A 1,086,821-nucleotide genomic window follows, 5' to 3' on the forward strand; every position below is an offset into this window, starting at 1 on the left:
TGGGAATGCTTTCATTACCCAGAGCTCTGAATCATTTCCCAAAGAGAAGTGAGGTCAGTGAATGTGCAGGCTTCAATTCTGATACCTTCCTCATGCCTTTGATTTATTTAAAATCTCTTGTATTGTTGATCATATTTAGGTGCTTTCATACAAATACAAATATAAAAATACCAAAAAATGTAAAAATACATGCGTGCCCATTGGTAAAATTAATGATTTGCCCACATTACCAAAATAAATTAGTAAAATAATTAATTAAAAGATGAACCCAAGAAAGGTCAGATAATTCTTTTTATCTGGACTCATTTCTAGGCTAAATGTAAATAACTTCTAACTTTAAGAAACTCTAAACATTTTCTTCCACATGACATTTCCCTAAATGAAGGAAATAAAGAGCTAGAGGCTTGATTTGCACATTTTTCTTTTTAATGTTTTTCTTTGTATAACACATAGGATGAAACAAATTCTGATAATTCTGCTTATGAATTCGGGTGAACAAGGGGGAGATGCAAACAGCTGATCATTGATAACCATGTTATTTTCAATCTACTTATGCTATTGATTCTCTTTGTTTCCTTATGTGTCATGTTGCTGACAGTAAGCAAGAAACATTCCCTATTCATTAAGTGGATTTCCATCTATGAATGAAGTTGGCTAACTGTCTGCTTGCTGCTTCCTTGTTCAGATCTGAGGCCACCTGGGCTCCATGAGCAACCTTCTCCATTGAAGGATGGCCTGAGGATATAGATATGGATGACAGTGTCTGGGGGACCCACACTTTCATCCTGAAACAAAGACTGGAGTATCATACATGTGAAGCTCAGGCCACCACAGTCACATCTGATTTTTCTCTCTTCATTTGTTGATGGCTGGGAAGAAGGAAGAAGCCAGATTTATTTGTGGGACAAAATTTCTTTTCAGACTTTTCTTCCGTTGACTCTGTGAAATAAAGGACATGTCAGTTAGTAACTGGCATTATATGATAAATACAATTTTTAGAGTCAAGTTGCACCACTAATTTATGTAGAGATTTTAATCTTCCTAGTAAGAAAGTATAGTTATTTGCTTAACTATCCTGTATGCTTCCAGGGTAAATATGTGTTAAAAACTGGAGGTAGGGGTGCCTGGGTGGTTCAGTCAGTTAAGTGTCAGACTTGATTTCAGCTCAGGTCATGATCTCATGGTGAGATCGAGCTCCGAGTTCGGCTCTGTACTGGGTGTGGAACCTGCTTAGGATTGTCTCACTCTTCCTCTCCCTTTGCCCCTCCCCCACTTGCTCAAGTGCGTGCCTGCATGCACACACTCTTTCTCTCTCTCTGAAAAACGAAATGAAACGAAACGAAACAAAACAAAACAGGAGGTGGGGTTCCAGAAGGGTATGGTGGAAAAGCAGAAGCTTTGGACTAACTACTTGACTGGGCAGTTATCCCATGCTGGGACTCAACTACCCAGTCTGCAAGGGTTTGATTAAAATAAAGCCAATTACAGAAGTTTGCTATGTTGTTGTCAGGCATAAAGATATCGTATATGAATATCATCAGAGTCCATTGACTTATAGGAAAATAAAATCAAGTGATGATCCCACAAATGAGAAATGAAAATTAGTTTTGAATTAGATAGTTCTGGAAGACATACATATAGAAAGTTAAACTCATTTGGTTTAAAAATTCAGAACAAGAAGTATCTAATTTTTGTCAGTAATATTCAGCTAATATTGACAGTACGCATCAGTTTGATTTTATGCTCTATTATGGAGAATAAGAAAGAAAGAAGGAAGAAGGGAGAGGAGATACAGAGAGTTATAGCTAAAGAAAAAAACAGAGAGAGCCCCAAGGTAAAATTCAAGCACCTAAAGATCTCTCAGGCTTGAACGCTTACAGTCACCTGACCAGTCCTCTCTGAGACACAAGGTGGGAAACTTAGTTCCCCAGATCAATCCACTAACCAATTGGAGCAAATTCCCAGCTGCACTGATTTTCTAATCTAATTTTCTATCATTATTCTCCCCCGCTTCCTCCTGCTCTCTCCCCTCCTTCTTGATCTCATTCATTCTTTCATTCAGCAAATTGTGTGTGTGTGTGTGTGTGTGTGTGTGTGTGTGTGTGTGACTTATGTGTCTGTTCTAAGCCCTGGAGATCCAACAGAGAATAAGCCAAAGTGCCTGCCTTCATGGATCTTACGTTCTAGTGGGGGAGAATCATTACAAATAAATCCATTTTTATGAAATGTGATAGCAGGTAGTGATTGGAGCTGTGAAGAAAAATAAACTAGGGTGAGGGCACAGAGAGTGATGGGAAGGGAGAGTTCTTCCTTGTTCGTTACCTGCAGACTCTCATCTGGTTACTTAACCCGGAGACACCGAGCAGCTTCCTGACTGGCTGAATTACACTGCATTGTATTTAAGTGTCTGGGCTCTGAAGTCAACCTGCTGGATTTAGATCCCAGCTCTACTATTTACCTCTTTTGGGATCTTAAATAAATTATTTATCCTCTTGTGCTTCAGTGTTCTTGAATATCAAATGGGGATGGTAACCATAACTCCCTCGTTGTTATAAAGATTCAGTGAAAGAGTGCATATAGAACCTACAGGTTTGTGCCTGGCATGCTAATTTAAACACCAATGTTAGCTATTATCACCAGCAGTAGCACTCAGTTACAGTTTATATCCCCTTTCACCTGAAATAAAATTGTGAGTGTTTTTCTGTTATTCTTTGAAAAGTTATAAAGTATGCTATTATATATATTTTTTCATTGTTTTAAGTAATGGATGAAACACAGTTGTATGAATAATCCAAAACTAGCAGGTAGTCAAAAGAGTGCTTGTTTGGGGTTTTGTAATTCATATATTTTATGCCTATGTTTGCATTCTTATATATCTTTCACTTAAACATTTTTCTATTATTGGCTGTGCTTCCACAATTGTGTAAATGGATCACATGTCACAAAGTTCATGTTCTCCCACTCTCTTCCACATTTAAATTGAAAAGGAGCTACAGTTGACCCTTGAGGATCCCCCCATGCAGTAGAAAATCCACGTATAACTTTTGACTCTCCCCATACTTAACTACTAACAGTCTACTGTGGACTGGAAGCCTCACCAGTAACATACACAGTGGATTAGCACATATACCATATTTTTATAATAAAGAAAGCTACAGAAAAGAAAATATGATTAAGAAAATCATCAGGAAGAGAAGGTATACTGTACTGTATATTTATTGAGAAAATCATCAGGAAGAGAAAATACTGCACTGTAATTATTGAAAACAATCTGCACAGAAATGGACCCTTGTAGTTCAAACCTGTGTTGTTCAAGTGTCCACCGTATAAAATTGGCTCTGATGTATGCTTTCCTGTGCTATGGTTAATATTTTGTAACTTGTTTAATTCTAAAGGGATTTACAAGCTATTTAAAGACACTAATAATTGAAATCATTTCTATTATTTAAAAATAATCAGTTGAAGAGATTAAGATACCTGTTTTTGGACTATTTGCTCAGAGAACTTTCTCTTCTCTTTACTGTGAGCTCTTTGATCTATGAATGGCTTCTTAGTGCCCAACACAGTGCAGGGCACATTAGTAGGTATTTCAAGATATTCTGTACATGTTTGTTTCACAAAACTGGAATTTGAACACAAAATTTTCTGAAGTAATGTTATGCCTAGCTTCTTGGAAGTGCTTTTCATGAAAATAGATATTTGATGGGTATTTATTAATTGGACCTCATCCACTATTTTCCCCACTTAAGCTGTATGTTTTTTTTTTAAATTGCAATCAACATAGTGATTCTTTTTTTTTTTTTTAAGTTTATTTATTTATTTTGAGAGAGAGCAGAAGTGGGGTGGGGGTAGAGAAGGAAAGATAGAATCCCAAGCAGGCTCTGTACTCTCAGTGCAGAACCCAGTGAGGGCCTTGAACCCACAAACTGTGAGATCATGACCTGAGCCAAAGTTAAGAGTCAGATGCTTAACAGACTGAGTCACCCAGGTGCCCCCATGATTCTTTAATCTATACCAGTTTCCAGATTTCATTGTCATCTTGCTAAGTGCATAATTTTGTGGAAAGGACCTAATATTATTTTGGAAACAGATTTTAACCCCTGACTATACTTAACTCTTTTCTACATTAAACTAGAAAGGGAATTTTTACCTTTTCTATAAGCAAATGGAGATATCTACTCCTTTTACCCTTCTTGTATGGTTAATGATTTTTCAGAGTGAAAGAAAGCTTTATTCTCTTTATTAAGAGAAAATAAAGTTTTAATATCTATTAAAACAGTAGATATATTAAAAATTCCTTTGCATTTGGAGAAATAATTTATCATATTTCATGATCGTTGACAAAATTAATCATAGTGGAATCAATTTCTGATGATCTAAGTGTAGATTATTCATTATGTAGATTAACCATGACTAATTTTTATTCCATTTTTGTCTTCCTCCTGGTATTTAAGACACATTTGGCCACCTTCTTTCTTCACTTAGTCTGTACTTAAAGAATGCAAAGTATACTTAATATCAGATGAGGCAAAACAAATAAGAATGGAAATACAAGCATAAAATATACAAATTATAAAACCCCAAACAAACACTCTTTTGCTTACCTGTTAGTTGTGGATCATTTTATACCACTGTGTTTCATCCACTACTTAAAACAATTAACAGTAAATTATATTATTTTATAGAAAATCCTCTATTGCCAAAAATTCATATTCAAACAATTGGTAGAGTTGATGATTAACAGGAATCATTTATGTACATAAGCTAACAAAATAATGGTCAAGATTTCTATATAATTAAATAAAGCAGCTTTTTGTTCTGGTGGTGGGAGTTATAATTTTTATCATTTATTCCATTAGGCACAGACAGTATGAACCAGCTCTTTCTGTTTTTAGTCTGACATCATGAAATGTGGCTTACAAGAAGTACCATGTGTTAGATCCTCCTTTTAAGGTTTGATCCATTTTTTTAAGTTTATTTATTTATTTTGAGAGACAGAGGGCATGAACAGAGGGGGGCCAGAGAGAGAGAGGGAGAGAGAGGATCCCAAGCAGACTGTGCTATCCACCTCAGTGGGGGGCTCGGACTCACGAACCGTGAAATCAAAACCTGAGCTGAAATCAAGAGTCAGGTGCTTAACCAACTGAGCCACCCAGGAGCCCCACATTTCATCTATTTTATTATAAAGATGAGACGAATGACCACAGGTTAAGTTGAGCCAATACAAGCTTCCTGGAACTAGTAGAAGAGTGACAGCATTTGAATTTTCTAGGCTGTATGGCTTAATAGGATGAGCATGACATTTAGAGTCACAAGTAGAACTCAGCTTATCACTTATTTCTTATGTGATCTTTGGCAAGTCGCTTACCCTCTGGTTAGGCTCTACTTTTTCCCAGTTTTAAGATGGGTATAACATTTTTCTTTGTAATTGTTGTGAAAATGAGGGGAATAATTTCTAAAAGTACTATGTAAACTGTAAGTCGTTGAACGTTAGCTACGCCTATTAATACACAAAACAACTTCTTGACGTGGCTGGTGAGACAGAGGCTTACTGATTTCATGGCTCCATCCTGTAGGTACCATAACATTCAGAAGCAAGGATGGTTATACAACCCTCGGAGATGTTATGTCATGTTACCTAGCTTTTTTTTTTTTTCAACTTTATATGATTTTCTTTTTTTAAATATGAAATTTATTGTCAAATTGGTTTCCATACAGATTCCCTCCTCAATGCCCATCACCTACTTTCCCCTCCCTCCCACCCCCCACCAACCCTCAGTTTATTCTCAGTTTTTAAGAGTCTCTTACGGTTTGCCTCCTTCCCTCTCTATAACTTTTTTTTTTTTCCCCTTCTCCTCCCCCATGGTCTTCTGTTAAGTTTCTCAGGATCCACATAAGAGTGAAAACATATGGTATCTGTCTTTTTCTGTATGACTTATTTCACTTAGCATAACACTCTCCAGTTCCATCCACATTGCTACAAAGGCCATATTTCATTCTTTCTCATTACCAAGTAGTATTCCATTTTATATATATATATATATATATATATATATATATATATATATATATGTATATATATAAACCACAACTTCTTTATCCATTCATCAATTGATACTAGCTTTTAATTTTTTTTTTTTTTTTTTCAACATTTTTTATTTATTTTTGGGACAGAGAGAGACAGAGCATGAACGGGGGAGGGGCAGAGAGAGAGGGAGACACAGAATCGGAAACAGGCTCCAGGCTCCGAGCCATCAGCCCAGAGCCTGACGCGGGGCTCGAACTCACGGACCGCGAGATCGTGACCTGGCTGAAGTCGGACGCTTAACCGACTGCGCCACCCAGGCGCCCCGATACTAGCTTTTAAAAGTAGGCAGTGAATCTAAGTCTTGAATTAGCTCTGGAAAAATTTCATTTGTCAGGTTCAGAGGTCCTGTTTAATTTTTCCTCTCTGTCCAGCAAATTCATGATTTCCATCTCACAGAGCTAAAACACATGCATCCTGGAATATTCATGATAAGAATATGGACTGAGAAAATCTTAGGCCCAGAATGTCCCTGGGAACAAAGAAATAATTAACAGTCCACACAGAAAAGGAATACACTAGGAATTCTAAGTACTAACCTTATCATGAGTGTGACCTCCCTTCTTTTTTCCTGGATTGATGTCAGAAGATTCCCTTCGTGCTTCTGAACCAATGAGTGGAAGAAATCTTAGGCTAGTGGGGCTTGGTACCTAGAAGCCATAAGTAAGGATTTAGTGAGACATATTTAAGGTGATTACACCTGCAATGTGAATTCACGGGGGTGGAGAATAGGGAAAGGTTCAACTGCTTTAAAATATACCCCTCCTTCCCAGATGCCCACTATGACTTCTTGACACTTCATCCTTAGCATTATCTGTAGCTTAAGTGTTTGACCCTATTACAGGGAACATGTTCTTGGGAAGGAGAAATAACATTTTATGAAATAATAAGGTTAAGTTGAAGTATTTCTTCTTCAGTTTATTATTCTTGGTTTAATTAGTTGTTTAATTTAACAGAGGTTAGCTCTAGTGGAGACTGGAAGAGAATGAGTAAGGAGGAGAAAATTCTGGGCAGAGGATGAATTCTGGGCCAACGGACAGCACAGGCAAAGTCACAGAAGAGGGAAGAGTGGTGATGCTTAAGGAATGGCAAGTAATTTGGCACAGCTGGAGTATAAGGTACATGGGAGAATGTGGTAGAAAATGAGATCATACAGTTCAGGCAGATGCCAGATTATGAAAGGTTTGTATGCCAGGCTAAAGGTATTTGGATTTTATCCTGTAGGCGATGAAGAGCCAGGTTAAAATCTGAAATAGTTTCTTATAGTGTTGTTTAACGTGAAATGGCAGAGGCAAATGGTCAAGACCATGGACATCTAGAACTAGAGACTTCTTTGGGATCAGATGCAGCACGCTCATAGAAGCATCAGTCTGCTTGGTTATGTGATTTTCTTCAACCTTGTTGGGTAGCCCAAGGTTGGGAATGAGACATCGGATTCCTTGTTTTCTAACTACTCCAGTTCTAGAAGCCTCCAACTTACCCTATATATAGGAAGAGAGCCGAAAACAATCCCTGCCTCTCTGTTTTCCATCAGGAATCCTTCTAAGGCACGTCTTCGAATCTGCAAAACACAGTGGATGTTTAGTGATGTGGGCACATTCTATCAGTGGCAAAATTCCTGGGTTTAAATCCTGACTCTGATGCTTATTAGCTGAGTGATCTTGGGCAAGTTCTTTCCCTGTTGACTATTTATGAGGATCAAATGAAATAACACAGATAGTGTGCTACTCAAATGTAAGATGTACTATCATTGTATTATTATTACTGATAATGATATGTCAAAAAGAAGTGAATGAATACATTTTATATAATTGAGAAAGAAAAGGAATAGGCAAAACAAGATTCTGGAAGAATTCAGAGATTCCTAAGAAAAGGGTGTTTTAATTCAACTTTAGCATTAACGTTTTATTATTTTACCAATGAACTGAGAAGATAAAGTTGAGCTAAGGGGTAGACAATCCTTGGGGCATTTGATTGTTTCAAGGCCTTTTAAACTTTGCTAAAGATTTCCCCAAAATGTATTTAATATTGCAGTTAAATTATTTAAAAAATTATTTCTTATCTTCAAATTGGAAGAGAATATTAAAAGGACATACCAGTCTTTATTTTTAGGTTGTACTATTTCAATCCTATTCAACAAAGTTGAGTTATATGCTATGCATAAGTTTTTGGCCATAAAGAGCTTAGGACTCAGTGGTGAGTGGGAAGTAAAGATGAGTACACAAAAAAATACTGATTCATTGGAGAACATGGTAAATGAATACGCTATAAAACACAAAGCAGGGAGAGATCAGGGTTGTTGGAGAATGTAGAATTAACATTTATTGAGAATCTGTGATGTAACTGTATGCATCTTCACATCTAATCCTCACCACAACACTTTGAAGGGTTTGCAGATGAATAAAGAGATAAAATTATTTAAGACTAAACCTAAGTCTGTCCCACTCCCCATCCTGTCCTTCTCCTCCTTGTCACCCTGCCCTCTGGGAGCAGCTGAGTTCCATTTGGACAGAAAGGCAGGACTTATGAAAACTATTTAATTTGGAAAATATTAAGTATTTATCAAATTATGAAGTTGATAATGTGAAAGAATAATGACATAATGAACATCCATGGACCCACTGCTCTGTTTTATGTATTGAAACAATACCCTCAACTTTGAGGTTCTGAGTCCTTTTCATCTGCCTTTAAAATGTAATGACTGTCCTGAACTTTGTGCTTTTAATTCTCTTGCTTTTGTTTATATTATGTAAATTTTTGCCCAAACAATATTTTATTTAGTTTGGCTTCTTCTTGACTTTTATACAAATGAAATAATTATGTACATATTCTTAAGCAAAACTTTTCCCATTTAATAGCATGTGTCAAACAATTATTCATATACATGAGTGTTGTTTTGGTCCATTTATATTCACTCTTCTGTAGTATTCCAATTTATAGATATGCCATAATTATGTTCCAATTATAATGTCTGTGAGCATTTAGGCTGCTTTCAGGTTTTTCTATTACAAACAGTACTGCTCTGAACATTCTTGTGCCTGCCTCCTAACCATGTGTTTAAAGGTTTCCCAAAGATATATATCTAGGATACTATAACTATTTTCAACTTTACTAGATAACGCCATATTGTTTTCCAAAGTGGTTCTACCAATTTACACTATTTCCACCAGCAGATTAGTGTTCTGATTGTGCCAAATGCACACTGACCCTTGATATTGTCAGACTCTCTGACATTTGCCAATCTGCTGGGTGTAAAATGATATCTCATAATATTATTGATGTGGATTTCCATGTTTACTAATGAGCATCTCATCATGTGCTTATTGGAAATTTTTTTTTTCCTTCTGTGATGTATCTATTCAAGTATTTGACCATTTTTTAAATTGGACTGTCTTTTTTTCTTATTGATTTTTTTAGGAGTTCCTTTTCTATTCTGAATACTAATCTTTTGTCAATTACAAAGGTGGGGTGGACTTGACAGAGAAAGGTCACAGATGTGGTATGGACAGCTCAGGCGAACTGGAGCAGAAGGCAGGAATGCTCAGGAAATAACAACTAGCCTGATCTGTAGAGGGTGGGGCAATGGTAGGTTAGTAACAGGAGACAAGTTTAAAAAGGTTAAGTTTGGCTTATTGTGTTGAAGATCTTGAAGAAATTGATTTCAATTAATACCACACCTTAGCCTAAAGACTCATGCTATATCCACTTTTTACAAATATTGCAAATAGAATGAATAGCAGGACCCATTTCTCTCCTAATTCTGCACTGGAGAAAAGTGTGTCAGTCTGTGATAGGCAGAATCATGGCAACCAAAGATGTCCACATCCTATTTCTCCCACCCCCAACCTATGGTTTCACTGCCTTACTTGGCAAAAGGAACTTTGCAGATGTGATTTAGGTCAGGAACCTTGAGGTGGATTATACAGGTGGGTCCAATCTAATCCCAGGCATCCTTAAAAACAGAGAACCTTTCCCATAGGGTCACAGACATGTGACCACAGGAAGATGGTCAGGGAGAAGCAATATGTCTGGCTTTGAAGATGAAGGAGGAGGGCCCCCAACTAAAGCATTGAGATTCTCCCCTACAGCCTCTATAAAAGGAACATAGCTCTGGAAACACTTTAATTTTAGACCAGTGAGAACCAGGACAGACTTCTGACATATAGAACTATAAGATAATGAATTTATATTGTTTAAGCCACCAAGTTGGTAGTAATTTGTAACAGCAATAATAGAAAACTAATATACCAGAGAGATCTAAATTCAGGAAAACAAAAGCAAAGTGCTTTATCTTTTTTTGTTCACTTGTTTATTTTAAGGCTACCTTGGGAGAAGAGAGAGACTTGAAAAACTTAAAATCATGATCCACTTCAAAGGCCTTGGGAGGTGTACGTTTGAAAAGCAAAGACATTGAGCTCATTTTTTTCCATCTGTGTAAAAAGATACAAGAAAAACTGTTCAGCACATACCCACATCTTTTATTCTCTGCCTACTGCACATGTATCCATTAAATCCTTCTTTCTCTGGGTCCCAAATTCTCTGGCTTTCTTGGCACCAGTCCTAATGATGCTACCTCTGCACTTAACTAGTCATTCTTTATTTGTTCACTCAAATACCTTTTAAGTGCCTATTGTGTGCTAAGCACTAAGCTAAGAACTGGGTATATAAAGATGTATAAAACATGGTCTTAATCCTCAAGGAACTCACAGAGCTAGTGAAGGAGATGCATATTACCAAATTAGAATATACTATTTTGAGTACTAAGATAAATGGATGTTCAAGGCTCAGCAATTACCCATTGATCAACTGTGTGTGGGGAACTTTACCACAACTTGATGAGTCTTGACTCTACTACACCACCTCATGTTTTGGCACGACCTCTTCTCTGGAGCTCTTGCTGGCCAGTCAAGGCAAGGCTTGAACCCTTCAGTGGAGTCTTGGCAGTCACGTGGAACCCTTGTCGATTCTTCTAAAATTGCTGCTGTGTGGCTTGTGACACTTTGCTTCAATTTCTCTTTCTTCTACCAACTATTGGACTAGATGATGGCATGCAATCTCTCCAGCTTTGGCGCACTTACGATTTCCCTAAAGGGATTTATTTTAGACAATCCCTTCTGCTTCTTCCCATTTTTGACTCATCTGGTCAGTTCCCCCTGTTCTGGTCTGCTCTATATTACCAGTCCAGGGAGGACCCCCATGCTTTGCTGATGTTGAGCTCAGTTAAGCTCCAATCACTTCCATAATGACAAAGATCCAACCACATCAAAACCAGGACTGAATGTTACAAAAGCTCAAAACACCTTTTGCCAACACTCTGTTCCCTACTAGGTAACTGTCCTCTTTTTCTAAGCCTTTAAGCAGGCTCAGGTGTCCTTGAGACACAAGCATACCCATGAATCAAACTCTTGTTTAACGTTAGAGCTATCTGACTTCCTTACAAAGCAATATATACTATCATCACCTCACATCTCCTATTTATTTCTCAAGCACTAGCATGTGATTGTTACCCACCACTCCACTGACATTACCCTCTCCGAGGTCATCAGCTGAAATAATGCCAATCGTGTGTTTACTTTTCTGTTGTCCTATGTGACTTCACTGCCACGTTCTACAAATGTGTCCTCACTACCACTTGTCATCATACCATGTGCATGTGGTTTTCTTTTCAACAACCAGACATGTCTATCTCAATGCTCATTAAATATCTTCACTTGGATGTCCCACAAACATCTAGACTTACACTTGTCCAAAACCAAATGCACTATCCTTTTCTTCAGACTTGTTTTTTCTCTTCTGTATTCTGTGACTATGATTTCTGTAAAGCTTAAAATCCTTCTGTTGGTCCATTATAAAACCCATTGCGATTTGGCATCTATAAAATTTTCTTGCTTTATCTCCCACCACGTCGTCCTTACTTGCTCACTGGACCCCCCAGTCTTGAAAAACTACGTCATAGTCTTTCATTATTTAGTGATTTTACTTACCCATGATTTAAGGAAACATAGAAGATCAAAGTTGCCTCTTTGGTCTTGTTTGGTTACATCCCATCTACCCCTTGGTGATTATCTTGAGAATTACATTTTCCTAGAAGTACTATTATACTGAACTGTAGCTTTTTGTTTACATATTTTTCCCCTCCACTGGATTGCAATGTTATTGAAAAGTCCTGGACTTTTCACCTTTGAATTCTCCATGTCCAGCACAGTGTCACATTCTTGGGGTGCCTGGGTGGCTCAGTCGGTTAAGTGTCTGACTCTTGGTTTCAGCTCAGGTCATGATCTCACGGTTTGTGAGTTTGAGCCCCACATTGGGCTTTGTGTTGATGGCACTGAGCCTGCTTGAGATTCTCTCTCTCATTTCTTTGCCCCTTTCCTGCTTGTGCTCTTTCTTAAAATAAATAAATAAACTTAAAAAAATAGAGTTTAATTCTTGTCTGCTCATCTAAAGAAAAACCCAGTGGTCTTACTTTTGCCGGTCAAATACCAGAGGATATTCATATTTTTGCGTCTTCTCTGTGAATTTGTTTTCTTCTTTTATTTCTATGGGATATTCATTAACATCACATGGCAAAATGAAATCATTTGTTGGTGATATTTCAAACATTCTTCGCTGTCCAAAATATCCACAGTAATGACCATTGAGGGCATGCCAGACCCTGAGGAAAGGCAAAAGTAGGGAGAAGAAAGTAACTGGAATTCAGTGAAAGTTATCGTTTATTAGATCATTCATATGGGTTTTTACTGGTCCATCAGAGATTTTAAGCTTGATTCGAGGACTATTCCTGTTAAATACATGGAACCAATCATAGCATAAGCATTTTTATCCATTAGAATTCTAATCAACAACAATTTTGGGAAATGTTGATTTGAATCTGTACTTACGATGGCCATTCATTAAAATCAGAAAACAAGGAATGGATATTTCCCAGAATAACACTGTTCATTCATTGTGATCAGAACCTGTGTTGGCTGACAGTATGCTAGTTGAATTGGGCCTTACAGTGTGCTATATCTTAGTTGTCTACCTCTGCATCAGCATCAGTAGGGCTTGTGGGAGGAGTTTCCTAAGGATGCTTTTATTATTAACAAAATCCTCTCAACCTCCATCCATAACTCCTACTGTTCTGGAAAAACCATACTATTTTTCACAACTGAGTTATGAAATAAGGTGACAAAAGAAGTGTTGTTTTTTTTTTTTATCCATATGCATAGTTTTACCATCAGGTCACTCTGTGAGATCCCTCTAAGCAGCCCACTTGATTTAAAGTCCTATAGAACATCCTTAGCAGGAGTGTGTGCCCTGCATCTTAAGGAAAGATAAAACAGTATGTGGAAGATCTTGCTTTTATATCTTGACTTCAACCTCAGAGTAACAAATGATGGAAGCAGTCATCATGGCCCATGAGGAGGACACACTAAATGAGGTAAGAGTAAATTCCACCAAGTTCAAGTGGTTTCCCAGGTCACAGGGGCGGGCATTGAGGAGAGGACAGAGGAGAGGTATCTAGCCAGGACTCCTCACACCTAATAGCATCCTAAGAATGTAACATGAGCATTTTACATCCCTTACATATTCTAATTCTCCTACACTGCCTTGCCAGAGCCTTCACCAAAGTGAAATGGACCAGTCCTTCCAGCACAGAAGTTAGAGGGTAAGGACTACCTTTAGGACAACTCCAAACTCACTCTATTCTAGGTCAGGACTGAAGCAGCTTCTGATCTTGTTTTGTGACATTTCCTGCTGCATGTGGAATTCTTCCAGATGACTGATCCCACCTCTCAGCCTGATTTCCTGGGTCTTAGATAAGTATCTTAGCCCTGTCTATCCTCTGTCTAAGAGCTAAGTCTTTATTACACTTTTTCCTATTATAATATCACAATCTTTTTGAAAACAAAGATTTAGAATGTTAAAATTCCCTACCCCTTTGGAAAGTGGCAGCCAGTGTTTGCAAAAGGACATAGCTTAGTTATAAAGGGAAGTGTATCTGAGATAGTTATTCATAGAGCTACTTTTTCTGAATTGAGTATCTAGGGAGATCTCCACTTGAAGGAATCATATAAAAGAAATTTCTGAGCAGGGAATGCTCATAACAACAGAAGTGTGTGCACATGTGACATGTGGTGCACGTGCACACGTGCGTTTGTGTGTGCGTGCCTGTGTGTATTACAATCCCCAATTAGCACTTCTGCTGACAGGTAGCTGAAAATAAACTGGAACAGAGACCCAAGGGACAGAGTTGTGAAAAACATCTGTAATAATGAAATGACATGTTTTTAATTTTTCCTATAAATAAAATAACACATTCCCTTTCTGGCGGAGGAAGAGCTCTGTTTAACCCCAGTTAGGACCTTGCCCCCTTCCAGACTCACCATTCACTCAACATTTCTAATAATTTACTTTCACCCTTCCATATTTAAAGTATTTTCCTCTTTTAGTGCCTCCTTTCTCTCTCTTTTTTCTTTTTTTTTCTTAAGTGCCTCCTCTCTTAATGAATGGTACCATCGTTCACTGAGTGGTATATGGCAGGAAGTAGGCTTGCCTTCCCTTTCAGTTACAGTTTATGTCTCCTGGAATTTATCTCCTGGACAGTTCTCAGATCCAGACTATCTGCTTCCAGCACTGTTGCCACTGCCCTAGTCCAGGCACCTGCACTCAGCATAGACTTCCAACTGGTCTCTTTGCTCCCACCTTGCTGCTCTGAAATCCATTCCCTACACGTTATTTTTTTAAAAAATGTAAATCAGATTATGTTAGTCCTTCACTTAAAATCCTTTGGAGGCTATTTCCTTCAAGGTGAAGATTCAAACCAGCCCCAGGCTCACACAGGGTCTTTTACCCAATGTAAAATATTCCTTCCTTTTTGCCTTCACTATGTTTAAACTCTCCAGCACACTTTGAAACCTCTCTACCACTCTCGATCTTACCTGACTTTATTCTCCCAAGAGGATAATTCATTACCATGATTTTGACACATTTTAATATGCAGCAATTTGTCTCAAGAAATGTCATGGCATTTCCTTTCTTTTTGTATGTGTGTATGTGTGTATGTGTGTATGTGTGTGTGTGTGTGTGTGTTCAGTATTGGTGTATGTATCCTTAGCATTATCCAGGCAATTAGAAATAAGTAGGCTTTGCAGAATCAATCACAGTGTCCATGAAAACATTAGCTTGCTTTCACTTTTCTCAGTGTTGAGTTGCACTTTGCTATGACTTTCTTTATGCCTTCTGATCCTGTGTCTCCTGTGGCTATTCCTGGGCTTGGGTCTATCTCTCTGAGATAATCATCTTGCTTCATTCTTTGAAATGAGTACACAAAAAACACTTTTATTGAAGTATTTGTCATACTCTGACATGGATGAGCAGGGCATCTTGTCTCCTTGGACATGGAAAACAATTCTAAGCCAGTGGCCATCTTTCCAAAGCCCTTTCTGCGTGCCACATTTTGTTTGTTTGTTTATGTATTTATTTTAATTATCCAATCAAGATTGTATTTGGGGTATAAACTTAAACTGTAGCTTAAAATTTTTACTTCTCGTGCTCAAAACCCTAAATTCACAATATGAAGGTCCATACCTTACTGAGCCATCAACGGAGGCAGTAAGTACCACTTGTTTGTCTTCTACATAGATTACTTGAACAATTTCTAAAGAATGAGCACGCCAGGCAAGCCGCTGCTTCAGTTTCTAGAAAGCAACAATAAAGCATATTCTGTAGCATAAGTATGTGCTGATCATAATCCAATCTCAAGCAAAACCAGTAACCACGAATGAGCCAAGCTTCCAAGTGAATGGGTGTGGACATCTGTGCAAGTCGAAACCCCTCTCCCTGTGAGCTCTTTTTCCTTGCTCAGGTACCCTAACTCCATTTTTAGGTGTTTGTTCATCTCATGTATTCCTGGGAGAAGAAAGACCTTATGTCTTTAGCAATTTCTCATTTAAGTGAGGATGAACATTTAGTTGAGGATTACAAGATGAGTAGACAAAAGAAAAGCCTTAGGAGAAAGGCTGTGGGATAGGCAGAGGCAGAGTGGAATCAGGGGCAGGAGGAAGCAGAGCTGAAAGGTGAGGACCGAAGGGGAAGTTGGCAAAACTTCCGTGTTTTCAAATTTTATCCAGAGATAGCCCTGGTGATTTTGTTCTCTTTTTTTGGTGGTGGTGGTGGTGGTGATGGAGGTAGTAGGGTTATATACGATATCACAAGGAATCAACAATTAGAATGGGCCTGGCTCATTCTCTTTGATAGACCTCAGAGGTCTCAATTCAAGATGTGGCTTATCCTCAAGTCTAGAGCCTTTAAACAGGCCTGAACTGTGTGAACTAGAGTTGTCCACTGGAAAGCTGACTCTGTAGCAACATCTCCTTAGAGCACATTCTGTCTCTATCACTGATGAACTCACACCAAGCACTACTTCTTCTGGGGTCATCTACCTAGAATGTATGTGTAGCCAGAATTCTGGCAGCTTGGAGTTTTCTTATGAGTCTCCTATTCATTTAGACTTGAACAAAGTTCAGACACAATTCCTCCTAAATTTATTGACCTTCTGACTCAATCCCCTCTAGTTGTTCTTAGACAACCAGGGTGAAATCTGCATTCTCTTACTTCTTATTGTCTCATAGTTATTCAATAATAGCTTGTTATCCAAGGGTTCTTTCTCTGCTTTGGGATTGGATTCACTTAGGCAAGTGTTTCTCTACTATGGGCCATATCTATAGTAAGAAAGACATTTTACAGATGTCAACAGATACAATATCTGCACGTGCATACCGGACACATTTCAGATTCTTAACCTTACTATGTGCAATGCACACTGATATCATCTATTCTATTCTATTGCATTTCATTCCCCTTTTAAATTAAAATACTGGTCACCACTCATTACACTGGTTTTATAACCCACTAGTGGGTTATAACCTGTATTTAGGAAAACATTGCTCTAAGACTTTTTTTTTTTGTAGACAAATGTATATTATCATATGTATGATTTCTCTTCCTGTGGACAGGTTTTGACTATCCTATCTCTTAGAATATCTATATTATATAGAGCATCTTTTTAATAGTGATGTTGCAAGAGAAGCAGATTAACATCTGATGTATTCACTGACATATTAGGTGTTTATTGTAACTAGTTGTAATCTATAACTGAACCTGATTTAATTCATGATATATATTAATCTGTGTAATAATGAGGCATCTTATAATGGGATTCTGTTGTATATAGGTAGCCATGTACAAAGTGGAAAAAATACATTGCCAAAATACAGAAAAAGGTTGAAATGACATTGAATATGGAGTAATTTCAAATAAGTTATTAAAATAAATCTTTGCTTTTGTAAATTGGTGAAAATGCTTTAAAATAAATTCCACTGATAGTTTAATTCAATATTATTTTATAACTTTGTTTTTAAGATTTTCTCTAAATTTTATAAGGTCTTGTATCCCAGTTTATAGAAAGTTCATTTGCAAAACTGTAAGCTTTTTGGGTCATACTTTTGTGCCTTAAAATTAATAACAATATATGATAGTCATCAAAATTAAGGGGGAACAGATAACTTTCCACTTATATATGGTTCAAGCATGTCATTTGTTTTTGTTCTGCTCACAACATGACTTGATTTCAGACCATTTATACCTGTTGATAAGTGAAACTTTGTGCTTCACAAGTTGTTTGAACGTTGTTTTCTATCTGATAGCAGTGAGTGTTATATATGGAAAAAACACTAGACTTGAGGACAAGAAGCCTGGCTCTAGTCCTGACTAAGTCATTAACTGTCTACATGGAGTTAAGGCAAGACAGTCTCTGATTTCCCCTCTGCAAAGTGGAGATAATCATAGGAAAAATAAACATCTGAACATTAGAAAACCATCATTGGTTCTTGGAAACAAAAAGAAAATTCTATGGATCAACTGAAATAAGGTTTGAAACAGTACCATTCTGTGACACTCTGCAAGGAATCCAATCTTAATCTATGTAACCATAGGAAAATAATAGTAAAAGAAATACTATTTATTTACGTTTTAGATTTAAAATATGACCTTAAAGAGAAATAAGTCTATGGTAAAATAGTGCTTCCTTGCTGTAACTTTTAATTAGTCAAGTTGAGTCTTTATAATAGATGTAGGCATATTTGTTTATCCACATTGACACAAAAAGTTCATATTCAGGTGGTTTTAAATAAGGATGGTGACATTTACATTGCGTTCACTCTAAAAAGAGCATAAAATATGTTTGAATCACAAGGAAGATTTAGACTAGATGTGAGGAAGAGTTTCTTTTTTTAAAATTCAAGTATAGTTGGCATGTAACGTTATGTTAGTTTCAAGTGGACAACATACTGTACATTACTCAGTGCTCACCCTGATAGCATGATAACATGTTATTGCAGTGTTATTGACTATATTCCCTATGCTGTATTTTTCATCCCCAATGGTTGGGCACTAGATTAGGCCTGTAAGGAAAAGTTATAGCATCTCTTTCTGTTTTTTTTTTAAATGTTTATTTATTTATTTATTTATTTATTTTTCTTTTTTTTCTTCAATATATGAAGTTTATTGTCAAATTGGTTTCCATATAACATCCCAAAAGGTGCCCTACTCAATACCCATCGCCCACCCTCCCCTCCCTCCCACCCCCCATCAACCCTCAGTTTTTTCTCAGTTTTTAAAAGTCTCTTAATAGCATCTCTTTCTGTAAAGTTATGTCAGATATATAAACTGACTGTGGAGGACTAGATGATTTGTGAACTTTTTTAAGCTCTGGGTTTCTACATAGATTCTCTCAAATAAATCAAAACATGAAGATGATGTAATGTGGCCAGTGGCTAGATCACTCACTCACTCACTCATTCTTTCTTTTCACCAGTAAACCATTATTATTTGGCATGTAGCTTGTTTCTTTTTTCTTTTTTTTTACTTCAAGTATAATTAACATAGACTGTTATGTTAGTTTCAGGTGTACCATATAATGATTCAACAACTCTATACATTTCTCAGTGCCCATCAAGATAAAATACTGTTAAGATTCAATAGTATTATATATGACTCCAGAGTAGGAAGTCTTGGCTTGCATTTCTATCTTTTGTGGTATCTAGCACAGAAAAATGGTCAGTTTCTGGTTCATGAATTAAACTAAAACTAAAGTTCCTACCTTTTCATTGTGAGGTGGATCCAGGAAGGAACTAATGCTGCAAAGGATAACATGTCCTTCTGTAGAAAATGTAAGCATTGGAATCTTTAGTTAGATATCCTTTTTGTCTAAGCAAATACTATCCAGCCCGCCAAATTAATTTGACTTAGGCATTTATAATGGTAAATAAAATAGAATCTGAAAAACCAGAAATGAAAGAAAAAAAATTATATCACTTATACGTAGGAATTCTGATATATGGCAACCTCATTGTGACTTACTGTTGCCATGTATGCTCAAAGTCAAATTTCCTCTAGATGTCAGGGTAGATGAAATAGAAATGAAAACAACACTACCAAATGGAATCCAAACCATTAGAGAGATAATCATCCTACAATCCACATGATAGTTACAAAACTAGATTTAAAAAAAAGCAACAGGGTGCCTGAGTGGCTCAGTTGGCTAAATATCTGACTTTGACTCAGGTCATGATCTCACAGTTTGTGAGTTCAAGCCCCACATCGGGCTCTGTGCTGAATCTGGATCAGAACCTGGAGCCTGCTTTGGATTCTGTGTCTCACTCTCTCTCTGCCCCTCCCCCGCACATGTCTGTCTGTCTGTCTGTCTCAAAAAATAAATAAACATTAAAAAATTATTTAAAAAAAGCAAAAAGGACTACATCTAGGCATATTCAAACTGCAGAAAGAAAAAAAATCTTGAAAGAAACCAGAGGGGGGAATATCTTATCTATAAAAGAACAATATAAGAATTACATCTAACCTCTCAGAAACCATGAAAGTTAGCAGAGAATGGAATGAAATATTTAAGTGTTGAGAGAAAAACCATCAACCTAGCATTATGTCCCTTGTGAAGTGCTTAGGAGTCCCTTCAAAAGTGAAGGAGAAAGGTGACTTTCCCAGACAAACAAAACCGGAGACAATTTGTTGCTAGTAAACTTGCCTTGCACGAAGTAGTAAAAGAAGTTCTTAAGAGAGAAGGAAAATGATATAGGTAAGAAATTAAGATTTATATAAAGAAAAGAAGAGCATAAGAGAAGGAATAAATGAAGATAAAGTAAAAGCAATTTATTAAAGCAATAATAGCAACAATGTATTTGACAATTGTAACTTATAGGTACTTGAGCTGAATGACAGTAGTGACACAAGGAAGAAATTAGGAATATTTTGTTATTATAAGGTACTCATATTACCAGGGAGGTGGTGTAGACTTGTTTGACACGAATTAGTTGTAAATGTATATTGCAAACTCTAGGGAAACCATTCAAAAAATTTTAAAAAGATACATAATTGATATGCTAAGAGAAAGTAGAATAATATGAAAGGTCACTTAAAACCACAAAAGGCAGAAAAAGAGTGAAAGACAAAAATAAGAACAAAAACGAGGAATAAATAGAACACGATAAGAAATATGGTAGATCTATATCAAAAATCACTTTAGATGTCAGCAGTCTAAGTAAACCACTTAAAAGACTGAGATTGTCAGAATGGATTAAAAAACAACACCCAATTATATGTTGCTTACAAGAAATCCACTTTATATATAAGGATACATGTAGACTAAAAGTAAAGGGATAGAGAACAACTTACCATGTTAATGCGAATCAAAAGAAAGGAAGAGCATCTATGTTTCAGAGAAGACTTCAGAGTAAGAAAAATTATTAGGGATAAAGAAAGACATTACATAATGATAAAGGGGCAATTCTCCAAGAAGACATAACTATCCTTAACATGTATGTGCCGGGGCACCTGGGTGGCTCAGTCAGTTAAGCATCGGACGTTGGTTCAGGTCATGATCTCGCGGTTGGTAAGTTTGAACCCTGCATCGGGCTCTGTGCTGGCAGCTCAGAGCCTGGAGCCTGCTTTGGATTCTGTGTCTCCCTCTCTTTCTGCCCCTCCCCCCCACTCTCTCTCTCAAAAATAAACATTAAAAATTAAAAGAAAAACATGTATGTGCCTAACATCACAGTATCAAGATATGCAGCTGAAAACTGATAGAATTGCAAGGAGAAATAGATAATACACTGTTATAGTTGGAAACTTCACACCCATCTATCAGAAATGGACAGACCCAGGGGGCAGAAAATCAGTAAGGACATAGTTGAACTTAATCACACCATCATTCAACTAGATATAATTGATATCTATAGACTACTGCATCCAAACACAGCAAAACCCATATTAATCTCAAGCTATCATTCACCAAGATAGACCAAATTCTGGGCAATAAATTATATCTTAACCAATTTGAAATAAGAGAAATCATATAGTGTATGTCCCCAGACTACAATGGAATGAAATTGGAAATCAATAAGAGAAAGGGAGCTGGAAAATCCCAAAATAATTAGAGATGAGACAACATACTTCTAAATAATAGATCATAGAAAAAAATCTCAAGAGAAAGTTTTAAATATTTTGAACTAAATAAAAATGAAAATATGACATCAAAATTAGAGGGAAGCAGCAAAAACAGTGCTCACAGGGCAATTTACGTGCAAATATTAGAAACAAAAGGAAGATCTATAATCTAAACTTCTCTTTTAGAATGAGATAAAAAAAAAAAATTCACCAAAGTAAGCAGAATAAATGAAGTAAAAATCAGAACGGAAATCAATGAAACTAAAAATAGGAACTCAATAGAAAAAAATCAACAAAACCAAAAGCTGGTTCTCTAAAAAGATCAACAAAATTGATAAACTTCTATCTGGGCTAACTAAGAAAAAAAGATCTCATGGGAATTAAAAGGATACAAACGAATACTATGAATTCCATGCCCACAAATTTAATAACCTGGATAAAATGGACTGATTCCTTGAAAGACACAATCTGTCAAAACTCACCCAAGAAGAAACAGATAATATGAATAGGCTTATATTATTTTTTAAAAATGTTTATTTATTTATTTATGGATGGGGTAGGGAGTCAGAGGGAGAGGGTCAGAGAACTCCAAGCAAATTTCATGCTGTCAGTGTGGTGCCCAATATAGGCCCATGAACCGGACTGTGAGATCATGATCTCAGCTGAAATCAAGAGTAGGACGCTCAACTGACTGAGCCACCCAGGTACCCCAGGTCTATATTATTAAGGAAATTAATTAATAATCTTCCCAAACAGAAACCACTGCGTCAAAATGAGTTTAATGGTGAATTCTATCCACATTTAAGTAAGAAATCTTACCAATTATGTACAAACTCTTCCAGAATATAAAAGTAAAAGGGAATACTTTCTAACTTGTTCAATGAGGCCAGCACACCCTAATACCAAACCCAAAGGTATTATGAGAAAACTATAAACCAATAGCTGTTATGAATATAGATGCAAAAATCCCCATCAAAATATAAGCATATTAAAAGAATTATACACAATGGTCAGCATTTGAAGATCATTTCATGTAATCCATCCTATCAACAGGCTAAAGAAGAAAAAAATCACATGATCACAATAGATGCAGAAAAAGCAGTTGACAAAATTCAATACCCATTCATGATAAAAACTCTCAATTTGGAAATGCACGTTACACTTTTCCCACCAAATTCTAAAAGCCAAAAAACCCAGATCAAAACAACTCTAAGCGTAACATGCAAAACTATAAAACTGGAAGAAAATCTAAACCTTGGGTTTGGCAATGACTTTTTAAAAACAACATCAAAGGCACAATCTGTGAAAGAAACCATTGGTAAACTGTACTTCATTAAAATTGAAAATTTTGTACAATCTCCGGAAGACTGAAATAATTGATGGTACAAACTGATTCATAGACTAAGTTTTGAAATGAGAACAATGTTCTTTCAAGAAAAGATGTAAAACTTAAATATTATTACTTTTTGTTTAACATTTATTTATTTTTGAGATACAGAGAGAGAGCACAAGCAGGGGAGGGAGGTGAGAGAAGGAGATACAGAATCTGAAGCAGGCTGCAGGCTCCTAGCTGTCAGCACAGAGCCCAACACAGGGCTCAAACCCACAAGATCATGACCTGAGCCTAAGTCGGAGGCTCAACCTACTGAGCCACCAGGTGCCCCTAAAATTTAAATATGAATGTAATAGCAGTACCCGAATGCAAATATCAAGGTTACAGTAGCAAATGATAAGTGAAGGGGTGGGTGTAGAAGAAAAGCAAGAGTAAAGTGGGCTAAGCTTTTGTTTAACTGAAAAGATGCTGTTTCAGTCTAAATTCTAACAAACTGGTTAGTTTTGTCTGTTTTTTGGAAAAATGTAAAAGTGAACACTACTAAAACTTAAAAATGTTTTTACACTAGGAATGCTCATTCACACACTCACATAATCTTTTAAAGTAGATGAAAAGAAAGATAATTCATGATTAGTTAAAAAGATGAAAGAAAGGAAATAAAGCATTAGAAAAAAGAATTTTGTTACATCAAAGAAGAAAAACCAACTGTATGAGTTCTAACAATCAATACAAAATCCCCTAATGAGAGCAAAGAATCCCTCTCCTTCCTAATTAATGCTGTTACTCCCTTTATGAGATAAATACAACATAACCTATTCAAGATGGAAAATGAAAACTTTACATTCTTCCCAATATGTAAGGTAAGAGAACAGGTAGTTCTGTACCCCATTAAAAAAATTTTTTTTCAATGTTTATTTATTTTTCAAAGACAGAGACAGCATCAGCACGGAAGGGGCAGAGAGAGGGAGACACAGAACCCAAAGCAGGCTCCAGGCTCTGAGCCATCAGCACAGAGCCTGACGTGGGGCTCGAACTCATGAATGGTGAGATCATGACCTGAGCCAATGTCGGACGCTTAACTGTGTACCCCATTTAAAGATGGGGAAAAAAAGATTGTCTCACTCTAAGTAAAGACCTCAGAATGGAATAGGTTCTATTCATTGCTCTATTCATTCATTATTCTATTTATTCAGCAAGCTATTCATAACACTCTTTCCTGCTTCAGCATCCTTCTTTTTCTTTCTTTTGTCTCAACAAATGTCATGTATTTTCCTACCTCCATCTTTATGTCATGTGGTTATGGAGCAACCTGTAGACGACTACCTAAGCATGACTTACCCACATTTCCAGTCAGAAGTATCCTGGTACATGGATCAGTATACAGCGATGTCAGAGAAATGGCAGAATGTTTTGTGAAAGGCAGCATATCTTTCAGTAGCTTTCCCTGAATAAAGTATAATAAATTCTATAAAATATTAATCTCAGAGTTGGATTTCTCTATAAATAATCCATCTAAAAAGTTATCTCTACTACTGCAACATGCTTCTCTTCTTTGTAATAAAAACAATTTGAAACTATCTGAAGGGACTTATTTCCTTGAAATTAAATATTCATAAAGCTGTAACAACTATTAAGAGCATCTAAACTCTGATTATTACAGACCACTTCTATTCTTGGGGGTTGTTTCTTGCACTTCCATGACCCTTTCCATGAACTTCCTCAGACCTCTTTTCCAGGTACGTATTCCCCTTCTAAACAAACATTCTTTTCAGGTTTAAGTGTATCTCACTTGTTTAAGTGTATCTCAACCAGTAATATTGCACTTACGTTTTCAGACATATCTATTTTGAAAATTGGTGCAAGATAAAGAGATTGTAGGAGATTCAAATTCAGCAGATTATTTTTCAGTGCTTAGGATAAGTCAGCACCAGGAAGGATTTTCCACAAGCACTGCCTCACTTAGACAATAAACATCCCTGCTTCAGAAGAGAGATTTAATTTTTTTTTTAATTTTTATTTTATTTTTGAGACACAGAGAGACAGAGTATGAGCAGGGGAGGGGCAGAGAGAGAGAGAGAGAGAGAGAGAGAGAATCTGAAGCAGGCTCCAGGCTCTGAGCTGTCAGCACTGAGCCCTACGAGGGGCTCAAACCTGCCAACTGCGAGATCATGACCTGAGCCAAAGTCAGATGCTCAACCGACTGAGCCACCCAGGCACCCCAGAACAGAGAATTTGATAGGGCACCTGGGTGGCTCAGTTGGTTAAGCATCTGACTCTTGATTTTGGTTCAAGTCATGATATCATGGTTCCTGGGATCCAGCCCTACATGGGGCTCTGCACTGACAGCATAGAGCCTGCTTGGGATTCTTTCTCTCTCCCTCTCTCGGCCCCTCCCCTGCTTGTGCTCTCCCCACTCATCAAAATAAATAAATAAATAAACATTAAAAAAAAGAAGAGAGAATTTGAGTCTGCTAATCATTTCCTGAGATTTATTTGGGTATAATCTTCCTTCTGTCACTCTTATTTCTCTATCAGAAAAAAAAAAAAAAAAAAAAGGCATTGCTCCAATACCAAGATACTCTCAGGAAAAGTTGTTAACGATAGTTTGTATTTTTGGGGCGCCTGGGTGGTGACCAACTCTTGATTTCAGCTCAGGTCATAATCTCACAGTCGTGAGATCGAGCCCCACGTCAGGCTCAGTGCTGGATGTGAGCCTGCTTAGGATTCTCTCTCTCTCCCCCTACCTCCTCCCCCTCCCCCACTTGCTCTGTCTCTCTCTCTCTCTCTAAAATGAAATTTAAAAATTGTTTCAAAAAGTTTGTATTTTCAAACCAAGATTTTCCCACTTACACGCTAAGATCTATTGACAGACCTGGACGTTTTACCCAGCAGACGCCTGCGCTATTCTGTGTCATTGGGTCTCACTATCTGCCATACAAAATGGTGGCTCTTTTCTCACTTGCCTCTCTAGTGGCTTCTTGCCTCTCTACTGATTTCGTTGTTATCAGCACCTTCCATCAAGATCCTTCCTTCCATCATTTCTGTCTTCCTAGTTTTAAACTCTGCCACCCTCCACTCCAAGTCATTTAAAATCTTCTGGGAAATAAAAGCTATTTTTTCATTGTAAAATACTTAAGGACACTCAGTACAATGTAATAACTTCTTCCAATAGTTTAGATAACTAAAAATTTATGCATACTCAATATTTGAGTGTTCTTATATTCTTTTACTGTAATATTCTTTTACTGTAATTAATATCCTCTAATGTTATTTAAATATCCAATGAAATAGTTAGCGGCATGTACTCATAGCTCAATGTAAAGAAAAGAAAGATTTGAAATAGTTAACTTAGGAGTTTTGATCATTTGACCCGAGTTACAGAACGGTCCTATTGTAATGTTTGAGTCGCACTTTCAGTGAGAAGGCTGAGGAACCACAATTTGTTATAAGGTTGAAAAATACTAGAATTGGATGTTCTCTGGAACCTTAGAAGGCTAGGATTCATTCCACAATACTTTTATCTTTCTCATTCTCTGCTGTTCCAGGTAAACAATGGGTCCCATCACCTCCATAGTCCACAAACGAAGATGTCCATCCTCATGAGCACTGACAATGATAGGGGGCTGAGCTTCTATTAAATGGGTGCCTCCAGGATGTTTTTTGTCCACTGGATGTTGCTCTCCCATTGTGACATCAGTTTGTTCACCTACAGGAAAGTTAACGAGCTACCATGGGTGTTTGCAATACTTGGAATTACAAATTTTATAGAACATAAAAGAGGAGCCAGGTAGGAAAATAGTAAGACAACACATTCTTTTCCCTAGAATATTTTTTTCAACCTCAGATAACTTCACTCAGGGCAGAGAACAAAAAAAGCATTAACAAATAGAATCCTAGATCACTGGGGGGAAGAAATTATTTTTCATCTTATTACAAAAGCCTCCACGTTGTATATAACAGCTAAAACTAGATATATACCCAGTGTAAGTCTTACACATCCCAAATGGCTTATGAATCTAGTGTAAGTTTTAGGAAAATGGACTCAAGACTAAGAAGCTCAGTAATGCATTGGATTTTTAAAAATCTAGAATTAGTATTTAAAACAGCATCATCATAATGGAAATTCTGCCTCTTAGACTACTGAATCTTATACCACCTCCTTAACATTTAGCCACAGAAAGGATATAATGTATATTCATAAGACTGTTCTAGAACCTGAACTCCCGTAACAAGAAATTGTTACAAGAAAGAGAGGTGATCTCATACTTACGTTTAACCTCAGTGTCATGTATGCTCTGTTTGCTTCCCTGAATTAGGGGAGAAAAAGAAAGCATTTCCGTGACATTGTAAGGAAATGAGATGTACTGGATGAGTTAGATTCTTCAGGTGCATTTACATTTTTTTTTAATTTTTAAACATTTGAGTATAGTTGACACACAATGTTACATCGTTCCATTAGTTTTAGGTGTACAACACAGCAATTGGGTAGGTCTTTAAGTTATGCCATGCTCACCACAAGTGTAGCTACCATCTGTCCCCATACAATGCTGTTACTGTACCGACTATATTCTCTATGCTCTATCTATATCTTTTTTCTTGGGATTTATTCACCCCATAACTGGAAGCCTGTAACTCCCCCTCCACTGCACCTATTTTGCCCATCCCTCATCCTCTCCCCCTGGCAACCATCAGTTTGTTCTCTGTTAATTTTACATTTCTCAGCATTCTTTTTGAAGTTTTTATTTTATTTTATTTTTTTATTTCAGAGAGAGAGAGAGAGAAGGAGAGAGAGTGGGGGAGAGGGGCAGAGAGAAAGAGAGAGAATCTTGAGCAGGCTGCATGCTAAGTGCAGAGCCCAATGTGGGGCTTGATTCCACAACTAAGGGGTCATGACCTGAGCCAAAATCAAGAGTCTGACACTCAACTGACTGAGCTATCCCAAGCACCCCTGAAGTTGTTTTTGAATTATTTTAAAAAGTATATTGCAGAGATTGTCATGTTCATAAATATGGTATCTGTAACACAACATTCTAGTGGCTTAGGGAGGGCATAACAATGAGAGCAATTATGTGTGTAATGCATGCCATGTTCTTGGTGTACATGATCTCCAATTCTATTAGCAACCATGTGAATTAGACTTTATTTGATAAAGAAACAAAACTCAGAGATTAGGTGATGTCTCTAAAGCTAATCAGAGCACCTGATTGAAGTACAAGTCTGTCTGACTCTTACATCCTTGTGAGTTTATTCTTTTCATCATGCTGGTCATTTTAAAATAATTTTTCCAGGGAAAAGTTTCCTTTAAAACAAAATCCTACTAGAGGGGAGCCTGGGTGGCTCAGTTCGTTAAGCATCCAACTTCGGGTCAGGTCATGATCTCATGGTTCATGAATTCGAGCCCATCAGGTCAGGCTCTGCTGACAGCTCAGAACCTGGAGTCTGCTTTGGATTCTCTGTCTCCCTGTCTCTCTGCCCCTCCCCAACTCTCTCTCTCTCTCTCAAAAAATAAATAAACATAAAAACTATTCAAACAAAATAAAACAAAATCCTACTAGAGATGTAATGTGCCAAATCTATGGACTGAGAACAGAGTTTGAAAACCACAGTATTACTCTGTGTGTCGTCTCTTCCCTGTATAATGTATGTAATACTTTTTAGCAAAAGAGGTTGTCTAAAATTGATTTATTATTTCAGAAATGTAAAGATAGCATATGTAATGTATTTTATTTATATGTATGGTTTATTTTCAGATATGAAAACCTTGAAAATACAAAACAAAACAGATTTTACACATGCATGTACACACAGTTTTTCCACCTTGACCTTCTCTCAAAAGAGCATCTCAAGTGGGGCCAATCACTATTTCTAAACCAACATTGGATATAACAGGAAGACATACTCTTTCTATTTGTTGCTTACCTTGCTACTCTGTGGACCTTTACTAGAATCACATTGTGATGAGGAGCACACAGAATCCTGACTTGATCTCCTACAGGAAGAGGGAAAAGCCCAAGGAAGGAAAGTTAAGATATTCTATCCTACACAAAGTGTGCTCTTCTCTGCTTTAATTTCAGTAGGTTACTTCTCTCATCATCTATGGATACTGAGCCACTCAAGAAACAAATCATACTTTCTATCTTGGGTTACAAATGTTCATCTGTCTGGTTTTGGTAGATGCTGTTGGGGAGCCTCAGTAATTAAGATTTAATGTTGCCTGGGTCTGGGAAATAAAAATATGCCCTGTACCACTGCTCAGGGCTAGATGTATTCCCAGGAGCTGACACTGAAATGGCAGGAGCAGGGTTGGGGGGTGGGCCCCTGAAAAGCCTGGCTAACCCCTGCTCTGCTCTGCAATCCCCAGTTCTAGCCTGGTTGTCTCAGCCGTGCTCTGCTGGAATGAACTGGAAAGTGACTTAGGTTCCAGTGAGGGCACTGATATGGAACAAGTCTTCAAAATAGTCTCAGTTAAGACAATTTCAAGTCAAGGGGTAGGGAAGGTGGTACATTCTTGCTCACTGCTGGGTGACTCAAAACCAACATGGAAGCCTTTGCTTTCTCATTTCCTTTCCCATTACATGTTGCCTGAAAATCAGAACTCTGAAGCGCATCTAGACAGAAAAAATAGTTTTTCTTAAATATTTAGAAAACAATATCCTTCCCCCTCAGAAATGAATGGAGATGGCTCCATTTTAGCAGATGTCATATGAAACCTTCTGCTATAGGTTTAAATTTGCCCTGCAAGTCCTTCCTTATTCTGGCCACAAGTGTGGTCAAGTGGGCATTTTCTACCTCTTCTACTAGTGTAGAGATCGCTGTGAGGCTGACATGGTAAGGGAAATGAGAACCCCACACAGCAAATCAGATCCCAGAGGACCACCTACCTACAAAAGATAGTAGCAGGGAAGAAAGCTTAAGCCAAGTAGCATACCCAATTTATGTCTTCTCTCAATTGTACCTTCCTTAGTGCTGGGATAAGGAGAACTCTTTTTACATCACCCGCATAAGTCCCAGACAGTATTTCTTCATCAGTAAGTACTGAGTTACCTTGCACATTCAGGGGGTCGAAAGAGGAACAGTATGTCATTGATTCTAAAGCGTTTGGGATCCAAATCAGGGTCCACTTTGAAGCAATTTTCAGGTCTGTACCTGGGAGTGAAGCATACATTTACATGATAAACATTTACAAGTTAGGCAACTTGCATTACTTATACATCCCATGAAGAGCTAATCAATTCCTGCAATGCTGGTATCACTGAACATGAAGAGAAAACCTAGAGGGGTAGAGTTGGAACCTATCTCCCTTAATAAAGCCCTGTGTAACCACATGACCAACTCAGTGTTTAAAAGTCTTTTAATCCAATTAGCAGGTCTAGCCTTCTACTAATACGTCAAAGTGGACTTACATATAACCTCCTGGAAGTTTCAGAAAGTTTGAAGAATAGAATTCTACTCTGAGTAAGTGGAGTGGCAAATTTCCAGTTTGGGCCCCCCAAAAAGCATGAGACTTTGAACAGGAAGAGAAAGGCCAGGTCTCCTGACTGGTGAAGGGATCTTAGGCAAATTTGAGCAGAGGTAGAGACGGCTTCCACCATGAATATGGAAACCGCTTGCAACTTTAGAGCCTTTTGAAAGCTGGACCCAAGTTACATTAGACAGTTCTGTACTAAATTGTATGTTTTGCAAAATACTAAAGTGATTCTAAGTCACTTACTTGTGTATAATCATCTTCTCATGGGAAGGGAACATGATGTATGGCTCACCATACCATTACTTTCCTCTGACTGAGTGCTGGATTCACATGCATCGCTTTGCAAAATACTAGCACTTCAACAAGGAGCATCTCCTCCTTCAAGTTGGGAATAGTCTCAGGAGAGCTTCCCTCCTGATGCTGTGGAAGCAGGACTACAGTCTCTCTGCTTTCCTTTTGTAGTGAGTCATGCACAAGCTGACACAGCATGAGAACTGCTTTAATAAGAGGCTGAAGAACCACACAGTGCATATTGATATGGGTATCAAGTGACAAGTCTACAGTCATGAGAAAGCCCAAGGGCAAGTGTTGAAAGGAAGGAACAGGAGGGTGACAGGAATTCGAGGGCAGGACCCAAGAGAACACTGGCTGAGGTACAGAGGGAGAAGTCAATGAACGGTTCAAAGGAGAACAAATCCAGGATCCAAACAAGAGAGGACTATGTCCCGTCAAACATTGGTTAAAGGTAAAGGCTCAGAGTTACACTGGAAAGGGGCCTGGGGTCCAGATGGACCAGGAGTGTTTAAGGCACTGTGAATAGAGAAGCAGAGGTTTCTTCTGTTTTCCTTTTTCCTCTTGTCCTTTCTAATGCTCTTCCTCCTCTTTCCTTCCTCTGAATGCTTAGATAGACTTGATGTTATTTTTATCCATTCACTAAGGTTCTTGACCACCTTGCACCTCAAAGTACAACACTGCAAGTTCCCTTGATACAGGATGTTTACACATGGCCCTTGCTTATGGCCCAATTACAGAACTGGGGAGAGTTTGTTATTTACAACCTATCCGTAGCAAATAATCCAATGTTACATTACTTTCTTTACAGACAAAGGTAAGAGTATTTAGAAATGGATAGCAGGGAATGGGTAAAGCTTTTGGCTATGGTGCAGGGCATATCTGATTGGTTGAGATCTATTTATTTAATTGCATATGCCACCCCCGTGTTAGCATTGACCTATAATGCACTGCACACATTGCAGTGGTGAATAAAAAGAAAACCCATGTAGAATGCTACTCACCATTTGAGGTGACTAAGCAGATGGTGGTATCACTGGGAATACAGGAAAAGGAGATGCATGGGAATGGGGAAGACTGGGACACAGTTTTGGTCTTTCAGGGTGTTGCTGGTGACCCAGATGGTCATCGCCAGATATGTGTGTTTAAAGCTTTAGGGAGATTAGCGTTTAAAACATATATTTTAGGGGTGCCTGGGTGGCTCAGTCGGTTAAGTGTCCAACTTCAGCTCAGGTCATGATCTTGTGGTTTTATGGGTTCAAGCCCCACATCAAGTTCTGTGCTGACAGATCGGAGCCTGGAGCCTGCTTTGGATTCTGTGTCTCCCTCTCTCTGCCCCTCCCCCGCTCACACTCTGTCTCTCTCTGTCTTCTCTCAAAAATAAATAAACATTACAAAAATTTAAAATATATACATATTTTAACTTTTTATGTAGGTTATAAATTAGGACAGGATCACACATGAAAGTATGTACTAGAGGGAGAAGAGTGAAAGTCAAGGGACTTGGGAATATGAATACTTAAGTTTCCTTTTATTATTATTATTATTTCCTTTTATTATTCCTATTATTACTCTGGAATTTGGACATACAGAACAAATCTCATGAATGTAACTTCCAGAAAAGCCTCTCTTGAGAGCATCACCGCTGTTATACCACTGATTTATTGTTTTTAAAAACATGTTTTGTTTTTTTGTTTTTTAAATTTTTTTTTCAACGTTTTTTATTTATTTTTGGGACAGAGAGAGACAGAGCATGAACGGGGGAGGGGCAGAGAGAGAGGGAGACACAGAATCGGAAACAGGCTCCAGGCTCCGAGCCATCAGCCCAGAGCCTGACGCGGGGCTCGAACTCACAGACCGCGAGATCGTGACCTGGCTGAAGTCGGACGCTTAACCAACTGCGCCACCCAGGCGCCCCTAAAAACATGTTGAATGTGGGGCACCCGGGTGGCTCAGTTGATGAAGTGCCCGACTTTGGCTTAGGTCATGATCTCACAGTTCATGAGTTTGAGCACTGCATCGGGCTCAGTGCTGAAGGCTCAGAGTCTGTATCTTGCTTCAGATTATGTGCCCCCCTCTTTCTCTGTCTCCCCCCCCCCAAAATAAAGAAACATTAAAAATTTTAAAAAATAAAAAAGTATTGAATGTTATTTTGGCTCTTTTGCAGTACAGCTTTTATATTGTTTAAAGATGCAACTTACACTTCTTTGACAGTAGAGTTTACAAAATTCCATAAAATAATCACACCATTTAAGGTTCCAGCAACTATCAAATTATATCCTTCTACTTGCAATAAATCAATGCAGTTCACTTCCATACTGATGGCAGGATTCTGAAGAAGGAAGCAAAAAGACTTATGGACCATCATGAACACAGTATCTAACCACAGCAGAAATGCTATGTGTACAGTTTGTTATTCTACCATTAAAACAAAATGTCTCATTATGATTTTTTTAAAATTTAGAGCATGAAATTTAGTAAAATAGATTTAATTTTGCATTAAAGTTTTTTTTTGTTTGTTTGTTTTAACTAGTTGAACTCATTAAAACAACAAAATATACTCCTCAACTACTGGCTCCTTCTTCCCAGACTTGACTTATTCTTCCCTGGCATACCAACCATTAGATTCCCTTGCCTTCCTTCTCTTTCCTTCAATCTTCTTAAAAATATTCTATATTGGCTGATCCTCCCTACGACTTTCCCTTCACTCACTGTTTGGCTTCTGCTCCATACTTCTCTATGAAAACTTTTTCTATTTATCACTAAGCACTCTCTATTGCCAGTGCTATTTGGCACTCTTCAATTGTTGCTTCAACTATTTGTTGGACACCTGCTGTTAGGTTCCTGAAATACAAAGTCAAACAGAATGTCTGTGACCTGGACAAAACTTATCATATCATGAAAGTATTAAGATAAAGCCCTGTACAATTTAAAAGTGCTGTATTGGAGGCATGTATAAGACTTTCTAGGAACATAGAAGAGTGACATCTAAATAAAGTAGAGGTCTATTATACAGATGGCCAACAGGCACAGGAAAAGATGCTCAACATCACTCATCATCAGGGACATGCAAACCAAAACCATAATGAGATATTGCTCCACACCAGTTAGAATGGCTAAAATCAAAATGACAAGAAACAAATAAATGTTGGTGATGATGTGGAGAAAAAGGGATCCTCATGCCCTATTGATGGGAATATAAAGTGGAGCAGCCACTTTGGAAAATAGTATGGAGGTTCCTCAAAAAATTAAAAATTGAAATACCATATGGTCCAATAATTCCACTACTGGGTATTTACCCCTTACACCAAATAAAACCCCTAATTTGAAAAGATATATGTACCTCATATGCTTATTGAAGCATTATTTACAATATCCTAGATATAGAAGCAGCCTAAATATCCATCAATAGACAAATAGATAAGGAGGATGTGGTGTATACATACATATGTGTACCTGTGTGCATGCATGAGTGCTCGTGCGCACACACACGCACACACACACACACACACACACGAATATTACACAGTCATAAAAAAGGATGAAATCTTGCCATTTGCAATGACATGGATGGAGCTAGACAATATAATGCTAAGCTAAATAAGTCAGTCAGAGAAAGACAAATACCATATGATTTCTTATGTGGAATTTAAGAAAATGAACAAGCAAAGGGGGAAAAAGAGAGAGAGAGAGAGAGAGAGAGAGAGAGAGAGAAACCAATAAACAGACTCTTAACTATAGAGAACACACTGCTGGTCACCAGAGCGGAGGTGGGTGGGTGAATGGGTGAGACAGGTGGTGGAGATTAAGGATTGCACTGGTGATGAGCACTGGGTGATGTATGGAATTGTTGAATCAATGTATTGTACACCTGAAACTAATATAACACTATATGTTAACTATACTCAAATTAAAATTGAAATAGGGGATGAGATCATGCCATCTGAGATACAATGCATGGACCTAGAAGGTATTATGCTAGGTGAAATAAGTCAGACTAAGAAAGACAAATACTATATGATTTCACTCATAAGTGGAATCTAAAAAAAAACAAACAAACTAATAAACAGAAAGCAGAGTTGAACCTACAAATACAAAGAACAAACTGATGGTTGTCAGAAAGGAAGGGGGTGGGACACTGGGCAAAATGGGTGAAGGGGAGTAGAAGATATAGGCTTCCAGTTATGGAATGAGTAAGTCACAGCATAAGGATACAGTGGATGATATTGTAATAGCAATGTAATGGGACAGTTGTAGCTACATTGTGGTGAAAATAGCATCATGTATAAACCTGTCAAATCATTAAGTTGTGCACCTGAAACTAATGTAACATTGTGTGTCAGCTATACTCAAATTAAAAAAAAAAAAAGATTATAGGTGTATTATTCTTGTCACTCTCAATTGCTCTCTCCTTCCTAAAACTTCTTACTCTCTTGACATCTTTGACATAAGACTCCTAATTTTGCTTGTGTCTGACAACCCTTCCTTTTCTGTTTCCTACTTGGTACCTCTTACTCTACCAACCTGTTAAATATTAATATGTTGAGGGTTTAGCTCTAGCCCATTGGCTTTTTCTTTTTTCCAACTCCTCTGGGCAATCTCATCATCTATGTTTTAATAATTGTTCCAATTTCAGTGTTCTAATGATCTTTTCAGTCCCCTCCCATAAACTTTGGGGTTACATATTTAATTACTTAGAAATGTTACAGGTATCTCAACATGCATGATTTCTCACCTCCTTCAAGTATGTTACTTCACTCCATTCTACAGCTCACTGGGTAGCACCCCCTCAGTCCATCTTTCAAGTAGGAAGCTCCATGCTGTCCTTGATTCCTTCCTTTCTGTCAGGACCCTCCTCTCCCAACTACATAACATCAATCACTAATTAATGAAGTCCGTGTTCTGCTACATTTGCCACCTAAAGATTGTTTGAAAGCTCTCCTTCCACCATCCTATCATGGCCTTATCTCCTTCACCAAAAACAGTGGCCTATTGCCTGAATCTTCTGCCTGCAATCATGTCCCATTCAAAACTGTCATCAAAGGGTGCCTGGGTGACCCAGTTGGTTAAGTGTCTGACTCTTGATTTCGGCTCAGGTCATAATCTCACAGTTCGTGGGACTGAGCCCTGTGTTGGGCTCTGCGCTGACAGTGTGGAGCCTGCTTGGGATTCTCTCTGTCTCCATCTCTCTCTGCCCCTCCTCCCCAATAAATAAATAAACTTAAAAAAGAAAACCATAAACTGTCATCAAAGCAGCATCAAACGTGCTACCCACAAATTTGATCATGTCATTTCTCATTTAAAGCCCTTCAATGGCTATTTCTTATACAATATTCAAGTACCTTAACGCCATGAGCATGATCTAGCCCCTACCTATCTATCCATCACCATCTTCTCTCACTCCCCATCTTCTTTCAGCCACACTGAGGTACCTGCAGTTATTCCTCACAAACCATGCAATTTCTTACTTTTGTGACATTTTTCATTTTATCTCGTCCACTTGGCATTCACTTTGTCTTCTCAACTCCTGCTGGAAACTTTTAGATACCCTATCTGGGCCAAGCTACATCTTAGTAATTCTTTCAGACCTATTCAGCAATGGTTTTTAGGAAACTCCCCTGACCTAATCCTCCCAGCTCTCTGCTGTGCTGCCGGAGTGCAGTAGGTATAGGTACCAAACTCTACCAACCTGTTAATCCTGGTGCTAAGAACAATGCATGATACAAAGTGGGTATTCAATAAATAGTCCTTCATAAATGGAAGAGTTTTAGAGAAAGATAATTTCCATGCACAACCCAAGTTTTTTTCCCTAAGTGACTTTTGCAAACTTTCCGTCTATAGAGTAATTTAAAAATGTGTTGCAAAAAAGAAGCGCCATAAATGCTAATTATGATAAATACAAAACATAAGGGCTCAACATCAGAGATAATTTACATTTTTATTATAACCATAAAGGTACTTTGATTATACTTCAATAATTTATTCCAGAAGTTTTTCTCATTTTTTCCAAAGTAAGCGTTTTTCATTACCCATGTAATAACTTGCCAATTGCATCAGGTCTAGTTCACTGTGCATTAATCATTGTTCAGCTTTCATTAGCTCCAAACAAGGAACAAAGAACTGAACCTAGTGTTTCCAATTGTGTGGAGCTGGAAGAAAGGGACTAGAATGAGTGTTTGAGGAGATGCATTCTGTTCTTCCAGCTTTGGCACACATTATGTGGTAATGTTATCCTGAGACAGTCACTGTATATTTTGATTTCAAGTCCTTTAGCAAACTATGAAACCTACTTATCACTTAAACTAACAAGAATGGAATTGGAATTGTAGAGCTGAACTAACATTTAAATTTGAGGGAAAATAATACAATATCTCTCCATGTAGGATGAAATAATAGTTTCCAAATTCTTTAAAAAAATTTTCCTAATGTTTATTTATTTTTAAGAGAGAGAGAAAGACAGAGCATGAGAGGGGGAGGGGCAGAGAGAGAGGGAGACACAGAATCCGAAGCAGGCTCCAGGCTCTGAGCTGTCAGCACAGAGCCCAACGTGGGGCTTGAACTCATGAACCATGAGATCATGACCTGAGCCAAAGTGGGATGCTTAACTGACTAGGCACCCAGGCTCCCCAGTTTCCAAATTCTTTAAAACAAGCTATATTATTCTCTCTTAAATTATGTTTGTTTCACTAATGACAGCGGTAAAACCTTAAGGCTTTCTTCAATTGCTCCCTCTACAATTTTCAGTTTCTTGCATTCTTTAGCATCTGACCACTTATCCTTGTAAAAACTGGAAAGTATAAATGGCTTGAGCTAATATTAGAGTAAGCAAACACGATTGATAAAGTCTCAAGAAAATCAATCGATCTGAATCCTTATGGGAACAAGGGCAGCTTCCTTAGTTCTCTGTTCTTCAGCCTGAAACATGTCATGCACTGTACCCCTCAGGAATGATCACGTGCTCCTGCCATACTGAGTAGATACAAGTGCCTCACAAAAATACTTTCTTAGAGATTTTAATTTAACTAATTAATTTTTAAAGCAACCATTTTGTGAATCCTAATGGAAGTATATGACAGAATCTATCGAATCTAATTAAAAAAAAATCAGGGGCACCTGGGTGGCTCAGTTGTTTGGGCGTTCAACTTTGACTCAGGTCATAATCTCACGGTTTGTGAGTTCGAGTCCCACCTCAAGCTCTGTGCTGATAGCTCAGAGCCTGGAGCCTGCTTTGGATTCTGTGCCTCCCTCTCTCTCTGCACCTCCCCCTCTCATGCTCTGCCTCTCTCTCTCAAAAATAAATAAACATTAAAAAATTAAAAAAAAAATCAAAGCTCATGCAATTAAGCCAGATTAGAGGAAGTACAGACAGAACTCCTTAAATTACACCAGGGGGTGCAATCAGCAAAATCCAGAAAATGGGAAACTATGGCACCAACTCTTACTATCTTCAGTAGATAAATTGCAAAGGAAAAAGAGAAATGGAAATATGTTTATAGATTAAAAGAGATTTAAGACACTTATCAACTAAATGCAACAAATGGACCTTATTTGAATCTTGTAAGCCATAAAAAAAAATGAGGCAATCTAGGAAATTTGAGCACTGTGTAAATATTTGATGATATTAAGGACTTCTTAAAAATTATTTTAGAAGATATCTTAAAAATAACCATGTCCTTCCATTTTTTGAGTCATTATCATGTAGAGATACATACTGAAATATTTAGGGATGAAATGACCTAATGTCTGGGATTTGCTTCAAAATAATTCTTTTGTGGTGGTTGTGGGAAGTGGTAGGAATAAAAAGGAATGTTTGGCCATGTACACATAATTCCTGAAGCTGCATGTTAGTACATAGAAGTTCAATGTATTGTTCTCTCTACTTTTGTATGTCTATAATTTTCCATAATAAAAGGAAAGAAATGAAGAAATGAAACTTACATTAGCACGTTGAGAAAAGTTTTTCTCTATCAACTCGACTTGTGGGAAAGGAATAGTCATGCTCCTGTTTTGAGGGGATGTCCTCAGATGCACAGTGTGAATCCCACTTTGTAGCATAGGCATGACATTGGGCAGCTCCCATATTACCATAAGGCACATATCATCTTCCTTACCCTTCAATAGAAATACAATGAGTATATGAAAAATTCAATTCACTGTTTTATTTTGAGCTGTTTTAAAGGTATAGGAAAAATAGAACATACAATGATGTACCCCCCATCTGGCTTTATCAAATCTTAAATCCTGTCTAGATCTCTTTAATATAGTCCTGTTTCTTCTTCCTTCTCCAGAGGTAATTAGTAACCTGAATACAGTGTTAGTTATGGAAGTTTTAATATTTCTACATAAACTTATACGTACATTCTGCATATACATATATTACATATTATTGTACATATATACGTGTACGTATATAATGACATTTCTTTATGCCTATTTATAAATGCTATCAAACTGTATGAATTCTTTAAATTTCTTCACTTAACATCATATTTTTGAGATTTGTACAAATTATTACATATCTTCTAAAAGGTTTCTTATATTTCTTCATTCTCTCAATCCTTAATCAGCACCTGCTTGGGGCAGAGCAGGAATACAAATATGAATAAGAGAGGTTTTCAGTCTTCATCAAGCTCAGTCTATGGATTTTTGAAACATGAAGAACCAGAATAATCAAAATGAACAATGCTGTAATAAAACCAAAACCAATTTTGACTTGGGAACAGCACCAGGCTTTTTTTTTTTTTTTTTTTTTTTTGAATGGTTAAAAAAGGCTTGTTTATAATAGACACTGTATATTAGGAAAAGCATACTGGTGGCCAGTTGCACTAATTGAAAGAAGGGAAATCAGTATGTTGTCATGTGGTAGAGTGTATAATAACTAAAACATTCCTTTCTATGGTGCTATCTGGATTGCTCAGACAACATGGGAAGAGTATATTGCATCAGGGATGTTTTTCACTCCTTTTTTCCAGCAGCAGGGACATCAGTCACCTTAATCAATGCTGAAATTTCATGATTGCTTCCCTAATTTAAGATTTTTTTTTTTCTGATTTTAGCTTTCAGAAGGGGAATAATAAATTCAATGAGTCCTCGAGTTCCAGGCAGAGAGAGATCCACTCAGTAGCCAGGATAAATGATCTAGCCTTCATTTTAAAAATGAAGAAGGCATTAGCATTCTTAGGTGGTAATAGACTCGCAGAAAAAATAAATTAGCCTACCTCAATCCTCCCGAAATGGCCCTGAGCAGATTGCATCGTTAACCTCAAAGTAAACAAAGCAATTTTGGTGACAAACTGAAAAAGTGACTTGAGCATCGCTGAATGCATTATGAGTTCTGAGAACACAGGGGAATCATTGCTCCCTTACACCGAGACTGCTGGGGAGCAGTTCCGCCAGGGAATTATCCCCAGACGAGGGTATAAACAATGTCTGAGGTGGCAGCTGTGGGTCAGTTTCACCTTTCTGATACCTGCTCCAGGGGCTCCTAACTAATCCTTCAGCAAATGCTGGCTGGGCGAGATGCTGTCGCTGATCAGCTATTCTTTTTTGTTCTTTGCTTGGACCTGGACAAGGATGCTCTTAATTGGGAGCCTCCTAGGAAGACTCGTGGAGAAATGTTATCCTCAGATGACTGGTGAGAGAGGCGTGAAATTGGGATCATCCATGGACTCCGTTGATTTCCCCAAGAAGAGCACATAGGGTACAAATATAAAACTGAGATTGCAAACCTGGATCATTTTGATCTTCCCGTTGTGCTCCAAGGTGAGGATCAAGTACTGGTGTTTTTCCTGAGCTTTCAGGAAAATCAGGCGCCGTAGCCAGTGCTCTTCCTCCTTCCAGTCTTTCCCTTCAGGCAACATTTTCATCTCTTGCCCACTGCCAAAGTCCCAGATTTTAATTGTTCCTGAGCACACAGGAAAAAAACTATGTAGATAAAAATAATTTATAGAAAGCTTGGCTTTTATCTCAGACAAAACTGATCTAGGAGTGCCTGGGTGGATCAGATGGTTAAACGTCTAACTCATGATTTGGGCTTAGGTCATGATCTCAGGGTTCATGGGATCCAGCCCTGCGTAGAGCTCTGTGCCAACAGTCTGCTTGGGATCCTCTCTCTCCCTTTCTCTCTGCTCCTCCCCCACTCACACATGTGCTCTCTCTCTCTCTCTCTCAAAATAAATAAATACACTTTAAGAAATTGATCTAATTGAAAGCTTTCTGCCAACATTTATCCTATGTTTATTTCCTACTATGACGTGTGAGTCTCCCTAGCCTTGCTGTGCAAAAAATGAATCTCTGTATGCCTTTATTTGTCACAGGCTAATACAAATTAGCAAGACTAGGCAATGTTTTGAAATTTGTGACAGGTTTTTTGAAACACTTAAACTCTCCTAGCTGAGCTTTCTGTATGAAGTAGATCTTTCTTCCCTTATTCTTCCAATGTCCTCCAGTTCACTAAATACCCTCCAATATCTTCCTATTTATCTAATATTTTGTCACAGTAGTCAGCTGTAGTGAAAGATCAGTCCAATAATGTCACATTTCCTAAGGTGCTGACATGTTTGAAGAATTTAGCTCTTACTAGGTAATAAAATATTTAAGAGAATTCCAGCAGGTAGGAATCTATCAAGCTTTGAGTTGTTTTATTGGTTACATGGGAACGAAATGCAAAAGGGGTGCTGAGTTTCTTCTTACATCTGAAATCATATTTTCTTTGTCATTAACTTGGGTCATTTGATTTAGGGGAACTTGATGAGGGGCCAGGAGGCTTGATTCACTGCGTGGCTGTTGAATGTTTGTTGCTAGGTCAAAACTCCATGTAGGAATTGTCTCATGTAGGCTTTTCTAGGGGTCACCTCAGGTTTAGAATCCAGTGGACAGCCCCTCATGTCACCTTCCTCCCCTTGTGTAACCCTAATCCCACCCTGTCTCCTGCTTCTTATTTCCCAGCTTTACTCTTGCTGAACATCCGGAATGTTCTCACTGTGTTCTTTTACTCCCTTTATGCCAGGTACTCTCTATCAGCAACACTCACAACTCCTACCATTTGTTTACTCACTAACAACATCATTACACGCTGACTAAATTCTCCCTATATACTCAGCACTGTGCGAGTAGCTGGGGATGAAAAGTGAACGGGCATCGTTCCTGCCCTCAAGGACTTTATGGTGTTGGAGGAACACAGTCGTGCAAACAAATGAAAGAAAGAATGCTTCCATTCAGTCCTGGATATGTGGGCTACAGTCTCATGGCCCAGATTTCCTGCTACTTTGGAACTTTGGCAGTCAGATTTAATGGGGACATAGAGAGCCAGGAGAGGTACTGCTCAGCTTAGGTGTGTGGGTCGGTGGGAATGAGGGGGACCTGATGGCTTGTGAGCAGAGCTGTTCTGAGACCCGAAGAATCCTGCTTCCCAGGGTGTCCTAGAATGTCTCTGCACCTTTGTCAATTACCTCTGTGGAGGACAAACTGTCCAAGTTTGAAGAAAGTCTCCACCCTAGCACTAATAATGAAATGTGACTTGCTTGTCCAAAAGTAATACTATCTTAGTCATCTGTATGAATTGCTAATGCATATGCCTGATAACAGTTGTGTACATTGCTCAGAATTTCTATTTTAACTAATTTTCATATGTATGTAGAGTGTGCTTATAGAGCAGGAAGGCTGTTTTCTTAAGAATTGTCCACATGCAGAGCAGTTGCACCAATTCACACCCCAGCACTTACATTCATGATTTTATTTCATGTGTATTGTCTGCCACACTTTAAAAAATCAGACTTTCACATCAGCGTGTACACACATCCCACCAACAGGCTTACAAGCAAGAATTTCTTTGGCAACTATATCTCTAGAATAAATAAACCATGAGTAGTGCATACAAGTTGACCATATGGTCTAGATGAAGTAGTTCTGTTGTGGGGGGGCAGGCCCAGGTGACACGACAGGTGAGGCAGCTGGAGTGCTTAGTTCCAGAAGGTTTTACACAATGCTCGATAGATAACACAAGGAGCAGCAAGCGACCTAATACCACTGGAGACTGACATCCTCTCAAGTGTGACCTGGTGTATGCTCCCAAAGAGCTTAGACATATCAACAAGTCCAATAGAGAATTCTAGGTGTTGTATAACAATGTTGGCTGGATTTTTGTCTGGTCCTCAAGTCTACTGTCAGTAAAAATATTATCAGCAAGCACTAAATGTAATGTCCATCTCTTAGCTGAAGGTACCCAAAACGAAAAGGGCAAAAGGAGTCAATGCAAGTAATGCAATGCAAGTCAATGCAAGTAAATCCCACCAAAGATAGAATGAGATATGCATGAAAGACTTTTGCAAATGTCAAAGCAATAATATAAATGTAATCTCAGGTATTGATATCAGGGCTCTGGTGCTCATTAGAGAAGAGTCACTAAGGCAGAGCACTCTCTGGCATGCTGACATATTCCAGCCTGATTCATGCTCTCTCTAACCCACACAACTAATGAGTTCCTAGCACAAATTCTCAGGGCACTAAGGCAGGGAGGCCATATTCTGGATATGAGTCTAACCATTATATGCTCCTGTGGCAAAAAGAAATCCACTTTCATTAATAGCTGCAGAAGTCAGTTCAACACTGAAGCCATGAGGGTCTAAAATCTGGTATATTTGGAGGCCAGTCTCGATTTCCCATACCTGTAGGAAAGAACAACAACAACACAAATAAAATAATCCATATACCCTTCAGTTATTAACAAATTTTACAATATTCAAAAAGCCCCAAAATTGGTATTATGCACTTCTAAAATCTTTCCCAACATTCTGCCATGAATGTTGGTTTGAGCAAACAAAGTTCTAAAGGATGCATTGCTGTCTAGTAGCTACTGTGCTACCCTGGACTGTGTCTGCTGTAGGTGGCCGAGACAGGCAGCGACTATTCCAGGCACCCTGGCTGTGGAGGAAGTAGTCAATTTTGCCACTGTAAGCACGAAGCAAGATTTGCAGCAAGATAGAAATGTAACAATTATAACAGACAAAACAATGAAACGGGATTTATTCCCTGTTGACATTTATCCAAATTAGCCACGGTCACAGGACAGAATCTGTGGTTGACACATGGAATCTAAGAGGACCCAGAGGAAGGTCAGGAGCTCACTGACCTTTCCAAGAAGTGTTCTGATTAGGGACACAGGCATCACTTTTAGAGACAGAGAGAAAGACTTCAGAGAAAGCTGTCTGTGTAGTCAGGCTGGGTGTGACTGAAAAATCCAGAAACATGTCAAGACACATCATTATTTCTCTTTGGAAACACGGGAGAGGCTCTACACCTCCAGCCTTCCAGTCTAAATCTCTTCTTTTTCATGGATCTGTCATGCTCACATGTGAACTAGGCTGTCAGTGAGTAATAAAACAGAACTGGCAAGCACAGAATGGTGGCTCTCAAGGTATCTGGGGACAGGGATTGCGTAAGCAAAGGGCCAGAGATGGGAAGGTGCATTGTCCCTCCGGGGAGCTGAGAGGTGTTGCAGCTGGAAGAGGGAGAGAGGGACCAAATGGAGCTCAATGGAATCACCTGGAGGCCAGGTAGCCAACCAAGGGCCACCGACTGATCTGAATGAGGCCAGTTTGGCCCTAGAGCCCAGATGTCAACATCTGAGTGCTCCCGAGTTCAGACAGGGTCCTCAAGGGAGAAATGAGTGATGCTGCATGAACAGGTTTCAGACATCATCCATTTCCTGGCCTGAAGTAGGATCACTCTTCAACCAATCAATCATAATGAAAACTCACCTAGATGCATTCCTTCCCCCACTGCTTCTCTTACAAGGAAGACATTTTCTCCATAGTTTTAGTTTTCCTTTACTTATTTTGTAGGCATTGTCAGAAATAGGTGATAATTAAGTGAACTCAGGAGATTTTGGCTCGAGAAAATTTCCAGCAGATGAGCACAAAAGGTCAAAGATTGAGAGGGGATTTAAAGGGTCCCCACAGGATGCTCTCTACTGCTAGAGCTCTCTCCTTTTGGAGATCATGCATGAAATGAAAGGACAGCATGAATGAAATGAAAGGACAACACTCTAAAGAAAACACTGCCAGCCATCACTGCTGGATGGCTTCAGTGGTTGTAATTACAGGTGTACTCAGGATAGCTACATACCCTGGCCCCTGGGGAACACAGTAATGACAGGGCAGAGGAATGCAGAGAAACAGACATAGGTATCTACATCAGGCAAACCTGGATTCATATCCTAGCTATGATGCTTACTAGTTATATGATCTGGGGCAAGTTTCTTGATTGCTATGAGTCCTAGTCTCCTCATCTTTAAAATGTAAACTTTTATGTGTCCACAGAAAACCAGTGTGGAGATTAAATAAGATCATGGGTTTGAGGCACTTGGCATACATCCTGCACCTATAGGGGTTACAGTAAACATTATAAATTTCTTTCCCTTCCTTCTTAACGTATCTTCTTCCCATAGCTCAGATTTAAAAATCATCTATCATCTATCATCTATCTATCCTAGTTCTCTTTCCTTGATATATTTCCTTTAAAATTTCTATTCTGATAGTAAAAACGAGCTTTATATATTTAATTGAGTGTGTGGCCTAATAAGCAGTGTAGGGGTGCCTGGATGGCTCAGTCGGTTGAGAATCAGACTCTTGATTTCAGCTCAGGTTGTGATCTCATAGTCATGGGATTGAGCCCCAAGTGAAGCTTTGTGCTGAGCACGGAACCTGCTTAAGATTCTCTCTCTCTTCCTCTGCCCCTCCCCTGCTCATGTGCACTCTCTCTTGAAAGAAAAATAGCAAGCTGTCTGAGCTGGCTTAAAATACTTGTTTTTCACATGTGCATGAACGCTTAAAAATAGCTCTACTGTTGAGTCTCATCAAATGCACCACTACAGTTACTTAATTTCCCAAAGACTTACCTGTAAAAAGAGAAAATTCTATTAGCTCTGACTTTTTCTTTCCGAAGAGCCAATATGTACTCACCTTAATTATGGATTCAGAACAGATAGTAAGGACTTGGTGAAAATATCTGTTGTAAAGCATGACATTGATCTCTCGTTCATGAGTGTGAGGAATCTGTTTTGTATCTTGTACCATCCTCGTCAGAGGATACATGTCCATGACACCAGATCCTAGAACAGAAATAAGTATCTCACAAATACCCAATATTAGAAGTTTTGAATCACAAAGGATTTTACTCAATCATTTGTGTTTGGAAAGAACCAATCAGTGGGATTAGTAATATCAGTTCCTAGGATATCTAATGAAGTGAAAACACATTCTTTTTCTATAAGACATTTTTGACAAATAAAGCCTATGTTATTCAGTAAGAGAAAAACATTCATTTTGACGGCTTCATTAATTTTCAAGTACAGGCAATTTGGATTCGCTGATATCCTATTTTCAGTGACCCCCATTTTTCTATTTTTTTACAGTCTACTGTCTTCCTTCTTTTAGAGAGCCTACCACATGCCTCTCCATCTGGTGTATAGTAGCTTTCTGCTGAAAGGTCAGCTTTCTGCTGAAGGTAAACTTCCATTTAGTGATTGGAATTTATTGTTAGAGAGCCTATTCCAACCAACAAATGATAAAGCACTCTGTAAACACATTCCTATTAAATGTAATGAAAGAATAGTTGCAAGCCAGTGCTTGCAACATCAATATTAAATAAGATTAATTTCTAAATCACCATGGGGAAGTAGATGGAGAGCAGATATTCCTTATTTACATTTTCCTAAGGGGGTAGTTTGGTTTTACAGGAATATATAAATGGCAAATATGATTTAACTCTCAAAATCAACTATGTATTCTGTTTCAGAGTAATGTCTAGAAATATAAATAAGAATCTCAAAGCATTTCAAAGATCAAACAAAATGAAACTTCTCTGTTTTATTGATGTGGAGATTAAATTACCAAAGATAAACCCTTTGTATTGAGTTTCTCATGACTTTCCAATCCCACCTGCACCTGTAGGAAAAGGTTCAGCAGGAGTTACTAAGCACTTTCCTAGGGTGCTTAAATTTTAAGATAGGGGCGCCTGGGTGGCTCAGTTGGTTGAGCGTCTGACTTGGGCTCAAGTCATGATCTCACAGCTCGTGAGTTCAAGCCCCTCATTGGGCTCTGTGCTGGCAGCTCGGAGCCTGGAGCCTGCTTCGGATTCTGTGTCTCCCTCTCTCTCTGCCCCTAACCCACTTGCATTCTGTCTCTGTCTCTCTCAAAAATAAATAAACATTGGGGCGCCTGGGTGGCTCAGTCGGTTAAGCGTCCGACTTCGGCTCAGGTCACGATCTCGCGGTATGTGAGTTTGAGCCCCGCGTCAGGCTCTGTGCTGACTGCTCAGAGCCTGGAGCCTGTTTCAGATTCTGTGTCTCCCTCTCTCTGACCCTCCCCCATTCATGCTCTGTCTCTCTTTGTCTCAAAAATAAATAAATGTTAAAAAAAAATTTAAAAAAAAATAAATAAACATTAAAAAAAATTTAAAAAAGAAATTTTAAGATAAAATCTGTTCACGTGTAAAGAAGGACTTAAAAGGCTTTTCTGGTAATATTTCTCAGTTTGAATGTCCCAGTATGGACATGTGAGAGGAAAATAGTAACCAAATAACCAACACTCAGAGCTCTTTGGTAGATCATTTAACATTATATTGTGACTAACTTTTTTCAGAACTCACATCAACAAAGCTAGATATGCATATGAACCAATGGTAATGCTCTACATTTTGTCTATGCAAACAATGCAGTTACAGAGAAAGAATGTGGTTTCAGGAACCAGAAGCTCTGGTAATGAATCCCAGCTCTACCTTTTAACCTTGTGTTTTAAAACTAGTCAATGGGGGGCGCCTGGGTGGCTCAGTCGGCTGAGCGTCTGACTTCGGCTCAGGTCACGATCTCACTGTCTGTGGGTTCGAGCCCCGCGTTGGGCTCTGTGCTGACGGCTCAGAGCCTGGAGCCTGTTTCAGATTCTGTGTCTCCCTCTCTCTGACCCTCCCCCATTCATGCTCTGTCTCTCTCTGTCTCAAAAATAAATAAACGTTAAAAAAAAAATTTAAAAAAAAACTAGTCAATGGAACTGTTTTAATATTTCGTTTGTCATTTATAAAATAGGATAAGCAGTAATTCCCAACTCATGGGGTGGTTGTGTGGGTCAAATGAAAGTACATGAAAGCACTTTGTAAAAGAACTTTACAAAAGGTAGTTGTATTAACAGAGGAATAATAAAAACGACAGTAACAACAGTATATTCTACAAAACATTTCCAGAATGTGGTGCTGCTGTCATTGGGGTTTAGAAGATTACTATGGTGGTGTCATTTGAATCAAAGCATGAAATAGAATCTGAGAGATAAGCTTCATGTAATTCTGATGTCAAGCTGATGGTTGCAGTTGATGTAAGCAATACACAGAGCTCTATATTTTTGTAGGTAAAGTACTGTCAAGATTACATAAAACTGGGGGGCGCCTGGGTGGCGCAGTCGGTTGAGCGTCCGACTTCAGCTAGGTCACGATCTCGCGGTCCGTGAGTTCGAGCCCCGCGTCAGGCTCTGGGCTGATGGCTCAGAGCCTGGAGCCTGCTTCCGATTCTGTGTCTCCCTCTCTCTCTGTCCCTCCCCCGTTCATGCTCTGTCTCTCTCTGTCCCAAAAATAAATAAAAAAGCGTTGAAAAAAAAAATTTAAAAAAAGATTACATGAAACTGGGAAGTAATCTTGATTTTCTCTTCTCCTTCCTCCTCTTCCTTCTTTTGTCTTGATACTTGAGTCCTTAGTTACTCTGATGATAAGTGGGTTGTAAATGCTGAGCCCACTAATCAAATATGCAAGTGGGGATACCAGGAGAATATGCTTACAGTCATTAGCATGTTATTTTCAGAGGAGGTAATAAAGAGGAGGGGTGCTTATACCTAGAATTAAGTTCTGTTTTACAAGGTGGAAAATTGTCAAGTATGAAATGCTGGTTTGGAAAAAGACCCCCAGAGTTAAAAAATAATTATATTTTCCACCAACAGAGATAGCACCATTTCCCTACTCTAATTAATCTCACAGGAACTCAGAACAGGTGGTCAGTGGGAAAATGCTTAGGAAATGCATCTGAGTTGGTGTTCCAGAAGGAAGAAGTACTGTTAATATTGTGTATTTTTTCTTCTAAAGCCAGAAGGCATGCATGTGAATCACATTTAACCTAAATGCCTTAGCAGAATCTTTTGTGACTTTAGGAAGCATTTTTTTGTTTGTTTGTTTTTTAAGAGACAACAAGAAAAGGAAACAAATCTGTTAGCATCAGCCCTGGGGATCTGTCATTTGGAACTCTATCCTCTCTCTCCACTTCATTGTCTAGAAGCAAAGACAGGTGGGAGGGTCAGCACCTTCTAACTGACTGTCTCAGCACCAGAATGCATGGGGCTAAATTGCCTCACTGAACAAAGGGGGCATTGATTCAGCGTTCTGATGCAGCCACTCTAAAATGGATTATTTTCCAGCTTCTGAGAGTCATAACAGAGCTGGCTTGCCTTCTATGCAGCAACACATCACATCCTACTTCTTGCTCAACCCAAACCATCATCCTAGACTCAAGAACTTAGAGCACTGACCTGGTCTTTTTGAGGAAGTTCAGTCACACATTTTATCTACCCGGTAATGGAAAGACAGGACAGGGTGGAACTGAATTAAATATCTACTGTGATGGGGACACCTGGATGGTTCAGTCGGTTCAGTGTCCGACTCCTGATTTCAGCTCAGGTCATGATCTCACAGTTGTGGGATCAAGGCCCAAGTTGGGCTCTGCACCGAGCATGGAGCCTGCTTACAATTCTCTCTCTCTCTCTCTCTCTGTCTCTCTTTCTGTCTCTTTCTCTCTCTCTCTCCCTCTGCCCCTCTCTCCCACTCACTCTCTCTCTTGCTAAAAAAAATAAATAAAATCTACTGTGATGAATCACAGTTTACATATTCCCCTTCTACTTTTGCTTTTCTTCTGGTTAGTTTTCTTCAAGTGATAGTTAAAAAAGGTTAAAAGTCAAGATAAGAGTTTTGTCTGCCATTAATTGGGTACACTTACCTGTAATAAGCATGCCACTATTGGAGTCATATACCATAGAATAAATCTGCATATCTCCTGGTCCTACCTGGCTGTCATGGAAGATTTGTAATAGTGAAAGAGTCTGTATATCCCACACCCTGAAAACCTGGGGAAAGAAAGAGCACAGTTCACCACTTTGACACCCTATGTTCCCCACTCAAAGCTATTTAGGTGAATCATTTTCAAAGCCTGCAGTATGCTCTTAAAATCTTGCAGCAAGTAGGATTTACGTGATGAGCACACATTTGCTAAACTCCAATTTGGTTCTTGGTTCAATTATTGTCGGTTAATATCAAGTAAATAGCAGCAGCGATTAAAAGTTTGCCTAGAGGAACTAGATTTTTCTATCATTACAGAGAAACAGTATTCTTCTTTAAGAATCTGGAGGGCTGATCATGACTTACAGTTCAAATGAAGCCATCTCTCTACATTATGGATTGGAGAATAAATAGAAGATTTATATTTTATTTTATTTTTTTTCACAATGGGATTTGTATTTATTTATTTATTTATTTATTTATTTATTTATTATATGAAATGTATTGTCAAATTGGTTTCCATACAACACCCAGTGCTCATTCCAAAAGGTATCCTCCTCAATGCCCATCACCCACTCTCCCCTCCCTCCCACTCCCCCTCAGTTTATTCTCAGTTTTTGAGTCTCTTATGCTTTGACTCCCTCCCTCTCTAACTTTTTTTTATTCTTCCCCTCCCCCATGGTCTTCTGTTAAGTTTCTCAGGATCCACATAAGAGTGAAAATATATGGTATCTGTCTTTCTCTGCATGACTTATTTCACTTAGCATCACACTCTCCAGTTGCATCCATGTTGCTACCAAAGGTCATATTTCATTCTTTCTCATTGCCAAGCAGTATTCCATTGTGTATATAAACCACAATTTCTTTATCCATTCATCAGTTGATGGACATTTAGGCACTTTCCATAATTTGGCTATTGTTGAGAGTGCTGCCATAAACATTGGGGTAAAAGTGCCCCTATGCATCAGCACTCCTTTATCCCTTGGGTAAATTCCTAGCAGTGCTATTGCTGGGTCATAGGGTAAAACTATTTTTAATTTTTAAGGAACTTCCGACTGTTTTCCAGAGTGGCTGTACCAGTTTGCATTCCCACCAACAGTGCAAGAGGGTTTCCGTTTCTCCACATCCTCTCAAACATCTATAGGCTCCCAATTTGTCATTTTAGCCACTCTGACCAGCGTGAGGTGGTATCTCAGTGTGGCTTTGATTTGTATTTCCCTGATGAGGAGTGATGTTGAGCATCTTTTCATGTGCCTTTTGGCCATCTGGATGTCTTCTTTGGAGAAGTGTCTATTCATGTTTTCTGCCTATTTCTTCACTGGATTATTTGTTTTTCAGGTGTGGAGTTTGGTGAGTTCTTTATAGATTTTGGATACTAGCCCTTTGTACGATATGTCATTCGCAAATATCTTTTCCCATTCCATTGGTTACCTTTTAGTTTTGTTGGTTGTTTCCTTTGCTGTGCAGAAGCCTTTATCTTGATGGGGTCCCAATTGTTCATTTTTGCTTTTAATTCCCTTGCCTTTGGAGATGTGTCAAGTAAGAAATTGCTGCAGCTGAGGTCAGAGAGGTTTTTCCTGCCTTCTCCTCTAGGGTTTTGATGGTTTCCTGTCTCACATTCAGGTCCTTTATCCATTTTGAGTTTATTTTTGTGGATGGTGTAGAAAGTGGTCCAGGTTCATTCTTCTGCATGTTCCTGTCCAGTTCTCCCAGCACCATTTGTTAAAGAGACTGTCTTTTTTCCATTGGATGTTCTTTCCTGCTTTGTTAAAGATGAGTTGGCCATAATTTTGTGGGTCCAATTCTGGAGTCTCTATTGTATTCTATTGGTCTATGTGTCTGTTTTTGTGCCAATACCATGCTGTCTTGATGATTACAGCTTTCTAGTAGGGGCTAAAGTCTGGGATTGTGATGCTTCCTGCTTCGGTCTTCTCCTTCAATATTACTTTGGCTATTCAGGGTCTTTTGTGGTTCCATACAAATTTTAGGATTGCTTGTTCTAGCTTTGAGAAGAATGCTAGTGCAATTTTGATTGCGATTGCATTGAATGTGTAGATAGCTTTGGGTAGTATTGACATTTTAACAATATTTATTCTTCCAATCCATGAGCATGGGATGTTTTTCCATTTCTTTATATCTTCTTCAATTTCCTTCCTAAACTTTCTATAGTTTTCAGCATACAGATCTTTTTCATCTTTGGTTAGGTTTATTCCTAGGTATTTTATGCTTCTTGGTGCAATTGTGAATGGGATCAGTTTCTTTATTTGTCTTTCTGTTTCATTATTGGTTTATAAGAATGCAACTGATTTCTGTACATTGATTTTGTATCCTGCAAGTTTGCTGAATTCATGTATCAGTTCTAGAAGACTTTTGGTGGAGTCTATCAGGTTTTCCATGTATAATATCATGTAATCTGCAAAAAGTGAAAGCTTGATTTCATCTTTGCCAATTTTGATGGCTTTGATTTCCTTTTGTTGTCTGATTGCTGATGCTAGCACTTCCAACACTATGTTAAACAACAGCAGGGAGAGTGGACACCCTGTCGTGTTCCTGATCTCAGTGGGAAAACTCTCAGGTTTTCCCCATTGAGGATGATGTTAGCTGTGGGCTTTTCATAAGTGACTTTTATGATGTTTAACTATGTTCCTTCTATCCCGACTTTCTTGAGGGTTTTTATTAAGAAGCAATGATGAATTTTGTCAAATGCTTTTTTCTTTTCTTTTATTAATGTGATGTATCACGTTGATTAATTTTCAAATGTTGGACCAGCCCTGCATCCCAGGAATGAATCCCACTTGATCATGGTGAATGATTCTTTTTGTGTGCTGTTGAATTCGATTTGCTAGTATCTTATTTGCTTTGCATCCATATTCATTAGGGATATTGGCCTGTAGTTCTCTTTTTTTGCTGGGTCTCTGGTTTAGGAATCAAAGTAATGCTGGCTTCATAGAATGAGTCTGGAAGTTTTCCTTCCCTTTATATTTTTTGGAACAGCTTGAGAATGAAAGGTATTATCTTTGCTTTGTATGTCTGGTAGATTTCCCCAGGGAAGCCATCTGGTCCTGGACTCTTATTTGTTGGGAGATTTTTGATAACTGGTTCAATTTCTTCGCTGGTTTTGGGTCTGTTCAAGTTTTCTATTTCCTCCTGATTGAGTTTTGGAAGTGTGTGGGTGTTTAGGAATTTGTCCATTTCTTCCAGGTTGTCCAGTTTGTTGGCATATAATTTTTCATAGTATTTCCTGATAATTGTTTGTATTCCTGAGGGATTAGTTGTAATAATTCCATTTTCATTCATGATTTTATCTATTTGGGTCCTCTCACTATTCTTTTTGAGAAGTCTGGCTAGAGGTTTATCAATTTTGTTTATTTTTTCAAAAAACCAACTCTTGGTTTCATTGATCTGCTGTACAGTTTTTTTTAGATTCTATATTGTTTATTTCTCCTCTGATATTTATTATTTATCTTCTTCTGCTGGGTTTGGGGTGTTTTTGCTGTTCTGCTTCTATTTCCTTTAGGTGTGCTGTTAGATTTTGTAGTTGGGATTTTTCTTGTTTCTTGAGATAGGCCTGGATTGCAATGTATTTTCCTCTCAGGACTGCCTTTGCTGCATCCCAAAGCGTTTGGGTTGTTGTATTTTCATTTTCATTTGTTTCCATATATTTTTAAATTTCTTCTCTCTGGTTGACCCATTCATTATTTAGTAGGGTGTTCTTTAACCTCCATGCTTTTGGAGGTTTTCCAGGCTTTTTCCTGTGGTTGATTTCAAGCTTCATAGCATTGTGGTCTGAAAGTATGCATGGTATGATCTCAATTCTTCTATACTTATGAAGGGCTGTTTTGTGACCCAGTATGTGATCTATCTTGGAGAATGTTCCAAGTGCACTCGAGAAGAAAGTATATTCTGTTGCTTTGGGATGCAGAGTTCTAAATATATCTGTGAAGTCCATCTGATCCAATGTATCATTCAGGGCCCTTGTTTCTTTATTGACCATGTGTCTAGATGATCTATACATTTCTGTAAGTGGGGTGTTAAAGTCTCCTGCAATTACCACATTTTTATCGATAAGGTTGCTTATGTTTGTGAGTAATTGTTTTATATATTTGGGGGCTCCTGTATTCGGTGCATAGACATTTATATTGTTAGCTCTTTCTGATGGATAGACCCCGTAATTATTATATAATTCCCTTCTTCATCTCTTGTTACAGCCTTTAAAGTCTAGTTTGTCTGATATAAGTATGGCTACTCCAGCTTTCTTTTGACTTCCAGTAGCATGATAAATAGTTCTCCATCCCCTCACTTTCAATCTGAAGGTGTCCTCAGGTCTAAAATGAGTCTCATGTAGACAGCAAATAGATGGGTCTTGTTTTTTTATCCATTCTGATACCCTGTAGAAGACTTATATTTTAGATGGAGGGTTTCACATTGCTCTTTCATGACTTAAGAAGATAAACCATCTTACTAAATGAGGTTTCTAAGAACATCCCCCTCCTGCTGCCCACGGATGTAAGTATTATAGAAAGCAGTTTAGGGATGGTATAGATATAGTGGGAGTGTGGGGAATAGGTTATTCAAGCTCTCCTTTGAGAAAGAAAAGAGAATTACATAATTACTCAAACAGAGCTCGAATTGATATAAAAGAATAGAAAGGACAATAAAGTACAAATTCAGCAACAGTAGGTCAAATTTACCCTTTGTCATTTGAGATAACTGGTCTGTCTTAGTCTTATTAATTATTCTGTCTTTGTAAGCAAGTTACAGTGTGATTGAATTTCAGAAATAAGTTTGATTTGGTCAAAGTTACATTTTCTAGCATGCATCCTTAAATAACATTTTCACTTTACAATAGTTACTATTAACCTAATCATTTGGAATATTTGTTGAGCAAATGAATAATTATTATAAGAACTACCTATGAAGTAAGTAGTTTCGTTAATAGGGATATACTGTCTTCTTATTTGAGACACTTGTAAGTGAGTTAAAGGAGCTCAAAACTTCACTGTTGCAAATGCAATTTGATTCTTATATGTAGGAGCATAAAGTTGTCTAAGTCATGTGATTTAGGGAACACTGGTAAGGAGTTTTGCCTCAAATGCATACACTTTGTAGGCCAGTGTTACTCAGAACTTGTACAGTTGGAAGTTACTTCCTTTGTTCTAGTAAAAACACAAATTTTGGAGAGGGTAGCTAGAACATTGAACCTTATCAGTCTTTTGTATCATAAGGTAAATGAGTATAACGGACTATTTATGAATTTAGGTTCAGAGCCCAGAATAAGAGACAAGTAGGAGAAAAACCTAAAAGTGAAACTGAGGAGTGCCAAAGAAATTTATCTCTATTCAAATTGTTTCTGATTGTATTGCTTTCACCAAGATGCATTCCTGGGTGGCAGGCTTTTTACTATATGTGTATCTGGTCTGCATTGTGGTTGCTAAAAAGAACAAGGGAATGAGGCAAAAGAGGATCTGCGTTTCAGTTATAGCCCATCACTTAAATCTCTTGAGCCTCTGTTTTCTTGATTCTACAACAGACATATAACATATAGCACTCTGCACCTCACTGAATTGATGTGAACATGCTTTCAAATCTGTAATGTTTTCTATAGACTCATTCTGTTTTCTTTTTTTGTGTGTTTCTCTCTTCTTTAGTGTTCTGTTCTTCAGGTTTTTTGTGTGGTTTCAGGGAAGTGGTGACTGCTGGGCTGGCTGATCATGCTGCAGTCTCAGGGCTCTCTGCTGCCCACTCCCTCATGTTGCCTCTGTTACCCTCACACTAGATTGCTCCCAATTTCTAAAACCCTCCTTCTTTTTCTGGTCTCTGCACACCACATACTTTTCTTATCATCTACAATTTCCTTTCAACACCCTCTATTGTGTAGTTAACTGCTACTCTTTCCTCAAATCTGTCATAAAGAGAATTAAGGAGTCACAGTTCAGTAAGTTTATGCCCTGAGGAGCCATTTCTTCTCCAAACACAGAGAAATAGTAGAAAAAATGTTAAAGAAGAGAGAGAGAGAAAGTAAAAGAAATAACAAGGCTTCAAAGCAAGAGACATATCACTATGGATCCAAACAAGAGGGGGGCAGGACCAGAAGCACCTCAGTGCTCCAAGGCAGAACATGTCAGTGAAACTGAGAAGCAATAGGCTGTGCTTTACTTTCTTTTTTTTTTTTTTTTCAATATATGAAGTTTATTGTCAAATTGGTTTCCATACAACACCCAGTGCTCATCCCAACAGGTGCCCTCCTCAATACACATCACCCACCCTCCCTGCCCTCCCACCCCCCATCAACCCTCAGTTTGTTCTAACTTTTTAAGAGTCTCTTATGCTTTGGCTCTCTCCCACTCTAACCTCCTTTTTTTTTTTTTTTCCTTCCCCTTCCCTATGGGTTCCTGTTAAGTTTCTCAGGATCCACATAAGAGTGAACACATATGGTATCTGCCTTTCTCTGTATGGCTTATTTCACTTAGCATCACACTCTCCAGTTCCATCCACGTTGCTACAAAGGGCCATATTTCATTCTTTCTCATTGCCAGGTAGTACTCCATTGTGTATATAAACCACGATTTCTTTATCCATTCATCAGGTGATGGACATTTAGGCTCTTTCCATAATTTGGCTATTGTTGAGAGTGCTGCTATAAACATTGGGGTACAAGTGCCCCCATGCATCAGTACTCCTGTATCCCTTGGGTAAATTCCTAGCAGTGCTACTGCTGAGTCATAAGATAGGTCTATTTTTAATTTTTTGAGGAACCTCCACACTAACCTCTTTTTTGTGCTCTACTTTCATCTGGAGGTATAGTGTTGAGAAAACTGGGAGACCGGGGACAGAGGGGGACACTGATTTCTGACCTGGAACTAAACCAAGACTACTTCTGGCTCAGGAACTAGACCTATTTCTAGACTGGATCCCAAGGGGACAGGTGGGGAAAGGCTATAGATACAGAGGAGTGAGCATACAGACACATGTGCCAGAGTGTGCACACATACACAGAGCCCTAAATATGTAAAAGGAACTGTAATTTTTAGAAAAACTTAGAAGAAGATATCCTTATGCACTTAAGAGTTGAAAAATATTTCTTCAATAAGCAAAGAAAGCATGAGCCATAAAAGATGGATACATTTAACTGAATTAGAATAAAATATCTCTGTTCAACCAAGGCAACAATCCCAAAGCCACAGAGGGTAGCAACAAGTCCAATGGTCATTGGTCAAGTTGGATAAATATGTGATACACATACGATAGAATACTGCATAGCTGTTAAAATAAATGAACTAAAGCCATATGTTATAACACGGATAAATCTCAGCATATAGTGGTGAGTGGAAAAAAGGAAATTTCTGTAGGATCTATTCACTATATTTATAAAGAACATTGAAACATGCAAAATAAAACTATCTACAGTTTAGGGACACTTATATGTGTACTACTGGCATAAAAACATAGCACTTGTTCAAAATGAAAAAAAAAAAAAAACAACCAAAAACCAAAAAGCAAAAGGTCAACTTCTTTAGTCACCTTCCTAGCTCTAGATGCCCATAATATCTGTATACAGTAATAGCAATTAGAAATTGTCATATGATGTCATATGCCATATGATGATTTACTCAGTTGCCTTCTCTACTAAACTGTGACTTGCTTAAGGGAGAAACCATGTGCTATTTGATTGTTTTCTCAGTGTCTTCTGTGTTCTCTGTAGTTAGGTTGGTTACTTAGCTGGGTTTTGGTCTGCTCACTTGCTTATTCTCTGTCTTGGTCCAGACCTTGAAGGAATTTATAATGTTGCAGCACTGTGTAGGCAGTCAGTACGCTGTAATCGGATAAATCAATTAATAAGCGGGGTGACGTCAGAAAACATAATTCATTGGCTCTGTTTTTAGGTGGTTTTAATGTATTAGCTACTTTGGAGGAAAGGAGGGTAGTGTTATCAATTAGGCTCTAGAATCTGTCGATTCTAGTTCTCTTCTCTATTCATTTCCCTCAGGGTGGACAGTGTTCCTGTGGCCAGTGTTAGTGCCTCAAAGCCTGAGAGACAGAAGTGGAGCCAGGTTGGGCCTGAAGGGGATTAGGAAGGGCAGCATTTCAGAAAGAGACTGAGCTGCTGTAGAAAGAAAATAATCTGAGAGGATAGGTGGCTTCAACTAGAGAAGCCCTTGGATGCAGAATGCAGTATTTATAAATTATAAATTAAATATTATTACATATCTGTCTAACACAGAGATTACAAAAAATATTCACCTTCTAGTAGCATTAAAAATAATGATTTTCAGGGGCACCTGGGTGGCTCAGTTGGTTAAGTGTCTGATTCTTGGTTTCAGCTCAGGTCATGATCTCAATGTTCATGAGTTCAAGCCTCACATCAGGCTCCATGCTGACAGCATGAAACCAGCTTTGGATTTTTTGTCTCCCTCTCTCTCTGTCCCTCCCCCAACCATGCTTGCGCACACTGTCTCTCTTAAAAATAAATAAACTTTTTTTTTAAAAAAAAGACAGTTTAAAAAATAATAAAATGATTTTCAAACAAATTGGGAATGCAGGGGTTCAGTGACAGGATTTTTTTTAACACCAGGAAAAATTGAATTGCAAGGCTGCAAGTCTTTGAGGATAAAGTTACTCATCCCCAAATATGAAAGAGAAGAACAATAGGAAGGCCTCCCCTGAAGCTTTGTGAGGAAAATTAATAAATAATGATAAAGTAAAAATTTTTGGAAACTCTACATGTGTCTGAGCCAGGAGTGAGGATTGTTTTGATTCAACCAGGTTTTCGGTCTTTTCTTGCAAACTCGATGCCAATCACTATTATCCAAACACATTAATAAACTCTTCTTTTTTTTTTCTTGATGGGTGTTTATTACAGAGTGACTAGAGCAGAATATCAGATGTGTAGACATTGGTTTTGGATACACAGAAAAAGGATTGTAAAAAGGTGCAAAACCAACATGATATGCATGATTCCTTATACAGCAAATAACTCTGGAACTCTGAGCTAGCTGCCTCAGAAACAAAAGATCAGTAGAAGCACTATTCCTCCTGTTCTTGGACAGACCCTCATCGAGGCAGGAAAGTAGATATGACACATGACATTATCATGCATTGTAAGGGCTATATTTGAATAGATGTTGGAACAATTGTGGGATGCTAACACTTGTATTAGTAGAAGTCTTTAGAATTGCAGTGTCATTTAATAGAGGGAGGGACATGGGGAATTCAGCATTTTTGATTTGTCAAGGGAAGCTGGGATTTTGCCAGCCTTCCTAATTTTACCTAATGTCTACAAGAGGTTAATTAGGTTTTAGACCCCAAATGAATCAATTAGGGTTACATTATTTTCCATAGGAAGAGCCTAAAGATCTCTGATATTATGACTCTTTTGAGGGCTAACACAGTATTATAGACAAATACTATATTTGAAAGCAGGGGTATGTATAAGAGTGCAATAGAAATGGTAGGCATTCAATGTTGATTGTGTAGCGAATTCAATGCAAAAATGTATTTTTTTAAGCTCTTCCAAATAACAAGAAGAAAAAAAAATTCCTACGTGTAACTAAAACTGTTGATTCTGTTATCTTGTTCTCACATTTTTCCTGTGTGATAACTGGCAAAACGGAAATGAAATGAGGACACCCAGCATGCCTTTAAAAATTAACTTTTTAATTACCACGTTATTATATGTGCCTGGTAGAAAATTTCAAACAGTACAAAACCCAGAGTACCCTTTCCCACCTACCCACTCCTTCTGGGATCTCCAGTTCAACTTCTTAGGTTAATCACTGTTGGGAGATATCGCCTCTGAAGGCAGAAAACTCAGTGGAATCCTCTTTCACCATTTACTAGCTGTGTGACGGCCAAATCTCTTAACATCTCTGAGCCTTAGTTTTTACATTTGTAAGGGAGATTATATCAGAACCTGTCTCACAGAGTTGTCACAAATGTTAAATGAGGTCATATATAGAAAGAGCTTACATCAATATGAGGGCATATTTACTGAAATGTACTTCATTCTTTTTAATGGCTGTATAGTATTCTGTTGTATGAATGCTCCATAATTTATTTTAATTAGTTTCCAACTGATAGAATTATGCTTATTTCCTTTATTTTCTTTTAGTAAAGTGATAGTGAACCTCCTTGCACATGTAATTTTTTATAGTAGTCTAAACATACCTGTTTGATAAATTCCAGAAATGGAATTTTTGTGTCAAAGGGTATGAGTGTTTTAAGTTTTGTTAGATTGCCAAAGTCAACCTTGCTTTTTGAGAAGATTACAATTTGATGACTTCCTGATTTCAAGTTGCAAAACCAGCTTTCATAATTTACTCCAGTTCTGTAAGAGAACTGAACTTGATGTTTTTGTCATTCCTAGGTTTTGCCATCAAAGATTTTTGGAAGTTTTGCCTTATTTACTCAACTAGATTTTTAACTCCCTTTGGACAGAGATTATATCAAAAGATGTTTAATCACAGGGCCTGATACAGTATTAGACACTTAGCAGGGGATCGCATATTATTGCTTGATTCATATAGACACAGTAGGAAGTCAAGATTTCCAGGAGGATAGCTTTGAGATACATCCAGTTTACCAGCCAAAGAACAATGTCAGGCTTTTGAAAGAATTACATTTACTAAGGAATGAAAGTTAATGGCAACTGTATACCCAGAGAGCTACCTTAGGTAGACAGTAGTGAATATGTGTGTGTGCACATGCAAATGTGTGTGTGTATTTGTGCAAGTGGTCTGGTGGGCAAGGGGGTGGGGTGAAGAGGGAATAGTCCCAAAGGGCAAAACTCAGAAGCTCATAGCCCATCTTAAGCAAACGTGTAATGACAACAAAGTGTCCCAGGTTATACAAATAGAGAGTGACAGCCACAAACGGAAGGAAGTTTCATGTAGGGGCTGGTTCTCCACTGTTTTGTGGGGCACATTGTCTCCCATCAGTCAGAACTATCAACAGGGCCTTTTGAAGATGTTCGATGACTATTCTGGGATTAGAGACAGAAAGAAGGCAAGACGTGTACGTAAGCAAAAAGCTTTCAGACTCTTCAGACTGCTTCAGACTCTTCAAGTTGAGTCTGAATCCCAAAGCATGAGTCCCTTTCTCTTAGTTTGTATTTTTTCTTTACAGTTGGTCACTAAGGTTTTACTAGCTAAGGATTCCTAACATATATTGATCTTCCCCAGAAAAATTTCCAACAGTCTGCTTTGAGGACAGATTAGAGGCAAGTAACTCTTCCTCCAGAGGATGTTGCAAATCACAGTTTACCCAAAATGGAATGTCCCAAGCAGCAAAGGAAGGACAGAAGGTGACAAAATGCTGACAGTAGTAAAATCTGGCTCTTAATCATAGATGCTTCCAGTTATCCAAAAAGTAGGGGGAAAAAACCCAACTGGAATTTACATCATATAGAATAATCTCATACAAGAAAAAAAGCATAAGGAGTAAAAACCAGAAAAGAGTTCTGATTTTTATGAGTTAAGGGTAACATATTTTTAAAGGTCAGCTTTTCCTCCTATCCCTGGGTCTGTTTCAAGGACCCACATTTCTTATTCACCAAAGAGAGATGAACTCCAGTTTTCTCTTGGTGAAAGCTTCATGGAGGATGTGATATTGCACTGACATCTAAAGGCTCAGTAGAACAGCTGAGTATGGGAGGAAAGCATCTACAGACACAGGCAGGAAAGCATAAAGACTTTGGGGAAGGGCTGGGTGAAGTTTAGACTATCTGAATACAAGTAAGTAGCAACAAAACTAGAAAAGGTATCTGGTTCCAGACCATGAAGAGAAAACTAGAAAAGAGAATCTGAACTTTATTTATAAGGCATGAGGTGGCTTTGATGATATGTAAGAAAGTTAAGTAGGTAAGAGGATGATCAACATGACAGTGTAATATTCGGATGATGGGGAGATGGGAAGGACTGAAGTAGGAGGACCACAAGTGCCTTCTCATGTGACTACGTAACTGGGAGCCTCTCAGTGGGTCTGCACGAAGGCCATATCTGTGGGAAGAAGAATGAGGCACCCGATACGAAAAACATTGCAGAGGCTTGGAGACTGGCCAATGTGAGGGGTTAGAGAGTCAGAAGGTTTAAAAGTGACTTTGAAGTTGGTCATTGTTCTGTGGGGAACAGATGCTATCATTAACAGCTAGAAGACCAGAAGTCAGGAAAAGGAGATTTGACATGGGAAATTAATTCAGTTTTAGATAAGCAGGAATTTTGGAAAGGATAAATAAGAACCAAACGGTCCTTTAAGGAACCTGGAAGATAGAGACGTTGAGTGTAAGAAGAGAACTGATGCGACAAGGGTCTTGATGGTGCAGGGTTAGACTAAGAGAACGAAAGTAGGGATTTGATTCAGGAAAGAAGAGAAATTTTTGGCCTTGGGCAGGAGGAAAAGAGAGAAAGTAGCTAAAAAAACAGAAAAACACAAATATTTTGAGGTGGGTAAGATGGAAGTTAATGAAGCGACTCAACATTGTCAGCTTAGTAGAAGATGAGGTAGCTTGTGGAGCGTGAGAGCCATGTCAGGGGCTCAAGGAGAGTAGATTTTGTTTAACCTCATGTAGAATTGACAGGTGTTCAGCATGAGATGAATATAAATGACTGAGTAGCATGAGAAGCATGGGCTTTTTGGAAAGCCTCACCCTGTTCCATGCCACCTACCACACCCATAATCTACCCCTGTGTGGCCGCAGAGGAGGCTCAGGACAAAAGCAGGTAGATCAATACAAGTCCTGTCCCCACTATAGAGAGTGGGAGCACCCGTCTTTCTGATAACTGCTGATGTTAATGGTGGGGGGGGGGGGTGCTGGTTACATACCAGGCACTGTGTGCGTGCTCCTTACCTTATCTCATTGCATCATCCTCACATCAATCCTATGAGGAAGGTATTCTATTACGCTCCTCAGTAATCTCAAATAACTCATCCAAGGTCACACCACCTGTAACTGTCAGAGTCACTCTTCAATTTAGGTCTGCTAGGTTTTGGAGGCCATTCTCTTAGCCATGCTGCCTGGGAGAAAGACAGTAGTGTCCTCGTCACTTAGGACAGGATCTTAGACAAGGTCAGGAATAAGATGGCATCTAGCCAGAATGCAGGCCAAGCAGGCAACCCCTCTGCTTGGTTTGACATTATGCACCTGGCACCTGACTTCAGGACATTGACTCTTGCTCTAAGGCACACTCCCAGTCGAGTCAAGCTGCGCCTTTTCTCAGGTTTCTTCATATCACTTCCAAAGTGAAAATTAAAAAAAAGAAAAAAAGCAACTGTTAAACACCCATTTGCAATCTGTTAGAAGTCATCAAAGCATGTATATTTCTCTCCTCATAGCAAAAAGAAGAAAAATAACCTTTGGTATCTAGACTGTGCTTGAGAAAGCTGACCACCATGTTTCCCACTTTTTATTTCTTCCTGCATCTGTCAGGGTTCATCAGCTCTTCAGGAGCAGGAGGTGTGGCTCAGTGGCTAAATGCTTGAGCTCTGTGACCAGAAATACAATTTTAACATCTGCAGAAGAAAACAATATCTGGGTGGAAAGTCTGCAGAACTAGGAGGAAGGATGAAAATCTGCTGTAAGGGTTTCGGAAAAGGCATGTCATAGGCACGTGACTGGCCAGTCATTTATTTTATTTTGTTACTATTTTTCTTAAATGTTTCTTTTTTGAGAGAGAGAGAGAGAGAGAGAGAGAGAGAGAGAGAGAATCTTTTTTTTATTTAACTTTATTTTTTATTTTTTAAAATTGACATCCAAAATTAGTTAGTATATAGTGAAACAATGATTTCAGTAGATTCCTTAATGCCCCTTACCCATTTAGCCCATCCTGCCTCCCACAACCCCTCTAGCAACCCTCAGTTTCTTCTCCATATTTATGAGTCTCTTTTGTTTTGTCCCCCTCCCTGTTTTTATATTATTTTTGTTTCCCTTCCCTTATGTTCATCTGTTTTGTCTCTTAAAGTCCTCATATGAGTGAAGTCATATGATTTTTCTCTTTCTCTGACTGACTAATTTCACTTAACATAATACCCTCCAGTTCCATCCACGTAGTTGCAAATGGCAAGATTTCATTCTTTTTGATTGCCGAGTAATACTCCATTGTATATATATACCACATTTTCTTTATCCATTCATACATCGATGGACATTTGGGCTCTTTCCATACTTTGTCTATTGTTGATAGTGCTGCTATAAACCTGGGGGTCCATGTGTCCCTTCGAAACAGCACATCTGTATCCCTTGGATAAATGCCTAGTACTGCAGTTGCTGGGTCATTGGGTAGTTCTATTTTTAGTTTTTTTTTTTTTTTTTCTATTTTTAGTTTTTTGAGAAATCTCCATACTGTTTTCCAGAGTGGCTGCACCAGCTTGCATTCCCACCAACAATGCAAAAGAGATCCTCTTTCTCTGCATCCTCGCCAACATCTGTTGTTGCCTGAGTTGTTAATTTTAGCCATTCTGACAGGTGTAAGGTAGTATCTTACTGTGGTTTTGATTTGTATTTCCCTGATGATGAGTTATGTTGAGCATTTTTTTATGTGTCGGTTGGCCATCTGGATGTCTTCTTTGGAAAAGTGTCTATTCATGTCTTTTGCCCATTTCTTCACTGGAGTATTTGTTTTTTGGGTGTTGAGTTTGATAAGTTCTTTGTAGATTTTGGATACTAACCCTTTATCTGATATGTCTTTTGGAAATATCTTCTCCCATTCTGTCAGTTGCCTTTTAGTTTTGCTGATTGTTTCCTTCGCTGTGCAGAAGCTTTTTATTTTGATGAGGTCCCAGTAGTTCATTTTTGCTTTTGTTTCCCTTGCCTTCGGAGATGTGTTGAGTAAGAAATTGCTGTGGGCAAGATCAAAGAGGTTTTTGCCTGCTTTCTCCTCGAGGATTTTGATGGCTTCCTGTCTTACATTTAGGTCTTTCATCCATTTTGAGTTTATTTTTATGTATGGTGTAAGAAAGTGGTCCAGGTTCATTCTTCTTCGTGTCGCTGTCCAGTTTTCCCAACACCACTTGAAGACTGTCTTTATTCCATTGGATATTCTTTCCTGCTTTGTCAAAGATTAGTTGGCCATACGTTTGTGGGTCCATTTCTGGGTTCTCTATTCTATTCCATTGATCTGAGGGTCTGTTCTTCTGCCAATGCCATACTATCTTGATGATTACAGCTTTGTAGTATAGCTTGAAGTCTGGGATTGTGATACCTCCAGCTTTGGTTTTCTTTTTCAAGATTGCTTTGCCTATTCGGGGTCTTTTCTGGTTCCATACAAATTTTAGGATTATTTGTTCTAGCTCTGTGAAGAATACTGATGTTACTTTGATAGGGATCGCATTGAATATGTAGATTGCTTTGGGTAGGATCGACATTTTCACAGTATTTGTTCTTCCTATCCAGGAGCATGGAATCTTTTTCCATTTCTTTGTGTCTTCTTCAATTTCTTTCATCAGCTTTCTATAGTTTTCTGTGTATAGATTTTTCACCTCTTTGGTTAGATTTATTCCTAGGTATTTTACGGGTTTTGGTGCAATTGTAAATGGGATCGATTCCTTGATTTCTCTTTCTGTTGCTTCATTGTTGGTGTTCAGAAATGCAACCGATTTCTACACGTTGATTTTATATCCTGCAACTTTGCTGAATTCATGAATCAGTTCTAGCAGTTTTTTGGTGGAATCTTTTGGGTTTTCCATATAAAGTATCACGTCATCAGCGAAGAGTGAAAGTGTGACCTCCTCCTGGCTGATTTGGATGCCTTTTATTTCTTTGTGTTGTCTGATTGCAGAGGCTAAGACTTCCAATACTATGTTGAATAACAGTGGTGACAGTGGACATCCCTGTCTTGTTCCTGACTTTAGGGGGAAAAGCTCTCAGTTTTTCCGCATTGAGGATGATAATAGCATTGGGTCGCTCGTATAGGGCTTTTATCATCTCGAGGTATGATCTTTCTATCCCTACTTTCTTGAGGGTTTTTATCAATAAAGATGCTGTATTTTGTCAAATGCTTTCTCTGCATCTATTGAGAGGATCATATGGTTCTTGTCCTTTCTTTTATTGATGTGATGAATCATGTTGTTTTGCGGATATTGAACCAGTGCGCGCGAGAGAATCTTAAGCAGGCTTCACATTCAGTGCAAGCCTGACTCAGGGCTTGATTCCATGACCCTGGGATCATGACCTGAGCCCTAATCAAGAGTCAGAAACTTAGCAGACTGAAGCCACCCAGGCGCCCCTGGCTGGTGATTTATTAAAGCTTGATGGGTTGAAAACTAGTTTATATGAAGCAATTTGAAGGAATGCTAGATGTTTAAAAATATGCTATTTTTGCTGTAATTAATGATATTACTACTAGAAATGATGATGGCAGCTCTAGAAAAAACACGTATGGGCCGAATTTGGTGTTCTCTCTGGCTAAATTGCTCATTTCTCAGATCTTTGTGGGGCTGGCTCTTCTGGTCACCCTGGGTTCAGTTTTTCTGTCACCTCTTCAGAGGTGATTTTCAGTCACATGACATGATTGTAATTTCTTTTCATTAGAATACTTACCATGCTATTTTCCTGTTTATTTGCCACTTCTTTGACTCTCTCTTCCCCCAGAATGTCAATGTCCTGTGAAAAAGGGCCTTATCTGACTCATTCAGTGCTCCCTTCTCTAGAAGCCAGAGCAGTACCTGTCACATAATAGATGCTCAAGAAATAAATGCTTCCTGAATAAGTAATGAATGAGATCATTTAATTTTTATAATAACCCTGTAGGCAAAAATACACTTTACACATGAAGAACCGTGTGGAAAGATATCAAGTAATTTGCCCAGTGGAGCTGCTGGGGTGTTTGAATGAGCATCATAATGTTAATACACCTGTTACGCTTACAAGAAACGGGAAATCTAATCGCTTATGTCTCTTCACCTCTAGACATGAATGGCCTAAATATTTGCTAGACAGGTATCTTTGTTGTCTTTAATTTCTCTAGAGGGGACTCCAGTTCTCAATTCATAACGTGGTTTAATTTTAGTGCCTCAAAACCTTCACTGTCTTTCCAGTACCATTAATTTTTTTAATGTAATTAAAATTAAAAATAGTTTCCTTATAAAAGCAGTACTTACTGCAAAAAATAGGTAAGAAAAAAACACGAAAAAAAATAATCCGTTCACAATTTGGCACCCAGGTAATTACAACATCTTGTTAATCACCCCTGGTAATGTATGATAGACAAAGAAATGTTTTAAAATAAAATAATTTCTTACATGCTTTTCATTATATTTCCCAATGTTTACCTAACGTTTAGGTATTTTCCCATCAGTGTTCATCTATATAACACTGAAAGTCTGTATGATATTACTATGATGTGAAAGGACACATCACAACTTACTGAATGAAGGGGAGGGATTGGGGATGTAGGGGGTCACAAGGTACAAACTTCCAGGAACAAGATACATAAGCCACAATGACTGTAGCTGACACTGCCGGGTGATGTGTGTGGAAGTTGTAAAGAGAGTAGATCCTGAGAGCTGTCATCACAGGGAAAGAATTTATTTTCTTTCTTTCTTTTAGTTTTTTCTATCTACATGAGATGGTGCATGCTCACTAAACTTACTGTGGTAACCATTTCACAATATGTGTAAGTCAAACCATTATGCTGTGTACCCTAAACTTATGCAGTAGTGTGTATCAATTATATTTCAATAACACTGGAGAGCGAACAAACAAGTAAATAAAATAACTTACTGAATCAAAGCCCTATTTTTAGATTTTTGAATTTCTCACTCTCCTTCCCATACCTCTCTTTTTTTTCTTTCCTTCCTTCTTTTTTTTAAAAATTTTTTAAATGTTTATTTATTTTTGAGACAGAGAGAGACAGAGCATGAACAAGGGAGGGTCAGAGAGCGAGGGAGACACAGAATCTGAAGCAGGCTCCAGGCTCTGAGCTGTCAGCATAGAGCCCGACGTGGCGCTCGAACTCACAGACTGTGAGATCATGACCTGAGCCGAAGTCGGCCGCTTAACCGACTGAGCCACCCAGGCACCCCAGTTTCCTTCCTTCTTAAATCAGTGTACAAGCAACAGTGCAATGAACATCCTGTTTCATGGGTCTTTGGACACTTATCTGATTATTACATTAGAATAAATGCCTAGGGGTGCCTCAGTGGCTTAGTCAGTTAAGCCTTCAACTTGATTTCGGCTCAGATCATGATCTCATGTTTCATGGGATCAAGCCCCACGTCAGGCTCTGTGTTGATGGCTCAAAGCCTGCTTGGGATGGTTTCTCTCTCTCTCTGCCCCTCTCCCACTCGCTTTCTTTCTCTCCCTCAAAATAAATAAATAGACATTTTAAAAAAGAAGAAGAAGAAATGCCTAAAAGTTTATTTGTTCAAGGATCTTATTCCAGTTTTTGTTATTTTTGTTGCATTTTTGCCCCTCTGCTAATCTGTATTTAACATTTTTAAAAATGTATAGGGCAACTGTTTGGGGTTGGGACAGATGGGATGGACTATATTTAGCCACTAAGTAGCTATGTGACCTTGGGTAAGTTACTTAGGTCTCATTTGCCTTTATACATACAAAATTATGATAATTACTTTATAGGGCTGTTATTAGCATCAAGTGAGTTGAGTATGTAAAATATGTACCACAGTGTCTGGCACTTGGTGAACATTTGATAAATGGTAATTATTATAATTCACAGAAAGTTTAAATGTTTACATAGTCATATTTCTTTTTCTTTCTTTTTCTTTTTTTTTTTTTAGGTTGTAGCAAAATGTGCTTGGTTTTTTTTAAATATGAAATTTATTGTCAAATTGGTTTCCATACAACACCCAGTGCTCATTCCAACAGGTGCCCTCCTCAAAGCCCATCACCCACCCTCCCCTCCCTCCCACCCTCCCATCAACCCTCAGTTTATTCTCAGTTTTTCAGAGTCTCTTATGGTTTGGCTCCCTCCCTCTCTCTTTTTTTTTCCTCCTTCCACTCCCTCATGGTCTTCTGTAAAGTTTCTCAGGATCCACATAAGAGTGAAAGCATATGGTATCTGTCTTTCTCTGTATGACTTATTTCACTTAGCATAACACTCTCAAGTTGCATCCATGTTGCTACCAAAGGTCATATTGCATTCTTTCTCATTGCCAAGCAGTATTCCATTGTGTATATAAACCACAATTTCTTTATCCATTCATCAGTTGGTGGACATTTAGGCACTTTCCATAATTTGGCTATTGTTGAAAGTGCTGCTATAAACATTGGGGTACAAGTGCCCCTATGCATCAGCACTCCTTTATCCCTTGGGTAAATTCCTAGCAGTGCTATTGCTGGGTCATAGGGTAGAACTATTTTTAATTTTTTGAGGAACCTCCGACTGTTTTCCAGAGTGGCTGTACCAGTTTGCATTCCCACCAACACTGCAAGAGGGTTTCCGTTTCTCTACATCCTCTCCAACATCTATAGGCTCCTGATTTGTTCATTTTAGCCACTCTGACCAGCGTGAGGTGGTATCTCAGTGTGGTTTTGATTTGTATTTCCCTGATGAGGAGTGATGTTGAGCATCTTTTCATGTGCCTTTTGGCCACCTGGATGTCTTCTTTGGAGAAGTGTCTATTCATGTTTTTTGCCCATTTCTTCACTGGATTACTTGTCTTTCGGGTGTGGAGTTTGGGGGAGTTCTTTATAGATTTTGGATACTAGCCCTTTGTCCGATATGTCATTCGCAAATATCTTTTCCCATTCCGTTGGTTGCCTTTTAGTTTTGTTGATTGTTTCCTTTGCAGTGCAGAAGCTTTGTATCTTGATGAGGTCCCAATTGTTCATTTTTGCTTTTAATTCCCTTGCCTTTGGAGATGTGTCAAGTAAGAAGTTGCTGCAGCTGAGGTCAGAGATGTTTTTTCCTGCTTTCTCTTCTAGGGTTTTGGTCGTTTCCCCCTGAGATCAGGAACACAACAGGGATGTCCACTCTCACTGCTGTTGTTTAACATAGTGTTGGAAGTGCTAGCATCAGCAATCAGACAACTAAAGGAAATCAAAGCCATCAAAATTGGCAAAGATGAAGTCAAGCTTTCACTTTTTGCAGATGACATGATATTATACATGGAAAATCCGATAGACTCCACCAAAAGTCTGCTAGAACTGATACATGAATTCAGCAATCTTGCAGGATACAAAATCAATGTACAGAAATCAATTGCATTCTTATAAACCAATAATGAAACAACAGAAAGACAAATAAAGAAACTGATCCCATTCACAATTGCACCAAGAAGCATAAAATACCTAGGAATAAACCTAACCAAAGATGTAAAAGATCTGTAATGCTGAAAACTATAGAAAGCTTATGAAGGAAATTGAAGAAGATATAAAGAAATGGAAAAATACTCCGTGCCCATGGATTGGAAGAATAAATATTGTTAAAATGTCAATACTACCCAAAGCTATCTACACATTCAATGCAATCCCAATCAAAACTGCACCAGCATTCTTCTCGAAGCTAGAACAAGCAATCCTAAAATTCATATGGAACCACAAAAGGCCCCGAATAGCCAAAGTAATTTTGGAGAAGAAGATCAAAGCGGGAGGCATCACAATCCCAGACTTTAGCCTCTGCTACAAAGCTGTAATCATCAAGACAGCATGGTATTGGCACAAAAACAGACACATAGACCAATGGAATAGAATGGAGACTCCAGAGTTAGACCTACAAAAGTATGGCCAACTAATCCTTGACAAAGTAGGAAAGAATATCCAATGGAAAAAAGACAGTCCCTTTAACAAATGGTGCTGGGAGAACTGGACAGCAACGTGCAGAAGAATGAAACTAGACCACCTTCTTACAACATTCACAAAAATAAACTCAAAATAGATAAAGGACCTGAACGTGAGACAGGAAACCACCATATTTATTTTTCTGTAGTCACAGGTCCTATGCTTAGGAATTACTCTAAGGTTATAAGAATATTCACCTGTATTTTCTTCTGGAAAATCACAGAACTTCTATGTTTTTATATTTTACATGTAAGATCTTTAATGTGTATGGGATATTTTGCTGTTCATTATGAAGGGATCATCTAATTATATATATTTTTTCCTTATATGGTTAATCAGTTTTCCCAACATTTAATGAACTACCATCATCCTCAAAGACTTGGGTTGCTATTTTTATAATATACAAAATTCCCACACACACATGAATTCATTCTCACCTTTTTTGTTTCATGGATGTGTCTAACTCGTTCTGCATTTAATACTGCTTTGTTTTATTTATTGCAACTTTTAGAATATGTGTTGGGGTGCCTGGGTGGTTCAGTTGGTTAAGGATCTGACTTCAGCTCAGGTCATGATCTCACTGCTCATGAGTTTGAGTCCTACATTGGGCTCTAGGCTGACAGCTCAGAGCCTGGAGCCTGTTGAGGATTCTGTGTCTCCCTCTGTGTCTGCCCCTCCCGCATTCATGCTCTGTCTGTCTCTCTCTCAAAAATAAATAAACATTAAAAAATAAAAAAAGAGTATGTGTTAATATCTGACAGAGGAAGAAATGCTGGCTTATAATGATATTTTCCAAAGTTTCTAAGATACTCTTGTATATCAGTATTTTGACATTAACACTAAACCGCAAACTGATGCTTAAAATAATCATGAATGCATTAAAAAATAATAGCATTAAAAATTGTTCAATTTGATGGAGAATATCTTTTATAGTACCCTATTCCCATGCAGAAAACATAGCATATACCTTTGTTCATGTTCTTCAATAAAAGTACTTCAGAAAAACCTAATTATCTTAATATTAATGGTGAATATCGCTTGTTAAGATTATTTCTAGGTATTTCACAATTTTTGCTCTCGTGAATGCTATCTCTTTGACCATTGTGGTTATTGCTCTTACATAGAAATTTATTTATTTTTTAGAAATTGCTATTGTCACAAACCACCTTACTGAACAATCTGCTCTTAAAATTTTAAACTGATTTTGTGTGTCAACTATCTTCAATTTAAAAAATTTAAGACCTGAGAGGAGGATGATGGCAGTGTAGGAGGACGCTGGGCTCACCGTGTCCTGCTGATCACTTAGATTCCACCCACACCTGCCTAAATAACCCAGAAAACCACCAGAAGATGAGCAGAATGGATTCTCTGGAGCCAAGTGTAGACCAGAGGCTCACAGAAGAGGGTAGGAAGGGTGGAGAGGCGGTGCATGCTACACAGACTGGCGGGAGGGAGCCGGGGCAGAGGGGCAGCCCGCCAGTGAAGCAGAGCCCCTGAGCCTGGCTTGCAAAAGTGGAGGGGCTGGACAGAGTATGTTCGGACAGCAAGTGGGACTTAACATCTGGAAGGTTATAAGCTAACAGCTCTGCTCGGAGAGCAGGAGGGCTGGAGGACAACAGGAGGGAGAGTTGTTGAACCCAGACAACAGAGCTCAGCTTGGTGGGGAACAAAGGCGCTCGCCAGTGCCATCTCCCTTGCCCATCCCCCAGCCAAAATCCCCAAGGGAACCAGTTCCTGTCAGGGAACTTGCTTGCACCGAGAAAACACCCAACGCTGAGCTTCTGTGGATCCATCTCTCCAGCGGTGGGTCTGACTCACTCCCAGTGCCCCAGGGCCCCTCCTGAAGTGGATCACCAAAGGAAAAGCGAGCTGAGCCTGCCCCTCCCGCCCCTGTGCACCTTGTCTATCCACCCCAGCTAATACACAAGATCCCCAGCACCACAAGCCTGGCAGTGTGCAAGTAGCCCAGATGGGCCACGCCACCCCACACTGAATCCTGCCCCTAGGAGAGGGGAAGAGAAGGTACACACCAGTCTGACTGTGGCCCCAGTGGTGGGCTGGGGGCAGACATCAGGTCTGACTGCAGCCCAGGCCACCAATGCAAGTTATTCAAGACAGCACAGGGGAAGTGCCCTGCAGTTCCACACCACTCCAGGGACTATCCAAAATGACTAAAGGGAAGAATTCCCCTCAAAAGAATCTCCAGGAAATAACGACAGCTAACAAACTGATCAAAAAAGGATTTAAACAATATAACAGAAAGTGAATTTAGAATAATAGTCATAAAATTAATCGCTGGGCTTGAAAACAGTATAGAGGACAGCAGAGAATCTATTGCTACAGAGATCAAGGGACTAAGGAATAGCCAGGAGGAGCTAAAAAATGCTATAAATGAGCTGCAAAATAAAATGGAGACAGCCACAGCTTGGATTGAAGAGGCAGAGGAGAGAATAGGTGAACTAGAAGATAAAATTATGGAAAAAGAGGAAGCTGAGAAAAAGAGAGATACAAAAATCCAGGAGTATGAGGGGAAAATTAGAGAACTAAGTGATGCACTAAAGAGAAATAATATACGCATAATTGGTATCCCAGAGGAGGAAGAGAGAGGGAAAGGTGCTGAAGATGTACTTGAAGAAATAATAGCTGAGAACTTCCCTGATCTGGGGAAGGAAAAAGGCATTGAAATCCAAGAGGCACAGAGAACTCCCTTCAGACGTAACTTGAGTCGATCTTCTGCACGACATATCATAGTGAAACTGGCAAAATACAAGGATAAAGAGAAAATTCTGAAAGCAGCTAGGGATAAACATGCTCTAACATATAAAAGGAGACTGATAAGACTTGTGACGGATCTCTACTGAAACTTGGCAGGCCAGGAAGGAATGGAGGAAATCTTCAATGTGATGAACAGAAAAAATATGCAGCCGAGAATTCTTTATCCAGCAAGTCTGTCATTTAGAATACAAGGAGAGATAAAGGTCTTCCCAAACAAACAAAAACTGAAGGAATTCATCACCATTAAACCAGCCCTACAAGATCCTAAGGGGGATCCTGTGAGACAAAGTACCAGAGACATTGCTACAAGCATGAAACCTACAGACATCACAATGACTCTAAACTCATATCTTTCTATAATAACACTGAATGTAAATGGACTAAATGCACCAGTCAAAAGACATAGGGTATCAGAATGGATAAAAAACAAGACCCATCTATTTGCTGTCTACAAGAGACTCATTTTAGACCTGAGGACACCTTCAGATTGAAAGTGAGGGGATGGAGAACTATTTATCATGCTACTGGAAGTCAAAAGAAAGCTGGAGTAGCCATACTTATATCAGACAGACCAGACTTTAAATTAAAGGCTGTAACAAGAGATGAAGAAGGACATTATATAGTAATTACAGGGTCTATCCATCAGAAAGAGCTAACAATTATAAATGTCTATGTGCCAAATACGGGAGCTCCCAAATATTAAAACAATTACTCACAAACATAAGCAACCTTATTGATAAAAATGTGATAATTGCAGGAGACTTTAACACCCCACTTACAGAAACGTATAGATCATCTAGACACACGGTCAATAAAGAAACAAGGGCCCTGAATGATACATTGGATCTGATGGACTTCACAGATATATTTAGAATTCAGCATCCCAAAGCAACAGAATATACTTTCTTCTCCAGTGCACATGGAACATTCTCCAAGATAGATCACATACTGGGTCACAAAACAGCCCTTCATAAGTATAGAAGAATTGAGATCATACCATGCATACTTTCAGACCACAATGCTATGAAGCTTGAAATCAACCACAGGAAAAAGTCTGGAAAACCTCCAAAAGCATGGAGTTTAAAGAACGCCCTACTAAATAATGAATGGGTCAACCAGGCAATTAGAGAAAAAATTAAAAAAATATATGGAAACAAACAAAAATGAAAATACAACAATCCAAACGCTTTGGGATGCAGCGAAGGCAGTCCTAAGAGGAAAATACATTACAATCCAGGCCTATCTCAAGAAACAAGAAAAATCCCAATACAAAATCTAACAGCACACCTAAAGGAAATAGAAGCAGAACAGCAAAGAAACCGTAAACCCAGCAGAAGAAGAGAAATAATAAAGATCAGAGCAGAAATAAACAATATAGAATCTAAAAAAACTGTAGAGCAGATCAATGAAACCAAGAGTTGGTTTTTTGAAAGAATAAACAAAATTGATAAACCTCTAGCCAGGCTTCTCAAAAAGAATACCTATCCTTCTCAAGCTGTTCCAAAAAATAGAAAGGGAAGGAAAACTTCCAGACTCATTCTATGAAGCCAGCATTACTTTGATTCCTAAACCAGACAGAGACCCAGTAAAAAAGAGAACTACAGGCCAATATCCCTGGTGAATATGCATGCAAAAATTCTCAATAAGATACTAGCAAATCGAATTCAACAGCATATAAAAAGAATTATTCACCATGATCAAGTGGGATTCATTCCTGGGATGCAGGGCTGGTTCAACATTCACAAATCAATCAACGTGATACATCACATTAATAAAAGAAAAGATAAGAACCATATGATCCCATCAATCAATGCAGAAAAAGCATTTGACAAAATTCAACATAATTTCTTAATAAAAACCCTCCAGAAAGTCGGGATAGAAGGAACATACTTAAACATCATAAAAGCCATTTATGAAAAGCCCACAGCTAACATCATCCTCAATGGGGAAAAACTGAGAGCTTTCCCCCTGAGATCAGGAACACGACAGGGATGTCCACTCTCACTGCTGTTGTTTAACATAGTGTTGGAAGTGCTAGCATCAGCAATCAGACAAAAAAAGGAAATCAAAGCCATCAAAATTGGCAAAGCTGCAGTTAAGCTTTCACTTTTTGCAGATGACATGATATTATACATGGAAAATCCGATAGACTCTACCAAAAGTCTGCTAGAACTGATACATGAATTCAGCAAAGTTGCAGGATACAAAATCGATGTACAGAAATCAGTTGCATTCTTATACACTAATAATGAAGCAACAGAAAGACAAATAAAGAAACTGATCCCATTCACGATTGCACGAAGAAGCATAAATACCTAGGAATAAACCTAAGCAAAGATGTAAAAGATCTGTAATGCTGAAAACTATAGAAAGCTTATGAAGGAAATTGAAGAAGATATAAATAAATGAAAAAACATTACGTGCTCATGGGTTGGAAAAATAAATATTGTCAAAATGTCAATACTACCCAAAACTATCTACACATTCAATGCAATCCCAATCAAAACTGCACCAGCATTCTTCTCGAAGCTAGAACAAGCAATCCTAAAATTTGGAACCACAAATTCCCCGAATTGCCAAAGTAATTTTGAAGAAGACCAATGCAGGAGGCATCACAATCCCGGACTTTAGCCCCTACTACAAAGCTGTAATCATCAAGACAGCATGGTATTGGCACAAAAACAGACACATAGACCAATGGAATAGAATGGAGACTCCAAAGTGGGACCCACAAAAGTATGGCCAACTCATCTTTGACAAAGTAGGAAAGAATATTCAATGGAAAAAAGACTGTCTCTTTAACAAATGGTGCCGGGAGAACTGGACAGCAACATGCAGAAGAATGAAACTAGACCACTTTCTCACACAATTCACAAAAATAAACTCAAAATGGATGAAGGACCTGAATGTGAGACAGGAAACCATCAAAGCCCTAGAGGAGAAAACAGGAAAAGATCTCTCTGACCTCAGCCATAGCAATTTCTTACTTGACACATCCTCAAAGGCAAGGGAATTAAAAGCAAAAATGAACTACTGGGACCTCATCAAGATACAAAGCTTCTGCACAGCAAAGGAAACAACCAACAAAACTAAAAAATAACCAACGGAATGGGAAAAGATATTTGCAAATGACATATCGGACAAAGGGCTAGTATCCAAAATCTATAAAGAGCTCACCAAACTCCACACCCGAAAGACACATAATCCAGTGAGGAAATGGGAAGAAAACATGAATAGACACTTCTCTAAAGAAGACATCCAGATGTCCAACAGGCACATGAAAAGATGCTCAACATCACTCCTCATCAGCGAAATACAAATCAAAACCACACTCAGATATCACCTCACACCAGTCAGAGTGGCCAAAATGAACAAATCAGGAGACTATAGATGCTGGCGAGGATGTGGAGAAACAGGAACCCTCTTGCACTGGTGGTGGGAATGCAAATTGGTGCAGCCATTCTGGAAAACAGTCGGAGGTTCCTCAAAAAATTGAAAATAGACCTACCCTATGACCCAGCAATAGCACTGCTAGGAATTTACCCAAGAGATACAGGAGTACTGATGCATAGGGGCACTTGTACCCCAATGTTTATAGCAGCACTCTCAACAATAGCCAAATTATGGAAAGTGCCTAAATGTCCACCAACTGATGAATGGATAAAGAAATTGTGGTTTATATACACAATGGAGTACTACATGGCAATGAGAAAGAATGAAATATGGCCCTTTGTAGCAACGTGGATGGAACTAGAGAGTGTGATGCTAAGTGAAATAAGCCATACAGAGAAAGACAGATACCATATGTGTTCACTCTTATGTGGATCCTGAGAAACTTAACAGGAACCCATGGGGGAGGGGAAGGAAAAAAAAAGAGGTTAGAGTGGGAGAGAGCCAAAGCATAAGAGACTCTTAAAAACTGAGAATAAACTGAGGGCTAATGGGGGGTGGGAGGGAGGGGAGGGTGGGTGATGGGTATAGAGGAGGGCATCTGTTGGGATGAGCACTGGGTGTTGTATGGAAACCAATTTGACAATAAATTTCATATATTTAAAAATAAATAAATATCCAGTTAGTATTCTCATTTCCCTCAACTGTCTTACACAGACAACATACATATATATTTGGTCTATGTGTTTAATCAGCAGGCAAATAAATTCCAAATATTATAATTAAAAAATAAAAATAAAATAAAATAAAATAAACATAAAATAATTAAAAAAATAAAAAATTTAAGACCTGATTTTGTTGTATTTTTTGAGGAGGTAATCATTATCATTTGCACATATAATGACTCAGTCATTATATATCTAATATTCGTAACTCCTTTTTTCTTATTTTAGCACATTGATTAGAACATTTAAGACATTGTGTAATAACAGCAACAGAACCATCATGCTTTCTGTCTTTGCTGATGATGTCCTGTCTGCAACAGGAGAGCCATGCCTGCTCTCTTTCCAGCACGACCTTCCTTTAACGCTTATATTTAATCATATTCTTTTACATGCTCTCATCAGCAGAAACAGAACAGTGGCTCATCATTTCCTTCTCCACATCGACAGTATTTTTCTCAGTGACAAGCAGCTATTTCAGTCAAAAATTGCATGTGTTCTAGATTTTCCAGTGGCTGATTTTAAGGGGAAAAAACGGTCTATTTCATTTATTTTGTTTTCTGTTACCTTTGCAGAAGAAAGGCTGATGATGTGTTGATCTTTCTCATTGGTTACGATCTCGGTGACACTGAACATGTGCCCCACAAGTTTCCCCACCGGCTTGGTGCTGATGTTGGGATGCCACAACCGGAGTACCTTGTCGTCTCCTAACAAGGAGGACATGGGAAGGTTATTTGTTTTTTCAGGGATACAGACAGCTGTACGGACAGCTGGTCAAAGTTTAAAAAGTGCCTCTCACTCAATCATATCCTTCTCATCCTTCTAATACCAAATCACATTCTGCTTCTTCCAGGATGCCGTCTATGATTGACTTGCTAAGAGGCCAGGCTTGCTTTAGGGCCACTTCCTCCTGTCAGGCTGTTTTGCAATAATTGTATTTACACACACGAATGTGAATTCTTATAAATATTTTATGAGTCCTTTTCTTGATTCAGTACTTTCCCACTCATTCATGCATTAATGTATTATTTATATTTTATTTACTTCCCAAGGTATTTTAGACAGATGTTCTTTTGTCTTCACATTGAGAGGAAGAGGAAAATTGCACATAATCTCTACCATTATAACAAATCAACTGTTTTCCTGTCTCCATCTTCCCTTCTAGCACATATCCATAAGCATCTATAATTTACACATACTTACTATCATAGCATACATACTATTTTTTAATTGTTAAAATCATATGCGTACACGGTAAAAGATTTAACAACACAAAAGGCTATAATTTTGTCAAAAATGTCTTCTTTTCCCTCAGAATCCCTACTTCACCTCCCTATAGATAATCACTGCTAACTGTTTTCTCCCTCTTTTTTAAAAATAAACTTTTTATTTTCAGAGTTAAGGAAAACACTTTTCCATTCGTATTGAAATGCGTTGAATTATTTTTAGGGGGTATTTAGTTTACCATTTCTCAACAACAAAAAATCACTATTACTAACTTTTATCTTTGATATACACATTTAAAAAATATAGTATAAATGTTTCCAAAATAAAAAAAATCACTGTGTTTTAAAATGTATTTTTACCAAGAAATCACAGCATGCTGTCTTGAATGCAGGGAAAGACCAACCGTGTTATTATATGTGGGGATTACAAGGCAAGTTGCTTTCTGTTTTTTTTCCCAGGGTTATTGAAATATAATTGACATACAACATTGTGTGAGTTTAAGGTATGCAACATGATTATGTGATATAAGTATATATTGCAAAATGAGCTTAGTTAACACATGACCACCTCACAGTTACCTTTTTTCCTTGTCGTCAGAACTTTTTAAGATTTGCTGTCTTCATAACTTTCAACTCTACAATACAATACTGTTAACTATAGTCACCATGTAGACTTTATATCCCCAGAACTTATTCATCTTATCACTGGAAATTTGTACCCTTTTGTAAAATACAAATTTTATATGTTCAATATAATTCAAATTATACACACACACACACACACACACACACACACCATTTTTTTTTGCATTTGTGGAAAAGCACAGGTCCACACCTTCATAATTATCATTTTGGCTGCTACATCATCATTTTTTAACATTTCCTATCAATAAATGTTCCTGCTAATTCTAGTCTTTCACTTTATTCAGCAACTTACGTATTTTTTTTCTTCTTTTGGATATTGTTATTGAGGATAAATTTCCATGTTGTTAGGTTGTTTTCTAAAATGGTCATACCAAATTCCAAAGCCATCAACTATATATGATTATACCAGTTTCATCAAACTTGGGCCAGCAAATGGATTTTATCACAATTTAAAATATTTGCTATTTTAATGTCTAAAATGACACTATGTTTTTATTTAATTTATATGACAACTGATGCTGCTGAATTTTTTTCTCCCACGTATATCTGCTATTATATCTCCTCCTATGATTATTTAATCATATACTTTACCCATGGTCTATTAGAATTCTGATGATCTTAAAAATTAAAATCTAATAAAATTTTATTATCATATGCATACACACACACACATCCACTTTTATGATAAAGACTAGCTAGTTGTTTACCAACTCTTATTTGTCTTACTGGGTACACAGCTGGACTATATTTCCCAGACTCCCTAGCAGTTAGGTGTGATCAGATTACTGACTTTAAGCCAGTGAACTAAGAAAATTGATATCAGATTTGACATGAGTAAGAGAAATACATTTCCATTTTGCTTGAGTCATTATACATTTTGGGATTTATTGTAAGGAATAAGTTTAAGAATTCTCTGACCTTGCACCAATGGGTTAACAAGGCTTAGAGTGGAAAGCTGCCACAGGGTAAAAGTGCCTCCAGAGTAGAACAAAGGATAGAGCAGAGTGGAAAGCCCCTTGCACAGGAGGAAACTGTCCAAGAACAGATAGAGGTGGAAAGTTGCTGCAGCAAGGTGAAAACGCTGAGAGCTAGTTAACAACAAAAATGCCTTGTTAACCCTGAGGTAGCATGTTATATTTGTCTTAGCACCTAGAAAAGTTAAGATAAACAGATACAGGACCTGGTGCCTGTAGTAAATGGCCATGTGCTCGGTGCCAGGACTTTGATTTGTATTGATCCTAACACCTAACACCTCATACCTTTAAAACCCCCTTTCTCTTACACACATGAGTTAATGATCACTGTTTTATTGTCCATCACATTTTTCAGCCTTCTGATCCTAATAAATACCGAGCAAAGATCCTTACTCAGGGTTCTTGTATCCTCCTGGACATTAGCCTCTCTCGTATTCAATTTTGTGTCCACTCTCTTGCTGGCCAAGAGAGAACTCCAGACTCAAAGTCTGTGACAATTTGTTACAGCATTATCTAAACTAATGCGTAGTTGTAATCTAATTATTTTAAACAAGCAACCTAAACCATGTATAATAGTTTACAAAATATAGAATATTTTTATTTTATTAAGCTTATTTATTTTAGGAAAGAGAGAGAGAGAGAGAGGAGAGAATGAGTGGGGGAGGAACAAAGAGAGAGAGAAAGAGACAGAGAATCCCCAGTAGGCTCCATGCTGAGAGTGCAAAGCCTTATGCAGGGCTTGAACTCATGAACTACAAGATCATGACCTGAGTGGAAATCAAGAGTTGGACCCTTAGCCAACTGAGCCACCCAGTTGTCCCCCAAATACAGAATATTTTTAATATATTGGATGTCCTATTTCACAAATAATTAAATGTCATTTTGAGTCATATAAAATCATCAAAGAATTTCAAGTTGGAACCCTAGAAATATATAATCCAACTCTCTTATATCAGAAAAGAAACTAACTCCTACATATTAAGTGATTTTCAATTAAATGATTTACTTTACTTTAATGATTTAAGTGTGATTTGTCCAGAATCACATATCAGAAAATGGTATCACATTAGGAATATTATGGCACATTCTTGATAACTTATTATCAAGGACCTTCAGGGCACTAGAAAAATAAGATTCTACAATAACACTATAACTTAAGGTATAATTTATATATAAGTTATATAAGGCACAATTTGTGTATTAAAAAATACAAAATTCAAAGTGGTCATGTTAGTTAATCAGGTATCACATATTTGGCCACCCACAGGATGAATTTGCTGATATATATTGGATTTTTTTATGGAAATACACTTACCCACACCAGTCAGTTAGGGAGGAGAATTAGATAACTTACCAGCTGGACATTTATAGACCAAAGAAATGTTCTAGACACAAATGTTTTCATAATTCTATGATTATTTTCCAGGTTCCATAAAAAGAAAAAGGAACATAGTATTTTATTTCTCTCCTTTGAGTATTCCAATCCATTCTTCAAATCTTAGCATACCTTTACCTCCAAGAATATTTCAAAATGTCTTCATATACTTTAAAACCAAGTGCCCCTGCCTATGTGTTCCCTGCCCCAGCATGTTTTATAATTAATTATTCATTTTTCTCTACCATCCACTCGAGGGCAGAACTTTTTCTTTTTTATCATAGTATCTCAAGTGTGTAACCTACAGTGGGAGTTCAAATATTTATTGAACAACTTCCACAACTTCAACTTTGGGATGCTGAATCCTAGCTCAGAAGTTTAACTATCAAGTGGCACAAGACTGGGAAAACATGTATCCAAACAAAAATAAATCTTTGTTGAATGTTCGCCTGATTCCTTCCACTCCAGAAGTCGTTGGGTTATGGAATCTTAGTAGAGACAGGCTGAAAAATCTCAGGGCACAATTGACTCTTACCTTCTATTTCTCAGGCAGCTGGTATGAATTGAATCATGTCTCCCCAGAATTCTTATGGTGAAGCCTTGACCCCCAATGTGATGGTATTTGGAAATGGGGTTTTTGGGAGATAATTAGGTTAAAATGAAGTTTTGAGAGTTGGGCCCCAATGATGGGATTACTGTTCTTATAAGGAGAGACACCAGAGAGCTAGCTCTCATGCTCTCTCTCTCTCTCTTTCTCTCTCTTTGCCATGTGAGGATAGAGGGAAAAAATGGCCATGTGCTGGCCAGCAAGAGAGCTCTCACTAGACATTGACCATGCTGGTACTTTTATCTTGGACTTCCAACCTCTAAAACTGACAAAATAAATTTCTGTTGTTTAAACATTCCAGCCTATAGTATTTTGTTATGGTAGCCTAAGCTGACCAAGACGGTGACCAAGATATTTTAAGTGGGTAAGGGGGATGTTTTGTTAAATTTAAAACTTCCATGTTGCTCTTATTAACAACAAAAAAAAATCTTAAGAAATTACTTCATGCTTGGCATTTTGTTAGATGTTGAAAAAATTCTAGATACTGACCCTACTGAAAGTCTTTTTCAGAAGACCAAAACTTATACCTTCTAGAACTTATTTCCAACATTTCCTCCCTAAAGCTGCCCCTGATCACTGTCCCCAGCCTCAGATGGTGTTAGGATTTCTTCCCCATTCTTAGGTTGTTTTCTTCATGTTTTGTTTATAGCACAAACCCTATTTAATTATTATTATTATTATTTTTTGCTTAAATATCTGTTTACTCATTATCTGGTGAGTCTTATATTTCTCATTTACAGCAGGGTTTGACAAATAGTAAGTGCTTAATACATGTTTGCTAAGCGAATGAATTGGCTAGTAGAGTCACTCAGGGAGTGCTTACAAAATATGTATGTGGGGAAAGTCTACCTTGATTTGAAACCTGACTCTATCACTCACTAGCCTTATGGCTTTAAGTAAGTGACTTCATCTCTCTATATCTGGGTTTTCTCATCTGTATATATATCAGGGATGACTGGAACTTTTGTCATAACCTTATTGTGATATTAAATGGGGTCATACATGGATAATCTGAACAGTTCCTGGACTATGAGGGGACTATTACTACGACTCTATTCTTCTTCTTCGAAATTGCTGTCGTGTGCAATGTATTTTATATAAAATGTTTGGGGGAGAGAGAGAAGAATGCATTCACAGTGATACAAAACATGTCCTGCTCTTGAGAGTTTATAATCTAGTAGAACCACTAAGGCAAGCATGAACGATCTGGAGGTAAAGTAAGCATTCATAGAAAATATTTCAAATCTGAAGGTAGGATTTTCTACTATAAATGATATATTATGGGTCATAAAGGGTTAATTCCTTGTTCTTTTGTTCTTTTTCATTTATTTTAGTTTCTCTCTTCCTTTTTTTTTTCACTGTGATTTAGATAAGGCCACATACAAAGATAGGATTTTCTTTCCTTTAGCAAGCTCCTATTTCAGCTGGTGAGTCAGTGGATCCAAATGCCTCACTCTTGATGAGATGAGCTGGCTCAATGCAGAGAGAAAAGCAAGGGAGGGAGAGACTGTGTCAACCAGATTGCTGTGGTCCAGGGGTTGCAAAAAGGGGCTGGGAGCAAAGAGAACTGACTTGAGCTCAGGTTTCTGAGACGACCGGTTGCATGATGAATTGAGGCAAACCATTCTCTTTTCTGGGGCCTCAATTTCCTTATCTGCAAAATTTTGATCTCCCGAGATTCCTTCCCATTCTAAAGTTTTATGATTGTGTGCTGTGGAGGGAGGGGATTACTACAGTGAGAGTACAGAGCAACCAGGAATTTGTAAAGGTAATGAGAAAAACTCTAGATTATCAGCTACATGATTCATACTGAATAATTCCTATAATGCAGTATTTTGCTTGCATTCTCTTTTCATTGGCAAGTATGTTCAGAACCTGAGCCTCAGGCCCACAGGTAGTTGGGCTTTACCACTCCTGGAGGATGAAGCCGGGCTATCCTCAGAAGAAAATCTGTGACTTGTATGACACAGGAAGAAGGATACAATAAAAGATTATGACTTGAGAAATGTGGCAAACGAAGAGCTTTGTCCAGTGTGCATTATGAAAGAAGCCCATTGTGTGCTACCAGAGTCTTCCAGTTGGGTTTGGTTTTTATTGATAGTAATGGAATCCTTACGTGGTCTGTGTGGTGGTTATTTGGAGCCAGAATGATCAGAAAGGGACATGATACTAAGCTCTAAATGTCTACAGTGCTTAATCTGTATTGTTATTGTTACGATTATTAATCTGTTGACTCATGATCCATGTTGTATTATAGTTATGTATTAATATGTCTTATTTGTATGATTAAATTTAGAATTCTAGAAGGTTAAAATACAACCTGATCTCTATGACACATAATGCCTAGTCTGTAAAGCTGTGCAAGAAATATTTGTTGAATGAAATATTAACAAGTGCATGCAGAGCCTCCAAGTTATCTTGGATGGCAGAGAATTGTTTTTATACACTGGAACTTCCAAAGTAGGAGTTTAGCTCTTAAAATGCCAATAGAGATGGATATTAGCTTTAAAAAAAAATTCTTCATGGTCACTACAACAATGCTCAGGAAGTTTGCAATTTTTTTGTTTGTTTTGTTTTGTTTTGTAAATACCTTGTCCTGGTTTGGCTTTTTTTTACCTCCCTGCAAGAGCTTCTATTTTTTCAAGCTCATCAAATGTCTCTGCATATTTCACACATTCAACTATGCCTAGCAAAGCTGCTTTCATAGTATATTTTGAGTCATCAGCTGGTACATACAGTACATTTAGCAATGTGCTTGGCTGAGTCACTAATCAACAAGAGTATTCTCCTGAGGAAAACGTGTTTTCAGTTATTGAGGAATTGCATTTTCTACTAATAGAAGCTCTGTAACTGTGACAATTTAATAAATTTTGCATGGTGAAAAGTATCACTTGCCTGTCAGTCATACTGCTAGATGTTTTGGTTTTGTAAAAAAGCTAGAAAACCTATAATTAATAAGATTTCAAAGCTATAGCTGGGCATCTTATAATATAATGACCACTGAGGTTATAATGAAGGTCAAATACCGTATTCCATAAACACTGAAGTGGTTTGAGTTCCAGAACTTCACCAAACACGTTTGTGTTTTTTCCCCTTCAGAAATGATTAAAATATCTAATATTACAAAATATATGAAACCTGGTCAATTCTTACATTTTCAATTATTTTGTGTGAGACCAAAGTGCTGTTCAAAGGAGTTGATTAAGATGGAAGTGACAGTTTGTCTTTTCAGAAGAATCCAATTTAGGAATCAGAGCTCACTACAGCTGTGCCATTTTGCTTTCTTATAGGGTTTCCTGAGGAGGGTCTGAGTTGAAGTAGGATAGAGGCCACTATATTTTCACCAAACTCAAGACATGCCATGCTGGGACAGAGTCCATGATAGTTCTATTCTCTGTTCCAGGACCACTGTGCTCTTGCCCTCATCCCCAGAACACCCCTACCTCCTTCTGATGAGTGGTCAGCATCATTTCCTCACAAGGAATAAGCCAAGACAGTCATTGGCTCAGCAAAGGGCAATGGGGATCAAGAAATTGTGAAAGAAGGACATCACCTCTTTTTTTGAAAACATGTGATCTTAGTATTTGTTCTCTTATGTGTTCTAGACTTCAGCGCGGGGCTCTTTAAAGGATAACCTCAGTGCACCTGGGTGGCTCAGTGGGTTAAGCATCTCACTGTTGGTTTAGGTTCAGGTCATGATCTCACAGTTCCTGAGTTTGAGCCCCGTTTGGGGCTCTGTGCTCACAGCATGAGGCCTTGTGTGGGATTCTCTCTCTTCCTCTTTCTCTGCCCCTCCCCTGCTCACACCATCTCTGTCTTTTTCAAAATAAATAATAAATTAAAAAAAAAAATAAAAGATAACCTCAATTAGTACAGCTTACAGACTTGGATCCCTGTTCATTTTGAGAATTATCACCACCAAGCATCAGGAAACTCGCCCCCTGTGCAAGCCATGACTCCCACATACTACTCTGCAGACTCCTTATACATATGCTTTGCTTTCTTGATGTCCTTGCTTGAAATTTAGAAGTCTGTGGCGTATTAATGCCTCAGTTTTCTGAGTACACAAAGCTCTGACTATATATTGAGTAATACCTAATTAGCAGACTGGGTTCCAAAATTTCCAAAGAACATTTTAATTTATCTCCCTATGAACAGGAATTTCCTTAAACAATAGAATCAGGGTATTTTAAGCTCAAGGGAATCTTGGAATTGATGTAGTTCAACTTCCTCTGTTTACCAGATAAGGAAAGTGAGCAATGGGAGAGATTACATGATTGTTGAAAATCAGACAGTTGGTTAGTGTCCAGGTTATGACTAAACCCAGCTCTTCTAACTTTTAGTGCATTATTTTTACTTGTTTTGCTCTTCGATAGACTACTGTATATTTTTTTTAATAATATTCAAACCATAAACTAGTTTTAAGTAAGCGTTGTGAAAGGGCCCAAAGCTGAGCACAAATTTCAATATAAACTTCAAATATAAACTTGAAGAAAACTTTAGCTTTATGTCCTCGGGGGAGATTACCCAGGTGTGCAGAGACAGTGTGACTATCTTTACACAGTTGACCCTTGAACAACACAGGTTTGAACTGCGTGGGTCCACTTATATGAGGATTTTTTTTTTTTTATAAATACACTATAGAACTATAAATGTATTTTTTTCTTCCTTATGACTTTCTTAATAACATTTTCTTTTCTCTGGCTTACTTTATTGTAAGAATACGGTGTATAATACATCAAACATTCAAAGAATGTGTTAATCAGCTGTTTAGGTTATCTGTAAGGCTTCTAGTCAACAGTTGGCTGTTGGTAGCTAAGTTTTGTGGGAGTTAAGAGTCACTTAAAGTAGGGATTTTCTATTATAGGGGGTCAGTGTCCCTGACCACTGCATTGTTGAAAGGTGGACTGTACTTATCAATATTGCGCTTCAGGGCTGAGGCATGATAGGAAACTCTTGATAGGAAAACAAAGGTGTGTGTGTTTTGGGGGAAGGAATTTGAAGGAGCTGGTTGCATTACTCACTGAACAGTTTTGCTCTTTTAATAAATATTTTTGCTCTAAGAATTTACCAAATGGTACGTTTGTTGGTGACAGCTTGCTTCTTAAAAATCTTGTTTGCTCTTTCCCTTGATAAAGTTCAGATCTCCAGTATAAGCCATTTTCTTGATGTTTGTTTGAGTTTCTGTTTTGTTCATTTACATCTTTCAAGTCTATGTGATCTTTACTTAAGGTGACTCCGATCTCCTTGAGGTACCCCAGGAGCTCTTCTTCTCACACATGTAGGCAGCCTGGGGCCGCCACATCCCCTACATCCAACTAGGCCTTTTTTCCATCACCAAAAGGAGCATCCTCTTGGGTGTCTAATCACATGTGACATTTAAGCTCAAACTTGAGATCTGCTTGCTCTCCTTCCCATGTAAGCAACCTCTTCCTGATCTCTGGTGACAACACAGCTGCTGCTCTTCTGTTTCTCCTACTTTACACACTTGCAGCTGGTTGATCTGTCTTGTTAATCCCAATGCCATTCTTACTTCAGGTTTTATGACTAGTTTCTTTCCCAGGCCTTTGGGACTGGCTCTCTCTTTTCTTTTTCCATTGCTCCTACAATTCAGACCCTCACCACTTCACTCATGACTTCTGGAACAGCCTCCTAACTGGAACCTCTGAGTTCTTTTTATTCCAATAAAACCCCCATATGTTTGCCAAAATGACTTTGCCTATGTGTTATAGATGGATTGAATTAATACTTATTGAAAAGCAACTATGTGCCAGGCATACATTATCTCAGTTAATCTTAAACACCACCATTTGTAGGTTTTGTTATTGTTAGTATTATTATTTGTAGATTTGTATTGAGCACTTATTATGTGCTAAGTACTTTATTTGAATTTGAATTCTTATATATAATCTTATGAATAGATACAGTTATCAGTCTCACTTTCCAGTAGATGGAAGCTTAAAGGAATGAAATAAACTCCCCAAGGCCACACAACTTGCTGGAAAGACAACCAGGATTTGCAGCCAAAACGTCTGACTCCAGAGCTCAGGCTCAAAGCCATCCTCCTGCACCCCTGGATTATAGGTGATGCGTCTGAGGCTCAAGGAACCTCTTCATTCTCCACTTTCCCCTTCAAGCTTCTTATAATACCATCTTTCCCTTACTCTCCACAGATGACCTTGTATCCTATATTACACCATACTTAACCCTTAAATACTAGTGTGTTTCAAGGCTTGCTCCCTGGCCTCTTTTCTCCTAACTCTAAAACACTGGCCCCTGACCTTGGTGATCATGTATCCCATTGAAGATTTGATAAAATTTGGAACTACCTTTCCAGAAAAATGCACATAGACACACAAATGTCATTAGCTTTCAGGGGCCTCCAGAACTCCTTTAAAACCCTGGGGGACCCAGTCTAGGAACTCATGCTCTCACATGTTGAAATAACTTCTAGAGAGATTAAAGGTCTGAAGGAAAAATATAAATAAAGCAATAAAAAACTATAGTAAATACAGGAGAAAGTATATCATATATTCTGGTGCTAAGGAAGAACTTTCTAAGTGTGCCATCAAATCCAGAAGGCACAAAGAAAAAGTCTGACAGATTTAGGCAAATTTTTTAATTCTCTAAAATGTTTTCCTAGGAGTAAAATTCTGTAGGCTTATGAAGACCACCATATTAATCAAGGAGAGCGCTGTTTGCCAAGTAGAAAATCTCTGTATGATATGAACTATCCCCTTACCTCCAGTGACAATCACGTTTGCCTTTGTACAGTAACAAAAAGTGTTTGCTCCTCTTGGCATGGAGAACTCTCTGACAGGCCTGGGAAACACAAATGAGATGTAAAGCTTCTACATTTTTCTTTATAAAGCGAATTCTAACTTATACATAGGTTATGTTCAGTAGACTCATTTCTAAGCTGGTTGTAAATCAGGAAGTATGGTAAGTAATGATGACATCTTCACTGACCCACAGAATCCATTCATTCCATAATGTGATTTACCACAGCACTTTGTATTCTTTCTGCTTAGCAGGAAATCAAGTCTTCCACCCTGGGAACTATGCTTGTGCTCATGGAAGGACTGTCAGACACCGACCTTTCTCAATCCAGAAAGGCTATTGGGCAGCTGACTGAGTCCATTTGGTACACACAACACCAGGAATGCCTTTGGACACATCCTCCTCTACCACCACCCACATGCCACCTTCTGTCAAGTCCTCTAAAATATACTGAAATATTACCACTGCTTCCTGTTTCCACTACAGTGTCCGGGTTAAAGCCTCCATTCCCTCTGACCAGACCTTCTACAATAAACTGCTAACTTCTTAGCCTCCACCATGTCCATTCTCCTGTCCACATTCCCACCTCAAGTTCTGCTGTCATGTTACAGCCAGGGTGACTCCTAAAACCTGAATCAGAGCACACCACTTCTGTCCAGAGATTTCCTGAAGTTCTAAGAGGACCCAAGCTCCTTCACCTGGCCCACTTGGTCCACATGGCCTTGGGTGGCCCCTGTCACCTTTCCAGGCTTGTTCCATGCCTTCTCCTTTCCCTTCATGCTGTGATCCAGCCATGTTACTCTAGCCACCCTCCCTCTGGCCACACTAAGCTCCTTCACTCCCTCCATAAGACATTCTGCACAGGCCAAAGATGTGCTTGCTTGAGATCCCGGCCTTTCTCCACCCATCCTTCTGTGAGCATCAGTTCAAAAGCTACTTTATCAGAAAAGCCTTGCCTCAACTCCACCCTCTTGCCCCCACCAACTAAGCAGTATTTTTTGTGTTATTGTCTCTCCTGGTGCCATATTATTTTCCCTGTAGCATATAGCATCTATCATATAATTTTAGTATAGTTTTGAGTGCTAATTTAGTATCTGTGAGTAGTATTGTGCTGTTCTTAAAAGAGCCCAGGCTTCAGTGAAAATGTGTGGGCTTAAGTCCTGGCTTCATCACTGCCTTCTGACTTATTGTTTTGTTTGTTTTTGTTTTTGTTTTTAGAGAGAGAGAGACAGTGAGCATGAGTGGGGGGTGGGGGGGAGAAGAGTAGAGGGAGAGAGAGAGAATCCCAAGCAGGCTCCATGCTCAGTATGGAGCTGGAGACGGTGCTCAATCCCACAAACCATGAGATCATGACCTGAGCCAAAATCAAGAGTCAGACGCTCAACCAACTGAGCCACCCAGGTGTTCTATGCCTCCTTGTTCATTAGATGGGATAATAATAATAATACTGACCTCTGATACTAGCAATAGTTGAAAGGTGTTACTGCATCTGACCAGATGGGGTGAAGGAAGAGACGTGTTTATGTGAAGAGGGACACCTGGAAGGAGCCCTGGATCAGGAATTAATGAGTCACAGAAGCAGGGAGGGAGGGGAAAGACAGCAGCTGGCCTTCACCTCCTCTTGCCTTGGATGTGTGTGTTATTTCCTTTCCTTTTTTCTTAAGCACAAATGGCAGCATATATCATTCTGTTCCTTGCTTTTTCACTTCATATTATATCTTGAATATATTTCCAAATCCATACATAAAATACTCCCTTCTTTTCCCCAAAGTTCATGAAAAGAAGCCTCAATGTAGTAACAGAAATCTAAAGTCGGAATTTAGAATTTTGAAAATGTTTAAATGTCCCAGATAAGAAATAGAAAGTTTTGGCGGGTGACTCATTCAAGTTTTGCCAATGACACACTTGGTAACTGTAGTTGGTTGACTGAGCTAAGCTTGATGGGGTTACAAACCAGGAAAGACATCACTCTCTTCTACCCTTGTCTCCAAACACAGTCTCTTATGGTGTCACTTTGTACCAACAGCACAGCCTCTTGGGCTACCTTGTGTTAGCACAGCTTCTAAGATATCTACTGTGTCTCACAGGACATTCACACTGGCTCACCACACAGAAAGGTGTCACCCTTCTCCATTGTCCTGTGTCCCTCTGGCAAGAGAAGAGTGTGTCCATTAGGCATGGAAAGCACATCACCTCAGGCTCACAGTACTTTCAGCGTCCTACAAAAATGTTCTAGTTGTTCTTAATCAGAAGGTTAAGAACAGGGCCAAGGTGCCTCAGTGAACCCTTATCTGTAAACACCCCCCAAAGCAAGATGGCACCAGCCTCAGTCTCATGTACAAGGTAGGCCCACATGGTCCATTCCATAGAAAAGAAAATGTAGCCACCATGGCACTTTGAGCATAGAAGACTCCCAATAAATATTTGTTTGAATATCCTTAAGATATGAACACCAGATAGACAACACCCCTTTCCGGAATCACAGAGAATAGAAATGTATTGATTCTGGGAAGTTCTCTCTGAAGTTTTCCCTGCTACTCTTGAGACAATGGCACTTCTGAAAGAGAAACATTTTCTAACAATTTCTTTAAAAAGTAAAAATAAAAACCAACTCTACTCTCAAAAGGCCCTGACTGAATGATAGTGTCCTTCGCCTCAGCTTCCCTGTTATTGTTACACAAATCCAAGCCTGGGAGGGAAGAGGTCAGTCATGGAAGTTAAAGGGGTGACTCTTAGTGCATGTGTGTCACATGACTGGTGCTGTTTACTGGATGGAAGATGGTGCCCAGACACAAAGGGACTCCAGGGAGATCCTGTGATTGATGAAGAAGGGCCATTGAGCAAGTAGGGTGTCTTCCTATCTTTTCTTCCCTTGGAGGTAAGGATAGTTAGTGGAAGTGAAGGCAGGATGCAAGGAAGAAAGTATTTTTATTTTCTCCTTGAGAATGTGAAGTAGGAAATTTCAGAGTGACTCACATCAAGGTATTTTTTTAAGTGGCCCACACTCTGCATTGTTACCTGCCACTGATCCATATTGTGCCCATTCCCAAGGGACAAGTAAGGATGCGATAGAAAACTAAATCAAGAGTTGGTAAACTTTTTCTTTAAGGAGCCAAATAATAAATATTTTAGACTTTGCCATATAGTCTCTGTTGTCACAACTACTCAACTCTGCTACTGTGGCATGAAAACAGCCATAAATAATACATAAATGAGTAAGCATGGCTGTATTCCCATACTACTTCATGAGCAAAGAAATTTGAATTTCACATAACTTTCCTGGGTCATGAAATGGGTCATCCCTTTGACTTGTTCAACAATTTGGAAATGTAAAAATAATTTTTGGTTTGCAGATGTAACAAAAACAGATGGCCTACTGGATTTGGTCCTTGTGGTTTTCTGACCCCTACTCTCAATGCCGGAGCACAAGGCCCAAACCATGACAGCTCTATAGTAGTTTCACCTGTTGTTAGTATTCACACTCATTTTTTTGCTGCTTTTCAGCATCTTTACAAAGGGAACAAAAAAAGAACTTACATTTATTGAGTACTAACCATGTACTCACTTTACATGAGTTAACTTAGTCATTTTCCTAAGACTATAAGGTAGGTATATTCATTCCCATCTAATGATGGGGAAACAGATTAAGAAGAGGTAATGTTACTGTGTTCACGGTGTTCAGTGCTCAGAAAGCTAGTGGTACTAGGATGGAAACCAGTTCTGTCTGGGTCCACAGCGACCCTATTATGAGGCAGTATACACTTCCCAGTATAAAAACCTGCGTCTGAGTTGGGTAACTGAGAAAAAGTAACGCTGAATAGTTAGTTGTTCATCTCTGGGAAGTTGTCAAGCTATCGAAGAGTTAAAGGTTCAACTTATGTCTTGCAACAGGCCCATATGCTTTACATGGTATAATTAATTGCAGATGTTCATTTTCTTGCTGGCACAAAACTCCATTTGTGAAATTACCATACAAAATTATAACCAAAATGGTAATCACGTTTGAAATGGAAATTTTTTTGAGAGGAGTTTTTTCCTGCCTTCTTGGGAGTTGTGCTAGCTCCCATTTTAACAGCTGGCCAATTACGTATTAGGATAATTGCAGTTTCATCGGGCTCAACTTAAGACTCATTATAGGAAATTGCAGAAATAGGAATATGTTGAATCTAGGGATGAAATGGACCTGACTCTCCTTTCTATTGAGATGACTCTCCAGTGGCACCGACAGTTCAGGAAAACATTATTATACTGTATCACTTGAGAAATCTCTTTAGCTTCTAGATTTAGGAGAGTGGCCCAAGGAAATAGTTGAAAAACTCAGCCATAATCTTACTGAATGGATCGATGATCACCGTTTGCTGAGGTTGGCTGAGTATTTTTATCTCAGTTTCCTGACTCCCTCAGGCTGAATGTATCATCAACCACATTCCAGAAGTTATGGTAAATACTAGGAAGCTCAGAATTGGGCTCAAAGACAAACTCCTGACTCTTGCAAAATAGATGATTTCAGAGCAAAGACCAGAAGTATTGGCTAGTTTGAAAATAAAATCTTCTAGCAATCTGTTTATGACTACTAAGTACCAAATCTATGGAACACTGTGGAGACTAGGAATTTAAGTTCCCTATAATACCATTACATAAATTAGAAATACATACAAATATAGATTTTGAAGAAAATGTATAAACAAAAAGATACATTGAACCCAATAGAATGGTGTTGTGTGTGTGCGTGTGTATGTGTGTGTGTGTGTGTGTATGTCTGTGCATGCATGCATGGGAAAATGGATTGGAATCCAGGATAAAAAGGAATACAATAAGTGAAGGAGAATGTAAACAACTTAGTCCTGCTCTTGAGGTTACTCCACTGGGGGAGAAAAGAAATTAGATTGGCTTAGAATCATGCTAGTTGAAGGGCATATTTTCCCTCACAAAAAGAAGGTATACAATCTAAATGAGATCAGGAAGATTACCATCTTGTTTAAAATCTAACACAAGAATCACCACTTGATAGATAGATCCTAAGCTTTGGAAAAAGGGAATATGTGCCCCATCATAACTTGTTCCCCAAGGAAAAATATTAGTGCTTTTCTTTCCCTCCCAGTATTGTCATTATTATGGATTTTGACAGTGCATGGAAATCAACGTGTTCTTTAAAAATCAATTCTTTGTGAAAGAGCATGAACATCTATAAGCAAATAATAAACCTTTAAATTATTACAGTATTTTACAGTTTCAAGGGACCTTCACTCATCTCAGCTCATTTGAGCAGTGCAAAAGTCCTGGGAGGTAACAAAGTTACCATTTTCCCCATTCATTAATGAAGCTATTGAGGTTCAGATAAGTAACATGCCCAAGACCACTTGGCCAAGAAATAAGTGGCAGAAGTGACATTAGAAGTCATTTGCTTCCTCATAAACTTATTCCTTTGCTAACATTCTCTCTTAATAAATAGCTTAGCCACGCAAATGGGCCTCCCAGACAGAAACCCAGCAGCCTGCTACTGCCCTAAGGTTTCCTCTGGATCTTGGATGATTTGCTCTTCACCTCATTCAGTTCTTCGCTCAAATGTTAGCTCCTCAGAGCAGTGTCTCCTGACTATCCTATCAAAAATACTATCTGCAGTCACTCTATCCTGTAACCTTACTTCATTTCCTAAATTTCTATTATTTATAGGATTGTCTTTCCCACTTGGATATGTGCTCCAGGAGAGGAGAGAGTTGATCTTTTTTGTATACCATTATATCAATTCTTGGAACAGTTTTTGGTCTATAATAGTCGTTCAATAAATATTGTTACAAATGAAAAAAATGAAATTTAGATTTCTCTCTTTATTTCTTTTATCCAGTAGGTCACCAATTCTTATCAATTTTACATGAATCTCTTCTCTCTCCATTTTTATTTCCACTGGTTAAGTTCAAGCTCTCATCAGCTCCTTTCTGAATTATTACCCTATATTCCCAGTTCTCTCCTTTCCAACTTGCCTTTCCCCAATCCATTCTCCATCGTGTTGCTAAGGTGGTCTGTCAAAAATACTTCTTTGACCATTCTGCTTGCCAAAGCATTCAATAGCTTCCTATAGCTCTCAGGTTAATATTCCAACTCTTCAGCATAATATACTGGCTTTTTCATTTTTTCCCTGTCCCTCCTCATCTTTCCCAACACTTCTCCCTCTCTGTGCTCCAATAATATTGATCCACTTACAGTTTCTAGAACTTGCCATTTTCTTTTTCACTTCCACACCTTTGTAAATGTCATTTCTTTAATGGGGCTATTTATCCACTCTCAATGCAATAGCTTTGCCTGGCTAATTGTTATCAGGTCTTCAAAACTCAGCATGCATGAGCCCTTCTTCAGGAAGACTTCCCCAATTTTTCTCCCTTCAAAATCCTATGTAGGATGCTCTAAGAACTCTTTTCTGCTCCCATACACCTCTCTAATATCTATATCATGACACTTATCAGCCTCTGTGGGAATCTATTTGTTTTCTCTCTCATCAGATACAAGATCAAGGAACTAGTCTTATTCATCTTTAAATTACCAGCACAGAGTACAATGCCTCAAATATAGCAACTCATCAGTAAGTATTTACTGAACAAATGAAGATTCAGACTCTGGAGCTTCTTCTGGTTTCATCAAATTGCTCAAATTATAGGACAATTGGTTAGACAATGTTAGATATAGTAATAGCTCTAGACAAACTTAGTGTCTTGGGAAGGCACACCCTTAATCATAATTAAAAGATAAATAAAAAGACTGAGGCACAAAAAGGATACCTAAATCAGTTGGGAAAGGAGGTTCTGGGAGAAGGTCAGGAAAATTTCCTAGAGTTGGTATCAACTGATCCTTGAAGGATTATGGGATCAACTGTACCTCAATAAAATTGGAAAAAAGTTAAAAACAAAAAACCTTCCTCTTTTCCATGAAACAAACAAACAAACAAAAGGATTATGGAGGTTGAGGGAATAGAAGTAAGAGGAAGAGAGGGGAGAGTATTTAAGGCACCAAACAGGTATAAAATCCCAGCATGTACATGCTCCTACCCTGAGAGCAGCCCCGAACTCAGAGTTACAGGAGCTTAAGTACAAGGCAGTGAAAGGCAGTGAAGGGGATGAGGTAGAGAGGCTGGAAGAGACTAGACCATGGAGATGCTATGGCAGGGGATGGAAAACGTGAAAGTTATCGAGATGGCTGGATATCATCTTTATCAGAATACTCTGGAAGATTAAGGGACAATAGTCTTGGCAGGGATAAAACTGAGGCAAGACGCTAGTTGAAGATAGCCTAGGGATATAGAGATACAGAAGATAAGACAGATTCAATGAGTGTTTATAAGAGAACATAGAAGGATATGTTGATTGGTGGTTTGTGGGCACAGAGGAAGGAATCATATGGGGTTGTCAGATTTCTGCCTATGATGAGTTGATGGATCATAGTAATTGGATGGACCAAGAAAAATATTTTAAAAACCCTGTAAAATATATAGCTTAAGAGGTGAAGGATTTAAGTTCAGTCGTGAACATGAGTTTGAGGGGCTATGAAATATCCAAGTGGAGATGGTGAGCAGGTATACGAAGTACAAAGTTCAACATAGTTTGGGTTTCATAGCATATAGACGTTCGTATGTTAGAGAATAGGAACATCACCCAAGAAGTTCCTAGAAAGTGATAATTAAAGTTAGCTAAGGACAGAACTCTAGAGAACACCCCATTTAAGAGCAAATACAAAAAGAGGAGTCATAGGAAAAAGAATAATAAGATACCAGGAGAAAACTCTGGCTTCCCAAAAGCTAAGAGGATAGAGTTTCAGGGTGAGTGAGATCAGTAATGCCAAATGCCCTGAGGCTATCTGGTATGTTAAGTTTCCTTTGGTTTGACAATGTAGACATCATTGGCCAACTTGAGAGTCCCTTCTACAGAGTAGAAGGGGAGACACTGCATGAGAGAAGGTTATGGAGGGAACAAATAATGTGGAGGTAGTGGAAATGGTGAGTGTGGAGTACTTTTTCCAGGGAAAGTGTAGTATGAAAGCTCAAAGGAGGTTATAGGTCAAGAAAAGCATCACTTACATCAGAAGAGACTTAAGTATTGTAGGTGGAAATGAGAGACTAGGAGAAACAGATTAGCAAGCTAAAAAAAAAAAAAAAAAAAGCAAGGCCACCAATGGAGGCTTTTCTATTTCAACAAAAAAGAAAGATCAAGGATAGGTGTGGATATAGAAAATTCCAAATGATGTGGGATGTTGGGAATTACTCCAAAGACCTTAGGGTTTTGTGGTCATGAAGGGCCAACATCAATGGAGGTGGGGATAGTCTGAGGTAAACAGAGAGGGTGAAATAAGGACTCTATGGAGCAGTAGGGTTGGGATTCTGATTGGTGCTTGACAGATGGGGTGCATGGTAGATGAGGTGCAGGGCAGAGAATGCTGGTGATACATGAGCTCAGATGACTTACCTGGGGTCCAGGTTAGGAGGGAGACAAGAAAGTCAAGGAGAGAACTGACAAAATTTGGAGATGAAGGATTAGAGGCCTCAGTGAGGTCATTGAGAAGGCGCAGAGAGAGTCACATCTTTTAAGAGCCAACGGTGTAAGACAGAGAGGCCAGAGAGAGGGATACCGGGGATTCTGAAGACAAAACTTCTAGGTGCTTGTCAATATTATTCAGCCTAATTTTTTGATTTCCATTTTGTTTTAATTTCTTTTAAGAGAGATAGAGAGCACACCTCTACACTCAACATGGAACCAATCCAGGACTCGATCCCATGACCCTGGGATCATGACCTGAGTCAGAATCAGGAGTTGGCCCCTGATCAACAGACTGAGCCACCCAGGTGCCCTGGGTTTCTACTTTGTAATGTGAGATTGACAATACCCAACTAAACACATCAATGTAAAGATATTCTTTAAGAAGAAATAAGCCACCTAATTCATCCAAAAATGGACTTGGCATGCTTATTGTTAGCTGCTATGACCTTTCTTGTTTAATAGAATCTCTGCTAAATTTATTTTCATCATCCCCTATATAAGGCTTGTTCTTATCTCCAATAGGCTTCCTAGAGGGCTATCATTTATCACTCTCTTTTCTAAGCTCCTATTATGCCCATAATCATAAACCATTCAACTGAAATTAACATGCTTTGCTTTGCAATGTGAATTATCCTATGCAGTTGTGTGCTGGTAAATGTTTAATATTCAGCAGGGGCCAGGGAAGTGGAGGTGGGGGAGGGCATTTGTTTATAACATTTGCTGTTTTTCATTGTATAAATATTCCTATGGTGGTCAATTTCAAATGAGTAATGTGCCGTCTCTGAACTTGGAGTCTGGAAAAGATACACAGTTACACACCATTATATAGTATTCCCATGTTCTTAAGGACATAAAATCCTTGAGGATATACATAATAGTAAAATGTAGTAAAATAAAAAGTGATGAGCTTGGAGTATTTATTGCTTTTGGTTTTAATATACTGAAATTCTGAGCTTATATAAATTTTAAATGATGGCAGTGTTTAAGAAATTTGCCAAATTCCTGAAATCTTAGCAATCAGCTCTCATAAACTGATATGAGCTGACTCCAGCATGGCACTGATTTTATGTATTTCTTGTCATCTTACCTAGATTTTAAGCATTTAAAGGCAGGGATCACGACTTAAGCATATTTGTATTGTCCACAGTGCTTACCACATAGTGACTTAGTAAATATTTGTTGAATTACTGATACACTTCTGGATTCAAGGCTGAACTACATGGCCTGTATAGCTTTCTGGTCGCCATATTGATGGTTAGAATTACCCTGGTGAATGTACTAGAAATATTTGTGTGGGTAAAATCATGTGTGTAGATTTGTGTATCTTGGAAATGAAAATCCTTTCTCTGGATGTTGAAGTAGAATATACATGTACTATAAGGATACAGGGCATATTATATTTCATGTGCTTTCACAAATGCTTCTTTATGGTTATAAATGTATCATGAATTGCCAACACAATACAAAATCAATTAGAAATTAAGTTGCATCTATTCTTAATTAAATGTTTCAGAAATGCACTCCCTTAAAACGTCAGAGTGTAATCACTAGTAGTTAATTATGTTACAGAAACTAAGTGAAAATTAATTATGCCATAGAAATGATATTTATGGAATCAGATCTGGTGTTAAGAAATGAAACTATTTTTAATGTTCTGTGAAAAGTTTTTAATTCATTTCTCAGTGCAATATATTATACGTCAAGGTAAATATTTTTTATCTTTTTCTGGATGATGGGAAAATATGTTTCTTTCATGAAGATTACAACTTTCAAGAAAATGGAGGGTAGTCAGTCATTTCAGAGATGTGATATTCTCTTCTTCCATAACATTTCTAATTTTGTTAGTCTGTTTCTTAAATTAAAATTCTAGCCCTGTATGTGTAGAGGCTATCTTTTTCTCTCACTTTTTGTGAATTTCGTTAAAAAACTCAATAGGAAGGGCCTGGAAGTTACCATTTGTGTTTTGTTAGGGAAACACTATTCATTATTTTTTCTAGTATGTATTTTAGTTTAACCCTAATGTAAAAGGGGGAAAGCCCAAGTCCTATAGGTAAGACTCAATCTCTTGTTCTTTACATAGAAGAGCTGAAATTCATAAAAAATGATTACAATGAGTTTTAAAGAAGGGAATTAAATTATCAAGAAGAGATTTTTATTGTTTTAAGTTTTGACCCTTAGTCTTTTGTTTTGTTTTTATCTTTTCAGGTTTTTTTTTTTTTTATCTGATATGTATATACATTGTGAAAGGATTCCTCCCCATCCAGTTAACTAACATAACCATCACTTTGAGTATTTTTCTTTGTTTTCTTTCTTTCCTTCCTTCTCTCATCTCTTCTCTTCCCTTCTCTCCCTTCCCTTCCCTTCTATTCCCTTCCATTCTCTTTTCTTCTCCTCTTCCTTCCTCTTTCTTTTCTCCCTTCCTTCTTTCCTTCTTTCCTTCCTTCCTTCCTTTTTTTTTTCTTTCTAGAACATTTAAGTCCTACTTTCAGCAAATTTCAGTTATACAATATAGTGTTATTAATGATAGTCGCCAATACATCCTCAGATCTTATTCATTTGTAACTGCAAGTTTATACATTTTTCTAACTTTTCCCTATTTCCCACAACCCAGCCCCTGGCAACCACTTTTCTACTCTTTGTTTTTGTGAGTTTGACTTTTGGGGGGGATCCCACATGTAAGTGATACCATCCAGTATTTGTCTTCCTCTTTCTGGCTTATTTCACTTAGTATAACTCTCCAGGTTCATCCATATTGTCACAAATGGCAAGGTTTCATTCTTTTTATGGCTGAATAATATTCTATTGTATTTATGTACCAATTTTCATATCCATTTATCCATCGATGGACCGTTACTTTGTTTCCATATTTTGGTTACTGTAAATAATGCTATAAGAAACATGGTGGTGCATATTATCTTTTTGAATTAGCGTTTTGTATTCTTTGGATAAATACCCAGAAGTGGAATTACTGCATCGTATGGTAGTTCTATTTTTAATTTTTTGAGGAACTTCTGTATTGTTTTTCATAGTGACCGCACCAATTTACATTCCTACCAATAATGCACCAAGGTTCCCTTTTCCCTACATCTTCACGAACATTTGGTGTTTCTTATAATTTTGACTTTAGCCATCCCAACAGGTGTGAGGTGATATCTCATTGTGGTTTTGATATGCATTTCTCTGATGACTAGTAATGTGGAGCACCTCTTCATGTACCTGTTGGTCATCTGTATGTCTCCTTTGAAAAAAAATTTCTATTCAGATCTTCTGCCTATTTTTAAATTGGATTGTTTTTTGTTCTTGAGTTGTATGAGTTCTTTATATATAAAACATATATAAATATATAATATGTAAATAAATTATATAAATAAATTAAATTAAATATTTTTATATAAGTATAAATATTTATAATATTTAGATATTAGCCCCTTATCAGTTATATGATTTGCAAATATTTTCTTCCACTCAGTAGGTTGTTTTTCATTTTTCTTAGGGCTTCCTTGCTGCACAGAAGCTTTTTAGGTTGATATAGTCTCACTTGTTTACTTTTGCCTTTGTTGCTTTTGCTTTTGGTGTCAGATTTAAAACATCACAGCCAAGATTAATGTCTTACATTACTTACATTACATTTACTCTATGAGTTTTATGGCTTCAGTTCTCACATTCAGGACTTTAATCCATTTTGAGTTCATTTTTGTGTATGGTGTGAGATAGGGGTCCAATTTTATTCTTTTGCATGTGGCTGTCCAGTTTTCCCAATACCATTTATTGAAGAGACGGTCTTTCCCATAGCGCATTCTTGGCTTCTTTGCCACAATTAATTGATCATATTTGTGTGGGATTATTTCTGGGCTTTCTATTCTGTTCCACTGATCTGTGTGTCTGTTTTTAGACCTATGCTATACTGTTTTAATTACTATAGCTTTGCAATACAATTTGAAATCAGGGAGCATAATGCCTCCAGCTTTGTTACTCTTTCTCAAGATTGATTCACCTACTTGGGGCCTTTTGGGGTCCCACACAAATATTGGAATGCTTGCTCTATTTCTGTGGGGAAAAATGCCACTGGAATTTTGATATGGATTACGTTGAACCTGCAGATTGCTATGGGTAGTATGGGTATTGTGATGATATTAATTCTTCCAATCCATGAGCATGGAATATCTTTCCATTTATCTGTATCTTCTTTAATTTCTTTCATTAATGTCTTACAGCATTCAATCTTTCATCTCCTTGGTTAAATTTATTCATAGGTATTGCATTGTTTTTGATTCGATTGTAAATGGGATTATTTTCTTATTACTCTTTCCAATAGTTAATTATTATTTTATAAAAACACATCTGATTTTTGTATATTGATTTTGTATCCCATAGTTTACTGAATTAATTTATTAGTTCTAACAGCTCTTTGGTGGAGTCTTTAGGACTTTCTATATATAATATCATGTCATCTGGAAATAGTGACAGTTTTACTTTCTCTCCAATTTGAATGCCTAAAAGGCATTTCTTTTTCTTGTTTCTTTCTCTGGCTAGGATTTCAAATACTATGTTGAAGATGCAAAAGTGGGCATCTTTGTTCCTGATCTTAGAGGAAAAACTTTGAGCTTTTACTGAGTATGGTATTAGCTGTGGATTTGCCATATTCATTGTGGCTTCAATTTGCATTTTTCTAATGACATATAATGTGGAACATCTTTTCATGTGCTTATTTCCATCTGTATACCTCCTTTGGTGAAGTGTCTGTCTAGATCTTTTGCCCATTTTTAAAATTTGTTTGTTTTCTTATTCTTGAGTTTTAAGAGTTCTTGGTCTAAGAGTCCTTTATCAGATATGCCTTTTGCAAATATTTTCTCCCAGTCTATGGTTTGTCTTTTTGTTCTCTTGACAGTGTCTTTTGAAGAGCATAAGTTTTTAATTTTAATGAAGCCCAGCTTATCATTCATTCCTTTCATGGATTATGCCTTTGGTGTTGAATCTACAAAGTCACAGCCAAAACTAAGATTATTTAGATTTTCATCTAGGAGTTTTATAGTTTTGGGTTTTATATTTACATCTTTGGTCCATTTTGAGATGTGTGTGTGTGTGTGTGTGTGTGTGTGTGAGAGAGAGAGAGAGAGAGAGAGAGACAGAGAGAGAGAGAGAAATACAAGGTCTGTGTCTTGATTTAGAGTTTTTACATGAATAGATTTTTTTCAAATGCTTTTTTGTATCTATTGATGTGATAATTGATTTTTCTTCTTAGCCTGTTGATATGATGGATATATTAAATAATTTTCAAATGTTGAACCAGCCTTGCATACCTGGTCATGGTGTATGTTTCTTTTTATATCTTATTAAGTTCAATTTGCTAATATTTTGTCAAGGATTTTTGCATCTATACTCCTGGGAGACACTGGTCTGTAGTTTTCTTTGTAATGCCTGTGTCTGGTTTTGGTATTAGGGTACAACTGGCCTCACTGAACAATTCTGAAAGTATTTCTCTGCATCTATTATCTGGAGGAGGTTGTAGAGAATTGGTATAATTTCTTTCTTAAAAGTACAGTAGAATTCACCATTAAACCTACATGGGCCTGATGCTTTTTCTTTTAGAATGTTTTATTATTAATTCATTTTCATTAACAAATTATAGGCCTATTCAGATTATTTACCTTCTGGTGTGAGTTTTGACAGATTATATCTTTCAAGGAATTGGTCCATTTTTATTTAGATTATCAAATTTGTGGGCATAGAGTTGGTCATAATATTCCTTTATTTTTTAATGTCTATAGGATCTGTAGTCGTGTTACTTTCTTTACTTCTGATAGTAGCAATTTGTGTCTTCTCTTTTCTTAGTTATCCTGGCTAGAGGCTTATCAATTTTATTGATCTTTTCAAAAAACCAGGTTTTGGTTTTATTGACTTTCTCTATTGATTTCCTGTTTTTAATTTTATTGATTTCAGTTGTAATTTTTATTTTTTTTTTCTCTGCTTACTTTGGACAGTTTCTATTTTTGTCTAGTTTCCTAAGGGAAACTTAGAGTATTAGTTTTAGATCTTTCTTTTCTAATATATGTATCTAATACTATAAATTTTCCTGTCAGTGCTGTTATATATACCTTGATCATATGTATTTGTATATATCTCAATACATTGTTGCCATTGTTGTGAACAAACTGTTATCTGTTAGATAAATTAAGAGTAAGGAAATAAATGTTTTTATTCTTACCTTCACTTATTCCTTCTGTAATGATCTTCCTTTCTTTATGTAGGTCTTGATTTCTTACATACATTATTTTTCTCATCTCTGAAGAACTTCTTTTTACATTTCTTGCAAGTCAGGTCCATTGGCAACAAATTCACTCAATTTTTGTTTGTCTGAAAATGTTTTTATTTATCTTTCACTTTGAAAGGATACTTTTGCAGAAAAAATAATTCTGCGTTGGTATATTTTTGTTTCAACTCTTCAGATATTTTACTGCACTTTCATCTTGCCTGCATGGTTTTTTTGAGGAGAAGTTGGATGTAAGTCTTACCTTTCCTCCTCTAAAGGTGAGGTGCTTTTTTCCATCTGATTTCTTTCAAAAATTTTTATCTTTGATTTTCTAGAGTTTGAATATGATATGCCTCAGTGTTTTTGTTGTTGTTGCTATTTTGGCATTTATCATGCTTGGTGTTCTCTGAGCTTATTATATATGTGGTTTGGTATCTGACATTAATTTGGGGAAATTCTCAGTCATTCCTTCAAATATTTCTTCTTTTCATTTTTCTCTTCATTTCCCTAGAATTCCCATTATGCATATGCTACAACTCTTGTAGTTGTTCCACAGTTCTTGGATATTCTATTCCTTTTTTTTTTTCAGACCTCTTATCCTTGTTTTACCATTTGTTAATTTTTAAAAACGTTTTCATTCAGTTTTGAGAGAGAGAGAGAGAGTGAGGGAGGGGCAGACAGAGAGGGAGACAGAGAATCTGAAGCAGGCCTCAGGCTCTGAGTTGTCAGCACAGAGCCCAACGCAGGGCTTGAACTTGTGAGCTGCAAGATCATGACCTGAGCTGAAGTCAGACACTTAACCGACTAAGCCACCCAGATGTCCCTTGTTTTATCATTTTTGAAGTGTCTATTGACATATTCTCAAGTTCAGAGATTCTTTCCTCAAGTAGTCAGTCTACTGTTCCAGTCAAAGGCATTCTTTATTTCTATTACAGTGTTTTTGATTTCTAGCATTTCTTTTTTATTTTTTTTAAAAATTTTAATGTTTATTTTTGAGAGAGAAAGAGACATAGTGAGAGCGGGGGAGGGGCACAGAGAGCGGGAGACCCATTCTGCGGCAGGCTCCAGGCTCTGAGCTGTCAGCACGAAGCCTGATGTGGGGCCTGATCCCACGAACCATGAGATCATGACCTAGGCTGAAGTCAGACGCTTAAGCAACTGAGCCACCCAGGCACCCCTTTTTTTGACTCTTTATTAAAATTTCTATCTCTCTGTTTACATTCCCAATCTTTTTTTTGCATGGTGTCCACTTTATCCATGAGAGCCCTTAACATATTACTCATAGTTATTTTACATTCCTGGTCTGCTGATTCCAACATCCCACCTATATCTGAGTTTGGTTTGATGCTTGCTCTATCTCTTAAAACTGTGTTTTTGCATTTTAGTATGCCTTGTAATTTTTTTTTCTTGATAGTAGGACTGAATGTATTGTGTAAAAAAAAGGAATTGCTGCAAATAATCCTTTAGTAATGTGGTTGTAAGGTGGGTGGGGTGAAAGGGAAGTGGTCTACAGTCCTTTGATTAGATTTCAGTCTTTTAGTAAGACTGTCCTCTAAACTGCAGACTTCACAAATGTTCTGCAGCCCTCCTCCCCCTTAGGTAGGTCAGGATGGCTGGAGTGGGCTAGGTTTGGGTATGTCCCTTCTCCATTGTGGAAAGCTAGAGTAGGCTAGAGGTGGATATTTCCCTTCTCCCTTCTGATCTCCCTGATCAGATCATTTCTCTGATCTCTGTCAGTTTCTCTGATAAAACCTCAATAGTTTAGGCTCTGGTACGGTAGTTTTGCTGAAGGGAACTTGTTAAAAAGAACAGAATGTGGTGCATTTTCCTCTTCCCTTGCCAGAAGCAGGAGAGGATTTTTGTCCAATATTCACTGTGAGAAACTGGCCCCAGAAATAAAATGCACAAAAGTATGGGAACCCCTATAACTGGGTCCCTGGAGTTTTTAACTCTTAGACTTGTCTATGTTGAGCCCCCAGGGATTTATGTTTTCCTATCACAGTATGTTGGTTTCCTAGAGGTATCTGCTTGTGGATTTCTGCTCTGGTAAGTTGTGATTCTTAGTAAATACCTGCTTGTCTCTCTAAATTTGGGGGAAGCAGTTTGATCTGTGACTTCACTTCTTTGATGGATTTAAGAAGAATTGTTGATTTTCTGGTTTATTTATTTCTTTATTTATTTACTTACTTATTTTACCTGTTGTTAGGGCTGAGTGATGACTTCCAAACTTTTTATGTGCCAGACTGGAAGCTAGAAGTGTCTATGTATTTTTAAAGACAGTTTTGTTAAAGTATACCTTATATAACATAAAATTCACCCATGTGTAGGTTCAATTGTTTTTAGTGAATTTATACAGCTGTATAACAATCACCAAAATAAGTTTTAGAACATTTTCAATACTCCAAAAATATTCCTTGTGCCCACTTGGGATCCCTGCTTTCACTGCCACTTCCTGGCATCCACTGATCTACTTCCTGTCTCTATAAATTTCTTTTTTTCTGGACATTTGATATAAATGGAATCATTCAAAATGCAGTCTTTTGTGTCTGGCTTCTGTCACTTAGCATAATGTTTTTGAGGTTTATCCGTGTTGTAGCATATAACTCAATGCATTTTAAAACTGAAAATTAAAATATAGTGTCTGCTTGGAAAAGACCTCTCTGACCTCAGCCGTAGCAATCTCTTACTCAGCACATCCCCAAAGGCAAGGGAATTAAAAGCAAAAGTGAATTACTGGGACCTTATGAAGATAAAAAGCTTCTGCACAGCAAAGGAAACAACCAACAAAACTAAAAGGCAACCAACAGAATGGGAAAAGATATTTGCAAATGACATATCGGACAAAGGGCTAGTATCCAAAATCTATAAAGAGCTCACCAAACTCCACACCCAAAAAAACAAATAATCCAGTGAAGAAATGGGCAGAAAACATGAATAGACACTTCTCTAAAGAAGACATCCGGATGGCCAACAGGCACATGAAAAGATGTTCAACGTCGCTCCTTATCAGGGAAATACAAATCAAAACCACACTCAGATATCACCTCACGCCAGTCAGAGTGGCCAAAATGAACAAATCAGGAGACTATAGATGCTGGAGAGGATGTGGAGAAACGGGAACCCTCTTGCACTGTTGGTGGGAATGCAAATTGGTGCAGCCACTCTGGAAAGCAGTGTGGAGGTTCCTCAGAAAATTAAAAATAGACCTACCCTATGACCCAGCAATAGCACTGCTAGGAATTTATCCAAGGGATACAGGAGTACTGATGCATAGGGGCACTTGTACCCCAATGTTTATAGCAGCACTCTCAACAATAGCCAAATTGTGGAAAGAGCCTAAATGTCCATCAACTGATGAGTGGATAAAGAAATTGTGGTTTATATACACAATGGAATACTACGTGGCAATGAGAAAAAATGAAATATGGCCTTTTGTAGCAACGTGGATGGAACTGGAGAGTGTGATGCTAAGTGAAATAAGCCATACAGAGAAAGACAGATACCATATGGTTTCACTCTTATGTGGATCCTGAGAAACGTAACAGAAACCCATGGGGGAGGGGAAGGAAAAAAAAAAAAAAGAGGTTAGAGTGGGAGAGAGCCAAAGCATAAGAGACTGTTAAAAACTGAGAACAAACTGAGGGGTGATGGGGGGTGGGAGGGAGGGCAGGGTGGGTGATGGGTATTGAGGAGGGCACCTTTTGGGATGAGCACTGGGTGTTGTATGGAAACCAATTTGACAGTAAATTTCATATATTAAAAAATTAAAAAAAAAATAAAAAAAATAAAAAATAAATAAAATATAGTGTCTGCTTTACAGTTAGCATATATTAATGGAATTAACACATAAGTAGTATAGTGGGGCACCTGGGTGGCTCAGTTGGTTAAATGTGTGACTCTCGATTTTGGCTCAGGTCATGACCTCATGGTTCCTGAGATCAAGTCCTGGGTCAGGCTCCTCGCTGACATTGTGGAGCCCGCTGGGGAGTCCCTCCCTCCCTCTCTCTTTGCTCCTCCCCCAGTTGCATGTACATTCTCTCTCACAATAAATAAACAAACTTAAAAAACCCACATAGGTACTATATAGTTATAATGTTATTACATATTAATAGTTATTAATGAATATTTAACGAGATAAAAAATAAAGCTACATACTATTCAAATTCGCCTGTCTATAAGAAAGCCATTTCATGTATTTATTACACATGGAACATGATGTTTGTGCTATAGATATTCACAGGCTAGCCAATTGACCTGTAAGAATGATTTTCAAAGTGTAAAGGCTTAAAAAATTTTTTTTTAATGTTTATTTATTTTTGAGGAAGAGAGAGAGAGTGTGAGTGGGGGAGGGGCAGAGAGAGAGGGAGACACAGAATCCTAAGCAGGCTCCAGGCTCTGAGCTGTCAGCAGAGAGCCCAACGTGGGGCTTGAAATCATGGACTGTGAGATCATGACCTGAGCTGAAGTCGGATGCTAAACCTGAGCCACCCAGGTGCCCCTCACAGTGTAAAGTTTTACCCACCGAACTATACTGGGAAAATATAGATATACCTGCATTGATTTATTCCAATACATTGTGTCAATAAACAACAAATGAGCAAAATTGTTGTGAGAAGGACACATCATATTCAGATTTGCATGAGTGATTTCAATTTCCTCTTAAAAATCTAATCTTGTCAAACAAATGAAATCATTGAGATCTGATGTTTTCTAAAAAAGCTCCATGCTGTCATGGGTTTATTACTTGTAAAAGGTCTGAAAGTCACAGAATGTTCATGTATACAAACTATTGTACTTACAAATTATCCTCAAGTCTCTTCAAGGATTCCAAAACCAATGAATGAACACTGTCTAAGGAGCAGGACCCAAAGCAACTTAGGGCTGCAATGTATCTAATTTTCATAACCCAGTCATTATGCAGCTTCCTTTTAACACTGGGAATTAAAAGAAAAAAAAGGAGGTGTTATGTTAGACACACAGAGACATTATGTTGAGATTCTATTAAGCATTTCATTTTGATTTTAACCAAGTCAAAACTCTGAACTGTGGTAAAGCCTGCAATTATAAGACCATCCTATGCATTATACCACTTTTAACTGTTTAACTAAATTTTTATCATATGGCGTATTTAAAGGAAAAATAAAAGTTTATCATCAAATTTTGAGCTGTAGATTCAGAATTAAAGGAATACTCTAGAAGAATCCTTGTTCAATGTGGGCACTATTACCCTTACTTTACTGATAAATTCTGGTCATCCAAAAGGACTGTGCTTCATATTGTTTTAGGTGAGTCAATACACTTTCATATTTTCCATGAACACTTTCAGAACTGGAAAACTGAGAAATTTGGAGTCCCAGTCACTGGTGAAGCTGAAGCTGCGACAGCCTTGCCAAAGTGTTGCTCATCAGTTCACCGGACACTTCAGAGAGAGGCTTAGCATTACGGGCCAAAATTTTTATGACAAAATTCTTACCTCAACTGGAAGAAGCCATCTTCCTGGTGTTATCTTTACTCAAATATTACAGTGTACTTGTTTCCTCATTCATGAACACTTATTGAGCACTTACTGTATCCCAGTCAAAAGGACATAAGGATGACTAAGGCAAAATCCTTGTTCCCAAGCTCCTTAGATTCTAGTTGAGGAATGGATGTGTTTATAACTCAAGGCAGGGATGTTTGACAATATAAGATTAAACAGAATAGAGAGCTTTCTTTTTTCCATACTGGATTGCATTTAATTTTGGACTCTGGGTGCTGGCTACTTTTTTCTTTAATTTGCACAACATTTTGCATACCAGAATTTCCTATCCACACCACCCCCCCCCCACCCATCTGATATAAATGTATTATGTGGATATCAACTGCAGGAAAACATTATGATGGCTCCAGAATTTAATTACCCTTTTGGCCTTAATCCTTTTCATTCTGTTGGGTTTAAGAATCTGTTTGGTGTAAGAATATGCCTCAACACTCAGCTTATCTATACGTGTCAGTCTTAATAATTTAAATAACGTACATTATGATCATCTACATGAGTAAATCATCTACATGTAAATGATCACCCAAAAGAACCAATGTGAATTAGCATTTATTTAACTGTACCCAGATTCCTCAAATTTCTAACATTCAGCTAATGGAAACAGGAATGTAAAAGAGGCCATGTAGTTTTCTGACAGGTGACACACATCTCAGAGAAAGAAAAATTATGTCTCAGCTTCTACTCCAAGAACCTATTATAATTGGAATGAAATTCTTTTTTTTTAATATATGAAATTTATTGTCAAATTGGTTTCCATACAACACCCCGTGCTCATCCCAAAAGATGCCCTCTTCAATGCCCATCACCTACACTTCCCTCCCTCCCACCCCCCATCAACCCTCAGTTTGTTCTCAGTTTTTAACAGTCTCTTATGCTTTGGCTCTTTCCCTCTCTAACCTCTTTTATTTTTCCTTCCCCTCCCCCATGGGTTCCTGTTAAGTTTCTCAGGCTCCACGTAAGAGTGAACACATATGGTATCTGTCTTTCTCTGTATGGCTTATTTCACTTAGCATTCACACTCTCCAGTTCCATCCACGTTGCTACAAAGGGCCATATTTCATTCTTTCTCATTGCCATGTAGTACTCCATTGGGTATATAAACCACAATTTCTTTATCCACTCATCAGTTGATGGACATTTAGGCTCTTTCCACAATTTGGCTATTGTTGAGAGTGCTGCTATAAACATTGGGGTACAAGTGCCCCTATGCATCAGCACTCCTGTATCCCTTGGGTAAATTCCTAGCAGTGCTACTGCTGGGTCATAGGGTAGGTCTATTTTTAATCTTTTGAGCAACCTCCACACTGTTTTCCAGAGTTACTGCATCAGTTTGCATTCCCACCAACAGTGCAAGAGGGTTCCCATTTCTCCACATCCTCTCCAGCATCTATAGTCTCCTGATTTGTTCATTTTAAACACTCTGACTGGCATGAGGTGATATCTCAGTGTGGTTTTGATTTGTATTTCCCTGATGAGGAGTGACGTTGAGCATCTTTTCATGTGCCTGTTGGCCATCTTCTTTAGAGAAGTGTCTATTCATGTTTTCTGCCCATTTCCTCACTGGATTATTTGTTTTTTTGGGTGTGGAGCTTGGTGAGCTCTTTATAGATTTTGGATACTAGCCCTTTGTCCGATATGTCATTTGCAAATATCTTTTCCCATTCCGTTGGTTGCCTTTTAGTTTTGTTGATTGTTTCCTTTGCTGTACAGAAGCTTTTTATCTTGATGAGGTCCCAGTAATTCATTTTTGCTTTTAATTCCCTTGCCTTTGGGGATGTGCCATGTAAGAAATTGCTGTGGCTGAGGTCAGAGAGATCTTTTCCTGCTTTTTCCTCTAGTGTTTTGATGGTTTCCTGTCTCACATTCAGGTCCTTTATCCATTTTGAGTTTATTTTTGTGAATGGTGTGAGAGAGTGGTCTAGTTTCATTCTTCTGCATGTTGCTGTCCAGTTCTCCCAGCATCATTTGTTAAAGAGACTGTCTTTTTTCCATTGAATATTCTTTCCTGCTTTGTCAAAGATTAGTTGGCCATACTTTTGTCGTTCCTAGTTCTGGGGTTTCTATTCTATTCCATTGGTTTATGTGTCTGTTTTTGTGCCAATACCATGCTGTCTTGATTACAGCTTTGTAGTAGAGGCTAAAGTCTGGGATTGTGATGCCTCCTGCTTTGGTCTTCTTCAAAATTACTTTGGCTATTCGGGGCCTTTTGTGGTTCCATACGAATTTTAGGATCGCTTGTTCTAGCTTCGAGAAGAATGCTGGTGCAATTTTGATTGGGATTGCATTGATTGTGTAGATAGCTTTGGGTAGTATTGACATTTTAACAATATTTATTCTTCCAATGCATGAGCACAGAATGTTTTTCCATTTCTTTATATCTTCTTCAATTTCCTTCATAAGCTTTCTATAGTTTTCAGCATACAGATCTTGTACATCTTTGGTTAGATTTATTCCTAGGTATTTTATGCTTCTTGGTGCAATTGTGAATGGGATCAGTTTCTTTATTTGTCTTTCTGTTGCTTCATTATTAGTGTATAAGAATACAACTGATTTCTGTACATTGATTTTGTATGCTGAGACTTTGCTGAATTCATGTATCAGTTCTAGCAGACTTTTGGTGGAGTCTATCGGATTTTCCATGTATATTATCATGTCATCTGCAAAAAGTGAAAGCTTGACTTCATCTTCGCCAATTTTGATGCCGTTGATTTCCTTTTGTTGTCTGATTTAGCACTTCCAACACTACGTTAAACAACAGCGGGGAGAGTGGACATCCCTGTTGTGTTCCTGATCTCAGGGGGAAAGCTCTCAGTTTTTCCCCATTGAGGATGATATTAGCTGTGGGCTTTTCATAAATGGCTTTTATGATGTTTACGTATGTTCCTTCTATCCCGACTTTCTTGTGGAATGAAATTCTTGATAGTGTATACAGTAGCACATCACATATTAGGAATTCCCCATCAGATTCTAATACTTTGGTGCAACTAAGTAATATGAAGAATGGAAAATGGAGCCAGATAGTTAATTATTGTGTCATTATCAAGATTTCAGAAATTGGCTAATTGTTTTCTTTTCTTTTCTTTTTTTTTTTTTTTTTTTTTTAGAAATTGGCTAATTGTAATAGTTTGAGATTTAAATTGCATATTCGAACTCTGGGATAAAATATTTGTTACATTAACGACAAAATATAATCCTGTATTTTTAAAAGTATTTTTTTTTCTTATTCTAAAAGAAAATTTTGCGGGTGCCTGGGTGGCTCAGTTGCTAAGCATCTGACTTTGGCTCAGGTCATGATCTCACAGATCCTGAGTTTGAGTTCCACATAGGTGAGCTTGAGTCCCGCTTCAGGTAAGCCCCACTTCTCTCTCACTGTCTCTCTCTCTCTCTGCCCATCACTAACTTGTGCCCTCTTTCTCTCTCAAAAAAAGAAAAGAAAAATTTTCATTGCATAATTTAGAAAGTAGAAAAACATAAAGAGGAAAATAAAAATCACCTCTTCAAAGTCCCACAGAGAATCATTATTAATATACTGAGATATTTACATTCAATATTTTCCTAAATAGAAATATACAGACATAGACAACACATCTATGTATTTTTTTATAAAACTGAATTCATATGTACATAGAAAAATTAATTTTTTTACCTAATATTATATTATTTACATTTTCCATGTTATTAAATATTTTTCAAAACATTATTTAATGGGAGTACATGGCATTCCCTACTATGATTATACTATGATTTACTGAATGCTCTTGATACTTTAAATATCTGACAAAAAACAGGGGTCTGACAAAAAATATATTTTACATATAAATGTATTATATTTCTATGTACATATTTATAAAATATGTAAATATATACTTGTAGAAACTGTATTAGAGTTTTTACACATTTATACAGTATTGAACTGACTTAATCATTTAAGTTAATCATTCCTCCATTGTTGGACACTAGATACTTTACTGTTGGGAATAATGCTGTGATAACCATACTTTTATTTTTAAACACATGTACATCCTGGGTCCTAATGTGTAAAGGTTTATGCAGACACTTGATGTGTGTGCTCAAGTTTCCCTCCAGAAAGGGATCTAACTCATACTTTCTACCACCAATAGTGTGGGAGAATGCCCATCCATAAAATCTCCCCCATTTTTAATCTCTTCCAATTTTATAAGTGAGAAATTATATCTTATTTTAAGTTGTACTTTTTTGATTAAGAGAGAGGATATATTTAATACAAAATTTGTTTCTCTGCTAATAAAAGTAATATATGCTTTACTCTAAAAACTTCAAAGACAACACAATTATAAAGACAATAAAAATCACCTATAATCTCATCACTTGGACATAATTGTTAGTATTTTTGCCTGATGACCATTTTGAAATGTTTATTGAGTATTTGTACTGTTAGTGCCTGTGTGTGAATTATCTGGTCATAGTCTTTGACCATTTTTCTCAGGGAATTATTGTTTTTTAATAAAACTCCAACATCTATTAAAGAGTATTAACCCATTATTTGTCATATTGATTTATAAATATTTATGCTAGCTTATTTTAAAATGTTATCTCTTGATGTCCAGAAATTTTGATTTTGTCAAATATCCAATTTTTTCTTCGAATTTTACATTCACTGCTTTCATGTTTATACTCTTCTTCATTCAAGTGCTAGTAAACAGTCATATATGTCTTTTATGATTTAATTTTTTCACTTAACTCTTTCGTTCATTCAATTGCCTATAGGTTTTATTGTTAATTGAAATTTCAGGGGCTAATTTTCTCGTTTCTCTTCCCGATTACACTGCAAGTTCTTTGATGTAAGAGGCATTTCTTGTTCAGCTTGGCATTTTAGATCTCTACCACGGTAGGTCTAGCACATTGTGCTCACTATATAAATACTTGAACACAGTCTATATTAAAACAATTGAGCTGCCCATGTACTACCCTTACCTTTTAAAGTTCTTTGAGTCTAAGACTTGGTTTTGTAATTTTTTTTTGGCTTTTGCCTGCTTCAGTCCAAAGTCATCACTATTTACTGTGAATTTGTTTACGAAACCACCATCATCCCCCAAGAGGATGTCATCTCGGCAGACCTGGTCGGGCAGAGACACTACGCACACACAAAGGAGGCAGTGATCCACAGGCTTTATGACAAAATAGTTTTCCTAGGAACAGAAGAATGCTTTTAATAAGTTATTACATTGCTCTACTATCCACATATTAGCTATTGCCCTATTATTTGATACAAGTTTTACTTTCTGGTGTCTCTCATTTTAGATACTCCCACGGTGTTCAAGAAACTTGAAAAAAAATGTCCAAAGTTAACCAAGTAAAAGTTAATGACCATTCACCATGACCCCATCACTGTGCTTTTGGGGGGTTTGTAGGGAAAAGGGTGAGGCGCCTTTGACTCAATATGTAATGAGATTTTCTGTGGTGTTACTGGGCCTGTCCCTCTCTTGAATTTGTATGGCAAATTTATGGGAAGTAACAAGGTTGAGGTGTTACAAAACCAGGGACATAAAACTGGATGGTAAATAGGAAAATCAAGTATTAACACCCCGATTATTTTACAAGGAGTTATCAGGAAAAACATATCCTAACAGCCAAGTTCATCCAGAAATAGTCAGCAAGCATTTATCAAGCTGACTCTGGGCTATTGGATTGGGTTCACTGGGCTATATATCGAGTGCTCTCTCAGAATTCACTCTCTACCTAAGAGAGAGGGAAAAAAACTATTAAAACATCTGTTTTGTTTTATTTTATTTAGAATGTGTGAGACTTGAATATATTTAGAGCTTCATTCAGTCAGTCAACAAATATTTATTGAGCAACTACAATGTGCCCAGAGCTATTGTAGGCATGGGCCATGTGGGGATGAACAAGCCAAGTTTCTGACTCTGTGGAGCTACCATTCTAGTGCAGGAATACAGGTATAAAGAAGCAGATCACTTAAGATCATGGGCAGTGCACTGAGGAAATAAAGCAGGGTGCTGTGATAGTGACTGGAGAAGCCACTGTAGGTCCCATAGTCAGGGAAGGTGACCTGTGATCTGGGATATGAACTGGTTGACAGAAAGATTCAGAGGTGGTTGAAAGGAATGGTTTAGAAGGAGAATTGAATGTCAAAAAGATAGAAAGGAAAGAGCCTTGTCCTGGACGAGGGTGGAGGGGATGGGATATTTGCCCCCAGAGAAAGGAAGGAAGAAAGAAAGGTAGTAGAATGTCCTCATTAAAGCTGTAGGTGGGAGAGCTAGAATTTACAAGAGGTTAAGCCTCATAGACTCAGATTCCTCAGGAAAATAGGGGCAAGTCCATCTGCTGAAAGGGACAGAGCTTGAGGACAATAATGGCCTTTGGAATATTGACAGGGATGGGAAAGTGATTTGTCAAGGGCAAGAAAGAGGTTGACAGAAGCCAGTGAGTCTTCAGATGAGTCTGCGGACCCTGAATTGTAGTGATGCCAAACAGTGTGACTTCGTATTTTTCTCCAGGAGGTATTAGCCACCATGAAGAAGCAGAGAAAGGCTGTTTCTTAATCTTCCTCATCCTTCAAAGGATCCTGCTTCCTGAGGGCATTTTTTACAATCTTGCCTCTCCCCAAACTCTTATGGCCGTTGTGTTTTTTTGTTTTTTTTTAAAAGCATAATTTGTTGCACCATTGTATTACATATTATGTTTTTTCATGAGATCCTTCAAGACTGAGTTTTGTTTGAGTGCAGGGAATGTGTTCATTACTTCTATATGTCTGCAAATGCTCAATAAATATTGCAAACTGCTTAAATGGTAACATTTCAGTGCACTGAAGGGATAATATTGACATCTTCCCCCTTAGATGTTTTACCAGAATTGGTCACTTCATTTTTAGTAATTTTCTTACCAAATGAAGCTGCACTGGAAAGAAGGGCTATGAACCTGATAACACGAGCATAATCAAAAAGCTAATACTTGAATTCAGAGAAGGGTATAAAGAAGAAAGGAATCAGCTTCTCTCTCTCTCTCAAAAACAAAAGAAGACAAAATTATTTATTTTGTTCACCAAATTAAATACGCACTAAATGAAAAGAATGTTCCTTTTTAATTAGACTCACAGAATATTAATGCTGAACTTGTTTAATGATGAACTTGATTAGTTAAACTGCCTAATTTTATGTATGAGGAAACTGACATTCAGTAGAGGAAGTGGATAGCTCATATCCTACCAGGATGGAAAAGACAACCTCAGTACCAGGAGTATTTTTCTGGGCACAGTACCTGGCCACTGCCTTGAGCTTTATAATCCCAGACAATGATGGTCCTTTCTGTAGTGGCAACAATTCTTTTCAGCTGTGAGAGGTAATCACATCCTGTGATCCAGGAGGTGTCCTGGTAGAAAAACACAGAATTGGGGGAGGAGGACATAATATGTTTTAGTCTATCACTTGGTGATGGTTACTAAAGAGTATGTTAGTTCCATTTTAAGCCTCACTTTGCCCCAGTATTTGCAGGGGAGCCTTGCAACATCTCTGCTTTGATGTCTGGAAGAGAGGCTCTCATCTTTCACACTTGACTCTTGAGTTTTCCAGCACCGTCAGCACGAGAATGATGAGCTCATGCCTGTTGCAGCTCCCTGGATGCACAGAGCCACCCACAGAGCAGGCATCTGTGAGCACTCTTTACTTTCGTGAGAACACCTTTTCATGGGGACATGGGGAGCCCAAGTTAAGCCAGTTCTCTGATCCTGTCCCCATGCATACAATTTTTAGCCAGAAAAGAGCTTAGTGATCATCTGGTCAATAACTAAGTTGAGTCCAATGAGTTTGTCTTGTGTTGCCTAAAGTCACCAAGTTGGCACAGGTGGGATCTGTCATGTCAAAGACACAGGACAAAGCCAGCACAACAGCTCCCACTTATGAGTGCCTACTTGTGCTGGACACTGCTGCCTGCTTTCCAGACGTGCGTTAGGGATTTCAACAGCTGTTTCAGCTTAAGAAGCAAAGGCTCCTCTGCCAGGCGGCATGGTTCCATCCTGTGTAGTCCAGGGCATTCAGTGCTTATAAGCAGGGTGAAAGGCAGACATGTCCCCATCTCTCATAAAGCCATCGTGCGACTCTGAAACCAGCTCATCATAGCTTTACAACCGCCACAAGGTCACTTTCCACTTAGAGATATGGATTAAATAAATTATAAGTTGCACTAAAGTTTTCAATGCTATTTTCGAGTTTCCAATACAATATTTTCAAATTATATCCCTTGGCCATTTCCCTGTTGTTCTCACAGCTTGGATTGTGTCCAGGTTTTACATTCCTCAATAGCAGCTGCCCGGAAAAACGTTGGTGAGGCTTTTAAATGGAAGCTTCCAGGGACTGATGTCTCTGAACACTTCTCTGAAATAAATTTAACTTCAGGAAGCAAGGTGAGGGTCCTCTGCTGTTGCTCAAGGTCTAGTTTTGGTCCTAGTCAATAGACATACAATACGAAAACATCTTCTTAGGGCCTACTTGGCACTGCATAGAGCTTGTGATTAGTTATTGAGGATCCATGCCCTCAGCCCCAAATCTGACTGCACTGGGAGTTTATAAAATGTACTCACCCTAACAGTGGTGCTGGTCTGGACTCTCATCTATGAACAAAGGAAGAGAATAATGAAAATTAGTTGACACTAGAATTAAAATGGAGAATTTTGGCTTTAAAACAACACATTGTCTCCACAGTTTCCTCTCTCTTGTCATTTATACCTTCCGTGCATTTCCTCCTTTCCCCTAAAAACCTAGCTCTGTGGAAGAATTCACTATTTGCTTTGGGCACAGTGTGTGCTTCTGTGGCTTGTCATTAAAGCCTGTTGACTGTGTCTGTAGAGTCTCACACTGTACTGATGGTTTTTCCCTGTTTGCAGACTGCCTTACATTCTTTAGTTATTCGGAGCAACAATGGATATCAAAAACTGGGAGTGCAAAATAATACTAACAGCAATGTCAAGAGTAGTCCAAAGGAATGCTAAATAGGTCAATATGAACACAGCTTGAATTGGAAAAGAGAAATACTGTTTCATTTGAAAGTTGTCTCTCAGGTTCCTGAGAGACTTAGGAACATTCTACCCAGTGTGCTTCCTCTTTTACTGGGTTAAGTATCTATTGCATGAATCTTATGCTCTGTACTGTGTTGGTTGAGAATCATAGACTTAAGTCCTTGCAGAGCTATAATGAACCTGATCAGACTCATCTTCCTTTAGGGCATGTTAATTGCTTTCAAGGTCAAGGTAAGTATTTGAAGTATATTAATGACCTGATATCTTTTGCATGGTCATGTGGTCTTGGGAAAAGTACAGAAAATGGCTGCCCAGAAGGAACAGACGTGAAAAGGGGGAAAAGTAAATTAGATCACTAAAACTGTTAGTCACGGTCATTTCAGACTCTCTTTCATCTGAAGAGTTCAAAGAGGCTTTTTCCAACCGGGACTTTTTTTCCAGATGGGAGGAATTAAGTGCCCTCAGGAAATTGGTGAGCAGAGCACAGAACACCCGTGGTGTTCCTCTTCTATTTCTCTACCTCTATCTTTAGCGGAAAGCACGTGTTTCAATTTCTTTTATCATCTTTAAAAGTTCCTTAACCCTTATAAATATCTTCTGAATTTTTAAAATTCAGCCTTTTGGCAGGAATTTTTATTAATGACATTTACAGTCTATATTACCAACCCCTCTTAGAGAGCATCATGAAAATCCTTAACTGTGTTTATTGTACTTTACATTGAGCCTAAATTATGGATTAACCTATTCTGAGATATTTTGCATTATTAATGACTACCTTTTAATAAACTATTCCTGTGACCTACCCTACCAATTATGTTGTTCACAGAATGTGTCACCCTATTTGTAAAACATGCAACTTTCAAAATGCTGTTTATTCTTGGTGTATCAAATCTTAAAAAAATCAGTTTTTAAGCAATTTTTCTCTCCAGTTGCATGGTTTTTATAAGAAACAGATGTGTCTGCATGTTTGTGAGTACGCACGTGTTCATCTATAAATGTGTGAATGAGTGTGTGTGCTCACATGCATGCATGTATGGGTGTGATGTCTCCGGAAATAGGAAAATGCCGCCTCACTTATTTCACATAATCCTGAACTATTTCACTATGAAGTTCATTATTTTCCTTCTCATGTTCTTCTTTACGTATCATCTTACTCTATTTTTGAGGAAATAAAGCTAAAAAATTAGAAGGCACCAGGGAGAAAAAGAGGTGGAGAAAAGCTTTCATATTTATATGAGGCAATCCATTTCTGTTTTCACACTATTTGTCCATAATTGTAACAGCCAATACTTCCTGAGCACTTACAGTGATGCCAAACAAGCACTTTGTATGTATTAACTCCTGCCAATAGCATAGCTACCTCAGGAGAAAAGCTCTCAGGTTCTGAGAGGAGTCGGGCGTGGAGGTTATAAGTAACATGCCCAGGTGCCAGGCAGGGCAGCCAAGCTCCGCATCCCCCACCAGGCACCTGCCACCACACCTCCTCAGGGACCCGGCAGCCTTCTCCACTGCCAGAACCCAGCTGCTCTGATCACTGAAGGGCTAACCACTACTGTTGAAACTGTAATCATGTGATGGTTCTTTTAAATATATTCTACTCGTATAAAGCTTGTCTCTAGTTGAAAATGAACCAATAGGTGGGATTATTTGCTTTCGATATTTAACACCATTCCTTTCAATGTTATAGTGAAACACTGTGTAGTCTGTAACATTATATGTTGCAGTAAAATCTCTCCTAGTTTGAAAGTGGAAGACTGAAACCTACAAATTTAGCACTGAGTGACAATAATTGTAAAGAGCAGGGGTACTTATCGTTCATAAAGTGCTTCTGTGTTCATTATCTCATTGACCTCCCCCACAGCCCTCCCAGGGAGGGAAGACCCGTCTGGGTGTTTCATTTTGTAAACGTGAAAGAGACATGAAAACATGTAAGCCAGCTCATTAAGTTTCCTATTTAACAGCATAGCTGGTAAAACAGAGGAGCCGGAATATGAGCCACCTTTTAACTCCACGTCCAAGGTTGTTGTTGGGACCTTCTGTACTTGTTAAGATTATGACAAAATCACGTGGCTTGTGAATTTTTCTGATTTTATCTGAGAAATTTTGCAGGATCATCCTTTAATTGTGCTGATGCCACATGGTTCAGTAAGACTTCCTGAGGAAGACTGCCAGACGCAGTTACCAAAATCTCAGCAATTGCTCCAAAACTTGGCAATCTCCTTATTTTAGTGACATCTGGCTTACTTTTTGGAGTAACTCTGAAATATGGCTTATGGATTCTGCTGCACCTGATACATATGTGTCTACAACACATAGACAAAAGAGAAGAAGGAAGGAAGGATGGAAGGAGGGAGGGAGGAAATAAGGAGAAGGAAGGAAGGAAGGAAGGAAGGAAAGAAAAAAGGAGGAAGAAAGAAAGGAAGGAGGGAGGGAGGAAGGAAGGAGGATGGATGGAAGGAAGGAAAGAAAGAAGGAGGAAGGGAAGGAGGAAGGAAGGAAGGAAGGAAGGAAGGAAGGAAGGAAGGAAGTGAAGGAAGGATGGAAGGGTGAGAAGAGGGAAGAATCCAACTTTCAAATTACCTGGCTATTAAAGACTGTTATTAATCCTTTCTGAGAAGCTGTTACTAGTAAATCGAACTGAGGGATCTTGACGATGCATTTAATCACATCCCGTCTTCTACTACCTGTCAACAACATAATATTCATTTCATCTCCCAGCACTAAAGATCCTAAAACTAATTTGTTAGGTTTGTTTTTAAAGAAAGAGTAAAGCATCTTTTTTACCTTTTTGCTGAAAAAGTAAAGTAGAATAAAACCATAAAAACCAGCAAGTGTTACTTTTTAATTATCCCCAGAGATACTAAACTGAACCTGTAACCCTTTCCAATTCAATGTGGTGCATGGATTCCCAGAGAAAATGTGTATATGCTCATGCCCCTGGCACATATTTTACAGAAAATGTATATTTTACAGAGAATGTGTTTTCCAAACATCTTTTGGAATCATTCCATTTTGAGATTTCCACATCTTTCAGGAATCCTTTCTTTGAACTGTCACCCTCATGGTTTACACAGAATAAAAGTCTAATATGATCTCAGGCTTTCCAGCATAAAAGAATGAAACCACCTTAATACTGTTAAGGGTTTTTTCTTTGTTTGTTTGTTCATTAGTTTTTACTTTGTTTTGAAAACAACGTTGGACACTTTCATTTTCCTTTGCCTGTGTACTGAATTGATAAAACCACATGTATGCAGCTGGGACAGCTGCCTAGCTTCAGTTGTCTGATGATCGTTTCCATGGCCTGATGATGGGCTCTGGTGAGGTCCAAGGGTCGGGCTGAGGAAGGTTGGAAGACAAAGGTGGGCTTGGTTCACAAGTGACTGCAGGAAGTTCAGGCGCTTTTTAAAGAGACACCAGATGCGACTTAGACTACATGCTTCATCTCAGAATGTCTGGGATGAAATGGAGGGCAGGGGCAGATTCTGGGGTTTGCCTTCCTCCTTGTGGGCTTCTTCCTCCCCAGAGGGAAGAAAGGAAAGAAAACCCAAAGTGTCAACAGTGGGGAGGGATGGGTCCCAGTCTCAAATTTAAAAAGAAATGACATATGTTCTTGAGACTTCTATGCTGAGATGACCCTCCTCTGTGATTGGCCCAAGTTCACAGTTTTAGAGATACAGGGTTAAACTTCCATGTGATAATTAAGGGAAGTGTAGGAAGGGGTTCTAATTACTTAAAAAAATGAAATTTCAGAAAATTTTAAAGGAAATGTGATTTCATCTTGTGCTTGGGCGTACGGTATTGAGGTGCCATCGTACAGAGCTTGCACTCACTTGAGATATGAACCTTTCCAGAAAAATGTGAATTATTTTCCCCCAACATTCTTTATTTAGGGTCCCTCAGAGCAATGATCATATTTCAAACCTAACCTCAGCTACAATTTCTATTTTACTCTCAATATTTACTTTTGAGAAAATATTAAAACCCATATTGATTTGGAAAAGAAATTAAAAATATCACCTGAAATGACAACTCGCTGTTTTCTAGAAACAAGGAAAACCAAATTGTCTTCATCCATCTGGGAAGCAAGAGTATCTTCTTCAGAGGAGAAGTATCCAAAGATCTAAAATGCCAAAGAACACATGTAAACATGTAGAAGATCTCAAAGTTGGCTGTAAAGTCACAGATTTGATGTTGGTTAAATTTAAAGTTTAATTTGGATAAATAGTCAACACCTTGCTTTATAAATGCCAGTGCATAGCCCATAGCAAGAGAAGGTAGTTAATTATGTTCAACACACCATGTGCTGATGGTGCATGATTTTTGAACAGTTAGTGATTTTTCTTTTCTTTTTTTTTTTTTAATTTTTAAGGCTTATTCATTTTTCAGAGACAGAGGGACAGAGCATGAGGGGGGAGGGGCAGAGAGAGAGGGAGACACAGAATTCAAAGCAGGCTCCAGGCTCCGAGCTGTCAGCACAGAGCCCAATGCAGGGCTCGAACTCACATAACGTGAGATCATGACCTGAGCTGAAGTCGTACACTTAACTGACTGAGCCACCCGGGTGCCCCCTGATTCTTCTTTCTGATGGATGAATTGGTGTACCAGGCTGATGTCCTTGCTCAGACTGATAGTTCTTTCAGGAGCTAACTTTTGTCTGGAAGCCAAATCAGCCATCATCATACAGGGTCCCAACCGAGAATCTTAACATTGAATTTGGCCACTCTCAAATGGCTACTCTTGCCCATTTTCCATAAATCTTCCTGGGCAAGTTTTTTATCCCTACTCAGGGAAGTTTTGCATTTAAGAGACAGTGCAGTTTCTCTATTTAACCTTTCCAAATCCTAGTCTGTAGGCATGAAAATAAATTACTAGGAAAGAATCCTGGGGAGGAAAAGTAGTCTTTATTTGTGAATAAATTGTCAAATTATGTAATTCCAAGGAATTTGAAAAATTAGATAGCTTCCTTCAATTGTCTTATGAATAAAGCAGAAGTATGATTCAAATAAACTAATGACACAGAATATTTCTCTGGCTTTATTTTTTGGAGTAACTCTGAAATTTATGATTTCATTATGAAATGATTATGCAATCATAAACCATATGATTTATGGTTTCTGCTGCACTTGATACACACGTATAATGCATGGACAAAAGGGAAGAAGGAAGGAGTGAAGGAAGGAAGGAAGGAGAGAAGAGGGAGGAATCGAACCCCCACTGCTGGGTAAATACGACCCCTTGTGTGCCTTGCACCCACACCACTGGGGCTGGTCACCCCCAGAGAAAACCTCCCAGCCTGCTGGACGCGGCCACCAATCGTTGAGGAGCTCCACCTTCCTGGGGTTTTGGTGACTGTCATCCCATGCTTCTCTAGCTGATCTGGCTCATGGTGCACAGCACCAGTGTCCAGTTTGCTGCACTCGTGTCCCAAACACATGCCCACCATCATTTCACTTTCAACAGCTGCCCTCACCTCCCACGTCAAATGACAGTGCAAGCCCCAGGCAAGAGTTTCCCCAGCATTTCTTGCCACCCTATGTACAAACCCAACCTGGGTTTGGACATGCCCTTTCTCCTTTCCATCCCTTTCAGAGGAAGATGTGTTTCTCCTGTCTTAATCTCTCCACCTGCTCTCTGCATCCATGCCACCCTCAGAGCTTGTCACCTCTCCCCTTATCAGTCCCTCTTTCTCCCTTTCTCCAGACTTCCTTTCAGCATGTTCAGATGTTGCACATCTTAAAAACACAAATACCACAAACCTCCGAAGGGCAATTATGGGAAATAACTCTTAGTCCCTGTCTTGCTTTTCTCATCTCCACCTTCCTGCTCCAAGTGCTGTAACTCCTCCCACTGCTGTTGAACTTGAGTTCCTCTTACAGCTGCATATTGGTTTTCCGTAGTTGTAACAGCAGACACACTCTTTTTGAATTTTGACACCTTTCCCCTTTCTCCCCGTTTGCTGCTGCTACCAAAACAAGTGACTACAAACATAGGGACTTCAACCAACACCCAGTTAGTGGCTCATAGCTCCATGGAAGGCCAACATGGGTCTTGATGGGCTAAAACCCAGATATCCATAGAGACGTGTTCTTTATTGAAGTCTTGGGAAGAATCTGTTATAAGCTCATTCAGGTCGTTGGCCTGAGGTCCCTGTTTCCTTGCTGGCTGAGCTGGGGCTGCATTTAGTGCCCAGAGGCCTCTCTTCAGACGAGGACATGGGCCCTCCGTTTCACACCAGCAATGGCCCCTCAAATCCCCCTTGCATCTGGAAGCCCCTTTGCCATCCACTTCTGTTTATAAGGATTCCTGTGATTACATGGGGCCCACACAGAAAACCCAGGATAATCTCCCTATTTTAATTCAGCTGATTAGTAACATTAATTGCATTTGCAAAATCCTTTTGTGGCAGTACCTAAATCACTGTGTGATTGCATAACCAGGGCACAGGAATCTTGGTGGGGGGGGCACCTTTAGAATTCTATCATATCTTCATTTTAAAAATGCAGTTCCGAGGTGCTGAGTGGCTCAGTTTGCTTAGTGTCCGACTCTGGATTTCGACTAAGGATCTCATGGTTACTGAGATTGAGCCCCGCATCGGGCTCTGTACTGAATGTGGAACCTGCTTGGGATTCTCTCTCTCTCTCTGTCTCTCTTTCTGTCTCTTCCCCCACTCTTCTCTCTCTCTCTCTTCCCAAATAAATAAATGAACATTAAACAATAAGTAAAATAAATAAAAATGCAGTTCAGTATAACTTAAATTACTTGTGCAAAATACAACAAAAAATGACAAACACTAGCAACCAATTTAACTCCAGATAATAGTGTGAGATTAATTTTAGATAATAATATGAAATGATGATGTTAATGATGTTATTTCTGTGCTGATGAATTCCAGTTTTTCGCAGGGGTAGGAGAACTGCACACATATCTGTTGTCACCTAATTTGAAACAATGTTCTATGTGTCTATGATACTTATATTTGATTTTATAATTTTATTTTTTATGAATATAATTTATTGTCAAATTGGCTTATATATACAATGGAATACTACTTGGCAATGAGAAACAATGAAATCATGCCATTTTGCAGCAACAAGGATGGAACTGGAAGGTATGCTGAGTGAAATGAGTCAGTCAGAGAGTGACAGATCTGTTTTCACTCATATGTGGATCTTGAGAAACTTAACAGAAACTTAACAGAAACTTAACAGAACAAGAAGGGGAAAAGATAGTTATGAACAGAGAGGGAGGGAGGCAAACCACAAGAGATTCTTAAATACAGAGAACAAACTGAGGGTGGATAGGAGATGGGGGAGAGGGAATGAGCACTGGGTGTTGTATGATACCTATATTTTAAAAGCAGTTTACAGATAGCCATTTAACTCAATTTGCAATTTTGGTGTAATTCGTACAGAGATAGTGAGAACATATCTGCTAAATGTCTGAGAACAGATGTGGGAGGATGTCCTTTGAGGGGCCACACTGGTGCTTTAGACTAACACTTAGGTCCAAATGCAGGTTCCAAACCTACAGGTCATGTGACCTCGGGCACATTCTTTCATTTCTCTGTGCCTAAGTTTTCCCATCTGTAAAATACTAATAATTCCCCAAACTTATGCTTTGGTGTCAGAATCAGATGAGGGAATCATGATTGGATTACTTAGGAATTCAGAAGATTAGAAAGTACCTAGATTGCACCACGTGCTGGGTAGGAACTGAATCGAAGTCAACATTTGAGTAAATATCATTCCCAATTTTATGAGACAGTATGGGAAGCAGAGCTCAGGTGTCCTCTTTACTAGCTGAAACCTGTCCACTGGGCACCCCTGCTACCTGCACAGATAGCACATTGTCCATGCAGTCAGTCATATGTGTGTTTTATAGTCACATCTATAGATAGGTACGTGCCCTCTTGCAGGACATCTGCTCTTATAAATGACAAATTGTGCTACTTTTTCTTATAATGTTACACAATAGTACAATGCTTACCATAAGTGATTTCCAAAGGATGCTAAAAATTACAATTTTCTGAGGAAAAATTTAAGAGCCTTTCTACCAGATAAACTCCTTCAGAAGAGACAGGTAAAGGGGAGCCTGGGTGAGTCAGTCGGTTGAGTGCCCGACTTTAGCTCAGGTCATGATCTCACAGTTCGTGAGTTCAAGCCCCAGGTCAGGATCTGTGCAGACAGCCAGAGACTGGAACCTGCTTCGGATTCTGTGTCTCCCCCTCTCTCTGTGTCTCTCTCTCTCTGCCCTTCTCCTGCTCATACTGTGTCTCTTTCTCTCTCAAAAAAAAAATAAAATAAAATAATAAAAAAAAAAGAGACAGCTAAAGCTTTACATTTTGAAAGGAAATGTTTCAATGTTTGTAATGTTTTTAAAGAGCAGAAAACATCTTTCGTATGATGATCTATAGCCTCAAGGATGTCAAATTTCTCTTTCAACAATTTAGATTTTTTTTTTGAATTTATTGTCAAATTGGATTCCATACAACACCCAGTGCTCATCCCAAAAGGTGCCCTCCTCAATACCCATCACCCACCCTCCCCTCCCTCCCACCCCCCATCAACTCTCAGTTTTTTCTCAGTTTTTAAGAGTCTCTTATGCTTTGGCTCTCTTCCACTCTAACCTTTTTTTTTTTTCCTTCTCCTCCCCCATCGGTTTCTGTTAAGTTTCTCAGGATCCACGTAAGAGTGAAACCATATGGTATCTGTCTTTCTCTGTATGGCTTATTTCACTTAGCATCACACTCTCCAGTTCCATCCACGTTGCTACAAAGGGCCATATTTCATTCTTTCTCATTGCCACGTAGTATTCCATTGTGTATATAAACCACAATTTCTCTATCCATTCATCAGTTGATGGACATTTAGGCTCTTTCCACAATTTGGCTATTGTTGAGAGTGCTGCTATAAACATTGGGGTACAAGTGCCCCTATGTATCAGTACTCCTGTATCCCTTGGGTAAATTCCTAGCAGTGCTACTGCTGGGTCATAGGGTAGGTCTATTTTTAATTTTCTGAGGAACCTCCACACTGTTTTCCAGAGCGGCTGCACCAGTTTGCATTCCCACCAACAGTGCAGGAGGGTTCCCGTTTCTCCACATCCTCTCCAGCATCTATAGTCTCCTGATTTGTTCATTTTGGCCACTCTGACTGGCATGAGGTGATATCTGAGTGTGGTTTTGATTTGTATTTCCCTGATGAGGAGCGATGTTGAGCATCTTTTCATGTGCCTGTTGGTCATCCAGATGTCTTCTTTAGAGAAGTGTCTATTCATGTTTTCTGCCCATTTCTTCACTGGATTATTTGTTTTTTGGGTGTGGAGCTTGGTGAGCTCTTTATAGATTTTGGATACTAGCCCTTTGTCCGATATGTCATTTGCAAATATCTTTTCCCATTCCATTGGTTGCCTTTTAGTTTTGTTGATTGTTTCCTTTGCTGTGCAGAAGCTTTTTATCTTCATAAGGTCCCAGTAATTCATTTTTGCTTTTAATTCCCTTGCCTTTGGAGATGTGTCAAGTAAGAAATTGCTGAGGCTGAGGTCAGAGAGGTCTTTTCCTGTTTTCTCCTCTAGGGTTTTGATGGTTTCCTGTCTCACATTCAGGTCCTTTATCCATTTTGAGTTTATTTTTGTGAATGGTGTGAGAAAGTGGTCTAGTTTCAACCTTCTGCATGTTGCTGTCCAGCACCATTTGTTAAAGAGACTGTCTTTTTTCCATCGGATGTTCTTTCCTGCTTTGTCAAAGATTAGTTGGCCATACTTTTGTGGTTCCTAGTTCTGGGGTTTCTATTCTATTCCATTGGTCTATGTGTCTGTTTTTGTGCCAATACCATGGTGTCTTGATGATGACAGCTTTGTAGTAGAGGCTAAAGTCTGGGATTGTGGTGCCTCCTGCTTTGGTCTTCTTCTTCAAAATTACTTTGGCTATTCGGGGCCTTTTGTGGTTCCATATGAATTTTAGGATCACTTGTTCTAGCTTCGAGAAGAATGCTGGTGCAATTTTGATTGGGATTGCATTGATTGTGTAGATAGCTTTGGGTAGTATTGACATTTTGATAATATTAATTTTTCAACCCATGAGCATGGAATATTTTTCCATTTCTTTATATCTTCTTCAATTTCCTTCATAAGCTTTCTATAGTTTTCAGCATACAGATCTTTTACATCTTTGGTTAGGTTTATTCCTAGGTATTTTATACTTCTTGGTGCAATTGTGAATGGGATCAGTTTCTTTATTTGTCTTTCTGTTGCTTCATTATTAGTGTATAAGAATGCAACTGATTTCTGTACATTGATTTTGTATCCTGTGACTTTGCTGAATTCATGTATCAGTTCTAGCAGACTTTTGGTAGAGTCTATTGGATTTTCCATGTATAGTATCATGTCATCTGCAAAAAGCAAAAGCTTGACTTCATCTTTGCCAATTTTTATGCCTTTGATTTCCTTTTGTTGTCTTATTGCTGATGCTAGCACTTCCAACACTACGTTAAACAACAGTGGTGAGAGTGGACATCCCTGTCGTGTTCCTGATCTCAGGGAAAAAGCTCTCAGTTTTTCCCCATTGAGGATGATGTTAGCTGTGGGCTTTTCATAAATGGCTTTTATGATGTTTAAGTATGTTCCTTCTATCCCGACTTTCTGGAGGATTTTTATTAAGAAAGGATGCTGAATTTTGTCAAATGCTTTTTCTGCATTGATTGATGGGATCATATGGTTCTTATCTTTTCTTTTATTAATGTGATGTATCACGTTGATTGATTTGCGAATGTTGAACCAGCCCTGCATCCCAGGAATGAATCCCACTTGATCATGGTGAATAATTCTTTTTATATGCTGTTGAATTCGATTTGCTAGTATCTTATTGAGAATTTTTGCATAACAATTCAGATTTTAGACAGGTAATTGTGCATGTGACATGCTTAGAGTACTTTATAACTATATAACTATTAAGAATGCATTAGAATATTAATTTTCTTTTAATTATGTTATTTAAAGGACTTGCTCCATGCTTTAAGTGATTCATCTATTTAACTATACTTTTCCTGATTACATAAGGAATATGTAGAACATTCAAAGAAAATAAAAAGCAGAAGAAAATGAAAGCCTCTCTGCACCTTATTTTTTTAGCCTACCCTGGAGCATTTAAAAAATATTTTTGAAGTTAGCAGATACAGTTTTAGATTTATAATAACTCACTTTAAATTCACTTTTGGGAGAACACCGTTATAGGCATTCCATATGGTGTTGCATGCCTCTTTTTAAAATTAGTTTGAGTCTGCTCCCAGAAAAAAAATGTGTTTGTGAATCGCCCACTGGAAACATAGACTAACATTGTGTTGTTGTGTCAGAATCTCCCAGTGACTAGTTTGATAAATTTAAGATAATCACATTACTTTAGATCTCTTTATATCTAATTTTTCCTCCTTATAAATTAAAAAGGGAGATCTAGATGTTTTAGTTGAATTATAATTTTTTGCTATTCTATAAATGTCCATTTTTCCAACTGTGTTTATATCTAAAACCTAGGGGGAAAAGTGTATTTGCATCTAAAAACCTAGAAAAACAAAGTGTACCTTTTTGTGACATTGCTACCATAAAGAAATTTATATTCAAAAACAGTTTTGTATATTCAGTGCCTGACTTTAAAAGAATAAACCTAGTTCTTATTACCTGATAAGATTAACAATGGCTGATAAAAAAAAAAAATGGTAATCCAAACTGAAAAAAACTTAATCTTCCAGCACTGAATTTCCATTTTACAGATGATGGATCTGAAGCTCAGAAAGGTTAGGTCACATTGCTCAAAATAGAAATGCCTCTTAGGAGCATTGGCACAGATAGTTGGTGACGAAAATGACAGAACAATAAAAGAGGCTTCCTGAACTATTTTCTCCAACCTCATTATCCTTTATATATATACAGTGTGCAGAGGCTGGTCACAAGTGTTTGTATTAAACTTGTGTGTGATTTATAAGGACCCAAGTGATGTGACTGAATAATGTCATATGAAATTACTGGACAGAGAAGGAGAAAATCTCAGATCCAGGATCAAAACTCATTTTTTTCTGTGGCTTTAGGTAAGTCAATTAACCTTTCTGTGTTTCATTGTCCTCGTCTTTATTATTGTAATAACATTATCTTCCATAATCTACATGGGGGGGGGTTGTCATGAAGATTAAATGAGAACATAAAAAGGAGGTGTCTGAAAAAACAAATGTGAGTTAATTCTGGTGTTCTAACAGGAAAGGTCAGGAGAAGGAGAAAGAGAGAGTAGATGTGGGAAAGAACAAGGTTGCATTTCCTCATCTACACAATAAAACAATCTGGATTGACTGAATTCATCCATTCATTCATTTATTTCAAGAACAAAAGAGTGTTTTGTTTATTTACAACAAATCATTTGTAACATATTTCTCTCTCTTCAAAACAGAGAACCCTACAAAATACACAGAGGCCAAATTATCCGTTAAAGTAGAACTCCAGGTAAGTGGATTAACCAGAGTTAATTGGTTTGAGCATTGGTTTCCTGAATCTAGGTGTGTGATATAATATAAACAGACTTCTGTTATTTCTTGAAATGCATAAATTATTTGATGTTCACGTGAATCATTTGTTTTGTTTTTGTTTTAAGTTTATTTATTTATTTTGAGAGAAATAGAGAGAGAGGGAGAGAATCCTAAGCAGATTCCACACCATCATTGCAGAGTCCAATACAGGGCTCGAACTCATGAAAACGTGAGATCATGGCTTGAGCTGAAACCAAGAGTTGGATGCTTAATCGACTGAGCCACCAGGCACCCCAACATGAATCATTTGTTATATACTCATTTGCATATTTTTAGGGATCCAAAAATATCGCATTAGAAATTCCAGCACATGAACCATTGAGTGTGTGAGAAATATTCATTAAAAAATTGAGAACAGTAAGGATGATTGTCAACATCATGGCTACTCAAAGTTTAGTGACATAGAATTTAAGGTACCAATAGATGGGACAATATCCAAAGGATTTACACAGTGTGACTGAGCCCAGATCCTTGGAAAAACACGTTCATTTTGTACACTTACAAGATTTAGGAAAAAAACAGCCATTTCTGTATTCCTGAAAAATTACTGACTGTTTTAGTGTTCATTTGATTTCTCAAACTTTTTAAGTCTTTCAGTGGTTAAGGGCTTTTGTTGATATAGATGATAGATAGATAGATAGCTCATATGTATACTTATCTTCTTTTTTTTTTATTTTTAAAAAACAAATTTTTTTTTTAACGTTTATTTATTTTTGAGACAGAGAGAGACAGAGCATGAACAGGGGAGGGGCAGAGAGAGAGGGAGACACAGAATCTGAAACAGGCTCCAGGCTCTGAGCTATCAGCACAGAGCCCAACGCGGGGCTCAAACTCACGGACCGTGAGATCATGACCTGAGCCGAAGTCGGACTCTTAACCGACCAAGCCACCCAGGCGCCCTGTATACTTATCTTCTATTTTATTGAATTAGTAGATTAAAAAGGACAAAACAACTGCCTTTGCACTTGCAATCTTGCTTTTAGATCCATCCCTGGGACCTACGCTTATAGAGCCATTTGAACTTTCTGCAATGACAAGACTTTTCTGTAATCTCTCCTATCCAATATGATAGTCTCTGGCCTCATTGGATATTGAACCCTAGAAAAGTAATCAGCACAACTGAGGAGTTGAATTGTTAATTTAATTTAATTTAATTTAATTTAATTTAATTTAAATGTAACTAGCCCTTGTGACTACTGTTGGTTAGCTCAGCTTTAGAGGGTCCACTCTAGTTCATGATGCTAAGGGGCCATTATCCACTAGGAGTTCATACTTTTAAACCATGTCCTAGATTCCTGAGGCCCCAGAATTCCCTGCCTAAAGGGCTCCAAGCCTCCTTTCAGGCCCATGAAGTCTCTTTTAGGTACATCCTCATGAGGGTGGACCACACACCACTGGTTTGTGCACCCCTAGGACTGAAGAGTCCCCAAGGCAGAGTGTTGATGGAGAAGGAGCTTAGACATATGGGTTGGAGGTATCCATATATGTGCATGCATGGTCCCCCATAATGTGGGATGGGGCCATTGGTGCAAAATTAAGGGAGGTGGGCTGGCACTAACTCTCTCCTTGTCTCTATATTTTAGCGTGAAACTGCAAGGTGTGAGAATTTTAAATTCTAACGTGGACTTCCAGGGCAATATTAAGGCATATTTTCAAAATTGGAGGATAAAACATATTTGCTTTAACAATTAGCTGAATTTATAATTTCACATATTATATATATATGTGAATTTATAATTTCACTTATTATATATATATTATATATATAGATATATGAATATATCAAATATTCACATATTTGATATCTAGGCCTCTATTTATACTTGTGCCCAAATAAAAGGGACATTTTGTACATTTGACTTCTCTGTAGAACTAGTTGAAAGTAAAGAATTTGACATCGCATTCTTCAGATAAACATTTCCAATCATGGTGGCTACTTATATCATTTTCTTTGAACTTGTGATATTTAAACACACTATATTAAACTTTTTTCTCTTATTCTTATGCTCTTGGAGAACAACGACAAATATCTTCTTATTTTTTCTGATACTGTTCCCAAAGAACAAAGTTGAATACTTTCTATGGTCTGTCCATCTTTCCGTTGTTTGTCAACAAAAATCCATCTTTGTTGATCAGGAGGAATTCCTTCTATGTCTATTTTGACATTTTCTGTGCTTACCGATAAAAATATAATGAGAACAATATATATAACTTTAAAGTTTCCAGTAGCCACATGAAAAAATGTAAAAAAAAAAGAATTAATTTTAATAGTGTATTTGTTTAATCCAATATGTCCAAAATATAATTTCAACATGTAACCAATAGTAAGATATTTTATAATCTTTTTGTGTATTACATCTTTGAAATCCGGTGTGTATTTTACAATTACAGCATATTTCAATTGAGACTAGTTACATTTCCAGTACTAAATAGCCTCATGTAGCTAGAAGAAGTGTTTTGGGCAGTGCAGGTCTAGAGTTTCTAAGGGTTCAACCTCAAGGATGATGGTCTTTCCTAGTGAAGCTTCTTTGAGATTTTGTGTTGTACCTTCACTGAGGAAAAACAATCCAATGTTTCTCAGTCATTCTTTGACTGTCTTACTAATACAGCTGTCTGGTGTGACCTGAACCATCTAAGCAGGGGGCATATCGGGTCCTGGCCCAACCTTCATTTCAGGTGTTCTAGCTTTAGGAATAACCAGCAGTTACTTTAAAGTTCCATTTAGCGTATTCTGACAAGATGACCATAATTCACTCGAATTTTAGCAACACAAACATTAATTCGTGGTAGTTCCAGAAAAACAGGTCACAATTGTATAGAAATCAGGTAACCATGCTGGAAATCTCAGAAATCTTCAGCTGAAAACCCAAGACATGTTGGAAAAGTGACCATTGAATAGAAGGCTTAAATATTTATTTACTTAAAAAAAATTTTTTTTAACGTTTATGTTTGAGACAGAGAGAGACAGAGCATGAACAGGGGAGGGTCAGAGAGAGAGTGAGACACAGAACCCGAAACAGGCTCCAGGCTCTGAGCTGTCAGCACAGAGCCAGACGCGGGGCTCGAACTCACAGACCGCGAGATCATGACCTGAGCCAAAGTCGACCTAACCGACTGAGCCACCCAGGCGCCCCCAGAAGGCTTAACTATTTATAATGCAAGCTCTGCTAAAACATTTCCATGGGCACAACAGGCTTTTAAAAAAAAGAAAGAAAAGAAAAGAAACAAAAAGGAAAGATGGAAAGGAGGAAAGGAGGGAGAGAAAAAAGGAAAAAGAAGTAAGCTTGGCAATTACAATTCGTTGTCTTTGATACATGAGCCTTGTTCTCTGGTAATCCCTTTCCACTTCCACCTAGATATATATTTTTATACATAGGGTGCTTTCATATATTTGCTTTTGATATCATAATCAAGTAAAGATCTAAGTGAACATCATATTTTTACTTTTCATTTCTTGAAAAAAGAAAAAGCTTTAAAAATATGGTACACAGTAGAATCTTCATGCTAATCTGGAGACTGAAGCTTCCAGGCTTGTTAGTACTCACCAGAAGTTTGTGAGAATGTTTTTCAATTTCTAAAAGCAACCTGAAATATTTATAAGAATTATTAAATTGAGAAGAGATGTATTAAAATTCAATTACTGATGTGTTGGGTATCTATTAGCTTAGCTGTATTAATTCCAAAAATCTATTTTATTGAATTATTACATTTATAAATATTAACAAATTACTGGGGACAATTGAGATCTTTGTAAATTGAGTGCCTTAATAATTTTCCAGATCTTCTCTTAATCCTTCAGGTAAGTGTGATAGTCTTATACATTCCTTGATAGATTTATCCGTTGACATTTTCTACTATTTGTTATTCTTGTTTTTTTAACAAATTTTTTTTACAAAAATTTAAAATTTATTTTTGAGAGATAGGCAGAACGTGAGCAGGAAAGGGGCAGAGAGAGAGAGGGAAACACAGAATATGAAGCAGGCTCCAGGCTGTAAGCTGTCAGCACAGAGCTGACAGTCAGTTAAGCATCCAATTTTCGCTCAGGTCTTGATTTCGCTGAGCTGAAATCAAGAGTCGGATGCTTAATAGACTGAACCATGCAGGAACCCTAATGGTGGCCATATCTTTATGGAGTTTACACATACCATGTACACATTGTGAGCTTAACCCCTGTGGGAGTAACTTTTTGATTAAATTATTCATCCTGAACAAGGAGAAATAATACCCAGATTTCATACAATGAACATGAAAAGTGACTACCTCACACCAGTCTACAGACACATCAGGGTTGTTGCAGAGCTTCCTGTAAAAACATTTCACATCTTGATTCTTCACTTCTGGACCAAAGAGTTCCTCCACGGCTGCATAAAACTTGTCATAATCAATTGCATCTGCATCGTAACAAAGTGCAGGAACATCGTTATCAGACTTCAAGGACTATATTGCATTTCTCAGCTCCTTTTTCTATTTTCTAATCTATTTCATTATTTCAACCTATTAAAACCAGATTCTGCTGCATTTTAAGGTTCTTTTAATTAGAAACAGAACTCGTCCCTTGATTAAAATATTAGAAGAAAATATTTTACTTTGGTGTTTAGTTTTTCCTCCAAAACTTATATTTCAACTATTTTAGGAGTTTTATTCAGGAATACAAAGATCAGAAAGTGGATTACTTCCTTCCTGTCAGGAAAATTTTTACCAATCAAGAGTGTCTGCTACAGCCCATCTTCAAGGAAAGGGAGTAATTCTTGATAGGTTCTTTGAACCTATTTCGACACCACACACACACACACACACACACACACACACACACCATACTTGAATATTGATTTTGCCAAACTTGGTGATTCACTTGGGAGCTACTGTTCTGTCTAAAGGCAAGAAGGAATTAGAAGCAAAGGTGCACTGAGAATTTGTTATGTGTGGGAACTGAGCTAGACACTGGAATTAGAATGCAAAATTAGATAGACAAGTTCCCTTCCTCTGGGAATTTATGTCCTAGTGGAAGACACAGCAAACCAACAAGTAAACCAACAAATAAAGTATTTACAGATTGTGATGGGCAAGACTAATTACTAGAGATAGACATTTGATTAATGGTTATCTAATGTGAGAGGTGACAGGACATGAGGAGACTCTGGGATGCTAGAAATGTTCTTTGTCTGGACCTGGTTCGCAGCTGCAGGTATGTTTACCAATGTCCAAATTTGCCGTGCTATATACTTAAGATTAGTTGTGTTCTTTGGGCTCCAATGTATGTATATTATACCTTAGGAGCAAAGTAAAAGTTATTAGGTATAGAGTGAGCTAAGTTCTGGGAAGGAAACCAATAGGGAGCTATGAGAGAATTCTCTATCTATCAGTGTTGGTGGGCAGGGAAGCCTTTCTAAGGACACAAGTAAAAACAGTTAACCTAAGACCTAATAAGCAAAAAGAATTCAGCCATGTGTAAAGCTAGATAACAGCATTTTAGGCAGAGGCCAACCAAAGACTCATGTTCTGAGAAGGTGTATGGATATGGAGTATAGTGAGGACAGGGAAAGCACTGTGAGGTGAGATTACCAAGAAGGAGGGTTAAGCTGGAGTCAGTAGTTTGTAATTTATTCTAAGCATGAGAGTAAGCATGATGGTAAGGTATTGCCTTAAACTTTTCTCAAAGCACACTGGCTGCTGTAAGGACAGCTATAAAGAGTGACAGCTATAAGAGTGACAGCTATAAACCTAGCAAGGGCTAGTGCATTAATCTGGGATTCAGGTAGTAGAGGCTTGGCCAGAACGATGCACTAGCCAATGTACATCCTGGGCTGTCTTGGAAAGTCCAATTTATACTGATATTCTCAAATTAGTTAATAATAACAAACCCTTTCACTCTTGAAAGTGTCCTCAATTGGATGATAAGTGATATAGACACTGAGAGGTAGCACTGGCGATGGCGAGATATGGTTGGAAGTAGAATGACAAAGACTTATAACTGATTGGAAGCTGTTGGGGGCAGGAGTGGGGAGTGAAGGACAAGCAGGATTCCAGGGCAACAGGTCTCATCCAGGGGAGGATTTGCCGTCTATCTCCCACAGGGACATTGGCAATGTTGACTGTGGACAATTTTGATTGTTGCAGTTAGGAATGGAAGTGCTATGTCATCTAGTAGGTAGAGGCCAGAGATACTAACCATCCCACGATGCACAGGATAGCCCCTCCCTCACCCCACATACACATACACAGAACAAAGAATCATCCAGCCCCAAATGTCAATAGTGCCAAAGTTGAAAAATCCTGTTCTAGAATGACACTCACGGTTTTGGTTTTAAAACTCAGCAAGTATTGGTGTTATTTACCAAAACAGAAGCAACTGAGGAAGGACCATGGGTCTTGGAAGGGGGAGAATAAAGCATTCCCTCTTGGTCTTATTAAATGTAAAATTCCTATGAGATATTCAAATAGTTTAGCTGCTTTAAATTCACACCATTGTGAGTATGATGTGTCTCCTTATAAATGAGTCTCACTGTAAATGCCACTGGATGAGGATGATGAAACTTTCCTTTCCTGGATTATTTTAATTCTCTCAGGTCACTGACAAGATGATCGAACAGTAATATTACACAGATGAATTCCTTGGGTGAATTCCTTGACATCATTTTTGAGATAGACACTGTTACATTAAAAACATTCTCTCTAGTTCTTAGCTTCTTGCCTATCATGAGAAGTAGACCCTATTTTCCAGTACTTATGAATAAATATGAATATATGCTAGTATTAGAAGTCTGATGAAAGTTAAGATTATATTTCTTCTTTCTCAATCTTTTAGGTCAGTCCCTCTCTCATGGAAGGAAATTTATCTGTACTTATTATTTTCTATCAAATCTATACTGTATATCTACATATCTATTGTACACTATACTGTGGCATATTATAGTATAATATTATATAAAATATATATTGCTATATTAAAATATATTCTTTCTGTATAGATACATATTTACATATACATACACATAAACATATATACTATAGAGGAAGGAAGTTTTTCAATGTGGCTTTGTGATTGCAAGCTTTAAGTGAAAGCAAGATTAACTTGTTTGCTTAGCACACATTTCAAGAGTACTTCTTGGATATAAGACTCTGGGCTAACCATAAGGTTATAAAGCCTTCAAAGCACTCACAGTTCAAGTGCTACGGCAAAGAAGAGGCAGGAACACACACATTTCAGCAGGTTAGGTGCAGCAGGGAAAGTCCTCAAAATGGCAAGTTAACAGTGTGCTAAGGATGGCTTTGCCTGGGGAAAGTTCTTACAAAGAGATGACATTTGATTTGGGTCTTAAAAGATGAGCAAAAGTTATAGGCACAAAAAAGGAAGAAAGGCACTCTACACTTGGGGAATGACACGTGCAAAATCAGAGTCATAAGTCATTGGGAATGCTGACAAGTTCATATTAGGACAGAAAGTTTATGAAGGGAAGTTCCAGGAGCTGAGGCTGGAAAGGTAGATTGAGGCATGGCTGGGAATAGCCCCGAATGTCAAGTTAACATATATGGACTTTAATGCTGAGTTAATAAGCCAGCAATGTGTCAGTTTAAAAAAAAAATTAAAAGAATAACTCTTGGGGCACCTGGGTGGCTGAGTTGGTTGAACATCCCACTCTTGATTTTGACTCAAGTCATGATCCCAGGGTGGTGGGATTGAGCCTCGCATTGGGTTCCAGCTGAGCATGGAACCTGGTTAAGATTCTCTCTCTCCTCCTTTCCCCCTCTCCCTCACTCATGTTCTCTTTCTCTCTTTGTCTAAAAAATTTTCAAAAATAAGGCAATAACACTTGGCAAGAAGACTATTATATTGAAAGGCTGTTGTAATAACCCAAGAGTGAGATACCATCATGAAATAGTCAAAGGTTATAGCAAGATATCTGGCTCAGGAGACTATGTAGATGGAGTCTCTGCTCTAAGGTTGATAGAGAACACAGGCAAGGCTCAAAAAAAAAAAAAAAAAAAAAAAGGAGGCAAAGAAAGAATGAGAAAGGGAAAAAAGGAGAGAGGTGTGATGAGACACCCAGAAGGAGACAGTTTCTGGAAGCAGAGGCAGCAAGCTGCTAATGCAGTGAAATAGCCAAGTAAGCTGGAAAATGAAAACAATTGATTGAATTCGGCAACCGTATTAAGGTGATGAAATACCTTGGTAAGAGCATTTTCAGCAAAGTGATGAGAGAAGTCAGACTTGAGTAGATTGAAAATTAAGTGGTGACACTGTGGGGAAATTTAGTGGTGAATCAAAGCAAAGGCATACAGTGGCAGCTTATAGGGAAGAACAAGTCAAGGTCAGGACGTTTGGGTATATTTTTAGTTTGAGAGGACAAAGCCAAAAAAAAAAGGAGATTTTGAAGTTGTTGCAGTAGAGTGATGGCTTTGGAGAAAAGGAGGGATAGAAGAATGAAAGGTGCTGGTTTGGGAAACTCAGAAGTGGAGTAAAGGGAGTTTGAGAGAATTCTTGTCTTTTGGCATTGCTTTTTCTTATGATGATGTAAGCTTGGCCAAGGGGAGCTGAGATCCAGACAGGGTTCAACAAAAGTGGTAAGGGTTTGGAAAATCAATTACAGATAATTACAGGTAAACAGACTGGGGAACATTTTTTTAACTATATAAAAATTAAAAAATAAGTTTTGTCTACAGGTTTAGAAAGCACAGCCAAGTTCACAATCATCTAAATACTACATCCAGAAGCCCTGAGTCTTATCTCTAACACACAGAGGTTGAGTGACTTGGGGTGACAAGTAAAATGGGGGTGATAGCAATAACAGTAATATTTGTTGTGAGAATCAATTAAATTATATTTATTAAGGTGATTTACAAATTCTTAAACACTATTCAAATAATACCAGTTTTGTGTTTGATATGGAAAGTCAACAATTTAACTCATTTGTGGCTGTCCAGCCTGGCACGTTAAGAGGCTGGCCATGCTGACCCCTTTGCAATTGTATGGGCTCTGCTGCTTTTCTTGTAACAGCAGGATTTGTTCCATTAGTCTTTTACTCTGCTGTTAAGCCTTATTTGTCACTGCTGTCCTCAGTGCCCCAAAGTTGTCCCCTTGAGTCCTGACCATGGTGGTGTACTTTCCATTCTGTGTTGGTATTTCTGCTGTTAATGATCCTGGCAGACCACTGCCTACCTTGTTCCCCTTACCTTGGCATGCTCCAAATTATTCCAGCCTAGAGACATAAGGGGAGGCCCAGGCAGTGAACAAAAGTTTCAGAAAAACTTTGCCCTGCTTATGAATGTCTTTATGGTCTCATGATACCCTTAAGAGGTGGCAGGGCAGCTTCTATGGCTCGCTAATGGTCACTGTGCACTACTGGGAATCCCAGGTCAACCAGCAAGACATCAGAGGTAGATCCCACAGAAGAATTCTTAGATGCCACTTAAGGAAACCCCTTAATTTTACTTTTGATGTCTCAAATTTAGGTTCAAGGAAATGAACAAAGCTTCCCCAGGATGACTTAGCTAGTTAGGGACAGAGTCAGAACTCAGGCCTCCCATTCAATGTCTTTGCTATTAAGCAACATTGCTTCTCTTTAGTGGCTTAAAACATTGGACAGTTCTAACCACAGACCCAATTGGGTGCCCTATAATCACTGATCTTACCTTCTTTTTGTATAAACAGGCCTGCTCTTTCATCTCTTTTCTGGGCTGCTACATGTTCAATCAATTTTTCAAACCCTTTCAAGGCTGTCTTGAAATTGCTAATCTGAAGTGCAGTGTTTAAATGCTTTCCCTCCTTGATATCCATAGGGACATAGAGTTATTTATTTCTGTACAGAAATAAACAGCACAAATTTGCCAACTTGGAAAACCTTCCAGTTGGTACAGTGCCTCCCTGCTGTCTCAGTTTTGTCCCAGGTCTCATTCCTTCGGTCTTAAAATCCCATACTGTGGGTAGGAGTCAGAGTCATCACTAGGATGTTAGCGGGGAGGAACCCTGACTTAATCTAATGCATTTCATATATGCAAACATTTCAGTAAGTATCCTGACCTCATAATGTTACCAGTGTCCTTCAAATGGCCCCCATTGCATCATAATATCTCTGTCACCTCCCCTTCCTTCATAAGGAGGGCATTAAGCTTTCCTTCCCCACAAACTGTGCGTGCGTGTGTGTGTGTGTGTGTGTGTGTGTGTGTGTATGTACACTGTCTGGAGGGAAGTCGAATAGGTAAAGGCCAGTGAAAGAGACTTGGCATTACTTTCCCTCTCCTAGATCTCTTCCTACCTCAAACCATCTGCCTTCCTCAAAATGCTGTGGAGAGTCACCTTACCACTCATTCTTGTAGCTTTGCTGGATATGGAACCAAAAACTTCTCAAGATGAAGGTATATTTCAGCATTTGTCATTTCTGTCCCAAATAAAGATATCTTTAGAGGTCCTAGGGAATAAAGAAGTTTCTTCTTCCTTTATGCATTGACCTTCAGTGGAAATGATCAAGTGAGGCAGGAGTGGGGAAGGGGTAGTTTTTGATTGAGACGAAAGTTCTTCAAGATGTTATTAGTTGAATGCAGCATGGGGAATATAGTCAATAATATTGTAATGATATAGGATGGTAACAGATGATAGCTACACTTATGGTGAGCATTGAGTAATGTCAAGCCACATGTTGTACACCTGAAATGAATACGACATTGTTTGTCAACTGTACTTCGGTAAAACAAAACAAAACAAAAAACCCTGACCAGCCCTTCTCAAACTATCAAGGTCATGAGAAATGAGGAATGTCTGAGAAACTATCGCAGTCGAGAGAAGCCTAAGGAGATTTGATTACTCAGTGTAACGTGGCATCCTGGTGGGGATCCTGGAACACAAAAAGACATTAGGTAAAAACTAAAGCATTCTGGCTAAGCTGGGGCCTTTAGTTATTAGCGAGTATCAAAACTGTTTCCTCAGTTGTAACAAATACACTAGTACCAGATGTTAATAAAAAGAGAAACTGGGTGAGTAGGTATATGGGAACTGTCTGCACTATCTTCTGTTTTTCAGTAAATCAAAAACTGTTCTAGAGGGGTGCCTTGCTGGCTCAGTTGGAAGAACACGTGACGCTTGATCTCAGGATCATGAGACTGAGCCCCATGTTGGGTGTACAGATTGCTAAAAAATAAATAAACTTGAAAAAATAAAGTACATTTACAAGGTGAAATGGTTTCCCCAAGCTAGTCTAAAAAGATGATACAAGAGAAGGCATCCTGATGTCACCCCTCCATGTGCCTGTCTCTTGAGTCACATTCCTGAAGCCTGGACTGATGCCATCTGTGTATCAGGGCATAGCTGTTATACTGCTCTCCACCTTTGCCATCACTTGGGAAATGTCCTTATCCAATCTCCTATGCCTTTCTTGTTATTCCCTCATTTTGGTGGCTTACGTACAAAAATAGTGCCTGGAAAATACATTTTTGTTATACCTTGCATGTTTGAAAATATTCTTAACCTTCTCTTGCATTTGATTGATATTAGGTTGGGTATAGAATCCTAGGTTGGAAATCACTTTCGTTTAATATTCTGAAGATTTTATTCCACTGTCTTTTGTTTCTCATGTTGTTACAAGAAGTCTTTTCAAATCAGTTTCTGCTGCTAATCATAAGCTAGTCTATCCCTGATTCTTTGTACATAACTTGTTTTTATCCCCTGCCCCTTACACACATGCACACACAGGAAGCTTATAAATGTTCTTTTTCTCCCAAGTGTATAAAAATTTCACTACAATGGGTATTGGTGTGGAGATATCTCTCTCTCTCTGCTTTTAAGGGCAAGGTTCTCAGTGAAATTTCATTTTTAAACACATGTATGCATTTGTTTAAACGTCTGCATTGGGGAAGGCGAATGTGGACAGATACACAGTTTATACATCAAGCTGATTCCTACGCATCTGAGGAGCTATATGCACTAGGAGAACTGACATTCAGAACTGAAGACATGCAAGATTCTCTCTCTCCCTCTCTTTTTTAATTCAACTACATTCATTAAATTATGTTTCATAAGGCAGGAAAAGATGCAGATATATTTGGCAAGATATTTCTGTAAGGGCTCTGTTTCCCACCAGGGACCAAGGTTAGAGAGAGTAGGGAAGCATGCATCCCAGTCCTTGGAAGTTTACTTGATTGTGCAAGTGTTGAAGTTCCCTCTCACATGACATGTGTATGATGCGGAAGGCTGGGGGTTATCAGTGATCCCATGCAAGAATGACAGATAAAACATGTCTCCATTCCCCCTCACTGCCCCCTTGTATTTTATAAAGGATTTGCTTGGAATATAGGCACATGGATGATTTAATGCTCCAGTGTAGGAAGATATTAAAATGGACCCCTTGATGCCTTGGAAGGGGCCCCACAATACAACTGAAGAACTCCCCCATTCTAAAGGACAGGGCTGCACAGTCCATGCAGGAAGATGCACAGAGATACTGGGAAGCCAGTTCTGCAGGTAGTAGCTCATTCTCACCTTCAAACTACTGAAGAGAAGGTAGTTTCTTAGGAGATCGAGGAGAGCACTAGTTAACAGTTCCTTGGAATTTCAGAGCAGTCAAAGGGCCAAGACTTTTCTCAATTTCTTTCTACCCAGTGGGCACCAGAGGGGAGAAACTGAGGCTGGCCAGTTCTCCACAGCAGTCCACACCCAGAATTTGGTGTGACTAGAATGCATACATTTCGAGAGGAGTAGATGCTAGACTCTGAGGGCCCCTACTGGAGAAGACTGCCTGCAGGGTCTGGAGGCCCTAACCAGGGTCCTAGGGGGAGATGCAAGCAGACAGCTGACAAAGGCATTACCTCTGTCAAGGGACTTGTGAGAGAAAGATCTCTGTCACTTCAGGTCCTCAAAAGAACCCACAAATCACCCTAGAAAATGACAGCACTTAAAATCTGCTACAATCTGAGGGTGCCAACATCAGATGACAACTTTACCAATCAAGGAAGACAGGCTTTGGAACCTCATAAAATATCATTCAAAGGCAGTTAAAGAACAGGTGCAGAGAAGACATTTGAAATCAGTAATGGGAGAGAGTAAAGTTACTTTCTGCTTACACCTGCTGAGTCCAGCTTGCTCAATAAGCTGGTTGCATCTGTTTCCTTTTCCTACTCTGAGAAATGCAGGCACAATTTGCATCTACTTTTTTATTGTGAAAATATACATAACATAAAAGTGTACACAAGTCAGTGGCTTGAAGCACACTTACAATGTTATGCAACCATCACCACTGTCTATTTCAGAACTTTTTCATCATCCCAAACTGAAGCTCTGTGATCTTAACCACTAACTCCCATTTCCTCCCACCTCAGTCCTCAGCCCCTGACTTTCCATCTCCATGAATTTGCCTATTCTAGGTACCGCATGTAAGTGGAATCATACAATATTCGTCCTTCTGTGTCTGACTTATTTCACTTAGCATAATTTTTTCAAGGTTTATCCATGTTGTAATGTACTAGAAATTCATTCCTTTCTATAGGCTGAATACGATTCCATTTTATGCCACATTTGGTTTATCCATTTGTCTGATAATGGACATGTGGTTCATTTCCACATTTTGGCTGCTATGAACATCAGTGTACAAATATCTATTGAAGTCCCTGCTTTCAATTCTTTTGGAGATTAGATAGATAGATATATGTAATTACTGGATCATATGATAATTCTATGCTTAACTTTTTGAGGAGCTGCCACACTGTTTGCATAGTGGCTACACCATCTTACATTCTCAGCAGCAGCACACCAGGGTTATAATTTCTCCGCATCCTTGCCAACACTTATTATTTTCCAGTTTTTGTTTTAGTTTTTACTTTTTGAGAATAGCCATTCTAGCAGGTGTGAAGTGATATTTCATTGTGGTTTTGATTTGCATTTCTGTAGTGACTAATGATATTGAGCATCTTTTTATGCACTTGTCGGCCATTTGTGTATCTTTGAAGGAATGTCTATTTAAGTCCTTTGCCCATTTTTGAATTGGGTTGCTTGGGGTTTTTTGTTGTTGTTATTGTTGAGTTGCAGGAGTTCTTTTTATATTCTATATATTAATCCTTCATAGATCTATGATTCACAAATATTTTATTGACTGTCATTTCACTCTCTTGATAGTGTCATTTGATGCACAAAAGTTTTAAATTTTGTTGGAGTTCATTTATGTATTTTTTCTTATGTTGCCTATGCCTTTGGTGCCATATTGAAGAAATCATTGCCAAAGCCAATGCAATGAAGACTTTTATCCTATGTTTTCTTCTAAGAGTTCTATAGTTTTAGTGTTTAAGTTTAGTGGTTTGCTCCTTTTTGAGTCAATTTTTCTAAATGGTATAAGAGAAAGGTCCAACTTGATTTTTTTGTTTGTTTTTTGTTTGCATTTGGACATCCGGGTTTCCTACCACCATTTGTTGGAAAGACTTTCCTTTCCCCATTGAATGGTCTTGACAGCCTTGTCAAAAATCAATTGACCATATATGTGAAGGGTTATATCTTGACTATTCTGTTCCATTGATCTATATCTGTCCTTATGCATTTGCTTATTCTGTTCCATTGGTCTATGTCTGTCCTTATGCATTTGCTTTTTAAGGTGTGGTATTTTGCCATCTCCTATCATAACATACTTCTGAAAATAAATAAAAATATATATCATTACTGACAATATAAATCATATTTCTGGTATTAGTCTGCTTCTGTTGAGTATAATAAATATCTTTAACAGTTAATAGTATTATAATAATGACTCTATCAAAATCCTTACACATTTGCCAAAAGCCTCTTACTCCTCTTTTTCCTTCCTTGCTATTATTCTTCTCCCATATAGGTTTCCCTGGACTTTACTCTGAGAAAGTAAAAGCAAAAGTCCTTTTATTAAAATGGCCATGGCCCTGCATGATCTGCCCAATCACTGCTCACCCATATTTCTGCCCTCATTTCTTAATTGCCCTCTGCTCCAGCCACATTGGTTTCCTTGTTTTTCCTCCAAAATGCTAAGAACAGTCCTAACCCAGTACATCCTCCCTGTGCTTGCAGAACTTAGCATGGCTATCCATAACCATTTGTACAAAATAATCTTTTCACTCTCTCCCCCATACCCTTTCTCTGCCTTATTTTTTCTTTATGGCACATATCAGCATCTGACACACTACACATGTACTTACTTGGTTATTATCTATCCCAACACTACCAGAATGTAAGCTTTGTGAGGGCAGGGACTCAGCACCAATGAACGAACGAATGAATGAATGAATGCTTTAGAAAAAAATATAGTGAGCCCTTTATTCATTCAACAAATATTTATTGAGAACTTACTGTAGACTAGATAGGAAGTGTGATGAAAACATAGTGAACATTAAACATATTAAACATATAGAACTTGTTAAATGTTTGCATACATCTAAAATATAAAATTATATGAGGGGCACCTGGGTGGCTCAGTCAGTTGAGTGTCCAACTTTGGCTCAGGTCATGATCTCACAGTCCGTGGGTTCCAGCCCCGCATCAGGCTCTGTGTTGACAGCTCAGAGCCTGGAGCCTGCTTCAGATTGTGTCTCCCTCTCTCTGCTCCTCCCCTGTTCACATGCTGTCTCTCTCTCTCAAAAATAAAGATTAAAAAAAATTTAAAATTAGATGAATTTTTTAAAGGTGTGGATGGGTTAATAAGTCTCATAGATGACAAATCCAGATTGGAATCTTTAAAGACAAATCAAGGTTTTGAGGGCGGAACCCCCCCCCCCCCTCAGCTACTGCTCAATGCACCAGGGTGGAGAGATCACCCCGCCCTATTTGATTCTGCATTTCCAGGGAATTTAGAATGGGGGTTCAGTGAAGCTAGTGATTTTCTACTGGTCTTTTGAACAGGGGTAGAAGGGGTAAACACCCTCATAGAGGACAATTCCTTTGCCCTTCCACACTGTGCTTGTCACCAGTACCCAGGGCCACCTTCAGGTCTGGCTCAGGACTGTGGTCCTCCTGTGGGACCTTGTTAGAGGCTGTGCAGGGACAGTGGTGCCCTCGCAGACTATGATCACGTTCACAACCTATATTTGACTTGTACTATATTTTCATGGCTACTGGGGAAAAGGCCAAGTGGAAAATGTGTGTTCTAAATATAGCACCTACCTCTCTATAGCAGCTAGATTTAGGTTGAAGCTTTGAGAGCACAGCCTGGATGGTCACCACCAGTGAAGAGCTTTGGCAGGCCTCAGTAACAGGACAGGAAGGACAACGATGGCGGGCCTTAGGGGTCCAGCCTGGGGCTCACTTACCTGTGTGAGATGAGAGTAATGTTGTGGGCTAGCAGTAAGTTATTACAGCTTCCTGGGATGGTGAGAAACCCAAGATGGGAGGCCCTCACCCACCCTCTCATTAGCTTGTGTTAGGCGCAGGCGCTCATAAATGTTTATAAACGAGAAAATGCATGAGTGAATTGGATGCATGCGTGTGATGCTTTCAAGCCGGGTGCAGGGAGATGGGATGTGCGGAGCCACTGCGGTGGATTTGCCTCCCTACTGCCTTCTCCTCCCTGCTCGCCTACTGCTGTCCACTAGTGCGGGCACACGCTGGGGCAGTGGGTGCTGGGGCCAGGAAGGAGAGTCTGAAGGCCCAGCTGCGAGCAAAGCAGAGAATACGCCAGAGGTGAGCTGCGGGAAAGCGCCAGAAAGAGGGGGCGGGGTTATGAGGAGGTTGAGAGCGCGCGGAGCCGCAGGGAACTAGACGCTCCGAGGGGCGGGGGCATAGGGGGCGGAGCTATAGGGGCGCGCAGCGCGGAAGGGGGCGGGGCTACGAGAGGGAGCCAGAGGTGTGGGGATCGGCGGGAACGCACCAAGCGGGGGATAGGGGCGGGGCTACAGGAGAGCGCCCAAGGGAAGGGGGCGGGGTCTCGGGGGAGCGGGGAGGGGCGGGAACGCGACGCGCGGGGTAGGGGGCGGGACTACAGTGGCGGGCCGGGCGGAAGGGGCGGAGGAGGGCGGCCTCTGGTGACGTGTCGAGGTCCTGGCGCGCACAATGGCCGGGGCGGGCGGTGGAGCCCGAGCCCCACCCAGTGCGGAGCGTGCCGCGGCCCGCGCAGGAGGCTGAGCGCCGCGGCCGCCTTGCGCGCCGGCGCCGGGCCATGTACTCGGGGAACCGTAGCGGCGGCCAGGGCCACTGGGAGGGCGGCGGGGCCGCGGGCGCCGAGGGGCCGGGACCGGCGGGGACGCTCAGCCCCGCGCCGCTGTTCAGCCCGGGCACCTATGAGCGCCTGGCGCTGCTCCTTGGCTCTATCGGGCTGCTGGGCGTCGGCAACAACCTGCTGGTGCTTGTCCTCTACTACAAGTTCCAGCGGCTCCGCACTCCCACCCACCTCTTGCTGGTCAACATCAGCCTCAGCGACCTGCTGGTGTCCCTCTTCGGGGTCACCTTTACCTTCGTGTCCTGCCTGAGGAACGGCTGGGTCTGGGACACCGTGGGCTGCGTGTGGGACGGGTTTAGCAGCAGCCTTTTCGGTGAGTTGGGCTGGGAGGAAAGCATCCTCCCCTCTGAAAACTTCCCGTTCCCTGCATTGCCACCATCTCTGCGCGTCCCCTCGCCACCCAGCCCACTCCCAGTTCCTCCCCGCGCGGCCTCCCTTCCAGCCCGCCCTGCAGTTCAGCTCCCGCGCCGGCCTCGCCTCCGCTCGTCCGCCCCGCGCCGCATGGCTTTTCCTTCCTCCTTCCTTCACCTCCTCTCGGCCTGCGGCGGCCCCGGCTCTGTGCCTGTGGCCGCCCCTCTCCAACGCAGCCGGCCCGGCTTCAGCCCCAGCTCTTTCCCAGCTCCCTCCAGCCACTGTCCAGTTCATCTCATTTCTCTGTTTTCACCTCCCGATATAATTCAACAGGCCACGAAACAGCGGCTTTACACTTTGAGGAAAGGAACGAGGGGCTGTAGAGTCAACAGATTCAAGAAAAAGTAACTCATGAAAGCTGGAGAGGGGGATGAGAAGAGATTTAATTCATTCAATATTGTTTTCTAAAATGAGAAGTAGAAATGTAGCCGAGTGGCAGTGTGTATTTCTTTTCTTTAATTTTGCTCATTAGCAGATGTAAACCTTTGAATGCTTCCTAGGAAGTGAAAGAGCTTCATTCAGGTCTTCAGAATGCAAATTGACTTGTGGCTCATAAGCTATTTTTACTATATTTTACCTCCTTAGTGGTTCCAGCACACCAAAATCTAAGGTGAGATTACATCTGGCTCTGAGAATCCCACCCTAGATGGACAAATAATTAGCTGTGCAGCCAGTAGATTTCATTAAAGTAGAACTTGATTGTTAAAATGAAGATTTATTTCAACAATATTCCTAATCCTGTGGAAGATTCAAGTCTCACTGAGACTTGACATTTTGAAGGATGATCTACCCAATGTATCGTTGAGGACATGATTTTCTAAGCTTGGGAAGTACCTTTTTGTGTGTGCTCCAGGAATTCATTTGTACAGGCTGTGAAATGAGAATGTGTATTTCTCAGGTCTTAAAGTTCCTTAAAAAAAAGAAAAATCCTGAAATGTATTTATTGATAATTTATTACTGCTTTTATCTTGGCAGGTTTTTGAGAACAAAATCTTTGCAGCATTATCAGAAATGTTCTTATTCACCAATCTCCTATGTTGTGGCAAACCCAAATATTTGATCTAACTCACTCTTTGGTATTTTAAAGGAAACCAGAAAAAAAGTAATAGAAATCATGATTTCATTTATTTGATTGATTCAGTGATTCTAATATTCCAATACTACTTCCCCCCTCCTCAATAGGCATTAATGTGAGAATTTCATTTATACAAAGATTTGAAACTTGGGAGGGGGCTGTTAAGTGTTTGTAGGTGGTAATGTAGATGGCTAGGTGATTATATTATTTATATTTAAAATACGTGCCAGGCAATTTTTTAGGCAGGCTAAGTTTTCAGAAAGAGGGTGATCGAAGCTTAATTGTGAAGTATCCTCACTAACGCTCCCTGAGATGGGCAACAGGTGTTTGATCACAGACATGAAATTTCTTATTTCCAAGAAGTGCTCTTTATGTGCTGGGAAGTTCTGTTTCTACCTGGACTTTGTGCCTGGGGCTTTAAAAACAGGGTGTGTGGAGTTCTTTATTAGTGCTAGCATTCTCCCTCTTCCTTATCTCCTCTCTGTGACCTCACTCTGCTGCTGCTTCTCCTTCTCTTCCATTGCTTTTTCCTCCTTCATTCCTCTCCCTGCTCAGGTCCCATCCTAGTCAGAAGGGATTATCTAAAACTGGTAGAAACGTTCACCACATGGTGTTTTGACTTCTGTGTTTCTCTGGGCATACAGTTACGCTTTCGACCATGACTTTATCCCTGTTTTTAAATTAGAGGTGGAAACTCTGGGCTAAGAGATTCAGAGACTTGTTTAAGCCCTGGGAGACAAGTCAACAGTGGAGTTATGATAGAACTTAAAAAGTTCTTAGCCAGGATTAAGAATTTCTTTGCGTGAAGTAAATTCCAAGGATTGTGCTCCTACATAAGAGTTAAAGTCGAAGAAAGGGAGGGTACCCCCCCCTCCCCATTCTCCCTGAACAAGAACTAACATGGAGTGTTGTAGGGGGAGGAAATTTAAAAATTCCCAAAGCGGCTGCTTGTTTCCACTGCCCTATCAAGTGGAAAGCCCACTGGCCTGATGACACGAGAGTGGGTTCTGCTCTGTTGCCTGGCTAACCGATTGTATGGAGTTTCCCAGTCACTAAACTCTCCTGCCATCAGTTTTGTTATGTCATGGAGGAGTGAGCTAAATGTTCTTTAAGGTGGTTCTGTCCTATGTGCTTGGTGTTTTGAGGACTCTTTGGACATCTGTGGGTCAGAAGGTGCCTGGTTTTAGCACTTATGCTTTGTATCATCTGCTCTGTCTCCTAAGCCAATAATACGCACATGGTGTGGTTACACTTCCTCGTATACCTTCCTGGGTTCTGTCTTCCTCTTCACACCCTGCTGGAAGAAAGCAGGGTAAGTAATGCATACATACATGTATGAACAGGCTGGGCGGCCGCCTCATTTCGCCGCTCAGTTCCTGTTTTTTCAGGGAATGCTGACAGCAAGTAGAATCCCTGATATTCTTGAGGCAGAGGCTTTGACTAGACAGGACTGTTAAGATGGCCATTTCACTTAAACTGACCAGTCCATTCAGTGAACTAGTCGATTTAATCCAATTTTCGGTCGAATGGCTTGTTTTACAAATGTCCAAGTAATTTGTCATCTTAGCCTAGGCAGGCCCATTTAGTACTGATCTAGATTTCAGTGAGTGTACTGGTAGGGAACATTAGTGCTCAAAGAACGCTCCCTCTAGCTGCACGATGACGATGACGGCTGAGACATCACATGGTGTATATATAGTGTGTCAGCCTGAAAACTGCCAGGGCAGTATGCCTTACACCCCCTTCGCTGTTGCCCCTTTAGCCACACAAATGTTCTGCGCATGGTATATAACCAGCGTTATGCCAGAAGTTAACGGGGGGGGGGGGGGGGGGGGGGGGCGCTTTCTTCACTGCCACCTCCCACCGCCTCCAAAAATCCAAATAACATGTTAATCTTGGCAGAGGATGTTTAGATAGGCCTTTATCTTGGGATACAGAGATTCAGGGTCACAGAGCCAGAGGCTGGCAAAATGCAAGCCACCTCATGCTCACTTGGATTTCACAAGTAGGTATTATTTATATGAATATATTTTAACTTAGAAAGGCAGAAATTCTCCTTTTTAACTTACACCTAAAAACACACGTGTGTGTGTACGTTCATATAAAGATTTGTTATAAATGCATGTTCCCTTCAGTAGACCTTTTATGCACCTAAATATTTCAAAATGCCGGTTGTTTGACTGAATTAATCCCTTTGCAATAATCTGGTTAATTCACTAAAATAGTCTCATGATGCTACCACGAGATCCTACGGGAGGTTTTGGCACGGAAATGTCTTTCATTCAGCTGTTCTAAAAACACCCACTGACTAAATTGGCCACAGAAATATTCCTCGTCATGACAATGTGCACATAGTATGTAGTCTGTTTCCATAAACAGGTGGAACCACACATTTCTTATAGTCTAAGCTCACAGTTCTGTATAGTTTTATTCAAATATTAGTATTAGAAAAAGCAAAACTTATAGGCACCTGGATAGCTCAGTCGGTTATGTGTCCTACTTCAGCTCAGGTCATGATCTCACCGCTCGTGAGTTTGAGCCCCACATTGGGCTCTGTGCTGACCGCTCAGAGCCTGGAGCCTGTTTCAGATTCTGTGCCTCCCTCTCTGCCTCTCCCCTGCTTGCACTCTGTCTGTCTCTCAAAAAGTGAATAAATGTAAAAAATATATATATATTTAAAAAAAGAAAAGCAAAACTTCTAGAATTGTATTACGAAAGTTCTTTATTTTTATGGGACATAATGATGTCCCCTCTTCATTATTATGTAATTTGGGGGGTAAATCTCTGTTGTTTTCAAGAAATTAGAAAATATGTAAGAAAGCATTTAATGACTTGCTTTCATAGAGGCTTATGTCCTAATAACAAATCAGACTCCAGTGGATTGTAATTGCTGTTGCATGAAATTACTTTTCTCTTAATATTGTTTACAATTGTATTCTTTCTTGAATTTTCTTCTTTCAGAGAAGAGTTCCAGTCACAAATGCATGTGTGATGCATTTTGACATTTACTGCTAAGATGAAATACAGAAATGAAAACCACACATCCGTTTTAGTGTTCTCAGATGTGATTAGATATATTTTATCATATTTTTATGCTACTGACCTAAGGAAAACAGTATTAAGAAAGGGTAACAGTTAAACAGCTAGGACCTGCAGCCTCAGTACTTCTGGGATGAACTGGAATACCACAAGGAGTGATTTATTACGGCACATTCACGTCCCAGCTGAGCCCTCAGCCTAGACTCATACGTGTTTCCTTTATCGGCAGTTGTCAGCAGACGCTTTATCTTCCAGAATGGCGGACAGTCTCCCCACAGAATTCGATGTGATCATAATAGGGACAGGTCTGCCTGAATCCATCCTTGCAGCTGCGTGTTCAAGAAGTGGTCAGAGGGTTCTGCATCTCGATTCAAGAAGCTACTATGGAGGAAACTGGGCAAGTTTCAACTTTTCAGGATTGCTCTCCTGGTTGAAGGAGTACCAGCAAAAGAGTGATGTTGCAGAAGAAAGTACTGCCTCGTGGCAAGGCCTGATTCATGAAACAGAAGAAGCCATCACTCTGCGCAAGACGGATGAAACCATTCAACACACAGAAGTTTTTTGTTATGCCAATCAGGATATGGATGACAAAATTGAAGAGACTGATGCTCTGCAGAAAAATCCTTCCTCACTGACATCTAGTACTCTCACTAAACCTCTGGATTCTGCATGCTTGTCTGAAGAAACACACTCATATGTTACTAGCTACGAAATGCCTACCAAAGACATTCCAAAAAATGATGGAGAGATTTCACTAGAAGTAAGTGGTGTAGAGGGCACCTTGGCAGAAGAAAAATATTGTGGAGATGAAACTTGTAGACGCACAGTTTCAGATGAAGATACAGATGAAAACAAACCTATAGAGGAAGACAACAATGATCAACTAAAGAGAAATAGGATTACTTACTCTCAAATAGTTAAAGAAAGCAGGAGGTTTAATATTGATTTGGTATCAAAGCTCCTGTATTCTCAAGGGTTGCTAATTGATCTTTTAATCAAATCAAATGTTAGTCGTTATGCAGAATTTAAAAATGTCACTAGGATTCTTGCATTTCGAGAAGGAAAAGTAGAACAGGTGCCTTGTTCCAGAGCAGATGTCTTCAATAGCAAAGAACTCACTATGGTTGAAAAGAGGATACTAATGAAATTTCTTACATTTTGTTTAGACTATGAACAACATCCTGACCAATACCAAGCTTTCATGCAGTGCTCATTTTCAGAGTACTTAAAAACTAAAAAATTAACCCCCAACCTCCAGCATTTTGTACTGCACTCCATTGCAATGACAGAATCATCTTGCACTACAATAGATGGCCTTAAAGCAACAAAAAACTTCCTTCAGTGTCTTGGACGGTTTGGCAACACTCCCTTTTTATTTCCCTTATATGGCCAAGGAGAAATTCCCCAGTGTTTCTGCAGGATGTGTGCAGTTTTTGGTGGAATCTATTGTCTTCGCCATAAACTTCAATGCCTTGTAGTTGACAAAGAATCTGGAAGATGTAAAGCAATTATAGATCACTTAGGTCAAAGAATAAATGCTAAATATTTTATTGTGGAGGATAGTTACCTTTCTGAGAAAACATGCTCAAATATACAGTATAAGCAGATCTCCAGGGCAGTGCTCATTACAGATCAATCTATACTAAAGACAGATTCAGATCAGCAAATTTCCATTTTGATAGTGCCTCCAGCGGACTCAGGAACATGTGCCGTTCGTGTCACTGAATTATGTTCTTCAACCATGACGTGCATGAAAGACACTTATCTGGTACATCTGACCTGTTCCTCCTCTAAAACAGCAAGAGAAGACTTAGACTCAGTAGTAAAGAAACTATTCACTCCATATACTGAAGCAGCAATAAATGAGGAGGAACTTACAAAGCCAAGACTCTTGTGGGCTCTTTATTTTAATATGAGAGATTCCTCCGGAGTCAGCAGAAGCTCATATAATGGCTTACCTCCCAATGTTTATGTCTGCTCTGGGCCTGACTGTGGACTGGGAAATGAGCATGCGGTCAAGCAAGCTGAAACACTGTTCCGGGAGATCTTTCCAAGTGAAGAATTCTGTCCCCCACCTCCAAATCCAGAAGACATTATCTTTGATGGTGATGATAAACAACCAGAGGGTTCTGGAACCAATAACATAATCATGGCCAAACTAGACTCCTCTGAGGGAAGCAAAAACCTAGAAAGCCCAGGGAAACATCTTGAAAACTAGGAAGAAGCAAACTGGAAGTGCTATTTTGGGCCTTCGTCCTGGCATCAGAGTATTTTCATTTAGAGGACAGTTTCCTATATGAGTAATTAGAACTGGTTATATGATGGATGCTGTGTAGATGTTGTCTTTAGTTCTGTTTGAGACATCAGTCATTGGATGTCTTTGTTAACCTATCAGTAACTGATTGACTGCTGGACAAGGTTAACTTTATTTTAGTATTGGGTATATAAGTGAGGGTTCCATATTAGCAACTGTGCTTAACGGCAGGTAATCTATATCTACTAATGATCTTCAGATTGTATTTGTCTATAACAACAATAATATCTAAGGAATATTTTAATTCGTTTTGCAGCTATTACAGTTGCTACCACCTCTGAATAGTTACACAGTAAATTATGTGGGTGTTTGTATATGATACCAATGTACAGACATGATGGTAGCAATAGCAACTTAATGCAAGTGCCAACTGTTAAAAGATTAGCTTTGCATGTTCCTTTATTTGTCAAGGTCTCGTGTTTACAATACACTTTGCAGTTCAGTTCCACTTTGCAGTGCAGTTCCCCCATTTGACTCTTGTTAACCTATGAGTCAGGGGCACCACCACAATCAGAAGATGACAAAAAGTGCTGGAGAATTCATTTAGTCATTGAAGAGTTCATTCTTGGGAAGTTTGTCCCAAAGGAAGTCTAGGGCATAAGGTTAGTTCTGATTTAATACTTCAGAAAATTGCTGCAGAGCCCTGTGCTGGCACCTAAAAGAAAAGAACTTCCAACAACTCTAACTCAGGCCAAAAGGAAAAAATATCTTGCCCCCAGGAAAAGGTACTTCAGATTGGCTGTTATGAAATTCCTAAGAAGAAATGGAGTGAGGCATTTCTAACCTGGGATTACAGATGGTTTCTCAAAACCATCCATAGATTTCTAAACAACAGAAACATTTTTTTTCTAGAACCATCAGAAGCCAAAACTGTTGTACTACAGTTGTGAGTATCTGTGGAGTTGCGAGAAGAGGTCAACTCCATCCACTTCAGTCTCCTGTTTCTGTTCCTTAGAATGATAATCCTATAGGAAGAGAGCCCATTAAGCCAATTTTTTGTTCTGGAATGGAGCATTTCTATGTTAGGCGCTTATTGTGCTTTCTAATTACAGTTTCTCAACAACCCTGTGAGGCTGATAGTGAATAGATTTTTAAAGAAGAAAGACAACTATTAATAATTTGCTCAGGGTCTGGTGTGTGTAGAAGAGCCAACAGTGGAATCTAGGCTTTCTTCTAACATTAACTGTTACAAGAGTGCCTGTACTGCGGGAGGGGAAACATGCTCCTGGAAGTCAGTGCAGCGTTGCTCCAGACTCGGGTCTCTCAGCTGATTCTCATCAGGGAAATGGGAAGATTAGGATTAATTAAAAATATAGTTTAGAGCAGTGGAGCTCCTGGCAGCAGAATTTGGCTAAGTTTTGACAAAGTAATGCTTTTTAGAGTATCTTTTGATCTGAACAGCATGTTTATAAGAAATGCAGATGTTACTAGGCTAAAAGGTGAGGAAAAGGAGAAAAAGATTTAAGAAATTTACAGCTTACTGGAAACAAGTCGTGAATTCGTCTTAATATTTATGCATATTTTGAATGTGATAAAGTGGTTTTGTGGGGTATATTTTTAGGTTTAAACCCATCAAGATAATTTCACCATCTATAGAACTGTACTTTGCCGAATTATTGTGAGGATTAAGTTAGGTAATGTGTATGAAATCCTATCCAAAGGAATGCCCCTAGATGACATTAATATATAGATTTATTACACTTCCACTCACCATTCCAACTGATACTTTGAATAATTTGACAGAATTGTGTAAAGTAGGAAAATAGGCAAGGAAAGATAGATTTGTCTTTTTAACTTAGGGGAAAAAAATGAGAGTCTTGCCCTTAAACTCCCTACTCAGCATCATAGTATATTTAGAAAGTTTAGGATTTAAAGACAAACCAATTAAAAAACAAGTAATTATGAAATAACTACTGGTGGAAAGACTAGCCTGGATGTCAGTATGAAAAAAGAATCGGGCCCGCTTTACATATGATAAGGCCATTCATTCCAGATGAATTAAAATGTTGATTATAAAGGTAAAAATAAAAAGACTACAATTCTCATCCCAGTAGTACAAAAAAAACTTTATGGCAGTGAAAAACATTATTGGGAAAGTAGGTGAGATCAACTAAAGAAAAATGAAAAATGGACACCAAACAAAGAAAATGAAGAAAAGATTGGGTTAAAAAAAAAACTACTAGCATTACACATGAATAAAGTGCTTAATGTTTTTTAAAAAGTAGATGCAAATCCATAAGGCTTTCTACTCTTTACTAAGCATATTAATGAAAAGATAGAGTACAAATGAGAAGCTACAAATAAAAGTGAATTCTTGGAATGATAATTCAGATTTAAATAGTATTAAAAATGCAAATTGAAACAACTTTGACCTAGTTTATGCTATTATAGCAAAACATTTTAAAATTCACGTGTCTTCATGTCAGTAGCATTATTATATTAGTAATTTTTAAAAGAATTATTTAGATGATTACAACAAGAGCTCTGTAACCAATCTTTTTTTGCTAGATAAACTCACTTTGAATAGCATATGCCTAGGGAAGTATTTAAAAGAAAAATAAGCTACTTATACAAAGATATTTCTAGCAATTTCATTCATATGGGTTTAAAAAAAAAGCCCCAAATTGGGAAATGGATGAGCAGATTTTGATGTATTGGTATTGCTGTTGTAGACTGTTATATAGTCATTAAATGATATTGCTATATGTAAAATTGTATGAACAAATGTTAAATGAGATTCAAAAGTGTTAAATTATTTTATGTACTGATTATATTTATGTAAAAATTTAGGTATCTACATTGAGAAGAATCAGAAGAAAACATGTAATTAATTGGAGTTTAAGAATAAGGGGTTCTTTATTTTTTTTCTGTAAAATATTGTGTGCAATACAAATAAAAAATAATTGGTAACGTGGTTTACTGATTTGGTGATAAAGTTACTTTTTTTTTTGGAAACTTCTAAAATTCTCCTTCAAATTAAAAAAAAAAAAAAATGTTAGAGTCAAATGTTAAAGTCAAAAGATAATTCCAAACACATGAACAGAATGTTTTACAACTCTTGATGGAAGGGACTTCTTGGTTAGGATGGATTTTGTATCTTTTGTATCTTTTCTTAGTTGCTCAGTATTAAGAAATAAGAAGGTATACTGTGACAATTTTTTTTTTAATGGAAACCCCAGAACCAAGGGTGGAAATAATAGAAATAATATTAAGGCATTCTAGGACATCAATATGAAGGCATTAAATACTAATTTAAGTGTGGACCCAAATCCAAGAATGCCAGGGAACTGAAGGATGGATTTGGATTCATAGACATGGCTAAGCCTCCATCTAAGGAGTATTCTCAGGGAGACCAGCTAAGGATAAATCTCAGGGGACTGAGGATGCTAGCAGACCCTTTCTTCCTGTCAGCCTGACCGATCCAAAACAAGATGATTGACTTCAACAAACATCAGTTGAATATCAACTATGGGTTATGAATTGACATTACTCTAAGAATTCAAAATAGAAAAATGGATACGTTCTTTTGTACCTGAGAACCATTCTGTGAGAACATAAAACCTTCTTATCTTAATGAGAATATAAACGTTTTCTATCCATCATTCTCTCCATTATCACTACCACCACTCCCTTCCCCAAAAGAAAAAGAGAAATCTGATTTGAGATGCACAGCATTCCTTTGTAGGGTGCCCAAACCTTTTACTACAGTTGGAAACAAGTAGTTTAAGAGTTAAAAGGTAGATCAGTTAATACTTTCTGAAATCGATTTCATCTAACATTCAGTTAATTAAGTTTCTGACATTAATCAGAAGTTTTTTGTGTTGCTCAGGGGAAGGTGTAAAGAGAGGGTACAAGAGATTGGGTCCCAGAAGCCCAGGGCACTGAGAGCCCCAGGAGTCAGAAGTGTAAATAAACCAAAACGATGAAGCAGATCATAAAGTGTCAAGGTCAAGAAATTCTGATTAGGATTATTTTTATTTCCTTCCCCTTGGGTGCACAAACAGAAGTCATTCTCTTACTGCTTTAAGGTAGTTGCCTCATCTTCGAAGACTTTAAAATTTTTATTTCAGTATTTTTACCTTCATCATAAAGAGGCATTGCTTCTAGTATAGTTCTTCTTCTTTTAACCAATGACCTAATGTATTCACATTTTAACAGCAGGGGATACAATACCGCCAGCTCTCTAAGGCATGAACAAAGAAGCTGATTCAGCTGAAAGAATTGGACTGTAACATGCATATTATGAGAGCAATTCTGCCACAGCACCGGTAGGAACACAGTGCTTTTTTCTCTTGACAACTACATTTTCTTATATGAACCTCAGGACAATTATGTCAGGTAAGAAAGGGCAGGTATTTATACCCATTTTCTAGATAAGACCAGGAGGAATTGAGTGTCCGACCTGGACGCACTTCTAGTAAGTGTTTAGAATCGAAGTCTAACTTGCCAGGTTGCCTGACTCTCAGCAGAGCGGTCTGTCGCATGTAAGAGTGTGTAACACAGAAATCACTATGATAAAAGTGGCTCCTAGAATCTGAGCGTGCATTTGTTTTCCAAAAAAAGCAAAAGATCTTCCTATAAATTAAGAGTTGCGTCATTAAAGTGGGGGACGATGGGTTGAAAGTGGGTGAAGGGTTAGGATTACTCAAGCTCACGCCCGAAATCAAAGCAGACTGTATCCTGGTACTTCTTTCAAGAGCTTCATCTCTCATAGGCAGTGTCTGCTGGTTCCTGCTGTTGTCTCCCTGCCGTTTTTGCTGTTGCTAAATATGTGTTTAATTCTAACACACTCTGAAAAACTAATATGAATAAAGGCATGTCTCATCAGAGGAAGCAATGGCTTCAGAAGTTCAGTGTTGACAAAGGTTAATAGGAAGTAAATACCTGTTTGTAGTTGGGTCAGGAGATCCATCTTTAGGCCTGTTCTAGTTTTCAGGAAATAGGAATCCTTGCGGATGTTAGTGCTATGGACTTTATGCCAGTTCTTTTTATTACTCGTCACATAATTAAACCTCTTGAGCACACCATGTCTGTTTGAGACTTGTGTTCCTTTATTTATTCATCCCCTATAGTTAAAAGTAGAAATATTACTAAGTCAGTATAGGGAAGTGTTATTTTTGCATTATAAGTTAATTTCATCATGATGACAAGTTTAAAGTTTTTATCCTAATTTCAGCATTTCTATTACCAATTATAAAGAAGAAATTGGGGGGAAATGTACTGCCAAGGAAGAGCAGAGAATCTTGTTTTTAGGCAATTAATGTAATTGTTAATTTCCTAAAATGATTTCAGTGAAGTATTATGGAGAAATGAACTGTATGTCCTTCTGTTCTTTTAACAGTCCTGTTTTCTGACCGCATAACACTATTTTTAATGGCCTCTGTTTAAACAAATACCAACCAGGTTTATTAAAAGGAAAAAGCAGAAGGTGGGAAGTCATTTGTCATGGAAGTATAATCTTTAAAGGAAAGTCTGAGTGCAGTGTACCTCCACATTCTCTGCAGTGTCTTGCACCTCACAGGTGGGCAAAAATAGATTTGCTGGTTGGAAAGACCAACGGGCACTTTAAAGCACCTCTTTCCTTCCCTGTCACCCGTTTACCTTCATCACCTCATCCCAGACAGAGGACTCCTGGTGCTAATCTCTGGGGAAATGTATCAGAACCATGGTCTGGGGTCTTTTTATTGTTAGTACAGATCATTAGTTTTATGATAAGCCTATGTGTGTCAATAAAAATACCTAAAAATAGGGAACGTTTTTAATAATCTATAAGATGTTCCACCTAACACCTTTACTAATTTTCTCCCGTCAAAGTAGTTATTCTCAAACCTGGGTGATTTTGCCTTTCAGGGGACATTTGGCAATATCTGGAGATATTTTTGGTTGTTAGAACTAGGAAGGGGGTGCTATTAGCACCTAGTGGGTAGAAGGCAGGGACGCTGCTAAACATTCTTCAGTGCACAAGACAGCCCCTCTCCCCTCCCCCCGCCCCCCCCCCAAGGATTATCCAGCCCCAAATGTCAATTGTGCCAAGGTTGAGAAACTTCATTATAGCCAAGTTTTGAATATTTATAATGAGTTTGTTTTTCTTTCTTTTACCTTTTTTCTTCCACATCTTCTGACTGTAAGTGCTTCTTCAGCAGGGTCGTTGTCAGTGGAAACTGCAGTCCTGGCTGCTCCCCTGTACTCCCCCCCCACACCCCTGTCTGCCTCTCTCAATAACCAACAGTGGCTTCCTTCTGAAGCATTATGATAACTCAAACTCCAAAACAAAACTCAGAGAATTAGAGACTATATCTCATCCTGCCCCAATTGTCAGTATAGATTAGAGATTTTGTGGGGTTTTTTTTAAATCATTACATCCAGAAATAAAATAATTCTGCAAAAACATTTATAGAAATGCAGGATGATATTTATTTTAGTGTTTTTGTAATATTAACTTATTCTTTTAGATGATATCTTTCTATATATTGCAAACAACTACCTCAAAATCAACATAAAAATATTTTAATATACTTTTTTTAGAGGGGTGCAGTTCACTTGACAGGCTATAGGCAAATTAATCAAATCACATGTATATAATAATATCTTGTGAGTTTCAGAGAAGCCAATCCAAGACTAAATAAACCACCCATAATTGATTTGTACCCACATTTACACTCACTAACGGTTCACCAAGCAATGAGACAGTGTAGAGCTTGACATTTTATAAACGGGTTAGCAAAACAATACCTAAATTGTAATGGAATGGGTTTGCATTGTTAATGTGGGGAAGAACCTTAACTAAATTACACTGCAAAGAGAAACAGGGTTCAGTACAATGACACATTTATGGAACACTGTCCTCCAGTTTTTCTGCTGGATCCCGGAAATGCAGAGATAGTAACTGTAACTAACACTGAGCACTTCCTCTATGCCAAGCACTGCTCTAAGTGTTTGCTATATTCCTCTTACTTAATCCTCATAACAGCCCAGTTGGGTACATGTACTTATTATCCCCGTTTTGCAGATGGGGAAACAGACACTGCAAAGACAAAGAACTTGACCAAAACCACACAGCTGGTAAGCGATAGAGCTGGGCTTCAGTGCCAGGGAGTCAGACTCCAGAACGCACAGGCGTAACTGAGATGTGATGTGGGGTTTTCAGAAGGGGTCAGAGCAAGTCCAGGAACAAGTGCCAGGAACTATTCTAATATCTTTATACATATCATCTCATTTTTAAGATAACCCTGTGAGGCAGGTATTAACGTTGCGATGTGGAGATGAGAAATCAGGCTCATAATTTCCCCAAAGTTATAGAATTGGGAAATAGTGGAGCTCCCATGCCATTGGGACTGACACTGGTGCACAGCTCACTACTGCATCAATCAGGCTGTGATCACTTCTGTGATATAGGTATGGGTATAGACAAACTTCAATGGATGCACAGAGAATTTATTTTGTCTGACTAGGGAAAACTAGGAAGGCTTCATGGAAGAAAAAGCCAGGGCCCTGAAGATTGCGAAGGATTTCTAAAGGCCAGTGTGAAGAGCATTCCACACACGGAGAACAGAGGAAACAGGCATGGGGACAATGAGGTTGCCTGCATGATGTGGAGAGGTGGGGCACAGGGGATAGGGCCCAAAGTATCAATCATGTTGAACCATGATAATTTTCAGTTGTGTTGAATCATACTAATTTCCAGTCTGTGATATTTTCAATACCAGGGGACTTGTATTCAGTGGATAATGAGGAGCCGCTGAAGTTTTTCTAAGTAAAGCTTGTGTTTAAAGGGATACCTGATGGCAATGTGGAGAGAAGCTGGGAAGGTGCACAGACTCCGCGGATGACTGGTAAAGAGGAGAAATATGACATGGCCTGGGCAGGGCGGTCAGAGTGCAACAGGCAGAGAAAAACATGGACATAGAAAGAAAGAGAAAAGAGCTGAGAATGACTAAATTTTCGGCATTGGTACTTAATGAGTGGAACACATTTAACCAAAATTGGGAACAGGTTTTGAGGAAAAACAAACGAGTTTGGTTTGGTCATACAAGGATCAGGAGTAGTTCTGGAAGGTCTTAGAGAGTTTTGTATGCTAGGGCATTTTTGACTTTGTCCTAATGGTATTGCACTTAATGTCATTAAGCAAGGAAATGGGCTGCATCTGGATATGTATGGAGGATGAATCCAAGGGCAGCAGAAATGTAGAAAGGAGACCGGATAGAAGGCTACGGAAAGAGATGATGAGAGTCTGAACCAAGGTCATAGCAGTTAGGACAGAGGACAGACTTGAGAACAACTGGGGACATTAAATCAGCATGACTCAGTGATTGGTTGTGAATGCTTTGAGGAAGCAAGAGAAATCAGAAGACAGTTGAGAAGGAACTGGTAGATAGGGACGTGTTGGGAATGTAAACTTGGCACTCTGCTGGGTTTGATGTGGTAACTCCTGCTCCTGGATTAGTTCCTGGTGGGGAAGATTCCTATTCTAGGATTCTTGGGTATACATTGTTTTTTGTCTGTGTGTTTTTGTTTTTGTTTTTTTGTTTTGTTTTCTCCTGGGCTTGTTAAGCCTCAAGGATGTGAGTCAGAGGCTGCCAGTACCTTGATTACCAGAGAGTCCATCCAAGACTTAGGCCACATAGAGAGCAAGCAAGCCAATGATGGGAGGAGAGAGGCAGCACTCTGATGAATGATTTCAGACCCCAAGTGTACATGCTTCGTGTTCTATTTCTATTGGACAATGTGCCTGCAGCCAGTGCCACTTTAGACTTCCCAGTTATATAAAATATCCAGTTTTTTTTCCCCTAAAGGAAAAAAAAAGTGACATAGAAATAGGAAATGAGGTAGGAGAGGTGTTATAAAAGCCAAGGGGAATTTCAAAAAGAGCCTGGTCTAAGGTGTTGGTATTACAAAAAGGTTGGGTATGCTAATGTTTTAGCATTAATCAATTGATTTAAATTGATAAAATTTATCAATTGATTGTCAATTGATAACATTCTAGAACAATGGCTTTAAACTGAAGAGTATTTATGAATCAAATGGGAACATCTCTAAACTACAGATTACCAGGCACCACTCCCTCATTCTGGGTTGGTGAGTATACAGAGGGCAACTGTAATTGATTGATGGGTGGGTAGTGGGTTGTCATGCCTTGTGACATAAATAAGTGGGAGTAAAATAAGTATCTGATGATACAATGGTATTTAGTTAGATACAATGGGATTTAATGTATCTTCTGGTGCATATTTTGGCCAGTTGTATTAAAAGCATTAAAATTTTGTCCATCATCTTACCCAACAATTATATTGCCAAGAATTTATCCTAACGAGGTAATCATAGATGTATGGAAATATATAGCTGATAGATTATAATGTCCATGACTAATGCTTATTAGGTGTGTACTACATGCTAAGTATTATTATAAGTGCTTTATGCATATTAACTCTTAATCTTTATCCCAACACTGTGAGGTAGTTAGATACTATTACCCCATTATTCAGTTAAAGAGAGTTAAGTAAGCCCCAGAAGATTAATTTGTTCAAGGCTTCATACAAAGTGGAGGATATAAGACTGAAACCCTTGATGGTTATGTTGTACTGTCTCTCCTCACAGAATTGTTAGGATAGTCAAAAATTGAAAGTAATCTAAAGATATGCAGTGTGATACCTAAAGAGAGCAGATGTCTCAGAAATCAACATACCAGCAAGCAAATCATTCAGGACTCAGACTCTGGAAACACTCTTGACCTCCTCTTGCCCCCGAAGATGATCAGAACAAATCCCATCATACCTCACATCCTTGCTGAGACCAGTTGGTGCCAAAAGGGAAAGGCTCTCCGGTCAGTGACGACCCAAATCTTTATGGACCAGGGTGTTTCTCCATCTGATCCAATCCTGAGCTCCCACCATGTGTGCTCAGCCTCTCCTCATGAGCACCAAATTCTCTTGTATCTTCAGCCTCTTCTCTGAACATCTTCTCTGTTTCCTTACTTTTCCTTAATGCTGGCAGCCCCCGTGGACCCTGGTTTCCCACCACCAAGCAGAAACTGCCCCCCACCCCCCCGCCGCTGCAATACCTTATTATAATGTTGCTAAGTGAACATTGTTAAATAGAATAGAGGGTGCTGGATGGTGAGTTGGGGTTCAACAACAGACCACAAGAGAAGCTGAGATAGTTTATTACTCACAGGTCCTGGAGGAATCACATGACATACCTTGAGGGGTCACAGAGGGAGATCAAGGCAAGGTGCTGGCAGGGAGAGGCAGGAGCCTAGCACATATGCCTTTATTAGGGTCCATGGGCAGAGTGCTTTGGGGTTCCCCAGTCAAGGCAAGATGGGTCAATTCAAACCGGAAAGAGTGTGGTGTGAGTATGCTACACAAAGTTCTTATCTGAGGCAGGCAGGGATGGGAGACTGTTGATTGCAAGGGCTGTTGGGAAAGTCACATGAGGAACTTCTGTCTGTAGGCTACTTCCTGGGGCTAGGGTGCATGAGGGGCTGCTGTGAAAGTCCCTGAAGGCTGTTTGGCCAAACAAAGTGGATGCTGAGGCAGCAATAGCATGGAGTAGCTTAGCTGAACTCTTGACATACCCCATAGACCCCAGGTCCAGGGAGTAGAGAAGGTGACCCACTGAGTATCCCTGTGGCTTCCAAAGCATTACTCCCTCATTTCCCTGTGAAACCTTTTGGTCCCTCTACACTCGCCCTCAGTGAGGCTGCCAAATGGAACTCAGCTGTCACACAGAAGGGCAGGGGGTGTAAAGCTTAGGCTATTGGCTCATATTCAGAGTCTTCTCTCCCACTCCCAGATCATCCCCACCAGTTTACCGTCTAGCCACCACCCCAGCTGCCTCTTGACTTGTGACCACCCCGTTCTGTTCTTTGTTTAAAGAGCCTGTCTTCTGATTGCCTCCCACTTGCTACCTCCATATCCTCAAGTTTTATTCATTTTCTAAATTATTTAAAACTTTTTAAGTACAGAAAAGTGCAAAGGGTGTGATAAAGTGCCCATATATCTGCCACCCACAGTGATCAGAGATGAACCTTCCTATTTTTATTTTAACCTATCTTTAAAGAATTAAAAATTACAGATAACATTTACATCTATGTATTTCTCTCTTTAGTTCAATCCACCTGCTCCCTCCTAGAGGTCACTGCAGACATGAATGTAACATGAAGCCAAGCAGTACTTCCGTTCTTTTGCTCACAATTTATTCACCCATTTCCCTTTTTTGATGGACCTTGGGCTATGTCCTGTTTTTCACTATAACATAATAAACAGTGCCTCAAAGTACATCCTAGTTACATCTTCCACTCAATGTACAAGAGTTTCTCTAGATCTGTGCTGTTCAACATGGTAACACTACTCTGTGCCTCTTGAGTGCTTGAAATGTCACTAGTCTACACTGAGATAACACACCAGATTGTGAAGATTTAGTATGAAAAAAATACAAAATATTTCATGAATTAGTTTATGTTGATAAAAAATTGAAATATTTTAAATATGTTGGGTTAAATAAAATGTTATCGAAATTAATTTTATCTGTTTCTCTTTACTTTATAAAATGTGGCCACTAAAAGACTTAAATAATATATGGCTCACATACTTCTACTGAACAGCACTGCTCTAGGGAATATAAGTAAATTTGGAACTGGTGGGCATGGGTAGATTTTCAAATGGATTTTTTTTCATTATCTTTCAGTCCCACCCCTTTATATAAAGCCCCCCCCCCAAGTTTCTTGGTGATCTTTTCTCTCTCTGAGCTCCTATGGCACATAGGTCTGAATGTCTCATTTGGAATTTCCAATATACAATTTTGTATTTTGGTTTGTCTTTCTGTGCTGCCTTTTCCCCTTCACATCAGGGACCATATATGATGACTTTGCTTTCTCAGCAGTAAGCTGAGGGAGACTCCGTATGAAGCCCAATCTGACAATGTGGGAGAGAAGATGGAAAGAGTAGCATATGAATGGGTCTGGAAATCAGCTCCACTGCAGCACCTGCTAGCTTTGAGTTGTGGCCTTAGGCAGAATACTTGTAAATCTTTCTTTAGCTTTCTTCCACTTGATATTCCCAGCTCAGGATGACTAAGACTCACAAGAAAATGATCTTTTCTTGCCTATCCAAACTGTTCCACAGTAGTCACAGATAGGTTTTACCTTACATGCCCGCCTCCTGAATGTGCCTTTTCTTTATTTATTTTAATGTTTATTTATTTATTTTGAGAGAGAGCAAGTGTGAGCAGGGGAGGGGCAAAGGGTGAGGGGGAGAGAGAGAATCCCAAGCAGTCTCCATGCTGTCAGCCCAGAGCTCAATGCGGGCTTAATACCATGAACTGTGAGATCATGACCTCAGCCAAAATTAAGAGTCAGGTACTTAACTGACTGAGCCACCCAGGCACCCTTCAAATGTGCCTTTTAAACCTCAAGCATTGTGTCCCAGCATTGCACGGCCCAGGGGACACAGCAATTATATTTGTCCTTAACACATTCTGCCAAGCTTGTTATCTTTTGTAACCATTCTCCTTTTATAGTCCTTAGGTATCTCATAGCACACTTTTTAGTTGATTAGTTACTTAACACACACACACACACACACACACACACACACACACACACACACTTAAAGCTGAGTGTGTTGTATTCATCCTTGAGAGAAAAGTGACACTGGTCATTGGCTGTATTTCAGTACTCTCCATTTGCATCAGCAACAAGGTGATAGAAAATGATTTCGAAATGGAAGCAGGTGTTACCACCTGCTGTAAAACCTAAACTCTGAGAGCCCTTTGAGGGTTTGGTAAATTATGAATAACTGAATTAAGATTTAATTCTGTATTTCTCAGATTTCCTCATATTTTAATTTGTTCTCCTGAGATATCTCAGATTTTCATATCTTGGTGCTGGATTCATAATCTAGGAAGGAGTGCTTAAAAACTAGAATCTTCGTTGCATGTAGGGGGTCACATGGCTATCCCACAATTCATTCATGTGTTGAATTTTTCCATAGAGTTAACATAAGACTTCATGCTTCTTTATTGATCACAACCAACTCACTTAGTCAAATCTTTCTGAGGAAAATCTGAATAGACCTCTGGACTAGCAGTCAGAAGAGGTGGGTTCTCCTCCAAGCAAGATGTTATTTGTCTTCTGACCTTAGGCTCATCCCAAATCCCAGCCCCCTTTCTCACACCCTAACCAAATGAAGACATGAGCCTTGCCTCACAGGTCTGTGAAGAACTGATGATAAACATACATGGGGCAGTACTTTGAAAATTATAAAACACCATATGAAATTGGTGTTATAATTTGTTATTGTCATTGGAGAACAAGAGATGACAAATCTAACAGGAATACCACTTGACTTTATGATATCCATAAAAATGAATATTTTGTAGGGACTTTTTAATAGTCAGAAGTTATCAAGTGATGACTGTTGAATAGTGGGTTGAGTTGAGATAGGGATCCCTTAGGAAAAATAGCAGAGAGCTGGTTTGGTTTTTTGTTCTTCTAACCTATATATTGCTATTTTCCATAAGAAATATTTTCCTTTTCTTTGAAATCTGACTGTGACTGTTGCTAAGCGTCATTTCACATTAGTGTTTACTTACTTACAGGGGTGCCTGTGTTTACTCCAGTGTTTTTATTCTTTATTTGAGAAGAAATATGGCCATATATACATAACTTTTATCATCAAAAAATATAATAATCTCTTGTTAACCATTGCAGAAGCGAGGAAGGATGCCAAGACACAAAAGACATGATCCCTATGTCTGAGGTGTTTACAAGTTAACTGGAAGATAAGACATGAGAACATAGAATGGTGACCACAATACAGGACACAGTAAACAGCAACCATGAATGTACACTCTGTGCTGTGCAGAAGCAGAGTGTAGTATGCACTAAGGAAGTTAGAAATAGTGAAAGAATAGGTGGGGTAGGTAGTGGAAAAAATAATCAGAGTTCCTTGAATGCCAGTACATTAAGCAGAGGGAGCTTTGCAGGTCATTATGCCAGAGGGGAGATTATGAAGGTTGTAAGATTATTACTACAAGTTCCCCCCAAATAATGCCTAAGGCAAAACATATGGACTAATAATTTATAGAGGAGTATATATCCAGGAAATCAAGAATGAGAGAGTCAAGGAAGAGGCAAGGAAAAAAGGATTCCAAATATCAAAGGATGCACCACTGGGCTGACCATAACTTCCCCTAAAACAGCTGATTGCTTCATCCTGCGGGACATCTTTAGAGAGGCTGTATGAAGCTAGCACACCTTGAAATAACCCATGGAATGGGTAGGGGGTGCAAGCAATTTAACCACTGGCCCCTTCTTGTCTGTTGACTCATACGGTGCCATTATGCTCCATGAGGTACTAACAACCCCTTGCCTCTGGGCTGGGCTAACTGGGTCAGAGCAGCAGTGGGGGAAGCCAGAGACTCTGTGTGTCCAGTCCAGTGAGGGCAAAGGTGCACAGAGGCCTGTGGTTGCTATAGCAGCAGCAGCAGCAGCAGTTGAGGTGTGACAGTAGTCAGAACTCCCATTTCTGGGGAGTGAGGCAGATAGTCACGGCCCATATTGGAGAATGGGGGCTTGTGAGGTAGGTCAAGGAAATCTGGGAGGACACATAAACCAAGTCCAGTCTCTAACTGGTATTTTGTGCAAGAGAGACGATGAGTCTGGACAAAGGGAAAAAATTGATCAGTTAGGAGTAGGTCAGAGCAATCACTTGCAGGATGTGAGCCTGCATGAGAATAGTGAGAGGTAGGAATCACAAAGATAAGTTTAGAAATTTTTCAAAAGTAAAGCCTTCTGTCAGTTTGAAATGAAAATGCGAGCTAGAGGAAAGAGGAGAAAGGGAAGTCTTAACAAGTCTACATGTTCCTAACATGGACCAGAAGAGGCAAGGTCCTGCCAGAGGAGCGTTCTCTGATGCAGCTTTTCTGGGTAGGTTGCAGTGGATTATCATAAGATCTAGATTGCCGTGTTCAAGAAGTCATTTTGATTAAGTGGTAAAAATAAAGAATGTATGCTTCCCATTTTACTTGTGATACCCATCCCATTCTATGAGTGCAGTTAAATTGGGATTAGAATTTAGAATCGAATTTTTAGAATTTAGAATACCGCAATTCCTGACAGATTCTTCCATTGGACTGTTTTATGTTGTCACTCTTTCAAACCGCAGAGCAGTTACTTTATATCCAAACTGTCCTTTTGCACTGGACCTGTAGACACTGGTCATAATGGGTATTTTGGGGGTCTGTTAGTGTAATGATTATCCATTTTTTCCCCAGTGTGAGCTATCTTCTTCAATATCTTCCCCTGGCAAACAGACATAAATATAGAGTAAGTTCTAATGAGAACACATACCAAGATGGAGCTCTCCCCTCTCCCCAAAACAAACCCTAAAACCGTCAAATCAGAGACAAGGTAAACAGTCTAAAACTGGGCTATCTTTCCAAATGGAGCAATAGGAAGACAAGGAGCCAAGTTTGAAGCCCAAGAAGGTGAGGCGGAGGTGCTGATATTGAAAGAATCAAAGATAACTTTGGGGAGATGAGCCTGGGATGATTTCCAAGCTACTGTGCAGATGCCAAGGTAGCCTCGGTGCAGGGACACACATGCTAGATAAACTCACCTGTATTTTACCAACAACATCAACAACTATTTGCTCCTGCCTCCCCTGTGAAAAATCACTAGATTTAATGGAAGCAAAAATGCACTCCCTTGAAATACCAGTGAAGGCAGCATGAGCAAGGACAACTGAGACGATAGTGCAGACATGATCAACTGCAGACATCGTCAACTCTGAGAAGTTGACCCACAGACCCCACACTGAGGGATGCCTGGTGGAATCCCTCGCTTCTGAGGATTCACTGACCCTTGTGTTTGGGGGATTCCCAGTTCTTTTTTTTTTTCTTTTTTAAATTTTTTCCAAGCTTTTCTTTATTCTTTTTTTTTTTTTTTTTTTTTTTGGTCTCAGTTCCATTTGTGTGTGTGTGTGTGTGTGTGTGTGTGTGTGTGTGTGTGTTTAAATATTTTCTTTTTCTTTTTTTTAAGTATGAAATTTATTGTCAAATTGGTTTCCATACAACACCCAGTGCTCATCCCAACAGGTGGCCTCCTCAATGCCCATCACCCACCTTCCCCTCCCTCCCACCCCCCATCAACCCTTAGTTTATTCTCAGTTTTTAAGAGTTTCTTATGGTCCCAGTTCTTAATGCACAACAAGCATATGGTGGCTGGATTTCCACATGGCAGTCAACACAAAATCTCTGTTTAAACTGCTTACCTGAAATCATAACTTTTTAACCCACAGAGCTGTAACCTTCATGATATGCTTGATTTCTTTGAAACTGAGTCTGTGTACTGACCCTGAAGAACAGTATATTTGTCTTGGGAACAAACAATTGAAAAATTCAATTTGAAAAGGGGAGGGAAACAGAGATGGAAGAAGGAATTATTAACTACAATGAAGTTTCTGCCTTAATAGACAGCTGATGAATGCCTAAAATATGTGTACTAAAGACCCTGCATCATTTGGGTGTTTCTAAGAACTGCTTTTATTGGTCAAATGGAAACTGGGGTTTCCAATGGTTGGGGATCTATTCAAATTAGCATGGTCATCTCTAATTTCCTTTAAATTCTTCAGCTTCAAAACTTGAGTTTAAAAAATTACCTTTTTAATATCAAATGTAGACAAGATTGCAGAACATATGTAGTAGGTAACACATGGGTTATATATGCTTTCTCTAGTGTCTACTATACTGGTATAAATTTTTGGTAATTACCAAAGGGATTTAGAAAATGAGATAGCATAGTGTGGACTTTGAAAGCGTATTGATTTGAGTCTTGGCTCTATTTTTTTATTAGTTTGAGACCTGGGCAAGTTATTTAACTCATTTTTACCTGAGTTTCCCCTACAGAATAGGGATGATAATAATTTCCACATGTCTTACAGAGCTGTGAGGATTGAATCAGGAACTGTCCTAAGCAGACAGACTGCTTAACAGTACCTGAATGCCCAGGAAGTACGCCCAATATGTTACCAGGGTGAAATTACCTGTTAATTAAGTAAAAGGGAGCAAGAAAGCTTACCCAACCAAGCAATGTAAAGATTTCAAAGAAGAATTCATTACTTGCCTAAGAGAATAAGCTTTTTCAGGCATATTAAATATATTGTTTTCCTTATTTAATGTTCAAATAAGTGGAGGTCACTAATTAATGAAGTAGTATCTTTATTAAGCAACCTCAAAGAGTTTTGTTTCCATTACTACATGTATGAAAGTAATTAAGCTGCATATTTAGAAATTTTCTGCAAATCATTACATGTTTTTGAATGAACAAAATTAGGATTTTCATTGGTTGGAGAAAATGTATACACAGTTAGTTTGCAAGATTTTACTGTATGATCTGTAAGATTTTACCTGCTACAAGGTAGGTTTCATAGTTGTCTCGTTTTATAGGTAGAGAATTTGAAACACAGACCATTGAGTGATTTGTTCAAAATCACCCAGAAAACCCACAGTGAAGTGCTTTATCCCCCAATCATCTTCCTTCCCAGATCCATCTCATCCATTTTCCTTCCAAATCAGTGCTACACCAACCGTTCATTCACCTGTACCAGTAACCCAAGACTTGTCCTGATTCTTCATTCATTCCCACAGTCTGAAGAGATTCATATCCCTGAAATTTATTGACCTTCCTTGTCACTCCTTCCCCAGTGTCTCTGCATCAGTTCCATTCCTCATCACCAGAATGGTGTGTCTCCAGTAAGTTTCCCAATAGCCAGATTTGTCCCTCCCCACAATCCTTTTTCCACATCTCATCCAGAGGGGACCTTACATAAGGAAAATCTGCAAAAACAAAACCAAAAGAAAGTAAAACAAAATTCTCTGAAATAGTAGTAATAGTATAGTAATGTAAGAGAACAAAAACATTGCAATGCCTCCCTGGAGTCCTCAGGTTATATCCCAAACTCCTTTCATGACATTCAAGGGTCTTCCTGGGACAGTCCCTAGTCTTTCATTTCTCTCTTTCTAGAACTCTCTGCTTCTACCATATTGAATTATTTGCAGAAACCCAAATTGTGCAAATTTCGTCAGGTCTTCATGTGTTTACAGAAGCTGTTACCCTTTTCCTGGAATAGGATTGACAGTCCTTTCCCCTCTAATCCCTTCTTATTTGCCTGGTTAAAATGTACTTAATCCACAAGACTCACTCAGTGCCTTCTTCCCAGAGGAAATCTAAACTGGATAGTCTTTGTATTATTGGATTTGTAGTTTCTCCTTATGCTCCCTTCTCTGGAGTGTGAGCTCCTTGAAGACATAGACCATGTCCTATTAACTTTTTAATCTAACAGGTATTAACAGATCTGGGGTCAGGTCCAGTCTTCTATGCACTTATTCTATTTGTCTCGTGCATATCTTCTATGCACTTATTCTATTTAGTGCATTACAGAGTCTAGACTACTGAACTATAAATAAGCGATTCAATGTAGACATCTAGTGGCCAAAGTGGGAGAATGACTGTTTTTGAGTATTTGTATGAATTATTAATATACTCATATTTTTTAAACATTTATTTATTTTTGAGAGAGAAAGAGAGAGCAGGGGAGGGGCAGACATAAGAAAAGAGAAAGAATCCTAAGCAGGGTCTGCACTGTCAGCACAGAGCCCGAAGCAGGGCTCGAACTCATGAACTGTGAGATTAGGACCTGAGCCAAGATCAAGGGTTGGCCACTTAACCACCTGAGCCATCCCAGTGCCCGTATGTCCTCATATATTTAAGCTCTAGAGCTCTTCTGACTGTTTCTGTTCCTTGTGTCCAATTTCTACCACTTAATTTTCCCCCTAGATACTCAACTATTCAATAATAATAGTGATACCTTATATATTACCATCTTACTAAATACAGTCATATTCTCACTTAATACACATACAAACACACTCGTGATGAGACAGCATTTTGGTACTATTATTTCTATTTTACTGTAAGCAAATCGAGGTTCATAGATGTTAGTTAATTTTCCCAGAGTGATACGTATTTATGTATGGAAACTGAAGTTGAATCCAAGACTGGCCTCAGAAACATTCGTCTCTTATAGAATTTATCTTTCTATTGTTTATTTCTTTCATAATTTATCTTTGTCCATTTCCTAGCACAGTGCCTGGTATATTGCATGTGCATGATATTGGCCTGGTGGTAAATGTTGTAAGTGAATGCATTGTCATCAAGTTATATCACAAAGAACTTTACTTGACTCAAGCTAATGCGCAGAGTTAACCCTTGGATACCTCTTTTCGTTTCCACGCTTTTTGTATGCTATATCCTTGGCCTTGAAATATCCTCTCTCTTGTCAACTTGATAAACGCTCTTTCACTCATCTATTCAAATATCGCTTTCACTTAAACCCTCCTCAGTATTTCCATAGGCAGAGATACGCTCTTCCTCAACTGCATCCTCCTGCTTGCAGACACAGTTCTGGTTTAGTACTTACACCATTCCTGAAATTACTACTTTACATGTCTGTCTTCTCCCCAGGCTGTGAGATCTCTGGCAGCATTTCAGGTAGAGGGAACAGTGGTGTCAAAGCAGCCAGTTTTGAATGTGGCTGGCAGTTTGAGGCATGCCAAGGATTAAGGCGAGTCTCCATAATATGACAACGAGATTAGTTTTTATATACTTCTGTCTTCAAATTGAAGTATGCATGCTGCTTGCGATATGGCAACTCTTTTTAAAAAAAATTTTTAGTGTTTATTTTTGAGTGAGAGATAGAGCATGAGTGGGGGAGGGGCAGAGAGAGGTGGGGACAGAGGATCAGAAGTGGGCTCTGTGCTGACAGCAAAAAGCCCAATGTGGGGTTCAATTTCATGAGCCGTGAGATCATGACCTGAGCTGAAGTCAGACTCTTAATGGACTGAGCCCCCCAGGAGCCCCGATAGCAACTGTTTCTAATGGCAAGGGCAGTTTTAAGAGAATCAACTTCTAAATTCTCAACTTTAATTTGTATTAGAAACCAGCTCCCTGTGATCCAGACCCTCCCATCTCCTATTTTCCATCACCCATCTCCCACTTTACACCGAAAGATAAACCCCTCACCCATCCCAACTCTTATGGTGGAAAATTACCAGGGAGAGGTGAAAGGAAATTCCAGGATGGCAAACAAAGGGACAATTTAAAATATTGATGAAGAACTAGAGGAAGTGAATGACCACTTAGGTGGTTTCCAATTTTATGCGTTATATTTATTTATTTATTTATTTATTTATTTATTTGAGAGAGAGAGAGAGAGAGAGAGAGAGAGAGAGAGAGAGAATCTTAAGTAGGCTGCATGCTCAGCCCAGAGCCAGGTGTGGGGCTGGATCCTACCACCCTGGGATCATGACCTGAGCCTAAATCAAGACTCAGATGCTCAACCCACTGAGACACCCAGGTGCTCCTCCAGTTACTTGCTGTTAACAAAATTGATCATTAAATACAACTTTTGACAATAAACACACTGTGATTTTTGGCATATAAATTCAGGAGAGTTCAAATAATTAAATATAGAAGGAATGGTCTTATAATCAGTAAGAATTAAAGATAACAAAATTCCTTCCATTGGATCTGGATACATGTGTGATCAAGAAATCTTTTTTTAACTTTATAAACAGGAAAAGTAGGAAGAGAATTTATCATTCTAGCATAGGTAAGAGCAACTTGTGGATAGGTCTATTCTTTGTGGGGAGGGAAAGCTGCACTTTAAGAGAGGTATTTCTAATTAATTCTTCTAATATTTAATGGAATATTTTGATCAGTTGTATACTAATAGAAACTGACAACCCACTCTATAAGACCTTTTTTTTTTTTGACGTTTAGAGCCTTACTATCCAAGAAATTTAAAATTTCAACTTCTAAATAGAGAAGAAAAAGACAAATAATTTAAAATCTTTTAGTCAGACCAATATATTACACTAGAATAAAACTAGGGGAAAAGTGGGATGGAAATGTAAGTTTAAATGATTGATCTTTTCTGTGTGTGTGTTTCTATATATATCTGTGTATAGATAGAGATGTAAATATGAAATCACTAACATTTATGAATTACTTGATCTATTTGAAAAAATAAGGTAATAGTTTTCTTTTAAAGTGTTTATATTACACAACTCTTTAAACTTAAGGTGAAAAAAATTAGCATATCTTTAAAAAAATTTTTTAATGTTTATTTTTGAGAGAGAGGGAGACAGAGTACAAGCAGGGGAGGAGCAGAGAGAGAGAGGGAGACACAGAATCTGAAGCAGGCTTCAGGCTCTGAGCTGTCAGCACAGAGCCTGATGTGGGGCTCAAACCCACGAACTGTGAGATCATGACCTGAGCCAACGTCAGACGCCCAACCAACTAAGCCACCCAGGCGCCCCTTTTTAAATTTGTTTTAGTGTTTATTTTTGAGAGAGAGAGAGAGAGAGAGAGAGAGACAGAGGGAGAGAGACAGAGTGCGAGTGGGGGAGGGGCAAAGAGAGAGGGAGGCACAGAATCTGAAGGAGACACCAGGCTCTGAGCTGTCAGCACAGAGCCCAACACAGGGCTTGAACCCATGGACCACGAGATCATGACCTGAGCTGAAGCTGAATGCTTAACCAACTGAACCAGCAAGACACCCCACAATAGCTTTTTAAATATATGAGAGTGCAGGGGTGCCTGGGTGGCTCAGTCGGTTGAGTGACTGACTTCGGCTCAGGTCATGATCTCACGGTTTGTGAGTTCGAGCCCCGCGCCTGGCTCTGTGCTGACAGCTCCGAGCCTGGAGCCTGCTTCAGATTCTGTGTCTCCCTCTGTCTCTCTGCCCCTCCCCCTCTCATGCTCTGTCTCTCTCCATCTCAGAAATAAATAAACATTAAAAAAATTAAAAAAATATATATGAGAGTGCACACAGGTTTTCAAAACTCTATTAGGGAAAGCGATAGGGAAGAAAGCTGAAGATCTCTGCTGTGGCCCAAAGCCAGCCACAGAAGACACAGGCAGGTTTGCAACAGACCTGGTCGTGCCTGGCCTCTGTACCTCTCCACACATCTGGAGTCTGACAGTCGTGTAAGAATTCCAGGAGGGCCACTTTGCCTTTGTAGAAGTTCGTCCACCCCAGCATGCCTGCCCTGGTCCTTTCTGTTTCTTAATTGTATTCCATCTTTGAAGACCCAGCTTAATCTTCATCTTCATGATGACATCCCCACAGCATAATCCACTGGAGTCTTACTTTTTCAGGCTTGTTGCACGGTAAACTTAACATCGGATTTCCTATCGTCTTATCTTGCCCTCAAATGTTGCAGCGAGCTGGTCTCGGCTTTACAAGAATGTACAGCATTGCAGTCTCCTCAAGGGTAGGCACCATGCATCTCTGGTTCCTCCTAGAAGACCTTTCTCAGCATGGGGAGACACACTACATATGTGATCAGTCTACAGCTTTGCAGGGAGTGCAGGGACATCATGCTACTCCTAGCAGAGCTTGTGGGAACAGGTGGATAAAGGCAGAATTATGGATTTTGGAGTCAGTCAGTCCTAGGTTCTCAAAACTGTCTCTGCCACCTATTGATTTCTTATACGTTGTGAGCCACCAAACTCCTTTTTCACAAAGAGGGACACTGTATGTAGTGTGACCATTATGGGGCCTCACATACGATGAGTGCTCATTGTGGGGCCGTCACCTTCCCCTTCCCTGTTCACAATGTTAACGGAAGAGAGAACTAGGCTCCACATCAGTTATGATGAATGTATGAAGTAGTTGTCACACAGTCCTCTTGCTCTCATTCTCCAGAATACAGAACATAATTTTGACTCAGGCAGGACCAAAATTTATGAGTAAACAATTGCTAAGAGAAAAAAAAAAATTAAGGAAGGGATGTAGTTTAGGTCTTTTCAAATGGGTCACCCCAGAAGACTTAGTCAAATAAGCTTACCATTTATGTACCCATGCAGTCAGGGAAGGCCTGAAAAACTGGGAAATTCAGGGACTACTAACTGGTTATGGTGCTGAATGTCAGCAACTGAATTCAGGCTTTGGAAGCTCATTGTGCCTGCTCTGATACAGGCATGGCCAAAAACTATTACATTTAAAAAAATCTCTTACCTCCTTGACCTAAATAATAAGAGGGAAAATTCCTCCACTCCTGTACCCTGACTTATCACAGAGGGGGTTTTTCCATACTTCAGCTCTGGGTACAATGAGGCTTTTCCTGACTCCCAGTTAATACTGCCACATCCTTGGGATGCCTGGGCAGCTCAGTCAGTTAAGTGTCTGACTCCAGACTTCAGCTAGGGTCATGATCTCAAGCCCCTCATAGAGTTCTGAACTGAGCAGAGCCTATTTGGGATTCTCTCTCTCCCTCTCCACCCCTCCCCCACATGCTCTCTCTCCCTCAAAGTAAATAAGTAAACTTAAAAAAAATACTCTAGGTCTGCAGCCTCCTCCCTCACATGTTCTCTCTCCTCGATACCACATCATTAATTTACGTGTTTGACTTGATTACATCATCACTCTTACCTAGCAGACTGTAAGTTCTATGAGGTGTTGATTTCATTCCCCTTTGTACCTATTTCCTAGCACACTGATTGACACGTGTGGATAAGCAGTAAATAGTTCATGGATGGATGGATGGATGGGTGGATGGATGGATGAATACGTGATTGATGGTTAAAATTATAGCAGCTTATTCCTTTAATCATAAGAACTTACTTATGCATCTATAAGGTATACTGGGATTTGCTAATCTACAGCATAATTGCAGCAAGTTTTCTTGCCGAAGAAGACCTAAATCATATTCAAGGTAAATTAAGCGTTGAAAGCCAAAAATTATATTTTAATATTTAAAGGCAATTATATAATTAAATACCATTATATTTGATAAGAAAGTTTGTAAACTAAATAAAACCATCAGTATTTCATGAGACTCTTATTATGTCACTATTTTTAGGTTTTTGGTTACCTTCTGGGAATGTAGTCAAAGAAAAGACGGTATCACTCTTCAGGGAAAAATTTAATGAGGTGAAAGTTGACTCTTAGTTCGGAAGGCAGCATATCTAACTTGGTATTGTCCTTGTGTCCAGAATTACTTAACATAATCTGAACTTCATTATTTATGATTATAACACTACTTCCTGAAATATTTCCTCTACCATATGACAGAACCCAGTCTTATTCTTCCAGTCACTTGCATATTTACTAAATGTTCACTCATTTATTCAATGAACATTTATTAAACATCACAGGTATCAGACACTGGGATGCTGTCCTCCCCACAATAACAAACCTGTCAGAGTATAAATGGATATTAACTGTGGTCTGACAATGGCTTTCTGAGTCTAGGACCTCTTCACTTCATACCTTTATAGATGCATAGTCACAAAATTTGATGATGTCAAGAGCTTTTCAATTATATGAGTACCCAAACAAAACTAACTTAAAGAGATTGTATGAATTGCCAATGTCACAGAGCTAGGATCACTCCAGGCTTCTTGAAGCTCGCCACCACCACTCCCCTGCCCACTTCTCCCTACTTACCTGAGATAGGTCTTATTTTCATTCTCCATTAGGACCACTTTTCATACAACCCCTCTTGATTCACTCATTCAACAAATATTTATGCTGGTTGTGTTCTAGGGAGCTCACAATTTCATCTTCTCCCCTATATCTGCTCATAACACCTGGTAGTTTTGACCTCTGTTAATCTAATCACCCTCAAATCATCACGCAGGTTATAAATCTCTAGAGTTATTCTTGACTCCTTTTTTTCCCTTTCTCTTCACATTCAATAAACCAATGGGTTCTGTTGATACTAATCACCAATTGTTTCTGGAATCTAGACTTTGCTGTTCATACCTTTAAAGGTACTCTAATTCGGGCCCCATCATACTTGCCTGGACTACTGAAATGGCCTTCAAGCTGATCTCCATACATTGAACTAGGATTGGAATTCTATACCACTGCAGGAATGAGTGCCGTTTCAGAGGAAAGAGGAGAAGGAGGAGGAAAAGGAGAACTTAACTGTTGTCACTTCACACTTAAAAAAAACATGATGGAGTAACAGATTTTATAATTTACTATTTTATACAGGAAAAGTTTTTTGTTTTTGTTTTTGTTTTTTAAGAACCAAAAAAAGAAACAACAACCCTTATCAAGAAATTGAAAGTCTTTCTCATTATGTATGGCCTCATCTGCTCCTTTTAACCTTTTCTCTCCTTGGTATGCTCTGAGCCCTGGCACCTCTGTATTCTCTCATCTGGTTTAGACCCTTAAATGGTCTCTATGCTCCAGTACATAATTCTTAATTCTTCCTGGAATGTGCTTCTCCTGCCTGGTTGACAAAGGCCCCCTGTTCTGTGACTCCCACAGGACACTGTATGGGAATTGTAGCCTTTATACCTCCTGCCATCTCACTGTTATTTTCACAACTGGATTCCTTCTAAGCACCTAGATTTCCACTTTTCTGTCACTTCTAAACCTCCAGTGTTGGCAAAGTGACTGGCACGTGGTAGGTGATCAGTAGGAGCTTACTGAATGTATAAATCACCCTTTGGGAAGAGGCAGAGACATAAATAATATTGTTTTCATGTATTTGTTGCAAAATGGAGGTATAAATGAAGACCATGGGAGCACAGAAGGCTTCACTCCCTTGTTAGCAGTCTTGCAGGAGAATAGTTCACAGGCTGATATCTGCTAGCAGGAAGGTTAATGCAGCTCCCTGAATACTTGTACCATAACTTGGGCCAGTTCATCCTTGTGAAGCCCACTTTAATTTTATCTTAAATCCTGAGTCAGACACAACTGAGAAAAGGTAAAGTCAAGTGAGACACTCAGTGACGCTCCCTGACTCTCTTCAGAGTTTCTCTTTGGCAGGAAGTATAACACAGTACCTGTATCATTGGGGCAGAGCTGGTTTTAGGGCTTTTTTGTCCTGCTGCAATCCGCACACCATTTGTCTTCTTCTCTGGGTAAATATGTGTCCAGTCAAATTTCCTGGGGACTGTGAGGCATGATTCCTCTTAGATATGTCAGCTTTTAGAGCCGTTGTTGGGTCCATACACTCTGTAATGTGTCTCCAGTAGGCAATGAATTGTCTGTTATGTCTGTCTTCCCCTCTCCATGTTACACTGTCCCACTTTCTCTTCTTTCAGGGACTGTTTCCATTACCACCCTAACTGTGCTGGCCTATGAACGTTATATTCGCGTGGTCCATGCCAGAGTGATCAATTTCTCCTGGGCCTGGAGGGCCATTACCTACATCTGGCTGTACTCACTGGCATGGTCTGGAGCACCTCTGCTGGGCTGGAACAGGTACATCCTGGATGTACACGGACTAGGCTGCTCTGTGGACTGGAAATCCAAGGACGCCAATGACTCCTCCTTTGTGCTTTTCTTATTTCTTGGCTGCCTGGTGGTGCCTGTGGGCGTCATAGCCCATTGCTATGGCCATATTCTGTATTCCGTTCGCATGGTGAGTTGAAGACTTCAAATGTCCCTCCCCTAAACTATGTCCAGGGTGGAAAATTCTGTGTGGAAAACAGTCAAACTCTTCCTACATGAACAGTGGTTGTCTGCAGCTAAAACAGCTCTACCGGACTTCCCACTTGATATAATTGTGCACGCTAAAAGACCCATGAGGAATGACATCTACTCTATATACGCCACTCTCTAAACCACAAAGAGGAAGGAAAGGGGTTCTAGACAGACAAAATCAACAACAACGAAGAACACCTGCATTCTCCAGCACTCGTAGACTTCAAGAACTCTAACCAAGGAAATTCCACACTTCCTATCATTTTATTCATTCAAAGGTCACATAAACCCACTAGAGAATAGTACAGATATTTTTTTCTGGAAATCACTTTTGAATCATAAAGCATAAGAACTGATCACCAGCAGGGTTCCTGTTGGGTGCTAGCAAGGAGTCTGAAGTGACAGTATGGGGCACACTCCATATGCAAGTCTCCTACTTTACCCATGTATGTTTTCCTTGCTCACTCACTGTGTCTTCCTGTTCTGTGTCTTCTTTCCTCAGAACTCCTGCTCATCAGTCTCCTGCTCATCTTGATAATCCCCTCTAGCTTTCATGTTTTATAAAAAAAAAGAAAGAAAGAAAAAGATAAAACCTCTTTGCCTTGACATACATCACTTTAAATCATAACCAGTGGCTGGTTCTCTGTCTCTCTGTCTCTCTCTCCCTTCCTCCATCCATCTCTCCACCCTTCTGTCCATCTCTCTTTCTACCATATGAGAACACATTGAGAAGGTAGCCATCTCTGAGCTGAGAAAAGAGGTCCCATAATGAAACCTACCATGCTGGCACATTGACCTTGGACTTCTCAGCCTCCATATTTGTGAGAAATACATTTCTGTTGTCTAAGCCACTCAGTCTAGGGTATATTGTTAGGGGAGCTCAAGCTAAGATATTTACTAAGCACTGAGAATACAACACTGTGTAATTTATAGCTCCTGTATCAAAGAGTTTGTAGTTTACATTCAGCTAGTCGTTATTCCTTAACCCATTGCAAATTGGTCTCCTTCCTTGATCACACTGTCACAGAAACAGCCCTCATTAAGGTAATTGATAATATACCAAATGTTAGTTCCAATGGGCACATTTCTATTTTTTTCCTGGCATCCGTGGCATTTAACACTTGTGATGTTATTGACAACTTCCACCGAACTATGGTTTCTCCTCCACTAGAACCCCATTCTCTCCTATAGTTATTGTTGACTCTGGACCATCTTCTTAGGTCTCTGCCAAGGGCTGCTTCCCATAGGCCTACCTGCATTCTGTGTTTAGCCCTCTTCTCATACTACACACTGGCCTTCGGCATCTCATATGCTCTTAGGATTTCTCCTTCTAACAATAGCGTGGTGACTTTGGAATCTCTATTTCTGACCCAGGATGTTCTTCTGACCTCTGTCAGATCCCATAGTCAGTTGCCTATTGCACACCTCCACTGGAATGGCCCCCAGACTCATCAGATTCTATGTGTGTGAAGACGAATTGGTCATCCCTCCCTCTAGATCTGCTGCTTCCGCATTCCCTTTCTCAGTAAATGGTCATTATTCCTCAGCCAAAAATAATAGAGTAAATCTTGGACTATTCCTCATCCAGGTCTCCCCTACACCCAATCAATTATTGATTTCATCTATTCAACCTCAAATATTTTTCCATATGTCCCTTATCCCTTCTCCTATTGCCACAGACTCAATTCAAAGGGGCCCTAGTTTTTCTTCCTTTATTCTTGCTTTCATCTAATCCATTTTTCTATACACTTCCATTAGAGTAGTTGTTCTCAAATACAAATTTTCTCAAGTCATTTCCCAGCTTAAAATCCTTTAGAGGTTCCCCTACCTTCATGATTTAAAAATATAAAGCCCCTGAGTATGACTACCAGGGTCCTGCAAGGCCATCTCTTATCTGCATGTCCAGCTTTATTTCTTAATATGCCTTCCCTCTTGCTACCTCAGGCTCCAGCCAAGTGCAATATTTCTTGTTCCCAGAACTTAACATGGGTTCTTTTACCTCTTTGCCTTGACACGTTTCCTTTCCCTGGAACATTCTGTCCCACCTTACTTGGCTGCCTCATACTCACCTCAGAAGGCTGAGCTCAGGATCTTCTAGCCCTTACCCATATCTGAATCAGTTACCCATCTTGTGTGTTCCCATATCCCTCTCTGGTCACCTCCTCCATGGCATGTATCACCTACGGAAGTAACGTGTGCTGTCACCCTCAGCATACAGTGAATTCCTTAAAAGCAGAGACCCAGTCTTTAAGTTTTCACCTATAGCTGGAACAATACTTTCAAACAATAGTTGATCAAAGACTATTTTTGGAATGAGCTACAGGCAGTGTTCATAGGAAGGAGAAGTGGTACAAGGGTAAAGAGACTTGACTCTAGACAGCAATATTCTCCACTCAGAACCTGGCACCATAATCACCTCTATTTCCTTATCCAGAGGTGTGATGCATAGCAGTGATGGAGAAATAGCTTCTCACATAAGAATGAGGACACACAGTGAAGTTGTTGAAAATCTACAGGTGTCTGGATCAATAAGCACTATTTATGTAGGGAGAGAACACTTTTACTGGGACTACATGGAGAATCGTCTTAAGTGGTTCATCCTTCAGGACAAATTCAACTGTGCATGTGCTTTTGCTTCATCCACAACAGTTTTTAAAAATACACTCAAATGATTGAACAAATAGGGCGAGACATGAAGTAGAGCTCTTTATTTGGAAAACATTGAAAGAATAGAGTGAAAGAATAGATAATGATAAAACAGAGAGGTAAAAAAAGAGATAAATGAAAAATAATCATGGACATATTCAAATATGTCAATATGTCAATATGTTTGTATATTCACATATACAAACCCAAATAATCCAAAACATTAGAACCATATCTTTATGCCAAAGAGGAACTGTGAAAGTATAGTCCAATATTTTCCTTAAATTAACTTCTGCAGCATACATGTAATTCCAAGATGATAAATGCGGGCTCTGCTTTCAAAAATGGTAAGAGGATGGGGACTGAATTACCCAGAAAAGGTAGAGATGAGTCTGTGGGTCCCTAGGTGGCGGGGAATTGGGGATGGATGATTGAACTGTCATCTTATTACTTGTTAGTTGAAACTTTGAGGAGCCAAAACTCATGATTCCTAATATCCTATAGTATCATAAAAGTACAAATCCATAGAAGTATATTAGTTTCAAATATAATTCCAATGTAAACAAATACTCTTGAGAACAATCCCACAAAGTCTTATGTATGGAAGTGGGACCCAACTTCTGTTAACTCTAATAGGTTATTCATTTGAACGTCCTTTAGTCTTGATTCTCAGAGGAAGTAATTGATTGTTTAATGTCACACAGAGGGCAAAAGTGGTGGATCTGGGATATGGACCCAGAACTAATTCCAAATCCAGAGCTTTCACTAGAACTCCACAACCTTCTTAAAAACTCTGGGGGGAAATCTCCCACCCACCCCCCAAAAAATGCTGTTGTGAAAATAGAATAGTATCCTATCATATTAAATAAAATAGTTTCTTTTAAAATAGAATTGCACATGGGGCACCAGGGTGGCTTAGTTTGTTGAGCGTCCAACTTTGGCTCAGGTCATGATCTTGTATTTGTGGGTTCAAGCCCCACGCTGGGATCTGTGCTGACAGCTCAGAGCCTGGAACCTGCTTTTGATTCTGTGTCTCCCTCTCTCTCTGCCCCTCCCCTGCTTGCACTCTGTCTCTCTCTGTCTCTCAAAAAATAAAACAAAACATGAAAAAGGTTTAAATAGAATTGCACACAAAGAAAATAATGGTATCAGACATTTGACAACCACGCCCACTCCTACACATTCCCTCTACTCTTAAAAAACTCAACACTTTAATTACCCATTAACCCTTCCATTTTCTGTGAATATGAATATGTGTTTCTACTAAGAATATAGTTTCCTAAATATAATTTTAGGTAGTATAAATAATTTAGCTACATCAATTCAAATGTACTCTTAAATACTATAAGCACATGTTCTGATTTATTTGGAATTTTTTTCCTTAATTTTTATGACAATGCTAGAATAAAAGGAACACCTTTTGAACATTTGTTGTTCAAAAGGAACATTTGTTGAAATGCAATAAATTTCTCAGTTTAAAATTATATGTGAAGTATAAACAGTATGTACAATACCTTTTTTAAATTTAAAAAAAAATTGTATTTTTGTAGCAAAATTAGCCTTTTAGAATGGTCAGAAAAAACTATTTTATTCAAAACATGATTTTGGTGTAGAGGAATATTTTCCCCCACCCCCTAATAATACATTTATAATAACAATAGAAGGAACTTCTAAGGAAACTTTAAGAAACCTGAACAACTTTCAGACTGTAGACCATTGTTCCTCAGTGCCTTTACTGGGGATAAATTAAGATCAGATTTGCTGAGTTTACACGGATATGGCTACAAGCATTCTCTGCACCTGAGTCCTGATGAAACCAAGCATAAGCAAGGTCGCCATCAGATCCCACTTTGTAGTAATAGTCATTGGCTCGGAGTTGGAAGTCACCATAGCTTGCAGCAAGAATTCATCTGGCAATTAAGTTTCATCGAGACCAGCTTAACCAGGCAGAACTGACATCATATGCTTTCTGCCTGGTTTGAGAAGTGGAGCATTATGGTTTGGTGTCTGCATATCTATTATTGAAACAGCATAAGAAAAGGATTCTTTCATTTTCAACCTTTTCTTTCTTCTTTCTGCAGCTTCGTTGTGTTGAAGATCTTCAGACAATTCAAGTGATTAAGATTTTAAGATATGAAAAGAAAGTGGCCAAAATGTGCTTTTTAATGATATCTACCTTCCTGATCTTTTGGATGCCTTATATCGTGATCTGTTTCTTGGTGGTTAATGGTTATGGACACCTGGTCACTCCAACAGTCTCAATTGTTTCATATCTCTTTGCTAAATCAAGTACTGTATATAATCCAGTTATTTATATCTTCATGATAAGAAAGGTAAGCATAATAATAATAAACTCATTGTTTTCACTATACATATGTGACTGTTGGAAATATAATACTTTTATAGAGGTTATTCAGAAGAGCTTCAGCGATAAAAACCTAAATCAAGAATTCTAGAGGAAACTAAAGTGTTCAGGAAGAAATGTAAGATATTCCCAAAGAAAATAGTAAAAATTCTAAGATCTACCAAGAGATCTTAAGTAAAAATCTATTGAAATTAACATTTATCAGAAAACATTTTATGTTCAAAGTTAAAATTCATTTAAAATTCTTATAGTACTATGGAGGTTATCCATTATTTCTACAAAACACCATGAGACAGGCACCAATACTATTCCTTACTTTATTTATAAATTAATAACATAGGTTCAAAGAAGTTAAATGACTTGCCTGATCCAGGAATTGTTGGTGCCTGGATTCCAACCTTGTTTGCTTGAATACCAAAATCTACACACATAGCTCCCCACTTGGGGTTACAGATATTATTAACAATTAGTTGGGTTATTATTCATGTACCATGGCCAGCGTGTAGCTCAAATTAATCTGGCTTCAGAAACTCCTCTAGATCTAATGGGAAGCTTATTTCTGTGGTAGAAAGGTTTTGACTTGGTGGTTGTCAGTTATAACTAAGAAAGCCCTCATTATGATTGCTATGAAGCTAAGCCTCTAAGTTGCAAAGTTTAAAAATCAGAGAATTTAAAAGTTATGAATAATAGTTAATTACTCCATTGGAATTTTAAGTTAACAGGTCACACTAATATCAGATAATAACTACTCAGGCTACTAATGCTCAAGAATTTGGAATAACAGGGCATTTTTTAAATTAACCTTATAATATTCACTGCTAAATCTCCCTCTCTCTTCTCACTTTCGTATGGTTTCGATCTGTATTCACTGATCTTTCTTTCTCATGTTGCCTTCATTAACTGTTTACTTGAACCCAGAGAATTTCAACTTGGAGTCCTTACAATCTGAGAATTACTTGAATTGACTTTAGGAGAGTCATGAGAACCCTGAAACTTGGTCATAAAACTTTTTAAGAATGTTCACATGTGAATTGTTTTTAGCAAGATAGATTATAACTGATTTTCTGAAGAAGTATAAGACCTCCATATTTTAAAAACTACCACCTCGACAGGCAAATAAGTACGTTTTAAATATATTACCTAACAATTGTTTTTTTATGTTCTTCCTCTGGGCCAATGGGTCATACATTAGTTCTTGGAAAACTTTAAAATGCATACACCACAGCTGGAGAGATTGTGAAAACAAAAGTGCATATTCAGATTTGCTATGCTGGGTGCCTGAGATTCTGCATTTTGATAAGTTTCCACGTGGTTCCCATGTTTCTGGTTCCCAGGAGCACACTTTGAACTAGAAGTCTAAAAGATACAATAAACAAACAAAAACAAACAAATACATAAAACAATAGTCCTTATCTTCAAGGAGCTCACCATTTATGTGGGAAAACATATTTGGGCATACATACTCTAAACCCTTATAATGATTTATCTTTAGCACTTAACCTGATATAAGAAGCAGTAATTTGATGAAGAAATAGTCTCAAATATTTTTGAATGTAAGTATAAACTAAATACTAACTTGTATATAAGTGGGGTTTAAAGAAGACAGAAACCAATGTAGCTGGTTATCATAATTTTCATTACTACTCCCTGATCTGTGAAAGCCCATGGATAAACCCATGTATTTTGCTCTGAAAAAAGGGGATAAAAGTTAAATTAAATAACTTATGGTTCAGCATTGTGTCCAGGACAGAGGGAAGAATCATGGGCACCGGTGAACTCTAGCATTCTCCACTGTAGTATTTTTTCTCTAAATGCTTTGTAATCTTGATAGAAAAAAAAAATTCTTTTCCTAGTTAACAGAAAATTAGTGAGACAGCAGACTTTAAACTCTGCAAGAAGGGCCTTGTCATTCTTTGCTGCCCAAAATATTCCCAAATTGTAGCACAGTGGCTATCACCTAGTAGGTGCTCACTGAATATTTGTGGAAGGCATTGATGTTCAAACTTCCTTAAAGAAATGGATTTAGTTGCCCTCATAGAAGGTGCATGAAACTTGAATCCACAGAGGTTATAATAGTCCTATATGATTTTGTTAATGAGAATTATAATAAATAGAAAACATTAAGACTCCAGGTTTATTTAGGTACATCTGAGCATTGCCACCTAACCCCATACACACATAAGCTAACAAATAAAAAAGAACAACCAAAATCAAACTCAACTAATTTTATTGAATGTTAATCCAGATTAAGGGCCAAATGTTTACTTAATATTCAACTTTATTTTCTCCCTGCCCAGTTTCGAAGATCCCTTCTGCAACTGCTATGTTTCCGACTGCTGAGATGCCAGAGGCCTGCTAAGGACCTACCAACCAATGGGAGTGAAATGCAGATCAGACCCATTGTGATGTCACAAAAAGATGGGGACAGGCCAAAGAAAAAAGTGACTTTTAATTCTTCTTCCATCATTTTTATCATCACCAGTGATGAATCACTGTCAGTTGAAGACAGTGACAAAACCAGTGTGTCAAAAGTTGATGTAATCCAAGTCCGTCCTTTATAGGAAGGAATAGTGGTAATGAAAGACAAGGCCTTGTATTGAAAACCACTTTTAGGCTTCCATTATAAGGACTGTTTTGGAATCCTCATTCTATGTTAATATTGTTGGAAAGGAAAAATTTTCCTCTGCCCTACAAGATTCTTCTGGCTGGTCTAGGAATTAAATTAACATCAGACAGATTAACAGGAGAAAAAAAAAAGTTTAATTCTGTGTGCAAGGAGGCCAAGTAATAAAATTGAGACCCAAAGAAATAAATGAGCAAGGCATGCAGCTTTCATACATTTTAGACAAAGAAACATAAATCTATAAGGAATTGTCAGGACAAAGAAACTTATGTTTGGGAGCTTCAGTTAGAGTTCTAAACAGAATTTGGGCTGGGGTAGTAATTTAGTAAAAGTAACAAGGTTTGCTTATTTGGACTTCTTCAGCTCTGAATTCTCTGTCTCTGATGATACAGATGTCCCTCTAACCTCCTGGTGCAGGGAGGTATCTTTCGCGTGAGAGATTTCCTGCTTTCAGGGGAACAAAGGAAGGTCAGAGCATCTTTTATACACTTGCTGTTTCTTAATAACTTGAATTCAAAGTAATCATGCGATTGTGGCATATTTTGGGGCAGCCTACCCTAGGGCCCCACAATATCAACAGAACTTTTGTGGCCCAGCAGGAAATATGAATTGCCCATACGCTTTCTGGCCACTGGAAACAACTGAGCAAGACAAATTGTTTTAATTCAATGGGTGCTTTCCATAATGAAAAACCACTTATGGCACAAGATGGGCATCTGGCACCATCAACTTCTAACATGTTGGAAATTTTCATTTTGAATATATTTTTTTTAAATGACACTATTTTCCAAGGCACATAGATGTTTTTCTCAAAAATACTTAGCTGTAGTTACGGCTCAAAAATAGCTGTAAAAATAACTTTGTATCATACACATGTGAAATCACTAGGAAATCTCGAATTTTCTGTAGTGTTGGATCCTAATCACTGTCACATCCTATGTTTGACCAATCAAATTTATCAGAGTCAATTCTAGGGTGACAAAGAAATTCAGCGCCCTGGCTTCCTCCAAAACAAAAGACTTGCCATATATGCAGTATGATAAAGATGAGTTTCAGATGAATATGCTGCTAAGCAAGCTCTAGAAGGGTTATTAAAAAGCACACAGCAAAGATGGTGAATTTCAAGCTAATCATAGCATCTAGGAAATCATACACTATCAGAGGGTGTACATGAAGAAGGATGTGTTGATGGCAGATAGGTATCTCCATCTGTTTCATTTCAAACATAACTTGGCCAGATTATCCTTTTTAACAACTTGCCACAATTTTGCCAAGAGTTTTGGGTTTAGAAAAGAAGTTCCAAGCAAAAAATGAAACCTAATTTGAAGGGGGTGAAAGTAAGTGTAAAGCAGTACTCATAAAGTGTATTATTTAATCTCTTTTGCTCTTCAATCAGTCTACTGGACAATCAATGCTCAGTGTCAGTAAAGAGGCCATTTCCCCATAAGTCATTGTTTAGACTTAACATGGATTATTAGAACTCAAAGGTTTCTTTGACAATGTAAAACAGAAACTGAATCATTGTATTGCCTAGTTTTTATTTCTTGGATGACTATCCCACTTAGTGGAGCATCTACATAACTAATCACGTTTGAAAGACTTCTAAGTAATTCAGTTGGCCTATTGAAGAAGGAAGAACCAAAGAAAATGTTTTCACTAAATGAAATTTTCAAAATCAAGTTTATTGCTGGTTCTGCCATAGCAAGTTAGTAAACTGCTTCTGGGAGTCTTAAATGGAGTAATTTCTATGAAAACTGTCTTCCCTTATTTCCTTTCCACTCTGTTGTATATATTATTTAATTTGTAAATAAAACTCTTCTTAGTCTTCACTTAGTATGGCATTAATGGCCCTTTTTTAATCTTCAAAAGGTAATACTGGCCTTTGAAGACTGTGAAGTAAAATTTGTTCATTTTGTAACTCTCTAGAGTGCCCCAAATTCCTCATTTACATTTCTAGTTTTAGTACGTGAATCTGAGTTCTGTGTTGGAGAAGTTCCATCCAGGGGATCAAAAGTGAACTTAACATGTTTGCCAAATTGTAATTTTTAGTCCTAGGTGTTGAGTCAATCTTATCATGACCTTCTTTATGTCCTTTAAAGAAAGGATGTCATCTGTCTTCCTCAAGGCCTCTGGTGTTTTACTTTTGGAGAAGTGAAAGAGATCTTAGTCATTGCATTTTTATATTTAGAATGACCACACCTATGTGTAGTGTTGTAGGAAAACTGCCTTTTGCAACTTTAACTGGTGGTTTGGGGTTGTTTTTTTTTTCTTTTTTTTTTTTTTCAATAATTTCAACAAACACAGAGAAATTCTATACTGAATTTCATTGTAAGCTGGCATATATCTTGCACTAGTGAATTAAATATGATAGAAACATGGTTTTGATCCTTAGTTTGGGTTATGATGAAATTAAACTATTTGCTACTTCAGAACCTTTCTGTCACCTGCTAATGACACTGGGAATTTCTTTTAGTGACTCCATGGAGTTTGCAGGAAAACAGGTCCTGTTTTCTGGAAGTAAGTGAGCCAGTCCCATGGTCTTCTGACATAGTGCAGGGGTCTCAGTGACATGGAGCACATAAGTAGGTAGGTGCTACCGATGGCTATCAGTGTTCCAAAGAAAAAGAGTCCTTTATTTATCACCTGTGAAAACAGCAAGAAGTCTCATTTCATTTGTCCAGAGATTAAAATCTTAAAAGACTTCCTTCTTAAACAACCAAGGAGTATACAATTTCTTCTTTATTCTTTAACCTGAAACAGCACTTTAATTGAATGGCCACTAGGTCAAGGCCTACAATGACCAGTGAGGTCTAGAATTTGGAGCTTTCCTCCTGTCTCTGTCCTTTCTCCATTCCCAGAAATAACTGAGTCCATGTGTTCTGTATAAAGAGTTCTTTGCAGTCTCCCTGTGTATAGCCATGAAAAAAACCCCCACATAGTTTAGAAAAAAAGAGTTGTGAGTGTTATTTTAGAAGAGTACTGTGCTGAACCCACAAATGACTCAGTCACTGCTCAGAACCTGCACAAAGTCTCCGTGAGAATTGACTTGGCACTAAGTTTCTTGCATTCTCATTGGCGTCACTGTCTTTCTCCTATTAGTCTTTTGGCTCCTTGAGGGCAGGGATCCTATTTTATTCATCTTTGTAAGAATAAATCTAGATTTCTTCCAATCAAGGCTCCACACAGCAAAGCAATCTTTCTAAAATCCACCCCTGAATCTATTAGCCTCCATTGGTCTCCCTGCTTCCCTCAATATAATATTCAAAATCCTTGAGGTCCTTCTTACCATCCCAGCTGCATCTCTGGCCATTCTCACACCTGTGGGCTGCCTTCCAGCCCCATGGATCCCCACCCACCCTGGCCACTCCCATTCTCCTCCAGGGCAGCTCTGCCTCTCCACCAGTCTTCACCAGCTTCTGAGCTACATGAGGAGAGGGGCTGTTGCTTATTCATCACCATGCTCAGCTCTGTCTCTACATGTTAAATAAAATCATTTGTTGAATGAATAAAGTTGTTAGATTTCCAAATCTGAAGACCAGAAATCTGAATGTCTACTTAGTGGCATCTCTGGGTCAACTTCCCAAAATAAACTATGGCATTACATTGAAATTAGATTGTGTTTTATAAGTGATTCAATTCTGTCCAATTTTACAAATTAAATCCATAAGAGTATTTCAGCAGCAAAAGCCAATTTGCTAAATAAAAGTAGTCATGTTGCTAAAATAAAGTAAGAAGTTTAGAAATAGTAGCATCTGTTTCTTTTTTGAATTTCTTCCCTTCAGAAGCACTCCCTCACTCTCTCTCTCTCCCTCTTTCTCTTTCTCTTTTTGTAATTTTGTTCATTAGGCACTTTTCCCTCTGTGTACCCAGGACAGTTTTTATTTGGAAGCAAACATTTAGTGTCTATCACATCATTTCTGTATTTGCCTGAAGAATCATAACCATACCACTATGAACTTCAATTTATTCTGACCTTTTTCTGCCAATGCCAGCGCAGCACTGCCTCATGGTATCTTATTCTGGAGAAGGCAACCTATAAGGAAGTTTAAAAAGTATTCTCGTGATTCTTTAATGGATAAACAGAAGAATAAAATGAGGAGATGTCTTAAATCCAGACCTTACCATGGTATAGAGAGGGATAAAGGTAGATGGCATAATAGCATGAAGAAATCTCTCCATGGTTTTTTGGAAGATGAACCACCTCGAGTTGACATGTGCTCGCATCTGCAATAATGTAAGAGTCTTAAAGAATATCTCAAATGAATAGCCTTTATTTATTTACTACAACTTATTATTATACTTCATTCCTATTCACTGCAAATCTGGACACGAAGTAGTCAAATTCTTGTTTCCTTAACAGTTATTTCCAATCCTTTTCAGTAAAAGTATAAGACATTACCTTGAAAAGGTTGAGCGATTGCACAAAACATGTTATAGAACTCTATTTTGCTCAGGGGGCAATATGGGAACTCTATTTCAGCAAAAGTCTTGTTCAGTCAGATCTGGGGATAGTCTGTGGGACCAAAGATTTGACTAATTGTCATTGTTTCCTGGTTAATTTGTAATCTTCTTCATGGAAAGAAGAGATCCTTGAAGGTATGTCTTTCTCGACTTACTCCATATTCAGAACAGATATTCTGTTGTGCCTGTCTCATTTTTAAGGACACAAGAAGATTATATGTATATATATATATATATATATATATATATATATATACATATAATGGAATACTACTTGGCAGTGAAAAAGAATGAAATCTTGCCAATTGCAACAATGTGGATGGAACTAGAGTGTCTTATGTTAAGCGAAATGAGTCAGTCAGAAAAAGACAGATATCATATGATTTCACTCGTGTGGAATTTGAAAAACACAACAGATAAGCATAGGGGAAGGGAAAAAAAGTGAGATAATTTTTTTTGTTATTTTTTATTGTTCATTTGTTATTAATCATAAGTTCTGTTTATAAGTGATGCCCTTATTTCAGAAAATAAATGTCTGTAAGATTCAAAAAATAAAGAAAGACATAAGCAAGTTACAACAGTGAAGATTTTCGGTATCTTATAGAACTTCCTTCACCACGTATGTAATAATTCTGCTCAAACTAAAGTCCACTTTATTTTTATCTCTCTTCAGGAAAGAAGGAAAACAGCTACACTCTTTTCTTTAAATTTATCCTGAAATTTTTTTCATTTGATCATTTAAAAAGTGTAACCATAAGTATTTGTTGTGAGCTTTTCATGTGACTGGCTCAAAATGTAATTGTGTTTTTTCTTCTGAGTGTTAATCTTCTGACCATGAATATCTTTAATATATACGTATTTTTTTCAGTGCATAAGGCCCCAAAGAATATTTAAAGCTACTCTAAACTTGCAACTTAAAATGTTAAGAATGGTAAGGTCATTTACTATCTCTTCATTCCTCCAAATATGTTAATACATTAATACATATAAAAATTATATCTTCATTAAAATAGCATATTACTAGCTCTACCAAATGTTTAAGGTTTAAGCCTGTGAATTTATCAGTGATTGAAACCAGACAATTTTTCATCTTTGTTACCTCCTAAATGTCCCTAAAATGTAGATGGAGATGATGTGTGTGGGTCATTGTCACTGTCTACTATCACAATCCATGCATGTGTAGGGAATGCTCTGTGTGTGTGTGTGTGTGTGTGTGTGTGTGTGTGTGTGTTTTCTTTTTGTTCTCATTCAGCATGTATGCAATGGGGCTGGGGCAAAGAAAAATTAAAGGACATTTGTGACTTCTGGGGAAGATGGCAGAGTAGGAGTTCCTAGGCTGAACTGGTCCTATGGATACACCCAGATAACAACCACATCAGTGTAAAAACCCCAGAAAATTAACTGAAGACTGGCAGAACAGACTCTCCACAGTAGAGAAGAGGTCACATCAAAGAATGTAAGAAGGGCAGAGACACAGCCAGAAGCCAAACTGACCCACAGGACTATCTGGAGGAGGGAGGGACACTGCTGGCACAGAGAGGGTAGAGGAGGAGACCCTACACCAGCCACTCCAGGCATCCCCATAACATTTGGATTTGAAAACCAGAGGAGCCTATCTTGGAGAGTTCTTACAGTCAGTGGGGCTTAATGCTTGGAACCTCAAAAATCAGAGGGCTTTACTAGGGGAGAGCCAGAGGGTGAATGGAAACTGAGTCCCCACCCTTAAAGAGATAGTATAACAAACATCCCCACTGATATACAACACAGCATAGAAGCAACAGTTTGCAAAATACCTGGGAAATATGTGAAGATTTATTTAGTAATCTCAGAGCATATGCTGGAGGGACAGGTATCCTTGGAAGACTTCTTCAAGAAAAAAAGAGCTGATGCATGCCATTTCCCTCCCCTGTCCCCTAGCCTCAACACATGGACACCTGGTGAAACCAAGGCAGCACCAACATTCTCCACCTACCTTGCTAAGAGCACATCCACTCCCACATTCTCCTGTAGACCCGCCCCCTCCAGCACACCTTTGACAGGAGTCCTTCCAAATCAGTGCCAAAGCCTGGCAGTGGCAAGCAGCCCCAATGGGCCAACTCCACTCCAAAATGACTCCTGCCTTGGGAGAGAGGAATATAACCACACATACCAGTCCAACTGCAGCCCTAGCAGTGGGCTGGGAGCAGACATCTGATCTGACTACAAGCCCTGCCCATCAAAAATAGCTTCTCAGGGGACAAACACGGAGAGAGCCCTGCAGTTTGATGGTACCACACCTCTGGCCAACACCTGTTCTGACTCAACTCAAGCCCAAGGTAACCCCAGACTGGCCCACTAACAACACAGTGACAAAACTCTGCTCACAACAGGCAAAGAGAGCCATTGCAGATGACAGGACTGAAGGCAAATATGGCTCAGCCACAACAGGGTACAGGCAACCAACATAGGAGACACCTGAAGTATCAGGTGCCAGTGAACAGGGACATTGTACTGCAGGGCACTATAGGACCTCTTCTTCAAAAGGCCACTATTTTCAAGCACAGGAGATGTAGCTGACTTTCCTAACACAGAGAAACAGGCACAGGGAGTGAGATAAAGTGAGAAGACAGAGGAATAAGTCCCAAATAAAAGAACAGGACAAAATCAGACTAAGAGACCTAAATTAAATGAAGATAAACAATATGCCTAATAGATATTTTAAAGTAATAATAATCTAAAGATACTCACTGGACCTAAGAAAAGAGTGGAGGACCTCAGTGAAACCCTCAACAAATAGACAGAAAACATAAAAAAGAACCAATCAGAGATGAAGAAGTCAATAGCTGAAATTAAAAATCCACTAGAGGGAATAAACTAAGGGAACTCAGTGACACCATTAAGCACAATAATATTTGTATTATAGGGATCCCAGAAGGACAAGAGAGAGAAAAGGGGGCAGAAAATTTATTTGAATAATAGCTGAAAACTTCCCAAATCTTGGAAAGAAAATGGATATCAAGATCCAGAAGGCACAGAGAGCACCCCAAAAATAAGGTTCAAACCAAGACACATAGTAACTAAATAGCAAATAGTGATAAAGAGAGAATTTTAAAAGCAGCAAGAGTAAAGAAAATGGTTACATACAAGGGAAACCCCAGAAGGCTATGAGCTGACTTTTCAGCGAAACTTTGCAGGCCAGAAGGGAATGGCATGATATATTCACAGTGCTGAAAGAAAAAACTTCCAGCAAAGAATACACTATTCAACAAGGCTATTATTCAGAATATAAGGAAAGATAATGAATTTCCCAGACAAACAAAAGTTAAAGGAATTAATGACATTAAACCAGCCCTACAAGGAATGTTAAAAGGGATTCTCTGAGTGAAAAGAGAAAGACCATAAACAAGAGTAAGAAAAGTAGAAAGCACAAAAGCAGTAAAAATAAGTAAATCTATAGAAATCAGTCAAGGGATCCGCAAAATAAAAGGATGTAAAGTGTGATACCATATACTTAAAATGTGGGGTAGGGGGAGAAGATTGAAAATTAGTGCTTTTAGAATGGGCTCAAATTTAGGAGACAATCAACTTAATATAGACTTATATGCAGATTTAATATAGACTTAATATAAAATATATGCATACTTTGTTATGTATAAGCCACAGATGAAAAGCCAGTAATAGATATGCAAAAATAAAGAGAAAAGAATCCAAGTATATTACTAACAAAAGCTAGGAGACCATGAGTTAAGAGAGCAAAATAAGGAACAGAAAAGAACTACAAAACAACCATAAAACAAACAACAAAATGACAATAAATACATACCTATTAATAATTACTTTGAATGTAAATGTATTAAATGCTCCAATTAAAAGACATAGGATATAGAATGGATAAAAAAGCAAGACTCACGCACATGCTGTCTGTAAGAGACCCATTTCAGACCTAAAGACACATGCAGATTGAAAGTAAAGTGATGGAAAAGCATTTACCATGCAGATGGAAGTGAAAAGAAAGCCAGAGTAGCAATATTTATACAGGACAAAATAAACTTGAAAACAAAGACTATAACAAGAGACAAAGAAGAACATTACATAATGATAAAGGTAACAATCCAAAAAGAAGATAAAGTAATTGTAAATGTTTATGCACCAACATGGGAGTATCCAAATATATAAAGAATCTAATATAAGCATAAAAAAAGTAATCAGTAGGAATACAGTAATAGTAGGGAGCTTTAACATCCAACTTACATCAATGGATAGATGATCCAAACAGAAAATTAACAAGGGATGGCTTTGAATGACATATTAGACAAGATGGAGATAACAGATGTATTCAGAACACCCATCCTAAAACAGTAGAATACACGTTCCTTTCAAGTGCACATGGAAAATTCCCCATATTACATCACACATTAAGCTACAAAACAAGTCTCAACAAGTCCAAAATGATCGAAGTCATATACCATTCATCTTTTCTGACCACGGTGTTATGAAACTAGAAATCAACCACACGAAAAAAATCTAGAAAGAACATAAATACATAGAAGTTAAGTAACATGCTACTAAATAATGAATGAGTCAACCAAGGAATCAAAGACGGAATAATAAATGCATAGAGACAAATGAAAATGAAAACACAATAGTCCCCAAATTTTTTTGATGCAGAAAGGCTGTTCTAAGAGGGAGATTTATAGCAGTACAGGCCTACCTCTAGAAGCAAGAAAAATCTCAAACAACTTAACCTTACACCTAAAAGAAATGGAAAAAGAACAAACAAAAGTGGAAGGAAGAAAATAATAAAGGTGAGAGCAGAAATAAATAAAATAAGAATTAAAAAAATAGAACAGATGAAACCAGGAGCTAATTTTTTGAAAAGAGAAACAAAATTGATAAATCTTTAATGAGACTCATAAAAAGAGAGAGAGAATGGACTCAAATAAACAAAGCCAGAGATGAAAGAGGAGAGATAACAACGGACACCACAGAAAGACAAAGAATTATAAGAAAATATGAAAAATTAGATGTCAAAAAATTGGACAACCTAGAAGAAGTGGTAAATTCCTAGAAACATATAACATCCCAAAACTGAATCAGGAAGAAATAGAAAATTTGAACATACCAATTACCAATAATGAAATTGAATCAAAAATTAAAAAAAAAAAAAAAAACTCCCAACAAACAAAAGACCAGGACCAGACAGCTTCATAGGCAACTTCTACCAAACATTTAAAGAAGAGTTAATACCTGTTCTTCTCAAAAAATTCCAAAAAATATAAGAGGAAGGAATGTTTTCAAATTCATTCTATGAGGCCAGCATTACCCTCATACCAAAACCAGATAAAGACTCCACTAAAAAAAGAGAACTATAGGCCTATATTCTTGATGAACATAGATGCAAAAATCCTCAACAAAATACTTGCAAACTGAATCCAACAGTACATTAAAAAATCCTTCATCACCATCAAATGGGATATATTCTTTGGTTGCAGGGTGGCTTAATATTCACAAATCAATCAACGTGATACATCATATCAACAAGGGAAAAGATAAAAGCCATATAATCATTTCCATAGATGCAGAAAAAAGCATTTGACAAAGTATATCTGTTCATGATAAAAACCATCAACAAAGTAGGTATAAAAGTAACATTCCTCAACATAATTAGGGCTATATATGAAAAATCCAAGTCAATGGTGAAAAACTGAGAGCTTTTCCCCTAAGATCAGGGGCAAGACAAGGATGTCCACTCTTATCACTTTCATTCAACATAGTACTGGAAGTCCTTAGCTACAGCATCAGATAAGAAAAAGAAATAAAAGGCATCCAAATAGGTAAGGAAGAAGTAAACCTTTCACTAAGTGCAGATGACTTTATACTATATATAAAAAACTCTGAAGACTTCACCAAAAAACTACTAGAACTGATAAATGAATTTGGTCAGGTTGCATGATACAAAATTAATATACAGAAATCCATTGAATTTCTATACACTAATAATGAAGTAGAAGAAAGAGAAAGTTAGAAAACATTCCCACTTACAATTTCACCAAAAATCATAAAATACCCAGAAATAAACTTAACCAAGGAGGTAAAACACCTATACCCTGAAAAGTATAAACATTGATGAAAGAAACTGAAGACGACATTAACAAATGGAAAGATATTCCATGCTCATGGATTAGAAGAACAAAGATTGTTAAAATGTCCATACTACCCCCAAGAAATCTACACATTTAATGCAGTACCTATCAAAATACCAACAGCATTTTCCACATAACTAGAACAAACAATCTTAAAATTTTTATGGAACCACAAAAGACCCCAAATAGCCAAAACAATCTTGAAAAAGAAGAATAAAACTGGATGTATCACAATCCAAGATTTCAAGATATAATTCAAAGCTATAGTAATGAAACCAGTATGGCACTGACACAAAAATAGACACATAGATCAATGGAACAGAATGGGAAGCTCAAAACTAAATCCACAATTATATGGCCAATGTACCTTTGACAAAGGAGTCAAGAATACACAAAGGGGAAAAAACAGTCTCTTCAACAAATGGTGTCGGGAAAACTGCTCAGCTATCTTCAAAAGCAGTAACCTGGACCACTTTCTTACACCATACACAAAAATAAACTCAAAATGGATTACAGAGCTAAATGTGAGACCTGAAACCATTAAACTCCTAGAAGAGAGCACAGACAGTAATTTCTCTGACATTGGCCTTAGCAACATTTTTCTAGATAGATCTTCTGAGGTAAAGGAAACAAAAGCAAAAATAAACTATTGAGACTACATCAAAATGAAAAGCTTCTGCACAGCAAAGGAAACAATCAATAAAACTAAAAGACAACCTACTGAATGGGAGAAAATATTTGCAATATTTGACATATTTGATAAAGGGTTAGTATCCAAAATATAAGAATATATACCTCAACACCAAAAAATAAATAAATAATCCAATTAAAAATGGGCAGAAGTCATGAATAGACATTTCTCCAAAGAAGAAATGCAGATGGCTAACAGACACATGAAAAGATGCTCAATACCACTCATCATCAGGAAAATGCAAAGCACAACCACAATGAGATATCACTTCACACCTGTCAGAATGGCTAAAATCAAAAACACAGAAACAACAAGTGTTGACAAGGATGTGGAGAAAAAAGTACCATCATGCACTGTCGGTGGGAATGCAAACTGGTGCAGCCATTGTGGAAGACTGTACGAAGGTTTTTCAAAAAATTAAAAATTGAATTACCATATGAATGAATAATTCTACTACTGGGATTATCCAAGAATATGAAAACACTAATTCAAAAAGGTATATGTGCCCTTATGTTTATTGAAGCATCATTTACAATAGCCAAATTATGGAAGCAGCCCAAATGTCCATCAACTGATGAATGAATAAAGAAGAGGTGGTATCTATATACTATGGAATACTACTCAGCCATAAAAAAGAATGAAATCTTGCCGTTTGCAAAGACATGGATTGAGCTAGGCAGTATTATGCTAAGTGAAATAAGTCAGTCAGAGAAAGACAAACACCATATGATGTCACTCATATGTGGAATTTAAGCAACAAAACAAAGAAAAAAGGAGACAAAAAACATACTCTTAACTACAGACAACAAACAGATGGTTACCAGAGGGGAGGTGGGGGGGGGGGGGGAATGGGTGAAATAGGTGAAGGGCATTAAGAGTGCACTTAACATGATGAGATCATTCACTGATATTCTAACAAATAGTCTTTTCTTTTAAAAAATTTAAAAATTTAATTCTAGTATAATTAACATACAGTGTTACATTAGTCTCAGGTATACAATACAGTGATTCAACAATTCTATGTATAAGAGTACACTTAACATGGAATGGAGCCCAACCTCCTCACTCACCTCTATGTAATTGTACATGGACAGGTCTGAGATTGCATGGTCGTCTGGAATTCTCAATCTTGAATATTCAGGAAGACACACACCTAGGAGCCAAGTTGAATAATACATCCAACCAATTTGAAATACATTCAACCAAGTTGAATAATACATCTATTCCACTATAGTCTGTAAGAATGTGCTGGCCTCTACACCGATCAAATTAAATGGTGTATACTCTACCACTGTTCTCTCCTAATCTTTTAGAACATTGGATGATCAGGCTGAATGACCAATAATCTATGAATACTGAATAGTAACACATTCATGGTAATAAGCATTACCTATTGTGATTAAATAAAACTTATGACAAGTTAAAATAATATATTTGTTGGTTACCAAATCATTATTTTTTTTTATTTTAAGAATGGACAGCAGTTCATAGAAATGACTGTCAGTGACCACCCCAGATCTGCTTAGAATCTGCTACTCTCCTTTTTGTCCTTTCTTGCTACCCCATGCACATTTGTTTCATTGTGCCTAAGCGACCTTATCAGCTAACCATCAGCTCCATCATTTTTCTGTGATCTCCCGGAGGAGGCCTCCTATTTTCCTCATGTCTGAAATCTTAACGTGGTAAAAGGTAAATACTGAATAAATATTTGATAAATTAATGACTAATATAACTCCCACATGGCCAATCAACGCTAGCTATTAAGGATGCCATTTCAAAAGTCAGAGAACTTGGTTGCCAGTCCCAGCTTTACCACTTGTAGCTATATGACTTAGGGCAAGTCACTTCACCATCTCTAAGCTTAAATTTGTAAGAAAGGAACAAGAATAGTACCCCTGCCCCATGTTTTCCATGGAGACCATATGAGAAAATGGATTAAAAGACATAGCAAAATACCCAACACATATGAAATGTCCAGTAATGCTAGTTATGAGTATCATTGTCATAATCAGTACTGTTTGATCGTTGTTCTGCAGTAACCAAAACCAGTGTTGACAGTATGTTCTGATATAGGAACCCTCCATCCCCTCTATCAGCCCTATCATATGCAGACCCATCACACCAGGGCTGATAAGGGAGGAAAGAAAATAAATGCCTCTGGATCCAGAACATCTGAGCAAGATGACTGAACGAGGAAGGCAGAAAACTGGAAGAACTTTACCCTGGACCCTCTAGTGTCTTCAAATCCAGACACAGTGTCCAAGGACTTCCTATAACACCATAGCAAATATTTACTGTGAACTCATTTTGTGCCAGGATTTTATTTTTAAAGCTTTACACAAATCATTTTATTTCATCTTCACATCTCTCTGAAGTTGGTATTATTGTCCCCACTTTACAGATGGAAAAAAAAAAGAAAACCCGAGACTTTAAAAAGCTGGAATGACTTTCCAAAGGTCTCACAGCTAATAAGTTGGAAAGTCAGGACTGGAATCTGGATGTAGGTTTAAAGTCAGCTCTCTGGATCTATCCCTTACCTGAAACAAGTTTAAATTCGGAGATAGCCTTTGAGACCATGTGATTCTGAGATGCAGTAAAAGTTATCCAGGTCTCAGGCTATTGTTTGCAACTTCTTTTACAGATGAAATAGTGTACATTTAATTTAATTTCAACATTACATATAAAAATTTTAGGCATCAGTCTCTGTCACATCAATATATTTGGTGGAATCAGCTTTAACCAAAGGCAAATAGAAGTAGAAGCTGCCATTTTGCTAAGGCAACATGCAAGGAAGTGCTGGAACTCCTAAAAGTGTTTCTGGGGCATGCTGTAAGAGGTGCAGGTTCGGGTCTCCTCATGGAAAGGGAGAACAAGGAGCATATCTTGGCCAAACGTTGGTCTTGGGAGCTTCTATGTTGTTTGTGGGGATCACTGCACAGGCCTCCATGTACAGACCTTAAAAGAAACTGTTTCCCTGTTTCTCTGGGTGTTCCTTGTCTGGACATGGGCAACAGTGGCACAGGCTGGTAATAGAAAAATTATAATCCTGAACAGGAAATATGTATCAAGGGTTTGTGATCATCCAGGGTCAAAAATAGGTCCACAATTAATCAACAGGGCTAGTCCATGTCCGTTTGAAAAATTTTACTTACTAAGGTCATTATTGAATTTGTCCATTAACTCATCAAATACCAGGCAGTCTTCAAAGCCCTGAAATAAGAAAAAATGGAAAAAAATAATCTGGAAATAATGAAAGCTTCTGAGCAATTAGAACAGACTTTCCGTCAGTGAGTATAATTCATAAGATGTTTACCTTCAACCAGCACACAACAGCTGCTTAGTCACACTTGGCATTAAATTACAATTATAAAAGACCATCAACTTCATGCTTGATGGATTGTCTTTGCCTGGTGTGTATTGATTACAATGATTTGGAATTTGACCAAAATTTTAAATTACTCATGTAATTTTGAAGGATTCCATTGCTTCTTTAAGAAGCAAGAATAATTATATTGCTCTACCATGAATATTCGAGTCACATTTAAACTAATCAGGTCTTTAAGATTCACATTTAGAGCAATTAATGACAGGATAGAACCCACATATTAATTTAGTTCCCTTAAGCCAAGATTAAAGTAAACTTCCAATGTCAAGAAGTCCAGAAAATGAACCCTAATAAGGTTGTACGCTAAACGAAGTGGAGAGAAGAAAATCAAAAGATAGATTTCCTGCTTTCTAGGAATTCAAATGATAGTTTTACTGACAATATAAAAATATGTAAATATTAAAAAAAATTTCACATCAATTATAGAAATTACATCTGAAGCAAATAAAGATACTTCTCAGCTGTATAGACTACTAATGCTGCAGGAATTTAGGGATGTAATATTTCATATAGGCTGAAATAATAACACTTTTAAATTTTTTACTTAATTCATTTATTCCACAAGAATCTCTATGATATAGGCACTATTGAAAACCAAATTTTACAGACAAGAAAGCAGTTAAGTTAGTTGTGCAAGAATATAGTGCAATAAATCCTGGAGACAGGATTTGAATTGGGCCTCATACTGCCGGAGCCTGGGCCCTTATCCAGCTTACTAAAATTGGTATGTTCTTATGTTTTTATAAAACAAAATGTTTGCCACTACTTTGTGGAAAACTATAATTGATTAGATTTATAGCCTACTTATACTTGAAATATATCTCAATCACCGAAACAATAGAAGGCTGTGATTATAAAGCTATAGTTATCAAACACACATACACAAAATAATTGTCTGTCTAGATAATCATTTTAGGATTCCTTGAAATTAATGTTTAATACTTGAGCACTATTTCTTTCCTGAAATATTTTTAGAAACTTCCATGAAAGCAATAGTATTCAACATCAAATCTGTTTCATAGTTTTATTTGTTTAAATTTTTTAAAATGTTTATTTATGTATTTGAGAGAGAGAGAGAGAGAGAGGAGAAAGAAAGCGCATGCAAAAGTGGGGAGAGGCAGAGAAGAAGAGAAAAAGACAGAGAGGGAGAGAGAGAGACAGAGAGAGAGAGAGAGAGAGAGGGAATCTCAAGTAGGCTCCTTGATGTCAGCATAGAGCCTGATGCAGGGCTCAAACTCACAAAATGTGAGATCATGACCTGAGCTGAAATCAAGAGTTGGATGCTTAATTGGCTGAGCCACTCAGGAATCTCTCGTAGTTTTATTCAACTCTGTCAAATGCTTTTTCCTTTCATTTGGAAAGAAAAGGTAGAGAAAACAAAAGACAGTTTGGGCTCTTTTCTTTTTTTGAGCCTGACATTTATATACTTAGGCATAATCTCTAGAAAAAAAAATTAATTAAGTCTTGAATTGCTGACAGGCGAGTTCTCAAATTTCAAGCTATCAATACATTTTCTAACTGCATAGAAACCATGTTAAGCTTTATGCTCTTTCCTGCATGAAATTACTGGATCAAGCAATCCAAGGCTTGACTATAGTTAGTGATCAATCTAAACCGTTGGCAGGATTGTGGAATTGATTGTTTTGTCAGAGATTAGGTGAGGATAGTTACAGACATGGTTCTTAGCTAAGATTTTTCAGTTGAGACTGACCCAGGAAAATGTCAGAGACTTACTTTGGGAGAAAGGACTTACTGCATTCATTCCTTGTCCAAAAAAGGGCACTATGGCATGAGCCGCGTCCCCCATCAGCACACAGTGTGATTTAATGTGAAAAGAAGAACACTTCACAGATATCATGGGTTGGGCTGGCAACAGAAAGAAATCTTGTACCAGGGCTTGCCTTAAGAGGAAAACAATCAGAACATAACCGTTATGTTAGATTGGGTATTAAACCCTGTGTAATTCTTTCAGATGTACTGACGTCATTACCGTTGCATTTTATTGAGAAACACACAAAAAAAAAATGCCAGGAAGAACACGAGAAATGGAGAAACCGACGTTTCTCCTAGTTCCTGAAATCTCATTGTTCCATTTACCTGTTTTGTTTGCAACGATCTTAATCACATACAAAAAGAATAGGTTTGACTGCATTTTAATAATTTGAAATATGTGTGTGTTATGTGCCATGAGATTTTATTATCATGTGTCTAGGTCATGCAATTTTTCAACTATTCTGGTGTGTTTTAGTTTTTTCTGGAAAAATTAAGATGTTGTGCATCTGACTAAACCACATGAACCCAAACCAAGACTAAAATGAAGTGCTAACTTATGTGTGTTTGGAAGTGGACAATTGATATCCAGCTAGGTTTTGTGGCAGCTGTAAGTAGAAAAACAGCTCCTACCCTCAAGAATTTTAAGTCTGTTTGGAGAGGAAGAAATAACCAGGAAACATAAGGACTAAAATTGCAGCATGTGGAGATTTCTCTTCAACATCAGAGGAGGGATCAGTGAACACCAAATCTGTAGCTAAGGATGAAAACTGACAGTTTTAAACAGACTCGCTCTGGGCTGGTAGTGGGTCATCCCTTTTACATAGTGCATGTCATTGTCATGACTGCCCCGAAAGGTAGATATCCTGATGCCCGTTTTAAAGATAAGAAATCTGAGGCTTGGGAGTAAGGGGCAGAAGCAGCATTAAATCTTGCTTTCTGCACCATTGTGCTGCCTCCACGAAAACATCGCTGGAGGCAGAGAATGGACTGGATTCAAGGGAGGGACGGTGGGAGCAGAATGAGACCAAATGACATGCCGGTGGGGTGGGTGGCGCTGACAGGGGCCAGAGGGGCCATGGGTCATAAACCAGACAGCTAACAAGCTGGCTACCAGTCGGGCAGCTCTGTATGAGCCAGGTCCTGTGCCAAATGATTTATAGGCATGAACTCCTCCAGTCCTCATCAACCGTTTGGGGCAGGTACTGCTATTTATTACCATGTTACTGTGAGGGCCCCAAGACATGGGGAACCAGAGACTTGCATCTGCTGGGCCTTGGACCTGTGTGTCCACCAGCAGAGGGAGGCACAGCCCAGCTCTGCAGCACAACTGGGAGGGACCTGAGAGCCTGCCCAGGAGGCAGAAAGGCCTGGGGACATGGGTTACTTGTTTTTCTCAGGGAAAGTTGACCATGGCATGGGGTTTTCAGAATCCCTGCTCACAGCACAACGCCCACTTAGACTTTTGACCGAAGGCAGGCTTCCTGTCCAGGTCACATCAGGATCAGTCACATTTAATCCAAACTGAAGTAAGGTGCATGACCTTTATTTGAATCTTGAATAAATCAAAACAGTGGAGCAAAAGGCACAATTGCACATCTTGAAACTTACTCTCCAATTAGAGGGATGGAATCTGGAAAGTACTTCTGGAAGAAATTCAGCACATCACTGCTGCTTAGAAGTTTTTCAAACTCTTCAAAGGGCATGAACAAAGTACATGTGAAAGATTTGTTCTGCAAGAAGAGGAAGCGTGTGAGAGAATATGTGGAGCCCTAACCTCAGGTTCTTGCTGTGGCCAAGGGGCACCTGGGAGGAATGTCCAGGCAGACAGGAAAGGCGTCCTTCCCAAACCTCATTCCCAGAGAAAAGCCCCACCAAGTCCCAGCTACTCCCCAGCTTCTCAGTTATTAGAATTTCTACATGGTAAACCTCAGCCATTTTCACCGAGCCAATACTACACTCCTTGGATTACTAATACGTTGGATTGAATAGTGGTTGGATTGAATTTCTTCCCACTTATTCCCTCTCTCTCTCCTTTTCAAACGGTGTTAAGAGGCACTGGGCATCAGTGTTGCTACCAAGGGAAAATAGACCAACTAGAGAAATACAGAGCCAGATATATAATGAAAAAAAAAATGTCTCTAGGGTCTAATGGAAGAACAGCCATGCTCTTTTTTGATAATGCATATTCCAATGTCCCAGAGACCTCAAAGACTGGAAGTCCTGCCTCATGTAGAACCCAAATCTCTTTGACTTTATTTGCACACCATTTCCTCGTACACCGTCTTGGGAGAGATGACAGGCACCACCATCCACAATCTATCGTTTATCATTTATATGTATTAAATCTCCTTTCCACTATAAATAATTGGAATTCCTTCAGGTTTTTCCTCAAGAACCCCAAAGTTGCAATGATGCAATCACTGAAGAGACTAAACAATAATGTTAGGTATACATATGCTAAGTACAAAAGAATTTAGGCATACATGCAAAATACGAAAGTATGTAGTGAAAAACATTAATTACAGATACAAATTATATTGGCAAATTCTGTATTACCATGTTAGGAAGTGCAATCATCATAAAGGTATTTCTAGGCCAAATATGCAGATAATTAGGTTCCATGGCATACTGTAGGGAAAAAGTATATTTATGTTTGATTAGGGCATTAATGCAGTACATCTATAAAACTGTTTCTGCTTATGTTATAATTGTTTCCATAGCAACTCAAATAGTATCATACACATGATGATAAGCACATCTACTGTTATTTTTTTTTTAATCTTTTTTAACGTTTATTTATCTTTGAGACAGAGAGAGACAGAGCATGAATGGGGGAGGGTCAGAGAGAGGGAGACACAGAATCTGAAACAGGCTCCAGGCTCTGAGCTGTCAGCACAGAGCCCGACGCGGGGCTCGAACTCATGGACCGCGAGATCATGACCTGAGCCGAAGTCAGCCGCTTAACCGACTGAGCCACCCAGGCGCCCCTCACCTACTGTTATTTAAAGTAGAAACTGGCGAGGCACCTGGGTGGTGTCAGTTGAGCGTCCAACTTCAGCTCAAGTCATGATCTCACTGTTCCTAAGTTTAAGCCCCACATCAGGCTCTCTACTGTCAGTAGAGCCTGCTTCGGATTCTCTGTCCTCCTGTCTCTCTGCCCCTCCCCCACTCACACTCTGTCTCAAAAAAATAAACATAAAAAAATAAATAAATAAAGTAGAAATGGTCTTAAAAATGTTTTCTGTCCTGACTTTACAAACTCATATAACTTAGGTGGTATCAGATATAGTTGATACCAGATATAATCAAGAATTAAGAACATACTGTGAGATGTTCTCTCTCTCTATTTCCATGCACACACACAAAAACACACCTATACACATACATATATATGGGCATGCTATATATGCATATACAAACTATGTATGTATATGTACATATATATGTGTGTGTAATATCTTTATACTTTATTTTTCACCTTACTTGAGGACTTATTTGTATAATGGAAAGGTCCTAAGTTTACAGTTCATGGGAAAAATAAAATTTTACAAACAAGCTTCTTATCACTTCTTTCCTACAGAAATCTGCTCTCTTTACTGACCCCGTGACAACCCAGTAAGAGCCTGAGTTTTGATTGTTTGGGCATATCTATCGACCTAAATTCTGAAGATTCCCGGGGGTATGATATACATAAGAACATGCAATCAATTTCCAACCATTCTGAGTTTGCATTACTTTTTACAAAGGTTGTGGAGCACCTGCCATGTGTGTCTCTTACATGGTAAAAACACATAAAGCACAGCCTAGGCTCCTAGCCAGCATTTTCACACTCTGTTGGAGTTATTTCTGTCTTTCTTCCTGGCTTTTGATCTCAGAGGCTCAAAGAAAGCTCAACACACAGACACAGAAATGAGTGAGTACATAACTGTCTGGCCTCAGGTTATGGCACAGGTGAATAGGCAGATGCTGAGGTAGAAGTATAGGAAATAAAAGCTGGGCAGGTAAGACATCTGTGGGGTTGAAGTGGTTAAAAGTATGGAAGGATTCATTGATTGGATAAGAAGAGAAGGACAGTGGCTTCTGGGCGGGGGTAAACTTGCTGAGCAAAGCAGAGGTGGCAGAAATGGACAGTGTTTTAGGGAGGGAATTTAGGAAGTGTGAGTAAGGGAGGGAGGGAGGAAGGGAGGGAGGAAAGGAAGTTAGTTTTCCTGAGATTATTTTGAGGACATATTAAAATGCTCCCATGCCTGGGTCCCATTGCTATGTCAAAACGGTGTTTCTTATTTAAAAGCAGAGAGTTTTATGCTAACTAACTTGGATGTAAATTAAAAAAAAATTAAATTAAAGCAGTGAGTTTTTGTTAACCAATAATTATCACTATTAAATATGAACACCTAGAAAATAAATGGCTATCTTAAATCTACATTAAAAGGCCTGATTCCACTGAAGTCTGGGACAATTTTTTTTAAATGTTTATTTATTTTTGAGACAGAGAGAGACAGAGCATGAATGGGGGTGGGTCAGAGAGAGAGGGAGACACAGAATCGGAAGCAGGCTCCAGGCTCTGAGCTGTCAGCACAGAGCCTGACACGGGGCTCGAACTCAGAGACCGTGAGATCATGACCTGAGTCAAAGTCGGAAGCTCAACCGACTGAGCCACCCAGGGGCCCCTAGTCTGGGACAATTTTTAACAGAATCCTATTATCTTGTAAAACTTAATTATCAGATCCTGGGCCATGAGAACAAAGTTCACCTGAAAAATGTAAAATTAGCACTTAAGAATTACTAAATACTTTTCTGACCAGGAGGAAGAACTAGGAAAACAATGATTTAGTGATATATTATAGATCTGACTGGCTCATACAATTTGGTATATACCTGGTATATAATAGCACTATCACAAATTGACTAGCTATGTTAGAGACGTGTGAATTTCAGATAGGATAAATTACATCTTAAAAATACCTTAAAAATAGATGTTCTTTATGTAACTCAAATTTAAATTAGTGCTATTTACTTATCTTTACCTATAAGCCAATATCCTTATTGCTTCTGTTGGTATTTTAACTTCCCTTAATAAGATTCTACATTTATTTGCTACGACAATATAAAACATAGCTATGATGTATTTGCCTCAAGCCCCATAGGTTTTAACCTGGGAACCAGGAAATGAGAAAACATGCAATGAAAATCTCTTTGCATTAGCTTGCTATTCATTTTATTTAATAATCATTACTTGGTATAATCATGAGTATAAGAACTCTGGATTGTCAGTATACAGAATGATTCCTGACCCACTTTTTTTCTACCAAGAAAAAAGAGAAAAATGACATTATTATGTCAGACAAATTCCCTCTGTGTTCCCAGTAGGGTAGCTGTAATTCCTCTTCTTTCCTGACCACTCAAGAAAGCATATCTTGAAGGCAAGGGAGAGAAGTGATGTTATTTTTTTTGATGTTTATTTATTTATTTTTGAGAGAGAGAGAGAGAGAATGCAAGCAGGGGAGGGGCAGAGAGAGAGGGAGACAGAATCCCAAGCAGGCTCCAGGTTGTCAGCACAGAGCTCAATGAGGGGCTCGAACCCACAAACTATGAGATCATGAGCTGGGCCAAAAGCAAGAGTCAGATGCTTAACTGACTGAGCCATCCAGGATCCCCAAAATTATATTAAAGGGATACTTGTACACCCAACTTATTATTCTTTGCAAAGGACTATAGCAGACCTCAGAACTCATCCAAATATGCTATTGAGAACAAGTGCACTAGAATATGCATCTTCACTAGTCCAAGGGGCAGGAGGGCTATGGGAAGAAGCCAAAGAAGGGAAAGGACTTACATCCCCATTCTTGGGTGGAATCGTCAGCTCCATGTACCCATGAGGAATGTACTGCTGGCTGTAATCAAAGCGTGGTTTCTTCATGAGGTGAGTTCTGACAGTTGAGTAGGCTCCATCACATCCTACAATGAGGTCATAAGTGGCATCTTTGGGAACTTTGTCAGATCTGAAAAATAAAATGAACCATCCAAAAAAAAAAATAATCTAGTGGTAAAAATGATGCTGTTCCTCTTCTTGGATATAAAAAGTAGCAACTCAAGGGGGCCCCTCCTCACTTGTACATATCTGATTTTGAGCTTAGAGTTGGTAGCTATAGAGTAAAGATGACAACCCTCACCTCTATGGTGGTGTTGCTCATGAGAATGAGAATAACACCACTACACCAATTAATAAGGACATGCCAGGCCAATGAAATGTGACTAAGGCTTGAGTCCCCTGCACAAAGGAAGAGTCTTGAGAAGAAGGCAGAGTGAGGGAAGGGATGGACCAGGGCAGAGATGGCACAGGAGTTGCCAGGAACAGTGTGTTTAGCGTGAGTGGAGGGTATTGGAAGACAAGCTCAAGAAAAGAGTACAATATGGGGAAGGAAGAGAGGGAGGAGAAGAAGAGAATTTTTAATGTTAAGACAAAAGGTTTAAATACATTCTTCTGGCAAAAGAGAAAATAACTTTTTCCATTGAGGGGATGGTGAATGAAGAGTGGTAATTTAGGAAAACTCATTTGGCACTGGAGGTATTGAACTAGAGGCAGAGTGCAGGGGGGAGGGGACAAGGAGAGGACAAGGTGATTGCAGTAGACTGCGTGTGCAAGTGTGAGAACCCAGGGACCATGGGCCTCAGAAGAAAGACATAGGCTCTGAAGCCAACCGGGGAGTAAGAAAGATGGGGCAGGGTCATAGATTTAATGGGAGAAAGTAAGGAAAAGGGCACACCAAGAATGATTCTAATTATTAACGGCATTAAGGAGGTCAGGACTGGACACGCTTGGAGAGAAATAGATGGTCAAGTTTTAAGATATGTTTGAAAGCATGGCAAGCAGTGCCTGTGAAGGTGTTTAACAGAACATTAACATGGATTAGTACTGAAAGAAGGATTGAGAGGGGAGACAGAGGCGTGGGCTAGGGAGGTTCATTTTAGCCAAGGGAATTTTTAAGTGGTGGTTGAGTGGACTGGGAATCCATGACATGTCCCAAGGATGGGACATGGAGCTAGGAACTTTAGAGGACATAGAGGCAGCCCAGGAGAGGCAAATAGTTTCCAGAAAGAGGAGAGGGAACACAGGGCAGAGAGCGTTTGAAGAGTGTGGCTACCAGTGTGGAACATGGTAGAATGCTGAGCCCGCACGAGAATCAAGAAGAGTCACTTGTGTTGGTATTCAGAAGTCATCCAAAGGCTGGTTTTTGATGTTTCTTTGAGTCCCTTTTAGTGATCATTTAAATCTTTCAAAGAAGCCAAAGAACAAAGTTTACTGATACAGTTCACTGCTCTAACCCTTCACCTCTGCAGTCAAGACCACTGATTACCCAAGCACTGTGATCCTTCCTTCCTCAGGATTACATTTCAACAGCCGGTGGCCAAAGTGCACCTTTGCATTGGGGTATTTCTCAACAGCTGAGGAGACAAAGAAAATGAGCAAATGGAAATGAAATTCCAATTCTTATTTCACTTAATGAAATTGAAATTGTTATTTCCTGAGAACAGTAATGATAGAGATGTTTATTCTTAAGACTGTAATAATGAATTAGCACAAAGTGGTAATTTGACAACTATTTGGCAAATGTTCTAGGATAATTTGGTAGTAAAAGAGATGAATACAAATCAACTATCCTCATCCGAAAAAATACAACTAATTCCATTATGCAAATTCTTACGTTACTGTGATGGTTGTCACCCTGGAAAAGAAGCATGCATCACATATTTTAAAATTTGCCTCTAATTTCTGATTCTGTGATTACAAATACTCAGCCAAACTCCTCTTCTCATGCTATGCTTCATTCTATATCTCTTTTTAGTAGTTCTCTAGACTTCTGAGTCAAGTCACAGATATAGATTTTGATACTAATTTCTTTTTGTGATCAAACACTGGAACACTGAGGGGAAAAAATGAGTAAGAAGATCTAAAACTTCTCAATAAATACAATCAAAGTATTCTGGTGCTTTTTTTTTTATTTTGCCTGTTAGCAATCTATAGAAATTAATGAATTATCATATTCTTGCCATAGCAGTAAAATATGATTTTTGCCCCTATTAATTCTCATGGATAGGAGATCTATAATTATAGGTTATTTACTGTTCTTAAAGCTACAAGTCAGATCTACTTACCTATGTTTAAGAAATCTTTTGACAAATAACTTTGGAGAAATCAGAATTTATCTGAACAACTAAGGATATCTTTTATAAACCCTAAATGTGTTTTAACTCTTGAAAAAATTAAATTAAATTACGTTTATTTTTTATTTAAGTGCACACTAATACATCCCAAAGAATTTTTCACAGAACACTAGTCCTGGAATATGCTCCCTAAAAAAACTGTTTTGTGGTCAGAGTGATTGGAAAAATGCTAACACTCTGACCTTCTAGGCTGTGCGGTCCTGGTCCTCAACCACATGTGGCTCAAGTCCTTGAAATGTGGCTAGTCCAAATGGAGATGTGTTGCACCCACTGGGTTTTGACAACTTAGTACCAAATAAAAAAGGTCTCATGCATCACTGTCTTCCATTGATGACCCATTGAAATGATTATATTTTGGATATAAATATATTGTTAAAATTAAGTTCACCTGTTTCTTTTTAGGCCTTTAAATGTGGTTAATATAAAATGTTAAATTGTACAAGTGGCTGGCCTTTGTGGCCAAATCTTGGACAGTGTTGCCCTAGAAAATCCATAATGCAGACTAGCTGAATAAAGGCCCTGAGAAATACTGTAAGAAAACTTTCAAAACTTGTTTCATGCAGGATTTATCAAACTTACTTGATTGCATGTCCTTTTCCTGCTTGCTTTACTTAACAATTATTAACAAACCCCTCCCTCCCGGCCCTGGACAGTGAACCATGAAACAATCCTACATGAGATGCAGGGGAATGATTTTGTTACCACACCTTCAGAGGGGAGGCTGTGCAGTCAGGAGGGACTGTTTGCACATGGAGCTGGCAGCTCACATGTTTGTGTAAAGGAAGGGCAGCTGTGTGAAAGAGTTTATATGCCAAACAACGTTTAGAGGTTGAGAGTCTGTTCGGCGGGGCCCGGGGGGGCGGGGGGGGGGGGAATGGGCTAAATGGGTGATGGGTATTAAGGAGGGCACTTGTGATGAGCACTGGGTATTTTATGCAACACTAAATACTCCTGAAACTAATATTACACTATATGTTAACTAACGAATTTAAATAAAAACTTGAAACTTATTAAAAAAAGATAAAATAAAAATAAAATAAATGAAATGAAAAAAAGAGAAAGTTCATGTACACTTTATTCACATATTTCTGGCATTTATGAAATTGCACACTGTGCAGAACGTTCCCAAGGAAAACCAGGTATGGGAGCTTCTGGTCTGTCCACCAAGATCAGCTCTTCCCAGGTTGTAGCTCCTACTGCTAGCAGATATTTCACGTGTAATATTGGAGGCACTGACTCTAGGAGATAAAGGTATGGACTTTGGAGTAACAGATCCAGTTCCAGCACAGACTCTACCACTTATTAGCAGTGTGGGCTGCTGTATGGGGAGCATGAGAAGCCTCCTCCCCTGTCAAACTGAGGGAAAAGGAGTTCCTGCCTCACAGAGCTGTTGGGAGGGTTATAAAAATCGATGCGCTATAGAGCATCTATAGAGTGCTCTATAGAGCACTTAACACACTTCCCGGGGTCTCAGTGAGTGCTCTCATTCTTAATAAATTCAGAGATACTCTAAAGAGATTGTCTTAGGTTGGCCATACCACTTTTTAAAAAGCTGTTTTGTGGCTTCTTGAGATCAATATCAGTATATCTAGCCACCTACCCCCCCCCCATCTACCCATCCAAAAGATGGTCTTGCAAATGTAAGTCAAGAAGTAAAATTAAGAAGAATATTGAGCCCTATTTCTGAAGTCCGTGGTGAATCAGCTAGAGTGATCTTCCCAGCACACCTCCTGCCAGCTCAATTCAATTCAACAGAAACACTGCAGAATCATTCTGGGTAGAAGGGTGGGGAGAAACACAGATAATCATGTAGAAACTCTGCTCTCCAGAACTCAGAGGCTGCTGGATTACAGAGAGGAGTTGATTTAAAAGATAGTATTGAGGAGGGCACCTTTTGGGATGAGCACTGGCTGCTGTATGGAAAATTTGACAATAAATTTCATACTTAAAAAATGTAAAAAAAGATAGAATTACTCAAGTGTTATGTTCTGCAGGGAATGAATCTAATTAGCACAAATACTGAAGAGGAGAAAAAGCTGTTATGGCCAAGGGCTACCTGGCAAGTGATTGCACTGATCATCCATGCTGCAAGTTTAATTTGCAATCCAGTGGCTTCTCCATTAATGGGTGTGTCTGTAACACATTACAGTCCTCAAGGTATGTTTTATGCCTTCCTCTTTTTCAACCTCCTACACCCTCTGCTATTTGGTTTCCTACAATTCCTACAAATTGGCCCCTGTGCTCTGGCTTTAAGTTCAGGGTTGGCTTTATGCACCCAGGGATTATCATAATACTCTGAAGACTGCAGCCCTCTTCAGCCTTCAACTACTGCTTTTTATCTTTCCATAGTGAAGAGCTAATCGTGTCTTTTTGCAAATCATTCGAGGGTATCTGTTGTTCCTCTAGTCCATGAGTTCTTCAGGGTGAACATTCATTCATTCCAGTGTTGAAAAGACAATAGGAATTCAACGTGTGTTGAACAAATGATTTTTATTTAGATCAGTGACAAGAGGAAAAAGAGATGCCAGAGGATGCATCACTACTACTTTTCAAGGACTTTGTATTGTACATAGCCTTGCCCTTAATAACCCATGAATAACCCATGAAAAGGAATAGTAAGCAAATCCCAGTGAATCACGTAACAGGGTTAGGCTTACGTGCTTTACTGAAAGTGACAACTGAATAAAGCATTGGACTTACCAGTCAACAGCTCCTTGTTCAGATTTTCTCTGCTTATAGAAAGAATATACTGCAAGAAAAATATAGTAGATACTGTTTACTTCTGAAGAATAGACAAATATTATTCATTATTATTCATTATTATTCACATTATTCATTATTATTCATTCAGCAATAGGAAATACTTAGCAGAAGTTTGCAAACTTAGTTTTATAACCATTTAGCTAATTAGCCTTTTAAAAATAAACACTTTAACCAAATACATATAAAACAATGTTCAAGTTACAACTTTGGCTTTTTCAAGGTTTGATATTATAAAAACCAAATCCTTCTTTTATAGCAAAAATGTTATTTTTACTAAGGTAGTTTTAACAACATCTTATATTTTCATCTTAGATCTACAAATTGATGTGTTAGAAAAACTTCAGTAATGATAGCGACGTTGGAATAAATGTGGTATTTCCTAAAGAGACTACCTGGAAGGCATTCATTAAATGTGAAAGGAATGTGTGTTGGGGGGGATGGTAATGGTGAGGAAATTGTGCACAGAAGCAGGGTCAGCCCTCCCTGGGACATGTGTTCTTTATTTCTGACTTTATAGGACAATTAAACAGGGCCGCCTGTTCCAAAAGGCACAGTGGGCACAATGCCCAGGGTCCACATACTTTTAGGGGTTCACGAAAATGTTTTAATTTTAGTTTATACTGAAATTAGAAGAAAAAAAAATAAATGTAATGAATCTATGAGAATGAATACAGCCTGGGTTATTTTATTTTTATTTATTTTTTTAATGTTTATTCATTTTTGAGAGACAGAGACAGAGCATGAGAAGGTGAGGGGTAGGGAGAGGGAGACAGAATCTGAAGCAGGCTCCAGGCTCTGAGCTGTCAGCACAGAGCCTGACGTGGGGCTCAAACCCACAGACCATGAGTTCATGACCTGAGCCAAAGTTGGATGCTTAACTGACTGAGCCACCCTGGCACCCCAGCCTGGGTTATTTTCATCTTTATACCAATGCCCTCCTAAAATCTAATTTTTAATATTTATTGTTTCAGAGGGAGAGGGACCCACAAAGGCGAAAGTGCCCACCTAGGGCCCGTGAAAGTCATAATACAACCTCACACTTCAGGGTGAACCTATTCTTTAAAACTTTAAAGCATATGTTTCCCAAATTTTGAAACATCACATCATTTCATACAAATATGCTCATTTTATAAATCTTCACCTCATCCCAAAGTAGACATTTAATATTAACAGTGAACCCTACAGTTGGTGTAAAAACAATTCAGTCATGCTACAGAGGCAATGACTGAAGAGGGGCTTCCTGTGTCTTTGCTATGAATTAAAATGAACAGGACTTCATTCTCTGCCTCTTTTGTTCTGTTTTCCAGTCTTCTGTGTCATTAATGACCTAATTTCAATGGAAACCACACTTGCCATTCAAAATATGTTTGGAAACATTTAAATTAGGGAAACTCATATATGGAGGGAAACTATTCTTTCCTTATCAGTGGCCAGGCTTGGTTGACATCTGCATCATTTGGGAACTGATACACACATGGGTCCTGTGGAGAGTCCCTGTCCTTCTACCCGGCATCTGCAGGCGAAAGTTAGAGCCCCCCCCATCAAGCCCCACTTCTCCAATGCCTATTCTAAAAAGTTGGTCTTATGAAGAAAAAATAAGAACAAACAAGTCTTCACCATACATGTTAATCAAATTATAGCGTTGTTCACCTTGAACTTATATAGTGATGAACATCCATTGTTTCTCAATAAGACTGGTGGGGGGTGGGGGGGAACTGCATCTCTGGTGAAGGCTACAAAGAAATAGTTCTCATAGTCCAGCTCCACATTTTCTATCTGGATAGCTTTATTGAACTTATTTATCACAACAATGATAAAAACAAAAAAGAACTCTGGTTGTCAGCTGGCAGCCATAAATTTCAAATAGCTCGAATGACTACAATTTAGTCTATTTTGTGAGTCAGTATTCAACTGTCCTTACTCATCATATTGCATTTTAAAAAATCCTATGTATTCTTCCTAGACATATAGTAGAGTAATTATAAATGAATTCAACATTAATCCAAGACTGAAACTGGCTTCTGTCTGTTGCTGCTTAGTGACTCAGTTGTATTTTACAGACCAGGTTGTTTCAAACGAACCTTCACAAATGTCCTTAATAAAATACAACAGTGATTAAAAAAAGAAGAAACAAGTCAGGAAGTATTAAGAGGTCCTTGTAACCAAAACATTAACAATGAAACCTAAAGGAAGTTTGATAATCTCCTTTGGAGATTTGTAGAACAAGAGTTGCAGTGCTGACTTTTTCAAATATTTTAGAAAAACATGTTTACACCCTATATCCTGAAAGCCTGTAAAAGGGAATGTTTTCTACTAAGGGGGCTCTATTCCTCTATTTGGGGCATAGGAACTGGGGAGCTAGGGGAGGTGGGGGGGGGAATGGGAGAAATAGGTGAAGGGGATTAAGAATACACTTATCCTGATGGGCACCTAGTAGTATATGGAAGTGTTGAATCACTATCGTGTGCACCCGAAAGGAATATAACACTGTATGTTAACTACACTGGAATTAAAATAAAATTAAAAAAATTTTTTCTCTGCATCATTAAAAAAATTGGGGAGCTCTGACCTGCTCTGTATGTCAGAGAATATTTTGATAGTTCCCAGGACAATTTGGGAGGGAGATGGCTGGAATGAGCAAGACTGGAAGAGTCTGGACCCTGCCAGGGAGGAAAGGCAGAGAATACAACAGCTGGAGGAAGGAGGCTCAGAGAAGGTTGATGCCAACAGAAGATGGGCTGCCTGGGGATTTGCAGAAATCCTGGGGTCATGGGGAGGGCTTTTGACTTCCACAGGCTGTGGAATTGAGTGATTCAAGGCAATTTTATGTAGTTCTTAAAGGAGGCCCCATGTTCAACCCTGTCTTAAGAGTAATGATGCAAACCAAAGAAAGAAAGGTGGCTGCAAATTTAGCACTGACTGAGTTCTTAAGAATTGAGAATGACAGGACCGTGGGTGAGTGATCACTTCCTGCTTCTTCTGTGTTGAAGGTCCCATATGGTAACTCCCACCAACACCTTCACCCTCTTGGGCACCAGTAGAAATGAAGCTGTCCCACCCCCACTCCAGTGCTGGGGGTAAGAAACTCAGTTTGGTGCTCAGGTCCACTTCCCTCTGCTCATCTAATGTTCCGATATTCTGAACCATATTTTATTCCTCTGTCTACTCATACTTTGTTGGCTCAGTCTCTGGGGAGGGAATGATGTCAGAATTGGCCTTCTTAGCTAACTCCCTGTGAATCCAAGACAAAGGTAGGGATGATTACTGTGGTCACTCTCAATTTAGCAAAAGCAATAATACAACTTAGCAATACTGCCCAGCACTCCTGGGAGCGCCTCCTACACCTATGTTGCACTGGCCACTGTCCATGAGGACACCTGCCCTGTGCCTCCCTTGATGTTGACCTCATGTACTCATGCAGGCTGTCTCATCATCCGTAAAACAAGGTGGTTGGATTCAACGAATCCAAGGTTGCTGATCACGCTATGATTCTGTAATGCGAAAGTGCATCACAAGTGTTCTTACCCAATACACACTGGGCACTTAAACATTTATATATTTTTAGAGTTCTTGTCTCACCCAACTTCCGTCCATAGACGGATGCTCCTTTAATTGGGAGAACACTATTTTGCTGTCGATTTAATATTTAAACAAAATGTCCGCCTCAATCCTCGCTTTTTCCGTGAGGTCTTCTCGGAAAACTGAAGCTTCTTCCCTCTCCAAATCATACAGCTGAGCACTCCATCTCTCAGAAGAGTTCTTTTTGCAAGAACTTGATTACCGTCTGTCCTCAATGCTTACAAGCTCCTCTCCCAGTCCTCAGTAACCAGCACTAGCACGCAGTATGGAACACAGAAGAGTTAGTGTTTATGACAGGATACGTTTAGTAGGTATAGCTTACCCTTGACTGGTATGTGTGAACCTTGTGTTCCTTTCCTACAACGCCAAGCCCAGCTTGGAGCCACTTGAACAGGACATGTTAATTATCCAAAACTGTTTATCTGATCAGGGATGATCAGTGGATCTTCTTCCCCTTCTTTCTCCTGCCTGGCTCATACATTAAGACTCTGTACCTATGTTTTTACCATGCCAAAAATAAGCAGGTTACTATTTAAAAAAAAAATTTTTTTTTAACGTTTATTTATTTTTGAGACAGAGAGAGACAGAGCATGAACAGGGGAGGGTCAGAGAGAGGGAGACACAGAATCTGAAACAGGCTCCAGGTTCTGAGCTGTCAGCACAGAGCCCGACGTGGGGCTCGAACCCACGGACCGTGAGATCATGACCTGAGCCGAAGTCAGACGCTTAACCGACTGAGCCACCCAGGCGCCCCAGGTTACTACTTTAGAAAGTCACTAAATGGAAAAAAATGGATCTTTCCCCACTCCCTCCCATCTCCCATAGGCCCTTAGTTGTTGGAATGTTTTACTTTCTGCCACTTTTTAAATAAATGTTATCGAGTAGAACACACATGATATAACATTTACCATTTTAACCCCTTTTTAAGTACACAGTTCAGTGGCATTAAATACCTTCACACTGTGTATGGGCATCAGCAACATCCATCCACAGAAATCTTCGTCTTATAAGACTGAAACTCTCTACACATTAAGCAATGGCTCCCCATTTCTCCCTCCCTCCAGGCCCTGGCAACCACCATTCTACTTTCTGTTTCTATGAATTTAACTACTCTGGATACCTCACATAAGTGTAATTTGGCATTTGTCCTTTTGTGAATGGCTTATTTTACTTAGTGTAAAGTCCCCTCCGGTTTCAACCATGTTGTAGCAGGTGTCACAATCTTTTTTTTTAAGGCCAAATAGTATTCCAGTGTATGTTGTATAGAAAACCTCCCCTTCTCCTCTGGTGAATGTCTTCTTTCCTCCCACTTAACTACCACATGCACAACACTCTGACACCAGATGTGTTTCGCGGGGTGGGGAGAGGGGGGAGATTCCTCCACCAGGCCATTTCTCAGTGACACAAGCTGGCTGTCCCACAATTTAATCACTCTGACACTATCTGCCTGGATAGCCTCAGATCCTAAAGGTTAGGGTTCAGTGCCATGAGATTGTACCCCCCACTCCCCCACACGCACTTCAAATGCCAATGGCAATACAGTTTGCAACTGGGCTTCTAACCAGTCAGCTGTAAGTTAGATGTTCCCACGAGCCCCTCTTCAGTTTCAATTAATTTGCTAGGGCAGCTCGCAGAACTCAGGAAAACAGTAGACTTACTGTTTAAAGGGTACAGATAAACATCTAGATGGAAAAACGTGTAGGGCAAGATATGTGTTTGCCCTCTGTGGGTGAGCCATCTCCAAGTACCTCCTTGTGTTCATGAACCTGGAAGCTCTCTGAACCCCATACTTTTGGGATTTTTGTGGCATCTTCATCACATGGGCATGTTGGATCATTAACTCCACTTCCAGCCCCTCTCCCCTCTCTTCGGATGGGTGGGGCTGAAAATTCCAAACTTCCAATTAAGGCTTGGTCTTTCTGGTGACCAGCCCCCATCCAGGAGCCCACAGAGAGTTACCTCATTAGAACAAAAGACACTCTTATCACCCAGGAAATTCCAAGGGATTTAGGAGCTCTGGATTAGGAATTACAATCAAAGACCAAATATTAGAAGAAAAGATCTCCTAGTGCTCTTATCACTTAGGAAATTACAAGAGTTTTAGGAGTTCTGTGCCAGGAACAAGGGGTAGAAACCAATATAGATTTTTTTATTATCTTACATACATGGACACCGCATTTTGTTTCTCCATTGATGGACATTTGGGTAACTTTCACTTTTTGGCTATTATAAGTAATGCTACTATGAACATGAGTGTTCAAATATCTCTTCAATTCCCTGCTTTCAGTTCTTTTGGATACATACCCAGAAGAGAAACTGCTGGATCATATGGGAAATTCTATTTTTAATTTTTGGAGGAATGGCTACACTGTTTTCCATAGTGGCTGCAGCATTTTATATTCCTACCAACAGTGCGCAGGCATTCCAACTTCTCTACATCCTTTCCAGTACTTGTTATTTTCTGTTTTCATTCTTGTTTTCTGAGAGTAGCATCCTAACGGGTGTGAGGTGCTTCAGCCACTTGTACCATCACAAGAGCCACACAGACTTTGTTCCCATGAGCACATGTGCTTTATCTCTTGCTGCCCAGAATGTGGTCCATGGAGCAGCAGCATGGACACCACTTGGGTGTGTTTGGAATGCATCATCTCTACCTTCACTCTAGCCCTACAGAATCAGACTCCACACTTTAACAAGATCCCAGAGGAGTCTGAGAATCGCTAATCCACCTGCAGTGGGAGCTCTGTGGGAGCTCAGAGACTCAAAGAATATAAACTTCATTTGGGCTCTGCCTTTAATAAAATAAGGCCTTGTTGGAAAATCAAGTTGGAGTTTTTCTCTGGTTGATAGCTGTTTGGTACACTCATTCTGTCTCAAAGAAACAAACTTGGAAGGTATAAATATTAGATAAAAATACATACTTTCCCCACTCCGTGTGTTACTATGTAAAGATAATAGAAACACAAAGCAGAATAATGGATTTTCTTTTGTAAACTTGATTTCACCATCTGGCCTCTGTTGTTTTAGAAATTATATAGCACTAAACACATTTTTGGTTCATTCTCTAAATTCCATTACAGTTAAATTTAGGGCAAGAGAGTCAGTTTGGAGAAGGTAACAACAGTGTAAAACCCTCTAGAGTTGTTCTTGCATTTTATGCTTGACAATAAATACATAGTAATCTTCTCTGTGTAACTGAAAGGAGATGGGAGAGAAAGGGTGTCCCAGGCCAACATGAACAATGCGTAGAGGCAAAGGGCCTAATAGTGATGACAATGTAACTTACTTCTATTGAATGGTTATTAGAAATGGAGCCCTGTTGTAAGCATCTCATCTCCTATGGATTAACTTATTAACTAGTGTATGTGTCCAAATTGCAGACCGACACAGGCAATGTCAAAGACAGATCTAGAGACAGGAAGGGCCAATAAGCAAGGGTCAAGTTCCAGACATTAGACTCCACTGTAAGTAAACATTATCTTCAGGGTAAACCAACCTGTGACTTGGTCCCATAGGGAACTGCAGACTTTTTTCCTGAAAGAGAGTGAATCATTCTTGCTCTCATGGGAATACCTTGGGCTACAATCTGAAATAAACCAAGAAATATCAATTTCAATTAGCATAATATGGCATCATAGAATAAGACAGATATCGGTTTTAAAATGTGAGTTTTCAAATATTTTCAAAAAATTAAAAAAATAGTGCAAAGAGCCGTGGAAGCATGGTGTTGTAGAAACTTAAGGAAAGCTATGTTCCTGCAGAACTTAATTTTTGATTTTTTTAACCTTTAGCTTTTGGAATCGACTTAACTTTTATCTGGTCTAAATCACATATTACAATTAAGGAAAATGGGTCAGTGTCAGAGAGGCTGAGTGATTTTCTCATGATCACAAAACAGAGCAATGCATGAGGAGTAAAACCCAGGACTCCCAAAACCCCATGCAAGGTATTTTCCCACACACGTATCTGAGGAAACTGGAAATAGAACTGACATCCATACTGGTTTATATGATCATTGAAAAGGCACTTTGTCAGCAAAAGTATAGCAGAAAAATATATTACTTCTGTTCATATTTCCAAGCTACTGCTAGACAGTGAGAAGTTTGGCAACGCTGAGCCTACATGAGGACCCACAATTCTTATCCAAACCCTTGAGGGCACATCAGTTTCAGGATTTTAAAGTTTTCAAATTTTAGATGGGTAATTCTAAGGATATCACATAACACCCAGTGGACGCTGAGGCGTCACCCCAAAACAGAGCACAAATATCTGTAGCAAAACATATTCACACTAACCAAGATTTTTTTTTTAAGCCATAAAAAGCGTCACATCTGGTCAGGTTTGCTGCTGAATCAGTGATGAGAAGCTTTCTGTTTCCAGAGCTCTTTGGAGTACAGAATTGTGGGTAAGAGATTATGGACTTGTATGGTCAAAAGAATGAGGTTTGTAGGCCGGCCTCCTGTCATCCTGGATGCTACCTCAGGTCACGCTTCCTGCAGGCTGAGACCCACCATTGGACTGCAAACCCAGTGTCGGAAGAGATCATCAGGGAGAGTCACAGGATCCCCCTGCCCTCATCATGCCCCAGTTCCCCAGGCTGCCCCAAGTGTCCAATGTTCACCCTCCTGCCAAATTTAGAAGTTGGAAAACCTTTGTAGACTGAGTTTCCATGCAAAGGTTCTTGACATTAATTGGTGCTTTGAGCCTGGATGAAATCAAGAGCATGCAATTGTTGGAAAACAGCAGGTATTATCTTTTACAAGGAAAATACATTAACAAGGTACCTGATCTTCCAGGCCGATGGCGTGCAAGGCTTGCCGTCCTCTATAAGAAAGGGCCAAGTTAATGCTTCTTCCACGTGCAAATTTAGCCACTCGGAGATCTAAGACATTGAAAGTAGACTCTGTATTACACGCAGTTCATTATTATCTTAGGACAGAGTGAGCAGATAGCACCTGAATAACTGGTGCATTCAGGACCAAGTTAAAAGACCTTGTTAACTCCTTTAAAGAAAACACTAACAGTAGTAATTTTGTATTAAGTTAAATTTAGATAGTTGAGGTTAAAAAAAATGAAGTTCCTCTTTCTAAAAAAAAATTTTCTTTTTAAAATGTAAAGGAATGGAAATGCAAGCTGATGAAGCCACTCTGGAAAACAGTGTGGAGTTTCCTCAAAAAACAAAAATAGAACTACCCTACAACCCAGCAATTGCACTACTAGGCATTTATCCAAGGGATACAGGTGTGCTGCTTCGAAGGGACACATGCACCCCCATGTTTATAGCAGCACTATCAACAATAGCCAAAGTATGGAAAGAGCCCACATGTCTATTGATGGGTGAATGGATAAAGAAGATGTGGTATATATATACAATGGAGTATTACTCGGCAATCAAAAAGATGAAATCTTGCCATTTGCAACTTCGTGGATGGAACTGGGGGGTATTATGCTATGTGAAATTAGTAGTCAGAGAAAGACAAAAATCATATGACTTCACTCATATGAGGACTTTTAGAGACAAAACAGATTAACATAAGGGAAGGGAAACAAAAATAATATAAAAACAGGGAGGGGGACAAAACAAAAGAGACTCATACATATGGAGAACAAACTGAGGGTTACGGGAGGGGTTGTGGGAGGGGGGATGGGCTAAATGGGTAAGGGGCACTAAGGAATCTACTCCTGAAATCATTGTTGTACTATATACTAACTAATTTGGATGTAAATTAAAAATTAAAAAATTTTAAAAAATAAAAAATAAAATTAAAAAAATAAAAATAAAAAAAATAAAATACCTATAAGGACACACACACACACACACACACACAAAGGAAAGAGAAAGATGATAGAGGAATGTTTTACAGTGGAAATCTTTTTCTTGCTATTCTGAAATACCACTGATATACAATGGTTATATCAGTAAAAGAAAATGTAAAGAGAAAGAGGTCAGAGAATCAGAACCACATCTCACAATTTTCAGTAATGTCTTACCTTCCCTAGCTTCATATACATCAACTTGGAAATTCCTCTTTGCAAGGAAGCATGCATTTAATGATCCAACCTAGGAATTAAAGCAAGGTTTTTCATATTTTTATCTGACGTCACAAATATAGGGAATTTTTACTGGTAAAATGCAGCATCATGTGTCATTGTATTTGTACTGTATTTGGCTGTCACGTCGATTTATTCAGTCACTACGAGAAAGCACCATTGGAAAAATAGTGGGATTAACTCAGGATTAAACGGTATCATTTCAAGAGGTAGCTTTGGTGTTTTGTTTTTTTTTTAATTTTTATAGTGAGATATAGTTTTCATACATAAAGATCTTAAAACGTGTACAGTTTACAGAATAGTTAGAAAGCAAACATCCATATAACCACCACTCCACCCATCCATACCTCCCCCACCTGCTCTCCAATTAAGATTCCCAGCCTTTCACCTATGAGTAAATGTTATTCTGACTTTTGTAATAACCCATCCTTGCTTCCTTATAGTTTTACCACTTAGGTATATATCCCAAGGCAGGATAGTTTAATTTTGTCTGCATTTGAATCACATAATTAGAATCACACTTATGTATCTTTTCTTCTTTAACTCAACATAATGCTTCTGAGATTCGTCTATACAGCTGCACGTAAACTCCAGGTCACCCACTTTCATTACTGTATGATTCTTCATTGCCTGAACATCTCACAGATTATTTAGCTGTTCTACTGTTGAAGGACATTTGAGCTGTTTCTGCTCTGGGAATATTTTTTCCCAGTTTTTTTCAAGTTTATTATTTTTTGAGAAAGAGAGAGTGAGAGCAGGGGAGAGGCAGAGAGAGAAAGAGAGAGAGAGGGGAAATCTCAAGCAGGCTCTGCACTGTCAGCCCAGAGCCCAATGTGGGGCTTGAACTCATAAAACTGTGAGATCATGACCTGAGCCGAAATCAAGAGTCGGGTGCTTAACTGACTGTGCCACCCAGGCACCCCTATTTTAATCCAGTTTTATTGCAATATAATTAACATATAACATTGTATAAATTTAACATACACAACATAATGATTTGATAAGTGTATACATTGTGAAATGATGGCCCAGGAATATTATTAACAATGCTGCAAAGAACATTTTTGTACATGTATTCTGGCACAGAGGTGCATAAATTTTCTGCAGGGTTCATACACAAAAGTGGGATTCCTGGTCAAAGGTTTATGTATCGTCACCTTTATTGTGTCAAACTGTTTCGAAATTTTGTACCAGTGTGTTTTCTCAACAGCAGTTTCTGACAGTCTATTTTTGCCAGCACTTGGTGTTCTCAAACTTTTAAATCTTCTGGTGAATGGGTAAGATAGGAAAGCACTTGGTTTTGATCTGCATATGACTGACTGCTAGAAAGGTCAAACTCCTTTTCATATACTGACTGGCTGTTCGGATCTCTTCCATAAAGTGCCTGTTTAAGCCTCTAGCCTATTTTCTATTGGATTATCTGTCTTTTTTTCCTACAGATAACTTGAGTTATTCATAGATCTGAGTACAGTCTTCATCATTTTTAACTGTTGCAAATGTCTTCTTGCATTCTGTGGCTTCCCTTTTAAACTTTATAATATCTTTAAAGAATTTTTTTATTACTGAAGTATGATGACATATTGTTCTATTCATTTCAAGTGTGAGACTCTACAGTGGCTTTTAAAAAGGAGTTCTTTATTTTAATGCAGTCACCTTTATCCATCTTTGACATTATTAATAATGCATTTGGTATCTTGTTTAAGAAATGTTTTCCTACTTTGAGATTATGAAGAATTTTTTGTCTGTTGTCTTCTCAAGACTTTATAGTGTTGCCTTCTGACAGCTTTATGTAGGTTATAGCAATTTATTTACCGCCTCATTGCTAACAACTTATATTTCGTAAGATCATCCATATTCAATGATCACACTAGAATTTTCAGCAACATTGAATGTTGTTAACTAACTCTCTTGTTGACACCCTAACCTTCCTTTGTTTTCCAGTTGTCTTCATACATCTCTGGCCATTCCTTCTTTTTCTCTTTCATCCTTGCAAGGAAAGACCGTCAAACATTGGAGTTTCTCAAGCTTCCAGCCTAGTCCATTATCCACATCCATGGGGATTCAAAGACTTTCATCTCTTACCCAGATCTCCTTCTTGAGCTCATGCATACAATGTTTCATTGCTGAAGCCTCCTAAATACCTCCAAGCACCTCAGAATCAATGGCTCCAAACTGAAACTTGTGATTTTGCCCTGCATTGTGTCAATTCTCTCCACATATTCCTATGTAAATGAATGATATCCATTTATCCTATCCATCTAGTTACTCAGATTAGAAACCTAAGTGTCATCCTTGGGACTTCTCTCCCCCTCATTCTCTGCATCCAATCCCTTCCAAGCTCTGCCAGTTCTACCTTACAATGTTTCTTTACCTATCTCTTTTCATTTTTACCCTTACGCTTCTATCATATCATGAGCATTATGCTTGACCAATGTCAGGCTTTCTGTCTATTCTACCAGCCAACCTATTCTCCGCAAGCAGCCATTTGGTGTAACGGTGAAATGGGTTATCTGAACTAACTTCTGTTACGAGGTAAAGGCAACATAGAGATGAACTTGATGTTTGGAGCCATGTCTGAGGGTATCTACTAATTGCAGGACCCATTGGGAACTTCAACAGAGTTTATGACCATGAAACTGGATGGATACAATCTGGAACTCAGGACAGCAACCCTGATTTGGGAGAGTTTAATAAATCCGCAGGCTTTGAGTCAGGACCCTAAACAGGTACATCCTGGAAGCCAGGTAAACTGGAAATGAGCCAATGATCAAAGGGACAGTGGACTGCCTAGGAATCATCCCTAGTCCTGTTTGGATCATGTTCATCCGGGACTGCTGTGAACCACAGCCACCTGACAGAAACAAACAGGAGCCTCTCTAGAGAAAAATGCATCTTAGGCCTCAAATTTTCTCCACAATATTTGAAAACTATGCAGATCATATAGCCTTCTTTCAACTGCTTGTACACACCACACTCTTTCTGCCACCAGAGAATTTAGCACATCCTATATCCATGGCCAAGAACCTTTTTCCTTTCCCTCTTTAATTGGTAACCCCCATTCATCCTCAGGATTCCATTTGGTTTCACTTCCTTGAAGAATCCTTCCTCGTTCAAGCTACCTCAACCCCCTTCTTATAAGTTCTTATGGAGCTACAGACTTTTCCTTTGAAAAATGTTAAGGGTTGAGTTGTGCGCTCCCAAACTCACATGCTGCAGTCCTAACCCTGGGCCTTAGACTGTGACTTATTTGAAGACGGGATGTTTACAGAGGAAATTAAGTTAAAATGAAGTCATTAGGATGGACCTTAATCCAACATGACTGGTGTCCTTATAAAAAGGGGGGTTTGAACACTGACACACGTAGAGAGCAAAGATGACATTAAGAGACATGGGGAGAAGCTGGCCATCTGCAAGCCCAGGAGAGAGAGCTGGAACTAATCTGCTGAAACTTTGATCTTGGACTTCTAGCCTCCAGGATTCTAAGACAACAAAACTCTGTTCTTGAAGTCACTTGGTTTGTGGTATTTTGTTTGGCAGACCGCAGAAACTAAAAAGCTTTTCACAATTGGAAGTTTACAGCTTTAGGGAGATTGTGTGGTCAATATCTGTCTACCCTCCTGGGCTGCAAACTGGTTTTGCTCACCATTTTATCCCTAGCCTCTACCATTGTGTTTGTAGCAGAATACGTACTTGATCAATATTTGTTGATTGTATAAATGAATGGTAGAGCTTAAATTTTTAAATAAAATTTTTAACCAAACCAAGCCAAAATTTACTGAGCAGCTATGATATATGATTTAATCTACTACACTTTAGAGATCTAAAGGTTATTAAGCTAAGTCCTTGGGAGCAGTAACACCTAATTTAGTTAAGAAGAGACAGACATATAAACCAACTAATACTTAGTAAACCATTTTTGAGTATGAAGGCCCACTTTTTACATAAACATTTTGCAGATACCCAGCATCATTTAAATTTCTAATATAGGTTGGTTAAAAATATATATAATGAATTTAATCACAGAATATTTACATATACCCCAAGAATAATTGTAGTTGATCCTTGAACAATATGGGGGTTAGGAGTGCTGACCCCCTGCACAGTCAAAAATCCACCTATAACTTTTGACTCCCTGAAAACTTAACTACCAGTAGCCTACTGTTGACCCGAAGCCTTACCGATAACATATTAACACAAATTTTGTTATGTATATATATACTGTATTCTTACATATAAAGTAAGCTAGAGAAAAGAAAATGTTATTAGGAAAATCATAAAGAAGAGAAAATACATTTATAGTACTGTACTATATTTATCAAAAAATCAACATATAAGTAGACCCACATAGTTCGAACTCTGATTGTTCAAGGGTCTACTGTATGTTTGAGTCATGTAATTTTATTCAATTTTCCAAGTATTCTGTATGCTATAGGTTGAGAGACCTTTTCTAGCAAAATAATTCTGGGCCCTGAGGTGGAAATCAATATTAAAAAAACAAAACAAAACAAAACAAAAGGTAAATGCCTAGAGAACACACAAGAAAGGGATAAATTTTGCCTTGAGGGATGTGACAAATTTTATTTTTTAAAGATGGCCATAACAGTATATCCCATCCTACATACTGTTCTACAGTTATGACCTCGATACTCCTTCATCAGAAGATGGAATTAATTTCTCCATTTCCTTGCATCCAGGAGGGTCTGTGATAACCTTGATCAATAAAATGCAGTAGACATGACACTTGAGCTTTTTCCAGGCATAGTCTTTAGATGGCCTGCAAGCTTCTGCTTCCTGCCTTCTGGAAGCCAGTGATCATTTAAGAAGAATAAATAACTGGAGGCTGCCATGTGTGAAAAACCCAAGTCACAAGGGCAGGCCACATGCAGTTGTTCCCGTCAAGAGCCTCAGCTGAGCTCTCTACTAACCAACAGCTCATACCAATTGGCTATCATGTGAGGGCACCATCTTGGACGTTCAGCTTGTCAAGCCCTCCATGACTGCAGCCATATGACAGACCACTCACAGAACTGTGAGGCATGGTAATAGAGTATCATTTTAGGCCACTAAGCTTTAGAGTGGTTTGTTACATAGCAAAAGATAGCCAGAACAAAGGGATTGGTAAAGAACTTCCTGGAAAACATTACTTTTGACTTGAGCTTTAAAAGATGAGACTATTTTGATATGTAGAGAAGAAGCAAGTTGATAAAGAGTAAGAATCCTCTTGGAAATTTAAAAACAACTCTCAAGAGATGCAGAAAAATTATTATTTGGAAAATACTTATTGCTTCCCAAGTATTACAAGATATCTATTCCTTGCTAGGTATTAAAAGTGATCCAGAGAGAGAGGTTCCGGAAGATGGCGGCGTAGGAGGACGCGGGGCTCACAACGCGTCCTGCCGATCACTTAGATTCCACCTACACCTGCCTAAAGAACCCAGAAAACCGCCAGAGGATTAGCAGAAGGGAGTCTCCGGAGTCAAGCGCAGACCAGAGGCCCACGGAAGAGGGTAGGAAGGGCGGCGAGGCGGTGCGCGCTCCACGGACTGGCGGGAGGGAGCCGGGGCGGAGGGGCGGCTCGCCGGCCAAGCGGAGCCCCCGAGTCTGGCTGGCAAAAGCGGAGGGGCCGGACAGACTGTGTTCCAACAGCAAGCGCGACTTAGCGTCTGGGAGGTCATAAGTTAACAGCTCTGCTCGGAAAGCGGGAAGGCTGGAGGACAAAGGGAGGGAGAGCTGCTGAGCCCCCGGACGGCAGAGCTCAGCTTGGCGGGGAACAAAGGCGCACGCCAGCGCCATCTCCCCCGCCCATCCCCCAGCCAAAATCCCAAAGGGAACCAGTTCCTGCCAGGGAACTTGCTCGCTCCGCGCAAACACCCAACTCTGTGCTTCTGCGGAGCCAAACCTCCGGCAGCGGATCTGACTCCCTCCCGCTGCCACAGGGCTCCTCCTGAAGTGGATCACCTAAGGAGAAGCGAGCTAAGCCTGCCCCTCCAGCCCCCGTGCACCTTGCCTACCCACTCCAGCTAATACGCCAGATCCCCAGCAACACAAGCCTGGCAGTGTGCAAGCAGCCCAGACGGGACACGCCACCCCACAGTGAATCCCGCCCCTAGGAGAGGGGAAGAGAAGGCACACACCAGTCTGACTGTGGCCCCAGCAGTGGGCTGGGGGCAGACATCGGGTCGGACTGCGGCCCCGCCCACTAACTCCAGTTATACACCACAGCACAGGGGAAGTGCACTGCAGGTCCTCACCACGCCAGGGACTCTCCGATATGACCAAACGGAAGAATTCCCCTCAGAAGAATCTCCGGGAAATAACAACAGCTAATGAACTGATCAAAAAGGATTTAAATAATATAACAGAAAGTGAATTTAGAATAATAGTCATAAAATTAATCGCTGGGCTTGAAAACAGTATACAGGACAGCAGAGAATCTCTTGCCACAAAGATCGAGGGACTAAGGAACAGTCACGAGGAGTTGAAAAACGCTTTAAATGAAATGCAAAACAAAATGGAATCCACGATGGCTCGGCTTGAAGAGGCAGAGGAGAGAATAGGTGAACTAGAAGATAAAGTTATGGAGAAAGAGGAAGCTGAAAGAAAGAGAGATAAAAAAATCCAGGAGTATGAGGGGAAAATTAGAGAACTAAGTGATACACTAAAAAAAAATAATATACGCATAATTGGTATCCCAGAGGAGGAAGAGAGAGGGAAAGGTGCTGAAGGGGTACTTGAACAAATTATAGCTGAGAACTTCCCTGAACTGGGGAAGGAAAAAGGCATTGAAATCCGAGAGGCACAGAGAACTCCCTTCAGACGTAACTTGAATCAATCTTCTGCACAACATATCATAGTGAAACTGGCAAAATACAAGGATAAAGAGAAAATTCTGAAAGCAGCAAGGGATAAACGTGCCCTCACATATAAAGGGAGACCTATAAGACTCGTGACTGATCTCTCCTTTGAAACTTGGCAGGCCAGAAAGGCTTGGCACGATATCTACAGTGTGCTAAACAGAAAAAATATGCAGCCGAGAATCCTTTATCCAGCAAGTCTGTCATTTAGAAAAGAAGGAGAGATAAAGGTCTTCCCAAACAAACAAAAACTGAAGGAATTTGTCACCACGAAACCAGCCCTACAAGAGATCCTAAGGGGGATCCTGTGAGACAAAGTACCAGAGACATCACTACAAGCATAAAACATACAGACATCACAATGACTCTAAACCCATATCTTTCTATAATAACACTGAATGTAAATGGATTAAATGCGCCAACTAAAAGACATAGAGTATCAGAATGGATAAAAAAACAAGACCCATCTATTTGCTGTCTACAAGAGACTCATTTTAGATCTGAGTACACCTTTAGATTGAGAGTGAGGGGATGGAGAACTATTTATCATGCTCCTGGAAGCCAAAAGAAAGCTGGAGTAGCCATACTTATATCAGACAAACTAGACTTTAAATGAAAGGCTGTAACAAGAGATGAAGAAGGGCATTATATAATAATCACAGGGTCTATCCACCAGGAAGAGCTAACTATTATAAATGTCTATGCGCCAAATACCCGAGCCCCCAGATATATAAAACAATTACTCATAAACATAAGCAACCTTATTGATAAGAATGTGGTCATTGCAGGGGACTTTAACACCCCACTTACAGAAATGGATAGATCATCTAGACACACAGTCAATAAAGAAACAAGGGCCCTGAATGATACATGGGATCAGATGGACTTGACAGATATATTTAGAACTCTGCATCCCAAAGCAACAGAATATACTTTCTTCTCGAGTGCACATGGAACATTCTCCAAGATAGATCATATACTGGGTCACAAAACAGCCCTTCATAAGTTGACAAGAATTGAAATTATACCATGCATACTTTCAGACCACAATGCTATGAAGCTTGAAATCAACCACAGGAAAAAGTCTGGAAAACCTCCAAAAGCATGGAGGTTAAAGAACACCCTACTAACGAATGAGTGGGTCAACCAGGCAATTAGAGAAGAAATTAAAATATATATGGAAACAAACGAAAATGAAAATACAACAATTCAAACGCTTTGGGATGCAGCGAAGGCAGTCCTGAGAGGAAAATACATTGCAATCCAGGCCTATCTCAAGAAACAAGAAAAATCCCAACTACAAAATCTAACAGCACACCTAAAGGAAATAGAAGCAGAACAGCAAAGGCAGCCTAAACCCAGCAGAAGAAGAGAAATAATAAAGATCAGAGCAGAAATAAACAATATAGAATCTAAAAAAACTGTAGAGCAGATCAACGAAACCAAGAGTTGGTTTTTTGAAAAAATAAACAAAATTGACAAACCTCTAGCCAGGCTTCTCAAAAAGAAAAGGGAGATGACCCAAATAGATAAAATCATGAATGAAAATGGAATGATTACAACCAATCCCTCAGAGATACAAACAATTATCAGGGAATACTATGAAAAATTATATGCCAGCAAATTGGACAACCTGGAAGAAATGGACAAATTTCTAAACACCCACACTCTTCCAAAACTCAATCAGGAGGAAATAGAAAGCTTGAACAGACCCATAACCAGCGAAGAAATTGAATCGGTTATCAAAAATCTCCCAACAAATAAGAGTCCAGGACCAGATGGCTTCCCAGGGGAGTTCTACCAGACATTTAAAGCAGAGATAATACCTATCCTTCTCAAGCTATTCCAAGAAATAGAAAGGGAAGGAAAACTTCCAGACTCATTCTATGAAGCCAGTATTACTTTGATTCCTAAACCAGACAGAGACCCAGTAAAAAAAGAGAACTACAGGCCAATATCCCTGATGAATATGGATGCAAAAATTCTTAATAAGATACTAGCAAATCGAATTCAACAGCATATAAAAAGAATTATTCACCATGATCAAGTGGGATTCATTCCTGGGATGCAGGGCTGGTTCAACATTCGCAAATCGATCAACGTGATACATCACATTAACAAAAAAAAAGAGAAGAACCATATGATCCTGTCAATCGATGCAGAAAAGGCCTTTAACAAAATCCAGCACCCTTTCTTAATAAAAACCCTTGAGAAAGTCGGGATAGAAGGAACATACTTAAAGATCATAAAGGCCATTTATGAAAAGCCCACAGCTAACATCATCCTCAACGGGGAAAAACTGAGAGCTTTTTCCCTGAGATCAGGAACACGACAGGGATGCCCACTGTCACCGCTGTTGTTTAATATAGTGCTGGAAGTTCTAGCATCAGCAATCAGACAACAAAAGGAAATCAAAGGCATCAAAATTGGCAAAGATGAAGTCAAGCTCTCGCTTTTTGCAGATGACATGATATTATACATGGAAAATCCGATAGACTCCACCAAAAGTCTGCTAGAACTGATACATGAATTCAGCAAAGTTGCAGGATACAAAATCAATGTGCAGAAATCAGTTGCATTCTTATACACTAACAATGAAGCAACAGAAAGACAAATGAAGAAACTGATCCCATTCACAATTGCACCAAGAAGCATAAAATACCTAGGAATAAATCTAACCAAAGATGTAAAAGATCTGTATGCTGAAAACTATAGAAAGCTTATGCAGGTAATTGAAGAAGATATAAAGAAATGGAAAGACATTCCCTGCTCATGGATTGGAAGAATAAATATTGTCAAAATGTCAATACTACCCAAAGCTATCTACACATTCAATGCAATCCCAATCAAAATTGCACCAGCATTCTTCTCGAAACTAGAACAAGCAATCCTAAAATTCATATGGAACCACAAAAGGCCCCGAATAGCCAAAGTAATTTTGAAGAAGAAGACCAAAGCAGGAGGCATCACAATCCCAGACTTTAGCCTCTACTACAAAGCTGTCATCTTCAAGTCAGCATGGTATTGGCATAAAAACAGACACATAGACCAATGGAATAGAATAGAAACCCCAGAACTAGACCCACAAACGTATGGCCAACTCATCTTTGACAAAGCAGGAAAGAACATCCAATGGAAAAAAGACAGTCTCTTTAACAAATGGTGCTGGGAGAACTGGACAGCAACATGCAGAAGGTTGAAACTAGACCACTTTCTCACACCATTCACAAAAATAAACTCAAAATGGATAAAGGACCTGAATGTGAGACAGGAAACCATCAAAACCTTAGAGGAGAAAGCAGGAAAAGACCTCTCTGACCTCAGCCGTAGCAATCTCTTACTCGGCACATCCCCAAAGGCAAGGGAATTAAAAGCAAAAGTGAATTACTGGGACCTTATGAAGATAAAAAGCTTCTGCACAGCAAAGGAAACAACCAACAAAACTAAAAGGCAACCAACGGAATGGGAAAAGATATTTGCAAATGACACATCGGACAAAGGGCTAGTATCCAAAATCTATAAAGAGCTCATCAAACTCCACACCCGAAAAACAAATAACCCAGTGAAGAAATGGGCAGAAAACATGAATAGACACTTCTCTAAAGAAGACATCCGGATGGCCAACAGGCACATGAAAAGATGTTCAACGTCGCTCCTTATCAGGGAAATACAAATCAAAACCACACTCAGATATCACCTCACGCCAGTCAGAGTGGCCAAAATGAAGAAATCAGGAGACTATAGATGCTGGAGAGGATGTGGAGAAACAGGAACCCTCTTGCACTGTTGGTGGGAATGCAAATTGGTGCAGCCGCTCTGGAAAGCAGTGTGGAGGTTCCTCAGAAAATTAAAAATAGACCTACCCTATGACCCAGCAATAGCACTGCTAGGAATTTATCCAAGGGATACAGGAGTACTGATGCATAGGGGCACCTGTACCCCAATGTTTATAGCGGCACTCTCAACAATAGCCAAATTATGGAAAGAGCCTAAATGTCCATCAACTGATGAATGGATAAAGAAATTGTGGTTTATATACACAATGGAATACTACGTGGCAATGAGAAAAAATGAAATATGGCCTTTTGTAGCAACATGGATGGAACTGGAGAGTGTGATGCTAAGTGAAATAAGCCATACAGAGAAAGACAGATACCATATGGTTTCACTCTTATGTGGATCCTGAGAAACATAACAGAAACCCATGGGGGAGGGGAAGGAAAAAAAAAAAAAAAAAAAAGAGGTTAGAGTGGGAGAGAGCCAAAGCATAAGAGACTGTTAAAAACTGAGAACAAATTGAGGGTTGATGGGGGGTGGGAGGGAGGGCAGGGTGGGTGATGGGTATTGAGGAGGGCACCTTTTGGGATGAGCACTGGGTGTTGTATGGAAACCAATTTGACAGTAAATTTCATATATTAAAAAATTAAAAAAAAAAAAAAAAAGTGATCCAGAGAAAATAGCTGCCTCAGGGAGTTCACAGTCCTATGTAGGTCTTCATTTTTTTCTAATATTATTTGACACACACACACACACACACACACACACACACACACATATATATACATATTCCTATGTGCTACCCATGTGCTAGGTGCTAGGGATACAACAGAGAGCAAGATATACCAGGCCTCTCAAGGGGATTACAGTCAATTACCACACAAGGTGATCAACAATATAGTGGAGGAAGTTCAGCTATGAGAGTACAGAGGAAGGAGGCTCAAGTCAAATTAAAGGTGTGGAGTGGGATAGGGTATGACTTCCAGGAGAAAAAAATGTAACTGAAGGAGGAGGATTCTAAGTAGAAGAAGCCCATGATAAACATTAAAAGTAACTACTAGAGAGAATGAAACAAATCTGATTTAGGAAACAATACTGATGATGGACAGTGCCCATGAAGTGGTCATGATGTATACTGCTCTACTCCTTTAATCTGCACTTCAGCCATGTGAAGGAGGTACTGTTGTTATCTTGTCCCATGGGTACAGAAATTGAGGCACAGAGAAGTGAAGTGGCTTACCTAAGTTTACACAGCTAGTGAGTGCTGGAGTTGATGTGGAGATTCAAATGGATCCAGTCTGGTTCCAGAATATGAGTGCTTTATCAATAAAATAGAAGTGTGTCTGGATACCATTGGAGATACAGTTGAAGATGAAGACTTAATTTATAGTGGCACCAAGATGTGAGGTTAGGTTTTATTTTTTCTTGCAGCACTGAACTGTGCAGAGGAAGAAACCCATTGGGACCAAGGAAGGGTGGGTTTTGACCATTTGGATGGGATGGAAAGCAAGAACTTGAAGATATTTGAACTGATGGACACTAACCACCAAGTTGGATGAAATGCAAGGAAAGCAGCAGAAGGCTCCCGAACAGGGAGAAGTAGGAGGTCCCTGTGAAGAGCAGATGTAGTAGAGGCAACTGTGTGAGGGAGTGAGGAGGTTTTTAATCAGAGTCCAAGGTCTGACTCTGTTGTCCTAGATGGAGCAGTGCTGTGGGATGACAAAGTCCAAGTCCAACACGGGTCATCGGACTTGGAGGCTGAAGTGTGGTGGAGATTGAAGAAACTGGAAGCATGCAGTTCAAGGATTAAGGGGCTAGGGAACTGCATGGGTCAACCATGTGAATGTTGATAGTCCCTCAGGGTGAATGGTGGGGCTGGGATCTAGAAAAAAGATTATGTGAAAGTGCTGGAATCCTCAGTACTGGGGGGAAGTGACTCAGGTTGATTGACAACAACAGAATGGAGTATAAGTAGATGACACAAGCCTCAGAAGGCTTGCAAATAACACGGAAGCCTACAAGTCCAGAAGTTGCAGTGTAGAGTAAGGATACCATGCCAACTCCCCATCCAGACATACTCAAGATGTGGGAGAAGGCCGCAAGTTTTAAACTAAAGCCAGGAGTTTCAGGGGAAAGTCAACAAGTAAAGTGAACACACTGGAAATTTTACTTACCATAAAACTGAGATCCAGAGGACCCTCTGGAAGGGAAGGTAGCAGTGAGTATTTGGAGAGAGGAATCACAGAGCTAGATGGGGGCACATCTGGGAGAGGGTACTCCCCACGGTTCCCTCCAGGAGCCCAGAGGTGGGAGGCCTCAGAGGATCTCAGCAACTCCCTGGTGGTTTAGGAGCTAAGGAGAGGGCCGTGCCCCAGCTTGGTGTTCAGGGCCTGTCAGTACAGGAGCAGGCACAGGCTGACACGAGTCCTTGCCTTCTATTTCTTCCATGCCAGTGTTTCCTCCTCTGCTCCAAATCACCTTCACATCTAAGCACCTATGTTTGTTTTTTGTTTGTTTGTTTTTGTTTTAAATAAGCCAATGTTTCAAGCTTGGGTTCCTGTCACCATTCATTGATATTGTGGCCACCAAACTTCCTTCATATCATTCAATTTCTGTAGACTGATGATAGTTATTTTTAAAACTTTGCTCCTATTTAATCATTATGTGCGTAGAAAGGTTTCAAATTTAATTTTTTTGCAAAGCAGTTCACATATTTAATATTCTGGAAGGCCAGCCAAGAATCCCTGTTCAATTATTTTGTTAAAATAAATATGCCAGTGTTGGGGTGGGCGATGAATAGATGGATCACAAAGGATTTTTTAGGACATTGAAAACACTGTATATTATACCCTAATGGTAAATACATGTCATTATACATTTGTCCAAACCCACAGAATGTACTGCAGTGTACACTAAGGACTTTGAGTGATGATGATGTGTCAATGTAGGCTCATCAATTGTAGCAAATATCCCAATTTTGTGGGGGATGCTGGTAACAAGGGAGGCGATGCATGTGTAGGAGCTGGAAATATTGGGAAATCTCTGTACCTTCCCCTTAATTTTGCTGTGAACCTAAAACTGCTCTAAACAAAAGTCATAATAAATAAACCATTTATTTCCCATGTAGCCACTATTGAAATTATGAACACATTCCTTGCTGGCATTTGATGTGTCTGAAGAGATCATTACAAGTTGTTCTCCTTTTAATCCCTCAATCTGATTGCTTTCCTTTCAATTCTTCGATCTGAAGTGAGTTCATCTCTATTTCTGGCATCACTTTCTCAACAGTGGTCAAGATGCCTCAACTACCAGTATGACTCGGTGCCTGGCACAGAACACTATGTGTCTTAACATCTTTTCCATAACTTTTAACTTCTTCCCAGCACAGCCTTAGACTCAGTTTTCCCCCACTATAGCTCCTTTTGATTTACTTCTTTTAAACACAAACATGTTAAATTTCTTACTTCTCTGCTCTCTTCCAACTTATGAAAACTTTCCTGTCTATCTATATTCCTTTCATTTGTGTGTTAAAGAACACCTAGTAAGGGCAATAGTAGTGATAAGTTTGTATTAGTGAAAATAAATCTGGAAGATTAGAAAACAATTACAGAAGTGAATAAAGCCTAAATGGACTAAGTCTCCCTGAAGAAAAAGAGAAAGGCTTGAGAAATGTCTCTTTCTTTCACAGTGTATAGTTCTAACTGCTCTTTTTATGGTGGAAGCAGGACTGGGAAGGATATTGATAAGGAGACCAACAGGGTCAGGAATGTTGGAATAAAGCTAAATCTAGTAATGTGGAAGTTGATCTTCCTTATTGGGAAAACAGGTCAGACAATGAGCACATACAAGCCACAATCTAGGTGACTAATGATCAGTGAAAACCTGAGGTGGGAAATAATCTAGGAGTAGACAGAAGCAAGAAATGCCCTCATCCATTTCCTGGGAACTCAACTATAAGAAAGGACGTAAAAGCAAGTCTCAGTGACTGTGCTCAGAACAGACTCAGTTCCAAGCCAGTGGGGGGCCACTGGTCTACTTTCATGAGTTTCTTAGGCTCCTTTTCTTTGACCCATATTGATTCCAGGATCTGGGGAGAGGAAGCTGCCCAGAGTGGATATTCCTCTTCAGCCTTTTCTAAGGTTGGCAGGTATTGATCCCTCTCCAGTACCCAACATTTCTTGTGTGTTCGCCAACTGAACACGTATACATGGTTCCTCATGGGGCAAGGGGAGATGTAATGCCAAGTGATGTGGACACAATAGGATTAAACATAATCTTGGTTCATGAAAAATCACGTGTTAGAGAGAATGAGGCCCAGTGGAAACTCTTATACATTACTAGTGATGATGTTGTCAAACTGAATACTCCTATATCTGACAAATCTGCAATGTCTCGTTAAGGCATATGCCTAGGGGGCACAAGTCAGAATGTTCAGAGCAGTACTCTTCATAACTAAAGCAGGTAAACAAAAATATTGGAAACAGCCCAAATGGCCATCAAAGAGGAATGAAAAATAAATCATGGCATATTCACACAATGAAAGGAAATAATATGAATATTTTAGTAGTACTATAAGTGAAAAGAATAAGCCCCAGATGATTTCGTTCTGCATGGCACTCTGATAAATAAAGACAACCAACCCTAAACCACAAATATATGTATACACGTAAATTTTAGAAGCATATATGTGAATTATTTATGTGTGTTTATATGAGATAAATATATCATATATACATAGAACTTATGCAAGTGAATGATAAACACAAGATTCAGGGCAATGTTTATAATTAACACAGAGGGTGATAGATGTCATTGGCAATGTGTTAATTCTAGTGTTAAGTGGTGAGGTGAGTTACTACTTCTTTTTATAATTAATAGACAAGAAGAAAAGTAAATAAAAGTCTTCTGCAAGACCACAGTGTGTTCATATATATGTAGATGTTATACAAGCTCAGCTAGAAGGATTAGTAACATAGCTAATAAAGTGCTTTTTTCATTCTACCTTTATTTCCCCTTCTCACCTTCTGTAAAATGTGCTTAATTGGAACTGTCAGCACCTTCTTTAGTTGTTACACTGGCAAAAAAGCTAATAAGACATAAAGATATAAATGGAAGGGAAAATGTGTGTAAACCACTGTGAGCCCACCACAGACTCTCAGTTAAGGCTCAGCTGGTTTCTCAGCATAACTAGAGATGAGAGAGGTGAAAGGAGAGAAGAAATGGGGCAGGGTAGGATACCTAGGAGCAGTACAGGCTTTCCATGATGTGCATTCTTGGAGGTCAGCCTTGACAGAGAAAGGGCGGTTCTGTTAAGTTTGCAGACAATTATGAAATGTCTCTATATTTATTTTGAATCACCAAAAGTCCACAAGAGTAAACTGTTTGATCATAGAATAATTTGCAAGTTAAAAGCTTTAATAACAACTAGTCAAGCCTGTTTGTACATAAACAGAGCTCTGAGGTGATTCCTTGGTTACATAATTATGGATTGACCCTGTTGTTCTTCTGTTTCTCTACCTTCTTTTCCTGTCTCTTCCGACTTCCTTTTTTGCAAGTCATATGTTTGACCCCACCCTGGCCCATAATATTGATGCCTAACTTACTAATTAGAAACATCGTTTGAGGGGCGCCTGGGTGGCTCAGTTGGTTGTCTCCGACTTCAGCTCAGGTCATGATCTCATGGCTCAGCTCATGAGTTCAAGCCCCAAGTCAGGCTCTGTGCTGATGGCTCAGAGCCTGGAGCCTGCTTCAAATTCTGTATTTCCTTCTCTCTCTGCCCCTCCCCTGCTCATGCTCTGTCTCTGTCTCTTTCTCAAAAATAAACATTAAAAAAAATTGAAAATTTCTTTTATGTAAATACTGAAGTATGCTTCTCTGGTGTTTAGCTGTCTCATTTTTATGCAAGAGGATTCGCCAAGTTTCTGCGGGTTCTCATGTGACCTCTCTGGCAATGATTGTTCAGGAAAACTGTACCTTTTAATTTATAAATCCTGACCCTAGTAGGAAGGAGCATCATAATTATAAAAATTTCATGCATTTTATGCCTCTTTATTATGTGTTTGAAATTAATCTGATAATGTAATGTTAAGTGGTGTTGACTACTTTTGACTTAATGAAACAAAACTCTCCCTAAGAATCATAGGCCTTCCTAAGTTTGTCACCAAACAGAAAAGCCTGTTTATATCTCCCACTTGTTGAATGATACTTTGATTTCTCAAGAATTTGATCTTTGAACATATCAGTGTAATGAAAAGAACCAGATTGTTAACTGCACTTACTGTGAAATTAGCACATAAAAATGTCTTCATACTTGAGTAGTAATGATTACATCTGCTAGAATTGAGTGCTATTGCATATATGTTTTAATATTTAAGCCTTAGCCTGAACTCTCCAGCCTGTATCATCTGGACTTGTTCTTTGAAGCCAAGAAATAGTCTTGATTGTCCTCCTCTGACGATGAAAAAGTGAATGTCACACACACTTACTGTGAGTGTTCTTAGGACTTTTTCTCTAGCCTTGATCCCTCTCCTGAACTCGTGTCTGTTGAGTGAACCTCTTTCTACCTGGGGGTCTTACAGGTATCTCCATCTCAACATGCCTCAAATACAACTTATTCCCCTCCCTCAGCCTTCAAACCTCCACCTTCTGGATTCCATGTTAGAGAATGGCAACTCTGCCCACTAGTTCAACCAACCAGGATACTTCGGAGAATGTTTAACACACCTTTTACTTGCCAATATACATTTCATCAGGCAACAAGGCCTATTGATCCTCTTGAACCTTTCTCAAAATAGACCTCCTACTCATAGTCTCCATTCTCTTTCTAGGGTCCTCATGACCTTTCTTTTTTTCTTTTTTCTTTCTTTCTTTCTTTCTTTCTTTCTTTCTTTCTTTCTTTCTTTATATGAAATTTATTGTCAAATTGGTTTCCATACAACACTCAGTGCTCATCCCAACAGGTGCCCTCCTCAATGCCCATCACCCACTTACCCCTCCCTCCCACCCCCCCATCAACCCTCAGTTTATTCTCAGTTTTTAAGAGTCTCTTATGGTTTGCCTCCTTCCCTCTCTGTAATTTTTTTTTTCCCTTCCCCTCCCCCATGGACTTCTGTTAAGTTTCTCAGGATCCACATAAGAGTGAAAACATATGGTATCTGTCTTTCTCTGTATGACTTATTGCACTTAGCATAACACTTTCCACATCCATCCACGTTGCTACAAAAGGCCACATTTCATTCTTTCTCATTGTCAAATAGTATTCCATTGTATATATAAACCACAACTTCTTTATCCATTCATCAGTTGATGGACATTTAGGCTCTTTCCATAATTTGGCTATTGTTGAGAGTGCTGCCATAAACATTGGGGTACAGGTGCCCTTATGCATCAGCACTCCTGTGTCCCTTGGGTAAATTCCTAGCAGTGCTATTGCTGGGTCATAGGGTAGATCTATTTTTAATTTTTTGAGGAACCTCCACACTGTTTTCCAGAGTGGCTGCACCAGTTTGCATTCCCACCAACAGTGCAAGAGGGTTCCCATTTCTCCACATCCTCTCCAGCATCTATAGTCTCCTGATTTGTTCATTTTAGCCACTCTGACTGGTGTGAGGTGATATCTCAGTGTGGTTTTGATTTGTATTTCCCTGATGAGGAGTGATATTGAGCATCTCTTCATGTGCCTGTTGGCCATTTGGATGTCTCCTTTAGAGAAGTGTCTATTCATGTCTTCTGCCCATTTGTTCACTGGATTATTTAGATAAAAAGCTTCTGCAGTGCAAAGGAAACAAAACAAAACTAGAAAGCAACTGACAGAACGGGAAAAGATATTTGCAAATAACATACTGGACAAAGAGCTAGTATCCAAAATCTATAAAGAACTCACCAAACTCCACACCTGAAAAACAAATAATCCAGTGAAGAAATGGGCAGAAGACATGAATAGACACTTCTCTAAAGAAGTCATGACCTTTCATCTGGACTACTGTGATGGTTTTCCAAGAATCTTCCCAGTCTCTACCTATTCAAGCCATACTCCACACTGGCCGGGGTGTCTCTTAGGAGACAAAAATTAGAGGATGAATTTTTTTTTTCTTTTTGTCTTAAAGTCCTTTATTAGCTCCTCATAAGTCTGCAGAAAAAAGTCCCAAATTTTTAACATGAACTAAAAGATTCTTACATGTGACCCCAACTTCTCTTTTCAATTCATTTTTTTGCCATTCTCTGTCTTAGGCATACCAAAGTTACTGCACATTTCTTGAATACGCCATACGTTTTTATACTCCATGCCTTTGAATATAATGTTCCCTTTACTTAAACTATCCTTTCCTGCTTTCTGTATCTGTAAGATGCTTAGCCTTCTTTCAAGACTCATGTTCTCAGTGCCATTTTTCTTGATGACTCTCCTCCTCCAAAAGAGGAGAATCTATAATTCTGCAGATATCTGTATTAATATATGTGTTTTAATATCTATCACAATGAACTGAATTAATTATTTACATTCCTGTCTGACTTTCCCACAGGCTGTAAGTTCCCAGAGAGTAATGATATTGGGAAGACTCATATTTTATCACTCTTTCTATTTCTAGTCCAAGCCACAATACCTGATACTTAGTAAGAACTCAACATTTTTAAATTAAAAAGTTAAAAAACACAGATAAATATGAAGGAAAAAACTAATCTTCCACAATCTCACCATCAGGAAGAACCAGTGTTAAAATTTTCTATGTATATAAAACATAATATTTCTCTTAAAAATGGTAGCATATTGTAGATTTCATTTTATTATTTTGTTTAAAAAAATAATAGTATATTGTGAATATATTCCATGTCATAAATACTTTATTTATTTTATTTATTTATGAAGTTTTATTTATTTATCTTGAGAGAGAGAAAGCATAGGCAGGGGAGGGACAGAGAGAGAGAGGGAGAGAGGGAGAAGTCCAAAGAGGCTCTGCAGCATCAGCACAGAGACTGATGCAAGGCTTGAACTCATGAACGGTGAGATCATGACCTGAGCTGAAACCAAGAGCCTGATGCTTAACCAACTAAGCCACCCAGTAAATCCCAGAAAATATTTTAAATCAAAATATTAAAATAATTGCTTTACATTACCTTGTATGCAATGCCCTTATATTTGGACATTAAAGTATTTTAATTTTTTGGATTATAAACAATCATAATGCACCCATTTATTTCTTTTGATAAAATTGCAACAATGAAATGGTGCCCCATTGGCTCCTGGGTCTTAGCACCAGGGAGGAATAAAGATAATAGTGGAATGAAAGCAGATAGAGTGGAGAGAAAGAAGGGGGTCTGAAATAAGTTGGGGAGAGGATGCTGACAGCCTAGACTTTTGTAGGAGTTTGCCTGATCTTCTCTGGTTTTGTTTTCGGAGTAGCTACAAAGCAGGTGAAAGAAACTGAGAGTGTGTGGGACAAGATTATTTTTAAGGTTTTGTTGCAGGTTTTGAATTTCCCTAGACTTGGTGTTTTTGAGAGACCACGTTAAAGATTCTTAATTGCTTTTCATCTCTCTTAGGTTGAAGAGAATTTCCCTCTCTTGGTGTTTTTGAGAGACCACGTTAAAGATTCTTAATTGCTTTTCATCTCTCTTCATCTCTGAAGGCAATACCTCTCTGAGGCCAGCTTCAAGAAAGAAATAGCTGGTGCAGCTTTCTGAAATCCACCCCCCCCCCCACACACACACACACACATTTTTAAGACTATTGATAGATACAGAGTTTTTCAAACTGTCTTCCAGAAAAGAAGTACCAAGTTAGGTCACCACCAACAGTGAGTGACGCCTATATATGAGGGGACAACAATCACTCATATGTGAGGCCTTTTCTCTTTGAGTGGACAGATGTATGTGTGGATCATGGACAAACTGTCCAAAAGTATTTGGGGACAAATGATAAGGAAAGCAAAACAGACAGTTAAGCTTCGAGGCAGTTAAGCTTTGAGCTCCCTAAAGCTATTGGTTCCATTGCAGGTACTGCTCACACAGCAGTAAATGAGCAAACTCTGAGGGGTGAATGATCAAACTCTGTGTTACATAGGTAACAGTGTAGTTTATGAGGCACCTTAAGAGTCTGTCTGGGGAGGCGCCTGGGTGGCTTGGTCGGTTAAGCGTCCGACTTCGGCTCAGGTCATGATCTCATGGTCTGTGAGTTCGAGCCCCGCATCGGGCTCTGTGCTGACAGCTCAGAGCCTGGAGACTGTTTCAGATTCTGTGTCTCCCTCTCTCTCTGCCCCTCCCCCGTTCATGCTCTGTCTCTCTCTGTCTCAAAAATAAATAAACGTTAAAAAAAAAAAAAAAGAGTCTGTCTGGGTAGCAAAAAAAAAAAAAAATCTCAAAGCGTTAGTCAAACCTCCTGGAGAATTAGAGATACAGCTAAATACTAATCATAAACCTGTTTGATGAGAGGGATCAAAGCACAAGGAGAACTAGAAAAGAGGCTGAGGAAAGCTACAGAGTGAGATCAAAACTTGTCCCTAGCCATAGAGCAAATTCAGGATGACTTCTACAGCCACAGAGAAATCCACTCCACTCCTGTTTGTAGAAGGTGCTAGATATTAGTGTGGGGGCACCTGGATGGCTCAGTCGGTTAAGTGCCCAATTCCAGTTCAGGTCATGATCTCCCGGTTCATGGGATCGAGCCTGGCATTGGGCTCTGTGCTGACAGCTCAGACCCTGGAGCCTGCTTCGGATTCTATCTCCCTCTCTCTCTGCCCCTCCCCTGCTCATGTGCACGCGTGCTCTCTCTTAAAAATGAATAAACATTTTTAAAAAATTTTAAGAAGGGATAGATATTAGTGCAGAAATGAGCGTTTCTCATATATAAGTTTCGGTGACTAGGGAGTAGAAATCAAGAGTAGAGTGATTAGAGTTTTATTTACTTTCATATTAATAAAATAAGAATAAGAATAAAGGCTCATAGTAATTATGTTCTTTACATGGTTTGTCTTGTTAATATTTGCAGAAAATAAAAAGTGTGCGCCTGAACCAGGCTATCTATAGGCCTTGACCTAAGATTATAGATAATCAACGGTTTATACGTATCTAGGATATTTGGCAAAAGTAAAAATTCTAGGTGACATTTGATTTCTACTTTTGTAAAGACCAGATTGGGAACAAAGCTAGAGATGTGTGGGTAAGAAAGTGTGAAAAGGAAGCAGTCAAATTTTAGAGTTAAAAGAGGTAGCGATCTGGTGTTCTGTGGTATTTCCTGTCCTCCCAACTGATTATAGTCCCCTCATTACCAAATGCTCCTTCTGTTGCAATCAGCTGAGTGAAGAGTGCCTGGTGAGGTCGAAAGATCCCAAGAATACAGGACAGAAACACATTCTTGTGCCAATATAGCCTCAAGACCACTTTAAGCCTATAAATCCACGAGGGAATCTGACATCTATAGACATGACACGCACCCTCTCCTAGAGTCAAGGATCAGTTGTTTCTAAGGCAATTTCATCAACAGAGGCCACTAACCTGATTTGAATACCAGCGGACAGGTCATGATTATGGACAACAAGTCATAAAATTTGCTATTCTCCTCAATCGAATATTTTGAAAGACTTTAACCTCTAAATACCTTTTCAAGGAGAATTTTGCTAGCACAATCATAGGGAGAATGAATCACAAAACAATGTGTAGTGGGGTTGCTTATCAGCAGAGACAGAAGAAATCCTTCAATGACACCCTGCGATACATCTTTGGAATGTGTGCTACAACAGTGGGCACGTTCAACAGTGGTGACAGCTGAGCCTGGAATCCTCAGTAGTTCTTTCAGCTAATGCTCCTGGCCTCACACAGAAAATGAGGGCTCAAGGAGCTGTAGCTGTCACCCAAAGAGTGCCCTTCGGCTCGGCCGTTTCTATCATATTGCTAAACACTGATAATAGTCATCAGAAGCAGCATTTCTGAATACCAAGGACCTGAGGATGAACATAGCTTGAGGACACTGGACAGGTTAGATAGACTTTCTTTTGACTTCACTGGCTTGTCACTTTGCAAAAAGAGAAAACATAGGGGCACCTGGGAGGCTCAGTTGGCTGAGCGGCTAACTCTTGGTTTCGGCCCAGGTCATGATCTCACGGTTTGTGAGTTTGAGCCCCGCATCCTCCTCCGCGTTGAGAGTGTGGAGCCTGCTCTGGATTTTCTCTCTACCCTCCTCTCACTTGTGCTCTCTCTCTCTCTCTCTCTCTCAAAATAAACTTAAAAAAAAAAACCAGAAAACATATTATAACACAGAATAAAGAAGATTCTATGGGTTTTTCCCCCTGAGGCTAACTTGTTAGAATTGGAAAGCTACACCTGTAGCCTGAAACACAGAGGTTATTTTTCAAATCCTTTTTCAAGGATGACATTCTTTATGACACCATTCTGATGGAAAACATTGTCTTTCTTTTGATTGCCCACAAGTTGTAAATGTATGATTCCTTACTTTCTTCTGAAAGCAAACTCATACACACAAAATATGTTAGTGTGTTTGACAGTATAAGGCACTGGGATAACCTTTATAAAAGGGAAGGGAGCAGGACCCAAAGATAAGACAATATCAAGATTTAGAAGGTTAAATGTCTTCCATGGGGAAATAACCCATGCATATCAATATCTTGTATAGAATGCAGCATATGATAAAAGCAAACAAAACCCTGTGGGCATTTCCAGGAGGCAAGAGGACTTTATGGGTTGATCCTTCAGCTGCCAGGAGGTAATCCCATCTGCAGGGGAAGGGTTTAGGAAGCAGTGTGTCACAGAAAGAGGAAAATGTCTAAATCATACAGTGATTTTTCTAAATATTAAGATTAAGGTTTTTGTAAAATTTTCGGGGTTTAGTTTCTTTTATCTTTAGTTTCTCATGAGAGTTCCTTCATTTATCTGTGGATTCCTTCTGACCTCTTTGATTCGGCTTGTCTTCAAAGAAAAGAAATTAATTGGTCTATCAAAGGATCAGATGGCCACTTACAGCAAGGCAAGGACAATTCTTAGAGGGTGACTTTTCACTAGGTAAGGCCACCACTGGACCAAAAAAAAAAAAAAAAGAAAGAAAGAAAAAGGTCAAATTCACTGTTTTCTTTGGACTTCTAAGTGAAAGCTCTTAACTATGTTGCAATTTTTCCCCTAGGGGCTAGGGAGAGCCTTCAATGTGGTAGACAGTATAAAGTACTAGGATATGGCCCATGGGCAAGAAGAGAATGGGAAAGTGAACAAAAAGACACAAGAAAGAATATGGGCAAGAAAATTAATTTGTCCTCTATGGATGTAATTTAACCTTCTTGAACTGCTTTATTTAATACCTTTTTTCATAATATGCTCAATATTCAAGCTTTCGTCCGTTGTCACATGTCCTTCATGCTCATATCCTTAAGAGAATTTTCATCCCTCTTATTTATTCATCTATCAAATACTAACTAAATAATAACATTAAGTAGTGAGGGCATGGTTCCAGCCACTGGAATACATTGGTAAATAGGAGCTTATATTCTAGTTGGAGTTGACATTTAATAAATAGGTTAAAACCCAGAACAAATAAAGTGTGTCTTTTGGGTTGCTGATAGATAATATTTAAAAACATAAAACAGCGAAAGGGTGAAGCCAGGCAGGTAGACAGGCTCAGTTCAACTAGGACCTTTGGTAAAGAGTTGGATTTTATTTTATTTGCAAGGGGATACCATTGGAAGGTATTAGCGAAGAGTGATAATTACCAGACTTATGTTTTAAAAGGATCATTGTGGGGGGAGCCTGGGTGCCTCAGCTGATTAAGGATCTGACTCTTAATTTTGGCTCAGGTCATGATCTCACGGTTCGTGAGCTCGAACCTCGCATCAGGCTTCATGCTAACAGTGCAGAGTCTGCTTGGGATTCTTTCTGTCTTCCTCTCTGCCCTTCCCCTGCTCATGCTCTCTCTCTCTCTCAAGAATAAAAAAACAAATTAAATAAAAGCAGACCGTTGTGGCTGCTATGTGGAGAATGAACTGTCTGTGGATAAGAGGAGAAGCTGGGGGCTCACACAGGAGGTGGATGAGGGACAATGATGGCCTGGACTGAGATGGTAGCAATGGCCGGAGATGAAATCGATTTTGAGTAGAAAATCACTAAGGCTTACTAGGGGAGTAAAAGAGAAAAGGCGTTTGCATAAAATGACAAAAAAAGGAATCAAACATGATTCCTGGGTATGAGCCTGCATAATAAGGTAGATAGAATTCCTTTGCCGAGGAATTTTAGTTGCTTCTAATACATGTCTTCCATGTTCTAGCACAGGTTTGTGCCCAGATAGTGAAGTGGCTCCATGATGAAGACTTTAAATGTTAATCAGTGAGAAATGCACGGATGACAGTCACACTTTTATGCCTTCCAAAATCATATATGCAACCACATAGTTATCTCCCCTTTGATAAGAGACATTTTAAGAGGTGTCACTGCTGCTACCCTCGTCCAAGTCTTGGACAAACACAACAGCCTCTTAATGGGTCTATCTTGTCTTAAAATTTTCCAGGCCTTCTCCTCACACTAGCTCAAGGAATCTTTTCAAATCAGAACTCACTTTCTTGCCTCAAGTCCTCCAGCGGTTTCCTATTGTGCTCAGAGTAAACCCCAGTCTTCTTGTCTCGCCCAGATCCTGGAGGATCTGGCTGTCTCATCTCTCTTTCCTGCAGAACTACTCTTCTCCAGCCTTGTTCTTTCTGCCTTTCTGTCTGCTCCTTGAACACCTCAGCATTTCCCTTCAGGCTCTTCCCTCTGCCTGGAATGCTTTCTGTAACCCCTCACATGGTTGCTTCCTTCTATTATTCAGGCACCTCCGCAAGGCCACCCTTGACCACACTCTAAATGGACACTCGTGAAGACTTTCTACAGCTTTGCCCTATTTGCATTTCTTTACAGGGTCTATCTCTCACTGAAATGATGTATTTGTTTTCTTCTCCACTCTCCTTCACCTCCATGGAATGCTCACCACTGTCTTCCTAGTAACTAAAACAATGTTGGCAAATAGTGTGCACTCAATGCCATTGCACTGAATACATGAATTCTCACTTTATGCAACATTTTGATAGGAAAGAATTAGACTGAAGCCCAGTATAAAGAAATGACAACATATGTCACGTGTATTTACCAACATGGCATGTGACAACATTCCTTAGCATTTTGAAATTTAGAACCAGAAATGTTCTGTCACAGTACTTTGAGGAAAGATCATAGCGAAGGCAGAACAAAAGACAAAATTGGCATATACTATGTAAATATATGTGTGGTATAAACTATACTAATCTATATGCAGCCGTGAACGGTGTCTGGTGTATATTAGGCCCTTAAGAAATTTTTGTTGAGTAAATGAATGAACGAATTCTTATGAGCTAAAAGCCTGTAAACGATTACCGCAAAGGTGAAAACAAAATGATGAAGCTTTTACTAGTAGTGATATTTTTATTCCAAAATAGGAGTTCTGTTGAGAGAGGAAAACAATATAGTTTACTTCAGGCAGCCCCACAGTAAACAGAAGCAGCTTTGTTAAGATAACAATGGCTACAGAGGAGAAACGCCCCCCCGACCCATTTTTTAGGTGTGGGGCAAGACTTTGCAGGTTAATCTCATTTGCTCAGTGACATGGGAGCCCCTCACTCTACCACTTTCCGTGCTCCGTTGGACAAGCCAAATAAGTCAGGCAACCAAATAGGTGCTCCTCCCAACTACTCAAATAACTTGCAAACATCCAACTTAATGATTTTGCATTAGCTTTCATTCTTATTATTAGACCATATAAACTGAGTTATTCACCAGACGAGGCAAATATTTTGATTAAAATGACTATTTACCCTAATATCTGTTTTATAAACATAGTCAACATGGGGATAAATCAAATTCAATTTGCTCTATTTTCTGTTTTTAGGAAATGCTAATCTGAAATGATAAGGGAAAACAGACACTTTTGTACCTCATGGAAATAAAATTCCTTTCCTAAGAAACAGCACATGAAAACTGATACCACATTTAAAGCAGGTGTCTTTAAATATCAGAAAAGTCCCACAAGAAGATGAACAATCTGTACAAGTGATTTATAATAATTATTAAGAATAATGACAACTAATACAATATCGCTAACAGGAATAATATATCCAAATAGATTCTTACCAAGCCACCACCAATGACAGCTATTTTTTTCCTTTGAATATCAGATAATTCCATGACTGCCCAAGTGTTTTTATAATTGTTGTAGCTCCTGTCACAAAGGAAGCTGTGTCTCCTGGCCCCTGGTTTCCCCGCCTTTATATTGCCCAGAGCCCTGCCTGTGTTAACCAGCAGCGATTTGAGCAGGGCTAATTCCCCTTGAACTTAGAGTATAGCATTTAACCCCTTAGTAGCCTAAAGCACAAACTGTTCAGCTTTAAGAAAAAAGAGAATTCATTGCAATAACCAAATTTTGAAAAATCCAGCCAAGTGAAGACACCCACTCTCTACCTTACGTGTAAGACAGGGGATTTTTTTTAAAGTACAGTGTTGAGGCTTTCCCTCTTTTTCTACAGCATGCATTCTTACTTTCATTTTTATTCATGACTAACCATGAATGAAACTGCCCTCATCTGAAGTCCCAAAGCATCTTACGCTTCTCTAGGAGAGACAGGTGGCTTGGTGTCACAACTGTGACACAGTCATAATCCAACTGTGCATGGATTATTGCCATTAAGACCAGTCAGGACGAGCACATGGAGGGTCCTCTCAGACTGTCTTTAACAGACCTCCAGGGAAATTTTTTTCCTAGTGTTAATATTCTCCTGAACAAGATTGTTGTGAATTTGTCACTGGCCATACTTCCCTCCCCAGCTTTGTTTTTTTTTTTTTTTTTTTGCATCATAGGCAAGAAACCTTAGAATCTAACTTGTGCATTAACTCCAGGAGAGGTAGTGAATGCTGTGGTTCTTGTAAACTCAACCCTGGCTTATTTTCTCTCTCTGCTTTTTCTTTTTTTCATCCCATGTTACATGTGTATTATTTATTTTTGGTGCATAGTTTTAAATTGAATTGAGGGTTTTTTTCCCCCTGGAACATGATGTGTAGAATAAAGTAAGAACTAAATGATGACACTTCTTCACTTCCTGGAGAGAGGCAGGAGCATTCAGGTTTCTCCCTGGTGAGGGAATACTTAATCATCATCGAATAGCGGCCCCTTGTGGGTAAGTAGTGTCAGAGTTGCTAGAAAACTTTTTTGTTCTTAGGTAATTTTATTTATTTTGAATAGGCAATACATTCAGATGGTGTGAAATTCAAAAGACACAACAAAGGGTCTTACAGTGAACACTCACTCTTCTGACCCTGTCTCTTGGCCATCTATTTCTCCTGCCCAGAGACAACACCTGTTTGGTGTTTGGATTACCCTGCTCTTCTAAAGCCAATCTCTCTCTCTCTCTCTCTCTCTCTCTCTTCTCCTCCTCTCCCTCTCTCCCCCTTCCTTTCCATAAATAGTAACAAATTTGAAAATTATATACACTTTTACTTTCCCACACCTTTTTTTTACAACATGTAAGTCAAGAATTTTTCCATATCAGTATATAGAGAACTTTCTCATTCTTCTTTGTTTAAATCATGGGCTGTAACACAAACAGTAAAGCACACACACACAAAAATACATTAGTGCAATTTTACTTATTGTAGAGCAAAATTTTATTATAAAGTAACCACCATTTAGGCCAAGAAAAAGAACATTGCTAGGAGCCCAGAAATCTACACGTGTCCCTTGCCTACCAGCCATCCTTCATAGAGGCAATTGCCATCCCGACTTTATCACTTTCTTGCTTTTATTTATAATATTACTGACATATATGCATCCTTAAGATAGTTTAGTTTTACCTCTTTTCGAACTTCAATATAAATAAATTCGTTTTATTTTTTACTTATTTATTTTAATTGATTTATTTAGACAGAGAGAGAGAGTGAATGAATGAGTGAGGCAGAGGGAGAGAGAGAGAGACAGACAGACAGACAGACCTAAGCAGGCTTCATACTCAGCACAGTACCCGATGCAAGGCTTGATCCCATAACCCTGGGATCATGACCTGAGCCTGAATCAAGTCAGACCCTAACCAACTGAGCCACTCAGGTGCCCCACTTGTAGTCATTTTAATTTATACTCTTTGTTAATGAAGTTACCACTGTTTCACCTGTTATTCACAATTTGCTTGTCTTTTTTTGCATAGTGCTTTTTTTTTGAGTAGTCTTTTTTTTTTTAAGTGGACATTGGATTTGAGTTTTATTCTTTATATATGTTGCAAATAACATCTTTCATTCTTACACTCTTATATGTTTACTTTTTTAAATTTTATTTTTTATTTTTAAAAATTTACACCCAAATTAGTTAGCATATAGTGAAACAATGATTTCAGGAGTAAATTCCTTAATGCCCCTTACCCATTCAGCCCATCCCCCCTCCCACAATGCCTCCAGCAACCCTCAGTTTGTTCTCCATATTTATGAGTCTCTTCTGTTTTGTCTCCCCTCCCAGTTTTTATATTTTGTTTCCCTTCCCTTATGTTCATCTGTTTTGTCTCTTAAAGTCCTCATAGGAGTGAAGTCATATAATTTTTGTCTTTCTCCGACTGACTAATTTCACTTAGCATAATACCCTCCAGTTCCAGTTCCATCCACATAGTTGCAAATGGCAAGATTTCATTCTTTTTGATTGCCGAGTAATACTCCATCGTGTGTGTGTGTGTGTGTGTGTGTGTGTGTGTGTGTGTGTATAGCATCTTCTTTATCCATTCATCCATCGATGGACATTTGGGCTCTTTCCATACTTTGGCTATTGTTGATAGTGCTGCTATAAACATGGGGGTGCATGTGTCCCTTTGAAACAGCACACCTGTATCCCTTGGATATACACCTAGTAGTGCAATTCCCGGGTCATAGGGTAGTTCTATTTTTAACTTTTTGAGGAACTTCCATACTGTTTTCCAGAGTGGCTGCACCAGCTTGCATTCCAACCAGCAGTGCAAAAGTGTTCCTTTTTCTCTGCATCCTTGCCAACATCTGTTGTTGCATGAGTTGTTAATTTTAGCCATGGTGTGAGGTGGTATATCATTGTGGTTTTGATTTCCCTGAAGATGAGTGATGTTGAGCATTTTTTTCATGTGTCTGTTAGCCATCTGGATGTCTTCTTTGGAGAAGTGTTTTATGCATATCTTTGCCCATTTCTTCACTGCATTATTTGCTTTTGGGGGTGTTGAGTTTGATAAATTCTTTATGGATTTTGGATACTAATCCTTTATCTGATATGTCATTTGTGAATATCTTCTCCCATTCTGTTGGTTGCCTTTTAGTTTTGCTGATTGTTTCCTTTGCTGAGCAGAAGCTTTTTATTTATGAGGTCCCAATGGTTCATTTTTGCTTTTGTTTCCCTTGTCTCTGGAGACATGTTGAGTAAGAAGTTGTTGTGGCCGAGGTCAATGAGGTTTTTGCCTGCTTTCTCCTCTAGGATTTTGATGGCTTCCTGTCTTACCTTTAGGTCTTTCATCCACTTTGAGTTTATTTTTGTGTATGGTGTAAGAAAGTGGTCCAGGTTCATTCTTCTGCATGTCGCTGTCCAGTTTTCCCAGCACCACTTGCTGAAGAGACTGTCTTTATTCCATTGGATATTCTTTCCTGCTTTGTCAAAGATTAGTTGGCCATACATTTGTGGGTCCATTTCTGGGTCCTCTATTCTCTTCCATTGATCTAAGTGTCTGTTTTTGTGCCAGTACCATACTGTCTTGATGATTACAGCTTTGTAATACATCTTCAAGTCTGGGATTGTGATGCCTCCAGCTTTGGTTTTCTTTTTCAGGAATGCTTTGGCTATTCTGGGTCTTTTCTGGTTCCATACAAATTTTGGTATTTTTTGTTAGCTTTGTGAAAAATACCGGTGTTATTTTGATAGGGATTGCATTGAATATATAGATTGCTTTGGGTAGTACCAACATTTTAACAAGATTTGTTCTTCCAATCCAGGTGCATGGAATATTGTTCCATTTTTTTTGTGTGTGTCTTTTTCAATGTCTTTCATAAGCTTTCTTTAGTTTTCAGTGTATAGGTTTTTCACCTCCTTGATTAGGCTTATTCCTAGGTATTTTATGTTTTTTGGTGCCATTGTAAATGGGATCGATTCCTTGATTTCTCTTTCTTCTGTTGCTTCGTTATTGGTGTATAGAAATGCAACAGATTTCTGTGCATTGATTTTATATCCTGCGACTTTGCTGAACTCATGGATCAGTTCTAGCAGTTTTTTGGTGGAATCTTTTGGGTTTTTCCATATACAGTACCACGTCATCTTCAAAGAGTGAAAGTGTGACCTCCTCTTTGCCAATTTGGATGCCTTTTATTTCTTTGTGTTGTCTGATTGCTGAGGTAAGGTCTTCTAATGCTATGTTGAATAACAGTAGCGAGAGTGGACATCTCTGTCATGTTCCTGACCTTAGGGGAAAAGCTCTCAGGTTTTTCCCATTGAGGATATTAGCGGTGGGTCTTTCATACATGGCTTTTATGATCTTGAGGTATGGTCCTTCTATCCCTACTTTCTTGAGGGTTTTTATCAAGAAAGGATGATGTATTTTGTCAAATGCCTTTTCTGCATCTATTGAGAGGATCATGTCCTTTTTTCTGATGTGATGTATCACATTGATTGTTTTGTGGTTATTGAACCATCCCTACATCCCAGGTATAAACCCCACTTGGTCATGGTGAATAATTTTTTAAGTGTATTGTTGGATCTGGTTGGCTAGTATCTTGTTGAGAATTTTTGCATCCATGTTCATCAGGGAAATTGGTCTATAGTTCTCCTTTTTAGTGGAGTGTCTGTCTGGTTTTGGAATCAAGGTAATGCTGGCTTCACAGAATGAGTTTGGAAGTTTTCCTTCCATTTCTATTTTTTGGAACAGCTTCAAGAGAATAGGAGTTAACTCTTCTTTAAATGTTTGGTAGAATTCCCCTGGAAAGCCATCTGGCCCTAGACTCTTGTTTTTGGGGAGATTTTTGATTACTAATTCGATTCTTTTTTTTTTTTTTTAATTTTTTTAATGTTTATTTATTTTTGAGACAGAGAGAGACAGAGCATGAACAGGGGAGGGTCAGAGAGAGAGGGAGACACAGAATCTGAAGCAGGCTCCAGGCTCCAAGCTGTCAGCACAGAGCCCGACGCGGGGCTCGAACTCACGGACCGCGAGATCATGACCTGAGCCGAAGTCGGACGCCCAACCGACTGAGCCACCCAGGTGCCCCACTAATTCGATTCTTTATGCGTTATGGATCTGTTTAAATTTTCTATTTCTTCTTGTTTCGGTTTTGGTTGTTTATATGTCTAGGAATTTGTCCATTTCTTCCAGATTGCCCAATGTATTGGCATAGAATTGCTCATAATATTCTCTTATATTGCTTGTACTTCTGCAGTGTTAGTTGTGATCACTCCTCTTTCATTCGTGATTTTATTTATTTGGGTTCTTTCCTTTTCTTTTTGATCAAACGGCTAGGAGTTCATCAATTTTGTTAATACTTTCAAAGAATCAAGTCCTGGTTTCATTGAACTGTTCTACTGCCTTTTTTTGTTTGTTTGTTTTTTTGTTTGTTTGTTTGTTTCAATAGCATTGATTTCTGCTCTAATATTTATTATTTCCCATCTTCTGCTGTTTTGGGGTTTTATTTGCTATTCTTTTTTCAGTTCTTTTAGGTGTAAGTTCAGGTTGTATATCTGAGACTTTTCTTCCTTCTTTAGGAAGGCCTGCATTGCTATATACTTCCCTCTTATGGCCGCCTTTGCTGCATCCCAGACGTTTTGGGCTATGATGTTATCATTTTCATTGGCTTCCATGTACTTTTAAATTTTCCCTTTAATTTCTTGGTTAGCCCATTCATTCTTTAGAAAGATGTTCTTTAGTCTTCAAGTATTTGTAGTCTTTCCAATTTTTTTCTTGTGGTTGATTTTGAGTGCCAGGTGGCACCTCCCTTTCAAGTTCTATCTCAGATGGGGCTGTGTTTCCAAACTTCTCACTTCTGAGGGCTCTGCAGCTCTGACCCACTCTGACCCTCTGGAGGGAGGGTCTCACCGAGCAATGGCTGGTGCCAGCCGCCCCCAGGAATGTTCGCATAACTGTGCTGCTGCAGATGCCCAGACACTGGCTGGGTGCCAGCCTGCCCCAGGAAAAGTTCGTGGGATTGTGTAGCCGCAGCCTTTCAGGGATTATGGTAAATCACAACACACATCTGGTGCCAGGCTTCACCACGTCTAACATCCTTGTTCCAACATCAGCAAACATGGCTGTTCTCCAGAGTCTGCTGGGACCTTTGCCTGTAGGGAGGCCTCACATCCTCTACCAAATGTCATCTCAGCAGGGGAACTGCCTTTACCCATGTGACCTGACAACCCCTCGGACCTCGTTGTCTGCTCCTGGGGATCTGTGCTTCCTACCAGAGCTCTGCCAGATATCAAGCTGTGGAATTTCAGCCTCTACACTCCCTCTATTTATAGACTCTTAATGGTATCCAAACCCTCTCCTTTCTCCTTTCTCCCTTTCTTGTTAATGGGTGTTTCCACTCATTCTCTGTTTCTCCAGCTGCTTTCAGGCCAAGTGCCTGTCCTATACTTCCCCCAGCAACCCCCCCCCATCCTCTGTCCATAAGCAAAAACAGCTCCCTACCCTCCACAGCTTCTGTCTCCTCTAGTTCACCTCTCCACACTGCGTACCTGCTGAGTTCTGTGGTTCAAGTTACACAGATTTCTGAGTTAGTCCTCAGATCAATTTTCTAGATTGCAAGATGGTTTGGTGTTGATCTGGCTGCGTTTCAGGGACGAGAGATGCAAAAAACTTCCATGCTGCTCTGCCATCTTGGCCTTTCCCTGAAAAGATATTCTTAATTTTACTATATGAAAATTTATCAGTCTTTCTCTGTGGCTTTTGCTTTATATCATGTTTTATAATCTTTTTCATAGCCCAAATTTCATTTTCTTTTCCAAATGAATACGCAATTTTCACCAGCACTATTCAGTGAAAAGACTTTCCTTTTCCTAGTATTTCCTTTGGCATAGCTACAGTGTTCATGTATGTGTGGGTCTGGTTCCAGGTTTCTAATTTATTTCATTCCATCTACTCTGCATGTGCCTATGCCAGGGCCAGTGCCATAGCCAAATTACTGTAGCTTTAAAATAAACCCTCATAGGGGTGCCTGGGTGGCTCAGCTGGTTAAGTGTCCAACACTTGGTTTTGGCTCAGGTCATGATATCACAGTTTGTGGGTTTGAGCCCTGTGTCCAGCTCTGTGCTGACAGTGTGGAACCCGCTTGGGATTCTCTCTCTCCCTGTCTCTCTGCCCCTCCCCTACTTATTCTCTATCCCTTTTTCTCTCAAAATAAATAAACATTTAAAATGAAATAAAATAGGGGCTCCCGGGTGGCTCAGCGGTTAAGCATCTGGTTCTTAATTTTGGCTAGGTCATGATCTTATGGTTCGTGAGTTTGAGCCCCACCTCGGGCTCCACACTGACAGTAGGGAGCCTGCTTGAAACTCTCTCTCTCCTTCTCTGCCCCTCTCTCTGTCTTTCTCTCTCTCCCTCAAAATAAATAAAACTTTAAAAAATAATAAAATAGGGGCACCTGTGTGGCTCAGTCGGTTAAGCGGCCGACTTCAGCTCAGGTCACGATCTCACGGTCCGTGAGTTCGAGCCCCGCGTGGGGTTCTGGGCTGATGGCTCAGAGCCTGGAGCCTGTTTCTGATTCTGTGTCTCCCTCTCTCTCTGCCCCTCCCCCATTCATGCTCCGTCTCTCTGTCTCAAAAATGAAAATAAAACGTTAAAAAAAATTTTTTTTAAAAAATAATAATAATAAAATAAAATGAAATAAACCCTGATATTTTGAGCGATTTCACCCACTTTGTTCTTCTTCAGTAATTTTCTTGACTATTCTTAGTGTTTTGCATTTCGATCTAAGTTTTATAATCAGTTGGTGAATTCCATAAAACACATACACACACACACACACACACACACACACACACACACACACACACACAAAACCCTATTGGGATTTTTTTACTGAGATACTTTCTATCTGGAAAGCATACCATATTTAGCATATTGGGTTTTTCAATCCAGAAACATGGCTTCTCTCTCCATTTGTTTGGGTCTTCTTCAAAATCTCTCCAATTTTATACTTTCTCTCAAAGAAGATTTGCCCCTCTTCTGTTAGATTTATTTCTAGGTAATTATAGTTTTGTTTTTAATTTTATAGTAAATGATATCTTTAAATTCGCTTTCTGCTGTTGGTGATACATAGAAATATAATTAATTTTTGTCTGTTGAGTTTGTACCTAGCAACACTGCAAAACTCTTATTAATATTCATAATCTGTACATTTTTTGGTGTTTTTTTCCTACCATAATCATAATGACAGTATTTTATTCTTTTCTTTTATTTCCTATCATTTGAATGATTGTCTTACCGTGGTGGCTAGTCCCACAGTTCAATGGAATAGCAGTACGTTTCTTCCATTCTAAGTAGATAGGATTTCCTAGTTATCCTACTGGTATTGATTTTTAGCAAAATTTCACTGTGGTCAGAGAATATGCTCAATACATTTTCAAACATATGAAATTGGTTGAGACTTGTTTTATGGTCAGCAAAAGGTAAGTTTACATAAATGCTTTGCTTGTGCCTGAAAGAGTGTGTGCTCTCAGTTAATGTGGGCATTTTCCTATACATATTCATTAGGTCAAATCATGTGTTCAAAACTTGAGTATTCTTACTGAATTTTGGTTTGCTCATTTGGTCAATTACTGAAAGAGGTGTGTTAAAAATCTTACCCTTGATTGGCATTTGTCTATTTCCACAGAGTTTTTTTCTATATGGAACAATCCACGTTTAAAATTGCTATATATTACTGGCAAAATAAAGCTTTTATCATTATGAAACAACCTTTTTATCTCACGGTATGACTTTTACCTTGAAGCTTAATTGTCTGATATTCAGATTTCCTTTGTTTAGCATTTACATATTATATCTTTTCCAACCTTTTAATTTTATTTTTTTTAATTTACATCCAAATTAGTTAGCATATAGGGAAACAATGATTTCAGCAGTAGATTCTTTAGTGCCCCTTACCCATTTAGCCCATCACCCCTCCCACAACCCCTCCAGTCACCCTCTGTTTGTTCTCCATATTTATGAGTTTCTTCTGTTTTGTTCCTCTCCCTGTTTTTATACTATGTTTGTTTCCCTTCCCTTATGTTCATCTTTTTTGTATCTTAAAGTCCTCATACGAGTGAAGTCATATGATTTTTCTCTTTCTCTGACTGACTAATTTCACTTAGCATAATACCCTCCAGTTCCATCCACATAGTTGTAAATGGCAAGATTTCATTCTTTTTGATTGCTGAGTAATACACCATTGTATATATATACCACATCTTCTTTATCCATTCATGTATCAATGGACATTTTAGCTCTTTCCATACTTTGGCTATTGTTGATAGTGCTGCTCTAAACATGGGGGTGCATGTGTCCCTTCGAAACAGCACACCTGTATCCCTTGGATAAATGCCTAGTAGTGCAATTGCTGGGTCATAGGGTAGTTCTATTTTTAGCTTTTTGAGGAAACTCCATACTGTTTTCCAGAGTGGCTGCACCAGCTTGCATTCCCATCTTTTCCAAACTTTTGATTTAACTATCTTGTATCTGTATGTTTGTAATGTGGCCTTTGTGAACAGCATTCATTTAAATATTTTAAAAATCCAATCCACAATATTTATCTTTTAACTTGAGTCTTTTGTTTTCTATGGTCTCATTAAGATAGATCTAGGTAAAGATTGTGTATCCTAATAGGGAACCGTTTGGTTTCTTAAATATGTGGATTGGTTTCTTTCATCAGTTCTAGAATAATCTCAGCCACTACCTCTTCAAATATTGTTTAGATTTCCACATTGCTTACACTTTCACCTTTATTTTTATTTTTTGACTTTTTGTGCTTTGTTATGCATAGCCTTTTTAAATGTTTCCCAATTTATCAATTCTCTTTTCTTCTGTGTCTAATCATCTGATAAACCCATCTATGGAGGTCTTGATTTTGACTATTGTCATTTTTAGTTCTGGGATTTTTATTGGGTTCTTTTTCATATTACTGCCTAATTTTTATTTTCTAGTATCCTTCCTCAAATTCTCAAACTTGTCTTTTGTAACTTAACATAACAAACATGATTGCCTTAGGGTCTGTGTCTACAATTCTTATAGTGGGTGTGGGCCCCTGGTTATTTATTTATTTTGGCAGGGGGACAGGTACACATGATCTCTAATTTCCATGTACACATTTTAAACTGAGTGCTCAAAATTGTATTTGAAAGAAAAAAGTAGGGGTAGTTTGAAGCCTAAGATACCAGTATAATGCTTTAGAGAGGATTTATTTTTGCTTCTGCCATTTTCTGTGGGTGTTCCAGCACTTATTTGGTGGGTAAAATTAGGATCTGTCTGTTTCTAGAATAGTTGTTCCTTTAGTATCTATATGGGTCCAGATGAGACTAAGCTAGTGGCCTTCATTCTATTTGCCCTCTTTTAGCCTAGGGATTCAAAACATTTTTTACACAACAAGGATGTGCCCATTTTGAATGTTATTCACCTGGAAGACAACTAGTCATGGAAGTACTCATATTGGCAGTTGGGCACAGATAAGATATCTCGACATTTACACATAATTCTCTTTTTAATAGCTGGAAAGCCCTCTCTCTTTAATAGCTGGAGAGCCCTCTCTCTTCTATTCAAAGAAGCACATCTGCTAGTATATCATTATCTGAGTAACATTGCATCTCAATTACTTAAAAAATAACTTTTAAATTGATACTTCAACTCTTATGAATGTCTGTATTGGCTCACCTCACAAATGATGTAATTAAAATGATGATTTATGACAGTGAGATGGACTATGAAGATGCCGATAGCTGTTGTTCTATGACATTTCTAGATTATTTATGAGGTGGGTCAAATTAATTTCTAGTTATGGGCCAAAGAAACATGTATCAAACAAGTAAAAGAGATAAAATAGATTAATAATGAATTATGCATTTCTAGACAGCCTTTAAACAATATGCTGATAGACTGACAGGTAATGATTATCATTATTTTTTGTAAGTCCAGGCTCTTTTCTCATTTCATTCTCAGCGGAATAGATAAAATTACTCTGTACTGTTAACTCCCAGGAACTCCCTCAGTCCCTGTAACAGGGAGAGTCCATATTACAGGACTTTCTCCTGGTAGGTGACAATTTTCAAGTCACATCTTGCCTTTCTTTTTCTTTCTTTCTTTCTTTCTTTCTTTCTTTCTTTCTTTCTTCTTTCTTTTTGACAATCCAAATCTAAGTGAAATTTGAATGTATAAAGTAGCTACATTTTATAACAATATCTGAATAATGTGCATTTGATGTCCCTTGGGTTGTAAGAAGGAAGAGATAATTAACTTTTTGTATAAGGTTGGGCAGGGGAAAACGGATTTGGGTAGAATGTCATAATTTATGACTTTTGGAAATTGAAAGATAGCATGAAGGTCTTGGGTGCCTGGTAAGATAACAGGGTGTCAAAAGCTTGAACAAAGTTTATTGATTATGAAACTACAATTTTGAGCATGGCTAGTTATCCCTCTATTGTTCCTAAAAGTCAAGTAGAAACAGTTGCCCCTGGGAGGCCTCAGGAAGTTAAAGATTATCACACCTTCTTTCTCTGGAGGGCTTTCTTGAGGGTGAGGAGAAATGAAGAACCTGGTTTTCTCCCATCCTCTGAGCGTGAAGAACTGGAGGCTGTGGGACAAGCTAGGGATTATGGGGTAACTGCTGTGTCAGGAGCAGCTGCAATTCAATCTCATTGGGATTCAGTTACCTGTTAATCCCTAAAATAGGTCCTTTCTAACAGAATGACTCCAAGAGGAGCGTACTTTATAGTATGCTTTACAAGAGACAGTATTTCCATTTCTCTCTGCATATATTTATATATTTACTTATACCAATAAATCAGTATTATTGGGAAGAATAAAAGTTTATAAAAAAATTTAGCAGAGATTAAATAATACAATATTTGCTCTGTTGTTTTCGTCATTCTCCTATGGTTGAAATAGAATATTATCTCACTTTGACGAACGCAGCTTGCTCAATAATTGTTTATTCATTTCATCAGGGCCTTTACACTTGCAGCTATTTCCTGGAATGCCTCTGTCTTTGTATGGCTAGCTCTCAGTGTTCAGTTTTCAGCTCAAACATGATATCCCTAGGTTTATCACTCTGCATAAAAGAGGTGCCCCCTCCATCGTTCTCTAAACATCTTCCTGCTTATTTCCTTTATTACCTTTACTATTATATGAAGTTTACTATTTTTTGAAACCTGGTTTATTTATTTACTTATTTCATTAGCAAGTAAATACTAGTGGAAGTGAATGGGGAGGAAAGTCGATGGACTCAAGATATAATTTTGAGGTAGAATGGCCAGGATTTGTTGGTAAATTGGGCATACTGTCTGCATTTGTTGGGGAATGAGAGCAGAGTTCAGAAATCAAAGAAGACTCCCAGGTTTCTAGCTTGAGTAACTGTTGGAACCATTTACTGAATATGAAAGAATGTGGGGGGGGGCGATAGCAGCTAAAACATCTTTTGGGATAAGTTGGAGATATGAGTATTGAGTTAGGTAACTAAATAAGGATATTAAGTATGTAGTTTGATACATAAATCTGGAACACAGAGGGCAAGTCTAGGCTGGAAAAATAAGTTTGGAGGCATCTGTACATAAGCATGAAGGTGATATTGAAAATCATGTGAAGGGATAACTCACCTTGTGAAAGAGGAATGGCTAGGAAGATGGCTGAGAAAGAGAATAATAGCATGTGTATTTCATTCCTATTTACATAAAATTTGTAAAATGCACAAAACTACATATTTTATAAGAATACATATAAATAAAATGATAGAAAAACATTATAGTAGTTTTCTAGAGTCTAAAAGTAGTAGGGGATGAATAGAAAAGAAAAAAATATTGAAATCAAATATGAATTGACTTTATACTTTGTAATGTGGTATAAAGTTAAGAGTGTGGTTAACTCAAACTTCTCTATGGTAGCTCTAGCAGAATTTTTAAAGGAAGAAAAAGGAAATATCATCTAGCATTGAACCCTGGGTCACTTCTTCATCTACAAGTGAAGAGCTGGGAAAAAATAGTGTGAAGAAGTAGCCAATGAAATAAAGGGTGAGTTCAAAATTACAAAGATCAAGAAAGATATTTTCAAAGGGAGAGCATGTCAATTGCATCAATACTACTGAAAATGCAGAAAACTGTCCATTGAACCTGCCCCTTGGTTAGTGCAAGGCATTGGTGACCTTGACAAGAGCAGTTATCAGTGGAGTGATGGGGACTGAAGGCAGCCTGTGACTGAGGCAGGCCCTCTCACTGAAGAGAGAATAAGAGGTGAAGATGTGAAGATGATGAATAAATACAGTATGTCCTAGAAACAGGGAGGTAGTTGAAGTGGGATGCAAGGTCAAGGCAGGTTTGTTTTTTGAACATGAGAGAGAATACAGGAAGTTATAGCATTAATTCGTGGCAATGGTCCAATAAACTGATGATAGAGGGAGAGGGATGGAAAATTTAAGGAGCAATGTCTTTATGGGGCACCTGGGTAGCTCAGTCAGTTAGGCATCTGACTTCAGCTCGGGTCATGATCTCACGGTTCATGAGTTCGAGCCCGGCGTCAGGCTCTGTGTTGACAGCTCAGAGCCTGGAACCTGCTCCAGATTCTATGTCTCCCTCTCTCTCTCTGTTCTTCTCCCACTCATGCTCTGTCTCTCTCTGTCTCTCAAAAATAAATAAAAATGTTTAAAAATTTAAAGAAAGGAGCAATATCTTTGGGAGGATATGGAATCCAGCATATTAGTAGAAGAACTGATTTTTTTTTCCTTTATTTTTCTTAGGGAACAGAGAGTCAGCTTGTGTTGTTGTTGTTGTTGTTGTTGTTGTTGTTGTTAATTGTAGTGTATTGCCAAGGTTATTGTACATACAGATTGTTTTAAGAATCAAGAAGTTCTAAAAGACATTCAACATAAACAATAATCACTCTCTACCTTCATCATTTCCAGCTCCAGGTATATGTCTATGTCTCTAAATAACATGCCAGTACTGTTATTTCTTGTTTCTTTTAGTTTATGGTTTTAGGTAATGACTTCCCACTATCAGAAAGGAGGATTAATGTGTTTTCATCTCTTTATTCTTTTAACATTACATCATAATTTTGGTTAGGTCCATATTCAATATTTTATTTATTATAATTGACTATTCAAATGTAATAATGATTATTTTTCCTTTCCTGAGAAATACAACTATTTTTTTTCTTGGTTTAATAGTTGTCTTGTTTTCCTTTGCTGAATTTTCTAAGACTTATCAGAAATTCAGTTTCCAAATTCTCCTCCAATAATCTAAATCTCTTCTGAATATATTCCAGGCTCTAAAGATTTTATATTCTGGAAGAAATACCTCCTGGGGCCTCTGATTTGCTTCATTCTGTAATGGTTGTTCTATATGCTAAGGGCAAGCTGTCATACGTTCATCTAGAGAATTCTCCTTGTCTCTGTTGCCTGTGTTGGAGACTGTTTTCTGAAGCCCATGCCTTCCTTTTCTTGGTTTACTCCCTAGTTTTGGTGGATCACTTTCTCTGGGGGTTTTCTGAAAAAGGATAGATGGGAAGCAAGTTTTTTTGAGAACTTGCCCATGAGAAAATATTTTTATTCTATCCTTACACTTGATTTGGCTGGGTATAGAATTTTAAGCTGGAAATAATTTTCTCTCAACAATTTGAAGACATCAGTCAACTGCTCTCTACCCTCCAGTGTTGTGGTTGAGAAGTAGTATAGATTCCTAATCCTCTGCATGTGGCTCATTTACTTTTTCTCTCTGGAGACTCTTCTCTTTGCTCCCCATGTTCTAACATTTCTCAATGATGTGACTTATTCTGTCCTGTGTTCCCAGTTGTTCTGGTCACTTGGTAGGCTTTTATTCTGAAAACTCATGTCTGCTGGTTTTAAGATATTTTCTTAAATTTATTTGCTTAATGGTTTCTTCTACTTTGTTTTCCAAAATCATTGAGATGTTGGACATAATGGACTGTATTTCTAATTTTATTAACTTTTGTCTCATATTTTCTTCTCTTTGCTCTACTTTCTGGAAGACTTCTAGAGCCAAATCTTCCCACTTTACTACCAAGCCTCTTCTAAGAAATTTCCTAGTAATCTCCCAGGCTTGGAGATATCCTAAATTAGAATTTTCAGTCTTTACTTAGGATAATGAGGATATTTAGATTGATAGAAATCAAAAGTTACTATCAATTTTGGCAACAAGCTGTTGAGATTTGGGACAGATGAAAGAGAAAACTATTGCATTGTTCAGTTGGCTCATGGCAGGACACCAAGTTATGACTTGAACAGAAAGTAAACAAAATAGAAACAAAAACAAAACACAAATATCAACAAGAAGAAAGCAGGTCAATATTATTATAGACAAAGTTCAAGGTAAAAAAAAACTACCTCTACATAAAATAAAAAAAAAACTTCTTTCACATGGATAAAAGTTTGTATCTGAAAATGAAAATATATAATGTCAATGATTAACTCAAAGGTATTTACATTATAATTTCATTAAGTAATGAAATAAATGAACTGGCCATTGTTTACCAAATTTCAATTATTGCATAACACCTTCGTAATATAATTAATATTTTATTTCAAATTGAGGTACATTTTATTTAAATAAAAATATAAGTTTATATTATAGTTTCAAACGGAAAATCAGTTTCATTGATGAGTAGAAGGGAAACATAGAAGTTGTAGCAGAATTCTATACCTATAGATGAACTTTCACCAAAGACTTTCCCTCTATTTTACAAAAGGATATACATTTTCTTTTTTACAAAATGATATTAGCAAGTGTTACAAAGGTGTAAAATATATATTTGCACCAAAAAAAAAAAAAAAAAGAAAAGAAAAGAAAAAGACTCTTTCTTACTAAATGGGTAAGGCTGGAAGAAAATAAAAAGTGAGATAATGATCAATGTTAACTAATCACCTTCAATCACCGGGGTACGAACATTGGTATACATCACACCCTTGCAGAAACTCTGAATTAGATTTCAAGTCAGGAAATGGGTGGGGGGGGGGGGAGAACCCAACAAAACACAAAACTAACCTAAAGAAAATAAGAAGAAATGAACCAAAAAAAGCACATAAAAAAAAAAAACAGAAAAAAGTTGATGTATGAAGCCATAATTCCATTTCTAGAAAATTCAAGTTGTCATTGGATGATGCAAGGTGAGCTGGGCTCCTCCCCCAACAAACTCCTAGTGATGATCACCTTTCCTCTGTTCCCAGTAACAGGCTTACCAGAAGTCATAGGAAATTTAAAAAGTGTCAAAGATAAGTCTGAGAGGGCTAGAACAACCAGTTACAGTTTTTTTTTTAATTTTTTTTAATGTTTATTTATTTATTTTGAGAGAGAGAGAGAAAGCCAGAGCATGTGAAAGCAAGGGAGGAGCAGAGAGAAAGGGAGAGAGAATCCCTATGTGGGGCTTGATCCCACAAACCATGAGATCAAGACCTGGGCCAAAATCAAGAGTCTGACACTTAACTGACTGAGACACGCAGGTGCCCTTCCAACTTAAAAATTACTTTCATGAGTCCTATAAGACCAATATGTAATATTCCCAGCGAACAAGGCAGAGGTGACTCATTGAGCTTAGAAACCTAGAAAGAGGGGGCTAGATGGGTATCAAAGCAGGGTGCCAACCTAGGCAGGAGCAATCAAAATATCCCTGGAACACATTGCAGGTAGGGTGCCAGGAAACAAGGATTTGCACACATGACTCCTTATATGGAGAGTCTTGATCTTCCTGAAGTAGACAGACATTGAATAGAAATGGGAATAAAGAATAAAATTTAAAATGTTCCTCTCTTAGTGACACAGTACAACCAGAGACTATATCCGGTCCAGACTGAAACTAAACCTAAGAAACTCTCTTGGGAGTGGCAGTCAAAGTCAGCTGAAATTCTGAAAATGCGGCATAATGCTGTGAATTATGCAGAAGATTTAATTTGTAATCTAAGTTTCACACCTTCCAATAGTTCTGTTGCAGGCAAAGTATAATGAAAAAAAGAACAAGAGACATAAAAAGGTAGGAAAGCATATATCCTATTAAAACTTTAAACCATATTCTCAGTAAATATTTTTGTAACTGTGTTCATGAGTTGTCTCTACACTTTAAAGGTTCAGTGAGCAATGATGACCATTAGAATTAAATGAAAACTTTTTACATGAAAGACAGTTCTAGAAAAGTTATATTACTGTGTTGAGTACATCTGATATGTCTCTAATTTTTAAAAATGATGTTTTCATGAATTTTTTTTCAAAGCTATGCTTCTGATAATATTTTGTTTGTTTGTTTTTGTTTTGTTTTATTTTTTATTTTTTTAAATTATATCCAAATTAGTTACCATATAGTGTAACAATGATTTCAGGAGTAGATTCCTTAGTGCCTCTCATCCATTTAGCCCACCCCCCCCCACAACCCCCCAGTAACCCTGTTTGTTCTCCATATTTATGAGTCTCTTCTGTTTCGTCTCCCTCCCTATTTTTATATTATTTTTGTTTCCATTCCATTATGTTCATCTGCTTTGTCTCTTAAAGTCCTCATATGAGTGAAGTCATATGATTTTTGTCTTTCTCTGACTAATTCACTTAGCATAATACCTTCCAGTTCCATCCACATAGTTGTAAATGGCAAGATTTCATTGTTTTTGATTGCCAAGTAATACTCCATTGTATATATATATATATACCACATCTTCTTTATCCATTCATCCATCGATGGACATTTGGGCTCTTTCCATACTTTGTCTATTGTTGATAGTGCTGCTATAAACATGGGGGTGCATGTGTCCCTTCGAAGCAGCACACCTATATCCCTTGGATAAATGCCTAGTAGTGCAATTTCTGGGTTGTAAGGTAGTGGTTTTTTAGTTTTTTTGAGGAACCTCCATACTGTTTTCCAGAGTGGCTGCACCAGCTTGCATTCCCACATGAAAATTTTTAAATAGAATTAATAGTACATGGCATTTATGGGCACCTGGGTGGCTCAGTCTGTTAAGCATCCGACTTTGGCTCAGGGCATGATTTCGTGGTTCATGGGTTCAAGCCCTGTGTCAGGCTCTATGCTGACAGCTCAGAACCTGGAGCCTGCTTTGGATTCTGTGTCTCCCTCTCTCTCTCTGCCTCTCCCGCACTCACACTCTCTCTGTCTTTCTCTCTCTCAAGAGTAAACATTTAAAAAAAAAATTAAAAAAATAGTACATGGCATTTTAATATTTTAACTAGATTATCCCATTCTGCTTTGCCAGTGATTGATTTGGAAGCGTCATATGATCTGATATAGCTCAATGAGATGTGAAGAGAGGTTTGCTAAGGTCTTCTGGGAAAGTTCTTACTCACATCTCAGGGGAGAGTTTCTGGAAAGAAGAGTTCCCCTCTTTCACTGAAAGTGAAAGACTCAAAGTCTGGCATGGCTGCCGCCATCTTGTCCCCCCTGAAGATGAAACCTACACAAAGAAAAGGTGTTGGTTCACAGCCTTCTTGGTACTTTCCCCGGTGTAATCTGAAACCCACCCCCAAACGTAGAGGGCAGGGAGTAACCCAAGAGCTAGGTAGGCCACTGTGGGTTTGTAGGTAGCTGTTTTAATAAGCAAAGGGAACTTATGTATGAGGCTTATCTTGAGTTGTGGCAAGACTAATTGATCCCCGCACCCAACTTCCAAATCTTAAAAGTTTGTGAAAAGGTCTAACTGGGCTCAGTCACGTGTACCCCGCGATGTTTTCAACACATCATCATCTCAAGGCTATGTCCTTGGAGCAATCTCTAGGGACAGGAAAGACATTCCAAGGACAGGGGAGGGGATTAGGAGCCTCCGAATACACTGGTCTAGCTCATGGGTCAAGCAGTGGTCACATCTTTTTGATGAAGTTCAAAACCAAAAGGGCAGAACCAAGGGCAGAACCAAGAAGAGAAGCAGAAGTACAACAGTGAGGTTGGAATCTGTTCTATTTGTGGGCTTCCAGTTATGCAAGTCCATCAGAGTTCTGTATCTAAGATGGCTCACTCACAAGGCTGAGAACTGAAGCTAGGTGTCAGCTGGGAGAGCAACCAGGGCTGCTGACTACAATGCCTGTGTGTGTGGCCTCTCTGGCGTGACTGTCTTAGGGTAGTCAAACTTCTTTTTTTTAAGTTTATTTATTTATTTATTTTGAGAGAGAGCAAGCAAGCAGGGGAGGGGCAGAGAGAGAGAGAGAGAGATGGAGAGAGAGAATCCCAAGCAGGCTCCACATTGTCAGCAAAGAGACTGATGCAGGGCTTGAACTCATGAACCATGAGATCATGACCTGAGTCAAAGTCAGACGCTTAACCAACTGAGCCACCCAGGTGCCCCAGGGTGGTCGAACTACTTACATGGTGGCTGGCTTACCACAGAACAAGTGTCTCAAGAAACCACAGGGAAGAAGCATGAGCTTTTCTGACATAGCTTCAGCTGCCACTGTTCTCAGAGTCTATTGGTTATCAGTGAGGCATAAGGCCAGCCAATATTAAAGGGGAGGGTATTTCGACTCTCCTGTGGCAAATTCATACTATAGGGGGGCATATGGAATGGGAGATATTGTTACAACACTATTAGGAAAATAAATTTTGCCCCAACTTTTATTTATATTATTTATTTATTTATTTATTTAGCACAAGTGAGGAAGAGGGACAGAGAGAAGGAGAGAAGGAGAGAGAGAGAGAGAGAGAGAGAGAGAGAGAGAGAGAATCTTAAGCAGACTCCATGCTCAGTGCAGAGTCTGATACAGGACTCAATCCCATGATCCCACAGAGATCATGACATGGTCCTTAGTCAAGTTGGACACTCAACTGACTAAGTGACCAAGGCACCACATTTATTATTATATTTTTAATTATTTTTAATCACTGTGCAGGGCCAGGCACCATTTCCTGAGAAATATTAATAATGATGCAGAAAATAAGTCCCACAATGTGCCTGCAAAATTGTTAAGTCGAATGCCCCTAAGCATCAATTTTCTCTTCTATGAACAGAAGTAATAATAGGACCCTACGTTGCAGGACTGCTTTGATTGTTAAAAGAATTAATGCAGAAAGTGCTTAGAAACATTTCTGGATTGTAACACGCATCAACAGGTGGTTGTTGGAAGGGATTAAAACAGACCATTTATTAAAAGTCTACCAACTTGGATTTTAAAACATTAAACTGTGTGGTGGAAACAGGAGATATGCTCAAAGTAAAAAGGAAACAAAACTATCCAAAATAAAATGAGAAACATACATCAGGCAAATAGTAACCAACTAGCATAGAAATATCAATACTGAAAAAAAGAGTTTAAAATGATAAGCAGCAGTAGGAATATAGAGTGATGTCATTCCATGATGTGATGTTACTCTATGATCTATGAAGAAACCATAAACTTATGTTCACTGAAGCACTGTGTATAATAGCAAAAGATGCCCTTCTTCAAGAAACTGTATAAATAAAACATTTTATATTTATGCAGTGGAATACTAAGTTTAAAAGATTGCTAAGAAAATGTGCTAAATTCATGTGATAGGAGTACTATTAAGTTAAAAATATCATGGCTAGATCTCAAAAACAGTTTAGTTATAGAACAGTAAAGCTTTAAAATTTTAAAACCATTGTTTTTGCATATCAGTATACAAAGCAAAAAATACACAGGTAAACTGAAAGGATACACAGCAAAAATAATGATAGTTTCTGGGAAGATGGGGAAGAAAATGCCTCTCCAGTATTAGTAATTTGTTATTTCTTTTAGTTTATGAAGGATATGCAGCAAGTGCATCAAAATGTTAGCATTTTCTAGGAAATGATAGTGATTGTTAGTAAAGGTTCCTGTCGTTTTCTGTCAAACTGATGACAACACTAAGAATACTACTTTCACACTAAACTTTGTGTTGTTTGCCTTTTAATTGTGGGAAGCCTAAACAAATGGGATAGGTGGTTCATTGCTTTCTGAAACCATTGCATTACCTTTTGATTTCTGAATTTCTTTTATTCTGTCCTTCTAACTTCGAAGTAACTGCTGTTTTCACTTTTTCATCAAGTATTTTATTTTTTTTAAAGTTCATTTACTTATTTTTGAGAGAGTCAGAGACTCAGAGCGTGAGTGGGAGACGGTCAGAAAGAGGAGAAAGAGAATCACAAGCAGACAGAACCCAATGTGGAGCTTGAAGCCATGAAACGATGAGATTATGACCTAAACTGAAACCGAGTCAAATGCTTAACTGACTGAACCACCCAGGTGCCCCTCATCAAGAATTTTAGTAATTTCTGAATCATGAGTTGACACAGGGAGGTGACACTGAGGTATAAAGAGTTCTGGTGAGCTTTTTGGAGTGTTTTGATTGTAGTTCAAGGATCATGCTCTCTCATGTAAATTTTCATATTTTAAATGCATGAGTCAAATTCATAAATCACAAAATAACATAAGCAGTGTTACCCAGGGGTTTGACAGAGGCTAACTCTTACAAGCTTGGCTTTGCAAGTCCTGGACTTTTGACTTCTGGACATCATCCAATGTTTTTCTTTCGTGATTAACTGTCATCTGGTTTCAAGGAATACAAAGCAGAAGAGAGAAGAGATAAAACTGTGGTTCACATGTAATTTTATATCAGTTCTGCTTTTCTGTCATCACCTCATACTAAAACAATATGCCTTTAATGTGAACATGCATATATTATCAATGCAAAAGAAACTTGGGAGAACCTAAATGTAAATAATAAAGATTCCAAAATCACCTGTAACTGTGGACACCTTCCACACTACACTTTAAAAGAGAGTTCTTGAGTGTACCCGTTTAGAAGAGAAAGGAAATTGCAGAGACCTCCACATGACTTTTTAAGTGTTGGCATTATGGATAATTATTATTTCATTGTCTATACTTCGCTTCGATTTCCAAAATTCCTATATGGAAGATGTAATCTGGAAGAAATTTTATTTTATTTTTTAACGTTTGTTTATTTTTTGATAGAGAGACAGAGCATGAACAGGGGAGGGTCAGAGAGAGAGGGAGACACAGAATCCGAAACAGGCTCCAGGCTCTGGGCCATCAGCACAGAGCCCGACGCGGGGCTCGAACTCACGGACCGCGAGATCGTGACCTGAGCCTAAGTCGGACGCTTGACCGACTGAGCCACCCAGGCGCCCCCTGGAAGAAATTTTAAAAGATTCCAAAGAGAGAACATGTAATGAGTGATTATATGATAAATAAATATTTCTTTCTAGAATGTCATCAACCAACACTGACTCATTCACCAGCTAATACTCTCGCCCTCCCTCTGCCTCAAACAGCGATCAAGCTGTTTCAAAGAGGTTTCAACGTAAACTTCCTTCCCCATAATTCCCTTCTCCCTAGTTTCCAATGAATCCGAGGGCTTCCAGGGTCCGCGCAACAACACGGAAGGTAAGCCCGCCCCTCTCTCTTTACTGGCCATTCACGATTGGTCTCACCCCACCCCCTCGGCTTGATTGGACAAGAGCGAGGCGCCGTGGGAGGGATGTGTTCAGACAGCGGGCGTGGAGGCGTGGCCTCAACCGCCCCCAAATTCTACCCAGGCTGCCGGTGCACCATGTACCGCGTCGTCCGACTCCTCGCGCGCTCGCGTCGCCTCGTGCGGCCTCCCGGCTCAGCCTCAGCTCCCGGCCTCGGAGGCGTGCCGGTCCTCCCACTGCGGGCCCCGAACGCCGCTGGAATGGTGAGCGCTGGCCGCCCGAGCCCCGGCCTCCCCGCGGTGACCTTCAGCCCTCCGGCTCGCCGGCCCGGCAGGCGGGAGGGATTCCCGCGGCGTCCCGGCCGACCCCGGCCTGGGCCGCGCGCCCGCGTGGCGGGCTTCCGGGCCTCGTAGCGCCGCCTCCTCCCCGGGTGAGCGCGTGGGCAGGGGCTGCAGCCGCCGGCGAGGGTCCTGCGGGGACCCCTGGGGTGTTCCGTAGGGGCCCACCCCAGCCGCGCGTTCTGCGGCGATCCAGCCGGTGCGGAGGCCCCCACCCTGGGGCGCTGCCCTGGGGACTGTGCCGGGGTGGGAGGCGGGGGACGAGGGCCGCTGCCGCCCCTGCCCCTGAGCAGGCCCAGTGTCGATCGTCGCCCCGGACCTGCGGCCTTTTATCACCACTGGGCGGTGAACAACTTTCAGGCCTTGGGGTGGGGTTGAAGGTTCTTGGGAACTTCAAAGATTTTACTTTTCACGAAGTTGCCAATTTTGGTAGGCTGACGATGGTTTTCCCCACTTTTGTAAAACCTTGAAATTTGTTGAGGGGGACAGAGTGTCCTTAAGTATGTTAGGGAATATTGGATGGGATCTAACTGTAGCTGAGTCAGTATTTTTTAATTCAGAAAGACCAAAGGAAGGTAAAGGTCCAAGTTCAAGTCCTTTGCTTTTTCGAGTGTCACCTTCAGTAATTTGGGCTTTGACGAGCATTTTAAATACATAGGCACACACGTATTGGTAGGAGGAGTTTGGAGAATAAGTGGTAGTTTAGTAAGAGTTACAGTTCTGCACAAGTTCACCGTGCTGTAGTATGAGCTCTGCAGTCAGACATGGGATTTCAAATCCTACTCTGCTGCTCAAAGTTCAGATTTGGGGCAACTTGTCTTTGTGCCTCAGTTTCTGCATGTAAAGTGGAAATAATAACAGGTACCTAGCAAGATTGCCCATGTGAAAGTACTTTGACAGTGTTTGGCAAGTAGTAGGTGCTCATTAAATAAATGCCTCCATCTAGCATATTTCAAAGGCCCAAGACATGTTCTGAACTGTGAACTTTAAGATAATTTCATGGCATTACTGTACTTGAAACTACAAAATCAGGGGTGCTTCATATTCCTGCAGTTTCCTGCTCTAATAATTTTAGTGCATTTAGAGCCTTTAAAACATTTATGTATTTTTTACTGAGTGTTTTGTAGAAAGGGAATTGGCGGCTGGAGAACTGAATCTGTCCTGTTATAAATATTGAAAAAATAGCACTGCCTTGATTTTTTAGTGTTGTAATGTTAGCTAAGATCAAATGGAGATAGGATTCCCCCCTCCCCCGTAATTCCAAATCTATCTTTTGCCCTGTAATCTCAGTTCAAAATCTTTGTGTTGATTTTATTAAAAGCTTTTTTTTTTTATTGCTGCTGTTGAGAATTTACATAACCATAAATGCCCTAAGTTACCTTGTATCCAAATGAGCCATAAATGTTCATCCACTAGGAAGATAGCATTTATTGAATGCAGGCTGTGCATCTGAGTCCTGTGAAAAAGACCGTCACTACAAGCATAAGATAATGCATTTATTAAACACCTGCTATGTATCAGACCCTTTGAAAAAGACAGTTGCTACAAGCATAGAGTTTAGAGACTACTGGGGGTGTTTAAATAAGAAAAGAAATGATGCACAGTTAATTACAACGTGATAAATACTGCCTAGGAGAAATAGCACAGTGAGGGTGAGAATATGTAGTGGAGACCAGCTTTGACAGTGCCTTGATGGCATGGTGGATGGAAAGCCCCACATCTTTTAAAGTTTCTTTTCTGTATTTCCTTAATGGTCTGCAGGATGGCCATGAAGACTGGAAACAGATTATATCTTCTATATTACAATGTAATATCAATAAAACATTTATTGTATATTTGCCAGTATTGCAAGACTTTGTGGTCACCCTATATTTTAAGTTGAGCCAGAGTTTTCCTGAAAGAAACTTAAAACCCAAACGCTGTGAAGTCAAACTTTGGATTTTTATCTTTGGAGGTTGTCCTTTTACATGAGAAATGATTTGGGTTTTCTTGAACACTGAATATTCTTTTAAACCACCTGAAACAGAATCTGAAAGACATTTCTTTAGAAAGTGCCATGGTTTAGTTAATGGTTATCTTACACATCCATGTGCAGGGGGACATCTTAGAGGCTCGAGGCCTGTATTTATTGACTTTTCTGGTTTAGACTGGCATGCAAATTTTGAGACCATTTCGTCAATTTCTGAGGTTCCTGGAGTTAGTGGCTGCTAACAGTACATGGTATTTCTGTGTCTTAATGGCAATAAGCCTGCAGAGAACAGGACCATTACCCTTCATGCTTCTCCAGAAGGGGGGCTGATTTTAAATGAGCACAAGCCTCACAGGAACCATTGGGAAGTCACACTTTGTGTCTGCCTCATGCTCAGCTGGTTAGACTCTTTATTTTATTTATTTATTTTTTTTTAATTTTTTTTTTAACGTTTTATTTATTTTTTTGAGACAGGGAGAGACAGAGCATGAACAGGGGAGGGTCAGAGAGAGGGAGACAGAATCTGAAACAGGCTCCAGGCTCTGAGCTGTCAGCACAGAGCCGACACGGGGCTCAAACTCACAGACTAAGAGATCATGACCTGAGCCGAAGTTGGCTGCTTAACTGACTGAGCCACCCAGGCGCCCCTGGTTAAACTCTTTAAGCCATGGTGTTAAATACCTGAAGTGATAAACTGCCTTCTGCTAGAAACTCTCTGAATTATGGCATATGAAGGCATGGTTTTCAGAAATGCTACTTTTTTGTAACAGTGGATTATATGAATTAAAAACTTTTATTTAAGAGATGCCATTCATCACTTCATCCTCAAAAGCACTGATAATTTTCAATTATTTGAGGATGAGCATCCATTCTCTTCATGCCCAGGCCACTGGGAAGAGATGATGTATGTGATAATGTGGAAGATTTTGAAAACCACACGAGTGCTTTTCAGACCTCAAGTGGACTCATAGGTAGATGGTGGAATCAGTGTAGTGGGTAGCTACCAGTATTATTGTTATTATTATTATTATTAATATTTTAATAGAATTGTGTAGAATAGAAAATACGGGTGTATAACATACTGTTTCATGAAATTTTTGTTTCAGCCTTGTGTGCGTGTATGCACGTGTTTATGTATGTACCGGATCACTGTCGGAAGGTTTTTTCTGTGGGTTATTATCGTAAAGAACATTTGAAAGAATGTTTGAAGAGACGTGGCAGTTACCTGGTTCGTTGTTCCTCTATCCATATATATATATGTACTTATCTAACTGATGCTAACTCCACATAAGTGTAGCCTCCCCTACAGTTTTTCTGTAATTCCTGGTGCCTTTCAAAGTGTTTTACAGCATTGCTTCAGTTTCTGTTCAACAAATGTATGCAACCTATATATTTCCTGGGGTTAAATGAAGAGATAACTGTTTGGCTTTTTGGAATGGTTTGTTACTAGCTAGCTAAGCTGCTGCAGACGGTGTTTATTGTTGCAACTTTGGGATGTTTATTTTTATTATAGGGACAGTAAGCATATTTTTGGAAGTTTTTGCTGAGATTATGATTTTGGCCATGATTGACTTCTGTACTTTTTTAATGATCACTGTCAGGATCCTAGAATTTGTTTAGGTTGTTGTTTCTTGATTTGGAATACAAAAATTGTTAAGGTTTAAGCTGAAGAACGTGGTAAAATGTATTCGTCTAGATCTTTGAAGTAACTTTTAATGGATCTGAGTTTCATCAGAGCAACCAGTTATTTAGGGGGCAAAAATACTGCTGTCTTATGATGAGAATTTAATAATTTTGAAGCAGAAAGCGGTGTAAATCTAAGGGGTTGAACCTGATTTCACAAGTGACTGATGGAAACCATTCTGCTTTTAGAGCTGGCATCTTGTTGCTGTCTCCTAACAAGGTGATGAGAAGAAGAACACTGAGTTTATGTGTTGAGTGCCCCTGCTGTCATTGCTAGTGTCATCCGGTCAAAGTATACTTTAACATACGTGAAGATTTATTTAGGCTACCTAAAACAGAGATCATAACGCAAAATATTTTCATTAGTGCTTCGGAGATACAGAGCCCCAGGTGCTTTGGGTCTACAGGGTAGGAAGCAAGTTATAGTGATGTATAGTGGTGTCAGTGTAACCAAGCTCTGTTAGAGAAAAGTCGAACCACACATGTCCACCTCCTTTTATTCTTCGGGGTTAGGGGCACAACTCAAGGCTCCGTTGTGGCCAGTCTGGAGTTACTCCCTCTGTTTCTTGGCTTATGGAAGTAGTAATAAAAAAGTAGTAAATCCAAACAGCTTTTGGGTTTTGACAGTCCAGGCTTTGAGGGTTTCAGGTCTTTCCCCTTGCTAACTGGGTGATCTCCTGAGATTATTTAATCTCTCCAAATCTCCAGTTCCTCTGAGCTGCAGATGCAATAGCACAGTCTCCTAGAGTGATTATAAAAGTCACGTAAAGTGATGCTCGAGAAAAGTTTGCTGCATAGCATACTGAATGCTGAGGTGTGATTATTTTTATTATCTGCTGCTTCTTATTGGCTTAAGCCAGTCCTCCACAGACTTTTAGACAATAGAAGAAAATGTACCTCATTGGTGATACTACTATATGTCTACATAGATACAATGATACTTTTCTGTTTCTGCAATCCAAAAGGCTTTATAACATATAAAGGGTTTGTAAATCTGTCTAGTCCCAGGGTATAACTACAAATTACGTTTTTCTTTTTCAGAGGACTGTTAGTAAAACAGAATTACTTGGCTAGGAATTTTTAAATCTTTTGAATCATCTGACCATGTTTATTTCATAATTAATGCACACTGATTAAAGCTCTGAGTATCTCTCTGGAGTCTCCTTGCTATAAAGTATCATGTAAATTCCAACTTTTTATTATTTTACAGTAAGTCTTTTTTATAGTATTCTAAAATATTTGTTGACCAGTTGTTAATTTTTTATTAGTATAAATATATATATTTTTATTTTTTATTCGTATAAGTTGATGTACTTGATAGAATCTTGGAGTCTCCATAATAGGGACTTGGAATCATGGGTTCTTATTCTGGGTAGTGGATTGGCTTCAAGATACAAACTCTCTAAAATCATATGTAAGATTTTGCATACAGTATATGTATTTGTGTTCATTTTTCTAGAGAAAGGATCCATAGCTTTCCTCATATTCTCAAAGGGTTCCATTGCCCTGAAAAGGTTAAGAACTGACCTAGCCCATCCTCCCTTGTCTGTACGTTTAATTTATGGATGAGAAAAGTTGACTTGTTGAAGGTGACACAGCTACTAAGTGGGGGGGCTGTCTTGACTGCAAAGCCTGGGCTGTTCATATTGCACTCATCTATCTCTCATGCCTGGTATTTGTAGACCATGGCTGAGCTCTGCTTCAGTATGTAACACTTACAACCTTTAAAGTATCATTTTCAGGCCATTTTCTAAAGTTTCCTGTAAAATAAAGATTAACCCAAGTACTGCACATTGAATTGGTCAAAGCTTTTCCTACAGGAGATATACTTCTGAACTGGAAAAGATTATTATTTTTGCTTCAGAGTCTTTCCTTTATTTAACTTCAGCATAGCATGTGAATTCTACAGTCTGTCTTTAAAATCTGCAGTATTTGAAAATGATATCTGATAAGGGGTTAATGTCCAAAATATATAAAGTTACACAACTTAACACCAAAAAGCCCAAATAATCTGATTGAAAATGGGCAGAGGACCTGAATAGACATTTGTCCAAAGAAGATGTATAAATGGCCAACAGAGACATGAAAGGATGCTCAACATCACTAATTTTCAAGGAACTCCAAATCAAAACCACAATTATGTATTACCTTACACCTGTCAGAATGGTTAGCGTCAAAAAGACAAGAAATAACAAGTGTTGGTGAGGATGTAGAGAAAGAGGAACCCTTGTGCACTTTTGATGGGAATGCAAACTGGTGTGGCCACTGTAGAAAACAGTACGGAGAATCCTCAAAAAATTAAAAATAAGGATACCATAAGATCCAGTAATTCCACTGCTGGGTATTTACCCAAAGAAAATGAAAAAAATTCGAAAAGATAGATACACCCTTGTGTTTATCGTAGCACTACTTACAACAGCCAAGATATGGAAACAGCCCAAGTGTCCATTGATAGACCAATGGATAAACAAGATGTGATATATATACACAGTGGAATATTACTCAGCCATAAAAAAAATGAGATCTTGACGTTTGCAACATGGATGGACCTAGAGGGTACTATTCTAAGTGAAATAAGTCAGAGAAAGACAAATACCATATGATTTTACTTCTATGTGGAATTTTAAAAACAAAGGAATAAACACAGAGCAGAATCAGACCCATAAATACAGAGCACCAACTGCTGGTTGCCAAAGAGGTGGGGGATGGGGGAGGTGGGCAAAATGGGTGAAGGTACAGGTTTTCAGGTATGGAATGAATAAATCACCAGAATAAAAGGTACGGCATAAGGCAGTAGTCCATGGTATTGTAACAGTGTTGTGTGGTGATAGAGGGTAGCTGTACTGTGGCGGGCACAGCATGGACATGGAGTTGTGGAGTCATCATGTTGGACACCTGAAACTAATGTGACATTGTGGGTGTCAACTGTATCCAAATTGAAAAAAAAAAAAAAAATGACAAAAAAATTCTCAAGAAAAGAACTGGGTGGTAGAATGAGAATCCAATGGGATTTTTTGGTCTTTATGGTACTTACTAAGGTTTCTTTCCCCTTACAGCTGACAAGGTGTTATTGCTTTGATACTCGATTTCTTTTTAAGCTATAATAGCGTCTTATTTTTCTCTTTAGGCAAGCCAAAATTCCTTTCGGATAGAGTTTGATACTTTTGGTGAACTCAAGGTCCCAAATGATAAGTATTATGGCGCCCAGACTGTGAGATCCACGATGAACTTTAAAATTGGAGGTGTGACGGAGCGCATGCCAGTAAGTGGTTTTGTGGAAGTATTGGCTTTATTCAAATGAGTCACTTTATAAATAAATATTTTACAGAGTTAAAACATGAAGTTATTATGTAACTGGCTTTGTGAATAGTAAGATATTTCTCTTTAAAATATCAAAGAGCTTTTTGAACTTTAATACTATTATTTTGAGCTGTGACTTTGAATATTTTAGAGTTTTATTTGATAGAACTCAGTGACTTGTCTTTTTATTCTTGCTGGGATTATTCAGATTTTTACTAGAATTTTACAGTTTAAACATTTTTAGTTTCAATACTTAATTTTTTAACCTGGTTTAAAAGAAAACATTTTTCTTCAATATTTTCTATCTTTCTTGGTTGCAGTTTCTAGGAAAGCATACACAAATACATAAAAATATTCTTCTTAACCATATCTGGCATATAATAGGTAATACATAAGTATATGTTCATTGCTACACGAATGATTGATTAGAAAACTTTCTACCATGTTTCGTTAAATTCAAGATGACGTCAGTTAGAAGATACACCGTTATGTAGCCCCAGAAGAGAAAGGCTGTCAGAGCTGTGACGTGTCATTGATGTGCCTTGGTTTCAGAGATGTCAGAGTGTGAAAAGAACTGAAGGAGTAGATTACCTGTGCTGCTGGAGCCCATCTGCACTGTGAGCACTAGTCGGTGCCACAGCGCAGGGTAGGATAGGAGCCTAGGAGTAGGCGGCCTTCCTCCGGGGAGATATGGTTTAATAGCTGTCTTCTAAGTACACTTTTATCATACAATAATTTTAACTTCCATATGGAACTTCAACCCATTCCTAAGCCTTTACGACTGAATCTTTGACGGGCTTATACGATTTTACAAGTGGCTGCAGTTGACTCTCCTTTGAGGAAAATCTTTTTTTGTCATTGTCACTGACCGCTGTCTTGGTGATGAGGTAAACTCGGGTCAGGCGACGTGGTTAGGCGACAGAGGGTAGCAGCTGATCCTAAAATATCCTCATCTAGTTCAACTCTTGGGAGTAGGGAGGTCAGTCCTAATCAGCGTTGGTAGGAGTAAGCATGTCACTTCTTAATGGTCCTGCTTCAGGCGGCGAGGTCCTGCTTCAGAATGGGGTTCTGGGGGGTGTGATTGCCGCTGCTGCTCCAGAGACTGGGCAGCTATGCACATGACACGTCTGTAAAAGGTGGACTTGTGGGGTATCTGTTTTGTCACGTTTTGTTTCATCTCCGTTAAGATCCTGAACTTTTAAAAATATAAAGCAGGCGATGATGTGCCCTGACCTGAGTAGTATGAGTAAACCCAGCCCTTTGCTCCTGAGGTCCAACGGAAAACAAAACCAAAAAAGATTATGAACTTCCAATGTGAGTCAATTAATAACGAGACCCTTCTTTTCTCCCCAGTGTCCTTTTACCATTTTATTGTAGTAGTGTTCAGTGAAACTCTGCTGTGACCCTCTTTCATTTTTACGAGTCTGTAGACACTGGGGTGAGTCACTTCATTTGGATGGCCAGAGCTGACAGGCTGCCACTTAGGACTCTGGCAGTAGCTTAAGCCACCACCAGTGTGCTCCTGTAGAAATTTCAATTCCCATCTGTTCCATGTTTTTTTTTTTTTAATTTTTTTTATTAGGTTTATTAGAGCACATGCATGAACAGGGGAGGGACAGAGAGACAGTAAGAGAGAGAGAATCCCAAGCAGGCTTTGCACTGTCAGTGCAGAGCTTGATGCAGGGGGCTCGATCCCACGAACCATGAGATCATGACCTGAGCCAAAATGAGAGTCAGATGCTTAACAAACTGAGCCGCCCAGGTGTCCCGCATCTGTTTCATGTTTAAAGTTTTTAAGTTTCGAATCCTATGTGCCATTTGTCTCTATCTCATTTGGGTAGAACACTTAAAATGTTTTCATTTTAGTTTCTTTGAATTCAAAATAGAAAAACTCTTTAGTTATTTCCTTTTCAGTTTGCCCCTCAGTGTATCCTCTCTGTGGCCCAGGTTTAACGTGTCCTGTTCCTTCCTTTTCTTTGTTTTTTTTTTTCACCTTGATTTCCCTTGAGGACTGTAGCTTCCATTGTGCTATTCCTTCCTCTTTTCCCCACCCTTCCTTTCTTGCTTGCACTCTCTCTCCCTTCAAAGCTGGTATGGAATCCAGACTACCATCTGCACTATTAATTTTGGCAAGAACACATAATTCTTTCATCTTACAAAAACCAGATATCATTTCATTAAAACGTCATCAAAAGTTACTCAGTTTCATCCCTTTAAATTTGGTGAGGTGATTCCGAGCTGGAAGTGAAAAGATCTGCAAACTGAAAGGGTTTGAAATTCAGTTAGATGTATCAGTGTGTAGTACCCTGGGCTTGAAGAAATATTCAATGACTTACAGAGTGTCAAGCCCTCAATAACTAGAATATCATGCTTTTTGACTTTGGGATGAAATGATACCCATTTAATAACTGGTTATTCAAAACTTATTGGCAGTTAAATATTATTTTTATTTTTATTGCTTTTAAAGAGAAAAAAGAAAAATAATGATGTGGTATGAGATCCAGTGAGGGAAAATAATGGTGCTTGCTGGTGAAATGATTGAGCACCGTTTGTTTTTATGTATATAAACACATATACATTGTAACATATTATAAAAAAGTAGAATGAGTGGTAGGTACATTGGTGTTTGTGTGGAGGGAATACACACATGTGTAAAACGAGTCAACATACTTGCTTTTGTTTGGTTCCCTAAACAGGTACATGGTGAATCTTGGTCCATTCCACGCCTATCTGTCTGTAATCCTATGTTACTGTAGTGTTGCTTCAGTTAGTGTTTACTTAGTTTTTGCACTTGCATGAAATATCAATCTTAATTTTTTATGCTAAACAAAACTTGATAATTTGAGATGTTTTTCTGATTCATTTTAGATCCCAGTTATTAAAGCTTTTGGAATCTTGAAGCGAGCGGCTGCTGAAGTAAACCAGGATTATGGTCTTGATTCGAAGATTGCTAATGCGATAATGAAGGCAGCCGATGAGGTAGGAGCCCATAAGTGTGCTGTTTACGCAGTGGCATCAGGCCCCTTGCGTTTATGAGATGCTGTCAGGCCCGGGCGGAGGAAAGGGCCACTGAGTTCCTGAGTTAATGAATTTCAGGGTAATGTGGCAGCCTTCTTGTTTGGTTAGGATGAATATTAATATGGTGTTTAAAATATTGTGGCAGAATTTCTGGATGATCTTATGCCTTTTTAATTCTCTTGACTTTTCCTTTTAATTTATATAATTTAAAGAAAACTTGAAGAGGCGGTGTTAAACTTACAGATTTGACTATTTTATGTATACATGATTCCTTTTAAAACTAGTTGGTTATTTGATGATGATATGTATGGAGATGTAATGTCACTAATCCACTTTTCATGTAATCTTAAGGACATAGTCAGAGATAACAGTTAAAAAGCTGTATATATAGTGGCGTTCATTGCAGTACTATTTATGATAGTAACAAATTAGACTGTATCCGACCATAACAGATGCTTATACAAGTTATATTGTGAAGCGATAGAAAATTGGTTTCTTGAAGAATGTTCTAGGATAAACCTAGCATGAAAGAAGTATGGGGTGGGGAGAGTAGCAAAATATGTATTCATTTATTTTTAAAAATTAAAAAATATTTTTTTAATATTTATTTATTTTGAGAGAGAAGAGAGAGAGAGAGAGCATGAGCAGGGGAGGGGCAGAGAGAGAGGGAGACCCAGAATCTGTAGCAGGCTCCAGGCTCTGAGCTATCAGCACAGAGCCTGACATGAGGCTTGAACTCATGAACCATGAGATTGTGACCTGAGCCAAAGTCAGACGCTTAGCCGACTGAGCCTCTCAGGTGCCCCTAAATAAATATATTTAATGATCGTAATTGTGTGCCAAGAGTCACTGTTCCTGAGGGGTAGGGCTGTTGTAATTTATAACGTTTTCACTTCTCAAAATGTTCCACACTGATCATCTATTATTTTTATATAACTAGGAAAAAAGTTTTACTTTAAAATGAACTAATTATTTAAGGTGCTAATTTTCTAAGGTGCATGCTGATTTTTTTCAAGCTAAAATCATTCTAGAAGCTGAAGTTAACCACTAACTCTCTTAGAGAGCTTATAATTCAAGAACTGACACATAAAAATATGACAGAAGCAGGGACAGATCTGGACTGTGTGTATGTCTCTGCACTTGGCAGTTGCTACTCATTGGACATCTGCAGTGAAGTAACTATCAGCGAACTCATTTTCAAGTAATTCGTTCATTATGATGCTGACTCCAGCTGTAACATCTGTTGGACGTTCCCGCTGAGCACTGCAGTCAGTGTACCTAAAAACTTACCACATGTGCCAGCCTTTACAGGTGGCCCTATCTGGATGTTATTAGAAGAGGCAGTTGGAGATACAGAAGAAAGATAGCTTTGATTCAGTTTTCATTTGGAATCCATGAAATTGCATCTTTCAGAATAGATGAAATTTTCGTTTAAGTAGCAGTGGTTGGAACCTGGGATCCTGAAGCTTGGACTTCCTGGACAACCACAAGCTGTGCAGCACCATCTGAAAATCACGTAGCATATGAGAGAAGTGGGCATCTTTAGCACTTTATAGGCGATCACTTACTTGTAGTTGATTACGGTAGTTTTCATGAATATTGAATACTGCTTATTTTTAAAAATTCATTTCTTAAATTTCTTTTTCTGCAGGTAGCTGAAGGTAAATTAAATGATCATTTTCCACTTGTGGTATGGCAGACTGGATCAGGAACCCAGACAAATATGAATGTAAATGAAGTCATTAGCAATAGAGCAATTGAAATGCTGGGAGGTGAACTTGGTAGCAAGAAACCTGTGCATCCCAATGATCACGTTAATAAAAGCCAGGTCAGTGTACCATCTCCTCTTTTCTTGGTTATAAATTGAAAAGAATACCTGAGATTATTCTTGTAAAACAGGCGTTAGCTTTTTGGCAAAGAAGCTTCACTAGGCTTACATTCTTTAGTAGAAAGGACTTCTTACATGGGTTCTTATTTCTTTTAAGAATCTTGGGTCTATGCCTTAAACTTCATAAAAATCCCTATTAGGACACCTGAATTTAGTATATGTATATTTGTATTGTTTGGTTTGTTTGTTTATTTATTAATGTGTAGTCCTATTTGAGAGAGAGAGAGAGTGTGTGAGCAGGGGAGGGCCAGACAGAAAGGGAGACATAGAATCCGAAGCAGGCTCCAGACTCCAAGCTGTCAGCACAGACCCGGATGCAGAGCTTGAACTCACAGACTGCGAGATCATGACCTGAGCTGAAGTCAGAGGCTTAACTGACTGAGCCACCCGGGCGCTGCATTATTTGGTTTATTTTTTAAAAACTCTTTATTTTTAAGTAATTTTAGAATTCTGAAAGAATTACAAAGATACCTCAAAGAGTTCCTGTATACCCTTCTCTCAGTTTCCCTTAATGTCAAACAATTTTTATAACCCTGGTATGTTTACCACGCAATGAAATTAATATTGGTATACAATACTATTAACTAAACAGACGTTTTTAGGATTTCCCTAGTTTTCTACCAACATCTTTTGTTTTCTTGCAAGATGCAGTCCAGACTACACATTGCATTTAGTCATGTTCTCTTAGTCCACTCCAGTCTCTTGACAGTTTGTCTTTTGTCACCTTGACACTTGTGAAAGTAGCGGTCAGGTATTTCGTGGAACGTCCCTCAGTTTGGGTTTGTTTGATGCTCTCTCATAAGTGGACAGAGACTGTGGATTTGGGCAAGACTGTTCAGAAGTGAAGGGCTCTTCTTGCTTCACGGCAGGGGTATGTGATGGCCTGTGACTTGGGACTGGTGACGCTGACTGTAATCACTTGGTTAGGCGGGGTCTGCAGGGCTTCTCCACCTTCCATTTTCTGTTGGAAGTGAGTCACTGACGTCTGCCTGTGCTCAGGCATTGCACTTAAGCTTCACTTGCTAAAGGAAGTAGTATCAGGAAATTTTTGGTCATATGTTTAAAATCAACACAGAATTGATATGTAATGTTTAGACTGCAAACATCTTCTTTCTCCTTAAACTTTTGCCCACCAGTGTTAGCATGCAATGTGGATCTTGCCTATAGCAGTTACTACTGTGGCGTTTTAGTGGTGATTTTCTACTCCTCTCAGTCCTTCTACGTGTATTTATTGAAACTTGTCTGTAAAGATTTGTCCTCTTCTGTCTCCCTCCCCCCCACTTACATATTTATTTAACTGTTGATGTGTATCGACATGAATTCGCGAATATTTATTTTATTCCTAAGGTCCTAACCCAGTACTGTTACTTATGTTGTTGCTCACATCGTTCCAGCTTTGGAAGCCCTCTGGGTTGGCCCTGTGTCCTTTGGATGTGCCACCACATTTGTGTGTCCTTTGGATGTGCCATCCATTTTTTTTTTCCTTTCTTTTTTTTTTTTTTTTTAAAGCAGTTCTTTGCTTTCTTATACCACTAGGTGTTCCATGCTCATCAGTGTTTTCCCTGTCCTAGCCCCCGTCAGCACCCATTTTTCCAAGGAACTCTCAGAGGATCTTACTGGAAAATATTTAGAACTCAAGATCTGGTGCTAGGTGTTATTTAATATATTTTTAAATGTTAACGGGGAAGTGTTTTCACATAAATTTATTGTATGAAGAATTTTTCAAACTTATTACTTGCAATTAAATATAAACTTTTATATACTTCAGTCTGAAGTCTGCATGAGAATAATCCAGTATGTATGGTCTGATGGAGGAGTTGGGTAGAGCCACAGGTGAGGCAAGATTGGCTTGTGCTGATAATTGTTCGAGTTTTGGTGTAGGTACTTGAGTGTTTATTATACCATTCACTCTACTTTTGTGAGTGGTTTGATATTTTCCATAGTAAGAAGTTACAATGTATCATTTTAAATAACATAATAGTTTAAAAGTATGGGGTTTCAGTTGATTACAGAGCGTGGAGTGTGAACTACCTTGTCAGGTCCCGGTTCTGCCAGTTCCTAAATATTTTGGCAAGTCACATATCTTTGAGAGCTTGGCTTCCTGTTTTTAAAGTGTTGACCTATCTTATAAGAATTTTCCTCAAGTTTAATGAAAGAAGAAATGTTTGTAAAGGACTGTTTGCACTGTAGAACTGTAGGATGTTTTATTATTGCTCTCCTTACATGCAGTTGTTAATTGTACTTCTTTAGGTTTTGTTGTCATTTATTAGCAGATACAATAATAATATATGATAGTAAGCTGCATATATAATCCAGTCCTGAGTTGGTTAAACCAGGTTGCTTCTTATTTGACCTCAAGTGACCTCTGACTTGCCACACATAAATGTAATTGAGCACTAAATGCATGAGTTTCGAGTAATCATTTAGCGAGATGTTTAATAGGGATATTCAAGTGTGTTTTTTGTTGCTTCTGATTTAACATTTTGCATTTTTTGTAAATTTTCCAACAGAGTTCGAATGATACCTTTCCCACAGCGATGCACATTGCTGCTGCTGTAGAAGTTCATGAGGTGCTCCTGCCAGGGCTACAGAAGCTGCATGATGCTCTCGAAGCCAAATCCAAAGAGTTTGCCCAGATCATCAAAATTGGGCGCACTCACACCCAGGACGCTGTTCCACTCACTCTTGGGCAGGTATAGGAGTGTGATTGGATTTGATTCAATTTGGGGGTTGCTGCAGATGGCCGACACATTACCCTCCAAATCATACTAGTTCAGAGGTCCAAGTTCATCACAGTTGAGTTCACTGGCACAGATTGCTCTGCATTAACCAATCAGTAGCTTTACTGACATCCTCTGAGGGAGGAACACTGAGCCGGTCTGGGGGCAGTCGGGCCTGGTCAAGAGCTTAGCGTTGCTGAGTACAAGCTGTGGGACCTTGGGAAAATTACTTAGCTTTTCTGTGCCTCAGTTTTCTGAGCTTTAAAATGAGGAGAATGCTATCTCTATCATAGTGTCGTTGTGAGGTTCAAATGAACTGGTTCACTAAGTGCTTAGAACCATGGGGACCACAGTAATAAGCACGTGCAGGTGTTAGCTGCCATCATCCCCATCTTCACCTTCACCAGGATCAATTATCTTGTCTCCTTTTGTCTCTTACTCTAGATTCGTAGGCTCCATAAAAATTACTTTTAAATTGATTAATCACGGCATATCTGACTCTGTAAGATTGTATTGGGCCACATGTGAAAGAGGATTACTCTCTTCCCCCAAATACCGGAAGGTATTTTTGTGTTTCTTGATCGGTGCCTTGAAGAATGTCTAATGGCATGCACCGTGAAGGAAATGACGGGAATACGGATAATAGTTTTTGATAGTAAAACTCTCTCATAGTTTAGTTTGGGAGATAGGGCATACGTAAATTTGATACCAAAAGATGGTTATATATACCACATATCAAGTGATAGAGTTGCAGAAATTGAGGTGAGGTGAGGTGAGAGTGTGCTGCTTGCTTACTTGAAAAGATTCTCACTTGTAGTTTCACTAGGATGAACACTGCAAAAGCTTGATTACTTAGCTTAATCTCATTACAGAAGGAGTGGGGAAAATGAAATGATTAATTGGAATACAGATGCTAGGAGTGAAGCAAGCTCCCTGGCTTCAGCTGCCTCTGAAGGCTTGGTCTGTCTTCTCTTTGCGTCGTGGGTTCTTAGCCCTAGGCGTGGTTCCCGCGGAGGAACAGTGTATGTCTGAAGCTGGAGGATCCCCTGGTTTCTAACGTTTTCCTTTCTGTTTGTCCCGTGTGGGAAAACCACCATGCCAGAGTCTGGTTGGGCTGTGCCAGCCTCCTCTGTAAGATCATCAGTCCCCCTGTTACGTCAGAAGCCGTTTTCTCTTCTACTTTATCTTACCAGAGCATTTACACTTGCTTTTATTGGAACTGTCTTTTGAGTTTATGCAGGTTTTCCCCAGTAAAAATAGACTTCTTAAGTGAATCCAGCCAGTGTATGTATTAGTGATCCTGGATCGATGGATCAGGTCTACCTGAAAGGAGTTATATCTCCTAGAATGTTTTCTTTTCAAATAGTAATATATCCTAATACTAATCAAAAGTATTCATGGTTTTTCAGTGCTTTTAGGGAGAAAAAAAGACAACTCTACTGTAACCATACATCCTGGCTTGCTCAGCTGAGTTCTGGTTTATGCCTTTGTCCCTGCATAATTCTTTTTTTTTTTTTCTTTTTCAGTATATGAAGTTTATTGTCAAATTGGTTTCCATACAACACCCAGTGCTCATCCCAACAGGTGCCCTCCTCAATACGCATCACCCACCCTCCCCTCCCTCCCACCCCCCATCAACCCTCAGTTTGTTCTCAGTTTTTAAGAGTCTCTTATGCTTTGGCTCTCTCCCACTCTAACCTCTTTTTTTTTTTTTTTTTTTTCCTTCCCCTCCCCCATGGGTTTCTGTTAAGTTTCTCAGAATCCACCTAAGAGTGAAAACATACGGTATCTGTCTTTCTCTGTATGGCTTATTTCACTTAGCATCACACTCTCCAGTTCCATCCACGTTGCTACAAAAGGCCATATTTCGTTCTTTCTCATTGCCACGTAGTATTCCATTGTGTATATAAACCACAATTTCTTTATCCATTCATCAGTTGATGGACATCTAGGCTCTTTCCATAATTTGGCTATTGTTGAGAGTGCTGCTATAAACATTGGGGTACAAGTGCCCCTATGCATCAGTACTCCTGTATCCCTTGGGTAAATTCCTAGCAGTGTCCCTGCATAATTCTTAAAAGGGGCCTTACTGTGTTCAGACACAAGAAATTCTGTGGTTACCTTTTTAAAGTATGTCCTATTTTGAGAACCAGTGTGACATTAAGAGCAGAATTAAATTGCATCCTGAAGCTATAATCTTACTCTAACCTGTTACCTTCTTGTGCTGCTTGTGCTGTTCAGTGAGTCATTCAGCTTCTTGAGACCTTGTGAAGCACCTTTCTGTTCTCTGTTAGGTTTTTAAACTGAAATTGTTCGGAGAAGATGTCTGTTTCCATTTGTCATGGGAGAGTTGTCTAGGATACACCAAAAAATAAGAAATCACCTGCAAATGAACCAACAGTTTAATGTATTAAAGTTCTTTTTAAGCCTGATTTTCTGTGTTGTTTTTCTTTGCTTTCTAGTAAAAGAGGAGATTATAAACAGGCTACATATCATCCTCAGTGGCATCGTCCCACCTTATAGGTTTACAAATCCTCATTCTTCCTTATACTTTGCTCATTATATGAAGTAAAATAGTACGAATACCACTTGGTAGCTCATAACTTAGTAGCTGAAACATATTTAAAGGAATTCTTGTTTCATGCAGTCAGAGTAACTTGTCAGCCATTAGGAAATTCTATATTCTCACCTTCTTTTCCTTCTGTTTTCAGGAATTTAGTGGTTATGTTCAACAAGTGAAATATGCAATGACGAGAATAAAAGCCGCCATGCCAAGAATCTATGAGCTCGCAGCTGGAGGCACTGCTGTTGGTACTGGTTTAAATACTAGAATTGGCTTTGCAGAAAAGGTTGCTGCAAAAGTGGCTGCACTCACAGGTTAGTGATAATATGAATTGTGACTCATTTTTGTTTTGGTCCATATATTTTCTAGGTGTTTCTCCTTTAAATTCTTGTGAATTTAAAGTTAAAAATAATATTTTCCCATCAAGCGTGTGTTTTATATCTATTTTAGAAGTGGTAATGTTAGTCCTTTTGCCTTTTAAAAGTTTCCCACCTATGATTCATACAGTATGCAATTAAAATCTGTCAGTGCTAGCTTGTTTACTCTGTGGTGGTATTACAATTATTTTCCCTTTAAAGCTGTTTTGAATACCCATTTTATTCTTCTGTTGTTTAATTTTCATTTAAATTTTAGTTCATATACAGTGCAATATTGGTTTCAGGGTTAGAATTCATTGATTCATTACTTACATCCAACACCCGGTGCTCATCACAAGTTCCCTCCTTCGTACCCATCCTCCATCTAGCCCATCCCCCACCCACCTCCCTCCATCAACCCTCAGTTTGTTCTCTGTGAACAAACTCTCCTCTTTTTCCCCCCTTCCCATGTTCATCTGTTTTGTTTCTTAAATTCTACATATGAATGAAATCGTATGGTATTTGTCTTTCTCTGATTGACTTATTTCGTTTAGCATAATGCATTCTTGCTCCATCCACATCATTGCAAATGGCAAGATTTCATTCTTTTTTGATGGTTGAGTAATATTCTGTTGTGTGTATGCATATATATATATATATATATATATATATATATATATGTATGTATATATGTATATACACACACACACACACACACACACATATACGTATATATACACCACATCTTTATCCATTCATCATTTGATGGATACTTGGGCTCTCCCCATTGTTTGGCTATTGTTGATAATACTGCTATTAACATTGGGGTGCATGTAACCCTTCAAATCTGTACTTTTGTACCCTTTGCAGAAATACCTAGTAGTGCAGTTGCTGGGTTGTAGGCTAGTTCCTTGTTTAGTTTTTTGAGGAACCTACATAGTGTTCAGAGGGGCTGCTCTGGTTTGCACTCCCACCAACAGTGTAAGAGTGTTCCCCTTTCTCCACATCCTTGTCAACACCTGTTTCCTGAGTTGTTAATTTTAGCCATTCTGACAGGTCTGAGGTGGTATCTCATTGTGGTTTGGATTTGTATTTCCCTGATGATGAGTGATGTTGAGCATGTTTTCATGTATCTGTTACCCATCTGGATGTCTTCTTTGGAAGCGTCTATTCATGTCTTCTGCCCATTTCTTAACTGGGCTATTTATTTTTTGGGGTGTTGAGTTTGATAAGTTCATGATAGATTTTAGATACTTTCCCTTTATCTGATATATCATTTGCAAATATCTTCTCCCATTTGGTAGGTTACCTTTGAGTTTTGTTGATTGTTTCCTTCCCTGTGCAGAAGATTTTTATCTTGATGAAGTCACAATAGCTCATGTTTGCTTTTATTTGCCTCCGGCCACTTGTCTAGTAAGAACTTGCTACATGGAGGACAAAGAGGTTGCTGGCTGTGTTTTCCTCTAGAATTTTGATGGTTTTCTGTCTCACATTTAGGTCTTTCATCCATTTTGAATTTATTTTTGTATGTGGTGTAAGAAAGGGGTCCAGTTTCATTCTTCACATCGCCATCCAGTTTTCCCAACACCTTTGTTGAAGAGACTTTTTTCCATTGAATATTCTTTCCTGCTTTGTCAAAGATTACTTGACCCTATAGTTGTGAGTTCATTTCTGGGTTCTCTGTTCTGTCCCATTGATCTGAGTGTCTGTTTTTGTGCCAGTACCATACTGTCTTGATCACTACAGCTTTGTAACACAGCTTGAAATCTGGAATCGTGGATGCTGCCAGTTTTGTTTTCCTTTTCCAGAATTGCTTTGGATATTTGGAGTCTTTTGTGGTTCCATACAAATTTTAGGATTGTTTGTTCTAATTCTGTGAAAAATGCCCTTAGTATTTTTGATAGGGATTATATTAAATGTGTAGATGACTTTGGGTAGTACAGACATTTTAACAATGATTGTTCTTCAGTCCATGAGCAGGGAATGCTTTTCTATTTCTTTGTGTCCACTTCAGTTTCTTTCATAAGTGTTTCATAGTTTTCGGAGTACAGATCTTTTACCTCTTCAGTTAGGTTTATTCCTAGGTATCTTATTGTTTTTGGTGCAATTGCAAATGGGGTCGATTCTTCCATTTCTTTTTCTGCTGCATCATGTTTGGTGTATAGAGATGCAACAGATTTCATGTTGTCTGCAAATAGTGAAAGTTTGACTTCTTCCTTTCCAGTTTGTATGCCCTTTATTACTTTTTGTTGTTTGATTGCTAAAGCTAAGACTTCCCAGCACTATGTTAAGTAGAAATGGTGAGAGTGGACATCCTTGTTTTCTTTCTGATTGTAGGGGAAAGGCTATCAGTTTTTCCTCACTCAGGATGATATTAGCTGTGGGTCTTTTGTAGATGGCCTTTATGATCTTGTGGTATGTTTCATCTTACCCCTACTTTGTTGAGGGTTTTTTCAAGAATTGATGCTGTATTTTGTCAGGTGCTTTTTATGCATCTACTGAAAGTATTCTGTGGTTCTTTTCATAGTGTGGTGTATCACATTGATTGATTTGTGAATATTGAGCCAACCCTGCAGCCCAGGAATAAATCCCACTTGACCATGTGAATAATTCCTTTAATGTACTATTGAATTCGATTTGCTAGTATTTTATTGAGAATTTTTGCATCTGTGTTCATCAGGGATATTGGTCTATAATTCTCCTTTTTAGTGGGGTCTTTGTTTTTGGAATCAAAGTAATGCTGGCCTCATAGAAGGAGTTTGGAAGTTTTCCTTCCATTTCTATTTTTTTGAACAGTTTGAGAAAAATAGGTATTAACTCTTCTTTAAATGCTGGTAGAATTCCTGTGGAAAGCCATCTGGCCCTGGACTCTTCTTGGTTGAGAGATTTTAAATTACTGATGCAAATTCTTGGCTGGTTATTGGTCCGTTCAAATTTTCTATTTATTCCTGTTTTAGTTTTGGTAGTTCGTAAGTTTCTAGGAATTTGTCCTAGTTTATTGGCATATATTTCTTCATAGTATTCTCTTATTTGTATTTCTGTGGTGGTGGTTGTGATCTCTCTTCTTTTATTCAAAATTTTATCAATTTGGGTCCTTTGTCTTTTTGATAAGTCTGGTTGGGGGTTTATTAATTTTATTAATTCTTTCGAAGAACCAGCTCTTAGTTTTGTTGATCTGTTTTTTTTGTGTTTCTATATTGTTTATTTCTGCTCTAATATTTATTATTTCCCTTCTTCTGCTGGCTTCAGGCTTTATTTTCTATTCCTTTTCTGGCACCATTATTTGAGACTTTTCTTTTTGAAGTAGACCTGTATTGCAATATACTTCCCTCTTAGGACTGCCTTTGCTGTATCCCAAAAGTTTTAGACTGTCATCTTTTCATTTTCATTTGCTTCCATGCATTTTTTTATTTCCTCTTTAATTTCCTGGTTAACCTATTCATTCTTTAGTAGGGTATTCTTTAACCTCATGTATTTGAGGGTTTTTCAGATTTTTCTTGTGGTTGACTTCAAGTTTCGTAGCATGGTGGTCTGAAGATATGCATGATTTGATCTTGATCTTTTTGTACTTGTTGAGGGCTGATTTGTGATCCAGTATGTGACTGTTACATGGGCACTCAAAAAGAATGTATATGCTGCTGCTTTAGGATGAAATGTTCTGAATATATCTGTGAAGTCCATCTGGTCTGTGTGTCATTCAAAGCCATTGTTTCCTGGTTAATTTTCTGCTTAGATCTGTCCATTGTTGTAAGTGGGATGTTAAAGTCCCTTACTGTTATTGTATCATTATCAATAAGTTTCTTCATGTTTATCATTAATTTATTTATATATTTGGGGCTTCTAAATTGGGGGCATAAATATTTACAGTTGTTAGATCTCGATGGATAGACCACTTAATTATAATACAATGCTCTTCTTCATCTCTTGTTACAGTCGTTTTTATATCTAGTTTGTCTGATATAAGTATGGCTATTCTGGCTTTGTTTTGGTGTCCATTAATATGATAGATGGTTCTCCACTCCCTCACTTTCAGTGCAGGTGTCTTTAGGTCAATAGTAGTGAGTCTCTTGAAGGCTGCATATAGATGGATCTTGTTTTTTTAATCCATTCTGATACCCTGTGTCTTTTGATTGGAGCATTTAGTCTATTTACATTCAAAGAGATTATTGAAAGATATGAATTTAGTGCCATTGTGTTATCTGAGCTGGTGTTTGTAGTGATGTTCTTTGATCCTTTTTAGTCTTTGTTACTTGTAGTCTTTTTTTTCTCCATTCAGAGCCCCCCTTAAAATTTCTTGCTGGTTTAGTGGTCATGAACTCTGCTAGTTTGTCTGGAAAACTCTACTTCTCCTATTCTGAATGACAGCCTTGCTGGATAAAGAATTCTTGGCTGCATATTTTTCCCATTCAGCATGTTAAATATATCCTGCCACTCCTTTCTGGCCTGCCAAGTTTCTGTGGATAGGTCTGCTGAGAACCTGATCTGTCCTCCCTTGTAGATTAAGGACTTTTTTTCCCTTGCTACATTCAGGATTCTTTCCTTATCTGTTTCCCCCACAGTAGCCGACTCCAAGAGTTCAGGTTTTTCGCTCCGCTGTGGTAGCCTCTGTAAGCAGGGCTCCCTCTTTGCTGCCGTATCCATAGTTCTATCTCCCTCGCACCTCCTACTTTCCAAAAGGTGGTTGCTTTTGTACTTGTAGACTTGCAGTTTTTATTCTCTCAGACCTCGGATTGATTTCTTGGGTGTTCAGAATGATTTGATAATTATCATGCTGTGTTGTGGGACATGCTGTGTTTGTGTTTGTGTTTGTGTTTGTGGCAGGCTTAGGGTCCTGCCATCTTTACTCTGAATACCCATTTTCAAAGCTGGCAAAATCAGTGGATGGTTGAGAGACATTTATTTCAATGGTAAATATGTTTTTTCTGTTTTTGCTTTTCATATCCTGGAACTTTCTATTTATCTTGCTGAAATTAGAAAACTATTTAATTTTAGACGATAACTCATAGGGTTATTTTTTTCTTCAGGGTTGCCTTTTGTCACAGCTGCAAATAAATTTGAAGCTCTGGCTGCTCATGATGCTTTGGTTGAACTCAGTGGAGCCATGAATACTACCGCCTGCAGTCTGATGAAGATAGCAAACGATATTCGTTTTCTGGGTTCTGGTCCTCGCTCAGGTCTGGGAGAGCTGATCTTGCCTGAAAATGAGCCAGGAAGTAGTATCATGCCAGGTAATGACTAGCTGGTAAACATTAGCGCTGGAACTTGACAGGGACCCAGGCGTTCTCATGAACAGAGCATGTCTCCTTGTGTTAAGCGTGATCCCAGACATAGATAGAGACGTGTGTGTCACAGTTATTTCAGAATATCTTTGTGGGCCACCTTTGATCAGAATTGGGGAACATCACCCAACATTATAGGAAAAGAGAATTTTAATAGCATGTATGTGGATTCCTACATTAGAGAATAGAGGAATCTCTCTTTCACAATCCAAAGCCAGAAGAATTCTGAAACCAGCTGTGAAAGTGGTCAGCCTGGGTTGAATAAAAATGAATTATTCCAGTTGCCTGTTATTTCATTTTCTGCTTGGGGTTTTGGCCTGTTCAGTAAGGGAAGTGACACAGGCTTTGGATGTCTGGGTTCTAGGAAGCCATTTGACAGATTCATGTGACATTCACTGAATCCTGAGGGGAAGTGTTGGTAGCTCTGTTAGACGAATGTAGTGGGTGAACAGTGACACTTAAGTGACAATAAGGAGGTGACTTCAGACTGGAGGGATGTCTCAGTAGCAGGCCGCAGGTCTCTGCCACTTCACCACTTCCCTGGTGACTGAGGGTGAAAGCAGAGAACACGTGTGGGTCACACGAGCAGGTAAGGAAACAGCAGTACGCCAGAATTGAGGCCTCTGTGTGTTGGGCTAAAACTGACAAGGTGACTTCTAATAGTGAAGAAGAAAGACCTGAGTGTTGATTCTCTTAAATCTACACATGTGTACAGAATGAGAAGAGATCTGATTTTAAAATAATTCATGTTCAAAAATGACTTCAATTTAGTTGATGGCAAATGCAAGGTAATTGCCTAGAAAAGAGAAACCCAGATCCACAGATGAGGAAATAACCTTCCCAGTGTGTTGCCTTGTACTGGTCGGCAGAACCTGGTATGTCAGGTTCACACCTGAGCTCGTCAGAGGGGTGCTCCCAGGGTACTGGGACTCTGGGGACTCAAGACGAATAGGAACATTCCAGTGTAACGTCCACTTCCTCTGAGCAGTCTCCCAAGTGTCAGTGAGGCGCTAAGAGTTCCCATAGCAGCCTGCTTCTCTGTATTTACCCCTCAGGTCCTGTAGCTGCCTGCTGTCTCTGCTCGGCCTCCCAAGTTCTGCAGCGCAGGGGCTGCGCCTTTCTCACCCACTGTTGCATGTACAGTGCCTGGCTTCGTAACTATGTCCATGATGAATGGAAGCCGAGAAGATGGGGTGGGCTGGACTCAATGTGCGGTTGCCCAACTCCTCACACATTAGCTGTTGAACCATTCACGGTCTGTGGCAACCTGTCCTTCCTTATTTGGTTGGTTTGCTTCATTGCATCAGCACTGATGGTTGGACACCTGCTTTCTTATATGTCTTACTTTATTTAATGAAGTCAGATTTCCTTCTTTTCTTGATAATTTGACATAATACCTAATCTTGAAGCCACGAGCATGTTTTTTTTTTTAATATGAAATTTATTGTTTAATTGGTTTCCATACAACACCCAGTGCTCATCCCAACAGGTGCCCTCCTCAATACCCATCACCCGCCCTCCCCTCCCTCCCACCCCCCATCAACCCTCAGTTTATTTTCAGTTTTTAAGAGTCTCTTATGGTTTGGCTCCCTCCCTAACTTTTTTTTTTTCTTCCCCTCCCCCATGGTCTTCTGTTAAGTTTCTCAGGATTCACATAAGAGTGAAAACATATGGTATCTGTCTTTCTCTATATGACTTATTTTCACTTAGCATAACACTCTCCAGTTCCTTCCACGTTGCTACAAAAGGCCATATTTCATTCTTTCTCATTGCCACGTAGTATTCCATTGTGTATATAAACTTGCACTGTTGGTAGGAATGCAAACGGGTGCAGCCGCTCACGAGCTTGTTTGATGTGAGTCTTTCCTTGGTGGCTTTCTTGAAGGCAAGGTGAACCCTACGCAGTGTGAAGCGCTCACCATGGTTGCAGCCCAGGTCATGGGGAATCACGTCGCCGTTACCGTTGGAGGCAGCAATGGACATTTTGAGTTGAATGTTTTCAAGCCAATGATGGTAAGCTTTCAATCTGATTTTTAATTTTTTTTTTACTGAAATCTAAGTGTATTGTTTTTTCTTTCATAAAAGTCTTTGGAGGTTTCACATTAGGTCCTGGGATGATAGAAGTAGCAATTGGAAGTCAAGCATATGTTAATGTTAGCAGATTAAGCCTGGAAGGAAGCCTAGGGGAAGTGTGGATAGCCCTATTAGAAGACTTTTAGCTCAAGTAATTTGATGACTTTTAGGTGACTTTTAACTCAAGTAATTTGATGGTTTGCTTTATTTAATAGGAAGAAAAAGTGTGGAAATAGGGTGTGGGTTTCTTCCTTATCCCTCACCAGTGAGGATGCCAGTGGCTAGAAATAAGTCAGATCTCCTCAGGCTGTCCCTCAACTGTCTCCTCCTCATGCTGCTGCTTTATTTTTCTCTCAAGTTCAGTCTTTTAGAGGAATAACCCACATTCACTTTCAGGCAGATTCATTACTTCTGGCTTCCCCCCGCCCCACTTGTGCTTGAACTGTTCCCCTGGTCATTTGGAACCCCCGCAAGCCCATAGACTTGCTGACCTCTGAGCTTGGCCATGACTCCCTTCTGTTTGGCGTCCTCAGCACCCTCCTCCCATGCCCTTCTGTCCCTCTCTGGCTTTCCTTCATCTGTTTTCCCTCTTCCACAGACCATGAAAACATTCGTGTGTCTAAAAATCGTTCTTTTACTTCATCTTCATGAAGATGGAATGAGGTGACATCATCTTTCATCCATTTTCCTCTCCTTTGGATAACAGGGCTGTCGTCACGTGGAGTCTGTTACTAGTGTAAAGTGTTATATCTAAAATATATTAAGGGCTCATTTCCAATTTGTATCTGGTATAAAGTCTGGTTTTAATTTGATAAGAACATGCAAATGACAGATATTAAGAATATTCATTCAGTGTATTTGTCAAATCTAGATCAGGCACTGTACTGAGTACTAGTGGTAGAATAATAAGGAAGACAAGATATTTATTTGTCCTCAAGGCCTGTACGTTCTTGTGAGAAATAAAAGGCCAAAGCAGAACTCGCACATGTAAGCTTTTGCTTTCCTGTTGGATTCCAAACAATACGAGCTGCCTGGCAAATATAGGTGTGCAACAAATGTCTTGCTAATCTTTTTATGTTAAAACACAAAAATCTATTTTTTTGTCTTTAATAGAAAATACATCAGGGTAATCAACATTTGCCTTACATTAAAGTCATTAGTATCGAATTTAACCATGAGGTTCTGTGCCTTCTAGTAGAGTCCATTGTTGGGAGTATAGTTTTCAGATCCTGATGTTTTAGAACAAAAGAGAGTAGGATGTGACTATAGCTTTATACATATTAGAAATGTTACCAAAAAGGAAAAACATGCTAAAACTAAAAAACTAACTGATTTTCTGTTGGTTTTAAAATAATGTGTGAAAGGTTATTTTAAAGTTCCTGAGGAATATTTGTTTTGTTAAGCATAAAAAATGTGATCAGTGAAACCTGGGAAGTCCTCACTTCATTCACTGCTTCCAACAGGCTGAACATGCTAACATTTGCATCTTTGCGTCTCTTCCGGAGGATTCTTTTTCCATCTCTGGTTGTTTGAGTCCCCTCCATCAAATAGGACTTCACCAGTTCCTACAACTGGAATTAATTTCTCTTTCTCTGTGCTAACATTTCATACCCATGTTTTATCACACTACAGGGTCTCTTGTGTTTCAGTTTATTTGTATTTATGTCTTTTATGTTTTTTAGATTTCAGTGTCCTCAAATGTTCCATGGATATAGTGCTTTACAAGTTGTAGGAGTGCTGTTTATCAAATTACGTATTCATTTATGAGCCAGCAAATAATATATGCTAGTGAACAAAAAACATTAGGGTTAATAAGCCTCTCTCTTCTGTGTCTCTCCCTCCCTCCTCCTCCCTTGTTCTACGCCCCTCATAGATTAAAAATGTGTTACACTCAGCCAGGCTGCTGGGGGACGCGTGCGTTTCCTTCACAGAAAACTGCGTTGTGGGAATCCAGGCCAACACAGAGAGGATCAACAAGCTGATGAACGAATCTCTAATGTTGGTGACAGCTCTTAATCCTCATATAGGTAAGGTTTAAGGAATAATAATGTCATTTTGAATACAAAATTTAAAAGCTAAATATTTTTAAGAGATTATTGGATCAAGGTGGACAGCAGATTCCTTTTGGGCATTGTTTCAGTAAAATCTCATAAAATATTTGAAATTGCATTGAAAGACACTGTTTATATATTAGTATGCTGTCCGTTAGGTTTCATTTTATTTGAAATGTGGTAAACTCAGAAGTTCAAACTTCCATGAATCTTAATGGAATTGAGATGCTTAATGTTCTGTGCAGCGCCTGGGCCCTCACTTGGTAACGTCACTAGGTGGCACTGGCTGATTAGCAGTGTGGGATGAACTCACTTTTCTGCCTTCTCCAGAGGCTCTACTACACTTTGATTTTCTTGTTTTATTCAATTCAGAAGTGGAAAGCTACCAATAAGAACAAAAGAAAAAGGACTAAGTATTCATTGCTTTTAGGGAAAGGGGGGGAAATGCAAATATTTTATCTAAAACTGTGACTCTTATGTGCAAGCCTTTTCTAGAATTGCAAATATTTTATTATGTGTTCAAACATATCGACTTGGATTGCAGACTGACCACAGTGATCCTCACCAAAGATACTCGTCTGACTTGTAGGTCTTGACACATTCGTTGCATTACATTATGGTGTCTTAAGAGCCTTTTCCCATCTTCTGCTGAGGTTGTTAACATATTGTTTGATTTTCTGTTTTAAAACCAGTTCTGATGTAGTCATTTGGCATGATATGTTTGCTGTTTAAAATATTCTTCTATATGGGGCCCCTGGGTAGCTCAGTTGGTTGAGAGCCCGACTTTGGCTCAGGTCATGATCTCACAGTTCGTGGGTTCGAGCCCTGAATGGGGTTCTGTGCTGACAGCTCAGAGCCTGGAGCCTGCTCCCGATTCCGTGTCTCCCTCTCTCTCTGCCCCTCCCCTGCTTGTGCTCTGTCTGTCTCTCTCTCAAAAATAAACATTAAAAAAAAATAAAAAAAAAAAAATTCTTCTATAATGCTGAACTTCCAAGGCAGATTTTCTACTATTGGCCTCACATCAACATACAATTTCAGTTTTGTAAAGTAAGAACTCATTTGACTGCTTCAGGTAACTCTGAGCCCAATGTGATATATCCTATTCTTTGATGTAGTGTTGAGATTGGTAATGTTTTGATCCTTTAAAAGTTATTGTACATGGGCCACCTGGGTGGCCCGGTTAAGTGTCCAACTCTTGATATCAGCTCAGGTCATGATCCCAGGGTCATGGGATTGAACCCCACATTGGGCTCTGCGCTGAGCATGGGGCCTGCTTGGGATCCTCGTGCTCTCTCGCTCTCTCTCATAATAAATAAATAAACATTAAAAAAATCGTTGTACATTAGCATTCAGCCAGAGAGCTACACAGGGGATCCCAGAGGCTTATGTGAGAAATGTTCCCTCACATCTGTACTTCAGAACCTGTTGCCAAAACACTGAAGCTAGAGGTGCTCTTAAAGCTGGACGATTGGTTAGTCTTTTTTGGAATCCGTGTTCTGTGAGGTAAAGGCCATGCGAGGATAAACCACACCTTGCTGGTGCAGCGTGAGCCTTGCAGCTGCATGTCCCGGGTTGTCTGTGTGCTTATTATGTGGTGGGCTGGGTGGGAACAGGGTTTTGTAGGACTTGAAGACAAGAACTGAATGGTTAGCATAAGGCTTAGATGCGAATGTCATCAAAATAAATGTACACCGTTCTTATATTGACCCTGAACATTTGATGAACATTCTTCCTCAAAGGTCCTCTAATCAGTAAGCACCCTGTTCAGTATGTTTAGTATTTACAAATTCAGTTGAGTAAAAAAATGGCCCCTAATTAGTTCATAGATGGTTACTGGTTACATGCCAGCTTCATAATAGTGTTGCCTCAGGAAGCTTTGTTCCTTTGACCATAGTCCTCTGATCTGGGGGTATTTGGGTTTTTTTCCTCCTTCATTGGTTTCATTTTTGTTTTTTTCTGTTTTTTCTTGTTTTGCTTTCTGACCTTTTTTATAAATTGTGTTAAGTGCAGACAGCTTGCAAAGCTGCCCTGCCCCTTTGTTCATTCCAGAAGCAAATGATTGAAGCAGACAGTGCACCTGGGTCTTAGTACATGATTCCATCTGTGCTGAAACTTCCCCACTGCATCCTTGTGGCTTCTGGGAAGAGGTCAGGGTACCAGGCACTGCCCGTAGAGAAGCACGTAGAGAGGTGCTGTTGGAAGCAGCTGGCAGGTGCATCCCTCCCCAAGGCCCTCGTTCCCCTGCCTCCCACTGAGAGCCAGTCCCTGCAGCTCCCGCACAGGGTGCTGTTTGCTGTGGCACAGCAGCAGTTAGCTGGTTATGCTTTGGTGCAGAGATCGCTTCTGGTTAAACATGTTGTTAGAAACAACACGTATTTCTACTACTCAGATGTTTTTTCATGTCTTGGTGCTATATTTTCTTTTTCTTCCCCCTGCAAAAATATCTGAGTTATTCTTTGGTATAATATTGAAATTGGTAATAATGTTTTGATCATTTAAAAATTATTGTACATTATGGGTGCCTGGGTGGCTCAGTTGGCTAAGTGTCTGACTCTTGATTTCAGCTCAGGTCATGATCTCATGGTTTGTGGGTTTGAGCCCCGTGTCAGGCTCTGTGCTGGTAGTGCAGAGCCTGCTTAGGAGTCTCTCTCTCTGCTCCTCCCCCACTCACATACTCTCTGTCTCGAAATTAATAAATAAACTTAAAAAAAATAAAAAATAAAACTTTTATACACTAGAATTCAGCCAGAGAGCTACACAGGGGAACCCAAAATCTATTGACATTGGCAACTACAATTAGTAACAAATCTGTTGTCCAAAGTGAGGTATGGTGAAGTCTGTATTAAGAAAAGTAAAGGTTTTATCCTGTATCAAACATAACTCTGAAGATGATCACTGTTAAATATTTTTAAGATTAAAAATGTTATTTTAGATGTCAGTAGCCTCAGTATCAAGTAAATAATGATTATCTTTTGCTTTAGAAAACCAAATTTCACTACTAACTCCTACGTTGCCTGTTTTATTTTTCTTCAGGGTATGACAAGGCAGCAAAGATTGCTAAGACAGCACACAAAAATGGATCAACCTTAAAGGCCACTGCCATTGAGCTTGGCTATCTCACAGCAGAGCAGTTTGATGAGTGGGTAAAACCTAAGGACATGCTGGGTCCAAAGTGATTTAAATGAATTTATAATAAAAAAAAATATGTTCTATAAAATAAAAAAAAAAAAAATGAAAAAGACTCCTTTTATTTCTTAAGCAAAAATGGATGAATGTGAAAGGAAACCGCTCCTGAACTTGACTGTCTCTAGCAGAGCTCTTTGATCGGTGTGTAAAACCCTGGGATGTGCTTGGGTCCAAAGTGAATTTGAAAAGTGTAAAATGAAATAATTAAATTGTATGAAGTCAAACAGATTCATTTTTTCTTTTATGTTAATTGTCGTTGAATCTCATTTTTGTGACTGTGTTTATTCATATATTTTATAAAAATTCCGTATCAATTTTTAAAGAGTTTTAATTTTTTTAGCTGGTGTTTTCAATTCCCCTGTAGTGAAAAAGTACTTGTTATCTGATTCCTAATGATATACTTAGACATCTATTATTTTCCTGTGATTTGGGGGCATAAGGTAAGCAAGCACTGGGCCTACTATGTGGGGATGTCAGTGTCTGTGTGTACGTATGCGCATGTGCACATGTGTGTCTATTAGGAAGTAGGACAGTTAAAAAAAACTGGGCACATGTATTCCATGTGCTGATTACACACACACACCTGGCCTTAGTTGAATTACCACAGAAAGGCTGCAGACTATGGGTCAGGAATTCTAGGATGTGAATTAGAAAGGACCAGGGTACAGGCCTGAACTTGGGAAGTGAGGAGGGTGTTGGGAAAGTGAGTCTGCCCCCTGGTCTCTGCGCACCACTGCCGGGACTTTTCAGCAGGAATTTGCTTGAAACAACCACAGGGGATTTTGAACAAGCAGTTCTAGGGAGATCCAGGCCAGATTGATCCAGGTTTAGCTTCTAAACCTGAAGCTAAAGGTGCTATTTAACTCAATCAACTTCCATTGTGGAGGGAGCTAACAGTTTGTTTTGTTCTTTCTTGCACTTTCTCTCATGATAAATGACAGGGTTGTGGAGAGACAGTCCCACTGGTTAAAGTATCTCGCATCTCCTCTATCAACTGTGTTTTTTACTTACCCCTGATATTTATTCCTGGAAAATTGGCCATCAGCACCCACTCTCTGTAGTATTTAGATGGCAGTGTATATAGCATGTAAAATTGTAATTAAAACTTCTAGAAACATTGTGATGAGAGGTGAGATTATGTTCTTCTAACTTATCTCTTAAGCTTGAGTGGACACTTTTTTTTTAGCTGTTAAAAGGATTTCAAAGCTGTTTAAAAAAAATTTTAATGTTTATTTTTGAGACAGCACGAGCAGGGGAGGGGCTGAGAGAGAGGGAGACATAGAATCTGAAGCAGGCTCCAGGCTCTGACATGTCAGCACAGAGCCAGACGCGGGGCTCAAACTCACAAACCACAAGATCATGACCTGAGCCGAAGTTGGATGCCCAACCAACTGAGACACCCAGGCACCCCTCAAAGCTTTTTTCATGCAACTGTGGAACCTATAGGATCTACTTTTCAGCCCATCATTGACTGTTTCTGCCAGTGTTCTTCACATGGGGATGGTGTGGTGTTTGTGCAGTTTGCTTTAAAACAAAGCGCCCATTCTCTTTGTTTTGTTGGAAAAAAAAAAAAGATTATTGGAAAACATAAAATCAAATTGCTTAGCAGTGCCTGAAAGCCAACAACCAAATGGGCAACTGATCTGTAGTTGTGGAACTTCGTGATGTTGGATGTTCTTTCTTAGGCGTCTTCCATCTAGATAGGCTGTTGTTTAAGGGCTCAACTAGAGACATAACCAGTTACATAATAAGGACAATAGTGGATTGAGTTCCTAGTCTCAGTCTATGCACACCTGTCTACCATATCCTGAATGACATGTTATAAATCGTCATGTCCTGATGACTTAAGTCGTCACTGAATCTTGTGAGCTGACTGCCGCCTTTGATGTTTGTGAAGGAAAGAAAACTGCTTTCTGATGTAATCCTAAGTAAGGCTTTTAGAATTCCCTGGTGAAGGGTTGTACTGCAAGTCAACTTCACTGTTTTTACACTGGGGAGTTTTGTCTTCCATGGGACATTCAGCAATATTTAGAGACCTTTTTGGTTCTGATGACTGGAAACAGGGTGCTACTGGCCAGAGATGGAGTGGGTGGAGGCCAGAGATGCTGCTGAACATCCTGTAAGGCACAGGGCAGGCCCCTACAGCAAAGGATTTTCCAGCCCAAGATGTCAATAGTGTTGAGACTGAAAAACTCGAATCCAAAAAGTATTCTCTTTGGAGGTGCTCACCATTCAGTTAGGCTTCACTACTTCCTGGTGTATGTATGGTGTCCTGGAGTTGCGGTGACTTGATGAATTGAAACTGTGAGCTGTCTCATGTCTTCCATGTGAGCGTGAGCAGGAAAGTGTTCGTGAAACATGAAGTCGAACGCAGGTGCTCCTGCCTGCAGTGACCTGTTCCCAGCAACATGTACAAAGATTTGTTCTGGATAAACCTGACGAGGGGCAAGGACTGACAAACGTGGTGGGTAAGTGTGTTTAAAATGGACACAAAATCAATCCATGGATTGTGCATATGTGATTGTGAAGAAGCCTGTAGAATGACGAAGGGCTATCTTGAGAAACTAATTTCAGGAGGAGAAAGTCAAGGGATTCATGATCCACCTGGAACTACCACCAATTTGACCCACAGAAGCATTAGGGAAATTCATAGTCACAGGGTAAATTTAAATTTGCTCACTTAATAAACTAATTTGGTTGACAGAAAAAAAAAATCTATGTTCAGAAAAATTTGGTAGAATATTTCATACTCAAACATTTTAAAGACCATGTTCTTGACTATGGCTTTTCTTACATGTCTTCATTTGCCCTTTTGCTTTATAACTATGACAGCAAGAAATCTGGAAGAGACAAATTTAATACATGTTTTGAAAGATACAAGTTTAAAACTGGCAACCTAGAATGAATTTAGTGGTAGGGATTAAGAGGTACAAACTTCCAAGTATAAATAAGTTATGGGAGTGCAATGTACAGCATAGGGAATATAGTCAGCGATATTTTAATAGCTTTCTATGGTGACAGATGGCAACCAGACTAGTGTGGAGCATTTTGTAATATATGAAAACATTTAATCATTATGTACACCTGAAACCAACAGGATATTGCATGTCAATTATACTTTGATAATTTTTTTAAACTTTGGAAGAAAAGCTCCTAATTGCATACTGCGTCATAAAAAGAGGTTTTTTAATAGCAAGTTTATTAAATTTACATTCAGTAACTGGCTTTTGAGCGACTGATCTCAAGCTGCTCCCACCTGCAGTTTGGGTGAGGAGAAAGAAGCTGCCGATTCTTGTCTGCCATTTGTGATGTCCAGAGGCAGAGCATATGCAACACTGTCACGCCAGACAGCTGAGGCCACTGTGTTGGTATCTTCTGATCATCCTGGAGACCTCTGCCAACATTGCACCCACCCTGCACTTCAGGGTTTTCTCCCAGACTGGAGACGGGTCCCCAGCTACAGATCAGTTTGCTAAGATGAGCACCAAAAAGCTCACTGGTGGATACCAAACGTATCCACCCGTGAGCCTCTGGAATGAGAAGTCTCTGGGATTGAAGGGTAGGAGAGAATGAAGGTTTCCTAATGCAAACGCTACACTCTAACTGATGAGCCTCCTCTTTAAGAATCTGTGGTCAAGGGGCACCTGGGTGGCTCAGTCAGTTGAGCGTCTGACTTTGGCTCAGGTCTTGATCTCATGGTTCGTGAGTTTGAACCCCACATCAGGCTGTGCACTGACAGTGCGGAGCCTGCTTGAGATTCTCTCTCTCTCCCTCTCTCTGCCCCTTCCCTGCTTGCTCTTCTTTTCTCTCTCTCTCTCAAAATAAATAAACTTAAAAAAAAAAAGGAATGATTTGTAAAAAATAAATAAGGAATCTGTGGTCAAGAATATTCATTTTGCCTCAGTCCGATGAGAAAGGAATTCTCACCTCTTCATGAGAGCTGCATGTTTTCTTCAGCAACTCAGGGCTATTCATCACATCAGATGTTCAAGCAGAGGTGAAATGCGAAGCTGTATGGAGAATGGCCAAGCAAGACACACAAGGAAAATGAGAGGTAACCACTGAAGGAGACAGATGTGGGCATGGAGGTTAATCGGAGTGGCTCATACTCTAGGCACTTGGAGGAGGAGGAGGAGAAAGCAGGTAGATCCAGTGGAGTTCAGTTCCACCTCTGCTGCCTCCTGGGGGGCTTTCTGGTCACAACTCAAGACCTGTAGACCCATCACCTTATCCTTACAATGGAGCTATTGATACATATTCATACTTATATCCCTAGGCTCATGCGAGTATATAAAGTACCCAGCACAATGCCTGCACCAGTTAGCTTCTCCATTTCATTCCTTGAAGACAATGGGTACAATTGCCAAATACTGAACTGATTTTTAAAAGGATGAGACTGGGGTGAGATCAGAGTTGGCCATTTTTCCCCTCAAGAGTGTCCAGCTGTGTAATTTATCAACCAAGCTGGAACACTTTGTAGAATTAAAGGAGGGCATCAAATAATTGAAATTATACAATTTTTGAAATGTTTATGAACCAATTATTTTTATCATATTGGTGGACCTACAAATAGTGCTACTCAAAAGCTAATCTCAAAAATAGAATTCTCTCCAAAATAATAAACAACACATATGTCTGTGTATGTACATTAAAAAGCAAAATTTTAAACAATTCTGATTTTCTGAACATTAAAAATAGAAGCAAAAACTCTTGGTACCTATTCGTAGAATTTGGTGAGTTCCTTGTTTTTTTTTTTTCTAAAGTTTATTTATTTTGAGAGAGAAAGAGAGTGTTAGCAGGGGAGAGGCAGAGAGAGGGAGAGAGAATCCCAAGCATGTTCCAAGCTGTCAGTGCAGAGCCCGGCATGGGGCTCATGTCCACAGCTCGTGTCGTCAGACTTGTGTGGCGGGGCTTGAACTCACAAACCATGAGATCGTAACCTGAACTGACTGAGCCACCCAGGCACTCCTGGTAAGTTCCTGATTATCTTCCTCTAATAAAATGTCACTTTTTTTTTTTTTAGGAATGTATTTTTTCCAGTAGGGTCTTATTATTTTCAAATTTTACACAAAATTGTCTGTAATCTTTAAAATTGTGTTAATGGTTAATAAATGTGAAAGTTTGCTATTTTAAATTTACTCTCCTTTGTAGACTATATGATATTTTTAATTGAGCAATTAGTCTCTCTATAGCTGCTGATGCACCTGATAAGCTCATAGTAAATTCTGTTAAATTGAGGATACTTATAATATTATTTTTTGTATTGACATGTATAGTATTTTGACCCAATTTCTCTTTTTGCCCCCATTCAGGCTAACTTTGATAGGTGGTTTTTTTTTTGTTTTTTTTTTTTTAATTTTTAAATTTGAGTATAGTTGACACACAATGTTACATTGGTTTTAGGCATACAATATAGTGACTCAACATCTCTATACCTTATGCTGTGCTCACCACAAGTGCAGCTGCGGTCTTTCACCAACGCTATTACAATGCCACTGACTATATGCCTGTACTGTGCTTTCTATCCCCAGGACTTATTCCTTCCATAACCAGAAGACTGTATCTCTCACTCTCTTTCCTCCATTTTGCCCATCCCTCCCACTTCCCTCTGGCAATCACCAGTTTGTTCTCTGTATTTATAGGTCTGATTCTTTTTTATTTATTCCTTTGTTTTGTTTTAGATTCCACATCAAAATGAAATCACATGCTATTTGTCTTTCTCTGGCTGACTTACTACACTTAGCATAATAGGTTACATGCTAAGTGTAATACGTAAACAAAGAAGTTTTTTTATTTATGATTTGTTTGCCATATTTGGATGCTGTGAAATCGTAGGATTTTGGTATTCATCCTATTCCAAAACAGAATGTTAATTTGCACAATTATAAGTAGGAACTTCATACAAAAAGTTTTCTCAAAAGCTGAGATGCTCCAAGTGAAATCATGCATGGTTGGAGCATTCATCATGGAATTGGTTTAGTCCTCTTGTTTTTGTTGGGACAAATTTCAATGTCTTCCTTGTTTGCAAGCTTTGTTTTCAATCATTGCAATTCAAATTACAAAGCTAGAATACCTGGGGCACCTGGGTGGCTCAGTCGGTTAAACTTTGTCGGTTTGACTTTGGCTCTTATCATGGTCTCTCAGTTCGTGGGTTCAGGCCCGGTGTCGGGCTCTGTGCTAACAGCTCAGACCCTGGAGGCTGCTTCGGATTCTGTGTATCCCTCTCTGCCCCTTCCCCACTCGCACTCTGTCTCTTTCTCACACTCTCTCTCTTTCTCAAAAATAATAAATAAACATTAAAATAGAAAAAGCTGAACTACCTAAAGCTGTTGGTGCTCCATTTATCAAATATGTAGATCAAAAATCTCCAATTTTATTAGTTACCTGTGGCTACTGTAATGAATTACTACGCATTTGATGGCTTACCACACAGACATTTAGTTCTGGTTGCCCAAAGTCTGAAATCCATCTCACTGGCCACAGTCAGTGTCTACAAGGCCACACCCCTCCTGAGCTCCTGGGGAGAATCTCTTCTCACCTCTCAGCCTCTGGTGTTTGGGGGCAATCCTGTGGCTGCATCCTGCCAATCTCTGATCCCATGCTCACATGGCCTCCTCTTCTGCCTGTGTCAAATTTCCCTCTTTGTCTCTTACAAGAGTGAAGATACATGTGGCTGCCTTTGGGGTCCACCTGGATAATCCAGGACAAGCTGACCATCTCAAGATCCTTTACTTGATTAAATCTGCAAAGTCCCTTTTACCATTTGAAGTAACATTCACAGGATCTAGAAATTAGGACCTAGATATCTTTGACAGTCATTATTTAGCATACTACACCAAACAATTCTGAACAAAATGCAATTACAATTTAGAAGCTGCATTTACAAAAAATTCAGTTCTACTGGATGTCACAATGATTTATGAAGTCATTCTTTAAAAGCATTGTGTGCTACCCTAGCTTAAATAATTTTCAAATGTCAGCTTGTTAGCAAGAAATTTTGATTAAGTAAGTATGTAATATGTTTATATATTTTGATAAGGACATCTTCTATTTCAGCGAGGAAAATATCACAGCTTACTTGAATTGTGTTTAGACCATAACCAGTTCCAAGTATGCTTTTGCTCCATAAGCTTCTTAAATTAGTGAAAACATTGTTTTTACCACCACACTGTGTTTCACCAAAATAAGTATCTATATTGCTACAAGATTAAAAACATTTATCCTCAATGTTGAACTTTTTAATAGCATTTACAATAATACTCATGATGCTTTTTCACTTCCAACAACTCAACAAAAATAGATTTTGATCATCATTGGAGATAACTGACTTCCTGTTTGAAACACTTGATGACTAATACAAAAATGTAACTCTTCTGTTAATGAACCCAACTTTATGGCTTCATTTTTTTTTTTTTAGTACTTTATTTTTCTTTGACTAGTTTTAGGTTTACAGCAACATTGAGAGGAAAGTAAAAGATTTTCCATTTATCCCTGCTCCTACCCGTGCACAATGGCCCCTATTATCACTATCCTGCACCAGTTGGTACATTTGTGCCAGTGATAACCCTACATTAACACATCATTATCACCCAGAGTCCATGGTTTACATTAGGGTTCCCCTTAGTATCGCACGGGTTTGGACAAATGCACAGTCGCGTGCATTATAGCTTCACTTCTGGTGTGAGCACAAGAAAACTTGCAAGCAGGAACAAATGAAATTCACTTTGTAGGACTGTCATTAAAAGTAAATGAAAAAGCTACGCTTCACAGAGTGAGATGGAAATGCACTTTCCGAGGTGCCTGGGTGGTTCAGTGGGTTGAGCTCAGGTCATGATCTCGTGAGTGATCCATGAGTTTGAGCCCCTCATCAAGCTCACTGCTGTCAGCATGGAGCCTGCTTTGGATCCTCTGTCCCTCCCACCCTTCTCTCTTCCCTCCCCAGCTTGTATTCTGTTTTTGTATTCTGTCATTTTTGTATTCTCTAAAAAATAAACATTAAGAAAAAATTATTTTAAAAAATGAACCTGTTTTTGAGTTTATTCCTTCTGACGAGGCTTATTAAAATCTTTAAAAAAACCATGTACCAAATAATAAGTAAATAGTTGTATATTTGTGGTATACAATAAACCTCAAAACGCTTGTGGCAGGAGCGCTCAAATCATTCGCCATATGCTCTGTGGCAAGATGGCTCCGCCTGTATTTCCTGCCCATGTGTAATGCAATATAGGCCTATTTTGGTTTGCTATTGCTGGAGTAACAAACTGCCACAAAATTAGTGGCTTAAAACCACACAGAGTTATTCTCCTATAGTTAGTTTTGGAGGTTGGAAGTCCAAAGTCAGTTTCACTTGCTGGCAGGTCTGGTTCTTTCTGGAGGTTCCAGGGAGGAATCCATCTGTTGCCCTGCCTTTTCCAGCGTCTAGAGGCTGCTTGCATTTGCTTTCATGTCACATTTTCCTCCGCTCTTTCTGGCAGGATGGCCACATCACATACACCTTCCCACCACCACTGACTATTTTTAATTTTTATTATTTTAACACTGCCATCAACTACTGGCCACTCTTCTAATTACTTTCCTAGATACACAGTACCGGGAGGTTTGGGGTGTTGAGAGTATGAAGTTGTAAGAGTACTTTTAATATATTCCATCAATTCTCATTTTTCCTGGCAGTTATGTTCTGTAAAAGTCATGGCAAAGACCAAGTTAGCAAATACTGAACGACCGCCCCTGCAAGAAATTCAAGGTTGAGATCCTGCAAGACTCTGGTCAACACACTTCCTCAACTGATCAATACCTTGTTTTATGTGTTTATGCTTAAAAATCTTTTATTTAATATACATTGTTGATTCATTAATGTAGAACTCCTGGCTGGCAGCGCTGTGACTCACGCCTAAACTAAGCTTACCTGACAAATGTACTTTCTCTGTGAGGCACACCACAGCCTCAAATAGACCATGAAAAGAACACTGTTGGGGAAAGAAAATTTTTCCTCCACTCTCAAGGTCTTCCAGCTGGATCAAAAATTGAATTGACATGGGATAGATTAACAGGAGAAAATACCTCCGAAGTTTTATTATGTGCACACAGAGGACCAATAATGAACTTGAGGAATTCTAAGCAGCTGAGGTAGTAGATGGTAAAGTAACAAGGTTTATTTCTGCAGGTTTTTCAACTTTAAGGTCACTGTCTTAAAAGACTGAGGATTTTTTTTTACTTCTTAGTATAGGGAAAATGTTTTTCATATGGGAGATTTGTTTCCTGCTTTCAGGGGGACAGAGGAGAGTCTGAGTGTCTTGTGCTGGTTGTTTATAACAAACTTTTATTTAAGATAATCAATATGCCAAGGTGGCACATTTTTGGAGCCTGCCCTTGGCCTCTACACTGCTGTTTGCAGAATGAAAGCTGAAACAAGAAGGCAAAGATTGCCTTATTTGAACGCACTGGGAGTGCAGGTCACGTGACCCAGGTTTTGCATTGTATTTTTCATGTCCACCAACGGCCTCAAAAGTGCTGGCAGTACTGACTTGGGGTTACAAATATATTTTAGCCAGGAGGTGAATTAACAAAGATAAAATCCACAAATAATGAAGATTGGCTGTATTACCAAACTCTTTTCCAGAAAAGTTTTACAAATTTATGTTGCTGGTAGCAATTGTATGAGGATACTATTTCAGCTTACAATAAGCATTGCCATGTCAAAAAATTGTTGAACTTTTTTTTTTTTTCCTTTTAAGATACCTCATTGTTTTAGTTTGAATTTCTTCTATTACCATTGATGTTAATTTTTGGATTCATTTGTTAGTCATTTGTTTTTCTATGAATTTTTTGTCCTTGAACTTTGCTTATTTTTCTCTTGGGTTTTTTGTCTTCATATTAACTTCAATGACCTTTATATATATCAAGTTGATTAACTCTTTGACATATTTCATGTATATTTTCTCCCAGTTTTACTTTTGCTTAATAGCTGCGTTTCTGAATGTTTGGTGTGCAGGAAATCCATCAACTTTCTCCTTGAACTCTTTCGAGATATTTGGAAACAACAACAAAAAAGACAGGGCTGTAGTTTGAGAGATAAGAGAGTTTGAGAGACAAAACAGACAAAGTGAACTGTCTTTCCAGCCAAAGGCTAACCTGCAGGATTTTAATCCTGTACTGCATACTGAAATGCTGAGAAAACCACCACCCAGATTTCTGGATCAATTCTCTAAATAAAACCTGTATGTTTTTGCAATCATCAGACCAACAGTAAAGATGATGGGAATAGTCACCTCACAACAGTAGCTAAAAATGTGTTAATTTTAATTAAATCTATTCCAAATACATTTCACAGTTTTTACAAGGTGAGAAATGCCTTGCAAGTAAATAACTCAGCAGAGGATTGTTTCCTTGTGTGTTTATGTGTGTGTGTTTAATTATTGATGCATTAATCAAGAATATTAACAAATATAAGTTTTGAATTCTTGGTTTTGGGTTATGTAACTACATATGATTCTATTTGATGTATAGATAGACACACAAAACAAAATTTTCAATTTATTTTACATATTTATTTAACATATTTTTATGTTCAATTATTCAATTGATTTAACATTCAATTTATTTAACATATTTTCTGGCATCAATTTTTTTTTTTTTTTTGAGAGAGAGAGGAAGAGAGAGAGTGCAAGTGGGGAAGGGGTGCAGAGAGAGAGAGAGAGAGAGAGAGAGAGAGAGAGAGTCTCAAGCAGGCTCCACACTCAGCATGGAGTCTGACTCAGGGCTTGATCTCACAATACTGTGATCATGACCCGAGCCAAATCAAGAGTCAGATGCTCAACCACTGAGCCACCTAGGTGCCCCAACCAAAATGTAATTTTTGATTACAGGGTTTATCTTGTATATCACATTACAGATATATTTGAACAAAAAGCAACTATAACAGTTTTTCTCACCCCAGCTGGTGGGGGAAGGGCAGCATATTAGAATCTCTGGCAACTTCTAAAAAATATCAATGTCTTGCTCCATCACTCATGAATTAAATCAGAATTTCTGAGGAATGATGCCAGGCATTGGCATTTTTTTAATGAAAAGCTTCTCAGGTGATTTTTATGGATCACCAGGGCTAGGAACCACCAATTTGTACAACATAATGATAATATTTCAATACATAAGTAAGGAACTCATTATATTCCAGATAAAATTAAAATCATTTTTAGTATGTCTAATAAATGTACCTTGTGCTATTCATGTTATAAAGCTGTTTAAATCATCTGGCAAGATTTTGCATGACCAATCACTGTTGTTCTTATAAATTCTCCAGTTACTTCTTTATTTTCTCAAATCCTAAAGGCACTCTGATTATTAAGGGAGACATTTTCATGGACATTTTATCTTAATGATTAAACATTTTTCATAAATAGTTTTGCTGTATTACTAACAGCCTTCTGATGAGAATAGAGAGACCATAGTTTCTTGGAATTTTTTGATGTTTTCCCAAAATAAGAAGGACCCCCCCAGACTCCCCACACTTAGTACGTACTGTGTATGGTTATTCTGATTTTAACTTAAGCAATATTTGACTTTATATTTTCATAATTATTAGATGTAGTTTTATTGACATTCCTCACCATGACTTTCAATACTCCCTAACCATAAAAGAACATGTATTTCGGAAGATCATCCTAACTTTACAGTCACAAAAGCTAAAACACAGTAATATACCACATAATGCTTTCTCATTTTATATAATTATCCTTGTCACAGGATATATATGAGATAAGGAAACTGAAAGACTCCATAAAAATTTGTTTTTGGTTCCTTTTTCTGCTTCTATTCTTTCTAGGACCTGAACCCCCACCTTACACTTGTCTTGTGTCCTCCTTATAAGTTCAAGGAGTTAATGATATGCACCTGGGTGGCTCGGTTGGTTAAAGTGATCAACTCTTGGTTTTGGCTCAGATCATGATCTCACGGTTTGTAGGCACAAGCCCTGTGTCAGGCTCTGTGCTGACAGTGCGGAGCCTACTTTGGACTCTCTCTTTCCCTCTCTCCTTGCCCCTTCCCTGCTTGCTAGCTCTCTTTCTCACAAAATAAATAATAAATAAACATTAAAAGATTTATGACTTCATTAGCGTCTTCCAGCGCACTAGGTAGCATCTAAGGAAGGGCTGGGTGAGAATGATCGAATGAAGCCACCATGTGTGTATTCCAGACCCAGTGCTAGACATGTCGATGTCCAGACCCCCAGCTCCAAGGAGCAAGTGACTTGTGAGGACACCTACATCTTTGTCCTTGTTCTGACCAGTTCCTGGATGCCTGAGAGGACACGTACACTAGACCATGTTCCTCAATAAAAACCCCAGATCCCAAGCAAAGACAAGACTTTCTCTCCTTTCCTTTCTGAGTCTCCCAGATACTCTGTATCTGCTCTCTCTTTATACCCTCAACAAACTCTGCTCTCACTTCCTGTTGGCTCACGTTTGATTTCTATCCTGCGTGTAGCCAGGGACCCTCTTGGCTGGTCCTGCCCAGCCCCCTCTGGGCCCTCGGACCCAGCTTGCCTACAACAGCAATGGTCAAACCTGAGCTAAAACCAGGGTATTTGTGTCTACGTTGCTTTGGGTAAATTCATAGCACTTTTTCATTTCAATTTTTTGAACTGAAAATTGAATCAAATCCTGCTTGTCATCCAACTTCACTTCATTTTTCCAGCTGTTTCATTAAAATCCTGGTGTTTGCCTCATTGATCACCACTATTTTTGTTTTCCTTTTTATAAAATAAGATTTTTATTTTGAACTATTTTAGATTTACAGAAAAGTTGGGAAAATAATATAAAAAGTTCCTTTACATCTTTCAACCTGTTTCCCCTAATGTAAACATCTTACACAACCACGGTACGGTGCTCAAGATCAGGAAGCTAATGTTGGTAAAATATTACTTTTAAATTTTTTTTTAAGACAGAAAGAGACAGAACATGAGTGGGAATGGGGCAGAAAGAGAGGAAGACACAGAATCTGAAGCAGGCTCCACGCTCTGAGCTGTCAGCACAGAGCCCAACGCGGGGCTTGAACTCGTGAACTGTGAGATCATGACCTGAGCCGAAGTCGGACGCTCAGCCGACTGAGCCACCCAGGCACCCTGGTACAATATTATTAATAAACTATAGTCTGGTTCTCAAATTTCATCATATGCCTCACTATTATCCTTCATCTGTTCCAGGATCTTGTCTGATGTCCCAAATTGCATTTAGTTGTTAACCCTTCTTAGTCTTTCCCAGTCTGTATCTGTTTCTCACACTTTTCTTATCTTTTATGACCTTGATACCTGGAAAGAGTATAGACCAGTTATTTTATAGAATGTTCTTCCATTGGATTCTTCTGATATTGTCTCATGCTTGCAATGAAATTATCCATTTTTTACATGAATAGAACAGAAATGCTGTGGTGTTCTCAGTGCATCATACCAAGAGGCACATGATGTCTATTTCTTATTACCAATGCTGTTTACCAGAATCACATGGTTAAATTTATGGCTGTTGTTGGTTTTTCTACGGTAAAGTTACTGTCTCTCCCTTTGCAGTTACTATCTGGGGTAGATATATTGAAACTATACAAATCCTATTTCTCCTCAAACTGTCACTCACCAATTTTTGCATCCATAATGGATCTTATCTGCAACAGTTATTGTGGTGGCATTTGCTTAGTAGTGATTCTCTATTTTCGTTTAATTTTAACTTAAAAAAATTTAAACACAAGTTAGTTAACATATAGTGTAATAACGATTTCAGGAATAGAAGTTAGTGATTCATCACATATATCACACCCAGTGCTCATTCCAAGTGCCCTCCTTAATGCCCTGCTTAATATAATATCGCTTAATATAATACACTCTAGTTCCATCCACCTTGTTGCAAATGGCAAGATTTCCTTCTTTTTGATTGCCAGGTGATATATTGGAATATATATATATATATACACACACACCACATCTTCTTTATCCATTCATCTGTCAATGGACATTTGGGCTCCTTCCAGACTTTGGCTATTGTTGATAGTGCTGCTATAAATATTGGAGGGCATGTGCTTCTTGAAAAACATATACAGCACACCTGTATCCTTTGGATAAATACTTAGTAGTTCAGTTGCTGGGTTCTAGGGTAGTTCTATTTTTAACTTTTTGAGGAACTTCCATACTGTTTTCCAGAGTGGCTGCACCAGTTTGTATTCCTACCAGCAGTGCAAAAGCGTTCTTCTTTCTCCGCATGCTCACCAACATCTGTTGTTGCCTGAGTTGTTAATTTTACCCATTCCGACAGGTGTGAGGTGGTAGCTCATTGTGGTTTTTATTTGTATTTCCATGATGAGTGATGTTGAGTATCTTTCATGTGTCTGTTAGCCATCTGTATATCTTCTTTGGAAAAGTGTCTATTCATGTCTTCTGCCCATTTCTTAAGTGGGTTATTTGTTTTTGGGTGTTGAGTTTGATAATTTCCTTATAGATTTTGGACACTAACCCTTTATCTGATATGTCATTTGCAAATATCTTCTTCCATTCCGTTGGTTGCCTTTTAATTTTATTGATTGTTTCCTTCACTGTGCAGAAGCTTTGTATCTTGATGAGGTCCCAATAGTTCATTTTTGCTTTTGTTTCCCTTGTGTCTGGAGACTGGTTGAGTAAGAAGTTGCTGAAGTCAAGGTCACAGAGGTTGTTGCCTGTTTTCTCCTCTAGGATCTTGGTGGCTTCCTGTCTTACATTTGGGTCTTTCCTCTATTTTGAGTTTATTTTTGTGTATGGTGTAAGAATGTGGTTCAGGTTCATTCTTCTGCATGTCACTGTCCAGTTTTTCCAACACTGTTTGCTGAAGAGGCTGTCTTTTTTCTCATTGGATATTCTTTCCTGCTTTTTCAAAAATTAGTAGTCCATACATTTGTGGGTCCATTCCTGGGTTCTCTATTCTGCTTCATTGATCTATGTCTCTGTTTTTGTACCATACTGTCTTGATGACTACAGCTTTGTAATACAGCTTAAAGTCTGGAATTTGATGACTCCAGCTCTGGGTTTCTTTTTTAGGATTGCTTTGGCTATTTGGGGTCTTTTTTAGTTCCATACAAATTTTGGGATTGTTTGTTCTAGCTCTGTGAAGAATGCTGGTGTTATTTTGACAGGGATTGTATTGAATATGTAGATTGCTTTGGGTAGTATCAACATTTTTTTTTTTTTAATTTATTTCTGAGACAGAGAGAGAGACAGAGGATGAGCAGGGAAGGAGCAGAGAGAGAGGGAGACACAGAATCTGAAGCAGGCTCCAGGCTCTAAGCTGTCAGCACAGAGCCCTATGCGGGGCTCAAACTCATGGACTGTGAGATCATGACCTGAGCTGAAGTCAGACGCTCAACCAACTGAGCCACCCAGGCGCCCCTGGGTAGTATCAACATTTTAACAGTAGTTGTTCTTCCAATCCATGAGCATGGAATGTTTTTCCATTTCTTTGTGTCTTCTTCAATTTCTTCCATAAGCTTTCTATAGTTTTCAGTGTGTAGCTTTTTCACCTGTTTGGTTAGGTTTACTCCTAGGTATTCTATGGTTTTTGGTGGAATTGTAAATGAGATCAATTCCTTGATTTCTCTTTCTGATGCTTCATTATTGGTGTAAAGAAATTCAACCAATTTCTGCACATTGATTTTATATCCTACAACTTTGCTGAATTCATGTTCTAGCAGTTTTTTGGTGGAGCCTTTTGGATTTTCCACATATTGTGTCATCTACAAAGAGTGAAAATTTTACTTCCTCCTTGCCGATTTGGATGCCTTTTATTCCTTTGTGTTGTCTGATTTCTGAGGCTAGGATATCCAACAATATGTTGAATAACAGTGGGGAGAGTCAACATCCTTGTTGTATTCCTGACATTAGGAGGAAGCCTCTCAGTTTTTCCCCATTGAGGATGATATTAGCAGTGGTTCTTTCATAAATGGCCTTTATGATCTTGAGGTATGATCCTTCTATTCCTACTTTCTTCAGAGTTTTTATCAAGAAAGGATGCTGTATTTTGTCAAATGCTTTTCTTCATCTGTTGAGAGGATCGTGTGGTTCTTATCCTTTCTTTTATTAATGTGACATATCACATTTCCTTCTGGTTTGGGGCTTTATTTGATGTTCTTTTTAAATGTTTTAAAAAGTGTTTATTCATTTAAACATTGTGTGTCATTCAAAGCCATTGATTTCCTTGATTTTCTGCCTACATGATCAATGCATTGTTGTAAATGGGGTGTTGAAGTCCCCTACCATTATTGTATTATCAATACACGTTTGTGATTTATCGATTTATATATTTCATATTGAGGGCATAAATACTTACACTTGTTAGATCTTCTTGGTAGAAACCCTTAACTGTGGTATAATGCCCTTCTTAATCTCTTGTTACAGTCTTTATTTTAAAATATAGTTTGACTGATATAAGTATGGCTACTCCAGCTTTCTTTTGATGACTATTAACATGATAGATGGTTCTCCATCCCCTTACTTTCAATCTGCAGGTGTCTTTAGGTCTAAAATGAGTCTCTTGTAAAGTAGCATATAGATAGATATTGGTTTTTTTTTTTATTTATCCATTCTGATACCTTATATCTTTTGATTGGAGTGTTTAGTCCATTGACATTTAGAGTGAGTACTGAAAGATATGACTTTAGTGCCATTGTGTTACCTGTAGAGATGGTGTTTCTGGTGATGTTTCCAATCTTTTCTAGTCTTTGTTGCTTTTGGTCTGTTTTGTTTTGTTTTGTCTTTTCTCCAAAGAATTCCCCTTAAAATTTCTTGCAGGACTCTTTTAGTGGTCACGAACTCCTTTAGTTTTTGTTTGTCTGGCAAACTCTTTACCTCTCCTTCTATTTTGAATGACAGAATGCTGGATAAAGAATTCTAGGCTGCATACTTTTTCTGATTCAGCACGTTGAATATATCCTGCCGCTCCTTTCTGGCCTGCCACGTTTCTGTGGATAGGTCTGCTTCAAACCTGATCTGTTTTCCCTTATAGGTTAAGGACTGTTTTTCTCTTGCTGAGTTCAGTATTATTTCCTTGTCTGTGTGTTTTGTGAATTTGCCTGATATATGCCTTGGTGATGGTCAGGTTTTGTTGAATCTAATGGGAGTTCTCTGTGCTTCCTGGATTTTTATGTCTGTGTCCTTCCCCATATTAGAAAAGTTTTCCACTATAATTTGCTCACATAAACTTTCTGCTCCTTTTTCTCTCTCTATCTTCTGGGACTCCTATGATCCAGATGTTATTCTTTTTTAATAAGTCACTGAGTTCTCTTAGTCTTGTATTGTGCTCTTTTGCTTTTGTTTCCTTCCTTTTTTCTGCTTCATTATTCTCCACAATTTTACCTTCTATATCCCTTGATTCACTGCTCTGCTTCATCCATCCTTGCCGTTGTGGCATCTATTTGAGATTGCATCTTGGTTATAGCATGTTTAATTTTGTCCTGACTAGATTTTATTTGTTTTATCTCCACAGAGAGGGATTCTATGCTTTTTTTCAACCTCAGCTAGTATTCTTACTATAGTGGTTCTAAATTCTAGTTTAGACATCTTGTTTATATCTGTGCTGATTTAGCCCCTGGTTGTAATTTCTTCCTGTTCTTTGGGGTGAATTCCTTAGTTTTGCCATTTTGGAGGAGGAACAAAATTAATAAAATAAAAATTAAAAACAAAACAAAAAAATTAAATATAGGAAGCTAGATCCTAAGTTTATTTTGGGCTTCTTGTTGAAAGAAGCTTGCTAGAATAGAGAAAAAAGGAAAAGAAAAGGGAAAAAAGAGAAAAAGGAAAAAAATTAAGAAAAATTAAAAAATAAAACAATAAAATGATAAAATAAACTAAAATAAAAAATTTTAAAAAATCAAAAATAAAGTAAAAAAATAACATAAAAAGGAATTTTTCTTTCTGTATCCAATGAGGATGAAATGAAAGAAAACAGAATACAATTTAAGCAAAAGTAGAAGCAAAGATAATGAACAAATAAGTGAATCAGCAAACAGAATGAAACCCAAATGAAGATACATCCAGTTTCCCCTAGAAATAAAACTCTGAAGACCTCTATAGTCCATACACTAAGCAGGTGGAGGGACTTGTGCTGGTCTTCTAGGGGATGTGTTTGGAGGGCGTAGTTGGCTGGGGCTTGGTGTAATTGCTCAGTTCTCTACTAGGTGGCACTGCTTAGCTTGCTGGAGTGGGTCAATCTCTGTGCATGTGCACATGGGCCTGCATGGGAGAGGTGAAAAGGGCTTCACCCAGCTCCCTAGTCTCTGGCACAGGAACTTTGAGCTCTCACCCACCTGTGATCAAGCACTCCTCTTTTCTCTCAGGTATCCATCCACTCCCTGCTTCTACCCTGTCCATGCCCAAGTTGTCTGCCTGCCAGGCAGCACCTCCCACCAGAGTTTTATCTCAGATGAGGTTCTGTTTCAAAACTCCACACTTGGACCCATGCCAACTCTCTGGGGGATGGTGTTGCTAAGCAATGGCTGGGTACTGGTTTCACCCAGAAAATGTTCATGCAATCGTGCAGTGGAAGAAGTTCAGAGAGTATGGCAAATCACAACACATAGCTGGTGCCAGGTTTCACCACACTGTCTTGTCTTTGTCCCCATACCAGCAAACATAGCTGCTCTCCAGGGTCCGCTGGGAATTTGCCTGTGGGGAGGCCATATGGCCTCTACCAAATGCTCTCCAAGCAAGGGAACTGCTTCTCTTTGTGTGGCACACATACCCCTTAGACCCCACTGTCTGCTTTTGGTGATTCACCCTATTTTCTCACCAGAGCACTGCCAGACACTGAGCTCTGTAACTTCAGGCTCTGTGCTTCACTGTTTATAGAATCCTGGTGGTAGTGAAACCCTCTCCTTTCTTCCCATCAGTGGCTTTGGGGGACAGATTTCCCATTCAGTCCCCAGAGATTGTTTTCCTTCTTTCTTTCCAGGTGCTTTCGAAAGAGTGTTTTTCTTGCATGATACCCATGGATGCACTCTTCCCCTTTCTCTTTATCTATCCTTTCTCTGCAAAAACAGTTCCCTACTCTCCACAGTTTTTTTTCTCCCTCAGTTCACCTGTCAAGTTCTGTGGCTAAAATTTGCACATTGTTGTGTTAGTCCTCAGATCAATTTCCTAGGTGTTCGAAATGTTTTGGTGCTGATCTAGCTGTATTTTAAGGAGGAGACAAGCTCAGGGTCTCCATGCTGCTCTGCCATCTTAACTCCTCCCCCCTCCCCCTATACCTTACTGTAAGGCAGATCTGTTTCTTCTCTCCAGTTACTTGCTTATTTTTTTCATTTATTTGTAACAGTATGACATTATGAACTTTTATTCTCCATGTTAAAATTTCTATTATTATTATTATCTGTTTTGTGATTCAGTTTTCGCTAAATTCAGCCATTTAGGTTGGACCTTGTGTTCATGTGACAAGTTGCCAGATTTTTGTGAGTGTTTCGTTACTTTCCTGGCACCATAGAATGGTCTTCATTTTGTCTGTATGTAATCTTCAAACATTTCTATGATGAAATAAGACTGATTCTATGTGGACAAAGTGTTACCTTTGAAAATTCATGAGTTAACATGACTAGTAATTATTTACTCTGTGAATTAGTTCACTTCTGTTATAACCAATATGACTGTAAAATAAAAATTGTGTGCCTCTGAAGTGATGACAGTGCCACACAATACTAACAGGTAAATAAATATTGCCAAAAACCACTCGTAAATGAAAAATAAAAAGCTGAAATCACATCTAATGTATGGAGTTGTGTGTATGGTGTGTGTGTGTCTTCAAATGAAACCAAGAATAAATACTTCAGATTATTTTCAGGGGTTTTAAGGGATCTGGGAGGGAATCAAGGAAGGACATGACCACAAGGTGGCAGGAGTATACACAAGTCTTGCTGGGTGATCCTGACAGATTTGTTGTAGAGGGAAGTCCCTCACAGAGAGAGACCCTCCAGAGTCTCAGGTTCAGGAAACCATTCAGAGGAGGAGGGCAGGGGAACTCCCAGGTTAGAGGAGAATCTGGAAAGGGGGTTTCTGTATCCAGGGAAAGCTACTCAGAGCACATCAGGAGTCTTGGAGTCAGAGAGCTCCAAAGGGCAACAGCAGCTTGAGGTCTTTATGACATGAGGCTTATCTTATCTATTGATAGCAGATGTTGGCTGTGGTTACATGAGGTATACAAAACAGGAAAGATCTAAATGGCCAAAAATCTGCTTTTTTCAGACAATATTTAAGAGAATTGGATATGTAAAAATTTAAGTTTGGTGATAGCAGGCTCTTGAACTAATAGGTCTTTGTCTTCAGTGAAGAAATGAATAACCTAGGGACCAATAAACGGAAGCCATCTTGGGTTCATTTATAGAATAAATGTAAAGCAGTACCATGCTCTTCTCATGCTTCATCAACTCCTTGTACCACCAATGTAATGCATGATTATTGAGGGTGAGCTGGGGGACTAAGCCACTTGTTGATCAACTGACATAAGAGAATGATGAGTAATGGGTGGCAGATGTGTACCTAGAGATAAAGTACCAGACAGAAAAAGACCAACTGTAATCTACCCACAGTGCCATATTGACACTTGTGGGGAAGACATGGAAATAGGGTGAGTTTATAAAGGACAAAGATGGTACTGGCTGAATGACTTTAGCCAGAATATTTTATGCAGTAAGAATGACACATTATTAGCATAAGGCTATTATAATAGTAATAGTTTAAAACTACCTTGCAGTCCTATAATTCCAGTGGGAAAGAATGGTGTGGTCTAATGAGAAGCTGAAGATGCCATGTGATTCCTGATTATCTACCGAGTACATATCCAAGTGGCCTCGGGAAGGATTTAAAGCGACACCTATGGTTGGATGGACAATGATGGACTTAGGATCCAAAGTCTTCTCCAGATCCTGACACTGTTACTCTCTTGTCCTGTGACCCTAAGTAGAGAGGACTTTGTGAAGCCAATTTCCTTTGCAAAATGAGTATAGAACTTTCTAACTCACATGATTGTTGTCTGTGCTGGGATGTGTTCCAGAATCTAAATGCTACCAAGAATGACTTAAAAATTTCTGCAATTCACATGGTGACCAAGTAGGTAGTCACCCTACCTGATGTGATTTAAAAGGTATGAAAATGTATGGAGTTGTGGGTCTGGTGCACTCTGTATAACGTTGACTTAAGGAGCCACTGCATTATAAGGCTCCATGAAAATAGGGCCTAGGGACTAATGTAGGAAACAAAGGCAGAAGGAAATGGCAGATAAAATTAAATGTCCTTATAACCTGCAGTCTACTGACAAATACTTGAGACAGGCAGAGTAGTTTCTCCAGGAACCCACTACTGTCGTAATGTTAATACTTTTCTAGAGGGAAAAAACAACCTTAGTTTGACAATACGTAGGCTTCCAGTGTCCTGTGAGTCTTCTTTAGCATATGAAAATCTCTTTAGAAACTTCTCCTTGACTTTACCTCCCCCAACTCCATAGTATATAACAAATCTCTCCTCAAGGTCCCTGGGCAGCTCTTCCTGCCCACAGGTCCTGTCCCTGTGGTTTAATAAAATCACCTTTTTATTAGACGTCTCAAGAATTCTTTCTTGTCCATTGGCTCCGAACCCCACCACCATCACCCCAAAACCTTATCAGGGACCAGGTACATTTTGTCTGCATCTGAATAACCAACGTCTCACACAGTCCGTGGAACATAATAAGAACTTCATAAATATTTGCTGATCAGATAAGAACTTTATTTGAATCACTTCTTTGAGAAAATCTCAATTCTAGGTGACCATCCCTGATAAATGCAAACATTATCTATTAAATTATTAAGGTGTTGGCTTACAGTAATCAACCAAGTTGGCTTCAGTCACATAACAGTATCTTAGAGGAATGAGACATAATTTTGATGAAAGAAGGTCAGGAGTGCAGGATACTGTTGGGTTAGGGAGGCATGGCTGTGCTTTGGGGGCAGGCAGTTGAACAGCCAGTAGGGAAAAGCATTGGAAGAGGATCACTCAAAGCAAGGAGTAAATTCATGAAAACAGCCACTTAAATCAGGTATGGACAACTTTCCAGGGTGAGTTCTGGGCTGATACAACATTTAATGTGCCTGAGTCTCTAGCTTACTAGAAATGAGTTGCTGTGGAATTAATCATATCTTGGGCGTGGTTAACATTTCCCAGAGGTGTAACCAGAAAGGCATTAACACCCATTTTTGTAGGTCCCACACCTAGTTGTCTCTGAGGTGTAAACCTCAAAAGGTCAATATGCACAGAGAGAAGGACGGAAAAAGGAAGACAAAGGAGGGAAAGAGAAGTGATGGACACACGGATTGAGTGAAGGGAGGGAGAAGCCAGGGAAAACAAGGGAAAGAAAGAAAAATAGGATGCTAGCCATCTTGAATACTGCATGCCATCAGCTACGTGAGCTGCATTTCAGACTTTCTGCTCCACTCAATGACTTCTTGGCATAAGCCAGAGTCCCAGATAATGTTTTTTCCATGTTTCTCACCCACATCCTCAACTACAATTGCCTTTGAAAGGTATTCATCTGCTTCTCAAATGTTGTTCCTACGGAAAAAAGCCTTTGGAAGCAAAATATCATCGTGCGTCTCAGCCACCAAAAAGAACATTTGTGGAAAGTAATTGGGCAAATTGAGGGTATGAGCCCCAGAAGAAACAATGTATTTTGGCAGGAAAAATTGTTTGGCAAATGTTAAGGTATTTATGAGTAATCATAATGATTCTTTAAGTAATTATAATTTGTTCTGTACTCTGTCACACTTGTTTCGATTTGTGGCTTTTATCAGTGAATCAAGTTTTTTAGTTGTCTTTATTTTTAGGAAGAGATTCACAGTATTGAAATATTTCAAATGCCAATGATGTTATGTTTCTTGAATATTTTCCCTTTCTAGTGCCTGATGAGTCATTGGACTATCATTTTGTCCCAAGAACATTATGGTGACACCAGTCTTAGTCACAAAACCATTACTGTGGCAGGGGCTGGGGGGGGGGGGGGTGGAGAGGTAGCATAAGGGGAGAAATCTACATAATAAGAAGAATCTAGCTTAATGTGAAAGTTGGAATCATTACCCACATTGTCAAAGCAAATTTATTTTAATTTTTATTTTTTTTAATGTTTATTTATTTTTGAGAGATAGACAAAGCACAAGCAGAGCAGGGGCAGAGAGAGAGGGGGACACAAAGTCTGAAGCAGTTTCCAGGCTCTGAGCTGTCAGCACAGAGCCTGATGCAGGGCTCGAACTCACAAACTGTGAGATCATGACCTGAGCCGAAGTCGGACACTTAACCGACTGAGCAACCCAGGTGCCCCTAAAGCAAATTTATTTTAAAGTAGATTTCCAAATATACAATTACTTAGCTGCCCTGTTATGGTTCTATCCCCAGTTGTATGAAGTTTTGTGTTTCAGGGATATGCAGTTAGAATACTGTCACTTCATAATTCAGTTTTCATTTCAACTGTGTGATAAATAGGGTTTGGGAGGATTATCTCACAGGGAGACCAAGCATTGAATGTAAACCCTGTTGTGCTGCTACACCACAGAAGCACAAAGCTGGCACACATCCAAAGGTTATCTGGTTTAGTCTCCTATTGAAACATGAAACTCATTGTAACAAGCTCTCATAAACTGTTTTCCAGAGGAAACATACACCACGTGTTGGTTGATTAGTAAAGCATTTGCATTAGCGAAGCTTTGCATACTGTTGAAAAACCTAAACAGAAGAGCTGTTTCCAAGCGTGATAAATAGATCAAATAGTTCTGTGAGAATTAAAATAGACAGCTTCCCTAGTTACGACACAGCAAAATATAACACAATATTGTGAGTTTCATTTTTCAGTGGGAAAATGAATTACAAGTGGAACATCTAGGAGTATTGAGTTTGTTTTTCACTACACCTCAGAGCTGGAGTGTTCAAAGATTCGATACTGGCTAAGGAAGACGACCTGAATGGCGAATGCTGTAAACTTGTCTCCTTTATTAATACACAAATTCAAACTCAAAGACACTGGTGAGGTGTATATATATATATATATATATATATATATATAGGCTATGTAACAAACATTCTTTCAACAATAAGTATTTAACACATTACGTCTTTGGATCTTCATTAGCCTTAAGGTCTAAATGATAAACAAGAATCTAAGTCTAAAGAATAGAGGGCTCCTCCGGGCATGATGGGAGATGCGCAGAGATGGGGAAATATCTCTAGCAAATAGCTTGGTGAATGGGGAGCTGAGGGCCAGTGCTTGGCATCATATTTTCGAACTCCACTTTGAGAAATGACCAGCGAGTCCTTATGTAAGCAATGCACTTTCAGTTATAATAACGTGTTAATGTAAAATCATCAGTTATAACAAATGTCCTACTCTGGTGGGGTTTCTGATAAGGGAGAAAGGCTGTGAGTATGTGGGGGCGGGGCTGTGTGGGAAATCTCTGTACCTCAAAAATCTCAATTTTGCTGTGAACCTAAAACTACTGTAAAAAATAAGGTCTATCAAAAAAAAAGAATACTAAATAGTTAAATATCTGCTATAATTTCTGTCTTTTACTTCTCCTCATATACCTAATTCACTTTCAATTCATTCAAATTTATTATTATTATCTCAAACACAGTTACTAATATATGCATATATTTGACACATAACATTTTGATTTATGGACAGTCGGAGCAGCCTGAGAAATAAACCACATGCCTTTAGTTTTAGTCTATAACCAAGAAATATCTGTAAAATGAAACCTCTCTGTACCCCTGACCTCTATCTGCAACTACAGGTATGGCGGTGGGGAGGAGAAAGTACTTTATAGCTTTACTTTTCCCCATAAAATAGAAGGTTCTCTTTCCCATCCCCATATATAGAGATTGCTTGGGTCAGATGCCTACATGGACTTTCTCTACTTCTTCATAATTAACACTTTAAATTGCCAAGTGCTTTAGAAATAAAATAAGTGTATATAGAAGCTCTATGAAAGATACCTTTGTCCTATTTTATATAAATTGCATCTATACATTTTGAAAAAAACTCCAGACAAGGATATCTGAAGATTATTGGCCATTTAATCCAGTTAAACAAATAGTGCTGGCAATCAGTTTTAGCTGTTTTTTTTTTAACAATACTGAAAATAAAATAAAAAAAAATAAATAAAACAGCTGCCAAGATCCACCCCTCAAAACAAACAAACAAACAAACAAATAAGCAAAACAAACAAAGAAAGAAAGGCATTGACTGAATCTGCAAATTTTTTGGTCTTTTGTATATATTATGATGATATATAAGATGAGGCTTTCTACCTGATTATCTGCATGTACTTATCTAAATTCTTCCCCTTCCGTGTGTAAATTGATTGCTTAATGAGAAAATATTTTTTTTCACTTGATTCTGTTAATCAATTAGTAATCAATCTTTCACTATTAATCCAAGTTGAAAAGAGGAAAATTATTTATCTGACTGCTTAATGATTTCACATTATAAGAAGTTTCTGGAGTTTGGAAATAATTTTATATATGATATTTTACAGTGGAGAAAAATGAAATTCATTTTCTTACTTAAAGGTTATTTTTATTTATTTATTTATTTTAACATTTATTCATTTTTGAGAGTGGGAGAGATAGAGTGTGAGTGGGGGAGGGGCAAAGAGTGTGGTAGACAGAATCAGAAGCAGACTCCAGGCTCTGAGCTGTCAGCACAGAACCCAATGAGGGGCTCGACCTCAGGGACTGCGAGATCATGACCTGAGCTGAAGTCAGACGCTTAACCGACTGAGCCACCAGGCACCCCAAGGTTTTTATTTTTATTGCTAATGCAAATTTCTCATTCCGATGAAAATTATTTATACTTTATTTGTCAATTATTTATTTATTTATTTTTAAATGCTTATTTATTTATTTTGAGAGATAGCACATTCAAGTGCACGAGTGGGGGAAGGGCAGAGAGAGAGAGGGAGAAAGAGAATCCCAAGCAGGCTCCACGCTGAGTGTGGAGTCAGTTGTGGGCCTTGATCCCACCACAATGAGGTCACGACCTGAGCTGAATTCAAGAGTGGGACACTTATCCCATTAAGTCACCCAGGTGCCCCTATCTGCCAATTATTTAAATTATTTTATTTGTGAATTATTTAAACTGTCTTATTATGAGAAATTTAAAAAGTAAAATATACAAGGAAGTCTTTAAATTTAACAATAAACATAAAATACCCCAATTAAAAAGTAGGTAAAAGATCTGAGCAGACACCTCAACAAAGAAGATATACAGACGGCAGATAAGCATATGAAAAGATGCTCAACATTATATATCATTGTCATAAGGGAACTGCAGGTGAAAAGACAAGGAGATACCATTACCCCCTAGCTGAATGGTGAAAATCCAAAACCCCAACTCCCCCAAATGCTGGTGAGGATGCGCAGCAACAGAAACTGTAATTTACTGCTGATGGGAATGCAAAATGGCACAGCCACCCTGGAAGACAATGTGGCACTTTCTTACAAAATTAAAAATACTCTTACCATAAGATCCACCAATTGCACTTGGTACTTACACAAATGAGCTGAAAACTTACATCCACACAAAAACCTGCACATGAAGTTTATAACGGTTTTTAAAAGTTTTAATTTAAATTCCAGTTAGTTAACATACAGTGTAAAATGAGTTTCAGGTGTACAATATAGTGATTCAAGCTTTCCATACATCACCCAGTGCTCATCACAAGTGCCTTCCTTAATCTCTATGTCCTATTTCACCCCTCTCCCCATCTACCGCCCCTCTGGTAACCATCAGTTTGTTCTCTATAGTTAAGAGTCTGTTTCTTGGTTTGCCCTTCTCTCTCTTTCCCCCCCCTTTGCTCATTTATTTTGTTTCTTAAATTACACACATGAGTGAGGGAAGCCATATAGTATTTGTCTTTCTCTGACTGGCTTATTTTGCTTAGCATAACACTCTCTAGCTCCATTCATGTCATTGCAAATGGCAAGATTTCATTCTTTTTTTATGGCTGAGTAATATTCCATTGGATGTACAAACTACATCTTCTTTATCCCTCTTTCTTTCAGCTTCCTCTTTCTCCATAACTTTATCTTCTAGTTCACCTATTCTCTCCTCTGCCTCTTCAAGCCGAGCCATCGTGGTTTCCATTTTGTTTTGCATTTCGTTTAAAGCGTTTTTCAGCTCCTCGTGACTGTTCCTTAGTCCCTCGATCTTTGTGGCAAGAGATTCTCTGCTGTCCTGTATACTGTTTTCAAGCCCAGCGATTAATTTTATGACTATTATTCTAAATTCACTTTCTGTTATATTATTTAAATCCTTTTTGATCAGTTCATTAGCTGTTGTTATTTCCCGGAGATTCTTCTGAGGGGAATTCTTCCGTTTGGTCATTTTGGAGAGTCCCTGGCGTGGTGAGGACCTGCAGTGCACTTCCCCTGTGCTGTGGTGTATAACTGGAGTTAGTGGGCGGGGCCGCAGTCCGACCCGATGTCTGCCCCCAGCCCACTGCTGGGGCCACAGTCAGACTGGTGTGTGCCTTCTCTTCCCCTCTCCTAGGGGCGGGATTCACTGTGGGGTGGCGTGTCCCGTCTGGGCTACTTGCACACTGCCAGGCTTGTGTTGCTGGGGATCTGGCGTATTAGCTGGGGTGGGTAGGCAAGGTGCAAGGGGGCTGGAGGGGCAGGCTTAGCTCGCTTCTCCTTAGGTGATCCACTTCAGGAGGAGCCCTGTGGCAGCGGGAGGGAGTCAGATCCGCTGCCGGAGGTTTGGCTCCGCAGAAGCACAGAGTTGGGTGTTTGCGCGGAGCGAGCAAGTTCCCTGGCAGGAACTGGTTCCCTTTGGGATTTTGGCTGGGGATGGGCGGGGGAGATGGCGCTGGCGCCTTTGTTCCCCGCCAAGCTGAGCTCTGCCGTCCGGGGGCTCAGCAGCTCTCCCTCCCTTTGTCCTCCAGCCTTCCCGCTTTCCGAGCAGAGCTGTTAACTTCTGACCTCCCAGACGCTAAGTCGCGCTTGCTGTTGGAACACAGTCTGTCCGGCCCCTCCGCTTTTGCCAGCCAGACTCGGGGGCTCTGCTTGGCCGGCGAGCCGCCCCTCCGCCCCGGCTCCCTCCCGCCAGTCCGTGGAGCGCGCACCGCCTCGCCGCCCTTCCTACCCTCTTCCGTGGGCCTCTAGTCTGCGCTTGACTCCGGAGACTCCCTTCTGCTAATCCTCTGGCGGTTTTCTGGGTTCTTTAGGCAGGTGTAGGTGGAATCTAAGTGATCGGCAGGACGCGCTGTGAGCCCCGCGTCCTCCTACGCCGCCGCCATCTTCCGGAACCCCCCATCTTCTTTATCCATTCATCAGTCGATGGACACTTGTGTTGTTTCCATAATTTGGCTATTATGGATACTGCTGCTGTAAACATTGGGTGCATGTATCCCTTTGAATTAGTACTTTTGCATTCCTTGGGTAAATACCTAGTAGTTCAATTGCTGGATTATAGGGTAGTTCTATTTTAAACTTTTTGAGGAACCTACACACTGCTTTCCAGAGTGGCTGCACTTTGTATTCCCACCAACAGTGCAAGAGGGTTCCCTTTTCTCTACATCCTCATCAATACCTATTGTTGTTTGTGTTGTTGGTTTTAGCCATTCTGACAGGTGTGAGATGATATCTCATTGTGGTTTTGATTTGCATTTCCCTGATGATCAGTGATGTTGAGCATCTTTTCATGCTTCTGTTGGCCATCTGGATGTCTTCTTTGGAGAAATGTCTATTCATGTCCTTTTCCCATTTATTCACTGGATTATTTGTTTTTTGGGTGTTGAGTGTGATAAGTTTTTTTATATATTTTGGATACCAACCCTTTATCAGATATGTCATTTGCAAATATCTTCCCCCATTCCATAGGTTGCTTTTCGTTTTGTTGATTGTTTTCTTTGCTGTGCAGAAGCTTTTGTTTTGATGTAGTACCAATAATTTATTTTTGAGTTTGGTTCTCTTGCCTCAGGAGACATATCTAGAAAGAAGTTGCTATGGCCAATGTCAAAGAAGCTACTGCCTGTGTTCTTTTCTATGTTTTTTAAGGTTTCAGGTCTTACATTTAGGTTTTTATTCATTTTGAGTTTATTTTTGTGTTTGGTGCAAAAAAGTGGTCTAGTTTCCTTCTTTAGCAAGTAGCTGTCCAGTTTTCCCAACACCATTTGTTGATGAGACTGTTTTTTCCCCCGTTAGATATACTTTCCTGCTTTGTCAAAGATTAGTTGAGCATATAATTGTGAGTTCATTTCTGCATTTCTATTCACTTCCATTGATCTAAATGTCTATTTTTGTGCCAGTACTATACATTTTTGATCACTACTGTTCTGCAATATAATTTGAAGTCCAGAATTGGGATGACTCCAGCTTTGTTTTTCTTTTTCAAGGTTGCTTTGGCTGTTAGAGAGGTCTTTTGTGATTCCATAACAATTTTACTTACAATTTCCAAAAATTAAAAACAATTAAGATTTCCTTCAATAAGTAAATGGATAAATAAACTGTGGTACATCCAGACAGTGGAATATTATTCAGTGATAAAAATAAATGAGCTATCAAGTCATACAAAGACATGGAGGAACTTTAAATGCACATTCAGTGAAAGATGCTAAGTGAAAGTGAAGAGTCAGTCTAAAAAGGTTACATACTATGTGAATTCAACTCTATGACATTCTGGAAAAGACAAAACTATGGAGCCTTGCTGATGTCCTAGTAATCCTATGGTTACCAGGAATTTGGGGAGAGGGAGGAAGGCAGGGATGAGTAGGTGAAGCAGAAGGGCATTTTTAGAAAAGTGAAAATATTCTATATGATTCGGTGATGGTGCATACATGACATTATGCACTTGTCAAAACCTGCAAAACTGTATAACACAAGAATGAACCCTAATGCAAAGTATAGACTTTAGTCAATTAATAATGTATTAATACTGACTTATCAATTGTAACAAATGTACTACAATAATGCATGATGTTAATAATAGGGGGAACTGGGAGCAGGAGAGAGAGAGTATATCTTTCCATAAATCTAAAACCTCTCGGGGGCGCCAGTTAAGCATCCAACTCTTGATTTCGGCTCGGGTCATGATCTCACAGTTTGTGCTATCTGATAGCACAGAGACTGCTTGGGATTCTCTCTCCCTCTCTCTCTGCTCCTTCCCTGCTCATGCACATGCTCTCTCTCTCTCTCAAAATAAATAAGTAAACATTAAAAAAATAAATAAAACCTCTCTAAAAGTGCATTAATTTAAAATTTTAAATATGCAAAAGTATACAGAATATAAATGGATTATGTTACTGGATTTTCACAGATAAATGCTATAAAATCACCAACTGTAGAATCATTGAAGATTTCTGTAGAATAAGCAACTAATTAAAGTAGATGGGGGAATCTATTAGGCTAGGTAGTGTGCTTGGTTTGCACCTGAAATAATGGAAAATCCTGCCTAGATGAGCTTCCACTTTATTTGGGATCACTGGGGATTTCTATTAGCATATTTTTTTAGTTCTAAGATGCTTTTCTAAGATAGATAGATATATCATCTCTAATATATACATAATAAATTATGTGTATATATCATAGAATAGCATCTCTAATATGTAATATATATTATATATCTCACATATATTATAAACTAGCATCTGTAAAATTGGTATGCATCTTGCCATTAATGTAATTTCATAATTGGTAATCTTTCTGTTCTTAGTGGTTCATAAAATTTAAGAAATCTTGAAATTCAACAACATATGGCAGCTGCTTTCTTGTAGTCTCTTAGGAGAGAACTTTCTCTCCCAACTTAAAGACAGCGATTTAAAGGTCTAGGAGACCAGGGGCCTGGCTCTGTCATTAACTAGGTGTTGTTTGGGGCCATCTCCGTTAATTTTTCTGATCCCTAGTTTCATCACCACCAGTTAAAATAGTGCTAGCTCAACATTTGAACTAGGACACTTGGTAGACTAAGACAGGGAAGGTGCCAGAGTAATAGAATGAAATTGAATTTCTCTCTCTTCTCTCCCTGTGAAGCACGTGGTCTGTTTCCAAATAGATAATGCAGTTTAGTAATTGTAAGGAAAGGTCCTTGCCATGCTTCGTGAGGAAATAGCAGAATTGCAGGACTCAGGGGATGTGATCACACATTTTATATATTTGCCACCACCTTAGACTTCCATATGAATAGAAAGAAGAGGCTTTTTAGTTTTCAAAAATAAAATGTTTCAAATTTGATCTGCCTTTGGATTATACTTAGAAATAAGGGGGGACTAGCTCAGTCTCCAAGGCACCCTCCAACTCCCCATCTGCCTGCTCACCCCTGTGCTTTCCCAACACCCTCTGCACTCCCACACCACCACCAGTGTTACTGGGTATTGTTTCCATGACCCCTCCCCCCACTCCCTTCGCCAAGCATCTCCCTGGATTCCAGTCTCTGCATACAAGTCTACACTTTGCAAACCACCTACAGCTGCTTGGAGTGAGGACTCCATCCCTCCAAACCCTCCCCAGCAAGCCTGTGAATAATACTCCAAATGTCTTAGCTAATATCACAAGCCAGTAAGCCTCCTCTAGGGCTGATTATGTAACTCTGGATTTTGTTTCCTATAGTTATGATTTGTGAGCAAATTAACAAACCCAGAAAGGCTGCTAATCGTTGCTACTTGCCTGTATGATGCTGCTGTTAATAACAGCATTGTATTATTTGTTAATGATAATCATGTGTTTTGATATGGTAATGATTCTTTCAAATTGACTCCACAAGGGCATTAGTCTAGCCTTTAGTCATGCCTCAATCTATCAATTAAGTTGCCAGAGATATCTGTGAAAAGTCAACCACTTCACCCACCACTGAAACCTACCAGCTGTCCCCATGACACAGAACTGTTGATTACTTCATTGAGAATCTGTCTCCTGACAGTTCTGGCCAGAAATGAAGATGAGTAAGATAATGAATAAACATCAGAAGGGGAAATTTAGGGCAATTTTTAAATTATATCATTTCTGTTTTGCTGAATTGCCCACATATCGTGTGATGGAAAAATTAATGCACGATTTTAAATACCGGAGACACGAAAGCCTACTATTTGCTTTCTAAACCCTTGAGAATAGATATACAGCTCTGCCTTCTTTTTCAGCTTATTGTTATTTATTACTTTATAAGTTCTATTCAGATCTCCTGCCCCTCTGGTCCTGGACGATTTCAGCTGATTAAAAATGATCGCGCATTTCTCCCTAATTCCCTTCTTTTTCCCCCATTACCTAGCCACAATTACTCCCTTAGGTTTAGATAATTACAGAGATTGAGACACCCACGTCATGGTATTCATGTGTTCACAACCAAAATTGATTTGATAACAGCATTGAATTGAAGCTGAGCCCTGACTGGTAAGCTGCCTCCTAGATTTTTTGCTAGTGGGCTTGCTACCCAGTAGAATACCACAGAAATAACTTTTGAGCAAGACGGTGGTGTGAGGAAAAGGCATTTTTATTTTTCCTTTCAAATTTCTATTTAAATGACCAGCATATTTTTTAAGTAGCTGAAAGCTAGAGACAAAAATTACCCTTACCCTGTAAGCGTTGGAGGAACGCTGTGATGATTGTATTTGGGAAAGCAGGGCGGGAAGTGGATGCAGAACTCTGGAAGAGCTTCTCAGACAAGCGATTAGCTCTAACTCCCTCCTGCCTTTTCCCACTGGGAGAGTTTGGATTCCAAGAGTAAGCCCTTCATCCCGTGTTCCTTCTTGTTTCCTGGGGTCTGGAAAGTAAGAACAAGCACCAGCTAGACTTGGCTCCCCACCCTGTGAGTCTAGGAGGAAAACAGGGACAAAGACTTCTCATCTGGGGAGTTGATAATGCTGGTGGCATGGGTGATGTCCTTTAAGTGACAATCTATGATTTATGTTCCCTATCCCTGCCCCAGGCCCTTAGACCATGAGAATGGTTTGTATCTGTGGACTTTTCCTTAAAGGGTATGGGGCTGGGACCAAAAATATCCACCCTAATTCTTGCTTGAGTCAAAACTTCACCTTGAGATGAGTGAACTGAAATATTATAGGATCTATGATAATATGCTGCACTCACATGAAATGGATTGCTCAAATATAATTGTGATCCTATTGCTTTCTTCGGAAATAGATCTTCTGCCTGACCGAGAAGGGGAAATTCTAACCCCTTACAAAACCATGAGTCTGAAAGAGCGGACCTACTCCTGCCGACTCCATCTTGTTCTGTGTCCTCCACCTTGAGCGACTATGTCCCTGACATGCCCCCTTTTCGGGAAAATCGCAGAAACCTCAGACCACGCCTCCTCCCCTTGAGTAACCTCAAGCTCACCGTTCAAACTTCCTGATCAAAACCCGCAGGGCGACCTGCGTAAGAGGACTCTGATCCTTCCCCAAGCCAATCGGCGGAGGCCACGACCCTTCCCCAGCCAATCGGCTGAGGCCACAGCATTACCTCACCAACTGCCCCTAGACCCCTATAAAACCTTTGTGCTTTTGAAACTCGCTCTCTCTCTCCGGCATCTCACCGCTGCGTTGGTGCAGGTAGGGGATTGAGCTCGAGCTAGCTCGAATAAAGGTTCTTTTGCTTTTGCATCGGACTCGGCTCCCTAGTGGTCTTTGGGGATCGTGAATTCTGGGCATAACAGAGTCCATCCCATAAGTGATTTTAGTATTTCTGAAGTGAAGTTTTGGGACAGAGGATTACATGGGGATGCTGAATATATGTACTGCAAACGCAAAGATGATTAGGTGAGGACACAGGGAAAAAGTTACTAATTAATAATTGTAAATGCTAAGGGTGGGGGGAGGAATCAAATTAGTCTTCCATCCCTGATGTGAGAATCAGAGAAACTACACAATAATGAAGAGAAAAGAGTTTCCCAAACTCAGTCCATATAGCAGAATATGAAAAAGTAAGGAGAGTACATATATCTTTATGAAAAAAAGGAAAAGCAGGGGTGTCTGGGTAGCTCAGTCAGTTGAGCATCCAACTCTTGGTTTTGGCTCATGTTATGATCTCACAGTTCATGAATTCAAGCCCTGTGTCAGGCTCTGTTCTGTCAGTGCAGAGCCTGCTTGGGATTCTCTCTCTCCCTCTCTCTCTCTGCCCCTCCCTCACTTGTGCTCTCTCTCTCTCTCAAAATAAATAAACATTAAAGAAAAAGACGGTTAAAAAAATAAGATAATTAATATATGTTAAACATATCAATTTACAATGTAAATGGATTAAATTCCCTGATTGAAGTGAAAAACTCTTAGGTTGGTTTAAAATGAAAACAAAATGCAAATCTCATAATATATTGTTTACAAGGAATATACCTAAAATAAGGAAAATGAGTTTTTAAAAATAAAGAAGTGCAAAGATTTATTAGATGAACACAAAATAAAGGAACACAGATTCACAGATACTAGTAAGCAAGCATTCAGTCATTATATTTCTGTTTATTCCCTTTCGTTTTTATGTACCTTGTATGTGTCTGGCAGTTTCCTAGGCACTGAAGATATAACTCAGTAAAACAAAGTTCACGCCTTAATTGAACTCGCTTTATTCAACGGAACTAAACAAATACATAATGTAAAGTCAAATAATGGTCACTGCTACAAAGGAAACTAAAGCAAGGTAAAGGAAGCTGATGGAGACAGCTGCCTTAGAGGGAATGTTCTCCAAGGAAGTGATTTGTGTTCAGGGACCTGAATGAAATGAAGAAGAGCTGTGTAGTTATCTGTGAATGTGTTGGTGATCTACAACAGTGATCCTCAAAGTGTGGTCCGTGAAATGTTTGCTTCCAGGTAGGGATAAGGGAAAGAGATCGTCCCAGAATGTAAAGGAGCCTAGTGTAGTGAAGTACAATCTTCAGGCCAGCTGGCATTTTCTTTCCTGTGGAAGGAAACAATGTGTCTGTTTGCAGTCTGGCTCATTGTCTCCGACTGCTAACTTGTTGTGCTTTGAATTACACTGGGACAGAGGACAAAGGCCTGAGGCAAAAGCATAGTTAGCATATGTGACAAAGCAGACTTGTGGAGTAGGCAAAGCTAAATACGCACATTTAGCTTGAATACACAAAACAATTAAATGATTATTTGACTTAAATTAAAAGAATTATTTAAGGAATAACATTCGTTTCTTATATATTAACATCCAAATTCTGTAAAGATCTCTTGTCTCAAACTCACAACTTGTGTCGGTATACATAATTTTCACCTAGAACTCTCATTTGACATCTAATAAGCATATAAAATATATCATGCTCCAAACTCAAGTTCTGATTCCAGCTCCTCGAGTCCTGCTGTCTTGTGCTATGACTTGTCACCACCTCAGTGTAAATCAGCATCTTCCATTGCAGGGATTGGTGCACTAGATCCCTGCACGCTCTCTCTGCTTCTCCACTCCTCTCTCCCAGTCTAGTCTCCACTTGGGTCCAGACTAGTTCTATTAAAAAGTCAGACCACGGCCCTACTGCTCACATTCCTTGCTGTTGTTCCATCTCATTCAGAGTATAGATCAAAGTCCTTGCACTGGCTTATAAAGCCTGTGTGGTCTAGAACATGCTACTTCTCTAATTTTATCTCTTGCCCCTTGCTTATTGTGTTATAACCAAATTTGGCTCCTGGAAATTCTTTGAACACCCCAAACATACCCTAAAAACACATCTCAGGGCCTTTGCACTGTTAGCTCTCTCCATCATTTCTTTTAGGTCTATTTGCATATGTGAAACCTTATCTGACTATTATGCATAAAATTTCAACTCATCCCAAAGCCAGGGTACCCTTTTCCAATTACCTTGCTTTATTTATCTCTGAAGCACTTCATATTATTTTATGTTTATTGTTTTCTTCTCCCTCTCTCTCTCTCTCTCTCTCTCTCATCTTCTTCCCCAATAGCATAAGGCCATGAGAGAGTTGGTTGTTTTTATTCGTAGCACCAAGATTCAACTCTCTCTTTCTGTATTGGTATGTATATATTTGTTTAATAGGTGAATACAAGAAAAATCATGTTTAAGAGAAAATGCAAGAGGTAGAATATAAAATGTAGCTTTCTTTTCAAAAAACAAATCTGGACCTGGATGAGGAGAAACTCTAATCACGAGGACCACTGCAATAGGAAGAAGGCTCTGACTGTAACATCTAAAAGTGTCTCAAACGTTGGGCAAAAAGGTCTTTTCTTTCACGGGAAAGAGTAGTGACAGCTACGGAGAAGTGAATGTTCAGGGGTAGGGTGGGTGAGCAAGGGGTGTGAGTAGACAGCTTGGGCAGGAAAGGGCCATTAAGGGGAGGATGTTCTGCATTTTACGAAACCTTGCTTAAGCTTAGGGGCAGGCAAAGTTCTGGGGCCTGGGGGAAGGAGATAAGCTTGGTCAAGTTTAATCAAGTTAAGTTACTGGGCATTTTTCCAAATTGGTCAGCTAGTCATCTGTGGGAATTGGGAGGGTCTGTGTCTGGCCTGGTCCTAGGTACTTCAGGAAGTCTTCCTGAGCCCTGTCTAATCCTATCACATAGGGCTGGGTGGTCTTTGCAGACAGCCATTTCCCGGAACACAAAGAGGGGGGGATTTCTTGCCCTTGACTGTTTTCCAGGCGCCCAGGCTCAGCTAAATTTCCACTCTGTTAGCTCCTGGGAGTGTCGTCACCGGGAAGTCTCAGGACTGGAGAATGATGGCTGTAGCTGCATCCCTGAGCTGGCTTCATCTTCCACAACGTGGTGCCCCTAAGGAACTAGAGGTGAGGGTGTGACCTAACACTCTGTTTCCAGATGTCCTCAGTCAACCCTAAGTGCCAGTCTGCCTCCTCCACCATCTTGACTCACTCTGCCACCTTGTTCCTGGGTCACTGAGACAGACAAATTAAAGGTGATTCAATAGGGGGAGTCAGAATGTGTATTTCTGATCGTACTCATCACTCTGCCAGCCAGTGTCATATGGTATTACCAGAGCTAAAACAGTGATGATTTCAGTTATAAATCATTTACTCTACCAAAAGAAAGCTGGAATTCAGTTGGTTATGTTTTCTTCTGTGTAAATAGCTCGTTCAGGGAGCCAGCCGTGTCTTTGAAACCTAGTTTGGCATCAACTCTCAGGATTCTGTAGATCTTATTAAATACATAAATCTTGTGTTTGCTAAAGCGCTGACCTCAATTTCTGACCACCTCAATTTCTGACCTTAAATATTAAAGGAGAAGAATTTGGGGAATGTTAAAGTTGTGTTTACAGAGAAAAATCTCAGGACACGAGTGCTGTGAGAATCATCTCCTGGACCCTTCTACCATAACTTGGAAATATGAGAGAAGGTCGGGTGGCCCCAGACAGGAAGGGTTAGACTCAACTGCTCTAATAGTCTGGCACTTGAAAACTTTTTTCAACAAGCAGTAAAAATAATGCCTTACACTTGTATGGAACTTATACTCTACAGAGTGCTTTTAAATATACCATGTCATTAAATTTCACAACAATTTGGCAAGAAAGAAATTATCACCTCCATTTTGTTGATGAGTAATAAGAGCTATTATCTATTTCATACCTATATCTTGCCAGGCGCCACGCTCAGTGCTCATTTAATCCACACAATCTTATCACGTGTGTGCTATTATTATCCTGCTAATACACAGATGGAAAGTTAGGCTCAGAAAAATTAAGGGATCTTCTCACAGTTAGGCGACTCATAGGTGGCAGAGTGGAGATTTGAACCCATGTTTTCCTAACTGGTAGTGCCATAAGCTGGTGGCCTTCACCCTATTTTGGCCACAACATTTAAAGATTATCTATGTGCTCCTGTACTACCACGTGCCTTAAAAACGTATACAAGAATAGAAATTTAAAAACATAAAGGTAAAATGCAAATAGAAGTTCTGATTGTTTCTCCTCGCATGCTCTCAGAATACCTTGTGCTTCAACTTGATCAGTGCAGTCTTCTAGGGACGTGTCCAGCATGGACATGAGGATGAGGAAACAAGACTCACTGTGTGCTGATCACTGGTCCATGATCACATAGTCAGTGGCGTCTCTAACTCTGCCTTGTAACTCAGAGCCTTTGTCACCATCGTATCCCCTGCCTCTCCGTCTGCCTCTGGCCACAGCACTTAGTCACAGTCTTATACTTGGCCAGACCCCTAAACCCCCAGCCTGGGCACAAAGACCTACCTTGCTCAGAGTAGCTCCCTCCTTCGACTCTGTGAGGAGTAAGGGATGTTAACACTCTAGCTTTTGTAATTGTTGGTATGAACCAGGCCAAAGTCCTCTTTAAAGCCAATTTCTCTGGGCAGAGGGCCTCTCCTGCTTTCATGGGATGGTTGCTAACCTCTCCTCAGAGTGATGCCTGCTGAGCATGGTCCAAAATAGATTTATGTATTTGTATTTGGGGGTAGAATTTGCATTTGACTGTACTCTTCTTTGGGGACTGAGCACTCCCAAATTTCCTGCCCATCACTTTACTTGAGTGCTTTTGTGAAGTTCCAGTGATGTTTCTGTGAGTTTACTTTCACAGGAGCAATACAGACTGTGGCTCTAGGCATTCACATTCTAAACACTGTGATTGTGATTAATGAGCAGGTGTCCTCAGCACAAAGAGCTCTTTGTCTGGAGCCCTCAGGGCAAGATGGTGGAGTGGAGAAGCCCATGGGATGAGGCGTGGTGGGAAGTCTGGCATGATGTCTTCCCCAGAAGGGAGTCTGAGCATGAACAAACTGTGTCTTGTCACCAACTGTCCTCGACAGAAGTCCACCAGGGACAGTTGCACAAACACACAGGTGGCGATGGGTGTCCTAAAAGCTAGGACTCTTTATGGCCACCGAGGGGAGCTATTGCTTTATCAAGCTTCTCATTCTAGCACTCCAAACCTTCACCTTCAAGGGCCATCTAAAAACCTCCCTCTCCAGCCATTTATTTTCTTACAACAGTTCACTCTCACCACATAGAATACAAACCAGACAATAACAGAAATATTATCATTTCTTAGTGTCATTTGCTTCTAAGAGGAGTTTGCTGAAGGAAAGGAAGTGGGTACCACTGCCGATCATTTGATTTGGTCTCACTTGTTCAACAGCTGCCTTAAGTTCCCTCCACTGGCCAAGCACAAGGCAGTACACTGGACGGTGAAAAGAGAAACAGACAAGGTCCCTGTCTTCCAGGAGCTGATTGATGATGGTCTGGGAGGGAAGGTACACAGTCAGCTGGCAGTGGTTTGGGCTGTAACTGTAAGCATTCATTCCAAACACACCATTTGTTAACTCCCTCTATGTCATCCATGCTATGACACTGAGATGTCAGGTGGGCTAGACTCTTGGTGCCAGGTATTAATACAACCCAGTGCGTGCTTTGGGATAACACTGGGATCTCTGGGTAGCTAGATGGATGTCCTCGCCATCTGGCAGCCTTGCCTTCCTCCTCAGGGCTTTATGATTTTATCGCTGTTGGAAGACATCTCAGGGCTTCCTTAGCAATGGTCCCCTTAATCTAATAGCAGTGACAATGACTAATCCCTCACTTGGCTTCTTTAAGTGCTCTCTGGGGGATGTTGAGAGGAGGCCCTAAGAAGATGGCCCACCTCCATGGCACAGAGAGGGGGTTTTCATATTTATTCTTTTAGAGCCTCTAGCTCCAGCCATCTGCTCTCTTTTTCACTGACCCCTGGGAGATGTAATTTGCCATGGTTTAGCTCATCCTTGGGTCTAACCTACACCAGAGTGATAATAAATACAGAATGTAGTGATCCCTCTGACCACCTATCTACACTAGCACTCACCCTCCTGTGCTTTATTTCTTCCCAGTTGTTGCCCAATATAAGGTATCTTTATATGCTTTTCTGCTTGGACATAGCTATCCAATAGCAGGGCCCTGGTGTGGCTTGTCCACTACTGTGTCCCCAGTTCATAGAACCCTGCCTGGCCCAATAATGGTTGAATGAATGAGCAAAGGAACAAACAGATGACTATCTTGCACGGAGGCTAATTCTATTAAATATATTTTTTCAAGTTTATTTTTATTTTTGAGAGAAAGAGAGAGAGAGAGTGAGCACGAGTGTGGGAGGGGAAGAGAGAGAGAAAATCCCAAGCAGGCTCTTCACTGTCAGCATGGAACTCAATGTAGGGCTCCAACTCACTAACTGTGAGATCGTGACATGAGCTGAAATCAAGAGTCGGACGCTAAACCGACTGAGCCACTCAGATGACCCATTCTATTAAATTTGTACCAAAGAGGAGCTGTGATATTTAAGGAAACCAAAGATGGCCTCCTATAGTCACAATCCTTCATTCCCTTTGTTAATTTACATGTCCACAAAACCATGTAGAGTTATCACTAAAGTTCTCTGTGTGACTCTTAACTCATAGAATGACCTTCACATGTTCCAGATGTGATGTCAGATGTCCAGATGTTCCAGATGTCAAGGTTCCCCCCAGGGGAGGCAATTTTAATAGGGTGGAAGGGTGTTCAGAACACTGGGTTCCCAAATTTTCTTGACAACCCCTCAGGGAAAAGTCTTTCTATCATATTTTAAGCAACCATTTTTTAAAACCAAGAAACAAAGCATCTTCATGCAACTTTAGGTAATGGTGTGTGTATGGAGGATGGGTGTGTGGTTATAATAACATATACACAGAGGAATGTAGTGAAATCTGGACAATCAGGGCTTAAAAAAATGATTCTGAATGGAAGGCAATTGCAACAGAAAAAAATGGTGGATTTGCTCAGGTAGTTTCTACATGCACATGTCTGTTTCTACTAACTCTCAATTCTAGATATTGATATAAATATGAATATCGGGATAGATGTCTCTGTTTACTTTATAGCATCTGCTAACTCACTGTTTCTGTTACCACATCATGTAAAGCTCACACAGGTCCATCATGACTGTCCTCCTACCCCTCTCTACCTGCCTCTCTCTACATCAGGATCTTTGTAAGGACACACAAATAAAAAGTCTTAATTCTCCCATTGAAATTAGAAAAGAGATTTCCCTCCCCACTTTTTCTTTGAGCATTTACTTTAATTATAATTATAAGTTACATATATATTAATTTACATTTAAACATATGTTTATATTTAAATATATATAATAAATATATAAAATATACATAATATTATATATAATAAATATATAAAATAAATAAATACTTTATATTCAAATATATTTAAATATAACTAAATTATTATAAATTATAATTATTTAATTATGTAAATTGAATTATAATTAAATTATAATTATAAATGCTTTTTCTTCTCTGAAATGTATATAAATCCTTCTGAAGATGAGATAGGACTTGTGTCAGCTTTATGACCAGGAATGTCTTTCTCAAGGAAGACGGAGCCATCTCTTTGGAATGTAAACATCAGAGGAGTTAGGGCTCCCATCTCCTGGTCTCTGTGGGAGGGTAGAGGCCTAACTTTAGTGGGTTCCTTGCTCCAAGTTTCCGATCTACTCCTGCCATAGAGATATGAGATGCTTGTTTTACCTTTGGATAAAGCCAATTAGCTAACAGAGATGGTTGCCCCAGTACCAGGTAGAGTTAGGATAAACTCTGGATGACAAATGGTGCTGGCAAGTCATTACACTCAAGGACTAGTTATTGTTTATCATGAGGACATGTACGTATCAAGTTGTTTCTGCTTGGCTGTATAAAAGGGTAAGATTTCTTTCTGTTTTTGCGATCTCTGAGCGGATCGCCTGTGGTGCTCCTCACATTCTGGTTTAATGCTTATTCAATAACAAAGGTGTTTTATTTCTCTACTATCTTTGTAAGGAGGACTTCTGTTTTTGTTTTTGAAGATTTTTGTTTTTACTTGTGTTTTCCAAGCTCCTTTCACTTTTATCTCTCTCAGGGCTACCTGCCTGATTTTCCTTTCAAATTCCTTTTAAAAAAAGTCTATTGGTCAGTTTTCCTTTGGAGCAAGGTGGCCAACGTATGAACTGGCTACAAATGGAAAAACTGCCTGCTCTTGGTCCAACCATGAGTCCAGGGGTGAAGCTGGGTCTTCTGTCCTACTCATTGTGTAGAGGTCTTCTCCACAGTGGGGATTGTGTTTGAGATGGATTGTCTCAGTGGTTGCGTGCCAGCAAATTTTTTTAAAGTAGGCTCCCCACCCAGCATAGAGCCCAATGCAGGGCTTGACCTCATAACTCTGAGATTAAGACCTGAGCTGAGATTAAGAGTCTGGATGCTTAACCCACTGAGCCACCTGATGCCCTGCCAGAAAATATTTTTGACATGAACACATGCCTACTAGCTTATCACCTGATGCTCAAGTTGGCAATTAGAATTTAAACCTCAGACAAGCTTACCTAGTTTCTCACAAAGAAATTCAACTCATCTCTAGAATCCAGGTTCTATTCATAACGTTGGAGAGCCATCTTGTAACCTAAGGCACTAGAGACAAAGGAGACCATGAGGAATGGGGAGCTGAATATGACCCCATTGGGGAAAATCATTCAGGAAGTACTTTGTTCTAGTGATAATAGTAGCATTTTCACAGGAAAGGGGAACATGGAATATAATATTCACAAGGAAAGAAAAGATGCAGATTACAGCAGAGAAAAGAATGGAAAGTGAGAAGAAACACCAAGTACAATCTGGAGACAAAAGGAGGATGTGTAATGAACAAAAGCAGAAGAAAGTGAGATTCCTAAATCTCAGATGATTGGATGAGAAGAGGGAGCCATTGCCTGGTTCAAATGGCCTGCAGTGATTTTTAAGTACTATGGACACTTAGTATGTACAAATATTTTGGGGGGAGGGGCAGAGGGAGAGGGGCAGCCAGAATTTTAAACAGGAGCCATGCCCAGCATGGAACATGATGAAGGGCTCTATCTCAGAAGATCATGACCTGACCTGAAATCCGGTTAAGGATGCTTAACTGCCCGAGCCACGCAGGTGCCCCAAGTTTGTACATATTTTAAGAGTTTAAGTAGAATCATGTTTCTTTAGCAGAAAATTCTGCGATTCCCTCCTTTGATGCAGAAGTTTTGGGTTGTTCGGCTGACTGCACGGCAAAGACCACTGTGTTCTGGGAAACCTCCCTCTCTGGAGGAACCTCATGCAGTTTCAAAAAATTACTTTTTCTTTGGGATAGAGGTTTATTGGTTCTCTGCATGGCCAGGAAATCATCCTGTTTGGACTATGGAGAGTCTTAATTACCCCTTCCAAATTAGTTTGTTCTTCCTCTATCGGAACTTTTAATCAGTACAGTTTGCCAGGCGTAAGTCTGTTTATCCAGAAAGTGGAACGCCTCCAGGTTTTGCAGACAGCCATCTTGCAGAGGGCACATCATTCCGTATTTCTTCCTAACAAAGGACAATGGTGGAGAAAGGAAACAAACACATATTGAGATATACTATGTTCAGACCCTTCCATGAGGTGCTTTGTATGGAATGCTTCATGGTAAATGATATAGATACCATTTTATTTATTTGCCTATTTACTTATTGAAGGATAGTTGACACGCAATGTTATTAGTTTCAGGTCTACAACATAGTGATTTGCCAATTCTGTGTATTACTCAGTGCTTACCACCATAAGTGTAGTCACCGTCTATCACCACACAACTATTTTTTTAAGTTAATTTATTTTCGGGGGAAGGGAGGCAGAAAAAGAGGGAATAGGAGAGAGAATCCCAGTCTCCGTGCTGTCTCTGAACCTGACTTGGAGTATGAACCCACAAACCATGAGATCACGACCTGAGCCAAAACCAATAGTTGGATGCTTAACTGACTTAGCCACCCAGACACCCCGATCACCACACGACTTTGTTATAATATTTGTAGATGCCACTTTTACTATTTAAAAAAAATTTTTTTTAGTATTTATTTAGTTTTGAGACACAGATAAACAGGGTGTGAGTGGGGGAAGGAGCAGAGAGGGAGAGGTTGACATAGAATCTGGGGCGCGTGGGTGGCTCAGTCAGTTAAGCATCTGATTTCAGCTCAGGTCATGATCTCATGGTTCGTGAGTTTGAGTCCCACATCGGGCTCTGTGCTGACAGCTCAGAGCCTGGAGCCTGCTTCAGATTCTATGTCTCCCTCTCTCTCTGGCCCTCCCCTATCTCTCAAAAATAAATATACATTAAAAATAATTTTAAAAAAAGAATCTGAAGTAGGCTCCAGGCTCTGAGCTGTCAGCACAGAGCTGGACACATGGCTCAAACTCACAAACTGTGAGATCATGACCTGAGCCAAAGTTGGATGCTTAATTGACTGAGCCACACAAGTGCCATGTAGATGCCACTTTTAAAAGGTTACCTGACACCCAAAAAGACTGAGTTTTTTGCCCAAGGGCTATACTGTGTGAAGTGGTGGGACACAGATTTGAATTCAACCTTGACTCCAAATGTTTGCTGGTTGCAATGTAGCTAGTTAATACTCATTAGTCTCCAATTAGGCCTGGGCTAAAGACAAGGCAGAAATGATGCTAAATTCGTTGGATTAATGCAGTTTAACCAAGCCTTTCCCATGTACACAGAGAGGTAAAAATCTTACAAACCTCTCCTCTTACCTAGTATGATTCCTCAGCTCTGATTTTCCTCCTGTATTGGAGACATTATTTTCCAGAACTCTTCTGGGTGTTTTCTCTTTCATTAATGCAATCTTTATTCCTCTCTCCCTCCCTCCCTTCCTCCATCTCTCTCTCTTCCCCTTTCTCTCCCCTTCCTTCTTTTCTTTTCTTTAATTTTCTTTTCTTTTCTCTGCTTTCTCTCCCCGCCCCGTAGCCTTTTTTTTTTTTTTTTTTACCATTACAGCAAATTAGTAAGCTTTATTACCCAAGTGAAAGGCAACAAGAATAGACCCACACCATAGAGTAAGAGAAAAAAACTAACTGGGAATGTTTCTCCCAGGCAGAAAGGAGAAGTAGAAGCTTTCCTGGTCTATAGGTCAAGGGAAAAAAATTCAGAGATGATCCAAGGCTTAGGATGTAACCTGGGTCCCTCAACAACCTAGAAATTCCAGCTTTCAGGAATTATAACCCAAATTGAGGACAGTAGGAGCCAATGACAAGGAACAGAATCTTCCCTACTAATGCTGAAGGTTTTCTATGAACTGCCATGTGCTCTCAATACCTACAGGAAAAGATGGGAAAGGAAAGACATTTTGGAAGGAAAAAACATCATGGATAGGGAATTGAATTTTAAGTTGTTTTAGATATGAAGTAGTTTTTACCATGAAAAGTAAAGTTACCTTATCCTGGAAGTTCCAGGCTTCCTCACCTGTGCCTCTCAATCAGGGGGGTTGGGGGATAGGGCCTCCTAATCAGGATGAGAGAAATGAGAGAAAATGGAAAAATCTGTATTTGTAGCACACCCCTTATTTGTATTGTATAAATTTTGGACAATAGTATGCTTCCATAACTCATTCTTTTGTATTATTAATAATGAATCCTTGAAATACAAAAAGATTATCTGAGAGGCATTACATGTCAAGCTATGGTGAATATCTACACTATGGCATGAATTAGATCATTGCAGCTCATCTCCACACCCTGTGGGTCATGATCCTCAGGGTAAGTCTCTGATGAGAAAGCAGGTGCAGGAAAGACCCAATTGTGCAGAAATAGAATTCAAAGGCTGAAAAGTGAACACCTGGGCTCAAGGTCCTTGGGGAAGGCTGGGAAACCAATGTGGAAAGGCAGACTATGAGGTGGAGTCAGGGGCACTGATAAGACCTTCCTCTCCTTAGCTCAGCTTGGTGTAGTGATCCAGGATGGGTTTTGGATTCAGACAGATCTGAGGATGAACCCTCCTGGCTACTTGCTCCCTAGTGCCTTTGGGAAAACTCATTTGCATAAGGAAAGACCATTAATTTAAGGGATTTAGGGTTTTGTGAGGGTTAAATGAGAGAATATTTATCAAATGCTCAACCCTGTGCCTGTCACATGGTAGCTGTAGATTTTAAAATCTGAACTAAGGGCCACACTAATTTGCTCTGGAGCTTTCCCTGAAAGGATGGAAATAAATAATATGCTCTATGACATGGGTGGCCCAGGAGCACGTGATGGCATATGTAGGAGTTTATGTATCTTTTTATGAGGGTTCTGAGTGTTCTGGACATGAAATAATATCCCTGTGTAACTCTTGTTAACTGACTTAGTGGTCTATAAAAAAGGGGCAAAACATCTACCCTCCTAAAAATTTCCCCAAACCTTATTTCCTTTTGGGCCAGTTCTATAACTTTTTTTGAGTTCATTTTGATTTAAGGGTCTACCACCTGACTTATCTATGGATTTGCCAGTCTGTCCTACTTACTAAGTTAGGACAAAGAGCTCTTCAAGTGTTGACCCAGGGAATGTGTTTGGGGTTCTGGAGGTACCACCAGCACTAAGTGTGAGTAAAGAGGGTGGACACTCTTTTTCTAAGAATATGGTTTACTGTCCTGTCAGGATCCTTTGTGCCACCACTTCCTATTTACTGTTTAAAAAGGATAGAAATTGGGAAGCATTCAAACCAGAATGGGAGTGGAGAAGTCCCAGTCTATGAGAAAGGAAGATCTGGGGATTCTTCTGGTGTGTATGTAACCCACATATCCCTGGCTCTCTTTGCTTGTTCACTTGCCTTTGTTCTTCCCAACACCTGACTTAGGAGGAGTTTATCTGTTGTCCCATCTTGACTGCTCACCTCTTGTGCCCTCCCTCACTTCAGTCTCAAAGCGGTCAGGGTATGAAGATGCTTTATTGAAGTTTAAATGAGGAAAATGTTCTCTTGGGGGTGGGCAGGGGATTGGGGCTCAGTCCCTGAAGGCATTTGTGGATCAAGGCTGACAGAGGCTCTCACATCATCAGCACACAACCCCTGATGTCTCATTGACACCAGAAGGGAGAAAAGGCAGGGTGATAAGACACATCTCCATCTTAACCACTTCAACATACATCTCTTCTATAAATACTGCATTGGTGAGGCAAGCCACATGGCCTGACCATGAGGAAAGAGATTTTGTTTTGTTAACTTCTGTGTTCCCCACACTTGTAGCAATCTCTAACACGTACCAAGTGCACGACAAATAGTTGTTGGATTTATTTCTGATTGAGCGAATCTTTGTACCATTAGCACAGCATCCACACAGTGCCTTTAAATATATACTTAGAAATAAAATACAGTTTCCCATCCTACGCTGTGAGCATTTCAACAGAGATATTTCCATTTTCCAACTAATGGCCCCACCATCTCTAGACTCTATTTTTCCAAATGAGTTCTACTTTTATGATTTTGTCTTATTAACTTCATGAGCCCAATTATTGGTGTCAATCATAAGAAATAATCTAAATAGGATTTGTTTTCTTTGATGTTTACAAGGAAGCAAAAACAGTACTCTAGGTGGAAAGAAATGTATAGATTTCCCTGAAAACTGATGCCTAATCACTTAAAATGGACAGTTTGGAGATAATGGGTAAACCGAAATCACCCTGTGATTGTGAAAGCCAACCTGCCTTCTACAGATCATTAGCACAAACACAGTTTGATCTATTCTTGAATAGAGTCCTTGAATCTGTGGCTCCCAGTTACTCTTAGATTATTCTTCCTTGAACTTGTTTTCCAGTCCTAATCAAATCCAAAACTCAGTTGAGAGCATTGAAAGTTCCTTCATGAACAGTGTAAAAAGTATATATTTCATTAAGATTAGAAAGTAAAGCTATATTTTAGGAACCAATGTGAATAATGGCAAACATGAATGATATTGTACATTTATTAGAATGACAATATTCAAAGCAATATGATGATTCAGAGACCCAAATTTGAATTTCCATTCTGCCAATTTCTAGCTGTATGACCTTGGACATCTTGCTTAACTGTTCTGAGTTTCATTCAGTCATTTATCTTTAAAATAATTATCTCTTCCAACTTCAAAGATTTTCTTAAGAAATAAAGAATGTGAAAGTGCCACTTAAGCCATTAAAAACTATAAGCTATCATTAATATAATCCAACAAACAGGCCTCATGTATTATCCCTTATATATGTATCTGTGTGGTGATAAATCCTATCTCTACATTAAAAAAATACCTATGATCAGATAGAATAGACCAAAATATCCTCTTGTTCCTATTAGTTTTAGCCCTGGAGGTGCAACAAGATGGAGGAAAACCATCTGAAAGCTAATTAGATTTCAACAATTACTTGCTGTGTTAGATAGACTTGGGATAAAATTTGAGTTAATAATACTGCTAGACATTGGATTTTTTTTCATTCCACATGTAAATATTTGTGTTTCTTTGTCCGGTTTATTTTACTTAGCATAATGCTTTCCAGATTCAGCCATGTTGAATCAAATGGCAAGATCTTCTTTTTTCATGGCTGAATAACATTCCATTATATGTATCTCATTTTATTTATCCATTCATCCATGGAAGGAAATGTAGATTGTTTCAATATCTTAGTTTTTATGAATATTGCTCCAATGATCATGGATGTGCATGTACCTCTTTGAGATACTGATTTCAGTTCCTTCAAATATATGCCCAGAAGCGGGATTGCTGACTCATATGGTACTTCAATTTTTAATTTTTTGAGGAATGCTTCTACTGTTTTTCCTAATGGTACAAATTACTAATTTCAATTATTTCAAAGGGTACAAATTTTCAGTTATAAGAGTAATAGGTGCTGAGGATTGAATATACAGCATGGTGACTAGAGTTAATAATGTGGTGTTGCATACTTGATAGTCATTGAGAGTAGATCTTGAGTATTCTTACCACAAGAAAAAAGAGTTGGAGTGCATGGGTGACTCAGTTGGTTAAGTATCCGACTTCAGCTCAGGTCATGATCTCGCAGTTCGCGGGTTTGAGCCCCACGTTGGGGGTCTTTGCTGTCAGTGCAGAGCCTGCTTTGGACCCTCTGCCTCCCTCTTTTTCTCTTCCCTTGCCCCACTAATGAGCACACATGTGCTCTCTCTCTCTCTAAAAAATAAATACACATTTTAAAAAAAGAAAAGAAAAAAGAGTTAACTATGTGAGGTGATGGATGTGCTAATTATCTTGACCTTGGTAACATTCTACAATGTGTATGTATATCAAATAATCACACTGTGTGCTGTAAATATATACAATTATATTTTTCAATTATTCCTCAATAAAGTTATTAAAAATGCTATTAGACACATGGAGTGATAGTCCTGAAAGACTAGAGATTTGGAGAAAATGTCCTGCTTCTTCATTAAGAACTTGACAAAATTTTCATAGATTTATCAGGTCAGGGAATACAGATCATTGGCTCTATATATCTCTAAAGTTATGAGGGCAAATGAGTGTCTTTCACTAAAAAGAATCCTTAGTGTTCTCAATACATTGTTATGGTATCTTATTTAAAATTTTTTTTAATTAAAATGTTTTTTAGAGAGACTGAGCAAGCACAAGTGGGGAAGTGGCAGAGAGAGGGAGAGAGAATCTCAAGGAGGCTCTATGCTCAGCGTGGCATCTGATGTGGGGCTCAATCTCATGACTCTGAGATCACAACCTGAGCCAAAACCAAGAGTGGGATGCCTAACCAACTGTGCCACCCAGGTGGTCCTGTTAAAATATCTTAAATTTAATTGCTAGATTCCCTACATGAGACCAACACAACTGACTTTCTAAAAAGTGAGGAGAGTAGACTTTGGTATACAGTATTCTAAATGATAGATTTAATTAACCTTTAGTCCTTGAGATGACTGGGTTTTGGTATGACTTCAATAAGAATATGAATTTTGTTAATCTGTTGATAAGAGGATAAAAGATAAAAGGTCTTTAAAAGAAAACGTTTAACCCAATGCAATTCTATAATTGTACATTTGTTTGCTCTGGAGGTGAGAAGTGAGAGACTATAGAAACAAATGTTAAAATGGGAAGAATATTTTGTGTATTTTAAGTTTGGGTTAGCACTGAGTTATATTTTGACACTTTGGGGAGGAAGTGATAGTGAGCATCGCCAGTGGCATCTCTCATTTTGAAGCCAAGCACCTTATCAGTAACCATTAATGTATAAATGACAGTTGATGATTCATTTTATATATAGAAGATATTTTTTAAGTTTATTTATTTTGAGAGAGAGAGAGTGAACATGAGCAGGGTAGGGGCAGAGAGACAGGGAGAGAAAGAATCCACAGCAGGCTCCATGCTGTCAGTGAGGAGCCCAATGAGGGGTTCAATACCATAAACCATGAGATCATGTGCTGAGCTGAAATCAAGAGTTGGGTGCTTAACCAACTGAACCACCCGGGTGCCCCTATATAGCAGATATTTCTTGATTGGTGCTGGAAGAAAATATTCTCTAAACATTTTGGAAACTAGCTGATGCATTGTATTTGGTTTTAACCCATATGAAATCATCAATAAGCAACAATGTAATGCCATGGAACAGACATTTACATGACAGTTCTTTTTTTTTAATGTAACAAAAACTTTTATTGGGACATTAAAAATATTTCATTTAGTCTTTGCAAAAACTCTAGCAGATTGGTATGTTTATTAGCTCCCAGCTCGTTAAAATATGAGAAAATCAAGGCACAGAATTTACAAGAGAACAAAGCATTTATTGTATATGTGTGATATAAAGTTAACACAGACACCAAAATACATGCAAACTTGAGCTAGCATCCGTCAGTCCGGATGCTGATGTCAAAAGTCAGCTTGGGAACTATAGTGGGTTGAATGAGGTCTCTTCAAAATTCATGACCACCCAGAACCTCCAAATATGACCTTATTTGGAAATACTATCTTTGAGGTATAATTAATTAAGGATATTTGAGATGAAATCATCCCAGATTTAGGTTGTTCCCCAAATCTAATGACTGCTGTTCTTATAAGGAGAGGAAAAGGCACAGAATGAGACACATAGACAAGAAGGCCTTGTGAAGACAGACAGAGGCTGGGGTTATGCTGCCACAAGCCAAGGAACACTTGCAGCCACCAGAAGCTGGAGGAGTCCAGAAACATTTTTTCCCTGGAGACTTAAGAGAGAGTGAAGCCCTGATATCACCTTGATTTCAAATTTCTAGCGTCCAGAGGTATGCAAGATAAAGTTTCTGTGATTTTAAGTCATTACACTTATGCTTCTTTATTATGGCAGACCTAGGAGACAAATCCAGGATCATAGAGGCAGGACTTACAGTATAATAGAGTGAGACATTTGTACAATCTCTTTTCAATAAATAAATAACTGGAAAAACTCATTTCATGGCTATAGAAATTAATAAAGTAATAAACTTTGAGAAGCAGTTATTCATAAAAAAATGACAACTTTGGGTAAGAATAACCTGAGGTATGCATCTCTCCAACTTGGATTTAAGAGTTAATTTGAGGTAATAGAAGACATAATCAGTGAAATTGAAGATAGATGAATAGAAATTGCCAACCTGAAAAATCACACACACAAAAAAAGAATGATGAGAGATCTGAATAGATCTTCAGAGGCTTCTGGTAGTTTCAGAAAGCAATGAGAGAGATGAAGGGGTAGACAAAAAACATTTGAAGAAATAATGGCTAAAAAATTCCCAAGTTTGATGAAAAAAAATGTACAGATCCAAGAAGTTTGACAGACTCCAATTAAAATAAACAGAAAGAAAGCCACATCTAGAAAATCATACCCGAACTTGAAAACTAAAGACAAGGAGAAAATCTTGAACACAGCAAGACAACACTGACTAGTCATACACAGGGGAGCAACAATGTGACTAGCAGCTACTTGGCTTGTCACTTAAAAAGAGAAGGCCTGAAGGCAATAAAATAAAATATTCAAAGTACTGAAAGAGGGAAAAATGTCAATCAAGAATTCTCTAACCAACAAAACTATCTTTCAGAAAGAAAGGTGGAATAAAGAAATCTGGAGATAAAGACTGAGAAAATCTATTGCTTGTGGACAAGACTTACAAGCAATACTAAAGGGAGTCATCTAGGCAAAAAAAGGAAACAGCATCAGTAACTTAAAATACACCAAGTAGTGAAGAGCATTGGAAAAAATAAAAATGTGGGTAAATATAAAACGTCATGTGAATACATGTTTTCTTTTTTCTCTTCATTTCTTTAAAAAACACAAGTTTGCATAAAACACTAATTATAATTGTTGGATTTGTAATATACATAGACATAAAATATATGACAATAATAGTACAAAGAAGAGAAGGAATAGAGTGATATTGGAGAAAATTTCTTATCTCTTACCAGAATTGTTAGTATTAATCTGAATTCGACTACTAATTTAAGATGCATATTATAATAGAAAAATAATTAAAAGATTTAAATGATATACTAATAATATTTATTTAACAAAAAAAGTAAGCAGTAAAAGAGGAAAACAATAACAACAAACATGAGCTGTATAGAAAGGAAGTAGTAAAATGGCAGATACAAATCCTGCTTTATTTTATTACATAAATATTATTACATTGAATGTATGATTACATGAAGTATGAATTGACTAAACACTCCAAACAAAAGGTATTAAATGCCTTACATTAAAATGCATTAAATGTGAATGAACTAAACACTCCACTAAAAAGGTAGATATTGTCAGATTGGATATAAAAAGAAAATAAAAACAAGATCCAACTATGATCTAACTAACATACTTAAATTGATGATCTATGATCTAACTAACTATCTATGATCTAACTAACATACTTAAATTCAAAGACACAAATAAGTTGAAAGGAAAAGGAAAAGATATGACATGGAAATAGCAATCACAGCAAAGAGGAAGTGTTTAAATAATACAGACTAGATTAACAGACATATCACTGACTTTAAGAGAAAAAATATTACTAAGGAGGGACATTTCATATTGGTAAAAAGGGTCAATTCATCAGGAAGATATAATAACTAAAAACATATATGCAGCTGACCATAGAATTCCAAAATCCATGAAGCAAAAATTTACAGAATCAAAGTGGAAAGTATACAATTCAATAATAATAATTGGAGACTTCAAGAATCCACTCTCAGTAATTGATAAAACAATATAGAAAAATAGCAATAATTTATAAAAATTCATTAAGACTATCAATTGACTTATACTAATCAATATTTATAGAATGTTCTACCTAATAATAGCAGAAAACACAATCTTTTCAAGAGCACATGTAACATTCTTCAGAATAGATAATATGCCAGATCTTAAAACAAGTTTCAATAGATTTAAAAGTATTGGGATAGCAGTATTTAATTCTTTCTCATTTCCAAGTAGTATTCCATTGTATGTGTGTGTATACCACAACTTCTTTATCCATCCATCAGTTGATGGACATTTGAGCTCTTTCCATGATTTGGCTATTGTTGAATGTGCTCCTATAAACAACGTGGATGGAACTAGAGTACTATGCTAAGTGAAATAACTCAGTTGAAGAAAGACAGATATCGTATGTTTTCACTCATATGTGGAATTTGAGAAACTTAACCGAAGACCATGGGGGAAGGAAAGGGGAAAATACCACTGAGTGTGGTATGTAAGCAATGAATCAGGGGATTCTACTCCCAAAGCCAAGTGCACACTGTATACACTGTGTGTTAGCTAACTTGACAATAAATTATATTAAAAAAATAACATACGGTTGATTTGTTTCCAGTTTGGGGGCTATTATGAATAGTGGCTATTATAAAAATTCATGTGCAAGTTGTTTTGTGGCCATATGTTTTTGTTTCTCTTCCAGAAACTTAGAAATGAATTACTGGGTCATATGCTGAGATTACATTTAACTTTTTTTTTTTTAATGTTTTATTTTTGAGACAGAGAGAGACAGAGCATGAATGTGGGAGGGTCAGAGAGAGAGGGAGACACAGAATCTGAAGCAGGCTCCAGGCTCTGAGCTGTCAGCACAAAGCCTGACACGGGGCTCGAACTCACGGACCGTGAGATCATGACCTGAGCCGAAGTCGGACGCTTAACCGACTGAGCCACCCAGGTGCCCCGACATTTAACTTTTTAAGAAAAGGCCAAGCTGTTTTCCAAAGTAGTTTTACAATTTTAAAGCCACTCATACAATTTCATATATAGCCTTTTTGTTTATATTCAGTTTAAATATTTTCTAATTACTCTTATGAATTGTCCTTAGAGCAAAGGATTATTTAATTTTTTTAATGTTTATCTTTGAGACAGAGAGAGACAGCATGTGAGCAGGGGAGGGGCAGAGAGAGGGAGGGAGACACAGAATCCGAAGCAGGCCCCAGGCTCTGAGCTGTCAGCACAGAGCCCAACGTGGGGCTCAAACCCAATAACCATGAGATCATGACCTGAGCTGAAGTTGGGCACTTAACCAACTGAGTAACCCAGGCACCCTGAGCAATGGGTCATTTAAAAGTGTGTTTTTAAAATATCAAAATATTTGAGGATTTCCCAAATTTCATTCTTTTGTTAATCATTCCAATCCTTTTATTTTTATTTTTTGAATTGGTATATTTATTTATTTATTTATTTATCCATCCACCCATTATTAATTTATTTTTATTTTTTAATTTAATTTATTGTCAAGTTACCTAACATACATTGTATACAGTGTACTTTTGGTTTTGGGCATAGATTTCCGTGATTCATCACTTATATACAACACCCAGTGCTCATCCCAAGTGCCCTCCTCAAAGTCCATCACCCACTTTTCCCTCCAGTTCCATCCATATTGCTGCAAATGGCAGGGTTTCATTCTTTCTCATTGCCAAGTAGCATTCCATTGCATATATAAACCACATCTTCTTTATCCATTCATCAGCTGATGGACATATAGGTTCTTTCTATAATTTGGCTATTGTTGATAGTGCTGCTATAAACATTGGGGTACAAGTGCCCCTATGAATCAGCACTCCTGTGTCCTTTGGATAAATTCCTAGTAGTGCTATTTCTGGGTTTTAGGGTAATTTTATTTTTAATTTTTCAAGGAAACTCCATACTATTTTCCAGAGTGGCTGCACTAGTTTGCATTCCCACCAACAGTGCAAGAGCGTTCCTGTTTCTCCACATCCTCACCAGCACCTGTTGTTTCCTGATTTGTTACTTTTAGCCACTGTGACCAGTGTGAGGTGGTATCTCATTGTGTTTTTGATTTGTATTTCCCTGATGATGAGTGAGGTTGAGCATCTTTTCATGTGTCTTTTGGCCATCTGGATATCTTCTTTGGAAAAATGTCTATTCATGTTGGTCTGCCCATTTCTTCACTGGGTTATTTCTTTTATTGGGGTGTAGAGTTTGATAAGTTCATAAATTTTGGATACTAACCCTTTATCCAATATGTCATTTGAAAATATCTTTTCCCATTCTATTGGTTGTCTTTTAGTTTTGTTGATTGTTTCCTTTGCTGTGCAGAAGCTTTTTATCTTGATAAGGTCTCAATAGTTCAATTTTGCTTTTATTTCCCTTGTTTTTGGAGATGTGTTGAGCAAGAATTGCTGCAGCTGAGGTCACAGAGGTTATTGCTTGTTTTCTAAGTTTTGATGGTTTCCTGACTGAAATTTAGATCTTCCATCCTTTTTGAGCTTATTTTTGTGTATGGTATAAGAGAGTGATGATACTGTACATAGAAAACCTGAAAGACTCCACCAAAAAACTGCTAGAACTGATACATGAATTCAACAAAATCGCAGGATATAAAATCAATGTACAGAAATAGGTTGCATTTCTATACACCAATAATGAAGCAACAGAAAGAAACATCAAGGAATTGATCCCATTTATAATTGCACTGAGAACCATAAAATACCTAGGAATAACCCTAAACAAAGAGGTAAAAGATCTGTATCATGAAAACTATAGAAAACTTATGAAAGAAATTGAAGAAGACACAAAGAAATGGAAAAACATTCCATGCTTATGGATTGGAAGAACAAATATTGTTAAAATGTTGGTACTCCCCAAAGCAATCTACATATTCAATGCAACCCCAATCAAAATTGCACTGGATTCTTCTCAGTGCTAGAAGAAACAATCCTAAAATTTTTATGGAACCACAAAAGACCCCAAATAGCCAAAGTAATGTTGAAGAAGAAAACCAAAGCTGGAGGCATCACAATCCTGAGTTTTAGCCTGTCTACAAAGTTGTAGTCGTCAAGGCAGTATGGTATTGGCATGAAAACAGACACATAAACCAATAGAATAGAATAGAGAACCCAGAATTGGATTCACAAATGTATGGCCAACTAGTCTTTGACAAAGCAGGAAAGAGTATCCAATGGAAAAAAGACAGTCTCTTTAGCAAATCGTTCTGGGAGAACTGGACAGCAACATGCAGAAGAATGAAACTAGACCACTTTCTTACATTAAATGTATGTTAAAGGGCAAATGGGTCAACAAAATGTAGTATGTCCCTACAATGGAAGACTATTTGGTAATGAAAAGAATGAAACTGATACATGCCATAAAATTAGATGAACCTCTGAAACATTGTACTATATACTGTATGGTTCCATTTATATACAATGTCCAGAAAAGGCAAATCTATGGAGACAGAAAGTAGATTAGTGTTTATCTAGATCTGAGGTTGGAAGTATGATTGACTCCAAATCAACACAAGGGAACTTTTGGGAGGTGAGAGAAATGTTCTAAAACTAGATTTGTGTAATGGTACACGACCTTCTAAATTTAGTGAAAATAATTATTTTGTGCAGCAGATGGGTAGGGGTGGGGAAGTATAGATGAAACAAGATTGACAATGTATTTATAATTGTTGAAGCTGGTTGATTCATTATTATTATAATATTATACAATTTCTTCTACTTTAATGTATGCAATATATATGTATAATTATATACTTTAATGTATGTAATATATATGTATATGTATAATGTATGTGATATATATTATAATATATATATTATTATTATACAGTTTCTTCTACTTTAATGTATGTTTTAATATATTTTGTAATAAAATTATTTTCAAAATAAATATTAAAACTAAATTAATAAAATGTAAGCTTGGTTTTCCACAATTTTGGTGTCTAAATTACATCTACCTCTTTTACACATACATGGCATAAGTCCTTAAGTGTCTATAATTCAACCATGAATTAACTCAAGTCCATTCAACTTAACAAATTTTTTTATTGAACATCAACTATGTACAGGGTTTTGTCTTGTTGCTTACTACATTCTTTTATTCCTCCAGTTCCTGGCTGGTTTAAGCAGATAGTCAATGTTATTGTCTTAAAATTTGGTGTTTTTTTGTTCCTTTTCACTGAAACTTTATTAGTGTCAGTTGTATGAACTCAGACATATTCTGTTCTAGATTTCTTATAGATAATGGGGGTTTTTACACCCACAATTCAAAACATCCAATTGCTAAAGTAAGATACTTTGCAATCTGGTAAGATAATTGGGTTTTGGAAAAAGTAATTAGACCCCTCAGGTGATGTCCAGCAGAGACAGTGATTCAATGCTATGGTCTGAGTGGCAACAAGGTCTCACTCTGGGAAACTGATTTACTTTATCTAGAGATGACATGGGTGAATTCCTCCCATACAAGGGTAATTAATACATGTACTCAAGTGAAGTAGCCATTTGTAATTCTAGCTTCACTTATTTGAACACCTGAAAAGGAATATGGAATAGGAAGAATAGTTTTAGAATGTTTTGCATTACCTGCTGCCCATAAAAATAGACTCGCCTATAATCGGATATTGGAGATACTGCATTCACAGAACTTATTAAAATATGTATTTGGGGGAAATGGTTAGAGCCAAAGGAAGGGTGATTTCTTTCTCTTGACAGTCCCCCAGGGATCATCAGGCCCGAGTAGTCTTAACTTCTAGAATTTAGGTACAATGTCAAAAAAATCAACATAAATGAAAAAAATTAACTGTCTGTAGTGGTAACTACATAAGAGATAAGATTTTGAAATATTTCCAAAGCTCAACCAAGACATGGGAGAATCTTTGAAAACTTTATCAACAAAACAGAACAAACAAACAAACAGACAAACAAAAATCCTTCAGGTGTTTCTGAAATCTCCACCCTCCTTCATAGAGCTCAGTAAAAGAGCTCCAAGATTCAAAGAGCTCAGTAAAAATGCATTGAACTGAATGTTGAATTTATTAGCATTAACAGTAACTGGTGTAAGACAAATTGTATGCTTATTAATGATGTTATACCTCAAGTAATAATAATACCTAAGTATTGTGGTATATATAATCAAGGAGAAAGAAAATTAAAGATCATACGTGTGTGTGTGTATACACACATACAACTTTCATATGTTTAATTTTCTTTAATCTTATACACGTATATATTGTGACTAAGGAAAAAGACACCATCTCTGAGAGATTTGAGAATATATGTCACTAGAAAAGGAGACTACAGAGCAAAATAGGAAAAAAATATCCAGATTACACCACTACCCAGATGAAACGTTTGATCTGTTTCACCAAACAACCATCTGATTATTTAATCTATATGGCAAAAACTTTCAACTTGAAAGGAACAAGGCAACAGATACAAGTACATTGGTCATTGAAAAGATATGTGCCATTGGAAATTAAAATCGAAATTCTATTTTGTAAATCAGTGTTTAGTCTTAATTCAGCCTCCTAATGTGTTGTTTGACCTTGAGAAAATAATTCATCTCTCTGTATTTCAATTTCTTCACCTCTACGATTGAAACAGAAATTAGGTCAGCATTTTCCCAATTGTCTCCTTCAAAATAAAAGTCTTAAAACAGAGCAGTGCTCAATCTGTTAGAATAACTAGACATCCACATGCAAGAAGAAGAAAAAGAAGAAGAATTATTTAGACACAGACCTTACCCCTTTCACAAAAATCAACTCAAAATGGATCCTAGATTTCAATTTAAAATGTAAAATGATAAAACTCCTAAAAGTTGACATAGGAGAAAATCTAGGTGAACTGGGTTTGGCAATGACTTTTTAGATAAAACATTGAAAGCATGATCCACCTTAAAAACATTTATAAGTTGGATTTCATTGAAATTAAAAGCTTCTGCCCTGCAAAAACACTCTGTTTGGAGAATGAAACAAGCCACAGACTGGGAAAAATATTTGCAAAATACATCTGACAATGGATAAGTATCCAAAATATACAAATAACTCTTAAAACTCAACAATAAGAAAAGAGCAAAACAATAAAAAAATAAGCAAAATATCTGTATATCTCACCAAATAAGATATAGAGGTGGCAAATGATCATATGAAATGCTGCTTATTTTATCTTTATGCTTATTCCACATCATATGTCATTAGGAAATTCCATACTAAAACAACAAAAAGATACCACTACATACCTCTTAGAATGGCTAAAATCCAAAACAGTGACAATACCGAATGCTGGTGAAGATGTGGAGCAACAGCCCATTCATGGCTGGTTAGAATGCAAAATGCCGCAGCTACTTTGGAAGATAGATTGAAGCTTCTTACAAAAATATGATCAAACAATTGCTCCCCTAGTATTTATACAAATGGATTAAAAACTTATATGCACAGAAAAACCTTCACATAAATGTTTATAGCAGCCTTATTCATAGTTGTCAAAGCTTAGAAGCAATCAAGAAGTCCTTCAATAGGTGAATGGGTAAGCTAACTGTGGGGCATCCATACATTGGATTCAGTAATAAAAGGAAACGAGCTATGAAGCCACGAGAGTCTGAATGAACCTTAAATACATATTATTACTAAGTAAAAGAAAAGAATATCCCACATGATTCCAACTATATGATATTCTGGAAGGGCACAGTATGGAGACAGTAAAAAGATCAGAAGTTGCCAGGCGTTTGGGGAGAGAGGAAGTGATGAATAGGTAGAGCACAAGAGAGTTTTAGGGCATTGAAATTCTTCTGTATGATACAGCAGTGGTGGATACAGCTCATTATACATTTGCGAAATTCAGAATGTACAACCTGAAGAGTGACACCTAATGCAAACTGTAGACTTCAGCTAAAAATAATGCATCAATATTGGTTCATCAATTTTAACAAATGTACACCAATGTATGCATGTTAATAATAGGAGAAACTAAGGCAGAGGGAAAGTTAAGAGGGTATATGGAAACTTCATACTGTTTGAGATTCTCTTCGTGGTTCATATAGAATTTTAGATTTGAAAGACTGGGAAGGTCTGTGATAAAGGAACATGTTTAACATTATTTAGCCTAGAATTTCCTAAACTTACTTGAACCTCAGTATTTCCCCCAAGGAAAATTATTATTATTATTATTATTATTATTACTGAGAGGGGGAGGGGCAGAGAGAGAGGGAAAGAGAGAATCCTAAGCAGGGTCCATGCCCAGCACAGAGCCCAGTGCGGGGCTCCAACCCACAAACTGGGAGATCATGATCTGAGTCAAGATCAAGAGTCAGACACCTGACTGAGCCACCCAGGCACCCTTCCCCCAAGGAAAATTATTAACATCCTGAGGAACTAATGTTTCACAGAACATTCTTTGGGGATTATTGACTTCAATGATTATTATGATTCTTCCTAAATTTGAAAATCTGAATTTACCTGTTTTGTGAATTTCTTTAGTAGAAATCAATCATCACCAGATGATTCTATAAAGTCAATTTCTGACCCTGCTAAGTGAAAGCCAGATTCTAGGGCCAGTAGCCCCAGGAGAGGATGCTGGTGCCTTGTGAGCCCACTATTCAGCTCTCTGACTGGCACCTGGTTTTACTACTGTTAGTAGTAGTGAGTTCATTATTTTGTTAATAAATTTTATGGAATTTAACAGGTTAGCTACTTATTAAATATAAAAGATATCATATTCATGTCTAAGATTACAAAAGCTAGTAACAATACAGACATTGCATTGATATTATTGAAAGGATTTCTCAATCAATGTCACTCCTAATGTGGGAGTTAACATGAGAGATCAAAGCTGGAAGTGGTGTTTGCATGAAAGGTGTGGAGTGTGGTTATACATCTTGAGGGCATTTACTCAATAAATACTCATTCACTGACTTGCTGATGATTTTTCATTGTGTCCATGTACTTTGATTAAAATTTACTGCATTTTTTGAAGCATATTTTTACTTTAATTTTCTTTCTGGCTTCAGAGTTATCAAGTAATATTCTCTCTGATTTGAGGAAGAAAATTAGTATTTCCCTATCCTGCCTCTTTTTCTAGTTTCTCTAGGCTAAAAGTCTTCTATAGAAGTGTAAAAACAGTATCAGTGAAGAAAAAAATCTCCAGACTGCCAGAGAAGGGCCTGGCATGGCCGTGGGGGATGCTGTTCATTATGTGCAGGACTTTCTAACAGACTTGGGCCACTCCACCTCCAGAAACACCTTCTCCAGTCAGCCCTTTCAATGCAGCTGCAGGACATGGCTGCCTGCAATGACTTTCACTGAGTCCATTTACCTCTAGTCACTTTTAACCTTCTTGTTCTTGACCCCTTTTCCTCTCTAATCCTTTCACTTAAGCTTTGGCATCTGGGTTCATGATGTTTTTGCTTTGATGATATTTAGTTGGGTTTCTATGGCTCTGAGTGGTCAGAATTTTCCACCACTATCTTGTCCATGTTCAGTCTGTAACTTCTGTCACCACAGTCAGGGGTAAGGTGTGCTCTTGTCTGTTCTCATTCTCAGTATCCCCACTGGCCAGGTCCTCCAGTGAAGAAGAGTTAGAAGAGGTTTGATACCTGCCTCTTAACATTTTCCCCCCTCTGCTGCATAATTCCCTGTGCAGAGAGGTTTGGGGACACACTATGGATCTCTACAAGTACTTTCAACTTTCCTTTTTGTCTCCTACCTTGTGGGAACTGCTGAGGGATTAGAGGAAGAGAAAATGAAGAGACTCATGTTTATGATGTGCCCATTGCATCAGGAACTGTGCTACTTGCTCATTGAATATCTACATCACTGCCATTTCACAAAGGGGGTTACTAAAGCCCACAGAAATTTACTTAACTTTCCCTATGGCAAAAGTAGTAAGGGGAAGAACTGTGATTTGAACACAGTTATAGGTGATACCCAAGCCAGTTTCTTTCCTCTACATCTCAGTGGAACATCTATTTATGGAAATATGACCCAAAGTCTGGAGAATCACATATAATTAACTTTGAATTTCATATTATTTCGTGAAATAATTTCATTATTTCATATTGTTTTTATATTTAGTAAATGATAATAAATACTGAACATATTTCTTCCTTTGTTTATCAATAAATATTTATCAAATAACTTCCATGTGTCAGACATTCTTCCAAGCATTTTAGGATACATAAGTTTTTAAAAATGACAAAAATCACTGCTCTTGTATTGCTCACATTCTAATGGGTGAAGAATAGAAAATAAGCAATAAGCACAATAGTAAATAAATAAATTGTAAAGTACAGTAAAATCTTGGTTTGTGAGCATAATTCATTCCAGAAACATGCTTGTAATCCAAAGCACTTGTAAATCAAAGCGAATTTCAAGAACCATTGGCTCAGTTGTGACATCATGTGACATCTGACATCACATATGGCAAGACATCACTCGTTTATCAAGTTAAAGTTTATTAGAAATGTTTGGTCGTCTTGTGGAACACTTGCAGAACAAGTTACTTGCAACCGAAGGTTTTACTGTATATTTAAAGTGTAAATAAACTGGAGAAACCAGTGTAATGGAGCACTGGGTGCGGTTTGTAAGCGATGAATCACCGAATTCTACTCCTGAAGCTAATATCGCACTGTATGTTAACTAAAATTTAAATAATAAAAAGAAAATAGAGCAAGATAAAGGGGGTCAGCATAGGGTGTGGTTTGCAGTGGTTACATTTTAAAATGGGGTGGCCATTGAGAAGATGACATTTGAACAAAGATTCCAAGGGAGGAGCTGGCTGGTAGCAGGCTTTCCAAGGATGCTGGTAGGACTAGAACATAATAAGCGGTGTGGAGAGGGAGGAGAGGTGAGAATACAGAGATACAGACACACGAAGGCCACTGGAAAGGCTTTCCCATTTCCTTTCTGCAGTAGGGAGCCACTGAGTGTGTTTGAGCAAAAGAATCATTAAGTTTAAAAGAATACCATGTTGAGAATTGACTAAGATAGTTGAAACATCTAATGTTTTCAACGTGCATTAACTATATCTCATGCAGATTTAGGCTAGATCTGATTTAATAAGATCAAAAACATGACAAAAGTTTATTATCCTCAGATGGACCACTGAGAAGAGCTGGTTGTATGTGAAGTCTAGAGTCAGTGTAGGGATGGGATGAGGGACATAGGGCAAAGCTGTGATTAGAGAAGAAGAGTGTGCCCCAGGCTTAGGAAACTCAGTCTATAACCTCAGCCATATTCCCAAGTTTTTTTCTTTGATATGGAATATTCTTTTCTCCATTTCGTGGAATGATTTCAGTTTAAGAAATTGAATTTGCTCTTAAAGATCCCATATTCCATTACACATAAAACTTTAAATTTCAATGTAAATGACAAAAGAAAAACCACTTTGGGCCCAATTCAGAGTTTAAAATATCTATGTATCTATCTATGTATCTATGTGTCTATCTTCTATCTATTTTATTTTATTTATTTTTTATTTTTAATATAATTTATTGTCAAATTGGCTAACATACAGTGTGTACAGTATGCTCTTGGTTTTGGGGGTAGATTCCCATGATTCATCGCTTACATACAACACCCAGTGTTCATCCTGACAAGTGCCCTCCTCAATGCCCATCACCCATTTTCCCCTCTCCCCCACCACACCCCCCATCAACCCTTAGTTTGTTCTCTGTATTTAAGAGTCTCTTATGGTTTACCTCCCCCCCTCTCTGTATCTATTTTTTCTCCCTTCCTTTCCCCCATGGTCTTCTGTTAAGTTCCTGAAGTTCCACATATGAGTGAAAACATATGATATCTGTCTTTCTCTGACTGACTTATTTCACTTAGCATAATACCCTCCAGTTCCATCTATGTTGCTGCAAATGGCAGGGTTTCATTCTTTCTCATAGCCAAGTAGTATTCCATTGTATATATAAACCACATCTTCTTTATCCACTCGTCAGCTGATGGACATTTAATTTCTTTCCCTAATTTGGCTATTGTTGAAAGCGCTGCCATAAACATTGGGGTACAAGTGCCCCTATGAATCAGCACTCCTGTGTCCTTTGGATAAATTCCTAGTAGTGCTATTTCTGGGTTTTAGGGTAATTTTATTTTTAATTTTTCAAGGAAACTCCACACTATTTTCCAGAGTGGCTGCACCAGTTTGCATTCCCACCAACAGTGCAAGAGTGTTCCTGTTTCTCCACATCCTCACCAGCATCTATTGTTTCCTGATTTGTTTACTTTTAGCCACTGTGACCAGTGTGAGGTGGTATCTCGTATTTTTGATTTGTATTTCCCTAATGATGAGTGACGAGCATCTTCATGTGTCTTTTGGCCATCTGGATATCTTCTTTGGAAAAGTGTCTATTCATGTCTTCTTCCCATTTCTTCACTGGATTATTTGTTTTTCGGGTGTTGAATTTAGTAAGTTCTTTACAGATTTTGGATACTAACCTTTATCCAATATGTCATTTGAAAATATCTTTTCCCATTCTATTGGTTGCCTTTTAGTTTTGTTGATTGTTTCCTTTGCAGTGCAGAAGGTTTTTATCTTGATAAGGTTCCAATAGTTCATTTTGGCTTTTAATTCCCTTGCCTTTGGAGACATATCCAGCAAGAAATTTCTGTGGCTGAGGTCAAAGAGGTTGTTGCCTGTTTTCTCCTCTAGGGTTTTGATGTTTTTCTGTCTGACATTTAGGTCTTTCATCCATTTTGAGTTTATTTTTGTGAATGGTGTAAGGAAGTGGTCTAATTTCATTCTTCTGCATGTTTCTGTCCAGTTCTCCCAGCACCATTTGCTAAAAAGACTGTCTTTTTTTCCCATTAGATACTTTTTCCTGCTTTGTCAAAGATTAGTTGGCCAAACATTTGTGGGTCCAGTCCTGGGTTCTCCATTCTCTTCTATTGGTCTGTGTGTCTGTTTTTGTGCCAATGCCATACTGTCTTCATGATTACAGCTTTGCAGTAGAGGCTAAAAAGTCTGGAATTGTGATGCCTCCCACTTTGGTTTTCTTTTTCTACATTACTTTGACTATTTGGGGTCTTTTGTGGTTCCATATAAATTTTAGGATTGTTTGTTCTAGCTTTGAGAAGAACGCCTGTGTAATTTTGATTGGGATTGCACTGAGTGTGTAGATAGCTTTGGGTAGTATTGACATTTTAACAATATTTATTCTTCCAATCCATGAGCATGGAATGTTTTCCCATTTCTTTTTGTCCTCTTCAATTTCCTTCATAAGTTTTCTGGTTTTCAGCATACAGATCTTTTAACTCTTTGGTTAGGGTTATTCCTAGGTAGTTTATGGTTCTTGGAGAAACTGTAAGTAGAATTGATTTCTTGATTTCTCTTTCTGTGCCTTCATTATTGGTGTATAGAAATGCAACGGATTTCTACACATTGATTTTGTCTTCTGCGACTTTGCTGAGTTCATGTATCAGTTCTAGCAGCTTTGTGGTGGAGTCTTTTGGGGTTTCCATGTAAAGTATCATGTCATCTGTGAAAAGTGAACGTTTGACTTCTTCTTTGCCAATTGTGATGCCTTTTATTTTGTTTCATTGTCTGATTGCTGATGCTGGGACTTCCAACACTATGCTATACAACAGTGGTGATAGTGGACATCCCTGTCGTGTTCCTGATCTCAGGGGGAAAGCTCTCAGTTTTTCCCCATTGAGGATGAGATTAGTTGTAGGCTTTTCATATATCGCTTTTATGATGTTTAGGTATGCTCCTTCTATCCCAACTTTCTTGAGGGTTTTTATTAAGAAAGGATGCTGTATTTTGTCAAACGCTTTTTCTGTACCTATTGACAGGATCATATAGTTCTTATCTTTTCTTTTATTAATGTGACGTATCACACTGATTGATTTATGAATATCAAACCAGTCTTGCAGCCCAGGAGTGAATCCCACTTGATCATGGTGAATAATTCTTTTTATATGCTGTTGAGTTTGATTTGCTAGTATCTTGTTGAGAATTTTTGTATCCATGTTCATCAGGGATATTGGCCTGTAATTCCCCTTTTTGGGGGGGTCTCTGTCTGGTTTGGGAATCAAGGTAATCCTGGCTTCGTAGAATGACTCTGGAAGCTTTCCTTCTGTTTCTATTTTTTTGGAACAGCTTGAGAAGAATAGGTATTAACTCTGCTTTAAATGTCTGGTAGAATTCCCCAGGGAAGCCATCTGGTCCAGGACTCTTATTTGTTGGAAGATTTTTGATAACTGATTCAATTTCTTCACTAATTATGGGTTTGTTCAAATTTCTTATTTCTTCCCATTTGAGTTTTGGTAGTGTGTGGGTGTCTAGGAATTTGTCCATTTCTTCCAGGTTGTCCATTTTGTTGGCATATATTTGTTTATAGTATTCTCTGATAATTGCTTGTATTTCTGAGGGATTGGTTGTGATAAGTCCTATTTCATTTGTGACTTTATCTATTTGGGTCCTCTCCCTTTTCTTTTTGAGACGTCTTCCTAAGGATTTTTCAATTTTGTTTATTTTTTTCAAAAAAACAGCTCTTAGTTTCACTGATCTGTTACACAGTTCTTTTTTTTTTTTTTTTTGGATTCTATACTGTTTATTTCTTCTCTAATCTTTATTATTTCTCTTCTGCTGGCCTTGGGATTTCTTTGCTGTTCTGCTTCTAGTTCCTTTAGGTGTTCTGTTAGATTTTGTATATGGGATTTTTCTTGTTTCTTGAGATAGGCCTGGACTATAATGTATTATCCTCTTAGGACTCTTTTTGCTGAATCCCAAAGGGTTTGGACTGTCATGTTTTCATTTTCATTTGTTTCCATATATTTTTAAATTTCTTCTTTAATTGCCTGGTTTACCCATTTATTCTTTAGTAGGATGTTGATTTCAAGTTTCATAGCATTGTGATCTGAAAATGTTCATGGTATAATCTCAATTCTTTTATATTTATGGAGGGCTGTTTTGTGACCCAGTATGTGATCTATCTTGGAGAATGTTCCATGTGCATTCAAAAAGAATGTGTATTCTGCTGTTTTTGGATAAAAAGTTCTGAATATATCTGTCAAGTCCATCTGGTCCAGTGTATCATTTAAGGCCATTGTTTCTTTATTGATTTTCTGCCTAGATGATCTGTCTGTTGTTGTAAGTGGACTATTAAAGTCCCCTGCAATTATCACATTTTTATCAATAAGATTGCTTATGTTTGTGATTAATTGTTTTACCTATTTGGATGCTATTGAATTGGGTGCATAGACATTTATAATTGATAGCTCTTCTTGATGGATAGACCCCATAATTATGATATAATGCCCTTTTTCATCTCTTGTTACAGCCTTTGTTTTAAAATCTAGTTTGTCTGATATAAGTATGGTGACTCCAGCTTTCTTTTGACTTCCAGTAGCATGAGAAATGGTTCTCCATGCCCTCACTGTCAATCTTAAGGTGTCCTCAGGTCTAAAATGGGTCTCTTGTACACAGTAAATAGATGGGTCCTGTTTTTTTCTTTTTTTTTTTATACATTCTGGTACCTTATGTCTTTTGATTGGAACATTTAGTCCATTTACATTCAGCATTATTATTGAAAGATATGGATTTAGTGTCATTGTGTTATCTGTAGTATTCATGTTTGTAGTGATGTCTCTGGCCCTTTGTGGCCTTTGCAAGATTCCACTCACAGAGTCCCCCTTAGGATTTCTTGTTGGGCTGTTTTAGTGGTGATAAACTCCTTCAGCTTTTGTTTGTCTGGGAAAACTTTTATCTCTCCTTCTATTCTGAATGACAGCCTTGCTGGATAAAGGATTCTTGGCTGCATATTTTTCCTATTCAGCACATTGATTATTTCCTGCCACTCCCTTCTGGCCTGCCAAGTTTCAGTGGGTAGGTCTGCTACTACCCTTATGTGTCTACCGTTGTAGGTGAAGGACTGTTTTTCTCTAGCTGCTTTCAGAACTCTCTTTATCTTGTATTTTGCTAGTTTCACTACAATACGCCATGCAGCAGATTGATTCTTGTTACATCTGAAGGGAGTTCTCTGTGCCTCCTGGATTTCAATGTCTGTTTCCTTCCCCAGATTGGGAAAGTTCTCAGCTATGATTTGTTCAAGTACAACTTCTGCTGCTTTCTCTCTCTCTTCTTCTTCTGGAACTCCTATGATATGGATATTATTATGTCTCATTGAATTACTTAGTTCTCCAATTCTCCCCTCCTGATCTAGGATTTTTTTTATCTTTTTCTCAACTTCATCTTTTTCCATAATTTTATCTTCTTTTTCACTTATTCTCCCCTCTGCCTCTTCAATCCTTGCCGTCACTGTATCTAGTTTATTTTGCACCTCATCTACAGCATTTTTTTAAAATTTTTTTAATGTTTATTTATTTTTGAGACAGAGAGAGACAGAGCATGAACGGGGGAGGGGCAGAGAGAGGGAGACACAGAATCTGAAACAGGCTCCAGGCTCTGAGCTGTCAGCACAGAGCCCGACGTGGGGCTCGAACTCACAGACCGTGAGATCATGACCTGAGCCGAAGTGGGCCGTTAACCAACTGAGCCACCCAGGCACCCGTACAGCATTTTTTAATTCATCATGTGTTTTAAAGGCTTGTTATGTGTCCTGTACCTGCAAGCACTATATTAAAGAGGTGTCATACACTGTCCAGGGTCTGGCCCTTCAGGAGGTGTTTTTTGGAGTGTGTTACTTGCTCTGTGTTTTTGTTACTCTTGTTGCTTTATCTCCTTACTCATAGTGATATTTTGGAACCTCCACTGGGGGGTGGGGGAGGCTTTGATTTGTTCATTGAAGTACCCCTGGAGAAAACAAACAAACAAACACCCAAACAACAACAACAACAATTGTCCCATACAAACAAATAAATGACAGGAGCATGGAAAAAGAAAAGAAAAGAAAACTGACCAGGCTGAGAAACTATATGGCTTAATCCAGAGAATAGAGAGAGGAAAATAAAGAAGGAGATATAGAACAGGTATAAAGAGAATAGATTAAATATGTCTGCTTAAACACACCAACAACCAGAATAACTGGATTAGAGGATATACTATATATATATATCTGAATATATCTGATATATATATATATATAAATATATAATGTATAAATATATTTAATATATATTTATTAAATATATATTATATTTATATTATATATAATATATATTATATATAAATATATAATATATAAATATATATATATTATATATATATATATTATATATATATATATATAAAATAAGAATTGCCCAAGAATTAAATCAGAAAATGCAAACCCGCTGGGTGCCTTGGAACCAGTGGCAGCGCTTGTCCTGAGGAGGGGCTCTCTGGTTGGTTAGTGTCAATCTCCAGTGGATACTGGAGCAGTTACCAGGTGCAGTGGGGTACGGTTTTGTGTAGGCAGGTCCTGCCTCCACTGTGGGCTCGGGGTTCATTCCCTGAAGCCCCACCTTGTTGGTGATGGGGAGAAAAATGGCGACACCCCAGTCTCTCTTCCCCAGACCCAGTGTCCCAAACCACTGTGTTCAGGCTGTTCTCACAGTGCCCTGGGCATGAACGAGGTTTGTCTTGCTTTGCAGACTCCCGCACCTCCCTGGCACTCAGCTGGGATTTAAACTACGATGTCTTGAAGGGTCCCACTCCGTGTACTCTGGTTCCAGGGAAATGCCTTCTGCCCTGCGGATAAATGGCCTCTGGCTGGCGAGGACAGGCAGGAACCTTTGTCCTTTGAACGGCTGTATGCCTTCTTCCCACAGCACTCCAAGGAGGGGATTGCTCTCTCCCTCTGCAGACTGTGTCTCTGACCTAGTTACCAAGCCCAGGGTTGGCTCCCCTCCTCCCCAGGTGCACAAACTGGGCAGCCGGGCCCAGTCTGGAGAAAGCTCCACAGTTAGAGATTGGATCCTTCTCCACCCCCATCCATGGTTTTTCTCTTGTCCAGTTATAGTCCTACACTTTCACAGCCTCTCTTTCTCTTCCCTTTGTCTCTCTGCAGAAGGGGATACCTCCCTTCTGTGTCTATGCTGTCAGCTTTATCTAATTTCGCAATCATGCACCTATGGCCCGCCAGGGTGTCCCCGTGGGCTCCTGGAGACATCTCTGTCACTCTGCAGCCCGGACTCTTGGAATTCAAAGTCCTTTGGCCTCAGCACTGCTGTGTTTGAAGGATGAGGGTCCTGCCACTTCTCCACCATGTTGGATCTCCTCAGATTTTTAAAAATATTTTTTGAGCATATGCCAGTAGTTACATGAAATTCTCTTACTGCCCATTGATTGAGTCTCTTCTATGCACTGTATTCCTTCCCTTTTTGCCTGTCTAGTTTCACTTGAATTTAAGACAAGATATTCAAATTCCAAATATTCAAATTATTTTAGATAGCTGTGAAAATTTTCTCCTGTTTTGTTTATACCAGTTCTGTCACCCCAACTTCGAATTTGGGATGTGGAAGAGAGATGCTTCTAGTCTCAAAGAGCCACATGTGTTGCTCTCACATTCCTCTCCCACTTGTCTAAAGCATGAATCATATTTATATGTATTATAATAAGTTAAAAATGCATATACCAAGCACCATTTAAATTCAAAGCACCAGGCTGGGTAATGAAGTATGAACATGGGCAGGCATATCCTCTGAGCTCAAGGAGTTCAAAATCTAGAGACTGCCAGTCCAGTGGGAATTTTATTACAGGACCATTGTTAAAAGCATTCTCTAATACCTTAATTCTGCACAGCCATTGATTCTGACTGAGGCATTGAATAACTCCTCTACCTGCCCTGGTATTAGGAAATAGACAAGAGATTAGAAATCCTTGCTAGCCACATTATAGCCCAGAGTCACCTTACACCTTTGGTGACTTCATCTGCTCATTATGATCTTGTAAAATCACTCTTGGGCTTCAGACTTGCAGGAGTATCTCTTGTGTTAGAAAGATTTCTAATTAACCCAGTATACATTGATGTAGATTTAAACAATAAGTCAATTATACATTTTACCAAAAGATTTGTAATTGATTGCTTGAAGAGGCAAAAATCCTCTTCCACATTAAAAAAATATGGTTCAATTGATTAAATATTCACAATGCTACTCTTTAGGGATACAAGTGTTAGAGAGAGGTATCTTTGTATTGGGCTGCAGTAATAACTCCTATTAGCTCTGTGAATGAAAAGATAACATTATTGGAACAAAGGATCCCACAAAGATAAAAATCTGTTTCGCAGAAACTGAAGGCAGTTCATTATACCTCAGGGCAGCGGTGGGGGGAGGAATTCATTGTCATTTCCTCAAGGGCATACCAAGGAGAAGAAAAAGGAATTGTACTTTTACATTTCCCTCTTATCAAAGGGGCAGCTTTTAGATGGTATTGTATTTTTAAATGCTTTTTCTATTTCCTGTGATTGTGTTCATGTTTGTGCATGCAAGTATGTATATATACTTGTATATATGTATATAAAAATACTTTTGATAAATATTACTGTCTAATGTATAATACTACCTCTATTTTATCTCTCTATGTATCATATCTGTCATTTTTATCATATCTATCTATTCATGTATCTATCTGGCCATTTATCCTCTCTATCCATAAACACTCTAAGATAATTACATTTTTCATGAAAATCTCTCCATTACTAGTTCTGCCTCACTCTCTTCTGAAAGAGCTGTGGTTGGGCCCGGGCCTCTGGGGCCACTGCCCCCTCATGTCCAGCTCTTTAGGACCACGGTCTCCAGGCCACCAGTGACCGGCATGGCTCAGGGACAGCTCAGGGTCAAGTGTCCTTCCTTGTGCCCATTAATCCCACTGCCAGCATGCTCAGGTTGTGGGAGGCCATGAAATGTCCACAGCCCAGCAATTTAATGTATTCTGATGTGCCATCCACCAGCTTTTGATCAAAAGGAGTTGTAGGAGAGAGACTGAGGCAATTCAAGCCAAGAAAGTGCAGCCTATTTCCAAAGGGAGCAGGTGTCACAGTTTGAGAGCACCTAGACTTTCAGGCCCCACAAGGGCATAGCTGGCAGCCCCCAGGGGTAAGAAGAGTGTGAAGACACTTGGCCTATTCCTGTTAATTGCCGCTGGTGGTCATCTTGCTCATGTCCCCAAGTACTATGCCCTCAAGCCATGCTCTTACTGTGGCAATTTAGTAGCAGTGATTATACACGCTTGGCTTAAAAATGAAGCATATGCCTGGGAGAGCCTGACTCATTATTTTCTGATGTTTACATCCTGAACAGTCTATTCAGATAAAAACTACTGTGCATTTGGTGGTGGTGTTCGCATGCCATGCAGCTCAGTGCTGGAGTGCTGGCTCTGTTCTGTGCATGTGAAGGACTCACCTAGTTTCCGCAATGGAACCGCTGTGTCATACGGTGATGGGGCACGCTGATTTGCAATGTGTTTCTTTCATTGTCAAAGGTGCCGCTTTACCCTAAACACAGATTAAATGATTAAAATGATTCAATAATAAAGGGCACTAGCTTTTGTAACACTCAGATCTCGATTCAAATAACTGTTCCACTACTTAGCAAATGGGTGAAACTGAAAGCCCCTAAGCTCTGAGCCTCAATTTACGCATCTATAAAGTGAGGATACAGTAAAACCTTGGCTTGTGAGCCTAATTCGTTCCGGAAACAGGCTTGTAATCCAAAGCACTTTTACATCAAAGCGAATTTCAAGAACCATTGGCTCAGTTGTGTTCATGTGATGTTTGGCCTCATGTACTACTTTTGTATTGCAAGACATCGCTCGTTATCAAGTTAAAATTTATTAGAAATATTTGATTATCTTGTGGAATACTTGCAGAATAAGTTACTCGCAACCCAAGGTTTTACTGTACTAACATACCACCCATTGCAGAGGACTGTTGTGAGAAATAAAGTAAATCATGTACCTAAGCTGCTCTTCAAAGAAATGGGCATGGCCAGAGTGTAAGAAATACTAGTTAATACTATTGGCAAATCTGTCTCCAAAGCTCATTTCTGTGAACTGGGTAGTAGGTGACTGTGCTCCTGCTGATTTATTCAGTAGCCACAGCAGAATCTATCCTACCTGACAGAATTTTTTACCTGGAAGGGGATGTTGCCAGTGAGATTCTAAAATGTGGAGTTGGCTGAGTGGGGCTTTGGGCAATGGGGACTCTGATAGTTCAGGCTACAAATATGGTCACCCTTATTATGTGGTGGCAAAACATTTGGTCAGATTGTCACCTGCCACACAGACCACGTGCATGAATAAGTAGTAAGAAAAATTCAGAACCATGTTATGTGGTTATAGATTTTTCCCCAAGATACTGAGACTACAGTTAGCCAGTCTGCACCCAGAGATAGGAGAGGTATTTTTTTTACCATTCAAAATTGACTGAGAGTCCTGTATTCTGAATACATGCAGAATTTTAAAAATAAATGTATTTTTACCACACTGAGATAGGTAAGGAGAGTGGCATGAAGCACAGACTTTGCCTTTCATGTGTATATGTATATATGTATATATATATGTGTATATATCTTTATGTATATATGCACATATATATACACATATATACATTTTATATGTATATATATATGTATATACAAATATACATACATATATGTATATATAAATATATACATTTTCTAAGTACATATACATATATATGTATATATATACATTTTATATATATGTATATATATACATTTTATATATATATATACACATATATACACATATATATACACATATATACACATATATATATACACATATATACATATACACATATATACACATATATACATATACACACATATATATATACACATATATACACATATATATACACACATATATACATTTTATACACATATATACATTTTTAATCTGCTAATTATATGAGATATGATTTTAGGAATAGAATCTTCTTTCTCTAATGAAGATATAACTGACTTCTAGTCAGGAAAAACCATTACATCTTGGTTACCTCTATAAACATTGAAATCATTTTACTGGTCTCTCATTTTTCCTGATTTCCGTTCTTGCATTTTAATAAATTACAAAGGAAAAAGCCCTCTAAGACACAGCAGACTTCCAAGCTCCAAGAGGACCTGAATTTGGAATGTCTAAGGTGGAAAGCTCTGATAATAAATTTGCTCAAATCAAGTAAAGTTCCCCCTCCTAACATGCATAAAAATGATCACTATAGTTAAGCAGCATGCACCAGATGTTGTAATTTGCCAGTCCCCTTTAATCTACTGATAAAGTAAACAACATATGATATAAAACAGAAGAAGGGGGGAGGAATCTGCCCACCCCTGCTACATCCCCTTTTGCCTTTCTTGTTACCAGCTTCAGTGGAGATGATAAGACTATAGTGTTTTGTGGGCCAAACTTGGCTCCTAGGCCAATTATGTTCAGCCCAGTGTTTTAAAAGATTTTCTAAGTACTTGTTTTTAAGCCAATGGGCCTGAGACTATAAGGAACATGTCTGTAGTTAAGGACATTAGGTTTTTTTTATATTGTTATAGCAAGGGTGATTTCACTCTGGAGAAACCTCAGGGGTATCTGGGGAAGGGGTTGTTAAGAGGGTATTTCAGAGGCTAGATGATTCTAAGGGGGAACTCAGAAGTGGAGACTAGATTTGGATTTGGGGCTATCAAGAAGCTAGGTCAACTCAGACCCTCCTAGTTCATACCTAGGAGGCAGGAACACTAAAGTGAGTCTAGAGGTATAGCTGCTGAAAAAGAGCATCTACTCAGAAACAGGTGATGTTCATCAGCAGAGGAGGATGGCTAGTCATTCTTGTGTCATGGAGTGGCCTTATCTATGTCTTGTTCTGGACATGATCATGGAGCGACCTTATTTACACATCTTCTCTTGAGGAATATGATCTGGGAACACTGTGGTCTGGTTCTCAACAGTGGTCTTTTTTAAATTTCTCATCAACGTTTAAAAATCAGGAGATCTTCACCTAAATGTAGGTTTGTCTTATTTTGGAAAAAAAAAAAAAAGGAAATATTGGGCAATGCTGGCCTTTGTTTCCAGATTACACAAATTGTTTATCTTATTTCCAGTTGGCCACAGTCTCCACCTACTTCTTAGTATTTGATACCAGGTGAACTTTATTCTTTTATTTTATCTCCTTGGCCTTTATAGACATATGCATTTTGCACTTCTGGTCTAGATAATTAGCTAACTACTATTTTGCAATGGCCTTGGTCTTGCCAATTATTAAAAATGTTTAATTCTCAAAATTTCATCACAGTTATTAAAGTGAAATCATTTACCATCATTTAACTAAATCATTATGCATTAAATTTTGGCCTGTATTACTTTTAGGAAAATAAAATGAAAGCATCATATATCTTATTTCAACTGATTGATCAGTCTCTAAATGGCTCAGGTGATTTCTGTTGAGTTTAAAAGATAGTAAACTGGAACACACTGTACCTCTTTAGAGCTAACCCCCAGAGGATGCCTTTAACTTGCCTATCAGTAGGACACTTGAGGACCACTGACAAAATAATCTCACTCAATCTAGCTTAAATAAAAGAAATTTATTGACTCATAACTAAAAAACCAAGGGGAAGATTTGTCTGTGCAGCTAGATCCAAGCACATAAATAGAACCATTTCTGGATGCAGTCTTCTCTCATTTCTCATCTGGTCTCCTTTACATTGGTTCCATGCACAGCTTGGAAAAGGCAAATATATATGAAATAATACAAATATAGTTTAATGTGTGAGTGTCTGTTTACTTTTTGAAAGCTGCACATTCATGTTTTGAAAGTTCTCAACTCAATTTATCTGTCTTACTCCTTCTATGAATAAATTAGTAAAATTTTTCCCATCTCCTCCCCTCTTCTCCTCTCCCCCACCAACAAAATTAATTTTTTTATTAATGAAAAATCAGCGACGTTGACTATATTTTAGACACTGTGCAGTGATAGGAATGCTAAAACAAGCACAATACATTCCCTTCCTTCAAAGAGCTGATCATTCCTTAGAGGATTCAGACAAGTAAGTAAGTCATTACAGTCTAATAGGATGAACACTATTATAACCATATGTGCATGGGGCTAAGAGACCCTAATAAGTTATTAGATTTAACTCTGCCTGCAGTGGGGGTGAGCAGGGAAAGTTACATATGGCAAATACTCACTGAGAACCTACCATGTTCTGGAAGGTATGCTGGGGTGTGGAGTTACAATGGAGATAAGAAAGCCTGCACAGACTTTACCATCCTTAATAGATGAGGAGGAGTTTATCAGACGGACAGCTGTTGGTGACATTCCTGGCAATGGAATAATCATATATGCTAGGATTTGGGGATATCCCTCGTTTAGAGAATGCCAAGAAGTTCAGTGTGCCTGGTGAGGGTGAAAATGGATAGAAAGAAACCTGATCACAAAAGGCCTCAATGAATGAACAGCAGATTGTAAGAAATTAGGAAGTCTGAAGTGTGTTAATTAGGGGAGTAATGTCATCAAATTCTAGTGTTTATGTGAAAAAGATTACCGAAAGCTGAAACGTGAAGATGCAGGCCATTTGGAGACCATTATACACATTGTTTTTCAGTTGAGGGTTTGGACTAAGGCATGAGAAACGGAGGGGAATTTTAAGAGATATTATCGAAGTAGAATTAATGCAATTTTGTGAAAATACGAGAGAAGTCCGCGAGTGAAGCCTGAGCTGATTCTTGGGCTTTGGCTTTTGGTGACTGGATGATTAGTGACCATTAATAAAGACAAGGGAAAACAGGAGCAGAAGGTGGATGGATCATGTGAGAAGGGGAAGTAATTAATTCCATTTGGGGATATCAAGTGTGACAGCATACATGACAGAAAGCAACTGGATGCATGGGGCTAAAACTCAGGAAACTGGAATGAAGAGCTATAGATCTATTGATAGCACTTCAACAAGGGGATTGAAGACAGGGAGAAGTTAGGATTATCCAGGGAGAGTGTTTAGAAATTTTTGAGGGAGGGGCTCTGGGGTGGCTCAGTTGGTTAAGAGTGTGAATTCAGCTTAGGTCATGATCTCATGGTTTGAGCCCTGTCAGGCTCTCGGCTGTCAGCACAGAGCCCGCTTTGGAGCCTCTGTCTCTCTCTCTGTCTCTTTGACTCTCATGCTTTCTCTCTCTCTCAAAAATAAATAAGACAGTTTTAAAAATAATAATAAAAAGAACTTTTGAGAGAGACAAGGATGGTGCCTGGAGTAGACCATGTTTTGAAAGTACTAGTTGAGCAGAGAGAACCAATGGATAAGGGTGACGGGTAAAAGGAGTGTGATTTTCTAAAGACAAGGGAAGGAAGTGTTTCAAGAAGGAAAGTGTGGACAGTAATGTGAACTGTTGCAGAGAACTGAAGTAAATAAGAACAAGAAGTAGTTTTTAGATTTGGCACCTTGACTGTAATTGGTGCATAAGGAAGGAGGTCAGTTTAAAAATTCTGAGGGTTGAAGAATGAGTGGGAGATGAAGAAACGGTGAGTAGGTTGTTTTTTCCAAAAACTTGGCTATTACGGAAAAAAGGGTGAATGCTACAGGACTTCTCAGGGCAGAAGACTAACTTTTTGTTTGTCTGTTTACTGTTTTTTATTTCCTTTCAGGTGGAAAGACTTGAGTGTATACAGCAAGGTACGGCCATGGACAGTAAGCACTTAGGTGTGACAGAGATTCCTGGTGGGAGAACAAACTGGAGGCAGAATAAAAAACAGCTAGAGCAAACGGCTCACTGGCTTGCAAGCCTGTCTGTGCAGTGGGTTCACCCGGGAACTCTAACGAAATGCCAATGCTGAGACCCTATTCGGTTCTGACGAATTAAATCAGAATTTCTGAGGCTGGGGCCAGGGCCTGGCTATTTTCTGAAATTATTATTTTTTTTTCAGATAACTTCAACATATACTCAGCACTCCCTAAACAAATAAGATGCTTCCAACCTTGTCAGAAACAACAAAGAGTGAGAAATATCTTCAAGGCTAGAAAATAAGGACTAAAATCATGAAGGCAGTTGGAGATGGTTCTCTCCCAGTCCTGGACACTTGTCAGGCTTTCTTTTCATGTTTCTTTCTGTCATCAGACAAGTTATAGAAGTAAGATATGGAGGCCATGAAAGTGGTCCACAGGAGTGTCAGAGGGTGACAAAGGTGAAGTATTTGTCTTCTAAGCCCTGGGTTTCAAGGAATCGCATTAATTTTGCCAGAGAAGGCTGGAGAGGTATTTATTATGGTCAGTTTTCACTCAAGGGAGATGGGATGTCTGTTCTCTTTGATCACTAAGGACAAAGGAGAAATATAATTCAGCAAGATGCAAATTAAATACTAAGAAAAACCCTCTAGTCATATATATGGGTTTTGAGATGATGGGAAAATGAGGAGGATATTTCCCTCAGAAGATGTAGGCAATATAGACATAAAAATGGAGTAAATGAATTCTAGAGATCCTTTTGATCCTTGGGAAAACTTTATACTGACGGGGTTTCATAAGCTGCCTGTCATTTCCGTGAGGAAGGCCTAAGACAGAGTTGTAAGTCTTTAAACAACATTCTCCTGACACACACACACACATGCATACATACACACACATATACACAGACATATGCATATACATGCACACACACGATCATGGAGAAAGGAAGCTAAACCCCAACCCAAAAGACAAATATTTAGGATTTTTATCAGTTATGAATATTTTCGTCTGAGGCAGCAGAAAATGTGACTCCAGGGCCTAAACAATTAGGAGTTAGTCACATGATATAATCATGGACACAGCCGTTAATGTTGGTTCAGTGACTTGACAACGACGAGGCCACTTGCCTGTGACCCACTTGCCTTTGCCTTGCATCCCACACTCATCACTGCATGCTGGAAGATGGGCATTCTGCTTCTTGGTCTCGGCACATATTTAAGGCTAGAAGAGAGAAGGGCAAAGGGCTATGCAGACTGCGACTTTTCTGTTTCATCTGGAAAGCAAAAGCTCTCCTGAAGTCTCCTTCGGTGACTTCTGCAAAGGGCTCCCCGACAGATTGCTAGCTGCTTGTCCAACATTTATTCGCCCCTATTCCTCAATAACGGAATCCAGTTTTAGTTACAGAGTCACTGTGCTCAGCTAAAACACTATTCTGGACAGAGCCTTAACATGAGTGGGTTCTGCCCTGCGGCTGCCACTGTTTCTGGGGTGTTTTCCCCTGCATGTCCCTGGGCTGCCTAAGGAATTGTTTTATCCCCTGAAACCCATTGCCTGTGGGGCAGTCTTTCCTGATCCCAGCTTGTCTCAATTGTACAGTCTTTCAGCAACTTCTGTGGATGTTTTGAAGCTTTGGAGCCTAATGAGGACTAAATTTTCCAGTGTTGCCTCAATATTCCACCTTTTTCTGCAGGCGTGGGACAGAGCTCTAATTGTCTTCTGTTCAGAACTGCTCAGCTGTGTTTATAACACTTTGAACTTGCTGCTTTTATTGTCTCTTGTTTCTCTAAAACTTGCAGGCATCTTTTAGCCCAGGCAACACCTGACTGTGCTGATGTTGTCTCCCCACTTTGAAAGCTCGTTCAGTTAGCTTGAAGTCTTTTTAAAATACGTTCAGCCTTTGGATGAAATACATACATTCAAGGCTATCCACTCACTGTTCCTTACCCCGGAAGGCAGGGTGGAATTTGGGCAGAGAATCTAGCATTTCCACTTAGACTGAGCATGAATAATTTAAAGGTAAATCCCCTCTAGTGTCTTTAGGGGGGGGATGTAGGTGCCTTGACATTTGAAAGCAACAATGATTTTTCTGCCCATTAATGCGTAAAAGGCCTATAAATGAAGGACTCTCTTTGTCCTAAAGTTGAATCCTTACGTCAGCTACAACTGCTTAGAAAAATTACACCTTCTAGTTCCAGGTCAAGCTGTGGAGGCTGGCACCTTCTCTACACACTGTCTCTTGCTGAGGCTTTTACACTGTTTTCCAAAGCTCTAGTGCACACAGCTTCGTCTCTATAGAAACAGCAGCTCCCTGTGGGCAAAGTTGCTGTGAACCACCAAGATGAGAAATCCCATATGGCTGTGCCTCAGGCCTAAAGCTACACACCTTGGTAACCACAGCTAAATGCTAAATAAATATGCAGTTGTAAGAAGCATCTACTCATCTCAGAACAGCCCTCTCTATGTGGCCAGGGTCAAAGTTGTGCTTACGGAAGTCCACACCTAAATGCCCATGCCCTCGTCTCAACTAAAGACTCACCACATCATTTTGGTTGGGTTCTCAAATTTCTGGCTGAATGGATGTTTTTTCCCCCTGCCCAAATATTGAGCCAATAAAAAAAAAAACAAAACAAGCTATCCTCAATAAGACAATATGTCTCCCCAGAATTAGCATACTGAAACTTAATCCCCAGTGTGATGGTATTAGGATGTGGGGCCTTTGGGAGGTGATTAGGTCTTGAGACTAAAACTCTTATGAATGGGATTAGTGCCCTTATAAAAAAAAAAAGGAGGCCCCCCAGAGGGCTCCCTTGCCCCTCCTACCACATGAGGACACAGTAAAAAGATGGCCGTCTATGAACCAGGAAGTGGCTCTCACCAGGCACTGAATAATGCTGACACCTTGATGTTGGACTTCTCAGCTTCCAGAACCATGAGAAATAACTTTCTGTGGTTTATAAGCCACCCAGTGTATGTTTTTCTGTTATAGCAGCCCAAATAGACTAAGACAGGATGTATCGGAAACACATAGCAAGTCTGTTATGAGTAAAGCTATTGCTTAGAACGTGATATATATCTATGGCACGTGTTTTCAAATAGTCCCCACCCTGAATCTGAAAGGGCAGACCGCTAGCACCACATGGCAGGGAGAAGAGCAAATTCCTGGGGTCTGTAAACAGCCAGAGTCAAAGAAAAAAGAAAGAGGAAAAGGGTAGCACATGTGCTTGCTTTATGTCCCAAACTTACCAATTAAATTATTTCTTTTCTGGGGAAGAATGAATATTACAGCAAGGGAACCCTTTCCATAAGGTAGGAGAAAATAGGATCAGAAAGGTGAAGTAATGTGTCCAAGATTGCAGGATTAAGTAGTATGAATACTGGAATTTGAACCTGGCTAAACAACTCCAAAGCCACTGTACCTTGATATCCAGGAAGTGGCTAACCACTTCTTCGTTTGCACACCTCTGTTCTTTATACATAAAGCTCTTATTATGCCTATAATTGTACTTTGTTGTAGTTGTTCACAATGTGGCTGACTCCACTACTTTGCAGAGACTATAACTGTATGACCTTGGACTCTCCAGGTGCTGGTACCCTGCATGAAACATAGTAGAAATTGAATACGTGCTTGTTGAGCTCAACTGAATGGAGCTGCTGTCTTTAGAAGGAACTCATGATTGTTTCTGTTCTGATTAAAATTGCTGCATAACAATCCCCAAAGCAAGAACTTGAAACAAGCACTTGAAAAAACCGTTTCCTGGATGATGTTGTGGGAGGGATAATTCTGGGAGGGTTGGGCTAGACTGTGCTTGCTTGGGGTCTCTCCTATAGTTTTAGAAGATGTCAGCATCAGTCATCTGAGGGTCTGGCTGGGCTGGCATCCAAGATGGCTTTCTCTGGGTGGCAGCTGAAGCTGACTGTTGGATAGATGGAAGTCCATGAAAAGTGTCTCCTCTGCCTGGGGCTCTAGGGTAGTCAGACTTCATCCATGGTGGCTGACTTCCCCTGAACAAGTGGCCCGAGAGAACCAGGTAGAAAGCACATAGCCTTTTCTGACCCAGCCACAAAACCTGGGAAGACACTGCTGTGGTGTTTTATTGGTACAATTTAGTTACTAAGGCCAGCTTTCATTCAAGGTGAGGAGAGATAGACCCTGCCTCTTTTTTTTTTTTTTTTTTTTTTGATATAATTCATTGTCAAGTTGGCTAGCATACAGTGTATACAGTGTGCTCTTGGTTTTGGGGGTAGATTCCCATGATTCAATTGCTTACCTACAACACCCAGTGCTCATCCCAACAAGTGCCCTCCTCAATGCCCATCACCCACTTTCTTCTCTACCCTGCCCCCCCATCAATCCTCAGTTTGTTTTCTGTATTTAAGAGTCTCTTATGGTTTGCCTCCCTCCCTCTCTGTTTGTGACTATTTTTTCCCCTTCCCTTCCCCCATGGTCTTCTGTTAAGTTTTTCAAGTTCCACACATGAGTGAAACCATATATCTGTCTTTCTCTGAAAAGAGAAATTGTGCTATTATGCTATGTCACTTAGCATAATTACCCTCCAGTTCCATCCATGTTGCTGCAAATGGTCAGATTCCATTCTTTCTCATTGCCAAGTAGTATTCCATTGTATATATAAACCACATCTTCTTTATCCATTCATCAGCTGATGGGCATTTAGGCTCTTTCTATAATTTGGCTATCGTTGAAAGCACTGCTGTAAGCATTTGTGTACAAGTGCCCCTGTGAATCAGCATTCCTGTATCCTTGGGTAAATTCCTGGTAGTGCCATTGCTGGTCACAGGGTAGTTCTATTTTTAATTTTTTGAGGAGACTCCACACTATTTTCCAGAGTGGCTGCACCAGTTTGCATTCCCACCAACAGTGCAAGAGGGTTCCTATTTCTCCACATCCATCTGCTCTTTCCTGATTTGCTAATTTTAGCCACTCTGGCTGGTGTGAAGTGGCATCACAATGTGGTTTTGATTTGTATTTCCCTGATGATGAATGATGTTGAGCATCTTTTCATGTGTTTGTTGGCCATCTGGATGTCTTCTTTGGAAACGTGTCTACTCATGTCTTCTGCCCATTTCTTCACTGGATTATTTGTTTTTCAGGTGTTGAGTTTGGTAAGTTCTTTATAGATTTTGGATGCTAAACCTTTATCTGATGTGTCATTTACAAATATGTTTTCCCATTCCATTAGTTGCCTTTTAGTTTTGTTGATTGTTTTCTTTGCGGTGCAGAAGCTTTTTGTTTTGATGGGGTCCCATCGAGATAAATAAGAGCTTTATGCTGGGCTCATTTTTGCTTTTATTTCTCTTGCCTTTGGAGACATGTCAAGCAAGAAATTGCTGTGGCCAAGATCAAAGAGGTTGTTGCCTCTTTTCTCCTGTAGGTTTTGATGTTTTCCTGTCTCACATTTAGGTCTTTCATCCATTTTGAGTTTATTTTTGTGTATGGTGTAAGAAAGTTAGACCCTACTTCTTGATGAGAAAAATGTCAATGAATTTGTGGACCAATTTTGAAATTACCACGTGACCTTTCCCATTCAGTTACACGTCCTCCTCTCTCCACCTACCTTCTAATAAGCAATCGGTAATTTACATCCTTTGAACTGCATTCATCACTTAACTGATAAGTTAATTCATTTTATCAAATTTAATAAACTCTGACAAATAAATATATTGCTTCTGTAAAGAAAATGTTTTCATTTTAAAGAGGGCTTTCAGAACTGGAAAGAATAGCTTAAAATAGCATAACTGTCAAGAATGATCCTATGTGGAGAAATTTTTGAGAAGACAAGACTTTCAGTGGTCTGAAAAGCATTTGTAACTAACTGTAACTAAGCTGAGTGGTCACTCAGTGTTTGTAACTAACTACATACAGGTGGATCAAAATACGAGGATTACTTTTTGAGAAGATGAGGCTTTCACTGGGTCTGACATCACACTCAGCATCTGTAACTAACTACATATAGGTGGATGAAAATATGAGGATTCTGTCCTAAATCAACAGATTTATATGAAGTCCCAGAAAATCAAATGCAATTCATCCATTGCCAAACTTAACTGAGGTAAAATGTATCAGTTATTTTAGTGTACTGACTGCCAAACTGGAAAGGTATTACTTATCGGAAAGTGTAGAAAATTCTCAAAAAACACGTTGCAACTTGAGAAATACATATTGTGCAGTACTCTTCAGAAGAGAAAACTATAGAGTGGGGTCAGTTTAATAGAATGCCATGGTGCTTCAAATCCCTGTGTTGGTTCCTTTAGGTTGTTTGGTGATCAGGAGCAGAGCAGAGGGACCTAAGATTGAGGCCATATTCAGTGAAGGAGGGAAGGTGCTATTTTGGAGAGTGGAAAAGGCAATTTATATTTCAATAAAAAAGGTGTTTGTATGTTTTCCATTGGGGCGATGTATCAGACTATATATTCTTTTAAAGAAAAATCTCCTGATAAAAAACCCAATAGAAAATCTGTTTTGAGGATACATTTCTATGTTGAAATATAATATACATACAGAAATACATAATATACATGCATACACAACTCATGAATCTATAGCTCTAAAACTTTTGATTTGGTTTATTGAATATACCAGTGAGATCAAGAATATCACCAGCATCCTGAAAGACTGTCTTGTGCCTCTTTCAGGTTATTATTTCCTCCAAAGTCCACCACTATTCTGATTTCTATAATCATAGGTTTGTTTTGTGTTTGAACTCTATATAGAGAGAATGTTATGGTATGAGGCCAACTGTCCCAGTTTCTTTCGTCCAACATTCTTTGTGATATAGATTAATAAACATATACAATATGTAATATTGTAATGAATTAATATTTTCCAATGATTTATTCATACTATTGTTAATGGGTATTTAGATTGTTTACATTTTAGGGTAATGGTTTTCAACCAGGGATGATTTTGCCCCCCAGGGGATATTGGCGATGTTTGGAAACATTTTTAGTTTTTATGGGCTGGGTTGTTACTGGAGTTCAGTCCAGAGTTGCTGCTAACTCTCCTAGAAAGCACAGAAGAAGCTTCTCACAATAAAGAATTATCCAATCTAACATGTTAAAAGTACTGAGGCCAAGAAACCGTGGTTTAGGATTATTACAGTAGTTTAGTTATGAACTCTGTTGTGTGGGTCTTTTTGTGAATTTACATTGCATTTCTCTTGGGTAAATACGTAGAGATGGAATTCTTGGCTAATAGGGTAGGTTCATGTTCGACTTTAGAATATATGATTCAAATTACTTTCCAAAGGGATTTTGCCAAATTACATTTCCACCAGCAGTGTGGAAGAATTTCAGTTGCTATCTCCACACCAAGATAGTTTTTCTCTGACTTTTAACTTTTGGTGTTTCTTGTGGATGTGTAGTCATATATTTTTGTGCTTTTGATTTCCATTTCCATGATGACAAATGATTATGAACCCTTTCTCATATGTTTACTGGATGTTTAAATATCCCCTTTTGTGAAGTCCTTTTCAAGCAACGCACCAATTTTCTGTAGGGTTGTTTCATGTTTTCTTATTCACTTCCAGAGTTCTTTATACATTTTTGTGTATACATCTACATCTGGGACTTCTCTCTCAATGCCACAATGTGTCCATACATATGCACCCTGAAGTGCAGGGAGTTACCATCTTTTAGGTAAAATTTTGACCACTGGAAGATGGGAGTTGATGTATTATTTTCCCTTTTTATCTCATACTGAACAAACACCCTGAAACCATGCTATTATGTTTACTCAGCCAGTCCATGGACTTGACCAACCTGTTGTCCATGTCAGAGGCCAAATTAATAATTTATTTTTAAACTCCAAAATGAAAAAAAAACTTCAAAATGAAAAGCACTTCTCCAAGACATTTTTAGAGCTATCTTCTGCCAGAACTCAGCTTATTCCTTCGTTCAACTGCTCTAAATATCATGTATGATATTTATGAACAATCCAAATTTATTCACCTTTAACTTCCACATATCAATAGATAACTCTGACAGTGTATTTACTATATTTACAGCACTGTGCTAAGCCATATATATATATATATATATATATATATATATATATATATATATATATATCACACACAATAATTACTATTATTTATCTTACAAATGAAAAGACTGCACATAGGAGTTTAGCAACTTACTCAAGATTATGTAGATAGTATGTGCTGAAACAGAAAATCAACTCAAATTTTTTTGATTCAGAAATCTTGTTTGACTCATTTTATGAGGCCAGAATTATCTTGATATGAAAACCAGAAAAAGACACTAGTAGAATAGAAAACTACAGGCCAGTGTTCCTGATAAAATAGGTGCAACAATGCTTAACAAAATATTAGCAAGCTGAAATCAGCAGCACATTAAAAAGATCATTCACCATGATAAAGTGTGATATATCCCTGGGATGCAAGGATGATGTAACATATGCAAATCAATCAAACTGATACGTTGCATTAATAGAATGAAATGAATCAATCGACATGATATACCACATTAACAAAATTAAGGATAAAAATTATATCATCATCTCAATAGACACAGAAAAAAACATTTGACCAAATTCCACATGCACTTATGATAAAAAAGACTCTTAAAGAGTTAGACATAGAAGTAGCATATCTCAATGTGATAAAGGCCATATATGACAGGCCCACAGATAAATCACTCTCAGTGGTGAAAGGATAAAAACTAAGGTCTGGAACAAGACAAGGTGCCCGCTCTCACCACTTCGATTCAACATAGTGCTGGATGTCTTAGCTACAGCAATCAGAAAAGAAAAGAAATAAAAGGTATCAGAATCAGAAAGGAAGAAGTAAAATCATCTCTATTTGCAAAGGATATGATCCTATTTGCAAAAAAAAAAAAAAAAAACCTAATTAAAGACTCAACCAAAAAGCTCTTAGATATTATAAATGAGTCCAGTAAAGTTGCAGGACACAAAATTAACCTCTATGGTAGTGTTTCTATAAACTAACAATAACATTTCTGAAAAAGAAATTAAAAAAATCAATCCCATTTACAGAAGCATCAAAAACAATAAAATATTTCATAAATTTAACGAAGGAGGTGAAAATTCTATTCACTGAAAACTATGACAGTGATGAAAGAAATCAAAGAAGAAACAAATAAATGGAAAGGTATACCTCGTTCATGGATTGAAATTATTAAACGTCAGTGCTACCAAAAGCCATCTATAGATTCAAAACAATCCCTGTCTATTCCAATGGCACTTTTTACAGAATGGTACTTGCATAAAAATAGACAAATACACCAATGGAACAGAACTGAGAGCCCAGAAATAAATCCAAGCATATATGTTCAACTAACATTTGACAAAGGAGCCAAGAATAGCCAATGAAGAAAAGACTGTCTTTTCAATTAATGGTGCTGGGATAATTGGGTATTCAGATGTAAAAGAATGAAACTGGACTCTATTTTATACCATTTACATAAATTAATTCAAAATGGATTAAAGTCTTAAAGGTGAGGTATGAAATAATGAACTCTTAGGAATAGAGCTCCTTGACATGAATCCTGGTAATGTTTTGAATATGACACCTAAAGCACAAGTAACAAAATCAAAAATAAATAAGTGGGACTACATGGAACTAAAAAACTGCACAGTAAAAAGAACCAACAACAAAGTGAAAAAACAAAGTGTAGAATGGGAAAAATATTTGCAAACCATATATCTGATAAGGCATTAACGTCCAAAATACATACAGAGCTCATACAACTAAAGAACTAACTAAATAAATGAAATTTTAAAATAGTCCAATTAAAAATGGGCAAAGGATCTGAACAGACAAATCTCCAAAGAAGATACATGAAAGGCCAACACGTACACGAAAAGATTATCTATGTCACTAATCATCGGGGAAATATGAGTTAAAAGCATAACGAATCACCTCATGCCAACTAGAATGGCCATCAGCAAAAAGACAAGAGACAACAGATGCTGGCATGGTTGTGGAGTAAAGGGAACTCTTCTGGACTGTTGGTGGGATTGTCAGTTGGTGCAGCCCTATGGAAAACAGTATATAGAACCTCCAAAAATTAAAAACAGAACTTCCATATGATCTAGCAATTCCACTTCTGGGAATATATCTAAAAGTAACTATAGCACTAATTTGAAAAGATACCTGAACCTTCATGTTCAAAGCAATATTATCTACAATCATCATGATATGGAAACAACCTACGTGCTCATGGATTGACGACTAAATAAAGAAGTTGGGACACACACACAGACACACACACACTGAGATGTTATTTAGCCATAAAAAAGGGGAAATCATACTCTTTGGGACAACATGGATGGACCCATGAGGACATTATACTAAGTGAAAACAGAGAATGACACTGTATGATCTTACTTATATGTAGAATGCAAAAAAGAAAAAATCAACCCACACCAACTCGTAGAAAAAGAGATAAGACATAATGACTATAACTATGATATGTAGGAAAGTTAAGAAAGTAAACCCTAAGCATTCTCATCACAGGAGAAATTTTTATTTCTTTCTTCTTTTCTTCTTTCTTTCTTTTTCCTGTATCTGTATGAGAAGATGGATGTTAGCTGAGCCTGTGGTAATCATTTCACAATATATAAAATCATGCTCTACATCTCAAATGTATACAGTGATGTATGTCAATTATTTCTCAATAAAACTGAAAAAGAAATTCTGTTTGATTAACTGCAGTGTTCCACTGCTTCACTTTGATCATAGTTTTAAATCCAAATAAATCTGATAAATCTGCTGCTGGTATCATGTGACATAATTTCAAGTATATGGAAATGACCACCATATTGCTCCCTAAGGCTTCTTAGTGTTTTCATGTTGATGATGATGAGAAGGAGGAGGATACTGATGACGACTGTGACAATGAAGCACCTAGTCTGACTTCCCTTATGAAGTAAAAAGTAGGGATATCTGGGGGGGGGGGGGGGGGCGGTTGGGGAGAATTTCATTCACCTCAAGGGGAACAGATGGCTCAAGCTTAGAAGGAGCTAGACAAACACAACTAGGAAACTGGAGCCTGTTCCTAAGCATACAGTGGGCTAATAAAAGAAAACAAACATTTAGCAACCAATGTTGAATGAGATAACAAGAAAAAACACCCCAGCCACAACAGGGCAAGCCAGGAAAGCATAAAGGGAATCTTACTTGTACAACAGCACATGTAGCTTCCTATTTACCCATCTTTAAAATGTTTAATCTCCATTTTATTACTGGTGACTCACTGAAGGCAGAGATTGAAGTGAACGAACCAAGACTTTGGGGCTGCACGTGCTTGGGTTTAACACCAGTACTTTTGCCAGCTGTGTGTCTTCAGAGAAGTTGCTTGATCTGGGAGGTTCAATTTTCTCAACTATAAAATGACTGTGAAAAGCCTGCTTGTCTAGGATTTCGGAAGGGTAATTTGCATGCAACAGTTTTATTTGGCTCTTCTTGGGATCACACCTGTGGGGGAGGGAAAGGAGCAAGATTGGGTTGATCGGGAAGTTGGCCTGCTGTGCATTTAAAACAGAAACCTCCTCTGATCCTGTAGGGGCTCTGGAGCTAAGATGAGACATTGGCAATGGGTTGTGCCCAGGGAGGGTGTGTGACCTTGGGTAGGTGTCTCTCTTTAGCTTAAGCAGGTTGTCTGAGAGCTGCTACTCTCAAGGGCTGGGGGAGTGAGCACTTCCATCGTGAAGGAGGATCTGGGTAGTGCCACCAGCTATCCACTAGAGGAGGTACAGTCCTGATCCCATGATTCAGTAGATGCCTCATCACCTCAGCTCCCTTCCCAGCATCTCACTGTGCTTTTGCTTAAGATGCTGTAACTGGACATTGAGCTGCCACCATTGGGCCCCACCCTAGGGATCATCTGTCTTCCTGGTCCTGGTCCGGAGCTTTCTATCCTAATGGCCATTTCCTGAGATTATAGCATGCTTTTCTGGCAAGTCTCAAGTCACTTAATTCAGAGACTGTCTTTGAGAGGTTCCTGACAGCAGCCAGCTTTTCAAGCCCAGGTCCTAGATATGTTTACTCTGAGAGTCTTTGTACATTTATGCTCATCTCTGATGTAGTCCAGATACTAGAGCTTTATCTCCAAATGTGAACCTGGCACTAGCCAGAGAACAAAAAAATACTGCCAAGAGCCAGGAAAATCAGGTAGGAGTCAACAGAACAAACCCCTGAAAGTATTTGCATTGAGGTTGGGCTTTTTCCCATAACAGAGTCAGAGTGACCTAGTTGGGAATAACTAGCTAGCTGTTGGATGGCACTCCCCACATAGCCTGGGGACCACTGAATCTTATTTTGTATACTATGTGAACCCTTCCAAACCTCAGTGATGGCTTTGATTAATGGCAACTAGTATTTATTGAGCCTTAGCCATGTATCACATGCTGGGCTAAGTGCTCCATGTGGAATATCCCACATTATCCCCACTGTGACCCTGTAAAGCTCTTGTGAGGAGAGGAGTGTTATTGTCTTCATTTGTAACTGAGGAAATGGCCTAAGGCTTTGGGAGAGGTGGAGGGTCCAGCAGCTGCTCCCTTAGATCCATGAATAAACCTTGTGTCAAGGAGGAGCATGTGAGGTCACAATGTCATCTTATTTGGCAATAGGATCTTTGTAGATATAATTTGTCAAGGATCTCAAGATGAAATCATCTCCATATCCTATGATATTGTTATGAGTAGAGGACATGGAGAGACACACAGAAGAAAGTCAGAGGCAGAAATTGGATTGATGTGGCTGTAAGCAATAGAAGCTGGGAGGAGCCAGGGAGGATTGTTCTCTAAAGTCTTCAGAGAAAGCGTGGCACTGCTGACTTATCTGCTCCAGAATCATGCAAGACTAAATTTATTAAGCCAGAAAAATTGTGTAATCTCTTATGGAAGCCCTAGGAAACTGATACACGGTGTAATAGAAACTGAGATAAACTGGGAACCACTGACCCCAATGTCTTGTTCTCTGGGTCAATGGAATCTACAAAATGAGGATTTTGATCCAAATAGCCCCTAGAATGCCCTTCATCTTTGTCAGTGTAGGATGCTACATCATGCCCTTCCCTAACGTAATCTCTGTGCCAGCCATTTCATTTCATATTTGTGGGTCCAGCACACAGGCAGTCACTCAGCTCCTTCAATATGCCTTTGTAAATGGCTTTTCTCTTACAAATATCTTTAATAAATAAAGTGAAATCTAAAATTACTTCAATTTTACAAATACTCTTTATTTCTTCTTGCAATCTCTGTACCTTCTAAGCCAGTTACTTGTGGCACAAATGACAGGATCAAAAATTATTGCAAAGCACTAGATTTTCCTGACTCTGTCACTTTTCAGTGGACTATATTAGTAATGTCTATGCCCTAGAAAGAGCCTGAGTCTTAGAAACCATCACATCAGTGACCTGAAAAAGGTTGAAGGCCATGAAATGCAAGACTCTTTACTGCACGCCAAGTGCCCACATGAATGATCTTCCTTAAACTTTTGCAAGACAAGACGGTGACCACCATCTTTGCATCAAGGAGGCAATAAAATTAAAAGAATATAAGAGTAGGACACTTTGCTGCTCAGTGATCCCATAACTAGATCTAGAAATAGATCATACTCCCTCACTTTAGACATACTGTTCATATGCCCATTCCTGATACCCAAAGCTTCAGGGAACTGAAGTAAAGGAGTGTTATTTAACTTGCCCAAGGTCACCCAGCCAATAAATAAAGGGACTAGAATCAAATTTAACTCAGTCTGACTCCAGAGTGTATGCTTTTTTTTTTAATAACAGCACTTCTTTTTTTAAAATTTATTTACTTATTTTTGAGAGAGAGAGAGAGAGGGAGAGAGAGAGAGAGAGAGAGAGAGAGAGAGAGAGAGAGACCATGAGCAGTGGAGGGGCAGAGAGAAGCGGGAGAGAGAGAATTCCAAGTAGTCTCCACGCTGTCAGCACAGAGCCCAATGCGGGGCTCGATCTCACCAACCATGAGATTATGACCTGAGCCAACATCAAGAGTCAGATGCTTAACCGACTGAGCCACCCAGGTGTCCCCAGAGTGTGTGCTCTTAGTCTCTACCTTATTTCCACCCTTTCCCCATACCCCGATTAGAGAATGTCTTCGCTGGAAGCAATAATGAAGACAATGAGACTCGTTAAGACACTTTTTATTTTCCAGGCAAGAAACAATACACACTTGAATGAAGGTAGGAGTTGTACTGTAGAAAGAGTGACTTGCAATATTCAGAAGGTGGAAATTAGATAGCTATGGGGATTGATTTGCAGGAGGGTGGTGGGGATAGATGACATTTAGTTTTGTGTCTTGGTAAGTGAGTAAATGGTGGTATTCACTTAGGCTGGGAGTGCAGCAGAGATAGCTTGATGATACATAATGAGTTCAGTTTTGGACATGCCAATTGTATCTCCATTCCTGTGGAGATGCTCACTAGACAGTTGTCTAAATGGTATATATCAATTTTTATGTCTCCCAGATTCGTGTGGCCTCTCCTGCTTCCCAAATAGTTGGCCACTTACTTAATGGAGAAAACTCAAACTGCTGCCACCTTGCTGTCAAGACTGCTGGGAGTCTCAGTTACCCCTGAGGAGGACCAGCCTCTAGCAACCTCCATTATCCTCAGTGTGGTGGAAGCCACTATGGCTCTGGTATCCAAATCTTGTCTGACTGGACCCGGAAGTGCTGGCTTCTTCCACCACTTCTGGGCTCAGATAAAGTGCTACCCTGGGAGACTGGCTTCCCCAACAGCTTCTCATAACCTGGAAGTACAGGGGAGTAAATGTTCCATATGATAAAATTTGACTAATAAGAGACAAAAGATAGAGACATCCAGCAGATACAATATTTTTCCTTCTTCCCTATGATGACTGTTTTATAGCAAAATAGTTCCAAGATCCTTGAGACATCCTATGTGAATGAAGAGAAGAACTGCTTTCTTGGAGGTTGCAGCAACTTGGCCATGTACGACTATGCATTTGTTTTGTCTCATTTTCTTTTCCCTTCATTCTTAATTTCCTGAATAAAACTTCCTACCTGAATAAAGCATTGGTGTGTAGGATTAGCCTTTGATTCTGTTTTCCAGGGAATTTGGGTGATAAAAATTGATATAAGGAGTGGCTCTGGGAAGCAGACACTCAGCATGGGGTTTTGATAATGGTTTTTCCACCCATCTGAGATCAAAAAGAAACTGTTGTTGGAGCAAGTGTGATGCCAAAACCCCTCTGGCAATCAGAACATAACAAATACTAATGCTTTCACATGTATTTAATTGGGGCAAGGTGCAGGTGGAAGGGAAAGAGGTGAGATCAGTAGATGCCGTACCAAAGGGTACAAGAGCAGGAATAATTATAAGCATTGTGGTATGAGGTGAGTATTTTTGAAAGAACTGATGGTCTTGTGAGAAAAATAAACAATTAGCTCAGGAAAGTTACTTGCCAATTTAAGAAATACTGTAGGGGCACTTGGGTGGCTCAGTAGGTTAAGCTTCCAACTTCAGCTCAGGTCATGATCTCACGGTTCATGGGTTTGAGCCTTGTGTTGGGCTCCGTGTTGACAGCTCAGAGCCTGGAGCCTGCTTTGGATTCTGTGTCTCCCTCTCTCTCTCTGCCCCTTCTCTGCTCATGCTCTATCTCCCTGTCTCGCTAAAATAAACATTAAAAACAAAAAAGAAATACTGTAAATGTTAGGGATCCTTTGTGGCAGCTTTTAAGGGGAGTATTGTTCTCTGTAGCCCCAAGCCATGCTCTGCTGGAATATCAGGTCTGGGATCTGATTCTAAGTGTTGCTGAATTGCAAAGGAGACTGACTGCATAGCCTTGACCAGTTTTCTGTGTCAACGTCAGGGCTATCATAAGCGAACAGAAGACCTTGAGACCTAGGATGGAGACACTTGGGTGGATTAACCTGAGCATCTTTTACCTATAAATTCCCTCAAGACCTTCTGGCAGGTAGAGCAGTCTTCTTTCCTTTGCCATAGAAGAGTACATTTTCCTAGCCTGGAAACTGTACAAAATCTCATCTGAACGAAGTGACTTGCAGTATAATGTTAGGTCCCAAATTCTACCCTCTCAACTCCTCATTGGCTTCAGGCCAATAAACAGGGTCAGACCTCAGCATACCCTGAGCAGCAAAGCAAAACCTCTGTTTCAGGAAAAACGGAAATCATGTTAAAGAAATGTAGCACATGACTAATATACACTAATAGGAAATGGCAGAATATTTATGAAAGGGAGCATTTGGGGTATTGGATTGAAGTGCTGTGCAAGCTGGAGCAGAATGAATAGGGAAGAATTTATTGACATGGAGGATCTTACTCCTGAGTTAAAATTTAATATTCTGCCCTGGAAAGTCACATGTGTGCCAAGTATGGGATATATAATCCATGAAAATTCTTGGGGCTGACATACTGATGGGGCTTTTAAGCAAGGATATCTGCCTGAATTTGGTTCTTATATTTTGTTGGGATGGACCCTTGAAGCTTAGGTATGACCATGACTTAGAACAAAAATGAAATAGAAATGCCCAAATCTCCTTGGCTTAAGATTGAGGGGGTCAGAAGGCTCAGGGATATAGAGTGTGAGGGTGGATTTATACGTAAAACTCAAAACCCATCACTTGCCAAAGTAGTCAGAGGAAGGTCTTTCCACCAAGGCAATCAAGGGTGCATTTGCAAAGGAAAGGAGGGAACAAAATCTTTAAGAAGCTTGATGGCATTGAAGCTTGAAGGGTTGACAGTGGGAGATGCTGCCATGGAACTGGGCTCCCTTTTATCAGTGGGTATGATGGGGTTCTGGAAAGTCAAAGGCCAGGTATAGCATTTAACTCTCAGAAGCCAAGTGGTGTCAGTTACATACTGCTAAGTGCACTTGTTAATTTTAACAGTTTGTCTGCAGATTCGTTTGTGCTTTTTACCTATATAATCATGTTGTCTGTGCATAATGGGAGTCATATTCTTTCATTCCCAGTCCATATTACCTTTTATTTCTTTCTTTTTTTTTTTTTTTTGCCATATTGCATTGGCTTGAACCTTTCTTACAATGCTAACGTCTGTCTCATCTCTGGTCTCAAAGAAAAATATTTCAATGTTTCATAATTAAATATGCTTGCTGTTGGGTTTTTGTAGACATCTTTATCTAGGTTAAGAAAGTTTGCTAGGAATTTTCCTTATTATCATCATTATCATTATTATTAATGGGTGTTACAAAAATTATCAAAATGGAGAAAACCACCAGAAGACTAGAAGAACGGATTCTCTGGAGCCAAGTGTAGTCGACAGGCCCACGGAAGAGGGTAGGAAGGGCGGAGAGGCGGTGCGCATTACACGGACTGGCGGGAGGGAGCCGGGGCAGAGGGGCAGCCCGCCGGGACAGCAGAGCCCCTGAGTCTGGCTTGCAAAAGCCAGTGGGGTGTTAAAGTCCCCTGTAATTACCACATTCTTATCAATAAGGTTGCTTATGTTTGTGAGTAATTGTTTTATATATTTGGGGGCTCCTGTATTTGGCGCCCAGACATTTATAATTGTTAGCTCTCCCTGATGCATAGACCCTGTAATTATTATATAATGCCCTTCTTCATCTCTTGTTCAACCTTTAATTTAAAGTCTAGTTTGTCTGATATAAGTATGGCTACTCCAGCTTTCTTTTGACTTCCAGTAGCATGATAGATAGTTCTCCATCCCCTCACTTTCAATCTGAAGGTGTCCTCAGGTCTAAAATGAGTCTCATGTAGACAGCAAATAGATGGGTCTTATTTTTTTATCCATCTGATACCCTATGTCTTTTGGTTGGTGCATTTAGTCCATTTACATTCAGTGTTATTATAGAAAGATATGAGTTTAGAGTCATTGTGATGTCTATAGGTTTCATGCTTGTAGTGATATCTCTGGTACCTTGTCTCACAGGATCCCCCTTAGGATCTCTTGTTGGGCTGGTTTAGTGGTGACGAATTCCTTCAGTTTTTGTTTATTTGGGAAGAATTTTATCTCTCCTTCTATTCTAAATGACAGACTTGCTGGATAAAGGATTCTCGGCTGCATATTTTTTTTTCTGTTCATCACATTGAAGATCTCCTGCCATTCCTTTCTGGTCTGCCAAGTTTCAGTAGATAGATCCATTACTAGTCTTAAGGGTCTCCCTTTATATGTTAGAGCATGTTTATCCCTAGCTGCTTTCAGAATTTTCTCTTTATCCTTGTATTTTGCCAGTTTCACTATGGTATGTCGTGCAGAAGATCGATTCAAGTTATGTCTGAAGGGAGTTCTCTGTGCCTCTTGGATTTCAATGCCTTTTCCTTCCCCAGATAGGGGAAGTTCTCACCTACGATTTCTTCAAGTACACCTTCAGCACCTTTCCCTCTCACTTCCTCCTCTGGAATCCCAATTATGGGTATATTATTGTGTTTAATTGTGTCCCTTAGTTCTCTAATTCTCCCCTCATACTCCTGGATTTTTTAATCTCTATTTTTCTCAGCTTCTTCTTTTTCCATAATTTTATCCTCTAATTCACCTATTCTCTCCTCTGCCTCTTCAATCCGAGCTGTGGTCGCCTCCATTTTATTTTGCAGCTCATTTATAGCATTTTTAGTCCCTCCTGACTGTTTCTCAGTGCCTTGATCTCTGTAGTAATAGATTCTCTGCTGTTCTCTATAGTTTTTTCAAGCCCAGCGATTAATTTTATGACTCTTACTTTAAATTCATGTTCTGTTACATTGCTTAAATCGTTTTTGATCAGTTCGTTAGCTGTCGCTACTTCCTGGAATTTCTTTTGAGGAGAATTCTTCTGTTTTGTCATTTTGGATAGTCCCTGGAGTGGCATGGAACTGCAGGGCTCTTCCCCTGTGCTGTCTGGAGTAACAAGTGTTGGTGGGTGGGGCCGCAGTCAGACCTGATGTCTGCCTCCAGCTCACCGCTGGGGCCACAGTCGGACTGGTGTGTACCTTATCTTCCATCTCCCAGGGGCAGGACTCACTGTGGAGTGGTGTGGCCCCTGTCTGGGCTACTTGAACACTGCCAGGCTTGTGATGCTGTTTCTATGGGATCTGGCGTATTAGCCGGGGTGGATCCGCAAGGTGCACAGGGGCGGGAGGGGCAGACTTAGTTCGCTTTGCCTTAGGTGGTCCACTTCGGGAGGGGCCCTGTGGCACTGGGACTGGAGGCAGATCCGTCAGAGGGATGGATCCACAGAAGCACAGTGCTGGGTGTTTGCTTAGTGCAAGCAAGTTCCGTGAGGGGAACTGGTTCCCTTTGGGATTTTGCCTGGGGGATGGGCAAGGGAGATGGCGCTTCCCAGCATCTTTGTACCCCACCAAGCTGAGCTCTGTCCTCCGGGGCTCAACAACTCTCCCTCCCCTTGTCCTCTAGCCCCCCTGGCTCTCAGAGCAGAGGTGTTGAGTTATAACAGTCCAGATGTTAAATTCCGCTGGCTGTCAGAACACAGTCCATACGGCCCCTCCGCTTTTGCAAGCCAGACTCCCCGGCTCTGCCTTGCAGGGCAGGCTGCCCCTCCACCACCCCGGCTCCCTCCTGCCAGACTGTGTAGTGTGCACCGCCTCTCCACCCTTTCTACCCTCTTCTGTGGGCCTCTGGTCTATGCTTGGCTCCAGAGAGTCCGTTCTGCTAGTCTTCTGGCAGTTTTCTGGGTTATTTAGGCAGATGTGGGTGGAATCTAAGTGGTCAGCAGGACGTGGTGAGCCCAGTGTCCTCCTCCACCACCATCTTCCTTCAGTCAAAATCTTGACTGTCTCTTTTTTCCTTTTAATGTCCATAGCAATAGTACTTATGGCCCCTTTTTCATTAGTAATTGTTTCTTTTCTGTTTTCTTGATTATCCTGGCTAGAGGTTATAAACTTTATTGATATTGTTAAAGAACCAGGTTTTGGTTTTGTTGGTTTTCTCTTTTAACTTTTGTTTTTGCTTATTGATTTCTGCTCAGATTTTCATTATATCTTTTCTTCTTTTTGTTTTGGGTTTAATTTGCCCCTCTTTTTTCTTGTTTCTAGATAACTGATTTTAGATCTATTCTAATGTATGCATTCAATGTTATAAATTCCATGTAAACAGTGCTTTTGCTGCATTCCACAAATTTTGACAAGTTATATTCATTTGATTTAAGTGACTTTTTAATTTGTCTTGTAACTTATTCTTTGACAATGTGTTATTTAGAAATGTGATGTTTAATCTCCAAATATTTTTACATTTCTTAGCTTTCTTTGTTTCATTGATTTTCAATTTTATTTTATTATAGGCTGAATGAATACTTGGTATGATTTCTATTCCTTTCAATTTGTTAAAGTGTGTATTATGGTCCAGGATATGTTCTATCTTGGTGAACATTCATGTAAGCTTGAGAAGAATGTGTATTCTACTGCTGTTGGGTGAAATATTCCATAAATGTCAATCAGATCCAGTTGCTGGATGGAACTGTTTGGTTCAATGATATCTTTATCGATTTTTTTTGCCTGCTGGACTGGTTTATTACTGATAAAAGAGGTGTTGAAGTCTTCAACAATAATGGTGGATTTTTCTACTTCTCCTTGCAAGTCTACCAGTTTTTGCTTCACATATTTTGATGTTCATTTGCTAGGTGCATATATATTAAATATTGTTCTATTTTCTTGGAAAATTGACCCCTTTATCATCATGTAATTCCCTCTTAATTCCTGATAATTTTCCTAGCTCTCAAATCTGCTATGTCTGAAAATAATATAGCTACTCCAGGTTTTTTTAAAGTTTTTATTTTTAATTATTTTGAGAAAGATATATATATGCCACAGCTTCTTTATCCATTCATCAGTCTTTTTATCTTGATGAGGTCCCAATAGTCCATTTTTGCTTTTGTTTCTCTTCCTTTTGATGACATATCTAGTAAGAAGTTGTTATAGCTGAGATCAAAGAGGTTGCTGCCTGTGTTCTCTAGACTTTTGATGGCTTCCTGTCTCCATTTAGGTCTTTCACCCATGTTGAATTTATTTTCGTGAATGGTGTAAGAAAGTGGTTCATTTTCATTCTTCTACATGTGGCTGTCCAGTTTTCCCAACACCATTTGTTGAAGCGACTTTTTGCCATTGGATATTCTTTCCTGCTTTGTTGAAGATTAGTTGACCTTATAGTTTTGGGTCCATTTCTGGGTTTTTAATTCTGTTCCATTGATCTACATGTGTGTTTTTTGTGCTAGTACCATACAGTCTTAATGACTATAGCTTTGTAATATAGCTTGAAGTCTGGAATCATAATGCCTCTAGATTTTCTTTCTTTCTTTTTTTTCAGGAAAAAAAAGAAGAAAAAAAAAGAAAGAGAAAATTTCTTTCTTTAGTTTAGATTATTTTAGGATTACTTTTTAAGTTAAGGGTCTTTTGTGTTTCCATACAAATTTTAGGATTGTTTGTTCTAGCTCTGCAAAAAATGCTTGTGGTATTTTGATAGGGATTACATTAAGTGTATAGATTGCTTTGGGTAGTATAGACATTTTAACAATGTTTGGTCTTCTAATACATGGAATGTTTTTGCATTTCTTTGTGTCCTCCTCAATTTATTTCATAAGTGTTCTATAGTTTTCAGAGTACGGATATTTTACCTCTTTGGTTAGGTTTATTCCTAGATAACTTATGGTTTTTGGTGCAATTGTAAATGGGATCGATTCTTTGATTTCTTTTTCTGCTGTTTCATTGTTAGTGTATAGAAATGCAACTGATTTCTGTATGTTGATTTTATATCCTGGAATGCTGCATTCATATTCTAGCAATTTTTTGGCCGAGTCTTTTGGGTTTCTATGTAGAGTATCATGTTGTCTGCAAATAATTAAAGTTTAATTTCTTCCTTGTCAATTTGTATGCCTTTTATTTCTTTTTGTTGTCTGATTGCTGAGACCAGGACTTCCAGTACTATGCTAAAGAACAGTGGTGAGAGTGGACATCCTTGTCTTGTTCCTGACCATAGGGGAAAGTTTCTCATTTTCTCCCCATTGAGGATGATATTAGCTGTGAGTTTTCCACATATGGGTTTTATGATGTTGATGTATGTTCTACCCACCCTTATTTCATTGAAGGTTTTTATCAAGAATGGATGCCATATTTTGTCAAATGCTTTTTCTGCATCTATTAAGAGGATCATATAGTTCTTATCCTTTCTTTTATTAATGTGGTGTATCATGTTGATAGATTTGTGAATACTGAACCAACCCTGCCGCCCATGAATAAATCGCACTTGATCATGGTGCAACTGTTGGATTGGGTTTGCTAGTATCTTGTTGAGAATTTTTGCATCCAGTTTCATCAGGAATATTGACTGGTAAGTCTCCTTTTTAGTAGGGTCTTATTTTTTTTTAAGTTTATTTATTTTTGAGAGAGAGAGAGAGAAAGAGAGAACACAAACAGGGGAAGGGAGAGAGAGAAGGGGACAGAGGATCTGAAGCTGTCAGCACAGAGCCCAATGCCAGGCTCAGACTCACTAACCATGAGGTCATGACCTAAGCTGAAGTTGGACACTTAACTGACTGAGCCACCCTGGCTCCCCTGTCTGGTTTTGGAATCCAGGTAATGCTGGCCTTGTTCTAGGAGTTTGGAAGTTTTCTTCCATTTCTATTTTTTTGGAAGAATTTTAGAAGAAAGGTATTGACTCTTCTTTCAACATCTGGTAGAATTCCCTAGGGAAGCCATCTGGCTTTTGTTTGTTGGGAAATTTTTAATTACTGATTCAATCTCTTTGCTGGTTATTGGTCTCTTCAGATTTTTTAAATTTCTTATTTCAGTTTTGACAGTGTATATGTTTCTAGAAATTTGTCCATTTTCCCCCAGATTTCCCAGTTTTTTGGCATATAATTTTTCAGAGTATTCTCTTATGATTATTTGTATTTCTGTGGTGTTGGTTGTTATCTCTCCCCTTTCATTAGTGATTTTATTTATTGGGTCCTTACTCATTTCTTTTTGATAAGTCTGGTGAGGGTTTTATCAATTTTATTAATTCTTTCGAAGAACCAGTTCTCAGTTTCCTTGATCTGTTCTACTCAGTTTCTGTTTGTTTGTTTGTTTCTGTATTGTTTTTTTTCCTTTAATCTTTACTACTTCCCTTCTTCTTACCTTCAGCTTTATTTGCTGTTCTTTTTCTAGCTCCTTTAGTTGTAAGGTTAGGTTGTGTATTTGAGACTTTTCTTTCTCTTGAAGTAGGCCTGTATTGCAACATACTTCCCTCTTATGACTGCCTTTGCTGTGTCCCAAAGGGTTTGGACTGTCGTGTTTTCATTATCAATTGCTTCTATGAAATTTTTAATTTCTTTTTTAATTTCCTGGTTAACCCATTCATTCTTTAGTAGGGTGTTCTTTAACTTCCATGTATTTGTGGTCTTTTCAAATTTTTTCTTGTGGTTGACTTCATTCCATAGCGTTATGGTCTGAAAATACACATGATATGATCTCGATCTTCTTGTACTTGTTGAGGGCTGATTTGTGACTCAGTATGTGATTTATTCTGGAGAATGTTCCATGTACACTCAAGAAGAATGTGTATTCTGCTGCTTTAGGATGAAATGTTCTGAATATATCTGTCAAATCCATCTGGTCCAGTGTGTCATTCAATGCCATTGTTTCCCTGTTGATTTTCCGCTCAGATGAATTGACCATTGTAAGGGGGGTGTTAAAGTCTCCTCCTACTATTATGCTATTATCAATGAGTTTCTTTATGTTTGTTATTAATTGATTCATATATTTGGGTGTTTTAAGTTGGGGGCATAAATACTTACAATTATTAGATCTTGATGGATAAATGTCTTAATTATGATATAATGCTTTTCTTCATCTCTTGTTATAGTCTTTGTTTTAAAATCTAGTTTATCTGGGGGCACCTGGGTAGCTCAGTCAGTTGAGTGTCTGACTTTGGCTCAGGTCATGATCTTGTGGTTCATGATTTCGACTCCCGCATTGGGTTTGCTTCTGTTACTCTGTCAGCACAGAGGCCTGCTTAAGATCCTGTGTCCCCCCCCCCCCCCCGCCCCAATCCCTTTCCCGCTCATGGTCTCTCTCTTAAATAATAAATAAAACAAAAAATAAAAATATAATAAAATCTAGTTTGTCTGACATAAGTAGGGCTACTCTGGCTTTCTTTTGATGTCCATTAACATGATAGTTGGTTCTCCATCCCCTTACTTTCAATCTGCAGGTGTCTTAAGGTCTAAAATAAGATCTTGTTTTCTTTTTTTATCCATTCTGATACCCTATGTCTTTTGATTGGAACATTTAATGCTTTCACATTCAGAGTCATTATTGAAAGGTACGAAGTTAGTGCCATTGTATTACCTGTAAAGTTGGTGTTTCTGGTGATGTTCCCTGGCCCTTTCTAGCCTTTGTTGTTTTTGGTGTTTTCCACACTCAGAGAGTCCCCTTTAATATTTATTTTAGGGTTGGTGTAGTGTCACAAATTCCTTTATTTATGTATTTTTTTTGTCTGGGAAATTCTTTATCTCTCTTTCTATTCTGAATGATAGCCTTGCTAGATAAAGAATTCTTGGCTGCATATTTTTCCCATTCAGCACGTTGAATATATCCTGCAACTCTTTTCTGGCCTGCTGAGTTTCTGTGGACAGATAAACTGTGAACTTGATCTGTCATCCCTTGTAGGTCAAGGACTTTTTTCCCTTGGTGCTTTCAGGATTCTTTCCTTGTCCATGTATTTTGTGAATTTGACTATGATATGCCTTGGTGATGGTTTTCTTTTATTCAATTTAATTGGAATTTTCTGTGCTTCTTGGATTTTGATGTCTGTGTCCTTGCCTAGATTAGGGAAGTTTTCAGGTTATAGCTACACACATAAACCTTCTGCTCCCTTTTTTCTCTCTTCATCTTCTGGGACTCTTATGATATGAAAGTTATTCCTTTTTAATAATTCACTGAGTTATCTAAGTCTTGTATCCTGATCTTTTGCCTTTGTTTCCCTCTTATTTTCAGTTTCATTATTTTCCATAATTATAAATTCTATATCACTGATTCGCTGCTCTATTCTGTCCATCCTTGCTGTCATGGCATCCATTTGAGATTGCATTTCAGTTATAGCATTATTAATTTCAGCATGACTAGATTTTAGTTCTTTTATGTCTGCAGTAAGGGATTCTCTAGGGTCTTCTATGCTTTTTTCAAGTCTAGCTAGTATCCTTATAATTGTTGTTTTAAATTCTAGTTCAGACATATTACTCTTATCTGTATTGATTAAATCGCTGGCCAGAATTTCTACTTCCTGTTCTTTCTTTTGGGGTGAATTCCTCCATCTTGTCATTTTGTCCAGAAAAACAAAACAAAACAACAAAACAAACAACTATATCCTGGGTGTGTTTTGATCTGCTTGTTATAAGAAGCTAGATCCAGGGGTACCTGGGTGGCTCAGTTAAGCTTCTGACTTTGGCTCAGGTCATGATCTCATAGTTTGTGAGTTTGAGCCCCATAACGGGCTCTGTGCTGACAGCTCAGAGCCTGAAACCTGTTTCAGATTCTGTGTCTCCCTCTCTCTATGCCCTTCCCCCACTCGCACTCTGTCTCTCTCTCTCTTTCTCAAGAAGAAATATACATTAAAAAAAAGAAGCTAGATGCAAAAAAATAATACTAAACAAATATAATAAATAAATAGATAAAAAATAAAAACTTAAAAAATTTTAAAAATAAAAAAAAAAGAAGCTGGATCCTATTTCCCCTCTAGCTGAAGCTTTGCAGCACTCTATGATCAGTAGACTTAGTTCATGTGAGTGGTTTGTGCTGGTCTTCTGGGGGAAGGGGTTGTTGGGCTGTTACTCAGGCTGACTTGCCCTAGTGGAGATGTGCCTGCCAGCCATGGTGGGGGAGGGTCTCTACTTAGCGGCTCTGGTCTCCACTTGGTGGTGCTGTTTAGCTCACTGAGGTTGAATTGGTGCTGGTGGGCAGGGAAGTGTGAAAATGGCCTTGCTTCTCCCTCTCATCTTCAGAGTGGAGGGAGGGGGGCTTATGCCTGTCACTCCTCAGGAAGTCTTCACACACATGCAAAGAATTATGTCTTCTGTGTCCATGGCTTCCATCAGGTCCCCACCTTCTCTCTGTCTGTGTCTGAACTGTGTACCTGTCAGGTGGTGCAGCCCTCCTGTGTTTTATGTCAAGCAGGAAGCATGGCTGTGTTTCAAAACTCTAAACTTCAGAGACCCCCTCTGTGGGTCCCCTTGCTGATCCCCTGTGGGAGGGTCTGGCTATGCTGTGGCCAGTGCTGGCTTATCCCAGAAAGCAGTTTGGAGTTTATGGTAAATCACAGCACACAAAGCTGGCACCATGGTTTGCTGCCCTCGGCAAGTGTCTTTGTTCCTCTGCTGGTGAATGTACTGAATCATGCCCACCGGTCTTTTGCCCCCAGAGAATGCTGTATCACCTCTACCAAATGCACTCCAAGCAGGGGAACTGCTTCTCCCCCAGTGACCTGGAGGATTCTGAGACCATGCTGCCTGCTACTGGGTCTCTGCCCTCCTTCCCCCCACTGGAGAACCACCAGGGGTGACCTTGGTGAAGGTGCTGACCTCTAAAACTTGAGACTCTGCTCTGTTGTTTGTAACAAAAACTTGTGGTATTTAAGCCTTCTCCTTTTTCCCAGTCAATGGTTTTAGGGAAATTTTTCTTGTGTAATCTCCTGGATGTGTTTTCACTCTGTTTTCACTCTCTCTCTTTTTCTGTCACGCTTCTTTCTGCAGTCAGGGTCCCCTCCCCTTTGGAACACCCGCAGCTCTTTTCTCTCCCAAATCAACTCTCCACAGTTCCTACCTTCCCCAAAGTGGTCATTTTTTTCTACATACAGTAGACATGCAGTTTTGTTTTCTCAGTCCTCAGATCGATTTATGGGGTGTTCAGAATGATTTGATATTTATCTATCTGTGTTCAAGTGAGGAGGCAAGCTTAGGGCTGCCCTATTCCTGTGTCATCTTAACCAAGCACTCCCTGCCACTATTCTTTCAGTGGTTACATGCAGCACTCACCCTTGATTCATTTGACTACTTGCCCAATATTAGAACTTTAGAACATGTTAACTCCATTCAACTCCCTGTCAATGTTTTGTTACTCTCACCATGCATTTTAATTCTATATGTATTTTAAATCTTGTAAAATAGTTAAAATATTTTAAAAATTCAATATTTATTTATTTTTTACAAACATATTTGCCCATTCTATTGGTCTTCATTTCTTTTTTCATTTCCATCTTTCCTGGCAACAACGTCTTTAGTTTTAGTTTTAGGGGTTTTGTGTGTGTGTGTGTGTGTGTGTGTGTGTGTGTGTGTGTGTAAATATCTTTTTAAAAATATTTAGTGGATATTTTTACTGCTTATAGAATTGTAAGTTGGCGATTATCTTCTGTTAACACCTAAAAACTATCATTCTGTTATCTTCTGGGTTCCATTGTTACGGTTGAGAATTCAGTTGTCATTTTAAAGTAATGTGTTTCTTTTGCTGATGTGAAGGCCTTTCCTTTATCTTTGGCACAGAAATTCTTTGCTATTAGGTGTTTATATCTTATTTGATTTACTTAGCTTGTGGTTTGCAGTGGTTCTTCTATATCATTTTCCTTCTCTCTGAAGAACTTTCAACATTTCTTGCAAGGCAGGACTACTAGTAAGAGATTTCCCCAATTGTTGTTTAATTGAGAAAGTGTATTTCTTTTTCACTTTTGAAGGCTAATTCTGCTGACTTTCAAAGGTCTTCGTTGTTAGTTGATCTGTGGGTTAATTTTTTATTTGTTTTGGAAAATTCTCATACCTTTTTTTGCCCTAATACTGTTTTTACCCCCTCCCTTCTTTATCTGTACATTATAGCTCTTCAATGTAGCTCACAATATCTTCCACTCTTTTCTGTATTTCTTCTTCATTTTTTAACCTCAATACTCCTGTCTATTTTCTGTTAACATGTCTTTGAGTTCACTAAGCCTGTCTTCTGCTGTGTCAAAACTGCTGCTAACATACCCATTTGATTCTCAATTTTAGTTATAATATTTTTCTGGTCCAGAATTTACGTTTTAACATTTTTAAATTAATTACAACCCTACGGTTAAGGTGTCCATATTTTATTCCATTTTATCCATCTTTGCCTGTATATTCTTGAACATGCTAATCATCATTATTTTGAAATTCTTTTTTTTATATGAAATTGTCAAATTGGTTTCCATACAACACCCAGTGCTCATCCCAAAAGGTGCCCTCCTCAATACCCATCACCCACGCTCCCCTCCCTCCCACCCCCCATCAACCCTCAGTTTGTTCTCAGTTTTTAAGAGTCTCTTATGCTTTGGCTCTCTCCCTCTCTAACCTCTTTTTTTTTCTTCCCCTCCCCCACGGACTTCTGTTAAGTTTCTCAGGATCCACATAAGAGTGAAAACATATGGTATCTGTCTTTCTCTGTATGACTTATTTCACTTAGCATAACACTCTCCAGTTCCATCCACGTTGCTACAAAAGGCCATATTTTGAAATTCTTAATTGTCAATTTACTATCTTGATTGCCTCTGGGTATCTTTATTGTTTATCCCTCCTCTTAGCTTACAATGATTTGTTCCTTTGTCTTGGCATGCTTAGTAATTTTTTTTCAATTAAAAAGTAGGCATTGTGCATAAAAAAAATTATAGAGGCCCCAACTTCTATTTTTCCAGGGAAGTTTTGCCTTTTTTTCTGCTGTATATATAGAGGGGGCTTGCAACTGTACTCCATTCAGGAAATGGGCCGAGTCAAGGCTATGCTTTATTTTTGAAAAGACTCTGTCTACCTTGGGTCATGCCAAATCCTACGATGTAGATTTTCAGTGCATTCTTCTAAGAGCCTGATCTATTCACTAGGGACCTTCCCCCTAGCAAATCCTGAACTCTAATTCCTGTATCAACCTCCCAGTAAGACTGCAAAAAGCACTACTCTGAATTTCAGGGTATTTCTGCTCAGGTTTATAGCCTTCCAAGACATTTAGCTTCAGAAATAGGCAATTCCTGGAGAGGAAAGTGGCTCTCCACCAGACTCAGTTTCCACTCTTCCCTACTCTCTGCCTCCACAAGCTTCCAGTGTTGTCTCTCCACATTGTGAGACTTACATAGTATCTTCTGGTTTTGGTTCTCTTGCTGTGGCCACCTCCCCAGGAGAAGCTTAAATTATCAACCTCATGGCTTACAACTAGAATTGACAAGGGCCCTCAGTCAGAGCGGCTAATAAACACCAGCTTACCTTTTTGCAGTTTTTTGTTCTCCAGAATCTTGGTTGCTTTGATCTTTTATCCTTTGGAAACTGTATTATGCTGTTAAACAAATATTAAATTAAAAAAAATTTTTTTTCTAGTCATCTCATAGGGATTATAGGTCTGCTGCAAGTTACTTTGTCTTACCTGGTAACAGAAATTTGAAGTTACCTTTACTTGAAGTGGGAAAAGTTGATGATCCTCAAGGAGATCTCTGGTTTTTCCTAAGAATTTAGAATGTAGGACGATATCTCAACTGAGTGTGAATGTTGAAATAGTTGGCTTAAAAAGAAAGGAAGATGATCCCAGATTCTGAGTTCAGGGAAAACTGTCATGACTTAAGATGAAATGAAGTAGGTAAAACATGGTATGGATATTAAAATAATTTAAAAGTTTATCACACTAAATGAATAACATTAGACTGTAGAACCTATAATACTTCCATTATTCTTGCTAGTATTATGAAACAAAGTACCTTTGAAATATAGTAATAATTGTTGTTTGAATATATATAGAACTGCTTTAGACTGGATTTAGGACAGGTACCATGAGATAAAGTGTGAAAGGTTGGGTAGTAAATCCTAATGACCTGATCTCATTGAGTTCTTTGGGACTCTGGAGGTAGCAGTAGAATATTATTTTGGAGAAGTGACATGAATCAAACTGGAAAAGACTTCTATTACAGAGCTCACTAAGTCTTCCTATTTCTCCATAAGAAATACCTCCTAGGGGTATTTATCTTATAAAGACATTTTATGTGAGCAATACAATGGAAAAACTCTGAAATGATGGCATTTCTAATACTCTGTAGTCTTACAAATTTCTCTGTTCTGTAGGGTAGTTCTGTTCATTGGTCTTAAAGATTGGCATTTGTGGTTACACATTGGGGCTGGGGTTATGGGTCTGTTTGTTGCCTTGCATGCCAATCAATCTCATTTCCCCTAGATGGAAAGAAGTGAATTTATTGTCCCTTGCTTCTCTTCCATTCCCTTGCTACCTGTTTAACCAATGAAAACACTCTTGCCTGGCTTTAAGGATAAAGTATAGTTCTAAGGGAGTGAAACAGCTCTTGGCTTGAGGTTACTATCTGAATGTGATACTATTGCCTTGAAAAAAAAAAGAATTTGCAGGTTTTGAGTTACTGGCATCTATGAGTAAATAATAGAGTTGTGGGGGAGAGTGAAGAAAAACTCAGCATGATTCAGGGCTACTTGTAGATTTTAACATTTTTATTGTTGCTAAATGTTTAAAGGCTAAAAGTTACTTAGAAAAAAATCTGCACATGTAGAATTCTTTATCAGCTATTGCATGGTGTAGCAAATACGTGATGTCCAATGGTTTTGGTGATAATTTTGTGGTAGTTTGTTATGATTTTTGAAATCTCTTGAAATCATAAATTTGAAGAAAAAAATGTGACACCAACTCATACTTTAAAGAAAATACCTCAATATTCTCATTGCATGAAAACTGGTTAGTGAAATTATCCTACAACGAAACAACAGGATAACTATTTTTAAGTTTTTGCAGGTTCACTTAGCTTTATGGACGTCATTTAACACGGATTTTGTGATAATTTCCTCTCAATCATTTTGTCATCTATAGAATTAAAAAAAAAAACGGGCTGATTCCTGTCAGAGGTCTTATCAAACTCCTACTCATTTAACAAATGCAGATACTAGGCCCAGAGCAGTTAAATGGCTTACCCAAAGATACACAGCTGGCTTGTAGTTGATGGAGAGGTTGGAAACAAAAGAGAGAGCTATCTCAGGAGCTGTGAGAGCAGCTATCTCATGGATTGTGCCATCAGGCCTCAGGAAGTTACATACATCTCCACCTCTTACACTTGTTTTCTCTTTATCTTATGTTAGCTTCTTAGAGTAACTTGGCCTTATGCTGTGGGTGACTCAACTTGATAAAATCTATTTTATTCAGTAGAATTCCTGTAAAGGACTGATTTTTAATGCAATATTCTGAATATTCTGTGGAAATCCTCCAAGCCACCCTGTCACTTAGCCACCTGATACAATTCCCCAATGGTCAACCTCTGTTATTAGGTTCTTGTGTAGGCTTGGAAATATACTTTATGTATATGCAAGGAAATAAACTTCAAACATTCTTTTTTATCCCTGTTTTTGAAAGCAGCTTTCATTATGACAATGAACAACTTCAAATATCAGTGGCTTATACCAAGGACCTTTTGCTCATGGGTCTGTGGTCAACTTTGTCCCAAATGCGGCTCTGCTGGTACTAGCTTGATCTGGCTGGGTTGGAGCCTGGTTTGAGCCATATATCTGTCATTCTGTACTCCAAGCTGAGGCAGCAACAATTTGCACTTGTTCTTCTCATGGCAGATAGTGGGAGCGTCAGAGAGCCTAGCAAAAACATCACAAGGCCTCTAAATCCTTTACTTACAAATGTCACTCTTTCATTTTCATCCGTATGGCATTGGTTAAACAAAGTCACATGATCCAGTCCGGAGTCAATGAGGTGGGGAAGCATATTCCTCACAGGGAGTGGTTGGTAGGAGTGAATATTTAAAGATTAATAATGCTGATTGTCCACCTAGTTTAAGCTTACATAATATACCCTGTACTTTTACTTAATATATCTTGAACATATTTGAGTATCAGTCCATAAATAGTTTTGTTTTTTTTTCATTTTTTTATACCTACACAGTATCCCATTTTATGGGCATCCATAATTTAACTAATTAGTTATTTATTGATGGACATTTTTATTATTTCTGGCCTTTTATTATTACAAACATTACTCCAATGGGTAATCTCAATACATACATCATTTTGCATGTGTGCAAATTCTATCTGCAAAATAAATTGCTTGAAGTTGGATTGTTGAGCCCAAAAGCAGATATTTAATTTTGATAAACATGGCAAATTTCCCTTCTGTAGGCACTATGTTTACACGGATCCCCACCAGTAATATGTAAAAGGACCGGTTTCAACACATTTCTGGCAACTCAATGTCATCAAGCTTTTGAATCTTTTTCAATCTGGTGGAAACTCATCGGTTTTGTTGTTGTTTTGTTTTGTTTTGTTTTAACAACAGCTATGTTGGGATATAATTCACTTACCATTAAGATTCACCCTTTTAAAGTACACAGTTCAGTGGGCTTTAGTGTATTCACAGAGTTGTAAGAACATCAGCACCATGTAATTTTAGAAGATTTTCATCTCAAAAAGAAACCCTATACTCATTCCCCCATTTCTAAGCCTTGGAAACCACTAATTTATATTTTGTCTCCATGGATTTGCCTGTTCTGGACATTTCATATAAATGGAATCAGATCACTGGTGGTTGGGTTTTTATACTTGGCATACTATTTTCAAGGTTCATCCGTTGAGCCTTGTTCTAGTGTATATCAGTACTTCATGTCCTTTTGTTACTGAATAATTTCCCCGTATTCCAGTATGCCACATTTGTTTATGCATTCATCCATTGACAGACATTTGGGTTGTTTCTACTTTTTTGCTACTATGAAAAATGCTGATATGGACATTTGTTTCCAAGTTTTTTATATAGACAGATTCTTTCCTTTCTCTTGAGTAAATACCTACATGTGCAATTGCTGGGCTATGTGTTAATTCTATGTTTAATAATGTGAGGAATGGCCAAACTGTTTTCCATAGTGAAAGAACAATGTGACAACCTTTCAGCAATGTATGAAGGTTCCCATTTCTCCTCATCTATACCAACACTTGTTATCTTTTTAATTTCAGCATCAGTTGTTTCTCTTAGTGGTTTTGATTTGCACTTCCCTAATGCTAATGATGCTGAGCACCTTTCCATGTACTTACTAGCCCTTGTTATGTTTTCTTTAGCAGAAATCTTTTACCCACTTTTTTTTTTAAGCAAGCTCTCCAACCAAAACAGGGCTTGAACACATGGGTGTTCACTACCAACCAAGCCAGCCAGATCCCCTCTTTTGCCCACTTTTTAATTGGGTTATTTATCCTTTTATTGTTGAATTGTAAGTGCTGTTTATATATTAGGGATACCAGCTCCTTATCAAATATATACTATCAAAATATTTTCTCCCATCATGTGGGTTGTCTTTTCACTTTCTTGATAGTGTCTTTTGAAGCACAAAAGTTACAAACATTCATGAAGCCTAATGAATCTGTTTTTTTCTTTTGTTGCTTGTGCCTTTGGTGTCTAGGAAATTATTCCTTAACCTAAGGCCATGAAGGTTAACTCTTAGGATTTTCTTAGACTTTTAAAGTTTTTACATTGAGGTCTATGATCTATTTTGAATTACTTTTTGTAATTCAACCTTATTCTTTGTTTGTGGATTTTAGTTGTCCCAGCACTATTTGTTGAATAAGCTATTTTTTCCTCTCTAAATGGTCTTGGTATCCTTATCAAAAAGTCACTTGGCCATATCAATAGGCACACAAAAAGATGCTCAACATCACTAGTCATCAGGGAAATTCAAATCAAAACTACCATGAAATACCACGTCACACCAGTCAGAATGGCGAGTATCAAAAAGATGAAAAACAAGTGTTGGTGAGGATATGGAGAAAAGGGAACCCTCATGCATTGTTGTTGGGAATGCAAAATGGTTTAGCCACTGTGGAAAACAGTATGGAGTTTCCTCAAAAAACTAAAGATAGAAGTACTATTTGATTCAGTAATCACACTTTTGGGTATTTATCCAAGGAAAACAAAAACACTAATTCCAAAAAATATATGCACCCTTATGTTTATTGCAGCATTATTTATAATAGTCAAGATATTGAAGCAACTTAAATGTTCATTGATAGATAAATAGATAAAAAAGATGTGATAAGTAGATAAAAAATATTACTCAGCCACCAAAAGAATGAAATCTTGTCATTCACAACAACATAGACTTTGAGGGCATTATGCTAAGTGATAATACAGAGAAAGATAAATATCATATGATTTCACTTACATGTGAAAGCTAAGCAACAGAACAAGTGAACAAACAATGACAAAGTAGAAACAGATTGATAACTATAGAGAACAAACTCCTGGTTGCCAAAGAGAAGAATGGTGGGGGATGGATGAAGTAGGTGACAGGATTAAGAGGCACAAACTTCCAGCTATAAAGTAAATAAGTCATGGGGATAACAAGTGTAGCATAAGGGATATAGTCAAGAATATTATAAAAACTTTGTGTGGTGACAGATGGTAACTCAACTTATCACAGTGAACAATTTGTAATGTATGTAATTGTTAAATCACTATGTTGTAGAACTGAAACTAATATAACATACATCAACCATACTTCAGTAAAATTGATTTCCTTAAGATAAGTAAAAAAAATAAAACAACACACGTGGAATTTCTTGTGATGAGTGAAAAAATCAATTGGCCAGGGTTTCCTGGCTGGCTCAGTTAGTGGAGCATGTGGCTCTTGATCTTGGGGTTGTGGGTTCAAGCCCCACGTTGGGTGTAGAGATTACTTAAAAATAAAATCTTAAAAAAATCAATTAACCGTAATGTATGGGTTTTATTTTGGATTCAATTCTATTATTGTGTGTGTTCATCTGTGTTCTTGTTTGTTGTGCCAGTGCCACACTATCTTGATTTCTGTAGCTTTGTAGCAGATTATAAACAAGGAAGTGTGAATCCTCCAACTTTGTTCTCTTTTTTAAAGACTGTTTTGGATATTCCAGGCCAGTTGAATTTCTACACTTGATCTTAGCCAAAAGGCCGAGAAGCGATAGGCCAGTTGAATTTCTAAGTACATTTTTAGGACCAGTTTGTAAATTTCTCCTAAAAGGTAGGTGGGTTTTTGATAGAGATTGCATTCAATCCATTATCAGTATAACTTTAAATTGCATTTATCTTATAAATTAGTCATGACATATATTTCATATTCTTAAGCCCACTTGTATGTATTTTTCTGGAATGAAGACTCCTATCTTTAGGTCACTTCTTGCTGGCTGTCCATTCTTAGTCTGTTCATATAACCACTCAAATCATGTTTGAAAACAAGACTGGAGGGATAGGCAGTTTCCTAGCTGCACTGGAATATCGATTTATATATGCCCTTCTCTATGCCCCCTTAAAAGAATTCGGTACACTGGTCTTGTAGTACAGGATATTTCTGATTAAAACAGCAAGATACACATTTTAATTAACAAGGAAAAAAACAGTTCTTTTTGCCCTTTCCTAATAAGACAAAGTATATGTATTATAATGTGCCCAGATTAAAAAATGTTCCAAAATAACTTTCATCAAAGTTGCCAGACATTTCATACTTGGAAGAAGAAGTCATTTCATAAGACAAATCTATTTATTTATTTATTTATTTATTTATTTATCTATCTTTCTATCTACCTATTTAATTTTTTTAACATTTATTCATTTTTAAATTTTTTTTTTAATGTTTATTTATTTTTGACAGAGAGAGACAGAGCATGAGCAGGGGAGGGGCAGAGAGAGAGGGAGACACAGAATTGAAAGCAGCCTCCAGGCTCTGAGCTGCCAGCACAGAGCCCGATGCGGGGCTCGAACTCACAGACCGCGAGATCATGACCTGAGCCGAAGTCAGACGCTCAACTGACTGAGCCACCCAGGTGCCCCAACATTTATTCATTTTTGAGAGACATACAGGGAGAGACAGAGTGTGAGCAGGGAGGAGCAGAGAGAGTGGGACACAGAATCTGGAACAGGTTCCAGGCTCTGAAGTGTCAGCACAGAGCCTGATGCGGGGCTTGACCCACAGAATGCGAGATCATGACCTGAGCTGAAGTTGGATGCTTAACCGACAGAGCTACCAGGAACGTCTCACTTTACTTTTATTGTGTATTTTTTTTATCAGTTTTTTTTCTTCACATGTCTTATCTGTTCTCCACGGAGAGAATTTGCTGAAATTGAAGAATTTCTTGCCCTCTTCTATTAAAGGAATTTCTCCTTAATTTTTTGTATGTTATTTCTCTCTTTTTCTTCCCTTACCTATGGGCTTATAATTATTTATGCTTTTATTTTCCACTTTTCTAACTATAATCTATAGGCTTTTTTAAATGTTTGTTTATTTTTGAGAGAGAGAGACAGAGAGACAGAGACAGAATGTGAGCAGGGCAGGGGCAGAGAGAGAGGAAGACACAGAATTCCAAGCAGTCTCCAGGCTCTGAAGCTTTCAGCACGGAGCCCAAGGCAGGGCTCGAACGCACGGACTGCAAGATTATGACCTGAGCTGATGTTGGAAGCTTAATCTACTGAGCCACCCAGTCACCCTGTATAATGTATAGGTTTTTAAATTTAGCCCAATCATGCTCCTTGGAAGAAAACACCTTAGGCATATTGCTACATCTTGGCTAGAGAAACAACTCCCAGATGTGTTAAGGCCAGATAACCAAGTGTCAACCTGAGGCACACAATGATGGAGGGACAGGGAGCATCACCCCCCATAATGATCATGGGTCAGCTGCCAGTGGCTTTGCTATTCTCTCAACTGTGCTATGAATGAGTTCAGGTCTTTGAGAGCTTTTGTTTCAAAGATAAAGACCTCCGATTCTATCTCCCTAGAGTGCTGAAAGGGTGCATTTTCATTCACTCCAAACAGGCTGTCAATGCCAATGGGCATTAATAAATTCTAGATCACTAAAGGGCTCTGACTGTCCTTGATAATGCATTAGAGAAATGAATAAGGCAGTGGTGTTCTAACATAATTAAATTTAACTCATGAGCAAGGTAAGATGACCAGGCATTTTATGCAAGTTTTGTCTAAGAGCCTCTCTTGCCCCTTGTCAAATCTGCTCCTGGGAGGAGTTAATGCTCACCATCTGTCCAGTCTCTCTCACCTGTTTATTCTAAGTTGCCCTGTATTGGATGCCATCATTATTTGTGGTGACAGATACAGCTTGTCTAAATACCTACTGAGGGGTCTCATGGGTACATGAAAGAAAGAAAGAAAGAAAGAAAGAAAGAAAGAAAGAAAGAAAGAAAAGAATGCATTATAGAATTAAGCATGGCATTTCCACTGAAGAATGATAGGAGTGGACTTTTGCCTGTGTTTAACATCTTTCTCCTAAGGAGATCAAAGATCTTTATCAATGTGGCTGCGAATTATCTTTGCATTGGTGCCAAATTTGGAAGAATTTTCATGGCACTAGTATTAACAGATGGCACTGACATTTGCCGTTTCTGGTTAACCATGTTCTCTAGGCATTTTCAGTTTAGTTGTCTTAGAAGATAAGATTTTCTTCAGGTATGGGTAAAGCTATTTTATCAAAAAATTGAGGAAAGAAAGGAACTAACCTCTATACAGGTCTTCGTATGTACCAGGTGCCATGCTAAGGACCAAGTATTACCACACTGATCCCTCAGCCATCTTATGAGCTAAGTCTTATTATCTTCACCTTTCAGATATAGAAATTGAGAGCTCTAACATGATGGGAGAGCACTCTGCATCCTGGTCTGATTGCATAGCCTGAACTTTCTCTTACATACTCACTAACCTAGTCTTGCAGAGGCTGTATGAAGGGCCTTCACTTAGGATATAAAGGAAGTGAGCTCAGATTTCCTTGGGTAAGAAACTCCAATGATGCTCCATTTCCATATAATTACGTTTCTATTATGTTTCCATGTGTGTATTTTTTTCCTATAAGGTTTTAGAAAATGTTTTTCAATTCCTTTCCCTTTTCTAGGACAGTGACTATATCTCACACTCTTAGCCAAGTTCACTAGAAATGAGCACTTTGTCAGAAGAGGCTAAGCATGATGGAAGCCCTGTTACAAGTCAGCTTTACTGAGGATCATTTACGGATGGCATTTCTGGGCCACGTTGCTCTTTACAAATGGATCCAAGACTAAAATACTTATTTATGGAGAGTTTATAGTTTCTGCTGTTATGTAAACATGGCCAGCAAATGAAAGGAAAAGGAAAATGGAAGTAGCTTAGACGAAAGCAGAAAAAAATTAAAAATATAAGTGTGTTTGGAAATTGATAGCCACACCATGTCAGCCCCATTGATGGTGCTGAGGCTGACTCATAAGAGCTGTCAGAGTTGGAAGGAAACCTAAAGATGATCCAGTCTAATCCACTCATTTCTTCTAATGAAAAAATCAAGCCCCATAGAGATTAAATAACTTGCCCAGAGTTATACAACTCTGGTCCAATGCTCTTTTCCATGACACTATAGTTATTTTAAGGCTGTGAAATAAATAGTAGATGGCTTATAATTTTTCTACATAATTTTCTATATTCAGAATATATGATGAATTTTATATACAGTAAATTTGACTTACTAATCTGGACTTTTCTTGATAAGAAATAGACCCTTCTTATTTTAAGTCATTGAGAATTTGGGGTTTGTCTGTTATCACAGCACATCCCACCTCTCCTGAATAATATATGCATCTATAAGATGATTATACATTTTTTCTCCCTGCTTGTATTTACTGTTATGCTATAGTAAAAGATTTTTATGATGTTGAGTTATCCTTGCATCCTTGAGCTAACTTTTAGATTATGATATAATTTATAGACAGGTGTGATACATACTACATTTAATAATTTACTACTTTAACTTTTTCTTGACTCTAGGACCACAAAAGAGATTGGTTAATCATGTGCTCTTTTTGTCCTGCCCCTGTCAAGTTTTTTTTTTAATTTTTTAAATTATGTTTCTTTATTTTTGAGAGGCAGAGAAAGACAGAGTGCCAGTGGGGGAGGGGCAGAAAGAGAGGGAGTCACAGAATCCCAAGTAAGTTCTAGGCTCTGAGCTGTCAGCACAGAGCCTGATGCAGGGCTCAAACTCATGAACCGTGAGATCATGATCTGAGCCAAAGTCAGATGCTCAACTGACTAAGCCACCAGGTGTCCTGCCCTTGTCAAGTTTTGATATTAGGTTATACTAGATTTATACACTGCCTGATTTTTCCTCTTTTTCTATTCCCTGAAACAGCTTGTATAAGATAAAGATAATTGAGCATAGTCCAAGATAGTAGGAAAACCCTGAACTTTCTTCCTTTGGTGGTCACACAAAATCTATATCTACATACAGAGTAGTTCCTCCTGAAAGAAGAATTGAGGGCTGATTGAACCAGTTCTGCACAAATAATAGAAGGGACACATAGAGAAAGGCTAGGACAGACAGACATATATTAATGATGGAAATCCCACTGCCAAAGCAGCAACCAGTGTTAGGGAGACATATCACTGAAGAGCCATGCACAGATTCATTTATCCTAGGGCACAGAAAAGAAGAAGAAGAAGAAGAAGAAGAAGAAGAAGAAGAAGAAGAAGAAAAGAAAAGGAAAGAAAGAAAGAAAGAAAGAAAGAAAGAAAAAGAAAAAGGGGGGGGGTTTAAGAGGAAATTAGATTATAAATGAAGGAAATCCATTTATTAACCTTACAACTTTGGGGAAACAGGTGGCATACTGCTGGAACTCTCTCCAGGGTCAGAGATGCCAACGATCACTAGATTTTATGCTCCTCCTCCACCTTAATAGTGTGGGCAGGACTGCTGGTGGGAATGCAAATTGATGTAGCCACTCTGGAAAACAGTGTGGAGGTTCCTCAAAAAATTAAAAATAGACCTACCCTATGACCCAGCAATAGTACTGCTAGGAATTTACCCAAGGGATACAGGAGTGCTGATGCATAGGGGCACTTGTACCCCAATGTTTATAGCAGCACTCTCAACAATAGCCAAATTATGGAAAGAGCCTAAATGTCCATCAACTGATGAATGGGTAAAGAAATTGTGGTTTATATACACAATGGAGTACTACGTGGCAATGAGAAAGAATGAAATATGGCCCGTTGTAGCAACATGGATGGAACTGGAGAGTGTTACGCTAAGTGAAATAAGCCATACAGAGAAAGACAGATACTATATGTTTTCACTCTTAGGTGGATTCTGAGAAACTTAACAGAAACCCATGGGGGAAGGGAAGGAAAAAAAAAAGAGGTTAGAGTGGGAGAGAGCCAAAGCATAAGAGACTCTTAAAAACTGAGAACAAACTGAGGGTTGATGGGGGGTGGGAGGGAGGGGAGGGTGGGTGATGGGTATAGAGGAGGGCACCTTTTGGGATGAGCACTGGGTGTTGTATGGAAACCAATTTGACAATAAATTTCATATATTGGAAAAAAATAAAAAATAAAAATAAAGAAGACCTTTCACACACACAAAAAAATAGTGTGGACAGGAGCAAGGTCGAGGTACAGCCCTGGGCCGCTGGCCCACACTAGACTCAGTCATGCCTCCAATGTGAACCTAATGTGGCATGATCTTCCCCCCACGATCTGTGCCAGTCCCTGCTATAGCCATCTTACCTAGGTGGCCCTAATGTGGTTCACACTGTCATGTGTCCACTACAGCTGGGACTGCCCTGGCACAGAGCGCCCTGGGACCTCCCAGCCAACGTCTGCTTTGGCTGTATTCATCCTACCAGGACTGTCCCGAGACCCCCAGGCCTGCACGTGTCCTGGAAGTACAGGCCCTAGCATGGTAAATGCTGGGACCCTCAGACTGCACCAGCTGCAACCATCCTGCCAAAGCAGCACTGGTACAGTGTGACCTGGGACCCCCCTACACTGTGCCCACACCAGCTCCAGCCTACTCACCAGGGGGGCCACAGCACTGTATGCCTTGGGACCCACCCACATGTGCTTCAGCTCCAGCTGGTCTGTCCAAGACACCAGGCACTTGCAGTCTACACAGGACATATTCCTACATAAGGCCACTCTTTTGAGACCAGGAAAAGTATCTGTTCTGCCCAATTCATAGAAACAAACACAGAAACAAGCAAAAGGAGACAATAGAGGGATATGTCCCAAATGAAAGAACAAGATAAAACCACAGGGGGAAAAAACCTGATGAATCAGAGATAAAACTTTATCTGATAAAGAGTTCAAAGTAATGGTCATAAAGAGGTTTACTGAACTTGTAAGAACGGTGGAACACAATGAGAATCTCAATAAAAAAGTAGAAAATATAAGAAAGAATCAGAGATGAAGAATATAATAACTGAATTGAAAAATACACTCTGATGCAGCTGAATGGATCAGCAATCTGGAAAACAGAACAGTGGAAATTATCCGCTCAGAACAGCAAGAAGAAAAAATAATTTTAAAAAATGAGAAGAGTTTAAAATCAGTGCTTTTAACTTTTATCATATTTAAACTTTTAAAGAATATGGGACATTTAAATTTTCAATAAAAAGATATAGAGATGATCACCTCTTGAGTTTTGAGCAAAAGGGATGAACTTGGAGAGGTCATGAGGGGTCAGGTAACTTAAGGTCTTATAAGGCCACAGTAAAAGGTTTGGATTTTATTTTAATGGAATCGGGAAGATGATGAAGGATTTAAGCTGCTAAACATCACCATGATATGTTACCTATTTTAAATATACAACTGTGGTTTTATCTGGAGAATGCTAATCCTAAAAACTAGTCAGGAAACTACTTAAGCTGTCTAGTTAGGAGATGCTGGTGGCTTAAATGGGAAAGTGGCAGGCAAAGGGGGGGGGGTTGAATTATCTTGACATGATATTTATTTTGATGTGTATTGACAGGACTTGTGAGGAAAAGAGAAGGGCTATGACTTACTCAAATGATCCTTAGCCTTTTCTTGTGTAACTGGGAAAAGAATGCCCTACTTACCCATATGGGGAATTCTGGGAAAGGAAAAACTGGGGATGGAGATTGAGAAACTTGTTTTGTCTTGGACCTCTTTAAATAGAAATGACTATTAAGCGTCCCAGTGAAGATGTCAAGTAAACAGTTGGAAATGTGAGTTTGGAGCTCTGGGATATAGGATAAATCAGAACTGGAGATGTAAATTGGTGTGCCATCAGCATATCGATGGTATTTAAAGCCATTGAACTAGATGAGTTCAACATAGGACATAAGGAATATCTGGGGCAGCACAGAAGGTGAGCCAGGAAGACATGTCCTCTGGGGCACTTCAGGGCCTCTCTGGTGTTTCTGTTTTGGGTCTAGAAAATTCTGCATCTACTTCGGACTGTGACTTTCATTCAGAAACTTCTGAGGCGCAATGTAGCTGCTTAACGAATAGAGGATTGAAAGATTCAGAAAAATATACTGCTGTACCTGGGGCAGATGTTGGGGAATCTGCAGGAGTTCTTGCAGTGGCTTCCCAGCTTCCCTCCAACTTCAGAGGCTGAGTGGGGAGCTCTGGGTCCTCTCCCAAGGGATTCCTGGCAAGACCGTTCTGCCTCTGGTCAGGGTGGAATTGTGTCCATTGTGTTTGAGTCCAACATATGCTTCTTTGTGATGGGGGTTTGGGTGTTCACATGGGCGACTTGAATCTGGCACCTTCACATATGAGTCTGTGAAGAGAAGGAGCACCTTAGGCCAGATAGTCTGAAGGCCTGGAATGCCATGGCCCTTGCCAGGCGAGGGTTGCTCAACCTAGCATTCTTTCTGCTGATCCCTCACGTGGCCACCTCTTTCTCAACATGCAGAGCTCAGGCATCCGAACAAAAACAAAACACAAAACGTTTTTGCCAGTCAGGAATTAAACAGTTGTTAGATTTAAGAGCTGAGGTGTTTGGGAGGCTCAGTTACACGTGTTTAGGAGCCCGAGAGGACTGAAAGAGATGGATCCAGGACGTTGGCCTCTTGCTCAGGGAAGGTTGGGTGCCCAGGTGCCCACAGGCTGCACTGGGAATCTCAGGGAAAAAAAGGAACAGCTTTGCTTTCCAAATATCCAGTTAACGAGCTCTTTTAATCAAAGGTAAATAATATGGATTTTCATACCTTGAACAATTATCCCTGAATAACACACGATTAGAAAGAAAAGGGTCTAATATTTAAAAAGAATTGGAGAACACCACCCTGTGCCAAATAGATTGCAAGCTGCAGAGAAGGTGGTTAACATGCTATAAGAGAAAATCTGATACAGCATACAGAGAATCTTAATTCAGATACCAAGCTCTTTACCTTAGATTGCTTTACAGTCTTTCAGTCACAGTGTCATTCTTATAATATTTGCCTTATTTTCATATTCAAAGTTGATGGACACAGCAAACTAATTTAGGGTCACGTTCCTAAATGTTTTTCTATCAATTACAGAAGGGTAGTAAGTAATTTAAGTAAAGCTTTCAGTTCCTTCATCTATTTTTTTCCTTGCTATTTCCTCTTCTCAACACAAGTTAGGTTTGTAGAAATTCAGAAGTGCTAATGCGTAGTTAGCTGGTAGTGCTAAACAATATTTACAAGTAGAGATGATGGAGAATCAGAGAAAGGAGAATTAGAGAATTACAAGGGAGGCTTGACTTGGGGTGAGCAGGCGCCCTCTTGCCCTGAGCACGATAAAATCAGCATCTTTTGAGGACCTACTAGTCACTGAGCGGCAGATGCACTTAAGACAACCGTGTGGTGGAAACCATCTGCGTGAACATAGATAATAAATGTTTCTGCATGTGGAACGTCTGTCACGGTCACACTTGAACAACTGCCATTGCACCCCTTTTCCATCTACCCAATGTTCGAAGCTAAGTAAGTCCCTGTCCCATGTGAGGTCTTCCCTGACAACACCAAAGCCCAAAATGAACTCAAAGAGAGGCTGTGTTATGGCCTCACCCATCTGTCATTTTAAATATTTCCTGTCATTCTTGTCTCTGTTTAGATCAAAATCATTTTAAGTCCTCCCAGGAAAATGGTAGCATTTAGTTCTCAAATTGCTTCCTCCTATGTCGTCTCATCTTATAGTCAGACAACATGGAAGCAACTTTGGAGGTCATCTAGACTTAGGATCTTCAATGTAGCAACTATCTCTTCCAGACCAGGGTCTACCCTCAGACACCTCAGATGCCTCCAGGGGTGTGCAACTCACCTCCTCATTAAAGCTGAACAGCCTGACTATTAGAAAGTACTTCCTGGTGCTGAACTGAAATGTATGCCTGAAACTTCTACCTGTCAAAGTGAAGTTTGTCCTCTGGGGATTGAAAGATTGTTTGATTCTGAGAGTCCTTTAATGTTTTCAGATGATTATCCCAAATCGTCCAAGCCTTTTTCTTCACTGACAAAATATCTCTTTCTTCCAGTCATCAGAGTGGCTTTTTGGGGGCAGATGTGTGCTCTTTTTGAACAATATTGAGTTTGCTTTCAACTGCAACCCAAACAAACAAAAACCTAGTGTCTTTTTCATTTGAACTGATGTTCAGTCACATCTTGTCCATCCTGTATTTAGTACTTGATCCGGTTGTCTTCGATCTGGATATGAGGCTTACTATTTCTCCTTGGTATATTCCATTTTATGTGGTTCAGTCCATCTTCGTAGCCTGCCTTGATCTCTTTGGGTCCTACTGCTATTCTCCAGTGCATTAGCTACTCCTCATAGCTTTATGCCATTTATACATCCGGTCACTGGGCCGTTTCCACCTGTAATAGAGTCACTGTTCACATGCCCAGTTACAAAGGGAAATTCTAAGGTGAGAATTCTGAGCCTTTTCCATAAGGTCCTCCTGTTGGGTCGGTTCTGGTCAATTAATCAGTGCTCTTTTTGCCGACCTTATTCAGTCTGTTATGAGTCCAATGAATCCAATGAACTCTTATTTAAGCCCCTATTTTAGTATCATGTTTACAAAGCTATCACAAAAGAAACTATCGCATGCCATGCTGAATAACATATATTGCCATCACATAGCCCTCATTTGCCAGTCTAGAGACCATACTTACAGAGGAGGTTAAGCTAGTCTGCATGGCACGTAGCTGGCAGGCCCTCCCTGACTCTTTGTGATCACCACGTTTCCCTTTAAGTTTTCAAAACTCATCCACTCTCTGATTGCTTAAAACCCAAGCTCTGCAGCATGAGCTGTGTAGGCTCTTCACAAGCTGTCTCCAATTTGTATATGAGCTTCACCTCCATCAAAGTCTTTCCCTCTCTTTGAAACCAGCCATACCAATCTTTTTGCTGTTCATCAAACACTCATCCTTGCTCATGTTTCTGCAGTCCAGCACATGTTATTCCACCCACCTGAAGTGCTTCTGTGCTATTCCTCCTCTTTGTCCATCTGCAAGATTCCCATCAGTTTCAAAGACTGATAAAATGCCCTTGCCTCTCATCTCAGTGCTTTCCTAACACTTTTAATGCACATATCCTGAACACATCACAATACAGTGACTTACCCATTTGTCTCCTCTGTCTTGGGAAGGTGTGTTCATCATCAGAGACTAACATGATGCCTGGTATCATGGGGACTTAATATATTAACATTTACTGGATTCTATGACAGAACTTTCCTATGGACAGAGTCTGTGTACCAATTTAATTTGGGTATCGATTTTCTCTCTTATTTCAGGCAAATTGGCTCTATTTTGCTATCATCTTTTCTCTACCGCACTTTAAAAGTTCCTGAGAATTTCTTTTCCAAGTTCTTTCAGGACAAAAGAATGGAACTGCTCTGACTCTGGAGACAAACTTTTTAAAACAATCAAGAGCCCTTTTACCAATTTTTCCTTTATTCTGAGTCTCGGTTGCCTCTTAGAGGCAACATCACATACTGGGAGAAGCATCAGATTTGGATTCTAAAGATTGGGCTTAAGTCCTGGCTGTAACTCTGCTGAGCTGTGTGGCCTGGAGAAAGTAAGTTTGTTTCATCAAAATCATGCTTTTTTATTTATTATTTGAAGATTATCCCTTCCATTTTTATTGTTTTTTGTTCTAATCATGTCTTCTATCATTTCCAATTTGAAGACTGTTTCTGGCTAAGAGTTTGGAAATCAAATAAGAAATGAATTGCTCTGTTTTCCCGTCTTCTGGGGTCATAACCCCATGGCCCCCATCCAGCTAGGGGTGCTCTGCCCCCGGCCCTGCTGCCTGCCGAAAGTTCTAAATATGGCCTGTTCTTGCCATGCTTAGCCCTCCTGCAGGGGCACTAACTTTTAGCTCTTGTGTTGCCATTCTGATCCTGTTACTTGGTTTTCACTACATTCCAGATACTACATCCTGCCTGTTGCATGGACTGTTTTCAATTACTATAGTTACAGCCACCCCTGGTGTCTGACCAGCAGAAGGGATGGTCTATTTCTATGCCACTGCTTCTCTTGATGTGGTCAGTATGATCACCACCAGACTGTCTTTCCAAAAGACTTCATTTGCCCTGAAATGTTGTGTCATAATCCATGCTCAGCTAATTTTCTAGTGAATCAAAAAGTGTATAACATTTAAAAATGGTGTCATTCTGAAAGTAATCTAGTTCAGAATTTAAACATTTCAACAGAAAGGAGAGAGGAATCAACTTCTGATAAGGACAAATTTTAGTTTTTTAGTCTTTTCCTTTGTCAGCCCTCTGACATTGTTATGGGAGTTCTAATTAGCAGGAAAATGGCCATAAAATGGACAAAAGAATGGTAAAAGTGGAAAATATTTCATTAATGGGGTTTTGTGATCTAAATAATTGAGAATTAACTACAGAGAAGAAGGTTTGTTTTTTTTTTTTTAACCTGTCCATGGGGTAAGATTTCACAAACCACTTTTCTTTGTTCACTCTGCTTCTATCAATCTCAAATCAATTATCCCTGAAAATGCCATTGCAGTATTGTGAACAGTGCAATCTCATCAACATTTTCCTCCTCTTTCTGCTTGCTCCTGTGTCGCTCACAATTCTTTCATGTAATAAAAGCCTCAAATTAATAAAGTGCTTTCTCCTAGAAATTCAAAATGCCTTTTCCACATTACCACTTAATTAATTCTCAACCGTTCCTCTGTGAAGTGGGTGTATGGTGGGAAAGAGAATTATTCTTCTTCATGACACACAGGAAATGCATTTTAAGGGTGGAGCATTTCCAGCCACAGTGAAACTTGAGTTGAATTCAGTTTTGCTCGACGTTTTTGACTGGATTCTTTGAGTCCAGCCAGTCTTTCGACAGAATCGTGTTCATGGATTTATTCACAAGAGATCAGCAAATAATTATTCGGTGTTAATTATATGCCGTATTCTGTTCTAGACCCCAGGAATGCAGCAATGAATAGGAGAGGGAAAATCCCTGACCTTACAGAATTTACTTCTTGTAGGGGGAGACAGACAGCAAACAGTAACTGAGTAGTACAGTATACTAGAAGGTGATGGATGCTCCGAAAGCAAATAAAACAGTGTAATGAGAGAGGGGAGTACAAGGAGAGTATATAATCTTAATTAAGGTGTGTAGAATAGGCTTCACTATTCTAGAAGAGGCATCAAATGACAGGATGCCATTTGAGTAAAGAATTGAAGAAAGGAAGGGAGCAGTATCTGAGGGACAAGCATTCAAGGCAGTAGGAACAGCCAGTGCAAATAGCTGTGGCAGCTGCATGCCTGGAGTGTTTAAAGAATCAAGGAGGGCAGTGTGGTTAGAACAGAGTGAGTAAGAAGGCGAACAGCATAAACTGAGGTCAGAGGAGGTAACATGGTATCAGAGCATGAGGCTTTTTGAAGATGTGAGTGACATGGGGTGTCTTTGGAGGGTTTTACATGGACAAGTGACTTGGCTTCATTTTAAAGTGATCACTGGCTGCTACATTGAAAACAGATGTAGATGGGGAAGGATGGGAGCAGAGAAACCAATTGGGTCATTGTATTCACCCAGGAGAGATTAAATTGTGACTTAAACCAGGTTGGGAGCAGAGGAGGTGGTGAGAATTCTGGACGTAGTTTGCAGGGAGAGGCCAACTGGATTTGCAGATTGGTCTGTGTGTGAGTTGTGAGAAAAAAGAGAAATTTTATCCTCTGAAAAAGAATGGAAACTTCTTGAGGGCAAAAGTCACATATATTTCTTTAGATTCTTTATATATACACACCATATGTATATGTTATAAAACATATACTTATGTTATATATGTGTATGTATGACGTAAAAATGAAAATGTAAAAAACACACTTTCATGCACAACTGATAAAAAGGAAAGGAGGGAAGGAAGTAGCTCACAGTTTGGGAATTCTGGAGCCCCTAATGATTTGCAAAAATAAACACTGCTGCTATGGGTTAAATTGTGCCCACACTATGACCTGGTTTGGAGATTGAATCTTTAGAGAAGTAGTCAAGTTACAATGAGGTCAGTGGGGTGAACCCAAATTCTATATGATTGATGTCCATATAGAAAGGGGAGATTTGGACACAGAAACAAACACAGACGACAGTGTGAGGAGACACAGGGAGAGACAGTGACCTACAAACCAAGGAGACAGGCCCTGCACAAATCTTTCCTTCAGAGTCCTCAGAAGAAACCACCTCTACCCACACCTTGAGTTTGGACTTCTAGTCTCCAGAACTGTGAGACAATACATTTCTGTTGTTCAAGCCACTTAGTGTGTGATAATTTGTTACAACAGTCCTCACAAACTACTGAAATTATGTCCAGTATTTAAAAAACAAATCAAATTCTATTTTTTTCCAAGATAAGACTGCTGAAGCTAAAAACAAACAAAAAACAAAACAATAACAACAAAAACCACGAATGCCATTATTTGGGGAGAAATTCTATCCACCTAGTGAAGTAACAGGGCTCTTACCTGGTCCTTGGAGTTTTATCTGGAATGGAAAAAATGGATGCATTATTACATCTTACAATTTAATTTGTTTGACAGAAATATCACAAAACATAAGGTCCACAAGGAAAATGATAAAAACATGATTTTAGCTGAGGATCACATATTTACATGGTTTTGGAAAGAAAGAAACAGAAAGACATGCCACAATATCCATGTTGTTTGCTGTTTACAACATAAAGGGCCATCATGTAGGAGGAAAGTACAAAAGAACATATTAAAACCTTATGTTCTAAGATCCAGATGATCTAGTCTAATTCCCTCAAGGTTAGATAAGAAAAAAAATGTGAGTCCCAGGAGTATTAAGGTAATAAGACATAATTTTGCTTCCAATGCACAATAACACAAATTACGATCCGTCTAATGAGGCTTAACAGTAACAGAAGAAGAAATGGTGAATCATGCTCTGCCCTGAGTTTTGCTCCATGATATTTGCCTTGCAACCATAAGTAGCCATAAGCCATCTTGAGTTATTAGTGCCCAGTGAGAAAGGTGTGAGTTACGTGTGTGGAGGGAAGACAGGTGCCAGGAGAGAGGAAGCAGACAGTAGAATGACAGGCATCTCTGTGGGGGACCCTCGGATTTTTAAAAACTCATTCTGTAGCTAGAGGCACTTTTCAGGTGTTTTTCATAGGGCTTTGGAGTCACACAGCGCTGTGTCCGAGTCCAGACTCTGATATTTAGAAAGTATACAATCACAGTCAAGTTTCCTAACTGGAACATCAGTTTCTTTTCATAGCTTATGGGGTAGATTTTGTCAGAAATGGTGAGAATATTTTTAATGTGTTTAGAGACAGCATGAATTCAATGAGTGGTCGTCTTATTATAGTCATTGTCCTAATGGGTTTTATAATTTGCCTTTGTGCCTGACTGGAAACTCCTTTCCTCGTCACCTTTCAGGTAGACCTCCTATCAGTCCTTGAAGAGCCTGGTTGGAATATCAACCCTTTTCACACTTTCTGTGGTTCAGTTTTGCACTTTCATGTATCAATGGCTTCGAGGTTTTTGTCTCTGTAACTTGGATTTCTTGTGGAATAGTGAAAAGTACCAGGAAGACTTGGATTTGAGCTCTGCCAGAGAGGTAGAGAACTCAGTCAGAGAAGTAGAAACACTGTGAACGCAATGGAGTAAGGGGAGTATTATGGGAACAAGAGCTTATACAATTGTGAGGGAAGCTGGGGAAGTTATTTTCCAGAAGAAGGAATGGGAAGATCTGAAAAAAAGACACTATTAACCCCCCTGAGGTCTTCAGCAAGTGGGTGGGCAAGTTGAAGTCTACAGGGGAAGCTGGGGAGCCAGGCATGGCCAGGTGCAGGAGGGGGACCATTAAAGGAGGCTGGCAGGAAAGTCAGTGGAAAGCTGTGGTCTTTGTGTGGCTGCTGCCTTTGTAGGTCCACATTCAGTCTTTTATGAAGTGTTTGGGGGTACCATTGCTCAGGAGGGGAATGAATTTGGAAGACCTGAATGTGAAGTGAGGGAGAGCAAGGACATACTAGAACCTTCTGGGACTTGGTACATGTCAACACACAGACTGCAAAGGCCACCAGAGAGGAAGGTGCTATGTTCCTTGGGTGCAGCCTCACTGTTTTCTCAATCTTGCACAAATTCCTCTCCTCGCTTGAATACAAGGAAGGGCATCCTGGGAAATGTAGTTCCAGCTAATCAAGTTGACACGGCACAAACCACTACAGCCACTTAGTGGTTATGTGGGTTGTATGGGGCAGTTTACTTAACCTGTCTGATCCTTTCCTTCCCTATTGGTGCATCGATGTAAAAGAGATAACAGTTATAACCACCTCTGCAGGGTTTTAGAGGATTAAATGAGATAATAATGTAAACAATGCATTACTAAATATAAAGATTATGTATCAGATTGTTGTTATTAGATACATTGATTCATTTAGTTAACATGCACCTACTGTGGGCTAGGAACTATCCTATGCCTGGAATGTATGGCAATGAGTTAAATAGACAATATCCTTGTTATCATAAAGCTGAATCAGACACCAATTAGGTATCCAAGTGGAGAGCCAGTTGACCGACTGGATTTCAGAGTACAGACCTACATTAAAGTATACATTTGGAAGTTATTACTATTTAGGTAGCATTTAAAGATGTGAGTCTGATTTAGCCCACCTAGGGAATGCATGTAAATTTAGAGGAGAAGAGTCCCACAGATTGAGATCTGAGGCACTCCAAAATTTAAGGGTGAAAAAGCAAAAGAGAAACAAGTAATAGCCTGAGAAATAGCAACCAAAAATGCAGAGGAGAATAAATGTAGAACGTTTTTGAGAATGTGAAAGAGATCAACGTTAACAACGGCTGAAAAGCCATTTGATACGATAATTGACCGTTCACCATTGGTTTAGTAGCATGGAGATAGCAGGATAGAATAGGTTCAGGACAAAATGAAAGCAGAAGACATTCTTGGTGCCAAAGAAGCCAAAAAAATAGGGCAAAAATAAGCGGAAAGTATGTCAAGGGAGATTTTATACATGTCTATACCTACATATAGATAACTTATGCAAGATAATCTAGATCTAGACCCAGGTATAGATATCGATGTTCTATCTATATGATGGATGGATAGATGGGGTCCCAAGCATCTGGGGTGTATTTTATATCTCATGCATAAAATATACAAAGTTGGCTCTATTCTATATGCTAGTTTGTTGATTGATAAAAATGGTCCATCAGTGCTGAGCACGGGCAGGGCCCCCTTTGTCTACTGATGCAAAGGAGAAACCTTGCTTCCCTCAGGCAGCTTGCCCTTAAGAGGAAAAGTGGTCAAGCTGAGTGAGCATACCCAATTATTCTTTCCAAATTTATTAATCCCATTCATGCCAGCTTTCCAGAAGTAGACTGAGCAAAGAGGAAGAGAGAGGGGCTGAAGGGGGAAGAGGTAGGTTCCGGGTAGAACAGAACGTTTAGGAAATGTTAGAGAAAAAAACAAAAATGAAATGACAGTTTTGACGCAAAACAGCATACTTTCCAGAGCACACAATGGAGAAACTTGGGGAACTGGGGAAGAGAGGGAGATGGGTCAGACCAGGGTGTGTACAAAGCAGTTTGGGATGGGAACCTTTGCCCTGTAGTGCTTAGAACAGAGGTTAGAGAACTCTTTGCCCCTTGGGTGAAACCTGCCTGCCCAGATGGGACTGGGGCAAATGCACCGGGCCACATGGCTCTGGTGACCCAACCAGGGGTCACTTCTATTCTGTGTGCAGCTAGGATGTTGAGAAGGGGCTGTCTTGATTATCCTGTCTCTCTCTCTCTCTCTGGGCCACACCTGGCCCAGCTGAGGAAAGAAAGCAAACTCGATATTTATAGCTTCCCAAATCTGCCCCAGAAAGCCAGAGACACACGTTTCTTTACTATAATTGGGGCGACACTGATTTTGCTTCTTCATGTCGTTCCAACCCTTACAGCGGAATTAATGCCATCGACTTGGAGGAATAATTCTGGGGGATCAGCACCCCAGGGCCTCTTGGAAACCTGCAGCAGGTGGGAGCAGGGGCGCAGAGGTGGGTCCTCTGAGCACCTCCCTTGCAAGAAGGCGGCGCGCACGGGGGATGGGTGGCCCTTCGGTTTCACAGGTGGCGAGGCTTCCAGCTCGAGTGGGCAGCCTCCAGATCGCTTCCCATTGCTCAAACTTAGGACGAAGCCGACAAAGCCGCAGGCGGCGGGCCGCAGGGCTCCATCGGTCCTGGCCATTTTCTCGCCTCCCAGGACTCGCCGGCATCTCGCCCCGCCGTCAGTTAAGCACAGCGATAATCAATCATCCGCTGCCCTCGCACTGTCAGCGGAGTCAGCAGGCACGTGATGAAACGCGCCGGCTGCGCGGGACTCCATCCAGCCCTGCATCCCTGCATCCGCGCGCCCGCCCTGCCCTTCCGGCTGCCGCTCGCCGCTCTGCGCGGGCCCCCAGGCCGCCCGCGGCGCCCGCACCGGCGGCCGCGCGGGGTGTGCGCCCGCGGGGCCGGGGCGCGAGGGCGGGCGGCGGGGCGGCCTCGGGGCGCCCGCGCCTCCGGCCGCCCGGCCCACGTGACCGCCCCTCCTCCCGCCTCCCCAGTCGCGCGCACGGGCCGGCGCCTCGCCTGCGGCGCGCGCTCGGCTGGTCCCCGCGCCCGGGAGCAGAGGCGGCGGCGGGAGCGGGCCAGCCAGGCGGCGGGGAGGGGGGGGGAGCGGGCGCGAGCGGCGGGCTGCCGGGGCGGCCTGTGCACGGCGGCGGCGACGGCGGTGGCCTGAGCCGCGCGGTTCCGCATCCGCCGAGTGTGATGAGGCTGCCCTGCGTCGGGGCTCCGCTCGCCGCCAGCTGACAGCGCCGGCACCCAGCCCGCCCGCGAGGGCTGACGCCGCGGGGCCGTGACCTTGGCCGAGGAGGTAAATAGGGGAGGTGGGAGGGGAGGAGGCGGCGCCTCCCCGCGCGCCCCGCACCCACCCTCGCTCGGCGCCCCGCCGCGCGGCCGCCCCGGGAGCCCCGCGCCCCTGCCGGGCTGCGGGCGCCGCGCTCGCCCAGGTCCGCGGTGCTGAAACTGCTGCCATTTGTGGCGCCCGGAGAGCCAGGCGGCGGGAGCTGGGTCTCGCTGGTCTCCTCCGCTTGGGCTGGTTGCTCTGAGGCTCCTGCAGCCGGGCTGCCACGCGCGGGGACCCAGGTAATGGCCCGAGGGGTTGGCTCCCACCAGGTCCCGTGTTCGGGACGGATTCTGGTGCCTTTTCGCACAGACCGGGCACGGTTCCCTCCTGACTTCCGAAGTGCAGTGGAGAGGAGGGAGCGGGTGGCGGGCAGTGGCGGGCAGTGCCGGGCAGGTGCAAGTGGGCGAAGCTCCCCGGCTCCCAGAGGGAGACCCGGGGAATGAAGAGCGAGAACGGCACGCGGACTGGGCCTGTGTGATGCGCTGCCTGCGGGGAAACTAGCCGGATACCTAGGCGCGCGTGTGCCGCCGCAGGGTACTGCCTTTCCGCCCTTTTGGGAAAACATCATCAAGTCGCTATGCAAGTACTGGGGACCAGAGAACTCTCTGTAGCGCGGAAACGGTAGCCGTGGGTTTTTTAGGTGAGCCTCAAACACTTTTGAAAACGAGTATCCAGAAGATCAAGTCACTTAAAACCACAGCCCAATGACTATTCTAACTGAAAGACTGTCATTTCTCACAAATCCCTGGGGGTACAGTAGGTGTATATTCAATTTTTAAAAATCTGTTTCTGTGCCGCTTCCTCCAGCCAGCCTCTCGGCAAGTGTGCCCGGTGTGGGAGCTGTGGATTAGGAAGACGATTCAAGTCAACCCCCTGAGCACCACCACTCACATCTCACTGAAGTCTCTCTAACCCTCTGCAGGGCAGACCGATCGTTCCAGTGCCTGAGAGCTGACCAAGTGTGGGGTGACATGGCCCAGGGGAATAATTACGGGCAGACCAGCAACGGGGTGGCGGATGAATCACCCAACATGCTGGTGTACAGAAAGGTAAGGATTTCTTCACTTTCTTGAACAAAGGGAAACTTTTGTCTTCCTTGATTTTGTTTTCTCCCCGGAATATGTACTAACTTTGTGGCCTCAGACTTCCCAAATCACAAAGTACGCACACTGTACTTGAAGATGGTCTGAGATTCTCAAGTGTGTAGGGACGCAGTGAAGTGAATGAGGCTGGCCGTACTCCTCCCTCAGCTTCCCGGCCGACTTCACGCAGATTAACCTGCCATCAGCAGTACCCGCAAGTCTGGGCATCACATACTTTGTTACACCTGTGATTTTGTAGCATCCGTAGTAGTTTTCAGAAGCTTTTTCGTATACTCCCCTAAGCATTTGAGTTATAAGGGTGGTATAAAGGTATCGCATTTTAGAGATGAAAAGACCACTTTGCAGTTCAGCAACAAGAGTTAATGTGCCTGTGAATCTATGGTTGGTGTTAACAGTTTACTTGCGACTAAACTTTTCTTGGTTTTTTTTTTTTGTGTGTGTGTTTTTTTTTTGGTTTGTTTTTTGTCTTAGCCTAAATTATTTTTTACTTTGGGTTATTTTTATGGTTTTGTTTATGGGTATTTATGTTCCAGTGCCATATGAATCGTACGTAAACGTTTATGGTTGTTTTTTTTTTCTTGCCACCAACTGATCTGATAGCTTTATACATTTTATTGCAGCTATCAGCAACAAACTTCTAGACACTGAGCCACCATAATAAAGATGCATTTGAATATTGTGTGTGCTTTAGAGTGGTTGCTTAGGTAACTTCATTCTGGTCATAATCAACAATAGTCCTAAAATTAAGGAAGCAATATTCTTTATTTAACTTCTGTGCCAATCGTTTCAATTGCATTTTATGCTGGGATTATTTTTCCTTAGCATATTATCTGTAGCGCTTATGGGGCAAGATTTCTTTGGTTAACATTAGCAATAACGAAAAGGAAGTCATACCTTGGAATCAAGAAAATTGTTAAAGGTTTTAATTAGCATGAGCCCATTGAGGAGTCCAGGATGAGTTTGTGTATGGTCTTTCATGAATAAAGCTGAAAAGCTGTCTGCTATTTTGACCTGTGATAAATCTAACCTCTTCTATGTGGGCCCAAATCACCGAGAGATGGTGACGAGTATGTGTTTGAGGCAATATTGGTATTGCTTTCATGTGAAGGTGAATGGACATCCTGATGCAATGTTAGTTGTTTTTCTCTTTAGCCATACAAACAGTGTTGTATTGTGTACCTGTGAATGCAGTTTTTTGTGTCTGGGACAACACAGTATGATAGGAAATAAAAATTGGAGATTAGTTGCTTATTTTAGACCTAGAGCATCCCAACTGGATAATCAAGAACATAATCCACTTGAGCCTAAATTATTATGATTGTATTGCTACATCGATCGAAATAACTGGATATTTGCCCATTCTAAATAGAATTCGTTCTGAGAAGAGCTGTTTGGAGGGCAGTTATGTGTTTTTAAGTAAGTTACAATATTTTTATTGTTTGGTATGCTTTGAATATTAAAATATGCAAGAGATGAGAATCATAAGTTCTATTTTCTAGGCACGTGCATGTGGAAAGCTGGACTTTTGGATGTAAAATTACAGTAGTTAGCTACTCTTGTTTGGTCAAACACTATATTCTTTTTCTGGTTCCTTATAGAAGGTTAGGGTCACATTGATCAGACACCTAATGCTTATCTTGATTAGAAATAAACGTAATATGACATGAATCTGTGTGTCTCATTTAGTCAATTATTATGAGAATAAATGAAAATATGAGGCTAGGAGTTTTAGAAATAGTTATTAGATTATTTAGGGTACCTGAGCTTCTTAGTGCTAATTTTGAATTTGCTCTGTAAGTTGTGTGACCACCAAATTGCTGCTAGGGCTACTGGTAAGTTAACAGACTATGTCTTCAGGGAAAGAGTATAATGCCTCATTCTTTTCAACACTATCATTTTGTTGGTTAAGCTTGGAAATGCTTGTATTACTTATTTTGCCCTCCTTTTATTACTGTGTTTAGTATTAATGACACAATTTATTTTTAGAAAATATTTCTCTGCTAAATCATTTTCACAAAAAAAATAACTCAGTTCAGTAAATTGTGCTCATAATGCTTGATTATGGATTGCCTATCTATCCTTTTATTTATTCTCCAAGCACACATATTTTGTATTTGTGATATAAAGAATAATGTATAAATACCAGATAATTTATATAATAAGACACACATCAAAATGGCCCATGTCTGTTTGGAGACATACAACCTGACATCATGGTTTCATGTGACCGTTTTACCCCTGTTTCTTGCATCTTGTTTATATTTATATTTTCAGTAGAGGCTAGATTTTAATGTGAAGAACAGCAAAGTAATTGGAGAGACGTATAGGACTGGTATCTGTTACTAGGATGTTTCATCTCTACCTGCTTAAAGGAAGAAGCACTGGGTTACAAATGCGTAACAATCAAGAAGTCAATCACAGGTTTAGAAAAGAACTTGGGTACCATGGCACATTGCTCAGTAACAGTGGAGAGAGTGGATAAATTGCTGTTTTTATCCTCTCATGCCAGTTTTCCACTTTTGCTTCATTGTTGAAACATAGTTCTTGGAAATAGGTTTTGAGCTAGAAACATTCACCGGTGTTCTCACTGTTTCCCCTCCCCCGCAGGCCACCTCTTGTTTGCACCAGGATTGTGGTGATTCACACACACTAAAGACGTGTATGTGCGTTTCCGTTTTATTGGGTAGGCTATGAATGACACGTAGTAACACATTCCTGTGAGAGAGGGGAACAGTGAATGGTTAGCAAAGTGGAATGCACAGACAAGAGCTGGGATGCATGCGTTTCTTGTGTTCGTCAGATGTGTCTCTCTCTTGTGATTACTCTCATCCAGATTATAGGAGTTCCTCCAAATGATGGGAGAATTCTAAAGGTCTCTTTCCATGGAGAATTCCATAGTGACGTTATGGAAAAATATACAGTGTGTAGAAGGATGATGCTCCAGGCAGAGTGAGTGTTGCTGTGGTGCAGGCTATGGACAATCGTGGTGCTGCCTCACGGTCAGGGTTGGGACCTGCAGGTCGGCCTGGGATGTTTGTGAGCAGCCTTTTGGTTTCGTGTGAGGCATCTCAGGTGGAAGGATGGGGTAAAATATGTAAAGGGTATTAAGAGATACAAACTTCCAATTATAAATAAGTCACAGGGATGAAAACTACAGCATAGGGAATATGGTTAATATTGTAATAATGTTGTATCGTGACAGATGGTGACGACAGTAGGGTGGTGAGCAATGAGTAATGTATAGAGTAATGTATTAGGGTGTTGTACATCTGAAACTAATATAACCTTGCACTTCACTAAAAGAATTTTAAAAAGAAAGGGTCTTTGTAGGCTTCATTTGATGTCAAGTACATTTTAAACATCCATACGGACACAGTATATGCCTTACCAATTTTTCAGCTCATAACACTGTTTTTTCATAAGCAAGTGATTAAGTTAGAGTCATTATGCCATTTTATGTATTTGAGAACACTTTATTTGAAAGCTCGTAAGATATGAGTCTCGGCCACATTTAATTTTCGGGCTTTCTAGGCTCCATCCGGGCAGGCTGATGAGGCTCCGTGTAGACAGAGCCTAATGTGGGGTTTGAACTCACTAACTGTGAGATCGTGACCTGAGCCGAAGTCAGGTACTAGAACAAGGTTTTGGCTTTGGCTGATGAGGCCCAAACACTGCTCCCTTCTCGCTCTGTTCCACAGGGCAGAATCCTTGTTCTGGACGCAGCACTGGCTGTGGAGGACGGCCGAGCTAGAACCCAGGGTGCAGGGACACACATTCCAAATCCGGTGTCTGGCCAGCATGCTGCCCACTAGACAGGATACATCACGTTTTGTCCAACAGCTGACATTCCCGCATTTGAAACACAAAATATCTAGGGCACCTTGGGGCCAGTATTTCAAATGGTCTGGAATGCCGGCCTCTCACCAGCAGAACTGCTCACAATGACCAATAATTTTGCTATTACTGCAGCAGCTATTTATGCTTCAATGGCCAGAAAAGAAAATCAAAATATTTTCCCCATTCACTACCTTGGTGGGATGAATGTGTTTTTGGATGGAGCAAACCTGTGCCCTCACCTTACCTCACCTGCCCTCTCCTCTGTCCTTTACCCTCACCTCACCTCGCCCGTCCTTTCCTCTGTTCTGTGTCCTCATCTCACCTCACCTCCCCTCACCTCACCTCACCTCACCCCACCTCACCTCACCCGCCCTTTCCTCTGTCCTGTGCCCTCACCTCACCTGTCCTCTCCTCTGTCCTGTGTTCCTCTCCTCTCTTCATCTCCCACGTGCTCACTCTCCTTCCAGTTGCTTTTTCCTTTTAATTTCTTCTTTTAAAGACAGACCTAAATGTGAAGGTAAGTTTTCCCTGAGATGATGCTCAGTTTCATTGTAAAAGATAAAATGATGTCTTTTGGAGAAGAGAGCAGATTCCAGTCTGGTTTGGGTGCGTGTTACGCATATGCTCTTGAAAGGGTGCTTTTAAACTTGTGTGCCATGGGGTCCAATATGTTGCTGTGTATGTGGTGTGGCAAAAGGTTAGTCTTTAAGGACCGACTGCTCTGTTCTTGAAGAGCAAGAGGGGCCCACTGGCCCTTCCTACAGAAAGATGCAGTGGGAGATGTCAGCCCCATAGGACGATCGCCCATGCTGATTGGCTTGACCTAGACCTTGCCTTTGGAAGCTATTTGTGAAGTCTGTCTGTTTCATAAGAGTACAGGTACCCATAAGAAAGGGGAAGGACTTGCTTCTTCTTTGGGAGGAATTGAGCCACAGACAGTTACTAGTCGGTTAGTGGCGAGTTAGCTGACATTTTCTGTATTAACTCAGTGCATTTGTCTCTTTAGGATTGTCCAATCTGGTTAACCTTGAGGGTGTCAATATCCCCCCCCCCCCTTGAACTCCATTATCAAAAATAATTTTTGACATTTTTTAAATGTTTATTTTTGAGAGAGAGAGAGCGAGAGTGCAGGGGAGGGCAGAGAGAGAGGGAGACAGAGGATCTGAAGCAGGCTCCGTGTAGACAGAGCCTGATGTGGGGTTTGAACTCACTAACTGTGAGATCGTGACCTGAGCCGAAGTCAGGTACTTAATGGACTGACCCAGGCGCCCCAACTGTTGACGTTTTTGAACCTTACTTGTCTTAGTCTTTCTGGGTTTAGGGTGCTGATGAAGTAAATTTATAAGTGATAAGAGAAAGACCCATGAGAAAAGGAAGGAGTGCTTGCGAATAGGTCATCAGAAAAGGTCTGAGCCTTTACACCTTCAGATTTCTAAATTAGGGACGTCAGTGGGAGGCAGGGACCACGAGAAATGTCTTGCCATTGCTCAAAAATTCTGAAATGGACTGTCTTCTAGAATTAGATTACTTGAAAGCTCCTTTCTGGACTAAGGGATATTGTCTACTATAAATATGAATTTAATCTGTCTGAATCAAATGCAGACCTGTTTTCCCCTCAGTAACATAAATACTGACATGTGCCCTGAGATAGAATAGAACCGTCATCTATGATATTTTTTGCTGAGAAGTGGACATGTTATGAGTAATAATTCAATGATGGATTTTGGATAATCATTAACCTGAGTTCAGAGCCGGAAAGCCTTCCACGGTTGAGCTTTTCCCGCACCAGTTGTTGCTTGTCAGTGCTATTTGTGAGATTAAGATAAGGATTTGTGGCCTGAATTTTATTTCCTTTATTTCCCACCTCCAGCCTCCGTGAATCTAATTGATCAGGGGAGAGTGCAGATGTAGGAAAGAGAAGCTATCTAGGGATTTTATTGCCTTCTAATAGCCTTTGTGGTTCTACTGAGTGATGGAAAGCAGGGTATTTTTAGGTGGTATTGGTGATGGAATGTGATCACTGCAGAGAATACGGAAATGTTTTGGATTTGGATAGTTTAGTGATATATGAAATGTTAAGTCTCCTTGAAAACAGAATTGTGGAAAACAAGCTCTTGCTCCCCCCGTTCATAGCAGTGAAAAGGAGGCATTGGAAGGTCAGGGTGACAGGGACTTCTGTCTTACAAAATACCAATCTAATTATAAAATAATTGTAAATGATAAAGTGGGTACCCGGTTCCTTAGGGAAAACAAGGCCCACTTCTTTCTGCCATTTGCCCAAGGCAATATGAAAATTTAACTTACCCTCTTTTCCCTTTGTCTTGTGTCTAATTCAATTAACAAAGGTCTCAGGACATTGGAGCTCTAACAGACAGTCATGAACTTGGTTCCAGTTTCATTAAAATTGCCACCTGGTCCAGGCTGGGATATTTTGGCTGAGGAGCCCATTCAGAGAGAAGAAGTTGCTCTTCCGTTTACTGAAAAAATAGGAAAATGGCAGCTTTGTGACATTAGCTGGGTTCTTAAGAGTAAGGCTGGGAGCCTTCTTATTTGACATCCTTCCTTGTGATTGGCAAGTAAACTTTTTCTTCAGGAGCCAGTGTGAAGTGGAAGAAACGTGCCCTGCAGTTGGGTGGTCTTGTTTTATTTTAATCTTTTAATGTTTATTCATTTTTGAGAGAGAGAGAGACAGAGAGACAGAGACAGAGAGACAGACAGACAGACAGACACACAGCACGAGCAGGGAAGGGGCAGAGGGATGGAGACACAGAATCTAAAGCAGGCTCCAGGCTCCAAGCTATCAGCACAGAGGCTGACACGGGGCTCGAACCCACAGACCGTGAGATCAGGACCTGAGCTGAAGATGGATGCTTAACCGACTGAGCCCCCCAGGTGTCCGGGTCGTCTTGGTTTTAAATCTCGGCTCTGCCACTGTTGATCTGTCTGGTTGTGGGTTAGCAACGGACTACTTTCACTTTGGTTTCCTTATCTGTAAAGTAATGAAAACCAAAAATGTTTCCTTAGTAGAGCTGTTTGATGGCAAAATGAGTTACTTAGGGATGTGTCTTGTATAGAACCTAACATATATTAGATCTTCAATAAGTGTCTGTAACAGTAATAGTAATTATTATTATTTTCCTATTCCTGTTTATTTAAGTAAAATTATGAAACACCTTGTATGTGCCATGGGGTCTACTATGTTGTTAAATTTTTTGAAGGGAAAAAAAGGTGAACATTTTCATGTCTTCCTGATAGCGAGGCAGATTCTGTGAGATACTTTGGTAATACCATTTTCATGACTCTCACAATGTCCTTTCTTATATTATTTATCCCTATGTAGCTAGCTTTTACTTTTTTTAAATTTACTAGCTTCTTTTTAATAAGCTCTTTGAAGTATTATCTTATATATCTTTGAAGTCTACACAGTTCCTTGGATATTATGTAAAGTAAATAAAGCTTTTGAATCCAGGAATTTTGGAAATGAAAGGGAACCTAGAATGGATCTACCTTTTCACTTTGCAGGTGACGAAATTTAGGATTAGAGAAGTTACGCAATTTGTCTGCGGTCACAAAGCTTGAATTCGAGTCTTTATTTTTCTTTCTGTGGCTCTCTCCGTCTTTTAAAATAACGGCAATAAGTCTTTGTGTTTGTAATTCAGTATCAGTAGGTAATCAGCATCCTGGTTACTCCATGGCATCCTTGGATGCCTAGTCACTCACAAGAGATAGGTTACTAGATTCCTTTTTCCCTTCTACTGCACTCTAGCCTTTGGAGCCTCAGGAATGGTAAGATCGGGAACTTGGTCTGTCCTACTCTGAGAGTAGTTCTGTTCTTGATTTGATGCTGGCTGGAAGTCCTAGGCAGATGAAAACACAGAACATGATGTTCTGTGGCAGCACTGTCCAGTGGAACTTCTTACCATGGTGGAAATAATCTGTATGTGGATTGTTTAATATGGTGGCCACTACCCACACAGAGCAACTGAACACTTGAAACGTGGCTAGTGTTACCCAAGACCTGGATTTTAAATTATACTTAATTTTAAGTAATTTAAATTTAAATAGCTCCTGTGGCTAGTGACTATTGTATTTGACAGTGCTTAAGAAGTGAAGACCTTTGGGAAAACAGCATCAAACCCAAGGGAAGAGATAAAGAATATGCTATACCTAGTCTGACACTAGGCACACAGTGCTTGCAACAAAGTGGGGGCTCAACAAATGATTTTTTTAAAAGAACGAAATAGAAGTGAAGTTTTGAAGGAAGACCCTGGACTGATAAGGTGATGGTACATATTATGATAAATGATATCAAATGACTACTCTGTTTGCTTGTTTGTTTGTTTGTTTGTTTGTTTATTTATTTATTTATTTTCTCATCCTGTGGAAACTTTCAGCATCTGGAGAGGGTGGCTCTCCTAAGGTGAGATGATAGTGGTTGTGGGACCAGAGCCTGTCGACACCATCCAGGAAGGGCACTTGTAGGTACTCAGATGACTTGATGTCAAAGGCACTTCAGCTAATCTCCCATCTTGTGCCATCACAGGGATGCATTGTAGCCTTTCCAGTTCCTAACAGGACTGAGAAAAAACCAGAGGCTTTCAGGTAAAAGGGATTTACGGTGGTTGGAATCCTTGTTGAGAATTTAAAGTTGGGGTATAAGGAATCCATTTTTTTAAAGCTCACTTCTCTTTCTTATCTCAGAAAGTTGAAAGGATGGTGGAAAAGCCTGTGGGAAGTGCCAGTGATAGAGGGGCAGGGTCTCCCCATCCGAAGGGCTGTGTTGTGGATTCTTGTACCACCCTTCATGAGCCGTGTGAGCTTGGGCACATTTCTCACCTTCTCTGAATTTCATTTCCCTCATAAAATTAACAGAGACCGCTTCACAGAATCTTTGAGAAGATGAAATGAAATATAAGTGGAAATTCTTGACTGAGAGTGATTGACAAATAATACTTGTAGCCTTTTTTGGGGAGGGGATTGCGGAAATTACCGAGACTCCTTGAAAGAATAAACTTTACAGTAGGCTTCCTAATAAGTCTTTTCCAGCTTGCCAAGTGTCCCGTGGCTGTAGGTCATTTAGAAGCTCAGTTGACATGATTTCCTCTGTTTGGTCATTGCTGGAAGATGTCAAAAACAGTTTAAATCTGCATAACCTTCTTTGGCCACAAAGCTTTTGAATGTCAAGCAAACTGGTTCCAGTAGATACTTTTTCTCTTGTATAAAAATCTAGGGAGATTTTCACTCCTATTTAAGATGATATATCCCAAACATTTTGAAGAAAACTAAGCACCACATAGAAAGAACACATTGTTACCAACATTTTTCTCACTGAACTTTGCTAGGTGCATTTCCTCTGGAAGTTAATGCCATTTGTCACTTGCTCTGTCTTCTACTTAGTATTTTGTTTTGACTTTTGATTTGTCACTAATTAGAATAGTTGCCATTTATTGAGTGTTTACCCTGCTTCTTTACATATATTACCCATTTTCCTTAAAATAATGTTGCATATTGGTTATTAGTATCCTGTTTTTCTGGTACAACAGCTGAAACTGACCCCTGCAGACTGAGTGACTGCCCAGGATTGCTCAGGGATTAGAAGCAGAGCCAAGGTAGAGACATCTATCTTTCATTGCTGTGTTCCCAGCACTTAGAAAAATGGCACATAGTAGGTGTCCCAAATATTGATTGCATAAATGCACAAATGAGTGAAGGAACGAATGAATGAATGAATGCTTGCTCCAAAGACCCTACTCTCCTCTTCACCGTGTTGCTTCCAATTAAATTGGTGAACACTCATACACTCAGAATTCAGTTCCTTTCACTACACATACATTGAGACTTGGCTATGTTTAAGCACCATGGTAGCACCAGGGATGGACTTGTTAGACAAGGCAGACAGCATCTGAGCCCTGACTGAGCTTATTTCAAGGGGGCAAAGACAGATGTCAAGCAACTCATCATAGGATGATTATTAACACAAAAGGGGAAGAAATGGGCGATATGAAACTTTACTTGTTTTGGGTCATCTTGTTTTCTAAAATAAATTTTATGTTGATCTGTATCTTCTTGTTGCAGTTCTGTGCCCAAGGTCTTACAACCTCTGATGCTAAATTGAACGAAGCTAACGTTTAAAATCCTCAGGGCTTTACTGAGACAACTGAGGCAAAGGTGTTGGTCTTACCCCTTAGAAAATGAAATGTCTCCCTCCATAGGTTCTCAATCAGGCATCATCAGTTCTGGCCACTCAGGATCGATGAAGCCGTCCTTAGCTACCAAGAAAGGGAAAGAGACTCTTGTCATTAGAGAAAGGTGCTTGTTAAATTGAAGGCTTTGCAGTCAGACTCCTAGGTTAAAGCTGACATAATACCTGTGAACTTGAATCACATTACTTTGCTTTTTTGAGTCGCAGTTTCCTCATCTGTAAAATGGGGATAATAATAGGTTATTGTGAGGATTACAAAAATAGTGCATGTAAAGTCTAGATAAGTAGGAAACATTCAATATATTTTAACTATTACTTACAAAAGTCCAAAGAATAGGAACTGGGTTTCTCTATCAAAGCAAGTGGTAATGTCTAAGGAGCACTTCCCTCTGAAAATGTTCTTTCTTACACATATTGTAGAATTTGCTGCTCTTTAGTGGCTCTTGATAATTTTGTTTAAAACTGTTTCATATAGTAAGTGTACAATAAAAAGTGACTAAAACTGTTCAGTTATGGCACAATTGAAACAAATACAGCTGTAAAAAAATGATATAAAGGACCTTCATGTGTCCATAGCATTGCATCAGTAGTTATTAACCATAGGTGAATCTTGTTTCGCTTATACTTCCCCACTTATGCTATCCCCCAGTTGATTATTTTGAGGCAAATCTGAGAAAAAATATCTTTTAAGATCTAAATTCCTTCATATATGTGTAGACTGCTAGATTACTTTTAAGGAAAAGTAAATGAAATGATAATTATTTTTTTATCATCTTGAGTCCTTAGTATAATGGTACATCCTACTTAATGAGATTTTTATTTTTTAAATATTTGCTCAAATTGGGGTGCCTGGGTGGCTCAGTTGGTTGAGCATCCAACTCTTTGTTCCAGCTCAGGTCATGATCTCATGGTTTGTGAGTTCAAGCCCTGCCTCAGGCTCTGTACTGACAGTGTTGAACCTGCTTGGGATTCTCTCTTTCTCTGCCCCTCCCTCTCTTGTGTCTCTCTGTCTCTCTCAAAATAAATAAATAAACTTAATAAAATAAATATTTGCTCAAATGGGTCTATCATTTTTTCTTTAAAAATTTTTAATTGTGATAATATGTACATAACATAAAATTGATCATTTTAACCATTTTTAAGTGTACAGGTCAGAGGCACTAAGTATATTTACATTGTTGTACAACCATCACCACTGTCCATCTCCAGAACTCCTTCATCTTGCAAAACTGAAACTTGTACCCATTAAACACACCAGTTCCCTGTTCTTCTCTCCCAGTCCTGACAACCACCTTGCTACTTTATAAATGTAATTGCTGATATAAATGGAATCATAGTGTATTTGTCCCTTTGTGACTGTCTTATTTCACTAAGTATAATGTCCTGAGGGTTCATCCATGTTGTGGTATGTGCCAAAAATTTCTAAGGCTGAATAATACTCCATTGTATGGATATGTATCATGTTTTGTTTATCCATCATCTATGGATGAGCACCTGGGTTCCTTCCACCTTTGGCTGTTATTCACAGAATAATGCTGGAATAAACATGAGTGTACAAATATCTATTTGAGTCCCTGCTTTCAAGTCCTAGAATTGGAATTGCTGGATCATATGGTAATTGTGTTTTTAATTCTTTTGAGGAACCACCATACCATTTTCCATAGTGGCTGAACCATTTTACATTCCCCACAGCAGTACACAACGGATACAAGTTCTCTGTATCCTTACCAACACTTGTTCTCTTTGATAATAGTCATCCTAACGGGTATGAGGTAGTATCTTATTGTGGTTTTTATTTGCATTTCCATAATGATTGAGCATCTTTTCATGTACTTGTTGGGCATTTTCATGTCTTCTTTGGAGAATCTGTGAGCTTTCAAATACAGATTAGACTGTCCTCAGGAATGGTTTTGACCTATGAACCGTATGACCATGTAGATTTCTGTCTAACCAAAATTCTGTTATTTTTGTTTGAACTTCTGAGCTAGCTTTTTGGAAAATTTTTAATTTGTTTTTGAGTGGGAGACAGGGAGAGAATGTGAGAGGGGGAGAGCAGAGAGAGAGAGGGAGACACAGAATTGGAAGCAGGCTCCAGGCTCTGAGCTGTCAGCACAGAGCCCAATGTGGGACTTGAACTCACGAGCCGTGAGCTCATGACCTGAGCCAAAGTCAGATTCTGAGCTAGCTTTTTTTATTAAAAAAGGACTTTAAAGTCCTTTGTTCTGTCATTAATTTCCAGGTTTTTAGTTAAGAGTGTAACCTCCATATTTGACTCTTTTGGGTGATGGTAGTGATGAAGCTTAATGAATAAAAAAACTTAAATAATAGCACATTTAAAAATAAATTCAGTTTTATTTGTTTTGGATCTGTGAAATAATTGCCTTTGGGGGTATTATGATGGGGCAAGAAGTCTCACATCTCTTAGAGAATCTTGTAAATGCTTTAAAGAATATCACAGACCCTCTCAAAATCATAACATTCGTTGTCTTTCTTTGGCTTTTATATAGTCTCCCCACACTTTTATTCCCAATGCATTTAAGTTTGGATAATAATAGTGAATACAGCATTTAGGAATTTTAGCATTTAGAGCACTTCAGCTCTATCCTGAAGACAGATGTATTCATGATTATAACCAGAAAAGATAATTTCAAATTAATCTCTCCTTCCATCTTAAATCTTGGCCTTATGCAGTTATTTATCTATTTATCTTAGAACACTTAATTTGAAGATGCGTTAGTATTAAGTCACAGTACAGGTCATTTGGGCTGGGCGTTTTAATGGCTTGAAGCTAAAGCAGTTTATCTGTAGGAGGTGAGTTCTGACTCTTCCTGATAACTAGCATTATATTACATATGGCCTTAAATACTAAAAATACTGTAAAAACTCAGTGATATTCTTACTCTGAGAACTGATTAGAAGCTAATCAACTTATCTGTACATATTGATCTGTTTGATTCAAAGCTCATTGTTGCTGTATAAAACTGTGGTAAACCTCTCTGTCCTGGACATTTCTGGAGTAATAGCTCTCTGCATTTACATGGAGGCACATGGCCACTGGAGTGAAGGTCACATTTCCTAGGCTTCCAAGACCTGGTGGGCATGGGATGCTTTCTGTGATGCTTTCTGGCCAGTGAAATGTTTGTGTAGTATCTGGGACGTGTCCTTTAAAAAAAGGATATATCTTTCTTTCTTCCTTTTCTCATTCTTGTTGGCTGGAATCAGGTCATCCTGGTGTGAAGTGGAAGGTGAGAGACCTGGATGGCAGAACAACAAAAGGGAGTGAACCTGCGTCCCTGACCACTGACCTGGCTTGCCTACGTAAACTTTCATGTTAAAGGAAAATTAACTTATGTCGTCTTCTATTTTTTTAAGATTTTATTAAAAAAAAATTTTTTTTAACGTTTATTTATTTTTGAGACAGAGAGAGACAGAGCATGAACGGGGGAGGGTCAGAGAGAGGGAGACACAGAATCTGAAACAGGCTCCAGGCTCTGACTGTCAGCACAGAGCCCGACACGGGGCTCGAACTCACGGACCGCGAGATCATGACCTGAGCCGAAGTCGGCCGCTTGACCGACTGAGCCACCCAGGCGCCCCAAGATTTTAGTTTTTTAAAGCGCTCTTAGGTTTACAACAAAATGGAGAGGAAGGTAGAGAGATTTCCCATATACCTCCTGCCCCTCCATAGAGCCCCCCATTATCAACATTATTCACCAGAGTGGTATATTTTCGTATCAAGGATGATCCTATATGGACACATCATCATCCTCATCATCATCATCATCATCATCATCATCATCATCATCAACCAAAGTCCACTGTTTACCATAGGATTCACTCTTGGTGTTACATATCCTGTGGGTTTGGACAAATATGTAATGACATGCATCTATCATAATATTGTAAACAGTTTTTCCACTGCCTGCCTTATCTTCCAGACATTGTAATTTGGGTATCTGTCACTTGCAGCAAACCCAAATTCAAACCAATTTGGAAACTGTATCCAATGCCTTTTATTTTGTATCTGTAAGATAGTAATAGGACTCAAGTTTTATTTGAAATACAAGTTTCTTGTTTAATTTTAAAAACAATCTATTTGCTATCTTGGAATAAATCTAGTTTCTTTTAAACAACTTAATTGAGAAATTTGGACTTTGGTGAATTATGCATATGGTTCAATTTAATTTAGCAGATACTTATTGAACAATTATTATGCTCAAGGTAATTTACTAGAAGTGTCAGGGGATAAAAAATCAGTGATGACAATTGTATGTTCTTTACCTGAGCACTTTGAAATGTCAAGATTGGAGAATCAAGCGATTCACAAGTACTTTCACTTACACACACACACACACACACACACAGCCTCATAAAGTTGACAGTACGGTTATACGGTTTTTAAAAATTCTTGTTTTCCTGTAAGGAAACTGAGGTCTGGAAAGCTTATTTGCCCATGTGAAAAACAAATGCAAATGAAAACCATATTATTTATTTACTGCAAAGTACTTGTGCTAGGGGTGAGAGGAAAAACTTTAAAAAATATTTGAACTTATTTCTTTGCCCTAGTACTTGTTCACTCATACCACAGATCCTACAGCTGAAGGTGGTCTTCTCACAGTATCTTTGCTTACTTAGAAGTTTGGCTAATTTAAAAATGGAATCATTTTATATAATAAAAGCTGCTTAGGGGTGCCTGGGTGGCTCAGTCGGTTGAGCGTCCGACTTCGGCTCAGGTCACGATCTCGCGGTTCATGAGTTCGAGCCCCGCGTCAGGCTCTGGGCTGATGGCTCAGAGCCTGGAGCCTGCTTCTGATTCTGTGTCTCCCTCTCTCTCTGCCCCTTCCCCATTCATGCTCTGTCTCTCTCTGTCTCAAAAATAAATAAACATTAAAAAAAAATTAAAAAAAAATAATAAAAGCTGCTTAAAGTGGTAGAACAAGGCCAATTCTGCGTAGATTCATTTGAACACTATATTTGGACCTTGTTTTATGTTTAGAAGCATTTTGTTGAGCATATTTATGAAAATCAGTAGGAACTGCCCACTTTGGTAGAATCTTTGGTAGAATTTGTACATTCTTAACCATAGGCAAGAGGTGCTGAGTTGGATTTTAGCAAAGAGAGTTAAGTAAGTGCAGTGAGAACACTTTATTTGTACCATTTATTCCATCAATCCGCAGTGCTTCCATATTTCAAAAATATCCACACAACAAAGCAAAATATGGGCATTTCTGCTGTAGCACAATACATTCCTTAAAAAAAACCCTCACATTCTGAAAAATCACACACTAAAAATAACTGACATTTTAAAGGAAATAGAATTGGAATAAATCACTCAAAACATTTAATGTTTAATTAAACATTAGCCAAAACAATAGTGATCTTATTAAAAATGATAGCTCAACTACAATAGCATCCTATTTTCCCCATAAACAAAGGGATAACACAGTAATACAAGACTTTATCTTTAAAAGGTAAAGAAGAAGGTGGCTTGATGGAGAAGCATGTAAGGAAGTATGGGGTCTGCCAGATTCCCAAAACAAGGATAGAGGGACATTAGCATCGGAATCTGCACATAGAGGAGCAGTGACAGGCTTGGCACAAAACCGTCCTGGCACCTTCTCTGGTGCTTGTGTATTTGTTTTGTTCAAATATCTGGGAGGAATGTGCAGTAAACCCTTTTGAAACCTAGTGTGTAGCCAGGTTGAGCCAAGAGGAGGAACAAGCCACGTGGGTGGTGATGCATCCTTCCGTGGCTTGCTGCGCCCACCTGTGTATGTGTGCTTTGGGTTTGGCTGCTTTGTCATGGTAGCACAAAATGTATTATGCTGGAAAAATTGTGCATGAGCCGGTGGGGCTTCTGTGTTGGACTGACACATTTCCCTGATTTACCAATTGTGTGTGGGCTAATTCTTGTTATAGAAACACACTGTATATAAAACACACTACACATCAAAGGACTGTTAACACACTGTTGAACTGGGGAGGACTGCCAAATCAGGTAAGACACAAGATGAGTGTGTTTGAAAAAAGGGTGATACAAGGGAAGGAGGTAGAAGAGGTGAACAATGTGGAAGAGCAAATTCCAAAAGGGTAAGTGAAGGGTGCCTGGGTGGCTCAGTGGGTTAAGTGTCTGAACTCTTGATTTCGGCTCAGATCATGATCTCATGGTTGTGGGGTCGAGCCCCACATTGGGCTCCATGCTGGGTGTGGAGCCTGCTTGGGATTCTGTCTCTCTTCCTCTGTTCCTCCCCTGCTTTCTCTCTCTCTCTCTCTCTCTCTCTCTCTCTCTGTCTCTCTCTCTCAAAAAAAAAAAAAAAAAAGAAAGAAAAGAAAAAGAAAATGGGAGGTGAATGTCTTGAAAACCCATCATATGCCAACTTTGATTCTGTTTGATTTTCATAACAGTCCCATGGAGTGTATATTATTCCCCCATTCTTCATATGAGGAAATGAGGTCTAGAGAGGGTGAAGATTCTGCCTAAGGCCACCCAGAGGGAAAATGGTGGTGTCAAGATTTGAAGTCAGGTCCGTACCAGACGATTCCCTGTTGGATTGGAATATGAAACTTAAAGTGAGTGTATTGAAGGCAGGGAGCTACCCTTCTATGGCTTTGGGAACTTGAGGGATCTTGTAAGCTCTTGGAGCTTCTTTCCCATTACATACAGAGGTGCTAGGAACAGCCGCTTCAGAGGATTATTGTGCCAATGATATATGATAAGACACGTGGAGGTACTTTGAAAATGTTAAAAAAATAAAAAGAGGTTATAGTGGGAGAGGGCCAAAGCATAAGAGGCTCTTAAAAACTGAGAACATACAGGGTTGATGGGGGGTGGGAGGGAGGGGAGGGTGGGTGATGGGTATTGAGGGGGGCACCTTTTGGGATGAGCACTAGGTGTTGTATAGAAACCAATTTGACAATAAATTTCACATATTGAAAAAAATGTTAAAACATTATGCAGCAATAAGGCATTATATTTCCCCCCCCCATGAAACTTTCAGCTCTTTATATTAAAAATAGTTATAAATATCAGTGGTTTTTCAGATTGTAGGCTTAATAGTTTTTATAGTTGCAAGTAGAAAAGGGGAAGGAGAAGAGTTTCTGGGAAGAGGCAAAGCTGATTGGTTACAAAGCAAAATCCATCTGGGGCACCTGGGTGGCTCAGTCGGTTGAGCGTCCGACTTCGGCTCAGGTCATGATCTCGCGGTCCGTGAGTTCGAGACCCGCGTCGGGCTCTGTGCTGACAGCTCAGAGCCTGGAGCCTGTTTCGGATTCTGTGTCTCCCTCTTTCTCTGACCCTCCCCTGTTCATGCTCTCTCTCTCTCTCTGTGTCTCAAAAATAAATAAAAATGTTAAAAAAATTTAAAAAAAGATAAAAAAAAACCAAAGCAAAATCCATCTGTATATTAAGAAAGCTGAAGAAGGAACTATCGAAGGTAGCTGCAGACACTGTGGAGAATTAACCACAAAAAGGGACAGGTGGCATATCATTGAATGCTGTGTAGGGAGGTTGGCAGAAGCAGTTAGATTCTTACCGGGATCCCTGTACTTTATTTAGAGATCATTTTCCTCCTGGTGTTCCCACTTGCCTGTCTTTCTTCCATGTACAGACATGTATGATGGAATACTTGGCATGATTGAGAACGTGTGGCAGGAGCATGCTCTGGAGGTATCTTCTAGGTTATAGAGTCTGATGGCTGTGAAGGTGGGGCTCAGGAGGGTGTGGGGCTGAGCCAAGTCTTGCAATGCTCCATATTACAGACCGGGTAAAGTGTTGCCTTTCTTAGTTCTACCAGGACCTGTGGCTTGAATGCTAATCGGATGTGCCTTTAAAATGTCTCGGTTTTGGGGCACCTGGGTGGCTCAGTCTGTTAAGCGTCCAGCTCTTACTTTCTGCTCAGTCGTGATCTCAGGGTTCATTGATTCGAGCCCTGCATTGGGCTCTGCATCTGACAGCGTGGAGCCTGCTTGGGATTCTCTTTTGCTCCCTCTCTCTGTACCTTCCCTGCTCATAAAATGATTCCATTTCTCTGCTCCTTAGATAATTGTAGTAACGCCAAGGCTGCCTAGAAAAAATGGTGTGGGATAAGGATATTGCTGCTAATACTGATCTAAAAAATACTTTTTTCCCCCTTTTCATTTACTTTATTTTCTGTATCTCTATGAGATGATAGATGGATGTCAACTAAAGTAATTGTGGTCATCATTTATGTAAGTAAGGTCATTGTACTATACAGTACCATACTATATCTTAAACAACACAGTGCTATATGTCAACTGTAGCTCAATAAAATGGGTAAAAAAGTTAAAATCAATAAAATACTCTTTTTAAAAGAATTCTTTTTTTTAGTGTTTATTTATTTTTGAGAGACAGAGACAGCATGAGCGGGAGAGGTCAGAGAGAGAGAGAGAGGGAGACCCAGAATCTGAAGCAGGCTCCAGGCTCTGAGCTGTCAGCCCAGAGACCGACGCAGGGCCTGAACTCACAGACTGCGAGATCATGACCCGAGCTGAAGTCGGACGCTTAACCGACTGAACCACCCAGGCGCCCCTAAAATACTCTTTATAAAAAAAGTTGGATGCTAAAAAAAGTATAAAGAAGAAATAAATCAATAAAAATTCCAACGCTTTAACGTAACAACTGTAAAATATTTGGTTAGTTCTTTTATATGTGTGTGTGTGTGTGTGTGTGTGTGTAAATTGACGTAAATATATGTACAAATATAACTACAGTACTGGTGTCCTGGAGTCAGCTTAGACAAGTTTGCACATCTCTCCCCAACTCTGCATTTCATGATGGCATGTTGGCAGATTGAAATCAGCCACGGTAGGAGTATTTACATCATGGGAGTTAGCAAATGCTGTAAGTCAGGGCTTCTTCACCCTTCCCTTCCTTCCTAATTGTTGTTAAACATTTACCAGCACCTCACTGGGTGTATGTGTGTCTGTGTCCGCATGCATGCTTTTTTGTTTTTGTTTTTTAATCTTTTGAGCTCTTTAAGAATAGGATCTGCGTCTGATTTTGCTTCTGTGTCCCTACAGACACTAATATATCGCTTGGCAGATTTAGTGGCTATTTAATTAGCATCTGACAGAATGAGGATGGTATAAATGAAGGAAGGTTGAGAATGCTGGCTAAAAGTTTTACAATAAAGTCAATACATTTGTTGACTAACATTTTGTTAGTAAGTAGTTCCATTAACGAAGACAAAAATGAAAGTGTTGCAGTTTGCTGTGTAACTTGTTGGCTTAATGGCGATGACATTTGCTCCACTTCCAGGAGCGCTAAGCGGCCAAGTAGCCCCCACAGAGTAGAAAGTACACTGGACTAATCTGAAGTCCCTGGTCTCTTCTTATCATTAGCTATTTTGCTGGGACAGTGGGTCTGGGTCCTAATTTCTTGGTTTGTGCAGCATGCATGTGGCTGTGCACATGGGAGGCGGGGGCGGGGGGTGTCAGGGGATAAAGATGACGTAAAAATGACTTCAGCGGTGAGTTTCCAAGATATGTGTCACGGCACCAGAATAACTTCCTATCCTTCCCCAATAACCTGAGAGATGTAACTCATCTCCTGAGGTTACAGCCCAGTGCCGTCCAGCCCTGCCCCTTACAAGTGGGCTCAGTCTTCAGTCTCTTGCTATGCTGTTTAATTTTATTTTGTTTAGCCCTACTTATGAGTGTGAGGATTGGAATAATCGATGTGCAGGAAATTAATTGCCCCATGGATATTATTTTTGATTGTTTAGAACATTAGACTGGCAGAACCCAGCACCCCGGCCTGCTGATTGTTAATGACAACTAATATGTCATAGTTTAATAATGCTTGTGGAAATATTTGCTTTCTTTTGTATCTGTGTACATTAAAGATTCTTTGGGTAACTCAACTGATGATTCTTGAAGTGATTTTATAACTGGAACCACTGGTGGGGCCCTTTGGCAAGGCATGACCTTTTTTGCTGCAATTTTCTCTTTTATAAAAATACAGAATGGTCATGGTGTTCAAAGGAAACAAAAATCCACAGACTTTCTTATGCTCCTTAAAAAAACCTACAGTAAGGGGACACCTGGATGGCTCTGTTGGTTAAGAATCTGGCTCAGTTTCAGCTCAAGTCATGATCTCACTGTTCATGGGTTTGAGCCCCACATTGGGCTCTGTGCTGACCATGTGGAGCCTGCTCGGTATTCTCTGTCTCCCTCTCTCTCTGCCCCTCCCCTGCTTGAGCTCTCTCTCTCTCTCTCTCAAAATAAATAAATAAACCTAAAAAAAATCTATAGTATGGAAGGAGAGTTTTGTCAGTTGAGTGGGTTCTACTGTTTGGGGGCAATAATGCTGACCCTGTTGCCCTATAATATACAAAGGAGGGGATTTCCTGTCCTGACACGTGCACCAGTTCTGCGGCCATGAACATACGAGTGGTAGTAGTGTCATTGATATTAAAGCATTACATGGTCTAGAGTGGTCTGTATGACCCAGCTAACCTCATGACTGAGGAGGAATCCTGCTATTTCAACGGCTGCCCTTGTGATTAGTGGACACCTTAATTACTCTTTAAAGGGAAAAGATTTTTAACTCTTCAGTTAACCGCTATTTTCATAATATTAGTCTAGAAGCTGAGAATGCAGAAAAACTTTTATTTCCCTCATCTGACCTCTGCTTATTCGAGATAAACATTTGATCTCTGGTTTACCTTTTTTTTTGAAGGGATTAAACACTTTCCAGAAGTATATATATTGTATATATATAATGTGTATCATTCACTTATTACACCAGATTTTTGAGCAAGTTCTTTTGTGATTATTGCTTTTGTTTTGTTTAAACATTGCAGAGCCAGGGGCGCCTGGGTGGCTCAGTCGGTTAAGCAGCCAGCTTTGGCTCAGGTCATGATCTCGCGGTCTGTGAGTTCGAGCCCTGCATCGGGCTCTGTGCTGACAGCTCAGAGCCTGGAGCCTGTTTCAGATTCTGTGTCTCCCTCTCGCTGACCCTCCCCTGTTCATGCTGTCTCTCTCTGTCTCAAAAATAAAATAAAAACATTAAAAAAAAATTTTAAACATTGCAGAGCCAAACAGTGTTCATGACATTATAACATTATAATTGCTATTTATGTAGAGCTTTCACAGAAACCTATTAAAATGGAAATATCAAGGACAACTTTTTGTAGAGATAAGAAAACTAGGATATAAAATAAAAAGAACATTTTTGTACTAATAAAGAAATATAAAACTCCAAATTTCCTTTTAAGTAACCTTATTAATAGATCATAATACCCATGCAGATAGTTTTGATATTCTTGCAAAAAATTAAGAAAATATAGAGTATTACTTTGTCATTGCTAAATTATTGAGAGTTAAAGAGTCAAGTTATGATTATTAGGCATAGTAAAAGATTGCCACAACCTAACGTCTAAGTACCTTTCTAACTTTACAGAGTGCTTTTACAGGTAACATTTCTTTTAAGCCCTCACCAGTACCTTGTGTGAGTTACTTTCCTTACTGTGTAGGGCAGATGAGAAACCCAGTTTCAGACTTAGTCAAGATTATAGCTGTGGGGACATTAACCCATGTTTTCTAATTCACAAGGTAGTTCCCATTCTCCCTTTCCAAGGTTTTTCTTGTCCCCCAGCCCCTGGATGTCATTTTGAATACATCTGTTATAATGGACTCCAAGTGAGGATTGGAATGACCCAGATGAGACACAGCTAGTTATCACAATCAGCGGCAAATTTTCACCTGTGAAGACACAGACTTTCCAAAGTTACTCTCATTTTAGTTGCCTCATCTCCTCAACTGAGTGGTTTTTTTTTTTTAATCAAAACCAGGAGTTCAGCAGGCCCTGAGAGCCAGAGACACAAATGAGTCCTGTAGCAGATGCCTTTGAGGAGAGCCTGGGTCTGCCTCTTGTTGTTCCGCTTTGGAGATTCTTTCTAAACTGTCACTCCTGAATTTCCTCCCTGTGAAAGATCCTTCAAAGCAAAATGAAACCTTGTGTTGGTTATCCTTTCCCTACAAGTGGGGAGTGAACTGAGGCAGACCGGAGGGCATAGTTCCAGATATCATCGCTCACCATTTTGGAATGAAACTCTCTCTCCCTGGCAGGAGGCCGTGAAAACAAAAGCTGGTGGGGAAGTAGACTATCTATTGCATGTAATATTGTCTGTAATGTCAGACACCCTACTAGATGGTCCAGAAGTTGGAACTGTAATTTTTTTCCTTAGTCTTGTTCATGTCAACTTGTGGGGAGGATTCAGAGGCTTTATTTTATTGGCATTCCATCTAAACTCTCCAAGGAAGGTGAAGCCTTCAGTAAATTTCTGTTTCTCATTTGCTCACAGATAAGCAAATAGGAGATCTACACCACAGTCAAGTTTTGAAAACAGTTTGCACAATTATGTTTCCTCTAAAAGGAAAATGCTTCACTGTCTTAGACATTTCATAAGCAAAGTGTGAAGGGGCCATGCATGCTGTCTCACACATTCTTCCCTACCCAGTGCCCCTCTGGGCGACCTCCGTTAGTAGACAGGAGTCCACTTCCTCAGGAGGAAGCCATAGTTGGACACCACAAACCATTATAAATTAGCTCCTTACATGAACATAAAATGTATTTTTCTGGCACAGTTTCCCGTGGTTCTCATTTACATTTCTGGATTAACATGGGATACCTCAACCCTCTTTCACACAAGAGCACTTTGCCTATACAAAAACATCAGTCATGGCTTCCCAAGCTTTCTCTTTTCCATGATTAATGTTTCTGTTTCATTTAGCCCTGTCACACATGATGTGGTTTGCAGATCCATTTCTTGATTTGTTGGTCTCCCCTGAACAAGCTCTAACAGGCCGATACCTCACTTCACTCCAGTCCTCTGCTTGCACTTTCCATTACTATGTCTCACATGATTACCTTTTAAAACTACCTGGTACTTTTTAGAATAAATGTTTAAAAGTCAGTCCCATAGACATGTCAGGACTGGAGTGGAGGCTGAAGGTGCGGCAGGTGGGAGGGAGATTCAGCATAAAAGTAACCCCAGAACAATTTTAGAAACTAGATTGCACTCTTAGTCCATTACAGTTTTAACCTTTCTCGGCCAACCAAATCCCCCTCTATCTGCTGAACTCTCCCAGCATTTTATTGATGCTTCTCTATGACACTGATCATTTTTCATCTCTGTATTACCACAAGTCTTTGTGTTGTGCGTGAATGAATGAATAATCACCTTCTGACTCCATAGCTTGGGGTATCTGAATATAAACTGTATCGCTCATTTTGCGTCTTGGTGAAACATTTCTGGTCACACTTCCAGCTGGCCAATAAAATTGCCTGTAAGTCATTCATTTACTGCTGTAAGTCATTCATTTACTGTGGATTAGGTGAGACTGGTAAATAAATGCAGAAATAAAATGGCAAGAATGATTGCTAGACCCTAAGTCTAGAACTTAGTCTCATAGTGTGCAAAAGTAATAACTAGTGGTAATAATAATGACACTAATAAGGATTTCAGTAACAACATAATAGTTAAACTGTATTTTTTTTTTACTATGTGTGAGACATTGTGCTAAGCACTTTACATATGCTATATGTAAAATTCTTAAACTAGTTACATTTGAGAACTTAAGGAACATGCCAAGGCCAGGATGCCAATTGAAGAGCCAGGGTTCAAAACCATATTTTTTTCAAGGTCATTCTCTCAACTCTTATAATGCAGTAAATTCAGTAGATTGTCAGGAAAGTGTCATTAGCATTCTTTCACACTCAAAAGGAAACAAAGAGGTTCTATAAACTTAGTGATGACTTTCAGTTCAATAAACAAAAGCACAATGAGTAAGTGACTGGCTGAATATAATACCTTCCTTCTTAGGTTGGAGTTTCTCATTTTTTATAGAGAGGATCTGAAGTTGGCAACAAAATAGTATGTATATTTCAAACATCTCTTTAGTTGTTTTTTGATATCTACTGGAGCAAACAGTTTGGAAAAACAGAAGGAGAAATCCACTAAAGAAGAACACATTTAATATAGGAATCATGGAAAGCCAGACTAAATAGAGATGAAGTGATGCATCAGTGGAAACATTTGTTGCATGCAAAGAGAAATAAGGTTTAATTTTGCTTCATATTGTGGAAGACTATGCTTCGAGATTCTAGGGTGAAATACAGTTTCATAAGAAAATTCATCCACTAGCTTGACTAGTAGAGGGTACAGTGGAAATGTCTGCCACCTGTTTTCTGGATATTATAATTCTCTTTTACATGAATGTTTTCAACAGCTTTTGTTTGATTACCCCCCTTGCCATTTATTTCATATTGATCTTGCAATCATAGAAAGACTTTAGTTAATGTTTTAGGGAAGCTGCTGTGTAGCTAGACCCTCTTTGAATACTACTTTGGTGATTTGATTATTTAAACCCAAACTCGGGCTTTATGTTGAAATCTGTTCAATTACATTTCATTAAATTCCATTCAGCTTTCTATAATGTTGGGTTTTTTTAAGCTGCCAGATTATAAGGTACATTTTCTTTCACGCTCAGATCTATGACATGCGCCACTTGAAGCCAGTCACATCAGAGGACCCAGCCATGAGGCCTCACTTTAGTTAGAAATTTGCCATCAAGTTTTCATTGACTTATTAACCAGTGTTTTCTGGCGTACAACTGTAAAATCTAATTATAAAACATCATGTATCTTTTCTATCTACAGCCCATCTTCAACTTTGTCAAATGTCTTAGAAGATTTCACTTAAGTTCCCAGAGCTAAGGAACATCTTCCTTTTATCTAATTCCAAGGATGGAACCACATGGTCCAGCACTTAAGGACCCATGGGAACTTCCTCCTGAAGTGGTTATTGATGATTTTTAGCTACTTCATGCTCATTATGGAACAATATTAAAGGGAACATATGATATGCTGACATCACCAAGCCCCATATGGAAGATTAGCTCTGCATTGCATTTTCACAATGGTTAAGCCTCCTGTGAACTATTTTGAGTAGGAAAATGCGGGAAGGAGACAGGTCTTTTGTCATTGGTGATGGGCATTCTGTTTGTGAAGACCTTCAGGCAGCTGTAACTGGGTTTTCAAACATTTAGACATTTAAAACCCTTTAAAGCAAACTTCCCAGACAGTAGTCCAGCCTGGGGCTATGAGCAAGCATGCTGGAGAAAAGATAACTGTGACATACTGACATACGTTGGTTATGGGGCATATGAAAATTAGAGGTGTGAGCAGGCAAAGATTTGAAATTCAGTTAGGCTAAATTGATGTGTTGAAAATTAAAGTGCTAGTCATCAGAGGATGGCTATATGAACTCACACTGGTACAGGAACTTGATTTAAAATCTGCCAGGACAGGTGTTAATTCCATGTTAAATATGGACCTGGGCCTGTGATTTCTGGTAGTTAAATATCTGCAGCCTGGCTTGGAGTTGTTGATTGACTAGTGGTCTTTTCAAAAGCCTACAGAGTCACAGAGTTTTAAGAATATAATGGGCCAGGTAGTCCAACACTTTTATTTTACATATGAAGAGATGAAACTTTCTGGAAGCCAAGTGATTTGTCCATGGTTGCTAGCTGGTGGCAGAACCAAGGCTCTGAACATGGCCACCCAGCACATGTCAAGAGATGTTAAAATGGGTAGATTTTTGTGAGCAACTAGGATGGGCTTTTCTTTTTTTAACTGCCTGAAAGTGGATCCATCTTCAGCCAAAAAGAAATTCCAGATTTTTCTGTGATAGTCCTGACTGCATAAAAGGTTTTAAAAGAGCCATTAGATAGAAAATCAGTATAAGATGTACACAAATTATAATCTTTTTATACAAATAAAACTTCAAATATTTTTTCAAGCCATATGCCCCTATTTCTGCTCAATTTGAAAAATATGGTTACCTAACTTTACGGTCTGTGCTTTGATGTGATAATTGTACCCTGAGAAATCTTTTTCTATCAAAAACCTGACACACAAGAATAATGATTTCATTGGGAAAGGGATATTCAAGAGTTTCAGTCCCTAATTACAGTTATTTTTTTCCTGTAGGAATTTCAATAATAAGAGCTTTAAAAATACCCATAAATGTATAGCTACAAAACCTAAACACATCTACGCACATTGATTGATTGATTACTTCTAACTTTTGCTTGAGTGATGGCCTGTCTTTTCTGCACACCACCAGCTCTGTGATCAGCACGGCATTCTTACCCATGCTTGTCACATGGATCACTGGACAGCACAGCCTCACAGATGTGCTGTGGGGTCTAGCTCCTGATGCTGCTAGTTCTCATTACAACAGTGACTTGTATAATGGGATTGTGTAACAATTGAGGTCCGTCTACATGGTTCAGTTATGAACACTTTTGCTACAGGGTTTTCTTCTTGCTTGTTCTATATCATTTGATAAAGAATTCCATACAAGTCCATGAATATTATCATTTAATAAAGAATTCCATTCCACACAAATGGGCTGTTTTGTTCATCTCACACCAAACAGATGAAATCTTAGACAGTTTTTTTTTTTTTAATGTTTGTTTATTATCGAGAGACATAGACAGAGCATGAGCATGGGAGGGGCAGAGAGAGGGGGATACACGGAATCTGAAGCTGTCATAACAGAGCCCGACACGGAGCTCGAACTCACAAACCACGAGACCATGACCCAAGCTGAAGTTGGACACCCAAATGACTGAGCCACCCAGACGCCCCTGAAATCTTATACAGTTGATGACACTGTAGGTCCTGTAAACAGTTGCAGTTCCCCACAAATACGGGGATGTTCAGAGGCCATAGTTGTGGTCTTCCTTGCACAGAGGTGTAAGAGATGACAAACAGGTGTTATAATTACCTGACTGTATCTAAGACCTGATCTTAATTTTTCTGTCATTTTTGTTTCTCCGGGATTTTCTAATCATTTAAATTTAGTGTATCTTTGTAATTGAACGTCTATATATTTTAAAATTGAAACATGATATAAGTAATTATTTCATTATTTTTTTAAGTTTATTTATTTATTTAGAGAGAGAGCACGCATGCAGGGGAGGGGCAGAGAGAAAGTGAAAGAGAGAAAGAATGCCAAGCAGGCTCTGTGCTGTCAGCCTGTCAGGCACCCAGGTGCCCTGATGCATATAATGATTTAGATAAACTTCAAGAACATTTTTTAAAGCACAAGATGAAGTTCAAAAAATAAGTAAAAACACAATTTGGTACAGCTTTTGTGGGCATACCAATTGACACTGTTGGTTCATACCCTCGGGGGTCCCTGGCTGAAATCTGAAATTGGCCCCTGCAAGCAGAGGGCAGGGAAGGAGGAGGCAGGCACTCCAGATGGCAAGTGGCTGGTGTAATGAGCCAGGGAACTTACATAAGAGGTTTTATGGGGTGGACACAAGTCGAGTAGATTCCTGCAACTGCCCTCCAGAATCTTAAAGTTTATATAGTGGTCTTAATGGGGTTTAGTCACAGATACCCTACAATGGTGGTCTCAACACCACATTCTTATCTCCAGGCTGTGTCCTTGAAAATGGCTCCCACTGTGGGAATAGACGGTAAGAACTACACTCCAAGAACTGAGGGGAGGTGAGGAGCCTCCAGTTGCCAGGGGCTAGGTCGTTGGTCAACCTGTGGTCAGGTCCTCTCGATGACCTCTTCCAACAAATACCCAGAGAAACACTTGCACACAGATGAAGAAAGGAAGGTGATAGCTGGAGGAGTCTGTACATATAATAAGCTGAAGTGCAAATGAGGAAGATGTAATATATGCCCAGAAGATAGTCTGTGATATATCCAGTACTTTCTGGAGGGTCCAGACCGAATGGGGTTTCTTTGTTCCTCAATCAGGGGTTGATGTGCTAACGCAGCTGGGGTCCCAGGAGGAGCATGTTGGGGGATTTCTTACTTCCCTCAGTCTTTTCCAATTAGCAGTGAAACCAGAGATGAGGCTCCTGTACCCATTCTGGGTATGAATCTTGAGGGAAGAAACTGAGGTTTCCAGTGCTTTGAACAAGTTTATGATATTGCTGAGGAACCTAATAGACCTTGGGGAAGCTGACCTTTGTTGTAGGAGGTGGCAGAAGGATTGCTCTGTTTCATCAGTAGATCCTTGTTACCCTGTACTTTAGTTTACTTAATGGTGTAGCCTGTAGAGGAGAGAGTACTTGGGAAATAATAAAGGAAGGATAAAAAAGTAATTGTTACAAGCCATCTTGTTTCTCTAGAGAAGTAAGAAATATTACATTTTTTCTCTAATCAATTTATAGATATCCCCCCCTCCAATTGGTGTGGGTGTGTGTGTGTGTGTGTGAGAGAGAGAGAGAGAGAGGGAGGAAAGAGAGAATACTTGATGCTGACTTAAAGAAGTGATAATAGCTTGTGAGCAGAATGTTGTCCTATAACATAAGAGACACATGCACAACAAATACCAGATCTGAAATCCATGCATGATGTTTAGAGTCTGCCAAATGGTCTCTATATAAAGTTGCCAGTGACCCAAATGGAGTGAGAGCCTCTTGCCAACAGGCATATGTTGTTACTTTCCGATAGTAATGACGTGAATGTCAAACAAGATTTATTTGGGAGCAGGTTCAAGCATGTGCACCTGTGTGTGGAGTATGTTGTGCATACATGAAAGATGCCTTGAAGCTGTTCAGATGCTTTAATTTTCTCCTACTTCCAGCTCTTACTTAATCAATATAAATAATTCTTTTTACTGTCCTGTGGTTGTTTTGTAATTTTGTATTCATGGCTTTGTGCGAGTAACTGTGGAGAGGCATACCATAGACTTTAATCAGAAAGTAGTACTTATTGTATGTTTTTTTCTTTTCTTTTTTCCATTTTTATTGAGATATAATTGGCACATAATATTGTGTAAATTTAAGGTGTGCAACATAATGACTTGATTATATATTGTGAAACGGTTATCACAATTGGTTGAACTAGCGTCTGTCATCTCACATAGTTACATTTTTTTTTCCTTGTGATGAGGACTTTTAAGATCTGCTCTCTTAGTGACTTCCAAATATGCAGGATAATATCAGCCCATAGTCATCACGCACATCACATCCCCAGAACTAATTTATGTTGTAACCAGAGGTTTGTGCCTTTTACTATTTTTGCCCAATTCCCTGTCCTTCCCTCTGCTCCACAAATCTGATCTCTATCAGTTTTTGTTTTGTTTAATATTTTACATATAAGTGAGATTATACAGTATCTGTCTTTCTCTGGCTGACCCACTTCACCTGGTACAATGCCCCGAAGGTCCATGCATATCATCACAAATGGCAGGACTTTCCTCCCTCTGTAACTAAACAGGATGCCACCACCTCTGCACATCCTGCATCCTTTATACCCATCCATCTACCGATGGACGCCCAAGCTGCCTCCATGTCCTGGGTACCATAAACAACCCTGTAGGAACATGGGGGTGCAGATACTCTCTCAGGATGGTAATTCTTTTCCTTCAGACATATACCCAGAAGTGAACTACTTGACTGCATGACAGCTCCATCCCTAATTCTCTGAGGAACCTCCATAGTGTTCTCTGCAGTGGCTATACCAACCCACATTCCCAGCAACAGTGCACAAGGCCTGCCACCCATTCCCACCTGCTCTTGCTGTCTCCCATCTCCCTTGATGACAGCTATTCCAAAGGTCTGAAGTGACACCTCACCATAGCCCTCATCTGTACCTCATTAGTATCCAGTGATGCTGAGTACCCTTATGTGCACCTGTGGGCCACCTGAAGATCTTCTCTGGAAAAATGTCCATCAGTATTGTATGACTTCTGAAAAATTGGTAGGTGCAAGAATCCTCTGCTAGTTTTGGATCACAGTGATCACTCACTAAGAATTATTTCAAAAGGGCTGCAGAGCCCCCGACACCTAGTTTCACCTGTTGTGCTCAAGAGCACCAGGAAGGCCTGGCATTGTAGCGAGCAGAAATGACCAACATATTAGGAAAGTTTGTTCTGTTGAAATAGAAACACTCTTTGTTGTGTAAATGATTGTTTTTTGTTAGTTAATATAATCCTTTTAATCTCTTTAGAATCAGGTTGTTGATGGGCACATGTGGACATTAAAATATATGATATAGAAGTTTCAAATATATTTAGCAATAATTTTCTCATATCAGTTACCTTGTTTACAAAATTTACAATCATATTTTCATTCCTTTTCATTTAAAGTTTAACTTTAGCTTTTTTTTTTTAAAGATACAATCATAGCTTTCTAGTAGAATGTGATGTGTTATAATAGAAACATAGATTACTCTTTGGCCATAGAAAAAATATTAATTCTCAATATAGGAATTAAATATATTTCACAAAGAAAAATAAGTGAGCTGAGCCTTACAAAGTAGGACAGATTTGACCCAGACATATAAGTTAAAAGAGGCCTGTAGGCAGGGAAAATATTCAGAGAGAATGAACATATTGGAAAGGGCCATGGAAAGTTGGTGGGTAACAGTAGGGAATGGTGCCAGGAACTGAGATCAGATTGTGAAGGGTTGTAATGATCACTATAATGAAATTTAGTCTTTCTTAAGCATACAGTGATGCTGTATAGAAGAGTGTTTAGTTGGGGATGACCATGAATTAGGAGGATCTTCTGAAGCAGAACAAAGGATGCACATATGAGAAGGCAGGAGGTTCAGTGATGAGGCCCTTGTAAAATCCCCAGGAGGGAATTGAGAGCATGAGTTATACTGTTTGCAGAGAAAATGGAGAAAAAAAAAGGCATGGGTTATATATGAGATCTAGCGTCAGTGGGTGGCCATAGAAAGGCAACCATAATCTAGGTTATAAGGGAAAAAAAAACCAGTTCTGGGTTTCCACTTCCATATCTATTATTTTCCATTCCAAATTGTCTCCAAGGCAATGCATCCTGCATTTAAAATATTAACTATTATAATAGTTACCTATTTTAAGTGAACAAGCTAGTGATAAGTGGCTATGGAGTTAGTTCAAATTTAAAGCTCATTTATTTCTCTGTTGAGCCATTATACCACAGTGCAAAAGAAACTCCTCATTGTTACCATCATCACAATTGTGATCATCATCCAACAACACTGAAGGCTAGTGCTGACCACTATGCATTCACCATCTCACCTCTTGCTCATAATAATCCTTCAGGGCAGGCCACTTGTTCCCATTTTACACATGAGATATATGAGGCTTGGGGAAATTGAATAATTTCCCTAGGGCTGCACAGGTAGTAGATGGTAGAACTGGGCTTTGGGCTCAGGCAACCTGGACTTGAAAAAATTGCACCATTTGCCTTTCTCTTTGCTATAGGAGTCTATCAAGAATATGTTAAATTATTATTATGGACCTCCATAATCTCTCTAAATTATTTGGGCATATTGTGACTGTTTTATTGGAGTTTGGGGTATATTTGAGGGAAGTTGTAACCCAACAGGTTGCCTGGAATCAGAATCTCAGAGTCTCAGGAACACAGACAGCTCTCAGGCCTGTTCTTGATTGGTAAAGACTTCCCTAACTTCTTCATTTGCCTTTTTTCCTACTGATTGGCCTTCACCCTGTACTTGGCCTTTTGTACTTCCTCACAACATTAAGTTATACTGGCTCACTCTCCTGATCTTCTGCCTCCAAAATTTTGAGTTTGGAATCTGATTGCCTAGTGTATCTTTTAACACTTGGGCATAGATTTGTCACAGCCTAGTCTGTGCATTAGATGTCCTTGAGTGAGGGCTCATTTCTTATTCCTATATCTGGACCTAGGGGGAAGGAGAATGGTATTAAGCCTGTTCCCCTAGGCCTGACTCTTCAGCACAGGCTCTGAGAGGTACCTCATTGGTTTAGAGGAGGTGGATGCTGTGTCTTGCAAATGCATCATTGTTTAAATGAAAGAAATTGTCACTACATCTACAGGTATTTAAAACATTGTGTATTAAGCAGAACTTGGTGTATTCATTGGCACTTAATATGTCTACAGGAGCATATTATCAAGAACTTTTATATTACCACAGAATCAGATGCTTCACTCTTTAAGAAATCTCTCCTTGTATTTCCAAATAAAAAATATCACAGTAGTTTGGGGAGCATGTAGTGCATGAAAATAAATATATTTAAATGATTGAATCAAATCATCAAAATCCCTTGGTTTTTGTTTTCCGCCTTGATAAAATTTATATATCTAATTCTTACTGTCAGAAGAATTCAGAATTCATTTTATTTCTCAGTCCTACCAAATTGATTTCTGCCCTTCAGAGTATTCCAAGGCTGCAGCATAAAAATTCAAGGTCTGAGCAATATTTGTGATTCTATTTTCATTTGTCTCTCACGTGGGAATTCATGAATGGTAATATATTTCGCTTACATTTTATAAAATATTTTTCTAGGAAAAGGTAGGGCTGATGGTGTGACCATAAAGAACTGACACTTCACTGTTGTACCACTTAATAGGATTTCCAAAACTAGCATCTTAAGTAATAATCATGTTGGTATTTATCACTTAATGCCAGGAAGGTCTTAAAATTTTCTGAAGGAAATTTCCTCAGGATGTCTGAGGAGTTGCTTAGTATCAAGGCTCTGGGTTCACTCATAAAAGGCAATTCATACAGCTGATAATTAAATCCAGAGTGGCAAATAATAGTAAACTCCTGTTTCTGTGAATTTATACCAGCAGGATATTCAAACATCAGATTTTTTTTTCATGATCTTTCTTTATATGAGCAAAATAATGAATGGCAGATAAGCTGTTATCTATATTTACTAGTGATGTCAGCTATAGAGTAAACACTGAGTTCCCAGTATCTTACAACATCTGTGCCTATCAAATAATGGTAGTGGATAGGTGTGATTATGCAGAGAAATGAAATAATTCTGGAATGTCTTCTGAATAATTATTTTAAAAGATCCTGTTACTTGCTTGTAGTTCTGTAATTATACACCTACCATGTGCTAACTGCTGTGGAAATCTATAAAAATGAGTAAGATATGGCAGAGGCGGGAAGAGAGATATAAACCAGAAAGGTGCATGTGTGGAGGGCAGAGACATTACCCTCAGATAGGAGAATCTGGGAAGCTCTGTAGAGGAGGGATTTGGATGATTTGGATTTGAATAGGTGAGCTGAGAGGAAGAATAGTCTGGTTTGAAGAACGGGGAGAGAACAGACAGGGAGGTGCAAGATGCTCTGAATGCTCAGGGAACAATACAAGGTCTTTCGGGGATTGAGTGTAGATTCTGCAAAGGACACGGAGAATCAGTGAAGAGGTGGACTGGAGGCAGTTTGCCCAGAATTGTCAAGAATCTTGAATTCTAGAGCAGAAGCATGGACTTTATTCCACAAATAATGAGCAAGAATTACACACTTTTGAATCAGGGACACATTTTTGAGCTTTGTTTTAAGAGGCCTGCTACTGTGTGCAGAAGATACTAGAGATTATTTAAGATTACGATTATTAGTTCTAGATATGATTTGTTATTTACGGTTGGGAGTAAATATAGGATACATGTGGTAGTTCTCAGAATTGCAGCAACCACAAGGCTCCTGTCTTCATGTTGTTATGTATAAATGACTGTATTCTGTGGTTTGATGTAACAATCTTAGGAAGAAAAGTTTGAAAGAGTCTGAGTTGAAGTAGTTAAATATCTGGCTTGATTCTGAATTAAGCTAAATGTTTTTCATTATGTCTTTGGAAAGTAAATCTGATTTTTCACCCAGCTTTGTATTTGTGGAATGACATGGAGGCATAGTAGCTGGCTGAGGTGCAAGGGAGATTGGGTTCAAATCCAGTCGTGGATTCTCAATTATTGGAAGTAGCAAGCTGTGGAGACAAAAAGACACCGTGCTTAGGCTTTTAATATAGAGGCAACTTCATTTCATTGGGGGACAGGAAAGACAATAATGTTTAAAGTGGAGATGGAAAATGTGACTCTGGTATTCTGCAGCAGTTTGATCCAGACGAATTTCTCCCTGTGGTGGTACAACTTAAGGAAAAATTATCGCACCCCACTCCCACATTTCAGACCTAGGAGTTGGATTTGGGAAATGATAAATTAACATGAGACTTGAATATTTATGAAGTCTTCATAAAGTTCCCTTTCCAGATCAAGATTTCTTGCAGTGAGTGGCAGTCAGCACGTCTTCCAGTCTTCTACTGTGAGCCAGTGCTAATAGCAGTGAGGGTTGCCATTTCCTCTTGTCTGTTCAACTTACAGAACATTGGGTGTTTACGCTGATTATATTACTCAGGTGATTGTCCAGTCTAATCTTTATTTTGCTTTGTATTGTAAACATGGCTGTATTTTAATTTAATACATTGTTAGAACAGAGAAGGCTTGCTCCCACACCCCACACCTCACACCTTTTTGCTGCTGCTACAGAAAGTGCATGCCTTGGTACCCTCTACTTTAACTGTATGTTAACTTCTATCTCCACTAGTCTGTTGACTGAGGAGAGTCACTGTCTCTCCATCCTTTATTCCAGTGCTTAACAAAGAACCTGGGACCTGCTGTGCCATCAGTTAATGTTTGTTGAATAAATACTGTTAATTAAATTAGTGGATTGAGTTTACACAAATAACTTACCCAAATAACTTTTTTTAAGGTGTCAGAACATGTTGTTGGTTGGTATAACCATTCTGGTCTATTCAAAGAGCCAATCATGGATAAAGAAGATGTGATGTATATATATATGTGTGTATGTATATATACATACATATACATACACACATATATATACATACATACATATATATACACACATATATATGTATATATACACACACATATATATACATATATATACATACATACATATATATACACACATACATACAATGGAGTATTACTTGGCAATCAAAAAGAATGAAATCTTAAAAAAAAAAAACAAAAAGAATGAAATCTTGCCATTTGTAACAATGTGGATGGAACTAGAAGGTATTATGCTAAGCTAAATTAGTCAGTCAGAGAAAGACCAATATAATATGACTTCACTCATATGAGGACTTTAAGATACAAAACAGATGAACATAAGAGAAGGAAAGCAAAAATAATATAAAGACAGGGAGGGGGCAAAACATAAGAGACTCTTAAATATGGAGAACAAACAGAGGGTTAGTGGAGGGGTTGTGGGAGGGGGAGGGGCTAAATGGGTAAAGGGCATTAACAGATCTACTCCTGAAATCATTGTTGTGCTATATGCTAACTAACTTGGATGTAAATTTAAAAAATAAATGAAATAAAAAGAGCCAATCACTTAAGTTAGAGAAAGGACAAAGGTCAGCCATTTGCTTAAATTATGAAAATGTCCAAGTTGATTGCTGTTCATTCATTCATTCAAAATAGTATATACTATTCCACAGGCTCTGTGCTAGTCCCTTGGGAATAACACACTCTCTGCAATTATTACAGTGTGATAAGTGTTTTCTGATCAATGCATAGAAGGCTCTGTCCATTAAAACTTTTTAAAGCAGAAATTAATTTTATAAAATATTTTCTTAAAGTTATTTAACAAGTTAAATGAGATAGGATTATGCCCTCTCTTTGCTTACTCTATTAACAATAAAACTTTCTCTAACTCAATGGTAATACATGATCATTTTGAAAACTTGGACAACACAGAAAAAATTAAGTAAAACACTACCTATAGTCCCTCCATCCAGAGACATTACTGCCATTAATATTTGGTGTATTTTCTTACAGATTGTAAAAATGTCAACATTTAGCAGATACCATTAACAGTAATACTTTGATGTATTCCTATATGTTTTTTTCTTTTATATCAGTATTTTATATCCACATTCCTTGGATGAACATAGGAAAAATCAAAGTCAAGTAATGAATCATCACTAAATGGCTTTTATTTTAGAAAGGGAGAAGAAAGTTAACATTTATTGATAACCTACCAGTTTTCATATTAAATATTATCAGTCAACCAGTTAAAGTTGCCAGAGGGATCCAGACTACAACGTCTAGGAGATAAGAAGTTCCTGTGGATGCTACTCTGTCTACATAGATTTCTTGTTGTTGCTCCAGCCGTTCACCTTAATCACTTTAGCAATATGATGAATGATTTGAAAAATTACAGATGACCCAGATGTCTTACTTGAGGAGCAATTTATGGATCAGTGCCCTTCATTTGATCATCTGTTTCTACCTTCCATGTTTTTTTAAAAAAATTCAAATGCCATGCATTTTTAAAGACTTAAGCCTATATGGCTTTTTACAAATGAAGCAGAGAATTGAATAATCAAATAGTTATTGCTTTATAATGATTACAAGTAATATAAATGTTGACTATTTCTGATTGTAAAATAAATCTCCCATACTCAAAGTACTCATGATAGAAGCACCTAAATGCTCGCAAGTGAACACCTATACCTGAGGGTACATCAAAATGCCATCAAGTATGAGAATGGACTTTTTAAAGAGGAGAGTCCTTTGAGGCCATCCACTAGATACATTCCAACCGAGTCTAATTTTTTTAATGTGAAGTGTTATAGACGTATATACTTTTACTGTTAAATTTTATTATGCAAACTGTGAACACTTCCATTAGTGTTTCATGTTTGGATTCCAATGTTGACTTAATAATGTTAATCTATTGTCAGTATGTATGTATTTATTTATACTTTCCTATCACAATTTTTTTATTGTTTATTTATTTATTTTGAGAGAGAGAGAGCAGGGGAGGGGCAGACAGAGGGAGAGAGAGAGAATCCCAAGCAGGTTCTGCACTGTCAGTGCAGAGCCTGAAGCGGGACTCGAACTCACGAACTGTGGGATCATGACCTGAACTGAAATCAAGAGGCGAATGCTTAACTGATTGAGCCACCCAGGCGCCCCTATCAGAATGTTTATGCTTTGTCTGTAAACTCCTTGGTGGCAAGGTATATGTCTGTAAGGCATAGACAGATCTACGACACAAGGAATAAACATTACGCTCAAACTCTCCATCAAGAGGGTGAAGTGAGTCTGCGGTAGTGTCAAGAAAAATGGCAGGAGATAGTTATCATGTGGAATATGCAAGAAAGGATATACTTTCTAGAGGCAAGACAAAACCTTGAGAATGAATGTCACAAGAACTAGGATGATATATGAATCAGTGTTTACTGCCAAATGTTATCTTCTGCTTTGGCAAAGGATATGATGATATTGTTGTCCTTGTGAAATACATTCAGAACCTAAAAATATATCCAACAACATCAACTGATGAGTGGCCAAAACACAGAAGTCTGAAACCTTGATAATCCAAGGAGGGACATTTGTAATGTCAACAATTGAGATGTTTATTTCATGATGTTTTCTAAAGGATGCATACTGGTGTGTGTGGATAACCACTGATGATCTCTCCTTCCCACATCTATCATTAGAATCCTGGGTGGGTAGGCATGTGGTCCTCAGTGTGGTGCGTTCCTGGGTGAGAAGCCTGGCTCAGGATTTAGGTTTGACTCAGCTAAAGAGCTGATAGCTTCCCTGCCACCCCTGCCCCTCACCAGGCACATTGAGATACCTAAGAAAAGATAAATGTAGAAAATAAGAGGCAGGTCGTTTTCCTACATTGGGCTCCAGGCCATCCTAACAGGTTGCTTATTGGTGATCAGTGGTGTTCTGGAGCTGGTATGTGTTCTTGTCCATTGTTAAGTTCTCAGGAGGTCTCTGTCGGTTGTTAATATAGTTCAATAACTTATATTAAAAGGATGTAATAAATACTTGAAATTCATAAATTCCTCATTATTGTCCTACATTTCATAATTATCTATGCTCCAAAAGTTATTTACATATGGTAAATAAACTGCTCATCTCTTCCCAACTCTGGGTTCTGTGTCACACATTGGAATTGGAAGTTTAGAATAGCCATGTTGGGACTGTTTGCACGACAGAGATCAGCAAACAGTACAAATTAGCACTTGGTTGATTGTTTTATTGACTGTCTAGACTTCAGAAAGTTTTGGAGAAAACACTAGCAGTTCAGGTAAAAACTTAAAGGTGCGTTGTGTCTGTAGCTGTTGCATTGTAAATAGCAAAAATTTTTTAAAACAGGAGTGCAATGTTCTCTGGTTATTTGAAAACTGTTCACCTGAGTCAAAAGGAATTTGCTCACATCATTGATAAAGAAGTAAAATTTGACATTCATCTTCATTATTTTACTTTTGTCTTATTGTTAATATAAAGAAAAACGGCAACCAACATTCATGCCACACACAAAATTATGACAGTAACTTTATTGGGAAAGGAATTATGGATTGAGATACAACTTCATTTGTGAACTCCAGGTTAAATTTCAGCCATGGGTTGGCTGGCTATGGAAACAAGAATTGGGTGGAAACCAGTGTAAGCATCCTTGGGAGTATCAATGGGCTGTATGAAATTTACAGTAAGAGGTATTATCTATTTTATTCTTGATGAATTATGTGGTACATATTCTTAATATCAGTATAATTTATAATAAACTTGTATTTATTGAACATACATTTATATGTGTAAAAATGAATACTTTTTTTGGAGGGCCAATTATTTCTCTGTTAGCACATCACTGCCAAACTAGAAGCCGAAAGCAACGCCACCTATCCCTTGACTTTCAAAGTTTGTGTCTGTTTATGACATTGTGGAAAAACCCTTTCTCCTCTTTCTTCTTGATGATTAACAATATGTTTCTTGGGCTTAAGGCTTCCTGTTTGTCTAAGATGTTAACATTCTTGAGAGAAGTGCCACATGATTTCGTATTAGTCATTTATATCATAGTATGCTTGAATTTGTCATATTGCTTCACTGATTAGAGAAGCAGGGATATTGTTGATAGTGAAAAAGTTCAGAATGGGGAGTCAGACATCAAAGATGAATTTTATCTACTTCATTATTTTGTCCAAGGCCAGCAAGAAATTTCGAATTAGAACTGTTTATGACACAGAAGAGTTTACATCCCTTGTGGGATGGTGGTCTTAAATAGTTTGCTTCTTTTATCAGGGCCTTATCTGGTCAGCTAGTTGTGTTTGGTAGTCTGCAGCTCAGTAGAGGGACGGTTAATAAGGTGGGAATTGTTGGTATAGTTGGAGATGTATTTTAGCTAAATTATCAAAAAGAGATCCTGTTAGAGAATCCATTCAAAACTTTGGTACCATGAGAAAATGACTCATTGTTAGTTATTGACACATTTTTTTTAACCATTCAGTTTTTGAAGTATTTTTTCTCCTATTCTGAAATTTCAAGGCAATAGGGTATAACTATTTTCAGACATCAGGAAGTAAGTGAGAGAGGAAATGCACAACTTGAGAGGGTCACTATTCGTTTAAAAATGTACATAAAGTCAAACATTAAAATTCCCATTGTAAATGAAGCAGATTGTAAGATTGACCACCATTAAATTTAAAATAAATCACTGTGAGGCTTCTCTTAGGTTAAATTTTGGCTGCTGCTAAGTTGATCTTGATTTCTAGTGCCTCTCCACTCCAGCCCAATCTGTGCCTGCCATCATCTGCCTCTCAAACAATGGTACCAGCATTCATTCCATTGTTTAAACTAAAACCTCAGTTATCCTTGATTCTGTCCTTTCTCTCACCCTGTGCCCAATCCATCAACAAGTTCCCCTGGCTCTCCCTTTAAAATACATCATGACTCTATCCACATTAAATGATTCCACAGCTATTCCTGTCATCTCTTGCCCAGACTGTTGCTACCTACTATCTGTTTAGTCTCTGTAGTGCAACCAAAAGGTTCTGTTAAACATTTCAATTAGCTTGTGCCATGGTGTACTCAAAACCCTCAGCGCACCATTGGTCCTTGCCTGAGCCTCCAAGCCCTATGAGGCCGGGGCCTGGCCATTGCTCTGACTGTCAATATCACCAAATCTCCCACTGGGGTTTCCCCCTGGCCCTTTGCTACATCAGTGCTGGCTTCTGGGTGGGGTTAGAATGTGCCAAGCTCATCTACTTCAAGTGATGGGCACCTGATGTTCTGTCTGAAATTCTCTTTCTTCATTTATTCATAAGACTTGTGATTCCTCTCAGCTCACATATCAACTTTCCTGAGCCCTCTATTTAAGATAGCCAGCTCCCCACTCCCTGCACTACTCTGTTTTCACCCTGCTTTATTCTTCCTAGTGTCAATCACTACCTGATATATATGATTTTAGTGTTTATTATTGTTAGTGATGATTCCATGATCCCTGCCCCTGTAATAATACTCTGCCTTTCCCTTCCCCGATATTCTTAGTTCCCATTACCTTTTACTCTACTCCTACTCATGACATTTATTACCCTCTAACAGCAGATGTAATTTCTGTGTTATGCTATTGTCCCTGGTCTCTTTCTCTTACTAGAATGTAAACTCCATGAGGACAGTATCTTTGTTTTGTTCATTGGTGCATCCTGAGTGCTTAGACTAGTGCTTGACACATAGTAGTTGCTTAATAAATAGTTACTAAATGAATAAAGATCAGGAATGAAAATTTGTTGCACGGTTGTAAAAGGAAAGGAAGGGCTTCCTGTGGTTAGTAATCTAGCGATCTTAATTTTGTAATCAAACCTCCTTTGTGAAGCTCAAAGTTAATATTTCAATTACTCACAGGACAGCATCATTGGTGTTTTGGAGCTAGATGTGCCTCTTGCTCTGGAATGCTAACATATTTTTGTGAGTAGAATCAACCATGGTGTTACAACCCAGCTCGCTAGAGTTCTTAAGGTTACTTATGCCAGTGTGACAAATGGATTCTTTTAAACTGAGCTAATAAGAATGTGTGGTGAACAGTTAAACTGAGGCAGCCATGGCGATCTGTGAATCTGCTATTTCAATTCCCACGTGAAGTGCTATGTTGTAATATGAGATTGATTCTAACATTTGCATTTTGCCTTGTCTCCTATGCCAAAGAATCAAATGTCACAATCTGTATCCTTTTCCACGACTCCTTTATAGGAAAATGTACTGTAAAGTATAACGTGATAACATAATGTTCCTCAGATCTGGTATTATACTGACTTTAACACATATAGCATTCTAGTAATACTTTAAATGATGAGTTTACTGTCTAAATCTTCTGTATCCAGTGGCAAACGCCAGATACCTACAATTTTAATTCCAGATGCCACGACACTGAAATAATTTCTTTTGATAGTGAAATTTCTTTACAGCAGCCTATGGCATGACCAAGGTGATTGGATTTTCTGTTCCTTAGGGACTCCTTGGGCTTTTTCTTCTTGTCATTTTTTGTTGAGTGCTTGCATACCTTGAATGTTACAGGAGAGGTTGTTGCAACATAAGCAAAAGAAGCAAAATGGGAGGTCTTTGAGCTCCTGGTTTGCCCAGGTACTCGCTCACTGATGCCACTCTGACACGTGATGTTGGTCCTCAGTTCAGAAATGATGATGGAGAGCAGGAGGACAATGTTTGGAGTTATGTAAACTCCAAACATGTTTAGTTTAAAACTCTGTATTAGCTAGCTTTCCTTTAATAAATCCCCCTTTCTTTCCTGGGCTTTTTTTCTGTGTGCATTAAGCTCAGAGCACTCGCATGCACTGTATTTGTGGTGTGGACCAATGAACAGGCCTGAACACCATGCTGTACGAAGCAGCCCAGAGTTACAGTAAAACTAGTAGATTAAGGAGACTTACTTCCAGGTCATGATAGAAACCTTAGAGAATACTTTGCAGCTGTCTTGCCCAAGCTCTCAGAAGTACTTACAAGCTGAGCGTGAGCCTTTCTCAGTCTCTCAGGAAATGGACCAGCTGATAAAAGACAGTTTCCTCAGTCCCTCTGGCAGGCTTGTTACTGGTAATCTTACAGGGCCAATGTCTGAAGTGGAATACTTTCTCCAGAGGCTTAATCCACGTCTCTGTGAAAGATAAGGCTGCTTTGTTTCCCACCCCCCCCCCCCCCCCACTTTTTAAAGCAATTGACTAGTTAAACAAAACTGAAATATGAGAATATAGCTGAGTTTTAAGCTAATATTTTGGTGGTTCTATTTTGAATACCAAAAATGGGATCACAGCTACTTCTAGCCTCAGTGGACTGTGAGGGATTTGATTGGGCGGCTGGGCTGGCCTTGTTTCTCAATTCTGGTCACTGTGCCCTGGGCTGCCGGCTAAAGAAAGCACTCAGTGCTTCCCTACCCCATTTTCTTCATCTCCCTAGCAACTGCGGGCACTGCTTCTAAGTGGCATCATTGCCTGAAACAGCCCTTGACAAAGAATAGAGATCATTGTGTCCAAAGTTATTCCTAATATCCCCTAGGTAAGGATGTGTGCATCCACCCGCACATTTTAAGCATAGAATCATAACAGGGAAATCAGTTGTTGGACTAAGGTGAAAAGCTGAGTGTCTACATGCAACTGAATGAACACATTTCCTTATTGCCTCCTGTATCTGTATCCTGAGGCCTAGGGAAGACATGACTTTCACTAAGGACACCCACGGGATGCTGTGGTGCCTTAGGGCAGCCGCTCCCCTGGGAAGACATTCCATTCACTCATTCAAGAATATTGACGGAGCACCTACGTTTGTCAGATACTGCAGGTGCTGGGAGACACAGCAGAGACACAAAGCAAACAAGGCTCCTACTCCTATGGAATTTCTGCTCCAGCATAGAAACATTCATGTCTTGATATAACTCAGAATGGGGCATGCCATATAAGGGTGATCAGTGACCAGCATCTTTTCATTATCTTCTTCTTAGATTTTAATTGTACTAAAGGACACCTATATCTTTTAGGCTTGAATGAATGAATAAAGCTCTTTTAGCAGTTTGTCGAGGTCCTTTGGTGAGTTAAAAAATATATTTGAAAGACCTATTCACTGCCTTTGCTCCATGGGAAGTACCAAGGTAATTGATGCACTCGAAACAGTCTGATGCTTATTTTTATATAATATGCATTTGTTATTTGTCTCCCTTGGTACTTGGTTACACAGAATTTCCATTAGAATCTTCTTCAATGTGGCATTATTAATAGGTCAATGAATTTAGTAAGTTTGCCTTTAACCACTTTTAAATTCATTAGGATGGAGTGGAGAGAATGTGCTTTCAGGGACCACTCATGGTATTTTGGCTGTTTTCAGGATTCTCTCTATAAATGACTCATTCAGTAAATTGCAAATAGAAATTGGACAGTAACAAGAGCATTTTCTATGGTCACCATTATAACAAAGCTGAAAAAGTATTATCTAAATCATGGGAAACACAATAGTATCTTTCAATAAAACTCTATTCAAGCAAAACACACCCAGCAGGTGAGCAAATACTGGTTTGCCTGACAAGGGCTTTGATGTCATTTTTTGCAGCCTTTCTCCTTTAAAAACCATCTCATTACCTTGTTGTTAGTGTCCTATGAAAGGAGACACTGTGACAACCAGTCATGGGACATTAATTTTGTCAGTTAACTTTTTCTGTTCCAAAATGGGTGCCCAAATATGTGTGTGTGTGTATGAGAGAGAGAGAGAGAGAGTGAGAGAGAGAGAGAGAGAGTATGATGTCCTCTTTTAGCTAATTGGGAAATACATTAATCTACCTTCTCTTTATTCTCATCTGAATTCCATGCTTCAAGTCCCATAAACCACTTCCAACCTCATTTCCACTGCTTAGTTACAGTGACCTTAGAGGGAGTCACTTTCCTCTCTACATCTTTTTCCTTCTATAAAAAAGAGCATGGAGAGAGTAATGTTTCTCAGAAGACCTTTGGAGCTCATCCAGTTATAAGATTGTTTTATTCCTTTTATAAATGTCTCAGAGAACATGTCTCCCACAGATTCTTGGCACACTCCCTGTAATATCCTGGCACACTCATTGGTGGCTTTGGCCGTGCCAGAGTCTAGGGGATCATGGTGGTCATAGAGACAGGAATGGATCTAGAAACATGAGGTTGAAAATGGTGTGGGCTGAGAAGCAGTTTTATATTAATGCCTGTTTCCCTAGTTTTATATATATATATGTATATATATATATACATATATATATATGTATATATATATATACATATATATATATATACACACACACACACATACATATATATAAACATATATACACATATATGTGTATATATATATATTTTAAATTAATAAGTTTGGAGAAACTAGTCAGTGGGAACAGATATGCTGGAAAAATATATATACATTTGTAAATTATTCCATTAAAACTTAGGAAAGGAAATTAGCCAAAGGAAATTAGGCAGTTGTACCACTCATACACAGAAGGTCTGAACATTTTAAAACCTTTAAATAATATACCAGGTGAAGTTTATTGTAAAATTTGGTTGTTAGACAATGGAACAACTTTTTCTTTTGATAGATCAAGAGCATTACAACAGACTGTAATTACTACAATTAGTCATTGTATTTTAATTCATGACATACCTAAATATAGGTAATAATAAAGATTCCTGGTTACAGTGTGCAGTTAAGTAAGTAAATCTTTGACACTACATTCCCAAGACCTCTTCAAACATCACATATTTAGAGATACATGATTTTCTCAGACTTATATGTGTTTTATTTACAAGCTAGCACCATAACTTATATCAGTAATGTTTGCTACCATCTTTAAGAAGAAGACAGCTGTAATTTTGAGCTAATTGCATATTGAGCAATAGACACGCAACCCAGAGCTTTGATAGGTAGGAAACCTGGATGGTACGTTCTTCCCTCTACACACTCCACTCCTACCCCACCTCACCCTCTGGCTGAGTGATTGGCATTTATACCCCAAACTCCCATTCCCGCCTTAGGTCTGTTATAAACTTTCAACTATCACTCTCCCACTGGACATGTGCAAGTGGCAAAAACCATGTCCAGATAGCAAAAACCACACCTCCAATCCAATGAGACCTCTTGTTGGATGTATTTCAAGACATATCTAGAATCTGAAGCTTCTCACGCTTCCAGGGTTACACCTGAGTCTTAGCCCTGATGGTGGCTCACACTTAACTCATCTATTTCCACACTTATCTCTACAGTCTTTTCTCTGCACAGCACTCAGTGATCCCATTAAAGTGTAAATTCACCAAATGGTTGATGAATGGAAATTTCTCTTATAAATGTATTCCAAGTAGTAAATGAAGGAAAAGTGATAGAATTAAAGAATTATCATTTTGAAATGGTCATTAGTAGGCTGTTACCACCACAAGTAAAACTTAACCTGCATTACTGTTGCCCCTGGTGAAAGAAAGTACTCTTCTGCCATGTGTGTGAAGTTTTGTCCAAAAAATGGACCCTGAATCTGAGCAAGGCACTTGTTCTTGCCACCAATTTACAGGAAACGGGAACGTGTTAAGTGAAACCACACATGCAGTCAGCAAAATCCAGACTATGTAGAACTCTATAGGATGAGCAGCCTAGTTTCTTGGTGTTACCGAGTAACTACAAAAACGAGTGAGCAAGAAAAGGGAGATATTGAAGACCCAACAGATTAAAAGAGGCTCAAGAGTATCAACAATCACAAAGTGTAGATCTTCTTTTGACCCCTTTTCAAATATACAAACTAAAGAAATTATAAGCTTACTAAGGAACTGTGACCACTGAGTGGACATAATGCTATCAACAAGCACTGTTAATCCTTTCAAGCGTGAATCAGAGATGAGATGGTAAATATTTAACAGTTGGATCTCCAGAAATAGAAGCCCTGATTTGAGTGTTTGTGGATTTCCCTGGAGTACATACTCCCCTACGGCCAGTGTCAAGTTACAAGTGTGAAGCCAGGGAACCCCGAGAGGGTCGGGTTGCACACTTTGGTGCTTGCAGGCCAGACCAATATGAGCTCCAGCCCACACTGGAGGCGATAATTATATCGCATTGTTGTTGGAAAAAAGGGTGCCTGCTTTTTGGAGATTCCTACCAAAATGGCTATGGTTGAAATGACAAGATGTCTGAGGTTTTCTTTAAAATGATCTGTGGTAGGGGTGGGGTTGGGAGTATAAATGGTACCGTAGTTTAGACGAAGTCACAGATACACTGGGGTTTCTTACACATTTTTGCTTACTTGCCATGTGTTTTAAATTTTCTAAAATAGAAAAGGTTTTTAAAAATAAGTTATTTCTTCTAACTGAAACCCCTCCAGGGGCTTCCCTTCTGAGGAGAAACCGAAGTCCAGCCTGTGACTGAAAGGGCCTGTACCTGACCCTCTCCCTTCAGTCCGTTCTGCTCCCACTGGCCTCCTTGCTGGCCTCTCAGTGTGCCAAACCAGCTCCCTCCTTGGGGCCTTTGTACTGGATGCTGTCTCAGCCCAGAATGCTTTCCCCTAGATGACCACAGGGCTCATTCCCTCACTTCCTTCGAACCCTTGTTGAGATGCCACCTTCCTAATAAGGACTCCATTTCATGTCCCATTCTGCCCACGGCCCCAGCCCAGTCCTCCTCCTTCATAGCACTTACCATCTTTTAACATATTCTGCTATTTACATAGTTAAATCAATGCGAACTTTATATATTTAAGTAGTTACAACAGTGCCTGGAATGCAGTAGTTACTGGAAACAATTTTTATTGAATGAATGAATGGGTGGAGGTGACATCCATGAATATCACCAAAGTTTTTTTCCCTTTGCTTGACACTTCTTATATATTGCCCACACTGACTACAACATTTAAAATATGTTTTTGGAAGATTGAGCTGCTGGAAACACTTCCTGGTATTGATTAAAATAGTGTGGACTGTGTTAAATTTCCCTCAAAAGGTTAATGTAAGTGTGTTTCTACATCAAGAATGCACAGGTAGGAATCTTTTAAGAGACTCTAATATCATAAGTGTCTTAAAAACAAGATCAATAAGCTTTAGGAGGGAAAAGAATGGCAGTTTGATTAATTTAGTCCCCAAACTTCTTGGCCATTATTTTAAAGAGTTTATAATTTTTAATTAGAATGCTGGTTAGCTCCTATGGGTTCTAGCACATTTGCTTAAATAAGAATGCCCCCCCACCCCAGATTCCCTCATTATCCTGTAGCATATACTTAAATAGCTTAGCATGTCTCTTTTTCTACAAATTCATTTGGAGAGGTTAAACTTCACCCTTTTTTAATATATATTTATTTTTTTCAATATATGAAATTTATTGTCAAATTGGTTTCCATACAACACCCAGTGCTCATCCCAAAAGGTGCCCTCCTCAATACCCATCACCCACCCTCCCCTCCCTCCCACCCCCCATCAACCCTCAGTTTGTTCTTAGTTTTTAAGAGTCTCTTATGCTTTGGCTCTCTCCCACTCTAACCTCTTTTTTTTTTTTTTCCTTCCCCTCCTCCATGGGTTTCTGTTAAGTTTCTCAGGATCCACATAAGAGTGAAAATAAGCCATACAGAGAAAGACAGATAAACTTCACCCTTCTACTCATCATCCCTAAATGCTTAGGGGAAGACTCTGAAAATTTCAAGGAAGAGTTAATTTGACAGTTTGGACTTTTAGACAAACACTGATAATTCTAAATGAACTCTCTTCATATCATGGCATAAGCAGAGAGCTTGAGAACATCTTTTATGTTGTTTTTCGTATGTGTAGGTAGGGTGCACGGGTCCCAAAGCTGTATTGAATTTCCCACTTGTTTGCATTACTTTCCATTTCTGCACAGCTTTCTTTGCTCTAGCAAACAAAATTAGCTATTTTTAGTAATCCAGGAAGAGGAGAGCTTCAGTGTAGAATATGAGAACCATGGTTGGTTCTTTGCTTAAATCAGAGCCAACTGATCACTGAAGGAAGGGCTTGTCTTCATTCTGTTGCATAGCATTCAGTGGGACATTTGGGCCTTGGCATATGAAATGACTAAAAAGAAAGGCCTAGGAAAATAAACATATGAAAAGATGTTCAATATCATACGTCCAGTATCATACGTTAGAAGATAGTTTGGTGGCTTCTTACAAAACTAAACACACTCTTACCACATAATTCAGCAACCATTTTCCTTGTTACTTATCCAAATGCATTGAAAACTTCTGTCCACATAAACACCTGTGCACAGATATTTATAGCAGCATTATTCATAATTGCAAAACTTAGAGGCAACCATAATGTCCTTCAGTAGGTGATTGGAAAAATAACCTATGGTACATCCAGACAATGAAATATTATTCAACACCAAAAAGAAATGAGTTATCAGGCTATGAAAAGACATGAAAGAACTGTAAATGTGCATTACCAAGTGAAAGAAGATAATCTGAGAAGTCTACATTCTGTAGGATTCCAACTATAGGGCATAACGGAGGCAGTAAAAAGATCAGTGGTTGCCAGGAGTTAGCAGGGAGGGAAGGATGAATAGGTGGAGCACAGAGGATTCTTAGAACAGTGAAACTACTCTATATGATACTATAATGGTGTGTACACATCCTGATACATTTGTGGATGTGACCCATAGGACCCATAGGATATACAGCATCAAGAGTAAATAAACCCTAATGTAAATAATGGACTTCGGATGATACTGATGTATCAGTGTAGGTTCATCAGTTGTAACAAATGTGCCACCTTGGTTAGGGATGTTGATAGTAGGGCAGACTGTGTATATGTGTGTTGGCAGGCCTGGGTGGGGGTGGGGGTAGTCAGAAGGATGTGGGAAGAATGTATTTTCAGCTCAGTTTTGCTGTGAACTTAAAACTGCTGTAAAAAATAGTCTATTAAAACAGACAAAAAGAAAAGCCCAATAAAACTGAGATGACTTCATGTGACTAGTTAAGGAATAAAATGAAAGTCTCCTCCATTGTGCTGGTCAGTGTACCAGGTTGTTATCAGTTGATTGCAAATAGGAGCATAAATGGGTTTCAGGAATGAAAATTGAAGCTGTGTTTTGAAATTTAGAGTGGATTAGGTCTCATGGTCTTTTCTGTTTCCTGCAAAAGATGCTGGTTATGTAGTGATACTTGCTGCAAATCATTTCTGAAATATTCCAGTTGCCATAGCAGCCGAAGCTGATGATGGAATTTATATACAAAGCTCTCAGCAAAGAGATTTGCCAAAAAAGTCTTTGGAGTTGCTCAAGATAGTTGGCTTTTTCATAGCTCACTTTCAAATATATATATATATATATTTTTTTTTTGCTTATAAGTTCTCTGCATTCTAGCAACTATGATAGTATTTTTTGAGGTTAATGTATTTACCTATTATGTGAATGACACCCATGACATGGTCACTGTGGTAACTGGACAGAATAATTGAAACACAGACTTGCTTGGGAAATATGGAGACTGTTAACAAGCCTATGTGTGCCAGAGATTAGAAAGGGAAGATCAAGTCTTTAGGACTGCATTCGCTCAGGTTATTTAGCCATCCCTTTCTTTTGAACATATCATCCTCTCTTGGGGACTGATCCTCTATTTAAGCTTGTACACAACAGAATTAAAATTAAAGTGAGATATGGGGTGCCTGAGTGGCGCAGTCGGTTGAGCGTCCGACTTCAGCTCAGGTCATGATCTCACGGTCCATGAGTTCGAGCCCCGCGTCGGGCTCTGGGCTGATGGCTCAGAGCCTGGAGCCTGCTTCGGATTCTGTGTCTCCCTCTCTCTCTGCCCCTCCCCCGTTCATGCTCTGTCTCTCTCTGTCTCAAAAATAAATAAACGTTAAAAAAAAATTAAAAAAAAATTAAAAAAATAAAAAAATAAAAATAAAGTGAGAAAAGAAGTACTTTTCTTGCCTGCAGAGATCAGTGTAGCAGTTCTGGACTCCCCTGTGCATTCAGTTTTACGGCCTCTTGTTCTTTATCTGCTGAGTTATGGGATGGCAAAGATGTTCCCAGACCTGGGCACAGCTCATTGATCTTATTACATTTGTTTTCATATTTCTTTTCTAGAAGATTATCATAAGGTCACCAAAATGTTGTGGAAGGAATAAAAACAGTGAACCCCAAACTCTTTCTCCATGACTATGTGATTTTCTCCTTGGAAGATTAGATGATGAGAGTCTTGGAGAGTTTGAAGGAGCTTGAGCTTTCGTGATATTGCTACCGCCAGTTAGCATGGTGTTGGCTGTACCACCCAAGTTTTTGCTTAATGTTTGACATACATAGAAGGAATAAGCCTTATTTGGGGAGAATTCTTTGTGAGAAGCTTCTTGTCCACTCTCTGTGGGCTCCAGGATTTTCTCTAAAGTTGGGTCTTAGTTTCCACTTAGGCTAAGCATCTCTTTAATAACACACGAGGGTGCTGATGACTGCTGTGTGCTAGTTGATGGTGCCACCAGCAGATGTACGGAAAACTCTGTAGTTGGAGGGGTGAGAAAGGGAAGGTATCCCTGAACTGGTAACATTCAAGCTGGAACCAAAGAACAAGTAGGTGTCAGTCAGGCAAACCCTACTTGGGTTAATTGCCCTTATTTCAACTTTTCAAACAGTGCAAGATCCCTCATCAAGGTCTGCACACAGGCTGCTTCATGTTGGCTTGGGATGATGGTCTTCTCTTGGTTTGTAATTAATTTTTTTATGATTATCCATTTTATATCACACTTCCCTAGTAATCCACAGTTAGGTGGTTAGATTTTTTTTCTTTACATCTGGATTTGAATAATTTTGAATTTGTGATTCATTTTCTGTGTCCTGTTGGTGTCTGTTCACCCACCTTCTCCTTTGAGGGGAGTGAATTGATGTACTGGTAGTGAATCCAATGGGAATTAAATGAGACTTGGCTTGAAAATTTTTCTGTGCTGCCCAGGTTGTTTTTAATAAGTGATTTTGCTGGTTTTCTGATTGAACGTTTTTCAAAAAAGTCTTAATATATTGCTTTTCCATTTACAGTGATAGCACACCCCTATTTCAGTGTTTGATTTAGGTCTAGTAGTAATTAAACTTTGCAACGTATTAGAGTTGTTCCCTCACCATTTCATTGGACACCTTTACACAGAAGTAGGAGCCACTGCAAGGTACGTTGATGTTACTTTCTTAGACACTGTTCATTAGAGAGGATTCCCATTACCTGTACACTTACCTCTCAGGATTGAGACACTTTTAAAGTGCTGTAATTCCATAATCAAGTAGTTACTGAAGCTTAGATTAATGAGAGACTTGAGGATTTGTAAAGCCAAGAAGGATCTATGGTGCTGGAATTGTTTTCATATCAAGAATTCAGCAATGCCTTTTATAGACTTCACAGCATCTCAAGCTTTATGATGTAGTTGTTTCCAGTATTGACAAATCACATTGTTGAATTTTTACCTGGTAGTGAGTTTCCTAGTAACAAGGTCACTCTTATTTGCTAAGGAATTCCCAGGTTTCCAAAATGAGGTTTTTAGGATCACAAAATTTGTTATTGATTTTTGTTCCAGTGATGCTGAATAATAAAAGCCACATTCAATATAGATATGAGGAAAGCTGATTGGTTATATATATCCTATACCTGATTGCAACAATATACATCTTCTCCCTATGTCTTCCCCCTATGCATCTTCTACATTGGTAAAACATTCTTGTATCGTCTCTGATTTTAATCCACTAACCTTGATCTTGCTCTAAAATGGGGCTGCTATCCTTCTTAGGATTCACTTTTATAATTTGTCTGTCCTTCCATCCCTCCTTCTACAAATTAATTCCAAAGGTGTCTATTGAGCACATTCTATGGGCCAGACATTGATCTAGGTTCTGGGGACATAGCAGTCAACTAAAGACACAAAAATCACTCTCTTGGTGGAGTTCATATTTTAAAGAGATAAAATAATGAGTAAGAGAACTAAGTACAATGCACAGCATGTTAATTGGTGATGAGAATCATAGAAGTAAAGGAGAGATGTGGAGTGTTGGTGGACAAACTGAAATTTTAAATCAGGTGGCCAGGAGAAGACCTTGGTAAGAAGATAATTTTTGAAGACCTTGGTAAAAGCTAACTTTTGAGTGAAGATGTAGAGGAAGTGAGAAGGCACTACTGGGGGCAGAGTGACCAAACAGAAAGCAGCAAAAGGGAAAGGCATAGAGGTGGAAAGATGTTTGGGATGGTCAGGGGACAACAAGTACACAAGAGAGGCTGGAGGGGAAGGGCCACAGGGAGAGGAAAAGAGGATAGTCACATATGGAACAGGAGGACAGGCCATGTGGGACATGTAGGTTACCTCAAGGACATTTTACTGTGAGGGAGATGGAGGACATTTTGCTGTGAGGGAGTTTTGAGGAGAGAAGTGACATGAGCTGATTTACACATGGAGGTATTTACTGTGGCTGTTGTCTGGAAATTAGATGGTAAGGGATATTGTTGGAAGCAGGGAGACTAGTTAGTAGATTATTGCAAAAGTCCCTGTAGGAGTAGGTGGTGGTTTGGATCAGAGCGGTGGCCATGGAGATGGTGAGAAGGCGGATTCCAGGTATATTTGGAAGATACATCTAATAGAATGTGAGGACAGATTGGATGTGGGATGTGAAAGAAAGCAACAAGTCAAGGATGACCCAGGGTCTTTTGGCCGCAGCACTGGAAATATAAAAGTTCCTACTGAGAGAGATGGGGAAGACCAGAGGAAGATGGGAAGTTTGAGACAAAGCCTTTGTCTTCTGCTCTTTGTCAGGAGCCAAGGCCATTCCTGGGCTTTCCTCAGGCCTGACGCCCACACACTCTCATTCTGCACTGAAGACAGTGGAAGTTGCCCAGCAGCTAGAATTTCGTTCAGTACTGACCTGAGGAAGGGGAGAGGATATGTGTAGAAATAGATTTTGCTGTTTTAAATAATTTGAATTTTGGATGGAGTCCTAGAGGGCCAAGACTTGAAGAAAAATATAAATTCCATAATAATCATCTCTTATGTTTAAGTAATATGACCTCACAAGGAATGAAATAAAGAACTTTGGTGGTAACTGTTCTAATATGTTGGTATTTTCCTCTTTAACGTCAGCTTTGGTATCTCAAGCTAGAAACCATTTCTCTGGGGGTTTCAAATCTCCAAATTCCCTTATTCCATCTCTAATCACTTGGGTCCCTCCTGCCTGGTTTGATGTCTTGCTCTCAGGTCTGTTGGGCAGGGACCGTATCTGCTGTTCACTGCCTTGCCCTTAGTACCAAAGAGTACCTGGTGAATTTGTTGAATTGAATGGGGCCCAGATTCCATCATATGACTTGTGTCTTAAAAAGCTCTTTAGGTATAGCAGATCATCCTGTCATTTGTAATTAGATTTCCTTTACATAAAGGTTTCACATTGAGATTGAGCTTCATTAGGCAGGGGCTCAATTGAGATATGGGTACGTATGCTAATTGAATGATAACAAATGAATGATGTGCTACAAAATTTTCAAGTACAAAGAATAAATCTTTAAGATTCAGAACTCTCAGAGGTATTAACCTGTTAGTGGTTTGGTTAATTCCGTTTTGTTTGGTCATGTTTACTTGTTTTATACTATAAGGTCAGTTGTGTTATTACTTTGAAAAAGGCTCAGCTAAAAATGTTGATTTAAAGAAAAATTAAGTGAATAATAGTACAAGAGGGTCACAGTTGTAGCATCAATTGTGAAGGTGGGGATGTATATAAGTTTGGGAAACAGAGTTCTAATCTAAACATCTACTTGATACTTGGAAATACTCTTCCACATCTCTGTTCAGTGATGGTCCAGGCTATCACTGTTTATGTTGAGGACTGGAGATCTTGCATGCCACAAGGTCATATTGAGACAGTTGGGATTTGTGGGAGTTCTACCCTGCAATAGTGACACATTTATACCAAATGTATGTAGTAATTGCAGGAAATGTAATACATGGATTTTCAACTTGAAGTTACCCTAGACTGTTTCTCAAGCAGATTTTGTTTGTTGTTTTAGTACTATTATTAATAACAAATAGGTAGCACAGATTCAAATAATTTTAAATACAGTTTACCCTTGAACAACATGGGTTTTAGCTGCATAGGTCCGCTTATATGTGGATTTTTTTTTAATAAACACAGGACAGTGCTGTAAATGTATTTTTTTATTCCTAATGATTTTCTTAATAACATTTTGTTTTCTTCAGCTTACTTTATTGTAAGAATATAGTACATAGTAGATACACCATGCAAAATATGCATCAACCAAATGTTTATTGGTATGGCTTCTAGTCAACACTAGGCTATTAGTAGTTAAGTTTGGGGGGAGTCAAAAGTTATATGCAGATTTTTGTCTGTATGGGATCTGGCACCCCAATCCCCATGCTATTCAAGAGTCATCTGTATTTTCTACTTTAGCTCATAGAAACAGATAAAGGAGAATCAACTTATTTAAAAACCAGACAGCTGGCTTTTGTCCTTATTCCAAACTGGCCCTGGGGGGCATGATGACACATAAGCAAGACCCGTTTTCAGGGATATTTAAGTGAAAATTTCCTCTGTAATATTAAGGAAAAGAGTCAGTTTGATGAATTCATTGCTAGAATTGTGACTTAAAAAAACTAATTAAAGCAAATCCAATTAGACTTGATAAATATATGTATTTTCAGTCCAGGAAGCTAGGAATGAATTGGTCTCTCCTACTTACTACTTAACCAAAGGACAGTTCCATCATTCCAGTAATTACAAAAAATACCCTAAATCAGACATTGTTCACAGACACCTGCAATCAGGCTGAGTCCCACACACAGCAATGTCTGGAAGAACAGTTTCATCTCTATGCAGGCCCCGGACTGGGATGCGGTTGGCGAAGGGCAGAGCTGAGAGCTACAACAGCTGTTCTGTCGGTTGTGGTGGTGCTGGCCTCCAGCTGGTAGCGTTCCAGAGATGAAGAGCACCGGTGCATTTGGAGGAGGCAGAAATGATGCAATGCTTAGGGTACAGGACTCCAGGTGTGTTTTTACCATTATGGTTTCTGCAGAGACATGTCTATTCTAATTACATAACACAAGATGATTTCAGGCTTTATTTTTTACTTAAAAATGCTTATGTTAATTGACCTCCTTCTTAATCACCATTTCCAGCAGCCATTACTCAGTGCTCAGTCTCTTCGAACTTTGCACAGTGTTTACCATGGAGACCGACTCTCCCCTTGGCATCTTCCACCCCTTGTCTGTGGTGCTGAAACAAGGGCTCACCTTTCCATTTCCTTTCTTCTGGCTCTGTCAGTGCCTGCTTTTCTTCTTCTCTTATAAAGTGTGATTGTCCAATGTTGTTGCCTCTGTCCTCTGCTCCAACTCCTCTGCGACCCTTCGCCTTTCTCCCTCTCTTCCTGCTCTTCATCTCCCTTGTCTCCTCTATTATCTGACCACCTCTCATGTCCATTCAGATGATTCCTGAATCCACATCACCATTCCAGGCTTCTCTCTCAAGCTGCACATTCATGTTTCTAACTCGCAGTTAGAATTCTCTCTAGTACTCTGTGGGCACTTTAAATTCAACATATTCAAAATGAACTTCTTCCTCAATATTTATGAATAATAAGGTTCTCTAGCTACTCAGAATCAGGGCTTTGAGGCCATCTTCAGTCCTCCTTTATCCCAGGCCATCTGTATCTAAACATTTGTGAGTCTTGTACCTGAAAGGGTGCCACTGAGACCACTTATCCAGTTACTTCTTGACATGTGGGCTATTAGAATAGCCCCTCACCTCTAATTCATTCAGGATGCTACTTGCTGGAGTAATATCCAAAAACTCAGCTTTGACCCACCCCTCCCTGATATTCACAATAGGTGCTGTGGACAGAAGAGAATCTGTGTCTCTGAGGGTGGTGTCCCTTTGTTATCTGACTCCAGTCCCTGCTTCCTGCCTCACCACAACTGTTGGCGCTCACACACCTGGTCCTTTGGCGACTCGGGATTTGGGTTGTGTTTCCATCTAGACTTGTCCTTGATGACATTTCCCCATTGCTTTGAAGACTCTTTTTCTCAACCTCTGTTCTTTTTACACTTGTAAACTTACTTATTTTTCTTAATATAACAAATTTTAAGTCATGGAAGTAACCAAATGACAGAAATTTTGCAAGACAGTAGAAAAATATTAGTAACTAAAATTCTTGCATAATCACATCACTCAGATGTAAGAGTTATAGATCACTCAAATTTAATTGATATGTATGTACCAAATATGCAGAATTTTGTAATATTGGTAAACACTATGAATACAAGTTTTACATCAGCTATTTTCACTTCATATTACATTGTAATCTGTTATATTAAATGTTATTTGAGAACATGTGTCTAAAGTTTGCAAAATATTATGTCATGGATATACCGTAATCTATTTGAAATCTTCTGGTTTTTTGTAGTAAATAATTTTGAGAAGGTATATTTTTCCACTGATTTTTTAGGATGATTATCCCTATACTGTTTTATTTTCTTCTTTAGGACACATGGTTTATTTCCTTCCTTCTCTTCCTTTCTTTGTTTCCTCCTTATTTTCCTTGGGGTGAGGAGCATTTGATATAGATTAAGTATTTGGCTATAGCAGGAGCAGCTGGATTGTCCATGGATCTACCCACTTTTGGTTTGAATGCCAATAGTGTCTTCTTAGACTCACAGCCTGGGTTTCTGGTGCTGTGAGTAGCTTCTAGCCCTATGTCTAGACCAGTGCACTATGGTCTTAGATTAATGAGATGTTCTGTCCCTACTGTTTGTCTCTCTGATGGACTAAATAGACATATTGAAAATCCACAGCCCCAATGTACCCTTGCTACCAGGGCTCTTCTCCAAATTACTACACAAGCCACCATATTGCATTTTGCTTCTTAGGATCATACCCCTTTCCAGGGAGTAGTTTATTTCCTAAGTGATCCCATTGACATCCTCCCTTATTGTTATCATTATTTTTTTTGGCGGGGGGAGTTAGTTTCTGTAAAAAGCTGTAGAATGAATAGTATGGGTTAAGGTATAGGCCAGGACACAATTTCTTTTGTGGTTGCACTACTGAGGGAGAGCTCCTAGTGCTTTGGTTGAAACATTGGGGATTCTCTGGTTCAGAAGAAGAAAAAGGCATGCTGGACCTTCCCTTAGGTTGGTAGCACTGCCCTATTTTAGGTAATAACCTATATTTTGTTCTGTGGCGATCCTCAATTCAGCTCCACAAGTTGGTGACCAGTGGAAATTCCCCCAGGATCCTTTATCAGAAGACCATCTGCCTTAGCTTCAATTTCTTTCTGTGTTACCATGTATAGTTCAGTTGTGAGGCTTAATGAGAACTGTAAACCACACCTCAAGAAGATTCCAATTCAGTGGGGCCCATTAAAACACCGTCTTCATGGAGCTGATCCTGATGTCCAAGGGAACTTGACACACCATCTTCCTCCTTTGTGTTCTCACAGTACTTGGATTATTCTGCTCTTAGAGCATGTATCCCGTTTGGCATAACTTGTATATATTTTATCCCTTTACCAGTCTGAGTTCCTTAAGGACACGGAAGTGCCTTATTTATCTTGACATTTTCCCAATAGAAATCTGGCAAAAAGGTGAGGTGGGTGGAAACAAAACATGAGTGTTCACTCTACACTAGATTACATGCATGATGCTTATGCCATTTTATGCTGCCATCATATTCTGGTTAATTGCATACATGCATGCAGATCTCCTTTGAAGTTTTAGTGCCATATTAGCAAGTAGAGATCACATGGGCAAGGTGTTTGTAAGTGACAAGTTTATAATTCATCTAGCCAATCCATGAGGTGTATACTGTCCCCATTGGCAGTTGAGAAAACTGAGCTTTGGAGAGTTTATGTAATTTATCCAGACTAAAACAGCTGAAAACTAATAAAACTGGTATCCAGATCAAGATCAAACCAATTATAAAGCCTCTTTACAACCCTCCCACACCACTTCCTTTTTATAAATTTTTGCCGAGGTGTTCAATTAATATTCAATTGACTGCAATGCTTATTATTCTAGGAGAGTTCATTCTCTTTTTTAATCAATCAAGCAACCTAAGTTGGGATGACAACAGGCCAAAATTCCCTTTCTATTTAGCATAAGTAAAAATGAAACAAACTATTTTTATTTTGAGCACTGAGGTAGTGGGATGATGAGAGAGATATTTGGATCTCACGAAACCATGCTAATTTTCTAAGCCAGTGCTTTATTTCAGTAAGCTTTTGTCAGAAAAGTTATTCATATATCTTAAAAATTCAATCTGTTGGCTAGTGGACCATGTCTGAGGGAAATTTGCACACGTTCTTTGGAATGCCATTTAATTTCTGAATCATCTGAATCACACATTTGGCATCAGCTGTTGCTATTTTTCCTCTTGATCATCTTGTCTATAGCAGTTCTAGGTGAGACATTATTACATATGCACTCTCTAAAATATAGACTTCTCACTTACAAACACCTGTATGTATGAACCCTTCTTTCTAATCTGGCATTCAGGTTTAAGGAGAGATTTGCACACACATATGCAACTAGCCGGAAGGTAAAAACACTGAGGTAGAAAATGCAGTGCTGCTTTAGACTTTGCAAGGATTTGCATGGTATCTTCCCTAGTGTGATAAGGAGTTCCACAACTGAAAATTCCCACTGAGCTAGAATAATGATGGCACCAAGACCTTCCTCTTTCAGTGTGAGTACACAGGGCAGTGCTGTGGAGTGTCCTTCTGCTTTACCTCGCCTCCATGGATCCTCCTCCCAGTTAGGTATCCCCAGGCATAGTAATGCCCCCACTCTGTCCTCCTCCTTGCCATGCCCTACTCCCGCCACACCCCCCAGGCAGATTATTTGAGTCTGTTTGATCTCTAAGGCACCTGAGAGGATGCAGTGATGAAAGCTTTCACAACTTAGAATCGGTGCTCAGGAACCCAGTGTTTTCTATATATGCTTTGTGGTTACTCCATAAATATTGTTCAATCATTGAGTGAGTCGGGTGCATGATGATTCATTAAGTACTTACATAGTAACTACTATGTTCTAGAATCTGGAACTATATAACCGAATAAGAAAACTTCCTCACATTACATAGAATCTAACTGTGGGGCAGGTTTGGTCAATTCATTAGTTGTTATTGAACTCCAATTGGTATAGGGGACCCAGTGGGAGGACAACCCCATCAATCAGGAAGTGTTTCCCAGTGACTGCACAATTGGACTAAATCGACATTTGCTAGATGGGTAAGGTTCATAGGACAGAAGGGGGGAAACTTTTATGCCAAGGAAAATGCAAAGTTAAGGAAAGGGTGATGCAGGGCCTTGTATGACCTAAGGGCCCTACAGTTAGTTTGAATTGACTGGAGAAGAAACAGAGTTGGATGCTGAGGCTTGATAGAGAGATAGGAAACAGACCATGAGGGCCTTGTATGTTAAGCATCTCATGGAAAAGGTGCTTGTGTTTTCCTGAGTGTGGTTCCTCCTCCAAGACCAGAACCCCTCACTGGAAGGAAGAATTGGTGCCACAGTCTGTTTTGCATATTAAACCTTGTACAACCAAAACAACACCAACAAAGAATGGTCTGGGAATTTGCAAAAGTTGAATGGATTTACACAATCACTAAGCAGGAAGGTTGCTTTGGTTTTGACTGGCATCTAGTATGAAGGATGCAGCCCTTGGGAGGCATCCTTGTGATAATGTTTCCTGTTCTCCAGAAAGGCTTATTTCCTGATGAATAGCTGGAGGGTGGGGATGGAGAGGTTCCTGGGGCCAGAACCTCTAATCAAATGTAGAACAGAAGTTCCAGGGGTTGGGGAGGAATCCTATCCTGAAAGTACTAAATTTCTTGACCAGATCCTTTCGGAAGGGCTCAATGAAGATAATTTTCAGGACTTTTCAGAAATGGGTGTGTTCCTTTAGAGGATTTTGCAATTGTTGGAAGTCCTCAGTTTGAAAATGGAGGTAGACCTTTGGACTTACTTTACTTTTGCTTGCTGACAGATAACCTTGGTATCTGTGGCAATGCAGCTTCCCATCTGAGGTGTCTGGAGATCAGAAGGAAGTTTTGCTTCCCTTACATCGCTGTGCCACACATACTTCTGCAGGATTCATGACAGATTCAGATGAAGTTGTGGTGAGGATCCATTGAGCACTTCATGATGCTCATGTCCTCCACAAAGCCTTGTCAGAGGGAAAAAATAAAGGCATGCTGGTCTGCTCACCTGCTCAGAGATGAAGGAGACTGAACTAGATACATGAGAAAGAGCAGGAGCCTTGGAGAAGAACAAACCTGGAGTCTAATCCTAAATCTCATTTCTAGCCATGTGATCTTAGGCAACTTGCTTTATCTCAGTTGGCCCAGTTTTCTCCTAAGTTTCTACATCAAATAAAAAATAAAATGTTAATTGATCTGCAACTTGGTGCCTCTGATTTTCTAGAAGAGTTCCACTTTCAAGTGTCTTGTCCTGGGTCACATATTTGATTTTTTAGCCAGAAAATGTGGCTACTACAGATGTCTAAGCCTGGCAGTTATTTCTCTTAGAACAGAACTGGCACCTGACCCCTGGCAATGCATGTGATGTTTATACAGAAATCCATATGTCACATGACAGATGTGTATGTGTTAGGGGTCTATACAAGTATGGATAACCGGAAGAATTTTCCTTTGCCTCAGATCAGTATATGAGGCAGAGCACTTCTTGGGAAAATTTGAGCCAGGGCCTTACATATCATACACTATACTGGTGACCTCATTGCCATGTAACCTTTATGCCCTGAGAGGAGGGTACTACCTTTACTGTAATCCTCTTATGTTAATAGGCAAAGAAGTTCTTTTATGCTAAGGCCCCTGGACACATTGCAACTTTCCTCAGCATTGATCAGTTTAGATTACTTTTGCAGTATCTGCATGTTTCAATGTCCAGTGCTTTTTAAAAATTATTTTGTTTTATTTTTAAAAATATAATTTATTGTCAAATTGGCTTACATACAACACCCAGTGCTCATCCCAACAAGTACCCTCCTCAATGTCCATCACCCATTTCCCCCTCTCCCCTGCCCCCCCCGCCATCAACCCTCAGTTTGTTCTTTGTATTTAAGAGTTTCTTATGGTTTGCCTCCCTCCCTTTCTGTTTGTAACTTTTCCCCCCTTCTCTTCCCCCATGGTCTTCTGTTAAGTTTCTCAAGATCTGCATATGAGTGAAAACATATGATATCTGTCTTTCTCTGACTGACTTATTTCACTCAGCATAATACCTTCCAGTTCCATCCACGTTGCTACAAATGGCAGGATTTCATTCTTTCTCATTGCCAAGTAGTATTCCATTGTGTATATAAACCACATCTTCTTTATCCATTCATCAGTTGATGGACATTTAGGCCCTTTCCATAATTCGGTTATTGTTGATAGTGCTGCTATAAATATTGGGGTACATGTGCCCCTATGCATTAGCACTTCTGTATCTCTTGGGTAAATTCCTAGTAGTGCTATTGCTGGGTCATAGGATAGTTCTGTTTTTAATTTTTTTAGTAACCCCCACACTGTTTTCCAGAGCAGCTGCACCAGTCTGCATTCCCACCAACAGTGCAAAGGCAAGGGGACTAAAGGCTTTTTAAAAATACTGTAGTTAATTTTACCTTGAGCATTAATGCCAGGTTATTTTGTCATGGAATACAGAAATTTATATTGTGCAGCCTTTCACAAGAGAGTGTGCAGGTGGTTGGGATCTGCAGGGATTCAGCACTGAAATCTAGATGCCCCCTGTTGATTGTGGTGGGTAGTGTAGGTCACCAAGGAGAAGAAGAGAGCTACAAGTGGCATGTTTATGGAACTGTGAAACAACTTTAATGATTTTGCTTTTCTTGAGCAATGTGACATAACTGGAGACTTCTGGAAAATTACAATAGTCAGGCTGGCCGCAACAAAGCTGCAGGGGGCTGGCTCTTATCTAGGATGCCGCAAATACCTGGTAGGAAGATCTCAGTTTGGGCTGCTAGGTGGATAAAAAGAGAAGCAGCTCAGAGGTTGAATCAGACTGATTCCTGGTGAGGCAGCTTTGATATAATCTGTCTGTGATTGAACAAGGAGATAGTCTGTGCGTTCAGACTTGCTGATAGGATACTGTCATCCACCTTCCTTTTTGTAATACGGTGGGAATTCTTCCTGATAGTGTTTCTGGATTAGGTTTGGTAGAAGGAAAGGAAGTGACTCATGTATTAAATAATGAGAAACCAGTTCACACTTCTCTGCTAGAGCTGAGGAAGAGGGCCAGTGTGATGTGGTAGAAAGTAGACTGCATGGAGATTCTATGTTCCAGTCTTAGTTTTACCATGAGGAAACAGTGGGACATTGTCCAGGTCACTTAGTAACCTTGTAACCTGTGCAGTGATCCGTAAGGCTCCGTTCTACCTCAGTGCTGCCATGGCTTTGGTATGAGAGAAGTTGACAGAATTGGTGGGGCAATGTAGGAGCAAATGGGATGACTAGGGCTGAAGACAGAGAGAATGGAAGTGACCTGAAGAGGAGAAAATAATGATTACCTTAAAGATGATGCAGGAAGAGGGTTGCAGAAAACAAAAGTTTTGAATCCAAAAGGATGTAATCAATAATAAAAGGCTTATGATTACATTTGCAGTCATTTTCAAGTTGCTAATAATGCTTGTGGTAGACCTTCAAAAACCAGGAATGTGACTTATAATTTATTTTGTGTAAAGAGCCTGAACCTCTTAGATTTGGTGTATGTTTGTGGATGAGGCATGGGGAAAGTCTGGGGCATGTAACCAGGACAGTGTTCCCCAGAGGGTCCTCCCAGTGATTGTATAATAGTCAGGAATCCAGCCCAGCAGGGAAAGGCCAACCAAGACCAGTAAAGGGTTTCCTCATGAACATTTATTACTTGAGAGGAGTTTTAGGATACTGTTTGAAGGCACTGACTGTGGAGACAAACTTCTTGAGTTTGAATCTGGCTCTGCCACTTTTAGCTGTATGACCTTAAGACACTTAATTCTCCGTGACTCCGTTTCCTCATATGTAACATGGAGATGATTTTACTTCAGAGGGTTATTGTGGAAATTACATGTAGAATACCTAGGACAGACTTTTGTGTTCAAGATGATGAAGTATATGTACTTTTCCTTTTTGGACACTCTAAGTACAGTTCAACATCTTGGAACCTAAATGTAAACAAACATGAGACTATGAAAGCAGGAGAGAGGAAGTCAGTCTGTTTAGGGACTTTGGAGAATGAAGGATGATATGGTTAATGACTTCTCTAGGCTTTCCCTTTGCCTCACATGCCAGGCATGGTATAGAAGAGGCCAGTGACAATGGACACAGAAAAAAAAAAAAGCGGGGGTGGGGGGAACAAAAACCTAATCTCTTTAGCCAAATGGAAGAAGAAAAAGGACAACCCCAGAAGGCAGGTACTTTTGGGTCATGGTTCCTCTGCTCCAACCTATCACATAGAAAAAAAACTATGATCTCACCCCATCCATGCCAGCAAGGGCTGAATGGAGAGGCTAGACTGCTACCTTCAACAAGACTATAATGAGGTGTCCAACACCCTCAGCAGGGTGGTGTGAAGAGAAGACCATGCAGGGAATTAGGACTTCCCTCCACCACCCACTGTCAGTTGGAGACTATGTGGGGAGCCTGGACAATAACAAGGCACCCTTCCCTCTCTGTATGGGGTGGTATCAGAAGAGGCCTACTGGAGACTTAGGACTTTCACCATTGCCCTGTGGTGTCAGTAGGTACCATGTGGGGAGCTGGAAATACCAGCCCTGTTGAAGACTGACAAGCCTTCTTCCCCAAGGGTTGTTGGAGGCCACATGGCAAAACTGCACTCTTGCTTCCACCTGGCAGTAATGAGGTAGAACCATCCCCTCTTCCCTGCCAGAGCAGTGTCAGCAAAAGCCAACTAAAACATAAGACTTAAATAAGATCTAACATGACAAAATGCCTAACATGACAAAAATGCCTAGGTTTTAATTGAAAATCACTCATCATACTAAAGATCGGGATGATCTCAAAATGAATGAAAAAAATCCATCAATAGATACCATCATGAAATGCCAGAGATGTTAGAATTTTCTGATAGAGATTTCTAAGCAGCCATGATAAGAATACTCTAGTGAGCAATATGAACACACTTGAAACAAATGAAAGAAAAAAAAAACTGCAGCAAAGAAGTACAAATTATCAACAAAGAAACGGAACATATGGAAAATAACTACATAGAAAATTTAAAACTGAAAAATGCCGTAACCAGAAGAAAAAGCTCAAGAGCAGAATGGGAGGGGGCAGAGGAAAGAATCAATAACTGGAAGGTAAAATATAGAAATTACCCAATCTGGAAAACAGGAAAACTAGACTGAAATAAAATGGACAGATTTGGGTCTTGTGGGATTATAACAAAAGGTCTAACATTTGTGCCATCTGAATCCTGGAAGGAAATGAGAAAGAGGGTAGACTGAAAGGGTGATCAAGGCAATAATTGCTAAAAACACTTCCCAAATCTGGCAAAAGATACACACCTACAGATTCAAAAAACTGAACGAACTCCACACAGAATAAGCCCAAATAAAGTCACACAAAAACACCATAATTAACCTTCTGAAAATTTAAGAAAAAGAGAAAAACACTAAAAGTTACCAGAGAAATGTGAGATTTTACTATGGAAGAAAAAAAATTAAATTTCTCATCAGAAACATTCATTGGAAGCTAGAAGGAAGTGACACATTATTATTTAAGTGTTGGAAAAATAAAATAATTGTCAACCAAGAATCCTACACCCAGCAAAAATATCTTTTAGGAGTGAAGTGCAAATCAAACAACCTTCAAGATGAAGGAAAACATGTAGAATTTATTTCCATCAAAACTACCCTAAACGAATGGCTAAAGGAATTTTTTAAACAGAACATAAATGGTAAAAGAAAAAACCTTGGAACATCAGGAACAGAGAACATGGTAACTGAAAGTATGGGTAAATAAAATAGCTTTTTCTTCTCCTCTTGAGTTTCCTACAGTATGTTTGTCAGTTGAAGCAAACACTATAGCACTGTCTGATGTGGCTCTAAATGTTTTTAAAGGACATATTTAAGGCAATTATATTATAAAAAGCAGAGGATAAAGGGAAATAATGGGAGTTTTAAGGTTTCTATACATCAGTCAAATTGGTAAAATAGTGACACCAATAGGTTATGATAAGTTATATATCTATAATGTAAAACATAAAGCAACAAATAAAGTTATGGAAAGAAACTCACTTAAAAAGGCTATAAATATATCAAAATGAAATTCTATAAAGTGTTCAAGTAATCCCCAGGAAGATAGTAAAAAGAAAACCAAGATACAAAAAACAGAATAAAAAATAAAAATTACAAAGGCAAACTTAAGCCCTAACATATTAACAATTACATTAAATATAAATGGCCTAATGCACCATACAAAACCAGAGCTTGGCAGAGTGAATTTAAAAACATAATTCAAGAAAATTAAATTAAAAAAATATGATCCCATTATGATCCCATTTATAATCGCTAAAGATAAAAATGAAATATTATGTGTAAATCTAAATAAAACATATACAAGAATTATATGCTGAAAACTGTTCAATGCCGATCAAACAAATCAAAAGAGATTTAAGTAAATGGAGAGACAAAAGAATAGTGTTGGAAGTATCAGTCTTATCAATTTCAATATTTATTATATAGCTATAATGATCAAGAGTATGTGTTACTTGCACATACATAGATCAGTGAAACAGAATAAAGTAACCAGAAACAGACCAACAGAAATATGGCCAACTGATTTTTCACAGAGGTTCCTAAGCAATTCAATGGAAGAAAGAGCATTTTCAACAAATGTGCTGAGAGAATTGGATACTTATGGGGAAAAGTGAATCTTAACTTCACAATTCCCATAAGTCTCACATCTTACACAAAAATTATCTGAAAGTAGATCATGAACTTAAATAGAAAATGTAAAACTATAAAGCTTTTAGGAAAAACATAGGAGGAAACCTTTGGGATATATAGTTAAAGTGAGTTTCAGTATTTGATATCAAAGCATAATCTGTAAAAGGAAACATCACTAAAATGGACTTCATCAAAATTTAAAACTTTTGCTGTCTGAAATACCTTTCTCAGAGGATGAAAAGACAAGCTATGGACCAGTATAGAATATTTGCAAACCATTTATTTGACAAAGGACTAGTATCTAGAATATATAAAGAGTCCTCAAGACTCAGCTGTAAAAAAACAAACAATCTAAGTATAAAATGGCAAAAGAAGAGATATTTTATCAAAGAGGACAGATGGCAAGTATATGAGAATATGTTCAACACCATTAGCCATTAGGAAAATGAATTTTAATTTTTTTTAAACTTTATCCATTTTGACAGAAACAGAGATAGCAAGCTGGGGAGAGGGAGAAAGAATCCCAAGCATACTCCTCACTGTCAACATGGAGCCCGACACAGGGCTCAAACTCACAAAATGCAAGACCATGACCAGAGCCGAAGTGAAGAGTCAGATGCTTAAATGACTGAGCCACCCAGGCACCCCAGAAAAATGAATTTTAAACCAACAATATGAAGTGACTATACAGCTGTCAGAATGGCTAACATAAAAAATAACAACAGTAAATATTGGTGTAAATGCAGAGAAATTGGATCACTCATACATGGCTGCTGGGAATGTAAAGTGATATAGGCACTCTGGAAAACAGTTGGAAGTTTCTTAAAAAGGTAAAACTGTAAATACCATACCATGTTCCCAGAATTTGCACTCCTGAGCGTTTATCCCAGAGAGTTGATGACATATTCACACAAAAACTTGTACACAAATGGTTGTGGCAGCTTTGTTGATGAGATAGCCTTGTATTTATTTGCTGGGGCTGTCATAACAAAGTGCCAAAAACTGGGTTGCTTAAACAACCGATAATTATTGTCTCACACTTCTAGGTACTAGAAGCTTGAGGTCAAGGTATTGTCAGGGTTGTTTCCTTCTGAGTTGTGAGGGAGAATCTGTTCATTTTGCTCTCCTAGCTTCTAGTGGTTTGCTGGTAATCATTGGTGCTCCTTGGCTTGCTGATGCATCTCCCTGATCTCTGCCTTCATGTTCACATAGAGTTCTCCCTGTGTTTGTGTATTTTTAAAAACTTCTTTTTTTTATACAGACATAAGTCACATTGGATTAAGGGCACACCCTACTCCCATCACCCTCCCCTAGTATGGCTTCATCTTACCTGACTATATCTGCAACAACTCTATCTCCAACACATTACATTCTGAGGCACTGAGGGTGACTACCTCAACATACGAATTTTAGAGACGCAATTCAGCCAATAACAAGCCTCAAAGTAGAAACAATCTCAATGTCCTTTAACAGGTGAATGGTTGAACTGCGATTTATCATATAAAATACTACTTGGCAATATGGATACATGCAACAACCTGGATGAATCTCTAGAAAGTTGTGCTGAAGAAAGCCAATCCTGAAAGTTTACATATGGCATAATACCATTTATATAATACTCCTGAAATGACAAAATTATAGAAGTGGATACCTGATTATTGATTCCCCAGAGTGATGGAGGAGGTAGAGTATAGGAAAGTGTGTATGACTGTAGAAGGAAGGGTGACATGAGAGATCCTTATAGTAATGGAAAAGCACTGTGCTTTGTACCAGTATCAATATTCTGGTTGTGATACTTTGGCAAGGCATTACCATTGGGAAAGATTGGCTAAAGTATTCACAGGGCCTCTGTGCATTGCATGCCAGCCTACAATTATCTCAAAATAAAGTTGTAATACCTAAAATCCCTCAGACTTAAGTGCACGCTACATAGCTAAGGGCTCAGTAAATGAACATTTACTCACTAAATGAGTAAATTAGCACTAAGCGCTCAGTTATTACCTTTGATAAGTACCATTTTCCCCTATAACTCCAGCACTGAGTAGATCTATACATAATGCATTTGGTATTACTTTCCCTCAAAGAACAAATATAGAAATAGTAAGAAAATCGATAGGGACTACCACCCATTTTTCTCCATAACTGGGCTCTGCCCTTCCTCGTCAGTTGTAAAAGGAGTTCTCTGAGCTTTCTTGGATACTGAAGAAAGTTACATATTTTGGTTTTTTTTCCAAGTTTATTTATTTATTTGAAGAGAGAGAGGAGAGAAGAGAGAGAGAGAGCGAGTGGGGGAGGGGCAGAGAGAGAGGCGGGGAGAGAGAGAATCTGTTAGCACAGAGCCTGATGTGGGGCTTGATCTCACCAACTGTGAGATATGACCTGAGCCAAAATCAAGAGTCAGATGCTTGACTGACTGAGCCACCAAGCACCCCAAAAAGTTACATCTTTGTCCTAATTATCTTACATGTTTTCCAGTGTATTTCTGTGCTCAGTTTTATTACAGGGAAGTTCTGAGGTCTCATTGCCTTCCATATTGCCCATGATTTCCCATGGTCTTCATTGGGGAAGGAGCCACTGAGTGCAGGCACTAATTGTGTCCATTATGGGGAGGGTGTGTATGCTGGTGGAGGCCCTTAGGTGAAGGTTGTGGTTAGGTGTTCCTTTTATGATGGAGTAAGGAGAGTGCTGCTCCCACTTTTTATTCAGAAAACAGGGAGATTGGAAACAGGAAACAACATCCATTTTCAGTGGAACTAGAAGGCATCTGGCATCCCAGGCTACAATGTATGAGGAAGAGTGGGCAAGTGCACTAAGGCGAGGAGAGGTGTGCAGAGACATTGAGTCAGGATGCTCAAAATGACAGTTTATAGACAAAACCAACAAAGCACAGACCTTCAAAGTACATAGCACAATATGAGGGGCAAAACAACAGTTCACTGTTGGGAATAGCAGTAATGAGGTGCATGGGCTGGTGAGGGAAGGATTGCTGGTTGTGGGCGAATGAGAAATCAAACAGATGTGCCATAGTTGTAAGCTGGGGGAGTGAAGGAGTGTATGCACTGTGAACAGCCTGTAGCTGCTGGAAGAAACTTCACCCAGCCCTGTGTCCCACAGAGCCTATCCAACAACCTGCTTCTACCTGCTCCGAGAGGAACTCACATTGTTCAAAGACACATGATAAGTTATGGGGGGCAGGGAAGGAGGTAAGAAGAACCAAGAACAAATTTTGCACTAAAGTAACACAGGAAAGATTAGACAAAACAAATACAACTGGCAGATGGAGAATGTACACCTAAAAAATAGTTTTCTGAACAGAATAGTATTTTATTTAATTTTTTCTTTTAAAAAGAAAGCAATAGCTTCCAGAAAACAAAAACTTAAATTAAATATATAAGAGGTCATGGAAGATGTGAGGCAATGGAAAAGGGTGAAACGAGCTGGTTGAGCTCAGTAAATAAGTGAAACAAAATAAATAATCAATAAAATCATCAAATATGGAGTCTTGCTTGACAGCAACATAAAGGAATTTAGAGATTATTGAAAATATGGTAGGAGAAATGGGAGGGGTTAGTTAGTATAATGTTGTATACTTAGAATTTTTCTAAGAGCATAGATCTTTTTTTCCCCCACAGTCTCTTTTATTTTATTTTATGTTATGTTATGTTATGTTATGTTATGTTATGTTATGTTATTTATTTTATTTTATTTTTTAAATTTACATCCAAGTTAGTTAGCATATAGTCCAACAATGATTTCAGGAGTAGATTCTAAGAGTGTAGATCTTAAGTGTTCCTGTGATAAATAATAAAGAGGGCAATAGGAAACTTTTGCAGGTGATGGGTATGTTTATGGCAAAGATTTGATGATGGATTCATGAGTGTATACTTATCTTCAGACTCACATATTGTATACGTAAAGTATATACACCTTTTTGCATGTCAGTCATATCTCAATAAGTGGTTTAATAAATATGATTACGAATATGAGTGTGACAACATCAAGAAAAGCAATCAAAATGAAGATGATAAGCAAAGTGTTAAATGATTTGGAAAAAAAAATGATAGGTATGGAAGACAAAATGAAACCATATACATGTATTTCCTGTTTCTGAAGAAGAGAGTCAAACAATGAAATGGGAAAAAAAAATCTAAACATGCAACTCAGGAACAATTTTCATAATCAAAAAAAGTCTTAAACCCAAGATGCAAGTGCGAAGAAATGTTTACATGTAACAGTCAAAGTAGATACATATTGTAGTAAATTAGCTGACTTCAAAATTGAAAACAAAATTCTTTGGGCATAACAAAATGAAAAAGCTGAGCCCAGCCTTACACTTTTCCACAAAATTATTTAGAGCAGAAATAGAAGAAATTGGAACAGTGTTCTATACCATTTATCCCCCCAAATTGTTTTTATAGCAGAAGAATCAAAACAACCCAAATGTCTATCAAGAGGGAATATTTAAATATATTATAATTTTAAATTATAGTACATGTATACAATGGGAGTTTATATGACAAAAGAATACAGCAACTCTAATAATAATACAGAATGATTTCCAAGATATATTTCAGGGGAAAAACAGTGAAATGCTACTTTGTATGTGTATTTTAGGATATATTTTTAAAAACTAGTAATAGGGATTGTCACTAGGCAGAGGTAAGAGGGACACCTCCCCTCTTTTTTACTCTCTCTTTCTTTACTGTATGTGTGTCATAATTATTAAGATAATTAACAGAAAAGAAAAGAAATAGACTTGTTTATTCAAAATATCCCCTTTAGAGTCACCCTTCACTTTTCTTCACTGCCTTCCATTTTACGATGCAAATATTCATAGGCAAAGTAGCAAATTATGAGTCCCTTGGGGGAAGGATACCATTATAATTCTGCTGCTTTTCTTCAAAATACTTTTATGAAAGAAGATGCTCAATAAACACTGATTGTGTCGACATTTACTAAGCTAAAATGAAGTGACAAAAGAGATTGCTTAAGAAGATTCATATTGTTGTTTGAGTATGCAAATCTTACAAGATTGTCAGCATTGCTCCTTAAACCCATTTAACAGTATGAAAAAGGGAATTGAGCATTGGAAATAAAATTAGCACTTCCAAGGTATTTCTTACTCTGTTTTTAAGAACTGTATTTTTCCTTGTTGGGCAGAAAGGTATATCTGTGTCTATGAAAAGAATCATATTAACTTCTCAGGCTTTATCAAGAGCTAAATGTACTAATGGCAAGAGTTGCCCCAAGTTAATCGTGTTTAGCCTAAACTATTTACAGAATATTTTTGAAGTCCCCAGCATCTTCTTGGGGCCTGATTCATTCTGAGCTGATCTTAAAGTCACTTATTTCAGTCATTTCCAAGTTATTTAGGACAAATCTCACTGTAACCCCTATGTTCTCACTTACCCACACAAGAGTTTTATGACAGAGAAAAGGCTTTAAATGGGGGAAGATGATAAATCTAATTGGATTCCCCCCCCCCCCCCCCCCCCCCAGTATCTCACCTACAACCATGTCACTGTTTCTCAGTCATCAGTGTAGCACATTTTGGTCGTGATTTAACCCATGCAAGCCTGTATAGGGCATTTACATAGATTCATTAAAAATTTTGAATAAGTCTCCATTTGAAATATTGATACCTCTGCTAAAGAAATAGGTCTTTCTTTTACTGATTTGATTTCATTTTCTACTGTAACTCTTTGAGAGAGGTATGTACAAGTGACAGAACTGAGGGAAAAGTAGCAGCTAAAATGCCATGTGGAATGACATTGCTTAGTCTGTGGCTGGTTGAAAGTGTGCATGCTTGATTCTCTCCCTGTTGTCAACTAGGGCTCTGCGATATCAGTGGAAGGAGTCCCCTCACATGCTTTTATGGATAAATACCCTGCCTGCTCTTAACTGTGTTTCCATCTGGGGCCATTACTAAAGATATTATCGGTTGATTTTAATTGCTACAAGAGAGAGAAAGATGCTCTCAAGGTTGGCAATGTTGCCTACCACAAAGGGTTCTAAAGAATCAAGTCAACATCTTAAACTACCATAGGATGCAAAAAGGAAGCCAGCATAATCCCTAGGTGACCACATTTAAGAATGTCTAAACAAGTATCCTGTTAAGGGTGTGTTATAACATGTATTTTTACTGATGCAAGTGACTCATTGTACAAAGTATTCCTACTGAATATTACCTTTCCTGAGGAAAAATAGCTTTCTTGGCTCATAATAGGAATTAATAGGTACTGAGAAGTGTGTTATCAGTCCTAGGTCAAAGTATTATTTCTGGACTGCAGCTGTTAATGTGTGGTTCTAATAACCCACTCAGTTCCCCAACTAGAGCTGAATGGAGGTGAGTTAGCTATAGTCAGTCTGCATAATAGAGGAGATCTATTTGTTCGGCTGAGCCATACCTTGCTTGCGTATGGTATTGGATGCCATAAGTACACTCATAGTACACTGACTGTTCTGACCCTTGCTTCTCATTTCTGTCAGTAAAACAAAGTACCTTTCCAGATAATACAAGAGCATGTTCACTCTGCCAAAGTGAATTTGAATTGTCCATTCTGTATAAGGAAATATTTTCTCAGTGCTCTGGTTGTGATATAATCGGAAAGCATATACTTAGAAGGGGGATGATACATTTAATTCAGTGTAGTTTCTCATCTTAATATGAGCCAGGAGAACCCTAGGCTTGTGATTTTCCATAGTCCATCATGAAATTGAGAGGAAATACTGAATGTAACCACAGGGCATTTCCAAGAGCAGCAATGAGGTTTTACTAATAATATAATTATATTCATTTTAAACCTAGAAAAGTCATGAGTAATAAACCAGTTCAAATCTCCCTTAATTTTTTTTTCTAACTTCGTTTCTGTATTTTCCGTATGAGTACGTTATAGTTTGTGTTTCTCTTCTCTGTTGATGTCGTAATCATAGAGCATAGATTACATTGATTTTTCTTTATCTGCAAAATCTATGCAGCTCTCCATGTCACAAAATCACAATAAGCAGCATTACTTCCAAGCACAGAGTTGCCTTAGAATGGCAACATTACTAACATGATTTAAATAGTTCTATTATTTGTGTAGTCATCATCTCCTCAAAAAATTCAGGGCAAGTTTAGTTTAATTAATCTTTGTCCAGTTTAATACAACCAATTTACTGTCTAATTAATACCATCCTTCTCTTTGTACACATTCAACAAAAATTCGATAGAGTGGCTATCAAGTATCAACACCAGTCCAGATGCTGAAAATATAGAGATGAATGAGACATGATGGTGCTTCCACTTCTAGTGGGTGTAGGAAGTTACTGTCACTCTTACTCCAGTCTTGATTTCAAGCCAGATACTCTAGAGCATTATAGCCTTCCTAACCCATCAGAGCTCAGTATACAAAGAAAGCAGAATTTGCATTCCAGAAAGTGACAAACTATTCCTATGAGGGAAGAGACCCATAGTTGCTTTCATTCTTGATGTGTCAGTAGGAAAGGAAAAATGTATCATGGACAAAAGGATACAGAGAAACCACCTCAGCTTTTGACAGTTGTGTGTGAATTGGCATGAAGGGTTAGAATTCCAAGGAGCTTCAAACGCAGCATATCTGCTCCATCTGCCAGCTCTTTCCTAGGGACCTTCACCAAATGCACAGAAGTATGATGCCAAATGATGGAATCAGAGCAGGTTTGCTGACCTAATTTACCCCTGAGGTATGGGAAGCTTTTCTTAAATATAAGGCAGAAGAGTAATGAAGTCTAGGGATAGGGCAGAAGAGATGAGACGGATGGATCTCTCTTAGGCATTTTGGGCCTTCACTTTGGGCCTTGCAGAAGTCCCCCAAACATTGGCAAGGGGCGGGAAAGCTGAGAGTCATCCCACTAGATGAATCAGGGACTTCACAGAATGTACTGTGCAGGCCTTATAGCGGCTAGGAGTTAGGCAGCAGTACTAAGAGAGATATCTTGAGGAGTATAGAAAGCCAGAAGTGGGAGTGGAGGAAGAAAGAAACCTCTCTAGAGACCAAAAACAAAACAAGACAAAACGAAAAACAGTTATAAGATGGGATGAAAAGTAGATAGAGATTTTTTTAGACCTTGAAAATTTGGTAGTTGGGTGGCATAGCAGAACAATATTTCCAGAGACTTGCCAATAACCCAGTCTTGCTGAAGGGAAAATCCTGATTGTGTCTTTATGCTTTTGAAAGCAGTGGGTAACTGAATATAACTAAAGCTAAACTAAGCTCAGACTCATCTCAACTACAGATTAGCCTAACTCAGCCCTGACAGAAGGCCTGTATCTTTTCCTGGAAATTACTAATATTTTCTTTAGTCTCTAATATTATCATGTAATATGTACTATACTATACTGATACTAATATATTATCTAATATATATTATTTAATATACTAAAATGTCTGAACCACAATAAAAATTCATGAAATGTACAAAGAAGCAAGAATTATAACTCAAAGTCAAGAGAGGAAATAGTCAATAAAAGTAGAGAAGTTATCAGAAAAACCTTGAAAACCCTATGCTATATTTGTTAAAGGATCAGTAGAAAAGTGGAAAATATATGAAAATGCATAGGAAAACTCAGCAGAGAGAAACTAAATAAAAAGGAACCAAATGGCTATGCCATAAATGAAAACTGCAAAATAGAGAATAGTTTATTTGATGTGCTTAATAGCAGAGGAAAGGATCCTAAACTTGACCAAGTGAACCAGTGAACAAATGATCCAAATGGTAACATAAAGGGAAAGAGAAAAAAATGAAACAGGCTACTTGAAAGCTGGAGAAAATATCAAATGATCTAATAGAGGTAATTGGAACCTACGAGGAGAGAAGAAAAGAGAGGGAAGAACTGTTTGAAGAAAGAGTGGCTGAGAATTCTCAAAATTGATTAAAGACCTCAACTTTGGAAAGAGAGCTAGGAGAAGACTGGGTATGGATGGGGTTAAGAACTTTTTTTCAGACTGAGGGTTTAGGAATGCCTATATGAGGTTACCATAATTTGAGTAGAAATCATAAGCCACAGTAAAATATGGTTAAGAGCATCCAAAGGTAAGGAAACAAGTGCAGAAGCCCAAAATTGATAATGCCGAGGTGTTTGAAGACAGCAGGAGGCCAGTGAGGGGGAAGATACAGAAAATAATTTGTGGAGGTCAGCAGGAGTGAGATCATGTGTGACTTTGAGTAGGTCTTTGCAAGAAGTATTGGGCAAATCCCTCTTTGGGGAGACATTGGAGAGACTGAACACATGGCAGTTATTTGATGGCAGTTGTTTGGACTAGAGAGGTGCTTGGACAGCTTTTCACATCTGATTCCTCCTTTTGAGACACAAAAATGATAATTTAGGAAAGATTCTCTAGTGACCTCTATAGTCTGTACATCTGGAAGCTCAGAGGTCATCCGTGGGTGGGGATCATAATAATTTTAAAGGTTATGAAATGCATTTACAATTTTGGACTTTTAAATTCACATTATAAAATTTCCACCAGCAGAAAATACACAGCTTCTCTTTCCACACAGGTCAGAAGTGAGGTGATGTATGTTTCAGCCACTGAAATGATATTTAAAGTAGGACCCAAGCAGAAATCAAAAGGGATGTTATATGTCTGGGCAGGGAGTTTTATTTGTATGAATGTTACTTCATAGTCATTATGAATATTAAATCTTCTGTATTTTTCATGGCCTATGCCAATGACCTACCTGAGGAAAATAAAGCAGACTCACCAGAGCTCTAACTGGTCCTTGTATTCTTTAAACTAGGGCAGATACTCAATCTCTGAGTTATCAGTACACTTTCCAAGGGCCATCAGAATGGACAGCATTGCTTCAGTTTGCTTGTAAGCCATGGGAATATGGCTTAAATTTTGTCCATTAAAAAAGAAGTTTAAGCTGGTTTAGGATGAAGTTTTATTCATGTAGGATTTGCAATGAAAAAACCAAAATAACACCCAAGGTCATTAAAAGATAGGTATTTCTACACTCCATGAGAGATGGAAGGAATAAATTTCTATTGTTCCATTGTCCAGTTTAATATATAGTGCTTTAGGCCAAGGGTATGGGCTTGCAAGGTAAACTGTCCTCAGCCCCATTCTGTCCTGCCCACTGACGTGGAGAAGCTTGGTGGGAATTGGCCTCATGGGAGAGCGAACACCACTGTAAAGCTAAGGTTAGTGGGTGTAGTCGAGGAGGCAGGGGCAGACATTCATCAGTGGAACAGTGGAGTCAGGCAGGGCTGACACTGTAGGCCTCCCAGAGGAGATGAGGCTTAAGCCGGTTCCGAAGGAAATGAGGTGAATTAACTAAGATTTCATAATACTCAAGTTCTCTGAGTTCATTTTCAAAAACGTGTATCTGCCCCTGTGTGCCATCCAACTCATTTCACTTGCTGATAAATTCACTGCCAGAAGTAATGACATTCAGAAAGAATGAGCTGTATTTCATTCAGCTTCATAATGTCCTACGTTTGCCAACCAATTTTGAGTCCACACTGCTGGGTGATGTACACTGAACACTTTGCTCTTGTGTTGTGTAGTCAGTAGTGTAAAATTCCACTGGAAAATCCACACAATAAGTTTTGAAAACCCAACAGGTCTGATTTGGGGTAAGTGTGGTGCATCTAGACGGAACACATGTATTTATGGTTCAAAGAGTAGCAGATCTCCCTCTCGCCATGGGAGTCACTTTTCTTTTCAGATTCCTTCTGCTTCAAGGTTTCTCTTTCTTTCTCAGTTTTTCTATTCCATCTTTTCTCTTCTCTTTTCCTTAGTTTCTAAATCTGACCAGAGGCATATAGACAGACAAGTTGAATGCGCATTTCTGGCAATTATTCTTGGAAGAGCTTTGGAAGATTATGTGATGAATGTATCACTACTCTTAGCACCTGGTGGAATCTATCATGATACGAATACACGACTGGGCAGGAGGCCTTGCTTGAGGGCCCTCGGGAAGGGAATGTGTGGTTGAATCCAGTCCTCCTTCAGGTTTATTTTTACTTGCTGGCATCCGTAGACATTGTTGTGTGTGTCCACCAGAAGGTGTCCACCCACGTTTCCACAAAATGCAGCATGGCGCTGGAGCGTCACCTCCACAGTCCTCCTACCATGTTCACTTAAGGCTTTTAGGCTAGTTACAAAACAGATTTTTATAAAAGAGGCCCAAGATTCTGTCAACTCTTTCATTTTTCTTAAACTATTAAAACTAATGCTCTGGCAACATGTGATAGCTGGTTTGGATTAGGGGAAAAAAAGTAGCAGGGATGGTCAGTATCACTCCATATAATTAGTCAGAATTTCTAGAATAGCTATGGAACAATCCTTGTATATTCCTCTAAACAATCAAATGTGTGAAATACTAGTACAGGTTTCTAGTTGAAAGCAGACCATGGTTCACCTTAGCTCCCTTCTAAAAGTCCATGTAAATGCCAGTAAAAGGCATAAAAGACAGGTCAGCAGTGAAGAATAGAGGAGTCAGGAGTAGGTAGAGGTGCCCATGCATTTTTGGAATATGTGAAGAGGTTGGAAGAGTAGAGACTGGAGAGAGAGAGCTATAACTTATGCTGGCAGATGTCATCAAGCAACACTACACATTTTTCCATAAAGGCACACAGAGGCTCCAGATTCCACAGACAGCATGAGGCAAGATTACAGGAAAATCTATACATACAGTGTTTAGACCTCTAGTTTCTCTCCCATGTCCACCCCTACCCTTGCTTCTATAGGAGCCCAGAACCCTACAACTGGAGAAACTCTGGTCTCAGAGAGCCTAGGCATACCATGGCCATGGTTCTCAAGCAGGGACTATTCTCCCTACCTCTCCAGGGGATATCTGTCAATATCTGGAGACATTTTTAGTTATCACAACTTGGGGATCTAATGATTAAAGGCCAGGGGTCTGCTAAACATCCTATAATACATAGGACAGCCTCCCTAGCCCAAGTGTCACTAGAGTAGAGGATGAGAAGCCTGCCCTGGGGTGAGGAGAGGCAGAGCGCTGAATCAGAGAATTAAGCTGAAGTCTGCATGTTGAACAGTGGGAGCCCCAGCTCTCCTCCCCACTCTGCTCCTAAATGATGAGTAGCAGTCAGAAGCTCAGATGATTCTTTCTTCAGGAGAGAAGAAAAGGCCTCCAGACAAGAGCTTTGGGGCATGCCAGTAAAAATGCCTCTCACTGCCCACCCATCCAACATGGAGCCCCCCACTCACCTGGCAAGACCACCAATATTTTTGCAGAGGTCCAATCAGCTTATTATTAGTTTTAAATTTCAGTGGCAGAAAGAACTTTAGAAATATTTCAGAATCAGACATTTTAGAACAACATCTAAAAGGAAATAACAAATTAAAAATTTAAAAAGTGTAAACACTGGAAACTAATAAAATATACAAAAAGGAACACTTCAAAAAAATCTCATAATTAATATCCTCAGAGAAATAACAAAAGAGTCAACGTATTCTATGCTTAAAAGAGAAATCAGAGAACAGGAAAGAACTTTTTGAAATTAAAAAATATGTGGCATTAAAAAAAGTAGAACAGTCAAATAAAAAAGTTGAAGAACTTTCCTAGAAAGAAAAATAACAGGCAAAGAAATTGACAATTGGAGAGAAAACAAAAACTAGGATTCTACCTTGTGACAATTGGAAGCTGTGAAGAATACAGATAATAAGGGCAAAAAAAAAAAAAGAGTTAAAACAGAGATGTGAGAATAATTCCCCAAACCAAGGACTAGGAGTCTCCAGAAAGAAAGATCTGCGAAGTATCCAGCACCAAAAATTGAAGTGGAATAATTGAATCAAATCATTGTGGATTTTTAGAGGGCCAGAAGGAAGAATAGGCCCCAACAAAGGATTGGGATTAGCAGTGCCTCCTGTAGAAGCTAATGGAATTATCCCTCCCGGTCCTGAAGAACAGTGGCCTGGTCATAGTCATCTACGTAGAGTTCTGGACCCAGTCAGACCCTCCATTAGGCAAGCAGGTCTCCATTTCCACACAAGCAAGAGCCCCCAGACCTACCTCCTGTCCTTGATTTTGAGTAGATACTGGAAAAGAGGAGGAACAGAGGGATAAACTTGGGATTGTGGAAACAATGTCCCAGCCTTTGGGGAATGTCTGAGAACAGGTCAGAACCGCTCTGCAGGGGGCTGGCAAGCATGCAGTCCAGCCTGGAGACAAAGACAGAGGTCTCCAGGGAAAGAGAAATGAAACAGAATGATTTCCTGATTTGTTGGATTAGTGGAACACAGGTTTTAACTCAGACTGGCTCAGACTTGGCTGACTTAATTATGGCACAGACAGAGAGCAGGGGTCTGAATTATAGGGCTGTTCTCATAAGTACAATCCCAGATCTAAGATCTGAAGAGGTTTTAGGGAAAAGAAGAAAAAAAAGAATTTGCTTGGTTTTGTTGTCACATTTTATATCCAGAAGATATGCTTAAATTCCTGAAAATAAAACTGTATTCTTCACTGTCTCTGAAATTCCTATCCAATGCTTAGAAAATGGTAAATATTGGGGCGTCTGGGTGGCTCAGTTGGTTAAGCGCCCGACTTCAGCTCAGGTCATGATCTCACAGTTCGTGGGTTCAAGCCCCGCATCGGGCTCTGTGCGGACAGCTTAGAACCTGGAGCCTGCTTCAGATTCTGCGTCTCCCTCTTTCCCTGCCCCTCCCCTGCTCGTGCTCTGTCTCTGTGTCTCTCTGTCTGTCTCTGTCTCTCAAAAATAAAGAAAAAAAGTGTTCCACAAATAAATATGAGTTGAATAAATGAATGATGTTTTGCTTCCACAAAATGTGGAAGAATTGTGAAGACCACATAGAAGCCCTTACTAAATATATTGAGGGCAGATAACATGCAGGCAAAATAAATGTGACTTTGGATGAGAAAGCTCAAGAAATGAAGGGGTATTTAACAGTGACTGAAAACTGAATAGGGTTTTTAAATTAAAGGAAAAGGAATGGAGAGATTTGGCCAATTACGGAGCCGAGATAATCTGATAAAAGCCACTTTCAGAAATCAGATAATGGAGTCCACGTGTGATCTTGACAATACCCAAGTCCCCAGTCATAGTGGGTTAGTTAACAGATTTAATAAGGCACTTCCAATTATCTGAGAATCATGGAGACCTGCCATGAAGCCAGAATTATGCATAGAAGCTGCAAAATAATTTTTCAAATAGGTGAATAACAGTCTTGAAAGTTTGGTGTTAATCCTCAGAACAATAACTTGGTTACAGTGAGGTAAGGGCAGAAGAATGGGGTATGGCTCTGAGGTTCTCAGATCCCAAGTGAGAATCCTAAAGTTTTTGTGGCTCACGATTTTTCTCCAGCTCTCTGCAAGCTCTTTGTACAGATCAGCTCTATTGTAGCTCCTGGAAACCAGGCTGTCTTGTACATTGAAAGGCAGCTAGGAGAAAGAGGGAGGTGAATGTAATTTGCTCTAGTGTTACCCAGATAACTTGGGATCAAGGTGACGTGGATGCTGCTATTTTACCTCACAATTCAACCTGAGTGATCAAAGTTCTAGTTTTTCCTGGGACTAAATGCACTTCTCACATGTCCCATTGACTCATTTATATGTGGTTCTTTGTGCCTCAGTCCTTGTATTGTAACTAGTCCAAGTTCATCCTTTCTTTGGCTTTTCCAGCCCTGTTGGAGCCCTGGCATCATCCCTGCCCTCTCACCCTGCATTGTGAGGACAGATGTCAATCTCATCAGGCTGCCTCTGGCTACACCTCTCATGGCTGTTGTCTACTTGCCTGTTGAAACTCTCTCGGCATCTTCCTGGCCTCTGTTGCCTTCCTGGATGCCCTATACCTCACCACCTTCTAGATACTCAGAATCAACCGTATGCTTTAACTTTGTACTCGAACAGCTCTGTTTTGATTTCCTTCTCTTTGCCCTGGTGATGAGGGAGAAATTATCATCCCAGGGTTATAGGATGGCTGAACACATGGCACCCAACACTGGACAGGTGAGATCAAAGACAGTGTATTAGACACATATACTCACAGCCTGGAGGAGGAGAACCCTGCACCATACAGAGCCACATGGAGGCTGCCCTTGGGAACAGAGTGAAGAAGCAGGGGATGTGGGAAGCAGCCTTTGAGGTAACAAGAAGTTGGGGTAATGGTTCTTATAAGAAGATGTGATTGACTTGTTTGAGTAATTCCATAGGCTGATGGGGAGCTGAAGCCCACTACTCAGGGATAAGCAGGGACTGTGTCTGTCCTCCCTGAGGCAAACAGACAACGGTCTGTTGTGTATTTTGTTTCGCTAAGTGACCTTATCTGTGGAAGCACAATGGGGAGGGGAACTTGCGGTTAGGCCATTCGAAGCCTTCCTGGTTTTCCCCAGATATCAAGACACATTTAATACTGGGCCTTATTTTTAGGCCTCTCCTGCCCTATTTGTGTGTTTATGTCTCCATCATTCTTTCCTGCCCCATTCACTGCATTAACCTTTCCCTCTCTTGCAACATCATGAGAGAAAGTCGATCCACATACACTGCATTGATCTACTATTATTATAAAATAAAATAGCTTGATGGAAACCTCGATAACTTTGGTTCATAGCCGAGGGAATAAAGCTATGGCATGCCCTGATCATAGTCCCATAGTTATGACCAGAAAGACTATTCTCAAAAAATGACTGTAAAGTTTAAGGGTTTTCCATCAATAAATAGAACCAATGCCATACTAAAAAAAAAAAAAAAAAAAAGACATGTTCTTTTGAGAAGCTGTCCATAATTAAATTTATGGAAATTAAAAAATACTCCAACACAAGTTAAGCTGTTACCAGCTTACTTAAATAACGCTATCTATTAGATAAACTCTTAATATCTCTACAAATTCAGGGTGTTGTGCAGTGGCTATAATAAGCAATATGGCCAACTATCAGATTATCCATTATTTATTATAATTTAGAAAGGACAGTGTTTTCCCTACCTCCTATTTAAAACCAAAGATACAGCATTTATGTGAATCCCTGACATGAAGTTCTGTGACCTCTGACTTTTCTGGCAGCATTTTCTATGGACATTAGGCCATCCACATCTGTTTCCCCTGTCAGGGCCCCATGACAGTGTCAGGATTTGCAACAACTTAGGACATGTAAGCTCTATGGGGCAGGCATTTCAGACTCTCTTATTCTCTGCTGCATCCTCAGTCCCTTGGCACATACCAGGTATCTTGTAAATGCCTGCTGAATAATGAATGGCTTGAGTGGTATCCACACAGGTCCAACCTGCTTCCAGAAGATATCTTCTGGGCTAAGGAGTATGGACCCTGCCTAGTTCAGATCAGTGCAGGCTCCTCTGTCTGTTGTGTATTTAAAAGACACTGACAGGTGGTCAGTGATGCTCTATTTTGTGCTTGTACAGAATGAGACCGAGAAGTGCCAGGGACCAGCCCTGTTGGTTTTACCGACTCCACTGTACCCATATTCTGTGGAGCCATTTCAATGTAAAGATTCCTTTATGATTCCCATGTTTCATTACGTGTTTCCCAGACACAGGGCCATTGGCTAGAAGCAGATCAGAGGACCTGCAAGAATATGAGATGTTGGTATTTTAAATAAATGGGATAAATATTGTGATATTTTGGATTTCTTTATGAAATGTGAATAGCGTAGGTTGTCCATAGTCATGACTCTCTTGAAGAAGTGCAGTATCTCCATTTAGAAATTGAGAAATACAGACTTGGGGAAGTATCATTTGGGAATAACTAACCCACAAATTCTAAACAACAATAATAATTATGTGAAAAAAAAAAGGTCACGATTGTGAACTATTGATTCAGAGGCTAAGCTCAGTTTCTGTTTTGCTTCAAGCCTCACACAGGAATCTCTATTCCCACAGGGATGTTCATTAAGGACAGGTGTAAACAATCTCTCTCAGGAGGGTTATTGAGATTATTGATAGTGTCCGTGAACTTCTGGCAGCCCTTTTGCTGAAAGGTATTACTGCCTTGGGTATGATGTTATTAAGATAAAATATTCATTTACTTCACTGACAGTGAGATACTTTGCAATTTTATCCAGGAGCCATAGAATTCCTGGGTCCCTAGAATCTGAAAAGTGACCCTAAGTATTTTAATTCTAATAGGACACATGTTGTAGACACACACATCTCTCCTGCAGTCTCTTTGTAGTGCTTGGGACTGCTCAGAAATGTCTCCTTCCCTTCCTGTTGCCAGGCACAGTGTAAATTACCAAGACACTGCAAGAGGGAATGAGGAATGGGGTAGGGGAGGAGGGCTCCCACCTTGTATGTGAGGTCTAAAATTCAGACATTGAGGATATGTGAAATGTACCCTAATGTTGAGACATAATTTTCTTTCGCTTGAAAAATCCTTTTCCACCTGTGCTTTGAAAATAACAGCTGTTTCCTCTGGCCCATCCACATATATATATGCAGTTCATATTTATTAGTTTCATTTCAATCATAAAATTACCCTGATTTATCTGCACACAATATACCACAAAGAATCAGAGAAAATAGCATTTTTGATTTAGTAGTCTTCTGTTGAAGCATACATATCTTAGGAAGGAATCTCATCTTAAGCTCATTTTAGTTAACTCCTTAGATATTTGTTAGACCCATTGTTAGACCCATGTTAGAAGGAACTAGCAGAATGAAACATGGGATAGATCTGGTTTTAGGGGCCAAGAAGAATAGGGATGGAGGAAATGGGCATCAGAATGGTTTGTGGTTGATCTTCACAATTGTCTTTAATCTTCACAACTATATTTTCTACTTATAAAGAGGACATTATCTCCATGTGAGAGATGAGGAACTCAAGATTCAGAGAGGTTAAGTGCTTTAGGCAAGGTCTAGACACATATGAAGCAACCCCCACAAATCTCCCCCCTCAAACTATAACACACTTTGGTGTTTTTTTTTTTGCCTTTTCTAAACCTGAGTTGAATATCTTTTGAATTTTGATGCCCAAATGCTTATATTGGCTGCCCTGTGATAAAGCAGGAGTGCAACTTTGAAGAGAGGTGTGGCCTTTTCAGGTAATAGCAGGTTGTTGATATTCCCAACCTAACTGGACAGAAATAGTTAGGTTCCATTAAATGATGACTCAGCCACTGAGGAAGTATTTAGACCTGCCTTGTTTGTGCCCAACAGAAGCCAGGAGCAAAACAGCAGTGCCAGGTAACCAGTCTGTACCCTCCAATCACTCACCATGTACTTGGGAGTTTCCTACAGGAAACAATATGTTTGATAGGTCAGCTGTGTGGCTTAGCTTGTGAGTATTGTAGGAGCTCATGAAAGAGTGAGACCAGGAGAGCCACAGTGGTTGGGGGCACTCCGTGGTGAAAGTGGGGCTTTTCTCCAACCAAGCAGTGAGAATTCGGTGGGTACAGGGCAAATTGCATTATGATGGGAAACTGTGGGGTATAGCTAAAAGAGCACAGGTGGCTGGGAGTCAGGTGACTTGCATTCATTCTGGTCTCCAGTAATCAACACATTATGGGATTATGGACCAAAATTTTAATCTCTAGCTTAAGTCCTAAATCGAGGGAGTAAAACTAGAGGAGCTCTAAGGTCCTTTCTAGTGCTAATATTTTACAGTTTTAAACTGTGTCGGTTGACTGGTGTCAGTAGAGGCTGGGGTGCTACGTCTTGAGGTGCAGTGGGGCAGATAGCTGGGTTTGGCACAAGAAGCCAGTGTTCTGCTTGGTTTGTCCTGGATACTTTCATTCTTTGGTGTCAGAAATGATTATCGTTGCTATTAGATTTAATATGTTAGTGTTACATAATTTGTTCCTAATCTTTGTGGTTTCTTTTTTTAGCTTTTGTACCTTTCCCTCTTTGCAGGTCCATTAACTGGTGAGCTCGTTGAAAATAGAGCTATGCCTGATTCATACTTGCCCAATACAGTGTCTGCCACATATCTGCTGCTCAATAAATATTTTCCAGATGGAATTAAGCAGGATATTTAAAGTGCTTTTCAACCTTTTCGAACATGAGAAATGTAGCAGTAGTTCTTAAAATTGATGCTAGAAACTGAGAGGAAGGGGAGTGAGTGTAGAAGAGGGAAGTGGCCTTGGTTATGTGGACCAAAAACAAAAAAGGGAATTGGGTCTCATAGCTCTATCTTGCTATAATTGTCCTGCTGTGTAACATGATCCCCCATTGTGACTGGCATTGCCTACAGTCTTGGAGAATCATCATTTCTGTTTAGATTTAGAAAATTAAAAAAATGATGGTGTAGATTTAGAGTAATTGTTTTCTTTGGAGCCCTATAGGATAGCACTAGGGAAATGTGAATTACCACGTTGCTAGGCATAGTTCCATTGGTGTAAGAGACTTTCCTTGTGTCTTACCTCCTGTAGATCATTTGAATAGTCCTCCCCACCCCCTGAATTTTTGCTTGTTAAAATTCAGGCTGCAGTGATGTTCACAGAATTTCTAAAGTCAGTTTAATTAGAACCTCCCAAGGATTGTCTGTTTCTTGTTCAAACTGTAAGTGGTCTGACTTGTATGACCTTGGTCTTTGCTCATGTAGACATAGATTAAGACGAACCTGTGGCTACCTGAGAAAGAGTGTTGTATTTTATGATTTTCTCATTTTATCTGCTTAATTCTGTTCCTTTAAAGACATGGCATGCATGAGTGAGTACTGAAAGCCTGCTGTAGCTCTCACTAAATATTTAAGTAAATTAATTGCCTTGGAAAAGGTCACCAAAAGCTTTAAACATTATAAATTACGAGATTCAGTGAAACTAAATGCTGCCACTAAAATCCTTCTATCGCTTCTTGTGTCTGAAACATACAAGACCCCTAGTCTAGAGTAGTTTCTCTCATTTCTCTCCCACCCACGTTCCCTGTCAGTTTTATCTATTTTAATCTAAAGCTTTACCCTCATTTTCACAGAGGAAATGGGAGTCACTGAGATTAAGAAGTGTCCCAATTAACTCTACTTTTGTAAGAAAAGGAAGTCTTTCCAGTTCCCATAAATCAAAATGAATGGGATGAAATGAAAAAAAAAAAAATTAACCTCTTGCCAACCATGTACATCAGAATTATCAGGGACAGTCTCATTAGATAGTCAATAGACTTTAAAAATTGTGTCTGAGGTTTTCAGGAGATCTAAAGTTTTAGGAAGTTGGGCTCTAAAATGTCTTTAAATATACTATTTAAGTTCTTCTACCTTCATGGTATTATAGATTGTTAATTTTCAATAACAGTAAAGGTGATTGGTTCTGCCTACTTATTTAATGATTAGTAGAGTAAAAGGTAATTCTAATTCTAGTAAGCACTTTCTGCATGAAATCTGGCAAGGCATTTCAATTCTCTGTGAGCCAAGAACATAGCTTTTCTTTTCTCTCCTTTGTGTGCCTGCAAGCTGGTAAGAGAATGAGGGGTGGGAAGCTAAAGAAGTGGGGAGAGTTGGGGGAGTCTCCTAATTGTTGGCCTACTGAATTAAAAGTTGAGGGGTGCCTGGCTGGCTCAGTCGGTAGAGTGTGTGATTCTTAATCTTGGGGTTGTGAATTCAAACCCCACACTGGTGTGGAGATTACTTGAAAATAAAATTTTAAAAAGAAATTGATGTTTCACTTACATTTTGGACAGAATTAAATTCTCCAGAGGGAAGTATGCTCTTTTCTCTTAAATTAGATTAGAAGAATTTTAAAGACAGGAACTTGTACTTTCCCCATATTGCCTAAGACTGTACAGGGAAGCCTCAAAAATTGCAGATTTTTGTTTCATAGATTTGTGCATTCTGGCAAAATTTCAGCTGTTTTAATGTTTTGGGAAAGTGGTCAAAAATTTTCATCAGGAGATGGTAGCCTTAGAACAGTAATGTGCACATGTATTATTCTAATAATAGTTTAAAAGCAGTTGGGGTTTTGGTCTATGGGAAGAAGTTTGAGAATGTGCTTGCTATAGACTGAATGTTTGTGTCTGTCCAAAATTCATATATTGAAATCCTAACCTCCAATATGATGGTATTTGGAGCTGGGGCTTTTGGGAGGTCATTAGGTCATGAGTGTGGCCTCCATGGTTGAGATTAGTGTTCTTTAGAAGCAGAGCCAGAGGGACTCCTGGGTGGTTGAGTTGGTTAGCGTCCAGCTTCGGCTCAGGTCATGATCTCATGGTTCGTGAGCTTGAGCCCTCCATCAGGCTCTGTTGGAGCCTGGAGCCTGCTTAGGATTCTGTGTCTCCCTCTCTTTCTGCCCCTCCCCCGCTCATGTGTGCGCTCTCTCTCTCTTTCTCTCTCAAGAATAAATAAACATTAAAAAAATTTAGAAGCAGAGACCAGAGAGCCTGCTCTTGCTTGCTGTCATGTAAAGATATAACAAGAAGATGCCCACCTGCAGACCAGGAAACACACTGTCACTAGAGAGCCAAATATGCTTCCAGTCTCCACAGATGTGAGAAATAAATTTCTATTGGTTAGGCCATGCAGTCTATGGTATTTTTGTATAGCAGCCCAAACTAACATAGTGCTTTGAGAGAATACTCCTAATTGTAAATAAATGATCAGCGAGAATACCTCACAGTTACAATGGATCCTCGTCCTTAATGACTGGTGACTGTGTGTTTCAGTAGGTACCAGTTGTTTGATAGCTAATGTGTATGAAGACTTTTTGAAATCATACTAGGTGTTGGACAAATGTGTTTTTTTTTGAGAACAAAGTGTTTTCAGTAATTATCTCTTTGGAGACATAATGTAAATTTTTATACACACCCATAGCCACTCTAGAGATGCATACATTTTAAAATCTTGAGAGCTTAATTGACTAAACCATCTTATAGAAAACAAATAGTTTGATGGGCTAGGCTTACTAGCCAGTGAATTTGGACGGGGGGGGGGGGCATGTAGGATTCTAGAGCAGGATTCCCAATAGGTAAAGGTCATCAGAGATCTTTAAACTTTACCTGATCCTTAACTACTTGTATTATTGTTCCTAACCTCTCCTCTTTTTAGTTTTGCAGTTATTTAGGGACTTCTCAGTCTGTTCTTTTCCCTATCTCTGGCATCTCACAATTTCAAGAAATATAGATTATTGTCATAAAATATTTTGGACTCCAAGTCAGAATTTCTGGTTTCTTTGACTAATGGAATTACCCGTGTCCTATTTTTCTGTGCATGCTTACATCATGAACACCCACTTGAGAATTTAGTGAAGTGCATAAGGGTAAGGAACACCTTCCTTCCAGTCAAACCAAAATTCAGAGCCCATTCCCCTCCACATCTATCTATAAAAAGAAGCACATCACAAATCCCTCAGTGATGGAGCCCTATCTGCTTATGTTTGTGGACAATGGTGCCCTTAAATGCTGTTAGCAATTTTTCTTCAGCTACCTACCTCGTTTAAATGTAGTGACGATTGACATCTTTGTTCTTCCCTCAAGCTCAGTGCCTGTTCATTTTTATGTCTGCCTTTAGAATGTCTCACACATTAGTGTTTCCTGCTGTAGGCAGTTCATTCCTGGAACTCTGTTTGGTTCAGAATAACACTGTGTACAAGTCTTAGGCATTACTAACTGCACCTGTTGATGACATGGTGGAAGGTTTTCAGTGGTGATTAATGCCAGTCTCTACAAAACCTGGTTTTGGGAGTGAAATAATAGAGAGATATTTTCATTCCCAAGAGCAACTCAAAATACATTTATTTTTACGTCATAAAATTGGGCACAGCTGATCCAGAACCAGTGATACTGTGGTTGTGTTTCACATGTATCACCTGGATGAATTGAAAAACAGTAGTTACTGACAAATTATATAAAAAAGATCAGAAGAAGGTATTGTTTACTTATTTAGAAGAATAGTAAGAACTTCAGCAAGCTAGTTCTAATGTTATGTATCCTCAGGGTTAGAAAAGATTTACACAATCAGCTTCTGTCCTCCTTGAAACCTACTTTCTTCATCTTACAAAGGAATGAAGACAAGATAATTGGACAGGATGATCTACCTACTCTAAAATTCTGTGTTGCTATGTTGTGGGTGTTTCAGCACAGAGTTGATGAGTTTTAGGATCAATCTCAGGAGTACATTGAGTATTTCTTGGAGAACATCAGAAATGTTGGTTTCTAGCACTTTCCAGGTGGTAAAAAATGCCAGACAGTATAATTTTTAATGTTATTATTGGTTTGCAATTTATTTGGTTATTCTGAGAATATTTTAAGATTAGTCAATGTTATTTTACGAATTGTTGGTATCTTATAACTAATTTGTAAGAATTATACAACGACTTCCTATGGAAGTTGCAAAACCCAGCTTCCTATGGACTGAAAGTTTGTGTTCCCCAAATTCCTATGTTAAAACCCTCATCTCCAGTGCAATGGTATTTGCTATTTAGGAGTGGAACCTTTGGGAAGTATTTGGGCTTGGGTGAGGGCAAGAGGATGGAGACTTTACGATGGGATTGGTGCCCTTATGAGGGATGAGTAGTTTAGGTTACGCACTGTCTCCACCACATGAGGACACAGTAGGAAGGTTCTCTGCAAACCAAGAAGGCCTTCACCAGAACCTCACTGTGCTGGCTCCCTGATCTCAGACTTCCCAGACTCCAGGACTGTGAGAAATAAATTTCTGTTGTTGAAAGACTCCCAGTTAATAGTATTCTGTTATATCAGCCTGAATGGACTAAAACACATCTGAAGATAATCTCTCCCTCTCTTTGGATTACATTGCCTATAAAATGAACTTATTCTAAATCTTTCTCATCCTTTAAATCATAGCTATATCTCATTTTTTAATAGCACCCATCAACCATCAAAACCAAGGGCCTCTGGGTAGTGCTCTTCTCATTCCTTAACCACGTGGGACACTGTCATCCTTGTTCCTGGAATTGTGTTTTCTTTTTTTTTTTTAATTTTTTTTTAATGTTTATTATTTTTGAGAGACAGAGACAGAGACAGAGAAACAGAGACCAAGCAGGGAAGGGGCAGAGAGAGAGAGAGAGGCACAGAATCAGAGGCAGGCTCCAGGCTCTGAGCTGTCAGCACAGAGCCCGATGCGGGGCTCGAACTCACAGACCGCGAGATCATGACCTGAGCTGTAGACGGCCGCTTAACCGACTGAGCCACCCAGGTGCCCCTGGAATTGTGTTTTCTTAGGTCTATCTCTGACTGCTCCTTTTCTGTCTCTTTGACAGAAAGAAGAGATTCCCTTTCTACTTGTAGCCTCTAAATCATTCATTTTATATTGGAGAAGAGAGAGGGCCGCAGAATCAGAGACCCTGGGGGAGCTTATCAGCATCCACGTGCTCCACATTATTCTCAACCTCATGCATCATGAATCAGAATTGTAGAGGGAAAACAATGTGTGCTTGCTCCATGTGTACAGCTGGCACAATGGTGGGAATGAAGTCATCAAACAGTAATTCTAGCGTCAGGTGCTATTTGCTGGAGTGTCACAGAGAATGGTATTTTTTTTTATCTTTGCCTCTCGCACACTTAAGGATCCACTTTCATTTCTACTTCAAGCAGAAGGTGATTCTCCTTGTCAAATGGGGTTTAAACCCTCCTTCCTATCATCAGAATTCCCCAAAGGGTGCTCACGTCATAGAGATCTACAGCCACCAGGGAGACCTCATGAAGCAAGAAATGAAATGTGTCAGGTTCATGTCAGACTATAGAGAACAAAGCCCTACAACATGGAGATCCAAGCCAGACCCAGAACACTCTTCAAGCCATTCTGGCTTTCAGTTCTCATCTGTCTCTAAGTGAGAAGAAACTTGGAGACTGACACCAGAGTCTGCTGTTTATCTCTTACTTATAGTGTGTTATGTGTAGATGCACCTAGTGGTGCATTTTTCTAGACAACATTTTTTTTCTTTCATTTTTAAGTGCTTTAGTGACTTTGTAGGAGGTGGGTGTCAAAAAAAATGTTTACATTGGTGACAGCAGTTATTATTTAGGACATTGCTTTGCAGTTTATAGGTCAGAAGTAGAAAGGTGTAAATAAAGAATCAGTTGCACAATATTAAAAGGAAAAGAACTGCAAATGTGTATGTGGGTTGAATATTTGCATCCCCCAAAACTTGTATGTTGAATCTTAACCCTCAATGTGATGGTGTTGGGAGGTGGAGCCTTTGGGAGGTGATTAGGCCATGAGACTGGAACCCTCATGAGTGGGATCAGTGCCCGTATAAAAGAGATCCCAGAGAGCTTTCTTACCCCTTCATCCATGTGAGGATGCAGTGTGAAGACAACCATCTGTGAATCAGGAAGCAAACCTCACAAGACACTGAAAATGTTGATTCCTTAATCTTGGGCTTTCAGCCTCCAGAACTGTGAAAAGGAAATTTCCATTGTTTACAAGCCACACAGTTTATGGTATTCTGTTAGAGCAATCCAAATGGACTAAAACAGTGGATTTTGCCCTCTTTCACTAGTGTCAGATTTAATTTACCCCTATTTCCCTGCCCAACAAAATTGCTTGCTCTTTCCCTTAAAAAACGATTTTTAATTAAATATTAAATAGATAAGAATAGTGTAAAATATGTATATACTGTATAGGATAACACCTCAATAAGCGCCTGTGAATTCACCATTAAATTAAGAAAAAAACTTTGAAGCCTTCCCAGTCTCATCACTTTTCCCTAAAAAGTTACCCTTATTCTAAATTTTGTATTTATCATTCTCTAGCACTTTACATTTTTACCACATATATTTGCATTATGAAACAACGTGTTACTAGCTTTACGTATCTTTGTGTAATATTAATAGAATCATACTGTATGAAATGTTTTTTAAAATAACTGTTATGTTTGAGTCAATTCATTGTTGACTGCCATATAATATCCCATAATTTATTTATGCACCAATACACCACCATTTATTTATCCTCTTTGCTGATGAAGAAAACTTGTAATATCTTTCCTGTACAGGCAATGGAACTAGAAGCATCCTTTGATGTGTCTCCCGACACATTGTCCAAGAGCTTCTAATAACATATATTTCTGGGAAGAATATATGGGTCATAAGGTAGGCATATACTCAAAAGATACAATATTATTATACAATGGAATATTACTCAGCCATAAAAAAGAGTGGTCTTTCCATTTGTGACAACATGGATGAACCTAGAGGGTCTTATGCTAAGTAACAAATATTAATATGATATGAAAGACCATTACCATATGATTTCAATTATATGTGGAATCTAAAAACAAATCAAACAAACACAAAACAGACTCTTAAACACAGATAACAAACTGATGGTTGCCAGTGGGGAGCTGGATATGGGGATTGGCAAAATAGATAAAGGGGATTAAAAGGTACAAACTTCCAGTTATATAATAAATAAGCCACAGAGATGAAAAGTATATCATAGGGAATATAGTCAATAAAATTATAAACTTTGTGTAGTGACAGAAGGTAACTATACTTATTGTGGTGAGCACTGAGTAACGAATGTAGAGAAATGTTGAAACACTATGTTGTTCACTTAATATAACACTGCGTATCAATAAAAAAAGAAGACGCAAGATTATTAGTAGTTAATTCTCTCCCAGAAGATCTGTAGATTTAATGTAATCTGAATCAAAATCCCAGGAAGCTTTTCAGACAGTGACATACTGGTTCCAAAATTTATATGAGAATGCAAAAGGCCTATAATTACTAAAACTATGGAGAAAAGGGGGTCAAAGTTGAAGAATTTACGCTACTAATTTCAGGACTTACAAAGTAAGCAAAGCAGTGTGCTGGTGTAGACAGACAGATCAATGGAGCAGAATAGGAGTCTAGAAATAGACCACACATATGTAGTCAATGATTTTTAATAGAAATATTAGGACAATTCAGTGAGGAAAAGATAATATTTTCAACAAATTGTGCTATAGCAATTAGTCATAAAAAATTAGTCATAACCAATAAAGTGAACCTTGGCTCTTAACCTTATACCACGTAAAAAAATGGACTCAAAATGAATCATATACTAAAAAAATTAAAATATAAAATTTATAAAAGAAAAGGTTAGTGTCCTTAGATTTGACAAAGTTTTCTTACATGCAACACAAAAAGCACAAAACTCTAAAAAAAAAAAAAAAAGAGCTAATAAGTTAAACTTCATGAAAGTTGAAAATGTTTGCTCTCTGAAAAGTCCTGTGAAGAGCATGAAAAGACAAACTACAAACTAAGAAAAGTTTTTCAAAATCCATGTCCAACAATACATTTGTACCTAGACTATATAAAGAACTCTTACAACTCAACACCGTCCAATTAAAAATCAGGTAAAATGGTTGCCTTTTTTAAGGCCAATTTCAATATTTCTAATAGAAAGAATGCTTTATAACTTGATAAAAAAATATCATGGTAGGAAAATGTAGATAGTATATCAATAGGCAGTTAACAAAAACAACAAAAGTACAAATGGGCAATAAATTAATTTAACTTCATAAATAATTAAAGATACAAATAAAAGCAGCTCAATATTTTTCATCCACCAGGTTTTCAAAAATTAAAAAATCTCAACAAATCCAGTATAAAGAAAAACAGGCAATCTTAAGTACTTCTTTTTTAAAATTTATTTTTATTTTTTTTAAGTTTATTTATTTTGAGAAGGAGGTTGCAAGTAGAGGAGAGGGCAGAGAGAGAGGGACAGAGAATCCCAAGCAGGCTCTGTGCTGTCAGCACAGAGCTGGACCTGGGGCTCAGTCTCATGAACTGTGAGATCATGACCTGAGCCAAAATCAAAAGTTGGACACTCAACCAACTGAGCCACCCAGGCACCCCTCAAGTATTTCTGCTGATGTATATTCATAGAATGTTTGTGGAAGGCAGCTTTCTAAATGTGTATGAATATCCCAACTGCATTCTTTGGGCCTGGCAATCTCACACTTAGAAAATAATTGCTCGGGGCACCTGGGTGGCTCAGTCGGTTAAGCATCAGGCTTTGGCTCAAGTCATGATCTCACTGTTTGTGAGTTTGAGCCCACATTGGGCTCTGTGCTGACAGCTCAAAGCTTGTTTCAGATTCTGTGTCTCCCTCTCTCTGCCCCTCCCCTGCTTATACTCTGTCTCTCTCTCTCAAAAATAAATTAAAAAAAAAAAAAAAACATAAAAAAAGAAAAGAAAAGAATTGCTCAGGGCACCTGAGTGACCTAAGCTCTAGGTCATGACAGAATGTTTGGTAGGGCCCAGGGAAGACTGTGCTCCCTGTGGTAATATCTGCATCTGCCCCATGGACTGAATGGGCCTCCCTCCAATGACATTGGAGAAAGAAAGAAAGAACCTAGGGAGATAAGACAGCCTTTGAGGAAGGAAGGGCAAGATGAAGATATTCAGAATTAATACCTAACTTGAATATTTAACTTAAGGTTATTTCATTCCCTAAATTGCTGAAGTAAAACATACCTGCTACATCAGTGTATGCTTATATGAAGAAATGTCTTGAATACAGTCACTTAGAAGTTCATAGTTGTCATCACTGAGAAGTGAGATTTCCATGACTTTAATTTTCTTTTAACTTTTTTATTGTCTGATCTTTTCCCAACAAAAATAATTTTTTACAAAATTCAAAGTATTATTTTAATAAAATGTTATTATATTTTTAATGTGATCATTTCATTAAGGAAATGAAGCTGGCTAATTTTAAACATTTTTAATTAGTTTTTGAACATTGAAAATGGTTTCAAGTATCTGCAGATACTCTTGTACAATCTTCTTGTAAAAGTAAAAAAAAAAAAAGGAACTCTGTAAAGAAAATTCCTCTTTCTTTGACTTAGCAATGTTTTGATTTTGAAGACAGCCTGTGGATTTTCAAGAGTCCCCTTTTATCCTGTTTTATTTTATGCCTGTTTTATTCAATTTTTACCCTTCTATGAATTATTATGAATAAGTTCAACAGAGTTACCAGAATTTCTGAAAATTGTGTTTTTTATACACATTTTTCTTCTGAACTCAGAGATTAGAGCAGAGATGGCCAACTAACAGTTTCTAATCTACTTAGAAATGGTCTTGAAATCAAATTCCCACTGCATATTCCATATAAGTCTTCTCTACAAGTGGTACTTCTCATCTCAGCAAATGACAACAATGTACAGTCAACCAAGCTAGAACCTCAGTATAACCTGTATTTTTTCTTTTTTTATGGTATAAATCTATTTGTTGGTGCTGATTATGTAAGTCACCAAGTGTTACAAATCCATCTACCGAATATTCCTTAACTCTTTTGCAGCTACCCTTTTCCCTCTTAGATCGACCCTATCCATGCCATTTTTTAAAGAATACTTTTAATACTTTGGGGCATTAATAATAAGGTTAAGGATGTTATGGGTGTGGGCTCCAGCATCATACCACCTGGGTAAAAATCGTACTTCTGCCACTCACTAGCTGAGTGACCTTATGCATTTTACCTAACCTTGCTCTGTGTCATATGTAAAATAAAGTTTTAATAATAACTGCCAAAAAAAAAAAAAAAAAAAGAAATGGTCTTGAAATAACTTCTGTAGCAGAGCCCACTTAATAACAGTCTTTGGCAAATAGTTTCAAGTATTTCTCAGATAATATTAATTTGACAGTATTGCTCTGATAAATTTCTCTTTTTAAAAAAATGTTTATTTTTTAAGAGAAAGAGAGAGATAGAGCGTACAAGTGGGGGAAGGAGAGAGAGAGAGAGAGAGAGAGAGAGAGAGAGAGAGAGAGAGAGAGAGAATGGATCTGAAGCAGGCTCCAGGCTCCGAGAGAGAGAGAGAGAGAGAGAGAGAGAATGGATCTGAAGCAGGCTCCAGGCTCTGAGCTGTCAGTGCAGAGCCTGATGTGGGACTAAACCCAAGAACCAAGAGATCATGACTGAGCCAACCAGGTGCTCCAATAAATTTCTTTTTTGGTTTGGCAGCCAGTAAGGGGGCTCCTTGTTACAAGTAGAGAAAATTAGACAGGAATAAGATCTACTTCCTAGCCTCCCAGTGCCTGGGCTGTGACTGTGTGGGAGTGTTGGGGGGACACAGTCTTCACATTAAGTCGACCTAGGTTGTTATTATACTGTCATTAGTTATTGTGAAATGTCTGTATAACTGTTTGTTATCTAACATAAAAGAAATCAGAGTAATTTTCTCAGATAGTATAAACTCTCCAGACTAAACCATCACTGTGTGCTCTTAAGGAAGTCATTAAATTTTTTGTTTCTATTTTTTACCTTTAAAATACAAATAATACTGGGGTGTCTAGCTCAGTCAGTTAAGCGTCTGATGTTGGCTCAGGTCTTGATCTTGCGGTTTGTGGGGGTGAGCCTGGCGTTGGGCTCTGTACTGACAGGTCAGATCCTGGGGCCTGCTTCGGATTCTATGTCTCCCTCTTTCTCTACCCCTTCCCCACTTATGCTCTGTTTCTCTCTCAAAAATAAATATTAAAAACAATAATAAAATAAAATACAAATAATACTTACTTTTTTGACCCTTTTAAGTAAGTATAGATAATAGGAATGAAAATGTCCTCAAAATTATAAACAGACAATAGAATAAAATTTACTTTCCCGGACTCACTGGGAATTAGTAATTCTTAATTGCTGGGGATTTTAGGTAGATAGGTATGGATTAGATGCTAGAACACTTTAATTGTTTCAGATTAAAAATTAGACAGGATATAGTGTTTCAGACCTGATTAGATTCACACTTCAGCATTGCCTATTATATTGGGGCAACCATAGGTAAGCCACACATTCTTGGACCTTGAGGTTTTCATTTATTTATTAAATGGACATAAGAATAAGACATGTTCTATTTATTTAATAAGCTTATTATGAGTGTCATATGAAATCATATATTAAAAAGCTTTATAAATTGTAGTTGCCTATGGATACAGATTATTAATATATCAAATATTTCCCTAATATAAAAAGAATGCACTAGATTAAAATATAGCTTTATATATATCTACACACATACACACATATATATACACATACACATATTTATATATATAAAGCTACATTTTAAAATATATATACATATATATATACACACACTATATGAACTATATGTACATACCTATCTATCTAATTTAAGGAAAGCATTATGAATATTTTTGCATGTCCTAAACTATAAATATAAATGTAATTGTGGTAGAAAAAAATTTTAACACTACCACTGTGCACAGCAAATGCACACGTGCCACGCTACCCAGTACTCACATCCAATGACTCCTCCCATGACAAGCATATACAGCAAATTTTTCTAGTTTATTTTCTTCAAACACTGCAATACTGAAGTGCAGGTTAATTTTCAGCCTCCACATATTTCCCTCAGAGCTTCAGAAGTATTCTTTGTTCTGTTGTTTTTCTTTATATTTTTATATTTTCTACCACTTTTTGTGTGATAATCTTTGGCCTATTACAGATAATTTTGGCCAGTCAGAAACTTTGTTTATTCCAGGTGAACAAATTACTCTGTGATCTATGCCAATCAGTATGTCTTACCTGTATTCACCTGTTGCTTACGGCCCAGAACCATCATTGCTGGGAAAGCAAGTGTGTGTATGATCAAAGCCCATAAGTCATAGATCCAGAATATGAGAAAGTCCCAAGCCATATTAATGACAAAGAATACCATACCTATGAACATCATTACAAAACTTCTGGGGGGAAAAAGTGAAAAAAAAACCCAGAAATCTTTAAAGCAGCCACTTAAAACAGATGGGGATATTGATCAGGATCACAGATAACGACTCCCTAGGAACAATGGAGGACAAAAATCAATAGAACAACATTGCTTAATACTAAAAGGAAGAAAAAAAAACATGTCAACCTAGAGTTCTATATTCAATGAATATATCTTTCAAAAAAGAAGATATATTTGAGATAAAGAAAAAATGAGACAATTTACCATTAGCAGACCTGCACTCAAAGGAACACTAAAAGTCCTTTAGGCTGAAAGGAAATGGCAGGAAAGGAAATTTACCTGAAAAAGAAATAAAGAGAACTTAAGATAGCAAATATGTCAATAAACATGAGATTATTTTTATTTCTTTTATTAAGTTCTTTGCAAGCCAATAGACAATTTAAAGCAAAAATAATAGTGCAGTATTTGAGATTTATATCATACATAAAATTAAAATATATGACAATTGTAACATTAAAACATATGATAACAAGGTATGTAAATAAAATTATAGTGCTTTAAGGATTCTTACATTATTCACAACTTAGCATGATATTAATTCAAGGTAGATTGTGACAAGTTAGGGAGGTATCATTTTATTTTTAGAGCAACTGCAATAGAGGGGACGTCAGCAAAATGGCCAAATAAGATAGATTTCCTTCAATTGTGCCCCCCCCCCCCAACAACAACAGTTTGGTATCCATACATGGATAAAATTGCCTTTGTGGAATCTGTGGGAAATAAAGAGGTTATGAAACTCTGGAATAGTCCAAGAATGAGGAAAGCCATTTTGAGAAGACAGGTCTCAACCAGAGAGCTGGATCATCAACCATAGTCCTAGCTGTAGGCCTGGGAACAACTATGAAGATGTTGCTGTGGACCCTTTTGGCTTTGGTTTTGTCACCAGCACCACATGCCATGAGACCCAGGAGAAGTCTTTCCCACAAGTGCATTGGGTAAAGGCATACAGGCCTCAGTCCTGCTTGTGGACCCTGAAGTTGACCTATGAACTGGCTCCAGCCACTCTGGGCCAGATGAATCACCCATGGATGAGACAGGGTTGGTGGAAGTCTAGGAGTGCAGTAGAGAAGTTTCAGTGGGCCATTGGATGCATTAGAGAGGGTAAGAACAGATTAACTTTTAGTCCTGTCACTCTTCCCTCAGCTCAGTGCCAAGAAAGCCCATCTTGGTCCATGGTTTTTCCTGTGAGGGAAAGTGATACTATGAATGAGAACCTGGCTTCCTCAGCTGTGATGGATGCTGGGAGAGAGGTCTATTTCTCTTGTTCCATCTAGGGGATTTATTTTTAAGCTTCATGACTTGGAGGCAGTGAGTGGCAGCCAGGGCTTGGACCAAAATGTATCAATGGGACATAGACCTTGTTGACCATGTCATGGACTCCATTGGGAAGCCCACCCATGAGCCACTGGGAATGCTTTGCCTACAGATCACTCCAGTTGGCCCACAGGCACCCCTAGTGCTCCAGGCATCTCACCCACACATTCTCTGCTCTGTATTTGGCTCACGTATGCACTCCCAGTGGCAGAAAAAGCAAAATTTTGCAGATGGCTGGTTAGCACATGCAGAAACTAGCCTGGGAGAGACCACAAACTTGAGCATATAAAAACTTAAGAATTCTGCCACAAGAGGGAGCAAGAAGCATGGAGCAGGTGAATCCATAGAAGGTCTGAGAAAGCCTCAGAATACCAGCAGGGCTAACAGAAGATATTTCTCTACTGAAATCAATTAGTAAAAATTGGCAGAGTTGACTGCTGCTCTCAAATGTGAAGTCAACAATGCAAGACTTCAAGGCACATGAAATCAAGGAACATAACACTACCAAACAAACACAACAATTTTCCAGTAACAGAGCCTGAATCCATGGATATCTGTGATTTACCCAATTACAGAATTCAAAATAGATACTTTAAGGAAAACAACAAGCCACACGAAAACACAGAAAGATAATCCAGTGAAAGGAGAAAAACAATGCGTAAACAAAATAATAAGTTTAACAGAGCTAGAAGTGATAAAGAAAAGAATCAAACTGAAATCCTGAAGCTGAAGAATACAGTGAATAAAATGGAAAATGCCATAGCATCAGTAGCTGAATGGGTCAACCAGAAGAAAGAATCTGTGAAGTAGATGATAGGACCTTTGGAAATATTTAGTCAGAGAAGAACACAGATAAACAAAAAATGAAAAAAAGAGTGAAGAAAACCTATGTTAACTATGAGATAACATCAGGTTCAATAAAAAGAGAGGTAGAAGGTGGCAGAAAGCTTATGTGAGGAAATAATGAGTGAAAACTTCCAGAATCTGTGGAGAAATTTGGACATCCAAGTTAATGAAGCTCATAGGTCCCCAACAAATTAAACTCAAAGAGATCTTCTCTAGTACACATTATAATAAAACTGTCAAAAATATAAAACAGAGGGAATCTGAAAAGCAGAAGAAAAAGCTTGTCACATAAAAGGAAACCCCCATAAGTTTGTCAGTGAGTTTCTCAGCAGAAACCTTACAGTTCAGGAAAGAATGGGATGGTATATTCAAAGTGCTGGAAGAAAAAATTTCCAACCAAGAACACTTTATCCAACAAAGTTGTCCTTCAGAAATGAAGGGAATAAAAACTTTCACAGACAGACAAGAGCTGAAGGAGTTCATTAACAGTAGACTTGCCTTATAAGAACTTATAAGAACTTCTTTCAAGTCCTTCAAGCTGAAATGAAAAGATGCTAATTACTAACTTGAACACTTGAAAATATACAACACATTGGTAAAGGAAAGTACATTGTCAGATCCAGAATAATACTGTAGTTTGTTGATGTATAAACCACTTGACTCTAATACAAAAGTTGAAGCACGAAAATATTAAAAATAATTTTAGCTATAATAACTTGTTAATGAATACACAATATAAAAAGAGATGGACTGTGACATCAGACACATAAAAAGGGGTAGAAAGTGGAGGTTTTGTATAAGATCCAAGTTATTTTTAGTATAAAATAAATGACTATATATTTTATATAAGCTTCACAGTAATCACAAAACAAAAATACACAATAGAGACACAGAAGATAAAAAGAAGGGAATCAAAGCATAATAATACAGAAAAATTAGCAATTCACTAAGGAAGACAGCAAGAGAGGAGGAATAAGAGGATTACAAAATAGCCTGACAATAATTATTAAGAGAACATTAATAAATCCTTACCTATCAATAATTACTCTAAATGTAAGTGAATTAAATCTCCACTCAAAAGGCATAGAGTGGCTGAATGGATTAAAAAAAAAGCAGACCCAACTAAACACTGCCTACAAAAGACTCACTTCAGATTTAGGGTCACATATAGGCTGAGTGAAGGGATGGGAAAATACTTTATGCAAGTGAAAATCAAAAGACATCAGGGTTGCCTATTAGACAAAATAGACTTTAACTCAAAAACTATAACAGAGACAAAGAAGGTTATCATATAATGATAATGGGCTCAAAAAAGAATATAACAATCATAAATATATATGTATCCAACATTGGAGTGCCTAAATATATTGAACAAATAACTAATAGAATTTAGGGAGAAATAGATCAATACAATAACAGTTGGGGACTGCAGTACCCCATTTGCAACAATGAATTGATCGTTCAGATGGAAAATCTTAAGGAAACATTGAACTTGAAATATACATTAGACTGAATGTACCTAAACAACATATACGGAGTATTTCATTCAACAGCAGCGAAAATATACATTCTTCTCAAGTGCACCTGGGACATTCTCCAGGATAAATCATATGCTAGGTTACGAAACAACTCTTAAGAAATTTAAGAAGATTGAAATCATAAACAAGTATCTTTTTAAACTACAATGGTATGAAACTAGGAATCAATTATAGGAGGAAAAAATGGAAATTTACAAATTCATGGAAATTAACCAACATACTCCTGAGCAAACTATGGGTCAAAGATAAATCAAAAGGAGAATTTAAAACACCTTAAAACACATGAAAATGGAAACAGAACCAAAAAGTTAAGGGATGCAGCAAAAGCAATTCTGAGAGAGTTTATAGTAATAAAAGGCTTAGTTGATCCTTGAACTACATGGGAGTTAGGGGCACTACACTCACTTCCATTGGAAAATATGTATATAACTTTTGAATCCCCAGAGGCTTAACTACTCAACTGTTGTTGACTGGAAGTCTTACCAATAACATCACTAGTTGATTAACACGTATTTTGTATATAATATTATTATTTACTGTATTCTTACAGTAAAATAAGTTAAAGAAAATAAAATGTTATTAAGAAAATCATAAAAGAAAATAGATTTACAGCACTGTAATGTATTTATTTTTAAAAAGTCCATATAAGTGGACTTGTGCAGATGAAACCTGTGTTGTGGAAGGGTCAACTGTGTTAAAAAAAAAAAAAAAAAGCTTAAACAACTTAATACCTCAAGGAACTAGGAAAAGTAGAACAGGCTAAGAAGGAACAAAATAACAAAGCTCAGAGCAGAAATAAATGAAATAGGGGCTCCTGGGTGGCTCAGTCGGTTAAGCGTCCGACTTTAGCTCAGGTCATGATCTCATGGTCTGTGAATTTGAGCCCTGTTTTGGGCTGTGTGCTGACAGCTCCGAGCCTGGAGCCTGCTTCAGATTCTGTGTCTCCCTCTCTCTCTGACCCTTCCCCATTCATGCTCTGTCTCTCTGTATCAAAAATAAATAAATGTTAAAAAAAATTAAATAAAAAAAAGAAATAAATGAAATAAAGACCAGAAAAATAATGAAAAAGACCAACCAAACTAAGAGCTTGTTTTCTGGAAAAATAAACAAAACTGACAGACCTTTAACTAAACTAATATGAGAAAGGGAAGACCCAAAGAAAATCAGAATGAAAGGGAGACATTGAGACATTGCAACTGATCTCTCTCTCTCTCTCTCTCTCTCTCTCTCTCTCTCTCATACACACACACACACACACACACACACACACACACACACACACACACACAGATTATTGTTACCAGGGTACTATGGCCAATATATACCAGCTTGGATAATGTATAGGAAATGGATAAATTACTAGAAACATACAACCTACTAAGACTGAATCAGGGAGAAATAAAAAATCTGAGGAGACTAATAATGAGTAAGGAGATTGAATCAGTAATAAAAATAAAACCCTCTCAACAAAGGAAAACTCAGGCCCAGATGGCTTCACAGATGAATTCTACCAAACATTTAAAGAGGAATTAATGCCAAGCCTTCTCAAACTCTTCCAAAAAATTGAAGAGGAAAAACATTCCCAAACTCATTTTATTAGGCCAGCATTACTGTGATACCAAAGCAAAATAAGAATATTAGAAGAAAAGAAAACTGATGAATATACATACAAAAAATTTCAACAAAATAATAGCAAATTGAATTCAACAGCATTTTGAAAGGATTATATATCATTGATGCAGTGGGATTCATCCCTGGGATGCCAGAATGACTCAACAAACACAAATCAATATATGATACACTACGTCAATAAAATGAAAGATAAAAACCATATAATCATCTTAATAAATACAGAAAAAGCATTTGATGAAGTACAGCATCCTTTCATAATTAAAAACTGTCAAAAAATGGGCTATAGAAGAAACCTAACTTAATGAAGGCTGTAAATGGCAAGCCCACAACTGACTTTATAGTCAGTGGTGAAAAGTTGACAGCTTTTCCTCTAAGATCAGGAACAAGACAAGGATGCTTACTCTTACCAAAAAGAAATAAGAGTCATCCAAATCAGAAAGGATGAGGCAAAATTGTCTTTGTTTAAAGATGATATAATCTTATAAAGAGAAAATCTTGAAGATTCCACCAAAAAACTGTTAGAAATAATAAACAAATTTAGTAAAGTTGCAAGCTATAAAATCAACATACAAAACCATTTGTGTTTCTATATACTGAAAGTGAAATGATGAAAAATAAGTTAAGACAACAATTTCATTGGAGCGCTGGTGGCTCAGTCAGTTAAGTGTCCAACTTCAGATCAGGTCATGATCTCATGGTTTGTGAGTTTGAGCCCCATGTCAGGCTCTGTGCTAATAGCTCAGAGCCTGGATCCTGCTTTGGATTCTGTGTCTCCCTCTCTTTCTGCCCTTCCCCTGCTCATGCTTTGTTTCTCTCTCTCTCTCTCTCCCTTAGGAATAAACATTAAAAAAAAACAATTTTGTTTATAATAGTATCAGAAAATAAACTTAAGAGTAAATTTAGTCAATAAACTGAAAGATCTGGGGCACTTGGTGGCTCAATCAGTTAAGCGTCCAACTCTTGATTTTGGTTCAGGTCATGATCTTGTGGTTCATGAGTTCGAGCCCTGCCTCAGGCTCAGTGCCGACAGAGTGGAGCCTTCTTGAATTCTCTCTCTCCCTCTCTCTCTGCCTCTCTCCCACTTGTGCACTCTCCCTCTCTCTCTCTCTCTCTCTCAAAATATAAACTTTAAAAAAAAGGAAAGTGAAAGATCTGTACGCCAAAAACAATAAGATATTGATTTTTTTTTTAATGGGGAAAAAACCCAGAAACAAATAGAAAGCTATCCCATGTTCATGGATCAGAAAAAGTAATATTGTAAAATGTCCACACTGTTCAAACCCATCTATAGACTTGCTGAAATATCTATCAAGATTCCAATGACATTTTTTACAGAAATAGAAGAAAAAAGAACCTTAAATTTTCTTGAACCACAAAGGATGCTGAATAGCCAAAGCAGTCTTGAGAAAGATCAGAGTTGGAGACATTACACTACCTGATTTCAAGCTATATTACAAATCTATAGTAATAAAAAAAAGTATAGTACGGGCAAAAAACAGATATATGGACCACCAAAACAGAATTGAGAGCCCAGAAATCAACTCATGCAAATATAGTTAATATTTGATGATCCAAGACTACCTAATGGGGGAAATATATGATGAAAAACTTGGATATTGACATGCAAAAAATGAAACTAGATCCTTAGCTTGTACCACTCACATAAATTAACTCAAAGTGGATTAAATACTTAAATGTAAGACCCCAAACTGTAAAACTCCTAGAAGAAAATGGGATAAAGATCCTTGACATTGGTCTTGGCAGTAATGTTTTGGATATGACACCCAAATCACAAGCAACAAAACCAAAAAATAAGCAGTGAAACTACATCAAACTAAATAGCTTCTGCATAGCAGAAGCATAACAAAGGGAAATATCAAAAAAATGAAAATGCAACATACCAAATGGGAGAAAATATTTGCAAACCATATTTCTGCTAAAAGGTAAAATTCTAACTATATAAGGAATTCCTACAATTCAATAGTAATACAACAAATAATCCAAGTAAAACAGTGGGCAGAGGAACTGATGGACATTTTCCCAAAGAAGATGTATAAATTTCCAAGTACCTGAAAAAATGCTCTATATCATTATCATGAGGGAAATGTAAATGAAACAATGAGATATTTCCTCAAACATTTTAGAATGACTGTTACCAAAAAGATAAGATACAAGAAGTGATGGTGAGAATGTGAAGGAAATCCCTATGCCCTGTTGGTGAGAATATAAATTGGGACAATTATTATGGAAAAGAGTATGGAGATTTCTAAAAAAATTAAAAATAGAACTACCATTTGATTCAGCAATCCCACTTCTGGGTATATATCCAAAGGGGAAGAAATCAGGATCTCAAAGAGATGTCTGCAATCTCATGCTCATTGCTGCATTTTTTTTACAATAGCCAATATATGGAAACAATACAAGCATCCATCTACAGATTAATGAATAAAGGTGTGAGATACACACACACACACACACACACACACACACACACACACACACACACACATTTGTATAGGGAGATATTGGTCAAAGGATTCAAACTTCCAGTTACAAGGTCAGTAAATTCTGGGGATCTAATTTACAGCTTTGTGATTATAGTTAACAATACTTTATACTTAAAAGTTGCTAAAAGAATAGGTGTTAAATGTTCTCACCACAAAGAAAGGGTAAGTATTTGGGATTATGGGAGATGTTAACTAATCATTTTGCAATATATATGTATGTCAAATCATTACACTGTACATTAACTTCTACATTAAACTTCTACAGTGTTATATGTCAGTTATATCTTTAAAAAGGTAAAAACAGACAATAAATAAAATAGGAATACATTTTTAAAAATAACACTTAGCCCAAAATAATCCTGGAAATGAGTAGGAAATGAAGGATAAAGCAACAAAGTTCAGAGGGAACAAATAAAAAAAAATGAAAAACTCAGCAAGATGGGAGACTGAAACAGCTACATCATTATTTACATTAAATGTAAATGGACTAAACACTGTATCGAAAAGGCAAATATTATTTGAAAACTAAAAAAACACACAACAAAACAAAAAACTCAGGATCCAACCATATGGTGTCTATAGTTAAGTGTTTTAAATGTTTTAAGTATAAAGACACACACTAGTTGAAAGTAAATGGATGGAAAAATGTATATCCTTGCAAACACTGAGCATAAGAAAGCTTGGTTAGTTATGTAAATATCAAAGACTTCATGACAAGGAATATTACCATAGATAATAACAATTTTAAATGTTTATGCACCTAATAACATAACTTCACTATACACAAAAGAAAAATTCTCAGAAACAAAGGGGGAAACATATTTGGAATTTTTAACATTCCTTTCTCAGTAATTGACAGCACAAGTAGATGGAAAACCAGGGGAAGAAAAAGAAGACTTGGTCAACACCATTCATCAACTTGACCATGTTGACAGTCATACAGTAGTAATCCAATTAATGAAGAATACACATTAATTTCAATTTAGATGGATCATGTATCAAAAAAGCCTACATACTGAACCATAAAACAAGTCTATTGATACAAGACATTCTTTTTTAATTTCATCTCAAAGGCAAAGGTTTTTAAATGATTTTTTTCTAATTAAATTGTTTTTATTTTGAAAAATGCTGTCATTTAAAAAAATATTTGTGCTTACTGGAGAGTGTTATGCTAAGTGAAATAAGTCATACAGAGAAAGACAGATACCATATGTTTTCACTCTTATGTGGATCCTGAGAAACTTAACAGAAGACCATGGGGAAGGGGAAGGAAAAAAAAAAGTTAAAGAGGGAGGGAGCCAAACCATAAGAGACTCTTAAAAACTGAGAACAATCTGAGAGTTGATGGGGGGTGGGAGGGTGGGGAGGGTGGGTGATGGGTATTGAGGAGGACACCTGTTGGGATGAGCACTGGGTGTTGTATGGAAACTTTTTAATTAAATTTTTAAATTTAAATTCAAGGTAACATATGGTGTAGTCTTGGCTTCAGGGGCAGAACCCAGTGATCCATCTCTTACTTATGACACCCAGTGCTCATCCCAATGTTTATAACAGTGCTATCAACAATAGCCAAACTATGGAAATAGTCCAAATGTCCATCAACTGATGAATGGGTAAAGAAGATGTGGTATATATATACAATGGAATACTACTCAGTGATAATAAAGAATGAAATCTTGCCATTTGCAACAACGTGGATAGAACTGGAGTGTATTATGTTAAGTGAAATAAGTAAGTCACAGAAAGATAGCATATGATTTACACTTATTTTCTTATTAAACTTTCTAAAAGTATTTAGAGATCTAGCACACTATTGCTCTTTTGTTTTTTGTTTTTTGTTTTTCAGTTGGGAAGAGAACCTCAGTTAGTCCCCAGGCTACTCTAGCTAAATCCATGTTAATTCTTGTTCCTGGTAGAGACACCCACACCACTTACCTGACTGCATTATATTAAGAAATCTATTACAGGTACTTACCCTCTGGGTCTCCTTGGCTGGCTGTCTCTGCTACTATTGGCAATGAACAATGACATGTGGCTATTCAACCAAATGATTTATGCACAGAAAAATCCATGTCTTTCTACCATTATAACTTCAAGCTCATTTAAAAGCAGTTATTTCATAACATTCATAACAATGGAATTTGTGGTATACAAATTCAAGAAGTATGACTTGGTGATGCTTTAAAACAACCTGACCTCTTTAAAAGGTTTGATTCAAAGATATATTTAGCCTTTCATTCAGAAATAATTTTCAAATCTTTCTTACCTGGTATATTCTTATTTTGAAAGAGTTATAGCCTAGAAAAGGATATAGTCAAATGTTCCAGGGATGTCTCATTTCGTAGACAAAATGAGGACACATTCTCTTTTAAAGTCCAGATGTACAATGGCTCCAGCCTCCTTCCCTCCAAAAGTAATTCTAGTTTTTTGCTAAGTTCTCTTCCCATATATTTCTGATAGTCCTTGGGGGATGGTTACTATTAAATTTGTTCCTCTGGTTGCTGCTATGTGCCTCAGCCAGCGTCCATCTCAGTGCTGCCCAGTGGACACTGCTTGCTTTCTTCTCTGCCCCCACTTCCTGGAAATGGCTCCCTTTGGACTCCTGCTTCTCTCCCCTGTGATGCTTCCTCCAAACATGGGTGTTTAATTTTACAAAATTTATAGTATGTTCAGGAATAACAAAAGAAAACAGCGAAGAGAGCAATTATAGTGGCTGTTAGATGTGACCACCGTTAAAGCTGACACGCACACATCCCTCGTATTCTAGCCTATTACCATGTTCTGGAAGTCTGTTTACCTACCTCTAAAGGACTGCTCATATGTAGTTATTGCCTACTTGTAATCCAGAGCCATGGCTCCTCCACGTTTCTGAGTAAGAATACGATTTGTTCTTGTTATCTTCATTCCTTCTACTTTAAGGCATACCTTTCTAAATCTTATATCATTACAGGAATGAATCTCTCCATTGGAACATGGGCAGAGAAAATATTTACTTCCTTCAGAAGAAATTTCATCTTCTCTGTATATAGGGATGTGATTTGGCCCCAGGATTAAAAGTACATAGTGATGCTACACCACAATGGTGAAGCATCAGTATATTTTTCTATGTCTGAGTTATTGTCTGGAAATACACAGGTACAAAAGTAAAGGTAAATTTAATCAAGCCACGTTTCATTGTATTTTACAGTCATGTCTCACTTTGAAGTGGATTCTGTGGCCTATATATACTTCCTGCTAATTTTGAGGTATCAGTTCCTGATCTCTTTTGAGCTAGCCCACCCAATCTTCATCCACACCCTATCACCAAAGACATGCATCCATTTTTAAGGAAGACAATATGTAATTGTTTAAGCCAGTTTAAATCCATACTAGGGAAAGGAATTCTACACTAAAGAAAATAATCTGCAGACATTCTACACTGCCCACCATAAAGGAGCTCTTTTACATCAGTCTGCTCTATTATTTTTAGCTTCTAACACCTCTGCATCCAGAAAAATTTCTGCTGTGCATTTACTTATAGTCCTTCTGGAAAAAAAAAAAGTTCTTTGGGTAATGAGATGTGCTGCCTTCAAGACAAACTCAAGTGTTTACTTCTTGTAATAGAAAATCTCTCTGCCGGATGCTCCAATATCATTACACTTTCAGGTTCTTGCCTTTCCAATAAAAAGACTGTGACCGTTTTCATTCATTTTTATTTGCTTGCTTAGTAGGCGTCTGGAACATACTGTGGCCCACACAGAGCTCTTAATTTCCTTTCTTCCTCCAAATTTATCCTATTCCTCTATATTTATGTCATTAAAGGGAAACCTTTTCCCTTTGTTGCTCAAGTAGAAACGTAGGTATCCACCTTGATTCATTCCATTTCCTCATAGCCCTCATTCTTTCTTCCTTCCAAGCCATTAGCAATGGCCTCGTCAACACCACACAAAGTGTATCCCAAAGTCATCTATTGTACTGCCCTTAGTCAAGTGACCCTGAGATTTTTCTAGGAAGCCTCTAATTTGTCTCTCTGCTCCCATTCTTGTACCTCCTAGAAACCAGGCTGCTCTTTTCAAGTGACAACCAAATCATGTAACTTTCTTGCTAAAACTTTCTTGCTAATACAGTATATCTGATAGAATAAATACTGTATTTAGAATAACATTTAGACTCCTTTCCATGGTTTATTAAATCTTACGTGATGAAGGAAGGATTCTTGATTCTTGGTGGCTCACTGGCTGTGAAGATAGAGGGAAGGTCAAAATGGAACTGTGTTTAATGAAATGTCCAATATAAGTCAGGTGGCACTCATCAACTGTACTTTTTTAAAATTTTTAAATATTTATTTTTGAGACAGAGAGATAGAGAGCATGAGTGGGGGAGGGAAGACAGAGAGGGAGACACAGAATCCAAAGAAGGCTCCAGGCTCTGAGCTGTTCACATAAAGCCTGATGTGGGGCTGAAACTCATGAACCATGAGATTGTGACCTGATCCAAAGTTGGACATTTAACTGACTAAGCCACCTAGGTTCCCCAACTCTACTTCTTTAGTTAAAATAATAGCTGTAGGATTCTGATGAAATCCCCTTCTGCAGGATAAAGACAAATCAAGATTGGGTTGGGGAACAGGAGTGGGAGTGGAGTAAACAAAAGGCAGAAAGAAGAAGAAAAGAGTAACAAAAGGTATTACAAATGTTTAGGAAGTAAATTTCAAAAAGCAAATGTATTGACACTTCTGCGGAAACAAAATAGATGCACCCTAGGTTGCTGTTTCTTGGGTGGCAACCCTGTCAAAGAATAGGCTTTATATAAAGATGGATTGTAGGGCCCCTGTTCATGTTCATGGATGTGTGTGTGCATTCGCTCCAGTATCAGTCATTGGTACTAAAGTTGGGAGTGTAGGGATCATATGCAGCTCATGCACACCCGAAAGGCAGAGAGAGTTTTTTAAGAACACCCAAATCCCAAAGGTATTTTTCTAAGTGTGGAACATATCTGGTGGCTAGTCCATGACATTGCCAAGCACTCCTAGGAGGCAGAGGGGTTAAGATCAAAGGCAGCCCCCTTTGAAGGGATATGTGCTGTCCTTGGCTCTGTGACGTTTAGTCCATGGGATGTTGAGATGAAAATAGAAAACAGCTCTAAAAAAGTTTATGCTTAAGAAATATTGAGCTAAATTTATTTGCTAAGCATTGTTAATAGTGTTTACAGAAAAATGCAGCAACTCTTATTTAAAGGTCAGTCATGAGGCGTGTGTCAGAGAAGGACTGTGCCCTTTACCTGAATTGTGAAGTGGACTGCTTCTGTCCTCTGTTGCACAAATAAGTCTCTCCTGAGGCCCTAATTCTCTCACTGAGGAGAAGCAAGGGATCTTCCTGCAGAGGATCTGGAGGGAAACAAACAGACTCTTGTAGCTGATTAGGAGTGCTGGGAGGGCGAGCTGAGGCTGTCCTCTTAATTAGGATGCTCAGTATGCTAAGTATTTATATATATGCTGTATATGCACAGTGTATTTATATATGTATACATACAAATGTTATAATTATAAATAAAATAGATATTTAGCACACCCATGTTTCTATGAGATCTACTCTTTCATGTGGTTACTGTAACCTTAGAAGCAACAATAGATTGAATCTGATAGGCTCTGTTTTCTTACAGGTAATGTTTGCACACTCACCTTTATATGGATAATATTTGTGTTCATGTTTATTTTTTTTATTATTTATTTATTTATTTATTTATTTATTTATTTATTTATGTTCATGTTTAAAGAACAAACTTTCTGGGTGCCTGGGTGGCACAGTCAGTTAAGCGTCCTACTTCAGCCAGGTCACGATCTCGCGGTCCGTGAGTTCGAGCCCCGCGTCAGGCTCTGGGCTGATGGCTGGGAGCCTGGAGTCTGTTTCCGATTCTGTGTCTCCCTCTCTCTCTGCCCCTCCCCCGTTCATGCTCTGTCTCTCTCTGTCCCAAAAATAAATAAAAAAACGTTGAAAAAAAAAGAACAAACTTTCTAGTGCCTTCACACTTATCCATGACTCGAGTCTGGTACTGGTTGGAATCATGTCAGCCTAACTGGGGTATTACTTACCTGGTGGCAGGGTGTCCAAACTGCAAGATCACTGAATTATTTTGAGCAGCACATGTCACGGTTCTCATTCTGCCTCGGTGGCTTGTGTCAGTGGCCATTAATGACTCAACCGTTTTGCCACGCAGCCTTTTCCTCCCACAACACATTTGTTTTAGCTTTCCCATGACCATCTGTCTGACCTCAAGTAAGCTGCTCACCTTTTGGGGCCTTGTGTTCATTCTCTGTGAAATGATGAGATTGGACAACTTGACCTCCTGAGACTCATGAGACACTGAGAGTCTCTGCTTCTATAATGTTTATCTGACTCCTCAAGCCATGGGGCCCCTCTCATTATCCATTTACTCTCCTTAAGCCACTTCTTTTTTAGTTTGAACAAGTGACCTGATGGTCTTTAGGCCCCAAAGTGCAGACAGTGTAGTAACTGATGACATGCTACTTCGTTGTTCAGTTCTGTACTTCATGTCTTCCTAGATACAAGCACAGCAGGTAAAAGTATATGATATACATCATCTATTGACAGATTGCTGGCCCCAGTGCCCAGATTTCTGATTCAGAAGGTCTCAGTGAAGTGTTACTGTGCATTTCTTGCAAGTTCCCCTTGTTGATACTGCTGATGTTCCTTGAGAACTACCAATCTAGACTAAGAACAGGGACAGGTCATCCCTGGCAAGAGGAATGGCCAGTAAATGCAGTGGAGCCACACAAAACCATGGCATGTGTAGGGTTTAACAGAGAGTTCTATTGTCTGGAGCATAAATAACAAGTTGAGTAAGTAGCAAGAAAGGAGTCAGGTTATGGAGGGCCATGAGAAAGACTAAAATGTTTGGACTTTACCTTGAACGCTATTAGGAGAAGCCATTGAAGGGTTTTAGATGGAGGAGGGACACCACCACCTTTGTTATTTACAGAGATCATTCCACCTGCTGGGTAGAGCACACCCTGGGTGGGGTCCACAGTGGACACAAAGAGACTAACCTGCAGATGCCATCTAGATTGGAACAAGAGAGGTTAATGGCACGGAACCAACAGAGTGGAAACAGGATTGAGAGAGATCCAACAGCTATTTGGATACTTAGCAGCCAATTAAAATCTGCAAAGCAGGTTAAAAATGTTTTATGACAAATTTCAAAACCTCATCAGGCTCTTTAGTGCTTCATTATCTCCTTATCTTTCCACTTTAGATATTTTTAGACATTATTCATATGTTTACTTTATAACGTTTAAAATTTTCTTTTTTTCATATTGTTTTGTCCTGGATTGCTCAATAGATCTAGTGTAATGGGTAAATGAGAGGGTTAGTAAAGTTACCATAAGAGAAAATAGTATTTATTAAAATTCTTGAGGCAACCATATATGTAATAAAGCTATAATTGGGATATATTTTGATGGTGCAAAGTCATTGGCCCCAAAGTAGCTGATCCCAGATGGCATGTTGAGAGCATGCCCACTGGATATTTACAAAAAACTACCTGTAGAAGATTATAGCCACTGCTGCATCCTTTTCTTCCTTCTCTCCAGACCTCTGAACACACACACACACACACACACACACACACACACACACACACACACGATAAACGGGTTGGCTGGCTCCACGTGGCTCCCTCTCTTGCTCCCACAACACCCTCCACCACATTTCTGTCATAGCCTTTTCTGTGCTGCACTCTTGTCTTCTCCAAGTGCATGTGGAGTCCTGGGGGGAAGGGCCTGTTATGAAAGAAGAGGGGGAGTGATTTATCCCTCAGTTACCAGGCTTAGTCCCAGGGACTATCTTGGCAGGTGGAGTTTTAGGCTCACACAGAGAAGCTTTATTTCAGCATATCTGCAAAGCCCTTGATACACTCGTCTTGTCCAAGCTAGTTGAAATTCTCTGAGGAGCCCAAGAAAAGCCTTCCTTTCCCAGAGGATTCTATAACAGAGTAAAAAGTTGCATTAACATCTTTCCTGGCCCAAATTATTCTTGAACACTGTGTGTGGAGGCTTTACCCTGTACTATGCTTTCCTCAGAGAAAATATTTAGAAACAATATGTACAATATAAGTGGAGTTTCTTTGGTTGACTGGTCATGCATGCCCCCCTTGCCTCTCCTGGCAGAACTTCCATCCAATACGGAAGAAACCATTTCTTAACATTTAAAAACGTTTTGGTCTCTCAGTAAAGCTTTCTTAATTTATCTTTTGTGTATTCATTCCTTCAGAGAAGGCTTGGTGGAATCTCAGTTTCTGTGGTTTGTATTAGACAAATGATTATATAAAATATGCTTCTAGTGACAGCGATTCTGTATCGTTCCAATTTTAGTATATGTGCTGCCGAAGCGAGCACTAGTGACAGCGATTCTGAAATAGAGATTCTGATGGGGGTTCTTAAGGAAACACCATCGCTGTGGGTGGAGTTTGAAATGTACTGATCCATGGTCATGTGCACAAGGCCCCCATTTAGGAAGAACTGGGTGACATTTGCCTGCCTAGTACCATTTTTATTATAATCTGGGAGACACCCTAAGTTTTATATATTTCCTAAATTATACTCTCTGGATATAAATCAGTTTCAAATTAAGTATTCTGACCTGTGATTATGAATTCTGTGGTCCAGAAGTAATGCCAATTCTTGAATGTGTTGAGAATGTGACAAAGATCTCTAGGTTTCAATTTTGTGTTCCTTAATAGCTGGATTATTGGCTAACTTTTCCCCATATTTTCTTTCCTTTATGGTTTAAACCATCATCTTTGACCCAGCACTTGCCTGTATACTTAAATCACTTTCTCAAAAGGCCGTTAACAACTGCTTGATGTACATTTTCCTTGGCCTGCTCTCCATAGAAAATGCCACATGTGGATTAAAATGGACAAAGCAGATGTTTATTTTTAAAAATTTTTTTTAATGTTTATTTATTTTTGAGACAGAGAGAGACAGAGCACAAACGGGGGAGGGTCAGAGAGAGAGGGAGCCACAGAATCTGAAACAGGCTCCAGGCTCTGAGCTGTCAGCACAGAGCCCGACGCGGGGCTCGAACTCACAGACCGTGAGATCATGACCTGAGCCAAAGTCGGACGCTTAACTGACCAAGCCACCCAGGCGCCCCGACAAAGCAGAGCTTTTGAAAAGAATGAAGCGTTTTTCTTTTTAGCATTAACAGGGCATAGGTTTTGCTCCTAGAATTCATATGTATATATATTGAAAATAAGATGTATTTTTTTTAGATCCTAGAATTATGTTGAGTTCTTGAATTTTCTTCTTGTAGGTTTTCTACTCAGCCCTATGTTCAAGTTTTAACCTGTGTCAGCTTCAAATTCAAACCAAAATCATATTGCTTCTTTAGTGAAGTAATTTGGGCATAATAATAATAATTCTGGGACCTTCCACTTAAATTTACTCTGTCTTAGATTGTTCATATTCTGTCAAGTCAAACTATGTTCTGCCCAAGTTTTACTTAGCCCATGGCTTAGTGGCCAATACCACGCACAATTTAATAAGATAGGAGGTCTTTCTTGTATGTAATCAATGTGTTTATAAGCTAGAAATATAAAATTAAAAAATAAAAACTATGCTATACATGTTATGGGTATGCAGAAGTCCTTACTTAAGGTCAAATGACAAGACGTTAACAAGAGAAATTAGCATTTGTGAGAGATGTAACTGGGTCATTTGATATCTGTAAATTTGTTTCATGGCTACACACTGAGGAAAAATAAAATCTTGAATTGCAAAATTACGTATTCTATAACATAATATTCCTGAATACGTGTCACTTTTTACTAGCTTTCAGATGAAAAGATAAGGGGACAGGTGACTTTCTAAGTGTTTCAAGGGGTACAATCATGAACTAGCCAGTTTGCTTTGTGGTATTCATGCACTCAGTGAATATGCAGAGAATGCATATATTAGGGACATTTGTTTTGGGAGTTCTGCTTCCTTCTCCCCTTCCCCACAGCTTCTCAGTGGGAAGGCACACTCTGGCGCTTGGCTTCGTACTGGGAAAGCTGGAGGGTCCCAGAGTCTCCTTCCACTGGATCGCTCCTCACACTGTCCCATTTCCAATCACAGCAGGCACTAAATGTAGAGTTGGCCACTCAAACTCTGGGTCCCTCAGACCCTCAGAACTTAAAATCCTGAGCGATGTATCAATTGGGATGTTCTGTGGCTGAAAGCAGGAAATGAGCCACTTATCGTGCTTTAGGCAATAAATATGTGATGTCACGTAACAAGAGATCTGGAGGAGGTCATTGGCAGGGAGGGCTCAGTGGCACAGTGACACCACAGGAGACTCAGGCACTTTACAGTTTCTCTTCACTGTCCTCAGTGTGTTGGTTTTCGTCCCCTACTTTGTCATCTCATGGGCCCAAACTGGAGTCTTCACATTCATACAGGTACATTCATAGAAAGTGAAGGGGAAAGCCAGGAAACCAGAAAACTCTCTTTTTCTGTCTGTCTGTCTCAGAAAACAAACACTTCCCAGAGCACCTTCAAGAGACTTCCTTATGTTTTATTTCTCTACATCAAGTTAAGGAAAATAGGAAAAATGGATACCTGGCATTCTCAGTCACTATCCTGGGAAGCAGATCAGTCAGCAAGGAAGGAAGGAAGGAGGAGAGGAATGGAAAAAATATATGTGTATTAGATTAGATTAGATTAGATTAGATTAGATTAGATATATGTATGATACCTATAAAAATGATATATGATATATATATGATATCGATGAAAAATTATATATTGCTGGAGTTTATCCATTCATTCCATTGGCCACATCAACATGAGCCCTGCAGCCAATATTGCCGTGGAAACCTCAGAGAACTACCTGGTTCCTATCTGTTCCAAGTTTTTGATCTTGTAAATTCCCAGATTAAAAAAAAATATTTCCCTTTATGCTTAAATTAGCCAGTTTGCCTTTCACAACCAAAGGGACACTAACGGATTCAAAGAACACCAAACTGGAGGTCAGATGATCTGAGTTGTGACATTAGGTCTGCCATTCAGTGTTTCTGTGACCTGGAATTAGTTCATGCCACCTCTCTGAACCTCAGCTTTTCATCTGTGGTATCCAGTTGTTTAACAGCTTGTATGCTATTGTCACCAACCATTCTGATTTTGTGAGATCTATTATTATATTCAATTACAGGCCTTCTGTCTCTTGAATATCCATGGAATCATTGAATAAATTTGCTCTTTTCTGCTACGTGACCCCTGCAAAAAAATAAATAAGTAAAACCCCACAAAACAAAACACTCCAGCTTATTAGTATCATGATAAATAAATTAGAATAGAAGTTAAACGTAAAACTCTGAGATGTTGCTAAAGGTCATACTGTATACCTAAAAATTAGGATTTTAATACCATGGAAGTAGATTTCATGACTCTATGGTTCAGCATTGAATTAGAAGTTGATATCCCATGAAGTTTCTTTTTTCCACTTTTGCTTCTCCTTTGGAATAAATAAGCAAATATCAGTTAAAGCACCTACAATGTGTAGGCGCTACTAAGGATACAGTAAAGTGTGGTGTAAATGTTTGGATTGAGTTTGACAGTAGGTCACAGAGAGACAACTGCTTAAATCAGGGAGAAATGTACGTCTTTCTGATGGAAAAACTGAAAGTAGGCTGTCCAGGCTGGTGTATGGAGACCCAGGATATTCCCGTATTATCACTTTGCTATGTGTGAGTCTCTTCCTACGGTCACTTCATGGTCAGGGGGGCTGCCCCAGGACAGCTTCAGCTATCAGGTCTGATTCTAGGTAGCGAGAAGGAGGAAGAGATAAAGGAAGGGAAGATCTCTGGAAGCTGCCTCATTAACCCCTGCTCACTGGCCACAGTGGAGTCACACGGCTGCATCTAACTCCTGGGAGATACAGTCTTTAATGTGCCCAGTGAAAACTTAGAGTATTTATTACTTTGGAAGGAGATGAATATTGATTAAAAACTAGCAGAATTTGCTGCACATGGTGTCTTAGTTTCTCAAGGTGTACATTTAAGTACTTAGTTAAAATGCAATAGAAAAAACAATAACAGACCTCTATTTTTAGAATTTCAGCAGCACATAAGAGCAACTCTGTGTATGTGTACGTGCATTTCACACTTCAAGGTGAGTGGCATAACAGGTAGATAGAAATTAGAAAAGGGTTCTAGGATAAGGTGATGTGTAAACTAGACTTGAGATAGAAGATAAATTTAAGTAAGAAACATCATAGGGGTATAAGGTACTGCTAAGGGTTCAGCAGTAAGGAAACAAACACTATGAGCTATGCATGATGGGAAATGATGTTAAAGTAGCAGGCAGAGATTGTGGCATGGAAATCTTTTCATGAAAAGAAAATCCATCATATGAATTCTGTAAAAAGATTATAAGATGTTATTTTATAAAGACCAGTGGTCTACAAATCTAATTGTATTTCATATACTAGCAATGAAAAATTCAACAATGAAAATAAAAACATTATTTTATTCACACTACCATCAAAAAGCCCAAAACACTTAGGAATACATGTAATAAGAGAAATGCAAGAGGTGTACCCCAAAAACTATAAAACATGGATGAGAAGTATTAAAGAAGATCTAAGTAAATGCAGAGAAATTACATGTTTATGGATTAGAAGACTTAGTATAGTCAAGATAGTCATTCTTCAGTTGACCTATAGATTCAACACAATCTCTAGCTAAGTCTTCACAGGATTTCTTTTTTCTTTTTTTCTTTCCAGAAATTGATAAGCTAATCCTAAAATTTATATGGAAACGTAAAAGACCCAGAATATCAAAAGCAATTTTGAAAGAAAATAGTCGGAGGACTTATACAACCCAATCCAAAGCTTATTATGATCCTGCATTAATTAGGCAGTGTAGCTTAAGAATACACATTTAGATCATGAAACAGAATTAAGAGATCCCAAAATAAGTCTTTATACTTAATAGTCAACTGGTTTTTCAACAAACATGTCAAGGTGATTAAAAGGGGATTAGGACAGGGTTGTGTTTTTTGTTTTTTGGTTTTTTTTTTTTTTTTTTTGCTGTTGTTAAAATAGTAAGTGGGACAATGAGATATCCACATGGAAAGTGATGAATTTAGATCCTTATCTTCCATCATACACAAAATTAATATAAAATTGGTCATAGATCTGAACATAGAGCTAAAAGTATAAAACTTCTAGAAGAGAAAATAGCAGAAAATCTTTATGATCTTGGATGAGGCAGTGAGTTCCTAGATATGACACCAGAGGCCTAATCCACAAAATAAAAATGAATATATTAGATTTTGTCAAAATCTAATCTTTTGTTTTTCAAAAGACACCATTAAGAAACTGAAAAGACAAGCAACAGCCTGGAAGAAAATATTTGCAAATCATTTATCTGATGAAGGCATGTATTCAGAATATGTAGTGAAGTCTTACAACTCAATAACAGAACAATTTATTTAAAAAGTGGGAAAAGAGCTGAATAGACATTCAGCAAAGAAGATGCATCATATGAATAGTCATTAAAAGCACATATGAAAGCACATGAAAAGATGCTCAACATCATTTGTCATTAGGGAAATACAAATTAAACTACAATGGGAGACCTCTTCTCCCCACTAGAATGGCTATTATCAAAAAGACAGACACTTACCATTGTTGGTGGGGCTAATGTGGAGAAAATGAGACCCTCTTGCATCACTAGTGGGAATGTCAATAATTCAACCACTGTGGAAAAGGGTCTGACATTTCTTTTGAAAGTTAAATATGAACTTAGAATACAACTCAACCATTTTACACTTAAGGATTTACCAAGCAAATTGAAATTATATATCCACACAAAAATATGTACTCACATACTTAAAGCAGAATTATTCATAGTAGCCAAAATGGAAACAATCCAAATATCCTTCAAGTGGTGAATGACTACAAAAGAATGAGGTATATGCATATAGTAGAATATTTATAGTGCTAAAAAGGAGCCATCTACTGCTAAAAGTTACATGTAGGAACCTCAGAAACATTAGGCTAAGTATAAGAAGCCAGACTTAGTAGGTTACATTTATCTGAAATATCCAGAATAGACAAGTCTGTGGAGACAAAATGTTTCCTGGGCCTGAGGGTTGGAGGCAGGCTTCACTACAAATGGACACAAAGAATCTTTTGGGGGTTATAGAAATGTTCTAAAAATGAATTGTGGTTATAGTTTCCCAGGTTTGTAAATTTACTAAAAATCATTGAATTGTATACTTAAAATGGTTGAAGTAAGTTGTACTTCAATAGTGCTCTCAGAACACGGTGATCTGAATTAGACTGGTCTATGGTCTGAATTAGAGACACAAATCAGAACAGAGATGTTCAGACTCCATGCCCTACGGTGGTTCTGATTCTCAAGGTTTTGGAGTGGGCTTGGGCACTTCTTTTAGAAAAGTGTTCCTGGGTGATTTGATGTGCACCCTTAGGCAATATCAGGGGCGGGAGACACTGAAGATATGCAGTCAGGCAAAGGCTTTGGTTATATCATCTTTTAGATATGGAACAGTGGCAGTTTAGTGGAGGTGGGTTTGAAGATGATTTCACTGCACTTGTTTTGGGAAGAAATGATAAGGACCCAAATTGGAGGGGGCCAACATGCCCGTTTGCTTATCTGTAAAGTGGGGATATTAGACTTATGTCATAGAGTAGTTGCCAGCTCCTGGCAGAGTATCATCAGAGTATTTGAAGTTATGATCATGATTGTTGTTAGCAGCTGCTTGGGAAATGCCTAAGGATCGGAAATGTAGATTTGGATGACTCGGTGAAGGTGGTTAACACTCTGCAGGAGAGAAGGTGAGGGGTCAAGGTGACACAGGCCAGAAGTGGGCAGAAGAGGGTGTGACAAGAGGAACACTAGTATGGATGTCATGGCATGTGTACTTGGGGACGTGTCTGAGAAAGGAAACAAGCCCCTCGGCTATCCCCACGTTGGGTCTGGTTACCTCCCTGTGCTCAAGGAAGCAGAAAGCACACTTCTATTGGCCAATATGGGCATAGGAGTGGACATGGAGAAGCAACTTTTTCCTAATAAATTCTTGTTTCCTTATCTTTTCAGATTTTACCTCTGATCATTAATACTTGTTCTTAGATAGTGCCCTTTCCTGATGTCCTCATGACTAATCTACTCCTTAAATTCTCTACACTGTTGTCTTTTACTTAGATCAGAGCTTTCTCGTCATCTTTGATAAAACTAGATCTGAAATGGCCTCTATTTTAGTCATTTGTTCATAAATGTGATTGTGTGATTGGACAAGAGGATGACATAAATGTCCCTGAGGCCAGACAGGGAAGACTCTGCCAGTAGTTTTGCATTTTACAAAGCAAAAGAGCATCTATTTATTTATCCCTTTTGAGGACATAAAACATAACAGGCTATATGATGAAAATTAATAGGGTACCCCCTTTAGTTCTGATAAAAAATAACTATTACCATAATATAGTTATGAGGTATCTTCCTTTTAATGATTTTCTAGAACTCCAGGGGTAGAATCACATTTTGCTTCATACTAACTCTGGGAGATAGTTGGGGACAGGAACAAAGCAGCCTGATCAGGTAACTGTAGTACAGACCAAGAACTATAGCTTCTAGGGGGAATTTGACATCTCAGGGAGATAGTAAGATGTGATCTAATTTCATAAATAATAAAATTGTTGAGGAAAGAGAGATAAAAGATAATTTCTCCCAGGATATAAAGTAAAAATGAACAAAAATAGATAATGTTTGTATAATGAACAACTTTATCTAGTATGGTTAGAGAGCAGTGACTTCTCATTATGTATGATTCTAATGCAGAGATTTCCATACAAACCCAAGGACAACTAATTTTCAAGGAATCTGCATAAGACAATATTGGACCCTATGGCTTTATTAAATATCATTGAATTTTACTTAATGATTCAGAAAATTCTCACTCATTGTACAAGCCTTAGGGCCAATATTGCTCACTCAGTATAGAACTGCAAGAATCAAGGGGCGCCTGGGTGGTGGTTTGGTTGGTTAAGTGTCCGACTTTGGCTCAGATCATGATCTTGTGGTCTGTGAGTTCAAGCCCCGTGTCGGGATCTGTGCTGACAGCTCAGAGCCTGGACCTGGAGCCTGCTTCGGATTCTGTGTCTTCCTCTCTCTCTGCCCCTCCCTCACTCATGCTCTGTCTTTCTGTCTCTCTCTGTCAAAAATGATTAAACATTTAAAAATTAAAAAAAAAATGCAAGAATCAAAGTTGGGTCCATAGATTATGGCTTTATGGCATAGTTAGCAATTTTTTTCTAAAAAAGTGAGCTTGTGTGCTCCTAAATTATATGTGTTTTGTTTCTACATGCATTCACATCCAGTAGGAATTTCCAAGAATGGTAAGACAAGGACTTTTGGTAGGAAATTAGCTTAATATTAAAGAGAACAGTAGAGCACTGTAGAAAGAACCTTGAGTATGGATGGATTGAGGTTATTGGTTTTGTAAACTGATGCAGACTGATCATCTTGTGGCCCAAATTCTGACTATTGAGCAACAGCTCTTCAGCTGAACTGTAGAGGTTATCCGTTTCCTGTCATGGACCCACAACAGTATATTTAAGAACAATTAATCCCCATGGTTTTGAGGTAGGAGGCCAAGCCCATTGCTATTCTATTTATTCAGTATCTTTATCTTCATAGATATGTTTTATGAATGTTCCCAGGATTTGAAGATTTGCATTGGTGAAATTATTTTAAAATGATTCTGATAATTTCCCAGCAATTTCCCCTTCCATCTCTCCGTCCTGGTATGGCAGGGTTCCCAGACCAGTCAGGTTCAATTCTGATGTAAACAGATAAGATGCATGTTTCCCTGAGGAGGAAGAAAGACGGAAGTGGCCTATGCACTGTTAGAAAAAAGCTCTTTAAATATTTTATTAGACCATCTTTGGTGCAACCCCATTTCTGTCTCTTCAAATATTTAGAGCAGCTCGGTTAGCTTTGGAAGGCTGTTTCAGAGAGCTTTCAGCTAGCTCATGGCCACAAACAGATGGCATCAGACGACCGTGGTGCGGAGGATGTCTAACCTCCACACGAGGGCGAATAGATATGGAGGCTGCATGTGTGAGGACTCTTGGCTGGAACAGAGCTTGTGGTTGCCAAGCAATCATAGGTCAGAGAAGAGGCGTAGAGATTTCACTCCCGTGGGAAGATTCCCATTTCCCATCTCCTGCTTCCTAGGTTAATGTTCCCAGAAATTCCCTGGCTGCAGTGTGCTTGACTATAGCGATGATACGTGAGGACACTGCCTGGGAGAGCAAGACCTGAACCACGAGTCAGCAGACCATCTGTTTTGGCTCTATCAGCAGGTTGGGATAGGGAAAGCATAGGGAAATTGTATTTGAATGCTTTCTAATTACCGACCATGACATTTTGTAAACACTGTCTTAAAAAATCTTACTAAGTAGGTATTGGTTGTTGTTTTTATTTAGATCCAATTGTAGACTTCTAAAAATTACAAAAAACAGTCCAGAAAGTTCCCATTTACCCATCACACAGTTTCCCTTAATATCAGTGTCTTATATAATCGTAGATGAATGATCAAATCCAGGAAATTAACACCAGTACAAATCTATTAAACTGCATACCTCCTTCAAATCACAGTGGTTTTCCCATTATTGACCGACCTATCTCAGGATTCTTCCTATTTTGAATATAAGGACACTGAGGCATTAAGTAAGGGTATAATCATTTTAGATCTGATTTCAGAACATGTGATCTTTTTACTGTATGATGCTTGGTCTAATATTTTGGAAAGATCTCTGGATTCCAAGAATCTTTAGGAAATCTCATTTCTTTTCCTGGATCTGCCTTCATAGACTATGTAACTTGATCCAAGTCATTATTTCTCAGGGTTTCAACGTCCTCAAACGAACTTTGGGTGATCATTTGATTGCTTGATTGTGTAATTCTATTTATGATTCCATGATCTAATTGGCTTAATCTCTCTGCACCTTGGGCTTCTCTTGAGTTCAATGAGCTCAATGCCCATAATAACCTTTTTAAAAACTAACAAGCAAACTTATAAACATTTGTTCTAATAATTTATTTCTGTTACAAACCTCTCTAAGCTTAGTAGCTTTTATTTATGTTTACAGTATAATTTTATTATGCTTATGATTTCTGTGAGCCAGGTATTTAGATAGGGTACAGGGAGGTGTTTTTCTTCTGCTCTGGGATGTCTGGGAGCTCAGGGGGGAAGACTCAAATTTCTCAGGGGATCACTTTTAAAATGGTTTCTTCATCCTCAATTTGTGGCATGTTAGAAGGGGTGGGTGGAAGTCTGGATCAGTATGGGCTTTTCTCTTTCGTGGGATGGGCAGACTGCTTCCATGGTGGATGGCCTCTCCAGAGCAAGTGTCCCAAAAGAGCCAGGCAGGAGCCCCATGGCCTTTCTGACATAGCCAGGGCATTCAGTATCACCTCCACCACATTCTTCTGGCTACCAGCAAGTCAAACGACCACATAGATTCAAGCAGAGGCAAACTGGACTTCACCTCTTGGTGGGAGCATGGCAAGGTCACATTGTAGAAGAACATGTGGGATGGGAGATGTGGTGGGGAACATCTTCGGAAAACAATCTGCCACCACATTAAATAGAAGAATGATAATAAAGAGTTATAAGCTAAGTGGAAGATTTCCACAGGGTCCCTGGTTAATCACGTCACTTCAGTGCTAAGAGTTTCCTCTACCTTTAATTTGACATGTCTTTTATTGGCCCCAAAAGCTGTCCTTTTGCATAATGAAGTCAAATAAAATTCTGTCCTGGGATTTCAGGCTCCATACTCATTACCTGCTACCTAAGAGACTTTACCTTCTCCCTCTATCAACAAATTTCTACACAGACTTTGTTTCACCCTGAGACAGATTTCATGGCATCCCACAGATGGTGCCCTCGGCCGCCACACTTGCTGGGCCCTGGAAGAGTCTGTGTTCTCTCTGTGAGCTCTCTCCTGAGATTCGGGGAGTCAGGCAGATGGTTCCTGTGATCCCCACAGCCTTCATTCTCTTCCTGCATGTGTGCGTGTGGAAATACCCTACATGCGGGTCTTATTTTGGCATGTTGGATACCTCCCTAGAAAATGTTTCTGCAGTTGACCGAAGTGGATTTTAACATCCTTGGAGATCCTCATAGACCAGACCTTCATGCTGTCAGTTCATAGTCATTGCTGCACGCAGATCCCCACACGTCCTTGTGCATTTGAAGGCCCACATAAGTAACGTGAAAAGGTGATAATTTGTGATGGTGTCATCTGGGCAAATAAAGCCTATTTGCAATTACAGTGTGGTTTCTAAAACTCTTGAAATCTAATATTTAAAAAAAAAAAGCAACGCAAAAACTACATGGTGAATAAGTTGTTAATGTGAAGAGTTTTGAAAAGTAATTGTTTGCTTTTCCTCTCAAGTGTGAAGATGGCTTTCTCCAATCACTTCCTGCTTATCTTTCAGTATTCGGCTCAAACGTCACCTCATTCAAGTAACCAGGTCATATTTCCCTGTTATGCAAATTCCTGGTACCTTGTTCTTCTTAACACTGGCCGCGAGTGTTATGTGATGGAATGGTTTTTAGGTAATTCAGTAATTCACCGTTGATTATCTCCTGCCTCTGCCCCATGGCACCCGACTAACTCATTATGTGCCTCATGCCTACTACAATGCCTGACCACTGATAGGCTTTCAGCTAAGGTTCACTGCACAGTTGAAGAATGGGAAGCACTCTTAACTTTTTAGATGGAGATGGATCATATCATGCTAAGGACCAGACTCTGCGAGACTTGCCTTTTCCATAGCATGCCGGGAGGAAGTGCTCACAGATAAGGACCCAAGCCTTCTCCAGCCCCTCTCACGGTACCTACACACTGTGACAGTAGGAAGCACATTATTTCGTACATTTTGGAGGAGATTTTGACATTCCTGCAAAACATTTCAGTTTTTCACCTAGAGAATAGGATGGATTTCCTCCTTCTCGCTTTCTGTTTCTGAGGCAGCGTCTTCATTTGGCTAGCAGCCTCTTTTACAAGAAGGTGTGTGAGGGGATTATGAGGGACTTGGGGCACTCTTTCCTCCATCACTCTTAGTTTGAAATGTAGCCACTGGGCTGTCCTTGTGGATGAATCAGTGCCCTGTTGGACACCTGCAAACTTTCTCCTGGCTGTAACCCAAGTGTTGAGGGCCATTGCATTAAAACCTAGAGGAGATTTTATATGTTTAGCACAGTGGACCCATTTTTCCCTAACTCTAACCACCACTAAATGGCACTCTTTTCTCAGTGGCAGCAAAACAGAGCCGACGCAACATGGAAACTGCAATTGGGAAGTTGGCATACAGCTCTTGTTTATATCCAGCTCAGGCTGGACTGTTATCACTGCTGTTATCAGTACCTAACAAGTCAGAAATAACTGATCTCCAAGGAGTGTGCGTACTTTCACCTTCTCTGTCAACATGAACTTTAAGGTGCTAAATAAGTCATATGCTTAAAAAGAAGCTTGGTGGAAATATCATAGTCACTCAGAGGCCTGGAATATTTCTCTAAAAGGCACATCACGCATTTCACATTCAAAGCCTGCTCATTCATTCATTTATTCATTCATTCATCCAGTGGGTCTTTGTGGAGCAGATACCGTGGTCCAGGTGCTGGGGGCACAGTGCTAAATATGAGAGAAGAATCCTCCCTGCCCTCAGGTGACCTGTCCATTTTATGAGAGAGGAAAGAGAGCACAGAGTTTTAGGATTTGTTAAAGTTCTTATGATATTAGCAATGAAATCAGGTATGTTATACCTTAAGATAGTTGCTATATTGGCTACATATGTCTTTTTAGCAGAATTGCTTGAAGTTTTGGAATAATTTAAGCCCCCTTCATTTAATTTTGCCTGAATTATAGGAACCTATCTAAAATGTATTTTTCCCAAATTGTACATTTTCCTCAGTTCCCCACTATGCTTCAAGTGCTGGACCACAAGCAACATTTTGGGGTCTAGGTCATTTCCAAATAAAACTTCTGTTGAAGTCACACTGTGCTTCCTCTGCCCTGCTACACACTGCACAGGCTTCAAAACTGTAGTGGGTCTGTTTGAAAAGCTTGTTCCTGAGAACATGAGACAAAGCACAGATGCAGAAATGAAATGGAATGATTGACCATGGTAGCTTCTAGAGAAGAGAGACATGCATGGTCTTGCATTCTGTCTCTGGAAGTATTTTATCCACAATTCTGTGGTATTGAGATTCAGAGTAGTCCAGAGTTAGTAATCTCAATTCTCAATTCTGTGGTATTGAGATTCAGAGTAGTCCAGAGTTAGCCTCATGTTAGGTCTTCATCAAGCTACAACTGGTCAGAGTATTGCTGTGAACCTTCTTTTTAACATAAGTGATGGAAAGAAAGAGACTGTATGTTCTTACCAATGGTGTTGGAAACCATAGACCGTGTAAATGTAGTGTGTGTGTTCTGTTCACCAGTCACTAGATCAGGCATTTCACAAGACATCTTTCCTTGGGAGTCCAAGCCATGGAAAACTAGACTCTCGGGATTGGAATGGGACTTAATTATCTTCTGTCTTGTTTCCTTCTAGTGCAGAACCACAATTTCAGTATCTACTTGAATGTTTCAGTGGATGGAACCTCACCAACGTGAGTGAGAATAGACACAAAAATACCCAGAATTTTATACACTTTTACAAAACATATTTTCTCATTAAAATTTCATAGCAACCTTGCTTGTTCTTTTTAGAATAGCACTAGTTATTGGAAAGTGTTCTTTATATCAACTAGAACTTTCTTTTTTGTAACATCTCACTTATGTCCTGGAGATTTAACTCCCTATAGATAAGCAGAATAAGCTTATTTTATCTGGTAATAACCATAATAACATCTTTCATACTATAACTTCTCCAGTATTAAAATTTTTTTAATGTTTATTTATTTTTGAGAGAAAGAAGGAGGGGGTGGAGAGAATGAGCGGAAGGGGCAGAGAGAGGAAGACACAGATCTGAAGCAGGCTTAGAGCCTGATGTGGGGCTCAAACCCACGAATTGTGAGCCTATGACCTGAGCTGAAGTCAGATGCTCAAGCTACAAGCCACCCAGTCACCCCTAACTTCTCCAGTATTTGAAGGCACTGCCATGTTTTCTTTTTCCAATATTTTTTTTCTCTTTACTCATCAATTTAATTTTGTCTTTTTAAAAACCCAAGTCTTACATATTCTTTTACCTATTTCTTGTAGGACCTGCTTGCAGATTACCCAGCAACTTGGTCCCATCTCTCTGATACGATTTTACTATCATCTTTAAACTGTGGTTCTAGACTGACCGGTGTGTTGCACAGTGAGATTCTTGGTTATCTTCATCAGGACATTTTCTTCAGGTTAACAGGAGATTTTGCAGCTTAGACTTCAGAGTATGGACTATGGGATCAGCCAGATCACTAATTAAACAGTAGCTCTGCCCTTAGCTGTGTGACTTTGAACAAGTTACCTCGCCTTTCAGTGTGAGCTTTGGTTCTCTCATTTAAAACGTGGGAATCATAATAATTATGAAGTAGTTTTGTTGAGACATATGGGTATCTCCTCCTGTTACCATTACTAACAACAACAATGATAATATAGCTCAAGAACTTTGATGTGTGCCAAGCACATCGCACTGTCCACTTATATTAAGCTTTTCCCTCTCTTGGCTTCTCTTCCATATTGGTTTTAAGTCTGGTCTCTGTCATCCTGGTTCCTGAAGAACCAGTGGTTCTTCAACTTAGCTGCATTTCAGAATCACCTGCAGAGCATTAGGAAATTCCAGTTCTAAGGCTGTATTTAAGAAACTAATTAGTATATATTTCTGGGAATGAAGACTAAGCACCACTATCTTTTAAAACGTTGACATTTTTTCATATGCAGCTAACTTTGAGAATCATTGCTGTAGAATGTTAGAGAATCAAGGATATAATACTTCCTGTTTCAACATCTGCTGTATTAGCCAGATTAAGTAATGCTTACAGCTGTAACAAACCCACAGATCTTGGTAGCTTAGCACCATGAGGGTTTCTCACTAACCCACGTTCAGTGTGGATGTTTCCAGTTGTCAGGAGGGCTTCTGACATGGAAACCAAACTCATACCATTTTGTTTTCACTCTCCTTTGATTCTTAGTGTTCTTTATAAAAAGTCATAGTATGAGTCAGGGCTCTGCAGAGAAATGGAACCAATAGGGTGCGTGCATGAGAACACACACACACATACACACACACACACACACACACACACATACACACACACACACACACACACACACGCACACATTTATAGAGAGATTTATTTTAAGGAGTTGGGTCACACAATTAAGACAGTTGTCAAGTCTAAAATATTCAGAGTGGGATGACAAGCTTGAGATCCACAGAAAGGCTGATGCTGTAGAATTCTCTCTTGCCCAGAGGAGGCCACTCTTTTGTTCTGTTCAAGCCTTGGACTGATTGGATGAGGCCTATCCATACTATGGAGGGTAATCTGCTTCACTCAGAGTGTACCAATTTAAATGTAAATGTCTTCCCAAAATACTCTCCCAGAAACATCTAGAATAATTTTTTTTTAAGATGATTGTGTTCTTATTATGTAAATATGCAATTTGGGATATCATGTCTTACCATTTTGATACACATATCCTTTTTTTTTTAATTTTTTTTAACGTTTATTTATTTTTGAGAGAGAGAGAGACAGAGCATGAACGGGGAGGGTCAGAGAGAGAGGGAGACACAGAATCTGAAACGGGCTCCAGGCTCTGAGCTGTCAGCACAGAGCCCGACACGGGGCTCGAACTCATGGATCGTGAGATCGTGACCTGAGCCAAAGTCGGACGCTTAACCGACTGAGCCACCCAGGCGCCCCTAGAATAATTTTTGATCACATAGCTGGGCATCGTGGCCCAGCCAAGTCAGCACATAAAATTAACCATTATAATCATGCATGAGTAGTTTTTATTAATCAGGCCTGGATGTGGTGTTTATCATGTCTGTTCATACTCCACTGGCTAGAACTCAGTCAGAGCACTACAACCAAAAATAGGAAGGCAGGAAAATCTGGTTGAGGTGTGTGCTCAGGAAGGGAGAAAATGGATAGCTACCTGGCCAGTCTTTGCTGCTTTTGCATTTAAGAAATAAAAAAATAAATATTTTTTCACCAATAGAGGATGAGTTCTTCTTTCTTCTTTCAGTGAAACGTGGAACATTGTGTTTGTATAATTTTTTTAGCTTTGCTTCATTTCTTCATTTTATTTCATTATTACCTCACTTCCTAATATAAAGAGTATTAACAATATTAATGATATTGATAATCACACTGTTAACACAGGAAGAGTCCACCTGTCCCAAGATTTAGAATGGTCTTTCTGATACATCAGTAGGACTCCTAAACAGCTAACCACGGCACATAGTTAGAACATCTGTCTCTACTCCAATATTTTCTTTCCTTTGGCTCTAATTTGAGGGGCATTTACCCCCTTTCCTACTTAAAAAAAAAAGAGGAGGGAGGGCAAGAGGAAAGAAAAATAATTTTCTCTAGGGAATGTACTCTACTATCAAAGGAGCTTAACCCTGATTACACATCAGAAATGACTGGTGAGTTTTAAGAACATTAATTTAATTGGTCTTAAAAAAAAAAGATCCCTAGGTGAATGTGACTGGAAGTAAGAATTCTTTAGGCTAAGAGTCGCTTCTTTTCAAAATTCCATTCATTGTCACGATTAAAATATTTTATGTATAAAGTCTTTTTCACTAAGCAGCCTAACAAAATGAAGCAGTACATATAGCAGTGAGGTGAAAAAAATTGATGACAGAATCTCTGAAGTAGAAATGTATTTCTTATTTACATATCAGGTGAGAGATTAGCAAGTGTCCTTGGCGTGGGATTTAAAGGCTTCCTGTGATGTAATATACAACACGTAAAAGATGTGCACTGTCATGTGTATGGTGATATGACATCGAGGAAGCACAGAACAAGTCAGCTTCTTCTTTTATTGGCCTGGTCATTCCAACTGGTGGCTTTAACATTCAGCTACACCAATATCGAAGAACTGGGGAAAGTTTGGACATAAGTATTTTCATTTTTATTTTAACTTTTATAACAGGAGTATTGTATGAATAGAGGTATGTGTGCAGTGGGCAGGGGAAACAAAACAGTCCGTTCCCCTTCTGCCCGAAAATTTGGCCTTCACTTATCCTCCAGTTGTTTCCCTGGAAACATATAAAGATGGTTTGGGTCAACTTTGTTACTAGGCAACATTGTAAAATTGACCCCTGATTAGTAATGTACTCGGACAGGGAGACCTATAAATGCCTGGCTGGAAGCCATAATTTTGATTCTAGATGATGACTCAAGTAATCAACATGTTTTTTGGGGGGTTCCGGGAAGCTACGTTTATAGAGTAATTTTAAAAAGATGTGAGGCATGTGATTTCTACGCTGAGATACCTCTCAAACCTGCCAGATGTGAACCTTGTAACTGCTGATAACTGGGTGTCCAGCTATAAGGCCTCCCCCAGGAAAAACACTTGATGTCTTCATACTGGCAAGCTGTATCTCCTGTCCCAAAGCTTCTAGTCCGTGTTTCTCAAAGTGTGGTTTGCCAGTCCAGCATCATTATTATCCCCAGGAAACTGGTTAAAAATTCAAATTCTGGGTCTTACCTAAGGACTATTGAATTAGAGACCCAGGTGGAAGGGGAGGGTTGGGGAGCAGCAATGTGTTTTAATGATCCTTCCAGGTGATTCTGACGCATGCTCAAGTTTGAGAACAATTGCTCCAGGGGGACTTGATGCTCAGTCTGAGGCCTCTGGGTCTGAGTGTTTCGTTGAACCTATAACAGTGGTCTTCTCTGGTGGGCACTGTGCATTAACTAGATGTGAAAGTGTGTCAGGGGACTGCGCTTGTCTTCCCAGTGGGTTAGAAGTGGTTTTAGCATTTACTGAGGATGTACTTTGGCCTGTATGTTATGGGTCATAATATAGATAAAGTTCCTATTTGTGGCAAAACTCAGTGGGAGTCAATTTGACCCATTAAATCCCATTTTCTCTAAAGCAAAAGCTGTCACCTGAAGAAGGAGCAGAGAGGAAGTATGAAAAAAGATACTTGAGACTCTTGAAGGAAACACATTTGTGCCCTTTCCTCATTAGAATCTATCAGAACCTGAGGGTGAAGAAGAGTGTCATTCAAGGATACACACACACACACACACACACACACACACACACACACACAGGCACACATGGGCACATACATACAAATGCATTTATCCATTTACCTATTTATATATTTTACCAAGTATTCTCATATGATTCTTTCTTTTTATTAATGCCTCAAAAGATAGAAAGGAGTAACCTGCTAAATGGTTAGTTAGCTTTGCTCTTTTGAATTTTAGAACCTGCAAAATCAATTGAAGTCCATCTGAGAGCTTATCCTGCATTAGAGAATTCTTGATTACCATTTTCCGTATTACCTTTTTGTGTCAAGTTGAAATAATCTTGAGTCTGAAGGGCTCTGGTTTGAGAGGAATGTAATTAGCCTAGGCTTAACATGTATGTTCATTAAATGAATAATTGGTGCCAGTCATGTGATTGGAAAACCCTTTAAATTTAATTGGAACCTTAAGTTTTGCAAGTAAGTCACTTGGAAATGTAAAAGGAGAATTTTTAAAGTGCATTTAGGAGGCTTTTGTTGGCACTGAGTGGATTTGCAGTCTCAATGGGGTCTCATGCTGATCCCACTATGGGGTCTTTGAAATCATTTGGGTTTTAATTGAAGGGAAGTTTTGTTAATGGAGTGAACTGGCATGATAAGGTTGCAATACAAATCTGCCTTTGGACTCTTCCTGAATTACATAGAGACTCATAGTTTTAAGTAATAGTCCAACTCTATTAGTCTACTCAGGCTGCCATAACAGAATACCAGAGACCTGGTAGCTTAAACATTTGTTTTCTCACAGTTTTAGAGGCTAGAAGTCTATGATCAAGGTCCCAGTAAATCCAGTGTCTGATAAGGGCTCTCTTCCTGGCTTGTAGGCCTTCTCACTGTGTCTTCACATGGCCTTTCCTTGTGCATTCTCCTGGGCATGGATGGGAAGGAAGAAGAGCTTTCTGAGATCTGTTCTTATAGGACACCAGTTCTGCTGGATCAGGGTCCCAACCTATGACCTCATTTAACCTTAGTTACTTCCTTAGAGGCTTCATTTCCAAATATAGCTACACTGGGGTTACAGCTTCACCAATGAATTTGGGGAGCACAAACATACAGTTTTTAATACCAACTCAACTGAAAATGTCTTAAGGACAATTAGAAGATTAAAATAACTGAAAGTTCAGGTATACCTTCCAGAGCTTCAGGATTCTGGTTTAAATGAAGTTATTAGGACTCAGAAATATAGTATTTCTAAGCATTGGTTTTTATTCTCAGACTCTCCCTAAGAGTTGGCAGGATGGCCACCACTGGTTCTAAGTTTACATTCTACCCTCAACATCAGTGAAAGAAAGCTTCCCTTTACCAATTGTTTTGTTCATATTCCCAGGATTATATCTCTTTCTTTTTTTTTTTTTTTAATTTTTTTTTTCAACGTTTTTTATTTATTTTTGGGACAGAGAGAGACAGAGCATGAACGGGGGAGGGGCAGAGAGAGAGGGAGACACAGAATCGGAAACAGGCTCCAGGCTCCGAGCCATCAGCCCAGAGCCTGACGCGGGGCTCGAACTCACGGAGCGCGAGATCGTGACCTGGCTGAAGTCGGACGCTTAACCGACTGCGCCACCCAGGCGCCCCGGATTATATCTCTTTCAATTTATTTGGGCCTCAAGCTCATTCCTAAATCAATCACATTGATCAGGAGGCCAATTTCTCAGACCTGGGTTATGTGGCTAGAGCTAGGTTTGGGGCAGACATGTCCAATAGCATAGATGGAGAATAAAGGAGAAGTTACACAGAGGAAATATTATGTTACTGGGGAAAGGAGAACCCATCCTTGTCAGTGGAAATAACATCCCCACTACACTTTCTCGGTAGAGTGGACCTTCGTCCAGAAAACCGCATCTCCCTTCTCACAAATATGGCTGGTAGTGACAAGATCCTGTCTCATTTGGTTTGTATTTTTTTTCTGAAAATGAGTTGGACTTAGAATGAATTCGCTATTTGAAGGTTTAATTATAGTAAGTTATCATCTAATCAGGTGTTCTTTAAGTCTATAGAATTAAACTGGCCATGTTTTCTTTTCTTTCTTCTTTTTTTAAAGTTCAGTGAGGTTCTCAACTCTTCAAATGATGTGGGTATAATTCTAATTTAATTGGTATAATTCTCTACTGTTCTATTCAACATTCTTATGTCTCTAACATGTGTGAACATCGATGCTTTTCCCTTCAAGTACTTTGGAAAAGTGAAGTTCAGTTATCTTATGAATTTTATTTTCTGTATATTAGCTTCACTTAATTTATACATTTGTGAATTATAATGCAGTCTATTCTTTCAAGTAGATGAGCTGAAAGATGAGGGATTGTAATTATGCCAGTTTTAGGAGGGTGCTTTCTTTTCCTACTAGGGATTTAAAAGTGCATTATCTTCCTCACTCATATGAGAGACAAAAGGCTCAGGCATTGGAGATCAGCCTACTGATGTGCAAGATATGATAATGGTTATAAAATGGAAGATGTAACAATGGTTATGACTGTACTCATGTGCACTGGTGGGTAGAAGGCATAGTTAAGGTATTCCCATGAGAGAGTTTATAGTCCAGTCTGGGAGGCAGTCCACTCAACTGAAATGCAAAGCCATCTCAGTTTTCTGGGGTGGGGGAGAGGGGGAGGCTAGTGTGGAAATCGTGTGCCCTGAAGTAACTCTGTAATTAGCTTTATGAACCTATACAAGTCACCTAAAATTTCTGAGCTTTAGTTTCCTCAGTTGTAAACTTACAATAATAGAACCTACCTCATTGGGCCTGTCATGAGAATTAAAGAAGTTCATATATGTTAAAATTATAAAAGAAATAGGGCACAGAGTAAATACTGTTATTATTATTTGTAGAGAGAGGCACATAGCCTTATCTGTTTATTTAAAAATTATGGGGCACCTGGGTGGCTCAGTCAGTTGGAGCGTCTGACTTTGGCCCAGGTCATGATCCAGCACTTTGTGGGTTCGAGCCCCTTGTTGGGCTCTGTGCTGACACACTTAGAGCCGGGAGCCTGCTTCAAATTCTGTGTCTCCCTCTCTCTCTGCCCCTCCCCCACTCTGTCTCTCTGTCTCCCAAAAAATAAATAAACATTAAAAAAATTATTTAAAAATCATTTTGTTCAACATAACACACGTTTAAAAATTCAACTGAGACACGCTGGTCTTCATAATTGCAGAAAGGCTTGTGTAAAACTAACCCTTGTGCTGATAACAATTATAAAGCCTGGAAACATTTTTTTTTTTTTTTAATTCTCATCACTGGAAAACAATCAAAAGCAGACAGGCGTTGAGGGCATCCAACCCTTCAAATAAGGGAACTGGCATTGGTCAAGTCAACATTTGTAAACGTTTTCCTTCAGGAGCACTTTCCAAACCGCATTTCATGGGTGGCTAGACCTGAGGCAGAAAGTTAAAGTCCTATCAGCCTGGGGAGCCATAAACATAAAAAGAGGTTGGAATGGCCGGGATAGCTGGAAGTTGAAGAAAGAAATGCCAGAAAAGAGAGATGGAAGGAGGAGCTGCAAAATACGATGTAAACTCCCATCAAGTCCTTGCTTGACCCTGAACTGCACATGTGCTGGTTGAGTCTCCAGAGAACCCAAGGAGAAAGCACCAGCTGGAAGCTGAAAGAGTTTAGCAGGGATTTCAGCTGCTTCCTGTTACTAACAGCTTTGAAATTTGAGTCCTGTCAGGTTAGAGAACGTTGATAAACTTGTTTCAACTTCCCACTAAAAACTTCTAAATTCTGCCCTTAGGAATAAATGTTATGTATCCAGACTGAGATATTTGCTCTAAGACTATAGACATTAAAAATAGGTATATACTCCTGAAACATGAAATCAAATTTCACCTTGGTCAAGATGATTCACCAGTAGTTTAACTGCCTACTGGTACAAAAGTCAGTACTCTTACGAGGGAGACAACAAACTCTAAGATGTTACACTGAAACATTGACAATGTACTAAACAATCAAAAATTACTAGACCTAGCCAAGAAGAAAATAATTTTATAGAAACAGACCCACAAATAGTACTGATATTGCAATTAGCAGACAACTACTTTAAATTAACTATCATAAATATGTAAAGAGTCTACCAGAGATGATAGAGATAATCATAAAGAAGTGGGGGGTTCAAGGAAAAAATAAGAAAAATGTAAAAAAAGGCAAACCAAATAGAAATATAAGAACTTAAAAATATGAAAGCTGAAATTAGTGTATATATATATATATATATATATATATATATATATATATATATCCCATATATATATATGGGATGAGATTAACAGCAGACTAGACACAGCAGAAGAAGCAATGTATTGGGTGACAAATCAGTAGAAATCACCTAAAATGAGACACAAAAAGAAGATTAAAAATAAACAATTTCGGGGCACCTGGGTGGCTCAGTCGTTTAAGCGACCGACTTTGGCCCAGGTCATGATCTCGCGGTCCGTGAGTTCGAGCCCCGCGTCGGGCTCTGTGCTGACAGCTCAGAGCCTGGAGCCTGTTTCAGATTCTGTGTTTCCCTCTCTCTGACCCTCCCCCGTTCATGCTTTGTCTCTCTCTGTCTCAAAAATAAATAAACGCTAAAAAAAAATTTAAAAAACTAAAAAAAAAATAAACAATTTCACAGTGATCTGAAGGACAGTATTCAACTAACACACTTTAACTATAGTCTTTGACAGAGAGAAGAGAGAAAATGAAGAAGAAAATATTGGTGAGGAAACTTTGGCAGAAAATTTTGCAAGTTTGGTCCAAAACAGTTGGTTTTCCACCAGTCCAAGAATTTTGGTCAGTGACAGAATGAAAACCACATCCAGACACGTCTGCTGAAATCCAAAGGTTAAAAGGAAATCTTAAAGTCAGAGGAAAAAGAAGCATATTCCTGGATAAAAGTGATAAGAATCTTCTAAGATAGCTGATGTGTTGTTGTCAACAGTTGAGACCACACTGAAATGGAATGATACCTTTCAAGTGCTGGGGAAAAAGCCTGTCAATTATAAAATTATATATTATAAAATTATATATTAAATTATATATATTAAATATATATATTAAAATTATATATTAAAAAAGGCCATATTTGGGATGCCTGGGTGGCTTAGTCGGTTAAGCGTCTGACTTGGGCTCAGGTCATGATCTCCCAGATTGTGAGTTGAAGCCCCACATCAGGCTCTCTGCTGTCAGTGAGGAGCCCACTTCAGATCCTCTGTCTCCCTCTCTCAAAAATAAACATTAAAAAAAAAAGAAATAAACAAGATCATATTTGTGAAAAACTAATTATCAGATAAATAAAATTGAGAATTTCTTTCTGGCATGTCTACAGTAAACTGATGTAAACTCCCCTCTGCAATACCGGTTAGGCTAAAATTGAGTTCTTCAAGCTAAAAGGAAATGATACCAAATGGAAACTTGGACCCACAGCAAAGAAAGAAAAGCAAAGGGCATTGTTGATATGTGCATAAATAAAAGACTATTTTAGTTTCTTTTAAAAATTACTTTAAGTCAGGGTGTCTGGGTGGCTCAGTAGGTTAAGCGTCCGACTTCGGTTCAGGTCATGATCTCACGGTTCTTGAGTTTGAGCCCTGCATCAGGCTCTGTGCTGATAGCTGACAGCCTGGAACCTGCTTCGGATTCTGTGTCTCCCTCTCTCTCTGCTCCTCCCCCACTCATGCTCTGTCTCTCTCTGTCTCTCAAAAATAAATAAACATTAAAGAAATTTAAAAAAATAAAAATTACTTAAAGTCAACTGATGTTCATACCTAAGTTAATAACAGTGTATCGTGGAGTTTTTATAACATGGGGAAGAGTGCTTTAAACCATAGCAAAAGGATTGAGTGGTCTGTAAATGGAATTACACTATCCACAGGCCCTTACATTAAATATCAGGTGATGTAACATTAATCTCAGGCGTAAACTGCGATAAGAATGCATATCCTAATCACTATGGCAGCAACTGGAAGACAGGCACAAAGAGGAATACCAACGTTTTCAGTAGTGATTTTGAGCGTGACCATAAGGGAGGTGGATGTTGACTAGTTCCTATATAGACATCAATTAAATTTTCCTGTTTCCATTCCTGTGGCTCACTTTTACCTTCTGTCATATGTGGTTTAATTTTACATGAGTGGCAACAGCCTGAGTCAGACAACTTGATGTGACTTTGGGATTCGCTCAGATTTGTATGCGAGGAGCATAAAGTAATGATCGGAGCAGAAGGCATTTCAGTGCTTAACCACCGCAAGTGAGATTCATGGTTGGTAATTTAACATCTGATGCCCAAGGTCATGCTTGCAAACAAGACATTATGTATCAATGAGTCCTCATCCTTCAGAAACATTTTGATAGATAAATAACACAGCACTGTAAATGTGTTCCCAATAAGCAGCATCAGTGCAGAGCCCAAAGCCTGTGTCTGAAGGTCACCAGCAGGCTGTCAATACTTGAGGATAAATAGGAAAACAAAAACCAGTAAGGATCAGCCCATTTTCTCAGTGACTGATTTTAGGGGCTTTGTGAGAAGACAAGTTACCGAGGAAATGGGAGCTGTGACCCACAGAGCAGTAGGAGGCAGATTATGAGGGACACCTGTGACCTGGGACACAAAGCCAGTCCTGCAACCACATCTGCTTATTCCAGGTCAGGTCATTCATTAGACAGAATGCAGGAAACATACCGCTGATGAGCGGGGGGAACTTGGGCAAAGTGCTGAAGTTCTGAAGGGAGACCTCGATTTCTTCAACTGAAATCAGAGGTGGGTCTGAATGATTTCTGAGGTCCCTGTGATTTGGATTCAGTGCTACAGTCAGATGCAGGAGCTTCCTTCACTGAGCCTGCCTTTTCCTCAAACTCACCCACCCATGGTAGCATCAGATTCAGCTTTTATCCCACTGGCAGGACCAGCTACATAATTTGTGAGGTCTTGTGCAAAATAAAAATGCAAGTCCCCTTATTCAAATACTAATGAGAATTTCAAGACAGAGACAGCAAAGCATTAAATCAAACATATGACCCTTCTAAGCATTGAGACCTGTGACTGCCTGGGTCACCTGTCCAGGAAGCCATCTGTGCTCTATGGGATTTGGCTGTGAACACTTAGTAGGGATACAGAATATCCCAAGTGACAGATATACAAGTGTTACAAATTTGATGTTGGAACATTTATAAACTGTAATTATACGTACCTGCCTCTGTGCTCGCTTGGGCAGCATATATACTATATGTACCTGCCTCCTCATAGTACAAATTTCATACCTGACATATTAGAGAAATGACGATCATGGTTGAGCATAATCATCGTAGACTGAGTTAACAACTAATACTGATGTTGCTTTTCCAATACCTTATTTTTAGAGCAGCTTTAGACACAGCAAAATCAAGTGGAAGGTACAGAGATTTACCACATAGGCCCACCCCTATGCATGCATAGCTATCTCCATTATCAACCTCCCCCACCAGAGTGGTACATTTGTTACAATTGATGAGCCCACACTGACACATCATCATCACCCAAAGTCCACAGTTGATATTAGGGTTCACCTTTGGTGGTGTGTATTTTTTGGATTTAGACAAATTTATAATGATATGTATCCATCATTATAGCATCACAGAGTAGTTTCACTGCCCTAAAAACTCTCTGTGCTGCACACATTTCTTCCTTCTTTCCTCTTAATCCCTGGTGGCCACTGATCTTTTCACTGTCTCCATAGTTTTGCCTTTCTCAAAATGTCATGGAATTGTCATCATACAGTATGTTGCCTTTTCACGTTGGCTTCTTTCACTTAGTAATATGCATTTAAGTTTCTTTTGTGTCTTTTCATGACTTGATAGATCATTTCTTCTCAGCACTGAATAATTTTCCATTGTCTGGATCTACAGTAGTTTATGTATCCATCCACTTGCTGAAGGATATGTTGGTTGCTTCCAAGGTTTGGCAATTATGGATAAGGCTATGCCACTGACTATACATGTCAGTGTGCAGGCTTTTGTATGGATGAGTTTTCAGTTCCTTTGGATAAGTATCAAGGAGAGCAACTGTTGGATTGTATTGTGAGAGTGTGTAATTTTGCAAAAAACAGCCAAACTATCTTCCGAAGTGGCCGTATCAATTTGCATTCCTACCAGCGATGAAAGAGAGCTCCTATTGCCGCACATCTTCTCCAGCATTTGGTATGAGTGTTCTGGATTCTGGTCATTCTGATAGGTGCACAGTAGTATCTCGCTGTTGTTTTATCTTGCGTTGCCTGATGGCATATATACCGGAGGCATCTCTTCATGTGTTTATTTGCCATCTGCATGTCCTCTTTGGTGAGATGTTTGTTCGGGTCTTTGGCCCATTTATAAAAATTTTTAAAAAAATTTTTTTAACATTTATTCATTTTTGAGAGTGAGAGAGACAGAGCGTGAGTGGGGGAAGGGCAAAGAGAGAGGGAGACACAGAATCGGAAGCAGACTCCAGGCTCTAAGCTGTCAGCACAGAGCCTGAAGCAGGGCTCGAACTCACAGACTGTGAGATCGTGACCTGAGCCAAAGTCAGATGCTTAACTGACTGAGCCACCCAGGCGCCCCTAAATTTTTTTTTAATGTTTATTTATTTTTGAGAGAGAGACACACACAGAGTGAGAGTGGGGGAGGGGCAGAAAGAGAGGGAGACACAGAGTCTGAAGCAAGCTCCAGGCTCTGAGCTGTCAGCACAGAGCCTGACTCAGGGCTCAAACCCACGAACGGTGAGATCAGACCTGAGCTGAAGTCGGACCCTCAACCAACTGAGCCCCCCAGGCGCCCCGGCCCATTTTTTTAAAAAACTGGGTTGTTTTCGTTTTGTTCAATTTTACGAGTTCTTTGCATATTTTTGAAAATAATCCTTTATCAGATGTTTCTTTTGCAAATATTTTCTCTCAGGATTTGGCTTGTCTTCTCATTTTCTTGACATTGATTTTTGCAGAGTAGAAAATTTTAATTTTAGTGAAGCCCAGCTTATCAATTCTTTTGTTCACAGATTTTTCCTTTTGTGTCATTGCTGGACCCGAAGTCATCTAGATTTTCTCCTAGGTTACCTTCTAGGAGTTTTATAGTGATACTGATTTCTTATTCTTGTATAACTTGTTACTGTTACACAGAACACTTTTCATCTAACACAAGTATATTAGATTCTTAGAATTCTGTGAACAATACAGTTATTTTTTGGATTAAGAAACGGAGGCACTGAGACACAACGATTCCCCCCCCCCCCCTTTTTTTATTCACTCTTGGTCCAGATTTCCTTCTATGACACTGTTATAGCCCATTACATTATCACCATGAACTAAAGCTTGGTGGGGCGTAATGCCACTTTCGTTTGGACAGTTCAAACTGGGGGAGGTGCAATTTCATGTGGCAGATTGATTTCACTGCTTTGTATAAAATAGTGCTGGTACAGCAGCCTAAGAACCTAGTCTCCATTCAACAAATTCTCATGAGTACCAACTCTATGCTGGAGTAGCCTTGGTTGCAAAGTCTCTTCTGATTTCTTCTTTTGTCAAGTACAGAAGAGACCTACCTGTGAATGGCTTTGGTCGCCACTGCTTTGTGTTTCTTGCTATTGAGGTAAAGTGATGGGGTCTTTGTGAAGTTCAGAGACTGCTAAACTTTACAGTAAAGTTGCCATTTCAGGAATGAGATGGCATGGTTCCCAAATAATTTTAAAACTATTATTTGCTTGATACTATACTATGCTGCCTTTTATTTCATGGTGGAATGTGAGGTGGATAGAGGAGGATAGCCTAGTGACTTAATACATAAGGTTGGGACTTTGAATTCTAGCTCTGTCACTTACTAATTGTGTGACCTTGACTTAACCTCTCTGTGCCACTAAAATATTAGAAAATATCTGTACCAATTAAAAAAGATTATATATACTCCCTAAAAAATAGATAATAATTATTTTTTAGAAGGAGGTGAAAAACTTGATGGAAAATGTTCTAAGAGTGATTTTGTCAACAACTTGATGACATCCAGCAATGGGGATGAACCAGGGTGAACAATGTTCAAAACGGGGATCTAGTGAGATCACAGAAATGGGAGGAAAATGACAAAGCCAGAATTTAGGGGAAAATGACAATAGTAAGGGAACTAACAACAAACAACAAACAATAAGCAAACCAAAACTAAAACCAAAACCAAAACAAAAAATTCCTGAACTAAACTTCAGAAAGGTAAATTCAGTCAAATCAGATTATATGAGAAAATAAAAAGTAAAATCTTTAATCCAATTAATTTATTTACCTGGCACATGCATTATACTGAAAGGCAATTTAAAACAAATGCAAAATGGGTTTAGCAGTAGTTGAAAGCAAATACAGTTAAGGTAATCTGTGGCCAAATTCAAATTCACATGGTGACAGTTTGGCTTTAGGTCAGTTCACTCTTGAAATATCTATTTGTTTCAAAACAATAGGTGATAGTTCTTTCAACATAGCTATTTCTATTCAGGGGGAAGAAAGCTGTAAGCTTATAAATAAGGCATGATCCCTGCCTCTGGCTAGTTGGGCATATAAAAGTCAGTAAGTATTGCATTTAATTAGAACAGTTAGAGGTTCAGATAGAGAAGTCTTCTTAAAGGACTTTTAGTTTGGTTATCATAATTTACCATTTGCCTGGAATTTACTTATGCTGATGTGTTACCAAAATAGTATCTACAGTTGATTGTGTTAGAATCACAGAGTAAAGATCCCTGGTAGTCACTCGGTTCTGTCATCTGGTGTCCACAGCTCTTATATTGTCAGTGAGGTATGATTCCCATCTTACGAAGTCCCACTAGAAAGCTTTTTGTGGAGCTCATATTTATTTTCTTTTGCATCTAATCCTTGTTCTTTGTAATTTGGGAAACTGAGAGCAAATAGTCTATGGAATATACTGCCATGATTCTCATGACTGGCCTCTGAAACTGCACAGCCCATGTCTAAAGCAGCCGCTTGGGTTTGAGGATTCCCACAAGCTACGATGTTCCTCTCCTCTTTCTGTTCTTTGGATACAAAATCACCGGTCTTTTCCACTTACTTTTTTCTTTCAAAGTCGTTGCTTTTCTCAGAGCCCAGAACAGAATACAACAATTTAAGTGCAGTCTGATGTCATTGATTCTCTTGTTCTGGGCACCATTCTTTAATAATACCTAAGATAACACTAATACTAATACGATTGACAATCACATTACGCTATTGATTAATTTTCAGTTACTTTATGTCTTTGTGTCTCAGTTTCTTCACCTGTAGAATGAGGATACTGATACTTCAAGGGTGTTTTACAGATTAAATGAGTTAATAATACATTTTAAATGATGAGAACAGTGCCCAGTACATGGTAAACCCTTGATAAATGTTAGCTGCTATTACTGTCATGATTATTATTACTGTTATTAATAGTCAATTAAAACTCCTAAGTTGTAATCATATTGATGTTCAATCACATTCTGCCCTTTCATTCTTGTAGAGTTTTTGTTTCATTTTAAAGATAATTTTGGGGTTTACTAAATACCATCTTGTTAAAATTTCATTATGTCCTCTTATCTGGACCAAGATGCTCCTGCCCAATTCATGCTGTGTTCCTCTGAGCTGTGTGTTATTTCACAGATAATAAGTGTGTCATCTGTGTGCCCCAGGTTGTCAAGTCACTGCTGAAAGTGTCAGATTGAACAGTGCCTCACACAGTGCCCTGCCATGGACCACCAGGTTGACACCGATTTAATAATTAGTTTTCTATGGGGCTAGATGCTTGATAGGTAAAAAGCCACAGAATTTGTATTATTATCATTATAGGTAAAAAGCCACAGAATTATCATCATTCAGCCTATATGCTGTAAGAAATGGGTTTCACACTCGGGACATGGTGTTGGTGAAGATAGGCTCTCTGCCTTCAGAGAAGCTTCTGTCCTGCCTGAGTGTTTACAGGTTTCCAACGCTGGCTCCAAGGCCTCTCAGCAAGTTCTTTCACTGTCTGGTAATGTTAAAACAGTCAAGGGTCCCCTTACCATTCCTGAAGATCTCTCTGCTAATTATGTTTTTAAATCTCTCAAGGTTTCCTCCCTTTGTTTGCCAGACCACATAGGCTGATTGGAAAAGAACAAGAGTATTGCAGTGTTATGAAGATTTTCAGGATCTTTTTTCTGGTTTTGACATGGGGCTGGGGGAGGGACAGAGGGGTGGAATAGGGAAGGCATGGTGGTATACCTTTCACCTGCAATGTTTCTCTTTGTTATGGCAGAGGAAGCTGCATAGGGACAGGGCCAACTGGGAAGGGTGAGGATTAAAATTAAACCAGCTCATTGAGATGCTCATTGTCACTGAGGCGGCAAGTCTGAGACAGGTGCTGGGAGAAAATTCAGTCTGTCAGGAAACACACACACACACAGCAAAGCAGACAGAATCAGAGCCCTTTGTCCATCTTACAGCAACAGAATCCCATTGTGGTTTGCAAACGTCTCCAGGTTCATGACATCACTAAGCCTGTTGCAGCAATCCCATTCTGATGGCCAGTGTTTGGCTCAGACATGGGCATGAGATACATGGTATGGGGCAAGGGCTAAATCAGAAGAATTATGTCCTCAGAAAAATGCAAGAATTATTCATTTTTTATTTTAGAGAAAAAACAGAAGGCAACGATAATAGGGGTTCTACTTAAAACCTTAGAAGAGTCAGTCTACTTTCTAATCTACCTTTTTCCCCCAGTGGCAATTCACTGAACCTTCCACTTGAGTGTAGTTTATGGCCAGTTAGCTGCTTCTGTTTGTGTTAGAGATACAGCAGAATGAGATATAAAATTGTAAAACACTTTTACATCTCACTTGATTATTTTGGTGGGTTCAGCTAATGAACCCTTTTGAATGAGTCTGTCATAACTTTTTTGCTATTACTTTTTAAATTTCATTCCCAGCAGTTATCACGGGCTGGAATTTTCTTGCTTGTTCTCTGTCTCCTCCAGCTAGGTGTGGGCTGCATAAAGACAGTGACTTTGTCTGTCTCATATTCCAATCCCTGGTTATATAGGTGCTTGATAAATATTCACTAAGTGAACAATTGAATTTTGTATATGTCTCTGTGACATCAACATGTAAACTATACACACACATTTTTAAGTATACACTCTGTTCCTGGAACAATGGTGGGAAAAAAAAAATACATGCATGTTTCTTAACTTTTAGAAAAGTGGAAAGGAAAGAAAGAGAGGGGGAAGGAGAGAAAGAAGGAGGAAGAAAAGAGAGTGGGTCACTTTGGGCTGCCATATTAAATACCATAGACTGGGTGGCTTAACAGCAGAACACTATTTCTCACATTTCCAGAGACTGGGCTATCTAAGATAAAGGTGCTGGCCAGTTAGTTTCCTAGTAAGGCCTCTTCCTAGTTTGAAAATGGCTGATTTCTCACTGTTCTCACATTGCCTTTTCTTACTATCATACTGGGCATTAAGTCTTCAACATATGAAGTTGGGATTGGGGGAGGGGCACACAGATATTTAATCCATAAGAGAAAGAAAAAGAGAGCGAGAAGAGGAAGAAAAGAAAGAAAGAAAGAAAGAAAGAAAGAAAGAAAGAAAGAAAGAAAGGAAGGAAGGAAGGAAGAAAGAAAAAGAAAGAAAGGGAGAAAGAGGGAAAGAAAGAAATATCAGACAGCATTAAGTGCTATGGAGACAGTTACGATTCAGCCATGTAACATGACTGGAGATTATGTTAAATAGGCTGGACACATGACCTCTCCAAGGCAGTAACATTTAAATAAAGATTGACAGGTAAAGGTGATGAATGAGTTCCAAGCAGAATGATAGGCGGTCCACAGGTCCTGAGGAGGAAGTGGCTCAGTGTAGTTGAAGAACTGAAGACCAGTGGGATGAGTATGGTAGGAGAAAAAGGTGGTGATAAGGGATAGGATTGAGTACACAGATGGGAGTTTCATGTAACATAGATTTTTAAGTCAAAGTAAGAAATTTCTAATTTATGCTGAGAGTATGGGAAGCCAATGAGAAGTTTTTAGAAGAGAGGTGAAACCATCCGATTAGGTTTTTAGAAGTTCATTCTTGGGTCATGTGGAAAATGGATTGCAGGTGGGTAACAGTGGCAACAGAAGACCAGTTAAGAAGCTGGTGTATAAGTTCATTCCTTAATAATGGTGTGTGGTACCAGGGAGAATGGAGAGAAATCAATGTCTCTCAGGTCTGTTTTGGGGGTGAGTAAAGTGAATTTGCTAATGAGTTAGACATGGGGATATGAATACAGAAATTACAGCCAGGATTTTCAGCTTGAGCTGTTATGCCCAGAATTTGTGATCCCCAAAGACCACCAGGGAGCCGAGTCTGATGCAAAAGCAAAAGAGCCTTTATTCGAGCTAGCTCGAGCTCAATCCCCTACCTGCACCGACACAGCGGTGAGATGCCGGGGAGAGAGCGAGTTTCAAAAGCACAAAGGTTTTACTGGGGTCTAGGGGCAGTTGGTGAGGTAATGGCTGTGGCCTCAGCCGATTGGCTGGGGAAGGGTCGTGGCCTCGGCCGATTGGCTGGGGAAGGGTCGGAGTCCTGTTTGGGAAGTTTGAACGGGTGAGCGGGAGATTACTCAAGGGGAGGAGGTGTGGTCAAGGTGGAGGACACAGAACAAGATGGAGTTGGCCAACGTAGGTCCGCCCTTTCATTCCCCCCTTGTCATGTAGCTTACGGACCCAATCATGGGACCAGCTGCATTTATGGTGACAAGGGGAACAGAGTTTGGAGGTTTATGCAAAGCTCTGGGAACCAAGTGTCCCTGGGGTGGCTCTGGGAGGTCTGATTAAGTATTGTCCCCAAGCTGGTGTCTATGATCTGCCAGGTGATGTTTTGGGGGGCGTGGGGACTCCCGGCAGCATGAGCAATGACAAGCAGAGTTAACAGAGTTACCAATATTAGGTGGGTCGAATGCGCTGTAGCTTGAGCGGGTTGTGTTGGTCCCGACTGATGGCCCATCGCGTGACGAAGTCCTTCCGGATCGAGGAGGGGTCTGCTGGCTGAACGTGGGTGTGATGGACCCAGGTCGTGATGCCGTCTACTTTGAGAGCGGTGGGGGTTGTCAGCACCATGATGTAGGGTCCCTTCCAGCGTGGCTTGAGGGTCTCTCGGTGGTGCCTCTTGACGTAGATCCAGTCTCCCGGCCTGTACTGATGAGGTGTCGGGGTCGGGCCAGCCTCGTAGATGGCACGGAGGTGCGGCCAAATGTCCTCGTGCACCCTCTGGAGCCCTCTCAAGGAAAGAAAAAGTTCTTGATCTTTAAACTCAGCAAGAAGTTCAGCTCGAAGGTTGGGAATAATAGGGGGTGGCCTGCCAAACATGATCTCATGGGGAGTAAAACCCAAGGTGTAAGGAGTGTTCCTAACCCGGTAAAGGGCATACAGTAGGAGAGTCACCCAGTCTCTGCCAGTCTCCATGGTTAATTTGTTAAGGGTCTCTTTTAGGGTTCTATTCATTCTTTCTACCTGTATTGAGCTCTGGGGCCCCCACTGCCTTGGCTACTGCCTGCATTACCTGCGAGATAAAAGCTGGTCCATTGTCTGATCCTATCATGGCAGGAAAACCATACCTGGGTAAGATGTCTTCTAGTAGCTTCTTAGCCACCGTCTGAGCTGTTTCATGCTTGGTTGGGTATGCCTCCACCCAGCCAGAGAAGGTGTCTGTAAATACTAAAAGATATTTATAACCATACTTTCCTGGTTTGACTTCAGTGAAGTTGACTTCCCATTGGGCTCCCGGTCTGGTGTCTCTGAGCCTGGTTCCTTTTTTATTTGATGTGGCTCTCATGTTGGTGAGTTGGCAGGTGTTGCAGGCAGATACAACTTGCTCTATTTTGGTGTCCCGTTGGTGAATCTTGATTCCTGAGCTCTAATATTGAGACTCTGAGCCGGTATGGCAGCACGAGCTCCTTGTTAGTTGTATACCACCATCCCTTTATCTCCTGGGCCATGGGGAGTTTCTTGATCCGCTGTAACTCCTGTGTCCGTCTCGCACAAAGCTGCTGCCATCAGTGAACCAAGTAGCCTCGGCATCGGGGAGGGGCCGGTTGGTCAGGTCTGTCCAGAATCTATGTACTTGTTCCAGGATTCCCGCACAGTCATGTAGTGGAGCACCTAGATCAGGGTCGGGCAGCAGGGTTGCAGGATTGAGGGCTGCACTGGGGTGGAACCGCACTCGTGGAGGGTTGAGTAGGAGGCTCTGGTAATGAGTCACATGTGTGTTGCTCATCCATCTATCAGGAGGCGGTTTCAGGACCCCTTCAATGGTGTGTGGGGTCGTGATCCAGATCTCCTGTCCTAGGGTCAGTTTGTCTGCGTCCTTGACTAGGAGTGCTGTCGCCGCAATAATTCTTAGGCGTGGCGGCCAGCCGGCAGCCACTGGGTCTAGTTTCTTGGACAGGTAAGCCACCGGGCGGTTCCAGGGGCCTAAGGCTTGAGTTAGAACCCCTTTTGCTATTCCCTTGGGTTCGTCTACAAAGAGGGGGAAGGGCTTTGTAATGTCTGGTAGGCCCAGGGCTAGGGCACTTAGGAGGGCCTTTTTTAACTGATTAAAGGCAGTTTCTTCTTTTTCAGCCCATTTAAATGTTTTCCCTTCTTTGGTAGCTTCATATAGGGGCCTGGCGATCTCAGCAAAACCTGGAACCCAGAGGCGGCAGTAGCCAGCTGATCCTAGGAATTCCCTTACTTCTCTTCGGGAGCTTTAGGACAGTTTCTTTTCTGGCATCTGATAACTGCCCCTGTCTGCCCTCCAGGATATATCCCAGGTAACTTACCCTCTCCCTGCATATCTGAGCCTTCTTCGAGGATGCCCGGTACCCTAAGGCCCCCAGGGTAGCCAGCCGGTCCTGGGTCCCTCGCTCACAGTCTTTGGCTATGTCGGCAGCAATCAGGATGTCATCTATGTACTGTAGGTGAGGCCAGGGTGCTCCCTTCTGTACTCACCCAGGTCCTCGTGTAGTGCCTCGTCGAAGATGGTGGGTGAATTTTTGAATCCCTGAGGTAGCCGTGTCCAGGTGAGTTGCCCACTGTAGCCCTCCTCCGGATCATGCCACTCGAAGGCGAACAAGGGTTGGCTCTGGGGTGCCAGCGGCAGACTGAAGAAGGCGTCCTTTAAATCTAGTACAGTATACCAGACCCTGGAGGGCGCCAAGGAGCTCAAGAGAGTATATGGGTTGGGAACAGTTGGGTGTATGTCCGCGACCCTCTTATTTACTTCCCGGAGGTCTTGTACCGGTTGGTAGTCATTTGTGTGAGGCTTTTTGACTGGCAGTAGGGGGGTGTTCCAGGGAGACTGGCAAGGAACTAGTACCCCTAAGCTTCGTAGTCTCCGGATGTGTGGCTGGATCCCCTTCTGGGCCTCCTGAGACATGGGGTATTGTTTGATCCTTACCAGACTCTCTCCTGGCTTGAGCTCTACCAAGACCAGGGTCCTGTGAGCAGCTAGTCCTATTCCCCTCCCCCCCGTCTCTGCCCAAACTGAGGGGAATTCTCGTAGCCATCTGTCTAGATTATCCTCTCTCTGGGGGTCGCCTCCTGGTGGAGGAGGTATTCATCCTCCAGTTTCATGGTCAGGACCTGGATGGGGTGGCCCTTGCGATCGGTGACCTGAGGCCCCCCCTTGTCTGAAAGTTATCTGAGCTCCAATCTTGGTCATAAGTCCCATCCTAACAGTGGGTAGGGCCATTCTGGTATTACCATAAAGGAGTGGGATACCCGGCCCGTCCCCAAATCTACCATTCTTCGGGTAGTCCATGAATACTGGCTCATACCAGTTGCCCCTTGTACCCAGGACTTCTTGCTGGCTAGTTTTCCTTGTGGGGTGCAGAGGACCGAATGTTGTGCTCCGGTGTCGACGAGGAAGTCAACAGGGGTCCCCTCCACTTTAAGAGTTACCCTGGGTTCGGGGAGAGGGTCCGAACCCCGACTCCCCTAATCGCTCAGTTCATCAACTCTAGGACTTGCTTCCCTTCCCGCCGGCCCTTTATGGAGAATCTCGGTCCCAATGACCTATCTCCTTGCAGTATGCGCACTGATCTTTCTGCAGCCTTTGCTTCCCCCCCTTGGTAGTTCCTTTACCTTTTCTTGCGTTGTCTGCCGGCGACAGCGGTCTCGTTCCTTGGGGAAGTCAGCAGTGGTAGCCAGTAGTATTCTGGCCAGGTCTCGAGTCTGCTTACTGCTGGCAGCCGCCACGGCACGAGCCTGCTTGTCCTCAGGAGGCTCCCAGTTATTATATACCTTTTCGGCTACCACCAGTAAGTCCTGCAGACTTTTTTCTCCTTGTCTATCTATTTTCTCCTAATGTCTATGGCCAATTGGTTTACAAAGGCCATGATAACAGCTGCCTTGCTTTCCGGAGCCTCTGGATCCATGGGGGTATAGGTACAGAATGCCTGCCTCCATGATCCATTCTAAAAAGGCAGCCGGAGATTCATCTTTTCCCTGTTGTACATTTCCTACCTTGGCCAAATTGGTTGGCTTTCTAGCAGCCATTCGGAGCCCCCCACCTCATTAGAGTCTGGCGGTAGACCCGGAGCCTCTCCTTACCTTCTGCCGTGTTGAAATCCCACTGGGACCAAGTTAAGGGGAAGGAGGCATCTATCTGAGCCTGGTTGGTGGTGGGATTCCCGTCTGCACCCGGAACTAGTTTTCGGGCCCCATTGAGGATTCATTCTCTTTCCTCAGTCGTGAACAGGACCTGCAAAAGCTGCTGGCAATAGTCCCACGTGAGTCGATGAGTAAAAAGAACAGAGTCTAATAAATCAATAAGCCCTGCCGGTTTCTCAGAAAACTTAGGATTCTGAGCTTTCCAACTGTAGAGGTCACTAGTGGCGAAAGGCCAATAGTGATGGGGCTGATTCCCCTCCGCGTCTGGGGGTCCGGTGTCTCGCAGGGGCAGAATAGTGGAATCGGCGGCAGAGGCCGATTGCTCCCTCTGAGCCCTTTGTCTGGTAAAGAGCGGGCTTCCCACTGGAGCGTTTCCGCCTCCCGCTCTCTGAACAGCGTCTGCCTCCCCCGGAGGGGGAGGATGGTGTTCTTCTGACATCCTAGGGGGGTTATACGGGGGAGGAACAATTAATTCTTCTTCAGTCCCCCCCCCCCCCCCCCCCCCCCCGTAGGACAAGGTAGAGGGGTGCTGAAGGCTGGGTAAGACTTTTCTTGTTTTCCTTCTTCTCTGTCCCCTGCAAAGCAAGAATGGGCTTTGGCTCCGGAGGGAGTGGGGCTAGGAAGGGCTTAAGCCAAGAGGGTGGGTAGAGGGGTAGTCTGAGTCTGTCCCATAACGTCCATCCAGTAAGTCCACAGAACAAAACAGAGAAACACAGAAACAAACAGAGGGCCCTTAGAAACAGTCTTCCAACTCCGTGGAAGCAAAACTGAAAGCTAGTTCAGACCTTTGAGTGGATTCCACGTCCCTCCAAAACCGAAAGCTAGAGGACGGCCTCACGCCGACCAGCGGGAGCGACCCGCCTCGTCTCAGACCTTTGAGGGGATTCCACGTCCCTCCAAAACCGATGAGGGGATTCCACATCCCTCCAAAGGGAGGATTGGAGCGTCTTCCAAAACACCCGGCCCGTGGTCCTCCAGTGCGGCCACTTAGACCGCGTCGGGCACTACCAGAATTTCAGAAATGAGCTCACACAGAAAAGATGGAACGAACAGACACTAACCGTGGCCAGTCAGGCTCTCCGGGTCGGGGGATCCCTTGGGGGTCTTGGGGATCCCAGGCTGAGCCCCCAAATGTTATGCCCAGAATTCGTGATCCCTAAAGACCGCCAGGGAGCCGAGTCCGACGCAAAAGCAAAGAGCCTTTATTCAAGCTAGCTCGAGCTCAATCCCTTACCTGTACCGACGCAGGGGTGAGATGCCAGAGAGAGAGCGAGTTTCAAAAGCACAAAGGTTTTATAGGGGTCTAGGGGCAGTTGGTGAGGTAATGGCTGTGGCCTCAGCCGATTGGCTGGGGAAGGGTCGTGGCCTCGGCCGATTGGCTGGGGAAGGGTCGGAGTCCTGTTCGGGAAGTTTGAACGGGTGAGCGGGAGGTTACTCAAGGGGAGGAGGCGTGGTCAAGGTGGAGGACACAGAACAAGATGGAGTCGGCCGGCGGAGGTCTGCCCTTTCGGAACTTACAGCTGTGAGATGTCGGCTGTCTTCATACCTCATCCACTGTTCCATTCCTCCAGGCTGTGAGTTATCAAGTCTCTTTACCTCTCATTACTGGTGGGCCCCTATGGTGATTTTTTTATGGAATTTCTTCAAAGTTAGGGTCAGGAAAATATTCAAGATAGGCCATTCTATCATACTACTTGCTTTTTCTCAATGAGCTAATTAGTTCATTAATTAAGCAAAAAAGTTCAAAAATAATGACTGAAATGAATTTAGGGAACTGGAATGAATCCATTATTGATTCTTGAATTTCATGATCATAGATAAAAAGAGACGAATCTATTTTAAATAATTTTTCTTTTGTGTACCTATATTTATATTATTAATGTGGATATTATTTTACACTCAGCATTTCTGATGGCAAGATGTTCAAATATGAATTTTTACTGTAAGTCATTTTGAAGCTCTCAGGGTATTTCATTAATGATCCTCTGTATATTATCCATTTTATAGTTCATGTAATTGTTGCTTTATAAAAAGCCAATTTAAAACATTAGTGAAAACTTCTACCATTAGCATGTCTTTTAATATACTCATTCTTTTTTTTTTTTTTTTTTTTGGTAGAGGATAGGAAAAAAAAAACAACACAAAGACATTTGAGACAATAGTCTCTTCTCTTTTGTTGATAAATCTAGCCGACTTTTGTAGAGAGTTCTCTAAATTAGATTCATTTGTCTTTAAACATGTCTATTCTAAATTGGCAGGCACCACAATTAATTAGCTTTTCAAACATTAAGAAAAAGAATGCTATAGTTACTTTAATTTTAAATTTTGCTAGATGAATTTCTCCTTTATTCACCAACAAGATTGTACAATACCCATTGCAAATTTGTGATATGTGCTATATATTTTAGGAACTCGCTTATCATATCTCACCTATCTCAACCTCTCTTATGGCCTATAGGATAAGAGAATATTCCAGAAAAATAATCAAAAAGTGAAAAAAAAAAAAAAAAAGAATGTTCCAGAGCTTGGCAAACAAACACAACAGTCTGGACTTTTTGTTCTCCAACTTTCTCTTCTTCTGGCATCCATATGCTATATTTTAACAGAAAAAAAATAGAATTGTTGGGATTAGCACACTGGTTTTGTGATTGCCCTGTATATGTCAATCAGAAGACTGGGATTGTATCAGGCAGGATTCTTGATTTTAAATCACAGAATCTTAGTTTGATTGGTGTAAGCAGAAATAAATCTGCTGAAAGGTTATAATTTAGGGCACTCAGTGCTCATGTGAGGAATGATCATCAAAGGAAAACTGGAGAACCCAGTTTGAAAAGAAGCAGGTGCCAAGATCCCAGTAGGAAGGTATGGCAGCCAAAAATACAGATGCTTCTAGAGAGAGAGGAAGATATTGCAGAATGGAACCATGGCCTTGGGTTTGAATGATAAAGATACATGGATAAAAGGTAAAACATCTTCTAAGCAGCAAGATTACATGCTGAGTGTTCAGAACAAAGCATTTCAGAATGGACCCATCTCTGTGCTAGATTCCTTCTATTTTTGGTGCTATCGCTCAAATTAGTTTGATAATTAGAGAGACCTGTTTTCTTATTAGGGAAGGGGAATACATATTAAAAGTAGGTTTGCCTCATATGTGAGCTACTTCTAGACTAATAACTATACCAAGTGATGTTGTTTTACTTTTGTTGTCCTCTATGTTTGTGAGTTCCACAGGGATAAATATAGCTCTTTTATTGTTAATATCTATCATAAAAACTGAGTAGATGTTTGTGAATGGATCCTGGCAAAGTATCCATTCATTTATTCAACATTTATTGAGTCAGATTGTTATGAAAGAAACCCAGCTAGGGTGTGTGTGTGTGTGTGTGTGTGTGTGAGTATGCTAAGATGCTAAGTTTAGGGAGGGGACAAAACTAAATAATTCATATTCTCAGCAATCTGAGAACATACATTCTCCTTAGGGCAAGTTGAATAGACAACCACTTAATAGAATTTTTTCTACAGAATATAAAGAAAATTGAATTTGGAGTCATATAATTCTGAATTTTGTTTCTGGTTCCTGTATTTGTCTGACACAGTAATATCTGGGGTGAATCATTCAATCCTAATGAACCCAAGTTTGTTGTCACCTCTAAAATACAGCATTGCTATGATGATTAAATGAATTATATAAAATGTCTATTAGAATGCTGGCACGAAGTATACACAAAATTGTTGTACTTTTTAAGTTTTAATGTATGTATTTTTTTAAGCTCTGGATTCTGAAATGGAGTGATTTATTCTGTGAGGATTATACTTGCCTTACTTTGAAGGATACATACTGTTGTAGTAAGTAGAGAAGAGGCAGAACATTAGAAACAAAAGCATAGTATTATTAAAATGTAGGAGCAATGATCCTGTAGGATCAAATTCAAATTGTATGAAGCTATTTCATAGTGGAAAGTTCTGGAAATGAGGCAGGTTGCCAGGCTAAGGAGTTTGGTCTTTATTCTGCCTCTAATGCAAAATGGCTGAAGCAGAAGCCTGCCATGATCTGACATGCATTAGGAAAATAAATCAATTAGAGAATGGGAGATGGGTTGTAGAAATGAGACTGATGACTAGCAGGCCAGTCAGGAAACATTTGTAGTAGTGCTGGCAGGAGAGGAAGAACTGAGTTAGAGGAGTGGGGGAGGAATGGAGGGAAAGAGGTATTTCATTTCAGAGGACATTATGGTAGTAGAAAGGACAAGTCTTGGCAAATGAGCCAGGGAGAGTTGATCATTTCAAGATTCCTTACCTGGGTCACAAAGTGATCATTGAAATAAAGAATAGGAAATAAGGAGAAAGTTTGGGGAGGAAAGATGAATTTGTTTTTGATAGGTCATATTTGATTTATCAACAGGACTTGAACTGGCAGTTGAAAATCTTGGACTGAGCTGGGGAGAACAATCAGGATTTGGATTTACCCTTGAGAGTCACAGCACTAAACTGATCAGATGAAATTGGCCAGAGAAGGAGAATTGAATGCGAATGTGTGAAGTTGGGAAAGTTGAGGACAGGATTCCGTCTTGGGCAATGCAGGCATTCAGAGGATGGGTGGAAACTGAGCAGTGAGCCAGGGTGACTAGATAAAGCTCGTGTAGGCTGAGAGGGACACCAAAGGAGAGACAAGTTTATTAGGGAGAGGGACTTGGTTACCTGCAGTATAGTCCTAGAACTGAAGTGTGACACAGGTGGGGCATATGTTGCTCTTAGCTTCTAGATGAGGAAAAGTAGCAGAAAGGATATAAGGAAGACCCTAAAATCAAATAACACATTAAAAAAAAATTTTTTTTTTAAATTTTATTTGAGAGAGAGAGAGAGAGAGAGAGAATATCCCAAGCAGGCTCCATGCTCAGCATGGAGGCTGACACAGGGCTTGACCCATGACTATGGGATCATGACTTGAGCCAAAATCCAGAGTTGAATGCTCAACCAACTGAGCCACCCAGGCATCCCAAACAGTGCATTTTTAAGATTAGAATATGAGTTGCTTAACTTCAACCTGAGTTTGTCAATCTGAAAGATCTTCCATATGATCAAGTTATGGGAAGAACTTGATCTGGATGTTAGTTACATGTATGTGTGTAGTTTATGAAAACCCAGTGAGTTTTACATTTAAGGCATATGTATTTTTCTGCTCACATGTATCATTAAAAGGGTTTTTTTTTAATTTTTTTTTAACGTTTATTTATTTTTGAGACAGAGAGAGACAGAGCATGAACGGGGAGGGTCAGAGAGAGGGAGACACAGAATCTGAAACAGGCTCCAGGCTCTGAGCCGTCCGCAAAGAGCCCGACGCGGGGCTCGAACTCACGGACCGCGAGATCATGACTTGAGCTGAAGTCGGACGCTTAACCGACTGAGCCACCCAGGCGCCCCTAAAAGGGTTTTTTTAATCATAAGAAGGAGATGGAAAGAATATATTATGGTAGGGCCAAGGAAATAGTTGACTAACACATTGATGTGAGTCTCACAAAGTTTTTATTATTTTAGGGGTGCATGGGTGGCTCAGTCAAACATCCGGCTCTTGATTTCATCTCAGGTCATGATCTCACTGTTCATGAATTTGAGTCCTGTTTCAGGCTCTGTACTGACATTGAGAGCCTGCTTGCGATTTTTTCTCTCCGTCTATCTCTGACCTTCTCCTCCCCTCTATATCAAAATAAATAAATAAACTTAAAAAAAGTTTTTAGGGGCGCCTGGGTGGCTCAGTCGGTTAAGCGGCTGACTTCGGCTCAGGTCATGATCTCGCGGTCCGTGAGTTCAAGCCCCGCGTCGGGCTCTGTGCTGACAGCTCGGAGCCAGGAGCCTGTTTCAGATTCTGTGTCTCCCTGTCTCTGACCCTCCCCTGTTCATGCTCTGTCTCTCCCTGTCTCAAAAATAAATAAAACGTTAAAAAAAAAATTAAAAAAAAAAAGTTTTTATAATTTTAAACCATAACCTTTTTCAAATAATCTCTTAATGCTGTTTATTTTAGATTTGGGGTGTGATTTATCCACACCTGAGATTAATTTCAGTGGTTCCCTTAACTGAAGGAACCAAGGCTTTGGAGTTGTTACTAATAATCTCAATAAAATCTGCATAGCATTTAATACCCATATCTAAAGATTTATACATCATATAATTTTATTCAGTCTTCACACAGAAAAGGGGCACCCACATTTTGAAGATAAAAACACTGAATGCTACATGACCCATGTTCTGTGTGATGGCAGTGCTTTTCCTCATCTGAGGTTCAAAACGTAATTCTTTTTTTTTTTTTTTTTTTTTCAACGTTTATTTTATTTTTGGGACAGAGAGAGACAGAGCATGAACGGGGGAGGGACAGAGAGAGAGGGAGACACAGAATCGGAAACAGGCTCCAGGCTCCGAGCCATCAGCCCAGAGCCTGACGGGGGGCTCGAACTCACGGACCGTGAGATCGTGACCTGGCTGAAGTCGGACGCTTAACCGACTGCGCCACCCAGGCGCCCCTCAAAACGTAATTCTGACTCTTACTGATGTCAGGAAAAAACAGCATAGCTATGCATATTGTTAATACTTCAGGACTGGGAATCATTAAGAGAAATACAGTAGACATCTGCTGTTGTTTTCATTCTCAGCCTCCTTTCTCTTTTTTCTGGAAGCAGTACCCTGTTTTCTTTTGGGGAACCAGCCATCTGTCTTTCTGTTTGGTTCTCGTGAGGTTGCCAAATATCCCCACCTCACTCCTCACCCCAACTCTAGGGGTAGAATGTGACACGTGTAGTTTTCACACCTGTTTCCCTGGGGTTTTATATTCTAATGCCATAAGAGACAAGTTCTCTCATTTGGGAGCCTCACTAGCTGAGATGAGGTAAACCTGTAGTCTCTGTAGCCATTGCCATTCTTCCACCTCCCCCCCCCCCCCCCCCCCCCGCCCCCACCTATAGGAGATACATCTGCAGTAGAAGAGAACCAGGCAAAGTCATAGAAAGACGCAAAGGAAGGGGGTGGGAGGGAGACAGAGAGTGAGAGAGAAAGAAAGGCAGACTATTTAAGTCATAGGTGTTAGGATTATTCATATTTTTATGTTTTGGAGGGATCATTTTGGTTAGCTTGTATTTTTCTAGTAATTTGTCCATTTTGCCTAAATTTTCAAATTTAGTGGCACACAGCTTCTCAAAATAGTCCATTCTTATCTTTTTAACATCTACAGGATTTGTAGTAAAATCTCATCTTTCATTGTTGATAATATTTATTTTTGCCTTTTATTTTTTCATGATTAATATTGCCAAGTGTTTATTAGTTATATTAGTCTTTTCAGAGAACCACTTTTTTTTGTATCCCTCTCTCTATTGTGCCTTTGTTTCAGTTATATTAACTTATACTTATTTCTTGTTTCCTTTAATACTTTCTTTGCATTAAATATGCTCTTCTTTTAAAATTTCTTGATATTCTTTTATCATTGATTTTCAGTCCTTATTCTAATATATTTTTAAAGAATGTAATTTTTTCTCTTTTTATTTTAAAGTTTATTTATTTTGAGGGGAGGAGAGAAAGAATGGGGAAGGAGGAGAGAGAAGAGAGGAAGAGAGAATCCTAGGCAGTGTAGACTGATGTAGGGCTGGATCCCATGAACCATTAGATCATGACCTGAGCCAAAATCAAGAGTCGGATGTTCAACCAGGCACCCCATAAAGGATGTAAATTATTTTCTAAGCACAACTTTGTAGAAAACGTCTAAGTATTGAGGTATAGTATTTTCATTATAATTTCGTTCAAACTATTTCCTAATCCCTCTTATGATTTCTTCTTTGCTTATGAGTTATCAAATGTACAGCCTATTTTCTAAGCATGTGGTGTTTTCTAGTGAGATTTTTAGTCATTTCTAGCTTAATTCCACTAAGGTTAAAAAATATGCTCTATAATTTCAAACCTTTGAAATAGCATATGGACCATTATATGTTAATTTTGATACATTGTGTACTTGGAAAGAATGTTATTATATAGTTATTGATTGCAATGTTCTAAAAGGTCAACTAGATCAAATTTGTAATTACATTTTTTTTTATGTTGTATCTCCTTACTGATTGTTCTTGTTTGTCTGCTGTATTCATTCCTGGATAAAAGAATTGAATCTCCCACTAATTTCTTTATATGTTTTGAGGTTGTTTATTAATAGTGCACAAATTTTAAAATGTTTTATCTTCCTTATGGATTAATTCTTTTATCATTGAGAATAGCCATTTCATCTCAAGTGGTTCTTCTTGCAAAAGTCTACTTTGAGACTGATCGAAATACTATGATGGGTATTCTTGTGGTATATGTATTTCCTATTTTTACTTTCAACCTTTGTATATTCTGTTATTTCAGGTGTGTCTCTTGTAAGCAGCATGTGATATATATATATATATATATATATATATATATATATATATATATATTTTTTTTTTTTTTTTTTTTTTTTTTTTTTTTTTCTAATTCAGCTGAACTGGTTTTTTTTTTTGTTTTCAATTGAATAGTTTATCTACATTTGATGTTATTGATAAATTTAGTTTAAAACCATTTGTTTTCTATTTACCCATTCTGCTCTATATTTTCCTTCTCTTATATTCCTTCAGGTGGATTTGGTATTATTTATTTTTCCATTTCTCCCCATGTGAGCTGGCTAGATACACATTCTTTTACCATTATACTATTAGTTACCTTAGTTTATAAAATGCATCCTTGAATTATTGAAGTCTAATGTAAATTACCATTTTTTACCATTACCAACTCAATGCAAGAGCTATAGTATACTTTAATTCCATTTGCTCACATTCTGGTATGTTTCCAACCTTTGTTATGGGTTAGTGCCTTTCCCCCAAGCTAGCCCCCAGTCCTTGAAAGGTATTTTTCTGTCTTCTGATGTCTGTTACTTCAGTTGAGAAGTCAGCTCTCAGCTGTCAGTCTTATTGTCCACATCTCCTTGCAGTTAATATACTTTTTTTATCATATATCTTTTTTTAAGGTTTTCTCTTTGAGTTTGGTCTTCAGCAATTTTACTATAATATACCTAGCTGGGTTGTTTTCTTTTTATTGATTCTTCTTAAGGTTCATAGCATTTTGAAAAATGTTTTTATTTATTTTTGAGAGAGGGAGAGATAGCACACACAAGTTGGGGAGGGGCAGAAGAAAGAGGAGGGGGGCAGAGGATCCAAAGCAGGCTCTGCACCCATAGCAGTGAGCCCAATGCAGGGCTTGAACTCACAAACGGTGAGATTATGACCTGAGCCGAAGTTGGACACTCAGCTGACTGAGCCACCCAGGTGCCCCTGTTCACAGAATTTTTAAGAAATTAGTAGCTTACAGTATTTGATCAGTTTTTGAAAATTCTTTGTAATCATCTTTTTAAATATCGCCATTGCCCCATTTTTCTATTTATCTACTTAGATTTAAATTACATGTCTGTTGGGATGCCTGGGTAGCTCAGTCAGCTGAGCATCCAACTTCTGATTTTGGCTCAGGTCATGATCTCATGGTTTGTGAGATAGAGCCCTGAGTTGGGCTCTGCACTGACAGCATGGAACCTGCTTGGGATTTTCACTCTCCTTCTCACTCGACCTCTCCCCAGCTCGTGTTCTCTCTCTCTCTCTCTCTCTCTCTCTCTCTCTCTCTCTCTCTCTCAAAGTAAATAAATAAACATTAAAAAATAAATTACATGTATATTAATCTTTTCATTTGTGCATGTCCTATAAATTTGACATGCTCTTCATTTTCTATCATTTTTTTCTCCTTCTTTTGATCTTAATATTTGACTCATCTTCCGATTCACTGATGTTTTTCCTTCAGTTCTGTATGACATACTGGTATATATATTTACAAAGTTCTTAATTTCAATTCTAGAATTTACACTGTCTTTGTTTTCATCATTGTTAACTCTGCTTAATTTTATCAAGTTATTTAACTATTTAATCTCAGTTATTTTTAAGTTTCTATCAGAATCATACAATAACTGGATTTCTCATGGGTCTTTATGCACTATCTGTTTTTTTTCCTCTTGTTATTCGGTCAGATTTTTTTTAATATGCTGATTATTTTTTATTGAGTCTCATATATTGTATTGTCATATATAGTAAAAGAAAACTTGTGAGATATTTTGAGGTTAAATGAATGTTCTTTTTCCATGTAGGAGTTAGATTTGCTTCTGACCAGTAGCTTGGTCAAATGCCAATCACCTCAATCCTTTAAGGGGTTGAGCTGACCTAAGGCTTTTCTTAGGTTCTTATGAGGGCTGATCTGTTTTCCTGTTAACACTTACTTGTAGGCTGAAGTGCCCTGGGGTCCCTAATGACATCCTATGTCTTTACCTAAGGCTATTAATCCCTGGAAGACTCTGAACTCAAGTTTTTGTTGCCTTTTCCTGTGCAACTTTTAAATATTTCATTCAATCTGTAAGCCTGTCAGCTGCTGCTTTGGGGGTAAACTTCTCTTGGTTCCCCTTCTTTCAGACTCTTGGCCATGAAGCTTCTCTTTATCTTAATGACTCTCTGATGACTTCAAACATACAGTTTTATATATTTTGTTCAGCTTTTATAGTTATTTTCAACAGGCACTTGGTGAGAAACAAAGTGATTTCCATTGCCAGAAGCAGAAATCTGCTTCATTTTTGAAGAACAAAAACTTTATCTTTGTTTGTTAGATTACCCATTTTCTGGAAGTCACTGGCTTCATTATAATGAAATGATTAACAATACCTGCTAGAGGGAAACAGTGGTTGGAAATCCCACTAGCTAATTTTCATGATCCAGGATGTCAGGAGATATCATTGTAGGAGACCTGACCAAACATGGCAGGAGCCAAGCCCTGTGCTGACGCAGGACGGTGATAAAGTGAGTCTGAGATTCAGATGCACAGGGCTGGCCAGCACCATCCTCTGGTGCAGCAAAGGATGAAGGAAATTCTGAGGGGAGCTTAGGAGGCCAGTGTTCCTGGATTAGCCATCTCATTACAGGCTTAAAGAGGATGAGTTATTTATTTATCAATTGATATACTTCCAGCCTCTCTCATAATTGGCTTTTAGAACTGATGTCTGATCTTGTAGGTGTTGGATTTGGTTACAAGGAGCAAGGAAACCAGAGAAAAAGAAAAAAACTTATGGTTCCCAATACAAATATACTTAATCCTTTCCTAGCAATGTGGCCCATTTTATGCCATTCACTAGAACCTTACTATTATTATAGTATTTTTTGTATGCAGGTTTTTAAGGTGTTCTGAGAGAGACTTTGATTTTTTAACTTAATTTTCTCTGTTATGTTTAGCATGAGAGTACCTAAAAAGTGAGTGATTAAAATATATGTCAGATAGATAGATAGATAGATAGATAGATGGACGGATGTATAATCTCTATTGGCTAGACTGATGTTGGAGTCAGCCTTAGAATATGCCTGACCTTTTGGTATTTTGGGGTCCTACACTTGCCTTGAGGGTGAAGCAGGAGTAAAGTAATGAATGGCATACAGAAACTCTTCCATTTTCTCCTATTTTCTGTTTTTCTCCTTTCCTCTCTTGAGCTTTCTTCTCCTGAGACGTAGCAGACTGTCCATAAAGGGGCAAAGGATTAGTTTCATAAGTAAAGATTTATGTTTTGATCAGGCTGTTTAATGTACCACAAGTTCATCTCTGTCAATTTATTTCAAACTAATTATTTAAAACTAAGCCCTGGATGACTTCTGTTTCTGAGAGGTAGAACAGGCATACTTTTCCCTATTCATCCTGCTAAGTACAACTACAAAGTCTGAATACTGTATATAAAAAATACATAAGGAGACTCTGAAAAGTGGAGAAAATAAACAGACTCTTTAAGGTCTTTAGAACCTGAGACAGCATCGTGATAAGCTTTGAAAGCTGAAGAGCTGGCATCCCAGAAAGGTCCACAGACACAGAGGACAATACAAAACCAAAACAAAACCCAAGCCAAACCAAAACAGTAAGAAATGCCTGCTCTCTTTAATTAAAGGAGCAAGAAAGGGGCAGCCTTGTAAGACAGAAACTTCTTAGACAATAATCTCCAGCCAAATACCACAGAAAAAAATGTGGCCCCACCACTATTCATGTAAGAAGAGGCCCAGGGGGATACTTGAGACTTTCACCTCCTGAGGCTGTAATGAGGTGAACAAATACCATCAGCAGCCTGATGACAGAGAAGTCCAAGTGGGGTGTTTGAATTTATATCTCCATTCTGGTTGATAGAAAGCATTCTTTTTCACCACAGGAACAACTTTTACACACATAAATGGTCCAATTCATCACAAAGTACCGCAACTAACTCAATATGAAATAGATAATTTGAATAGCACCATAACTATTAAAGAACTTGAATTTATAATTTTTTAAATAATTTTTTTATGTTTATTGTGTGTGTGTGTGTGTGAGAGAGAGAGAGAGAGAGAGAACATGAGTGAGGGGAGGGGCAGAGAAAGAGAGGGGTGGGGACCAAGGATCTGAGGTGGGCTCTGTGCTGACAGCACAGAGCCAGAGGCGGGGATTGAACTCACCAATCCTGAGATTATGACCTGAGCCAAAGTCAGGTGCTTAACCCACTGAGCCACCCAGGCACCCATAGGCCCATTTGATTTCATTGGAGAATTCCACCTGGTGTTTAAAGAATTAACACCAATTCTATAGAATCTCTTCCAGAAAACAAAGTAAGAAAGAATACTTCCTAATTCATTTTCTGAAGCTAGTATTATCTTTATGCTCAAACCAAAGATGATTCAAAAACAATAATGACAACAAACTGTAGACCCATATATTGCATGAATATACATGAAAATATCCTTAATAGAATATTAGCAAGTAAAATTCAGTAATATATAAAAAGTTAAACTCTATTACCAAGTGGAATTTATTCCACAAATGCAAAGCTGTTTTAATATTTGAGAGTCAGTCAGTGTATTCCACCCTATTAAGAGGTTAAAGAAGAAAAAAATTCCATGATCATATCAAATGGTTCAGAAAAAGCATTTTAAAAATTTGATAATTATTTATGATAAAAAATTCTCATAAAGGTTACAGTAGGGGGGAATTTTCTCAATCTGATAAAAACATCTACCAAAAAAACCCCAAACAAAACAAAAAACAAAATGAAAGAGAGTCATGCAGAGTAGGAAGGAAGGAACAGGACTGCCACTATTTTCAGATGCAATGACTGTCTACATAGAAAATCCTAATAATCTACAAAATAACTCCTAAAACCAATTAGTGAATTCAGTAAACACAGGATATAAGATAAACATACAAAGACCTATTGTATTTCTCTATAAACACATGGATATGGAAATTAAAAGCCATTTACAATCCTTCACAATTTTAAAGAAGTAAGTAGGTGTAAATGTAACAAAATGTGCAGGGTTTATATGCTGAAAACTACACAATGCTGATCAAGGAAATCAAAGAAAATCTAAATAAATAGAGAAAAATATCTTCTTTTTTTTCATTTTTTACTTAAGACAACAGAAATTTATTCTCTCATAGTTCTGGAGGCTAGAATCTGAAATCAAGGAGTCAATAGTATTGATTCCTTTCTGGAGGTTCTCTGGGAGAATCTACTCCTCGTCTTCTTCCTAGCTTTGTTCTTAGTGGCAATCCTTGGCATTCTTTGGCCTGTAGACTCATTACTCCAATCTATGCCTCTGTGTTGTCACATGGTATCCTCATCTCTGTGTGTCTGTATCCAAATTTTCTTTGCTTTATGAAGAAGCCAGACCAGTCATTGGATTAGGATTTATGATTACATCTGCAAAGACCTTATTTCCTGCAAAAATCACATTTATAGGTTTCAGGGTTAAAATTTCAGTATGTCTTTTTGAGGGACACAATTCAATCCATAATATTATACCTTATTTTTAATTATATTTTCATAGATTGGAAGACTTAAAACTTTACTATTTGATATCTTTACTATTTGATATCTTTACTATATCCAATCCTTCCAAACTGATCTACAGATTTAACACATTTCCTAGAAAAATTCCAACGTGATTTTTATAGTATTATAGTATTATATAATATATTCATTATAGTATATGTATAGTATAGTATGTGTTATAGTATTTATTAGGCTAAAACTCATATGGAATTCAAAGAAACTAGAATAGCTAAAACAATTTATTTATTTATTTACTTATTTATTTATTTATTTTTATTTTATTTATTTTTTTATTTTTATTTTTTAATATATGAAATTTATTGTCAAATTGGTTTCCATACAACACCCAGTGCTCATCCCAAAAGGTGCCCTCCTCAATACCCATCACCCACCCTCCCCTCCCTCCCACCCCCCATCAACCCTCAGTTTGTTCTCAGTTTTTAACAGTCTCTTATGCTTTGGCTCTCTCCCACTCTAACCCCCTTTTTTTTTTTTTTTCCCTTCCCCTTAAAACAATTTAAAAAGAAGAATAAAGTGGGAAGAATCAGTGTACCTGATTTTAAGACTTAGTATACTGCTACATTATGAAACTGTAGAATTAACAGTGGGATACACACATAGATCAATGGAACAGAATAGAGAATTGGAAATATATCCACGCAAATATGACCAACTGAATTTGACAGAGTCAGAAACAAGTCAATGGAGAAAAGATGATCTTTTAGTAATTAATACTGGAGCATTTAGATGTTCATAGACCAAAAAAAAAAAAAAAATGGGAGTCTCAAAGTCTGATAGCCTATATAAAACTCAAATATATTAACCAAAAATGGATCACAGACTTAAATATAAAATATAAAAGTATAAACCTTTTTAAAAAAGAAGAGAAAATCTTCAGTATTTGGGCCAAGGCAAATAGCTATAAGACTTGATACCAAAAGGGTCTGTGCTGACGGCTCGGAGCCTGGAGCCTGTTTCGGATTCTGTGTCTCCCTCTCTCTGACCCTCCCCTGTTCATGCTCTGTCTCTCTCTATCTCAAAAATAAATAAATGTTAAAAAAAAAAATTAAAAAAGAGGGTAAAAAGACCAGCTACAGACTAGGAGAACGTAATTGCAAACTCCATATCTGACAAAGGCCTAGTATCTAGAAAATATATACAGAACTTAGAAAATTCAGCAGTACAAGAAACAAACAGTGCAATTAGAACATGGGCAAAGATAGGAAGAGATATTTTACTAGAGATGTACAGATAGCAAATAAGCACATGAGAATATGTCCAACATTATTATCAATGAGCGGAATACCAGTCAAAACCACAATGACGTGTCACTCTACACCTATCAGAATGGTAAAATAAAAAATAGTGAAAACTCCAGTGGCTGGTGATAATAAGGAGGCATATAAACACCTGTATATTGCTCATGGTAATGTAAATTAGTCATTTTGGTTTAGTCATTTTGGAAAACAGTCTGGCAGTTTCTGAAAAACTAAACACACACCTACTGTACTCCTGGGCCTTCTTCAGAGAAATGATAACTTATGTTCACACCAAAACCTATACACAGGTGTTATAGGACCTTCATTAATAACAGTTCCAAATGGGAAACAATTCAGATGTCCTTCAGTAAATGATTGGTGAAGCAAATTGTGGTACAGCCATACCATGGAATACTACGCAGCAATAGAATGAAACCAGTGATCGATATGGGCAACAGCCTGTATGACTGATTTTCCAGAGAGTTATGCTAAGTGAAAAAAGCCAACAAAAAAGTTACCTACTACATGGTTTTATTTACAAAGCATTCTTGAAATGCCAAAAGTAGAAAGATTGAGAAGGTAGATGGGTGGTTGCTAGGAGTTAAGGAGGGCATGTGGTCAGAGCAGAAGTGAGTGTGGCTGTAATGGCATCTTGAAGGTCTGGTGGTAATAGAAATGGTCTGTAGCTTTACTGTATCATGTTAATATCCTGATTATACTATAGTTTTGCAAATGCTACCATTGGGGGAAATTGAGTTAAGGGTGCATGGTATCTTGCTGTATCATTTCTTAAAAACATTTTTGTAATGTTTGTTTATTTTTGAGAGAGAGAGAGAGAGCCGAGCAGGGGAGGGGAAGAAAGAGAAAGAGAGAGAGAGAGAGGGATTGAGAGAGAGAGAGAGAGAGAGAGAGAGAGAGAGAGATGGGGACACAGAATCTGAAGCTGGCTCCAGGCTCTGAGCTGTCAGCACAGAGCCTGACTTGGGAGTCAAACTCACGAGCTGTGAGATCATGACCTGAGCCGAAGTGTGATGCTTAACCGACTGAGCCACCCAGACTTGCTGTATCATTTCTTACAGCTGCATGTGAACCTTACTATATTAAAATACAAATCCTGATTAAAATGTAATAATTGAATAGGTTGTTAAGATGAAGAACTTAAATCCATGAATATACATTGACTGAGACAACCACTTGCTGGCCGAGTTCCTTGATCTTATCTAATTTCGACTTCATTATTGCAGACCATTTCTTGTTCTTAGTGTCCATTATCTCAGCCTCCTCAGCTACACTGTGGACCACTTGAGCATGTCTTTTATATGCCTTTTGTCCATATTCTCCATGACTCCTAGCACAGCGCTGAGCAGGTGGAAGTGGACCTCTGTTAATGTTTTTGGCAGTTGGATAAATAACTGAAATAGAGGGCATTGTCACAAATGAGTTAGAAATCTAAAACTAAAATAATAGGATATTTTCTATTTTGTTTCTTCATCCTGAATAAAACCTAAGAGATAATAAGGGTTAGATTTATAGAGCAGGTGCATTGTATTGGCTGATAGTTTGAATTTCTGCTGAACTTCTAAACATTCAAAGTACTTTTGTGTTTCCTCATACGATTTTAAGCTAATTTTTTGAGGTAGTCAATAGGAAGGGATTCTTATCCTCTTTCTAAATAAGTAAGTCACTTATGAGGGGGGTTGATTTACTATGTAAGGTCACACAGCAATGTTGTCACAGAACTATGACATCAGTCAATACCAGTCCTAGGGCTTTTTCTCAGTTTTCCAAGACTGTCACTAAGGTGATTCTTACTGTTCCTATCACTGATTTATACTCTTAAACATGGTTTCTTTGTAAAACTTGTGAGGAGGGTTAATAAAACTATGATCATGAAATTACTTAAATAAAATTTTCATGGATTGAAAGCTGAAAACCATATTTTTATTACTACTGTGTTATAATACTTTGCTTTAAAAAGTAACCTTATAATTGATATTACCTTTTCATTTTTGTACATATTTCATGTTTATTAAAATTAAATGCTTTTCTTCTGAAAAACTACCAAACTTTTTAAAAAGTAGATTGATTATATCAATAATTAACCATATTCACTTGTGAACAGCATTGCGTGTAATTAGTTAAGGTCTTCTTGTGTGTGTGTGTGTGTGTGTGTGTGTGTGTGTGTTTTCAGAAATGAAAGGACTAGAATGGAAATGATAAAAATCTAACTTTACTTTTATCCCCAGATAAAGCCGTAATGCAGTCAACGTGGCAGACCTTTGATAGTCCATACCCTGTGATCTAACATCAAACTCAATAATGGAATTACACTAAACAATCTTTATGTTAGATGAAGGGAAACAGATACTTGAAGGTGAATAGAGCCTTAGACAGTAACTTTTAGTTTTCTTATTTTAGAAATGAGGCAAGGTAAATGGCAGTATGCACGTGGTTAGTGTTGGTTTCTTCAAAAAGGCATGAAGTGGGGCAGCCACCCTGAGCCTGAAAGGTTTGACCTTTGGCATTCCACCTTTATTGAGCTGTACACCACAGGTAGAACTGACCCTGAAAAGAACTGTCATTTGTCACACACAATTGAAATGCTTTCTGTAAAGACCGCCTCTTTCCTGAAATAATTGTATGCTGGCATTTTATAATTTTTCCTCCTGAAATTAACACTTGAGAAAAAGTATACAATCTCTAATTTTGAGTTCAACTCTTACTTCACTTACTAGCAATAAAGCCTTGGAAACTCATTCAAAAAAGAAATATATTGGGGCACCTGGGTGGCTCAGTTGGTTAAGCATCCACCTTCGGCTCAGGTCATGATCTCGTGGTCTGTGAGTTCGAGCCCCACGTCGGGCTCTGTGCTGACAGCTCAAGCCCGGAGACTGCTTCGGATTCTGTGTCTCCCTCTCTCTCTCTGTCCCTCCCCTGCTCACACTCTGTCTCTCTTGCTCTTAAAAATACATATACATAAAAATTAAAAAAAATATATATATATATATTTAAGTAATATCTGTACCCAACATGTGGCTCAAACCCAGAACCCCAAGATCAAGAGTTGCATGCTCTTCCAATGGAGGTGCCCCAGCCATGGACAATTCATTTATCTACTCCAAGCTTAGCTCTCTTTGTCTATAGATAGAGATCTATTATCTACCTCACAGGATTGTCAGGAGGATAAAATCAGGTGACATACTGTGTCTGATTTCCAGTAAGTAAGATCTTAGTATATGTTGAACCTAAACTGAGATCTCATTTGTAATACTAAAATTTCCCCTATTTATTGTTTTTTTTTTTTTTTTAGTTCTTCTCTCCTCTATAACATCTACCCTTCCTTTTTAAAAATGATAATAATGACAGAGGTTTATACTGAATACTTTTCTCTGTACTATAACCTTTGCATACTTGAAAAACAACATTGTTACAGTTTTGTCATCTCTAAACTGGGCAGTCTATTCTTCTTCAGTATTTTGGAGAAGCCATTGGGATTTGATATAAAAGAACATAAGTTACTATGAGGATAATGTGAGAGAATCATGATACCTGGCAAATGGAGTTAAGACAAAAGACCACAAGATCCATCATCTATTTCTTTTCATTCAGTGTGGAATTCATTGTCACAGTTGTATGCTAATGCCAGATAAGGAGCATGTTCAAGAAGTGGATTTTTTGAGAGAAAAGAAGTTTATGAAGTTCCACAAGAATCAGGTAAAAATGCTAGAAAAAACATCTTAGATGACGGATCCTGTGATCTTTTACATAATCAAAATTAATAACTTTTTCATTTCAAAAGAAGCCATTAAGATAATAAAAGAGAAGTTGTAGATTAGGAGAAAATACATGCAAAACATGTATATCTGACAAAGGACTTGCATCTAGAATAGATAAAAAATTCTTACAACTTAAAGAAAAGCAACCCAATGAAATGGGCAAAAGCTTTGAAAAGACATTTCCACAAAGAACATCTACAAATGGCAGATAAACCTCTCTGAAAGGATGTTTAACATCACTAGTCATTAGGAAGAAGCAGTTAAAATACAAGGAAATACCACTGTCCACACACTAGAATGGCTGTGATCAAAACAACTGCAGTAGCAAATGTTGACGGGAAATGTGGAGAAACTATAACTTACATTTTTGCTGCTGTAGACACACTTTGGAAGACAGTTTGTCACTTTTTTAAAAAGTTCACTATACCTAACTATATAGTACAGCAATTCTACTCCTAGTTATTTACTCAAGAAAAGAGACATGAAGAAAAAAATCTACACAAAGTTTACATGTGAATATTCATAGCATCATTATTCATGAGAGCCAAAGTGTGGAAACAAATTGAGTGTCCATTAGCTGGTAATAGATATAGAAAATGTGGTATATATTTTTCTTAAGTTTATTTATTTATTTTGAGAGAGAGAGAGAGAGAATGTGCATGTGTGCACATGGAGGAGGGGCAGAGAGAGAAGGTGAGAGAGAATCCCCAGCAGGCTCTGTGCTGATGCATGGAGACTGATGTGGGGCTCGATCTCACCAACTGTGAGATCATGACTGGGACCAAAATCAAGAGTTGGACGCTTAACTGACTGAGGCACCCAGTTGTCCCAACAAAATGTGGTAGGTATATTCATGCAATAGTGCTATGTGGAAAAAAAGAGAGAGAGAGAGAGAGGGAGACAGTCTACTGATACATGTTAACAACATGGGTGAACTAAGAAAAATTATATAAACTGAATGAAGACAAACACAGCAGAACAAATATTGTATGATATAATTTGTATGAAATGACTAGAAAAAACATTTAAAGACACAGAAAGTACGTTAGCAGTTGCCTAGGATTGGGTGGGGATTGGTTATTGATTTCAAATAAGCACAAGCAAATCATTTGGGATGGTGGAAATGCTCTAAAGCTGAATCCTGGTGATGTTTGCACACTATATATGTTCCTAAAATAATTGAATTATATACCTATATGGGGTGAATTTTAAATTTCACTTCAAAGAAAATTTAAAAAATATAATGACTTTTTAAAAATTTAACAGTTTTTAATGGGAGTCTGTCTGCAACGCATGTGGTTATTTTTACACCTATATTTAACTTATCACTGACTTTGGAACTTGACCTTTGCCAAGATGCAACTCCACTGTTTTGTTTTAATTCAAAGTAACAGGCAAATCACAAGATATGCAGTAAGGTCACAGGTAGTGTTTTATTCACGTTTTTCCTAAACAATAAAATTTACTTTTTTTTTTGCATTAAAGTTCCATGAGTTTTGTCAAATACAGTGACATAACCACCATCACAATCGAGAGAGCAAACTATTCCATCATCCCCCAAGATTCCTTCATACTATCCTGCTCTTGTCAGTACTTCTCACCTCTCCCATTCCTTGGAAACCTTTGATCTGTTTCCTGTCCCTATATTTTTGCCTTTTCTAGAATGTCTTATAGATGGAATCATATATCATAAAGCCTTTTGAATGTGTCTTCTTACACTTAGTGTAACACATTTGAAATTCGTTCATGGTATTGCATATATCAGTATTCTTTCTATCCATTTTTATTGCTGAGTCACATTGTATTTTGTGGATGCCATTGTTTCTCTTTTCACCTGATGATGAGTCTTTGGCTTGTTTCTAGATTTTTGAATTATGAATAGATTCTCTATAGGCTTTCATGAACAGGTTTTTAGATGAGCACAAAAGTTTTTTGAGTAGGTAAGAGTGATTTAACATCTAGTTATTAACATCTGTTTATTTTCTTTCAATATTTGTAGGATTTTATAGTGATGGTCCCTTTTATTATCCCTGATATTGGTGATTTGTTTCTTCTCTTTTTTCTCTTGATCAAACTAACATTTGTCAATTTTATTGATTTTTTTTTTTTTTTTGAAGAAACAACCTTTGATATTCTCTATTGGTTTTCTGCTTTTGAGTCTACTGGTTTATCCTCTTAACTATATTTCCTTACTTCTCTTTGTTTTGGGTTTAATTTGTTCTTCTTTTCCCACCTTTTAAGATGGAAACTTGGATTTTTTTTCTTAATTTATGTGCTTAATGCTATGAATTTTCCCCTAAGCAATGTCTTAGATACATCCCACAATATTTAATATGTTGGGTTTTCATTTTCATTCAACTCAAAATATTTTCTAGTTTTCCATGTGACTTTTTTTTGTTGGTGGTGGTTCATAGTTATTTAGAAGCATGTTTTTAATTTCAAAACATGGGGGATTTTCCAGCTATCTTTATATTCCTGGTTTCTAGTTTAATTTTACTATGGTTAAGTAATTTGTATGGTTCTAATTTTTATGATTTCTTAATGTTTGTTTTATGCCCAGAATATGGTCCATTTGATGAGTGTCCCAAATACACTTAGGAAGAATGTGCATATCACCTTTGTCAGCTTGGTTGGTACCATTGATCAAGTTTTCTGTATTCTTACTTATTTCCTATTTGTTATATTGATTACAGAGAAAGAAATGTTGAAATCTCCATCTACAATTTTGGATTTTAAAATTTCTTCTTTCAGTTTTATTAGTTTTTTGCTTCATGAATTTTGAAGCTCTGTTTTAAGCGATCATAGAGACTTCATGTTAAGATCGGATAAATTCTACAGAGAAAGAAACAATAGAATTATCTCTTGATTCCTCTTTAAGAAGTTACTTTAAAAGCAGAAATATTTTCATGCATAGACCATGTACACATGGTTTCTTTCATTCTGTCCTTTAGATTGACTTGGTGGTTCTCAGACTTTAAAGTTAAAAATTCTACGGATTGTAGACTCAAATCCATGTGTACTTCATGGATGATTTCAGGAATATACAAGGATAAATTTTACTCTATTGATTTTTTTCTTACATATTTACTTTAGAGCCCAGTCTCCTATAAAAATGCACCTGCACAATATTTTCTTTCTCTTTTATTGTATTTGGGAATATCCAAATTAAAGGTTGCTTTCTCATCCAAATTTCTATGAATTACTTTTTTCCTAGCAGATTAATCTGGGCTTCCATAGCTCTTCAATCACATCTCTATAATGACATCTGAAATTCTATGATTTTTGATATATCTATGAATTTCTGAGAATAACTTAACCATATGCTTCTCTATTGTTTGTCACAGCAACCTGACCTGTGGTTGTGTTTTAGGGATTGCTTTTAGATAAATAGATGAATAAACTCATATAATTTTCTGTTATTTTCAACAAAGTGGCTAGGTAATTTATATTTTCTAGGGTGTTGACCTCACTTAATAATTATGGAGTCATGATCCTTAGCAGGATACTTCACTCAATATATTTTTTTGCTGATTAATTAACCACCCTGTTTATAATCTTTGAGTGCACAAATTGTCCAGTCAGGTACTAGATGACATCCATTATTTCTGTGCTTATCCCTTCTCTGTTGACATCCTTAGAATCCTTAGAGGTGAGTTACTGCCAGTGGGTAGCTCTTCACTCCCATCATCCAGTGCTCTGTCCACCTGCTTCAAGTAGGCAACACTGTCACTTCTAGCTATTTCTGTCTCTTTCTTGAATGAAGCTGCAGATGTGCTTTGGTTTGAAGATGCCTGTGGGATGTCAGGTTCTTTGATGTCCTTCATGTGCCAAGGCCATACAGAAGTAGAAAGAATGCTCTTTTTCATTAATGCTCCACTTTTCCACATGGTTTGCGTATGTTCTCTGGTGTTTTCCCATGTTTTTCTACACATGATCTCTCCTTCCCACTTCCTGACAAAATTCAGACAGGAATGTATGGGAGGACTAGACTGGAGAACAGATTTGAACTCATAGAATCAGTCCTCTTCTCTACAGTTTGGCTTTGTACTTAACCCAGCTTGACTCCTTTCTTGAGAGTGATTTTCCCTGCCAGGAGACTTTTTGATACCATATGTCGATAGACTGACTGCAGGCCTGACTCACCTGTCTTCCACACATACTTAGATTGCTGAATTCCAGGGGTCATTACAGCTGTGACAAATGGAGCATGGTTATTGTGCTTTGGGCATCCACAGGACATATTTAGTTATTTGCAACAGGATGGGCCAGACCAGAAAGATCCTAGTCCTCTTTGTTGAGATGGAGTGAATGAAGGTAGCTGGGCTGAGCCTTTTGTAAGTGCCGACAGTGCAAACGAAATACCACAGATGGCACACACCCAAATCATACTGCAGTTGCTGATAGTGTAATAGACACATGTGTGAAGTCCAGAGACTGAGAGGCTGGAACATGATTTACTTGTATGTCCAAGCAGTAAGGCATGTGGACTTTGGGTGCTCTCTAACAGAGAGAAGGGCTTGGCCACCAGACTCAGTTTTGAGTCTGGGCTTCAGGTTTTAGATAAGGGACTAGATAAGGGACATGGCAGGGGTCAAATGCTAGCAGAGGGTTATTAAAATGAAGGTAAGTGAACGGGGACTAGAGCATGTTATGCATACACTTATCCCTTCCTTTTTTCAAAAGACATTTCTGGGAACCTAAATGTGCCAGGTGCTATGTTACAAAGCAGCTTGTTCATAACATCTGGAAAACTAAGGCCCAAGAATGTAATGCAAACTCAGTTTTCAAAGCAGAGACACAATACCAAGGTCAGAATAGCAGCAAATGTAGCTCTGTGCTGACACCTGAAAGTCACTGTGAGCTGTCATTTAGAAAGCATTCCTATCCATACCAACACTGATGTAGCATCTATTATATGCTGGGAGTGTGTGTTAGATGATTTATATGCATCATTTCATTCAATTCTCTCCACTGCTTTGTGAGACGCATATTGTTTCCTCTTTTATAGTTGAAGAAATTGGTCACCAATCATTGCTGTGACAAATGGATTTCTGTGGGGCTTACTTAGCTTTTTGCAACAGGATGGCCCATGCCAGGAAGGTCCTAGTCCTGTAAGCTGACATAGAGCAGACAGGAGCTGAGCCGATCCTGTTGCTGGTGCTGATGGCAGGGACCCAGCTCAGGGTAATGAAGTGATTCAGTCAGAGTCCCCAAATGATGGGATTGAAGGAGAGTGAGAATTTCCAACCCTGCTTTTCTTACCTGCCAGTGCCGTTGATTGTATTGCCATGATGTGCCAATCCTCGCTGGTCAGCTAAGATGCAGGGCACTGTGTCCTTACTGTACAGGCTCCACACACATTCTTTCAGAATTCTTATGCGTCTTCCCATTATTCTTCTGTGTTCTTCCGTAACACGTTTTCACCATCAGTATGTCTTCTTCTAGCAGTTCTGACTTTTCACTGCAATCAGCAACTTTTGACTTATAGGCTAAGAAACAAGATCATAGTAATAGCTGATATTTATTGAACACTGGCTACCTGGCAGGTTCTGTGCTAAGTTTTATCTCATTTAATTCTCAATACTGTGTGGTAGAGGTGCTATTCTTTGTTTTAAATAGACTTTAGTTTTTAGAGCCATCTTAGATTCACAGCAAAATTTAGAGTAAGGTACAGAAATTTCCTATATTCTCCCTGTCCCCATACATACATATAGCCTCCTACATTATTAACATTCTCTACCAGAGTGGTGCATTTTTTACAGTCGATGAATGCACGTTGTCCTGTCATAAATACCCAAAGTCCATAGTTTACATTAGAGTTCACTCTCGTACATTGTATGTGTTTGAACAAATGCATAATGACATTTGTCTACAATTATGGTATTATATAGAATAGCTTCACTGCCCTAAAAACACCCCCTGTACTGTATCTATTCATCTCACCCTCTGACCCGTGGAAACCACTTATCTTTTTACTGTCCCATGAGTTTTGTCTTCTCTGGAATGTCGCCTAGTTGGAATCACATAGTATGTAACCTTTTCAGATGTAACCTTCTTTCACTTAGTAACATGCATTTCAGTTTACAGAGGTACTGTTCTTCCCAATTTATAGATGAAAAAAATATATATAATCTGTAAAAGCAGAATGACCTGCCTGGGATTGTACAAAAAGCGAGTGGCAGATGTGTCTGACTGCAGAGCTGGAGAGAGCTCCTGACTCCCTGTGTCCATGCAGCTCCCTCCAGGATGGTGGTGGAAAGGACAGACGTCAAGTTGGTAGCAGAGTCAGGAAACTCCAACTTCAAGCCCTTTTGACTCCTGATTTTCTACAATGGCATGCTGCTTCTCAAATGAGGTGTTACTGTAATAGAAGAGGGATTATAGAGACAGAAACCTTATTCTCTGTTTGGAAACATTGTTCCACGCCCAAGCTATTCTCTAGAGATTTCCTTGCAGCATTGTGCTTCTTTGTGGTTGCCATGCGACAAGAACGGGTATCGAGTTGGGTTTCTTAAAGTTGATGCTCTGGAACTAATTTTTATTTTAAGGGAGAACAAACCACATGTATACACACATACACACTTTATGTTACTGTGTTTATTTTTCACTTTCTGTATTTACCAAAAATTCTACTAAAGATTCTTATCCACCTTATATCTGAACCACACTGATGGATGGATGACTGTGAGTCGTATGTGTCCTCATAACATTTTATCAGTTCCCTTTTATTGTAATGTTAGATTATTATTTACTATTTCATATAATGAAAGGCATCTCCTTGACTAGATTTTAGGGCCCCTGAAGGTCAGGAAATGTATATGTATATGTGTATCTTATTTTTCTGATAGTACCTATCAGAGTGTATCTTATGAGTATGATTTAATGTATATTTGCCAGTTAACCTATCACTAAAACTGAATTGTACTAACAATACACCGTATAAAAAGAAACCCGAGGCAAATTCTTGTGAATCAACAAACTGTCATATTTTCATGTTTTTCTGGAAGTTGGTGGAGAACTGGAATAACATGCTTTTTAGGAAGACTACAAATCATTAGACCTTCTTTTGGTAATTACTATGTTGAGGGAAACTGTGGATCACATGTTGTCCATCTGAATCTGTGTGGTAATGAATCATGTGTTTGTGGAGATTTAATATGCAGTAGTATTATGAATAATGGAAGGCCTTTGCATCTGGAATGGGAGTTACCTGCCTTTGGCATTGTGCTTAGTTGTGGCCTCCTTGTTCCAATATGTCAAGTGGGAGTGATAATAGCCCTTTACTTGCCCAAATTTGGTACTACAATGACTCATAACATTAACTGATCATAAATCATCTCATCAACCAATGTTTTTGAGAATACAAAAAATAGTAGACATTTGTTAAATCCTAAGACTGTCTATGTGAACATATCAGGCATGTTCCCACCCTCCTAAAGCTTACGGCAGTAGACCTGTGGCCCCTGAAGCAGCATGGTGGGAGGTAATTAGCATGTGAGCTTCAGGCTGAGCTACAATGGAGTAGCACCTTCACAATTCTACCCAGTGAGCACTGAAGAGATACAGCTCCTTTGGGTGCATATCAATCCTACAGTAGGATCTATAGCATTTGCACAAGTTATAGTCGAGATGGTGATGAATAAAAAGTTTATTTCTGTGATTCCAAACATCTGGTATGAATAAATGGAGGTGTTCCCACCTCAGTACCATTGTAATCGCTCTTCCCTCTGCATCGGCCCTTTGCACGCTGACTCCTTGTCACTGCTGGTTCATGTGTTGCCATGGCCAGTGCTGGGATATAGGCTTCCACCTGGTTACTTTATGACATGATATGATTTTCTTTCAGAGCCCCTTTCTTTTTCTCTTTACTGACCGTTACAGTTGTCTTTCTCCCTGCATTAGAAGGGAAACCCCTTGAGACTATGCACTTACCCATATAGTCATCTGATGTTTTGTCCAAGTCAGTCAAACAGTGTTTGTAAACCACTTAGCTCTGTGCGTGCCCTCAATTTGGTTTGGTCTCAGTTTGGTCAGTTAGTGATATGTCAATTTTACTCATCACCGTCTTACAACCTGAAATGCAGAGATGCATAGATTTCTTTTTCTGGAGATTGCTTCAGGCCCAATCTCAGTATTACTCAGAGGAGGGAATCCCCACATTAGGCTACAGAGGAGCCTGCCATAGGGCTTCACTCGCCTGGGTTTCTCTCAGGTCATAAGGCTTCAGAATAGAAGCTATTTTGCTCATGAAGTTGATAGTATAGTTGGTCATATCCAAGACTCACTGTATCCTATAATGGGGAGACTGCACAATGAGCGAGATTTGACTACCTGAAGTACAGCTCCTTTGTGTCTTTATGTAAAATACAAGCCTCAGTGCCCTGTTTCCTGCCCCATTGGTGGAGCACAATCTCAGACCCTCATTTACTACTCCTCAGTTTATAATCCTCAGCCAATTAGAAAAGTTGATCTGACTCTTCTAGGTGCTTAATGTTAGTTCAGAGGTAGGGGAGGGTGAAATGAGCACTTGAAAGATACTGACTCAAAAATAACTAAAAATGTTTTCCTCCATCCTTGAGATAAGCTTGTAAACAAGTAAACAGACTAAGAATCCAAGTTTTAAAACAGTATTCTGGGAAGCTTTAATCTTTCCAAAGCTCATCTCTGATACCAACTCCTGGATAAAAATTTTCAAGGCTTTCTGATGCTTACATATCTTATCTTAGGATCATATCCAGGGGCTTCTGACTTCAGCCTGTGACCTCTTCACAACCTTATCTCTCATATCTTTACTTCAAAGGACAGCAGAATAACAAAGGAAGCCGGGCCAGGCTGCCTGGTGGTTCTTGGCCAGTTAACTTCAGTGAGTCTAAGGTCCTATTGTAAGTGGCAATAGTGATGGTTCTTGCCTTATATTGACAGAACATACTCTATAGCACAGACTAAATAAGATAATTGCATGTAAATCACTTAGGATAATTCCTAGTAAAGAATCACTGTTCTTTAAATGTTAGTTATTCTTATATATCCACTATTTCTCTTAGCAAATGGGTCACTGAAATGGACACATACATTCCTGTTTCAATAGTTTGTTTATAGCTGTTCTTTCCTCCTGGAGTGCCCTCTTTTTCGTCCTCCCCAACTATCACCTCCTCGCTAAATTAGTCAACCTTCTTAGGCATCTGGTCTTTCCATGTTTAAATTTACAGACAGCGTATGCCTCTCTGCCTCCTCTGTCGTGGATTCCTGCCAGCACATGGCTTGGCACACTCCTTTCTCTGAATTCTCACATTTCTCTATGGCCCTCTTATGGTACCTATCACAAACTGCTAGCATTCTGCCATTGTTGTACCATCCACTTTTCTTCTTAGATTGCAGGCACTTTGAGGTCTGTGAAAACTCATTAACCTTGGACCAAAGCCTGGCCTTCCCTCTGAGGAGGACTTCTTCTACACCTCTGGAGTATGGGAGACTACCCAACAAGCAGTGAGTGAGAAATCCAGTGCTCACTCAGAGAGCTAGATGAATCCCCACCAAACTGGGGATGACCAAAGTGTCTCTGCTGTAGCACCTAACTAGTTTCCCTCTCCTTTGTTCTCTAGTTTGCTTGCAGTGATGGTATAAAGATGCTAGAGAATCTTACAAGCTACTAATGTGTAACAGGAGACAAGAATGCCTTCTTTTTCTCATGCATCTTCCTTCTGATATTGTTTGTAAATTAGAGTCCAGAAACATATGGGAAACACTTTCTCTTTCTTTCTTTTTTTTTTTTTTAATGTTTATTTATTTATTTTGAGAAGGAGCTCAAGTGGGGGAGGGGCAGAGAGAAAGGGAGAGAGAATCCCAAGCAGGCTCAGAGATGTCAGCACAGAGCTCGACTTGAGGCTTGATCCCATAAACCATAAGATCATGACCTGAGCCAAAACTAAGAGTCTGACACACAACCAACTGAGCCACCCAGGTGTCCCAGATTTTCCCTTTCAAATACACTAAAAAGAACTCCATAATTTGTTATTCACTGTTCACGGAACCACCCCTGATAGAAGTCCTCTTCCTGTTGACCACAAAAGTGTGGAGGAGAAGGAAGGAGTTTCCCTCGTGTAACTACCTTTGGCTTACCTTTTGAAAACAGCTCAAGAGTGTGATGTGTTCTAGCTTTGGATCCACCACCAACTAGTGGTTTTCTTGATGTACAAAATAGGAATCAGTGATAGCCCCATATAATAATGTCGTAAGGATTGATTAAAATACTCCACACAAAGCTCTTCGCCCAGTGCCTGGCAAAAAGGATGGTTGAGTTGAGATCTTAAAAATAAAAGTGTCCCTTGGGTGTGCCATGCAGTACATTGTGTTCTCGTCAGTATTAATGGCTCACTCTAATTCTGTGGATCTGAACAGATCAGTGTCTTGCCTGATATTGGGAATAAAATAAACTTATACAAATCTGCAAAGTAAATGTGGCCAAATCAAAGATTTGCTCTCCTCAAGTTGCCCTTGCTTTCTGTCTCTGATTGGAGCATAGTTTTTGTGGAGCATAGCTAAAGTGATGAGATGCTTCCATGTCAGATTTTCAGTTTTCTCAACATGGTGCCTGAGGTAATGCCCCAAGCTCACCATTTTATTTAAAAATTGGATACTATCTTACTAGTTTCTTAAGATCACCACACATATTGGGAAGGTCCCTAATGTAGTCCTGAAAAAGGATTGAAAAATATGAAAAAAAAGTTTATAGTTTTCATTGGTTTCCCTTCAGCAGACTTGAAGTTAGGTAGCAAGTGCTGGAACTCCCCTTGAACATATGAAGTCAACACACTTGGGAATGATTTGCATCCTTAAAAGAGTCAACCTCTGTATCCTGTGGGTGTTAGGTTAAAACTGACTCAGAAACATGCATAGTATTTTCTCACTCAACCTTCCTCCAGGATAAATATGAGTAGGTGTTTTGGCTGCGTGTGCTGTGGGAGGATGGGAATGCGGACCACTGTGGCCTATTACTCCCTCAAGCAGTATGTCTGACTGTAAAACTGGGCTTCTCTAGCTTGGCTGGTGGAAGAGTAGTGGTGGGGGTTGGGGGGTGGGTAGGAGACGAAAACTGTGTAATTTCAAATTACCATAAAAGTAACTAACCTAAAGCCAAATCACACTTTTCTCTCAGATAAATCAACCATACTTTCTGTATGCTTTGAAGTAAAACCTCCTGGCTGTTAAGTTCCTTTTAGGAACTTATTTCTATACATTATGATACTTGACATTCGTAACAACCCTATGACCTAAGTAAGATAGGCATAGTTATTTCTTTGTACAGAAAAGGAAAGGAAGAGTCAGGTAATGAAAGTATCCAAATTCACTGATGAAATGAGCTTATTAATAATAGTAGAGGCTTGGGGTGTAGTTCACGCTGTGGTTCAAATCCTACATCTGCCCCATAGGAATGGTGATTTTTGCCAAGAGAAACAAAACTTCTGAGCTTCAGTTATTAAACTGAAAAATGAAGATAGTTGTAGTCATCATGTATGCTTTATTACAAGGAATATAATTTGGAAGTTGCATTTAAGACACAAGATGGTCTAATAATCTCTAAGGGGAAAAATGGCAATGGCCTATTTATGCTTCCCTTTCTAGGGCAAATAGTTTTACCAAGCAAATTCGTTGGCTTTGGTTTATTGCAATAATTTGACAGAAAGAATGCCTGATTGTTACATGTATTCTTTTTTTTCTTTTAAAATTTATTTATTTATTTTGATACAGAGAGCATGTGCATATACGAGCTAAGGAGGGGCTGAGAGAGAGGGAGAGAGAGATAATCCCAAGCAGGCTCTGCACTCACGGTTCCTAAATTTGAGCCCTGCCTTTGGGACTTACAAGCAGTGAGATCATGACCTGAGCTGAAATCAAGAGTCAGGTACTTAACCAACTGAGCCACCCAGCACCCTGTTACTTGTATTCTTAAAGTTGCTTGCCTTTTGTATTCTTTAAAGGAGTATTGTGAATTCTGGAAAAAAAAAAAAAAAACTCACAACAACAACAAAAACAATAGCACAGTTACTGGTAAATAATCTCTAGTGTTTATTGCGTTGTCTCTGAACTTTGAAAATAAAATTTCCCTGTTGATTTTGTCCTTATCCATTTGACAGAAACAGATGACTCATTTCTCAAGGTTTGAGGATGGCAACAATTTAAAGTTTTCAAAGTCAACAGCAAATTAACTGACATAGAAACCAAAGCTGAGTTCAGACAACCAGATTTGCTTTGTCCTTGGATTGTCAGTTCAAAGGCTGGCTAATTCGAATGTGAGTCCAATTTGTTGTCCATATAGCATTAAACTATGGGTAGTACCTTAGTTTTGGTCAGTGAGTTAAACACACACACACACACACACACACACACACACACACACACACACACACACAAATTCCATTAACTGTACCCATTCTTTGCCCTCCTCTTCTTGTTAAGTATTGGATTTTAATATATTATTTTTTTCTGTGAATGAATGTCATCATTTCAGATCTGCATATAATACATCTTTTTATTTTACCATTTTAATCATTATATTTCACGTTCTCCTGTCAAAGTTAATGTGTTCATTCATACAAAAGCATAATCAGCGATGTTAGGAAAGACTTTTGGACTCTAGATTGTCACATAGCTGTGTCTTTTTTTTTTGAATTACTAACTTGGCAGAATCAGAAAACAGAAGACAAAACCAACAAGTATCTTGACAGAACAGAAGTGATTGCATAATCAGTGGAAACAATGGAAAAGCAGCTTCTGGTACAGCTGAGTCCTATTGGAGAAATCCTAGTTTGCTAAGGGCTCAAATGAAATCAGTTCAGTTGAGCTTTCTACTTCACAATTTTCTACTTGTTAAATGCGCTCCTTAACTTGGTTGCTAAGTGGGATATTTCAAGAAGAGTACATACACTAATCTACATATTATCGAAAGAAATCCATTGAAAAAGAAACATATAGTTAATCCATTTGTCTACAGATGCATTAGCTTTTTTTTTTTAATGTTTATTTATTTCTTTTGGAGAAAGATTGAAGTAACAGAGAGGGAAAGAGAGAATCCTAAGCAAGCTCCACATTGTCAGCGCAGAGCCCAATGCAGAGCTCAAACTCATGAACTGTGAGATCATGACCTGAACTGAAATCAAGAATCAGACGCTTAACCCACTTAGCCACCCAGATGCCCCTACAGAGGCATTAGCTTGACTGAATTTTTTTCTCCTACTGATTAACAAAACATTACAAAGTTGTTTAAATTAACTAATTATTTGAAGAGCATTCAGAGAAAGCTAGAATCCTTCCTATTTCATTTGCATATGTCACTTGTGAATTAAGTATAGAAATAATCCATTTCTCAGAATACCCAAGGTATTCCCATATGTAGCTCCATGAAAAATATTATAAAGTAATTTAAAAACTCTAGAACCTACTTATCAAACCAAACTCCAGAGAATTTTTGAATCATGTCATATTATAATTGTGGACTTACATTCATAATTAAACTTTCTGATATTTTATTTCATGGAACTGTGGGTCATATTAATGCTCAATAAGCATGTGCTGAGTGAATGGATGGGTAAATAAAGGAACATTAATAGCAGTTAAAAGGACGGAGTCCTTGACTTGACTAAGATTAAGTGGTTGCATCTCAAATGAGTCATTGGCACAAGGGGAATTACCTCTGATTTATGGGATTATGATGAAAAATGAGGAAAAATTTTGGAAACCATTAATAACTCTATTCAAATGTAATGTGATGCTTTACTTAGTATGGTAGCATTTGATTTTTCCAGCATTATGAGAAAGTGACATATTTGATGAATGAAATTTCAAGGCATTCACCTATTTAGGTAGCATTAAAAATAACTAATTTGATGGAAACATTTAACATAGTACATGTTTCTTTCCTTTATTAAATAGAACATATGAACATAATTTAACCTCACTTTAATGACTCATGGCTATTATTACAAAGTGGGCTACAAAACCATAATTTTGTTCTTGATTATTAAAATTTGTAGACTTGATGGCTTCTACATCCAATGGCCCCAGAGTGCTTTGCTCACCTAATTAGGTTATTCCTATCACCTGTCACTTCTCAACATCCTAAAAAAAGATGACATTATGGCTTCTAATCTTGAGTGCTCTGTAAGCTTGGGTGAGATCAGATTTACAGGAGAAAATAGGAATCTAAGCCTGTTAAGAGTAATATTGATTTACGTAAAATGCAAAATAAATAATTCCCTCTTGGAACTGGAGTGGTTCTCTATCTGTGCTTCAATGGTAGAGTGAAACTTTCCCTCCTTCACAGGCACAGCTACTATGATCTTCATCTGCCTGTTGAACACCGGCCCCCCCTTGTCATTGTGTAATCACTCTGCCAGCCTGACTCTTCCTCAATGACATGGTAAACTGGGGCAGGAATCATAAACTTCATACCTCACACTGCAGTGCTTCACATACATAGTAAGTTTAAAATAAATGTTTGTAGGGGTGGCCTGGCTGGCTCAGTCAGTGGAGCATGAGACTCTTGATCTGAGGGTCATGAGTTTACGCCCCATGTTGGGCATGGAACCTACTTAAAATAAATAAATAAATAAATAAATAAATAAATAAATAAATAAATATCTTAAAATTAAAATAAAATAAATGTAAATAAACACATCTTTTCAGGCTGACTGCAAAGTTGTCTAGAATCAAAATATATTAAAAGATAATTGGTTTTGATAAAAAAGTGAAATGGATTACTTCACGTTTTGTTTTAAGTTTACTTATTTTGAGAGAAAGAAAGAGTAAGCAGGGGAGGGGCAGAGAGAGAGGGAGAGAGAGAATCCTAAGCAGACTCCGCACTGTCAACACAGAGCTGGATCACAGGGCTCGATCTCACAAACCATGAGATCGTGACCTGAGCCGAAATCAACACTCACATGCCTAACCAACTGAGCCACCAAGGTGCCCCTAAAGTTTCACTTTTAAAATGACATTTTTAGGACATTATCCATGTGACTAATAAAAGGGAGGTAGGCAAAAGAGAAAGGAATATAAATGAAAATGAAGTTTATTCAAGTTTATTCATTATTTCCAGTCTTTGGATACTAAGAAAAACACAAGTATTTACTGAAGTATAAATGGTGCCCCTGACACACTTTGTGAGAAGGGTTAGCTGTCAAGGAAATTCCAGAAAACCTGTATGTGAGGATGCTGCAATTGTTTGTATTAGTTAGCTGCCTTGGTGGTTCCCCTCATGCTGATGAGCATCTCTGAAGTGGGAGCCACATGGCAACTGTCCAATAGAGTCATTGCAGAATTTCATTAGGGATGTCACTAAGAGACCAGCTGAGATTTGGATGTATTCTTTATTGCTGCAGTTACCTATTCTCAGCTGAGCTAATGCCTAAAGAAGCACACATTTACATATATACATACATTGTCACATTCACACACACATTTGGATGAAAAAGACTCTTGATTTTCTTGTTTTTAAATTTTTTAATGCTTATTTAGTTTTTGAGAGAGAGCAAGCATGAGCAGGGGAGGCACAGAGAAATGGGGAGACAGAGTATCTGGAGCAGGCTCTGTGCTGACGGCAGAGAGCCCAATGTGGGGCTCAAACTCATGAACCGTGAGATCATGACCTGGGCTAAAGCCAGCCACTTAACCAACAAAGCCACCCAAGTGCCCCAAGACTCTTGATTTTCTTAAAGAGCATACAATTAAGGAGTATATACATATATATGCATATATATGTGTATACAGTTTTTTATGTATATATAGTTTTATATTTATATATGAACATATTTAGCATACACATGTGTGTGTATATGTATAGTTTTCTTTTTTTTTTTATTTTTTTATGTTTATTTATCTTTGAGAGAGAGAGAGAGAGAAAGAGACATCATGAATAGGGGAGGGGCAGAGAGAGGGGGAGACACAGAATCCGAAGCAGGTTCAGGCTCTGAGCTGTCAGCACAGGGCCTGATGTGGGGCTCGAACCCACAAACTGTGAGATCATGACCTGAGCCGAAGTCGGACGCTTAACCGACCGAGCCACCCAGGCGCCCCTATAGTTTTCTATAGCTGCAGAACAAATTACTACAAACTTCCTGGTGACTTAAAACAACACCCACTTATTATCTCCCAGTTTCTGTGGGTTCAAAAGTCAGGAGTCTGGGGAAAGCTTAATCAGTTCCTCTGCTCAGTGGCTCACAAAACCTAAATCAGGATGTCAGCCATGCTGCATTGTTATCTGAAGGCTCAACTAGGGAGGGATCTGCTTCTAGTTCCTTAAGGTAATTTGCACCATTCACTTCCTCTCAGCTGTGTAACTCATGGTGTTTTGCTTCTTCCAAGCCAGCAATGGAGAGAGAGCATTTGCTTCTTCAAGTCTCTGACCTCTAGATGCTTTTAAAGGGTCAAGTCCCTATAGGATAATCTCTGTTTTGATGAACTCAATAGGGGCTTTAACTACATCTGAAAAATTCCTTAAGCTTTGTGATATAGCATAACACAGTCATGGGAGTGACATCCCATCACATTTTCCGTATTCTCAGGTTTAGCTCATGCTCAAGGAGAGGCAACGTTATGTATATAAAGGTGCAAATTCCAATAACCATATCTTATTCTTTGCCCTCCTCTTCTTGTTAAGTATTGGATTTTAAGGTATTATTTTTTCAGAGTACATTCATTATTTCAAATCTGAATATAGGAAATCTTTTTATTTTATGAGTTTAGTCTTTATATTTTGCATTCTCTTTATTAAAGTCAGTGTGTTCATTCATCTAAAAGCATAATCAGCAATGTCAGGAGAGACCTTGGACTCTAGATTGTCACATAAGTTGTGCTTTTTTTTTTTAATTAATAACTTGGAAGAATTAGAAAACAGAAGACAAAACCAGCAAGGTATCTTGACAGCACAGAAGTGATTGTGTAATCAGTGGGAACAATGGAAAAGCAACTTCTAGTGCAGCCAAGTCCTGGTGGAGAAAACCTAGAGGACTTGTACATATAAGGGCTTATATACCCCAGAGAAATTTCAGTTTTCAGTGAATTTAATGGAAATAAGTATCTTTTGTATTTTACATGAGTTATAGGCAATATTTTATTTTTTTCCCTTTAGTCTCCTTATCCAGTTCATCAAAAAGTACTGTATTTTATCTCTAAAACATAACACAAATGTATCCCCTTCACCCTACCTCCATCACTGCTATCTTTATGCAGGCCACTATACTCCACATGGGCTGTACTTCTGTTTCTCTTTCCCATCATTCTTCACAGAGTTGGACATAAAATGTAAAGTGGGTCCTGTTGTAATAAGTGCCTGAAACTCTCTCATAAGCTGCGTGAAATCTCATGAGTAGGGTAAAATCTAAACTCCTGTTAATAATGGCTGAATGTCTACATTGGTTGCTATTAGATTATTTGCAAATAACAGAAACCCCAAATTGACACATACATTTTATTTCTCTCACAAAATCTTGAGGCATGTGGTCCAAGGCTCTGTTCCAATATTTTTTTTTAGCTGTCCACCCTTCTTCTAGCTCCCATTACCATACCACCCTGCGATAAGGCCCTGGTTTTCTCTGTCCAAGCAACATTTGGGTAATAACAGGGTCATGGTAAGAACAAAACAAAAGGAGAGTCAAAGTTTATAACTTGTATTTGTATGGATGACTCCTGGATGATGTCACACAACATTTTTATTTATATCGTATTGGTTAGAACTTAGTCACAAGATCCCACCTAACCTCAAGGAAGGCTAGACAATGTATTTATCCTGGGTGGAAATATACTCAGCTAAAAGCTGATGTCTTTATCACACTGAAATGTGGAGCATAGGTAATGGAGGAAATCCAACAATCTGCTTTAGTGTGCCCCTGGCCACCCAAATATTTGTGTTTTTACACCACACGTATAACATATCTCCTTTGATCCCCAAAGGAGGAAAGCCCATAGTCCTAACCAGTTATTGCATCTGAACCAAAGTCCAAGATATTATGGGCCATCCTCACACGTTCTCCCATGTCTGAATAGTGTTTTTCTTTGTCTAAAAGACAAGTTATTTGGCCCCCAACTCACCCATCTGCAATGGATCAGTGGCATAGGAAACCCTAATAAAAATTCTCATTCATAGAGGAGGAGAATGGGGAACACAGGCCAGACACTGTTTCATTGTAATTATCAAATCTGACTGGTCAGGAATAGCAAAAGATTTTCTTCCCTGGTAGCAGAGCATTTTTTCTTACTGAGGTTATCCTGCAAGCCCAGGTTATGCCCTCTGAGAGGAACACCACTCTTCAGTGTCTTTGTGCCCTCTGTCTGAGCCCTCAGAAAGATTGTTCTTCGTGCATTACTGCCCATGACTTCATTCCTGGGAGGACATTGGAGATCATGCCCTTCTTGGGGTTGTTCAGTTGATGTTAGTTTTAGAGCCCAGGGTTCTCTTGGATTCTGAACATTGGCAGGTTTTTGCAGGCTGGGAGTATGGTTTATTCGGCAGTATAGTCTTTCACAAACTTAGAAGTGTTCTCATCTATTTATTCACGACAGTCTCGTCTGTAAATAACTGCAACCAAAGGCACTGTCTAGGAAATTTTTAAATCCCAAACCTCAGGCTCTTCCCATCCTAGTCTGTGTCAGCTACAGAGTGACTTCTTAGAGACCTCTGAAATAATGGCTTCAGCTTTTCCCTGTCCTCAGCCTTGGGGCTATACCGTGGAGCTGCTTTGGAATAGTTGATTTGGTCTCAACTCTCTCCATCTCTTCCTGCTTACTAGGTTCCAACCACAGGGGCTTCTTTTGGATATGCTCATCTCTTTCCTTGCTCAGGGTCATGGCCATATGCTACTTCTCCTTGAAATGTGTCCCCCCCACTCATTGTCTTGTTCTTTCTCCTGTCCTTCAGCAACTGATTGCATCTCATCCGTCAGTTCCCAAGTTCAGATGTAGCCTATTAAGGGAGACTTTTCTGTCCACTGTAAGTGAACAAGTTCCCCATTTTTATTCTCTAAATTCTCTATTTTGGCTCCTTGTTTCCTTCATGATGTTCACTCAACGGATGATTTTAAAATTTCCTTTCTGTAGTGGGTTGAGTAGTGCTCACTCCGTCCCAACAAATTTATGTCCACCCAGAACCACAGAATAGGACTTTATTTGGAAATAGGATCTTTTTTTTTTTTTTCAGATATAATTAAAGATCTTGAGATGGAATCATCTTGAATTTAGGGTGGGCCCCAAATACGGTGGCTGGTGTCTTCACAGGAGGAGGAGAGGGCATGGAGAAATATACCAGGAAGAGGGCCATGTGAAGATAGAGGGAGACGTGAGTTATGTTGTCACAAGTCAAGAAATGTCAGAGGCCATCAGGAACTGGAATAAGCAAAGGAACATTTTCCCTTAGAGCCTTTGGAGGGAACATGGCCCTCCCAATACCTTGGTTTCAGGCTTCTGGACTCAGGAACTGTGAGAGGGCTAATTTTTGCTGTTTTAAACCAGCAAGTTTGGGGTAATTTGTTATGACATCCCTAGAAAACTAATACACTTTCTTTTTTATTTGATTTTTTTAAATTGTCCTCTAGAATGTTGCTTCTCGGACATGAAGTATCAGAGTCACTGCAAAGTCTTAGTAAAACAGATTGCTGAGCTCCACCCCCAGTGTTTCTAAGGTGGGCCCTAAGAATTTACATTCCTAATAATTTCCCAGCTCATGCTAATGCTTCTGGACTGGGGGTGGGGGGAGGAGTGCCAAACTTGGAGAACCAGAGAACCACTGCTTTTAGGTACAAGTTTTTGAAAGTTTAGTATCAGAGTTGTCTTTTTCAACATTGTGTGCTCACCCTTGGCATGGAGTCTGACACCCAGTGTACAACCACTAAATATTTGCTGAGTGAGTTAATAAATTGGTAGGTTAAGAAAATCATATTTGTGTATGTTATTCATCCAACATATTCCACTCCCAGAATGAGCCAACTGCTTAAAAATATAGACTTCCGTGCCCCCAAATCAAGTTATATATAAAGTTAGTGCCTACCTCTTGCTATCACAAATATCTAGGTCTCCTAGCTCTTTACCAGAGTCAGTCCATCAAATTATGAAGATTCACATACAAATCAGTGAGCTCTCTACACAGAGGAAGCTGAAGATTTGAATAGAATGGAAATTTGACCAGTGAGATTGTATGTGAATGGCCTAACTCAGTATTTTGTTTATGGCTATGGCCGTTTGAGATAGATATTTTTAGGTGGTGTTCAGTTTATATTAGACCTTATTGACAACTCTGAGAATAGTTCCTTAAATTCAGACACTAAGGAAAAGAAAAAGGTTTCCTTCTTATTAAATTTATAGATCCCAAGTATATTAGCATATGCTCCTTGCAAACTGGTGGTCATGGGCAAAATCTGCCACATGGACACATTTTGTTTGGCTTATAAAGTATTTGTAAATGTGGAAATCTTCCCATACATATTCAGATGTCTAGTTTCTTTAGAAAAGTCCTTTCCAATGGTCTGCCAGATCTAAATAGCAGCTGCCCCATTTAGTTGGGTCAAGGGCTCCTAAGAGTGACAGTCACCCCACTGTTCATCTTATACCTGGCGTTCATTCATTTACATTTGCTTGCTTGGCCCTCCTGTAGACAACTAAATTTTCAACCTGTTGGGTTGTATAACAAACATCAATGAACATGTATTGTGTATCAGGAACTGAGAATGGATGTGAAGGAATGATTAAGACAGCCCTAGCCCTCCAAGCACACTAGGTCTGCTGGGAGAGACCCGTGCTGAAGCAAATAATCTAATGGTAAAAGCGCTGTAATGGAGGTTTGCATAAAGTATTATAGGAGATACTGCTAATTATTGCAAAGAATCAAGAGAGAGAAAAAAACAAAAGGATCCAAAGGTCTTTTTTGTCTTTCTTAGATGAATTGCCACTGATGTGAGGAAGATAAAAAAAAAAAAAAAAAAAAAAAAGCAGAATGATTCTCAGCAAAGCGCATGATTTCCACTGAGATTTTCCTTTGCTTTCTTTCCTTTTTGTGTGTAACTGTTCTATTTATTAAAAACATTTAGTTTGTACTCTTCTTATCTTTGCCACTGAAGGTAGTGATATGATTACAAGGCTATCGATTTTGGTTTTTACTTTCTTCATGCTGTCAAGCGCATGATAAAGTATTTCATTTCAGAGTCCTGCTTTTTCAGTGTCACCAGAAACAAATGATAATAAAAAATAATGAAATAAACAAAGCACTACCGCCACCACCAACAGGCTTTGTACTTGGTGAGCACTGTTTCAGTTTTAGCTAACTCTCGCCTACAAGCCACTCTTCATTGACTTGTTTTACTTTTCATCAGAATTACCATTCTTAACCTGGACGTATGAAGCAGGATAATTCCTGGGCAGTTATGACAAAAGTCCTATTTAATGTGGTATTTGGCTAGGAACACTGGGAGAAATGTCTATATGTGATTTGTGATGGCATTCGTACATCTTTCTGTTTGTGACCTCTGCCCAAAGGACTTTCCCTTACCTCTCAAGAATATGCACTTGATTATCTGTGCTAATTACTGGTGGAAAAAGAACACAACGCCAGGACCAACACTGAGAGAGGAGAGGTTCTCAGACTTGAAAGTCGATAGATGTTTGTACATGAGACGATCTTGAACGACATAGTGGGGTCCACCAACAAAGGATTTTCACCAAAATGAAGGCTGGATAGTAAGTGTAATTACTATGTCCAGGCATTTCAAGGTGTTCTGAAAGTGACTGTCAGTGCCAAACATTTGATTTTGTATGAGTCTCATTTCTTGACGATGTGTGCTCTATGCCCCTGCACCAATGCTTCTGCTTCTGTCTCTATTTCTCTGCAGTTCTACTCAGCATTTTTACTTTCTTCAGTGTTTTCTCTTGGTCAAGCATGCTTAAGTTATCTTTGCTTTTTGTTTTTGTTTTTTTTTCTCTATAAAAAGAAATACTTTTTGCCTCTTATATAAAATGATAGTGATAAGGGGGCACCTGGGTGGCTCAGTCAGTTAAGTGTCTGACTTCGGCTCAGGTCAGGATCTCACGGTTTGTGAGTTCGAGTCCTGTATTTAGCTTGCTGCTTTCAGCTTAGAACCTGGAACCTGCTTCAGATTCTGTGTGTGTGTGCGTGTGTGTGTGTGTGTCTCTCTCCCCTGCTTGCTCGTTTTCTTTCTCAAAAATAATACACATTAAAAAAAATTAAATGGTAGTGATGAGAATTAATCTGCTAAAGTGCAGAAAATAATTAAATATATATTATTAAACATATATTATTAAATATAATTAAATATATATTATTATCAGATTGTTACCACCAAATAAAGACCATCCTAAAAATTTCACAGAACTATGGCAAATATTTCTTGAAAGTCAAACTCTGGAAACATGAAGAGTACCAAGCATTATTTTGTACTTAACATGTTCAGAGTAGTGTGAATTCATTTGGTATGGAATATTTCTTGAGAAGGTAATGTGGTCTGGTGTATCTGGCTGCCCTGAGAACTTGGAGGTTGTCAATCTGATAAAGACATCCTACTGAGTATGTTGTTAAAAGCCCTGCTGTGTTTTCATTCTTTTACCCTTTCCTCTGGGGTCAGCACATGGGAAGGATTGTTATGCTGAGAATTGGCCACCATGTTTAAATTTCCAGCAGAGCCAGTGTTCTTTATTTTCTGCCGGCCAATCCACATGTTACTTGTCGCAGAACAAAATGACATTTTATTTGAAGAATGGTGAACCTCAGAAAAAACTCTAAAGAAAGTATAGGGAAGAAGTTGGTGCAAATCATTAACCTTCAAGATGACTATTCTAGTATGTTGGAATGAAAGTTCCAATTTGATTTGCTTTGGCTTTAGGAATTTTGAATGGGAGGCACAAGGGGAGCTTTTGGGGGTTGCTGGGGTCTGCCTTTGTCCTTTTGCCAAACAGTCCCTGAGCATGATTTCAGTGGGTTCAACTCACTGTGCTCTAAGGGTGGGCCTGGCCCTGGGGACTTGGAGACCTGATTTGGTTGGCACAACCCAGAGGCGGTCCATCCCTAGTATGGAAATATGTATCATCCCAGCTTATAAAATCATACCTAAAGCAGAGCAGAACTTATTAATTTGCAGTGGAAATTGGCAAGAATTCTGCCAATTTATGTTCTCTAGTCAATTTAAATACTCTTTACAGACAAAGTAATTAAGAAGCCAAATTACAAATGGAAAACTGGTTGCTGGCCTTGTGCTTAAAAAGAAGCAGTTTGCCCAGTTATCTCCACAAAGCCACATTTAGCATTGGGACTGAAAGGGTTGAGCTAAATCACTCTTTTGTCCACTGAAAGGGTTGGAAGGTCACTACAAGGCTTGCTTCAGGTTCCTTCTTTTCCTGGCTTCCTCTGATGAAGCCCATTTGTCACCCCTGTTAAGTCACAAGTTGTTATGCTTTCCTGGCCATGCAGCCAGCCTGTCTTTAAAGAGACTTTGCACATATCTGTTCTGATCATATGGTTTTCATAGTGGCAAATATCAGGACAGCCTAACTCTCATCTTTTATAAGTTTTGGAATGTAACACTGTCATTTCCAATATAGTGACTCTAGGTCTGCCTTCTAAGCATGGGACAGGCTTTAACGAAGGCAGCAATGATCAGAACTGGAAACTGGTTTAAAAAGCAGCTTCAGATTATCTTAACTCAAATAACTGCTCCACTATTTACTGGCTGCATAAACTTGGAAAATAAATTTCTAACTTTTAAGTCTGAGTTTTCCATCTGTAAAATGGGAATAATAATAACATATGCTTAATAGAATAGTTATGATTCCATGAGATAATATACACACAATGCTGAGCAAATCTCCTGGCATATATTGAAATAAGCATTTAAGTTCAATGTTAGTTATTGTTACTAATACTGTTATGGTCCATGCCATTTGTGTGAACATTTTTAATCATGTTTTTGAAACACCATTCAGGTAGAGTGGACTGGCCACATCTGAATAGGGATTTTGGCCCTGTCAGTGGAGTGAGCTCTGTGCTGTGTCAGTGGCAGAACTTTCAGCGGACTTGTGACTACATTAATAGTGTCCTTTTTCACAACTAAGGCCTGTCAAAAATTATATTTCAATTATCCTGATACATCTGCATATACAGACAACCTTGGAGTTATGTCGTTTCTGCTTTGGAACTCCTCCTGAAAGAGGATGTTGTATTTTACGAAGATTTCTTAAGCATTTTTGCAGATGGTTTGGGTGTTATTAATTCACGTTTAACCAAATTCCAAATGCATTGTCTTCCATATTTGTTCTCAATTCTTCCATATTCCAGCATCTAACATAGTATTTTCAAACTCACAAAATGTGATAAACAATATTGAGTTCACTTTGAAAAGTTCTGCTATAGAAAGTAAGGCCTGGGTGGTTTTGTAGGGTCAGGAAAAGGGAAATCAAATTTCAGTTGAAAGATTGAATAAGATGCTGTGAAATAAGATATGCGACTCCTCCATAATTCTAAGACAGTTTACGCATCAAATTGACTAATCACCATTTTAATTCTGAATTGATTCATTACCTTTGTGGAAACAGCTTATTTTATTAGGTATACTGATGATACATATAAAAAACCAATACATAAGACTCACAGAATTTTTTGAGCATGCAAGTTATGAGAACACTCCATTTTAAATTCAAACACTCTTCTACATCCCCATTCTTGATTGCTGCTCATTTCTTCCGTTTCACAGACTATTCAGGTGATGAGTCACTCACTCTCCCTCATTTGGAAGAACAAAGTAATATCTGCCATTTAACATCTGACGTGAATTTTATAAAGAGGACGAGAATCTTACCCAGAGCTTTTTGGCCTATTCAGAAGAAAGGTGTTTTGTTGATTTTGAGGGCTGAGTCATGCTCTGCATCACAAGATGATAAGGCAAAAACGATGGACCATGGTTCTTCCAAAATCAATTCCAGGACAGTGCCTAGCCCAAATGCTTCCAGATTGATGCTGTACAACTGACAGATCGTAGAAAGAGGAGCTAAAATAGGGGTATCAGGTCCATGTTACTTAATGATAGCATGAAGTTCCAAGTGCTCTATCAAAAGTATGACAAAATGGACTTAGGAAAAGGTTTTCTTTCTACCATGTTCACTTACCCTTTTCAAGAAGTTTCCTGGTTTCTCACCTGCTATGCCTTTGGCCCAGAATACCTTCTCCCCTTTCCCATCCTTCATCCCTGCATGTACTTAACTCAGCATCACCTCCTCTTAAAGATGTTTTCTACACTGGTGTACTATTGGTCTAAGTGTCTTTCTTCTGTGTTCTTTTTTGATCCCATAAAACTTTGCTCATACCTCAGTGCTCTTATTAAGCAGAAATATCTCATTTTCTTGTCTATTTTTGAGTGTATAGTAGATGCCCCATATGTTTTTTTTTTTAAATAAAGAGTAACAAATGGGTGGAAGTAATGTTTATTTCTCCTTGGGGCAGAGGCAACCTTCTAGAAAGGTTGGTAGGTGTTTGTCAATAAGGGAAGAAAGAAAAGGGGATTCTGGGGAAGAAGAACAAAAGACATACAGTTACTGAAAACACATGGTGAGTAGGGGAAGGACTTAATGGTTTGGTAGATAGTGAGGCAAGTAGATGAGGTAGAGTGGAATCAGGTGGGTAACAGAATGTAATGTTGGACAGGTCAGGTGAGATTAAATTATGGAAGGTATTTAAAGCTTAAATAAGTGGGAAAGAAAATATTGTCATTTCTAAGGTAATAATTGGTGTAACAAAAATGGGTTATGTGTTCACAAAATATTTTTAAAAATGTATTTATCATTTCTTTGTGAACTTTGACTCCCTCAAGTTCAATATACCTTGAAAAATAAGAGTAAGCTAAATTCCTAAGTGCCCTTTTGAGAAATATTGCATAAATAAATTCATGGAGAGACAGATAGATGACTTCATGGGTAGATTTGTAACAAATTGATATTTATGTTTTGCAGCGCTTATAGGAACCCCAGACGTTTTTATATTTAATTGACCTTTAATGTGAACTTTTAGGATTGAACATCTCATTTCTAATCTTCTGATATCTTTGACTACATAATTTTTAGTATCTGAAGAGTAAGTGCTGTGTCAAAGCCATTGACACCCAGGGATGAGTTAAATTTTTGGAAATGTTAGGGAAAAGTCCAGGGAAAATATTTTCTACCTTACATTGAGAAGCAGATCTAAAATATTCTTTATACCACAATAGGCATCATCATTGCTGGCACATTTCTCTACTGCTTAAATATTAGAATATGAAGCCATTCATTCACCTATTCAACATTAAAGTGGCTCCCATTTATTTGACAAATGTTATTTTTCCAGCTCCATACTCAATGCAGATATTTTGATGTAAAAAGATGTGAAGAAAGACAGCCTTTATGTTTGAGCTTGAATTGGAGTCTATAAACCATTGTGTGCTTTTGTGGAAGGTGTTTAGAGTTTTGTGAGAGGCTAGGCACTTACAGACTTGTGTATATGTAGCCAGTCTAGCTATGTGAAGACCCAAATTGGGACATTCACCAGTAACCAGATGTGTGGTATTTTGCCCATGGAACCCTAAGTTATATAGCTCAGGAGTTAGCAAACTTTTCCTGTAGAGGGCCAGATAGTATGCATGTTTGACTTTGTGAGCCATATGACATCTGTCACAACTTCTCACCTCCGCTATTGTAGGGCAAAGGGGCCATAGAAAATATATAAATGAATGAGCATGGCTGTGTTCTAACTACAATTTTATTTATGGATATTGGAATTTGAGTTTCATGTAATTTTCACATATCATGAAATATTATGCTTTTTATTCTTTTCAATCATCAAAAAATCCAGAAAACATTTTTAGCTCATAAGCCATACAAAACCTGGTGGCAGGCCAGATTTGGCCCGTAGGCCAATATTAGCTGATCCCAGAAAAAGATGATTGTCTCTGCTGCTAGAATGGCCATCTGGATCTGCTGGATGGATTTACTCCGAAGCTTCATGGATGAGAAGCTTCCCTTTCTTGCAAACAGTTTTTACTTAAGTATTAGTAGGAATGATTTTCACACCAGTTACTAACCATTTTCTATGGCAGGTGGTTTACCATGTGGAGCACAAGGAACACACTCTGGGTTGTGGAAGGAAGGAAGTGTGGGAAGTCCCTTTGCGTACTTCCAAAGCTTTCCTAGCCTCAACTCCTCGCCTCCTTCGCTGACTCATGTTAGAGCATCAGACTTTCAGGAGCTGATGCCAGCCAGGGATCCTAGAGGTAGGAGGAAGCAATATCAAGGGATGTCCAGCCGGGAGCAGAGTGGCACTTATTTCCAGCTTCCATTTTTTTTTCTTCTTTCAAGAACTGCCAGTGGGATATTTATGCAAGTTGCACTGTGGAAGTAAGAGTTCTAACAGCTTGAGTGGCAGGTAGCATGCTTATGTTTGGTAAAGACTTGTTAAATATATATGACACTCATGCATCTGTATGTATGTATACACATGTGCATGTACAGAAGCAGATTGTAGTCAGAGTTTGGGATATGAAACACTGATTAAGAAGTATTCTTGGGACCAACACCTGGAGGGGAAGAGAAGGAGACAAGAGGCAGAAGAGGAAGAATTCAGGCTACAATGCTGGCCCAGTGGCAGAGACCCCATGGGGATTGCTGGAATTAGAGTGACCTTCAGAGTTGTCCCAAATTGGGCCAAGATGGGCAGGTCTTTATGCCCTCACTTGATTGCGTTATTAGATTGTAAGCCACCCAGGAAGGGATATGACCTTGTGTGAGGCAGCTGTCTGCAGCTAGGGCAATTCCTGAAGTGGTTGACAGCTCAAGGCTGTCTACTGTCTGCTCTCTCAGACCCAGACTGTAAGTTCTTCAGTGCTGGGATCCATCTGTCTATCTGTGTCTCCATCTATTCATCTGTCTGTCTGTGTATTAATCCTCTAGTGTGTATGTGCACATGTGCATGCATGTGTGTGAAAATTTAGGAATTCTAATATTATAGCTCCAAACATAGTGGTTAGCACTTGAAATAATTTGCTGGAAGGATTAATGATGATTGATGTCTGACTACACATCATAATTTCTGTGATGGTTACTTTAATTTGATTTAGTCACACAGGAATTACTAAGAAGTAATTGAGGCTTAGAGAAAAGAAGAGGGAACTCAAAGAAGGATTTCTGACTGAGCCTGTGATCCATTTGGCCTTTTCTAAAAACCAGACAATACCTAAATATTGGATTTGAAGAGTCATACTACCTGAAACACAGGGTTCAGTTGTGAGATTAACTGTCTTCATCTGTGTTTGTTTTTCATATTTTAAAAATAGAAGGCTACTGGAAATCTCATTTTGAGCCTGGGAAACAACTTTACTTTAAACATACATATTTTAGGGGCAGCTGGGTAGCTTAGTCAGTTGGGCTGATTTTTTTTGACTCAGGTCTTGACCTCATGGTTCGTGGGATCGAGCCCCACATCGTGCTCACTCTGATGGAGCAGAGCCGGCCTGGGATTCTTTGTCTCCCTATCTCTGCCCTTCCCCCACTCATTCTCTCTCTGTCTCTATGTCTCTCTTTCTCTCTTTTTCTATCTCCCTCTTTCAAAAAATAAATAAAATTTAAAATAAATTATAAATATGCATATTTTAAACAACTTTATTTAAAGGTGTTTGGTTTCTTAGTTGACTAGGCATCACAGGAATTTGGATTATTTTTCTTCAAATGAGCATACATTTTGGACTATGTATTACTCAGGGCTTTCTGACAGTTCTCGAATTTCTTGGTTTTTCACTGGGCCCTGAAAAATACAAAAGATACCGTATTTTTTTCTAACAAATTCATGTATGCAAATCTCCATTGTTCATGTTTGAAGGTATATAATCAAAATGGTTGTATTTCAGTATTAACTGGTTAAAAGGTATTTATTTTGTTTTCATTACTAAGCATGACATTTTTTGGCAGTTTATCTTGAGTTTGGTGAGTTTGTGATAAGGTTTCTTTTTTATTACCTTTTTTTTGATTTTCTTATTTGTATCTTTTCTTTAAAAAACATAGCTGTTTGGAATATATATATATATATATATATATATATATATATATATATATATAGTCAATTACTGTCATTGGTGACTATATCTCCCTTTGGAGTGATCATTTATTAGGTGCCCTTATGTCCCATCTCTGCCATCATTGACATTGAAATCAGGTCAGTGACCCTGACTTGTCTGTCATTTCTCTCTCCTCTTTGCCCTTGTTATCCAATATGTTCCAGAGCTCTGCCAACTTATCTTCATATGAGTTTGTATGAGTTTTCAGATTTTGGCATCTGCAGTAACTGCCTAAGGCTGGGTTCTAATCATTTTACACCTGAAATATTTTAATGGGCTCTGGCCAGTTTTCCTGGTGGTTCTGGAAATACCCTACACCCAGCAGCAGATTCGTTTTCAAGAATGTTCTAATCACTTCACTTCTCTGGGCTCTGCCCTGGCGTTCACTGACCCTTTCTTAAGGTGCCTCTCCTGCCACTGCCAGCCTATTATCACTTGTGTCCTGGGCTCCAACCCCCCACCCCCATCTTTTCCTCTCCCAGGAAACCAGACCAGTTTTCCCTCAGGGTATGTACAGCTGCTCTTCCCTGGGTCTGAGATTATCTCCTCCCCACGTCTCCTCAGGTTTTTTCTGTCTCTGTTCAAATACTCTCTTCACAGACCAGAGCTCCCTAACCACCTGTCCAAAAGAGCCAACCCCCATTATTCTCTGCCTTCTTGCCTGCCTTTATTTTTATTCCTGGGACTCATTAGTGTCTATAAATGTTTTACATGCTTATCACTTGATTTTGTCCATCTTCCTCCATTACAGTGTTGCCCACAAAAGCAGTATGTGTCTGTGCCCTTCCCTGTTAATCTTGTGTCCCTAGAAGAGGGCATGAGGTCCTTATACTGACCATCTGAAAAATCATACACTTCTATCATGTAGGCGAAAGCCCTTTAGAGAATTCAAAATACATTCAGCTAAGAATATTCATCCTTGATTTTGTGCAGCACCCTGCACTCTGGAATATTCCCCCACCTCTCTCACATCCAAACCATATTTCTTCCCTGCTTCCAAGCTCAGGCTAACACTGGACTTCTCCATTACACATTTCTGTTGCTGCATTTGAGGGGCCAACAAACAGTGCCCCCTCCCTGCCCAGATTCTGGACAAATGGGGACACAGAAAAGAGCAGTAAGGGCAAGGAGATCAAATTACCACTGATCAAATTATTACTGATAAGGCCACATAAGAGATGAGGATCTGCAGGTGAATGTGCTGGCCATTGCTTGCTGGGCCCCAGGCAGCAGTAGCCTGGGCTGTGCCCCTCCTCTGTTGAAAGAATTCCCCAGAGCAGAATATTTCCCTTAATGCATTTTCCCTGTAAGCCCTTTGTGAAACTAATCACTTTTTTGGGGGTCAAATCTGATCTTATATGTATAACTTGTATAACTCTCCTCTTCAGCAACTTGTACAGTACCTCATCATGCTTGTTATAATGCGATGCTCATAGAAAACCCTTAGTGATTATTTTTTATTTTAAAGTGTATTGAACTGAATTGCATGCATCTTGCAGACAGTGAGTGGGTCTCCCAGGAATGCTCTGCCCTCACTTCAGCTGCCAGCTGTTCTGACACCATTCTCTGCGCTGGATTTACACAAAATCCACAATGACTATTCACTAGCAGCAGATGTTTATTTAAAAAAAAAAAAATTTTAGTGTTTATTTATTTTGAGACAGAGAGAGAGCATAAGTGGTGGAAGGGCAGAGAGGGCGACACAGAATCTGAAACAGGCTCCAGGCTCTGAGCTGTCAGCACAGAGCCTGACGCGGGGCTCAAATCACGAACCACAAGATGATGACTTGAGCCGAAGTCGGACGCTCAACTGACTGAGCCACCCGGCTACCCCATCAGCAGATTTTTATTTTGAGTGACACTTAAATGAGAAATGTATTATCTCTATTAAACTGAATTCTAATTATACAACTCAGAGTTATAAAAATAAAGATATTATTGCAGTCCAGGCATACTTAATAAGTGACCCCATCAACATATATCTGTAAAGTGACAGGCAATAAGACATTTGTTTCAATCAGAGTAGTTTAAGGTACAGAAACAAATAACTTCCAAATCTCAGCGACTTAGAACAAAGTTCTGTTCCTCGCTCTTGCTACATGCCTGCACAGCCAGCTGAGGGCACTACCCTGTGCTGTCCGCATCCACTGAAACACTGCTGGCTGCTGAGGTAGGCAGAAGAGGGTGGTCTCACACCAGTAGATATGTAGAATGCTTGTCAGGAGTGGCACATATTTACCACTCACAGCTCCTTGGCTGAGCTAGGCCACATGGCTCCATTTAATACAGGGGTCCACCTTGTACTCTCTTATCATTTCCCTGAAGTGGAGACTCTGAAATACTTGGTGAGGAGCATTAGGGACTATGTCAGTGTTGCTGGATACACGGAGTTGGCAAGATCGAAGCACACTAGAGCATGGCTGAAAGAATCTAGAATGTTCAACAACTTTAATGAAAGAGTTGCATTCAATGACAAAAAAAATAACAGTTGCTATTGGTGACATTCTCAGTATTTCTGAACAACTTGAAAGAGTCTTTACTAGGGTACTGCTGCTCTATTTTCAATGAATGATAACATTTTCAAGAGTGATGCAAAAAGGCACTATCAGGGACCTGTATTTCCCTGTTTTGTTTTTTTATGTTTATTTTTGAGAGAGAGAGAGAGAGAGGGAGCGCAAGCAGGGAAGGAGCAGAGAGGGAAGGAGACACAGAATCCCAAGCAGGCTCCAGGCTCTGAGCTGTCAGCACAGAGCCCAATGCGGGGCTCGAACTCATGAGCATGAGATCATGACCTGAGCCGAAGTTGGACACTTAACTGGCTGAGCCACCCAGGCACCCCTATATTTCCCTGTTTTTAAAAAATCCATATTGTCAAATGATGTCTTCTTGATAATTTCAAACTGGGAATTTTTTTGTTCCAGAGTTAGATATAAATTATCAGGAAAAGTATCAAATATACATGACTTTGGTATCCAGCTCTTCATTTTCATTTTTCCTCTGGACTTTGGTCTGTCCTGAAATCCCCTTTGCTTGACTCTCTCAGTGAACTAGAAATATTGGCACATTCCTTCCTCATTTTCCATTAAGTCACCCATTAAACATAAACATTGGAATCAATGAGAATGCTACTTACAGGGCCAAACATTAGGTTATAAAAGCAAATAAGAAGTAAGTACGTGGAATGTTCTGGAATAGCTTTGTTGATGAAATGAATGTACCATAGACATAGTTTGCAAAGGTAGCTCAGTCTACAGCCCAAGGTAGAGGAAAAGTTTTTATAGATAATCATTTAGTATTAGAAGTTGGTATTCCATTCACAATACCTGTAGATGCCAACATGAGAAGGTATCTCTCCCTCTGAGACAAAGTTCATTAATATAAATTTGAGATGCATTTCATTTGATATTTTCCTAGTTCGTCTAATGAATGTGTTATATATTATAGTGCATCTTCTCACTAGAGTAACAAACCAGTGGAAATGGAGTCATTGTATGAGATGTAACCTAAGTATGTTGGCAATCTGGAGTTCATACCTAAAAGGGCTCTTAGCCCACCACCCCCTCTGTTCACTTGATATGTCCCATTTCCAGTGTCCTTGACATAGTTGAGTGTTTCTCCTCTGGTAGTTATTTATGATCCCTTCTATAATCCCTGAATACTGGGTAATACCCTTCAATTTCCTTCTGTTGGAGCCTCCTCACGTATCTGGGCTGTCTTCACAGGCAGGGTCCAAGGAGTCTACCTCAGAGCCTTCCTTGCTGTGACACTCTGGGGACACAGGCTGCAGCACCTGCTCTTCAGGGCACTGTCACCATTGCTTGTCAGCTACTATCTCTCTTCCTGTAGATTTTTAGGTATGAATCAGACAGACGTCAGTCCAAGCCCCAGGGGATATGTATCAGTTTTCCAATCCCCTCAGATGGAGGGGCATACCCTACATACCCTACATACCCTACAGGATGGGGCTTATACTGCAGCTTATCCAAGGAAACCCTATTTTAATCTCCAAACCTACCAGTTTGAACTCTCAATATGACTGAGGTATTCAGTCATGATTTTTTTCCCCCTGACCATCTGTTTTTCAAATCCTGGAAGGACTTAGTGCTTCAGGTAAAACTGAGACTGAAATAATTTTGTTTTAAATGGGAAGGGGTACTAGTCCAAGGGCACAAAGTTTCAGTTATACAAAATAAATAAGTCCTAGAGAGATTTGTTTTTATTTTCTTAAAGTTTATTTATTTATTTTGAGAGAGAAGGAGAGAGTGACCATTGAGGGGGCAGCGAGAGGGAGAGAGAGAATCCCAAACGGGGTCCATCCTGTCAGCACCGAGCCTGATGTGGGGTTCCATCCCATGAATCATAAGATCATGACCTGAGCCTAAATCAAGAGCCAGAAGCTTAACTAACTGAGTCACCCAGGTGTCACACAGCCTATAGTTAACAAAACTTCACTGTATACACAAAAATTTGCAAAGAGGGTAAATCTTATGTTAAGTATTTTTATCACACACACACACATATACACACACACACACACACACACACACACACACACAATCATCTTAAAAGATAAAATAAATTTAGGACAACCTTAAATACACAAATAAAGATTAAAAATAGTCTTAAAAAATTATATATATAATGACCAAACAAAACGTATTATAAATTCAATAATGCTTTTAAATGACCCTCATTTCCTTAGGCACAAAAATCTACATACATTGAAACTGTTTTGTTATTATATTAGTGTGTGTGTGTGTGTGTGTGTGTCTCTGTCTGTGTACATATGTGACAAATAATGTATTCAGTCTTTACACAAGGCTTAGAATATATATGGATTTTCGGGTCTTTACAATAGCTCCAGTCTTGACCCAACTGGTTGGGAAACACCAGCCTTGTCTATCTGTATCATTTTGCAGGTCAGGAAAACATGAGGTGAAATTGGAGGGACTGTTGCCATTTAGCATTATGATTATTTTCTATAGTTCAACTAATCCTTAAGTCTCTTTTGTGCTAGGCATGAGGCTAAGTGCTGGAAATAAAATAATGAGACATAGTCTATGAGAAGTTAAGATATACATAGGGAAACCAAGGGGTTTATGTTTTATCCTGACCCTGATTATCAGTAGAACCTATTCATTACCATTTGACTAAATTGAAGCAAAGTCAATAGAAAATTTGAAACAACCATATTGACCAATTCAGATTTTTTGTCACCAGGCACATGAATATAGTTACAGCCTATGAGGCCCAATACACTTATTGGAAAAATAGTAGTCTCTCAATAAATATTTGTTAAATGAACAAATGAGTAAAAAGAGGGGTAAGAAAATAACATGTTGTCTAGGTATTGTATTGACTCCTTACATGTATACACTTAATCTGGATGGGATATTTAATCTACCAAAAAAAGGGAAAAATATCAAAATTCTATTGCTTTGTGGACTGACTCGCCAAATGATTTAAAGATGTGTTTTTCTGGGACCTTGCATAGGAATTCCATGTTGAGACTATGTTATTTACTTATCAGTATCGGCACTGTTTTGTCTAAATCATTTATGTCTATCATTATCAAAACTTTTTCTATTGTTCCTTAATCATAATATATGGAGAAGGGAAAATTCATTATGTTTTATAGATGGTGGAAGACCAAGACAGGGAAAGGTAAGTGATATATCATATAATGAGCATTTTCATCCAATACTGAGAAAATAATCCTACTTCTAAGCTATGGTTTGCTAACCACAGCGAATGATAATGGTCGTCTCACCTTAAAGCAGATTGAGATTAATTTAGATTATGTAGTTCTGGCATATAAGGAATTATCACATTGGATACAAATGAGTGGAGGAAAAGGATGGGGGCATGACTTTCTTTGCATTATTCACTGGCTGTCCTGAGTTTTGCAATGATCTCTGGACCAGCCAGAGAGCAATTTCTTTTTCTTTGTTTTTTCCTTTTTTTTTTTTTTTTTTTGAGCAGTTTCTTTCTGGAGATGCCTTTGGTGGAAATTAGAATCTATATGTATGTGTTATCAGTTCCATGTGGCAGGCTGGAGGTGGTGATTGGTAACACCAAGGCAGAATGGCAAAACTCAGCTATTAAAAAAGCAAAGGGGGAAAAAAAGAAAAAGAAGCATTATATACTTGGGAAAGACAGTGACTGACCTCTGGGGAGAAAGAAGATAACTTCTGATTTTTTTTTTTTTTTTGCTTTGTCATATAGTGTAGATTGGGAATCTTGTCCTTAGTTTATTTATGGTCAGAAGTCAGCTCTTGTGACACCATAGGGTTTTCCAGATATTTCCTCTGATGCTGGCATCTTACTAAATAAGGGTAAGGCAGCAGTTGTGACTACTCTGCTCCTAGGTCACTCGCTTCGGGAAATGCTTCAGCCCAGAGCACACTCATCTCCCTTCATCAGCTGCCTCTCCCACCCCCACAGAGCAGACCTGTGATTACCTCCTTATCTTTAGCCAACAGATATAAAAACTTTATCCTCTTCTAACTGTGGTTTTTCCCTTTAAAGGAGAACTTAAGTGACAAAAATCTTATAACTTGTATCTTCTCCAAAATGGAGAGGATTATCAGGAAGTATGCAAGGTAGGAAAATGCAAATTTCATTCTAATTTCACCATTAGAAGTGCTAATTAAACCAGAAATAAGACCATGCAATCAGAATTTTAAAGTAGCAGAGGACTTTGAAGGTTATCTAACCCAACCTTGAACCAGAAGTGGAAGCCCTTGTCAAAAATCCTTTTTGAATGCTTCTGGAAGTGGTAGGGATGCCTTCTCTCAGGTCAGCATGCTCCTTTTTTATAGAGATCTAATTGGTGTGAGCTTCTGTCTTCAGACTCTGCCTGGACCTCCTTCTGTAGGCTTTGGTTGGGGCTCTGCTCCTCTCTTGCCCTCACTCCTTGTAGAGAAGTTTGATGGTCAGCCATCCATAATTCCAGTCTGGGTAAAGAGTATCTTTTGTAAAGGCCCATAGGCTCTAAAGGTGCTTATACTCGTGGACTACAGAAAGCTGCTTAGTAGACTGTAGGGAAACCAAAGTGTGGCTTTCCCATAATTATGCCATTTATGGTAGAGGTGGTGGAATTTTCTTCTATTATGAGTGACTACAAAACAAGACAGGGAGTTCAAGTCCTCAAGAGAAGCCCAAATGCTGTGAGATCAGAGAGGGATGAACATAATGCGTAACTGCCAAATATGGCTGAAGCAACTACTTTAAGATAACTGTAGTATTAACCTTTTGTTTATATGAATCTATGTTCTGGTCTTGCATTTAAAAGAGGAGTTTTGCTCACCCTCTGTATCAGTCAGTATGCCACCAGGAAGAAGAATACACCTAGGACAGGAGGTATTTGAAGAGAGTGAATGATGGCCCAGAGGATGGCAAGTTTAAGGGACCATCAGGGAATAGAGAACAGTAAGGGAAATGTCACCACATGAAGCCCTTTCCACTGCTGGAGCTGAAGATACCAGGGTAGGGACATCTTGGTGGGAGATGACAAGAGCATCTAGCCACAGGAAAGGGCCTGCCTGTCAGACAGGAGTCACTGCCAAACTGCAGCCCACAGGGAGGGAGCAGAGGGAGGATGTTCTCCAGTTCTGCTCTCCTCTTGCCCATGTTCCAGTCAGAAGCCAGACACAGGGAGCTTGGCATAGAGGCAGCCTGCAGAGCACAGAGTAGGGGGGAGAAAGAGCAGGGCAGATGTGGAGGGCCAGCAAGGACATCCTGCAGGTCCCTCTTGGCAGGGTCGCTCGCCTAAAGGGGCGTCCTCAGAAACAAGATGTGTATTGTATAGAATCTAATCAGGTTGGCACCAAGATCATGACTGTAAATATTAGATGAGGCAAAACTCCTAAGACAAGGAGAGTATCTTCTGAGATGGGGATTTACAATAAGAAATTGATAATAAGACATTTTCTTATATAAGAAAAGATTAGTTGGGATTAGTGAAATGAATGTATTTTGAAATTGTCCCTTTATTCAAAAGTGTGCCCTAAGTACAGGAAAAGATGCTGAACATCAGTAGTCATTAGAGAAATGTAAATACCACAATGAGATACAACTACACACCCAGTACAATAACTGTCCTCAAAAAGACACACGGTAACAAACGTTGGCCGTGATGTGGAGAAATGGGAGCCTTCACACTTACTCATGGGAATGGAAAATGGTGCAACCACTTTGGGAAACAGTTTGGCAAGTCTCTGAAAAAGCTCAACAGAAGCTTACTGTCTGACCCACAAATTCCACTCCTGCTCTCTACACAAGAGAAGTAAAATATATGTCCATCCAAAGAATTGTACATTAGTGTTGCGTTGTTGATAATAGCCCCAAAGTGGAAACAACCCAAATGTCCATCACAACTGGTGAATAGATAAACAGTTTTGGAGCCCAGATAAAGGACCCATTGTAATATATTCATATTCCCTAAAACAGTAATAAAGGAAACACAATAAATAAACATGTCAATAACATTCTACATATATTAAATAGGCCCAGTGTTTTTTTAAAAAGTTTATTTATTTTGAGAAAGAGAAAGAGAGAGGGAGGGAGGGAGAGAGGGGGAGAGAGAGAGAGAGAAAGAGAGAGAGAGAGAGATGGAGGGGGAAAGAGAAAGGGAGAGAGAGAGAATCCCAGGGAGGCTCCATGCTGACAGCAGCACGGAGCCCAATACAGGGCTTGAACTCAAGAACCGTGAGATTGTGACCTAAGCCGAAATCACCAGTCACTGACTGAGCCACCCAGGCACCCCAGGCTCAGTGTTTTTAATTCAGCTGTAATTCATTAAAGTTATTTATTTATCAGAGACTCTGCCATTTTCTGACTTAAGCACTAGAAACGTGAAGACCAAAGAAACATAACTGCTTCCTTCAGAGAACTCACAGTAGGAAAGAGAGAAAAATATAAAGAAATGCCATAAAATGCCATATATTCTGGTGGAACATCGAGGAACATCTCTCCTATGTGCAGGGAGGAGAGCGTAAGGGTAAAGAAAATATTTCCGAAGGATGATGTCTGAATGGAGCCCTCAGGGACCATACATCCTTTAGAACCTGTCCTTGTTGACTAACCTGGTCAGAGCAGTTAAATGTAATAGACATTGTATTAGAATTAGGTTTGTAATAGAATTTTACATTTGCTTTAATGGACATTAAGGTGACCCAGGTGACCTACAGGTTCACAGAAGGTTCGTCTTCATGGCTGCTTTGGGGCCCTTCTAGGCCTCACATGTGAAACTTATGCATTTTTTACATATGGGAAGAGAAAGTCAGATGCTAACACCCTGTGACAATTAAGTAAGGATAGTACAATCCCATTTCTAATTTTTTAAACAAGTGTGTTAACAAATGTACTTGAGCTGGGAGTAGGGGCCGTCCCAAAACCAGTTGGAAACGAAAACAGGGTAGAATAAAATTAAGCAACTTTTTTATTCCTTAAAAATGGAGATTATACTCATTTTCAGGTAACCAGATGGTTCTGTTTCTTCTTCACCCCAGCTTTGTTGCCTAATGGGCTTTGTGGCTGGAGCTCAGTACGGGGATGTCCAGTGTACCACAGGGGGCGCTCACCGTGAAATTAAGCAGGGAGGGGGCGGGACTCAGTGGGTCTGGGCAGTGCCCTGGGGTGGCATCCTCAACTCCCAAACCACTAGAGCAGGTTTTCACAAGGTGCTATCCCAGGCAAATCTCTATCACAGTCACTTGTGGAGACAGTGGGGATCTCTGTTGAAAAAGGAGGATTCCTGGACCCCACCTCAAACTTGCAAACTCAAAATCTCTGGGAGTTGAGCCTTGAAACCTATATTTCTATTGAGTCTCTGAAGTAATTGTTACTCACACCTTTTAGAGCGCGTTACCATATCTGATGTTGCAAAGTATCAATATATTTTTGTGATTGAACCAAACTTTGTTATCCATCCTCTACTGTCAATGCTCGCTCATTGGAAACTGACTGGCTAGTGAAGAAATGATCGGCTAGACCTGATGTATCTTGTTTGGCACATTTTATTCTCTTCAAGAAGATTTATACTATGTTCATAACACTGTTTATCTTTTGTTGTCCACAGTCAGTAAATTTTCTCATTTTTCAAACATGTCTTTTTAAAAAATAGTTTTCATCATTATAATGAGAAAGCCAGTGCGTGGACATGATTTTATTAAAAAGAGAGTCAAAGCAGCATCACATGTACAGGTGTGTACCATTGTGTGGTCACCTTCGGGTGGTGACTGCTGACTCCCCTCTGTCCTCTTACTGGTTTTCTAAGACCTTACTTCACTCCAGGGGAGGAACGTATGAATTTTATAGACTATTGAAGAGGGATAGGGTGTCCAGAGTGGACATTTTATATGGAGTACTCAGGCAGATAATCTTGTGCTGGACATCTTTATGCAACTGGAGTCCACATTTAAACTTCAGGGGTCAGTCTGCTTCCAGGCAGCTCCCATGGTGGCTCCTGGGAATCTGTCAGTGGGACTGTGTGCCTGCTTCCCCGTGATTACTCAGCCTCTCTTCTTAGGAGTCTTGTGCAGACATGGGAGTCCTGGAACATAGGTTTCCTCCACCCTAGGCGAACACAGTCCCATTATTCTCTCAAAACACTGCTGCAAAAAATGGGAAGAGATATCCCAGAAGTAGTGAGGATAGAGTGAATCTCTTTCCCTTTACAGTTCTGGCAAATCTTCTCCTCTCTGGGCACCTGCTTCATCTCTGCCATTCATTGCCTGCCAGCCGCTCCTCTCTCTGGGAAAATGTAGGATGCTTTCCCCTCATAGACTTTATAGAGCTAAGGATGACTTCTCCTTTTTTTTTTTAAATGGCTTATTTACTTTTGAGAGAGAGAAAGAGACAGAGAGTGAGAGGGGGAGAGGCAGAAAGAGAGAGGGAGACACAGAATCCAAAGCAGGCTCCATGCTCTGAGCTGTCAGCACAGAGCCTGATGCGGGGCTGGAACTCATGAACAGTGAGATTGTGACCTGAGCTGAAGTCGGATGCTTAACCGACTGTGCCACAGAGGCACCCAGATGACTTCTCTTTCTAAGGAGTCGGTGTGGGGATGGAGTGAGTATGGGAAGAAGGAAAGGCCAACATCTTTTAAACTTGTAAACTTCCCTGTTAGTATATCTATGTGCCCTTCTTACAGAACATCTGTGGAGACACCTGTCACTTCTTCCCTCAGTTTTGGCCCATTCACCTTAGGAAATAACCTGTTTTTCTCCTAACACAAGTCTACTTCCCCACTACACACACACACACACACACACACACACACACACACACACACTCCATACTTCCGCCACTTAAAAAGGAAATATTGATTGGGGCTCTCAAGTAGATTTTCTGTGAATCCAGAACCAGGAAATGGACTTTTGTAGTAAAGCTGATCATAAATTAGGGTCAGCACTGTCAGTACTGTCAGTACTGTCAAGTGTCAGAAGTAGCCAGAAGTCCCGCCCTCTAATTTACTCTGCATTTTCTCAGATTTTTACGCAGAGAAAAAAATACAAATTTCGTTAACCTTTTATGTTGAAAATGTCCAACGTTCAGAAAAGTTGGAGGAATAATGCGGTGAGTATCCATATGCCACCTCGGTTCAACCTTCAAACATCGTAGTTTTCCACAGCTGCCTCACTGTGGTCTTAGCAGCTTGAACCAGCACGTCTCTAGTAGCTCATGGTTCTGTAAGTCGGAGGTCCAGGGGGCTCAGCAGGGTTCACGCCCAAGGTCTCTCAAGGCGAGTCAAGGTGTCACAGGGCCGCACTCTGATCTGAAGACTTTGGGAAGAATTTGATTCCAGGCTCATTCTGGTTGTAGGCTGACTTCAGGTCCTTGTGGTTGGAGATACCCTTGGGGGTGTTGTCTTTCTGCCCCTCCGTGTTGAGCGGAGTTCCTGGCCCTGGGCCTTCTCAGAGGCCCTCACACAATGTCACAGCCCGCGCTAGGATCCTCCAGTTAAACCCCCTCACCTTCAAATGTCTGGCTTCCTTTCTGTAATCAATGGAAGAAAACTCTGCTTTTATTTTTATTTTTTTTTAATTTAATTTTATTTTTTTTTAACGTTTATTTATTTTTGAGACAGAGAGAGACAGAGCATGAACAGGGGAGGGTCAGAGAGAGAGGGAGACACAGAATCCGAAACGGGCCCCGGGCTCCGAGCTGTCAGCACAGAGCCCGACGCGGGGCTCGAACTCACAGACCTTGAGATCATGACCTGAGCCGAAGTCGGCCGCTCAACCGACTGAGCCACCCAGGTGCCCCTAAAAACTCTGCTTTTAAAAGGCGTAGGTGATTAGATGGATAATCTCCCTGTCTTGAGGTCACTGATTATTGGCCTTTAATTACATCTGTAAAGTCTTTTTGTCATGTGACCATAGCACAGTCAAGGGGGGGAGGGGTGGAGATCCTGGGAGTTATCTTAGGATGCTTAGGGAACAGAAATTTAAATTTATTTAACATAAATTACTTTAAATCTAAATAGTTATAAGTGGCTAATGGCCATGGTATTAGTGCCGGAGAAGACACTGGGTCAGATTCAGGATAAACACTTTGGGCAGGAATACTTCATAGGTGATGTTATGGACTTCTTTGTTTCCTGGCTTTCTCTCTCTTTCTCTCCTTCCCTCCCTCTCTCTTATTGTGAATCCATGGGAGCTCTTTCAGCCTCCTTTGAGTCCTTTGATATAGTTTGATTTAAATTAGTTTTTGGCACCCCAAACTGTCCCAAGTTCACCTTGTCCAGACCTAAACTTGGACTCCACCAGCTCTTTATCTGGTGGGAAATGTATTTGGAAACCAGGACCAAGGAGCTAAATTTTCTCATTGCTACTGTGTTGATGTGTCTAAGCTTTTCAGTAGAAAGAACTGTGGGAAGAAAATGTGTACATATTTTTTAGTTTACACTATTTTTTTCCAATTTAAATTTAAAATTGTGAAAAGGAAAAGAAAATTGGGCATCTGGGTGGCTCAGTCGATTAAGCATCTGACTGTTGGTTTCGGCTCAGATTATGATCTCATGGTTTTGTGAGTTCGAGCCCTCCATCAGGCTCTATGCTAGCAGTGCGGAACCTGCTTAAGATTCTCTCTCTCCCTCTCTTTCTGCCCCTCCCCCACTCACACTGTCTCTGTGTCTCTCAAAATAAATAAATAAACTTAAGAAAACAATTAAAAAATAATATCATGAGTGTTCTTGCTTTCTTTTCTTCTATATTTGTATTTCCTTTCCCTCGGAGTAAACATCATGGTTGCTGATATCAACACATCTGCTTAGTTTCTTTACTGTACAGTGTGCACCCAAAAGTCTCAAGATTAGAATACATATTATTACAAACAGCAAACCCACTAATAAAATGTAGAGCTTGTTTTCACACTTTTTTTTTGTCCTTAGACTTATATATCACTAAAACTGCACAACTATACTGAAAAGTTATTTGAAATAATTTTTTCTTCTTTGTGGTTGTCAGCTTGATATATAGCTAATCTCATTTATTTCTGTTTATAGTCAATTTTAGGTAAACAAAAGTTTATTTTTTAATTATTTTCTCTTAATTATATTTTCTTTTTTTTTTAATTTTTTAAATTTTTTTTAACGTTTATTTATTTTTGAGACAGAGAGAGACAGAGCATGAATGGGGGAGGGTCAGAGAGAGGGAGACACAGAATCTGAAACAGGCTCCAGGCTCTGAGCTGTCAGCACAGAGCCCGACACGGGGCTTGAACTCACTGACCACGAGATCATGACCTGAGCTGAAGTCGGCCGCTTAACCGACTGAGCCACCCAGGCGCCCCTCTTAACTTTGTACAAGTTAACTTTGTAACTTGTTCGATGTATTATAACTTCACTGTTTCACTATGTTTTTCAGAGCTTTTTCTACAGAGAACCCATTATTTTAAGTTGAATTATTAATGCCTTTAATAATAAAACCAATTTTTAACTTTGAGATTGCTTATATTTTATGAAGTTTTGGGCTAATAATACACCTCTCTGAAAAAACTCAAGTATCTCTTCTCACAGATTTGTACCATGAGCTCCAGACTGTCCCACCCACCTGGCAATTACATTTAATTATTTAGTTGTATGATCATTTTTTCCTTTGATTAAAAAAAGCATTGATTGGAACTTTGCTCTTTACCAGGTGTTGTTAGTAACTGATAGGCTGTGAACTCCATGAGGACAGGCGTGTCTCTACCTACCCAGACCTTGCCCAGTGGGCGTGCTCTGTAATGATTACTGAGTGGCTAATGAATGAACACTTCTCTGGAACAATTCAGTTCCCTAAATTCTCCTACTTTTTAATTATTTCTGTATTTGACGCATAAGAGCAAGTATAATCATGTCTGCCGTCTTCAGGCTTCCGCAAAGGCTTCAACTGTGTCCATGAGAGTTTCTTATTAATGAAAAAGGGAGCAGAATCCCTGGCTTGTGAACGGTGACAGTCCTTTGAGAGGTGTACATCACGGACCACTCCTCCTTTGTTTCCTTTCATTAAATCTGATCCTTCACATTTTCCAGTCAGCATGGGTGATGAAGCTACATTTAGTTTGCTGTATTTTGAAGCATCATCTATTCTTAACAGGATATGTAATGTGATTCAAGTTGATTAACAAAATGTCTTTCAGTCTTTGCTTGGCTAATAACTGTTTCCTCTGCATTTTATTATGGGGCAGCTAGCAAAGGGAGCCAAAGGTTTTTTTTTTTTTGTTTTTTTTTAATTTCCTTAGAAAAAAATTAGTTAAGTTACATAGGATGCTGGGCCTTTGCCAGCTGCAGCTTGCACATTTTTACTGCTTACATTTGGCAAAAAGTGAGGTTGGGATGTAATGAGATTCAAATTCCCTTACATTTCCAAATATCCATTTGGCTTCTTTCTCTGTGTGCTGTGAGTGTTTAATATAATTTGACAATCAGTATGACTCATGTGTGACTCTGGAAAGGTGTTTTTGTTTTTTACGGTACAGAGAGTGAAATCTAAAGGAGAAAAACATATTTTTCTCAATGTTTTTTTAAAAAAGGGAGACATGTCATTGATACAACAACATCATTCTTATTTTTTAATGTTTATTTATTTATTTTTAATTTTTTTAATGTTTATTTTTTTTTTTCAACGTTTTTATTTTATTTTTGGGACAGAGAGAGACAGAGCATGAACGGGGGAGGGGCAGAGAGAGAGGGAGACACAGAATCGGAAACAGGCTCCAGGCTCCGAGCCATCAGCCCAGAGCCCGACGCGGGGCTCGAACTCACGGACCGCGAGATCGTGACCTGGCTGAAGTCGGACGCTTAACCGACTGCGCCACCCAGGCGCCCCTAATGTTTATTTTTGAGGGAGAGAGACAGAGTGTGAGTGGGGGAGGGGCAGAGAGAGAGGGAGACACAGAATCTGAAACAGGCTTCGGGCTCTGAGCTGTCGGCACAGAGCCTGACGCGGGGATCGAACTCACAGACCGTGAGATCATGACCTGAGCCGAAGTCGGACGCTTAACCAGCTGAGCCCCCTGGGTGCCCCATATGTTTATTTATTTTTGAGAGAGAGAGAGACAGAGTGCCAGCAGGGGAGGGGCAGAGAGAGAGGGAGACACAGAATCTGAAGCAGACTCTACGCTGTCAGCACAGAACCTGACGTGGGGCTCAAACACATGAACCGTGAGATCAAGACCTGAGCCGAAGTTGGAAGCTTAATGGACTGAACCACCCAGGTGCTCCAAAGATGTCATTCTTCAAGCTGGCATTAAATAACTCTGTAATTCAGTTATGTTGCTTTCTAAATCACTGGCATCACTATTTTGTCACAACCAACTCACCTTTCAGACCAGAATTATCCTGACCTCTTGTTCTCTTTCACTTTGTAATTAAATCTTTTTTCCTATCATTTCTCATTTAACTGCTTTATTTTATTTTATTTTTTGTTTATTTTTTATTACAAAACTTTGTTTAATGTTTATTTTTGGAAGAGAGAGAGAGAGACAGGGCGGGAGCAGGGGAGGGGCAGAGAGAGAGGGAGCCTGGAGCCTGCCAGGCTCTGAGCTGTCAGCCCAGAGCCCAATGTGGAGCTTGAACCCATTAACTGTGAACTGTGAGATCACAGCCTGAGCTGAAGTTGGATGCTTAACCGATTGAGCCATCCAAGTGCCCCATCATTTAACTGCTTATAACACCTGTCTCCAAAATGGATGGGACAGAGAAAGGAGTTGTCACCTTTAGATTATGTGTGGAAAGAACACTGAAAAACAAAAAAAACCCCAATCCAAACCCTCAGTGGGTCAGGTGAGAAAGCCAATGCTCAGAGAAGTTAAGTGACTTGAAAAAATTTGGGTCTTTGGTGGTTTAGCCAAGTTGCTATTTAGCCAACAACAATCCATTGTTTTTTGTTAGTGGAAGATTTTAGAGTTACTAAGAAATATCTATTTTTGGTCATGAAGTCATCATTGAAGTCATTTTTGTGTTTTTCTTATAATTTCCTTTCTTATTAACAAACATTAACATCTGAGTATCCTGCAGGATTTGTAGAAATAATTACTTGCTTAGTGTTGCCAAGCAGAATAGCAGATTCATTCCAGGACATTTTTTGCATGTCAAAATGATTCTAGTTCTTAAAAATGCAAATGAACAGTGGTTCATAGTACAATTAAAAGCATCAGTACAGAGCTTAGTGTTTTTTTTTTTTTTTCCTTTGTTGTTGTTAATCACTTAAAATGGATAATTAACTCTCAAATTAATCCCTGGAAAATTAAAAGAACATCTGGTGAAGTCCATTCTTTTGGATGTTTTATGTAAAAGTGGTTACCAAGTGGATGCTTGCTGGGCTAGAAAAATTTTAATCTCCACCTTCTTTATTCTTTTTTAAAGTCAGCCAAACAATATTCATTCTTTTTTTTTTTTTTTTTTAATTTTACTTTATAGAGAAAGAGACAGAGAGAGAGAGTGCTAGCAGGGGACAGGGGCAGAGGGAGAGAGAGAATCCTACGCTTAGCATGGAGCCTGACATAGGGCTTGATCCCATGATCATGACCTGAGCCAAAACCGAGTCAGATGCTCAATCACCCAACTGATTGAGCCACCCAGGCACCTCAACAATATTCATTCTTATTAGAAGTTTGGTACTGTCATCTACATGACACTGAATCTGAAGAATGCAGTTACTGAGCAGTGATAGTAACTTTCTGACTGTGTTCTTACCCAGAAGTGTGGTCATATCATTAATTTGATATAATAGTTGTTCAAAAAAAAAATCCAACTGAGTAAATTTGAAGATCTACTTGGTTTTATTAAATGATCCATGAATCAGACAGCTGCTCATCTAGCAAGCAGAGGGGAGCTCTGAGGAGTTGTACAAAGGGAAGGTTTTTATAGGGAGGAGACGGGCAAGGAAGTTGTAAGCAAAATAAAAAGGATTATTCTGGGCAAGGTCATTTTCCCTTGGAGGAATAAGGACAGAGTCTTATCATGGAGATTAACTCATCTTCCTTTGGAGAGTTGAAGAGGGTCCAAGTGACAGATTATCTTCTTCTTGTTTATCAGAAAATTCCCAACTGATCTGTTAAAACATTTCTTGGGAAGTTTGAAACTGAAGTCAGGTGAGGTACAGTGACTTGGCCTAAGTGATACTCATGTTATACCTGTGATGTCCTTTTAACATAGTAATTCTTGAAAAGGAATTTTAAAATAATAGTGACAGATTTAGGACGAACTTTGGTTGATTACTCGAGTCATTACCCCTGCCCCTCTCTTAACATATCCCTGAATTTATGTAGGCTTTCACGTTCCCACATGGTTTCTGGCAGTGTAAGACATGCACAGACAGGCCAGCGCCACTAGGAAGCCTGTTAGAGATGCAAACTCAGGAACCCAAGCCTAGACCAACTCAGAAATCTGTGTTTTAGTAAACCCTCCAAGTAACTCTGGTGCACATTCAGGTTTGAGAACCACTGCTTTTCTGGGAGGTTGATTATATGTAGTCCATTCTCTTTGCCAGTGATTGGTCTAAGGAAGCACACAGAGCCCAAATCTGGGTGACTTAACCTAAAGGGATTTTTTCTCTGTGGTTGCTAAGAAAACCGTTTTTCTATTTAAGGAAGTAAAAGTAAAAGACAGACTTTCTTTTTTTTTTTTTTTCTTTTTTTCCTCTGTCTTTGGAATTTGATATGTGAGAACATGATGCCTGGGGATGCTACAGACATCTTTTGATGATGAAGGTCACATGCTGATAGTATAAAATGGAAATATGGAAAGGACCTGGTTTAATGAAATCTCAAATCACCCTAACTCAAGATTTCTTATATTGTGGGATTTTAAAACAAACAAAAAAAAATGGGCGCCTGGGTGGCTCAGTCAGTTGGGTGTCCGACCTCGGCTCAGGTCGTGATGTCACGGTTCGTGGATTTGAGCCCCGCACGGCCTCTGTGCTGACAGCTCAGAGCCTGGAGCCTGCTTTGGATTCTGTGTCTCCCTCTCTGTCTGCCCCTCCCCCACTCAAGCTTTGTCTCTGTGTCTCTCAAAAATAAATAAACATTAAAAAAACTTTAAAACAAAAAATGAAAAAAACAAAAACAAAAAACAAACTGCCTGAAGATATTCAGGTTTAGTTTTTTCATTTATTTGCTCATTTGTTTCGAGTATCCTGTAACTTCTAGGTATACTTGAATATACAAGGTCGTTTATGGCATTTTGCAAGTAAGTCTTCTGGTAAGTTTGACTATTATTTTAAGTAGAGACTGAGGGTAAAAACTCAGCTCTTTTCATATCACTTCTGTTTTGAAAATTCTTTTTCAAGATGTTAGAAGAGTTTAATTTTGAGAAGTTCTTCAAAATGATATTTGCCCCTATCCTTCTGTTAATATTTCTAGGAAGTAGCTATCCTTCTGTTAGTATTTCTGGGTGGGAACATCAGTATAATTATTTACTTGTTTAATTGTTAACTTGTCTAAATTATTTATTTAATTTATCTTCTTTCTGGTCCCAAGAGGGTAGATCCATATGGGAGGAAAAATGTGAGCTGTATCTAAGGCTGAAAAACCTTAAAACAGTTACCACCTCTTGACATAAGATTCCATACTCACTCCTCAGAAGAGCTGCTTTTCTTTGCTTATTATTCTCATGTCCAAAGAGAATTTGCATAATCAGCTCCTGAGAAATTGCTTTACAAAATAATTTTGAAATAGTTCATAGAGATGCAGGTCTTTCTTATGTGCTTACATATATACATGTATTCCATAGTTCACATTTTTTGATGTTGTGATATTTTTTGAAGTTTTTTATAATATGTATCTTCATATTTCCCCCTTCAAATCTATTCACATATACTTTTAAAAGCTGTTTTGTTATTCTCAGTTGAAAGTAACATCCTTATATATTTATGAAATATGTTAAATTATTTGTAGAGAACAACCTCTAAAACTATGCTTTTATATTTAAATATATAGATGACAATAAATATAGATACACAGCAGTGTTATTTTGTAGTCTATACTATTTAAATATTTACCCATATTTTTGTTTTAATTGATAAAATAGCATGGAAATTTATAATTTTTTAAACAGCCATCTAATATGCATTGTTAATTGGGTTAGTAACTGATTTATGGCTTAATAGAATTGGGTTTTCTATATAGTTTCAATCCATTAAATGTGTTGAAACATGATTTATGACCATATAAAATATGGTTATTTTTATAATTGTTGCATGTGGGCTCCCAAAAAATGTATGTATTCTAGAAAAAAAAATCTCCCAAATATTGTAAGTGTTTTTACTTGGCAAACTCCTATTTATCCATCAAGATTCAGCTCTAATACCTCCTTCTCAGAGAAGTTTCTCTTGACAGTTTCACATAGAATTAGATACTCCTTTATCTGTGTTCCTCCTATAATATTTCTTTGACAAAAAATTTCAATTTGTACATTTATTTGATCATAAGATCCTAAGTCACAATTACCTTCTAACTTATCTTTACTACTGTATCTAATCTAATACTGTACCATTGTCACATAGTAGGCACTTAGGAAATCTTTCTAGAAGGAAGGGAAGGAGGAAAGAAGGAAAGATAGAGAAAGAGGGGCAGAAAGAGACAGAAAGGGAGAAAGGGACAAAGGAAGGGAGGAAGGAACAGAAAGGAAGAAAGAAAGAAAGAAAGAAAGAAAGAAAGAAAGAAAGAAAGAAAGAAAGGGGGAAAGAAAGAAAGAATGAAAAAGAAAATGGAAGGAAGGAAGGAGGGAAGGAAGAAGGAAGGCAGGGGAGTGAACAATAGAATGGTAATATATTGGAGTTAATCATATGCTCAGGATTCTGCAAGTTTAGTTTCTATAGTTAGACAATGCTGTCACCCAGGCAAAAAAAATCAACTCAAGTTACTAAATAAAGAACGCAAAATTTGAAAAGAAGAAATAATTATAGCTAACACTTTTGTGGTGTTTCTCTGTACCAGATACTTTCCTAAGCTCTATATTGAGTGTATGGGGGGCTGGGAGTAGGAGGGTATAAATTCACTTAATCCTCATAATAACCCTGTGAGGTGGATACTATTATTTACCATTTCTATTTTTCAGATGCTGAGATTGAGACACTTAACTGTCAGCTGACTTACCCAGGATCAGACACTAGAGAGTAGTAGCAGAGCCATGGTTTTTACCCCAGCAGACTCATTCTAGAGCCTGTGGTTTGCCGTGGTTTGTACCCCAGCAGACTTGTTCTAGAGCCTGTAGTTTGAACCCCATGCTATACTACCTCAATAAGTACAAATGAGAAAAGCTCCATTTTTAGCATTTTTGAGAGCAGAAGGAGCAAACCTTGACAACTGTTTGTGAGGCAACCTTGTCTTCTAGCCCTACAGTTGGGTTCCCCAAACTGGTGGTCCCAGCTGAGGTTCTGTGCTGTGTTCCTTGTGGGCAAGCTTGGAAGCCCTAGCTCATGTACATCTCTGGGCTCCATCTCTAACTGGAGACAAGGGCATTTCTTCCTCGCCTTAGGAGCTGTGGGTGTTAGTGAGATGGTGTCTGAAAGTACTTTAGGTTCCTAAGAGGGAATAAGATCTATGCAGTACAGGGGATTTGATATATGCCTATCCTAATCCTTTAAACATTAGATGGGGGAATATAAAACTCTCCCTCAGCCCCAGGCTGCTTCCATGGCAGGTCACAGTGAAAAGGACTCTACCCAGAACAACTTATGTACCTATCATATTCTGAGAACCTACTATGTGTCGAAATTACTTTAGTTTGGAAAGACAGAGAAATTGTTTTATTCTTTTAACAGCTGGCAGGAGAACTCTTCTTAAATAGAGAATGAGTTTGTTGGGAAAATTCCTTGCTGAGCACACTTGGGTAGAAACTGAAAGCTGGGTGTGGTGAAGCTGTTCTCAGAGCAGAGTAGGATGGGTTTTTCTCAGAGGAAGGGGAGTACCAGGTCAGAGTGTGTACATGTGCTTCCAAGTGTCTGGCCACAGGAGAACCCGAACACTGCAGTGAGATGTAGCCTCTGTCTTACTCCCTTGGATGGTAAGATGATCTCACAAAATATTGGAGTGAGTAGCATTCTTGTAGAGACCCATGTGAGGGCCGAATATGAGCTCAGTACAATACAGGCACAGAATAACGACCTTGGGTTTAGACAGAGCTGAGCCAGAAAGGGAATTTGCGGAAATCTCGGGGTGGCTTAAGACTTCCTCAGATTGTCCACTGGAAGGTCAAAGTAATCCTCCATGAACTCAAGGGCACAGAATCCCAGCTGTGTGGGCTATGGTTCATGAAGCAAGAAGGCAAGACCATGCCAAAAACATTGATGCATTGTTTTCAAATTGAAGCATTTTCTGCTTGACATCTTGGGAGAGGACAAAGGCTTCAGTCTCTGAACACAGCCCCTCATCTTCATGTAACCAAGCTCCTTCAGGCCACACCAGTCTAACAGTACAGAAAGAGGTGATAACCAGCAACAGTCCAGCCTCCAGGCACTGCAGGGACCCCTGATGTGTGTCTCGTGTGTCCACCTGACCAGAGCAACTCTCTAGGGCCTTCCATGGGGATCAAGTGGTTCCAAAGCAATACTTCTGGTTCCCCCTGACATTACAGTTTTAATGGAACAACTTTTTATTATTTTGTTTTTCTTTGAGTGCCCCCCCCCATCCCTTACCTCAACCTTCTGTAGGAATGAGACAAAAATCTGAAGGGAGATCCAGCTGTCCTTAAAAACTCTCTTCCCATTGGTTGACTAATGCTTTGATAAAGCTTGGTGGTGGAAAGCCTCTTTCCTCTATCTCTGGTTCTTATAAAGAAGCATTTCTCCAAGCATAGCCCTTGATTATCCCCACTCCTGTTTTAATTCCTCGCTTGGGAAATTGGCATGATTAATTCGATCAGTAACTTTTGGAAGGATGATAGAGAATTCTAAGTCCAGCTCCACCTTTATTCATTCCCTTGGGATCAAGCTTCCCTCAAGGAGCACAAGATTCTCTGCTTCTCCTGGGGAGGGTGGGAGGGTGGGAGGGTGGAGGGGAAGGCTGTGGGTGCCCAGTCCACTGTGGCCACAGCTGGGGGATAGATCTGCATCATTTTGGGGTAACATATTATCAAGCATGTTTGGTGTCACAACCGAAAGCCACATTCTCTCATCTGGCCTCTAAGCCTTGATGGGTTGTGGATTTTTTCTTTTTTTTCTTTTTTTTTTAGGGAGAATACACTTGCCAGGGAGTAGGGGATTATCGGTAGAGGGAAGGGCATTCTCTCAGATTAGTCCAGCTGTCATTGTCTGAACCAGGGAAGTTGTTCCATTGACAGAAAGGAGCAGGTGGTTTGGAGAGCCATTGATGAGACAGAATCAGTCACATATAGAGGCTGGTTAAAATAATGGAGAAATAGGGGTGTCTGGGTGGCCCAGTCAATTAAGAATCCAGCTCTTGATTTTGCCTCAGGTCATGATCTCATGGTTGTGAGACAGAACCCTGCATCAGGATCTGTGCTGAGCATGGAGCCTGCTTGGGATTCTTTCTCTCTCCCTCTCTCTGCCCCACCCTTCTCGCTCTCTCTAAAAATAGATAAATATTTATTAAAAATGGGGGCATGGGAAGGAGAAGGGAGCTGCTGGACTGCATTAGATTTAAGATCTCAGAGCCATGGGTGTTAACAGAACTTCGGGACCTGGAGATCACAGTAGGGAAGGCTATGGGTGAGTCTCAGAGCCTGATTGAGGCTACCCTTTATTTATTTATTTATTTATTTATTTATTTATTTATTTATTCATTCATTCATTCATTCATTCATTCATTCATGTCCTCAGGGGTTCATGTGCACTCATGAGAGCAACCATGCCGAGCTGGTCACACAAAAGCAGGAGCTTTTCAGCATTTGTTCAGTCACTTAACAATTGTTTATTGAGCACCACATGAGCGTTAGGCATTTGAATGGTGAAGAACAGGAAGAATACTAAGCAGAAGGTACAAGTGCTAGCTGAAGATCACTTATTGATTCCATTCTTCACTCTGTGCCTCTTGCCAGCAGGATGAAGAAGTGCCAAGTCGTTGGATTACTTTAGTGTGACTCCATTGACCAAGGTCACTGTTGGTGCCAACTGTGTGCATAGCACAGACTTTGCTAAAGGCAACACTATAAGGGATTTTTTAAAAAGTAGTAAAGGAATCTTGCGACAGAGCTTGATAATTCATTACTTTTAGAAAGCAAGTTGGCAGTGATAACACAGGAGAACCCCCGCTTTGTCTGTCTTCTGTAAACCTCAAAGTTACAAGTGGATTCTAACTAGATATTTAGAGTAGTATGGTCTTCTAGAAGCTTTCATACAATTAGTTTTTCCCCCAGATTTTTCCATTGGAAAGTCAAACCATAGTTTGTTACATTTGATGTATGGCCGCATCAGTTCCAGGATTCATTTCTGGACAAATTTTCAAATGACAGTTTTCTTGTTGCCACTTCCTGGGGGAGTTGTGTTATGTTCCTTTTCCTTTGTTGTTCTTTCATTACTGAAACCTAGACCCTTGCATGCCTCAGGGTCATTCCAAGTGTCTTCTACTGAGCATTAGTTTCTGATATTCTCCTATAAAACATGGTTCTGCAGCCCCACTGTTTTGGAAGCACTGCATACCACAATCCTCTCTTAGGGATCTTGGTGCCGTTGGAAAAGCGAGACTTCTGGAAGCCTTATATTGGAGACATCTGTTCAGAACTTTTTTTTTTTTTTTTTTTTTTTTACCCAACATTCCACAAACAGTTTGGCTCTGAATCCTGCTTCCTGATATCATCTATGAACTGTCCAAATCACTAGTATTCTGCACTCTGGGTATCCTTTAGAGTCAGGAGGGAGACACATTCTCCTGGGATCACAGCCTTCTCCTGGGATCTCAGTGTGTATAGAAGCTTGGCCTCTAGTCAGTCTTTCCTCCAAATTCAAAGTGGTAGGAAGTAGGCTTACTAAATCTGTTTAAAATGTGCTGAACTGGTACACCTGTACTCCAGATCCTCTATGTGGGCACCAGACTCCATCACCTGCTGCTGTGGTGTCTGGAATAGCCCCTTTGTGCTAAGCCTGCTGTCCTTATTCACTTCTGCTTACAGGCCCATGTGTTTCTAGGTCTGAGACTAGTTCTGCCCATGAACAGGAAGTATAAGGGAATCCAAGGGATCTCTGGCCCATTCACTCACTCATTCAACAAGTGTATTTCTGACATATAATGTATCCTAGGTGAAAAGATTTCTGTACAAGATACAATTTTGATCCGTAAGAAATTCATAGTCTAATGGAGAGACAAATAGATGACAAATGCAATATCCAGTGATAAGGACTATAATAGAGGTATATAGAGAGCAATGTGCATGAGAGAAGGTGTTTTGCAGCTATGGACCCTCGAGAAAAATCTTGCAGGATAAGCAGAATTTTCCCAGGTAGGCAGGCTGTCCCAAGGCTCAGAGGCATGAGGACAGCTCACTTGGGAAAATGACTGAAAACGGTAATGTGGGAAGGAAAAGAGATGAGAATTTCAGTATGGGGAGGACCTCATACAGTGCCAAGCACTTTGAGCTTAAGCCTAAAGACAAGGGAGAAACAGCAAAACATTTTCAGTAAAAGCAAAATAATTGAATTCACTCACATCACTCTACCCACAATGTGGAAGATGGCTTTGAGGAGGTGATGACTGCCTACCTGAGTACGATGTTGTCTCTGGGAACAGCACTGTGCCACTCTTTGAGGGGCAAGATGACCTAGTGTCCTTTGAGTGGAACACCATTGTTACTGGAAAGAATGGCCAAAGGACAAACTCTGTTGTTTCAGACACGAGTATTTGGAAGACTTGTTCATTCATTTTTAATGAACAAAATGCAGAAATTCAATTCAATTCAATTCAATTCAATTCAATTCAAGGAAAACAACTGACAATGTTAGTTGCCCATAGACAAAGTTCAGGCTTTCACATGAAAGGATTCTGGAAAATGTGTAATTGTCATGCATGGTGAATCTGGCAGCTTCCCATAGTTAAGGCTTCTCAGTGGATCAGAGGTGATATTAACAAGTGCCATTTTTGATATTGTATCATGAAATGTGTCCGTATTTGAGAGATCTTCCTAACTCAGTGAACCAATATTTTCCAAACAACCACTGGCAGTATTTTCCTGGGTAAAAGATCCATTCAAAGTACAACATAGACCAATGGATTTTAATGTAATAGAGAATGAAAAGTTCACTGATAAGGCTTCAGATTCTATAGCTCAACTAACCATTAAGAAACTACTACCTATAGTGTTTGGTGCAGTGTCAGAGTATCCTCAATTGTATAAAAAGGCTATTAAAATACCTGTTCATTTTCAAAGTATTTTCTGTGTGAGGCCAGATTTTATGCAACCAAAAAATATATTGATGGTCACTAGTGGGGAGGAGGATGGGGGGGATGGGTGAAATAGGTGATGGAGTTTAAGGAGCACACTTGTGATGGGCACTGGGTGATGTATGGAATTGTTGAACCACTATATTGTATACCTGAAATTAATATAACACTGTATGTCAGCCAACTGGGATTAAAATTAAAAACTTAATAAAAAATTAAAAAAAATAAAAACACTAATATCTAGAAAAGTATATATATGTATTGTAACAGATTGCAGCATAGATATGAAAATCCAGCTATCTTCTCCTCAGCCAAATTTGAAAAGATTTGCAGGGGCGCCTGGGTGGCTCAGTCGGTTAAGTGTCCGACTTCAGCTCAGGTCACGATCTCGCGGTCGGTGAGTTTGAGCCCCGCATCAGGCTCTGGGCTGATGGCTCAGAGCCTGGAGCCTGCTTCCGATTCTGTGTCTTCCTCTCTCTCTGCCCCGCCCCCGTTCATGCTCTATCTCTCTCTGTCTCAAAAATAAATAAACGTTAAAAAAAAAAAAATTTTAGAAAAGATTTGCAGAAGTGTAAAATAATCCCATTCCCTTTGCTAAATATGTCTTGGGAAATATAGTTATGTTTTTGACAAACATGTTAACTTGTAATGGATTTATTATAATTTTGATGAAACAAGTATATATATATATATATGTGTGTATATATATATATATATACACACACACATACATATTTTAGGTTATTCAGTTTTAATTTCAAAAATGGTAAATATTAATAGATCACAAACTCTTTAGGATTCTTAATAATTTTTAAAAATATGAAGGGGTCCTGTGATCAGAAAGTTTAAAGACTGCTGTGTTAGCTCTTTCTAGAAGGCAAGAGGTTTAGCTTTAAATGAAATGAGATAAGACAGTGGCAGAGGAGGGCAAGTAGTTTTTTTTTATTTGTTTAATTTTTGTGATTGGATCTTAAGGATGGAAACTGCATGCTTATATTTACTTCTTCATGGAATGCACTCAGTGGAGTAGCATTTTACAAACTGCCTGTTGAATTGCGTTCCATTAGTAGGTTGTGAAAGCAACTGAGAAAGTAGTAACCAGTATTTTTATTTTAATATGATGGAATAGAATGGAAAATACCAGAGAGTAGGGTAAGGTAAGTGTTGGTTTGTGAACCTTTTGTTTCAGTTAAATCTATGTATGTAGGAATATGCATGTTTGTACTGAGTCACAATGGAAAATGTTTATCTTACTGGACGGGTTGCTGAAAAATTGTGAAAGCCTTTGCAGTAGAGAATCTTTATCACTCTTAGAAATGGTCATATTAGCCCAGCCTTGGCTTGGATTCAACCTTGTGCTGTTTTGATTCTCTACAGTGCTGGCTATCATTCCCATAGCCATTACCTGTTTTCTTGCCCAAGGTCCTTTCTGTCTTTGTTGGCTTCTCCATCAAGACCTTAGATTATCCAGATTTGAATTATATTGCAGCTTTTCTTTTTCCTACGGTTTTCTCTCTGTCACCCTTGTCAGGTTTCCACTCAAGCTTCTGTGTAACACTCTTCAATTTAATCCTACAGATAATGCCCGACAAACTTTCTGTTCTGGTCCAGTTCATCCAAAGCCTTGTCGCCCATGGTTTGGCTATGTCCCTCCACTCATTGTCTCTGATTTGTACTCAGGGCTAAAAGCATAAGTTGAAAAACCCCTTCTCTGGGAAAGTCATTCTTCACCTCCTTTCCTGTCACAAACCACAGACCACAATAAGCATTTAACCTTTCAACATGGTAGATTCACAATAAATACCAGCTACTTTAGTGAGGCATTTTGAGAGAATCATTACACATTTGTTTTAACAACTGTCATAGAGATTGAATGACGTGGATTGTGTAGTTTCAAAATTATATTAATCCTAGCAGCAATTCCAGGGAATGTCAGAAGACAAGCAGAACTTAAAGTGAGAACATTTCAAGGTCTTGGTTGAAATGCAAAGGATTGCGGTCATTGTATGCAAGCAAGTGAAAAATTTTCAGGGTGGTATAAATCTTTTCCCCCAAATTTCCCCGAGAGGGGACTGTATTACAAAAACATTTATATTTTATTTGAAGAAAAAAATGACGTTCATTTTTCTTTTTGGCAGTGTATATTTTTGGAAATATTATTCCGTATTGTCCTGTTCTACAAGTGTGCCTCACGAGAAGGTCCACTTTTTACCAGTGTGTAACCTTGAGTCTATCCTTGGGTCTGTCCCTTGGCTTTCCAGACCCTTATTTCCATCATCTGTACAAAGGAGTTAATAAAAATTATGTTATCTATGAATGTATATAAAAGTAGAGTATAAATTTTACTTTATTAGTATATGAACTGTTCTCTTTTGCTTATTAAATAAGATCACATCTGATGCCAAAGTATCCGCAGTGGTAGGAGGCCAGCAGCCAAACTGTGACACAGGAGCCCAGTTACTTCTTATGTGAGAAAGTCACCCTAACTGAAAAATCAATATACATTTTCTTAAATAATACTGTTTGTAGAGGGAGTTTATATTCCTTTTAAAACATAAGTTGGCGTAATAAATTGATGATTGCTACAGCTGAGTGATGAGTACACAAGGGTCCAATGTATTCTGTTTATTTGTGTCTATTTAATTTTTTCTGCAGTAAAAACTTAAAAATTGCACATATAATGAGAATTTTAGAGCAGTCTAAGTGTATGTCACATAACATTTGGTTTCATATAACTCTACTTTCTAAGAGCACAGATTTCCTAGACAGGACATATTTATCACCTCCATGTCTGTCGATACTAACACCAACCACGAAGATACAAAAAGATGGCCCTTTAACGGCAGAACAATGTTCATACTCCCCAAGGATACTGATCCAAAACAAGTGTCCAGGGCTGGCGAGAAGAAAAGAAGTAAGCCTGAGCCACACAATACAAATCCAGTGGGGAGAAACAATCATTTTTCCCCACTAGGGCCTGAATTCACTGCCAGTGCCCTTGTTCTCGCCTCTCCATTTGAGAATTAGTATTCAGGACCCTCAATGGTAGGTAAGTGGATTTTTGAAAAAATGAACTGATATTTATTTAATAGGAGGGTAAATGTATCCTGGAAGAAATCCTGTTAATTTTATACCCATAGCTTTTAACTGAGCAGTAAGGCATTGCTGAGTTTGAAGTGGGAAGTTGTAGGTGAGCATCTTAGATGATTGGTTGAGGGAGCACATTTAGCTTTCTCTGGTTGATCCTGAGATAGAAGCAGGAGCAAAAATTGAGGAAGCCAATAGTCATTACCAAGGTCCTAACTCTGGGATCACTGTGATGTTGTGATTTTGGCTTCCTGGGTTGATTGAAGAGGTTGTGGGGCAGCGTTCCATTGTCGTGTGTGGTCTGGCTATTTTCTCTTTGTGTATTCAGTCTCTCAGAAGGTACTGTTCAGGATACACATACAGATGTAATTAAACCAGTATTTATCCTCAACTATTTATCCCCATTAAAAGGGGACAGAACAAATAAGAGATGTATACAGATGACTATAATGTAATACAGAGTGTGAGATAAAAGTGTAACTGAACTAATGTGCACTCGCTCCTTGGGGAGTTACAGGGGGAAAATACACCAGGAGGGTTGTCACACAAACTAATCTTTATTTGCAGCAAATAGGAGATCATGGGGAATAATTTCCAAAGCCGTGACTCCCTGAGCAGGGGTGAGGAGGTTCTTTTTGTTTAGGGTTTTGGATGAATATTTAGAAAGGGGAACTTTGTCATCGCATGTAAAGATGGGCATAAGGTTGTGACTCCCTGAGCAGGGGTGAGGAGGTTCTTTTTGTTTAGGGTTTTGGATGAATATTTAGAAAGGGGAACTTTGTCATCGCATGTAAAGATGGGCATAAGGTTGTGCAGGCATACTTAGAAAACATGCCTATATGTGCATCGTATGATATGTTAGTGAACCTTGTGCTCCCCCTATAGTGGGGACTTTAACATTATAATGAAGCAGAGGTAAGTGCTGTACAAGGGGAAGGGACTATGGGTGTGGCCTGAGAGTCTATAAAATGGATGGGATCTTAGGCTTTTTATCTCAGGTGAGGTATGCAGGACTTGCTTGTTCATAGGCTGGAATCAGTTGACCTTGAGTGCAAGCTTCTGCAGAGAGAGCTAGTAGATTTGTTCATGGGGTCTGAAAAGAAACAATAACTGATTAGGGAAAAACAGTTCTCTGAAAAACAAGCTTTAAATGTTCTGCTGGTTTTAACCTCATTAACCCTATAGGGCACAGTTTTAAAAGGGAATAGAGTCACAATAGCCGCTCAGAAAATAGGGTAGTTTCACTTCAGAGTAGGTGCTTTTGGAAATAGTGTCATGTCAGGGTTTATGGGGGAAGAGGGAGGGGGAACAAATGTTGAGTTGAAAAGCATGTGTTTCATCAAGGAATTAGAATTCTCATTTTATGGGGAAGGAGATTAAGGCTCAGAGACGTTAAATTACAGTTGATCTTTAAAAAAAAATAAATTACAGTTGATCTTTGAACAACATGGGTTAGAACTGTGTATATCCACCTATATGCAGATTTTTTTTTCAGTAAATACAGGACTATAAATGTATTTTTCTGTTCCTTATGATTTTCTTAGTAACGGTTTCTTCTCACTAGCTCACTTTATTGTAAGAATCAGGATATAATATAGATAACTCACAAAATATGTGTTATAAACAATGTTATCAGTAAGGCTTCTGGTCTGCAGTAGGCTATTAATAGTTAAGTTTGGGGGGGGATCAAAAGTTATATGTGGATTTTCATCTGTGTTTAGTGGGGGTGTGGGGCAGTGTCTATAACCCACATGTTATCCAAGGGTGAACTGTACTTTCCTAAAATCGTTCAACAAATGACAGAACTGAGACTTCCACCTGGTTCTGTTGGACGAGGGTCATATATTTCTTAATTCTAGTTCCCAAAGTTGTATATCCATGAAGGTATCAAAATGTTAAGGAAGCAGGTAACAGTTTTAAAATTTTATTTAATTTTTATTTTTTTCTTTAAGACAATGAAAACCAAAGGCATTGTTTTCTTTATTCTGGCTACAAAAAGTAAAGTTCACAAGCTTTTCTTGACTGGTGGAGACTTGAAGAAATTGATGATTCTCAGTGGGGCTGTTTCAGATTATCTTGGGGTCCCTGTGGGATTTACACTTGACAAAGGGGGAAATCATTGTCAGTGGTTCAACATCACTGTGGTTTAGTGTTTCCATGCAGATTGATTCACAGCTGTGTATTGTTGGGTAGGTCCCAACCTGCTGAGCCTCTTTTCTCCTCAGTAGCGTAAAGACAAAACCATATATGGCAAATTTTGAGCCAGACTATCCCCCACTCACCCACTCATCTGACTTGTGGTGAATATTTATACTTTGGAAAAAGTTATTGCTTGGTGTATTTGTTGAAAATACACTCATTCAGAGTTTGTTTACAATATCTGATATTTGAAGTTGTACATAATTATTAAATGTATGTTAAGTGAATTTGCCTCTTTTAAAAATTAATCCCAGTACATAACCTTTATAAGTATCTGAAAGTGTCACTGACTGAGCTAGCATCCAAGTGACAATGTTTTGTGGAGCACATGTTATCTCCACGTTATCAGAAACTTGGTAAAACTTCATGTGTAAATATGCCCCATCTTTTCTGATAGATAATTATTGGGGGGTTATCACCTTATATTTAATCATATTCAATAATACCTAATTTACAATTGTTATGAATATGTAATTAAATGTTTTTGGGGTACTTGGCTCATATTTGGTGTACAATAAATGTCACTTTCCCCTTCTTTCATATCAAGCCGAGTTAGATGTTCTAGAACCTCCTGATACTCAATATTAATCCAGTAAGCATTATAGCTCATGAAGACGTGGTTTTGAATGTACTTTATATGTTTCTTGTTGGAGCGCCCTTAGCTATAATTCCCATTAAGGTCCTCCCTGTTTATTCAATAGACATTTGATTAGACAAACAATGAAACAATGAAGGACTAAACAAAAATAGACTGAGTATATTTTGTTAAAAGATAAAGTGAGGAATGTTAAAAATGTTAAGATTTATCTGAGCAAAAATTGATTCCAATAGGCCATTACCAAACCAGAACTGGTTAGCAGCATTCTGGAGATGGGAGCTGGGAAAGTCTTATCTAGAGAAGATATAGAATCAAAGAAAGGAAATTGATGGGTTATAGCTTCAGGCATACTTGGCTGTTTATGATTGGTTGTCCTTAGTATTTGCCTTATTTGGAAGAGTGTAGTTGGCTGACTGTTATTGGTTGGCCTTAGTTTCAATTTCTTTTTTTAAAATTTTTTTAATGTTTATTTATTTTTGAGAGACAGAGAGAGACAGAGAATGAGTGAGGGAGGGGTAGAGAGAGAGGGAGACAAAGAATCTGAAGCGGGCTCCAGACTCGAGCTGTCAGCGTAGAGCCTGATGTGGGGCTTGAACTCATGAGCTGTGAGATCATGACCTGAGCCGAGGTCGGACGTTTAACTGACTGAGACACCCAGGTGCCCCCTTAGGTTTCAATTTCTTAACATTGAGATATTTACAGGCTAAGGTTGTAGTTTGCTTATATAGGCCACCAAAGTATTAGAGCCACTTAGATCTAATGGCCTCCTTGTTTAATTTTCTGAATTAATCAAATTAATTACAAACTAATTTTTATTAGTAATTATTTTCAAATTATGCTGATTAATTAATAAAATTAATATTAATAATAAAATTATTAATTACAAAAAATTAATTAATACCACATGTTAGAGACAGTATGTCAAATCCCAAACACTTAGAGGTAAGAAACATAATAGAAATTTTAAGTCAGACTTAAGTCAGTATGTGATGTGGAGCCATTAAAGTTTTTTTTTTAATTTTTTAAAAATTTTTGTTTATTATTTAGAGCGAGAGAGAGAGAGAGAGAGAGAGAGAGTGAGAGCAGGGGAGGGGCAGAGAGAGAGACACAGAATCCAAAGCAGGCTCCAGGCTCTGAGCTGTCAGCACAGAGTCCGACACGGGGCTTGAACCCAGAAACCACTAGATCATGACCTGAGCCAAAGTCAGATGCTTAACCATCTGAGCCACCCAGGCCCGCCAGAGATTTTTAAGTGTGTAGTTAGTGGTAGGGCTACATATAACGAACCCACTGGCTTGCTTTGACCTATGCTTCTGAAACGTTGATCTGGCAGGATTATCCAGAAAGAAATGATTAGGGGAAGCGGTGGCTGGAAATGGGAGAGTAATCAGGAATCTGTAGCTGCATATGAGTGGGATAGTAATGTTCATGGTGGCATTAGTAGCAAGAGAAAAGGGATCAGATGCAAAAAGGTGTGTGTGTTGAGGTGGGGGCAGGGAGGGATTGTCAGAAATCGAAGACCTCAGTGAAATTCCAGCATGGGTGGGTTGGAAAATGTTATATACATAGAAAAGCATGTACATATACATGCATGTGTATGTGTATGCATGTCACAGGGCGCATTTTAAAGTCATCACTGAAATGTAGACTTGTGTATTATAGGGAAAACCATTTACTTCCGAGTGGTTCTTGTTTACCCTCACACTGCTACCGCACTCACAACACTTCTAACACCAGTTATGTGGGCTTTTTTCCACACCAATTATTTAAGACACCAGCTGGGTGTCCTACAATTCAATTCAACTGTGACACTCACTGGAGTTAGTGCAGACCCCACAGCTTAAGTAAGGGCTCAGTCCCATGAGGCTGTCCCCACCTTAGATGTTGACAAGTAGTAGGTCCCAAGGTTACCCACAACTTTTGACCCTTGATCCTTCCCCTCCTTGGATTTAATTATTTGCTAGGAAAGCTTACAGAGCTCAGATAAATACATTTACTGGTTTATTATATAATAAAAAATATGCTATGGGAAAGGATACAGATGAATAACCATGTGAACAGATACATAGGTTTGGAAGGGTCCTAAGAGCAGAAAACCCTGTCCCCTTGGAGTTGAGATGTGCTATCTTCTTGGCAGGTAGATCTGTTCACTAACCTAGAAGCTCTCTGAACCCCTTACTTCTGGGGGTTTTATGAGGGTTTCGTCACCTAGGCATGGTGGATCATTAACTCCATTTCCAGGCCCTCCCGCCCAGAGAATGGGGGATGGGACTGAAAATTCAAAGCTTTTAATCATGGCTTGGTCTTTCTGGTGACTGGCCCCCACCCAGGAGCCCATCAAGAGTCATCTCATTAGAACAAAAGACGCTTTCACCTGAGAAATGCCAAGGGATTTAGGAGCTCTGTGTCAGGAACCCAGGGCAGAGATCAATATATATTTTTTCTATTATTTCACTCCTGTGCTTTAAAAACATGAACATCCCGGGGCGCCTGGGTGGCGCAGTCGGTTAAGCGTCCGACTTCAGCCAGGTCACGATCTCGCGGTCCGTGGGTTCGAGCCCCGCGTCAGGCTCTGGGCTGATGGCTCGGAGCCTGGAGCCTGTTTCCGATTCTGTGTCTCCCTCTCTCTCTGCCCCTCCCCCGTTCATGCTCTGTCTCTCTCTGTCCCAAAAATAAATAAAAAACGTTGAAAAAAAAATTAAAAAAAAAAACAACAAAACATGAACATCCCATTAACACTCACCCACCCTCCAAAAAGATGCATACAAATTCCTATATATATAACATGTGGAGTAAGTTGTTCTGTGTAGCTGAAATTACGTTTGCCCCAGCTATCTCTTTAATAGCATCCCCTCTGTGATTCCCTTCACCTGGACTCTTTTCCATTCACACAACCTGTGTTACCTAGTTACACTATGTCATATTTTACTTTCCTTCTTTGTAATGCTAGGTAATTGTCCGAAGTTAATTTCTGTTTTCCCTGCTTGACATATAGCTCTGTTGTTGCCTTGGTGATGTATGTATTACACAGCATATGATACTGTGCTTTGTAATAAGGGATGTTGGCTTAAAGGAGAAACGCACTTTGTAATGAAAGACACATCCTGGCAAGGGTTTAAACATGCATAAGGGACACTGAGATCTTTCCCAGCCTTTTAGGTGAATTTATGCTTTTAGCATTTATATCTATTTTCTCAGTATTTTCTGGCTACACTTCAGCCACATTCACTGGAAGAAACAGAATGCATTTAGGAACTGGGGTAAGTTGGTAGATGTGAATGAAAAATGGAATAATATCATTACAAATTGTATATACACATCCAATCAATCTTACTACATTTCCTTACGAATATGACTTAGTTTTTAGTATTACGTGGTGCTACACATGCACATAACATGCAAGGAAGCACTTTACAGATTATAGGGTTAGACAGTTTTCCCCATGTAACACCATCATAATGTGGCTTCTTTTTGCATGCAAGTGCACATATGGCAGGTCAAGTTAGATCCAGGAGACATAATAGTTGTAAACGTCACACAGCTTACGGAATCTGGAGGGGAAGTATTGTTGATATAAGGACAAGTCCTTCAAACCAGTATTGCAAATGATTACATTCCATAATTTTGTTAGACACATGCACATATAAATAATAATTATTGTAACATTGCAGTATTTGAACTATTTTGGGCGTGGTACGTGTGCCTCTGACAGTAGCCAAATACACTTAGGTTTTCAGATCAGGATTTCTGGCTGGTGCTGTGGAACAGCTGCAAGCCAGCCACAGTTGCTGAGTCTATGTGACCTTCTGAAGTCCAAAGTTTAAGATAATAGATACGGGTTGTCTCCCAGTAAGTAAGGCACATTCCTTTGTTTGTTTTGTCTTTTCAGTTTATCATGAAATCTTTGAGAACTTTTGTCGGGAAGAAGGCAACCAAGAGGTCTGATGCCCTTGGTATGGAGAAAACAAAATCACGGGGGATATAAAAGAAAGTTATTGGGCTAGAAGTTATCCATCCAGTTGTCTAGGCTTAGACCTACTTTGCCTAGGGATTTTGTGTAAACAAATCCACAATGCATCCTAGTTTCCCTCTCTAGAGTACAAGAGAATGAATGAGCAGTTGCACTAAGCCTGTATGGAGAGCTCTCTTTCATAGGTGGATCAGCAAGGGGGCTGTTTTGCCTGCTCCCCATTCCCAGCCTTGCACATGTAAAAGATGAACCAGAAAATTTACATTGAGTTTTCTCTTCTTTAGAGCTAACTGTTCAGTGGGTTCGGAAGATCAATATGCCTGTTCAAATGCTTCTGAAAAATAAAGTCCATTTTAACTTTGTAGTGCCTTGAATTGGCAGCACTTAGCAAAGGGACAGTTAAAGGGGGAAATGTTTTTCCTTTTTCCTTTCTACAATTTACTCATCGATCTCAAAAGAATTCTAGAAAATTGAAATTTAAAAATCAATGTATGAAATAAGTAAACCAAGGAATGTCACACAGAGGAAAAGGTCAAGCTCAGCAGGAGCAAAAACCAATTTAAAACCTTAAAAAGCATGAAACCTAAGGCCAATGGCCAAATCACTACACATATATTTATTTTTAGCGTGTGCATCTGGAGTAGATGATCATGGCAATCATGATGGCCGTGATTATGCTTTTGTCCTCCTAAAGTGCTTTTGCCTTGCATTCAGGTTATAATCCCTTAAAAAATGTTTTGAATGAGACTCACAGGCAGGGTATTAATTCTTAGACTAAGCAGCCCGGATGAACCTCTGCTAGCACTAATCATGTACAGGTGTCCCTGCGTTTAGAAAGTTCTCTTTATGCCACTTTGCTTTTATGAAAGAGATATTCTAGTACCTGTTTTTACTGGCCAAAATACATCCAAAGATGGTTTTCATTTCTACGAAAAAAGGCCCAAACTGGAATATTAAGCATCCTTTCTGCAGCAAGCCCTTAATAGAGGCAGTGCTTACCCCAGTCAGTGAGCGTGGTGCTGGCTAGTGCCTTCCCCAGGAACTACATTCAGTGTTTCAGCATCATGCCACCAGAGCTTTGAATTCTGTCCGTGACCATCTGTGCTTTATCTCCACTTATTTTGTGTAGCTGTTTGCAAAATGTGACCTAAGGTATCAGAAAAGCCTAGGAGACTTATTTTGGGGGTCTGGGAATGTCCAGAAAACTTTCCAAATAAATTAGTGGTAATGGCTTCTTCACCTTAAGCCATTATGGCTTATGAGAGGTTTCATGGGAACGTTACTTTTTCATAACGGGGAAAACCTATATGTTGTGGGGGTGACTGAAGGTCATCTTTTTGATCACTTCTGGCAAAACTACACAAAAATTGTCCCAGAGACATCTCTGAGCCCCCATTTTACAAAAGAATTTGTCATAAAGTAAGTTACTTAAGTAATATATTTTGGTATCACATCATTGAAAATACGGGTCTTCAGCCCTTACGCCTACACTTAATCCAAATCCCTTGTTTCCTCTCAGGGGAAGCAGAGCACAGCTATTGCTTCTGGCTCCAAAAATAGCACTCCATGCGCTGACAGGTTTTGTCCAGAGCAGCACTCTCAACCTGGATTTTCTGAGAATATTAAGCCCTAATTGCCTGAGGGAGCCATTGTATGTGATAAATTAACCTCTCTCCTATGCATTTGGAATGCTGCTAGTCCTCTACCAACCTTGAGAGAATTGAGAAAATAATTATTTATATTCTGAAGGGCTTAATTCTCTTACAGAACCCTCACTGAGAAAGAAGGCTGTGTAGGGCATGACTTCATTTGGCATTATTGTTTGCATTTTTATAACAGAAGCGTCTAACTCAGGTGAACCTGTACATCAATGAAACCACTGGGAAAGCATCCTTTCATTATCCTTAGAAAGGACCTCACACCTTTGGCTTCTGAGCCCTGGCAAGAAGTTTCAGATTCTAGATTCCCAAGAAGGCATATGGGCAAAGAGCTGCCTGGCTGTTCAAGGTTGGGAAGTAGTACATTCCACGGTGAACACAGATGCCTTGTCTCTCCAACTTAGAAAGTTTGTCATGTTTTCCCACCATGATCAATGCTGCAAGAACATGTATCTCTTACATTCAGTGTGCTATCCTTTCTGGTCTTGACCCTCTTGATTAGTATCGGTATCTGAAGTCTCCCTGACAGTGCTTGGGCTCTGAGAACTTCATCGCATATTTATAGCTCTTACCAGGCTAAGGGTACAGAAAGGACAAAAAACAATGAGTATAAGATGGATCAAAGGTCAAGCTTCTTGTTATTTTTACTACTTCTTACTTTACCACTGAATGCTTGGTCTTCTGAAATCAGAATTCAGTTCGACTTCTGCACTTAAGAAGACCCTGGTACATGTGCTCAGTGACTTAAGGATAGTATTCATAATAATACTTGATAGTTTTTATAACTATGTATCTTATACATATATGTCACTTGCTCCTCATTGAACATGAGAAATAGAATTATTTCTATTAGAATTAATAGAATTAATAGAGTTAATTCTATTAGAATAGAAATTATTAGAAATTATTAATTTAGTAATAATATTAATAGAAATAATAATATTATTAATAGAAATAATATTTCTATTAAATTATTAATAGAAATTTCTAATAGAATTAATAGAATTATTAGTAGAATTATCTCCATTTAATGGATAAAGATACAAACGTTTAAAATGGGAGGCTTCCCCAAGATGAGTGAACTACTATGCCTCCCAGCTGAATCTTTAACCTAGCCTCATTTCACATTTGGACTGGACTACATAGCATCCTCCTTCCATTGTCTCCAGACACTCGGCTAACTCTGGAGCTTTACGTGTTCAAATTAATTGTACAGTCTTGCCTCACTTCTTGCCTCCTGTGTTTGATCCCACTGTTCCCAACATCATTCCACATCATGCCAAGTGTCATTATGGAAATTGTGTAATGACAAGAGACCTTGAAAGAAGAATTTTCATGTCTTTCTCTGAGAATCTCTATAGATTCTTACAGAACAAATAATGAATGTGTGGTAATATCTTTAATGGAATGATGAAACATGGCATCCATATTTCTGTCTTTACTTTTATTTGGTTGATTTCTAACTGTTACCTGCCCCCCCATCCCCTGGCTAAAAATACTATGTAAGCTTGATGATATGAGAACTCCTTAATGAGGCTGAGAGCAAGAAAGGAGGGGATGAAATAAAGTCAGGTTTTTGTTGTCTTTCTTGTTATTTAAGCATGAATGTTCAACTTCATTATGTCATATTAATGACATTTTTGTTCACAAATACTGGATGCTTATTGAATATGTGGAAGGGTGGACTTCACTGCATTTTATAGTTTGTAGATAACTGTGTTGAAACTGAATTACAGGTTAAATAATTTATATTTTAATGTAAAAGCTAAAATGAATCTGATGTCTCCTGATTTAAATTCCATCTTCCCTTCATAGCCATTCCTGTCTCTTTTATGCTCATGAATTCTTATGAATTTGTATTCATTGAAACCTTTTTGAAGACATTCAGATTTTCTGTAATCAAGTGAAGACTTCAATGACTCTGATAATTTTGACATAATTTTTTTTATCTAAGAGCTCAGGAATATATCACAGGTGATACTCACTCCTTTAGGCAGTAGGTGTGAATGTTCTTAAACTATAATAAAAGATTTTAACATAATGATCCTGGAGAACAGAGGTACCTAGGAAACAGTGCTGAGTGAATTTCTCCTGAGGGATGAGTCTGAGGAGAAAGATGAAGGACAAAGTCATTGATAGAAGCATCATTTGTTTTAACAGTTCCCATGCATGAAATTTGCAACTTTGTAGGGGGTTTACAGAATAGTGGGGCTGTTCTAGGCCTTCAGCAAATGTGCCATTTTCTGAATCACAAAACACCATGATGAGAGCTTTCTTTCTGCCACTGGGTTGATCTCTTGATCTCAGTCACTTTATGTAGTTGGCTAAGATGCTGTCTGTCCGTTATATAAGATTGTTCTTAATCTTGGATGGAGGATGGATAAGGTAGTAAGCATAAATTTCTGTTCTGCCAAGTGTGAAGGTTTTGGAGGAAGGGATAAAGTTTATTTCACAGGCTCCTGGAAATGGGTCTGTGGTGCTGAATGGCCAGCAATAGACCAGGATTTCTTTATCATTTAGGGCTGGCAATACCAAGGGAGGTACTCTATGCAGAACTTTGCGAAAGGGTGGGCCTCCTTATTAGGGGAAGGGGATAACACAGGATCAGAATTTATAATTTATGTACCATGAGTATGATAGACAAGGTCTTAGTCACTGAAGTCTGGAATTTTAAGATGAGGGTGCATCTTTTAAACTTGGGAAAGTCCAATATTAGTTAAAAAATTAAATAATACCTATGACTTCAGGTAACAGGATGTATTACCCAAGGAGCCACAAAACTTAAATGGGTTCGGAAGGTGTTGGATGAATTTATGAACAATGAAGAGACATACATGGTTGTAAAGAGAAGCTAAGGTTTGATCAAAGAACTGAAACACTAGCGTAATTCCAAAGCTATTATTGAGCTCTTGTACTCTGTGACAGTACTTTGAGGCCCTTTCCATTAGTGAGACTGTGTTAAAATGGCAAGCTCAGTCAAGAGCCTCCTGACATCTCTTATTGGTCCTTTCTCCTAATGTCGGAGGATTAGTAAATACAGGGTATATTCTGCATTCTCTTCCTTTTTCTCTCACCCAAGGCAGTGGCTGTCTTTAGATCATTTGTTTCCTAAATATTCACTGAGAAGTTATTTTAAGAGAATGACTGGTCTGTCTTTGCTAAACCCTGGAGGCTGAGGAATTTCAAGCTAATTCTAGAAACTAAAATAGGAAAAGAGCTCATTCAGAATCAGGTATCTGCATCAAGGAGAAAGTTAGCAAGAAAGATTTCTCACTCATCAGGATTTCTCCTGTCTCCTGAGTGAGGGTTGATGATAAGACTATTGATTCTGTCTACCAGGGTGATAATGAGGTGTGACTAATTTAAAAAGAATGTAAACAGTTTAGTCCATTAGCACTGAATTTAAAAGGCAGAGAAAAAAATAATTTCTAGATAGACCGGTCTAGTTGCTGAAGACCACTAGTCGTTGCACAGAATGTTTACATACAGTATATTACAGCACATAACTGCGGACATTTGACCCCAAAATGTGTGATGATAGATGTTTGAATAGTTTATAGTATAAGATTTTAATCTTATTATTTGAGCATTCTCAGTCCAAATTTTTAATGAAAAAAATTATAAAGGTAATATATAAACAAGGTGCATGGTTAAAAGACAAACAAGCCTACAGATAGCACAGAAATATGTAAAGTGAAAAACAGAGGATCTCCACCACCAATTCCTTATGGTCTCTGTCCCCAAATACATAATGGGGGCTCACCATCAAAATATTTATAATCTAAAAGGAATGAGGGGCACTTGGGTGGCTGAGTCGGTTAAGCATCTCTGACTCTTGATCTTAGCTCAGGTCTTGATCTTAAGGTCATGAGTTCAAGCCCTGCATTGGGCTCTGTCCTGGGCATGAAGCCTACTTAAAACAAAAACAAAACAAAAACTTAGGGAGGTGCCTGGGCATCTTAGTCAGTTGAGTGTCTGACTCTTGATTCCGGCTTAGGTCATGATCTCACAGTTCATGAGTTCAAGCCCCACACTGGACTCTGCAGTGCTGAGCCTGCTTGAGATTTTCTCTCTCTGCTCTTCCCCTGTTCTATCTCTCTGTCTCTCTCTCAAAAATAAATAAACATTAAACAATTTTAAAATATTAAAAAATAAAAGAAATGATAAATAGGTAAAGAATCAACTTATACATAAGTCATTTAAAGTAAGGTGGGCATAAATAAAAAAATAAAGTTATAATAAAGTTATCTATGAGTTCCAAAGGAGCTATGATTGTATTCAGCTGGGATGAGGGAGGCAGGGGAAAGGATTAGGGAAGATTTCAGTAACAAAATTAATGTCAAAATTATCTTAAAAGTATAATAGAATTTCCCCCAGAGAAGGTAGAAAAAGGAAAGACACAGCTGGCAGAAGGAATGGTATGAGAAAATGTGAAGCAATGAGCCATAGCTGGGCATTTGTAGAGCATGAGGTGTTGTGAGGAGAGTGGGAATTTTCAAGGCTGGAATAATTGTTTTGGACCTTACTGTGGATAAATTTGAATTGTTATTTAACTTACAGAGAGTTTATGAGGTCGTCAGGTCAATCAAAAATTGAAATAAAGGGTGACATATTCAACTTGCTCCCAAGTTAATTTGTCTGTTGAGCGGACTAAGATAGGTGCCACCAGGAGTCTATTACAGAGAGAATATCAAACAGGCTACCCGTGAAGTAAATGATGACACAGTGGACATGGGTTTGAGAATCACTGTAGCCTTCAGAGAGGTGGACAGAGCTGGATGAGGTGGCAGAAGGATTCTTGTACAGGTCACCATTGTAAGCAAGAGTCTTGCCCATTCTCCTCTTGAAGCTAGGATGAGCAATTGATTTAGGATTCACATGTTCTGCATCCTCCTTCTCTTTCCATTGCTTTATCCTGGCTACCCTGTAGGCTCAGCTCAGTCTTATCTTTTTCATGAAACCTTTCCCAATATTTCAGGAGACACTGGCAACTCTCCTACTTGAACTCTGACTGCAGTAACAAGTAGCCATTAGCCTCCTTTTGAAAGTTAAACAAATGGCCCCTCAGAGGAACAACAACAACAAAATAATCTGAAAACGTAAGTTATTCTGTCATAGATATGTAATATTCTTGGGTTTTTTGTTTTGTTTTGTTTTGTTTTGTTTTGTTTTTGTGTGTGTGTGTTTTTTAAACTCATGGGCAAATACTGCCATGACCACATATTACATGTAAATTAGCCAAGAAGCTTCTTTCTCTCTTATGGCTGTGAAAACTACTTCTGTTGAGTTGCTTGCCTGCCCCATGGTTCTTCTCTTTTTGCCTTTTTGTCTTTCTTTGGTGCTGTATCATTATTCAGTAGGTCTCTCTCTCTTTCCCCTAGACTGGTTCTCTTGCATTTCTTTTTCCTACCATACTACTCTATCCCTCTGTTTTCAGTAGGTTTTTCCTATTGAATAAAGCTATAGTGAACACTATTGTTTTTTTCTGCCAGCACCCCTTCCAAACTCAACCACCCAACAAAGCATAGTTTTGGCCCCAATTTCAGGTATGGGAATGAGAGGGAGAAGCGATTTCTCCTTGGGTTTCTGGACTACAAGCTATAAAACTCAGAAGGTAGGGGCACCATGTTGCCTGCTCTATCCATTGGAGAACGAGGAGAAGCTTCTGAACGGTGGAGAAAAGTGAAGCAGACATGAAAGGGGCCAAGATGAAAGGCAGAGACAATGTTCTGCCTGAGACCCACTCACATTTTGATCTTTGAGTTACATAAAACATCCCACAATGCTTACAACACATTTCCTTGTTTGTGACAATTTAAGTCAGAATTCTACACTTGTAACCCAAGTAATCCTAACAAATCTAATGAGCATAGTTGTTTGTTTGTTTGTTTATTATATTCCTTAACATAGATGAGAGAATTGCTTTATTTAAAAACAAATGAGAGGGGCGCCTGGGTGGCTCAGTCGGTTAAGCGTCCGACTTCAGCTCAGGTCACGATCTCACGGTCCGTGAGTTCGAGCCCCGCGTCGGGCTCTGGGCTGATGGCTCAGAGCCTGGAGCCTGCTTCCAATTCTGTGTCTCCCTCTCTCTCTGCCCCTCCCCCGTTCATGCTCTGTCTCTCTCTCAAAAATAAATAAACGTTAAAAAAAAAAAAAAATAAAAATAAAAACAAATGAGAATAACATCCATAAACTGGAAGAAATCTTTCTCTACTTCTGTAAAATCATAGAAACATAAAATCTCTACCTTCTTAAAATTAGTTATTGCTCTTGAAAAAATAAATCTACACACAAGATGAACTAGAACAGGTTTACATGTAACTAGATTTTATAAATGTGCTTTTTAGTCATAATTTATTCATGAAAATGGTAGCTTTTTCATGTGAAAAAGCAATTAATTCTGGGTTGAGAAACTGACTGCCATCACTGTAACATGCAGGAAAATCATACCAATTAGAAGCAACTTTAACTGAATTATTGTAGCAGAAAACAGTTTGGGTTGCAAATTTTAATCTCATTATTCTTATTTAACCTTCATTAGAGGCTGACTCTGCTTTCTCGCTGTCACCACTGAATTCGGAAGTGCAAATCATATTCTTCTTTAGCAAGGCTTCTTGAAGGGAAAAGAATTATAGGCAGATTTAAGTTATATAATACCTGCCACCACTAAATTCTAAGCTATCCAAGAAGCACCTGTGTAATTGTTTCTGTCATAGTGAGCACTTGAAATGATGGCCACACACAATGATTTGAAAGCATGTGCACGTAGGAAAAAAATCCATTCAATATGCCCTTTCAGGCTCTCATTTATATTTCCAAATGTCTGTGCTTAATGGTGAATTACAATAAGAAGTTGGGAAACTTCCTTTTTGAGATTTTGATTGATTCATTTCTCTTTTAGAACTACGGAGAACAAAATGTTTTAGCTTTGTTTCATACAAATGTTTCGCCTACAGTCAGGGTGTCTCTGCATGAAATCAGTAGTACTGATATTATGATAAAGTTCTGGCAAATATAGCTGCAAGTAAATCTAATTAAACTCCCATCATTGTTTAGAACATTAGGGAACAAGAAAGGTTTCAAGGCAGTGATTTGGTTTTCATAGGTACGTGGGAGTCCCCTGTCTGACGGGCCCCTCTTGAATAATTAGTAAAGCTCCTCAAAGATGTACCTGCATAATCTGCTTTCTCTTTCATTCCACCAAGTGTGAGGGCGGGCACTGTTTAACCTGAGCAGTATTTGAAATACATCACAAGCATTGAAGTGACTTCTAAACTATTCCAAAGGAAAGGCTAATTACGAATTCCCAGAAAAAGAGCAGTGTGTTGGAGTTCAGTAGCGCCTTTCATCTCAAGAGCTTACACGTACGTGACGGTGAACTTGAGTGTCACACCGACAAGTAGGAAAACAGCCTCATCAACAGCCACTGATTTACCCTCATGTTTTGAAGGAAGGAATTCCTCTAATAAACAAGCTGAAGAACCCCTGCATGAAATAGAACAGAAATAATATTTTAGCTTATTGCACATTGAGCTCTTCTGTTCTAATATTTCTGACCCAGGCTAGTTTTTCACCAAATGTCAGATAAGAGGAAAAAATAAATAAAACATTTTCAAAATCTCAAAGTGAAATCTTAAAATGATTTAACTTGCACTTTTGCTTTAGGTCTCAGAAAAATCAAACATGTGCTATAAACAAAAATTCAGTGCTTCCCCCTGCCCCACCTTGTGGGCCATATACTTTACATATTAACAATACAAAAATGAGTAAGGTGAGATTTCTTTTTTTGGAAGTTCACATCTGAGGGAGAACAGAGAGATGTAAGATAGTAATTAAAATGTGAAGCACTCTGTAATAGAGGTCTAAAACTTTTTTGAACAAATTGAACCATGGATATTCTCAAAACTACTTTGCAAGAGATAATTTTTACTCTTTAACAAATAGAGAATTAGTTCGGGTAGAAAAAAAGATTACTTTTGCAAAGAGTACTCAATCTCAATTCAATTTTTTTTCTATTTTTTACTTTAGAGAGAAAGAGAGAGAGAGAGCACAATCAAGGGAGAGGGGCAGAGGGAGAGAGAGAGAGAGTATCCCAGGCATGATCCCTGCTAGGCGCTGAGCCTGGCGCGGGGCTCAATCTCATGACCCTGGGATGATGACCTGAGCCAAAATCAAGGGTCAGACACTCAACCAACTGAGAAACCCGGGTGCCCTGTAATTCAGTCTTTTGACCCTCTAAATTTCAAGAGGCAAATTCATCAAGAAAATATGAGAGCAGGGACATTTTCACTTTGTCAAAAAAGAATGTAATTCATTCCCCCCTTCTTCTAAATATTATTTTTCATAGTTTACATAGTCCTTGCTTATATGCAAAAATATTCTTCCTGACATTTCTTCTAATCAAACCTGTCTTTTGAGAGGCAACACGAACCCAGTCTTCTATTAGAAATCCAAGAGAGAGCTTGTCCATAGGTACCTCTGTCTACTTCGTGATTGGTAGTTGGTTGCCTCTAATAAATAGTTGGCATTTGACCACAGCTGTCTTTGCCAGCCCGATTGTCAAAGAAAGAGAGAAGGCCTGTGACTTCCTAGTATAATGATGAGAGAAGAAACTTATGTTGAGGAGGAGGAGGAGGAGGAGGAGGAGGAAGAGGAGGAGGAGGAGGATGGTAGCAGTATTATGGGTACACATTTAATTAGCACTGATTCATCAATCCTCACCCCTGATAAGATGTATACTATTAGTATTATCTCCATTTTACAGATGAGAAAACTGAGTCTCAGAGTTGTAAAGGAAGTTAACCTGTTTGTTCATACAATTTGCAGGTAGCACAGCCAGGATTCAAACAAATTTGGCCTCAGTTCATGCTCTTAATCCCTTTGCTATATGCATTGAAATTAAAATGTGCTGACAGTTGGAAGCAATTTGTAAAAGTTCCTGATCAATTTAATGGGTTCATCTATTTGTCTCTGACAGGGAACAGGCTCTTTTTTTCTTTTTTTTTTTTTTTTAAGTTTATTTTGAGAGAGGGTGAGAGAGAGTAAGCAGGGGAGGGGAGGGGCAGAGAGAAGGGGAAAGAGAATATCCCAAGCAAGCTCTGCACTAATGGTGGGGCTCAAACTCACTAACCACTGAGATCTCAACCTGAGCCGAAACCAAGAGTCAGATGCTTAACTGACTGAGCCTGAGCCACCCAGGCACCCCAGAAACTGGCTCTTTAACTTAAGTGAGGAAACTTACCCAGTTCTGAAAAGTGATGATTATTTCTAGACTTCAGTGATTTTGTAGCTGGAAGAAATCTTACAGATCACATGCCTCTAACTTCTTGTTTGAAGGGTGAAGAAAATAAGACTCAGAGACAGCCTCAGTGACCAGGCGTGCTCAGTGTTCTGTCATCCCATGCTGAAATTTTCCTCACCCTAGGGCTTGAGAGTGAACATAGTCTAACCCTTCACAGCTCAATAGCACACTGATGAAGATGACAGATGATAGACTGATTATCAATAGATGTGTGTATGTGTATATATCTTCTTTTGGAATGTTGGAGCTATCTGAGAGCTATCTGAGTCTTTTGACCTTAAATTTAAATCGTCCCACAGAGGTTTAGTATTTATTGGAGTTACTTTATATATTTTCTTGTCCCTCTTGCTGCCTAGCTTTTTCTATTAGTTTCTCTGCTCTTAACATTCTGTTTTTCACCGAAGTTGCCACTGCAAATAGTTGGAAAGCAGATAATCAAGTGTGTTAAAACCACGCTTAATATAAAAATAAATAGACTCCGCATGAATGCTTAAGGAAACTTTATTAAGTAAGATGGATATGTTTTTTACATGTGGCTTCTGGGACTGATGTTACCTTTTAGAAACCAGATTGTTTTTGTTTTTGTTTTTGTTTTGTTGTTTGAGTTGTTCTTTGTTCCTTCTAGGTCATGGTAAATAAGCTTCATGGATAAATAATATCTGAATAAAGATAAAAACAACTGAATACCTTTTGATGATCACATTTTCAGTCTAGAACACGCATCCTCTTTTTACGTGGAATTTAATTTTTTTTTTCTATTGTGGAAATTATGGCTCAGAAAAAAATTGAAACTTTCAAAATAAAACCACAGAGCTCACTTTCAATTCCCAGTTTCCTAATCTCATTCCTTTGGGATCCAGTGAACTGAGAGGCGGTGCGACTTTGCAGAGAAAACACCTCTACTCATAGCAATGAACCTTAATTCATCCCCCACCAGAGCTGATTGTTGCCACATCCTGGGGTGTTGGAGGTACTAATGGGTGTCAGAAGTTTCCACATCTGTCTAATCTGACCTACTTTAAACCATTAAACTGATAATCCAAGGGTTTACAGGCTGCCACTATACATCGCAGAACAGCTTATTTTCCATTCCTGGACACTGTCAGGTGAACAAAGGGCAAACAGTAACAAAACAAAAAGTCATAAAAGTATAACTATTTTCAGTTTTCTATAGTTAGATGAAATGTGTTCGTTATGTGAAACGATTTAGCTGTTGTTAGGGTCTTTGGAGAGCCGATTATAACACCTTCATTTTCCGAATTCCGAACCAGTTGAGAACCACAACTAAAGCGTAAGGCAGAAAGAAGTCACAGCATCAGCTGCGTTGCAGGTACAGCTATTATTGAAGAATGTTCATGCACACATAAACTTTAATCCTGAAACCCAGTCCTCATCAGACGTACTCGCTCACTCGGGCAGGTCTCTCACACAGCAGAGTTAGATGTGGGCTTCCCAATGGAAGGAGGATGGGCCCACAACCAATTGCTCATTTCCCAGTTCTTCTGCCTGATCAGTCAGCCCAGGCCTGGAGTGGCAGGTGTGAGGAGCAGAAAGGTGTAGGGGACTGAGGCAGTGGTGCTCCCTCTGAAGAAAAACAAGAAACAAACCACAACATGGGGAGTGGAGAATAAACATCCCTCAGCATTGGGGGTACGTGTGGATATTTGAAGTCCAAGCTTTATTATCTGTGTATGGTGCTTTACGTATGTTGTATCATTTAACCTTAAAATCATTACCCCGGCCCAGCCCCAACCCCACCCTATGAACACTGTAAAGGAGTAATTATAAATATTATTATCACCACTTACAGGTGAGAAAGCAGCCTTAGAGAGGTTGCTTACTTAGCTCAAAGCAACATGGATGGTCATAAGAAGAGCTGAGTCAGAAACCCATTCTTCCCACTTCTCCAGTTTCTGGTGAACAGTTTCTCATGTTAATAAGTCTGAAAAATACTCATCCAGGCAAATAAAATTTCTTATTTGAAAACCATTCTGAAGCTGTGTTGGTGAGAATTTGGCAATTCACTGGTATAGGGTTTAGACTGTGATTTTTGTCAACTTTTTATTTTGGAATGATTTCAAGCTTTTAAAATTAAAACGTTAAACATTTCTGTTTAAGTAATTAAAATAAATTGTTTTAATGTTCATTTATTTTTGAGAGAGAGACAGAGCATGAGTGGGGGAGGGGAAGAGAGAGAAGGAGACACAGAATCTGAAGCAGGCTCCAGGCTCTGACCTATGAGCACAGACACCGACACGGGGCTTGAACCCACGAACTGTGAGATCATGACCTGAGCTAAAGTCGGACACTCAACTTACTGAGCCACCTAGGTGCCCCTAAATAATTTTAAACAGAAAAGATGCAAAAATAGTTCTGAGAATTCCCAGATGGGCTTTACTCAGCTTCCGCTAATATAAACATCTCATAGAATTCTAGTAAAATTACCAAAAACAGGAGATTGATATTGGTACACTATTTTTTTTTAATTTTTTTTTAACGTTTATTTATTTTTGAGACAGAGAGAGACAAAGCATGAACGGGGAAGGGTCAGAGAGAGGGAGACACAGAATCTGAAACAGGCTCCAGGCTCTGAGCAGTCAGCACAGAGCCTGACGCGGGGCTCGAACTCATGGACCACGAGATCGTGACCTGAGCCGAAGGTGGCCGCCCAACCGACTGAGCCACCCAGGCGCCCTGGTACACTATTAACCAAACCACAAACCTTACTCCGATTTTACCACTGTTTTCAGTACTGACTGTGACTTTTTCTTGAGGACAGCAACTGTATTACATTCATTTTCATTTCCACAGTGCCCATCGGTAAGTCTGATTTAGAGTCGGTGATCCCAGCTGTTTGTGGAACGAGTCCGTGAATGACTGGATGTTGAGCTCCATGGCACCACTTCTGTGTGTTTGTGTGTATATGCGTGTCACAGATTTAGAGACACACAGCGGTTATGATTTGCATGAATGTTATTCAGAACTAAATTCCACATCAGGCTTTGTAAAGCATAGTCCTTTCAAACCGTGAAAACTTCTCAAAAGCACGAGATAGTGTACTAATCAGACTGAAACATAGATACGGTGGAAATGGGCGGAGAGCTACAGTGCTGCGTGCATCTGATCATGTGGGTAGGAATCACCCTTGAGTAAATGCCTGGGTAAGAGAAGCCTCAGTTGCTGGCAGTTGGTCCTGCTTTTCTAGGAAGGTTAAAGTTCACAATAAACCAAATCATAGAAACTCTCTTGCTTGAAGAGGAAATCCACACAGACACTTTTTTTTTTTAATTTTTTTTAACGTTTTTATTTATTTTTGGGACAGAGAGAGACAGAGCATGAACTGGGGAGGGGCAGAGAGAGAGGGAGACATAGAATCGGAAGCAGGCTCCAGGCTCTGAGCCATCAGCCCAGAACCTGATGCGGGGCTCGAACTCACGGACGGTGAGATTGTGACCTGAGCTGAAGTCGGACGCTTAACCGACTGAGCCACCCAGGCGCCCCCACACAGACACTTTTAAGGTTTCTCTTTTCTTTTGCACTGAGTTCCGTAGAGAAAACATTAACGAAGGGAGAATTTTGCTATTACAGTGGTTTCTGACAGCTTCAAAAATAAACACTCTTTTATGTCGACCTTTATAACCAAAGAATGTGAAACCAGGAGAGAGGTGCTATTCAAAGCACAGAATTCCTTTTAGTAGCTTAATGGAGTTTAAAGTGGCCACTTTGCTTACTGTTTTCTCCATCGTCTTTTAACCAAAATAAAATATCAATATGATGAAGTGTAGAAAGGCAAGAATGTGGTATTATACTCAGTTGGGGAAAACTGGTGTAATTGTTATAAGAACTGATTTTTCTAAAAAGTTCAACTTTTAAAGGGTTTTAATTATTTTGTTACAGATGGAAGACGTCATAGCACGCATGCAAGATGAAAAAAACGGAATTCCTATTCGTACTGTCAAAAGCTTTCTTTCCAAGATACCTAGTGTCTTCTCTGGTAAGTGTGTATTCGGCACAGCACCCTTTTCTCCAGCACCTTTGACATGATTATTTAAAAACAATTGTAGCCACTGAGAATGGAAACTCTCAAACTCATACATTCACCAACTCCTTATAAAATACTCATGCCAACATCACGTTGGATCCTTGGAGTGACAGTAAAACAAATCCAAAAGACAAAAAAGAAAACAAGTAAAAATCATGACTTTAATTGACTCTGGGTCAGTTGCAAAGACATAATGAACAAACGTGAAATAACAGAAGATGATATTAAAGATTATATGAAACAAGATGGTATAGATTATATGTAGGGATTGAGAGCATGAAAAAAATCAATGAGGAGTCAGGAAGGGTTTCCTGGACAGCAGAGGCGAGCTGAGTTTGAAAAGTGAGGAGTCCTGTCAGCCTCAAGCCCCCCCAGCTGTGTGTGCAGAACTGGGGTGACCAGGGTGAGGATGTGTAGAGGGAACAATGTGTCGAGGGGCTGTAGAGATGGAGCAGGCAGACTTGGGTCAGAGGATGAGGGTCTTGGAAGCCCATCCAATGAATCTAACCGTGACGTATGGAGAATATGGAGACACACTTTAGACTCTCACAGAGCACGTAGGCGCTCAGGGTGAATTGGTGTTCAGTGGGGGCTGCTGTCACTATGGTAGGTCTGAGGCCTGTGTAGGAATAGTTTGGGTGCCAACATTCTGATATCCAGGAAGTGAAGGCATAGAGAGGATGCCTTCATTCAACATGAGGATCTGTTGAATAGCTGGGAATATAAGCTTTAGGGGATATGACCCAGTGGTGTTGGTTTTGTTTTTCACTTGGGTGGCTGTGAGACAAAGGACTCGTTAGCAGAAATAGGTAGACCCCACGGGTCTGATTAAAAGGGACTAGGAAAAAGCCTAGAGACATGGATAGGAGTAAGTTAGAAATCTATGCTCTGGCTCCACGAGACTGAAGCTGAGCCTGAGCTGTGGGGCTTGGGCATACTGGGCCTGGGCAAGCACAGCTTGGAGAGGAGGCAGAATCAGACAGGCCAGAGCCTTCACAGTGAGTCAGTAGGCTGAGGAGGCTGGTGCAGAGCATGTGGAGGAAGGGTGTTGATGGGGCTCCTGAAGAAGAGTTCTGTGGTGCTTCATCGTGAACAAGTGTCGAAAGAAGAGCAATGGTTTTCAGCCTTGGTAAGAGGGTAGTAATTACCAGAATGCAGATAGGTGGGCCTACATGTTTGTGTTTAGTGGCTGAATTTTCTCTGATGGAAAAGGAGAGAGAACAGGGACCAGACAAAAGCTGCAATAGAATGGGGGCGCCTGGGTGGCTCAGTCGTTGAGTGTCTGACTTTGGCTCAGGTCATGATCTCACAGTTTGTGAGATCTAGCCTGGGAAGGGCTCTGTGCTGACAGCTCAGAGCCTGGAGCCTGCTTCCGATTCTGTGTCTCCCTCTCTCTCTGCCCCCTACCCCCCATGCTCTGTCTCTCTCTCTCTCTTTCAAAAATAAATATTTTTTAAAAAGCTGCAATAGAATGAAATTTGCTCTCACAAAATATGCCCCTTTTTTCTTGTTATTTCCTTTCATGCCCACTTTGTTCCAGTTCCTTGTTCTTCTTTGACAATAGCCTATATTGTATTGTCTAACATCTGGGACTGTACCCCATCTCTTCCCTTCTCACCATCTCACTTCCCCACTTCTGGGTCCTTCTGACTGCAGAATTTTGTCCATTCTTCAACTGCTAGTTCAGAGAGCTCTTTGGAGAAAACCATCCTGAGCTTTCATTATCTGTGCTCTCAAAAAAAAAAAACAACAACAAAAACAAAAACTTGTCTTTTTGCTTCTCTAATAGCAGTTATTATGCTCTACTTTGTCTTATAAGGTTTTTTGGGGTTTTGTTTTGTTTTTTTTTGTTTTTTGTTTTTTGTTTTTTGTTTTTTGTTTTTTTTTATGTGTCCTATATCCTCTAGGAAATATTTAACTTGCAGTCAGGAACTTAAAGTTAACTTTACATCTAAATGCAAATATGAGAAATACTCATATTTTGATGACCTATGAGAGAATTTGCCTCCTTAAATACTCTAATACGAGGGTTACAACCCAAAATGCAGTTAGATTCTAGGCAGATAAATGCTCTAAGTTACCTACCCATCTGCCCTGGGAACTGTGGTCAAGTCAACAGGGCATGGCCTATGTAAAGGCACTGTGGTTGAGGAATTCTTAATGACAATATCCATAAATGAAAATGGCTGAACAAGAAAAGTTTAGCCCACCAGATTAAGCTGGACTGCAAGTTTGAGTTACCCACTCTAGTAGTAAATCTAAAATTTTTGGTTGACTTCTTTGAGGAGCAGTACCTCATACAATTCCATAAAAATTCATACTATTCTGATGTAGCATCCTGTTGGAAGAACTCTTGCTTGACAATATTAAGATCTTAATTAAAAAGTAAGATTGGAGGGGCACCTGAGTGGCTCAGTTGGTTAAACGTCTGACTCTTGATTTTGACTCAGGCCATGATCTCACAGTCGTGGGATCAAGTCCTGCATTGGGCTCTGTGCTAGGCATGGAGCCTGCTTGGGATTCTCTCTCTCTCCCTCTGTCTCTCCCCTGCTTGCACTCTCTCTCTCTCTCTCTCTCTAAAAAAAAAAAAAAAAAAAAAGAAAAAAGAAAAAATTAAGGTAAGATTGGACATATAGATGAAGAATGTTCATTAACATAAAACAACAATGGTAGTTACTACATAAAGAGAATATCCGTGACATTTTCATATTAATGTAATTAGTTTCTAAGTATCATTCTGTGTTTTCTGGGAACTTTTCAGGAGCTCTCTGCCTCACAGGTTTAATGAGATGTTTTTCTATAGATTTAATTGGCAGAATAGTATTATGTCTAGTATTTACCAACCTCTTCTTCTTCATATCCCCAAATTATAATGGTATCTGCTTGACTAGCAGTTTTTGGTATTTGTGGTAATTTTTCTCCCCTGATATTTCTTACAGTGATTTGGGATTAATTCCTGTGTTCTTTCGTGGCCCCGGTTGACACCTGCTGCTTGCTCTCCTTCCTCTGTCTGCCTCTCCCTCTGCTCTCTAGGAGGGCCCCATATTCTACTGCAGAGCTCCTAACGAAACAAGGAATCTACTAGCTTCACGACCCTTAGCAGAACCAGAAACCAGTTGTGATGAATGAGTGATGTCACATGTGAGAGGAGGGTGGCGTGATGGTTGGGAGTCTGTCTTGTGTGGACTGTTCCACAAGGGAAACGTGTCTCAAGTATTGTTAGTCCAGCTCTTTCAGGTCACCCGTTGATGCTCCCTAAAGTCTTGGTGCGCAACACATGGTCGCTGGACCAGTTGTGTCAGTATCACCTGGAAACTTATTAGAAACAGAGTGTGTGGGCCCACCCCAGACCCACTAAATCAGAACCTCAGTTTTAACACCAAAGCCTAAGAAGTATGCCTTAGGCAGGGCACTGGAATGAGTTCTAGGCCACACCTGTGTTTCATCCAGGGCACTGAGTGCAGTCATCAACTTGCTTGTGCAGATTTTTCTCAGGCTTTCAAGGGCTCTGATTATTATTGTTTTTTTCTTTTCTACAATCTGGCCTCAATCGAGCCTATCCCCGTCCTTTCTGAGGTTAGGTATGATGATATAGAAGCCTTTGGATTAGGTAGAGAAATGATTATTTACATACTACTTTGTTAACTTTTGAAAAATATAAATTGAGGATATTTACATCATGTTCATTACATTGCTTATGACAGGGTCCATGACATACACTTCTTCTACAATAATACTAAGAAAATTTTGTCTTTGATGATAAACTTGACTTTTTCCTTTTTTAAAACAAAAAGAAATGTGTAACTTCTGTTTTCCTTTTCTTGTTTTCTCTAGTTTCTAGAAAGCTCATTGCTAAATTGAACATCTCATTGGTACTTTCTCACCTGACTCATCACTGACATATCCACCTTCTTTTTTCTTCTAATTGTTTTTATTTTTGTCTGTCTTTTCTTGCTGCTGTTGTTTTAATCTGGTGTGTGTGTGTGTGAGAGAGAGAGAGAGAGAGAGAGAGAGAAACAGAAAGACTAGTGGGATTAATATTATAAATTGCTTCAAGTCATGTTTTAAAGATAGATAAGGAATAAATCCAGAAGTATCTGAGAAGTGTCCGTGTACTTGGGAATTGTTTTGTCCAGAATCCTCACCATTCAAGTGGGGCTACATCTTGCCTTTGAACTCAAACTCTCCATCACAATATAAAATGAAAGATGAAGCTCAAATAATACTGCATAAAAGTATCATAAAAGTGCTCATTACGTTTTTATACAATTGCATCTTCAAATTGGACAAAAATAACTATGAAGCTAAAAATATAATATTTGCAGATTTTGCTGGGGATTTTCTCTGAGTCTCATAAAACTTACTCCTATGATGTAACTATTGCCCTAGAATTCATATCCTGTAACTTACAATGTTTATTCATCTCTCACCTGAAAATCCTTGGGAAAGCAAACTGTGACACTGATATCAACCACAAATCCTTTGTGTTTAAACTCTGAATGGAAGCAGAATATAGATCCAAATCCAGATGGAGCACAAGTTTGTGAATAAGAGGAAATGATTAATTTTACATTTTCCACAACATTTGGTCCATCTTTGATAGTATTTTACTACTGTACCATTTACCTTTGACTACATGCATATTTGAATGAATTGAAAAACTGACTACATAGTTTTTTAGTTGCTTAACAACAAAATGTTGAAATGGGGCTTTTTTGAGTGCTTTATTTCTGGAAAATACATTACATTTTAATAATATTGAATATTATTTGGATGTAGATTTTTTTGTTCATTCACAATCATGGACATTTATAGAGTTTAAGAGTCTAATAAGAATAAATAGGATTTAAGTCCTGATGAGATAAATAATTATTTGTTCAATATTTAATGTTTTAAGAGTTTGAATCATATGTTGGGATTTTCTTTTTAATAATAACGGTTTCTTTTATAAGGGTTTATTATTTTGGTTTTATATATTAAAATAGTAACTGCTTATGTATCATATTAACAATTACAATAGCTTCTAGCTTTATATTAATTATATATTATATAGTTTTATATATTTAATATATAATTTAATATATATTTTAAAATATATATGATATATATGTTTAATATATATAATTATATATTATATGTTTTATATATGTTATATTAATTTTGTATATCATATATATAATGGATGAAAAACATTTATTTCTACTTTCCAGGAAAATGTTAGTAATTTGAAAACCTACTATCTGGTTAGTAGCTTTTAGTATATCAGTTTTATTCCTTATAACACTTGAAGGTAATTAGGAAATAGGGGGTTAGAGAGTTCAAGTTTTTAGTCAAGTTTTGCAGTAAGCAATATTTGCTTACTAATATTCAAACCAAGATCAGTTCAGCTCAAGATCCCACTTCCATTTTGCCAGTGCTGTGGGTTTCCCCCATAAGTTTCGTCCTTTGCTAGAGCCTGTGTTTTTTCATTATGATGAATGAACACATATCAGAATCTGTAGGATTCTGAGTACTGGGGACGCTTACATTTATCTCCCAGCATGTCCTCATGTCCTCACTCCAGGTAAAAACTGGAATGATTGGCAAAAAGACCTGAGCTTTTGTCTGTTTTACCTCTGGGGACCTTCGAGACCTGGGGAAAACAGCTGCATTTTCTTTGCTTCTAAAACACAGAGGTTACACGTAATGATGTCAAAGGTTCCTTTCCACATACATTCTAGAATTCAGAGAACCCAGTGTGGGGGAAAGTGTGTGAAAAGGATTACTGGAAGAGAACACAACAGAGTAGACTATTCATGAGATAGCTAGACTGATGAAGCATCAATGGAAATCTTAAAGATATTTTCTCCCTCACCAGCGCCTCCATGCCCATAGCTTTAATGACAAACTTTATTTATTCCTCTAGTGCAGATCTTTTCTCAGAAACTCAACATATTCAACTCCTTATGCAATGCATGTCCCAAAGAAGCCTCAAACTCAACGTGTCACATCTCTTCCACAAATTCACGTCTCTTCCACGGCCCCTTTCCTGTTTCCTGACTCAGGAAAGGTGGCATATGCCAGAAGTACTGGAATCACCTTGGGGTCACCTTGACCTCTCTTTTTACAGCCCTTTCTTCTCATACCTATTTCATTAACACGTCTTGTCACCTTTTTCTTCTAAGCAGCCATCAAATCTGTTGGCTTTTTGCCGTCTGCTCTTATATTGCTATAGGTCCATACTGTCATCTCCACTCGTCTGAATTATCACATTGATTCCTAACTGGTTTCCACATCCACTCCGTGCCGTATCCTATCTTTCTCCACACTGGTATTTTCAAGTTGCAAATCTGATCCATTTAAATCCTTTTCTCATTTTAGAATTAAGGTAAAATCTTGAACAAGATTCCCAATAGCAACATAGTTCAGCCCCTACCTACCCATCAGACTCCATCTCTCAGAGGACTCTCTCTTGCTCCCTTGGTTCTAGCCACAGGGGCTACTTTTCATCTCCTACACGTCACCATGCTCCCTTTTGCCATGGAAGATTTCCACTGCTAGGCTTTTTCCTTGTTTTTTTTGGAATGCTTCTTCCCCTTTCCCCTTTTTTTCAATTTAGACCTACCCATCTTGGGTCTAGGCCAGTTTCCTTTCTTATCTATTCTCATAAAATGAGACTATTTTCTTTTGGAGTACTTTATTCTGTTGCATAGTTATAAACTCATTAGTGGTAATATTTGATTAATGTCTATCCTCCAGACAATACGGTAAACTATAAGAAGGTTCCATATGCTCAGTTTTGTAACCCCTGCACCAAAAACAATGTCTAACATAGGGGTGTTCATTAAATATTTGTTAAGTGGATAACTAATAATAGTAATTATAGAGGAGATATTTGCATTCATATGAATCATGAAAGTAGTTTCACTATTGTGTGGCTTTATCAACACATAAATTATTTGGATTTTTATAAACCTTTTGTCAATGATTGTGGCTTTTAAATTGTGTTTAAGTAAAAAAAATTTTTTTCTCTGGAATCTAATGATATTATCTTTATTTATAATATAAACCACATGAACAAGAACCTGGAAATTCATTCCATGATGTTTTGAGGTGGGTGTCTAGGGCTGGTTGTAGCAGGTTCTATAGATTTCTGTTTGTTACTAATAAATTACATATGCCATAGGAGCCTCCTGTATTGTAAACATTTTGCCAGGCTTGGAGATACAGAGAAGCAAGACATGGTCTCTGTCCTTGAGGAGACTACTCTGTAGTGGGGAGACGGACAAATAAGGTGAGGTAATTTTCATGTTGGGGTAAACCCAGAGCACTGAAGAGTGTGTGAAGTCTAACCCATGCTCTTGGGGTCAGAGGCATTTCTTGGAGAAGGTGACATCTAAGATTCACTGTAAAGGATGAATCAGAGTTAGGCAGACAAAAGGGGAGCAGTTGTTCAAAAACTCAAGATATGAAAGGGCCTAGTAAGCTCAGGGAACTTCTTAAGTTGTAGTGACCTTGACACAGGATGAGGCATATGGAGAGTCTAGAGAGGAAGTTAGAACTGAAAGCAGTAGTTAGAATCTTAAGGAAACAGAATTTTATCCTATAAAGAGTCAGAGGCAATTGATGAATTTTAAGCAGGGAAATGGCATTATCAAAACAAAATTGTAATGTTTTTATTTTATTTTTTGAGAGACAGAGACGGAGCGCTAGTTGGGGAGGGGCAGAGAGAGGGGGATGCGCAGAATCCGAAGCAGGCTCCAGGGTCTCAGCTGTCAGCACAGAGACCGATGAGGGGCTCAAACCTACGAGCTGTGAGATCATGACCTGAGCTGAAGTCAGACGCTTAACTGACTGAGCCACCCAGGCACCCCTCAAAAATTTTAAATGGCAGTTTGTCTGGGAAAAATGTAGGGAGTAAATATCAGTTTATAGACAAGGGAGACAAGGATGGGAGCTGAGGCTGCAATCTAGAGCAAAGATTATAACAGCCTGAGCCTTAGGGCCAGTGGAATTGAAGAAATAATCAGATGTATGAGAAACTTTAAGGACTGAGAATGGACTTCATTAGTTCAGTGGCAGGATTCAAGAGGGCAGGGTGGGGGTAGGGGAAGTGAGAGGTTAGATCAAGTAAGAAAGAAGGCACTGCCCACAAAGACACCCATATTTATGACCTGAAAATGAATGCACAATGATGCCTTTTACAGATGAACTGGTAAACACAGGAATTCCCTCTCTCTCTCTCTCTCTCTCTCTCTCTCTCTCTTTTCATGGAAATGATGGAGAAGGGATGGTAAATTTTAAACATGTTGAGTTTCAGATCATCCTCGCAGAACAACCAGGTAAAATGTCCAGCTGTTGAATATACATATCTGGAATTCACAGGTATTTAGCAGTACAATAAGTACACGAGATCTGGTCTGGGTAACTTGTTGGTTAGAAGCTGAGTAGATCTCTTTTGGAGTTTTGTGTGGAAGGAGGATATCAGAGGACCAAAGGTGCGCTTTGAGTGTGAGCACTTAGGGGTGAGCAGAATATGTGGTTCATATATGTCTGCTCTTTAAGTCCTGGCCTGCAGAACTGTGGCCTCACTTCACTTCCACAAAGATCTCATGTAAGTGGCTGAGAATCACATTGTTCTGTGTCTGGAAATGTAGCACTCACGGGAAAAACCCTCCAGTGGTTCTCTTTGAGTCTTAACAAAGAAAACCAATTAGTACATGAGGTTCAAACCCCCCATTAATCTGCTTTATTCAAAATGGATCATGGTCTGTGCACTATAGAAGAATGTGGAGCGAAGCTATCACTGTGTTTGTGATAGATAAGCTTAAAACCAATGCTCGCCAAACCTCAGGTAATAGTTCTAGAAATATCCACCACCTCCCTACTCCCTGTAAATTAATTTCAATAGCAGGGAATAAACCAGAATTCTCCTCTCAGTTTTTTTTTGTTGTTTTTTTTTTTGTTTTGTTTTTGTTTTTGTTTTTGTAAATGATGTGGGTTTTCATTAAGCAGCCCACGGGGATCAGAGAAGTCTGCAGGACTGCCTGTTGGCAACTATCAAATAAAAATGCCCCTATTAAATCAGTTATTTAACATATTTGAAGGTTCAACTTACTGAACAAATTTTCAGGAGCCAAAAAGGCTGGTGCCTGTTCTAAATCACCAAGCACTGTAAATAGAGGAGAAAATGGTAGAAATTAAGAGGGCCTTCTAGTCAGCCGTTTCTGCATTTCTATCTTTTGTCTTTTATTAGCTTGAGAAGGTTCTCCATCAGAAACATGTTGATAATTAAAGAGTTGAATCTCATTTCTGTCCTTCTTTTGCAACTTAATTCCATTTCTCATCAGAATTAGTCACTTTTTAAAAAAATGTTTATTTATTTATTTTTGAGAGAGGGAGAGAGAGAGAGAGAGGGAGAGAGAGAATCCGAAGCAGGCTCGGCACTGTTAGCATAGAGCCCGATGCAGGGCTAAAACCCACGAACCATGAGATCATGACCTGAGCTGAAACCAAGAGTCAGACACTTAACCCACTGAGCCACCCAGGTGTCCCTGATGAGTCACTTTTAATGTGATTTCATGTACAGCACTTACCACCAATTGGCAAGACCAAAATTTATGGTCAGAAAAGTTGTCTAATAGTTTGTATGTTGTGTGTGTGGGTTTGGCTGGTCTCAAGTCTTTTTTTTTCCTTTTAGACTACTTTACATATGTAGGTATTATTGACATAAGAAAGCTATACATATTTAATGTATACAACTTGATGACTTTGGAGATAAGTATAAACTGGTGAAACCATCAGCAATATTTATGCCATAAACATATCCATCACCTCCTAAGGTTTCCTCCCACCTTATTTTATTTATTTATTTATTTATTTACTTATTTATTTATTTACTTATTTACTTATTTATGGGTGATAAGAACATTTAACATAAGAGCTACCCTCTTAGCAAATATTTTAAGTATACAATATAATATTGTTAACTTTAGGCACTATGATCTTGTAGATCTCTAGGACTTACCCGTCTTGTATAAGTGAAACTTTGTACCATTTCTCCCTTTCCCCAGCTGCTGACAACCACTGTTCTACACTGTGCTTCTATGAGTTTGACCAACTTAGATTCCTCATATATATGCTATCATGTATTTGTTCTTTTGTATCTGGCTTATTTCACTTTAGCATAATGTTCTCCAGGCTCATGCATATTGTCACAGAAGTCAGGATGTCCTTCTTTTCCAAGACTGAATATTATTCTGTTGGTCTCTGGTCTTAAGGCTCAGAAAAACATTTTAATTCTCTAGAATTTATTCTGACCATTTTTTTCTCTCTCTGTCCTACTTTTTCTCTTAACATGTTTGATGTCAAAAGGAGTGACATGTTGAGTTATTCCAATGCATCGAAATAGGAATTGTTATATTTTATAGTACTGGATACAGAATCATTACTTATATTTTATTATTAACTTGACTGTCTAACAATGTACACTGTTCTCTGTGTTTCCTTGCTGTTTTCAGTCATGTATATGAAAATTGGGCAGTGTATATGAGCTTAAAAATCAAGTTGCCTTTAAATGTAATAATATAAAGATGTCCTGCCTCTTCTCCTTTATTCCTCTAAGGGTTATATTCATATTTATTAGTGTCATAGAGGCACAATCTGTAGGTTTAACTTTGTCGTGTGGATAGTTGTAGAGGTAAGAATTAAAAAGAGCCAGCTTGATGATATGGTCTAAGCCATACAGGTTTTAATAAGTACATATTTTACATCTAACTGTTTTTGAGAATAACTTTCAAGATGCCTTGTATGACTTAACCCTGATTGTATTTGGAATCAATTTAAAAACAATAAGAATGAGTAATCTGGAATGTTTTTCTGTGGAGCCTGTAAGACTATCTGGGTAATTATAAGATGCTTCTAAGAGTCTAAGATGTTCCTTTCTGAAACTGACAGCTTACTGTGAAATATATATATGTTTTATCTACTGTTGGAATGGATATCATGGGGTATACAGAAACTCAGAAAGAGATTGATTTTCAAAATAATTATAAAATATGCTGGCAGAAATTATGCTTGTAATATTTTGTTTTTATGATGTCCCAAAGAAAATTCAAGAATGCAAAAGGGAAATTTATGGGTGGTAAATAAGAAAGAAAAAAAGTACTCTAAAAAAATATTGGCAGTTTTTAAAGCTGAGTTCTGAAAAAATAAGTTCTTGGAGAAAACAAGATGCTAACTTGATCTGTGAGAGACAGGAACATTTGCAAAAAGCCCATCCTTTCTTTGTCATCTCCTTGCCACACCCTCTCTGACAAAGTGACAAGGTGACTGGCACATAGTAACTACACAGTCAGCCAAATGGGGGAATGAGAGGAGAAGCTGAACTGTCACATAATCAACTAGGTATTTAAATTATCTTTGCTGTGAAAGGTTCTTCACTCCCTCTTCGTTGTCACTCTTTCCTTATTGTAAAATAGCACCAGTAAGTGATTAGAAACAGCAAAGAATTCTAATCTCAGCTGCTTGGACATTCTGGCATATGTTCTAGATAATTCTTTTTCTAATAGCTCAATGCTATTGGGAAATGATAAGGTTAGATATTTATTGGGGGAAATGATGAGGTAACACATTTATTGGGCGCTTTCTGTATTTGTAGGGAAATGATTTATTATATAATATGGTTGGATCAATTTGTTATGACTAAGATGAATGGCAGGCTTTTACTTACCTTATTTTCACCAGAATGTTAGAAGAAACATTACAAGTTGAGCAATATCTAAATGCTGATTTTAGCTTTAGCTTCGTTATTTTTATTTTTTTAAGTTTATTTATTTTGAGAGAGAAAGAGGAGAAGGAGAAGAGAGAGAGGGAGAGGGAGAGTCCCAAGTAGGCTCCGTACTGTCAGAGCAGAGCCTGACATGGGGCTTTATCTCATGAACCATGAGATCATGACCTGAGCTGAAACCAAGAGTTGGACGCTTCACTGACCGAGCCATGCAGGCACCCCACTTTAGCTTTTTTAATAGACATATCAACGAGGACCATTAACTGTTTCTCTGTCCAGGTAACTGGAACATGGTGGTTCTGCTTCCCTGTAGTGCTTTCTAAACATCTTATTTTGCCATTTTATATTTTAAGTGAATATTGTTGTGATTGGGGTTGATTTTGTTCTCCAGATTACTTCATTTCAAGGAGGAAAAACTCTGTCCAAATACACAAGTATGTCTATCAAAGTCTACAAATAAGACTTCTCTCTGACTACCAACCACATTGGTTGTCTGGAATGGTTCTGTTACCTTATCTTTTATTCAGAATACCATGGCTTCTCCCTCTGATGTCCTCCCTAGAGGAAAGCTTCTTTCCAACACAACTGACCCATTTTATTGCTGTATGACCAACAGCTGTAAATAAATCTCTGGAGATAGATTTCTCTATTTAAGATTATATACAGACCTCAAGAGTAAATCAGTGGGCCAAATGCTACTTTACTGGACAGATATGCCCGTGCCTACAGAATACTGGATTTCTATTCTTAAGGAGCTCACTAGAAAAGAACTATGTGTATGAACTTACAGTTCTCCTGTCCCTCCCTGGGAATCTGATGGGATTCATAGTTAAATACAGAGTGAATGGGCAAACACATAGCCAAGATTCTATGAAGGAATGAGCTTACTGATGTTGTAACTTCTTTTTGAGACGTTATGAAAGGGGCAATTGATATCATTTATTTAGAATTTCTACATGGCAAAGTTGGGACTATTTTGGCATGGTTAAGGGACAATAGAAAAGGAAGAAAACATACTGCAGTCATAAACAAACAATGTTCTGGAAGTCTGGAGAATCCCAGCTGGTGCTGAATTTTATCTTAGCATTTAAGAACTATCTTTATAGGCATCTGGACTCTTCAGATTTACAGAGGATGCCAGATTGTACTAAAAAGTGACAATTCAAGCCAAAAAAGAAAAAAATTCAAAGATGAGGACACCAGAATATGTGAAAGTCCTGAAAGTTATCAATACAGATAAGATTGAGCCACATAGAAAGTTAATTATTTTTAAGATATAAAACAAAATCAAGCTTTAGGATGACAGGTTCAGCACTACAGTTGAGACCTATGAAATGAATCAGAGGGCCACCAATAGTCCAGTCTCCTGAAGTCACTGCTCCAATGTGTTTCTCTGATGAACAAGACCACATGAGGTTTTGAGTAAGGCATTGAAGATGACACGGAAGGAAATTGGAGAGAAATAGAAAACCATCCTACCCATATTCAAAACCAAATGAATATGAGCTCCTCAGAATTGAGACCATTTCATGCCATTTTTTAAGAATCAAACCTCAGGGTTGACTTAACAGAGTTTGGACAGATCAGTAAAAGGGTATCCCTTAAAAAGGTAGCTTTTACATTAAAGAGATATGAAGAATTTATAGACTAAGTAATTAAAAGGTAGAACTTGTTACTGGTCCTGTGTTAAAAATACAGTTTGAAAAGAGATAAGTAGACAATAATACATGCACAAGAGATAACAAGGAAAAAAGGGGATATTTAGGCTTTGTCTTGTTTTGTTTTGTTTTTGATGTTGATGTTACTGGGAAAGTCACTATTTCTGTGTGTGACACATAGAAAATGAGCAATAATTAGAAACATTATTATAGTTATGCTTTATATTATGGTGATGATTTTTACTACCCCTTCCAGAGGCTTGGTTTTGGCCTGGATTTGGAATTCTCTTCCCTACTAGGCAACTAATATGTTGCAAGACCAAGGAATTATCTATGTTGGATGCTCTGTAACATCTGGTACAAGGTCTGCTTAGTAGGTACTTAAAAGGTATTAACTTAAGTCCTGTCACTTTAATTAAATAATAATCATTCTTCACATTGTCAAAGTGCCTTATAGCCTTAAATACTCTTTAATGTGTCCTATCTTTTATTCCTCACAACAAAATAGCTGTACATATCAAAGTGAAATCTTTTAGGGACATAAAGATTTGTTGATTGCCCTTTTCACATCTTACCATTTGAACTTAAAGATCATTACATATTGATATTGGTTTTCTTCCTTAAATAAATCATATTTTTACTTTCTTTTTTTTTAAACAATTTACTGTTTATTTATTTTTGAGAGAGAGAGAGAGAGAGAGAGAGAGTGACAGCAGGGGAGGGGCAGAGAGAGAGGGAGACACAGAATGTGAAGCAGGCTCCAGGCTCTGAGCTGTCAGCGTGGAGCCCAACATGGGACTCAAACCCATGAACTGTGAGATCATGACCTGAGCTGAAGTCTGGTGCTTAACCAATTGAGCCACTCAGGTGCCCCACATTTTTACTTTCTTAACTAATTTCTGTGTTATTATAATGTCCGTACTCAGGCGGTTGTGTCATCTGGACATTTACTGAAAGAACAAAAGAGTGAAAGTCACAAGCAATCTTGCAAATTTATCTTGGGAGATTTCACTGATGCAGACATTTTCATTTTGTAGTAATCAACTCTGGAAATTATTTCTCACAAATGTCAACTTGTCTTTAAGTCAACAGACCTGAAAAGCTTAATTTTGTTCCTTGGTTAGTTATTTTCTAAAAACCTAGAAATGATAGGTTGCGAAAGAAAAGCCTATTAAAGAAGAGCTTATTTCTTTGAATTAATCCATTAACATTGCTTTCTTTTGAGAGGAAATCCAAATTAACCGTAGAGTTAGACATTTAGTTAGGATGACACTAAAGTCTTCATTATCCCCAAGTATGAATAAATCTTGATGACTGAATTGTGAGCGTGGAGGTGTTTTGTGAAATAATGAATTATTATTCACACATGTTCAAAGTGTGTCTATCATCTATGTTTTGTGCTGTCTTTTTATCCTGATGACACCATCTGGTTTTCCCTTCATTCCTCTCTCTGAGAACATATGTAGAATGGCTTGTAAATTCTCACCTCCCAGAACTCTAGGATAGAGAGCTTTTTCATCCTTTACTCCCTCCCATCCCAGCCCCATTCCTAGGCCAGCCTGCCATAATCGTTTGTACCTGTGGGTTTTCCTAGCACTGCATTCTTCTTCACGGAATTTCTTTTACCTGACATTTTATCCTCAATGGGCACATGATGTGATTCTTACTAGAGGCTGTAAGCATCTGGGCAATGAGAATAATCTTTCATTTCAATTCGTATCCTCTGTAGTGCTCAGTAGAAGACACTCAGCAAATGTTAATGACTTCTCCTAGGACAGCTGATGTCCTGGGCATTCAGGTACATTCACAACAAATTTCACTTCTCGATTCGTTGGCAGTGGAAAGAGCACTCAGTCTAATTATTTGCTCTGTTGGCATCCAGCACTGCATGAGGCCTTTATCTCAGGGGGGAGCACGAGAATGATGGCAGTTCTGTTCTGCTGTCTGTTACTGGCTGAGATGGGTTTCAGGATGGAGAATCAGGAAATTGAACACAATCTTCAAATTTCTCCAGAGGCCGAAAACACTCTCAATTTAAATTTTATTATTTGGCTTAAAGGGAATTTTTAGAACATTGGACATCCCCATATTCAAATGTAAATATTCTTCAAAGCCCGTCTTGAATGGTGGAAAGAGACGTGGATTTTAGTCCCATTTCCCAAGTTGCAGAGAAGAACATTATATGTTAAAATGACAGTTCTGTCTCTGATGCATATATGAATATGAAAACATTTAGGTCAAAGGAGCTATCATAACAACTACTTACATTTAATGAGTGCTTACAATGTACTTGGCACTCAGTAAATATTAACCTTTTAGATGTATTATTTTCATATTAGTGTTCTTACAAAGATAAGTAAAAGAGCAGTTAAATAACTTTCCCCAGGTAGTACCGTTAGTAAGCAGTAGAGTTAACATTTGAATCTAGGTAAATCTAATAATGTGTATATAGTTGTACATATTATGATGGTATAATTATATAATTATATTGTCATATTATGTAACATAGCTACATGTTATATGAAGTATAATATATATCATAATCTGATTCCCTAAAATAATTTGAATTAATTTTCCTTCTTTGTTTCATTATGTATTCAGCTAGAAAATGTCTCTTTCTTCACAGAGAAACCAGTCCAGTAAGAGACTTCTCAAGAGAAGGTGGCATGAGTAGCAATCAACTGGCTTTTTTGTTGGGTTTTAAGACTTGATTACAAGTATCAGTTTGTTCACATTAGGACATTGGTGCCTTATTTGGTGAGAAAGTGCCATGTTTATTTAGGAGAAGGAGAAGAAAAACAGCATGCTAACCTGTGCTGAACAAGTATGATGTGGTGCAAAGAAACACAACAAAACAGAACAAAACAAACAGGACAGTGGCCAGCCTAAAGAAGGAACTGTGTTTGTGTAAACTCCCTGGAGACCTATCCCTGAACCAGAAACACTGGACCCTCTCCCTCTTGCCTTCCCTCCTTCTTTGCCCTCCTCTGACTGAGCAGCAGACACAGGAACAAAGTACCGAATGTTCCCAGAACCTGGGCCAAATCTTGGCCCATCCAAATTCCACAGCAGTATGTCTCTTACTTCTCTCTAAACACCACGATTATCACATTACACGGTTTTCAGACTTGTTCTTATCATTGATCACCACAGGACATATTTGTATCCTTGTTAGCCACTTTTGTCTTTTTCATTTATTCTTTGGGTCAGATTTCCACCAGCTCATATCATTTGCATAACTGCTCAGCCTGTTTCCAGGGAAACAGTTGTGCTTTTTGTGTAAATATGAGATTTTGTCCTAACTCCCCTTTGTCGCATTTTGTTACAATGAAATATTTTGGGTAGTTGTTTATTTTTAAATTTCTTCTTCAAAAATTACGTACTAAATTATTTTTCTGTGCCAATCCCATTTTTCCCCTGTACACAGGGCTGTATTGAGAAAGGAAAACAGTTGATTTAAGAGTGTTAGTTTAGACCATGGAGAGTCAGAAGAGGAAAGTTAAGGGCTTGGACTTTCAATTTTGTCTCTAGTCTGTGCTGTGGGATGGACTTAGACCATGACCTCTCTAGCTGGAGGTTTGGAGAATCATTTTCACCAGGTCAAATTTTGCCGTGCAAACAAAAATGAGTTTTGAAAACTACACCCTTTCTTTTGTGGTATTGGAGTTCCTCACTGAGCAAAATTTTCCCCCATATTTATTGCAGAGTGCTGAATTCTCATGTTAGAGAACCTAATGTTCAAAGAATTACCAGGATGTAAATAAAAATCAATTGGCCATTAAGTGCAGCACAGATGAAGGACAATATTCTTTCCTTAAACAGAAACTATACACCCAGCCTCAAACTAAATAGATACTAAACGAAGTCCAAAGATCTCTTTGATGTGATTTTCAGTCTAATTATTGTTGGCATAAGCAATAAATTTTCTACCTCATAATAGTACTGGGATTTTAAACTTCAATAATCATTCCAACCTAAATATGTAGTGGGAGTACCTATGTATGGAGCTTCAGATCGTCTGCTCAGAGATTGTGCAGTGAAGTATCAAACCAGAAGGTATTTATCACAGCCATGCTAAAATTCTTGTGAGAACAAAATTTCACATTTGAAATAATTAGGTGGGAATGTAAAATGGTATATTGTTAAATGCTGAATTGTTCATACTGTGGGGTTCAGAGTGGAGAGGAGCCATCAAGAAGGTCTGTGTTGGGGGCGCCTGGGTGGCTCAGTGGGTTGATCATCCAACTCTTGATTTCGGCTCAGGTCGTGATCCCAGGATTGTGGGATTGGGCCCCATGTGGGGTCCACACTGAGCATGGAGTCTGCTTGGGATTCTCTTTCTCCCTCTTTCTCTGCCCCCCTCTCTCTCTCTAAAATAAAAAAAAATAAAAAGTAAAGGGGGTTTGATATCAGTGAAAGACTTATCAAGGAAGAGGAGAGAGGTATGGAAGCAAATGAAGAGCATCCTAGAAGAGAATCAGCCTGAGAAACATCACACCTGAATCAAATGGAACTATCTGTTCCACATATCATGGCAGCTCTGGATACTCCTCTGTGGGGTCCTCCAGGTGGGCTGCCCTATGCTCAGTATAATCTTAGGATGGGTTGGGTGTTAAGTCACAATTTGAAACCTAAAACTGCCAACTTCAAGTGAATTTGGAGCAGAGTTTGGTGATGGATGTACCATTCCAAGAGTCAACTTAGAAGATGCATTCAAAAGAGTTGCACCAATGATTTAAAAGGTTTGAAAAGCAAACCTTGACAAAAACTTGATGCAAAGAATCATTGGCCTCTTGATCACTCATTCCACAGATAGGTTTCTTAAGGTGACAAACTAATTTAAAAGGACAATTGTCATGGCCTGTGGATCTATTTTTATGAGATCATGTTTTTTTTAGTGACCTTTCTCTCTCAGAACAAGTCCCTTTTAGAAATCTTCCAGGACCCATCTGGGGACAATACTGAGACTATAGACAACTGGATTGTACATGGAACACCTGCTTTCTCCCCTTTATCAAGGACTTGTTAATACAGGGTTAACATGTACTGGGTATAAAACCTTTGGGTTTTAAAGCTTTTTGCCATCAGACCTACTTCTCCTCTTAGCCGAAGCCTTAAAGAACCTAAAAACAGAGTTAAAAATAGAACTAACATTTTCTTTAAAAATTTAAGGAATCTTCCTCTTTTGGATGAGAGCAAGGTTTCCTTTAATATTTGACTTTTTCCCCTTCTCTTTTTGGCAGCCTTCAGATGTACAAATCTCATTGAAGTCATTCCAGGCTGAAAGCATTTATGATCAAATACCAGAAAGCTAAAAATAAGAATTCTACCCTTTCTCTGGAGGTTACTGAATATTTTTCTTAACCTTTCTGGTCAGGTGGCCTTTTAGCAAGAGAGGGATGTTAACGGTTGATGGGGGCAAATGCAGTGGAAGATCAGTAAATAATCCAAAAATAGCTACACTCAGAACCACCCCTCCGTGCTAAGCAGTCTGGCTTGTTTAAGAACTTAGGGAGTTTTTGAAAATAGTGATGCAGCCAAAACTCCCAAGGCCAGTGTTATCTTACACCAATTAGTAGCTACCATATTTGATGGCTTAAAAGCCATCCCTCCTCTTCTTAGCACCATTTACTTGATTTCCTTTGGGTAACCACCTCACCACACTCTCCATCTATGTGGTTTGAGTGGAACAACCTAATCTCCAGATCAATGGCGAGGGAGCAAACGTGACTTAGGCTTGAAAATCAGAGACTCATAGCTGGTACATTTGTGGAAAAGACTTTCTATTCCTGAATGTTGTTAAGCTGGTAGGTGTAAATCTGAAAGTGGGAAAATGTCTGAAAGTGAAGCCAGCGCAGAAGAGAGCGGAGCCATTTGCTCCTGGCAACAACTTTTAAGCACCTGGATCCAGTGGTTCCTAAAACTTTCAGCTACTGAGCCTGTGAATTCCAACTTTACTTAAGGTAGCTTAACCTGGGCTTCTGGTAATGAGCCCAGAATAATACATTCCTCTTAATTATCCTCAGTCCATCTGTATCCCAGAGGTTCTTTGTGTCTGGCACCTGACTTGGTTATATCAATTTTTTTTCCTTTGGGTGAAAATTTCTTTTTTAAGTGGCTTTTAGGCTGAAACACCAAAATAAAGCATCATTTTTTTTCTCTCTTAAAATTAAAATAAGCTAAGCTACAAAGACAGCTTTGCTTTGTCACTGCTTCTGTCACTGAGGTCTATAGCCCACACTTGATTTTCCCATTGCAGGGATCCAAAGAAGAAGATGGCATTTATAAAGGGTGAATCAATCCCCCAGGGTATTGCCCATTAACTTTTAAATTATCTGAATGTAATCAGGTTTCTGCAGCTTTCTCTTCCTCCCAGATGCTAGAAACCAACACTAGGAACAAGCCTGGGTGATGCATACTCTGGTTTCCACTGTGATTTTTCAGACTAGCCCTTTTCCAAGAGGATTTCATCACAATATGGATCGGGGGTAAGAGTCATGTTTTGTTTACCCTCATGTCCAGTGTCCATGGTCCTGGCATGGGATGTGTGCTCAGAAAATATTTGTGGAACCAAACTAGTCTAACTTTGCAAAATGTACATTTGTCCTATGCAGCTGCCTCTTTAGTGATAGTTTCTTGTTGAGCACCTTGTACAATCAGACACTGTGAAATGTGTGGATGTCACAGAAACCAGAAGGCATACTCCACCTAACTGCGCTGGGAGTTTCTCATTACACATGGTGGAACACTGACCAGGACAATTTATCTTCTGTTCTTCCTCAAACCCACAGAAGTGTTGATAAAAGAATATTTGAAAAGTGTTAATCCACAAGGACAAGGAGAACAGGCGGAAGAGAATAAAACAATGGGTGAGATATGCAAATATATATATATGTACATATATTTGTACATATACATATATGTATATATATGTACATATATTTGTACATATACATATATGTATGTATATATATATATATATATATATGGTTTGGAATAAGGGAAGCTATGGAAGAGAAGTAAGTGTCCACTCTTAGCAGAGTAGACAGAACTACCACCCAACTTGCAACAGAGGACACCAGTGAGAAATGAGCTAATTTACCCCCATAGAACTCTGTACGATGAAAGACTTAGCTGAGGAGCAGGGCTGAAAAGAGATGGATTTATTGAAAGAATGGGGATCTAGAGCAACTGGACCCAGGTCACTTTTGTACCCCAACAAACTCACAGCTTATTTTCTGGAAATCTTGGGAATCTCCTGATATGAGCATATCAGGTACAGTAGGGAGAGCTTGGATGGAAAAGGCAAATAAATGCAAATCTGTATTACTGAACCCAGGGACACTTACCTCCTTTCCCCAGCCTGTCTCCAGAGTGCTGACAATCATGTGCACACTACCTAGCTGGGATCTTAGGGGACACCCCTCTGAAGAAAGTCACTGGCCCCAGAGCAATGGCCTTCCTGTACTAGTAGTTTTTTCAGTCCTACATTTATTTGGGAGTGTAAAGAAATAACATTACGCAGGAAGACAGGGGCACACATACACATGCCTGGAGAAAGGTATGCCTCTGAAACATTTTTTATATATTATATTTTTCTTAAAGTTTTTAAAAATCACTATCAGCTTCTTACATTTATGATCATCCCCTTCTGACTTTTTTTTTTTTTTTTTTTGGTCTGGTGTTCATTTCTATTTCCTTAATTTTGGTTTGTAAATTCCTTGAGATTAGGGCTAGATCTCACCCACTTCTATATCCCTCCCTCCCCCCCACACACAGACGCTAAATAAATGCTTGTTAATTTTTTTAATTTTAATTTTAATTTTAATTTTAATTTTAATTTTTGAGAGACAGAAAGAGACAGAGCACTACCAGGGAGGGGCAGAGGAGAGAGGGAGACACAGAATCTGAAGCAGGCTCCAGGCTCCAAGCTGTCAGCATAGAGCCTGACGTGAGGCTCGAACCCAAGAACCGTGAGATCATGACCTGAGCCGAAGTCAGACACTTAACCAGCTGAGCCACCCAGGCACCCCTAAATGCTTGTTACGTTTTTTTATATATCTATTGTTGAGCAGTCAAGCGATTCTTAAGCAATAGCACAGTGTCAGCTACTAATGTGGTATGTCAACCATATTTTTTATTTCCCATATTTTCTGCTGCTTTGACATCTTGGGGCCTTATTACCCTGGAAACACTGCCACCCCCAGGGCTTGCCAATTTTTAGAGATAGTGAAGGTCTGGCCTACAGGGACCTTTCATATGCAAACCAACCAGTCCAAAGCCCATACCCCAAACTTCCTCCTCTGTCTGGCTGTCACAGAGCCCTTACACTCCTGGGCCACTACCCACCATGACCAGGTATCAGACAACTCAGGACAGCCCCTATTCCTCAGAGCCCCCTGAAATTATTCAAACCAGGCAATCCTGTTTGTGCTGTCTTTATCTTACTTTGCCTTCCTCATGAAAATGGTAATGAGGATCTTGCCCATGATTTCCCCTCGACCTCTCTGCCTCCTGACTGACCCTAGTACTTCCCTCTGTGGTCCCACACGGCACATAGGTCCCTCCTGCGTCAGGGAACTGTAAGCAAAAATGTCTTCCTTCATGACCATCATTTCTGTGTCTGCATATCTTACCATACCTGATTAAAACAATGTTTTTACTCATGTGTTATCTTGAGAAACTTAACAGATGACCATGGGGGAAGGGAAGGGGAAAAAAATAGTAACAAACAGAGAGGGAGGGAGGCAAACCACAAGAGACTCTTAAATACAGAGAACAAATTGAGGGTGGATGGGGGTGTGGGGGAGAGGGGAAAATGGGTGATGGGCACTGAAGAGGGCACTTGTTGGGATGAGCACTGGGAGTTGAGTGTAAGCCAATTTGACAATAAATTACCTTCATAAAAAAAAGCATGAATATATTTTTAAACACTTGGCTTGCCCCGTGTCCATACATTTGGTTGGTAAGGAGGCTAAATGCATTCAGAAAGTTTTTATTTATACAGAGAGCAAAAGCAAGGTTAGGATGGTGTCAGCCCGTGGCATCCCTGTTCCTGCAGGATGTCACCAAACCCAGGGGCCCAGATGACATACAGAGTAAGTGGTGTGTCAGTTCTACACTGCAGCTAAGTGGTTTTATAGTCTGTGGTTCTGCCCAAAGAAGGTGAAAGTGCAAAATTTCATGCCCACTGGAACCAGGGAGGTGGATGGAAAGCAACCCTTTCCAGCCTCCTGAGGGATAGATAGTCTTCTGCAAGATGGACAGTCTCCTGCAGGATGGACAGCCTCCTGTGAGATGGGCAGTCTTCTATGGCATGGACAGTCTACTATGGAATGGACAGTCTTCTGAGGGATGGACAGTCTCCTGTAGGATGGACAATCTCCTGAGGGCTGGATGGTCTTCTGTAGGATGGACAGTCTCCTGAGGGATGGACAGTCTCCTATAGGACGGACAGTATCCTGAGGGATGGACAGCCTCCTGAGAGATGGGCAGGCCACTGTGGGATGGACAGCCTCCTGAGAAATGGACAGCCTGCTGTGGGATGGACAGCCTCCTGAGGGTGGACAGCTTCCTGAGGGATGGACAGTCTCCTGTGGGATGGACAGCCTCTTGTGGGATAGACAGCCTCCTGAGGGATGGACAACCTCCTGAGGGATGGAGAGCCTCTTGTGGGATGGACAGTCTCCTGTGGGATGGACAGCCTCCTGAGGGATGGACAACCTCCTGAGGGATGGACAGCCTCTTGAGGGATGGACATCCTCTTGTGGGATAGACAGCCTCCTGACAGTGGACAGCCTCCTGAGGGATAGACAGCCTCCTGTGGGATGGACAGTCTCCTGAGGGATGGACAGTCTTCTGTGGAATGGACAGCCTCCTGTGGGATGGACAGTCTCCTGTGGCATGGACAGCCTCTTGTGGTATAGACAGTCTCCTGTGGGATGGACAGCCTCCTGTGGGATGGACAGCCTCCTGTGGGATGGACAGCTTCCTGAGGGATGGACAGCTTCTTGTGGGATGGAGAGCCTGCTGCAGTTTAGGCTGTGTGGCAGCTCCTCATGGCCCAGCATCTTGCCATGTTCCAGGAAGAATCTCAGAGAACATACTGCCAGACAAGGTTGAGACTGCAGTTGAATGAGCCTTGCCTGCAGGGGCTGTGTGGGCACACGTCAGGTCACAGGGCACTCTAGCAGAGCTGTCCGTGCGCTTGTCACTTCTCAAGGCCTGGGTTTTCAACACTGTGATATTTAAAATAAAGTTTTCTAATGTTTATTTTGAGAGAGAGAGAGAGAGAGAGAGAAGGAGCAGAGAGAGGGAGACACAGAATCCGAAGCAGATTCCAGGCTCCGAGCTGAGCTGTCAGCACAGAGCCTGATGCAGGGCTCAAACTCACAGACTGTGAGATCATGACCTGAGCTGAAGTCAGATGCTTAACCCACTGAGCCACCCAGGCGCCCCTCAACACTGTGATATTTTAAGGAAATACATCTATTCAACTTATCAGATGTGCTGGGTTTTGTTTGATGCCTTCCAAAATGTCATAAATGTTATCTAGTTCTACCCATTTCTTAAACTAACAATTTCAACTTCACTCTTTTTGTGTAATCTGAAAGTGATAATAAATTCTTCAAAAACTATAAAATGCTAATTAAGAATTAGTATTACATAGAACTTCATTTTCAACATGAAGATCTTCCTTCCTTCCTTCCTTCCTTCCTTCCTTCCTTCCTTCCTTCCTTCTCCCTTTCTACCTTCATTCCATCCTTCCCCTTTCCTTTATTTTTGCCTTTAGTAGGGTAGGTGGTGTAGTCCCATGCTTATCCAAGGATGGGGCTACTTCACAATGGGATTTAACTGACTTTGGAGAGTGAGAGTCAGGATGCACACTTGAACATCCACCCCATATTTCGTTATTGGACCTTTGATTATTAACTGTTTTTTTTTTTTAATTTGGTGCATTTAATCAGATAAGAATTAAAGAATGTATACAAATTTAAGTAGCAAAGGATATTTTCATCCTACTTAAAATATATACCTTGAAATTATGTTTTAAAATTAATTTAGCACCTGAAGATTAGTAAGTGAAGTACAGATAATTTTTTTTGCCATTTTATAGCAAAGTAAGTGAAAACTAGAGGGCAAAACTGTCTTGACCAAAAGGACACTGCGAGTGAATATGGAAATAAGACATGAACAAAAGCCTGACATATTTTTACTAAGTTATAATTATCTTTAATCTCATACATGTTCTCTAAGGCACTGTTTTGCATGATTGCATCCCCTCCAAATTCACAGGTTGAAGTCCTAATCTCCAGTACTTCAGGATATGACTGCATTTGGGGATAGGGCCTTGCAAGGCAGTGATTAACTTAAGTGGGTCCCTTAGTGTGCCCGCCCCCATCCAATCTGATTGGTGTGAGGGTATTAGGGCACATGCAGAAACACCAGGGGTGCATGCAGAGAAAAGTCCATGTAAGGACACAGTAAGGAGGCCATCTCCAATTCAAGGGGAGAGGCTTTAGGAGAAAATACATTTCTTTTTTTCTTTTTATTTTTTAAATATAATTTATTGTCAAATTTTTTTCCATACAACACCCAGTGCTCATCCCAACAAGTGCCCTCCTCAATGCCCATCACCCACTTTCTCCTCTCCCCCACCCCCATCAGCCCTCTCTTTGTTCTCTATGTTTAAGAGTGTCTTATGGTTGGCCTCCTTCCCTCTATGTTTGTAACTTTTTTACCCCTTCCCGTCCCCTCATGGTCTTCTGTTAAGTTTCTCAAGATCCAAATATGAGTGAAAACATATGGTATCTGTCTTTCTCTGACTGACTTATTTCACTCAGCATTATGCTGAGGTATTATACCCTCCAGTTCCATCCACATTGCTGCAAATGGCCAGATTTCATTCTTTCTCACTGCCAAGTAGTATTCCATTGTATATATAAACCACATCTTCTTTATCCATTCATCAGTTGATGGATATTTAGGCTCTTTCCATAGTTTGCCTATTGTTGAAAGTGCTGCTATAAATATTGGGGTCCATGTGCCCCTATGCATCAGCATTCCTGTATCCCTTGGCTACATTCCTATCAGTGTTATTGCTGGATCATAGAGTAGTACAGTTCTATTGTTGAAGTCATCTGGTCTGTAGTATTTTGTTATGACATGTCTAGCAAACTAATATAAGAACAGCAACTGGGGAATTCATTAATTAAACCCCATTCTATATTTCTCTTGGACCAAACCAGCCTTCTCTTCAGGACGAGCTCCTAACATAAACCATAGAATATCTACTAAATTATGCTATGAGAGATAAATGGATATCTTTTTAGATTTGTGATAATTTTCAAAATATCTGGCAAGGCATGCTGGTTCTGAGGAATACCTGTTACCTAAGATGTAATTAGTCCCAAACCTCCCACCTAGAAAAGGAAATAAGGAACTCAAATTGCAGAGTATGTTCTTTCAGCTACAAACTAAGTTCCTATGGAGACAGGAAAAGATTGAAAGTAGTCATGAGTGCCAGGTTTTCACAGAAATGCCACTAACCACCGAGATAGCTAGAGAATACATATTTAGTAAATATCAGTAAAAGGAAGACAATCAAGCTCTTTTTACTCAGTTTTCACAGAAAGTGCACAGAATGGAAACCCAAAGCTATTGTCAAATTCTTTGAAAAACAATGGGAATTTTTTACTCCCATCACTTACCCCTCTGAGTTATGTGGGTATGAAAGATTCTCTCCCGTTTTTCTCCTCTAAACAGGGAGCATCCCACATTGTCCTCAATGGCTAGGCACTCAAGTGTGGCCTTCCATTGGGCTGTTCTCATAATATTTCCCCACAGTGACATGGCACATTCCACACCTAATATAATTATCCCCCTTTCCCAGCTCACCTTGCTTGTCCTCTGGGGTTGCTTAAGCCCATAGTTGGTTGCCCTCCTTTGCAGGCTCAACTTGGCCCTGACCAAGGCCCGGAAAGACACTCACAGCTGTGTGTAAAACAACTTTCCTCAGTGGGGTGCCTGGGTGTCTCAGTGGGTTAGGTGTCTGATTTTGGCTCAGATCATGATCTCATGGTTTGTGAGTTTGAGCCCTGCGCTGGTGTCTATGCTGATAGCTCAGAGCCTGGAGCCTGCTTCAGATTCTGTGTCCTTGTCTCTCTCTCTCTGCCCCTCCCCGCTTGTGTGCTCTCTCTCTCTCTTTCTCTCTCTCTCTCCAAAATAAATTTTTTAAAAAATTAAAAAAAAAAAAAAAACCTTCCTCCGCTTGGTAAAGCATTTTGCGAGACTATCTATAGGTGGGGGTGAACTTAAAAATCTAGCCCTCTTCAGTGGCCTCTCCAGTTCTCCCCACCTGCTCCCTTACCTGGAGATCAGGGTGCAGGTGGGCTGGTAATCTCCCTGTGAGCACTGAGAACTCCACCCTTCTTGGGGTGGCCCTGTGTTTGGATGGTTGTGCCATCTGAGCCTCATTGAAACCTGCCTAACTTGTGTGTGCCACTGGGCAAAGTACACGGTATATCTGAGACCCAATTATCTCATGAGTAAAATGAAGGTGACAATACCTTTCTCATAAAGTTATTATAAGCATTAAATGACCATATACATGTGTGTATATATAATGTATAGATATTACACATTAATATGTAAGTAGCAATATGAATACAAATATACATATGTAATAAACATAAGGTACTCAGGGGCACCTGGGTGGCTCAGTCGGTTAAGCATCCCACTTCAGCTCAGGTCACCATCTTGCGGTCCGTGATTTCGAGCCCCGCGTCGGGCTCTGGGCTGATGGCTCAGAGCCTGGAACCTGCTTCCGATTCTGTGTCTCCCTCTCTCTCTGCCCCTCCCCCGTTCATGCTCTGTCTCTTTCTGTCTCAAAAATAAATAAAACGTTAAAAAACAAAACAAAACAAAAAACATAAGGTACTCATAGCATGTGAATTGTTCCTAATACAAATTCTATTTGATTTTTTGTCAGTTACTTTTCTTGCAGTGTAATTTTCCAATATCCTGTTCCTATCAAGCACACTTTTTTTTTCAGTTTTATTTTTGAGTTAACTGTGTAACTGACTTTTTACAGCATTTTGCACATTTCTGGATTCGACTTATTTCCCCGAGTCTACCTAGGAACCATGAACTAACCTATACCTTTACCTATACCTAAACCTATACCTTTACATCTGAATCACTTTTAATTTCTGCCAAATCAGTCCCTTAAATCACTGATTACATTTTAATTGATTTCCATATGTTTTTTTTTTAATTTTTTTTAATGTTTATTTTATTTTTGAGAGAGAGAGAAAGCATGGGTGGGGTAGTGGGGGGCAGAGAGAGAGGGAAACACAGAATGTGAAGCAGGCTTCAAGCTCTGAGCTGTCAGCACAGAGCCTGATGTGGGGCTCAAACTTCAGACCATGAGACCATGACCTGAGCTGAAGTTAGACACTTAACTGGGCCACCCAGGTGCCCTGATTTTTATATGTTTTTTTTAATTAAAGAAGTTATTTGCCCTTGAGGAAACATGTTTATTATTTACATCAGTGGGGCAGTACTCAACATATCCAATAATTGGTATTGCACAGGCATCTAACAGTCAAACCAGAAGCTGGCCCTCTCTGAGGTTCAGCTGCTAGACTGGGAAGTGACATGTGTGGTAGATGGAAAAGACTCCCTGGGGTGGCAGCTGTTCACCTACCTGTACATGGCAGTGACCAAGTAAATGACAGGGGAAGAAGGTATTTCAGTGTGTTGACAACTCCAGTAGATTCCCCACATCAAGGGCACTCTTGGTTAGCACAATTTCATGTCTCAGAAATAAGTCAGCAAGAAACCAAAGTATGTTTCTCCTGTATTTTCATACAGCCCTCAATGTCGTTTTCACCCATGTCCTCATGTATGCTTTACCATTTCAGTCATATAAAAAACCACATATGAAAATTTGAATAAGTCGGAATGATGTGATATTCTTCCCTCTTCCCCAAAGAGATCCAATGTCATTGTATAATTTATTTTCCTCAGTAGGGTTGCCATTCATGTAATGCTTTCTTTTCTCTCTTACTGATTTGTATAGGGAAGACTTACCAAGATGTAAATGGTTCCGCTAGTAATCTGTATTGACAAATTTTCCCCTGTTCCTCTTTATTGCTCTGAGGTATTGGAGTATCTCTGGAGTATCTGGCAATATTTTAAGGCACCCACTGCTAGGTGGTAATGCTTTTAAATTATTCATAGGGCTGCACTGCATCCATGGAGAAATGGAACATGAGGGTTATGAGAGATACCAATGCATTACCTATACAAAAATACAGTACTAGTGTCAAAATATATATCTCTGATAATATAAAGAACATGATATTGATCAAAATTGAAAAAAAATACTCCTAATGTTCTTCTTGTCTTTTAAACATCTTTTACCTTCTTGCTAAGACTATATTGCTTTCTTCTGTTTTCCATTTCCAAATCCTATCAGAGAAGAGGAGCTATGAGGTAATGATTAGGAGTGCAAACTCAGGGTGCCTGGGTGGCTCTGTTGGTTAAGCGCCTGACTTCAGCTCAGGTCATGATCTCACCATTCCTGAGTTTGAGCCCCATGTCGGGCTCTGTGCTGACAATTCAGAGCCTAGAGCCTATTTCAGATTCTGTGTCTCCCTCTCTTTCTCTGCCCCCCCCCCACTAATGCTCTGTCTCTCTCTCAAAAATAAATAAACACTAATTTTTTTTAAAAAAAAGGAGTGCACATCAAGCCCTCCCTGCTTAAAACCCAACTCTTCCATTCATCAGCTATATGACCTTGAACAGACTATCCAGTGCCATTGTTCTGCCTCCTCATCTACAAAAAGGGAGTGGGAGTAATTGTAAGAATATGTGTAATATATATTACTGTATCATCTGGATGATTGGTAAATCCTCAGACTTCAGCTACAGTTATTGGTTATCATAGAGCAGAATAAGGAAGAAAAGCCAAATGAAGTCTATGCTGTTCATAATTCTTTGGCTTTGGTTATCATATGGGTCCTTAGAGACTGGCAAATAGCATTGACAAATAAATAGTATTGACAAATAGTGTTCAATTAATATATATAATATATGCCTAGAACCCAAAAAGCTCAAAGTAAACTTTACACTACTCAAAATTCTGACTGAATTTTGCACTGAATTAGTTCTGTGAATACTGTGTTAGCTTCTTTGTTAACTTCATCCCACTATTGGCTGCTGGAGGGCAACAAACCTCGTGAGTTCCTGTCAAGTCTGCCTCATTCTATACTGTTGTTTTTTATATATTTTTAAAAAATTTTAAGTTTATTTATTTATTTGGGGGGGGGGGGTAGAGAGAGAGAGAGAAAATGAGCAGGAGAAGGGCAGAGAGAGAAGGAGAATCCTAAGCAGACTTCATGGTCAGTGCTGAGCCCGACATAGGGCTTGATCTCACAACCTTGAGATCATGGCCTGAGCCAAAATCAAGAGTAGAGTCGGTACCTCAATAGATTGAGACACCCAGATGCCCCTATGCTGTTACTTTTAAAATATCCTCAGTATAAGGCTTTACTTTTATGATTCCATCTTCTTGAACTCAGAACATTCATTCTACTCTGTCTAGATCATTTAGATGGGAGCAGTTACCTATGCATCTAACTAACCTATAGGCCAGAAACTAGTTACATAAAACACAATTTTCTTGTTCTTATTATAATGATCTCTGTAATTATTAACCTATTTGCAAATCTTGTTCTTAGAAAAAAATTCTCATTTCTTAATTTTTTCATGTATGTTCACTAAGTGGGTATGTAGGTTGTTCAAAGCCCTGGAAAGACAGTTTTAGTGGTTCTCATGTAGTCTCTGATTATTTAACAAACATTGATTGAGGGTCTACTAAGTGTCAAGATAGGATCATGCAATAGAGTTAAATCAGGTTCAGTCCTTATAGTTAAAGAGTTTTTGGCTAATGGGGACAGAGGGATACACAATGATCTTTATAGTACAGAATAGAAATAGAAAGGAAGAACCAACTAAGTCAAGCCCAGACACATAACAGAAATCATTCATTTAGCTTCATTTAACTGTTGTGGCATTTCATCAGAAAAGGGAACATTAAGGCTTAACAACGCTCAACCAGCAACTTCACCTGGGAGTTAGCAGTTACACCCTTTGGAAAATCTAAGCCCCTGATGCTAAGCTATGCAGGGTTGAACATACTGTACTTCAGCCCAGGAGGGAAACATTTATCCTCTTTCCATCACAAATCAGTTGATTATTTCACTGAGCCCTCCTTAACAGCCACCTTTGTCTAAAGATTCTATCTTATTTTCTCCCCCAACAAGCAAAGCAAGGGATAAACAGTTTAGCTTCACCTTAACTTCCAGGGAAGTCTTGAAATAATGTTGCACACAATAAAACAGATCCCAGTTTTGGTGTTCTTGTTCCTGAGTCAATCAAATACCTTAATATAAAAGCTTCAGTGAGAGTGTTTATGTTTTAGATGTGATGGTGATTATTATTTAAGGAGCAAATGAAGTTTAGACAATTGGGTTTGTCTAAAGAGGTGAGGGTCCTTAGGAAAAAAGAAAGAAGGCTGTAAGAACTATGTGTTGAGGGAACAGTGTTGCTAAATGAAAATACTAAATCAAGACCTCACATTGTTTGATTTTTAATAGTAATGAACCTAGAGTGTGGGTAGGGAGAAGGAAATAGAAGTGAGCTATTTAGCTAACCACTTAACCACAAAGGTCCTATGAGTGTAGTTCCTTCCTTTGCAAACCTTATGCTAGGGAGACAGAACAAACCAGTGCTGAAGGTGTCTCTGTTTGAGTGGGGACCATCCTAGAATGGACTAGATGCTTCATAGGTCTACTGGTCTTCATAACACAAATCAATGGAGTGTGCATGAATGCATATACATTTCTGATTGCTCATCCATTGATTCATATAGACAGTCTCAAGGAAAGTAAATGAGGAATGTCTTCTTGAGTAATGGGTTAGAGCTAGCATTGATGTCAAGATCAATATTACATAATGATGGTAGTCAAGTTGTTTTTTTTTTTTTTTTTTGCATGAGATAAAGGAGCCTATCATTTACTACATTATTCACTTATATGCTTTATATTACATTACTTTCATGGAAGATTTGAGGTAGTTTACATGCCCTTTTAACCATATATCTTCACTAACTACTCTCCATGTGGTAAATAATACTAAATAGCATGGTCAGAGTGCATAGCAAATGCCAGATAGTGTTCTAAGTGCTACTTATGGTTTGTTTTATTTAATTTCCATAACAATTCTATGAGAAAGGTACTATTATTAGCCTAATTTAGTATTTCAGGAGTTTGAGGCTAAGAAATAGTTCGTCCAACATCTTAGAGCTAAAAAATGAGGTTTATTTATATTCAAGTAATCAGAGTCTAGCTTTTCCACGTGACAGTATACCCTCTCAATAAATCTGTCGAATGGCTTAAAAACTTTATTGAATAAATGATATTAAAAAATAAACATAAGCAGTCTAGAGACAGTAAGAAGTGTTTCCTGTTACTGAGTATTAATGTTGTATCCAAACTTTGTGGTAGAGGTAAAAGAATGCGTGGTGGTTTAAATAATTCCCATTGATGTTATACAGAAATATGTAATGTTTTAATGAAAATAATGAACTTGATCCTAGTACCTCATTCTGTAAGAAATTTAACATTTGTTATTTCATGCAACATAAAGGCCAGTGTCTTCAAGAACAGCATTTTAGAAAATATTTAAAAAGAACTTTTATACAGCTACTCTCTAGAAGCTGACAAAATTAGGGAGGAGTGAGGAGCGCCTGGGTGGCTCAGTCGGTTAAGCCTGCGACTTCAGCTCAGGTCACGATCTCGCGGTCCGTGAGTTCGAGCCCCGCGTCGGGCTCTGGGCTGATGGCTCAGAGCCTGGAGCCTGCTTCCGATTCTGTGTCTCCCTCTGTCTCTGCCCCTGCCCCGTTCATGCTCTGTCTCTCTCTGTCTCAAAAATAAATAAATGTTAAAAAAAAAAAAATTAGGCAAGGGTGAGGCTTAAAATTTGGAGAATACCCAGTATAAACCAACTCTTTGGTTAAGTATTTAACTGTCAATCTTCTAATCTGAACAACCACCTTGTTGTTATTCCCTGCTATTGACCCAGTTTTATAGAGGAGAAAAGACCCACAGAAATTAATTAGCTTGTTAAACATACCCAACTAGTAACTAGTCGAGGGGTATCTTTCTGATTCCAAAATCCATGCTTGCTCCACTGTTCCACGCTTAAAATATGATGGGTCAAACTAGAGCCCCATAGAGAAAGCTTTCTGGTGATCTCACACTTTAAGTGATATTCAAAGAAGCTCTAGCACTGAAATCCATTGATTTTGAAGACTTCATACAGGAACTTCAATAAAGTGAAGACTTAAGAGTGGAGGTGTTCCTGTTGAAGGGTATGTGTGCAGACTTCCATCCACCAACCCTTTAGAGGAGGATTCCCCATGGAATTTTAGGTGCACAGAGAACACCAGGAGTACAGATTAGAAATGCAGATTCCTGGACCCTGACCCCAGATAGTCTCATTTGGGCCTTTTAGTCTGCATTTCAAACACACTTCAGGCGATTCTGAAACAGATGTCTTTGAAAAATATTGACCTACAAAATGTATAGCCTGCCCCTTATCTGATTTCCTTCAGATATGAGTTGCCTTTTGATAAGATGTCTTAGATTCTTCAGTCTAGGTAAATTTTTCTTGAATTGGAAAAGCAAATGATGACTTCATTTTGCAAATGTAATGTAAAACCAGAGCAGTGTGTGGCTGTCAATAATACTTGCCAAGTGAATGGATGAATAAATGGTATAATTGCAAGAAATTGCTCTATGTTGGAAAATAGGAAGGGACACAGTGCATGGATTCAGTTAAAAAGAATATTAGATTGAATTGGGGTGCTAAGGCATGAAAACTGAAGAGTGTCAGGGATCAACATCTGAGTTTTTATACCCATGATTTCTTGCTAGTGGTTGTTTTTCCATTTTGAATATTTGCACTAGTTTATCGAGAGATTAATAGCCCACTTTACTGAAACTCAGTAAAGCACTAATGTTGAAATCCTATCAATTCTCTGTATATTTGTTACCTTTTTTTAATGTTTATTTATTTTTGAGAGAGAGAGAGAGAGACAGAGCATGGGCATGGGAGGGGCAGAGAGAGAGGGAGACACAGAATCTAATACAGGCTCCAGGCTCTGCACTGTCAGCACAAATCCCAATGCAGGGCCCAAACCCACGAACCATGAGATCATGAACTGAGCCAAAGTTGGATGCTTAACTGACTGAGCCACCCAGGTGCCCCGATAGTTGTTACTTTTAAGAAGCTTCTGGAAATAGAGAGTGGCACCAAAAGGAAATGAAGGCAGATGAAAACAGTCTGTTTTAAATGGCTATCAAATAAATAAATAAATCCTGTGTCTTTAGAGAGACCACGTCCATGTTTAAAATACCTACTTTGGGGCCTAATGAGTAAATCACATGCCCCCTGGGGATCCCATGTTGCGAACCTGTAATTCTGCTCTGAATCTGTATGTGGGAGCCTGCGGTTCTCCTGACGTTGGCTGGGCCCTAGTCCAAGCCAGAAACAAGACTTCTTATAGAGGAGAATATCAAGTGAGTATATGGTGATCAAACACCCATTTTGTATTCACCATCAACCCAATGATGGAATGTCTGCTTAGACCGCAGCACTATGGTTCAGTGCTAGTGTTCTCATTTCTTAGAATTTCTATTTTTATTTTCAGGTTTTTTTCATTCAAGCAGTAGCTACTACAATTATAAAAGTTGGAATAAAATCCACTAGATTACGCAAGTAAACACTTAGCATCGAAGAACTGTTTACTCTGTGCTTGTTTACTGTGGTTAAATACAACAAACATCAAAAAGATACTTGCTACTTTAAGCTTCTATATAAAGTCAAAATAAATGCCTCAGACTACACAGCACTTATCTGTCAGCATATGAATTCAGTGGAGGGAACAATATAGCATTTCCCAATCTGACATTCCACGCAGTAGGGTTGCTAAGGATATTGTTGAGGGAGAAAAATCTGTTAAATCTGTTTTCATTTACACTTGTGAAATGAAGGGTTTAACAAAGTAAAACTAGGCTATTTACTGAGATACCATGGTGTTTAAGATGCTAGTGTTTACTGTGCATCTCCAAACCAGGGCTATCCAATGCAGTGTTTCCCAGTTATTTCCCAAAGAAGCCTTTTTTCTAGAGCACCTCACAAGATCAGTGGTCTAAGGAATATCCTTTATAAAATATTGCCTTTGTATTCACAGAGAAGCAAAGAGTGATTGCAGAAGTAGATTGCATTTGTTTATTTTCCTTTTCAGCAAGAACTGAAAAAAATATTAGCAGCCTCCAGAGACAATTCAGGAGTTGCAGATTCTCGGGGAAACAAGTTTTGTTTCAGGTCATCTATTTCGATATTGCTCCCATATGAAATGCCCTAATTCTTCAAAAACGATTAAGTTCCATCAAGAGATTTAAGTAATTTCCTACTTTGCTCCCTCTGATAAAATTTTTGCCAGTAATCTGACATTTGTGAGAAATTATGAGAAAACTAAGTGAAAATTCAATGAGCCTTTGTGGCCATACTGTGTGGGTGTTGCTCTACCAGGCATTTGAGATGATGACAGGACGATGTGAAGCAATGAAAAATTGGATACCTTCAGCTGAGAAGTTCACAGTCTTGGCTGAATAACATTAGTTATCACTGGCCATACAGATATGTATTTTCTTTGAATATATATTTATGAATACACAGTTCTAAATAGAATGCATTGATCACTTTTCATTAGAAGGAAGAAGGCCTGAGGTGCCTGGTCGGCTCAGTCAGAAGAACATGTGACTCTTGATCTTGGGGCCATGAGTTCGAGCTCCATGTTTGGTATAGAGATTACCTAAATAAATAAAAAAAACTTAAAAAAAACTTAGAAGGAAGGAGTTCTTCAACTGTATGCTTCTATCCACTGTGAAAGACTGCTTAAGAAAAATAATTTTGAATAAGGTTTTGAAAGATAGTGGTGATGCAAGCTGACATTTGCTAATGGCAAAGAGAAGTTCAGGTGACCCTGACGGAAAAGCAAAATAAAAACTGTGAACAAACCAGCCTCGTTGGGATGGGTGTTGGGATCCAGCCAAGCATAGGGCTTGTAAGCTCGATAAACCTCAGAAGTGGTACAGTGGACACAGAGAAAGGGTTCAATGTGGCAAATTGGATAGATAATAGAGAGATAAGAGATGATGCTCTAGGCTAGCAGAAGTATTGAAGATCTAATTAAGTGTGATGAAAGGCTCTCACCAAAGGGTTGCCTGTCTCCCAGCTCCCCAAGCCTTCACCTGTTTCACTTGTCCTGTAACACTTAGCTCAAACATCATTTCCTCTAAAATGCTTTCTCTTCTCTAACCTGCCCTCCCCTGCTTTAACTGGATTCATTGTTTTTTGTGTGTGTTCCCATACCATCCTATTTATGTCTTTATTCTAGCACTTATTAGAGGTGGATTAAGACTCTTAGAGGTCCTTTGTATTGGGAGGATGAGACTGTTGTGTAATCTTACTTATTGTGTAACCTTAAGGAAGGTTAAGGGAGGAAGGTTAAGGAAGTCTTCAAAGCTCTGAATTTGTTTATTGCTCCTTGTTTTGCTTCCTTTTTATAACAACTATATCAAACTCTCCTAATTGTTTTCTTACTGTCCTTAGTGCTCCACTATGCTGATATCCTAAATATGAGTTTAGTCTTCTTGTTGGATAACATTTTTTAAACATTTTTTAGCCATTTACTCAATGACTCACTTACATATTTATTTCCACCAATGCACAGTGTTCCCTTAAAGGGAAAGAGAGCATGACTTGTTCATCATTATATTCCAAGAATTTGTCAAAAAATATTTGTTCAACTGGGCTCAACTAAACCTTGGTAGGCAATTAAGAATTCGGTTGCACTAAGTCAATCAATAGGCTTTAGTGAACTGAGTCTTGAGGTTTGGGGCATCTCCAGTTCTTCTTCTTTTTTTTTTTTTTTTTTTTTAGGTTTAACCAATAAACTTTTCTCTTTTTTTATATGAAATTTATTGTCAAATTGGTTTCCATACAACACCCAGTGCTCATCCCAACAGGTGCTCTCCTCAATGCCCATGACCCACTTTCCCCTCCTTCCCACCCCCCATCAACCCTCAGTTTATTCACAGTTTTTAAGAGTCTCTTATGGTTTGGCTCCCTCCCTAACTTTTTTTTCCCTCCCCCTCCCCCATGGTCTTCTTTTAAGTTTCTCAGGAGAGTGTTATGCTAAGTGAAATAAGACATACAGAGAAAGACAGATACCATATGTTTTCACTCTTATGTGGATCCTGAGAAACATCTCCAGTTCTTAAGAAGGAAACTGGGAAGTGAAGGGGAGATGAGAGTAGAAGAAATGAAATCACTTCCTAAAGAGAAATGAGAATGAGACAGTAAGAATGTGAATGTGGAGTTCAGTATTGGGGCTGCAAAAGCATCAGGTGTGATTTCATACTGAGCCTAGAAGTGTTAGGTCACTATTCCTTAAATCCACACTACTCCTTAACCCCAATTTAGATTGAGATTGATTCTAGATGCCAGGTTTAAAATATGAGCTTGCTGATTGAATTCTTTTCTCATTCACATTCTTTTGTTGGTTTAACAGTAGCCTATTATATGTCAAGCTATGTGGTAAGGATACAAAGGTTGACTCTGACCTACCTAATTTACAACATCACAGTTTACAGACTAGTAGGAGATACAATTGCACAAATAACCTGGCTTGTTCAAAGTGGTGTTTACAACAGTTTCTCATTGTAAATTCTTTGGCATTTGTTCTGACTAGTTGGTGTCTATACAATTAACAGTTAGGTATTTTGAATACCACCCATATTTTATGATGAGTAAATACAGGATAATTAGAATACAGATTTTCATTTTATTAGTCACTGGTGTATAGAGAATAAAATAGAAAGGGCAGACTGGTGACAGAAAAAAAAAAAAAAAAAACAAAAAAAACCCAGAAGGTCATTGTAGTAACCCAGGAGAGAGAAGAGTTGGTGGCATAGATTTGAGAAATGCCTGTGAATATGGAGAGAAATGGGTAGATTAGAGAATTATTTAGGTGATAAAGTTGATGGAGCTTGGTAATTTGTTGAATTTGGAGAATGGAAGAATGGGAGAAGTTAAAAGTAATGTCCAGATTTCTGGCTCAGACCATGAGTGAATGCAGATGCATTCACTGAGTATGTAAAAGACATTACAGGGAGGAACAAGTTCATGCAAAGTTGATCAGTTCAGTTTTGGACATGTTGAACTTAAGATACAAAGCACTATGCAGTAGGTGTTCAAGATACATGAGACTTCTTAAACTTTGTGTCTGGTAGGACCAGTCATTTATAGGGTCAGGTCAAATGACAGCATTCTTTGTGAAGTGAGGAGACACAGGTCTATCAAGGCTAGCCCTTGAGTGATGCTTCAGAGGGATGGACTGCTGGGCTTGCTGGATCTTTACAGCCAAAAACACAGTTTGTACATCTCTCATTTCATAAGCAAAATTTTATTTCTAACTTTGGCATCTAGTTAAGCCTTCTGGGATACACTATTATAATACGAAGCAGTTATGAAACCACCTCTAGAATATGGATCCTTGATTAACTCCAAATGCTAGTTATCCATCCCTGGATTATGGATTCTTTATTTGGACACTTCAGATGCTAACCCACTCCACACATGTATTGCACCATCTATAATGAAGTATTGTTAAGAGTAAGTTATCAGTTTTTACCATTATACCAGGTGTGAAGCTCATGAGAGAGATCTGTGCTGGAGGTATAGATTTAAAATTGGAATGATTATCTATTAAAATCTATTACGTCTACTAAAATAGATTTATCATTAGTGTTTAGGTGATAGAGCAAAGCCAAAGGAGCAAATACAGTGTTCGGAGGATAACGCACGAAGGGCCTATGACAGAGTCTTGGGAGATGCCAGTATTGTAGGTATAAGGTAAAGAAAGTGGATCCTGAAATGGAGACCAAGCACAGCACCCTGAGAGGTGGGAGAGAAGCCAGGGGGGTGGTGTATCACCCAGTACAAGAGAGATGAGTGCTTTAAGAAAAACAGGGTAGGGGCGCCTGGGTGGCTCAGTCGGTTGAGCGTCCGACTTCAGCTCAGGTCACGATCTCACGGACCGTGAGTTCGAGCCCCGCGTCGGGCTCTGGGCTGATGGCTCAGAGCCTGGAGCCTGCTTCCAGTTCTGTGTCTCCCTCTCTCTCTGCCCCTCCCCTGTTCATGCTCTGTCTCTCTCTGTCTCAAAAATAAATAAACGTTAAAAAAAAAAAAAAAAAAAGAAAAACGGGGTAGGCAACAATATCAAATGATCTCAGAAGAGACCATACACAGAGATAAGAAACTCTTTTGCAGTTTGTTGTTGACTTTGGCAAGAGCAATTTCAGTGGCATGAATGGAGTGAAAACCATATTGCAGTAGATTGAAGAATAAGTCATAGGTGAGGTCATGCAGACACAGCACTCCCTTCAAGAAGAGAATTCAACCCCTGAATCACAGACTCTCAGAAACAACCTTAGATTCATTTCAGTTTATCTCAAAATTGTGGCCTGAATTCATCTCCACACTGACAATTTTTAAAGTAAGTATTGAATCCTACTGCATGCGAGGCACTAGGCTAATTGCCCCTGATTATTCAAACATGGGCATAGTCTCTACATTTAAGTAGTTTACAATCTGCCAGATGAATGAGATAAGTATACAATATGCTAACATAAGATGCAAGTATACAAAACATGTAAATTTAACTCTTAACAGTTAGACAAGACTGTAGATCCTAAAGAAACATAGGTGAATAAGAATATGGGTTCTGGAATCATACCACCTAGGTTCAAAGCATCTCTACCACTTAATTGTCTGTGTTACTTATTCTCTCTCTGCCTCCTTTCCCTCATATGGAAAATGGGCGAATTAATATAACCTACTCCAGAAGGTTTGGTGAGGATGAGCTGAGGATTAATTTAAAATAGCTCTTGGAGTACAAGGACTCCCAATAAAGAGTAGGATTTTTGTTAACCTAAACTGGTGTCTTTTTTTGTACTCATGAGAAAAGTGAGGCTCCAAGAATTTAGGTGACTTACCCATTTCTTTCTGCTAGTAAAGATTAGAGCTAGAACCAGGACACTAAATAGCTGACTTCTCATCTCCTTCTCCTATTAATTTTCTTTTTTTTTTTTTTTGTACTTTTAATGCTTATTTATTTGCTTTTTGAGAGAGAGCAAGCAGGGAGGGACAGAGAGAGAGAGAGAGGGAGACACAGAATCCAAGGCAGGCTCCAGGCTCTAAGCTGTTTGAGCACAGCCTGACATGGGGCTCTAACTCACAAACCATGAGATCATGACCTGAGCCAAAGCTGGACACTTAACTGACACCCAGGATGTCCATTGTTCAATGAATCACGTTCCATCTACTTCCAAAAAAATTCAGGGAAAACAATGCTTATGAAATGTATATTATATAAAATTATCAATTTGACTATTCTCTACAATGAATTAAGAAACTAATTAGTGTCTAAAATAATGTTAACTAAGTCAGTAATGCCAGAATAACATCACTGTCTTGGAAGTAAATAACTATTATAAAAAATTACTTTGATCATAGCAATGATGTGCATGTTGGCATGAACTAAGAAGTCAATTGGGAGGAAGAGCAAAAAAAATGACTCCTTATTCTAAGCAGGTAGTACACATGATGTGAATGAAAGAGAAATGGAATCTATTTAGTCAGTATGTCCTAATGTCAAATAAGTAGCTTTATTGATGTGTTTGTGCAGTTTTAATAATGATTTCCCTGAAAGAAATCATTACCTATTACATGACTATTTAATAATAACTATTTATCCTTTCTACATAATAGAAGAAGGTGGACCCATAATTAACAGCATAACGTGCTGAAATGAATGGCCTCTTAGACTGAATACAAAGCCAAAATGAGGAGTTTTGGATACTAATCCCTCTGCTTTATCATCTCTAAGTGGAAGCCTGAGAAGCCCAAGAGAGACTAGAGATCTCCCTAGCTATGCCCCCATAGGAGAGAATTGGTCTTCAGTTTCCTTTATTCATCAACAAATACTTATGAAGCACTTATTGTATGATAAACACTATTCTTTATACCAAGACAGAGTAGTAAATCAGACAGATGTAACCCTGAACTCATGGAGGTTTACGATCTAATACAGAGAAGAAGAAAATAGATGCAAGCAAATAAGTGAATGGATAAGATGAGGTGACTACAGTGTCAAGAGGAAGCTTAAATAGGGTGGTGTGATAGTCACAGGACACAGTGCAGAAAGGAAGGTATCACTTTTGATAGGACACCTATTAGGAGTTGATACTTGAATAGCGATCCATAATAAGAAAGAACCAAACATGTAAAAATCTGAAGATAAATCATTCGCAGGGAGAGTAGTATGTGCAAAGGTCCTGAGGCAGGGATGATTTTCTTGATTGAGGACTAAAATGAAGGTCAGTGGGGCTGCAGTGAAAAAGATGGAGTGTGGTGTGAGAAAAGATTGGAGAGGTGGGTATGAGCCAGATCATGTAGGTCAGGGACTTGCAAACATTTTTTTAAATGTTTATTTATTTTGAGAGATAGAGCATGTAAGAGTCGGGGAGGGGCAGAGAGAGAGGGAGACAGAAGATCCAAATCAGGCTGACAGCAGAGAGCCTGGAGAGCCCAGTGTGGGGCGTGAACTCATGAAGTGTGAGATCACCGACTGAGCCACCCAGGTTCCCCTATGCAAACATGTTTTGTTAGATGCTACTCAATAAATACATTTTGCATTGCAAACAAATACACACATAGCCTACATACATAAAACTAAAAAACAAACAAAAAATAGTTACTCCTACTGTATATGGTATAACAAGGTATTTTTTAGTCTGCACTAGTATTTTTAACGTGGGTCATAATGAGGCAAACTGATATGATTAATGGTTCATAATTTATTAATAGGGTGGGGTCTTGTAAAGCATAGTAAGAGAGTTTGGATTCTGTTAGTAATGGAAAACCAGTTGGAATGTGTTAAGTTAAGGGTGCTGACTTAGGCTGTTGAAAAGGTAACTTTGCTTGTTGGATAGCAGACGTGCAGAAGTGGAGCAGAGAGAAAGAATTGTGGCTTGCACAAAGGTGGGGGCAGTGGAGAGGGTGAGAAGTGATTGGGTTAATCTGATAAGAGTGCTGATGAATCTGCTGGTGAATTATATATGTGCAAAAAAAAAAAAAAAAAAAAAAAAAGAGTCAAAGGTGACTCCTAGGTTTTGGTCCAAGCAACTGGCTGGACTTTGACATCTTTAATGGATATGTGGGATACTTGGGAAGTATTGTAGGATATTGGGGATATTTGGGAGAGTTTAAAAGTTCTGTTTTGGACATGTTATGCATTGAACAGCCTACTGGATGTGGAATATGAGGCTGTCAAGTAGGTGGTTGGATCTTCAAATCAGGTATTCAGAGGGGAGGTTGGCATAGGAGACATCGACTGGGAATCATTGGTATGTGCTCCATGTAACCTGAATGTTTTCCCCTAAAGGAGACAATGCAGATAGATGTGAGAATGATGAAGATTTAAGGCCGGACATCGTCAGCATTTAGAGAGTCTGATGGAAGGAAGAGGCTGGCCAGGAGGTTGGCCACCTTGGGCACTAGAGGTTTTGCCTTTTACACAGTTATCTCTTAATACACTTCCCTCTGACTCTTCTGCTACACCTGGTGTCACCCTTTGCTGAGCTATCGTAACCAAATCACAGTTTAGCCCTTAGTTGTATTTCTATTGTTCTGGGATGATTTATGAATCCCCATTCATATATATTCTCTTCCTAACTTTATCATAAGTCTAATGAGATCAAGGACCCTCTTCTACTTCTTTTGTTTCTGTCATACCCATTAAATCAATACATACCTGTTAAGCAGGACAGGCATAGGTCATAGAACATTTCTGAACACAGAGGAGTAGATGCTTAATATATATTTTATGCATCAAAAAACTCATTATGACAATAGTGAGCAGTAATAACCTTATTACTAGGTAGGATCACCAAAGGTAGAATTATTTAAATATATCTGTAGTCAATCTAGAAATAATAGGTCGCCAAAAGGTACATTGTATTATAACTGGTATTTTCTATATTCTTTGACAAATATGGATGGGAACTTCATTTCAAAATTGTCAAAACTAACTTTATTAATTTCCTATGCCCCAGGGGAAACGCTAGGAAAACGCTCCATCCTCTAGGGTCAGTGTGGGCAGTATTCACTAAAGCAAACTAAGTAGAGATCTACAAGGTGGCAACTGAGAATATCCAGCAGGTAACTGAGCAGGGATCTGTTTGTCCTATATGGTGGGCGGGTGTCTTTCCCAAATAACCTTGCTGTAGATATTCGCGATAACAGTTGAGATTTTGTGTTGTGTGGCCAAGAAATCAGGAGGGAGGTCTAAGAACAAGAAGGAAGGGATACTATTTTGGTTAGAAAGTTTATTTGGCCTCAATTTTCACTGAGTTCTGGTGAATTACTTCACTGTATGACATCAATCTTCATTTTATTCCTGAAAGTCTAAATATATGTCAAGAGGTATTTTCAGTGCTATTGCTTTATGATAATGGATTTCTCTCTCAGATTCATATGCCTTTAGGAAGAAACAGTATACATTTTTGAAAGACCTAGAATTTAGTCAAATATATGTAGGTGTCTTTCAAATCAAGCGGAGGATGGTGTGAATTAGGGTAAAAAATTGTCTTATTCTGGCAGACAGATGACATGATTAGGCCGTTTAAGTTCAGCTGCACAGCTTGCTTCTACTCATTTTCAGAAATCAGTGTTCTGTCAAAAAAAAAAAAAAAAAAGCACCCACACTATGCAGTAAAATTCAAGTTTTTAAGACCATATCTCCTGAGAGAATTGCTTTGTCTCAGGGGAGAGCCATCAATTTGATACTTTTGCTTGGGAATTGCTAAGAATTAGGTTAGGTTTATTGTGGGATCCCTCAGGTTAAATCATCTCAGGCAATTTTGAAATCAAATAGATAGTTTCCAACCTTGACAGGAGGGAGGAGTGACTTCATCATTTATCCAAATAGAAAAGGTGAAGCTGAGATACGTGGCTTTCCAGAGTGTGGATGGCAAAAGGTTCACGTATAGCTCTGCGAATGGGGCATGCTTCCCATGTCCCTAGGCCTCGATGGTGCCTCTATCCCTGACTAGAAACTCTATCCTTACCTTCTTCACCTTGTATTCAGCAATTAAGATCCATCTCAAGTGTTTCTTTACCTGGAAACTTTAATCCCCCCACCCCACCCCATTCCTTTTCCTCAGCAGCGCTGGTGGAGGGCCTCTCCATTGGGCTTCTGTAACATACTATGCATACCTCTACCCTAGCCCCTAACATGCCGAATTAACATTTCATGGTACTCCCATTTTCCCATATAAACCATAAGATTTTGAAAAGCATGGACATTTGTTTATTCATATTTGTATGCCCAGCATCTAATTCAGGCCCTGATACATGTTAGGCTCTTGGGAAATGTTGAACTGATTTGAACCAGCTGGTCATGAATGTTGTGTATGGTATGTTTGTGGAGGATGGACATATCCCTGGGGAAGCTCAGTGAGGATTTGCAGGTAAGATCGGAGTGAAACCGTGCACTGTGGGCCTGTTATGTGGCCATGAGGGTCTCAGTGTGGGAGTCTAGAGCATGGCTTGAGGACTGACTTTGCCACTTAATACTTAATTGTGTGATTGCAATCTAGTTATTTAACTGCTCCAAATGTCCTCATCTGTGAAACGAGCCAGGAGTAATGGCAGTCTCTCCTGAATACAGAAACTGTAAAGAGTGAATAAGATAGGCAGAGAGAGAAGGAGACACAGAATCCGAAGCAGGCTCCAGGCTCTGAGCTGTCAGCACAGAACCCGATGTGGGGCTCGAACTCACAAACTGTGAGATCATGACCTGAGCCGAAGTCAGACACTTAACTGACTGGGCCACCCAGGCGCCCCCCCCACAGAAGCTATTTAAATGGTTTAGGTTGGTTGTCTAATTAAGTGTGTGGGGAAAGGGGAGAGGGGGTAGAAAAGGAAGGGGGAGAAAGATGAGAGAGAGAGAGAGAGCAAGCCGTAGTGAGACTGACATTTTATTTCACCAAGAAAAGAAGCAGTGGACAAGAGCTTGGTTGTGGAGTTCTTGTTTCACTGTTATTTGCTCAACTCCTTCCATCTTTCTTGCTCTGAGGGCTCCTGTCACTGTAACCACAGAGTGTGATTCATCCCCTGCCACCTGGTGACATACCTGAAGATGTGTGGGTGGGTGCGGCCTGCGGTAGGCACAATCAGGGCTGCAGGGCACCTGGCTGGCTCAGTCAGTGGAGCATGTGACTCTTGATCTCGGGGTTGTGAGTTCGAGCCCCACACTGGGTGTAGAGATTACTTTAAAAAAAATAAAATCGTAAAAAAAAAAAAAAAAAGAATCAGGGCTCCTGAATTTGTCTATTCCCTTGGTAAATGGGGTTACCCAGCAGGGGGATTAAGGCAGCTAATCAGCTGTCCCTGAGATGTGGCCTGCAGTGTCCAGGGGAACCCAGTGAAATCACAGGGGTCCTTACAAGAGGGAGGCAGGGAGAAGGCCCTGGGCAAAGCAGCTGGAGAGGCTGGATGTGAAGAGAGAAGCAGAGGTCAGAGTGCTCAAGGAGCCAAGGTAGCCACAAAAAGCTGGAAAAGACAAGGATACAAGTTCTCTGCACCTGCAGAGGGAGAGCAGCCCTGTCAACAATGTTTTTAGCCCTGTAAGCCCCGCTTCAGATCTCCGCTCTGCAGGCCTGTGAGGGAATAAACTTGAGTTGCTGTAAGTCCTGAGTTTGTCTGTGGTAGTGGGTTGCCCACACTCTGAGGCAGCTCCATGTGTTAGAGACAAAGCTTTACCATCAGATCCGGGTCTGAAGAGACTGTCACTGTCTACTTTTTTAAACTCAAGTAGAAGGTTAATCTTTCTGAATCCCAGTTTCCTCAGTTATGAAGGCAACAACGTGTAACTCACTGCAAGGTTTAAACACTATGTAAATCACCAGGCACGGGGTGCATACATTTTCCAGTTCCCTCCCGCTGTGGTGTGGCCCATGAGTCAGGGCCCACCTTTCAGTGGATGGGCCACATTTCCTCATGAATAATGGTCATTTCATTCTCTGGTTGTTGAGGGCCAGTGGCTTTATTTGAACATGGATTAGCAAGATTAATTCCAAAACTTTTGTAAAACATTCCCAAGTTTCTCATAATAGAGGGAAAAGAAGATTCAATATATGAAGATAGCATATTTCTTGGGCCTACTGTATTTTCCCCAGTGTTGCAATGTCAAATAGTGAATACTAGACTCTGAATTTAAAATAATTTTCTAAATTTTCCTGAATTCCTATACTTCCTATCAATGCCGACTTTGTCCAAATGTTAGTGAATGTTGGCTGCGGATATTTAAATCAACTCATCATTAAAGGGGATCGTTCTAGTCAAGATGAATTTGGATCTTTTTAATAACATTTAGTTTTTTTTTTTAATCTTAATGTGTTACCATTACAAAAAAATTCAATCCATTTGTTAGCAAAATGGAAAATAGGGGAAAACTATATAAAAGGTTTCAGTGAAAATAACCTGATAAGATAAATAATAAAGCCCAGTCTTGACCTTCTTTTTTTTTTTTTAACGTTTATTTATTTATTTTGAGAGACAGAGAGAGTGCAAGTGGGGGAGGGGCAGACAGAGAGGGAAAGAGAGAATCCCAAGCCGGTTCCACATTTTCAGTGATGCAGGGCTTGAATGCATGAACCTCGAGATCATGACCTGAGCCAAAACCAAGAGTTAGATGCTTAACTGACTGAGTCACCCAGGTGCCCCCAAATTTTGCCTTTCTTAAAATGCATGTAAACAACAACAACAAAAAAGCATGTTTTCCTCACGATCCCCATCACTTCAAATTTAAAGCCAAGGCTTCAGTGAAAGCAGTTCTGAGGGGAGTGTGAGAGGCTGTGTGCTCTGGGGCAGGGACATCTGCGGAAGTCCTTGTACGCAGCCCCTGGTAGAGCCCCTGTCTCAGAATGGTCCTGACAGGTCTTCCCAAAAAAGTCAGAGCAGCATCAGTTAAAAGAGAAGTAGCTAGAGCTCCATGGTGGTTTGATTGGTTTGTGTGAATTATGAGAATCTGGTTAAGATAAAAGGAAATTAAAATCATTCTTCCAAAGTAACTTAATAATACTTGCTGCAAGAGGGGTGTTGGATAGATATGTGAACACGATTGTTATCAATGTGCTGGACTACTAGCACCATGAGAATGAGAGACACCATGAAACACAGTGAAGAGAAAGAACCCTAAGTAATTCCAGATTTCATAATATAAAGAAACTGCAATGCAGTGGAATAGACCTGCATATGGATCCTATCTCTACCCTTGTTTAGGTTCGTGATGTGGGACCAGTGACCTAACTTCATTGAACTTCTGTTTTGTCATCCCAGCTGCTTCCCTGCTATTCTCTGTTCTTCCTTGGACTTACAATTACTCCCACTTGTTCTTTGGGGGCGCATTGTGGCAGACGGACACCTAGACCCACTCTTAACATTTTCAGGGCAGGAGCACAAATGGGGACCCTCATAATCTAGGCTTACGTATTTGAATTATGAATTAAGCTAAGAAAATGTTCAGTAATATATGTTCTACCTTCCCATCTTGATAAGTCTACCTTGATAATGACCAGGAAGGCCAGATTCTTGCACTCCTCAGATTTCCATGATGGTTGGAATGCCATTCCCGGCCTACTGCCTACTTCTGCTTCTTTTTCTACCTCTGTTTTTCTCTTACATGCCAATCAGCCTCATGGAAAAATGTATGGATGCTCCATTCTGCATATCCAAGCACTATCCATAGCAACTCTATGAATAGCAACCCCTTGGCCACCCTTCAAGCCTGCTGTATGCATACTGAATGAGCAATCTGCCATCAGGATGATAAATTGGGGGAGTGGACCTGGGAAGGCCATGGAAGAGGAATCAGGTCTATTTGGGTATAGAGTTTCTGAGTACCAAGAGCATGGCCTAGAATTAAGAGCATAGACAGTAGGTGGACCCATCCCCTTAGCTGTGTGGAACCTTCACCTGATGGAGGTCCAAGGAGGGGGGCTGCAGCCTGATGCAACCAGATGCCAGACCTCTCTTGCCCAGGTCTGAGGGAAGTGCTGGATACACCCAAGTAACACATACGTTCTGTGCCTCACTGTCTTATGGAGAATCTCTTAGTGTTTATAAAATAACTTTTTTTGATCAATCTTAAGTGAACCACCCCTACTAACATGGATCCCAGACTTCAGTCCCAAGGGCCTGGAGATGAACAGAGGCATAGAACTTACTGAGATATTCAACAACTCCCCAGCCTTTGTATGGCCAGAGCTTTCTTTCTAAGTTCACTGGGCCAAGCTTCATCTTTCCCCCAAAAAATTTCTTGCAAGAAGATCCCCTGGCTCCTGGCGGTATGCCAAAAGCTTGCCAGATGCACCAGATGGGTCATCCTCCCACTTACGGTCAAGCTAAGTCTTCTGAAACATTGGGATGCAACTCATTACAAACGTTGTGCACAGTAAATTGTGATTAAAGGGGGAAAAGCCCTTTTTACTGATCACATATTAGAATAAGATATTGAGACACTTTAACAGAAGCATGAGGAATAAGATGTCTCTTGATATTTGAGCTGACTGGATAGTCTTTATTTTCAGATGTTTTACAAAGGTAAGGAAATATCCAAAGGAATAAAGATTTCTTTGCTTCTGATGCATCTGCGTTGTAAATGAGAAGTTATAAAGATAGCTCAGAACTCTGAAAACATGGATATGGGACACCATCAGTAATTCCCAGTTCATTGTAAGAGGCATAGAAATCAGATTTTAAAGAACACATCGAAATATATTTAACTCAATGATCCAGTTTTCCAATCTTAGTGAATGTTGTGGGTTTCATCATGTTCCCCCAAAAAGATACGTTAAAGATCTAACCCCCCACTATTTGCGGATGTGGCCTTATTTGGAATATATCAGGAAGCTGATGTAATCAAGTTAAGATGAGCTCACTGGTGTGGGCCATAATCCAATATGCATGATGTCCTTATATGAAGAGAAGAGACTCAGGCACAGAAACAGAAATGGAGACACCATGATGACAAAGACAGTGGTTGAAGTGTTTTGGCTGTAAACCAAGGGATGCCAAGTATCGTCAGCAAAACACCAGAAGCTAGAAAGAAGCAAGGAAGGATTGTCCTATAGTTTCGGAGGAAGCATGGCCCTGCTGGCATGTCTATTTTAGAACTTCTAACATCCATAACCATAGACAATTAATTTTGCTTGTTTTAAACCAACTGGATTGTGACGTTTTGTTGTGGCAGCCCTAGAAAGCTGACACAGTGCTGAACAGTGGGATGAAAAGACCAAAGAATCACACGCTCTTGTGTGTGCCTGTCTCTTAGAGGCATAGAATGTTACCTCACAGGGACAGGAGCAGTATATTCCTAGAAAAATTCTTGACTGATTGGTTGTCCCAGAAAGTACATGACTCACCCCAGGTGATGAGCTCATGGTGTATCAGATAGAATACTGGAATTCAGGTGTCCTGACCCACAACTGTTATACACCTTTTCCACTTGAGCGGGTTGCATCTTCACTCAATGGATGTTATTTAATAGCCCTGATGACAAGTATGGAGTTATGCAGGTGCAGAGATTTGCTAAATGTTATTGGATATGGATGTGATTTTTTTTTTCCCCAATGAAATGGGGCATAAATTTAGTAGCAAACTTTCTAGCTGCATCCAAGATGTTATAAATGATTTGGCATTATTTAGCAAATTTAGAAACAAATTTGCAGCAGACTTATATAACATCTTCCAGAGAGTTTAATTAGAAAGGGGGCACCATGTACTATTTTTAATAATAGTCCCATTGCAGTGACGCCATGACCTGTGGGTGAGAGGCTGGGAGGCCATGCCCTCGTGGTGGGCTTCTCTCATCAGATTTATGTAGACCTCGAGTGGAGGTTGGGAGAGGGAAATTATGAGGATAGAACATTCATTTACTCCTTAAGAAAATTCTCTAAAGTTTTTTTTTATTCCTTAGTAATTCTAATGAGATTGTAAGAGGTGATATCAAACTTACTTTTATATTTTGTTTATGTCCTTCATTAGACTCACATGTGAAGAAATTTGAGTCTGGTTTCCAGATCATTGACCCTGTCTTGGGGTTATGAATATAGATGGACCTGAAGCAGGGACATGGGAACATCATTTGAACACTTTATCCTGAGTCAGGGGAATACTCTCTAGACTTAAGACTTTATAGTGACCTGCGGCACCCCACCCCCACCACACACACACACACACACACACACACACACACACACACACACACATGTACCATGATGGTTTCTGAAGGCCATTCACAGGCCATTGGGAATTGTAAACAATTATTTGACCGAGAAGATTTGAATAGTACCTAGTGTTTAATGGCTTAGATATTTGTGTGATTAATTTTTTCATATTAAAGTGATTCTCTTCTTCTATTAAGTGGTAAGTAGTATTAGTGACAATTGAATGCAGAGTTCCCTGTCTGAAGTACATTAGAGAGTATAATAAAGGATATAATATGAAAATTTGAACTGTATTGCTATAAAAGCACATATGTCAGACCATAGTACAAATCTGACCCCATGTAAAAGAGGAAGAGAAAGAAGGAAGGAGGGAAAGAAAGTAGGAAGGAAGGAAGGAGGGATGATGGAAGAAAGAGGAAAAGGAGAGAGGGATGGAAGGAAGGAATGTTGGATGAAAGTGTCTCCGATTCCAGTGCAGTTCTATGAAAAGTTCAACAAGGCCATTTGGAAGTTCTCAAGCTAAATTCATAGTCAGAATGTGCTGTGCCTCCCAGGAATGGCCTGTTTTAGTAACCCCATTATACTCAATCATTATTTGTAGTAACCTGGAAGAGATGTGGCCTCAGTGCAAACCTCAGAATGACTGGTTCTCTCTATAACCTCTCCTTTTGCTCTGAGTAAAAGGTAATCAAGACCATAAATATAGGCTTTAAATCCCAGCAGCCCTCTGCCTCTAGGCACACCTGAGACTTGGGGCCTGTTGGCTATTCGGAAAATTTGCTGCTGTTGGAAGAATAAGCCATTGGAGGAACACTAGCGTTTATCTTCATCCTGTTTCTTCTGAGTTCATTTGGGCATTTAGGGGTAGTAAAATTTAAACCTGTGTGAATTGCACATCCCTTTTATAAGGAATTGCCAGTTTGAGAAGGATAATGAAGAGGAAGAAAAAAGCCTGGTGGCTAAAGAGTAGCATAAGAACCTTCTGTCTACAGATTTGAGGTATAGATCATTCTAGTTACACTCCAAGGGAGAATTAATCTTTATGTAGAGCACCTGGGCACTGAGAAGACAAAGACCAATAGAGTCTTGTGCTACCACAAGTGACAGTTACAGTTTAGTGAGAAAGACATGTGTAAGCATATGATTGCAAGTATTGTGGGGAGTGCAAAGACAGAATTATGCAGAGGATGCTATGGATGCCCAAAGGAGTTGGTTTAGTCTGAGGGGTCAGGGGAAGTTTCTTGGAAGAAGTGACTTTTCAGCTAAGTTTTCTTCAATGTTTTATTTTTTAACTCCGTATTTTACTTTTTATTACTATGTTTTTACTTGATAATTACTATTTTTGGAAAATATTTGTACATCTTTCTCTCTTAATGCCCAGAGCTTCTTAAGCATCTTCTTGCAGAGAATTTGAAATATTCACTGAAATGTGTTCAAAGTCCTTGTTGGAGACAGGAAACCACTACATGGCTCTCACATGACCTCGCTTTCCTGTAATGGTAGAATTATTGTTAAATGAACAAATTGAGGCAATAACATGATAAGTAAGAAACTATTATTAAAAATGAAGCCCTTTAAAAAGTAGCCCCAACTTTAGAGAAGTAATTTTCCTGCAAAGTATGTAGATAATTTTAAAAAAGGTAAGTAAGGCATTTTTTCCCTTTAAAAGGCCTACAACTTGTAAGAGATAAAGGAATGCACACAAAATGACAGCATAATACAGACAGGTGCCCAATTATTAATAGATTTTAATTCATAAGTTATTTTGTCATCTGTTGGATAAAATGAATTTTCCCATCATGTCTCATTGATAGAATTTCATCTTTTTAGGCCAGCCCACAAAATGGCATAAGACAACTAAATGTAGCACTAATAATCCTGATCTGTAATTGTTCCAAAGTCTTCCAGTGGTAACTGGATGGCTGTTGATTTAGGTGTTTGTCAGGGGCACAGTAGAGTTAGGATCAGGAAGAAATTTTCCAGAAAAAATACTGTGGATTTTAGGCTCCTGATTAGTATAAATGACACTGGTTTATAAAAAAAGTCCTATTAGTGGGGACATTTGAGGTCAGATGAAACACTTCCAGACAGGAAAGGCAGGCAATAAGTCCAACATGCATTGGGGGTTGGGACAGAATCTTCTAGGAGCAGTTCAGCTTTTTCAACAACTCTAGAGCCTCTCCTCTTAAAAACTCCAGGTTTCAATGAAATTTTTCCTCATCTGATCTACCCAATTGTCTCCCTCTGATTTATAAAATTTTCTGAGTATTAAGAAATCTCAGGGGAAAAAAAGGTAATTTTATACTTAAGTTCACAGTGTTTTGTAAAAATGTACCTTCATCCTAAAGAAAGTTCTCAGTAACATGTTAAACACTTTCAGTGTCACTACAGAATCATTTGTACAAACCAAAAGAAATACATGAGGATTTGCAAAATCATTCCCATTTGGAGGGATCACTGAAGCATGAGAGGAGTCTCAGGAAAGAATTCTGAATACAGTGTCACTGGTATTCTCTAATTTTGAGACACTGAAGTTTTCAGGGTATGGGCAGTTCAAAGAAGATGCAGAATAATTCAAAATTTGTCCTCCCCACTAAAGACAAATGTTTTGTCAAGGCCTTTACTTGAATGGCAACAAAATATTAACCACTTCCCCTTTGGCAAGTTAAGAGACAATTTTTTAGGGATTGAATGTCTCTACCCACAATGTCAGCAGAAAATGAAATAGTTGGGAGACTATGAAAAATTCTTAAGTCATAAACTACAAATGTACCACAAAACGTTTGGCCATTCCACCCCAAAAGTAGATAAATAAGTCAGAGTCCCAAAGGGACTATTTACAGATCAGGGCACACTTTTAGTTTTATAAAGCTAGCTAGCCCTTGGTGCTGGGGATTCAGAGTAATTAATGTAGGAGAGAGAAAATAGAATCACCTGACTATAACTACTCAGGGCCCTTTTCCCTTCTCTTACAAACTCCTTCTTGAAAGACTTTTTAAAAAGAGTATATAAATTTGGGGCACCTGAGTGGCTCAGTCGGTTAAGTGTCCAAATTTAGCTCAGGTCATGATCTCACGGTTCATGAGTTCGAGCCCCATGTGGGGCTCTGTGCTGACAGCTCAGGTCCTGGAACCTGCTTCAAATTCTGTGACTACTTCTCTCTCTGCCCCTCCCTGACTCATGCTCTGTCTCTCTCACTCTCAAAAATAAACATTAAAAAATAATTAAAAAGAGTAAATTCTAGCCCTCCTGCTCATGTTCTAAAGAGATTTTTCCAAACAATATTCAAATAAACAACGATGAGTTTCAAGGAGAAACTATCCATTCTAGTTTGGGACAAAAGACAGGCTTCCATGGAATAGTTCTCACTATTCAAATATACCTAGACATAACATAACTTGCCTGTTAAGTATGCAAAATGTAGCCCAAAAGTAAAAGAACATGAAAAAGATTGTTTAAGAACACATTTTGGGAAGGCACACACAAGGAGTTAGAAGAAATTTTTGGACAAATGTTTTACAACATGAAGGAATTTAGTAAAATTTAAAGCATACCATCTAATGTTTTGAATGAAGAGATCAAAGATGATAATACAAGGGAATTAGATGTAAAGGGAGCTAGCCATAATAAGGAAAGAAACTGAAGAGAAAGTAATTGCCATTGCAGAAATTAAAAATTCATTAGAAACTCAAAGTGAAGAATCAACACTACAGAGCTGAGTCAGTAATAGGAGGAGCAAGACCAAGAAGTCAGCCTAAATATAAGAAATAAGGAGAGGTTAAAGCAACTAATGATATTGGTGATTAATATTCTGAGCACTTACTCTGTTTAAAAACTACTCTAAATTATTGTGTTGACTTATTTAATTAGAGAAAAGATTATAGATATGGGAGCAAGAAATGAATATTAAGCCTATAGATAATGGTTATACCATCAGAACAACAAGAATGATTTTTAAGATAGATCCAGACTCGTCTATAGATTAAAATGAGCCAAGGTGTTTCAGGCATATTTATTACAAAGCAACATGTTTATTACAAAGCACCAGAACCCGACAATAACAAGTAAGGAAATTGAATCTATAAATAAAAATACTCCCATAAAACAAAAGCCCAGGACCATGTGGTTTCATTGATGACTTCCTACCAAGCATATAAAGAAGGAATACCAGTCCTTCTCAAACTCTTCCAAAAAACTGAAGACGAGATAATACTTCCAAACTTATTTTATGAGGCCAGCATTACCCTGATGACAAAAGTCAGACAAGGATACCACAGGAAAAGAAAATTACAGACCAATACCCCTGATGAACATAGATGTGTAAATTCTTATTAAAAAAACAGCAAACCACATACATCAACTCAGTGAAAGGATTAGACAGCAGCTTCAAGTGAGATCCTTGTGTTGCAAGGATGGTTCACCACACAAAAATCAATAAATGTGATATACTACATTAACAGAATGAAGGATAAAAATCATATGATCATCTTCATAAATGCAGAAAAAGAATTTTACTAAATTCAACATGTTTTCATGATAAAATTTCTCAACAAATCAGATGTAGAAAGAATATACCTCAACATAATATGACAAGCCCACAGCTAACATACTCAGTGATGAAAAACTGAAAGCCCTTCTGTGAAGATTAGGAACAAGACAAGAATGCCCACTGTTATTGCTTCTGTTCCACATAGTACTGGAAGTTGTAGCCAGAGCAATTAGGCAAGAAAAAAAATAAATAAAAGGCATCCAAATGAAGAAGGAAGAAATAAAATTTTCCATTTGCAGATGACAATATTTTACATATAGAAAACCAAAAAGACCACCAAAAACCTGTTAGAACCAATAAAGTAATTCAGTAAAGTTGCAGTACACAAAATCAACCTAAAGAAATAAGTTGCATTTCTATATACTAACATTAAACTATTTCAAAGAGAAATTAAGAAAATATTCCTATTTACAATAGCAGCAAAGATAATAAAATACTTAGGAAAAAATTTAACCAGGAAGAGGAAAGAACTGTACTTTGAAAACTAAAAGATGTTGATGAAAAAAAAAATTGAAGAAGACACAAATATATGGAAAGATATTCCATGTTCATGGACTAGAAGAACTAATGTTGTTAAAACATGCATTATACCCAAAGTAATAAACAGATTCAATGCCATCTCTATACAAATTCCAATGGCATTTTTCATAGAAATAGAAAAAATCCTAAAATTTGTATTAAACCACAAGATTCCAAATAGCCAAAACAATCTTGATTTCAAACTATATTACACAGCTATAACAATAAAAATAGTATGTGGCTGGCATGAAAGCAGACATATAGACCAATGGAAGAGAATAGAGAGCCCAGAAATAAATCAACATCTATACCGTTACCTATTCTTTGACAAGGGTGCCAGTAACACAAAATAAGGAAAGGATAGTTTTTCAATAAATGGTACTAGGGAAACGGGATATATGAATGCAAAAGAATGAAATCAGATCCCTGTCTTACACCATACACAAAAAATTAACTACTTGAAATGGATTAAAGAGTTAACATTTTTATTTATTTTTGAGAGACTGAGAGAGAGTGCAAGTGGGGGAGGGGCAGAGAGAGAGGGAAACCCAGAATCTGAAGCAGGCCCCAGGCTCTGAGCCCACAGCACAAAACCCAATGCGGGGTCCCAACTCACCAACTGTGAGATCATTATCTGAGCTGAAGTCGGATGCCTAACCAACAGAGCCACTCAGGTGCCCCATGGATTAAACAGTTAAATGTTAAAACTTGAAACTTTAGAACTTCTAGAAAAAAAAACACAGGAAAAGCTTTTTGAGGTTTGCTTTGGCAATGATTTTTTTGGACATCACACCAAACACACGAGTAGCAAAAGCAAAAGTAAACAAGAAGGATTATATAAAACCAAAAAACCTTCTGTAAAGCAGAGTAAACAATCACCAAAATGAAAAGACAACCTGCAGATTGGGAGAAAGTATTTGCAAACTCTGTATCTGATAAGTGGTTAATATCCAAAATATATTAAGGAACGCATACAGTTCCATAGCAATCAAACAACCTGATTAAAAATTAAAAAAAAAACAGTCATGAGACCTGTAAAAACATTTTTCCAAAGAAGATATACAGGTTAGCAACAAGTATATGAAAAGATGCTCAACATCATTAACCATCTGTTAGAATGACTAGTATCAAAATGATAAGAGATAAGTTTTGGTGAGGATGTGGCAAAAAAGGAATCCTTGTGCACGGTTGGTGGTTGTAAATTGGTCCAGCTGTAATGGGAAACAATACGAAGGATCCTCAAAAATTAAAAACAGAACTACCATCTTATCTGGCAATCCCACTTCTGGGTATATATCCGAAAGAAATGAAATCAGGATCTTGGAAAGGTATTTGCACTTCTGTGTTGTTTGGAGAATTATTCACAATAGCCAAGATGTGGAAACCTAAGTGTCCATCACTGGATAAAGAAAATGGAATGGAATGGATGTGTATACACACACATACACACACACACACACACACACACACACACACACACTGCATTATTTTGTCCTCCATAACTTGGAGGACATCATGATAAGTGAAAGAATCCAGAGGAAAAAAGAGAAACACTGTATGATCTCACTTACATGTGGAATCTAAGAAAAAAAACTGTGAACTCTCATAGAAATAGAGAGTAGAATGGTGGTTGCCAAGAGCTGGGATGGAAGAAATAGGAAGCTGTTGATCAAAGGGTACAAATTTCAGTTTTAAGGTGAATAAGGTCTGGGGAGCCAATGTACAGGATGATGACTATAGTTAATAATACGATATTGTATATTTGACATATGCTAAGAGAAGAGATCCTACAGGTTCTCTCTCTCTCTCTCTCTCTCTCTCTCTCTCTCTCTCTCTCTCTCTCTCACACACACACACACACACACACACACACACACACACACTATATCTATATGAGGTATGGAAATGTTAAATTGATTGTGGTAATCATTTCACAATGAAAGCATATATGAAATAATCACATTGCCCATATATACAATTTTATTTGTCAATTAAATTAAATTTGTCAGTAAAACTGGAAAAGGGAAAAAGACAACTGTGGTAGTTGCAAGGATATATAAATATTACTACAAGTATACACATAAAATAAATTATAAAGGAAAAAACTACCTTGGATTCAGACTTTTTCCTCTGCAACATTGTATTGCAAAAGGGATTGCAACAAGGTGTACAAAATTTGAGGCAAAACTGTGTAATTAAGTTATATTTTAGTCAACTATGCTATTGTCCACATAAAAAGAAAACAGAAGCACTGTACACAAATTCAAAGATTCAGAGCATTTCGGGGCACCGGGGTGTCTCAGTTACTTAAGCATCTGAATCTTGATTTTGGCTCAGGTCATGATCTACATGATCTCATGTAGCCCTTGCGTTGGGCTACATGCTGACAGTGCAAAGCCTACCTGGGATTCTCTCTCTCCTTCTCTCTCTTCCTATCCCTCCTCCCCCCAAATAAATAAATGTAAAAAAAAAAAAAAGATTCAGAGCATTTCAAAGACAGGAAATGTACTAGAAGGTATAGTTTACTGAACCGAAAGTGGATAATAATTTTTTTAAAACTCATATGTAGAATGAATGGACTAATAATGAGCATTCAAAATCATTTGAACATGTAATCTTTCACAATGTCTATTGGAAATACTACACAAAAGAAAGGAAATGTTATACTACATACAATAATCAATGACAATTTCTCTAGGATAAGAGGGCGTATAAATCCTGGAGCATGCTACAAGGAAATGGAGATGAGAGGAAATATAAGTAAATTGCTGTTAGTCTTTTATATATTTTTCATTAAGTATTGTCTTATATTTGAACTTAATAAATTAAAATTTTGTTGAGATGTACTATTTAAGAAATAAACAAACAAATAAAACAAAGGGAGAGAGAGAGAAACAAACCAAGAAACAGATTTAAATCTAGAGAACACACTGCTGGTCACCAGAGAGGAGGTGGGTTGGGAATGGATGAAGTAGGTTCTGGGAATTAAGGGGTGCACTTGTCATGGTGAGCACAGGGTATTGTATGGAAGTGTTGAATCACTATATTGTACTCCTGAAAGTAATATAACACTGTATGTTAATTTACTGGAATTAAAATAAAGCTAAAAATGTATTATTTAAAGTTATAGAAGTGACCACGAATAAAATAAACAAGACACATATACATACCACCTTCATTTTTCAAGAGGAAGAAAAGTACAACTCATATAGCAAAAAACAGAAATAAAAATAAATTATAGGAAGCATAGCCATAGATATACCTAAAAAACCTTACTGGAAAGATGTTTACACAAATGGTGGGAGTTTTTTCCTGTGATAGACTTTTAGGAGATTTTTACTTCTTGGTAATCCCTTCTTGTGTTACCTGAATGTTCTATAGCAAGTATTATATATGTTGCTAAACAAACTAAATGCATAGATTGTAGTTACCAGAGGGTATATACTTACAGGCTCCCACACACATGACAGGATTCATTTGGAAGAAACTGCAGTCATCACTAAGTATTTTCTTTCTCTGTCTTATATGGGGGATTCATATCACCTTAGTTAATTTAGGAATAGCAGGTGTTCCATTGCAGTATCTTAGTCAATGTGGTTGGTCAAGGATGTCTTGACTTCTTCCTTACTACGCCAACCCACAGACATTTTCAGACAGCCCATCATGCCCTAGTACTTGATAGATTCTGAGGATACAACAAACAAGACATGCTTCCAATCCTCCAGAAGTTCAAAGTCTAGCAGGACAGTTTGTTCTCAAAAGATATCATCTCTCCTTTATCAACAGTGGTACTAAGTTAGTTCACAGCCAGGATCCTGAGTTTTTGAAACTGAGTCTGAGTGCTCAGAGCCTCTAGAATCCTAAGTGTAGTAAGTGATGTGAACCTCCAGTCCCCCTTTGCCCTGCTTGTAACTGAGAGTTTGTAGCTGTGACATCAGGCTGGTTTGGGGCCTGATGTCTGGTGGCTTCATTTCTGTGGATGACATCAGCATGAGGGTATTGGGAAAAGTGGAAGTTTTGAGATCAAATATAATGGGGCACCTTTGCCACTGGACAAACAGAAGGGACATCTTTGCAGGGATAACTCTGTAGAAAGTATCAGCATTTGGGGCTTAACCTCAAGATTGGGGTAGAGCTATATTTTTAGGGGTTATTGCTATGTTCAGTGTTCGTAAGAGAGATTGACTGCACATCACAGAGGGATATAAAGTCACATAAACTTCTACAGGTAGTTTCTCTAGGCCTCAGCCTCTCCAGTTAATAAAATAAGAAGTGAGATGATGAGAAAGCCGAGTATGCAATACCAAACTTTGGATTTTGAAGTGATTGGAATTAATTTGACGTTAGTGAAATATCATTGTAGTAAAACTCAGTTCCCAGTAGTGCCAGAGGAATTCATAAAACTAAAAAATTGAAACAGAAGTAATAAGCCCCTTGTCAGTTTTTCAGAAGTGTCTATAATTTGCTAAGTATTTTCTTCTTTCAGTTCACTTTCAAAAGGTAATAATCAGAATAAAAATATGCCTCTAAAAGCATGTTATATTTTAAGAGAGTCTCACAGCTCAACATTGAATCTATGAATTCTAGCATAGCCTTCTATCTACATTTGCCTCTGAGCTGCATATATAATTTAATCATGCGCGCACACACACACCTGTTGGATAAATACAACAACTTTACATAAAGGAGAGTTGCAGAGACATGTTTCTACGGAGGTTAATATGTGCTGTTGGTTATTTAGAACCAAGATTTATAATAACCAGAGCGAGATTTCTGAGAACAGGAAAAGGTTTTTAAAAAGGTAAAAATGTGAGTCTACATATTTTTCCATAATTATCTACACATGTCAAGCTGCTTGCAAGAAAACCTTGGGGAAAAGGACATTCAGTAGAAAAAGCTGTTCATTAAACACCCATGCCTATGCATGTCAAATACATTTGGAAGCACATTTGCCAAAATCAATAAAACTCTTTGGAAAAGAACCTTAGTCTACTGGCTTCAGCATAAATGATGCCTCTACTTTTCTGATGGCTCTAGCCCATCAAAGCTTAGTTTTCTAAAGAATAGACTCAGTTTACAGCAAACACTAAAAGGCCAAGAGTGGCCAAGGGAAGATATGTCCATCTTGGGTTATTCTTCATAGTTGTTCTACAGGTAAAAATTGTCTTAAAGAATAAGTATATCTGATTGGTTTCTGTCCTTCCTAGTGCATCATCATAGTGAGATTAGGGTAGGATATTAGGAGAAGCAGCATTTGGACCCTTGAAATCATTTTATGTTCAATTTTCTTTAACACAGGTATGAATCTACTATTAGAGTAATGCTGTCAGTTAAAAGCAAAGACCCTAAGTCTTAGTGTCTAAATACAATAGAAGTTTATTTGTTGCACACACAATCCAAAGCAAGTGTCCCTGATCAGCCATCATCTCTCCTCGAAGTAGTGATTCATGGATCCAGCATTCTTCCATCTTGTGGCTCTGCCATTGGCACCAGGTGACTTTCAAGGTCTCTGGCTTGTGTGCCTCAACCTATAAGAGGAAAGATCATAGAGTATCATGTACAGGAGATTTTGGTGGCCAGGCCTAGAAAGTAGCACAGATCACTCCACTCATTCCACACGGTTGGAATTTGGTCATACACCACAGTGAATTGCAAAGGATCATGAGAAATCTACTCTGGATGCATGCCAAAGAAAAAGAAGATGTGCCAGCAAGAGGCAATTGTAATAAATACAGCTATGAATCTAACTTTCCCTGTTCACTTCCCAGAGCACTTAGTTGGTCTACACATCATTGCGCATGATGGACTTACGTTATCCTCAATAACACAGATCTCCATCTTTCCAACCTCAGATAGATATTTCCTAGCCAGGTACTCTGTGACTATTAAGCCAACTTAAAGCTTTCATTATAGCAACATCTCACTTCCAGATGCCAATTTCTGTGTTAGTAACGTAGCTTGGCTGCTCTAAAAGATAAACTCTCAAATCTTAGTTCATTAGTTGATTCATTATAATAGAAATTTTTTTCTTATCTGTATAAAGTCCAAAACAGTTGTCCCTAGTCAGCTTTCTTCCAGGTTGTGACTCAGCCACTCAGGCTTCTTCTACCTTGTGCTTTTCTTCAGCTTAACTTTGTGGCTCACGTGGTCACCATGTTTGTCCATGGATTCAAACAGAAAAATGCCTGAAGGTTCATATGCGGGAAGTTTTTATGAGCCAGCCTGGAAATTTCTGCTCAGCTTACATTGGCTAGTTCTCAGTCACATGACCACAACTGCAAGGGAAGCTGGGCGCATGTGTCTCTGTGTCCAGGAAGACTTGGTTAGTTGGTCTCTACTACAGAACACTTATGCAAATCATTGGATCCCTGCTCCCAATTATCCATATTTGTACAGTGGAGCAGCAAATAACTTATCAAGTAACTTCACAGGCTTCTTCAGGAAACTATGTTGATTGCTCATTGAAGTGGGCAAAGACACCTTTGGAATGAAAAGTATACTAACTTTGTATGTGCTTTAGAATTAGATTTTTTATGTGATACATGTTGCTAAAGACAACCACCACCAACCACCGCAAGCACCCAGCGACTACAGCAAAGCTGTTTTCTGGATGACACTTCTTTGCCCTTTAGGCCTTCAGTGGCATGACTAATGAATGAAAATCTGTTGCAAATCAAGAATGTAATGCATAAGTAGCCAATAGCATAATTATTCTGTTTTTTTCAATGTGATATGTACTTGCACCCTTACTATGCTAATGATCAACTGATAGTTTGCTATCACAACTAATATAAGATTCATTTGTAATTTGTCTTTTATTTTCTGGTAATTTTGAAGATACACAGTTTGACATAAGTAAATGAAGGTAATTAATTGACCTCTTTGAATGATATATCCAAAGGCATGTTTGTATTCCAAATGACAGTGAGTCTTCAAAATATCAGATCATTTTATTTTTATTTTGTTTATTTACCAAAAAAAGTTTATTGTGCAATTATTAGTAGCTGGGTACACTGAGAGGCATAAAGTGGAACCAGGCACAATATGTCCTTTAAGAAAGTAAATAAGTAACATATCTGTATTACAATGTGGAATTATGTTCTTTTCCATTAAATAGTTGAGTTTGTAGAGGAAGAGAAAATCTCAATGAAGGGAGGGAAATTTTCAGCTGAATGTTGAAGTAAGTTTACACTTAAAGAGTTAATTCATGTAAAGCATTAAGAATAATGATAAATATGCGGTAAGTATTCCATCTCTGTTAGCTATCATGACGACCAGGATGATGATGGTGATGGTAATGACGGTGGTGATGGTAGTGTTTGTGATTGTATGAGTTGGTTTGGCCATAACTTTCAGGAGAAAATTTAGTACATCCTTAGAACTGTCAGTCGCTGAGAGATGTCACTGAGAAAGCACACTACATAATTATTCTGAGTGTCTTTTGCACTGTGCCCCAGTTCTGAATTTTTTCCTAATCATCCCTGAGACGATGTTCTCTTCTCTGAATTACTTCGGATCCTTCTTTGAAATGATGATCTTGGAGTGTTGTTGTTTTAACATCCCTCTATTTGATCCCTGTGTTTTAGAGTTAAAGGTAAACACACTGTGTGTGTGTACCTGGAGAAAGTCTGCATCCCTGCCTTTTTCCATGTTTTAATGATCTCTGGCCTGGGAACTCTAGGGATAAACTTAGACATTCCCTTTACATCACGTCACTTAACTTCAGAGCAGGTGCTGGACTGCACACTACCTGATGCCTGCATGCTGTGACCTAGCCTTGCTCTCCTATTTCCCTGCCACCAAACACTACCCCAACAAGAGATGATGTCTTCCCTTGTATCCTGAGACCTACAGCCATGCTTGGATCCTGAGTCCACAGCAAAGCTGTCTCCCCCCTCCCAATAGTCCCTCCCTGTTAGTACTTTCTTTCTTAAAATAGTGGCCATTCTACCCTGAGTATCTATTAATATTAAGTATGAAAAGAACTGGAGGGTTAGAAGAACGAAATAGGATGGATGTCTCTATCTTCTTAAATGAGTATTACTTCATACTCTCATTTTCTATCAGTGATACAGATGTCTATTAACATCTGTCATTATTCTGGTTATTATTCTTTTCCCCTTGTCCAATCTACTTAACATTAGGGTATTGGCTCTCTCACTTCTCCACATGGCCTCAATAAATTCTATCCAAATGAATAAATCAGAACCCCTATTGCTACTCCATGGATGACACAGCATAAGACCTCTATAAACAAATGCTGATTATAAAACTACTTGTGTCCTGTTATGTAACCAGCATAACTTTACAGCAAGAAGCATGTTACTTGGTATTTTTGAGTTTTTATGGTTTCCTTTTGCAGGGGAGCTGAGTGTAACTGTCTCATGACTCTTTGTCATTAAATTGACCTTGTTAGCTCTAACCTACAGGTACAGGAATGATAGCTTTGTAACATCCTGTTCCATCACAAGTTTCCAAGCCTCTTGCTTTATTCAATGCTTGATACCTGGAGAGAGAGATATTTTTGTGCCTTCCCCTGCCTGGTGATACTTCATAGTTACTCTGGCAACAGTAATACAACTTCAGAAATGGTCTAAAGATATTGTTTCAAACTCTTACAAAGGCTTGTTATCTTAGTCATTTGGGAATATATAAGCATGTGATGAGAATTACTTTTTTTACAAATGTGCAGACCAAGCTAAGAAAAGAATATTTCAAAAATACTAAGGTTGTAATCAAGGGTAATATGACACTAAGAATTTACATCTTAATTTTGTTTGTGTTTCTTCATTTTCTCTTTTTATAAAAAGTATAATGATGCATTTATATTCACCAGCAAACACCAAATGTTTGAAGTGTTTCATGTGTTTCTAGATTAGCAATTCCCGGGATAAGTCTCCTAGGTTGATTCTTCATGAGAAAATTCCTTGGCCAAATAATTGTGGGATATGCTATATGCTGAATCTTTTGGGGGGAGGGATTCACAGTGTATGGTAGCATTTTTAAGGTTATGAAAAGTTCTGTAGAAGGATACCTTTTTTCTCTTTTTAAATATTTTTTAACCCAGCACTTCTGAGCATATTTGAAAATAAACCAATAAACTTCTTCTATCCTTTTGTGGCAGGCAACCTCAACTGCAGTTTAGAATATACTTCAGAAATGCGTGCTCTAAATTAAGGATTCCCAAAGGTTTGGGTATTATGAACAAGTAAAATTAAATAATATATTTGGGGACTGTCATAGTGTTGCTAACCTTATTTTGCCAAGTAAAGACAACACAGGAAAAGCTGGAATCTGCTATTGCTGTAATTTATTAGAAAGGAGGGCATTTTATCACCAAAAAACTAGAAAGGACAATAAAAATATAGAAAAATTTTAAATTGAATATATTTAGCTTTATAAAAATTTCAACATGTCATATTTATTTTTCTCATTTTATTGTGAACCAATCTGAGAATTTCATCATGAGCGTATAATACACATCCATTGTTTTTTAGTATGGATCATTGCTTTCCCTTTCTTCTGATATCAGAACCCCTACTCTTTTATAAGGAGAATTCATTCAGCATGGTTAGCTTGGGATATTGTGAGGAGGGCTCACTGTGTCTGTTGGTCAGAGGGGTGGGATATGACTTGGGCTGGCCCAATTGAGATTACTGTCCCCTGATCACAATCTTGGACTATCAGCTTCCATCTTTGGTAATATGTGGAGAGGATTTTTTGTAGGAACATTTTTAAAAGGTTACTTTGGCTTTTATGTGGAGAATGGCTTTACAAGGAAGAGTGGAAGCCAAGAGACCCATTAAGAGGCCCATGGAGAGATGATGGTAGCTTAGACTAGTGTGGAGACAGAGAAAGTGAGAATGAATCAGGTGTTGAGATTCTTGTACTGACAGAGCCAATGGAACTTGATGATGGGAACAGTGAGGAAAAGAGACAGAACAGGGAGGATCTAGGTTAGGATTTGTACAGCTGGATAGGAGCCAGAGCCATCTACTGAGGAGTGTGTGTGTGTGTGTGTGTGTGTGTGTGTGTGTGTGGGTGTGTACATTTTTAAAAGTTACATAAGTTGTGACAAAATCAGACCAACTTAAATGAATTACAGTAGAAATCCACATCTGTCAATCAGTATTGGATGCACCTGTTGTCTTGACAGACCATGTTGGTGTAAAAGAAAAAAAGACACCACCTCTAAACCTTACAGTCAATCCAGTATTGTCTTGATAACAGGAGGTAAAACACTACACGTAGCTTATTCCTTTAAATAAATTGCCAAACATCAGAGAGAAAGTGGCAAGCTAAGAAGAGTAATCTTTACACTCAGCATAATAGTTTAATCAAATGCTCTTGGACAAACATGGATGCTGTAGTATTGTGTCGTACATCATTTGGGAATGCCTTCAGCAGAAAGCTGCAGAACTGTCATCAGTATAATGTGTCTGTGGTTTGTGTCTCTCCATTTCACATATTGTCACAACCAATTTTATTTAAAAGGTGAACACCACCAAAAAGAAGTGAAATAAGATTAAGCTAATTCAGTCTTTTTGGCAGCTGTGGCTTATGTCAGACCTTATGCACATAAGCAACTGTTTCCTGCATAGTATATTTATGTATCGATGCTGTGGAATCAGGGAGTTTGGGGGCAAGATGTCAGTAAGAGTATATTATCCCCTTTAGGGAGAATTATTCAGTTTACCTATAAATAGATCAGCATGCTGAGAAAACTGATGGTAAATGAGACCCAGGGATGCAAGGTAATTGGATAATCATGGCATTTATTCTCGCTCAGATGTTGTAACATTCATCTTGAAGGCTTGAAATATTAAATCTCTTATTTTTCACATGCCACTGAACAGAATATTCTGATCAAATGGCAACAACAGGTTCTATAGCAAATGTGTGGAAACTCATTTCTAAGATGTTTAGCCTACCACCCAAATTGTCATAAACCACAATTCCAAACCCCGTGTCAACCTTTTTTTTTTTTTTTAATTAAAAAGCTAGATTTGCAGGGGGGAAGGGTTGTTTTTAAAATGAGTGAATGTTACCTGTTTTATTTTTAATTTCCTAAAAGATCACTTAAAATAAGTACTGGTATCTGTACCTGAAGTTGAAAGGAATTGGATGCAATCCATTTTACTAGATTGCTACCTTTTTTTTTTTTCTCACTGTAAGTGTTGTGTTAGTGAGAAAACAGTTGCTTTCTTTTTCACTTCAAAAACCTCACCCTGGAACCCTACTGAACCACCTCAAGATAGGTGTCCTGTTGACCTCAGCCTCTTCAATTATATCCTCCATTATCCTGAGGAAAAAATCTCTGTTGCAACCCAGCAATCAAATGATTTCTCCCACTTGCCCACATTGGTCAAACACCTTGTCTAGAACATCCTTTCTCCTTCTCTTCTCTCATCTAATTCCTAACTTCTTGAAGATAAGGATCAAGTCTTATATCCTTGGAAGCTCTCCTGTCTGCCACAGCTCATCCTTCTCTGTGGCTCTTCTGGATCATTGATGACACTTGACTACAACTGCCATGTTGGTTTTAAAGATGTATCTTGTTACGAATCCATCCTGTCTTGCTTCTCAGATTGTTAGACTTTCAAAGACAAAAAACATTGTTGTTGACTCTTGTCTGTTTGGTGTCTCGTTACCTGTCCTTTGCTTTTCTACCTATCCAAAAGGTATCTGTACCCTGACCAAAACTCACTGTGCCTGTCTAGGTTCTCACTGGTCTCCACCTTCTTTGCTGACTCATAACTTTCTTGACTGAGACACTTTTTTTTTTTTTGGTTGTCTTTTGCAATGCCATGCTCTCCTGGCTCTCCTACGTGTCACCCTCAATCTCCATTCCTGGGTCAAAATCTAATATTGAGATGAATTCAGTGGCACAGGGCTGTGTATTATTCCCTCTTTTTCCATTCTCTAACTATACATCATCTCTAGCTGTATAACAAGTATAATATTGCAACATTCAAGTTTTGGCTATGCATACACTGTAATTGTACTTGTTTCTGTAAATTGAGTATGAATTCCAAACTTTTTCCTAGCAGACATCTTAATGTAGACATTTTCAATTCAGTAAAGTGATTTCTCAGTCAAATGGAATATTATTAACATAACCCGTCACCTCGTGATTCCTCTCATAGTATGCTTTTGATTTTCTTCACAGCATTTAATATCTGAAATATTTTCATTTATGCAACATTACAATTATCTGTCTCTCTCACTGTAATGTAAGTGCCATCAGAGCCTGACTTTGCATGTCTGGTTCACTGTTAGAAACATGGTTACTGCCCATTCAGAGCTTAATGTTCAAATAGTGGCAGTAGACACTAAACAAATAGCTGTTCAGTTAATTATTTATGGATTGTTGAGTGCTAAGAAGAAGTTCTATAAAGAGATAACTTACCAATATCCACCTAGTATTGTCATATTTAGAATGTATGCCTACATCACCATAGACTGTCCATTCTATGTAGTGAATAAAACAGCCTGAAGAATTTAGACTCTGTTTCATCTGAGATATGTCATCCTATTGTGATTCAGTTTCAACACCAGTCCGCCCTCACTTCCAGGAAGTTAGTGCACTGTCAGTCATATTTATAGTATTGACTTTGTTCATTATCTAGTAGACCTCTTGGCATTTGGGTTCTGTATTCCCTTCCAGTAGCTCCATCAGGTAACTGAATTCATTGTTATAGTTATAGTTAGGTATAGTTATAGTTATAGTTATAGTTATAGTTATAGTTGTTATAACATAACCTGTTACAGTTACGTCCTTATATGAACTGTCATATCCTCCACTCAAGGAAAAGCTTTTACAATTTCCCATGCTTCATCCTCTCTAGCTTTCCAGGTGCAGATTAAAGAAAAGAACAGTCCTCCCTCCTACAAATTTGGTCTTAGTGATTTTCAACAATACATAGTATGAAATGCTCCCTCCCACAATCACACTACCCCTAAGCATTAGTGGTTAAAAGAGCATGAACCTGGTGTCAGCCTGTAGGTTCAAATGTCAGCTACCCAGCTGTATGGCTTTGGGCAATGACTGAATTTCTCTGTTTTACTATTCTGGGCTATAAATGGGGAATAATAATAGCATCTAAAGTATTTTTTTGTAAGGATTAAAATGCCTAACACGTGTCAGGCCTTTCAGCCATTCATAGGCACTTAGTAAGCATTCAATAAAGCTTAGATTGCACATTCCAGTTACTGCTACCACCTACTAACCACTGGCCTATCATCCTTAAGGACTGTGTATTTTACTTTCCCTAAAAGCTGGTCTCCTCAACTCTTTTGTGCATTTGAGAGCACATTAAATGGCCTAAAATACTTTGCCTTTCATAAATTGCAATGTGTTTTCTCTACCAAGATGGCATTCACTCTTCCTGAGAGCATTTTAGACTTCCTCATAATAGAGCTTGAAACCAATTGACCCTTGAGGCAAACTCCTGGGGACAAAATAGAACGGAAGCTACTGAGGAGTTTGAAAGTTTCTAAAATCAGTAGCTCTCAGTAGGAATTTATCAAAAATTAAAATGGGTGGAAATTAGCATTTTAATTTGCAATCAGGGGTTGCTTTGACTTATTCTAGTTCTTGATAAAGGGATGAGACTATCACATTTGCTTTTCTAATATGGGCACAATACAAAGCTGGCCTAAATTGTCTTCAGTTAAAATTAATACATAAGCATTTCAAATCAATGAGCTACAAGGCCTTTTTGAGCATAAAGAAACATGTCTCTCCACAATTTCCTTTGTTCTCTGTGTATATATATTAGTTTCTTGACTAAACTTGACTTTGCACTCCGTAATTTAGTCTTCCGTTTGGCATCCTTAAACTTATCAAATGACATTTACATTAGATGTGATTATCTTTAAAATGGGCCAGTTCACATTTCTTTCTTGACCTTAATAAGTAATGTAGTGAGATGTCACCCAGAAATGTCACACACTAGCTCCTTATCCCTCAGTAGTGCTTGTGACCTTCTTGTTGGAAGGTTAAGAGAGTAGTAAAGCCAGTGGAGGAAATGAGGGCCCTTATACTTCCACTCAGCCACAAGAACAGACAAGCACAAACCTCAGGAACTGTTACTGTGATCACCCAAGGCTGGAAGGTTACTGAGAAGAACCTCCTGGATCTGAAGCAGATCCTGCTTGACTTGAGTCATATTTCCCTTCTTGTTCTCCATAAGCATGGCTTTCAGCTTTCAAGCACCTATTATGTGAAGGCACATGTTTCCCCATAACACTGTGAATATAGTATTTCTCTTTGAGTATAATGATTCATGCAGGACTCTAAAACTAGACTGCCTGAGTTCTAGCCCTGGCTCTACCAATCATGTGATCTTGGGAGAAATAGTTCATCTTTGGGCTTCAGAGCTCTTATTTTTAAAATGGTGTTAAAAAGCACTATCAAAGCAAAAATTGCACTGGACAAATTTAAACAAGTAAGGAAAACTTTACTTGGACTATCACAAAAGGGAGAGAAAACAGAAAGCAGTCTGAACTCAACTCCACTGAAGTCGAGGTGGGAGAGTTTTTAAGAATTGGGTGAGGAAGATCACAGGTCATCTGTGTTTGTCAATTGGCCTTACTTAAAGAAAAAGTCATCTTTCTTGTATTTTTCTGAGAGGAAATAGTTGTACAACTTGGGTCAAGACCCCGCTAAGATTAGGTTCCTATCCTCTCACAGAGATTGGGACTTAGGGGTGCTGTCTTCTTGATGATTACATTTCATGGGGTTGGCTCCCAGCTCTTTGAGACAGACAGTCCTAAGTTGTAAAACAGGCTAGATGTGTTAAAAGATTTACATCCCCAAAGGTCAGGGAAAGGGTTTACAATTACAGGTTTTCAAAAGTAAATGCTCTAAGAAAAGGGAGGTTGGGGCTAAAACTCAGGAAGAAGCCTGTCTAAGCTTTAGTCAAGCTGAGGAAAATATCCTATCTTGGTCTGTACCTACATCCTATAGTTCTTATAATTAAACGGATAAAACCATGTAAAGTATTAAAAACAATGTCACGGGTGCTAAAAAAAAGTATTACTAATTATTCATGATAGGGATAGGATCTGTGGTTTAGAGTATGGAGTTGGGAATCAAACAGATCTGCCCATAAATTCTTGCTTAGTGAGGTCATTGGCAAGTTACTTGACCTTTTAAGCCTTATTTTTATCATATACAACATGAAATTGAAAGCATTTATGATAGGGCTATTGTGAAGAATAATGAGGTTTTGAATATGAAAAGCCTTGTGTATAATTGGTTATCAAGAAAGGGCAACTAATATCGTTATCCTAGGTCCCTGCACTGCACCTAAAATGGCTTTCTTAAACAGTACAGCAGAACATCCAGTTGTCTGAGAGAATCCACAAGGCCACCTTCCTGTCACTGTTCTCACCCCCACACCTCAGGCCATCCTTTCCCACTGTTTTTCTCAAGTTGAACAGAGCACATACTTGTGTATTGAAAAGTAAAGTACAGCTATAGTGGTGGGGCACCTAGTGATTAATGATTAATGGAAACAAATTAAATAGATTTTCATAAGGTATAAAACTGGGATATTATCATATCCATTAGAATGTTTCCTCTGAGATTTTTAATAGTAAAGAAAAAAACATTAAATCCTAGTTAATAGTCTACCCTCCACTTACTTTTATTTTCCTATATAGGTTTAAAAGTTATGAATACAGAATCTAAAAGTGTCCACATTCCACTGAGTCAGCTAATACCTTGTTCTTACTCTGAAATTGGATAAATGTTCTTGTGCATCCATCCTTCCAGTAAGCTGTACAATTTGGCATTGCTCTGCACCAATCAGAGGTGTGCTGCTGTCCAAATGCTATGTATATTCTCAGGATTGAAGCCAAAGCATTACATCCAAGAGAATATCTAAACATTTTGAAAATGAATCACACACCTTGGAAATTAAGACAGTAAACTGGATTTTGAAACAACTTTTTTTTGTTTAGAAATGGAATGCTATTGTCTCCTTGCTCTCCTGTTTACCCAGCCCTCCACCCCAGCCCTGGCATGAGTGCTGAGCCAGTGAGGAAGAAAACAGCAAACCTGCTTATCACAGTAGAATGAGGACTCCCAAGCAGCTGCTGTGGTTTTACAGACGAAGATAGCTAAGTGTAAATTGCTCATTGTTACTGATGCATGCAAAATAGAACTTCTTTGGTTCTGGAGCCCAGATTGAAATTTGAGAAAGAAAATAAGAAGATGAGGCAGTGCAGCTATGTTGACAGCACTAATAGGGAGCTCTACCAACACTGCAAGTCTTTCTGTCAGCATTTCTAATTAAACTGTAAACAGTAACTGGCTTACCCTTCTGTCTTAATTTTCCATTTATAATATAAGAGCCATATTATTTGCTTCCTCTCTATTCAAAGGAATCATCCAAAATTGCCTCTGAAGACAAAATATTGTGACCCATTCTGGGACAAAACAGTAAGTTGATACAATTGATCATGTTTCTTTGAGGATCTAGCCCCAGTGATTGTATCACAGAGTCCATTATATTGGACAAGGAATAAAAACACCCTTCTCTGTTCTTCTGGGGCAATCTATAACTTTACACAGAACTTTAATTGTTTAACCAAACCGATAGGCTTGCCCAGTGCCATAGCTAGCTAATGTATTTTAGTCGGTCAAATTGTTGTTTCCCCCAAATATGTCCACATCCTGAACCCCAGAACCTGTTAGTGTGAACTTACTTGGAAAAATGGTCTTTGTAGATGTAATGAAGTTAGGAATCTTGAGATAAGATTAATCTTGGATTAAGTGGATGGGCCATAAATTTAATGACAAGTGTGCCCTTATGGGAGACACGAAAGAAGAAGACACAGAGAAGGCCAGGTGAAGATGGAAACAAAGATTGGAATTAAGCAGCCACAGGAATGCCTGGAACAACCAGAAACTGGAAGAAGCAGGGAAAGATTTTCCCTGAGAGCTTTCAGAGGGAGCATGGCCCTGTCGACACCTTGATTTTGGACTGCTGGCCTCCAGAACTATGAGAGAATAAATTCCTATTTGTTGAAGGCCCACATGTTTGTGGCAATTTCTGTGATCGCCCTAGGAGAGTACACATTCATATTTTATTGATTAGACAGACCATATCACTGGAATGAGCAATTCATTGGATTATTCTCTTTTGTTTAGATACAGCTTACGAAACAGCCATTTGATCCACTATCATAAAAATCCACTTACCTATAAAAATATGTTATGTTTATAGAAATCAGGGGAGCAAATCAATAATTCATTCCTTTTCATGCAGCCAAACTAGTTACTTGGCATTATGGAGTATGGGGATAGCATTAATTGAGCCCCTACTTCATGCCATGCTTCGTAGCCAATGTTTTCTAGAGCTTATCCCTTCAAAGCAACTTCATGAGGTAAATCACTCTGCACCCATGTTTTCAGATGGAAAAAAAAAGTGATGCAAAAAGAGATTTAGAAACTTGCTAAGATTCTCACAGATAAGAGGATACATGATTTCTACTTTTTTCTCCAACATATTAAGAGTTTGGAATTCATCACTCTTGTCCTTACAACGGGAAAAACTGGAACAAACTTAAAACCAATGATTTTTCTTAGATTTATCAGAGCACTAGGGTCATAGGTCAACCTGCCACCCCAAAACCTGCAGATAGAGTTTCATCCGGGGAAAAGCTGCATAGGGGTGGGGATAGGGACACAGGCTTGCGTACCAGGAGCAGAAGATGCTAAACACCACAAGCTGACAGGAACACTTAAATAGTAACTGTGATGAATTACTGGAGGCTTAGGGAGACTAGCATGAGAATGAGAAACTCCTGGGTTCATAGTAAGGCCCTCACACATTCTGTACACATTCTGGGATTTCCCTTCAGGAATCAGACCAGGTTCTCCTGGTTAAGCTCTAAGAAAGATTTCTACACGGCCTCGACAGTGGGCAGGGAAAGGAAACTGTCCCAATCTCTTTCGCCCAAAAAAGTTCTTGTCTCCAGGGGGAAGCAATTTTCTAGAGTGCGATTCTGGAACCTTATTCTAGCTAGGGGAAGGATTCCACCCCATTTCTGCACTACCTAACCTGAGGGAAAAAAGAAAAACAAAACAAAACATAGTCACCAGGGGCAGGACTTCAAGGAAATATATTGGAAACACTAGCTAGGGAAGGGAACAGGAACCCCCCAAGGAGAGTGGGACAGAAACACATGTGAAGCCCATAGCCCCACTAAACAGTCCCACTAACTAGCTGACAATCAGAAGATTATAGAACGCTCCCATCTTAATAGAAATAGTCACACTAAAGCCTCATTTACTTCAATCCTGATTACCTTATACATCTTGTATGGCTTTCAACAAAAAAATTACAAGAGATGCAAAAATGGGAGAAAAACACAGTCTAAATTTCTTTAAGCATTTATTCATTTTTGAGAGTGAGAGAGACAGATCATGAGTGGGGGAGGGGCAGAGAGAGAGGGAGACACAGAATCAGAAGCAGGCTCCAGGCTCTGAGCTGTCAGCCCAGAGCCCGATGCGGGGCTCGAACTCACAGACTACAAGATCATGACCTGAGCTGAAGTCAGACACTCAACCGACTGAGCCACCCAGGAACCCCAGAAAAACACTGTCTAAAGAAACAAATTAGGGGTGCCTGGGTGGCTCAGTCGGTTAAGCGGCCGACTTCAGCTCAGGTCATGATCTCGCGGTCCGTGAGTTTGAGACCCGCGTCGGGCTCTGGGCTGATGGCTCAGAGCCTGGAGCCTGCTTCCGATTCTGTGTCTCCCTCTCTCTGCCCCTCCCCCCCGTTCATGCTCTGTCTCTCTCTGTCTCAAAAATAAATTAAAAAAAAAAAACCGTTAAAAAAAAAAAAAGAAACAATCATCAGAACCAAACTAAGTATAGAAAACATACTGGGATTATCAGATGAGGACTTTAACATAACTATGACTAATATGTTAAGAGCTATAGTAGAAAAAAATAGGCCTAAAAGAAAGAGGAGTAGGATTTTTTAAAATAATAACAATAATAATAAAACCAAAATCTAGGTATATCATATTCTAACTTCAGTAAACCAAAGACAAAGAGAAAATCTTGGAAGAAGGAAGAGGGGGATAAAAACCAATGTATCAATAGGAAATGCATGAGAATGACAGCAGTCTTCTCACTAGAAACTATACAGTCAAGAAGAGAATGGAGTGGAATCTTTGAAGTACTGAAAGAAAAATCTACCAATCCTAGAATTCTGTGTCTAGCTAGCTTATGCTTCAATGTGATAGAGATAAAGATTCTCTCACACAAGTAAAAATCGAAGAAAGTCACTGCCTTCAGCCTTGCCTTGCAAGAAATGTTAAAAGTGGTTCTTCAGGCAGAAGTAAAATGACTTAGGTCAGAAACTTGCACGTGCACAAAGAAAGCAGGAGCATCAGGAAAGAAATTAATGAAAATTAAAATAAAATAAGTTATTTTTCTTAATTTGTCTAAAATATGGCTTTAAATTTTTTTTTTAATGTTTATTTATTTTTGAGACAGAGGGAAACAGAGTGCAAGTGGGGGAGGGGCAGAGAGAGAGGGAGACACAGAATCCGAAGTAGACTCCAGGCTCTGAGCTGTCCGCACAGAGCCTGATGCAGGGTTCGAACCCATGAACCGATCATGACCTCAGCCGAAGCCGGACACTCAACCGACTGAGCCAACCAGGCGCCCCTAAAATATGGCTTTTTAAAATCAATTATAGGCACAATCATTGGGTGATTATAGCATATGGGTAAGTGAATTAAATGACAGCAATGTCACAAAGGACAGGAGGAATTAGAAATTCTCTGTTAGAAGGTACCTGCACTTATAATGAAGTGGTGTAATGTTACCGAAAATGGATCGAGAGGATTTCATTTATATGAATACTCTAAAATAAGCAAATCTTTAGAGACAGAGAGGCAGTTAGTGGTTATCTAGGGCTGAGGTTGAGGGTCAGGTATAGATTTATACCGACTGATAATGGGAATGGGGTTTCTATTTGGTGTGATTGAAATGTTCTAAAATTGTGGGAATGGTGGCACAGTTCTGGGACTATACTAAAACTACTCCAGGGTAAACTTTATAGTGGTGAATTTTCTGGCATGTAAATTATACCTCAATGAAAGTATTAAAATTAAAAAAAAAAAACAACCCATAAGGGCCTGCAAGAAATGTGCCCAAATGCTAACAAAGTTTGTGTTATTAGAAGTCACGTAACTAGGAACAGTGTTTACACTGTGCCAGGCACTGTTGTAAGGCTTTACAAAAATGTATTCATTATTCATTGCAACTCAAAGAAGTAGGTACTATCACAGTACCATTTTATTTTTTATTTTTTATTTTATTTATTTTTTTTAACGTTTATTTATTTTTGAGACAGAGAGAGACCGAGCATGAACGGGGGAGGGTCAGAGAGAGGGAAACACAGAATCTGAAACAGGCTCCAGGCTCCGAGCCATCAGCACAGAGCCCGACGCAGGGCTTGAACTCACCAACCGCGAGATCATGACCTGAGCCGAAGTCGGCCGCCCAACCGACTGAGCCACCCAGGCGCCCCTACAGTACCATTTTAACAGAGAAGGAGTCTGCAGCACAGAAAGACATGCAGTGTGAATTTGAGCCTAGGAGACTGTTCCAGAGTCTGTGCTCTTCACTACTGCACCATGTTACCTCATCACCAAGGTCTTGAGTGTTATCTTTCTTCATCATCCTCAACATTTGTTTCCCATGATTGTGATTTGATTATACAGAAAGATGCAAATACATCCTAGTTTGTCCTTTCAAAAAAGTGGATTTAGATGATTTAAAATTGTATATTGTCTATCATAGGGCAACCATTAAAAATTAAAAATAAGCATAAATTATATACACCGAGAGAGGAGATAAAATAGAATCATATAAAATGCTCAATTAAAAGAAAAGACAGCAAGAGAGGGGAAAGAGAGAGAACAAGTGCAATGAGTAGAAAACATGTACGAAGATGGCAGATTTTAATCCAAAGATAGAAATAATGACTTTAAATATGAATAGTATAAAACTGCCAGGTAAAGACAGAGATGGTCAAAGTGGATTTAAACAATTAGATTCCATAATGCGTTGTCTATAAAAACCCGGTGAGAACACAAAGACTCAGGAAGATGCTGCGTAGCAGGAAAGAGAACATGTAACATACATACATACTATTTATTTATTTATTTATTTATTTATTTATTTATTTATATTTATTTAATGTTTATTTATTTTGGGGATAGAGAGAGAGTGCACAAGCAGGGGAGGGGCAGAGAGAGGGAGAGAGAGAGAATCCCAAGTAGGCTTCATACCATCAATGCAGAGACTGATGCGGGGTTCAAACCCACAAACCCTGAGATCATGACCTGAGCCAAAATCAATATTCAGAGGCTTAACCTACTAAGCCACCAGGCTCCCCTCATATAACATTTTTGCTAAGGAATTTAAGCTTGGTTTGGTATGATATAGGGGCCAACTCATCATCATACCCCATATGCCACATAATCCCACCCTGCCTCATACCCTACATGTGACTTCTTCCATAGTCTTATGAGGTAGTTCTGCCTATTTCCTGATTAATTATTTTTAGCTGAGCACTTTCTTGTAACCTTATAAATTAAATAATAAATTCAGATCCACTTATGGATTGAGCAAACAGCTTGACTCCATTACATAATGGTCTTAAAATTCTGTGATTTTGATCTATATGGGAGTTTTCTAACTATAGTACAAGACAGAACTTGGTTAATTTTCCAACTTGAAGAGACAACTAAAATGGAGAATCAGAGCAAGCCAATGTCTTATTCTGATCTGACTTGATTCTTTATAACAGATATTATCCTAATGTTAATCATTGGAAAGAAAGAAAATACTTGTTCTTAAAAGGCTAAAAATCTTAGTGAAATTATCCCAAATAATTAATTTCTTTAATTAAATTAATTTAAATAAATTAAGTTGATAATGATAGACCAAAATTTTGAGGAAACTGACATGAAAATAATGGAGGTTGACATTTGTTCAGTGCTGTCAATCAGTGTAAAATCAATCATTTAATCCATAGTTTACAAGACTATAACCTTCTGGGAAGCAAATTTACCTCAGAGCACATGCTTTGGCTCTTAGTATCTCTATGAAATCAGGCTATAAATATCAATGGGTTAACGTCTTATTATTAGACTGTTTTTTTAATTGTTCAAGCCAAGGCAAATTGAATACAGCTTACCTCTTTAGCAACCAAGAAAAAGTGGTGAAAATCTTAACTCAGAATGGGAACTTCTATCGAATGATTCTTGCATTTAATTTTGTCTTCTAAGTTGTATCAGAACAGTGAGCCTAGAAAGTATGGAACAGATGAACATATGAAACTTAAAATTTCAGGTAAAATGAAAATGTATCATTGAAAGTCATGGCTTTCTGTCAGCTTCCAAGAGATGGCTTGCACTTTCTGCAAGAACTTGGAGATAAAAAATGCAAATCTTTTGAAATCATGGATATTTGTATATAGGTATTTTAATCGTGAATTAAGAACATGAGAGAATTTTTCAACTCATGATTCAATGCTTAGAAACATATAGGAGAGGGATGCCTGGCTGACTCAGTGGATAGAGCAAATGATTCCTGATCTCAGGATTGTAAGTTTGAGCCCCACATTGGGTATAAACATTATTTAAAAATAAAATCTTTATATATATACAGGAGAATGAAGAGGTCTTCTGAAATCTGGCAACTTTTTAAAGTTTTATCGCATACTATATCCCATCTGAATTGAACTATGTGGCACTTCCATTAAAATTTTTGCCTTTAGTGCAACCTGTGAAACCTGCTTTACCCCATGTGCTGGTCTTATGTCAGTCTGGTGAAAACCTACTCAGTCTTCACAGCCAGCTGAAATGCCTTTTGTCGTCACCAGAAGCAGGAAATATTTCTTTTTCCCAAGATTTTCATAGTTATTTCTACTACTCATATGGAAGTGTTCATACTGTATTTATTTATGGGAATGTTTTACTTCCTTCATATGACTGTAGGCATTCTACTATCATGGTGCTTCCTGGAACATAATACATATTAAAAGAATATTAATGAATATGTGAATGAGTTGAGCAGTTTTCCTGTGTAGGAAGTGGCTGTACCATTACCCACTTGTTGGCCTAGGAATTTCTTCTGTCTTCATCTTGACATGATTTGGGTCACAGCCAAAATGACTGGAAGGAGCTTGCAAAAGTTTAATTCTGTAAATTCATATAGATAGGTAATGTAGAATGCATTTGTCCAGTGGATTTAAAGTTGATCAAGTGCTGTGTGACCTGTTAATATTTAAAATTTGATCATTAGATAGCATTGCATGAAAGGCTAATATCATAATTACATATAGATACTATCTATACAATGCTAGCTGACTATTGGACAGACTCAAGTTTTATACATGGAGGGGTGGATGCAAACATAGAGCATGCACAGAAGAAAATCATTTTCATTTTCCATGTTAGGTACTGTAACACTGTCTGGACTTTGTATTTTAAGACTTCAAATAAAATAAATGTAGACCATGAAAGTCTATGAAGAAAAAGAGAAATTATTTCATGAAGACAAGAAGGTGAAAACGTAGGGTTGGTGATTTGAATGTGATATTTGACAGCTGAGATCTTTTTGGAAACAGCGTTTTAAAGTCTATTATCTAGAGCAGACCATCACCACCATTTCTCAAGTTAATTCCCTGATGCCACTGAAGTTATTCAAGAGGGATATCTTCTTACTGGCTCTCACTCCTTAGTATTTTACTGCGAATAGGATTTAACAAGGTTAGTAACATTATCAGCCAGAAAGGTCCCATTAATATTCTGACTCTCAGAAGTGACATTTCCTCACTTTGTCCCCTCCTGCCATTATGTCTTTTACTAATATGATATGGTAGAGACATTTTAATTATGTAGTGTAACACTAAGGACCTGGATGTAGGTAACATCTCTGTTGTTCCATTTTATGGTAACAGTGTCTTAAATTCATTGACAAGGGTCATTTCCTTGGACCCTGCATGAGTGGGAAGAGGCTCATTTACTGAGCTGGATTTTCTCACCAGCAGGGAGGAGGCAATAGTCAAGCCTTCTGAGTTATGAAATGGAAAGAAATTTCCCTTTCAGATTGCTATTGAAGCTTTTTAAAATTAACTACCATAACACGAGGTTGAACAAAATATACATCTTTTTATTTCTGTAAAACTGACCTGAACTTCTTCATGAACCTAATTTCTATTCATAGATGAAGGATCATCAGGAAGGGGGATAGTGAGAGACTGGGAATATGGCTTAATCTTACCTATTATATAAAACTGAATCACTTCCTATTTATACTGTCACTTCCCTGGAGATTTACTGTCGTTTGGGTAAAGTTTCTTCCCAAGTCCCTTCCTTTTCTCCCTCTTAGATGACATTCTGATCCAGCCCAATAAATGAGCCTCTTCCCACTCATGCAGAACAAATGGAAACGGCACTTGATCATAGATTTAAGAAGCTGTTACTATAAAATGGAACAAGAGAGACATTACCGACATCCAGTTCCTTAGTATTCCACTGCATAGTTAGGTTACATGACATGGCTTTGCAGGAAGGGCCTCAAATTTCTCACAAGCATCTTGTCCTTGTCCTTGCCCCTCAGGCTCTAACTGGCCTTCATTGAGGTGTCTTGTGTCTTTGGGTCTTGCCTTCTGGCCTGGCTGCACCCACACTTCCCAGCATTGGTGCAGCCCGTGGTCTATTCTCAGGACATGATCAATGTAAGACACCCCCTCTAACCACCACCACCACCACCCCACCACCATTGTGTTGTCTGTAACTGGCCACCCTCATCTATAGTTACCCTATTCCATGCTGGCAACAACCCCAGTAAGCCACATATTTTTTAATTATCATCTGGCTTCCATGCCTAGCACCCAAAAGCCTCAAAAATTTGCTGGATCTCTTCCATCTCCCCCAGGTCCTCCTTGAGCAAATAGTCCAGATGCTATTGTTTCTCTACTGAGGCTGTTCCCCTTTGCCATCATTCCCATTCCACAAGGCCAGCCCCTGCCCTGGCGCTAAGAAGTAGCACATGCAGCATTCTGCCTTTGGACCCACAAACATTTCTGGCTATTCAGGAATTATGGGTTCTGTCCTTTTATGGCAGTCAACCAGTACTTTCTCCTAACTGTTGCAATCCAAGAACTCAGAAAAAAATCCTTTTATGTTTCTGAGACTAACCCAAAAGGATTGGCTCTCCCAGGAGCATCCTCTTTTACAGGATTTTCTCTGCTTGAGGCAAAATAAACCTTACTTTTATATCACTAGAGTTATGTATTCAGTTTTAATTAAAATTAAACACATACAGTTCTGGTTAGAGGCCAAAACAATTTATGTGGTGCTTATACATAATTTATGAAAACTGTCTCATTATACAGATTTTCCAGGCCTAGGGGCCACATCAAGAGAGGGGAAACTCATGTGGCAAGAGAGGTGGTGGTGATATTTCTGATAAGAGGATCAAGATTTTGGTGGAACTCATCACTCTTCCTTGGGAGGCAGTCAGCACATTTCCCTCTTATGGCATCCTAGATACTGAGATTCCCAGATGAGATCCACTGATAGGATCAGCAGGAGATTGGAGCGTTGGTTGAAGAAAGATATTAACTTAAAAGTCATACAACCACCAAGGGACCAGTCTTATAAATGTTAACCAATATATGGATGCATTTCTGGAAGACAAGCTAAACTTTTGATCTATGGGTTTCAATTTAATTTCTGTCTCTTGGTCTTTTCTTCTAGGAAGGAGGACAGAATAAAATATTCTAAAATGCAGTTACATTCTTGACATATTACAGATGATCAGCAATTGTTCTTTTCTGGGTGTTGAACTTGCCAGAGAAAGATCATTACAAAGCAGGGTTCCTCATCTATTTGGGACTTCCCCTGGTGTGTTTGGGTTAGAAACACAAAAGCGTAAGTTGCTGATTTTTTTTTTTTTCATCTTAAACATTTATATCCAGGTAAATGTTTGTATTTTGCTGTCAGCATGACTCCATAGAGGACCCCAATGCTTTGACTATCCAATAAGTACGTCATCAGAGATTCATCATAGCACCAATGGGCAACCACTTCAGTGCCATGTCCCCTTTAGATCCCCCAGCCCATAAAGTCACACCATGCCTCTTATACCTTTATTCTAGGGCCTACCCAAAGGCCTTCTTATCTACTCTGTTGGTTGCTTGGGCTACCATAACAAGGTACCACAGACTAGCTGCCTTCAATGATAGAGATTTATTGTCTCACAGTTCTGGAGGTTGGATGTCTGACATCAAAGCATCAGCAGGCTTGGTTTCACGTGAGGCTTCTCTTTGGTTTATATATGACCACTGATCGAGTTTTGGAATGATGGTGGGGTTTGGAACCAATGGCCAAGAAAGAATTCTTGAAGACGTCTTTGTTGCAAAAAAAGTGATTTTATTAAAGCACAGGGACAGGACCCATGGGCAGAAAGAGCTGCACTGGGGTTGTGAAGAGTGATTGATTATATACCTTCAGGTTGGGAAGGGGTTAAAGAAAGCATAAGTCTCTAAGGAATTTTGGAAGCAAGGTTTCCAGGACCTTGAGGGGCTAGCTGTTGCTAGGAAAACACTATTTATTGCTGGTTAGTAAAACCTCAGTCATGAGACCCTTCAGATGTATATCAGGGGCCATATGCTTGGAGTATAATTGCCAACATATACTTGGGAGTTATAGGTAAAGGAGGTTTGCAAAGGAATTTTTATGTATTTAAGGAGACTCACAGGATTCTGGGGGCTTAGGATAATGTTAAGCCAAGATTCCCTTTTTCCCTTAGCAAAGTGTCATTATTGAGGCAGCTGAGTCTCTAGAGAAAGGTCACTCTGCCTGTTTCAAGGACTTGTCAATGGGCTGTAGACAGTAAGGGAATTTAATTTTTCCTTTGCCTTTGTTTCCCACATTATGATGGCAACCCCCTTAACATCTTGATGAGGGTGATTAGGGCTCCAGGCAATGAAGTCTATAGGTTTCTTGAGATTAGGCTATGGATAAGATTGCCTTTTTCTTGCAGTTTACTAAGATATCTGTAGACTGAAGGAGACTCGTGCCCTGCATGATTGATTTCTATCAGTCAACCATTTGTTTTCTTTCCTTTCCTTTGTTCTTGGGCAGCCAGGAGTGTCCAAGAAATATCACACATATCCCACCTGGAGGGGTGTGGTGCTGTTAGCCTGTACTTGGCCCTCAGCTTGCCTTATGCTCTCTCATCAGCCACTTTCTCCCTGTCTCCACAGGGTTTTCCCTCTGTGTATGTCTGTGTCCTCATTTCCACTTGACATAAGGACACCAATTATATTGGATTAGGGCTCACTCTTATGACCTGACTGAACCTTAACTACCTCTCCGAATACCTCTGGTCACATTCTGAGGTACTGGGGGTTAGGACTCCAACATAGGAATTCGGGAGGGACATCATTTCAGCCTGTAACATTTGCTGAACTCTTCAGTTTTGCACTGTACTTAGACCTAATCCTTCTGCCTTCCAGTCTGTCCCCCATCACTGACTCTGCTTCCAGCCATTTACAATGTGCCTTCCAACATACCTACTCATTTGTAAAGATGACAGAAGTGCCCACTTCCCATTTCTGGGTCTACTGTCATATGTCATTCTACCCTGGGGTACTGGCTAGTGCTGGTCTAGGTAACTTTCTATCATTCAAGAGGAGACAGACTAGAGTTTTATGTAAGTCACTGAATCTTGCTTATATATACAAACTGCCTTGCAGATTCCTGGCCTTAACAGAAACTTGGTCTTTCCCTGAGGGACACTGCATCCTTTGCCACTGTATACAGCAGAGATTGACCATTTGCCCATACATCACATATTTGTGCATTTGCTGTGGGCTAAGAGGAATGACAGAATTTCCCTACCTTTATTATCACTTCAAGACTTTTGAATCTCCTCTAATTCTTTCAACAGTTTCTCTCAACCCCCTCAACCAGTGAAAGACTTCCAGGGCTTGTCTTTGTGCCATACACACCATGAAAACCTCCTGCTGCCTTTGTGCTGTGGTTGTGTCTGCTGAGAGCTGTGCCATGGTGGGGGCTGGGGGAAGTGTGCAGAAAGGAGGGGGAAGTACTTGATGCAGGGAGGGGGGTGATGGAGAGTGTGAGGGGAGGAGTGATGGGGTGATGGGGGTTTGAGGGAAGGGGGTAATGGAGGGGAGTGCAGAGGGGGGTGATGGAGGCGTTGGGAGGGGAGGGTGATAGGGATGAAGGAGGGAAGGGGATGATGGAGATTTGGGGGATGGGGGTGATGGAGGAGAGTGTGTGTGTGGTGGGGGGAGGGTGCTCACACTCCAGATCCTAAGCTTCCCAAACTCACCCAGTAGCAAACTGATCCTGCATCAGCAGCCTCGCCCACTTTTCTTAGAGGCACTACCAATTCCTCACATCTTTCTTCAAATTCCGAATGTCATCCATAGCTGCCTCAAAAAATTGTTATGCTTCCCAGGTCACAGGAAAAATTGAGATGTAAACATAACAATTTCCACACTTTTAAAATACTTTCACGTTCTAGTCACACTGTTTCTTTCCATCTCATAAAAAGGGTTTTGCTTCACTTCCTGTCTAAATCACATCCCTTGTAGTTTGATTCTAACTCTGGTCTATCTGCTCTGGGACCTTCCTTAGCTATAATTCTCCCTCATGCATAGTTCAACATTTTCTGTCCAATTGCTCAGAGAAGCCTCCCAAGCTTGCAAGCTAAACCAGGATCCTTTGTTTTCATCTTTCCTTGTTCCCTTTACTTTGCATTCACATTTGTCACTTTAGTTACCTATTTAATTGTAGGATTGCTTGTGCAATATTTTCTCACTTGCTAGAGTCTGAGTGCCATGCTGTTGTCTGTAAAGCTTCATTTTTTTTTCAAGTTTGAAAAAGACTTCAGGGCAAAGTATAGTGAAGCTCTTGAGGAGATGGAAGAAAATAAGATAAGGAGGGATTCACCTTGGGTAGGAAGGTAGAACCGTCTTCCTCAGAAAATGGGAGAAAAGAGGAGAGGAGAGATTTAAAGACAGACAAATTTAAGGGCACCTGGGTGGTTCATTCAGTTGAGTGCCTGACTATTGATTTTGGCTCAGGTCATGATCTCGTGGTTCATGAGATCAAGCCCTGCATCAGGCTCTGTGCTATTAGTGCAGGGCTTGCTTGGGCTTCTCTTTCTCTACCTCTTTCTGCTTCTCTCTCTCTCTCTCTCTCTCTCTCTCTCTCCCTCCCTCCCTCCCTCTCTCTCTCTCTCTCCCTCTCTCTCTCTTCTTCTCTCTCCCTCCCTTCCCTCTCTGTCCCTCTCTCTCTGTTTTTCATAAATAAATAAACATTAAAAATAAATAAATAGAGACAAATTTGTACATGCAGGGATGGTAAGTTGATGGAGTTAATACTTGCTAAACTTCATTTTTTAATTGAAGTGAAAGCAATGAGAGCTATACTTCAGACCAATTCAGTATCAGATTGAGATTTATTGACCCACTGAAACCACTGGCATTTGTTTGCACTCCACCTTCTAACTTTTAAGGTTAAGAAATATTATATTCTATCTTTGTCAAAAGCAGGTGGAAGGTATTCACAGAAATAAAACAAATAAAATAAAATGAAAACATATGTCTACAATAAGATATCCACATTAATGTTCACAGCAGTTTTTTTTTTTTTTTACAATGACCATAAACCAGAAACAACCCAAAGCTCTATAAACAAACTGTAGTATATTCATACAGTGGAAACAACTCAGCACCTAGAAGGAGAACTGATCATGCAATAAATGAATGACTGTCAAAAACAGTTGTTGAGGAAAGAAGCCAGATACAAGCAAGTACATACTATGAGATTTTGTTTCATAAAGTTCTGGGACAGGCAAAACTAAAACATGGTGCCAGAAATGACAATCCTAGTTTTCTTTGTCAGCATATGAGGTCATCTTGACTAGAAGCAATCATAAGGGCATTTAAGATACCACAATAATGCAAATGTTTTCTTCTGTATGTTAATTGAAGTGGTATGTATATTTATCAGAATTCACCAGATTTTATACCAAAAATCAGTGTGTATAAATTATACCTCAGTAAAAGTAGGACTATACACTTTAGTTACCTTAAACTTCCATACTTTGCTTTCATTTTGAGAAACCTCATAGCAAAATTAGAACCAGCAGCACAAAACCTAACATTTCTGTCATTGGAGTCCTGAAGGAGATGAAAAACAAGGTTAGGGCAAAAAAGTACTCAAAGAAATAATGGCTGAAAACTCCCCAAACATAGCATGCAGATCAAGGAGCTGAGAGAACAGGATGCATTAACCAAATGAAATCAACACCAATATACATCATAACTAAACTTCTGGAAACTACAGACAACAATAACAAGAAAATTGAAAGCTGTCAGAGAAAAACGACTCTAACTGGAAGGGAAAAACAATTCAAATAGCCACAGGTTTCTCATCAGAAGCCGTGGAAGACAGAAGGAAATGACATGAAATTTTTAAATGCTGAAAGAAAATAGTTGTCAACCCAGAATACTGTGTCCAGTATTATTTCCTTGGGAAGTAAAGGGGAAATAAAAACATTCTCAGATGAAGGACAACTGAGAGAATTTGTTCACTAGCTAACCTACTTGAATAGAATGGCCAAAGCAAGTTTTCTAAATTGAAAGGAAACACTAAAAGAAGGAAGCTTAAAAGATAAGAAAAGAAGAAAAACATAGAAAGTGAGTATATAGGCAAATACAGTAGGTTTACCATATCTTCAGTTTTCTAAATTGTTTGATTGTTGAAGAAAAAAATATAACAAAGCACGATGTGGTTATAAATATATATAGAATAATTGCTTAGGAAAGACTATAAAATGGAGATTAAAGGGACATGAAAGAACACAAGATTTTTATTGTCATTCAAACTGGTAAAATGATGACACACTAAGAGGCTGTGATAAGGTCTGTGTATGTAATGTAATTTTAACATTAACTGTGAAAGGCTATACAAAGCAATACCCTGAAAAACACTTAGAAAAATCAAAATAGATACATCAAATAAGCATATGAAAACATGCTAGCATCATTAGCCATCAGGAAGATGCAAATTAAAATGACAGTGAATTTGTGGCTATGGAAAATAGCCACAATGCAAAATAGTTTGGCCATTGCTTTAAAAGAAAAGTGGGGGGGGGGGGGACGGGCGCTGGGTGGCTCAGTCAGCTAAGTGTCTGACTTCAGCCCAGGTCATGATCTCATGGTTTGTGGGTTCGAGCCCCGTATCAGGCTCTGTGCTGACAGCCCAGAGCCTGGAGCCTGCTTCAGATTCTGTGTCTCCCTCTTTCTCTGCCCCTCCCCCCCAAAAAAATAAACATTCAAAAACATTTTTTTTTAAATGCGACCCTGGGTGTTGTATGGAAACCAATTTGACAATAAATTTCATATTAACAAAAAAAGAAACACCAAAAGACCCAGCAGTTGTGGTTGCAGACATTTATCCTAGAGAAATAAAAATATATGCATATTCATACAAAAATTTGCCCAGAAATGTTTATAGCACTGCATCTTTATCCATAATAGCCCAAACTGACAAATATGTTCTTCGACGGGTGAATGATTAAATAGTCTGATATGCTCATAGCAGTGTAATACTCAGCAAGAAGAAGGAATGAACTATTGACATGTGCAACAACAACTTGAGTGAATCTCCGGTGATTTGTGCTGAGCAAGTGAAAAACAAAGCCAATGTTAAAAGTTTGTGTATGGTATGACCCTAGTTACATAATATTCTTAAAATATTCTTAAAGTGATAAAATGTAGAATGGAAGAATAGATTAGTGGTTGCCAGGGGTTAAGAACAATTGCGTGACTATAAAAGACCATTATGAGGGACACTTGTAGTGATGAGGATGCAGTGATGCAGTGATGCAGTGATGAGAATATAACTTCATTGTATTAATGCCAGTATCCTGGTTGTGATATTGCACCACAGTTTTGCAAAATGTTAACTTTCGGTGGAAGTTGCATGAAGGGTACATGGTATTCCTCTGTATTACTTCTTACAACTGCATGTGAATCTATACTTCTTTTTGAAATTAAAAGTTTAAGGAAAATTAGGTATAAATCTAAGAAAATATACATAGAAGATCTGTATGGGGAAAGCTAAAAAACTCTGATGGAAGAAATAAAAAAAGAACTAAATAAGTGAAGAGGAATTCCACATTCATGAACAGGAAGATTTAATATTGTTGAGATGTCAGTTCTTCCCCACTGGATCTGTAGATTCAGTGAATCCCAATCAAAATACCAGCAAGTTATATCATTGTTATCAGTAAATTGATTTTTAAACTTATATGGAGAGGTGAAAGATCCAGAAGGCCAACACAGTATTTTGAAAGAGGAGAACAGAGTTGAAGGTCTGACACCTTACTATAAAGGCACAGTGATCAAGGCAGTGTGGTATTGGTGAAAGAATAGACAAATAGATCAATGGAACAGAACAAGGATGCCAGAAATAGATCCACTAAAATATAGTCGACTGATCTTTGACAAAGAAGCAAAGGCAAGGCAATGGAACAAAGATAGTACTTAAAAAAAAAAATTTTTTTTAGATCTGTTTACTTTTTGAGAGACATAGAGAAACAGAGCACAAGTTGGGGAGGGGCAGAGAGAGAAGGAGACACAGAATCCAAAGCAGGCTCCAGGCTCCGGGCTGTCAGCACAGAGCCTGATGTGGGGCTCAAACTCACAAACCGAGATCATGACCTGAGCCGAAGTTGGACACTGGACTGACTGAGCCACCCAGGCGCCCCAAGATAGTCCTTTAAACAAAAAAATAGTGGTAGAGCAACTGGATATCCACCTGCAAAAAAATAATAATAATAAATCTAGACACAGACCTTATACTATTCACAAAAATTAACTCAAAATGGATCATAGACCTTAAAAGCAAAATTCAAAATTATAAAAATTCCAGAAGATAACATAGGAGAAAACTTTTGGTCCAAAAGTTGACTTTTGGTATGGCAAGAACTTTTTAGATAACAACACCAAAACCACAATTCATTAAAGATATCGTTGATAACCTGGGCATTATTAAAATTAAAGACTTATATTCTGTGAAAGACAATGTCAAGAGAATGAAAAGATAAGCTATAGCCTAGAAGGAAATATTTGCAGAAGGCGCATCTGATAAAGGACTGTTAGCCAAAATATACAAATAATTCTTGAAACTCAACAATAAGAAAACAACTTGATTAAAACCTGAGCCAAGGTTTAAAGGTTTATTAAAAGGTTTATTAAATCCAATGTTTATTAAAACCAGATTCCCCCCCCCAAAGGAAGATATACAGATGGCAAATAAGCACATGAAAAGATGTTCTACATCATATGTCATCAAAAAATGCAAATTTAAACATTTTACCACCATACACCTGTTAGAACTGCCCAAATCCAGAACAGTGACAATACGAAATGCCGTTGAGGATGAAGAGCAACAGAAAATCTCATTCACTGCTTGTGGAAATGCAAAACGGTACAGCCACTTTGGAAGACAGGTTGGTGATGTCTTATAAAACCAAACAAACATGCTCTGAACCCTACAATTGCACTCCTCAGTATATATTCAAAGGAATTGTAAACACAAAGCTTGCACACAGATCAGCTTCATTCATAGTTGTCAAACCTTGGAACTTGTCCTTCACCTTAGTCAGCTCGGGCTTAGTCACTATAGACCGGATAGCTTGTAAACAACAGAAATTTATTTTCCACCGTTCTGGAGACTGGAAGTCCAAGATCAGGATGCCAGCATGGTTGGCTAAGAGCCCTCATCCAGCCCACGGACTGCGTACTTTTTGTATCTTCATGTGGCAGAGAGAGGTTTAGGGACCTTTACTGAGGTATAATTGACAAATAAAAATTACATATATTTAAGGTATACGGTTTGATCTTTTGATATGTGTATACATTGTGAAAATGAATATTACAATCAATCTAACTGACGTATCTATCCCTTCACATAGTTACCGTTATTTGTTGTGAGAACACTTAAAGTTATACTCTTGTAGCCAATTCCAGGTATACCGTACAATACCAGTAATTATAGTCACCAGGTTATACACTAGCTCTACAGAATTTATTCATAGTGTATAACTGACACTTTGTACCTTTTAGCCAACATGTTTCCATTCCACCTCCACCCTCTACCCTCTAGTCCCTAGCCACTACAATTCCATTCTCTGCTTTTATAAACTCAAGATCCCACATATAAGTGAGGTCATGCAATATTTGTCTTTTTTTGTATCTGGCTTATTTCACATAATGTTCTCCATCTGTGTCATTGCAAATAGCAGGGTTTCCTTCTTTTTTAAGGCTGAATACTATCACACCTATTGTTTATCCATCTATCTGGCCCTTTGCCCATATTTTTTCTCTATTGAGTTGTAGGAATTTCTTATATATCTTGGATATTAACCCCTTATAAGATAGTTTGTAAATATTTTCTCCCAATTCATAGGTTCTGTGTCCATTTTGTTCATTACTTACCCTGCTATTCAGATGCTTTTTAGTTTGATATATTTCTACTTATTATTTTATTTTTGTTTTTGTTACCTGAGCTTTTGATAACATACCTAGAAAATTGTTGCCAAGGCCAATGTCAAGGATCTTCTTTATGTTTTATTTTTATGGTTTCAGTTCTTAAATTCAAATCTCTAATCCATTTTGAGTTTATTTTTGTGTATGGTGTAATATAGGGGTCTAATTTCATTCTTTTGAATGCGACTATCTAGTTCCCCAAGCAACATTCACTGAGTTGACTATCCTTCCCCATTGCATATTCTAGGCACCCTCAAGCAATGCAAAGTGCTAAGAAATGAGTTATCAAACCATGAAAAGACATGAAAGAAATTCAAATGCATATTACTAACTGTAGAAGTCAAACTGAAAAGCTTACATACTGTATGATTCAAATTATGCAACATTTTAGAACCAGCAAAACTATGGACACCATAAAGAGATCATTAGTTGATGGAGGTTAGAGAGAGTGAGATGAATAGTGGAATATAGAGGATTTTCAAGGCAATGAAACTACTTTGCATGATACAATATGGTGGATACATGTCGTTATAAATTTGTCTAAACCCATAGAATGTAGAACACTAAGTGAACTCTAATATAAACTAGGGACTCTGGGTGATAATGATGTGTTAATGCACCTTCGTCAACTGTAACAAATGTAGGACTCTGGTAGGGTTTGGTACTGGGAAAGGTTATGCATGTATGAGGACAGGAGGTATACAGGAAATCTCTGTACCTTCTGCTTACGTTTATGTGAACTAGAAAATAAAGTCTATTTTTAAAAAGTTTAATTAAAAAATAAAATTACCAAAATGTAGTTGTGGACCACGTATAATTACTTTTCAACTCTGAATATATTAACTTTATTGACCAAATGAGGCAAAGTAGAAGTGCTTAACTATAAATATCATCAACAGGATACATGTATTTATCTCAATAGTACCATTATTATTTATCAAAATGAAGAGTTTCCAGTTTAAAAGGTACTGTTCAAAATTACTACCTTTTTACTCTATTTAACAATTGTTATTAAAATTCTGATTATTTACAAGATATTGTTAATCCAAAGAAATCAAATACCTCTTAATTTCATAGCATTGAAAATATACGCTTGTTTGGTTAGCAATAACAGCTAAAGAATTCCAATAACTACCTCAAAATACAGGAAGATTCCATAGAATATAGGAATACTATATTCTGAGTTTGGTCTTTGGGAAATTAGTTTCAAATCTTGACTAGTAGTTTTTGAGGCTCTCCCAGGTGCCGTGCTCAAGTACTGGAGGATTCTACTCTAGCGATACATGTTTAGATGCTATATGTTCAACGTGGTATGTTGTAATGGAAGAATGGACACGGTGCTATGAGATCCCAGGGCAGGAACAGGTGCAACAGGAGGTGAAGGAGATAATAACCAAGACAACTTCCAAGAGAAAGTGATACTTGGGCTGTGTCTTAAATGGAGGAAGTTATTCCAACCAGAATATACAGTGTCTGTAAAAGCATAGAGTGTAAAGTATCATGCTATTTATGGTCAAAGAAGTTCAAATTGATGCTGTTAAGTTGTAATATCCAGAAGATGGAAGGGTGGGATCTGAGGCTGAGAGGTAGAGAGGAGGCATGCCATGGAAGACCTTGTATGCCATTCAAGTCTTCAGATTCCAGATGCCAATGAAAAGATCATTGCAAACTTTTCATTAGGAGAGAGGCATATTTAGATATACATTTGGGATGGTTCATTCTTATTTTGGTTCTGGGTATTTTCATTTGGTATATTTCTGAGAATTTACTATTAAAAGCTGAAGTAGAGATTTTAATGGAAACTTATGTGAAATACCTACCATATTATGCACCCAAAACTCAGTAAATGTTAGTTTGCTCTAACTTCCTATTGCAGCTGTAGACTTCACTGGAGGAAATTTTTATTTATCAATAAATACATATTTTCTTCATCTCATAGTTCCTCACAGAGACAATGAGACATAGCCTGTGTTTAGTTTTAAACAGATTAAGTGTTGAGGACAGGAATGGTCTACAATCTTTTCTTTATGCCTAGTGGCTAGCATATAGAATTGGTAAATTCCAATGATTAGCTAACTCATAGTTATTTTATTTGCACATTAACTCATATTTTATTTGCACATCTTCTACTTTTATTAATTATTTCATTTCTTGTGAGTCTGAAGAACCGTAAAAACAGAAAAATAAAATAAAATAAAATTGTAAAAATGGTTCTTCAAAGGGATCCTCTCTCCCTATCGTGAGGAAACATTATGGCAAACTCATCCTTCTCTTGATTTTTCACAGTGTGGTGTATCACAACAAAGACTACAGCAAGGAACCATTTTCCCCTTCTCTTGCCTAATTCCACAACATTTCATGTATTCTTACCATCTTATACAAGAGACAAGTGGTGTTGCTGAGCAGACAATTTGGAAAAAAAAAAGTTTCTCTGGTTGGTCAGTAATCATTTTGAGTTCTGGGAGAGGGTGGGAAACTGTCCTTAGGGTCATCTTGATATTCTCATATCCTTTGATTATTGCCATCTTTGCTGCTTTGCTGTTTTTACTTTCTAACTTTACAGCTTCTTAGGCTTTGAAGAGTCACAAAGTCCTTGTTTTGTGTCTGAAGAACTCTTTTTATGGTTTATGGAACTTACAGAACAAAGTTTAAAAAGTGCAGATAAACTGTCATGATCTTGATTAAACATCGGCTTGAAAACCAATCCAGGAACTCTACCCCAGGCAAAGAGCCTATTTACTTTCCTGAAAGAGAAATATTGAAAAGGAGTATTTGGGCTTCTTCCACTGATTAAGAGCTAAAATTTTCATTAATGGCTTTAGCAGAAATTACAAAATGAGTATTTTCATAAACGATACAAATCAAAAGTGTAACATTTTGGTTGCTTTACAAAGTCCTCATATATACGTGCAAAAGTTTCACAATATTTTTCTCTTTGTGAGCCTCCCATCAGCTTCAGTAGCAGATAGCTATACTGACACTTATAGCTGAGAGAGTGTGCTCTAATCAGTAGAGGGAACATGGGTGTAATGGAAGTAATGCAGGTGTAGGGCAGGACTTGGCTCAGGTCTTGTCACTCTGCAGCAGAGCCAGAATTGGGGAAGCCCCTTCCAGTCAGTTCCATAGCCTGGGTGAGGAAATAATACTGATGTCTAAATGTCTTACTTTGTTTTGCTTTAATTGTGGGTGGAGTGGTAAAGAGATAGCCTTTAAATGGGACAAGTATCACTGTGAAAGGTGATTATGGTGGCTGAACACTATATGCCAATCTAATATTCTTTGTATGATGGATGCCATCTTTTTGTAAACTTTCTTAGAGAATGATCTGGAGAGGGAACCTTGCGGTCATTTCATCCATTCTTTCAACATTTACTGATCACCTTTTACATGTGAGGCACTGGTTTGGGTGTTTGGGATCCAAAGACGAATACACCCCCCCTGCAGGAGGAGTGGGTAGAGTAGGTTTCCTGGAATCGTTAACGTGTGACCTGAACTTTAATGGGCTGAGTTGAAATTGGCCAAAGGAAAAAGAGATGGAAATGGAATAGCACCATCAAAGTCATGGAAGTAAGAAACAGTACAGCATGTGAGCAACTATGAGCAGTGTATGAGGAACGGTCTTAACTTGTTTTCATTTCGAGTCATAGATTACTGGGATTACACAATAATAAAACCTGTACTGTTTCTGCTAAGTACAGGGAACACATAATTTTGTAACTCTAAAGGTTACAAGAGTAACCTCTAAGAATTCAAAGCAATAATAGGTACTGCTCAGGGCTAAAGTTTCTGGTAGTTATAGTCATAGAGGTATTTTTTTTTATTTCTTGGGGTTTAAGATATTGTTGCGTCTCTTAGCTAGTTTCACATTATAGCTATTCAATAGCTCTTTGCCATCTTTTAAAGAAAAGAAAAACAACGAGAAAACAATTCTTCATGTTACTGTAAGGCACTGTGAATAAAGATGCATGCATGCTAAAATACTCTGGATATGTACATTATACATATCTGTTCATTTATTCATTAAACATAAGGCTGAGACACATTGCTAGAAATGTGCCATTCTTTCTACACCCCTCCTGGCTGTAATGCACCCTTTTAAGTTTGAATTGTAGGTCTCAATATGACTGTGATACCACATTTCTCTTTCAGTTTTCTTTTTCCATCATGATGCTGGATTTTTTTTTTCTCTCTGTGTCCTACCTTTCTCTTGGAGTTAAGATCTTGCTGTCATAGATGCAGAATAGGTGAATATGGTGAGTTTGGGTATACATTTAACAATAAAGTAATTCATAACGTTCCACTTAAAGCCATAAATATATTGAGGTGACCACACAACAATAAAACCACTATAGCATCTGCTAAGTGATATTGACAAGTGGTGCAATCATCCCTTTCAGAGCTGAGCAGAGAATATGACCATAATAGAAGTACTCAAATCTAGGCTAGGAAAGAAAGTTTCCTGTTTCCTGAATTAAATGTAGTTTCAAATTAGGCTTTTTTGTATTTCTTTCTGCTCAGACAAAAAAGAAGAAAACTTAAAAAAACTCCTTCTAAAAGCATTTTTAAATCATTTTTTACACTAAGAGAAAATTATAGTCTTGGAACCAATGTTTGGCTCTCTTCGAAAAGATGGAAAAAGTCCAGTGGCTGCTCACATATGTTCCCCAAGTAGATGCTCAAATGTGGAAAATGAGCAAGTTACCTGGAGATAGCACATAAGATTTGAATACCTGGAGTTCTACATTTGGCAAGTATTAATACATACATATTTGAAAAACTGAGTCCTCCTCTTTTTTAAAGGGGTGACCATGCCTCAACCTTAGGTTGTGAGGCTGAACATAGCCCTCTGAAATACGTGTGTTCTCGTGAGTGGTTTCCCCTCCTCCCTTACCTCAGAGCTGCTTTAGGATCTAGGTGAAACCATGTTCTCACATGTATTGAAATCAATGGCAGTTGTAAACAAAACAGATACAGAAGACTATACGTTAGATTCAACATGTGAAGTCTTTTTAAAAATGCATGCATATGGAAATCAATGTTGAGTATTAGTGTTTTCATAACTTTTAGGATATTGTTCTCAAATTTGATAATCGAGTGTATTTATTTTATTTTTAAAGTTTTTTGACGTAATCTCTGCACCCAATATGAGGCTTGAACTCATAGCCCCAAGATCAAGAGTTGCATGCTCTACTGACTGAGCTGGCTAGGCTCCCCCAAGTTTACTTTGAAGATAGCTTTGAGCTATTTTGCATCAAGCAGTAATAATTATTTAGCCATTGTTAATGTCAGTCATGTGTACATATACACATCTGAGACGCAACTGAGGCCAGTCCCCGAGAGCGTAGAAGTAGAATCTCAGCTCACATGAAAGTTCATTCATGTAGTCCTGATGCAGCTTACTATGTAGACAAAACTATTTTCATACATATTTTTTGCTGTTTTATGTATAAATGAATGATGCTGAAAGCCAAATTTAAATAGAAATTAGTATTTCAGGTAGATCAAGTCTTCTTCCTGAATCTCCCATTTCTGCTCATGTTTTCACCATCCTTTTCATCCACAATGCTCCTGTACTGGAAACCTTGAGTTCTCTCCGTTCTTCCACTGGCCACCTCCATACCAAATTAGTCACAAAGTCCAGAAGCAAGCCTCTAATTTTGCTTTAACCCACTTGTACACTGAACTGGTTCAGTACTTTTTCTTTCAATCCTGGATCTCGACCAGTAGAAATGTTGGCTGCCCTGCTTTCTTTTTGACTGGCCCAAGGCACTTCCTATGTATTGCCAATCAAATTCCTTAAACTTGTTTTGATAAGGTTATTCTTCTGTTCAAAACAAAACACAACAAACATACCATGTCTCCCTTTCTCTGCCTGACTTATGGGGAAAAAAAATCCAAATTCTTTAGCCTGGAGTTCAAGATCTGCTGAATACACTGTGAATACTTTTATTATTGTATTTAAAAGAATACACATACTTTTATTGTGTCAAGTTCCTGTTATTCCCAGCATGGGGTATATAGAAAGAATACACCAAATAGTTTTTGCTGGCTATTTTTCCCTTTTTAACTTTGACATAGGCCTCCAGCAACTGAGTTTTGTCTATCATATATCAAAATCTAGCTCAAACATTACATTTTCTGCAGACCATCCCACATTCCTTCTTTAGGAAGTAAAAACACATATTTAATAATTTTTTTTATTCATCCTACATTACTAACCACTTGCTATGTTCTGAATATAGAAACATGAATATGGTACCCCACTTCAAGGTACTTCCTTGAGGGCATTATTCAAATAAACAGCTGTAACATTGTGTGATCTATTCTACAATACAATTCTACACAGGTACCAGTGAATTCCAATGGAGGTTGTTGTAAAGTCAGTGGACAAAAGTGAGGGTTAAGGAAAGTTCTATTGTAAATGAGTCTTGTGTGTCTTGAAAATAGTGGTAAGACATTTCAGTCAAAGGGAATAGTACTATAAAGACACGGAGACTTGAAACATACAGGAGTGTTTAAAAGCTAACAACAAATTTGGTTTAGCTTGAGAGTAGATATAAGGGACCATCTTATAAAATATTGGTTATGCCATGCTCAGAATTGTGCTTCACACATAGTGGGCATTTATTTGCAACAACATAGATGGAGCTGGAGTGTATTATGCTAAGCAAAATAAGTCAGAGAAAGACAAATACTATATGATTTCACACATATGTGGAATTAAAGAAACAGATGAACATATGGAGGGAAGAAGGAACAAAGAGAGAAGGAAACAAACTATATGAGATTCTTAACAATAGAGAACAAACTGAGGGCCGATGGAGGGAGGTGTGTGGGGATGGGCTAGATGGGTGATGGGTAATAAGGAGGGCACTTGTGATGAGCACTGGGTGTTGTATGTAAGTGATGAATCACTGAACTCTACTCCTGAAACCAGTATTGCACTATATGTTAACTAACTAGAATTTGAATAAAAATTTGAAAAAAAAGGAAAAAATAAACATAGTGGGCATTCAATAAGCATTTATTCAATGAACAGATGAATGAATCATTTTATCCAGTACAGGCATATTAAACCTTTGTGCCTAAATATTTAGTATTAACTAATTTACTAGTATTCACCTGGGCTCATTGAAAACAAACTATGTATTCACATTCTGTTTTCAGTACTCCATATGTGGTTGATCTTTAATGTTATTGTAACAATTAGAAACACTCAGTCTTGCCATTTGAGTGTGGATGGACTTCTATGGGGGTATTACACTAAGTGAAATAAGTCAAACAGAGGAATACAAATGCCATATGATTTCATGTTAGATGTGGAATTTTAACACAAAGCAGAAACAGACTCAGAGAAATACATACAGAGCACAAATTAGTGGTTGCCAGAGGAGAGAGGGGAGGCGGTATGGGCAAAATGGGTGAAGGGTAGTAGGAGGTAAAGACTTCCAGTTACACAGTAAATAAGTCATGGGGATGAAAAGTATTGCATTGGGAATAGAGTCAATGGTATTGTAATAGTGTTATAGGCTGACAGATGATAGCTATGCTTGCCGTGAGCACACCATGATGTGTGGACTTGTTGAGTCGCTATGTTGTACTCCTGAAACTAATGTAACATTGTGTGTCAACTATACTTTAATAAATAAATAAATATATATATATATATATATATATATATATATATATATATATAAACTAAAAACATAAACTAAAAAAATAAACATTCTTACTAACGTGAGTGACAAAAGTTGCAAGTTCTTAGAGTTAACATATATAAACAAATGTTCACAAATATTTGTGTTTTCCTTTTTCTAGGGTCAGACATTGTTCAATGGTTAATAAAGAACCTAACTATAGAAGATCCAGGTAAATAAATCATTTTCCCATTGATAGAATTATTTGCTTTGTGGTTTTAAAAAATATGTTTTTCTCAGGGCTAATATGACAAGCAAGCCAATCTGAAAAATTATAATTACATCTAAACTATGCTTTTAGCATTTATACAAATTTTATGGCAATCAACATATATTTAACTAAAATTTATTTAGTGTATTTTAACAATTTTTCACATATTTAATGTTCCATTTCGTAAAATTTGATTCAGATGATTGGCAATTGCAGAATGGGTAATCTGTATACATGTTCATAATTGATTGTAGATATAATATATGTGATTATATTATATATGACTATGAAGTAATGAAATTGCCCTTCATAAAACACATAAGGGTAAATTTCATTAACTTATAATCTTTCCTTAACTTCATTTTTGCATGAGGTTGAAGACAATGTTATTTGTAATTTTGATTCTTTGATCATGCCTACATGATTTTTTAGTGCTCTTATTTAAGTCATGGAGCCATTTACTGTGGTGGACATTATGTCTGTTCTGGAGCACTGAGCTTATTTCCACAGTTTGGGAACAGTTTCTACCAGCTCACATTGTGCATTGCCTAGAACAAATTCTTCATATGGAAGGCATTTAATGGCTTTTTTAAAATGTCATGTAAGAGCTTTCACATGCAGTAAACAGTTTACATCCCTAAAGTGAAAAATAAGATGTATTTTGTTTAGAGAGGATGCTGAGAAATCAAACAAACAAAAAACTTACAGAAATTGGTATTACAGTGACTGAGAATGACTTGGTAGGGAAAGAGGGCAATACACCAACCACACAATAAACTGTCACATCCATTAGAAAAGAGTTCAGCATGGCTTTTGCTGCTGCCTCGGTTGGTTACCACCTTAGAATGGTTTAGAAATAACAGTACATTGAAAGGCAAAGTTTGTATTTTTCCTTCTTTTGAGCTAACTTTATAAAGCCATGTTATCAGAAACTGTAGGTGTAATTTCATACATAAATGCCTGTGCACACCCCCTGCTCATCTGGCACGTGAGCTTTTAGAATACCTATCCTAGTAGGTTAAAAAGGATTAAAACAATTAAAGTTGAAGCACCTATGGCCAGCGTCATATTGTTACTAAGTGAAAAGAGGAGATAGTTACTGGCATAGGGAGCCACAGTCTTATCAAATTTACATTTTAGCCTCATGTCAGTCTGACTTTACAAACTGTAGCACCAGACCAAAGCCCCATTGGACACAGTCACTGAAAACCAAGAAACTACTGATTTACGAGAAACATTATTGCTCAAAGGGTGAAGTGGATTCAAGAATATTTCTTGTAAGCTAAGACCAAAAGTGCACTTTGGTAATAGTCTAAGAAGCAGGAAACAGGTACAGATATGATAAGCCAGTAGGAAACAATCATTGTTTATAATTTACACATGAGATATAATTTTAGCTATAATGTGTCTGAAAACTGATTTTATTTGGCTGCTCAACAGTTGAAGGAAATTGTAAAGCTTCATTAGAAGGTACATGGGAAAGATAAATTCAATCATATCCAGGAAGGAACATATATGTTCTTTAGTCATATTTATGACTGGCCAAAAAAACAGTTTTTGATTGGTTGATTGGTTTGAATGAACTAGTTTAACCTCTGCAGAGTAAAAGGCTAGATTTTAAGAAGAGTGAGAAGCATTGATGACTGCTCTGAAGATATAACAGATGTGCACACAGAAATGAATCAATCTGGCAGCATGATTCTGATTAAATATGGTCAAGAACATAACCGACATCATGAAACTCACTCTGATGGATGCAGATATGAAATTAATCGTAGTATTTTGGAATTGCTCATAAAGAGAGACTAAATAATTGTTATAATAAAAGGTCTAATTTTAACCGTACAAATTTTCTGAACATTTCAAAAGAAGACAGGAACTTCTGTCAGGCTTCTATCTTGTTGTGAAGTGGTTGTTTGAAGACCTCTAGGATTGTTGGAAGTTCTAGATGTCAATCATTTTTGAAAGGATTTTGTGGCAAGTTGGAAGAAGACACCAGTTCCTGGGGAAAGGAGCAGGTTCTGATGCCCATCTGGGGACAAGGGGCGAGAGTTGCACCGTCTTAGGAGGCTGTTGCAATCTAATCCAATAGATTAGTCTAATAGTATATTAGATTTTGGAGTCATGTGTTTTGGCACCCTTCCCTAATTTTTAATACTGGATGCAGGTTTCTGTTTGTGTGATTTGTTGTTGTTGTTGATGAGTTAATAGTTATAAAGTTAGCTTATGTTTTTGTGGTGTGAAGAGTTAATAATTTTATTAATACCTTTCAACTCTATTGCTGAGAACATAGAATATGTATGAAAACACAAAGCCCAGAATAAGTTGCATTAGTCTCAGAGTTAGAGTCTAGCTGATAAAATAAAGTGGTACTTTGGTTTCATAGAGAGGAAATTGATGCACATCAACTGTTGGATGGGGGCAGGAGAGTGAGAGGAGGAATTTAGCCCTTGGTGGATCTCTGTCTATATCGGCACCTACTGGGAGGCATAATGTCCACCACCAGTGTCTTCAGTTGGTGGTCCACTCCATTGCTTCTATGTGATTTCATGTTCACATTGACAGGACCTCTTCCTGGCTGTCTATAATCTTTGCTTCTACCACGCTTAGATTGGGGGCACACCAAGTGATGTTGCTTCACACTGGGAAAGTACGCTGTGCTTCCCAAGACCCTATGGTACTTTTCTATTTTACTTTTGGTTGTACAACAATATTCTGCTTCTCTCCTATCATTCGGAGGTATGGGATTCTTTAAGGATGTCCAAACCCTTTATGCCTGGACATACACACAGTCCTTGCAGTATGATCCTTCTGGATTACTAGGTCTCTATTTGGGAAACAAGTATGTAATACCTTTTGCTTGTTTTTCTCATTGCTTGAAACAGTATTCTATCATATCAAATAGATTTTGCTGTGTAAACTCAATGGCTTAAAATAAACAACCATTTTATTTAGTTTATAATTCTGTGGATTGGCTGGTCACATTTTCTGGGGGTTTGTTTGGCTGATTTCTAGTGGGCTTTCTTCTTCTGGATTGTAGCCAGGTGGTTGGGTGGATGATCTAGGATTTTTTGGTGTATTCGATACTGGGTAGGTTGTCAGCTAGGTGAATCTCATTCTCTCATCCTTTGGCCAGCTGGCACTGGTGTCTTACTATAGTGGCTTGTACTTAAGTCACATTTTCTATAGTTTCATCTGCCAAGGCAAGTACCATGGCCAAGTCCAGAACCAGTGTAGGGAAGGACTATCCAACAGCATAGATACAGAAGTATGTGAACAAATTTGGGCCATTACTGCAAAAGTCTTCCACATCTGTATTTCTTCTGCTTTTCAGATATGCCTTTCTGTGATATGTATTATTATATTTTGGCTTCTGTTTGCAAAATTTATCCTCCAGAACCTATTCATCATTTGTTAGTAAATATGCTTTGTGTCTAGTATCAATCATGTCATTAATTATGGATGATATTTTGAGAAAATTTATCAAAAGACAAAGCTTCAATGAAGTTTACATCCTTCACAAAATGACTGGCAGATATTAATAACTTCTTGACATCACTCTGCTCATTTGTAATCTTTGCTGCCTCTCACTGGAAGAATCACCCTTGCCAAGCTCTTGAAGTGATGCTGACCAAGGTGAGGAGTACTTTAAGATCCTCAGTCCAATGAGTAGCCAAAATCTGAAATGAGCCTCACTATGACTACTAGATATTAAAGAATATTAAGTCCATTCTCTGTGTTCCCTTAATGGTACCCTGCTTGCCCCACTTTTCTCTTTCTCTCCATCCACCCATGCTTCTTCAGATCTCAGTATTCCTTGAGACACTACCTGACATACTCATACCTGACTCATACAAAATGAGTCATAGGCTCTGAAGACATACTTGAGCTCAAGTCTTGATTCAAGTACTTACTGGCTGTAAGCATGGGCAAGGTAGTTAATCTCTCTCTCTTTTTATTCTTCTTCAGCAAAATGCTTTTAATACGGTGTTTTGTGAAGCTTAAATGAGTCAACATTCTAGTGTGCCCAAATCTTGATTTTATTTTTAAATAGGCCAGATTCCTTTAAAACTCTGAACATTTGCAGGCATATTTAGCTAACTTGTATTCTTTAAAATGCATGCAATTTTTATACTAGCCTTCAAACACAACCTATTCATTCTATGAAGACTCTATAATTCAGCTCCCAATTGAATTTCTTTACCATGAATTATTTACACTTGCTGCTACTCAATTTATTGATTAATTTTATCTTTTATTTTTTATTTTACATGTTAGCCTTATTGCTTTAGTCAAATCTAAAAAAAATCTTAATGGCAGAAGACATACATCCTCTCCAGTCATCGACTGAAGTGTCAAGATCAGTTATCAATAATCGCTTGATTTTTACTAATGGGAATCCACTGAAGTGACATTAAGTTTTTGATAACCAATGATTCAGTTTGTGTTCCCCTAAATAGATGAGGAAAAGTGAAGAGAAAGAAATTTCAAATGAATTTTCCTTTATCTAAACCAAACCCAATTTGAAAGAAGTGGTTTAAAATGCAGATAGAAGAGTGAGATTAAGAACAAATAGAGATTTATCCAGGATAAAAACTGAATGTTGAATAGTTGTAAAATTTCTTCTTCTAAAGGTATTATCTATTGTAAAAATATCTGGAAAATTGAGATTCAGATAAGTCAACCAGATATTTTGCTTACACATCATTCAACTGGATCAAATATCTTGTTCACTGAATTAATTAAATCAACCCATTATGCTCACCATTAGAGTCCGTCATCTACCTCCCAATTCTCTACAAGTCCTCTAGACAAAATGATCCAAATTCTGTTAATGAATATAATAAAACTGTGTTACAAGTAGCCTTCATATCCTGTGGATTTGGTTGGCCTTCCAGAGAAATCAGCTCAAGGAACATGAGGGTATATCAGAATTGAGAACGTATAGAATGTCTCTGTTATCCTTGATAATATTTTGTACTTGCAAAGCATTTCATGCTATTCTAAATAATTTAAAACAGATCGTTTTACTTGAATACTACAACAATAGTATGAAGTAGCCGTGCAGACATAAGACATATTCATTTTACAATTGGAAAGTCAACTGAGAAAAACATGAATGTCCGAAATCACACAAAAACCTGTTCAAAGAAACAGAACTTTGATCTCCAAATCTCTACCCTGTGTGTCTTCTCCTTTTGGCACAATTATTTCAGGCTTAGATTCTGCTTTTCCTTACATGGTTAGCAACCATGAGAGGTGCATGAATCCAGCTGATCAGATGGTCCCTTACATAGTGTCTTTTGGGATACAGTAATTGATTTTCTTAGATTTGGTGTTATATTTAGCTAATGCATCCTGGGTATACCCTTTGTTAAAGCTATTTTCTACATATTCCAATGCATATATCTTACATTCAAAATAAAGAGAAATCTTTTCTTTTTTTTTTAATTTTTAAATGTTTATTTTTGTGAGAGAGACAGATGTGAGTGAAGGGGGAGAGAGAGAGAGAAGGAGACACAGAATCTGAAGCAGGATCCAGGCTCCGAACTGCCTGCACAGAGCCTGATGTAGGGCTTGAACTCATGAACTGTGAGATAATGACCTGAGCCAAGTCAGATGCTTAACCGACTAAGCCACCCAGGCACCCCAAATCAAAAAGAAATCTTTTCTGTGTGCTCTTCATATTGCTTCAAACAACAATCTTACTTGGGTGGCAGGAGAATAGAGACATTTAAAACACTCTTTCAAATTATATCAAGACCCTCTTGTAAAAAAAAAAAAAAAACCTTATAAAATACATATTTTATTGTCCATTCTGTAAGCTATCATGTCAATATGAAAGAAATAAAGTGACTCCCTTATTATTTATTGTTCCAATACTAGTGAACCATTTTAGGAAAACATTCTGAGTTTTTAAGGCATCATTTAACCTTCTGGTGATAACATGCAAGAAATCATAAATCAGAGCCATCTCATACACCTCTAACAAGATTGATTAGTTTGACTTAGTTCAAGGTAGTAGACATAACCCAAGTATACATATTTCAAATATGCACTTTCTGTTTTAAATAACGCCTAAAGAGACGTGAATAAATGCCTCATATCTTTGGGCACTTGCTCCCAACCCATGTGTCTGCTACTACAGCCAAACCTTCAGAGTTAACTACACGAGGGAAACTATTTGTCGTTCTAATTATTTTCACATGAGATGAGCAGGAGCCATGGTTTTCTTCATGTATTCTTTTCAGTGTGTTACTAGCTTTTCCTCGGAAGAAAACAGTAATTCCTTTTTGCGTATATTCTATTACCACCCCACCTTTAAAAAAGTATGGTATCCTGTACATTTCATATCATCAGGAAAGTCTCTCTTGGTGCCCATTGCCCCTTGGGAATACTCTACAAATGCAGAAAGTGAAAAAGTCTGCAGATGTTTGCTGCATGATGTCTCCCATTCAAAGTAATCAGTACCAACAAGTAAAGCCCAATCACATCCAGCCTGTTGAGGCCAACTGTCTCATTTAACTTATTACTTAACAATATCACTTTTTCCATGTATGTATGTATGCATGTTCTGCATTTGCATTTAAAAATGCACTTTATAATGGAACAAGTGACTGCTATTGTCATTTGACGAATGTATCTCTGCAGTTGCCCTACGTAATTAAAACTTAAAATCCAAAATATACTGAAAGGTCTTCATAAAGTCGATGAATAGAAGTTTTCATTACCAAAATAGAAGTCATTATTCCCAGTATATCTGCTATGGTTTCTGCCACCAAGAGGGCTTTTTTTTTTCCTGTTGATAGAAGCCTTTTCTGGTTTGGGCTTCTGGCTGCCTTCATATCCCCCTCCATCACTATATTGCAATAACAATGGAAAATAATTATACTACATTAACATTAATTAATTGGGTGCCTTCAGGTACCATGCTGGATGTTTCCTTCCTATTTAGTTCTTGGAAATAGGGAAGAGACAAGAGAACTCAGGTGTACTGAACACCAACAATGTGCAAACACCATGTTGAGAACTTGATATGTGTTATTCAGCCTTAAAGAAAAAAGAGAAAGAAACTTCATGAAGTACATGGTATATCAGAAATCTAAGTCTCAGATCATGAAGCTACTAAAAGATAGAACCAATACTCAAACCAGATACATTTGATATCAAAACATTAACATTTTCAGATCCAGAGAAGGAGTATCAAGTTTATTTTATAGATGAGGTCTCTAAGGCTTGGAGAAGAGCTGAGATGGGGAGCGAGGATTCATACCTGATGGATATAAGACATGATATCCACACTGCACATTTGTTAGAGATTCAGCAGATGCCATCTGGTTATGCCATTTTCCTATTTTGGTTTGTACTGGCCAGCACACGCACCTGTAAATGCCAGTCCCAGGGTTTTATGATCTTTCCCATTTTTACTTGATTGGCAGATTTTTTTTTTAATAGATTACTTATTAGAGTTGCCAACAGTTAAGGAAAATACTAAAAACAGCTGGGAATCTAATTAGAATTGCTGTCCTTTTGCTTGTAAAATTTGAGCAAGCATAATGATGCTAGAATTCAGTGTACTTTTAAATAGTTGTTTAACTCACTTAGGAACATTCCATAAATCAGCAGAGGTTGATATTTCTATCCTATTCACTAGAAAATAAAAACAAAAAACAAAAATAAAGACCTAATGGAAAAACACAATTGCCCCGTGGCATTGTCTAATTCTTCTAACAGCTGGTTGACCTCTCTGTTGCTTTCTTCTTTTTAGGTCTTCACTGTCTATTTTATTAACTTTTTTGTGTATACATGTTTCTTTTATAAGCCAACTTGATTTTGGGGGGAGAGAAAGAAATATACACATTTTTTCAGTTTATTTATCTATTTTGAGAGAGAGAGAGAGACAGCATGAGTGGGACAGAGGCAAAGAGTGAGGGAAAGAGAGAATCTCAAGCAGGCTTCACAATGTCAGTGAAGAGCCCAACTCAGAGCTCTACATCATGAACCGTGAGATCCTGACCTCAGCAGAAATCATGAGTCGAATACTCAACCAACTGAGCCACCCAGGTGCCCCGAGTGTACACTTTTTTTTAAAAAAAAAAGGTAGGAGGTTTGGATGGGAGAAAAGAAGGAAAAAAGGGAGGAATGAAAATTGTAAAGAAGGAAAGGAAATTATAAAGGAATTGGTAAAGATAATAAGGCCTAGAGCATAGGACATTGTTGAAAATAGACCAGTTCATCAGGACCAGCCACTCAAAAAGGACAGGGAAATGTAAGTACTTATATATGTTATCCAGAGAGAGCCGTAGACTGTTGTCTAAGAGCTGTCTGAAAAGTCAGGCTCCTTTATCTTTCACTAAGATAGCAGATTTTTCATTTCCCAACCGAAGAATGAATTGGGATTTTCCCCTCTTTATTTGAGCTGAGAACAAGGCTACTTGTCCTATTCATAAAGTTTTTCCAATTGTTATATCTAAGAATGGCAAGAAATGCTTGCAACAGCAGCACAGAACATGTGATATCAGGGCTCACAGAAGATTTGTGACCAGAATGTGATCCTACCATGGCATGAATGCACCAGTCTCTTCACTATCCTTTGGCTGCAAACCACACATAAAGATTCCTGCTTTTACATAAAAAGAAGACCTTTTTTTAAAATAATGACTCTAAGAAACTCAGTGAAACATATAATAGGATTTTCATACTTTGAAAATTCCCCTGTAAGCAAAGAAGTCCTTATGTCTAATAATAATAATACCTTTTTAATTTTGCAATTACATTATAATTTAAATGATTGGTATCTCTAGATTATTCAGAATTGTTCCTTTTTGCTGCATTCACGAATACCTGGACATTGAAGCCCACTAGGGTACATCATGTACACTACGTAGAATTCTGATTAACTCCATTTCATGTAAGGCACAGGTTTGGACTGTGACTTTGTCATTTTCTATAAATAACTGCTCCTTTTATTTAATCCAGTTTTTTTGGAAGGCGATCTGCCAGACGTCATTACGACTTTGATCCTAGCCACAAAAAGAGAGGATGTCAGATTTTTCAGACTGTCAAGGGTTACTTGGCTATTTCAGCAAACCTGACATTTGATTTTTCCTCTGCTGGGGTTCATCCATGGAAATATCTGTGGTCTGGGTAGTTGTGGGCCTCTTTGTAAGCAATAATATGGACACACACTTGTTTATTATCCTTCTGGGGGCTTTAGTGCTGAGACCTTAACCTTCACTAAGTGATCTGCCAGGTTTTCCTTGGTTATTTCCTCAAGGGCCCCCTAGTAGCTGCTTGGTAGGTCAGTCAACAGACTTTTCTTGGGGATGGATATCAGACGGTCACATATAGTACTATATAGAGCACACATTAATGTTGTTAAAACATTTTGAATTATAAAACACCATTATAAACCCACGATAGCTAATCTGGCAAGTATAAAGAAGAGAATAAAAGCATTCATAAAAAGCACTCAGGTAGTGACAGCTAAAATTCTAGCATATCTGTCCAGTCTCCTTTGAAGACGTGAGCTCTCACTGGCTTTGTTATTGGAGCTAGTCCCACTCATGTCTTCCCTTCCCCATATCTTATATTTTTCCTGGGCCACTCATGAACCAGTATCTCGTGTCCCTTCGCTCCACCTATTTGTGATGTCCACATCCTTACCAGAGCCACCATTGCCCTTTTGAGATTGCTGTGTTCCAGCACAGTGACCATCTGCTACCATCACTTGGACCTTGACCAAGGGCACCACTCCTACTTGGGTTCTTTGAAGACTGTACATCCTCACAGACTCCCACTTTCATCTCCCAGACTCTAAGTTTTCACAAGATGTTTTTGAGCGTCACAGATAGTAAAAAGAAAATACAGCATGGAAAGTAACTGTTACCCCTTCACAGTCCAGATCTGATGGTAAGTCCTTTAGAAACTGATTCCCTGTTGCCTTCCTCACATCTAGGCACAGTGGTCAACATCCCAAACCCTGAAAATCTTCCAGGCATATTCAGGCCCAGAGTCAGGGCTTAACTGATTTCTTGTCAATAAGAAAAGGATACAGGTATTCATCCTACTGTTGGCCACAGTTTCTGAATTCTCATATCTGACTCCAGGATTCACCTCTTCCTAGGACATCTTAGGACTGACCTCTTTTTAGGGTATGTTTGAGGATTGACCTCTTCCAAAGGCATGTTGACATAATACCACCCTTGTTGAAAGGGGCATGGGCTGTCCCTCCACTGTCACATGATGGTCTGACTTCAGGTCATTTAAAAAAATCTGAGGCACATATTCATTAGAATGTGCGTTTTGAGGGGAGCCTGGGTGGCTCAGTTGATTAAGCGTCCAACTTCGGCTCAGGTCATGATCTCGCTGTTCCTGAGTTCAAGCGCCGTGTCGGGCTCCGTGCTGACAGCTCAGAGTCTAGAGCCTGTTTCAGGATTCTGTGCCTCCCTCTCTTTCCCTGCCCCTCCCCTACTCATACTCTGTCTCTGTCTCAAAAATAAATAAACACTGGGGGCTCCTGGTTGGCTCAGTTGGTTAAGCGTCCGATTTTGGCTCAGGTCATGATCTCGCAGTTTGTGAGATCGAGCCCCGTGTCGGGCTCTGTGCTGACAGCTCAGAGCCTGGAGGCTGCTTCAGATTCTGTGTCTCCTCCTCTCTCTGTCCCTCCCATGCTCATGCTCTGTCTCTCTCTGTCTCTCAATAATAAATACACGTTAAAAAATCTTAAAAAGTAAATAAGTAAACATTTAAAAAAAAGAATGTGCATTTTGCGAGCAGAGTCTTCGTTTTGTATTTGCTCTGCCCCTGGCATCTTTAGTGTGCCTGGCACATATTGGGCATTTAAATATTATTGAATTGAATATTTTAACAAAGAAAATATTAACATATAAATAGGCTGTTATTATTTTTTATCTTTCATATTTCAATATTCTTGGTTCACACTCTAGATGGAAGTTTACCTCAAAGTGTGAAACAATAGGTTCCCATGACCCTCCGTGCCATACAAAGTGTCTAGTTATAGAACAGAAAGTGAAACTTTCCAGGTTTATCCATCCATAGATTTCAAATAATCTATTTTCCCCTAAGTAAAGTCAAGGATATATATGTTATCCAACCACAAGAAATTACTCTAATGTTCTGAAACAGCCTAAAGGAGGTTGCTTTTATTCCATGGAAAAATGAGTTTTATGAGCAAATAGTAGATCCTATTAGAAGCAATCATGATTTATTGGTTGAAATATTAGAGTACACTGGAAAACCCAAGCAAAGGCATAGCAAGGACATAATAAAGTCTCATAAAAATCATAAAAAAACCCAAATTTATCATTTGGAAATTTATCTCTAGGCCAGAAATGATATTATAGCAAGTGAAATAACTGCTTTAGGTTATGCTTTTTTTTTTTTTTTCCTGAGAATTTTTCAACAAATGTAAAGCCATTGGAAAGTATCCTGACCCCTTCAGATATCCTATCTTTTCTAACATGATTCAAGGTCAGACCACTTGCTTCTAGCTTAGAAAAGTAGCAGTTGTCGACATTTCTTTTCCTATGGTTTAGGGAGAGAAAGTAGGTCAGTTTTTTTGGAATGACACAGGAGATAAGATGAAGGTGTTGGGTGGTTGGGCATGCAAAGCCTAGAATTGCTCTCCTGAGACATTTCTGCTCCATCTGGTAAGCAATGATCAGCCATCAAGGAAGGAGAACATCTTGTCCCTCTAGAAATAGGTATTTCCCCATTTCCTTGCCTTTGTATAATCATGAACCCCTATATTTTATTAATGTTTTCCAGCTCTCAACTGGGCCCCCAAATTTGATAAAATGCTTAATATACTAACATATGTACAATGGTAGCCTAATAAGTTCTTGGTCACTGATGCAGTATCATAAACAGGAAGAAGTTATTCAAAGTATAAAGGAAATTTTAATTTGGTGCCTTAACTTGCCTTTACCTACACCCCTACTGTTCCACCTAGCCCTTTATAAGAGAAATAAGAGCAAAGAGTCGAGCATGAGTACCTGGCACCTGGGAGCTCCCCCGCCCTCCGCCCCACCATCCCCGCCGGCATTGCTGGAAAGGAGGAGCTCATGCAGTTCCTTCTCATGCCTATGCTCATTGCATAGTGCTCCTGCACTTCTGCAGATTCTGTCAAATCTGCATTTGACATTTGAGCAAACCATTGATTTTAGGCACACCATGTCACAGACAAAGTTTCAAGTAAGTTGACAGAGATGCAGACAGTTTAAAAATAAAGAATGGGGCAGAAGTGTAAGCTATTACTTAGATTATATCATACAAATGATGCAAAATTCTCCCATCATCTTAAACAACACCCCTGTGGAATGTTATATTCTTTGAGTAATGAGGATGGTAGAAGCCCAGGCTTCTCCCTGTGATGTGATGGTGTGATTGAACAGTAACCGGAGACCCAGGTTTGAAGATAGGACCATTCATGCATTTAACAATTATGCACACACAAAATGTGCTTGTTCTTGTACTTGAGGTGCAGTGGTGTCAATATGCCCATACTGCCCCTCTCACAGGCAAGACAGACATTAGAGGAATCATTGTACCAGGAGCAAAACAGTCCGCCACTTTAATTAACAAATGCTTTCAATTTTCTCTTGGCCTGTCCTTCCAGTGATCCACCAACAGAGTGTATAATCCTGGGTCAGTCTCACTAAGGGCCTGTCTCTATCTAAAATTGTGCACATGCTATGGAAAAGACACTCAGTGCTATAGATTATTGTCCCCAAGGTGTCTAAGTTTCCAAACCCAATCAGGCCTTCAGGGTCTCTTGGCAATCATGTTTTGTAGTCATAGCTCCTACTCAATGGGAGTGATTATTCAAAGCCTTCATTTTCCTGAAGTCTCCCAATAGACTCATTCTCTGCCATTCTCAACAGCAGACTGTAACTTTTAGTGAAAATATAAATCAAAGAGGAAATTTGTCAACTTTCTGACTCACTATGCTTCACAAAAAAACATGACAGTGTCTATAACCATTCTTGTCTCCTTGCCCATCTGGGTTAGGCTTCCTGTGCTTGTTATCCTGACCTTTTGCACCACCTCAGGGTTCTTATTGCATCCTTCCTATTTCTCTTGTCTATCCTGAACTGCCGTATACTAATCAATTTATTCACCACTGGTTTTCCCCATTACAAGACAGTTCTATGTTGATAGATGGTCCATCCTGGCTACTTTCCTCTCTCTTAGTTTTATAAACTCAGCTGTCCTGTCTCTAATTCCTCTGTCTATAACTCATCTCTCAATTCACTGGAATCTTGCTTGTATCTTCTGCTTATAATCTGAAACTTTACTTAGTCTGGCCAGTAATATTCTTCTTGTTGCTAAATTCAGTTATCATTTCTAAGCCCTTAATTTGACCTCACTGTAACATTTTTGACTCCCTCTTGTCTTACATTACTCCATTGTCTGGTTTGCACTAAAACTTTCTCACCCTCCGATTTAGTATTCTTCACAGATTTCTCTATTTGCCTCTTAACTGTCAGGGTTTTTCAGACACAAACATGGTCTTTCTCCTTTATTGGCTCTCTACAGGCCATGTACTTCTTTATTTAATTCACTGCTAGTGTGTACACGCGTGTAGAATTCCTTCTGACTTCCTGGTCTATAGATCTAACTATATTACAGAGATTTTCACTTGGATTTTTAGCAGGCATTTCATTTATTCAACAAATAAAAACTGACCTCATCATTTTATCCTCAAATCTGTGTAGACTTCTCTTAAATATCTCTCCACTGCTCTTTCCACCATCTTTCTGTGCTGCCATAATGGTGCTCATGAATGTTCTAGCAGATGCTCTCTAGAACATTAACAATGCTGAAAATACAAGCAGATGCTAAGCTCCCTGTCCATTCAGGCCATGTTCAGAAGTCATTGTCCAGTTTCTAACTGTGATGAAGAAGCATGGTTAGTTACATTGGTGAATTTGAAGTCATTGATGATCACAAAACTAGGAAAGTTGTTGTGAACCTCATGGACATGTTAAACAAGTGTGGAGTGATCAGCCCCAGATTTGATGTACAACACAAAGATCTAGAAAAATGGCAGAATAATCTTCTCTGATCCCACTAGTTTGATTTCATTGTACTAACAGCCTCAGCTGACATCATGGACCATGAAGAAGCAAGATGAAAACACATAGAAGGGAAAGTCCTGGAATTCTTTTCCTGGGGGTATAATATATACGTACAAATAAAATACCTCAGTGGAAAAAAATATCTCTGCATTGCCTAATTCTAGCCATAGTCACATCTTATGGGGAATGACCACAGTCTTCTAACTCATGTCCCTTCTTCCTTGTCCCACACCCATATATTCATTTTACTGCATCTACAATGACCTTTCCAAAACTCCATCTAAGCATGTCTCTTCTGAGGTTTCATAACTCCAATTGATCCCGCATTGCCTATAGGATACAGTCTAAACTTTTTAGCTTGAATATGTAACCCTTTTTGAAGTAACCATATTTACCATTGTGTCCACTCAGATCACAATTTCTTGCCCCACCCTGTGCCTCATAGCCACCAGATTGCTGGCTGTTTGTTAAATGGCATTATCCTCTTGATCACAAGCATTTCCATGTGCTGTTTTCTTTACTAGGAACCTCCTCTTTGCTTCATAGCTCCTGCCTTTCATTTAGGGTTTGAATTATATATCAACTCTTTCAGAACAGTGTCCTGACCTCTCAAGATTGAATAGTCTTTTTAATGTGTTTCCAGAACACTGCACTTACTTCCTTGAAATTCTTATTACATGGTGTGGTTGGCCCATTTATTTGCCTGTTTTGCCTATTAAAATACACTACACACTTCCTAAGAATAGGACTGGCACCTTGTTTGGTACTTTCCCCCCTGTACTGACTAAGTGAATGAATGAGCTATACATTTGGAAATCAAAGCTTTGAAATTCGATGAGCTTGCCAAAGAAGAAAGCATGTAGAAAAAGTAAAGGCAAATGTGATCCCTTGCAAAGATAAATTTCAAGAGAGTTCCTCACTATAGCATTTGGGAGGACAACAACAGAGAAGAGTCTGGGAGCCAGTGGGAAATACAGCAAAATAGATAGAGTTTGGAGGGCATCAAATAGAGGTTCCACGAAGAGAGATTCATCAGTGGCTTGTTAAGGAGAGAGCACTGAGAGAGCAAGGGGAAGCTCTCCTTTGTACTAGGTAGTCATCGGTGACCTTTCTGAGAGAGCAGATTTAGTAAAGCTTCAGGTTCAGAAGACAGAGTGCAGGGAGCTAACAACTTCATTACATACTGTAATCACAAGGAACACTTCAAATTTAAAGTCATATAGAGCATGCCAATAGATAGCATACAACTCATCAAATTCCTGGTCTATGCCTGCTATGTTTGGACACCTCAATTGGTTGCACAGAAGTTTTCATTTGAAGTAAGTAAAAATAAGCGTGAGCATAATAGTAAAATATTTTTGCATCCTATAAATTGGAGTTGTGATTTCTACATAGAAGAGATGGCACTCCTGTGACTGCTTACTAAGCTACACCTATATTGAATCTTTTTTTTATTAAGTATTTAATTTTAATTCCAATATTGTTAACATACAGTGTTATATTCATTTGAGGTGTACAATATAGTGATTCAGCAATTCTATACATTACTCAGTGCTCATCGTGGCAAGTGTGCTCTTAATCCCCATCCCCATCACCCATTTTGTTCTCTGTAGTTAAGAGCCTCTTTCTTGGTTTCTCTCTCTTTTTCTTGTGCTCATTTGTTTCGTTTCTTAAATTCCATATATGAATGAGATCATATGACATTTGTCTTTCTCTGATTGATTTCACTTACGATTATACTTTCTAGCCCCATCCATGTTACTGCAAATGGCAAGATTTTATTTTTTTTAGATTGTATCCTTTTTTTTATGGCTGAATAATATGTATACATACTACATCTTCTTTATCCATTCATCTATTGATGGACATTTGGGCTGCTTTCATAATTTGGCTATTGTAAATACTGCTGCTATAAACATAGGGGTGTGCTATCCCTTTGAATTTGTGTATTTGTATTTTTGGGATAGATACCCAATAGTGCAATTGTTGGATTGTAGGGTAGTTATATTTTGAACTTTTTGAAGAAACTTCATACTATTTTCCACAGTGGCTGCACCAACCTGTATTCCTACCAACAGTGCATGAATGTTCCTTTTTTTCCACATCCTCATCAACACTTGTTTCTTGTGTTTTTGATTGTAGCCATTCTGACAGGTGTGATCTGTTATCTATTAATTACAGTCAATTTCTGAAGATGCTGATCAAAACTAAAATGAGCTCCCAGTTTATAATAGATTGTTTTGATATAAGGCAGATAAAATGTTGGTGTTCATCCATCAACCTGGTACCTACATATTGATATCACTGTTGTATTAACTGAAACAAAGGAGGAGGTGGCAAAGAAGATTGAAAGCGGAAATAAATACTACTATGAAGCTTTTATTTCTCTGATACAGTATGTTTCCCTATCATTGCATACTTGCTAACTTTAAAAAGGGTGGTATTTTATTATCATTGATACTAGTTTTTTTTTTAACAACTTTGCTCTCTTCATATTCAAATTGTACATTTACATGCCTTACTTTACAAATTATTTTTACCACTTCCACCATTTTCTGTAGTTTTTTTTTTTCAATCTTTATTTATTTTTGAGAGAGACACAGAGTGTGAGCAGGGAAGGAGCAGAGAGAGGGAGACACAGAATCTGAAGCAGGCTCCAGGCCCTGAGCTGTCAGCACAGAGCTCGACGCGGGGCTCAAACTCATGAACCATGAGCTCACGACCTGAGCCGAAGTCAGACACTCAACCGACTGAGCCACCCAGGTGCCCCTACTTCCACCATTTTAATCAATAAAAACTAAACAATTCAAGTAATTAGTTCTATTATTAATGATGTAAATAAAAATTTCTGAAAAAATAAATAAAAATTCTGGAAGCAATTATTTACATAAAGCTTTTGTCTTTTTTCTTCCAATTTCAAAATTTATTTTGTTACTCAAATTCAAATTCTGAACATGCTAAATAATTAATATGATTAAAATGGATTTTACCATATCTTTATTCATAACCACACTTCATAGACCGTTCCCATTAGACATTTTTGTAATTAGACTAAATTTCTTATTAACAGTTTTTTTCATGTGAATAAAATATATTTTCTTTCTTTTTTTTTAAACATAGTTAAGTCTCAAGCTGTGTTGCTTTTGTGAAGTTTTTACATTCAGAATTTGTTTCAGCTAGTTACTCTAAAACTGTGGTTTAGGCAATACAACATTTCTTACCACGGGCAAAATTAAGGGACTAGACTTAGGCCCATTTATGTCATCAGTGGAGGAATGGGTAAGGTCCCAAGTTCCAGGAGTCTCACCTCAAATGCCTTTAGTCTGAGTATTTTACTGTTTGTTTTTGTTTTGTTTTGTTTTTTAAGTTGGGTTTAGGGTTGCCTGGGTGGCTCAGTCAGTTGAATATTCAGCTATTGATCTCAGCTCAGGTCCTGATGTCAGGATTGTGAGTTCAAGCTCCATGTTGGGCTCAGTGCTGAGGGTGAAGCCTACTTTAAAACAAAGTTGGGCTCAAAGATTTCTGGAAGAAAAGTTAATTGGGTTTTAGCTGTTTTCTATCCAAATGTATGTAAGCATGTACTTGGATATAAAATGTGGATTGATTGAGTTGAAATAATTTTTGTGTTTGCGCCATGTGTTAATTAAAAATTGAGATGATGACATTTGAAGGTTTTCTATCCTCTGTTATTTTCAAAATTTAATAAATTCTCAAGTTTTATTATAGTAAACACTGCAATTTATAGGTACAAAATAATAAATTTAATAATCCTTTCATACAAATTACATATTTTCTTCTTGTTATTCTTAGAGCAACTATTCGATGTGAGGCTTCAATCAAGACATTAACTCTTAATTTGGTCTTTTAAATGTTTATTAATTTATTATTTTGAGAGGGAGAGAGAGAGAGAGAGAGAGAGAGAGAGAGAGAGAGAGAACAAGTGGAGTAGGGGCATTGAGAAGGGAGACAGAATCCCAAGCAAGCTTGATGCCCTCAGCGCAGAGCCTGATGTGGAGCCCAGTCTCACAAACTGTTAGATCATGACCTGAGCCAAAATCGGGAGTTGGACACCTAACCAACTGAGCCACATAGGCTCGTCCAACTTTGTCTTTTAAAAGTAATATATCAGCCCCTGAATTGTAAGCTTTAATTGTATCTATTATCAAAGTGGGAATTTATTATAGGTATCAAAGAAATACTCAAAAGTAAATATTTTTTAAAGTTAAAGTCATTTTTCCTTTCTTTATTTTCAACACAATTGATAAATTCCACATGTAACAGGTGTAGAGTGCTTGGCCAGGGAAATAAAAAGAGTTTAAGCAGATAACGTATCCTTCAGGATCTTTGTGAAATAATATGAAAGACTAATACCAGAACACAATTAGTTACAATAAAAGATATCAAGCATTGGGAGCTCATTGGAGGGAGGGTGCACTCCTGGCGGGTTTAGAAAAGACTTCATGAAGGAAGGCTGTATTTGAGTGGACCCTGGGGATTGCATAGAATTTCACCCGGTGGAGATAAGCCAGGGGGCTTCTCTGGATATAATAAATACTAGAGTAAAGGCACAGAAGAGAAAACCAGCCTGCTCCAGACCATCTAGTTTGACTGAAAGAATGAGTGAATATAATGCAAAGGCAGGGCTTGGGCAGGATAAGTTATCAGAAACAACTTCTTTGTAGAGCAGGGATGAAACTTGCCCCCAAGGACATCATTAAGGACTGAGTTGGGTGATGGGGAGGTGTTGGTAACTTTGAATAGATTTAAGTTGGAAAGCAACAAAATGATAGCCACATTTGTTTGTTTCTACTCTGTTCCAGAGACGATGTTAAATAACTTTAGTTGCATTATATTTGATCCTTAGAACAAATACAAAGTTAGAGTTTGTTCTTTAGAAGATCAAAGGACAACATTGTGGAACATAGATCAGAAGACAGCCAGGCAGGAAGCCCTTTGGGGATGTGACCAATGCATCTTTCATTTATCTTTATTCTGAGTTCTTGAAAACAACTTCAACTCTTCCATGCTACTGAATACAATTTCATTGATTGCTCTTCGCAATTTCTCCCACCCCAGTTCCTTTGTTATTGATGTCTTATGTTAGTATGATACATTTGTCACAATGAAGAAACCAATATTGATACATTATTAACTAAAGTCCATAATTTATTCAGATTGTCTTTCTTTTTACCTAATGTCCTTCTTCTGTCCTGGGATCCCATCTAAGTTACAACATTACATTTAATTGTCATGTCTTGGCAACCATCTCTAAACTGTGAGAGTTTCTCAGACTCTCCTGTTTTTTATGACCTTGACAGTCTTGAGTAATAGTCAGGTATTTTATAAACTGTCCCTGGATTGGAATATGTTTGATTTTTTTTTTTTTTTTTTGCATTATTAAACTGGGATTATAGGTTTGGGGCAGGAAAACCAGATATAAAATGTCATTTTCATCACATCAGGCAACCATTGATCTGTTTACCATCTCTCTTGCTTTGCCTTTTCTATAATGTCATATAAATGGAGTCGTACAGTCTATAATCTTTTTAAGCTGGCTTCTTTCAGTTAGTAATATGTATTTAAGGGTACACATAATGATGGAGGTATGCTAAGGGGACATGGGAGCCAACTGAAAGAGTTCCCAGTGACCAGAGATGGAACAATTTTTGCAACAAAATAAAGTACCACTGGATTATATTGTAAAATATTTTTTTAAAAATGCATCCATAGGTTCATACTGATAGAGAATGAATGAATGAATGAATAAACAAATAATAAATAAAGGATAAAAACAAAGGTCCATTGCCAAAAATTTACAAATAATTTATGTATACATTTTACCCTTAATGAGATGGAGGGTAACTCCTCACTCCTTAAGTTTGGGCTACAATTCATAACTTCTTTCCAAAGAAAAGTATGAAGGGCGGGCCAGTGGGGCATCACTTTACAGTGAACCTTACATCATCTGTGATAATGTAAGTGTCTGTATCTAAGTTCATTGGGGCTTTTTTTTTTTTCACATAACAATTGGTTGTGTAAAACCACAATAATTCCTGGAAAAGACTACCCTTTTTTTTTTTTTTTTTTTTTTTAATAACCCTTACATCTTTGTCTAAGATCAATTGACTATATTTGTATGGGTCTATTTCTGGGCTTTGTATTCTGTTCTGGTCATCTATTTTTCTTTTCTTTTTTTAAATGTTTACTTATTTTTGAGAAAGACAGAGAGACAGAGTGCAAGCTGAGGAGGAGTAGAGAGAGGGAGACACAGAATCTGAAGCAGGCTCCAGGCTCTGAGCTGTCAGCACAGAGCCCGACGTGGGGCTTAAACTCACCAACCATGAAATCATGACCTGAGCTGAAGTCGGACGTTTAACCAACTGAACCACCCAGGCACCCCTGGTCATCTATTTTTCTATTCTTTAACCAATACCATACTTTCTTTATTACTATAGCTTTAAGGTAAATCTTGAAGTCATATAGTGTGACTCTTCCAACTTTGTTTTTATTCTCCAGTATTATGGTGCTTATTCTGGGTCTTTTGCCTTTCCATCTGAACTCTAGAATGATTCTATCAGTGTCTACAAAATAGCTTGCTGGGATTTTGATTGGTATTGCAATGAATCTGTAGATCAAATTGAAACAAAATGGCACCTTAGTGTTCCAATCCATGAAATATACTGTATTTTATTTCTTCTGTCAGTGTTTTCCTGTTTTTTACACACTGATCCTGTATATATTTTGTTAGGTTTATCACTAATGGAAAGAAAGGATGAATTGATTCTCCAAGTAAGTAAATCTGGGCTATGTCTCTGAATGAGCCTGTCCCTGCAGATTTTCAGGTAGAGGTTTTCCTACAACCTCAGTTGTCTGATTGCTCCAGGAAAAGTTGATTTTCAGCTTGTTCAGCTTTTCCTTATTGTAAGGATGGGAGTGACAACTTCTAAGCTCTTTATCATGTCTCATTTGAAGCCAGAGTCATTACCTGCTTTCTTAAAGCATATTCTACTGCATTGTGTGTTTTGAAGATATAAACAGAGAGCATGTTATATTCACTTTTGTATCCATGGAATGAAACCAAGCATAAAGTGAATAATTATATGTTAGATGAATAGCAAGATGGATGAATGAGTGGAAGGATGGATGGATGGATGGTTGGGTAGATGAATGGATAGATGAAGAAATGAAGACTCATGGAGTAAATTGCTAAAGCCTGGTATGAATCAATAATGGAGAAAAATTAAAGGAAGTATAAAAGGTTTTATAATGTAATTAAGTAGATAAGTAAGATAAATCCTAGGGAAAGAAATCAAAAATGAAGAATTAGAAAGGAAAGCATTTTTAGGAGGATTGGAGAGAAATTGAAGACTTTACTCTTCCCATGGGTCTAATACCCTTCCATGCCTGGTCTAACCAGCCTTTCTCAAAGCCTTCACTGAAAACTTTGTATGTATTTTTCTTTCACTCATGCTAGATATATTAAGACTGGGGCGTTTTCTTTTTTTTTCTTTTTTTTTTTTTAAGCTAAAATTCAGTATAATGTATCACAACACAAATTAATTCAAATTAAAGAAGGACATTTATTCCAGCAAATGAGGAATGAGGAAATGAATCCTAATGCAAAATGGTTCATAAGTTTACAGGGATACCAATACAGTTATAACCTCCTGGTGAGAATTTAAATTATATACACTTTTAGAAATTAAGTTTGCAATATTCAACAGTGCTTTAAAAATGTCTGTAACTTTTGACTGTATTATTTCTAAGAATTCATTCTATGAAATAATATAGGATTCTTGTGTCCATTTTTGCTGATAGATTTTTTTTTAGTTGCTTGTAATATTACAGACAATTTAGGTGCTGATAAGATAGCAAACCAAAAAAGTAAACAAACAAATTAAAAACAACCAAAAAGAAAAAAAGAGTTCCCATTCACATGGAGCTTGCATGTTCATTGGAAGATTAATAATAAATAGATACATGTGTAATGTGGTAAGTGGTGGTGAGTGCTATGAAGAGAAGACAAAGTAAAAAAAATGTGTAGAGAGTGAATCCTGTTTTATACTGTGCAGTCAGGTATGTAATCACTGATGTCGTGGCCTTGGCCAGAGATCAACTGAAGGAATGAAGTGGGATGTCCAACTCTTTGGACAAAGAGTGCTGGCATTCCAGGCGGAGAGTGCAAAGCCTCATGGCAGGCACATGCCTGGTATGTCTGAGGTACAGCAAGGAGGTCTGTGCTCTAGGGCAGGATCTGTGAAGGAGTGAATAATAGAAGACAGATAAGTAACTGGTGGCCAGATCAGGTAGGATTTTCTAAGGCCAAGTCGAGGAATTTGAGCTCTGTTCTGAGAAATATGAGAACTTGTTGGAAGATTGTACTAAGAATGTAATGATCTTATTTATATTTTATTATTGAAGAATAGTGGACCTACAATATTGTATTAGTTTCAGGTGTATCACACAGTGATTCAATATTTATATACATTAGACCGTTCTCAACAGTCAGTCAGGTTACCATCTGTCACCACACAAAGTTGTTACAATATTACTGACTATATTTCCTATGCTGTACACTATATCCCTGTGTCATTATTCATTTTATAACTAGAAGATTGTACTTCTTTTTTTAATGTGAAATTTATTGTCAAATTGGTTTCCATACAACACCCAGTGCTCATCCCAACAGGTGCCCTCCTCAGTGCCCATCACCAACCCTCCCCCCCCCCCCCCCCCCATCAACCCTCAGTTTATTCTCAGTTTTTCAGAGTCTCTTATGGTTTGGCTCTCTCCCTCTCTAACTTTTGTTCCTTCCCCTCCCCCATGGTCTTCTATTAAGTTTCTCAGGATCCACATAAGAGTGAAGACATATGGTATCTGTCTTTCTCTTCCTGACTTATTTCACTTTGCATAACACTCTCTAGTTCCATCCACGTTGCTACAAATGGCCAGATTTCATTCTTTCTCATTGCCAAGTAGTATTCCATTGTATATATAAACTTCATCTTCTTTATCCATTCGTCAGTTGATGGACATTTAGGCTCTTTCCATAATTTGGCTATTGTTGAGAGTGCTGCCATAAACATTGGGTACAAGTGCCCCTATGCATCAGCACTCCTGTATCCCTTGGGTAAATTCCTAGCAGTGCTATTGCTGCATCATAGGGTAGATCTATTTTTAATTTTTTGAGGAACCTCCACACTGTTTTCCAGAGTTACTGCATCAGTTTGCATTCCCACCAACAGTGCAAGAGGGTTCCCATTTCTCCACATCCTCTCCAGCATCTATAGTCTCCTGATTTGTTCATTTTAAACACTCTGACTGGCATGAGGTGATATCTCAGTGTGGTTTTGATTTGTATTTCCCTGATAAGGAGTGATGTTGAGCATCTTTTCATGTGCCTTCTGTCTTCTTTAGAGAAGTGCCTATTCATGTTTTCTGCCCATTTCTTCACTGGAATTTATTTGTTTTTTGGATGTGGACTTTGGTGAGTTCTTTACAGATTTTGGATACTAGCCCTTTGTCTGAAATGTCATTTGCAAATATCTTTTTCCATTCTGTTGGTTGCCTTTTAGTTTTTTTTATTGTTTTCTTTGCAGTGCAGAAGTTTTTTATCTTCATGAGGTCCCAATACTTCATTTTTGCTTTTAATTCCCTTGCCTTTGGAGATGTGTCAAGTAAGAAATTGCTGTGGCTGAGGTCAGAGAAGTTTTTTCCTGCTTTCTCCTCTAGGGTTTTGATGGTTTCCTGTCTCACATTCAGGTCCTTTATCCATTCTGAGTTTATTTTTGTGAATGGTGTAAGAAAGTGGTCTAGTTTCATTCTTCTGCATGTTGCTATCCAGTTCTCCCAGCACCATTTGTTAAAGAGACTGTCTTTTTTCCACTGGATATTCTTTCCTGCTTTGTCAAAGATTAGTTGGCCATACTTTTGTAATTCTGATGGAAGACTGTACTTCTTAATTCCCTTCACCAACTCTGTTTAGCCCCCAACCCCCTCCTCTCTAGTAATCATCCAATTTGTTCTCTGTATATATGAGTCTGTGTTTTGATTTGTTTGTTCATGTTTTTTAGATTACACACATAAGTGAAATTATCCAGTATTTATCTTCCTCAATCTGAATTATTTCACTTAGTATAATATCCTCTAGGCCCACCTGTGTTATCACAAGTGGCAGGATCTCATTCTTTTTTTGTGTCCGATTAATATTCCTGTGTGTGTGTGTGTGTGTGTGTGTGTGTGTGTGTGTGTGTGTGAGTGTGTGTGTGTGATCACATCTTCTTTATCCATTTATCTATTGATAGACAGTTGGGTTGCTTCCATATCTTGGCTATTGTAAATACTGCTACTATGAACATAGGGGTGCATGTGTCTATTTGAAATAGTGTTTTTGTTTTCTTCAGATAAATACCTATAAATGGAATTGCTGGGTTTACATTTTAAAATGATCACTGTGGCAAAGAGCAGGGCATGAAGGGAAACTAATCTGAATGTCATCTCCTCTCTGAATGAGATCTCATCAAGAGATGATACAAGCTTGGGCTGGGGGTGGTGGAGGTGGGTAGATTCTGGGTTCACAAGGAACAATCATCAGAATATGCTCCTGGACTGGATGTGATAAGTGAAAGAAAGACAGACATCGAAAACAATTCAAGTGTTTTGGCTGGAGAAGTTAAATGAATATCACTGACATTTGCTGATATGGGAAAGACTGAAAAAGAGCAGGTGTGAGATGAAAGTCAGCAGTTTGGTTTTGCAATGATAAATGCAAGGGGCCTGTACAATATTCAAGTGGAGATGTCACACAGGCTCTTGGATACAATATAGTTATTCAGGGGAGAAGTCAAGCAGGAGGTATGTCACCAGAATGTTTATCACAAGATTGTTCATGATAGTGAAAGTTTTAAAAATTCAAATCCAAAACCAGAGGATTTCTAATATGCAGCACAGCCAGACAATGTTGCTCAAAGTCTGTGCTCTAACTACTGCCACATAAAGTGCTGTGCACTCTGCAGCAGGTGCAAATGTAGAAGGGTGGTCCACAAATATTACAAACCCACTGAGGATCAGTCATGTCTTATTGTTCTCATCTATATAGCATCTAGAGTATCTTGATTCGAATTTTGGCAGTAGAGTTGTCTACACATCTTATGAAACCATATTTTTAGATTGGATTTTAATTTAAAAACATCTGGTGTTTAAATTTTGGCTTATTGTACAAAAGTAATTTTTTAGGGGGTGTTAATCCTTTAATTAGGATCCTTTAATCTGTATTTCTTCATTCTGGTTTGTGAGTCTGCCTCATTCTCACTTCTGTGAAATGTCATAACTTTTTGATATTTAAAATTAAAGTCAGATTATTGATGGATGGTTGTGCTGTTTTTAAATGGAAAAAAGAGCAGTTATTTTAATGATTGCATCTCATTTAACAAACTTACACCTTCTCATTTCCAAACTTTGTTCCTTGCAAGGGACCATCTCTATTGAGTAGAACCATGCCATGTATTGTGTATTAAAAATCAGGAATTCCCAGACATTGCTTATTTCCAACACACACAAAACCCAGCATAAAGACACAAACATGAGAAAATGAAACTGATAAGTTACATGTGTTTATGCCAACTGGGATTTTTATTTTAAAAAGAGAACAGCAGGTGGTAAAGGTAATCTAGAGAGTTTCAGACATTAGTTCTGATGCCCCAAACTGCTCCTCCAGTAGAAGCACCGGTTTCTGCAAAATAGTATTAAAGGAAATTACATCTGGCTTTGTTTAGAAATTTCATAGTAACTGTGCCTTTTTCTATGACCAAGGCTATGGATCTTGGATGCTAAGTCTTATACTTCATCATGATTTAAATACATTAATGAATAGTGATTTTTTTTTTTTAAAAAAAGAGATGCTATTAGGTATTATCAGAAGACTATGTTGCTTATTCTTTAGGAGTGACATTTGATTTTCAAACCAAATGCATCCAGGTCATTTTGTTACATGGGGTGAATTACTGGTTATTCCCATATCATGCCTGTATTTTTACAACTAGCTTCAGAAAAAATATATAAATATAAAATACTCATCAATCCAGTTCCTATTTGTTTGAAATAAGTGTGATATTTGCTCTGGACACAAAATTCTTTACTGTAGCAGCCCTAGGTCATCATGAGGACTGAGTTTTAAGCAACTGAAATTCAATTCAGGTAGTATACTTTATACTGTACTTTTTTTTTTTTGGAGAATTGGCCATAGACGTGGAAGGATTATTTGCAGAAGAAGAAAAATCAATTTCCCTTTGACACAAAGAGGCAAAATAAGGGTGGCAGCATTTTTGCCACAACTTCCAGTTGAAGCTTGGTTGAATGCCAGAGAATCCAAGTTGGAAAGAATGTGGCAATCCAGCCCTGCACTTATGGATGCTGACTCTAAGGTCCAGAGAAACAAGATGACTTACTCAGGATATGCAGTCACAGAACTAAACTGGGATTCAAATTCAACCCCACGACCTGCAGTTGAGCATGTTTCTCCTTGATACACATGTGTGCTTGTTCAGTAGCATGTACTGTTGCTGATGTGAACCAACACATGCTGGGGAAACCCCCTGTCTAATAAATTAACTCACTGCATCCCCCCCCCCCTCCTTTCAGCTCATTCAGCCAGGCTTACTGGTGGAAATTTTACAGAATGTATGCTGAATTTTATTTTATTTTATTTATTTTATTTTATTTATTTGTTTTATTTTTATTTTTTAGAGAGAGCACACATGGGGAAAGGGGGGGAGAGGGAGAGGGAGAGGGAGAGGGAGAGAGAGAGAGAGAGAGAGAGAGAGAGAGAATATTGAGCAGGCTCCATGCTCAGCACAGAAGCAACATGGAGCTCGATCCCACAACCCTGGGATCATGACCTGAGCTGATATCAGGAGTTGATGCTCAACCCACTGAGCCACCCAGGCATTCCAGTATGCTGAATTTTAGAGGGAATGTTGCTTTCCAGAATAACTTATTATTGCCTTGGCTTTTGTGACTATTACAGTTTCCTTACACGGTTCTTGGATAAACTCAAAGTGATTTTCTCTTATATGAATTACCATTCTATGCACCTATAATACATATAAATATAATAAAGTCTTGTTGAAATGTAGTCCATTTTGTACAATGATGGAACTACCAGTTATACAGAGGGATATACTGTATTTGTGAAATAAACATCTTGATATCATGTAGTTATTATATAACATAGACCTTAAACCAGTTCTCCACACCAGTATTACATAGGTCCCTCTTAAAAAAAAAATTTCAGCCGGGGCACCTTAGGTGGCTCAGTCTATTAAGCATCTGACTTTTGACTTCAGCTCAGGTCATGATCCTGCAGTTTGTGAGTTCAAGTTCCAAGGCAGGCTTTGCACTGGGATCCTCTCTCTGCCCCTTCCCCACTTATGTTCTCTCTTTTTCTCCCTCTCTCTCTAAATAAATAAGTAAACTTAAGATAAAATAAAATAAATTAGCATTGCTCTTAATATTTCAATAATTTCTTAATACCTGCTGATATTAGGCAACTTGACTGTTCTACTCTGTCTCTGATAAGGGCCACTGATTTATGATTGTGTTACTCTCAATGCCAATTGTTTTTTTCTTAATGGGTTGTTTTGGAATCCTGAGCAAATATTATGGTTTCCTAAGAATTCATCTGTGTTCTGGCTGCTGTCACTGTGATTCCCCTGTCACCAATATTTCTCAGCAGTGTCAGCTCAGCATGTCCTGGTCAGTCAGTCCTGCCCACCTCTCTCCTAAGCCAGGGGCTTTCTCGATGATCCCTGGCGTTGTCAGGTTTTGGATTGTAAACCCAGTGTGCAGGGTATATTACCTCTGGAAATCTTTCTTTATAACTATGACACCAAATCTTTGGGATCCTGCTAGTGTTCTTTGCTGTCTAGGAGAAAGTAGAGGTATATTCTAGAGCAGATTCATCGTCTACACACAAAAGACTCCAGTTTGATCACCTGGAGGACTTTAAAGATGTTGAATTATAAGTGTTTAACATGACCTGGAGGCTTAGATCAACACCAGCTACCAGTTTCCTCATTGTTTTAGCACTAGACTAAGTGCTACTTGATGTATCCTTTCTTAAGTATCAACTAACTGATAATAACTCAAGTTTTAGAATGCTTTTTACATGGCGGACCTTATTTTAAGCACATTGCACATATTATCTCTGTTTATCCTCACAACAAAACTTTGATGTAAATATTTTATTATCCTCATTTTGCAATGAGTGCACTGAAGCCCAGATAATGCCAGTCTGTTGCCAAGTCACACAGCCAGCAAGTGAGGGAGTCAGGATTTGAACCCAGGCAGCAGGTTTGCATGCCCTGGCTGCTTCGCCTCTACTCTGCTCCTTTATTCGGGAATATTATGTACTTAATTACCTAGTGCATTCCTCACGGTTGATCTAAACTATGCCTCTGTTTTTATGTCTTCCAAACAGAATCTATTTTATCTTATCTATTCTATATCACCATATTATCCACTTCTACTTCCTGATTATGATTGTTAAAAAGCAAGCCGCACAAGATTTTTCTATGTGGAAATGATGCTTTAAAAAAAAATCAATGAAATCTCAAATACCTACTTCTTTCAGTAACCATAGAACTATTGAGAATGTGGACTTACCTCACAAATTCCTAAATATAGTAATAGTTCACTTTTATTTGACCTTGTGAGAGGATATAATGTGCTACCTATTTGATTTTTCCACATGGCTAACTTCACCTTTTGAAATGCCAACTCTAAAAAAATTATAATATTTTGAAGAGTTTCTAAAATGACCACTCCCCTGTCTCCTTACACAGAGAGTAAGAAGTTCAACAAAATCTTTATGACTCAGAATCAGCTTGATGAATGCCTGTTATTTGATAATTTAGCAACTAACCTCTGTCTGCTTTTTAGCTTTTTTTCTCCCTAATATCATATCATCAGCTGTCATTTTTTTCTATTTTGAGTGGATTTCCTTCCAAAATATTTCTCCCCACATACTAATCACAATTACTACCTCAAGTACGCTGTGTGCTGCTGATGAAACAATACCATTCTTAAGTATTACACAGAAAATAAAAATGAATAATATATGATAGAAATAAAAACATGATTTAGCAAGATTATTTTATTATTATTTTCTTGATTCAGAGACATTTTTCTATCACTTCACAATTATGGACTACATTTGGGAGGGGCTGGGACTTCCAGGGGTTGGGCCTCTGGATAAGGAAAATATTACTGAGTTTTGAAAATATGTTGTAAGTATAGAAATCTATGTATATTTCTATGTATAGAAATCTAGCACTGAACAACACAAGCCTATTTTATAATATGCTTTTCATCCTATTAACTTTCTCAAGTACTTGTGATTCAAAAGTAAATTATGTTATGCAGAATTCTCTTTGCTTTTAAAGAATTTTGATAATCCTGTTGAGTCAGGGTTTGGAGTGTAGTAATGCAATGAATAGATCAGGCTTAACAAAGCTACACTAGGCTGTTCCCATCGTAACTGTGGTTTGGAGATGGATTTTTATCTCTCAGTTTGTTCATGGCTTGACTACCCGAAAGAAAAATAAACTGGAATTTTATGGTAGGTTTGTTGTTGAACTTTATTTAGCTGTGTGGGTGACGCAAATAACACACGTACAAGATTAATTAGTGATTATTTTGCCGAGAAGCGTAATGTTGTGGAGCCATCTGGTGTGTCATTATTGGAGGGCCATCTTGATGGATTACTCATTAAACTCTTTCAACACTTTGTTCCAAGACTGTCAGCCGTCCTCTGGATTCTTATTAGGTTAAGGCTGTGCTGAGATTCAGAAGCAGAAGGACCATGGGGAAGTACAGCTCCATCTTAATCACTAGCAAGAAACAGTTCAACCTTGACGACGCTACACCATGCCCACTCTCAGATCTCTTAGTGGCATTTATGCCGTTAAGCTCATGATTACCTTTTCCCGTAGTTGAAATACCTACCACAGCCTCACCTCAAAAGCTTACAAAAGTATCGTGAAATGAGATTATGAACATCTGCATTATCTTGGAAGAGCTGAACAAGGTGCTCATCATCACAACACAAAATAGCTAGTGTTGTCTTTTTTCACGCAGCACTACGTTGTTCATATTTTTGATATGTCGTGATTCATAAGTTTGCTTATTTACTCATTCAGCAAATATTGGCTCAATAGCTCTTAATCACTCTTGATATGCTAAGTGCCAAGTTTAAAAGTTTGAAAGAAAACAGACAATCCACCCCAACTCCCTGATTTTTCCTCTGAGTATTTTTCGGGTCCTGGAGCTACGTTCTCTGGTGGTCCTGTGACAAAGCACATGACTTGTTACCATCTGACTATGCATGGTAGTGCTACGTGAGGAAAACCTCCAGACATGTACCTACCCCTCCAGAAATGGATGATCTCTCGGAATCAGTATCCAGTGGGTGCAGGAAGGTCAGAATGTGCTTACGTTTGTTTGCTTCTGATTTTCTTCCTGCAGCTTCGCTATGTTACTTTCACCATATTTTTTTTAATCCTGATGAGTACTTTAGCACCCCACTGGTTTTGTTGTTTCTTTAGTCACACTCAGTCCTATGATTAGAGTTCAGAAGGCTTTTTCTATTTATCTTTCTGGGCATCTCAGTTTTCCTTTCCTGAATCTACTCCCTGCAAACCTTCTCATGTGCCATAATTCATTTCTCTTTCTGGAAAGTAGTGCTAATCATGTTTTCCTCAGCCATAGACTGCTGGGAAAATAACAAATAAAGATGGTTATAACATTATAGGTGCACCATCTGACTTTGAAATATGAAAACAGATGTAATGGGTTGCTCTGACCTGTGCTACCTGACAGGAGAGTCCAGGGACTCAGAATATGAACAAGTCTATAAGCACCTGCACATTATTATGAGCCAGCAATCCTTATAGATTCTCTTACTATTTCAATTTTATAAGTAATCCACACATACACAAAATAATATGTAAGTGGCTACTTAGGATGCTATTTAGGACTGCCAGTTTCTCTCACTCAGCCTACTTGAACACAAATTTATGCAAGCGGACTTCCTAGCAGTGATTTGGATTCAGGTAACATGAATTCATGTGTAAATATTGAAGGCACAACAGCTACCATATACTGAATGTCTCCTATACACAGGACACTATTCCAACTTCTTTACACATATTCTTGTTTGATTCTTATAACAACTCTGTAAGGTGGGAGGGGCACACATTGTTTAAGTAACAAAAACTCGTGAGTGCCTCCAAAGGTTTTGTTCTTCTTACAACACCACACTAGCTCCTGAGTTTCAGCAAGAGTCAAAGAATATGTGGGTATATAGCTGTAAGCAGCACAGGCTTTGAAAAGGTCTTGGCTTTGAGCTAAAAGGATATAGACATTATACACACACACACACACACACACACACACACACACACACACACACACATATATATATAATTGATGAAAAAATGCTCCTTTGTAGAAAAATAAATTCTGTGCAGGGAAGGACTTAATTCATAGTATGGATAAGATGCCTGGGACACTTAATAACAGTCGTCCAAGAACATGGCAAAGAGGATGATTGGCAGTTGTTCTTTATTATCGACAAGAACAAAACAGAGACAGGCCAGAAGTAAGTTACCAATTGAAGTGTTTACAGGATGATAGATGACAACTAAAAGGGGCACTGTCACAGATAAAATTTAACAATTATTTTTATATTATATATAAAATATATATTTTTATATATTTTATAATATAATTATATTATATTATTTTTATATTATAAAAATATAATTATTTTTATATTAGCTTTTATAAGCATGGGAGGGTGGAGGGGAGGGACAGGACTCCTATGCTTATCTGCACCACAGCCAGCAGCTTAGTGACTCAGTATTGGCTGGAGAATCGAAGCTCCCAGGATTGATGGCTAGAAATAAAGATAGATCTATACAGTCCTGGAACTATTGCAAGAATTCTAGAATTAAAGAACCATTTACTTGTCTAAAAAACAGAAATAAATCCATAACAAAATTGTATAGAAAGATACAAAACAGATCAATAAATCTAACTTGTTGATGGACTAAAAAATTATTTTATAGAGTTTCATATTTTCTAGAATTTAAGTTAGCCAAACTTCATGTTGTCCCTGTACAAATGCAATAATAATTCTGTTGACCAAATTTTATTAACCATTTTATTGGAAGAAATTGTTGGCTGCTGTAAAAGGAGAATGAGTATCAAAGTATTATGTTCCAAACATTTCTCAGCCTTCTGGGAAACTGTAATATTTTCATTGTCAAATAAACATCTTCATAGTCCATATCTAGAACATTGAATATAGAGCTGTAGAAGCTAGAGCAGTCCAGATGATCGCAGGACTGTAGTAGCAGCATGAATGGTTGTTTAGTGCTCACTTAACACAGCATAAACGGTTCTAGATGCCTTAATGTTCCCCGATGACATCATGTAATAGTGATCCATGTCATTAGAAGAATTGTTGATAGTATTGGATATCCATAATATAGGCCGGGGGGTGATACAAGTGAGAATACTTTTAAAAGTTTAAAGTGCTATATAAATGCCAAATAGAATTGTTTTTGGAAGACATTAACATACAGCAAAATACATCTCACCTGTAAAATGAAGGACTCAGATTCTATGATTTCAGAATAACTTTCCAGTCTCAATGTTCCATAGTGCTGTGTTTTTGTCCACCGTTCGTCATGCAATATGGCTGGCCATTGCACAGTCACTACCAGGAAGCAGAGCCATCTCAGTACCCTGTGTGAAAGAACTGGAAAAAAAGAAAAAGTACAAAGCCAAGTTGTTTAGGATGCCAAGAATTTGAATGTAACAATATACTCTAAAGAGAATAAAATCCTTTACTCCTGTAAATCAGCATTAAAAAAAAAGATTTTACATACATTTTTATTTGTCTGTTTTCATGAAATAGTGGAGGCGCTACATTTGGGAACATTAATGGCTGCCCATGGCTACTTCTTTCCAATATCGGATCACGTCCTCACACTCAAAGATGATGGCACCTTTTACCGGTTTCAGGTGAGTTTGATGAAAATATTCCTTAACTGTAAAATAGAAATCTGCATTTTGTTTGTTGATTGTTTTTACAAACAAATTTTGAAAATAGAACTTATTTTATTTGACTTAGCTAGTTAGAAACGAATTAATATTAAATTTAAAACTGAAGAAACAGTAAGCAGAGAAAGATGGAATGTGCTTGGCTAAGATGACTTGTGAAAGTTAAAATGTATAATGATTGAAGATATGTTTTATATAAAATGTTAAGAAAAATTCAGAGAGTGGCTTACTGGAATTCAGGAGGTGGGAGAGTTATTCATGTGTAAGCTGCATTAGCCACTGGGAAGGAAGTTGAGAGGTGGAACTGAATTGATTATACTCTGGACCCTGTCCATGATATAAGACTGCCTTCGGTCAAAGCAAATTCTCATGGGAAAGCTCCAATACAGAATTTAGCTACTTATAAGGCCTTCTGCATGTTGGTATCTGAGGCCTTCCTACAAGAAGACTGCGAAGACTGACGTGCATGATGCTTTGTGTGTGTGCACTCATCTGAGACAGGAGTATACCTTAGATAACCTGTAAACTGATACGAGTTTTTCTAAGTCCTTTTCAAATGAAATAGATGCTCATTCTTTCAAAAATGCAGATTCTTTCAAAAATGATTGTGGACTCTAATTTTGGTCATTGAGCATGCACTTGACACTTGAGTTCATATTTCATTAGATATAATGATTTCTTAATAACTGACTGGTGGATTCCAGCCCATAAAATTAGGGCACATATAATGCCAGAGTTGAGACTCTTGCTCTAGGTATTTTTGGAGGATTCTCCCCATTGTCAAACTTGTAGACACTGGAGCATTCTCTCTCATTTGTTCTGAATATCATTAGATGTTCTATAAATAAATGACAAAACAATAACCTGGGTACCAAAGAACTTGCTTGGGCAAACAGAGAACAAAGAGGTAATATGTTTTAAAAACATTTAAAGATCTTTGTCTTCCTGGAACACCCTCACGGTCACTTCCTTAGGACCCTTTTATACAAGGCAAATAGTCGTAGGATTTTATGTACTGAATACCTAGGAGATAAAGCAGTCTCCTGAAATCATGATACTGACCTAAATATTCAAGCAACATATGTTAGTCAAATTACATAATTTTAAAAGGCTTTAAAATAGAGGAATATTATCCTTTTTTTATAGTTAATGTGGTGGTAGCTTAAAATAGCTTATTGAGAAGTTAAAGTACCTTGTCGTCTTAAAAGGTAACATTTTGATAAATAGAAATTATTAGTTTATTAGCAAATAAATTATTTGCATACTAGGAACACTTTTTGATTTTTTTAAGGGAGTTACTTTTCTACTGGAAGATTGCATTTTCCATATAATCTTTCTTTAAAAATTTTTTCATATAGGGACACTTGAATAGCTCAGTTGGTTGGGCATTCAACTTCAGCTCAGGTCATGATCTCACTGTTTGTGGGTTCGAGCCCCATGTCAGGCTCTGTGCTGACAGCTCAGAGCCTGGCCCCTGCTTCAGATTTTGTGTGTGTGTGTGTGTGTGTGTGTGTGTTTGTGTGTGTGTGTGTGTGTGTGTGTCTGCCCCTCCCCCAATATCTATTGTTGTCTCTATCTAAAAAATAAAGTAAACATTAAAAAAATTAAAAATGTTTTTTCATATACAGACTATAAGTAAACTTTAGGCCTAATAAAAATTTCAAAAATTGTGATTTTTGTTTTTACAAAAATAACAACTTTTATCTATCCTCACAATCATATTACAAGTAAAACTGTCTCTGTGCAAAATAACATATCTGTAAGGGAAGCATTGTATACAGTCTATTTATTTCTGGAGAATTACCTAGTTTAAATTTTTTTTCTTAAAGCAAACTAGCTCAGACATGGCCCAAAGTTGGTAATGATGTTGTGAGTTAACGTGATTGACAATGTTTGACTCTGCTCTTGTCCTCCCTGTATTGAAATTAGTAGGCAGGCAAGGTTTATATGTCTTAGTCATGGCCATGGATCAAAGATGAGCAGAGCTGGGAATGGGTCACCCTACATTCTGGAGAGAGGAGAGACTGTTTTTAAAGAGCTTTAGAACAAAGCAAGGGAACGGGTGCAAGTGATAGGTGTATTACATCACTGCTAGGTATTGGCAGAAGGCTAGCAATTTTTCAATGTGCCTACATAGATGACAGATGATAGATAGTCTTTTAAATTACATTAATTAATGTTAAATATTAAATGTTAAATGTTTTAAAGACTTATTAACATTTGAAATAGGATCTAAATATGACATATTTGTATATCTAATAGTCATAGGATCTTAAAACTGAGATTTAAAAAGCAAACAAAAGAAGCTCCAGAAAAGTCAGGGGTAATTGAATTCCTGCTGTAATGACTGTGAAGGCATTAATCGGTTTTTATTTGAACAGCTCTAGTAAGAGAAAACACATTCTTGTTCAAGGTGTCCACCTCCATTTTTGTGTTGGTTCCAAGCAGCAGAAAGTTCTTTATTACACTGAGCTGCAATTCAACTCCCTGGGAGGATTTCAAAAATCATGAATTAAAATAGGAAACTTGCCATATCATATTTACTACTCTACCAGTGAATGACTGAGATTTTAACTATCATTAGGAATCTGAAGAAGCTTCTGGGCATGAACTTGAGACAAATAGAACTCTTCATTTAATTTCATTGATATGCTGCAGTATGTAAATTTGTCTCCATTTTTCAGCACAATTTAAAGCATGTGATTTCTATATTTATTGTAAACTTGCAATTGTCTAATTATCCTCTATTAGCTAGCTGGAATTGAGATCTGACATGATTCTCTAGGTCAGTTTCATGACTTTCATCACATTAGTATATGTGCTAAAGGTTATTGAGCAATAGCTAGCTCAATTTTATCATAGTTGAAAGAAGCCAACTCTGAAAAGCAAAGAGAAACTCATATATTAAAATGTCCTGAAATCTAGTTGAACTTTAAAAGTAAATTTTTAAATTTTGGTGAATTATAAGCATTTGTTATTCTTTAAATTCTCTTTTACTATAAATTAAAATACTTTTCCTAGAAAAAAATCTTGCAATATGAGTGAAGAATGTTGGTTTGATGGCATTTCCACATAATATCAGAACATAAAATAGCTTCATTCTGTTACTTTTAGTCAGGGAATTTTCACTAAAGTAAATGATGGAAGAATAAAGAAAAATGGTGAGAATGAAGTTAAGAACATTCTTTGTGGCTTTGAGAAAAAAAGTACGTGTTTGACCAGTCTGACTAGAATAGGTGTTTTAAAAGTAAGGTACATGTACACACACACACACACACACACACACACACACACACACGCCCCTCACAAAATAAAGAAGCAACCCTCAGGAAATAACACTTTTGAGAAGTATCTCAAAAACCAATGGCCCTCATGAAAGCAAGATTTTTAACTACTTGTCCCCCTATGGTTCCCCTAAATCCTGACCCAATTTTACCCTCAAAGCTCTATCTCCCAAGGAGTCAAGTGGGATTCAGGTGAGGATGGGGTTATAAAAATTCTTGATGTCTTGCTTTTTCTAGCGTTTCAACTCGCCCCACCTCGAATTCTTGTTGTCATTTTGTTCACATGTGTACACAACTAACATCAGTGGACTTCTTTATTATATTAGCAATTCCCAGAAGGAGTAGAGGCTAAATCAAAATCCCCTGAAAGTCTCAAGCAATTTGAAAAGGCTCTCCCTCAGAGATTCAAACAGTTCTCCCCAATTATCCTTTCCCCCTTCTTGAGAATCCATCTTCTAGAGGGAGAATTATCAAATGGTTCATCAGAGATTACGTCAAATATGCTCATTACACATGGATAGCTAGTGTAATTGACTAATAAATATAATCAAACCCACAAGTTTGATGTCTGCAGTCATTTGTTCTGTCGAGTCCTGGAGTAATCATCAAAGCTTGTGAGAGTACACAGTAGTCATTCAGTTTCCCCATGGTCTGGAGCCATGCATGTCCAACTAGTGGGGCTAGAAAAGCACTATTAGAAAATACAAAATGTTGATGATAACAGGGTTTTCCTGGTCAGTGTCTTTGTGGTTTTGTCAGTCAGGTTCTAGAATTTCACAGACTGAGATTTGTCAATTGTTAATCACACCAATCAATTAAAATAGGTTAAAATTAAATCAATTAAGTAAAATTGGTTTTTAAAAAATCACTTCTGGCTGTGCAGTTTAAAATTTTAAAACAGTAAGTGTTTTTATGAAGAAATATATTTTTTAGAATTTATTTATTTATTTTGAGAGAGAGAGAGAGAGAGCATGAGCAGGGGAAGGGCAGAGAGAGGAGAGAGAGAGAATCCCAAGCAGGCTCTGAACTGTCAGCATGGAGCCTGATGTGGGGCTGGAACCCATAGACCACAAGATCATGACCTGAGCTGAAATCAAGTCGGACACTTAACTGACTGAGCCACCCAGGTGCCCCTATGAAGAAATATTTTTTTAAAGTGAGACAGAAAAATTTTAATCTAGTTGGATAATGTTGAGAGCTACATCATATAATTAACAGAGCCAGATCTTAGGGTAAATTTTCATAGTTGAGCTTTTGGGTCTACTGATGACAATAATGAGATACATGAATCAAAAAAATGATTCGTTATATTTAAATATATTTTATCTTGAGTCGTGCTGAATTTAATACTCTGCTTTCAGTCTTTGTGGATTAAAACTTTTTTTTTGAATGATGCAATCACACCTTTTACCATTATGTCAGTTGACATAAAATTGCAGCAAATGTATGACATTTAAAGAACCGGCTGGTGCTGCACATATTTGGACTGAACAATTGCTCAGCAAGTAATTGTAGAAGGAAAGTCTTACAATGCCTGTTTGGGTACTTTCCCTGTATTACAAAACATACATCATTAGCAAACTATTCTGGATAATTGCCAAAGATGAACACAGCTCATAAACCAAGAACTCTACTCATTTTGTGTCTGTTTAACCTGGGTTCCACTTCTTTTTGTTCCACAGACACCCTATTTTTGGCCATCAAATTGTTGGGAGCCAGAAAACACGGACTACGGTCAGTACAATATCTCCTCGTTTTATTACTGACAGCCAATATGTATGGATGAACACGTGCTCGCATTTTATTGCTTTGTGATTGAGAAAAGAAAACCACAATACCACGATGGGACCAATATTGCCAACATCAAATTTGTGAATGGCTTTGTTTGGAAAGGCACAAACCTGGTGGCAACTTTTTCCATGGTATAATGCCCCACACAACTATTAAAACCCATTTCTTGTGAATAAATTAAAAAGCTATAAACAAGCTTTAAAAAGTTATTGTTATTTTTCCATAGGACCTTGGTCCACTAGAAAGAATAACAAAGGGGCTCAGAGACCCAGAGTTCCACCTTACTCTCCCACTTAGCTATGTGATTTGTGGTAAGTCCCTTGACTTTCTGGGGCTCCATTTTTCTCACTATTATTTCAGGCATCCTATGATTCTGTAAGCAGAAGGTATATTAAATATGGTGAGGGCAAGCAAAAGAAAGCTATAACAGAAGTTTAATTGTAATAAATCAAGTTTAGTGAACTTAGAATGAACTTGGTTCAACAACCATGATTTTAGGTAAGCTCTTCAAGAACATAGACCCCCAACAAGTGCACATCTTTTCACATCTTCCTGAAGACTACAGTTTTCCAAGATAAGACTGCATGGTTTTAAAGTGTCATTTCTACAAATATTTATTGAGGATTTTTTTCTTACACCAAATACTTTCTTAGGTGCTAGGGTAACAAGGTGACTCTGACTTCATCTAAAACGTTGGGTAACTCATAGGTTAGATGAGAAGAAAGAATTATACAGGAGTTCCTATAGAGTGCTGAGTGAATATAGCAGCAGTGTGTGCAAAATTATGTACAAGTTTAAAATAAACAAGAGATTGAATTTACTCAGGAAATTGCAGAGTGATTTCACAGAACTGAGAGCCATTTGAGTTGAATTTTGAAGGAGGAGGGGAAATTTGTCAGGAGACAGTGCAGAGAACACATTTGAAGCAAAGGACCAGCATATGCAAAGGCAGTGAGAAGCTTTACAGCATCTGGCCTTCTTTGGCATTGCTCTTAGAGAGACATCTTTATAAGAAGGCTGTAGAAAAATCCAATGGAGCTATCCTTCACTTCTGTCATTTCAGAAACTTGAATTTAGTACTTCATCCAAGATGCCAATCAAAGATTCAAACTAACATGGGAAACCATCTAAAAACCGGCAAAGTTATAAATTAATAGAATAGATGATCATTTCCAGTAGTGAGAGCACTGATTTATTCATTCAGGGCACACATTCTTCAAAACTGAGGCACTTAGAGAAAGAAGTTATTAAAAAAAAAAAAAAACAGCTGCTTCTTTGTGGGTCTGATCTAGAGAGTTTTGTGGAGATCTTTTCTAACCTGGGATATTGCCTGGTAGTTGTCTCACTACAAAGGATGAAATTCTAGTGGTTGAAACACTTGAACAGCTGAGAAAGAGCTCACGGACAAAGCCCCATGAGCCAGAGGCAGACAGACCCAACTCTGTGACTTTGGGTGAGGCATGTAATATTTCTGAGTCCCAGTCTGCTCACTTTTCAAGCAGAAATAATAATACTGACTTTCTAAAGTTATTGGAATAATCAAAATTAATATGCCTAAGGAAACTGGCATTGCTCCTCTCATTCAGTAAATCAATATTGTTTTTTGCTCATCATCATTATTGCCTGGCAGATGCATCGCCTCTGTTCCTTGCAGAAAAGCAAATCCTTACTCTCAGTGTTCTCTCTAGACACATCTCTTGTGTTCTTCACAAATATGTTAGTGTTCACAATAACGGCTCATGTTTCATTTCACAGTAGATTGATGTTCCAATGGAAAGCCTGAGGAAATGGCATGGCCTACACAGCACATCATTTACAGAACATCCCTCAGAGTCAGTCATCTCAAAATGATTCATGTAATTCCGTTTCACGTTAACTCCTACTGTGTCCATTTTAGAGAGGGTCGCCTTCTATTTTCTACCCAAAGCTGGAATACCTGCAATTTGTTAACTAACCATAGACGTAACTTTTAATTATCATATTTTATTTTCCCTCCTGAATAAACATATAGCTGTTTGTGTCTAGCTTGCTTGGATTATATACAAGTGAAGGAAAAATAGTTATTCAATAAGATGTTATAAAAAAAAAGAGAGGAAGTAAATAATCATGATCTTAGACACTGCATCACCTCCACAGGCGATGATGCTGCATCTTCTATGATTTTTCTTTTTAGGCACAAATAAATCATAGCAGCAATACAAATTATCCAACTTTGAATTTCCTACCAGCATGTGCTTAAAAAATACTGTTATGAAATGTGAGCTCCTGTTTATAAAGAGGATATTGATGGGTGGCTCAGTCAGTTGAGCTTCCGACTTTGGCTCAGGTCATGATCTCACGGTCCGTGAGTTCGAGCCCCGCGTCGGGCTCTGTGCTGACAGCTCAAAGCCTGGAGCCTGCTTCAGGTTCTGTGTCTCCCTCTCTCTCTGACCCTCCCCCATTCATGCTGTGTCTCTCTCTGTCTCAAAATAAATAAACATTAAAAAAAATTTATAAAGAGGATATTGATGATGTGATGTGGTTGGGCCACAAAGCCCAAAGCACAGTGGTTACTTAGTCTGTCTTTTCTAAGATAACTTGGGGCAGACAGGAGTTTAGTGCTTAAGCAGGTTTGAGGAATGTTTTCTTTCACTATATATTGGCATCCCAACCTCTGTTTCCACCACCAGTTTGAATTTACCAAGTAGGTTCTGCAAAAAATAAACCTTTACAGGTCAGTTTCTGTGGAGAAACACTTTTCTGTATTCACCTCGGTGTTGTAGAAAAGCAGAATATGTTGATTATGTTTAGTGCTTAAGACAAGCCAGTATGGGCTGCAGGGCTACACATCTATGAACACCACTCTTTGACAATCAACTTAAGTGAGATTTCTGATAGTTTCCATCCAAGAGCAAGAATCATTCCACTCCAAGCCAATTAAAATGGGGTCAGGAATGGACTTCCCCAGGTGTATGTGCATCAAGACTGATCTAGCACAAAGTGCTTGCAGTGAGGGCTGGAGGATAAGGCACGAGGAAGCTCAAGAGTACTGTGCTAACAAGTAGACACAGTAACAGAGTTGTACATTGAAACAGAAGCCACGAAAGAACTTCACTTTTCTAAAAGTAGGCATTGTTTATTTCCTGCCCTAAAACATGAGTCCATCCCGTTAACAAAACTGCAGAGGGGAAAGAGGGTTGCTCCAGCTTCATTCATTTTGGCACTTAATTTAGATGTTGTTTATTTCATAAGGGCTTTAACTTAAGAGCGTCTACAGCTCTATTTCACAGTCCTCCATACAACTCCCAAATTCTTTACCATTCACTTTTGATGTAACTATACTCCTATGTCTATTTTTGAAGCCAGTTTTTTTTTTTTTTTAATTTCTAGTTTTTGGAGTAGTTTTATAGGTATACCAAAAAAAAAAAAAAAAAAAACTGAACAGAATGTATAATCCCATAAAACCACCTCAGTCCTACTCATACTCTTCCCTATTATTAATACCTTACATTAGAGTGGTACATTTGTTGCTATTGATGAACCAATATTGATACATTATAATTCACTAAAGTCCCCTAGTTTACATTAGAGTTTAATCTTTGTATTGTATATTCTGTGGGTTTTGACAAAGGTATAATGACATGTATCCACCATTACTGTGTCCTACAGAATAGTTTTATTACCCTAAAAATTCCCTGTGCTCTAGTTATTCATCCTTCCCTTTTCCCTCCTGAACCCCTGGCAACCACTGCTCTTTTTCCTGTCTCCATAGTTTTTCCTTTTCCAGAATGTCATATAATTCGAATAAACAGTAGGGAGCCTTTTCAGATTTTTTTTTTTTTTTTAACTTAATAACGTGTGTTTAAGTTCTTCCATGTCTTTGCATGATGGGATAGCTCACTGCCTTTTTATAGCAGAATAACATTCCATTTTATGAATATACCACAGTTTGTTTATCCATTCACCAACTGAAGAACGTCTTGGCTGCTTCCACATTTGGTAACTGAATAAAGCTACTGTAAACATTAGTATGCAGGGTTTGTGGGGCATTGGTTTTCCATTCATTTGGACAACTCCTTGGGAGAACAATTACTTGATTATATGGTAAGGTTATGCTTAGCTTTGTAAGACATGGCCAAATAATTTTCTATAGTGGCTGTACCATTTTGCATCTTGAGCAGCAATGAATGAGAGCTCCTACTGCTCGACATCCTCACCAGTGTTTAGTATTTTGAAGTTTAGCCATTCTAATAGAATGGCTTGTGTTGAATACAGCATAATGTATAAACTTGTTGAATCACTGTTTTGTATACTTGAAACTAATGTAATATTGTGTGTCACTATACTTTAATTAAAAATCTCCCATTAAACAATAAATGTCAAAAATAATGTTTATTTTTAAATGTCAAAATAATATTTTGAATCATTAGTCAAATGAAATATATTATTTTTTAAAAATCTGGTACTCATTTCATTAAATTTCTTGAAACTATTTTTTTAGCACACTATTTACATTTGTATGCTAATGTTAATGGTACTGCATATTTCATTTCTAATTCCAATTGTTCATTATTGGATTACAAAAAAAGCAAATTTTTATCATTCAAACTTGTCATAATCACTTAGTAGTTCTAAGTGTTTTCTGGTCCCTTTTTAGATTTTCTGCATAGATAAACATGTCATTTGTGAACAAAGACAGTTTTCTTTCTTCCTGTCCAAATTGTATACATTTAATTTATTTTTCTTGTATTACTGAATTAGCTAGAACTTACCAGAAGATACTGAATAGGAGTGTGCAAAGGGACACCTTTGCTTTGTTCCTCACCTTAACAAGAAAGCATCTAGTTTCTAACCATTTATATGCTGTTAGCCATAGGGTTTTTGTAGATGTTCTCTACTAAGTTGAGGAAGTTTCCCTCTATTCCTAGTTTGTTGAGAGTTGTTTTGTTTTGTTTTAATGAACAGGTGCTAGATTTTGTCAAATTCTTTCTCTGCAATGGGGCGCCTGGGTGGCTCAGTCGGTTGAGTGCCTGACTTCACCTCAGGTCATGATCTCGCAGTTCGTGAGTTCCAGCCCCGCATTGGGCTCTATGCTGACAGCTTGGAGCCTGGAGTCTACTTCAGATTCTGTGTCTCCCTCTCTCTCTGCCCCTCCCCCGCTCACACTCTGTCTCTCCCCAAAATAAATAAACATTAAACAAAATTCAAAAAAAATTCTTTCTCTGCATTTATTGATATGATCATATGGTTTTTATTTTTTAGTCTCTTGATGTGATGGGTTTCATTAATTGGCTTTCAAATGGTCAGCCAGGCTTGCATACCAAGAATAAATCTCATTTAGTTATGGTGTATGATTCTTCTTTTTACATTGTTGGATGTGGATTGCTAATATTTTATTGGAGATATTTATGTTCATGGGAATATTGATATATACTTTACCATTTTTGTAATGTATTTTTATGATTTTACTCTTAGGATAATACTGTACTCATAGACTGTTATAAATGACTCCTTTTTATTTTGCCTCTTTTCTGGAAGAGAATATGGAGAGTTGGTATCATTTCTTCTTTAAATGTTTGGTAGAATTCGCCATTGAAAACATCTTGGTGCTTCCTGTTTTGGTAGATTCTCAGTTATTGATTCAACTTATTTAACAGTTATAGGTCTATTCAGATTATGTTTTTATCCTTGTGTGGCTTTTCTTAGATTGTATCTTTCAAAAAATGGGTGTATTTTATATAGGTTACCATATTTGTAGGCTAGAGTTGTTTTTAATATTCCTCTACTATCTTTTTTTGTGGGGTGCCTGGGGACTCAGTCAGTTGAGCATCTGACTCTTGGTTTTGGCTCAGGTCATGGATCCTATGATTCGTGGGCTCAAGGTCTGCATCAGGTGCTGTGCTGACAGCATGGAGCTTGCTTGGGATTCTCTCTTAATTAATTAATTAGTTAATTAATCAAAAATATTCCTTTACTCGGGCGCCTGGGTGGCTCAGTCGATTGAGCGACCGACTTCAGCTTGGGTCATGATCTCGCAGTTTGTGAGTTCCAGCCCTGCGCTGACAGCTCAGAGCCTGGAACCTGTTTCAGATTCTGTCTCCTCCTCTCTTTGCTCCTCCCATGCTCCTGCTCTGTCTCTGTCTGTCTCTCAATAATAAATAAACGTTAAAAACAATTAAAAAATATTCCTTTACTATCTTTTTAAAGTCTATGGTATCAGTAGTAATAGCCCTTTTTAAAATTTATTATATTAGTAATTTTTGTCTTTGTTTTCTTGGTTAGCTTGCCTAGAGGTTTATTAATATTGATCTCTTCAAATAACCAACTTTTGATTTTATTAAATTTCTTTACTGGTTTTCTGTTTCAAGTTCATTGATTTCCGCTGTAAATTCTTAGTATTTCTTTTCTTCTTCCTTTGGATTTAATTTGCTCTCTTCCTTTTCTTCACTTCCTATTTTGGAAGTGTAGTTTATTGGTTTTAGATCTTTTTTAAAAAATGTATGTATTCAATGCTATACATTTCCCTCTAAGCACAGCCTTCACTGCATTACAGAATTTGATAACTTGTATTTTTAGTGTCCTTTAGTGAAAGTGTTGTTTTTTTTTTTTGTCTTGAGAGTTTTTGCAAACGTTATTTTCAAGTGTGTTGTTTACTTGCAAACATTTGAGGGCTTTCTAGTGATCTTTCTGTTACTAATTTCTGGTTTAATTTCATTGCTGTCTGAAAGCACACTCTGTAAGATTTCTATTTTCAAAATTTGTTAGAGTGTACTTTATGGTCTAGGACAGGGCCTGTTTTGGTGAATGTCCCATTGGAGCCTGAGAAGATTATACATTCTGCTATTGATGGATATAAATGTCAATTTGATCTGATTGATTGAGGATGCTCTTCTGTTCAGCTTGTCTTTACCAATTTTTCCACCACGGGATCTCTCAACTACAGATAGATGTGTGCTGAAGTCTTTAATCATAATATATATTTGCCATTTCTCTTTGAAGTCTCTCAGTTTTTGTCTCAAGCGTTTTGATGCTCTGTTATTAGGAGAATAAACATGGATTTTTATGTCTTCATGAAGAATTAACCCCTTCATCATAATAATGTCTCTGTTTCTTAATAGTTGCTATTTTTTCTGAAGTCTGCTTTGAAATTAATTTAGCTAATCTTCTAGCTTTCTTTTTATTAGTGTTAGCATGGCAAATTTTTGTCCTCCCCTTTATTTGTAATCTATCTGTGTCTTTATTTTTAAAGTGGGTTTTTTGTAGACAGCGTATAATTAGGTCCTATCTTTTGTCCACTCTGAGAGTCTTTGTCTTTTAATTGGCATATTTAGACCATTACATTTAAAGTGATTATTAATATAGTTGGATTAATATCTATCCTATTTGTAGCTATTTTCTATTTATTTCCCTTTTTCTTTGTTTTTCTTTTCTTTCTTTCTTTCTTTCTTTCTCCCATCTTTTCTCTGCCTTCTCTTCTTTTAACTGAGCATTTCATATGCTTTTAATTGTTTAAAGATTCCCCTAGAGTTTTAAATATGCATTTACAACCAATATAAGATCACTTTCAGATAACACTATAAAGTTTATGAGTAGTATAAGGACCTCATAAGAGAATATCCCCACTTTCTTCCTCCCAACCTTACAACACTGCTGTCATTCCCTTCACTTAATTATAAGCTATAATCACTGAATATATTGTTGCTGTTACTATTTTGAACAAATGATTATCCTTTAGATCAATTAAGAATACTAAAAATAAAATACTTTGTTTTGCCTTCATTGACTCCTTCTCTAGAAGTCTTCCTTCTTTATGTGGCTCTGAGTTTCAAACTATATAACTTTACTTTTCTTTGAAGAACTTCTGTTAGCATTACTTAAAAGACAGGCCTACTGACAACAGATATCCACAATTTTCATTTGTCTGAGAAAGTGTCTATTTCTTCTTCACTTTTGGAGGATAATTTTGCAGGATAAAGAATTCTAGGTTTTCAGTCTTTTCTTTCAACATACTAAATATCTCATTTCACTCTTTTTTTGCTTGTGTGGTTTCTGATGAGAAATTTCATGTAATTCTTATCCTTTGTCCTCTAAATGTGTTCCCCCCCATCTTCCTCCCAATTTTTTTCAACGTTTTCTCTTGGTCTTTGGTTTTTCACCTTCAGAATATAATAGAGATAGATGATAGATAGATAGATAGATAGATAGATAGATAGATAGATAGAGATAGAGATACAGATAGATATAGATATAGATAGATATATAAATATAGATAGAAAGAGAGACAGAGACAGAGAGGGAAAGAGGGAAGATGTTTTGGTATTAATCATATCTGATGTTCTATGAGCACCCTGGATCTGTGGTTTGATGCCTATATTTGTTTGCTAGGGCTCCCATAACAAAATACCACAGATTAGGTAGCATAAACAACAGAAGGTTTCCCCCCCCCCCCCCTCATTGTTCTGGAAGCTAGAAGTCCATGATCAAAATGCTGTTAGGATAGTTTTCTCCTGAGACCTCCCTCCTTGGCTAGTGATGGCCACCTTTTCACTGTGTTTTCACATGGTCTTTTCTCGATGCATGCATATCCCTGGTGTCTCTTCTTCTTCTTATAAAGACATCAGTCATGTTGGATTAGGGTCTCAGTCTTATGATCTCATTTAACCTTAATTATCTCTCTAAAGGTCCATTTCCAAATGCAGTCCTATTCGGAACTTACTGGGAGTTAGGGCTTCAACATATGAATTTTAAGGAGAAACAGTTCAATCCATAGTACTGACTATTACTAATTTGGGACAATTCTCAGTCATTGTTGCTTCAAATATTTTTTCTGTTCTTTCTTTGTTCTTTTCTGGTACTCTCATTGTATCTCAGTTTTGCAAGTTTCTTTTTTTTTATTTAAAAAAAATTTTTTTTAACGTTTATTTATTTTTGAGACAGAGGGAGACAGAGCATGAACAGGGGAGGGGCAGAGAGAGAGGGAGACACAGAATCTGAAACAGGCTCCAGGCTCTGAGCTGTCAGCACAGAGCCCGACGCGGGGCTCGAACCCACGAACCGTGAGATCATGACCTGAGCCGAAGTCAGATGCTTAACCGACTGAGCCACCCAGGCACCCCTCAGTTTTGCAAGTTTCTATTGACATCTTCAAGCCCACTGATTTCTTTCCTTAGCTGTGTAATGTTAATATTAATATAATATTTAATATGATATTAATGTAATGCAATTAATATTAATATAATATTAATATTAATAAGCCCATCAAAGGAATTCCTCATTTCTAGTACCGTGTGTTGATTTGTGTTTCCTTTTGATTGTTTTCTTAGCGTATCCATCTCTCCGCTTACATTTCTCGCCTGTTCTTGCATGTTGTCTACCTTTTCCATTAGAGCCCTGAGTATCTTAGTCACAGTTGTCTTTAATTCCACGTCTGATAATTCCTGTATCCCTTCTACATCCGAATCAGCTTCTCATGCTTGCTCTGCCTCTTCAAACTGTTTTTTTGACATACCTTGTAATTTTTTGTTGAAAGTTGAACATAACGTACTGCATAAAAGAAACTAAGATGGCCTTTAATGTGAGGTTTTATGTTTAACGAGGCCTTAGGCTGCGTCCCCTGTTTCTGTAGCTATAGGTTTTGGAGGCTCTATTTTCCTCTGGTGTATTTGTTTTTGGCTCCCCTATTGTATTTGGGTTTCCTTAGATATTTCTTCTGACATAAGGTCTGAGACATGAGTTTTGTTTTGTTTTGTTTTTTACATTTGCTGCTTCTTTTATACAGGAACCTTTTATCATTGCAGAGGGAGTTGTGTGTAAGTGTGGGAAGGGAAGCAGTATATAGTCCAATGATTAGATCTCAGTCTTTTATTGTGCCCCTGAGCTGTGACCTTCACAGATGCTCCTTGGTTGTTTGAGATGATCTCCCCGGCCCCCTCCCTCCCCCCTTAAGTGACATAGGAACAGTATAAGGGGCTTAAATTGGTTATTTGTTTATCCCCAGGAAGCAGACAAGACTGGGCTGGAATTGGTATTTCCCTTCCCCCCAGGTAGTTTAGACTCAGATATAACCCCAGTTTATTAGGCACTGTAATATAGTTTCGCCTGAGAAAAGCTTTGTTAAAAAGAACAGAATGTTCTGGGTGTATTTCAAAATGGTTGCTATTTCCCTTTTCTTGTTGGAAGCATGAGGGAATTTTTCTCAGATCTTCACTGCGAGAAGCTGGTAGGGCTCCTGGAGGTAAAATTCACAAATGGGTGATGTCCCCAGACCCCTGGAGTTTTTAATGTTCTAGCTTGTTCATACTGAGCTTCCAGCAATAAGTCAGTTAACAGTTTTAATTTTCCTACCCCAGATGGAGGTTTCTGCTTTTGGGCTTCTGCTCCAGTGAGTCCTGATTTTCTGTATATGCCTGTCTGCCTCTCTAGTTTAGAGACAGTGATTTGCCCTCTGGTCTCCATTCTCTGATGGATCTAGGAAGAAACAGTTGGTTTTTACTTTATTCAGCTTTTTAAAGTTTTGTGAGGATAGATGGGAATAACGATTTCCAAGCTGTTTACAGCTGGGCCAGAAACCAGAGAGCAGATTTTTATAGGGGAAAGGAAGAACAAATCACTACTAAGCAAGTTGTTTTTGTCTATTTTGTTTCTGCTTTTATTTCATTTTATCTTCAATATTTCATCATGGGATCATCTCTCAATCAACATCTGAGAGAAGTGGGAAACAAAGTTGGTTGTATCTTTTCCATGTGTTCTCCCTTTCCCCTGGCCTTTGGAGGATGTCTGAAGTCCAACCATCAGAGTCATGGAAAATTTGAGGCTGTTATTTTCCTCTTGATTTCCCTGTAGCTTTGGAAGTGGCCTAGAATGGAAAAAGAGAGGAACCTGGCACACAAAGTTGGCAGACCTTGATAAAAGGGTAGACAAACAAAGAGTGCATCTCAACTGAATTCTAATAATCCTTGCATGTTTTTAAACTTTATATCCATTCCACCATAAATCTGTGATGAACAGAATTAACATGTTAATGTTCTGACATGTTTTCCCCAAAGCTATCATGATCAGTGGTCACTTGCAAATTAATGTGCCCTGGCACAAGTTCAGAGATGCATCTGGAAAGAAAGATAAAACATCACACCCCACTAAGAATGTCACATCATCATTCAAAATTACAGAGGCTCTGGGATAATTAAAATTTTAAAACACAAAATTAAAAAAATTAAAATCTCCACTGATTCAGCTAAATTGCAGCAATCTTCTAATTTGTAGAATTGATGAACACCCATGCATCTCTGTTAACAAAAAAGAAAAGCTATACTGTATTTTTATGACTATAGTTATAAAGGGTAGTATTGGTATTATAATCTATTTTGTAAATTAAATATTCACCATGAACTAGTTTAGCCAAAACAAAAAACAACAAACCATGTCCTAAAAACAAAACACATTTACCCAGTATAATGTGAGAATTAACTCATCATCCAAGACTTTTAGTTAAAAAGAAGTAAAGAATTTATGACATCTTTAGAATATATATATTGGCACAAATCATTCTCCTCCTTTATAAAATGTCCCACACAGGGGCGCCTGGGTGGCTAAGTCGGTTGAGCATCCGACTTCGGCTCAGGTCATGATCTCGCAGTCCGCGAGTTCGAGCCCCGTGTCGGGCTCTGTGCTGACAGCTCGGAGCCTGGAGCCTGTTTCGGATTCTGTGTCTCCCTCTCTCTGTGACCCTCCTCCGTTCATGCTCTGTCTCTCTCTGTCTCAAAAATAAAACGTTAAAAAAAAAATTTTAAATGTCCCACACTTCGTCATTTCAAGACACAAAACTTACTGATAAAAAAAAAAAGTAAGCCACTAAACAGTTGACTTTTACCTGACTTTGGCAAAAATTAAGACACCTGATTTACTCTCTTAACTTATATTGACATGTACATATATACATTTACATATGTGTGTGAATATCACACACACGTTTGAGTGTATTATATGTATACGTGTATCATGCCTACATACAATACACATATAGTTATCCAAATGGAAAATTTAAACATCCCTAAACATGGTATCTACAAAATAAAATTAAGACTCTATTAGTATTTTTGAAATGCATCTCTAGTTCTAATCTCAACTCTAGAAATGCTCCCTGTTGTACTGAAAAGAACTTCACATATTAACTGAGCCACCAGCTTGGAAATCTCTTGATGCTGGTTTGTCCAAATAGTGAAGCGTATCTGTTGAGAAGACTCATGCCTAATGACTTGCATTATCTACTGGTTTCTGGTTTGGCCCTTCCTTAGCAATTCCCTGGCCTCTGCTGGCTTGTAGTCTTGTCTTTATGCCACCCACAATCAACAGTATGACAAGAAAAAGAGAAACACATTTGATATTTTATAGCAATGCATATTCAACTTTTAACTGCCTAATTAATGTCTGCATTATTTTGTGTCTTTACATTATTATTTATTCACATATTACGAGGAAAGATTTTTCCATTAATCAGTCTATGATACACATATGTAAATATACATGTGTATGTTTGTGTATATGTATTGGGGGTGGGTGATGGATGATTGCTCTGTGTACAAAGCCCAAATTTGGAAGCCTTGAAATCCATTATAATATGAAATAATCAAAATGCTTCCTAATAGGGGATTAGTCTGGATGCCTTTGCAAGTCACTAGAATGGAGTTTTGGGGACCTGTAGTCTCTCAAGTGCCTAATATTTCACTCTTTCTCAATGTATGGCCCTAACTTATCAGTATCAACTGGGATAATTTTAAAATGCAGAAACCTGGCCTCTTTCCCAACCAATGAAATCTAAGATGCCAACCCAAGAATTGGCATCAATAAGCACTTCCAGATGTACACTAATATTTGGAAGCCATGCAGTCAATATTTATTTAGCTTACCAAGTCAGATTAATTATTTTTAATGTTTATTTTTGAGAGAGAGAGAGAGTGTGTGTGTGTGTGTGTGTGTGTGTGTGTGTGTGTGCGTGCGGGAGGAGCAGAGAGAGAGAGAGCAACACAGAATCTGAAGCAGGCTCCAAGCTCTGAGCTGTCAGCACGGAGCCTAATGGGGGGACTCAAACTCGGGACCGGTGAGATCATGACCTAGGCCAAAGTTGGACTTAACCGACTGAGCCACCCAAGCGCCCCTGCCAAGTCAGATCAGTTTGATATTTGCATTCCTGGTGGTTTTACATTTTGTTTCACTTTATTTTTTTTTTAATTTTTTTTAACGTTTATTTATTTTTTTGAGACAGAGAGAGACAGAGCATGAACGGGGGAGGGTCAGAGAGAGGGAGACACAGAATCTGAAACAGGCTCCAGGCTCTGAGCAGTCAGCACAGAGCCCGACGCGGGGCTCGAACTCACGGACCGCGAGATCGTGACCTGAGCCAAAGTCGGCCACTTAACCGACTGAGCCACCCAGGCGCCCCAACATTTTGTTTCACTTTAAATGGATATCCCTGTTTATCCAACAGCATTTCAAATAATAGTATATCAGACATTTGAATAAGAGTTCACATCTTATATCGCATCTTTACATACATTATCTGATTTAATCCCTCACAAAAAAATCTTCAAAATGTCATTAGCCATAGTCAACAGATGGAAAAAAAAAAGAGCCAGAGAGATAAAGAGTCTTCCCTATTTGCTAAAAACGACACAGCCAGGATTGGAGCCAGGATTTCTGAGTTTTATGCTTTTCCCATAAAGCTCTACCACACTTGCCTTACTTTCATGGTCCAGTGAGCATGAGAGTTTCTCAGATTTGCATACCATGGTGGTGTTTACAAGATTTACAACTAGCTGGATGTTTAGCCACACATGGTCAGTATGCAGCTGCCAATGTAATTCTGGAGTAAAGGAGTAAAGGAGAGAAGTCAGCATCAGATGGGAAGATTTTTGAGTCCTCAGTGTCTACAATGTAATTCAAGGCATGGTTGTGGACAAGATCATTCAGGAAGGACATGCAGAGTGAAACAAAGAGAAGGACCAGGTCAGAATTTCGAGAATATCAACATGTAGGGAGAAATTGCCAGAAGAGGAGCCAGCAAAAGGGAATGAGAAAAGGATGTGGAGATCAGATTCCAACGAGGGAATGGGCAGTGAGGAAACTGGGCAGCTGGGACTGCTTTCTCAACTACTTGGCAATGGAGTGGGAAAAAGGAACAGAGATGAATGGATAAATAAGGGAAGAGAGAAAAGAGGTAAAGAGTGAGCCTACTCACTGGATGGAAATGGTGTTGCAGGGTCAGTGGCATGGCCTTCACTATGAAAGTGGGATTTATTTGGAAAATAAGGGGAAGCTTCAGTGAACAGAGAGGCATTACAGTAGGGTGAGCAATACATCTGTCACAGGTGGTTAGCTTCTTGTCCAACAGACAATAGGAATGAGCAGAGTATTCCTTTCTCAGTCCAGAATCTAGCACCTCTCCCTCTCTAGAATACTGATCCTTAATGGGCAATGCTGTTTAGGAAATCATTTTCTCATCTATCTATGCTATAATTTACAGCTGAATTTCAACCACTCTATTATGGCACATTTAGGTAGGGTAAAAGATAATGTCTCCATTATCTTACCCACGTACGTTTTAGGTAGGAAAAAAATGACCATAAGGTGGCAGTGTATAGGATAAATTACAAAATAGGTGTATCTATTTCAGAAAAAAGGAGTATGGATACCTCATATATGAACTGTAATGTATGTGTGCTGTTTACCTGTGAAATTATTGGAAGGTTATTGTCTAGGAATGCCACTGATACAAATATGCATCATGGGATTAACTAAACAGTTCTGAACAATCTAAGTGGATGATGATGACTTAAGATAAGCATTAATGTTGAATTATTTAAAGCCATGGAGCTTTCCCATCTTGCAAGATGGCAGGCGAAAAAGCTGAGAAGCCGGATGCTAAGGAGAAGAAACCTGAAGCCAAGAAGGCTGATGCTGGTGGCAAGGTTAAGAAGGGTAACCTCAAGGCTAAAACGCCAAAGAAGGGGAAGCCCCACTGCAGCCGAAACCCTGTCCTAGTCAGAGGAATTGGCAGATATTCCCGATCGGCTATGTATTCGAGAAAGGCCATGTACAAGAGGAAGTATTCAGCAGCTAAATCCAGGATTGAAAAGAAAAAGAAGGAGAAGGTTCTTGCTACTGTCACAAAACCAGTTGGTGGTGACAAGAATGGTGGTACCCGAGTGGTTAAACTTCGCAAAATGCCTACGTATTATCCTACTGAAGATGTGCCTCGGAAGCTGTTGAGCCACGGCAAAAAACCTTTTAGTCAGCATGTGAGGAAACTGCGAGCTAGCATCACTCCTGGGACCATTTTGATCATCCTCACTGGGCGCCACAGAGGCAAGAGAGTGGGTTTCCTGAAGCAACTGAGCAGTGGCTTGCTACTTGTGACTGGACCTCTGTCCCTTAATCGAGTTCCTCTGCGTAGAACACACCAGAAATTTGTCATTGCCACCTCCACCAAAATTGATATCAGCAATGTGAAAATCCCCAAACACCTCACTGATGCTTACTTTAAGAAGAAGCAGCTGCATAAGCCCAGACACCAGGAAGGTGAGATCTTCGACACGGAGAAAGAGAAATACGAGATTACAGAGCAGCGCAAGGTTGATCAGAAAGCTGTGGACTCGCAAATTCTGCCAAAAATCAAAGCCGTTCCTCAGCTTCAGGGCTACCTCCGCTGTGTTTGCTCTCACGAAGGGAGTTTACCCTCACAAATTGGTGTTCTAAATTTCTTACAAAGAACCTAATTAAATAACAGATCCATCTCAAAAAATAAAAAAATAAAAAATAAAGCCATGGACATCAGTCACTGAAAATCATGCCCAACTGAAAACAACACTGGGGCTTCAGTAATGATAAAATATTCTCCTGGAAAATGATTGGAATCTCAATTATCCATGGATATGTGTGTTCAAAGCTTTGCAACGTTCTGGCCAAGTATCATGTGACAGACTTCTCAGCAAAGTCTGCATTAGAAGCCTCAGTAAGTTCTATTCACTAGCTGATTTCAGTTTCTGCATTCCAGATTTTTTTTAAATTTTTTTTTCAACGTTTTTTATTTATTTTTGGGACAGAGAGAGACAGAGCATGAACGGGGGAGGGGCAGAGAGAGAGGGAGACACAGAATCGGAAACAGGCTCCAGGCTCCGAGCCATCAGCCCAGAGCCTGACGCGGGGCTCGAACTCACGGACCACGAGATCGTGACCTGGCTGAAGTCGGACACTTAACCGACTGCGCCACCCAGGCGCCCCTCTGCATTCCAGATTAACGTAACCTTTTTTGCCTGATATTTCCTGATGCAAACTGAAGGAATACTTGCATCACTGCGTCCTTTACAGCCCTCAGGATCCCTGGAGCAGTGCACTGCAGGCCTTGCATTGACAAACACAGCTGTAGGGGTTTGTTCGAATTAACAAGCTCTCCTAATACCAGTTCACTGAGGACACCTTCTAGCTTCCTTGTGAATCACTTGACTCACACAATCAGGTGCCTTTCTTCAAGTGACACAATGGAAGCACTTAGGAAATTGTAATTGTGGTTATTATGTTTTGGGACCTGAATCAGGATGGAAACATTCTGGTTGAAGTGGACCTCTTTTTTTTTTAATGTTTATTTATTTTTGAGAGGGATAGACAGAACATGAGCAGGGGAGGGGCAGAGAGAGAGGGAAACACAGAATCTGAAGTAGGCTCCAGGCTGTCAGCACAGAGCCAGATGCAGGGCTCGAACCCATGAACCACAAGATCATGACCTGAGCCAAAGTCGGATGCTTAACAGACTGAGCCACCCAGGCACCCCTAGGTGGAGGTGGAATGGGAAGAAGGTAGGGAGCTTTGATGGTGTCAGGGTACAAGCAAAACATCCCATTATATTTAGGCATAATAACATCAGGAAGTACATTTATTTCATTTAAAGTCTTAGTAAGCAAAAAATAGCTAGTCACCATGGCAGTGATGAAAACAAAAATGATCTGGACTCCCCATGCAGACTTTTTGAAGATCAAAGAATGAAAACGAAAGTTAAAAAAAATACAGAAGACTGTAGGCAAGATCATTTATAATTTAAATAAATATTAATATTCCTGGATTGTATGAATTAGAAGTACTATTTCATGAAGACTCAATTTTCTCAGGTCTAGCAATTAAAGCTGAAAAGACAGTTTTGGTTAATAAGCATATCAGCAGGAGAGGTATTATTTTTTTCATTGTTTGAGTATTGAGTGGCGGGGGTGGAAAACAGACTATTATAGCTCACTTAGTTTTCGGTCTTACTTTGAAATGTTAACCTGGGAAATTAGAGGCAGAACTTTTATGCCTGAGTGGTAAATAGTCTACACTGTGTGATTCTCTGGTTGGATAACAGAGGTTTTTTGTAACATGAGCTGAAACAACAAACATAACAGTACTTCTAAGTCCATGTGATTTGCCAAAAAAAAAAAAATCCCTTAATTAAAACCTGCTTAGGGGCACCTGGGTGGCTCAGTTGGTTAAGCTTCCAAATCTTGTGGTTTGGGCTCAGGTCACGATATCATGGTTTGTGAGATCAAGCCCAATATTAGGCTCTGCATTGACAGCACAGCATGGAGCCTGCTTGGGATTCTTTCTCTCCCTCTATTCCTCTGCCCCTCCCATGCTCAGGTGCACAATTTCTTTCTCTCTTTCAAAATAAACTTTAAAAAAATTTTAAGTACCTGCTTAAAGGGGGATTTGCATATCTGTTTTTACATTCCTCTTGAGCAAAGAAGGGGTGGGGGGACTTTTAGTATTTTGCTTCTACATTCTCTTAACAGAAGGGAGATTTAGGTTTTTTAAAAAATTTTTAATGTCTTTTTATGTTTTAAAGAGAGAGAGACAGAGCACAAGTGGGGGAAGGGGCAGAGGCAGAGGGAGACACAGAATCTGAAGCAGGCTTCAGGCTCTGAACTGACAGCAAAGAGCCCGACGCGGGGCTCGAACTCACAGACTGCAAGATCATGACCTGAGCCAAAGTCAGACGCTTAACCGACTGAGCCACCCAGGCACCTCTATGTTGTTTTAAATCGCATTAGGCAAAGGCTGTCATGAGAACCCTGGAAAGTGAAACAAGAGAGAAAACCTGAGGACCCTGGCCAGGATCTGAATTTTCTGTGGGTGTAGGGGCTGTATGCACTAAAACTCTTCCCTACCCCAGAATGCTACTGTCAGTGTTAGACCATGACCTCCTCCAGCCGTGGAATGTCAGAGCTGGAGGGAGCCTGAGAAATGATTCAATTCAATGGTCTCAGCTAACGATGAGGCAACTGAGCTCCAGAGAGTGGCAGGACTTACCAGGCCAAGGTCATACCCCTCATTATTGTCCAAATTTAGAACACACTATAAAGTGAGATAAGTAGGAAGATAGCTGAAGCCCTATTTAGCAGAGCATCCAATAAAAAATTTCAATAACTTAGTCTTAAATGGTTGCAACTGTTCTCAGGCTACCAAGTATATACTAAATGTGCTCTGCCATTGTGTTTCTATTATTGCTATGGAACAAATTCTGGCAAGCTGAATTTTCTGTGATTGACCTGGTCTGTGCTTTCATGCTAAGTTAGAGGTGTCAGATTCTTGTTAAGAAGTTTCTCTTTAAGCCAAGAAATATTTTTCTAAGGCTGCCCAAACTCCTGCTGTTGCTTTATGGTTTCTTTATAAAGCCTTGGCTGGCTCCCAACTGTTATAATAAAAGTGATAACACATTGTACTCCCAGATCACTGTGGTATTTGTCAAGTTTCAGGCTATACCTCAGGCTTTTTCCTTGGGGTGGCAGGGAAGCAGAGGACAAGGCTTGCAAACTCTTCTTTTTGCTGTTGTTGTTGTTGCAAACCCTTCTGAAACATATTTCTGTTTTAGAAATATGTTGCCAGCTGAGTAACTCTGCTTAGTTTATAGAGAGAACCCGAATTCCACTGCCTAGCTGACTATTGCAATTCTCTGTTCAAACCACCCGATGAAAAGACCCTTAAGATAAAATGTGTCAGGAGTGAATTCTGGGAATGGAATCACTAGGACACTACTTAGCAATTGCTGAGTGCACTTTGCAGGTTCAATCCTGCACAACGGCTCGTGCAGTACCTTGAGAAGACATTTAATGAGACACTGGCAGTCTTTCCAAAGCACAGTCACACAGAAACACAAGGAGATATCAAAGTGAATAGTTCCACAACCAGCACAAACTTGGGGTAAACTTTATAAACATTTGCTTAGAGATCCTGGTCCCATGTAGCATCTGTATGCCTCAGGCCACTGTAGTGAACACAGACACAGAGGACTTCCCACCTGAAGTCTGTGTCACAATATAAGTAGCAGGACCATGCCAGATGGCAGGTTAGATGGACACTGGGAAATTAGAAGTTGAAGATTCAAAGCCCCAGGTGACATTTTCACAAATTAGTTTTATTTCACACCTGACACAACCAATTCTGTCAATGCAATTCAACAAATACTGAGCATTTAGGGGTGTGCAAGGCCTTGTGCTCATGCAGTGGCAGGAACAACGGTAAGTGAGAGACGGTCCCTAATCCACATCCGCCAGCAGTCAAGGAGAGGTAACAGGCAGGCTCCACAAATAAACCTTACCCTTCAGCATACCTCCAGTATGACCTTTCTCTCACCTCTAGCTCTTTGTCTCAGACATACATCAGCTCTGGACTTGAACTCCACACCTTAGAACTTCCGCGAGGACCCTGAACACGTTGCACTTCACTTACCATTGTTTCTGCATGATGCACTGGGAAGACCATGAGTTTGGGAACCAGAAACACTGCTTCATATCCTCACTCAGCATTTACTAGCTGTGGCCTTGTGTCAGTGACTTAACTTTTTGAATTTCAGTTTCCTCATCAATATAATGGGATCCCAAAATCAAATCGCATTTTACACCTAGCAGAGCATCAGTCATAAATGTTTACTCAATCAGTAGTTTTCTCTCTTCCTCTTTTGCACATCCCCACAGATTTGTGGGCTTTTTGATGCTCTTATTCTCTTTTTTTTAAGGTTTTACAGAATCTGAGTTCATAACAAAGGACTCTTTTATGTATTCTTCATTGTATTCAAAATATATTATGTTAACGAAGCAGAGAAGAAACTGAGGGCTGCTGTCTCAGTTATTGCTGGGTTTATGAATATAAGATCTTTTTCTGGCTTTCTAAAAAACTGTGGCAAGCACCAATTAACTCATAATGCTGTGACAACAGTCTTAAGTGGATTTTGATTTGCAAATCACATTAATCTTGTCTTGAAATGTCTTCATTGGTTTCCTTGGAAACTTTGAAATTGATTTTAAGGTGCACACTCTAAGTTTCAAGGCTCATAACCATAGCGATATGGATCATTTTAGCTCCTCATGGCATTTAAATCTTCTGCCCTCTGAGCTGGAAAAAAGTATTAGCTACTGGTAACCTTTAATAGTAGGTGCACTGCAATGTTTTAGTATCATTTATGATATTTGTATATTTAACAATGTATGAAACATTATAAATAATATGAATTATTCACTGAAATTGGAAAGAATATGAACTGTGTTTTATTTGTTTTTTTAATAGGTTTATGTCCATCTGCTTGCATTATTTTTCTGCAGTCTAAGGCTAATATCACACATTATCCAGCATGGTTGACTAATCAATATTCTGTGTTAGGCAATGCATATAAACCTTTACAAACCTTCTCTCCCCAACCCCTAGGGAATAACAATTTACTCTATAATAGTAAAGAAGTATTCTCTTTTGAAGCAGATTTTCTAAACTTTAGATTTCTACTGCTTAATCTTTCTGAGCAAGTTGAGAATGACAGAAATTTACAGAGAGAGAAAAAGGAAGACAGAGAGAAAATGTTATCCTTTTGTAAAACTACAGGTGACTGGCATATATTCAATAAGAATACTCAAGTCACTCTAAATTATTAGACTTACTCCAAAACTACAGAAGAAAGTAAATTTATGTTATACTCACACCGTGCATGTATGTCTGCGTATGTGGACCACACAAAAAGCATAGCAAAACATGCTTTAAGTAACGTCAAAGCTGTATATCATTAACAGTCTCTATCTTTTCTGGGAGAAGGTTATGCATTGTTTATTTTTAGTTAATGTATTATTTTGCTAAAAAAAGTGCAGTGGATTCCAGTCTCTTCTCCACCCTGACTCCCCTCTTCCAAAAAGAGGGAATGACTTCTATTTGTATCTTGGAAATTATGCTGAAAAGGAAAGAATGAGATGCAAGAAACAGTGATAAAAAATTGACAAATGCCAAAACAAACACTGCTTTTTAAAAACTAATTAATTTTAGAGTTTAAATCAAAGTAGAATTAAAAAGGCAGACAATAATAATATATCAGTTCTGAAAATCTCATATATCTCCTATGTTTGACAGTTTAAAATCACTCTTCAAAATGGTATTCTCAGGGAAGAAAATCACATTGGAAATTTCAGAATAGTTAGGACTGGGCTACATTTTCCTCTGGAGGTATTCACAGACTTGTCAAGGTTTCCAGGGAACCATAGATTTAAACAACTATGTTTCCTCATTTTTTTTTTTTACAGTGGACTTTCTAACCGTTATGAAATTTTCCTATTAAGAAAAAGCTTTTATATTAAGTGAAAATTTTTCAATAAGGTTTCACTTTTTAAAAATTATTCTTTAGAAAATGTTGTAATATATTTATGTTTTTTCATAAACTATAGATTAATAACAATTGTAAAGATGACTGAAATCAGAAAAATTTTTCATAGAAGCCTTATAATCATAGGAAATTTTCAAATGTCAACTAATTTCTAAATATAGTTCTGTTGTAAAGCAGACTAACAAGTGATCAGTTCTATAGAGATAGTGTAATTAATGTATGAGTTCAAGAAGAAAGAATAATACAAATTCCTCCCACAGAAGAGGTTGTCCATGTATTTTCTTTGCTGTTTGCAGCCCATATTTTTTTAAATGTGGGTATTTACATTTTAGAATTATATGATTTATTAATATTTAAATTTATGTCAGGGGTGCCTGGGAGGCTCAGTTGGTTGAGCCTCTGACTCTTGATTTCAGCCCAGGTCATGATCCCAAGGCCGTGGGATTGAACCCCACCTCAGGCTTCACACTGAGCATGGAACCTGCTTAGGATTCTCTCTCTCTCTCTCTCTCTCTCTCTCTCTCTCTCTCTCTCTCTCTCTCTCTCTCTCTATGACCCTCTCTCCTGCTTGTGTTCTCTCTCTAAAAAATTAAAAATAAGCAAGTTAATAATAAATTATGTCAAAATTTTTGGAGTCAAATTAAAAATGCTTTTTTTTTTTTTCCCTGAGGTGAGTCCATGCTTTCATAGAGGGCATCCTTGGAGGAAGGTTGGGCGTGACAAATTCCAGATAAAAGGGTTCTAAGACATATTCAAAAATAACACCCAGAAAAGCATGGTTAAATATTTGATTTCAAGCTCCATTATGGGAGAAATATGTATGATTTTAACATAAACTATATAAATAAGGGAAAAAGAAAAGTGAGTCCTACTAAGTTCCTGCTGCTTATCTAGAAGAAGATTTTTTTTTTATTTCTTAAGGATGTCTTTATGTGTAACTTTTTATCACAATAGATTTATCCCCATCGTGGAAAGGAGAAGAAAATCAAAGGAAAATTGAGTCATGTAAAAATGTCATGGCTAGATTAACACAGTTGGATCTTTAGGACTAAGCAAACATACCGTCAGCTTAGGGAAGCCTTTCTTGCCCCCATCCTCTCTGCCCAGATGAGAGGGGCAGGCAGCTATCTTTTTTCCCTGGATTGTGAGTCACTTGAATGTTTGTGGACTAGTTCTTATTTCACTTTGTATCCCCTGTGCCTAGGACAATAGCCGAAGTTTCAGTAGGTGTTCAATAAACATTTTTGAGTGATTCCTAGGGTTTATTTTGTGGTCCAATGAATTATACTTAGCTTTAAAGACGCCAACTATCTATGCTCAAATTTGTAGGAAGAAAACAACGTAGGGATTGTGAACAGCAATATTTGAGATGACCATCTTTGAATTTCAACAAGGACCTCTATACTTGTCCTATGGGGCTTGAAATTACAGTTAAGCAGTCATAAAACATCCCTTGTCCTAGAAATCAAGAGAGATTTTTAAGGGACAAAATTGTAAGATGTCAAGTCCATCAAAAGTTGTAAATTGATGAAAGCAATGTAGAATAGTTGGTTTTAATTTCATATTCTAAATGGACATACAATTGTTATGAACCTCAAAAAAGAATACAAGCAAGTGTATGAGAGAAACTAATTATAGGATACATTATACATACTCTGATTTTTTTTTAATTTTTAAAAGTTTATTTATTTTGAGAAAAAGAGCAAGCAGGATAGGGGCCAAGCGAGAGGGGAGAGAGAGAGTCCTAAGCAAGCTCTGCACCGGCAGTACAGAGCCTGGTGCAGGGCTTGAACTCACCAGCCGTGAGATCGTGACCAGAGCTGAAATCAAGAGGTGGACACTTAACTGACTGAGCCACCCAGGCACCCCCATACTCTGATTTAATTAACTTATATGAACACGAAATAAGGAAGCAGTGTGAGGGATTTTACCACAAACTACCACTGCCAGAGTCAGCACCTGATAAGATACTCCTATTCTCATGGAGTCTCTGGGATACTCTAGGAACTTTTTGTCCTAAAGCCTTGAGCTGAGCCCTTCCTCTTCTATTTACTACCTCGGAGAAATTTAGGCAAACTCTTCCATCTTCAGCCTTATATTTCCAACTATATTGCATATGTATATATAAGATTAAATGTATCTGCAAATGTAAGATTAAATGTATCTGCAATGAAACTGATTATCAGCTTTTTAGCCAAGTCTGATGAAAATTCTAAGTATACTTCAGATTGAAGGGACCATATAACTTCTTGTTTAAAAAAAACAAATGTCTTTTTTAAACATTTAAAGGCAAAGAGTGAGCCTGCTCACTGGATGGAAATGGTGTTGCAGGGTCATACTGGATGGTATGGTGTTCATTATGGAAGAAAGTGGGATTTATTTGGAAAATGAGGGGAAGCTTCAGTGAACAGAGAGGCATTAGAGTAGGGTGGGCAATATGTCTGTCACAGGTGGTTAGCTTCTTGTCCAGAAGAGAGTAGGAATGAGCAGAGTATTCCTATCTCAGTCCAGAATGTAGCACCTCTCCCTCTCTAGGTGGGGTATATGTTTGTAGCTGACATCATTACTGTCAGGCGCAGAGAAGGTGGAGAGGAGATACGTGGAAGTGACTTGTACACTAAATTGGCTTGGAAAGTAATGGTGGTTATTCATTTATTTATGAGATGTATAGTGAATACTAAAAATAATTATCGTTTACCTATGTGTCTGTCTCCTCCCAGTTTAACGTAAGGATTGAGGCAGCTAGGAATATTGACTGAATTTTCAGTGTATCTAAGTGCCTAGAACCTTACTTGGCACACTGAATGAATTAATGAACAAATGAATACATCTCAGTTTATATAAAGTTACATCGTAAATTTGAAAAAAAAATGTATCTTTTTTTGTTTCTTAATATAGTTGGCTAATCATAGCTTAAAGAAATGTATGCATTACAGAGAGATCTAGACTATAAATATACTGTTGAATATTTAAAATGGAATTATTGCCAAGGTCATGAAGTCAAATTCTAACTTATTTCTAAAAAATTATATGTTCCTTTCAATCTGAAGTGTACTTAGAGTTTTCATCAGACTTGGCTAAAAAGCTGATAATCAGTTCTGTTGCAGATACATTTAATCTTACATTTGCATAATACCTTATACATTTTCAAAAGGTCTTTACATTGATCATTTCCTTCAATTTTCACAGCCATCATATGAAGTCAGAAAAAAATGTATTAAAATTCCCATTTGTCAGGAATCAGACTCAGAAAGGACAGAAAACTTTGTCACCCACCTAGGAACAGGCATCACTTGTTGACTTTTGAAATTATGTCTCATCTGTTCATTTGTCAAAGCCCTAACTTTTACCTGTTCTGTGTTTTTCTTGGGTTTGTGAAACAATCTGGTTTATTTAATTTCTTTACAACCTTAATTAGAATAACTTACCATTTGCAGACCTGTAGTGCTGCTCTGGTCACAGATGCTTTTGCTAATATCCTTTAATCAGGACACCTCTGGGGAAGGTCCATGGAGGGAACCTATCAGAATTTCCAAAGAACAAGAAAGAAATATAATGAACACGTAAAGTCAAAGAGCAAAACATAAACACAAGAGTTCAGGAAACAGGTCCTTAGATGTTTAGCAAAGTTATGTCACCCTAATCCTCTCCTGCCTTGATCAGGCTACTTTACTCTTCTTACTTTGTACTGTCCTGAACATCCTAGGCCTCTTATTTCAGCCTGGAGAGCCATGAAACTGTTCTCCAGGTTACTTTGCGTTTTAGGATACACCCTTGACTCAGAGTCTGTACTGAATATTTCTCCAAATAAGAATAGTTCTTTCCAGACAACTGGGTTCAAATTTCAGTTCAGCTCCTTAATAGCTATATACTTGAACAAGTTAACTCTCTGTGCCCAATTTTCTCATCTGTGAAACAGAGATAACAGTAATACATCCACCTGATGGGGTTGCTTGAAGGATTAATTGTCTAATTTATAAAGCATTAAAATGGTGGCTGGCACATAGCAAGAGCTAGTTAAGTGTTAGCTATTACTATTATTATTAGTATTTTCATCACTACTCTTTTTATATCCCTTATTATTTTCAAGCTTTTATTAGTATAAGCATTATCTTCTCCTAAAAAGAAGAGAAACGACCTCAAAGGTCATTGTGGTTCTGTCCATAAGGAAGCAGATGGTTTCATTTTATTGAGGCTACTTTATGTAGTGCTGACAGGGGTGGGGGGTGGTTGGAGTGCAGAGGGGGCGGGGAAGCCAAGGTTCTCAACCAGTTTTTGTTTTGGCAAATAGGAGTGAAGAAATAAGAGATGGAAGGGAACTTTGAGAGGGAAGTTGCATATAGGTTAGCCAAGTTACTTTTAAAAATCAGCTTTTCCTACCCTATTGGCTGCTTTTCTGAGCCACCATCAACCTCCAGTATACATTGGGAGAGGTTGCCATAAAACTGACCCAGGGCCATTTTGAGATTCACTGTCATTTAGAGATTTTCTGTGTTCAAGTTTCAAAATCACTATGTGAGTCATATCAGATTCTCTCTATTTAGATTTAGATTCTATTTAGATTCTCTCTATATTAGATTCTCTCCATTTAGATAAATAACAGAAAACAGGTGTGCTATTTTCTAACAAAAAATAATATATTTCAACCACATTAACATAGCAACTATGTTGTGTTATTTTTCTATTGCATTGTTATTATTAAAAATTATGTTATCTGTTCTCTCCCATTTACTATCCATATACCTCATATGAGCTTGACTAATTTTCTACAAAGTTTATTTATTTATTTTGAAAGACACAGAGCTAGCGCAAGTGGGGGCTTCACCCCAGTATCTATCATGGTTTGGTGATTAACCAGTGTTCCTTGATGTCTAATGTTTGACTTTGACTCTTGCCTCAACTAAGAATTACTTAATCTCCTCCTACTTGCATTACCTCATCTGCAAAATGGGAAAACTAATAGCACCTGCTTGGTGTGGCTACACCACTTGGACAAGATAAGTATGTGAGATGTTTGAATAGTTCCTGGCACATGGAAAGTATTCAATAAATATTGGACATTGCTTTCACATTATTCATAGTACTATACGTTGCCCATCACTCTAGACCAGTTCCCTATAAGCTAAGAGCAGTGATGGACCACTGACCTCATCACTTTATCCCCAGGGCTTAGAAGAACACTTGTACTCTGTAGGCATTCAATGAATATTTGCTGAATGAAGGAATGCATCCAATAACCATCACATCTCTTGTACTTTTTCTTCTTCTGTTTTTTTTTCCCCCCTCATAAAGGCAGATATTCAGTTCTTCTCCAGGAACTAAAGATACTTTGGAGACTCATGTAATTACTTCACATAGACCCCTCTCATCCTAAGATTCTTAAAATCTTTATAAAACCGACACTTTTCCATTTTTACCAGCCAAGGCTGAAAGAGTAATTGGTATGATGTGGCCCCCTGCGGGTAGAAGACAGTATTACAGTGAACCCAGCTCCAGGCTTCTGACCCCCATCACCCTATATGTACTTGGGCAGTTGGAAGTTCTGTCTTTTTTGCCCTCTCGGGGCCCTCTTCACTTTGAATTTCTCTGGAATGTAAGCTCATTGAGAATAGGACCCTTGTCTTTTTGTTTTATTCACAGTTGTACTCCCACCATCTGGCGCATAGCAGGCATCTAGTAAATGTTTGTTGAATTAAATAAATAAATGAATTTTTAAAAATCGTTTTCTATCATTTTTCTCTCCTGATGGCCCAAAAATCTGGTGCAGCTATTAACATAAAACATTGATCAGTTACTTAGTTTTATATAGAGTTTCAGTATTCAGATGATGAGCGATAATAAGGGTGAAAAGAATGAGAAAATAGAGTGAATAATGAAATTAAAAATATAATTTAATGTTTGCCTGTTATGAACAAAACTGGTCATATGTTTAAAATTGAAGTATGTTTTAACATAAAGTTTGGAAAATATTTCAAGATTGTTGGACAGTGTACTTCAGATGTAACAACACATATGTACTTAAGTTTATTATTTAAAATTCTTAGCGGTGCTAATTCATGATAGTTCTGCAAGGAAGAGACAGTTCACAAGTGAGATACTAAAAAATCTCAAGGGCCCTCTCTGCAGTGTCCCATTTGGAAAAAAAAAAAAAAGCTTTATGTAGAAATCCATAGCCAACAAGGCTTTTAAAAGGATATTTCACTTGTAAAAGTACTCTGTAATTTCCTATAAGAAGAAACTTGTCCAGTGAACCCGAAAAACAGTGTAGCTAATAATTCCATACATTACTTTCCCTTTGGAGTTAATACAGCCCTCTTCAGTATATCATGTCCTATAATCCTAACCTCAATCTTGTGGAATAGATGCACCAAGTATTTTTATCCTCATTACACAGGTGAGCAACCGGAGTCTCATGAAGGTTAAGTGACTTTTCCAAAATCACAGTTAATGAGGGTGGGCAGACTCCAGATCTGAAAACTCATGGACCATTGCTCCTTCCACTTACTACACCCCATGGCCTCTCCTAGGATGTCTGTGATTGTGTCTTCCTAAATTGATGATCGGGGATTAGACAATAGGCATAGCATGAGTCTCATGTCCCGAGTTATCAGTAATTTCTGATGTCAATCTGATCCTTTTATAGATTATAATATTATTTTATAACATACTGCCTGTGTCTTTTTCCTTTTATCTAAGAAACCAAGGAAAAGGAGTGGGGAGGATCCAAGTTCAGATATCCAAAAATACTATTTATGACTTTTTTTTTAAGGTTTATTTATTTTGAGAGATTGTGAGCGGGAGAGGGGCAGAGAGAGAGGACAGAGGGAGAATCCCAAGTGGGCTTCATGTTATCAGTGCAGATAGTGATGTAGGGCTCATGAATGGTGAGATCATGACTGAACCGAAGTCAGTTCAGTTGGACACTTAACTGACTGAGCCACCCAGGTACTCCCATGACTATTTTGATCCCAGTTCAGTGAATGTAGATTACTCATTCATTAGAAAGTTACACAGCTCTTTGACATTATCTGTTAGGTTTCCTATTCCTACTGGATATTTTATTGATGTACTTTTGGAAAAGGCACCGATTTTCAGAACCTATTGCTTCATTTGATAAATTTAAATAAGAGAAAGAGAAATTAAGTGCTCCTGACCTAGTATTATGGGAAAGTTACTTGAAATTTAATATTTTTATCACAACAGTGGTTCTGAAATATCATGATAAAAGTTAAACTATGGTGTTTCTTATTATGCTACATTAAAAAATACATTATTGGTTTAAAAAACTATTAAATGCTATAAGCACCAGAGATAATAATGCCACAGAAAAAAGAATGAGAATTCAGGTACTACTACGAGTAACTTCTGAAAGAGCTTCTGAAAGTTTTGAAGGTATCTTTGTTATCATAGAAAAGCTCTGTTTAACTCACTGCTCTCCAACAGAGGGAATAAGGTACAAACACATGCAGTTGATTCTTATTATTTGAGGTAGTCATGTCCTATAAAGTTGCCACAAATACTGTATTAGTAGATACTGAGCTGTTGTTCCTTGTGGAAATACAGGGTTCACTTCCTGCAAGCCTCAGGTACAATAATTATATCATTATAATATATAATATAATATATTATATATAATATATATAATAATATGTATAATATGTACATTATATATATAATGTTATATATAATCATACAATTATATAATTAACATATATATGTTAAATATATATATACACATACATACACACACACACACACACACACACACACATATATATATGTATACACATAATTGCCATTGACCTTAAAACCAACAGCATCCTAACTCATGCATGAATGAAGTTTATCCAACATATATATCTTCTTCAAAAAGGACATAGCAGTCTTCTCGCATTTAGGAACACTAGACATCACGGCACCACTGTTCTTGGGGGTCATTTAAGGTAGCAAAATCACCAAGAAAAAGCACAAAAATGCAAAACAGGTGGCACTAAAAATACCACCAAAAGGGCACTTGTGTGCAGAATGAGCTGGAAAAGGAAGGCAGAGCATTGCCTTCTTCCACCTCCACCGAGAATGTGTACATCAGGAAACTCAAGTTTTGCTGCTCTGAATGGCTGTGAATGACCATGAACACATCACAAGTACTGACTGAGGAGCAACAAATAAATTTTAGCAAAAGTAGGAAAATTTTCAGGTACAGAATCAGCAGATGATGATCAGCTGTAATTTTTAAGAGAGAGAAAGAAAATCTGAGGAGATAAAATATCTTGGCAACATACGGAATTACAAATTGCCGAAACTCATGAGCCTTAGCAAAGCAATCAAACCTTTTAGGAACCATTGGTATATTTACAAAGAAAGACAAATTAAACAGCTCTGTTTCATTTCTTTAGCAGTGTAAGTGGCTAGAGAATACAATCTGTAATATAATTTATGGATGAATGCCCAGAGAACTGGATTAAAATAAGATTCACAGTGACAGTAATAGTTCTTATATTTCAGAGCAACATTCTCAGAAATTAAGAAAAATGGAAGCATGTAGAAAACAAATGCAAAAGACTTCTCTTCTTAGCACTCTCTGAGAGCCAGTGTGGGGCTCCCATTGCTGCTGCCTTCCTATATTGCGTGTGATAAGTATCTGCTATGTGATTACAAACCCAAGAATCCTCTGACTCGCCTACTTATTATTTGGATGGCTCTGGAAATAGACTTAATCTCTCTGGATTTCACCTACTTATTTGTATGGCTCTGGAAATAGACTTAATCTCTCTGGATTTCACTGTTGCTGTCGGTTGAATAAAGATGATAATACCTTTTCTGAGATAGTTGATGTAAGGCTGTGGATGAGATAATACATGTAAACACCTTAAGATGCAGCAGTCTGTGTGGTAGAATCATCAGAGAGCACTTCCTCTTCCTTTAGGAGGAGATAGAAGTCTACAGCTCTGATTCTTTTCATTTTGTGGTGTTTGGCTACTATTCCAGAGATGCCCTAAAGGAATTCTTTCTTTTTACGATTAGACCTTCAAGGCAGTTATTTGAAGACTTTCACCATCCAGGTGTTCAATTACCATAGTAGATCTCTCTTAGCTTGATTAATCTTCTTTAGTTAAGGTATTTTATCTCATACAGCAGTGAAGTCCTACTTCTACTTTATAGTAACATGGTCTTCATTAACATATATCAAAAAATTAAATAATTTTAAAATTATTTTCATAATATGTCCTCTAGTTAATTTTCTGCTAAGATTTAATTTCTTTCAGTTAATTAATGTATGAGTTGCTGTTGAGTTATAAATTTTAAGAAAATAAAATTCCCTAAATTTTTGCTATTCATTACCTTTCATTCCTACAGATTCATTCCCAGTGGTTGAATCATTAAATGAGTATTAGATTTTATAGGACTGTGTTATCATTAAATTTAAAATTCCTTCAAAGAATTATTTTGGAAATTCTGTTCTTAAAGAAGATAATTACCTCTTCCCTTTAGAGTGAAATTAAGGGTAATGTTTTTAAGCTTTTCTTGTTTTTTTAAAAATCCAAAACTCGGGGCGCCTGGGTGGCTCAGTTGGTTAAGCGGCGGACTTCGGCTCAGGTCATGATCTCGCGGTCCGTGAGTTCGAGCCCCGCGTCGGGCTCTGTGCTGACAGCTCAGAGCCTGGAGCCTGTTTCAGATTCTGTGTCTCCCTCTCTCTGACCCTCCCCCGTTCATGCTCTGTCTCTCTCTGTCTCAAAAATAAATAAACGTTAAAAAAAATTTTTTTTTAAATAAAAATCCAAAACTCATCGAGGTTTTAAGGGTATGTTCATTCAGCATAGATACAATTACGAAACATGTTTGCATCTTGGGTAGATGTAAGAAGCAAAAATGAACTTACACACTATACTTCCAGGACATCTGCCAAAACTGCTCCCGCTGCCCCTGCATGGAATAAAAAGAAAAGAAAACAAAACTAGAATGGAGAGAACTACTAGGACAGTGTGGAAATTAGAGAATGGCACCACATACAACTCACTTGGAAGATGTATTCTTTCTGGAATCAACAGAAATTAGCCAAATGAAAGGAAGATTAGCCAAATGAAAGGAAGTGATATCAGACTTACAATTTTTTTTCTCAAGAAACTAGGGCAGCTTTAAGGAATTGGATGAAATTCAGACCTACCCCATTAATGAGTCATCAACCCATGTGGGCTGGAGATAAAAGTAAGTATTGGGAGGGTAGGGAAAGGCTTGCCCTGTCTTGGATTAAGATTTCTTAGCTTAAACGCAGCACTCAAAGAGACAGTCCTATGCCTTGTCTGATGTTTTGTCTCTGACGTGGATTTCATAAAGCAGCTCAGGCTCTCGGACGTTTAGGGAGCAAGCTTAAGAATAGAGGGGGGAAAGTGGGGAGAGGGGAGGAACGTAGGATCCTTGCAGGATTGTTGTTGCTTTGGGCCGACAGCCGCCACAGCAAACCCAGGGTTCCCTAGGTCAGCTTCACCAGTGCAGGGGCCTCCAAAATGAGTGAGCAAACGCCAGGGGAACCTAGAAATAGGGTAGCCACAATGGGCCATGGCCCTCCTTTTTTGGAAGATCTGAGTTGTGATAGAATAGTTTTCGCAAATTTAGTTTTAAAAAGAAATGTGCAAAGCAAAGTTTACTCACCTTAATTTTCCAAGATAACAGCTTTCTCTCCATGCCCTCCAGGATCTAAATAATTATGATAAAAGGAATTCCAAATGGAATGTGAATACTATAATTAATTTTTATAAAACTGTAATAGAGCATACAGTCAAATCTAGTCACTAAAATTATAAAAATAGCAGAGAGTCAAGATGTATTATTTTCTTCATCGTTTATGGGGGGCAGCACTAGGCTGTATTTAATTTCTGCAGCTAAAATTCAAGAAAAATATATTAGACATTTATTTAAACATATGAGAATGGCCACTAATGGAATAGTAACAAGTTTTATTCTAAATTATTAAAGGATAAATTAAAGAAAACTCATTCCATGTCACAAAAAGTAGACAACAAAGAAGTTACAATCATGGAAGAGAGAGAGACAGAGGCATGAAGATGTAAGAAAAGGAATAACAAACATAGCTGATACAAGAATGAATGTAAATATTTAAGTCCATCTATTAAAATAACAGGCATCTTTAAGTTAGCTCATAAATAAAAACCAATAATATCTGTCTGAAAGGAAGTTAAGTAAAACATGCTGACTCTGTCAGTTATAGTGGTGAAGCAAAGCTATATCACGCAAATACAATTAGAAAAAGGAACCAGGGTTTGCAATATAGATAGAATGAAAAATAACCAGGGTACAAAGTATTAAATAGAGCCACATTAGTGAGGGGGGCAATCCATAGACATCTTTCCCATTAAAACCTCTCATGTGCAAGCAGTGAAAATATAAGAAAACAGATAAACATAATCAAAGTGTCTCTTTCAAGCCAGATTGGCACAAAATCAAGTCTGGCCTGAAGGTGAGGATACTGGCATATTTGGAAAGGCATACTGGGCAGAAGTTTGGCAGTGTCTTATAAAATTCATGCTGTGCCTGTCCCACAAATCCCTGCTACCAATTCCAAGAAAATATGCTAATGGAAGCCTATATGGAGTCATTATTTGTAATAGCTCTGAAAAATGAAAGCATTTTCTCACTACTATATGGAGTGTGAAAGAAAAAAAACAGATTCCTAGGAAAATAGAAAAATATCAGAGGCAAGGGGTGGGAGGTGGGGGGATTGCAGGAAAGGGAGTCAAAATGTACAAACTGCCAGATACAAGGTAAATGAGTTCTGGGGATATGATGTGTGCCATGATGACTACAGCAAACACTGCTGTTTGCATAGTTTGAAAGTTGCTAAGAGAGTGGATCCTAAATGTTCTCATCACAAGGAAAAAAACTTATTTTTGAATGTTAACTGAACTTATTGTGGTAATAATTTCACAATTCTGTAGGTCAAGTAATTACACTGTGCACCTTAAACGCATACAGTGCTGCGTGTCAATTGTGTCCCAATAAAACTGAGAAGAAAGAAAAAAGGAAAACAATCCAAGTATTTAATAATAGGTGTATGGCTGAAACAATGTGTGCTGCATTCATAGGATAGAAGAGAGCGGTTAAGAGATACCAACTATGGAAAACTGTGTGAATCTCAGTAAAGTCAAGTAAAAAAAGCTGGTTGTGGAACATGTCCTATGAATGCTATATGTGTGTGTATACATATATACACACACACACACACATACATATATATAATTTAAAAGTAAATCAATGTTTGCTGAAGTATGCTCAATATTATCTGTATCATTTATTAAACTTCTCCTCCAAAAACATGGGGAAATATATGTCCTGCATATGTACCTAAAAATTAGTTTCTATCACTCACGTATAAAGAGGACTTAAGTCTAATAAGAAAAAATCAAATCCCCCGAGAGAAAAATTAGCAAAGTCATGAATAGCTAATTCACAAAAGAAAAAAGACACCCAAATGGTCAGGAAATATTTAGTGGTGTTTTTACTCAACAAGTATGTCCTGAGCACCTACTATGTGCCAAGTATGTTCTAGGCAAGGGGACGCATGGACTAACAAAATCAGCAGAACTCCCTATGCTTGTAGAGCTGGCATTCCAGGGCAGGTGGGAGGGGGTGAGAGTAAGCTCCTCAGCTACTCATGTAAATGGATACAGAAGCTGTGTATGAGGGGGCGCCTGGGTGGCTCAGTCAGTTAGGCGTCGAACTTCGGCTCAGGTCATGTTCTCAGGGTTCATGGTCCGAGCCCCGTGTCAGGCTCTGTGCTGACAGCTCAGAGCCTGGAGCCTGCTTCAGATTCTGTGTCTCCCTCTCTCTGGCCCTCCCCCACTCATGCTCTGTCTCACTCTTTCCCTCGAAAACATATAAACATTTAAAAAAAAAATTTAAAAAGAAGTTGTGTGTGAGGAGGTGGAAAGTTGTGTGGAAGAGGATGTTGGGCTGGGGGGGGGGGGCGGGCAGGGGGAGAGGTGTCACTGGGAAAATGGCAGTTCAGCCCTGAGGAGGGAGATAAGGAGCTTGGGCCAAGGGGGACACAGGTACTGCCAGAGAAGAGGGAAACAAGGTCCCAGGATAAAGTAATGGACGAGCAAGGACTCTGGTTTTTACCTGAAATGAGATAAGATAGGAAGTAGTTGAAAAGTGGGAAGTTAAAATAAAGTGAAATCGGATTTAAGTCTTTTTTTTTTAATATTTATTTATTTTTGAGAGAGAGAGAGAGAGAGAGAGAGAGGCAGAGAGAGGGAGACAGAATCTGAAGCAGGCTCCAGGCTCTGAGCTGTCAGCACAGAGCCCGACATGGGGCTTGAACTCATGAACCGTGCTTGAGATCGTGACCTAAGCTGAAGTTGGACGCCTAACTGACTGAGCCACCCAGGTGCCCCAGAAACCTGATTTAAGTCTTAACAGAATAACTCTGGTTGCTTGGCTGAAAATGGACTCTCCAGAGTTGGAGAGGGTATAAGAAGACTTACTCATGCCTAAACTCTATGGAATTTAGTTCCACAGATCAAAGGACTTGAAAGGTGCATTGAAAGGTGCACACATCCTCATGCAGCAATAGTACTTTAGGAAATTAGCAGACACCTAAAAAATATACAGCCATACATACTTGTATACATATATGCATACATGTTTGCAGAAGTATTAATAAATAATGCAAGACAAAGGGTATAATCCAAGTGTTCAACAATAATGGCTCATTAAATAAATAATAAATGGATTGTCATGAAATAATTTTTATGAATATTACCAAACAATAGTTATTGATATGAAGTTAGCCATAATATAATATTAAAGAAACAAGTTAATAAGACAACATATGTAGTAAAGTTTGAAAATGTTTTAAGTAAATATATGCAGATTATGTAAATATATGCAGATTTTTGATATAAATACAGATATTCATGTGTATGTTAGTGGATGTATATAGAAGGGAAAAATCCAGAATATGTGCCAAACAATGACAAAAGTGAGATTATAATGATTTTTTCTTTAATATTTATATTTTTTCTTTATTGTCTGAACTTTTACAATGAGAGATAAGGACTTTATTTTTTTTTTAATATGAAATTTATTGTCAAATTGGTTTCCATACAACACCCAGTGCTCATCCCAATAGGTGCCTTCCTCAATACCCATCACCCACCCACCCCTCCCTCCCACTCCCCCATAAACCCTCAGTTTGTTCTCAGCTTTTAGGAGTCTCTTATGTTTTGGCTCCCTCCCTCTCTAACCATATTTTTCCCCTTCCCCTCCCCCATGGTCTTCTGTTAAGCTTCTCAGGATTCACATAGGAGTTAAAACATATGGAATCTGTCCTTCTCTGTATGACTTATTTCACTTAGCATAACACTCTCCAGTACCATCCACATTGCTACAAAGGCCATATTTCATTCTTTCTCATTGCCACATAGTATTCCATTGTATATATAAACCACAATTTCTTTATCCATTCGTCAGTTGATGGGACATTTAGGCTCTTTCCATAATTTAGCTATAGTTGAGAGTGCTGCTATAAACATTGGGGTACAAGTGCCCCTATGCATCAGTACTCCTATATCCCTTGGGTAAATTCCTAGCAGTGCTACTGCTGGGTCATAGGATAGGTCTATTTGAGAGATAAGGACTTTAAAAGTCAAATTATTTCAACTTTGAAGTTAACCAGTTTGAGTGTATCATTTTTTTTTCATGTTTATTTTTTGAGAGAGAAAGCTCACATGAACTGGGGAGGGCAGAGAGAGAGGGGGGACAGAGGATCTGAAGCAGGTTCTACCCTGATAGCAGAGAACCTGGTGGAGGGCTCGAACTCACAAACCATGAAACCGTGACCTAAGCCAAAGTCAGACATTCAACCGACCAAGCCCCCTAGGCACCCCTTTGGGTTTATCACTTTTAATGACAATATAACATTTCATTGAATGCATGAATTCATTGCCCCACTGTGTTCCTATATTCCATGCCATGAAGGCTTACACCTCTGCTGTTTTTCCTGCTGTTTCCCTGGGTTATATTCTCAGAAGAGCAAGTACGGGAACAATGGCCGTGAATGTTTCAAGGCTTTGTTACTCATTGTCAAAATCTTTTCCCCAAAGACATCTTTGCTGTTCACATGCCCACCCACAGTGTTGTTCCACTGCTCTGTGGCCAGAATGGGTTATTGCCACCCTGTAACATCTCTGCTCTTCTGATGAGTGGAAAGTGATTTTTGTAACTGGGTGTTACAAAATGGAAATTCAGCCAAAGTGTTAAATGGATCAAGACCAGGTGTGAAAGTGCTCCGCTACACTGACATACAAATTGTCACACTAGCTACTGTCAGCTCACATTGAGTGTATTCAAGGATAAGATGTTGGCTTAAAGACTAGTTTTGTAGCCGTTAGGTCATCAGAAGTCATTGGTCCCATCAGCCCCAAGTGGGAGGAATGAATGGGGAATGCACCTCACCTCAAGTCCAGTGACAAAGATTTCAAGGGGTTTCTGAGAATACTTGACAGGAGTCATCTACTTCTGGGACACAATGGATCACGAATTCCAGGCCTTGGAATTACAAAGGGCAAGGGACAGGCTATCTTGTTATGGATGGAGGAATTGAAAGGCAGGTGGCTATGTTCTGTGGCAAAGAGTGCATGTGTAATCTAAGCTGTATGTGAGAGATGGTCCTGTCCTAGGGAACAGCCTGGACAGGCAAACACACTGGAGAGAGAGGCCAGAGGTACAGTCCAAGGGCTGTGGCAGTGATCAGCCCCAACAATGGCTACAGGTGAGAGATCCCCGGCAATGGTGGGATGGGTTTTCTCCAAAGCATCCTACTAAGTAACATGAGAAACATAATCAGCTTTAAACCTCTGCCCAGTCCAGAGAATGACAACACTAGATCACCACACTGGCATCAGTTGAGTAAGAATGGCAGCACCCTCCTTTGTTCCCCTTCCTCCTTATCCTCCAACTCCAGAAGGCTTAGAAGCCCTGGTCAGCAATACTTGGCAGGGACACAGAAGAACAAGGAAGACAAAGAAGACAATCATGCTTCTCTTACTCACAGAACCTGGGGGAGAGGGGCAGACCTCAAGGCTTTAAACCAGACATGAATGTTTGACAGTTACTCAGGATAGACATTCTTGTTTATAAGTTGGGACTCTAAATTACCTGAGTGACAAGCAAGAGTGTAGATACTGCTTGAGTTTTCATTCAGGGACTGTGGAAGGATTTGTTCACACAAATAAACTTGAAAAGATAAACAGTTTCATTATGGCGGTATATGTTACATTTGTATGACTTTGGTTGCAAGTGGGATATTTTTCAAATATTTATGTGGCAATTATATTTCTAGTCTTCATGAATTATATTATATACTTATGTTCTTTTAATGTTTACATATTGGTACCTTCATGATTTTCTCACAGACCTCTGTGATATAGCTCTGAACACTTTTGTCATAGACATCGGTTTTTGTTCAACAGAGTATTCCACCTTGGAGAGCTTTATGAAATTAAATGGAAAAAACTAATGCCAGCATTCACTCTATGTTCAGTAGATGTGTGATCCAGAAACTTTTACACCTAAGGCATATTCAGGCCACATTCTATGCATTTACTATGTGGCCATTTTAGCCAAAGTGGTACGTTAAGCCTTCTCGAACTTTCTTCCACTTAGTGGCATATCCTTCTATTAAATTTCTTGTTTGTTTGAGCCTAAGTCCTCAAAACTGTCTTCTCTAGTCGAAAATTACTGCAGAGAGATATATTTAAACTTGAAATTTAAATTAAATTCTCAATAATGGAAAACATTTAAAAATAACCCAGGAAAATGATTTTTTAAAGTTGTTTTCAATATGTTGGCACTGCAGAAAAAAACTCAAGGGTTCTGTTAAGGAATATTCATACTTGCACTTGGGCCTATGTCCATATATAGTACCCTCTGGAGCACTCTGGTGCCCTAAATGATTAAGGGTTAGTACAAAAACACTTGACCTGAGCCATAGTTTTGATGATGCATAACTACTCTCATTTTTAAAATCTCCAATAAACTGTAAATAAGAATTGAAACCCTCTTTCATCTAAGAAGCCCCTTCTCATCTGCATCCTATTCAATGCTGACACCCTCTGCTGATAAAGAATGGAAGGATCATCTCTACCTGTCCACATACTGTCCTGTATCTAGACTAGTTCAGTGAGGTTTGGGCCCTTTCAGTCCCAACTGTATTTGCAGTATCTTTAACAGTATCCAGAATGTTCCCCACTTGCTAACCCAGACTTTTTCCTTCTTCCTTTTTACAAAAAAAGACCCGTAGAAATCACTTTAGATTTGACTTCCAAATAACTCCTTTGGAAAAGACCCTATTTAACAAATACATATGGAACAGCTACTATTTACCTAGTTCTGCCTGTCCACGCCTCCACTTTGTTTCCTAGAGAATTAAAGAAAACTGCATTGAAGGACAACTATATTAAAGGATGCATAACTTCTTAGTGAACAGGCATCTAAAAAAATCACCCTGCTCCTGCTTTTATTTATTAGTTTACCTAATGAGGGTAGAAATATGTTTCCCAGAGGGGGTCTGATTTTGAAAAGAGCAAAGATTAGATGACTGGAATAAATGAAGCAAGTAGAGGCTGGTGCAGGAGGACAAACCCATGGAGCTGGTAGTTCAGGCTTGAAATTTGGTTAAAGGTAATTCTATGGGAAAGCTGAAATTATTTAATTTAGATATTTAGGAAGATTTTTGTCTTTCTCTCAAGAAGAGACATTCTCAGGGGTATTGCACATACACTACAATCTCTTTCACCAGCTGCTGAGAACATGTTAGATATTTTGTTAAGATCAGTGTATTGAGGAGGGCACCTGTTGGGATGAGCACTGGGTGTTGTATGGAAACCAATTTGACAATAAATTTCACATTAAAAAAATAAAAAGATAAAAAATAAAAAAAATCTGCCCTGTCAGTAAGAGTTTCTTCAAGAGTGAGCATGAACTATGGCTAATTAGAAAATGAATGCATCATGTCATTTTTGTTTTTGAAGGTTGTCTTTTACTAATTTTGAGAATCAGAAATTTTGAAAATTACTACTACTAGTAATACTAATGGAAAAATAAAATTCCCATGGTTGCTTATACAAAGATATGCTCTCAAATCATCTCCTGGGTTCTTACGTGTCTGTAGTAATGTTAACATTGGGCCGTAGTTGGCTTTCTCCTTTGCCTGGCCCTTCATAAAAGAAGCTTTAGAGAGCAGAAATTGAAGACACAACACCAGTGTTTGCAGAGATCTCAGATTTTCTGTGTAAGATAATTTCCTCAGTGGTATCGAAACTTCATTATCGAAAACTGAGGGTGGCATAGCTTAGTGCAATGGTGGGAATTATAAAAGCACCTCCAGAACTAACCTTACAAAAAAGTGAAATTTACACTCTTCATCCAGCAGATCTATTCAGCACTTACCATATATAGAGTTTATCTTGAATTTCGTGAGATTCAAATATCATATGTTATGGAAAATGGCAAAAAATGTCCTGGAAATCAGGACTGTACCAGAGGGCTCTGATTGTCTTGATGGTATCATAAGAGTTGCTAATAATCCTGAAATAACTTAAGGAACATTATTTGTCAGTGACAGAGCTGCTGTGACCTCCGCACTCCCTCTGGCACCCATCCTGTAAATCTGTTGCCCAGGTGGGCTTCCCCTGGCAGCAAGGACACGGAGTCCTCAGAAAAATGGAATTAAAAAGTCATCATATTGTAGTTAGGGAAGATGTTACAGCTTTCTCTCTCCTAGTGGAAAAACAGCTGATGATTCTGAAATGTAGTAAAGGAGATGCCAAGAAGCCTTCAGTTTACAATAAGAGATTCTTTCAGTTGACAGAAGATTATGGAAATAATCAAATGTGCCAATAATGATTCCTTCTTCATGCAGTTCCTTTTAAAAAAATGGTGTTATCTGTGTCTCTAGATGTTAAAGCTCATTTGATGTGTTATTTAAAAGGCTTTATTTTCCCTCTTATTTAATAAAAATAAAGAAAATTTCTAAACATATATTTTTTTCCTTTTTTTAATTTTTAAAAATATAATTCATTGTCAAATTGGTTTCCATAAAATACCCAGTGCTCATCCCAACAAGTGCCCTCCTCCCTGCCCATCACCCACTTTCCCTTCTCCCCCAACCCCCATCAACCCTCGGTTTGTTCTCAGTATCCAAGAGTCTCTTATGGTTTTCCTCCCTCCCTCTCTGTAACTTTTTCCCCCTCCCCCCCCCCATGGTCTTCTGTTAAGTTTCTCAGGATCCACATATGAGTGAAAACATATGGTATCTGTCTTTCTCTGCCTGACTTATTTCACTTAGCATAATGCCCTCCAGTCCCATCCACGTTGCTGAAAATGGCCAGATTTTATTCTTTCTCATTGCCAAGTAGTATTCCATTATATATATAAACCACATCTTCCTTATGCATTCATCAGTTGCTGGACATTTAGGCTCTTTCCATAATTTGGCTACTGTTGAAAGGACTGCTATTAACATCGGAGTACATGTGCCCCTATGCATCAGCATTCCCATATCCCTTGGGTAAATCCCTAGCAGTGCTATTGCTGGATCATAGGGTAGGTCTATTTTTAATTTTTTAAAGAACCTCCACACTGTTTTCCAGAGTGGCTGCACCAGTTTGCATTCCCACCAACAGTGCAAGAGGGTTCCCGTTTCTCCACATCCTCTCCAGCATCTATAGTCTCCTGATTTGTTCATTTTAGCTACTCTGACCAGTGTGAGGTGCTATCTCAGTGTGGTTTTGATTTGTATTTCCCTGGTGATGAGTGATGTTGAGCAACTTTTCATGTGTCTGTTGGCCATCTGGATGTGTGCTTTGGAAAAGTGTCTATTCGTGACTTCTGCCCATTTCTTCACTGGATTATTTGTTTTTCGGGTGTGGAGTTTGGTGAGATCTTTATAGATTTTAGATACTAGCCCTTTATCCATTATGTCATTTGCAAATATCTTTTCCCATTCTGTCGGTTGCCTTTTAGTTTTGTTCATTGTTTCCTTTGCAGTGCAGAAACTTTTTATTTTGATGAGGACACAATAGTTCATTTTTGCTTTTAATTCCCTTGCCTTTAGAGATGTGTCGAGTAAGAAATTGCTGCAGCTGAGGTCAGAGAGGTTTTTTTCCTGCTTTCTCCTCTAGGATTTTGATGGTTTCCTGTCTCGCATTCAAGTCCTTCCTCCATTTTGAGTTTATTTTTTGTGGATGGTGTAAGAAAGTGGTCTAGTTTCATTCTTCTGCATATTGCTGTCCAGTTCTCCCAGCACCATTTGTTAAAGAGACTGTCTTTTTTCCATTGGGTACTTTCTTGCTTTGTCAAAGATTAGTCGGCCATACATTTGTGGGTCCCATTCTGGGTTCTCTATTCTATTCCATTGGTCTATGTGTCTGTTTTTGTGACAATCGCATACTGTTTTGATGATTACAGCTTTGTAGTAGAGGCTAAAGTCTAGGATTGTGATGCCTCGTGCTTTGGTTTTCTTCTTCAATATTACTTGGGCTATTCAGGGCCTTTTGTGGTTCCATACAAATTTTAGGATTCTTTGTTGTAGCTTTGAGAACAATATGGGTGCAATTTTGATTGGGATTGCATTGAATGTGTAGATTGCTTTGGGTAGTATTGACGTTTTAACAATATTATTCTTCCAATCCATGAGCATGGTATGTTTTTCCATTTCTATCTTCTTCAATTTCCTTCATGAGCTTTCTATAGTTTTCAGTATATAGATCTTTTACATCTTTGGTTAGGTTTATTCCTAGGTATTTTATGGTTCTTGGTGCAATTGTGAAGGAGATCTGTTTCTTTATTTCTCTTTCTGTTGCTTCATTATTGGTGTATAAAAATGCAGCCAGTTTGTGTACATTAATTGTACCCTGCGACTATGCTGAATTCAAGTATCAGTTCTAGCAGACTTTTGGTGGAGTCTTTCGGGTTTTCCATGTATAATATCATGTCGTCTGCAAAAAGTGAAAGTTTGACTTCATCTTTGCCAATTTTGATGCTTTTGATTTCCTTTTGTTGTCTGATTACTGATTCTAGGACTTCCAGCACTATGTTAAACAACAGTGGTGAGACAGTGGACATCCCTGTCGTGTTCCTGATTGCAGGGAGAAAACTTTCAGTTTTCCCCATTGAGGATGGTATTAGCTACGAGCTTTTTATAAATGGCTTCTATGATGTTTAAGTATGTTCCTTCTATCCTGACCTTCTTGAGGGTTTTCATCAAGAAAGGATGCTGTATTTTGTCAAATACTTTTTCTGCATCTATTGACAGGATCATATGGTTCTTATCTTTTATTAATGTGGTGTATCACATTGATTTATTTGCAAATATTGAACCAGCCCTGCAGCCCAGGAGTGAATCCCACTGGATCATGGTGAATAATTCTTTTTATATGCTGTTGAATTCGATTCACTAGTGTCTTGTTGAGAATTTTTGCATCCATATTCATCAGGGATATTGGCCTTTTTTTTTTCTTTTTTTTTTTTTTTTTTTTTTTGGTTGGGTTTCTGTCTGCTTTGGGAATCAAAGTAATGCTAAATTCATAGAATGATTCTGGAAGTTTTCCTTCCATTTCTATTTTTTGAAACAGCTTGAGAAGAATAGGTATTAACTCTTCTTTAAATGTCTAGTAGAAATTCCCAAGGAAGCCATCTGGTCCAGGACTCTTATTTGTTGGGAGATTTTTGATGACTGATTCAATTTCTTCATTAGTTATGGGTCTGTTCAAATTTTCTATTTCTTCCTGTTTGACTTTTGGTAGTGTGTGGTTGTTTAGGAATTTGTCCATTTCTTCCAGGTTGTCCAGTTTTTTGGCATATAATTTTTCATAGTATTCCTTGATAATTGCTTGTATTTATGAGGGATTGGTTGTAATAAATCCATTTTCATTTGTGATTTTATCTGTTTGTGTCCTTTCCCTTTTCTTTTTGAGAAGCCTGTCTAGAGGTTTATCAATTTTGTTTAGTTTTTCAAAAAACTAACTCTTTGCTTTATTGATCTGTGTTTGTTTGTTTGTTTTTGGATTCTATATTGTTTATTTCTACTCTGATCTTTATTTCTCTTCTGCTGGGTTTGGGGTTTCTTTGCTCTTCTGCTTCTAGTTCCTTTAGGAGTGCTGTTAGATTTTGTATTGGGGATTTTTCTTGTTTCTTGAGATAGGCCTGGATTGCAATGTATTTTCCTCTTAGGACTGCCTTTGCTGCATCCCAGAGGGTTTGGATTGTTGTATTTTCATTTTCATTTGTTTCCATATGTCTTTTAATTTCTTCTCTACTTGTCTGGTTGACCCATTAGTTCTTTAGTGGGATGTTCTTTAACCTCCATGCTTTTGGAGGTTTTCCAGACTTTTTCCTGTGGTTGATTTCAATTTTCATAGCATTGTGATCTGTAAGTGTGCATGGTATGATCTCAGTTCTTTTATATTTATTGAGGACTGTTTTGTGGCCCAGTATGTGATCTATCTTGGAGAATGTTCCATATGCACTCGAGAAGAAAGTGTATTCTGCTGCTTTGGGATGTAGAGTTCTAAATATATCTGTCAAGTCCATCTAGTCTAATGTATCATTCAGGGCCATTGTTTCTTTACTGATTCTCTGTCTAGATGATCTATCCATTGTTGTAAGTGGATTATTAAAGTCCCTGCAATTATCACATTCTTATGGATAAGATTGCTTGTGTTTGTGTTTGTTTTAAATATTGGGGTGCTTCCGAATTCGGTGCATAGACATTTATAATTGTTAGCACTTCCTGATGGATAGACCCTGTAATTATTATATAATGCCCTTCTTCAACTCTTGTTACAACCTTTAATTTAAAGTCTAGTTTGTCTGATATAAGTATGGCTATTCAAGCTTTCTTTTGACTTCCAGGAGCATAATATATTGTTCTCCATCCCCTCACTTTCAGTCTGGAAGTGTCCTCAGGTCTAAAATGAGTCTCTTTTAGACAGCTAATAGATGGGTCTTGTTTTTTTATCCATTCTGATATCCTATGTCTTTTGAATGAATTTAAATTTTTTTATGTTTATTATTTATTTTTGAGAGAGAAACAGAGTGTGAGCAGGGGAGGGGCAGAGAAAGAGGGAGACACAGATCCAAAGCAGGCTCCAGACTCTGAGCTGTCAGCACAGATCCCAACATGGGGCTTGAACCCACGAACCATGACACCATGACCTGAGTTGAAGTCGGACACTTAACCAACTGAGCCACTCCCCATGAACATCTTTTTTCTTATAAATACCATTATGTTTGAATTTCAGTAAAAATATCATACCTTCTTTATTTTTGTCAAAAAAATAAATCATTGAAAATGATGAGTGGAAAAAAATGGCAAAGACCGAGATGTCTTGATTTATAACACTATCTTTTATTTTCAGTAAGTGCCTTCATGTTAACAAGCAGGGAAGATGTAATTAATTTTTTTTTCCTTTTAGCGGTTTATCTCTGCAAGAGAACAATGCAAAACAAGGCAAGGCTGGAACTAGCTGACTATGAAGCTGTAAGTACTAAGGACTTTCTGGCAAAGAATGTCATAAAATGAACAGGAATAAGGCCTATGGTCATTTCTGGGAATTCTGTTGACTTTCTACATGCCTGGATTTTAAGGACCAGATTCCCAGGGATCGAGCATCATAATGGCCTAAATGCCTGACTTGCTTGCTTCCTTGGAGACGGTGAACTTCTACACACACAAATTCATGGGAGAAGGGAGGAGTATGTCTTACTTGCTAAACTCAAGTGTGAGAATGTGAGATGTGTCCTGCATATAGTAAAGACATCCAAACTTAGAGAAGTAAAGAACATTTACTTTGGGTAAATGGTTTTTGCAGAACCTTCAGGTTGGTCACCATCAGCAGGTAAAATTAATCTGATGTAATTTGTTCCGACAATTGCTATGTTGTGATTTACTGACTTTGAAGCATTGACTAGAAATGGTAGTAGTCTTCTGAGGGTTTACATTCTTGTCAGGAACTGGATGGATTGACTGAATCAATAGTAAAAATGCATTGCTTTTCTGTTCCTCACTAAAATGGGCACAGAAAACTCCAATAGGTTAGTACTGAGCACTTTTTATATACAAAGTAATTTTAGTATTTTAGATGTTTACTTGTATTCTCTCAAGTCAATTATTCATAAACATTAATATTTGTGATAGGTTTCCCTGTTTCCTCTGTTAATATGAGGATGAGTTATATTCAGTGAGCATGACTCATCATTCAGAACTGGAGTACACTTACTACTTTAGAGACTATATTTTCTTGACAAATTCATACGGTAGATAAATGAGAAGGGAGTAGTGATCATGAGCACCAGAAAGTCTTCACCTGTGGTGTATTTTTCAGGAGAGCCTGGCCAGGCTGCAGAGAGCATTTGCCCGGAAGTGGGAGTTCATTTTCATGCAAGCAGAAGCACAAGCAAAGTGAGTCCTTGTGAGTCTTTTGGAAAATTTGTTCAAGTTGCGGCCTTTTGTCCAGAGAGGTGCTACAATTAATATCACTTATTATCCATTGTTACCATGTTGACAGAGTGGACAAGAAGAGAGACAAGATTGAAAGGAAGATCCTCGATAGCCAAGAGAGAGCATTCTGGGATGTTCATAGACCTGTGGTAAGCATGAGTGCACACCTTATCTCCAGTTCATAATCTGAGCCTTTGGAAAGTGAAGGATGCCTGAGAAAGTGAGGGAAGAATGAGGTAACCCCATCACTCTTCCACAAATCTTGATGATTTCATTAAGGGAAGATTGCCACTCTCGTGTACGATGACCAGAATTCAGTAGTGTCACGCTTAATTTATAAAGTTGTGCATTTTCCCAATATGACATCACTCTTGGAATTTGAGGTACCTGATACTTTTATACCCTTGAAAGAAAAAAGATTTCAACAAAGCAGTCTTACATAAGCTGTGTGACCCAGAGTGACAAATAATGAATGTCCTTGATTAATGCCACAAAACTGTAAGGAATTCAACACTGGTTATGGGCATTCACAAGAAAACATGTCTGATCTCATATATTTCTTTATATTTTAATAGTATGTCTTTGTTTTCTATATATTTCTTTAAACACAAGCAGGCAAGACATTAGAGAATAATATTTCTGGAAGTATTATTAGAATAAATATCAGGATCACAGCATGAGACAAATCAAGATTGATGAGAATATTTTAAAATTTTCCTCTCAGCTTCCTTCAGGACCAGACCAAAATAGATCTGCTTTCCAAAGATTTACATATATATATATATATATATATATTTCAATTTCAGATAACAATGCAATTGTTAAATTCTATATTGAATTTTTCTCTCTTTGAATTTCTAGAAGATTAGAATTGAGAATTAACTGGCTTCTTTGCTCAATATTCAGTTTGAGTTTTGTTACTCATGGTGAAAAAGGATTATAAGGTTACATGCATAAGAATGGAAAGAATATGAAGTAGGATTTTGCTTGCTTATTTGTTTGGTTTAAGCTGTCTTTGGAAACCAGTCAACACATTATGTTTCTGTGTTTATCCACTTTATGCCCCTGGACATCTGGTGGCCCATCGCTAGCCTTGTTCAGCTTTCATGGCCTGCATCCTCCTGTCAACTCAAGAGGGTTGCTCATGAGGACTTATTCCATGGTCCTTGGCCCTCTGTGTGGCCGTGTTGGAGACAGAACTTGTACACAGTTGTTTCTGCTCTGTCTAGTGTGAGTCATGCTTCAGTCCTCTGTGTCTCCCTGCAGCAAGGAACACATATGAATGCTTTCCAAGGGGTCGCCTGCTGCACCCCTTACTAGGCTTCCAATTAGAAAATCATCCTAAGGAGCACCCAGAGGGAGAAACCACCCTGTATATATATAATTCATTTCCTTTATTCAACGTGTAGGTGCTGATGACAGCAGTTGCAAATGTTGAGGAAGCTAATCTGTGGGATCTCTCCTTAGTATCATTCCTACACTTTTCATTTTATTTAGGCTATTATTTTCGAACTTGAAATATATCTCTTAGGTTTAGGCAATAGAATTATAACATGACCTTCCTTGGTGTTTATCAACTAATATATCTGGAATGATCTGATTGTGTTGACTCTTCTCTTCAAAGGGATTATTCTCTGTTCACCTCTAAAACTTACTTTTTGAAACGTCTGAAGGATAGCCTTTGTCCCCAACTTTTTTAGGTAAATGGATCAGTCCTGTAGACACATGCCAACACAATGACTAATCACTTTTTCCTTCAAAAGCCATATATGAACCCCATGAAACACAGAATACCACAGCATGCCACCCTTCCTACCATGTGCAGCATCATGTAAGAATACTACTTACTGGGGCGCCTGGGTGGCTCAGTCGGTTAAGCATCCGACTTCAGCTCAGGTCACGATCTCGCGGTCCGTGAGTTCGAGCCCCGCATCGGGCTCTGGGCTGATGGCTCAGAGCCTGGAGCCTGCTTCCGATTCTGTGTCTCCTTCTCTCTCTGCCTCTCCCCCGTTCATGCTCTGTCTCCCTCTGTCTCAAAAATAAATAAACATTAAAAAAAAAAAATTAAAAAAAAAAAAAAAAAAAAAAGAATACTACTTACTCTGTATCAACATGTGCCAGGCATTGTACTGCATGAAATGTTGATTAAAACATAGTCCTTGATTCCTAAAATTCACATCCAGTGGAAGCATTTTATGAACATAGTCACGAACCCTTTAAGACAGGCATGACTGCACATTTGTTTTCTGTGGGGAAAATACAGATGGTCATGGGATTTATATGACTTGCCCATGTACACAAGGCTAGTAGTGGCCTGAACCAACTATTTTCTACTCCATAGTCTGATTCACAAAGGAAGGGGAGCAACAGGGGAGTAGAGTGGCTCCAGTCAAAGAAAGCAGCTGCAGCAAGAGTGAGATGCTCACTGCATGCCTCCATTCTGAAAAAAAGAGGGGATAAAAAGTTAGCAATATTGCATGTGTGATATGGCTATATTTATAGGTGTCTTGTTATAGGAATATTTTACTAGTATATTTTACTTCTGGTTTTTGAATATTCTTTTTTCATTCATTTTACTGTTTTCAAGAGCCCGAAGTTAAAGCCATCTTTAAAACACTGTAGGCCACATATCCCTGATCTAGGGGCACCCAGCTACCATGTAGGGAACACCGTGGTCAGGTGTTGTTATACAATATGAAATGTAAAGGGCTAGTTGCAGTAGTGTTTCTCCAGTAAGTACTATCTCCTATATTCATATAGAATAGTCTTGTGTAACTTATTACTATTTCAAGAACAATCTAAAATTTTTATAAATATATTGATAAATCTAGTTCACATAAATTACTAGTACATTAAAAAGATCACAAAGAATGCCCTTGTTTTTATTTTGGTTTCAAAAAGACTAATTATAAAAATATTAACTGACCACTATAAGTCTTAAAAGTCTAGAGATCGATATTCCCATTAGAATAAAAAAAAAAAAAAAAAACTCTACTCAAATTTCACTGGTTTATAATACAACCTAATTGAAAGACCTTTAAGTCACATAATTACATTTTCCTGGATTGATTTTAGCTTCATCAATATAGAAAATATCTCTGTTTTCAAAAACCAGAAATGGAGTTATTTTAATAGCATTATTTGTTGTTGTTTTTTTTTCATTTTGTCTCTTCTTGTAAAATCCTACCATTAAACATTCAATAAAAAATATAACAGAGAACAGTTAATCCTCATGAAGATTTTATTAATTCAAGTATCTGCCACATTGCATTGTTTGGTTTGCTTTGATTTGATCTGGTTTTACTCTGGCATTTACTTAATCAAAAATGGGTTGGAAGCCAGTAGCTAGAAATGTAGTGGAGAAAGGGAAATCTCAGCAGCTCAGAGTCTTTAAAGTATACTTTAAAAATTAATTTAAAATATTATATTACATAAATTTCTACTTGAAGAATATATAGAAAATATATGTAATATGATTTTACTTTTTAAAAAACCGTGAGGCCTCTTAACATGTAATCTTTCTATTTCACTTAATACCATTATGAAATAAATTTAGCTTCTCTGAGCATGCTTATATTTACTCCAGAAAAGTAAAGTCATTAACCCCAAGAAGGACTCTTCAGTTTTCAGGGATTCCACATAGAATTGTCAAAAACTAACTACTCAAGAATATAATTGGAGAAATACACTAAATTGTAGTAAATGTCAAATAATTTGGGATTTATGTTAATTTTTGTATTTAATGTTTCAACATTTTAATGAAGCCCTTTCAAGGGCCAACATATTCTTAGTCTGTATTAATAGAATTTTAGGAACTAATTCAATTGAAGTAAAAATTACCCTTGTCACAGTGCTGAGGAACTCAATTTTAGAGTTTTGTGCCTAGCTCTAGAAACCATACTTAAAAAAAAAATGTGGCTGAGCTCTAGTTGAGGTGAATGTTAAAGGGGCAAAGTCAAAAATGAGAAAAAAATAATTGTGGGGCACCTGGGTAGCTCAGTCGGTTAAGCGTCCGACTTCAGCTTGGGTCATGATCTTACAATCCGTGAGTTCAAGCCCCGCGTCAGGCTCTGTGCTGACAGCTCAGAACCTGGAGTCTGCTTTGGATTCTGTGTCTCCCTCTCTCTCTGCCCCTCCCCTGCTCATGCTCTGTCTCTCTCTGTCTCAAAAATAAATAAAAACATTAATTTTTTTTTAAATAAAGAAAAAAAAGAAAAATTAATTGTGAAATTATTAGAGAGATTAGTGGCCTTAAGGATAAGAAAACCCAAGAAAGTTGTCTTCATATTTTGGAAATTTGATTAGGTGGAGTTGGAATGAGGCTTATTCTTTTACCCCATTTGGATTCTGTATGACCAATGTGGAAACAACTGGAAAATAAAATCTCAATGTAAAAACTTCATTAATACTTAACTAAATATCATTGCCAACCTTAAATGATAGGAATGATTAATTCAAGTATACTTTGAAATTCATTCGCCAGAAATATGGTGGAGAAAAGGCAATTTTCTCCTTTTCTCCTTTGTATAGTGAGATTAGTAATTTTTAGTGGTCCTTCCAGCATGAAGTATCAGGAGTTAGTTCAACTTGGGGCACCTTGGGGCTCAGTCAGTTAGGCATCCCATTCTTGTTTTTGGCTCAGGTCGTGAGCTCATGGTTCATGAGTTCAAGTCTCACATTGGTTCCACACTGAGAGTGCTTGGGATTTCTTTCTCTCCTTCCCTCTCTGCATCCTTCCCCCCTCCCCCCCATCTCCAAACAAACAAACAAACAAACAAACAAAAAAGAATTAGATCAACTTCTTTGCTTCCCAAATCTGTTAGTTTGGGATTGATTCATGCCATGTACTTCAAAAAAGGCTTACAGAATAAAAATACTTAAGTACAGAAAATGGAAATGTACTTCATTAAAAGTTCAAAATAAAAATAATAATCTTAATTCTTCCTGATTTTAAATTGAACAAATCTTCATCACAAAATAGTGAAAATAGTTATTATTTACCTATAGCTTCTACATGCAATGGCTTATTCTTACATATATTACCATTTATAAATTAATTTTTCCATTTACGGAGGTATAATTGACACGTACTATAGAATAAGCTTAAGATATACAACATAATCATTTGATATATGTGTATGTAGCAAAATGATTACCACATCCATCACCTCACATAGTTACAATTTTGTGTGTGTGATGAGAACTTTTAACATTTACTTTCTCAGCACTTTTTAAAATATACATATTTAACTATAGTCACCATGCTGACATTATATTCCTGGGACTTATTTATCTTATACTGGAAATTTCTACCTTTTGACCACTTTTACCCATTTCCTTCATACACACACTCCATGCCTCTGGCAACCACTAATCTGTTCTCTGTGTCAATGCATCTGTTATATTTTTTTAGATTCTACATATAAGTGATCATACAGGATTTGTCTTTCTCCATTACTTGTTTCACTTGGCATAATGTCCTCAAGTTTCATCCATGTTGTCATAAATGGCAGGATTTCCTTCTTTTTACGGCTGAATAATATTTCAGTGTGTGTGTATGTGTGTGTAACACATGCCACATTTTCTTTATTCATTCATGTGTTGATCAACACTTAGGTTATTTCCATATCTTCCTATTATAAATAATGCTACAATGAACACGGGGATGCAGATAGTAATTTCAGGATAGTAATTTCTTTTCATTTAGAAATACATCAGAAGTGAAGTTGGTAGATCATATGGTAGTTCTATTTTTAATTTTATGAGGAACCTCCATAATGTTTTCCACAGTGGCTGCACCAGTTTGCATTCCCACCAACAGTGCATGAGGATTCCTTTTCTGCACATCCTCTCTAGCACTTTTTCTCTCCTGTGTTTTTGATACTAACCTTTCTAATAGATAGGAGGTGATATGTCATTGTGATTTTTATTTGCATTTCCCATATGATTAGTGATGTTGAGCATCTTTTCATGTATCTGTTAGTCATTAGGCATCTTTGGAAAAAAACATGTCTATTCAGATCCTCTCCTAATTTTAAATTCAATTTATTGTTTTGTTATTGAGTTGTATGAGTTCTTTCTATATTTTGGATATTAACTTCTCATCCAGTATATGGCCTGCAAATATTTTCTCCCATTCTATAGATTGTCTTTCATTTGTTGAATGTTTATTTTGATGTGCAGAAGTTTTTTAATTTGATGTAGTCCCACTTGTTGATTTTCTGTTTTGCTGCTTGTGTTTTAGGTATCATAACCAAAAAATCATTGCTAAGACCCATGGAAGGAGTTTTCCCCTATTTTTTTTTAATGTTAATATATTTTTGAGAGAGAGAAACAGATAGTGCAAGCTGGGGAGGGGCAGAGAGAGAAGGAGACACAGAATCTGAAGGAGGCTCCAGGTTCTGAGCCATCAGCATAGAGCTTGAGATCATGACCTGAGTAAAGTTGATACCCTAAACAATTGAGCCACCCAGATGCCCCACCCCCTATATTTACTTCTAGAAGTTTTATGGTTTCAGGCCTTACATTTAAGCCTTTATCCATTTCAAGTTATTTTTTTTAACATATTGTCCATTTTAAGTTAATTTTTGTGTGGCTAAGATACCGGTCTAGTTTCATTCTTTTTCATGTGAATATCCATTTTCCCAGCACTATTTATTGAAGAAACTATCTTTCCTCCTTTGAGTATCTATTCTCCTTTGTCAAATATTAAGTTGATCATACATGCATGGGTTTATTTCTAGACTTGATTTTGTTCCATTGGTAGGTATGTCATTTTTTTTATTTCCATTGCATACTCTCTTGATTACTGTAGCTATGTAATATCATTTGATATTGGGGAGTGTAATGCCTCCAGATTTGTACTTATTTCTCAGTATTACTTTGGGTATTTGGTGTCTTTTGTGCTCCATATGAATTTTAGGATTTTTTTTTCTATTTCTATAAAAATGCTATTGGAATATTGATAGGAATTGCATTGAACCTACAGATAGCTTTAGGTAGTATGGACATTTTAACAACGTTAATTCTTCCAGGCCATGAGCACAGAATATCTTTCCATTTATTTGTGTATTCAGTGTACAGGTATTTTACCTCCTTGGTTAAATTTATGCCTAAGGATTTTATTGTGCTTGATGCTATTGTAAATAGTATCGTTTTCTTTATTTCTTTTTAAAATAATTCTTTGTTAGTGTATGGAAACAGTACTGATTTTGTATGTTGACTTTTATCCTACAAATTTACTGAATTTGTTGATTAAATCTAACAGGTTTTTTTGGTAGACTCTTTAGGAATTTTTATATATAATCATGTCATTTCCAAACAGAGGTAATTCTATTTCTTTTTCTCTGATTTGGATACCTTTTATTTATTTTTCTTGCCTGATTACTCTGGCTAGGACTTCTGGTCGCATATTAGCATTTTTAATGGTTTCATTGACACTAACTTCAGAATACTTGTCTTATATTTGTCAGACCATGGTCTTCGGAGCAAAGAGTGTGTCTTCAGTGCTTCAATGTAGCATTTTGTAGGATACAACTTAATTTGAAATCTCAAACCAAGTAATTGAGAGATCGGGGAAATATGAAATATGCAAAGGATTTTTCTAAAAGTTAGGTGCAGATTTGGAATGCTGAGTTTGTTTTAGGGCATGCTGAGTATGACAACATAACATCCAGATGGAAATGTCTATAGTTGTAGATTTGTGACATAGTTTAAGGGATATTTTAGGGCCATCAAATTAATTTTGAAGCTCATTATGTTAAGGGTAACAATTGAGGCTCTGAGGCAGGAACTGTTTGTCTGTGGGAAGCAACAGAGTCAAAGAAAATTAGTAATTTATTTAGAAGTTTTCTTTTCTTTCTTCTTCCTTATATATAGTCCCATAATTCCAGAAAATCTGTTTAAGCTCCCTATACATTTTTTCTTCAAATAAATCAGTATGAAGCAGTATTATGAAGCATGTGTGTGTGCATGTGTGTGTAAATTTATTAAAATGTGAAGTTTTGGGGTGCCTGGGTGGCTCAGTTGGTTAAGCATCCAACTCTTGATTTTGACTCAGGCCATGATCTCACGGTTGGTGGGATTGAGCCCTGCATCTGGTTCTGCACTGGCAGCACAGAGCCTGTTTGGAATTCTCTCTCTCCCCCTCTCTCTCTCTCTGCCCCTCCTCTACTCACACATGTATATTCACATGTTCTCACTCTCTCTCTTTCAAAATAAATAAACTTTAAAAAAATATGAAGTTTAAAGGTGTCTGGGGGAAGAGGTGGTAGATCTGCATAAGTCCCATAAGATTCAGAGTTGCTAAGACCTATTTGGTTAGATTTTGGTGATTCTGCCTGAAGTCCAATAATAGAAAGGAGCAATGAGGTTCTTGAAATAAAATCATCATAGAGGAAATAAAGGAAGTCTAGTGGAGACTTTCACAATGGTGGTGGTGTTCTGGGTCCAACCAAACTTGTGCTCCACAACTGTGGATCCAGCTTACATCCTTTAAATTGACTTTTGTTTTGTTTGGTTTTGTTTGTTTTTTTACATTTCTTCAGCTTTACTGAGGTATAACTGACAAAATTGTAAGATATTTTAAAATGTATAACATGGTGATTTGATATACGTATACATGGTGAAAGGATTCCCCCCACCAAGTTAATTAACACTGACTTTGAGGGTTAATCCAAAAAGCTGTAATTTAGGGAACATAGGCCCTTTTACTTCTGGGCATAGTCAGATGTGTGCCCTGAGAAGTGGAGTTGGCTATATATAGTGTGCCACCCTTCCTCTTCACCTTGAAAACCCACAGTTGCCTAGTTATACTTTGAAGACAAGACTAAAAAGAAATATTATTTGTACCACAAACTATAAAGCACAAGACTATAATTAAAAATATTCCTACACATATGCTATTGGAGATACCAACATGGCACATTTTCTTGGGAAAAGGGTAGGGAAACCTAGCATAAGGTCAAGGGACAGTTATCTTTTAAACTTTTATTAAAGTATAACATACATACAGAAAACTGCATAAAGCATAAGTATCAATGAATTTTCACGAACTGAACACAGCCATGTAACAAGCATCCAGTTTAAAAAATAACAAAAAACAAAACAACAACAAAAAACATTACGAGGATCCCAGAGCCCCACTGGTGACCATTCCAGTCATTACTCTCTCTACCAGTAGTAACTTCCCATACAATGTAGATGTTTGCCTACTTTTAATCTTTATATAAATAATCAATTTATAGACACTATCAACATGCACTCTTTTGTATTAAGCATTTTCATATGAGTTTTTTTTTCATATCATTGAAGGTAGTTGTACTTTGCTATCCTCAATATTTTATAACTTTCATTACATGGGAGAAGGAGACTTCATTATATGCTGATGATAAATTACCTTCCATATGATTAATACTCCACCATTTCATCCATAATTTTGATATTCAACTTATAATTTTCACTAACTCATTATATTCAACTTGAGTTCAACTTGAGTTCCTTCAGACTTATTTATCACTCAAAACCATCAATTAAATCTTTTTTGTGTTTAGGTTCAAAAGTGATACACACCACAAAAACAAAAGAGAAAAACAAGGTAAATGACACCATATTATATATAGCAAAAGAGTGATCTTTTAATAAATATAGAACTTGTAAATCAGTGAGAAAAAAATCAAAGAAACGTTTAAAATGCAATGAAAAATGCTTACTTTTTTTTACCTATCAAGTTTGCAAAGATTTTTTTTAATAGGAAATGTATTGTCAAACTGGTTCCCAGTGCACATCCCAAAAGGTGCCCTCCTCAATGCCCATCACCCACCCTCCCACCCCCCATCAACCCTCAGTTTGCTCTCAATTTTTAAGAGTCTCTTATGCTTTGGCTCTCTCCCTCTCTAACCTCTTTGCAAAGATTTTTTTTTAAAGGATAATACCACAACCATTTATTTTATATACAGTCTTACCATCTTAGGCCCAGAGGTAGTTATTTGGTTGTTGCAGAGGAGTAAGTGGATAGGTAGGTAGTTGGAAAAATGGATGGATAGATACACAGACTGTTACATAGACAGGCTGATGTGTGCATAGAGAAATCCCTGAAAAGGATAGATACACAAGTATCAACAGTAGTGTTCTCTGAATGTTGAAATTCTGTTTATTTTGTCTTCTCTCTCTCTCTCTCTCTCTCTCTCTCTGTCTCTCTTTCTGATTTGTATTAAAATTAGAAACTAATGGGTGTTTACATATATAGTTGTGGGTTCGGTTTCAGCTTTGTCCAGCAAAGCCAAGGACGGCAGAAAGTATTACTCAAGACTCCATGCAAGTCAAGAGAGGTGAGAGGGAGGCCAAGGGATGTCTCCCTGAGCAGCTCTCAGGCTCCCGTATTTATTGAGCATACATTCAGGGAAACATTGCGCAATGTCAGTATTGGCTACGTGCCAGTAAGAACGTATAGAAAGTGTGCAGAAAAACAAGTTAAGACAGGATAAAATATTCCATGAGATAACATGGTCTAAGGAATTTATGAGTATAGGTAGGACCTAACCCCTAGATACACATTAACTAGATAAGCAAAGTGTGGCTGCTGTTTTCAGCAAGGCCAGAAAGCAGTGTTCTGCTTTGCAATTCATTTCCTATAATCTCCTAACCCAGGACATAGCTATTTGATTTCCAACATATAATAAGAAAAAACAATAATAGTTTTAAAAAGTGAATCAAGACTTTCAGTCCAGCATACAAAGACCTTGGAAGTTGTCACTTCCATTCTCATAATAGGAAAAAGCTGAAAATCAACAACCATTTTTAGATCCATCAGGGAATGATGTCTCAGGGCAAACCAGTGTCAGTCCTCAAAACTGGAGAGGCAGACAGGCGGTTACAGGAGATCACAACTGACCAGGGAAAATCCCAGGAACAGAAACCTCTACAGGACCCAGTGCTGGGGTAAGAAATCTTGAGCTTTAATTGACAAATTGCTAGAGGCTCAGTGTAGACAAGCTTAACAATGACAACTCCAGGGGAGGCCAGTGTTAGGGGCAGGCCCCACACTTTTGTGAGTTTTACCTCCAGAATCTCTACTAGATTCAGACTAGATTCAAAGATCTGAGAAAACTCCCTTCCTGCTCTTCACAGAGGAAAGGGAAAAGAAACTATTTTTAAATATACCCAGAACATTCTCTTCTTTGTAAAAAGACTAGCCTTCAAGAGAAGCAATAGAGCCAGACTGACCAAGGTTTTACCAAAGCCTAACGAACTCAAGCCTCCCTCTAGTTTGAGAGAGGGGAAAATAACTTGTAAAGGTTACAGCCCAGGAGCCACAGGCTCCCTAGAAGACTAAGACCTAACCATACACTGTCCAGTGCTTCCCCTCACCCAGGTATAACCACCACATGAGTAGTGCTAAGTAACAACAGAGGATTACAGGGGAAGGAGCTACATATCTCAGATCTTAAGATGCCTAGGTTGTCTCCCCAAGACAGCTGGGGAGATAAAAACAAGAACCTCAGGGAAAATTTTAGTCTCTGATAACTACAGCAATAGAAAACAGTAAACACAGTCTAACCCCTAGGCAGATAAACATAAACCACACACTGAATGCTTTTTTACCTCACTTTTATCCAGAACATCAAGTATGTCTGGCTTTCAACAAAAAATTGAAGATATAGAAAAAAAAAAAAAGAAAAAGAAAAGAATAAGAAAAAGACAAAAGAAAAACAGTTTGAAGAGAGATAAAGCATTAGAATCAGACTCAAATATGGCAGAGACAGTGAAATAATCAGACCAGGAATTTGAGAAAAGTATGGTGAATAAGCAAAGGCTTCTAATAGGAAATGTTGACAACATGTAAGAGCAGAGGTATGATATAAACAGAGATATGGAAACTCTAATAAAAAGTCAAAAGGTGGGGCCTCTGGGTGGCTCAGTTGGTTAAGCATCTGACTTCAGCTCACCTCATGATCTCACAGTTTGTGGGTTCAAGCCCCGCATCGGGCTCCATGCTGACAGCTCGGAGCCTGGAGTCTGCTTCAGATTCTGTGTTTCTCCCTCTCTCTGTCTGTCCCCTACTTACGGTCTGTCTCTCTTTCTCAAAAATAAATAAACATTAAAAAATGTTTTTAAGTCAAAAGGAAAGGCTATAAATAGAAAAAAAATACTGTAGCAGAAATGAAGAATGCCTTTGATGAGCTTATCAATAGACTGGACATGGCCAAAGGAAAAAAAATCAGTGAGCTTGAAGAAGTATCAATAGAAAATTCCAAAACTAAATTGTATAGAGAAAAAAAAAAGAACAACAAAAAAGAAACAGAACAAACTATCCAAGAACTGTGGAACAATATTAAAGGTGTGATAGATAAATAGTGAGAAGACTAGAAAGAGAAGGAAGACAGAAAGGAGGAATTGAAACAATGACTGATTGAAGCGACAATGACTGTTAATTTCCAAAAATCAGTGCCAAATTACAGAGCCACGAAGCTCAGAGAATGTCAAACAGAGTTAATACCAAAAAATCTGAGCGTAAGTATATTGCATTCAAACTGCAGAAATCAAGACCAAGAGAAAATGTTGAAAGAAGCCAGAGGGGGAGAAACTCCTTACCCATACAGAAGAGCAAGGATAACAATTACACCAGACTTATTTTCAGACAGCATGCAAACAAGAGAATGGAGTGAAATATTAAGTATTTGCATGGCTAATTTGGAAAACCATTCTGCGTTTCCTACAAAATGAAACATGCTCTTACCATATATTTACCAAAATGAGTTGAAAACATGTCTACACAAAAACCTGGACATAAATGCTTATAGAAGCTTTACTAACAATTGTCAAAACTTGGAAAAAAGCAAGATGTTCTTCCGTAGGAAACTGTGGTCCATAAACTGGAATATTTTTCATCAATAAAAGGAAATGAGCTGTCAAGCTACAAAAAAGACATGGGGTGAACCTTAAATGCATAGTGCTAAGTGAAGGCCAATCTAAAAAGGCCATGATCCCAGCTCTGTGACATGCTGAAAAAGGCAAAACTAGACAGGAAAAATATCCATAGTTTTCAGGGTTTGAGATAGAGGCAGGACCTGGTGAACAGGGGGAGCACAGGAAATTTGGGGAGCAGTGAAACTAATCTGAAGGATATCATAATGGTGGATACATGTCCTACATTTTTCAAAACCCATAAAATTACAGCACAAAGAGTGAACCCCAGTGTTTGCTGCTGACTTTAGTTAACAATGATGTATTAATACTGGCTTCTCAATTGTAACAAAGGTACTACACTCACATAAAATGTTAATGATAAGGGAAACCACGGGGTGGGTGAGAGACCATATGGGACATCTCTGTACTTTATGCTCAATTTTTCCGTAAACTTAAAGCTGTTCAAAAATCCTATTAATTTTTTTTTAACCTCAGATAAAAACATCTTTTTAAAGTGAAATAGAGGGCATGTCCCAGGAGCAATGAGCCCAGAAAAATGTCTGATCACAAGGACGCACCAATGTCATATGACAGTAGAAGATAAAAATGAATTCTATCCGCATAACGTCAGGTCCAGTCTTGCAGAAAACCTGCTGGTTATTTCACTGCATGTCTTTGTTCACTGTATAGTCATGACCTTGAAATGGAATATGATAAAGCCTATTTATTAGTTTTCTGTTGTATTCAGTATACTTGGTTTATTTGCCTTATATGGTGGATGGGTTTTTGACATCTGAAATCGGAGTGGTAAAAACCAAAGTCCCACAAAAAATGAATTGCAGGCATTTTTATCTCTTTGAAGGATGAAGCTAATGCCCTGTAGGCCATGAATATAGTATTGGAAAATCCTGCCATTCATTTCTCCTGGATGGGAATAAATACATTCAAAAGAATTCTTCAGAGAAAGAGAAAAAATCAGAATTCCATTTTTAAGGATTAGTTGTACTACTCTATGTGTATACCCCTATGCTGTTTTGATGCATGATCGTGTACTCAGTGTGCACATTAAACAAACGAGTACATCATGAGATTTCATTATTCCTATGGAATACATTTTTCTAAATATACTATTAATATACTAAATATAGTCCTGTATTAATAGGATAAGTGGTTGGCCAGAAAAAAAAAATGGAATAAGGTAAAAACATTGTTTTCGTTGGAAAAGACTGTTTCTTTAAATGACCCATTCATTTGGTATATATTTCCACCAACATGTATGGAAGCTTGCTGTACTGAAGGCTAAAAACGCAAAGATGAATACGATGCTGTCCCTGTGATGGAGAAATTCTTATCTTGGGATGAGTGGGATGGAGACTTATAAGGATAATTATCATGAAAATGATGAGATCTCTAATGGAGCTATAATATAGTGCTTTGGGGAGTACAGGAATGACTGGAATCATTGGTTAGTTATGATTATCCCAAGGAAGAGAGACTTAAGGGAACAGATCTTTTTCTTACATACAAAAGCCAAATGTGGGCTAGATTTGACTTAAAGACGCTGAGTGAAAATGGTAAGACATATGCCAGTGATTGTAAAGTAACTATTTTAGGTTCCTATTTTCCTCTTTAAATACATCCTACCATGCTAGTTCTTCTGTACCCAAACAAAAACTTGTATGGACCCCATGACTTCTCTGTTCGGTCTTAGGTGAAACATCCTATGGGCTACAGTAAATCCCAAACATAATTTTGATCAGATATGCAATTGCAAGACATAATCAAACTACACATCTAATTTGAAATTGAGGTTTCTTTTTCCCAGGCTCCTAGAGGTGGGAAGGGAGGCAATTGTTGTTTTCTTCTGCCTTTTCCAATCTAGCTTCTTATTCCCTATTCCCATCTCACTAGCCATGATTTCTGACACATCCAGGGATAGAGTGGTGGGAGCTGGAGATGCTAGGAGCAGATATCTTCTTAACTGACTTGACTGATAGGTTGACTTAGCTTTCATAACCCCTGGGTTTAGAGATGTGCAAAAGTACCTTTCTCTTGTGGGAACTTGTATACGCCCTTGGCTGACCACACCTCTATCTCTGGGGATTTATTGCTTGCAGCTGTCTTTGATTAGGGACAATAGATCCCTAATCTGGTTAGCTACATAATTCTTCCTTAGCCCCTAGGGTTCTAGCAATATCTACAGCACTCCCTGCTTACTTGTGGTTTGACTTTCTGCAGTTTCACTTACCCAAAGGTCAACCATGGGGCCAGAAACAGATGATCCTTCTGATGGACGGTCAGAAGGTTAGTTGTAGCCTAATACTGTATCACAATCCCTACATCAGTCACCTCACTTCACCTCACCACGTAGACATTTCATCATCTCACATTGTCACAAGAAGGGTAAGTACAGTGCAGTAAGCTGGTTTAAAGAGGGAGCAACCACATTCACAAAACTTTTATTACAATATATTGTTATAATTGTTCTATTTTACTCTTAGTTATTGTTGTTAATCTCTTAGCGTGTCTAATTTGTAAATTAAACTTTATCATAGGTGTTTATGTATAGGAAAAAAAACATGGTACATAGAGTGTTCAGTACTATCTGCAGTTTCAGGCATCCACGGGGGTCTTGAAATGTATGCCCCGAATAAGGGGGGACTATTGTATTGCTTTTTCTTTGCTGTCTCTTCATCCCTCCAGGAGGACCTCTTGGATAGGCACCTTAGAAGACCCATCCAGCTTTCTCTTATCTGAACTACAACTGGACCTCTGGAAGCCCTGTTCTCTGTCCCATTGAACCCTAGGAGCACACTCATTTGCAAAACTTCAATTCTCTTTTGTTGCCACAGGCTGGTTAAGCTGCCTCTTGTGCTAGTTTTTTCAATATTGTGTCATCACCAATCTATGGTGTCCCTGACACTGTAGGAGACACATACTAAAGTCTCACAAAAGTCTCTTAAAGCCCTTCTCTCCTGGCTTGGACAGAGATAAAGCTGGACTTAACTGAAGTGCTCTTTTCTACAGTTCCCACCTGTTCTCTGACTCCTGATGTATTCATTCTGTCCACCCATCCCCAGATTTAGCAAGGGATTTAAGACTTCTCCATTGTACTAGTTAGTACCTCCAGTCATTGATAGAACCAGTGAGAGCAGACACTTGTGTCTTATTCTCATTCTTAGGGGAAAGGGCTTCATGTTATACCATTAACTGTGATGTTGGCTAAAGGATTTTCAAAAATGAGTGGGAGGGTTAAGGATTGTCTGGTTCTTGGCCTTCTATTTGAACTTTTCTACCACTCTACCTAAAATGAGCCTTTCCATTCTCAAAATATTGCTACATTTGGAAGTTACTGAGAACATATATATCCACTTATTCAAGTTAAAATTTTGTTTTCATTAGCTCTATAAATTAAGAAAAAATTAACTATAACTATATTCTGTAAGTGCAAGAAAAAAACACTTTATATTATGTGTACTATTCAGGCAGGGGAAAAAAAGTAGTTAGCTAGCTACATACAATCAAAATTTAGTTTCTGCTGCAAGACAGCAAAACATGTATATAATTTAAAGGAATAAAGATTATATGTAATTTGTCTTTCATGTACAATGAAAATACAGAAATTCTCAGGTATAAGTGAAACTATGTTACTATATCACCCACATAACTGTTTTGGGGGAAAAAAATCTTACTTGAGAACTACTCCAGTTGACCAAAGGTAAATGGAATTAATAATTAATATATGTGAAAACCATGATCTAAAAGACTGGTGGTATATGTGGAAATCATTCACATGTTTATTTTAATATGCAATAAATAAAACCTTATGATAATGGTAGAATGGATAGCTCTGAAATGAACATAAGCATATTTAAGCTCTTGATATATAATAAACATCACATAATAATGAGCACAAGGTAGACTATTCAACAAATGCTCTTAAGTCAGTTGGAAAAAATAACTTTTCACCTTATTATTCACATCAAAACACATAAAATTCATTTAAAAGGCATATTTTTTTTAGAAAGGAAAGGAAAAGAAATGAAGGAAGGAAGAAAGAAATCAAAATAAAAAAGGTGCAAAAACCTGATTTAAAAATATATTTACATTTAGTTAATGTTAGGATAGGGGAAACTTTTTGTGCCTAAAGACAGCAAAAGAAATCACAAAGATAAGTGGCAAATAAATTTAACTTAAAAATTAGTTTTTATGTTTAAAAACATAATAAAAGGAGAATAGATAATCTTTGAAAATTATTTGGAACGAGCATGACAAATTTTAGTGTTCTTAATGTATAAAATAATATATAATTCAGAAAGAAAAAATACTGTGACTTCACATAAAAAGTGGAAAAAAGCATTAAACTGACAATTCACACGCAAAAATATAAATGTCTATTAAAAATAGGAAACACGTTTAGCCTTTCTAGTCATAAAAAGAGCAACTTAAAAGAAAGATATGCTGATTTTCTTCAGTCCATTAAAATGGGCTGAAATTTAAAAGTTTAAATTAATCCGGGGTGCCTGGGTGGCTCAGTTAGTTGAGCGTCCGACCAGTTCAGGTCATGATCTCGCTGTTTGTGGGTTCAAGCCCCGTGTCAGGCTCTGTTCTGACAGCTCAGAGCCTGGAGCCTGCTTCAGATTCTGTGTCTCCCTCTCTCTCTGCCGCTCCCCACCCCCCGCCCCACCACTCACACTCTGTCTCTCTCTCCTTCAAAAGTAAATAAACATTAAAATTAAAAAAAAAAAAAAAAACAGTTTAAATTAATCCTACATAATCCTGCCAAGATCAATAGGGAGAGAATCACTCCTAAGTGTTATGGTAGATGTGTGCATTGACATTACATTCCTGAAAAGTAAGTAAGCAGTATGAATAAAAAGTTAAAATCTTTTAAAACAGTAAGTTAATTTATCCTAAACTAGGCAAAATTACAGTGGTTAAATATATCCAGGTAGCTAAAAATCTGAACTAGCATAGATATTCAAAAATAAGAGGTAGTTAAATAAGGTATATTCATAATATAAGCTATTATATAACCATTCAAGATGAGCATTTCAAAGAATTTTTTTTAATGTCGAGAAAATTTGGGGCAGCTGGGTGGCTCAGTCAGTTAAGTGTCCGACTCTTGATTTGGGCTCAGATCATGACGTCACAGTTGGTAAGATTGGACTTCACATTGGACTCCATGCTGACAACACAGATCCTCCTTGGAATTCTCTCTCTCCCTCTCTCTCTGTCTCTCTTACAAAAATAAATATAGAGAAAAACTATGCTGAAATATGAAATGAAATTATATGCATATATAATTATATTTAATATGATCCTAAGTTTGTTTTAAAAAAAACAGCTGTTTAGAGAAGCAGTTAGGAGAGAATATGCCAAATGTTGATTTGTAGTAATTGTTGGGTATTTGATATATAGGTAATTAAAATTTTCTACAAGGAGCATGCATCACATTTATACTTGAAAAACTACACTTGATCGAATAGTCTTAGAACCACTGAATTGAGCCATAACATCCCAGATGAGGGAAGGCACACTTCTGCCATGCTCTGAAGTGGTCACAACATACTTAGAGAGTGGTACCTCACCCCAGGCACTGCATTCTCAGGGCTAACTAGAAATGCTGGCCATCTTGTGAGGAGCATGAGTAGGATGATGGGAGGCGGGCAGGAAGGTGTGATAACATGTACAAGAGTGAGAAGAGCTAAGAAATTAAGCTTAAGGCAGAAAAGCTGGATGCTGTTAATCATCTGTTTTCAAGTATCTTAGCAGCTGTCCCTGGAAAAAGGAGAATTATCCTTCTTTGGATAAAAAGGAGGCAGATTTTCTTTAAATGAAGAATGTTTTTATCCCTTTAATTGTTCAGTGGATGGCATCAGAGAGCAGGGAGATCTCATGTTCTGAATAGCCCAGGACTGCTGCATAAGGTCCCCTTCTCTTAAGTCAGAACTTGGACCTTACCTCCCTTCTCCCCCACCTAACATGACTCAGCGCTTCTCCCTCAGGGAAGATGCACTTGGAAAGTTATTGGTCAAAGGACTTCAGACGGAAATTCGAGAGCATCATATTTCAGTCAACATAATGAAAAGAGGTGATACATGATGCTTTTTTATCTATACAGCTCTTAAATTCAGTACATTATGGATTATATGTGTAGTAAGCTCACTAGGAACACAGACGGAAGAGGGAAGAAGAGGTTTGAAGGTTAAATCCATCAACAGGAAGGTTGCTCCTTGATTGCACACGTGTTTCTGTGACCCAAAGTCTATTACTTTGCACGTGGAATTAATATCTGATATCCTTTTAGCCAATGATGTGGTGTTGGGTAGGACCAGAGCGTGATTTTCACACATGTGAGAGCAATCACCTAAATTGTCTCAATGCCACTCAGCCTCAGAAGCAGTGACAGCTCTCTGGAGTAACTCCAGAAAGGAGGATGGATGCATTCCCAGAGAACTTGACTGAATATTTTTTTTAGCATATTTCATAGTCAACATAGCTTTTCATATATTTTCCATTTCTAAAATAGATAACGTGCTTTTGAAATTTGGTGTACATTAAGTGACTGCTCCTTTTTCTTATTGGACCAAAAACTGAATCGATTTTTGCAAGCAGTTCTGCTGTTTTCTGGCTGTTGTTATTGTGAGGAGTGGTGTTAAATTTTCAAATAACTTATGCCATTGGCTTCATTAACTCAAATATTGAGAATGTTGGTAGTTTTTGTGCGAATGTGGACCTAGTAGCTACATCTTATTTTATGTTTGAGAGGATATTATCATCATAAAAATAATATAAATTTCATAATAATTTCATGTTCATATAATGTTTGTTTATCCTGAGGAAAATGTCTCCACTCCACCGTAGAAATTTCTGATAAGACTGTTCTTTATTTACTACTTTAAAGAAGTGATTGCAACTTGGGATACACTCTCCACAGGAGACAATATTTTCTTCGAGAGAAAATATATTTAGCATATTTTCTTTCTGAGAAAATGAGGCCTAGAAACCTCTTAAAATATGCAAGTAGTTATGTGATTTCTTCATATGACATCCTACATTTTATCTCTTCGTTTTAAAATGCTTAAAAATGGGCCAGAAACGGACACCTGTGTGGCTCGGTCGGTTAAGCGTCAGACTTCGGCTCAGGTCATGATCTCACAGTTCATGAGTTCAAGCCTCACCTCAGGCTCTGTGCTGACAACTCAGAGCCTGAAGCCTGCTTCAGATTCTGTGTCTCCCTCTCTCTCTCTCTCTGCCCCTTCCCTGCTCATGCTCTGTCTCTCCTTCTCTCAAAACAAATAAACATTAAAAAAATAAATAAAAATAAAAATGGCCAGAAAAGACTTACATGATTATGTGGTATCCTCATCAATCTTCATTAATGTCTGATATTTCACCACACTAACAAGGGTAATTGCATTGCTCTGCCCTACCCCCCCCCCATCAACTTTCAAGTTCCTGAAAAGTAGCACTTAAAGTGACAAAAAAAAAAAAACCCTAGCAATCCCAAAGACTGAATGGTTGTTTTTGTGCTTTAGAAACAGGAAAGGTGACATTTATATTAATGATTTTTTTGTCTTGGTTGGTTCTTTAGTTTCCCTTTTAATTATGAAGGAGGAGAATGAGGTCCAGGTTGGGGATTTCACCTGCTGCACCATGACGTTTTGATCTCGGTCTGTTTTAATGTGTGGTAAGGCTGCTTCCTCCACCTCGGACTCCACTGCTCACCCATTGTTCTTCATTTTAGGTTTTTGCTATTTTTCCATAGAACTTTGGAACCATTTGTCTAGCATCAGAAGAAGAAAAAAAGAGTTTTTAGCATTTTAACTGGATTTGTTAAATTTATACAAAACTTGGGAGAATTGACTTCTGTATGGTGTTGAGTCATCCTATCCATTTGTTCATATCTACTTTTGTGTCTTTCACAAGCATCTTAAATTTTCCTCATGCAGTTTTTACACATTTCTTGTTATATTTCTTTCTTTCTTTCTTTCTTTCTTTCTTCTTTCTCAATTGTTGTAGTTATAAAAATGGCTTTTCTTTACTTTTATATCTTAAAAAAAGCAACTAGGTATATAATTAAGAAAGTGGACATTAACTTGTATCTTATATAGGTGTGATTTTTCAGATATTTAGGTCATATTATTATTTTTCATTCCCAAAAATTATGATGTGCCCTAAAGAATTTTTGTTTATGTGAGTTTTCTCTATTGGTAGTTACTATATTAAAAATTAAAACTGGGGTGCCTGGGTGGCTCAGTCAGTTCAGCATCTGACTCTTGACTTTGGCTCACATGATCCCAGTGTTGTGGGAGCCAGCAGGAGTTGGGGTTCATGCTGAGAGTGGAACCTAGTTAAGATTCTCTCTCTCTCTCTCTCTCTCTCTCTCTTTCTCTCTCTCTCTCTCTCTTTCTCTCTCTGCCCTTCTCCTGCTTGCATGCACGTGTACTCTCTGTCCCTCTTAAAAAAAACTGATATATTTAAAAAAATATTTTTGATTTATTTAAAATGACAAGAAACCAGTAACAAAATAAATTAATTAGTAGAATTTTAATGGAAAATGGCATATTTTATATACTAAAGGAAAATTAGCGAGAAGAGTGGCACTATTTTACACTTTTGCAAATCATTTTAATCAGTAGAAGACAGCTGCGTCCTCATGTCTGGTTTCCAATCAATCTGTTGTTGTGTCACATGCCATGTAACTCCTGGGAAACTGCTGTATACTCATGAGAGAATGACAGTGAAAACGACAAATAATGTCATAGTAGTCTATGAAAATATTTTTGATCTTGCAGAACCCTGGAAAGAGAACTGCTGGTGTAGAGTGTTCTTTTGTTTTAAGTAGGAATGACTGATGAATTTTTTTCTCAGGCTTTTTTCATGTTTTCTCTTCACATGTGTTAATAATATGTGAATTCTCTTAACGGAGTTCCTAATGCTGACTGATCCCTGAAATCCCAGAATAACCCCCACTTGGTTGTGATGCATTGTTTCCTTAATGTAATACTGGATTTTGTTTGTTCTTATTTATTTTGGATTTTGATATGGACATTCAAAAGTGAGATTGGGGCCCATATTAGGTTTCTTTTTGATTTCTGTAACAAAATCTTTAATGTAAAGAAGGGCAATGGTATTTATTTTGGTATGCTTTCCCATGATTCAGAAAATCTTGATAAAGGATTATCTCTCCTTCATGTGATGAGACATAAGGTAGAGCAATATTTGATTGTGAGCTAAATCCAAATGATAGATTACATAAAGCTTGACAGAAAAATCGTGCTTCTCACTTCTGTCCCCACTCCTCCTACGATACAAACTCTACAAACCACAGCTTCTCTCCATTTATATTCTCCCTGTCTTGAAAGCTGAGGGCCTGAGGGGAGCTAGCACAGCCACTCAGTTCGATGTAGTACATCAGGAGAACAACTACAGCTAAAAACACTTGGCTCCCATACCAGCTTACTGCGTAGGTATGTGATCTTACTAAACACCTTCAAGTCTCAGGCTCCTCAGTTTTGAAAGGTGGGTAATAATAGCTGCCTCATAGACCATTGAGAATGCACTGAGATAAAGTATGTAAGTTGTTTATATGTACATAGAGCATAGTCATTGTTCAATAATTGGTAAAGTTCTTTTGGTAATCATGCTTTTGAAGGGAGACAAGAACGCAAAGGGTAAGATTGTGAAAAAAGTTGGCAGATAAGTAAGTATGACCTGGTGGCATCACTGAAGTCTTTGGGGAACTAAAAGCTGGATTTGAAGTTCAAAGCTTTAATAAATGTAATAGTGTCTACTTTTGCATAAAAAATTACCCCCCCCCCCCTCCAAACTTAGCAGCATTAAAAAAAACACACGTTTGTTATCTTACACTGCTTCTGAGGGTCAGGAATCTTGGAGTTGCTTTCCTGGATGGTTCTGGCTCAAGATCTCCCATGAGGCTACAGGCAGGCTGTTGACCAGGACGGCAGTCATTTGAAGGAGCTGGGGAATCCACTTCACTCATTCCATGGTTGGGAGGAGGCTCTAGTTCCTGACCACAAAGACCTCTACGTAAGGGTACTCAAGACATAGCTTCCCCACGACACCCCAAGATAGAAAGAGGGCCCCAAGTACTCCTTTATAGCCAGATTTCAAAGTATCACACCATGACCTCTGCCATAGTCTATTAGTCACACAGACCAATGGTAGTAAAGTGTGATGTGCAGGGGTATGAATACCAGGAGGATATCGCTAGGGAACATCACCTACCATCTTGGCGAGTAACCCCCACAGTGAAATTTAGTCCCTGGAGAGAATTTGAAAACAAAACTGGAGAGAAAAGAGGAAACCAGGTCCGATCCTACCATGAATGAAATCCCTGTCATTGCTATGGGTGATCCATGCAAGTGCTGAGGGCACTGCCTCTAGGAACCTCTAAGTAGGAAGTGGAGACACAGGGTTCTAGGTCAATGGGAGAGAGGAAACTGTATACATGTTTCACAGTTGTGCCAGGTGATTTCCTTGCCAAACCCCCAGAGAAGGAACATGAAGGTATAATTCCTAAACTAAAGAATGCCTCTTGCTGCCTATATTGACCTTTAGGCAACATTTTTCAACTTTAATTTTCACATTTTTCAAAATGTATTTATTTTGAGAGAGAATGTGAACAGGGTAGGGACAGAGAGAGAGGGAGAGGGAGAATCCCAAGCAGGCTCCGCACTGTCAGCACAGAGCCCGACACAGGGCTGCATCTCACAAACCATGAGATCATGACCTGAGCTGAAACCAAGAGTCAGATGCTTAACTGACTGAGCCACCCAGGCTCCTTAATTTTCACATTTTTAAGAGAGCTAATAATTTCTGTCACAATACTGAACAAAACAAAATTATGAAGAGGAGTATGACAGTACCTCATACAAATGATTTTTATTACTGAGAATGAGATGGCAGGCATGCCGGAGCACCCATTCCTTATAAAAATACAGAGTCCTCACCCCTGCAGTTAGCTTGCTCCTGACTATGTCCACCCCAGTGCCAGGCACATGGTGGATGCTCTGTGGATACGGTTTGAATTTGTGAGCAAATTAATAATACCTGCTCTCCCTCTTTCCTACATGCACCTTTTGGGTGACACTCAACACACTGATGCAGGACGTAGGACAGGTTTTTCTGTCACAGGGCTCTGATATTTGAACCAACCAGGGCATCAGTGACCAGGTCTGAGTCAACAGAACTTTGTCAGCTATCACAAAGCTCATCGATTTATGGCATCGCCTGTGAGCTCCGGATACTCAGCTGTTCAAGCTGTGCTGCTGTTCAGATGTACATTATTCAGCGGAAACACATGTGAAATACTTGCCACATGGATTCTTCTCTGCAAAGTGTAAGGGAATAATAGTACTTGTAGATTTATGTCAATAACAATAAGATCATTGATTAATACCTTTATACAAAGGCATTTTACATTCATTATGTCACTCATTCCTTACAGAGATTTTGTAGGGTGGGTAATTAGTGCCCCTGCTTTACAAGCAAGTCTCTGAGGAGTTGAGTTTTGTTAACCATCACAGGACTTAGACTGAATTCCTTACTTAGGGCTAAAAGCCTGGCATTTGCTCCAAAACCCCATGCAATCTCTATTTAAATAGTAATCAATCATTCTTTGTAAATTCATAATACACATCTGTCTATTTTATTGCACCAGCGTCAGCTTTGTGCATAGCAACTAGTTTTTTTTTTTTAATTATTAGTTGAACTTTTCATTTGTTATGTGGTCTATTGTGCGTCACAAGTGCCCTCCTGCTTAACCCACCCCCCATCCTCTCCCCTCTGGTAACCATCATTTTGTTCTCTGTAGTGAAGAGTCTGTTTCTTGGTTTGCCTCTCTGTCTTTCTTTTTTTTTTTTTCACTTTGCTCATTTGTTTTGTTTCTTAAATTCCACATATGAGTGAGATCATATGGTATTTGTCTTTCTCTGACTTATGTCACTTAGTGTAATATTCTCTAGCTCCATCCATGCCATTGCAAATGGCAAGATTTCATTCTTTCTTCTTGTTTGATCTCTGAGGCAGGCAAATAGCAGTGTATGTCTGTTATCACAACATCTCTGAAAAGGAGCTAAGTATTATAGCCATGTTAGGCTGCTGGAAAGAGCCATGATGTGGAATGTGCTGTATAAGTGGGACAGGTATAAAACCTAGAAACTCCCAGGGCTAACTCTGGACTTGAACGAGCAGGTATAGTAGTCTATACATTGTGTGTGTGTCAGGGGGTAGTTTTTACTTCTGTACTGTATGTATAATTTATGTACATAATTCCACGTGTTCATTTGGAGCTTTAATATATTTCCTAATATATTTCCTAATATTGTTGAAAAGTCTCAATGATATTCCTGTTGTAACTTTTGGCATTGTCAGTTTTGGGGTGTCCATGAGAAACAAATTATGCTGAAGCCAATAGAAATGCTGCAATTTTCCATCCTCAGTGCTCAAGTAGGCCTACCAGTGGTCCACAATCCAGCTTCTGATTCCTTTCACTGTTTTAGGAAATCCAAAATGTGTTAATCCAAATTTAAATCTTCTTTTGTATTATGAAAAAAGAACAGCTTTTCTATCATTCTCATCTGTTCCTTTGGATTAAAAAATATTTTGACAATGTAACTATCATGAGCCTCTGTGAGTGAAACTGTTCTTTTTTGCTCCCTGGTTACATCTTTTATCCTTCCTCTGTTCTTTCTATCCTGGAATAGATTTGGAGATACAGTGTCCTATTATTATGTAATATCTGATGCTATTTATGTGAGCCATGGCTAGAGTGAGAATAAAAACTGTCTTCCCCCTTATTAACTTGGTGTTTCTATAGCCTGTGTGTTGGCAGCTTTTCAAAATGTTGTGCTCAGATTTCTATCCTGTTCCTTCTGAAATCGTGAGGGTGTGGATGTGGTCCTGGGAGCAAGGCCCTAGGGCCACAGCCAACATCTCAGGGAAGTGAGTAGAGGACAGTTTTGGTCTTGCATCTGCTGGGCATCTGGGCAAGTGCTAGGAAGAAAAGAAAACCATTCCTATGATAGCTGAGGTAAAGTCCTGTGTGCCACCCCAGTCGCCAGTAGCTGGTTTTTTACTATAGGCAGAGAAGTAGAATAAAAATATTTGGAGAATCTGAGAGTCTATGGAGTTCTTTGAACTTCCTTACAATTTTTCCATAGGTTTGAAATCAAATGAAATTTAATTTAAGAACGTGTGCATGCGTGTGCACACACACAAGCACATAAGTGCACATGGTCTATAAAGGGATAGCTAAGCAAGCAAAAATGGGCTCAATCTGCCAATACTGCCAGCATGGATTCTGATTCCATAGGGAACAGTGATTATTTGGGCTCTGTTTTTTCTGTTCATTTGATTTTCCTCAGATACAATTTCCCCAAATTGTATTGAAGGAAGGAAGGAAGGAGAGAAAGAAAGAAAGAAAGAAAGAAAGAAAGAAAGAAAAAGAAAGGCTGTGCTCTCTTAATCCAATGTCAGGTGTCAGCTTCAGATGAACTTTCTTTTTCTGATAAACATAACTAAATTGAAATTTAAAACAATCTGAATTAATGAGAACAAAAATAAATTCTTTCAAGCCCAGAAAGCTCTAAAAATTTCTCCTCAGCTCTGCTATTCCCTTTCAACAATTTTATGTATCTTCTCACAAGTAACAGCTAGATTTTTCCAAATTACATTTCATGTAATAAACTCCAACATAAAGACATTTGTCATTACATATTTTCAAACGTTAGAAGCTAGCCCTTTGAGAAGCGAAAAGTTAAAGCAGTCATTGAGGAAGTCAAACTCAAACGTATGAATTTGGTGCCTGACTTGATGGAACTGAAGGATTTTGAACTGAACAGAGCTCTCTGCACTCTTCCCTCCACAATACTTTATAATTAGTCCCCAAAAGGTACTTACTCATTTATTGATTAAATATGGTATCTGGTCTTAAATTGCTAAAGTTTGTTCGTTTTGTTTTCTGGTTCCATTCGGTAACTTCCTCAAATTCTAACAGTCTGAAAGACCCAGTTTCCTGCTGTGTAATTATTTTCTGTTTGTCAAACTTTACTTCCAATAATAATAGCAGCTAACATGTGCTCCATGTACTTTGTGTGTCAGGAATATGCTAACCCCTTACACACATTATTGTGTACAACAACGAGTTTGGTACCATTACTCTCACCTCCACTATGTAGGAGACACTCAGGCTCCCAGGGGCTACTTAACTTTTCCAGGAGTTAATACAGCCCATGATCCTAACTATTTTGTAGTCATGTTGTTTCTCTTTTTTCATGTGGTAGTAACATTTTAAAAGATAGCATAACCCTTTCAATAAGTGACTTATTAAAAGATTTTCTACATTCTAAAGAATGTACATAGATGGGGTAATTTTAGGGGAAAGTGTGATGCTTGTAGCAGCTAAGGTTGAATGACTTCTGTTAGAGAAGTTTCAGAAGGAATCTTGAATTGGGTGCTAGGTTTGACCAGATAAAATTGATGCCTTCTTCTAATGTGCAAGTCTTTGATGTTTTGTTTCAGTAAAAATTAGTTTCAGAATGACTGAACCTGTGTGGTTTATAAAATGTTTTACAAAACTCAAATGACAATGGCTGGAAAATGATAAAGTATTCCATGATGTAAGAACTGTTCTTATTACCTGTATTATTTGTATGCTTTACATCTTGAATCTAGATTTTTTTCCTAGGGGGTTTTAATCTTTAATTCCATAATACAGAGCAAAGAAGAACAGTGATAACAGAATGAGTCCTTTGGAAATTAAGCTCTTTTATTCTATGTCTAAAACTCACATTTTGTTTTAATTTTATATTATAGTAAGAATACTTAACATGAGATCAGCTCTCTACAGCTTACTCATTTGATAAACCTGTTAACTAGAAAATCCCTATTTCCACTTCCCTCCAGCCCTTGGAAACTATCATCCCACTTTTGAGTTCTGTGAATTTTACTATTCTAGATACCTCATAAAAGTGCAATCATGTAGTATTTGTCTTTCTGTAACTGGCTTATTTATTCATTTATTTATTTATTTAATTTTTGAATAGAGTTGACATTAGTTTCAGGTGTACAACTTAGTAATTTGACAGTTTCTACACTATGCTATGTTCACCACAAGGTAGCTACCATCTGTCCCATTACATGGCTATTACAATATGATCCACTATATTCCTTATGTTGTGTCTTTTATTCCCATGACTTAATCATTCCAAAACTGCAGGGCTGCATCTTCCTCTCCCCTTTACCCATTTTGCCCAACCCACTCTCCTCCCCTGTGGCAATCATCAGTTTGTTCTCTGCATTTATAGTTCTGATTCTGCTTTTTGTTATTCATTTCATTTTTCCATAAGTGGAATCATATGGTATTTCTCTTTATCAATCTGACTTATTTCACTTAGCATCATACCCTCTAGGTTCATGCATGTTGTCACAAATGGCAAGATCTCATCGTTTTTATGGCTGTATAATATTCCATTGTTCCATATTTTTCTTATCTATTTGGATATTGATGGACACTTATGTTGTTCCCATGTCTTAGCTACTGTAAATAATGCTGAGATAAACATGGCACATATATCCCTTTGAATAATGTTTTTGTATTCTTTGCATAAATACACAGTAGTAATTGCTAGATCATAGGTTAGTTCTATTTTTAACTTTTTGAGGAAACTCCGTACTGTTTTCCACAGTGGCTGCACTAGCTTATATTCCCACCACCAGTGAAAGAGGGTTCCTTTTTCTCTACATCCTCACCAATACTTGTTTTTGCTTGTCTTTGTTATCTTAGCAGTTCTAACAGATGTGAGGTGATATTTCATTGTGGTTTTGATTTGCATTTCTTAGAGGATTAGTAAGGTTGAGCAACATTTCATGTGTCTGTTGGCCATCTGTATGTCTTTGGAAAAATGTCTATTCAGGGCCTTTGCCCATTTTTTTTTTAAATAGGATTGTTTGATTTCTTGGTGTTGAGTTGTATGAGATATATAGATATAGATATAGATATAGATATAGATATAGATATAGATATAGATAGATATAGATATATATATGATATTAACCCCTTATGGAATATATCATTTGCAAATATCTTCTCCCGTTCAGTAGGGTGACTTTTTTGTTTTTTGATGGTTTCCTTTACTGTGCAAAATCTTTTTATTTTGATGTAGTGCCAATAGTTTATTTTTGCTATTATTTCCTTTCTTACATGTATCTAGAAAAATGTTGCTATGGCTGATGACAGAGAAATTACTGTTTGTGCTCTCTTCTAAGATTTTTCTGGTTTCAGGTCTCATGTTTACCTCTTTAATCCATTTTTCATTTATTTTTATTTATGGTGTAAGAAAGTAGTCCAATTTCATTCTTTTACATGTAGCTGTCCAGTTTTCCCAGCAACATTTATGGAAGAAACTGTCTTTTTCCCATTGTCTATTCTTGCCTCCTTTGTCATAGATTAACTGACCTTATAAATGTGGGTTTATTTCTGGGGTCTCTATTCTGTTCCATTGATCTATGTGTTTATTTTTGTGCCAGGACCATACTTTTGATTACTACAACTTTGTAGTATATCTTGAAATTTAGGGGCGCCTGGGTGTCTCAGTCGGTTGAGCGTCCGACTTCGGCTCAGGTGATGATCTCACGGTCTGTGAGTTCAAGCCCCGCGTCGGGCTCTGTGCTGACAACTCAGAGCCCGGAGCCTGCTTCCAGTTCTGTGTCTCCCTTTCTCTCTGCCCCTCTCCCACTCATGCTCTGTCTCTTTCTCTCAAAAATAAATAAACGTTAAAAAAAATTTTTTTTAAAAGAAATCTGGAGTTGTTATACTTTGTTCTTTTTTTCTCAGGACTGCTTTGACTATTTGAGATCTACTGTGGTTCCCTGTAAATTTTGGGATGATTTGTTCTAGTTGTATTTTTTTTTAAGTGCTGTTGGCCTTTTGATAGGGATTGCATTGAATCTGTAGATTCCTTTGGGTAATACAGATGTTTTGACAATATGAATTCTTCTAATCCATGAGCATGGGATATCTTTCCATTTGTGTCATCTGTAACTTCTTTTATCAGTGTTATATAGTTTTCACAGTATAGGTCTTTCACCTGTTTGGTTATGTTTATTTGTAGGTATTTTAATCTTTTGGCTGCAATTGTAAATGGTGTTGTTTCTTAAATTTCTCTTTCTCGACTTCATTGTTAGTGTTTAGAGATGCTACCAATTTGTAATTTTGTATCCTGCAACTTTACTGAATTTATTTGTAATTTCTAGTAGTTTATTGGTGGAATCTTCAGGATTTTCTATGTATAGCATCATGTCATTTGCAAATAGTGACAGTTTAGCTTCTTTCTTTACCAATATGGCTGTCTCTCATCTCTTGTGTCTGATGGCTGTGGCTACGACTTCCAGTACTATTTATCATGAATGAATGTTGAATCTTGTTAAATGCTCTTTTCTGCATCTATTAAAATTATCATATGAGTTTTTTTCCTTTGTTTTCTTGACATGGTATGTGATGTGATTGATTTTTGTGAATATTGAACCATCATAGCATCCGAGGAATAAATCCTACATTATTGCGATGAATAATTTTTTAATGTATTTTATGTAGTTGCTAATACTTTGTTGAGGAGTTTTGAATCTATGTTCATCAGGGTTGTTGGCCTATAGATTTGTGTGTGTGTGTGATGACTTTGTGTACTTTTGGTGTCAGGAAAATCCTGGCCCCATAGAATATGTTTGGAAGTTTTGCTTTCTTTTCTGTTTTTTGGAATAGTTTGAGGAGAATAGGTATTATTTCTTATTTAAATGTGTGGTAGAATCCACTTGTGGATCCATCTGGTCCTGTACTATTATTTTTTCATAGTTTTCTGATTACTGATTCTGTTTCATTACTTGTAATCGGTATATTCAGATTTTCTCTTTCTTCCTGGTTCAGTTTTGGAAGATTGTATGTTTCTAGGAATTTATCCATGTCTTCTAGGTTGTCAGCTTATTTAACTTAGCACCATGACCTGAAAGTTCATCCATGTTCTTACATATTGTGGGATTTTCTTTCTTTCTTTCTTTCTTTCTTTCTTTCTTTCTTTCTTTCTTTCTTTCTTCTGTTGAGACTGAATAGTATTCTATTGTATGCATTTACCACAGTTTATTTATCCTTTCTTTGTCAAGGAACATTTAGGTTGTTTCCACATCTTGACCATCGTGAGTAGTATTGCAGTTAAACATGAGAGTGCTTCTATCTCTTAGAGATTCTGATTTCAGTTGTTTAAAACAAATACTCAGAAGTGGGATTGCTGGGTCTTCTGGCAATTGTGTTTTTAATTTTTAGAGAAATGTCCATACTATTTTCCATAATGGCAGCACCATTTTGCATTCCCAACAATAGTGTGCAAAGGTTCCAATATTTAACAACAAACTATCTATAGAGGAAATTAGGAAAGTAATCCCATTTACAACAGGACACATAAAAAGAACAAAATACTTAGGAATAAACTTAAATAATGAGGTAAAAGACTTGTATATTGAAAACTACAAAATACTGATAAAAAATTAAACAAGGCACAAACAAATGGAAAGACATCCCATTTTTATGGATTGGGTGACTTTATATTGTTAGAAACCCACAAGCTTTGGAAAACCAAAAACTGACTCATGAGCTGTGCTATTATGCCCTATAGCTAAGTTGTTTCATCTTAACTGCACTGTGCCTTAAACATCCAGGTAGGGAAAATGGACAGGGGCACAAGTTTTATTTGTCCTTGAAGACTGTAGGTCAAAATGGAGACAGTTTGAATGGAAATTGTAAATTCAGGGGCAGAGGAGTTTGCTCATATTGCCTTCTCTAAAACTGAGCCTTTGTAAGTTCCCAGTGTCCTCCTGCTTTTTAAGTATTCAACCCCCATAAAATCTGGAAGCAATATACCATTAGCCATATATACTTATCAGTCAATGGGCTACTTATATTTCAAGAGAAAAAAATATTTGAGCTAAATTTTCTTGAAACAAATGTTTCTTTGAAGCCTAACTGAAGAATTAGACAATATGTTTCCTGTTCATAATGTAAGATAATAATGATAATTTATGACCAATTGGTCTGGGATTTAAGTTATAGGTACAAATATGCTTGAGCATACACACACATATACCAAAACACAGTAAATAAAACCCATTTCATCTTTTTAGCATGAGTAGTGTTCAGAAATAACTATTATGTAAAATGTATGATTTCTCTCATTCATTCATTGATTTATTCATTACATATTCATTAAGCACCTACTACATAACAGAAAAAAAAAATAATGGCATTAAACATGACAGGCAAAGCCTCTATATTTGAGGAGCTTACATTTTGGTAGAGAAAGAATAAACAAAGATAATATATAAGAACATTACATGTAGAGGCAAGTGCTATAAATAAAAACAAGGTGATATGATTGGAAGCATTATGTCGGACCCAAATGGCAAGGGGCCAGCTACACAATACTTGTGGAAAGAAGTAGCAGCCAGTCCAAAGGGAAGAACCTGACACATATAAGGAATAGGAGGGAGGTGGATGAGGTTGGACTGAAGTGAGCAGAGGCAAAGAGACACCAAACAGAGTTGGAAAGGCAGACAGAGGCCATTTATGTAGCACCTGGTAGAACATGGGAAAGGGTTTGCCTTCTATCTGAAATGTGATAAGAAGAGGCTTGAAGAGGAGAGTGGTGACATGGCTACAGTATTGAAAGGTCAGTCTGGCTTCAGTGCAGAGAACAACTTGGGTGTAGAGTGTAAAAAGCAAGAAAGGATTGATGAAGACAAATCAAAAGTCTGCTGAGATAGTCCAGGTGGGAGATAATGGCAGCTTGGACCAGGATTTTGGCACGAGGGGGAGCAGATAAATTCAGGATGTGTTTGGAGTAAAGTGCACAACACTTGCTGTTGAATGAAATGTGGGAAGGAAGGGAAAGCAAGCTGTGGCTGACGACTGCCAGATCATAGCATGAACACCCTGGTGGATGGATATGGCCTTTGCTGCAAAGGCAATGAGGAATGGAATGGGGAGGCTAGGAGGAGCTCAGGGCTGGTCAGTGTCTTTTCTGAGCAACTGATCTAAAACTAGTACTGTGTCTGGAAGGCTTCTCCCACCAGTGTTTGGTAGAGCAGGGGCATGATTGTTCACTTGCAGGATTTGGGGCAGACACTCCTGTAGGGCACTGCCCAGTGTCTCACTGCACTTCTCCTCCCGCCCCTGAGCACAGAATGAATTGCCAGCTCCCCTTCTGTGTGAAGTCCCCGTATCTCAGAACTCCAGAAAAAGTTTTCATGTCATCTACTCTGATCCACTTAATTAGCCTGTAGATATTTATGTCCTGATAAGTTTTCTGAAAGATATGAGAAGTTACCTACATTCCCTTTGTCACAACTTGCATTTCCTTCCTCACATATCCAAAAACCTAATTCTACCTAAAACTTAGCCAAGAATAAACTCCAAAAATTTTAGCCAAAGAAATTGTTAAAAACACCCACACTCTAACTCAGGTGCTTTGGTTGGCTCATTTGCAAAAATATGAGACACTGTTCAAGAAGCATTTTTCTGCTTTCCTGACCCCTGTCAGAATCCAAGTAACAGATTAGAGGATGATGGGTTGGTGCTGGGAGGAAGGACACTGAGAGCAGCAAAATTGACAACTGACTGGCAGAAGGCAGAGGCATTCAAAAAATGACCTAAAATGTCATGAAAGCTCAAAAGCCATTAAGAGTTAAGGCCATCCAGCCTCACAGGCATTGCTGTCTTAAGGATGGCACAGTAAGTGTAGTTCTCAATAATGACCTTGAATCAACAAGAAAAGATTGCATTGCTTTGGATATAATTGTGCAAGAATCTAGGGATGTGTGGGAATTATTTTAGAATATCTTTTTTTCCAATGGTGAAAATAAAATTGAGTTTTGGCTCTTAGTGATAAATATTTAATCTGCAAAATAACTTTACGTGAACCTCTCTTTTCTGACACCACTAGATAAATAAAATACTTATCTTTTCCTACCTTTGGAAATCAAGTTTAATGCAACAGAGTGTGTCTTTGAAATTCATCTTCTTTATAGAGGTCTTGCTGAGCTGAGTTGTGTGTAAAGACAGCCTTTCTCTGTGTATCTGGTCCGGAGAGGGAAATATGCCTCTTTTCCATTTGGGAACATATGACTTAAGACTCTCCCATATCCTTTGTAATTCAAGGCTATTGAATTCAAGGCCAATTCCAATATCCACTGATTTTCATGAAGTTGTTATTTTCTAGTTGTCCCATTGTCATTTGTTGCAACAATTATTGTAAGCCTTTTGAAGTTACTTATTTGTACTACTTAGGAGTTTTAGTTATTTTTTGGTGAGTTATTTATACTATGAGGAATTTTATTTGGTTCTGTTCACCAGTTACAGCACACCATTAAATCGTCAAGACCAACAATAGTATTACCTGCAAAATTGTTTTCACCAGTTCAGTTAAGTGATCCATTTTCCTACTTCTCAGCTCTTAACTTTTATGCTGGGGAAATTTCCATTGCCATCAGAGATCTGGTTTAGGTTTATTTCCTTCATGCCTACATTCAACAAACACATGAGGAGTTAAAGTAAAAAAAAAAAAAAAGTGAAGACATTTGATGATATTAAGCTTATGGATGAGGAATCCCAAAATCATGTTGCTACTCACCCTCCCATGAATGAGATCCCAGAAGGACAGCAACATAATGCCATCCCAAATGCCAGTTAGCTGTAGGTTATGAAAACACCCTTGATGCGAACCCAGGACTTCCTAGTGCACAGTAAGTTGGAGTGTGTGTGTTCAGTCTAAGAGGGGTCTTTTTCATTCCCCAACTAAAAATCTTTCCATGCCCTCAAATTGCAACCAGCATTTTGTGAAGAAAAAAATCATAGGACATGAGGGAGATCAATCACTTGTATGAGTGGTAGACCCATGCATACCTGCCTCAGGCTTTTGTCACTTCCTGAAGGAGCTCATATTTTATTCAAGGTAAGTATGACAACTCAGCCTCTACCCAGTGATTTTTTTTATTCCAAAGAAATTCTAGCTAGAAATATTTTAAATGTCTAAAAACTGGACATGAAACATGAGCAATGCCTGTGATCACAGAGAAGCCATAGCAAGCTCACTCATTAGGGTCCTCTTGGTAGCTTGTTGAGAACTGTGACAATCTGGCTGTACTTGTCTGCATGGCAGCTGCTAGTCTATAAAAAGGGACTATCACAGAAGGATGAACAGACAGTTACTAGATATTAAGTAGAAGTGGTCTGATTTCAACCAGAGCAGATTAAGAGAGTGTGGTAGGATGCACTGGAGAAGAATTTAGAGAAATGTAGTAGAGGCTCTGAGTAATGGGATGCCACTCCACCAGGTTTTCCATAACTGACTATCAGACATTGGTTTTGCACACTCAATGATATGCACCTAAAAAGTCAAAGACACAAAAGGATGTGGCCGGCCAGGGACAGATTATTGTATAAGCATTAATGTTGAAGTGTTCTGAGCCATGAACCTTGACAATGACTGCATAAAGAGCTGTATTCTAGTTGGAGAATTCAGTAAAAATACTAAAATTGTGTGTAAATGAAATCCAGGAGCCATCCCTGATTTCTCTCTTTGTTTACATTTGTTCCTCTCCCAGCCTTCCTCGTCTCAATAAATGGCACCACGTCACCCAGTTGCCAATAACTAGGAGTCATTGTTGACTCTTTTGCCTCACCATGCTCCTTAACCCAATCCATCAGCAAGTTGTGTTGATTCTGACTTCAAAATGCATCCCTCCCCAGGGTGGTACCTCTGTTGCTATCAGAGAGCCTGCACAGACACATCATCGTCACCCAGAGTCCATAATTTACATTGGGGTTCACTCTAATGTAATGGTGTTGTGCATTCTATGGCTTTAAACAAATGTATAATGACATGTATCCACCGTTATAGTATCATACTGAACAGTTTCACCACCGTAAAAATTTTCTGTGATCTGCCTAAGTCATCCATCCCTAACCCCTGGAAACCACTGATCTTTTTATTGTTTTCATAGTTTTGCCTTTTCCAGAATGTCGTATAGTTGGAATCATACAGTGTAGCCTTTTCAGACTGACTTCTTTCACTTCATAATAGGCATTTAAGGCCCTCCATGTCTTTTCATGGTTTGCTTATTTCTTTTCATCCACAAATAATATTCCATGGTGTTCCATACCACAGTTTATTTATCCATTCACCTACTGAAGGATGCCACATTTTGGCAGTTATGGTGACTAAACCTGCAATAAACATCCATGTGCAGGCTTTTGTGGGAACACGATTTTTCAACTCTTCTGGATAAATACTAAGGAATACAATTGCTGGATCAAATGGTGAAAGTATGTGTAGTTTTGTAAGAAACTGCCATACTGTCTTCCAGAGTGGCTTGTTTTGTGTTGGTCTCAGCCTATCAATAACCAGTGTTATGGTTGGATCAGTGATGTGGTTCTTATGTGGTTCTTCTGCAAGTTGCTCTTCCACAACAATTATCAGGAAACTTTGAAAAAAATAATGCTTTACAACTTACAGAAAAAAGTAATTACATAGCACATCTGGGGCCACATAATAAAGTTGAGGAGAGGGGAGAGCGCATGAGCCCCAGAGTACTGCTTTTCTTGGGGTTGAGGTTGGGGACCTAGGGTTTCATGGGCTCACTCTTTATTGGTGAATTTAAAACATAAGAGTGGAAATTTAAACACTGGAAGAGAAAGAACAAAAATAAAATAAAAACAAGTAGCCAAGATGATCAGTATTGAAACCAACCAAGATCTCCAAAACAAAGGAGCATCTGTGTTGGAGACAAACTGCTTCTTTATTATTTGAAGTGGGTTCCTCTTTGAAATCGTTGCTCACTCATCAATGCCTAAATCAGGCACTTGAATTACAAAAAGGTAAAAAACAAAAACAAAAACAAAAACAAACCCGTCAAGGGTTTCACTACTGGGCTGTACCATTTTGCATTCCCACCAGCAAGGAATAGGAGTTCTTGTTGCTTCACATGCCCTGTAATATTTGATGTTGTCAGGGCTGTGGATCTTGGCTATTCTAATAAGCGTGTAGTGGTATTTAATTGTTTGAATTTGCAATTCTCTAATGACACATGACGTACAGCATCTTTTCTTACACTCATTTGTCATCTGTGTATCTTCTTCAGTGAGGTGTCTGTTCAGACCTTTTATCCATCTTTATTTATTTATTTTTTATATATAATTTATTGTCAAATTGGTTTCAACACCCAGTGCTCATCCCAACAGGTGCCCTCCTCAATGCCCACACCCACTTTCTCCTCTCCTCCATGCCCCATCAACCCTCACTTTGTTCTCAGTATTTAAGAGTCTCTTATGATTTGCCTCCTTCCCTCTCTGCAACTTTTTTTCCCCCTTCCCCTCCCCCCTGGTCTTCTGTGAAGTTTCTCAGGATCCACATATGATATACCACCTCAACACCAGTCAGAGTGACTAAAATGAACAAATCAGGAGCCTATAGATGCTGGAGAGGATGTGGAGAAATGGGAAACCTCTTGCACTGTTGGTGGGAATGCAAACTGGTGCAGCCACTCTGGAAAATAGTGTGGAGGTTCCTCAAAAAATTAAAAATAGATCTACCTTATGACACAGCAATAGCACTGCTAGGAATATACCCAAGGGATAAAGGAGTGCTGATGCATAGGGGCACTTGTACCCCAATGTTTATAGTAGCACTTTCAACAATAGCCAAATTATGGAAAGAGCCTAAATGTCCATCAAATGACGAGTGTATAAACAAGATGTGTTTTATATATACAATGGAATACTACTTGGCAATGAAAAAGAATGAAATCTGGCCATTTGTAGCAATGTGGATGGAACTGGAGAGGGTTATGCTAAGTGAAATAAGTCAGGCAGAGAAAGACAGATACCATATGTCTTCACTCATATGTGGATACTTTTACCCACCTTTAAATTAGGTTGTTCATTTTCTTATTGATGAGTTTTTTTTTTCTTATTGTTGAGTTTTAAGAGTTCTTTGTATTTGGGATAACAGTCCTTCATCAGATGTACCATTTGCAAGTGTTGTATTTTTTTTTTCCCCCAATCTGGCTTGTCTTTCGCAGAGCATAGTTTTTAGTTTTAATGAAGTCCAATGTATCATTGATTTCTCTAATGTATGGTGCTTTTAGTGTCATGTTTAAAAAGTCATCACCAAACTCAGGATCACCTAGATTTTCTCCCATGCTATCTTCCGGGGGGGTTATAGTTTAGCATTTCACATTAAGGTTTATGATCCATCTTGAGTTATTTTTTTGTGAAACCATAGTGAGTTTATATATTATATATATATATATATATATATATATATATATATATGTATGTATATATATATATACATACATATATATGTTATATATATGAATATATATTATTTATATGTATAATATATAAATACATATAAATATATATGTATATATGTGTATATATATACTTTTTTTTTTTTTTTTGAGAGGCAGAGAGAGACAGAGAGTGAGCAGGGGAGGGGCAGAGAGAGAGGGAAACAGAATCTGAAGCAGGCTCCAGGCTCAGAGATTATTTTTTTAATTTTTTTAATGTTTATTTATTTTTGAGAGAAAGACAGAGTGTGAGCCAGGGAGGGTCAGAGAGAGAGAAGGAGACGCAGAATCCAAAGCAGGCTCCAGTCTCTGAGCTGTCAACCCAGAGCCCGACTCAGGGCTCAAACTCATGAACTGTGAGATCATGACCTGAGCCGAAGTTAGACGCCCAACTGACAGAGACACCCAGGTGCCCTACAGAGATTGAGTTTTTAAAAATATAAATCATATTAAGTCACTTCCCTTATGACATCCCCTTATGTTTAGACTTAAACCAAAGTCCTTACCGTGGGCTATAATTTCTACCTGACCTGACCACTTTCCACAGCTCCAAGCATCTTGGTACATTTCCCTCCCCTCTGATGCAGGAGCCTTCCTTCTGTCTGTTGACTCTCAGAATTTGTTCATAGCCTACACTGAAGCAGGATTACATAATCCAGAATCTGTGTCCAGCAAATAAGATTAAGTAGTAGTCAGATGAATGAAAGGGTGAATGAAAGGAATTCCAGTGTAGTTACCTTAAACAACTTCCTTTGTGTGTAGCATTTAGTAAGCCCTGTTGGCCCAAGAACAGAAATAAAAGCTTCAATTGAATGTTTAAAAAAGTATCCTGAGATTGATCACTCTAAAATCTATAACCACTTTTTATGAGGATAAGGAGAGAATCATTTTCATTGAGGTAAAATACATTGCAAATTGAACTTTTAAAACTTGTACTGTGTTACAAAAAGACAAATATTTCAACATTCAAAGTCTTGATTTTCCCAGAATCATGTCTTTTTTTTAATTTCCAGGAATATGGATATTATCAGTTCTATTTGCCACCTTATTCTTAACTCTCCATTTATTTGTCATTTAAGACATTGTTTTAATCACTTCAGAAAATTTCACTTCAGCTCCTGGGACTGAATTAAAGAAAGTGGTTCTCCATTACTCTCTTCACTGAAGAGTCCTTAAGTTTCCCCAGTTATCCTGAGCAGAGTGTGCCTTCTGCTACAATAATGTCATTTTGCATGACAGGAACTAAATGATATTCAGATTGTTTTAAGTAAAATGATGGTTTCATCAATGATGAAACCAAAATTTCATCTCTGTTTTGCAACTCGTTGAGACACTTACATGTACACTATGGCAGTAATATTTCTCAATAATATGATCCTTTTGCTCCTTCAGGAATGGATTCCAAGGAATTCAATTGTACTTTTTAATAAATAGTGTTACAGCAATGTCACAACACAGCTTAATTCTATTGAAAATAAATTTATCTTTGAATCACTAGAAATAATTATGATTCTTTTCTAGGTCAGTGTAAATATTATTTCATTATTCCTTAAATTGAACAATACTATGAATTTAATATTATATCTGGCCAGTAGTACATGTTTGAACATTTTTATTGAGTGCTTACTTGGTAACGGTGATGTTATTTGTATTTTATTGGGAAGCTATGCTTAGTAGTGCAGAAAACCAATTTAGCCATAACATTTCATGTGGATCTGGTGCCAGCTAGTGGTACATTTGATATATTAAAATAACCAAAGATGGGCACCAAGGTGGCTCAGTCATTTGAGCATCTGACTCCTGTTTTGGCTCAGGTCCTGATCCCAGAGTCATGGGATTGAGCCCCTCATCGGGCACCATGCTTGGGATTCTCTCTCTCTCTCTCTCTCTCTCTCTCTCTCTCTCTGGCCCTCTCCTCCACTTGCACACTGTCTCTCTCTAAAACTAAAAGAAAGAAATTAAATAACCAAAGACAGCATGGTCTTATTGGGATCAAACTTGCTCAAACGATAAATAAATATATTTCAGCCATGTTGGTGAGAGCCAAGAGGATGTACATAACAATGGATATATGAAATGTTCTGTTGCATAATGCCTTGGCCAAACTTCTCTCCAGTCCTGTGCTCCTACAGTTTGATGATTCACATACTTATCATGCTTACTATATTAGAAGATCATCCCTTTGTCCTTGTATGTCACTATTTATCACAAAACTTATCACAAAATCAGAAATAAATATTTATTAAATAAATAATAAATGGTCTGTCTTTCTCCAGGTCATGGAAGGGCATGCCCTTACTATTCCCACCCTTTAACATATAGAAGATTTCTTTTTTTTTCTAAATTTTTTTTTAACGTTTATTTATTTTTGAGACAGAGAGAGACAGAGCATGAATGGGGGAGGGTCAGAGAGAGAGGGAGACACAGAATCTCAAACAGGCTCCAGGCTCTGAGCCATCAGCACAGAGCCCGACGCGGGGCCGGAACTCACAGACCATGAGATCATGACCTGAGCCGAAGTCGGACGCTCAACTGACTAAGCCACCCAGGTGCCCCTAGAAGAAGATTTCTATGATCTGTCTTGCCACGAATCAATAAGAGCATAAAGAATTTCAGTGCCTCGTCTTCCTAATGGACCGAGCCTTACGGGTGGAAGGCTTCAAGGAAATGGAAATTGAATAGGAAATGAAAACACTTTAATATTACTTTAATAGTTTTAAACCATTATCTTTGTTATCTTTGTTATCAGTGGTTGTGAATTCTGGCTGCATATCAAACTCACTGGGGTCTCTTGAAAAATACTTATGCTGCTAGTAGCCACAGAAAAATTAAGTCAGAATATCAGACATTGATCAGTATGGTGAGGTAGCTAAAGTGAGTTACTCAGTGTCAATTAGTAACTATATCCCACCCATATGGGTGTTTTTCCTCCTTACTGCCAAGCAGATCATGGTATGCATATCTATATATGCAAACCAAATTTGTGATTTATTCATTTTTAGTGCAGTGTGTGTGTGTGCATGCACATGCATGTGTGTATTTGTGTGTCTGTAGTATATATATTTCACATGCAACCTATGTGGAAAAAAATCAAGAAAAAGGGCTTTCTTTACTTACTTTTTTATCCTTTACACTATTATGGTGGAGCTTCTTCCCAATGGCTGTTCTATCAGGAGAGGGTTCTTCAAGGAAATTCCTGCATGCAAGTCTTCATTAAACCAAAAGGGAAGCCCCTTGCCTGCCAATGAGTGTGGAGAACAGCTTATTTCCAGAATCACATCATTGCTGCCTTTTTGCCCCTCCTCCTCCCATAACATCCCAACTGTGCAAAAGTCTTTTTCCACATTCATAGTGTCTCTGTAATCACTTTCAAGTATATCTCATGTGTAACGATCTTACATTCTGTGGGAAAAAACAGAGAAACTGCCCAGAGTTATACAACATGATACTTCTTATACTAGTACCAGAGATCCCTATATCTGGTACCAAAACTTGAAAGTTAGGGAAACACAACCCACAAAAATGCTTCCTTCCAATCACTTCTAAAGACTAAGTGATATCTAAGGACCTTTCCAGATATAAGGTCCCCTGTATTCTTGAATCTCCTTTCTTCTCTTTTTCCTCCCACTACCTCTCCCTTCCCTCTCCCTCCTCCCCTTCCTTTTCTCCCTCTCCTTCCTCCTCAGCCCCACCCTCTCCCTCTTTTCTTACTCCCTCCCTCAACCCCTCCCCTCCTCCAAATACAAAAGAAGGTTTACAGTTCTCTGTTTCTGTGCAACAGAACAGTAAGTCTGGCAAAATGATGCTCCTGAGATTGTCAGAGAACCAGTAACAGGCTGACCACAATCCTATTCTGTGTATGGAAAACAAATATTCCTAGTCCCGCAATTTCACGAATCATTGCAAAAAAAAAATTCACCTGGGATTTGAGCTGGGTCAACTAATTGTAGTTTTCCAACTTGGGAAGCAAACAGCCATTTGATAACAGTGTCACCTCACATAGAGGAGTACTCTGAGCAGGGCTGTCTGTGGGTACCAGCTGGGCCATCAGCCGCTTGGTCTCTGGACACCCTTGCTCCCAGTCTGTTGGATTAGCCCCTACTAATGTCAATACCCACTTTCAAAGGCAGAGCCTGTGCATTTCTTGTCCCTGTTTCTCTGGCATATATTCAAGAATGGTATCTGAAGTCCTTTATGTGCAAGGAGTGAGAGTGTACTATATTTTTTTTTTACTGGCTCCGTTGATGGGTGGCTGTGGCCATTTAGAAAGAACTTCCAGAGACCTGTGTCATCACAGCTTTTGTTCAGGTTGTGGATGGCAAGTCATTAATGCATGAATCAAAAACCTCACCCCCAAAGATTCCTTTGTCTCTCTGTGTTTCCATTTCCAGCCCGGATGTGTAAATACCACTGAAGTGGACATTAAGAAGTCATCCAGAATGAGAAACCCACATAAAACACGGAAGGTAAAATCCACCTTTGCTGTGCTGATCTCGGTAATAAGTTGCACACCATAGGAGGACGCCATAGGAGGATGCCAGTCATAAAAAATTTTCTCCCACTTCCTGGAATATATTCTAGCATCTTCCCTGCTCTTCCTTGTTCCTTGGCTAGAAGGAAATCTGGGAGCTCAAACCCTGGTCTTCCGTCAGTCCATCTCTCCTGAGCAAGTGGAACCATCCCGGTTCTCCAGCATGTGGTTTTCCAGCATGCACAGGTCCCAAGGCATGCAAGTGTCCCTGATGGGGCAAAGATGCCAAGGATACCTCCTCTCTCCATTGGAAAGAAGGGTCATCAACAGAGAAAGGCTTCTCTTTCAGCACCCGGAGGATGAGGAAACACAGATGGAGATTATCTTGGAAAAAGTGATGTTGATGAGAGAAGGGCATTTTCAGAGAAAATTCTGAAGGAAAAGGGACATCATAAAGATGTAGGACTACAGAGTTTGCATGAGGACCCCCTTTTAACACCAGAATTTTGTGACACAACCGTAAGATAGTGGTTGTTTGTTCATTTGGTATCTGTTACATGAGAGAATACATAACAAACAAACAAAAAGAAACCTATCCAGAATTCAGTGACATTGTAAATAATCTCCTGAAAATACATAGCGATAGTACCTACATATTTATTTAAGTAACACAGACACATAGAAGGCATTTTTATTCATTTTGTGAAGAACACTTGATGCATATCAGAATTTCTGGCTTGAGGACATAGCCCATGACTGGCACCAATGAATTAAAGCATTCCAGAAGTTTAAGACCTTCCCTTTTATGGCTGTTTCCTTATGTAGCATTAGGGCTTTCCAGGGTGTATGTCCCTGCTATAGGCACTAAACACTTTTTTTTTTTAGTCTTATTTCTTGTGGTCTTTTTCCTCTATCCCTAGAAATATCATGTTCAGAGGCCCCAGTGTGATCCAAGTACTCTTTATTTCTTTTAAGGCAGTTTACCTTGATGTCAGGATAAAGAAGCCAAGGGAAGAGTGCCACAAAACCTGCTCAGATGCCGTGCTCCAAAGCTGTGGCTCCCAGGGGCTCTCTGAGAGAAAGAGGCAAAGCCAGACCAAAGCAGGCCTGTTGGCCCTGCTCTCCTGTGACGGGCCTCCTGCAGTTCCTTCCATCCTCTGCACACAGCACAGCCTGAGGGCACTAGGGACTGGCTTTGTGCTGTGGAACAGCATCCAGAGCTGCAATCAGCTCTCCAAAAGCACATTTAGCCACCTATCACTACTTCTGAATTTTGAAGAATTACTTTTCATGATACCTTCCTTTGTGTCAAGTTTTCCCAACAGACACCAACTGAGATATGCTCTGACTCGGAAAGAGAAAGCATATGGATGGGCAGATAGGACTGAAAGATAAGAGAGCCATCATTTACGCTGTCTTCTTAACGCCATCCGGTATTGTTATTTTGACAGTGTTTCACGTGGCATCGTGCTTTCTGAACGCTTGAAAAGCATTACTTGGCATTGCCATGCTTCACTTAATAATGGGAAAACACCAGGCCTGGCAAGGTGAAATGCTATAGAGATGGAACTACTAAGCTCTATTTGTCTTGGTTGTGGTAGAGTTTCCTGTAAATCAATAATGGTAGAACCACAGGGCCTAAAGCAGAGCTCCCTAACTCGAAAATTACCAGAGAAAAAAGAAAGTTTTTGCCCTTGTTTTCATGCATGCCCTTGTTTTCAACAATTGGAGAAGGCTGATTTTTTTTTTTTCACCTTTGGATATATATAGCTTCTCATATTCAAACATGTTGAATTTTCTAGAATCTTCACAAGTGTCATTTTACATAGAAGGTTATAGGACTCTAAGCCACATACTGGTTTCTTTTTTAGAATTATGACCACTGCTACTTTAGCTCATATTTGGTTAGTAACTGGAATGAGCCATTCAATCAGTAGATTTAACAGGTCTCTGTGCTAGGCTTTTACTGGTGTTTAGACGATAAATGGGACAGACATGACCTTGCGCTCATAGCTCATGATCTAATGACAGTGTATACCTTGAGCAAGCAGACAAATGTCTATACATATATAGCCACATAATTGTGTTAAGTGGTATATATTAGTCTGCTCAAGCTACCATAACAAAATGCTCCAAATGGCTTACATAATGGGAATTTATTTACTCAAAGTTCTGGAGACTAGAAGTCCCAGATTAAGTTGGATTTTGGTGAGAGCTCTCTTCCTGGCTTATACGCAGCTGTCTTCTTGCTCTGTCCTCACGTGGCAGAGAGCTATGGTGTCTGTCCCTTTTATCAGGACAGCAGCTCCATGAGATTAGGGTCTTACCCAATGGCCTCCCTTAATGTTGATTACCTCCTTATAGACCCCATCTCCATATACAGTGACATTGGGGATTAGGGCTCCAACATGAATTTCAAAGGGATGCAACTCAGTCCGTAACCTGTTATCGAGGGAATTTAAATGATTTGGGATTCTCAATTGCCACACCATTTTATTTTAAAAAATGGCAAAACAACAAACTATCCCACTATCCTCTGAAGTGTTCACAGTTATGTCCTTGGGGAGCAGGCAAGTTTGTGGGATTGTAAGCCCTAGACACAAATGGCAGAGGCCAATCTGTCACTTCTGGAAACTGCCTTTGTCTGCCACAGCTAATTGGGCTGTGTCCTTTATTCCCTTAGCTGTGTGACCACACTCTGTCTTAAACCACTGCTAGTAAGAAAGTGGAACCCCTGAATTATATTTAATCTTTGCAAACAGAGAGAGCTTAGCAGAGAGAGCTGCTGTTAATTTATTTGGCATTCAGCTGCAATAATATTTCTCATGATTATATAACAAGAATAAGGGACTCAGTAAATCCCTAAAGCAGTAATCCGTCACATGTACCTAAACAATATCAGGGTTTGGAATGTTATATTTAATTGTTGAATTTCAAATATGTATATCAAATATGTGAAGAGAAGGCTTAGATGTATATCTTATTTGAGATATGTTTAAGTATTTAGGCAGTTTTTAAACCTGTCTTTACTAAAATAGAAAGAAGTAGGTGAAAATGTGTTTCCGTAAGTCTCTATGGATGATAAGGTAGCATAGTCAGAAGGAAGTCAGCCTAATCTAGGCAAATTTTAAGGGGCACTGTGTGCCTGGCTTTCTTCAGCCTGCTTCTAAAATTTTAATTATAATAGGTCAGCCTGTGTATTAGTCAGGTTCCCCAAAGGGGGCAGGAGAGAGTGATAGAGATAGAGAAAGATTTATTTTAAGAAATTGACTCACACAGTTGTAGAGGCTTAGCAAGCCCCAAATCTAATGAGGTAGGCCAGTGGCTAGAGTCCCAGGGAAGAATTGCCATCTGCTGACAGAATTCCCTCTTGCCTGGATGAGGTCTATCTTTTTGTTCTTTTCAGGCCTTCAACTGATTGGATGAGGCCCACCCACATTATGGACAGCAATAGGCTTTATTCAAAGTCTGCTGATTTAAATTTTAGTCTCACTCAAAATACATCCTCAAAGAAGCAACCAGAATAATGTTTGAACAAATATCTGAGCACTGTGGCCCAGCCAACCTGACACAAAAAATTAAGCATCACAGGATGAATCCTTCTCTACGACAATAACTAGAAGGGTCCTAGAACAACAGAAAACCTGAGGAAAATTAAAAAAGCATTTGTGCATACATGACTGAACCCACACTTTGGATTACTTCCTATAACTCCAGAGCCCATATTTCAAAACAACAGTAAGCTGCTTCTTGTCTCATTACTTTTCTTTTTTCTATCACCTTCATTTAGGCATTGAGGCACTTCATATTTTAGTTAATAGCTAATGTGGACATTCTGGAAGAACGGTTAGCAAATTCACAATTAAATGTCTAGTTTTTCTGCTTTTAATGCAGTGGCTACAGCTGTTTATACATAAAAATACTGGCATTTCCTCATGTCTGTATGCATAATGTGGCATTTTAACCTTAACAGAAGAAACTACTCATGCCTTACAGTGACACAAAAGGGTTTTAAGTAAGAAGGACAATAAACTTGCAGGCAATAGACACTCTGATCAAAATGGCTAAAAGTAGGGAATATTCTAAAGCCTTGGGAGCCAGCAGGGGCAGAGTTAGCCCTGGGGGTGATGGACCCAGGGACTCATCAGGGTCTCTCTAACCCTGCCCTCTCTTCTCTACCCTCTCTCTGCCAGGGCTTCCTGCACATGGCAGCAAATGTGGTCACAATCCATTTTCTAGCTGAGCTGAGCAATCCAGAAGAAAGAGAAATATCCCCTCCCTCCACCACCAGTCGGAAAAATCCCAGAGATTTCACTCAGTATAGACAAGCATAAAAACTTTCTGCACTCTTTCGTTTCTGCTTTAAAAGTAGAGAATTTTCTTAGACCTCTTTCTTCTAAGACGTGAAGGGAAATCATATATGAACATATTTACGTAGAACATCAGATCTGTTTCATTTTATGAATAACTTACCCAGTATTCATTTGGATGGTACCCTATATGAAGAAAGCTGGTCCAGGAATCCTGTATTTTAATAAGTGGACGTGTTCATCACATCAAAGCATCTTGATTAGTAACTAGCTTTGCTAACAACTCAAAATGGATCCCAGTTAGTTAATTTTCTTTACCCCCAGCTGCAGACATTGAGACATTCAGACAACTCCATGTCCCTTTCTCTCCATTCCTACCTGTTGCTAGGTCTACTCCACCCACCCTAGGCCAATATTTTAATGTATTAACTTTAAAAAAAATTCAAAGCCTTTTACATTTCAGATGATCCTCATAACCTGTCTGCCAAACTCGTATCAATTTCCTTACCTCCTTTGTTCATAAAATAAGCCCTCTATGTAAAACTTCATTACTCGTGGCCATTTTCACTGTAACCAAGAATCAAAGTTAAAAGCTATCACTGGTCCCCAGAAAATTAAAGGCACTCTGACTGATGAAAGTCAGGACTCCTGATGTTTACTTGCATGTAAGACAAAAAATGGAAACTCCACAGTAACCTCAGAGGCAGTAGCTAGACTGCTAGAAGACAGCTTTAAACACCACCTTCCCGTGATGTGATTCTTCCATGGACCTTCCTGAACCTATGTGCTGTGCATACATACTGAAGTAATCATAGAAATAGAGAGACAGAAGATAATTTATACATCATTTTACTTCCATGACACCACAAAATGTCGTATTTTTTCCAGCCGTGTTTTAAATTATTTTTAATCTTAACCCAAAAACTTACTGTTAAAATAGTCAGCGATCTTATCTTATAAGCATCTTTCTATGAACTATAGATTCTTATTAAGTACTTTAATTAAACTAAGGTAAATAAGAATGTAATGTTTAAACCTTAGAGTCTTTTTATTTTCTTTATAAAAATTAATGTAATACACCTGAAAAATAATAAACATTGGACAATGTCTACATTTATTTTCTACAATTATTGAATAATTGGTGATCTTTTACTCACCCAATTTTAAAAAATCATTAACCTCAGCTGTCACTTCAGAGTTCAAAGTTCAAATATGAGTATTAGTAGTTCACATAGGCCTTCTCTGTTTCTTCGGTGAAAATTAAGTCTCCTGTACACAGGCCCTATGCTCTTGTTATTGTTTTCTTTCATGGTACTTACCACAGTTTTAATCATATGTTTATTTGTGTGATTATTTGTGTAACATGTTTCCCCTCCGCTAGGTTGTGAATTCCAATGGAGGAGGAAGCATACCTATCTTTGTTTATTTCTACATCCCTAGTGCTCAGCATTATCTCCAGCATACAGTAGGTGTTCAATAAATGTTGAATGAATGAATGGAAGAACAGAAAAAATTAAGCCATTCAGTTCACTCCTGTTAATAATTAATTCACGGCATATGTGAATACACTGTGGATGCCCAGTGACAGAAATTAAGTTCCAAGAGGTTGACACTAGGTCAAGAGAGGGCAGATTGAAAGATTTACCAAAGATAGTCTAAATTGGATAATTCAGGCAGGTTAAATCCAAGTGAGTATCTATTGAAGAAAGGCTAAGGGCAAAGTAAGGAGGAGTTACAAGGGAAAAACCAAGTCCAAAGGTCCATGTATAGAGCTAACAGGTTAACATTAAGAAAAGATAGAGTCCGAGTAAAAACAGGTCAGGAACAAAACACAATAGAAGGTAGAGATACTTGTATGGTTAGTGATGGGCCTGAAAATTGGCTCATTTAAACATCTGTATCTACCCTCTTCTGATTTCAAGAGTTTCTTCCAAACCTATCTGGTAACTTCAATTTTGTGGGGCTTGAGCAGTTTTATTATGTCCTTATCTTTCATCCTCTTGTCCAAACAAAAAGTGCTCAGTAGCTTATATTAAATCCTTTATTTTAAAATCATAATTCTTTGATATGAAAGAAAAAGTTATTTGGCTTCTCCCTTGAGTTGATATGTGAGATGCCTCGCCTTCAGGTGAAGACTTTTTTTTGTCTCTGTAAGACTCTAAATATTTATTTGTACGTACTAAGCAGTGGGTCTTTCTCAAAAAAGAGTATTCCTAAACAGTAGATTTGGCCTTTTGACAAAATACTAAAGAAGCACTGGGGCATCAAGGATTCCAAAGATAGGTGAAAACTTTGAGGTCACTGGTGCTTGCAAAAGGCACCCAAAGGCACCAAATGTCAAGGCCCGTGTGTTGAGGTAAATAACCCAATGCTGAGGTGGGAAATTTGGAGCACTCTGGGGTGTCCTTGATCACACTAGCAGAAACCAAATCAACAACAGAATTGTTGACGTAGTCTCTCTCTTCAGTATTCCATTTTGTAAAACTCAGATTCTTTTCATTTTCTTTTGGTTTATAAAGTTTTTAATCTATTCTATATCCACCCCTATTTTATTTTGAAATCAATATTTATTAAATGCTGTACAGTGTTATTTTCCAACTTAGTACTCTCAGTCCATCCCCAAATTTTATTATCAGACTTACCGTGATCTTTCCATATAATCGATTATTCTGTCAAAGTTAATAATCTAACCACATATTGTTTCAAAGAGCTGTGCTTCTATTTTATATTCATAAGATATTTATGACAGCAGTGTCTTTGAATTTTAATGAGAAGCTTAATCAAATATGTAACAAAGCTTTGAGTTACCTTACTGAATATATAACACAAAATTACCTTTTAGAAAGTCTGTGGCTATAAATGATATTTTGTCCTAAAATATTTCTTTTTTACTTTAATATAGTCTGTCTATGGTTTACAAAATGACATTAGAAGTCACAGTCCTACCCACACACCCACACCAGAAACTAAACCTCCAACAGAAGATGAATTACAACAACAGGTGGGTCTACCTATAAAATGATCTGTTAAGGGTTTACAGAGTAGTAGCTATGAAGACCACATGGTGAATCTTAATGCCAAGGGTTCTCAAAGGTTATTTGAAGGGTTGACTGTTTCATAGAGAAGACTTGCAGTTAAAAGTTAGTGAAATCACTTATTTTAAGGTGTGTAGTCACTCGAAAATGTATCAATATAGAGAGGTGTTTTTCAGATCTCTTCACTCTTTAATTCCCCAAATCCTGCTTCCTCGAACCAATTCTTTAAAATGACCTACACTGATGATTGGGCGTCTCCATTTCAAGAGTTATTTTGTACTCTGGAGCTCTTCTTGAAGAACGGAAGACTAGAAGCTGGTGACCGTTGAGTCACGTGTTTTCTGTATCCAATCATGTGACGTGATCTTCACGTAGAGCTTTTTCTTGCTTCTCCCCCCCGCTCCTCATAAGCCTCTGAAGTTTTCCTGTATTAACACTGGTGTGCAGTAATGGCATATGTCACTTGTTGTTTCACAAATTGATAAATAGTTTGGGCCCCAAGTAATATTCGAGAGCAAACACTGGGGTCTCTTATATCAAATAATAGTGAAATCTCTTGGTTTGGTTCAAAATAACTTTTTTATTCTTTTCCCTGATATTTTATTGTGATCTGGTTTAGCAATAGTGTAATGATACTTCCTCTAGTATATTTGTAATAACCATGAATGGAAAGTAATTTAGAGAGTTTTGAAGTTTTCTATGTGTGATTATGTCCCTGTGGACATTTGTTATGAAATGTTGGTAAAATTATTCCCCAAACACCTATCTTTGATGCTTTCTTGGGCTAGTATTAGGAAGTAGGGTTTACTTTGAAAATATAGTACATGGGGCACCTGGGTGGCTCAGTCAGTTGAGCGACCGACTTCGGCTCAGGTCATGATCTCGCAGTTCGTGAGTTCGAGCCCCGTGTCAGGCTCTGTGCTGACAGCTCAGAGCTTGCAGCCTGCTTCTGATTCTGTGTCTCCCTCTCTCTCTGCCCCTCCCCTGCTCATGCTCTGTCTCAGAAATAAACTAAAAAAAAAAAAGAAATTATAGTACAAATAACAAATATATTTATTTTCTGAATTTAATATTGGGGATTGACTCTGATTTGGTTATTCACTCCGAATAAATGTTTAAAATCTCTATAATGCTTTTAAAATAAAGTTATATTTTGTCAAAGTATGCAGAATGTTCAAATTCATTGCTGTTCTAAAGGGATATTGACTATGTTTTTTCAAACACTTTAATTTTCAGAGTCGTCTCATTTGATTTTTCAGACTTTGAAATTTTACTGACTTGGAACATATTCTTATTTAGAATTGCCCAGTGTATCAGAATTTCGAGGTGAAAATTTTGAGAATGTCACTACTTACATAACTACTTCTTTAATTCTTTTCAGATTAAATATTGGCAAATACAGTTAGATAGACATCGGTTAAAAATGTCAAAAGTTGCTGATAGGTAAGTATTTCAAGATGCCCATATAAATAAAAAAAATTCATATGATAGTTAACTGTGTTTAAAATGGGATCCTGTAAGAAATTTTATTTTTCCTTTTGCACATAGAAAACTTTCAAAAATGGGGTGCCTGGGTGGCTCAGTCGGTTAAGTGTCCAACTTCAGCTCAGGTCATGATCTCATGGTTTGTGAGTTCAGGCCCCACGTTGGGCTCTGTGCTGACAGCTCAGAGCCTAGAGCCTACTTTGGATTCTGTTTCTCCCTCTCTCTCTCTGCCCCTCTCCTGTTTGTGCTCTATCTCTCCCTGTCTCTCAAAAACAATAAACCTAGAAAGAAAGAAAGAAAGAAAGAAAGAAAGAAAGAAAGAAAGAAAGAAAGAAAGAAAGAAAGAAAAAAGAAGGAAAGGGAAGGGAAGGAAAGGAGAAGAGAGGGGAGGGGAAGGGAGGGGAGGGGAGGGGAGGGAAGGGAAGGAAACTTTCAGGGAACTCTTCTGTTATAGTTTAAATGAAAGAATGATCATTACTGTCTTTAGTCTCTCGAGATCCAGTCCTGCACAACTAGAATCAGATACAGAAGATATTTCCAAGGAGTTGAATTTTTCACTCCCGCTGAGAGAAATGAACCTTTCAATTTATCAAGTTACTTTTTGGCAACTTAGAGCCTCTCTGTAAATTCATCTTAACATTGACACTTTTCAGTTATTGCATGACTTCAGAATTTGAATTAAACACAAATTTTAGATATTTTCCTTTTCTTCATTTAAATCTGTTATTAGTGGCACACATGTTCTTCACTTTGGAGTATTGCCAAATCCCACCTCTTCAACTTTTTTCCTTTCCTCTCCGTCTTTTTCTTTTCTTTCTTTATTTTTTTAATACAAATTAAAAAAAAAATATTAGTGATTCCCACCTTATCTAACTCCTGTAGATACTTTTAATAAAAATTTCCTTTACCCATTCTCCAAGTTTGCTAAAATTTCAGCTGTGAGTGGACTGGTTGGCCAAGGATTGGAACTGACCCTTAGCACTGTTTTTCACACACTGACACCTTCCATTTTACTTCATTTTAATGGAGGGATGTTGCCTCACTTGGTTTGGGCATGGACAGACATGGACTCCTTAGCTACATTTGTCTTCCAAGGTGCACAATAAGTTGATGCACAAAAGTTATGGAAACGTGGAAACTGCCATTGGGTTCTACTCTATAAGCAAGCAATTCCTTGCCCAGACCTTTTTATATTGTATCCCTTATTTGGGGCTGGGTATAACCTCAGCGAAAAAACTAATGAAGATGAAAATATTTTTTTTTTCTCTCTAGTCTGTTAAGTTACACGGAACAGTATGTAGAATATGACCCATTTCTTGTGCCACCTGACCCTTCTAACCCATGGCTGTCTGATGATACTACTTTCTGGGAACTTGAAGCAAGGTATGTGACATGTTCTTTTCTCTCCAATTATTTCAGTTATTTCAGGTTTGGGGTAAAATAGGAAGAATTCTGTAACTGATAATTGTAAGGCTAATTTTACTCTGTGTCTCTATTAGCCCGTGATATGAAGTTCTTGTTCAAGGTAATGGTTTTTAAACCTTAAATACTTGCATTTGTGTTCAGATGCACATTGCCAGAGGACTGGCACAAAATTAGAGGTACAAGAGTTTCAGGATAGATTATTCAGAGTTGGGATCTTCAGTTCTTGAAATTTAGCTCATGGTTTTTGCTTCTTTGAAAATCCGCATAGCCACACAGGCCCCTGTATTCAAGCAAAATGATTGTTAAATCCATACTTATTTAAGCACCATACAGGTATGGCTCTATACATTCAATTTTAAAACAAAATGAACTTGCCATTAACACTCTAAGAGAATCTGACAAGATACTGACGTCTTAAGAAAACCAAAGCACAATTTAAGATTCCCTGGTTTCCTTTATGACCTGTATAAGGGAAGACTTATATCATCAATCTTGACAGAGTCATGAAGAGAGCAGTGCCTATCACTATACAGAGTGAGGATTTCATATTCTATGGCCTTTCTCTAGACTGTGTTTATGGACTTTTTCTTTCTTTCACCTCCAGACAGTGTTCTTAAATGCTTGACAAGTGCAGGCTCTTCATCCATAAGTTCTAGATTTTATACATGAAGAATTGGGGCCCCAGAATGTTGTGATTCAGCCAGGATTAGGTCACACATTTCATCAACAACAAACTCATAACTAGAATTTAGGCCTTTTGGTTCCCAATGCATTTTCCTCCAGTAGAATATACCACTATGAGACTGCACACTATATGCTGGTTAAGAAATTGTGCTTTGAGGTGAGAATGTCTAGAATATTGCCCCTTATTACATGTCATACATTGGCAAGTTATAACCCTCTTTGAGCCTTGATTTCTTCATCTATAAAATAAGAATTATAATAGTACCTGTCTCAAAAGTTGCAGAAAAAAATCTAAAAGAATCCCTCTAGAGCACTTGGTGCCTAGGCTTAATAAAGATTAGACTGTTGTTAATGCCTAATGTATACTTCACTATGATTTCATGCACAGCCATCAATCACAGATTTTTTTTTTCCTGAAAGATATGTTAAAGATGGGAACCTCAAGATATATATGATTTTGAGGGGAGATGTAATAGCAGAAGATAGAATTGGCATGAAAGGAGTATATTTTTCCTCATTTTATCTCCTATAGCAAAGAACCAAGTCAGCAGAGGGTAAAACGATGGGGTTTTGGCATGGATGAAGCATTGAAAGACCCAGTTGGGAGAGAACAGTTTCTTAAATTTCTAGAGTCAGAATTCAGCTCAGAAAACTTAAGGTAAGACACATTGTTTGTATCCTATTCTATGTCAGAGAGACTTACTGTGATATGTCTGGTTATTTTGCACCAAATAGATCAGTTACCCTCGTACCAACATGATGACAATATGAACCCATTGAATTTCTGCCTCCTGATGGAGGGAAAAAGGTAACAAAGGAAAAGCCTATCCAGAATTATTAGTTCCTTATAATGGTTTATTTTTACATTATCTCTTCATCTATTAAGTATATAAGTGTGATGCATTTGAAATGGACTCCATAAAGAAGTATAATACCTGAACTAATGTTTGGCAAAGTGAAGAATGGCCAACAATATTTATGAAGTTAAATTATCATTATTTATCAGTATTGGTCTTCTTAAAGTAAGGTCTGAGTGCCTATTAAAAATAACTTGAAACAACACTGTGGGGCAGTTCATTCACTTGGCACATTTAAATATAGCTTCAGGACAGTTGAGGGCCGCACCACACTGAGCTGTTAGTAGGAGAGGGGTGTGCATTCCACCCCTCTGTTGTATGCATCATCCTTACATACTTTTGAATTTTTTCTAACTTAAGAGGCACCTGGAAATTGAATTTTTAAATGTGAGACACTGCAATAGATTGTAATGGCTCTTTTTGAGATCACCAAAGTGAGTGATAACTTTCCACTGCATAAAAATGTTTTTCCACGAGCTCTTTAATTCATTATTCTTTTGAAAATGATACCCTAATTTACTTTCCCATGACTTATGCAGTCCTGTGGAACTCATTTATGGCAAGGTCCCAGCATTCATTTATTTTCACTGGAACACTGCAGCTCCAGGCATTGTCCCATTCTTTCGAGATGATTTAACAGATACCAATACCAAACCATTCAGAAGCATGTAGAACTTTGACAGATGTCCTATGGTTGAAGCAAGATGATCACAGATGGAACCTGGAATAATTTTATTATATATGCATGCCTGTCATGAATTGTTGGGATGCAGCCTTCTATTCATTCAAGTTTGTGCAAACCCATCTTGGGAAGGCTTTTAGAAGATCTACACTGCTAAGGACTTTTTTTTTTAATTTTTTTTTAACGTTTATGTATTTATTTATTTATTTATTTATTTAACGTTTATTTATTTTTGAGACAGAGAGAGACAGAGCATGAACGGGGAAGGGTCAGAGAGAGGGAGACACAGAATCTGAAACAGGCTCCAGGCTCTGAGCTGTCAGCACAGAGCCCGACGCGGGGCTCAAACTCACGGACCGTGAGATCATGACCTGAGCCAAAGTCGGCTGCTTAACCGACTGAGCCACCCAGGCGCCCCAAGGATTTTTTTTTATATCAAGGTCACATCATCAATTATTGAGTAAAGGAATGCATAAAAAATATAGCAGAGATAAAAGATATTTTTAGCATTTTAGCAGATGGGAAGATGGAATTTCCTCTAGTTCTCTAAGTTTTTAAATAAATGCCAACATCAGAGGTATCATGATGAAAAAATAAACAAGAAATGGGGCGCCTGGGTTGCTCAGTCAGTTAAAGGTCCAGCTCTTGGTTTTGGCTCAGGTCATGACGTACAGTTTGTGAGATCAAGCCCTGCATTGGGCTTCATGCTCACAGTTTGGAGCCTGCTTGAGATTCTATCTCTCTCCCTCTCTCTCTCTGCCCCTCCCCTGCTCGTGCTCTCTCCCTCCCTCAAAACAAGTAAAAATAAACTTAAGAAATAAACAAGTAATAAGCCTGGCCAGTATCACCTAACCAAATAAAAATGGTTCCTGATCTCATTAAAACTGCAGCCTAGTGGTGGATACAGAGAACACAGATCACAACACAAAATCGTGTTTATTTAGATCTGAGAAGTACAGAGGGATAGCTAACCTAGAGTTGGAGGTCAGCAAAGGCATCCTAGGGGAAATAGCTTTAGGCTGTGATTTGGATGTCAAGATATAACCAGCCAAAATGTAAGAAGAAAGAAGGTCTGGGCAAAGGAAATAGTGGCAACTGTGTTTGTTTCATGAATGAATTGAATCACTGCTGATTCCTTAGTTCAAGCCTTAACCATTTCTTATGTCAATAATTTTATGCCATACTAGTTTTCTTTTTTTTAATTTTTTTAATGTTTATTTTTGAGAGAGAGAGAGAGAGAGAGAGCGTGTGTGTGTGTGTGTGTGTGTGTGTGTGTGTGTGTGTGTGTGTGTTTGAGTGGGGGAGGGGCAGGGAGAGGGAGAGACACAGAATCCGAAGCAGGCTCCAAGACTCTGGGCTGTTAGCACACAGCCCGACGCAGGACTTGAACTCAGGAACTGAGAGATCATGACCTTAGCTAAAGTTGGACACTCAACCGACTGAGCCACCCAGGCACCCCTGCCATGCTAGTTTTCCATCTAAGTCATTTCATTTAAGAAATATGACATATTTAATATATTTTATAATTATATCCATACTGTTATAAGTATGCCATGGTATATTTAGTGTTCACTCTTTCTGATTATCAAACATCTAATCACCGCAACAAAAATGAAATTTAAACATTTGTGCCCCATTTTCCGATAAGCAAAATATGTCTGAGGGAGGCTAAGCATCTTGTCCGAGTCAGGCTAGTAATTGGAATCCTAGGCTTTCTAAAAGCCAATAGAGGCTATACTCCACTGCTCCCCAAATCTGAACCCACTGTTTCTGGTATCACACACTGAGGAAGAAAGAATAGTCCAGTTGTCCAGGAGGGCTAATTGAGCTTAAAGTAGTCTCAGTTTGTCTTATCAAGCAGCTGCCTGTAAGCACCTGCTCTTTACAGAAGCATGACACTCCTATGTTCTTCCAGAATTAAGACAGGGAAAATAAAGTCAAGAAATAATGTTTATTGATAACTTATTCCTCAAATATAACCTCTGCTGTCCATTAGTGTGTTTTTACTCATTCCCTTTTCAGGTAAAACATGCAGCATAGCGGAAGTACTAAGGAAATGTAGTAATATGAGTTTTATTGTGGAGTGTCTAAAAATGTGTCAGGCACTCAGAAGTGCCTCTTACATAATTTATCTTGTCATCTAATGGAAACCTAGTGAGATAGACATTATTATCCCATTTTACTGATTAAGAACTCAAGACTCAAAGACATTAAGACACTTACTTCCTCATATTCCAGCTGCCATATATTAAGGATGATGGGATTTTACCAGTGCGCTTTCCATTCTACTGAGTTATTACAGCATCTACAGTAAGGCCGAGAATAAGAAAGGTGATGATGTGGGGCACCTGGGTGTCTCAGTTGGTTAAGGGTCCAACTTTGGCTCAGGTCATGATCTCGTAGTTCATGAGTTCAAGCCCCACATCACGCTCTGTGCTGACAGCTTAGAGCCTGGAGCCTGCTTGGATTCTGTCTCCCTCTCTTTCTTCCCCTTTCCCACTCATTCTCTGTCTATCTCCAAAACAAATAGACATTAAAAAAAAAAGAAAGAAAGAAAGGCGATGATGCTCTTAGGGACAGTTATGAGCACATCAACTGCTGCAAATTATCCAGGGGCAAACCCCAGCTATGACACTCATAGTGGGCAACCTTAAATAAGTGACTTAATCTTCATATCCTCAGTTTCCTTTTCTCAAAAATGGGGGAAATAATAGCACATACTCTAGTGCTGTAGAGATTGAATTAGTAAATATGACTAAACCACTTAGAATAGAGCCTGCACTTACTTATTACTGTAAGTGTTCTTATTAATTTTTCTGTGTTTTCAAGTTTATTAAGATGTCACTGCATCTGTATCAGCTTTCCCTTACCAGCCCAGCGCTTTGCCCAGCAGAAGGCTTTTTCCTGCTTTGCACTCCCACACTATGTGGTTTGCCCTGTTGATAGCTGCTCCCGGGGTCCTAATGTTAGGCAGTTGTTTGAATGGTGTACCTTTTTCTCTAGTGCTTCTTTGAGGACAGAAAAATTCTTTCAATTAAGGTGTTGAAAGCATGCTGGAATGGACTTGAATGAGCATTCATTACAACATTTATGCTCCCTCAGATGGCAATTAGATTGCACAGTGTCCAAATCTCTTATTTTTGGAGGAAATAGTCTTGAGCCTTCCCTTCTGAAGACAATAATGGTAGTTTCATGTGTAAGGCGTTGTCCAAAATTGGAGTATCTACTGTTATATATATCTATAGGAAAATAATCTCTAGAAACTGGAAACTCACTAGGTGGAATAATATTTGATTTTCTAACTCTAGCTCAACTGCTTTATTACTTATTTCTGACCTTTCATTAATGCCCAAGTTAAAACTTATGCCCAAACATTAATGCCCAAGTTAATAATTATGAAGGTTCTGTTTGTATGAAGGTTCTGTTTCTAAAGGTCATATTGTACCTCTCTGAAGACTCTGTAGCCTGTAGTGAACTTTGTCTTTCGTCATTTTCCCATTTCATGACTACATATGCCATTAGGGTGATAATGGTCTATGTTGAGGATAACATAGACCTAGTATGTTCCGTTTTCAAGTATTTTTTTTCATTTTAACAATTATAGTGATATATATAATATACATGTCATATATATTCATTTTTAAGTTTATTTACTTATTTTGAGAGAGGCAGAGGCAGGCCACGAGCATGGGAGGGGTAGAGAGAGAGAGAAAGAGAGAGAATCCCAAGTAGGCTCCATGCTGTCAGTACAGAGATTAACATGGGGCTTGAACTCACGAAACCATGAGATCATGACCTGAGCTGAAACCAAGAGCCAGATGCTTAACCAACTGAGCCACCCAGGCACTGCCATCTTCATCTTTTCAACATTATTTCCAGTCCCAACCAAAATGATATAACATAGAGCAAAATTTAAAGAAATGAAACCTATTAATACAATGTGACCCTTTATTATTAGACATTGCTATTTGCTCTTAGCCAAAACATGTTCTGGTGGGTTTTTTTCCTTACAGCATATATATTCTATACAGAAGCATATAAAATATATTTACATATTTAGAAGAAAGTCAGTATTTGTTTTGTTTGTTTGTTTTCGAGAGCTTCTGAATTGCTTTGATGCCTCCGCAAATGTAAACCTTTCAAACAGTGGCACGTGAAAGCTTGTTGCTTCTGTCATTCCATAACTCTCTGAATTAAACAGCCTAAAATTAGTTACTTGCCCTGATTTCTCCAGCTAGGGCCTTTTCTGATCTTGTGTCCAGGCCTCTTTTAATTCCAGTAAAGCTTTGCTGTGATTCCCTTGCCACGTAGAGCAGAAAATCCTCTCCATACTAACTCTCATTGCTCACATGGACAACAGATCCAAAGAATATAGTACAATGCACTGCTTTATCCCCCAAGCAGATGCTCTGTGTCATTCACTCTAATTCCCTACAATCTCCTCTTCCTTTCTAATAAATGGTTCTTTAGTGGTGCTATTTTGCTGTAGTAAAAATTAAAGTTGTGAAGAATCAGGGCTCTGGGAGATCTGCTTTCAATAGCAAACACTTAAAAGAGATTGTTTTCAATATTTCCTTTTGAAAACATTTATACTTTTGAATACAACTAATGAAAAAAAATTCAGTAAAGGCCATATATTGGACGCCCTGAGAAAAAAAGGAGTTTATTGTTAGGCATTATTGTGACTTGTGTGATCAGTCAATATTATAAGAAGTTGCAAATTATGAGGCATCACAGTAAATGCTTGGTGTCACATTTTCCATAGATTCTGGCTAGCAGTGGAAGACCTGAAGAAAAGGCCTATTAGAGAAGTCCCTTCCCGAGTTCAGGAAATATGGCAAGAATTTCTGGCTCCTGGAGCTCCCAGTGCCATTAACTTGGATTCTAAGAGCTATGATAAAACCACACAGAATGTGAAGGAACCTGGACGATACACATTCGAAGATGCTCAGGTTGGTATATGGGTGGGCCTCACACTATGTCACAAATGTGTTCCTGGAAAATTGACGTTTGAGGTATTTCTGCTTTATTTTCATTGTAATTGGCAGCTAGACTTAATATTTTCAATTTAGGTAACTGTATGTAAAATAATTCCAATTGATTTGGAAGAAAAGAGAGACACATTAAAATGAACAGTTTCTGAAGCTTGGGAATGTTTTATAAATTTGAATGTTTTTATGTGAAAATTTCTTAAAGGGGAATATTTGAAATATTTGAACACTTTTACTTCATTTTTCTACTTCATCTCCCAATATGCGAGAAAACACTTATCTAATGATGACCTCAGCTCAGTAACACATAGTTGAAATCTTTAAGGTATCTTCCAATGTGGAGATTCTAAGATGCTGACATTCCTAAATTATTCATCATTATGAATAGTCAGAGCTAAGCTAGAGTAGGTTACAGTTATGTCACACTCAAGCCAGTTTTGTCTCTTATGATACAATGAAATAATAGAATTAGGCATATATGAATTTCCCAAGTTAAGTTTTTAATCTGTGAAAAGGGAAAAAAGGAAATTAATATTAAGATATTAATATCCTAAGACAAATATTTAGATTTTTTTTCCTCAAACTGGGCACAATTGCCTCCTTAGACACAGTCTCAATTTTTCCTTCTCTAAAAAAATATTGTGCTCAAGAAGAAAACTAAACTTTTGGGTATTATTTTCCTAATGATATGCTGTAATTGGCTTTTTTAAAAAAAATTTAATGTTTATTTATTTTTGAGAGAGAGAGAGAGAGAGAGAGAGAGAGACAGAGCATGAGCGGGGGAGGGGCAGTGTGAGGGAGACACAGAATCGGAAGCAGGCTACAGGCTCCGAGCTGTCAGCACAAAGCCTGACCCGGGGCTTGAACTCATGAACTGTAAGATCATGACCTGAGTCAAAGTCAGACACTCAACCAACTGAGCCACCCAGGTGCCCCTGTAAATTAAATTGGCTTTTAAATTGGAACATGCATACATCTTAATTTCTTAAACCTCTTCAAAAGAAGAATATTAGTTCTAGAAAGTATCTTGTTTTTCAAATAACAATATTACTAAAATAAAATCTAGAAGATTTTAAAATCTAAAAGACCTTATTTTCACTCCCGGTGGAAAGTACATTTCTCCTGGCTTTGGTCTAAAGAAACGAGCCATCGTATAGAAAACTAACACAGGGGCGCCTGGGTGGCTCAGTCGGTTAAGCGGCCGACTTCGGCTCAGGTCATGATCCCCCGGTCCGTGAGTTTGAGCCCTGTGTCGGGCTCTGTGCTGACAGCTCAGAGCCTGGAGCCTGTTTCAGATTCTGTGTCTCCCTCTCTCTCTGCCCCTCCCCTGTTCACGCTCTGTCTCTCTCTGTCTTAAAAATAAATAAACGTTAAAAAAAAATTTAAAAAAAAAAAAAAGAAAACTAACACAGGTGGAGATAGCTAAGCAGACACCCATCTTTGCTTTCCCATGGGCTTCTATGTGGAAATAATTATAGACACATGCAAGAGAGCAGGATGAAAATTATAGTCCTGTTGCTTACTTCTCTGTGGATTTATCTTTCTTTCAGTTCAAGAGAAAATTTCAAGCATTTTTCTAGAGCCAACAATATGTAAAATGTTTGAAATGATCTCCCTGAAGTCTTAAAAAGAACATTTCTTTGTTATCTGTGGCATTAAAAATATTCTTGCTTAATAGGTCTTCAGTAAAATGAAAAGGCATAATTTTCTATAGAAAACATTACCACCTGACCCTGGGCTTCTTTTTCAGTTAAGCTCAGATATTTAACTCCAGTTTTTGATGGGTTTTTTAACCCCATCCTCAAAAATATAGTAATGAAAATTCCTGCCATTTTTTTGAGAAAAGAAACAGTGTAATGGTTAGGAAAGCAGACTCTAGAGCCAAATTGCCTGGGTTCTAGTCAAAGCTCTGTGACCTTCTTCATATTTAAAATGGGTATAATAATGGTTCCCATCCTCACTGAAGTTTTGTGAGGATTAAATTAACTAATACAGGCAATCACTAGAAGTGTGCCTGGTATATATGCAAGTATATCTGAGCACTTACTATGCATACTCCCCTTCTTTGCTAAATATATACCATTCCTTTAAGCCTCACAACAACCCTATTGTACAGAGTGGAAAACTAAGGCTCAGAGAGATGGGATAATTGACCTAAATTTACATGTTTGTAAGTGGCAGGTCTCGAGCAAGATAAGATCTGAAACCTTCAATGCTTGACTCCAAAACAAGACCTCTCTCCACTTTTCCAACAACAAATTCTGATAGGGTCTTGAATGTACCGTGGAGGTGAGCCTTGGGCTAGATATTGAGTGAGAATAACTCCAAATCATAGCCGAGAGGATTTTCTGCTCTACGTGGTAATGGTGTGTTTGAGACTGGGGAAACTGAGTCATTTCCTAAAATATATTTTTTTTCTGCAAACAAAGAGATTGGGACATCCAGGATACTCTCTACATCTAACTGATTTTTCACTAGACTAGAAAGAGGAAGGAGCATTTATGCTCCATTGAACTTCAATAGGCCAGAGCAGAATCTCCCTAGATGGGGCTAACAACTGAATGGGATGAATATATTTTTTTCCTTGACTTCTTTGTCTATCAATATTCATCATCGTAATAGAACATTGTGGACTGATTATAGGTTTAAATTATTAAATATTTACCTAATCTGTCACTGAAGGAGGTTTTTTTTAATGCATACAAATTAGGAGATTTAGCAATTAAATATCACAAAATATTTCTTGGATTTGTGCTCTGGCCCAAAGTGGATGTGGATGACAATTTTTAATATAATTTGTACCGAAGAGATGATTCATCTGGGCAGTCTGCATCCTCCAAGTAGATAGCTAGTGTGATTACTGAGTCTTGACTTCATATCATTCACTTTTGGCCTGGAGTAATTTTAAGAGATAGTAGATTTATTTATATTCTCAAATGACCTATATAAATCAACAACTTGATTTGAAATAACTTCATGACCTTCCATTAACTGAATTCCATGTTTTTCAAGGACTGGATATGATTTGCCTCCTCTGTAGCTCTCAACCCAGTTTAAATATTGATCATGAATAAAATTATAAATCTGAAGATTCATATGTTCTGTAAACACAAAGTATTCTCATCAACATTATCATTATTAATTTTAGCTGTTTCCAGATTTGTTTTGAACCATACCCTGTATTCTTGACACAGGATTTGATTTTCCCTGAGAAATAATAAAGAAGCGCTTCAACCATTATTTCTTTTTAGGAGCACATTTACAAATTGATGAAAAGTGATTCATACCCACGTTTTATAAGATCCAGTGCCTATCAAGAGCTTCTACAGGCAAAGAAAAAGGTATTGGTTCTTTGTGACCTTTTTCGATCTGGTTCTCAGTTATAATTGTATGGAGTAGTTCCTTCTACTGAGGCCAGGGTATTGGACAAATGGTAAGTGAACACACTCCAAGACCTTCCCCAAACCTTTGTGTTTTATAAGGTCCATCTAAGATGTTTTTGTTTTTGTTTGTTGATTGCTTATTTTCTTTTTTGTTTTGTTTATTTCTGCAGATGTTCATGCTTTACAACGTTTTTTAGAACCTGTTTTCATGTTTCATGTTAGTCTCTTGTATGTCCAGTTTATGGATATAAAAATATAAAAAATTAAAATTAATGAAAAGGAAAGAATAACATCATTAGGTGAAAAACTTGAAGAGGGTTTTCTTTGTCCAGGAAGCTTGAGTGTAAGGTTTTGGCCACATACCCCATAACCAAATATAGACTTATTATTTTCAATGATAGTTGCCAAAATGTAGTTATGTTCGATTCAAAATATTTTAATTTGGCATTTGTCCTGGATTACTTAGTATCCTGATGGTGAACTTTACACACCTAACAAGGTAGCCAAACACATTTTGGAAGAGGTGCAATAGACCTCATTATTCAATTAATGTTTATAATCAATGTAATCATTAAGGCAGGGTATGGAAAATCTGAATATAAAAATTGAACATCATTCATTATTTTTTAATGTTAAAATAGTCCATAGCGTCCTGAAACTTTTGAGATGAAATTATAATTTTGTGTAATTCATGACTGTCATTTAGGCTAATAGGATTTTTTAAAGTCCATTGCCTTTGCCAATAAATACTCTGTACTTGCCCTGTTCAATACAGCAGCCACTAGCCACATGGGGTTGTTTAAATTTAAATTTAAATTAATTAAGAGTACATAAATTCTAGCCAGATTTCATGTACTCAATGGCCCCAGCTTCTGAAATATTGGACAACATAGAATGACATTTCCATCCTTTCAGCAAATTCTATTGGACAGCAATGCTTGACAGAATTGACATAATCAACAGAAATCTAGTCCTAACAGAAAAGTATGAAGAAATTCTGAAGATATTCCACTGATTTTCAAATATGTAGGCTTTGCAAATGTCAGCGTAAAACCTTCATGAATCTACTTCATTTTAGTGTCATTTGATTTTGCTTGAAATCATACCATTTTGTTTGCACAGGAAGAGTTTTGGTGTTAAAAATAGAAGTTCTAATAAAAACAGAGCCTATGTCCTGTGTCTAGCGTCCTTCCTTGGCAGCTTTCCTACCTTCCCTGTGACTTAAAACATGGATTTGGCATTGCCTCCTTTCATCATCCTGTCTCTTTATGCTGTTTTCCTTGCTTTCTTTTTATTTATGTTCCCTATTTCCCTTTGCCACACCCACCCCATTCATGTAAGTCGGAACACTCAATGGATCGCAGAACATCTTTTGAGAAATTTGCACAGAATGTGGTAAGTTTTCTTTTTTTTTTTTTCTTTTTTTTTTTGAGGAATTACAAATCATTAAGTCTAATTGGGAAATTTTCCCAATTTCTAGCCCCATCACTCACCTTTCATCCATTGATGTAACAAAAGTATTGTCTTTATTCGAACTCAGAACTTCTGCTTCCTGCTTATCTTTCTGACCCAGCTCTTTCTAGAGTAAAGATGTCATCCGTAAGAAACCATTTGTGTCAAACTAAGGTTTGGAAAGAAGTGTATATTATGACATATAAAATGAAGAAAGTATTTCTTATGTATTTTTATTTTCATTCCATGTATCCCTTTCTCTCTTAAAGATAGTGCATGCATTTCCACATGCTCTTTCTCTTAGCCCTTCCTAAGGCTTTTTAAAAGTTAAAGAACAATGAGGGTTCTGTGCTTTCTACTTCTGCAGAGAGAAAATGGCCTAATGAGCAGTTTAAAGCCAAAGACTTGGTACGAATGGTGGTTGGTGACAAGATATGCCCACCAAAGACCCACCAGCGTGCCTCTCTTATGCTTTATTTTTTGGGAAGGTGTTGAAAACTGTTGCATAAATCATCCAAGAAACCAGTAGTTTTCCTACCACTGTTTTCTTAGTATCTTGCCATGTGTTTTGGTGATATTTTGGTGATATATTTGTATGTGGGATTCCTTTTTTTTTTTTTTTTTTTTTTTTTTTTTTGTATTGTGCCAGTGCCTTTGCAACTTTCTGACGTTGTGTAAGCTCAAACTAAAGCCTTCAACACATTTATTTTTATAGGGCAGAAACATCCCTATTTTCCCATGCCATAAAAACTGTACACCAACACTGAGGGCCAGCACTAACCTGTTATGAAAAAGAGGTAGAAAAATCTTGGTTTATACTCAAGTTTGTCTGCATTGTCTGTTGAGTTGTGTGGTTAGCTCCATGCTGCTGTGTGTGTGTGTGTGTTGTGGCTTTTGCTGTGATGGCCAGTTAAGTGGAGTTATGTGTGTTGAAATGTAAGCAAATTGGATTCAACAAAGACGCTGTTTTTGTTTTTAGTTTCCTTCAAATATCTTTGTGGTGGGGAATGTTAATCAGTTCTATTTATGAATTGCCAGTTGTGACTAGGAACAGAGTATTTGAAAGACTTTAAAAAGCTGTATATACTTTGAACAGTCAATGTGATTGCAAAAATTAAAGGGCTGGAAAATGAAGAACTCTAGGAATTAATCACTCTATAAACTTCAAAAAATTTTGGCTGGTTCTGTTGGAATCTCTGACCTTTAAAATAAAATTTTCCTAACCATGCCTCGTAAGTCATCATGGGAAGATAAAGACAATATTTTAAAAAAAGCCTCAAGATTTTGCTGGAGAAAGTAGCTGTAGGCTGTTGCACAGTGCTCTGTGCAACATTTAATAATTCTTCCAAATTCATCCTTTGCTAACATGATGCTGAAATAATATTGTTCTAAAGATTGGAATGGAATTTTCTTTGATATGATTAAAAGTTATAACACAACATATGGAAGATGGAAAAGGGAAGCAAAATAGTTGTCTTTCCTCCAACACCATCCCCAATTCTGACCTACTTCTCCAACTTTTAAAATAGTACCACATTGTCACACACTGCAAACTTAAGAAAAGATCAATAGGAAATAAGGGGAAGGCAAGCCTAATCATCTACGCCTTCAGTCAAAATTCATACAAGAGATGTCAGTTATATTCCACACATTGTGCTGTGTCTCAGGAGCGTGTATAAGGTAGATACCTTAATTGCTAAGGAATCTCATGGTATAAACAAGATGTTGTGACACACAGGAGAAAGATAAACTTTTCTGCTTGGTGTTGGGGTGGGGAGGGAGCACCCACAGGTAATGTGAGAATTCCCAGAAGAAATTACATTTAAGTGGATTTCACTAGGACAAGAAGGACATCCATCCTTTTAAGGAGAAGGGGAGAAAAGGCTGGAATTACTGAAGAAAAAGAGGTTGAGTCACATTCACACATATATACACACAACACACTAATACATTACAGATAATCTTCAGACACAATTGTTTGGGGTTATTTTTTCCATCCAGGAAAACAAAAAGTAATATTTTTCATTGGATATTTTGTTTCAGTAGTACTCTAAAGAAATGGAATAAGGAAATTAGAAAGGCTCTCTGATTTCCTCAGTAGATTACAAACAATTGTATCTATTTTATTACTCGTGAGAAGAAAGTTTCTATCCTGGCAATTATTTATATACAAAAATTAAAATTAATATACTATACAATATTAAACCTTAGGATGGTTAGTTTCTATTTGAAGTTCCCTTTAACTCTTTCTATCCTCATTTCTTTTTTTTCCCCTTGGTTCTGTGTTGCTCCATGTTTGTGATTACTTTTAGGGTCAGCAGGTGTGTTAGGAATCCAATGTACCTACATAATAAATTTAATAGGATATCTTTACAGGATCAATACAATAATTCTAACACAGGATGAAAAATGATTTTATTATTAATCAGGTAGACATAATGAAGGCAATATGGAGTTTAAATAAACATTTTAAAGGAGTCCTGTGTGCAGATTAGTCTGGCAAATACAGGGAGGCTACAGGATAGACAGTATTCAAGAAAGAAACAGAAGAGGGAAAATATAGGTAAACAAGTATGTAGACTATGAAAGGGCCTGGGCAAGGTGAGATAGTAATGACTCCTATTCTTGCCATGTACCAGTCTCTGCACTAGGCACTTTATGTTATATAATTTAATATAATCTAACCCTGCAAGTTAGGTATTATTATACTCATTATGTTACCCATTTTATAAGTGAGAAAACTGAAGCATCGGAGGAGGTACAAAATTTGCCCAGAATCACATAGTTATTAGGACCTGGCACTGACCCCACATTTATTTTGTTCCCAAATTCTTTCTTTCTCCATTGATCACCTTGCTCCTTCATATACTTCCAACTGATAGAAGATCAGCCACCTGCCACTCCTCTCGAGTCTGAGTCCATTTCCAATTAGTATCTGTTTGTAGAAGTTTATTTACATGTTCTAACACAGTTACTCATAACCTGGCTTATAAAAATGGCATCACTGTTTTGTTTCACACAAGAATCAAAAATGTTTTGCTCGACAGTTCTTCCCAATACCATTAAAACTTCTGTTGGTTACCGAGACTAATAAACTCTTGCCAGCACCTTACAGAATAAACAGTTAACAGTTGCACAGCATTTTACAATGTTCCAAAGACACTCATTCTTTCTTGCTTGTTTTGTTGTCACTGTTGTTGACATATATGACAATCTGAGGAGGTGGTCGGGCAGGTGTCACCACCCTTTCATAGATGAGCAAATTAAGGAATAGCGAGGATAGATCACTTCACCAGTATCAATCAGTTGTTGAGAATTAAAGCCAAGACTGGAAGCAAAGTTTCCTGACTTTAAATTCACTCCTCTATAGATTACTTATTTTCTTTTCATTTTGCCCAACACTGGAGGGTTAAGAATTAAATTTGTGTAATACCTTCACCTTGCCCTTGTTGTCTCAAGGCATCTCATTTCCTGTGATTTACTTTTTTATTACTTTGTTTTCCTTGCCATCAGATAAGACCTTAAGGGTAAGGTCTTTCAAGGTTTGCTATGTTCTCTCATGCCTTTAAATGTTATTCTTACTATGTAGGCGTCATTCCCTTTGACAGAGTTCATGTGCTGTGCTAATTCTAACAGCTGTTTTCTTCCTCCATCACCATCACCAAATCTGACACCATTTCTCCAACCACTAAAGTCTCATGGCATCTGTCTGCCACACAAATCACAAGGAGAATGGATAGGAAATAAGGGGGGAGGGGTGGGAAACTGGGTAAGAGGATTGATCGTCCACACCTTCAACCACAACTCATATATCGAGTTCTGACTGTACTGCTTACCTCCTCTCCTTAGTTTGTGTGAAGGGGAAATTAAATCAGCCTGGCTCTGGGCTATAAAAGGAGAAATGAGAAATAGAGAATGTTCATGTTGAGCTTCCAGGAACTTGCCTAATCTAACCTCTTTTGGGGAGAAAGTTTACTCTATCTCAATGAAGCCCAGTATCTGCAGAGCCTTTAAAAGAATTGGCAGAAGAGGCGCCTGAGTGGCTTAGTTGGTTAAGTGTCCAACTTCAGCTCAGGTCATGATCTCGCGGTTTGTGAGTTCGAGCCCCGCATCAGGCTCTGTGCTGACAGCTCAGAGCCTGGAGCCTGCTTCAGATTCTGTGTCTCCCTCCCTCTCTATCTGCTCCTCTCTCTCTCTCTCTCTCTCTCTCAAAGCTAATAAATAAAAATTAAGAAAAATAAAAAAAAAAGAATTGACAGAAAGGATATCATGACCATCCTGGCTGTCCCAACCCTGTGGCCCCAGTACTTATGCTAGTGCATTAGGCTTGGAAGGCATGCTCTGGAGATGGTCATAAATTACCAGAAGTTGTGAAAACTCTGTGAGAGAATTTTAACAAAAGCATTGAGTTGACTCTGAAATCAGTTAATCTTTTGGGATCAAATCTTTATGTAACACTATAATTGATTGGTATGCATACTAATAAGAACAAATGTAAATAAAATCCTGTAATTTCCTTGGAGTGTTAACAAGTGAGAAAGATAGAATACTTAGTTCTTTTAGAATGTTCTTTTTGTTTACATCTAATTAAATTTTTTACCTGAGCTCATTATGGAGATGCTGGTTAACACACCTCATGTAAATTTAATATATGCAACAAATGAGGTAAAAGAGCCCAGACCTGAAAGCTTGACATGTTAATATTTACATTTGAAACCTAATCCATGCTTTCATGCCATATGAATTTTTAGAAACTGCTGAACCCCTGCTTCTTTACCTATAATCTCTCTAGCCAGGAGTAGCTTTAGTTAGCACTTTGCACAAACATATATAAATGAATATAAGTATTCTTTATATAAATACATAAATAAATGGGGTTATACATTGCATATGCTTTTGAAACATGCTTTATTTGCTTAAAATGCATCACAAATATCTTCCAGGTCTTTTCATATTCTTCTACATAATTTTACTTATTGTCTACACAAATTTCCTCTGAATAGATATACTTGAAATTTATTTTCCAGTCTTCTATTGATGGATATCTACATTGTTCCTTCTTTCTTTCTTCATATTGTAGATCAAAGTATGATAAATATCTGTCAAGTAAAATATTGTTTTTTTTTCTTATGGTCATAAAAATTTTAATTGCTTGGTTAAATGGAATGCAAAGTTATAAAAGATGTTTACTTATTTATTTTTCCTCCTCTCTTATCTTTATATTTTCCCTAACACGAGAGCACACACTAGATGAAAAAATAACTGGTTGAAGAAGGCAGGAATCATACTTTGTATTCTTAATTTCAAAACTACTGTGTTACACATTAATAAAAAATTGGTTACCATTTGGTCCTCAATCTATGAAGAATTGTAGTCACATTCTGGGAGTCTTTCGCTGTTTTTTTTAAGACACTGTCAGGCTCTAGTGATTGTTTCTAGTTAAATGATTTTTAACTTGGTTTTTCATCAAATGTGAAATCCAGCATAAAATCTTCTCCACATACGCTAATAACCGCCAAGATTATACATTGAGACCATTCAGTCAATTCAGTATAATCCTATGAATAATACAGATTCCGGGCTTGGGAAACACAGCCCCAGACTAGCTGTGGGGCAATGCCAGGAGTAGGGCAATGCAGTGTGAAATCTATTCGTGTGGACCTCCCAACTGCCCATTGGACTGGACATTGGTTCCATTTAGGATTAAGCCCTGGCACTTCTGGTCGAGTGCTCTAGATTTTCCTTTGGGCTTACAGGTACCTTAAGTGTAGATAAACTTTGTTAGAAAGGATCCTGTATAAACTTGTCACTTGTTCAGATTTGTTCACTATGAGTAATTCCAATAGAGAAAAATGACCTGGTAATCTAAGATCCACTCATACACTACATTTTTATCATTGTTTTTATATACTGTTTTACTAGTCTGGATTATTCATTCACTTGGTATACATTAAGTTTTGACTATCCTATAGCCTGTCTTTGCTTTCATTTCCCTTGATACCAATTTCTACCACAATGTAGTAAAGACAAACCTTAGAGTATTCAGAATGGTCCTTCTCCAGATTGTGTTTTTACTAATGAAGTTGCATTACAGCAAAGGCTTCAAGGACTTAGTGAGACCCTTGATTTACATAAGCATCCCTCATAATGAAGCAGATTCTGCTTCAGATAAACATCCATCACGATATACCATAGATTAGGGAAGGTTTTTATTTATTTTATCTGTACACCTGTGAATGCATACTAATGCATACTAATCTGAAGGAGAACTTTGTGCATATTCTTTTCTGGTTGAGATTCTTTGCTTGAGATTACAGGTATATTTATAGAGATCTCTATGTTAGAAAATTCCTAGAGCATCTTAGGTAAATATAATTTATAAACTGGTTGTTGGGGTTTCCCACCATAGATATTACCAGTAAATACCTAAAATCTATCTGCTAAAAGATGAAACATTTTCTCCTCTTTCTTCTCTTCTGGACCTGAAACTCATTTATCATTTTGTTGTTGGCATATATGGCTATCTATCTTGTTTTACTGAAACTGTTTGTGGTGATAACTTGCCTAAGAAAGCAATTTCAGGTTCCCTGCAGCATGTGGTAAATTGATTGGTGTGAAATGTAGCTGATTTCATTTGGACAGCATATCTTTATGTTCCCCTAGTAACATCATTAGTTCTTAAATTGCCACTCAAGTTTTATAAGCTGTGGATTGTATGGTGGTTTTGGTCAGGGAGCATCCAATGCAACCCTGGGGGTTCCCAAGGAATGTTTTTTTTTTTAACATGTATTTTTAATGTTTATCTTTGAGAGGGAGAGAGAGCATACGCATGGGAGGGGCATAGAAAGAGGGAGACACAGAACCTGAAGCAGTCTCCAGGCTCTGAGCTGTCAGCACAGAGCCCGATGAAGGGCTTGAACTCACAAACCATGAGATCGTGACCTAAGCTGAAGTTGGATGGTTAACAGACTAAGCTACCCAGGTGCCCCCTAAGGAATGGTTTGAGGCTGCTGAGTAGACAGTCCCCAGTGGGAAACTTCCCCATTCCTAGTACATATCCCAGAGGCAGAAGTTTAATAGCATTTCCCAAAGTACTGTTCTAATATACGGGAAGCCTTGGGTTAACACCAGTAGTTACAAGGTCCCAGTTTCCTGTTTAATTGGAAACCACCCTGGCGGCTCTGCATAACAAGTTTATAACCCAATAGTACTCATGTATCCAAGCACTATTGGATTCTTTTATCCAACAGCAACAGCAACAAAAACAGTAATTGACCACCTGCTGGGGGTCAGACACTTTGCTCCCTATCTTAGAGTACATAGATAATAAGAAATAGCTACAACTGTTAGGAAGCTTACAGTTTTATAACAACAGATATTAACAGAAGTAACTACTTTTGGGATGCCACTAATGTGTACCTAAGTTGGTTCATTCTTCTCAGGAAAGTTAACTGTTCAATGAACAGAACGAAATTCCTACTAGCTTCCCACTAGCTTACTTCATATAAATCATGCTTAAAGCAGCACAGAGTAGGCAGGGAGAAGAGTTAAGTAAGGCCTAAGCAAGAGACCTGCCTACTGGATAGTTGGGGGAGCTGGCCCTGAAGGGGGGAGAACAAAAGCAGAACTGGAAAAAGTGTCTGAGCACTTGATAAATGCAGCTGTGTCACAGGCAGGGACTGCCATGAAGTCTCCAGTTAGAGGAGCATAGTACAAAAGAAGGTCATCAAGGAGACACCTTGTATTCTGGACCCACACACTAAGCCATCGTCATCTCTGCTGAAGATGTGGGTGGAGGGCAAGTTAGGAGAACCTAGAGACAGGAGGACATGTTTGCAGGATTAGCAGCTACTATATTAATCCACACCTGAAGATAACAAGAACTGGGCCAGTAAAATAGAAAAAGTATAGGTGGGAGTGTAGAACTTTTAACACCAGTAAGTTTACATATAGGCTAAAACATTTTTGAACCAAGTTTGTTGGAAGAGTTGATAGAAAAATAAACTTCAAACTATCAACTAGGAATTGTAAAAGTTACATAAGAGGTAATTTTACATTATCACTTTGATTTTATTTGAAGATATGTAAAATTGAAAATTACTCAACTATATCTGAATCTTACATCAAGTCGCAGAATTTAGCTGAGTAACGCAAGAGAATATGGAATGTTCCAGTGTGCTTACGTACTCAGCCTTACAATGTTTGGCAAAGTAGTTGCAGATAATCAACTGAATCTCTGTATCAGTCTCAATTACCTCATTGAGTTAAATAGAATTTAAGAGAATTACATAGAGTTAAATAAAAGTTCATCAATGGTCTAAAGGCAGCATGTTTACATATTCTTTTCAGAAATTTGTTTTATGTAGCTAGGAAAATAAAAATGGAGCTTAACTTGATAAAGATTGGTTTTGTTATGATGTCTAAATTTAATTTCCGCTAAAAGTAGATTCATATGTTAATTATTTCTAGATATGAGGTCTTACTAGGCAACCCTATATCATCACCAAGCCATCTATTTCTCATTTTTTCTTACCCATTCTAAAGCCACATGCACCATTGCTGTGTGCTCATCACCATTTTTATACTGATGACCAGCCATGCTGGTCAAAAAAAAAAAAAAGATTTTTACTTTTCTATAACTTTTGCTAGGACTTCAAGGCAATACAACTAAAATAGGCAATTTAAAATTAAAAAATAGACATCTTTATATAAATTGCATACATGTTTATTGACCTAGATATGTTATGTTCAATCCTACAGTCACCCTGTTACATTTTCTTAGGCACCTCCAGATACCCTCCAGCAAGCCCAGACTGGGCAAAATCCCGTATCTCCTGCATTATGCGTCACATTTTGATGGCTGTTTTTTTTTTTCGTTGTTGTTTTTAAGTGGCTAGGATCTACGAGTAATAAGAGCAAACATTGGACAACTCCAAATACAATGCTTATACCTATAATTTCAACCAGAAAAGACCATTATTAAGATAGACTTGTGGTATTGAAAATTTAAAACACCATTTCTAAACTCTACTGACTATTGTTTCTGGAAAAGAAAATTTCTGCTATTATTTTTATTTTTATTTTTATTTTTTTTGGTTTATGAAGTCATTTTGATTTACTTGCTTTGATATTAAAGATTTTTTTCCCTTCTATTTCATCAGGAACAGAAAAATTACCCAGTAGACATGGCTGAATCACAAAAGGGGATAACAAACACCTATTATCAAGGGTATTCACTTGACACATGCTTATTAATATCTAAGAGGAACATATTTCTCATAAAACTAGTAAAAGATATTGGGAAGTCTTTAACTTTTCTAATTATAAAAGTTAAGTCCTCAAGGTACTTTGAGGAGATACTGAATTTTTTAAGCCTCTGAATTGAAAAGGAATTTAGAGGCTTCAATTTCCCCAGGTTCAGTGGGCAGCACATTGCATCAATCTCTTCCGTGGGTGCAGTCACAAGTAGGCATCTAGCATTCCCTGGCTCGTAAGTTCCAGAGATGTGGTACTCTTGGAGGGCACAGGAAGTCCATGCCACATATTAGAAATTCATTTCTTATTTTCAGCATAATCTACTTTTCTGTAGCTTCCATGCAATCTCCCTAGTTCTATCTCTGGAACTGGACAGAATAAAATAAACATTTATCTAGATCTTGACAGCTGTCAAATTTCTTGAAGGCATGATTACATAAACTCCTTTCAAGTGTTCTTTTTATTTTCTTTAGCTAAAATCTCAAATTTGCTGTTTTTCTGTGCAGTTCAACTACCCATATCCCATAATCTCAAAATCACTGGGGCTTGGAAAATACAGATTTCATTACCTCATACAAGATAAACTGAGTCAGAGGCCTTCTCTCTCTCTCTCTCTCTCTCTCTCTCTCTCTCTCTCTCTCTCTCTCTCCTTTTGCCCCTCTGCCTCCATTTACATTTTGTTACAAACATGTCAGAACAATAACATTTAAGAACTGTTATCTAGGTAGAAGCATTCCTACCTGACCTCTTCTTACCAGAGATCCATGGTTCTCATATTTGGCTGCAGCAGAAACACCTGATGAGACAGATTGCTAAATCTCGCCTCTCATAAGGTTTGATTAAGCAGTTTTCTGCTGAGATCCAAGAATTTTCATTTTTATTTTTTTTTAATTTTTTTTTTAAATATTTTTATTTATTTTTGAAGGAGAGAGAGACCGAGTGTGAGCAGGGGAGGAGCAGAGAGAGAGGGAGACATAGAATTTGAAGCAGGCTCCAGGCTCCAAGCCATCATCCCAGAGCCGGACGCGGGGCTAGAACTCACGAACTGGGAGATCATGACCTGAGCCGAAGTCGGACACTTAGCCGACTGAGCCACCCAGGCGCCCCAAGAATTTTCATTTTTAATTAAGTCTTAAGTGATACTGCTCCTATTGGCTTTGAGACCACGCTCTGAAAACCGCTGCTCTAGACTAATGGACGCTCTCTCCCAACTGGTAGATGCCAAGGGCACAACAAATGTCACAGCTAAGAGGCAACCCTCCAGTTGTGCGCACAGAGTTCGGCAACTACCAGTTGAATTATGTGGTTAACAGTCAATTATGTTGTTGCCATGTTCATTTTATCATATCTGAATTGATACTAATTACATAACTAAATATATCAGCTTTTGAAATTTGAGTATGAAAAGGAAAGATGTTTCTATGAAAACTAAGCTGGATACTTAATGGGACTCAATATAGTAAAGATGCCTTAAATTGCTATTAAATTAAATCTGAGTAAGACTTGCATCATAAAAATGTACTTCTAATGTTTTCTCATGTAATAGTCTCATGTTCTTTCATCATCTTGTTTGCTTACCTCAAACATTTGCTCCAGTCAGCAGTCCTCCAAAATGGTAACTGAATACAGTACTAGAGACATAACCTAACCCCTATCCTATCCCCTAATTGGGGATATTGTCTTCCCAATAGGAAAAAAAAATAGAGGGTCACCTGAGTGGCTTAGTCAGTTAAACATCTGACTCTTGATTTCAGCTTAGGTCATGGTCTCACGGTTGGTGAGATCAAGCCCCACACTGGACTCCATGCTGACAGCACAGAACCTGATTGGGAGTCTTCATTGACCCTTCTGTATCTTGGCCACAGAGATACCACAAAAGACTGCTACATGACTTACTCCACAAACCTTTGTTAAAGCAACCAACCTCCTATCCTCAAGTCTGCTAAACCCTTTTTATTTATTATTATTTTTTGTTAATGTTTATTTATTTATTTATTTTTAAATATATGAAATTTATTGTCAAATTGGTTTCCATACAATATTTATTTTTGAGAGACAGTGAGAGAGAGAGCACACACACAAGCGGGGGAGGGGCTGAGACAGAAAGAGTCACAGAATCTGAAGCAGGATCCAGGCTGTCAGCACAGAGCCCAATGCAGGGCTCGAACTCACGGACCGCGAGATCATGACCCGAGCCGAAGTCGGCCGCCCAACCGACTGAGCCACCCAGGCGCCCCAGACTTGAACAGTTTTAAAAGAATACAAATAATCAATAAATATGACAAAACAGAAAGAAAATCTATCTTCATTAATAGTCAAGTAAAATTTTAAAAACAACAAAATAACCTTTTCCTCCAAATAGGTTATTTTTTTAAATGATAATATCTAGTGGGGTTGCCTGGGTGGCTCAGTCAGTTAAGGGACCAACTTCTGCTCAGGTGATGATCTCATGGTCCTTGAGTTGAAGCCCCACGTCAGGCTCTGTGCTGACAACTCAGAGCCTGGAGCCTGCTTTGGATTCTGTGTTTCCCTCTCTTCACCCCTCCCCTGATCATGCTCTGTCTCTCTCTCTCAAAAATAAATAAACATAAAAAAAAATTTTTTTAAGTCTAACATGATAATATCTAGTGTTAGAAAGGGAGTAAGTAAACCAGTGTTTTCATACACAGTTAATAGGAATACAAATTGCTAAACACTTTTTTTGAACAGAACTTTACAGAATATGTCAAAAGTTTCAAAATTCTTTCACTTTCAATCAGTAATTCAACTTCTAATAATTTAATTCTGAGAAAACCCAGATGTTCACACATATACAAGAATATTCATTGTACCATATAACTGCCAATCTAAAACACAACCTTAATGTACAACAATTGTGAATTTCTTACATACATTAAGGTATATCTACCTAATGGAATATTATACAACTATTGAAAATTATATTTCAGAACAGTGGCTTTCATCTTTTTTTGTATTGTCACCCACATTTGACATAATAATTAATATGTGTTTGTGTGTGTGTATATTGTATTACTGTATAATCTGCTTGTGTGTGTTTATATGTGTAGAACTAAAATAATATTTCAGAAACAGTACATCCCCTTATGATGTGTGATGCACTTTGATACATGCTGATATTAAATTTTTTTCTTAATGTTGGTAGCATCTGTCTAAATTGATTTCCTTTTTCACTAATGCAATGAATTTGAAATTATTTTACAAAAAAAAATATGTAACATGAGTAATATGTATGTTACTCATAATAAGCCAATGCTATGCACAAAATGGCTTGTAAATTTCAGTTTTTTGTAAAAACACAAAATTAAAAAAATTCATACAACATAGAAGGATATATTAGTATGTAAATAACTGTATTTAAGTAATGTTTATTTCTTATTTATATTTTTCTATGTTTCCCTCATTTTTCTAATGGATATATACCACTTTTATTTTAGGAAAATATTTTAAACTAAGAAAATGAAAGTATTTGGTGTTACTTGTTCTTTCTCAATATGCACAGGAAGCTAGTAATCTACACTTAAATGTAAATGTGTTCACAAACCCTCTCTTTTTAGTATAATGATAGAATTTTTTCCAGTGCTCAACATCACATATACCATCCCCCAAACTAGCTACCGAGTCCTTCTTTTCCTTCCTTCCTTCTTTTCTTCCTTCCTCTCAACAATTTGATTACATCTTTAACTTTTTTAAAGTTAAATTTTTAACTTTCTAGGAACTGACACTCCCCATAGTTTTGCTAAAATTATTCACATGTTCAGTAAACTCACCTGCAAGTTTACCCAGGAGAATTGGTTTCATTTTAAGCAGGGAAGAGCTTTCGAAACACGTAGTCTAGCTTCAATTCCTTCTTAACACCTTTTCAATTAATTTCCTTGATAGGAGCACCCAGGGCAAAATAAGAGTTAAAAAGACCCAGATTCTGTCATTTAATTAGTCAATATTTAGGGTATGACTAGAGTGTTTCCCATTTTTCACTCTACTGTGCCTCTCCTCCCCCAAGTCAAAATTTACTTAGCCCAAGACATTTGAATCTCATTTCCCTGGTTTCAGGAAGTTTAGTCTTAAAATATGACTTCAGCCAAGGATCTCAACTCATGCAAAGAATCAAGTATGTATTTGAGGACTTCTATAATGTTAATGTTGTTTAACAGCTATTGATTTTTTCACCAAACCAATCGACTTAATGAATTATACAAAACGGCTTGTAAATACACTAGCTCTGATTCTATGGGCAAGAAAGCCAAGAGAGGGAATCAGCAGAGCAGTTTAGGGGGCCAGTTAGAAGAGTCTAGCAAAGACATTGATAAGGTTGTCTTTGAAGAGTGGATAGGATCTGAACAGGTAGATGCAAGGATAGTGGCCCAAGCTGATAGAGCTAAAATGAACCATATTGTGGAGTGATGATAGGCAGTTTGAAAGGCCAGGGTAGCCATGTTATGAAGTATTTGGGAATTCAGGCAAAGACATTTGTACTTCTAAGTGAAACAAGGGCATTTTTCAACGTGAGAGTAAAAAACCAAACAGCATCCTTGAGTTCAGTGTTTCTAATTGCACACCCCGTCTCTGGCCCAGCAGTATCACATCATCACCAAGCAGTCAGCTCCTTATCACATAGGGGTGGGGCTGGCCTCTGTGAGACAACTGGGTCACATACACCAACAGGCACTCAATGGCAAGACTTGCATTTTCTTGTTCTCAATCCCTCAATATGACCTCTGGAGCCTACAAGACATTCTAGAATGTACTCCAGGGTCTAGAGCAACACTTAGGAGACAGTAGGATGCAATGACAGGAAACATACAAGTTGGAATGGTAAGGGAATGCGTGAGTTAAGAGGTTAACTATTTTTTTTAATCCAAAAGATGCTAATAATCCCCTACTTTTCTCTTTAAGCTCTTTCATGGCTGTCTTCTAAACATCTATCCCTTCATTTCTCCTTGGTCTGTTGAGTGTCCTATCGACTGAGAAAGACTGCTGTGTGTTTTTACAACAGTAATAAAACAAGTGGCTTAGTCACCCAAGCATATGTAGCTTCTCTGCACTCCCTTTATGGATTAGTGTCTGCAGGAAAGGAGTATGGAGAGTTACCTCCATCTCCATAGTGTCTCGGGCTCTCAGAGTAGAATTAAGAGCCTGGCTTTCGTATTCATGTCTACTGATTCACAGTTCCTTATTGTCAACTTTGTGTTACTACTTTGAGACCAAGAAAGATTTTTAAAATCATGTAAAATTCTTAAATATTGTTAGTTACTTTAGAAGAGCTAAGAACAAACACATAGGTTGCTTGTTTTGTTTTGAGGTGTGGGGCATATTTTCCTAACTATAACAAAATCTCTACGCAGCATTTAAGATAAGGAGGGATTGATTTGATGGAGGTGAGGTTTTACTGTGAGACACCAGAAAACTTTCCTTGTTTATATGAATTTTTGTGACAACTATATTGTTTGTAGATTAGGTGGATACAGTATTCACCTAGATGCCAGCAAAATCTGAGGTGTATTTTGTCCTGAAACTGATTATGTGCTTCTTTTTTTTTCCCCACTAACTAAATATTACAAAATCTCATAGGATTTTGAATTTTTGTTTTGTTTTGTTCTGAGTTTCTGTCTTTGTCTTTCCTATGGATTGCTGTTTCCAATGTAATCCTTATTCTTTAGAATCTTTCAGAAAGGGATAAGTGACACAACACGTATGTAGTCATTTGGTTAAAAATAAATGTTATTCATACAGAATTCAATTGTAAGCAATTTGGTAAAAATTGCAATTGTTTAGGGTTTTTTAGGCCTCAGTTCCCAGTATTAAGATTTTAGAACTTAGTTATAAAAATTTCTCAGATTCTTCAACTTGAAAAAATTATGAAAAGATAATTGGCAAGGGCTGATTCCATACAGCCTCCAAGGAACTGCACTGGAAAGGATTTTTACAAAACAGCAGATGCATAAATACATCCTTTCTTACCTACAAGAAAGGATCAGTGTTATTTTTAATTTAAGTTTTCCAATAGAATGATTAACTATATTTCCTTCTGCACTAGAATAGTGCCTATCTTTTTTTTTTTTTTTCCAGTGTGTGAACAAGGCAGGATTTGAACAGGGTTTACCAACAGATTCAAATCAGATCTTCAAATCTGCATGACTCCTTGCGTACCCATGTTGTTTACTTTGACCCCAGAGTGGGGAATTTAATTTTTTTTTTAATGTTGTACCCAGATTTGCCTTTTAGTTGTCTCAGTGCACAAAATGAATATCCTTATTACATTAAGTTCATATCAAACAAAGTGTTTCATCATGTGATTGTTTCCCATTTCTGTTCATCTGTTTTGCTATTATCACAAACTTCCAGATTGACTGTAGGCCTGTACTTTTCTATGGGGCTCCATGAATGAGTGTTTTGTAATGATCTCCTAGGACAATAGCCTCTCAAGCTAATGTCGTACCTCACTCCCTTTTTAGTGAAGCCCATACCATCCCAAGTACTAAGAGCTTCAAAGATGTTTCAAAAATCTGGAGAAAGAGAGCCATGTTAATATTTATTAGATTTTTTCAAAGATAACCGTAGTTTTCATAGTCCAAATAAAAAATGATTCTATGAGTCCCAAATGAATTTCTTTCAGTGTTACTATTTCATTCTTCTTCCCAGTAGTTTTTAACAAATCGCACTAATCAGTAGTTTGAAAAGTAACAATTTTACATTAGCATCTTTCCCCTCCTCTACTGCCGTGCAAGCATTCAGTCTTATGCCTCAATAAATATGACATTTTCTTCATCCCACAAATGACATTAGAGATAGTAAGCAGTTTTTAAAAATATATTGTTCAGCCTCAGAATATATATATATATATATATATATATATATATATATGTATATGTATATATATATATAAACTCATGTACACACTTATAGTAACAGCACAAGAATTGAATATAGTAGTAAATGTAGGAAATAGTTGTGGTCTTCAAGTATAGAAGGGTAGCTTTGAGATTCCAAAATTATTTGATCAATTTGCCCGGGTTTGGAAAAGCAGTAAAACTTTAGATTCCAATTCATTAGCAACTCTATGCCCTTCTTAGAGTCAGAATAGTGACTTTGGTCTCAGTGTCCTAATTAGAAAACCTATAACAATAAAAACAATGACAGCAATAATATAGTGAGGTAATAGCCAACATGAACTTAGTACATAGAATATTCCAAGACTAGTTTTAGGCAATTTAGCTTCATTATTCTTCAGAAGAAAGCTTTTAAGTAGGTACTGTGATTATCCCCATTTTATGGATAAGAAAACAAGCACAGAAGTGGAGACAAAAAGAGCAAACATTTTGTTTATAAGGCCAATATATAATGTAAAGTAGGGTGTCTTGTTAACAAACTTTTTCTTTTATTTTTTTTTCCTCCAATAAAGTGACTAAGGCATAGCCAATGGGAAATTATCTTCTACTATTAGTTGCTGAAAGCTAAGTTTTGATCCCTTTTCCCCGATTAAAAGGAAACGGTGCTTGGTTTTCATTGCTGCTGTTCATGTCATCCTCAAGACCCTTGTCAGTTACTGTGAAGCGTGTAAAGAAAGCTTGATTTTGAAATCATTGATCATATCTTAAACATATTGCTTTTTTTCTCCGAAATATGGCCATGAGTGATGATTTGTCTCCCAACAGCAGACCACTTTTTATCAAAATCTGATCCATATTAGTAGTAAATCAAGACTATTATTATGAGTAATTTATTACTAAAATATTATATTTCTCAAAAAATCTTTTGTCTTTCCGTTATTATTTTATCCTCTGAGAAATATAAATTTCCTTCAATAAGTGGACCATCTTATTTTCATTACTAGTACATATAAAATGAAACATGAAACAGAAACTATCAGTTGACAATCTGTTACTTTGATCAGAAATTTAAATTTTTTATCTCTCTAGAGTACTAGTATCAACAGGGACAGTGTTGGCTTTCAAGATTTCAAAAAAAATGAATATGTACTCTAGGCATTAACACATATGTGGAATCAGAATATATGGGATTTTTCTGAGGTTGGGGTTGGAGGAAATTGGGTGGAAAAGGATAAGAAGATGTCTATGGTTGGAAGTCAGAAGCAAATAGACTTTTATCTGTAGATGTATAATTGGCACTTTTTTCTCCATTATCACATAGGATGGGGGACAGACTCAATGTGAGTTTCTACCACCTTCAAAAAAATGAATTTTATTTAATTAAGTCGTACACTCTGCATATCTAGATATTTATAAACATGACACTAATTCCAGCAATTGAACAAGAATGCATTCACATTGCTATCTTTCAGAGCAGTTTACTAAGGTTTGTTGTAACATGTTTAGAACCAGTTGCAAATCTAGGTGTTGCATCATTGCTAAGCCTTGATGAAACGTTTATGAACATGTTTTATTATTTGCTAATCTGTGCTGTGAACCCATCAGTCTGTTTGCAGTGGGGAGGAAGTGGGTAGAGGGGTGGGAGGGTAGAAGAGGGGTGGATCATTTTGTTTGATGTGTTGGTGGAGGGAGGAAGGAAGTTGAACTAAGGTGTATCTAAAGGGTTCCATTTTGACCCTTGCACTAAAATCAACTGCAGTAAATAAATGTTACTCCTAATCGGGTTTTCAGTGATCATACTCTTTTTTTCCCCCTTGTTTTATATTTTTTTTCTCAGGGGAAATCTCTCACGTCAAAGAGGTTAACAAGCCTCGTTCAGTCCTACTAAAAGGATCATCTTGTAGCATGGAAGCAGACTGGAGTCATTGCATATACTTTGTAGCTCTTTGTTGTTACCTGGAGCAGAGGACATTAGGCCAAGATGTTGCATGAGCAAAGGACCTGAATTGTTCTCTCTTTGTGTACATTCAGGCATTGCCATTCCAAGGGATTCTACCGTCTCAATGCCTCCACTGCAAAATGTTGTCTGCTTACTTTCTCCTTGTACTAAGCTGGATCTGTGTCGTTTCCTTTTTAACAAGTTCAAGTGGAGTAAACCTTTTTTTTTTCTTTCTCTTAAAGCTTCTGCTAGACACACAGTTCACTGAAAATTCACTCAAAAACTGGAAGAATTGTAAAAGAAAAAAAGCATATATCAATAAGTATACATATGGCTTCACGTTTATTAACCAATAAGTTAGCACAGAAAGTTTCATTTCACCAACGTGTTCACAGTCAGAAACAAGCTTTGTCTTTGTCTGTTGTCTATACATTCTCAGTTAATGTTTCTTGCATTTATTTTTATACCATATTTAAATAAGAAACACCTTTTACTCCAAATGTATTAAAGTTGATCCCTTCTCTGTAAATTTGTGTATGTTTATATTGTTGTTTTATCTTTCATTAAAAGATGCAGAATCTCCTTGTTTTTGTAATTTTGACTTCCACACGCTGATAAAGAAAATGCTGAAAAACATCCATAAATGTAGACTTGCAATTTAAGCTATCACCCTGCAAGTTTATTTTAGGGCTTTAAGGCAACCCTGGATGGTATAGGAGTCAGGAGCTGACTGAAAGTGTTTCATCTGGGGGCTAGGCCAGGACTGGGTAAATTCTTTTTCTCTCCTGCAGGAGCAACACAAACTGGCCTTTCACATTTTCAGAGCAATTTACCAGCCCTTTCAGCCTCATTATGAATACACATCTCTATGTTTGGCTAATGGCTAATGGGAATTAGGTTTGAGTGTGACTTCCCAACTCAGAAACTGGTATTTTTCTTTCAAGTATAATTCTAAAAATGCCTTAAGTCAGTGGCTTTTAACTCTTTGGTGGTTACAAATTCTTTTGAGAACACAATGGTAATTACTAATCTTTAGTGTGTGCTTAGTAAATGCCAAGCCACAGTACTATGGGCTTTACATACCCATAAAATCTTCACATTTAATCCTCACAGCAGCCCGTTTCTGCAATTTTGAGAATTTTAAAGCAGAGAGAGGTTCAGTAACCTGTTCAAAGTCACACAGCCATGTAGTGAGTTGCTATACAAATTCAGGCAGTCCAACTCCAGAACCCACTCTATTGCACCAATCCACTGCACCACCCAACTTCTTTTGGTAAAATTTATGAAAATCCACATACGCTCTCACACAGGAAACATTTCCACTGACTTTTGGAGCATTCACAGAATACCCTCTGAAATTCATCCATGGGCCCCAAATGAGAAACCTGACTCCCTTTAAGAATTGGGTCGGGAATAGGGGCACCTGGGTGGCTTCTGACTTTGGCTCAGGTCATGGTCTCACAGTTCGTGAGTTCGAGCCCCACGTCAGCTCTATGCTGACAGCTCAGGGCCTGGAGCCTGCTTTGGATTCTATGTCTTCTTCCCTCTCAAATCCTCCTCTGCTCATGCTCTGTCTATCTCAAAAATAAATAATAAACATTAAAAAAATTTTTAAAAAGTTGGGTCAGGGACACAAAAGGTCACACAGTGGGGAAATGGGCCTAACTTGTTTACTTTTGCATCCATGTAGGCATTGCAGATTCTGGATATTTAAAAAAGAGAAACGTAATATTGTAAATAAGGTAATTATTAATTATTGTAGATAAATTTAAATTCTAAAAAAAAATTACCAACATCGGTGAGAAATCAGTAGTAAGTCTGTGAACTAGTGTCTAGAACTGTCACAAAATGGAAGCCACTTGATAGGAGAAATTTACATATGAACAATAATCGGAACACTGTAACTACTTTAAGACTTTTAAAAAAGATTTAATTATATATCCTATGACTTTTTAAAAGGAGTACATAAAGTGCACATAAATATAAATATATAGATGCTCTCTCTTAGAAACATTCAGGACAGCCTTGGGCAGATGGTACTGAACCTACATTGAAAGGCTACTTCAAAGAAACATTATTTGAAAGCAATACCTATTAAATGAATAGACAATGAATCTTGCACAAATAGAATTGGTTCTTTTGGAGGCTATCTCTTATAAATTGTCATTCCTTGGATGCCCATCCTTACTGAAAATTTTAAATCAAAAATTTATACAGAAATGAAAGGTGTAATAATGTCAACAGATGATAGGAAAAAAATATTCAGGCAAGTATCCTCAAGTCAGGAGCTCCTAGTAAGCCTGTGAGTCAGTTTCTGAGTTCAAGTACATAAAATCTTTAAATAACCTAATGACTCCATTTAATATACTTTAGACAAAGCTCGGTATACAAAACAGTGTATTTTAGGAGGAGCATATAAGAAAATGTTGGAGTTCTTGGAGTTCACTCAAATAAGCACATGGCAACTGTCTCCCACCCGACTCTGGGACAATTTGATCTATAAAGCATAGAAGAAAAGCTCTCAAGTTTCTAATGATTAAAATGGTTTTTAAGAAGTCTTTTTCTCCCTTAAAGCAATTTAAAAAGTTATCCACTGAAGCAGTGGCCCAGAGTGTCCACACTCAATTGCAAAACTAATTCATCCTCTAAACTGCATTGACCTGATTCTTCCCTTTGCAATGTCTACAGCAATGTTTCCTGTGGAACTTCAATGGATTTTCTGCTTGAATAAAAGTAAGTGAAATATGGTCAGCAATTCTACCCCTGTCAGGGACCAGGAAAATAAATGAAGGCAAAAACTTTCCCTCTTCATTACAAGTATGTGAGTGCATGTTGCTACTCAGAACTTCCATGCATCCGCCATTCTCCTTGTTGAGTGCTCATTTCTCTTTATACATGTATGATGGTTTTTGAATAATTTTGGTCTGTGAGGAAAGCAAGTCTTGGCTAACTAACATAAATTTAGTCCAAGTAAATGCACTGATTGTCTCCACACATAGGATTTGTGTGTCCTTAATTATATACTTGAAAGAGCACATTGAAATAGCCAATGGCTTTATGTTGTCCATGACTATCCCTTTGCATATTCTAATACCCTCTAAAACATCAACCAGAGGTAATTATGTACTTGAAAGAATACATTGAAATAGCCAATGGCTTTACTGTTGTCTATGAGTAACCCTTTGCTTATTCTAATACTCTCTAAAACATCAACGGGAAGTAAGCCATTTTGAGAAAATAGAGAAGAATTTGATGAACATGAAGAATTGAGAGAGAACTAAAATCATGTGTCACATGCAGGTATCCCACATATTTTGTTGTGCAACCATGTTTTTGTATCTTTTTATTCAGAATTTTGTACACCAAATTAACCTTTAAAAAATACCAAATGATGTATTATTCAAAAGTCAGATTAAGACAGAAACTATTACATATGCCATTGAATGCCTAGGGAAGTTTCCCTGGAGCTGAAAATCCATTTGCAACTTCATCTTTGCAAAGATCATTAGTTCCTGGGTAGACATGAGTACTCCTTGATTAATAAACTGATTACTAAATCTTGATGTCTTTATTAAGTTATGACACTTTAATCATTTCAACTTGTTTGGAAATCAAATGAATTGGTGTTTGTTATCTTTTTAAAGGTTAGTAACATCTAATTCCAGTATTGATTGAAAGGATTGAGACAACATATCTAAACTATCAAGTGCAGAATTAGGCACATAAATAGAAGTCAAAAATAATATGTACTTTACTCTTTTCCCTTTCTTTTCCTCCAAAAGGTCATTTTTCTAAAAAGATAAAATACATGTTCAAACACCACTCCTAGCCCAAGTGGAATCATTTGGTTTGACGTGCAGAGGGCCAAAGCCAAGTGGTGAATCAGAATACCAGAGACCAGAGGAAAGACATGGAGAGACGTTAGGTGTGATGGTAGGTTGGTTACCAACCATATGGAGTCAATAAAGCATCAGGACCAAAAGAGCGACCAAAAAATGAAACTTGGCTAAGTCAAGGAGACTGCATCCTGAACAAATGAAACTGGAAACTGCATCTCTGGAAAATAGGAATAGGACTTGTTAGAAAGCAGTTGTGGTCTCACCTGTGTGTGTGACAGAAACTCTTCTAGGAACCTAGCTAGTGTGAGCTAGAAGTGCAAGGGAGAGAAGATGGTAGTAATAAGATATCAGGGGTAAAATCATCCATCTTTCTCAGTGCAGGATGACTTTTGGCCCCAAAGTACAAATAGAGGAACTTCTCCTTCCCCATACACTACATTTCCAGAGGTTTCCTGGACCAGAGAAGTGGATATGAAGTATAGGGAGACTGAATTATTTGTCATGAAAGGTCTTAAACACTCTGAAACCTCTTGATTCCATGATATAGGGCTGTGGTGTTTGTCATGTGAGCTCTCAGGTCCAGGCTGGGTGATAGTCCCAGTCAAGTAAGAACCGGCCATTTGGCAGGTAAGATTGCAATGCACAGGCTACAGAAAGAGATGGAAAGTGGATCTGAAAGAGTTGCCCGTAGGCCAACTCAGTGGGGTGACACAGCAATGAGGTACATAATCAATTCCACATACTAGTTCTTATCCTAGTTATTTGCCCTGGCTCTTTTGGGGCTGCAGATATATAAGGGAACCAACTTTATGATGGTACATACTGCAATTTGCAGTGTGCACTCTCCATCCCGTTTCCCTGATTTATTCTTACCTTTGGTCTTCCTGAATTTCTTCAAGTGTTCAGGCACAAAAGCCCCTCTTTCTACCTCTTTTCCATAATAAGCCTTAATGGCCCTAGCACAAGATTGCCTGAAAAGAATTTCAGCTTCCTCTAGACTAAGATCTAATATTTATGAAGGTAGATTAAACACATTCTAAAATCTCCACTCCAAATGGAAATAATTTTTAAATTTTCAAGATTAAAAAACACATAGCTGCTTATGAAAGTGATAACGGGAACCATTTCTAACAAGAAAATTATCAAAGTGAATATTGTCAGAAACTAAAATAACTTGGCACTGGAGAGCTAGGCATGGATCTAAACAGAAAGTACAGGGGCAGTGGCCAGAAACTCTCATACTTCCATGACCATAGACTCAGTTAACACTACCTCCAGGGAGCTTAGACTGTGAAACACAGCACTCTGCCATGAGCAGCGACTGGGATAGCTTGGCACACTTCCCAAGGTTACTAGAGAACTAAGCCATTTCCAAGGGCCATAGTGTCCAGTATCATCCTGCATACATGAAAGGTGTGTGCTGTCATGTCACCAGCATGTGCAGGGCAGGAAATAGAAGGGCATTCCCTGAGCATAAAGTGTACCCTGACCCAGAGATATGAAACAGACTGTGGCTTTCCATGGGAGAAAATACGGGAGAAATATGTGAAATGTGAGCTTATAAACTATGTTCATAAAAATGCTTATAAGGTAAGCATTGTCAATGACAGAATATGGAAGAATTTACACCAAAGGAAAAAGACAAAGTCAATCTGAAGAGTACCTCAAAATAAGTATTTTTAAAGTTTTAAAGCAATAAAGTATTTAAATATGAGAAAAGAGGAGGCAGAGTTATATATATAGATAGATAGATGATAGATAGATAATATGAATTCATACCAAGAGTTTCATAGTGAAACTTTAGAATACTAATGAAAGAGAAAATTTTTTTTATTTTTTTTAATTTTTAATTTATCTTTGAGAGAGAGACAAAGTGTGAGTGGGGAGGGGGAGAGAGACAGAGGGAAACACAGAATCTGAAGCAGGCTCCAGCTGCTTCAGGCTCCAAGCTGTCAGCACAGAGCCCGATGTGGGGCTCAAACTCACAAACTGCGAGATCATGACCTGAGCTGAAGTCGGACACCTAATCGACTGAACCACCTAGGCACCGCTAATAAAAGAGAATTTTAAAATATCCCAAAAGTTACCAGGGGGCAAAGAAACAGAAGTCTGATTTATATTATCTTTGGCAATGTGAAATGTCAGAAGTCAGCAAAGTGAAAATATGATTTTAAAATTCTATATATTCAACTGGACTTCTGGGGAAGATGGTGGGATAGGAGAACCCTAAGCTCACCTCATCCCATGGATACAACTAGGTAACACATCAGTGTAAATAACTCAGAAAATGACCAGAATACTGGCAGAACAGACTCTCCACAGCTAAATGTAGAGAAAAGGCCACATTAAAGAGGGTAAGGAGGGTGGAGATGTGGTTGAGAAGCTAAATGAATCTGTAGAACATTCCCTGGGATGGAGATATGCCGTGGGAGCAGAGAAGGTAAAAAAGACCCTCATGCCAGCCACTCCAGGCATGGAGGATCCCTATAACATTGGGCTTTGAAAATCAGAGGGGCATAATTTTACAAGTTCTTACAATCAGCAGACTTTAACACCTTGAACTTTAAAAATAGCAGACTCAGGAATGGGAGAACCAGAAGGGTGAAAGGAAATTGAGTCCTTGCCAAGAGACAGCATAACAAACACCCAAAGAGATACAGCATAAAATCAGCAGTTTGAAAAAAACCTGGGGCATATGGGGTGCGGGAGATTTCTTTACTAATCTTAGAGCCTGTGCTAAGAGGTCAGGGATCTTTGGGAGATTTTGTTCTACAGGAACAAAAGAGCTAGTTCTCATTTCCCTCCCTGGCCCCCCAGCCTAAACAGATGAACACTTGTGGAACAAAGTGCCAACACTCACTACCTACAATACTGCCCCATCTTAGCATTCTCCTGTGGACACACCCCCTCCAGCCAGGCCTCAGCTCCAGCTCCCCTCCCACACCAGACCTGAACAAACCTTGCTAACACAAGATGCCACACTCCTACATTCTCCTTTAGACCTACTTCCTCCAATATGCACTTGGCTGGAGCCCATTCAAAGCAGCACCACAAGGTTGGCAGTGTGCAAGCAGCCCCAACAGGGACCAACACCACTCCAAAGTGATTCCTGTCGCAGGGACAGGAGAAGATAACCACACAAACCAGTCCAACTGTGGCTGCAGCAGTGGGATGGGGAAGGACAGGTGATCTGACTGCAAGTCTCACCCAACAAAGAAAGCTTCTCAAGGGACACTGGGAAATGCCCTGTAGTTAAGTGCTACTGCATCCCTGGCAAACAGCTAGTCTGACTCAACTCAAGCCCAAGGAGGCCCCAGACTGACCCATTACAACACAGGGACCAAACCCTGCAAAGAGAGTCACTGCCGACAATTGGACTGATGGAAAAAGCAGCTCAGTCACAAAAGCAGGGTGCATGCAACACATATAGTAGACACCCTTGAAGCACCAGGTTCCAGTGAACAGGGGACACTGCACTGCAGGACCTCTTCTGTATAAGTCCATTACTTTCAAGAGCAGGACATATAGCTGACTTTCTAATATATAGAGACAGACACAGAGGTTAGACAAAAATGAGGAGACAAAGGAATATATCTCAAATGGAAAAAAAAAGACAAAATCACAGCAAAACATCTAAACAAACCAAAGGTAAGTAATATGATAAAGAATTTAATGATCATAAATATACTTACTGAACTTGAGATAAGAGTGGAGAACCTCAGTAAGACAAAGAGATAGAAAAAAAATCAGAAATGAAGAACTCAATAAAGAAAATTGAAAATATACGGGAGAGAATTAATAGTAGATTAGAGGAAGAAAACAATTACTAAAATTAAAAAATTAAAAACAAAACAAAAAAATCAAATAAAAGAAAGTAGATCCTAGGTCTGTTTTGGTTTGCTTGTTGAATTAAGCTTGATAGAATAGAGAAAAGAGGGAAGGGAAAGAAAAAAAAAGTTAAGAAAAAACCACAAATATAAGAATACTAGCTAGGCTTCTGAAAAGCATAGAAGACCCCAGAGAATTCCTTTCTGCAGAGATAAAAGAAGTAAAATCTAGTCAGACTGAAGTTAGAAATGCCATAACTGAGATGTAATCTCAAATTGACACCATGAAGAAAAAAATGGACAAAGCAAAGCAGAGGATCAGCAATATGGAAGATAAAGTTATGGAGAATAATGAAGCAGAAATAAAGACGGGAACAAAGAAAACAGATCATGATACAAGACTTAGAGAACTCAGTGACTTATTAAAAAGGAATACTATCTGAATCATAGGAGTCACAGAAAATGAAGAGAGAAAAAGGGGCGGAAGGTTTATGTGAGAACATTATAGCAGAAAACTTTCCTAATCTGGGGAAGGACACAGACATCGAAGTCCAAGAAGAACAGAGAATTTCCATTAGATTCAACAAAAAACAACCATCACCAAGACATATCATAGTCAAATTCACAAAATACACAAAGAAAGAATTATGAAAGAAATAAGGGGAAAAAGTCCTTAACATACAAGGTAAGACAGATCAGGTTCATAGCAGATCTGTCCACAGAAACTTGGCAGGCCAGAAAGGACCAGCAGGATACATTCAACGTGCTGAATAAAAAAATACATAAATATGTAGCCAAGAATTCTTTATGCAGAAAGGCTGTCATTCAAAATAGAAGGAGATATAAAGAGTTTCCCAGACAAATTAAAACTAAAAGAGGTAGTAACCACTAAACAAGCCCTGCAAGAAATTTTAAGTGGGACTCTTTGAATGGAGGAAAGACAACAAAACAGAAGAGACCAAAAGCAACAAAGACTAGAAAGGACCAGAGATGATTACCAGAAGCATCAACTTTACTGGTAATAAAATAGAATTAAATTCATGTTTCAATAATCACTCTGAATGTAAATGAACTAAATTCTCCAATCAAAAGACATATGGTATCAGAAAGGATAAGAAAACAGGACCTATCTATATGTTGCCTATGAGAGACTCGTTTTAGACCTAAGGACATCTGCAGATTGAAAGTAAGGGGAGGGAGAACCATCTATCAGGCTAATGGATGTCAAAAGAGACCCAGAGTAGCCATAAGTATATCAAAGATTTTATTTATTTATTTATTAATATGAAATTTATTGTCAAATTGGTTTCCATATAACACTCAGTGCTCATCCCAACAGGTGCCCTCCTCAGTGCCCATCACCAACCCTTCCCTCCCTCCCACCCGCCCCCCCCTCCCCCCCGCCATCAACCCTCAGTTTGTTCTCAGTTTTTCAGAGTCTCTTATAGTTTGGCTCTCTCCCTCTCTAACTTTTTTTTTCTTTCCCCCCCGCCCCCATGGTCCTCTGTTAAGTTTCTCAGGACCCACATAAGAGTGAAAACAAATGGTATCTGTCTTTCCTTGTATGACTTACTTCACTTAGCATAACACTCTCCAGTTCCATCCACGTTGCTACAAATGGCCAGATTTCATTCTTTCTCATTGCCAAGTAGTATTCCATTGTGTATATAAACAACAATTTCTTTATCCACACATCAGTTGATGGACATTTAGGCTCTTTCCATAATTTGGCTGTTGTTGAAAGTGCTGCTATAAACATTGGGATACAAGTGCCCCTATGCATCAGCACTCCTGTATCCCTTGGGTAAATTCCTAGCAGTGTTATTGCTGGGTCATAGGGTAGGTCTATTTTTAATTTTTTGAGGAACCTCCACGCTGTTTTCCAGAGTGGCTGCACCAGTTTGCATTCCCACCAACAGTGCAAGAGGGTTCCCATTTCTCCACATCCTCTCCAGCATCTATAGTCTCCTGATCTGTTCATTTTAGTCACTCTGATTGGCATGAGGTGGTATCTCAGTGTGGTTTTGATTTGTATTTCCCTGATGAGGAGTGATGTTGAGCATCTTTTCATGGATGCAAAAATTCTCAATAAGATACTAGTAAATCGAATTCAACAGCATATAAAAAAAATTATTCACCATGATTAAGTGGGATTCATTCCTGGGCTGCAGGGCTGGTTCAACATTCCCAAATCAATCAATGTGATACATCACATTAATAAAAGAAAAGATGAGAACCATATGATCTGTCAATAGATGCAGAAAAAGCATTTGACAAAATTCAGTATTCTTTCTTAACAAAAACCCTCGAGAAAGTCGGGATAGAAGGAACACATTTAAACATCATAAAATCCATTTATGAAAAGTCCACAGCTAATATCATCCTCAATGGGGAAAAACTGAGAGCTTTCCCCCTGAGATCAGGAACGTGACAGGGATGTCCATCCTCATCGCTGTTGTTTAACATAGTGTTGGAGTTATAGCATCAGCAATCAGACAAAAAAGGAAATCAAAGGCATCAAAATTGGCAAAGATGAAGTCAAGCTTTCACTTTTTGCAGATGACATGATATTATACATGGAAAATCCGATAGACTCCACCAAAAGTCTGCTAGAACTGATACATGAATTCAGCAAAGTCGCAAGATACAAAATTGATGTACAGAAATCAGTTACATTCTTACACATGAATAATGAAGCAACAGAAAGACAAATAAAGAAACTGATCCCATTCACAATGGCACCAAGAATCATAAAATACCTAGAAATAAATCTAACCAAAGATGTAAAAGATCTATATGCTGAAAACTATAGAAAGCTTATGAAGGAAATTTAAGAAGATACAAAGAAATGGAAAAACATTCTGTGCTTGTGGATTGGAAGAATACATATTGTTAAAATGTCAATACTACCCAAAGCTATCTACACATTCAATGCAATTCCATTCAAAATTGCACTAGCATTCTCGAAGCTGGAACAAGCAATCCTAAAATTTGTATGGAACTACAAAAGACCCCGAATAGCCTAAGTAATATGGAAGAAGACCAAAGCAGGAGGCATCACAATCCCAGACTTTAGCCTCTACTGCAAAGCTGTAATCATCAAGGCAGCATGGTATTGGCACAACAACAGACACATAGACCAATGGAATAGAATAGAGACTCCAGAATTGGACCCACAAAAGTATGGCCAACTAATCTTTGACAAAGCAGGAAAGAATATCCATTGGAAAAAAAGACAGTCTCTTTAACAAATGGTGCTGGGAGAACTGGACAGCAACATGCAGAAGAATGAAACTAGACCACTTTCTTACACCATTCACAAAAATAAACTCAAAATGGATAAAGGACCTGAATGTGAGACAGGAAACGATTAAAACCCTAAGGGAGAAAGCAGGAAAAAACCTCTCTGACCTCAGCCACAGCAATTTCTTACTTGACACATATCCAAAGGCAAGAGAATTAAAAGCAAAAATGAACTATTGGGACCTCATGAAGATAAAAAGCTTCTTCACTCAAAGGAAACAATCCACAAAACTAAAAGGCAACCGACAGAATGGGAAAAGATATTTGCAAATGACATACCAGACAAAGGGCTAGTATCCAAAATCTATAAAGAACTCACCAAATTCCACACCCAAAAAATAAATAATCCAGTGAAGAAATGGGCAGAAAACATGAATAGACACTTCTCTAAAGAAGACATCCAGATGGCCAACAGGCACATGAAAAGATGCTCAACATCACTCCTCATCAGGGAAATACAAATCAAAACCACACTGAGATACCACCTCATGCCAATCAAAGTGACTCAAATGAACAAATCAGGAGACTATAGATGCTGGAGAGGATGTGGAGAAATGGGAACCCTTTTGCACTGTTGGTGGGAATGCAAACTGGTGCAGCCACTCTGGAAAACAGCGTGGAGGTTCCTCAAAAAATTAAAAATAGACCTACCCTATGACCCAGCAATAACACTGCTAGGAATTTACCCAAGGGATACAGGAGTGCTGATGCATAGGGGCACTTGTATCCCAATGTTTATAGCAGCACTTTCAACAACAGCCAAATTATGGAAAGAGCCTAAATGTCCATCAACTGATGTGTGGATAAAGAAATTGTTGTTTATATACACAATGGAATACTACTTGGCAATGAGAAAGAATGAAATCTGGCCATTTGTAGCAACGTGGATGGAACTGGAGAGTGTTATGCTAAGTGAAGTAAGTCATACAAGGAAAGACAGATACCATTTGTTTTCACTCTTATGTGGGTCCTGAGAAACTTAACAGAGGACCATGGGGGCGGGGGGGGAAGAAAAAAAAAGTTAGAGAGGGAGAGAGCCAAACTATAAGAGACTCTGAAAAACTGAGAACAAACTGAGGGTTGATGGCGGGGGGGAGGGGGGGGCGGGTGGGAGGGAGGGAAGGGTTGGTGATGGGCATTGAGGAGGGCACTTGTTGGGATGAGCACTGGATGTTGTATGGAAACCAATTTGACAATAAATTTCATATTTAAAATTAAAAAAACAAAGACTGTGACAAAAGATGAGGAAGGGCATTATATCATAATCTTCCACCAAGAAGATCTAATGTAAATATTTACGCCTCCAACTTGACAGCACCCGAATATATAAATCAATCACAAACATACAGAAACTCATTGATAATAATACCATAATGATAGAGGAATTCAACTCCCCACTTACAAACACGGACTGATCGTGTAAACAGAAAATCAACAGGGAAACAATGGCTATGAATGACACACTGGACCAGATGGACTTAACAGATATACTCAGGACATTTCATCCTAAAGCAGAGTACACATTCTTCTCAAGTGCACATGGAACATTCTCTAGAATATATCACATACTGGGGCACAAGTCAGCCCTCAACAAGTACAAAACGATTGAAATCATATCATTCATATTTTCAGAACAGTGCTACAAAACTTGAAGTCAACAAGAAAAATTTGGAAAGGCCATGAATACTTGGAGATTAAAGAATATCTTACTAAATAATTAATAGATTAACCAAGATATTAAAGAGAAAATTAAAAAGTACACAGAAACCAACAAAAATGATAACATGACAGCCCAAAATCTCTGGGATGCAATAACTATAGTCATAAGAGGGAAGTATATAGCAATCCAGGCCTTCCTAAAAAAAGGAGAAAGTCTCAAGTACATAACCTAACCTTATACTTAAAGGAGCTGGGAAAAGAACATCAAATGAAGCTCAAACCACAGAAAAAGGGAAATAGTAAAGATTAGAGCAGAAATCAATGATACTGACAACAAAAACAAAACAAAACAAAAAAAACAGACAAAAAACAGTAGAAAAGACAAATGAAACCAGGAGCTGGTTCTTTTAAAGAATTAACAATGTTGATAACCCTCTACCAGAATGATCAAAAAGAAAAAGTAAAAGCCTGAATAAATAAAATCACAAATGAGAGGAGAGATCCTAAACAACACCTCAAAAATACACACAATAATAAAAGAATATTATGAACAATTAGTTGCCAACAAATTAGGCAATCTGGAAGAAATGGACAAATTCCTAGAAATGTATAAACAACCAAAGCTGAAACAGGAAGAAATAAAAAATTTGAACAGACCCACAACCAGTAAAGAATTTAATCAATAATCAAAAATCTTCCAACAAACAAGAGTCAAGGACCAGATGGCTTTCTATGGGAATTTTACCAAACATTTAAAGAAGAGTTAACACCTATTCTTTTGAAGTTGTTCAAAAAAATAGAAATGGAAGGAAAACTTCCAAACTTATTCTACAAGGCCAGCATCACCTTGATTCTAAAACCGAAGACCCCACTAAAAAGGAGAACTAAAGACTAATTTCCCTGATGAATATGGATACAAAAATTCTCGACAGGATACTAGCCAATTGAATCCAACAATACATTATAAGAATTATTCACCACGATCAAGTGGGATTTATTTCTGGGATGCAGGGCTGGTTCAATATTCACAAATCAATAAATGTGATACATCACATCTATAAAAGAAAGGATAAGAACCACATTATCTATCAATTGATGTGGAAAAGCATTTGACAAAATACAGCATCTTTCTTAATAAAAACCCACAATAAAGTAGGGATAGAAGGAGCATACCTCAAGATGGTAAAGGCCATGTATGAAAGACCCACAGCTAATATCATCCTTAATGGGAAAAAACTGAGAACTTACCCCCTAAGGTCAAGAACAAGACAAGTATGTCCACTCTGAACACTGTTATTCAACATAGTGTTGGAAGTCCTAGGCTCAACAATCAGACAACACACTCTACATGGAAAACCAAAAGACTACACCCAAAATCTGCTAGAACAGATACATGAATTCAGCAAAGTCGTAGGATATAAAATCAATGTATAGAAATCGGTTGCATTTCTATACACCAATAATGAAGCCACAGAAGGAGAAATAAAAGAATCTATCCCATTCACAATTGCATCAAAAACCGTAAAATACCTGGGAATAAATCAAACCAAAGAGGTAAAAGATCTATATACTGAAAACTATGAAAAGCTTATGAAAGAAATTGAAGGAGACATAAAAAAATGGAAAAACATTCCATGCACCTGGATTGGAAGAACAAATCTTGTTAAAATGTCAATACTACCCAAATCAATCTAAATATTCAATGCAATCTCTATCAAAATAATACAAGCATTCTTCACAGAGCTAGGACAATTCTGAAATTTGTATGGAACCAGAAAAGACCCGAATAGACAAAGTAATGTTGAAAATGGAAATCAAAGCTGTAGGCATCACAATTCCAGACCTCAAGCTGTATTACAAAGCTGTAAGACAGTATAGTATAGGCACAAAAACAGACACATAGATCACTGGAACAGAATAGAGAACCCAGAAATGGACCCACAAACGTATGGCGAACTAATCTTTGAGAAAGCAGGAAAGAACATTCAATGGAAAAGACAGTCTTTTCAGCAAATAGTGCTGGGAAAACTGGACAGCAACATTCAGAAGATGAACCTAGACCACTTTCTTATACCCTACATGAAAATAAACTCAAAATGGATGAAAGACCTAAATATAAGACAGGGAGCCATCAAAACAAGCAACAACTTCTTTGACCTTGGCTGCAACAGCTTCTTACTTGACATGTCTCCAGAGACAAGGGATATAAAAACAAAAATGAACTATTAGGACCTCATCAATATAAAAATCTACACACAAAGGAAGCAATCAGCAAAACTAAAAGGCAACTGATAGAATGGGAGAAGATATTTGCAAATGGCATATCAGATAAAGGGTTGGTATCCAAAATCTATAAAGAACTTACCAAATTCAACACCCAAAAAACTAATAATCCAGTTAAGAAATGGGCAAAAGACATGAATAGACAGTTCTCCAAAGAAGACATCCAGATGACTAACAGACACATGAAAATTTGCTCAACATCGCTCATCATCAGGTAAATACAAATCAAAACCACAATGAAATGTCACCTCACCTCTCAGAATGGCTAAAATGAACACTCAGGAAACAACAGATGTTGGCAAGGATGCAGAGGAAGGGAAACCCTTTTACACTGCCGGTGAGAATGCAAACTGGTGCAGTCGCTCTGGAAAACAGTATAAATGTTCCTCAAAAAATTAAAAATAGAACTTCTACATGACCCAGCAATTGCACTACTAGGTATTTACCCAAAGAATACAAAATGATGACTCAAAGGGGCACATGGACCCCGATGTTTATAGTAGCATTATCTTCAATAGCCAAATTATGGAAAGAGCCTAAATGTCCACTGATTAGCAAATGGATAAAGAAGATATGGTATATGTATACAATGGGATACTACTTGGCAATGAAAAAGAATGAAATCTTGCCATTTGCAACAATGTGGATGGAACTAGAGTGTATTATGCTAAGTGAAATAGAGAAAGATAAATATATGAGTTTACTCATATATGGAATTTAAGAAGCAAAAGAGATAACATAGGGAAAGGGAAACAAAAATAAGACAAAAACAGAGGGAGACAAACCATAAGAGACTCTTAAATACAGAGAACAAACTGAAGGTTGCTGGAGGGGTGTTGGGTAGGATATGGGCTAAATGGTTAGTGGGTATTAAGGAGGGCCCTTGTTGGGATGAGCACTGAGTGTTATATGTAAGTGATGAATCACTGAATTCTGTTCCTAAAATCATTATTACACTATATGTTAACTCACTTGGATTTAAATTAAAAAAAAAAAAAGAAGAGATCCATTTTAGGCCTAAAGTCACCTGCAGATTGAAAGTGAGGGAATGGAGAGACATTTATTGTGCAAATAGATGTCAAACAAAAGCCAAAGTATCAATACTTATATTAGACAAACTAGATTTTAAAACCAACAATGTAAAAAGAGACAAAAAAGGACAGTATATTATCAAAAAGGGAAAAATCCAACAAGAAGATCTAACAATTGTAAATATTTACGCACCCAACTTGAAGCACTCCAAAAAGTAGAACAGCTAATAACATACATAAAGGATATAATCGATAGTAATACAATAATAACTTTAACACCAACTTACATCAATGGACAGATCTTAGATAAACAGATAATCAACAAAGTAACAGTGGCTTAGAATGACACATTGGACCAGACGGATCTAACAGAGCAGTCCGTCCTATTCATCCTATTCAGAACATTCCATCCTAAATGGCAGAATACACATTATTTTCAAATGCATATAGAACATTCTCCATAATAGACAGCATATTAGGCCATGAAACAAGACTCAACAATTTCAGAAGATTGAAGTCATGTCATGGATCTTTACCAATCACCACGCTAAGAAACTAGGAATCAACCATGAGAAAATATCTAGAAAGACCATAAATACATGTAGGTTAAATGACATGCTACTAAACAATGAATGGGTCAACCAAAAATTCAAAGAAAAAATTAAAAAACACTTGGAGACAAATGAAAATGAAAACACAACAGTCCAAAATCTTTGGGATGCAACAAAGGCTGGTCTAAGAGGGAAGTATATAGAAATACAGGGCTACCTCAAAAAGCAAGAAAAATCTCAAGTAAACAACCTATCATTACACCTAAAGAAGCTAAAAAAGAAGAACAAAATGCAAAGCCAGCAGAAGGGAAGAAATAATAAATATTAGAACAGAAATAAACAAAATAGAAAATAAAATTTTAAAAATAGAAGAGATGAATGAAACCAGGAGCTGGTTCTTTGAAAAGATCAACAAAATTGATAAACCTTTAACCAGAGTCATAAAAATAAAAAAGGACTCAAATAAACAAAATTAGAAACAAAAGAGGATAGGCTCTCTGCTCTTTCCCATTTGACAGATAGGTGCATCTTTTGGTGCAGTGCCAACCATGTCCTGATACATGATGGTGAAGGTTCGAGTAAACAGATTTGGCCATATTGAGGGGCCTGGTTCCAAGGCTGCTTTTAATACTGGAAAAGTGTATATTGTTTCAATCAATAACCCCTTCCTTGACTTCAGCAACATGGTCTACATGTTCCACACTATGATTCCACCCACGGCAAATTCCACAGCACAGACAAGGCCAAGAACAGGAAACTTTCATCAGTGGAAAGCCCAGCTACATCTTCCAGGGGCAAGATCCCACAAATATCCAATGGTGTGATGCTGGTGCTGAGTATATTGTGGAATTCACTGGGGTCTTCACTACCATGGAGAAGCCTGGGGCTCACTTGAAGGGTGGAGCCAAGAGGGTCATTATCTCTTTTCCTTCTGCTGATGCCCCCATGTTTGTGATCGTTTTGAATCATGAGAAGTCTGACAACTCTGTCAAGATACCTCCTGCACCACCAACTGCTTGGCCTCTCTGACCAAGGTCATTCATGAAAACTTCAGCATCATAGAGGGACTCATGACCACAGTCCATGCTATCACTGCCACCCAGAAGACTGTGGATACCCCCTCTGGGAAACTGTGTAATGATAGATGTGCTGTCCAGAACATCATCCCTGCTTCTATTGGTACAGTCAAGACTGTAAACAAGGTCATCCCTGAGCTCAGTGGGAAACTGACTGGCATGGCCTTACATGTACCCACCCTCAACATGTCAATCATGGATGTGACCCCCTGCCTGGAGAAAGCTGCCAAATACAATGACATCAAGGAAGTGGTGAAGCAGGCATCAGAGGGCCCCTTCGAGGGCATCCTAGACTACACCGAGGACCAGGTTGTCTACTGAGACTTTCACAGTAACACTCACTCTTACACGTTTGATGCTGGGACTGGCATTGCTCTCAATGACCACTGTGTCAAGCTCATTTCCTTGACACAGTGAATTTGGCTTCAGCAACTGAGTGGTGGACCTTATGGTCCACATGGCCTCCAAGGAGTAAGACCCCCTGGACCACCAGCCTCAGCAAGAGCAAGAGGAAGACAGAGGCCCTCAGTTGCTGGGGAGTCCTTGCCTCAACTCACCTGCCAACATACTGAGAAGCTCCCAACCTCCACAGTTTATATTGTAGACCCTCTGAGGAAGGGGAGGAGCTTGGGGATTCCTACCTTGTCATGTATGATCAATAGAGTATACGGTACTGTCTTCAAAAAAATGAAATGAAGGAGGGAAAATAACCAACATCACAGAAATACAAAGAATTATAAGAAAATATTAAGAAAAATGATATGTCCACAAATTGGATAACCTGAAAGAAATGGAAAAATTCCTAGAAACATATAACCTACCAAAACTGAAGCAGGAAAAAATAGAAAACTTGAATGGATTGATTATCAACAATGAAATTGAATCAGTAATCCAAAACTCCCAACAAAAAAAAAGTACAGGACCAGATGTCTTCACAGGTGAATTCTACCAAATGTTCAAAGAAGAGTTAATAACTATTCCCTCAAATTATTCCAAAAAATAGAAAAGGAAATAAAGCTTTCAAATACATTATCTGAGGTCATCATTACCCTGGTATGAAAACCAAATAAAGACACCACAAAAAAAAGAAACACATGCTCTTGTCTCTGATGAACATAGATATAAAAATATTCAACAAAATATTAGCAAACTAAATCTAACAATATATTAAAAAATATTCACCATGACCAAGTGGAATTTATTGCTGAGATGCAAGGATATTTCAATATTAACAAATCAATGTCATTTATCACATAAACAGGAGAATGAATAAAACCATACAATCATTTCAATAGACACAGAAAAAGTATTTGACAAAATACAACATCCATTCATGAAAAAAATTCCAGTCCGTAACAAAGCAAATTTAGAGTGGGGATATCTCAACATAATTAAGATCATATATGAAAAGCCCACAGCGAACATCATTCTCAATGAGGAAAACCTCAGAACTTTTCTCCTAAAGTCAAGAATAAGAAAAGGATGTCAACTCTCACCACTTTTATTCTACATAGGACTGGAAGTTCTAGCCACAGAAATCAGACAACAAAAAAGAAATAAAATAAATCCAAATTGGTCAGGAAGAAGTAAAACTTTCACTATCTGCACAAGACATGATACTCTACAGAGAAAACCAGAAAGAAGAAAGAAAGAAAGAAAGAAAGAAAGAAAGAAAGAAAGAAAGAAAGAAAGAAAAGGAAGGAAGAAAGAAAGAAAGGAAACCTGTTAAAACTGATACATTTAGTAAGGTCACAGGATGCAAAATCAATATACAGAAATCCATTGCATTTCTATACACTAATAATAAAAGAAATAATATACTAATAAAAATCTAATAAATACACTAATAAAAATACACTTATAATGAAAGAAATAATACACTAAAAAAAGAAAGTAAGAAAACAGTCCATTTATAACTACACACAAAATGATAAAATATCTAGGAATAAACTTAACCAAGAATGTGAAAAATGTTAACTCTGAAAACTAGAAAACATTGATGAAAGAAATTGAAGATGATACAAACAAATGGAAGGCTATTGCATGCTCATGGATTGCAAAAACAAATATTGTTAAAATGTCAAACTACCCAAAGCAATCTACATATTTAATGCAATCACTATCAAAATAAAAACAGAATATATTTCACAGAGCTAGAAAAAATAGTCCTAATTTTTTTATGGAACCACAAAGACTCCAAATAGCCAAAGCAATCTTGAAAGACAACAAAATAGGAGGAATCACGATCCCAGACTTGAAGTTATATTACAACTTTGATCAATGTAGTGATCAAAACAGTATGATACTGGCACAAAAATAGATACATAGATCAATAGAACAGAATAGAGAGCCCAGAAATAAAGCCACCATTATATGGTCAATTAATCTTCCACAAAAGAGGCAAGAATTTGCAGTGGAAAAAAGAAAGCCTCATCAAGTGGTGTTGGCAAAACTGGACAGCCGCATGCAAAAGAATGCAACTGCACCATTTACACCATATACAAAAATAAATTAAAAATGGGTTAAAGACCTAAATTTGAGACCTGAAACCATAAAAATTCTAAAATAGAGCTCAGGCAGTAATTTCTTTGACATCAGCCATAACATTTTTCTAAATATGTCTCCTCAAGCAAAGGAAACAAAAACAACATAAATTATTAGGACTACATCAAAATAAAAAGCTTCTGCACAAGGAGGAAGCAAAGGAAACAATCAGCAAAACTAAAAGGTAACTTATGGAATGGGAGAAAATATTTGCAAATGACATATCTGAAAAAAGGTTAGTATCCAAAATATATAAAGAACTTATACAACTCAACACCAAAAATAATCTACTTAAAAATGGGAAAAAGGTATAACACTTTTCTCCAAAGAAGACATCCAGGTGGCCAACAGACACATGAAAAGATGTTCAACATCACTCATCACCAGGGAAATGCAAATCAAAACCACAATGAGATATCACCTCACCCCTGCCAGAATGGCTAAAATAAAAAACAAAACAAAACAAAACAAAACACAAGAAACAACAGGTATTGACAAGGATGTGGAGAAAAAGGAACCTTCATGCACTGTTGGTGGGAATGCAAACTGGTATAGCCATTGTGGAAAACAGTATGGAGTTTCTTCAAAAAGTCAAAAATAGAACTACCCTATGATCCTATATTTCTACTACTGAGTATTTACTCAAAGAATACAGCAACACTAATTGGAAAAGATATATGCACCCCTATGCTTAGTGCAATGTTATTTGCTATAGCCAAATTATGGAAGCAGCCTAAGTGCCCATCAATAGATGAGTGGATATAGAAACACAGGCAGCTACCTCTTTGACCTTGGCTGGAACAACTTTTTACTAGATATGTCTCGGGAGGCAAGGGAAACAAAAGGAAAAATGAATTTTTGGAACCTCACCAAGATAAAAAGCTTCTGCGCAGTGAAGGAAACAACAAAACTAAAAGTCAGCCTAAGGAATGGGAGAAGGTATTTGCAAATGACATATCTGATAAGGGGTTAGTACCCAAAATCTATGAGTACATATCAAACTCAACACTCGAAAAAAACTAATAACCCAATTAAGAAATGGGCCAAGGACATAAGTAGACACTTCCAAAGAAGACATCCAGATAGCTAACAGACACATAAAAGGATGCTCAACATCAATCACCATTAGGGAAACACAAATCAAAACCATGGTGAGATATCACCTCACACTTCTCAGAATGGCTAAAATTAACAACAAAAGAAACAACAGGTGTGGGTGAGGATGCAGAGAAAGGGGAATGCTCTTGCACTGTTGGTGGGAATACAAATTAACTATAAATAACTATAGGTATCCATTATACACACACACACACACACACACACACACACACACACACACACAATGTACTCAGCCATCAAAAACAATGAAATCTTGCCATTTGCAATGACTTGGATGGAGCTAGAATGTATTATGCTAAGCTAAATAAGTCAATCAGAGAAAGACATATACCATATGATTTCATTCATATGTGAAATTTAAGAAACAAATCAGATGAAGATATGGGAAGAGGAGTTGGAAAGAGAAGAAAGGGAAATGAGCAAGAGACTCTTAACAATAGAGAACATACTGAGGAGTGATGGAGGGAGTTGGGTAGGAGATGGGCTGGATGGGTGATGGGTACCTGACCGAGGAGGGCACCTGTTGTGATGAGTACTGGGTGTTGTATGTAAGTGATGAATCACTGAATTCCACTCCTAAAACCAATATTGCGCAGTATGTTAACTGACTAAAATTTAAATTAAGTTTAAATTAAAAAATAAAGTAATGATAATTATTTTTCATCTTTCTGGAAGGGCAATGTTTTAATATCCAAATGTGTTAAATATTGGTGAGAGTATACAAATCCACATTCTCCAACACTTCCCTGATGGGAGTAAAAATCATTACAACCATTCTGCAAGCAATTTGGTTGTATGTATTAAATGTGAAAATGTACATACCCAATCTCTCATCAATTCTACTTTCAGGTCTCCGGATTAAAGAAATACATTTGGATAAGGAGACAGAGACAAAGGTGAACATTTCATATGTTTTATTACAGAAAAGAAAATAGAGTAACCTCACAATGCAATAGGGAAATAATGAAATTAAATACCATGGATTATCATTCAATTGTTATAAGAGTGAATTATTCTGTCTGTATTCACCAATACAGAGAGCCCTCAAAAATAATGTTGAATACAAAAGTAAGCTGATAAATCAAGTGTACAACTATTTTATGTTTAAAAAAACTCAGAAAAAAAAAAACACTTTCTGTGTGTGTGTGTGTGTGTGTGTGTGTGTGTGTATGTGTGTGTGTGTGGTGTGTATAAAAGTGCATAGAAACATTCTGATAAAGCAATTGTCTGTACTTGGAGGTTGAATCAATATGGATCATGACAGAGGTGAAGGTGAAGATGAAAGTTTACTTGGAAATGGGAGTAACATTCTAATTTTTCAAGAAATTTTTGTATGTTCATTTATAACGTGCATTTTTGTAACCTGAGGGGGGAAAACAAATAAATATGCTAAAAAGTTAATATGCTTAACTCCAATTGGTGGGACTGTGGATGCATTTTCTTGTATTTCTTTCAAAATGTATTCTCTTTTCCCCATTCCAGTAAAGGTGATGTTGCTAACATTCAAAATACATAAATACTACTCTTCATTGGTTTAAAATAATTTATAAATTCTTTCATGCCCTAAGAGATTAAAATATCTCTAAGTCCTGCCCTAAATAAAAAGTCTGATTTACCAAAAAGTTCCATTTACTTCGGACTTTCTGGGATATGGTTCTGAAGAAGATTAGTTTGAGGGTGAATGTTAAAGTATTCAAATATATTGCATTTCAAATTAGTTAAGAATGAAAAGGCAGAATTCTTTATTACTAATAACTTATCAGCTGTTATAAGAAGAAAGCATGGTATTTTCAAAATGGTTGTGGAGAGAGAATAGAGGCAATTATCTATGAAATGTATTCTGTATAGAGAAACAAATTAAACTAGTAGAGATAAGGGAAGATTATGACCTGCAGTTTCTTCACTCCATTTAAGACACTTGAGTACTTAATACAGTGAATCTTTGGGCAGTCTAATACCCATTTTGCTCTTGGCTTCTGGCTGTAAAAGGTGAGTGATAAACTAATTGTGAAACCAACGGAGCTTCTTACAGACTTCACTGGCTTGGTGCATCCAAACGCAGACTAGTCTCAGGGATGCCATGTCAGTTGAGAGTAATCTACAGCCCTCTCAGTCTCTGGTGGTTTTGAAGCCTAAAGCCCTGAACTCTGAACTCCCTGATTACTGAGTGAGGAAACAATATCCCAAAGATGTAAAGCCCCAGATCTCTGTGGGTGTGGATTTGTGTTCCAAAGACTGAAAACACTGCATGTGGCTGACTAACATCTATGACATGACGGCCGATCAGCCATGAACTGAAGATCCTGATCAGCTAGTAAAAAGGGAAAAACATCTGACACATTCATCTGCTTTCACTGTAGATATATGATATCCAGACAACCAAATAAACTAAACACAGACTAGAAGATGAGATGCTTTTTGGGAGAATATGTGCTTGTAAGTCTCAGCCTTATGGGCTTCTTAGGCAGGTCTTACTAATATAAATCCATAGTGGAGAAAAACATGTATTCTTTCTGTATTGTGTTTGAATAGGCCTCATTTTTCTCTTGTATACATCGTCAGCACTCATTACCTATTTGAAGAATAAGTTATAAATCTTGTCAAAATCAGAACCATTAAATATCATTATGCATGTGAACTGCTGCATGTTCTGAACATAAACAGATTGAACTTCATCAGTTTGCTGCTTACATAATGATTTCAATATTCAAAGCCCTGACCCATCGTGTCCTCTATCAATGATACCTTGAGGAAAGAGACAAGCTATACCATGCAAAAAGACCAGTCATGAGCCTGTGTCTTACTTTGTCTTGTCTGTTCTCAGAGAGACTTATTCCCTCCTCCAGCTTGCTGGCAGTTCTCATCTCATAGGTTCTTTTGAAGTTTTGAATGGAGCAAGGAAAGCCTTATGATATAAAGGTGAATTGAAAGATCTGTATTTTAATTCTGTGTCTAAAGTTTTCTTCTGTCAACACACACGTGGGTATCACAAATTCAAAACTTGGCCCTGTGCCTCTCTAACCTTCAGGCCTTTGGATGACTAAAAATTAGACAATTGATTCAAATAAATATTAATAACTGATTTTTTTAGCTTAGGAAATCTCCCCAGCAATGTCACCACAAGACCCCCTCATCCTCCCCTCCGGAGTTCCCCCCACAAAAAAAATACATAAATAAATTCATAAGTGCTTATGAATGTCTATAAGCAAATTGAAAGAAAATGCCTTCTGTTAAGAATTAATGACTAATAAATTAACCAGGAAGAATCATTGTAAAGTCTTAAAAAACAGGACTTTCATACAAATGATAGAATGGAGAAAATGGATAAAGATTCGGGCTATCGTGTGGACATTCTAAGTCCAAACCCAAGTCATGGAACTTACATTCTCTGCATGTCTGTAGGAAGAGTTGTCTGCAAGATAGACTCTGAGATTTCTTTTCTAGCCAGAACATTAAGACCTCAGATTGCTTCCCATAGCCACTTGTACATAAAACAGAAACAATGGAATACTTATTTCCTGACAGGAAATGTCCATGTGAATTTCACATAAGTTGGATGGAAAGCAGAAGAGGAACCCTGGTACTTGCTTTTGAGCCCAGGTAATGTCTTCCACAATTTTTTGTCTCTCAGTTTACTGGAACACTTAATAAGATCTGCCAGAAGCCAAAATTCATTGGTCCACATTTTGGACCAATTAAATCTACAAAAAAGCTACTAGTACTAATAAGTGAATTTAGCAAGGTTATAAGATGAAAGATCTATATATAAAAAACATTGTTTTGGAAGTACTTCCAGAATGATAAAGTCCTCCAAAAGTCTGATCCTCCATAATAATAATGAGAACACTAGCCATTATGAATAACCAAAATCCTTCCCCCCACCCCCCCACAACTCTGGCAATTAACCAATTGGCCAATTGGCCAATTGGCAATTAACCAATTAACTTGGAAGAGCATTTATTCAACAAAGCCATCTGAATTGTAAAAATGGTGAGCTTTTGGTATTTTAACTTGTCCTATTTTCCTCCCCATTTCCCTTGTCCATAACCTTGAAAACCAAGATTCTCACAACTACAGTGAAAACCAAAAGCCTCTGTCAGTGTAGGGGGAGCAATAAGTTTAGACTTCTCCAACAGACTTACCTCAAAAGGTTTGTCACTCTTGTCTGGCAGCTCCTTGAAAGGGTTTATTTTCAGGGCTTCTCTTTATTTGAGCTGACTCAGAGCTTGCTCTGTGAGGACAGCTCTATCAGTAGGGTGTTGGCCAGAAAAAATCAGTTAATTGCTGAACATTACAATGGCGTGAGGTGATGATTCTGTTGGGGCTTATAAGGGGATGACCAAAAAAACATGAAAAGAAAATCTGAGGAATAAGATGTCTATGGGGAGCTTTGAAAAGCTGATAGTCCTAGGAAATCTAGATCATGCATAGGCTCAGGGCCAGACACATGACCAGGAAAAAGTTGAGAAGGTCTTAATCTCTCACCTCTGGTTGACCTCCAGCTTTTGTGAAAGCAGAAAGGGGGAATTAAGGAAGAATTGTAAATCACTTGCTACAGTATTAAAAATAAACACAACACACACACAGTGCTTCTCAGCAAATGCTTGGAAATTTATTTATTCAATGTATCTGTCCAATTTTAGGTGACCACTAAGCCTACCTAACAGAGACTTAAGTGTCTATATATGACAAAGAATACAGATTTAAGAGAACTAGTCCAGGAAAGTCACAAACAGCAAAAATAATGACAAGAACAAACAACAATAAACTAGAGGAAGGAGTGATGAATCTGATTTCCAAAATTTCCCCTTCATGTTATATAAAATGTCCATTTTTCACCAAAAAATTATAAGACATGCACACAGACAGAAAACATGAACATGGGGGACAGGGGGTAGTAACCAATAAAAACTGTCCTTGAAGATGTTCAGATGTTGAACTTATTAAACTAAGACTTTAAATCAGTTATTATAAGTATGGTCAGTGACTAAAGGAAAACATATCTAAATAATTAATGGGAAATATGAGAATGATATCTCATAAATTAGAGGATGAAATAACCAAAATAAGCAAGTCAATAAGATAGAAATTAGATTACTGGTCATTAGAGTCTGATTGAAGAGGGGAACGTTGAATGATTGGTAATGAGTTTCTTTTCTGGGTGATGAAATATTTTAATATTTATGGTGATGGTTGTACAATTTATGAATATACTAAAAACCAATAAATTGTACATTTAAAAGGATAAATGTTATGATGTGTGAATTATATACCCATAGAGTTACAGTAAAGAATTATTTGTATTTCTATACAGGAGGAACAAACAATAAGAAATTGAAACTTAAAAAGAAAAATACTATTTACAGGGTGCCTGGTTGGCTCAGTTAGTTAAGCATTTGACTCTTGATTGCAGCCCAGTTTTTGATCTCAGGATTGTGAATTCGAGCCCCACTTTGGGGTCTATGCTCTATGTGGAGCCTACTTTAAAAATACATATATATTATTTACAATGGCATCAAAAATATGAAACTCTTAGGGATAAATTAAATAAAATATGTGAAAAATCTATACATTGAAAACTTCAAACTTCACTGAGGGAAATTAAGGAAGATCTAATTTAATGGTGGGATATGCCCTGTCCATGGGTTGGGAAAAATAGACTCACCTATATTCAAAACTGATTTTTGACAAATATGCAGAGGTGATTCAGTGAAGAGAGGATAGTCTTTTTTAACAAACAATGATGGAACAATTAGATAGCCATATGCAAAACTTTTGAATTCAATCTATACACAAAAGTTAACTCGAAATGGGTCAGAGACCTAAATATAAAACCAACACAATAAAACTTCTAGAAGTAAACAACAAAAAAATTTTTGTGACCTTGGGTTAGGCAAAGATTTCTTAGATATGACACCAAAAACATGATCCATATAAGGACAAGTTAATAAATTGGATTTTATCAAAACTTAAAACCTCTGCTCTTCAAAAGAGATTGTTAAGAGAATGAGAAAAGAAGTCACAGAGTGGAAATCTGTGCTTTATTAGTGAATTTATAAATTCACTTTATTAGTAAATTTACTAATTGCTTTATTAGAAAATTCATCCTCACAGCTAGTAATTGGTAGGAGGTGGAGTTTGAACTCAAGTGTGCCTGACTCCAAAGCCCTTATACTTCACCATATTCAGATATGGCCCCTCATAAGTGAGTTAACACTGTATCTTGCACTTGGTGTATGCTTAAAATGATGTTGCATAAATGATATCTAACTAAGTAGGAGGGAATTCATTTGTATGCGTATGATCTAAGACATACAGATAAATAATAAATGTTGAGAGAATATAGAGATGATAAGTTTTACCTTATGGTTCAAAAGAGAACTGTATAAGATATAGTTAACTAATATATAACATCCCAGGAGTAAGATCTATAGGGGAAACAAACTTTTACCTTTACTCTCTTATGATTCTTTCCACCTGGGCCTGAAAATTAAATTAAATTGCCATAAAACAGATCAACAAGAGAAATGTATAGAAATTTATTTAATGCAAAGTTTTACATGACATGGAGGCTTCATACAGAATGAAGACCTAAAGAAATGGCAAAACCCACTTCTTTTATTTTAAACACATTTATTATTTTATTTAAAAATAAAAAGGAACAAATCATTACATGGTAACATAAATAATATTTTAAGAAAAATAACAACTATATTTTCTAAAGCAAATATTAGAGATTTTTGCAGTCCTCTCTAATATATAGTTTGATGTGGGAAACAACGGCAGAAGGAAATGGCAGATAAAATTAAATTTCCTTATAACCTGTAGCCCATTGGCAAATATTTGAGGCTGGCAGAGTACAGCATTTCTCCAGGAACTCCCTAATGTCTTAATGTTAATGCTTTGCTAGAGGGAAAACAATCTTAACTTGACAATAGCTAGGCCTCCAGTATCCTGTGAGTCTTTAGCATATGAAAATCTCATTAGAAACTTCCCCTGGGCTTTACCTCCCCCAACTCCATGGTTTACAACCAGTCTTTCCTCATGGTCCCAGGGCAGCTCTTTCTGTCCATGGGTCCTGTACCCATGCTTTAATGAAATCACCTTTTGGCACCAAAGACGTCTCCAAAAATTCTTTCTTGGTCACTGGATCCCTACTCCATGAACCCCACTATCCCCCCAAAACTCGTCATGGTGGTTTAAGAGAGGAAAACCCACTTACTTTTATATTAGATTGAACAAAGAAAGGTGATTGTAAGGAAGTGACTATGTGGAGAGGCCAAAGGAAGAAAATGATTTTGACAAAGTCTGTGTGTATAGAATTCACTCAGTCTCAAATTCTTATCTTTGAATGTTACTTTTCTCTGGTTCAGGCAGGATATCTTTAATAGGGGAATTTCATCTATGTTTAAGAAAAAGAGGCAGAAAAAAAGCAGCTAATTTTCTTGTGTTTGCTCTTTTTCCTGTGTCAATAGCCCCAGATAGTAAATATGCCGGAGTAGCAGACATTGAGGCTTGAGAATTATTATTTTTTAAAACATATTGTGTAGACAAGAGGAGGGGAACATGACAGAAAAGTCCCATGAATACAACAAGATAACTATCAAATCATCCTAAATGTCCCAGAAAGCAACCTGAAGTCTGATAAGACAAACTCCACAACTGAAGGTAGAGTGTAATGCCCCCGATTTCGAATCCAAGAGACCACCAAGGAGCCGATACCGATGCAAACACACGAGGGTTTATTTGCAAGTTCAAGCTTGGGCCCAAGTATACCCGACAGTGGAGCAGGGACTTGTACCCCTAGGTTAAGAGGCGTAGCAATTTTATAGGGGCCAGTGGCCAATGAGATTATAACACACAGAAAGCTGCATAGTCATGTCAGTCCACACGCAGGTGACCAATTGAATTACAATTTACCCTATAGTAATTGTTTGAACTAGCCTATCACTCTGGTCAGAATTGGCACGCAAGTTTGGCGGGCAAAAGACGGGGTTTAAGAATTGGCGTGCAAGTTTGGCAGGCAAAAGGCAGGGTTTACATTCTTTGGCGGTTAGGGGTTCCGCATTCCTATATGAGCTGGTTTCCAGTAAGGGTGTGCTCAGGGGCTTGACTAGGGTGGGGGTTATACGTGAGACGGTGGGTGTAGCACAAAATGGAGTTAGTCTTGCTCTGCTTGTTCGGAGGTAGGGGATTTTTGTTAAATTCCTTGGGTCCCACAAGAGAAGAGGCCACATCAAAGAAGGTGGGAAGTGCAGAGACTTGGTTTGGAAGAGAAATGGATTGTGGTTGCTGTGGTTAGGAGAGAGCCAAGGTCATGAAGAAGAGCAAGAGACAAACACACTGAAGAGCAGATGGGGTGGACAATTCTCTACAGCAATTGTCTTGGAAAGCAAAAGGGGCCAAGTTTTGTGACTTCTGGCAATTAGCAGGGCTTAAAACCTATAGTTCTGAAGGTCAAAGGGCTTGGCACAGATAGAGCCCAGAGGGCATTGTGTTGCTCTTGGAAAGAAGTCAGGCAAACAACCAGCAGGCATACAGTGTGTGGAAACAGCAATCTAGAGATCACCTGGGGCACACAGTGAGGAGGTTATTTGCTTACCTTGGAGCTGTCCCAGAGAGACAGTGTTCCCAGAGAGACCCCTCTAGAACAAAGGAACCGGCTGGTGCTATTTCCCTCCCTGACACCTCAGCATAAGCACAGAGCCACCTGTGGCAATCAGCAAAGCCATCTGTGGCAACAGAGCAAACACTAACTACCTGCCTTACTTATACCAAGTCCTGCCTCCCCTAGGCCCTGGTGGAACAGCCTTTCCTCAGTACCAGAGAGGTGGCCCCTCTCCCCAAGAAGATAGGCACAAACTCCTGCCAACACCACCTCTCTTGACTCAAAAGATTTGTGGAGCTTCAGTTCCAATGACAATGACAGATGTTGATTAACAAACAGACCAGAGCACACCTAGTTAAAACATGGCACATTCAGGCCAGGGATCAAACACTGCCCATAGCAGGCAAAGAAAGCCACTGCAGGCAACTAGTCTGAAGGATAAAGCAGCCAGGACAAAAGAACAGACACATGCAGCATACATTGGAGACACTCCCAGAAACACCAGGCCCTGAGGAACAGAGGACACCACATAGCAGGGTAGTATAGGACATCTTCTACATAAGGCCATTACCCTCACAAAGAGGAGATATAGCTGACATTCCTAACACAGAGAAATAGGCACAGAGGCATAGAAAAAAAGAGAAGACAGAGAAGTCTATCCCAAATGAAAAACAGTATAAGGTCACAGCCAGAGATCAAGGTTAAACCGAGATGAGTAACATGCCTGAAACAGAATTTAAAGTAGTGATCATAAGGATACTCACTGGACTTGAGAAAATAGTGGAAGACATCAGACATAAATAAAGACATAAAGAAGACCCAGTCAGAGATTAAGAATGCAATAAACGAGATTAGACAAAAGCTTGATGCAATGAACAGCAGGCTTGGAAAAGCAGAGGAACCAAGTAATGACTCAAAAACAGAGCAATGGAAAGTAATCAAGTGGTATGATCTCAATTCTTGTATAGTTATGAAGGGCTGGTTTGTGACTCAGTATGTGATCTATCTTGGAGAATGTTCCATGTGCACTCGAGAAGAAAGTATATTCTGCTGCTTTGGGATGCAGAGTTCTAAATATATCTGTCAAGTCCATCTGATCCAATGTATCATTCAGGGCCCTTGTTTCTTTAAATTTTTTTTTTTTTCAACGTTTTTTATTTATTTTTGGGACAGAGAGAGACAGAGCATGAACCGGGGAGGGGCAGAGAGAGAGGGAGACACAGAATCAGAAACAGGCTCCAGGCTCCGAGCCATCAGCCCAGAGCCTGACGCGGGGCTCGAACTCACAGACCGCGAGATCGTGACCTGGCTGAAGTCGGACGCTTAACCGACTGCGCCACCCAGGTGCCCCGGCCCTTGTTTCTTTATTGACCGTGTGTCTAGATGATCTACCCATTTTTGTAAGTGGGGTGTTAAAGTCCCCTGCAATTACCACATTCTTATCAATAAGGTTGCTTATGTTGGTGAGTAATTGTTTTATATATTTGGGGGCTCCTGTATTCGGCGCATAGACATGTATAATTGTTAGCTCTTCCTGATGGATAGACCCTGTGATTATTATATAATTCCCTTCTTCATCTCTTGTTACAACCTTTAATTTAAAGTCTAGTTTGTCTGATATAAGTATGGCTACTCCAGCTTTCTTTTGACTTCCAGTAGCATGATAAATAGTTCTCCATCCCCTCACTTTCAATCTGAAGGTGTCCTCAAGTCTAAAATGAGTCTCTTGTAGAGAGCAAATAGATGGGTCTTGTTTTTTTATCCATTCTGATACCCTATGTGTTTTGGTTGGCTCATTTAGTACATTTACGTTCAGTGTTATTATAGAAAGATATGGGTTTAGAGTCATTGTGATGTCTGTAGGTTTCATACTTGTAGCGATGTCTCTGGTACTTTGTCTCACAGAATCCCCCTTAGGATCTCTTGTAGGGCTGGTTTAGTGGAGACAAATTCCTTCAGTTTTTGTTTGGGAACACCTTTATCTCTCCTTCTATTCTAAATGACAGACTTGCTGGATAAAGGATTCTCGGCTACATATTTTTTCTGTTCATCACATTGAAGATCTCCTGCCATTCCTTTCTGGCCTGCCAAGTTTCAGTAGAGAGATCCGGCACGAGTCTTATATGTTAGAGTGTGTTTATCCCTAGCTGCTTTCAGAATTTTCTCTTTATCCTTGTATTTTGCCAGTTTCACTATGATATGTCATGCAGAAGATTGATTCAAGTTATGTCTGAAGGGAGTTCTCTTTGCCTCTTGGATTTCAATGCCTTTTTCCTTCCCCAGATCATGGAAGTTCTCAGCTATTATTTCTTCAAGTACACCTTCAGCACCTTTCCCTCTCTCTACCTCCTCTGGAATACCAATTATGCGTAGATTATTTCTCTTTAGTGCATCACTTAGTTCTCTAATTTTCCCCTCATACTCCTGGATTTTTTTATCTCTCTTTTTCTCAGCTTCCTCTTTTTCCATAATTTTATCTTCTAGTTCACCTATTCTCTCCTCTGCCTCTTCAATCTGAGCTGTGGTCATTTCCATTTTATTTTACAGCTCGTTTATAGCATTTTTTAGCTCCTCCTGACTGTTCCTTCGTCCCTTGATCTCTGTAGCAATAAATTCTCTGCTGTCCTTTATACTGTTTTCAAGCCCAGCGATTAATTTTATGACTATTATTTTCAATTCACTTTCTGTTATATTGTTTAAATCCTTTTTGATCAGTTCGTTAGCTGTTGTTATTTCCTGGAGATTCTTTTGAGGGGAATTCTTCCATTTCATCATTTTGGAAAGAACTGCAGGGCACTTCCCCTGTGCTGTCTTGAATAACTTGCATTGGTGGGTGGGGCCACAGATGTCAGACCTGATGTCTGCCCCCAGCCCACCGCTGGGGCCACAATCAGACTGGTGTGTACCTTCTCTTCCCCTCTCCTAGGGGCGGGATTCACTGTGGGTTGGCGTGGCCCATCTGGGCTACTTGCACACTGCCAGGCTTGTGATGCTGGGGATCTGGTGTATTAGCTGGAGTGGATAGGCAAGGTGCACAGGGACAGGAGGGGCAGGGTCAGCTCACTTATCCTTGGTGATCCGCTTTGGGAGGGGCCCTGCAACACCAGGAGGGAGTCAGACCCATCGCCGGAGGGATGGATCCACAGAAGCACAGCGTTGGGTGTTTGTGCGGTGCAAGCAAGTTCCCTGGCAGGAACTGGTTCCCTTTGGGATTTTGGCTGGGGGATGCGTGAGGGAGATGGCGCTGGAGAGTGCCTTTGTTCCCTGCCAAGCTGAGCTCTGTCATCCCAGGCCTCAACAACTCTCCCTCCCGTTGTCCTCCAGCCTTCCCGCTCTCTGAGCAGAGCTGTTAACTTATAACCTTCAAGATGTTAAGTCCTGCTCACTGTCTGAACACACTCCTTCCAGCCTCTCTGCTTTTGCAAGCCAGACTCGGGGTCTCTGCTTGGCCCGCGGGCTGCCCCTCTGCCCCGGCTCCCTCCCACCAGTCCGTGTAGTACACACCACCTCTCCGTCCTTCCTACCCTCTTCCGTGAGCCTCTCGTCTGTGTTTGGCTCCAGAGAATCCGTTCTTCTAGTCTTCTGGCAGTTTTCTGGGTTATTTAGGCAGGTGTAGGTGGAATCTAAGTGATCGGCAGGACACGCGGTGAGCCCAGCATCCTCCTACGCCACCATCTTCCCCTCCGAAAAGTGATCAAGTGAAACTGAAGAGAGTAGCTTTTAGGAAGTCAGTGACTGCATCAAATGTAATAACATTTGATAGGAATCACAGAAGAAAAAGAGAAAGAAAAGGTGGCAGAAATTTTATTTGAAGAAATAATAGCTGAAAACTTCCCTAATTTGGAGAAGGAAACAGACATCTGGATCCAGGAGGCACAGAGAATCTCCATCAAAATCAACAAAAGCAGATACACATCAAGACATTTTGCAATTAAATTGGCAAAATATAGCAACAAAGAAAAAAACTTTAAGAGCAGAAAGACGTAAGAAGATAGTACTATACAAGGGAAATCCCAGTAGGATATCAGGGGATTTTTTAGCAGAAATTTTCCAAGCCAGAGGGAGTGGCATCATATATTCAAAGTTCTGAATGGCAAAAATCTGCAGTCAAGAATATTCTATCTAGCAAAGCTATCATTCAGAATAGGAGAGGTAAAGAGTTTCCAGACAAGCAAAAACTGAAGGAGTTCATGACCACTAAACCAGCCCTGCAAGAAATATTAAAAGGGAATTTTTGGATGAAAAAAAAAAAAGCCAAACATGACAGTATGAAACTAGGAAACACAAAAATAGTAAAAATATTTTTTTCTATAAAAAATATGTCAGGGAACTCACAAAAAAAAGGATGTAAAATATGATACCATATACTTAAAACGTGGGGAGGAGAGGAGAAAAGAATGGGTTCAAACCTACATGACTATCAACTTAATACAGACTGCTGTAAGCAGAAGATGATATACACACACCTAATGGTAAACACAAATGAAAAACCACTAACAAATATGAGAAAAATAAAGATAAATAAATGCAGATATATCACTAAAGAAAACCAGTAAACCCTGAAAGAGAGAAAGACAACACAGGATTGGAGAAAATCTTTAGAAACAACCACATAACAAGTCATAAAATGGCAATAAATACATATCTATCAATAATATTTTGAATGTTGATGGAATAAATGCTCCAATCAAAAGGTATAGAGTAACACAATAGATTAAACAAACAAAACAAATCAAAACAAAAAACAAGATCCATCGATATGCTGCCTACAGTTGACTGACTCATTTCAGACCTAAGGACACCTGCAGATTGAAAGGAGGGGATGGAGAAACATTTACCATGCAAATAGATATCAAAAGAAATCCAGAGTAGCAATACTTATATCAGACAAACTAGATTTTGAAACCAAGAATGTAACAAGAGGTGAAGAAAGACACTATATCATAATAAAGGGGACAATCCAGCAAGAATATCTAACAATTGCAAGTATTTATGCACCCAACATGGAAATACCCAAATACATAATAAGGCTAATAGCAAACATGAAGGAACTAATTGATAATAATACCATAACAGTGTGGGATGTTAACACCCACTTATATCAATGGGCAGATCATCTAAACAGAAAATCAACAAGGAAACAATGACTGAATTGCATACTGGGCCAGATGGATTTAACATATATTCAGAACAGTCCATCCTAAAACAGCAGAATACACATTCCTTTCAAGTGCACATGCAACATTCTCCAGATCACATATTAGGCCACAAAAGAAGCATCAACAAATTCTAGAAGATCAAAGTCCTACTCTGTACCTTTTCTGATCACAATGCTATGAAACTAGAAATCAAGAAATAAATCTGTTAAGACTACAAATACATGGAAGCTAAATAACATGTTACTAAACAATAAATCAATCAACCAAGAAATAAAGAAAAAAATTAAAAAATACATGGAAACAAATGAAAATAAAAGCACAGTGGTCCAAAACCTTTGGAATGCAGCAAAAGTGGTCCTAAGAGGGAAGTAATAGCAGTACAGGCCTACCTCAGGAAGCAAGAAACATCTCAAATAAACAACTGAATCTCACACCAAAAGGAGATAGAGCATGAACAACAAACAAAACCCAAAACAAGCAGAAAGAAGGAAATAATAAAGATTAGAGCAGAAATAAAAGATATAGAAACTAAAAAATCAATACAACAAATCAATAAAACCAGGAACTTGTTCTTTGAAAAAATCAATAAAATCAGTAAACCTCTAGTCAGACTTCTCAAGAAAAAAAGAGAAACAAAGCAAATAAATAAAATCGCAATGAGAGAAAAGAAATAGCAATCAAAATGACAGAAATACAAACAATTAATTATAAGGAGTATTCTGAAAAACTAAATGCCAACAAATTGGACAAACTAGAAGAAATGGATAAATTCATAGAAACATATGAACTTTCAAAACTGAAACAGTAAGAAATAGAAAATTTGAACAGACCAAAATTTAAACTGCCAAAGACACTGAAACAGTAATAAAAAAAAAAAAAATCCCAACAAACAGAAGTCCAGGACCAGATGGCTTCACAGGTGAATTCTACCAAACATTTAAAATGTCTGCACTACCCAAAGCAATCTACATATTTAATGCAATTCCTATTAATACCAGAGTATTTTTCACAGAAGTAGAACAAACCATCCTGAAATTTGCATGGAACCACAAAGACCCTGAATGGCCAAAGCAACCTTCAAAGAGAAAAGCAAAACTGGAGGCATCACAATTCTGAACTTCAAGTTATATTATAAAGCTGTAGTAATAATCAAAACAGTATGGTACTGACACAAAAACACAGATAAACTCGTGGAAGTTGGGGGCGGGGGAGCTAGAGGAGCCCCAAGCTACCTTCAGGAAGAACTGATGCCCCATACAGTCCTAATCCTTCCAATCCACTCCACCACGTGAAATGCCTCGCCCACCAAGGGACCTGATTGTGCAATAAGGATTGTTCTTCGTGAAGTTCTGTTGGATGTAAATATAGTAAAAGCTCCTTCTGTCTTTTTCTTTATTGTTGTTCTTTTAATTTAAATTTTAGTTATTTAATATACAATATTGGTTTCAGGAGTAGAATTCAGTGATTCATCACTTACATACCACATCTAGTGCTCATCATAAATGTCCTCCTTAATACCGATCACCCATCTAACGCATCCCCCACCCTCTTCCCTCCATCAATCCTTGGTATCTTCTCTATTGTTAAGAGTCTCTTGTGGTTCATTTCCGTCTCTTCTCTTTCCACCCTCCCTTCCCATATGTTTATTTGTTTTGTTTCTTAAATTCCATATATGAGTGAAATCATATGGTATTTGTCTTTCTCTGATTGATTGATTTTGCTTAGCATAATACATTCTAGCTCCAGCCAAGTCATTGCAAATGGCATGACTTCATTCCTTTTGATGGCTGAGTAATATTCTATTGTATAGCTGAATATGGATATATATGTATAAGTGTGTGTGTATGTGTGTGTGTGTGTGTGTGTATATATATATATGTATATATATATACATATATATATATATATATATATATATGTATATATATATACATATATATATACCACATCTTCTTTATCCATTCATCAGTCGATGGGCATTTGGGTTCTCCCCATAGTTTGGCTATTGCTGACAATGCTGCTATAAACATTGGGATACATGTACCCCTTAGAATCCGTATTTTTGTTTTCTTTGTGTAAACACTGAATAGTGCAACTGCTGGATGATAGGGTAGTTCTATTTTTAGTTTTTTGAATAATCTCCATACTGTTCTCCATAGTGACTGCACCAGTGTGCATTCCCACCAATAGTGCAAAAAAGTTCCCCTTTTTCCGCATCCTTGCCAACACCTATTTTTTCTTGTGTTGTTATTTTTAGCCATTCTGAGAGGTATGAAGTGGTATCTCATGATGGTTTGATTTGTATTTCCCTGATGGTGACTGATGTTGAGCATCTTTTCATGTCTGTTAGCCATCTGGATCTTCTTTGCAAAAATGTCTATTCATATCTTTTGCCCATTTCCTAACTGGTTTATTAGTTTTGGGGTGTTGAGTTTGATAATGTCTTTATAGATTTTGGATACTAACTCTAACAGATAAGTCATTTGCAAATATCTTCTCCCATTCCTTAGGCTGCTTTTTTAGTTTTGTTTAATGTGTCCTTTGCTGTGTAGAAGCTTTTTATCTTGATGAAGTCCCAATAGTTCATAGTTGCTTTTGTTTCTCTTGCCTTTGGCAACTTTTCTAGTAAGAAGTTCTTCTGGCCGAGGTCGAAGAGGTTGGGCCTGTGTTCTCTAGGATTTTGATGGTTTCCTTTCTCACACATAGGTCTTTCATCCAGTTTGAATTTATTTTTGTGTCCGGTGTAAGAAAGTGATCCAATTTCATTTTTCTGGAAGTTGTTGTCTACTTTTCTCAACACCATTTGTTGAAGAGATTGTCTTTTTTCGATTGGATATTCTTTGTTAAAAATGAGTTGATAATTGTGGGTCCATTTCTGGGTTTTCTATTCTGTTCCACTGATCTATGTATCTGTTTTTGTGCCAGTACTATACTGTCTTAATGACTACCAGATTGTAATATAGTTTGAAAACTGGAATTGTGATGCCTCCAGTTTTGTTTTTCTTTTTCAGGATTGCTTTGTATATTTGAGGTCTTTTGTGGTTCCAAACAAATCTTAGGATTTTTGTTCTAGCTCTGTGAAAAATGCTGGTGGCCTTTTGATAGAGATTGCATTAAATGTGTAGATTGCTTTGGTTAGCAAAGTTTAACAATGTTTGTTCTTCTAATCCATGAGCATGGAATGTTTTTCCATTTCTATGTGTCCTTTTCAATTTCTTTAATTAAGTGTTCTAAAGATTTTAGAGTGAAGATCTTTTACCTCTTTAGTTAGGTGTATTCCTAGGTATCTTATGGGTTTTGGTGCAATTACAAATGGGATTGATTCTTTGATTTCTTTTTCTGCTGCTTCATTATTGGTGTAGAAATGCAACCAATTTCTGCACATTGATTTTATATCTTGCAACTTTGCTGAATTCATGTATTAGTTCTAGCAATTTTTGGGTGGAGTCTTGGGGTTTTTTTTTTTTATCATGTCATCTACAAATTGTGAAAGCTTTACTTCTTCCTTGCTGATTTGTATGCCCTTCATTTCATTTTGTTGTCTGATTGCTGAGGCTAAGACTTGCAATACTATGTTAAATAGTAATAGGGAGAGTGGACATCCTTGTCTTGCTACTGATTGTAGGGAAAAGGCTCTTAGCTTTTCCCCACTGAGGATGATAGTAGCTGTGGGTATTTCATGTATGCCATTTATGATGTTTAGGTATGTTCCATCTATCCCTACTTTGTTGAGGAGTTTTATCAAGAATGGATACTGCAGGGGTGCCTGGGTGGCTCAGTCGGTTAAGTGGCCAACTTCAGCTCAGGTCATGATCTCGTGGTTTGTGAGTTCGAGCCCCATGTTGGGCTCTATGCTGACAGCTTGGAGCCTGGAGCCTGCTTCAGATTCTGTGTCTCCCTCTCTCTCTGCCCCTCCCATGCTCATGCTCTGTCTCTCAATAATAAATAAGTGTTAAAATATTTTTAAACAAGAATGGATACTGTATTTTGTCAAATGTCTTTTCTGCATTTATTGACAAGATCATAAGGTTCTTATCCTTTCTTTTACTAATGTGATGTATCACATTGATTTAATTACAAATATCAACCAGCCCTGCAGCCCAGGAATAAATCCAACTTGATCATGGTAAATAATCCTTTTAATGTACTGTTGAATTCGATTTGCTAGTATCTTGTTGAGAATTTTTGCATCTATGTTCATCATGGATATTGGCCTATAATTCTCCTTTTTACTGGGTTCTTTGTCTGGTTTTGAAATAAGGTAATGCTGGTCTTATAGAATGAGTTTGAAAGTTAACCTTCATTTCTATTTTTAGGAACAGTTTGAGATGAATAGGTATTAACTCTTCTTTAAATATCTGGTAGAGTGCACCTGGAAAGCCATCTGGCCCAGGACTCTTGTTTATTGGGAGATTTTTGATTACTGATTCAGTTTCTTTGCTGTTTGTGGCTCTGTTCAAATTTTCCATTTCTTCCCATTTCAATTTTGGTAGTGCATGAGTTTCTAGGAATTTGTCCATTTCTTCCAGATTGTCCGGTTTGTTGGCATATAATTTTTCATACTTTCCCTTATATTTTATTTTTTGTGGTGCTGGTTGTGATATTTCCACTTTCATTTGTGACTTTATCTATTTGGCTCCTTTCTCTGTTCTTTTTGATATGTCTGACTAGTGGTTTATCAATGTTGCTTATTCTTTAAAAGAACCAGACCTTAGTTCTGTTGATCTGTTCTATTGATTTTTGTTGTTGCTGTTTCTATATTATTTACTTCTGTTCTAATCTTTATTATTTCTCTTCTTCTGCTGGCTTTAGGCTTTATTTGCTATTCCTTTTCCAGCTCTTTTAGGTGTAAGGTTATATTGTGTATTTGGGACCTATCTTGCTTCTTGAGATAGGCTTGAATTGCAATATACTTCCTTCTTAGCACTAACTTTGTTACATCCCAAAGGTTTTGGACTCTTGTTTTCATTTCCATTTGCTTCCATGTATTTTTTTTTAATTTCTTCTTTTATTTACTGGTTTACCCATTCATTCTTTAGTAGAATGTTCTTTAACTTCCATTTATTTGAGGGTTTTCCAATTTTTTTCCTGTGATTGACTTCAAGTTTCATAGCACTGTGATCTGAAAATATGCATGGTATGATCTTGATCTTTTTGTACTTGTTGAGGGTTGATTTGTGACCCAGTATGTGATTTATTCTAGTGAATGTTTCATGTACACTTGAGAAAAATGTATTCTTCTCCTTTAGGATGAAATGTTTGGAATATATCTGTGAAGTCCATCTGGTCCAGTGTTTCATTCAAAACCATTGTTTCTTTGTTGATTTTCTGCTTAGGTGATCTGTCCATTGTTGTAAGTGGGGTATTTAAAGTCCCCTACTATTATTGTGCTATTATCAGTGAGTTTCTCTATTTTTATTATTGATTTGTATATTTATGGATAACAAGTTGGGGGCATAAATATTTATAATTGCTAGATCATCTTGATGGATAAACTCCCTAATTATGTTATAATGCCCTTTAATCTCTCATTAGAGTCTTTGTTTTAAAATCTAGCTTGTGTGATAAACGTATGGTTTCTCTGGCTTTCTTTTGATGTCCATTAGCATGACAGATGTTTCTCCATCCCCTTACTTTCAATGTGCAGCTGTCTTTAGGTCTAAAGGTAGCATTTAGATGGATTTTTTAAAATTCCATTCTTGTACCCTATGTCTTTTAATTGAATAATTTAGTCCATTTACATTCAGAGTGATTATTGAAATGTATGAATTTAGTGCTGTTGTGTTACCTGTAGAGTTGGTGTTTCTGTTGATGTGCTCTGGTCCTTTCCAGTCTTTGTTGCTTTGGTTATTTTTTTTTTCCACTAAAAGTGTCCCCCTTAAAATTTCTTGTAGGGCTGGTTTAGTTTCCATGAGCTCCTTTAATTTTTGTTTGTCTGGGAAACTCTTTATCTCTCCTTCCATTCTGAATGATAGTCTTACTGGATAAACAATTATTGGCTGAATATTTTTCCCATTCACTATGTTGAATAGTCCCTGACAATCCCTTCTGACCTTCCAAGTATCAGTGGACAGGTCTGCTGCTAACCTTGTGTCTACCCTTGTAGGTTAAGGACCTTTTATCCTTAGCTACTTTCAGAAATCTCTCTTTATCTTTGAATTTTGCACATTCACTATGATATGTCATGATTTTGACCCATTTTGTTGATTTTGTTGATTTTGTTGATATGTCTCTTGGACTTGAATGCTTGTTTCCTTCCCCAGATTAGGGAAGTCATCAGCTATAATTTGTTCAAATAAACCTTCTGCTCCGTTTTCCCACTGTTCTTCTGAGACTTCTATGATATGGATGTTACTTTGCTTTATGGAATTCCTGAGCTCCTTAAGTCTCTCTTCATGATGTAATAGCTACTTTCTCCCTTTTTTTTTCAGTTTTATTATTTTCGGTAATGTTATCTTCAATATCACCTATTCTCTCCTCTGCTTCTTCAATCCTAATTGTAACTATATCCAGTCGGTTTTGCATCTCATTTATAGCATTTTTTACATTTCAGCCTGACTAGTTTTTAGATTTTGATCTCTGCAGCAAGGGTTTCTCTGGTGTATTCTATGCTTTTTTCAAGCCCAGCTAATAGTCTTATGACAGTTGTTCTACATTCCTGTACAGATATATTGCTTACATCTGTTTTGAGCAAGTCCCCGGTTGTGATTTCTTCTTGACCTTTCTTTTGGGGATAATACCTCTGTCTTGTCATTCTGGCTATCTTTCTGTCTTTTGTGTGTTTTTAACGCTTGTTATGCTTCCTGCACCTGAATGTAATCTTATATTAAGAAGGAGTCATACACTTTCCAGGGCCTGGCACTTCAGGAAGTGTTTCCAATGTATGCTGTACGCATCCTGCTGTTGCATTTGGCTGTTCTTTCCCACTGCTCAGTCCTCTGCAGAGTTCTTCATTGCTTGCAGTGGGGAGTGTTTGGACATTTAACTAGGTATGCTTTGATTTGTTTGTTAAAATAAGTCTGGGGAAAAAAGGTAAAAAAAAGTGTAATCCAGAGAAAGAGAGAGAGAGAGAGAGAAGGAAATGAAATAAAAATAACCAAGGAGATAATCAAAAAACTATATGTCTGATTCTAAAGAAAAATAAAAAAAAAAAGAAAAAAGAAGCCCGACCCCCAAAAAAAGATAAAAGGAAGAAAAACAAACAAATAAACAAATAAAAAATTATAAGCATGATTCCAAAGGGGGAAAAAAAGAAGAAAAAAAGTAAACCTCATTCTATTTCCACCTGAACTGCTTTAGAGTGCTTTGAAGCACTCTATTTTCCATATACTTGGTGCATGTGGAGTGCTGCCTGTGCTGGTCTTCTGGAGGAGAGGCCCTCCGTGATGACTCAGAGTCTGCCGTCCTGCCCCAGGAAATAAATAGTTGCACGCACAGGGGAATGGGGTTTGATGCAAGTGATCCCGCCTCCACTGGAGTCTGCTGTTTTTGCTCTCTGAAGTCCCACCATGTTGGTGTTGAGGGAGGAAATGGTGCTACCCCACTCTCTTGTCCCCAGACAGGAGACCTCACAACTTCACTGTTCAGGAAACCCTCACAGAATAACAAGGGCAGTCAACGTGCCCTGTACCACAGCTCTCCTGCGTTTTTCCTTTGGCACCTGGTTGGGATTCAAAACCCAAAATTTCAAAGGACTTGGCACCACACAGACCTGTCCCTCTGCTCCTGAATGAACCCTCTCCAGTGCTGTGTCTGATGTCCTTTGTCCCAGAAAAACAGTCCCATGTCTGTGCAGTGCTTGGAATCTGTAACATAGCACTGCTAAAAGCAGGAACCAGGTTATCTGCCCTCTGTGAGTGCCTCTGTCCCCTGCCAATGAAAGGCCCTTAGCTGGAAAATGGGCCTTTCTTCCTTGGAGAGGTATTATACCCTTTTCAAAAGTACTCCAGGAAAGGTAATGCTGTCTCCCAGTGGGACTCAGGAGATCCCTACACTACACTATGCACTCTAGGGCCATATCCTCCTTCTTCCCAGGAGCTGACACCACAGCTCTGTTTTGTAGAAAGTCTTGCACTTCTAAAACCTCAGAGTTTGAGGACCACACGTTCTTTGCAAACAAACAAACAAACAAATACCCACAATACCCATTATCTCTTGCTCCCCAGTCCAGGTCCCAAGAGGCTTTCCTCTTGTTTGAACCCAATGCTGCACTCTTTCAATTCCTCTTTCTTTCTCTCCCTTTTGTCTCTCCAGGGAAAAGGGTTCCCTTCCTTCCACAGCACAGTTATTATACTTTCCCCTAATTTTTCTCTCTTCCACACACCTAACAATTGCCATGCCGTCCCCCTCCAACTGTGGAGACCCTTCTGCATCTCCACAAATCAATTTCCTGAGTGTTCTAAATGATCTGACCTCAACACAGGTGTGTTTGAGGGACAAGGAAATCCCAGGTTCCCCTTACTTCTCTGCCATCTTAACTCTTCCGTCTTTAAAAAAATCAATATACAGATCAATGGAATATAATAGAAAACCTAGAAATAAACCCACAGTTATAAGGTCATTTAATCTTCAACAAAGCAGAAAAGAATATCCAATGGGAAAAAGACTGTCTCTTAAACAAATGGTGTTGGGAAAACTGGACAGCAACATTCAAAAGAAAGAAATGGATCACTTTCCTACACCATACACAAAAATAAATTCAAAACGAATTAAAGATCTGAATGTGAGGCCTGAAACCATAAAAATCATAGAAGAAAATACAGTCAGTAACTTCTCTGACATTAGCTCTAGCAACTTTTTCTAGAAAGGTCTCCAGAGGCAAGTGAAACAAAACAAAAATAAACTACTGGAACTACATCAAAATAAAAAACTTTCACGCAGTGAAGGAAACAATTAATAAAACTAAAAGGCAACTTATGGAATGGGAAAAGATACTTGCAAAAGACATATCTGACAAGTGGTTAGTATCCAAAATATCTAAAGAGGTGTACAAGTCAACACCCAAACCAAATAATCCAATTTAAAAATGGGCAGAAGAGATGAATAGACATTTTTCCAAAGAAGACATACAGATGGCCAAGAGACTCATGAAAAGATTTCAATATCACTCATCATCAGAGAAATACATATCAAAACTACAATGAGATATTACCTCACACCTATTGGAATGGCTAAAATCAAAAACACAAGAAACAAGTGTTGATGAGGATGTGGAGAAAAAGGAATCCTCATGCACTTTTGATGGGAATGCAAATTGGTGCATTCTGGAAAACAGTATGGAATTTCCTCAAAAAGTTAAAAATAGAACTACCTTACAACCCAGCAATAGCACTGTTAAGTATTTACCCAAAGAACACAAAAACACTAACTCAATGTATACATGCATCCCAATATTTACAGCAGCATTGTTTATATAAAAAAGAATGAAATCTTGCCATTCGTGATGACATGGATGTTGCTAGAGTGTGTAATATTGAGCAAAATAAATCAGTCAGAGAAAAACAAATACCTTATGATTTCACTCATATGTGGAATTTAAGAAACAAAACAAGCAAGCATGGGGGAAAGAGAGAAAAATTGAGAAACATATTCTTAATTAGTAAGTAAAAATTGATGGTTACTGGAGAGGTTGTGGGTGGGGGAATGGAGGAAATAGGTGATGGGGATTAAGGAGTGCATTTGTGGTGATGAGCACCAGGATGATGTACAAAATTGTTAAATCACTGTATTGTACACCTGAAACTAATGTAACAGTGTATGTTAACTAACTGGAATTAAAATAAAAACTTAAAAAGAAAATTAAAAAATAATATTGTGTAGACTTTGTGGAAGACCCATAATTTCAAGAACTGTTTCCAATAAAGAAGAAAACATTATGTAGGCAATCAACTTCACAGAAATCAACAGAGGTTTCACATTTATCAGATTGAAGTTTTAACTAGTGTCTGTGGAACAACTGACTTAATAGATTGACCTCAGCTTACATTAAAGGAAATAATACACTTGTGTGTTATCTAATAGATCATCAAAATTGAAGACCAATTAGTATCCAATGTTAGATGAGACAGATTTTTTTTTAGTTCTTATATCTCACATTAGGCTATTCAGCTTCTTTAATATATACATAGTTCTATCATTCTTACCAAAGACTAAATGTTGACTTAGCTTAACATTCAACTTCAACAACTGAAGGATTCAGGGAAACCTAGGAAGGTGGAAATTGTTTCTCTTGGTGAGGAAAGTTTTTCTCATACATCATTGTTTAACACCTACCTTTGGCGTCAGGGATCCTTCCCCATGAGGCTGTGCATTTCTTCATCTTAACCAGAGACAAGTTATATCTGTGTTATTTTGTGTCCCTGTCTTTTATGTGGACAGTTGTTTGACCTGCCATGCTCCATCCAGGAGTAAGCACAGGGCATGGAATATAGTGAATTTTGGACAGAAGTTTTCAAACTACTGTGCCACCTTCCATGGAAGTTCTACATACCTTTACAATGAAACAGTGTTGAGAGTGTGTGTGTGTGCTCCCTGCTTCTTAGGATCTAAAGTGAACTGCAACTTCAAGTATACAAGGCTTCTTTGGGTCCTCATGTCTGCCAGACTCAGAGGCTTGCTGACACCTGGCTCTGAACAATAAGCAAAGCAAGAAAGTTCTAAGTAATTTTGGCCTGCTTTCCAATGTCTAAGACTTGTTCATGGGTTCATAGTACTCACTTGGAATAGTTGTTTAACATGCTATCTCAATCTTGCATTCTGACCTCTGGCTTTCTTGTAAGGCAAAGGAAGCACAAAATATAAATGTATAAAATATAAAAATAGGACCCAGCAGCTTGTTATGGTGAAGAACAGATTAACTCATTGGAATATTACCATATTTCATCACATCAAAGATGCATCAACTGTAAAATGAACTAGTTTATTATGTACCACTCTAAAAGGGTGGGGAGAGCCCACAAACACTGCCAATCAAACCAACACCATGATTTTATATAACAATTTCTATTTTCAATGTATTGAAACCTTCTTTAGAACTTACTCAGCTAATACTTAGTCACATTATCATTTCTACAAAGAGGAAAATAGGAAAGGAATAGGTTGTCAAAGGATCCCAAAAGTTTCTCCTCATTCAAAATCTGGTTCTTCATGGTCACTTTTGGAACCAGAGTCATTGATGTCCTCATCTTTCCACATAGCATTTTCATCTATATCATCAAGGGCTGGTGGTCTAGCACTTCTTAAAAGAGGGCTGCATTACTATAACTGGGTGTTGGCACCCAGGCTGTAAGTTTTGATGTTGGCCTTTTCTTTTTTACCCCAATTTAACTGAGATAAAATTGACATAGACCACTATGTACATTTAAGATGTACAGCATAAAGATTTGACTTTCATATATTGTAAAATGATTACCAAAATAAGTTTAAGTAACATCTATCATCTCATATAGAAAGAAAGAAAGAAAGAAAGAAAGAAAGAAAGAAAATGTTTTTTTTCCTTGTGATTGGGCTTTTAGGATATGCTCTATTAACAACTTTCAAATATGCCATATAGCAGTATTAGCTATAGTCATCATGCTGCACATTACACCCATTGTACTTGTTTATCTTATAACTGGCAGTTTGTACTTTTTGACAACCTTCTTCCAATTCCCTCACCTCCAACCCTCACCTTTGGTAATTGGATATCTGATTTATTTTTCTATATGGTTGGCTTTTGCTTTTGTTTTTTTGTTTTTAGATTCCACATATAAGTGATATCATACAGTATTTGATCTTCTGTTTGACTTATTTCAAGTAGCACAATGCCCTAAAGCTTCATCTATGTCATTGCAAATGGTAGGATTTCCTTCTTTTTTTATGGCTGAATATATTTCATTGTGTGTGTGTGTATGTGTGTGTGTGTGGTGTGTAAGAAAGGGGTCCACTCTCATTCTTTTATATGTTAATACCTAATTTTCCCAGTACCATTTAGTGAAGAAACTATCTTTTCCCCAGAGTATTCTTGGCTCCTTTATCGTATAGTGATTCGACTGTATATGATTTGGCTTATTTCCGGGCTCTTGATTCTGTTGCATTGGTATATTTATTTGCTTTAATGTAGGGATGCCAATCTTTTCTTGACCTTACCAGAAGGTGTCAATGGAAGGTTCTTCAGGCAACAGCCAAATCTCTTATTTCTTCCCCAAAGGGTCTGCTTACTGAAGCATTCCAATCCTGCACCAAGAATAGCAACGGAGGGTTGCATACACAGGCAGCAATGGCTAAGACAGGAGACAGTGATTGCATGATGCTGTTGGTTATAAGATGCATCCCAATTTCAGAGAAGTAAAATATGCAGGGAATGGGGCGCCTGGGTGGCGCAGTCGGTTAAGCGTCCGACTTCAGCCAGGTCACGATCTTGCGGTCTGTGAGTTCGAGCCCCGCGTCAGGCTCTGGGCTGATGGCTCAGAGCCTGGAGCCTGTTTCCGATTCTGTGTCTCCCTCTCTCTCTGCCCCTTCCCCGTTCATGCTCTGTCTCTCTTTGTCCCAAAAATAAATAAAAAACGTTGAAAAAAAAAATTTAAAAAAAAAATATGCAGGGAAATGTATGTGTTGGAGCCCTTGAGTCTGCTGTTTGCTATTTGTGTCATCTTAGGTGACAGAAGAAAAATATTTAGAGCCCAGTGTTTGGAGTGAGAGGGGAGACACCACTCTAAACCTGATCCTCTTTAGCTGTGGGACTTAGGCAAGATACTTAATTTTCTACAGATTCAATTTCCCCATCCGTTAAATAACAATAATAGAAATACTTCGTTATTGAAGTATTATGTGAGAAATTAATTCAAGATAGCTAGTGGAAACTCAACAGATATTAAGTGTAATAATTATTAATATCTTCGAATCTGAGCTTTCTCATTTATATTACAGGGGAAATAACGATGGCATTTATCTTACTCTATCCACAGAGCTATTCGGTGAGTATCAAATGAGTTAACATTTTTTAAATCACTAAACAAGGCAAATATATAATATTTCAAAGAATTGGTGTGCATTTATCTGTGTCTCCATTGATTTATCCATTATTACAAAATTGTCTGATGATCTTCCTTCCATGAGATGAGACTCTCCATGTCACTCTTCTAACCATAAAGTTGCTAAATATTCAAAAGTATCTTAGCAAAACATTATGCTAGAACAGTTCCATCACCCAAAGTACATCCTAACCTCATCCACTTGAATGTCAGAATACAGTATATTACAGAATATTGAAATTTTAGAATATAAGGATGCTTTCTGTCCCTTTTTATAATAATATTATAGTGCTGACACATATCAGGATAGCTGGATTCCAATGCTGTAGAGAACGTGCATAATCATTGTTATATATTATTATTACCATTAATTGTCCATATTAATGGCATATCTCTTCATAATATTATACAGACGTTTTAGATTTTTACTTTCTAATCCGATGGAGGAAATGCAATGTAAATATGCTTTAACAATGAAATTTAATTTCTGTTCATTTCAGTACCCCGGAATTTTGCAACATTTGGGAGCATTGGGAGAGAGCATATACCCTATTATGCCAGCTGAAAGTTACTGTTGATATTAAGAATAATTTTCTGTCTAAAGCAAAGAAAACAGACGTATATATAAATAACTTAGTCACTTGTATAAAAAGAGTTAAATAACTTAGAATATCAATTTGAATTCTTCATTTACAAACAACAGAAACCCACTATAGTTCACCTGAAGGAAAGGGAAATTTGGGAAGGCTTTCAGGACTCACACAAGATGATGGGAAGCTGGAGCATCAGCCCTGGAAATGAGGATTCCTAGTGGCCTGAGTAGTAGGAACACTGGTCACGTCACTTGGGCCCAAAGGGCAGTGAGAGGACTCCAGCCATCTTCCCACACTCTGTCCCTCTACGTCACAGTCCTGGTGAAAAGTTTCCAATGTTTTGAACACAAGTCAAAAGATTGCTGGGTAGCAATTTGAGGACTAGTGGATAGAGGCACTTCTTTGGAGCATTATGCTTGGATTAGTTTTTTTGGAATAAGCAGGTAAATTCCCAGAAGTGAGTGGCCTAAGTGAAGCTCTGGCCACATCAGTCAAGGATCCTCCATTTCTTGCCCAGCTGGCCTACCCCTCCTACTTCTGGGTCAGCCCCTCCAACTGACATAGCCAGACGCATGTGGGTGGGAAATTTCAATGTGATTTTCCTAAGAAAAACCTCTTAATGGCTTCCAGTTGCCATCTAGGTAAAAATCCAAGCTCCTTATCTGGTCCTTCATAGTCTCTGGAATCAGAATGTTTATGGCTGAAATTCTAGCTAAAACAGTTGTTATCTCACTTTCTCTGCCTCACTTTTATTATCTGTAAAAAGAGCATAGTAGTTGCTTTGTGATTAAAAGAGTTAAAATGCATATAATGTAGTTACAGCAGTGTCCGACACATAGTAAGACCTCTCTATGCATGATTATTGATCTTGTCAGTGCTTTTATCTTTATAAGTATCCAGTGAGAAAGGCATCCAGTTTAGTCTCAGTAACAAGATTACAGGTACCTACGGTCCCACTGTGAAAAATGGTGTGTGTAATATGTACACAGTGTGAGTGAAATAATTTCCAAGTGGGATGCTGTTGGAAATGAAAAGTAAATGTTGGAAGATATATAGTCAGGATTCTCCAGAGAAACAGAACCAGTCGAAGATTATATGATAGAGGGTAGATACATAGATGATAGATAGATAGATAGATAGATAGATAGATAGATAGATAGGATATATATAGGTAATAGATACTGAGAAAGAGAGAGAGAGAGAAAGAGAGAGAGAGAGAGAGAGAGATTGATTTATTATAAGGAATTGACTCATGGAGTTATGGAGGTGGTGACTCCCAGGATCTACAGGGTAAGTCATGACCCAGAAGAACTGATGGTTCAGTTTGAGTTCAAAAGCAGGAAAAAAAGCCATGTCCTAGTTTGAAGGCATTTAGGTGGGAAAGAATTCTCTTACTCAGGGCAGGGTCAGTGTTTTTGTTCTATTTATGCCTTCACTCAATTGGATGAAGTCACGTAAGGGAGTGGTGATCAGATTTACTCAATCTACTTATTTAAATGTTAAAATAGAAACATTCAGAAGAATGTTTGACCAAATATCCGGGCACTCCATAGTCCAATCAAGTTGGCACATAAAGTTAACCATCAAAGGTGGAGAAAATATAAATAAATAGCAACAATGTTCTACATACAGTAATTTGATTATGCTTACCTTGGCAGAACATGGCAATGTATTTAAGTACTCAAATTCATCATCAGCAACACATCAGCATTGAAATGTCATTGTTTAGGGAAAGTGGTATGGGCAGGGTGGAATTAAATATACTAGCTATATCAACAAGGTTAATATTTGGATATATTATAGACAGTTTCTTTTTGAACTGCAATGTATATCAATTTAAAGTTTATTTATGATACAATTTGGAGCCAGAAATCTTGGAGATCTAAATGTGAAATATTCATAGGGTTAATAAAAAACCCATTCCAAACTAAATTAATAATGATGGAGTTAACTAAGGTAATAATTAGGAAATTAATAAAAATTAATAGAAACTCAAACCTGGCTAGAACACTGATAGAGCATCTTTGTCCTGAACATAGCAGAGATCATGTAGGAAATGTTGCAAAGTAAAGTAGAGGTCTGAAACACTGTAGGTGTTAAATAACAAAACTTCTCAATCCTAACAATATAATCTAAATCTGCTAGATTTTCGGTAACTAGTGCTTAGTGTACAAAAAAATAAAAATCAGTGTAACTTCATGCCATTTCCAACAAGAACCAAGAATGAACTTGCATTTTGGCCTTAGGTTGAAGGGCATCTGACATGAACTTTTTACCCACCAATGGGCAAAACAGATCTCCCACAGATCTTCCCGCCAGAGAGATTTGGGAAATAGTGTATGAGTCGTTGAGCCAGACTCACTTTATATTTAAATATATCCCTAGGATAATTAGTTCAAGAAGTAATGGACAATTAGTTTGAGGACTTTTCATCCACTTAAGCCCCAATATTTGCTATTTTTATTGGCTATTAGCAAATCAAACCCAAAAGAGAGGGGGGAGAGGGAGGCAAGAGAGGAAAAAAGAAAATTTGAAAAGGAAATGAGAAGAAAGAAGGCAGAAGAATTCAGAAGGGAGAAGAAAGGAGAGGAGGAAAAGGGTCCTGTATTTATATCACTGACATCAGAAGGCATCATGTAGGAATCCTTGATATTACTGCTTTCTCTAGGAAGAATTTAAGCTGGACCAGTAAGAATTGCCATGGCATTCACAATAGGACAGCTCCCCAGACTTCTCCATCAGGAGCCATCTGGGGATTTACAGGTGGGATTCAGGGTTCCCTGAAAGTCTCACCCACTTATATCCTTTACTGCATACCCAGCTCAAAGGTCCTCCCTTTTTTTGAATTTTAATCCCGCTTAGTATACAGTACTATATTAGTGAGGTCCTTCTTGATTTCCTTCACCAAAGTAATCACTTCCCCCTCAGAGCTTTTGAGCACATTTTTGCTCTTTTACTATTAGACATATAATGAGGATATTTTTAGAAATAAAAAATTCCCCAAGGAGTTTTTCCAGCATTTGAATGTATTTATATGCAAGTACATAAGGATATGCTGACTAATGCAGTTAATTTTATTTTATTTGTAGTTATGTATTTCTATAAACCGTTTTCAATCTGTTAGAAAGAAGACTAGTATAAATAAAAAAGGTAACTAATCTAAGCATGGAAGAAATCTTACAGAGAAATATTTTTACATATTTTACATATTTTTTTATGTTTTTTACATTTTTTATGTTTTTTACGTATTTACACTTTTAATGCTTTAGACATTTAATATATTCTGTTGCATGAAATTTGATACTGTCCTGGAAAATCCAGATGATTTTTCAAATTATGTTACCGTGTTTTACACTGCACAAGTTATGCCCATGTCTGCTTTTTCTTCCGAATTCTCAACAAACTACCTTTAATTCTGGCTGTAATAATAGGCTAACTGGGCAGTTTAACCTTAACAATTGATTTTTCTGCCACTCTGAGAATTAGCTCCAGGCTAATTAACAAGTCATGTAGGTTTTAACTCTGGCCATGCATTCAAACCCTGTGTTCATTCCACTAACCGACAAAATTTTACTTGATTCCTTTTGAAAGGGTTCTCCAACCGTAAAGTGAAGATCCACCCCTTTTTTTCTTCCCCTATGTCACTGGTAAAGGAATAAACCTTTGAGAGAGAGCAGTGTCTCAGGGGGTTGAGTCTGCCAACTGCGCTCAAATTCTGAAGATTCATAGGCACCTGGGTGGCTCAGTCGGTTAAGTGACTGCTCTTGACTTTGGCTCAGGTCATGATCTCACAGTTCATGAGTTCAAACCCTGCGTTGAGCTCTACAGTCACTGAGCAGAGCCTGCTTCAGATCCTCTGTCTCCCTCTTTCTGGCCCTCTCGTGTTCTCTCTCTCTCTTTCAAAAATAAATAAAGTATTATTATTATTTTTATTTCTGAAAGTTCATAGTAGGGTCCCCTTAGCCATCACCATTAAGAGATGTTGTGCTATATCCACACCAGGGAAGCCTCCCTCTCCTGTTTGCTTTGTGAAACATTGAAGAATGCTGTCTTACATGAGTAATTAAAATGTTTATAAGATGTAAATGAACTCCAAGAATTATCTCAGGCTGACTGAGATCTTGAGCAGTAAATTTATCAACTCCAGGAGGTGTTCGCTTCTCTTTGAAATATAAGTAATTGGGATGGATACTTTCAGTTTCCTTCACCAGAACACCAGAAACACCAGAAAAGCATTTTTGAGAACTAGGGTGAAATATAAAGATAGGCTAATTAGAATAATATTGCCTTTTATGGGACAATGTTATAGCTACATGGGGTTCCATGTGTAATGGTTAGCTCTAGACTGTGAAATGCACTTACGGTGCAAACTTACAAACTTACATTTTGGGTATGACTGTTCACAAATGAGTAAGTTATATTTTTAATTCAGAGGTTATAAACATAGGTAGGGAAAAAAAGTGAACTAGTATAATTTTCTTATCAAATTTATTTGTTTTCTTCGTTTATGCACTTTAGGCCCTAGGAACCTACATAATTTGTAAAATACAATGTTCTTCCTCTTGTGTGCCTCGGCAAGCTTATTCTTCCCCCAGAGGGCTCTCTTCTGTCATTCATTCTTCTTTTGCTCTTTCCTCAGTCCTATTATGGCTCACTTCCGTCATTATATTCAGACATTTGAATGCCTCTTTAAACCAGACACTAATGTTGCTAAGCAAAGGCATTTATGCAGGCTACCCTCAGAGCTGGTTCTTTAACCAGCCCTTCAAGATTCCAAGCTCACATGTCCACTGTCCAGTTTCAGGGTCCCAGTGCAATTAAGGGAAAAGAAGACACCTTTTATCCCACAAACCTAAATGTCTAAGACAGAATTTAGTTGCTGTTTAAAAAAATCATACTAGCTGTTTTCTTTCCGATGTAGCCTCTGATTGTCGCCACCCTTGGAGCATTCTCTGAGCCTGGTGTCTCTTCACCATTTGATTTCCGTAGAGCTTTGCAGTTGTGTGTCTTCTTCAACATAACTTGGGGCCATGGATGAATGTGTGTGTCAGCTGCTTCATCACATGAGCACAAAGACACTAGAGTCTGTCCTTAAAGTTTTATCTTTGAACAAACCAAATTACACTGGCATGAATCACAGACTCACAAACTCAGATAAAATTGAGCAGCATACTGGAACATTCTAAACCAGTGGCAACGTGACCCTCATGAGACTGTGGTCAAATGCACTGAAAATTTATTTAAAAGGAGAAAAAAGGTTTTAAAAAAAGAGAAAAAAATGTTTCTGAATTATAGGGGTGAAAAATACAGTGCATTTTAACTATTTAACAAGCCTGACATCTAGTGGTCACTTAGTATTTCTCAGGAGGCTGAAAGAGGCAGATGTTCAAGGTCACAGAAGTGTTGGGTATACATTTTAAGCATAGTTCTGACTGACAGATTCAGTAAGACTGCAGTATAAGGTGAAGGATGGAAATTATGAAAATCACTCTGAAGTCTATTATACCTGTTTATAAACAGAAAACTTAATTTATGGCAACTCAAATATGTAATTTCTAGGCAGTCACTTCACAAGGAAGAGAGGGACAGAAAAACGAGAATGTGCATGGAGTAGTACATATCAGTTACTAACAATCTTAATAATAACTATTTTACATGATACTAGGGGACAGATTTCACACTAAATGCTTCAAACATCATCGTCTTCCTAGCAACCTCAAAAAAATAAATATTACAATATTTATAGCTGATAGAACTGATGGGCTAAGTGACTTGCTGAGTTGCCCAACTTCTTATGACAAAATTTGGTAGAGCCAAATTGCTGCCCTAAATACTTTACTGGCTATTATAGTTCAAGGCAGAGGGAGTGAGTAAGAGTGCTTTTTCTTTTGTGAATGAATAAATTATTATGGGTCATCTATCTATAAAATTGAAGACAACTAAAAGAAAAAAAAAAAAACCTCTACCCTCGTGTAGAATTCTAGAATTGCGTGCTATTCAATTAATGTATGTATATCAGTTACATTAAATTCTCTTTTTGATCCTGTTTGCTTTTTTTCCTTTAAGACATCATAATTTCCAGCTGGAGGCTATATTTGAATAGAAAGGACAACCAAAGAAATCCTTAATCCCTTCACGTCCCCGTTTTCTGACGAGAGAGAGAGCAGACTCCAAGACTTGGACTGCTTGTCCTTCGAAGTAATGCTGACCCTTCCCTCTTGCAGAAGCCTTTGGGCAGCTCTTTGTCATGACGTGTGATTGCCAAGGACAGTGCTCTAGACATTCTTCTAACCTCAGCCAAGCCCTCCCGAAGCTTGGTGACTGCCTCTAAGATTTTAAATTTATAGATCATGGGCCCCGGGTGATAAGCACACTGCACCTTAAGATGATTTGCAGACTGAGGTTTGAATCACTATGGAAGCTGGATGATATTATTCAGTTTGTATCTCACAGTTTCTGGGAGAACTCTTCTGAATCCCTGAAATGTCTAAGAGCCTACCCAGAGGATCCTCCCAGATCCCTTATCTGAGTCAGAAATCTCTAAAAAGTTAGAAAGAGGCTTCCAGGGGCAGCATGATCCAAAAGGGCACTGAGCAAATGACTTAGGACATGTGCACAAGTGTGATAACAAGGGACGGGTGTGTGGTGACATCCAGGAGGTAACAGGTGTCCAGAAATTCACTGAGCTCTGGCACTGTCACTGTCTACAACAGTCATTGGTTGTTCAACAACAAGCTAAACAGGAGTTCTTTGTACAAAATGAAATACCAGAGCAGGAAATTGGCAGGCCTGGGATCAGGACAGACAGAAAATGTCTCTCTTGTCCCAGGCCAGGATGTTGCTTCATGTTAGAGGCTGACTGGGCACTTGTCAGCCGCCTGACAAGGCGGTGCCTTGCAGACAATGTCTGTGAAGCTGTTTGCTCGAAGAGCTGTGTGGCTGCAAGCTCATGTAGTGGCAGCCCAGCCTGGGGTCAGGGAGCAACATTGAATCCCAATAGGGAGGGATTTCTTGACCCATACATGCTGCAAAGGTCAGACCTCTACAACCAGGGGTGGCATTGGCTAGGTCACCGGTGGGCGAACCAGGCTGCCAGAGGTGTTTTCAGTAACCAGCCCTTGCAGCAGCAGCAGCCACAACCCTGAAAAACACCAACATGTCCCTGATGAAATGGAAAGTATCTAGGAATGAGCCTTTGTTCTGAGAATTATCCATGAGGCTTTGGTACTGATGATCTCGGCCAAGGTGGGGCTTTCAAGAGGGAGAAAGGTATTCAAACGAGAACAGGATAACAGCTTAGGGACGTTTAAATTCAAACGTATAAATAGATGTCGCTTGACTTTATGCCTAAAGTAGGTGAAGTGGGATGATACTTAGAATCCCATGATAAGCCTGTTAAAAATCATCAATACTTTGACGTGCCACCTCCAAACTTTCCGTGTTCACGCGCTCACTCAGAGGAGCTGTGACTGAGAAGGTGTTTTCAGGTGCTTTCTATTCTAATCACTGCTTGACTTCCAGCTATGGGGGTTGGCAAGCATTAGACTCGTGGGTTAGAGGCTCTCACTCTAATAACAAGTTTTAAGGAGGGAAGGTAGAAATATAAAATTTATTTCTCTGGATGCATTTGTCTTCTTTGACATTTTTTAAAATGTTTTTTTCATTCATTCGAAGTACCAGGGATATACATACCTTTATTCTTGAAGTATGCACCTCTGACCCTGCCCTTGTCCTGACCACATGCTGAAAAAAAGATACTCAGAAGAAAGTAAGATAAAGTGAAAAATTCCTCTGTAGTATAATTTTTTTCCTATTTACAGTGACAGTACAGGAGAGCTGAGATCATCGGATCTCGGCAGATGGTTATCACCATGCCTCCCTCTCCTACCCAGCCTTCCTTCTTTTCTGCAAAGGGCCTGAATACTTGTTTCTTTACATCATGCTTTGTTCTTCGTGGTTCCTTTTATAATTTCTAAGTTCTTTCAATTCCTTATTTTTGCTATCTAGTATTTAATTTGTGGAGGTAGTTGAAAACTTAATTCTAAGTGTTTCATATGCTTTGGTAAGGAGAATAAATACATAATTGAATACATGCAAATTAATGAGTAAGCTTATACTGAACTTGGACCTCATCTCATCTCTTCATTTCATTTCTAGGTGATCTCATCATTTCCTGGCTTTAATTTAAAATGTATGTGCCAGTGACACCCGAATGTATAATCTCCTGGCCAAACTCCAGCACCTCTTCCCCCACCCCTTTTCCAAACCCCAGTCTCAAACATCCATGTGGATGTCCAACATACCCCAAACCCAAACTCTTGAATCCCATAGAGCAAGGGCTACACCATGTCACCCTGGGGGCCTTGCATGTATCCAAAGAGGCCACGTAGGCAAAGGCTTGAACCACAGCTATTCTAGGTCTTGGCGGAACGCCTTGTGATTCCCCAAAAACACAAGATAACAGGAAGCCTGGAGGTTGTGGCTACAAGGCCAGCCCTTACTCGCCTCTCCATATCCCCTGAGAGGCTGTCATGAGACAGTTGCTCATCGCCTCCCAAGCTTTCTGCCTACTCACCCTGAGAATAGAGCTGCAGACTAGAAAACCACTTTGCTTCTTTCAAGAGGTAACTTGAGCAGAACTGCCCCACATTCACATTGCCATCAGTTAGCCCCTTCTTTTTTGGGTCATCATTTTGGTGTGTGGGAACTGGGAACTGGCACCTTGAACTTTTCTTTTCACTATGTAGGTAAGTAATGAGCTGTTGAAATATAAAAGTATACCTTTACCAGTAGGATAAGTCAGATCCGGGCCTTAGCCTTGGCTTGTCTTGTGTGACTTTCATTTTCTTCACCACCCTGGCCTGCCTCCTTCCCCTGAAGTCTCCTCCACCTCAATAGATGGACACAACAACATTCAAGTTTCTGAAGCCCAAAAGTGTGGAGTCTTTACTTCCTCATTTTCTACTGCAATCCACATTCTACTATTCCAAATCATACTGGCTCAAACTGCAAACTGTACTTAGAATCCAGCCATTTCTCCCCAACCCATCAGCTCTTCTTCCCAGGGTTACAGCATTAGCATCTTTCATAGTCTCCCCAATCTGTCCTTGTTCCTCTTCAGGCTTCTCTACACAGCATCCAGGATGTTTCTTTTAAAACACAAGTCAATGCCAGCTTTTCCCTGTTCAAACCCTCCACCTTCCCACCCCATCACCTAAAAGTCTCTCCAAGATTTGACTCTGTCTTATTCGATCTTGTATCCTGCCACAGCCTCCTTTAACTGGCTGCTACCCACCTGCCCTCCTTCCTGCTCCTCAAAAGCCATGTACCCACCCCAGAACTGTTGCTCTGCAGTTTTCTTTGCTGGAGCATTTGCCTTCAGGTATTAGCATGGCCAGCTTCTCTACCCTCCTTGTGCCTCTGTCCAAATATCCCCTTACCCAAGAGGTCCTCCTTGCTCACTCCAGGGCAAGCCCCCGACCTCCATCTTTTGTATTTCTTTTCCTTCTTACACTGTCTTACTTCTCTCCACGGGATCTATATCATCTGCTATAGGATTCAGTTATTGTCTAATTATTTTCTATCTGATTCTTTCAAATAGAAGGTAAGACCTGTGAGGTCAAGAGACCTAAAGCAGTTATTAGGCACTTATTAGGTGTCCAATTAAGTGTCACAAAATTGAGTTGCAACAAAAATGGGAATAAATTCGTGAATGAAACAATAAGGATACACTGTTATAGAGTTTATACTCCAGATGTGTGAAGTTGAATGAATCTGCCATTTTCTTGACTAAATTTTCCCACTTTGAAAGGATAATATCTACAAGCCTCATTACCAAGACTGTTTGTTGATATTTAACTCAATTAACGTTGGGTGGGTATATATAATAGCATATCAAATTCCTGATTTCAGGAAATCCCAATCTATTAAACAGACCCAAATACAAATAATCCTATTTTTAATCATGTAGCCTTTGTCCATTGAGGTGAGCATTGACCTCATCAGCTACATAAAGTGCTAGCACAGGCTGAGCACTCAGTAAATGGTAGCTGATGTTATACTTGTTTAGGACTAGAGAGGTGGGAAATTGTTCTGAGAGGTGGGAAAACAACACATTGTGTGGCTTTTTGAATGGATCTTCTTGGGCTAAGCAGAGACTTGCTGGTGGAAAGAAGGGAAGGCCATGTAGTTTCAGGATGCCGAGCCACACTGCCTGAAGACAGCCAGTATGCAGGAATAGGAAAAATAACTGCCCAGGTTTGGGGATGAGTGAAAGTGGGAGATCAGAAACAAAGATTAAATGTTTCAAATGTTTAGTTGTCTTTGCTTTGAAAGCAGGATTTCTGGAGTGCTACGGTTTTAAAAAATTCACACACACAAAAAATAAAAGTAAAATTATGTCAATGGAGAATCTGTGCTGTTCACATGACACAAGTTTCTACTGAGTGAGAAAATATCATCTTTCTTTAATTTCATTTCCCTTGAAAATAGTGGTTTCAATTAAGTGAGGAAAAAAAAACTTGAAGAACTTAAGCTCCAGGAAATAGAATTTTTTTTAGAAAATAAAAATATACAAAGTAGTTTGGTGAAATCAAGCCATTACCAGATTCTTTTTTTTTTCTTTAAACAGATTTGATAGTTAATCTAATTGGCTATTAAATGTATTCTTCTTATAAAATCCATTATATGATACTCTGTTTCAAAACCTCGGAGGAGAAACATAAATAGTATTTAATCCTAAGCAAAATTAAACAAGTATAACTTCATTTGGAAGTAAATACTTAGGAAAACTTACAAATGTTCAAAAAAGTAAAATCTGTTAAGAGTCTGACAAAATTGTTCACAGTAAGATGACAGCTTCAGGAACAAAGACTACCTGCTGTCAAACTAGAAAAATACAATCAAATTATAGACATTTCCCTGAGAAAAGAAAAACATGAGTTGTGAAAAAGTCAGGTGAAACAAATGATGTCACGCTAACAATAGAAAGACAGATCCCTCTTTAGAAGATGCTGTCACCAGTAACAGACATATTTTTGCAAATAGCCTGTTTCCTCTAGTTTAGATTTGCAAAACATGACAATTGAGTTCACCAAATCCCTAGTGGTTGCCTTGGGGAAAGAAATGGAGGTCATTCCCCCATTAGCAAACCTACTGAACCCTCTTCTGCCTCCTTAACTACCACCCCAAATTCCCATCTGCCATATAGGAGAATGGGACTTTATTTAAAATAGGTATAAGATGAGACTTTCATAGGCATTATGATGTCCTGGAATTCATCTTACTTCTTTGAGATGTATTGTTAGATGGCTTACATATTTCGCTACTTCTCTTAAGAATACATTCTAATAGTTTCCAACTCTTAATATCAGGAACACTTCTGAAATGTTTACCACAATCTACAGCTGCCAGTAAATCATTCCTTTATATAAGGCAGAGGGAATATAAAAATGAAACCTTAGCACAGCCTTCCCCACACCTACACCTTCATGTACATTACTTGGCTTTCCTCAACCCCAGGCTCCATGGAGGTACTCATGTCTATCTTTCCTTAAATCTTCACCATAATCATTGATCTCCTCTAAACTGACTGTAATCCACGTTTTAAAAATTAATGCATTTTTTATTATATATTTCACTAAAGTAACACAGGAAGGTCTAAGCTGCCTAACATTAGGTCCTTAAAGGAGCCACTCATCCAGAGGCAGAATACAGCCTACACCTGAAGTAGGGACTCCTGAAATGATTCATTCCAAATATACTCAGAAGAGTAGAAAATAAAACTTTTTCCAGCCTAAAACACATTAAATGGCCATCATTTACCAAGACAAAGCCATTTAGATGTGGGTTCAGGGAGAGTAATGACACTTGATTCTAAGGAACCAAGGATATGTGTGAGTACCCTTGTGATCTCGTGTGTGTGTGTGTGTGTGTGTGTGTGTGAGAGAGAGAGAGAGAGAAAGAGAGAGTTTGTGTGCTGCTAAGAGGGCTCCTAAGTCCTTCTGAGGGCCAAATGACTCTTACAAAACAATATTTTGATGAGTTAAGTGTAAATGAATCAGAAACATACGGATTAAATTTCCCTTAATGCACATGGATTTAAAAATTAAGGGAAAAATGCTTGGCGAAGCCAACTTTGGCTTTTGCCAACCCCAAAGCTTTGGAAAATAGTTGGAGATGTTCAATGATCCAACTCAGGAAAATGTGGCCCACTTCCCTCCTCCCTTTTATAAAATCTTTATTTGTTCACACACATGGTATCAAAAAACTCCATGGAGACATTTCTATTGGGAGTGACGCCTGGTTCTAAACAAGACTTTATGAGAAAATCCCTTGTTTATTTGTGAATTTGCCAGACATTTGCATTTATGGTGCATAATTAATTCAGGAATCTTCTGAAGAAGTAGTGCTCTTCCTTATCCGTCAGGACAGAAGACGCAGCATCCGTTTTTGCCTGTGTGCTAGTGTCTGTCTGTCTCTACATCATAAATATATTTCCAAAGGATTCTCAATGGAAAAATATCTTCCCTTAATTTTCTCCAGATGTTGTTCTTAGTAGGGATGATTTTTCTGACTGAGTGTCTCCTAAATCCTGCTGGGTAATTCTGCACATGGTCATGGTTAACACAAGCGTGTGACGAATCCCAGATGTGGAAGTAATCAAAGTGATGTACAGATCTGAGGCGATACTCTGGGGAACAAATGAGGGCTGTTGTGAGGTCAGAGCAATTAATGAGGGTCACACTGAGAGGTTGGGGAGTTGTGGGGTGGGGAAGAGCATGAGCAAGGGGGGGGGGTGAAGAACACAAATCCCACATATTTGAGAATTTCCCTTCCTGTCTTGGAGAACAGGGATAGGTAAAGGAGGAGGAATTAGAAAAGCCTTTATAATTTAGTTATTATTGTGTGGATAAATGTCCTTCTACATGTGTTCTGAAGGCAAGATGACTATGTCTCTCTCCCCTACCCAGAAAGCAGTGCTTGGTATGATTGTTTGAATGAAAGCCACTAGACCAGTGTAGAGATATGTAAAATAGAAGACCCAAAATAGATATGACAATTAAAAAAAAAAAAAAAAAGAAGGTCTGGATTATATATGGCAGAAGACAAACCAGCAGAAATGTCTAGGTGGTTTTGGATGGCAGAAAGTGAATGTGGAATGGGAAAATCTTGGATGCAAAAGTCAACAACAACAACACTTATTTGTGGAAAAACAGGGCAAAATTCTTTTTTTTTCACTTGTAAAATGAAGATAATACAAAAATCTCATGCATTTGGATTAAAGGAAAAGAAATTCTATTTCAAATGTTTTCTCAGCAAGAAAGGCCAGGCTATAACTGATTTGGAGGACTTTACTGGGGAGAAATGAAGTTGTCATAAGTATTTAATATTATCCTTCTTAAAGAAATACATAAATTTTTAAAAATAAGAATAGGGCCATTAAATATATAATACATATGTGTGTAATTATAATGTACATAATTGTGTAATATGTATATTATTATATATATTTATAATATAGTAGGAGGAAGAGACATTTTAACTTTATTCCAATTTGCAAGAATTAAGATATTATTTATGAATAAAGATGCAAACATCTGCCTTACATACCATAATAAAAGAATAATACCAGAGTAATTTAATTAAAAATAAAATGATGGTTCAATACCAATGAATTAAAGCAGATAAACCACATAATCACTTTGAAAGATGGAAAAAATTCTTTTGACAAAATCTATCAGTTTTTAGTTTCAAAATATCTCTTCATAAACTATTAAGAGAAGGGTATGTTCTTCATATGGTAAAGCATATGAGTATCAAATAATAGGCAATTTCATATTAGCCAAAAAAATAGAATTGATCTAAATATATGAGGAAGAATATAAAGATTTTTGCTATTAACACTTTTTTAGTATTTTCCTGAAAGCACTAAACAATGCAATGAGAGAAAAAAAGGAAAATGCTCATATATAAAGGAGATGAAATGTAACAGAAAATCAGCTGAAACACTATTGTAACAAACAACAGAGAGTTGGGTAAGCTGACTAATTACAATTATACTAAAATCTCAATGTTTTTCTTTATATCTGCTACAATAGAAAAATGGAATATTGTAAGAGAAGGTGATACAATCCACAATAGTACTAAAACACACAAAAATTGAATGGAATAAATTTAATAAAACATACGTGCAACTTGTAGAGATAAAGTAGAAGACATTGCCAAGGCACTAAAAGGTGACTTTAATAAATTAAGAGATACTTTACGGACTGGATGGGATGAATTAATACTGGAAATACGTTGATTCTTTTCTAATCAATCTATAAAATAATATAATTGCTATAAAATTCTGATTTTCTTCATAAACTTAATTTTTCTAAAGCTCTAGAAGAATAAATGATAGCTTTAAAAAAACAAAGGTTGGCATGTATTAAGAGACATAATAAAGTCATGATTATCAAAACAGTGTTCAATATTGCAGTGACTCAGGGACAGGCAGAAAGTAATGGGAAAGCATAGATTGATCAGAAAAAAAAAACATGGATTTTTAATATAGTGTTAAATGACAAAATAACACTGCTGATACATAGAAAAACTATGGATCATAGAATAATTGGTGTGTTCTTACTGCCTAACTATTAGAAAGAAGGAAGGAAAGGGAAAGAAAGAAGGAAAGACAAAGAAAAAAGGAAGGCAAGCAGAATGCAAGAAAAAAAAACCAGCAGGGAGAAAGCAAAAAAAGAAATGAAAGGAAGAAAGTTTGACCTTCAACACCGACCACAAAGTCAATTGCTGATGCATTCAAGTTTTTAACAGAAAAATGAATATCAAAGAGGCATTTTGGAGAAATTTAAGAGAATATTTTTCAATATCAAGAGCTGAAAAACTTTCTTAATTCTTTTTTTAATTTTTTTAAATGTTTTTATTTTTACTGTTGAGACAGAGACAGAGCATGAGCAGAGGAGGGGCACAGAGAGGGGGAGACACAGAATCTGAAGCAGGCTCCAGGCTCTGAGCTGTCAGCCCTGAGCCCCAGGCGGGGCTTGAACTCATGGTGTGTGAGATCATGACCTGAGCTGAAGTTGGACACTTAACCGACTGAGCCACCCAGGCGCCCCAAACTTTCTTAGTTCTTAGCATAAATTAACAATGAACAAGATGGGTGAATTTAGCTGGATAAAATGTTTAAGCTTCCTGTATAGAAAAAAACACTACAAATCAATTTTGCAACAAAGGGGTGCTTGAGTGGCTTAGTCGGTTAAGGGTCTGACTCTTGATTTTGGCTCAGATCACGATCTCACATCGTGAGATAGAGCCCTGAGTTCCCTGACAGCATGGAGCCTGCTTGGGATTCTCTCTCTCTCTCTCTCTCTCTCTCTCTCTCTGCCCCTCCCCCACTCATGGGCTCATGTTCTCTCTCTCTCTCAAAATAAATAAACATTTTGAAAAATGTATTTGCAGCAAGAATGATGGCTGATCAATTTCATTGTCATTTCCCTTGTTGAGCTCTAGCATCTAGTCATGGTAAACCTCTTTCATCTTAAAAAATGCTCCACACTCTGTCACCCCTAGCTGTCTACACAGGAATTGCCATAAACTTTCCAAAGTTTCTTTTAGTATGTATCACAAGCTCTTACACAGCTCTTCTCCTAAAATCTCTCTTTCCAAAGAAAGAATCTTATAGACACGAGTTTGATTTACAAAAAAAAAAAAAAAGAAAAAAAAAAGAAAAAAGAAAACGAAAGAAAGAAAGAAAGAAAGAAAGAAAAGAAAATACACATTACCACTATGCTGACAAGGTGTAATGCTCAACAGCACACAATTATGACTTTTCTTTTTATTTGAGTACATCCCCAGAATAAAGTATGCTGTCATTTAAAACGCTGTTCTATTGGAGAAGTTCGAACCCAGCCTGCTACCTGTTTGTGTAAATAATGTTTTACTGGAAAGCAGCCGAGCTCATTCATTTACATATTGTCTGTCTGGGGTTGTTTACTCTGAACAACTGCAGAGTTGAGTAGTTGCAACAGATACCTTGTGACTCAAAAAGTAAAACATTTATTGTATTGCCTTTAACAGAAAAAGTTTGCTGACCAAATTACAATAGAATATTTGGTGGCCATGTAAATGTTCACAACTTGCTATTAGATTTGTTAAAGCAGAATATAAAGTAGCAAAAAAAACACTCATAATGTAAATTTAAATATACACATTAGATAAACGCATTATATTTAACTACTATGTAACTGTAATCTGAAATACATATATGTATCATGTCAGAAGTCCATCAGTGAAAAATGTTACTTGGAGATCCTGGGATTATCCAGTGTCTTTTTCTTCTCTATTTTATCCAAACTTTCAATAATGAATATATATTATTTTTAAAGCAGCCAAGTGTATTAATAATATTATTTAAAAGCAAAATGTCCATGTTACATAAGAACACCAGTCTCTGATTACCAGTTCCCCTAAGGTTCATTTTTATGTGGACTTTATGAAACGCAAACCCAATTTTCCGAGTTTATGCATACCTCACCACCCCCCCCCCCCATGCCACACACACATACACATGCGCGCGCACACACACACACACACACAGACACACACACATTGGGTCCAGCAGCTTGCATTTGTAATGAGCATCACAATGGGGGGCAGGGTGTCTCATAGGGCACAAGAAGTTTCCTGTTTTCTCTCAATTTAATTTTTGCTCCAGACCTCCACCCACTTCAAGGAAAGAATCGGTTTCCTTCAGATTTGTTTACTCTGTGTTCACCTATCTTTGGGAAGACCAATTGCTACATTTCTGGGGTTTAGTTTAATAACTTACACCAAAAAGCTATTCCATAAAGGTGATGGTGAAGAAGAAGAAAACAAAACTATGTGTGGTTACTATGGTAACAGGTGAACCCGTCATAGTAGGAGCCTCACCCTCCACACTCCACAGCTAGTTTTAACATGAGGCCATTGAATGGAAGCCCACTCCTCACAACTAGGTGGTAGAAAAAGCTAATTCTATCCTCATTCAGCCCCAAGTTCTCAAGAAGACTGTTTCAGGCTTGGTACCTTAGTTTTACACAAAAAGGAAGAGGTTAAATAATTTGCCTCATATTTATTAAATACTTATTAAATAAGCACTGAATTAAGTATCTAAAAATAAACTCTTTTCTCTCCTGGAGACTAAAGTGCTCTAAATTTTAAATGTATTAATGTTTTATATTTGCATACAAATCTTACATCCCAAAGCAGTCTGCATTTCTGAAAGCTTTTTTTTTTTTTTTTTTGAAATGCCAAGTTGAATTTGGCATCTATTTAATAATATGCAGAGACAGCAAAGAATAATAATAATATGTGCCTGGTCACACAGCAGAATGTGAGATTAAGAAAGATTCTAGCCTTTTCTTCCCCTCAGGAAAACAGAGCTAACTCTTCATTAGGGTTAGAGAATGAGTGAAAGCCTGAACATTTTGCCAGTACCTCCATCTATACTTGGTTGGAGAGGAGAATTCTAGGGAAGGTGAAATCATCTCAAAGAATCCCAGAGCACTGGAGGTGAAAGGACACTAACATGCTTCTAATTATATTTCCAGAATGGGGAAACTGACAACCAGAGAGGTGATGCCAACTGTCCAAGACTGCTGAATGAACTAGTAGCCTACTGAGCTTTTGAACACAAGGTCTCTCTATTTCTCTATCTACTGCCTCTTCAACTAGCCTTTTCTTTTCCCCTCTGGTCCAACCCTTGGGTGCGTTACTGCTAGAGTAATTGCAGCTTGGCAGGCAGAGTGCTACCCTAACAGCTTTTTTCTCATTTAGATTCTCACCACAGCACTACAAGGTACTGTTATTTCTCCTTTCACAGTTGAGGTAACTGAGCCTCAAAGAAGTGACATAACTTGGACACAATCCAGAAGCCATTTCTGTTTAATTTTCCTTTTTTAAAAAAATTTTAATTGAATTTTATTTTGAGAGAGAGAGACAGAGAGAGAGAGATATTAAGCAGGCTCCATGCTCAGCACAGAACCCAATGTGGGACTTGATCCCACAACCCTGGGATCATGACCTGAGCTGAAATCAAGAGTGGGACGTTCAACCAACTGAGCCAACCAGGTGCCCCATTCTGTTTAATTTCAAATCAAGGATCACAACTACTGCAGTTGGCTGTAATCAATTCTATCATGCCTCCACCCCCACGTTGCTTGTTATCTGTCCATTGGGGTCTCTGGAAAAACTTTTTATTAAGGTACAAATGATTACACACACACACACACACACACACACACACACGCTTTAGAAGGGAAACATTTCCTACCTTTTATCCCTCTCTCTACCTATACATTTTGTAAAGTGGACAGCAACATTTTCCTCCACACCTAAGAGTAAATAAGCATAATCACCATTCCAATTCCCAAAGCTCTCTTTCACTAAGTGCCTGTTACGTATCATGCAATTTAAAGATACAATCTCTAATCTGCACAGCAACCCTGAGAGTTAGAGATGACATCATTTACTTCTTTGTGTCTTCCTTCCCCCCAAAAACCTCGCTCACTTACAAGTGCCTAGTAGAGGTTCAATACCATGTGATAGGTTTAATTGAATTGGCACCAGTTTCCCTGGAGACCACAGAGAACTTGCATAACTTTCAAACCCCTGGAACCCACTATTAATCACTGGCTTCAGTGTCTACAGAAGAGGAGAAACGAAGTCCAGCCAAAATGTGCACAGCCATCTCCAAGCAGCAGGGTGCAGCTCCCACTGGGTTGGTGTTGTTTCACAGCCTGTGGCATCTTGTCATCCGTCACAACGGGGCCAGCACTTCCCCCTCCGGGTCTGAAATATGTGGCTTCCCCTCCTGCACTGGTCTTCGTCACAGAGGCAGCCTTGCTTCTGACAGCCTCCCCTTGGAAGTAGACAGGCTTGGAGCCTGCCTGCTGAGTTTGGAATTGATGTGACTCCAACCCTAAACCAAGATGCAAAGTCTTTTATAGCCAACTTTAGAGGAAGGAGTGAATAGGGTAGTGGGGGAGGAGGTAGAGGTGAAGGAGAAGAAAGACATGTTGAAAGGTGTAAAAGACCTAAATAATTCTGTTTGGAAAGCCTTTGGGGGAAACTGTTTCTCTGTTAACCTTGAAGCACGAAGGCAGAGGGCTCTCAGGGTACCCAGCCCTTGTGCAATTGAATCCTGTGCAAGCCCCTTTCAGTCTTTTGTTCAAGGCAGTGAGAAGTATAGAACAAAGTGAGGGCTCACAGCTTCTGTCAGCCTATCATGTCACAAGAAAATAGTATGTCCTGAGGACACTCACAGCTTAAATGACTTAAAAGGATTTTTCTTTTTCTCTCTGAAGTTGCTTTTTCCATTCTGGGAGGCATGGTATTTCCAGAGAAATGATATCATCTCTTGCTGTGTTTTGGCTGCTGTTGTTGGTAGTTTTGCTTTGATAAAGTATATCATCCTAACCACGTCATCTTCCTTCTACACCGCAGAATGATTGGGTACACATCTGTTTTTGGTGATTTACTACAGATTGCACAGTGTAAAGAAAATGAAATAGTCCTACTCAATGGAAACTAAGGTAATAATGCATGTGAAAGCAGCTAGCACAGTGCCTGGCCCTCAGTAGTTTTTTAGGCTATGTTACAGCATCCCTTCTTGCTATGAAGATATGGATAACTTAAGACAGGGTACTGATATAGAAACAGATGAGATCACTATAAACTCTACCAACACATCACTAAACAAAATGAATAAATGTAATTATATCTAAACAAAAGAATATTTAATTGAAAAAAAAAGAAAGGCTAATCCACATTGAGACAGGATGGTATTATGTCTTTGTTTGGGCTCCTATAACAGAATATTATAACCTGGGGGGCTTATAAACAACAGACATATATTTCTCATTGTTCTGAAGGCTGAGAAGTCTAAGATCAAGGCTCCGGCACATCCAATGTCTGATGAGAAGCTACTTCCTGGTTGTCTTCTCACTGTGTCTTCACATAGCCAAGGGGAAGGAAGCTATCTGGGATCTCTTTTATAAGGAAACTAATCCCACTCACGAGGGCTGCCCTCATGACTCTAATCACTTCCCAAAGTCTTCCCACAAAATACCATCATATTGGGGACTGGGTTTCAACATAGGAATTTTAGGGATCCAAACATTCAATATGTAGCAGATTGCATGAGAGTAAGTAATCACTTTTCTTTTATTTAAACTAAAAATTATCTGGACAAAGTTTGGATTCAGAAGCTGTTTGGGAAATGAAAGAAAGTGATAAAGCAAGCCTGGAGTGAGAGAAGTGTGTTTAAATAGCAGCTTATACAGAGGTCCACTTAGTATGGCTTTTTGGAGGGCCAAGGAGAACATCTTTTAGTTCTCCAGAAGAATTCAGAAACTTAGTGGGAAGAATGAGAAATCATGATGACTTCAGTGATGTTGACACATGGGTGAAATAGTGTAGACTGCAAATGGATAGATGGATTGATGTGATTTGAAGGAGGGCAGTGATATTTGCTACTAGACTACAATATCTCTCTGTATACAAGTTAATGTATATCCCAACCAAATCGTGTTGATGCTGACACAATTTTCTGACGTCAGCTACATTATCCACAGATGGGTTGGGAAATCTAGATCCAATAGATTCTCTTTTGTCAATATTGTCAAACTCAGCTGTGTAGAGATGCTTAGCACACTGTCGATTGGCACCATGCTTGACTCCTTTTCAATAAGACTGTGAAAACAGTCCTTCAAAAGCCCTGTACCTGCCCTTCGTGTAAGCAAGGCACTTCTGTGATTCCTTAAAGACCTTAGGGGTCAGAGAACGTTGGAGGTAGAGCCCCTGAACTAGCGGTAGAGTGCCATGTAGCAGAAGGCTACAGATCAGGGCCCTGATGGAGGAGAGCAGCAAGAGAGAGGAATATGGCAGGAAGAAGGGTGAAGAGAGAGTATATAATAATACAAACTGTCTCAGAGCTGTTGGAGGTGGAATCTCTACTCCAAAACCACAACATTAAAATTTCTCTAAAGACTAAGGTCTGTTGCTATATTTCAACAGTCATAAATTAACGTATCCTGGGACACTGAATGCAGAGAGTTCATCTCTTCCTCAGTATTCCTATTGTGCACTGTTGTTCCTCTCTTATATTAATTTGTCTTATTAAAATTTGTTTTAGAGAATGATAGGGAAAGTGCGGCAAGAAAATTTGATTAGTTTGTCTGGTTATTTGCTATCTCTCAGTGAAGTTTGAGAATAGTGGACAATAAGGGCTTTGGAGGTCTCAGCTGAACCAGAGTCAACCAGCCAATTGTCATTTAGAATGTAGATTCTATATTTATTACTGGCTGGGGCAAGGGGACTATTTTGAAATCAACAGGGCTCTTAAAGCCCTAACTAGAATGACAAACATAGAAGCATAAAATGAGAGGATAATGTATTGACACTGAGTAAAATACAAGAGAAAAGGGGTAAGTAGCAGTTGCAAAAGAAGTAAGAGAAATAAGCTGTTAAGACCAGCTGTGTTTCTTAGGAAAGACTTGAGGGCAGATGCAGAGCAGTGCTGAGCCTTACAGCATTGGTGTTTCAGGGAGAAGCCTGGGTAAGAAACTGGTGTTTCAGGTGCAGCTTGGGTATACCCGGGATACAAGAAAGACTATGGCATGAAGACTTTAGGGCAAGAGTGAAGGTGATCGGTAGCATGGGAGTAGAATATAAAGAGTCTTAACATCCATACTTATAATTCAAAGTAATCAACCCATTGTGCACTTTATATTTACACAATGTTATGTGTCAATTATATCTCAATAAAGCCGGGGGAAATAAAGACGTTCAATGTTGATTAGTACAGTAAAGAATGGAAGTGAAGAAAAGTTGAAGGTGAGATTCCAGAATGGAATGAAAAGGCAATGATTTAAGCATGAATAATGAGAGCCTGACCCTGTATAGATATGTAGTAATAGCTGTAGAGAAAAGCTTCAGTTGCTGAAGACAGCAGCTCGTATGCTGGATTTTCTTTACGAAATGGAAATCCTAATAGCATCTAAATATTATTTCTTTTAAATCTAGGATTTGGCCATGTTTGTATTTTTATCATGCAAAGCATTTGATTGGTTAGCTACGCTGTGGGACTGTTACTGTTATTTTTGTATCCAGTAATTCACTTTAAAACTGTCAGTAAAATTTCTGCATTATGTTGCTTCTGGTTTAGTGGGAAAGAATGTGCTATTTAACCTCCCTCAGTAGGAAAGGAGACTGATAGCTGTTTATTTTAAATTCTGAAGTTTAGAAAACTAAGGCTGGTGCCTTCATGATCAATGTTTTTAGTAAAAGCCTGTCTGGAATGAAATGGAATGGATATGTTGCCTTTTAAAATTTATCTCTTTTTTTGTTGTTGTTCGTTTTATTCAAGAGACCATTAAGTGAAACTTGTTTTGTCTGTTCTAAGGATAGAAAAATTTCCAAGAAGAAACTCTTTCAGATAACCTCTTTCTTCTGGAAATTGCTTTATTGGTTCGTTCAGGGGATTTTCTAATCCTGTGGACATAATTCATTTTAGCCAAAGAGATGAAGAACCTTCTGGTCGATATATAACAACTAGCATTCATGCCAGATGCTGACCTCTCTCATTTAGCCTTTCACCAAAGACCTTCCACCCACAGGAGTGACCTTGACTGGGACTCCCAAGTCCACAAAGAAATGAAGTAGCATTTTTGTGCATCGAGCAGGGAGAAGGGAGGAAGGTGTGTATATATTACACGTCTGTTCTTGAAACTTCTTGCTCTGTGTTTCTAAGCAGTGATATAGCATCTTTAGATTTAAAAACAGAGATTTGTATGTGCTTGGTCATTCAGTATTACTAGTAATTATCTCCATCCTAGGAAGTTGCAAGTGACTTTCCAAGGAAGAAGGGAAACATTTTCTTCACTGAAAGTCCGTAAGCACCCGTAAGCTCTGGTGCTATCAGGTTCTTCAAGACTTGCTAACTAACATTGAGAGTACCAAGAGAGATTTATATTTTAGAGTATGTCATTCACTAGTGGGTTCAGTCTCTTTCAGTTTGTCTGTTACGAAGTCTGGTGACTAATCGATATTGCTTCTTTATTTGAGCATGCACCTCTCTGCCACAGTCTTTTCCCTTTTCTTTCATGACACTTATTGATTCTTGCCTCATTGTTTCATTGATTATCCTCCTTAAGTTTCTTTTCTTCCCTCTGAACAATGTGTTGCATCCTTTAGAAATCAATTTAAAGTTTCCCCTCTCCAATAATCCTAGATTATTGTATTCCCTTAGTACCTAAGTATTCAGTGTGAATCTTAAAAGATGGGTAAGAATTTCCCTGGAGAGGTATTCTGGACTGAATTCTGTCCCTTTTCTGCCCCCTTTCCTCCCACCAAAATTCACATGCTGAAGCCCTACTACTCAATGTAACTCTCTTTGGAAACAGGTTTTGGGGTAAGTAAATAAGTTTAAGTGGGGTAAAGGGTGAGGACCTAATCTGGTAGTACTGGCTTTCTTACAAGAAGAGGAAGGAATATCAGAGATCTCCTTCTCTTCTCATGTGCTCAGAGGAAAGACCATTTGAAGATGCACCAAGAAAGTGCCTTCTGCAAGCTGAGAAGAGAGCACTCACCAGAAACCAACTCTGATGGTACCTTAATCTTGGATTTCAAACTTCCTGAACTGTGGTAAAATAAATTCCTGTTTTCAAGCCACCCAACTGGTAATATTCTGTATGGGAATCTAAGCATACCAAAAAAAAAAAAAGTGTCACAAAAAAGACCTTTTAGGAAGAATGAGAACATCTTGCAAAGACCCAGAATGGAGAAGTGTGTGTTGTTTTGAGGTAATGTGATCATAGTGCAGGGTGCTTGGATGGATTATGAGAAGGGGAAGGTGGGTTCTAGGGAGACTGGGAAAGATCTTGTATCTGGTGCAAAGAACTTGTTCTACAGGCAATGAAGGGGCCATTAGATGATTTCTACCAGATATTCAGATATTTTTGTGACTGAAAATTCCAGCATCTGTCAAGATTTATGGGTAATAGAATTGGCCTCCTGGTTTGTAACAATGACTGTTGTCCATCCCTTCAATTTTCTTCATCATCCATGTTCAAAGACAAAACTCTGGTTTTGTCCAAGTCTTTTCCACATTGGCCCTTTGTATCAATGTAAAATTTTCTCAAAATTCTTCAGCATTACTGACAGCTTGGCCTACTCTTCTTTAGTGTGCTCCTTGGAAGACAACATGCTTGATCTGACCTCACACTGAACTTAGAAAGTAAAACAATAATGAAGAGCTGATAAGTAATTTTCTTAGGTTAGAAATCAAATAAAATTGCCAATGTGTAGCTTTATAGTCATCATATATCCAAATGAACTAACATGAATTCCATGAGATGAACATTTTCCTTTTCATAAAGGTAGGAAGTCTATGATCATATGACAATGATCAAGTCTCTATGTGTAAGATTGACATAATATTGCCTACCTTACCAGCTTCACGGTACTTCTGGACAGTTCCAGGGACTAAAAGAACATGGAAAGTTTTCCTTGTGGTTCATACTGTTATCAAATTTTTCTTCAGATTCTATTCATTTTATTTACATAGTCATTTACCAGTTTGTATGCCAGGCTAGTACTCATTAAGCGCTGACTATGTTCCAAGCTTTTGTGTTAGATATCGAGGCTTCAGCACTGAGCAAGTCATAGGATCTTATGATTGGGCTGGGAAGTACTGCACTGATAGGTCATTAGAAGAATGATGTGTGTGTTACTAAGAAATCAGGAGCTAAGGAAGCAGAAAACAGGCTCTCCTAACATAGCTGAGGGGGTTTGGAAAACCTTCATGGATAAAGTGATATTTAAACTTAGACTTGAAAGATGAGTGGGAATTAGGGAAAAAGCTACAAAGAGCCTGGAATGAATGTCCTCCTAAGAATCTATCATTTATCAAAGTGCTTTCTGACGTCATGTAAGATACATTTTCAACGAATGGCCCTTTGGACCAGCCATCCATCACTGCATCTTACCTGAAATAAATTCATCTAGCAATTTAACTAAGACTAGTGATTAAATATGGCATGGAAAGAGCAAAGGGATATAAATATCTGACATGTTTGGCTCCATCTCAGCTTTATGTCTATGAAGAAGGATAAACCCAGGAAAAGCCTTGCCAGGGAAAATGTGAAGGCATCTCATCTTGGCAGTCAAGGACTTTTGAAATCATTGGCAACTATGTTTAATATGAACATGCAAACTTCATCTAAACTAATTCACCATACCCCAATTACATCCAAATTATCAAACTAAATTTAAAAATTGATGAAACTCTGACCTCAGGAGAGTCAAACATCAGATGATTAAAGTGTTTGTTGATGACCACTATGCCCTACTTTTCATCCTGGTGTAGTCAAGTACATTGAGGCTCTATATAATTTCTTTAAGAAGAAAGAGACCATTTGACAATCTAGGTATTTTTTTAATTAATATCTAGTTTTAAGGCATTTTATTAAGCACAATATTTAAAAAATGTTTTTACTTCTAATACTTGTTCTGAACTGGCTTTCACTGGCTTTTGATTTCCTACCCAATGATTCTATTCCAGCAGTTTTTCCTTGATGATTCCCATCTTCACTGGCTTTATTCCATTTCTCTTAGACATGCTTTCTCCTTTCATGGTGCCAGGCTGCTTTGTGGTCTTGTCTTTCTGGTGTATGCAATTCCTTCCTTCCATTCTTTGCCATAAATATTCTATTTGTTTGGGTTTTTTCCATGAATTTTCTCAGGATTCAGAATTTTCTGTATTCACTTCATTTTTTATCTTCTGGGTTTTTAGATCTCCATTTATATCTTCTTCAAACTAACTTGTTTGTTTGCTTTTTTACTTTATTGGCACAAGTAAATATTTTCCTTTTTTTTTTAACCCCTGTTCTATATGTCACTTTGTATATTCAAATAAGCTGATAGCTGTACCGCTGGAAAAGAAAATACCAATAGTGACATCATTCAAGACTGCTTAGAAATCATTAAGCTTCAGTGACTGGTATTTTCACATTTTTGGTATTTTCACATTCAACAATTTATATTTCAAAATTATATGTATTAATACATCTGTATATGCATGCACAAACAATATACATTTTATTTTATTTATTTATTTTTTTTTTTAAATTTTTTTTTAACGTTTATTTATTTTTGAGACAGAGAGAGACAGAGCATGAACGGGGGAGGGTCAGAGAGAGAGGGAGACACAGAATCGGAAGCAGGCTCCAGGCTCTGAGCCATCAGCCCAGAGCCCGACGCGGGGCTCGAACTCACGGACCATGAGATCGTGACCTGAGCTGAAGTCGGAGGCTTAACCGACTGAGCCACCCAGGCGCCCCAACAATATACATTTTAAAACCCCTGTGATGTACTAGGAAATTTAAAGATTTCTTCTTATCCATTATTTATGTCGATACTTACAGCATAAAGCTTTGAGGAATAGGATCATGCATCTCATAGGAATCAGAGCCCAGAGGGGTTAAAGAACGTTCCCAAGCACCACAATCTCCTAAGTGGCAAAGCTATAATGCAAACCATAGAATTCTGCCTTTGTGACCAAGTATGTTTCTGCTTCTGTTACTGTCATTTATACTGTTATTGGCATCATTCTTCAGGTAATATATGATGAAATGCTTTGTATAAGTGCAAATGCTAAATAAATTTTAACAAGAATATCAATAGCTTCCTGAGGGAAAACTATTTCATCTTTGACTTATAACTGGTGGCATGACATAAAGCCTGTGGCATGTGTGGAAATGGAACAAGGATGCAAGAGGCAGAGGGTCCCCTTCGGAGTCAGCTTATGCTTGTGCCCTTTCAATGCTCGTCAAAGGGAACCCAAAAAAGAAGGAGCACAGTAACTTTGAGTGTAACTCATCTTTTCAGTGCTGCACATCTTTTAAATGCTCTTTCTTAACATCTCTGTAGATGAAGTCTTTGGGCATGATATGCCAGCAGTCATGTGCTTGAGGCACATGAACTTGTGCTATGTTTTGGATACTTCTCTTTCTGATTCTGGACTAAGCCTTTCTTAGATCTATTTGTCTGGCTCTTTACTCAGAGTAGCTATACTGTTGGAGTACAAAAGCCAGGCTGGGTAGTGGATGGAGGGGAAGAGCTGCATTCAATAGTTTGCATATGAAAGGCACACCCCTGGGCAAGTTTGCTCTCTGTAAGAACTGGTTAGCCACATTGGGTCTCTCCCTAGTCAGTGAGGCCCCAGCTGCCAGACCATCAAGAACACAGAAAATAAGAGAACATAGTTAACATATACATTCCCAAATACTTGAGGCTCTGGAGGTGTATTAGGCTTTCCTTGGTCCTCACTGCTGCCTCTAAACCACCTCTTCTTCGTTCTTCAAAGCCTCCGTATGGCTTGCGACACAGGTGATCAGAAGTTTACACCCATTACTCCTCTTGGTGCTATCATTTGTCAACCTCTTGGTTACTCGACCTAGTACTGATGAATTTGATTCTGTGGCCATCTTTCTTTCCATTGATACTATCCCTGTCATAACTCCATCTTTGCAGTCCACACAGTGATTTATCTTTCATCCTGGCTTTTCTGACCACGTTCTCCTTTGCTCCAATAATCTTTTCTCTACCCGGGACATCAACTCACATTGCCTCACTCTAAATGTGGTTATCTTTTTGTAACATGGCCCAGCCACTTTCTACTTACATGACTTGAACAAGTTGCTTACTTTTTGTTCTGTAGTTTCTTCTGTAAAATGGCTGCATCTGTGCTTCCTGACTCTGAGAACTGCTGTGTAGTTTGAATGAACTCATGATTCTGAACCTCCTGGCATTTTGCCTGGCACATTGTAAGTAAGCAATAACGGTTACTATCATTTGAATTATTGTCACCACCTATAATATCTCCACTTTAAATATCTCACATCTCAACATCACTTTCTACTAATTTCAGCGAACTTACTCAAGTTCTCACCTATAACTAATTTAGTTCATTCCTTCTACCATTTTCCATCATTTGTCACCCTCACATGTTCTTCCTCCCTTTCTTAACAAGCTTAGCTTCCAAGATCCTCCTCAATAACCACTGCCCCACCAACATCCTTTCTTCTGTTCCTCCTCTTTCCCACAGTCATACTTGTCTGGAATTTCCAAACATCTACTTAGTCCATACCACCCCCCTCCCCAGAGCAACTGAAATAGTCTGAGAAAAGTCACACAACCAGGATAACTGAATACATATTAAGCTTAAGACCACAAGTATGAAGCAGGCATTTAGCAAAGCCATACACTCTTTCCATGCTGCCCTAGTCACTTCTCCTTCTCTCCCTTCTAGAATATCCAGTACCTCACCTCCTCTCACCATCAGATGTTGCCTGCACCTCATGCTTCATCCAGAATGCCTTTATTGTTATACCACCCAGAGTCAGTGCCCACACCTGCCTCCCTCCTGTTTCAGTGGAGTAAGTCACTGCCCCTGCCTAAGACAACCTCTCCACTCTGTGCACTAGATCCCTCCTTACTGTCCTGAGACCTAAATGCTTCCAGTTATCTCCTCCTCAACTGCTTGAGAAGTGGCTTTTCCTCGATGTGCCCACAACCATTTTTCTCATCATTCAGATAAAAATTCAACTGTTAGCTACTCAGAAAGGTCTTTTCTGATACCCTAAAGAGCTTCCTCCATTACCCCTATCACACTGCTTTATGTTCTTCATTGCTCTCATCAGGACCAGAAATTATCTCAGCCATTTTGTAGACTTCTTTTTTCAATCCCATTTGAATGAAAGTATGCTCTATAAAGACAAGGGATGCATCTCACTCCACTGTAACCCTTGCACCTTGAACAGTGCCTGGTACCCTGCAGGCACTTGGTGAATATTTTTTGAATAACTGGCCCAAGGGCTTCTGTTATTTCTATAGAACACACTATCTCTGCAGGGCAGACAATCCCAAGGAGAAATGGATGAGCATTTCTGGAGAAACACAGGCTGCTCTTTATTATGATAGAACTTGCCTAAGGGAGCAAGAAATGGTACCAGCAGTGCCACAACGAGGGAGAGAAGAATGGATCCCATGAAACTGAAACTACCTGGAGAAAGAGCTCAGAATCTAAAAGATCACATTTGTAGATGGGCAGAGCTTGCATAGAAATAGTGTACAGAAACAGTTTGCACACAGAGATAGTTTAAACTAACATATAAATGCCCTTGGATATTTCATTCCTAAAGAAATATTCACAATGCTGCAAAGCAGGTTTTTTGCTGTAACCAACTGAAATATGGAGAGTTCCAGGGTCAACTATGTGCCTTAACAAAGTGACCACTGGGATCTTCATTAACAGTGCTCATTTGACAGCATTATTGTAGAATAATTAAACAGAAATATTCCTTTGGATTTGAATTTGGCATAGAAAAGTTTGGTGAACCAAATATTGTTCATCTAATATTTGAGCTGCATAAGTGTCAAAATATGGCATTTGGAGGATGCTATTTTCTCTTTTTTTAAGTTACTTATTTTGAGAGAGAGAGAACGAACGCACATCTGAGGGAGGAACAGAGAGAGATTGGGAGTGAGAGACAATAGCAAGAAGGCTCCACACTGTCAGTGCAGAGTCTGATGAGGGGCTCGAACTCACAAACCATGAGATCATGACCTGAGCGAAAATCAAGAGTCAGAGGCTTAACTGGCTGAGCCACCCAGGTGCCTCTGTATTTTCAGTTCATATAAGAATACTTTTTGGAGTTAATTTTTATAGAATACAATATATATAATTAATTAGCTTTATTCTCAAGTTAGAAAAATAAAGGACATATGTGTCTTCTGCTATGATGGCTGAACTGTCTAATTTTACAATGTATTTCAGTTCCACTATTTTAAATATTCTTGCTTTATAGTTATCATAAATATTTTAGCTATCAAAGAGGTAAAAAATTTGTTTACTAATTTTATGGAATAGGAAACATCTCATTATTTTTAAGAGTTCTGAAACATTGGTATATGTTTTGGTCTGGTTCTAGGGGAAGCATATTTCTAGTTTTTATTTTTATTCTCAGGATTTTAATGGAGGTAATTTCTTTTAATTTTGCAATAAATACCAATCAGGTGGATGGAGGAACAATGAGTAGATAGAAATGTGATACAACAAATAAATTAACAGTTTAAGGCAGAGTATAGATGATGGCTACGTGAGAGTTTGTTGTACAATTACTTGAACACCTCTATTTATTTAAAATTTTCATAATAAAACATCAAAAAGCAAATTCCAACCAAACTAATCATCCACATGATATGCTGATTATCAGCAGAGATTTTTGGTTCTCTGCTGATTATGCCTTGCTTCAGGTATCATCGAATTAGTAGTTTAACCAAAAGTTAAAGAGAGAATGTATTTTCTAGTCAATGGAAATAAAACTTAATGATATAATTCTTGGTTGATATGGTTCTATTACTGGTTGGATTTTTAAGAGGAATAATCTGTTGTGGGGTTTATGGGAAAAGAGAAATAACCATTTATTTGGAATTGATTTTACATCAGATCTTGTGTTAAATGGCTTTGTGTGCATTCCCTTAATCTACACAGCAAGTGAGATGGGTAAAGAGCTCACTATTTCATAGATGAGGAATGTGTGGCTCAGAAATACTAAGTATGTTACCCACGATCCCAGTTAGGAAGTGGCAAAGTTGGCCTTCAACCCAGGTTTGTTTGACTCAAAGTTGTACTCTTGAAAAGTACTTTAATACCTTGAGAGCCTTATTAAATTTATCCATGTTATTTGATTCAGGATCTTAAAGATAGTAGAATAAGAAACCAGTCTATTTACAACCTTCTTTGTTTACAGAAAAGGAAATAATGTAAAATCATGCTGAGTAATGTATTCAAAGTCATACAGCCTGTTCATGGCAAAACTAGGAAAGATTTAAATGGCCATTCCATTGTATCATAGTGCTATTTTAATATAAAATGCAAAAATAGAGGTGTAAATTAAATTCATCTGATTGTTTTCTCATGTGCCACATTGAGTCTAAAATCAGCAAGCTGTGTCTGCTTTGGGATGCCTGGATTTCTTATATCCATTTCAATTGTTGGTTTAGCTCATTAGTGCTAACCATTCCACTATTCCATTCAGGGATGGAAAGAAAAGAGCAGAAGAACAAGCAAGTAAATAATGCTTTTTCTTCCATATTATGGTTTTGTTATTTAAACACAGATGATATTATGTCATGAAAAATAGTGTCAATAATATATTTCAAGTTTTCATGGGATTTGTAATTTTCAATGGGCAAATTTAAATACAGGAGAAATTGACATTCTCTGGTAGGAGAATTCAGGAACACATTTCAAAGCAACCCCATGGCAAATATGTTACCAGGACCTCAACTATATTATAGATCAATTCTGATATGTGTTTGAATACTCTAGTATTGATTCCAAACTCACTAAACACTAAATCAAAATCCCAATAATATGGGTTTATTGATCTTCTGCCAAGATCTCTTAATAAACATGATATATTGGATTTTTGAAGAGGAATAAAGGAGAAAGAAACTCATAGAGACATCCAGAGAGAAACGGAGTTAGTCCAATGTCTTCTTGTTTTTAAGTGTCAGAGCTCCTAACGGGTGAATGTTATCTGTAGGACTAAGAGTTAGTAAAAGGTATACTCCACAAACATTCTCTGCAGGATCCAGCAACATGTTTATTCAACACCAAAGTTGGCGCAATGGAAGAAGAAATCAAGGAGGATAATGTGAGCTTATTGTAGGAGGGAGTCAAGTGATAGGTCTTAACACCCTGCGAAGTTTATAGATGACAATGCATACATAGCTCCCTGCTGGTTTATGGCCACTTTTAGAAGCCTAATGAATACTATTTACTTCTTCTGGATTCTCAAATATCTAAATTTTAGGACTTGTTGCCTTGTGCTGTGTTCACACATTTATGTACCTGTTTCGATGGTGAGGACCATGTCTGATCTGAAGCAGAAAACAGCCTAGAAGTCAATTGCTTGGATTCCAGGGAAAGATAGGGTTCAAATCATCCTCTGCTACTTACTAGATTGTGATACTGGCCAGTGCACATAATTGCTTTGTCACTATTGTCTTAACTTTATATACCTGTTTGTTAAGAGGATTAATGAATTAATATATGAGTAATGCTTAGAAGGGCACTTGATACATGGTAATATATAAGCTCTCAATAAAGGTAAGTATTCATTATTATTAATTGTATGTCTTCATACATGACTGTGAATGACACACTTATGAATTTTATTACTTTTATTTTGATTCAATAAAAACTATAATTTTTAATGATCACGTGCATTCACACTTCTCACAAATGCATACTTAAAGGGTAAACCGAGGCAGATCTATAATAAATATCACATTGAAAACACACAACTAGCAACCTGAAAAATACATGTATTTTTCAAAGGATGAGGAGATTTTAGTGCTAATTCTAAACAGATAAAGCATCTATTTATCTTGGATAAGTCTTTTGACCTTTATAAGAACTTCTTCCCCTCTCTGCAAAATAAACATATTAGGCCACATTATCCCTTCTTATTTAAATGTTTCTGACTCTAAGACAAAAGATAAAAATACAACAGTAATTGCTTTTTGGGTCCAATCTTCACACATAATATTCTACGTAAGGATTTGGCATATACCTTCAATTTCTCTTTCACAATTCATGTGTTCAAAATTTTTGTCCATCTGTTTGAGATCAGAAACTGTTAATTCATTTGTTCAATGACTATTTATTAAATATCTGCTAAGTGTAAGGCAACAAAACCTAGAAGTTCAGAGTAATTAAAACATAGTGTTTCTCTACTAGGAATTTACCCAAGGGATACAGGAGTACTGATGCATAGGGGCACTTGTACCCCAATGTTTATAGCAGCACTCTCAACAATAGCCAAATTATGGAAAGAGCCTAAATGTCCATCAACTGATGAATGGATAAAGAAATTGTGGTTTATATACACAATGGAATACTACGTGGCAATGAGAAAGAATGAAATATGGGCTTTTGTAGCAACGTGGATGGAACTGGAGAGTGTGATGCTAAGTGAAATAAGCCATACAGAGAAAGACAGATACTATATGTTTTCACTCTTAGGTGGATCCTGAGAAACTTAACAGAAACCCATGGGGGAAGGGAAGGAAAAAAAAAAAAAGAGGTTAGAGTGGGAGAGAGCCAAAGCATAAGAGACTGTTAAAAACTGAGAACAAACTGAGAGTTGATGGGGGGTGGGAGGGAGGGGAGGGTGGGTGGTGGGTATTGAGGAGGGCACATTTTGGGATGAGCACTGGGTGTTGTATGGAAACCAATTTGACAATAAACTTCATATACTGAAAAAAAAAACATAGTGTTTCTCTTCCATGAGATTACAGTCTAATATGTGAGAGATATATATAAACAAAAAGTTCAACAAATGTTGTAAATCCACATTCTACTGTCTGTATGGAGTACAATCAAAGTATAAAAGAATGAGTCTGTACTATGAGATGGCAGTGGTTAAGTAAAAGTTTCACAAAAGAGGTAAACACTGCTTCAATTTTGTCATTCTGATCCTTATTGCAGTGTCTGACACTCCCCCCCCCCCACAAAAGATTATTGTTGAGATACAATTGAGATACAATTGATAACGTTGTGTAAATTTAAGTTGTATAATATGTTGATTTGACGCACTTATGAAATACACTTGCAGTGTTAGCTAACATCTCCGTCACATCACATAACTACCATTTCTTTTTGTAGTGGGAACATTTAGTGGAACTTTTAAAATAAGTGGAAGCTTAATGCCCACTTACAAAAGATTGTCTTTAAAGATATACATTATTACATAAACTTAGATATATGGATCACGCACGTGCTCATGGTTTCTTGTCAGTAGATGCACACATCACAGGACCCGGCCGATCACAGCATATTTTTTCTCATTTCCAATTTACAGCACTGTCTATTAGAATTCACAAAAGGATGAATTACTCATCAAATTACTGTTACCTTATCCTCAAGTTGACTGATATTGACAAGCCACCAAATAAACTTTCAGAGGATAGATGTGTGCTAGTAACATGCAGTGAAAGAAACATTTCATATCATCCTATACAAGACTGAGAATGAAAAAAAAATCCTCCTCATTATCAGTTAAAGGGTAAAGATGACATGGCTCTTTAAAGACTGATGACACTTCAGGAAGGTGCACTACTGGATCCTGGATGTTAACTCAACCATGAAAGTAATATAAGTAATTATTTCCCCAAAGCCAAATGTGACCCATGGTTATTCACTTCAACTTAATCTGTGGCTCTGTTACAGAATTTATATAGTTTATGCTATAAACTTTATAGGATAAAACTATTTTTTATCCCACAAAACAGTGCTAGGAAGTGAGAAACTAACACTGAAGGAAGGCAAAAGAGAGATTTTGTATATAATTCGTTAGCAAATTCATCATTATTGAAACTGAATAAATGGATGGAAAGAGAAAATAAGTTCAAAGTTTGAAAAGGCAACCTATTCAACACTTAAGCTCAGATTCATTCCTAATGCTTACAATTAAACAAAATTGAGTCTTTGCTTTGAATTTCTAAAATTAGTATCTGGGACAAAAAGAAGTGAAAGGTCTTCAAAAGAAGACATCAGACCAAACACTGACTATATTCAGGAAACTGCATTTGGCAGAAGTCAGGGAGGGCAATATCTATAATCAAGAACTAAATAGACCAACAATGAATTCAGATAAAATTTCATTTTACTTGTTTCACTTGAGAATTGCCACTGGAAGACACATTACTGTCGGCATCTGGAAATTTAAAAATGGGATCGTTTATGGAGTCTGATTTAGAAAGTAAAGTGATTCAGCTGTTGGAAGGGAGGGTGATGTGATGACTTCAGGACAAAAGATCATCTTTAGATGCGTATCTTCTAAATTGACATCTAGAATCTTACTCACCAGTAATTCTTTGTTCTACATTTTAATTCAACATTTATTGAGTAGAGGTTCAAAACGTGTAATAATGACCAATGGATTCTATTGTCAATGATACAAGACACCTTGCATTCGATTGGACCTAACCTATATTTATTTGCACACACATTTTCCTTCCTACTGAATGTCGTAATATGGAAAAAATAATCACATTTTAGTGAAAAGAAAAAAAATGTCCTGAAAATCACTGTGGCTCATTCACTATGGGAAAGGTGGCTGCTTTTCTGGCATGAATCCATAGCTGCATGACCATGGGATCTGCCTGGTAAAGAGGACACTCCCCATCCCTTGCTTCTTCTGGTTCCCATTCCTTCTTCACTGTGAGCTGTGGTAGGGTGCTTGATGGAAGCAGGGAACACAGTAGAGGGCAGTGGGTAGCTGCCCTGTCCAACACTGGTCAGCAGCTCACTTCCAAGCCAGCACAAACCTAGTGGAATGGAGGGGCTGACCTGTTAGAGTCCTGTGCTCATTATCTCATATTCTCCCTCCACCTTTCTGCCCTTCTTGATAATGAAGAAACACCTCATTTCATAGACACACAGCAAACTGGAAACAAGAGGATAAGAGAAAAGCCTGGGTTTGGCTGTAGCAACTGAACTGGACCAGAGCCAGCGTGAGGTGACCTAGGAAGGCGTGCCACTGATGTGGCAGATCATACTTGGCCTCCGCAAGCTGTTGAGCAATTCCTTGGACTCACATCTGCGAACACTCATCCCATGCCAAACAATACTTTGCAGTGTTATTTCATCGTCTTTGCAAGTACCAGCCTTGCACGGAGTCCACTGGAGATGCAGGTAGCAAAAAAGACCTGAGATCCCACTGCAGTCAAACCAGAAGCCAAGAGATAAGCCTGGATTTTACTAACTCAGCCTTGGCAGACCACATCAGAGCTGCCAAAAGGCTATGAACTGCTCTGAGTTCCTGTCTTTAAACTTGTCCTGTTTAGTTCAGCTCAGAAGCCAGGAATTTGTGAAGGTAAACATCTCTTATCCCATGGATAAACTGGATAACGCAATTTAAAATACAGATGTATGTTCTTCAGACAGACAAACAAAACTGCCCTGACATTAACGGAGCCATTTATCTATGTTGAAGTCAGTAGGCTGTAAGCACTATTAGTGATGTTGGGATTTGGGGACTATAGGTTTGGATCCCAAGTGACCAACAAGAACACAGGATGGGAGGTAAGACAATTGCTCTTATCTTTTGGGATCATTAGATAACTTGCATCCTTTCTCCTTCATGCTAAAATCTAGAGGGTAAATTTGTTCTTATGTGCTTTTTGTACAACACAGCCCAGTTTATTTTTCATAACAAACAACTATGTACTCATCCTGGTTATTCAGTATTGTGATAAGCTGGGTTAACTAAGGTTAAAATTTTCATAAGATCAGCCCTTTAAGAAATTAGGATGTGGGTCCAACACTTTAACTTCCTGAGTTCAAGATTAATAAAAATAACTTCATTACTGAATGGCATTCATAACCTGTGCATGCTTCTTGGTGGGTCACTGACTCGTAGCTCAGACTTTTTTATGCAATTAGCCTCAGCTATCCTTGCCTCTCCATTCTCAGAAAAAAAGCAAATGTTTTATCAAAAACCAGCCTATGGATTTCCAAATACAGGGCCCATAGAATGAACACTGAATAAAGAAAAAAGTAGTTTTGAGGAAAACACTCAAATATATTCTCAGGTGAAGCAACATTTCAAGTGTTGTCTCTTGAAATTTTAGCAGAAATTGGGAGAACGCTTTCGTAAGCAACTTTTGTGTTCTGTGTCTTTAGCAGTACCAGCCATTTGACTAGGTCTTTGGTTTCTCTCCAGTAAACATTAACTGATTAGGGGGTGTCTGGGTGACTCAGTGGGTTAAGCATCCGACTTGGGCTCAGGTCATGATCTCAACGGTTTGTGAGTTTGAGCCCTGCGTCAGGGTCTGTGCTGACAGCTCAGAGCCTAGAGCCTGCTTCGGATTCTGTGTCTCCCTCTCTCTCTGCCCCTCCCCCACTTGTGCTCTGTGTCTCTCTGTCTATCAAAAAAAATGAACATATAAAAAATTAAAAAAAATTAACTGATTAGGAAGATGAGTAGTCTTAGCTGAATGATCACTTTCCATCTACCTTAATGTGTAAATTATGAAATAATACTCATTACATCAGTTTGCCAGTTCAAAAATGTGAACCTATTAACAAATTTTTAAAATTTTCAAATCACCAAGGGATGTTCTTTAATATTCCTTGTTCTTTCAAAATGTTTTAAAAGCACTTTGAAAAATCTAACTTTCAAACTTTGACTTTTATCCCAGTCCATTGTCCTCTGACCCAGTTACTGACAAATCACCTCCCCAGAGATCTTGTAGGAAAGTAATAGGTGGCTGTAGGCTGGTATCTTTGAATGAAGAATGAACTGGATGAATATGGCCAGACTGTAGGCTACCCAGACAGCTTTGTGGGTCTGTGATCTAAGCAAAGCTGGGGGATAGATGAAGGTGACTGCATTTTTCTTTAGTAAATAGAATATAGCAATTCCACTTACTGAAATCCCAAATACCTCTCTGGAGCTAGAGAGCTAATTCTCTATACAGTTGGCAATTTCATTGAAGTGAATTATGGAAACAAGATAGCCCTTAAGATAAGCAGGAAACTGTCATTGTGTCTAAGAATGGAAGGCAAAAAGCAGAGAAGGTCTTTCAAGAATCTACCAGCATAAAATTTCTTAGGAACAAGTAATTTATTTGAATTCCTCTGAGCTAAGAAAGCTGAGGGTAATTGAGACAGAAATGAAAAAAAAAAAAGAATATTTTAAAAGCATCCCAGAAACATAATAATTAACAACAATAACAAAAGTCCTGTAGCAACCAGGGTGGGCAGTCACTGCTCTGCCAGCCCTTCAAAAGTAAGATGAGAAGCCAAACACAGATTTCTGCTTTTCTGAAAGTTGCCCAGATGTAGACAAGAATAAAATTTAAAAAAACACAAAAGGCAGAACAATATGATCCCTTTACTCTTAATAATTCAGAAAATAAACAGAAATGATGGTAGCTTAGGCAAGCAAGAGAGACCTAAAATTTCAGTACTTTGTATAAAACCCAGAGATTGGGTGTGTTTTAACAAAGAAGCAATTCTAATTACAGTGGCTGTTAACCTTTTGGAAGCATTGGATTGCTCTGAGAATCTGGAGAAAGCTATACAACCTCTCTCCAAAAATAAACATATGTATCTATACATGATTTTGCATTCAGTTCATGAAATCTCACTGACAGTATAATTCTTTAGCAGATACAATAGATTAATATCTCCTGCTGTGCAGGCTAGCTTTTTAAATGAGGTTTGAAAATGCTTGAGAACATAGGGTCAGTCAAGGTTATTAGTGAGGGACAGTGATTAGCTGTGTCCCACAGATTTATTAGTGGCGGGTCATTCCCTCCTACCCTGCCCCAAAGAAAAACCAGATAAATAAAATAAGAGAAGACAACGGCATACCAAGAGTGGTGAATTCCAAATGCTCTTCAGTGTAAACTGGCACTTAAGCACGTGGACCCTTTTCTTCTATTTCTATTTATTGGCCGTTTTTGTTCCGATCATTAAGACTTTTGCATGATTGTGTTGGTCTTGTATCTTTTACCTAAAACAGTTACCTGCCATGGCACGAAACTGTGTCTCCCAGCTCTAAAATAGTATTGTCTCAATCATAGTTTGCATTGGGAATGGTCTAGCTGTCTGGTTACGTTCCCGAAGCAGGGGGAAGGGGTGGGGGAAAGAACCCTTCTGAGGCCAATGAGTTCCAGTCACTATAAGATAATAATCTGAAAGGGCAGAACACAATGACTGTCGTTCAGAGAAAAAGGAAGAGATGCACATCACAGATGGGAAATCGGTGAACAAGAGGAGAAGGTTTGAAACTTTATTTGGCAAATATGAAACATATGTGGTGCCTAGAGCACAGATCCAGTTTCCTAGATGCAAATTTCATGGCAAAGCAGCAAAACCCTTAAGAACCACTTAGTTTGTAACCGACTTAATACCCAGCCTCACTTTCCAGTTTTTCTGCTACGACATGCTCTTATTTAAAGCCAGAACACGCAGATCACTCAAATTCTCAGCACTAAAAGGTAGTGGGCCTGACTTGAGAGCTCCAGGGAATAATGTGTCTGGACTGACATCAGCCTCCAAAGCCTTGAAAATATAAAATAGTTGATGGCTCATCTCTCGTATTAATAGAGTTCCTCTTGATGTAGTGGATTCTTGGTGAAAAGCAGAGAGAAATCCCCTAAAATAATCTGCTTAACCAGTTCAACACCAGTAGTTTGATTCTCCAAGTTTCTTTACCCTAAATAGCTAAATGAATAACAATGTAAAGTAGAAACACCAGTGGCTGATCCTGCCCTCTCTACTTCCCTTACTTTGGCCAAATGGGAATGTTTGACGCAAGAAAGGAAACCGGGTCTGAGCATTTACCATTTATAGATTGGTGAATAGATTCAGAACAGCCACGTAATAGAAATTTAAGTGAGAATGGCATGTTGGGGGCACAGAGTTCATGTTAAAACTAGTCCCAAAAGAGTTTTCCCTGTTTCTTTGATACTTTGTCAAATTAAAACCAAGGGTTTTCATTGCAGGATACCAGGGTGGGTCTGGGTAGCAGATATTTGATATAACTTGGGGGAAAAAAACACCAAAACAAACAAACAAACAAACAGACAGACAGAAAAAAACCTTGTTTGTTTGGCTGGAAATTAAAGCATGGCCTTCAGACCAAGTCAGATACCTGTTCTGCCTGACAACTGGGGTTTTTCCTACTCTTTTCTCCTCATCCCAGCTAAAAATTATAATAGATTTGAAGCTGTAAAAATTTCAGTTTCTTGTAAGAGTACAAATGACCCAAGTGCAAGGCACTTTACCTGAATTTGAAGTGTCTATACCGGCAGAGTGGAGACTGTTTTCCACTTTGTTTCATTCCAAATAATAAGAATAATTCGTTTTAGCTCTGAATGTCCTCGTGTGTTAGAGAGGAGCCTCCTTGCCCCGGCCTAATTTACAGAATACACAAGAGACTGGCATTTAAGAAACAGTGTTCTTCAGTTGTTTGTCAAAATTACAATAAAGTGACAAGGTGCTTCTCTTAAAGGTGAATGAGCTCTTCAGGTATCAACCAATGATGCTTTCAATTTCAAAGGGAAATGATGTGTTTACTGATAAAAGACAATCCCTATGATTATCGTTTTTGTGAACAACTTCATATTGTGGATACAATCCCATAGTATTGCAGCAGCATATTCATAAATTAAATGACTGCATATAAATAGATCTGTTTCTGCAGTCTTCTTACATTTACACTTATCTCCTTATCTGTACTTCCCCCAATACTGCATAGTTTTAATTGCTATAGCTTTAAGACAATTCTTGATATCTGTGGGTACAAGTTCTTTGTGGTTTTTTCCCTTCAACATTGACTTAGCTATCTTTGCCATTTCCATTTTAGCATGAAATTCAAAGTTAGTTTTTCATTTTCCCATACATGCAAAACTATGTGCAGGAATCTTACATAGGTTGTATTCAGTTTATAAACCAATTTGGGATCAATTTATAGTTTTGCAATATAGACATGATTTATCCCTCTATTTACCTTGGTGTTTTAAAAATTTCTTCCAGTAATGTTTTATAATTTTACACATAGAAGACTCATTTATCTTCAATTTTATCCCTAGTTTGATAAGAGACATTAAATGTGTCAAATACTTTATTGAATCTATTGAGATGATGTTATTTTCTTCTCCTTTATCCTATTAATGAGGTGAGTTACATTATTTTCTAGGTATCTAACAACTTTGCATTCCTGAAATCAACCCAATGTGGTCATTATCTATTGTCCAATGTTGCTGGAATTGATATGTTACTACTACTTTGTGGAGGCTATTCTTATGTATGTTCATATTCCTTTCTCCTAATATCTTTTTCAGGAGTTTTAGTAGTCAGGTTACGCTGGTCTCAAACGTGAGTTTGGAAGCGTTCCCACATTTTCTATTCTCTGGAGGAGATTCTGAAGCATTGGCCTTATCTCTTCCCTAAATGTTGCAAGAATTTACCAGTAAGGACAACTGAGCCTGGAGTTTTTTGGTTTGGGATTTTGTTTTGGTGTGTGTAGGGGGGTGGGGAGGTGTGGGTGTGGGTGTGTGTGTGCGCGCACGCATGCATGTGTGTGTAAAGGTGTGTAATCACAGATTCAATTTTTTCATTATTTCATTTTTCAGAATTTCTGGGTTTTTTTCTTATTTTGGTTTTATTAAGTAGTCCTTTATATTTAAAGAATGTTGTCCATTTGACCATAACCTAATTTTGGCAAAAGTTGTTCATTATATCCTTTTTAAAACCTCTCCAATATCTATGAGACATGATTATGCTGGCAATTTGTGTTTTCGTCTCTTTATGATATCAATCTTCCTAGTAGTTTATGGACCTTAGGTTTTACAAAGAACTAACTTGTAGCTTTATTGATTTTCTCTATATTATGTTTGCTGTTTCACTGATATCTGCCATTTGCTTTGTTATTCCACTCCTTATTCTTTCTTTGGTCTTAATTTACCATATTTCCCCCAGCTAATTTGATGAATACTTAGATCAATTCTTTTTAGCATTTTTTTTTTTTCTGTTCTAGAATACGCACTTACATCTTCTTCCAGGCCTTGCTTTAGCAGAATCCCACAAGGTATATGTTATTTTTCATTGTCATCCATTCAAAATATTTTCTTATTACTAATATTCTAATTCCTATGTTGATGTCATCTTCAACCCGTGAGTCACTTAGAAATGTATTGCCTAATTTACAAATACTTAGAGATTTTTAGTTCTCTTCCAGAAGACTCTCATTGAAGAGTATTTCCTCGGTCTCCTCCTGCATGGCATACCCTAAACTACCTCTGTCTTTGCAGCACTATAAGACTGATGAAATCTCTTCCTAGCTCTCTACCCTTCTAGTAATATTTGCCTCACCTAGGTACATATATATTTTTTACTGTTTTACTTACTTTTGACAGAGAGAGAGAGAGAGAGACAGAGCATGAGCGAGGGAGGGACAGAGAGAAAGGGAGACACAGAATCCGAAGCAGGCTCCAGGCTCTGAGCTGTCATCACAGAGCCTGACGCGGGGCTCGAACTCACAGATGGAGAGATCATGACCTGAGCTGAAGTCGGACGCTCAACCAACTGAGCCACCCAGGCGCCCCATCACATAGGTACATATTAAGCAGCAGCAGCAGCATCAACAACAACAACAACAACAACACTCCAGGAAGCATTTCACACAGACTTTTAGGCTCAAGTCTCTAGAGTTCTATTTCCTTCTCTCTCTGATCAGATTTTCATAAGTAGTGGATGCCTTGGAAGCACTGATCTGTGTTCTCCAGCTCTCTAGCTCAGAGGGACTGCTGCAAGCCCCACACGCTTCTCTACATGTGGCCTCTACTTCACGTGCTGCAAATGAGCACGTGCTCCAAACAGAAAAAGAAAAGGCCACGTGGTGCTCAGTTCCATGTGCTTCTCTCGTCTCTGGGTTTCAGCCTCTCAACTCCTGGCTGCCTTCGGACTTGAGATGTCTTCAAGCGGTCGTGTCGGTAGTGTTTCCAGCTTTTAGAGTAGTTCCCAATGTGAGGCTAAGTCCAGTTGAAGCTACTTCATCATGGCCAGAAGCAGGTTTTTTCAACCAGCATTTTAACTTACCACGATGTAATACATTTGATTGTTGTTCAAAAAATTCCCGTTCCTTCTTCTAACCACTTTGGGAGAAGGGTACTTCCTTTCCACTTGGCCTTGGGTTTGGCCTTGTGACTTTCTCTGGCTATAGGGATATTAACATTAAGGCATGATGCAAGCAGGGGCTTTAGATGCATGTGCTTGGCTCCACAGCCCTCTCAGCCCCTGTCATGCCATCAGAAGAACTTGCCTACTTGGCTTGCTGCCCCAAGGAGGATGAGAAACATGTGGAGCTGAGCTTACTGGCCAACCCACAGACCTGAAGCAAAAAGTAGAGCTATACATCCATGTCCCAGCTAGATCAAGAAATCCAAGCCACCCTACATGAATGAGCTCAGTCACAAGCAGCAGAGTCACCCTAACCAACTAGCACATCCTTGAGAATATGTTATTATGATTATTAAGATACTGATTATGGGAATGTATGTTACATAGCATTAGTCTGGCAACACCAAAATACTGATACATAAGGACTTCCCTTTAAGGGGGTTATAATTTCCTTCCCTCCCACCTACAGCATAATCAGTTCCCTGTAAACATGCTATCATGTTTAAAAGTGGGACAGTGAGCCCAAAGGTATATGCAAGTTCGAGAATTCCACACAGTTCAATATTCTCTGACATCTCAATATGGAAAGCATTAGTTATTTGTTGGCAGCATGGATGTCAAAGATACAAATACTAACACAGATCTTTTTTCATAATTTTTTAAAATTGGATGTAGTTGATATATTAAGTGTATAAGTTTAAGGTGCACAATATGTTGGTTTATGCTTTTATCGTGTCACATATTTATCATTTCTTTTGTATTGAAAACAGTTACAATTTAGTCTATTAGCAACTTTAAAGTTTATAATACAGTATTGTTGACTACAATCAGTATGTTGTGCATTAGATCTCCAGAACTTACTTATCTATTAGTTGTAAGTTTGTACCCTTAAACAAAATCTTCTCAATTCCCTTAGCCCCCAGGCCCTGCTAACCACCATTCTACTCTATGTTTTTACAAGTTCAGTTTTTCTAGATTCCACATATAAGCTAACACAGATGTTTTTATCAGCTTTTTCTCAATAACTAGAGAAATTTAGATTAATGTACAAGATTTGTTAGTTCTAAAAAACAATTTAAAGTAAAGGAGTTGGACAAATCAGCAAGACAATCTTTAGTGTTGCTAACTTCTAAATTTGATAAAAAGAGTTATTCATAAATGGTATGAAAATTGTTATTCCACATGCATGGAGATTAGTTATGTTAACATAAGTCAACCTTAGCCCACAGGTCTGGAAAAATGCAAACCAAAAACCCGAGTATATTCTCATGGCTTATACTGTGTCTGAGAACTGCCTGACTTATCTTGAAACATCCAGTTGTCTCCAATGAGTGCAAATACTGAACTGCCTACAAGCCAATGAAACCACATTGCACCATTGGCATTGATCTTTTTACGTGGGAAATAATAAGTCACATTATCACTAGTAGATTCTTTGAATTGGAAAGCCTGAATGGTACCACAAATACCACAACAATCTCCATTTGAAGGCAAAGTGTGCTGATCATGGAGTCCCTGCAAAAAATTATTGCTGACAATAGCCTCAATATTTCTGAAAGGAATCTAATGATTTTGCCAATGCACAAGGCTTAGAACAAAACACAGAGGCCACAGAAATCCTAAAGCAGTGGATTTAATGAAAAAAATTCATGCAATAAAATAGATTTAGTAGTGTTTATTGTTTGTTTGTTCGTTGGAAAAAACTAAACACATTTAATAAATCATCAACTGGTTTAAAATTTTGTGTTGGGATGCCTGGGTGGCTCAATCTGTTGAACATCTGACTTTGGCTTAGGTCATGATCTCACGGCTGGTGGGTTCGAGTCCTGAGTCAGGCTCTGTGCTGACAGCTCAAAGCCTGGAGCCTACTTTGGATTCTGTGTCTCCTTCTTTCTCTTCCCCTCCCCCACTCATGCTCTGTCTCTCTCTCTCTCTCTCTCTCTCTCAAAAATGAATAAACTTAAAAAAATAAAAATAAATAAAAATTTTGTGTTATAAAATAATTAGTAACATTTTGAAATGTTTTTTTTTTAATTTTTAAAAATGAAATATTTAAACATTTAAACCTAAGAACCCGAAAGAAATCAGCCACTAATATATTCACCCTGTGGTCCAAACACACTGTGATAATGGGTATTATTGTGAAATATAAGGTACTCTGCTTGTTCATGTCTTATACTGAAGAGCTAAAATAAGGCTGGAGATCATGTTTCTTTACTTCAGTCAATTCCTTAATATTTCTTTTTATTAATTTTCTTAAAAACTTTTTTTCTGTTTTCCTGATACAAAAATGACAGACGTTTATAGTGGAAAATTATACATAAAACTATGATGAAACTAAAAATAAACTGTAATTTCACCATTTACTGATCTGGGTATATGAGTATGTGGGTGTGTTATATAATTTTAAAATGAAATTGAGTTCATAGTGTATGCCTAGATTTGTGCCCTGCTTCTTACACTCACTATCATATCATGAATACATTAGTATGTGATTTAACATACTTTTATTCAAATTTTCTAAGATCCTGATGGTTCTGTTCCCTTGTCCTGAAGTATTTTATCACATTCATTCCTTTTTTTTTTTTTTTACTTCATCCTAGAATAATAGAAGACCTCAATAAAAACTTTCAAACCCAACAGCCTTCTTGGATTATTCTTGGCTCATTCATTCTACTCACGTTGACTCTGGCTGAATCCACATTTCCTATTAATGGAGGGAAGGTGGGCTGATGCGCAGAGCCCCTCAACCAATTGCAAAAGTCTGGAGGGCTTTCTTTCATCTAGTATCACTCAGCTGTCACGAGGGTGGATCTCTTATCTCAATGCCTGGTGACATCAGAGTAAAACTTTGTTCTTGATGACCATAATCCTCAGCAAATGTTCCTGTCAGAAAGCCTTTTCCTCCTCATTTTGTGGATCACTTGTGAAGACGCTGTGCTTCTCTTGTGAGTAGTTCTCCTCCAAGGCAATATCACATCACTGCCTCCACTCCCTTCTTCCTGCCTCTTCATTGCCTGGGTTGGCCTCCGAGTGGGTGCTGGAGAGAAGTGGAAGAAAAGGTGCTGGAGAGTTCAGACCTGCCTTCAAGAGCAGCATCTTTGCAAAATACAGTTTTCTAGTTTTCCAGTTTATTTATGTTTGTTTACAGTAAACAGCTGGGAAAATAGGAAGTGTTTTCTGACCTTATTTCAGGCAAGCAGACTTGCTTTGTTTGGTAGAATAACACTGGCATCTGCATTTTTTTAAGTTAGGCAATTTAAAAATTCCACCCAGATTCCTATCTTTTCCTATGCTTGTTTTTCTGTCTTGTTTGGTATTTTGATGGGGTATTTGTTAGGAGAGGCCGGATTAGAAGCTGCTAACATAGTATCCTTTTAACATAACGTCTCTCTTTATGTCTTTAAGCGTGAATAAGTGTGGATGTCTTTCCTTACAGCTGCGCTGACACTGCCATGGCTGAGATCTGAAGCATGAATCTTGGAGAGATACAAACTTGTGCTAGCCTCCCACTGCATAAGAAAGCCCCTTACGATGTGGCCATTGCATATCAGATAAAACACTCTGCTATGATGTACAGGAATCCCCTCCGATTCCTGAATGTAGATCAATGGCATTTATTATTGCTATTTCTTAGATGTATGTTAGGGAATCTTGAGAACATTCATTCTGTGTTGTCTGTAAAGCATTCCATCATGTGAAACAAAACCTGTTTACTTTTTTGAGTTGAAATTGAAAGGAAATAGTCGCATTATTTCTGACAATGTGGTCATAGAAATCAAAAATAGTATTTTTGCTGAGTGTATTATTTTTACTCTTATTAGTAATAATAGCTGTCATTTAATAAGTAACCCTCACACTACTTCAAATGGCATTTAATATCTAAATTGACTCAAGTACAGAAATATAATTAGACCACCATTATTATGATAGATCTTTATAAATAAATAAATAAATCTGGAATTAAGGTTTCAGGAGTCTATGGATTCCATGAAATGAGATGTGAATTTCTGTCTGTGTGAGTTTTTCTATTGGGAGTATCCAGAGTTTTCAGCAGATTCTCAAAGGAGTTTATGATCCAAAGAAGATTAATTACCATCTTTATGGGCTTAAGAAATATTTTGATAAACCAGGTGGGTTTTTTTTTCCTCTGTATTTTGGAATAGCACCATGTTCATGAAACAACAATTAAAATGTTATCAGGAAGGCTAGAAGGCTCGTCTTGGGAAAACATACCACAAAATCACTAGCAATCATCGAATCTTGAGGCATATCCCTTACTAACCTCCCAGGATGTCAATTGCCTTATTTGTAAAATGAGGGGTTTGGACTAGATGAATAAATTCCAAGATCAGTCCCAGCTGAAAAATTCTAAGACTTGTCAGGAAGATTCACATATGAACTTAAAAAGACACATGGTTAAAAAAATCCTTACAACAGATATGATTTTATTAATGTAATCAATGAAAATTTAAACAGGAAATTAAAGTCTTCATGAATTCTCAGAACCTCATAAAATTAATTGTCTCTCAACTGCAAGTCTCTTGAAAGTTAGATATTTGATTTCAGATGAAATTACTTAATCAGTTTATGTATTAGACTGTTTAAATACTTTTCTGTTGTGATACTTTGTGTGATGTTCAAAAGCTTAATGAGAAAAAGCAAACATTGTGGTCACCTACTAAGACGGAATAAGCAAGCTAAGGAGTAAAAAATGGGATAAACACAATGGCTCATGTAATCTAAACATGCGGTCCAAAAAAAAAAAAAAAAAAAAAAAAAAGAAAGAAAACAACTCTTGTCCCCTCTAAAATACTTGTTATAACTTAGCAGCAGGACAATCAAAATGTGGTTGGAAATGAGTGGTATATAATCAAGCTGGCTGAGAAATAGTGGACAAGTTTAAATACTGTAGGGGAGTCTTGTTTATTTGCTCTAGAAGCTGTCCAGGCACTCTGTTAGCCAGCACCCTAGGATAAGCCTATAAATATTTACTCTCTTCTTGGCTCAACCACTGGACAAGTGACTGAAAATTACTCCCTTCATTGGACTGGAGTAGGGACCACACATCTGACATTTTCAGGTCATTCTGAGTAATTGATCACATCATAAAGAGCTATTTTTTTTTAATGAAGTGGATTTTTCAGTTTGCAGATAAACCATTTCTCCATGTGCAATGGGTGGGCTCAGATTGGATTCCACTTGACTTAACAGAGGTGTCGACAGCTCTTTCTATATACATCTAGTACTCTATTTCCTTTAAAATGGAGCCATTACCCTAAAGAGTATTGGCAGAAACAAAGTTTGAGAAAAATTCCAAACCAGAAAATAACTATGCCTTCAGGCAAGAAATCAACATACATAAAGTGGAAAATTTTTTGAGCCACATAGATTGGCTAGTTTTTGATCACATTAGGAAAATTACTAGCAAATAAGAATTTATTTTCCTATTTCAAAATTTTCCTCTTTATTTATTATTAGGATATAATACTTAACACTTACTGTGTATAGAGCAATATACAAAATTCCCTTTTGCATACAATCCTAAGCAAAAAGGAGAAAGAGACTGTGGTTGAAAAGAGACCAGTTATTTTCTTAGGGTCAAACTTGTCTACTGTAAAGCCACAGCTTAAAGCTACTTCATTCTTTTTAACATGAAATTTATTGTCAAATCGGTTTCCATACAACACCCAGTGCTCATCCCAACAGGTGCCCTCTTCAATACCCATCACCCACCCTCCCTACCCTCCCACCCCCCATCAACCCTCAGTTTGTTCTCAGTTTTGAAGAGTCTCTTGTGGTTTGGTTCCTAGCTTAAAGCTACTTCAGACTTAGGCTCAAGCTGAAGCTCTTTTCCACTACATTATTTTACCAATCCGCTAATTCATGTTGATATTTACATTTGGACTTTGTGACAACCAAAATAACAAAAAAAAAAAAAAGGTTTTTTTTTGCGTGTGTAAACGGTGTTTTGTGGATGATAAAAATAGCCAGTGAAAATAACATTCATTCAATCCTGAAAAGAAGCACTAGAAATGGCAACATGCCCATTTTAGAAGAAAATGAGGGTGATTGCCCTGACATTATCAACTAAAGTTATTGCCCCAAAAATGTGCAGTGCTATATAAACATGCCTGTTATTTATACATCCATTATAATGTGTTTAATTACATGTGGATACTATGATAACACATTATAATGATCTTCCATAAAATTTCATAGTTTCAATGTACTGGTTTTCTGGAACAAATAAAAAGGAAGCATTTTCCATAATCCAATGTTCTATTTATTGTTTCAATACAATAAAACAACTACTGTCATGTGTACCATTTTGTGAGAAATAGTATCACCTAGGAACACCATTGTTGTCCTCAAAAGTCTTACAAACCATGAAGGAGAAAGCCACACAATCAACTGATTTCAAGAAACATCTTTATTTATCAATCATCTTCTGTTTTCAGTACTGTACCAGGCGTAGAGAAGTTGTGATGTTTCATAAAAACAAATAATTACAATATTTTACTATAACAGCATGCATGATATGTCATTCATTCACTGAACAAAATTTTATTATAAGCCCACTCTTTGAAGTTCACAATCTAGTGGAGGAAGATAGAAAATTAACTGGCAAACAAATGAATGCAGCTGTAAATTATGTCTTGAAAAATGTGTCATATGGGAAAAATGGAGAATAAAGAGGGACATCCACTTTATGAGCTTTATTAAGGAAGGCTTATAGCAGGGACATCTTGAGAACTGAGATAAGTGTCACCATGCAAAGAGTCAATAATTGGACACCCTGTCAGACAGGAGACGGGTGGCAAAGGCTCCAAGGCAGAAAAGTTCATGGTGGCCCTGGGGACTGAAGGGAAGCCAGGGTGGCTGAAACACAGCGAGCTAGGAGAAGAGCACTTGAAATGAAATGAAAAGGTAAATTGGAACAAGATGAGGTCCACAAGATGTGCAAACTACATAAGAACGCAGAGGATGAAGGAGGAAGCGGGATCTAGAACATACCATGGAAGAGCTGGTATTTGAAATACGATTTGCAGAAATGATACACTTTCTGCTGGTTTGGTGGTGTATGTAAGAGGCCACAAATACGACAGTTGCAAAAACACTGTCAACAATGGTATGATAATTCAAACATTTGTGCAGGGGGATGTGATAGGTTAGTTTACCATTACACGGTAATGGTAAGTTTGAAAGGTTTTAAATAATAAGATAAGATTTATGATTTGAAGTATTCAAACAATAAGGAAACCACTTCATGTTTATGAACAGGGGATGGTGTGATCAGAGGCAAATTTTGAAGGATTAGTCTGGGGGAATATGTTAGACAGGTTGTTGGCAGAGATACCCATGTGCAACCAAATAAGTGTGAGGCTGCTGGTCTAAACTGGGGTCATCTCAGGGAAACCCTCATGAAGAGACGAAGATAGAAACCACTATTTTATTAGAAATCACTAGATACTGTAACAATCTCAGCTCACTGACACCCAACATTTAGGAACAACTGTGGAGAGAAACTACTTTCAGGATAGACTCAGTCATTTCTCTTGTGGCTCTAAATTTCACCCATTTATGGAGGCAGACCATCCACAAGATGTGATTTTGAACCTTAGCATCTTGACCTCCTGTCAAACCACATGAATTGGATCTCATTTTCATGTATACCTCTGAGGAGGGTAATGTGAATCATGAAAGATGCCCCTGTGGCGTTATAATACCTTAACATTGTACTGACATTAATAATGTTGTTGAAGGTATGATTCAGAATAACACACTGGACAATCTTTATGCTAATCTGGGCAGATATTCCACTCTAGTCTGTTAGGAATGCTTGCACTTCTTCAGTATCTTTGATTTCATTTTTTCTGATACATAATTATGAAACTAGTGACTAATCAGACTTCCCTTTCAGGAGTCACTGCTGGACACTCTATAGGCAATTTGTGGCCCTCATATAAGTTTCTCAATCTTTACTGATTGTCTTATTGTCTGAGCTTCCATGTTATGCCCTTGCCTCTTTCCTTTTCCTAATTTTACTCTATTTTTTGCAGAATTCTTCCTAAAGTTCATAAGACTTTGTAAACTACCTTAACTATTTTCTAGAACAAGTAATTAAAATAATGAGATAAAGTGCTGACTAAATGCTAATTCTTTTTCTTAGAGCCTACCTTTGCTACTTTTCTCAATGGACAGGGGTTTTAAAAGGAAACAGACAGGACCAAAGTCTATCTTTTTTAAAGAAGCATAAATTGTGTTTACCTATTCAATACCTGCTATTTTGAACACACCTTAACAAAAAGACAAAAAGTGTAAAACCAAAGATCTACAATCTCAGACAACCCTTTGCATCTATAGGAGGCAGAAGATCTGGAGAAGACTGGATGACCTAAAATTAAGGAAAGTAAATTTTAAAAGAAATTAGAAGAAAAGCAAGGATAAAGTGGGAAGAAAGGGAAAGAGCCAAAGGAAATATTTCTGATTTTAACCACTAGATGGAGTAAAGCCAAAAATATCTGCTTGGTATTGAAATGTTGAGAATATCCCATTACCTACATAGTAAAGTGTTCTCACTGACATGGACGTTGTGAAATTCATTCTGATAAGGAATTCTGAATGTGTTCCCTGTCACGTTCATAATTTCCTAGACTGACCAGACTTTCAGGTAAGAAGGATGTGATGTACCCTATGTAGGCAATAGAAAGGACCCAACTAGGTAAAAAAAAACAAAAAAAAAACAACTCAAGATGTCACAGGGATATAGAGTTGGTGATGGAAGCCATCATCCTATGCAGTAGTTAACAGTTGGTTCAGACCTGTATTATACATTCTATTGGATTAATGAAAATATAAAATGGTACCATGATGTGAATCTCTTTAGTCACTGGTCAGCCCCTCATCTCCAGTGAATGACTGTGGGAAGTAGCTACAATGCCGTCCCTCCTCACATGTGTCATTGGCCCTATTTGTTTGTGATCTGGAGTTAAAAAGCCACAGACATGAACACAATCCTATGATTGTAGAAGTGAAAGAAAACATGTGATATGTTAGAGATACAAAGTTTTAGTCAGTCTTCAAGACCATTTAGTCAACAAATATTTATGGCCTACTCTGTGCTAGGTGCCGGGGAGCAGAATGAACAAGACAAACCTGGTCCCTTCCCTATGCCCTTTAATAATACTACTAATTGTCAATTTAGTACATGCCAGGCTCTGCTGCAATTTCTACATACCCCTTAACTCATTTAAACCTCACATCAATCTTGTAATGTAGATATGACTCTACTCATTGTATAAATGAAGAAAGTAAAGTACAAAAAATTAAGTAATTTGGAGTTCCAGTTTTTGTTCCAAAATATAAGGAAGTTGGAAGCCATCTCTCCTGTCCTCCTAACAGGAAAAAAGGAAAGCTAAACAAACTAAACTTCAAGAACTCTTCTTAGATGCATCAGATAATTGAGGCAATGAGGTAAACTGTTGCCCTGAAAACTGGAGAAACAAACACATAGATGCAGAGAACCACAATTTGTGAGGAAAGGAAGCCCGGGAGCAAAATTCCACAGCTGGATCCAGTATCAGCTTGAACACTTAAAACTGTAATTGGTGCATTGTTGGATGCTCAGTGTAGATTAGCTTGAGGAATAAATGTACTGGGATGCAGTCTTGGGTGGCTTCCACATTTTTGTGAGTCTTACCTCCAGGATCCCTACCAAGTTCTCACAGTGAAAACCTGAGGAAAAAAAAAATCCTCTCCTTCTTCCAGCAGGAGAAAGGAAAAGTAGCCATTTTAAATATGACCCAAATCCTCTGTCCTCCTTAAAAATAGGCTGCCTCAAGGAAAATGCTCTTACTGGATCCTAACTAGCAGGAGTTGTTACCAAAGCCTAAACAACCTGGAAAAATGGAAAAATCCAACTCCAGTCTCCTCTAACTTTTTAAAATTTGTTTATTAAATTTATTGATTTGAGAGAGACAGAGATAGTGTTAAGCAGGAGAGAGGTAGAGAGAGGGGGTGAGAGAGAATCTGAAGCAAGGTCTGCACTGTCAGCACAGAACCTGATGTGGGGCTCAAACTCATGAAATCGTGAGATCATGACTTGAGCCAAAACAGAGAGTTGGATGCTTAACCGACTGAGCCACCCAGGTGCCCCAGTCTCCTCTAACTTACTGAGTTTTGAAATAGCTAACTTAGACACACTAAAAGAGACCTAATTGTAGGACTATGTAATATTTTCCCTCCTCTCTACCTTACCCCCTACTTCATGAAGTTTCCAGAAGATTAGAGCTAAAATAACTGCAAGCCTCATACCCTACTTAAATAGTCTATAGAAACACCCAAAACCAACAGAGGAGACAAAACAATAACACTAGATGAAATTTTGGCCTCTGACATCAGAGCTACACAAATTAACTCCTAGTGAGAAACACATATTAACTCCTAGCCACAAAGTCATAAGACCTCAGACTAAAGGCCTATGTATCTCTGTTCCTTTTACCAGATATATTACATCCAGCTTCCAATAAAAAATTACAAATCATGCTAAAAAGCAAAAACACAGTCTGAAGAGACAGAACAAGCATCAAAAACAAACTCAGACTTGGCACAGAGTTTTGAATTATGAGGCCAGGAATTTACAATAACTATGATTAATATGCTAAGTACACTAGTAGAAAAAGTGGACAATATGCAAGAACAGATGTGTAATGTAGGCAGAGGGATGGGAAATCTAAGGAAAAATCAAAGAGACATGCTAGAAAAAAAAACTGTAACAGAGGTGCACGACGCACTTCACAGGTTGATTGGTAGACTAGATATATAAGAATCACTGGGCTTAAACAGACATCAATACATCAAACTTCTAAAGCTGAGGTGCAAAAAAACCACCCCAAAACAGCAAAAAAAAAAAAGAATAAGAAGAAAGAGGAGGATAGAATACCCAAGAACTATAAGGACAATTACAAAATATACAATATGCACGTGATGGGAATGCCAGAAGGACAAGAGAAAGAAACAGAGGAAATAAAAGAAAACATAAGGCTAAGCTCCTTGATACCAGTCTTGACAATGATGTTTTTGGATTTGACACCAAAAGCAAAGGCAACAAAACCAAAAACAAAACTCCAGTGGGACTACATAAAACTAAAAACTTCTATATAGCAAACAGAACCATCAACAAAATCAAAAGGCAATTTATTGAATTGGAGAAAATATGAGCAAATCATAAAGGCTATACATGGGGTTAATAACCAAAATATATGGGTTTAAAAAAACCATAAACCCAATAGAAACAAACAATCTAATTAAAAATTTAGGATCTGAATAGACATTTCTCCAAAAAGAAATACAAATGGACCACAGGTACATGAGAAGATGCTCAACATCAGTAATCATCAGGGAAATGCACATCAAAACTACAGTGAGATATCACTACACACCTGTTAGAATGGTTTATCATAAAAAAGATAAGAGATAACAAGTGTATGTGTAGGATGTGGAAAAAAGATAACCATGATGCACTGTTAGCGGGATTGTAAACTGGTACAGCCAGTATGGAAAACAGTTTGGAGGTCCCCCCAAAATTAAAAATACAACTACCATGAATTCATCAATTCCATTTCTGTGTATTTAAATAACCTATTGTAAATAACCAAAACATATTAACCTAAGTGTCCATCAACAGGAATGGATGAGGAAAATGTGATATATATATATATTATATATATAATATATATATATATCGCATTTATATATATATGAATATATATATAATATGAATATATAATATTTATGAATATATATAATATATGAATATTAGTAATATTCATATATAGGCCTTAAAAAGGAAGGAAACTCTGCCATTTGTGGCCTTGAGGGCATTTTGCTAAGTGAAATAAGTCAGACAAATGCTGTATGATAAATGCTGTAAAATAAGAAAGACAAATACTGTGTGATCTCACTTATATATGGATTTTAAAAAATCAAACTCAGATACAGAGGCCAGATTGGTGGCTGCCAGAGGTAGGGGGTAGAAGGGTTGGCAAAACAGATGAGGCAGTCAAAGCTACAAACTTCCAATCACAAAAAAAATAAGTCCTGGGAATGTGATATTTAAAAAACTAAATTAATAATGCAACAGAATATCCAAGAACTATGAGACAATTATAAAAGATACAGCATGCTTATAATGGAAATGTCAGAAGGAGAAGAAAAAGAGAAAGAAATGGAGGAAATGTTTGAAGTAATAATAACTGAGAATTTTCCAAAATTAATAACAGACATCAACCCATAGATCCAACAACTTCACAGAACACCAAACAAGTGAAATACCTAGGAACCTACACACAGACAAATTAATTAAAACTGTAGAAAAATCAAAGGAAAATAAAAATCTTGAAAGAAAAATCTAGAATTTTATATCCAGCAAAACTATCTTTCAAAAATAACACAGAAAAAAAGGACCTAGACAAATATAGATTGAGGAAATGTGTTCATGTAGACCTGTACTGCAGTAAATGTTAAAAGAAGCTTCAGAGAGAAGAAAAGTGATATAGGTCACAAACACAGATCTACATAATGAAAGAGAAAACATTAAAGAAAGAATAAATAAAGGTAAAATCCAATATCTTATTTTTTTATTAATTGGTTTCATAGGGATTGGGGGGCCGGAGGGATGAATGGGATGAACACAAGGATTTTTAAGACAGCGACACTATTTTGTATGATACTGTAATAATGGTGGATACACAATATCATGTACTTGACAAAAACTGGAGAACTGCACAACACAAAGAATAAGCCCTAAATTAAACTCTGGACTTTAAGTTAATAATTATGTATCAACATTGGATCATCAATTGTAAAAAAAAATGTATCACATCAAAGCAAGATGTTAAGAATAGGGAAAATTGTGGTGAAGGGGAGAAGGAGTATATGAGAACTCTGTTTTTTCAGAATTCAATTTTTCTGTGAACTATTTTCTTAAGGTTAAGTAACCTGCTAAACTGCATATAAATAATAAATATTACAGCTGGAATGTAAACCCAGAAGATATGACTTCCATGTGCATACTGTAACTGCTATGGCATAACGCATGTCTGTCTGAAGAGGAAAAAATACATTGCACGTGTAAGGAGTGCCATGAAAAATTAGAGTGTAATGAGAATGTATACATGGGAAATCTAACTGAACCTGGGATTCTGTAGTGTATTGGAACCAGCTGAGGGACAGATATGGAAATCATAGAAGTTCAACGTAACAACTTTATTTAACAATAAACAGGTTCAGAGGAAGTGGCTTGGACCCAATGACAAAATGGACTGCCTGAGAATAGGTATAGTCCATATAGTCATGAGTGGCCAGAAATATGAGATACAGCCAAAACAAACAAACAAACAAACAAACAAACAAAAATGGAGAGCTGCACTGTTTTCCCAGTTTCCAGCCAGGTAAGTTACTCCTCCTCTGGAAGGAAGTCAGTAAGGAATATGGAAAACAACTGAATGAAAAAAATCATTCCCTCCTGGGAGGCAAGAACTCTACCCCATGTTAGAAATGTGAGGCATGGAAACTATGCATCCAGCCAGGAAGGAAGCAACCTCTGTGCAGGGCTAGCTGCCATCTCACCTCTTTAAAAAAAGGTTGTCTATGAGTGAGTATGTCTTTCTTTAGAAAAATATATTTATATGTGAATCAGTACACTCATTCTTTAAACAAGCAAACAAAAGGGCTCAAAGAGTTTGGCCAGCTGAGCTGTTGTCTACAGAGCTCAATACAAACTGCATCCGTTGTATTTGTTCTTGTCCGAATGCTTTTCTGCCCTGAATTGAGTACCATTTGTTTAGGAACCCAACTGGACTATTATTTTTGTTTTTATTTCCATTGCTTTGTGGATAATTTCTATGTCCAGAAATGACCTATAAGTAGGCAATGAGAGAATATCTACTTAGGAGGATTTTAGGAATGTGACAAATTTTGCCAGTTGTAGCCAGCCTCCAAGATGACCCAGTGATCCCTGCCTTCTGATATCCAGATCACATTGTACCAGTGTTGGTTTTTGTGTCCAGTAGAATACTGGAGTAATACTACAGTAATACTGAAGTAATGCTACAGCACTTCTGAAATTAAGTTATAAAAGGCAGTGTGACTTCATCTAGATTATGGTCTCTCTTTCTCTCTCAGATCACTCACTGGGGGGAAACCAGCTAGCATGTCATGAGTAATTCTGTGGAGATGCCCATGGAGAGGTTAAATGAAGTGTCCCTGACAACAGCCATGTGAATGGGCTTGGAAGTGGATGCTCTAGCCATATCCAAACCCTCAGGTTACTACAACCTCAGCTGACATCTTGACTTCATGAGAGACCTTGTGCTAGACCCATCCAGCTAAGCTACTCCTGGATTCTTGTCTCTCAGGAACTATGGGACATAACAAATATCTGTTATTTAAAGCCTCTAAATGTTGAGGTAATGAAGCAACAGATAACTAATACATACCTATGGATTAATCAATTTATTCAGTAGGTATCTGCAGACATCTACAGTCTTTCAATCTTTATGATACACGTCAGAGACACAATAAAACAAGCTATCTGCCCTCTAAGAGCTAATAGAACCATTTGAAATATGGATACACAAATAGTTTTAGTTCAAGTTGATAAGTGCAATGAAAAAGTTACATAAAAACACACACAAAAAGAGGGACTTAATCTATCCAGGAGAGTTTGGCAAAGCTTCATAGAATTTTTATACTTGAATTATATCTTAAAGAACATCTAGAAGTTAGCCAATAGGGAAAAAATACATTTCAAAAGGAGAAGACATGAGCCAAAAACAGAATTCATGAGATAGGATGATGTATATGGGAATTTGGAATCGGTTTTATGCTGTTGGAATGAAACACTGGAAGCAGAAAATGGCAAGATATGTATCCATGTATCTAGCCAGGGATGCTGACCCAAGATTACAAAGGGTCCTGAGTGCCATGTTAGAAAATATGGAGTTTTTTCTGTAGGTCTTGAGGACCAATGAGTATTTGTAAACAAAAAAGTGTCCCATCAAATTAACATTGGTAATGACATAGACGTGGAGAATGGATTTGAGGGAAAAGGAACTGAGGGCAAGTACACTAAATGGGAAGGCCATCTTGCAGTTGTCAGATAAGATGATAGGGGCCTGAATTTGGCATTGGTGGCAGGGATAGAGAGGACTAGATGATTAAAGAAAAACAAAGGAGGAGCAAAGGATGATACCTTCAAATTGGATGATGTGATTAAATGTGATACTATTATGAGAGAATGTGTGTGCAAGAGAAGGAGATTGTAGAGAACATTTGTGAGTTCACCTTGGTATATGCTGACGCTGACACTGTTTCTCCCTTATATGAAAAACCACATAATCAGTATTAATACCTTTGTCTACAATGAAAACCCCAACATTCCTGATAGGGAGGCATGACATACCAGTTCATACCATGAGGTAGTGATGTGTAGAATAGTGAAAAATCAAGAAATATGCACACATTTGAATGACAGTCTTCCACTAACAGGAAGAAACTGGATGTTATGTAAATTTTGGTGGTCTTTGGGTCACAAGGAATCAGGGAAAGGGGTTGGTAATTCAGTGGTGAACTGGGGAGTTTGGGGAAATGATATCACATGCAGTAAACTAAATCTCTGGTTTAAAATAAAACCTGCCTGAATCAAGATTTTTTTTCCCCAAAATGATATTATCAAGAATAATTGGATTATTTCAAATGTTGTTTCTAGCCTTTCATTATGAAATGAAATTATATTGACCATTCAAAGCACAGATTGGATTGTCATCTGTTTCTTCCGCCAGTATTTTCTTGCTGTCTGGGTATTTGCCTTCTCAGAGAATGAAAGAGAAAGCAAATGGCTTGGAATTTAGAGAACATCCAATGGGACTTATTAAACATGGCAGTATAACCCATTTCTTTTTCCTTTCATTTGGAAAAGCTGTTGCTGGAGGATAAGGAAAATGTGAGAAAGAGAAAGAAGTTAGGTTTTTTTGTTTGTTTTTTGTTTTTAAGTGCTTATCATGGGTTAGGCTCTGCTAAGTGTTTTCTGTTTGGTCACTTAATCTTTTTTATTATTATTTTAAATGTATATATTTATATTGAGAGAGACAGAAAGCAGGGTAGGGCATACAGAGAGGGGAGAGAGAGAATCCTAAGCAGGCTTCACATTGTCAGTGCAGAGCCAGATGTGGGACTCGAGCTGATGAACTGTGAGATCATGACCTGAGCTGAAACCAAGTCAGATGCTTCCCCGACTGAGCCACTCAGTTGCCCCATGACTTAATCTTCATATACTTGTAAGATGTGTTATTAATTCTTTTATAGAAATAAGGAAATAGAGTTTCACAGAAGTTAAGTAATTTGCCCAAATCTACAAAGAACACTGCATTCAAAATCTTCTTTTTTCTTTAATATGGCTCAACTGTGGACTCATAGATAATGTTAAATGCAAGGGCAAAGTTATCCTTTCACTTCATAAAGCACGTTCTTGAATCATATGGGAAGTAACTTTATTCCAACAACTCATGTAGGAAGGGCCAAGAAGACCTGGCAAGGTAAATAAGAGGAAGGCTTTCTCCTCCCCAGTCTCAACATAAGAATAACCCTCCTTCTAGAATTGAAGTCATGACTGTTCAACTTTAAAAAATATTCTAAATGAAAATATCCTCATTGCCCTTTTGAATTATAAGCCTAATATTTGCTTATGGTTAGAAAGACAAAGACGAAGACAAAGAGACTGAAATAGATAAGGAGAAAGTATAGTACCTTAGTAGTACCATGCTGCCCAGAAACGACCATGTTAAAAATTTGTACATATTTGTATGAACTTTTCTAGACAAGAGTGTGTATATGTGTATGTGTGTCTATGTCTATATGCATGCACACAAAATGTGAGATTTTCCTATAAGGACCTCACTAAAATCTGCTTTTCTCTTTCATTTAACAATATACTGTATAAATATCTTAATATGCACATATCTTCACCATATTCTACTATTCAGAAATGGTTGCCAAATTTAAATAGCATTTCAAGAACAAAGGAAAACTAATAAAGAGTGCAGCATGCAAATCTACAACTACTTTCTAGCTGGTTGGCTCAAGAACAAGATACTTTCAGGGAGGCCTGGATGGCTCATTCTGTTAAGCATTGGATCATTGATTTCAGTTCAGGTCGTGATCTCACTGTTCATGAGTTTGAACTCCACCTTGGGCTCTGTGCTAGTGGCCTGGAGCCTGCTTGGGATTCTCTCTTTTTCTGCCTCTCTCTCTATCCCTCCCCTGATTATGCTCTCAATATTTCTGTCTCTCAAAAAATATATATGTATATATAATAAAAAAGAAAGAAGAAAATACTTTCAGATGAAATTTTACTGGAGGAGAAAAAAATTAAAAACCTTAATTAGACTATGAATTACTGGAGTCAACTAGTCCCCAAGGTGATCATGTCACCCTTCTCCCCAGCTTCCCTTGTGTGGATGTAACCTTCCTCAACATGCCCATTAGCAAGGTCTTGCTCACTCCCACTGTCTCAGCTTCTCTGTACTAGGGCTCATTCCCCTTGTATGTTATTCCCTTACACACCAGGAATATCCTAAGAGATAGAGAGAGAGGTGGCTACATATGCAGCAGCAGCCTGATTCTGGTAAAAATCTAATTGGGGCTTATACTTGAAACAGTTGTTTACTTATCTGTTCTCATTGCATGATACAGTTACTACTTCAGAAAATGATTTCTTATCTTTTTAGCATGATTCTAGATCCAGCAAATGAGAACTTTTCATGAAGTACAAAGCTGATTTCTTTACATCTGACCATTCTAAATGAATCTTCCACATTTGATGAGAATTTCATCCAGCCATTTTCAAATCAAATGGTAAGAGAAACTGTGGGGGGTGGGGGGGGGGGAGGAAGAAAAAAGAAAAAGTATAATTAAACATCGTGTTGTTTATGTAGATAAGGAGTCTACAAACTAGGGACAATGGTTCAAATCCAGCCCACTACCTGTGTTTATAAATAAAGTTTTATTGGAACACAGCCACACATATTCACTGATGTATTACCTATGGCTGCCTTCATTCTATGATGGCACAGTTGAATCGTTGTAGCCTAAAAGCCCAAAAATATTTACTATATGGCTTCTGCTACATAAAAGTTTGCCAATTCCTGATATAGATCAATATTCAATAATAACTCCTGATTATTTCATGTACTGTCTTTTCTAGAATTCTAATATTTGTGGTAGAGACACAGTGCCTTATTTAATGAACTACCTCATTGGTCACAATTCTTAGAAGAATAGCTGTTTAATGAGATAGGTTTTTCTCTTTGGGGACAGTAAAATGTTTCCTTGTCCCCTGTAAAGACATCACTCTGAAGGTTTCTCAAATGCCTTCTTATTACATTAATCCTTAGCACCACAGCTATGCTTGGAAAAAGCCATACCATACGACAGCAAGTTTTCTCTTTGCTTACCAGAAAGGAAGAAAAAAAATTAAAGAAAATGTGGGTGGAAGGCAGATGACTTACTGGTATCTCCTCCACCCTTCCTGTCTCCTATCCCTACTCTGATCACCAGTGAGAAGCCTGAGGTGTAGGAGGGGCCGGGGGCAAAAGCATGAGTGCCTGCAGATGTGGGTGTGTGCATATGAGAGCAAAGCTGTTGGAGAAAGGATGTGTGCTCAAAGGAGAGAGAATGTGTCTCCAGGGACAGAGAGCATCTGTAGGAAATTACAAACTTGAGATCATGTGTAGTTAAGAGTGAGAAACTCAGTGTGTAAGAGGCTTCGACAGGATGAGTGATTAGGGATGCGTATGTGCCCAGGACAGTGAGCGTGTGACAGAGTGAAGAAGGCAAAGACGAATATGTGTCACAGAAACACCATATGTGTGACTAAGTGTCTGTGCGAGAGAACAGAGAAGGAAAATAAATGAAAGAAATGAGAAGAGAGAAAAAACATGGATGAAACTAGATTCTTTCCAGCAAGAGGGAATTTGTGTAAATACAATGTCACTCTAGTATAACTGCGTTGGATGTCAATTCAATGTCATTAACAAGAAATCCATTTTATTTTATTTTTTTTATTTTATTACTTTTATATCATGAATTACCTTTAATCTCTTAAAATAACAAAGGAGAAATAAATTTAAAATGGGTGCCAAAGTAAATGTCCCCCAAATAAATTATTTCTAAATGCACATTTAATAAAATGAAATATGTTTTTAATACTATTTTTTAAAAAAATTAGAGATAAGCTAACAAGAAATCCATTTTAAACCAACATTAAACTCCTCTGGGCTGAACAGGGTAGTAGAATTGGATGACAAAGGGTTAACTAAATTCCTGCATTTTAGTAAGTTGAAGTAATTTAAATAATGTAGACTGGAAAAGCATATTAAGGAGAGAAATAAGAACCACCTCACAAAGTATGTGGTTTTTTAATTTTTTGTTGAGATTTCTATTCCATCAATTTTGTAATGTATTGTAATTATCAGTTTCCCAGCCGATAAGCTGAGTCTCCTCTACAATGTTTGGTGCATAGTTATAATCATTAAGTTTTTGCTGGATGAATTAATTATTACATAAGTGAAGTAGGTTAGTTCTAAACTGAAAATCGTATCTCTAGTCTCCAATCTGCCAATGATAAAAAGATGGGCTACTCCTAGGTTCCTTTAGACTCTATTACCTCCTCCAATGTAAGAATCATGGCTATTATCACCACAAATGAAAGATGGTAACCTATGCACAGTCTTCACTGCAATGGTTTTTAATATCACTCTCAGAACAGCAAAGGATTAGTACTGGCTCATGGTTACCCAGATCCCAGGTTGTAGGAATAAAACATTCTCTCTTGGGACCTGGATATCAACCCATGTGGGAGAAGAGTGAGTCTGGAGTTGGGTTTTGTTTAGATAAGACATAAGAGACCTGACTATTCCCCAGCAGCTACCCAAGCCCTAACATTTACCTCTGCTGTACCTAAGAGACATAAACACTTCCATTAAGTTGAACTATTCTCCAAAGCAGAATAGACACATCCTGCCCAGAGGAAAGTTGTAACATAAAGACCAGCCCAGCGATTAGATTTGGGTACAGACAGTAAACCTGAGAACCATATGGTTACAGGGCTTCAAAACTCCTGAGAGAGGAATGAGTATACATTCTAGTTTCCCCAGGATAGTTCCAGTGCATTCCTGTGGCTAGTATAATTCACTTGAGAAAGTAAATTATAGGATCAACCTGCTCAGAAATAATCTATTGTCCATTTTACAGAAGAGAAACTTGTGGCCTGGAGCAGTGAAGTGACTTGCCCTAAGTCACATAGCTAATATATTTAGTGGTACTTTAACTGAGGTTTCCTATATGAGAAGAATGCTTTTCATTCCAAACGGTAGCCAAAATGTTCCTTTCAGCAGAAAACTCGGGAGAAAGTTTTCACGTCTCAATCAGGCAATTCTTAAGCTACTTGTGCAAAAACTGAAGGAAAACACTTCAAAGAGAGTATTGTTTCCCAAGGTTTGACTTCTAGAAGCATTTCTTCATTCCTAAAGGAATTGCATGTACAGGGGAGGAAACATTCTGATTTGACCATGATATTGGCCTCATCTTAAGCAAAACTCATAATCCTGGCCACCCTGAGGATGGTGAATTTCAGCTTGGTGCACTAAGCAGAACTGAGCCTGCTCCTGGTATGGGAGCCTATTCTGGCTACCAGGAATAACATTTACTGCATTTGTACTACAACACTGGATGTTTATAGACATATTTTTTAAAGGATTTGTTATAAAACATTATCCATTTGTTGCTACATAATACGTTGGGCCCTAAAACAACTTAGTACAGAGATCAAATTTTGAAGGTCGGTGAAAGTCTCCAGTAATCTTAAGCAATCCATTGGGTCTTCACTGACAAAAAAGCTATTGGATCATTTCATGAACACACAAAGCATAGTGAAAATATGTGTAGCCCTTTTGTCAGAGGACTAGCTTGTTATGCAGCTGGCAGATTTTCTTAGTTCAAGCTTTTCACAAGAATATGGGCTAATCTCTCCAGTGGATGGTCCAGTTGGCTACATTAATCCCCTAGTTTTAAACACAGAGAACCCATGGGCCTAAAGGGAATTTTAAAATATTAACAAAATTTAGTAAATATGTATCCCAAACACTGGGCCCTTTTTAAAAGATGTCTTCTGTCTCCTAATTTTGCCTGTGATATTATCCAGGAGTGTTCACAACTCCGGAAATAGGAGACCAGGTGATTCTCCTTTCCTTCCATTTATGGCTTATTGCCTGGGAATACATAGCAGTCCCAAAATGTTTCCTCCCAACCTAAAACTTTCTCTTTTCTGAATTTCCCTAATGGCTCAGCTGTGGAAGAGTCTACACCGCAGACTGTTTCTATTCAGAGTAGATGAAAACTCACTCCCAAACATGAAGAGTGCCAAACTCTCAATAATATGATCTGTGTGCCCTTTTTCACCAGTTCCAAAATCAAGATGTCAGCAGAGTTGTACTTCCCCTGACGCCTCTCAGAAAGGATCCTTCCTCATCTCTTCCAGATTCTCATGGTCCCAGGCACTCCTGGTCTTGGGGCAGCAGAAGTCTAGTCTCTGTCTCTACCTTCACATAGCCGTATTCTCTCTGTGTCTATGTCTGTCTCTAAATCTCCCCCTTCTTGTAAGGATATCTCTCATATTGGATTAAAGGTCCATGCTAATGACTTCATCTTAACCTGATTTTATCTACAAAGACCTCATTTCCAAATAAGGTTACATTCACAGGTACCCAGGGTTAGAACTTCAAAATATCTTTTTAGGGGGACACAATTCTGTTCATAATAAGAACCATCATTGGTTAAAGATTTCTTCCTCCTGCCCCATCATCCTATATGCTTTCTTGTTTTTTGTCTTTCTATATCCTTTCCTATGGAATTTTGGTCCCCTCCCATAACTTCAAACTGCATCTTGATTCAGATGATCCCAGTGTGAATCCTTAGCTCAACTTCCCTCTGGAGCACTTTGTAACTACCTGCACGAAATATCACCCGGATGACTCCCTATCACTTCAAACCCGTTATTTCCAGAATGTTATTATTATGGAATATTCTTTTCTTATTCAGTCTAATTTTCATTCTGACTTTCCAATTTCAATTTGTATTGCCTTAATAGTCTCCCTTACTCTGGTCAGTAGTCATTTTTGACTCCTATATTATTCATATTTTAAATTGCAGTCTTCTTGTCTCTTCCATAATGATCTACCTCTTAACTATCCAGTTTGTCACTTCCTTTCTCTTCATTCACATGACCCCTCCCTGGTTCCAGCTGCATCACTTTTTGTATGATAATCAAATAGCTTTCTCTTCTTCATTCCAGTCTACCCTGGAGAACACTATAATCTCTGCTTTGGTTTATTTACTAGATAAAACACCTTTAATGATTCCCCTTTGTCTATATGATGAAAATCAAAGAAATAAATGTATAAATGAGTGAATTAATTCAAAAAGAATAAAACTCTTAGCATGGTGCAATAAATTGTGGCTGTTACTGTACTTGTTTTTTCCAGAAAGCTTGCTCATTTCTCATAGGATGACAGGGTGGGCATGTGATACAGGCCTGGCAATCATAATGGCAATTCCCATTGTTATGTGATTGGACTAGGGTGGTCATGTGACTGAAGTTAAGTAAATTAGAGTCCAATCACTTTGTTTCCTGATTTAGAGCAGAAGAAGAGGCAGCTTTGCCTCTAACAGCATGACAGTAGAGGTATGTGAAGTGGGGGTTTATAGGTGGCCATTGTTTTTAACTCTATTCTGCAAAGATTTGTGTAACAGAAAAGAATACAACTAAACAAAAGGGATAAAATAAAACAAATGGAAGGGGGATTTGGAGTCCTGGAGTCACTGATTGCTGGTTATATCCCTTCTTCTGGTTCCTATAGTCTTCTCTTGATTCTTTGAAGTGCCACAGGGTATTTCCAACACCTTATTTTCCTGAAGCCTGGAATTGTATCAATTTTGGGTTCTTTTGTTTATTTGTTTTCCTGAAGGGTTCTAAGTCATTTATTTATCTTGTATTTTGTTATTTACAAACTAATGAGTCCTGATACAGCTGCCATTCTTGACCTTTCTAGTGACTTTTGTCTACCTTGCAAATATTCCTCCTATTCCTTCTCAACATAAAAGCTCTGTTCTGGATAAACAAGCCTGTATGCATTCCTGACACATTCCTATAATCTGTTAGCTCTGTCTCTTTGTTCCTTATTCATCTACCTTTTGGGAAGTTTCTCCCACCATATTTCTTTTACTCCATTGACAAAAATCCTGCCCATACTTCAAGGTTGAGTTCAAATTTCACCTCCTCCAAAGTCTTTCCAGCTCACTAGAGCCAGAAATGATCACTCTTTGTTGAACTCCATAAGCGGTATCATTTCTGCTTTTGCTTGCATTTTGTATAATTGTATACAATCAGACTCCTATTTATCCAGAGCTTTGTTGTATCACTTTGCATTTTCCAGAATTCTTATCAGAGCCTTATGCACATAGTGCTCAAAAATGTTTGTTGAACAAACACTCTTATAGGTATAAGTGATTGGTTTTAGGAACCAAACGAATCTTTCCAACAGAAACATATCTTATGAAAGAGGACCGTATTCTAGAAATGAGGATGGAAATCAGTGAAATCTTTTGAATAGTCAAACATAAACATTACTTTTCCACCTCACACACACATGTGTGCCTATACACACATACACAAACACACAGACAAACTTCCTGTCTGAGAATAATGATGTAGGTTACTTGACTCATAAGGAGTATGTGTGGATTTAAGAAAACTGCATTATCTCCATGGAAAAATGTGGAAAGTTTTTAGATGGAAAATTGCACTGAAATATGGAGATGTATGTGATAGTACACAAATAGTTCAGGGCATCTTACCAGACATTTAGAAACAACAAACCCATAAGTATGCAATTGAGTTAGAGAAACTTTAACTTTGAAGGTGGACATACACACTTGCAGGCTTTTCTTACTCCAGACACATCCACTTGGAATTTTTTTAAATGTGCTTCCAAAAGTAATTTCTGGAATCCTTTGGGAATCGTTTTGGCTTTCCTGTTTTTCAAGTGCATCCACATGGCTCTAACACCTCAGGCAAAATATGAACTAACACCATGCTGGTATGTCCACATGGCAGTGAGTTTGGGAGCAGTTTTCTCACTTTGATAATGGGGATAAATTTAGGGAAACAGACTATGGGCAGAGAGAAGGCAAGCCATTGGATTGGGTAGTTGCCATGGCTGGTCAATTAAAAAAGTACATGGGGACAAGACTGAAACTTAGCTGGCCTGTCACTTAATGTGATATATCTGGAAAGCATGCCATCCAATGCTTTTTTTCCAAGTTTACAAGGATGCTGACAATGTGTTGTCCCAGACCTGGTAAGGAAAAACTTCTGTCTTTACCCAAACCCACTGCATACTTTTAATTTTTTAAAAAATCAGCCAAACACATTTTCTAGCAGGGACACTTCAAAGCAATTTCTGACTCATCAATCCATTCATTCAGCAAGCATTTATTGAGTATCTATTACGTGCCAAACATCATGGTAGACGTTCAGGGAAATTAATAGAAGTAAGATATGGCCACTACTCTCCAAACTTACTCATAATCTGATAAGAGATGAACATAAATGAACAGTTAATTATAGTACAAATAATGAATAAAGTCAATGGTATTAATTATTAAAAATGTATAACATATGCCAAGCATAATGATAATTTCATTTACATATTATTTCATTCTTATCACACCCTATGAGTTTGATTATTATTATTCCAACTTTACAGATGTGGAAATTGAGGTTTGGATAAGTTAAGTAATTTGCTGAAAATCAGAGTTTTTTCTACATCCAGTATTTGAACCCAAGTTGATTTGCCTCTAGGGCTTACGATCTTAACTATTAGGTTAAAGGGAAAGGGCTATTGACCTTAAAGACAATGGAAATAAGAGAGAATTTGTGTGTATAGTCAGAGAAAGCTGGGGTGAAGAAAATGGTGTGAATCTCCTTCTGTGGAGCTGTTTGGGGTGGGCCTTACAATAAACACCTGGTATAGCTCAGGACACGCTATCTCTTAGCAGTGTGAATCCTTAGGCCAGAACAGGCAAGCTTCCGTACTGTCAGTCTTCATTCTTTGTGAAAACGTGGATCATGTTCTCAAAGCCCCATGGGCCAGAGTATGAGCCCCAGCTCACTGCTTTCTAATCCTATTCCTTGGCCATGCTCAGATGTGGAATGAAAAATGGAGCAGGCTGCTTTTGAACTTAATACTTGGCTAGGGGTCTGTAGAACACACACAAAGCCTTGGATTATCTCTACAACCAAAGTGACAGAATAATTTTGGAGCTACTCCCTTGGTACCTTATATATAGGCCCTTAATCCTCTCTATCTCTTCTACTTTAGGCCCCCAAACTGACTCCTTCTTTAGTTTTCAATCCCATTAAAGCTCACTTCTTTTAAAAACTCTTCCATGGTACCAAACATGGGAAATCCTCTCCAAAAGGATGGCTTTCATATCTGGAAAATTAAGGGAGAGATTAAAAAAAAAAAAAGCAAAGAACAAACAATCTAGGTTTTCACAAACATCCATGCCTTATTTCAAGTATTTTATTATAACACTTGTTTAAAACAAAAACAAAACAAAACAAAACAAAAGCTTCCTGACAATCTGATTTTTAATTATATCTGCAAAGCCAGGGGACCTTAAACTTTGCAGTAAAACTCATCTTGTGTCTATCTTCCATTTGAAAATCAAGTTATAAAATATATGTGAAGTGGGGGTGCCTGGGTGGCTCAGTCGGTTAAGCTTCCGACTTCGGCTCAGGTCACGATCTCGCGGTCCATGAGTTCGAGCCCCGCGTCGGGCTCTGGGCTGATGGCTTAGAGCCTGGATCCTGCTTCCGATTCTGTGTCTCCCTCTCTCTCTGCCCCTCCCCCTTTCATGCTCTGTCTCTCTCTGTCTCAAAAATAAATAAAAAAAAAAATTAAAAAAAAATATATGTGAAGTGTATTGAAAACAAATGTATATAAAGGCTATATCTATTTTCTCCTGCTGCATAAGTACTACAAACATAGACGGTAATCACAATATCCATAATATAAGTTCACTATTCTGTAGATCCAAAGTCTAGATGGGCTCATCTGGGTATGATGTGCAGTTTGTCACAAAGCCAAAATCAAGGTATTAGATGGGCTGAGTTCTTATTTGGAGCATCTAGGAAAAAAATCCATTGCCAAGCTCATTCACGTTTGGGCAGAATTCAGGTCCTTGCAATTTTCCCATCTTCTAAGCTGCCCATACTCCTTATCATGTGGTCCCCCTCCATCTTCAAAGTCAGCCATGGAGTGTAGAGTCTTCACTTCGTCCCCACTTTGAATCTCTCTGATTTCTTCTTCTGCCCTCTTTTCTGTTCCTTCTTCCTCCATCAGCCAGGGAAAGCTCTCTGCTTATAAAAGCTTATTTGCTTAGATCAGGCTCACTGGAAAACCTTCCAATCTTAAGGTCAGTTGTGTTCTATAGAACTGTATGTATCATCATATAATCATGGGAGTGGAAATTCCTCGGGCTCACAGGTTCCAGAGATTAAAGTGTGGAGTCCTAGAGAGCCATTTTTAGAATTCTGTTTACCACATTAAGGTATTAGACTTAGCCAAAGGAAAAAAAATAAAAAATAAAGTATAGAATACCCAGTTAAACTGAATTTTAGGAAAACAACAATATATTTCTTTAGTCTATCTCATGCAATATTTTAGTATAAGAAACATACTTATACTAAAAATTTTTGTTGTTTACCTGAAATTCAAGTTTCATTGGGCATTCTGTATCTTACCTGGAAATCTTAACAAATATAAACCACTATTATCACTCTTTCTTTGCTTTATTATGCCAAAAAAGTAGGATTCCATATGAGTAGATACATTCATTTAATATATTATAACTCCTGGTTTGATGCAAAGTGATGTTCTAATGAATCTCCTCTCATGCAGAAACTAATTTATATCTACTAACTCAAGATTATTATTATATTTAAATATAAAAAGAAAAATGAATACCAAGCACCAAACTAGACGTATTAATAGGGGACAAAGAGAGAAAGAGAGAGAGAGAACAACATAAAAATTACAGACATATATTCTGCTGTATGCTTCACAGCACAACTATTACAAAACAACTTTATTACTCAGTCTATGTCCATTTCTCGAACTGTGTTAATCATTAATCGTATCTCTTTATTTTCTGTATTTTTGATGCTTTGATATCTTGAGGTCTTGCTGATGCTGGTTCTGACCAGCCAATTCCTAGAGATAGCAAACAGTTCACCTTTCAGTATGCCTTTCATTTGCAAACCAACAATTCTGAGCCCATATACCCAACCACCTGCTTCGTGGGCTCTCACACTCTGGGCCACTATCCACCTGTCCTAATCACCCGAGGGTCAGGTACCAGACAACTTGGGACAGCTCCTTGGCCCCAGAGGCCACTGAAATAATTCAAAATAACTGATCCAAAACTCACTTAGCTTGTTTCATCCATTCCTTCCCATAGAAATCACAGTAAAGGCCCATGCTCATCCCTCACTTTCTCTACCTCCTGACTGACCTCGGTGTTTCCCCATGTGGCCCTGCATGACATGCTGTGGTTCTTGTTTCCAGAATCTGTGAGTGTAAAACACTTCTTTCTTCATGACAGTCTTTTCTGTGTCCACATATCTTACCATTGACAATAAATATAAATCCCAGGTCCCCATAAAAAACAAACATTTAGTGAAAAGCCTACTTCATGCATATTACTTTGAAAGTCACTGGGTAGTGGGAGGGATGGAGAACACAAGGAAGAGTAAGACCCCACCTCGGCTCTCAGAGGTATTGGTGTTCAGGATGGAGGGTGCACTCTTGTTTATACACACTCCTAGGCAGTGAATGGTTTACATGGGAGAAGAAGGACTGAGGGTACATTTCCTGTCTCAAGTTTCTGGATGGAAGCCTTGGTCTTGAAGCACTGCCTTGGTATTGCACTATCATCTCATTGCTTCCTCTTCACTCAGATGCTGAAGACTGGACAGCAGGTCTGTTGTAGCATTTTCAAATCTTCCACCTCAGCCATTTTTAGGATTTTTTTCAATAGAAATCATGGGAAGAAATCTAATTTTCTGAATTATAATACATAAACATAATTCACATAGCGACTGTGTATACATATATAAATATGTAATCATGTACAAGTCTGAAACAAGTGAAACAAAAAGTTCACATAAGAAAATTTGTCCTTCTTATGTGCACTTTGATATTTTCTCCTCGTTTCTCTTTTCTATTTTGTCTTATTTTATTATTTTTAATCATGCAGGCCACAACCCACTAACTTGATTTCATGACTCACTAATGAGTAAGGGCATAGAATTTAAAACCCGTTCCTCTAAATACAGTGGGTGAGAAAAGTATGGTGGTGGCAGTTTTCTCTGTAAGTTAACAAATAGAACAATGTTCACTAGGAAAACACAGTTTTCAGAGTCTGGCACCCAGTTATAGATGTTTCTAGCCTTGCTCCTTCACTAGCTATCAAGTAGAACTATTATCTGGGGGAAGTCATGCCCATTTTAATGTGGAATAATGATTCAAAATTTAAGATTTAAGGTGGAATGATGGTTTAAGATTGAAGATCTAGAGGGAGAGAGAGGTTAAGGGCATTGTATAAAAACTTACAATAGGCTCCACTTGTGCTTTGTAATGTGTGAAGTCATGTTGGATTGTAGGTATGTGCTTATTCATTGTATTATTCTCCGTACTTTTTACATCACAGAATTATTTTATAATAATAACATAAATGGCAAAAATTGGAAATATCAATAAGAGTGAGCTGTGAAAAGGGAGATTAGATCTCTGAACAAAAATTTTATATGTGACATATAAATTTGGAAACTTAGCCCCCAAAGAGCAGTTGCTTAATATGAACTAGAAGCTTATTTTTCAGCTATTTTCCCCATGTGCATTTTTTCCTCCTCCAAGACTTATTATATATTATATGTAATTATATATTATATGTAACATAACTAGTTATATATATTAATAATAGCTAATATTTATTGAGTACATATTATATACCATAGACTATGCAACTCGTGCTACCTGCATTTTCTTAATACTCACAATAACCTTTAAGGGAAGACAGTACTATTATCACCTCTGTACAGGTAAGAAAAATAGGGTTAGGAAGATTAAAATCTGCACCAAGTTATAAAACCACTAACGGGCAGACAGAGCTAGGATCAAATTCAAGTGTATTTCCTTAACCTCTAAAGCCTACGCCTCACAGAGGACGATGAAGGAAGAGTTGATATACTGTTTAATTCCTGATTAGAAAACATCACCTGTGGGCTGCCTGGGTGGCTCAGTTGGCTGGGCGTCCGACTTCGGCTCAGGTCATGATCTCGCAATCTGTGAGTTCGAGTCCCGCGTGGATTTCTGTGTTGACAGCTCAGAGCCTGGAGCCTGCTTCGGATTCTGTGTTTCTCCGTCTCTCTGCCTCTCCCATGCTCGTCCTCTGTCTCTCAATAATAAATAAACATTAAAAAAAAAAGAATAGATCACCTGTTCAAAGTGAGTACATTATACTATTAGAATGCCCAATCATTAAATAGTAGGACAGAGATGGCTGTCCTACTTGAGACTTGATGATAGTTGTCCAGCAAACAGAGTAGTTGGGGAAATCTGGAATCTTCTAGGCAATCTGCACGGCCAAAAGAGTTTATTAATAAGCTGGATATGACCACACTGACCACATCAGTCAGATACATATGTGGCACAGACTGCCTTAAAAGCAGCCATGGGGCCTGAGCTAGAGGATTCCAGTAACAGGTTTTACGCGGAGTTGGTGGAGACTTCATGTAGCCACACAGTAGCAAGTTGCCTTCTGGGGACAGCCCTACCCAAGGGCTTTTTTGTATTTTTGTCTTTTACTCAGTCTCTGTTGTAAAAGCGTCTAGTTCTCTGCCTTTTCCACCCTAATGGAATAAGAGCACTACTTAATCCAATATCTAAGTAACGGAAGCTATAAGAATTGTTCTTATATATATAGAAGTATTCAGGCTTAGATGACATAAATAAGAGGCACTGAGGAACAGAGGAGGGTCAAGTGTATAACAACATTGTGTTAAAACTTGGCAGAATTTGTTGCCACTTATCAGCTGTGTGAATTCAAGCAAACCAATTAATGACTGAGTTTTTTAGTTCTTCCTCTGGTGAAAAATTGTATCTGACTTAGTCCTTTAACACGCTTCCAAATTTCCCTCCCCAAAGGATAAAATGTAAAGTTTTTTTCAGTCAGATACACCTATTATGGGCTAAATTTTGTCCCTCCAAAATTCATACGTTGAAATCCTAACCCCAAGTACCTCAGAATATAACTATATTTGAGATAGGATCTTTTAAGAGTTAAAGTTAAAAAAAAAAATAAAAAAAAATAAAAAAAAAAAAAGAGTTAAAGTTAAAATGAAGTCATTAGGTTGAGCCCTACTCCAGTCTTACTGGCCTCCTTATAAGAGAGAATTTAGACTCAGTCACCCAGTAGAAAAACCATTTGAAGGCACAGGGAAAAGACAGCCATTTATAAGCCAAGGAGAGGGGCTTTAGGAAAGCCCAATTCTGCTGTCATTTTCATTTTGGACTTCCAACCTCCAGAACCGTGAGAAAGTTCTGTTGGTAAAGCCTCCCGTTCTGTGTACTTTGTTATAGTAGCCTTAGCAAACTAATGTAACACTTGATAAAAATTAGGAAATTCATGTTATGGTAGCTAGGGGTCCTACTCAAAAGGGCATGGGGCCCAACTAACAAGAGTGCCAGAGCCTTGTATGCTGCATTGTGCCCAGTGCTATTGTGAGCACTCGGTAAGGATTGAATAATTTCACCCTCAGAGTGAATCCTGCAAGTATTACTATTACCCTCATCCTACAAATAAGCAAGTGGATAGTTAGAGCTTATGCTACTTGCTCTGAATTTCAAAACTAGTAAGTAGAATAGCTGAGATTTAGTCCAGAGGCTATTCTCCTAACAAACGCGAGGTTTTTTCGAACCTGCAAGAAAATAGTGAACCATGTCAAAAGGGCAGTTATGCTTCAACTGCCGCTCTTCCATTTTATTCTGCATTTCTTACCTATTCAGATCTGCTTTCAGATCTTACCATTTTGCTAAAACCATTCTTTCACGGGTCACATGTAACTTGTTCATCCCAAAATATTGGGTGAGGTGATCACCATCTTCCTCCTGAAGTGGACAAGTGTGGTCAGCTCCCTGGGTGGAGGGCTGTGGTGACACCAGCAGGAACAAAAGCAGAACCATGCTGACCACTGATTTCCACGAGGATCATGTGAGTTTGAAACCAATCATCAGCCCCTCATTTTCACTATTCCTTCCCTGTCAACAACTTCAAAAACACCTAATTTCATATAGTAAATCCCTTTCTGCTTGAAGTTCCCAAACAATTTCTATTCCTTGCAAAGAAATTTTACTCACATACATAGAATCTAATAGATTCTTCTCTGTCCTCATCACACTTGATTTCTGTGACATTTAACACTCACAACTTCCTCATCATCTTGATACTTATTTTTGCCCAATTTTGCATATATTTTATTTTGTTCCATTCTTTTTTTTTTTTTCTGGCATAACTTTCTCCCTCTCTTTCTCCATCTCTAGTTTCTTTGTCTTTATCTTATTTGTTGGGTTTCACTTCTTCTTTCCCACCCTTAAGTGTTATCACCCAGGACTCTGGCCTTGATTCTCTTCTTTTTCTTCCGCATATTCTCCCTTGATCACATCTCCCATGGCTGTGTTTACAAATTTTAAGCAGATAATTTTCAAATGTCACCCAAACTCTCTAGTCAAATGTTTTGTAACTGCTGGAATCTCCTCATAATATACCCTGCTGTTACCGGACACCCAGTTGGGCTCAGCACCTAGCTTTCTGTGCTCTATCTTAACCTTTCTGCCATTTTGGCTTTTCCCAGCCTCCCACCATTTCCAGTAATGCCATCATCATTCATTTCCATCACGTGGGCTCAAAGTGCTGTTTGGCCCCTTTTTTCTCTTATTTTCTCTATCCAAACATGAGATGGATCTCTTTTATCTCTCTTCTATTTCCACAATTCCATTCACATAGTTTGAGCCTTTATTAACATAAACAGAAATCTAATACGTGATCTTTTCTCTAAGATTTCTTTTTCATTCATTACGAACTTTTATGGTGCACCCACAATATGCTAAGAAAGAGGTCAATTCATATGAAACTTGTGGTCAACTTTCTCTTTCACTTGGTGTTTTTCTTGTTTATTTGTGTTGTTAGGTTTTGTTACTATTAATGACTAAGGTCATTGATTGAAAGAGTTCATATTGCAGTATGGAAGACAGATACATATATCTATGTGTAATACCCTTAATTATGTGTATATATAATTGCAACATGAAGTACATTGACATAATAGTAATGTGACTACACTGCAATTGGGCAGAATGACTCTATAGCAGTAACTACCTCAAACTTTGATGCCAGAAAATGATTAACAGAGAAAATGATACTTGAATGGAAACTTGTTGAATGAGGAGTATTTAGACAGGAAAACTAGGAAGGAGGCAATACCTAGGCTGAGGGAAGAGGCTGAGAAAAGGAAAAAAAGCTGTATACATATCTGTTTGGGAGAAGGTCAAATTGTTTGGAGAAACTGAAGGACAGGATGTGTGTGCTCAGGATGTGTCCGGAAAAAGGACTGGAAAAGTAAATATTATACAGAAATTCATATTACAGTAATTCATATCTCATGTTGTAGGTAATGAGAGATCCAGCCATGACATTTTTATACCTGTTATTTGAAAGCTCCATCAGAGAGCATTCTGGAGAATAGATTAGATCTACAATTTTCTTTTTTTTTTTTTAATTTTTTTAATGTTTATTTTTATTTTTGGCAGAGAGAGAGAGAGACAGAGCATGAGTGGGAGAGGGGCAGAGAGGGGGAGACACAGAATCCGAAGCAGCCTCCAGGCTCTGAGCTGTCAGCACAGAGCCCAATGCGGGGCTCAAACTCACATTACAAGATCATGACCTGAGCCAAAGTTGGACGCTCAACCGACTGAGCTACCCAGGTGCCCCTGGGCCTACGATTTTCTACCTGGATTCTACCAATCCTACATAGGATTATAGATGCCAGCAATTAAATATGCATTTAAATTGTTCACGTTTCTCAGGATCCTGAGAAACTTAAGAGAAACCCATGGGGGAGGGGAAGGAAAAAAAAAAAAAAAGAGGTTAGAGTGGAAGAGAGCCAAAGCATAAGAGACTCTTAAAAACTGAGAACAAACTGAGGGTTGATGGGGGGTAGGAGGGAGGGGAGGGTGGGTGATGGGTATTGAGGAGGGCACCTTTTGGGATGAGCACTGGGTGTTGTATGGAAACCAATTTGACAATAAACTTCATATATTGAAAAAAAATAAATTGTTCACGTGACTATGTGTATTTTTCTAAAGCAAGTATCTATACTGGGACTGCCCAGTAAAATGTAATGTGAGCCATACATGTAACTTTAATCTTCTAGAATTCACATAAAAAATAAAAGGAACAGGTAAAATTATTTTTAATAGAAAGTTTAATTTATTTAACCCAAGGTATCCAAAATATTATCATTTCAAAATATAATAAAAAATGAATTATGATATGTTTTTCATCCTTTCAAAATATGAAATCTTTGAAATCAGGTATGAATTTTACACTGACAGCACATCTTAATTAGGACTAGCCAACACCATGCAAGTGCTCCATAGCCACGTGTTACTACTGGCTACCATATTGGACTGAGTAGGTCTATACATTTTAATAGACTCTCAGCGAGATCCATGGCTTACCTCCTAAGAGTAAGAGCTAGTGAAATGTGGAAGGAGTGGCAGAAAAAAAGTCATTTCAAAGTACATGAATTATGTAAAGAAGATCTGAGTTAGAGCAAGAAGATTCAAGATCACAATGGGACTTGGTCTTCAGCTATACGGGAGGCTTGGCTGAGGGAGAGAGGAAAGCAAAGATGACTGGATGATTTCCGGTATTGGTAGCTGGGTGTTTACAGATTCCATCTACACCTCTCCCCTTGTACATCTTCTATAACTTTGTCAGAATTATCTTCCAAATATAGAGCCCGATCTTGTCATACACATCCTTGCTCCATGGTCCTTAGCGGTCATTCCCCCTCCCTTTGTCATTTCTTGAAACTAGTTTTCCTGCTCACTCCAGGTGTCTGTCCACGTCAACATCTGCTCCTTCATCCTTCTGGTCCCTATCAAGGGGCTTTGCCAGATTCACTGGCTCCCCATGCACATGCCTCACTCCTTTGACTGCTCCCCATGCCACCCTGTTTGGGCATGGTCCTATGAGCCTGACTGAGCCGCCTGTACCTAAACTTACCCTCAGCCATATCAGCTTCACACTAGCAGGATAAGAATAACTAGGACTTCACAGGTTCCTTCTGCCTTCAGGGGATTTAGACCCAGAAGGGAATTGGAGTATCTGCTCAGAATCCCTTCTGAGGGACATTGAACAATTTCCAAATCCATTGCATTTCCTTCGACTGTCTGGTGTCTCACCAGCTCTGAGGATTTTCATTCCTCTTACATTTGCATGCATTATTCCAACTCTATCCTTTGTGATTGGAATGACTGTGACTCTCTCAATGTAGCTGGGAACAGTCTGGGCCTACCCTGTTGTCCTAACATAATTAAACGTGCCTCTTTTCACAATCAAAAGTGTCCTGATGTGGAAGATAGAAGGTCTGTTTTGAAATTCAAAAGCTGAGCATTGAATAAATGCTTTCTCTCCTCTTGCTGTTAGGTCCCTACCCTAAAGCACAGTTAGCTATACACAAAATGAGCGTAAGGAGGAGTGCACACTAACTACATTTCAAAATATTCTCTTACTGCAGAAGAACGTTTCCCTATCATAATTAACCAATATAAAATAACATATAACAAATATTATATTTATGACAAATATTTATAAATATTAATCACCCACTTTATACCTAATGGGGAAACAGTAAAACTTTCACTTATTACCATTCAAATCAGGAGAAAAACAACCACTCTGTTGATTAGTACCTATGTTACTATGAAAATTCCCACAGCCAATAGGATCAGGACCATTATTTTGTTAGCTAAGGGCCGTTTAAGCAGAGAAATGGGTATATCATTTATATAAAATATAATCAATATATAAAACACATATAATCTAACATACATACAAATATCTAGTCTAATATAAATTAGAAGTGTTATTCACCAACCATGTCACCTTACACTATGTAATGAAATACATTTTACCTAACTTAAATGTAATTTACTTCATATTACTTAAAATTAACCTGTATTAATATATTATTCTTTGTCAAATTTTATAATTCAAATATAAATAAAAGCAAATATAGGCAAAAATTGACTTCACCCTTGGATGGGAAATAGATTTCAAATGTTGCAAAATAATGAAAGACATAACAAAGAAATATATTAATATATTGACAGAATATACTTTAAAACTTTTATGCTATATTTCTAAAATAGCATGGGTAAATGTATAGGGAAACAATATACTGTGGAAATATTTATGATAAACATGGCAGATGATTAAGACCGTTGCTATATAAAGAACTACTTCATAGATTCAGAAAAATACATACTAAGATCTTAAAAGTTAAAGGAATACAGCATATACAAAGAAACAGTTTACAGAATACCAAGGCACATGGCTGTTGTAAACACTGGCTCCTACAGGGCAGATGAAAATAACACCTAATTTGGGTTGACTTGCCCAGGGTCTTCTCCTTGGTCAGGGTCTGCCAGTTCATCTGAACCCAGACTCACACTTGGCCACCATGCTCTACTGTCTCCTGGATGCCAAGAGTGGATGGCAAGAGGCAACTGTAAGCAAATAAATTGGTTAACACACACTGATAATTTAAGACACACACACACACCTAATTGTCCTGTTATTAAAAACAGGAAACAACAAAGGACAAATCCAAGATTGGACAAATGAGAAAAAAAAATGATACCTGTAATAAGAAACTAGCAATTTCATAGATTATGGAACAGCAGAGCATAGAAAGTTTTCAAGCAATTTTAGATATGTGTATGAGTAGCCTTTAACAGTATTATGTACTATAGACATTCCTTGAATTTATCACATATTTCTGAAAACCCACTCAAATGCCAAACATGGAAACGCTGACCAGTGGAAAAAGAAGTTTTAAGGGCAATTGTTTTCAAAATTAAAAGTGGCGAAGATTCTCCTGAGAAATGTGTTAAAATGCCATTTCTTATTCCACCTCTCACTCCTGGTGGAAGCAGAGGAATTTACATTCTTCAAAAGGACCCCAGGTTATTCTGGCACAGACCATCCACAGGCCACAAACTAAGAAATAGTTCTAAAGAGAAGTTTCAATCACCAAATTGCTGAAATCATTCTAATATCCCTAATTTCACCTCACTGTTTAAACACTATCTTTTACATGCATTTTCAACATTTCATATGTTTCTTAATTGTGTTTTCATTACTGAACATACACATAGTCAAATAACTGAAGGCTAGTGAGGGTCAAATGAGGATAAAAATTTGCCACTTTGGCCATACATAATAATTTCCATTTTCTACCTCCACGATCAATAGTCATTAGTTTTTGTAAAATAAATAGGATAAATACTATAAAATATTAAAATGATTGACAAATACCTGGTGTCATAGAAACAAATAAAAGTTCACTCAGAAATGTACTGGAACCCGGAAAATACCTGGAATTTCTTTTCTGGGAAAACAAGATGGAGACTGATGCACCCATCAGGATCATAGAGGACCAAGGTACTCAGGCTTAGAATATGATTTATATGAATTCCTTGCGGTTCACATGAAATTGGCTCTGTCTGGAATCCTCTCTGAGAGGTGTTAATCACCAATAAATAAGTGCGCAAACAAATATTAAATTAAGGAAGATATTATCAGAATTGAAGAGCTTGAGATATTTGTTAGTTAATGCACAGAATTCCAAATTTAGCAAGAATAGGTGGCTAAGAACGTCACAATGAGAAAATTAGTGTTACTTAAAAGTTAAATGTACATAGGGCACCTGGGTGGCTTAGTCGGTTAAGCGTGATTCTTGGTTTCGGCTCAGGTCACGATCTCACAGTTTATGGGTTTGAGCCCTGCATTGGGCTCTATGCTGAAAAGTGCGGAGCCTGCTTGGGATTCTCTCTCTCTCTCTCTCTCTCTCTCTCTCTCTCTCTCTGCTACTCCCCACTCTCATTCTCTCTCTCTCTCAAAATAAACTTAAAAAAAAAAAAGCTGAATATACAAAAACCCAGAACCATCTCTCAGAATGTATCTTTTATGATATCCACAATGTATAGCTATTTTTATATAATCAAATTTATTTACAAATTTATTTATAATAGCAAATCTGATAATAATTCAAACGTCTGATAAGAAAAGTTGTTTTAATGTATTCATAACCTAGAATATTATGTAACCACAACATGCTTTATAAATAGTTTTGTTTCATGGGGCGCCTGAGTAGTTCAGTCAATTAAACATCTGACTTCAGCTCAGGTCATGACTTCATGGTTCGTGGGTTCAAGCCCTACATCATGCTCTGTGCTGACAGCTCAGAGCCTGGAGCCTGCTTCAGATTCTGTGTCTCCCTCTCTCTCTGCTGCTCCCCTGCTCACATTCTGTCTCTCTCTCTAAAATAAATAAACATTTAAATTTTTTTTAAATAATCTTGTTTCAGATTTCAAATGTTCACATATAATACTAAATAGAAAAGCAATATGGAAGTTTAATATATAGTATGATCTCAACTGAGCAAAAAAACGAACAGTCAGAAAAGAGAATACTAAAAAGTTAGTGATGGAATTATGGTTGATATGCTTTCTTTTAACCGTGCGTTTAGAGCTTTACATTAGAGCTTTACAGTAAGAATGCATTATGTTTCTTATGGGAAAATATTTATTGCAAGACAGAAAGCATAAATTGTGGAGTATGGAGGATTCAAATTCATGTTTGAGGTCTTAAATTTGCTGGCTGGGGAAGCCTCTGATTTTTTTACCTGTAAAATGAGAACAACGCTATTGAAATTAAAGTATTATAGTTAAGCTTAAATGAAGTAAACTACTGAAAGTACATAGAGCTTAATATACCCATAAGAGATGTTAGTTCTTTTAATTTATCCCAATTTGAGTGAAGATGTGGTAAGGAGTTATTCAGTAGTGCAACCAACCATTCAAGAGGAGAACAGAGGGACAAGGTACTTCTGTTTGTAATGTGATTTATATGAATGCCTTGGGGTCTCACACTAAACTCAACTCTGTCTTGCATCCTGTCTACAAGTGACTGTCAATACATACACGCATACATACATGCATATATGCAGACACACACACGCATACATACATAAATATTAAATTAAAGAATATTTTTGATAATATGAAACCAAAGAATAAACTTTAGACCTATTTGCAAAGACACAGGGTATGTCTACTGGTTTTGATTTCTTTACCCACCCAAGGTCTAATTCCACTGCCTGAGTTAGAGATCAATGTTACCAATCAATTTGGTTCACTTTATTAACTCCTAATATGCTGACACTTGGGTACAGAAGTTTAATCAATATTTTCTTATGGTGACCACATGCATTTCTTCAATATTCATGAATTTCTGAATTCTTAAGCCTAACAGAACATAATCCTATTGTTACCAAATCCCCATAGATCTGTGACTCCTTGACCCTGGTTCTGTAACTACCCTTGATGAGAAAGTCCATACAAAGGCACCAGCTGGGGAGGAGTCTGTTACCCTTGCTTTTCTAACAGGACAGCCCTGCAGCCCTTATGGGGCCAAGCTTGTTCTGAGGCTGGCCAGCTGTCCCCCTGTCACTGATCCCACAGGGAGATATGTCACTTTCGGAAATTCGTGTAGGGCAGCCTAAGATTCACATTAATATAAGACAGAGGTCAAATGCTGTTCCGTACTAATTTTTGTTCCCTTCCAAATATATCAGGAACATTTGCTTTGGGTCCTTTCAGACAGCAGGAATGTGTGTGTGGGAGAACAGAAGCGACAGTGATGACTGTTTTATTTTAATTCTGGCTCTGAACTGGAGAGGGGTGACCCGATCAATGTACATTTTAAATAACCCAGACTAGAGTTTAAAGAAATAATAATATTGTATATTGCCATTCTTAACAGAAATTAATTACAAATTAATACCTTCTACTATTATAAGCACAACCAAAGAAAATCACTACAGAGTGTTTAAGTTCTGACTGTTCCTCCAGAAATTTTTCCGAGATGTAACCAATGGATGTTACATAGCAGTCATGGAAGGTGTCTATTAAATAGAATATACTAGAAGAGAGGGAAAAGTAGAGTTTCTTTCCACAATGGCACAAGCAGCCTCTTGTTCATTTAACAAAGCTTATTTGTATGTCTACTGCCAAGAAGTCTACCAGATACATACATGAAGAAGGGTTATTGATATCCCTCTTATAGATGGGGAACTGAGTCAGAGAGAGATTGAGACACTGATGTAGTGAAGGCTTGAACCTGGGCTGTCTGACTCCCAAATTCTTTGTCTTAATTGTGAAGTTAATCTGTCTGGGCAGTTTGCAGTAAAATATGGGCAACATATTATATTCACTAAGAATAACAAGACAAAGGGAGACTTTCTATAATGGGAATTTTAGAAGGAAAGGAATGTCTGATCCACTACAAAAAGAGGATGCTGAAGGACAAGGTGGCATCAGGCTGAGTCTATAAGGAATGGCAGGAATTTTCAAGGTGAAAAACTATTTCAAAAAGAAGAAAGTGCACATGAAAATCCACAGAGGTGTAAACACACATTACTGTTTGCTCAACACTTTGCTTATATTATGGATAGTTTTTACACAACGTCGGGTGATAAGTCTTAACATTCCCATCTTACAGATGTGGAAACTGACTTCTATAACAAAGTGTGATAGATCAGTAAGTCTGGTAAGAATTAGAACAAACCCCCCCTTTGCTATTGTCCTTCCTAGGAGAGTCACTGAAGAAGGAAAGGAGTGATCAAGACACATTCAGAGGTCCTGTTGGTGTGGATGTTCATTCCAGCATGGGCCCCTTCTGGAGCATCACAGTTGTCAACCCAATGTGTCCTCTGTGGCCTCATGTCAGGAAATGAGCTTCAGAAATATTCACCAAATGATTCCTGATTACACATGAGCCTTGTATTCAGAAAGTATATGGCACTGGGGTGAATAAAGCTTGAACACAGAAGGGAGAATTAGGTGCCAAATCTGATACTTCTTTATTAGCATTTCATTACATAGCATTTATATTAGTGTAATATCCAATGTAAGTAAGACAAATGGATATTTGCCTATTAACAAGCATACTGGATCTTATCTATGCAAAAGAGTTCTGGTATCTTAAGTGACTTAAAAGTGTGTGGTATCAGTCAGCTGAAACTATGTTCTGTTACAGTCACTAAGTGACCACAAAATCACAGTGGTTTGTGACAACTAAAGTTTATTTCTCATCCTCATATCTGTATCAATTTGGCTGTCCTCATGCTGTCCTGATTCAGAGACCCAAGGACCTTGCTGGTCTCCTGGAAGAAAATGAGAGCCGGTGGGCAACTGGGAGCCATGCATAGCTCTAAAAGCTTTGTTGGGGAAATAAAATGTAACCTATGACCAGAGTAAGCCAAATTGCCAAGTCTTAGTCAAGGAAGAGGACTTATATAACTCTCTCTTAGGGATGGGTACAATAGAGTGGGGAAATTAGTATTTTGAACAATAATACAATTAAGCACCGTTAGCCACTTACTTCAAACAGTATTTCTCTTGGACAAAACAGATTGGAACCCCTTTTTTTAGAATTACATTCCAAGCCAATTTACAATCCATGTAAAGAAGTTATCTTTCCATTAACAAACCAACTCATCAATCAGTCAATTTTCTCATAAAATTATTTATAAAATAAGCCATTCAACTAAACTTTAATGAGTGCCAGCTATGTACCAGGAACACTGGTAGGCACTGGATATAAAAAATCAAATGAGACATAGTCCCTCCCCTTAGGGAGTGTAGAGAGACTTATCATATAATTGTATAGTCTTAATTTATTCTAAAATAGAAATAGGCAGCCTAGTCTTTTCCCATATGGTACAGCTCTGAGGATTTGGGATTATCTCTAAAAATCAAATCAGTAGACTATATTGTGGGTGTTAAAGGCAATCCCAGAGAGGACAACCTCTTCCCAATTCATTTTGAACATAGATTCTCCCATCCGCATTCAAATGCTGATTAGTGAATTTCTGCAGCTCTTGCTATCCATAGCATATGAAATGTCTGCTCTATTGAGTTTGGATTCCTCATCTTATTAAGTATTTTCTCTGGACCAAGCATTGTACAATCTCTCTGAAGCAAAATCTACTTTAATCTTCCTTGAAGTCTACACTGTGGGTATTTTAACCTTATTTTATATATGTAAAAACCAAAACCCAAGAAGAAAAGCAGAAATCACAAACAGTAAGTGACTCAGCATTCACCCCTGTGTTGACATCAAAGTCCACATGCCAAATGATAGTGCAGTAATGTCCATCGTCCAAAACTCAGCCTGTGGTTAATCTAAACTTTTCAGATTATGGGAGCTTCCCCCATATTTCACTGCACTCTTTTCCTCTTGTAGTCTCATTTCCAAGGAGGAGAAACTCACAAAACGTACCTCAAGCATTGGGAGATTTGGTATAAGAATGCATACAAACGAGAGAAATATAAATAGAGCCAGTGGAAGCTAAGAAAGATTGAACAACTGGACCTCATCTTGGCTTGCATTCTTCGTGCTGCATTCCTAGCCAAAACTTCATAAATGACCATTTTTAGCATGATCATAAGTAGGATATTCTCTTTTCTCTGATTTTCAGACTTTTTAAGCTTATGTTATTGCTATCAATTGTCAACTATAAGTGGATAGATGGAAAGATATAGATAGATGGATAAATAGGTAGGTAGACAGAGAGAGAGATACATAAATAGCCTTAGTTCAAGATTCTCAAAAGAGGAAATCTCCGTGACAGTTTACCACCATTATCTTTGCATGGATTGGCTGCCATTGAGCCTAGTCCAGTCTGATATCTGTAGCGATAGGGACATGAGTTTGATGCATTTACACTCATCTATGAAACTATCTAGTACTTCCTTAACTGGGCTGTGAGTTTGGGGAAAGAGCTGTGGGGTGGCAGGCACTATAATTGAGACTGTCCTGGCCATTATCTCAACCACATTTGTCATTACTAAATCTTATTTTAACTATCTCCTGTATCTGCCATGTCATAAGCACATTGAAGCCAGAGGTGGTTCTATCTTCCCTCTACTCTGAATCTGCCCTCTTAGCTTCCTTCCATACATATCTCAGAACTAAGAGTACAGTGCAGAGGACTTGCTGACATCTAATGAACAGGAACTAATGAATCAAAAACACCCACAGCCACCTGCTCCCTGGGTCTTAAGGGAAAATATAGAGCTTGAGCTGAATATGTGGTCATTCCCTTTCCTGTTAATTTCCCAAGCTCCTCTGTGGGTTGTGCTCTCTGCTCCATTGGGGTGACACAAACATGACAGATGGCACTCTCATGCTCAAGGAGTTTGTTCTGCAACCCAGTAAGGGCTATATTTTTTGCTATAAAACTCATATAAATCTTATAAATCACTCGTATGCATTTGGAGCAGGAAGATTGTGACACAAGAGAGATAAATGTTATTCCATACATGTAAACAGTAGAAATGTGTGAGTGGTAAAACTGTAGATTCATATATATCAGGGAATCGTAAATATTATTTCATTTGGAGATTTTGATGAGAGTATGCAACATTAATAAACAGTTTCTACCTTCTATAAAATGAAGATTTTTATCTGATGTATGATGATAAATTTAAATTGAAGAATTAAAATTTTTCACATATAAAAATCATTTTAATAATTTCAAATTTAAACTGTCATAATAACCTAAGGGAAATTATTATAGCAATAAAAGGACTAAACAAGCATTTATTTATACATTTATCAATAAATTGAGAGGTTAAAAGAAAGCTACTAAGATGAATATGAGATAAGCAAGAAAAAATATCAGCATTAAAAAGGTATCTAATATAAATTGGAAAGAAAATGATAAATAGGTATAGGAAACATCAAGTATGATGCTTATATTATTAGGAATGCAATCAGTCTTCAGTATGCTAGTTATGTGGAAATCTCATATCTTTGAATAGTAGAGAAAAATTGCAACCTCTTTTATTTTTCCCCATATATCATTTTTTATTTTTTTCCTATTACAAACTATACATATTATAATACCTGTAAAATGTTAAAAGACTGCCTGTAGTCATTTTTAGTCCAGAAATATACTTAGATCATAATCAAAGCCTTTTTAAACTTAATAATATATCATGAAGATCATTTGGTGAAACTACAAGTTCTTTTACAACATCTGAAGGCCCATAATAGAATCAAAGATGCTGTCAAACTGAAATAGACCATGGATCATCCAGTTTGACCCTTTCTGCGATGCTTTAATAATCTCTTTCAATGAATGTGAGCCCTTTCTTGACTACTTCAGTCCTTGCCAAAGCATCAATTTGCCAGGAAATCCTTACAATTAATTGCATCCCCTTATTATGAGAAATCTTACCCTATTTGGAACTTAGTTCACCTTCTTTACCTTCTCCCCAGAAGAGCACTGGGCTTGGAATGTTTTTCAAGTTTTTCCCATCCTTTACTGGCTTAACCATAACTAAATCATGTTAGCTTACTATCCTTTTCTATACAGACTTTATCTGTAAAATCAGGCTAATACTACTTATCCTATATTCCTCATAGGGCTCTTAAAAGATTCAAGAAAATATTTGTGAAAATGACAATACATGAGAAGCATATATGGATGATAAATATATTTCCTTTTTCACATATATTATTTGAAAATTGTTATCATGTTCACCTCAAGTCCTTTCTCCAAGACAAACTTCCCAATTCTCTCCATCATCTCTTATAAATTATAATATCCAGAATCATGTGTCTTATTGACTCCTCTGGATACATGCCAATTTGTGAACGTCTCCTGTAAAAAGTGCCACACACAGTGACCTTAACAGGATGA

General features: G+C 38.4%; 6 protein-coding genes, 1 long non-coding RNA gene, 1 other non-coding gene and 3 pseudogenes across 19 annotated transcripts; 8 read left to right on the plus strand and 3 right to left on the minus strand.

Annotated features, from left to right (window-relative positions):
* Positions 1 to 417: 417 nt before the first annotated feature.
* On the minus strand, positions 418 to 140,831 carry WDR64 (WD repeat domain 64). Of its 3 annotated transcripts, XM_042926034.1 has the most exons (28): positions 140,501 to 140,831; positions 135,131 to 135,261; positions 122,322 to 122,424; positions 120,885 to 120,988; positions 117,870 to 117,899; positions 116,552 to 116,662; positions 114,248 to 114,462; positions 108,555 to 108,689; positions 88,946 to 89,025; positions 77,944 to 78,083; positions 49,700 to 49,826; positions 45,636 to 45,784; positions 43,217 to 43,340; positions 40,404 to 40,579; positions 38,614 to 38,787; positions 32,877 to 33,007; positions 29,961 to 30,062; positions 28,836 to 28,905; positions 27,187 to 27,223; positions 26,483 to 26,622; positions 24,255 to 24,360; positions 19,230 to 19,288; positions 15,659 to 15,768; positions 12,552 to 12,740; positions 10,410 to 10,515; positions 7,566 to 7,646; positions 6,625 to 6,735; positions 418 to 939 (listed from the first exon to the last, which is right to left on the minus strand). In XM_042926034.1, exons 1-28 carry the CDS (start codon positions 140,643 to 140,645, stop codon positions 856 to 858), a joined length of 3,270 nt encoding a protein of 1,089 aa, XP_042781968.1. In that variant the 5' UTR covers positions 140,646 to 140,831; the 3' UTR covers positions 418 to 855. The 3 variants fall into 3 exon arrangements, with proteins under 3 accessions (XP_042781968.1, XP_042781969.1, XP_042781970.1); XM_042926035.1 differs by lacking the exons at positions 120,885 to 120,988; positions 140,501 to 140,831 and having other exon boundaries at positions 135,131 to 135,220; XM_042926036.1 differs by lacking the exons at positions 135,131 to 135,261; positions 140,501 to 140,831 and having other exon boundaries at positions 120,885 to 120,984; positions 122,322 to 122,402.
* A 172-nt stretch (positions 140,832 to 141,003) lies between these two features.
* LOC122211616 lies at positions 141,004 to 141,964 on the plus strand. Its single transcript, XR_006198740.1, has 3 exons — positions 141,004 to 141,223; positions 141,603 to 141,721; positions 141,885 to 141,964. It is a non-coding gene; the product is annotated as an uncharacterized LOC122211616 (long non-coding RNA).
* A 5,874-nt stretch (positions 141,965 to 147,838) lies between these two features.
* OPN3 (opsin 3) lies at positions 147,839 to 189,194 on the plus strand. Of its 2 annotated transcripts, XM_042924892.1 has the most exons (4): positions 147,857 to 148,333; positions 180,985 to 181,304; positions 186,094 to 186,345; positions 188,675 to 189,194. In XM_042924892.1, exons 1-4 carry the CDS (start codon positions 147,961 to 147,963, stop codon positions 188,936 to 188,938), a joined length of 1,209 nt encoding a protein of 402 aa, XP_042780826.1. In that variant the 5' UTR covers positions 147,857 to 147,960; the 3' UTR covers positions 188,939 to 189,194. The 2 variants fall into 2 exon arrangements, with proteins under 2 accessions (XP_042780827.1, XP_042780826.1); XM_042924893.1 differs by lacking the exons at positions 180,985 to 181,304; positions 186,094 to 186,345; positions 188,675 to 189,194 and adding an exon at positions 152,468 to 152,768 and having other exon boundaries at positions 147,839 to 148,333.
* Positions 148,245 to 155,369, plus strand: CHML (CHM like Rab escort protein). Its single transcript, XM_042924891.1, has 2 exons — positions 148,245 to 148,333; positions 152,775 to 155,369. The coding sequence occupies exon 2, from the start codon at positions 152,802 to 152,804 to the stop codon at positions 154,761 to 154,763; it is 1,962 nt and encodes a 653-aa protein (XP_042780825.1). The 5' UTR covers positions 148,245 to 148,333; positions 152,775 to 152,801; the 3' UTR covers positions 154,764 to 155,369.
* Positions 189,195 to 190,668: 1,474 nt separating the features above from the next.
* Positions 190,669 to 228,106, minus strand: KMO (kynurenine 3-monooxygenase). Its single transcript, XM_042926267.1, is given in 16 exon segments — positions 190,669 to 191,509; positions 191,512 to 191,643; positions 192,974 to 193,033; positions 193,123 to 193,224; positions 201,345 to 201,427; positions 203,427 to 203,484; positions 205,413 to 205,560; positions 207,041 to 207,162; positions 207,989 to 208,060; positions 211,269 to 211,434; positions 212,791 to 212,878; positions 216,359 to 216,407; positions 223,497 to 223,586; positions 224,785 to 224,882; positions 225,992 to 226,061; positions 228,005 to 228,106. Coding segments are annotated over 16 exon segments (1,509 nt in total). The 3' UTR covers positions 190,669 to 191,440.
* A 47,262-nt stretch (positions 228,107 to 275,368) lies between these two features.
* FH (fumarate hydratase) lies at positions 275,369 to 305,901 on the plus strand. The gene is made up of 10 exons (XM_042925856.1): positions 275,369 to 275,516; positions 282,371 to 282,505; positions 285,412 to 285,522; positions 287,213 to 287,389; positions 289,960 to 290,142; positions 292,881 to 293,046; positions 298,113 to 298,316; positions 300,253 to 300,380; positions 302,314 to 302,467; positions 305,525 to 305,901. Exons 1-10 carry the CDS (start codon positions 275,391 to 275,393, stop codon positions 305,665 to 305,667), a joined length of 1,527 nt encoding a protein of 508 aa, XP_042781790.1. The 5' UTR covers positions 275,369 to 275,390; the 3' UTR covers positions 305,668 to 305,901.
* A 112,039-nt stretch (positions 305,902 to 417,940) lies between these two features.
* Positions 417,941 to 418,128, minus strand: LOC122212533. The gene has a single exon (XR_006199203.1). It is a non-coding gene; the product is annotated as a U2 spliceosomal RNA (small nuclear RNA).
* A 17,998-nt stretch (positions 418,129 to 436,126) lies between these two features.
* On the plus strand, positions 436,127 to 951,623 carry RGS7 (regulator of G protein signaling 7). 9 transcript variants are annotated; one of them, XM_042925199.1, is made up of 19 exons: positions 436,127 to 436,295; positions 437,251 to 437,377; positions 685,829 to 685,925; positions 783,416 to 783,466; positions 816,587 to 816,693; positions 821,699 to 821,750; positions 866,940 to 867,004; positions 867,849 to 867,925; positions 868,032 to 868,113; positions 910,684 to 910,758; positions 916,455 to 916,538; positions 917,976 to 918,074; positions 919,490 to 919,551; positions 920,866 to 920,976; positions 922,235 to 922,360; positions 928,007 to 928,193; positions 931,484 to 931,573; positions 933,783 to 933,864; positions 951,008 to 951,623. In XM_042925199.1, exons 2-18 carry the CDS (start codon positions 437,300 to 437,302, stop codon positions 933,855 to 933,857), a joined length of 1,518 nt encoding a protein of 505 aa, XP_042781133.1. In that variant the 5' UTR covers positions 436,127 to 436,295; positions 437,251 to 437,299; the 3' UTR covers positions 933,858 to 933,864; positions 951,008 to 951,623. The 9 variants fall into 9 exon arrangements, with proteins under 9 accessions (XP_042781133.1, XP_042781134.1, XP_042781135.1 ...); XM_042925200.1 differs by having other exon boundaries at positions 437,256 to 437,377; XM_042925204.1 differs by lacking the exons at positions 436,127 to 436,295; positions 437,251 to 437,377 and adding exons at positions 588,678 to 588,801; positions 677,609 to 677,729.
* On the plus strand, positions 797,297 to 797,765 carry LOC122212363 (annotated as a pseudogene).
* Positions 836,661 to 837,536, plus strand: LOC122211789 (annotated as a pseudogene).
* A 16,542-nt stretch (positions 951,624 to 968,165) lies between the features above and the next one.
* On the plus strand, positions 968,166 to 969,153 carry LOC122211918 (annotated as a pseudogene).
* The last annotated feature ends 117,668 nt before the right edge of the window (positions 969,154 to 1,086,821 follow it).

The sequence above is a fragment of the Panthera leo genome, chromosome F3 (assembly GCF_018350215.1).
Source record: "Panthera leo isolate Ple1 chromosome F3, P.leo_Ple1_pat1.1, whole genome shotgun sequence".
NCBI lineage: Eukaryota > Metazoa > Chordata > Mammalia > Carnivora > Felidae > Panthera > Panthera leo.

Excerpts from the sequence above, each read along its gene's own strand:
- OPN3 (XM_042924892.1), top strand. The coding sequence starts at position 147,961 with ATGTACTCGGGGAACCGTAGCGGCGGCCAGGGCCACTGGGAGGGCGGC. Across the intron at positions 181,305-186,093 it reads TTCTGTATTCCGTTCGCATG|CTTCGTTGTGTTGAAGATCT; the intron begins GTGAGTTGAAGA and ends TTCTTTCTGCAG. Across the intron at positions 186,346-188,674 it reads ATATCTTCATGATAAGAAAG|TTTCGAAGATCCCTTCTGCA; the intron begins GTAAGCATAATA and ends CTCCCTGCCCAG.
- FH (XM_042925856.1), top strand. The coding sequence starts at position 275,391 with ATGTACCGCGTCGTCCGACTCCTCGCGCGCTCGCGTCGCCTCGTGCGG. Across the intron at positions 287,390-289,959 it reads ATCACGTTAATAAAAGCCAG|AGTTCGAATGATACCTTTCC; the intron begins GTCAGTGTACCA and ends ATTTTCCAACAG. Across the intron at positions 300,381-302,313 it reads ATGTTTTCAAGCCAATGATG|ATTAAAAATGTGTTACACTC; the intron begins GTAAGCTTTCAA and ends CGCCCCTCATAG.
- WDR64 (XM_042926034.1), bottom strand. The coding sequence starts at position 140,645 with ATGGATATCAAGGAGGGAAAGCATTTAAACACTGCACTTCAGATTAGC. Across the intron at positions 89,026-108,554 it reads AAGAGACTTGAGGATAATTT|GCCTGTCAGAGAGTTCTCCA; the intron begins GTAAGTACAATA and ends TGTGTTTCCCAG. Across the intron at positions 78,084-88,945 it reads AAACGTGATTGTCACTGGAG|GAGACGACAAGGTACTCCGG; the intron begins GTAAGGGGATAG and ends CCTCCTTGTTAG.
- CHML (XM_042924891.1), top strand. The coding sequence starts at position 152,802 with ATGGCGGACAGTCTCCCCACAGAATTCGATGTGATCATAATAGGGACA.
- RGS7 (XM_042925199.1), top strand. The coding sequence starts at position 437,300 with ATGGCCCAGGGGAATAATTACGGGCAGACCAGCAACGGGGTGGCGGAT. Across the intron at positions 437,378-685,828 it reads ACATGCTGGTGTACAGAAAG|ATGGAAGACGTCATAGCACG; the intron begins GTAAGGATTTCT and ends ATTTTGTTACAG. Across the intron at positions 928,194-931,483 it reads ACACATTCGAAGATGCTCAG|GAGCACATTTACAAATTGAT; the intron begins GTTGGTATATGG and ends ATTTCTTTTTAG.